The 1,087,457-nt window shown below is 41.1% G+C and overlaps 4 protein-coding genes across 15 annotated transcripts; 3 read left to right on the plus strand and 1 right to left on the minus strand.

Annotated features, from left to right (window-relative positions):
• The first annotated feature begins 49,348 nt into the window (after window positions 1-49,348).
• Window positions 49,349-139,570, plus strand: IL15 (interleukin 15). Its single transcript, XM_073341211.1, has 7 exons — window positions 49,349-49,435; window positions 87,307-87,436; window positions 130,511-130,620; window positions 133,103-133,196; window positions 133,795-133,836; window positions 134,966-135,130; window positions 135,695-139,570. Exons 2-7 carry the CDS (start codon window positions 87,374-87,376, stop codon window positions 135,818-135,820), a joined length of 600 nt encoding a protein of 199 aa, XP_073197312.1. The 5' UTR covers window positions 49,349-49,435; window positions 87,307-87,373; the 3' UTR covers window positions 135,821-139,570.
• A 73,627-nt stretch (window positions 139,571-213,197) lies between these two features.
• Window positions 213,198-699,402, minus strand: INPP4B (inositol polyphosphate-4-phosphatase type II B). 4 transcript variants are annotated; one of them, XM_073341213.1, is made up of 33 exons: window positions 699,071-699,402; window positions 634,462-634,526; window positions 632,356-632,449; window positions 582,546-582,889; window positions 580,880-580,947; window positions 562,917-562,968; window positions 515,522-515,603; window positions 514,749-514,827; window positions 507,974-508,077; window positions 500,541-500,765; window positions 499,383-499,427; window positions 471,346-471,464; window positions 469,128-469,244; window positions 409,093-409,143; window positions 402,820-402,899; window positions 386,091-386,202; window positions 383,710-383,782; window positions 375,832-375,979; window positions 359,663-359,793; window positions 351,222-351,326; window positions 342,219-342,327; window positions 328,904-329,081; window positions 314,138-314,350; window positions 306,847-306,994; window positions 289,132-289,304; window positions 288,408-288,531; window positions 285,305-285,422; window positions 279,974-280,114; window positions 269,234-269,331; window positions 261,557-261,669; window positions 252,418-252,572; window positions 218,313-218,454; window positions 213,198-213,709 (listed from the first exon to the last, which is right to left on the minus strand). In XM_073341213.1, exons 10-32 carry the CDS (start codon window positions 500,629-500,631, stop codon window positions 218,322-218,324), a joined length of 2,775 nt encoding a protein of 924 aa, XP_073197314.1. In that variant the 5' UTR covers window positions 500,632-500,765; window positions 507,974-508,077; window positions 514,749-514,827; window positions 515,522-515,603; window positions 562,917-562,968; window positions 580,880-580,947; window positions 582,546-582,889; window positions 632,356-632,449; window positions 634,462-634,526; window positions 699,071-699,402; the 3' UTR covers window positions 213,198-213,709; window positions 218,313-218,321. The 4 variants fall into 4 exon arrangements, with proteins under 4 accessions (XP_073197314.1, XP_073197313.1, XP_073197316.1 ...); XM_073341212.1 differs by lacking the exon at window positions 213,198-213,709 and having other exon boundaries at window positions 218,180-218,454; XM_073341215.1 differs by lacking the exons at window positions 213,198-213,709; window positions 218,313-218,454; window positions 499,383-499,427; ... (7 more) ...; window positions 634,462-634,526; window positions 699,071-699,402 and adding an exon at window positions 219,265-219,895 and having other exon boundaries at window positions 515,522-515,562.
• A 108,498-nt stretch (window positions 699,403-807,900) lies between these two features.
• On the plus strand, window positions 807,901-836,033 carry USP38 (ubiquitin specific peptidase 38). Of its 3 annotated transcripts, XM_073341217.1 has the most exons (11): window positions 807,901-808,758; window positions 810,483-810,618; window positions 818,235-818,364; window positions 818,626-818,727; window positions 819,615-819,773; window positions 822,207-822,400; window positions 823,162-823,255; window positions 826,809-826,915; window positions 828,451-829,813; window positions 833,931-833,989; window positions 835,653-835,735. In XM_073341217.1, the coding sequence occupies exons 1-10, from the start codon at window positions 808,074-808,076 to the stop codon at window positions 833,976-833,978; spliced, it is 3,018 nt and encodes a 1,005-aa protein (XP_073197318.1). In that variant the 5' UTR covers window positions 807,901-808,073; the 3' UTR covers window positions 833,979-833,989; window positions 835,653-835,735. The 3 variants fall into 3 exon arrangements, with proteins under 3 accessions (XP_073197318.1, XP_073197319.1, XP_073197317.1); XM_073341216.1 differs by lacking the exon at window positions 833,931-833,989 and having other exon boundaries at window positions 807,903-808,758; window positions 835,653-836,033; XM_073341218.1 differs by lacking the exons at window positions 822,207-822,400; window positions 823,162-823,255; window positions 833,931-833,989 and having other exon boundaries at window positions 807,902-808,758; window positions 835,653-836,033.
• An 88,112-nt stretch (window positions 836,034-924,145) lies between these two features.
• On the plus strand, window positions 924,146-1,072,242 carry GAB1 (GRB2 associated binding protein 1). Of its 7 annotated transcripts, none has more exons than XM_073341224.1 (12): window positions 924,146-924,532; window positions 1,018,927-1,019,221; window positions 1,029,432-1,029,645; window positions 1,033,465-1,033,545; window positions 1,037,995-1,038,584; window positions 1,043,322-1,043,395; window positions 1,043,580-1,043,883; window positions 1,062,703-1,062,792; window positions 1,065,864-1,065,957; window positions 1,066,344-1,066,467; window positions 1,069,211-1,069,333; window positions 1,070,339-1,072,242. In XM_073341224.1, exons 1-12 carry the CDS (start codon window positions 924,461-924,463, stop codon window positions 1,070,495-1,070,497), a joined length of 2,220 nt encoding a protein of 739 aa, XP_073197325.1. In that variant the 5' UTR covers window positions 924,146-924,460; the 3' UTR covers window positions 1,070,498-1,072,242. The 7 variants fall into 7 exon arrangements, with proteins under 7 accessions (XP_073197325.1, XP_073197327.1, XP_073197321.1 ...); XM_073341220.1 differs by lacking the exon at window positions 1,066,344-1,066,467 and adding an exon at window positions 1,068,514-1,068,589 and having other exon boundaries at window positions 924,366-924,532; XM_073341223.1 differs by lacking the exon at window positions 1,070,339-1,072,242 and adding an exon at window positions 1,068,514-1,068,589 and having other exon boundaries at window positions 924,366-924,532; window positions 1,069,211-1,069,324.
• Window positions 1,072,243-1,087,457: the final 15,215 nt, after the last annotated feature.

Raw genomic sequence — 1,087,457 nt, forward strand, 5'->3', positions numbered from 1 at the left:
AGGACAAGAAAAGAGCCCTGAGGGAATCCCACAGAGAGGGGGGAAAGGGAAGAGGAGGAACTATTAAAGGAGATCAGTGAGGAGAAGAGAAAATCAAGAGAGGGCAGGGCCATGAAAGCCAGCTGAGAAGAGAACTTTAAAAAGGAGGGAGTGCAGCCTCAATGCTATCAAAGTCTGGAGAAAGAACAAGGAGAATATGCACGGACCAGAGGCTGAGACTTGACCAAGGCAAGGTAGATGAAAACCTTAAGAGCAGTTTCAGCTCAGTGGAAGAGGGAGAAACCAGATTGGAGGGGATCAGGACCGAGGAGTGAGAGGACAGGAAATCTGTTCAGGGAGCTTAGAGGCAAAAGGGAAGGCAACTGGAGAGACAGGTAAAAAGGAGAGATTTTAGGAGGTGCGGGGGGGAACATAGAACATGATTATCTATTGAGGTTTCTAGTCTATGTTATCTGTTTTCTTTTAATCCCAAAATACATTATATTACCCTTGCACTGTTGTTAGCCCAGCTCCTTCTCCTCCCCACCACCTTGCTTTGTTGACTTTAGCAGATGATGGGCGTCTGCAGCATTTACATCACTAATGCCTGAAGATATGTATCTTTCATGTAACATCTTTGTCATAAAAAGAAAAGGAGGACTTGTGGCACCTTAGAGACTAACAAATTTAATAGAGCATAAGCTTTCGTGAGCTACAGCTCATTTCATCAGATGCGTTCAGTGGAAAATACAGTGGGGAGATTTTATATACAGAGAACATGAAACAATGGGTGTTACCATACACACTGTAACGAGAGTGATCAGGTAAGGTGAGCTATTACCAGCAGAATAGAAAAAAACCCTTCTGTAGTGATAATCAAGGTGAGCCATTTGACAAGAACATGTGAGGAAGAGCGTGTGTGTGGGGGGAAAAACAAACATGGGGAAATAGTTTTACTTTGTATAATGACACATCCACTCCCAGTCTTTATTCAAGCCTAATTTAATGGTGTCCAGTTTGCAAATTAATTCCAATTCAGCAGTCCCTTGGAGTCTGTTTTTGAAGGTTTTTGGTGAAGAATTGCCACTTTGGTCACTTGATTATAGACCTCAGAGATTGAAGTGTTCTCCGACTGGTTTTTGAATGTTATAATTCTTGACATCTGATTTGTGTCCATTTATTCTTTTACGTAGAGACCGTCCGGTTTGGCCAATGTACATGGCAGAGGGGCATTGCTGGCACATATCACATTGTTAGATGTGCAGGTGAACGAGTCTCTGACAGTGTGGCTGATGTGATTAGGCCCTATGATGGTGTCCTCTGAATAGATATGTGGACACAGTTGGCAACGGGCTTTGTTGCAAGGATAGGTTCCTGGGTTAGTGGTTCCATTGTGTGGTTGCTTGTGAGTATTTGCTTCAGGCTGGGGGGCTGTCTGTAAGCAAGGACTGGCCTGTCTCCCAAGATCTGTGAGAGTGGTGGGTCATCCTTCAGGATAGGTTGTAGATGCTTGATGATGCGTTGGAGAGGTTTTAGTTGGGGGCTGAAGCGAGTGGCGTTCTGTTATTTTCTTTGTTGGGCCTGTCGTGTAGTAGGTAACTTCTGGGTACTCTTCTGGCTCTGTCAATCTGTTTCTTCACTTCAGCAGGTGGGTATTGTAGTTGTAAGAATGCTTGAGAGAGATCTTGTAGGTGTTTGTCTCTGTCTGAGGGGTTGGAGCAAATGCGGTTGTATCCTAGAGCTTGACTGTAGACAATGGATCATGTGGTATGGTCTGGATGAAAGCTGGAGGCATGTAGGTAAGTATAGCGGTCAGTAGGTTACTGGTATAGGGTGGTGTTTATGTGACCGTCGCTTATTAGCACTGTAGTGTCCAGGAAGTGGATCTCTTGTGTGGACTGGACCAGGCTGAGGTTGATGGTGGGATGGAAATTGTTGAAATCATGGTGGAATTCCTCAAGGGCTTCTTTTCCATGGGTCCAGATGATGAAGATGTCATCAATATAGCGCAAGTACAGTAGGGGCGTTAGGGGACGAGAGCTGAAGAAGCGTTCTAAGTCAGCCATAAAAATGTTGGCATACTGTGGGGCCATGCGGGTACCCATAGCAGTGCTGCTGATTTGAAGGTATACATTGTCCCCAAATGTGAAATAGTTATGGGTGAGGACAAAGTCACAAAGTTCAGCCACCAGGTTTGCCATGACATTAATCGGGGATAGTGTTCCTGACTGCTTGTAGTCCATCTTTGTGTGGAATGTTGGTATAGAGGGCTTCTACATCCATAGTGGCTAGGATGGTGTTTTCAGGAAGATCACCGATGGATTGTAGTCAGTGGTGTCTCAAAGATAGCTGGAAGTGCTGGTAGCGTAGGGCCTGAGGAGGGAGTCTACATACTAATACTGATACTAAACTGGGAGGAGTGGTAGATACGCTGGAGGGCAGGGATAGGATACAGAGGGACCTAGACAAATTGGAGGATTGGGCCAAAAGAAATCTGATGAGGTTCAATAAGGATAAGTGCAGGGTCCTGCACTTAGGACGGAAGAACCCAATGCACCGCTACAGACTAGGGACCGAATGGCTAGGCAGCAGTTCTGCGGAAAAGGACCTAGGGGTGACAGTGGACGAGAAGCTGGATATGAGTCAGCAGTGTGCCCTTGTTGCCAAGAAGGCCAATGGCATTTTGGGATGTATAAGTAGGGGCATAGCGAGCAGGTCGAGGGACGTGATCGTCCCCCTCTATTCGACATTGGTGAGGCCTCATCTGGAGTACTGTGTCCAGTTTTGGGCCCCACACTACAAGAAGGATGTCGATAAATTGGAAAGAGTCCAGCGAAGGGCAACAGAAATGATTAGGGGTCTGGAACACATGACTTATGAGGAGAGGCTGAGGGAACTGGGATTGTTTAGTCTGCAGAAGAGAAGAATGAGGGGGGGATTTGATAGCTGCTTTCAACTACCTGAGAGGTGGTTCCAGAGAGGATGGTTCTAGACTATTTTCAGTGGTAGAAGAGGACAGGACAAGGAGTAATGGTCTCAAGTTGCAGTGGGGGAGGTTTAGGTTGGATATTAAGAAAAACTTTTTCACTAAGAGGGTGGTGAAACACTGGAATGTGTTACCTAGGGAGGTGGTAGAATCTCCTTCCTTAGAAGTTTTTAAGGTCAGGCTTGACAAAGTCCTGGCTGGGATGATTTAATTGGTGATTGGTCCTGCTTTGAGCAGGGGGTTGGACTAGATGACCTCCTGAGGTCCCTTCCAACCCTGATATTCTATGATTCTATGATACTTAGCCAGACAATCCTGCTGTCAGGGTGCCAATGCCTGAGATGATGGGGTGTCCAGGATTTCCAGGTTTATGGATCTTGGGTAGCAGATAGACTGGGAGTAGATGTGTCATTATACAAAGTAGAACTATTTCCCCATGTTTACCCCCCCAAACTGTTCCTCACACATTCTTGTCAACTGCTGGAAATGGCCCACCTTGATTATCACTACAGAAGGGTTTTTTTCTCTCCTGCTGGTAATAGCTCACCTTACCTGATCACTCTCGTTACAGTGTGTATGGTAACACCCATTGTTTCACGTTCTCTGTATATATAAAATCTCCCAACTGTATTTTCCACTGCATGCATCCGATGAAGTGAACTGTAGCTCACGAAAGCTTATGCTCAAATAAATTTGTTAGTCTCTAAAGTGCCACAAGTACTCCTTTTCTTTTTATCAGTAAGATAATTCAAGAACTTTTCACAGAGCTAGAGCCTTTCATATAGCCAGGCTCCTCCCCTATTGGCAGCACAGATATTACAGTAGAACCTCAGAGTTACGAACTGACCAATCAACCACACACCTCATTTGCAAAAAGAAAAGGAGGACTTGTGGCACCTTAGAGACTAACCAATTTATTAGAGCATAAGCTTTATGCTAATAAATTGGTTAGTCTCTAAGGTGCCACAAGTCCTCCTTTTCTTTTTGCGAATACAGACTAACACGGCTGTTACTCTAACACCTCATTTGGAATCAGAAGTACACGATCAGGCAGCAGCAGCGACAAAAAACAAAAACAAAATAAATACAGTACAGTACTGTGTTGAACAAACTACTAAACCAAAAAGGAAAGCAGCATTTTCTTTTGCATAGTAAAGTTTCAAAGCTATATTAAGTCAATGTTCAGCTGTAAATTTTTGAAAGAACAACCATAACGTTTTGTTCAGAGTTACAAACAACCTCCATTCCCGAGATATTTGTAACTCTAAAGTTCTACTCCAATAGAATTTTGCCTGTACTGTTTTAAAGGAACTTGTGAAGACTCAGATGTGGTCTGGTCTCAGAGACCAGATATGTTTATCAATTGTTAATCTAAAAAATTGGACAGGTGTGTTGGTCACACAAAAGGAAATGAAGAATTAATCTCTCATCTGCTAGTAGCTGCTTGGTTATTGGCAGCCTCTCATTGAAAAAAGAAAAATAGCCCTGCCGTTGAAGGAATGATTCAAAAATATGAGAGGTTGTGGTTATGGAAAAATTAACACTCCAATTACATACCCAGCAAAATAGACAGAGGGCTGATGGATACTTAGATATTTGGTTACAATTTTATTCCATACCCAAAGTACATTTACCTGCAAGAAAACCATTTCCCCTAGGAAGATTAGCAGGGGCTCATTTGGTAATCAGTATCCCACAATTTGTGATATTTGGTTTTGGATTGCATCCCAATACTCTCTAATGACTGGACATGTCCACAAAATCTCCTTTTTTACCATAATTTCTTCAACATTTATCTCCATTCAGTCTATTTTTTTTTTAAGATGACTGATGCGAGGTATCATTGAAACAGAATCTTCAAGAAATTTTCTTTTATTGTGCTACAGACTGAGCTTGCTGGTCCTCTTTTCCAGATCAAACCCCCTTCTGCTGGGATAATAGATTTCTCCATATCCTTTTCCCAACATGCCATATATGGACACATTTTTGTTAGGAAAGCTGTCCGGAAAGATTTCTATAAATTAATTATGTTTTTTTTTAAACCAGTGCCATTGCTTCTATTAAAGTTAGCTTTGTGAATAAAAAACAGGTTTTCTAGAAAGTTGAGAAACAGTGCCTGATTTGAAAGTACTGGTACCAGGAGAGAGTGGGCCAGTTAAAGTTAGTTTTAATCTCTAAGTAAGAGAAAAATTTCTTTACTGAATATCGGGTCATCTGTGTGTATTCCATGGGTCTCCAAATCTTTGAAGCTCTCTGATTTGCAATTTGAGTTAAGATCTGGATTATTTGCAATGGGTGTCATTGGTGAGAGAAAAGACCTGAACTTATTTCTAGTTCTGTCCCAAACTCATAGAGTAGCCTTTGCTAAAGGATGTGTGTACATTTCTGGTAGGCATGATTTTTTTATTAATCCATGGTAGCCTAGTCATGTTTACCCTGCTGCAATTTTCTTGTTTAATAAAGACCCAGTGTTTGGCTGTGTTAGAGCGATCCCAATCCATTACTGCTTTAACATGGCTGGCTTGATAGCATTTTTGCATATTTGGAACAGCTAGTCCACCCTATTTAATGGGTCTGTACAAAGTATCCGCTCTCACTCTTAGTCTATTCTTTTTCCTTATAAATTTCAACAATATCCTCTGTATTCCTGCTAGGGTTTTTATCTGGGGGGGGGGGGGGGAAGGGGAGGGAACCAGAGAAAGATTTTGAAATAAGAAATATCTCCTTGGCAAACGATTCATTTTGACTGTGGCTATTCTTCCCAACCAAGAAATTGCATACTTCCCCCAGCACTCCATGTCCTTTTTTCATTTTGTTACTGGATTTATAGGACTACCTTGTGCTTTGATAATATTACACAGCTATGGGAGGAAAGATGGGTTTGCGGTTAAACTACAGGATTGGGAGTCAGGAGATCTAGGATTTATTCCTACTTTGTCAGTGCTTCTTGTGTGACTTTGAGTAAGTCAACTTCTCTGCACCTCAACTTTTTTTGTACATAAAAGGAGTAGTAATACTTACTCACGTAACAGAAGTGTTGCGTGGTGTAGCAACCTGCATGGACCTTGGAGGGAGGAGCACAGGTTGCAGGAGAGAAGCGTTTGTAGGAGGCACCTGGGAGCCAGTCTGAGTGCACATGGTTTGAACGCTACTGCAGTTCCAGCATGTCTGTAAATAATTCTCTTGGTAAAGAGCTACTTCAGTTTTAGAAACATGGGGCCCTCTTATGTTACTACCCAGCACATGGTACATGAAACATGTGGCATAATTCAAGTAACATTTGTAAAGCATTCTGAAATCCTCCAATGAAAAAGCTCAAGAGACGTGCAAAATATTCTTATATTCTCTTTGTTTTATCTTTTGTTACATTTATCTTAGAGCCACAGAGTTTAAGGCTAGAAGGGACTACCAGATCTAGTCTGACCTCTATATCCAGACCACCAAGAGTACCCAGCACCTGCATTAAACCCAACAATTGAAATGAGACCAAAGTATTATAGCCCATTGGAGACTGGACTATTATGTGCCTAGGACAGAGTCTAGGAGGGGACCAAGGTGCATCAGTGCCTGAGGCTTCCCCCTCACCCCACAATGGCAGGAAAATTATTAAGTGAGATATACCCAAATAATCTTGGCAAGTGACCCACACTACACTACACCCACATGTTGCAGAGAAAGGTAAAAACCCCACAAGGTCACTGCTTCCTTCCTGACTCCACATATGGTGGTCAGTTAGACCATGAGCAGGAGAGCCAAAATAAGCCAGCCTAGTACCGGAGACAGAAGATGCTTAGTGCCACCTCAGAACCCTGGCTCACCCCACCCAATGTCCTGTCTTCAGCCATGACTTTTGTTACTAGCTATATAGGTCTATTTATTGAAGCCCCCCTTTTTTCTCCTTTTAATGACATATGGAAATCCAAAGCAGCCTAAACTGACTAACTTGAGTCATCTGAACTGAAATTGGTTAATCTTAAATTAGAGACAGAATGAAGCAGTTGTGTGTGAGAGCATCTGGAAGTATTGGCAGAGGGCTGATACTGAATTTAGTGCAAATGGGTGTGGAACATTCATTTCCTTGTTGGTTAAGGGCATGTGAGCTAGGCATGAGCCAGATTGCTGCTGGATTTTTTTTTTTTTTTTAAAGAAATCAGCTGTTAGTTGTATGAAAATGATTCATTTTGAAAGAAGCTTGCAGGGAAGTGTTTTGACCTTCATTAGAGGAGCAAACCGTATATGAAAAAACATGTGTTTTATTATAGGTGCAACCAATAGAACATGCAATGACATGCATTGGACACAAACTCATGTTAGGCTCACAAAATTGCTTTGATTTAAAATCAACCCACCTGCAAGCACTGTAGGCACTTCAAAAGCTAGGCCTGTACAGGGGTTAGCACTGGTGGGTCCCAATAACCACACAGACACTTGGCCAAAGTAAATGGTATTTTAATAGGGCTGGCAAAAGGATAGGTTGCAAATACCATAGGTACAGTGTCTTAAACAGTTATAGTTCAAAGTGAGCAATAGTAGTTCTTGTTTGGTACCCTGGGGGCACTCCAAGCAAGAGAGAAATTCCTTTAGGCCTAGTGCTGTGGGTGCCTTCTCCAGTCCAGTCTCTATTCAAGCAAACAGGATCGTGCAGGTTTTTAGACTAGGCTCACTTAGTGGTGCTTCTCTGCACCAGCTTCCAGTCCAGCCTGTTGTTCCCCATGAGTTCCACCTAGACCGGGTCCTGGCTGCATGTCCTATATCATAGGTGAGAGGTTTTTCGCAAGAGTGGGTGAGATTCTGTGGCCTGTGTTGTGCAGGAGGTCAGACTAGATGATCATAATGGTCCCTTCTGACTTTAGTATCTATGAATCACACCCCACAGATTGCTCAACAAAATCTGCTGCCCTAGGCAACACTTCAGTGTGCCGCTCCCCACCCCTCAAATGTGGCTCAGCTGCCCCCCTCTCATAACAGAGGGGAAGTTGGGCCAAATCTGAGCATGTGACATTGAGACCTGGCACATGGGGTCACATAGGTTTGGCTTGGCTGTCCCTCTGTCATGGAGAGGTGGCCAGGCCAAATCTGCTGCCTTAGGCAGCTGCCTAACTTGCCTATTTCACCCTGCTCCACAGCAGTTCCCAAATTCTTACTCTCTGTGCAGTTCCCTCTGCATTTCCTCTCTGCAGTTTCTGGCTAATCATGCTGCTATGGCTTCCCCAAAAGTGCCTGATCATTACTGAGTTCACAGACTTTTCATGGAGTTTTTGCCCCATTCTGCCTGGGGTGACCATAAGGAAGGGAACATGCAGTGGGGAGGTGGCTGATAGGAACTGTTGTCTCCTGCTTAGCGGGTCCACCACGCAACTTCCTTTTTTACCCTTTTATGGGTAGTGTTAGCTTGAAGGTTCCCTTAAAAATGGAGGCTGGGGGAGGGTAGGGTGACCAGACAGTAAGTATGAAAAACCATGACAAGGGGTGGGGGGGGATAATTGGCACCTATATAACACAGAGCCCCAAATATCGGGACTGTTGCTATAAAATCAGGACCTCTGGTCACCCTAGGGGAGTGGGAGAACATTCAAATGCCCAAGAGCTTTCACTAATTGCATGTACGTGCATGATGGGATCCTGTTAAAAGACAAGCATCACTTGGTCGGACTCAGTGTTTTGTTGAAGAGTCCAGTTCAGGAAACACTGGCACATGTGTGTACCATTTTCACTTAAGACCATGCTTAAACGTAAATATATCCATCCAAATGCAATCCTGAATTAAGATGCTTTTCTGAATCGGGATTTCAAAGTCCAGGATACTTTTATTTTGGGTGCTTACCCTGCAAAGCGGAGGTTAGTAAGAATGAATTTTGAGAGTGCCCAACAGATCATTTTGACCCAAGCAACAGAATTCATGGTTTAATTGTGTTAATTTTTTTCTTGTTTGGTGATTATTTTTATTTTGTAAACTACCTGCTAATAGTCCGAGCACTCTCTCAAATGTGATGTGCAAGTGTTTTTTCCTACCCCTAACTTTACACCCAAAGCATCTTATAACAAAGACAGATGAAATATAGTAACACTCTTTATCTATGCATTACACTACAATGTGCAGTACAGATATTTACTTCTGTGCACTACTTTTCCTGATTCAGCAGAACAGGATCAGTAGCTCATCTATAAAATGTCAGATTATAAGGACAACGATGTGCTCTAATTAAACTCCATTCCCCATCAAGTGTATCAAGCGACACTACTCATAGGCAATAAACTAGGTTTGCCACACTAGAGAGAGCTGTAGAATTTGGCAAAGAAATAAATAAAAATGCATTATTCTTAGTGACTATGAAAGATTTTGCTAGATGGGGAAATAGGGAAGATATCCCAGTCAGATAACTCCAGCAGTTCCAGTTCCATGTTGCATTAATGGCTGGAACCAGTCTATCAGCCTTTGTGAAATGTCAGAAAATCATTACAACTTTTCTTAGCAGTAGTTGCTTATCATTTGCACTGAGCTTCAAAAGGATTACGTTCTGACTGTTTATTTTTGTAAACCTCATTGAAAAACAATGAAGGATTTTTTTATGCTTGGCAGCATCGGTTTTGTGAGAATCAAAGAAGCTTCCTCGGGTATGTTTTGCTTGGGCCTGTGGCTATGAGCTATTAAATGCTTTATTTTCCTGAACATCATGGGGGGAAATTGCTAATGGTAACAGTTAAGACATTTTGGAGCACAGTCTTTGGAGACATTTCAAACTAGACAGAGCAAAGCAATAGGAAATCTACCGTAGGGGACAATCCTGCTAAGTCAGGGGAAGACTCAGTAGGTGTTTTTCATCTCTTGCTTGTTTGATGCGAGGATCAGTGGAAGAAGATATGAACTGTCTAAAATACACAGAGACAGTTAAAAATACAAAACCTTATTTTTTTGCTTTTTAAAGGTTTCATGCCATCCACTTCTATGAAGGGTGGCTTCCAACAGAGAGGCTCACTTGATGCATGATTAAAACAAATCTATTTTGGGGCAGCACAATCTTTTGAGAAACGTGTCAGACTGCCTCATGTTGACGATGTATTACTTTAATCTATCATCAGATAGCTGTCACAATGTACAGCGTTATACATTCTTAGAGTGTGGCAGGCACACAGATGATATACACTCTTAGTGAAAAGATTTTGATGTTCAACAGAAGATTTCTAGAAGCAAATTCAGTGCAGTGAATAACGAAGGGCAGAGATAGACAGCTTTGTGTCACCCGAAAGGGAAGCTGGTGCTATGTGTATTTCTCTGATGCTATTTCTAGGGTCAGAATTCCAAATGCATGACCCTAGTAACATGTTGACTCCCGTAGCTTTTTCTGATAATGCTTTTGGATCAGGGCTTTATTATATGCATGGATTTTTACTAACAAACATCTCATTCCTTATTTAAGACTGAAGCCATGTTTTACGATATCATGCTAATTATTATGATAATTAAGCTGAAAGTGTTATTATTCAGTTTTGCATGTACCATATAAAATACACATCCCAAAATGATTTGTCATGCTTTGGCACCAATTACACAATGAAAAGGAAGAATAGTTACTAGTCAATTAAACAAACAAGCACAGCATGTGGTTTTTATGGTACCCTTTTCTAACTGACTGATTAGAAAATTACAGTGTAGCCCAGCACTGATCTCATCAGACTTTCTGAGTAAGATCAAAGCAGCATTGCAGCTGGCCCTATATCTTGAGTTTAAATCTTCTTTAAGAGATTGGTAGGCCAACATATATGCTTTTTAGTAGTACACTGCAAAAATCGTTCACAAACTGGATAAACTAAAATATTCATCTTATATCCAAGATTACTGTTATCACTAAAGGTGGAAATACAGGACAAAGATGATCAGGTCAGCAAACATTCCCTGTAAAGTAGCAAAGGTTAGGAATAGTGTAACACCGATAGACCCCGGTTGCTGGTGGGCGGGACTGAATCTGGGACCTCTGGAGCTTAGTGCATGAGCCTCTACCGCTTGAGCTAAAAAGCCAACTGGCTGTAGAGCAGACTCATTTAACTCTCTCTAAGTGGTCTCGGTGCCACTAGATGGGACACAACGCCACACCCAGAAGAGTGTGTGGGTTACAACAGCATTCTGGGATATCATTTAAATCTGGGATTAGCACCCCTCTATTTATCAATACACCACATAGCATACAGGATAAGTCAGGATGCAAAATATGTAGAAACTAGACAGGAAAGAAATCTTTCTCTGGATTAATTAAGGACTGCGGCTAGCCATTTAAAAAACAGAATTTAATAATGAAGTTGCATGTGCTTGTCACAAAACAGATTTTTTTTTTTTAGGGAAGACTATCCAGATGGACTGCTGGGTATTGAGTCATCCCCTTAGCCATAAACTTCAGTACCCTATTCCAGTGCTTTGTTAAAAAAAAAAAAAAAGCTATCAAGGTCTATATGCATAGTTTCTCTCTATTATGGTGATGGGTACAGTATATAGACTTTTATAGATAAATAAAAGAGATCAAGGGTTGTATTAATTGATCACAAATGGGATTTTCTAAATCATCATGGGAAAGGAGGACTGATTAATTTGGGCAAATTAGACTTTTACATGGCTGCTATGTGGCCTCTATCCAGAGACAGAGTAAAGAGAAAGTGAGACTGAGGTTCTGAATTTATAACTTCAGCGTTTGAGATAATACAACCTTGCCTGGTATGTATGGAAGTGACAGCGTTAGGCTCCAATAACTACCTTAAGCAGTAAATAAGCAATTCAGATAATTTTCTCATCTTGCTAAAAAACCCTGGGGGGAGAGGGGGGTAAACCCTGCTCACCCAAACAAATTTAACTTTTCTCCTGTATAATCTGCTTCAGTCATTTTTGCTAGGGCTCATTGTAAGTCATAATTTAGGGCTGGGGACCCACTATGCTAGCTCCAGGTTCCTAACAAAAACCTCTAACTCTGATTTGTTCCTACTATGCTTTCTTGTGAGCCAACAACAACAACAAAACACCACAGTCTGCTGCACAGATTTGCTTTTAGAGCCTCCCTTACAGTAGTCCTAGATAGGAATCAATAAACCCTTAGTTACAAGAGAGAAAAAAACATAAGCTTTGACAAAGGCCAGGCATTCCTCATCCTGTAGTAAAGTCAATTTACTTTCTACTGAGAGGGAGCCTGCTGAGAAGCTATGCACTGAAAACCAATCAAAATTGCTGCACAATCAGATATTGCAATATTCCTCAAGGATACAGCAATGGAAGGTTGCATTAAGGATGGAGTAATAGTCTGCTACCATGAATGTTGTGAGCTACAGTTCCATGAGGGAGGGAGTGTGGTGACTGGTACTGTTTACAAGAAATCAGAAGGCTCCACTATTTATATTCCACCCAGTGTATTGTGGTCTCATCCTCATAAAGTGAGCTGTCTTTTCTTTCTTTTCAGTGATTTCTAATTATTTATGGAGGTTGATTAAAAAGGTTTCTAATATACTTATAAAGGCTTTCGCCTAAAAGAGAATATTAATGTCTATTCTTTCTTAAAAGAGTACTAAATATTATTTAACTAATTGGCTGAGCATGCAAAGGGCTTACATACACTCAACTTGATGCCATTTGTGTGTGTGTCAGTGTACGTAACAAGAATTTTTGAACTAACTGTGGGGAGCCCCAGACCTCAGGGCAGGTGGAGGGTCTGGGGCTCCCCAGGCTGTTCTTACCATTGCCTGACTCTGGCTTCCACCCTGGCCAGGGGGAAAAGGAGGAGCAGGGGGTGATGCTCCTGCATGTGTCCTGTTTTTGCATTTTGAAAAGGTGATCACCCTCATCTATACCTACAGCAGGTTCCCATTTGTGGATCACTAGACAGAGGGCAGGGCTTAGTGCACTTCTCCCCTCACTTAGGCTAGCATGCTGGCTTTTGTGGATCCCATTTTTAGGCACCTCTCTCTCACCATTCATTGTTTAGAGTCTAAATGCTTAACTAGGCTTTGTGGATTGCAGTGTTGTTGTTGTGATTTTTTAGGGACTCATGGGCAGTGGGTATCATAAGCCGGGGGAGGCTGTGCCTCCCCGAACAATGTGGCATGGCCCTGCCCACACTCCATCCCCAGCTTCCCCTCCTGCCTACTTCCAGTTCCCTTTCCACTCCCACCCAGTCAGAGGCTGGGCCAGGTAAGCTGGGGCTAGTGTTCACAAGGCCCGGGGCTGGGGGTGCTCCAGGGCTTGGGGGGGGGGGTGAAGGGGGCAGAAGAGGAGGGGCGGGGCCTCAGGCAGAGGCGAGAGGCCAGGAGCTTGCCTCCCCCAATGGCTTGTTCACCTGCCGCCCAGAGACCTAAAAAGTTAGGCACAGTGATGCTCAGCATTACAACACCTAAGTCCCTTCATGGATCACACCCTACGTTCTCAACAGAAAGGATGAGGCAGCTACTGCAGCCAGTTTTGGAAAGGAGGATTGTGGTGTTTCACCTTATCTGGAAATAAATGAGGGTTCTGCCCTGGAGTTAATAAGAGACTAGCAAGTAGTACCAATAAAAATAAATAAAAAAATAAACCCCCACACACCACACTTGTTTAATTCACTAGAATACTCACAGAAAACAACCATTAAATGGTGTGGACCCATTTAAAAATTAATTTACTGGCATGAATGTTGATGGAAATAGTGAATCTTAGGCAGTGGAGAGAACAGGAACGGATGTAAAGCCCATTGGAAAGACTTCCCTTATAGGCATTATATCCAGTCCTAGGCATAGAAAGTGAATACTGAAATAGTATTGAAAAATTACTTTAGCTTTCTGATTCAATCATGAGATCTAAAGTGTGATTTAATCAATACTTTATTTTAAAAAGATATCTTGTTTTGAAAAAAATCTTATGCAACTTTTTGAACGAGCAAAGATTTATGTTCTTAAATCTTTTTAGTCAGCTGGCTGCGAATTACCCAAAGTTGTCTTTGAAGGTCTTATTGCTCTCGTACAATAGCATATGGCTTGCTTAGCTCTGAAATTGCTTTTCAGTATTTCTAAAAGATAACAGAGGTACATGTTCTCTAGACAATATCAGGTAATAAAAACTGGAAGCAAAAGTTAATTAGAAAACTATGTGGACTTAGGAGAATTTTAAACAGCAGTATTGGGGGGGGGGGAACAACTTAAATGCTACAATTTTTTTTTTTTTAAAATGACATACTATTGTTTTTGCCTGAAAAGTCTAAGTGGGTCAATATGAGCTTTCAGCAGATGGCTTCATGATCAAAGCCAATGCAGAAGACAGAGGCTATAGAACGGAGGTGGGCAAACTACGGCCCGCGGGCCACATGACCCTCCTGCCCAGCCAGCTAGTCCCCAGCCTATCCCGTGTTGTCCCCCCTCCTCTGCAGCCTCAGCACGCCGTGCTGCCGGTGCAATGCTCTGGGCGGCTGGGCAGCACAGTTGCAGAGTCATGGCCTGACCCAGTGCTCTGGGCAGCATGGTAAGGGAGCAGGAGGGGTTGGATAGAGGGCAGGGAAGTTGGGGATGGGGGTGTGGATAGGGGTCAGAGGGTGGGAAACCAGGGGGTGGTGTGGTTGGATAGGGCCAGGGTCCTGGGGGGCAAGTCAGGAATGAGAGGGGGGGTTGTATGGGGCAGTGGGGGACAGGGGGTGGTGGATGGGGTAGGAGTCCCGGGGGAGCTGTCAGGGGGAAAGAAGCAGGCGGGGTTGGATAGACGACAGAGGCTGGGCCATGCCTGGCTGTTTGGGGAGACACAGCCTCCCCTAACTGGCCCTCCATACAATTTTGGAAACCTGAATGTGGCCCTCAGGCCAAAAAGTTTGCCCTCCCCTGCTATAGAACAAGGAAAAATTATTTAAAAAAAAAAGAAAAGAAAAAAGAGAAAGACACAGTGGCGGGGGGGAGGAATCAGAGCAAACAACCTGTCAAATACAGATAAGCAATTTTCATTATCCATAATTTTTCTACATCTTGTTACCTCAAAGAGAAAAAGCATAACTAATGCTTACAGATAAAGACTGCATCCTCCTACTTTCTGTGCTCACTTCTGGTGTAGAAGACTTTGAAACATGTGTTGAGGACTCAAACCCCAGACGGCATGGTTCATTGTCTGACCGGAGAGAGACAGGCAACACCATCAAGGTCCGAACACAAAGCTCTTTATTGAAGAGTGCACACAACAATAGAGAGCAGCCTGTCTCCAAAGAGAACCAGCAGCCCCTAAGTAAAACTAATAGGTTTTTATAGACCGTTCCGTTGAGTCACAGATTTATTCATAAAGCAGCCCATGCCCCCCCATGTTAGTTAAAATCCTCTCTCTCTATTATGCATGCACTTCTACCCCCTTATTGTAGATAACTTTTAGCAAATCGTAATGCTTCACTAACTTTATCGGTATGGGTGTCAACCAGGAGACGAGGAGTTAAAAAACAGACATAACACAAGAACAGGGAGTGGAAAACAGTGCCTCCTATCTCAACAAACTGTTCCCAGAACACTTGGTACAAAAATGGAGGTTTCCCCTTTTTTCTTACTCCCTGCAACTTAAACAAGTATTCTTTCATTCTACTTATCTCGTTCAGGGACTTTCCCAGCAACCTTTATTGGCTTGACTTTGGTTCGGTTGGCATAACTGCTTCATATTTAATTTTTCTCACCTAACACATGGAACTCCTGGATTTACCCTCTGATTTGGGTGCCACAAGTACTCCTTTCCTCTGATTTGGGTAAAGGAACTAGTCCTGCTTCTCCTGTGTTCCCCAGCAAAATTCCCATTAACTCCAATGAGAGAAGGATCAGACCTCTGGAAAAGCCTGTGATTCACAGCAAGTACCTAGGTATCTTTACTGCGCTGCTGCAGCCCTTGGTCTCTACATTGTATCTTTTAACTCCAACTAGCCTAGTGAACTCAGGCTTTTTACTGACACATGCAAAACTGTTCTCAACTCACCTATTCATTTTTCCTCCTTGCTGCTATTGTATTCCTACGGTCTCTTCTTACAATTTAGCTGGTTTGACAGGATATGCAAATAGATTTTGACACCTACTATAAGAGGAAACCATGACCCTGGAGCACCCTACTATAGTTTCATTGCTATGAGAAAGCCCTGCTGAACCAACCTAAGGTCTGAAGCTTTGGGTATTAATTCTCAGTCAGGATTCTGAGACAGATTTGGGTGGCATTATTAAGTGGCAGTAATGAAGTGCAGCTGAGCCTTTTTCAACTCAGAGGGGAGAAAGGGAAGGTGATTGTGTTGATTAGGGCATTGAATTCTGAGAAACCATGAAAGCCACTTTTTTCTCATTTGTACTTTTCTGGGCTGGAATTTGGTTTTTTGTTCACGGCTTGTAAAACTGCATGGAAGGAATGTAGCTGGAGGCTCTTGATAAATTGATTTCAATTTAGATTTTTCTAACCACTATGATAAAAAGCTATACAGTGAGGGGGATTTTAGATTCAAAGCTTCAGGTGAACTGTTCTCTCTTATTCTGTCCCTGTGATAGTTGGGATGTGTAACTTGCCATCTCTGTGTGCTATGCAAGTTTTCCATAAGGCAGGATTCAGTGGTCATTTTACACCTAGCTTTTCCTGATTAGATTGTACGCATTGGCTCTTTCTAGTGGTATCGAGTTTCATTTTTGTTAACACAGGCACAGAATTGGAAATAGATTTTGAATCATTTCACAGGCATTACATTTTTCTTAGCATCAATCATAAGCAATTCTGTTTTGAGATTTGGATTTATTTCTATGTGGACTTGCTCTAGACTTAAAAGGTAAAAAGAGTGAAGAGCGTTTTCATTAAGTGCCTGTATAATTAGGACATGGAGCAATGGAAAGTTGGCAAATATAGTTCCAGTCTGACTTTAAAAAAATGATACAGTGCAAAGGTTTCCAAAGTCCAGAACCAGTATAGCTAGAAATTAACCTCAAGGTTGAATTGCTTATGACAGTTGCTAACTGAAGTGGAATATGGGAGAGAACTCTGTTCTCTCCTAGACTTAATGTCATATTTAAAATAACAATGGTTCTCAAATTCCATTTTATAGACACACAAGTTTTTAAAATTTGCAGCCACCCCACAAGAAGGCATTTGTGCCCAAGTATTATATATAAATGAATGTCACAAGAAGTTTCTCTCATGTACATGCAGATGAGACAGAGCTGAACACACTTGTTTACACATTTTAAAGAAAGCAGAACTGATCAGTGGAAAGATAAGTAGTGTTAGATAAGATGTCAGGGTCATTGCTCACAATGCCAAGAATACAAGCTACTAAAGACTCATGCCTATGAAAACTGCATCAGAGCCAAGACATCAACTTATCCATGTGCTCCACAATATAAGAAACCATTTCGAAGAAACTCCTCATTAATCTGTACTTAGCTGGTTGCTTTTCCATGCACAATTTCCTAATTAATTGCCTTTGCAAACCGAAACATGTATGAGTCATTCACAATTTAGAAAGACCTTCCACTCTCTAGTAATATAGTAACCTCATCATCCCTGGAAGTAAAATATTGAGAACAGGGCTTCTCCTGTTTATATCTGCCTCTTTTGTCTGTCTAAGATTTTCTGCTATTGCTAGTACTGGTACAGTTCCAGAGAGCTGTAGTGTAGGTAATGTGCTGGTGGCTACCAGCATTTAGGGGCGGATTAGGGTTTTGTGAGGCCCCTGGGCCAAAGAAAATGGGGGCCCTTACCACCCTTCCACCTGCAGTCCCCCCCACCCAGCTCTGCCCACCGGGAACTCCAGCTGGGGCATGGGATGCCCATTTTTTCCACCCCCACCTCTTGGCCATGGCCTCTTTGCATAGGCCCATTGGCTAATCCCTCACTGCCAGCATTTCAACCCATGTCATCTAATGGCTCAGGGCAGGTCTAGATGATACAGGCATCTTGTCCAAGCTATTTTCATCACACACAAAAGTTACCACCAGTGGTATCAGTAATGAAAACTCTAGTGTAGACCAGGCCCTTGGCAGTCAACATGTTAAACAATCTCTGGTTTCAAGTGTCTGTCATTTTCATCCCTGATCTGACATAGCACTCAGACTTTTCAAGCTCTTTTATGAGTAGTGTGAGTTATAACAAGCACCTCAAATAGTGTTCCTCTTAGGGTCTGAATCTGCTTCCATACAATTCAATGGCAAAGCTCCCAAAACTCAAAGGTGCAGGATTGAGTCCTAGATCAGGATATCAAGCTCTGATTTTCCTCAGTCATTCACTAATGTAATTAGTGTACTGGGTAAATGTTACAGTTCTATTCTTCTGCTCACCTTTCCTAATTAAAAAATCTTCCTTAGAAGGTGGATCCACACAACAGTAGTGACTGTCCACCTTCTCATATTTTCCAAATAAGCACCTTCCACTCCAAGGGCTACCTACCCTTTGTTCTAGCCTAATTTCCATGGTTTCCATGTTATTTATCCTGTCTGGAGGAGTGTAAAGAAGTGGTCACCTGCTCTGGGCCTGAAAGGGTTACAGCCAGCCCTGGGAGAGGGCTGGGGTGGTGAGCCAAAGGCTAGGTTGATGGGGAAGGCAGCCTCAGCTGGGGCCACACCCCAATCAGGCCACAGCTGGCCCTATAAAAGGCTGTGAGCCAGGTGCTCAGGCAGTCTCTCTCTAGCTGTAGAGAGAAGTGAGCCTGGCTGCTTGGGAGCTGAATAAGCTACCTAGAGTGGAGCAGGGCTGGGGGAGCTCTAGCCTGGAAACTCCCCAGGCTACAGGTCTTGTTAAAGGCCAGGAAGGGTACTAGGGTTGCAGAGGGGTAGGCAAAGGCAGCAGGTCCAACCCCCCCTTTGCCAATGATGAATGGCTTGTACGCTGCAGTCTGCCCCAGTGAGCTGGGGCTAGATGGTGACTGGTAGTAGCCATAGACTGAGGTGAGGTGGGGATAGAGTGTTGGGGGTTCCCCTGGGTGGGGAAACCTAGAGAGAGGGTGTACTGCCAAGGGACAGCACCCAAGATAGAGAGGTATGGGGGGCCTGAGGCAAGTGGGACTGCAGAGGGTGCTCTGGAGGCTGGAAAGCTAATTCCCAGGATGACTAGCAGGAGGCTCCACACCGGTGAGTCCCGCCTTGCTACAAGGAGTTATCCTGAACCCAACTCACTGCTGGCCTTGCATCTGCATTTAAAAAGCCAGGGTTCATGATTCTTATACTTCTCTCACCAATAAATTCCACTCTCCTATGAATTCACAGATTAATGCTGATATGTGACATAAGAGTTTTCATATCAGAGCTTATTAAAATGATTGGCTTATGGGCACTCCAAGATATTTGATCTTTATTTAGTTTTTAAACAATGCTTAAAAGTGGAAACAGGTATAAGCTCATATTATACATTAAGAAGAGTTTCCAAATTCAAGTATAATTCTGCAAGAAGGTGAATGCCCTCAATTTGTATCAGCTGGGGCTCAAGATTCTGAGTACCCTAGCGGATCAAGTACCTATCCTCCACCATGTCTGTACCCATAAGGAGTACATCTGAGACAGAAATCTAATCCATGCAATTTCTTAATTGCACTCTAAATATCCTGTTAAGGAACTTTCCCTTCTAGGAAGAATTCACATCAAAGAAAAGACAGGGAAGAAGACTGTAAAATAATTTAAAGCTGTACAGTCATGGAAAGGAAATATTTACAATCAGTGTCCTTTATCTACTTTGGCTCTTTCTAGAGATGATGTAGTTCTCTGTATTAGTGTTCTTGGGATTAGAGTTTGACTGCAGCAATTCTACCTGCTATTTTGTGTACTCTAGTATGTGAATTTAGATGGGCATTTCCAACTTCTTTAACCCAGTTTCAGGTCAAGCTATGTTTCGTGCACAAGTTTATCTGAACCATATTTCAAAGCTGAGTATGAAATGCCAGCATCTGACAAGAGTTCTGAGCAGAAGGGGGAACCAAAAACTGAACCCCACACACAAGGTGTCATGCTGTGTGGAGTGGCTTACAACCATGAGTGCTAACCTCATGGCAGACTGTCAAGAAGCAGGACAGAGACTCCAAACTGGCTGTATATTCTATAATTAGAAGTTACCACCCCAGGAAAAAATAGGAACTCCTAAAGCACTAGAACAGCCTTACCCAAGGTGGCAGTCTCTGACTCCATGATATCCTAATCTATCTTGCCACCCAGATAAGTTGCACTGTGTGGTAAATGGTTGCTATACACCAAAGATCACAACATATTCAGGTGGCTCCCAGTCTCAAGTGACTAGTCACTTACCTCAGGTCAATTTGTACTTGTAGCCAATCCTAGAGTAAACTAAGAAAAGAAATGAGTTATTACAAGGTTACAGCAGGAAAGTACACACACGAGTTCTAGTCTATTATTTTAAGGAGGTGACAGATGACTACAACTGTCAGCTCTGAATGTCTGGGGTTTCAAATAAGTAGTTTCTAGATATGATTTAATTTTTCATACCTGGCACAAGCTTCTTACAGCATTGTTGCTCTGTGTCTCCTCTCATGCATCTGATGAAGTGAGCTGTAGCTCACGAAAGCTTATGCTCAGATAAATTTGTTAGTCTCTAAAAGGTGCCACAAGTACTCCTTTTCTTTTTGCAAATACAGGCTAACACGGTTGGTACTCTGAAACAGACAGTTTCTCCCCCTTACCCCCGCTTTTAAAAAGTTCTAGCCCTCCTATTGGCTATTTTGGTCAGGTGCCCACTCCCTTCCTTTTACCTATGGGCTTTTTTAACCCTTTACAGGTAAAGCAAGTGGAGAATTACTACTAACAGGGATTTTGTAGCTAGCTGGCTGTCCGTAAAAGGGAGCTTCCCCCACTTCATTTATCACAAACAACTTTAGACCTAAGCTATTATGTGGTCACAAAGGGACACTGCTGACAAATAGGTGATCATGATAGATAGATAGTTTCCATTAATGTAACAATTAATAGGACTAGCCTAATGGATGCTTTCCCTGTTCAGACTCTCTTCCTTTGCCCTGTGTGAGAGATTCAATTGTGGTGCTGCAGTGTCTCAAGGCAAAGTATTAGAGAACTTTTCCTACAACTCCCCATTCGCTTTTATGGGATGCTGCTTTGTAATCATCCTGGTTACTTAACTATAATATTGCATAGTATGTGTTCACATAGTTTTAAATGTGTATTTACTATTTCTTAATTTGTGTGTGGCTGTGCCCAAAGGCCCCAGTCAGGATTGGGCCCTTATTGTGCTAGGTACTGTACAAATACAAAGGAAGACCTAGTCCTTGTTCCAAAAAGTTTATAATCCAATAATGAGATTGATTAGCATACACTGGTATTGCACTAAGGGTCTGCTGCTGCTCCCATTGACTTCAGTGGCATGGGATCAAGCCCTCAGAGCATGGGATGTAAAGTTTAGCTTCTAAATAGAAAGCCTTGCTATCTGAAGCCAACCTTTTAACTTAGGCAGATATGACCAAGAGTGTCAAGCCTTCAAGAGAATGCAGGCCAGACCTATACTAGGAAAACTTGCTGGTATAGCTATATTGTTTCCTGTGGGGTAGGAAGGGTGAGAACTATAAACAATTATACTGGTATATTTGTGTCTACATGAGCACTTTTGCCAGTGTTAATTAAAAAAACCACAGGGGGTGGGGGGAGAGGAAAAGAATCAACCACTAACTGATAGTTATACCATCAAAAGTTTAGTGCAGACCTAGCCATAAGATCAAAGAGAAAGGTGAAAAGTAATTTTAAATTCTTAAAAGGATTTCAGGTGGACCACTCAGATCCAGAAGACTAGATGGTGGCTTGGTTACCTGGGTGGCCCAGTTCACAGAACTACCAACTCTTCTTCAAGAGCAGGGAGCTAGGTGACCAGTACTAGAACAACTCGAGAGCTGGTGTACATACTGTTGTCAATCCTATGCCCACCACATACACATTACCCACTTTACAGATAGCGCAGGTAGTTATCAGCATTCAAAGCAAATAAAGAGAGTTAGTGAACTACTCATCTAAAACAGCTTGAAAACAAAACAAAAAATTGAATCCAACTTCAGAATGTAGAGGGTTTTGAAAGTTTTAAAAGAACAAAAATTAGAGAAAGTGATGTTTACCAAGAAAACTGGGAAGTTTATTACAAAATTTAAGAAGTGGTGCACAAATTAACACTGATAAATTCCCGGGAAACTTTAAACAAAATAAAAATGGAAAGTGAAGGGCCCAACTCATGTTTTATTTCCTAAAACGGCTAGATGTGCAAATGGAACAGAAGTGTTACAATATCCTCTAGGATGATGCAACATGCTCTCTCTGTGTGTGTGTCTAGTCAATTCTGCTCAGCTGTCTTGTGGGAGGATACCATGGTCTCTACTCCTCCCCACAAAGTTTGGGTGACCTGTGCCCTCATTGACACTAGAAAGGAACATTTCAGGAACTGCAGTTTGCACTTGGTTGGCTACAGTGCTGTGAGTGAGAAAGCCAAATCCCATGCCCCATCCACAAAGCATCTGGTTCTAAACACTACTATTTCGTTTGAGATAGTAAAGAGAAATCCTTTTAGATTTTTATGGAAAGTAAAAAATATGTTTCACAACTAGCCCCCTACGGTGGGGGGCAGGGCACCCTGGGACCCTCCCCCCAAACCTACTGTCCATTGTTTATCTTCAGTTCCTCCTGTTGGCAGCACATGAGGGAGCTCTTAGAGGCAACCTCTCACAGGCAGTGGGTCAGCTCCTCTTTTTCTCTTCCACTTGCAAGGGAGGAGTATCTGCCTGGAAAGAGGACAAGTCTCTCAGACAGCCCCAGAATATTCAGTTCTAAGGGCTCAGTTTCCCAGAATCTATTACCCCTTCAGAGGATTTACCTTCTACTTCTCTTCCTGGCATATAGTTTCTCCATAGCAGTCAGGACAGCCTCAGGAACAGTACAGCTTGCAACTGTCACTACCTCTGTTACTAGCAGCTTCTGGAGGGAGGAGCCTTCTTCCTGTGGTAAATTCACTCTGTAAGCTCCTCCTCCTGAACAAGCCTTGCAGGTGCATCTCATTAGTGTGGAATAGGCCCAGAAGAGCTTATTAGCCTCCTCCACACCAGTCTGAGGGTGTCTCTCTTCCCACCCCTATTTACATAGGAAGTAAATGTGAATATATAGGGAAAAAATAAAATATTAGAACCATAGGCAAAATTCTCCTTTCAGAGCCACACAGTGGAAATTTTGGTTTTATTAGGTTCCTCCTAATATCAATGAGAATTCTATCCACAGGTGAAATAGACTATTGGAATCTAATTCCACTATGCAGATATAAGGGGAGAATTTCCTCAGTGATCTTTTGATCACTTGATGCTATGAAACTTTCTGACAGACTTTCTGTTTAGATTATAGCAATATTCATTGCTCATCCACTTTGTATTACAAGATGTTTAAAGACAGATTTACAAAAGATGTCTGGATGTATAAATATTAGGCTGGGGAACAGGAAATCCTAAATTCTAACTCCCTGATTTTTAGGAAAGTAGTTTTAATGTACTCTAGATGTCTTTTGTCCCTGCTTTTATCCCCACCATGGACTAAAACTTAGTCCAGTTTTTTCAAACCTGGATGCCTCAAATTAAGCACCTAATTATGGATTTAACTTCAGGCACCCAAGTTTGAAAATGTTGGCTTTAATGTCTCTGCCTTAGATTCTCTATCTACAAAGTGAAGACAATAATGCAGAAGTTGGTCCAATACAAGCAATTATCTCATCCACCTTGTCTCTGCCATAACACTGTTATTCTGAAAGATGCTAATGGCTGCCACCAGGTGAGTCTTTACTTCAAAAACAATCATGGAACATCAATGGAAGTGCCAAACACTCTTTCTTACTCAATGGAAGGAGCAACTAAACTCCTTTATATATTAGACACAGCTACAAATAACAGGGATTACCCAAGGTACATAACAGGTTAAAACTAAATTATGCAGGCTGAGGGGTTTCCCTGATTGCAAACACAGGGGCTAGGATACTGGTTTTGCAGCCGGTTTGTGTTAGATACAAAAAATCTGGAGAAGAGTTGTGAACGTGACCCTGGGAAGAAGCAGAGAGACAGGGCTTCTTGAGCACAGAGCTTGCTGGAGTAACAGACTTGGGGATTTCTGAGCAAGGAAACTATCTGCTGTTTGTGTCTACTGTGCTTAGAGAAACAAGACTGTGTACTTTTTTGATTAATAAACAAGATTACAATAAAGGAATACCTGATTCCTATTACCAATTTCTCCTCCTAATGGAAACAACCCTGTGAGGCCCTGAATATTGACTGACCATTCAGGTCAAAGGGGCAACAATACTTACTTTCTGCACTGGGCCTCGGAGGTTTTATTAACTAATCTTTGAGAAAGACTACAGTATATAATTGTAACCCTTCTGCCCGTCAGAGTTGGCAGCAACAAGGGCCGGGTTCAATATCTAGGGGTTCCATTCCAATAACACAATGCAAACCGGCTCGAGCCCCCACGCAGTGACCTGGGACAAATATATACCACCCCCGCTGGGCGCCTCCAAGAGGCAATACTTCCCCTCTCGCAAGCACATAGTCTGAGTGTAGCAAAAGTCTTTTAATAACAGAGAGAAACAATGTGGCATTATGTTGGGGAAACACCACCAACCGGATTCATAACACAACCCATGAGCAAAAACAACCCCACCCCAGGCAAATTGGGGCATGCCCTTTTCCCTTTGGTTCTTGAGTCCAGCAACCCCAAAAGTCCAATGCCCCAAAAGTCTCTGTCCCTGGTCAGGGCAGCCCCAGAGTTCGAAAGCTTATCGGCGGAGCTTTACCTCCCAACCTGGGTGGAAATGGGACGGGGGTAAGAGGCACCTTACGTGATCTGAAGCTGACCGCCCCATAGCTCCATAGCGGCGCTCCGCTCCGCTCCGCCAGCCGCCCCACAAAACTCCTTCGCGCAGCTGCACTCCGCTCCGCCAGCCACCCCACGAACTCCTTCGCTCAGCTGTCCTCCGCTCCGCCAGCCGCCCCACGAACTCCTTTGCTCAGCTGTCCTCCGCTCCGCCAGCCGCCCCACGAACTCCTTCGCTCAGCTGCGCTCCGCTCCGCCAGCCGCCCCACGAACTCCTTCACTCAGCTCCACGGCCCACAAGCAGCTCCTGCCATCCACACACTGCTCCGCGTCGAACTGCTTCACCAGCCGTCCCGCAAACTGCTCCACAATATATCTTCAGGCTCCCCCACTACTTAACACAACACTCAGTGATTTCAGCTCTTAGGTGAATTCAGCTTGTAGTAGGGGAGCCCCAGTGCTGGTACACTGTCAGCCCAAAGTGAGCTCAGCAGCCTATAACTAGACTTCTAATGAAATCAAAATTAGCTCTGATATTCCACAGTGGAGAGAGGAGGAAGTGCAATCAGCATGTAAGGCCCTCACCAAGGGGCCCATGCCACCAAGTATTAATACTTGTCCCCAGCCTCTCTCCATTCACACAGTTTTGGAACCCATGACCCTTGCCTAGCGAGTGCTACTTAGATGATGGTGAATCCCTCCATCATAACAAAAGGCCACGTACAGTTCCAAGCACAGTTCCCATAATCAGGGTAATAACAATTTATTCTTCCTGCCCCAATAACAGAGACACTGGGGATCCCACAGCAGCCAAAGTGACCATTTGGGCAGCTATGGTCTCATTCTAGGCGTGGTGGGTGTGCCTATGCAAATGAGATCGGCCCCTGAAGTTCTTTTCCACAACTTGCCACACCTCACCACCAGATGTCAGGGTGGAGCTCATCCTGACACTGCTTACATAATTATGCTTTATTTATTTATTGTGGCACCCAGGGCACATTGTGGTAGGCACTACACAAACATATAACTAAAAGATTGCCCATGTCCTGAAAAGCTTACAATTTAATATGGACCTATAAGGGCTAAATACACTAACTTCTCAATTAACGTTGTAGTTATGTTCCTGAAAAATGCAACTTTATGCGAAACAATGTTAAGCAAATCCAATTTCCCCGTAAGAACTAATGTAAATGGGGAGATTAGAGAAATTTTTTTCACCAGACAAAAGACATTATATACATATTCAGTATAAGTTTTAAACAATTTTAAACAAACAGTTTAATATTGTACACAGCAATGAATGATTGTGAAGCTTGGTTGAGGTGGTGGAGTCAGAGGGTGGGATATTTCCCAGGGAATTCCTTGCTGCTAAATGATGAACTAGCACTCTGAGCCCTCAAGGGTTAATACGGTGCTGTTATTGTAGCCTCACACTCAACAAGGCAGCATGGACTGAGGCAGGAGGGAGGAAACACAATAGATGCAGGGCACTAGCTGCAAACACTTCCCTGCAAAAACTGAACATGATGATGAGCCCACGCTATCCAGCTGGAGCGCACCACTCCCTCTTCCTGACAGCACATGCATGGCTGCACAGTTGCTGACTTTGTAAAGTGCTGGGGGGTGCATGCATGAGCGTGAGAGAGAGATATGCATTGCTCTTTAAGTACGCTGACGCCACTTCAAGTACATTGCCCTTTTAAGAACATCAACGCATTCAGACAGGAGGCAACAACTTCCAGCAAGCCCCCTCTTTTATGTCCCCAAGCCCTGTCGCCTCCTCCGCTTTGCAAGCAGCAAGCGCAGCAAGCAGGAAGCTCCTGGGAGCAGCTCCAAGGCAGAGGGCAGGGCAGAAGCAGCACGGCAGTGGTGGGAGGGACAGCTGAACTGCTGCTGGGTAGCTGCTGAGCCACATCCCTTACAGGAAGTTTAGGGGAGCTGATGTGGGGGTGGGCTGCTGCCCCCTGGTTCTAATCTCCACAAGGAAGGGCTGCTCTTCCAGAGAATCCTGCAAGCAGTAGACAAAGCAGGCAGCTGCCAAACAACGTTGTAAGGGAGCATTGTGCAACTTTAAACGAGCATGTTAGAATCACAGAATATCAGGGTTGGAAGGGACCTCAGGAGGTCATCTAGTCCAACCCCCTGCTCAAAGCAGGACCAATCCCCAACTAAATCAGCCCAGCCAGGGCTTTGTCAAGCCTGACCTTTAAAACCTCAAAGGAAGGAGATTCCACCACCTCCCTAGGTAATGCATTCCAGTGCTTCACCACCCTCCTAGTGAAAAAGTTTTTCCTAATATCCAACCTAAACCTCCCCCACTGCAACTTGAGACCATTACTCCTCGTTCTGTCATCTCCTAACACTGAGAACAGTCTTGATCCATCCTCTTTGGAACCCCATTTCAGGTAGTTGAAAGCAGCTATCAAATCCCCCCCTCATTCTTCTCTTCAGCAGACTAAACAATCCCAGTTCCCTCAGCCTCTCCTCATAAATCATGTGTTCCAGTCCCCGAATAATTTTTGTTGCTCTCCACTGGACGCTTTCCAATTTTTCCACATCCTTCTTGTAGTGTGGGGCCCAAAACTGGACACAGTACTCCAGATGAGACCTCACCAATGTTGAATAGCGGGGAATGATCACGTCCCTCGATCTGCTGGCAATACCCCTACTTATACAGCCCAAAATGCCGTTCGCCTTCTTGGCAACAAGGGCACACTGTTGGCTCATGTCCAGCTTCTCGTCCACTGTAACCCATAGGGTCCTTTTCTGCAGAACGGCTGCCTAGCCATTCGGTCCCTAGTCTGTAGCGGTCCATGGGATTCTTCAGTCCTAAATGCAGGATTCTGCACTTGTCCTTGTTGAACCTCATCAGATTTCTTTTGGCCCAATCCTCTAATTTGTCTAGGGCCCTCTGTATCCTATCCCTACCCTGCAGCGTATCTACCACTCCTCCCAGTTGAGTGTCATCTACAAACTTGCTGAGGGTGCAGTCCATGCCATCCTCCAGATCATTAATGAAGATATTGAACAAAGGACCAACCCTTGGGGCACTCCACTTGATACCAGGTGCCAACTAGACATGGAGCCATTGATCACTACCCGTTGAGCCCGACGATCTAGCCAGCTTTCTATCCACCTTACAGTCCATTCATCCAGCCTACACTTCTTTAACTTGCTGGCAAGAATACTGTGGGAGACCGTATCAAAAGCTTTGCTAAAGTCAAGGAATAACACGTCCACTGCTTTCCCCTCATCCACAGAGCCAGTTATCTCATCATAGAAGGCAATTAGATTAGTCAGGCATGACTTGCCCTCGGTGAATCCATGCTGACTGTTCCTGATCCCTTTCCTCTCCTCTAAGTGCTTCCGAATTGATTCCTTGAGGACCTGCTCCATGATTTTTCCAGGGACTGAGGTGAGGCTGACTGGCCTGTAGTTCCCCGGATCCTCCTCCTTCCCTTTTTTAAAGATGGGCACTACATTAGCCTTTTTCCAGTTGACTGGGACTTCCCCCAATTGCCATGAGTTTTCAAAGATAATGACCAATGGCTCTGCAATCACATCCGCCAACTCCTTTAGCACTCTCGGATGCAGTGCATCCGGCCCCATGGACTTGTGCTCGTCCAGCTTTTCTAAATAGTCCTGAACCATTTCTTTCTCCACAGAGGGCTGGTCACCTCCTCCCCATGCTGTGCTGCCCCGTGCAGCAGTCTGGGAGCTGACCTTGTTCGTGAAGACAGAGGCAAAAAATGCATTGAGTACATTAGCTTTTTCCACATTCTCTGTGACTAGGTTGCCTCTCTCATTCAGTAAGGGGCCCACACTTTCCTTGACTTTCTTCTTGTTCCTAACATACCTGAAGAAACCCTTCTTGTTACTCTTAACATCTCTTGCTAGCTACAACTCCAAGTGTGATTTGGCCTTCCTGATTTCACTCCTGCATGCCCAAGCAATATTTTTATACTTCTCCTTGGTCATTTGTCCAATCTTCTACTTCTTGTAAGCTTCTTTTTTGTGTTTAAGATCAGCAAGGATTTCACTGTTAAGCTAAGCTGGTCGCCTGCCATATTTATTATTCTTTCTGTACATCAGGATGGTTTGTTCCTGTAACCTCAAGGATTCTTTAAAATACAGCCAGCTTTCCTGGACTCCTTTCCCCCTCATGTTGTTCTCCCAGGGGATCCTGCCCATCAGTTCCCTGAGGGAGTCAAGGTCTGCTTTTCTGAAGTCCAGGGTCTGTATTCTGCGGCTCTCCTTTCTTCCTTGTGTCAGGATCCTGAACTCGACCGTCTCATGGTCACTGCCTTCCAGGTTCCCATCCACTTTTGCTTCCCCTAATAATTCTTCTCGGCTTGTGAGCAGCAGGTCAAGAAGAGTTCTGCCTCAGTTGGTTCCTCCAGCACTTGCACCAGGAAATTGTCCCCTACACTTTCCAAAAACTTCCTGGATTGTCTGTGCACCACTGTATTGCTCTCCCAGCAGATATCAGGGTGATTGAAGTCTCCCATGAGAACCAGGGCCTGTGATCTAGTAACTTCCGTTAGTTTCCAGAAGAAAGCCTCGTCCACCTCACCCCCCTGGCCCGGTGGTCTATAGCAGACTCCCATCACTACATCACCCTTGTTGCTCACACTTCTAAACTTAATCCAGAGACACTCAGGATTTTCTGCAGTTTCATACCAGAGGTCTGAGCAGTCATACTGCTCTCTTACATACAATGCAACTCCCCCACCTTTTCTGCTCTGCCTGTCCTTCCTGAACAGTTTATATCCATTCATGACAGTACTCCAGTCATGTGAGTTATCCTACCAAGTCTCTGTTATTCCAATCACATCATAATTCTTTGACTGTGCCAGGACTTCCAATTCTCCCTGTTGTTTCCCAGGCTTCTTGCATTTGTGTATAGGCACTTAAACACACTGATCATCCTGCTTTCTTAGTATGTGGCAGGAGCCCTCCCCTCTTGCGCTCTCCTGCTCGTGCTTCCTCCTGGTATCCCACGTCCCCACTTACCTCAGGTCTTTGATCTCCTTCCCACAGTGAACCTAGTTTAAAGCCCTCCTCACTAGGTTAGCCAGCCTGCTTGCAAAGATGCTCTTCCCTCTCTTTGTTAGGTGGAGCCCGTCTCTGCCTAGCACTCCTCCTTCTTGGAACACCATCCCATGGTCAAAGAATCCAAAGCTTTCTCTCCGACACCACCTGTGTAGCCATTCGTTGACTTCCACGATTCGACCATCTCTACCCAGGCCTTTTCCTTCCACAGGGAGGATGGACGAGAACACCACTTGCGCCTCAAACTCCTTTATCCTTCTTCCCAGAGCCACACAGTCTGCAGTTATCTGCTCAAGGTCCTTCTTGGCAGTATCATTGGTGCCCACATGGAGAAGCAGGAACGGATAGTGATCCGAGGGCTTGATGAGTCTCAGCAGTCTCTCCTTCGCATCGTGAATCCTAGCTCCTGGCAAGCAGTAGACTTCTCTGTTTTCCCGGTCAGGGGCGGCAGATAGATGACTCAGTCCCCGTGAGGAGGGAGTCCCTGACCACCACACCCGCCTCCTTCTGTTGGGAGCGGTCGTCGTGGAATCCCCATCCGTAGGACAGTGCATCTCATGCCTTCCAATCGGCGGAGTCTCCTTCTGCTCCCTTCCCTCAGATGTATCATCTAGTCCACTCTCCGCATTAGTACCTGTGGAAAGAACATGAAAACGACTGCTTACTTGTATCTGCATTGCTGGTACATGGACGCACACCTTTCTTCTTCTGGAGGTCACATGCTGCCAAATTTCTTCACCATCCTTCTGTCCCCGCTGCGCAGCCTGCTCTGAATCTTCAGAATGTTGTGTCCGTAGAAGCATATCCTGACGTCTGTCCAGGAAATCTTCAGTTTCTCTTATGCAACGCAGGGTCGATACTTGTTTCTCCAGACCTTGAACCTTCTCTTCCAATATGGAGACCAGCTTGCACTTTGTACAGACAAAGTCGCTTCTGTCCTGTGGAAGAAAGACAAACATGGCACATCCTGTGCAGGTAACAACAGCTGAATGCTTACCATCCATATTACCTTCCTTCTAAGAGCTTCCTCAGGTGCTGTAGTAACTACTCAGAGAAGCCTGCAAGATGAAAGCCTCAGTGGGCTCTCCCCAGTGAACTTCCCTAATTGATCAGTGACGTAACAACAAAACAGTGTTAACCGGGACGACTTTAAGTGAGGAGTTACTGTACGTAGTATTCCAATACTCTGTTTCTCCCCCTCTCTGTGTTACCTTTGGGAATGAGGAAGCAGAGGTGGAGATAACTTAGGACCTGATTGGATCCGATTGCTCGGTGGAAGCCGAAACAGGGATATAGAAGAGCACAAAGTGTTTTCTCTCTACACTTGTCCTTGTGCCCCTGCACAGTAGCTGGGACATATTGCAGACTTTATGCTCCTTGGGAAGTCCTGCCCCCAGCACACGCACTGGCAAGCAAAGCTGGCCAGGTTCACAGAGTGAAACTATACTAAACCCATTTAAGGGGTGTAGAACTAGGCATGCTCCCCTTGTATGCTGGGAGTGCCTAAAACAAAAACCATCTCAGAGATCCAGAGCCAAATTAAGACAATCCAGGGCCTAGACACAACCCATAAGATCCCCATTGAACACATCCCAGGCCACCCCTCTTTGCCATGGCAATGGGTCTCAATTAAGATGAATGGGGCAATATATATTGTGACGCTGGCAGACCAGGTACCAGCTCATGCCAAGGCCACTGGGCCTCATTGAACAATGCATAGCTGGAAACCAGTCTGGCTCGCCTGAGTGCTGGTATTGTTAAAATAGGTATATTAGAGTTATAAGGATGTGTTTAATGTTTAGATTTTATGAAGTGCTTGTAGGATGCTGCATATGTTAATCTTACTTATAATGTCTGTATCCCATGTTATAAGGCAATATTTAAGTGTTTGCGCTGTAACTATAAGAAAAGGAGTACTTGTGGCACCTTAGAGACTAACCAATTTATTTGAGCATGAGCTTTCGTGAGCTACAGCTCACTTCATCAGATGCATACTGTGGAAACTGCAGAAGACATTATATACACACAGAGACCATGAAACAATACCTCCTCCCACCCCACTGTCCTGCTGGTAATAGTTTATCTAACGTGATCATCAAGGTGGGCCATTTCCAGCACAAATCCAGGTTTTCTCACCCTCCGCCCCACCCCACACAAACTCACTCTCCTGCTGGTAATAGCTCATTCAAACTGACCACTCTCCTTACAATGTGCATGATAATCAAGGTGGGCCACTTCCAGCATAAATCCAAGTTTAACCAGAACATCGGTGGGGGGGTGTAGAAAAAAGCAAGGGGAAATAGGCTACCTTGCATAATGACTTAGCCACTCCCAGTCTCTATTTAAGCCTAAATTAATAGTATCCAATTTGCAAATGAATTCCAATTCAGCAGTTTCTCGCTGGAGTCTGGATTTGAAGTTTTTTTGTTGTAAGATAGCGACCTTCATGTCTGTGATTGCGTGACCAGAGAGATTGCAGTGTTCTCCGACTGGTTTATGAATGTTATAATTCTTGACATCTGATTTGTGTCCATTTATTCTTTTACGTAGAGATTGTCCAGTTTGACCAATGTACATGGCAAAGGGGCATTGCTGGCACATGATGGCATATATCACATTGGTAGATCTGCAGGTGAACGATCCTCTGATAGTGTGGCTGATCTTATTAGGCCCTTTGATGGTGCCCCCTGAGTAGATATGTGGGCACAGTTGGCAACGGGCTTTGTTGCAAGGATAAGTTCCTGGGTTAGTGGTTCTGTTGTGTGGTATGTGGTTGTTGGTGAGTATTTGCTTCAGGTTGCGGGGCTGTCTGTAGGCAAGGACTGGCCTGTCTCCCAAGATTTGTGAGAGTGTTGGGTCATCCTTTAGGATAGGTTGTAGATCCTTAATGCATTGGAGGGGTTTTAGTTGGGGGCTGAAGGTGACGGCTAGTGGAGTTCTGTTATTTTCTTTGTTAGGCCTGTCCTGTAGAAGGTGACTTCTGGGAACTCTTCTGGCTCTATCAATCTGTTTCTTCACTTCCGCAGGTGGGTATTGTAGTTGTAAGAATGCTTGATAGAGATCTTGTAGGTGTTTGTCTCTGTCTGAGGGGTTGGAGCAAATGCGGTTGTATCGCAGAGCTTGGCTGTAGACGATGGATCGTGTGGTGTGGTCAGGGTGAAAGCTGGAGGCATGTAGGTAGGAATAGCGGTCAGTAGGTTTCCGGTATAGGGTGGTGTTTATGTGACCATTGTTTATTAGCACGGTAGTGTCCAGGAAGTGGATCTCTTGTGTGGACTGGACCAGGCTGAGGTTGATGGTGGGATGGAAATTGTTGAAATAAAGGTGGAATTCCTCAAGGGCTTCTTTTCCATGGGTCCAGATGATGAAGATGTCATCAATATAGCGCAAATAGAGGAGGGGCATTAGGGGACGAGAGCTGAGGAAGCGTTGTTCTAAGTCAGCCATAAAAATGTTGGCATACTGTGGGGCCATGCGGGTACCCATAGCAGTGCTGCTGATCTGAAGGTATAGATTGTCCCCAAATGTAAAATAGTTATGGTTAAGGATAAAGTCACAAAGTTCAGCCACCAGGTTAGCCGTGACATTATCGGGGATAGTGTTCTTGACGGCTTGTAGTCCATCTTTGTGTGGAATGTTGGTGTAGAGGGCTTCTACATCCATAGTGGCCAAGATGGTGTTATCAGGAAGATCACCGATGGACTGTAGTTTCCTCAGGAAGTCAGTGGTGTCTCGAAGGTAGCTGGGAGCGCTGGTAGCGTAGGGCCTGAGGAGGGAGTCTACATAGCCAGACAATCCTGCTGTCAGGGTGCCAATGCCTGAGATGATGGGGCGCCCAGGATTTCCAGGTTTATGGATCTTGGGTAGTAGATAGAATATCCCAGGTCGGGGTTCCAGGGGTGTGTCTGTGCGGATTTGATCTTGTGCTTTTTCAGGAAGTTTCTTGAGCAAATGCTGTAGTTGCTTTTGGTAACTCTCAGTGGGATCATAGGGTAATGGCTTGTAGAAATTGGTGTTGGAGAGCTGCCAAGCAGCCTCTTCTTGTTCATATTCCGACCTATTCATGATGACAACAGCACCTCCTTTGTCAGCCTTTTTGATTATGATGTCAGAGTTGTTTCTGAGGCTGTGGATGGCATTGTGTTCTGCACGGCTGAGGTTATGGGGCAAGTGATGCTGCTTTTCCACAATTTCAGCCCCTGCACGTCGGCGGAAGCAATCTATGTAGGAGAGTGGGGTGGGAGGAGGTATTGTTTCATGGTCTCTGTGTATATATAATGTCTTCTGCAGTTTCCATAGTATGCATCAGATGAAGTAAGCTGTAGCTCACGAAAGCTCATGCTCAAATAAATTGGTTAGTCTCTAAGGTGCCACAAGTACTCCTTTTCTTTTTACGAATACAGACTAACACGGCTGTTACTCTGAAAGCTGTAACTATAAACATGCTAAGACTGTAACCCCCCCCCCAGTCAGGGGAGAAGCATGACCAGATGTGAAATACTAGTTTACCACAAGATGTGTTATGTCCTCCCCAACAAAAAAAGGCCTATAAACACCAGACAGGCCACTGTGGAACATCAGTGGACAAAAGACTTAGTTGATTGCTTCCCCTAACACCCCCAAAGAGGATACCTGCAAAAGCCCTTGTCCCATCACAGCTTGAACACTGGGGGGAAAAGGAATAATAATCCCTGGTAAGGAGAAATTGTTATCCCTATGCTGCTTGAACCTGGAGCGGTGAAGATTTCTAAGCTTAAGCAAGGGATCCCCAGCTGTTTAGCTCAGCTTAGCCTTAAAGGACATATAAAGCTTGCATATTGTAGCAGCTACTATCATCTTTTGAAACCTCATTTGTGTGTGTATGTTTACCTGCTTTAACCTCAGAAATAACTCTTATTTATTTTTCTTAGTTAATACTTCTTTCGTTAGCATTATAGGATTGGCTACAAGGTTTGTCCTTGGTGAGAGATCTACGGTGTACTTGACCTGGGGTGAGTGATTGGTCCTTTGGGACTAGGAGTAACCTGAGTACTGATGTGATTTTTGGTGTAACTGACCATCTATCACACAGGCAAGCTTGCTTGCAGAGTGCCCGATCTTTGACTCCATGTCAAATCTGTTATGACACTTGTTACTTGATTGGTGAATGTTGGGTTGGTGCCAAATTGGTGTGGCCATACTGAATGGGGTGAGCATAAATTGACATCACTTAAACATGGCTGAATGGCTGCAGAGGATTCTGGGAGCAGGTTCCCTTTAAGCAGAAGCAAATTTGATAAAAGTCTGGCAAAGTCTGCATGTACGATCAATATTGAACCTATTGGTCGGCAAATATGGGCCCATGCAAAAGTAAATATCACATGTATAACGTTCCAGCATGGAGCACAGGTCAACCTGATTGTAGTACCTTACAGCAAGGATGCCATGCAGAGAGCCAGAGTGAACGATTGATGAGTGAGTAAACGTGGGATGATGTTAGTTCGGTATCACCACCCCCAGTCCCTTCTAAAACACTAATTAGGTAAAAATTAGTAACTACATGCCTACTGGGCATGCTTTTAAGACATGTGACTCCTTTGTGGAAAAAGAATATAAGAATCCTTAATTATGCTCGAAGAAGCAATGCTGCTCGACAGAGTAGCCAAAGCTCTACTCGGTTGCCTTGAGACCTACTCAAGCCCACAAAGGTCTTGCCTCGAGGGAATCCGAGTCAGACCAGAGGGCTGAGAAGAACAGAGCAGGAGGAAAGAAGCTGTCTATAAAATTGGTAACCATCTTCTCTGTTTGCCAAGCAGGAACTGCGTGAGGCTAGCGCAGGGCCTGTTTGTGTATGTTTGTGAAAGAAAGACTCGTTAAGAGGAATGTATAGGTCTTAATGTTTAACATAGGAGTTATGTGCTTAATATAACCTTTTACTACTTGTGTAATTCCTTCTTAATAAACTGCTGTGTATTGCAGATAATTACTGTGGACCAGTGGTGGACAACATGTGGCCCGTCAAGGCAAGCTGCTGGCAGGCCACCAGACCATTTGTTTACATTTGCATGGCAGCCCCGCAGCTCCCAGTGGCTGTGGTTCACTAAGTAATTTTCATAAAGTAGTTTTCCCTCCATTGATACACCTTCTTGTCAACTGTTGAGAATGGGCCACATCCACCCTGATTGAATTGGCCTCGTTAGCACTGACCCCTCCACTTGGTTAGGCAACTCCCATCTTTTCAAGTGCTGTATATTTATACCAGCCTACTGTATTTTTCACGCCATGAATCTGATGAAGTGGGTTATAGTCCACGAAAGCTAATGCCAAAATAAATGTGTAAGTCTCTAAGGTGCCACAAGGACTCCTCGTTGTTTCAACTAGTTTGGGGTTTGTGCCCTGCTTCTTGACAGTCTGCCCTGAGGTTGGCACCCACGTTCATGAGCCACTCTAGACAACCTGACACATATCTCTTGGAGTTATTGTTTCAAGTTGTTTACAGAGTCAGACAGCATCTGTTACACTCAGGTCCAAGCTTTTCTTTGCATCCTGAGGGCTAAAAAGTAAATTTTTTAACGAGAGCTGACATTTTAGTCTCATTAGGTGACGTAAGGAGCAAGGGCCCTAAACATAGGCACTATATGTTCAGATTTATAATGGCATTTAAGCATTGCTCTGCTCGGTGTTGCAAGGCCGAAGTGACTTTGCAGTCTAATTCTCATTTTCAAAAGTGGCATTTGCACTTTGGCCCAGATCCTCACAAATATTTAGGTGTCTAACTCATTCTGATTTCAAACACTGAAACACTCAGTGGAGCAGTGCCAAAATACACTGTCGTTCCTATGTATTATTCAAGCCTCCTGATACTCTCTCAGGCAAGAAAGTTCCGAACAGCCCCATACCAGAGGCTCTGCCTAAAGGTATGGTTGAGCCCTTAATGACACTAACTAATTTTCTTTCTTTCTCTCTGATCACCTGATATTTAATAAAAGAATGACGGATTCTTTATTATCAGATTTATCGGATTCTTTCCATATTGCTGATTTTTTCCTATCTCTGCAGCATGTTTAGAAAATTTACATTTCTACATACTTGCCCAGATAATATAGTTTGACCTTTCACAGGGGTTTTGCCTTTGTTAAAATCATGTGAATTAAATGAAATCTGCTACCTTTCAAGGTAATTGGATTAATCTGAACATTTTCAGTGCCTGCTTCAAGCGGGTATAAATGGTATGACATCAAATGGGGTTAAAAAGTCCCCTATAAACCACCACTGCTGTTATTAAATTTAATTAAGATAGAACAGCAGGCAATTTAAATAGGAAAGTGTTGTGTAAAAATGGCAGCACAGACAAATGACTCTGATGTTGTCATTAGAGCTAATTGGAAGCAGGGGTTTCTAAAGGAAGATGTAATTAACAGGCTAATGAATACCATATTAGGGTTGTTATTAACAATGACATTTACAAACATACATGAAAAACCAGTTGCAGATACAATATTATTAGAGCTATTACAACGTAAATCTCTTCAAACAAATTATATAGCAGTTTATCAGTTAATATAGTGCCCTAACAGAACAGCAGTAATAAAGCCTTCTTCCCTTTCACCTTCCACTTCCACAAATTAAGTACTAATTACCACATAGTAGCTGTAATGTATATGTTTTCAGTAAATTGGCCATTCTAATGCTTCTATACAAGTTTAACCAAAGAAATATTTTTGAAAGGTAACTGTCAGCATTTAAAGGAAATCACATAAATACTCCATCATGTTACTATGATGCATGGAACACATGTAGCTAAGTTAATCATTCTGTAGAAAGTAGCCCCGACTGGCGTTCATCACTAAAAATATGTTCCATATAGTTGAACAAAAAGCTTCTGCAAAATTAAACTGATTTAAGCTAATTTATGCATACAAGATTTTGAGCTAATTTATGCATACAAGAAATTTTTTTTATCTGAAAAGGATGATATGCTCAGCCTGTAGTAGGAGGTATCGGACAGGCTACTTTTCTAAAGACTCCTGCTAGGTGACAGAGAGCAGAGCTAATTCAGATCTTAAAGGGGATTAACCTCTGCATTGCAATCTGTATAGTTTTAGTGCCTGAAAAGGAGAAATGGAGCTTTTAAGGGTGGGAAAAGCAGGCTAAGAGTTCTGAGTGGGAGTGAAACAAGGAAAAGTGGCAGCTACACACAAGTAAAAAAGAAATCGATGTAACTATTAGTTTAAAATTAGGTACTTTTGAGCACAGCTCTGGTTTGGTAGTTCAGACCATTTCGTCTGAAAATCAGGCAGGATACCTAGTAAGACTGAATGCAGCCGATGAAGTGAGCTGTAGCTCACGAAAGCTTATGCTCTAATAAATTTGTGAGTCTCTAAGGTGCCACAAGTCCTCCTTTTCTTTTTGCGGATAGAGACTAACACGGCTGCTACTCTGAAACTTGTTAGTAAGACAAGTGTTATGTATGAGCTTTCCAATATTTCCTGGTTTTAGGTGAGTTGGAAATAGCTCAAGAATATAGTCCGAGGATAAAAATTTCAAAAGTACATAGGGTGACCAGATAGCAAATGTGAAAAATTGGGACAGATGGGGCTAGCATATCCAGCTCATGTAATATCTTCCTCCTGCAGACTGGAAATTCCAAAATTTGTTATTCCAAAAAGGACTACAAAGTACTCCATGCAACCATAGACAAGTTAGGGACAAAATATTTTAAAATTACGGGATTTAATGAGAGACGGTCTAGAAAAATATAACTTGATTGAAGGCGCAGAGGCTGGAATTTAGGAGAAATTTTACTGAACTAACAGCTGGGAGCAAAGAGAGATGACAAAACATTACGCAAAGATTGGGAGAGACTGTAGGGAGGAAAGAAGGAAAAATTCACATTTTTCTGCAGTTGTACTGGATGGATAGCAGTATCTTGCTCTAGGGAGCGTACAAGTATTGAATACCCCAGGAGAATACCAGACTTTAACAATATTTGTTATTATGAAGAAAAGTTAATAAGATTAAACTTATTCTTACTAGGGGGAAAAAAAGAGTTCAGTGGCCACTGACTGAAATCCTTTAACAAGAAAAAAAAATACATTGTGGTTGAAACCTGGCCTCTCTGAGTTTGATGGGAGTTTTGCCATTGACTTCAACAGGACCAGGATTTCACCCAATATATTTCTCTCTTATGGGCATGATGGAGCTAGGAAAATATCCATGAAAACGGATCAATCTTAATTCCTACACGAGGTTGCTAATTATTACTTTTTATAATGAGAGACAAGGTGCGTGAGGTAATATCTTTTATTGGACCAATGTCTGTTTGGAGACATTGCTTTCAAGCTTTCAAGAGACAAGCTTTCAAGCTACACGGAGCTCTTCCTTAGGTCTGGGAAAGGTACTCAGAGTGTCACAGCTAAACACAAGGTCGAATAGATAGTTTAGCATAAGTTGGTAGCACATATTCCAAGGGACCATTCAAGGTGAAGTGGTTTATTAACACCTTTGTGGTCAAAGGACAAAAAGTGGGGTTAATAGGTTTCAAATTGCTGTAATAAGCCATAAATCCAATGTATTTATTAAGACCATGATTTTTAGTGTCTAGCAAAGTTATGAATTTAAGCTCCCATACTCATCTTTTGAAAGTGTTGAGCAGGTTTCCTTTGAGGATGAGGACAGATAGTGCAGATATAGAGTGATCGCTTTGGGAAAAGTGTTCACCCAAAGGTGATAGGGTGTTTTTGTCTTTTGTAATTTTCTTGTGTGAGTTCATTCGGGAGCATAATGATTGTCTGGTTTCACCCATATAGTTGTTATTGAGGCATTTAATGCAGTGGATGAGGCACACCGCATGTTGGGACAGGCATGTGCAGCGCTCATGGATCCTGAAAGGGGGGTGTTGATCATTGTACCAGTGGAAATGTGTCTGCAGATTTTGCATCTCTTGTTCTGGCAGAGTCTGATTCCTGCCCAGAGCACAGTCCATCCTGTGCATTGAGCTTGTGCGAACTGAGATTTTTCAAAGGCTTATAACACAACGATATTTTGGCAGTTTTTAAACAGGAACAGCAAAAGGTGCACCCCAACGTGAAAGCAGCCCCCTGCCACATTTCAGGCACTATCACTTCTCAGCAAAATCTGAGATTTACTGTTATAAAAGCAGAGCAACATATTTCCACTGATCTCGTTGTTGGAAATAGCTGAACCAAGTTTGCTGGAACTTTCCAGAATTATCTAGCCTGAGGAAGATGATGCCCAGCATGAAAAATTTCAGCCCAAACTGTTGAGGTCTGACTAAGTTATAAGTAGGTCTGTAAGTTTGTCATGATGCAGAAAACGTCATGGATACCGTGATTTCTCAGTTTGTATGTGACTTCTCTGTCTGTCTGTGACTGCCTGCAGGAAGGCTCTAGGTGAGTAGGTCACTGGGCAGGTGTGGAGGGGAGGCCCTGGGATTGGGGTCAAAACACTGCTCAAGTGTGGCCTGACTGCCCCTCTCTTGGTTCTGCAACCCCATGTGCAAGGTCATAATGCTTGGAGTGGGGAGCTGGGCCCACCCCTGGGGACACAGGAGCTGCCACTTCTGGGTGAAGTGTGGGATGGGCTCCCTCGCCATTCCCAGGCCCAGCAGTTTTGGCTCCCAAACTCCCCTGCCTTGCCCCTGCACCCTCCATGCTGACCTGCTGCCATGCATCCCTGCCCCCCACCACATGAGCCTGGCACCAGGGAGAGAGATCATGGCCAGTTCTGGTCTCTCTGGTGGAAAGGGAGGGGGGAGAGGTCTCAGCCAAGGAAGGAAATACTGGGACGTGCCAAGCCCAGGCCCCTGGTGCCAGGGCGGGGCACAGCCAAGAAAGCACAAGGGAGATACTGTACAGCCCTATGGACCCCTTACATCCCTACTCCTCATGGAAAGCCATGGCCTCTGGGCTGCAGCCCCCTTTCCCACTCCTTTCCTGCCTGGGCAAGAGGCTTGGGGAAGTGCTGGAGCCTCTCCTCCAAGCCTGCAGCACTGGGACTCACACAGGGGCTCCACTGTTGTGTGGGGATGTAGGCACCTCAGCCCATTACCTCCTGTGCAAGGGGCAGGTCCCTATCCACAGGGCCACTGACACTTCTGACTTTGGCCTGGCCATGAGGAAAGGAGTGGCAGCTGCTGGGCTCTGCTCAGAGCTGGCCAAGGTGGGGCAGTCCTGGGATTCTTGGCTCTCTCCTCTTTGTTGCACTCCTAGAGACAAGGAGGAGGAGGAGTCAGAGAAGAAGGGTGCTGGCCTTTGAGACGTGGTTGAATTTCATTTATCATGGCATTTTTTATAAAAAATTAGGGAGCAGTCATGGAAAATTTAGTAACCTGTGACTTTTACTAAATTTACCATGATTCTCCCTTGATTTTTTATACAAAATACTGTGACAAACCTGCAGCCCTAGTTATAAGAAACTAAAAATATGGTTTCAGAGTAACAGCCATGTTAGTCTGTATTCGCAAAAAGAAAAGGAGTACTAGTGGCACCTTAGAGACTAACCAATTTATTTGAGCATAAGCTTTCGTGAGCTACAGCTCACTTCATCGGATGCAAATAATAATAAATAAATGCTCAAATAAATTGGTTAGTCTCTAAGGTGCCACTAGTACTCCTTTTCTTTTTAAAAATATGGTCTTATAAGAGCAAGAGTTACCCAACCTTAACTATAGCCAGTGTTATCCGCTTTGCCTATAATATTTGTGACACATGGCCAATGCTATACCAATAAAATAAAAACCAGCAGGATCTTATTAAAGGGAAAAAAGCAAAATACCACATTTATTGTGAATACAGAAAGAATCATGGTAAGCAGTTAGTTATAGTTATAACATTCCACTCAATTTCATATTTATTCACACATTCATTCATACAAACACACACATGCAAGGTTGTTATTATAGTTACCAGCCTTGGAGTTGCTCATGCCAAGCCACTGGCCAGGTGGCCTGGACATGAGGAGGGAGCAGGGCCTTATCAAATGCTCATCTGATGCTCCTGGAAGTTGCTTTTCAGAATCAGACCCCAAAGTTCTCACTTTCGAGAGTCCATTTTTATAGGAGTTTCTTCTTATGCCAGTCTATGGGAATTGCTTCATTTCTTCAGCTGATGGGCACTGCATTCTTAGGCTGGCACCTCCCTGATCATTCAGTTATTATCCATACCAAGCATCCATCCACATACATCCTCTACCTCTATTTTAATCACAATTGTTAATACAACAAAAGGGCGGGGAGTCTCTGGGTGCTGTTTCTGTTGTTACAGAGTATTGCTTTGAGTCTCTCTCTGTGTGAATTGCTTTGAGAACAGACTCTGTCTTAGAATGTACTAACACAATTAGCAGCTTGCAAGTTTCACACAGAGAGGGAGAGAAACAGCACCAAAAACCAAGAGACCTCTTAATTAGTAATACCCTGGAATTTAAACTATGGGGAATCAAATTCATTTGTGATTTTAATAGAGAACTTCTTTAATATGATCCAACACCAGAACGAGTTAAACATCCTGCAAAATAAATGACTCAAATTCAACCCTTAAAGACATGTGGGAATATAATGTTTGTGTTTTTGTGTATTTACATATGTATTGGTAGTGGCCAACAATGTAATCAACAATGCTGTATTCTGATAATTCATTTATTTGAACGTAAGCTTATGTGAGCTACAGCTCACTTCATCGAATACATTCAGTGGAAATTTGTTAGTCTCTAAATAAATTTAAATAATCTAAATAAATAAATTTGTTAGTCTCTAAGGTGCCACAAGTACTCCTTTTCTTTTTGCGGATAAGGACTAACACAGCTGCTACTCTGAAATCTGATAATTCAAAGATCAAAAAAAAATCCTAGTATTTAAATGAAGTGTAAACATGGCATATCTCTGTAGTCATCTCTCTCTGAAATGTATAGCAAATTGTCGGTGAATGGTGGAGGAACAGGTGATTGTCTTATGTTAAATACCAGTGATAAACTTCCTTATGTTAATCTGTGTGAATAATTAACTATGCTGCTTAGGAAATAAGGGTCTGTTGTTCCCTGAGGGACTCCAACTTGTCAAAGACTAACTGTAATTTATATAAAGGATCCTTGGGTCCTGACCCTTTTTATCTCAGATTAGTTTAAGCTTCATCAGGGGATACAGTATTATGGTACTTACTATATTTCACAAACTTAAAAACATTCCTATTTTCTTGTGTATATTGCTATTTACCTTAGAAATGATCCAGTAATCTCCCTCCAGTAATCTCCCTCCACATTACCATGACTTTACCAATTTATCAATTGTATGTCTTCAGCCTGTGACAATGGATGACTTTCATTTGTTAAAACAATCTAGCTCAAGTAAAGCTTGCTCATGTTTAATGGTAATGTTAGATAAATTGCAATATGCCAGGACTACCATGCATACTTCAGAAAGGCAGAATATTAATGTCCTACCCATGTGTCTAGACAATTAAATAGCATTTTTAAGATGCCAAAAGTTTTTAATAACCAATCTGAAGAGTCTGTAATGTAAGATTCATTATAGTTTAATTCTGAGAGGCGATGAGTCTATGAAATTCTATATAGATCATAAAGTGGGAGTTAGCCAGTTTTCTCATAGGGCAAACATTCACATCTAAAAATATATTTGCAATAAATGTAAATCCTTCCATTTAAATGTATTGCAAGTTATAATATAAATCCAGATCTGCCCTACAGTCTTTCAATGTTTATAGATTGTTTTTTGTACTATGATATAACTGACCCTGGGCAATTACCAAATGCCATTGTTTATATGATATTTTGAATACTATAACTTGCACAGCAAGTCAGGTAAAGGCTAGACTTAGTTTACTGTCAGCCCATAGTAAGGGATACTGCATCTGCACTATCCAAGAGCAGATGAGTGAAGGAACTGTGACTTAATAACAATTTCCTCCTTGACTCCCCCTTATTTCTGGGGGAAAGCAATCTGCTACTGGCTGTAATGAGTACCACCAAGGTTCTCAACTGTTTACACACTAGTATTCCCTTCCTACTTTGCCAAAATACATCTTCCTCCCTCTCCATTTAAGATGGGAAAGGCTCAGCTCCACTGACTGCTGCATTGGGGAGAAGCCAAAAATTACAACCATTTGTCATTCCTGTCTAGGCACTCCCATCCCCGAGCTATTAGGGAAGGAGAACAGCCAGTTCTTCAGAGTCCACTCTTTCCTCCACATTCCTAGAGTCTAGCTCACCATATCATCAGACAAGTAGTTCACTCCTGCAGAAGTATTTTGGGATGCAGGGGTAGGGCTTTGGTTAAAAATTCTCAGGAAGCAATTCCCTCCCAAACTCCTATGTTTGCTTGTGCCATTGGCACTCAGATGACTTCTACATCTCTACCTTTCCACAAATCATGATGAAACCCTGGAATTTCACTCAAAAAAGTGTCGTAATCAGTAACACTCTAATTTTTAGAGAGGCTAGCTGCTTGAGGGTGTGTAAGGAGAGAAGGCCTCAGTTTCGGTCTGGCTGAAAAAGAACTAATGTGAGCAAATGAGGGACCATGTTCATCTTTAATCATGTAGGAGTTTATAGAAGCAGCACGGGCCTATGCAGAACTGGTTGGGGACATACCTGAGGTGAAATCTTCCCTTTCAAGCTCATGGACTCTTGCTTTTATGCAAGGGTGGAATGTTCAACATCAGCTGACTTTCTTTTATGTTCATGTGTGACCCTAAGAACACCTTAATGCCAACTGGCAAGGGGTATACAAGAATATCATACCAGAATCAGAACATGGAGGAAAGAGTGGACTCTAAAGAACTGGCTGTTCTCCTTCCCTAATAGGTAGGGGATGGGAGTTCACCGAAGAATGTCACGTCAGGTATCAAAGAAAAGCTGGTGTCACACTGGTTATGACTATCATCATAAAATTTATGTGCTGCCATTATCTCAGGTGTTACCTTATAGTTTGTATCAAGGTGTTAATCCCCAGAAAAGGTGAAACACTGATTTTCTGCCAGACCAGAGATGTTTATCCATCTACCTATTGAAATATAAACTCAGTATTGTCTCATTCGGAATCAGCAGTCTGAGTTAAGTGAGTGTGAATGCTTGTGAAATTTTACAGGAAGAGAAGAACAGCAATGGGAAAAGAGCCTTATCGGGGGGGCGCACTTCAAAGGTTTACGGGACTATAACTGGATGACAAGGAAAGCACCATGTTATCCTGCACCTAAGAAGTAAACAAACAGTATGTTTACATTTATGAAAATGGGATCACAACCAGCCTTGGTTGGAAATGCTGCAGAAGGCTTTTGGTGGAATAAGGCTGTTCAAGACAGGTAATGCACCTATTAAGTTTAGTCTGTAGAAAGTGTGTATTGATTTTGCTTTATATGTAACCCTTCTGTTTCCTTTATCCTTACTCACTAGCTCTTAAATCTTGATCTATGATAAGAAATGTATGATAGTTTTCACTATAAATATATCTGCGTGCTTTGGTATTACATAAGGAGCTGTTCATAAGTTGAATCAAGTGTGTTAGTGTTCCCTTGGGGACAGCAAACCTTGTATTACTGTGAGTTTTCAGTGGATAAGGGCCTGGACACTACAGGGGAAATGCTTCAAAGGAGCTTGGGGACTGAGGTGTACCTACTGTTAACCTGCAAGGCAACATAATGGCTGGCGTAGACCAGACTGGGTGAATGTCTGGGTGATTAACAGGCTGGTGGTGTCGGGGAGCTGACATCCATTTAAGCATATGCAAGTCTCTTTTTCACTGGAGGTGGGATGGGGGGAACAAAGTGACTCCCAACCCTGAGCACCCTGAGAACGGTCATATCTTGTTGGTTATTTATTATTTGTATTGTATAGGAACCCCAGTCATGCACCATTGTATTAAGTGTTGTATATGGAGCCTTGTAAACACCGCACAGTATTCCTATTCTCCCTGCTGTCCCACATGAGTTTATGGTTCTTATATACAAAACATTTCTATTATAGATGCTGATAGTACTCTTTTTTTTCTCTCTATAAGCAATGCTTTAGGGCCAAATCCTGCACCCATTGTTCCGTGACAAAACTGATCTTGACTTCATTGGAACTGAAGTGCAAATAAAAACTGATTTCTTCTTGTGGAGCCACAATTGCAGGAAAGGTGATGGTTTTTAAATTGGGGTGCTCAATATTATTATATGTCAGTAATCACATTTTTATTTTAAAATTACATTCATACTTATACTTTCAGTTTAATATACACACATTCTAAATTATTCACTTTCTTTGTCACTGCACTTAAATTACTAAATTGTCATTTAGTTGCTCATTAGTGAGAGTAATTGTCAATATCTTGCCAAATAGCCTGTGTCCACTAGAAATAAGACTTGCATAAATTTAAAAGGGATATTTTGCTGGTAGTCAACGTACCACAATAATTTATGCTATAAATAATCACCATGCTATGGCTAGTAGTGTTTAGGCAGCTGTAAAATGCCTTTTGTGTAACTAGGAAGCACATTTTTATATAATTAAGAAAATTGATGAGATTTAAATGTTGAGGGAATGCAGGTGGTATATTGTCTGAAACCTGCATAATTTTTACATGCTACTAATGTACTTTTAACTTTAGGTATGGTTTTATCATGAAACTGGTGACTATATTTTAACCTGTTAAATGCTAGAGAAATATACTTCTCAAAAGCAACCAGAGGAAGCTTATTAGAGCTGATCAAAAAATGGGAGGAAAAAAAAAATCTCACACACACACAAATAAAAATTTTAAAGTGTTTCCATTTTGCAGGGTTTGAAATGGATTTTTCTTCACTTTTTTTTGGAAAAACAAACAAATGTTTGTGTATGCCTCCTTCCTTCCCCCTCTTTGCCACTGAGTGCAATAAAATTCATGATGCCCACTATTGGCTTTTTAAAATCTGTAACTTTCCCATAGTTAAGGAAGTTTTGAAAAGTTACAGTCTACAGAGTGGCAAAAGGGAAAATGGGAGATAAAGAAAAATGAAAAAGTGAAAAAACTCTCTCTCTCTCAATAGCATTCACTCTACTGCCTTCAGTGACAAAAAGGAAAAAGAGGAAGGCATCTATATTTCAAATATCAAAATATTCAGGCTTGGGAAAAAAAACCCCAAAGAATATATTGAAACCCAAAAAGATTTCTATGAAACCTGTTGATTTAGGGGGAAGAGCCATTTCTTTGATCAGAAGAAGGTTTTTGAATTTTTTTTTTTATCAGCTCAGACTTGTGCTTAGGCAGGTGTTTGTTTCAGACACACAGGAAAAAAAAATAAATAGTGGAAATATTGCTGGTGACTCCTGCCTGGGGAGTCTCCTTTTCACTTGTACTTTCACACCAGCAGCTGGAATTCCTGCAGCAGTCACCTACCCTAGAGTTCCTGCTCTCAGCTTTTCTTTGCTCACTGCTTTCCAGTCAGAGGGGGCAGTAGGTCCCAGGTCTACACTGATTTTGTGGAGGGAAGACTGGTGCTTAACATCAACCAGTTCCTCGTCACAGATCCTACTGCTTGTCCACCTGGCTTCAATCTGCCACATTGTCAGTGGGCCCTTCTTAACTGACTCCGGACTGTGCAGCCAATCAGCACTGTCGAGGTCTTCGAGACCATCCAAGCTGTAGTGCAGATCAAGCAATGATATGCACTGTCGAGGAGTGCCCACTAACCAAATTCAGCGGTGGGCTTCGAGAGCTCCATTTGGCCACTACGAACACTATTACTTGGCTTGGCGAGTACGCAAACGCTAAATAAATACTACTCTTTCAAAGTGACGTTTGAGCCTCTTAACTGAAAGAGACCCGAGCAGGAACCCATACAGATTTCCTTCTGGAAAAACCAAGATCCAGCTTATACAGTCTGCACAGCCGAGCATGAGTTTCCAGGGTAGGATAAGATTTGAGTTCTGATCTTAGGTTTTTCTACTAACTGGTAATAATATTTTTGTGTAGTTCAGAACCATTACTAATGACCAAGATCTTATATTGGTGTGCTAGGAAACAGAAAACTATCATTTCCTAAATTTTATAAATGGAGTACCTGAAAAAGTGCCCAAGGTCATTCCAGGCAGAGGAAGGAGAAGAAACTGGGTTGCTAATGTGACAGAGCCACATCCGCTGTATCACACTGCCTTTTAAAATAATGCCAGGTTTCAGAGTAACAGCCGTGTTAGTCTGTATTCGCAAAAAGAAAAGGAGGACTTGGGGCACTGTAGAGACTAACTAATTTAATTGAGCATGAGCTTTTGGGAGCTACAGCTCAGATAAATTGGTTAGTCTCTAAGGTGCCACAAGTACTCCTTTTCTTTTTGCCTTTTAAAATGAATGTGCCAAATCTATAAGCTGAAACCCATTGCTGTCACCACTAGACACCAATCTGCTGCTCCCTGAGCTAAGAATAAGAACCCAGGTGTCCAGATAGTGAACATCCCATAACTGCCAAAGTTTGTGTTCCATTCTAATGATTCTTCCTCCACACAGAGGACCACTGCCTACTTCTACTAGTTACTCCTTGAGCTTAAGTGAAAGAGGTGAAGCGAAGGTCCTTGGTACAAACCCATGCAGGGAAAATGGTAACAACGACAGTTCTAGTGCATATACACAAATTGACAGAATTAAGATTCTACAGACAGGACACACCATAATTATATTTAACTTCCCAGTGTTTGACTTTGCAACGTTTTTAGTGTAGATTTAGTAAATAAATAAAACAAGCCAGCCTCCTCCCCCTCCCTTAAAACGGCACGTATTGCGTGATTCCTGCAAGACTCGGAGCAGCTAATGAATTACAGAGCCTTTCCTCCAGAGGTCTCCAATTGAAAGCTCAGTAGGGATTAACTGCTACCCTGGAGATAAACAGAGGATTTCCCGCACTGGAGCTGTGAAGGCTCATGCCCTTTCTCTAGCACTCCTTTTAAAGCTGAAATGCATGGTTACACCCCCCTTGTTTGCAAATGAGTTTATTAAATGTGCATAGGTCAAATCGCTGCACAAAACTCGCCACCTGTGCCCTGTCTGCCCTGGCACCGCCTCTCTGCCCCCCTCTGACTTCTCAAGGGGTTGTTCCCTCTTTGCTCCGCCACCCCTTTTTTCCCTAAGGGCCAACTCTTGCCTCAACTGCGGGCTGCTCTGGCGGAAAGCCGCCTGGTTGGGGCGCAGGGCCGGGGAGGAGGCCGAAGCAGCCCGTCCTGGTGAGGCATGCCCGGGAGCCCCGTCTGCAGCGCTCCAACCGGGAAGGGGACACCATTGGGCTGTGCAGGGGGGAGGGGACTCTGTACAGACGGGTTGCCCCTTTTCCTTCCCCTTTAGGGACTGATAAACAGCTGGCTGTACAGCAGTGACAGCCCAGGACGCCGAAGGGCTTGTTAACCTCCCAGCCTTCAGGTCCCCGGCTGCCGCCGCCGCAGTTTTCTTTTCTTTGCCAACCGAGCAGCCTGACAGGGCGCAGAAGGAAGAATTCCCCGCTGCCGTTCCTGGATTAGCCCCAGTCTCCGTCAGTCACAGCTCGAGCGACTGAGTCGCGCTGAGGCTCCACTCGCCTCCCTCCCTTTCGTAACAACCGAAAGTAAAAGAGGCCGGGGCGGGCTGCGGGGGGAACGTGATTTGCTGTCATTGGTCGCAGCTCTCTCCACCGGTGCTGTCTCTGCGGCCACGCTCCCAGGCTTGTGAGTACTTTACAAACGTCAGCAACATTGTCTTTCTTTGCTTTCAGATCATTGTATCTTTGTTGTCGAAAGAAGGACTGCGGTCTGCTTCACTTTTCGGGGCGATCTAATCAGTAGTTTCCAGTCCTGCATTTGCCTCTGATTGCCCCACCGGTTCTTTATAATTGTGCAGTCACCTTGCTGCTGTGGGAAAGACTTACGCAAACAAGGAAAATCAACTGTAGTCAGTGAATGTAACTATGCAGAAAATAGTGCAAAATACACAAAGTAAACGTTGTGAGCGGACGATAAGGAAGTTCCAGTAGTCTTGGGAGCTACTTCTAGCAATGATGGGTTAAATAGAGACAGAAGTGCAGGGTTTTTTTAATTGACGGCATCTCTTTAAATCAGGGTCTTGAAATAGCTTAATGACAAGGTGTAATTAAACATCAAGATGTATTACCATAGGACCCTACAACCTAGCTGAAGTCCCATTGAAGTAAAGGGTGCTGGGGCATGCTAGCTCTTTCCAGTGTTAGGACTGTGCTCTTAACGGACCACTATGCTAGATGGGGCAAATGCATTAGTAGTTTTGCTCTTTAAAAAAATGCCTGTTGTATTTTCCATATAAAGATAGTCAAATGGCATGGGTCGCCTTGTTTATGCCTGCAAAATTACTTGGATAAAATCCCCAAAAGCAAGAAAATTCACCATATTGTGCCCAGGAAGTGTCTTTGAGGGGATCTCTTCCTCTGTCTCTAGCCTGCATACCTATGCCTGGTTCTTTTAAGATATATTTTAATATGGATTACAATGTCAAATACAGTGGAACATGCTGGTAGTTCTTTGTTATAATAATCAGCTTGTGTTATGTGAATACCTGTCAAATGATCAGCAACGTGGCAGCCCCTTTGGCCATTATTTACATTTCCCTGTATTTACATGTGTCCATTTATTTGCCTCATGCAGGACAGGTGAAATAAATACAAAAGTGATCCCTTTTCATTTTGCCCTAAAATAAGGAGACACTCAATATTATAGTGCAATTAGAATTTAATATAAGGAAATATTCTTTACACAGCAGTAACGTTGACCCATGGAATACACTCCCTTGAGAGGTTGTTGACACAAATGTTTTGGCTCAATTTTAAAATAGTTGGGAATAATTTAATTTATAATAAATAATAATTTATAGGACTATTAATGACATTTTAACCATGCAAACTAAAAGAACAGATGGAAGCAACTCTCATGCTTTGAGGTATAAACTGATAGCGTGTTGGGATTCAGATGGGATTTCCTATGATCTACACTGTGCATTCTGAAGTTCACTAGCATTGCTCTGAAGTATTGGACATAAAATGGTCAGACTTTGGTGTAGCAGTGTACTATAAATAACTTAGACTCTGAGATGTCTCCTCCCTCTTCATTTGGCAGTCAGCTGGCTTTGTGAGAAGATATGCAAACAAATCTTGAAGCTGTTCAGCAATTAATTTTATGCCAAACTTTAGAACCCTGCCACTTCAACATCCAAAACACTTATAAGTCTTCAGTTTGTTCTGTGTTGACTGCTCCCCTCTACTACATGGTATGGAGAATGAAAACATGGAAAAGGAAGTAGGAGCTGTGCTGAACAGAAGCCTGGCTATGCTGCAGCATTTTCTTTTTCTCAATTTCATCTATCTCTAGTACTTCTATGTTTATAATTATGGAACTCAGCTTCATGGAGCCTGGGTATTGTGGCAGGGGAGAAGAGGAGCCAAGGAAAAGCTGCCCCCTGCCCCCAACATGGCATATTGTCCTGTTGAATTTAGGGTTGCCTACTGTCTAATCACACAAACCCAAACACCCTTGCCTCGCCCCTTCTGAGGTCCCACCCTGCTCACTCCATCCCCCGCTCAATCGCTTGCTTTCCCCCATCCTCCCTCACTTTCACTGGGCTGGGGCAGGGGGGTGGGGTGCGGGAGGGAGTGTGGGCTCTGGGCTGGGAGGTGGGGCTGAGGGGTTTGGAGTGTGGGAAGGGGCTCCGGGCTGAGCCTGGGTCAAGGGTTTGGGGTGCAGGAAGGGGTGCGGGGTGCAAGCTCTGGTAGGGAGTTTGGGTGCTGAAGGGGACTCAGGGCTGGGATTGGGGGGCGGGTGAGGGCTTTGGGAGGGAGTTTGGGTGCGGGAGGGGATGAGGGCTCTGGATGCAGGAGAGAGCTCCAATCTGGGGTTGGGGTGCAGGAGAGGTGCGGGGTGCAGGCTGCAGCTGGGAGGTGCTTATCTTGGGTGGCTCCTGGTCGGTGGCACAGCAGGGCTTAGGCAGACTCCCTGCATGCCATGGCCTCACGCTGCTCCCAGAAGTGGCTGGCACATCCCTGCGGCCCCAGGGAACTCCATGCACTGCCCACGTTCACATGCACCGCCTCCGCAGCTCCCATTGGCTGCAGTTCCCGGCCAATGGGAGCCAGGGAGTTGGCACTGCGGGGGAGGCAGAGTGCGGAGCCCCCTGCTTTCAGGAGTGGCATGAGGGCAGGGTAGGCAGGGAACCTGCCTTAGCCCCGCTGCGTTGCCGGAGTGTCAGTGTGTAAAATCTCCCGGTTTGGCTTTAGTAGCCTCCGGGAGATAGGGTGAGAAATCGGGAGGGTTGGCAATGCTAGTTGAACTTGTGTTGCAAAATGCATCTAAATTAGTGCTTCTCGGAGACACTGTGTAGGGAATATGGGTGTTTAGATTTCAGGGGATGTCAGGGTTTCCTCCCTCTGAACTCTGGGGTACAGATGTGGGGACCCGCATGAAAGACCCCATAAACTTATTTCTACCAGCTTAGGTTAAAACTTCCCCAAGGCACAAATCTTTCCTTGTCCTTGGATAAGTACTGCTGCCACCACCAAGCAAGTTAGACAAAGATTCAGGAAAAGGACCACTTGGAGTTCCTGTTTCCCCAAAATATCCCCCCAAGCCCATTCACCCCCTTTCCTGGGGAGGCTTGAGAATAATCTACCAACCAGATAGGTAAACAAGGTGAGCACAGACCAGACCCTTTGGTTTTTAGGACACTAAAAACCAATCAAATTCTTAAAAAACCAGACTTTATTGTAAAGAAAAAAAAAGAGTAAAAGAAGCACCTCTGTAAAATCAGGATGGAAGGTAACTTTACAGGGTGATAAGATTCCAAACACAGAGGATTCCCCTCTAGGCAAAACTTTAAAGTTACAAAAAAACAGGGATAACTCTCCCTCTAAGCATAGGGAAAATTCACAAGCTAAACCAAAAGATAAACTAACGCATTCTCTTGCTATACTTACAGTTTGTAAACTTAGAAGCTTATTCCAGGTATAGTTTTAGGAGAGGTGTTTTTTTTTCTTTCTGCCTGGTCCCTCTCTTTGTCCCGAGAGAACGCAAAGAAAAGCCTTCCCCCACAGATTTGAAAGTATCTTCTTCCCTTATTGGTCCTTTTGGTCAGGTGCCAACCAGGTTATCTGAGCTTCTTAACCCTTTACAGGTAAAGGAGGGATTTTATGCTACCCTTAGCTGTATGTTTATGACGGGGGGGGGGGGGGGGGATATCTGGCAAGGCAGAACCAGGGCTGCCAGCTCTTGTGATTTTGGCTGGCGCCAGAGCCAATCTAGTAGTGATGTGAGAAGCTCCAGCCATCCCATGAATTTCAACTCTGTCTTGGGGAAACCCCCCCTCTGATGGGCTGCTTTCCCCACTGCCCTGTCTCAGGGGGAAAGTGGCTCTGCAGGCATGTTGCAGGAAGCAAGCAGGACTGTCCCCCTCACCACCATTTTCACAGAAGGGGAGGGGAGAAAAAAAGGGAGCATAAAAAGCCCAACAGCTCAGAATGGCACTGCTCCTGCCGCCCCATGTTCTTTTGTGAACGGTGGGGCAGTTCCTCTGCTTCTCAACTCTCCCTCCCTTGCTACACCAGACATAGGAAGGAACAGAAGGGGGAGAAGAGGGACCCCACTGCAGCTCGCCCCAGGCCTGGGAGAGTAGGAAGAAGCTTCCTAGGAGCTGTAGGAGGGGCAGGGATGAGGCAGCAAGGCAGAAGTGGGGGTGAGAACTCCTGCAGCAGGGACCAAATGCTGAATACCTTTGGGAGCACTAGCAATGCTAATTGTCAATACACACAATGGGGATGGGCAGGAAGAGGTCAAAAATCAAGACAGACCAAAACACATTAAAATAATCTCATTTGGGTGAGTAGGTGGGGTCTTGCTCATGATTGTTTAACACTTGAGACTGGCAATACTTGGATTGTGCCTGTTCATTTACTCTGTAAAATAATGAACATATTATTTGTTTATTTAAAAAAAAGATTCTGCTCTTGTGAATTTCAGCAGATTGCATGCTCACAAAAATAGACCAGACCTGCAAGAGCTGAGGGCAAAAGAGGCTTAATTTAACAACAAATAAAATTCTGACGCACAGTGTCTACAGAGACCAAGTATAATGTCATTGCAAATTAAAATAATACAAAACAAGGAAAATAATGTTACACTAACAAGGATATTTTAGTGTACAGAGCAATGTATATATATTTATATATGGTTGGGCAGTTCTGCTTCTTGTTTTTCTATCCAGTCGTATATTTGGTTAGTCTATTATCTGAGCCATGGATTCTCTACTTGGTATGTTTCAGAGTAGCAGCCGTGTTAGTCTGTATTCGCAAAAAGAAAAGGAGTACTTGTGGCACCTTACAGTTAGTCTCTAAGGTGCCACAAGGACTCCTTTTCTTTCTACTTGGTATGATGACTTCGTCTATAAGAATCACCACTATTCCTGCCAGGCATAATGAGTCTTATTTAAAACTCATCAAAGTTGGACCCAGACCCTGTAGCTGCCTTCCTAATTTTTCGCACAAGCCAGCTGACTTTAGGAGATTTCAGAGAATGGAAGCATATGCTCCGCCATAACAAATGAAACCACCATCACTGATGTCAAAAACTGAGGCAGTAAGCCTTAGCTAGAATTAATAAGAATACTGAAATGATTATTTCAAAAATTTTAGCAGCAGATATGAGAATTACTGATTTGAAAAATACAATTGAGAAATATTAATGTGTTATAATGAATGGTTTATATAACTAATAACATCTCTTAGGCCAATATCCTCCACATTGTGTTTACAAACAAGCAGAAAGCCCCTCTTGTTAAGACCTCTAACTCCAGGGCCATTGCTTCACTCCTGTTTCAGCCCTGCTCGTAGCAGAATAGTAAAAATAAACAATAAAGCCATGAGTTCTTGTGGCTTAAAGAGCCAGAAGAAACAGGGGTCTTGACCTGTACGCGCACTCCTTCAGGTTTCTCCATATCCTTGAGGGCTCAACAACAACAACCCAAGTTCAACAAATGCTACAAGGACTATTCATATGCAAGTGAAAAAATAATTATATACTACAAGGAAAGCACGCCTTTGGACAGCATGGAGGACAAGGTTGTAGGGTTGAAAAAAATTAGTGTGAGATGAAAGACATTTCTACCAAAAATTTAAGGCATGTCTTATCTGTAGTAGTCCCTGATCCTGCAGACACTTAAGCATGTATACCACTGTAAACATCTGACTAGTCCATAAAGTCAGTGGGACTACTCACATGGTTAAAGTTACACATGTGTTTTTAGGACCAGCACTTTTTAATTTGGTGCCCCAGATGAATTGGCTGCTCCTTTCTTTCCTGCTTGGGGCTGGGCTCCCGTGCTGGACCTGCAGTTCATTTCTCTCCCTTTCTGCCTCCTAGGCTCTCTGGACTGGAATGACTGCTATTTCTGTTCTCTGCGCAACACATGGATTTCCTAGATGGATGGCTGCACCAATAGAGAGGTGGTCATCAGAAATAGAGCACTCACTTGCTACATTACAAAATGTGGAAATTAAAAGGTCAGCATATTTTCAGCAGCATTAAGGAAGGAATGGATGCTCAAATTAGGTGCAAAACTGATTACTGAATGAAAATTATCTAAGCTATTATATGACATACAGTTCTAAAAGGTCAGCCAGATGTGGCCTTAAATAAAAGGGGCTATTTTATCACATTTTACTCCAGCTAAGTCACTGGTTGACATTAAGCATAGACCCAGACTTCTGGAAAATATTAGTTATTTGGCTGCCAAACAGTTGTAACTCGGCACTGGAGAGTTCAAAAATCTAGGAAATTTTATGGAATATAATTTTTATATATTTATATATTTCAGTATACTGACATTTTACAAGAATAGATGGTTACATGTGAGGGAAAGTTACTCACATGTGAGCCTTTCACTACAGAGAAAATGTGCACTAACTTATTGTAGAGTCTCAAACAATGCATTTTATCAATAAAATTAGCTATGCAGTCTCCTTTGTAGTAACAGCATTCCATCGGGTCTCTTAGAACAGATTTTACTTAGAATAGAATAAGGTTGATCAAATTTTGCACCTACTAACCTTGATTAGATTAATGTTCCACTAGCATAAATAATGCTATTTGTAAAGTGACATATTTGGACTTTGACTAAGTTGTCCAACAGTTGACTAATGCAAAGGCAAGAGACCTATCTCAATTAGTGATGCGGGTGAAAACACTGGCTGTCAAGAACAGGAAAAATTGATTTGTTTGAAAGAAAAGCATGTGCTGTGCAGCTTGGTTACTAATATAAACTTGCAAATTCTAGCAAACTCAAGTTTTTCCTTGTGACTTCTGTCATCAAAATCTGTTTGTCTGAAAGATCCACAACTTCTGATTCTGGACTCTTCAGTAAACTGAAGATTTGTCCAAATTGAAATAGGCTTCTCGACTTTTTCACATTAGCCTTGATTGTGTGTGTATATTTCCATACGTTGACCTGTTTCTTTCACATGCTGTAGAAGATGGAAGAAGCTAAAGTAAATGGGTAGCAACAGGAATCCGAGATTGTTTGTACAAAGGCCTTGCCATCATGTTGTAGGAGTAATATGCTTGGCAGATTCCCAGATTGTACTCCTGGACCAAATACCTGAAGAGGTTCTGCAACATTTGAAAAGTACTTTTCCAACATCTGGTCTAAGTGTGTTGCTTGTTTTTAGAATACAGTCAAATGCTGTAACAATGCTATCATCACTAACATTGCTACTTTTGATCCAAGGAGTTTGCAGCAGCATATATTGGTTTGTAAATAAATTCCTCCCGTCTGCGAAATAAAATCCTTCACTTTTACTTCTTTGTGACATGTGAGTGGAGATGCACTTATTCTCAAAAACAGTAAACTTTATCTTTGCCATAAATTGAGGAATGTCTGACAAAATTACTTTGTCTGATTCAGATACAGTGATTGCAGAAGCAGTTGGATGTAGAATCTTCAGAGAGTTCTGCAGGTGAACACAGATGATATGACAGTGTGTCATACCCTTTTAAATACTTTAAGATTTTCAGTTATCACTGTTTCTTGAAAAGATTCTTTGTTTTTAATAAACTGTCAAATGACATCACATTTCCCTATTTTGTTTTGCTGGAAAGTTTCAGTGTTACCATTTTTATCCTTATCATGGTTTTCATCCTACTACTTCTTAAAGACAGCAGCTACAATATGAGTAGTTTAAATTTATTTTATAACTTCTTTTGCTCTTGTAAACATGTTTTCCAATATGCCAACCTTCATAAAGTCATTAAGAAGCAGGTTTAGGCCACAGGAAGCACAGCCTCTTGCAGTAGTATGTGGATAAATTTGTCCATTATAATATCCCTTGCTGCTTTCATATTAGTGGCATTATCAGTCATCAGAACAAATACTTTCCCACTTCCAATCTTCTTTAGTACTTCACATATTTCACTAATATACTCTGTAGTTTGTCGGTTCTCAGTAGTATATACCTCAAATAGTATTCATCACCATGTATTTTTTGAAAGCTTTCCCCGCCCTATTTTGGGCTTATGTCCTGCCCTCCATTCCCGTGTCTGTTGGTGTTGAGGTTTGGCACCACCGCCATTTTGAACTTTTTAAAGAAAAATTATTTTTATGTTTGAATAGGGGGAATGTTGCGTGCTTGTGCTTTGATATGTTTGGTTGATTGTTTAGAGAAAAAGTTTGAAAGAATAGAAAGAGGGGCCTTAAAGATTAAAAAAAAAGATTTGGTTAGGTTTAGAGGACAAAAAGAAAGAAAGGTTATTAAACAAAAGAAAGAGTGTTTGGTTAGGTTTAGTAAGGTCAGATGATTTTAAAGGACTAGTCTGGCATGTTATTAAAGAATCAAAATTTTTTGAAATAAATTTAACATATTTATTAAATATAAAGTTAGGTTAAAAAAGAACACAGAGCAGAAAAAAGTGAATTTTATAAAGCAGAAACTGTTTAGTAAGCACATGGTAAAAATTATAAAGGCAGGTTAATAAAGAAACATTTTAAAACTTGAAAATATTAAATATAAAGGTAGGTTAAGAAAAGAGAATTTTAAAATATTAAATAGGTTAAAAGAGCACTTGGCAGTAAAAAGGGAATTTTATAAAGCAGAGACTGTTTAGTAAGCATATGGTAAAAATATAAAGGTCGGTTAACAGGAAAGCATTTAAAATTTGAAATATAAGGATAGGTTAAGAAAAGAGGTTTTAAAAATATTAAATAAAAGAAACATTTTAAGATGGCAGAAAAGAAAGCCCCTTTGCAAAGGGCAAAGATAGGTAGCACGTGGTTGAGTCAGAGAGAAATCTTACCCTTGTGACTGTTCCTGTGGAAAGAGAGAGATGCCAAGGCTTAAAACCACTCAGGTTAGTTATCTCCGCCTTTGGGTCGGACCAATCAGATGCTGTTCTACAGCTGTGTCATAGAATACATTTTCCTGAACCAATCCTATAGTCCCAAGATTTTTAAACAAGAACCATCTTCCTCTCCTCCCCTCACTACTTCCCCTTTAACTGCCTTCTGTTAGATGTCCAGAACGTAGAGATAAGAAGTTTTGTTCCTTTTCAAATTTTTGAACAAAAGCAAGTAAAAGTTATATTAAGTTTTGTAAAGAAATAAAGCTTTATTTTATAATCATTTAAAAAGACAAGCCTATTTGAAGAAACAGCCCTTTATTTATAGGTGTTTTAATAAAAAAATGAGCATGCAGAAATACCCCAGGGTTAAACTACAGACCACCAGTTTATCAAAGTAATTTATAGTAATAAAAAAATTTCCCCTATGCTTTTGCTAGCATTGGTTATTTTTTAGTGAGGACAGTTTGAAGCAGCCTTTCGAAGTTAGTGGATTAGAAAAGAAGACCGCTTTGCAAGACAAGCCTATCTGAAGAAATATCCCTCCATTTAACACTTTTACAGGTGTGTTCCAATAAAAAATGAGCATGCAGAAGCATCCCAGGGTTAAATCCACAAACCCTTACTAACAAATAGGGTTTAAAAGCTTTTCCCTATGCTTTTAATGAGGACAATTTGAAGCTGCAGCAAAAACAGCATCTTTGAGTCAGTGGATCAGAGATAAGAAGATTGCTTCTTTCCCTACTTTTTAACCAATAGAGGTGAAAGTTATCTTAACCTTTGTAAAGGAATAAACACTTTAAAAGACAAGCCAATTTGAAGTAACAACCCTCCATTTCGCACTTTTACATATGCATTTCAATAATAAGTTAGTATGCAGAAACCATCCCGGTGTAAAACCACGGACAAACTGTTTATAAAAGTAATTTATAGTGATATTGTTTTCCCCCTGTGTTTTAGACTAACTTCATTTTTTAGTGAGGACAGTTTGAAGCAGCATGCTTTTGCAGGAAAGCCACTTTAGCAAAAACAGCATCTGTGAGGCAGTGGATCAGAGATAAGAAGGCAGCTTCTTCCCCCACTTTTTAACAAATACAAGTGAAAGTTATATTAAGTTTTGTAAAGGAATAAACACTCTAAAAGGAAAGCCTATATGAAGATACAGCCCTTTTTTAAACATTTTTACAGGTGTGTTTCAATAAAAAAAAGGAGCATGCAGAAACACCCCAGAATTAAAACCACAGAACCTTAGTAACTGTTAGTTTATATTCCCCATATTCTGTAATCCACTGGACCAGAGAGAAGTTTATTTTCCTCCCCACTTTTTAACAAATCCATGTGAAAGTTATATTAAGCTTTCATTTTCTTAGGACTTCTAGATTTAAGTATGAATTTTTCTGTTGTATTATCAGAATGTCTTTGTTTTTAAATGTTTGCATCCCATGTGCTGAGACACAGGTACAATCTCCTGTGTTTGTTTTGGGTCCATAGGTGTTATTAAAATAATACATCACAGGCTGGAGCTGTGGTTTTCTCTGCATTTTACAAACCGATAAGACTAATTAGGCTAGCCAGTGATCCATGCACCATAGTCTGCCTTAGCAATGCTCTAGGGCAGGGGTTCTCAAACTGGGGGTCGGGACCCCTGAGGGGGTCACGAGGTTATTACATGGGGGAGTCGCGAGCTGTCAGCCTCCACCCCAAGCCCCACTTTGCCTCCAGCATTTATAATGGTTTTAAATATATTTAAAAAATGTTTTTTAATTTATAAGGGCAGTTGCACTCAGACGCTTGCTATGTGAAAGGGATCACCAGTACAAAAGTTTGAGAACCACTGCTCAAGGGGGTCAACCCTTCCCTTTGCTTGTTGTTTTACACAGACTTCTTTCCTAACTTTTTAAACACTGGCTTCAGAGTAGCAGCCGTGTTAGTCTGTATTCGCAAAAAGAAAAGGAGTACTTGTGGCACCTTAGAGACTAACCAATTTATTTGAGCATAAGCTTTCGTAAACTACAGCTCACTTCATTGGATGCATTCAGTGGAAAATACTGTCGGGAGATTTGTATACACAGAGAACATGGAACAATGGGTGTTATCATACACACTGTAAGGAGAGTGATCCCTTAAGATGAGCTAATACCAGCAGGAGAGCGGGGGGACGGGGAGGGAGGAAGGGGAAGAAAACCTTTTTAGTAGTGATAATCAAGGTTGGCCATTTCCAGTAGTTGACAAGAACGTCTGAGGAACAGTGTGTGTGTGTGTGTGGGGGGGAATAAACGTGGGGAAATAGTTTTACTTTGTGTAATGACCCATCCACTCCCAGTCTCTATTCAAGCCTAAGTTAATTGTATCCAGTTTGCAAATTAATTCCAATTCAGCAGTCGTTCGTTGGAGTCTGTTTTTGAAGTCTTTTTGTTACAATATTGCGCGTTTTAGGTCTGTAATTGAGTGACCAGAGTGATTGAAGTGTTCTCCGACTGGTTTATGATTGTTATAATTCTTGACATCTGATTTGTGTCCATTTATTCTTTTGCATAGAGATTGTCCAGTTTGACCAATGTACATGGCAGAGGAGCATTGCTGGCACATGATAGCATATATCACATTGGTAGATGTGAGGTGAACGAGCCTCTGATAGTGTGGCTGATGTGATTAGGCCGTATGATGGTGTCCCCTGAATAGGTATGTGGACACAGTTGGCAACGGGCTTTGTTGCAAGGATAGGTTCCTGGGTTAGTGGTTCTGTTGTGTGGTTGCTGGTGAGTATTTGCTTCAGGTTGGGGGGCTGTCTGTAAGCAAGGACTGGCCTGTCTCCCAAGATCTGTGAGAGCGATGGGTCATCCCATCAGGATAGGTTGTAGATCCTTGATGATGCGCTGGAGAGGTTTTAGTTGGGGGCTGAAGGTGATGGCTAGTGGCGTTCTGTTATTTTCTTTGTTGGGCCTGTCCTATAGTAGGTGACTTCTGGGTACTCTTCTGGCTCTGTCAATCTGTTTCTTCACTTCAGCAGGTGGGTATTGTAGTTGTAAGAATGCTTGAGAGAGATCATGTAGGTGTTTGTCTCTGTCTGAGGGGTTGGAGCAAATGCGGTTGTATCCTAGAGCTTGGCTGTAGACAATGGATCGTATGGTGTGATCTGGGTGAAAGCTGGAAGTATGTAGGTAGGAATAGTGGTCAGTAGGTTTCCGGTATAGGGTGGTGTTTATGTGACCATTGCTTATTAGTACCGTAGTGTCCAGGAAATGGATCTCTTGTGTGGACTGGTCTAAGCTGAGGTTGATGGTGGGATGGAAATTGTTGAAATCATGGTGGAATTCCTCAAGGGCTTCTTTTCCATGGGTCCAGATGATGAAGATGTCATTAATATAGCGCAAGTAGAGTAGGGGAGGGATACAATTAACCTAGGCTTGAATAGAGACTGGGAGTGGATGGGTCATTACAGAAAGTAAATCAATATCCCCATGTTTATCTCCCCCCCCCCCGTGTTCCTCAGACGTTCTTGTCAACTACTGGAAATGGGCCACCGTGATTATCACTACAAAAGGTTTTCTTCCCCTTCGTCCCTCCCACCCCCGTTCTCCTGCTGGTATTAGCTGATCTTAAGTGATCACTCTCCTTACAGTGTGTATGATAACACCCATTGTTTCATGTTCTCTGTGTATATAAATCTCCCCACTGTATTTTCCACTGAATGCATCCGATGAAGTGAGCTGTAGCTCATGAAAGCTTATGCTCAAATAAATTTGTTAGTCTCTAAGGTGCCACAAGTACTCCTTTTTTAAACACTGTTCAAATTTTAACAAATGGTGAGATTACATTGAAAGACACTTTGTGAAAGTTTTCAAAAGTATTTTATTTCATTTACTGATTGTGAAAGACAAAACCATCGGTTTGTGACTGCATGAAACTCCGATATAGCCTATCTGAAGAACACCCCCCTCTCTACTTTCCCCCCCATACTTTTAACACTTGCTAAACATGCAGTGTTTCATTATATTAAATAAAGGTTTTTTTAACATTTAACATGAGAATACAGCATTGACTGAGATGCAACATAACATGACCTTTTTAAAGGATATTCCGTATGCAGTGAGGCCTATTTGAAGCATTTTGGTTTTGTTGGTTTTGTTTGTTTTAAAGTTTAACGTGAAAAAACAGTATTGACTGAGCTGCAACAAAACAAGGCCACTCTTAGGGATATTTTGTAGAAGTTTTGTGAACTAAAAATGTTTAAGATACTAGCCCATTCTTTTAAAAAACAGTATTTTTAAAGTACCAAAACGGCAACTGGCTAAGAATATGAAAACTAGCAATTGAGGGGAGTTTACATGTGTGTGTTAATAAAAAAAAAAGTTTTTTAAAGTTTGGATTTATACAAAATACACAAGAAATAATTAGCTTATGTAAAAAAGTTAGTTCTCCCCCCGCCCCCAGAGATAAGGAGTCAGCCCCCTCACTGATCCACTTTCTTCTTTTCTAATGTTTTTTTAAAATATAAACCGAGGACAAACAATTTTTTTTAAAAAGCCACAGTGATCAGGCTATGGGGTAAGAAATCTGTTCTGAGTTTTAGGGGGAATGTTGATCACTCTTTTAGTGAAAGTTTGTAGGCAGCCATTCTGTGTTAGTTGTTATGCTTTAGCACGGGCAAGCGCTTGTCATTTGGAAATACTTTCCCACTTTATGAGGTATTATCTCCCCCATTCTATGGCCTATCAGAAATATTAACAAAAACAAACTTAAAGATATGTTGTAGCAGTGCCTGCAAAGCAACAATTTCACTGGCTTACAAAAGCTGTTTTTGCTAACCGTGGTTTTGCTGCAAAAGCATGCTACTTCAGATTGTCCTTACTACAAAATAACCAATGCTAGTCTAAAACGTAGGGGGAAACTTTTTTATCACTATAAATTACTTCTATAAACAGGTTCTGTGTTTTTAACCCTGGGATGTTTATGCATGCTAATTTATTACTGAAACACACCTATGTAACGATGCTACCTCTGGTGGGACACTGCTGAGAGGATCAATACAGGACAAATTGCTTAGAGCAGGGCAGTTACAGCCCAAAGCTGGGGTTTTTCCACTTATAAGGCACACCAAATCAGTCAGACAGAGTGGACTTTGGTTTTACCCCACTGGCTAACCATAAGTCATACAATCAATTCCCTTAGACACTCCAGTTTCTCAGTATCACCACTAGTGCCACTCGTTATGGGGATGAATGGTTATGAAAACCAATACCCCAGTAAAAGAAAAAAGGTTCTCTCGATCCCAAAGGACCACGCCTCAGACCCAGGTCAATATACCAGTCAGATCTGACCCACAAATCACACTGTTGCCAATCCTTTAGAATCTAAAATCTAAAGGTTTATTCATAAAAAGAAAGAAATATAGATGAGAGCTAGAATTGGTTAAATGGAATCAATTACATGCAGTAATGGCAAAGTTCTTGGTTCAGACTTGTAGCGGTCATGGGATAAACTGCAGGCTCAAATCAAGTCTCTGGAGTACATCCATAGCTGGGATGGATCATTCAGTCCTTTGTTCAGAGCTTCAGTTTGTAGCAAGGTTCCTCCAGAGATCAGAAACAGGATTGAAGACAAGATGGAGGAGATGGCAGCAGCCTTTTATAGTCTCTTGCCATGTGGCCTCTGCTTTCTTTGTTTCAAAGACAAGCTATGCAGCACAAAGCACAAAAAACCCTTAGGTTTCAGAGTAGCAGCCGTGTTAGTCTGTATTCGCAAAAAGAAAAGGAGTATTTGTGGCACCTTAGAGACTAACCAGTTTATTTGCGTATAAGCTTTCGTGAGCTACAGCTCACTTCATTGGATGCAACATTATGCTCAAATAAATTGGTTAGTCTCTAAGGTGCCACAAGTACTCCTTTTCTTTTTTTTTAAAAAAAACCTTAGAGTTCTGTCCCTGCATGCCTTGCTGAATCACAAGGTGTATCTGCCTTCTCTTAATGGGTTGATTGTATAGCTGATGGTCCTTAATGGGCCATCAAGCAGGCTAGGTAGTGCTGACACCAAATTGTCTGTCTGGGGTGTCACCCAGAAGCATAGCACAAATACAGACAGTATAGAGCCAATACTTATAACTTGAAATACAAAAATGATACATGCGTACAGATAGCATAATCATAACCAGCAAACCATAACCTTGTCCTAGACACCTTATTTGACTCTCGTTAAACAAGATTTGGTGCCACTACAGGACCTTGGTTGCAACAGTGATCTATAAGGTCCCAGTTCATGTTAATAACATCACACCCCCGACACAAAATTGATGCAGGAAGGGGTGAGACAAACACCACTGACTGCATCCCAAGAACTCCCTATCCTTGGTTCTGTCTTACTACAGCTAGTATTGGTATATAACAGAAATGGGTTATCAAAGTCATGTTCAATAACATGATTGAATTTCTTTACAAACTCAAGGTAAAACTTGGTTAGAACAATAGTGGTTTGGATCTGCTCTTGCAGCATGGTTCCTGTATGTCTTATGTGATCTTGCCAAGAGCTAAAGAACATAGCTACTTTAACCATACAACCTCTAGCAAATCTTTGGAACCCAATTAATATCAAGACAATGTAAATATTAAAAATCTTGGCATTTAGCTGTGAAAGCAATACGGTAGTGTGCCTCAGTTTCCCTTTTCATACAGCACATCAGGTCTGGAATGTCTTTTCTCCTATGAAAATTTCTAAGACTGTTTACAGCCATTAACGGTGAAACATCACTATAACAAGGCCTTTTAACATAAAGCGTGTTCTTATGTATTCCTTTTAACATGTTCAAGGGTTTTTTCAAAAGATTAGGCACATTGTACGTTTTTACAGTTCTTAGTAATAGCAACACATTAGTTACAAAAATCACCATTAGCAATAACAACAAATCCATTGCAGGTCTCCATTTACAATCATTTTTATTATGCTACACCTTTGGCTCAATACCATTGGGGTTTGGGCCTTTTAGGGTTACCCTGTGGCTTCCCTTGGCAAAATTAAGTTCTCTTTTTTCCTCCTTGTTCTGTAGGATCAAACCCTGATTTCTTTTGCTTAACAGAATCCACTGGCTGATTGGGTGTGATCTCTTTGCTAACCGCTATTAGAGAGACCGCTTCTCTCTGTCAGCCAAGTAAGTTGCACCAACACAGACAGGAGCTTGTCCACCAGTTTTTAGATCCTTAACTGCTATCCATTCCAAGGCTGCACTCTGTCTTAAAGAGATACCATCCATTTTCACTAGCAAGTTAGACTCCTCAAGGTTCTGTGGTCCTTCCATTACCAACCTCTGCTTCCACATGAAATCAGATGTTAAGTCCACTGAGGGTATGTCTACACTACAGAATAAGGTCGAATTTATAGAAGTCGTTTTTTTAGAAATCGGTTTTATATATTCGAGTGTGTGTGTCCTAAGTGCATTAAGTGCATTAACTCAGCGGAGTGCTTCCACAGTACCGAGGCTAGAGTCGACTTCCGGAGCGTTGCACTGTGGGTAACTATCCCACAGTTCCCGCAGTCTCTGCTGCCCATTGGAATTCTGGGTTGAGATCCCAATGCCTGATGGGGCTAAAACATTGTCGCGGGTGGTTCTGGGTACATATCGTCAGGCCCCCCTTCCCTCCCTCCCTCCATGAAAGCAAGGGCAGACAATCGTTTCGCGCCTTTTTTCCTGAGTTACCTGTGCAGACGTCATACCACGGCAAGCATGTAGCCCGCTCAGGTAACCGTCACCGTATGTCTCCTGGGTGCTGGCAGACACGGTACGGCATTGCTACACAGTAGCAGCAACCCATTGCCTTCTGGCAGCAGACGGTGCAATACGACTGGTAGCCGTCATCGTCGTGTCTGAGGTGCTCCTGACCACGTCGGCTGGGAGCGCCTGGGCAGACATGGGCGCAGGGACTAAATTTGGAGTGACTTGACCAGGTCATTCTCTTTAGTCCTGCATTCAGTCCTATTGAACCGTCTTATGGTGAGCAGGCAGGCGAAATGGATTGCTAGCAGTTGTACTGTACCATCTTCTGCCGGGCAGGCAAGAGATGAGGATGACTAGCAGTCGTACTGTACCATCTTCTGCCGAGCAGCCATGAGATGTGGATGGCATGCAGTCCTTCTGCACCATCTGCTGCCAGCCAAAGATGTAAAAGATAGATGGAGTGGATCAAAACAAGAAATAGACCAGATTTGTTTTGTACTCATTTGCTTCCCCCCCTCCCCTGTCTAGGGGACTCATTCCTCTAGGTCACACTGTAGTCACTCACAGAGAAGGTGCAGCGAGGTAAATCTAGCCATGTATCAATCAGAGGCCAGACTAACCTCCTTGTTCCAATAAGAACAATTACTTAGGTGCACCATTTCTTATTGGAACCCTCCGTGAAGTCCTGCCTGAAATACTCCTTGATGTAAAGCCACCCACTTTGTTGATTTTAGCTCACTGAAGCCAACCCTGTAAGCCGTGTCGCCAGTCGCCCCTCCCTCCGTTGGAGCAACGGCAGACAATCGTTCCACGCCTTTTTTCTGTGCAGACACCATACCAAGGCAAGCATGGAGGCCACTCAGCTCACTTTGGCAATTAGGAGCACATTAAACACCACACGCATTATCCAGCAGTATATGCAGCACCAGAACCTGGCAAAGTGATACCGGGCGGGGAGGTGACGTCAGCGCGGTCACATGAGTGATCAGGACATGGACACAGATTTATCTGAAAGCATGGGCCCTGCCAATGCATGCATCATGGTGCAAATGGGGCAGGTTCATGCTGTGGAACGCCGATTCTGGGCTCGGGAAACAAGCACAGACTGGTGGGACCCCACAGTGTTGCAGGTCTGGGACGATTCCCAGTGGCTGCGAAACTTTTGCATGCGTAAGGGCACTTTCATGGAACTTTGTGACTTGCTTTCCCCTGACCTGAAGCACATGAATACCAAGATGAGAGCAGCCCTCACAGTTGAGAAGAGAGTGGCGATAGCCCTGTGGAAGCTTGCAACGCCAGACAGCTATCGGTCAGTTGGGAATCAATTTGGAGTGGGCAAATCTACTGTGGGGGCTGCTGTGATGCAAGTAGCCCACACAATCAAAGATCTGCTGATATCAAGGGTAGTGACCCTGGGAAATGTGCAGGTCATAGTGGATGGCTTTGCTGCAATGGGATTCCCTAACTGTGGTGGAGCCATAGACGGAACCCATATCCCTATCTTGGCACCGGAGCACCAAGCCGCCGAGTACATAAACCACAAGGGGTACTTTTCAATAGTGCTGCAAGCTCTGGTGGATCACAAGGGACGTTTCACCAACATCAACGTGGGATGGCCGGGAAAGGTACATGACGCTCGCATCTTCAGGAACTCTGGTCTGTTTCAAAAGCTGCAGGAAGGGACTTTATTCCCAGACCAGAAAATAACTGTTGGGGATGTTGAAATGCCTATAGTTATCCTTTGGGACCCAGCCTACCCCTTAACGCCATGGCTCATGAAGCCATACACAGGCAGCCTGGACAGTAGTCAGGAGCTGTTCAACTACAGGCTGAGCAAGTGCAGAATGGTGGTAGAATGGTGCATTTGGACGTTTAAAGGCGCGCTGGCGCAGTTTACTGACTCACTTAGACCTCAGCGAAAGCAATATTCCCACTGTTATTATTGCTTGCTGTGTGCTCCACAATAACTGTGAGAGTAAGCGGGAGACGTTTATGGCGAGGTGGGAGGTTGAGGCAAATCGCCTGGCTGCTAGTTACGCTCAGCCAGACACCAGGGTGGTTAGAAGAGCACAGGAGGGCGCGGTACGCATCAGAGAAGCTTTGAAAACCAGTTCCATGACTGGCCAGGCTACGGTGTGAAAGTTCTCTTTGTTTCTCCTTGATGAAACCCTCCCGCCCCTTAGTTCACTCTACTTCCCTGTAAGCTAACCACCCTCCCCTCCTCCCTTCGATCACTGCTTGCAGAGGCAATAAAGTCATTGTTGCTTCACATTCATGCATTCTTTATTCATTCATCACACATATAGGGAAATGACTACCAAGGTAGCCCAGGAGGGGTGGTGGAGGAGGGAAGGAAAATGCCACACAGCACTTTAAAAGTTTACAACTTTAAAATTTATTGAATGCCAGCCTTCTTTTTTTGGGGCAATCCTCTGTGGCGGAGTGGCTGGTTGGCCGGTGGCCCCCCCACCGCGTTCTTGGGCGTCTGGATGTGGAGGCTATGGAACTTGGGGAGGAGGGCGGTTGGTTACACAGGGGCTGTAGTGGCAGTCTGTGCTCCAGCTGCCTTTGCTGCAGCTCAACCATACACTGGAGCATACTGGTTTGATCCTCCAGCAGCCTCAGCATTGAATCCTGCCTCCTCTCATCATTCTGCCGCCACATTTGAGCTTCAGCCCGTCACTTACTCTCTTCAGCCTGCCACCTCTCCTCCCGGTCATTTTGTGCTTTCCTGCACTCTGACATTATTTGCCTCCACACATTCGTCTGTGCTCTGTCAGTGTGGGAGGACAGCATGAGCTCGGAGAACATTTCATCTCGAGTGCATTTTTTTTTCTTTCTAATCTTCACTAGCCTCTGGGAAGGAGAAGATCCTGTGATCATTGAAACACATGCAGCTGGTGGAGAAAAAAAAAGGGACAGCGGTATTTAAAAAGACACATTTTATAAAACAGTGGCTACACTCTTTCAGGGTAAACCTTGCTGTTAACATTACATACATAGCACATGTGCTTTCGTTACAAGGTTGCATTTTGCCTCCCCCCACCGCGTGGCTACCCCCTCAACCCTCCCCCCTCCCCGTGGCTAACAGCAGGGAACATTTCTGTTTAGCCACAGGCAAACAGCCCAGTAGGAACGGGCTCCTCTGAGTGTCCCCTGAAGAAAAGCACTCTATTTCAACCAGGTGACCATGAATGATATCTCACTCTCCTGAGGATAACACAGAGAGATAAAGAACGGATGTTGTTTGAACGCCAGCAAACATACACTGCAATACTTTGTTGTACAATGATTCCTGAGTACGTGTTACTGGCCTGGAGTGGTAAGTGTCCTACCATGAAGGACGCAATAAGGCTGCCCTCCCCAGAAACCTTTTGCAAAGGCTTTGGGAGTACATCCAGGAGAGCCGCGAATGCCAGGGCAAAGTAATCCTTTCACATGCTTGCTTTTAAACCATGTATAGTATTTTAAAAGGTACACTCACCGGAGGTCCCTTCTCCACCTGCCGGGTCCAGGAGGCAGCCTTGGGTGGGTTCAGGGGGTACTGGCTCCGGGTCCAGGGTGAGAAACAGTTCCTGGCTGTCGGGAAAACCGGTTTCTCTGCTTGCTTTCTGTGAGCTATCTACAACCTCATCTTCTTCTTCTTTCTTTTCTTCCCCAAAACCTGCTTCCGTGTTGCCTCCATCTCCATTGAAGGAGTCAAACAACACGGCCGGGGAGTGGTGGCTGAACCCCCTAAAATGGCATGCAGCTCATCATAGAAGCGGCATGTTTGGGGCTCTGACCCGGAGCGGCCGTTCGCCTCTCTGGTTTTCTGGTAGGCTTGCCTCAGCTCCTTAAGTTTCATGCGGCACTGCTTCGGGTCCCTGTTATGGCCTCTGTCCTTCATGCCCTGGGAGATTTTGACAAAGGCTTTGGCATTTCGAAAACTGGAACGGAGTTCTGATAGCACGGATTCCTCTCCCCATACAGCGATCAGATCCCGTACCTCCCATTCGGTCCATGCTGGAGCTCTTTTGCGATGCTGGGACTCCATCATGGTCACCTGTGCTGATGAGCTCTGCATGGTCACCTGCAGCTTGCCACGCTGACAAAACAGGAAATGAGATTCAAAAGTTCGCGGTTCTTTTCCTGTCTACCTGGCCAGTGCATCTGAGTTGAGAGCGCTGTCCAGAGCGGTCACAATGGAACACTCTGGGATAGCTCCCGGAGGCCAATACCGTCGAATTGTGTCTACAGTACCCCAATTCGAGCCGGCAAGGCTGATTTAAGCGCTAATCCACTTGTCAGGGGTGGAGTAAGGAAATCGATTTTAAGAGCCCTTTAAGTCGAAATAAAGGGCTTCATTGTGTGGACGGGTGCAGGTTTACATCGATTTAACGCTGCTAAATTCGACCTAAAGTCCTAGTGTAGACCAGGGCTGAGAGACTACAAGTCATATCCAAAGTGTCTAGAGCTGAGAGTATACCTGCCATCCCCTGCATTCCTCAAGAGATTAACTGCACAGCTGTTCTGCTCTGCAGACTCAGCTACCCAGTCTTCCCTCTGAACCTGAGACACAGACTGTTCACTTAAAGAATTATCATAGAGACATTCCTCTCTTAACAATGTTGTCTTCCTAACAAACTGGTCAAACACAGCCTCTTTTTTATAGGGCTGTTCAACTTTCTTGACAGCTTTTACTCCATCCAAGACCTTCTTAAAGCTATCCACACTGGGTCTTTCAAAAGGAAAGTCAGTGGATCCATTCACAACAGAAAATTTCTGGCTGTTAGGAACTGAAACTTCCTTGATTAATGACAGGTTTCAGAGTAGCAGCCGTGTTAGTCTGTATTCGCAAAAAGAAAAGGAGGACTGGTGGCACCTTAGAGACTAACAAATTTATTTGAGCATCAGCTTTCGTGAGCTACAGCAACTCCCTGAAAAAGCACAAGAACAAATCTGCACAGACACACCCCTGGAACCCCGACCTGGGGTATTCTGTCTGCTACTCAAGATCCATAAACGGGGAAATCCTGGACGCCCTATCATCTCAGGCATTGGTACCCTGAAAGCAGGATTGTCTGGCTATGTAGACTCCCTCCTCAGGCCCTACGCTGCCAGCACTCCCAGCTATCTTCAAGACACCACTGACATCCTGAGGAAACTACAGTCCATGGGTGATCTTCCTGAAAACACCATCCTGGCCACTATGGATGTTGAAGCCCTCTACACCAACATTCCACACAAAGATGGACTACAAGCCGTCAAGAACAGTATCCCCGATAATGTCACAGCAAACCTGGTGGCTGAACTTTGTGACTTTGTCCTCACCCATAACTATTTCACATTTGGGGACAATGTATACCTTCAAATCAGCAGCACTACTATGGGTACCCGCATGGCCCCACAGTATGCCAACCTTTTTATGGCTGACTTAGAACAATGCTTCCTCAACTCTCGTCCCCTAATGCCCCTACTCTACTTGCACTATATTGATGACATCTTCATCATCTGGACCCATGGAAAAGAAGCCCTTGAGGAATTCCACCATGATTTCAACAATTTCCATCCCACCATCAACCTCAGCCTGGACCAGTCCACACAAGAGATCCACTTCCTGGACACTATGGTGCTAATAAGCGATGGTCACATAAACACCCCCCTACTGACCGCTATTCCTACCTACATGCCTCTAGCTTTCATCCAGACCACACCACACAATCCATTGTCTACAGCCAAGCTCTATGATACAACCACATTTGCTCCAACCCCTCAGACAGAGACAAACACCTACAAGATCTCTCTCAAGCATTCTTACAACTACAATACCCACCTGCGGAAGTGAAGAAACAGATTGACAGAGCCAGAAGAGTACCCAGAAGTCACCTACTACCGGACAGGCCCAGCAAAGAAAAAGGAATGCTTCCGATTAAGTGAGCTGAAGCTCACGAAAGCTTATGCTCAAATAAATTTGTTAATCTCTAAGGTGCCACAAGTCCTCCTTTTCTTTTCTTGATTATATCACTTCCACAGCCTTCTGCAACAGCAAACTGCTTCCATGGATTACCATGAGGATTTCTTTCCCTAGGAGCTTCTCTAAGTAACAATTCACCCCTCACAGAAATTCTTCCCTTACCCTCTTCACCTAGGTCTTGCTCTAAAGGAACACTTTCCTGAGCAACAACAGATTCTTTCTGGGGTTTATTTACACCCAGGATTACCTTTGGCCCATCAGGTGGACTCCTACACCATCCCCTTTAAGGCAAATTTATAGACTCACTAGATAAAAGGTTAGAAGCATTCTCCTTCCCTTTGCCACACACAAGTTCAGGAATCTTTTCCTTCTTGCTAGAGGTTTCCAAACTGTCAGTAGGTAACACAATTAAATCACCTTTATGCTTTTCTTGTGCCCTGACTAGGATATCACCCTGATCAGACAGAATTAAGAATTTTATTCAGATGATGTTAAAAAGAAAAAAGAAAATGGTACAGAGTTTAAGTATAGAAGTTTCTGGTTATCCGGGAATAACATACAGATTATCAAGGGATGCCAAGTTCGGTTTAGTGCTACACTCTTTCCCAGCCACACATTAGCAACAGGCAAAATACAAGCACAAGAATTGTCTGGTGTCTGGGATTTTGCTAGGACACTACCTGGATGCAACCTAGTTACAGTGCCATTCTCCCAAGCAGACACAAATTCAGGACCATTCCCTTCCTGGGCTTTAGTTGAATCCAGAACCAACTCTGAGACAACTGTACTATTCTCAACCATCACAGCCTGAAAGCACCTTCTGTCTGCTCCACAGACAAAGAAGAGCTGGAGAAACTTCCCCTTTAACAGACACACAGTTTGGGATTTCCTTTCCCTTGTCCCAGCACACAGGGCTGTTCACAGACAACTGCTTGGAGGCTGGGGTAGCTCCCTCCTTAGGCAAGTCATTACCCCAACAGACACAGGCATATTTTCTTCACTGTCACAATTCTCCACACAGGTAACAGGTAAGGTATAGGGACACTCCTCTTCCACTATCCTTGCCTTCCCAAACTGCTGACTAGATAAAGCTCTCAGGTCACAAGGCTGCCTAGGCTTATCCAAACTTTCCTTACCAGGCACATTGCCACTCCCAACAGATAAACTTCTGCTCTTCTCACTACACTTAGGGCATGGCTACACTTGCAGATGTAGAGTGCTGTGAGTTAAATCCTCCTTCGTAGAGCGCAGTAGGGAAAGCGCTGCAGTCTGTCCATAGTGCCAGTTGCAAGCGCACTGACGTGGCCACATTTGCGGCACTTGCAGCGGCATTGGGAGCGGTGCATTGTGGGCAGCTATCCCACAGAACACCTCTTCCCATTCTGGCGCTGTGGCTTGTGGGAAGGGGGCGGTGGGTGTGGGGCATTCTGGGTCCTGTCCCAATGCCCCGTGATGCATTGGTTCGCATCCCAGCATTCCCTTTGCTTCCGTCCACATTTGGTGCCATCTTTCAACGTTTTTTGCACTGCGCGCTCTGTGTTCCCTTTTGGTTTGCGGGAATGGAGCCCGAATTGCTGAGGAATATGCTGACTAGTGTCGCCAGCGCATCACGTTTGGCAGTTGAGTTATTCCTTAAGATTCAAAGCAACAGTGAGGACTCTGACGATGCTATCGACTGGAGTAACGCAAACGACATGAGTTTGCTTGTTTGCATTCATGGATGTGCTCACCACCATGGAATGCCACTTTGGGGCTTGGGAAACAAGCACTGAGTGGTGGGATCACATCATCATGCAAGTCTGGGATGACGAGCAGTGGCTGCAGAACTTTCGGATGAGAAAAGCCACTTTCATGGGACTGTGTGAGGAGCTCGCCCCCACCCTGCGGCTCAAGGACACGAGATTGAGAGCTTCCCTGATGGTGGAGAAGCGGGTGGCTATTGCAATCTGGAAGCTGGCAACTCCAGACAGCTACTGATGGGTTGCTAACCAGTTTGGAGTGGGAAAGTCAACTGTTGGAATCGTGTTGATGCGAGTTTGCAGGGCCATTAATCGCATCCTGCTCAGAAGAACCGTGACTCCGGGTAACGTGCATGACATTGTGGCTGGCTTTGTACAAATGGGTTTCCCTAACTGTGGAGTGGTGATAGATGGGACGCATATTCCAATTCTGGCACCAGCCCACCTAGCCTCCGAGTACGTTAATCGGAAGGGGTATTTCTCTATGGTTCTCCAGGTGCTTGTGGATCACTGTGGGCGTTTCGTTGACATTAGTGCAGGCTGGCCCAGAAAGGTGCATGACGCACGCATCTTTTTGTAACACTGGCCTGTTGAGGAATCTGCAAGCCAGAACGTTTTTTTCCCAGACCAGAAGATCACCATAGGGGAAGTCAAAATGCCCATTGTGATCCTTTGAGACCCTGCTTACTCTTTGATGCCGTGGCTCATGAAACCCTACACAGGGAGCCTTGACAGCAGCAAGGAGCAGTTCAACAACAGGCTCAGTCGGTGCAGAATGACTGTGGATTGTGCTTTTGGCCATTTAAAGGATCGCTGGCGCTCTCTGTATGGGAAGCTGGACCTGGCCGATAACAGCATCCCTGCGGTTATATCCGTGTGCTGTACCCTCCATAACATTTGTGAAGGGAAGGGTGAAAGATTCACTCAGACATGGAACTTGGAGGTTCAACACTTGGAGGCTGAATTTGAACAGCCAGGGCTATTAGAGGGGTCCAACGTGGGGCTGCAAGGATTAGGAATGCCTTGAGGGAGCAATTTGAGGCTGAAAGCCAACAGTAATTTCTGGTGTGCTGCCCTGCACGGGAGTGAAGTGTGGTAGGAATCTGTGTTTGCTACATATAATACACTGACTTGTGGTGCCTGTTGATTTCCTGGGCTAAGGTTTCTTTTACGTTGTGCAATAATAAAGAATGTTTCCAAAGCCAAAAAAAAAAACCCATTTATTGAAAAGAAACACAACACAACTGCTTGGGAAACACAAAGGGCAATGATGTGGGTTGGGGAATGGTAAATCACAGATTTGCGAATGCCCTGTCTGGAGTGCTGTGCAATGCATGCTGCACTTCAGGATGGCTATACTGCATGGTGATGGGGGTTGAGTGCAGTGGGTAAGGGTCGTAGTTTTCAGGGCTGGGTGGTGAAGCTACAGGTGTTGGAGGCAGCGGGTGGCGGTAAGAACCCGGATGTTGGGGAAAGTCGTTTGGAGGTGACATGGTAGCACAAGGGAAAGAGTTTTGGGACAAGGGCTGCAGGGGGCAGTAGTGTTCCACCTGCATGGCTACGAGTGCCTGGATCGAGTCTGCTTGGCGCTCCATTATACTTATCAGCCGCTCTGTGCTTTGGTGCTAGGGGACCCTCCTTTCACTCTCCTGCCACTCCTGCACTTTTTTATTTTCATTAGTTGAATGCTGCATGACTTCATGCAGCATGTCCTTTTTGCTCCTACATGGCCTCTTCCTGATTCTTTGCAGCCTCTCTGCCATCGATAACACAGATGATTGAGATCTCAGGGTTGCATCTGTAAAGACAAAATGCCACACTTAACAGAGGCAGCATTGTTCACACCAGACAGAGGAATGATTCCCCTGTACTCAAGGGCAAGCACAGTCTACAGTAAGCCTAACCACATTTTTTTTTAATCTTTAAGGCCTCTCTTTCTGTTCTTTCAACCTTTTTCTCTAAACAGTCAACCAAACGTATCAAAGCACAAGCATGCAATATTCCCCCTATTCAAACATAAAAATTTTTAAAAAATAATTTCAAAATGGCCAAACCTCGACACCAATGGAAACGGGAATGGAGGACGGGACATAAGCCCAAAATGGGGTGTGAAAACCTGTCAAAAAATAAATGGTGATGAATACTATCAAGGTATATGTGACGTGCCCCTGGTGTTATCTGGACCGGTGATCTGCTAGGTCACTCCAATCCTTGACTCTGGGAGCCAGCCGTACCCTACTCTGCTGTGAGAACCCCCACTCCTGGGCTGTTCACGCACAGCCTCTAGCATGTAAACTGCTCCCAGCTATGTAATTGAGCGTTTTTGGCCAGCTGCTGCTTGGATTGTGCAACCGAATGACACTAGCCAATATCTCCGGTACCAGACACAACCCAAGGAACCTCTGTCTTGCATTGTCCTGTTATGCCCACTGGACACTGCAAGTTTATGAGTTCGTCAATTTAACGAAGAAATTGATATGTACCAGGCTTGTTATCCCAAGGGGAGTCTCTGACATGATCCAAGCCAAACACACTGCTTCAGGTAGAATAAACAAATTTATTAACTACAAAAGATAGATTTTTAAGTCAAAGCACAAGTCAGATTTGGTCAAATGAGAAAAGCAAAACTCATTCTAAGCTGATCTTAACACTTTCAGTGCCCTTACAAACTTAGATGCTTCTCATCACAGGCTGGCTGGTTGCCCTTCAGCCAGGCTCTCCCCTTTGATCAGCGCTTCAGTCACTTGGTGTGGTGTCTGTAGATGGAGGTGGAAGAGAGAGAACATGGCAAATGTCTCTCCCTTTTATCATGTTCTTTCTTCTCTCTTGGCTTCTCCCCCCACCCCCGCCGCCCCTTCAGAGTCAGGTGAGCATTACCTCATTGTAGTCCCAAACTGACCACCGGAAGAGGGGTGACTCATTCCAGAGTCCAACAGATCCTCTGTTGCTGCCTAGGCCAGTGTCCTTTGTTCCTGTGAGGCTGGGCTGGGTTTGTCCCATACATGCCCTGATGAGGTATGAACTGCCCCTCTGCTCCTGGAGAGTTTTTCCTGGGTTTGTTTTAAACCCCGAGGACACATTTTCAGCCTCATAACTATGTACACGAAATTACAACCTATAACATTACTATAACAACAATGCTCAGTGCACCGCGAGCCTTCCAAAGACACTGGACATGACAAACTTTGCATTGGATACCACACAATCATAAGGATAAACATGGGGGTGCAGGGTGTTCCCCCGAGGTACAGAGTGTTACAGTATATACTACTGTTCACTCCTGTTTCAATGCTCTTGTAAAAAACTGGTTGAGGTGTTATCACAAAGGTTATAATTCCTCCCTCCCAGACATTTGTGCACCCATTTGTAAGTACTGTTAGACAAAGAACTCCATTAATTTTTTCTGGCACAGTTTGTATTACACGTTCAGATTATGACTGTAGAAAAGGCTTGCTCAAAGACTGTCTAATGGGTAATTGGTCTTAATGGTTTAAATGCTGCCTGCCAATAATTGTTTTCAGTGACTGATAATGGAGTACCAGAAGCCAATATTGCTCTTGTGAGAACTTGGTCAATTTTTTGTTGATATTCAGATGTCATCTGTCTATAAATGAAGTCATTTTGGGGAGTTTTTTGGATATGACTGGTTAAAATGCCTATTGTTTTGTTTGAACTTGAGTGAACAATACTTCCAGATGATGATGTCACAGAAGCAGGATCACAAACATTTGTTGCAAGTGCAACTACTCTCAGTGTCATCTACTTTATGCTTTTCTTCTTTGACCTTCATTTCCACTCATGAAAGATAGTTTAATGTCTGTAGGATGTTTCAGACATTCAAAAATGTGTTTGGTCATCCTGGTAGCATTTGGAAATGCATATTTCATTTGGCAGTATTTGCAAAATACAAGTCCTTTTTTGTCTGAATGACTTTCAGTGTGGAAATACTTCCATATGTTAGAAGATGTCACACCATCTTTTCTGAAGAAGACAAACCAAAAACTAAAAAACCAAGAGCTCCTCCTTGCCAGGGCAGTTGATTCCTCCTGTGGACCTCTGGGTCAGGATTCAGAGCAGGATTCATTCCAGCCCCTCAAGTTTCTCCCTGACTCTTTTTTATCTGCCCCAGTGGCTCTGCGCAAGCAAGCAGGCAGAAAATGGTTCCCCTGCCAGGCTGAGGGTGTCAACCTGCCAGGCCACTGCAGAGAGAAGGTCGGTTGGATGAATGGGCTGCTCCCCAGGGCTAGTCAAGAGGATAGCAGTTTCAGGGTAGCAGCTGCTTGTCCCAATCTTCTCACATTGTCTCCACACCAAACACCACTTCCAGGACAGAAATCAAGGGAGGCAGACAGGTGGCAAGCCACAAGGAAGGGCCCCTGAACTCAGTCCTGTTCTCTAGTTAAAATGGCATTTCTCTCTACTGACTGAGGGTTACATAGATATATATGGTATATAGGCCTACTAGTATATAGGAATTACAATTGCCTAATAATGTAAGTTTTGAAATAAACTTCATTTGAAATATTAGTTATTAAAAACATTTTGAAGGACTCAAGTGTAGCAGTAACAATATCATTTTAAACATTACTCTAAAATTCTGTCACTGGTCATTCTGAGAGGAAATATAAGAACAGCCATACGAGGTCAGACCAAAGGTCCATCTAGCTCAGTATCCTGTCCTCCGACAGTGGCCAATGCCAGGTGCTTCAGAGGGAAGGAACAGAACAGGTAATCATCAAGTGATCCATCCCCTGTCACCCATTCCCAGCTTCTGGCAAACAGAATATTTCACAAGTTTTTTTCAATTTCTCCTCAATTTTTCCACACCAAGCCTCTGGAAGAAATGGGGAAAAAAGCCCAGTTTTGTTCTGAAAGTTTCCAGGTTATTTCCAGAACCTCATGTATCTAGCTGTGTTGCCTGTTGTCCATCCCCATGATCACTTGTGCTGGTCAGGGCTGCAGTGACTGGGCCATTCTCCTAGCCTGCTTCCGAAGCCGATCCTCTAACCCTAGATTCAGGCTGTATTTAGGTCTCCTAGAAGCAGCAGCAACAGCATGTGCTTCCACCTAAGCTCTCTTCACCCCCATCCCTGTGCCAGCCCATTGGCCCAGAGCCACCAAGGTGGCCTCTCCCCACTTGGGGAGGGCAGAGCTCCCTCTATGCTATGGCATTACTGACTTCCCCAGTGAGAGGTAGTCTAGCAACAGGAAGTCAAAGGTGGGATTTCCTCCCCATCCTCTAATCAACCAGGGCTCTGGGGCCATCTTTTCTGGCCATCTTTTCTGTCTGGCCACCAATCAGTCAAGGATTGTAGGGGTAGGCTTGGCCCTTTCACACTGTAGACATGTGCATCTAGACAGTGAGGGCTCCACAAATGTTTCTGCTATAACCCTTCTGCCAGGCGGTGGTGGCAGCAAAAAGGGTCGAGTTCAATACCTAGGGGTTCAGAACCATCTAGAACCAGCTTGAGACCCCACCCTGAAATCTGGGAAAGCTAGCCACCAGCCCAGGTGCCTCTAAGAGGCAATACTTCCCCACTCACAAGTACTAAATCTATGTACCACAAAAGTAAACTTATTAAAAGGTGAGGGTGCCGTGCGTTAACTTGGGAAAACACCAGCATGGCAATTCATAAGGAAGCAAACAATAAGGAAACACCAACCCCACGGTATCTTGGGCAGTCATCCTTTGCCTCAGTTTCTGCCCTTGCTAAGTGAAAGTCTGATGGATGAAAGTCCCTTTAGCATCCCGCTCCTCTATTTCCCCTGCACTGCAACTCACTTACGGTTGGTTGCCCGAGGTCAGCGAAGGCCCAGAATGCCTGTACCACTGCCGCTGCTTGCTGCTGTTGCCTCTGCTGCTCTTGCTGCCCCCCTGGCATCACTGGCCCCTCTGCCACTGCCTGCTCATGATGCTGCCACTTCTGTTGCTGCTACTGCCTCTACCACCGTTGCTGCCCGCTGGTCTTGCTGCTGTCTTCGCTTGCTGTTGCCTGTAGCTGCGGTGCCGTGAGCTGAAGCTCCACCGCTTAGCCCCATTCTTAGTGATTTGCCTGCTAGTGGGGAACCTCAGTGTTTCTTCCTCCGCATTGCTTTTCATCCGGACACCATCCCCAAACCAGCCTCCGAGGCTAGCTCATCAGTGATTTCAGTTTTAGTGGTCACTGAGAAGAAATAAGGCCTCTCAGTTGAGTCAGATCAGCTCTGTCTTTAAACACTGGAAGAGGAGAATCAAATAGCATCTAGAACTCCTTTAGCAGAGTCTACAGCACCAGGTAGGAACACCTATCCCCACTCGTTCCTTTCACTGGGATTTGGCATCACTTCCACCCCTGCCCCCAATCACTTGGTGAGTGAGGTTAACATTAGATGGACCCCTCCCCATTAGGGCTTATTAAATTCAGTTCAGCTGCCCTTTAGTCATACAGTAAGGATAACATTTTATTATCCCTTCATCCAACACTAAGGTGAATTTTAACCCCAAACCCGCCAAAGTTGATCACTTCCGCAAAGTAGGACTGCCTGCTGATCATCTAGGCAAAGAAGGTGTGTCTGTGCAAATATGGTCTGGTCTAGAGGTCTTTTCCCCGAGTTCATCAATAGATGGCAGAGCCCATTCAGACTGTAGCTTATACTACATTTAAACCATGTGCTGAAGTCTCAGTCTTCCGGTCATTAAGTAAAGTGCCAGTGTAAAATCAGGGGGATGAGAGGATAAAGCTTAAGTATTTTTTTTTCATTAAGAAGTTGGTGAAAAGCAGCAATAATATTTGGAAGTCAGTCATTTGGCAGCAGGAGAGGTACTGTATAATTAAACTGTCACCCTGTCTGATAGGTTATTACCAGCAGGTGGTAATAAGATATGTGCGTCATTTGCGAATCATTATATGGTATGTCATGCTACAACAGATGAGGTATGATTTCAATGGCAGCACAGGGTGATCACTTAGAGATTGTTATCGTTATGGGCCTTATAAATCACAATCAACAGTGTAATAGTTTAACAGCTATCTGTACTGGCAATGCTGGAAAATTGTTTAGCAATGAATGGCTGATTTTTTCCAATGAAGAATGATTTAAAAAGACTGCATTGTAAAAATACCTGTAAATGACAAAAGTTGGCTTATACATTTAACAATTTTATTTTTTTATTTTCTACAGAAAGATGCTTAAATAAAAAAAACCTTGGATTGGTATTTACCATTTAAAATAATTTTCTAGAATCATTTCTAGGCATTATAATATATTTGAAGTGAGTTTGGTGGTTGCCATCCATTTTTGAGCATCATAAACAACAACAAATGGCACTAACTTCCCCCTTGCTGCAGTCTCAGCAGAGAGGCCAAGAACTGAGTAAGCATGGTAATGTTCTCCCATATGGGTTTTGTTTGCGCTAGAGTTGAGGCACATTCGTGGGGGCAGTGTGGGGAAGATTGTATAGCTGCTGCCCATTCTCTGACTGCTAGAGAAAGAACTTCAGTCTGTGGTGTTGTTAAGCCAATGTTTTCAACAAACTATACATTTGCAAAATATGATGATATAGGTGAAGAGTTTGTGGGTGTTTCTGAAAGCAACACACCCGTGGAAGAGTAGTTTTGAGTGAGGGAATAATGACAGTGTCTCTGGCCCTTTCTTTTGTTTTGTACATCTGTTTGTACGTCTGTTTTGTATCTCAAATAATGTCATACTAATTAGCCTATTCTTTATTTAACATGATGAGAAATTGAGCACGAGCTCAGTGAGCTGGTAACTTCTTCAAGCTGCAGAGCTGGTTTTATAGCCTTGGCCAGTGCACCAGTGTTGGCTGCATGTCTCTCCCTTAGAAGCCACAATAATTATTAATTCCTTCCTGGAAGGAGCAATAGGAGTTAAGGATCTTCTCTTCCCCTCCCACAGCTCAGAAAGAGGTTGCAAGAGCTGGGAATTCTTGTTCCCTACGAATCTGAAGGCTGCACCTGATTGTTGCCATCCACCAGACCTCAGCCTGCTTGGATGGGTGTTTTAAAAAAGAAATAAATGAAAGTTAAAGAATCTGTTGAGAAGAAAAAGGTAACCATTAAAATTGCAGTCCAGTAGTTTCAGCAGTGATAAGATGGCATCCATGGAAGCAAAAAAGGAGGCCAAAAGAAGTGCTGCTAAGCTAAAAATTTGGCATGTGATGAGCTATATAACTGACTGGGAGGGAGAAAAGACCAGCTACAAACTTGCTAAGGCAAGAGCAAAAACGATGCAGGGTGTAAATGAGTTTTCTCATATTAGAAATGAACATAGACTATTGCGAATGAATGGTGACTCAGCCAAGTCTGGAGTGATCATTTGAATGAGTGAGGAGAATCCAAAGGAGGAATTAAGAATATGTAAAATGAACTGGGCCAGGATAGATTGCATACAGGAAGAAGAGGCTGTAGAAAGACTGAGGAAAATGGAAAAGGAGAAAGCACTTGGGCGTGATGAAGTACCAATGGGTTTGTTGAAGTCATTGGGAAAGGAAGGTGTCAAGTATTTTACAAGTCTCTTCAGTGACATTCTTAAGAAAGAAAACGCCAGATGAATGGCATAAAAGCTTTGTGGTGACTATTTTTAAACACAAAGAAGATATTACACTGTGTGCTAATTATCACGCAATTAAGCTGACATCCAACACGGTAAAAGCATAGGAGAAGATTATTGAAAAGCGTCTGCATGGAACAATTGAAATTTGGAAGGGTCTGTATGGATTTAGGCTGGGAAGGAGTACATTTGATGCCATATTTGGTCTATGAATCCTCATGGAGAAGCTCAGAGGAAAGAGGCAGCAATGGAGTATGGTCTTGTGGGCTTGGAGAAGGTGTACCATCACACACCAAGAGAAGTCATTTGGTGGAGTTTTGTGACAGAGAGGTGTGCCAGAAGCCTCTGTCCATTTTGTCCAGGACATGTGTGATGGAGTGGCTACCGTTGGCAAACCTGAATGGAGCTACAGCCTTGTTTGTTTGTGGTGGTTATGGATGTAACGAATGAGATTATCCTGAGAGAGCCGCCTTGGAATATGCTGCTCACTGGTGATTGAGTGATATGTGTGTAAAATTGTGAGACCCTGCAAACGAAATTTGAATGGTGGCAATGCAGTTTTGAGCAGGTGGGACTTAGAGTGAATGTTGATAGGACTGAGGCTTTCATAACTGAGGGAGCAGACCCACAATAAAGGATATTACAGGCAGAGAACTTAGAAGAGTGAAAGAATTTAAATACCTAGGATCAATGGTTGCTGACAATAGTGCCTTACTGAGTGATGCCCGGCATCATACCAAAGCTGCTTGGTGCAAATGGCAGGAGTTGACCCCCAGTTGTCTGTGATTAAAAAGATGCCAGTAAAGTTAAATATAGAATATTGTGCGAGTGCCCGCGAGGGCCGGGGCCAGGGTGGGGAGATACCAGCGAAAGGAGGACACTCTGGCCTAAGAATAGTAAACTGCTTTATTGAAGGAAGGAAGGAAGAACTTACGCTCCAATCTGTGCGGGGAGCCCTTAGGACCGCGGAGGGGCTGCAGGGGACTCTGGCCATTCGGGACAGCTGACCAGGCAGGACTCCACCGGGGGGAGTCCTCTGCGGCGCTATATTCTCCGTGTTTATCTCGCGGTTACATGGGGTCAACAGCTGGTTACATTCTTATATGTATGATTTATGCTTATTACATAAACTAACTTATTTACAGGCAAAAATATGCTGAGCTATACTACAATATCTTTTTGGCAGGGTCTGTCGGAATCTGTTGAGAAAGTTAATTGAAGTTAATTGAAACTGCCTGCATCCTCCGCTTACATCCAGTCACATACTCAGTCCACCACTTAGCTCCTTGCCAATCTTCCACAGCCTTGCCCCTATAAGTATAATACTGTATTTCAATCCATCCTGATATGTGGAACAGAGACTTGGCCAGCCACAAGAAAAGATACGTGTACTGGATATCAGCGGACCATAGAGAGACCAATTTTCATGATAGCTATGTGTACAGTCATGAGTTTTGGAGAGTTTTATAGCCTTTTCCCAACCCTGAATAGGGAAACTGCAGGAAAGGAGAAGTGCTCTTGTGGTTATAAACTCTTCTGTTTCTGTCCCACAAAGCCCGATCTCCCCTTCTCTTCCTATCCCATCCATCCTGCCGCTGTTCCCAGCCCTCCTCCCCCTGCCAGTTCCTGCCTCATTCTCCCTCCCCATCCCAAATTCCTGTCTCAGTCTCCTGCCCAGTTCCTACATTCATCTCTCAATATTCAGGTCCTTCTCCTCCATGCTGGTTGTGTGCCAGCAAGGGGTTCAGCGAGAGCACAGGAGAGACAATCTCCTTTCTCTGAGTTCCCGTGCCTGTCACCACAGCACCCCTAACTTCCAGAAGAAACAATTGCAGGGAAAGCCTCACTCTGCCTTGGAACTCTGGGTGGAATCTTTGGAGAATTTAGGTAGCAAGCTCTAACAAACCTCTACTGAGCATATGCAAATTAAGATTTTTAAAGGCTTACAACTTTGCCAAATTTTCCATGCAGTCAAATTTCAAATCCTTGCTCAGAAACATGGGCTTCTACAGCTTTTCAGTGAAATCACTGTAAGAATTTAAAATTAGCCAAACTATGCATTTTCCCCTAATTTTGTTCTTGGAAATGCTTGAACCATTTTTGATGGAACTTAAAAAAATCAGTCAGCCTGAGTCAGTCACTCAGCATGGAAATTTTCAGTCCAAATGGTTAAAGTTTGGCCAAGTTATAAGCAAAGGACAACAGGATCTTACAATAGAAAGGGGTAGGCAACTTTAACTCTAAGCATCACTTTCTTTGGGCCTGCTCCCATTGAATTCAATGGCAAAAGCCCCATTGGGGACACAATCATATTCCCATTCTAACCAAACAGTAGCATTGGTGTGACATTATTGACTTAAACTGTGACCCTATAGATCATTGTTATATATTTGCAGCAAATATTGTACAAAGGTTGTCATGTAAGGTGTCTATGGAAAGGTTCTGATTTGCTGGTTCTGATTATGCTATCTGTATATGTGTATCATTTTTGTAGTTGAAGTTATGAATATTGGCTATGGACTTGTATCTCTATGTGTTTTGATTCTAAGTAGGCTCAGTGACGTATTTGGTCAGCTTAGTGAGAAAGGACTATTCTCAGTAAGTGCCCAATCAAGAAACACTTAACTGACAATGAACTTTGGGACACGCCAATCCACATCTGAGCTTTCCTGGGAACATTCAAACTAACATGAAAACAATGGTGTCGGCCTGCAAACTGAATCATGTGTGGACGTGTGATTTGCCCATTTGACTTCAGACTCCATCTTGCTGCTGTGATTTTCCACAGTAAGAACAAGGGATGTCCTTCCACAGGCAGAGAATATAAAAGGCCATGAAAACCCGCCCATCCTGTCTTCAGTCCTGCTTCTAACGTTGGGAGGAACCTTGCTACAAACTGAAGCTCTGAACAAAGGACTGAATGTTCCATCCCAGCTGTGGATGTACTCCAGAGCCTTGCTACAAGTCTGAACCAAGAACTTTGCCATTACTGCATGTAATTGATTCCAGTTAGCCAATTTTAACTCTCATCTATATTTCTTTCTTTTTATGAATAAACCTTTAGATTTTAGACTCTGAAGGATTGACAACAGCGTGATTTGTGGGTCAGATCTGACTGGTATATTGACCTGGGTCTGGGGCGTGGTCTTTTGTGATCGGGAGAACCTTTTTTTTCTTTTAGTGGGGTATTGGTTTTCATAACCATTCGTCCCCATAACGAGTGGCACTGGTGGTGATACTGGGAAACTGGAGTGTCTAAGGGAATTTTTTGTGTAACTTATGGTTAGCCAGTGGGGTAAAACCAAAGTCCTCTCTGTCCGTCTGGTTTGGTGTGTCTCAGTGGAGAACCCCCACTAGGTGATACCTAGCTTTGGGTTGTGACTGCCCTGCTCTAAGCAATTTATCCTGAATTGATACTCTCAGAAGTGTCCCAAAGACAGCATTGTTACAACTGGTAAAGTGTTTTAATCAGTATTTCGGTGTGTGATGTAATGGTATTATATAGTAATTTGTTTGCTAGATTTGTTGTAGGTATTAATATTGAAAATAAAATACAAGTATTAATTATATAAATATTTATTTTACAGAAAGCTTTAGGTCTCAGAATATTGGGTACTTTGTTTTCATAAATATTATGGTTAAGAAAGATTTATTAAGACATTGGATTGTTATTTGCTTTTGGTTGTAACACATCCAGCCAACAGAAAAAGTTCTTCTCAAAAAGTACATGGGAAAACTATGCTATCTGGGCCTCAGGCCATAGAAAGAAAGTGGTGAATTACTGGACTGGGTTGTTCTGCCCCTTGTGGTAGATTGGGCAAACTTCACCTACTCCTCTTTGGCCAGTTTCAATTTATTAAGCTCCCCTTCTCCAGGTGCAGCATGCTCTGCAGGTGTGCCTAATTGACACTGCCTCAGTGCAGGGATGCTTGTTAGGCTGGGTGTCAGTGGGATGGGGGCCTTTCCCATCACACCCTGTTCGCAACAGTTTTGACTTTATGATTAAGCCTACCCGTAAAAAACAGCTGGTACAAGTTAAAGGGACTCTCTCAGGCAGAGCTGTAACTAAGCATTTTAGCACTGGGGCAAGCAAGCCTATTTGTGTCCCCTGCCAGTTTTTTCATAATTTTTGTGCCCCATTCGGAGATGACACATAACTATTAATAGTAGGGTATGGGGGAAATGTGACCGCCCCATAGAGGTTTTCAAACTGTTTGGCATGCTCCCTTAGGGGGCGAGTGGCCCTGCGTGGTGGGACTTTGGGAGGGAGCGCCACTTCCATCCCCTGACTCACCTCAGTCCATGTGCCCCCTTCTGCCCCCCCCCCATCGCCTCTGGCCCTGTTTTTCCACCCCTGTGGCTTTGCGCACTGGGTGGCTGCCTTGCTTGCCCCACCATGGTTACAGTTCTGGTCTCAGGTGAAATGTTTTCCATATTTTCCTTTTTGTAAAATGGGTTTTTACAGAATTTAAGACCAATAGAAATATTCCATAAATGTTGTTTAAATTAAAATGGCAACAGATTTTTTTTAAACAAATAAACATTCTCCCAAACACTTGTGTAAGTGCACCAGAACCCAAGAGTGCAAAAAACAAAAGCTGACTCTAAAACAGAAACAAAATTTACTAGTTTACTTTCATTGTTTTAGCTGAGACAAATATAATATAAAAGGGAATGGGCTGTTAACAGGATAGTAGGAGATACTGGCTGGGCAGCTGTCGTGTTGCCCCCACTACAGAAGCACTGCTTAAATAAAGCTGGTGGAAAAAACAATGGGTAGCTTCTTAAGAACTGGCCTACCTGACATGTTATGATAATTACTTAATTTCAGTATTGTTATTACTTAGTTTCAGTATTGTTAGGGCAACCCTTCTGCCATTGCATCAAGCATGGAACTGTATTGACATTAATGGTACTAGTACTGCTCCTTTTCTAACTTAGGTTCAGTCTCTCTTGTGACTTGTCATTATCAATCACAAAAAGTGATTCTGCCAAAACACCCCTTTCCAAAATAACCCCAAAACATACTTCAGCATTCAAAGATGACAGAAGCAAGATGGGTCTCCGGCATTGAACAGATAAATGCAATCTTTTAAAAGTCCATGTCTTGTTTTTCTAACATTTAGAAGATTTAAAGATGACTTGCAAAGATAAATTACAAAATTTCAGCAACTGAATGCCCCCAATAGTTGTAATGTTCTGAATGCCTTTCAGCCCAGCATTAAACCTACTGGGTTTTTTTCACCTCTAGGTCCTCAAAAGAACTTTTCTGATGTAGCTAATCTGCTTCTGATTTGAGTGATGTCCCAGTAGGCACCATGCTGGTGATGGCATGGCCACCATGGAACTCTGTTGGAGCATGGCACTGGCTAGGGACTCAGGTAAGTCACATTTGTTACCAAGGTTTAAGAATATTTTATATTCCAAAGGGTGTAAAATAATTCAACAATTCCAACCCTATACTTTTATGATGCTCAAAACTGTTATGATATTTAAAACTTTAAATTAACCCTAATTTTTTAGATGACAGAATTGGTTCTCTTGTGTTTTTTCACTCCCTATTACCCATTCTTACTAGAATGATTCAAAGAATGCTGAAGGTTCGTAGTTTATTAAATTGTTATTAATGTTCTTTATTTAGCAACGTCTTTATTTAGCAACGTCTAGTATCAGTTTTATTTCTTTCTCATTTGCTGGTTTGTTATTTAATAAACCTCAAGATAGTTACATCTAGGCCAAAGGGATTTGATGGAGGGAAAACAGCAGCTGAAGTTACTGCTGCCATTTTGCTTGTGTCCTGTATGGACATTATAGTGCTGTATAGTTATTTCAGAACGACGCAGTATGAGTTTGAACTTTCAGAAGTGACACAATTTCTATTGTGCATGTGCAAAAGTGGTGATTTTACATGGTTTATAACTTGGTAAAATCTGGATGGATTTTCATGGGGACAGTGAATGGCTGACCTCAGAACTATTCCTTTCTCAAACTTCAAGTTCCTATTTCAAACCACTGAGATGCTAGAGCTGTTCAAAAGATGGTGGGAATTTTATTTTTTAATGTAGCCAAAACTTTCTATTTTTCATTTACCTCTTTCTTGAAAATGGCTACACTGTTTTTGATTAATCCTCCCTCTTCTCCCCAAAAAAATCAACTTGAGGCAGTCTGCAACCATGGAAGACTTCATCCCGAAAGATTAACATTTGTCAAAGTTATAAACAATTGAAAACAGGGGGATCATGGAAATGGTTAGGCTACCTTAATAACAGACATCATGATTACTTTGTGTGCAAAATCTCTCAGCAATGGTCTGAAGCCATACAGTTCCATACAGTTTCCATTCTTAAAATGATGTAAGAGAGAGAGAATTAATTATAGGAAAGTTCCTTGTTTCAAACAGTTCATTTAAAAAGTGAATTGCAGCATTGGATTTGCAGAAATCTTGTAACAATGAGGACATGTTAATCCTTTATATAATTCTGTTCTGTGTGCCATTTGAGCAATCTATTATTCTTCTACTATTTACATAGAATACACTTAATCACTTGCTAGAAATTATTGATTATTCACAAAATATATACCCACCTTTGCTGCAGCCTGGAATTTGTTTAAATGAAATGATATCTTGTGCCCTTTAGAGATTTGCACCCGTCTGAGAAATCTGGACATACAATTTTGCACACATTCATTCTATAATTGCATATCCCCACAGTGGTTCTCACTATTTCAGATGTTTTCCCTCTGTGTGCTTGTTTGGTGTGGTTTCTTTAAACAGTCTGGACCCTCTCACTGCTTAGAAGGTGCTTATCTATGTAATTAAGAACATAGTTGCTACGTATTAGACCTAGCATTAAATGGAGAATGAGATAAAGGGCTGTGTCAGGCTGCTGACAAATAATCAGCCTGTCTGGTTGTGGGTTATTGATTCTCTTTTCTTTCTTATTAAAAATGTTAAGTCCATTTAAAAATAGATATACAGTTCTAACATAGCTGCTATTGGCATTAATCCCTAGCTAATCCCACAAATCAGACAAAAATTTTTGAAGTAAATTGTCCCTTTTATGATGAAGGATGGAATTTTCAAAAGCAATTAAGTGACTTAGGAGTGCAAGTCCCATTAAAATCACCCAAAACCTTTAAAAACAGGCTAACAAATAATACTGTCATATTCTACATTAGTCTTATATTATTTGTAGTGTGATAGGGTTTATGTGCTGCAGAGATGAGGATTCAGTTTTACTAACACACAACAGAAACACGCTCCCTGCCCCCCGAAACTTACTTATTACTTATTACTTATTACTTTCACATTTTAATTCCACTCTCAGAATATAATTTATAAATTTATAATTTATCAACTTTTTTTTAAACAATGTTTTGAAAATATGCTACATTTAATTATGGCGGCCCTGGTTGTGACACTACACTTCAGGCTGAGTTCCATTTCACACTTAAAGTTGCGATTCACATCTTTGTTACATATGGAAAATATTCTGTAACCTCTCCAAACTTCTCCAACCTCTCCAAACTTACAGTACTTTCTCTTTGAGCTAAAGAATGAATGAATTTTCAAGATTTTATAAGTAAATAAGGTGAAAGCCCATGCTGTTGTACAGGTGTACTTCATACAGTGTAAAAAAAAAAAATGTCTGACTACTTAAAAATTGGACAGTAGCAGACCGCAAATCTTGGTGATAAATAAACATGGTGATATTTTAAATAAAAATAGCTCTGAACATGCTTGTAGCTGTTTCCATTGCTTCACCCTGACTCAACAGAGTGACATACGGAGTGACAATTCTGGAATGTTGTTATATAAATCTGATAGTTAGTTAGAGTTAAACTTAATTAAACACTGGGTTCTTAAAGAAATTTATCATCTGCATCAGGGTTTTCAAATGGCCCACCTTGATTATCACACACATTGTGAAGAGAGTGGTCACTTTGGATGGGGTATTACCAGCAGGAGAGTGAGTTTGTGTGTGGGGGGGCGGAGGGTGAGAAAACCTGGATTTGTGCTGGAAATGGCCCAACTTGATGATCACTTTAGATAAGCTATTACCAGCAGGACAGTGGGGTGGGAGGAGGTATTGTTTCATGGTCTCTGTGTGTATATAATGTCTTCTGCAGTTTCCACGGTATGCATCCGATGAAGTGAGCTGTAGCTCACGAAAGCTCATGCTCAAATAAATTGGTTAGTCTCTAAGGTGCCACAAGTACTCCTTTTCTTTTTAAAAGTCAGTTCAACCTAATCTGGGACCCCAGACACAAAATGCCGCAATCATAATCATATGGCTATTGCACGGTATCAATATAGGGCAGAGTTAAATTGTGTATCTCTTGGTTTTAGGTTAACTGCAATCTCTCTAATGTTTTTACTCTTAAATTACTAATACATACTCTGAGTCTTAATTCTATTTTAATGTAGTTTTTTTTTTGTATAGGACTAAATTACTCTCACCAGGGATGCAATCTGAGTAAGGCTATCCAACCATTCCACCTTATTTAGAGAACACTTCTCTTCCAGTATTAGGTTATAATTTTTGTCACCATAAATCATATATACATCCAGGTTACATTCTAAAAGCCTCAGTTTAGAATTCAAAATTATCTTGACAAACTGGAGAAATGGGATGAAATTCACTGAGGACAAATGTGAGTCCTACACTGAGGAAGGAATAATCAATTGCACACATACAATACAGACTTTGGATGTTGGGAGCAGATCCTGGCCTGAGAATTTGGTCAGCAATGTTTCTGGGAACATATGGTAAGGGACTTCAAATTGAAGCAAGTCTAGTTTAAGTTTTAATACTAAGATGTATTTTATCTTTATTTCTCCTGTAACCATTTCTGACTTTAATGCCTTATACTTGTACTCCCTTAAAACCTATCTCCTTGTAGTTAAATAAACTTGTTTTATTATTTAATCAAAACTAATCCCCTGTTGTGAACTGTGTGGGTAACTCCATGTAGGGTGACAAACTGTTGTATATTGATCCCTCTACAGGGGCAACAGACCTAATATATCTGGACTGTCTAGGAGAGGACTGGACAGTGCAGAGCACACATTTTGGGAAAAAAACCAGGACTGGGAGTGTGTTGGGGTCATCCTGCAAGTGGAAACCAAGGCCGGTGGAAGCCAGAGAGTGACTGATGTATGGCTGACAGGCTACAGCTATACACAAACACTCAAGGCAGTAACAGCATGCTGTTTGTGAGGGACCCACATGGGAGTTACAGCAGCAGAACATTGTGAGGCACCCAAATGTGCAGGGCAGGGGTGACACAGCCCCTCACTGGTCTGGGTTGTACCCCATAATGTCATAGGTATCTAGGCCCTGTAACAAAGATTTGTACAAGAAAAATAGTTTACCGGAGGGATAGTATAGCAATACAGCTCTTATTCACTTTTCACAGGCTTATACAGAAAAAGACTGGGAGCAGTTAAAGCTTAACAGTTAAAGCAGTTAAAGCTTCAGTTAAAGCTTCAGATTTGGTGCAGAACCAAATTGATTTTTCTCAGCACATCTGCAGGGGAGATAAAGCAGAATCTCAGAGTGAGAAATTGCTTAGGGTCCAGACATTCTGTAGTATAGCTGCTCGGTCACCACCCCCAACACAGCTCACAATTCCCTTTCGATTCTTCAGCACTTCTGGTGGCACCATCCTGGTCAGTAACTTCATAGCATACCTCACTGCCCTTTGCCTTTTTGAGAAAAGCCATTCTCTGCCACCTGGTCATGTGCCTTAACATCCTGGAGAGTCAGGGCAGTCTAAAGGGAATGGATAGAGGTTTAGTATCCAGCTTGCCCGCAGAGACCTCCCACCCCATGCTAAGGTCTCCAGCACAGCCTAAACTGAAAATCCAAGCTGGGAACATAATTCCCAATCCTCCACTGCCTCCAAAACACAACTAAACAGTATACACTGCACGCCCCAAAATCCCAGTCTAGACTAGGGTTGCCAACTTTGGTTAGATGAATTCCTGGAGATTTCATCACATGATGATTAATCTTTAATTTCTGGAGACTCCAGAACAATCCTGGAGGGTTGGCAGTCCTAATCTAGACCTCCACATGCACACATAATTTACCATCTCTGAGGTCTCCCCCAAGACTGGGAAGAATCTCAGGGAGGGGAAATCAGAAATACATGTTAAAAATGCTATCAGAGCCTCTTTGGAATAGAAGCAATAACTGCTTGGTTTTTTCCCCTACTCCTCCAGTCATGGCACCTGTAGTGGCCAGACAGTCAAGGACAGAGCCTTTGTCAAACAGCTGTGTGGTGGACTAATTTGAGGGGGGAAGAAATAGAGAACTCAGGATGAAATGTTCTCAGACCTCATTGCAGACTCCTCAGAAACAATGGAAAACTACAGAGAGCTGGAGGTTGTTTTTGAAGTTGGAGATGAAAAAAGACAGGATGCTACCCAGAGAAAACATTGAATTGGCCAGAGACAGCATTGCCTGGCAAAAGACACTAGAGAAAGACAGGGAGATGATGCAGAGGCCACTCCTGGAGGCAGTACAGAATCAGAATGCTCTGCTGAAGCACATATTTGTGGGCACACTGACAATCTAGTGCTCTCAACCAGGACCTAGCCATGTTTTGCAGCTCCTGGACAATACAGGTTACTGGGAACACCAGTATATGTTTCCCACTGTGCTCCCACAGCCATGCTCCCAGAGGCCAAGGCCCCGCTCAGGGCAACAAGAATAATTGCATTTGGGAGCCCGGCTCTTTTGAGTCATCTAATGCCCCTGATAATTTTGAGCCCTGACACTCAACACCAAAAGACAGATGAGCAAGAAGAGACAGATGGCAAGATGTATAATCACCTGTGACTTGGAGCCCCCCTTTGTTGTGTGCTGCCCTCCACTGCACTGTTTCACTTTAAAGCTGTGTTTCATTTTTGTTTTTATTAAAGGTTTATTACTAGCTGTTATATAAGAAATTGTTGCTTAATAATAACCATTACAATTAATTCATAAAAAAATCTGCAATGTGTGGTACACAGAAAACCTGTGAACTTTACATGTCACAGGTTTTTGCAAAGAGACTGCAGTGCTCACAACCTATCCCCCACCTCCACCACCCGGGATAGCAGCTGGATGTTCTGCTTTGCATTTTCAGGCCTCAGACTCAAAATAAGAGCAACAGGCATTCCTGACAGTATTGGCCTGGCTGGTTCCATTTTCTAGTAGACACCTTGCTGACTGCTCAAACTGAGCAAGTCTATGCATCTCAGCCTCCCACACTTCATTAAAGCTTTCTCTGTGACTCTCACAAATGTTGTGCAACATAGAACATACAGCTATAATCCTAGGTGAGCTCTTCTTCCAACCTCATCCATAAACAGCCCTACCTGCCTTTCAGGTGACCAAATGCACATTTCACTGCCATTGTGCAACTACTCAGTCGATCTTTAAACTGTTCCTTCCCTCTGTCCAAATGCCCTGTGAACAGCTTCATTAATCAGGGAAGCAGAGGATAAACTGGGTCTCGTAGGATCACTGGCACAATCTCCACACCATTAATGTCCATAGTGGTCCTGGGGACAAAGTCTCCTTTATTAATTAAGGTAAATACATATGAGTTCAGAAAGATCCTAGCATTGTGGACTTCCCTGAATTTGTTTGTGAACCTGCCATGGTGGCCAACCAGGCCTTGGAGCACCAGGGAGGAATACCCCTTCTTGTTTATAAGCTCCAAGCCCTAGTGTGGGGGCAAACAATAGGCACCTGGATCTCATTAATTGCTCCAATACAGTTTGGGAACCCCATGAACACAAAGCCACCAATAACCTCCTGAGCATTACCCAGCTTTACAACCCAGTGCAACATACATGCAAGACAATGGCCCCAAATGTCAGTCTCTCTATGCCCGATTGGCTACAGCCTAGTAATATTCGGGGTTGGCCAGCGTCCAGAGGGCAATGGTGACCTGCTTCTCAATGGGTACAGGCCACTGTCTGTTGGTACTTTGTCACTGCAACTCTGAGGCTTGCACAGCACAGATCTCAAAAAAGATTGCCTTCGCCATCGTGAAATTTGGTCATCCCAGGTCTGCAGGGTGATTCTTTCCCACCAGTTGATCCTGAGCGGCTCACGACAGGGGGCCTGAGGGGATATGCCCTGATTTCACCCCCTTCCCCAAGGTCCCCGGAGCAGAGAGCGCGCTGTGGCTCCGATTTTACCTCTCCCCAGCTTTTACCTCTCCCTCTCTGTAGCAAGAGCCATCAGCTGATCGGCCCCAGGGAGGGAGAGAAGGAGGGACAGGAACCCAGCACTCTGGGGGAAGAGGCCGGGGGAGGGGGAAGCTTGCCTGCCTTGCAAAGAGAGAGAAGTGGGCCGGGAGTGGAAAAGAGCAGGCCGGGCCGGGCGGGATTTTTAGTGGCATGCTGCTGGGTCCGGCAGACAGCAGCGTGCCATTAAAAATTGGCTTGCGTGCCATGTTTGGCATGCGTGCAATAGGTTGCCAACCCCTGGATTAGATGATCACAGTGGTCCCTTCCAGCCTTGGAATCTATGAATCCTATAGGTACAAGGTCCACCAGTGAAATTTCAGGCCTCATTTACCTCTGAGATCTGGCTGTTTTGTCTTTTATCTGCACTGGACATCAGCCACAAGTTAAAACAAGCTGAACGGTCTTACCTTTTCTTATATTAAACTTGCCTGCCCTGCAAGGAGAGAGTGGTGGTGGGGGGTGGAAAAGAGTGGGCTGGGCAGGATTTTTAGTGGCACACTGCTGTCTGCCCAGGTCCGGCAGATAGCAGCGTGCCATTAAAAATTGGCTCGCGTGCTGTGTTTGGCACACGTGCCATAGGTTGCCGACCCCTGACTTAGAACATACTTTTTGAAAATATCTGGTTATCTGTATAGATTCCGGAGACCTAGGGTAGGGTTTTATTTAAGATGAATTAAACAGACGCATTAAACTATTGTACTTTGTTTTATGATTGCTTTTCCTGCCTCAGTGTCCACTGAACCATGTGGTTAATTTGTTTTCGTGTACTGGGTTGTCTTAATTTTATTCTCCTAGTTCTAAAAATATCGCTGTGAATATTATTTGCAATATAGAGGAAGTAGACTGTTAAAAACACATGCATTTATGACTATTTAATGGGAGATAAATAGCAAAACAGAGAATAAAGAAAACAGGTTCTAAATAGAAAAGGAGTACTTGTGGCACCTTAGAGACTAACCAATTTATTTGAGCATAAGCTTTTGTGCGCTACAGCTCACTTCATCGGATGCATACTGTGGAAAGTACAGAAGATCTTTTTATACACACAAACCATGAAAAAATGGGTGTTTACCACTACAAAAGGTTTTCTCTCAACATTTTTATGGCTGACTTAGAACAACGCTTCCTCAGCTCTCGTCCCCTAACGCCCCTACTCTACTTGCGCTATATTGATGACATCTTCATCATCTGGACCCATGGAAAAGAAGCCCTTGAGGAATTCCACCATGATTTCAACAATTTCCATCCCACCATCAACCTCAGCCTGGTCCAGTCCACACAAGAGATCCACTTCCTGGACACTACAGTGCTAATAAACGATGGTCAGATAACCACCACCCTATACCGGAAACCTACTGACAGCCATTCCTACCTACATGCCTCCAGCTTTCACCCTGACCACACCACATGATCCATTGTCTACAGCCAAGCTCTGCGATACAACTACATTGTCTCTGTCTGAGGGGTTGGAGCAAAACACCTACAAGATCTCTATCAAGCATTCTTACAACTACAATACCCACCTGCGGAAGTGAAGAAACAGATTGATAGAGCCAGAAGAGTTCCCAGAAGTCACCTACTACAGGACAGGCCTAACAAAGAAAATAACAGAACGCCACTAGCCGTCACCTTCAGCCCCCAACTAAAATCCCTCCAACGCATTATTAAGGATCTACAACCTATCCTGAAAGATGACCCAACACTCTCACAAATCTTGGGAGACAGGCCAGTCCTTGCCTACAGACAGCCCCCCAACCTGAAGCAAATACTCACCAGCAACCACATACCACACAACAGAACCACTAACCCAGGAACCTGTCCTTGCAACAAAGCCCGTTGCCAACTGTGCCCACATATCTATTCAGGGGACACCATCACAGGGCCTAATAACATCAGCCACACTATCAGAGGCTCGTTCACCTGCACATCCACCAATGTGATATATGCCATCATGTGCCAGCAATGCCCCTCTGCCATGTACATTGGTCAAACTGGACAGTCTCTACATAAAAGAATAAATGGACACAAATCAGATGTCAAGAATTATAACATTCATAAACCAGTCGGAGAACACTTCAATCTCTCTGGTCACGCGATTACAGACATGAAAGTTGCAATATTACAACAGAAAAACTTCAAAACCAGACTCCAGCGAGAGACTGTTGAGTTGGAATTCATTTGCAAATTGGATACAATTAACTTAGGCTTGAATAGAGACTGGGAGTGGCTAAGTCATTATGCAAGGTAACCTATTTCCCCTTGTTCCCCCCCCCCCCCAGACATTCTTGTTAAACCCTGGATTTGTGCTGGAAATGGCCCACCTTGATTATCATACACATTGTAAGGAGAGTGATCACTTTAGATAAGGTATTACTAGCAGGAGTGTGGGGTGGGGGGAGAGAAAACCTTTTGTAGTGGTAAACACCCATTTTTTCATGGATTGTGTGTATAAAAAGATCTTCTGTACTTTCCACAGTAGGCATCCGATGAAGTGAGCTGTAGCTCACGAAAGCTCATGCTCAAATAAATTGGTTAGTCTCTAAGGTGCCACAAGTACTCCTTTTCTTTTTGCGAATACAGACTAACACGGCTGTTACTCTGAAAAAGGTTCTAAATAATAGATTTTAGTTTGTCAGTTAATTTCTGTAACCTGTATTCATTCTCTGCAGAAGGTAACATATTGAAACATAGAAGCATGTAAAAAAGTAGAAACCTTGTTAGAGCTTTTTCGAACAGAACCTGTCAAGTGCATTGAATGTTATCAAACTTAGCCCAGTTTAGAACTACCCTTTCCCTGTCTAGTTTACCATAGCCGTCCTCGATCCTGCAACAGGCTCTGGAATATTGCCGTTTAAGGTATTTCAGGCCATGCAAGATAAGCAGTCGTTATAGCAAGACCCAATGGAGTCTTTTGGATCCCCGTGCTGCTGAATGACAGTGTGGACAGGCAGCCGAGTCTCTTAAAAATCTTTGATTGTGTGTAGAGAGAGTTACTTTTCTGGCCACAGTCACTCTCCCAAGCATAGGGGAGTGGGCTAGGTTGCTGCTGAAGAGAGCAGAGAGGGCCACAAGCCATTGCTCCCCAAAGATAGAAAAGTAAGAGGGTATTTTGGAGTTATTTGTGGGATAAGAATCCTTGGGAAAGGGAGGGGTTTATGGTTTTGAGTAGAAACTATGCACAATTTGATGAGTCTGTGTGATTTTGACTCTAAACTAGGTGAAACTTGACATTTGTGTGTACTCTGTACAGGTTATTATTCTATAATTCCATATTCCATACTTGTCCAATACATATAGCTTTGGACTGAGCGAATACTTTCAGAGGTTTCATTTGGTGTAATGACTTTAGCACAGGTCAGGAAATCTTTTTAAAGAACAGGAGGAGCTGAAAATTGACTAAACCCTTGTACTCCCAATTCCAATAGATTTGTGAAAGTGTATTAGGTAATGTACAGTGTCTCTCATGTGGCTCAGAGGAGGCATACCTGACTAGTATAAAACATGTAGCACCCATAATATGAAACAGGGGAACACCTCTGCCGGCATTTTTACTCTGATTTTATAAATGAATATGGGCTGGTACCTTCATTTCTTCTGATACAATAAAAGCAGAGGTCCATCAGTATTATTTAAATAAGTCTCTATCCTTCATTATTTATCAATTGGCGATAAGAAGCTGGAAAAGAGTCAGGGAGAAGACTCAGTGAAATCTCAGACTGTAAAGCTTTACATTTCTTATGAACATGAAACCAGTTTTAAACTCTTGTTCTATGAGCTTGCTGTTACAAATTGCACTCTTGTTTAGGTTTGATCTTTGACTGATCATAGCATGAACTGTAAGTGGTAAGTGATTATCAATTCTATGGTAAGCTTTGAGAAAGATGACTTGATCTTTTGTGGTAAGCTATCTTGTGGATGTATACTCTGGGCAGTTTCACTAACTTTTCCCTTCCATCCATTTTACTATCGTGTGCAAGACTTTGCTGATTGACTTATCATAAATAGTGACACTTAACCTGTGTACTTGTCTTATAAAAATAATACTTTTACTATTTGTTAGCAATTAGGGTGTTATGTAATTGTACCTGAATGGAACATGGATTTATGTTTATACAATGACAGGTTTCAGAGCTGTAGCTCATGAAAGCTTATGCTCAAATAAATTGGTTAGTCTCTAAGGCGCCACAAGTCCTCCTTTTCTTTTTGTTTATACAATGGGATGACTGGAGTATACTCAGTGTGTAAGCTGTAGCTGCATATCTTCCTTTATCAAATTTGTGTGCTTGTTGCAGAACTCTTTTGCTGGCTGGAGCATCCCTCCTAACACAGGTGGATTTGACAGGGGTTGATTGTGTCCCTTTATGCCACAGGTATGATGTAAAAGGTAAAGCTGGTCAGGAACTTTCTGACTTTATTTATTTCCCCCACCCCCGATTTGTCTAACCTGAAATGTTTTGTGGAAATGTTTTGTTTTCAACAAACCTTTGCCAAAACAGAGGCAGGATTGTGACAAACCTGCCTTGTTTCCTGCCAGCTCACTTGGTGGCCTGCTGGGGACTCCAGGGTTTCCAGGATCCATGGCTCAGGAGCAGCCCCTCCATGCACTCGCCGCCAGAGCTGGCAATTGGAAGCCCTGGGAACCCCAGCTCAGGCAAGGGCTCTCAGAACTTCTGGGTTCCTTGCTCGGGCCCAGAGGATTCCAATAATTCCCAGGGACCACCTGGGCTGCCCCCCGTGAGTCTCCAGGAATCAGAGCAGCCAGCTGCTGCATTTCATAAAGAAAGGAAATTGAACTGATATAGTTTGATTTTTCCTAAATGATAAATTGTTGATCTGCAGGATCTGCAGGAAAAAAATTATTCCAAATCAGAACAAGGACTTCTTTGAAATTTCCTGCTAAATGGAAATTCTGATTTTTGATTAGCTGTTTGAGAGGCCACACCAGAAAACAGACTCAGGGCCACTGATTTCAACTAAGACTTGCCAGGCTGCACAGTGGTAACCTGCTCAGCTCCCAGGCAAAGAGTAATGAGGCCAGTTTAAGAAGCCTGAAAGTTGCAATGCAGAGCATTCAATGGGAAAGGCAAAGAGATACTAGCTTTCAGTGCAGACGACTTTTCTGTATGAGACAACTGACAATATTAAGTCTGGTACAAAGAACTTCCAAGAAAGACTTTCTGTGATAGAACTCTGGATGGAAAGCATTGAGGATAGGGTAGTGACACCTTGTTCTTAAAACTGGAAAAATCAAACAGGATTTATAAAGATCCAGGAAAATTTTGAATACAGAACAAGAAGAATGGCTGAGACTGGTATGTCTTCCTAGAGCAGAAGGAGGAGATATGCTGTTATCTATAAATAGCTTCCTTAAGGAAATTTTTGCAATAGGAGGATACTGGCTCTGTATTTGTATTATAATCCATGGTGTAGCACTTTACCAACCATTCCAAAAGCAGTGCTAATAAAATTTTTAATATTCAACATTTACCAGTGAAGAGTACTTTGTACCTCTTAAGGTAAAAATAACATTTGTATCTGATGTCTAGAATAGTGGAAGCTGTAGTGCAAACGGGTGCGTATGTTTATAACATTGTGTTGTCTAACCTTACTGTTCATCTTTTCCTGGAACTGCACTGGTGCTGGACTAGTGGTAGGAAAAGTGACTAATTCTTAGAATAGACATGCACTCAGAAGAAAGATGCAATTTATTCCAGTAAAATGACTAGGACAAAAGATTGTGCTTCACTCTATGGCAGTGGTTCCCAAACTTGTTCTGCCGCTTGTTCAGGGAAAGCCCCTGGCGGGCCGGGCCAGTTTGTTTACCTGCCGTGTCCGCAGGTTCGGCCAATCGCGGCTCCCACTGGCCGCGGTTCGCTGCTCCAGGCCAATGGGAGCTGTTGGAAGCGGCGGCCAGTACGTCCCTCGGCCCGCGCCACTTTCAGCAGCTTCCATTGGCCTGGAGCAGCGAACCGCGGCCACTGGGAGCGATCGGCCGAACCTGCGGACGCGGCTGGTAAACAAACCGGCCCGGCCTGCCAGGGGCTTTCCCTGCACAAGCGGCGGAACAAGTTTGGGAACCACTGGTCTATGGTATCTGGCAAGCCTCAGAATTATTTATGGAAATCAAGTTAAATTTTTCTGCACCCCCAAACAATTTATAGCTTACCTGTATCTTCTGGCAATCAATATGGATCTCCGTAATTCACTTGTGAGGGCAGCAAACCACCATGTACTGAGCCTAGCAGAGAGGAGCAGAGCTGAATTTGAAAAGATTGCTCATGTTTCTAACATTTTAGATCAAATTAAAGATAGTTTACAAAGAAAATATATCAATGTTTTAGAAAGACTGTTGTAAGAGAATGCGTTTCTAGTTAATAATTGTGATTTTAAAAAATGTAAGGATATGGCTACAAACTCAGGCCCCAGTTCTGTTAATACTTATGCTCATGCTTAACTTTACATACATGAGTAGTCCTACTGAAGTCATGGAACCACTCGTGTGTAAAGTTAAGTGCTTAAGTGTTTGCAGGATCTGGAAGTTAACAGCCTACACTGGCTCACTAACTCAAATGTTGATATTGGGAGGAATATTTGAGGTCCGTCCCAGCTTATTGTTGGAATATTTCTGAGTGGATGGCACCAGCTAATTGACAGGCTACCAAAAAAAAAAGTTTTCTTGTTTAAGTATGTGTTTGGAGGGTTTTAAATTGTATTTTTATTAGTTTTAAACATGCTTCATGAAAACATACTTCCTTTTCTCTTTCTTTTTGTCCATACACAAACATTTGTTTAGATAAAGGCACTGTTTCTGGTTACTTGGCCAGCCATTCAGTAGTAAAAAGTATAAATTAAACTTGAGTGTTAGAATGGATCACTGTTTATACTTTTAAATAATGCAGACCCATAGGATTTATCAGATAATTCCCTGGAATGTTAATGGTTTTAATATCCTAATTAAGAAAGAGAAGGTGCATAAGCATTTTAGAAAATGACATCATGATGTCATAAGTGCACAAGAAGATGATCTTGCATGAAATGGATCAAGCAAATGAAGAAAAGGTTGAACTAAAGAGGTATTTTCAGCACCTGTAAAAGGAAAAACAAAGAGGGGTCACTCTTAATTAGAAAAACTTTCTATTTTACAAATGGGCTAGAAAATAACTTTGTAAATTTCTGTTACCCTAGAGGAGTAAAAGAACCCCCATGTATTCATAGTATGCTTTTAGCTCTAGCGCAACACGTTACTGGGAAGGTTACATACATAGCCCATAAAAGCATATATACGGGGGTCAGGGGAGGTATTGTTGTAGAGGTTCTATAGTGGCTTTATACCAGCCAGGGATTTCCTTGACACCAGAAGATTCCCCAGTGAACTGGAACTGCTGGATTTCTTATTTGTGACTGGGAATTTCAACTGGGTGCAAGACTCTAGACAGAAAGTTTGACAAACCATACCATTTGAGGAAAGAGGGAAAACTTGCTAATCAATATCCCCAAACAATGTCTGAAATGCAATGAGCCGATATATGGGAAGAATTACTATCTGGAGAAAGCACGACACTTTATATTGAATGTGTGTAGAATAGAACATGCATATTACAGAATAGATATTGGGTCAAATCCTCGGCCCTGTTCATGCCGCTTCATGGTGTTCCAGCAACTCAAAGCAACCAGAAGTCCAGCAGTTCCAGTTCCCTGGGGAATCTTCTGGTGTCAAGGAAATCCCTGGCTGGTTTAAAGCCACTGTAGAACCTCTATAACAATACCTCCCCTGACCCCGTAGATGTGCTTTTATAGGCTATGTATGTAACCCTTCTGCCAGATGAAGTCAGCAGCAACACGAGCAGGGTTCAATATCTAGGGGTTCCTCTTAATGCTACAGAACAGAACTGGCCCTAGCCCCCCATCCAGTAATCTGGAAAAATTTACTACCACCCTTGAGTACCTCTAGGTGGCAAGATTTCCCCACTTGCAAGCACTGAGTCAGTGTATAACAAACGAGAACTTTTATTAAAAGGGAAAGAGAACCCAGCATTAGTTTGGGAAAACACTACGACCATATTTGAAAACATGATTATCAGCCAACCCTACCCCACAATGCGTTCAGCAGTGTCCTTTGCCTCAGTTTCCCACCTTTTGGTGTGAAAGTCCAAACAAATAAATGTCCCTTTAGCACAACGCTCCCTTTTCCCTCCACTGCACCCCACTCATTGTTGGCTGTCCTGGGTTGGCAAAGACCCAGCGTTCAGGGGTGCATTCATGTGGGTTCACTTCCTACCCCTGGAGGGAGGGGAAGCATTGACCCATGCCTGAGCTGCTGCTGACATTTCTGCAACTGAGGCACAGTTGCCATTATTCACTCTGCCCTTGCTGCCTGCTGCTGCCACCTGCAACCGCCATTCACTCTGGCACTGCTGGCTGCTGCTGCCACTCTCTACAATGCCACATTCTGAGGTTCCACCACTTAACCTAGCTCTCAGTGGTTTCAGTTCTCTGTAATTTCAGTCGGTAGTGGGATGGGAAACATCACTGTTAGTGCAGACTGGGCAGCCTCTTTCACTGCAACACTGTCTCACAACAGGCCTGACGCTCGGCAGCTCGACCTGGTTATCAATAATTTCTGTTCGAATGAGCACTGAACAAAACGATTACTGACAATTGAGACTAATCAGCTCTGTCTTTAAATAGCTGAGAGGGGGAAGGTCAAGTGGTGTCTAGGACCCTGAGACAAAGCCCACACCATCAGGTAGGAACACCGTCTCCTCTCCCTGAGAAACCTGACATTTTCTTTAGCAACTCTGCATCTGAGACAGGGGATGGTGGGGACTGGCTTCCTGAGCCTACCAGCTTCCACATGCTGCCTGCCATTGCTTCCTAATAAAAAGGATACCTGAGGCATTTGGTGAGGGCTCAGTTAAATCCACTTTACGGGCAGGCAGAGAATGCCTGGGCAAGTGCAGAATGCGTGGGCATATTTTTCTGAGGGATGATGGTACCTTTCTACCACTCTGTGAGCAGCCAGTGGCAGTGGAATCCCTACAAGTTCCAAGTCAGATAGAAGTCTCACTTCTTAGAGGTGCCCGGCGTGATGTTACATTTCCCCCGATTAGTGGATGGGGGCCTGAGCCAGTTCTGTCTTGTATTGTTAAGAGGCCCTAGATATTCAACCCGGCCCTTGTTGCTGGCGACGTCACCTGGCAGAAGTGTCACATCCCAAGCACATCTTGAGTAAACCATTAATTTGGGAAAACAATTTTGTTATATTTTCAGGAATCACAATTTGAATAATGACTCTAGACATGTTAGCTGTACAAACTATAAAGGAAAAACACAATGAAAATTATTGGAGATTAAATGATACCCTAGTGCAGAACAACGAAGGTTGAGCTGCAAATTTTAAAAAAAGATTCTGGAATATGTAAAATTGAACTTTATGGGATATACTTGTAATGCTACTGTATCAATTCCAAGATAAGTTATTGGAAATGGTGAGCAATTTAAAAGCAATACTGTTGGAAAGAATTGCTTCCCTTGAAAGGGAAACTAAAAGACTGGAAGATTGCCAGAATTGCAGAAAAACAAAAGCAATATAGAATGCTAATACATGTAAGGGAAGAACTCAGTACATTGCTGTTTGAAAGCTGAGTGGCAAATAAAAGCTACTCAAAAGAGCTATATTTGAAAAGGGCAATAAAGCTGACAAGATTTTGGCTTATCTGCTTAAAGGAGAGCTCATAAGAAAGATATTTGTCAAATTTAAACTAAAGAGGGTATGAAGCAAAATCTAAGAATTATTAAATGAGCTTTTCAGGATTTCTAGGCTAATTTACATACCTCACAATATGTAAATATCTTAGAACAGATACAACATTATTTAGAAAAAACAAAACTACCTCTCTTGTCATCAGAAGCAGTGGCGAGCTGGAGCCAGTTCGCACCGGCTCGCACAAACCGGTTGTAAAATTTTGAAGCCGTTTTAGAACCGGTTGTTAACCCGCTTCCCTGCAGGGGGCGCTGAGGCTTTGATGGGCTCTGGCTGGGAAGTGATGTAATTCCTCCTCTGGCCGCCGGGGGCGCTGCGCTGCGGGAGCCATGTGGGCTGCTGCCTGGCTCTGGGCACGAGCCCTGTTGCTGCTGCTGCTCCCCTGGCCCTGGGTCTCCCGATGCTGCCTGGTGGGTCCCCGGCTGCTCTGTTGGGCCTGGGCTGCATCCTGCTGCTCTCCCCATGAGTACCTGCCTCCAGCCACCCCCGCACCCCTTGCCTGCAGCCAGCCCCCGCCTCCAGCCACCCCCTGCCCTGCCTCCAGCCACCCCCTGCACCCCCTGCCTGCAGCCAGCCCCCTCCTCCAGCCACCCCCTGCCCTGCCTGCAGCCAACCCCCACCTCCAGCCACCCCCTGCCCTGCCTCCAGCCACCCCCGCAACCCCTGCCCGCAGCCAGCCCCTGCCGCACCCCCTGCCCTGCCCGCAGCCAGCCCGTCTCCAGCCACCCCCTGCCCTGCCTGCAGCCAGCCCCTGTCTCCAGCCACTCCCTGCCCTGCCCACAGCCAACCCCTGTCTCCAGCCACCCTTTCACCCTCTGCCTGCAGCCAGCCCCTGTCTCCAGCCACCCCCTGCCCTGCCTGCAGCCAGCCCCTGCCGCACCTCCGGCACCCCCTGCCCACACCAGCCCGTCTCCAGCCACCCCTACACCCCCTGCCCAGAGCCAGCCCCTACCTCCAGTCAGCCCCTGCCCTGGCTCCAGCCAGCCCCACACCCCCGTGCCTCCAGCCAACCCCGCACCCTTCTGTCTCCAGCCAGCTCCACACCCCCTGCCCTGCCCGCAGCCAGCCCTGCACCCCCTGCCTCCAGTTAGCCCTGCCCCACGCCCCTGTCTGTAGCTGGCCCCATGTCCACTAGTGCCCTGCTGTTCCCAGGGCAGTAACCCTGCACACTTGCTTCAATTAGGGGGGCAGGGAGCAGCTGGGACCCACACATGTGCACACCCTAGGGTGACCAGATAGCAAGTGTGAAAAATCAGGACAGGGGGTGGGGAGTAATAGGAGCCTATATAAGAAAAAGACCCCAAAACCGGGACTGTCCCTATAAAATTGGGACATCTGGTCACCCTAGTACACCCCCAGGGCACGGCGGGGACCCACACATGTGAAACTGAGCTCATTTCTAGTTCAGGCCCATCTTTTTAAAAAAGAACTTTAGGCAGGGTTAACATACATCCGTATTTTCCCGGACAGGTCAGGCTTTTTGGTTCTTAAATCGCCGTCCGGGAGGAATTTTTAAAATTTATAAATTCCTCCCCGGAAAATACGGACGTATGGTAACCCTGTTGGTACAAAAAATACATATTAGGGCACATCCCATAAATCAGAACTTTTTATAGGGAACTGGTTGTTAAGATTTTGGCAGCTCATCACTGATCAGAAGTTACAATTCAGTAAAGGGAATGGATATCCTGAGCTAAAACTGAGATTGAAAGTGTTGTAAACAGCTTAACTCTAGAAAAAGTCTGGGGACCAGATGGCTATATTGCTACTTTTTAAAAAACTTTCCAGCTGTGAAAGCCCCTTTATTGAGTAAGAGCTATTGAAAACTACATGAGAAAGGGGAGTTTCCCAGGCCTCATGCATCGTGCTACCACTACACATATACGAGAAAACACATAGTTGGGTATGAACCCCTCTTTTGATCAATTGCCCTTTTAAATACAGACATTGACATTTATGCCAAAATACTAGCAACAAAATTAGAGACTGAAATTGTCATTGATACATAAAGTCCAAACAGATTTTATTTATGGAAAGCAGTCTTCAGACAATTTGTGACATCTATTCAGCCCTGTCAAAGAGAAAGGAACCTGCCTTATTACCTCATGATTTAGATAAAGTATTTAACTAGATCAAGTGATCTTTCCCAATAGACTGTCTTGAGCAAAATAGATTTAGTTCCAAATTTAGGAAACAGATACCTTATATTTAACCTCAAGAGCTATTTTATTGAATTGCTCCCTTCCTAAAGAAATATTCCTGAAAGAGGGAACAGGATAAGGACAACTTCTGACCACTTCTGTTTGCACTAGTAATAGAAGTGCTTGACAAAAAGTTGGAGCTAATGGGTGTATTACTTGGCCAATAATTTAGACCACAGAACATAAAACACAATCCCTTTTTCAGAGGCTCTATTTAATTGTTTACACAATCCTTTATCTTCAACAGCTGCAGTTTTACAGGAATTAGTTTTAGCCAGATACCAGTCTACAGAATGAATATTCAAAAGACAGAATTACAAACTATATTGATGAGCAGAAGAAGCTAGAGAACCTTATGTCAGGCTTTTTTAAGTATCTAAAAAACGAAAATCTTTAAGTGTACATGTAATTGATTCAGTAGACTTGCTCTGTAAGACTTTTCTTCCCATCGTACAAAAACTTCAGGAGGAATTTAGAAAGAAAAAAGTATGAAAGTTTGATAGCTACAGGAACAATGTAATGAGATCATATTCTAGAATCCTGTTATTTGATGAGAACTCAGCCTTAACTTGTAGAAGGATTCTATAGACTCATGAGACATGCTGGAGAAACTGCAATACAGAAGGGAATTTACAACACATTGTTTGGTTGTAGACCAAAATATAGACATAGTGACAAAAACAGTAACTGATAGTGAAAGTGGTGTTGAAAACAAAAATATTGAGTTCTTCCCCTAGAAATATTATTGGGCATAGATAATACAGAAATACTAAATGCTCAATCAAGAAAGCACTTTAAAATGCTTTTCCTGGCAGGGAAACCTATTGTAGTGAAGACATGGAAGTCACTGAGCCAGATCCCTGGTTATGATAGCTCAGGAGGTGGTGCAAATAGGTCATAAAGCCCTCCTTTATACTCTCCTGATCATAGCTTGGCTGTGTGACATGCTAGCCCTTTAAGTGTTAGTTAGAACAGGATCTGCTGGCTTCAGGGGAACCCCCGTTGCCTCCCAATGCACCATCTGTGGCCTCCGATGGAGCAGCATGGAGACAGTGATGTAGGAGCCACTATGTTGACTCTACACCATCAGAGGCTCCCCTATGTTTAGGTGATCTTGCAGTAGGTGATATGCTGACTTTGGGCCACTCTGCACTTGCAGTGTGGCAGAAGAATCTACAGTGCAGAATTTGGGCCAGTGAGCCTGCCTTGCTATAGTGATGAATAGAATGTTGCATGACATGCAATAGAAATGGACAACTAGGTTTATTTCAAAAGAAAAAAATATGAAAGCTGTGTAGTCACCTTTCAAAAATTACACAGTAGCCTTCGAGCTTGCAGGAGCGCTAGAGAAAAACTGACAATTTGAGCTGAAACTGGCCTCAGTTTAACAAGCAGTGGTAGAGTCTTTGTGTGTTAGTAGAGAAAGGTGTAATTCTTTTGTATGCTCAAATTGCCCCTATATTTTGTGCTGCACAGAGCTTCTGGTTGGACAGCTAAGGTGGGGGAGCTTTAGGGAGCCTGTTATGGCTCCCTGATCCTCCGTGCCAGTCTGTGCCAATATCAGCCCAGTTTAGGTTAGGGAATTGCGGGGGCTGCTGTAACCCAGGCCAACTGGCAACAGTACCCAGGGACCACACATCGGCATGGGATAGTCTGAACACAGCAACTCCCACCATGCCCCTCCTGTTGCAGCCAACTGGGGAGCAGGGTATAGCACCTGGGCACACCAGCTGAAAGTTTCAAAATGCCAGGAGAATTTTTAGCTGGACAGATCTGGCTGCTTTTAGGCCCCTTTGAGCTGCCACAGTCGCACAAATGGGCTGGGATGCAACCAGGATTTATTAGTAGTATGTTTCTGATATGATACATTGATATGCATTCAGTAAAAAGCCCCGCAAATATTTGCATAAGGAAATCCATCTACGGCTGAGAAAGATTGGGTACCCTGAACAGGATGTTGTCCCTATCTGTGCTGGTTTTTCCATTGAATCTTCACCACTGTTTTCATTTTAGCTACATTCAGACAAGTGTCTTCAAGTCTTATACGCATCCTATTGGACTGGGCTTTAGAGCTGAAGGTGCCTGGCTGCATGCGGTTAAGCTGAGTACAGCAAAGCTCTTTGGGGAAAATAATCAAGCAATAATGGCCTTATGACCTCCTAAATGGGATACCACCCACGTGTATTATCCATGATAGACATGAATTTGAGAAATTTCCACCAAAACCAAATTTGGTAAATTATATCGTAACAGCAGCAAAGCGGATCTGCTTTCAACATAATATGTCCATCTGGGACCAGTGAGGGCTTTATTTGACCTTGATTGGTTTGTAGAGTACAAGGAAATAACATAGGGCCAGATTCTCTTGCTGGTGTAAATGGGCAAAACTCCACTTATGTCAATGGAGTTGTACCGATTTACACCAGTCAAGAATACTATCCATGGACAGTGTAACCAGACTTGGTCTGAGGCCACTGGTACTGCATTTAGAGACTCAGTTCACTTTCAGAGTGATGTGTTAGACTAATAGACTTGATTGAGTTACTCTTGTGCTTACACTGGCCATAAAATAACACAACTGTGGTTTTAGATTACTTTCTCCCATATTCTGATCTGAATGTATACTCTGTATGTGTGTGAATATCTTTACATATATTTTATTTCTCTTCTGACACTTCTTCCTGTTACCAATCTGACAGGCTCATATCTGTGGGGAGTTTACAGGTTTGCTGGACAAAATTGCTGCTGGAGCCACACCAAGTCTTACTTATTTGCTGTGGGAGGGAGAGGAGCAACATCTTCTCGCGGCTGTGGTGGTGAAAATGAATTGCTGAAAGGGCCAAGTGAAGAGCAGGATCCAAAGCATGGCATGAGACTATCAGGCCAAACATATCATCCCATTATCTCTTTTATTAAAGATTCCACTTTTTCAACAGAAGCAAACATTGTCCCCCCTCAAGAGCATATCACCTCTTCAGATGGGATGAGAGAGAGAGAGAGAAAAAAACACTCCTTTCCAGGTTGACCAACTGGCCCAGGGAACAAAAGAATGATCTGATCCTGCTGGTCATGAGACCAGCTGTTGAATGAGATGGAAGAATAATAGACATACGTTTATGTATTTATAACCACGTTATAGTAATACCCTGTAAAAACTGCAATTAGCATCATTATTACTTATTTGTATTATGGTAGTGCCTAGAGGCCAGGGTTCCATCATGCTAGATACAGTACAAACATATTTCAAATAGCCCGTTCTTGCCCCCAAGGAGGGTATAATCTATGCAATTTTGTTCACTACACTTGTATTCTGTCAACTAATCCATCTGCATCATGACTACCTCTCACATTCCAATCCTCTAAGTAGCTTCAAATCCCCACCATTTTTTAAAACAATCTGAGAAAGGAACTTTTACTTGTTCCTTCCCCATGTATAATCCCAATCACCAACATGCAGATGCAAAATTACATTGGTATGGGAGTAGGATGGGCACTATTCAGTCCTGTATGTGTATAGATGTGAATGCATAAAGTGATTTGATGGCATCAGAACTAGAAATGGGGGCTTTACACCAATGGAAGAGGAAGAGTCCCTTCTAACCCTGTAAGGTTCTGAGATAATAGCATCAAGGACTTAGAATTCAGTATCTCTAAGTAGAGGTTTCTGTCTATTTAGAAATGTTCAAAATTCATGGGTCAGACTATTCCTGTCATTTCAAGCCCCTTGTAATTGGCAATAACAACAACTAAGGCCCTGATCCAGCGTAGAACTTAAGTACATGTTCAACTTTAGCACTACACACCTGCTTCAAGTTAACATGTGCTTAAGTGCTTCATGGCCTGGGGTTCAGGCAGCCTTGCTTCACAGGCAGACAGGTATGAAAATTACTAATTTAAAAAAAAAGTCTAAGACTTTTCTTAAAAATATGGAGAGACATACGGTGGTACATACGATGTAGTAAAAATATTTTGTCAGCCCTCCTTTGGGATAACATTTATAACTCACTCAGTTTTGCTACTAATCAGTAATAGGAAAATAAAATATTTGAAATAAGATACTTCTGAAATCTTATTTTGGATTTCTTTTGACTGGCAAGTAGTAATCATACACCATCTTTCCATTCAATACTACAAAACTTATTTAACCTCTTTCATTCCTTCTTTGTCATCTCTTTATTACTCTTTTATTTAGTTCATTTATTGCATTCCTTCTTTCTAAAGTACCAGTTTCTTGCATGCTCATCACTTTGTTCCACTTCCTTCCTTTTCTTTATTCTTTGGTGAGCCCAGTCATTGTGCTGGGTATGGAACAATACATACTGTAGAAGAAGACATGTCCTATGACTTCAGGAGCCTTCACTCTATTTCGACAGACAATACAGTTCAGACACATGATTCACAAGATAATCAGAGAGTGGAAAGTTCAGTCTCAAAGCAGTTTGAGGCTCATGAATTTTAAAATTATCTTTGGAGGGCTATCATTACATGGTTTCACAGAAGAAGTATAAATCCCTCGAGCAGGGATTTGAACAAAGAGAGACATGACTTGGTGCACCAGGAGGGAGTCAATTCCAATTGAAGAAGGTGGAGTGGAAGACGGCATAAAGGTGCTAGTTGTGGAGAGAGGGGGAGGGAATGGTGCAGAGGAGGCTTGGGCTAAGCAGAAGAAATAAGCATCTAATTAGGGATTCATAGGCTGGAAGGGGCCATTGTGATCATGTAGTCTGACCTCCTGTACATCATAGGCCATAGAACTTCCCCAAAATAATTCCTAGAGCATATCTTTTAGGAAAACATCCAATCTTGATCTTAAAATGGTCAGTGGTGGAGAATCCACCATGACTCATGGTAAATTGTTCCAATCATTAATTACTCTCACTGTTAAAAATGTATGCCTTATTACCAGTCTAAATTTGTCTAGCTTACAGCCATTAGTTCATGTTATACCTTTATTTGCTAGATTGAAGAGAATATTATTAAATAATTGTTCCCCCAGGATCTTCTGGGATTCTTCCCAGTATTTCCCTTTTAAACTTCCCAGACCCAACAAGGGCCATGCATGATGGCAATATTCCCTCTGTCTGAGGAGTGCTGGATGTGGGTCCCTCCGAGCCCTTTGATTTTGCTCCTTCAGTCACCCTAAGGTTATTAGAGCACTGTAAAGCAGTTCACTTACTTTGGGACTGAGTACTTTGAAGTATTTCCAGCCATAGTTAAAACAGATACAACACGGCTTTTGAAATATACTGCATGCTACCATTACGTGACTGGGCTAGTCTCCTCTTGTACATTTAACATATTTATTTATTTAGTAGAACTGGCGGGAGAAATTTGTACAGAACCATATTACATTTAAAAACGTGCCTCCATCAGGATCAAAATGCTGCATGAAATCAGTTTCACCAGAATTTTGTTTCAGAAGAAAACTGGAACAAAATTCTGACAATGTCTAAACATCCCGTTTTAACATTTTCAGAACAAGATGATTTTCATTTTGAACCAACTTTTTACTTTGATTTTGTACGATATTATATACTATACTATAAATATGTACGATATTATATACCATAATGCAAAATAAAAAAGTCAAATGTGAAATGAAACATTTTGATCGATCTGAAACAAAAAAAAATTCTGAATTTTCCTTACATAGAATTTCTGATTTTTCATTTTTCTTTTGATTCAGAGCAAAGACAAATTTCCCAATCTTAAAATCATTTGTGAAACTGAACTTCCACTCTCTGTAAAATTCTATTATTTAAACGTACAGTATCCAGTTGTGGAATGAATTGGAGTGTAGCACCTATCTGCATCTTTGGGCACCTAAATACCTTTGAAAATCTGGTTCTAAGTGCCTAAGGACGTGTCTATATAACCACTTAGTAGGCAGCAAACTGGGGTGTAATCTGCTACACACTTACCGTGGACCCTGCTGCTGTGCACTAAAAGCTCCCTAGTGCTCTTTAAGCTACTCCCACTTCAAAGCAGGGTACATCAAAGTGCACAAGAGAATTTTTAGTGCATGGCAGCAAGGGCCACACAGACACTTAATGCATGGCAGGCTAGTGTGGGATGGATTTATGCCCCAAGACAAGTCATAAGTCCCTTTTATGACTGGGACATAGGCTCTTAAGTCACTTAGATGCTTTTGAAAATGTCATCCTGCATCTCTGTCTGCATGTTTACAACCTAGCATTGACTCATCGTGTAATCTTTTTTAACTCAGAAGTAGCATTAACAACATAAGTTCCTAAATCCCTGACCTGATAGCCAAACATGCTGAGCACCCAAATAGTTGCCATTCATTTCAAGGGGAGGTGCTGAGTGGTTAGCATTTTTGAAAATGAGGTTACTGATGTTCAATTATTGTCTGTTTAAACGTGTGGTGTTTCCAATTGGTAAAGAGTGTTCATTTTTATTACAGAACACATCAGCTCCTAGAATGCTTGGGTTTTTTAGCAATGGTTATCATTATTTAAAACAAAACAAAACAGCACAACATAATTGACTGACCTTTGGCAATAAATAGCAATATCTGAGATATAAACTCACCATGGTTATTTCAGTTTCAGGCACCAGCATATCTCAAGTGCTGTGTGATGCACAACTAAAGATTCATAGATTCCAAGGCCAGAAGGGACAATTGTGATAATCTAGTCTGATTTTCTGTGTAACACAGGCCATAGAACACCTCAAAATAGTTCTTAGAGCATAAAGATATTTGCTACCAGTTATTTTCTGTGCACGCTGTGACAGGTTCCCGGGGGGGGGCAGGGCAGGGGTGCAACCTGGAACGGGCATATCACTGAGCTGTCTTACCAACCTGGGCTCCATCTCACACCATGATAATGTGACAAGCTGCAAACCTCTCAAGATCCTGCACTCTCACACATATTCACAGGCAGGGACACACCCAGCTGCATTACAGGAAGGCTTTTGCCAGCTACTCATGAACCAACAATAGGGAGGCTCTAGTCAATTCCTCTAGCCCCCCAGCCTAGAGCTATACCATCTTGCCCTGGTCAGAAGCCTGACTAGTGTACATTTATTACCCAATCTGCCCTTTCCTCAGTGTGGAAAGGCTATGCACGAGCCTTTTGTTATCTGAGCTAAGATTTCCAATGCACTGCACTCAAAACATACCGTTTTAGATAAAATATAAAACAGATTTATTCACTACAAAAAGATAGATTGTAAGTGATGATAAGTAATAGCATACAAATCAAAGTTGGTTACCTAAGAAATAAAACAAATTCGCAATCTGAGTTCTATAAACTAGACAGGATTTGAATCAAGCAGTGTCTCACCCTGATAGATGGTATATAGTTCCTTAATACACAGGTTAGAACTCCTTTCCAGCCTGGGACCACTTCCCCAGTTGAGTCTTCTTCTCCAGACGTGTTTCCAGGTGTTGAGTTGTGGTGCAGTGAGGCCAAATAATAATGTCACTTCCCCCTTTTATAGCTTCTTCCAGGTTGCTGGAAAGATCCTTCGCTGTGACATAAGTCAAACAGCCTCCATGTATATGTGCTATCTCTGAGCGGTTTCCGTTGTATAATTCCTGGGGTAATTCTTGTGAGTGTGTGTATTCCCCTTAATGGGCCATCAACACTGTCTGGCTTCTTCCTTGTTGTACCTGAAGGCTACTTGTGGATGTTCCAACCTTACAACATATTTCAATAACACATACATAACAAAACTTCATAACTTCACATACAATGATAGCACATACAACTTAACAGGATATTAATGTTCAGCAGATTAAGACTAGAGGTATACAATTAACACATTAATTTTGTTTTCAATTAATCGCAAGTGTTAACTGTGATTAAGTGACAGCCCTACTTATTTTCTGTCAAGTTATTGTTCTGCACAGGTGTGTAACAGAAAAATATCGAGAGGATTACTTGTGTTTTTTTAGAATTAATCATCCTTTTATTCTATACCTCTTTCAACATTTGTGAACTTATTTTCTCAGTCTTTTATAAATGAAATTGTCTCAATGAAAATATTGGCCACAGGACTCATCATACTGTGGCTTAAAGAAAAGCTGTGAGCATTGTGCCATAACCTGTATAAAAATGTAAGTGACAGTATTCCTGACAGAGCTCCAAAGCTACCATTCAGCTTAATATACTTGTGTATTGTTTGGTCCTGCTTAATTTGCAGACAGAAAGCTTTTTTATTACTTTATGTATTCTTGGCTTCCCAGCCAAGTAATAAACCATAACCGTCATCTGTAAGAGTTAAAGAAACCAACCCTAATCATAATAATTTCTGTGTTGCTTCTAGCATTGTAAACTTGTGTGTCAGAGAGAAGAGCTCTTCACATGGACATTTCATCTTTTGCTGCATTCTACACCAATTATTTGAAATCTTGGGCGTTTATCTGCATAGGGCAGGGAATTCTTTGCAGCTTCTGTTTTCTGAGATGAGTAACTAAGGATGATTCTTCTGCTTATTGCTGAGTTCTGTGATAGATGTGAGTGGGGAGCTAACCAAGATTGGAAATTTTTTCCTTCCCACAGGCTGCTTGCCTTTCTGTTGGGGAAATGCCAAAGAAATGAAAAAGGGCCACTAGGTTCTTTGGTTTGTAGTTTGCAATGCATTTTAACACACTCAATGCTTCATTTTTCATTTGCTCCCTCGGTAGATTGTTCCCAGAGCGTCAGTGGGTGTAAGTTGGCATAGCTCCACTGGAGTCTCTGCTTCCATTCTGAACCGTACCGCTTACATACCTGACTTTAGAGTCTTGGTTTAATATGATTACATTTTCACAGGCATTGTTTGCAGTGCATCCTAACCTCAATGAGTCATCTTGCCCTATCTTTCCTTGATACAATGTGACCACACTGCAGAACAGCAGTCAAATTTCACATGCCTGCTGTCATATCTTGCATCCACAGTAGTGCTGTATCCAGTCATGAGAAATATAGAGGTTTCTCGGTACATATCCCGTGGTTCATAGCCAGAGGTGCAACCAGTATTTTGCTACCGAAAGGGCCCAGATCAAGTGGTATACAGGCTGGCGGGTGCCACGGCAGCTACTCCATGCCCTCTGGTACCGCTTGTTTCCACCCCCCATGCATACACACAGTTTACAGGGAACACCACACAGGGGCAGAAACACAGATTGGCCATCTACAGTATTTTCATTGTGGAGCATTAGCCCCCGCCACTCCCACCCTGGTTCCACTGCCTCTTGGGGTGTCCATCTGAGCTCGGCATAGCTATGGAAGCAGGCCCAGCCTCCAAGCCCAGCTGTAGCCCACCCCAGGGCCGCCAGCTTCAGGAGTCATGACTCAGAAGTTCTCAGGCCACATGCGGTGGGGGTGTCCCCCTGACCACCTCTCACGATCCTGCAGAGGAGGGGAAGCCCTGGGTCCATGATTCCTGGACCTGGGTGGTTCAGACCCTGGCTGCTCGGGCAGATTAGGGCTGGCAGGCCCGGAAGTGGGGGCTGGCAGGCCTGGGGCCCCTGGGGGAGGCCGCCAGGGGCCTCAGTGGCCAGGCCCACTCCTTGGTAGCCACTCCCTCATGCTCAGACGTGCCAAGGGGCTGCTGCTTCCAATTGTTGCCTCTGCCATCTAGAGCCTGGGCCCTGTGTTCCACTCTTTGTGCATCCCTATTCATAGCACCACAACTCAGTGCATCATTCTGTGCTTGCTTTCTCAGGGCATTGTGGGACAACGCGTCTGTCCCACAGTGCCTTGCAAAAGCAAGAATAGACTGTCCCTTCTGGGAGTTGTGAGCAGAAAATGTTGAAGACCCAGGAAATTCATTTCCTGGCAGGACTCAAGCTGGTGTGCAGTTACTTGCTTGTCCTCTAAATGATGGGTCCAGCTTGTCCAGCTGAGACCAACAGCTGCTGGTTGTATGGAGGTAATGTATCTTTGACATGCCTTTGCAGAAGCTGCTGCTAAAAGACAGCAGAGGGCATTTAAAGGGACAGCTTTTTGCCCTGTAACAGACCGCAATGGCAGGTTGCTGGGACAAGCAGATGGAGACAAGGTCAGTACCATGTGGACGTGGAGGCAATGACTCAGCTGATGCTATCTTATGCTAGAGGCTGAGTGAAACCTCACTGAAGTTGGTGGGAGTAACAGCCTCCCTTCATTCAGGATAAATGCACAAAGTAATTGAGCTCTTTTTTATGGAATAGACAGCTGGAACAATAGGAGCCACCACCCAAAACACAAGTTGCATGTACAGTTGGAGTAGGGGTGCTACCAGGTGATCCGAGGGATTTCCATGGGAACTGGATGCAAATGCAAAACACTGTTTGCTGGAGCTGTGTTAGTGCATGTGTGAGTGAGACGCAGCAAAAACAGCACAAAAGCATACAGAGAAGGCAGCAAGAAAGCTTGACAGCCAGCCATAGAAGCACTTTCAGCTTTTTCTCAGGGTCATGCTACGAGAAAGAGCTTTCAGGTAAAATGCTGGCTGGAAAGAGACTTAGAACTGTGAGCAAAGAAACTGTCTCTGGCTGTTTGTTTCCCACCATGTTCAGGGAAATAGGACATTCTTTATAAACAAACAGGATTCCATCGAAAAAAATACCACACCGCAACATCATTTTCTCCCCAAAAGGAAACAATTCACAAGGCCCTGAATATTGGCTAACTGCTCGGGTCAAAACAGTTTCCTACACAGACTGCCACTTCTGGACCGGAACCACACACAGAATGTTGGGACTACCTTGTGATGGAAATGTGGGATGACCAGCAATGGACCCAGAACTTTCATGTAGGGAAAGCAACATCCCTAGAGCGTGTGAGCAGCTCATGCTGGCACTTGAGCACCAAGGCACTCAAATGAGAGAGACGTAGGTCCAGATGGTCCAGAAGCGTGTTGCTATCACCCTGTGGACGCTGACTAGAGATCTGTGGTAATCTGGGGTTGGCACAGTAGTTGTGGAGGTTTGCAAGGCAATTATCACTCTACTGCAACCCTGCCTCCCTGTAATATTACGGGTTTTTAACAGATGGGATTCCTGGATTGTGCAGGTCCTATTGATGGCACACATACACCCATTTTATGCCTTCCACTTGGAGCAAGTAAGTACATTAACAGAAAAGGATACTACTCTGTCATTATGCAGGCCTCTGTGGACCGCCATTACAGATTCATGGACACCTACATGAAGCTGGTAGACCAGGTGCCAGCTCTTGCCAAGTCTGTAGGCCTCAGCTGAGCACTGACAAATTCATAGCTGGAAACTAGATCAGCTCACCTGTATGTTAGTAATGTTCAAGGTAGGTGTTAGACTTGTATGGATGTTTTGAGACTCTAAAAAAGTCTTGAATGCATTGATCTTACTTGTAATGTCTGTATATCATGTCATAATATCATATATAATGTCTGTATATCATGCTATAAGGTCATATTAAAGTTTTGCTTTATAATGGGAAAAGTGCCTGCTCTGACCTTGTGAACTCAGATATGAGGAATGATTCCCCTGGACCACCAAAACTAAGGCTACCGGCATTGTCTTTGGTGTGAGATACAAATTGATCTGGAAGAAGTGACTGGGCTCTTGAGACTGGGAGCAAGCTGACTCTAGTGATTTTTGGTGTAAGTGACCATTTATCACTAAGTCCAGCTTGTCTGGGTGGCAAGAGAGACTGGAATGCCCAAGGGGACTGTCTGTGACTCCATGATAAAACTGTTACAATGATCCAGGAGTTCACATTTTTTACTGGGTTGGTGAAATCTAATAATAGAACATACCACCAGTTTGGGGTGTCTGCCCTGCTTTTTGACAGTTTGTCCTGAGGTTGGCACTCACGGTTGTGAGCCTCTCCAGACAGCTTGACAACCTACATTGGATACACTTTTGGGGCAGCACCAGATTTGGAATTTCTTTCCTTAGCCCTGCTGTAGCTCACCCTGAGCACCTTTATATTTTCCCCAACAGTGCAGGGAAAATATGGTTGATCCCGTGACTGGCCAGCAATTTCTAAAGCTATATTTTGTACTTTTGGGCATTCCTCTCTGGGTCCCAAAGTCCCACGGGTTTTGCTTCCTTTGACCCAAAGGTTGGCCAAGAGTTTGGTATTGGCTACTAGCCGAGTGGCTGCATCCTGACACATCGTCTTCTTTCTGGGCAGTCTTCTCACTGGTGTATTGGACACCAAACATGACCGAAGCTGAAGGTATTGCAATGTGTGGCCAAGGACACCGAGTAGAACTATATGAAGGTCAGTAACTTGTAGTCAGGAGACAGAGCACAGGTTGACTGCAAGTTAGGACACGGGATTGGATGCTCTGGGGACTTGTGAGACGAGACTGGTTGGCCATCATCTGTAAATTGTTATGACTGATTGCATCTGCTCCTTTCACTGCAGACATCTTGCATAACCAAAAAACAAGACAAGCTAACTTGTAGTTTGCCGTATACTTCAGGGTGTCATGGCTGCCCGATGCTGTGGCATCACTATGGAGTGTTGGTGTCTGTATTAACAAGAACATTTATGATTATGATTCACAATGAGTTATTTCTAGTGAAGACAAAGCCATATATGATGGAACTGGGTTTTTAAAAGTTTAGATTTATAATTCGGAGAAGGTGTTATTGTGCCATGTTCTGTAACTTCCTCACCCATGATTGATTCCATACAGGGTCAGGTCCTTAAGTCTCAGGTTTCAAATTACAGGACCTGATTAAGACAGGAGGGAACAAAAGTAGTTTAGAGCCACCTTATGCTCCTTCATTCTGGAGGCCAATTAGTCCAAAAATAAGGTAAACTACTCTCAGACCAGTAACATCACCGCAGTGAGGTTGGAGGTCACAGATTATGTGACTTGTTCTTTTTAAAGCTCATAAACTGCTGCCTCACTCCACAACTTTGGGAAATGTAACTGTAGCCCTCTCTCCCTTTATTCAAATTATCCATGGGACCCTCTAATCAGCATGTGACTTCATTACAAATCACTGGGCTGAATGTTCTGTCAAGGCTGAGGCATTTTGGCTGGGCAAGGTGTAGAAGATTGCTCTGCTGCTGCCCATATTATACCTGTTCTGTGGATTGATGATTTCTAACCTCCATGCTGTCAATATGACGTCTTTTACAAGCAGGAAAGTCAGTGTTTAAAGGTTCCTGTGCTCAAATCTCTCTAGGTGTTTGACATCCTACTTTTCAAGATGCTGTAAGCTTTAAACTTCATTTCTGGTTGATTATAGCTTGGTTTCCTGTTGGAAATCCTATTGAGTATTGGTTACCAGGATATCAAAATATCAAACAACAAAATAGTCAATACTTGACCTGCTAGTGTGAGTGATTGCAGGATGGTAGAAGTGTATATATGACAGGTAATTAAGGCAACATAATTACTAGGTCAGATCATGCTAGTTATTTTTGTATTTAGCCCTTAACATACCAGTTTGCTACATGATTTTGCAATACATCTGTATTCCCATTAGGTCTGACTATAAATATTGCTTCCCTGGGTCTTTCAAAGGATTAAAAAATAAAATCTAGTAGTGGATGAAAGCACAAGCTTTCTCTGAGGCCTTCAGCTAAGTATAAGGGTATATCTAGACTACGAAATTAGGTCAATCTTATAGAAGTCGATTGCGTATGTCCACACTAAGCGCATTAAGTCGGCGGCGTGCGTCCTCATTACAGTGGCTAGCGTCGACTTTCAGAGCATTGCACTGTGGGTAGCTATCCCACAGTTCCCACAGTCTCCACTGCCATTGGAATTCTGGGTTGAGCTCCCAATGCCTGATGGGGCAAAAACATTGTCGTGGGTGGTTTGGGGTACATATCGCCCCTCCCTCCATGAAAGCAACGGCAGACGATCGTTTCGTGCCTTTTTTCCATGCAGATGCCATACTGCTATCAGCAGACGGTGCAGTAGGACTGCTAACTTTCATCGTCATCCACCGCTTCTGCTGCAACTCTGCTCTCCTGGTGCCATGAATCTACCTCGCAGGTCCTCTCGTTGTTCTGTATTAATATCTATTCTCGTGGGATCCGTCGTCATCCACCTCTTCCACTGCAACTCTGTTGTCCTGCAGACGCCATACCACGGCAAGCATGGAGCCCGCTCAGCTCACCGCTGCTGTTGTGAGCATTGCAAACACCTCTTGCATTATCCTGCAGTATGTGCCGAACCTGCAAAAGCAGGCGAGGGGATGATGACAGCGCGATCACGATAGTGATGAGGACATGGACATGGACTTCTCTCAAAGGACGGGCCCTGGCAATTTGGACATCATGGTGGTAATGGGGCAGGTTCATGTTGTGGAATGCCAATTCTGGGCCCGAGAAACAAGCACAGACTGGTGGGACCACATAGTGTTGCAGGTCTGGGATGATTCCCAGTAGCTGCGAAACTTTCGCATGCGTAAGGGCACTTTCATTGTGACTTGCTTTCCCCTGCCCTGAAGCGCAAGAATACCAAGATGAGAACAGCCCTCACAGTTGAGAAGCAAGTGGCGATAGCCCTCTGGATGCTTGCAATGCCAGACAGCTACCGGTCAGTCGGGAATCAATTTGGAGTGGGAAAATCTACTGTTGGGGCTGCTGTGATGCAAGTAGCCCAGGCAATCAAAGATCTGCTGATATCAAGGGTAGTGACCCTGGGAAATGTGCAGGTCATAGTGGATGGCTTTGCTGCAATGGGATTCCCTAACTGTGGTGGAGCCATAGACGGAACCCATATCCCTATCTTGGCACCGGAGCACCAAGCCGCCGAGTACATAAACCACAAGGGGTACTTTTCAATAGTGCTGCAAGCACTGGTGGATCACAAGGGATGTTTCACCGACATCAACATGGGATGGCCGGGAAAGGTGCATGATGCTCGCATCTTCAGGAACTCTGGTCTGTTTGAACAGCTGCAGGAAGGAACTTACTTTCCAGACTAGAAAATTACTGTTGGGGATGTTGAAATGCCAATAGTTATCCTTGGTGACCCAGCCTGCCCCTTAATGCCATAGCTCATGAAGCCGTACACAGGCATCCTGGACAGTAGTAAGGAGCAGTTCAACTATAGGCTGAGCAAGTGCAGAATGGTGGTAGAATGTGCATTTGGATGTTTTAAAGCTCGCTGGTGCAGTTTACTGACTCGGTTAGACCTCAGCGAAACCAATATTCCCATTGTTATTGCTGCTTGCTGTGTGCTCCACAATATCTGTGAGAGTAAGGGGGAGACGTTTATGGCAGGGTGGGAGGTTGAGGCAAATCGGCTGATTACGCGCAGCCAGGCCACCAGGACGATTAGAAGAGCACAACTGGGTGCCCTGTGCATCAGAGAAGCTTTGAAAACCAGTTTCATGACTGGCCAGACTATGGTGTGACAGTTCTGTTTGCTTCTCCTTGATGAAAACCTGCCCTCTTGATTGACTCTACTTCCCTGTAAGCCAACTGACCCCCCCTTCAATCACCGCTTTCAGAGGCAATAAAGTCATTATTGTTTCAAAATCAGGCATTCTTTATTAATTCATCTTACAAAGAGGGAGAAAACTTGCAAGGTAGCCTGGGAGGGGTGGGTGAGGAGGGAAGCACCGGGTGGGGTGGTGGATGAGGGAAGGCGGGAAGGACAAGGCCATACTACAGTTCAAAACTTATTGAATGCCAGCCTTCTGTTGCTTGGGCAATCCTCTGGGGTGGAGTGGCTGGGTGCTCGTACCCTTCTCTTCCCCCCCCCCACGTTCTTGGGCATCTGGGTGAGGAGGATATGGAACTTGGGGAGGAGGGCAGGCGGTTATACAGGCGCTGCAGCAGCGGTCTGTGCTCCTGCTGCCTTTCCTGCAGCTCCACCAGACGCCTGAGCATGTCAGTTTGCTTCCCCATTAGTCTCAGCATTGCATCCTGCCTCCTTTCATCGCGCTCCTGCCTCCTCTCATTGCGCTCTTCCCTCCTCTCATCGTGTTCATTGAATGCTTTCCTGGACTCCGCCATTGTTTTCCTCCACGCATTCTGTTGAGCTCTTTCAGTGCGGGAGGACTGCATGAGCTCTGAGAATATTTCATCGCGAGTGTGTTTTTTTCACCTTCTAATCATAGAATCATAGAATATTAGGGTTGGAAGGGACCTCAGGAGGTCATCTAGTCCAGCCCCCTGCTCAAAGCGGGACCAGTCCCCAATTTTTGCCCCAGATCCCTAAATGGCCCCTTCAAGGATTGAACTCACAACCCTGGGGTTAGCAGGCCAATGCTCAAACCCCTGAGCTATCCCTACCCCTATCTGCGCTAGCCTCTGGGATGGAGATAATAGGGGGAGCGTAGAAACATTTTCAGCTGTGGGAGGAAAAAAGGGAGAGTAGTATTTAAAAAGATACATTTTAGAGAACAAAGGAAAGACTATTTCACACTGAATCAAGCGATTCACATTACATAGCACATGTGCTTTTGCTACAAGGTCGCATTTTGCCTCTTATATTGAGTGTCTGCCGGTTTGGCGTGAGACATCACACACGCTCGGCTGGGCAACAGAATTCAGTTTTCAGGCAGCCATGGTAAGGCACAGGGTTTCGGCTTCTTCAGCCTTCATAACATGTGGGAATGGTTTCAAACAGCAGCACCCTCCTTTCCCATACCAAGCAAAGCCCACTGAGTTGGCCATTTAAAAGGAAGGGCTGTGGTTTTAGGGTGAATGTGCAGCACAACACAACACAACCACCCCCCCCAATTCTCTGGGATGATCGCTTCACTCCCCCCCTCCACCACCACCACCACCACGTGGCTAGTATCAGGGAAGATCCCTGTCAGCCAAACGCAAACAGCTCAGCATGAACGGGCCTCCCCCCCATCACGTGGCTAACAGTGGGGATGATTTCTTTTCAGCCAAAGGCAAACAGCCCAGCAGGAACGGGCGCCTCTGAATGTCCCCTTAAACAAATTTCCCGTATTTCAAACAGGTCACCATGAATGATATCACTCTCCTGAGGCTAACACAGAGAGTACCTCCAGGAGAGCTTCATGGAGATGTTCCTAGAGGATTTCCGCTCTATCCCTAGACACGTTAACAGACTTTTCCAGTAGCTATACTGGCCGCAAATGCATCCCAAGTCTTCAGGACAAATTAACCATTAAACACGCTTGCTTTTGTATTATATTTACAAAGGTACACTCACCAGAGGTGCCTTCTCTGGCTTCATGGTCCAGGAGCCCGCTTTGGGAGGGTTGGGAGGGTATTGGCTCCAGGGTGATGAACAGTTCCTGGCTGCCGGGGAGAAGGTATTCTCCGCTTGCCTGCTGTGCGCTATACTCAACCTCCTCATCTTCCTCATCCACAAAATCCTCATCCCTGTTGTGAGAGACTCCCCCCTTGCAGGTGTCCACAGATAATGGTGGGGAAGTGGTAGGGGCGCCTCCTAGAATTGCATGCAGCTCATCATAGAAGCAGCATGTATGGGGCTCTGACCTAGAGCGACCATTTGCATCCTTTGTTTTTTGGTAGGCTTGCCTCAGCTCCTCAACTTTCATGCAGCACTGCTGTGTGTCCCTGTAGCCTCTGTCCATCATGCCCTTGGAGATTTTGGCAAATATATTGGCATTTCGTCTTTTGGAATGGAGTTCTGCCTGCACGGATTCTTCTCCCCATACAGCAATCAGATCCAGTACCTCCCATTCGGTCCATGCTGGAGCTCTTTTGCGATTCTGGGACTCCATGGTCACCTGTGCTGATGAGCTCTGTATGGTCACCTGTGCTGATCAGCTCGCCATGCTGGCCAAACAGGAAATGAAATTCAAAAGTTCCCAGAGCTTTTCCTGTCTACCTGGCCACTGCATCGGAGTTGAGAGTGCTGTCCAGAGCGGTCACAATGGAGCACTCTGGGATAGCTCCTGGAGGCCAATACCATTGAATTGAGTCCACACTTCCCCAAATTCAACCCAGCAAGGTTGATTTTAGTGCTACTCTGCTCGCCGGGGAGGAGTACAGAAATCGATTTTAAGAGCCCTTTAAGTCAACAAAACAGGCTTGGTCATGTGGACGGGTGCAGGATTAAATTGTCCTAACAGCTAAATTTGACCTAAACTCATAGTGTAGACCAGGGCTAAGAGAGGACAGAAAAAAATGGTGGCACAAACCCCATGACTATTTTGTGAAAAAATGTCAAGGGAAATATTAAACTTTACATTGCAAATTCTCATGTTTAGTTACTTGGTATGATCCAGTTGCCTTCAGTAACCTTTTGGGCAAAATTTTCAAATAGGCTTCAAAAATTGCAGCTGCATACTTTTGTGGACAAATGTCATTTTGCAAGAGCAAATTAGTTTGGGAAATGCTGACAATTCAATTGCTGAATAGCTACCAAAAAACAACCACCCCACAACAACTGGCTGGACTATAAATCTCAAAAGGAGATTTGCTACACCAATTACTGGAATTACTTCACTCTCTTTTAGAGGTCAACCTGTATTCATTACTCACAAACAAGCAGGATAAACTAGATGGAATTTACAGTTTTCCACAGGAGATTCTGCTGGTGTACAACAAAAATATAGACAACCAATATGCTTTTTGTTTGAAAGCAGTCATCATAGTAAGCCTTTAGCAATAACTGCTATGTAGCATGCTTGAGAAAGCATATGACTTGGTTCTGTGGGAGCTGGTGTTTGGAGTATTGTGATGATGGAGATGATAGAAGAGCTCTATCGAGGCTCAAGAGCTAAGGTGACAACAGTACATAGAATTTCAGGGAGTTTTGAGGTGATGGTAGGATTGAGACAAAGCAGTGTGCTGAGGCCTCTTCATTTTATCCTAGTTATGGGCTTAACTAGCAGGAAACCAAGCCTGTGGAGACAGAGAAAACTAATGTATGCTGCTGTCAGCCAAAAGAGCCAAATGATCAAAGAGGAATTGGTATCAAAGTGGGCATCTGTGTTTGAAGACCATGATTTGGAATTAAACACAAAGAAAACTGAAGTTATGCAAGTAGGGAAGGTGGAAGAAGAGCTGTTAATTGAAGTTGCAGGAGAGACGCTGAATCAGAAGACAATTTGTGTACTTCAGAAGTACAATTACTGCCATTGTTCAGAGATCTGAAGAATTGAAGAGAAGAACCCAATGTACATGGGTGGCAGTGAAAGAGGTAGCAGGAGTACCACGGGACCAGCAATTAACTAACAAACTGATAGGGATAGTGGATGGTGCGTGTGTGTGTACCCTCCTGCCTGCTCTATCATTTGGAAATAGTGGGTCTTACAAAAATGGAAGAAAAGATGCAGGTAGTAGAAAATACTATGAGGTGAATGGCAGGCAAGCAGAGGGTAAACAGAGCATTCATGGTAGAAATGAGGGGGAAAATGAACTTGGGACTCTCAGTAATGGATGGGCTGGGCAAGAACAGAAGAAAAACAATCAGCAAAGAAAGCATGGGTGAAAGAGGACAGCAAGAAATGATATGAAAGACTGAGGATAGAATGGAAAGACTCTGTCAAGAGACATTTGAAGAGGAAAGGGCTGACACAGGAAGACCTCCAAACCTGTGCCATGGACCAGAAGGAGTGGCAAAGAATCACGGGCACCTCTGATTCCATGCAAGTGAGAAAAAGGAGTCAAAAAAGTCTGTGGACTGGCACACCAGAAACCCTAACCTCCTTGTCCCAAGCAGTGACAGGCATAGTGGTCTGTAAATAGAGGCTAGTGCCCAGTGTCTACTTACCCATCCACAGACCACATCTATTGTAGGTGATGACCAGTAGCCTAGATAACAGGGTTCAGCAACCTGGAATTTGGCATCATGCTCATCAATGAAAGACAGGTCAGCCAGATCATCCAGCTAGATCATCCACAAACTGATTTTAGATGAGGTGCTTTTCCTTGCTCCTAGCTAGGCACTGGAATAGCAGTACATGAAAATGCTTTTTTCTATCTTCAGCATTTCTTTTGGTAATGGCCTAGCCACACATTCATCACCTCCAGGGTTCCCTGAAATGGTTTCATTCAACACAGAGAGGCTTGCCTTGTGGGTAAGAGAGAAAGACAACATATCACATGACTGCTTCATATGCTACAGTCCATCTCTAGTTCCAGTAGCTTTTCAAGGTCTTACTCTTTCCAGCATTCTTTAGGCAAGGGTCTACCTATCTCAGAAACCATTTCACTCTTCAGGCCATGATAACACTGCCATCAGTGGGGATGTTTCCACTTGACACAGTCCACATTGAAACTTGGGAACCCAGAATTTACTCAGTGGAAGGCTGTCTGCTACAGGAGACAAGGATGAACCTAATCTTGCTACTTTTAGACAAAATGTAAGATTTCTCACCTTCTTGTAGACCTTCCCTCAATAAGAGTTATCACAGGGTAGTATCGTGAAATCTCTCTTGGATATAAACAGTAGCATATGGGTATAAAAAATGCCATTGACTGTCCATGGGATCTTTGATCCTAAATCCATTTAGAAAATAAGATTTAGGCTCCTACATCAGTTATCTATCATTGATCACCACAGTGCCTAAATACCTTTAAAAATTTGGGCCACAGCATCTTAGAAATGCATAGAGAGATTTGTGAGTAAATCTCAATGAAGTAGTTTGAATATATGGTTTGATCGACACAAAATTGTAACATTAGGTTTCAGTAGCTTCCCCGTAGTGTAAAACATAAATAATGTATGTAGCTATAATCTTTCTTGTGTCTAACTTTACTTCAAGGCTTTATGACAACAAAGTTAGCAAAATTAAGCCTTGCAGCATTAAAGTCAAGGGGAATTTTGTCATTGACTTACTTATATGGGATTATGATCAGGTCCCCAGTGAAGAAAGGCTACTACTGTGGCTCAGATTTTACTCTGGTAGTAATTTTAAGTGTTTCATTTTAACTTCATTATTAGAAAGCAGTTTAATAAGGACATTTTTCAAATGAATAGTTTGTGTCATATTTAGAAGTATTTTTGGCAGCAGGGGATGGTTTGATGGGATCTTTGACTATTAGCGGTAAATATGCCCAATGGCCTGTGATGGGACACTAGATAGGGTGGGATCTGAGTTACTACAGAGAGTTCGTTCCTGGGTGTCTGGCTGGTGAGTCTTGCCCACATGCTCAGGGTTTAGCTGATCACCATATTTGGGGTCGAGAAGGAATTATCCTTCAGGGCAGATTGGCAGAGGCCCTGGGGGGTTTTCGCCTTCCTCTGCAGCGTGGGGCACAGGTCACTTGCTGGAGGATTCTCTATACCTTGAAGTCTTTAAACCACACGTTGAGGACTTCAGTAGCTCAGATATAGGTCAGGGTTTGTTACAGGAGTGGGTGGGTGAGATTCTGTGGTCTGCGTTGTGCAGGAAGTCAGACTATAAGATCATAATGGTCCCTTCGGACCTTAAAGTCTATGAGTCTATGAGCACCCACCTATATTTACTATAGAGTTCATTTTGTTTTAAACGTTTTGACAATGCCATTATATGTGGTTACCAGTAAGTGCAGCATAGTGAAAAAGAAAATATTTAAATATCATTTATTCCTTCACTTTTACTTGTAGAGTCCCAAGTTCAGGGATTCCTATTTTTATTTCACCCAAAAATAAGACAAATGTAGTAGAAAGATAATAATATAGGGCAAGAGAGTGATGAATTGGCTACTGATTTAGGAGAACCAGAAGTGAAAACCTGAAAGTGGCAAAGGGAAAATTTTTAATTGCAATGGTGAGTTCAAGCCAAAGGAATATGTTATCAAAGTCTGTAGTTGAGCTACCATTACTAATGTTGCTCAAGAAGAGTTAAGATAAAATATTTAATAAATTGGTATACAAAATGATCCTGCATTGGACTAGATGATTTAGGAGGCTCTTTCTAACTGGATACTCTGTAAATTTCTGAAAACTTGATGAGACCACAAAACACCTGTGAAAGTATGCATGGAGCTTCTGTCCTGTGCCCCTCTCCCCCCATTTTTAGAGGCATTCGAAAATCACTACCTATTCAAAACCCAAATTCTTTATTTAAAAAATCAGTTAAGGTTGTTAAGTGACAATAATGTAGTTACCTACTATATTTACAAAACCCAGCACTTGAAAACAAGAAATGAATTAGTCCAGATATGATGACCACATAATGAGCAACCACATTCGTATCGAATATAAAGAAAGGGCTTTTTGATGTGGAATGCAGGCGAAAGAGTAATTTTACCACATTCTGGAATTTTCTTTTGAAAAGTAGTCCTGGATGGGTGAGAAGTCAACAATAAAAATATTCTCCATCTCTATGGGTGGTTTTCCCACTCTGGCAGTTTCCGAAGGTTGTTTTTTTAAAAAAAATTCTGGACCTTTAATAATACTACCTCTTGTACCAGCCAATATCAAAACCTACCACTGCTTAAAATTGTGAAATAGTGTGATTTTGTTGGAAAGAGCAAAGGACACAAGGAAACATTGGACACTTTGCAAACAAAATAAAACAAACTCTGTTGTCAATGAAACTTTAAATCATATCCTAAATTTGAAAGCATGGGGATTTTAAGTTTTCTTCATTTTGGGGTATGTTGCTTTTTTTTTTTAAATTATATGGGAGATTAAAATCAGCCTTATTATGGGATTATGACTGCAACTTTTACTAGCTATCACCAGTAAAAGAACAAACACTATCAGAGCTGCAGGCTTCTAGAATTTGGCTTAAGGAAGATCTCTTACTTACTTCTTATAATGCCCAATACTGCACCCACTAAAATCAATATAAAAAACTCCCATTGCCATTGCCATCAGTGAGTGCAGGATTGAGCCCCAAACTGTCCACAAGAAACAGTAAAATTTTTTGTTTAATGATACCTTCTTGTTTTCAGTTATACTGAACATATTGGTTTTTAACTTTTTTATAGATAGTTTGAAGGAGGAGTATCAGGCCATTTTTGAGATAGAAATTGACAGAAACTTTAATCTAAAATTAAAGTTTTTAAATGGCTAATATTTTTATGACCTGTAAATGAAAACTAGTTTGAAGAATTTTCTCCAAATCTGTACAGAAATGTTTTCCTTTGCCTTAAGAGTAAATGTGACCACAGTCAGGTCAAATTGATTTTCCAAGCCAAAATTATAGCAGAAAGTGATTGCAACCTTAACAACAGAGAGGCTGCTGCATCTCCATAATACTTAGCACCTGGACTTAAGTTGATGTGACCACAATAGGTCTGTCCTGGTTGAAAGAACCATAAGCTTGTCTCTCTCTCTCTCATTATAGGCTTACAAGTGTGGTGGACAGATAATTTGTTACTTAATGTTTTCGCATACAGCCTTCATTGGAGGCTTACAAACTATTATATACTCAGATTTTTCAGATTTCCATTCACTGGTTAAGCTCTTTTTTTAAGATGAGTTGAGTCACTACTGTGAGTGATTTTCCATACTGAACCAGTTAAGAAAATAAAAATATGTACAAGTATTATTTGTCATGTTCTTATTTTAGTACAAATTATTTATTTGTGGTTTGTTATGGATATTTTACATAACTAGCTTCCAGATACCTGGAACTGTCTTCCACTAAAAACATGTAAGGTTATGTGGTCAACAGACTGCCACATTATTTAAACTAAGCCTTTGGAACTTGGAAACAATAAATACTACTTACTAATTCTTATATAACATTGTTGTGTGTTTAAAGAATTTTACAAATATCAGTAATCCTCACAATAACCCTGTGAAATAAATGACTATTATTAGCAATAAAACATAGGGCCCAATCCCCAACAGGTGTATCTCCATAATTAAACTGTGCCAGTCTACATAAGAGGGGTTTTGGCTCAGTCTAGAATGAAAGTTTCCAAATTCTGAATTATGGAACACTTGCTGGTGATCCATGGAGAGCTGCCCCCCGCCCCCCTTCGTATTTCCAACTGCTAAATTGCATTAAAAGAAGGTGCAACATTTTTAAAAAACCCTTTGCCAATATTACTTTTTCCCATGTTTAATTGCTGTAGATGCTACAGAGATATTATGGAATGCAAAGGGGTGGGCAAGAGGTGGTCTTCAAAATTAAGAGTGGGAAAGCATATGGTCTAATACAATACCTGTATTAAAATGTGATCTGTACTATTAGGAACCCATGATCCAGAACACATTCCCGTTTCTTGTGCTGTGCCCCTGGCATCTGCTTTTCTACCAGCATTTTACTACCTATTCCTAAAAAGCTACAGAGTGGTTTGGTCTTTACAAAATATCCACTGTGTGCAATATTGTCTTTACTAGATGACTTACCTAATGGATTAATTAAATCTGTACTAAAATATCCTATGAAGTCAAATTGTGCCATACAACTCATTTAGGTAACTCATAATTCCCTGATCTTATCTTTCAGAAAACACACCTGAGAAGTATTTGTCTCTACTGCCAGCAGTATCTTATTCTGAAGAGACATTTTCTCAGCTTTTTAAATAATGCAACTGGAATAACCATCTTCATTCTTTGGTAATTATAATTTTAAAAAACAAAACTAGTAAATAAATAATTATTTGTAATTGCACAGTATCTTTCTCCCAATGATCTCCAGTCACTTTACAAAGCTGGATTCCCCAGGGGTCCGTTCCCCAATCTCCGCCCCCTGCTGCCCCAGTGCTTTGTGCTTCACATCCCTTCTGCCCATTGCCCCACTATGTGCCCTGCATGCTCACTCCCCACCCCCTTTTTGGGTCAAGTCTCCCTAATAGGGGCTGTCTTGTCCCTTCCCAACAGTACCTTCCTCCATCTCATTGGGAAGAGGGCTGGTGAGTGTCCTCTGTCCTCTCATTGCTCCAGGTTCGTTGGGAGGGAATTCTTCCTCTCCTTTCCTGTAAGTGTAGACAACAGGAAGGAAGCTGGATTCTTTCCTCTGGATCCACCTGCTGTTTGAATTGGGTGCCACCTCTGCCTTTCAGTTTGTTAGCCCCTAAGGAGGGTGAGAGAAGAACGCTAAATCTGCCACTGCTGCACACAAAATCAGCAGAAGGGCTGGAACTGGCCTGCCCTTACCTCCCCTGTGCCACAGGCTCAAAGACATTATTGCTCCCTCCTGCTTGGGAGTTTGAGGGAAACGTCCCACTCTTTTCCCCCAAAAGAATCCTCCAGTGGTTGCATCTATGATTGAGGCCTTCATTTTCAAAAACGTCTACCAAGTTTGGGGTGCCAAACTTGAGACTCTAGATCCACAGAAGGAACTAAGGGTTTGTCTACATGGCAAGTTAGCAAGGCAGCAAGAATCTATAGTGCACCTATTTGCCACACAGTCATGTCCAGGGCAGTGAAAGTGTTGGAGTGCAGCTTAATGTATTAGACTTTCAAGTAGTAGTAAACCAAGTGCACTCTGGGACTTTCACTGTGCTGTAAGTTACCACATGGGATGTTACTGCACGGCAAGCTGGTGCACTGTAGATTCACAACGTGGCTTGTTGCACAGTAAATTGCTATGTAGACAAGCCCTTAGATTCAGCATTGGAGTGCTTAACATTTAGGAACCCTGTCACATAGCAGCAGCCACAGCTCCAATTAGGCGTCCAGACTCTCTGCACAATGCATGAAGCGAGTTAGGTGCCTAAGAATAGGATTCACAGAAGCCGGCAGCAGGTGAAGATGGTGGTGCTGCTGTCAGCCCCCTTGTATCTTATAGCCCCACTGTGTAGAGCAGTCATCTAGGATGAGGGAGACTTGGGGTCTCCTCCTCAGACCAGTGAAAGTGTGTGTGGATGGTGTACGTGCACTCATCCGAAACACTTCTGTGAAGGGTCTTTTTTAAAAAAAAAAAATCTATCAGCTGTTTGACCTATTGGACATTTGGAATATTAGTTGTCGTTCTGGTGGAATCTAGGTGAGACAATCAAAGGTGCGCGACAAAGGCAAACTATCATACAGCTTTGCAGTCACTCACAATATTATCACCAAAACGTGTTTATGTGTATGACTGGGAACCATGTGATAAATTAGAGGGCTATAAGATAATCTACACACGAAGGTAAAATTGAACAAGCAGGTTATATATATGTACTTATCACATGCCTGTGACTACATTACCTGCCCACTGATCAATCTCTGTGATTATATTTGACTATTTCAAACCATTGAGTGGCTTAAAACAACTGCCATTTATTTTAAAATCAACCAGCCAAATAAATATTTCCTCCTTCTCTCCCAATATTACCTGTATTGCTGTAATACCTACAGGCCGCCAATTAAAGAATAAGAGTGAGGCACACACTGTTCCTAAGTTCTTACAATCTAATGTGGAAGGAATTCTTCCCTGCGGTTCAAGATGGGCAAGATTCAGTCCTGAGCCAGTGACAGCTTTTTATACATCAAGAGTTACAGTTTAAAAATCCAGTAGCCCACACCTTCACAGGGCTAAAAACAGGCACTGTACTATTTGGAAGAAGAAATTCCTTCCTCAGTGGGACTCGGAGCTTGAATCTAGCCTTGTACGAAGCTGAGCTGTAAGACTTCAAATTTGTGACATTTTTATATCTAGGAAGAACAATTTTAGGTATTTTACTTTAAATAGTTTTAACCTCTCACTCTGGGCCCTGTGGAGCTGGACCCTCTTTAAAGTTGGTAACATTAATTTTTCACTAATATATATGGGCATATGCAAGATGATGTGGGATAAACATTTTATCACCAGGAGATAAAATGATGTTTAGTATAATTTACTTGTGGCTTTCCACTTCTGAGTAAGGGAATCATCCCAGACTCCTGCTGATTAAAACCCACATACCAGTACGTACCATCAGTATTCCCTATATATTTCATGGTTCCACACTTTATCAGAGGGCTTCACAGTCCGTCACATACACCTGCATATGTGGCGTATCTGTAATATGATACTGCTTTTCTGCCAACCACTCTTCGTTATATTATTATCTTCAGAAAAGATGTGTGTATGTTACTAAATATTCTAATTGTTTTTGTTGTTGTTTTGTTTTAGCTGCATCAGTGCATATCTACCAAGAATAGAAGCTGAAAGAAGAAGGTGGGAGGCGGTTATAGAAGATTTGCATATGATTAAAGGCATAACTGATGTAAGTTCACAAAGCATTAATGTTTCATATAATCATTTGGGTAGGAAGAGACCTGGAGTTGATTGTCTAGCCGAGTGCTTAAATAATAAGTAAGTGGGGGGAGAAGGGAGGGGAAGAAGAGAACTCATGTAATGTTGTAGCACAGGAATAAGCAGGGGAGTAGATAACAATATGTGACACTTAGAGTGGACTCTGCATTACAGCCCCTTAAATTAAGCATTTTCGTCTTCAATTTTTATTTCTTTCAGTGCTCTATTTTAATCTCTGCAGTATTTGTTCTTAGTCAGATAAAACAAGAAAAGAAAGAGAAGAATTGGGAGTAGGCTTCTTCTGAGAAAGTACTGCTAGAACTCAGTTCCAGAAATGTGCTTCTTACTTTGAGCCTCATGCTGTGAGGTGCTGGGGAATCTCATGCTTACAAGGGCCTCATGCTGTGAGGTGCTGGGGAATATCAATGTCCACTGACTTCAGTGATCTCCAGCATCTTGCAGGATTGACCCTTTGAGCACTGAGCTAGGCCATTCCCCTGGTAGGATTGACTTTATTATCCCTAAACTCAAGAATTATTGTTTATATATCCAAATCTGTTTTCTTTTAGACCATTGATGCCTGTTTATACACTGCATATATAGACAAGCCAGTAAGTACATTTTGTAAATTTGACCTAGACTGGTCTGAGGGTGATATCCTTATTTCTTCTGAAGTAACCAGCTAAAGGCAATTGATGTTTAATTTGATCAAAGCTTCTGAAACCAAATCATTTGCATTAAAAATAAGTTCCCATTCTTTATGTGTATTAATCGGGATGACTATAAGCAGATATGGTTACTGAATCATTGGCTATAGAAGTTTGTCAATTAAAAAGGCTATAGAAGTTTGTCAATTGACAAAATGATTTTTATCAAAAGGAAGAACTTTCCTTTTTGTCAAAAGAAAACATGATTCTCCAACATTGTGCACTTTGCTAGAGCATTCTAAAATAGTGTTAAGATCTAAACTGCATAGGCATTCACCTTCAGATAGTTTCTAATTGGAAGAATGGCAAAGCTACGGATAACTACCTTATACAGTTATTTCAGTTTAGGGGATATAATTTATATCACAATCATCAGAGAGGTCATGTAGCCAATCTAATTTTAAAATGATCTCCTCAATGCAGCTTCTACACTCTCCTAGGAAGACTGTTCCACAGCCTAATATATGTTACTGTCAGGAAGGTTTTCTTGGTAGCTAAAACTTTTAGTTTTTTTAAGAGAGAGGCAATATAGTCCCATGGACAAGGCATGGCTTTGGGAATCAGAACACCTGGGTTCTGTTCCTGGCTCTATCACTGACCTGCTGTGGTACCTGAGGCAAAATCAATCCATCTCTGTTTCTCCATCTGTAAAATAGGGATAGCGATACTCCCTTTTAAAAAAAATTGTTTGAGAGTTATGGATGGGAATTGCTATCAGAGCTAAGTATTATTAATAATAACTTGATCTTATTATTCTTAATTATACCCCAAAGTATATCCTAATTAATTCCCATCCTATCTTGGTATTTACATTTTTCACCAAGCTTGTTATGTCCTGACCCACCTTTAAATGTAATTTAACCAAGCTACACATTAATTCTCATGATCAGTGTAGATATTTACAAACATTTGCATGGCAAAACAAGTACACAGTAGATCAAAATCAGCTGTTGGTTTGCAAAATTTTATGCCACATGTGGACCTATTTCTTTAATCTTTTTATTGTAAAGCCAGTGACATTTTTCATTTTTAGGATGAGTGTGAAGTACAAGTGATGGAATGCTTTTTGTTAGAGTTGAAAGTGATTTCCCAGGAATGTGAAATCAGAAAAGGATGTAAAATCAAACAGTACATACGCAACGTGCTGGCAAATGTAAAAGCAAATTTACCAAAGAACACAAGTTTACCAAACAGTCCGGTAAGTGCCATCTACAGTCAATGGAAAGAGAACAATCCAAAAAAAGCTCCTTTAATGGCTTGAGATAAATTTTGCTGTGAGATACGCATAACGGGGGTGTGAGTGGCAGTCACCCACTCACACACTGATTTACACAGACAGAATTTAGCTCTTCTCAGAATAAAGTTTTCTAGAATGTTAGCAAAACAAGTACCTCAGAGGGTGCATCTAGTGTGTGTGCAGGTGTAAACTGGTATCCCATGGCCAACATTTTCAAACTGAAGTTCATAGAGTGGACCATATTTAGACACCTAAAGACATATCCCCTGGTTTTCAAAGGGCCTGAACACCTGCATCTCCCACTGAAGTCACTGGCAGCTCTGCAAGCTCATGTTTAAAAATCAGGCCACTTACATTTCAGTACTTAGGTTCCTTGGCAGCCTCCAGCAGGGCTCCTGTGGCAAGATTTGGCTCTCTATCAAAACCAATTCAACTATCCCCAGTTTTAATATCAAACCAATTTTTATTCAAAGAATTGTCATTTTTCTATTCTTTTGTTTCCTTTTTTATTTATTTATTTTGCAGAACAGGAATAAAATAACATGCAAACAATGTGAAGAGTACGAAGAAGGGAATTTTACCTACTTTATAGAGACTTTTGAAGAGTTTGCAAAACACAAGCTGAAATTTTTACTGCACGTTTCTAAATAGGCTTCCTTTTTGAAAGTGCTTTAGGGAAACTCCATAAACTTTTCTGGCACTTCAAGCAATATAATCACTGGATGGACGGACAGACAGACTGGTTGGCTAGAACTTTGTAAGACAGAAAGGCAGAAAAAACCAAACACAGCCAAGAATAATCTGAACTATGAACTGTGCCACAGACTATTTTATCTTTTTATTTTTAATTTACTACTTCCTCTGGGAAGCTATTAAAATGTAAACTTATGTGTATTTTATAAACATTTTAGATAAATATTTGCTCTTTGCATGACTCAGTAATTGACTACTACTTAGAAAACATAGTAACTTGTACTGCAAATATTTTATTTTCCAGGAAAGCTAAACTGGTGTAACTGAGAATATATAAAGAAAAGGAGTACTTGTGGCTACAGCTCACGAAAGCTCATGCTCAAATAAATTGGTTAGTCTCTAAGGTGCCACAAGTACTCCTTTTCTTTTTGCGAATACAGACTAACACGGCTGTTACTCTGAAACCTGAGAATATATATATTCTCATTTTATATATATAAAAATCACTAACCAGTATGTGTTTGGAGTCCTCCTCTGTGCCCAATCCCCACAGGATCAGAGTCTGTCACAGTCCCCAACTACAGAACCTGGCTTTTTAGCTCAGGCTGTACAGTCTCATGCTTTAATCTCTGGAGAGCCCTATTTCAGTTCCCTGCTGAGACCCAGATAGCAATCACCACATGTGTAAAGTCATGGGAAACAGTGGCGCACATAGCTCTGACCGTCATAAACAGGGTTCTGATCCTGCAAGTTGCCCCCTGTGGACAGACCCCTGTGGCCAAGTAATACCCCACTGATTTCAGTGGGGCTCTACACAGTTGCAGCACTCTGCTTTCATAGGACAGCTCACAAAATCAGGGCCTACCTGTGTGGAAACCAGAGTCTGGATTATCAGAAAAATGCTGGACTGAAAGAGGCAGTTGTAAATTGAAACTGTCTGAATCTGTCTGCTTTTTATAACTTTCACTGATGGAGTGAATAAAATGGATTCTCACGATGATGCAGTACAGTGAAAATGCAGTGATGGTAAAACATCTGAGTAATTGTTCTAACAGGAAACAGTCATCCCCATCAAGGAATAGAATGAAAAGATGAAGGGGATTGAAGTTACCAAAAGCTGATACTTAATATCACAAGCATCTACCCGAGTCAAATTTTAAGGCACTAGTAAGAGACTGGCAATAGACTGCCAAGCTAGTTGTGATTTCCTGCTCTCTCTTTTCTGGCTTTATTGAGTTTGAAGTGCAATGACATTCTGGACCAAATTCTGTTTGCCTTACCCAACTAATCCCATTGATTTAAATGAGATGAATGTGTGAGTAAAGCCAGCAGGATTCAGGTCTATATGTGCGCAGGCCAAAAAGTAAATTTTTTCCATTGTGCTATTTATATGTAGTGTGGGAAAATGTAACTAGAAATTAACTGTATAGCTCAAGAAATTAGTCGTGGCATATAGAGTTTTCCACCTGTAGGAGCCTGATTCTCTTTTGCATGCCCACCAAAAATTCCAATTCATCAGTCCCTGGTTAGCAATTAGAATCTGGCCAGGAGGTTGGAAATATGTGAAAGCTATTACCATCTGATGACTGTGCAGTGGTCTATATGAAATGAATTGGTGATTTTTCTCAGTCTAGTTCCTACTGAACAGATGTCTATCATAAAAATCCCTATAAAAATTGGCACTGTTTTGTCAGTCTTAACAGAAGGATTGATCACAGAATCTGTGCATTTCTAACAGGAGGGATGGCTACAGCAGGTTAGGAAGCCATTCTGGAAGTTACCTCATGGGAGTGGAAAGCCTGAGTAGTAGCAGAAAGGACATAGGCATGGCTCACTATTTGTCAAATTCGAAGATACTGCCAATTCTCTAAGAAACCCATCCAATTTCTGATGCAGCCAGTGCAAGTCTCCCCATTGATTTTAATAGGAGTTTGATCAGGCCCTTAGAGTTTAAAAATCAGCTAGACAAATTCAGACTAGAAATAATTTCAAGATTTCTACTCACGGAGACGCCGTCACAACCTTTGGGAAGTTGTTCAATGGTTAACTACCCTCACTGTTAAAAAGTCACATCTTAAGATATGCTCTAGTTCAAGCACAGCTTGAATTCATGGTTATCCTAAGGCTTGTGCTCGTCAGGAGGTCAGACTACATGATCACAATGGTCTCTTCTGGCCTTAAAGCATAAGAAAGTCACATGAGAAATGGATTATATGTGAGTCAAATATATTTTAGTGTAATATTGTTAATTCACCAAGTCCTGTTTCCCTGAACAAGAAACAAACTACAGCAAGCAGTTTCTTTACTCAAGTCTGCCACTCCAGTGAGCTCAATACCCAAGAAGCCCTGTCTCTAGCCTCTGTGTTTCCTCTGGGGGTCACGCTGACCACACCTTCTCCAGGCTCCCTCTCCCGCCGAAGACACAGGCTACAACTGAATCTCCACCCTCTGCATTTGCAACCAGGGAAACCCCCCAGTCCACATGGCTTAGCTCTGACCTACCACATGGTCTAGTTCCTTTGGCAGTAGCACCCCCAGCTCCCGCAGCTGTTTTTATTACATAAAGAGACTTAACTGTGCCTTCCCTTGAGCTTGAAAAAGAATACTTGGCACAGCCATTGGCTTAACAAGGTTTGTGATTGGCTTTGGATCCAAGACCATCCTCTACTCCCAATGGCAGCCATTAACATCTTTCAGCAGAACCAGAGATTAGGTGGCTCTGAGTTTCCACTTTATGCCAGGTCGATACAAACGTTACTATGTTTGTTTAAAACTGGTGAGACTGAATGGAGAATTAAGCCCACTATTTTCTCCAGTGCCAACATTTAGATGCTATATTATTCTGTATGGGATTGTGAATCTTCTGTCAAATAAACATATACATAATGTTTGGGGTGGAAATTATTTGTTGTGCAATAGATCAGCCTACAGCACAAATGTATTTTTATTTCATAATATGCTTGTTCTATTTTCACAGAAGTGTATGCTATTGTTTTGTTTGCTTTGCCCAGATGGCAAATGTGCCATTAAGTTTATCTGGCCTAAATTCATTCTATTTTTATAGTAACAAAAATCCTCTTTTGACAAGGAAGATGTACACCATATTTATGAATAAATATAGACAGCCTTTATAGACAATGGATATATTAACATTACACTGTGTGAACAACTCACGTGGGAGAAAATGAAATGTTTTCAATCTAATATGTGGTCTCCATGTCCCAGGATTTATTAAATGGTGATAACCATAGTCATGGTAGGAAAAATTAGATTAAAACAGGGAAAGAAATCAATGTACATCTTTTAGCATGGAAGCTAATACAATCAAATTTTTCCCATGGTCCTGGAAAATGCATAATATGTTGCTAAAGAAAAATGGAATTTACCATAATTGATACTCCTGGATTCTTGTGCAGTATTTATAAATTAAGATAACTAATTCCAGTCATGAAGCAAATACTTAATGTCTTTTTCTATAGATTATACAGTGCACAATCCATGCTGGCACATACTTTGTGTGAACAGTATTCCTGAGTAAAATCCAAATGTTATCATCTTGTCAGCGCAAGCAGTGTCATAAGTTTCCATTTTCTACTGGTGCTATGGGGACACTTTAATTTACATCAGCATTTATAAACCATTTGTTGTAGCAAAAAACATCAGCCACTGTGTTAGAGACCATGGACTGATTGCTATGTATCCAGCTCACGAGAAATAAAAGGTTTTGTTTGATTTACAAAGTGTTGTGTATTATTTGTTCTGAATAATACACCTGAACAGGGACTTAAGTGAACAAGTGGTGAAGGAAAAAAAGACTATGGGATCTGGTGCCAAAACATTTTACATACACATCTTGGGTCTTCTTACTATCACATATGGGGGAAGGGGGGAACGAGAGAGAGAGAGAAGCTTGAAAATGGCCTGGAAAATGTCCAGGAATCACCCAAATAAGCAATTTTAACTTATTCTCTAAAGGCATGTTTTCACTTGAAACATGGTGTGGGTTTGCTGTATCCATGTTATGTGAACTGCAACAAGTGGTGTGCAAACAGTATGTACACACCACATTGTTATCCCACAGTTAAGGTAGTTTTGCCTCAAATCATTGCTGCCATACAGCACAGTGCTGTTGAGAGAAGTTTCAGACATCCCATGGTGCATTGCTCCACTGTTGTGCTGTATTTGGGGATTTTTCATGCTATGCATTGTGGACCTCCTGGTCAGCAATGAAGTTCTGGAACTTGAGGTCAAACTAAATAATTCTCTGATTCCTCTCATTTTATCCCATCATCCATCTGGCTCCTTGCAATCCAGTGCCATTTTCAAAGTGCTGTCAGGCTGCATGGAGGAAGCATCGGTGAGCAATGCAATTCTCATGGTAGTGAATGTCAATAAGTTGCTGCAAGCATATCTAAATTAATCCAGCACAAGAGCGCTAATGACCCCTGAGGAGGAGGAGACACTTCTCCTTGAACTGTTCCTGAAATGCTCCTTTGGGTTTACCCCATTAGCACTGACGGGTGGGACAGAATAGTGCTGTAGACCTGGGATGACCAACGGTGGTGGCAGAACTTCAGGATGTCACAAACGCCTTTTCCAAGAAATCTGTGCAGAGTTCACACTGCAGCTTCAGTGGTGGAACCTATGTGAGAGCTGCCCTCCATATGGGTGGCCAGTGCCATCTGGAAGCTCACCTCCTCCATTTGCTATTGTAACTAACCAGTTTGGTGGCTGTAGATCAACTCTTGGGGAAATTGTGATGGAGGTGTGTGCTGCTATTAAGAAAGTGCTTTTCTCCAGGGTCATAAGGCTGGGCAACTCACAGGAGGTTATTAATGGGTTTGCAAACACTTGGTTCCCAAACTGTATTGGGGTCGCTGGCGGGACCCATGTGCCTATCTGTAAGTATTTTAAAGAATCTAAGCAATACTTGACTAATCTTTGTTTTGAAAGATTTCATGCTGCTTTTTCTGAGCCTATGATCTTAGACAGGCCATTGTTACTCATCACCTTTCCATCTTTTTTTAATTTTCCCACCTATTGCTCTAGATTTAACAGAACTCTTAGATTCATGGCACCAAAAAAAAAATAAGAGTGATGGGGGAAAAATATTTCCCCCTGTCTTGTATGCAAGTCTGTCAGTAGAGTTCTACAGTACCAAATAGAGATGTTTTTACCTTGTATGCTCCCCGGTCTGCTTGTTGTATTCACCTTCTGATATACTTAGATTGTAAGCTGTTCAGGGCAGGGACACTATTTTTGTTATGTTATGTTACATATATATTATGTTATATATATGTTACACTATTTTTGTTTGTTATGTTACATATATGCCATGCCGTGCCTCCCCTCCAGGGCCGGCTCTAGGTTTTTTGCCGCCCCAAGCTCCGAGAGCGCAACTGCCCAAGCAAGAAAAGAAAAAGAAAAAAAAGGATGGCCGGAAGAACGCCGCCCCTGGAATTGTGCCGTCCCAAGTATGTGCTTGCTTTGCTGGTGCCTAGAGCCGGCCCTGCTCCCCTCCCCTCCCTAGACCCCAAGCTGCCCGGGAAAAGCTGCAGCATGACAGAGTCTCTTCCCGAAGAAGAACCTGAGCTTTTGATATGCCCCATGCAGGGTCCAGGGCGGCTGAGGCAGCGGAGTCTGCTGCTCAGCTTCCTGGGTTCATCAATAATCTCTGGAGTCCAGGGAGATTACTGATGAACCCAGGATGCTGAATAGCACAGACCGCCTCCTCAGCCACCCCAGAACCTGCATGGGGCATAATAAAGCAAAAACTTCCCTGCCACACCCGCAACCGGGTGTCCAGTGACAGTGGCAGCGCCCAGGGAGGCAGAGCCTCCTCTTACCTATTATACCGGCCACCCACGCGTCTGTGGCTCAGAGCCCGGATACCAGCAGCATGCTCACAATGGCTTCACCCTGGCTTCCAGCAGCCTGTTTACTCCTTGCATAGTGACATCAACACCCTTCCAGTCCCGAGTTCTCCCCAAAAGTCTCCCTCTGCAGTGGTCAGCCCCTCTGACTATAGCACCCACAAAACCTTATAAAGTTTGCTGCTCCCTTAAAGAGACAGTACACAGCATCAGCCTCTTAGTTTGGCTGAGGATTTTACTCTTCAGTTTGAAACATTGCACAGAGATGGTTGTGTTATAAAGCAAGATTAAGGTTATTAACAGTGAACAGATATTTAAGTGGTGTCAAGCAGAAATCATTTGGATAGAAATGGTTACAAACAAAACAAAAAAATAAAAATACATTTTAATACTAATGTCTAACTTGAACTCTAGTTTAAGTTAGACATTAGTATTAAAATGTATTTTTATAGTCTTTTATAGTCTTAAAGTAAGTTTCTCACCTATATTCAATTTTCCAAAGTTCAAATTTCCTGGAGCTACCAGGAGTGGTAAGTGGCCATCCATCCCCAGTCTCATTTGCCTGAAGGTTTTGTCTACTTTGCACAGAAATGTAATCTCATTGTCTCTCCTTGCTCTACTTACACTGGAGACACATTCAAACAGGCAGAACCATATTCCTTTGTCTAAGACGGGATGACTTAAGCCCTGGCTGCCAAAGAGCTTTTAAGAACCTATTTCCAGCACATATTTATAAGTCTTATAATACCATACACGCAGCACACAGTAAAACTGATGACCAGCACATTACCAGTTCACCTGATACCTTACATTGACACCTTCTCACAACAGTGAATTGAGGTACACCAAGCTGATCAGGCCAGCTAAGATTCACTGCTAGATACCACAGAGTGCCCTCTGGCCTTGGAGTGTTCTTAGGGTCACAGTGTTACTGCAACAAAAAAGAATTTATAAAAAAACTTCCACAATTGTTTCTAATCAACTCTCTTGCTGGTGGTATATGAAGAAACCAAAGAGTGAATGAGTGATGGAACCTAAATAACCGTTCCACCTATAGAGTTGGTCCTGCCAGGACCCACTAGATGTGTAGGCTTAAGGAGGAAGTTTCTACCTAATATGATGTAAATATGATTATGGTGTAACAAGGTTCACTCACTACTATGGTGCCGTCCTGTGGCTGGGTCTGGGGATTAGCGCTTGCCCAATTTGGCATCCCCTTCTCTCAGTCACTCCATCACAGTGGTCGTCTCTCCTCCCATACTTCACAGCACCCCCCTCTTCATGACTCAGCCCTCTGGCTAGGTCACTATGTAGTCTTCCCCTCCTGGGGTATCAAAAGAGTATCCCCTCTGGAGCAACTGTCTATACACCATCCCAGGCAGCCCTCTGTGCCAATTTCCAGTCTGTGCCACTTCCCAATGTCTGGTAGGGGAACCCAGGCCCACCTGCCACTCCAGGGTCCAGACCAGGGACTCTATCATCAGCAGCTAAGGGCTACACAGTCTAAACCCTGGCTGCTCTTGCCCTGGGTTTTTTCCTACTCTGCTTTCCACAAGCTTTCTTCCTCACAACTCTCTGGGTAAACCCCTTCTGTCAGGTATAGGATCCCAGGATTTTTGCTCCACAATGGGTTTCCTCCTACCCACCTCTCTGTGCCCAAAGAGCAAATGTAGACTCTTTCACTGTAGCCCCATTTCTGGTGAAAACTTCCTGGCTTTATACTACTTCTCCCCCCAGCTAGGCTTCATCAGCAATTAACCTTTATCAGGTCCTGGCTGTCCCCCAGGAACTGCCTATAAGGTGATCTGACCGTTTTTGAGTCACCTTAACCCCTTCAGGGCTGATGTTGGATGAACACCCCATCACATACGGTAACACCACTGTATTATAATATCTCAAAGGATTTTAGACAGTAGAAAAGCTAACTCTTCCATTATTACCAAGCCACTTTTGTGTCCTGGACCATTTTAAAGAAAGTCTCTCTTCAAATAATTGGGACCCAGGGACATATTTTGTATACCTAGCCACAATGAATAACACATCTGCAAGGAAAATGTCTGACGTCGCTTCAAACATATGTTCTGTCAACACTGTTACTGTGAAACCAGCATACTCTAGGAGATACTGGAGACATAAACTTGCAATTTATTATACTTTAAGAGGTGCAAAAATCTATTTAGGAAAAATATTTGTGCTTCTTATTTTCTTTCTGCAATGTTCTTGATTTAATGTAGTTTGCAGAGTTTCAGGTCAAGTTATTTACTCTTGAAACCCAAGTTTATAATGGAAATACTTGAGATACCTTTAAGTGTAATTCTACAAATAATGATTTTTTTTAACCTTGCAACAATTATGTAGTTATTGATTTCCCCTTCCAAAGGGAACAGCTATTGAAGAAAACATGAAGAGACTTTGCACTGAAATAGTTTGTGTCTTTCCTATGCTTTAGGATGAGAGCAATTGTGGGTACTGTGCAGACATCATTGTAAATTCAGTTTAATCACTAAGGATATGAGTATTTGATCTATACCCCCCAAAATATTTATCTATTTTGTCCTGCTTCCCAAAAAGAATAATTGGAATCTTCCACTTTTATGGTCTAAAAAAGAATCAGGATAAAACCAATTTGAAATGCCACACTGGTAATTAGCTGAAGAAAGTTGTGTCTACATTAGGTACATCCAAAAAGAGCAAGCACTTTGCTTAAAAATATTCATTATAAACTAGAAAAACCATAAAGAATGTTTAATATAACCCACCATTCCTGAACTGGGTTTCAAGAATTGTTCAGACAATATCTGGTATGTGCTTCTGGCAATATTTATCCATACAGTTATGCAAGCTAGTTCATGTCTTAGAAAAAACAGTGCTGAAATAGGATTTTAAAGAGGTTTATAATCTTAGTTTAAAGATATTTATGATGGAAAAAAGCTTTTCTTTATTTGAGTTACCTTATATTTTTATTCAAATGAGGTGAAAATAGAAAAGTTGATGGTTTCTCTTATTTAAAACTGGTATGTTTTCCAAATTATTCCTAATGACTCAAGAATCCAGCTTCCTTTGTTACTAGTGTTGTCTAACACTAGTTGGAACTTTCTTAGATAATACTCTTTGCTGGTGTCAACTACAGAAAAAATTTATACTGAAGTGTTTTTTGCTTTATTCTCTTTCCTTCCTACCCATTAGCCCTTTATTAGCAACCCCTCTACCACCAAAAACAACTGAACATCCTAGGAAAAGCCCCAAAACCCTAGCACGAGATTCATGTTAAAAAAACAATGAGAAAAAACTATCTATTCTGTCAAGTTTCAGAGTGGTAGCCATGTTAGTTTGTATCAGCAAAAAAAAACCGAAGAGTACTTGTGGCACCTTAGAGACTAACAAATTTATTTGGGCATAAGCTTTCGTGGGCTAAAACCCACTTCATCAGATGCATGCAGTGGAAAATACAGTAGGAAGATATATATACACAGAGAACATGAAAAAATGGGTGTTGCCATACCAACTGTAAAGAGACCAATTAATTAAGGTGGGCTATTATCAGCAGGAGAAAAAAAACCTTTTGTAGTGATAATCAGGATGGCCCATTACAAACAGTTGACAAGAAGGTGTGAGTAACAGTACGGGGAAAAAATTAGCATGGGGAAATAGTTTTACTTTGTGTAATGACCCATCAACTCCCAGTCTTTATTCAAGCCTAATTTAATGGTGTCCAGTTTGCAAATTAATTCCAATTCTGTAGTTTCTCGTTGGAGTCTGTGATTCACAGTATATTAATCACACTTCCTTCATGCACCCAATGTGGATCAGATGGCTATAATTTAATCTTATATCATGACACCCTTGCATTCTTGATATCACTTTTAATCCCCATCCCTTATAATATTCTTTCTTTCGGCATTTTCTATAATTCTTTCTATCATTCCAGTTTTTAAGCCTTTAAAGAGCTGTTTCCATACTAAAATGATTCTGTAAAGTTACATGGTGAGGGCTAGTTTGACAGAATTATATTTTAGTTTACATAGCAGAGGAGATACAGACCAATGATGTGACAATTGTTCTGGGTTGAAAAGCAGAACTTACAGAACTCTGCAGTTCTCTGTTTTTTGCACTGATCACCCAACTGCACCTGGGGGGTACAGCAGAAATTAGGGCAGCATTTGGCAGACTTGATGTGCTGCTTTTCTTTCTATGTAGATACTTATTGAGCTTTATGAAAGCAAAAGAATACAAATAATTGTTTATTGAAGCTACAAGAAGCACTGATAAACACTGCTGTGCAGAGAGTTATATCTCAGTGCAAGACAGACCACCAGGATGTTCCCAGTCTAGGAACCCATAGAGCAGAGGTGGAATCTTCCCATGCCAAGTTCTCTGAAGGCAGGTGGTGGGGAGAGAGCAGCAAGGACTGCAAAGGGACCAAAGAGGCCTTAGATCTTTTCAGTAACAGAGGCACCCTCTGACTGGCTATTTTTTCCCATCTAGCTGTAGTCTGTCCATCCCTTCTCCGCCACCACACACACCCTGTCTATTTTTGTGGAGTTGGCAAACATCATCTGATTGTCTAATTCTTTTCTTCCTCTCCTGTTCCTCTCTCCATTACTGCTTCCCTCCACCACACACACTGACCCTGTTTCAGTTTCAGTGAAGTAGGTAGGGCGAAGAAAGGCAGGTATGGTCAATAACGGTGTAACATACTGGCTTAAGCACCTAGACAGAGTGATAGGGTAAGCAGGAAGTATAGTGGGGGAACGTACCTTTGACATTTGCTTATATACTGTCTTCTCTTTTCTATTTAGATTGTAATGTCTGATTCAGATTGCCTGAGTTCTAACAGAGTGGGGAACCAGTGTTGGCGGGCCCATGCTGAGGCTATTAATAAAATCCAGGCATGGTCTCGCTTGATCTTTAATAGCCCTCTGTGTAGGAGTGGGATTGGGGGAAAAGCATATTAAAGTTGTCCCATCCAGGGTAGCAGGAAAGTGTCTGTGATAGGACCCGGACTGCAGCTTTGAAGGGAGCAGAATTGGCGACACTTTCTGTTGTACTTGTTCAGACAGGTCTATTTGGAGAATCCCCCAATGTTGGAAAATGCCTCTGGCTACAGCCAGGTGAATAAACCACTCATGGTGACTTGGAAAAGACCTGCTCAGGTGATCTGCCAACTCATTCTGTGCTCTCGGAAGGTAAGAGGCCCCAAGGTTGATTGAATGGGCTATACAAAATTCCCATAGGTGAATTGCTTCCTGACAAAGGAGGGAAGAGAGAGCTCCTCCTTGCCTATTCAGATAAAACATGGCTACCGTGTTGTCTGTAAGAACAAAAACTTCTGTCCCCAATATGAAGCAGCAATGTCTGGCAGGCAAGATGAACCACTCTGAGTTCTCTGACATTGATATGATGAGAGAGCCCCGCCCGAGACCAAAGGCCCTTAATTCTGACGGGCCCCAGGGTGAGTTCCCCAGCCTAGAACTGACATGTCTGAGACCAGAGTCACTGATGGTGGAAGACAGATGAAGGGAATTCCCACACAAATGTTGAGAGGATCCAATCACCAATACAGAGAGATAAAAACCTCTGAAGCTACCATGAGTACAGTGTGCAGATGGAGACGGCCTGATGAGTACACTGAGGCCAGCCACGTCTGGAGGGGTCTGAGCTGTAGTCCAGTGTGTTGTTCCAAATAAGCCCATGAGGACAGGTTTCGGGCTCTTGTGATTGGATGACCCTTGAGGGAATGTATTGAGAGGAATTGTAATTCTGTGAATTGCAATGCCCTGGCCTGGGTAGAGTCCAACACTGCTCTGATAAACTCTATCCTTTGTACTAGACAAAGGGCAAACTTGTCTGCATTTATTAGAAGGCCTAGGCCCTTGAACATCAACTGGATGAGCCAAACACTGGACACCACCTGAACCCTGGACCATCCCTCGACTAGCCAGTAGTTCAGATAAGGGTAGAACTGTACCCCTATTCTCCTCAGGAATGCTGCCACATTTTGTGAACACCTGAAGAGTTGCAGACAGGCTGAACAGGAGCACCGTGAACTGGTAGTGTGAATGGTTCACTACGAACATGAGGGACCTTCTGTGCCATCGTTATATTAATGCATAGAAATAGGTGTCTCTTAAAGAGATGATGGTGTATCAATCTCCAGGATCGAGAGAGGGAATAATGGATGCCAGGTGACCATGCAGAACTTTATTTTTTTGAGATATTTGTTGAGTTGGCACAGGTGTAAAATAGCCTTAAACCTCCCTTCGCCTTTCGAATTAGGAAATAACAGGAGTAGAAACCCTTCCTCCTTAACTTCTGCAGTACCTCTTCTATGGCTCTCACCTGAAGGAGGGATTGAACAGGTGCAGAAGTTTTTCATGAGAGGAGTCCCTGAAGAGGGATGGGGAGGGAGGGTGGAACGGAGGGGTAGAAATAAGCTGAGGATGTATCCCACTTCTGCAGCACTCAATATTCAACAGTCCCTCATGATATGGGACCAATCCCTGAGGAATTGGGAAAGGTGGTTTGCAACTAAAGGAAAAATGGGGTCTGGCATCATGGAGACTGGTACGGCGTCCTCAAGCATTCCATCAAAATGCCTGTTTAGAAACCGCTGGAGGTCTGGGTGGGGCAGGCATTAATGCAGAGGTAAAAGGCAGAGTATCTACACCTATCACCCTCATTTCTTTTTCCCAGCAGGTCCTGATGGGTAGCTGGGGCAGAGTACCGGATGGGTTGTTGAGGCCTGTAGTGATTCCTGGAAAGGACAGTGGTGTTCAACCCAAGGGACTTTAGTGTTGCCCTTGAGTCCTTTAGCCCATGAAGTTCACATCCGTCTCCTCTGAAAAGAACAAGGATCCCTCAAAGGACAGATCCTGAATAATCTGTTGGACTTCCTGAGGGAGCCCAGAGGACTGTAACCAGGAATTCCTATGCCTGTCACTGCAAAAGCCATGGACCTGGCAGCTGAATCAGCCGCATCCAGAGCAGCCTGTAAAGAGGCCCTCACCACTGATTTTGCCCTTGTGCAGTAGCGAGAAGAACTCCTGCCTAGCCTCTTGTGGCAGCAAGTCTTTGAATTTTTGCATGGAGTCCCGCAAATTGAAATCATACTTTCCCAGTAGTGCCTGCTGGTTTGCAATCCTGAGTTGTAACCCCCCAGAAGAGTAAACTTCCAATGAAACTGGTCTAGGTTTTTTTTTTTTTTTTGAGTCCTTTGGTTTCAGAGCTGAGCCCTCTTGTCCCTGCCTTTCTCTCTCATTGGCAGCAGACACTATAAGGCACCCTGGGTGGGATGGGTGTACAGGAACTAATAACCTTGGGTGGGTACGTAGTATTTTCATTCAGCCCTTTTTGAAGTGGGGTGAAGGGATACAGCGGTCTTCCACAGACTTAACTGGGTCCATACTGACGAGGCCATTATGGACCTGCAGTAGCTAGAATATCTACCAGGCTGCGGGAGGATTCTTTTGCTACCTCCATCTGAATGCCCAGATTTAAGGCTACCCCCTTTAACAACTCTTGATGAGCCTTATAGTCATCTGCGGGAGGCGACATGCACCCTCCTGATACTGCCTTGTACAGGGAAGAGGAAGATGATGTCACTACTGGTTGTGGGTGCTCTTCTTCCCATTCTTAATCTGCAGGATCCTGTTGAGCTGGCTGTTGGGGCCCAGTACTGGGTTTGGTACCAGAGTGCACAATGGGTACTGCGTAGTGAGAAGGTGCCACACGCCTTTCTGAGGCCACCAAATAGAAGCACCTAGAATATGTCCTGGAAACTAGGGGAAATCCCCATGGATTCCAAAAGGGCCACTGTACCCACACAGGTCCCCAGTTACCTCCTGGCCAACCACTCAATGGTACTCCTGTGACCGGATCCATGGAAGAGTGAAAATGTCTGGAGGAGTAGCAAGAGCGGCTCCGAGGGTAGAAAGAATAGGACCCAACCTCCGACTTGCAAGAGGACAAGTTTTCTTCTGCTGACCACAGGGGTGCCATTCCTGACAGTGCCAGCAATCAATGCCAAGGTGGCAAGGCAAGCATCACAAGTTTTCCCTTTGACAGTGCCAAAGGATGAACCGTCCTGGGTATGTGAGGCTGGCATGGTAACAAGCATTATAACAATCCAGCCAGTTCCTCCATACCTGCTGGCACCGATAATGGTGACTCTTGTGGTGCTGGTGATACTGGTACCCGACAATGAGAGGAGATCCCTGACAGCCGCAAATGCCTCTGGTGTAGTTAAGATTGTATAAGTATGGTGCAGTGCCACCAATGTGGAAGCCTCTTCTGGCTCCAGACTCGTCAGTACCTACATAGGTGCCAGAGTAAATGGTGCCGGTTTCTGTGGTACCGAGGCAGAGGACTGCCTGGATTTAGATTGCACTCTACTCTGATCCCCATGCCTGGCAGATTTTGGTTGCCGGGAATCATCCCCTTTCAACAGCCTGTTTCTTATGCTTTTTTCTAGGCACTGGGCATGGTGATCAGGCTGGGACTCTAATACGATAGGAGGAGCATTCCTTACCGACACCATTGCACTTGGAGCCGTCTCTGACTGGCCTGGCCCAGGTGGAGGTCTCAGTGCCTCTTCCATGAGCAGAAATTTTAGCCTGGCCTCTCGATCTGTCTTCATGCAAGATTTAAAGTCCTTGCAGAAGCCCCCAAATGAGCTTCCCCAGACACTTCAAGCAACTTGAGTGTGGGTCACTCAGGGGCATAGTAGGAGATGTAGGGCTTGAAGCCTGGTGACCGAGGCATCCCTTGGCACTGGAGATCAGATGAAAAACTGATAAATACCAAAAACTAACTACTTAACTAATAACTACACTAAAACTAAATATCTACGCTATATAGAGAAAAGTGCACAGAGAACTTGGGAATGCAAGAAAAGCAGCTCCAGTGACTATCATGGGCAGTAAGAAGGGACTGAGGGGGCACAGGGTGAGCTGGGCACCACTTTATCCTGGTGCTAGCAGAGCATGGCAGTAGAGGGAGCTTGAGCCATCCCAATGGGTAGCACTGAGGGAAAAATTTCTGGCAACTGTGTGCGGGGAGCACACACACCAAGAGAGGAATGCACATGTGCAATCACTCAAAGAAGAACCTTTATACCACATCTCATGTGTTCTCTATAGCTCACTTATATTACAGAAAAACTATTTTGTGAATGTTTTAGAGAATTTTTTCACATTTTTATTGAGACACTAGGCCAGTTTTACAGGGCTCAGAGGGAGAGAAAAAAATTAATTAAAAACCCTTCACGACTGATCTCAACTATCTTTTCTATATGGAAAAATGTCATAGGTTTCTGACATCCGCATGAATGCTAGATCCTCTGCAGCTGCCTTGAGGTCTGTGTGGCTGCCCTCTGGATCTTGGAATACCTGTGTGTTAGAAGAGTCATGTTCACCACTTACCCTACCCAATGGCAAATGCTGCAATTCTTCCCCAAAGTGTTGGTTTGCAGGAAAGTCTGCACACTGAATCCCAGACCTTTTGCAGGGAGGCGTTCTGATACCATTGTGATAAGCATGGCATACATAATTCGACACAGATTTGCCAGGGGAGAGCACAATTTGGCCACTATTGTAAGCTGTACATATAGAATCGTTAGCAGCACACATCTGAACTCAAAAGCATGCTGGCTGCAGAGATCCCTGATCATATTTCATGGCACATAAATGACCTTTTTATTCATTATCCCAGCCCCAACATGCACTACTCAATATACTCTGTACACTAAATACATTTAGGAGTTGCTCAGGATTAAAAATTGGCTGAGACAAAACTAAACTTTTCAAATTAAGTAACCAAGACGAAAATACCAATTAAGCAACATCCCCATTCCATCAAAGACATAAATATTCACATAAATAGCAACTTTGAAAAAATATTTGAACTAAATTAAGATACAGTTTTTTACAAAAATGGTTTACAATAATACAACCAGATCATTGGACAAAGCTACTTTATCCTTAATAAGCAATGTTTTAATACTTTATCCTCTGAAAATGACACTGTTCCTGAAATCCACTACCTATTTACAAATATTGTTGGATCATATTAAAGAAGTTCTGTATTAAAATCACAAATGAATTTGATTCCCCATAGTTTAAATTCCAGGGTATTACTAATGAAAAGGTCTCTTGGTTTTTGGTACTGTTTCTCTCCCTCTATGTGTGAAACTTGCAAGCTGTTAATTGTGTTAGTACATTCTAAGACAGAGTCTGTTCTCAAAGCAATTCACACAGAGAGAGACTCAAACCAATACTCTGTAACAACAGAAACAGCACCCAGAGACTCCCCGCCCTTTTGTTGTATTAACAATTGTGATTAAAATAGAGGTAGAGGATGTATGTGGATGGATGCTTGGTGTGGATAATAACTGAATGATCAGGGAGGTGCCAGCCTAAGAATGCAGTGTCCATCGGCTGAAGAAGGCGTTAAGTGGCAATAACTAGAGGACCCCCGGAGGGCAGACTGGAATCCACCCAACAGCCTCAAGAATGGGAGAACCAAAGAACAAGATAACATCTAGCAGCACGGAGCCGTCAAAGGAATGTACCATCTGCTGATTGATTCAGCAACAGCATGATGAAGCAATTCCCATAGACTGGCATAGGAAGAAATTCCTATAAAAATGGACTCTAGAAAGTGAGAACTTTGGGGTCTGATTCTGCAAACCAACTTCCAGGAGCATATCGATGAGCATCTGACAAGGCCCTGCCCCCTCCTCATGTCCAGGCCACCTGGCCAGTGTCTTGGCATGAGCAATTCCAAGGCTGATAACTATGATAACAACCTTGCAGAACCTGTGTGTGTGTGTTTGTATGAATGAATGTGTGAATAAATATGAGATTGAATGGAATGTTATAGCTATAACTAACTGCTTACTATGATTCTTTCTGTATTCACAATAAATGTGGTATTTTGCCTTTTGCCCTTTTAATAAGATCCTGCTGGTTTTTATTTTATTGGTATAACAATATATCTCAGATGACCCTCTTTAAGATGCTAGACTCAGTGATATCCCCATTCATCTGAATCAAATTACACTGCCAGAATTAATTTGTAGACACTACAACTTGTCTAGCAAACAGAGCCGTTGCCCTTCTGGGTCTCAAGTGCCTAGGATTATGCAGCCCAGTGAAGTTTATGTTAATATAGCTAGAGAATAGAACTTTCACCCCTGTGCTAATGAACAAACATGTGCAGACGATTCTGACTGAGAAAGCCATTATATAATGGAGAAAGGAGGCAACTAGACTATGCCCCTGAGTATCCCATGTGAAGACCAATGGACTGAATTTATTTAATACTACAGATGGCCAGAAGTGGCGGTATTCAGAGCTAGAACCAGGTTCGATTTAGGCCAGGGTTTCCTTAATATCTAATGCTAGAATTCTGCTTCAAGTTTTGAAGCCAAATCTAGTTTGAGGTTTTGGTTCAGATTCAACAATAGTTAATGGAAAATGGTAAGAATCATACAAGGTCAGCTGTCTTTTTTGAGATTTCTGCCACCCTAGGCAAGATTTTGGCACTTTCAAACTAGATCTGGATAGAAGATTTCTTCCAGATTTGGGTTTGAGTTTTTGCCCATATCTATTTAATATTTTATGACAAAAGAAAACTTCCTGGTCACCAGTCTGGGTGCAGCCAGCAGCTCAAATAGTAATCCAGTGTAATAGTAAAAAAAAAAAAAAAAAAAAGAAAGAAAGAAAGAAAGAAAGAAAGAAAGAAAGAAAGAAAGAAAGTCATCATTGTTAAAACATTTGTTGGAAGACAATGTTCCAGATCATAATCCTGTATACACTGCAAAAATTCCAGGGAAACTTCAGTTAAGTCAATGGAGATAAGCCAGTTAGAATAATATAAATCAGATCAAAGTCTAGCCCAGTGAACTGAGATTATCTCCTATTGTAAGTGTACTATCAAGTGAATTCAAGTTTACTGACAAAAACTTCTTCCAATATATGTTGTGTTTGAAACAGAAATGGAATTACTTTTTTCCACAGTGCTTTTATTATCAAATATTCATTGACCAGTAAGATTTTGTAAAAAGCGTTGAAGATAAAAAGTGCTATACAAACTGCTCAAGAGAAAATACTAGGGAGAAGAAGATACATACATTGAGTGTAATGTTGAAGGAACACTTCACTGGAACCTAATAAACTACAGAAAGGACTAAAGAAGAGTTCATTCGTTTGAAAATATGCTAATGCCAGCAATTGATTAAGTTATCAGACAAAGTATTGATTGTTAGGTAGTTACATAACCTGTGGTAGATTTCTGAGGAGTCAGATATGTTAAGGATTAATTTTGAGTCCCACCTCAAATGTTATGGGGTTTGGTTTTGATGTAACACTAACTATTCTCTTTATAGTATCCAGGTTTGATTAATTGCCCATGTTGGTAGCTAAATACTAATGAGAAACCACTCAACATTCAAGAAGGCTTTTGATTGCATCTGAGAATAATCTAGTATGCTATTAAGTAGAGAATTTCTCACTTATTCTTACATTTAAAATGTTATATTTTATCAAAATATTAATCCAGGTGTGATTATTAAAATATAAAACTCTTCATATCAGGTATTAGTGACCATCAAACAGATGTCCTGGTTGCTTAGAATGCACAGGAGACAATATAATATCCATTAGAGTCCTTTAAAATCATTCCTTGAGATTGATAGCATATAATCTTAGCATAATGCTTTAATCAGGCTGAATGCCAAGAACAAATGAGATAGAGTTCTGCTTCCTGGGTATTCTAGAAATAGATGTAGACTTTACAGAAAAGCCGTAGCTAACTCAGCAATTTCCTGTCTTGCTCCTAGAGAGTTGTTCCTTCAACTTAATCCCTACAGAAGCAAACTATGGCGCCATCCACTGTCAGCTTCCAATGTTGCAAAGCAACAATTAAATGAAACAGTTGTTTATGCTACCACTATTACCTGCTTTTAAATGAAGAGGAGTGATATTAAGTTGCTATGTTTAGTTATAAGAAAAAACCCTTCTAATTAATGCACATGCTGAGGAAAACAAGGTTCTTGATAACAGAGCACAGGGTTAAATGCTGTAAGATCTCTTTGCTGCAGTAATACAGATCAGTGGCTGTGTATGAAGATAGATTCACCCTACAGTTTAATAATAAAAATATTTTTTCATTTCTGAAGACGGCATGAGATGTGCATGTTCTTACATCTTAAGGCCCGATCCTGCAAAGATTTATGTGTACGCTTAAATTTGAGCACACAGATAGTCCCAACGACTTCAGAGGGATTGCTCACATGTTTAAAGGGAAGAACATTTTACAGGGTCTGGGTCTAACTTCATGAGCTTTATAGCTGACAGTGACACTAACATTGTATACACAGCTGGAGAGCCATTAAAATGAATATACGGCTGTTATCACTGTGACAATTACCAGTGATGAAAAGATCTGTTTCCAGGAGGTGAATAGTTGCAGATTAGTTACTTTATCAAGGCCATATACACTCCCAATTACATGACTCATACAACAGTAAATTACTGGAGTTGAATTACAGGATGCAATTCCAATGACAGTGATTGGCTGTTTGTTATTAAGAGGTCATCTGCTTGTATGATGAATGCAGGTGGTAAAACCTGAGCCTGATGACAACTGGCAAATACAAGTACAAACTATCTGAAATGAAAAAAGACTTTCAAACTTTGCATACACTGAATGTGGATTTCATTAAGATTCTATAATACTTTCCATTTGTATAGCACCTTTCATTTTGGGGGATTTCAAAGCATTCTATGAAAGTTGGCATTACGGAGGGAAAATAAGGGAGAGAGAAACTCATGCAAGGTCACAAATCAAGTACATGGCAGAAACAGAACTCCTTTTTCCCTGTCTTGTGAGCTAACCAATCAAAATTTTTCTTCCCTTATATGTTAGTATTAAGGAAAATGAATATGAATTGTAATAGCATGGCTGGAGAAGTGCCCCCCCCCTTGGTGGATCTTCCAGGCACCCTGACATGATCACAGATCTCTCTGGGGGTGGGGTGGGGTGTGGAAGAAGTCTCTGTCTCCAGTGTCTCTTCAGGTCTTATCTCCTATGGGGAAATGGGGGGAGAGTTAGAGGTCATAGTCCCAAAATCTTTTAAAACAAAAAGCAAACTCAATATTGGATCATCCATCAGTCTTCCCATGAGGAGTAACTGCCCTTTCTTTCAGACTTGGCTTCCAAACCATCTATTACTTTTGTGTCACCCACTCCTTGGGGATCTAACTGCTCCTAACCACTGGCTGCTCTTCCCAACTCTGCAGGCCAAGCTCCCTTCAGGCAGAGAAGCAGAGCTGCACCCTCCTTCCTGGCCAGTCAGTCCTGAACTGAGATAGGCTCTATTCTTTTGTTCCCCTTCCAGGCTTTGCATTAGCTGTAGGTATAGTGGGGATGGGGCTATCTGGGCCCATGAGCTCTCCTTAGTCCCTTCTCTGCTGGTGTTGAACCTCTCTGCCCTATCAATCATATATAACATAAATAATAAACATTATTATGTGAGGAGATTGACAGTAAGGAAATACACAAAATCGCTCCTCGGGGACATCTAATACTATAAAGAGTTTGCTAATCTGGAGATTTTACTGAAATGGAATTCAGAAAAAAGAAAATGACATAGTGCTTGAAAGTTAATAGATATATGCTTTACCCCACTTTTCAAGCTGTTTATTCACACTCAAAGCTTTGCAATTCAAGTCTCATGATCCCTGATTCCTCCCCATTGCTTTTTTTATTAGGTAAAGGAGATTTCCATATGTTTTCCTATGAAGGAAAAAAAAAACAGGGTCAAGTCCCCTCTTATCCATTGAATAGTAGACTAGCTACATCTTTTAGAGGTTTTCTTTATGTTGTTAAAGGATTACAACAACTAAACTATCAAGTTACATTTTTATGGAGCTTACTTTACAAGAAAATTATGTATTATTAATGTCCCACTCTGAAAATGTGTAAATATAAATATATGGATTCAGATATCCAAAATGAACATTCAGAATTGTGATTCTCTTGAGCCGTCCAATTCAATAATGACATCTCTTAGATGCACTTTCCTTACTAAATCCAGTTCTGTCTATTCCAGTGAGAATCAATCAATTGTCTCAAAGTACCTACAATTTACACTGAAAATAGAATGATTGCCTGTGGCCAATCCATGACACTTTGCAAGACACTTTGCATGACGCAGCATTAGTTGGGTCACAAGGCTTACCTAAAATCATGAACAAATAGGTGTGAACACAGAAATTACCTATTTGAATGCCTCATTGAACTCGCAAATATCAGGGTGATGAGATGAGGCTCCTCAGGAATTTAACAACCCTCTGATTCAGAGACAAGACCGAGCCATTGTCATAAATCAAAGGAATGACTGCTGAATGCTAGGAGACAGATTCTGGCTCTTGCTGCCGCTTGAAGAAACCCCCCCCCCCCGTTAATCTTTGAGGGATACTATAGATGTTTTGGGGATCACTCCTGCGAAAGTATAGGTTAGATCATTGCTGTTTTGCTCTGAAAAGGTTCAGATTGTCTCTTCATTTGTAAACTGATGGGGTTATTGTAGTATGCTTATAAAATGTGGTTTTAAATCTGTACAGCTCATATGCCAAATTCACCTCTGAGGTTGATGGAGATCCACCAGAGATTAATTTGGTTCAGTGTGTTGTAATGAGGTTTCACTTTTGTTTGTAAGGAATCGCTTGAGAAACACACAAATCAAACCACACTCCATACATCTCCAGCATTCTGAATTCAAGCTCTGCTGTGAAAATGCATTCTGTTTAAGATACTTGCATTGTCTAAGTGCCTCACACTCATAGGCTGCTCTGTAACTGTTGAAATGAGTCTGTGACTGAACCCAACAAAGATGGTAACAATCGGTTCTGTATTTCTTAAACAGCAGATATGGAAAGAAGCCACAGGTCTAGAATCAAGAGTCACTGAAGCTTGATAAGAACAGAAGACTAGGTAGAGAATTGAAAAGAGAACAGAAAATGACTGTTCATTTGCATTTTAAATACATTCTTGAAAACAAAGATGTATCAGTGGCTCTGGAAATGGCTGAGCACAGTGACTGGTACATGAATTATGGATTCTTCAGCATACATGTTGAGATGATAAATAGGAAAGAAGAAGCAAAGAAAATTCTATATATTTCTGGCAAAACCATATCATTATTGCAGCTAAAGTATGATATTGCCATTACAAAACTATTTAATATTCAGTTGCTTCCTCAAAGAAAGGGAGAGAGAGAAAAATCAAAGTATCCTCTCCACATTACCCAAAACATTCCAGCTAAAATACTTTGATAATCTCCTTCTCTTGACATTGTCGTCATGCCCCACCCCCACCCACACCCCTGGAGTCTCCTCACTTATTTCCAATCTCTTTGTGTTGGACTCATAATGGAATGCTAGCATTATATTTATGAGTGCTCTGTCCCTTTAAGGCCATGCCATGTATTTTTAAGGATCTCGTGCTCTGCTGAAGAGGTTAAAGGGGAAGCAAGGTGTGGTCCCAGGGGAGTTTGGTGTGTGTGCACTGGTGAGACTGAGCAGGGGTGGGGCTTGTTCTGCTCCGATTTCATCCTTCACCCTGTCCAGCTCCTTTGCAATCCTCTTCATCATCTTGGAGGATAGGTCCATCAAAGGCTGTTAGCCAGGATAGGCAGCGAATGGTTGACGGGAGATGGATCACTTCATGATTACCTGTTTTGTTCATTCCCTCTGAAGTACCTGTCATTGACCACTATTGGAAGACAGGATGCTGGGCTAGGTTGGACCATTGGTATGGCTATTTTTATCTTCCTAAATTGGAGAATTGGAGGGGGATCTTGGGGACTCTGGGGAATACTTAAAGAGAATTTAAGCCCTGTGTGCTCGTATTAATTCTGGGCAAGTAGTGTGTTGGACTGTAATTTCTCCATGAGCCGCATTTTAACTGTAAAATCACAAGCTGTGGTTTGGCCAGACCTGAAACAGGCAGAAAGAAACCTAGCTGCAGCAAGCCACTGGAGATCCCCTGTAATATGGATTTTTCTGTGTGCTATTTCTACTTCTTCTGATACTTTTATGGAGCACAATATAGGAGGAACCTCAAAAGTTTAAAAAGACCCACCATTCTCTATGTGACTTTACTGTATTTATTGATGGATTTGGCTTAATTCTCATTGCTTTCCTCAGACTGCTCTTTGATTTGAGTCCTACTCCATTTCCTCAATAGCTGCCCATTGAAATCTCTAGTCTCTGAGTACTCTTTGAAATACCTTTTGAAATGTTCATTACTTCAAATTTAGTCCAGTTTATTTTATTATTTGAGCTCTTACTGAATTTTCCTATTAATTGTAATATTTCAGGGATTATATCATACTTTGTGACAATACAAATTGAACTACACCATCATCATATAGCATTTTCTTATATTCTTTATCTAATTGTCATTCTTTTGACATTGCAATATTCCCCCTCCCCTGCCACCATGGTACCGGTACAGACCATATTGCCGAGTTAAGTAATATGAGACATAACAGACAGACTTTGATGAGTCCTTTTATTTACCGAGAATGCTTGTGATGGAAAGTCATTAGTAAACACCAAAACACATACAATATTTTAGAAAAAACTAATCTAACCACGTGGAGCCTTAACCAAAACAGAATTCACCTAAACATAAAATTCTGTATCACCAAAATTCCTTTTCTGTATCAAAAGGGTAATGTTAACACTTGGCTTTGCTTTTGGTGATTGGTATTGATAGTGGTTAAACATTCTTATCTGTTACTAAAATATCTGTTTGGAAGGGATTAGCAGAGGGAGAATATATTCTTTGTGAATAGTTATTAAAAGCTATAAGATGATAATGAATGCAACTTTCAGTAACTCTCTCTTCTCAGCTACAGTATATCTGAAATCAAACATTTCTTTGTAACTTTACATTCATGTATAATGTTTGGTTAGCATATTATTCTTCAAGGTGTTATACTGAATTAACAAGTCACTGGGTCAAAGTCTATTCCTATTTATATTGGTATAAATCCAAACTCTGGTGCAACAGAACGAAATGTGGCCTCTTTGTTCGAGAGTGAAAGAATAAAACAGCTCTGTGTCTGAAGAGTTCCTGTTCCATTTTACAGCATTCCAGGTAAGTCTGTCAATGTTTTCAGAGTGGATGAGGCAGCTGTTGTTGTCTGGCTGAGATTGCCACGCTTATATATAGGATTCCTTATGAGTTCCAATTCTGCAAGAGTGTCTTCAGATCTAGAAGATAATTTTTCAAGGACTGTAATTGGGTTTTATGATCCCTAGACATTTATTGTTAAAGTGCTTCAGGCTCTCAGCATACGGAGATTCTTTGCTTTGCTGTTAGTATTGCCAGCTTGCAGAAATCTGTCTTAATAACAATCTAGTGTGACATATTCCCTAATACGTAGGCAGGATATTTTGGGGCATGGAGTAATTATTATTTAAATTATTTCAGAAATGTTTTAAAATTTGTCCTAGACACTGTTGGTTTGAGGGCACTCCTGGAAAACATGCATCTGTGTTCCCATGTGCATTTTACGCTTTGACAGTGGTGGGATGTGATTTGTATATGCAGCTAGTTTTCAGGAGATACATTCGTCGAACCAGATCCCCTGAAGCTGAAATGGGGAGGTTTACATTAATTCTCCCTGTGCCAGTGAGGCCCTGGCATGCTAAGGTAGATTCACAATGAAGGAGGTCAGGCGGCGGCATGATTTCCAAGGGGGAGGACATCTCTAAATCCCATTGGTAGAGATTACCAAGGGGATAAGACGAGTCAGCACTTTCTTTTCTGTCATAGTCTTGGCTGCTTCCTCACCGGTGCCACCCTTTTTCTGAACAGCCCTTGTCTCCTAAGGGCTCTCTCTGACGTCCAGGCTGAAGGAAGTTTGTGGTAGCTTTCCATTGACGCAGACTTTCTAACACCAGAGTCTTGGACCAGAGTTTACACTGTAATACAAATCTAGCCAACTACAGATAGCACATTTTAAAGAATGAGGAGTATTACAGAGCATCTGTCTCCTGTCAGTGCAGGATTGTTCCCCAGAGAATATTCTCCAGTGCTTGTCCATTACTGTTTTTATATCACCACAGACGCTGACTTTTATTTTTCCCAGTGGGTACTCCACCCCAAGGTCCTGCCCCCACTCCGCACCTTCCCCCGAGGCCCTGTCTTTGCTCCACTCTCTCCCCTGAGGCCCTGCCCTCATTCCACCTCTTCCCGCATCTACTCCACCCCTCCCCTAAGTTCCCTTGCCCTCCCGCTGCTTGCTGCTCTCCACCCTCCCCAAGTGCCTCCTGCCAGCTGCCAAACATAAGTACTGCAACTATTAGAGCCATGTGGGTATTTAACAAACCCTCAGAGTTCACCTAAGAATGACACTCATAGATTTCATAAAATATAAAGGAACTTTATTCATGCTTGGGCAGAAATAAGTTGAAAACCGCCTGTATGTTAGAGTGTGAGGGAGGTTCAATTATCATCACACCAAACAGTATTAAACATCAGAAAGACAGATAAGTATAATAGTCCAAGAATAAAAGTGTATATAATCCTTGGGTGCCATGGTCATCTGATTAGCCACCATAACTCCCACATCTTTTTCAGTTTTCTAAGTTTTGCAGAATAAAATGATGGTCACAAACATACCCAGCTTACAGAGTTGTTGGGGTTTTGTTAACAGCATTGAAACTTGTCCTCGAAATCAGTCTACAGTAGTACAGTGTGGAAAGATTCCAGTGCAGTATCCATTAAATTCTAGCTATCTTTAGATCTTGCTGCTTTTCAGATTTGATTCCTCATTGTCACTGTGCCATGCATTACAAGCATAGTCCTGGGGTCTGGAAATGTAACACCTTTTCTGTAGGGCATTCTTACCACAGTTAAATTGTATAAACTCTTCAGGGGTAAGAATCTCTGTAAAGCAAGCTGAAAAATAAGTTTCTATTTTCTTTGGTTTCTACTTGCTCATGAGCTAAAATAATTCATACATTTTGTATTTTGGTTTTGTATTTTGCAGTGATTCCACACTGTTCAGCAGAGCTTGATTTTGCTTCCAAATTTCATCAGAAATGACACTGTACCCCCAAACTGAACCTTTTAAATATCCCCTTCAAAATGCTCTTTGCCATGTCAAACCTCTTATTGAATGCATCTAGCTCCTTGTTCCCACTGTTTAAAAAATTGTCTGAGTAGCTGCTGAAGCAACCGCTCAGCTATTGCGACTGTCACTAAGGAATGAGAGTGACTTGTCACCTTCCTATCTCCTTATGTCCAGAGGAACATACCTCAAAATATTTCCTTTGCTAGTTTTGCCAGTTCATTTGCTGGGTAAGTCCATTAACAGAGAAGCTCCTCTTATGAGGGGGTTAATTCAGGAGACTTTGCCATTTTGATACTTAAGTTTCCCAAAAGACCTTCTGTCCTCCTGATTCATGCATGAGCGCCCCCCCTCCCCCCCCACACACACCTTCCTACCTTTGCAAACACTTTGGGCATGAAATCACAAAGTAATGGTCTCTACTCTGACCAAATAGGTGGTTTTGGAAAGGAGAAAATGTTGTTTTGATAAAGAAGGCTCTTAACATATGAAAATCATGAGTTAAATAGGACTCTAGTTGGGAGGCCAAGCAAATTCTTGATATCCAGCACTGAATACAGCATGTCACTATAGGGGAAAAAGACCGATACCATTCTTTTTTGTCAGAATGAAAACATAATTAACAGTAATGCACTTTGAATATCTACAATGATGTGTGCTATGGATTTATAAGGTTAACTGCGAAAAACTATGATATGCGTAGTGTTACAGCACTATGGTTCATGGTCAGATAATGAACCGGGGTGTCATGACAGCCCGAATACTAATCCCAGTTTTTCTACTAATGACTGGGTGTCCTGGTCAATTTACTTCGTTTTTATCTCAGCTTCTCATTGTATAATCTAGGTATAAGAAGTATTTAGCTGCCTCACAGGTATATGAAGAAGACTAATTAAACACAGGAGTGTTTTAAAGGTCATAATAATTTATAATGGCATTCTAATTTATTATTTTTGACCTTTGGTTTTGCTTCACAATTATTCAGTTATTAATCTTACTTCAAATGTTTCTGCCTCCAGTCTTCTGTAATTACTTACCAATCTTTAGTAGTAATAGTGTTACTGGGTTGGCACCTGATCCTTAACACACATAGGAGTAATTTTACTTACCTAGGTAGGTCCATTGTTAAACCATTACTTTCCTCTATTTTTAATTTTCTGTAGAACAGTACTAAAATGTTACCCTGCCATATTGTATATCAATACTTTAGACTTCCCAGAGGTCTGAAATTTGACTTTTATCTGTGGACCTACTTAGCACAAGAAAGGAGAGGGCTTCCAGTAGTTGCTGTTCCCTGGTTTAGATTTTGGCTGGGCCACTGATAGTTATAAAGTTTAGTTTCTGATATTGTGAACCATGGTAAAACTGATTATAAGAAGGAAATATGTTGGAATCATAATCAAAGTGTTATGTATGTCCCATGTTATTTATTATTTGTATTATGGTAGTGCCTAGGAGTAAATTAAAAATAGGAATCCATTGTGCTAGGTAGGGTCAGAGTCATCCCTTGGGTATGGCGAATCGGGGCGACCGCTCCGGGCCCCACACTTCAGTGTGCGTCTGTCGTGCAGGGCCAGGCGTCGACTTTTCAAACTGCCGGGAGATGCTTGACCCCCAGCTCTGTCCCAGGCCCTCCCCCAACTCCACCCCTTCCCCCAAGGCCCCACCCTGCCCCACCTCTTCCTGCCCCTGCTCCACCCATGCCCCGCCAAGGTCCACCCCCTCCCACGAGCATGCGGTGTCCCTGCTCCTCCCTGCTCCCTCCCAGACTCCCTGAATGCTGTGAAACAGCTGTTCATGGTGGGTGGGAGGTACGGGGAGGGAGAGAGGGGAAGGTGCTGATCCGCAGGGCCACTGACGGTCAGGAAGCGCCGGGGGGGGCTGGGGGGGAGCTGATGGGGGGGCTGCTGGTAAGTGCTCAGCACCCACCATTTTTTCTCCATAGGTGCTCCAGCAGTGGCCCATACAGGCTGATTTGTCCTGGGCCCCGCACCCTCCTAGGGATGGCCCTGGGTAATGTACACTCAGAGTAGCAGACAGTCTCTGTCCCACAGAACTCACAACCTAAACAATTAATGATAAGTCATGAGTAATTAGTATGGAGTAATGTATTAATATAGGACAGCTGTATTCATCACATTTTAATTGGTGAACAAATATTTTAGAAAGACCGTATGAAAGAAGGGACATTTGGTAACCCAACAAAGAATAATTACCAAGTTTCAGTCTGCACAAGAAATTCTGTTCTCCTCACAGAACAATTACTGTACCTTTCAGTTTCCACTCAGTGGTAAATACCTGGAAGCTGTGCTTAAAGTGACTTGTCTACCACCCATCATTTACATTTCATGTTTTCCATGTTCACTAGACTAGAAGAGACCCATTATGCACAAATTCACTAGCTCATTTTACACTTCCCTGTCCAAAAAGAGACAGAATCAGGCCAGATAAATATATTGCTGGGCCCATCAACCGATTTATGTTTGTAGAAAGACATTATTTTCAATCACTCCGGCTTTTTGGGAACGGCAAAGGCAACACTTTACCTCCACGGGCATTAGCACCAGAAAAAACATTTGTTCTTTGAAGTGTATAATGTGAAAAGGTAAGGTATTCCCTACCAGGCGAATGTAGTCCATGTCAGATAGGGGAAGTGAACTGACACTGAAACTGTCCCTCACACCGATTCTCTCTAATTAGGTTGTGTTTGAGGACCACAACTAACAATGATTTATCTGTTTGTTTTAATTTGTGAGAAAAACAGTCCTCATGAAAGTGAGGAACTAAAAGCGCGTATGTGAGTCAGTCACAAGGCCTGATCACATGCCACTGAGATCAGTTGGAGCCTGTGTCTTCAGTGAGTACAGCAGGATTATGACCAATGTGTACATGGTTCTGCCAGTGCCCCTCCTTTCTGACCTTTGAATAATTCAGCCCAGACCTGTCCTGAGTCAGAGATTCAAATACTATGAGATGGCTAAACTAGAATACAGTATATAGGATATTTTTCAGGTTTTATGATACCATCTGCTACTCTCTAATTTAAAAGAATTAATTATATTTCAGTGCACAGGAGTATTCCTGGAAAGTTTCACAATGGGGAACTCTGAGCAGTATGTGACTCCACATGTGGTGAAAATAGAGCCTTTTAAACTCAGGTAAACGATACCCCAGGGTTTCTTGTGCATGAATGCTTGTGTGTGTGTGTGTGTGTGTGTGTGTGTGTGTGTGTGTGTGTGTGTGTGTGTGTGTGTGTGTGAATTATATAAACTCTTTGTCAACGCACAGCTTCACTTGTATTCACTTGAGCCAGAACTGATTATACTAGCACTTAGTGGTATAAGTCTCAGAAATGTTGAATGAGACATTTACTTTAGTAATACAGCAATCACATGGACTGTACTGGGACTATGTTTAGTGATAAATGATGCAAACAGCAAAATATCCCTATGTTCTAATGAAAACAATTTCTGATGGGTTTTTTTTAAGTTTACAAAATAGGGGCAAATACTCAGTGTGCAATGTATGATGGTTAATTTCTCTATTTCCCTTAGTGTTAATCAGCCATGTGGCCTGTGACAGATATCTCCAATAGCTGGTGATGGGACACTAGATGGGAAGGACTGTAAGTTACTACAGAGGGGCTTGTCCACATGCGCACTGTCTAACTGATCACCATATTTGGGGTCAGGAAGGAATTTCCCCCCAGGGAAAACTGGCAGAGAGCCTGGGGCATTTTCACCTTTTTCTGCAGCATGGGGCACGGGTCACTTGCAGGTTATACCACTGTAAATGGTGGATTCTCTGTAATGAGAAGTCTTTAAATCATGATTTGAGGACTTTAGTAACTCAGCCAGGGATTAGGGGTCTCTTACAGGAGCGGGTAGGTGAGGTTAATGTGCAGGAAGTCAAAGTAGAAGATCATGATGGTCCCTTCTGACCTTAAAGTCTATGACTCTATGAGATATTTCAACCACATGCAGTATCTTTGGGACCCTCTGGTATTAAGTGTATAGATGGTTTAAATATTACAGCAGGCAGGATTGTTTGTAGCTCTGGGGGAGAGGGGGTTGCCACAGCTCTGACAGAAACTAAAAACATTAGATGAATCACTTTAGGTTGTAAACACCTCCAGAGGTACCATCCCCTGGGGACACATACAGATATTGGTTCAAACTAGATTTTCCAGAGACCAACAAATAACTTTTTATGTGAAAAAGCCGAGTTTAAACAGACTCAGTGCCATCTTTCTGATCCAGAAAATGGATGAGACCTTCTGTTCGAAGTCCCCAACCCTTGTGGAAGGGTTGGAAAGATGTTGGCCTACAAGGACCCCAAAAACCAACGGGTGGCTTCTGGTAGGCTTTTAGCATGTGCATAGGAACTTTTATTGTTGTTATATGTTTTCTCTGTAATGCTTTTACCTTAAGAAAAAAATGTGCTGGCTTAGAAAGAACTATATGATAAAGGGTAACTGCTGGCAATCCATAGCCCGCAGAGAGAAAGCAAAGCACAAGCTTGCTGGGGATAACAGGGTAGTGCAGAGGGACTGCAAGCCTAAGCCCCCGGTCTGAAGGGAGTGAGAGAGGAGAATCTCCATCCCAAGAAAAGTGACGTCTGGAAAGCCTAAAACCTTAAGTGGGTTCACTCAAGAGACCATGGAAGAGGATCAAAGGTGCGGTTAACCTTGGCCTATACATGGCCTATGTATCAACACCGAAACAGAATAATGCTAATTTCCAATGACAGTAAGATCTTTTACTGAAAAAAGATTTCAGATGGACAAAGAGTGAAATCCTGGCCCCATTGAAACCAACAGAAGTTTTGCCTTTGACTTCAATGGGGCCAGGATTTCACCCTGACTCTTTAAATATATTATTCAGTCTTCAACCTAAAATACTGAATCCCCCTCTCCTGCCCCCTCCACCACATCCTCTCATGCAGCCCACAATTACTTCATTTCAATCTTATCCTTTAAAGAATTTTCTCTGGGTGGTGATACCCTTGCCCCATTTCTATTATTCTTCCTCATACTTCCTCTTATGGTAGATTTCCTTAGAATTGAATTGGGTTTGAACCAATTGAAAATTTACTTTAAACACCTAATTTAACAGAAGGTGATATTCTTTGGATAGACTTTAAATAGAAATCTATGGCAGGGATACAATTCTCTGTTAAATTTCTTTGTCAGCTGGTCTAAACCAAAGACTGGTCCTGAGTCTTCCCCTAACCTTTCATCCCCCTGACCTTCCCTCACAAGATTTTCTTCTACACACATCTGTGCCTGTGGTCCTCTTCCTCTGGCTGGGCATGTAAATGTCTTACCTTACTTCTCTTGAGCAGTACTTAAAGAGGTAGAGATGGGCAGAGCCATCAAGGAGGGTAGGAAGGCACAGAATGATGAGTGACTTCAGATTGGATGGACCTGAGAATGGAGAAAAGAAAAATGATTTTGGGGGTGGATGAGCATTTTTCTTAGTGAAAAAGAGCAAGTTCCCTGGGAGTTTTAGTGAGGTGGGAAATTAGTGAGGCCAAGAATGAATGTGTGTGTGTTTGTATAAAATTAATTTTTCTGATGTGCAAAGTGTTCTCATTTAAAACCCCTGTCAGAGATTTAGTACACTCATTTTGCACCTTACTTACCCTTTTCTCTTTGTCTTTCACATTTTTTCCTATAGTTAATTTTCTTTCCTCCAGCTCTAACCTCCTTTGATTAAACCAAATCCAACTTTGAGTCAAACAAATTATGTTTTGCCCCCAGTCCAGCAACCTGATCTACCCACGCAGAGTCCCTCTGAAGTCACGGGTGTTCTGCAAGAGTGCAGGGGCCTGCTTGCAAGGATTAAATTGCAGGATCTGGACCTCAGACCATAAAGTTTGAATACTTGCTAGAATTAAACTTTGGAAATGATCCCTACTTCAGTTCAGTTATGTCTCATAAGCAGTAATGGCTAGTGGAGATGTTTTGGGGGAGGGGAGAAAACAATAGACAAACAAACAACCCTGCTTCTCATATCACTAAGACCCACAGTGAGATCAGCTGATACAAATTTTGCTAGAAGTCCACCTTCCTTGTTTTTCTGCTTTCTTTTAGGACAAGGAGAATGAGGAAGGCTGCTTAAAATCACAAATTAGAGGCTAAAATGTAAATGATTTAAAGAAGAAAACAATACTTTGAGTAGTACAGGAAAACTCTACGGGGAACTGTGCTGGAAATTCCACCCTTTAATATAAACAAGGAAAAATTATGATGAATATAAATGATTGCTTTACCATCAGGATAAACAGCTGCAAGAACAGATCAAATAACTTGCAAATTTTCAAAGGATAAAACCTAGAAAAAAATTCCAGCTGCAGCAGGCAGGCACACTCTTGAAGAATGGGCTTGTACTTCAACTCCCTGTGCTTTAGTCACTGTCTGAGAGGGCTAGGGAGAGGCAGCTTCAGTTCCAGCAGCAGCTGCTGCTCTCTACTTTAGTTAATTCTAGAAATGTGACTCATGATGCAAACTATTGCAATTATTTACGTTAGACACATTTCATGTGTCATGTGCATCTCTCTCAGTTATGCTTTTTAAAAATCATAGAATCATAGAAGATTAGGGTTAGAAGAGACCTCAGGAGCTCATCTAGTCCAATCCCCTGCTCAAAGCAGGACCAACACCAATTAAATCATCTCAACCAGGGCTTTGTCAAGCCTGGGGACCTTAAAAACCTCCAGAGATGGAGATTTTACCACCTCCATAGATAACCCATTCCAGTGCTTCACCACCCTCCTAGTGAAATAGTTTTTCCTAATATCCAACGTAGACCTCCCACACTGCAACTTGAGACCATTGCTCCTTGTTCTATCTGCCACCACTGAGAACAGCCTAGCTCCATCCTCTTTGGAGCCCCCCTTCAGGTAGTTGAAGGCTGCTATCAAATCCCGACCCCCCACACACGCTCTTCTCTTCTGCAAACTAAATAAGCCCAGTTCCCTCAGCCTCACCTCATAAGTCATGTGCCCTAGACCCCTAATCATTTTCATTGCCCTCCACTGAACTCTCTACAATTTGTCCACATCCTTTCTGTAGTGGGGGGCCCAAAACTGGACACAATACTCCAGATGTGGCCTCACCAGTGCCGAATAGAGGGGAATAATCACTTCCCTCGATCTGCTGGCAACACTCCTACTAATGCAGCCCAATATGCTGTTACATTGGCATTTATTATCAAAATGTCTTTCCTTTATCATGTGTGGTTTTGGAAATTAATTATTACAAGGATGAGTTTTAAAAATAAAATCACATAAATAAGCTTCCCCCCAAATTCTTTTTTTTTTTTTCAAAATTCTTATTTTGAAAATGAAAAACAAACAATTTTGACTAAAATATTTCACAGAAAGAATTGTGAAAAAAATCATAAAATGAAATAAGACTGCCACAGGGTCCACTCGCTGCTAGGATTGTAAATCCAAGCTGAAACTAAAGCTCACTCAGTATTTGCTCTTCATTTTATTGAAATGAAATCAAAAGTAAGTAGAGATCCTCTATGCTGAATGGGAAAGGGAGCATTCTGTACCAACTGATAGTTTTGGTATTATGATCTCTTTTCAAATCTACAAATTGGTATTGTTGCATGTTTGAATTCGATCACACTTTGAGATTGTCAAATAACAGGATCAAATGGAATTATTTAATCAAAGATTAGCAATCAGAGATTAGTACAGCACTATACAGAAAAAAACAGATATGATACCTTTGGTGTGAAGTAAATCACTGGCCTCTGTGCTCTTCTTTGCAACTGGTGGGATGCTAGCAGTGCGCAGTCCCCACCTGCTTTCCAAAACCTCTGTCCTTTTATGGGGTATGAGACAAAGAACCCACTTTTTGGAAGGAAAAAATACTTTTCCGTGATTAATTTCACCTTGAGTTATGTTTTAACATTTTTGTATTACCTCATTACTTATGGAATTTCCTTTATCACATCTTTCGGTTACATGACTCATAAGTCAGAGGGAATTCTAATCTGGTCATTATTACTGATAGCCGGGACAACCGGCAGTTCCCACTGAGTTAAAAACATCATTTAATGGATTTCCCATTTTATCATTTCAGAAAACATCTGCAATATCAATTATTCATCAATCACCCACTCCTGCTTATATTTCTGTAGTTTGGGGAGGTCTCTTTCATGGACATCTGTTTTCCCACAATCATGGAAGTGCCAGCCATAATGAAATACAGTCCCGTTCTCACCCTATGAAATTCCTAAATATAGGTCACTCACAGGTTATAAACCAAGAGTCTAGCCCTACTATTCAAACATGCTCTTTGCTAATGTCATAAAGATTTTGGGAGAATTGTTAATATTGAATGAATTTAATATACAAAGAGGAAAAGAGAATTAAAAGGGTTAATATTTACTACAATGTATTTGGACCATTTCTAGGACTCATCTATTAGGTATGCGGCACTTCTTTGCCAGCCATCCTTAGAAACATAGTGGATATCAGCCCTCTGTAGGCTCAAAGGACCATGATGCCCTGGTAAACACAGACTGGTGTAAAATGGTACTTACTACTTTTTAGTCCCACTGGCCGCAACTGTATTCTTTTAACTATCTTTTCTAGTATTAATTTTTGCTCATAAACATATTGTAAGAGAGACTCACAATGAGACATTCAGTCAAATTTTGGGCTCAGATTAATGGTTTAAATGGGGATGGTCTTAATTTTTGAACCATTCAAACTCCAGTTTATTTATCTTATAAAATAACTCAAACATATACAGCCAGATCTTAGCTGTGGCTATGCTAGTCTACACTTTCTCTTGTGTAGGGAGAATGGTGGGGGTTCTTCTGGAAGTAGGAGGGTAGTGCATTCTGATTACTGGCTTGTATAAGTGTCCCCAGAGAAGCCAGAATAAATGACCAGACTTGAGGTTGCTCTAAATTATGCCAAGGCAGCCATGGAAATGAAGATAGAACAAACAAGCCTTACAGACAACTTCCCTCCCTTCCTAACCTGCTTTCTTGCCTGCTCTGAGCAGACCTCTTGTGGCACTGATTATCTGGTACATAATCTCTGTTAGTAGGCTTTTTAAACTATGGGCCAGATCTCATAGAGAAGTCAATAGAGCCACACTGATTTTCACCAGCTGAGAATCAGTCCCAATATCTTGTAAAACAAATTCTGCCCATCCTTTCCAATTACAAATAAGTAGAGTGACCATATTTCCCATTGCTGAATACGGGACACCTGGTAAAATTATTCGTATTCAAGCGAGTTCAATGGCAATCAATCAGAACTATGCAGTACAAACGTTCAAATTAACACTAAGTTTATTGAGCCCCTGTTAAAAAGAAATACTGCATAGTTGGATTCTTGTTATTTACCTTCTTATTTTTAAGGCTTTAGGGTTCACATGGGAAGAGGTGATACACGCACTCCCATATACCGCTCTCACATGGGGGCCGGGGGTGATTGACCAACCCAACCCTCCTTGCCCAGCCCTCTCTGCCCTCCATTCCTGGCTGGGCCCCCAAGATGGACCAGCCTCTCCTGGTAACTGGCGCCACACCTTCCCAAGGCAATACGTGGGGGTGCACACAAGGTCACATCCCCCCCGCCCCTCCAGAGTTAGGCCAGGGTTCACACCAGAATGTGGCCAGCAGCAGCCATTGGCACTGTGCAGGGGGGAAGGGACAGGAGCTGCTTCCAGATGCAGGGGAGGGAAGGGGGCGGATGGGGACAGGACAAGGGATGAACTGGCCCGTATCTTTGCAGAGCTCAGCTCTCCCCGCCACCCACCTCCTCTGTGGTTGGAAGCAGCTTGTCCCTTCCTGCCTGCACAATGTCGAAAGGTAGCTAACACCTCCAGGCTGCAGCTGGCCACTGACATAAACCAGCCACCTCCTGTCCTCTGGCTACAGCATGGGCAGGAATGGGTTAAACCGTAAGGATGCATTGTGCATCAGGGCCCAGGGAACCTGACTGCAGGGGCTTCAGCAAACTGGGCCAGAGAGGTGGCTCAGCAGGGCAGGGTGCCTAGGGGACGGAGCAGCCCCACGCTCCCTGGGGACAGGACCCAGGATGGGGGATGGGTGGGTGAAGAGGATGCTAATCCCCTGCCTGGGGGGCTGCTGTGGAGCCTGAAGGGTTGGGGCACGAACAGGCTGGAAATCACTCTCCCCTCTCGAGCTTAGCTGAGGGGCAAAGAAGCTTCCCCATGTCAGCGCTGTGCAGGGCTTTGGTATGTGCAGGACTCGACTCCTCCTGGCCAGCGCCCCGGGCTGGAGGGTCTTGGGCTTTGCCAGGGTGCCAGCCCAGCCAGAGACAGTGGGGGAAGGAAGGAGCCTGCCGGCCAGACTGTTGGTGAGCTGAGCACTCTGACCAAGGGCTGGTTTTCCACACAGCACTGGGAGCAGGACGTGCTCCGCCGGGGAGGGCGGCGGGAGGTGGAGGAGCAGTGGAGCTGGGTAGGAGGGCAAAGGGGCAAAGCAGGGAGAGGACAGCGAGAGAGGGAGCATATAAAGAGCTGATGGGTGGGCAGCAGAGGCGACACGTAACTGGCTGCTGCCTGGCACTTGTTCGCATTCACCAGCCACTGCAGCTCGCAGCCAATCCTGGCCGAAAATGGGATGGGGAGTGGGTCCCTGCTGGCCAAGAGCCGGCATGCAGCGGTGGCTGTGCTGGTGGACCAGCAGGGGGAACGGCTGGCCCCGCATGCTAGAGCTTTGCCCTGCCACCAGTTTGCACACTCACCCCCACTGTCAGCCACTGGACCTCCCCACTCACTGCTGGTGAGCAGATGGCTGGAGACAGGGATCCAGCCAGCAGCAGGACCCACCAGTACTGATGTTGGGGGAGGGGGGGAGTGGGTGGAGGAGGAGGGACAGAAAATATGGGACAATTTGCCAGTTTTTAAGAAAAATTCAGGACACATGCAGGAGAGCTTAAATATGGGACTGTCCCTTTAAAAACGGGATGTCTGGTCACTGTACAATAAGTTATTTGTCAACTCAAATTAGTTATACCTCTCTCAGTGTTATTTGTTGGTATTAGATATTTCCATAGTAACTGATACATGTTTGTTGAGGGTTTTTGCTTCTTGTTTAACAGAATCCTTCCGAATAGAAAAACAGCTATTCCCTCAAAGGAGATCAGAAAGTTTAGAAAGCATTAGATATGAGAGTCAGAAGTTCATGAGTAAGTGCATTGATTTTATTTTTAAGAGAACACTTCTACTGTCTTTTAGAAAATTAATGTATTAGGAGGGAAAAATAAACATTTAAATAACAAATACTTTTTCTTTGCTGATTCACACAAAAGCTGATTCACTCAAAACCAGAAGTTAAGTTCGTTATGTCGTCTACTGTACATGACAGTTATCTACTACGATTTGTACTTCTACAGTATGTTATGATGAAGACTGTTTAATCACAGCAGTTTTTTGGGTTGTCATGGTGAAAAGGGGTAATAGCAATGACAATATGGAGTTGTAGTGTTTGGTTTTTTTTTAAAGTCCAATGTTTCAGGGATTGTATATCCCAAATAATCTTCACATACCAACTCAGTGCAAATAGTGTAACTTAAATATTGCAAGAAGTAACCTTTACCTCCAAAAATCTACCAAACTTTTTCTTCGTATGGGTTCCCAGGGCATCTCATCTTCCTTGTGTCTTTCTTCTAATTGTAAAGTCTTACAGAAATGTGTGCCTTCCAAATAGCAAATTGTATTTTCAGAGCTTAATAATAATAAAATTGTGATAACAAGTGAATAGATCTGAACATGGTAGATGTGGCCTTGGTAAACCTGATTTAACTCTTTCTAAAGGACTTTATTTCTTTAACTTTTAGAGCAGGGTGAACCTTAATACCCCTAGAGGAATTACAGTTTTCACGGGGGCTCACTGTTCTGGTCCCCTAATGGTGTGCCTCAGCAATCGCTTCAAATTACCCTCTCACGTAGACTTGGGTCTGATTGAACAGCTGAAGAGAAACTGGTTCTTTAACCACACACATGCATTCAAAAATCTTTCAAAACTGAGAAAAAGATACATTTTAAAAATAAAATGTGAAAATCTCAGAAGCCATGACACTTGTGAAAGCTGCAACAAAAAAAGACTGTTTTGATTATATTTGTTTCAAGTATGTGACTGTTGGTTCAGAAAGTTCTATTAACTCACTGGAGGGAGCAGCTGCTTAACCTATTAGCAAGGATCTCATTAAACATTTAAAAAAAGAACCACTATAATAAGTGTAACACTGGATTCATCTGTCTTGCCAGCAGTTGCTGTTCTGGCCAGGAAACAATGAGAGACTAGAAATTAATACTGTTTTTCCCTTGTCCTGCTTAGCTGCTGGAAGCTATGTCTGAGTATTGCGACTGACATAGACAGCTGACATTAGCTACCATAGATCTGAGACGCTCATCTGACAATGATAATAAACAGGAAAAGTACTTCAAGATTGCTTACCCCCCTGCCGGTTTCATTTTTCTTGCTCAGGATTACTTTCATGCTTTTCCATCTGTTCCCCAACCTGTTCTGTCTTGCACAAAAATAGTAGTCAAGGGCCTAAAACAAAACAAATGAAATCCTGCCCCTGTTAAACACCACTGCAATTCAAGACACATTGCCTTCCTGTTATCAGTGCCCATTTCAGCTAACTGAGCCCCTCAGTTTTGCAACAGAGACTCCATAGTTAAGCTTGCACTGAAATTTGCACATAAAAAAGCAGGGGTTATATATATCTGTTGCATATGAATCATATTTGTGTCCTCCCCAAATTTGCAGAACATACTTTGAGTACAGAATGAATTTTCTGAAAAACTTCAACTGAATCTGGAGTACCCATTTTGAAATAACCCCAAACATGTTTGGTTTAGTTTTTGATGATGCTATCCATACTTCAGATTCCCTTGGAAAATAGCTTCCTGATTTTTGAGATCTGAAAATGCTACTTTTTCAGGTATTATTTAATTTGCCCTTGTAGTGATGAATGTTTCTATCCACATCATGATCAAAAACATTTAAACAATTGATATGTCTAATCAAATAGATTTTAGAGCATCCCAGCTTTCACTTACACAGAAAAATAATTTATAGCCCTCATGGTGGTAAAAACTACCTTGATCTGAGTATGAACTAATGCAGTGTTGTTTTCCTACATGTGAAAATAACCTGAGATATAGAATCATAGAACTGGAAGGGACCTTGAGAGGTCATCTAGTCCAGTCCCCACCTGCATTTATGGCAGGACTAAGTATTATCTAGACCATTCCTGACAAGTGTTTGTCTGACCTGCTCTCAAAAATCTCCAATGATGGAGATTCCACAGCCTTCCTAGGCAATTTATTCCAGTGCTTAACCATCCTGACATACCCCATTCGTCTGAATTTTTACTGATTATGTATTTTTAAACAGAAATCTAAACACCATGGATGAAATCCTGACTCCAACAAAATCAATGCCCAAACTCTCATTGCTTTTAATTAGGCTAGGATTTCCCCCCAAACTCCTATTTCATTCTTTCTCTTGGGTTAAATTAAATTTCCTCTGGATGTTAATATTGTGTTTAGGTGAAATGGACTATGTCAAACTGAATACGATACCCCAGATATATCTGAAAATTAACAATCTGGAGAGAGACATTGCAACAAGTGAAGAATATTGTGAAACTGGCAGGAAAGACTGATCCCCAAAGGAATGCGGAAATACACATTCAATACTATGATTAGCTAAAAAACAAGGAAACAACCTAGTGAGGTAACCACTCAAACATTTTGCAAGAGGGTTATTAATGACAATTCAAACATGAACGTGCTCAGTCATTTCAACAATTTCCTTCTTATCAGTTCCCAAAGATTCGTCAAACTTAACTTTAGCCATGTTACTTTTGCCTTCTGTTAAAAATGCCATCCCTGTGCCCCAGCATACACTTCTGGATCCCTCACTGAGAATAAAAATGTATTAAAAACCATTGGACAAGGTAATAATAGTTTCAATAGATATCAATGGCCTTGCCACCAGCCTCAATTTTGTGAAAAGATTATTGGCACCATGACACTGATTAGAAAAATCTCAGTAGGAATTACGTGCAAATAAATTGGTGTTAGAGTTGGCACTGATAATGTTCAGGAAAACAAAGTGGTTTATTTTTTATTTTTCAGTCCTTTTATTTACAAATACAAGGATGAAGTAATTGAGTGTACTCATAAATATGACACCATAAGCCCCATTATTCAAATTTCATCGATCAATCCTCAGAAAGAGTTAATACACAATAGGTGAATGTAAATCTATTGTCAGGTTTTGTTATATGTGAAATTCTCTTCTTTTTGGATGGATTCAGCTCCTGATTTAATCTGTCAAACAATTTTCAATTTAAAATTCCAACTGGAATAGCCACATACACATTTCTGGCATGTAGCGATCAATGTAGCTAATAGAGCGTTACTTGATGATCTATAAGGAAAGCCGATATAGTCCTACACTCACTACTGCATGCTTTGCGTTGCCAGTGTCAGCTCCTATAAAGGAATCTTACTATTAGACACTTCACATGGAGTTAGCATTTTGTAGAGACCAGGATATAGACTCATGAACAACCTCCAGTCAGGGGGGCTGGAAGAATTTGTATAGTGGGGATGCTAAGAGCCATCGAACCAAACTGTAAATCCTGTATGCGATGGAAATCACTTCAAGCCAGCACCTCCAACACCTATGCCTCCACAATGATTTTTTATGCACCGTTGTCAGTTACTGCTAGAATCCCTTGCTTACTGCATAGCCACCAACAGAGAAAAACAACACAGGGTGGGACCTAATCTCTTTTGAGATTCAGAGATGCTTAAAATCATAAGGGAACAGCAAAGCACCCATGACAGTAACACAAAATGAAAATAAATCTTCAGTGAACCTTCTCTTTTCACTTTTGACAGGGACACGACTTGAAGGGAATGCTAGTGTAGGCTATTCTCTTCCAGAGAAATTATTTGTGTGACATTCCTTTTCCAGTTGTCAGCTTCCCGTGTGTGAGCCGTAGTACTGCGCATAGCGCTGTAGCACAGAGAAAACACAGGCTGTACATTGTTACTTGTGATAGGGAAAGCCTTGCTAACTTTAATGTCCCTTTTAAAGAGCCTTCACCAAACCTGGTGAAAATTTCTAAACCATTTAGCAGTCCCCTTGACAAGGTGTTCATGTTAAAACATGCCCTTTTGTATGTATCCGCTGAACTCCCAACTTCTTACAGGGAAAAAAATTATTTAAAGAAAAAAAACCTGAACATTTTAAGCTGGACACTTATTTCCTTTCCTTTTATTGAATCTAAGTAGGACCCATTTTTGTTATAGCCTAGATATTATTCCTGATTCTGTGAGGCTGCATATCAGTGCTTGTGACATCACTAATGAAACTGTGCAAGGAAAAGAGGCTGGTTATTAAATGGGAATATTTTATTCACAAACCAAAGTCCCAGTCTTGCAATCTGATTTATGCAGGTAGACCTTAACACCAACATGGAATCCATTTAACATCAATGGGACTTCATACAGATGCAAGGGCTTGTTCATGTAGATTTGATAGCAGAAGGGATTCCCTGTGATAGAATGAAAAAAAACAACCCAAACAACTTATTCCTGGGATTAAAACGCTACTTGGTTTGCATCTTTGAATGAAAAAAATCTGGAAAATATTGTATTTAACCCTAATGAATAATAAAAGTTGAAATGAACTATTATTTATATTAGTAGAAATAGGATTCTATCTTTTGAATTGTTTTTTTTCTTTTAAATTAAGAGCTAAACCTTTTTTAAAATGAAAAATCCATGGATTTAACTGAATTCTTCTTTAGACTATACACTGTAGTTTGGTATGACTATTTCACTGAACTGAGGGTGAAAATAATGTTATTAAATTAGCGATAATCTATTTTGTCTGGGAAACACAGGACACCATAGTCCAGAAATGAAAGCAACTGGTACATGCTAGAGATAATTGCAATAGACTGTTCCAGTTTTCTTTATGCAATTAGTCATTTTGGAGCCTACATCAACATTTGAGTAGTATACACACACACTACATCTTCAGTAATATATTTAGTTTTCATTGTAATTAGAAAAAAATAGCCCAGCCCACATAAACTTTAGAAGATTGGACCCTGGATATGATCAAATGTCTGAAGCACAAGTTAAAAGATCCTTCTGCCACTCTATCCCATTCCCAGGAGAACAGATTAGGAAGCAGAAGTTGAACACTTGTACACTAAATATGAAATGAAATAACATTGATATAGCTTGAAAACTGTCCTCATTGGTTTTTGAAACCCTGCATGGATTTGATTCAGGCTACCTTCCGAATTTTGTTCCTTTCAACTCTGCTTCCCATTCCTTCTGTTGGATACCACTGGCTGCTCCTGTTTCACTTACTACAATTTTACACAGTTGAAACAAGAACCTTCCCCTCTGCAGCTTCTGCCATCTGAACGGCCTTCCTAGATCAGTTCAGCTCAGTGGCCATTTTTTGTATCTCTGAAAACATATTTCTTTCATTTCCCACACCTTAATTTCCTTTTGTCTGTCATTATTCATGAGTATAGTAGAACCACAGAGTTATGAACACCAGAGTTACGAACTAACCAGTCAGCCACCTCATTTGGAACTGGAAGTACACAATCAGGCAGCAGCAGAGACCAAAAAAAAAGCAAATACAGTTCACTACTGTGTTAAATGTAACCTACATAAATAGGGAAAATAAAGGGAAAACAGCATTTTTCTTCTGCATAGTAAAGTTTGCAAGCTGTATTAAGTAAATGTTCAGTCGTAAACTTTTGAAAGAACAACCGTAACATTTTGTTCAGAGTTACGAACAACCTCTAGTCCCAAGGCATTCGTAACTCGGAGGCTCTACTATAATTAATTCCACGGGGTGAAATCCCAGCCTCACTGAAGTCAACAGGAGTTTTCCCATTGACTTCAGTGGAGTCAAGATTTCACCCTGTAATACTTATATAACAGTGTGTATTATTTTTGTATAGGTTTCAGAGTAGCAGCCGTGTTAGTCTGTATTCACAAAAGAAAAGGAGTACTTGTGGCAGCATAAATTTGTTAGTCTCTAAGGTGCCACAAGTACTCCTTTTATTTTTGTATATTGCATGAGACACTTCCATGTTTTGGAGAGGAGAATAAAGCAAAGAGTCTTTGATATCTACTTACCAAATATTAGCCCTAATTGTGATTAAATGTTTCCTAATAAGTCACCGAGGGAGAAAAAGGTGAAAAAATTATTAATCTGACTGGAATTCTGTGAAGCATCTGAGAAGCTGAAATCCAGGGTCAGGCAGCTCTCTTCTAGAACAGGTTGGCTGATATTCTGTCACCCACATTACTAGACATCTCTATTGCACAAGTGTAATTTGTCAAGTCATGTGTGAAAAGCCAAAGAAGTCTGAGCACTTAAAAATTGGTCAGTAACAGACAGCAAATCCCAGCGATGATTGAACCTGGTGATATTCTAAACAAAAAGGGCTCTCAGCTGTGCTTGTAGCTGTTTCCATCACTTCACACAGACACTGTAGGCTTCAGAGCAACGTTGAGTTATTGTGTATGCTGGTTGAGTTTTTGTGAGGATGGTTGTGTTGATTTGTGTGTAGGATGTGTCACGCTGTCTCGAGCGGCTCACAACTGTGAGTGCCAATCTCAGGTCAGACTGTCAGAAAACAGGGCAGAGACCCCAAACAGGGGGTGTACTCTATAGTTAGATTTCACCAAGTCAGTAATAAATGTTCACTCCTGGATCACTATACCGGTCTTACCATGGAGTCACAGACAGTCCCCTTGGGCACTCCAGCCTATCTTGCCACCCAGACAAGATGAATTTAGTGATAATGGTCACATAAACCAAAAATCACATCAAATCAGGTTACTCCTAATCCCAAAGGTTCAGTCACTTACCCAAATCAATTGGTATTCAGGATCTCACATCAAAGACAATACTGGCAGACAGTTCTCTAGTAAACTAACTAAAGATTTATTAGCTAAGAAACAGAAATGAGAGTTATTGAGGGGTTAAAGGAGGTAAAATACATTAGCAGGTGAGTCAAAAGCTGGTAAATCCAAAATAATAGCAGAGATGTAGTAATCTGCCAGTTTCCCAAAAGTCTTTTCAGGGCTACCTAGCATAACTCTGGGGATCTCTGGGGATAACTGTCTGTGTCCAATGTCACTTCTCAGCACAACCCTTGCTGCTGGGTTACTGGGATGGCTTTTGGAGTCCCTCTCTTCTACTGAGGAATCTCTCCCCACCAAAGCCCACCAAGTCTCCCTCTGTGGTGAGCTGCTGGGGGTTGGGATACCAAGCTGAGCTCCCTTCAGACTCTTCTGGTTCCCTCCTCAGAGCTCTCCTAACCCTTGTTCAGTTAGCCCTGCTCTCCAGGCCAGTCCAGCCAGGCCTTCCGTCTGACGCCCTATGATGGCCCCGCCCCATGCCCAGATCTCCCTTTCTTGAGATCCATTCTCCAACTGTCAGTTGGATCATCCCTAGAGGCTCCACCCCCTCTGGTGATGTCACTGCTAGTGACATCACCAGCCTCAGCAGTTCCTTCACAGTGGTGACTGTGGGTATTTGGGTTAAGTATATGCTGGTTGGGTTGTTGTGTAGGTGGTAACTGGGGCGGTTGGGCCAAGTAATCAATTTCATTGATCTGCTCAATCTCACTCATACACCCGATAAAACTGTTGCATACAAATTAGTTGCAGAGGAAGGGTGGTGATTGGTTGGAGTTCTCACAGTGGTGTAGGACTCTTGGCATGGCATAGATATATGTTGTGCTCTTGCATGGGTGTAATTCATAAAATGAAAAGAGCTAAGAACTTAAAAATTGAATAGTAACAGACCTTGTGTCCCAGTGATGATTGAACCTGGTGATATTCTAAACGAAAGAACTCTCAACCATGCTTGTAGCTGTTTCCATCACTTCCCACTGGCTCAGACATTCTAGGTTTCAGACTGACCCAGACACAGTGACAATCCTGGAAGCTTATTATAGAGGTATAGCACATTTACATCTTTAGCTCACAGAACCACAGTTTCCCTTCTCTTCCAAACAACAAAGACTGGAGGTTTTGTCTCTCTCTCAGCTCAACATATTGTGAACACAGACTTCTTAAAAACCTTAGTGAAAATAGGTGCTAAGAGATTTGAAAAGTAATCAGTCTATTAATCCATTATAACCAAACTGGATTAATCTCTTCCAAGACGATACATGATAACATTCTCAGAGCAATTAATAAAATTGATTTTTGAAATCAATCAGATAATCCCAATGTCCATCACAGAGCTTGCTATAGGAAAAGAAGAATGGATAAAATTCATACGTGTGGTTTTACTTAAAATGAGCCTGGGGAGTGAATTTGTAAACTGGATTGAAACAATGTTGAAATGCTCATAATCAATGAATAGGAGAAAGGGATTTTATCAAAATCTTTCTCCTTTTCATTTGCTTCAACCCCTAAGGCTGTTGCTACTCAAACGCTTAATTTTTACGTTGTGATCAAAAGCAGTGCCTTGTAGGCCCACCACAGTATTCTGCACCTCTTGCTTCCAGATGTGTTGTTATACAGCAGGGATATTAACTGATACCTGCTTTTGTTAGCTATTGTTAATGGCTTTGGATTTAATCATAAAAAGAAGCAGCTTTGTTTCTCTAGCACATAGCAGTGTGTCAGTGTTTAAAATCTCTTTCCCCTTATTTATTAATCTTCTTGAATGATTTGTGGTAGAACCAAACCTGAAGTAGCATTGCTACCTTGGAAACATCTCACAGACATTTCTGCCCTAAAAGGCTGTGTCCCAGTGGTTCCAGGCCTCTGTTTCCACCATGGCTAATAGTGAGATTTTTAAAAGCTATTCTTTCTCCAGAATTGCAAGATATAATTTTACTTTTGTGTACACCAATTTATATTTAAATATTCACACACAAGACTTTGCTAACTTTCCTCTGTCCTGTACCTCAGCTTACCTCTCTGCTGGGGTACAGACCAAAGTTTAGCCTTTCCCGGATATACACATACACACAGATATTTACATTACACAGAGTGAACTCTCAGAGAACAAAAGCGACACCAAACCTCTAAAGAAAAATATTTACTAAATCTCTCTCTCTAACTGCGTAACAGTTTACTTATAACCCATGAAACAATGGTGAATATTGTCAACAACGACTTTTTAAAGATAACCCTTGGCGGTTTTCCCGCAAGTTACTACCATGAGTTCAAATGCAAATACAATTATCCACATACACATGCATATACTTCCCTAGGCCTTTTCTCTGGGATGATTTACCCTTCTCGTGAGGGCACGGCTACACTAGAGTTTCCAGCAGCTCAGCTGCACTGATGCATCAGCACCACTGTAAGCTCTCTGACGTAGCCACTCTAAGCCAAGAGGAGAGAGCTCTCCCATCAGCTTAACTATTCCAGTCCCCACAAGCGGCAGTAGCTATGTGGGCGGGAGAAGCTCTCTCACCCACAAAGCGCTGTCCACACCAGTGCTTATGTCCATGTAACTTGTGTCACACAGGGAGGTGTTTTATTCACACCCCTGAGAGGCATTAGTTATGCCGATATAAGCTGTAATGTGGATATAGCCTCAATCTCTGTGGAATGGTTTCCAAACCCTCTGTAGGGCAAGCCAGCCCCTTAAAGTTGGGAAACAAATGTTAGTTCCACAGTCCCATTCAAACTCCCCTGGAGTCTTTGCAGCATCAGTTTGCAGCAAATTTTAGTGCACCCCTCCTTCTCTAGTGGGACAAGGCAACCTGCAGTCTGTTCCACTGCTGAGTTCTTCAGTCTGGCTCCCACTCCTTTTATTTATATACTCCTCCCTATCCCCCTGAATTCCCATTGATTTTTCTCTGAGACAGTGGCTCGGGTGTTTCCTGACTGGCTGCTTGCCCACAATGGAAATTACCTAAGTAGTTTCAAACAGCTAATGAGCATGTCTAGTACCGACCATCCCAATTACTGGAGGATTCTGGCCCATTTAGCAGAGTCATCACCCTGGTTCCAGGAAGTCTGCAGGCACACAAAGTACTCCAAAATGAAACAAATAAAATGATTGATCTTCACTGGTTTCTTCACTTATTTACCTTACTAAATACACACTACAAGCATGTGGCTTATACTTACACTTTACAAATAGAAAACAGGCTGGAATCTATCTACCGTAAGTACTTACAAGACCGCCATCACCGTAACATCTGTGCATTGATGGATTTATATTCACAACACACCTGTGAGGTAGGGAAGTATTATCATCATTCCCATTTTACAGATGGGAACTCAGGCACAGAGAAGCTAAATGATTTGCACAGGGTCACACAAGTTCATGGCAGAGGAGGGAATTGAACCTGGGTCTCCCAAGTCCTAGGCTAACAGCCTAACCACTGGAAAAAGCAATGGCGTGGTGGTGGAAGGGGGCAACAGCAATGGAAGCACTGGTTAATTGGACAATAGACAGTTAAGTGATTCCCAAGTTCAGCAAGAACTATGACCTGAGAAGGTATGTTAATGAGTGAAGGTTCTCCTCTGCAGACTGCAGGAAGCCTTTCTAAGGTAGGAGACAAGCTGTGGGAGCAGGTGTTTCCTAATAGCTCAGCTAGTGCAGCACTAAATCACTTACCTGAGTGAACTGTGAAACAGTCCTTTTGTCAAAAGAATGCTTTCTCCATCAGATTGCCATAGGTGACTATTCTGCAAAAATACGTTGTAGAACCCATATTTGATGCCAAATCAATTTTAAGCCAAGATATTTGTGGTAAAAAGACATTGTGACAAATCAACTTGACAAAGTATTATTAAATGATAAACATTGTAGTGTAAATAGATGTGGTTGTGACTAACAGTGTTCACACTACAACAGACATAAAAAGGTTTTTCCACCTTCCTCCTGGCCAATGAGGTGTCTGCCAAGGCAATGCCCGGAGTAGCTGCCCTGATTTTCAACCCAGGATCAGATCAACAGATTCTGGTCCACAGGATTATGCAGCAAAGTAATGCAGCTGTCACTGTCCCTCCTGAAGTGGTTGTACTTCACATTTTTATAACACTTTATATATTGAAAGCAATATAAAGGAAATAACTAGTTAATCTTCAAAACACGCCTCTAAGTATTATCTTCCTTTTAGAGAGGGGGAAACTGACACAGAAAGATGTAGTGATTTGCACAGAGGCAGAGCCAGGATTAGAATTGGAGATCACCTGACTGCCTGTGCTTGTTCCTACAAACCACACTTTCATAGTTACACTGAACTTCCCTAGGGAGACAGGGTGGTTTTGTAAAATTGGGTCTATCTGCATAGCTGAATCAGCCCAGGGTCAAATTCTGTCAACGGTTTAATCTTCCAGTACAACACTCCCTATCAGCTCCAGTTCACATATGAGCTGTTTCTTAGGAGGGAGATACAGATAGTCGCAGCAGCATGGAATCTGTTAAATAAATAGAAAAAAATAAAATTCAGGCCATTTTGAATGGCTCAGTTCCCCAAACAAGAAGAAATTGTAAAAAAAAATAAAATAAAATAATCATCCAAATTAGAGATTAAAAGGGAGGAGTGTTTATAAAGTGATTGTGAACCTCAGTTTTGCAGAGGTAAACTGAACAGGCTGTTGTCACTGCAATCAGTTATGTTTTAAAGTACAGGATACACATTATATTGTATCTTTTAATTCCATTTCACAGCCAAATCTTAGTTTCTCAGTGAAACTTAGTATTAATCAGTCTACTTATTTTTTTCAATCAAATTTTAGACAACCTTTATTGCCTCCCTCCTCCCTTCAAACTTTGAAACAGCTTCCTACCCTCGGAAAAATTGCATAGGCTTTGTAGTAATCAGCCTGAAGTTTCCAAAGTCCCTAGAACTAATTCTCTTCTGACTTACACCTATTTTACACCAGTGCAACTCTATTCACAACAGGTCTTGTGGGTTCATCTGATTTTAAACTTTCATTGTTGTTAATATTCATAGCTGAGAATTTTAAAACTAGTGTTTCTTCAAATGTGACCTTTTAAAAAATAGATCTTACAGAGACTTAAAATTCAAGCCGAAGCATGAAGACTCTCTTGATTTCATATGTGGGCCACGTGTAATATATGCTATTTATTTGTCAGATAATCTATCAGATGTCCACATTGTAGGTCATGTATATAATTGACAGAGTTAAGGTTCAACTTTTAAGTCTGCATTTCCTAACTGTTGTGTGTTTTGAGCTCTAAACCTCAGTATTGCAGTAATATTATTATTTTACACGTTTTTGAATTTGGTGCTATTTTTACTTTTCCATTATTTTCTGTTATGGCTGTGGTTTGTATTCAACTCCTTATAATGAAAATTGACTATGCTACACTACTGTACAGTGTACAGAGATTCTTTTCTGGTGAATTCCTGGTTGCCGTGAAACAATTCAGAGGGGGATCATTTCCTGTGTCAGCAAAAGAAAACTTTTCCCCTGGCTTGGGTGTGAAACATTAGAAACCCATAACAGATGCGACACTGCAGTGACTAAGCTCATACACACGCATTTTTATCATGTCTTTTGTTTTTATGATGCAAGTATGAATTTTTTTCTGGATTTGCAATTGGAGGATGAAACAGATGTTGAAGGTTTAATTTAGAGTGATGTGTGCATTATAATGTGCAGTATTGCCTGGTGATATTTGACTAGCTCTAATAGGTTGTGAAGGGCATTTGCCCCACTGGCATGCCATGAAAGAATTGTACTTTGCTAAGTGATTTCTGTATTGGGGCAGACCTTATAACAGGTTTTCAATATGCTTTTGGACTCTCTGAACACAGAGCATACACTCTTGAAGGCTGTTCATTAGTCTGAAATCTGTGGATTCTAATGTGCAAGGTACAAGCTACAATCCTCTAAGAACCAAAGAAAACACTCTTCTATTTTGAGTGGACTGACCGTAGAGAAACGCTCTTGGGTACATATGAATTCTCAGCACTAAAAGTCATAACTAGTATTGCCAATGCCAAGTCGGAAAAAATCATGAGTTAGGCCTCCAAAATCATGAGATTGGCTTGAAGATCATGTGATTTTAAAATTACTACTTCTGGGGTTCTTTTTAATACGCCTTCTGTTTATGGACTTTTAAGGTACATGTTTCAAGCTCTTCTTTGCGGCTAGAAACTTACTGTTCTCAATGAAAGCAGAGTGTCTTGTAATCACATGACTCTAGGAACTGGGGCTTGAAGAAAACAGCAATTATCACAAGACTCGTGATGAAAATGTGAGAAGTTGCAACACTGCAGAAACCACTGGAAAGAGATGGAGCGGGGGCCAAACTCATGCTCTTCATGGAAACAAAGAGTCTTAAGTAGAGCAGAAACTGAAGCAGTGACACCACTGCGGTGCTCTCTGACTCCTGTGTATGAAGGGGCCTGAAGTCTCACGCTCCTTACCCCTTGGTCTGGGTACCTGTTCCCTGTTTTAGATCATGTTAAGGCTGGATTTAAAGTAGTTGGCCTGTAATTCTTGGCCTTTTCTTGCTTTTTCTTAAACTTCAAAAGAAAACCAAAGTAGCATAGTTCCAAGCTGTTGTTCAGTTTACAAAAGTTTCAGTCTCTTCCATGCCAATTTCCTGCTGAACCATGACTGAGTTGTAGAGCTGACAGCAGCCTCCCCAAAAGATTGAACTGTTGAAACTCCACCAGCAGCAATATGTCGGCCTTGGACAGTCTTGTGCGTTGTTTTTGGTACATTGGGGACAACCTTTCCCCTCTCCCAGTGGCAGCTTCAACTTGAGGGCATTAAAAAAAATATTGGCACTTACTTCAGCTCCATGGCAGTGGAGCTCTTCACTTCAGCATTTCTCTCTTCACATGGCTTCTAGGTTTGTGCCTAGTCTGGAAGAAGAATCCTAGAATCTTTATTTGACTATTTCTCTTTAGACCCACTGGCTTTAAGTGTTGTTACACCTAGTCAGTCTCCAGGAGTGTAAACCTATGCTGTCAATAATTAAAAGGGGGGGGGGAGGATACTTAAGGTACCATATAGAATAACAGATTCTTGAAAAAGAGCTGTGTATAAGCTCAAAAGCTCATCTCTCCCACCAACAGAAGTTGCTCCAACCAAAGATATTACCTCATCCACCTTCTCTCTCTAGTATAGAAGATTAGGGTTGGAAGAGACCTCAGGAGCTCATCTAGTCCAATCCCCTGCTCAAAGCAGGACCAACCCCAACTAAATCATTCCAGCCAGGGCTTTGTCAAGCCGGGCCTTAAAAACCTCTATGGATGGAGATTCCACCACCTCCCTAGGTAACCCATTCCAGTGCTTCACCACCCTCCTAGTGAAATAGTTTTTCCTAATATCCAATCTAGACCTCCCCCACTGAAACTTGAGACCATTGCTCCTTGTTCTGTCATCTGCCACCAGTAAGAACAGCCTAGCTCCCTCCTCTTTGGAACCCCTCTTCAGGTAGTTGAAGGCTGCTATCAAATCTCCTCTCACTCTTCTCTTCTGCAGACTAAATAAGCCCAGTTCCCTCAGCCTCTGGTCATAAGTCATGTGCCCAAGCCCCCTAATAATTTTTGTTGCCCTCCACTGGGCTCTCTCCAATTTGTCCACATCCTTTCTGTAGAGGGGGCCCAAAACTGGACACAATACTCCAGATATGACCTCAGTAGTGCCCAATAGAGGGGAATAATAACTTCCCTTTATCTGCTGCCAATGCTCCTGCTAATACAGCCCGATATGCCATTGGGGCAACAAGGGCACACTGCTGACTAATATATAGCTTCTCATCCACCGTAATCCTCAGGTCCTTTTTTGAAGAACTGCCACTTAGCCAGTCAGTCCCCAGCCTGTAGCGGTGCATGGGATTCTTCCCTCCTAAGTGCAGGACTCTGCACTTGTCCTTGTTGAACCTCATCACCTTTCTTTTGGCCCAATCCTCCAATTTGTTTTGATCACTTTGGACCTATTCCTGCCCTCCAGTGTATCTACCTCTCCCCCCAGCTTAGTGACATCCTTGAACTTGGTGCAATCCATCCCCTCATCCAGATCATTAATGAAGATGTTGAACAAAACCGGCCCCAGGACCAATCCCTGGGGCACTCTGCTTGATACCTGCTTTCACCTAGACATTGAGCCATAGATTCCTGTCAACTGTCCCCATCCTTTGGAGATTTTGACTTGGTTTCCAAGTAAATGGAAAGAAACTAGGCTGAGGTCAGGGCCAAAACTCTCTATATAAACTTTAGAAACTAAATGTTTGGTTAAGATGCACAACAGCTTTCCACAGGGCTCCAGCTTTCAGAGCCAAGAGAGTATATGTTTCTCAGAATGTGTATTGTGTTCTCAATCTACCTGAAGAATCACAATTGACTGTACTTTCAAAACTTGTCAATTCAGTTCCACATTTTCTTCTTCTGTGGTTAAACACCAAGGTATAAGCCAGTGTCTCTCAACCTTTCCAGACTACTATATCCCTTTCAGGAGTCTGATTTGTCTTGCATACCCCCAAGTTTCACCTCACTTAAAAATACTTGCTTACAAAATCAGAGATAAAAATACAAAAGTGTCTCAGTACGCTATTACTGAAAAATTGCTTACTTTCTCATTTTACCATATAATTATGAAATAAATCACTTGGAATGTAAATATTGTACTTACATTTCAGTGTATAGCATATAGAGCACTATAACCAAATTACTGTCTGTATTAAATGTTAGTTTGTACTCACTTTGCTAGTGATTTTTATGTAGCCTGTTATCAAACTAGGCAAATATCTAGATGAGTTGATGTGCTGCTGGTTGAGAACACTGGTATAGGTAGTAGAAAGAAAAGTCACTCCCAGTTTTGGATGTTCTTGACTTATGGGAGGGCAGGGATCTACTTAGAGCCTGATCTTGTAACTCACGTTGCTCATATATAGTGAATTGTACAATCAGGATCTTAGTTTCTTTGGGGCAGGAACTCCTTCTTCAATATGCATCTTTTAAAGTGCCAAGTACCATGGGGCTCGCAGTGCTTGATTGGGGTCTCTAGATGCTACTGCAATAAAAATAAACAACCACCACCCACAAATAGAAGTGATATTTGCCCTTTGGGTTCACACGGTGCTTTTATCATGTTTATATACTGGTGTTTAAGAGTAAAGGGTGAGCACAACACCCAGAGCAAAACATTCAGCACATGACTCATCTTGTAGTTGTCATAGGCAAAGATTCCAGTTTACCCTTCATCAACTTCTTCTTTTAAAATTACTCACTTTGGAGCCAGTAACTGCTTTGGCATGGTTACAAAATAGAAATGGTGGTTTTTAAAGTCATTTTATAATACTTTTTTTGTGGTCATTTTCGAGCATACTGTGCTTATCTGGATCCAACAGATATTTAGATCAGTAGCTGACTGTTATGTAGTCAGAATGACATTCATACTGCTCTAGGGGTTTCATAAGGCTAGAGCATTATGCATTTTCAAAGCCTCTAGGTCCAGCTCTGGGAATTTTGGTTTGACTTTATATATAATGAAACAGCAAATTATATACTTGAAATGAAAATTAAGCACTACAAATAAGAATAGAGTAATGGAAAAATCCTACCCTAAAGCAAAACAGTAGCTGATACAGACTACTTGGGAAGCAGGGAAACAAAGTGGAATAAAAGGACCCAGAGATAACATTGACAGTACAAAACATCAAACCTCAGCAGCTTCGCTGCCTAAAGACAGCAGTTGATAAAGTGAATAACTGTCGCTTTTGTCGGGTGACTTCCCAAAGAACACATTAGCATCTCAGAATACCAGCTCTGACTTCCAGTCTCCTTCCTTTTCTTGTCTTCTTTGCCACCCCTCCCCCCCATTCTAGCTAGGGAATTATTACACAGCTCAATCATCAGCCAGGGTGGGGAGGTTGGAAAAAAAACTAGACAGCTCAAGAGTATACCAGGAAGCATCCCTCAGAGCTCTCAACTTTTTCTTTGTTCTTGGAGAAATTTTTTATATTTAAAATTAATTATATGTTGGGAGGGAAGTTTGCCTTTCGTTTGAAGGTAATGAATGCACAGCAGTAAAAGTACACAGTGGCTCTCCCTCTATCAACACAGAACAGTGACTTCTCATTGGAAGGTTCTGTCTGCTTAGAATTCTTCACCTACTTTTTCCTGTCTCCACCTGCTCTCATGTTGAACATAAAAAATCTTTGGTTGCCCAGGACAGCCACATAGAGCACCATCAAGTACTCATCCGGTTCAGCACCTGAATTGTGCCAGAATGTTCTGGAACACAGTTCTGGCACTTTTGGGGGGAGCTGGAACAGCATCTTGTGGTACTTCTCGTACTTGCATTTTTTCACTTCTCAAGTGCTGCACTCATCCCCTGGTGTGGTTACTCAGTGAAAATCAGTATTTAATGACTTACACATTATTTCTTCTGGGTCAAATCCTGAAGTCCTTACTCAGTTTTTACTTGGCCCTTACACAAAGGACCTGTCCTCACACAAATTGGCACTGTTAAATTTGTAAAGTTAAATGAGGGCAAATCCTTGCATGGAAACTCTTATTTAGACTGACAATGCAATTTAGCTTAAACCTGTTCTTTATCAACTTAAGCTAACCTGAAATAAGCCTGGTTTAAAGTGAAATGAGTGTTCCCACAGGTTTTTGTGGTTTAAAATCACACCTTTCGTTAAACAAGGCAAACCTGCATTTAGACAAGCCCTAACACTCACTGACTTCAATCAAAGTTTGGCTAAGTATCAGCTGAGTAAAATCTGAGTCAGACTTCAAGATGTTCAGGATTTTTACAATTTGAGAGTGAATTTAGCACTTGGTGAACTGAAGGACTAACAGTGTTACTCGAGGGTGGATTAAAACTAACTGGGCCCAGGTCCATCAACATCTTAACCCTTTTCTGCTTCTCCAAATGGGGGCTCCTTCAGTCCGTCTCCTGCTCAGAAATCTTACTTTTCCTACAGTTTATTCTGGTCCTCAGTTAGTCAAGTGGTCTGTGTCAACCTAGCAGGTTGGCACATGAGCCCATACCACTGGCTTTCTGCACCAAAATGTGGAGCACGCTGAATGGAAGACAGGCTGCTGGCCACCTGCTGCCTGAAATGGGTTGTCTGACACTTGTATATGCCAGTATCAAACAGTGAGTAGGGATATATATTGAGGAACATGAATAATTTACTTTCTAACCACACATAGAGCTGGTCAAATAGTGCAAATAAATCTTTTAATATTATTTATTGCTGAAAAACTGACAGGGGAAACTCATGGATTATTTTGTTAATGAACATTGATCAACCAGTTCTAGTTCGCAGGGAGTATAAAGACAGTTAATACTGTCACGAGCAGCAATAGCCTACATGGTATCTTTTTTTTGGGGGGGGGGGGGGAATCATTTATTCCACATTTTGAAGGAAACATGGAGCATAGAGTATACGTTGCCAGACTCTGCCCCCACCCAAAAAAACACACATCTTGTTCAGCACAGAACCTCCCTTCTGCATACTTTGTGCACTGGACACAGCGGCGGCTGAGGGGCAGCCCAGAATATAACCACGTTGTTGTATTTCTTCTCCAAATAGCATTCCAGGTCATTTCTCACTATTAGGGGAGTGAGTGACTATGCCAGGAGTGCTCCTTAACAGAGAGAAACATATAGGCCTTACTGATTGAAGTATCACATATTGTTCCCTCAGAGTGAGAACCTGTTTTATTTTACTCAGGAAATTCACATGCTAGTTATGAACAATTAAAATCAGCCCCAGCTGCAAAATTCAGATCCAGCTCTTACATTTTGAAATCCACCCTCTCCCCAGAGTTTGGTTTGATTCAGGTCCAGGGATTTGGATCAGGTCCATCCCTAAGAAAATTAAACTGCACTGAAATATGAAGCCCAATAGATAGGAAATACAGTTTTCAGTGGCTTAAGATAGAAATGATGAATGAACTGTGCTAATTAAGCCCTAACTTACAAGTGCAAATCAGGTTAATTAAAAAGAAACTTAGACACATCCCATTTTCTAATTCAAATATAAATGAATGGAGATGACAAATTTGATCTCTGTCTATTCACTGGGTTAATTAAAAGTCAGGCATTCAGTGCATTACTAACAAGAAACTTTTGATTCCTACAAAGGTTGTTGGGCATACGGAATTTTAACAAAAAAGACAACACTGTAAACTGAAAGAGAATGGCTGAACTCTATTAAGTTCAAAGGTTCTATTGATCGGGAATTTAAAAACCCAATGTGCATTAACATTTATGTGAAACAAGCTCATACTCTTTGCCTAAGGAACTTTGGCCAAACAATCAAGTTTTTTAATAGAAAGTACAGAATATTTCTACCAGTCTTTCTTCTGGGACTTTTCAGATTGACTTTGATGCTGGGCTAATGCAAAATTGCCGGCCTTTTCTCCTACCACTACACAGCGGCCTTTGCTGGAATGACGCCAGCCTTGCATCTGTCTGTTGTCAGTCTCTAGTCTAAGAAGTCATCAGTATTGGATGCAAAAGGGCCAATCAGATTTGCGTCCAATTATCAAGTTAATCATGTTGGCATGATTTAAATACATTATCTCATTATGTCTTATCTTCCTAGCAATCCATTTTTTAACGACAAACTGACACATCCCTTAATGTGGTACGTGATCTCTTACTAACGGGTCTGTATGTCAGCAAAAATGTCAGGCAGACATCTTATGTTTGGAAGCTCATACAGCTCTCTGTTCAGCAAAAATTCAGATATAACTATTTCTTAGTCTGCTTTACAGAGACAGTTCAGTACACACTGACCCAACAGAAACAGAGATTTTACTAGAATACCTCTGCTGCCCTACTTCTTGCTCTCGCCTTCTCCTCCTACCTGCATGAAATAATAATCCAGATCCCCTGGACATGGAAACTCAATTTACGCAGCCAGGTTTTTTGCACCAACCTTTCCTCTATTAACAGCCATAACCACTGTCGACACTTAACCAGTGCCAAAGCAGTGTACCTGAACAGTGTGGAAAAAGAAAGCAGATTTTGAAGTTGAAAGACAGATAAACTGTGCTATTGCATGAATGTCCTGGGAAATTATTAATTGCATCAAAAAAATACTGCCCAATGTATCAGATAAATGGGCCAAAATACATTTCCAGTACTACTCCACATACTTGATATATCACTAGGGTGTCAACATTCCAGGGGACAAATGCAGCAATGAAGAAATGAAGAAGACACACAGAAAGTGGAAACGTATATATGTTATGTTCACAAGCTCTCAATGTGAGGGGAAAAAATGGCACCTGTGAACTTAAAATTTCATCAAATGAGCTACTCTACCAGACTGTGAACAATAGTGGAGGATGATAGAAAGCTCTGTTCTGGAAATTGTACAAAATGTGTGTTGTTTTATTCACAAAGTTGAGCTTATTAAGCAATAATTCCTTTTATATTTCAGTCACTGCTTTGCTTGTCATTTTGGTTGTAATTTAAAACATTCTATAGTTCAGAATAGAGTTGCTCCTTTGAAGCCATATCCCGTCATTTAAAGGAAGGTTATTGTGTACTATAAAACTTGTTTTAATTCCTACCACTAAGTACAAAAGAAGAATAAATACAACTTAGTTAAATGTTGTAAATATGATAAAGAGTAATTAACAACCCACTGTCATGATGGCAGCTTCTGAAACTTAAGATGCTACGTAGTGGTTGAGAGAATTAGAGTCTGTTTGACTGCCTAGGAAAAAGGGGATTTTCAACAAAATTGTAAATTCAAAGTCATCCTGCAAAATGTGCAAACTACACAGAAACATGAAGCTTATCTGACACCAAGTAATTTTTAAAAAGCATTTAAAATTAATTATAAATGTAATCATTGTAAGGTTGTGTTTTCTGTTCTTTTTTTTTTTTTTTAGTTACTCTCTCTTACAACTGCTTTTTGAAGGTAGACAAAGTGCTTGGATCTGAGCTTTCTCAAAGCTGGGGGAAAGAATTGGATTTAGGTTTCATGTTCAGCTCCCATCTATGGCGGAAAGTCCTGACTTTCCTAGTCAAATGGGTCCTGCATTCTCTCAGCTCTACTTCATATCATCAGACTGCAGGAATACAGTGCTACATCACTACTACGGCAAAAGCCATTCAATATTGCTCCTATAGAGAATACAACAGGATAACAGGGATAGTGCTTTCTAAAAACTGTTCTGAAATTCATTTTCAATACATTTTAGGGTTTGTAGCAGTGACAACTGCTGTTAACAATGAGTTCTCGTTTCCATTTTTACTCCTCTTCTGGACTTGGGTGCATGTGTACCCCCCCTGGAATATAGATAGGGATCATACACCTCCAAGAACCTCCTGTTACAATAAGTAACCTCCATTTTTAAAATGAAGATTGGATGTCTTTGTCAAAGATATTCTCTAGGAATTATGTTGGGGAATTTCTATGGCCTGGGTTATTCAGGAGGGCAGGCTTAATGATCACAATGGTCCCTTCTGGCCTTGGAATCTATATATCTATGAAATCTATACTTAGGACATAGAAAAGAATCAACTACATACATAGTTAAGTATCCGCAGCTTTCCTTTGAAAGAAGTATGTCTTATTAGCCTTGTTTTAGTTCACATTGTTTGCATTTGTCATGTTGTTTTTCTGCTTTGCCTGACTGTCCCACTCTTGTGAGAAGGAAGCGAAGACTTGCGAATTTCAGTACCCCATCTGCCTATGCCTGCAAAGAGGTGTGAGAGTGCAATGTAGAAAGTGTTGTGATCTCTCCATGAGCTAGATAATTTATAGCCCTCAGTACTTGAAGGAATGAGATATTATGACGAGAGGCTGTCAAGCGATTAAAAATTTAATGGTGATTAATCGTGCAATTAATTGCGCTGTTAAACAATAGAATACAATTTATTTTAAATATTTTTGGATGTTTACTACATTTTCAAATATATTAATTTCAATTACAACACAGATTACAAAGTGTACAGTGTTCACTTTATATTTATTTTTATTACAAATATTTGCACTGTAAAAAACAAAAAAATTGTATTTTTCATTCACCTCATACAAGTACTGTAGTGCAATCTCTTTATCATGAAAGTTGAACTTACAACTGTAGAATTATGTACAAAAAATGCATTCAAAAATAAAACAATATAAAACTTTAGAGCCTACAAGTCCACGCAGTACTACTTCTTGGTCAGCCAATCACTCAGACAAACAAGATTGGTTACAATTTGCAGGAGATAATGCTGCCCGCTTCTTGTTTACAATGTCACCTAAAAGTGAGAACAGGCATTAGCATGGCACTGTTGTAGCTGGCTTTGCAAGATATTTACATGCCAAATGCACTAAAGATTCACATGTCCCTTGATGCTTCAACCACCATTACAGAGGACATGCTTCCATGCTGATGATGGGTTCTGCTTGATAATGATCCAAAGCAGTGCGGACTGATGCATGCTCATTTTCATCATCTCAGTCAGATGCCACCAGCAGAAGGTTCATTTTCTTTTTTGGTGGTTTGGATTATGTAGTTTCCGCATCAGAGTGTTGCTCTTTTAAGACTTTTAAAAGCATGCTCCACAACTCGTCCCTCTCAGATTTTGGACAGCATTCAGATTCTTAAACCTTGGGTTGAGTGCTGTTGCTATTTTTAGAAATCTCACATCAGTAGCTTCTTTGAGTTTTGTCAAATCTGCTGTGAAAGTGTTCTTAAAACAAGCATGTGCTGGGTCATCATCCGAGACTGCTATAACATGAAATATATGCAGAATGTGGGTAAATCAGAGCAGGAGACATACAATTCTCCCCGCAAGGAGTACAGTCACAAATTTAATTGACACATTATTTTTTTAACGAGCATCATCAACAAGGAAGCATGTCCTCTCGAATGGTGGCTGAAGCATGGAAGGGGCATACAAATGTTTAGCATATCTGGTATGTAAATACCTTGCTATGCTGGCTACAAAAGTGCCATGAGAACATCTCACTTTCAGGTGACATTATAAATAAGAATCAGGAAGCAGTATCTCCTGTCAATGTAAACAAAACTTGTTTGTCTTAGCGATTGGCAGAATAAGAAGTAGGACTGAGTGGACTTGTAGGCTCTAAAGTTTTACATCGTTTTGTTTTTGAGTGCAGTTATGTAACCAAAAAAATTCTGCATTTGTAAGTTACACTTTCACGATAAAGAGATTGCACTACAATACTAGTATGAGGTGAATTGAAAAATACTATTTCTTTTGTTATTTTTGCAGTGCAAATATTTGTAATGAAAAATAATAATATAAAGTGAGCACTGTGCACTTTGTATTCTGTGTTGTAACTGAAATCAATATTGAAAATGTAGAAAAACATCCACAAATATTGAATACATTTCAATTGGTATTCTATTGTTAGAAGTGCGATTACTTGTGATCAAAAAATTAATTACGATTAATTTTTTTTAGTTAATTGTGAGTTAACTGTGATTGACAGCCCTAATTATGACTTATGCTCTTCACTACAGACTTTACTTCAAGCAGGCAGTTGGGAACACCTCAGAGCAGAAGAACTTGGAACTGGAAGTTGGAACCACTTGGATCAATTTTGGGTCACCAGAATAGCGAAGTGCACACTATGAGTAAGGGAGGCAAAAATGAGATGGAAAAGTGCTCTCAATGCCTGCCCTTACAAGCCTTAGCACACAGTTTAACCCTTAGTTAAATTAAAATTTACACTATTTTTACTATCGTACACTTGTGTGCAGTCATGGGTTTCTTTGTAGGCGAGCTGCTCAGCAGAGACACACCTCGCCCAGACCTGTAGGATTATGGAGTCAGTCTCTACTGACCCAAGGGGACCATATAAAGAACTGGGGTAAAATCCTGACTCCACTGAAGTAAATGGCAAAACTCCCATTCAGTGCAGCCCAGGTTTTTAAAATATAGGGATGTGCTTTTGGGGGTGGGGAGACTGGATGGAAGTGTGCAAAGAGGACAAAAATATCTGGAAAAAAATTACAAACCTTTCTAATACTCTTTAAAAAAATCAGCTGAGAGGGAGGGGCCACAGGTGAATACTACTATACTGATCTGTCGGTTATAATTATGCCCACTCCTGCTTTGACACAGGATAAACATGAAGAAAAGCACTGTCAGCCAGTCCCTCTATGTTCTGAAATATCAGTATTAACTTTCATGAGGCTGGATAGCTTGGACAGTTTTAAAAATACACCAGGCAAGTTTTTCACATCTCTAATGAGGACTTCAGATAGAGCTACGCGGTCTTTATGAAGGCTTGAAGTAGAGGAGAATGCCAGGAGAGGCAAAGTAATTAGGTCCTTGGTGTGAAATTAGCTGCTAGACTATAGGCATGGAAGAAAATGAAAATGCAAGTTCTAGAGAAAATTAATTGCCTCTCATAAGCCACTGATCTGGGCATAAACTATATGTCATTAGGTGATAGGAAAGCTATAGTTAGTGGGAGCAAAACATATAATGCTGATAAGCACTAATAACAGGTCATCTATTATATATGAAACTTAAAACAGGACAATCACTACCAAAAATATAACCACGATAATAATGCACTGTAGGGAAGTATAAAATCTCCTATCACTATCAACCGCCTTTATGTGCCAATTTTGTGCTTGAGGCTCCTGTGTATATATATTTTAAGAATATCAACAAGCTTTTGGCCAGATGTTTGCTTTGACAAACCAGGCTCTCTATGCTCGCTACAGGATTTTCTATTTTTCTGCACCACCGCACATGTTGAACCATGATGGAGTTCGATAAGTGACCGTCTTGACAGTCTTTTGATTTCTAAGAGCTGTGAGCAAAGAAATGTGGGAGGGAGCCCCTTTGGACACAAAAGAGCTCAACTACTGTGCTATTTGGGAATTGCCCTACACAGCAGGGGAAGACAGGATGTTCTAACAGGACTCGTGCACCTCCATTTGTATGACCTTGAGTATCCAGTATAACAGTTATTCTGTGCGCAGCCTGTTGAGCTCAGAGAACAGAAAAATGTTGATTATCATGTTTGCTATGCTAAGCGTATAGTATAATAAAAAAAGACAGGCAAAGCCTATTAGGTCATCCAGTGCACCTATGTCTATGATAAGGATATCAGACTCTGGGCCAGATCTTGGCATTACAGGTCCTTTGTACAGTTTGGCAGCACAAAGGGGCCTTAATGTTAATTTAGTCAGCCAACTGAGGATTCTCTTGGCGTGGGGAATCCCAGGATTGCACTAAAGGCCACACTACTGGGACGTGTTGGGTGAGGCTGGAGTGTTGCTACATTCTGTGTGATCCTTGGTTGGCATACAGGGGCCACTGCTGCCAGCACAATTTCATGTAGTCTCAGAACTGCACTAAGTTTGCCCGGGGTCAATTAGACCCCAGCTGGCTACCACAAAGGTGGTTGAGAGGTGGTTACTCCTCTCCTCATAAATTCCTCAGCCACGGTCTTCTATCTGCTTGTAGCCTAAATTAAGACAAGACTTCTCTACTCAGGCAGAATCAGCCAAAGATTTACAGCCATCTCAAGAAAGAAAGAAAATACGTAGAGCTATTTCTGGGAAACATTCCAGGGATCAAAAGGTGAAAGAAGTTCCAGAAGATCCAAGCACTTAGGGATTGCTGAAAGGGTTTAAATCTAGACTGTCATGTTGTCATTCTCTCCTCAAACCAGGGGCTACCTTTTTAGCAGGTCTCACAGTCTAGGACTCGGAAATCTTAACTCCACAAGGAGGCCCAAGGCTCTGATGGCAACTGCTGCCTAACCTCAGTGAAGTATTCACTTCTGCATGGTGATGACTTACCTCCTCTAAATATCAAAAATCAATAGTTACAACAGTGAATTGAAACTCACTTGTGCTATGTACTGTAATCCAAAACTCGATCCCAAGCTCTGGTAAAACTTCAGTTAATTGCATTGGAACGAGAATTTGGTTCTGTGCACTAGTCTCACAGTATATGTCATACTGGTAGAGCTGTGTCATATATTGATTTAATATACTGCATAGGTGAGAGAAAAGGCACTGCTACATAGAGTTAAGCATTTTTTTAATATTGATGCCTGAATAAGCATTTTATGTAGGTTTTACATTTGATTTGTCAGCTATGTATTCCCCTGAGGCATAGATCAAGCAAAAGTGAAGGAATATGCGTAATGGTGTTCAAAATCCAAATTCCCTGTCAGGCATTGTTAACTCTGTAGCCTAGCTTACAGAGAGTTGAGATCTGAGGACCACTGGTGCTATGAGAGCGAGAGGTAGCTGGTTTAATTAATGGAATAGAATAAAGAGCATTTTGATTTTGTTGGAGGGGTTATATGAAAGGTTAGCAATAAAATAATATTTTAACCTACTGTGTTTGCTGAAAAATGATGCTACCTTTCTGAAGTCTAGATCAAAATTGAAACAGTCAGTAGCAGAAGAAACTACCCAACAGTCTGAGCCAGAAATCTTTGTGTAACCCCAAACTCCCTGGCAGTATCGGTTAGCAAGGAATGCAGGATCACAAACTCAGTTCTATTACAACCTGGTTTATCCAATTACCACTTGTAATATGAACACGGTTGTGAGTATCCATCTGGCTTTAGGGAACTCCATAAAATGGAACCTAGTGAAGAAATAGACAAATAAATGTATATATTTTAAACACCAGTTAATGTTTAAAAATGGCTTCTTCTTCCAGTTTCCAAATATAGTGCTGTAGGTCTTGCATTCCCAGTATAATTATATTGGTTATAACTGTAGGAACTCTAGGTAAGATAGAAATATTTTCCATTTTTACTCTGATTCAGCAAGAAAATCCATTGGGTCTGGAACAATGAGCTGACAAGCCCTGCTGCTAAAGCCAGCAAAACTTGTTAGCTGCATGGGCTGAATTTTTAAAGTTCATTGAACTTACATATTGTGCTGCTGAAATCTGTAGAGCTTCTAAGCCGTACTGGCTAAATAGTTTGCAATTTTTTTTTTTAGTCCATAAAAGGATGGAAAAAAGAGAAATTAAAAGGCACAAATTTAGCTTTAATCTATTGCCGAGGTTCCAAAATCAAGGATGAAAAGTCAGAAAATTCCTAAAGTTAAGATTTTTCCTGCAATGCAAACTTGACCACATTGCACATACCAGGCTGGGGAAGATTAATCTCGGATGGTGCAGAGAGGTAGTCCCTGCTTGCCGAACTGGCATGTCCTCTGCCAGCAGGTCCTTCTGGATAGCACTGGCCCCTTGCAGTTGACTTCAGTGCAAAATAAGAGGCCTGGTTACAGCCCCTTTTAACAGTTTGGCCCTAAAAGGAAGCTGCTGTGCGGTCTTGTTTGTTGTATGTTATTAATACATCTCCCAACACATATAGGCTGTGCAATGAGGCAATGTTAATGCTATGAGACTGCCTCGCCTGTGGGGTTTTTCTGACTACTGAGTGTTTGAGTTTGCAGCCTTAATGTTGTGTTAGTGTAATAGATGATGAGTTCAGTGCTCATGCTGGTGATGCCTGGAGCTGAAGTTCTCTGTGGGATGGCAGTGCTGAGAGTATCCCCTATGGCTGAGCGTACTGTGTGCTTTGCCCTACTAGTTCATGTTCCCCTCTGGCCAATGCATAAAAGTAGTATTGATGAGCCTACTGAAAAGGAGACATGCATTGTTGTCTTCACTTGAGGGAAGGTTACCACAATGTGGAGCAGGGAAAGGGTGAGAAAGAGACTAATGAAGTAAAAGGAGAATCCTGGAAGACAATACAAACTCACCACTAATATATACAGCGTACCTTCCTGGAAGCGGATTCAGCAGAGTGCTTATTCAATGGGACTCAAACACTTAGTGGGTGATGGCCTTTCAGAGGAAGACTGTGATCTAGACACCAATAAGACAATCAGAACATTTTATTTTCCTTTCTGGGTATTTGATTAACTGTCTGAGTTAAGCACTAATTTGACTATCTGGAATATGCTAGTACTTTAAGTGTGAATAAAGTTACTCCTTGCCTGGATATGCTTTTGATGTTGGAACTTTTCATGAGACACTGACCTGATTGGCAATTAAAATACTTCTGGAACAGTGATTTTCCTTTACTTTGCAGCTCAGCAGGCATTGCATCCAATGAGCTCTGCTCTGCTTAGCATTTGTAAAGATTGAACTCAGGGCTGCCTTTATTAGTGACTAAAGTTGAAATGTAATCTGGAAGGGCACTGGAAACAAATAATTTTTAATCCTGAGATGCTTAACATTCCTTCAAGAGCATCAGTTTTGTTTTGTCTGGTTGTTAAAACGTACATTTAAAGAACTTGTTTGGTTTTAAGAGGTCAAATTACGGTGTGTGTGTGTGTGTGTGTTCATTAAGGGCTAGGTTTTCAGAAATACTGAGGGCTGGGATTTCAGAAATGCTGAGCACCCCCAATTCTAACTGAAATCAGAGGGAACTGCAAGAGCTCAACCATTCCAAAAAATCAGATCCCAAGTATTTTTCCTCTTCCAAACCAAATGGAAGCCATTTTGAAAGCTGATGGAAGAATCCAGGTATGTAGGACACTCTAGGCAGCCAAGCTGTATTAAGACATTCAGAGTCCATCATTTTTTCCTTCATTTGGAATTCAGACAAATAGTTGCGGTTGGTGTCAAGATGAATCCTTTTGCCAACACTCATATATTCCATCATTTCAGTGATTCCAATACTCTATGATTCTAGACAGCTTCCTCAAAGCTGTAGAAGCATGACCCAGAGGTTGGAGGTGAGAAATTAAGTTTCTGGTATTCAAGCCTCTCTTCATTGGGCCCTAATCTCAAACTCTGGATGTTTATTTTTGTGTGACTGCTCATTTTCTCTCTTCAAGTGATGGCCTTGCATACTCTGTCACTGTCTTACTGAATCATAATGCTTCTACATGTTTGACTGGCCACCATACATACTGTGCTGTTCACAGAACTTAAAAAAAATGCTTTTTAGCCTTCAGCATGCATTACAACTTGGCCTATGCTCCGATACTGGTCTAACATACTGTGCAACAAGTGGCCCCTGTGAGAATACAGATCTGATATAGAACTGAAAGTCTTATATTTTAAATGAATTTTCTCTTGAGAGACTTTAAAGTAATTTCCTTCTATCATGGTGAAAAAATTCAGGAAGACAAGCTGTTTAACCTACAGCCCAGTTTCAATATTACTGTAAATTGTCATTTGCAAGAGAAGTGAGGGCATCACATTTATTTGTATTACATTTATTTTGTTGCTGGATGAACGATTGGATGAGTGACTGGTTTTGTTGCTAGGGTTATTTAATTTAATTTATTTATTTATTCCTGATCAATTATTTGTACAGGATTTTTGGTATTGAACTTTCTGTAACCTGGTGACATAATGTCTGGATGAAAGGTCTTATGATGACGAGACTATGCCTGCTTTCTTAAAAATGGTTTTATGTCTGGATTTTTGACTATTTTTTTTTGGTGGGGGGAAGTGGACTTTCAGTCTGCTGTATGTAAAGCCCCTAATACTTTTTAATTTCCTGGTTTAAATGAGACTTTTATAGAACTGACGGTAGCTAAGGTTGACCTAATTCAAACCTGATTGGACCAAGTTGCATGGATTCAAGGTAGGCCTTGCATCTGATTCGTCCAAAAATCTCAGAGGGAGGTGCTGCAAGGATGAATAAGTTTGCAATCAGGAGAAAGGCTGAGAAGCTTTACCTTTTGGGTCAACAAGCCATCTGAGGGAAGACTGAGGTTTATACCCAATGGACAGCCACCTTCTTAGAATCCTCTTTAGAATTTATAAGGACTAACTGTGTAACTAATTTGATGCTTTAACTCGCTTTATGATTTAAACTCCAATCCAGTGTTGGTTAATTTGGTTCTGATTTGATAGTTCTACAGCTTTATTTTTAGTTTAATATTAGTAATAATAGGTTAGCTTTGGTAATATGTTTTCTTGATTGTATTTTTGTTTACGAGTTTTAATACAATTTGTAAGATGACACTGAGTCACCTTTATTTCAACAGGAAACAGGAGTCCAGAACCTTTGAAGACCTGGGTAGATATCAGCAAATCAACTTAAAACCTAAGCAGCACATTTTCATCCCTGGCAATACACACAGTTAATCATTGGTCCTCACAATATCCAGCTTTAAAACCAGACATGTAACTGCAGAAGATGAGGCATTACCTCTTCCAGGGTATGGACACAGTGTGAGTCACAAAACATCAAGCGTAATTTTTTCTTATGAGTCACTGGATACATGTTCAATATTAAGAAATTTGTCACACGTGCTCATATCTGTAATAATATTAATTGGCGGAACCAGAGCAAACTCACTAATTTTTCCCCCTTCCATTATTTGAAACTCCCATTTGCAATCTTCATCATTGCTGTGGTAATTTTATTATAATCAGAAATCTGAACATCTTTGTAAAACGGCAAAATGGATGAGCAAGCTGTGAACTGTCTTCAAATGAAACAATGAGATACAGAACCAGAGGGAAAAAAATAATTAATTTTACAGAAATTGTCCAATGGAATCCAAAAATGACTGTTCGACTTAGATAGCAATCTCAGGGATATAGTGAGAATGGATTTGATTTGATATCATTTACCATATCTCCTTGCAATAAGCGCCTTGGAAGATGGTGTTATTTCTGTTGTTGTAGACTGCATCTTGGCCTCAAGAATATGACATCAGTATTCTGGTATCTTGCTGTGGCACTAGTAGAGGTAGTGGTAGGGATAGAGGTGTGAATGTGTATTCTCACAAGCACTCACTGTACACACCCAGATATGTATAATAATTATATATTACTATACAATATTTTGATTGAGTGGTTCTTCTACTCTTTTGCTTTGTATCTTCTCTAGTCTGGAAGATGAACATTGTAAGCCAATAAAAAATGCAGCATATTAAGCAAAGCAAAAGAACACCAACATACAATCTAGACTTCTCAGGCTCCTTTCTTGTGATAGGGATTACAATAAGAAAACAGAGTTGCACAAATATGACTCCCTAGTTGCCAAATAGGAAAATGCAACAAACATAACAGACTTTGTCGATCTCAATACTTGTCCACCTTGCGTGCTGAACTAGCAGTTGTACTTCATTGCTATTGGTCTTCATTTTGGCTTTCAGTAATATATTACATGAGTAGAAGATATGATGACACATTTTCTTGTCATACAAAGTCCTGAACTGAGTTGAGCACCATGGTAAAAAATGATTGAGCAGATTGCTGAAGTGGAAAAAAGGCTGCATCTGTTTGCAGGAAGGCTGAGGCTGCTATTACTTAACTATGTTGCCTCTACTAGTTTTTAAGACCCGAGTATATTAATCCAAGTGCCAACACTCAGAATACTTAAATGATTTCCTGTTAATTTTCTTAACTGTTCTTTTTTCCCTAATTGCTTTGAAATGAAATCAGAAGAAATCGGGCTTCACCCAAACAAGAGACTTGCTGTGGAATGCATTGACCTGTGACCCTTTTACATAAATGAAAATAATAATGTTTCCATAAAAAGACCATCCACAATGAAAAATTCATCTGGAGAGAAGAGAGGAGTGATCTTCACTGTGCTAATAATTAATCATTACTTGATAAAAACTTCACTGTGTTTAGATTGTGCCTGACCACTGTATGAGTGAACAGTGTGTGTGTACATCCATGTGTTTGTCATTGCTTGGGTGTGTAAGGCATGTGTTGGTGTTTTGAAGTTTACTCCCCTTGTGCAGGCTCTGAGTCCTTCAAGATGTGTCTCCCTGAGGGTGCTCCAGTAGGTGCACATGTTCCCCTGCATCTTCAATCAGAGATTTTTGTTAACCGTGCCTGTTCTGCCCATGCACACTCGCTACACATCCTTGTGCCCTTTACCGAGGCTTATATAGAGGCTGCATGGATGAACTGCTCTCAGTTCCTTCACTACTGCCCACAGAGGCAACTCTGAAGCAGAGGGGAGAAGACCAGGAAGTGGTATACCCACAGGGACAAGCCTCTTGAAAAACTCCAAGTTACTGCACAAGGTAAGTAACCTCTGCATCTTCTTTGGGTAGTGTCCCTGTGGGTGTGCCATTTTAAGTGACTCCCAGCAACAATCCTTTAAGGAGGTGGGAGTTTTGGAACAAAGCCCATCACTGAAGAAAGAACTGCATTGTCTACTGCCACAGCTGATCTTGCAGTGTGAATTAGGGCATAGTGGTCACAAAATGTGTGCATCAAGGACTGAATATCTTTGAGTAGAGCTAGATCATAGACTGTAGTAGTGTGTGCAGTCCCTCTTGGGGAGGTGTAACCTCAACAAAACCATAACAGGCAATATTACATCCAGAGATCCACTTAGCAAATCTCTGAGTGCCGATGGACACTCCTTTATTTAAATCTGAAATAGGAACAAAGAGTCTAGAAGTTTTCATGAAAAGTCTAGTCCTGTCCAAGTAAAAGGCTTACACTCTCCTAATATCTAGTGCATGAAAAGCAGACTCTTGTGCAGATTGATGTGGCTTAGGGAAAAAAAGAAAGGCCAATAGTTTGGTTGATGTGAAATTCAGAGGATACCTTTGGTAAGAACTTTGGATGACGTGGTAAAGATACCTTCTCCTTGGAGGACCAAGTAAAGGGAGGGTCTGCCATCTCTCCAATCTTTTGAGCAGAAGTGACGGCTGTCAAAAAGAGTGTCTTCCGAGACAGATGTAGCAGTGAACAATGTAGCTAATGGCTCACAAGTTGCTTCATGAGTTGGTTAAGAACCAGATTAAGATCACCAAGTGGTGTAGGGGCTCTCATCTGCAGAAAAATATTGATAAGCCTTTTTAGGAATGTCGCTGTGAGAAACTTCCTACTGGCACAGGAAAACTGTTATTGAGGCTAAATGAACCTTGATGGAACTCATAGGCCTAAATTTTTCAATTCTAACAGGCAATCCAAGTTAGAGAGAAGAGATGCCTGGACAGGAGAAAGATGACATTGGTTACACCAAAGGTTATATCTTCTCCATTTCTGAAGGTAAGTACATCTAGTAGATTCCTTTCTGCTATTTAACAGTATTTTTCTACTTCCAATGAGCATGTGGTCTCTAGTCCTGAGAACATTGAGGAACCAACCTTGTAGCCTCAGGAAGTTCAGACTGGGGTGCAGTGTCTGACTCACCTCCTGAGAAAACAGTTGAAGTTTGATTGGGAGCTGCCATGGAGGGCGAGAGGTGAGTTTGATGAGATAAGGAAACCAAACTTGTCTTGGCCAAGTAGGGAAAATCAAAATGACTTTGGTTTGGTCCTCACTGCTCTTGAAAAGGACCTTTAAGAGCAAGGAGTTGGAGAATAGGCATAGAAAAGACCCTTTCCCTATGTTATGAGGAAAATATCTCCTAGAGATTGGGGATTGAATTCCACTCTGAAACAGAATTTCCTGCACTTTGTGTTTGCTGCTGTGGCAAAAAGGTCGATCTCTGGAAATACCCAAGCTAGGAATATTTTTTTGCGGACTCAAGAGTCCAACTCTCATTAGTAATTTAGGTAGAAGTGTCTGCTCAGGTCATCTGCAAAGGTGTTTTATATACCCAGGAGATAAGAAGCCAAGACAACTATCCAATTGGCTATGCACCAGTTCCAAAGCTTTATCACTTCAGTGCAGTGAGGAGAAATGTGTTCTACCCTGACGATTGTAACAATACATGAACCTATATTGTCTGTCATGATCTTGATGGACTTGTGTTTGAATAAGGGAAGAAAGAACAAGTAAGCATTTCTGACCACCATTAATTCCAACAGACTGATGTGCAAGTTCTGTTCCTGTTGTCACAATTTGCCTTGGACTGTGTGAGGACCCAAATATGCGCCCCATCCCAAGAAGGAAGTATCCAATGTTAATATCATATAGGGGGATTCAGGCTGCATGGGATTCCTGCATAAACTTTGGATGGCTTCATCTACCAAGTGAGTGACTGTAGGATCTGACTGGGTACAGACATCTACTTGTTGAGACTATTTGTTGGGTACATAAACAGTCCTGAGCCATCCATGAAGACACCGAAGATGCAACATGGCCTTCTGTGTCACAAAAACACAAGCTGCCATGTGCCACAGCAATTGCAGATACGTCCTTGCTGGAACTTGAGGGTGTGGCTGCACTCTTTGTATAAGGTTCTTTAGAGCAAGGAACCTGTGGTGACTGAAACAAGTTCTACCTGTTACTGAATCCAGAAGAGCTCCTATAAAGAGAATACATGGTGTAGAGGTCAAGGTCGATTTCCCAAGATTTATTGGCAAGTCTGGACTTCAGAATAGTGAAATAGTTGTTTGAACTGTCAACCATACCTCCTTATATGACCAGTGCTTGAGGAGCCAGTTGCTGAAGTAGGGAAAGATAGTTATTCCTACATGACGGAGGGAGGCAGTTATGACCAGCATGATTTTTGAGAACAACCTTGGGGTGGATGACAGGCCAAAGGGTAGGAGCTGGTACTGGCAACGATTGTGATTGAACGTGAAACACAGAAATCCTTTGTGAGAAGGATGAATCGCTATGTGGAAGTAAAAAGAAAAGGAGTACTTGTGGCACCTTAGAGACTAACCCATTTATTTGAGCATAAGCTTTCGTGAGCTACAGCTCACTTCATCAGATGCATTCACATCTTTCAAGTTGAGGATTGCAAACCAGTCCCCTAATTCCATGGAGGGAATGGTAGCTGCTAAGGACACCATCCTGAATTTCCATGGTTTCAGTGGTTTGAGGGCTTTATGCTTCCCTTTTGTCCCTTTTCACACCTTAATGTACCTTAAGTGCTGACTTGAAAACCCAAATGTAGAACTGGGTTCTGCAAATGGGGCACACACATGGGAAAATTGCTTTCTTCATACGGCAACCTCTCAATGTAGTATCAAAAACGGTGTTTTTTTCAATTTAAAAATCCACTCAGAAATGTATATTGCTACATGATCAGTCATGGAAAGGTTTATCTAGCTTATAAACACTATTCCCAGAAATGTACAGCATTTGTACACTACATACTTAGGACAGTAACTGAACAAAGAATCCATAATCAGGGAAGTACTACCTTCAGGGCACTAATCATACTAATGGGCAAACAATAAGCATTTGTGTCACTGTAATTATAAGAAAAAATAAGTTGACTCAGTGAACAGTACTTCTTCCCCTATCAAAATCTGTCACTTCATAAGATGCTGTTTCTCCAGCCCCCTAATGGTCATGACAGTTTAGAGATACACTTTTGAGTGTGGAAATTAGTGGGAGCTTTTTGCAATGCTGGTTTTGAGAAAGTCAGTATCAAATGTGTGGTTTTCTTTGTATTTCCCTCTTAACAGCACAGGTCAGAGTTTTGTTAGCTCTGAAACTTTCTTTTGCTTATTTGTTTTTGAAGTTAAATAAACAGACAGGCAAGTCAGTGCCTTATTACTGCTAGAAGTTGTAATATTTTCTTTTCAGTGATGTCCAAACAAATTAACTGTTAAAAATTAACTGCAGGGTAGCACAGTAGGAAGTGGAATTTAGCAAGCTGAAGATCAAAAGGAAGTAAGTGCCAGAGCTCTGGCCTAGATGCCAGTAAAAACTGATTGGACTTAGTAAGTTTAATGAAAAAGGGAGTTGTACTGTGTGTGAGATGCACCCCCGTTGATTTTTTAAAAAATATGGGAGCACATAGTTCCTGCTGATGTCCATTCACTATGCCCATGAATACATAAATATAAATTGAGTGTTTCACTTTTCTTTTTTAAACCAACACTTATCTGCAATTTATAGTCAAGCATGCTAGCTGGAGTTACACACACAAAAATTGCTAGCAACTGCTATTTTTCACTCACCTGAAATGTTCACTCTTACCTTTTTTTCTCCACCGAGAAGAAAAAATGCCTTGAAAATTTTGTTGCAATAACTTCCAGGCTCAACAAAGTTTGGAAGCGGCTTTTAGGAACCCAATAACTCACCCCATATCTCTGTATATTTGTCAGATCTTTCTCCTATATGCTTTCTCCTACATACTTTTTTGAAAAATCCCAGCTGTTAAATGCATTGGTGAATTGTTAGTTACTGGTATTTCGTCAGGTGACTCTTGACTCTTCCCAAGGTATTGACAGTTACCTTCCATTTTATCAAAAGTTCCCAAGAGGTGGTATAATACATTTATCTAAATATACAGAACAGCTTTTCTCTGTGCTACAGCTTTCAGACAAGCTGTTCCTTAGTTGGTCTTCTTTAAATGTTACACTGATTTGTTCTTTGGATTCCAAATACATCAAGGAGCAGTGTGTGCAATATTTTTTCTTATGGTGTCTAATAACTTGACCTGTACTATTTCCTATCCTTTTAATTGTTATACAAGTCCCTTCCCTTTCTGTCAGATATCAATTTAAAGAGATGGTGCTGACCATCCTTCTGTAAAATCACTCGTTCTCTGTGTGTTTGTATATGTAGCTGCTAGAGTGTTTCACGGTGATTAATGCAATCCAAAGTTTACGGTGTCAATGCAGCTCAGGTAAAGGCAACCTCTTGCTGTCTCTGTCCCAGATCACTCAGATATCTCTTCACTCTCAGAGCCTATTTTATGATTATATCATTAGTATATCTGTTCAGCTGCCTCAATGCTGCATTGTAATCTGTGTTTTATATCTCCCTGTCACTCCCCAAAAGACTGAAGTGTCATACATGTGATTGGTCAATAAAATAGGCTGAGATTTTCAAGGGAACCTAAGGGAATTAGGTACTTAACTGCCATTATAGAATGTTATGAGAGTTTGGCACTTTAGCTCCCTTTGGAAGTCCCAGCATAAACAAGTGTAAGCACACCTTTTGGGATTCTTGAGCCTTGCTTGATAGATATAATACAGGAACATTAAAACAGTCCAGAGCAGTCACTAGAATCCAGCTGGGTGGTCTCTTGCCAGATACACGTTATACATCAGTGTAAATCAGGCCTCTGTCACAAGACACAGATTAGTTTGATACAGTTCAATCTTCGGAATAGAGCCCATGTCAGGTTACCTGTCATGTTAGCATCCTTTTGACAGACATCATCACTTATCAACATCGCCTAAAGTTATGGTCTTGTTCTGGAAAATGTTAAGAGCCTTATTATAGTAATCTGTTGAACTTGGACCTCTCTGACCTCTCCCTTAACTCCGAACATCAGAACAGTATTAAACAGAGTGAACTCGCATCCAAATTGAAAATTAGGAAAATTTAAGATTACATGACTCATCTAGTCCAGGTGATGAACCTGTAAAGCAGGGGCTTCCGTGACAGGTAGCTGCTGAGGGCCACATTGTATCCTTACACCATAATGGCTTCAATAGTACAACTGATGGCAGAATTCGGCCCTTAGTTGATACTGGTAAAAATTTCAAAGGTGCCTAAGTCCCACTGAAAGTCAATGGCTCCTAAGTAATTTTAGGTGCTTTTGAAAATTTTACTCTACACCTTCCTTTTAAAGTTACAACTCATGACAAAAGTCACTCATTCAAGGCAAATATTTTCTTGTGTGTGCAAATTCATTGTACATTAAAGTACATTATAATCCATTTATTATTATTTGTATTGCAGTAGTGCCTAGGGAACCCAATCATGGATCAGGGCTCCATTAAACAAAAACAGAACAAAAAGATGTTTGATTTCACATTTTCGAAGCAAAGTCAGATAATGTGGATACTTTCTGACTCCTCTATAAAAGCCTGATCCTGCTGTTAAGGGTCACATTAAATTATCAGTCTCCTGTAATGACATCAGGATCAGCCCTTAAACTTTTTTTCCCATTTTGAAACATTTTAAGCCTTTGATTGAACAAAAATCTCTAATGTGCAATACAATTTCAAGGGCAAATTCTTCTCTGCCAGTCAGGGCATATGTGTGAAATTTGTTTTAATTTTTATCCAGGTCAGCTATGTAAATTGCATTACCATGCAAATTACAATGACCACAAATTAGTCAGACAGGAAGAAAGTGCAAGTAGAAATCCCCAAGGACTATGTTGAGAGAAAGCATTGGCAGGATGGATCACTAATGAAGGGGAAGGATATAACTGAAAATACTCACGTGAAGACAAAATACTCCTACACGTTCTTACACAAGCATTGACCATCCAAAATCAACAGTATAAAACGGATGTCAAACAAGTTTCATTATTCACGTTATATTTCAATCCTTAATTTTTGTAGCTAGCCTTGCCCCATCAATCCCCCTGTCCCCATATGGTAGCTTTAACACTGCCAAGAGATAACAATTCTATGAAATATATAACTGCACTATCTTGGCTAGCCCTTAAACACCATTTCTTATCCTGATTTCCTTAGGGACAAGTTTTGTGTGCAAGGGCCAAAGGGACCTCTTGTAGCAGAATCTGTGTGCAAGGGGTTGGGCAGGGTTTGGAGAGCCCACACAGAAATCAATGGGTCTGCACACTTGTGTAATGTAAGCAGAATGTGGTGATTTAGCAAGGATATTGTGCACCAACAGATACAACCTGTTCTCCTTACTCATGTTAATAGTCTCACTGAAGTCAATGGAACTACTTGCACGAGTAGGACTACTCATGTGAGCAATCTGAGCAGGACAGAGCCACAGATAAGGCTCAATAAGTTTCCTATTGAAAAGAGTGGCAAAACTCCCATTGACTTTACTGGGAGCAGGCCCATATTGTCTTCAGTTAATGCATAACATTCCCAACAATATCAATGGGGATGCCACTACAGACTGGGTGCAGCTTTTGGTTCAAACAACTCAAATCACTTGTACTTTTACTTATATGCATCCAAAAAGAATTTACAAAAGAGAAGTGGCAAGAACAAACACACTTTAATTTTGTACTATCTTATTACAGCCTTTTAGAAAGATGAATTGTGCTCCCTTTTCTATATTTGTTACATTCTTTGTCATGAGAAACAACACATAATCTCAGTGGATGATAAAGTCTGTGCTGTGGCAAAGTAACATGAAAAATAAAGATACTCATATTTATTAGTACTGCACAGAATTCCTAGACTTAACAGCTGTTTTATAACGTATTACCCTAACAACCACTATAAGTTTCTGACACTTTCAAAAGGCAGCTAAGAAACTTGCAGATAATTAATGTCTCACTGGATTTTCCAGTGTATAGAAACTAAAAGCATTGCTAGCACAATGTATAAAGAAAATGGTTTTACTGTGAAACTAATCCTACTATTTAGGAATGTGGAAGGCAATTTTTGTTAGCAGATAAAGCAACCACTTAATATCCTGTAATCAAACAGGATAAAACAAGATTTCCTATTACCTTTTAGCCAGCTAGGAAGGATTTACCTTTCACTGTGAAAACAAACCACATAGCTTCAGTAATGGAGGAAGCAAATTAAGTATTAACTAAAGCAAACTTTATTTATTTCCTTGGATCTAGAGTCCAACAGGAGGCACTGAACCGATGGAGCTAAAATACCAATCACAGCACAGGTACTCAGTTGCTTGAATTTTTGGGGGTCCTTATTGTGAAAGGAAGTTTGTTGCATGTCTATCTCATAGAATAATTCCCCCACAGGTCAGCAGTGATATAGATCTTTTTATTAATTATTATTAGCAGATACAAAATCTACCTTATTCTTGAGTGAAAACTGTGGTAAAACTGGGGATAGGTAAGAAATATTAATCCATCATCATTGGTGTTATTACTACTATATCCTGGACATCCTTGGATGCTACATGCTCTCTCGGAGCCTGATCTTGGAAAGTACTCAACACTCTCAGCCCCCATTGACACATATGGGAGCTAAAACCCTCTCAGGAGGCATTCAGCGCCTTACAGGATCTGTTACATTCATGAAAATGAAAAATGAAAATCAAACACAAAAAAGTCAAACATAAAAAATAAAAGTCACATTTATTTAAATAAAAATATACACACAGTGTACAATGGATATGGCTTACATACAGCAACCAAACAAAAATGGTAGTTCCTGAAGTACAAAGATAGAAGGAGCTGGGGCAGCCTACCTGTGCTTCAGTTTCTCTGAATAAATACACATTGTGGGCTAAAGCCTGTTAGTCTTGCTCGTACAAGTAGTCACACTGACTAAAGAGAGCAGGATTTGGCCATTACACTTACACAGGAATAGCTACACAAAAGGAAAACAAGTACCACAGTAACCCTATGATTGTACAATTAACTTTCACAAAAATTTGAACGTCAGGCTCCTCTTCATCTAATTTTAAAGCACACAAGGTAAAACTATATGCATGCAAATTGGGAAAAGTACAAACACCACCACCCGGATGCTAATTCTCTCTCATGCTAAGGGAAGGCAATCTGAGCTGCACTGTCGCCCCCCACCCCACCCCCCACTGCATTACCTTGCCCCTGTCCCCATTCTTCACTCCCTGCCCTCACACACTTCTGGTGTTTTGTGTGTGTGCTCTTTGGAATTTGGGTATGTGATTTCACAAACAGGGGTTTTTTAAGGTCCTAATTCTCAAGCTTGTGTGGGTGAATGCAATTTTTCAGTCTTGGATTTTTGGTAATATACTATAGCTTCCTTTTAATTTGCTACATTACTTATTCAGAAGATTGTGTTTGGCGAAAGGGAAAAATAAAGGAAGGTATTTTAGAATTTATGACCGTTTTAGAGCATATGCTGCATTGTCTAGGAACACACAAAGCAAATAACAGTTGATGCATTAATCAGTGGTTCTCAAACGTTTGCATTAGTGACCTCTTTCACACAGAAAGCCTCTGAATGTGTCCTCCCTTCTGAATTAAAAACACTTCTTTATATTTAATGCTATTATAAATGCTGGACGTGAAGCAGGTTTGGGGGTGGAGGCTGACAGCTCATGGCCCCCATGTAATAACTTCGTGACCTCCTGAGTGGTCACAACTCCCTGTTTGAGAATCTCTGTTATATGATTAAAGAAAAACAGAATACTAATCAATACTCTAGGCTACTGAAAAAACATTTCTCTTATATATGAGGAAGCAATTTTGCGATGATTTTTAAAATATTTGCTCTTCCAGATCCATTTGATTTTTCCCTTTTAAACAATAATAAATTATTTAAAGCTTCTTTTTTCTGCAATTGGAAACACCTGCTTGAACACACAGCTCTTTTTAAAAACCACAAAGTAACAAAAGGCAAGATGCAATACATATCTTATGGCAATGCCAATACAACATGCTCTCTCTTTATGGCAAAAAAGCATAAATATAGAAACTAATGGGTTTAAGTTCACAGCAGAGTCACCTGATGGGAAATAATTCTAAAATTGCCTCAACCAAGTAACTTTTTTACATTGAATTTTTTCAGTGTAATCTTTAACAATTACACCGTATGATGTTAAATACGTTTACCACTTTGAAAGAACTGATCTCAGAATTTCTCAAACCATCTCTTACAACTGAAAATAAAAATCAACTTATTTCCTGAAGTATAATAAGAGTCATACTATATGCCGACAAATGTAAACACATGATGTTCTGCTCTTCTTCGCAGCCAGGCACCTAAAACATCAGTGGTGATTTAGAATATTGCCAGCCAGGCTTTAATTTGCTTAAAATAACAATTTTGGTTTGGATTGATTTGTATGGATTTAAAGAGGGCCCTATATATATATATATATAATTGTTTCCTGCTTACAATTGAAGCCAAAAATCTGGACATTAAAATTCATAGTGCAAAGAACTTTTACTGATGCTCCTTTTGTTGGCTTCAGCCTGCTCTTTAGACTGCTGGTTCATTACAGTACATGTATTGGTAATGTTTCATCAACATACACAGCATCATATAGACATAATGAGATAATGGAATTAGAAATGTTCTCTACGTTCTAATCATTTCATAAAAGCTAAACTATAAACAATAAATATTAAAAGTATGTTCTTACCAAACTCCCTGAAAGAAGATCGCAGAAGAAAAAAACCTGCCTGAATGACAATACGTCAGTCCTATGCATATATTGAAGAATAGAAGTTTTACGGATATCACTGAGAAAATATTATATTAAGGTTGCATTTAGCTTTTCCCTTTTCTTACAATTTAAACTGGTTTGCTACTTCCATGCTAACCTATGGTACAAAAATTACATAAGTAAATAACAGTGCGCTATGCAAACATTCAACGTGGGTGGCACTTTTGCTCAAGTTTCACTGAGTCAAATCCTGTTGATCTTATTCAAGCAAGGACTGTAGTACCAGTGACTTCAGCGGGACTATTCACATGAGTAAGGCAAGCAGAATTTGGCCTTAAATGCCAGCTACACATTAAACATGGCTGTTTTCTATCCCTTGAAAGACTGGCTCTCAAAATAGAAGCTTTCATTCCTTACAAAAGTTTTTACAGTGCAAAGTCTGAACATTGTAGTGACTCTGCCATTAAGATAAGTCAGTTCTCTTCAATAACACATTAGCAAATGGTACAGTTTGCTCATGAAAATCAATTTGCTCAGAATTACTCCTCCAATATGCATTCGGAGCCCTCTGTTAACCCTTCAAGTGGTGTGCAGGGCTTTGGAAAGGCCCTCCGTTCTGGGTTGGTATGTTATAGTTGGTAACAGCAGCAAAGGATTATTTGCATTCATAAAAATCCAGGTTGAAGAATATTTAGTTTTGCATCCATGATTAGCTGACAACTCAGTTTTGGAGACAAATCCTCAGGTTTTGTAAATTGTCATAGGTCCATTGCACTCAATGAGCCTGTAACAATTCACACCAGGTCAGGATCTACCCTGTGGAATCTAAATCAGAGGAAATATTTCAACAGAAAAGGGGTTTTCAGCACTGAAGTAGCAATGTGTATGCTGATATACTTGAAGTTGTGCCAGCATGTTTTCTGTGGGTCTTTGAATCTGTAAATATTTGTTCCAATCAAAAACTTGTCATCCAAAGCTTCTGCTTTGCCTAAAAAAACCAACATTTTTTAAAGACCTAAACACCACTGTGCCCAGTTCTGTTTCACTGTGGACTACTGCGTGGTTTTTAAAAAAATATTTGGGGAAGCAAACTGGTAACAATTTAAAAACAACAATTGTGGGTGATTTTCAAGGTTAAAAAGTATGTAAAAATGGTGTTTATTACAGCAATTTAAGCCCTTGTTTGCACATGACTCATATAGCTTCACTGTTTAAAATGACATAATTAAACACAATATGATCATGGTGCCGTAGTAATTCAGAGCCCAAATGTTTTTAAAAGGTCACAACATTATGATTTAAAATCTAGAGACAAAGATCTTGAAACATTCCTTTCCCTTTCTATCGAATTTATTATGGATTAAAGTCAGTGGGGTTTTACGTAAATTACTCTAAAACCTATAGAATTTAACAGAGAATGATACCCCTGCCATAGAAATTTGCAGATTGGTTTAAAAATACTATAAAAAGTTTATATTTTCTCGGAAGTTCTATAGGATTATTTTACAGGGAAATGCAGGCTCAAGCCCCTAATGTATATATTCAGTAACTTTTTTTTTAAACTGTAAACATGACCAAAAGAATGTTGAGATCACAGCAAATGTGGCAGCTAGACTGACAGGATAGATTGTAACATTCCTAGGAAAACTTTGGTTCAATAAATATGAATTAAGACTTTCTATGAGTCCGTTCTATAATGGTTAAAAATCCATATACAAATACAGATTTATAAATTAGAATGCAATGGCTAACTCCATTAGTAAATTATATAGTATGGAAAGGAATGCAAGATCTTCAGTTCACATCTGTCTGATTTTATCTCCGTAGTGTATTTATGGAAGATGCTGTGACAACTGCAAAAGGCTCGTTGTGGTCTATTGGGTATTTAATATATAATAAAAGAAAAATCTAAATACATATCCAATGATCAAACAAGACAGTGCCAAAGAAGTCATATGTATGAGTAAATCATAAAAGTACCAAAATATTATTTAAATGTCAGTGTTACCTGCTTTGAACAAGCTGTTCTAAATTCATCAAGTACATTTATGTCATGGATGAAATCCTGGCTGCACTGAAGTCAATGGGAGTTGGGGCCAGGATTTCACCCCATATGTTTAATAATTATTCAAAGACCCCATCTTTCAAACATTTAGGAACACGTGTAAATTTTACAAACATGGCTGCTCATTTTCTTCATTACACGTGCATGTGTGCAGGATTACAGTCTTAAATATATATTTTATTAGTACAAATACAGATTTCCACAACAGATCCCAATGGATTGAAAGGAGTATTTTACTGTTCATTATGCCCCAGTACTTCTGTGACTCCTATAATACAGGGGCGGCAGATGTTAATCTCTCCATCTTGGCCAAATTCTGAATTTGGTAATTACACTTTGCCTACGGTATCTTAAATTTCCTATGTCATTTTACTTGGATAAAATTCTAATCTTCCTGCCCTAAATATTTTATCTCCAAAGTGAAGGTGCTATACAAATGTCAGTCATCACTGAGTGATTTTTGTTTTGTTTTGTTTTTGGTTGGGGGGGAATGTAATTAACTGATGTGATTAAAAACCCTGTGATGTCTAGAAGATAAATTTGGGAGTGACAAAAGCTGGCAACGGCACTAAAATTCAGTTAGGGCTGAAGAGTAGCCTTTGCCTACATATTGCATTATACATGTGATAGAAAATCAGCTAACTAGCCACAGTGTAGCAGATTAAGGAGTATTTACCCTCATTGTTATGCTTGTGTTGGGCTTTGTGCTGTATAAAAATTAACAAAACTGTACATGTAAGTAATTCCATCCTAAAGAGCTACGTTGCCTCTGATACATAGGAATCACATCACCCAGCACTAAAATGAAGCACAGGAACGCCCAGTAAAGTCTAAGGGGCAAATGTGGGTCACTTTACTCACCTCAGTAACCCCTCTGACTCCACTGAGATTAACACATACATAAAATGAGTAGGATTTGACTCTAGCACAGAATGCCAAGAATAATACATCCAACCGGAACTGCAGAGAGGCAGAATGCAATTACCAAATTACAAGCTGCAATTACCAAACTTCTATAGAGAAGCAGAATGTAATTACCAAATTTAAATATGGCCAACAGACCGAGATTAACACGCCTTGGAAAGAATGCCATGGGGGTCTTTGACAACAAGGGACCGGGATCTCTGTTTTATGCCTGATGCAGAAGACATCACTTCCAGCAGGATGGTGCCACTTCATACAGTACTCAGGAATAGCACCAGTATAGACTCAGAGTGCCCCCTATGAAATCACTAACATCAATTCTGCATTTTCCTTTTTGGTCTTCCATGAAGCTACTTGAGACGCCCAATTCTTTACAGCCTAGCATTGAGGTCTGTATATACTTGGTTTTGAGAACACTCAAGCATTAATCAGACAATAATTGAGGTTTTGTTTCATAGTAACGGACTACAGTTATTTTAATTTAAAATAGATCCACTGATAGCTGACCAAGATAACTCCTGGTTTTGTTACACACTCCCAATTCATGACACACAAACAGCAATTTTTATATTATCTAATTAGGATAGATGTGTGTTTCTTATTACATTATAAACTTAGGTATCAGCTTTTCCATATGTCCCCTCTGGTGGTCTGTAGTACTTTGGGAAAGCCATCAGCTGTATCATGTTGAATGCATACTTTCTGCATTTGATATTCTTCAGTACATTCTCTATGCGGCATCCTTCTCTGGTGAAAGGGGAAAAAGTACAACTTCATGAAACACGGAATAAATAAATATGTTTTATTTCTTCATTGCAGAGTTTCAGCAACAGTTGAAGTAAAAATAACAAAAGATTCAACTCTACATTTTTGTTTTTCCACAAGTGATGATACATCTTACAAAATTAAATCCAAGGCCAGCCCCAATACAGTTATTGCCCTCAGAAATAGATGATGAGAATTTTATATTTGCCCTTAAGGTTTAATCAATGTTTAGTAAAAATTTTTAAATAATTTATTTAATGATACAGTTCCATGCTAACTTTAGAAATATATCTGCCTTTTAAATCCTTTCACAATATTCCTTCATACTCTTTACTGTACATGTTAAAGTCCACATATAGCCCTAAATACGAAGCTTCTAGGAGTAAGGCATTTTATTAAGTCTGGCCCTATAGATTTGTAAAGGAAATTTTCATATCTAGTTTATTTCAATATGTTTAGCTTTGCAATGAAAAAAAAAGAGAAAATGGCTTTCCAAACAGTCTAACCCAACTCTCTTCTTAACAAAGGAAGGATGCTTGTTCACATACAGTACAAAAGTCACAAGTGCCAAAGTGGGGCATCAAGACACAAACAAGACTTTGTTAAAAAGAATATAAAAGTGTCTTGAAAGCAAAAGCAACCAAAGCAACAGTTACAAACAGGTTAATTTAATTACAAAACATAACTCATTCTACCTCCATATAGTTACTTGACAGAAAAGGGTTAGTTGAAGCAATGTAGTAACATAACCTATTTGTTAAACAAAACAGAAGATTTCATCAGCGAATAAACAACAATGAAAGCAGCACAATGAAAATTAATCTGACAAACCGCCCCATCCATTATTCTTGGCTCAGGGTTAGTTTGTATTATGCAAAATCACTTTTGACCTTTTTAACTGATAGACTGAATAGGAGTTTGGAAACGGGGGGTGGGGTTCAAGCTTTCAGGATCCTGTAATTTGTCTGATATAGAGACACTAATATATATACATATATATGATCTTTCTTTGAGCTAGTTAAAGAGGGAAAACTTTACCATGAACAAAAAGAGGAAATTAACTCACTTAATGCATAGTATACTTCTTAGATATCAGAAAAAATAAATGAAAACACTATACAGTTTAGACACTTGTATCCTATAGACAAATCCTGTGGGTCTGAAAATGTAGAAATATTACAGCATAATTATTTTATTTTTAAGTTAGTTTGTTGCTGTTTGTAGAAAAGAAAGGAACACAAGTGAAGTTTATTGATATTTGGCTAATAGTAAAGCAAGACTTAAGATAAGCCACACAACCAGCAAGTGTGAGCTGACAAGCAGCAAGGCGACAGGATAGAAGTGACGAGAAGTTGGCTTGTTATCAGTTAGACAGCCTGTCTCAGGATCATCCGACTCATTCAGTGCTCCCTGGGTTTGTCTGCTGTTAAACAGGGGAAGTTAGGAACAAATAGAATAGCATTTAAATAGCAAAGAAAGCCAATATTTAGGTATTCTGACAACAAAGAGACACTAAACATGTCCAGTTGATGTAGCAGATTTATGCTAAATAATTCCAAACATTTTACTCTGTTCTGCACTCAAATGGGAAGCACAGTGAACTAGCTAACTAGCTGTCTATTATTTTTTTAAAAGCTTTATAAGTGTGTTTAAGTGGCATTCACAGGTTAGAGGCTCTTAATAACAAAAATGAAATGAGCTGGACTGTGACTACGACAAACACATGAATTGATATGTAGTGAAATAAATGAATAAATGCATGGCTTAGGAAAGGAAAACAAGAACACTGTGGTGTCTCTGTGGTGCTTACATTTTTTTAGTCCACTCCAGCTTCACTATCTGCTTCTTGTACATGGGATCTTTTTGAAACAATTCCATTTTTTTTGGTGTGTTTTTGGCTCTTTAAAAAATAATTGGAACAAATTTAACCTTTTTTTGAACAAACTCAGCAGCACTGTTAACTCAACCTTATAAGCTAAATAAATGTTTCATTCAAAGGTCAAGGGCATTGTACCTTGTTCAATCAAATCAACTGTGGGTTAATCTGTACTACAGTGAGGTTCTTCTGAGTCTTTAAAAGTTGTGTTGTCTCTGTATTAGAGCAGTAAGGATACCGTCAAATGACTTTTAAACTTTTCAGTTGTAAACTTGGTAGCTATTCCAGATATCATCTAGGTAAGTGGAATATGCAATATGGACACTTTAGCTAAACCCTTCAACCCCATTAAAGTGATATTTGCATGTGCTCAGGACTCCTGGTAAGGGCTTTCCCTTGGGCAAGGATAACTGGTACAGTTAAAAATGAAATTAGCTCTTTCGCTATCACCAGAGAGTACAATTATTCTACCGCAGTTTCAAGGGAACTGAACGGATGGTCAAGAAAAGCCAGATGTGTCAGATTGCACTGGAGCATTTTTCTGACACACCTACCACTAGTATGTCGTTTATCATGAAAGAAGATACTGAAAAGAAAATACAGGACCATTATGGCACTACCCTGAGTGGGGTGAAAAGACTGCAGCTGTTGTAGTACCCCTTAGAAAAGTACAGCATGCACTGCCTTTTGCAGTTGGCTTGTGCAGAAGGATAGCAGAACCAAGTCCCTGTTTCCTTATTGCCTTATTAGACAGAGACAAGGTGGGTCAGGTAATATCTTAGCTGGTCCAATACAAGATATTACTTCACCCACCTTGTCCCTCTGATACCCTGGGACAACACAGCTACAACTATAATGCATCAAACAATTATTAGCGAGACTAATACTCACAAAGGTGTTAGGCCCAGCACTAAAGGGAGGCAAAGATTGAAATTATGGCTGGGTACCACAAAGGGGCTAGCCAAAATTTGTCACAAAATAATTATGCTTGAAAAATCCAAAGAAATAATTAAATGCTCCATTTCCCCTTCTCTTTCAACTCTTTCCTTTACAGCAATGGGTAAAAAGGATTCCCAAAACTATTCTAAACAGCAAAAGGTAAAGGCCCGAACTCCCAATGACTTTAATGAGAGCAGGACAGGGCCCTTAATGCTATTAATCATTTCAGTATGAAATGCCCTAAATTATCTTCTTCCCTTGGTCTCGTGCTTTCAAGTGCCTATGAGTCTAAATTTATACAGAAACTATTAAGAAATTAAGCCGACACAGTAAATTATGCTGATTTAGGCTGTGCTGTGACTTAGATTTATTAGAGAATTCTACATCTGTCTAACCTGATGTCAATCTCTTTGTTTTCAGGATGGTAATTTCAATATCTCTCTATTGTGCAGGTCACAATGCATTTTGCTTTGCTTTAACATACTCAACATTCTTTTGGAGCGTGCTGCCTTTCAATTTCTCTTCCCTTCGCATAATCTCCATGGGAACACCACAAATCTTCCTTGGCTCCCTCCTATCTCTGGGTGACTTCATCTGCTGGTGACCTGATGGTTTCAATTACCATCTTCATGCCAGTGAATCACAGACCTACATTCTTACTTCTCACCAATGTCTCTCCATCCAAAAAGAAAAGGAGTACTTGTGGCACCTTAGGGACTAACCAATTTATTTGAGCATAAGTTTTCGTGAGCTACAGATGAAGTGAGCTGAAGCTCACGAAAGCTTATGCTCAAATAAATTGGTTAGTCTCTAAGGTGCCACAAGTACTCCTTTTCTTTTTGCGAATACAGACTAACACGGCTGCTACTCTGAAACGTCTCCATCCAAACTTACATCTCAGCCAGTCTCCTGGATAACTCACCACCATCTTCATAACTGGCTCTACTTTTCAATCTCAGCAGAAAGGCTAAAGACAGAGACTAGATGATGTTTCCCTTGGAAATGGTCCAACCGGAACAGAGCTGAAATACACTGGTGGGTCAGTTTGCACTGCCTGCACTTTAGTTGTTCTATAGTAGAAGAACTTCATTCTCAAGGGCAGCCAAACACCTCCTGCAGTAAAATTACCACATTATTGTAATTTATTTTAAGTGGGTGTGGGTGAAGTGATTTGCATGTTTTAATTCCAGAAATGTGACTCCTTTATTTATTTAGTATATTCTGCTCTGTTTTTTGCTCTGTGCCTCAGTGGTTGTGTTCTGTTCTTTCATCGAGGTCTGTATAGCTCCCATTAGCACGAATAGGATTTATGTGTGTGCATCAACAGGAATATATATAAAAGCCATTTGTTCTGTTGCTTAAAAGATATAATGTCCCCCTGTACATTTGTTCTTTGATATATTGAAAAGCACGATCAGTGGTTAATCTCTTCATATCAGGAGTCACTTCACGCCCCAGTATCCACTATGAACTGCTGATGCTCTGGAACTTCTACTCCAAGAATTAGCGGTATCTCATAAATCTGCTCATCAGAAGATACATTTTCAAAGCTGAGGGCAGGAGGATAGTGCCCAAATACAGTATCAGATAAGTTGGCACCATAATATGATAAGAGTATCAAAACACACCTTTAACTTAAAAAAATTTATCACAGGCAGCTATTTTCTCAGACAGATGCTATGGAGGCGATGTCAAGACTACAGCTTATGTTGGCATAACTTACGTTGCTCAGGGCTGTAAATAAACCACCTCCCCATGGGACATAAGCGCTAGTGTGGACAGTGCTCTGTCGGTGGGAGAGCTTCTCCCGCCAACCTAGATATTGCTTCTCGCAGGGGCTGGAGTAGTTAAGCTGATGGGAGAACTCTCTCCTGTTGGCTTAGAGCAGCTACATAGAGAGCTTACAGCAGTGTGCTCCCACTGTAAGCTCTCTAGGCCATGTCTATATGTACAGCGCTGCAGCTGTACCGCTGCAGTGTGTCTGGTGAAGGTGCTCTATGCCAGCAGGAGAGAGGTCTCCTGTCACCGTAAAAGACAAGAACTTTTGTGAATGGCAGAAGCTATGTCAGCGGGAAAAGCTCCCCTGCCAGCATAGCGCTGTGCACATGCGCACTTATGCAAATGCAGTTTATGTCGCGCGGGGAGCAGTGGGATATTCACACTCCTGAGCAACGTAAGTTTTGTGGACATAGACTGTAGTGTAGACATAGCCCTACTGGAGCTGTGTCCTAAGGCTGTTTTAATGAAGTTGCCAGAAGAGATTGTCATTATATGGGAAGAATTCTCTAATGTAAATATCTGAGTTGCTTTAATTTCATAGCAGAAAGTAACTGGGCAGACTGGAGAATCCAGCTCTAGATAATTAAAGATTCAATTTTAAACACTTAGTTTGTAGTTACCAATCTGCTATTGCATCACCAACTCCCAAGGAGAAGAGTATTACTCTCTACAATTGTCTTTCACAAACACACTGAAACCTAGAAAAGTTCCTCTGAGATGGAGTTGTGAACTTCAACGTACACTGACTGAAACACAATTCTTGACCGTATCTCTTGAATTTCACTGCCAGAAATGGAAATGATCAAATGGTCCCATTTTGGCCCTAGCTTACAGGAGGGAATTGTTTTGAGGTTTCAAATCTAAAATTTCCCCCTAACCCTTGATTCTCAGTATGTCATCAGCACAACCACCCATGCTGTCTCAGAGCACTTCTGAGAACATGCCAAAGAGCAGAGCAGAGGGTTTTCAAAAGCACAAATAAGATTTATTTCATAGCTGAGTCGAGATGCAATGTTATTTTTTAAGATGAAGAAGATGATGCTCATTAATCAAAGACACCTGGGGCTGTGAATACCTCTTCAACCCTATAATTCTCTTTTATATGATTTTATTTCAGGTTGTTTTACTTGAGACTTACCACACTGAGGAGCCATCAAGCCATCCAATGGAGTTCTAAGTCTAAAATCTATGCCTTATTCCCAATCGGAATTTCCAGCTTCATCTTCCAGCCATTGAATCACCTTTCTTGGCTTGCCTGAAGAGCCCATTATTTAATATTTGTTCCCAAGGTAAGTACTTACAGACAGTAATCAAGTCACCCTTAATCCTCTCTTTGTTAAGATAAATGGATTGAACTCCTTGAATTAATCACTATTAGGCATGCTTTCTAATCCTTTAATCATTCTTGTGGCTCTTCTCTGAACCCTCTCCAATTTATCATCTTTCCTGAAGTGTGTACGCTAGAACTGGACACAGTATTCCTGCAGTGGGTCACATCAGTGACAAATACAAAGGTAAAATAACCTTTCTACTCCTACTTGAGATTCCCTTGGCAATAATCAGGATCGAGACACCCCAAGGGGAGAACAGGGGATTGAACCCCAAAGCATAAACAATCAACTGTATACAACGTTACTGTGCTATACAATACATTGAGTAAGGTCTATTGTGAAAGACTGTAGTGTTCTAAACTTGATAATCATTATGAGCTATGTATGCAGGCTATGGTTATGTATTTGTGAACTGGGCTCAGAAACTTTGTCTCCATGCACATCAGGACAGGGAGCAATCAGACAGGGAGGAGCACCTCCCAAGCCAAGTGTTTATATGCAACCATCTCCAAGTAATGACCCATTGTCCAGCCAGGAAAAGACCAGGATGGGCCATTAGAGTTAAAGGAAAGACATGGAGACATTCCAAATGTGGAATCAAGAAGGAGTTCCACACACTGAATAAACCTGAGTTTCCATGTACAGGGGTGTGGGGGAGGAGAAAAAAGCCTTTTAAAAGCAGGATTTTGATTGAAGTTTTACATCCAGAAATTTAGAGGCAGCCTCTAGGCAGGAAGCAGTCAGTGAAATGATGGTTCCCCACTATAATTAGGGAAGAAACTGTTCAAAAGCAATAGTTATCTTGTATTAGAAAAGGGATTTTATCCAATATGGAAATGTAAAGCCTGAAGTTGCATCTTTATGTTTATTTGCTGTGTAACTTGTATATGTTTGCTCTCCCTTAATCTGTGTTTTTTCTGTTAAATAAACCCAAACAGATCGCTATTGTGCAAACTGTGTGGAGCGTGGGGGCCAAAGTAAGCTGGTATCTGGGGGACTGGTTTCACATTTTTGGGGGTGATGAACCAGAAGGGAAAAGTCCAAGTGTCTGACAGTTAAGAACTCAGGGAGGATGGATTTGTGGAGACTCGGGACAGGAAGGGCTGTTGGTGTCACCTTGCAAGGGGTAACTAGGCTGGTGGAAGCCAGGGTGCTTGTGGGCAGGCTCCTGAGCAGCACAGCATTAAGGCGCCCCGAGCTTATGGTGCACATGCTCCTTATTGGTCTGGGTGATCCTCAAAATGTCACACCCCTGCTTATGCATCCACGGATCACATTAGTCCTTTTGGCCATAGTGCACACTAGGAACTCATGTTCAGCTGATTATCCACCATGACCCCCAAGTCTTTTTAAGAGTCACTGCTTTCCAGGATAGAGCCCCACATCATGGAAGTATGGCTTATACTGGGGGTGGGCAGTAATTTTCGCAGGTGGGCCACTCCACGAATTTTGATAAGTTGTCATGGGGCCACACATTTCTACTATATTAATGGAAGGGGTGTGGAATCTGGGAGGGAGTTTGGGTGCAGGAGGTTGCGGTGTGAGGGGCAGGCTCTGGCCGGGAGGTGCTTACCACAGGTGGCTCCCAGCCAGCGGTGCAGCAGGGCTCAGGCAGGCTGCCTGCCTGCCTGCATGCCGTGGCCCAACGCCACTCCCAGAAGTGGCTGCGGCCAGCTGCTGCTGGCACATCTCTGCGTGCCCCTTGCGGGGAGGTGGGCAGCAGGTTTCTGTGCACTGCCCTCACTTGCAAGCACTGCCCCTGCAGTTCCCGGTTTCCATCCAATGGGAGCTGTGAGGATGGTGCTGGGGGTGGGGGCAGTGCACGGAGCCACCTTCCCCCTGCCAGGGGCGCACAGAGACATACTAGCAGCAGCCAGACACTTCTGGGAGCGGTGTGGGACCACGGCAGGCAGGCAGCCTGCCTGAGTGCTCCGCGGGACTTCTAGCGGCCCAGACGCGGTGATCGCAAAGGGGCATAGGAGACCCGACAGAAATGTTAGACAGTATTGAAATGTTAGACCTGTGGGCCGTATGTTGCCTGATCTAGACCCAAGCATTGAACATTTGGTGGGGCTGGAATGGAGAACCTTTTAAGGGGTTAGTGAGTTTAATCAGTGATTCGGAGACAGTTTCCATTCCACAGATTGCCAGTGTACAGTCTAATCCATGTATCAGAGTGCAGCACCAGACACTCTTTCCTGCTCTCTCTCCTGCCTTATCTACCCTCCTGTTTTTCCTGTTCTTTTCTGTCCTCCAGCCTCCTCTGTTTCCCATCTCCCTTCTTGTTTTCTCCTCTTTATTCTTCTCTTTTTCTGTCATAAACCTATCTTATTTTTAACTGATACTGCCTACTGCTCTCCACCCCCCTTTCCCGCTTCCTTTTCCAGGTTAAGTGCTGCTTGTCCACTCAGCTGACTGAACTGAAATTTCAAGATGTGGTGCTCATAGCAAGATATTCAAATCTTGGAAATTTCAGAAAAGGCCTGATCAGACAACATTCGTGCACTGTAAATGCCCATCAGTGCAATGAGGGTTTGGAATGTGGGATCAGGCACAAAGAAGACACCCCTGTTTTTGAAGTGCTGTTTGATCACAGTGAAAGAGTGGCAGTTCTGTTGAAGTGGCAGGGCTGCAGACTTAAAATGCATTTAAATATGAACAAACCCTAACCTTCAGGCTGTCATTAAAACACAGTACTGCTGTTGTGATGGGATAGGCCAAGAATGGGAACATTGATAGATGAAGCACACCATTCTGGCAGTATTTAATAACTGGAGAGGGACAACTGAAATGAGTTCCATTTACACAATCAGATAAAGCAAAACCATATTGTTTTCTGTGATTACACTGATAAGCTTAGGCTCCTTGGAAAGAATGCCACTGTCTAACAAAATGCAATTTACTGCGATGGTTTATGTATAGCTCTCTGAAATGACATAAATGTTTTACATAAAGAACAATGGCGCTGACTGCAGCAGTCCAGCTTTCCCACCAAGATTTGTCAACACTCCTTGGCTGGGAATTTCAAAGGAGACTAAAGGAATTAGGTATCCAGCTTCCACTGGCAGTCAGTGAAACTGGATGCCTAACTCCCATTTATGCCTTTGAAAATCTCCTCCTGCAATCCTTTTCTTCAACACCTGCTATTCTCACCTTGCCAGTCTCCTACATCATGCACTATGACTGCCAATAGTGTCTGTATTCTGTGGTTTTTTTCAGATCCCCACTGGGGATTAGGAGAAAACCTATAAACTCATTCCTGCTTGAAACCTGGGGAAAATTTGCACCCAAATATTCAAAAACTAAGGTGACCTATGCTGTTTATATATTTGCTACTGTGTGATGACTAGAGCTTGGTGGGAAGTTATTTTCCCACTCAACAAATATTTTCACTATTTCAAAAATGCTCCATTCTGCATTGGGATGAGCCTGAAACCTTTTGAAAAAAGCAGAGACCCATGCCAGAATAGGTGGGGCACTGACCTGGGATGTAGGAAACCCAGGTTTAAAGTCCATGCTTTGGCTGATTCAAACCACCCCAGGTGAGTGCTTTGACCACTAGGCTATTCTGGAAGGGTCTCCTCTCACCAGAAACTTAATCAAGAAATCTTTCTTAATTTAATTTTCCTTGAAACTGACACGTTCCCACAAAAAGTTTGACAAATTGGCATTTTCTGATGAAAAAATTGCCTTACCAACTCTAGTGAAGAAATAGCACCAAACCACTATTTATTCTCCCTACCTAATAGTTGAAACAATTTAAATTATAGCTTGGTAAAGACAAAAATAAAAAAATACTAAGAGATCCTTAGCTCAGGAATAATTTAACAAAATAAGAAATTCTAATATACACTGAACTACTGTAAGAGCAGCTAGAAGAGCAACTTAAATACTTACATGGAAGACATGCACAGTACAGATCTAGAAAATTACCAAAACAAAACTTCATGGGTGAAATCCCATCCCTGCTGAAGTCAGTGTGAGTTTTCTCATTGACTTCAACAGCTTGTGCATTTCATTCCCGGTGTCTGAAGCAGAACATCTGCTAGATTTTTAACAACATATACTAATTATAAATATTAAATAATCCAAGGAAAATGGCAACTCTAAGATTTACTCTTTGCTACTTCCTTGGCCCCACAGAAGTCAACAAGAGCTTTGCCACTGACTTCAACAGAGTCAGGATTTCACCCTAGCTCCTCTGTAATAGCACTGTGGAAAGGCTTTAACCACGACCATTACACCAGCGGCTGGACTTTGTGGAGCCACGTATTCTATCTGAACGCTGTAGCTATAGCAACAGTATAAGACCTGTTCCAAAACCATAAAGCTAATTTATATTTCCTATGGTATTATACAGCCTACAGTGCTGTTCCAAGAGCAGATGACTGTCCATTTTATAATCTCCTTGTTTCTATCTCTGTACTAGAATCAATACCAAGACCAGTGAATCCTTTTCTATACATTGTGTTTTGTGTGTGTGTATCCCATGGACAATTTGGTTGTAGGGGCATCATTTTCATATTTCATTTCACTGGGCAGTTTTATCCCAGTGGCACGTCTCCTTTCTGGGACTCCTAAAATATTTTAGCAATATATATAAGTCATACTCGACTGTGATTTGCTATTATTTACCAATGTGGTTGTTTACATTTAAAAATATCAATCTGAAAATGCTGTATAGGCAGGGAGGTAGCATGACCCTGTAGCTAAAGCCATGGAGCTAGGAAATGGGGGTTCTAATCCTAGTTTTGCAAATGTGGGCAAATCACCTAATTCCTCAGTTTTCCCATCTGTAGAATGGGGATAACTATTATCATTCCTTGCCAGTCTCCTTGTTTTCACTGAAAAAATTACTCTGGCAGGGGTATGAAGATTCTCATGGAGAGTTAGGATTTCAGCTGTGCCTGGTTTGAGGTTTTATTACAAAATCTGAAATTCAGCTCAGCCTGTGGCCAATTTGGAAGCAAACTTGTTCTGATTTATGCTTTTGGCTGGAAGCTATGAAAATTTCTGGTTTCCCAGTGACCCCAAATCAGGTTGAATTCTTGGATATGCTCCCAAAATGAGAAAAGAACCTACAAAATTGGGATAATATTTTCCTTTCTTAATCGGATGAGAATTAGTTAGCTGGTTGGCCAAATTCACACCTCATGCAATTCCTGTCACTGCAATGAAGTTTTTGCAGGGATGTATTTGGCCCACTGTTTGTACAATGCATTGAAAATCCATAAAGCCATATGTAAATGCTAAATACGTATTATTATTGTTACACTCTTTTTAATGCATTTGTAATGAGGTCTCACAGGCTTTGTGCTGATCATGAAAATTCTTTAAAAATAATTCCAGCCTCAAAGGTGTTTTTTAAGAGGGGCTTGTTGTTGTTTAGGAGGGTTAAGAAATGTGGAACATCATGCATTTTATAGTATCAGGCAGTCCCTGTCAACATTTTATTAAAAAACCGGGAACAAACCTCATAAAAATTAAGACAGAGAAATAAAATAAGGCAAAGTGTCATTTAAGAAGGGGGAAAGACTCCTGAACAATTAAATGGCTGTGAATTGTGCTTCAAAACTGCTATTATTTTCTGAATCTTTAAATCTCAGACCTAACTGAAGGATGACACACAATCAAGGACAGAGAGAACTTCTGATGCAAAAACTTGGCTTCTTGAGCAGTGAATCCACAGTACATTTGTAATTCAGCTCCTTTTAAATTAAACTGCTTAATGGTTTTTCATGGTTTTTAATAGAATATTGAGGCATACACAAGCAGAGAATTATAAACTGATATTCTCTTGTCTCCTAAAAAACTTCAGTATAGATAGTTGACCATCAGCTCTTGTTTTGGTTGAAGCAAATGCAGGGATTAAGTATTAACTCTTCAGCTGCCAAAGCACAATAATATACTCAGTCTTAATAATGCCTTTCAGATACTTTTGAATTCAGGGATCCTGGTATCCAGGTGTTAGAAAGCTATCAGAAATCTGAAAATTGTAATTTAGGTTTCTTAAGTCTGAATCTGCAATTCAAGGTATACAAAACCAGGTACGTGACACTTAATGACATTGTTTTATATAAACAGTTTACAGGGCTGATAAAACATTTTTGAAGAGTGAGTCATGAAGGCAGAAACCATCCCATAAAGTTACCAACTATTTCAGTCTCAGAATGTAAATAATGCTCAAGTTATTTTTGACCAGCACATTGACATTACTTTCTTTTTAAATGTTATAAACTTCAGTATTTTGAGCGTTGAGAACTGATCTTATATCGTAGCAGTCTTCCTGTCAGCCTTAGCACCAAAGTTAGTGCACAAGTATGTTTATATAAGTGGAATAAACGAACACACACTTACTTGATAACAGAACCAAACCTCTAAGCACTTCTGCACTATCTTCCTTCCTACCTACCCCGCTCAAAGGCAACTGATAGGGTTGACTTGTTAGGGATCGAGATTCTCATAAGCTAAAAGTGTTTTTATTTGTCCTATCCTCTGTTAATATTCAGATAATGATTTTAAGGAACAGCATGTTTTATGGGAAATGAGAAGAATTGGTGTGCCTGTCTCCTTCTACTTATCTGTTACTAAGGAGGACAGTTGCCTGTACAAACATTGGGAGCTGATGCCGGTGTTCAGAAGGAAGAAAGTGTTTCTCCAAATAGCAACCAGAGTGTTTAAAAAGCTTCTGAACTTTTTATCAAGGTGTTTGCATGACTATCTCATTTTTCCTGTCTATGGTCACCATCGTCCTTGCTCACATTTGTGGTCCCTTTGCCAGCTCTCAGGATGGTACACAGAATTTCAATAGGATTCCACTGAGCAGGTTTCAAAAGAGGTTCCTTTCCCTCCCTCCACCTTCCTACTTCTCTACACTACAAAGTTAAGATTAGCTTAGTCAAAAGCATACAGTCCATCACTTCATGAGCTCAAATAATGTGTGCTAACAGAAAAAAAGGTGGAACGCTATACTTTTGTTCTTCTGCAGCTCTCACAAGATTATAAAGGAACAGCTGTAGCAACTGCAGATTTAACACCCAGTGGCCAGCATCTTTTCTACATTCTTGTGTTTGCCAAAGACTTTGGAAACATTTGGAGTAAAGAAAGAAGCACAATATAACATTAAATTATCAAGTACTATATCCCACATTCACCTTATTGTGGATGATATTGCACTTTCGGGCTCTGCAAGATATGTCAGAATTCAGAACCCTCTCTGTTACCTGCTGCTGGTCAATAAGCTATGAAAACGTATATCCATCTGTTCTAGTCTGAGCGGATCACTTTTTCTTGTCTCCTTGTTTAATGCTCAATTTTTGTGGGTATCATGGCACTAAAGCCTTCTCTTGGTATCAATACACATTATGCACAGTTGGGCTTTTGCACTGTTTATGTATTATTAGATTAATTGTGTCCTTTTAACTCCCCCACAACATGGGCGAAGCAAATGCCTAAATTAGACTAATACAATATTCTTGGCACAAATACATGGGTAAAGTGACTGTGCTAATTAAAACAAAGTTGGTGGCGTATGTTTGTAGTCCAACTATTCTGCTTGCCAGATAGCTACCTAAATTAATGTAGAAGGGACTTTTTTTGTGCTTGAAATGAAAAAATGACACTTTCCCAGGTATGTTACATTAATGAAGTCTGCAATATACAATTAAAAAAACCCTAAAATAACGGCTAGGATAGACAGATGCTCAGCTGGTGTTAATTAGGGTAGCTCCATTGACTTCAATGGAACTACGCTCACTTGTACCAGCTGAGAATCTGGCTCCCTGTTTTTGAATTTAATAAAACAGAAGTATTAACTATGAAATAGGAAGCTACCAACTTGGAAGTAAGATAACAATTACCTACCACAAACTGTTTTCCTAAATAATAAAATTTATTTTCATTCATATGATTGGCTGTACTTTCTGTCTCCACTGTGAGACTGGATTTCCTACTAGGAAATATCAGGAAAATTGCATCTCTTATTAAGCGACCATTGTGTCTTTCACTTACAGAAATACAAAAAGAACGAGAAGTCTTCTTAAGAACTGAAAAGGGGGACTGAAAACTCTATATATACACATGTAATAATGCCTTCTGTATCCAGTGGATAATGCCTTGAGTATCTAAAAGACTTTAACTCAGAATTTTCAGCATTCAAGGTATCGCCTATAATACATTAAAGTTATATAAAAATTTTAGTATTGCAAATACTGAAGTAGCATGTGTTTATCTCAGGAAAGGCTGTCAAAGTTTTAAAATGACCCATTCTATAAATATACACATATACAGAGAATGTATAATTTGCAATAGCTATCTGAACAAGGGGGCCTTTTAAGTATGCATACTTATACTGTGGTAACCATTAAATGTGACCTTTACCCCTATGTAGCACACTGTGGTCTAGGTATTTTTCCACAGAAAGAAGAGGAAGCAACTGGAGCACCGTTTTTGTTGACAAGGGAATAAATAAGTTTCTGTGATCTTAAGTTTACCAAAATATTGTGAGATTTCAGCAAGGGGCTCTCATCAAAATAAATGTTCATACAAGATTTTGAAGAAATAAACAGAGTGAACTCTAAATAAGGAAAATAAGTTGGCTTTTTTATTATATGCTTCAATTAAGGCAATCTAATATCTGCCCCTTTACAATAGCGGGTAAGTGGGAGGTAATGTGTACACCACTAATTTCATCATTAAGATATTAGAGGCAGTAAAGACCTATTAGATCATCCTCTTACCAATGCAAAATATAATTCCCAGATAGCAAAAATCAACTTAGCAGATACTACATGAGCTTGCCAAAAGGCTGAGAAATCTCCTTTTGGATTGCACATGACAAAGAGCCAAAGCTCCTGGACCGTACTTATTAGTGGTTTATGCTAGCATAAATTCAGCCAGAGGTCCCCAGCGGCACGACAGCTGCAGGGGAGCAGTTTGCAGCAATATGAAGTGTCACAGTCAGGCAGAGGGCCAGAACAGGCCAGCTCATTGGACAAAAAGGAGACAGACAGAATCCCCATCTACTCTGGACAGGAGGGTCTCTCCTCCCAGGCACCACTGTTCTTCACAAGATGGGCTTTCCTTTAAGGAGCACAGCATTGCTGGCACAGGGCAGCATAATTTACAAGCTCTTGTCTACAGAATGTGCATTTGATTATTTGTGTGTGTCTATTATTCAAATCATACATTTCTGCCAATTACTGGAGCACATGTTTCATCTTACCTTCTTGATCTGTTATTACCTCATCAGAATTAAGCTGCAGTACTCTACTTGCCCCAGCCAAGCAAGCATTAAAAATCCTTTCTAGCACAATAAATATTGTAAAACAGACTAGGTAACAGCACAGCCTTCCAAGCTTGCTTAACTAATGAATCACCAGCATATATTTTAAAAGAGCTAATTTGATCCCTCTCTGCAATAAAAACTGAAGGGGAAAAGAAGAATTATGGAGCAAGCAATAGTCAGTTAAACCTGTGATTTGGACTGCTTTAATACAGTACAGTACATTAAACCTTGCAACAAGACTCAATGCCTTTCTACTTCTCTTTTGGCATTCCATGCCCAGCAAAGTGTATAGCAAGCTTAAAGTTTTTATTTTTGCCATAAATGATCGTTTGACTCTGCTTCTCCACCATAGTATGCATTTCATTTAATAAACTTTATAATAAAAAACTACGAAAAACATTTCTCCATTCAAGGATTACAATACAGAGGAGCTTAATTTAGTTCCATTAGTTTTAGCATCTGTGTTTTAAGCAGTAGACAGCTTCAAAAGTAGGTACTGAGGTGACAATGAGCTTCAGTCATGTATTAATGTAGAAAATAAATTGGACACTTAATACATTTTATACTACAACAATAACAGGCTGGCAGTGGCTGCATACAACACTCCACCATGTTAGATGGTGTTCAACCTGCATGGAAAAGGTCAACTGAGTTCTGATGACTAGACATAAGTGAGGTAGCAGTGGTTATCTGATGAGAGGACCAAGGGTGTGAGCTTGACTCGTGAGCAGTCCTTAGGGAAGAATCCTAGGAGGAGCCAAGCTTGGGAAGAAGGTTTGATTTGATTTTTTAAGCTCATTGGTTAATAATGCCAAACCAAAAGAAAGGCAATTAGTTTTAATTAAACAAATTATATGGACTGTGTTTGTAAAGCAGGTTGGGACAGACTTGGTTCAGTTGGCCGGTTGGCCCAGGTTCCAGCGTGAGTTAGAGCATTACATGCTCGTGTATTCCTGTTCCAGTGACCTCCCTAATTTGAAATAATCCTTTGTCACACTAAAGCATGTAACAAGAGGCCAAATTTTCAAACAATGGTACCTAAACTGACCAACAAAATCTGCATGTTCAAACAGGTAATTTCACCTGTGGACTGGTAAAGCTACTAGCAGCAAGAGAGAGTGGTGACTCCTCTTTTAGTGAGATCTTAAATCTCTCCAAGACAGACATGTAAAACAAGTAGCTATCACAGTTGTAGGTGCTTAATAAATGTTGTAATAATAAAGATACACCATCATGTTGGCATCCTTGTACAAGCTGCATATTCAATTTTACTCCTGGGGGAATTCTGCACCACTGTGTGTGTACAGAATTCATGCCCCCCACCCCCAATTTCTTTGCTTCCCCGCAGAAAAATGACTTTCTGACAGGGAAGCAAAGGGAAGCTGCAAGAGTGGCCATGCACCCCTCTCTAGCTGTGCAGGTACATTGTTTCAGGAACCTGGAGCAGTTGGCAGAGAGGTAAATCACTTCAGGGCTGGTGACACCCCAGCCGGTGGCTCCTATCCTGCACGGAGATCAGCTGCTAGTCCTGGCTGAGCTGGAGGTGGGAGAGGATGGGGCTTCCTCTTCCCCAGCAAGGAGCAGATGGGGCTGGGTCAGACCCACCCCCAGAAACCTCCCACCGGGTGCAGGAAGCTCAGCATCCTCCCCTGCTTCCTGCCCCTATCGCTCCTCAGCCATGGGGGGGAGGGGTCACTGTACAAGGAGCTGCTCCTCCATCTGCCCAACCCCCGTGCATCTGGACCTCCCATACATGGACCCCTCCGCCCCCCCCGCTAAACCTCACCCTGTATACCCAGACACACACACCCAGCCCTCCATACCTGAACCCCACCCCACTGAACCTCAACTCCTGCATCTGGTACCTCCCTGCCTCCAGACCACCACCTCTGCGCTCAAACCCCCACCATGATGAGCCCTATCCCCCTGCACCACCCTAAGGCCCCTCATCCAGACCCTCACCCCACTGACCCCCAACTAGCTGCACCCAGATGCCTACCCACCAAAACCCACTCCCACAGCACCAAGACCCCCCTGCTGAGACCCCCCACTCCCAAACCCCCCTGCTGAGCCCCAACCACCTTCACCTGGAAGCCCCTGTAGAGTCCCATTGCCCCTGCACCTAGAAACCCCGCAACGAGTCTCTGTGCATCCAAATCCCCCCACATCTAGATCCCGCACTGAGCTCCCTGCACCCATATTGTTCCACACAGAACCCGCTCACCCCACACCCGGATTCCCCCCATACTGAGCCCCTTCACATTTGGATCCTGCCTGGTTGAGCCTGCTTGCCCCACGCCTGGCGCAGAGGAGCAGGGCCTCAGGGTATTTCTGGGGCAGGCCCAGCCCTTGTGCTGTGTCATGGTCAGGTGCAGCCTCACCACTGAGTCCATGTCCCGGGGGCGTGAGGGCTGCAGGGTGACCTCCCACCTTCATGAAGTCAGTGGCCTGTGCTCCCACCACCATGCTGGAGCCCCTGCATTTATTTATTGACAAATAAAACTTGCAGAATTTTAAAATATTGTGCGCAGAATTTTTAATATTTTTAATGCAGACATTTAATTTTTTGGTGCAGAACTCCCTCAGGAGTAATATTCAAATACATGTTCTTTACATACTACTGCTTGTATGTGCAAATGTACACATTTTATGGGTTAAAACTTAGCCAGCTATTTTTGAAAGTTCAGTCCATAATATCATATAATAAAACAGGGAAACCAATAAATTAATTTATCTTTTTTAGTAGCTGAAATGAAGACATTTTCTTTGGATTAGATATTTATTTCTATGTGGATCTGTGACTATACTGCAGGAACCAAAATATTTAGGAGATTGAACCTTCACGTACACCCACCTTGCCTCATGCATATGCCACCATAACTGTGATTCATTTCTGATGCAACCTGAAAAATCCCTTTGGTAATTTTTTAATCTAATATGGCTGCAAATACAGCTACCAAGAAACAATAGTACTCTTGCTTAGCGCAGTATCCTCTCTGCCATAGTACTGTACTGCCGTGTCAACATCAGGTCATATTCTAGTGAAGGACTTGATGAAGCAATATAATTTTCACTCTGAGACAAGAATAATACCAACCAAGCTGCAATGACAATGCAAAGAATTTCTCACAGAGTGCAGCAACAGAGGGAAGTAGGACAAAAGCTAATTCACTGAATGTACAAAGTTAAGATAAATGCCCCCCCACTAGTAAGAGACCTCAGGCAGCAGCTCCAAGGGCCATTAATAATTGCTCTGGTCAGTGGATAGTTGCTATGAATTGATAACATTTTTTGTGGGGAAAATAAGCTATTTTAAAAATAAATAGTGGAGTCTCACACATACTAACTGATTTTTCAAGATGTCATGATATAACTTCTGCCTTGTGTTAATCTGTAAAACAGACGTGTCATTTTATATTTGAAAAAATTCTTACAAATTTGCTGAGTCATTCTAAGAGCAAATTCCTACAGAGAAAGAAAGTACAGTGAGTCCCTTCCTCCCCAGGGCAGCAACAAGGCAGGATTCCAAACTAGCACCCTAGATAGCATTACATTGAAGGACTGGCTAACCATCCTCGCCAGTCTACCATACTCCACCATCTATTCAATGCACAGGAGGTAAGAGGGCTTAAACTGTGCAGCCATCATCCGATGATTCCAAATAGTATAATCAAAGGATTATGTGTACGTAAAATACTGCAGGTCAGTAAGAAGCTGGGCCTTTCCAAGGCATCTGTTGAGCATTCAAGGACAGCAGCAATCCCTTCCCTCCCTCTGGAGATAGAGCAGATAGGAAGGACGGTCATATAATTAAGGCATAGAACTTTGATTCAGGAGATCTAGATTCAGTTCCTGGCTCAGCCACAGACTTTCTATGTGATTATGAGTAAATCACACACTCTCAGTTCTCCACTTTTTGTCTTGTCTATTTCTATCATAAGCTCTGGAGATAAGGAATGTTCTTACTGTGTGTTTTATAGTGTTTACCAGAATGGTGCCCAAATCCTGGCTGACGCCTCCTAGTGCTACACTAAAATAAATAATAATGAATTGAAAGACACTTAGCATATCTCCCTGGCTAAGGGAAGTATAAGACATTGCAATTGCTAGGTGGATGGGAAGCTGGAGAATAAAGTGCAAAATATTGAAGATGAAAGATTAGGAAACCTCCAGGCTCCTCCAGAATGGACACCATGGTAGGAAAAATGTGCACAGCGGGTTACAGATTTTAGACTATAAGAGCTTCAATCCAGTTATGATGCCTTATTTTTATGTTCAAAAAGCATCTAGCACCCTGTGGGTGGTACCAGAAAGAAACATCAAATTTCTTCAAAGGTACAAAGGGTAATTACAAGCCCAATTCCCACAGAAAGTCTCCACTGATGCTTTCTGAAAATCTCCCCCAACAACAACATATCACAATATAAAGGAATGCAATGAGCACATAATGCAGTATTATAATTATAAAGTATTTTAATTTTTTTTAAATGATCATTAAAATAACCATGTTCTATAAACCAAAATGTATCTAATCAGCCTGTTCTAATATTCTAGAATGATTAACAATCAATTCATACATTATTTAGACAGAGATGAAATTATCTCTGTTAATTGCTTGCCGTTTTCAACTCATTGTGGCACTATGTTGGTTATTACAAAAACAACCAACAATATTATTTATGCTTTTGATAAGCAACAAGAAGTTCAGTCATTATTATTGATTTTTCCAAAGCACTCAATGTGATGGGCCATTTTATTAAATGGACTTGAAAAAAATAACGTTAGCTCTGACTCTTTGGGTGGGTACCAGAGCTGAAATAAACAGTGATAAACAGGGTGATTTTTATTTGTCAGATAAAGTCTATTACTAAAGGAGTCCCACAAGAGTCTATTTTAGGTTCCCTCATTCTCTTAACAGCAACAATATAGTACAGGCAGCTGCAAGCTCCTCAGTTCATCTTTCTATTGATGATACTATTTTGTATTCTGTAGGTAGGCCATTATCGGCAGTTCTGAATGAGCTACCAGAGGATTTTAATACAATTCAGTCAACATTTTTGGATCGTTGCAAATGTGATTTTTGAAAAAATCAATAAATAATAATAAAAGATCAGAATCTGGCCTAATTGTACTTCATTGGGATAGCTCACATGAGTACTTGTCTACACTTACAGTGGTGCAGTAGTGCAGCTAAATCAGTGCAGCTGTAACACTTACGCCAACGGGAGAGTTTCTCCTGTCACCATAGGTACTCCACTTCCCGAGAGGTGGTAGCTATACTGATGGGAGAAGCCCTCCTGTTAACATAGCACTGTTTACACTGGGGGGTTAGATTGGTCTAACTACGTTGCTCAAGGGTCTGGATTTTCCACACCCTTGAGTGACACAGTTATACCGACATAAGTTTGTAGTTTAGTCCAGGGCTCGGTAAGGCAAGCCTGGCTTGCTGTTCCTGCATTATATCCAAGTTACTGATCTCTGTAATACTTAAGGAGGGGACGAAGATGCCTTTTATAGAGGAAAAAAGAGGAAAACTGCAGATTAGGATGGTTTTAATAACCACTGATCATACAGTAAGTACTGGACAAGAAGAAACCATTTAAATTGATACACTGAAAGATTTAGCCAAATGATTTGGCAATCAATTTTTGGAGGATTTCAAACTTCTCACTGTAATTTCCTTATCACCTCATACTTCCTGGGGTACAGGATATAATATAAAATTTACATTATTAAAAGGATAGGCTCCCAAACTTATTTCCTGAGCCCTTCCAGGTGGTTCAGAAAGCTGGGCAGCAGTGTATTGCTGTTGGCTCTGCTTCCTTGTATGCAGCCACAGCCAAGATGTCTGCAAGCAGGATGGCTACCATGAGTGGATACTGCAGCCTAACAGGCATTGCGTCTGCCATCCAAGTGCCATGAGCAGCAAGAGACTGCTACCACAGGGAGCAATCAGGAACCACTGAGGAACCCACTGCTTCTGATGGGAGGCAAGAGCTGCTGTCAGAGCCACCACTGCCACTCTGGTGGGAGTGCACTCAGGAGACACTAGCCAGGGACCCACAGCTTCTGGAGCTGCCAGAAAGGGAGCTGTTGCTGCTGAAGGAATCACCAAGAGTCATAACAGAAAATCATGATCAAGCCATTGAATGAGATAGCGGTGAGTAACCCAGCAAAGGAGGTATTTCAGGGGAGGAAGGGGTGGGAGAAGTCAGAATTGGGACACTGCATGGAGGGATTGGAGTGGAAGCCAGGGAGCCAGAATGGGGAAGGCTGGAGTAAGGACCCTGCATGGGGAAGGAGGCTGGAGCAGGAAGGTCCTAGACAGGTAGAGCAAGAAGATTGTTTGACTGGACACCCTGCATGGACAAGAAGAGGCTAGAGCAGGGACACTGGATGGACAATAAATTGAGTTAGCAAAATAGGGCAAGATTAAGGAAGCATGAAATGAAAGGAAAAAAGAAAGCTTACAAAGTTTTCCCAAGCTCTAGGCTGCCCACATGCAGCCAAAGAGTGTTCATAGAACCATAGAAGATTAGAATAGAATCATAGAATCATAGAATATCAGGGTTGGAAGGGACCTCAGGAGGTCATCTAGTCCAACCCCCTGCTCAAAGCAGGACCAATCCCCAATTAAATCATCCCAGCCAGGACTCTGTCAAGCCTGACCTTAAAAACTTCTAAGGAAGGAGATTCTACCACCTCCCTAGGTAACGCATTCCAGTGTTTCACCACCCTCCTAGTGAAAAAGTTTTTCCTAATATCCAACCTAAACCTCCCCCACTGCAACTTGAGACCATTACTCCTTGTCCTGTCCTCTTCTACCACTGAGAATAGTCTAGAACCATCCTCTCTGGAACCACCTCTCAGGTAGTTGAAAGCAGCTATCAAATCCCCCCTCATTCTTCTCTTCTGCAGACTAAACAATCCCAGTTCCCTCAGCCTCTCCTCATAAGTCATGTGTTCCAGACCCCTAATCATTTTTGTTGCCCTTCGCTGGACTCTCTCCAATTTATCCACATCCTTCTTGTAGTGTGGGGCACAAAACTGGACACAGTACTCCAGATGAGGCCTCACCAATGTCGAATAGAGGGGGACGATCACGTCCCTCGATCTGCTCGCTATGCCCCTACTTATACATCCCAAAATGCCATTGGCCTTCTTGGCAACAAGGGCACACTGCTGACTCACATCCAGCTTCTCGTCCACTGTCACCCCTAGGTCCTTTTCCACAGAACTGCTGCCTAGCCATTCGGTCCCTAGTCTGTAGCTGTGCATTGGGTTCTTCCATCCTAAGTGCAGGACCCTGCACTTATCCTTATTGAATCTCATCAGATTTCTTTTGGCCCAATCCTCCAATTTGTCTAGGTCCCTCTGTATCCTATCTCTGCCCTCCAGCGTATCTACCACTCCTCCCAGTTTAGTATCATCCACAAATTTGCTGAGAGTGCAAACCACACCATCCTCAAGATCATTTATGAAGATATTGAACAAAACCGGCCCCAGGACCGACCCCTGGGGCACTCCACTTGATACCGGCTGCCAACTAGACATGGAGCCATTGATCACTACCTGTTGAGCCTGACAATCTAGCCAACTTTCTACCCACCTTATAGTGCATTCATCCAGCCCGTACTTCTTTAACTTGCTGACAAGAATACTGTGGGAGACCGTGTCAAAAGCTTTGCTAAAGTCAAGAAACAATACATCCACTGCTTTCCCTTCATCCACAGAACCAGTAATCTCATCATAGAAGGCGATTAGATTAGTTAGGCATGACCTTCCCTTGGTGAATCCATGCTGACTGTTCCTGATCACTTTCCTCTCATGTAAGTGCTTCAGGATTGATTCTTTGAGGACCTGCTACATGATTTTTCCAGGGACTGAGGTGAGGCTGACTGGCCTGTAGTTCCCAGGATCCTCCTTCTTCCCTTTTTTAAAGATGGGCACTACATTAGCTTTTTTCCAGTCATCCGGGACCTCCCCCATTCACCACGAGTTTTCAAAGATAATGGCCAATGGCTCTGCAATCACAGCCGCCAATTCCTTTAGCACTCTCGGATGCAACTTGTCCGCGCCCATGGACTTGTGCACGTCCAGCTTTTCTAAATAGTCCCTAATCACCTCTTTCTCCACAGAGGGCTGGCCATCTATTCCCCAGGTTGTGATGCCCAGCGCAGCAGTCTGGGAGCTGACCTTGTTCGTGAAGACAGAGGCAAAAAAAGCATTGAGTACATTAGCTTTTTCCATATCCTCTGTCTCTAGGTTGCCTCCCTCATTCATTAAGGGGCCCACACTTTCCTTGGCTTTCTTCTTGTTGCCAACATACCTGAAGAAACCCTTCTTGTTACTCTTGACATCTCTGGCTAGCTGCAGCTCCAGGTGTGATTTGGCCCTCCTGATTTCATTCCTACATGCCCGAGCAATATTTTTATACTCTTTCTTGGTCATATGTCCAACCTTCCACTTCTTGTAAACTTCTTTTTTATGTTTAAGATCCGCTAGGATTTCACCGTTAAGCCAAGCTGGTCGCCTGCCATATTTACTATTCTTTCGACACATCGGGATGGTTTGTCCCTGTAACCTCAACAGGGATTCCTTGAAATACAGCCAGCTCTCCTGGACTCCTTTCCCCTTCATGTTAGTCCCCCAGGGGATCCTACCCATCCGTTCCCTGAGGGAGTCGAAGTCTGCTTTCCTGAAGTCCAGGGTTGGAAGACACCTCAAAAGGTCATCTAGGTCACCCCTGCCCAAAAAGGTCACCCCTGCCCAAAGCAAGAGCAACCCCAACTTCCACATCATGGAAGTTGGGGTTCCATCAAGGAAGTTACATCATGACATTGCATCACCACACAGTAAACATTCCACCCTGATGGAGACTCAGACTTCGAGATCAGAAGGGACCATCATGATTACCTAGTCTGACGTTCTGCACATTGCAGGATACAGAACCTTGCCCATCTACTCCTGTAATAGACTCATAACTCTGGCTGAGTTACTGAAGTCCTCATAGTTTAAAGACTTCTAATTACAGAGAATCCACCATTTACACTAGTTTAAATCTGTAAGTGAGCCATTCCCCTGCTGCAGAAGAATGCAAAAAACCCTCAGGGTCTCTGCCAATCTCACCCAGGGAAAAATTCCTTCTCAACCTCAAATAAAAGAACATTACAATGGCTATACTGGGTCAGACCAATGGCCATGGCAAACAGAGGTTAGGAACACCCAAAGCATGGAGTTGCATTCCTGACTATCCTAGCTAATAGCCATTGATGGGCCTATTTGCAGGTGTCCAGAACTACAGGAAGAAATTTACTAGGCACTCCTGCCCATGCAAAAATAATATAGTTGAAAATAACATAGTATTTGAAGGTAGATAATTTCATTCAGAGAATGAAATCATGATATTTTAAACTGGGCAATCGCTACTACTACTGTTTCCAGTAACAGTAAATCTGCACCTGCAGATTCCAGCCTTGTTTTGTCTCTTGCTTTCTATCTGAATTTCCTGATGGACAGTGCTGCTGCTGCTAAGAATGTTAGTTTGCTTTGCCTCAGACTATATACATTTAGCTTTAGATCAAGGCCTTATCCTATAGAATAAACATGCCGTGCAGTGCACCTCAGAAACAGTACCTCACAGTGCTTAATAACAGTAAACACAAAATGAAGAAAAAAACGATGCTACTGTACACTTAAGAGTAAGATATACCACTTCCTAATTTTGAGCGAGAGTACTTTACCAAAGAAATGCTGAATAAATGATGGAACTAGAATCCGCTCCTTTCTAATGATTCTAAGGAGCTTAGCTACAATATATGAATGAGGCAGTGGATGAAGTGTTGCAGTGGTGATGAACAGGATCTTAAAGTCGGCACTACTGGAAGTTAAGTGAAGATTGTAGGAGAGGGGTAATATGCTGATGAACTCTGAAGTGATTACTGCCTATAGTTTATGTACAACTAAGTGTGATAAAGGACATTTATATTAGAAGGGCTTTTAAAAAGTGCAAATACAGTAAGCACTTTCCAACACCTCTCCAATTAATCAGTATTCTGCATTTAAATGAACTGTACCATAAGTGATGAATCTTTTCAGATCCTGAACTCATACACAGTACGGCATGAGAAGGCAAATTCATTTGGCAGGCATCCACACTGGAAACTGAATGATCACAGTGTTCACCTTGCAAGCAATTAATTATGTACCTTACCCATAGTATGCACTGAGTATTTTAGAAATTCACTGAGAGGGAAACTGTAGTTCAATTCCCTGTTCTCTCATTTGGATCAAAATATAGCAACACTGATATCTCCCAGCAAGTTGCTGGATATTAATGTGCTAGATGAAACATCATTTATCATGTCAGTACCTCTGCGGGAGAGTAAAAAATCACAGCAGACAAAAATTACACGTCAGTGGAACTTTGACTGGCAACAGCATGGCTCTTCTTTAGGGTAGCATATCATATAACCTGACTAGTCAAGCGGCAAGAATCCCCTTTAGCTAGATGGCCAGAGGAAACCTAAGTCTTTTCTTGTAGCCACATGGCTAAGAATGCAGATGTCAGTGGCCAAGTAGAATTTTGTAGTGGAGTGTGATGGGGTGTGTACCCCACACAGGACCTTATTGTGTTAATGTGGGCCTGAGGGTAAGAATAAATTATCAGTTTTCAAAGTAGAGAGAGGTAAATAGCAGGGTGCCCACACGATCTGTACTGAGACTGTTCAACATAATCATAAATGATGTGGAAAAAGGAGTAAAGAATGAGGTGGCAAAGCTTGCAGATGACTCAAAATTATTCAAGATAGTTAAGTCCAAAGGTGACTGTGAAGAGTTACACAGGGACCTTACTAAATTGGGTGAATGGGAACAAAACGGCAGAAGAAATTAAGTGCTGATAAATGTAAAGTACTGCACACTGGAAACACAATCCCAATTATACGCACAAAATAATGGGGGGTTTAAAATAGCTGTTACCACTCAGGAAAGAGATCTTGCAGTCACTGTGACTAGTTCTCTGAAAACATGTGGAGCAGTAATCAAAAAAAGCGATCAGAATGTAAGGAACCACTAGGAAAGTGATAGAAAATATGACAGAAAATATCTTAATGGCACTAAGGAACGCCCACCCCTTGAATACTGCACGCAATTCTGGTCGTCCCATCTCAAAAAAGATATAGTAGAATTGCGAAAAGTACAGAGAAGGGGATGGAACAGCTTCCATATGAGGAGAGATTAAAAAGACTGGGACTGTTCAGCTTAGTAAAGAGACGACTGAGGGGGGATACGATCAAGGTCTATAAAATCAGGACTGGTGTGGAAACAGTGAATAAGGGAAGTGTTATTTACCTCTTCACATAACACAACAACCAGGAGTCACCCAAAGGAATTAAGAGGCAGCAAATTTAAAACAAAGATAAGGAAGTACGACTTCACACAACTCACAATCAGCCTGTAGAACTCATTGCCAAAGGACGTTGTGAAGGTCAAAAGTATAACTGGATTAAAACAAATAATTTGATAAGTTAATGGAGGATATGTCCATCAATGGCTATTAGCCAGGTGGTCAAGGATTCAACTCTATGCTCTGGGTGTCCCTAAACCTCTGACTGCCAGAAGCTGGGCCTGGATGACAGGGGATGGATCACTTAATAACTGCCCTGTTCTGTTCATTGTCTCTAAAGCATCTGGCACCAGTCACTGCTGGAAGACAAGATACTGGGCTAGGTGGACCATTGGTCTGACCCAGTATGGCCATTCTTATGTTCTTATGATATGGTCTTTAATTATACCATCACATACTATTTGTTCCACATTTTTCCCCTGACTTCTTTTTTCCCCCTCATGTGGGAGAAAACAGATTTTTGCCCCAGATCTAGATTTAAAAGATCACTTTTGTCCTTCACATCTTCTAGCACACTATTGCCTGTGCTGGAAACTCCCATCCTGAACTGGTTCACTACATCTCAACCATTTACTTATTTAAACCATTCCTTTAGATGAACTCTTTCCAACAGATCTATAAAATCCTCCTCCTCCATACTGAGTATAAACAAAGATATTTAAAAAATCCAAATAAAAGTAATGAAAGCTAACAAGATGTACGCTACACGGGTCAATCACACAGCTCTTCATTACATCCCATTCCCCTGTCTCATAGGCTTTCCTCTTGTCTGAAAGGCACCATGCACATAGCTGCTGCTACAGAAATAATAACTTCTTGTTTAAAAATAAAGTAGATGTCTATCACAATTAATACACAAAAATGGTCATTGCTGTTGCTAAATATTGAGGTCCCTTTCAGCACACGAATGGGACTAATGTTCACTTCTCTCTCCTCCTAACATTCCCCCTCTCAGATGACAAAAACGTTATGATTCTGGAGAATACCCATGGCCTGTCCAGATTACAGGCTCTTCCAGTAGGTTTAGTATACATTTGTAAGCCTTGAACTCTTAATAGACTCTTAAGGACTCTTAATAGAAGTGAGTGGGAGGTTTCACTGGTCTGCGCAGAGAGAGGAATACCAGAGTACAACTGCTTCCTCTTTGTGCAGTCAGCCATCAATTGCACAGTGCAACGGTTGCCAACAAGCTGAGAACAGGCAGGTCCAGAATTGTGAGATGGTGGTAGGGCCAAAAAGTAGCTGCACAGTTCCAGTCCTAGGTGACAAATTCCAAGCCCAGAGGGGGCCATTGTGACCTTCTAGCTGGCCTTCCTGACAAAACAGCCCATAGAGCTTCGCCAAAAAAATACCTAGAACATATCTGACAAATACATTGCAAGACTTATCAGTTAGACAGCTTTTAATCCATTTAATGCACGCAAGGTTAATTTATATCCTTTTCATTTTTTAATCAAAATGTTGTGTTATATGAAATCAAATATCTTACAGAAGTTTAAGTGTATGCCATCAACATTATTACCTTTAACAACCAAACTACTAATCTCATCAAAACTAGATATCAAGTTAGTTTGACAGGATCTATTTTTCATACATCCATGTTGATTGGCATTAATTATATTACCCTCATTCAATTCTTTATTAATAAAGTTCCATATCAGCTGCTCCATTATCTTCCCTGGGATTGATGTCAGACTGACAGGCCTATAATTATCAAGGTCACCCTGTTTACCCTTTCTATATATTCATACAATATTAGCTTTCTTCCAGTCTCCTGGAACTTCCCCAGTGTTCCAAGACTTATAGGAAATCAACAGTAATGGTCCAGCAAGCTCTTTAGCCAACTCTTTTAAAACTTGGGTGCAAAAAATATGGACTTACTGACTAAAAATGTGTAACTTTATTAGCTCCTATTTAACTTCCATCTGATGTACTAGTGAAATGGAAAATATGACCTTCATCATATATGACTACATCTGTTCTCCCCCGCCCATTCAGAACAGAAATATGTATTGAATACTTTTGCTTCTTCTTACTTATTATTGATAATTTTACCATTCATCTAGTGATGGACTAATATCAACGTTAAGATTCTTTTTCTTCCTAACATACCTAAACTCCTTATTAGCTCTGCTGGCCATAGATTTCTCTGTGTGTCTCTGTGCTTTCTTTAACAATTTTCTACATTTCCTAACTTCTGATTTTTTAAATGTTATATATAGAACAGAAGAAATAGAAAGCTGATAGTAAAGGAAAGTAACGGGATGAAAAAGGGAAATATGTATAATTTTATAGCTGCCTTTACTTCCCCTCTAAACCAGGTCAGTTTTCTAACCAATACAGCCTTCTTCCACAATTGTGGGACTGTGACTTTTTGGAAATTGAATACAGTTTTGCTAAACAATTCCCAATGATCTTTCATGCTTTTCTATTAAATTCTTCCTCCCAGTTCTTCTGGCTCAATTGTTTTCTGCTTTGTGAAACGGGCTCTTTTAAAGCACCAAGTATATATATATATATATACACACACCTACCTACCTATATATATATATATATATATATATATACACACACACACACACATATAAAACTGATCTGGACTTAATTTGTTTTCACATTACAGATGTGATCAAGTCATAATCACTTGTATGTAAGCTACCACTGATTTTTAGTTCTGTGATCAGTACCTCTTTCCTGTCAATATTTGCTTCTGCTTCTGAGTCTACATGGCAATCACAATGCTGTCCGGTCATGGGCTACCTTTGTAGGTCCAGGGTCCCCCTCAGTCTGGACCTATGGATCCTGCTTTAACCCATCACTGTATTGAGGTTATAGGAAAGAGATATTGCAACTGTCTTTTCCTCTACAAAACATAAGGAGTCTTATCCCAGAACTCAAACATTTTTAATGAATTTATTTTGCCAGTGATCTCTGCGCAATGATGCTCTTCAAGAGCTCTCTGAAAAGGGCCATTTGCTTCACAACTGGGCCATAAAACACCCATACCTTGCTACTCAGACCATTCACTGTGTGTTTCAATCAGCTTTTTGAAGATAGACAATTTATCTGAAATATCCTCAGTTGGTGTGTCAAGTGAAAACAAGTCCTTCATTGAATCAAATGTGTTCACTGGTTCAAACATCTGACAGGTACTGCTGCCTGTTAAGAATGATGATGGGGTTGACAGCCCCAAGGCTTTACTGAAGTGAGTGGATTTATCATATTTATATTTTATTTCTAAGCTTTACTGAAGACATTCTGAAAGTAAAGGATTCTCTGGTTATTTACTATTCAAGACTTTCAAAATGTATATGGACCAACTCACTGAAAAGCAACTTTTAATAGGCCAGAAAGAAAATGCAGTTCTAAAAAACTGCTTCCAACATCTGCTGCTTTCCAGGGTCCAGCTCCATCCAAGGAAAATGAACAGAATCATATGAGAGGTACCTGCAATTAATTATGTTACATCTGTTTGTCCCTTTAAGTCTATACCACAAAGAGAGAATTCAAGATGGCAGGAGACCTCCATCCACTGGAGAATGGGAAATAAGAAAACCAGATCACATCATTTGAAAAAAGGTAATTGAGAAGTCAGAAGTGTGATTTCAGTAATATGTGAAATCAGACCACTCGATGCACAGGGAATAATATACTAGTTGTATTTGCCCCACCGTATGTACACACCTTTCACTAAGATCAATAGGAATCACATGCACAAATCAAGGGTAGAATATCACATATACTATAGTATTTATTAAACACACAGACACTCCTATTTGTATTTTCATTTCAATGGCAACAATTTAATGGCTTGAGATACACCAAGACAACAAAACGCTGCATTGGGTATTCATAGTGCAAAAGTCTGAATTCCTGTAGTCAATCTTTCATAAATTAAAAGGACAGTCAGTAAACCAATCTTTAAAGCACTACGTTTTACAAGTGATAAATATCTGGTGTATCAGTTCAAGTCTCTTATTTTTCTTACTAATCCATAGTATAAAAACTATTTGCAGAATAACGTCTCACAGCGTAAACAAAAAACTAAACTATAATTTAAATGTGAGAAGTAGCCCTTGATGGATGCTAGATTGTGCTTAGCCCTGCAGGAGATGGAGTGGGCACAAGCATTAATGGAGTCTAGTATTACCATAAAACTTTCCAAAGGAGCAAAGCAAGGATGGGGCCATGGACATGTCCCTCCTCTCTATAATAGCAATCGCAGCCATGCCAGTCTAGGCATGTGAGAAGGTAGCATTAAAGCCACCAAATTTTCTTGTGATTTTAGTACCTCTAAATCAGAGTTTCTGATAAAGGCTGTTCCCAAATCTCAATTTACTTTTACAAATCAAATGCTTTCACCCCATTATTTATCTCCTACTGTTAACTCTTAAAAGTAGCCTTTTCAAAGTTCAATCCAGCCTGTTAGTGTTTTTATGTCAAGATCTGTTTTTTCTTGTCTACTGTTTCTTTTCAAAGACTTTACAAGTGTCTCATGGCAATCATCGCAAAAAAAGCCAGACTGACATGGAGCTTAACAAAGTGATCTACTGAGGATTCATCAGAGTAAAATTGCCCAAACTGTATAAATTAAGAAATGCACTGACGACGTGCCTCTCTCTCCCCATAAAACAAAACGTTATCTTCAGATGCAGAAACCATTTTGAAAGCTTCTGCATCTAGAGAATAAAGCATTCAGAAATGCACAGCATAACCTTTTACAACAACATCTTACAGTACTAATCACATAGAAAGGATAAATACATTCGTGTCACACTACTGTCAAGCCCATTAACCTTATTTAGCCAAACCTCAAAAGCATAGCTGCCAAGTCCCCTCAAATGAATAAGTGAGCTTTTGTTAGAAGGCCATTAGATTCCTCCATGGGGAAAATTGTGGGTTTGCTCTCCTTTCTATATTTACATCATTATAAATGAAAGCAAAATTCCCCTCAGCATTTCAAAATGAGGTTCTATTAATAATGGGACATATTCAATTCTCATTTACACAAATGTAAACCCAATAAAACTCAGTTGGTTCCGCTGAATGGAGAGGGAGTATTGGCTCTTGGTTTTACATGCAAATCTTTTATATACCAGTGTGCAATGGTATTTGCCTTTTTATTATATTTCAAACTGAAAATTAATATTTAATGTTGCAAGAAACTATGGTGGATGCATGACACCACGATCATCTGAGATGATCAAAGCTAGAACATTCAGCACTAGATGCACAAAGATGCAACTGCACAACCTATCACCTGAGCTAAAGGAATAACTCCATTAGCTAACAATAAGCAGTAGGCTGTTATAGTCCCCGGTTCCAGTCACTAAAGGGACACATGATCACACACACTAAGTCAATGCATTACACAATCATTCTAAATAGTCTTCTGCATTGATGTGCCATTTGTTCAACATGCTTCCATTTTTTATTATTGTTTAGTAGTGTTCTTCCCTAATGTCCAGATCAATGGAAGCACTTAAGAAAATGAACTTTAAGCATGCATTTGAAGTTCAGCAGGTATTTAAGTGCCCTTCCTGAATAGGGATGCTTTCCTGAATTGGGGCCTACACTTTAACTGTGCCTCTTACTATATTAATATTATATTTTTATTAATTGCCCAGTACTCTCCATGTTCTCCAGGTCTATTTGAATTTTCTGCTATTATCTAACTCCAATTTTAGTACCATCTGCACATTTTATTGATGCATTACTCATTTAATTTTCCAGCTCAATTATAATGACATTAGACACTACTAGTTAATATAAGGAGAGTTTAGTTTGCAGAAACCTACAGTACTTCTGTACTAACAAGTTAGTTTGTACAATATACAAGGTCCTATTTAGAAAGTTTCTAATTGCTGAATTTTTCCATTCCCTGTTTGAGTCTTAATCTTCATAAGAATTTATTTTATATAGTTGAGATCCTTATGTCCAGCCATTTATAGTAGCTTTCAAACACTCACATTTATTGATAGCTTACAAAAGAAAAACAGGACAGTTGAAATGCCAAAAGAAAGAGTGTTTAATGTAAAAAACTCAGGAATTGCTCGTTAGTGGTAAAACATGACAGTATGAAAGATAGTGCATGCAAGTGTCACCCACCAGCTGAAACACTACAATGGTCAACGGATTTAGGAAAGCTAATGATATATATGAAATGGTACTTTAGTACACCATCACAGTAAATGAGCAACTTGTAAGTGGGCTATACTTCTGAATCCTCACAATGCTCTGCTGAATCATCCTTTCTAGCAATTAACTTGTTTCTTTTTAAATAACAGGTGTTCCTATTAAGGATATATTGATTAATAAGTTTAGATTTAACTACTTCTGAAATTAATCCATAAACACAATTTCTAGCATCAGGATATGAAATATATCTGTTTGGATCATTACTCTACTAAACTAAAACTTCAAAAAAACATTTAACTTAGGTATAAGTTGTATAAACCCAATTTAAACAAATTAGGAAAGAAATTCTAATCATATGTTGCACTGGAGTTGAGGACATACAATTTATTACCTCCTAGGAGGCTGCCCTGAAATTTATGGTCTTGCAGGGATTTTTGTTAAATATTCTTTAAACAGCTTAGATGCAAAATGTTAGTATTTACAAATCCTTTGCACACTATTCAGTATTCAGAAAAAATAATTAACTATGAAATATTAGTTCTTCTCGGACTAATAGATAACACAATGCAGGGGCCAGATTCATTTTATGATCTAAACTTATTTACTTGAAATTCTTTCCTGTGACTAACATGCATATATTCAAAACCCTATCACATCTCCTAATTACCCATTCTTAATTACTTCTGTCTTAATGGTTGCATAGCTATACTTAACAATGCAATGTAAAGTTTTTTTTTTAAAAAAAGATGATTTAATTAAATATAACCATCAGTCCAAACTTCCTTGGTCATTCTTTTTATCTTGGATAACATGAGCTAATGAGAACTACCAACTATAAGAAATGTTTAATTCTGATTTAGTAATATTTTTCCAGCTCCATTTTATTTAAATGTTTTAATAAGAATTTAACAGCTTGGAAGTTTTTAAGAGAGTAAATAAATTTTTCTTTTTTATAGGTACAGGCATATTGCTAAAATTGTGTGTCTTATGAAAGCCTATGAAAAAGTATTAAAAATGAACTGCTAATTAACTAGATCCAAATCCTGCAGTCCTTATTCCTCAATAAGGCAAGTTTTGGCCTGTAACACATTCACCACTGGCTAGTACTAAGGCGATATAGTACATGCGTGTGTTTGAAACACAAGAAGCAGAAAAATAAACAAACCAAAAACTAAAACCAGATATATACCTTCTCATACAATCCAGTGCCCGGATAAAGAAGTCCTTGTGCAGTTGATGTTCATCTCTCAAGATTGAGCACTGTTCTAGTGTCACTGACATGGATGTCCTGTCTTTGGCACTTTTGCAACAGGTGAAACGGATTCCATTTAGCTTGCGGCAAATCTATAAAACAGACAAATCAAATTATTACTGTTGTGCATCCTATCCACTGTAAAGGATAGCATAAAATGAACTCATATTTTACAGTTATAGAGAATTTACATCGAGGCTTAACTTTCTTTTTTTTTTTTTTTGGTTAAAACTAACCCAACTCAAATGGAATTCAATCATTATGCTTCTGCCATGTGATCCTAAGTAGTTTAGTCAATGATCATCAGACAAACTGGAAAAGGAGCCAATAAAGAAAACTATTTTTTCTTTTAATGTCACATGTACTACTGTAATTAATGTTCACCTACATTGCCAAATACCAAATTACCATTAGAAGTATTTCAGGTAAGCTTAATTTCTAAGAATGAAATTCACTGTGGCCTGGAGGACACACGCAAGGTCCTCTGCACCATTTAACCTCCAGGGTAGGGTTGCACTGAGGAGGCTGTTAGAATTGACCCACAGGCCATGTCCAGAAAGATATATCATGTTAGAAAATGTATTAACAAACATGTTTTAACTAACATGATGTTAAATATGATTTTTTCTTTGTGTAGGCAGGGACAAGTCATGTTTAAAAATGTGTTAGCTGGTAACGATTAATCCTCGGGTCCTTCCTAAGGTTAACCATGACTCACTAACTTGCTTTTATAAACATGACTGTTGCTGTCTACACTAAGAAGAAAATCATGTTTAATATGATAGTTAAAACTTGTTAATGAACACAATGTCTAAAGGTGTATTTTCCCAATGCAGACAAGGCCACAGAGGATTTTTTACACCCAGTGTATGTTGTGGAAGGTGCTCGTGCCAGACCTTCACAGGCTGGTACAGATATTGACAATGAGGCCCTGAGGAGGGACCATGGAATCCATGTTTATTAGACATGTCTGTGTAAACTGTACAGGAAAGGTTGCAGCCTCTATTTTAGCCAATTTCATCCAAATTACATATCTTAAAAATGAAATCTTAAAGCCCTTCATTAGTACAGCAGGTCTATAAATATCTGCCATCTTGGGAAAAATGAGGCAGCTACCTAATAGATTTTAGCAGGGCAAGGTGTGCTCTCAGGCACTGTGCTGGAAAGTGATTGCAGCTGGTGAGTGTTTGAGATCACTGAGCATTTTTGAAATATTCAAGGCTACAATAATAAGTACATAACTCCAGCACATTTGATGCAACAATCCTCTGGCTTTGTGCCTTCAGCCATTTGAAGTGTGTATTAATAGCCTCAGAAAACACAATTTGGAGTGTCTTATGATTCCTTTTTTATTGTATATTTCATTTTTAAGTCTTGTTTTCCATTTGATTGCTATTAACTGTAATGTATATAGTACCATTAGTTTTGCGCCACGTTTTACAACTGGTTATGTATCAGACAAGGGAAAGAATCCCTGTGCAGAGTGGCTAAATACAGGTGAAAGACCCGAGAGGATACAATTAGAATACAAATATATTTTGCGAAGGGCAGCACAGACTGACTTGGAGGTCACAGAAGCACCATTTAATACTCTCAGGTTTATTTTTTGAAGTAAAATTAGAAATTAAATGTGGCCTAACAATCAGGGGTGCTGCTACTAAAAGTGACACTGACCAGGCTGCACTGTGTATTCCTGACCCTTCTGTTATCAATTACTTGCATCGGTGCCCTGGGCTCTCTCAGTTTTTGTTTAAAAAATTTCTGTAGGATTATTAAGGAGATCCTGATTAAGCTTTTTAAATTAAAATATGAAACTGAAAAGAGGCCATGATTTGACAGAACAGATGTCGAAGGGTGAGAGATTTGAAATAGAACAGGGATAGGGAAAGGGTTAAGGAATATTCAATAGTTAAAAAACCACCATGCCCTACAAAATGTATATTGTCCTTACTCTTAAGTATGAATAATAGTAGTCATTTAAATGACTATAATTACGAATTACCAACCTGTGGAATCTGAGACACTATAGTATTTCTTTATATTCAGAAGAGGAAGTGATTGTAGTGAAATGGATTTCCATTATTGGTAAAAGTTAAAAGGAAAAAAGGCTTTTACTGTCTTTCCCCACTCTCTGTGATGTCCACCTATTTCATTTATAGTTCAGGTGTATGAATGCTTAATATTTTAATGAAGTGATATGGTGAGGAGATACCTGATACCTAGGATTTTGATCCTGCAAATGCTTAGAGTAAGGCAGCTTTTACTCATGAGTAATGGTTTTCAGGATTCTGACCCTGTATTGAAACCATACTTACATAGTTTTCATAGTTTTCAACCTTCAAACTGTCTAAGGTGTACACAATGAAAATATGTGAAAAAGACTGAAATATGGTACATGTTTCTTGTCATGACAAAAAATTATCCTGGTTTCTAATTCTAACACCTGTTTAAGGATGATTTCTCCCTTTGTGAATTAAGAAAATCAATTTTTAAAAACAGAAAACCAGGGGGAAAATTCTATCATGTGAAAATCATAGAATATCAGGGTTGGAAAGGACCTCAGGAGGTCACCTAGTTCAACCGCCTGCTCAAAGCAGGACCAATCCCCAACTAAATCATCCCAGCCAGGGCTTTGTCAAGCCTGACTTTAAAAACCTCTAAGGAAGGAGATTCCACCACCTCCCTAGGTAACGCATTCCAGTGCTTCACCACCCTCCTAGTGAAAAAGTTTTTCCTCATATCCAACCTAAACCTCCCCCACTGCAACTTGAGATCATTACTCCTTATTCTGTCATCTGCTACCACTGAGAACAGTCTAGATCAGTGTTTCCCAAACTTGGGATGCCGCTTGTTCAGGGAAAGCCCTTGGCGGGCCGGGCCTGTTTGTTTGCCTGCCGTGTCTGCAGGTTCGGCCAATCGCAGCTCCCACTGGCTGCGGTTCGCCGCTCCAGGCCAATGGGGGCTGCGGGAAGTGGCGGCCGGTACGTCCCTCGGCCCGTGCCACTTCCCGCAGCCCCATTGGCCTGGAGCGGCGAACTGCAGCCAGTGGGAGCCGCGATCGGCTGAAACTGTGGATGCGGAAGGTAAACAAACCAGCCTGGCCCACCAGGGGCTTTCCCTGAACAAGCAGAGTCTCTTTGGTAGTTGAAAGCAGCTATCAAATCCCCCCCCTTATTCTTCTGCAGACTAAATAATTCCAGTTCCTTCAGCCTCCCTTCATAAGTCATGTGCTCCAGCCCCCTAATCATTTTTGTTGCCCTCTGCTGGACTTTTTCCAATTTTTCCACATCCTTCTTGTAGCGTGGGGCCCAAAACCGGACACAGTACTCCAGATGAAGCCTCACCAATGCCGAATAGAGGGGAATGATCACGTCCCTCGATCTGCTAGCAATGCTCCTACCTATACAGCCCAAAATGCTGGTCTCCCAACATTATCAGTACCAAAGGATCATCAGTAGAATTTGAACCTTTGACCTTCAAATACAGAGCTCTACCACCTGAACTAAGTGAGCAACTCTTAACCGCTAAGTGGACCAGCCACTATGAGAGGATATGATCCATACACTCTGGGTAACACAACTATTTACTACTAGACAGCAGTTGAAGGAGAATCTATCTTACTGTAGTGTTTTATATTGTCACCCATTACTGTAGTATCTGAGCATGTTCCACCTAAAATCAATAGTGAAGTCCATAATGGCTTTCTGGATTTCTTCCCTTTTGGGGTTAAAACCTCTGCTTTTTGCAGGAGGGTGGGTCAGGTTGTATGATTTATTTTTATTAGGCTGTCAAGTGATTACAAAAATTAATCTCAATTAATCGTGCTGTTAAACAATAAAAAATACCATTTATTTAAATATTTTGGATGATTTTCTACATTTTCAAATTATATTGATTTCAATTACAACACAGAATACAAAGTGCACAGCTCTCACTTTATATTTATTTTTATTACAAATACTAAAGAAATAGTATTTTTCAATTCACCTAATACAAGTACTGTAGTGAAATCTCTTTATCATGAAAGTTGAACTTACAACTGTAGAATTATGTACAAAAAAACCTGCATTCAAAAATAAAACAGTGACATAAGATATCACTGAATCCAAGATCTTAACAGGATACTAAAAGGGATTAGACATTTCTATGTATAATGAGAATATCCAAGGTTATATTAGGATAAGAGCTAAAATCTCTCACGCTTCAGGGCCTACACCAATTGCTAAATGGAGTTAGGAAGAAAATTCCACTATAAGCAGGTTATTTCATAATTGTGCATTATGGGGGTTCTTGCACTTTCCTCTGAAGCATCTGGATTTAGCCAATGTTGGAAAAAGGATACTGCAGTAGACGGACCTCTAGTCTTATCCATTGTAATTATTTCTATGTTCACAGAGCATAGAGCATAGTCTGGCTTCATGGGAGACACAACATCTGCCAACATTTGCCACGCAATGGTATCAGAGATAACCAGTTTCTCTCTGCCCCCAATATTTAAAATAAGAAATGTCTGTGGTAACAGCTGGCAAATGTGGACTTTAAATGTACATTAAATGTAGTCCCATTATAATGAGCAATAATATATTTATTGCAATAATCTAATAAATCCTTTACAGCAAGAAATTGTGACTTCCCAATACAAAGATGCTAACATACTATGGTATCAACATCAAGAGCTCCAGACTTGTCAATTCCAGGGGGATAATTTGAAATAGGGTAGTATAAGGGCTATACATTTGAGTGAAGGGCAAACTTTTAAATGGTTGTAAAGCAGCAAAGCACTTTTTTCCTCCATGAAAATATTTTAAAGATTCCCTGAATGGATGACAAAAGAAACCTCTGGAGACATGAAGTGAAAATAAATCCTGTCCTGCTCTTGGTAGATTATTTTAGAGTCCCATGCTGATTTATCTTTTACTTCTTCTGAGAGTCATGTTGTATAATTGCAGAATTCCTATTGGAAAAGGGCTTACCTTTTTACACACAGTGGATTTACGTTGTAATACATGTTGTTACATTTAGTACCTTACTACAAAATAGCATTAGCAATATATAAAACGGCAACAACTTCATTACTAAAAAGAGTCTTTGTGTGTCATTGGAATCTTGTTCCCACTGTTAATGAAAGATAAAATGGCTTTGCCCTGTATAGTTTGTGTATTTGAAAATGTACAGAAAGGGCTTGCGTTTAGACTACTGTGTGTGCTAAAGGCCAGATTTTCTCCTGGTGTAAACTTCCATAGCTCCATTGAAATCCATGACACTGTGCCTGTTTACACAGGCAGAGAATTTGGTTCAAACCTTTAGATTGCCAAGTTATAAATTACACCCCTTTGGATACCAATACTAAGCACCTCTGATTTCAAAAATCTACACAGTGTGAGGTCAAATCCTGACTTGTGTTTTGCAGCCTGCAAGAGGACCCTCTTGACAGCAACCTTGGAGATATACTCCATGGCCACCCAACCATGCACTCTCCCTCAGAGATGTGTTATGTATCAGGAAATTATGTTGGCGGTAGGGCTGTTTTTCTCCTTGACAGTCATACATGGTGGTCTCTCCCTAAATGAGAGAGAGTTGGAGAGGTAGAAGGGGGATTGAGCAACCCTCAACCTACATAGCTGGCTATAAAAGTGAGCTATCATTTGGGAAAGAGGGGGCCTTTTAAAACCTTCCACCCTCTCCCCAACAGGCAATTGAAGGTAGAGAGAACACTGTGGACTTTTAGTCCCTTAGGCCTGTTTTTTCAAGGAGGATCTTTCTGAGATCCCTGCTTTATGAGGCCCCTCTCTCTTGTATACAGATTGCTATTCAGGAATTTACTATGTAGAAGCCCTTCAGTCCAGGCACAGGAGAGATGGAGCAGAATCTCTTCCCTCTGCAGGCTCTACTGATAGCAACGTAAGAGACCTGACACCAATAACAGCTAGAATAGAGAGGAAATAGTTTGGACCATTGGGTATTAAACAGAGGGGAGCAGCAATAAGAAGGTATCTTTAGAGTAAGCAAAGGCTTCTCCCTGATTTAATTCCCCAAACACTGGGCAAAGTTTGGCGGGGATATCACCTGGAAGGAAGAAAATTGGAGACATCACACCAGTATTTGGTTATTTCAGCATGAGGCAGGGAGTATATTCAGTACCGAGGAAGTCTGAGGAGGCTCAGCAAGGTTGAGGAGCAGGCTCAGTGCAGACAGAATGTTTGCTTTTTTTTTTTAAAGCACCAAGCCTGTATCAAACCCTATGGAGCATAACGCGGACTGCAAATAGTGATTTCAGATAGCTTGTAACTCTTTGAAATCTGAACAGATTTTCAGTAGCAAAGGACTCCAGGACCCAGTCTGACCTCAGGACAATCTCCCTTCCAAATTTCATGTCCTTGCTGCAAGAGCTCTTCAAAAAATATGGGTGTTTTATTTATTTATGAATTTTTTTTAATCATTAGAGGGTTTTGTTTTGTTTGAATTACTTTTATGCTTTGTATTTCCTTAGTTTGTATTTCTTCAAATACCATATCTAGTTGTTTCATGTTCTACCACTGTTTCATGTTCTCTGTGTATATAAAATATCCCCACTGTATTTTCCACTGTGTGCATCCGATGAAGTGAGCTGTAGCTCACGAAAGCTTATGCTCAAATAAATTTGTTAGTCTCTAAGGTGCCACAAGTCCTCCTTTTCTTTTCGCGGATACAGACTAACACGGCTGCTACTCTGAAACATATCTAGTTGATTGGTGTTTTAATCACTGCAGTTGGAATGCCCAACTGCCATGGTGACAGAAGCTACGGGAATGACGTATGTGTAATTTACGTAAAGGTGATTTGTAGAGTGCCTATAGCAGTAGCAGCTAGATATTCATTTACAAATTAAAGTACCTTCATTATATAAAACTATGAACAATAGAGTTTGTGTACAGAAATATCCAACTAGAGCTAAACCAAGTAATTATGTTTTGCAACAGGCCCCGAGGCTTGTTAGACTAAAGAATAAAAGTAAGATACCTATGAATAATTGCAGTTTGGTATGCGACAATAATAGATTCATTTTAAATTTAGAAAAAAGATTCACTGTAAAAACAGTAACTGGATACTGAAGGGAATATTTTACATGATTTAACATTCCTACGGGCACGTATTAGTAGCCAGGGCCCTGATACTGTAATAAATAGCACATGGACGGGCCCCTGTGTTTACGTGCTTTACTGATTTCAACAGGGCTCTGCACAGGTTCAGTAATCTGCTCAGGCAGAGCCAAGTGTAGGATTGGTGCCCACAAGTACATAACCTATGGTGTCTTATTAAGTCCCATGAACTGTTCTTTGTAAGTTTCACCAGAAGTAGCTGTCTCAGATGTATACTACTTCTACATGGAAAGCTGCAGGGAACTCTGATAGCTCTCTTGCAGTGCGGGAGGTTGAACTTAGACCACTTTTTTTTTGAACCATGACCTGTGGAGGAGCCCTTACTAATGATGATACAATCATAATAATGTAGAGCTGGAAGGGACCTCGAAAGATCATCAAGTCCAGGACCCTGTGCTGAGATAGGTCCAAGTAAACCTACACCATTCCTGACAGGTGTTCGTCCAATCTGTTCTTAAAAACCTCCAATAATGGGGATTCTACAACTTCCATTAGAAGCTTACTCCAGAATTTAACCACACTTATAGTTCAAAAATTTTTCCTACTATCTAACCTAAATATCCCTTGCTGCAGATTAAGCCCATTACTTCTTGTCCTACCTTCAGTGAACATGGAGAAAAATTGATCACCTTCCTCTTTATAACAGCCCTTAATATATCTGAAGACTTATCAGGTCCCCCCTCCATCTTCTTTTCTCAAGACTAAACAAATCCAGCTTTTTTAACCTTTCCTCAAAGGTGAGGTTTTCTAAACATTTTATCATGTTTTATTCTCCCAGTAGTCAATCTGAGTCCACATCACTGCTGAGGAGAGCATGACAATTGCCTCCCATGTTTTACCTATGACACTCCTGTTAATACACCCCAGAAAGATAAGCCTTTTTCATCATATTGTTGACTCATATTGAATTTGTGATTCACTATAACCCCAGATCCTTTTCTGAAGGACTACCACCTAGCCAGTTACTTTGTAATTGTTCATTTGAACTCGTCTTTATTGAATTTCATCTTGTTGATTTCAGACCAATTCTCTAATTTGTCAAGGTCATTTTGAATTCTAATCCTGTTCTCCAAAGTGCTTGCAACCCCTCCCAGCGTGGTGTCATCTGCAAATTTTATAAGCATACTCTCCATTATTCAAGTCATTAATGAAAATATTGAATAGTAGTGGACGCACAACAGATCCTTGTGCGACCCCACTGGATATGTCCTGCCAGTTTGATAACGAACCTTTGATAACTACTTTTTGAGTAAGTTTTGCGCCCACCTTATAATAATTTTATCTAGACCACATTTTCCTAGTTTGCTTATGAGAATGCCATGTGAGACTGTCAAACATCTTGCTAAAATCAAGATATATGAAGTCTACTGCTTCCCTTCTATCCACTAGACCAGTAATCCCTGTCAAACAAGGAAATTAGATTTCGCATGGTTTGTTTTTGACAAATACATGCTGGCTATTCCTTATAACCCTATTATCCTGCAGGGACTTACAAACTGATTATTTAATAATTTGTTCCAGTATCTTTCCAGGTATCTATAATTCCCTGGGTCCAATTTGTTCCCCTTTTTAAAGATAGGTACTATGATTGTCCTCCTCCAGTCCTCTGGAACTTCACCCTTCCTCCATGAGTTCTCTGTGCCATGAATCTGTGATGATCTAGATGATCTACAGCATGAAAAGTGTTAAGAATCAAGAAGCAGAGGATTCAGGTATTAGGAGGGGAGATGGATCCATGAGAGGGTCACTTTTTTACAATAGCTCAGCAGATGAAAATGATAGAAAACCACTGGTCTAGAAATATGTAGGTACTTCTATGACCCAAATCACTGTATTTTCTGAGTGCATCCTTAAAAATTCCTTTGCAGCCCTCATATCAGCAAGTAATGGAAAATTAGTACACCATATATGAAAGTAATTGGAACAAAGCAGCTTACCGTTGCAGCCACCCACATGATTTCTACATTCTTTCTTTTTTTGGCCTGGATATTTTGATGGAGATTTTCTAGTAATCCCTTTAGGTCATTCTGTTCTTGAAAATGTGGTAGCCCTGAAAAGAAATAAACAGTCAGTGACAACGGTTATGCTGACTTAAAGATTTCCTCACTAAAGAAAAGCTCCAACATTTAGAGTCTCATTTTGGATTCATGAGGATTTTGATAGAAAGTAGCAACTAACTATTTAATGAATAAGAAAAAAATATTTTCCCTGTAAACAGAGGGCTTTACTTTATATAGGTCATATTTTGAGAGCTGCTGAAAGTCCTCAACTTCCATCTTATCAACAACTCAGCACCTTGCAGGATTTGGCCTAGTTCCAGATTCTAGTTGTCAGTTTAAAATAGAACACAGAAAGGCTCTGGAAGTGAATGGAGAACTGTCTGAGAGGGTCTGGTTGTGTATTCCTTGCGCCTTCAGATTTCCCACTGAAGACAAGTCAATGGGAAATATAAGTCACTAAGCAATCCAGGACTTGGCACTTTAATTTATTCTAGGGCTTCAAGGGCACAGACATAGCACATTACTTTTTTGATGTTACCTCTTTCCAAATTAGTACTGAAAATTATTAGACACAAGTTCTGTCAGTTTTTCTGGATTACTTCCTCTTACAGATGTGAACTAAAAGTGATTTATCAACTGTTAACATTTAAAAAAAACATAACAATATCTTAGACCCATAGGAAGTGGTATGAAAACAATTCTATCTGGGTGCCGTTCTTTCCTTCAAGTTGACAAACTGAGTAATTTTGCCTCAGTAAAACCAGGCAGGGGGATCCTCCCACTACTAAAACCAAATCCTTCTGAAATAGAGAGATCCAAGATTTATTTCCAAATCAGTCAAAACTAAAAAGAATATTACAATGCAGATCAGATAGCCATTCCCCTAACCTGATCACAGGCAGAATGACAACTGTTTGATTTACAAACTTTTATTTTCTATCTCGAATGAAGGTGATAGTTTCTCTCACTCATGATATGTAGTTGAGAAGTAATTTTAAAAATACACAAAAAGAATATGTTAAAAAGCTCTCTGAATTGCCTGACCCACATGCAATATTGCCCTGCAAAAAGAACACAGAAGAAATAATACAGAACACTTTAAAAACAGGCTTTTGTAATTGTGTTATTGAAGATTTTCTTACCTGCCAATATAAATATATATTATCTTATCTGCACATTGTGTCTACTTTTTAAAAAACACACAGCATACATACAGTGAATATGCAGAAAGGAGTTTCTAGATATTTTGAAGCTTTATCATACTATCATTAAGAAAATATATAAGTGCATCATAATATGGTCTTTCCCCAATACATCCTAGCAAATCCTTAATGTGGGGCAGACACGCATTTTACCATGGGTAAATATTCTTTTAAAGAACTGTATTGCTAAAATAACTCATGCCTTGGCTGGATGTGAAAGACTGTTCAAATCCTTCAATCATATAACAGTATTAAACTGTCAAATTATTTTTGTGGATTATAAAGAAATATGTCCTACAATTACTGTATCCTATCAAAGGGGTTGTACTTTGGAGAATGCATGCTCTGCAGATGTGATATGGCACCAAAGCAGAGGTTCTTGATTTTCATGTGGTTCCAGAGTGCTTTGTATGCAGCTCTCTTCTCAGGCTGGAGAAGATCATCCCCAGCTTCCTGACATGGATGTGGCTGTTGCCCAAATATCAAAATGGCAATTTAAAACAACAGAGGCATGGATTAATCTACATTTATGCTAGTAGCCTCTTAGGGTGAGTCCTAAACTATCATTCTTACCATATATTGTTACCTTTGTGTATGTTTTATTAAATTTACTTTTCAATAAGCATGCTACATTTTCATATCCTTCATACGTTCAGCTCTTCTGGGATACTGTAAAAGTGGTACTGTATTTTGGATGAATCAGGAGGATTATATAGAACTTTATTTGTATGCATTTTCAGTAGGAAATTATCCCAAAACACTTCACTATTATGTATGGTTTAATAGGAGCAGAGAGTCAAAGGGAATGAGAAATGAAGATGAATGGGCAAGTGAAAACTGTTTTCATCTGTGGTTTGAAAGAAGATGGAAAGTCAATGAAGCAAAGAGGTACAGAATGGCGGCACCAGATGGCAAAAACTACGGAGGAATAAGTTTGCTAACCAAAGGTGGTGAGAAAGTAGAGAGGCACACACAGGAGGCCAGATGAGCAGAGAGAGTGGGGACAAGAGAGAGACTAATAATGTGTGCTACAGTAGCTGCATAGAAAAGAAGTTTTAAAAAGAAGTTTGAAAGGAACCCAGAAATGAAAGGGCCGTCAGCTTGGTAAAAATGTCTATCTCCAGTTACAAATTCCATTTGGTTTTAAGAATGTTGCAACTGTCATTGTAAATTAGACTATCCACTTTGTAGCAGGGACTTGGCACACAGGAAGAAAACTCAGCCTGGAAAGGTCTGACAAATCAAGGGATAATCAGTACAGAATGGATCTCACCTGCTTGAACAATAGGTTCCTGCCAGCAGGGACTCTGCCTTTGAATGGGCTCTCTTTTCACAGAAATCTGGGAAAAGACCCTGGAGAGTGCGCCTGAGTGACCCAGTGGTAGGAACAGTGATCAGTCACAACTCAGCCCCATGATGATTAGCAGCAGGTGGGATTCAGCGCTCAGATCCTCTCACAGCAGAGTGCTATCTCTTCAGAGAGCAGGACTGGGCCAGGCTGTGACCGTGTAATGTGGACCTTTGTACAACATGTTTAAAATGGTGGAATCTGAAGAGCTGGGATTTGGAGAGGCCACCGGGAAATCCAATAGTGAAGACAAGAGGAGAATTAGTAGTATAACAGACTGGGACTCAAATCAATGGCATACCTGGGCAATTTTGCAGAGGTGGAGATGGGCAGATCTACACATGAATGATGTGTAGAAGAATAGATAATGGTCAATGGTAAGCTCCACTAAGTCAAGAGCGGGATGTCTGTCTGTAAAACATTTAACTGAAGGCAGTTGAAATGAAGCTGAAAATTTACTTTGGGCTTATCTTCATGGTGAATTGCATCACAGCAAGCCAGGATGTGAATCTACAGTGCACCAGCTTGCGATGCAGTAACTCACCATGTGAACACTGCTACAGTACAGCAAAATCCCTGGAGTGCAGCTGAGCACTTACCCCTTAAAGCGTACTAAGCTAAAGCTCACAAAGCGTGCAGTAAAAGTGCTCATACAGGGAGTAACTGCAGTGTAACTAGTGCGCTGTAAATTCAGACCTTATCTTGCTGAGCACTAACTTCCCTGTATAGACAAGCCTCAAGTCAAGAGAGCAGAGAGGGTGAATGGAGATGAACTATTAAAGATGTTGAATGATATATATACAGTTGAATAACAGCATTATGGTAAACATAGTTAAAAGGTGGAGAGAAAATAACAAAGGGAAGAAGGTAAATAAAAGAGACCAGAAGAACAAGAACAAGAACAAAACACTTTGAATCTCCATAGAACAAGGGCTCTTGGCTCGCCAGAAACGGAGAAACTGCAATAAGACAAGTACAAGTACATCAGCAGAAATGTGCAGTGAGGCTAGATAAGCATAGTTCTTGAAGGGAACCAGAGATGCCTGCATAGATTTGGAGGTAGTCCAGGAAGATGGAGTGGCACAGTGTGAATGACTACAATAAGATCAAGGAGACTGAAAAGACAGCAGCAACAGTAAAAATGAGATGAAAGGAGGAAGACATATGGGAGAACAGTTACAAATTATTACCAGAATGAATCCCAGAATGAAACAGATCACAGTAGCATTTTATAAAAAAAACAGATGCAGTAGAAGTAGATTTGGGGGGATTGTTGACATGGGTAAAGGAGGAAAAAGTTGTTGACGGTGATAGAATATGTATGGAAGATAGGAATCAGGGGAGTAATAGTTGGTGTGAGATAACCAGTGGTGAGCTGGAGTCGGTTTGCACCGGTTAGCTGGAACCGGTTGTTAAATTTAGAAGCCCTTTTAGAACCGGTTGTCCTGAGAGGGCTTCTAAACATAACAACCGGCCAAAAGTGATGCCATAGGCGTCAACTCCATGGGTGCTCTGGGGCTGGAGTACCCACGGGGAAAATTTGGTGGGTGGAGAGCACCCACCGGCAACTCCCCGCCTGGCCCCAGCTCATCTCACATCTGTTCCACCTCCTCCCCTGAACACACCACCCGGCTCTGCTTCTCTGCCACCCCCACCCCTGTTTCCCACGTTTCAGCTGTTCGCGCGGGAAGCCTGGGAGGGCTGAGAAGCAGGTGGTGGCTTCGCACTCAGGCCCAGGGAGACGAAGTGGAGGTGATCTGGGGCAGGGGGACGCGAGGAGGGCCGCCCGCACTGCAGCAGGTAACCCGGGGGGTGCACAGGGGAACCGCTCCCCGCCCCAGCTCACCTCCACCTCCCTGGGCCTGAACGCCAAGCCGCCGCCTGCTTCTCAGCCCTCCCAGGCTTCCCGCATGAATAACTGATTTGCAGGAAGCCGGGGTGTGGGGGGGGGCGGAGAAGCAGAGCGGGGCAGCGCATTCAGGGGAGGAGGCGGAGGCAGAGCAGAGGTGAGCTGGGGCCGGGCACAGGGCGGGGCAGGGAGCTGCTGGTGGGTGCTCTCCACCAAATTTTCCCCATGAGTGCTCCAGCCCCGGAGCACCCACAGAGTCGGTGCCTAAGGCACCACTTTTGATGTGATCAGCTAGGGGAGCGGCTGCTCCCCCTGCTCCCCACCTAGTTATGCTACCCCACCCCAGGAGCCAGAGGGACCTGTCAGATGCTTCCTGGGAGCTGCCCCAAGTAAGCACCGCCGGGACTCCCCATCTCGCTCCCTGGCAGGTCCCTCTGGCTCTTAGGGGCGGGGCAGGCCCACGAGACCCTCCTGCCTGGTTCTGGGGGCAGTCAGGGGACAGGGGAGGGAGGTGGATGGGGCAGAGGTCCGGGGAGGGGTTCAAACAACGCGGGGGGTTGGATGGGGCAGGAGTCCCGGAGGGCGGGGGCAGAGTCATCACTGGACATAACCACTGCACATTATGCACATCACAGGGTACCCCAGAATAATACTTCAAGAGCTCCAATCTTTAATAAGTAATGTAAGATGAAATATATATATATATATTTTTTAAACAAATTCTGGAAGGAAAAACTTTCCAGAACATAACTCTCTGTTGTGGAGATTAATAAGTGTATGACCAGAAAACAAAGAAAAAGAATGAAGATTTTCCATCCCTTTTAAATTACTAACATGGCGTATAAATAACCACTTCAGGGTCAGCCTCAAAGGTGGGTACCCAGGTGATGAAAACTAGGGGTTGCCAGTTGCATGAAAAAAATTTTTTTGTTAGTTAGGTCCAAGGGAGGTAGTAGGTGATCTGTTTTAGCAATGTGCGTGTGTTTTTTCAGAAAAAAAGATGTTTTCGAAGAGAGAGAGTTGTAAAAACATGGTTTTGGTACCATTTACTATATCCTTTCATGGAAAGGCAGAACATTTTAGTACTGACAACTAACTGTACAGGCTTAGAGAGGAAAACAACAAAAAATAACTATTTATATTATAAGCTTCTTGGAGACTGACTCTTATGATTACCTATTTACCACATTGGTCTGCAATTTATCACATAGATATCACCACCACATGTGTGGTATAAATATACATATTCACAATCATATTATATATATATATATATATATATATATATATATATATATATATATATATACACACACACACACACACACACACAGAAGCTGCTTTTGTTCAGTGGTAATCAAATGAAATAGAAGTATTCTACATTATGTCATACATTCAGTGCGCGGACAAATATTATAAAGCAACAATATGAATTAATTCTGTGTCCAGAAAGCATAATAAACTCTTAAAATCCCACCATCTTTCCTACAGAGCTGACACCTACCATCATCTCACCCCGATACTCACCCTGCCCCCTAGAAAAAAGCCAGAGAACACTTCAGCCTTGTAGATTGACTTGAAGGTCAACAGAATAAAATTGACTAACCAAGGCAGAAAGCAAATTCCACTATTCGATGACTCTTCATTGAAATCCCCTTGCCTTCAGCCCATGGCAGTGAAACCAACTGCCTCTGACAATCCCAAATGCAGTAATAGGCAATTTTGGAGGTAACTGGGACCCAACTCATTTTATGCCCTATATGTTAAAAATAACACCTTAAATAACTCCGGGACACAAAATAGAAGCACCTTAGAGACTAACCAATTTATTTGAGCATGAGCTTTCGTGAGCTACAGCTCACTTCATCGGATGCATTTGGTTAGTCTCTAAGGTGCCACAAGTACTCCTTTTCTTTTTGCGAATACAGACTAACACGGCTGTTACTCTGAAACCTGTCAAAATAGAAGCAGATTACAGAATAAAGGTGTTATATGCTTCCTGCAAGAAATATTTATTAGCCCAGAGGCTGCCGTAGTCTGCAGCAGAAATTTATAAGAAATAGACACATGATAACAATAATACACACTTATACTTTTCATCTATAGATCTCAAAGCCCTTTACAAAAGGTGCATAAACATGGCCACCCACATTTTACAGATGGAAAAAGTGAGACACAGAGATGGTAAGTGACCTGACCAACCTCGAGATGACAAAAAGTACAGATTATCATGATAAGGTCTGCATCACAAAGAAAAAGCCAGACATAAATGACAGATCCTAAACCAAGCCCTGATCCTTGTAACTCAGATCACACTAGATGAGTCAGATGAAATAGAAACATATTTTAGGATTATACATACACAAGAAAGAAGAGAGACAAATTATTGAGGATGGTGCAAGTGTGTGAAAGTAATGTTTTGAAATTGAGCAAAGAAAAATGTAGGGTGAATATCACTAAAAAACCCACCAAACTCCTAATGGTGAGATCTTTAGATTGTGGAATAATTTCCCAAAGATGTGGTGGAAGTCCCATAGTTATTCAAAAATAGATACATTAGACAAAGCACTTGAGAACATAACCCTGCCTTGGCAGGACTAGATGACCTAATGGGTCTTTTCAGTGTTTTGAGTTCAGCAATTAAAGTAATAAAACAGTATTCCATCTACATATAGGGGCTAATCCAATATCCACTGAAGTCCATGAAAATCTTTCCATTGACTTAATTGGACATTGCAATGGGACCCATTGATAGCTCTATATCTGCAATTCACTCCTTAGTTTTGTACATCTTGTTATGTATTCAGAAATGAATAAAAAGTTGAGTGAATGACTGGAGCTAATTGACTCAAACTTCTGAGAGGTATTTGAGCATGAATACCATAGGTGTCTAGTTACCTCTACTTATGTTACTATAAACGTTATGTTAATAAATATGCAAAACATAATTTACCCCATTGTTACTGTTTCACCTTTCTACTACGGCCTGGATCTGGCAACTTGTGCCATGCAGATGGACCCCTCTTGACTTCAGTGGTGCCGTATGTAGTCACAGGGGTCCACCTACTTGGAATAAATTGCAGGATTGAGGTCTAAACATAAAGAAGCTGCATATTAACACTTTTAAAGTTTCAGCATTACAAGCTGCCGTGGTCTATCACCTGTAACTCTTGTTAAAATCAGTTTGAATGCTACATTATTAATTTTATACTTACAATCAGGAGGCATTTTTTCAGTAAACAACTTGTAATATTCTTTAAGAAGTTCAAAATTTTCCTGGTTAACACTTTCTTGCAAAGTGGTATCTCCAAACCTAAAACAGCAAAGGACAATGCTGGAAATAAAAATAAAACAAATTCTATAAACAACACCCCTCCCCCCCTGCACTCTACCCCCTTCTCTAAAACCAAGAAACAAAACACATACCTAACTCAGCCGCAGCTATGGCTTCCTTATGTAAATAGAGAACTGTTTTTTCCCCTATTTGTTTTAATAGATTTATACAACAGAAAATAACTAACCTCAAATACACATTATACCATTAACAAATACTAGTTCAAACCACCCCTGAACACAAGCTAACAGCCAAAAACACAAGCTAACAGACAAAAATCCCTGCTTTCATCTCATGACTATTCATTAAGTCCCAAATCCTGCTTCCCTGTAGACAGCCAGAGTCAATGCGCTTTGTGCCAGGATTTGCTGTGGAAGACTGAATGCCAGCCTGCCTTTCTACAGACACCACCAACTTTTGCATCTCATTCACTTTTCATGCTAATAATGCCTTTGCTTCAGCTGAAATTGATCTCAGGCAAGACAGAGGTGATGTCAGCAGGAAAACATTTTGAACTCCTAGTCACCACCACAGCAGCACCCTGTACTGAGATCGTCTGCTGTAAATAATCAAGGTTCATATCCTTGGGTCCTTCTGGACTCCTCTCCTTGCTCGTGAACAGTCAGACTCAGCTTTCAGGGATTCCTTCTTGCATCAGCAACTAGCCAGTAAGCTATGTCCTTTGCAGTTAGATAGTGGCCTAACCACTGTGACCCACACCTTTGTGACCTCTAGGCCGGATTACTGCAACTACGTTTAGGTGAAGCTGAAGTGCACACACTTTAAAACGGCTTCAGTTGTTCTACTATGCTGCAGCTCATTTTTTCAGCAACAGAGGTTGATGGGAATGTATCACCCAAATGCTCACTAGTCTGACTCCTCACAGGACACTCAGTCAAATTCAGGATGTCTGTTCTCCTCTCTAAGGCTCTCCATGGCATTGGTGCAAGCTCCCTAAGAGAATTCTCTCTAAGACTATGATTTTCCATGACAATTAGATTTCACAGAAGATACTGTCCACACCTTTAGAGTGAAATGCTGAGAATGAAGAGTGTTCTCGGCAGCAGGCTCAAAACTATGGAACACTCTTTTGGAGAGCTGAGACTAGCTCCAGAGGTCACTGCCTCCAGAGTGACATGTAACTTTACTTCTTCAAGTCCAGCTTTCCCATAAACACCAAAGCAAAAAGGAAAAGACAACAGAAGAACAAAGGGACGGGCAATGAGAGCAGGAATGACATGGAGAGGGGAGAGAGAGAGGGAGATGAAAAAGTGGAAGAAAAGGAAGAAAAAATTCTAGTGATCCACCAGGAAGAAGAGAGGAAATCAGAAGGTCTTTACTGTGTTGTGATAGTCTGCAGAAGGTGTTCATGTATTATGGTGATAAGTGTGATACAAAGATCCTGTTACGAGAGACCTGGACTTGACATAACCCACAGCTATCCTGTGCTTAGCCACCATAAGCTGGAAGTGAGGACACCATGTAGTGAGAAAGAATTTGGCCTTGCTTAGGCAGACAAAAACATCTGCACAGCCGCAGTGTTACTAACAAGGATAGCTGATCTTAGTCTGGGTGCCTGTGTCTGTATGTTTCTTGCTAGAGTTGCTTTACTGATAAGTAGAAATTATGAGTTCATTGCTGTTGCTAGGGAAACAGTCAGCCAATTATAATTTATTTGGAGATATGCTTTTGTCATTAATATAAAGCGAAGGGTAATCACCTTTAAAATCCCTCCTGGCCAGAGGAAAAATCCTTTCACCTGTAAAGGGTTAAGAAGCTAAAGGTAACCTCGCTGGCACCTGACCAAAATGACCAATGAGGAGACAAGATACTTTCAAAAGCTGGGAGGAGGAAGAAAAACAAAGGGTCTGTGTCTGTCTGTGTGATGCTTTTGCCGGGGACAGAACAGGAATGGAGTCTTAGAATTTAGTAAGTAATCTAGCTAGATATGTGTTAGATTATGATTTCTTTACATGGCTGAGAAAATAGCTGTGCTGAATAGAATGAATATTCCTGTCTGTGTGTCTTTTTTGTAACTTAAGGTTTTGTCTATAGGGCTTCTCTATGTTTTGAATCTAATTACCCTGTAAGGTATTTACCATCCTGGTTTTACAGAAGTGATTCTTTTTTACTGTTTCTTCCATTAAAGTGTTTCTTTTCAAGAACTGAATGCTTTTTTCATTGTTCTAAGATCCAAGGGTTTAGGTCTGTGGTCACCTATGCAAATTGGTGGGATTTTTACCAAACCTTCCCCAGAAAGTGGGGTACAAGAGTTGGGAGGATTTTGGGGGGAAAGATTTTCCAAACGATGCTTTCCTAATAAAAATAAACCCAGATAAATGTTTGGTGATGGCAGTGGAAGTCCAAGGGCAAAGGGTAAAATAGTTTGTACCTTGGGGAAGTTTTAACCTAAGCTGGTAAAAGTAAGCTTAGGAGGTTTTCATGCAGGTCCCCACATCTGTAACCTAGAGTTCAGAGTGGGGAAGGAACCCTGACAGCTTTGTTTTTAATTACTTATAAAAAAGATTAGTTAGAAAGTGTACTTTGGAGAAGTGTGGATTTTCTATGATCAAGAAGACACTGACAAGCTCCACAGCAGCTAGGAGGAAGGCTGGCCACTGGAAACCTGCTGCTGTCACTTGACTCCACCTCAGATTTCGGGTAACTATATTTTGGGTAACTAGATTATTGCTAATTTTGAAGTGTTCTTTGTATTCAATAAAAACATGGATTATTGGGTGAAAGCACTCTTGTGTAAAACAATAATTTCTCAGATGGAGGTGCTGTGTCCCCCCACTAATTTATCTCCTGACACTGCCTGGAAAATAGAGACTAGTTACCATCGCTTTGGGTTCAGATAACCCCAGGTAACCATCCAGATAAGTATGCATCCGATGAAGTGAGCTGTAGCTCACGAAAGCCTATGCTCAAATAAATTGGTTAGTCTCTAAGGTGCCACAAGTACTCCTTTTCTTTTTGCGAATACAGACTAACACGGCTATTACTCTGAAACCTGTAAAGAACATAGTTGTTCTACAGCCACTATTTCATCCACTGGCTGCAGTACCTTCAGCCACTACTGTACTCTATATAATCTATTTATCATATAAATATTGCTGAAGTGTCCATCACCACAATATCTAGGTGCTGTGAAAGAGTGGGGCGTAATTTTACATGGGCAGTTTGGCTAGCTTAGCAACATTGTCATGGATAAATTACCATGCCATCACCCTTTCTCTGCACCTTTGCACTGTCCACATCTGTCCCAGTTGAACTGTACTATGGAAGGTGCGTGTGTGTGCACGCACATGCAGAATTTGGGGCTCAATTCTTTAGCTGTTGTGTGATACAGAGTGGGCAAAAGATGATCTATGTACATAACTCCTAAATGTAATGCTGTATTTTAACACACTGTCATGATTTCTGTATGTTATATGCATAATTTCTTATAATGCAAGCAAAGTAGATATTAACTATATCTGCTCTTCTGTTGAAGATGGCCTATCATTTCCCCAGTGTTTCAGTGTTACTCTTAAACCAAATATATTCCCAGCTATGGCTCACTGAAACTGGAGATGTTCAGTTCTATTGAAATAACATAACATTAATCATCAAAAGATTATTTCTATTGTTATTAATGTTTCCTGGTATGATGATTATTTCTCACTCCCCAAAATACTTATAGATAACCTTTTATTGAAAAACACATTCAGTGTTTCCATTCTTAATTTCATCTCTCTAGTACAAACGTGAATCTCTAAAATTCAAGGGAGTCCAGTGAAGTCAGATAATATTGTAACTCAAAGTTTTATGTTTATACCTGAAATGGCAGAATAGTTATTTCTCCATAGATTAATCCAATTTGATTTGCTTGACAGACATGTTTTCTTAATTTTTCATTTTTATGGTATGATTTTCTTTTGTATGTGTGTACAGAAAAGAGCAGTATATTGATCACTGTGGAGAACAGCACCATCCTCCATGTCACTCAGGCCCATAATCTGGGCATCATCTTCAACTCAGCCCTCTCTCTAAATCCTCACATCCAGGCTATATCTAAATCTTGCTGATTCTTTCTAACATCTCTAAAATCCGGCCTTTCATATCCATCCACATAGCTAAAACTCTCTTCCACGCTCTCATCTCACATCTCAATTACTGCAATACCCTTGTCTCTGGCCTTGTCAAATACAATCTTGCCCTGCTCATATCCATTCTGAATGGTGGTGCAAACATAATTTTCTGAGCCTGTCACTTTGACCATGTCACCTCTTTCTTTGCCTCCCTTCACTGGCTTCCCTTTCTCTACTGCATCAAACATAAGCTACTTGTCTTCACTTTTAAGGCTATTCTCAGCCTATTCCCACCCTACGTATCATCTCTCACTCACTACTGAGATGTCGACTTCTGCCTCTGATTGGCCCATGCCAGCCTCCATCCCCAACTGGTTAAACTTCTCAAACAAGTCCCTTCATGCCTTCTCCCATGTTGCCCCTCACATTTGGGAGGCTGCTCCCCATAAACATCTACAATACTACCTCATTATTCTCCTTCTAATCCTTAAAACTCTCCTTTGCCTTGATGCCTACACAAAACTTGACAAAGATTAGGCCACTGGTATCTCATTGCTTCCTTATACTCCCCATCTATTCACCCATCTGTTGTCTTTTGTCTTATACAGTAACTCCTCATTGAAAGTCGTCCCGGTTAACATTGTTTTGTTGTTATGTTGCTGATCTATTAGGGAACAAGCTCATTTAAAGTTCATAGAATCACAGACTTTAAGGTCAGAAAGGACTATCATGATAGTCTAGTCTGACCTCCTGCACAACACAGGCCACGGAATCTCACCCACCAACTCCTGTAATAAACCCCTAACTTATGTCTGAGCTACTGAAGTCCTCAAATCATTGTTTATAGACTTCAAGGTACAGAGAATCCTCCAGCAAGTGACCCATGCCCCACGCTGCAGAGGTAGGCGAAAAACCCCCAGGCCCTCTGCCGATCTGCCCTGGGGGAAAATTCCTTCCAGACTCCAAATATGGTGATCAGCTAAACCCTGAGCATGTGGGCAAGACTCACCAGCCAGACACCCAGGAAAGAATTCTCTGGAGTAACTCAGATCCCACGCCATCTAACATCCCATCACAGGCCATTGGGCATATCTACCGCTAATAATCAAAGATCAATTAATTGCCAAAATTAGGCTATCCCATCATATCATCCCTTCCATAAACTTATCAAGATTACTCTTGAAGCCAGATACGTCTTTTGCCCCCACTGCTTCCCTTGGAAGACTGTTCCAGAACTTCACTCCTCTGATGGTTAGAAACCTTTGTCTAATTTCGAGCCTAAACTTGTTGATGGCCAGTTTATATCCATTTGTTCTTGTGTCCACATTGGTACTGAGCTTAAATAATTCTTCTCCCTCCATGGTATTTATCCCTCTGATATATTTATAGAGAGCAATCATATCTCCTCTCAGCCTTTTTTTAGTTAGGCTAAATAAGCCAAGCTCATTGAGTCTCCTTTCATAAGACAGGTTTTCCATTCCTCGGATCATCCTAGTAGCCCTTCTTTGTACCTGTTCCAGTTTGAATTCATCCTTCTTAAACATGGGAGACCAGAAGTACACACAATATTCCAGATGAGGTCTCACCAGTGCCTTGTATAGCGGTACTAACACCTCCTTATCTCTACTGGAAATACCTCACCTGATGCATCCCAAGACCACATTAGCTTTTTTCACGGCCATATCACATTAGCGGCTCATAGTCATCCTGTGACCAACCAATACTCTGAGGTCCTTCTCCTCTTCTGTTACTTCCAAGTAGTGCGCCCCCAGTTTATAACAAAAATTCTTGTTATTAATCCCTAAATGCATGACCTTGCACTTTTCACTATTAAATTTCATTCTATTACTATTACTCCAGTTTACAAGGTCATCCAGATCTTCCTGTATGATATCCCGGTCCTTCTCTGTATTGGCAATTCCTCCCAGCTTTGTGTCAGCCGCAATCTTTATTAGCACATTCCCGCTTTTTGTGCCAAGGTCAGTAATAAAAAGATTAAATAAGATTGGTCCCAAAACTGATCCCTGAGGAACTCCACTGGTAACCTCCCTCCAGTCTGACAGTTCACCTTTCAGTGTGACCCACTGTAGTCTCCCCTTTAACCAGTTCCTTATTCACCTTTCAATTTTTATATTGACCCCCATGTTTTCCAATTTAGCTAACAATTCTCCATGTGGAACCGTATCAAATGCCTTACTGAAATTGAGGTAAATTAGATCCACTGCGTTCCCTTTGTCTAAAAAATCTGTTACCTTCCCAAAGAAGGAGATCAGGTTGATTTGACATGATCTACCTTTTGTAAAGCCATGTTGTATTTTGCCCCAATTACCTTGCATTACTACAGATGTCAAACTAACAGGCCTGTAGTTACCTGGATCGCTTTTTTTTACCCTTCTTAAAAATAGGAACTATGTTAGCAATTCTCCAGTCATACGGTACAACCCGAGTTTACAGATTCATTAAAAATTCTTGCTAATGGGCTTGCAATTTCATGTGCCAGTTCCTTTAATATTCTTGGATGAAGATTATCCAGGCCCCCTGATTTAGTCCCATTAAACTGTTTGAGTCTGGCTTCTACCTCGGATGTGGAAATATCTACCTCCATATCCTCATTCCCATTTGTTGTCCTACCATTATCCCTAAGCTCCTCATTAGCCTCATTAAAGACTGAGGCAAAGTATTTGCTTAGACATTGGGCCATGTCTAGATTATCCTTAACCTCCACTCCATCCTCAGTGTTTAGTGGTCCCACTTCTTTCTTTGTTTTCTTCTTATTTAGATGGCTATAGAACCTTTTACTATTGCTTTTAATTCCCTTTGCAAGGTCCAACTCTACTTGGCTTTTGGCCTTTCTCACTTTATCCCTACATGTTCTGACCTCAGTAAGGTAGCTTTGCTTGCTAATCCCTCCCATCTTCCACTCCTTGTAGGCTTTCTGCTTTTTCTTAATCACCTCTCTGAGATGCTTGCTCATCCAGCTTGGTCTACTACTCCTGCCTATGAATTTTTTCCCCTTTCTTGAGATGCAGGCTTCTGATAGTTTCTGCAACTTTGACTTGAAGTAATTCCAGGACTCGTCCGCCTTTAGATCCACAAGTTTTTCAGTCCAATCCACTTCCCTAACTATTGCCTTAATTTTTTAAAGTTAGCCTTTTTGAAATCAAAAACCCTAGTCACAGATCTATTTTTGTTTATCCTTCCATTTAGTTTGAACTGAATTAGCTCATGATCACTCGAACCAAGGTTGTCCCCTACAATCATTTGTTCTATGAGGTCCTCACTGCTCACCAAAACCAAATCTAAAATGGCATCCTCTCTTGTCGGTTCAGCAACTACTTGGTGAAGGAATCCGTCAGCTATCGTATCCAGGAAAATCCGAGCCCTATTATTATTACAAGCACTTGTCCTCCAGTCTATATCTGGGAAGTTAAAGTCTCCCGTGATCACACAATTCCCATTAGTATTTACTTCTTTAAAAACATGAAAGAGGTCTCTATCCATATCCAGATCGGATCCTGGCGGTCTATAGCACACCCCAACCACTATCCCAAGGGAGGCTCTAGTACTTTCTTCCCCAATGTGATTTTTGCCCAGACAGACTCTGTCTTATCCATTCCATCACTTCTTATTTCTTTACAGTCTACCTCATCATTGATATACAATGCTACTCCACCACCTTTGCCTTTATTTCTGTCTTTCCTAAACAGCACATCCCCTTCAATACCCATACTCCAGTCATGACGACTATTCCACCATGTTTCTGTATCCCTAGAATATCTGGTTTCACTTCCTGCACCAGTAGCTCTAGTTCCTCCATTTTGTTACCTTGGCTCCTCGCGTTGGTGTACAAACATCTTAATTTTTGCCATTTGGCTTCGCTCACATTCTTTACCTGATTGGGCACAGACATTCTACCACCAATGTTACCTATTAGATTGGTATGTACACTGCCCTTCCGCCTTATATCAATTCTCCTACCCACGGCTGTATCCTTTCTTACTTCGTTTTCTTCCCTCTCAAAGAGAACAACTGGCGTGGAGATTACCTGGACATCTCCCAACCATCTCCCCAGAATTCCTAGTTTAAAGCTCTCTTGATCTGTTGTGCCATCCTCTATCCTAGAAGTCTATTTCCTTCCTTACTCAAGTGAAGTCCATCCTGAGAGAACAGTCCTCTGTCCATGAATGCTTCCCAGTGGCCATACATCCCAAAGCCCTCCTTATAGCACCACTGCCTGAGCAATGCTCCCTTATAACGTCCTCGTTTGGCAGCTGTCTGCTTTGTTCACAGCTTGCAGGATTCTCTGGAAGAGCAGCCCCTTCTTGTGGGGATTAGAACCGGGGGGGGGGGGGGGAGGAGCAGGCAGCAGCCCACCCCTGCATCAGCTCCCCTAAATTCCCTCTAAGGGATCAGATTTCAGAGGAACAGCCGTGTTAGTCTGTATTCGCAAAAAGAAAAGGAGTACTTGTGGCACCTTAGAGACTAACCAATTTATTTGAGCATGAGCTTTCGTGAGCTACAGCTCACTTCATCAGATGTTTACCGTGGAAACTGCAGCAGACTTTATATACACACAGAAAGCAGCTGCCCAGCAGCAGTTCAGCTGTCTCTCCCCCCACTGCTGTGCTGCTCCTGCCCTGCCCTCTGCCTTGGAGCTGCTCCTGGGAGCTTCCTGCTTGCTGGGGCGGGGTAGAGAGGTGCTACAAAGCGGAGGAGGGGGACAGGGCTCAGGTTCAGAAAGAAGGGAGCTTGCTGGAAGCTGTTGCTTCCTGTCTGAACGGGCTGATCTGCTTAAAAGGGTAACGTACCTGAAGTAGGGTCAGCGTACTTAAAGGGGCAATGCATGTCTCTCTCTTTCACTAATGCACGCACCCCCCAGCACTTTGGAAAGTCAGCACCTGTGCAGCCGTGCATGTGCTGTTAGGAGGAGGGAGTGGTGCGCTCCAGCTGGATAGCATGGGCTCATCATCATGTTCAGTTTTTGCAGGGAAGTGTTTGCAGCTACTGCCCTGCATCTATTATGTTTCCTCCCTCCTGCCTCAGTCCATGCTGCCTTGTAGAGCGTGGGGCTACATTAACAACAGCGTATTAACCCTTCAGGGCTCAGCGGAGTTCTAGTTCATCATTTAGCAGCAAGACATTCCCTGGGAAATATTCCACCACCTCACTCTTCCACCTCAACCAAGCACCTCAACAATCATTCATTGCTGTGTGAAATATTAAACTGTTTAAAATTGTTTAAAACTTATACTGTATATGTATATAATGTCTTTTGTCTGGCGAAAAAAATTTCTCTGGAACCTAACCCCTGCCCCCATCTACATTAAATCTTATGGGGAAATTGAATTCGCTTAACATTGTTTCACATAAAGTCGCATTTTTCAGGAACATAACTACAATGTTAAGTAAGGAGTTACTGTACTTAAAGTATGTCTTCACATAGAGCTGGGGTTTAAATTCCAGCTTGAATAGAGACTGCCATCTCGGCTGAGCATGGACTCGGGGCAGCTAGCCCCTCCTGCTGCTGAGGTTACACTTTATTTTTAGCATGCCAGCTCAATCAAAGCTAGCGCAGGTATGTCTCCTTGAGCTGGAAAATAGACGTCCAGCTCCAAGTGCAGACATAACCTTAGATTGTGAACTCTTTGGGGCAAGGCCCATCTTTTGTTTTGTGTTTGTACAGCACATTGGAGTCCTGGTCCATGACATACAATAATACAAATAATAAATACAAATAATATGTTTTGTCTAATTGTACAGTGCACCTAGTAATACTAGCAGTGTGTAACTCTGGAGGTTCTTCCTTGTAGTCACGTATGTTATTTAACATTACCCAGAGCTGTCCTTCACCTAGGAAGCAGGTGAATAGTTTGGTGAATCTTTGACAGGAACTGTACAATAGGATGACTAGCTTGATATATAGAATTGTCTTGAGGCTATAGCTAGGCATTCTGGGTGTGCAGGCACATTTATACATTAAAAGTTTAAGAAAATATAACCCCATCATTCCTGCCATTATAAGGCTATTAATAATATAACCCATTATTACTTTATTATCTATTACCTCTACTCATGAGCCCCATACTATCAATTTTAAAAATGTGAGGAAAGTATGCATCTCCCAGTGCCTATTACCTGCCCAACATTTCAGCTTCACATGCTATGATAACAAATTAAGTAGTTTTAGGATTTTCCAAGAGATGTTTAAAAGGGCCAAAATCTGTTCTTTGAGAACACAGTGCTTCTGTCAGTGTGAACTACAGCTAAGTGTGTATTAAAGAACAAATCAGGCTTTAACTGTAGGAAATAGATTAATATACTTATTACATATCTTTTCCTGACTTTTTGCACTGTTTGTTTTAGTTCATACCATCTGATTATCTCCCTAATGTGATTTATGTTTTTAATATGTACCAAAACAATCTGAGTTGGCCCAAGGGCAAGTAATAAGCAAGATTCCTATGTAATCCTGTGAGAGACCATCTGGACTAGCACAACATCCAGAAGCAGAAACTGAAACATGTATCTTTCTAAAGGTGCTGCCTTACCTCTCTGCAAGTGTTTGCTGTTCATTGATTCCAACATTAAAGAGGACTGGGTACACATGCAGCTGCTTTCCTTCTTTGATCTCTTGTGGCAGCAATTCAAACATCTTTGCTGGAAGCTTGACCTCTATTACATAATGTTCACTAGGAAAATAAAAGGAAGTATAAGAGATGAGAATATCTAGCTGTTCAGTCTAAACTATCACCCTCCTAGGTCCCACAGCAAAGGATGTTTACACTTAGAAATCAATGTTTTTCCCTCCTGTTAATTGTGTCCAACCTTCACTTAAAGTCTTTTTTATTTATTTTTGTTTTGAAACCAAAGCAAATCTATATGGAAATAGGATCAGTAATATAATTATAAACTAGGTCTAGATAATGACTTCTTCACTGAAGTGGAAAAAAAGGATTAAAAAGTGAGGACAGTAGAAAAATTAAGGAAGAGCCTTTTGTCTCATTATCACTTGCTATAGAAATATTAATGAAGGCACTTCAAATATTAAAATGCCATATGCTGAGCTACACCACCATTTCCGTTTGGTCTGCACAAGAATTGACCTGAAGTACCCTGTAATACAAGTGCATAATTTCTTGTACCCAGTGAAAACCCTGGGTGAAATCCTGGCCCCACTGCAGTCAATGGTAAAATTTGCATTGAGTTCAGTGGGCCAGGACTTCACTCCTTGGATAGAAAGCATCCTCTGAAGCAGAAGTGGCACTATGAAAATACAGTTTAAAAGTACAGGATGGCTCATTACACAAATATGAATTCTGGTGTTTTAGAAGTGATATGATGTGACAGTTTGTGTGTTATATCTCTGTCCCCCGTCTGATTTTGTGAAAACCATGTTTCAGCCTCTATTTTTAATATAACCTTGATTGTGTCTTTCCTTGTACACTGTATCCATCATGTTGGATTGCATCATCTTCTTGTTGAAGTGGGGCTTGTGTCTAGGTCTTTCTAACCCTGAATGACAATGATAACAAATGTGCCTCTCCCCACCAAGAACAATGGGTTCGATAAACAGGGGGACTAAGCTAAAGGAAGCTGGTTCTCCCAGTTTCTCTCCAGAGGGCTGGGACTTTAATTACCCAATGAAGGCTGTCAAGCCAGCCAGAGAGGACTGAAACCAAACATTGACAGGAAGCAGAGGGGGTGTCAAGAGGAAGAAGGCAAGGAGGGATTTACCCACCTTACACAGGGACAGGACCTAAGGACTCACAGAAGGGGTTAGTATAGACTCAGCGGGGAGAGCATAAACGGTTTTTGCATAGGTCTTATATCCTTGTACTGTTTAAGAGTAATGTGTGGGTCGTGTTTAAGAAGTTCTTTTGTAAAAATCTCTGTGTTCCTTACGTGTCATGTGGTCCCAGAAGAGTTAAACTATAATCTGGCATGCCCACATGGGTGGAGCTCTGGCGAGAGTGTGCATAAGCTATGGGGGAAACTTGGAAGGGGTCTTGGAAGTCTGGGCAGCTGGACCATGGTGCCCCACCATCCAATGGGCTGTCAGTTAGGGAATCTGCAACCTGGGCGTGTGTCTGAGAGGCCAGAGCTAGAGACACTGCCCAGACCTGGTGTGCTTGGAAGCATGCAGGATCCGAAGATTGGGTCCAATAAAGCAGATTGGTGACTACGCACAGGCAAGGACTCAGCCAGGGGTTTGACACATGCTCTGGCTCAGTTAGCACTAGTGCAAATCTGGTATTGTTAAGCAGCAAATGCTCTATAAAGTAGGAACTCTCATGAGCAGTATCATTAGTTACTAACTGAGTTACTACAGAGAATTCTTTCCTGGATATCTGGCTGGTGAATCTTGCCCATATGCTCAGGGTTCAGCTGATCGCCATATTTGGGGTCAGGAAGGAATTTTCCTCCAGGGCAGATTGGAAGAGGCCCTGGAGGTTTTTCACCTTTCTCTGTAGCATGGGGCACGGGTCACTTGCTGGAGGATTCTCTGATCCTTGAAGTCTTTAAATCATGATCTGAGGACTTCAGTAGCTCAGACATAGGTGAGAGGTTTATCGCAGGAGCGGGTGGGTGAGATTCTGTGGCCTGCGTTGTGCAGGAGGTCAGAATAGATGATCATAATGGTCCCTTCTGACCTTAACATCTATGAATCTATTAGCTGTGTGCTAGTTATGCGAGTCTCAAAGCAAAAAAGTATCTATGCCCCAGATAAGACTAATTTATGTTTTCTGTATTTAATTCCCAAGTTTAAAGCAGTACAGAGTTTATGAAGTTTCTGCTTGCACAGAAAACTCTTTTCAGGTGACCTCTGCATAATGCCACTCATTCCAGGCCTGTGGGTTGGAATTCCTAATTGATGAATCTTGACTGTCAAATGCTATTGTACTACTAATATGGTATGCTTGCATGAGATTGAAAAGAAATGTTGATTTGGTCTAATTTTAAAAATATGTTCTGCTAAACATCAAGTCCAGAGGACCATCATAATCACTGCATTTCACATCCAAGAATCACTATGTCTTTTGGCTATAAAAAAATCATTGTAAGATGTCGCCTTTGGATATGACAAACTGAAACAGTGGTGTTTACATGTGGTGTTTTTTGGTTTTATTTTTTGTATGCTTGGGACAGTGTATGCTCCACAGTGGTACCATCTTGTGTGACTTTTTCAATTTCCATTAAATTGCACAATGACAAACGCTGCCTTTCAAATTATTTTGAGAAATACTACTGAGCTGGGATAATAGGATATCTTCACGGCCCAAGAGCAACACTGAAGTCAGGCAAGAAGACAACAATCATTGTAATCCAAAGCACTCATTTGAGACTAATTTACTATTGCTTTACCGGTTTGGTTTAAATAAGGTATAGTAATAAAACAAAATCTTTCTTTGCTATGTAATTTACTTTTTCCTTTATGGCTGGATTCAATGTAGACAGGCTTAGTGGATTTGATTTGGGTTATACAACTACATTTCCCAGTGAGTGGAAGGCTTAGCATAAAAATTAAAGGACAATTTTGGCAAGAGAACAAGTGTGTATAAACTGGCCATGAATAAATTTAGCTTTGAAATTAGGTTTCTAACCATCAGAGGAATGAGGTTCTGGAACAGCCTTCCAGAGGTTGTTTGCCCCTACTATTCCTAACTAGTTTAAAGATAGAGCTCCATAAACTAATGTACGGCATTATGTGCGGGGTTGCCTGTGATAGCAGGGGACTAGATTTAATGATCCAGGAGGTCACTTCCAGTCCTGTGTTCCTAAAAATCATTACAAAATTTTAGCATTTAATACAGTCTCTTGCAACAAAAAAACTAGGTTGTTCAAGAGAACAACAATAAATCACAACAGCACATTTAGGTATTAATGATTTAAATTTGGGGATTATCTATTTAACTTTACTAGTCTTGCACCTTAACCATGCAGCGATGATAAAAAACACTAGTTGAAAGTTTTTATAATAAACTACCCTCTCATGCCTCAAATTTCATGTATATAACAAAAAAAATTACCAAGGAATTTTTAAAAATACCACTTTTTTAACTACTTTTGCTTATAACAACCCTTTAAGCATGTGAAACTGAACACTGTTTCCTGAAAGATGTTTTGGGGCTGCAGCACACATTAGAGCTGTGATGTTTGGATTGACTTGTTTTCACACATAAAACTGAGTACCTAAGCATTTCCCTGCAAAGCAAATTACCAGATAATACTCTGACTTTGCAAGCTTTATAACAAAAAGAGGTAAATGAATTTTCTGTCTAGCAGCTCTGCATTGTCCCTGTAAGTTTCATTTTAGAGACCTCTATTATATAAGACTAACCTAAAAAAGGATAAAAGTTAGTCAGAAAATATTTTTTTTACAGTGATTAGAAAATTGTTAGATTTTGACCCTACTTTTGCTCTTTACATTTAACCTCCTATGCCCCTGATCAATACTGTGTCATCACATCTCTAACAGGAATGGGGCTCAGCAGAGGTAAAGCTTCCTTTTAATAAACTGATACCACCCATGTCATTCAGTGATTCACTCACCAGTAAGTGTAGTATAGTAATGATAGCCAGTAAGTCCTCTTCCTGACAGCTGTCTCTTCTATCAATCCATAATGCCACAGGCATCTTAAAGCCCATGTCTATTTCAAAACCTGGACCTCCTAGCATGACAGTTCAATCAGCAGCAGTAATGGTACCAAGCCAGTAACAGTGGCTGTTGGATTTTTCAAGACTTTTGATGGGAACGTTTACAAAGGACATATTTCTTCTGTTCAGGGTCTACTTTATATACCATAATTTTTCTTAATTATTCCTGATGTTTTCCCATCATGCTCTGACCTTCCTGGCTATTTATTTCAATTCCTTCTCAGAAAGTGCACAGTATGAGAATGAATTGTCAGGAATAATAAAGAAAAATAGCGGTGAATGTCCACTCCTTCCCCCAACCGCGGCAATGCATCTTTTCTAAAAAGTTGCTGCTTTTAGCTGAATTTAATTTACTGTCATCTTAAGAATTATAGCACTCTTAAGGAAATCATTCCTGCACAAGTAACAACATTTGAAGTTTTAGACTAGGCTAACAACAAAGAAAAAAAGTTCATCACAGGCAAACTATCCTTTTCAATCCCCGTATGTCACAGACACTATTTCTGTATTTAATTTATGTACTAAATTTAAGTACTACTTCTTTGAGAAGCAAAGTGCAGTAGTATTTAAAGCACAGGTAGGGATTAAAAATATCTGTTTTTACAACCAGCTCTGCCCCAAATGTCCTGTATGATCTTAGGCAAATCATGTAGGTTCAATTTTTCAGAATTTTGGGTCATCTTAATTTTGGGTTCCCAGTTGAGAGACGCTTCAGGTCAGATCTTCAGAGATGCAACGCCACATCTCCACACAAGTGAATGGAAATGGAGTGCTCAGCTCCCCTGAAGACAAGGCCTCCAGTGTTTCAAGCTGGGCCCCTACGTTGAGGCAACCAAACTTAGATGCCACTTTTGAAAATTTTGGCCCTGACCTCTCTGTGCTTCAATTTCCCTGTATATAAAAATGGATAACACCAGGTACACAACTCACAGGGACACTGTGAGAATTAATATGTATTAACATTTGTAACTTTGAGATCCTCAGCTGAAAATACAAAGAAATTACACTAGAAAGTACAAAGCATTATTACCTTTACAGGCTCGTTAGGACATTACTACCTTTACAGGCCCTCTATTCACTCTTCAGACAAGTTACATTTATAGCATTTCCCACATAAGGGAACACAGCAAAAAGAAAAACATTGAGTTTCCACTTGATGTTACTGGCACAAGTGAAAGCTACATGTCTCTGGGCTTGTGCTTCAAGAAATGGACAACACTTACCGCCTTCCAGTTATTACAGGCAAGAAGTCATTGGATTTGGCTTCAATTATTTTAAACATTACTTTCCGTAAATCTGAAATGCCCACAGCCATATCTTCTAGCATCCCAATTTCCTCACCTGTATAGAAAAATTACAAAAGATGTTAACAGATGCAGACATGACTGGCTAGCTAGTGTCTATTCCTGAAAAGTATGCTAGTATGATAATAAGAGTAATACATTTCAAACCAGAGTGACTAAAGTTACTCTACTAAATTCACATTTAAGGCATCTAAATAAAAATAGTAGAGAACTTTCTGCCCCTCTGACCTTACTAGTACTTGTGGGTGTTGGGTACTTTTGAAAATCAGGTCATTACATTCAAGGGACACAACTTTACGGCAGACAGGTTTCAAAATTTTGCCCATATTGACAAGCCCTTTAAAGACTCTTCTGCTCTTGGAGGGCAAAGATTTTGAGTATTATAATGGGTGCACCTCTGACAAACTTGACCCAGAGAGCCCCTTGTACTGAGGTAGTTTTGTAGTGCAGGACACAGTAAAACTTGATTTTGGGAATGGCAAAGGGCTGCATTGATACCAACTGTCCCTACTTAAGTGGGATAGTTGCTATTTTCAGAAAAAACAACTCGGCCTGACTGAAAAAAATCCATCCTCTTCAGTGCATTTCAAAGTGTGTTGCAATTTTTCTCTCCATATGTCCCACTTAATAGCTATCAGTGTTGGCATCTGTGACTCAGAAACCTCTTGGTGCCAAATGGCAGAGGGCCCGGGGTATGTAGGGTTATAGGGTTCACCAAAAGGGGTCATGTAAGGTCTTTACTGAAAAGTCACCCTGGTCATCATAATCATTACGAAATGTATATGCAGATAATATATAAAAAGACGTGTGTGTGTGTGTGTGTGTGTGTGTGTGTGTGTGTGTATAAATATGGGAAATTATGTTCTTAAGACCTTGTAGTTAAAGGGAAGTCACTCAAAGGTAGAATGCCTGGAGAAAAACTTCTCCATACAGGAGATGGGAGACACTCATCTCCCTAGCTAACTATTGTGTATTGAGTGTCTTGTGGTAAGGTCTTGCTAATGAAGAGCTTGCAAGGACTTCAAAAGAAAATCATCAGGAAGAGGTAAACAGTGGGGTATGGGGGGGAAGGGATTATCCTATTTTCAGTTGAAAATCAAAGGTATGGTCTGGTTATCTAGTGGTGAAAAAAGATGCTCTGGCATCCTTCACCAAAGAAATAAACTGACAGTGGGTTTGTTTCATGAAAAAGGGATCTCAGTCAGGCTTGGCTGAAATCACCGGGAAGAACTTTGGGTGAAATAAACTTCTTTATACAGGAGAACAACTTATTAGTAAGTTTAGGCCATAGAAAGCACATTACGATTTTGTTTCATATGTAATCCTTTGTTTCTAACATTTCTGTTTGCTATCAAATGAATCTGCTATCCTTTGTCAAATAAACCTGTACTTGCTTTCTCTATAAACAAATCTAAGTACTGTGTGTTAAGCAAAGCTGTGTTCTAAGGTGAACTAGTAAGCTGTGGTGTACTCTGTCACAGCATCTATGAAGCCGTTGGGAATTTAAATAGTTTAGCGCTATCTTCACATCACAAAGACTGACATGTAATTTCCAGAAATACTGACTGGCAGTAGATTATAGATTTAGTAGGTACACCTCTACCCCGATATAACGTGACCCGATATAACACGAATTTGGATATAATGTGGTAAAGCAATGCTCCGGGGGGGGGGGGCTGTGCGCTCCGGTGGATCAAAGCAAGTTCGATATAACGCAGTTTCACCTATAACACGGTAAGATTTTTTGGCTGCCGAGGACAGCGTTATATTGGGTGTATTTAAATTGGGTAGCTGACTTATTTGTATAAACCAATTATTTGGGTCTGGCTAAACACTTGTACTACTATAGTTTACAAGTACTAGTATAGTTTACAGATTTGTGTCCATTTATTCTTTTACGTAGAGACTGTCTGGTTTGGCCAACGTACATGGCAGAGGGGCATTGCTGGCACATGATGGCATATATAACATTGGTAGATGTGCAGGTGAACGAGCCCCTGATGGTATGGCTAATGTGATTAGGTCCTATGATGGTGTCACTTGAATAAATATGTAGACAGAGTTGGCATCAGGCTTTGTTGCAAGGACAGGTTCCTGGGTTAGTGTTTTTGTTGTGTGGTTGCTGGAGAGTATTTGCTTCAGGTTGGGGGGCTGTCTGTAAGGGAGGACTGGTCTGTCTCCCACGATCTGTGAGAGTGAGGGATCATTTTTCAGAATAGGTTGTAGATCTCTGATGAACAAATGGACACAAATCTGACATCAGGAATCATAACATTCAAAAACCAGTAGAAGAACACTTCAACCTCTCTGGCCACTCAGTAAAAGATTTAAGGGTGGCAATTCTGCAACAGAAAAGCTTCAAAAACAGACTCCAATGAGAAACTGCTGAGCTTGAATTAATATGCAAACTAGATACCATTAACTTGGGTTTGAATAGAGACTGGGAGAGGCTGGGTCATTACATATATTGAATCTATTTCCACATGTTAAGTATCCTCACACCTCCTTGTCAACTGCCTAAATGAGCCATCTTGATTATCACTACAAAAGTTTTTTTCTCCTGCTGATAATAGCTTATTTTAATTAATTAGCCTCTTACAGTTTGTATGGCAAATTCCACCTTCTCTGTATGTATATATACATCTTCTTACTATATGTTCCATTCAGTGCATCTGATGAAGTGGCCTGTAGCCCACGAAAGCTTATGCCCAAATAAATTTGTTAGTCTCTAAGGTGCCACAAGTACTCCTGGGTTTTTTTTTGTGGATACAGACTAACACGGCTGCTACTCTGAAACCTGAAAAAAATAGATTACTATAATTTATTATGCTGAATTGACATACAGTACTATATCAATGGCTTTAACTGTGCTATTGTATGGAAGCCTGCTATTTTGTATTAGGGTAATATTTGTTGATTCAATAAGCCAAATTACTGAATGAAAGTTAAAATAAGAACCTACTGGATGAACTTCTTGGTTTGTAAAAAATACTAAGCAATGTTGTTGCAGGGCAATACTTACTATAAGTGCTGAGAAGTCCTTCATATTGAACAATTAACCCAACAATATGAAGCTGCTGTAGGAAGCCTTGATCATGTAAACTTGTGTGCAGTTTGATTATAAACCCACAGACCAATCCAGCAAGCTAAAAAACCAACAACAACAAAAACAGATTAATTAGTGTAATCTAAGAGTTTTATAACTATGTTTGCTGTTTTTCTACAGGATACAGGTTGTACTTTGGTGACTGAGGAACAAGATGGAAATACCTGTTTGGTGAATATTTATCATCTCAATTGTATATTATGGTATTTTGTAGGGTAACATATACATAAAATGTATGGATCTCATTCTGACCTTAAATTGGTTTTACACCCATGAAACTTCATTGACTTCAAGTTGGGTTACTTCTGATTTACACTGCTGTAACTGAGATCAGAAAGATGCCCCTAAGTTTATTAATATTTAAGGCTGAGGTTTTCAAAGGAGCCTAGGTAATTAGGCACCCAACTCCTATTTAAATTCAATGACATTTATTCATTTAAGTCCTTTGAAAACCCAACCTAAATCAATTAATTGTTTATCATAGTATAGAACATTAAAGTGAATGAATTAACACAAATGAAGAAGTTGTGTTCCGTTAAAAGAAATGGCGAATAGCTGCATGTATGCCATGATTAATTACAATCATGTAAATAACAAACAGTAATCACAACAGAAAAACAGTGACTCAAGAAGCACCTACTGCTTGACTAAAGACGATGTCTCTTCTTAGGGTCAGCATCAAATGCTGTGGCAAGCCACATGCAAGTTCCTGAAGTAGAACAAAAGTCATTGATTGCTTTGCCCTTGTCACCACCTCTCCCATGCAGTCCTTGAGTGTAATTATGAGGGGATAAAGCTGCTCATACCAGTCACCTGGAACAATAAGAACATGAAGACTAGTTATACTGTAGAAAAATCTATAGACAAAAGCTTCTTCTCAGGGGACAGAGAAGTTGGCAGTGGCTGTGTAGATCCTCCAGTCCTTCCAACCCCATTTTAACCATTATGTTAGAGCAGGCTCCATGGAATGGTTATATTGGGGAAAAGATTAATCTCTCTTCCTTCCCCTTGTATATCTCCCCTGTGTCTAACCTACATACTCAGAGTGGGAGCTGGGACTAGATTTGACCCAAAGCAAATACTCCTGTATAAATCTAACTGCCATATTTACTTGTGTTCTTATTTCCATAGTACTATAGTTATTTATAGCTCTGTACAAAACATGTGGGAAGGCATGGGGCCAGATGTGTAAATTGTTATAACTCACTTTAAGTTCATGGAACTATGACTGAAAAAGCTTAAATATAGCACCAATCTATAAAAAGGGATATAAAGACAATCTGGAGAATTACAGACCAGTCAGCTTAACTTCAGTACCTGGAAAGATAATGGAGCAAATAATTAAGCAATCAATTTTCAAACACCTAGTAGATAATAAAGTGATAAGTAACAGTCAGCATGGATTTGTCAATAACAAATCATGTCAAACCAACCTAATAGCTTTCTTTGACAGGGTAACACGCCTTGTGGATAGAGGGGAAGAGGTAGATGCGGTATATCTTGACTTGAGAAAGGCTTTTGATACTGTCTCAGATGACCTTCTCATAAACAAACTAGGGAAATACAACCTATGTGGAGATACTATAAAGTGGGTGCATAACTGGTTGGAAAACTGTTCCCAAAGAGTAGTTATCAATGATTCACAGTCGAGCTGGAAGGGTATATGGAAAGGGGACGCGCAGGAACCAGTTCTGGGTCTGGTTCTGTTCAATATCTTCATCAATAATTTAGATAAGGGCACAGAGAGTACACTTATAAAGTTTGCAGACAGTACTAAGCTGGGAGGGATTGCAAGTGCATTGGAGGATAGGATTAAAATTCAAAATGATCTGGACAAACTGTGGAAATGGTCTGAAGTAAATAGGATGAAATTCAGTAAGGACAAATGCAAAGTACTCAGTTTAGGAAGAAACGATCAGTAGCACTCATACAAAATGGGAAATGACTGCCCTCAAAGGAATACTGTGGAAAAGGATCTGGGGGTCATAGCAAATCACAAGCTAAATATGAATCAACAATGTAACACTGTTGCAAAAAAAAGTGAATATCATCCTGGGATGTATTAGCAGGAGTGTTGTAAGAAAGACATGGGAAGTCATTCTTCTGCTTTACTCCACACTGATTAGGCCTAATCTGGAGTATTATGTCCAGTTCTGGGTGCCACATTTCAGGAAAGATGTGGACAAATTGGAGCAAGTCCAGAGAAGAGCGACAAAAATTATTAAAGGTCTAGGAAACATGACCTATGAGGGAAGATTGAAAAAATTAGGTTTGTTTAGTCTGGAGAAGAGAAAACATGATAACAGTTTTCAAAAACATAAAAGGCTGTTACAAGGAGGAGGGAGAAAAATTGTTCTCCCTTAACCTCTGAGGAAAGGACAAGAAGCAATTGGCATAAATTGCAGCAAGGAAGGTTTAGGTCGGACATTAAGAAAAAAATCTTAACGGTCAGGGTGGTTAATCACTGGAATAAATTGTCCAGGGCGGTTGTAGAATCTCCATCATTGGAGATTTTTAAGAGTAGGTTAGACAAACACCTGTCAGGGATGGTTTAGATAACACTTAGTCCTGCCATGAGTGCCATGAACTAGATGACCTCTTAAGGTCCCTTCCAGTCCTACGATTCTAGGATTCCTAACGATTCCTGAGCTGCTCATTCGTACCCTTAGGGAACTCTCCAGGTGGTCCAATAAACACTGGGATTGTCTTTTGACAATTCACACCAGCTGAGAATGTGCTCCTCATTCCTGCACTGAAGAGTTTATAATCCAAGTTATACAGAGCTGAACAAATACAGTTTAGTTGTGAGAGTGGAAGCTGCCCACATCTGACAGGAGATCAGCCTTGGAAGGCAAGGAAAAGAAGCAGCTGGGTGCAGTATTTGCATTAGTCATTCTTCTCTATCTTTTTTGAACTTCTCTCTATTTCTTTGTTTTGGATATTTAAGGATAATAAAATGACTTTTGGAATTATCTGAAGGACAGATGTTGGTGATGAAAATAACTATGTATCACAAATATTCTGAAATATATTATGATGTGTTATTAAAATGCATATTGAAAATAAATGATTTTCAAATAATGAAATACTTTTAAAAACGGAATGCTTGAGTGAAATAAAAAGGAATACAATGAACATATCTAGTGATGGATGAAAACTGGAATCATTTATCCAAACTGGCCCCATCACTACTCCACATTTGGACTTTGCAGGTTTTAATAAAATTTGATCTGCATCCAAACCACCCAGGGTTTGCCTAATCTCTAATATATCACACCAAGATTCACCCTCGTCAGGAATCTGTCCCATTTTCACCACCTTACCTTAAGAATTCAGATGTGTAGAAAACACCAAGATTATACAGCGTGTGACAGATTGAATAATGTACAGCAAGCCACCATATTTGCTGTGGATTGGTGTTATTAAGGATCACAGACTTAATGAAAATATGTTCCATTTAAATATTTAAATTAAGTTGGAGATAATGGCAAATTGTTTCAAGTAACATTCCAAGCCAGACCAGTGAAGGACTAATTAACACTGGAAAGGTACTTCAGGCAAGGGAAGACAGAGTTGTCCTGTGGGGAAGTTAATTTAGACTTTGATTTGAAAAGATATACACAGGAACTAAATTCTGACCAAAGTGTATGTTACGAGTAGGGAACTCTGAAGGATAAAATAACCTTTTGAAATGCTAGGTTGCAGGAGGTAGGAAATAATTATGAGGCCAAGGCAGTCATCTAGTGATCTGGATTTCTTGATAAACTGAGCTCATTCAAACAAAATGTGTTTTAATAAAACCAAATGAAAAGTTATACATCTGAGAAAAAGGAATGCAGGTGATACCTATTGAGCTTGTGACTGTATCCTGGAAAGCAGTGACTCTGAAAAGGATTTAAGGGTCACAGTGGACTAGGAACTGAACATGAGCACCCAGGGCAGTGCTGTGGCAAAAAGTCCAGTGTGATCGTTGGAGATATATACAGAGTATAGTAGGAGTAGGGAGGTGATTATATCTCTGTATATGACATTGGTGAGATGGAGACTGAAATGCTGTGTACAGTTCTGATGTCCACATTTTTACAAGGATGTTGAGAAATTGGAGAGGGTGCAGAGAAGACCCACAAAAATGATTGAAGGTCTAGAGAAAATGCCTTACAGTGAGAGATTTAAAGAGCATAATCTGTTTAGCTCATCAAAAAGATTGAAAAGTGACTTGATTAGTGTGTAAGTACCTTCACAGGGAGAAAATACCAAGTGCTAACAAACTCAGCAATCCAATGGAGAAGGTCATAAGAACTGACAGATAGATACTGAAGCCAGACGAATTCAGATTAGAAATTAAACGTAGATTTCAACTGTGATGGTAATTAACTATTGGAACAAACTACTAAGGTAAGTAGTGATGGATTCCCCATCTCCAGATGTCTTCAAATCAAGCCTGGATGCCTTTCTAGTTCAAACAGGAATAACTTAGGGGAAAGCTCTATGGTCTGTTTTATGCAGGAGGTCAGACTAGATTATCACAGTTGTCCCTTCTGGCCTTACAATCTATAACTCTATGAAGATATGATTTAGCCAAACACTATATAAGTTATTGGGCTCAATACAGGGGTAACTTAAAGAAATGTAAAGACAAACAGTAAGTCATACTAGATGATCCGGTCTCTTCTGGCCTTAAACTCTATGAATCTATGAAATAAATCTCAGAGTGGTAGCTGTGTTAGTCTATATCAGCAAAAAGGAGGAGGAGAACTTGTGGCACCTTGGAGACTAAAATTTATTTGGGCATAAGCTTTTGTGGGCTACAGCTCACTTCATTAGCCCACGAAAGCTTCTGCCCAAATAAATTTGTTAGTCTCTAAGGTGCCACAAGTACTCCTCATTCTTTTTGCTGAAATAAAACTGTTTGCCCAGGAAAGCAAACACAATAATGAATGAGACTGGAACACACAGCATATACATTCTGTATGTGATAAGAGCAGAGTTTATTGTCATAGTATTAATATGAAGGATGCTTGAATGCCTGATATGATAATAAGCAAGGTCACACCTCGCCAGATTAAAGCAGCCTCAAAAGTATAATTGACATTCATCCTATTTCAAGAGATAAAAGATTGGCAATGTCTACACTGCAGCTGGGAGTGAGCCTGTGGACTTGGGCAGACAGACTCGCTCTAGTGGGCCTTGAGCTAGCACACTAAAAATAGCAGCGTGGGCATTCTGGCTTGGGCTGGAGCTCAGGCTCTGAAGCCTAGAGGGTTCGGTGGGCTTGAGAGCCTGAGCCGGGACATCCACATTGTTATTTTTAGTACTCTAGTTCAGTTCTGTCCATCTCCACTGGGAGACTCACTTTCAGCTGTAGTGTAGACATACCCCAAGACAGTGGTTTTAAAATGTTTTTTCTGGGGACCCAGCGGAAGAAAATTGTTCATGCCCGTGACCCAACGGAGCTGGGGATGAGGGGTTTGGGGTGCAGGAGGGGGCTCCGGGTTTGGGGGAGCTCAGGCCTGGGGCAGGCGACTGGGGCTCGGGCAGTTCCTGGTCAGCGATGCAGTGGGGTGCTAAAGCAGGCTTCCTGCCTGTCCTGGCACTGCGGACAGCGCTGTGCCCCAGAAGCAACCAGCAGCAGGTCTGGCTCCTAGGCAGAGGCCGCAAGCGGCTCTGCGCAGCTCTCGCCTGCAGGCACCACCCCCCACAGCTCCCATTGGCCGGTTCCCAGCCAATGGGAGTGTGGAGCCAGTGCTTGGGGCAGTGGTAGCTCGTGGATCCCCATGGCCCCCCCGCCTAGGAGCTGGACCTGCTGCTGGCTGCTTTCTGGGTCAAGCACGGTCTCAGAACAGGTAGGAACTAGCCTACCTTAGCTGGGATGTAGCTAAGGACAATAGGCCTCTATCATCTGTGTTCAATGTACAGTAAGTAAAGAAAGGATACTACTTAATAGCATACTTTTCATCTCTTTACTTAATGAAAGGTCCCAAATACACTCTGCAAATACATACACATAGAAGAACCCTAATTTTATGAATACTCCCAATACCTTCAGAAGTGTGAGTTTATATAATCAGATTTGCCCTGATTATAGCATAGAGCTGGCTCAGCAGAAAAGGAGAGGAGGGGCGAAGTCTTCCAGGGAGCTTCAGTCTTGCAAAACTCATAAATGCTGCAGGACTGACACTTGGCTCCTAGGGAGCTCACAAGCATCACACAACTGTATCTCCCACAAGCCTTAGGGACGTCACAAGAGTGGATCTTAACTCAGTGCAGCCCTATGGAAAATAACTACACTCCAGTCAACACAGACTTTTCAGTTGAAGAGACTTCAGACATGCACACAACATTTAACTTACCACCAAAACAAAGTCACTTCTGAGATTGACAGCAACAGTTGTTCAAGAGTACACAGCAACCTATACCCAACTGAAATTTCATTGTGAATAGACAGAATTCTAATTATTCAAACTGAAATTTATGCTGGACAACAGAATAAAAATCCTTACTCTTGTTAGTGTTGGGGGTACTTTACGTTAATACCTACATCACTATACTAATTAATAAAGTACTTTTTAAGATCTAAAAGCATGGAAGTACTAAACATTATTCTCCTCAAGTATCAGAAGTGCTTAAACCTTGGTTTTATATCTCACACAAAAGGTGGCACCACACTCATGAATGTCATGATAATCATTGGAGATTCAGCAATTGGAACCTCTCTTTAGATCTAGTAATGAACCAAAACCACTTCCTGCAGCACGCACCTGGGCAGTCTCTGGACATCTCCCTACAGCTGTGTTTGTCATGTCATCTCCCACACAGTGATGAAAACAGGACATGCCTGATTAATTAACTTGATCTCTGAGAGTTGACCTTGTATATTGAATAAACAAGGGATTCATAAGGATCATTTTATTTTTTTTAAATCAAAAATTCTCATACTGAATATCTAAAAATGTCTCAATTCCTGTTGAATTTTTAAGTTTCACAAACACTATGAAATGCCAGCAAAATTACCCATCAAAATATTTATATCACTTACAATATACATCTGTTTAGTTATTTTTTAAAAAGCAGTTTTCCAAAATCTCTAGGCTCACTACATTTAGCCTGATGATCTAGGAGGAACACATTCAGTTTTGGACAATACTAGAATGTTATTCTAGAATATAAACAGAATTGCTTTTTTCCTGCAAGGTACAAGATAAAATTATTCAAACTGAACTAAATTACTTGTGCCAATCATCTGATTGATTGTTTACACTGAACTTTTGTTCATTCACTCAACACAGAATATGTTTAATCTCCAGTAGGTGGAGCTAGAAAATAAGTCTGAAACAGGATTGCATTATCACTTATCATTCCCCATTATAAAATTAGAATAGCCCTTTACGTTTAGAAACTAGAGAATTTACCCACTGAAGAATAAAGTCTCATATTTATTTTTAGTTTTTTTAAAAACAAAGATTCATTCTTGAATAAGTACCAGACTGCCTGGCCTGGAGACACCAAAGGCAACAGCAGTACAAGCATCCTCTTTGTGCCCTGTTAATATGCCTCTAAGGGCAGTCTCCATGATCATTCAGCCCTTGGCATCTCTTAGAAACACCAAAAAGGATGCCAGTTATGATGGTGGATTTTCAAGTGCAGACACTTTTCCACTAGAAACTGAACTGAGATCACCAGCTAATTCCACATAGATCTCTGAACAGCCATCAGAAACAATTTTGGTAGCCACTGCATTGGGCCTGATTTGAATCAAGAAGTGAAAAACTCCGTATCCTATTACCAGTCTCAGGAGCCTTCCAGTCCCACGTACAACCGTATTTTAGTAGGATTTATATACACAGTTCATATCAATTTTAGCACAAGTTGTGCTTGTCAATACCCAGTGGACGAAGCTGTGTCACACACACACACCTCTGAGTGTAAACTGTACGTGACCACAAGATACTAATCTCATTTATATTCTCAATTTTCAACCCAAACACACACACAAGGGCTAAAAGTGAAAGGTGAATTCAGCTTTTTAGCTCTAAATAGTACGTTAAGCCCATTCACTCAGGAACAACGAGATATTTTTATTTTCAATGTTTGTGTGCACTGGTAATGGCAGTACCTGGTAATGGCAGTTGCAGTCAGTTTCTGTTGCTCCTTCAACCTCTGCTTTCACTTCATACTTTTTACGCTACTTAAAAAGCGTTATTTTGGTTAGCTAACTGCTTAACAAGCTGAGGAAGTTGAGGGTAACTTGCCAGAAATTTAACCATTTTAAAAACTGACAAAGCTATGCTCAAATAATATTTTAATAAATTCATCTATGAATTTTGTGCTTTTGCACAATGAGCTCTTTACTGCTATTAGGCTGCCTTTGGGAACCAAGGTCTATATGATTTATATGAACACCCGTCCCGCCTCCACACTATACTTCGGAGTTTATTACAGAGTTCAGCGCACTTGGCTAGAGTATAACTCATATCTGAGAGTATGTCTACGCTGCAATAAAACACATATGGCTGGGCTGTGTCAACTGGCTTGGGCTTCTGGGGGCTCAGACTGTGGGGCTATGACATTGCAGTGTAGATGTTCGGACTCCCTCAGCGCTCTCATGGGGCCCCAGAGTCCAGGCTGACTCTGAGCATCTACACTTCAATTTTATAGCCCAGTGAGCCCGAGTCAGCGGACACAGGCCAGCAGCAGGTTTTTTTATTGCAGGGTACACACACCCTGAGGGGCTTTACAGGAGTACTTTATGAAGAGAAAACACTTTTGTTTGAGAGCATGAGCCAGATTCAGTCTTAGGTTCTGATGTCTTATGTAGTCATAAGTTAGGGTATTGGGAGAAGCCGTGAGAAGAATGCAGTGGTGGAAGGTCCCCAAAGCTTCCCCTCTGTCACAGAGGCTGCAGTCAGACAGTACATTTTCAAACTGCATGCTGCTGTCCTGGAGGGGGCATGGCCTGGAAAGCCAGAAGGCAGTCTTGACTGAGAACACCTCAGACTTAGTCTGCAGCAGAGCAGTGTGGCTACTGTGGAATCCTGATTACAACTTAAAGCTGCACTTTCCTAGTGGAATTCCTAAGGGAAAGAAGTGGTGGAAACTACCGCTTCCCAGACCAGTTGTGCGTACTAAGCACAAATACTGACCCTTCAGACTAATACAAGGAAAATATTCACAGCAAAAGTAAAGGCTTGATAGAAGTCAGGCACCTAGGGCCATGTAAAAAAAACAAAAACATGTCCACGATTGCAGGTCAAATTTGTCTGTGCAATTACCATGACTGTATGTGCAAATGGTCTGTCTGGCATTCAGCTGGGAATTTCTGCATCCCAATACCCAAGTTGCACGTGCACAGTGGTAATTGCTCATAGAAATTAGGCACACTACATTTGGATATATACTTTTGGGTATGGTCATAGATTCGTGACCTTTTCAAAATCAGGCCCGCTGTGTGCACAGACTAACTGAGCCCTTTAATAAGAACTGAAATATACTAGCAGTGAGCTAGCAAAACCCCATGTTTCTCTCTTACTTTTCCCAGCAACATACTTAGTGGATTCAGATGCGGCTAATGCTATCTTTGCTGTCAAAGACCATATACTCCTTCCTGTAAAGGGAGTGAAAATGCTACAGACTTCTGTGGCTTTCAACTGCCCTCAAAATTAAAATGGTACGAAATTAAAAACCAGGAGAGTTGAATGACAACAGAAAGCAGAAGGAAGTGGGAGCTATGATAAAGAAAAGGTAACTGGGCTGTACACTATGAGTAATTTCACTATATGCTCTATCTAATCTCTTTCACTTATTTACATGAACTATGTAAATAAACATCTCGGAGACAGGATATGAAATAGGTCAAAGGACATAATGAAGGAACAAAAAGTGCTCTCTTAATATCCAAAATTAAACAGGTTAGATATCATCCAATGTCTCAAGGGAAGAAGCAGAAAAAAATGCTTCACATGCTACCAAATAATGAACCCTCTTAGACCAAAGTTTATTATGAACATGATAGAAATAACTATTCTCAGGTAAACTTCTTAAAAAGAGAGTTCAGAAATCTTATTTATCATGGTTCAAATATTTTACATATTAGTACTATAAAATTACAGTTAATTTCTTCCTCTTTCCAATGAGGACTTTGAGCTAGGTTTAACTCAAAGACAGTACCTAAGCCCTTTGGAAAGGGGCCATGTCTTATCACATATTTGTGCAGCATTTAGCACAATGGGACCGAAATCCTGAGAAAGCCTCTGTGTATTACTGCAGTAAATATAATAAAATAATAACAGCTTCACCTCTTTGCTGTATGGAAAGCAGAAACTGCTGTAATGTTTATTTTAACTGCACAACTTTGATGCTGAAGTGGAACAATTTACAGTTTATGGAGATTGCTATTTTACTGCCAAAAACCTAAAATTTCCCATATAATCACAGTGATTAACAATGGATGCTGAAACCATCTGACAAAACACAAATATGAGTGTGCCCTCAGAAATCAGAAGCCATACAGAAAATAAATGAAGAAGGCTGATAACCAGAGACAGGAGGCGAGTCAAATCTAAAACACACAATAGAAACAGGGGGGTGCGGGGGGTGAAGGAACGAGAAAGACTAAAATAATGGATATCAGAGAGGAGTATATAAGGGCTGTGGAAATAGAAGAATAAAGAGGTTGCACAGGAAGACTACAGAAAAGGAGAGACAGGGAAGAGAAGATACACAGAAAAAGGAGAAACACAAGAGAAAAGTTTATGGAAATTTCCAAGCTCCTGCTCCTGAAAGTAGATGGTATCTGATGCTTGCAGAAAATACATTTTCACTGGGGAACTTTTATGCAGAAAACTATTTCCTTCAGGAAGAAAACTAAAAAGGGAACATGGCATGGTTTCAAATCCCCACCAGTTACTCTGTCACAGAGAAAGACACTGGTGCAGGTGCAGAAGCACCTGGTTCCCTAGAGCACATAATTACAAAAGTGCTCCAATCTAGAGCTGTGGGATCCCTCTCAATTTCAGTGATCTATCCTATCAGTCTGTCCACCTACAAATACTAAGATCTACATTAGGATGAATGTAGAATCCTGTGCTTGCATGAGAGCAAGCTACTGCATGGTACAGACTGGTAACACTGAAATCCTTAAAAAAGGACTTTCACAGTTTGAGTACTATGAAATAAATGGGAAAATAAGAATTTAGCGTTAGCAAGTAATTTCCCCTAGCAAAACACTGAAGCTTAAGAAACAATATTCTCCCTTAAAATCCATCTTCTCTTTCTGCTTTATCCTGCAGTGAAATTATAATCCTGTGCTGATGACACCATAGTCTGTTACCTTGGAAACTGATATCTCAAATTCAGCCTTAAGAATATACTCAACAGTCAGACTGTAAGAAAAGATAGATTAAGGAGGGCATAAATCCTTGTTTGAAGGTAAGTATCTATGAGAGGGAAAAAAACCGAAAGGCAAATGTATTCACATTTTAAAATTTAGGAAATTTCATACAATGGATATGTTATGCACCCTAAAATCCAGGAAATATATACTCAGAGGGTGCAAAGAAAGTGAAACCCTACCTTTTCACCCTTTGGGTATGTATTATGATGCAGTCCTTAATTACTGGAACACATCCTATTGCTCAGATAATCCAGTATATTATCATAACATTTTCTACAACCTTAGATACACAGGTGTAGAAGCCTGTAAGATTTTTTCCATTTTTAATACTTACACTAATTTTATGTCATAATAATCAAATATATCTTTATTGACAGTCCTCTTATATGATCAGTTCTCTTCTCTATAAAGTACATATTTTAATAATCTGGTTATCACTTCACTTGGTATATAAATTTTCCTTTCCAGCGACAGCACAGCTTTTCTTATAGGGTCAATTTCGGGACTGAGCTAGTCAACTAGGAAGCTAACTGAGTTAACTGGGGACCTATGAATGCTGGTATTTTTACATTATTACTCAGTTTTGTTATGCTTAAGTTGTGGTACAACATGTAAGTAACATTCATTGAGAAATGTTCATATAAATGACTTTCATGGACTTTGTCTTGCATACACAAAATATACAGCACTCCAAGATATAAATGTGTATTTATGGCTGTAAAATATCATGGTATTATGCTGGATTTCTTGAGAAATAGTATGACATCATGTAATGTAACCAAAGACTACACATACCCTAGGGAGCAGAATTAAAATTCAGTTTATCACCTTGACTGTGGCATTTCCTGACTTCTGCGTACATAACTATACATCTTTAATCTTCCACCTCACACTCAAAACAGAGAGAGAGAAAAAAATCAGCTTTAGGCAGAGATCAGGCATGGAAAATTTTGGCCTCAAAAGGCAAAAGTTTCAGAACATTATCAGGTACTGAAAACAGGAAGGTATACTGGAGTCTATTACGCAACCTGAACTACACCAAGTCCTATTGTTCTCCAATATCTGAAAGCTTTCCACACTGTGGAGATAACTTTTTAAAGTAAGTTCTACAATAGGAAGCAACTTTCAAAACATTTCAGTTTCTAGGTCTACCCTTCCCAGCTCCACTTTAAGCCATCAAAATTTACTGTAGAAATGAAGCCACGCCTCCTGAAAAATAAAATATAACAAAATAAAGAACCTACAGTTTACAACAAAACAGATGTTGAAGAAATCAAAAAAAGGTCTTTAAAAGGCCACAATTCTGTTCTCACTGAAGTCAATTCATATGAACTTCACTGGGAGCATGGTCAGACCCTTAGTAAACATCTGAGAAGAAATAAGGGCAGAATTTAAAAAAAAAAAGAAGAAGAATTTGCTTCATGGTCATAATTACTACAAGGTTTGTTTATTCGTGGCCTGTTTTTCAATTCTGGAAGAGATTTTATGAGCAGAACAAATTATGTCTCCTGTAATTTCCTCAGATTTAAAAAAAGTACTGTTGCTTAGCGTAGGGCAATATCTTCATTTTGCTTGGGGAACATTTATCACATTTCTTAAATTCCTTTCAAGTTAAACATTTTTGGGGGAAGGTAATTCAAAGTAGTTTTGAATTTGAGAGATAAAGACTCTGATCAACTTTTCACATGTCTTTGTAAATTACGAGCCTGAATGTAAGCAAAGAGCACCTTTTGTCCCTTTGTTATAGCTAAAGGTACAATATCATAGAAGAGACTAGTCAAATGTCTTTCAATCAGAGAGCACCACAGGGAAAATGTTCATGAGGCTTGAAAGAGCAAGGGAAAAATGGACTTTTAAAACTTATACTTCTCTAATTTCTTATTTTTGTGGACAGAGGACTTCCAAAACACATACACAAAGTTCTAAGTTTCTTTCAGTTAAGGTAAACAAAATTAAAGTAATGTAAAGTCTTGCTCTACAGCCAAAATGATCCATGCCATCTGGAAAACAGATAGAGAACTGTACATATGTAACACATAGGTAGCGTAACAGAGGCCTCATTTGCAAAACCAATCCAATATTCATTATTAAGAAATCTACTATTACTTCATGATGTTGAAGAAAACTAGTAAGAGTTAATTATCATCACGGGAGAGACAGAGGAACAGTTTGCTACAAGAACATCTAAGATTCAGTTTTGCTGTCTTTCTCAGACCCAGGACTGTTGAGTTTCCCCTCCTGAAGACAGTTTCAAACTGAAGACTATTTCTAGCTGATCTATGAGATTTTGTACCTCACTCCAACGTACAAGGAACATTGTTCTGAATCCACACACTGTGCCCACACCCTACTCCCATAAATTATTACTGGAGAATAGACCAAAAAAGAATAGACCAAAGACTAAAGAATAGATCAAAAAATTGCCACCCATTCTCCTGACCTTGCAGCTGAGGTAGATTCTCACCTGCTATAGAGAGAAACTCACAGAAGCAAATGTAACAGGTAAGAAAATTTCCATCTCTTTACTGTAAAAAGTTATATATTTGAGAGTGACACATTTGATGCAGAAACTATGGATTCCAGTCTTGGCACAAATCTCTGGTATTGGTAAATAAGTTGGCCTTCCAGCAGAGCCGGCCCACAACATTTTGGCACCTGAGGCGGGGAGCTCAAATGACACCCCCCATGCCCCCTCGCTTGGGCGAAAACTTTGAAAGGTCTCAATTCTGCCTTCTTCCTGTTCTACTCCTCTCATGGTACTGCTCTGCTACCTATCCCAATAAAGGAGAACTAACAACTTAAAATGCCTTGTTCAAAAATTTTAAGTAACACTTAACTTTCAAACACCTGAACAGCAAATGTAACTTTTCTTGTCTGCATAGTAAACACTGACATTTTTATCTGTTTGAATAATAAAAGTGGTGCTTTCTGTGCTTTCTTGGTTGCAAAAATTCGAACTGCTTCCTGCTGAAGGTACACAGTCTGGGTCAGCTCATGCTTTATTGAGATGGTTTCAAGGCCCATCAGCCTCTCCTGTGTCATTGTGGAGCGCAGATGTGTTTTTATTAATTTCAGCTTGGAGAAGCTGCGTTCTCCACTGGCAACTGTTACAGGAAGTGTTGGAAGTATGCACAGAGCAACAAAAGCATTTGGAAATATTCCAGAACAGCCTTTGGAGTTGATCCTGCTGAAATGCATCTTGAAAGGGCTTTCAGTTCATCACCTAAATCACTCCCATCAATATGGCGCATGTCAACACTGTCTCTAGTGCCCTGCATTGCTGTGTAGGTCTTCTTCAGGTATAGTGAGGAGTTTTGGAATATCATACAACTTCCCAAATATACTGCGGTGTTCCTTGAGCTGCATGAAATGTTCTTCAGCTGACAGTATTGCACAATCTAGCACCTGGTTAAAGAATTCAACTTTGAATTGTTGTTTGGGGTCTCTTATGGGATTATCCCGTGCCTCGTAATAAAAATGTCTTCTTCAGTGACTCTTGTATTCTTGAATGGGTGGGAAAATAGGTTTAGTGTGAAGTTCTTCTGCCAACTTCTGTGCACTCTTCAGAACGCTTTGAAATCCCTTAGCTGACCAGTAAGACAGTAGGCATGACTTTGCTTTGTCCAGTTGTTCCATTGCTCCAGATATATCAAGGTCAACACCTTGGAGTCTCTTGCTTACAACATTTATTTCAAACAGTATGTCATGCCACAACATTAAGTCACACAGAAATTTGAAGTTATGTATGTTTGTGGTGATTCCATTTCCCTCTGCCACTGTTCTCCCATGAACAGTTCCTGTCATAGCATTATCCTCCATAATGGCAACTATGGCATCATCTATCTTCCCAATTTGGTGTTTGATAGGCTTTATCGCCTCCACTCGACTTTCCCATCGTGTGGCACTCAGTAGTTTCAGTGTCAGAGAGGATGTTCCCAGATGTTGCTTCAAAATCTGCCATCGATGAGTTGATGCAGAGAAAAATACATAGATGCTTTGAATTACATTAAAAAATTCAGCAGCCTCACTAGAAGCTGATGCTGCATCACTGACCGCCAAGTTCAATGAATGAGACAAAAAAAGCTCTAGGGTTTAACTCTTGGATACGTGTCTGCACTCCTCTGTTCTTTCCTCTCATGTTGGCACCATTATCGTAGTCCTAACCTCTCATGTCAGCTATTGCAATTCCCATATCTTCCAGCTTCTTAAGAAGCACATTTGTCATACCAGCTCCTGTAGTATCATCAATGTCAATAAATTCTAGAAAATGGTCTCTGACAGTCACCATTGCAGGGACATTTTCACTAGGTTCTGTTGTTGTTACAAAATGCACCATTAAAGCCATTTGTTCCGTATGGCTGATATCAGGTGTGCAGTCCAGAATAACAGACTTCAGTTCTTGCTGACTTCAGATCTGCCACAATCTTCCATTCGACTTTAGTTGCCAGTAACTGTATGATCTCGTTTTGAATTGTTTTTCCAAGGTAGTGGCATGTGTACATTTCTTGGGTGGTGACTCTTCTTAGATGCTCCTGGAGTACAGCATCAAACCCAGCCATCAGCTCCACAATTTTAAGAAAGTTTCCATTGTTTGGCACATACAGCTGATCTGAAGTGCCACACAGTGCTAGGTTTTGGGTAGTAAGCATTCTCACAATGGCCTTTTCAGAACATTTTGCCAGTGAAGAGACTCAGATGCAATCTTCTCTTGATGCTGATCATCTATGGTGGCCTTTAACCTTAGTCTCATCTCAAGCTCTTTCCACCTATGGAATGGTCTCTGGTGATTTGCTGCCTTCTCATGGCATGCCAGATTTCTAGCCAGATTTTTCCAGTCCTTTGTTCCTGTAGAACCCAATGTGGGTGGAACATTAGACTGGAAGAGTTTGCAACAAAAACGGTATGCAGCATTCTGGGGTTTTTGAGTACATAAGCCATGGCCTCTGCACTTTGTCACCATTGGGGATTTCACGCCAGTAATGTGTTGGATAGAAACTTCTATTTTCATTGCCTTTGGGGAACATGAAGTTTTTCACTTGCTGTGGCCCATGCAGTACAAGGAAGTCCCTCAGGCTACTGCTCAAGTAGGTCCACAATCCTGGATCATCTAGACTTAAGGAACTAAACTCAGCAGCAGCAGTTTCTTGCGCCTCGACCACACTCTTCTCTGATCTACACTTTTCTTCAGGAATGTGCATGGTTACATCCATTTGAGATCGAGATATGGATGCTGCAGTAGCTGCCAGGTCACCTGCACTCTAACTGGGAAGATCAGGCATCTTCTCACCACTCACATCCTCACTGGGGCTGGAAGGCTCACCATGAACATTTGTATCTATGTATCTCAGGAGAGCTCCTTCCTGCTTAGATAGAAAAGCTTCCTTTGCTTTCTTTCTTTTTCTGAATGCTGCCCCAGAGGGGTGTTTTCTTCTTTCACTCATGACAGCTGTTCTGTGCCAGCTATACTTCTGTTGAGAGTATAGTTGGCTCTCAACACTCAGTTGAAGGGGACAAATAAGCAGGCTGGTAGTAGAGCCTGAGTGAGGGAAGATATCAGTGTCTTACGGGCCTAACTGGCTCCTACTACTTCAGTTGACTGCCTGTTCTCCTCAAGTGGGTTCAGGGAAGCAGCAGGAAACAGGAAGCTCCCTGAGAAGTTGGTGTTAATCAGTTAATCAGGCTCCTGGGGGTGCTAGAGAGGTACAAAGAGGCTCCTCCTCCTCTTTCTCCCTGCAGCTCCTGCTGCTTTCTGTTATTCCCTCTCACCTTTTCTCCTGCCTGCCTGTTCTCTCTTGTGCCCTCCTTCCTCCAGCACAGCACTCCACCATCTCTGTGCATCTAGAGCAGAGAGAATACATGTGCACCAGCAGCAGACACAATTTTCTACACTCTGGGTCCTAGTGGCACCCCCTCAGAGTCTGGCACCTGAGCCGGCCGCCTCAGTTCGCCTCATGGTAAGGCCAGCCCTTCCTTCCAGCTGCATTAAAATTAGGGCTACAGCTAAAATCCTGGCATCAATACACAAATGGAATAATAGTTTTAACTAATTAAATGACCAAATCTTATAAAATTTCTTATAATTTAAATATCGTTGATCTAAAACCAAGTCATGAAAATGTGGGAAACACACAAAGAAGTAATTACAGGATAAAATAAAACACGGAGCCCAAATCATGCACTCTCCCACTAAATAAAAGGAAGAGTAGATTTTCTAGCAGCTTGCAGCACAGAATTTGGTTCTGCTTCCAAGACCCTTTCCTTCAGTCTTGGAATACCATACACCTTCAAAGAGGCACTTTTACGTTCATTGCACATACACAACACAAGATTCTCATCTCGGATTTATACAGCAGATCTTGACTTTAATATTTCACTCTCTCTGCAAATGAAAACAATTAGAAATCCAGGCATGTAGGAAGAGCAGAATAATGGAGCCAAGAATCACCATGTGGATCTGAGAGAATTTTCTCCACAGCATTTTGTTAAATCGTCCTCTACCTAATATCTAGCTCTGCAGAAACTGCTGCATTCACAAAAGAGAAGCAACTTTATCTTTAAAAAAAGATTTGATTTTGGAACCAGCAAAGGATTTATGAGCAAAAGACATTTTGAAAGTGTGCGTTAAAATTTCCTTAAGGGTTAATGTATGCTCTTGAGTCTTTCTCTGAATGGTATTTTCAAGAAAAACTGAAAATAGATTAAATTATGTCAGAGACTTCAAAAGAAAACACTGTTCTTTCAAGGAGGCTTTTATGTAGCACAAAAACTTGAACAGTGCAAGCAGTTCTTGAGTGCACAACTGAGATGCAATTTGATAAACAGCTTTCTGTCATTCAAGGCCAGGAATGTGCAAAACCATACTATCAACACTTTCATCAAAAACATTATTCACTCTTTCTATCTCATTTTTATTGTGACTTTTTCATTTTATTTACCCAGTCAATCATAAAAAAATAGGTTTCTTACCACTTGTATGAGATACCATGCAAGCTGCAGATGAAGGGTCATTTTCACTTTTCTTAATGCCACTGCTGCTGTCTTCTTTTTCAAGCAGTCTGTCCACCATTGCAATAATGCAGTTTAAACTCTTCCCCACGTTGGTCCACACCCTATCCTGAAAAGAGCATCAGTATCACTACACATTATTGAAAGAAGCATAGCGAGAGATGTATTAGTAGACCACTGGCTTCTTAATACTGTCTACAGTAGAATTACTGAAGTGTAAAGTCAGATTAAGTGTCTACCAATTATGTAACTTAACATCTTTACACAGCATATCATCATTTCAAGAAAATTTTTTCCACTGTCCGTGTTTCTTTGGTGTAAATAATTGAATTGGGAACTGATTTTTTTAAGGCACTGAAAACAGTACATTTGTCATTCACTTCACACTGTCCAAAACCAAGGTCTAAAATCTCCTAAATATGCCCACATTGCACGTGCAGTTGCACGCAAAGTTGTCCACTATAGGTTCAATCCTGTGAGGTTCTGAGCATCCTCGCATCCGATTAACTGACTGCAATGGGAGGTGAGGGTGTTCATTATCTTGCAGGATCGGCTCTTTGTTTGCAACACCATGGTTTGCATGTGCGGCTTTTTACTGCCCATTTACTGAACCCTCCATTTGCTAAAATGAGTCCCATGCTGAATAAGCAAACACAAAAATGAGAGATGGTACACCAATATTAGCAGCCTGTCTATATGCCACATTCAGCATCTAATGCAATTTCATTTTGTACATCATCTTCCATACAAACAGCAACCCATGACACTTTACAGAGTTAACCAGACATAACAAAAACTGCAGAAATAATAGAGGGGGAGTGAAATCAAGAGGTATAAGCACAGATGGAAAAGATAAGGTCAAGTCATTTGGAATGAGACAGACTAGAATCACTGTGCTGGAGAGCTACAGGAAGGCTCCTGCAGGTGTCAGGAGCTGCAGAAGAGAAGGCTCTTAGATCCACACTAGTGGGATTGTGTGGAAGGACAGAAAAGAGGCCAGAGCCAGATAAGGAGACAGAAATTGTGAGACAAGTTTAGTGATAGAGCTTGGAATGACTCCATTCACACTTTAAAATTAAAATGAGTCATTTGAACTGAAATAAATGGACAGCTAATGGAATTGTTTGAGGAGAAAGAGGGTGAGTGATGCGATCATTCTTCTATATATGTGTGATGTGGTGCCCAGAAGTGTACTACGTGTTTCTGTGGTGGGAGGCACGAGAAGGGAGTTTTACAAGACAAAGTGAAAGAAGAGGGTAAGCAGGAGGACTTAAGCAGAGACAATGAAAGCAACATCACATATGGCCAATGCTGTGGAGGTGCAGGACGGGAAGATTTAGACATGTGATGTGTGGGAGAAGGAGAATTTAGACTCAAAAACAATACTATGGTTACAGACAAATGTAAACAAATGGAAGATGGATGGAGCTAGAAGAGGCTGGATTTGTGCCAGAACTTCTACTGAGGCAAACGTCTTATTAATCTAATAACAATTCTGCATTGTGTATCACCATACTTTACAGCATATAATTTTGCTGTAGAATGTATCGCACTTTCAGAAGTTGCTACAGTATTTCAGTACTTATGTGTATAGTTCCTAATGGTTGGCAATTCCCTGGTTTTCCAGGGTCTTTTAATGAGACACTTACTATATAACAAAGAATTTGCTAGCCACTTCCAATCTGAACCCACGTTTGCCCTTTTTGCCAAGAAGGCTAAAGGCATTTTGGGCAGTATAAGTAGGAGTATTGCCAGCAGATTGAGGGACATGATCAATCCCCTCTATTCGACATTGGTGAGGCCTCATCTGGAGTACTTGGGCCCCACACTACAAGAAGGATGTGGAAAAATTGGAAAGAGTCCAGCGAAAGGCAACAAAAATAATTAGGGGGTTGGAACACATGACTTATGAGGAGAGGCTGAGGGAACTGGGATTATGAGGTCTGCAGAAGAGAAGAATGAGGGGGGATTTGATAGCTGCTTTCAATTACCAGAAAGGGGGTTCCAAAGAGGATGGATCTAGACTGTTCTCAGTGGTAGAAGATGACAGAACGAAGAGTAATGGTCTCAAGTTCCAGTGGGGGAGGTTTAGGTTGGATATTAGGAAAACTTTTCACTAGGAGCGTGGTAAAGCACTGGAATGAGTTACCTACGGAGGTGGTGGAATCTCCTTCCTTTGAGGTTTTTAAAGTCAGGCTTGACAAAGCCTTGGCTGGGATGATTTAGTTGGGGATTGTTCCTGCTTTGAGCAGGGGGTTGGACTAGATGACCTCCCAAGGTCCCTTCCAACCCTGATAACCTATGATTCTATGAAATCTTAAACGATGTCCAATTAATCATAGATTGTATAACACATAGTAGGAAAGTTTACCTAATACTGTAAAATAATCCTGATTTATGTATAAGATTCTAAATTTCGAGATATGCAGAACATGAAGTAGATTTGTGATAAGTGAAGTATAGTACATGTGTTTAGTACTAGTACTGCATGTATTATATAGCATCCATTACATGTACATGAAAGTGGGGGCAGCTAAAAAGGAACACAAACGCTTCACTGAGAGATATGATTTCAAAGAGAAACCAATGACACATTTGAATATGAGTTACATATAGGTTAAGCAGTCAGTATAATCAGCTGTTAGTGCTTGTAACATAAAATCTGTTAATGTGATAAATCTGTTGTCATTATGATATAATGAGGTTTTATATTAATCATGAAAATGTGCATGTGTATATATTTATATTGTTTTTTTACAAAACACACACCTACACTTTATTATTATAATAGCCCAGAGCCATAGAATCATAGAATCATAGAATATCAGGGTTGGAAGGGACCCCAGAAGGTCATCTAGTCCAACCCCCTGCTCAAAGCAGGACCAATTCCCAGTTAAATCATCCCAGCCAGGGCTTTGTCAAGCCTGACCTTAAAAACCTCTAAGGAAGGAGATTCTACCACCTCCCTAGGTAACGCATTCCAGTGTTTCACCACCCTCTTAGTGAAAAAGTTTTTCCTAATATCCAATCTAAACCTCCCCCACTGCAACTTGAGACCATTACTCCTCGTTCTGTCATCTGCTACCATTGAGAACAGTCTAGAGCCATCCTCTTTGGAACCCCCTTTCAGGTAGTTGAAAGCAGCTATCAAATCCCCCCATATTCTTCTCTTCTGCAGGCTAAACAATCCCAGCTCCCTCAGCCTCTCCTCATAACTCATGTGTTCCAGTCCCCTAATCATTTTTGTTGCCCTTCGCTGGACTCTCTCCAATTTATCCACATCCTTCTTGAAGTGTGGGGCCCAAAACTGGACACAATACTCCAGATGAGGCCTCACCAATGTCGAATAGAGGGGAACGATCATGTCCCTCGATCTGCTCGCTATGCCCCTACTTATACATCCCAAAATGCCATTGGCCTTCTTGGCAACAAGGGCACACTGCTGACTCATATCCAGCTTCTCGTCCACTGTCACCCCTAGGTCCTTTTCCGCAGAACTGCTGCCTAGCCATTCGGTCCCTAGTCTGTAGCTGTGCATTGGGTTCTTCCGTCCTAAGTGCAGGACCCTGCACTTATCCTTATTGAACCTCATCAGATTCCTTTTGGCCCAATCTTCCAATTGGTCTAGGTCCTTCTGTATCCTATCCCTCCCCTCCAGCGTATCTACCACTCCTCCCAGTTTAGTATCATCCGCAAATTTGCTGAGAGTGCAATCCACACCATCCTCCAGATCATTTATGAAGATATTGAATAAAACCGGCCCCAGGACCGACCCTTGGGGCACTCCACTTGATACCGGCTGCCAACTAGACATGGAGCCATTGATCACTACCCGTTGAGCCCGACAATCTAGCCAGCTTTCTACCCACCTTATAGTGCATTCATCCAGCCCATACTTCCTTAACTTGCTGACAAGAATACTATGGGAGACCGTGTCAAAAGCTTTGCTAAAGTCAAGAAACAATACATCCACTGCTTTCCCTTCACCCTGCTTTCCCATCACCCTGTACCTCCTCCTGAACACCCAACACTGCCCCAGCCTGGAGCCCCCTCCTGCACCCAAACTCCCTCCCAGAGCTTGCACCCTTCGCCCCCTCCTACACCCCAACCCCCTACCCCAGGCTCAGCCCAGAGCTCCCTTCCACACTCCAAACCCCTCAGCCCCATCCCAGAGCCTGCACCCCCTCCCGAACCGCAACCTCCTGCCCCAGCCCGGTGAAAGTGAGTGAGGGTGAAAGACAGCCAGCGACAGAGAAAGGGGGGGATGAAGTGAGCGGGGGGGGGGGACAGGACTTCGGGGAAGGGGTGGGGTAGATCCTGGGTTGCACTTAAATTCAAAAAGTGATCTTGTGTATAAAAAGGTTGGAGACCACTGGGAAATAGGCTATTGAGGGTGGGAGAATATTTCACACAGGAATTACAGTACATTCAAATATTGCACAGCAGTATTAGCATACTGGTTAAAATACTATCTAAAATAAAGTGATTATATACAAAATACTGATTACTTTCCACTGTCAACAGTCAATTGCATAATTTTTGGTATACTAATTTCTTTTATAAATATTTTGATATGTAATCTTCTAGAACTGTCGTTTTAACTGGGAAAAAAGTCAGCTTGTTCTAGCCATTGTATTTTTTTATTATTACTATAGAAATAGCATTGTAACACCAACCATGTTAACTAGTCAGTCAGAAATGTAGAGCAGAAACACTTCCAAGTGGCAGTCTGCCCACCCACTCTTGCATTATGCATGACGTGACATTTTTTTCCCCTCCCTGGAGGGAGGTTCTGGGATAGCAGAAGCAGCTGGCAAACAGAGAAGGAAGTAACTATCCAGAGGCAATCTGTTAACTATCAGGTTAAATATTTTTCCTTAAGCAGTAATGCTTTGGTACTACCTAAGCATAGTGCTCATAATTACACCAGTACAAATAGCTCAATCAATACTGCTCTCAACCGTCTGGCATTAATGTTTGTATTTGACATCCAAACAGAAAGGTGTATTATAGCACTGCTGCTCAGGGCCCTGATCCTGCAACAGGATCAGCATAGCAAGATCCCTGCTTCACTACAGAACCCCAGTGGATCCACCAATTTGGATCCAGTTGCAGAAATAGAACCTGCATTAAGTTGATTAGAAATGTATACTCAAAAAGGCAAAGAAAAACCTCTTACCAGATATAAATAATCAACAAAGAACAGAAATACAAAAAGCTATTTTTCAAAGGGGTTTAGTTTGTACATTAACTTTTAGCCTAATGGCGTATGCGTCTCAAGGAATATAGGCAGTTTCATAAGTTACTAGAAATCTGCATTTGCATTCTTTTTAAATATAATTTTTTGTACAACACACAGATTAGTTAAGAGTAAGAATAATTCAGTTTCTCAGATATCCTTGCCCACTTAATGTGAAGAACAGAATATCAAAATAGAAAGTTGGAAACTACTCCTTATAAAGAAATTTTTTTTTGCCTTTTTTAAAAGTTGGGCCTAGATTCCAGATGCTCGTAAAAATAAATCATCAGTATTGTAAAAAAAATTTAAAAATTAATCCGTTATTTAAAGTAGCAAGACCTGGGTCAATTTAAGAATTTTGTAGGACATTATTATTTTAGATTTCAGACAAACTAAACTTAGAATCCCAGCTGCAAGAAGCTTCTGGTTGCTTTGATATAGTGAAAGAAAAGCAGTATGTATCTTCACCAACACAAAGCTGAAGAATACTGCACATGGCAGAGAAAGTCACAGAAAGCACAATATTCCTTTGAGGTTTAATTGTTTTCTAATTTCCAAACAAATATTCAAAGAAATGTTATTGCATAACTAAATTGCAGATTAGACTAAGCATTTTTTTTTACACTTTCCAAGCACTTGCTCAGAGGTTTCTATTTCCACCATGTTGACAAGAGTTCAGTAATTAAAACTAAGATAATATATGCCATCAGCTTTCCATTAAAACAGAGAATGGAAAGCTAATGAGAGGATAATTTAGGCCCTGATCTCACAAAATACTTAAGTACGTGCTTAACTTTAAGAATGCAAGAAATCCTGTTTACTTTAATGGGAATACTTACATATTTCAAATTTAGCATGTGCTTCAGTGCTTCACTGGGCTGGGGATTTAGACAACTGTTAGGACACTAACTCATGTTATAAAGAAATAAAATAAAGCTTCAACAAGCAAATAAAACCAAGGTAGCATCTATGTAACTTCCAATGAATTAAAATAAACGAAGATTCAACTTGTACAAAATTATTAATCTTTTCAATGTCGTCAACATTCATGATTTTATCGCAAGTCTTGCAATATTATTTGTTCTCCTTAAAGCTCCAGCTCCCAGAGTCGTTATTACATGAAAATTTCAGCTTTCATTTAAAATAAAAAGCACATTTTTTGTCTTTTCTTTATCTGAAAAATATTCTTCTTTCCATATTCATGGTATAAGCAGACGTTAGTTCAGGTGTGAAGATACTGTAGCTCACACAAGCAAAGATTAATTATTAATTATTGAAAGCAAAGATTAATATGTTGGAGTACTTGCATCCATGATACCACAGCGATGAATCGAAGAAACTGATGGGAAATAGAATGGAGGATGTGGGAGGAATGTGTTGAGGGAGAAGATCAATCATAAAAGCATCCACTGAAATAATGGATTCACAAAATCTCAGCTGTATAAATTGTACAAATCGTTGAAAGATCTGCCAAGAATGGTGATGTTTAAAAACCATGTTTGAGTCTTTTATGGCATTTCATATATCCTCTAAGAACAGACTCGGAGAAAACAGTTCCCCTTCACTGATCATTAGTTTATGCATTTTTAAACTGTTTATGTTCACTCTTGGCAAAAATTGCACTTTGATTTCATACTCCTTTTTTGTCCCCTTTATATCTACTTAAATGACAAAAAGGATTGAGGTAAACAAACAGCATGGCTTTTTCCCATCTGGTCATGAAGATGTTCGCGTCCAACATTGCTATATGCACAAACTAAGCAGTCACACACAAGCAAATTATTCATCAGAAAATTCTTTCAAGTTACTTTTGACTTCATTAGAAAAGTATTCTTGGCATTCAAATGAATCAAAAAAATTGAATCTATGCATCTGTAAAATACAGTTGTATTTAAAGTTTTTAAATTCTCTTTTTCTAACAAGAGGAGACATGGAGATTAAGACTTGTGTTTGTCTACACTTAGCTGTGGATTTTTTGACAGAGTTTCAAGTAAGAACTTTGTGGCTACTTACCCACTCTTCTTCATCATATTCTGAATGGTGAGGTATAGAGTTCTGCCGTTTGATCTGAGATGGATGGTTCTGACCCTGTGGATCACCACATTCTTCCATACTGGTTCTGGGCACAGTTGGCTTCTTGAGGACACAACCTGGACGGGCTGTGTATAGCGCTAAAAGGGCACTTCTGACCAGCTGATCCTTGAAGGCATGCACAAATAACTCTGTCTAGAAAGAAATTAATGAGTGGTTAGACCTAAGTGTATAATGGTATAATGTATATGTAATTATTAAAATACATATTTTTGTTTAGGTAGAGTGAAAATTAATTGCTAAACAGTCCAAGACACAGAAAGGAACTTATGCCAAACATTGGGGAACAATGTCAAGTTCTGGAACATTGCCAGTCTCTGAAATTCCACTCTTCTAAAAGTTAATGCAAAAGTACAGTATCTGTTATAAAGACCATCTGTCTATACAGTCCTGTTTTATTGTAGTTCCAAATCCTCTCTGTAGAGATAGGTTTCTATGGAGATAACTGTTTGAACAGTATCAATCTGCTGCTCGTTTTAAGTATGACCCAACAAATGTCAAAAGAAAATATGATTAATTTCAGAATTTTCTTTCCAAAAAAGAAAAATAAATAAATAAATACAAGTAGAGTATAGCACAAGGAAGGCAATGCTTACAAGTGGGATTGAAGTATATGCACAAAGCATGAGCTTAGATAAGTGCTGGAATAAGTCATAGGCACTATAGGCTCAAGCCTAGGGACCCAGCTTTTGGAGTTAGTTGTGCGATGGTGTCAGAATCTCAGCTTTCTTAAAAAAAAAAAAAAGTCTATCCCTTATTGTTGCAGAGACAAGTTTGAAAATGTGACTCAAGCATAAACAATGACGTGACATCTGCAGAGAAACCAGAACAATAGCTTTAGAATTACATAACATCCATTCACCTAAGTGGGGTGTTAACTCAAATCCACAGCTCTGGAAGTCTTTCCCAATACTATCCCACCAGAAGACTCTGAGATGCAGGAGGATATGAGAGCAACAGGCCTGGCCTACTCACCCAAGCAGATATACTCCAGTTGCTGGCAGTACTGAGAGGCCTGCTGCCTGCCTTTTTGGGGAGAAGAGGGACCTTGACGCTCCTGAGGAAAAAGAGCCCTGGATGCCATTCCTAGAGTGATAACGTGACTCAGAGGCCCATTTGTTGTTGACTACTCTGTGACAGAGGCTCGTCAGGCCTGACATACTCCCTACATCCAACACACTGTCGACATAATCTGTATCTAAAAGGTGCCATGTAAAATATCATTGGAAAATTAACAACTCACTGGTTATTATTATTCTTGTATGATGTAGGTAGAGGGTGTGTACAAAGTGTTACAGATATGTGCTAGAATTATGTTCTTAAAATGTGTTTGGCAAGCAGTGTAAAAGTCCATTCTGCCCTAAACAAAGGAATGCTCATTTGCTTGTCTGGCAGAGACAATGAAGGTCTGTTTACATATAAGATAAACAAATTGGTGGTGGTGGTGGTGGTGGTTGGGGGGAGACAGTATGGTGTCTATACCCCAACAACAGAGAGAAACCATTTGGCTTATAAAGTGCGGGGTCTGAACCTCAATTGATAACTAACTGAATCAACTGATTGTACACAATATTATTGTATAGCAAATGTGTATTGAGTAAGGTCCTTTCTGTAAGCTAATGACCCACTGATGATTAATATCATTGTAAAATCTATGTATTAACACTATATGAGGAAATATGGATAGTGCATGATATTATGCTTTAAAGTCTGTGACAAACACAGGGAGAAACAGGTTTTCCTCAGACAGAAGGGAAGGGACCTATCAACCTGTCTCCAATGAAATTAAACAAGGTGTGATCAAAAGCAATGGAAGCCCCATTTACATATGAATCAGTGGGGGGATAGGAAGTCCACAAGAAGAGAAGAACAGCATGAGATCATCCTGAGTCTGAGGACAAAACAGTGAATTTGGGAAGCTAATATAAGGAGAGAAAAGAAGCCATTTTGGCATCCATCACTGGACAGACAGAAGAGGTCAGAGCTCTTGCAAGCTGAGAAGGATGGGTCTGTCATCTCAGTGGGTTGAAGTCTCTGGGAACAAAAGATTGGTGAGAAATTTTTTAAGTCTTAGCCATTACAAAGCATATTTTTACTTTTGTTTGGAACCCTTTCTAACTTCATTTCTTTTACTTGGTATCACTTAATCTATGTACTTTTGTTAATAAGCTTGTTTTACTTTTACAATAAACCAACTTAGTGCTGCGCTTGAAGGGAAGGGTGTGTTTACCCCAGTTAAGTTAATAAGCTGTAAAGGAGCAAACAAACCTTATTATTTCTCTGAAATGTTCCAGAAGAGGGCTGGACACTTGAGGGCAGATGGATTTCGGGAAATTCAGGACTGGGAGGTGTTGGAGTCACCCCTGCATACACTAACCGTTGATAGTGAATAGAGGGGGGCTGTTCTTTTGTAGGCAGACTGCTGGGTCTAAGCAGAGCGCTGAACCAGGGCTGCACAGCACACAGTCACTCAGGATACTTCATGCTTGCCTGCTGGCTGTTGGTATCCAGGCTGTGAGCCATAGCAGCAGAGCAGTTAAAACACCCAGGGTTACAGGGCAGGTGGTGACACAACCCCTTACTTGTTCTGGATCGCATCCCAGAACATGACAGTAACATTGCCCCATCCTGCTGCCACTGAATATGGGACGTGCGTAAGCCTTCTCCCCACCACCATGTCAAGGGGGTGGGGGGGTGGATGAAGCTACAGTGAGGAAGCAGGGCCCAAGGAGTGGAGCTATGGGGTGCCTTATGTTATGGTACTGCTTTGCCTTAAATCTAGCCCTGAAATATATTATCCTGTTAAGCTTTCTGTTAGGAATATCATGGAAGGCCATAATTTTCTACAAACTATGCCAATATGTAGAATGAAATACATCTCTGACTTGCACAATTTATACAGAACCATCCAGTTTCTGTTCAATTCTTGCTCAGCTAAAGCTCCAATTGTCTTAGGTTGGGGTAATGTCAAACAAGGTCTGAATCAGAAATGAACAACAGAAATAATGAATTAATAATGACTTCAGTATTTGGCCCAAAGCTTCTATAGCCACTGCATGGAATTTCATGGTGCAAATATGGGGGGTAGATCTTCTATTTCCCCGCTCCATGCATGGAGGAGTTTTCTGCACATGGGCCTCTTCCCTTTCATGCAGAGGAGTGACTCAGCTATTTTTCAGCACTGTCTTCCCAACACCTGAACATACTGGAACATTCTCTGCATGGTTCATGAGCTATGCTGGGAGAAGGGTGGAGATAGAGCAGACCAGAGGTAGTAAAACAACTCTTTTCCTCTCTGGTACCCCAGCCTTTAGTAGAAAAGATGATACATCTAACACAGGGGTGGGCAAACTTCTTGACCTGAAGGCCGCATCTGGGTATGGAAATTGTATGGTGGGCTATGAATACCCAGTGGGGGAGGGGGATTCTATGGGGTGTAGCATGTGGGGGGCTCTACAGGGGCAGTACCAGGGACTCCTAGGAGCCCTGCTGGCAGTGACACCTAGGTGGCCATATCAGGCACTGCCACGGGCGAAGGCACCCTATCTGGGACAGGTTCAGCCCCTGGGCGGTTTCAAGGCTTTTGAGGGTGGGGCGATAGAACACTGGGAGGGGATTGAGCGTACTGCCATGGGGGTGGGCGGGGGGGGGGGGTGGCTGCCACGTAGGGGCAGGGTTCTGATCCCGGAAACAGCACGGTGAAGTCATGCCTGTGCAGCGTGGCTCTGCATGCCGGAAGATGGTGCTCATCAAGGGAATTGTGAGTCAGGGGCTGGTGAGCGCCAGGCGGACGGAGCAGATCAAGCTCCCGACCCTGCTCACTGTGGGAGCTCGAGGACCGGATAAAAATGTCCAATGGGCTGGAAGTGGCCCACGGGGTGTAGTTTGCCCACTCCTGATCTAATACCTTTTCCATATAGGAGCCTATATCATCTTTTTCCTTGGAATATCAAGATCTACTAGGGCCAGAGCCAGTGCAGTGGCACAAAGCCTTTTCACACAGAGGGGCTTGGCCTTCTGTGGATCCTGAGAGATCGGCTAATTTGAGGGAGGGCCCTCCGTACTTTTCTATGAGAAGCAGAGTCATGCAGGGAAAAGCATCCCTGTCCAAAAGCCACCTCATGATTTATAACACCCAAGGTGTTGATCTGGCTACTGCAAAATACTCTGTAAATAATGTTAACAAGAAATTTCTTGTTTTACCATTGTTTCCTAGTAAGATAGTCAATAACGTTCCCACTAAAAACAGTGGTGTATGCTGCAGGTTACGTTATCCATGGTAAAGTTCCTCCTTAATACATATGGCCTTTTCTGTCTGATTGGAATGCTGTAAACTGTCACTTTCAAAGTCATCCTCAGGTCACAACCAGGTAGCTGGCCCTGATGATTAAAGGTTTGTTAGCTATGAGAACTGTACATATAGCATGGAGGAGGGTAATTAAATGGTCCATTCCTTTCTCTTTCATTGCTATGGGAGATCATGACTATATAAAAGCAACATGACTATTAATCTCCGGAATGGTGTTTTTTCTCAAGTGTGATATGTACATCTCACAAGGAGATGGGCTCCAAGGAAGCTAATATAAAATAGCATTGGACCTGCTCTACTGTACTTTTAAGAAGCAGCTGTGACCCTCATATTCAAAAACCATTAAAATACAGACATACAGAGGGGAGCTTACCCCAAGTTCCCCTTGTGACAGTGTGCAGAGATCCCATGGAGCTAGGCTTTGCTGAAAGGAGGACGTGAAACCCCCATACATCTCAATTCCTAACCCATCCTCAGTGTAACCAAAATACAACACATTCTTGTGCCTGGGACCCACAGGATTTGCTCCTTATCATTGCTCCTTGTCTCATCCTAGGTTTGTCTCACCACGTTCTAGAACATTGCAGTAACTCCAATAGCCTCCAGCAACTCTCTCTTCCCTCCAGAAACGTATGTTCCATACCAGTGAAGTCCATTCCAAGTCTCCATATTCAAGTGTGAAATAAATATGTTAATTTAGAACAATGTCAGGCCTCTTAAAAATACAATACAACATAATTCAGCTAATTGGCTGACCACAGCATATAAAAAGGTTTACGTAATAGGAGCTACATGGGCACATTATATTTAAGGTAGAAGAGAAGGTTATCTGATTCACTGACATATGTCCAGTAAAATCTGACTTATGGGATTCTCAAACTTTTCAATGGATATATGGATTTTTTGTTATAAAAGGCTGAAGAATCCTCAACTATGTTGCCCATAATATGAAACTTTTTTTATCTGAATGAGTTGAGTAAAAGTAATTTCAGTAATTCAAGGCTTCGAATAAGCAGGATATTTTTCAATGCAACTGACACGTCACGTGGATCAGGACCTCAATTACTAGATGTTTTGTTTTTGGATAATCTAAGTTTGGAAAAATGAAGATTGATTAAACTTCATATATATAGATAAACCCCAAGACCTGTTTCCCAGATACAATGCAGATGGTTTAAATGCACGATCACTGCTAATTGCCAAATTTCTCTGGTGTTGTAGGCTGTTCCTGTGTTCTTACTTATGCCCTGATTGAAAGCACACTGAAGTCATTGGAAAGACTCCTACTGGACACGTCTACATCACAAACTTTGGTCGACGCAAGTTACATTGGCAAAAAGCTGTTGCAATTAGTATATCACTCGTGAACGTTCATGCTTGGCTCCATTTGTAAGCATTGCTCGTACTCCCCAGGAGCATTTGTATTGATGCACAGTGCAGTATACCATGGATAGGTAACCCAGTGTGCAACCAGCTACAGTCCAGAACACTGTCTTTTGAGATGTTTTGGCAATGCATGATGGGGTCGAAATGAGTCATGCAGGGGTGACTGGAAGCAAGGGGTCAACTTTTCAGTGTACAGCTGTCTCCATCCTATAATGTCATCTATATCCCATAATTATCACACCTTTTTCAAAATCCCACAAACCTGCACGGCCCTCCTCACTGTTTGCCATCTCTGGCAGAAGCTTGGAGCCTGCACAGCTCTCCACTACTGCCATAAGCATTGCAAACACAGGATGCACGATCCTCTGGTATTTGCAGATCTGCAAGAACTGAATCAGTGGGGAACATGACGATTTTTTGGAGGACAGATTGCTGCGGGTCATAGTGAGAACCAGTTGAAGGTTGCTGGTGTGTTCGTGGAGCTGGAGCATGTGAAGTGCCACTTCTGGGCCAGAGAAACAAGTACCGACTAGTAGGATCACATCGTAATGCAGGCTTAGGATGATGAGCAGAACTTTCAGATGTACAAGGCCCCATTCTGTGTGCTGAGCTTGCCCCAGCCCTCCAGCACAGAGATACCAAAATGAGAGCTGTACTGACAGTGAAGAAGCAATTGTCGATTGCACCACGGAAACTTGCAACGCCAGATTGCTTCCCATCAGTGGGAAATCACTTTAGAGTTGGAAAATGCACCGTGGGGACTGGTGTCATGCAAGTGTGCAGGACCATTAATCACCTCCTGTTAGGCAGGATTGTAACTCTTGGCAGTGTGCAGAACATAATGGATGGATTTGCAGCAATGAGATTCCTGAACTGCAGTGGAGCAATAGGCGGCACACATATCCCTATTTTGCCACCAGATCACCTTGCCCCAGAGTACCTCAACTGAAAGGCTACTTTTCTATCATTATGCAAGCATTGGTGGATCACCGGGAATGTTTCACTGACATCAAAGTGGGCTGGTCCCGCAAGGCGCATGACACTCACATCTTAAGAATGCAGGACTTTTCAGAAAACTGCAATCAGGGACTTTCTTTCCTGCCTAGCAGATTACCATTGGGAATGTTGAAATGCCAATAGTGATCCTGGGAGACTCAGTCTATCCCTTGCTCATGAAACCATACACTGGCCACCTTGATAGCACCATGCAGATTCAGCTACCGGCTCAGCAGATGAATGTGGTTTTGGTAGATTGAAGGGACACTGGTGGTGTTTACTCACAAGATTGGATCTCAGTGAGAAAAATATCCCAATGATTATAGCTGCCTGCTGTGTCCTGCATAATATCTCTGACATATGTCCAGATGCATCTCCCTCTCCTTTTCCTGATGGGACTTTCTCCTCTTCACTCTTTCCTTCTCCAGGCTGTCTGCAATGATCACCCTCCAGGCCCTGTTCTCACAGTCTGATGCAGCACTGACTTGCAGGGTCTAATTGAAAATGTCATCCTGAGTCCTCTTCCTTATCTGGCTCAGGCGTTCCACAGGTCTGGAGGGGGAATCCTTCAGGGCTGCCATAGCAGCAGCTGCAAATAAAACACACAGAGATGTCATAGTCAGGACAGTCACAATGGAAAGTGAAACTTAAGATTCAGAACTCCCCACCCTTGCTCCCCTAAAGTTTTAAACAACACCAGCTCATTGGCACTTCTGCTTGGAAGTGCCTGTGCATGGTGCCACTCACAGCACCAGCCATGGTGAGTATGGCCCACCAAGGTGAGGGAAATGAGTAAGGAATTGCTCATTTGCATGTAACTATGAGTATATGGCAATGGCACTGGATACCGGCATCATTTTCCACAGGTGGTGGTGATTTTAGCTGATACATCACTCCTGAGGGTAACAAATGCACAAAGAGCACAGCTGCTGCTGGTGTCCTGAAGCCGCCCGGACCCCTATGCTCCTAGCCTGCGTACTGCAATGGTGGTGCCTGCCAAAGTTGTTGCTAACTAGTGTGGGAAAGTGCCCTACCGCCATCCCTAGAAACCTCCAGGAGAGGATTGCAGAGTACCTCCACGGAAGTTTCATCGATATCTCTCAGAAGGATTCAAGGGACATCCCTGTGTACACAAACTAAGTGCTCTGCATGCCCTCCCATCCCACTGCCTTACTCTCCAGTGGAATAAAAAGTAGATAAGTCTACCTCTCATTGTTATACTACCTCTTCTAGTTCCAGTAAATTAATGAAAAGGCAATCACTGTGTCCTGCTAAGTTGGGGGACCCACCACTCTAATAGGAAATACATTTACACACTTACCCAATGATCCGTCCAAGCATCAGGCTTGTCGGTGTTCGACTGCCAGGACTGACTGGACTGTGGTGGTCTCACACAGGTCCTGGCCCATGCCATAGCTGAAATCCACCAGTCGCATGTCCCCCATCCTTCTTGTCCTTGGTATTTATGACAGGGGCCTGTGGTTTGGACTTCTTGCTGATATTGACAGTGGTCTGCAGGGTGGTGGTGGGGTCTCTGCCAAGTATGGCATGCAGCTCTTTGTAAAAGTGGCAGGTCTGCAGCTTGGCAGTGGATTGACTGTTGATTTCTCTGGTCTTCTGGTATGTTTGCTGCAGTTACTTTGCTTTCACACGGCAGTGCTGCCTCTCCCTATCATACCCCTTCTTCTGTATCCACTGTGCACTCTGCTTGTAGATGTCTGTATTGCTGTGGCTGGTCCATAGCTGTGCTTGCATAGCCTCTCTTCCCACAGGCCCAAGAGAGCCAATATCTCCTTTCCACTTCAAGTTGGAGCGCATCTGGAGTGTGTAGCTGGCATGGCCAGCTGGGCAGTTGCACACAACAATAGAGAGCTGCCAGGTGTACTTTCCAATCAGGAAAAGGGTTTTACAGCTATTTGCTGACAGCAGAGGACTGTAAAGATTCAGGACTCCTGGGTTCAATTCCAGGTTCTGGAGGGGAGTGTGCTCTACTCTCACGATTTTATCATAAAACTTGAAATATTTGGCGTTTTTCTTAAAGCCCCTGCTGCTGGCATTAGGAACTTTTGAACCCTCATGGTTACAGAGAAACAGCTTGAAAACATAAAGCAAATGCACCCTAAAAGCTCAGAAACCAGAAGATAAATAAAGAGAACCCCAAATCTATTGTTAATGATTAATTATTATTATTTTAAAAAAACTCAAGATTTTTATGCCAATCATGATTTTTCAGGTGTAACTCATGGTTGTGAGATTTTTTGTTTTTGTTTGCTTAGTTGGTTTTTTTTAACCTTTGGGATTGGCAATGCTGCTTCTGGCATTTGAGTCAGGCCTATTCCTCCTTCTCTTCCTTGCTGCCTGGACTCAAGCAGTGGGAGGGCATTGACAACACAGGAGAGAGAAATTGTCCCTGTTCTCAGTGACTGCATCTGGTACAAGTGCAGAGAAAGTCCCACTCAGCCCCTGCAGCCACGGTATGGAGCGTGTTCAGTCCAGAGAGAATCTTTGGAAAATATTGTTGCCAAAGTCTAACAAAGTTTTACTGAGCATGCGTAAACTGAGATTATTCAGAGCTTCTAACCTGGGAAAATTTGGGCAGCATTTGACAGGGATGATGAATGGTACATCCCTGACACCAGGGCAACCCATCCCACGCCAAATTTAAGGACCCTGCCTGTAGCAGTGAGGTTCTAGAACTTCTCTACTAAACTGCTGTAATAATTTTTAACACAGTCACAACAATGTATTTTTCCCAAATCTTCATCTCTGAATGGCTGAATCATTTTCGCTAAGGCTTTCTAAAAAAATTCAGCCTGAGGCAGACCCCTGGCATGGAAAATTTCAGCCCAGTTAAAACTTGGGAAAGTTATGAGTAATTGAAAAACAGGGTCTTGTAATGGAAAGTTTTGAACAACCTTAATTATAGGCAGCACTCTGCCTATAATATACATTTGGCTACCTATCCAGAAATCTGTAGTCCAGCAGACAGAGCACTGGATTAGCACTTCCCCTGGCCTGCTGGGTGACCTTGTGCAAGTCACTTTACCTCTCTGTGCCTCATTTTTCCAGTTGGGAAAATTATATCTCCTTTGTATAGTGCTTTGAGGTCTACTGCTGAAAAGTACTACATAGGATCTAGGCATTATTATTAAATAGTTTAATTAAGGTGTAAATGTTTTTACAAAAAATAAACTAAGAAACAAACTGGCATGGAAATGAGATGAGAGGTTCCATTTTTCCTCATAGAGACTCAAAACTGCTTCTGTAATTAAACTTTGTTCAAGGGTTCCATTGGATTAACTACAGCAATGGTCCACTCAGAACATTTTCTTATGTGCAGCTAAATTCACACAACATCACTGTTTATAAATTTGTGCTAATCCCTGCAAGACCAGTATGCACAAAGAAATGCAAACTTTGCAAATGCTTTTAGATACCACACTAATGAATAATTTTGAGGCACAAAGAGAAAGAAAAATAGGCATAGCTGGAAAATACATTCAGCAAGCTCCAAGCAAGCTGCAAATGCTGATATATTTGTGGACAGACAAGGGTTTCTTTAATTAACACAAATGTTAATGAATGAATGCAAATAAAAAAAATATCAAAGAATCACTGCAGCAAATTGTGAATGATGTATGAATGGTAAAACCCTTCCCAATGCACAGAGAGAAAAAACAAACAGCACTCTGCAATCACTGCTGTGATGGGCTTTTTGCTGTAATTTTTGCCCGAGATGCACCCAATAAAGCTCTCTATGCCTAAAACAAAACCCAAATAAAAAGATTTACTTGCATTTATTGCAATATTTTCCCTATATTATTTTCCTTTTTCTCTGTCTCAGATACACTTATTTCTAGCTTTCTGCTAGCTAACATCTTTTAAAACAGCATTTCTATATACACAGACTCACCCCAAGGTTTAAAGTGGACAGGGTCCTGCAGGGTTGTAATCCCAGCCCATCCAGAATGACCTCTGAGGTGGGCTGACTGGTGGTAAAAGGGGTTATGACAGAACTGAGTCTGAAGCAGAGCTCTCTGACTGCTAAAAAGGGAGCACAGTGTCAACCTTCCTCATCCCAGGCTATTTTTACATTTTATGCTCTTTTCGAGACACGATGCTAATAGAAAGAATGTCATATATGGGATGTATGGAGGTACATGCACCGGGAATGGGTTTCAGGTTAGAAATAAGTTATATGGATTTCTTTTGGTTTGTCTTCCAATTTTAACTTTTAGGCATAGTAATACCACTATTTGCACTCGAGGATCAGCACCACACCACTCCTAACGCCACGTCTATCTCCAGCTAGCTTTTAAGCAGGCTGATTAAGTTGTTAAATTAGACAATATCAGTCTGGATATCCACTCTGCTTCTGCTGCCTAGTATTAAAACGAGTTTTTCTGCCACCCTCAAATGAAGCACTAATATTACATATTTTAATTAATGGCTCAAGCAGTGAACTTTTGTTACAAAATAAAGCAATCCCATTATTGGGCAGATCCCTGAACTCGGACCTATTCAAAAGAATTTCAAATTAGAAATAATTTAAATAATTTATGTAAAAGTGTATTAAAATATGCATTTGGTACACATGAAATTAAGGGACTAGTAGCATTTGCTAGAATAAAGAAAAGTACAGATTCATTATAAATGTTTCACCATGAAACTCTGTCAATGCACCTCAAACATGACAAGAAACATTCTCTTAGTTCTTGGTCGCAGTGCTGCCAACTGTATGGAAAGTTGCTAGGATGCTATAGTGACACTTGGGTTAGAGTATTAGCTTTTCAGTTCTGGGAACCTGAGTTCATATGCTAACTAGTGGTTTAATCCTAGTCCTTAAAGTCCATACACACAACTAAACCACCACCTAATCTATCTTTTATGAAGTTTCTAAAATATCTTTGGTGTGACCCAAGAATCCCATAGTGCCAACAGGAATGGAGGTCAAGCAATATCTTGATTGTGGTACGTACATTGTGGTTCATCAAAGAATGTCATATGAAGTCTTAATGGAAAACCAGGGGTAACAATGGTCATCAATATCTTTGTGAAAGGTATGTATAGGTATTATGTAAGCAGTCATGTATATATACTGACATTATTTTTTTAAAGTCTGTATCAAGATATTAGTCACTAGCAGAGGTGAGGAACGGGTTTTCTTCCAGACAGGAGATAAGAAATGTACAGCTCTCTGCTGGAATGTAAATTAAGCATTGTATGCACAGTGGATGCCAATTTACATATGAAGTCAGATGTTAAAGATGTGACATCAACAAGAAAGCAATACACAAAAACAAAAAAAACAAGCCACAGGTGGTTATCCTGTCCCTGAGGACAGACCGTGAACTTTGGAGATATATGTAGGCAGGGAAACAGACACCTCTTCATCCTGCACCTACAAAATAAATGGATAGCCCGCTTACATTCATCAGAAGGGGATCTCAGCCAACCTTGGCTGAAAATGCTCTAAAAGACTTTGGGTGAGATAAAGCTTCTTTAGACAGGAGGTTAACCTGTTAGCTAAATTTAGTCTCTAGAAAGTGTGTTATAATTTTGTTTCATATGTAACCATTTGTTTCTAATATCCTTACTCATGATTGCTTGAATCTTTGATAATAACTTACTGTTTTCATTATAAACATACCTCAGTGTTGTGATATTAAACCAAAGTGCTGATCCTGAACTGAATCTCACAAGCTGGTGTGTTTTGTTCCTTTCAGAACAGCAGGCCTACTAGTTCTATGAGGAGCCAGTGTCAGTGGCTGAATAACCAAGAGAAATGCTTCAAAGTGACTGAGGGACTGGGGTGCACCTACTGTTAAACTGCAAAGCAAAGTATGTGCTGGCACACCCCAGAGCAAAGGGCTTGAGTGACTGACAGGCTGGTGGTATTCAGGAGCTGCCACCCAGCCAAACACAATCAAGATTCCCTCATACTAGAGGTTGCGGTTACAAAGGTGACTCTCAGTCCTGGATACCCAGAGAACCATCACACTGGGTTGTCTTTTCTGAAGGGATTTTCTTCCCAGCTCCTAAAATAGGGTGCCCTCCCAGTGCAACATTATTTATACAACTGTCCTCGGCTTCATTTCCCAGGGCTTCTACTTCCTCCCCACTCAATAAGGCAAAGAATTACAGGAGGTAGGAGAAAGAAGAGAGAACCTGGTTAGGACTGAAACTGTAGTTCCTAAGTAGTAAGGTGCTGAAATCTGCATCACAAAGTTCTTTTTATATTTTATCCCAGTATAACTTTCCTCCCCCTTCTTTGAATACTCCCATATCACAGCAGCTCTGCTCTTGCCAGGGGATCTTGACATGGCTCCCTCCAAAGTCCCATCAATATTATTGCTGAATAGTCATCAGTAATTGCTACTGAGCAAAATGAGGTTCCTCCCTTTTTTCAGGCCAAATTCTGTTTTCAGTTACATCACTCAAATCCACCAGAACTGTATTGTTCTCAGTGGAGTTACTGTGGATTTGCACAACTGTAACGGAGAGCAACATTTGACTTCCCTTCTTCACTGAATGTGTACTTCCTATGCACTGCGTCCTTGTTGACTTCGCATCTCTTTGTTAACATCTGACTTCACAGGTAAATGGGCATGCATTGTGCTTACAATGCCTTCTTCACAGAATGAGACTGAGATCAATATTCAAATTTGAATCTCCCACATTGAAAGATGTATTGTTAGTGTATTCCTGCTCAACAGATCATAATGTTGCTCCAATAGTTGGAGACAACATGAAATGATTACTGGTAGTGCCGTAAAGTCAGAGAGAGATCACATTACAGAGGGTATAGTCTACAAGGCAGTGGTCACAGTAATAATACTGGCAGAGGGCAGAGCTTCTCCCCAGCTTCTAAAGACTTGCCACCATGCCCAGTCTCCTTTAAGAAGGTTTATTCTCTTAAAACAGGCAACTGAAAATACAGAAAAACAGTCTTTGACCTCACTCCTTTTCTCTCAGGCTTCAGGGCCACCCCACCCAGGATCCTGTGCAGTTTCCTTGCTCTAGCCAACTCTGTGCCCTTCTTGGAGCAGTAGCACCAGGACTGCATTCCTCAACACCTGGCCTCTTGCTCCAGGGACCCACCAAAGGAGTTAGCGCCACTCCTCCATGACTTCCCTTCCCCAGGCACAGCCTGTCCCAATACTCCTTTCCACCTCCCATTTCCTGTCCACTGCACGCCCAGGTGTAGCACCGCCCTCTTTAATTGGCTGGGTTTAGCTGACCTACTTTGACATAGAGGAGCTAGGCCTACTTCTACGCACAGGGACCAGTCACCCTGTGACAAATACTTAGTATTTGCATAGCATGTTATATTTTCAAAGTACTCTACAGACATGAATTAACTAACCCTACAATGACCCCATGCAGTTGCTGAGTAACTATTATCCCTATTTTTGAGTTAGGGAAACTAAGGCAGGAAAGTGAAGTGACATGCTCAAAGCCACGAAGTTAGTCAGTGTAAAAGCAGGATTAGACTCTAAGATCTCTTGACTTCCATTCCTGTTCTCATTCCTCCAGACCGCACTGCCTTCCATGGTCATCGTCATGCTATTGGTCCAGAACTGACTCACAAGAATGGCCTCCACTATAAGTGGTAGGTTCAGTAAGTAGTCAGAAGTTTCATGGAATGGGAACAAATAATAGCTTATCATCCCTCAAAATTCAAGACACTTTATCCCAGTGTATGGCCACTAGAGGAAAGTAAAGACGTGAAATAAAAATTATACTTTCAAATAAAACCAACTCTTGCTCTATAAACTGCATTATTTCCAACATGGAAAGCCTAAAGAAATGCTCAATAATAATGCAAATGGAAATATGACTAGTGTATTCTTTTCCTATGGCAACATTTTGAAGCTGATTTTTACACAGCATATTTTACATTTCCTGATGCTCTGAAAGTCAATTTATGCAGAAAAAGACAGCAGCTAGGCATTTGCTTATTCCATTTTCCATTGCAGTAAAGATTTGTATCTTACTTTTTCTGAAAGCATCTTTAAAGAATTCTTCAAGCTGTCTGGAGAATGCTGGCTTGCAGAATTAAGCAGCAGGTCTGCATGGCTTGATACGAGGGGCTGTAGATGATTGATGTTGCTGAGAACTTCTTTTGCCTTGGCTGTGTTTTCAGGTGAATAGTAAATACACTGGTATCCAGTACTGTAATAACAAATGTGGAGACAGTTATAGAATGTCATAAATCGTTTCCACTGTAAATAGCCAGACGGTTAACTGTGCACAAGATACAAGTTCTCTCTATTTCTATCACAAGAATGGTAGGTATTTTAAGCTTTACTATACACCTTTATTGACACTATTTAAATCTGTCTTCCTGATAGGCTAAAAAGCAGTCCCTGCTGGAACAAGGACAGGAGACTATTCATCGATGAACCTCCAGATAGTGTTATTTAAACTAACTATTCCCATGGTGCTCTGAAGGATGATTATGCCAAGCGAGGGGTGGGGGAAAAGAAAATCCTGGAATTTTTATTTTTTAATTGTGGAAAAAAAAGGTTTATGTTACCATTAATGGCATGTTCAGAGATCCACACTGGTTGGGTAATAAGAACAAGCATTAGGCTCCCTAGATTTTCATCTTAACTCCTCTAGTAGGTTATTACCTATCTGGTGAAGTTCTCCAAAATGTGTCATTAACGCTTAATTGATCAAGGGCTCATAATAGGTTTTGAGCAGCAGCAGAGATCTGCCCACAAAATGATAAGGACAGGAGTTCTTTCCAATGAAAAGGGTCACATGTCTAATTTCACTAGACAAGTGAAGGCATAGAACCAGGGGAGAAAAGACTAAGGAAAAGGGAGGAAATTAATTGTTGCTAAAACACTCAAATGCCCCACCACAAACTCACTGATTTCCTTTTTCATTGTTTACAGACTAGGTGTATTGATGCCTTGAGTCTCCTGCTGAAATTGTATTCCGTTTCCTTTCCTAACCAAGCACCATCCTCTTTCATTTCTTTATTGCCTCTTTCAATCCTTCCAGATTTTCATGTCTTTATCATTTTAGCAATGTACATGTCTATTAGTTCTCTCCCCTACTTCTCCTTTGGTCTGTTGCCTCTTTCCCCTCACCCTCTTGTACAAGATCCTTCCTTTGCCACTCAGAATTGTGCTTGAAAGTAAAGCTACCCAAAATCTTTGGTAAGTTTCACACTGCAGCCCTAACTTAACAAAAAGGGACAGAATGCAGCATCTGGGTTCTCTACACTCTGCTCTGCTCCTTTGGGCTCTGTAGCAGAGTTCATTTCACTTTGCTATCCACTCAGCAGAGAGCACACTAGACAGGTGTGGCAAGAGCTAGAGAATTTCAGGATGACAAGGACAGGGGAAAGCTTTGATGCAGGGTGGTTCTAGTAGACTGTAGCTGAACTGTACAGCAAGGTGAGAACTGTAAATATTTGAATAATTATCCACAAACAGATGATATTTGAATTCACACAATATTTAACCCTCCTTCATGTAACTGGAACTACCAGTTTCCCAAGTGTGCAGGCTCCTGGTATGTTACTGATAACAAAACAGTGTGTACTCTATCTCCCTGGCTGCCACTGTTCATCCTTCTTCTGTATCTCTCTCTCTCTCTCTATGTAGCCTTTATTTCTTCCTTCATTTCACTGAACAGGATTTGAACCGTGATTCTCCTGTTTGTTTTTCTGACTCTTATTGCTTTCTCTCATTTCAATTTTCTCTCAGTCCTCTCTTTTTATTACTTTCCCTGTTAGTGCATCTTCCACTGCCTCTATTTCTTGCTGGTTTTCTCTCACTGTAGCCCTGATACAGCAAAGCACTTAAGCACATGTTTATGTCCCATTTAAATCATCCAGATTTAAGTATGCGTAAGTACTTTGCTGAATTGCAACTTGAAATACTGCTGTAATCTGTTCTTCATTTTCTATCTTCCACTGCTGCTTCCCCTCTCAGGCTGTCTTCAGTGCAGAGTTAGCCAGGATGATTAGCACTTGGGTTAGCCTAGCCCAACCGTGAACAGCCACTCCATTGAGCCATACCCAAATTACTGTGTCCTTACCGGTGTTGCACTCAACCATGTGTGTGACTCACTAGGACTTTTGGAGGCAAATCCCATGATTCTTTGTGCTGCAGTAGGCTGAGCTATTCTATGATTCTCTCTTACTTAATTGTGGGAAAACTGGTCTGTCCTTCTGGGCAAACAGAGGGAATTTTGGGAAGGCACTGGAGGTCGATCAGCTCTTATGTGGTTTGATTTGCCATACTTTGAAAGACACCAAACAGCCAAAAATCTTTAGGCTTTCAGAATTTTAAGGTTAACTTTCAGTGACCATAAGAAGCTTTTGGTAAAATTTCAAAGAAATTCAGCAGTTAGTTTTCAGATTCAAAACAATTAAAATTACTCCTTTTGGAGATTTTTGAAGTTTCTAATTTTGTCTCCATATCTGATGAAAAGTCTTCTGAACTTCAAGATTCACCAGAGAAGTCATTTCCATAATTACCTTGTGCCCAGGATATTTTTCAGAATTCAGTTTTCATATACAAATTTCACAAATAGTATTACAGAAAAACTATGCATGAGGCCCTGTCAATAAAGCTGCAGAAGAAACTTTTAAATGACAGGCACTTCAGTACAAAAGCTGAATGCAGGATGTTACAACTGAGACTAAACTTGTGCACTGGGGAAAGGAAATGTTGTGCATGTGAAATCAGATGCAATGTAAAAATATACCCTTGACATGTAAAGTATATAATTAGTGATGTATATGTTGAAAGGGAGTATAATTATGTCTTCTGGGTTAGAGTAAATCTGTTTATTGGAATGTATACAATAACTTTCACATAATAGTATTGCTGATAATCAATTATATGCAGATTACCTTACGTGAACATTTCAATTTTTAGATTTTTTTTTAATCGCCATGCAGTTGTGGCACAATTTGAATAAAGGTTATATTAATTATTTCAGCACTCTTAACTCTAAGTTAACACAGTTTGGCAAGAAGTACTGCAATATGGTAAATGTCTAGTTCTTAATGGCACTCCACGTAACTCCAACTCTACTCCTGCTGTTAACTGACTAATTTTTGTAATTGAGTTAAATTGCCATCATCTGCAAGGGGGTTAAAATCTTTTAATAATGAACATTTGACCCAGTGTTTCCCACAGTAATAATTGCTGATGTTAAAATGCAGAATTGATAAGGTGTATATTGCATGAAAAACATCCCTCACAAAATAAATGTGATCAAATACATATATGCATATATCACTCTGCCTACCTAGCCAGTGGATTATTGTTTAAACATCACTTATAGTTTCATGGATACAATTTCTAAAATGAAAAGTTATGAGGAAAATTAAATTGATAAAAGTATGGCAAACTTATTGCATCTAGGAAATAAATCTGAATCCTCAAAATCATTCATGGAGGATAGGTCCCTCAATGGCTATTAGCCAGGAGGGGGCAAGGAGAGTGTCCCTAGCCTATGTTTGCCAGAGGCTGGGAATGAGTGACAGGGAATGGACCACTTGATGATTACCTGTTCATTCCCACTGGGGCACCTGGCATTGGCCACTGTCAGACTACAGGATACTGGGTTAGATGGTCAGACCCAGTATGGTCATTCTTATGTTCTTAATCCACTCACCTGGGATTTTCAATCAGATTTTTGGGAGTTGTGTACCCAGCTTCCCCACTGAATTTCACAGGGAGCTGTGCAACTAAGTTCCTTAAGCCATTTTTAAAAACCCCAGTCCAGAATACTAAATCAAACTGAAGAAGAGCTCTCTGTAATCTTAAAAGCTTGTCTCTCTCACCAACCGAAGTTGGTCCAACAAAAGATACTACCTCCCTCACCTTCTCTCTCTAATATCCTGGGACCAACACAGCTATACCACTTCATAAATTAAAAAAAGGAAAATTCTATGTCATAGCTAATCTATCTGTATTTATGAAGTCATCACCATAGGCCATGATCCTCAGATACAGCCAAGGCCAGATTTTGTGGCTTGGAGACGGTAGGGTGCATAGCTTGCCTTTGTGTACCCTTCCATCCCAGTCCCTATCATCACTCAGGCCAGCTTGCTGGCTGTTCTAAGTGTCCTCAGCTGTCAATGGGCCTAAGATGCTTGTTACAGCCAATCATCAGCTAAGTGTAGGACCATTCTGGGTATACTCCCTTTCCCCAGCCCTATGCAGCCTCAGTTGGGCTGCAGGGATAGTGGCACAGGAACTGCTTTGGTGGCTCTACATGACCATAGTTCTGCCTGTTGGGGAGATCCTCTCTCATCCAGGTAATTCCACTTTAGGATTGCTCTGTGTTGGCTGAGTGGTGCAAAATGCCCTAACACAGCGGAGAATCCGGTCCATAGTAACTAAGCACAGTTCTCAGGAGAAAAATATTGTGCTTCTATCTCAACCCAAAGCAGAGAGCTAAAGTGTGCCATTTTGGTAAAGTCCTTTATTGGAAAAGTGTGGAACTCCAAACTTTTAGGGGAAGCGTGCATGCTACACCTATGTTTATAATGAATCAGTGTTCTCTCCTCTCCCTGCCCACTCTTTGTGCTGGCGCAGAAGAGAGGAAAGAGCCATAGCTTCACCTCCTCCATGCCACTCTCCTATCCCTGTGAGGGAATATGAACCGATAGGTCTGCCAAAGGCAGCAGTCTCTGTGCTCTCCCAAGCATAGAGGCTTTAACCATTCGTGGACCTTGGGAGTGTTATCCCTTCTTTGACACACACACCTGTAGAAGTGCCTGTGACAATCTGGCCCATAGAATCTAGTAAACATAAAAATATTTTGATAAGATTTTTACATACCAAATTAATGATTTGGCAAGCTGCTGAGGTTTTCTGGTAAAATTTCCAGTGAATCTGATGCACTAATTTTATAGTCACTGCAAAAATGTTCATCTCTCTGACTCAAGCACATAAACAAAGAGAGGGAAAGTGAACAAAGAGTAATGTCTCCCTGAAAAGTGCTATGTGTGACAGGTTGTGATTTCCCTTTGAAAATAAAGGCTACAATTAGATCAAACACAAGTCATTATTATTTCAACATGACTGGGGGTTTCTGTGAAACATTACCATTTCAGACTCCTTAGAGAGTGGAAATGGGTTGAAGGTTATGAGACACAGGTAATAGGAACCCTGAAGATTTTTGTTTTAATTACCCTGGTAATGAGTACATTATTGAAGAAACTCACCTCGATCAAAGATATGGACCCTGTTTAATAAAAAAGGGTCTGTTTAGATAATTTAAACCCATATCAAATAATTATAGCTCTTTTAAAAATCAGTTCAATGCTTTTTCAGCTTCAAGTTTATTTTAGTGAAGACTAGAAATATTTCAAGGCCCTTCTTAAAAGCTGTCAGAAAAAAAACCCTCCAAACAAATCAGAGAACCTAATGTAGCTTCTGGGGCACCTCCGTTTTCCTTGATGGTTAGTAGTGGAGCATTAAAGGTCTTATAATTACAAGCCTATGTGTTTTGGCTGAAGCACACAGCACCAAATTAGCTCTTAAAGAAGAAGAAAAAAAGTCCTTGGTGTATCTTGAAAATGATTTATGAACATTTAAAGCACTGAAGCATTACATCAGTATAATGTATAGCACAGCTAACTTCATGTTCCTGAACAATTTGATTCTAAAAATAATAGTTTACTCTGCCACCTAGCTTGGTGGAAAGACAGGTCTTTCCATTTACTGGAAGAGGAAGCAGCATGTATTAGCAGAACAACAGAAGACTGAGCCGAACAATTGATTTTCTTTCTCCTTCTGCTAGATACTACAGTTGCTTAAAAAAAAACAAACGCTGCACATAAAACATTGAAAATAAATAAATATACTATCTAGAGATTATTAATACAGCATGGCTGCCCACCCTATAGAAAGTAAAGAGATCCCTCCCCGAGTCAAGAACCATATGAAACTTCTTACTTATGTCTTACTTTTTAAGGTCTTGGAGACATCACAGCAAAACACTTCTATCATTAATACAGTAGATTTTGGAGTCAGTGCTTATTTGTCCATCTAGATTAAAAATTACTTCATAACAATTTTTCTAACTGGTGCTGAGATATTTACCATCTGTGCTGATCAGAGGTCATTCGGTTATAAGGGTTCGAGTAGATGTAAATCATATGTCTGATGTTTCTAGTGATAGGAGCTTTTTAAATGCCACTCAGTTTCAGGTAAAGGGATTTATAGATTGTTGAAATGCCAGCTTGAGCCAGTTAGAAGCTGACTAACTTGTCTTGGCATCAAATACCCACAAAAATCTTGCTTTCTCCTTACAAGATGAATTTTTGTTTTTTATTGTGTAAGTTCTTTATTTAGAAAATTCATTGTTTTAAGTATCTGGATGTACTGATCATTTGGTTATAATGATCACATAAGAGCTACAAAAATATTGTTCTTTATAACAGGACTCCACAGTACCTCTGATTCCCTCCTCATGGTGAAAATGAATTCCATGTGTTTCCAAGTTCCGTTAACCAGTCTTCCAAATGATATAGAACTATATATTTTTTTGACCTGATAAACTGTCTTGCAATGAATTTTATATTCCATTTGATTTGACAATTAAAAATGCAATTATGCCTCACAGACTGTAGTAGATGGAGCATAATCTTGATATCAGTTAACTCTACCTCTTGCCATTTCTACTGCAGGGGTGGATTTGAATCAAAGTCAAGACACGCAGTCGAAGTTTTGCATAATTGTTAGTACGCTGATATTGTTGGATATTTCAGGACACTGTATTAATAATCAAATAGGGGTCAAAAACAAACTAGGCACTCGTGTTGTATGCAGTGACAGTGTTGCCTAGAAGGCGACAGGGACCCTTCCCAGGGTGGCTTGGGAGATAATATTTTCCACGCCCCTTTCAGTCTTCAGCACAGTTAGCCTAGAGGAAACAGTTGCTATATCTGCATTTTTATCTGTTCACTTTCCATTCTGCCTGATATCGCCAGGTGTCACTTTTTCCCTCAACCAAGGCTTCAAAAAGGTGCTCCCTTTGTAAAACAGAAAATTTTAAGCTGCCTGTGGAAATGCTAAGTGTCATCACAGCATCTTCATGCAATAAATAAACATGCAGACAAAATAAAGTCGTCTTTGCGACAGTAAAAGAATTTTATTCCTAGTAAGAATCAAAGGTTCTTTTAAATGTTTCCCTTTGCTTTCAAATGTTGCCTATCTAAAGTGTTTTTTTGCCTTGAATATTAAGATATGGGAGATTATTTTAGGACCATTTCATCGCTTCCCAGGGAAAAACCTGCAGGGGACCAAAGAAGGAGAAGGACAAAAATCAGTGAATTTCCCCTAGCAGAGTTTTCCCTGTACTATTTCCTCAAGTAGGTGCAGCTGGGGACCTGCGGATTTTGGAGGCTTTGCCCCTTCCCAGTCGGGGACCCTCTTTCATGTGGGGGAAGGAATTGTCCTTTCAGGGTTGGCTGCTGGTTCATTGCACCTTCATCCCATCTAGCACCTGGGATCTACCGGAAGCCATACTGACAGTCTCTGCTACCTTGCAGCAGCCCACTAGCAAAAGGCAGTCAAAGCTCAAACCTGTATTACCTCACAGAGATATCTTTGCACATATCAAGGAACTGGCGCCACGGAGAGCAGCACATTCCCTGCTCCATCCTCTAAAGTCTACAGAAGCCCTGAGCCTACAGAGAGAACTGTGGGATCTGGCCCTTTGCAGTAAGAGAGGATAAAAGTAAAAGGTGGCTGCCAGTCCTCTTGCCGTTCTCAGTCTTTTGATACACACCTTACTATCAATTTCCAACTCCAGATACAAGCATGGAAGTTGCAGGAGGAGGCTCTCTTGAAAGGGCCAGGCACAGTTACAGTCCTTGTGCTCTCTTGAGTACAGGGACTGCTTCCTCCCATCACCCAACCCAGGGGCACAAGACATCCCACAGAGGGTCTAGAGAGTGAAGAATGTGGGTCCATGGCTCCACTGACTCCTACTTCCCTACTACACCAGCCAAGCATGGAGTGGGAAGCACAGTGCCCCTTTCTAAGGGATGGTGCTGTATGTACACACACTCTGGGAGCTCCAAGAGGGATCATGCGTCTTCTTTACAGGACACTTTTCCCTGAATCCTGAATAAACAGGATGTAAACCCTAGGTGCTAACCACTATGGTCACTGATGATGTTATAGGGTTTTGCCACAAAAATGAGGCTGTTAGCCCCGCTAACCCACCCACTTCCTATTTGAGTAATTACTTTCTGCCTCCCTAAATTCACTCCACAATTTCAGGTGGATATATTGTTAATTTCCTGTCCTATATATTTGTGCAGTGCTATTGTGCATTGTTTAAAAGCTGCCGCATTCCCCCACAACACTGGATAGAGTGCATCGAATTGATGGGTGATGAGGATCTTATAATTTGTATGCTCAGCCAACTTTTTTGAAGGGTTTTAGGATCCATTTGGATGAAGGGTGTCATATTAATGTACATAGGAGTTATGGGGAAAGAAAAATAAATGAGAAAAACCCATTTCTGGGCTTCATCAATTCCATCCCAGACGGACTGAGGAGAAAATACAAAATATTTTCCCTGTGATTTTGCCCTTCAGCCACTTTGATCCGCTGAGAATAACTACTTCATGTCACCCTGCTCAGTATTGCATAGTAGGGTGCCAGTGAAGGGAAGGAGCAGGAGTGTTGCTGACCAGGGCCCTAGAGAGAGAAGATGAATCACTGCTGCAGCTCCCTTCCCTCAGGCCTGCAAGGGGAAAAAACAGACTTTCCTGCCTAAGATCCCCACAGGCAATTATTTTTGGAGCTTGTACTAGGGTAAAGGCACAATGAAAGAGGGGACAGAGTGGGGGAAATGAAAAGTGTTTGTGAGGCTTAATAGGTGTTTGGAAAGAACAGATAGAAAAAGGAGAAGAAAGCATGGGAGTAGAGAAGAGAGACCAAAAAGGGGAACTGCTTTGAGATGCTTCTCAATGAAAGGTTTCAGAGTAGCAGCTGTGTAAGCCATCAGGAACAGTATCTCCGATAATTTCACGGCAAACCTGGTGGCTGACCTTTGTGACTTTGTCCTCACCCACAACTATTTCACATTTGGGGACATACCTTCAAATCAGCAGCACTGCTATGGGTACCTGCATGGCCCCACAGTATGCCAACATTTTTATGGCTGACTTAGAACAACGCTTCCTAAGCTCTCGTCCCCTAACATCCCTACTCTATTTGCGCTACATTGATGCCATCTTCATCATCTGGACGCATGGAAAAGAAGCCCTTGAGAAATTCCACCATGATTTCAACAATTTCCATCCCACCATCAACCTCAGCCTAGACCAATCCACACAAGTGGTCCATTTCCTGGACACTACTGTGCTAATAAGTGATGGTCACATAACCACCACCCTATACCGGAAACCTACTGACTGCTATACTTACCTACATGCCTCCAGCTTCCATCCAGGACACACCATACGATCCATTGTCTACAGCCAAGCTCTAAGATACAACCGCATTTGCTCCAATCCCTCAGACAGAGACAAACACCTACAAGATCTCTATCAAGCACTGTTAAAATGACAATACCCACCTGCTGAAGTGAAAAAACAGATTGACAGAGCCAGAAGAGTACTCAGAAGTCACCTACTACAGGACAGGCCCAACAAAGAAAATAACAGAACGCCACTAGCTGTCATCTTCAGCCCCCAACTAAAACTTCTCCAGCGCATCATCAAAGGTCTACAATCTATCCTGAAAAATGATCCCTCACTCTCACAGATCTTGGGAGACAGCTCAGTCCTCACTTACAGACAGCCCCCCCTAACTGAAGCAAATACTCTCCAGCAACCACAAACCACATAACAAAAATACTAACCCAGGAACCTATCCTTGCAACAAAGCCCGATGCCAACTCTGTCCACATATTTATTCAAGTGACACCCTCATAGGACCTAATCACATTAGCCACACCATCAGGAGCTCATTCACCTGCACATCTACCAATGTGATATATGCCATCATGTGCCAGCGATGTCCCTCTGCCATGTACTTTGGCCAAACCGGACTCTACACAAAAGAATAAATGGACGCAAATCTGACATCAGGAATCATAACATTCAAAAACCAGTAGGAGAAAACTTCAACCTCTCTGGCCACTCAGTAACAGACTTAAAGATGGCAATTTTGCAACAGAAAAGCTTCAAAAACAGACTCCAAAGAGAAACTGCTGAGCTTGAATTAATATGCAAACTAGATACCATTAACTTGGGTTTGAATAGAGACTGGGAGTGGCTGGGTCATTACACATATTGAATCTCTCTCTCCATGTTAAGTATCCTCACACCTTCTTGTCAACTGATTACCATCTTGATTATCACTACAAAAGTTTTTTTCTCTTGCTGATAATAGCTCATCTTAATTAATTAGCCTCTTACTCCACTTTTCATGTTCTCTGTATGTGTGTGTGTGTATATATCTTCTTACTATATGTTCCATTCTATGCATCCAATGAAGTGAGCTGTAGCCCACGAAAGCTTATGCTCAAATAAATGTGTTAGTCTCTAAGGTGTCACAAGTACTCTTGTTCTTTACTCAATGAAAGTATCAATACAAATGCAAATCATTCTAATGGGAAGTAATTTGAATAATTAAACTCAATTTATGAAATACACTAGCAAATGCAACGTACATACATTTTAAAATATTGTTCAATCATTTACATATGTAAAAAAATTCAGTGTACTTGTTAAATAAATCAGACACAGAGAGTACTAAACATAACAGTCAATATCTGTCCCCACTCTTATGGGACCCTGAAACTACTCTGAAGGCGAGCTAGCAAACTACTCCTGAAGCAAAGAGCGTCGTGTAATGGAAACTTCAATGTTGGAATAGTTTCTCGTATATTTCAACTAGCTTCAAGAAGCTATATTTCAACGAGGTCAAGCATGTGTAAAATAAATGTTAAAATTTAAACTCTTTGTAAGATGTGATTCTGATAGCTAAGGGCATACTGTGCATCTCAGGAACCTCCCACCATCCTCCTTAGCTTTGAAATCAGATGCAGGTGCAACACATGCACTGGGAAAAATAGGAGGGGGCGGTAAGAGGGAGAGTATGGCAGCCCAGAGCAAATGTACTGGGCAAAGTCACATTCCTGTCAAACCAGCCATGATTCGGAAGGCAGAATCCTACTTGGGGAGGAGATATCTTCTTTAACAATGGCCAGAAAGAAAAACATCACTTATACTTCACTGTCTTTTGCCTTCACTGCCACAAGGAAAAGCTTTCCCCGAAACATATTTATGTTAAAGGCCAAATTTTCAAAAGTGGACTTTAAAAATAGCATGCACTTTCATCTGTACATGTAATATCCACATTTGCACACTGGCATGTGAATGCACATAAGGGAAAGCAAAGGATTTGGATGGTCAAGAACTGGGCACTATTCCTGAATTTGACACACACTTTTGGTAAGACTTTGGTTAAAATTTTCAAACATGGGGGACTAAGTTAGGCAGCTAAATAACTGGCTGGTTATCAAAGGTGCTCAGCACTAACCGTTCTTACTGAAATTAACATACGTAGGTAACTGTCTCTTTAGGTAACTTTAGGCTTCCAAGTTTGAAAACACTGGCCTTAATGTCTCTATGCTTTAGTTTTTCTACCCATAAAACATGGATGAAAATACAAACAGATGTTGAAAGGGTTAATGCATTAATCTGTGTAAAGTCCTTTGAGACCCTCTGATAGAAGGCAGTATAATAGTGCAAAGTATTGTTTGCACACACAAGTTTTCACACAAAGACAGGTTTTGCACACTTTTGCTAGTGTGCAAAAGGCACAAATTTTGGAGGCCTTTTTTGAAGAATTGCCTTATAAAATGTCATTATATGATTATTTGTTTTGTATTTGTGAATGCAAATCTCATTTGCCTCCCAACTCTTGGGAGAGAAGGGGGTCAGCCTTCTGTATGTATAGCCATTCACCGGCAACAGAACATGAAATTACTCTCAGCACCAAGTCCACTTCATGAAAATCTCTAAAACTGAATTATATTTACATTGCACTTTCAAGCTTTCTTGTCTGTAAACAGTCCAGGGAAATTTTATCCTTAAAATTTTTATATCTATGCAACTTAAAATAGTAAAGAAATAATAGTTTTTGAAGTGTCAGATATGTGTGAGCTAGCCATTTTCTAGCACTACCCCTTGGTGCTGCTTTAGAACATTACGAACTAGCAGCTCCGTCATTCACTTGCCTTCAAAGCTAAATATATTGCATTTCATTTTGCTCCCTTGGCATCAGAGAGGTAGGTGTGGAGTTCCTGCTGACAGCTTAAAATGCATTCTGTATTGATGGACGACTAGAGAAAATACAAGCTGTGTGCATTGAGGGGTTAATGCAAAACCTTTTCTAAGTGACACTGAAATAAATAGTTTATCTGTATCATCTCCTGTTTTATTCTTTGTGATACTGTTAATAATAATAAACTTTGCTGAGCATTGGATTGAAGAGGTAGTTTCTCTTCTATGGAGAATCATGGGGATCTAGAGTAATGAGCTTGCCAGTGGGAGTCAGTACCTTGAGTTCTAATCAAAGTGCCACTTATTGACTGTATAGGCTTGACCTAGTCATTGGAGGCCTGAATTTCAAAAGCACAGAGAACTAACAACTAAAGTTGAATTCAGGGGGAGTTGCAATTGCTCAGAACTTCAGAAGGACCCCAATTCCACACAGCACATGCTTAGTCAACAAAATATTTAAGTGTAATGTTGAATGCGCATAAGTGCTTTTGCAGAACTGGGGCTATAATAAGGCTTTTTTTCCCTCCCTCTGAATCTGCTTCCCATTTTGCAGAATGGGAATAATAATATTTTCTTACCTACTTCACAGGGGACTTGTGAAGATTATTTAACATTTCGATAGTGCTCTGAAAAATGGAAAGTGCTATCTATAGACATGATACATGTAACTATTAAAAGAAACTACATTGAAATGTAGCTACAATTACTCTCTACTTAGCACAAAGCACTTTCTTAGCAACATGTTTCCAATCTTAAATATTCCTTAGGCTCCCTGGAATAGAGAAAGAAAACATTATAAGATCTTTAATGTTGAGTCCAGAGTTAAAAAATAAATCTTGCCCTAAATAAAATATCCCAAACAAATTTAAAGAAATCTATTGGAGAGAGGAAGATTAATGAACTGTTTCATGAAAGATGCCTTAACTAGTCCAAACAGACTATCTGTTATGCATTTAATAAATAAGACTGTTTTATTATTTGATTAGCAGATCATCATTATTTATAGAAGTACTTACTTTCGCCTTTCTGCCTCAAATTTACTCAACAGTTTCCGAAGACCACCATTCTTAAATCCCTGAAAGTGTGCTGCAGGGGCTCCCACTGTGATGACATCATACAGAGCATCTGGAACAGGAATAGACAAGTACTGAGATTTGCACACGCATACACATGCTGCACTGCTGAATCCACTCTATAGGAGATGGAGGGACTGATTCTGAAAGGCAAAGAGAGCTAATCAATCTTTCCACAAAGTCACGTGCACACCTAACCAGCTTAGAATTTTACCTGATTTATTGCTACCTTAATGATATGCCACAGTGTAGAACAATATGTCCTAGCTCTGTAGTTTACTAAGGTACAATTCAAATTGGCCTTTTGTGTATTTCTCTTTATAGTGTCTTAGGTCACTTAATTTGCAGTCAAGTTGAAATCATTATAGTTGAAAGTTATAGATATTATAGCCAGAAGGATCATTATAATCAACTAGTTTGACTTCTCTCAGAAGACAGGGCACAGAATTTCACCCAGTGATTCCTGCATCAAGCCCATGACTTCTAGCTGAGCTAAAGTATATCCTTTAGAAAGACATCTAATCTTGATTTAAGGACTTCAAGTGACAGAGAATCCATCACATTCCTAGGTAAATTGCTCCAATGGCTAATCACCCTCACCATTTAAAATCTGCACTTTATTTCTAATTTGAATTTATTTAGCTTCAGCTTCCAGTCATTGGACTTTGGTAGGGGTATACCTTCTGCTTGCTAGATTAGAGAGCCTTCTCCTATCAAAAAATCTTCTCATACAGGTACGTACAGACTGTAAGCATGTCATTCACTGCCATTTAATATTTTAAAATGAAAAGTTCTATGTATTTGATTTCTTTTAAACTCTTGTGGAGTCCACAGGGATTTCTTCTCTGTCTTATGGGAAAAGGTGAAAACTTTTAAAACAGCCCCTTTCCTTGCGTACCAGCAGTGAACTGCAGGCACAATTATCTGCTGGCACAAATTGTAACAGACAGAAATCTGATTTCACCTTCATGTGAGAAATCTAACTGCTGTTGTTTACATATGCATTTAATAATGGCTGTACTTTTGTGCCCCCAGTTGACTATAGGTGTGAAAACTGAGGCCTTTTGAGCCTTTTAAAAAATCTGTCCCAAAGGAATCATAAGAGGATCTTTCTCCAGCTAAGACTAGTTGTATCCATTGATGGAGCCTGACATTTAAATTGAAATGCAATCCTCTCAGTCTCGAAAGCTATCTGTTTTTAAATATATTCAGTTTTTGGCTCCAAAGCATGTCTTTTTTTTTTTTTTTTGCATTCTGATGACAAATGTCCCTATAAGCAAGAACACTGCATAAATGGACTGTATTTTATTTGTGAAGCTGAATTTCAAAGAAGATGCATTCAAACTGATTTTATACTGATGCATGCTTGCTCTTCAGAACTCATTTAAAGCAGAAGTGAAATAATTTCATTAGCCTCCGGTGAGCTCCAGGATTTCTAAGTAGTCCATTCATTGCAAGCCCACCATAGTTTTATCTGTAATATATAATCTTGGGTTATTAGAGTTCTACTACTACACATGACAGTAAAATCCAGATCCTCAAAGGTCTCTAGGTGCATAACTCCCACTGATTTCTACGGGACTTAGTCACCTATATCTCTTTGAGGACCTGGAGCCAAGTTCTTATATTTCTTAGAACAATGGTGACTCAAACAGAATAGGATGAAACTATGAGGTTAACTAGATAATGGCATCTAAATTTTTTTATAGATAACTCATGAAGTATGTAAAAGGGAAGCATTCAAAAGTCAAACCCCAGTGGTTTTGCATTATTTTATATTGAAATCAAGTCAACACCCATGGTGGTCACTAATGAGAGCGCATAACACTTGTTTTACCATAAACCGTTTTGTAAATTCTCACCACAGTTATTTCAGAGTAAGTTGTGATAAAGGGTGGTAAGTCATCAAATAGTCTCTCGTGTATACCCCAAAACTGGTGAAGCATGGGGATATTTGAAAATACATCTTAAAATTATTATTTCTGAATGTGAGGGAAGGGAATGCAAAGGAGTAGGAAATAAAGAATGTTTTATTTAAATCCCATTACTTTCATAAAGCTATTTACACTTACAAAATATCCATCCCAAGCCTCTGAAAACTTATAACATGAAAACACTAACACCAAGTACAAATTAAGACCTTAATATCATCAAAAGAAAACTCCTCCTCAAGCAGAAATACAAAATGTTACACTCAATCACTTACTGTCAAGCCCAAACTTGGAATAAAAAGATGTTTTACAATCCGCTCGAAAGGTCAGCAAACAAGCTTTATAAGATCAGTTCCAGAGCTCAGGGCCTCCTCTCCCAAATCTAGTCCAACTACAGCAACTGCATCAGCAGTTCTCAACTGTTAGGATAATATGTAAATTCACGTATTGCTTCACAGAGTACAGTCAATACTTCATATTACAATCAGAAGCAAACTGGAAGCCTATTTTGAATATACTTGCAATCTCAGCTGGTTGAAATTTAAAAATAAAGTTAATGAAAAAAATTGAAACTTCCAAGTTGTTTTCATTTTTCAAGGTTACAAATAGACCCACATAGTTTATTTTTTAATGAACATTATTGAAAACATTGACAGTTTTTGTTTCCCCCAAACAGATGTTGGTAAACAATGCTGATAATATCTTCCATACAAATTTCAATTAAAATATAACAAATTTTGCATAACAAAAAAAATTAGAAAAGACAACTGTTTACAAACTTTTTCAATTCCAGGGGCCATTTTTCTACAAATCAATTAAGTGAGCAACTGCTTTTTGAAATACTGGAAACTTTCAGCTGGTTTTCTTGTAACGCTTACTGCAGTAGTGCAGCCTAGAGATCACAAAAAACATCAGTGTCTACAACATCTGTTCCACATCCAAAAAGAAAGGTCCCAGTCTCATTGCCAAACTTAGAAAAAAAACACCCCTGACCATTACTGCTACCAGAACATCGCTTAGGGTTGGGGGAGACAATAAAGCAGCTAGTTACTAGAATCTGTGAATGTATACAAAGACACTATAAAGAAAATGCACAGCAATTCATTAGTGCAAGCCTTGATTCTCAGGAATGTGCATATTCCTGAACTGGGTTAAAGGCTAACATCTTCCTCTTCATCTCTTTCAAAGGGAAAATCTATTAAAATGTGGTGGCTCTATTTCATATGATTGATTTCCTGTGAATGCATGATTCAGGTATTGGTGCCCTTTGGTGTATCCTATTTTCCATTTCTGTGTTCCCAATGCTGTTGCTGGGTTACAGCACTGATAGGAAAGTAAATAAAAGCTGTGGCAACAGATGGTCAGAACTCCTGCAGGATCATAATAAGAAAAAAAATATAGTGTTTACAAATAAATAAAGTTGACAAAGAATGAAATATTTTCTGGCTTCAGTGTTTGTTTGTTAAATTGGAAATTTTAACATATATGTATAGTATATTAAATGGGAGTATTCATTAAAGGTCTAAACCAAAGTCCAGTGAAATCCAGCCCTAAATCATAATAAACGAGCACACACGCACACACACGTCACATGGAAAGCTACATTTTCAGACATGAGTGATTAAATTACATCTGTAATAATTGTGTATAAATAGGCATTTGGGGTGAAATTCGCCCCATAGAGGTAATCAGAACAAGGCCTATGCAGCACTAAAATCCCACAAGCACTATTTTGAGTGTTTAAGTGTGACTTTAGTAATGCACAAGTTCTCTGCAAAAGAGTGAGTTTTCACCTTTTGTTGCATGAAGATTAGATAATTATGCAAATAAGCCACTCAAATGCCCAATAAACATATGCAAACGTGGAGTATTTTAGTCACCCATATTTGAAAATGTGGCTCTAAGAGTTTGCAAGGAGAGCTCATTTGTTATGTTGATATATAAAATTTGAAAGTATGGTATAAAGTCACCAATTTTGCACAAATTTGCATTTGTAAGTGCCGTCAAACATTCCTCCCACATAATCTCCAACCTCTCAAGAACTGACTTCGGGCATCTTAGAATGAAATACTAATAGATGGAATTAAAACCCGCCTTGTATCACAATATTAAAGAAGTCTGACAGTTTCAGGGTTAATGACAGCTTTATGACTCATCAACTTGTTTAATCACTATCTCTATTAATGTTTACATGCTAATTTTTTTCTGCAAACCTCTTAAGAACATCCTGGATGCCCTCTGAAACATGATAAGTGAAGCATAAGATGAGGAAAGATATACTGGAAGTCAAAGTGCAATTTAGCACAAAAAGATTAGCAGGTACTACATATTGCTCAGAGCATATATTTGACGCAAGCCATAAGTCTTTAGTGTTTGTCAAATAAAACCTGTTTCAATAAACATCATGCACTTTGACAGCTGAATATGATATATGTTCAGGAGGTATTATGCTTTTGCTAATCATTGTCCTGGACCTGGCTGGGTACTTTGGAAAGTGCATGGTTCTGATAGTCCTGACATTTTATTGACTGCTTGGTAAATGTTTTATTTGCCCTCAAAGTCTTTTTTTTTAAATCGGTAAGTAAAATAAATCCTGAGCTGCAATGTAACTCCATTGTGTCACTTTGGCACAGGAAAAAAGTGAGAAAGCACATAGATCTTCCTAGCTGGGTATTCCCTTATTGTCATTTATAAGGCTCCTTTACGTCACTCTGGCAGTGTAGGGGCCTTAAAATTTTCACAGGTTTTATGCTCCTGGGTGAATTGACTGAGAATGGGAACAGTTAACTAACAATAGGAACATTAACAATGTTACTACTAGGCAGGCTGCTACATTTGTATCTCAGACAATGAGATCAGGCAGGCGGCTACATTTCTGCCTCTAGCCTGCCATGTGCATAATAAAAAGCCTTACCCTTCCATGCCAGCAAGCTGCAGTAGCAAGCAAGAGGGACAGAGTCATTCTTTCTCTCTCTCTCTCTCTCTCTCTCTCTCTCTCTCTCGTAGGCACGTATGTACGCCCAGCCCCCCCCCCCCCCCCCAAGGTGATCAACCACATAGGTATGCATACCAAGCCCACCTCCCCCCGTCTCTGAGGCTGCCCCAGGCACGCTGGAACAGACCTGCTGCCTGGGCTGCCGGGGAAGAGGTGCATATCCCCTGGTAGATTTTTTTTTTGCATTTTTCTGTGTGTGGGGGGCACAGAAAAATGCTGGCCATATGAATTCTGCCCCATCTCCGCAGTCAGCAGTGACTCTCAGCCAGTGAGCTAAAACACAAGGGGTTATTAATCGTTGGGAACACAGTGTAGAACAGATCTTGTTAGCAGAGAAATTAGGAATATTCATCAAAGTCCATCTTGGGGGGATCCAGAACGCAGGGCTCCCCTCCCACCCCCAAGTCTCAACCAGGAGACTGACCAGCTTCCAGCAGTCCAGCCTCAGTCACGCCTAGCTGCCCTCCTCCTTCCTGTGTCTCTTTCCCAGGCAAACAGGTCACCTGGCCTCCACCTCTGACTTGGTCCTCGAACACCTCCGGCTGATTCTTGCAGATGATGGGCCCCGGCCATCAGTTGCCAGGATACAGAGTTGGCCATTGTCAGTGCCCAGGCAGCCATATGGCAGTCACATCTGCCCTCTAGGGGCCTCTGCAAGTATCACACACCTTTGTCCCACTGCCTAGATACTTGAGTAACACACAGGGGAAACTGAGGCACACACATATTCAGAGAAAACATTAACAACATTCCCACTTCGTCACACACTGTCAATGAAGCTAGAGTAATGAGACACAGCCTAAAAAGAGGCAAGGGAAAGAAAAGAGCCCAGAGAACATCTCACGTCACTTTGGAAATGAACACAAATGATCATAATCAGAGAAACCAGCTCTTATTTAAAATCCCATCATCTCAGCCCTATATCCTGACTCTACCAAGCATCAATCTTTAACAAATCCCTTCATAACGTACTGTCTCAGCAAATCACTTCCCAATGCAAAACTGATCGCACACATTTTCTGTAAAATAAGCCCCACAACTAGTTCAATAATTAGTGTGGAAACCCCATATAATACCAAACAACTCATTGGTAGTTCAAGGAAAACTCACAACAAAAATAAAAGTCCTACATCTGAAATCCTTGTTCACCGTAATTCTATAAACACTATCAAAGATTCCATTGTTTGGGAAGCTGGTCCCTTTAACTCAAATCTACCCTGCAGGACCTGATTTTTAGAGGGGCTGAGCATCCGCAACTCCCATTGACTTCAACTGTGGCTATGGGTATTCAGCATTTCTAAAAATAAGACCCCGACTATCACTAATTATTAATCTCAAAAACAGACCCTTAATAAAACAGAATCCTTCCGCTTTCTCTAAAGGAACTTAGTAGCAACTGCTTAATTTCTCAAAGCCTGTATTCAATGCCAGAAACTCCCAGCTTCACCATAGGTCACACTAAGTCTATAGCTGGCACTTAGTAAAGCCTTAAGACATTTCAGTGGAATTAGTTCTACATCCTTCATAAAGTTTTAACATTGGGCCAAATTCTGACATCTACTCAGGCAAAATACTTATTAACTTCAATGGGCATTTTGTCTGAGTATGGCCTTCAGGATTTGGCAGATAATTTTGATGGAGAATAAAAGAAAAAATTGGCTGGCCACCTAGCTTCTTTTATTGTAATAACTTTCTCAGTTACTCAGCATACAAAAGATACTCTACAGAGGGTAAACAGTGCTCGTTCTCTCCACAAACATCTCGTACAAGGATCACTACTGCTTAAATATCATTCTGCAAGCTTAAAAGAATGGACTCTAACCCCAAGGGCCCACAAACACTAGAGCAAAATGGAAAGTGAAACCGTTACTGCCTCTGGAGCAGCAGGTATTTTTTCAGACTGAACTTTGAAGCTTCATTTTGGTTTTATAACAACAGTTGATCATGTGATAAGCCTTCTGGATGAAACCATTCCCTGCAAATCCTATTGCGTGCAAACTCAAGAGGAACACATAGGACTTCACAAAACTCATTGGTCTTGTTTAGAATTTTGCTTTTTCCATATTGTTGCCTGATCTTTTGATTGTTCATTGATTAGGTTATTGGCTTAGTTTGCCCAGTTAGGACTCTGAAATTTGGTAGGTTCTTGTCTCAAGATCAGGCCCACTATTTTCAGAATTATTCAAGGAGCCCTATGGGGCACAGCCATGACAGCAACACTCACACTCAGGGAAGACCTTGTGTAACTGTAAAAGTGTTATGATTACAATGATTAGTCCAATAAATAAAACAATGCAAACAAGTAAAGCGATTTAATATAAAACTGTCAGAGCAACCGGCACCATTACCAGGTATATTCTCACTCACTCTATCACTCTATCCTTGGGGAGAGCTCTAAAGGTTGAGGCAGATCCTTGTCTAACTCTGGCATGCAGATGACAAACTTCAACAGCTGTACCTGAGCTGAGACCAGATGTTTTATAGGCCTTGATAGTCTTCCTCATGCATATATATGCATAGCTCTTCCCTCCTTTAACATATCTTAACTTCCTCACCCTCATAAGATTGGGGTGCCCTTATCCTATAGGTTAGTATATTAATTAAGCAAAACGTATTAACATATACATCAGTTGGATTACTATGGTAATATTACTTAGCTAATATTCCCCTCCAAAAATACTCAGATAGATAACTGCGAGAAGGCAGTTTGTACCAATCAGCAGTTTGTAACACTTGTGATTATGACAAAACAATGAATAAAGTCTTGTGACTTATCGTTACTATTAGTTTACTTAAATATGCTAACTCTTTGAGCAATTACTCCTACCCAGGCTATAAGGCCTTACACTTATGCTAACTGCTTAAGCTATTCTTAGCTAGGCCTATAGGTCTCTTGCATTCTATCAATTCCACTCCTTTATCTTATAATTACTGCTATAATTATTACATGGCTACAATACTGGGTTCTAACAAACCACAACCATAAACCAAAATTCAAAGGGTACATACATTACATACACTGAGACAGTTGCAAAAGTTAATTTAAACTAGACCTGAACACCACACAATTTATTAAGCGAATTCGATCCTTTTTCTTGTTCATTAACGCAACAACATACCCGTATTTGTTAGAAATTTGTACACTGTCTGAAATTGTTTATTGAATATATTATGCAAACAAATTACAGCCTGTGGATTACTTGTTAATAGTTTGCTGCAAGTATTCCTTTGAATATTCAATATCCATAGCTGAATGCTTGAACTGTGTGACTGGTTACCCCAGGTACATGGTATGGTTTCTGTTCCCTGATCAGCTGACCTAATCTTCATAAACTATTTCTGCTTATGTTTTATGATTATATAAATCTCAGCTAAGGTTTAAGAATTCACTTTCCACAAACATTTTAACAAACAAATCTTTCCTTGGATGAATGTTGATCAAAAGCAAACAAAACTATTGCAAACAGAGCTTAAGCAAAATTCTCTTTGGAAGTCACTATAATTTTTGTGAATAATTTTTCTCTCTAATCTCCCAGCCCTAAAATCAATGTGAACTCATGCCAGCCAGTTGCACACAAATCTACTGAAAAGCCTACTGTAATGAAAAGGAGTTAATGAAAAGGAAACTGAGCCATTTAACTACTTCCCTATCATACCACTTCATGGACCATGTTGACCAAGTTTAAACAGCATGTGCCAAATCTTGGTTCCACTGAAGTCAAAGCAAAAATCTCCCAATTACCTCAAAGTGACCAAGATTTGGCATTATATGAAAAAAGTGTTTTAGTACTATTGAAAATATAGTGCCTAACCTGAAGAGACACCTGTCTAAGCACCATTCTTCTTTGTCAAGTTACAATGGTTTACTATCGAAGAAATTGGAGATTTTTGAACAGCACCACTATTAGTTAAAATGCATGGAGTTTATAAAGGGTTAAAAAGGAATACAAACTTTCTGATTATATGTAAACCACACTGTAGTGTGACACAACTAGAACATTTCTCTGGAATATACTTTACCTTTCAACCGAGGACTGTGCACATGCATTCTTTGCAGATGGAGATTTACTGGAACAAATTCTAGTGTCTTTTCTCCTTTACTACAACTTGATTTGAAAGAAGATCCTAGAAAACAAAAGTTTAAAGCATCATTATCTCAAGCACCCAGCAGATGTTTTGTCTTTTTTTTTAAATGTTAGGACAATACTTGTACATTAGTGGCATTCTTTAATTTACTTTCAATGTGTAATCGTGTATTAAGAAAAGAATGGTTTGCTAACTGCGTCTCAGCATGCATCCATATTCCAGTCAACAAAACAGCTTTTAATTCACAGAACAATCTAATTTGCTGAGAGACATTTTTCCTGCTTCCTAGAATTAGTCCACAGCATGCTGGAAATGATGCCACAGTTAACATATATTGAGTTTATATTGTGCTAAAAATACAGGGGCATAGAGATATGACACTACATATTTCCACTAGCAAGTGAGAACTTTCGATTTTTTTTAAAAGCAAAACAAATGTACTGACTAGAATATTATTTCCTGAAAGTGCAAACAAAAAACTTTGAATTGTTCACATTTCAGTAGAAGTCATTATAAATACACCCTCTTTCTAAAATGACAACGTGATAATAAACTACCCACAATGTGCTGAAAAGATTTGACTATACACTTTATAATCATCACATCTAAAATATGAGATTATGAGTAACTAAGTAAAGTTATTTTGAATGTTTAAAGGAACACTGTCAATACTGGTAGGCCAAAAAGCTAATTTACCAGCTGATTTTTGATGGTATATATACATGATGTAGTAGCTTGTAATTTGCCCTTTCTATGCCTGTCTGTTCTTATGATTAAGCACTGTATTGAAAATTATCATTATCTGTAGTGCTTGCAGAGAAATGCTACTCTGGCTTTGTTTTTCTAAGACCACACAGGAGTGTGGGCATTTTCCATTTGCATTCAAAGTCATTTTGGGGGAAAAGAGATTCAGGAATTGTAGCAAAATTACATTTGTAATTTTAAAGGTACCATAAGTAATATTTTGGGTTTGACAATCTTGAAAGTGTTCCTTTAATCCTACATTTTCCTCTAAACAATGAAAATGAAGTAATGAATAAACCAGATTTGTATATATAGGACCACAGAGACTTCTGACCCTTATTTTTTTACATGTTAATATCAAGCACCACACTCCTTTTCTTGTTTCCCCCTCCCCCTCCTCCAATAAAGAAGAAAACCCAGGACAGGTTAAAATATGCATTTAATTTTATTCTGCATTATCATCTTATTTTACTGAAAAAGTCTAGGGACACATTTCTGAAAACAGCATGTGGAAAGATTAATCCCTTTGTGGGAGAGAAGAGTGCAATGTCGTCTATAGGGAAAAAGCTGAGAAAGAAAAAATTGTGATAAAAACAAATTAAAACAAATAATGGGTGGTGAGATTGTATACAGGAACCAATAAATACTTTGTTCTACAGAAACATATTAATATGTGACAAGAAAACATGAGAACTTAATTGACAATTTGTAAAATGAAAGGAGGAAAGCTTATTATAAAACCAACACTCGGTTTACAGTGAAGGAAATGCCTGTACCGATTTGATTGTCAAGGGGATTGGGACACACACTAATGTTGTCAGTGGAAGACAGGGAAACAACATGACTGACAATGTAGCTATAAATCAGCAGCACAGGCAGAAAGGTTTCCTCCTGATTCTGAGATGTCAAATATTTGGTATTTTCACACTTTATCAATGAAAAACAGTTGGTGGTAATGCCGGCATACTGTACATGTCTAGCAATTATCATGGAAGAAATACCAAGAACTTTACAGGTTTCAGTTTTCAGACAAGGCTGTAAATACTCAATTTGACAGCAATCAATGTCTCAAAGGAGGTGCTTAGCACCTCACAGTATCTGGCTGTAAGATATCAAAGAGTACTTTTGCATAAATAATTGATATGATGTAGAATGAAATGGAATTTTTTGAGGGGAGTGTGAAACAGAATGAAACATTCTGTTTGTGTGAAGATATATGTTAAAAAGAGATAAGGAGATAGTCAGTAAATCCAGAGGAAGGGTTACTCACAGAGCAGAATGTTAAGTGTGTGTATAAGTCTCTGAAGGATTGGGACCCAACTACACAGCAGAGAATAGTGAAAGTATATTGTTATATAGGACACCTAACTTCACAGATAAATTAGATAAATCTTATCACCTGAGTTATTACATTACACATAATGACATCTGTGATTTGGGTCAAAAGAAACTGTTTAGTATGTAAGTGCTGAGAAAACTTGCAACGTTTCTTGAAGAGATTTAAAAAACCTCTATCAATTAAGATGTACCTTTATGATAATGAAATTACAGTTCCAAAGACTAAAAAGTATATCTCAGGATGCATACAAGTGGTATGATACTGTGTTGTATTACTGAAGAAACAGTATGTGATGATAAGGAGGACTTGTGGCACCTTAGAGACTAACAAAAATTTATTTGAGCATAAGCTTTCATGAGCTACCGCTCACTTCATCAGATGCATTCAGTGGAAAATACAGTGGGGAGATTTATATACACAGAGACAATGAAACAATGGGTGTTACCATACACACTGTAAGGAAAGTGATCAGGTAAGGTGAGCTATTACCAGCAGGAGAGCAGGGGGAAAAAACCTTTTGTAGTGATAATCAAGGTGGGCCATTTCCAGCAGTTGACAAGAACGTCTGAGGAACAGCGGAGGGGGAGAAGGGGATACAAACATGGGGAAATAGTTTTACTTTGTGTAATGACCCATCCACTCCTAGTCTTTATTCAAGCCTAAGTTAATTGTATCCAGTTTGCAAATTAATTCCAATTCAGCGGTCTCTCGTTGGAGTCTGTTTTTGAAGTTTTTTTTGTTGAAGAATTGCCACTTTTAGGTCTATAATCGAGTGACCAAAGAGATTGAAGTGATCTCCGACTCGTTTTTGAATGTTATAATTCTTGATATCTGATTTCTGTCCATTTATTCTTTTACATAGAGACTGTCTGGTTTGGCCAAGGTACATGGCAGAGGGGCATTGCTGGCACATGATGGCATATATCACACTGGTAGATGTGCAGGTGAATGAGCCTCTGATAGTGTGGCTGATGTGATTAGGCCCTATGATGGTGTCCCCTGAATAGATATGTGGACACAGTCGGCAACGGGCTTTGTTGCGAGGATAGGTTCCTGGGTTAGTGGTTCTGTTGTGTGGTGTGTGGTTGCTGTTGAGTATTTGCTTCAGGTTGGGGGGCTGTCTGTAAGCAGGGACTGGCCTGTCTCCCAAGATCTGTGAGAGTGATGGGTCGTCCTTAAGGATAGGTTGTAGATCCTTGACGTGTTGGAGAGGTTTTAGTTGGGGGCTGAAGGTGATGGCTAGTGGCGTTCTGTTATTTTCTTCGTTGGGCCTGTCCTGGAGTAGGTAACTTCTGGGTACTCTTCTGGATCTGTCAATCTGTTTCTTCACTTCAGCAGGTGGGTATTGTAGTTGTAAGAATGCTTGAGAGAGATCTTGTAGGTGTTTGTCTGAGGGGTTGGAGCAAATGCGGTTGTATTGTAGAGCTTGGCTGTAGACAATGGATCATGTGATGTGGTCTGGATGAAAGCTGGAGGCATGTAGGTAGGCATAGCGGTCGGTAGGTTTCCCGTGTAGGGTGGTGTTTATGTGACCATCGCTTATTAGCACCGTAGTGTCCAGGAAGTGGATCTCTTGTGTGGACTGGTCCAGGCTGAGGTTGATGGTGGGATGGAAATTGTTGAAATCATGGTGGAATTCCTCAAGGGCTTCTTTTCCATAGGTCCAGATGATGAAGATGTCATCAATGTAGCGCAAGCAGAGTAGGGGAATTAGGGGACGCGAGCTGAGGAAGCGTTGTTCTAAGTTAGCCATAAAAATGTTGCATACTGCGGGGCCATGGCAGTGCCCATGATTTGAAGGTATACATTGTCCCCAAATGTGAAATAGTTATGGGTGAGGACAAAGTCACAAAGTTCAGCCACCAGGTTAGCCGTGACATTATCGGGGATACTGTTCCCGACGGCTTGTAGTCCATCTTTGTGTGGAATGTTGGTGTAGAGGGCTTCTACACCCACAGTGGCCAGGATGTAATTAAAGGCTGCATCATATACTCAAGGGGTCAATGTCAAGGGGTGAGTTCCTCACCCTCATTCTAGCCACTTTACACCATATAACAGGGCTGGAGAATAATGAACGGGACCTAAAAGCTCTGTATCTGGGCAGAGGAGGATTCCCTTGGGATAGGAACTAGAGTCAGCTGCCTCTTCAGGGGCACCTTGCAAGCACTGGCACACAGGTGTGCCTGTAGATTCCAGGCAGGCCTGCAGCCCAGGAAACTGTCATAACTCAGACAGCCCTGGGGGCCTAAGTTACACCAGGGGCCTCTCTAGTCCCTGGACAAGCCCAGGATCAGATAGGCACAAAGGTGGCTTAAAGCCACCTTAGCACTCCCCGACCCCCAGGCTGAAGTTTTGTTCTATGCCTCTAAAAGGTATGTCTTGACTGCAGAATTTATTTGGACAGTGCCCCTAAGCCCCCTCCTCTTCACATACCCAAGGCACTTAAGTTAAGTGGTACTTCCAAATGGGGCTAGCTAACATGGCTAAATATCTGGGTTAAAGCCCTGGTTCCTCTTTCACACAGATTGGTAATCCAACCACTTTGCAGTGAGGATGCACGCTAAATCACTTGAATGCATGATAGTCCTCTATTGTAGCCTTCCCACCACAGTTCCCCATGTGGGCCAGACAAGTTCCTTTAAAATTCCCTGGGACAGAAACATAGAGCGGTTCACCTTACTGCAGCACATATGAACCATGGGAGATGCCCCCAGAAGTCTCAGTGACACACGCTGGGGAGTGCAGCACGAGTGAGGACACAGTAACTAGGGTACGGCTCTGCAGTATGGCTACTCAAACTCAAGCTAGGCTAACCTGCAAATCACCCAGGCTAACTCCGAAGTGGAGACATACCCTTAGAGGCACAATACTGAATCTCAGCGAAGGCTTCATGGGCAAGCATTCCCTGACTTTTGGAGCCGTAAGTGGGCAACACATACATCTAAACATACATTTTTGGAGCTTGATCTTGCACTGCTCTCAGAGAGTAGAATGCAGGTGTGGGGTCTCGGTATGGAATATTAAATATTTATGACTTATGCAGTGCGCAAAAGTGTGCAAGGACTTTCAGAGCAAATACACAGGTATGATCCCTAACCTGACAAGTTTATAATATAATTTTACTGTAACTCAATAAGTGAAAATAAAAAAATAACAAGGAAGATGAAGTGAAGAAATGCAATGGTCACAGCAAAACATTATACAGTTACTTGACTATGTAAGTGCACACATCTCAATGGTTCCACTAAAGTCAGTTTTTTAAAATAGCAAATTATGCCACTTTGGAAGGCAACGTTAAAGCAGCACATTTTTATGCATCTCAATCAAATATCTTTCAGTGGTAGATTAGCACTAAAAGATCTTGAGGAAGTAGTAAGTTTTAAGGAGGGATTTGAGTGTTAGCCTTCTACTTATTATCTGTTCATATTTTATTTACCATCTTCATATTATTAGTTTTCTTTTGGTATCTTTGTTGCATATGCTTCTTTTGTTCTCATAAATAACCTTAGACTCTATGATCTGTTTCTGTAATCTCAGAACACAGTTAAAACAGATTAATAAGCTTTATCAACGTGCTCAAAGAAAGTTGGCGTATTACCAGTTTTTCAAGATTTATGTTTAATATACTATATTGTCTTTTTTTATCTTGAAAGGTTATTCGAATGTTTTCTTAGAAGTGCTGGGTTTTTTTTATTGACTTCATAAAAATTCTGTGTTTGTTGCTTTGTGTATGATGATATATGGGACACCTTCAAAATATAATACATTAACAAAATATTTCAAAAACTCTGTCTCGGTTCAAAGAAAGGAACATAGGAATTGCCATAATGGATCAGACCAGTGGTTCATCTATTGCAGTATCCTGCCTACAGTAATGGCCAGTACAAAATACTTCAGAGCATGGCAGATGAACCCTTTGACTAATGCAACCTCTTAACCATATACTTGCAGACAAGTGACTCTCTGATGTTTATATAGCATCTAGTCCAATGGAAAGCTATTCTGAACAGATCTTCTTTGGGGGTGGGGGTGTAAGAGTGAGTGTGTGAGAGAGAGAGTGTAAAAAGAAAAGGAGTACTTGTGGCACCTTAGAGACTAACAAATTTATTTGAGCAAAAGTTTCGTGTGTGTGTGTGTGTGTGTGTGAGGGCCGTCCCTACCCATACACAAACTATGCAGCTGCATAGGGCACCAGGAAATTTGGGGCACCAAACGGCACCAAATTTCCTGGTGTCCCACGCAGCTGCATGCTGCTTTAGCGGCCAGCCCAATCCCCCAGACAGCTGAGCTGGCCGCTCGTGGGCTGTGCACAGCAGGGCCCAGGAAAGCTGTCCCCGCCCCTGCCCCACCCCGTCCCCTCAGCCCCATCCCTGCTCTGCCTCCACCCTGCCTCTTCCCACCTCTGCTCTGCCCCCGCCCTGCCCCCACTTCCCCCCTTCCCCCCAAACCCTGTCCCCTGAGCTATGCATCCCAGGGGACTGCAGCAGGGGCCGGGGTCGGGCCCGCCCTGCACTCACTGGGCGGCTGGAAGTAGAGTGATCCAGCCCCAGCCCGTTCCACTCCGCCGACTCCCAGACGTGCCACTGGTGAGCCCTTCCCACCTTCCCCCAAGCCTGGGAGCCGGGGGAGCAGAGCAGAGCAGGCTGGGGCCGGGTCGTTCCACTTCCCACCTACCCATGAGTGCGGGGGCAGGCCCGACCCCTGCTGCCTTCCTGCATTGGCTGCTCCTGCCTCCCAAAGCCCTTGGGCGCAGCCCCCCACCCTGTGGAAGCCTGGGACGCCCACTCCCACCCCGGAAGCCTGGGCCCGCACCCCCTCCCCCCGCAGGGGGGCTGCATAGCGCACCACAAACTCTAGGGACGGCCCTGGTGTGTGTGTGTAGGTAAATGAAATCCACCCTCAGGTGTTATAGTATGCTCAGTATTGAACGGGAAGAAGGAAGAATGATAAAAGTGAATTTTTCAACCATTAACATTTTGGAGAAGAAAGACTTGTCTCTGAAATATTTTACACAAGGTGGCAATTATGGCATAATTACTTGTGTCCAGTTCAGCATACAGATGGAGATTACTCTGCTGTGCATTGTTTGAGGTAAACATTCACTTTAAAACTGTGGTTACTCCATTTTTCTCAGGTTTCAGAGTAACAGCCGTGTTAGTCTGTATTCGCAAAAAGAAAAGGAGTACTTGTGGCATCTTAGAGACTAACCAATTTATTTGAGCATGAGCTTTCGTGAGCTACAGCTTATGCTCAAATAAATTGGTTAGTCTCTAAGGTGCCACTGAAGGAGTTAATTATTATGCATTAATTGCTCAGCTCTTGTTTGGTGTGTGTCTTGCTGGTGGAAAAACTAGCCAATTTCCCATACATATAGTGCACAGTAAATTTGTCACAGATGTTGTACTGAGTTTGCAGGCACATGGACAGACTCCCCTCTTTATGCATTGCAGTCTATAGGCAGAGTGGTGCATAGTATATTTACAGAGCCAGCACCAAGGCAATTATCGTTTGCACTTCGCACCAGCACATAATACCTCCTGTATGGCAAAAGTAGAGTTGCAAATAGCTGCACTTTTGGACCCCGGTGGTAATTCACAGCAACTGTCTGATGATAGGTTGCCAGTCCTAAGAGTTCAATGCTTTCCTGGCTGTGGGCAATGCCTCTAACACATCAGGGAGGGGAAATATGGGATCTGATGCTGGCTGAAAGACCTTTAAATGCAACTCCATCAACAGATGTTCTTGAAAATGTGGCTGCATTTCGTTGTTACTCTTTAATATCTTTAGTGACTGGTTGGCTCAGTGAACAAGCTGTGTGGACTACTTGTAGGATACTGTATGTGGAGTAATGATCTGGACGTCAGACAAACCTACTGTCCAATGTGGTTTTCTCACTGGTATGATTATGAACTGTGCAAATCCTGAAAATGAACTGAGGTGCACGAAAGGTAGTGCAGACTTCACTTTTTGACAGGAAATGTGCCCAGAAGTAGGGTGCTTATTAGTACCTCAGAAATGTTGGAAGAACAAGCTACTACATTTTTTCAAAGTTGTTTGTGTGGGAATTGTATGTACACATTTTAGTAACATATGACAGGATGTGGGCATGTAACTCCAAACTGACCCCCTTTGCAATATACAACTTGTACACACAATATACAATCTCTCCTCTTTCCCCACCAACTACTCCCATTGTGAATTGTGTTTAATTCTCTTTTAATACACTCGAGTGAAATGTCCATTTTACAAGATACTCATTACCTTTGATGGAGGATAGAAACTATTTCCATACCTGTATGTTTCTCGAGATCTGCAAGAGTGTCCTGGTACATGTTGAGCATCTGTTCACAGTGTGCAATAACATTTTTACGCATATTGTCCCAATGTGGAGCAAGGTCCCCAAGCTCTTTTAGGTCCTGATTCCTGCATCAAAAGGAAAAAAAGATGGCATGAGCCCAAATACAGTATGTTAAGTAGGGCTGTGAAATGATTTAAAAAAAATAATCCCGATTAATCGCACTGTTAATAATATAATCCCATTTATTTAAATATTTTTGAATGTTTTCTACATTTTCAAATATTTTGATTTCAATTACAACACAGAATACAAAGTGTACAGTGCTCACTTTATATTTATTTTTATTACAAGTATTTGCACTGTAAAAAAACAAACAAAATAGTATTTTTAAGTCACCTAATATAAGTACTGTAGTGCAATCTCTTTATCATGAATGTTCAACTTACAAATGTAGAATTATGTACAAAAAAACCTGCATTCAAAAATAAAACAGTGTAAAATTTTAGAGCCCTCAAGTCCACTCAGTCCTACTTCTTGTTCAGCCAATCACTCAGACAAACAACTTTGTTTACATTTGCAGGAGATAATGCTGCCCGCTTCTTTCTTACAGTGTCACCTGAAAGTGAGAACAGGCACTCGCATGGAACTGTTGTAGCGGCTTTGCAAGATATTTATGTGTCAGAAGCGCTAAAGATTCATATGTCCCTTCATGGTTCAACCACCATTCCAAGGGACATGCTTCCATTCTCCGACAATGACCAATATCAGCTGCTTCAGGAAGAAGCCCTGCAGTAGGCTGTTAGGAGGACACTTTGAGGTGTCCTCTTAACCCTCAGTAATGAGAGATTGGCTCATGCCCTGAAGCTGAAGGGTTTATATCACTTCCAAAGTGCTTGGCTTTTGGTACTGATTATTATTTATGTAAATATACTCCCCGTAAATGTCAATTTTTTTTTTGCATTCTGGTAAACACTTGGCCTCTGATATGTTGTGACAATGGGTTCCATAGGCTAATTATTTTTGTATGAAAGAGTATTTCCTTTTACCGGGTTTGGATTTACCACCTTTCAGTTGCATAGGATGTCCCCTTGTTCTTGGATTATCATTGTCCCATTCATTATTCTGTGTACTTTTTATCATATCTCCTCTATAATCCCAATCTTTTCAAGTTCTCTTCATATGAGAGTCTTTCCTTGCCCCTAATCCTTCTCATCTCCAGTCTTTGTCTCTATTTCTACTATAATCTCTTTTAAGATGGAGTGACCAAACCAGAGCACAGAATTCCAGATGAGGGTGCGCCACTGACTTCTAAAAGAGCATAATATTTTCCATTTTATTGTTATGCATCCTAATATTCGGTTTGGTGTTTTTAACCATCACTGAGCATCGTATGGAGGTCTTCACTGAGCTCCCCACAATGATAGCCGAGGTGAAAGTCTGTCCTGACTGAAGTCAGGGTTATGTTTGACGTTGACTTTATTGAGGTTAAAATTTCATCCTAGGCTTTTTCATGACTTGATCCAGTTAATTGTAATGTGTATGAATAGTTCAAAATATTCCCTTCAGATGTCATTATTTTGTATGGTCAGTACTGAATATGTTTCCTCTAGAGAACTTTAGGCTTCTAAGCAATTCTCCCATTGTCATAACCATGGGAATAAGAAAATGACTTTTGCTATTATTATGGTCATTACAATGGTAGCACACTCTCAACACTATACAAATAGCAAATACATTCATAATAAAGGATATTCTCCATAACTATTTCAGCTACCTTTACTGGTCCCCTAAAACCCTGCATCCACACTAGTAATCATGCATGCATATTTGAAAGTTAAAATTCAGAGTATTAGTCTGGACATGACTTTTGAGCCATGTGGAACAGGGATGCTCAGAGTTTACCTAACCAAGAGCCAGATTGGAAACTTGTCACAAGAGCAAGGACTACATACTGTTTTACACTGTGGATCAGATTGCAGTCACTCTAAAGTAGTCATATTCATGGATTGCACTGTTAAAATGAGCATAGCCATGTGATTCTTATAAAACTCTGAAAAGTACACTTTAGCCACCTTTGGTGCAGGAGTTCAGAAGGAGAAATGGAAATGTTTGTATGTAGGTACAAAGACGACAGTTCCAAACTAATTTGCATGTAAAGGTGAGGGGCCACTTGAAAAGTCTGCACCTTCTGTCAGGGTGGAAAGGTAGGAAAACCTTCAGTTGAGTTGGAGTCTTGTACACCAGTAACTCTCCCAGGCAATGGTGTCAGCACACCAGTGGCCTAGCCTTTGTTCGGTTTTTTTTTTTTTTTTTTTTTTAAGGCATCACAGTGAGGGAGAATTTTGAAGGAAGATTCTGAGGTAGCTTTGTGGATGTTTACAAGGAGCTCCTCCAAGAGTAAGGGACAGTATGGGAGAAAGCACAAAAGTGGTGGTTTTGAAAATGTAACAAGTGGGCAATGGAAACTGGCATCATGGGCCTATCAGAGGCAGGAGTTTTCATCTTGGCAGTGAATGGGAGATGATAGGGTGCAGCTAGGCAGTGAAGGGCCTTGAAAGTGAAGACAAGTATTTTATATTTGCTGTGATTAAGAAGGGGGAGCCAGAAGAGGGATGTGAACAAAGGGGTAACAGTCAAAGAAATGGACTAGAAGAATAATCTTTGCAGCAGCATTCTGCATGGATGTGAGCAGGGCAAGACTGCATTTGTCAGAACTAGAGAGAAGGATGTTGCTGTAACTGAGACATGATGATCAGAGCCTCGATGGGAATTTTAGCTGTGTGGATAGATATGAAAGGTCTTATCTTAGACCTGGTCTACACTACCCCTGCTGGTTGACCTGAGCTATGCAATTTGAGTTACATTAGTAGCATAACTCAAGTCGACATAGCTTAGATCTACTTACCGTGGGATCCACACTACGCTGTGTCGACGGGAGATGCTCTCCTGCCGATATTGCTTCTGCCTCTCATTGAGATGGAGTACAGAAATCAATGAAAGAGCACTCTCCCATCGATTAAGCATGTCTTCACTAGACCCGCTAAATTGATGCCGCTGCATCGATTGCAGCAGTGTCAATTTAGCTCCGTGGTGAAGATAAGCCCTTAGAGATGTTATCCAGAAAGGATCATAGAATCATAGAATCATAGAATATCAGGGTTGGAAGGGACCCCAGAAGGTCATCTAGTCCAACCCCCTGCTTGAAGCAGGACCAATTCCCAGTTAAATCATCCCAGCCAGGGCTTTGTCAAGCCTGACCTTAAAAACCTCTAAGGAAGGAGATTCTACCACCTCCCTAGGTAACGCATTCCAGTGTTTCACCACCCTCTTAGTGAAAAAGTTTTTCCTAATATCCAATCTAAACCTCCCCCACTGCAACTTGAGACCATTACTCCTCGTTCTGTCATCTGCTACCATTGAGAACAGTCTAAAGCCATCCTCTTTGGAACCTCCTTTCAGGTAGTTGAAAGCAGCTATCAAATCCCCCCTCATTCTTCTCTTCTGCAGACTAAACAATCCCAGTTCCCTCAGCCTCTCCTCATAAGTCATGTGTTCCAGACCCCTAATCATTTTTGTTGCCCTTCGCTGGACTCTCTCCAATTTATCCACATCCTTCTTGAAGTGTGGGGCCCAAAACTGGACACAGTACTCCAGATGATCGTTCCCCTCTATTCGACATTGGTGAGGCCTCATGTCCCTCGATCTGCTCGCTATGCCCCTACTTATACATCCCAAAATGCCATTGGCCTTCTTGGCAACAAGGGCACACTGCTGACTCATATCCAGCTTCTCGTCCACTGTCACCCCTAGGTCCTTTTCCGCAGAACTGCTGCCTAGCCATTCGGTCCCTAGTCTGTAGCGGTGCATTGGATTCTTCCGTCCTAAGTGCAGGACCCTGCACTTATCCTTATTGAACCTCATCAGATTTCTTTTGGCCCAATCCTCCAATTTGTCTAGGTCCTTCTGTATCCTATCCCTCCCCTCCAGCGTATCTACCACTCCTCCCAGTTTAGTATCATCCGCAAATTTGCTGAGAGTGCAATCCACACCATCCTCCAGATCATTTATGAAGATATTGAACAAAACCGGCCCCAGGACCGACCCTTGGGGCACTCCACTTGATACCGGCTGCCAACTAGACATGGAGCCATTGATCACTACCCGTTGAGCCCGACAATCTAGCCAGCTTTCTACCCACCTTATAGTGCATTCATCCAGCCCATACTTCCTTAATTTGCTGACAAGAATACTGTGGGAGAATATGTCAAAAGCTTTGCTAAAGTCAAGAAACAATACATCCACTGCTTTCCCTTCATCCACAGAACCAGTAATCTCATAAGAGAGCTTTGGATGTAGCCTGGATGTGAGGACCTAGAGAGAGCTCAAAGTCAAAGATGATGCCCAACTTATGGGCCTGAGTGTCAGAAGGATGGTGGTGATGCCCACAGTGATTGAGAAAGGATACGAGGACGATGACTTGGGTGGAGGGGAAGAGTAAGAGCTCTGTTTTAGCCGTGCAGAGCTTGAGTTGATCCAACTACTCTGTAGAGCAGATTCTCAGCTGTTGTAAATAGCTCTATTGACTTTATTGGAGCTACAGCAGTTTACACCACTTGAGAATCTGAACTAATAACTCCACTAGTCATTCTATAAAAAAGGTTTACTGATGCTGTTTGCCTCTCTCTCATAGTGTTATTTGGCTTAACTAATATGTGTAACATGATTTGGGATCTTCAGATAAAATATGCTATGGAAGGGTAAAGTTCTATTATTAAAGGAATAGAAAGACATTTTTGAAGATCGAATGCTACAAATCTTAGCTTATTCTTCTTTGGTTATAAACCATAGTACTTACAGTCAGTGTCTCTCTCATGCTCTCTCTTTTGTTACTTGAGTCTATTGTCTTGCACCCTTATATGTATTTCTCAGCTAATAACGATAAAGGTGATATTTACAGGTATTTTACCTTCATGAACTATTAGTGATGAGGTTTACAATCCAAATAGACTAGATATAACAGACATCATAACAAAGTATTTTCAACCATAACTCAAAAAGAGAATTGTAATGACTTACCGTCATTGAGATAGATAGTAGGAGTACAGATGAGAAAAGTTGTAATAAAATCTTAACATCCAAATACTACTTACTTTATTTTGTGGGGGTTTTTTATTGCTTTCGTTTATGATTAAGGGAAGGAATACTGGCAAAAGCCACTAATATTTAACACTTCCATGCTAAACTCTAGATGTGCATCATGCTTCAGATTTAATTTGATAAGATATCATGAGTCCTGTAGGCCCTAACTATTAGGGGACTTTTTTGCGTTGTACTTATATTCCCCAAAGTTCATTGTCTATACTTAGACACAGTATAACCATCCATGACTTGTTTTTCCTATGTGCTGCTTCCCTGCTGACTTCACATCTCACCAATAATTCCGTATACAAATACTCATCCTTTGTATTAGCTTACAACCGTAATTTACATCTGAGAGAGAGAGGAGAATAAACATATCTTGTCTGACAGAAAATGTTTTTTTTATTTCTGTTGGTGACTCATACCTTGATACAGAATGTATTTTTAGTATATATACTTAACTCTTTACACAGTCCCTCTACATACATTTCACAATGATATTACTAACCAGCATGACTCTGGTTTTCATTTAAGACCTCGCATGACATTCTTTGGTGAACTAGAATGTACAGACCAGAATCAGGAGATTCCTGTAACCAGCCACCTTCCAGCTAGCATTAAGAGGCTCTCAGATCATGTTCAGCTATCCACTCATCACAGTCATTTTAGGGTCCCTGCAGTCAGACATGAGTTACAGCAGTTTTGAAACAGATCATACTTGCAATAGCAACTGAATAAACCTTCAGGCAACTCTAGCATTGGGGAAGGGGTATGAGAGGAGAAAAGAAAGGTGGTGGAGCTGAGTCAGACACAAGGATTGGACCCATAACCTTTAACAAAATGTAGGTTTTGTAAAATAAAGAAGTTCTTCATAACTTCTTAAGCTAAATCCTATAGCCCTTATTTAGAAAACAAGTTAAAAAAAACAAAACAAGCATTTGGCCCAACATTAATAGACATGTTTATTTTAAGTGCAGTTGAAAACAGCTTTTTTTTTTAATTTTTATTTTTTTAAATGCTGACAACCAAAGCACTGCAGTGTTCTGTCAATATATGTGACCCAGAAAGTGAAACTGGCTAGAATCTGACCAGTGTAGTTTCACCATTCAGGCTGAGTAAAAAAGTAAATAGTATAATTAGATAAATGTAAATGAGATAATTTATCTTCATTTTCAAGATCTAAGATGTGATAGGTAACACTGGTAATGAAATTATTTTTTAAAAAAGAACCCAATCCTACTTCCACTGACATCAATGTGAGTTTTGCTGTTGACTTCAGATTTATACCTGTTGAGCAGTGTCCCCAAAAGTAAAACATTAATGATAACTGTGGGATAAACTCAAGTGGCAGGTGGGGAAAAACTACCAAAAGCTATGCTTGTTTGTGTAGGATTGTAAAATGATCTCAATTTCATTAAAGTCAGCCCTCAAAAGAACATACAGGAAAACAGATAATTTGCCAAAGGATTTCCTTTTGGATTTTTAGTGACATGTATGGTTTCCGCAAAACTGCTGTTTTGACCTAGTGAATGTAGCTGCAAGGCTGAAGATTAAGTAGTAGAGGAATGCATCCTGATTCAACAGTTGATATCTCTGGGGGAAAAGGGGAAGGATGGTTGTCAGTTAAGCTGTTTGGTTTTTGAACATATATTATGTGTGTATGAATACATATATATTTTTTTCAGAATGTAGTTATGACAATAGTTGGGCTGACACCACTGGAAACTAAAGTACTTGCTATTTCCTGATCTTTGTCCATTACTTTGGCAGTTAACATATTTTCACAAAGTACTGCTAACTGCCAGTGAGCTCCTCCTCACCTGTATTAAGGGAGAGAGAATAGCTCAGTTCTCATGTTGATGTATTTATGCCAGATGAACACTTAACAAAAACACCAAAGTAAGCAGCGCCCTTATTTACACAGCTGGTTTTAGTGTTCTTTATTAAGCATCCATTAGCAACTGGACTGAAACCAGCTCATTTCACATAGACTATGAAATGGTAATGACTTTTGTTATCTAGTAATCATTAAATACCTATTTGAAATATTATATAAAGAATAGATTAGTAGTTTATAAACATTAAATATTAAAAATTTCTAAATTAGGCCTTTTTCTTAAAATTAGGGCAGTCGATTAATCGCGATTAACTCAAAAAAATTAATCGGGATTAATTGCACTGTTAAACAATAGAATACAGATTGAAATGTACAGTATTAAATTTTTGGAATGTTTTTCTATATTTTCAAATATATTGATTTCTGTAAAAACACAGACTACAAAGTGTACAGTGCTCACTTTATAGTATTATTTTTATTCCAAATGATAATCAAAACAAATAGTATTTTTAATACACCTCATACAAGTACTATAGTGCAATCTCTTTATTGTAAAAGTGTAACTTACAAATGTAGATTTTTTTTGTTACATAACTGCACTCAAAACAAAACAATGTAAAACTTTAGAGCCTACAAGTCCACTCAGTCCTACTTCTTGTTCAGCCAATCGCTAAGACAAATAAGTTTGTTTACATTTACTGGCAATAATGCTGTCGTCTTCTTATTTGCAATGTCACCAGAAAGTGAGAACAGGCATTTGCATGGCACTTTTGCAAGGTATTTACATGCCAGATATGCTAAATATTCGTATGCCCCTTCATGCTTTGGCCACCATTCCAGAGGACATGCTTCTATGCTGATGATACTCGTTAAAAAAATAATGCATTAAATAAAGTTGTGACTGAACTCCTTGGGGGAGAATTGAAGGTCTCCTGTTCTGTTTTACCCACATTTTGCCATATAGTTCATGTTATAGCAGTCTCGAATGATGACCCAGCACATGTTGTTCATTTTAAGAACACTTTCACTGCAGATTTGACAAAATGCAAAGAAGGTACCAATGTGAGATGTCTAAAGATAGCTACCGCACTCGACCCAAGGTTTAAGAATCTGAAGTGCCTTCCAAAATCTGAGAAGGATGAGGTGTGGAGCATGCTTTCAGAAGTCTTAAAAGAGCAGCACTCCAATGCAGAAACTACAGAACCCGAACCACCAAAAAAGAAAATCAACCTTTTGCTGGTGGCATCTGACTCATGATGATGAAAATGAACATGCGTTGGTCCGCACTGCTTTGGATTGTTATCGAGCAGAATACATCAACAAGTGTTGCAGTGACACCTCTGATTGCAGTGTAGACATACCTCTGTTACAAGTAGTGTTGGAAGGATTAGATTTTTTGTCAGTAAATATTGGTAATATCAATTTCACTATACTCAAATCAATAATAATCAAAATTTACAGACAGGCAAAGTAAGGAATATGCTGTTTGAGAACCTATTACAGTTTGACCTAAGGAATTTACTTTGTACCTTTTGACATGTGATGCTGATAATTTGTGCTTTAAAGGTTATAAAGCTTTAACTTTTTTAATCTTAATGCTTAGTATCATTACATAATTATTGTCTGCCTCTGCAGAATTTTCTGCAACTGTGAACATTTAAATCAATAAAAAGATTAAAAAAAATGTTTAAACAAACATCACTATCCATCAAAATTATAAAATATAAAAATTCAATTCCACCAAGCTTAATTAAATGAAAAAATCAGAGTTCCCCTACCACATTGTTTCTAGATCACATATATCATCTTTTATGGATAGGTGCATATACCTTTTTCTTTTAGTGTTAGAAAACGTGTAACATTCTATAATTGGATAGTAGATGTCAGTGGGAACTGGATGTATATATCCAAGGATAGAATTTGACCCTTATTTTCTTTACATTAATAGCTGCAAAAAGTGCACATAGAGAGGAACATATGCCCCTCCTTGTGTAAAGTTCTGTGTATTAAAGTGAAATACATCACTGTATCTTGCATTTAAAAAGTGTTCTATTAGAGATCTTTGAATTCCCCCAGTTTTCAGAGTTCTCCAATGGTGACTCGCATTCAATCTCTGCTACTTCAACAATTAAAACAGGGAACTCTGCTTCTCTATCCTCTTCTCAGAAATCCTCCACGAATCAACATGCTTTGAAGGGAAACTACGTATTTCTTTCACCCACCCTATTTTCTCTCTCTAGATTGGCAGCAAAGAATGTGTTTAGCATTTCATGCCCTCCTGTATTGCTGTATAGTAAAAGTAAGCTTATCTGTAGATAACATTATCACACAACAAACCACAGCATTAGAGACCATTTTAATGCACTGTAACTTTTTTTTGCAGCAAATATGTGCTGCTTTCTGGTGTGATTTTTTTTAAGGCAGCTCTGAAAATTCCTCCTTGCTTTTTTACAGCATTAACCTTTGCTCCAAAGCTAATTATGAGCAAGAGGACAAAGAGCTACATAATTGTGGTAAATTAGTATCTTGTGTCCTTTATACTCTAGTAAAAGGGGTTGTCTAAAGACCAGAGGTGCTATTCATTGAAAGCAATCAGTTTAATTTACACAGGACTATTTTTATTCAGTTCTGCCATTTCTCAATAGATAGGTAGAAGACAGGGTTTTCTCCAACCCACTGCTTATCAGAAAAGACATGCATATACATATGCACTAACATCTTTTCAATGACTGCACATTTTGATGCTTTAAAAAATGGACAGAGAAAGTCATTGTCATTATGTTATAGAATTACCTAGAATAAGGTTTTTAAAAGTCCTTAAGTGGGCACACACAGAAATCATGCACAGTACTAAAAAATCATGAAAAATGTCCTCAATGCAGCCTTTTCATTCTACGCCTTCCACTGTGGCTTCAATCTCTTCTGTTCTCAGTGCAATGGCTCAAGTCCCACAGTCTAAATCATCACATGCCAAATTCAAGAACATTAATACCAATTCCCAAAAGATTGAAGAGATGCTTAGGATCTCCAAAGAACAAAAACAAAAAAGAAGAAAAAAAAGACAAATTATCAGTTTCTCTATCACACTTGAATATTAAAAAGAGAACATAGAAAAACACATGGTTTCAGAACAGGGTCTGAACTTCACCAGTATTCTGTGACATTCGAAGAAAGAATTAAGATAACAGACAAATGGATTATGAAATATTTATTTTATTGGCTACTATATACATTTGTACAAGAAAAGTGTACTGAAGATAGAAGAGAACAGATGTGCCTAATGCAGAAGGACAGCCTGATTGTGCTATCTTCGTACACTGGAAAGAGGGCTCAAGAAAAGTTCAGCACTTCATTATTGTAATTTGCTTATGGACTGTGACCATAAACACTAAGGGCTAAATTTATCCTTGGCATAAGTGGGTGCAACTCCCTTTTAGTCAAGGTTAAATTTGGTTCCCAGGGATTAACAGATCCTAGTGGTAAACTTGTGAAACATATGCCGAAAAAAGCTTCTATTGTAGTATCCTCATTCTCTCACCATTTTGATTTACTATCAGCACAAGCTATGTTTCACTTTTGCAGAATTGTACCGTGTAGCTGCTGACATTTTTTGAAGAATTTACCATACTTAACTGAACTTATCTGCAATCAAGTTTGAAAAAACTTATTTGCTTTTTTTACAAGAAAGATGGACATAAGCAGAAACAAACATCAATTTCCTTCATACCCTAGCCAAAATCTGCCAAAAAACACCACCACAAAGCAGAACAAACACACACCACAAACTGGAAACCCACCATAAAACCATACAAAAAATATGAAACTGAAGTCATTTCCTGGTGTACAACACAGAAACACATTCTTAATAATCATCACCACAGAGCTTCAAACAGGAAAGCAGATGGTCAGGGATGAATCCCCTAAAGTTATTAAAAAAAAAAAAAAAAAAGGTCTCTGTTGGCAGGGCCTGTTGAACCCTCCTTGCTGAGTGACTTGAGTAGAATCATCCTCCAACCTCAGAACCGGACTGGACTTCAGAGCGATAGCAAAGATCTGACCTTAAGCCCATGAGAGCAACTCCCTTCCCCTCCAGATTTAAGGTACCTGAAGCCCCATAAAGGGATTAACACTTGAGGGAGGGGAGGATAAGTTAAGTGAAAGGTTAGGTTGAAGTGGGAAGATCTAGGTTAAGAGATAACAGTTAAAGTGAAGCCAGTTTTGAAGAAAATATTATTTAAAATTTTCAGAAGACCCCACATTTTTTGACTGGTTCGATGTGAGCAGCAATGACAGCAAAACATTCTACCAATGATTTTGCCACCAGTGCTTTTGATGTCAATATCAATCTAAAGTTTTCATTTTTTTTAAAGTAATTTTCTAGGCTCTTTCCTTTTAGAGAAATCCTTCAAAACATAAACCACTGTTATGGCTGAAAGTTTGTCCGGGTGATTTACCCTAGAAATCAGTTATTCATCCATTTACAGTGTGGCCACGCCCCCCAGCTGCTATCCCACCAGCATCATAGATAGGGCCTTACCAAATTCAGGACCCTACCAAATTCAGGGCCCATTTTGGTCAATTTCACTGTCATAGGATTTTAAAAATAGTAAATTTCATGGTTTCAGATATTTAAATCTGAAATTTCACAGTATTGTTAACCGTAGGGTTCCCAACCAAAATGGGGTAGTGGGGGTTCACTATTGTATGGGGCTCTCAGTATGGCCACCCTTACTTCTGTGCTGCTGCCTTCAGAGCTGAGCAGCCAGAGGGCAGCTGCTGGCCAGGCACCCAGCTCCGAAGGTAGCACCACCGCCAGCAGCAGCGCAGAAGGAAGGATGCAATACCACACCATGCCCTGCCACACTCACTTCTGCGCCGTTGCTGGCAACAGTGCCGACTTCAGAGCTGGACTCCCAGCCAGCAGCTGCAGAGCTTCCTGCAGTCAGGGGAGAGTCCTGCAGATGGTGGATGTGACCAGGCCTTGGGAGTGGCCCATGCAGAGGAAGGGGAAGTCTTGTCCCTCCCCAGCCTGTCCAGGACTAACAGCTGGAGCCTGGTGCTTGGGAGCCAAAGGGGCCTTGTACAGGCTGTGTGTGTGTGGAGGGGAGTGGTGGCCAGGGCACCCCACTGACCACAGGGCCCCGGGCAGTCGCTCACTCGCCCACCTGTAAGGCCAGCCCGAAAGGGACACCCCCTCCCATACCATGCCATCTCACTTCTGCGCTACTGTTGGCAGTGTCACTCCTTTCAAAGCTGGGCTCCTGGCCAGCAGCTGCCACTCTCTGGCCACTCAACTCTGTGAAATCGGGTTTCCCCTTCAACAGCCAGATTTCACAGGGGAGATTAGATTTCATGGTCTGTGATGCATTTTTCACAGTCATGAATTTGGTAGGGCCCTAATCATGGAAGCCACTGGCTGCCAGTATTCCTACCCCAGGTTGCCGCTCTTTTTGCCCCCCATTCTGCCAAAGTATAGTGAATTTTACACACACACACACACACACACACACACACACACACACACACACTTTCTATTAAGTTTCAACAGCTACCCTAGTAGCAACATTGAAACTGTCAGTACCTGCCCCAGCCCCGGAGCAACTGCAACTTCTGTAAATTTGTCACTGGGAAGATGATGAACAGGAGAGGGAAGCAGAGGCATGGATATCTCCTGTATGTGCTTCTGGGGAGATGTGCCACTCAGAGAGAAGACTGGGGCAGCAGATTTTTTCTACCTTCTACCTCCTGTGACCAGCAGGTGTGGACTAGAATTCTTCTTCTTCCGAGGAAGGTTGATGAAATTTATTTGTTCAGCTTTGGCAGGCATGCAGATGCCATGCTGATGGGCGCCAGATAAGACAGACATACTTCTATTATTTACTCTTCCAATGTCACTTTCTTATTTTAATAAGAGTACTAAATTATAGTTAAAATGTAAACACCTGTTATTTTATGTTGTTATAGCCTCACCCAAGAAGCTCATTATTACAATACAATACTTCCTACTTCTGTAATGGTTTGGTAATGTTAATGCACAAGAAACAATATAGGTGAAATAATCCCTTACTATTTTGACCAATGAAAATTAGGAAAGCAATTGAACTGTGCAGCCAGAGTAACTTGATTTCAACACTTTATGTAAAAAACAAAAAACCAAACCAAACCCAGAACACTTGTATTCCCAAACAGGGACAGGCTATCCATTTTATAAATGCATAAACAATATTAAAGAGTAGAATCAAATACTATAATAATTCATCTAAGCTTTATATCACACCCTCATCATTGTATCTGAAGAAAATCATAGAAATGTTGGACTGGAAGGGATATCTAGTTCAATTCTCTGCCTAGATATTGTCTAGACCATTCCTGACAGGTATTTGTCTAACCTCTTCTTAAAAACCTCCAATGATAAGATTCCACAACCTCCCTTGGTAACTTGTTCCAGTGCTTAACTACCCTTACAGTAAGGAAGTTTGTTCTCATGTATAACCTAAATCACCCTTGCTGCATTTTAAGCCCTTTACTTCTTGTCCTATTCTCAGTGGCTAGGGAGAACAATGTTTTACCCTCCTCTTTATAACAACCTTTTACCAACTTGAAAACTTATGTCCCCCTTAAGTTTTCTCTTTGCCAAACTAAACAAACAATTTTTTCAATCTTTCCTCATGCGTCATGTTTTCCAGACCTTTTATTATTTTTGTTTCTCTCCCTCTGGACTTTCCCCAATTTGTCCTCATCTTTCCTGAAGTGTGGTGCCCAGAATTGGACACAGTACACCAGCTGAGGCCTTATGACTGCTGAGTAGACTGCTCCTAATACACACCAGAATGATGTTTGCTTTTTTTGCAACGGTGTTACATTGTTGACTCACATTTAGTTTGTGATCCACTATAACCCCCAGATCCTCTTCTGGGGTATCCATCCTAGGCAATCATTTACCATTTTGTATGTGTGCCACTGATTATTCCTTCCAAAGTGTAGTACGTTGCATTTGTCCTTATTGAATTTCATCCTGTTTATTTGAGACCATTTCTCCAGTTTGTCAAGATCGGTTTGACTTCTAGGACAGGAATGCTGTCCTCCAAAATGTTTGCAACCCCTCCTAGCTTGGTATTGTCCAAAAACTTTATAAATGTATACACTAAGTCATTATCCAAAGTATTTATGAAGATATTGAATAGAACTGGACCAAGGACAGATCCCTGCAGGACCCCACTCTATATCCTCTTCCAGCTTGACTGAACTATTGATAACCACTGTCTGAGTTGGCTTTTCCAGCCAGTTGTGCATCCACCTTATAGTAGGTTCATCTAGGCTATATTTCTCTAGTTTGTTTATGAGATGATCATGTGAGATAATATCAAAAGCTTTACTAAAGTCTAGATATATCACATCTATTGCTTCCCCTCCTATTTACAAGACTTGTTACCACATCAAAGGAGGATACTAGGCTGGTCTGACACGATTTGTTCTTGACAAATCCACCGTATCACTTAATTTTCTTCTACGTACTGATTATTTGTTCCACTGTTTTTCTGGGTATCAAAGTTAAGATGACTTGCCTATAATTCCCTGGTTGTCCTCATTCCTCTTTTTTATAGATGGGTACTATATTTGACCTTTTCCAGTCCTCTGGGATCTCTCCTGTCTTCCCCAAGTTCTCAACAATAATTGCTAAAGGCTCAGAGATCTCTTCAGCCAGTTCCTTAAGTGTTCTATGGTCCTATCCACTTGAAAACCTGTCTAAGTAATGCTTGTTCTTTTCCCCTTTTTAGTCTCAGATCCTATCCCAGTTACACTCATGTTTCACTATATTAGTCATCCAATCACTACTAACCTTTCTGGTGAAAACTGAAACAAAAAAGACATTTAACACTTTGTTCATTGCTGTATTTTCCATTATTGTCTTTGCCACCTTATTGTGTAATGGGTTGATCCTGTCCTTGGTCTTCCTCTTGCTTCTCTTGTATTTATAAAATGTTCTTCATGTCCTTAGGTAGTCTAATCTAATTTTTTGCCTTGACCTTTCTCATTTGTCCATACAAGCTTGTGTTGTTTTATTTATGTTCATAATTTGACCTAGTTTCCACTTTTTCTAGGACTCTTTTTTTGAGTTTCAGGTTTGTTGAAGATCTCCTGATTAAGCCAGGGTGAATACCTTCAGTATGACTAAGGGCTGGATCCACCACTGCTGACAACAAGAGGAGTTTTGCCATTGACTTCAGGAGGTACTGTAGGATGATTCTGGCCCTCACATGCTGCTCCAGTAGCATATAGGGGGTGCAGTGGAGTTCCAAAAGACCATGGTGAAAATTCTTCCACTGCAGGAGCTGCATAGAACCTATGTATGTAGCCCGAGATCCCCCCACCTTGCAAGCCCCACTGAAGTCATGCTAGGGAGCAAAGAGGATGGATTGTGGCTATGGTGTTGTTACTTAGCATCTATGGAAATTCTGTGCAGCAGTGCAGCCCATGGGCATCCACGGACAGGCAGCTGTCTCAGCCCTGACAGCAGCCAAGAATCTGGGTGCCACAAAAGTGGATTAATGCCACCTTTGGCTCCTGCCCACCTTTCCCTGCACTGTGTTTTCTGTTATGCTCCTGGGAGGTCCTTTTCGATTAGATAGGTACATTAATATAAGAAGATTGTACAAAGCACAACATTTGAAACCTGGCACACTTTTAACTAACAAATATAAATTAATTATAGGAAAGTGATGTATATATTCGCTACTCCTACACTTAATTCCAACTGCGTTGCATCTTATTGCTTGTGTTGTAGTAATCTGCACCACTGATGCTGCTAGGCATAAAGCCAAGCTCTCTAAAGAACAGTTCACACCATGTCATGTGTTATTGTGATTATAAAATGTTAATTATTCAAAATATTTGTATTATTAATCAAACGTTGATTCTCAGAAGATCAGAGCCATGACTGTATTTGGCACAACTCACTGCTCAGAAATTTATAGTCACTAGCCTCTTAGAATTTCTGAGAAACGAATTGTGTTGATTACTGTCATAGCTATGAATTATCAGCCAATGAGATCATCATATTTCCTTACTCATTTCATAAAATATTTTAGTTTACCTTCACCAACAATCATGTATATTACCTCAACTAAAAAATAATGCCTAAGAAAAGATATTAACAGTCTTTATTTTGTAATTTTGTTACCCTTACCTTCTCATATCCTCCTTTATGTGCAGATTGATCAATTCCTTGGGAACATGGAAAGAAAGAGTGCTCTCAGACATCTGTTCTCGGATATGCAGCCACTTGTTGTCAGAAGTGGGAAATCTATATAACTTACAGATTGGGTTTTTTAACACTGTAGAAAAGAAGAAATGATGGCACTGCTTAATTGTGGCTATATGTTTCTTTCAGAAGCGACTACAATGGTTTAGTCCACAAAGGTAACGTTATTTCTCTGTCCTCCTGTATTTCCAAACTTAAGTCCAAAGATAAATGTATTATTCATTAAAAGCATAGCACTGAAGGCTGCACTACCCAGTGCAGTAGATAATTAAATTCTACCTAGTACAGTAGGTATCTGGTACATTTATCATTACCGCTGCAGTAAGAATGCAAGCTCAAGCTCTCTAGCACATATTCATGGGACAAAAGTAAAAAAGCAACTTAACTGATGTGTAATCTCATGCTAAGAGCTGGTAACATTATCTGTAACCATCTGCAAGGTGTGTTATTGAACTCTCAGGCTTCCATACAGTTGAAACCATATAGGGCAGATGCAGCATATCCCAAAACGATTTAGATATTATGGTATATCCTTCCCTAGATACACATACACAAAGGTCATTAACACAAACAGGTGTTGCATATGCATTTTAAGAGGAAAATATGCCTCCCTGATATGTCACTGCAATCTAGCACCCTGCAGAACTGTATGTAACAATCTGGGCTCAATCCTGCAAGGCGCTGAGCACTCTGTCCCTAATCCAGAAAAGGTATTACTCTTCTGCTTAAATTCTTTGTCATGGAGTGCCAAGGTCTCAGCACCTTGCACTTTTAAGCCTAAGAACAGCATGTTTTTTTCTCTCAGATCTGCTGCACAGTCATATTTTCATCAAAATTGCACAATGATGCTCTATAATGAGCCTGTGCAATTCCTGTGCTCTCCTTATCTCTGCCCTTGAGCCCTTTTCCTGTGCTCTACCGATTCTCCAGAAGAAGTACACAGGGGAAACCTAGAAAAGATACCTTTTCTTTTACTTCCTAGATAAGCTTACTGGGAGATAAATGTTTGTCATTAAAACACACACTCACACACACATCAGCTGCTTTTTAATTCAGAATGACTTTAGACTGCAATCTGAACCCTCCAACAATATCTCTCCATCAAGTTACTAATCTTTTCACATTACTGGTAAAAGCTGCGTTGGATCAGCCTCTCATCGATCCTGACACTCACTATTGTATAGTTCAAAGAAATGCATTACGTGTAATCACTTTGAAGAAACTGTTGCTCTTAAAAGCACATCAACAAGTGGAACTTGCAACCTACATTACAACTCACTACTGTGAGAAGTGCTCTCTCCCATTATTGCCTATGTACACTGATTCATGCAACATGAATAACACAGCTATAATGAACAAAGGCCAAACCATCAATGATTCACAAATGCACTTTTAAAAAAATCAGACTTGTTATGAAAATTAAAAAAAATAACACTCCAGAAAAGGACTGAGATAAAAACAATAAAACTAGAGGATTTACATAAACGAGATGATTACTGGTAGGCAAAGTTACAACTCACTTCATAAAGAACCAATATTGCTCATGCTCATTTTTAAACAGCTCTTGTTTATTTCCAGGAACTGCCCTTTTTCTCTGGTTTTGAAGAAATTTCATGAAACTACTCTTCTTCCATGTAAAACTTAAGACCTCCAAGGTATCAACCTCTTTTTTATTAATAAGAAATTTACTTCTAAACTAAATTATTTAATATTAACAAAGAATATTTTTTAAAAGCAAACATAATAATTCTTAATGATGTTTAGCACAGATGAACAGCAGCATTTTTTGTCTACAGATCTCAAAGTACCTATACAAAAGTGATCAGGCATTATTGTTTTCATTTTACAGGTGAAGGAAACTGAGACATGGAGGTTAAATGACCTGTCCAAGGTCACAAAGTATTTCTTTTCTAGTGCCTTATCCACTGTGATAGACGTCTGGGATTCAGAAGGATATATTCAAAATATCACTTGGTTCAAACACAATGAAACATTTCCTATTTTTTCTCTTTTGTTGTGACTTTAAGTTCATGAAAGATGTTTTATTGACAGCACTGAAGTCCTGTCTTAATCCATAGAACTGGCACTACACAGCAGTGTAAGATATCCCAATGTTCCTTAACCAAGACATGGAGTGACAAGCTTCAGACTTGAAAGGATAGTTCATATGTGTGGCTGATTCTGTTTTTTGCCAATGAGCAGAAAGCTGCCAACATGTGTGTCAACTCTAGTGCTTACTGTAATGTAGGAATCTGTTCACTATGAGTACATTTCAGATGCTAAACTAGACATGAAAAGCTCTATACCATATTTAGCTTTATGGGGCATCCCATCCCTGTGTAACTTTTTGAATATTTGAAACATTTTCAAGAAAGAACCTGTAAATTTGCACTCACAACATGTAATAACTCACATTTGCCTGTGCAAACACAATGCACACTTAACTGCTATATCTGTGCATACAAATACTGTTTGTGTTTGCAAACACAGGAATCTGTATGTGCAATAATGCCAAAAAACTTTATAAAAGGGCCACCTTGAAAATTTGGCTCTAGAGTTTTTCTTTTTGCATTTAACCAGAGTATAGGCAACTGTCAAGGTTCCTCCCCCACTCTGAACTCTAGGGTACAGATGTGGGGACCTGCATGAAAAACCTCCTAAGCTTATCTTTACCAGCTTAGGTCAAAACTTCCCCAAGGTACAAAATATTACACCCGTTATCCTTGGACTGGCCGCTACCACCACCAAACTAATACTGGTTACTGGGGAAGAGCTGTTTGGACGCGTCCTTCCCCCCAAAATACTTCCCAAAACCTTGCACCCCACTTCCTGGACAAGGTTTGGTAAAAAGCCTCACCAATTTGCATAGGTGACCACAGACCCAAACACTTGGATCTGAGAACAATGAAAAAGCATTCAGTGTTTTACAAGAAGACTTTTAATAAAAAATAGAAGTAAATAGAAATAAAGAAATCCCCCCTGTAAAATCAGGATGGTAGATATCTTACAGGGTAATTAGATTCAAAAACATAGAGAACCCCTCTAGGCAAAACCTTAAGTTACAAAAAAGATACACAGACAGAAATAGTTATTCTATTCAGCACAATTCTTTTCTCAGCCATTTAAAGAAATCATAATCTAACACATACCTAGCTAGATTACTTACTAAAAGTTCTAAGGCTCCATTCCTGGTCTATCCCTGGCAGAAACCAGCATACAGACAGACCCAGACCCTTTGTTTCTCTCCCTCCTCCCAGCTTTTGAAAGTATCTTGTCTCCTCATTGGTCATTTTGGTCAGATGCCAGCGAGGTTACCTTTAGCTTCTTAACCCTTTACAGGTGAGAGGAGCTTTCCCCTGGCCAGGAGGGATTTCAAAGGGGTTTACCCTTCCCTTTATATTTATGACAGCAACACAAAAACTAGTGAACAATTGTTGCTGTTGTATTGTCATCCTAGAAGTGTCTCCAGTGCTGACAAATGGCCAAAACTGCTATCCGCAAGCAGGGCCATCCTTCCCTATATGCAAAGCACGCAGCTGCGTAGGGCACCAGGAAATTTGGGTCACCTGTTGCTCCAACCCCTGGTCTGGCTCTTCCCCAGGCCCACACCCCTGCTCTGCCCCAGCCCCGTCCCTTCCCCGCCCCCACTCCCCTGAAGATTGCAGCCAGGCCCGACCCTGCACTCACCACATGGTAAGTGGAGCGACCTGGCCCCAGCCTGCTTCGCTCCCCTGGCTCCCAGCTGCGCCGCCGGCGAGTGCTGGGGGGCGGTTACCCCTCTCCCCAAGCCTGGGAGCCAGGGAAGCAGAGCAGGCTGGTGTCAGGTCACTCCACTTCCCACAGGAAGTGGCCAGCCCCCGTCCCTCATGGAGGCCTGGGGCCAGCCCCTGCCACTCCTCCCCATGGAGGCCTGGGGCCCCATACCCCCTCCACCCCGTGGGGGGGGGCTGCATAGGGCACCAAAAACAGGGACGGCCCTGTCCGCAAGCTCAAGAGAAGCATTTCAATTGAAAACTCTGGATCATATCTTGCAAACCTTTGCTCAATACAGGAGTCAAGTAGTCTTATTTGCAGCTTTGTCAACTCTTGTGATTTCTTTGAGAATTTTCAGATATTTGGAATTTTTCTTAAAGCCCCAGCTCTTGGAGTTAGGTGATTATGTAACAATCTTGCTTTTTTTTTTTTTTTTTGGTTGCTTTGTTTTTTTAAGTTTCTAGACCTCATGGTTAGGGAGAAAAGCTTAGAAATCTTCAAAGGCTGAAAGCCAGAAGACAAATTAAAAAGCACCCCAAATTTATTATTGTTTAAATCTCATTATTTTTAAGACAGTCTCATGATTTTGAGGGGGTGTGCCTCATGACTTTTGAACGTTTGGCCTTGACAGCAATGCATTTAGCTTTTCTAACATATGGAGTAAAGGCTTGCCCAATCCAAAACTCCCTACATTTATAAAACTGTTAAATTTATGTAAAGAGAGACTTGCTTATGTACGAACTTTCAAAACATTTCACTGAGCAAAATGGAAAAAGTTCTCTTTTAAAAGTGCATCTACATGTGGAAGCCAGGAAATCACTGCTATTTATTTAACAACCTGCATTTTCTGACATTCTCACTGTAAATGTAAAGACCTCAGTATTTTCTGTTCCTTGGAAATCATTTACTTCTCCACATGCTATTCTTCACCCCCCACTTCAAATAAAACTTAAAAAACAAAAAGTGAACATTATTTCTTGTTTGAACTTCTGTTCACTGTCTAATGAAGATCAAAGCAAACTACCTCATGTTGTAAATTCTCATACTGTTGCTATTTATGGATTTTTCCCTCTAGAATAAAAGCAAGTATACATATTATTTCAGAAAAAAAAACTTCAGTTTTGTTCATTTTTATTAGATTTCAGTTACTTTTCTCCTCTTTCACACCTTTACTTGAAAAACATGGGAGAAAATTATTTTAATTTCCAGTATTATAAATGGATAAGTGAATTTCTAATAGTATAAATGAAGTCTTGAGATAAAAATGGAATAATGATGAGGCTCTATGAGATATGACATTCATTCACATCACTCAAGAAGTGCTTCACAACTCACTTGAGGTCTGTGAGTTTCATGTATTAAGATCCAGTCTTGAGATGAATGCCAATGTCCTACTATGCCTACTACCACTACTTTTTTTTTTTTTAAAGTTTCATAGTTTCCCTGTCATGATAAACAACTCAAGACAGAGTCTCAAAAATTGATACTGTATTACATATATAGGTACACACACAGTATATTACTCCTGGGGGAATTTCGTGCCACTGTGCAATGCAGAATTTGCGCAGAATTAATGTTCTGCACAGAATTTCATATTTTTCCCCGCAGAATTGGGGCTGCAGAGCTGCTGGTGTCCAGTAGGGGCCACTAGACTCTGCAGAGCCCAGCTCTCCAGCTCAAAGTGAGCAGAGCACCCAGCCCAGTAGGGATGGAGGCTCTGCAGCTCTGGCTGCCTGACTTGATCCTCATGAGCCCAGGGACAGGACAGGGCCTGGGAGACCCAGCTCTGGCAAAGGGTGAGGAAGGGCAGGGCCACACCACTTCCCCTGGTGGGACAGTAAAGAAGCTGACTGGAGGGAGGCTGCAGGTGTCTGGGATGGGGGGGGGAGGTTCCCCACAGCTGGGCTCTGAGGGGAGAGGAGTGAGGGTGTCTGGGCTTTGGGAGTGGGAAGAGAGGGGGTGAGTGTCTGGGTTCTGGGGGGCCACACATAGCCCCCTCCAGCACCTTCCAGCTGAAACTGGATCGTCGTAGGGGTTTCTTTAACTCTGTACTCCTGGGGGAATCTTTTTTGTTGTTGTCTGTATTGTTGACATACATTTTGAAATAAATTACCAAAGTAACTGAAACTGGAGTGTTATTTTGACAAATAAAATATGCGGAATTTAAAAATATTGTGCACAGAATTTTTAATTTTTTTGGTGCAGAATTCCCCAAGGAGTAAGTATATACAGTGTAGTATACATACACCAGAAAGAGAGACACTGTTATACACATTTACACATACAGAAAGAGAGAGAAAGCGTGAGGTATATAGAGAACATACATATGGGGAGAGAGACAGAGAGAGATTCGTATAAACCCAGATTTGTCGAGGTGATATCTATGTAATAAATTATAGAGCCATGTGATAAACTAATTTATCATGCATCTCTGATTCATAGGTAAAGTTCAGGTCACGTTACGAATCTCTCCCAGCCCCTAATCTCCCCCAAGTAGCTTCAATTAAAAAAAAAATCAAGCAACCAGAAAAATATTTTCCATTCTCCCCCAATATGTGGGTTTCTCCCCCTCAAAACAAAACAAAACAAAAAAAACCACCAGAGGCCCAGGATGGGCAAGACTCCTTACTGGATCTGTAACAGGTTTTTTATACATAAAAATGTCAGTTTTAAAATCCTGTATCTCAGAGTCATGCAGAACTAAAAATAGCAGCTTTACACGGTTACAGAGAGGCTTCCCATAATGGTTTCAAAGTTCACAAGAAGTATATTGTGATATTTTAAATATAAGGAAAAAAGTTATTTCAAGTCATTTTTAGAGGTTTCTATGATGCCCTGTGAGACCTGAGCACTTGGACTCATGGTAAATAAGGCTTTACAGGTTTTTAAAAAACGTATTTCTATCTGTAATGTATGTGGTGCAAAAAGAATACATGCTGGTGTGGTGTGTTTAGGGTGACCTGCATAGCTTTTTTTGTAGCTTTGTTACTGCTGAGGGATGTAAACTCCTACATTCAGGCTGATAACACTTTTAGAGCACTCCACTGCATCATGTAATCTCTCTTGGTATAATGAGAAAGAGAGCGAAATGGGCTGAGCATATAGACACTTCAAACCAAAGTCTGAAGTGAGCTCCGGAGCAGTTTCTGAACTCAGAATGCCCTGCCAGCAGCCCCTTCCTTTTAAAATCACAGAACTTTCAAGACAATCTCAGATAACATTGTATAAACAGTTGGAGAGGTGTACTCAGGAGTCAAATAATGTGTGTGCAATTATAACTACTTTATAGTCATTAACACAACACCATACGTTGCAAAAAATGGTGGGCCTCATCCAGTGCTCGCTGAAGTCAGTTGATGAAGTGAGCTGAAACTCACGAAAGCTTATGCACAAATAAATTTGTTAGTCTCTAAGGTGCCACAAGTCCTCCTTTTCTTTTTGCGGATACAGACTAACACGGCTGATACTCTGAAACCTGAAGTCAACTGGAGTCTTTCCACTGACTTCAATAGGCATTGGATTGGGCTCCAAATGTGAGAGTAATTCAGCAGAGAACCACTAAGTCTTACTTTTCAGGGCCAGTTTCTGCAAATCCTTCCTCACACAAGTAGTCAACTGGACGCTACTCCAGCGAGTGAAGAAAGCTTCCAGGAGCAGGGGTTTCAGGAAAACACTTTAAATCTCTAGTAGTTCTGAAACTCTTCAAAACTGGTATTGTTGTATAGCAGCACTTTGTCTTGGAATCAAATAGAAATCTACTCAAAATGCATTACAATATATACATAAAAGAATTAAAAACATCTTGTTGTTTGAACTGCTAAAATGCCCTTTGAACATCTTTTGTAGTTTGCTTTTATTAAACATTCATTGGCTGGTGCTTATATAGATGCAAATGTTAAACTTCAAATGAACATTAAATGGGGCACAACATTTTAAAAGTGCTCTGTTCAAAATCCTTGTATGCATGAGATTTCAGTGGTTTACCCTAAGTTCTCGCACTAAAGAAGATAACCTAATTATTTAAAGAATTGTTGATGTTATAACACATACCTGCATTTAATAGAGGTACGCTGTCTTTACCACTTATGCCTTCAGATGCTGTACATTCACACACCAATGCACACTACAAAAGAAAAGATGTAACACTTTGAAAGGAAACATAACCACAAATGGAATTTTTCAGAAGTTGTTGCAAAGAAACAGCTAAAACAGCTAAATATGAATGGCTTTGGGCAAAATATTTGTGATAAGCTATATTTCCAACCCTACCTGTTTTGTACAACAATTTTATTTTTAATTACTAATTTTCTTTTTCCCTGTACAACTCAGTTGTAATATTTAATAATAGGTCGTAACACTGGAGTCTCTGTACAGAAGACAGCAAAACACGAAGGATTGTCCCAAAATGCTGTAGACAGAACTTTCCAACAAGACAATAGCAGAGTATAAAACAATTTTTGACAAGTTATATAATTTCAAAGGAATTTCTTTCAAGAGTTGCTCTCAAAATCACAGCAGACAGGCAGTATTATTTAGTACAAAAGCTATTTTAAATGAGGGTTGGGCGGAAAGGGCGGGAATTTTTTTTTTTTTTTTTACTGTCCTCTTTCCTCACTTGATGATTTCATCTCTTAGCACTACTTACTTTTACATAATCTTCTAAACCATTTTTAATGGTTCCTCTTCTGGCTTCACACTCATGTATAATTCTGAGCGCTAATGTTTTAAGAAAGCTGTATTTTTAAATATTGTCAGCTGTTTTTTTTTTCCTTTCAAAGGCAGCACATCAACTTCTGTTGTGTTCTTGTATTTCTTTTAGGTCTAAATCCTAAACAACATACAGACAGACAAAGCATATAGCTATGCTTTGCATCATTCTGTTTAGTGCAGAATAAGATAGAAGGAATCTTTCCTTCATGTTTTGGAAAGGCTGACAAAGTACTTTTTAGCTTCTACTGCAACAGTAAGGCAGCCACAGCCTCTGGTGGCTGCTGCCATGCCCCCTTTCCACAGGGAGATGTGAGAGAGGGAAAACAGATTTATATAGCAGCAGATATTCTGCTCTCATCTGTGCCTCTTCCATAGCCTTCCCAGCCTTGGCCCTATCTGCCCCCCATGCTCTCTAGTGCAAGGGGAACCCCTGTGAATCAAAGCTCTGTACCATGCAAGGAATTCTGTCCTTCTGCACAGCAGAACCACATGGGTTACACTGGCAGGAGACGGACTGCAGCCAAGGAATCAGTGATTAGTATAATAAATTCTTGTTCAAGGTGACTTTTAGTATTTCCCCCCTCTATTTTGGGCTGACCTTGCACTTAGTAAAATGTTCAGGGCTTACTAGCATCAGGACAGAAATCTCTACTAATACTAGTAATTCTTCACCCTACTCTGAATTCTGAATGGTATTAACAGCCAGATCCTCGAGTAAACATCTGGTCATAGGAGGGTTGTGAGTGTACTGTAAAAGGGTTTGTAAGCAAGGGGGAGACGTTGCCCTTTGGAGGTGGTCTGTTTTGTACCAATCAACATCCCAGATCTGGGGTTGGCTACCAGTTTCCTTCTGCCTGAATGTGCAGACTTTCAGCATACTGAATAGTATACCCAGTTCAAAACTAATTGGTTGGGGGTATTTCAATATACTGATGAGGAAGTAGTGTGACTTCCTCAAAAGTTGTCTCTGGAATTGAACTCTCACCTGTTTGCGCACACAAACACGAAATTGGGTAACTGTGTCTCACTTAATTTACACATGAAAATACCCATTTACACACATTAACAAATGCATTCAAAGACCACTGAAACTATGGCTGTAACAAGTTTGCTGTGTTCTTCTCTCAACCCACCCCATCAACAAGTATTGGAACACAGCAAGGAGATTTAATTAATTAATTCCTGCAGACTCACTATGGTAGCTATAGCTCATTAACTGCCTCTGCTAAATAACAGGGCTTGGGGACGAGGGGAGTGGTCCTCTCACAGGAGAGGAATCTAGATTGGAGGGCTGAGCTGCATCAAGAGAGGAATAGCCTGGGAAGGCAGCTTGGCATAATTCATCTTATGTATTTTGTGCTTATTAATAAAGCCAAACCCAAAGTTCTGACCTTTCACAACATTAGTGCCTCATACTACATTCTAACAGCTCTCAAGTAGTGGTTAATTATGGTTGATTGAGGCTTAAATGAATGCCTTTGTTCTAACAAAACAGAGGGGGAAAGTTTGAGAATAGAGTATCATTTGGCACAGCTCTATGCCAATGTATTTTGAATACAGAGAGCTGAGCAAACATATTGTACTTCATTCCAGCGCTGATTTCTCATTTAGCTTTTTTGAATAATGAGAACTTAAACCCCAGTGTGGTATTAGTAATATAGGCATCTGGCACCACTGATCATTCTAATTTAATTTGTTCAATGAGCTGACTGATTTCATACCTTTTGTCCCTGCACATCTGTTATGATGTGGTCTACTTCCCCCTCCTCTATCTCTCCCATCTTCACAAGGCTGACGTCTATGGTACCAACTGTCTTTCCACCATCAGGAGTCCTGAAACCAAAAATAATTAAAATTAAAAAGTTTATTCTTCAGCAGCCTCTCGTCACTTCAATACAAATATTTATGTCAGTACACATTTGCTCTTCCATTCATTTTGTAGCCGCTTTCATTTGTATTAAACTCATTTTCTACTACCATAAAGTAAATGGTAACAATAGGACAGGAATATATTTGTCCAACACTGCTTATAACAAGGAGAACTTTGAATATATTAGTTAAAACTCTAGATGGGCAAGTGCTCCCTAAAAGAAGATGGAACTCTTCCACAAATACTATGAATGTTCTAAATATTCTTCTGACTACACTTAAAAAGCTACAGCAGTTCTGCACGCCACCATAACACTTTAGTAGCTTTAAAGATGCTACTTTCTTATGACTAGTGTAATTAATCCACCTCCACAAGAAGCAGTAGCTATGTCAATGGGAGAAGATCTCCCGTTGACATAACGCTGTCTACACCAGGGATTAGGTCAGTATAACTACATTGCTCGGGGGCATGGATTTTTCTGCAGTTATGCCAATGTGAGTTTGTAATGCAGACCTGGCCTAGGGTACTACTAAGAAAACTCCATTACACACTGTGCCAATGCCCCATTTTATAATCTGCCAATTTACTGCACACATCAATTACTTTGGTTTATAACACTATCTGTCAGGAAAGGATATACAATGTGTATCACTAAACCTGCTGCTAAACCAAAATAGTGAAGCAAGTTTGAACACTTTTTGGCACTCCTCTCTATAGCTAACTAAGGACCAATACCATTCCTCAGCTACTGGGAAGATATTTCTAATCTACCACACAAATAAGCAGGGAAGAAACATTCCTGTATTCCTGAGTTTGTTGCCAATGAGTCAAAGATATAAAGTTCAAATTTGGATCTCTACATTTATGGTGGGATAAACGTCATCTGTAGCATGTAAGGTGCAGGGTGTCTCTTCAACTCCCACTGACTGCAAAACAGGACTAGGAGAGGGAAGTTTGGGGAATTATGAATGGTGAGAAGAACAGAGGACGGAGCTGGGTTTTAAGGAGAGGAAAGGAACTTGGAGGATGAAAAGTGGAAGACTATTCCAGGTGTAGGAGGCAGCATGATAAGAGGCATAAAATTGCAAGCAGTTAAAAGAGAGACTGGGAGTTCCATAGTCAGATGAGCAGATTGGGAAGAGTAGAGGGAATGAGGGACGGAAACGACTGCAAAGATGTATTTGAAGGCAATATGAAGGCTACGATTTAGTCAGGGGTATTTTTAGTAAAAGTCATGGACAGATCATGGACAATAAACAAAATTCATGACCCATGACCTGTCCATGACTTTTACTAGAAATACCCCTGACTAAATCTTGGGGCAGTTGCTGCTGCTCTGGTGGTGGTGTGGAGGTGGGAGAGGGGCCCCAGGGAGCTGCTGCAGGGAGTGGGGGTGGTGTGCTAGTGGCACCAGCTGCCAAAAGCCACCAGACCAGCAGCTGTTCTGGCCAACCCGGGGACTGCTGCCCGTGCAGTCCCCAGGGCCGGCTGCCTGGGAACCACTCGAGCAGCAGCCAGTGTGGCTGGCCCCAAGCCGCTCCAGCAGCGGCCAGGGGGTCACCTGAGCAGCTTCCCCCCTGAGCCAGCTGCTTGGGAAGCCCTGGGGTCAGCCAAACTGGCCGCTGCAGAAGTCTCAAAAAGTCACGGAATCCGTGACTTCCGCAACCTCCATGACAGACATGGAGCTCTATGACCATACAGATGAAAATGAGGAGCTTGAATCCGTTATGGTATGATAAGAAACAGGAAGGCACTGGAGAAAGGGCTATATGGTTGGCATGTTAGGAGCGAATAACTTTCAGAAGCTGAGTAACGTTAGGAAACATAGTTCCACTTTTTTATTTAATTTATTTATTTATAAGCTATACCATATTCTTGGGAGAATACTCAGAGAAAACACTATGCCTCCTCCTCATCAACATCAACCTTTTTATGGTTCCTTACAAAAACTAATTAATCAGTCCTCACATAGGAAGTAGGAAATAAGTATTATTTTTGACATTTTACTGGGGAAACGGACAGGGAGATTAAGTGACTTCCCCAAGGTAATATGGGCCCTGATCCTGCAATGAGAACCCTATGAGCTTTTCCTTAAACCTGTGCAGAGCCTCACTGACTTCAGTGGGACTTCGTGCTGTTCTCACATGTGTTCTTAATTTTACACACTATGAAGAGTCACAAAATAAGTCAATGGGCCTACTCAGAGTGTGGAAAGTTAAGCACACGTGTAGGTCTTTGCATGATCATGGCCGTGTTCACCATAGTTATTTGGGATATTTTCCTGTTCCAACAATACATTCTTAAAATGTAGTGACCTCTGTGGTTTAAGATAAATGTTTACTTAGTGGTACTAGCCACTGTTCTCTAAAATTGAAGACATTTAAATGTATATACTCTGACAATACAGAAATACAATTTTTTCTTACATAAGCTTTGTAAAATTTTATATAAAGCTTTTGTGTGTTATGTATGTGGGGTTTTGTTTGCTACAAACCAAGTGCACCAAACAATAATAAAAAACAACACACAAACAACCCTACATTAACTGACCAATAAGCATGCAACGGGGTGGAAATTAGTAGTAAAGAATCAGGATTTCAGGTTGCCATGGGTATTTATCAACAATACGTAAACAATTTTAAAATTTATGAAAAATAATTTGCTAGTGTCCTTTTAAAAAACAAAAGGTGACGCTAGTTTAATGGATTCATGGCAGTTCACTCTGTCCTTTGAATGACTACAGACTACAGCTTTGACCTAATTTTTCATCTCTTTTCTCTTTCTTGTGTCACAATTGGCACAGGTAGACCAAGCTCCAGTACTGAATAGATAAATCAATCTATGAGGAGAAAGAGAGTATGCAATACAAACTGCTGTAGCCAGGTCAAATATACCCTTTAAAACTTCTGTATCATGTCAGATGCAACTGGTAAAAGACTATAAAGAATGAGGAGTACTTGTGGCACCTCAGAGACTAACACATTTATTTGAGCATAAGCTTTTATGGGTTAAAACCCACTTCATCAGATGCATGCAGTTGAAAATATAGTAGGAAGATATATATATACACAGAGAACATGAAAAAATGGGTGTTGCCATACAGACTATAATGAAAGTGATCAATTAAGGTGAGCTATTATCAGCTGGAGAAAAAAACCTTCTGTCGTGATAATTAGGATGGCCCATTTCCAACAGTTGACAAGAAGGTCTGAATAACAGTGGAGGGGGGGGGATAAACATGGGGAAATAGTTTTACTTTGTGTAATGACCCATCCACTCCCAATCTTTATTCAAGCCTAATCACCCGTTTTTTCATGTTGTCTCTGTGTGTGTATATATATCTTCCTACTGTATTTTCCACTGCATGCATCCGATGAAGTGGGTTTTAGCCCATGAAAGCTTATGCTCAAATAAATTTGTTAGTCTATAAGGTGCCACAAGTACTCCTGCCATAAACCGCTTACAATCCAAATGACAAAAACATAGAAGATGAGATGCACCAGAAACCTACAGGAATAATCTGAGTTTCATGCATGCACACACACATGCAAACACTTCTCTAAAGAGAGTGAAGGTCTAGCAAACCAGAATGGGGAATGCATTCCATGCTTATGGGAAAAAGGCACAGAAACGGGAATGGAAGAAGGAGATGAACAAGATTTAGAGACTGACAATCCTGGCTAAGTGGAGGGGACATAGAGGCAAGTTGTATGAGATGAGATCAGAGATGGACACTTGCCTTGAACATAGGTAACAAGAAGTTTAAAATCCATGTTGGGGAGCATGGGATGTGAGTGGAGGCAGAGGACAAAGTGGTCTGATCAAAGGGCAAAAAAGATAAGTTTAGTGTCTGCCTTTGGATGGACAAGTGAAATGATAGATGTGTCAGGGACTCCAGAGATGAGGGGGGAAAAAGGGGGGGCGGCAAATCAAGATGGGAAATAATCAGCGCATGGATGAGTGTTTTCACTTTGGGGGCAGAAAGGAAAGGTTTGGATATGTCTTTAATGTTTCCTGTTTGGTGACATAACTCAAGAAGAGTTATTCTTATGGGCCTGGTTAGACTAGGATTTAAAGACATGATGTCAGCATGTGCTAACTAACACTTGTAAAAGTCTAGTGGAGACAAGGAGAAAGAAACCAGCTCAGAATGTGCTAAAGGTCTTGTCTACATCAGACTCTTACCATGTAACACATGCTACATCAGACTCTTACCATGTAACATCACACTATTAAATTCTGGTCTTGACAAAATCTTGGTATTGTGGCCTAGCTAAAACCAGGATGTAATGTAGATCTCACAAGAAATGCTGGACATCTGAGAGATATTTGGAAGTTGGGCTATGTAAGAAACAAGGGTATATATTGATAAGCATCTGCACTTCTGTATACTTATTCAAATTGAAACACAGAACTTACATGTAATCTCTGTAACCCCCTTGTAGCGGGGTGGTTACCCCACTCCGGCCCTGAATTGCTTAAAACAGCCCTGGGAAAGAGCTGTGGCAGGGAAAAAGCTGGGCTGATTGGGAAAGGAGCCACAGCTATATCCAGTGCAATCAGGGCCCAGCTGGCCCTTATAAAAGGGCAGTGGGCCAGAAGCAGAGACACACTCTCTCTGCCTTTAGAGGGAGAAGGGCCTGGCTGCTGGGTAGCGTACCTGGGTACCTAGGGCAGGGCAGGGCGAGGCGAGGCGAGGCGAAGGTCAGAGGAGCTGGGGAGCTCCAGCCTGGAAACCCCCCAGGCTGCAGGCCTAGTGTAAGGCCAAAAAGGGTACTGAGGTTGCAGGGGGCAGCCCACGGGTAGGCAGAGGCAGCAGGTCCAAACCCCCCTTGCCGGTGATGAGTGGCACTTACATTGAAGTCTGCCCCAGGGAATGGGGGCTAGTTGATGACGGGCAGTGGCCAAAGACTGAGGCGAGGTGGGGACAGAGGGTGGGGGGGTCCCCCAGGGAAGGGAGACCCAGATCTGTGGGGGTACAGCAGGTGGCAGCACCCCGGCGTGAAAGGGGACACCAGGGGTCCAGGAGGGACTTGGCCCAGTAGCAAGTGGGACACCAGCCTACAGAGGGCGCTCCGGAAGCTGGAAGAACTAATTCCCTGGATGACCAGCAGGAGGCGCTGCATCAGTGAGTTGTCGCCTGGTTACATCCCTGGTAAAAAAAGTTATAATTTTACAGACAACCACCATAACAGAGAATGATAAATAACCAAGGATTTTCAGAAATGACTAGTGATTTGGGTTGCCTCAGTTTTAGGGTGTCCAGATTGAGACACCTTAAGGGGGCCTTAAAGTGCTGAGTATCCATCCTCTGATATTCAGGCCCTTTTAGGCTGTGTTATATCGAGCACCCAAGGTATGCAAAATCCATGGTCATCTTTCAAAATCGTGAGCAACTAAATAACTTGCATGTGTACTGTGCCTGTCATGTTGTAGAATGAAACTTTACAAAATGAGGGTCCAAAAAAGAATAGACATAAAGAATCCCTTCACGTCTAGCTCCCTCTGGGATGAAAAATGTTAACTATATAACAGCACACAGCAGTCCTAAACAAGGAGACAGAAACAGAAGTAAAAAAAAGGTGCATCCAAGTGTGTGTGTGTGTGTGTGTGTGTGTGTGTATATATATATATAGATAGATTTAAAAAAAAAAGAAAAAGCAGCAATTTTAATAGACTATATGTGATTACTTGACTTTAAATTTTGCAAAGACCGCATTAACACCCCAATTCTTGTGTAAGTTATGGTGAGATCTTTGTCTCTTTTAACAGGTAATGCCTAACAGTGTTCCTTACCACAAGGCTGGGGCTTGTCTTCAACCGCTCATTCACAAAGAAGTGTCACTTTGGACTTGTCTAAGAGAGGTTGCTGTTTTAATGATACCAGTATGGTTAAGCAGCAAAACCAGTTTGGGAAGCCAAATAAGATTTAAAAAAAAATAACCCACATCCCAAACCAATATAGCTATACTGGTATAATTTTTCTCGTGCAGACCAGACCTTAATGAGAACCAGCACCACTTCCCTCTGAGTGGTGCCAGAGGCCTTTAGCTATAGAAATATTCACAAAAAAAATGTGAAAATATCAGAATGCGTGCTCTTTCTATTTTGTGATATTGTCAGACTTTTCACTCAAATATTCTGGAGCAAAGCATTCTGAAAGCTTCAACATTCACTTAGGATGAAGGTCACTGAACTTGTGAATTCTGTGATTCATCAGCTGCAGATATCCAGATAGACCCAGTGCTGGGCTACACTACGAAGTCAGGTCAGCTTAACTACATTGCTCAGGGCTGCAAAAAATTTCAACCCCCGGTGCATCGATCGGCCCAGCATTGATCCCCGGTACATGTCGACATACCCTAATTCTCTGCTCATGCCACCCTTGGCTCGACAGTAGGTCAGAGTGCCAGCTAGTAATAACCAGAACGCAGTGTGCTATTGCGGCAGGATGGGGCAGCAGGGGAACCAGCTATGCTGACAGTACACCTGCTAGGGAGTTTCTCCTCATTTGTGCTGTCAGGGCAGTGAATTTGTTCCCATAACTTTTGGAGTTGGATTTTAAATTACATTTTGGTCCCGAAAACTATATCTCAGCTAGGGCACTACAGAGTGCTAGACAGGCCAAAAAAATGTAGCAAGACTTTTGAAATTACATCAGCATATAACCACAGCAGAATAGAGAAAATGAGGCCCCCAATGCAATGAATATGTTCAGATTCCTTGAATAACGTGTATTTCCCATACATACTGCTTTCATTCGTACTCTTCATAAAGTACTATAAACCTGCGTTAACCACAGTGTCCCTTTTTAATCTGAAGGAATACATCTATCATTGCTAGCAGACATGGTGTTGCCTATTTAACTATTGGGTGCTCTCCAAGAGATCTTTGAGGATTATTTGAAAACAAGTCAAATAAGGTTTTAAAACAATTGCTCTTCTGTGCTTTTAATGTAACACAGTATGATGGTGTTATATACATAGGAGATGCCAACCAAGAAAAGTATATTAAGATTTTACTATCTCTTGAAGGATTGAAAACTTCAATCCATTTTGCTCCTCTTCAGCTTTATTGATTAATAAATATTTTGAATATGAAAACTCAGAACTGATGATTGGTTCCCATGGCCGTAACTTCACTAATAAAAATGGCTTATGAACACAAAGCAAAAGAGAAGCAGACTGTGTATTTGCATAGCCTTGTAAATGAGAAATGAGCAATTGCCTGAAAAGGAAAATGTCTGACTTTCAGTTGTTCCAATCTCAAGGCAAGTAGTGCAGGCTAATACTTAGTTTAACACAAATTCTTTTCCCACCAAAGTAATGCATTTTGAAAGACAGGAGCTCATTTTCGTATGACAAATGTATTAATTATTGTCATTATGAACATTGTCGTCTTTGTTTGACATGGGCTTTGTGCTTCACATGACAATCAGCTTTCTGTTTTCAAACTGTTTCACTGATAAATAAGATGTTAAAATAGAGGATAAACGAATGACACTTTTTAGAGTTAAATGTATTCACTCCTGTCACTGCTTCACTATAAGGTTACGTTGTTTTTTTTTATCAAAACAAGTTATTCTTAGCTCTTCTGGAGTCCTGCCTAGTGTTTAAAGCCAAGCTGCTGTCCATCTGCCTCCTGTGGCCGATCATGACAAGAAGCAGCCAGGAAATAATTTCAGAACACAGACTAAGTAAAACTTAGCTAGTTGAGCACAGACTCAAATTGCTCATGAAAGGGCAACAATAGTTCAAATACATTGCTTTCTGTACTAATTACTAGTTCCAGAAGTTACACACACAAATTCCTTTTCTTTCATTAAATATGTTAAATGTTGCTCAGATTCAATGTTTTTTTCATCCTTGAGCACCCTGAACCCCAGCCTTTCAATTTCACTTCATATGTCAGAAAATAGCTGTTTTTTATCTCCTCTTTGGGAAAATTTTTTTTTTGCCTTTGGTTTTTTTTTGCCTTCCTGGTTGAATGTCAAGGGAAAAAATATAACCCAGAAGGACAAAGCAACATTGAAATCCAAGAACATCAATAAACGAATTAACATTTAACTACACCGTAAACCCAATTGCTACCATACAACCATCAGCAGAGCTTCCTGGGGAGCATGACAAGGTATCAATACTATGACTAGACTATCATGGAAAATTTGAAGTCTGGGTACTGTTCACACTAGTAGAGGAGAAGGCAACATTATGGTTACATCTACACTACAGTTGGGATCGAAGCTCTAAAGACTGATTTACCGGTGGTCGATTTAGTGGGTCTAGTGAAGACCCACCAAATCGACAGCAGATCGCTCTCCAGTCGACACCTACTCTACCCCCGAGGAGAAGAGTAAGGTAAGTCGATGAGAGAGTTTCTCCCGTCAACCCCCTGCAGCGTAGACCTCGTGGTAACTGGACCTAAGGTATGTCGACTCCAGCTACGTTATTGATGTTGCCGGAGTTGCACAGCGTAGGTCGACTTACATTTAAATAGGGAATAGCAGAACACTCAGACACCTTCTGGTTAGAAATCAGGTTGAACATCCAATCCAACAAAGATATAGGTTGTGCTGCACTGGTCCATCAAAAGATTGATACTGGGGTAAACTAACCCCTTAAACAGGCACAAAGGTAAGCAGCACTATAAGCCATTGCAGACATGGTTCAGAAAGGCATAACGTACCCTTCCATCAGCCCTTGGACCTCATCCAAACTTCAGGTTAAGACAAAGGAAGGCCATACCAGATTCTGTGTGGACTATCGAAAATTAAATGAAGTCACTTTAAAGGATTCTTATCGATTAATATGAATAGATGATACTCTGAACTCTGTAACTAGCTCAGTCTGGCTTTCCAGATTAAAAGCGAATATCAGCAAGTAGAAGTATGTCCAAAAGACGAGAAAAAAAACTGCTTTCACAGCAGGACAAGGTTTGTGGGAATTTAAAGTGATAGATTTTTGGCTTGTGCAATGCACCAGCCGTATGTGAAAGGCTAATGGAGACATGGCATACCACCTTCATCTTATCCGTTATAGCTAGATGATATCTTGGTGCATGCTAAAACATTTGAGCAAGAACTAAAACATTTATATAAATAGTCTGTGACAAACTGAAGGGGGTCAATTTGCAACAGAACCCAAAGAAATGTGAGTTGTTCCAAAATGTAGTAGTCTGCCTTGGGCACACAATAAGTGAGGAAGAAATTTCCACTACCAAAAAGAAAATTGAGGGTGTACTAAGCTGGCCAACTCCCCTGACATTTATAGGCTGGCCATATATCCAGTTCTAAACTGGACAGTCCTGCTTTTCGAATGTTTGTTCCCCAACTCATACTGAGACAAAATCGGAAGTGGGGCAGTGTGCTCTTCAAAATGGCACCCCCTCATGACAGTGCATATAAGGCCACACCCAGGGGCCTTGGATCACGCCAGCAGGAACAGGCCCACACTCTTCCTGGAAGTACCAGAATATCTGGTACTCTGGGAATGTGAGAGTGGCCTACTTACTGATTTGCAGAATTTTACAGGACTCTGCTCCTATTATAGAGGTTCATTTGTGGATTTATCTATATTGAAAAATCACTGCAAGTTGGGTGAGAAGGCAAAACCATTTCAGTGGTCAGCAGAAAGTAATGTAGCATTTTCAGAGTTAAAAATGCTCTGCTAACTGCTCTTGTATTGTCCTATCCATGTTTCAAAACTCCATTCATATTGGACACAGATGCTAGTGCTTGGGGACAGTATTAACACATGAACACAAAGAACTTGAGAGGGTGGTAGCTTATTAAACTTCTACTGTAAGTTCTCCCAAGAGAAATGATTGCACCATCTGAAAAGAACTCCTAGCAGTGGTTAAATCTATAGAACAGTTTCATCACTATTTGTATGTGGGGGAAGATTACGATCAGGACAGACCATGCTTTCCCACAATGGTTCTTCAGATTCAGAAATCCAGAGGGCCAGCTTGCCAGGTGGATGGAGAAGTGGCAGTACTATGATTTCCCAGTCACAGATAGGTCTGGCCATAAGTGTGGTAATGCTTTTCCAGACGGTCTTGTTGGGAAGCTATTTGCAAACAATGCCCCAAGCAGGAGAGCAAGGAATTCGTTACTAAAAGGGATGGGTGTGTCTCTCTCTTCCTCTAATTTACAGAGGTGCCCATGTTCATGGTTCATCCATTGGAAGAATGGGAATGGGGACGAGGCCTGGACCTCAGAGCAACTAAAAACTTCACAATGATCTTGATATCAGGATAGTGTATGACTATCTAGACTCTGTAGAAATCTTACAATACAAAATTGAAAGAGTTTACATCCTTGCAAGGGAAAATCTGAGGACGCTCTCTGACAAAATGAAAAGGCTATATGATGTAAGGTCATATGGGGAAACTTTTAAAATAGGGGACCCGGTCTGGATCCACAATTCTAGAAGGAAGAAGGGAGGAACTCTCAACTAGATAAACCTTGGGAGGGACCCTATAGAGCAGGGGTGGCCAATCTGTGGCTCCAGAGCCACATGCGGCTCTTCAGAAGTTAATATGCAGCTCCTTGTATCGGCACCGACTCCGGGGCAGGAGCTACAGGCAGCAACTTTCCAATGTGCCGGGGGGTGGGGGTGGGGCTCCCTGCTCAACCCCTGGCTCTGCCCCAGGCTCTGCCCCCACTCCACCCCTTCCTGCCCCCTCCCCCGAGCCTGCCGTGCCCTCATTTCTTCCCCTCCCCCCAAGCCTCCTGCATGCCACGAAACAGCTGATCGGGACGTGCAGGGAGGGAGGGAAGGGGAGCTGCTGATTGGCAGAGCTGCTGGTGGGCAGGAGGTGCTGGGAGCTGGGGTGGGTGGGGGGGAGCTGATGGGGGGCTGCTGACGTATCACTGCGGCTCTTTGGCAATGTACATTGGTAAGTTCTTGTTCCTTCTCAGGCTCAGGTTGGCCACCCTGGCTATAGAGTACTGACCCAAATAAATGAAGTTGTGTACAGGGTTTAGCTGGGTCCCAGGACTAAACCCAAAGTTATCCATAAGAATCGTCTGAAAGGATATCAGGGGGACAGAATTTTAGCTTGGCTGCACCCTGAATCTGAGAATGTGGAAGTCGAGGATGGAAAAGTTGTTACAGAAGTTAATTCCCAATTAGGAAAGAATGGTCAGGATGTACCTCGGCCAACAAATTCCACAGAAACAACAGGCATTCTTTGCGGGGCTGATTGTAAGAAAATCCAGGTCGAAAAAAAGACACAGATTTAGGTAGGAATAAAATTCTTGTGAGTTGGTGATATGAAAACAGGAAGACACTGTACAAATGTAAATAGTTAACCTTGTATCATTTTAAATTTCTTTTTGTTTGGGATGGATTGTTGGGTGTCACTGTTTTGGGCTTCACTGGGATGATGGGTAAAGCTGAGATGGTGGCTGGTGTTATAAATTGGATGAAACCTTGTTGTGGGATTGAGGTTGATAGGTGGAAACTCACCTTTCGATTAACACAACTGTAAGCATAAACTCTACCCCTGACAAAAGTAGTGTGTGAAGCTGCCCTGGAGCTTCGCTGAGTGTTGTTTTGGGTGCTACAGGCGTGGGGGAAGGCAGAACACAGACAGTGAAGGTATGTCTACGCTACAAATGCTACAGCAGCACAGCTATGGCACTGCACCTGTGCCACTATAGCACCGTAGTATAGATGCTTCCTGCATTGACAGAAGGGTTTTTCCCATCAACGTTGTTAATCCGCTTCTCTGAGAGACAGTAGGTAGGTCTACAGAAGAATTCTTCCTCAACATACACAAGTCTGCACTGGGGGTTAGTTTGACCTCACTATGGTGCTCAGGGCATTAAATTTTTTGCAGCTCCAAAAGATGGAGCTAGGTCAATCTAATTTTTAAACACGGACACGAGAGAGAGAGAGAGAGAGACTGCACATGAGCACGTGCAAGAAAGAGCAGCTGAAAGCATGTCTGACCTTGGCAGAAACCTGTGGAGAGGTTTCTGAGTCGGGGTGCAGGCTGCCAAGAGTGCTCTGGTGCTGTTTCTTGCTATTTGATTCTTTTTACATTCAGAGACACAGGACTGAATGTACATTCGTTGTAAATAAACAAATCTGCAGAAAAATACATGACTACCACCAATTTTTACTCCCTACTGAACAGCCACAGGGCCCCAAACTTTGACTATCCACTTGGGTCAAAAGGGGCAACATAGTAAAGAGGTAAGATCACTGTATTATTAAAAATCTACATGACAAATATACCTACCCTCTATCCTTGAATAGAAGTTCAGATGATATTGAAATGCTTAGAACATTGAGAAACAAGTACAGGACAAAATGAATTGTTGAAATTTAAGTACAACCTTATGTTCATAAAGTAGTATAGTACAGTATAGACCACAGGGAGACACTTTCACATATATTTTCTTCAGGAAAAGGTAAATCTATAGACTGGTATGTCTATCCTGAATCTTTGTGAATTCCCTTGTTTTTGTAAGGTTAGTTCCACTTGTCATAGAGTTCTGATGTGGGAGTGGTCTTCAGAGGTACCTTCAGGACTCAAATTAGAGCAGTATATACCAGCACCTCTCCCGGACTGCCTTCTTGTTTTCTAGAATCTCAAATGTTGTTTTTTTTGTTTTTTTTTTAAAGTACGTTTCTAGCTGTTACATTTGCACAGAAACACTCACTTCTGGTTTTGAAGGTTAACTGATGCAGTGATGTCTGCCTGAATTTCCAGACCGCCTGAAATGATAGCTCTGGGAGGCATGAACTGCCCCATGTGTCACTATGGGACACTAACTCAGATGCTACTGTAAGTGTGAAACTTCTGCCCATGTCAGAAAGGAGGGGAAGGATCACACTATGAAATTCTGCACAATCTACTCTGATTGACATCGTGTTTTGTCACCACAATTAACTAGGCCTGGAAGAGTATCACCTCTTATTCTCTTCTCCAGTGAAGAAGAAACCAAGCTCAAGGGTGCCACCCATGCCCCACACAGGGGAAGCCAAACCTGAGGAGTTCAGTGGAGCTCAGACAGCATGTACGATCCTGTGTGGAATATCCATACAATCTACAGAGAGCAGCATCACAGATGGATAGAGCTTAATTTTGTGGGGAGAGATTAGAAGAGCACCATTATTTTTTGTCCTCTTTTACCCCCGTGTAGCTCAGTGGAAATCACACCACAATAACCAAGTACAGATGTGACAAAGGATGGCACATCTTCCTATCTCACCTAGTGACATCACATACACATTGAACAGGAGGGGTAACAGAGCACAAGCCTGTGGCAATATTCATAATGAGAGTAATACACTTGAAATGAAAGGATCTTCCAGAGAATGGGGAATGCCATCATCATTGCAGACTGGCTGATGAAGGGATTTATTTTTCGGGTTAGAATTACCATAAAGCCTAAAGGCCCCAACCTTATTGTGCATGTGCATGGTACGTGCAGCACAAACACATACTAGGAAAGCGTCCCTGTCTTGAAGCGCTTACAATCTAAAACTAATGAACTAAACCAGTCTAAATTACTTGAAGCAGCCATCAGTGCTCCTAACTCAGGTTTGCTGACAACAGCACAGGAGTGGGTGAATCTGCATCTCCAGTGAACATATATTGCCAAATTGATATTCAGAAATATCTAGCCTGCTGAAGATGACTTTTTCTTTTATATTTGGCAAATTTACTATTTTTTTCATCAAACCTTGTTATTTGGCACATCACCACCACCCACTGACAAGTTTTTAGATGAGCCATAATTTAGCCCTTTGGAATTTTCAGAATGGAAACTGTACTTCAAAATCTCTAAAAGGTTAAATTCCTTCAGAAGAGACAGGTTTTGCACCTTGCCAAAACCAAAGCAATACCTCAAATTGACCTGTTCAGGCAGGTTTTGATAATTATATATAGACACACACATTCCCCTAAAACACTCATTTGGTGGACAGTCTAGAAAATATCAGTCTTTAAACATTAAGGGCTGTAACAAAGAAAACAAAAATGAAAACCCAAAATGAAAGGACAGATTAAAAACCCTACTGGTGTCTCAAAAGGAAGTTCCTTGGCTTGTATCCTTAGTCACTGCCGAGAAGAAAGGAGGGGAGAGGGCAGAGAAAGAGTACACCTTTGGTGAAGAATTGAATGTTATCAGAAACCAAAGCCACCGAGGGTATGTCAATGCTGCAATAAAAGACATGCACCATCAAGTATCAGGGCCTGGGTCAACTGACTTGGGCTCACGGGACTCAAGCTGCGGGGCTAAAAATAGCAGCGTAGAGGTTTGGGCTTGGGCTGGTGCCTGGGATCTGAAACTCCGAGGAGGGGGAAGGTCTTAGAAAAGCCCTGAGACCCTCCCCATTCGCAGGGTTTCAAAACCCAGGCTCCAGCCCAAGCTCAGACGTCTACACTGTTAGCATCAGCCGCACAACCTGACCTACTCGCAAACCCAAGTCAATTGACCTGTGCTCAGACTCAGCATCACAGATTTTTTTTTGCAGCAGAGACATATCCTGACCCTCCCTCAACCTAAACACTACTGTCCTTTACCACGACCACCCCCACAAAAAAACCTCCCACCTGTAGAACTACAGAGGAACAAGGCAACTCTTTCAAAATCCATCGTTACATGGTTTAGTTTGTGTTTTTCCTGAGCAAGAAAATGCTAAAATGTCAGTAAAAAGAAAGTATGGGCCAGATTATATGATGAGAGCAATATCTACCTGGTATTACAGAGAGCTAGTTTCAGCTCCCTCAGTCTCCGCTTTGCTTTGTCCCAGACCTAGCATGGGTTACAGCAGCCCTGGGCTACTCTAACTTACACCAGCTTGCAAAGCTCCTCCCAAGCAACTGTACATCAGCTAGGAATAGATGGAGCACAGTTTGCCTGGCAATGCCCTCAACAGGCCTGTCCCTCATCCCTGACACTTCCCCAGCAACAGGGATGCTGCAGGAAGGGGATTACCAAGAAGCCAGATTTTACTGCCACTGAGGAGGAATGGGCAGTATTGTCTCCTTCTGCACTGCCTGGTGACATAATGAGAGAAGAGTAATTCTGTGACTCTGGCCCACAGCCATACTCAAGAAACAATTCAACATTCATAAGTTTTTTTTAAAATGTCTTTTAAATTTCAACCCACTAACAATTTAGTGTTCTGGAGTTCAACTGGAATGGTTTCAAACAGCTGTCTTTTACTATTAGATGTACAAAAAATGTATGAGACAAAAACAAAACTTGACAAAAAGCAAACCTACAAAGGTCCAATTCAGACCCAGTACCCTCTGGGAACCCAGTAAGGCTAATGCTGTAAACTAATATTTTGTTATATTGTGATTTTATGCAATATGAGAATGAAAATCAATACACTCTGTCAATACATCATGGTCTCTAAATCAAATAGTATATACCTCCCCATCTGCCCCCATGTCTACATGCAACTCCCATTACTTTTAATAGGGAGTTGCATGTACATAAAAGTTGAATGTACATAACAGGGAGTGCAGGTACATAAAAACCAGATTTATGCCCTCTCCAAAAAGGGTGTTGAAGGCCCTTGGCACAATGAAACCACTGCTGTTCTGATGAACGCATTTGAGTTTGGGCTATCTGCACCAAGACAGGGTGTGCAGCTCATGTGCCACCAAATCTAGTTCTATGTGGACTTCTGGTGCATCTATACGCAGCATCTTCAAGGAGAACAGGAAGAGGAGGAAGGGATATATAATATAACAAGAGCCTAATATGTACAAATGTTGAGCATCTTAAATTCCAGATGAAGTCAATAGTAGCTGTGGGTGTTCAACATCTCTGAAAACCAAGTCCTAAGGGCCTGATCCAAAGCCTTTAAAGTAAATAGGAGTTTTTCTATTGGCTTCAAACCGATATAGATTATGCCCTGAATAATTTGCCTAAGGTCATAAACATAAGTCTGTGTCAGAGCGGAAATTGAACTCTCCTGATTCCCAGCCCATTGTATTAAACACAAACCCATCCATTCCATCCTTTCTTCCTGTTAACACAGGGCCACATCTAAAACACTGGGCCTCATTCTCCACAGCCTTGTACCTTGTATAGTCATATACATTTGTGCAGAGTTCTGCATTGCAATTCTGATTTGGTAGCGTTTCATACCTACTTTACACAGATGTAAGTGATTACAGAAGGTGCAAGGCAGTGGTGAATCAGGCCCAGTGTACTTAAACATGCCAAATATTCAAATCCTGGTCACTTCATGATAGTAACATTTAGATTCTACAAAAATATAATCTACTAATTAAGTGAGAATAAGATTTATATTCCCTGTTGTAGCAATCTTTGAAAGGACTTTTCCAAATATAACTGCTCTGCAATTTTTCTGTAGGGGATCATATCAAAGAGCGAGTAACCTTTTCTAACCTGACACATGGGAAGCTCTGACTTAAATAATTGGTATTTCTCTTTAGCTTTGTGCATAGTAGAAACAGAGGCACTTGAGGTTAACATCTAATATACCTGAAGTAATTCTGAGTTTCAAACACAGCCAAGCCACAATCATTAAATGTCACGGGTTATTAGTCTGAAATGGTTTACAACAGACAAAAAGACCTACCTCAGGGTAAGGGTCAACTGTTGTTCCTTTGACTTCACCAAGTCTCCTACTTTAAAAGTAGTCAAGCCCAGAAAGTTTCGCTACAAAACACAGGGGAAAAGAGAGAGAAAGGAAGACATCATCATCAATTTCTGAAGTTTTAATCATTTCATTTTCAGCCCAATGCCTGCAAATCTGTCTTTTGTAGCAAGAGAAATTTTAAATTGGAACCCACTAGCTTGATGTATTATCCCGTAGAATACTTTCATACATCAGTGACACCATTATCAATAATTTGTAAAGCTCAGATTTTACAGACAGGAATCCATCTTTTTCATTAAAAACAATCAGTCTGACAATCTGACAAATAGCGGGCTGTAAAATGTACACTCGCAAGAAAAAGTTTCATTTAGTTTGAAGGGTTTTTTTTCCTATTCAAGTGATTTCTGTATCACAGCAAATGTTAAATCTTCAGTGTTTTACCAATGTTGTTCTTGCTACAGTAATTCCTCAAACCCTTAGGCATTATCTTCTTTGAACTCGAGATATTAATGTATTTGCTTGCTCGAGTTATTTTTATGTTGGGCTCAATACAAGTTATTAATAGAAATGCTGTATTTTCTGAGTATATAGCAATGTTTGTAAGCATGTTTCCTTGGGTATTTCCAACCAAGGGTGGACCAATTTTATTCCAGTACAAATAAAGAGAAATATACTCATCCAGCTACATTTTCTAAATTTCTGTTGACCTACTATGCTATATGTTGTCTTTCTACCAATGTCAGCCTTTTGCATCCTCAAGGAAATTATGCAAACATTTTTTGTTTTTCTCAAGAGAACTTTTTACCCTCTCTCAATATCTCTGCTGCTCAGAACTAAAACTTCACTTTACCAGTTGTACAAGAGTTCTTCTTACTCTAGGGACAATGAGCATGGAAAGAAAATAACCTAAAACTTTCTTCTATGAAGATTTTTTTTGAAAAATATACAGCAACTCACTGGAAGTTGATGTGAAGAAATTACAGATATTTTCATTAAGTCACATCAAGTATGCAAACATCATCAACAAATAAGCAGGGTTTTTTGCATAATAATTTTATTCTTTATTCCTTTTGTAAGGCTAACAAAAATGAAAGGTCTAACAGCAAATGCAATGTGCTTGCAGATGACAAAATCCAGGTATAGGTCTCGAGCACACTCACATGCTCTCAGGGTCAGCCCGGACCATATGGAGGTAGCACATTCAATCCTTGGAAAATGGAGACCAACATGTGTTTCAGCTGAGCTGCTCAGCAGCAGTATGACACCATCTGACAAGCGTTGTACCCTGCCTTCCTTTGGTAAGGCCAGTCTGAATCAGGGCCTTGGAATTTTCGAATGTGGGCTCCAAAGTTTAGTACTCAGACAGGCTTTTAGGCACATAAAATGCATAGCTGGGAACCTAAGTGCCAATTTAAATGCCCAGATGTAGAGCCCTACAATTGGCTTCCGAGTTTAAAAGCTGGGTCTTCAGCATGGCCAAGCTGAAAGCCTCCTCAGGCTTATGTTGATGTCCATGTAATGATTCAGTTTCCATCCCTGGCTGCACAGTTAGGCAGGAAGGGAATGAAGATGGTATAAAACATACAAGCCGAGAGAAAGAGAAAAGGTGCCAAAGAGGCAAGCTGTGGGGAGGGGTGGATCAAAAGGAGGAAGTAAGGAAGAGGAAGACTGGAGACATGAGACAGAAACAGAGTGGGTAAAATAGTATGATTATGTAATTAAAGACTGTGCTGTGTCTTCACTGCCAAAAAGGTGCGTTTTTAAGTGAGATAGCTAACTCGACCCACCTATCTCACTATACCTCCCACAATGCCTTGTTTCTGCTAAGATTTTACAGCAAGACAGCAAACATATTCGCTATCTCACTGTAAAAACACAGAAGACACAGCCTGTATCATAATGTGTACACATAAGGGAGAACAATTAAGGTTGCTCATACAACCTTAATTCTGGCATTTCCTAACTTTTGAGTCCTTGACTTTGCAATCTTAACATTCCTTTGCATTTTTAATATGCAATTTGGATGGTAAACTTTGTGTTCTTGTAGAGTGCCAATTACTACAGGGCTTTGATCTCAGTTGGGGCCTCTAGGTGCTACTGCAATACAAATTAATAGTAGCAATTCCTTATATGAACGGAATGGGGGAGAAACAAACATCTTGCCCATTTGTGGTGGCCCTCACAAGCCAAGGCCCTACAGCGCGGCAAGGTCTCATAGCCTCTGCAATTAGCCTTGTGTTATCAGATGTTTGGCTGTGTGTGTGTGTTTTTTGTGTGCTGTCCCAGCTCTGTGCAGATAGTTGGCACAGCAGACCTCAATTAAACTGCCCAATGACCACAAGATCTGTTAAGGTACAAAGGCGCCTGGCCAGGTTTGTCGTTGAAGAAGCATGGTAATAGCACCTGCCAGACTCTACGAGGATACTAAGACATGAATGCCCATGACAATGGATGCAGCTCAGTGAATGGCGGGATTTTCCATTCCTCCCTAGGTTGGCCAAAGGGTTAAAGCAAGGTATCCCAACATTTATAGACTGAGACAAAATCTGGGATAAACAACTTGTGTATCACCTTACATGTTTCATGATGTTTGTTACCTCCCCTTGTACTTTCCTTCTGATGTTTCAGACAAAACATTCCTATTCACCATCTGTCTTTGTACTTTTACTTCTGATGTTTCAGACAAAATATCACTATTCATCATTTTTGTCAAACCGTTTTATTGTATGGTAGGATCGGGTGTTCTTGTGCTGGCCAGCTGGAAAGTGTTTACATATTCAGTGTGTTGCAACAATGCTAGCAATAGTTCATGTACCAGTCACTGACTTGCAGGCAATCAGCTGCTTTTGTCAGGACCTGACTGTTGCTCATAGCATAACTCACAGACTTTTGTTCAGGCCTTAGGGTTTGAACCAGGCCCATGCTTCAGGCTCTCCCTTTCTACTACACCTGGGTTCTCAGATCTCATAGGACACTGCTTAATACAATATAATTGTCCAGATGCCAAAACATTTTTTTCTGTTTCATCTTCTTAAATTCATATAAAAATACCTTCAAAATAATAATAAAAAAATGTTGTATGGCCCAGTGATCCGATGGAAATGGGTTACCTGGCCTTGCAATGGGCCTAGAATCTGAAAGGGTGCCTTGTGGCTAGCTATGGCACCAACTGGTGGTTAGGTCAGCATACCTACGTCACTCAGAAATCTGGATTTTTCACACCCATGACCAATGTAGCTATGTTGACCAGGCCTTGGACTCCTTTTTTTTGTGCTTTACCCTGGGCCCTGAATTGCCATGGCAATTTACAAACCAATCCAACTTTGTGTGTGTGGTTTAGAGAGGTTTGAAAATTGAGCTTTAAACAACCTTAATTATAGAATAGCTAGGGCTCCTTCATAATTTTGCTAGTGCTGGTGAGACATTTGTGATAATAAATTATAAGAGACTTGTGTTGAATTGTTTGATTAATAAACTTAATCCACTTACCTAGCCAAAGAAAAAAGGAAGAAAGAAAAACATGTCTGCAATGGCCCCATGAAAGGCTGAAATACAGTTTGCTCACTGAGATTTAACTCTGCTGCCATACTGTACATTTTTCAAATGCATCCTGTTGGAACTATGCCAGGAATGATCCCTGGCAGTTCAAGGAGGAGAATTAGCACCTCAGAATAAAAATCAACTTAAAATCTTTCCCATCCATAGTTTGCTGTCTGCCCCAGCTCTTGTTTTGCCATCAGTCAGAAACGGGCATGTTTTATACATGTTTTGACTCCAGGCAGTAAGAGCAGAAAGCAGCCAAATCAGGCACTACTGCACTTGGGGGAAGGGGGTAAAATGGTGTTCAGCCAGAGCTACCCCTCCCTCCAGCATGCCACTGGACCCAGAATTGTGCAGAGAAGACAGCTGCCACTATGGGATCACTGGGACTCAAGCATTGACTCTCTTCCCCCCAGCTAGTGGCCTTGGGCGCAGAGAGGAGCCAGACAGAGACTCCAGCAGGAGGGAGCAGAAGCTGCCAAAGCTGAGTTCTTTGGAGAATGTTCAGCAGTTTTGACTAGAGATTCTCTGTCTTGCGCTGATTGGCTGTTTGCTCCAACCCCCTCCCTCCCTCACAGTCTCTTCATCTCAGCTTCACTCACACTGGCCACTCTTACTCTCCTTTCCACTGCCTTGTCCTCCCCACTCCACTCTTACTCTCCTTTCCGCTGCCTTGTCCTCCTCACTCCCTTTCCCTTAACTTTTCTTTCTATTTAGCTTATCCACACGCTAAGTAAACTCACCCCTCAAACGTATCATGCAACTAAAATGACATTTGGTGCTATCACATTGTTCACTCTGCTTGTGCGTTATACCTATCCTCTCTCCCTACTGTGTCTGTCTTGTCTAATTATATTGTAAGCTCTTAGGGGCAGGAACCATCTACTACTCTGGGTTTGTACAGAGCCTAGCACAACGGGGCCCCATTTTTGGTTGCCTATTAGACACTACTGTAATAAACATGATTAATTTGTACTAGAAGTGGGTATGGTCACATGATGGAAGATCAGACAAAAAGAAAAGGGGAGCCACTCCCCCCCACCAACTTCTGAATTCCAGTGCTGGATAGAGCAGGAAACAAACCAGAACCAACATAATTTGCTACCATGGATTTATTATTATTTATACACATCACCATCACAGATGAATTTGGTACTGTACATGTCCCAATCTAAATTGTTTGCAAGGTTTTTTGATTTAAGGATTTTGATTTAGTGCCAATTCCCCACTCCTAATTCTATATTTCTTCTCTGTGGCTGGGAAAAGGGAGTGTCTATGTGCCTGTGCATGCTGCCAAAATGCAAGAGTGATTCTGGATACTTTAGAATGCAATCTGAGAAATCACTGGGTTATTATTAAACCTTAACAGAGATGTGTGGCAGGGTGGACTAGGTCCGGAAGCCCCCTGTGGGAGGCCTCATGGTCCTGCATCACCCTGCCCCAGAATAGATCAGAGAGAAATCCAACAGACAGCCTAGAGTGGCTGCAGAGGAGCAGCCAATCCGGGGCCAGAAGAGCCCTATATAAGACAAGCAGCAGAGCAAAGAAGTTCAGTTTCTGTGTGGAGCTTGATGAGGGAGGACTGAGGGCCTAGCTGGCTGGTTGAACAGCAGGACTGCAGATAGCTCAGTGCAGAGAGCTCACCAGGTAGAACTGAGCCCAGCGGATGCTGCCAAAGACCAGGTGCCTGGCTGGACAGAATAGTAACAGAGCTGTCGAAAGGTCAGTGTGGGCAGGCTGAGCCTGGGGGACTGAGCATAAAACCTGGCCAGACCAGATGAGAGTACCGAGATGGGCCCTGCTGGTCTGGTACCAGACTGAGCCCAGGGAGGGCTGCTGAAAAGGACCCCCGTTGAGGGTACCAAGATGGGCTCCAGCTAGGTGTCTGAAAAAGGCAGCGCCTCTGGGAAGAAGTCTAAGAACTACAGCCCCATACCAGGGCAGTGATAAGAACTCAGGACTTTATACCAGAAGGGGGGGGACAGCATGTGTGGCTTGGCCAGAGGGCTGAGCTGCCAAAGACCAGCCAAGAGAACCAGTAGCTGTGGGGTGCTCAGATGAAGCAGGTGCCTCCCTGATGTAAGACCAAAAAAGAAAAAGCAGGCTCACACCTGAGAGAAAGGAGGCCATCCATGAGAGGGGGGTACTGCCTCTCCCTCCCATGAAAAGACTGTTTGCAGGCACTATTGGACAGAGAAAAGGGGGCACGCTTGAGAGGTGGGTGCTGACGCCGTTACAGGATGCCATTTCTCCTCAAGCCTGTGGAATTTCAATTTTATCGGATATACACATTGCTAGCCCTCACCCAGGAGGAACACTCTCTTCCTCCCACAAAATTAGGTCAGTACCACAATGGGCTCTTTAAATATTATGTCACTTCTTATTCAGACACCAAATACAGCTGCTATGGCAGTGCTGATTGACCTTATTCCTGAAACCCAAAGACCAGGCTGGTCAAGGGAGTGTGAGCACAAGCTCTGTATCTGACCCAGACTGCTTGCAAGGCACTAGCAGAAACTCTAGAAAACTGGACTGGCCTCCGGATAAAAATCCTCCTTGAGGAAAAAGCCTGAAGTTTAGTGTCAAGAAGTAAATGCACTAGAATCCATCAATCTCTGAGTGTATTACTCCTGTCATGATCCTCTATTAATTTAATCCAACTTCTAATGCAAAGTAAGTTTATAAGCTGCCTAGCTAACAGAAATCACTTACCCCAACATCTGTTCTTGACTCCTTGTGTTCAGACAGGACACGGATGCGGACCTGGGAAAAACAAATCAGTTGTGGGTTTGGTATTTCTTGAAAGGGAAATCAGAGAGAGACTTGCTTATGGATTTATTTCCATAGCTTTCTACCTTTTTTTGCAGAGGGGGGTGAGGGAGGGGGAGGGTACTGGGGGACTGGTGCCAATCCAGTCAGTTTCTAAACACTAATTTTCTTTTAATAATTTACCACTTCAATTTTTTTGGCATCCTGCTAAAGTCCTATTTCTGAGAAACTCATTTATCATTCGGAAACTTCCTGATTCTCCGCAGCAGAGAGGACTATACTCAACTGCTCCTTTCATAACTTCAGACCTTTACCAAAATGACTGTTAGGTTATAAAATACCTCACAGCCTCTTTACCTAGAGTCATTCTCAGGAACCAACATTCTTCAAACAGTAGAACGACTTATGAATATAACAGGGTGGATTATATTGCAGTTTCTCCTACAAAAGTCCACGATTTCATGCATACACACTTATAAACACTTCACCCACGTATGTATGTATCTTGGGAGTTTTCTACACCCTAACTTGGACTGGTTTAACTAAGGGTATTTTTAAACCAGTTTAGTTAAACCAGTACAAGTCTGTGTGTAGATACTCTTACTTCAGTTTAAAAGTAGCTTATTTGATTGTTCCAAAGTGGGTAAACACTTGAATAGACATTGGGCCTGAGAGAGAATGAGAGAGAAAATGACTTTGTAGTCCAGTGTTTAAGGCACCCAGGCAGAAGGTGGGAGACCCAGGGTCCAGTTCCCTCCTCTAATCATTATTTCATTGTTCACAATTGAACAACTTTAACAGGAGAGACTGAGGGAGTCTCACATCAGAATATCCCATAGTTCAATGGTTAGAGCACTTTCCTGAGAAGTGGGAGATCACTGTTCAAATCTCTTTCTCCCCTCTCTCCCGGTACCGAGGAGGGAATGGAACCTGGTGAGTGCTCTAACCATTGGGCTCAGAGTTACTGCGTAATGTGGGCACCAGCAACACTACCTCCTCCTGCTGCGAGATTCTGAATCAGACATGATCTGGTAGGTGGCCTCTGAGCATACCTACTGGATCAGGCAACTCAGGCAGACAAATATCTATCTTCCCCCTCAGGCAGACGAATATCTATCTATCTTTCATGAATTGCTCTGGGGCTTAGTCAAGAGGTAGGCATTCAGATGCCTAGAGGAAGGCAACAGAGCACAGATGCAGAAACGTAGGCACGGAGAAAATTTGGACCATGAAAAATTAGGCATTAAGTGAGTTTAAGTGCCTACGGAGTTCACAGTGGAGCCAAAACTGGGACTTAGGTGCCTAACTCTGGGGTTTAGATGCCTTAGTACTTTTGTGATACCCTGTACCTGTCTCCTTTCCACAAGCCCTTCAAGGTCATCTGTGTACCTAGGCATTCATGGAAGGCACAGTCCCTGCACTCCTTCTAAGAGTAGGGCCTCAAGTTGTCCCTGGCCTTTTACAGGATGCAGCTTCCTTGTATGCATGACTACTCTTCATTTCGCCAACAAAGAACAAGGAAAATCTGGCCTAATATTCATTTTAATAATCTGTTTTCCAAACACTGATAATTGTAGGTATTTTTAGTATGTATATAATTTTCTTATGTGGAACCTTAGAATGAAGTTGAAACTCAGTACAGTCTTTCTAAACATTTCTTATGTTGGCATTTGTCATAAAACAGAACCCACTCATCCTTTAACACCCCCCCACACACACCTGTTAGTTTAAATATGAGATGAGAGTTAAGGAGCTCTTTCATAGAATCATAGAATATCAGGGTTGGAAGGGACCTCAGGAGGTCATCTAGTCCAACCCCCTGCTCAAAGCAGGGCCAATCCCCAATTAAATCATCCCAGCCAGGGCTTTGTCAAGCCTGACCTTAAAAACTTCTATGGAAGGAGATTTTACTACCTCCCTAGGTAACGCATTCCAGTGTTTCACCACCCTCCAAGTGAAAAAGTTTTTCCTAATATCCAACCTAAACCTCCCCCACTGCAACTTGAGACCATTACTCCTTGTCCTGTCATCTTCTACCATTGAGAATAGTCTAGAACCATCCTCTTTGGAACCACCTCTCAGGTAGTTGAAAGCAGCTATCAAATCCCCTCTCATTCTTCTCTTCTGCAGACTAAACAATCCCAGTTCCCTCAGCCTCTCCTCATAAGTCATGTGTTCCAGACCCCTAATCATTTTTGTTGCCCTTCGCTGGACTCTCTCCAATTTATCCACATCCTTCTTGTAGTGTGGGGCCCAAAACTGGACACAGTACTCCAGATAAGGCCTCACCAATGTCGAATAGAGGGAAACGATCACGTCCCTCGATCTGCTGGCTATGCCCCTACGTATACATCCCAAAATGCCACTGGCCTTCTTGGCAACAAGGGCACACTGCTGACTCATATCCAGCTTCTCGTCCACTGTCACCCCTAGGTCCCTTTCTGCAGAACTGCTGCGAAAGAACCTTTCCTTAAAGGTACCCAGAGTTTGGAGTGAGGAAACATTTCTCTTCTCAGGCAGTTGCTGTGCTATGATTTTCACAGTAAGAAGAATATTTCTTTCACAAAAGCCTGGAGACAGCAAGGAAATGTTACATTTCACCCACTGAAGGACCAATCATCTGGTCCACATTAAAAATGTATGGGAATCCTCATTTGGCTATTATTAGATATTCCTGTGTATTCCTCCAGTTAAACTGGCAGGTCAGAGGAATATTGCTTTTATGCAGACCACTTATTTCTACTTTTCACATAAAGTTAATATTTAAAATTTAGAGTAGTTATAAACATGTTTTACAAGTGAAAATAGGCAATGGAGTGGCTACAGTTAGTATGCATTTTTAACAAAATAAATCTGTGAAAGCTGATAACTAAAAAGTAACATCTGGCCCAGAGTTGCAGTGATGTAATTCCCTTTTCTTATTAAAATGATTATAAACTATTTTTATATAGTATGAGCAAACAATTTGTTTAAGAACTACTGTACAAACTATCTGTACTTCAGTGATTTCTATGGAGCTGTTTGCATCCAGACTCCTATTCAGCAAAACTTTCAAGTCATGTTTAATTTTAAGCATATGCGTGAGTCCTGTTAAAACTGAAGTCCAACTGATTTGTTGAACTGAAGTCCTTGGGCACCGATGAAAAAACTAACTAGATGGTAAATTCTACAGAATACTGAGTGTCCTCTACTCTCACAGAAGTCAATACAAATGGAGAGGTCTCACACCTCACAGGAGGTACTCAGAACCTTGCAAGACTGGTCCCGTACTCTATTGTATATTGCCCCAATTTTGGAGAGCAAGCATTCTTCTGCATAGAGAATCTTTCTTGAATCAGGACCTATATGAGGCAGGGATGGAGGAAATGTATAAAACAGCAAACCTAGAGTGCAGATTTCTGTGTGGTAAAAATATCCACTTTAATATACAGTGAATTAATCAAATGAGGGAAACAATGTCTGTTAAGATGAAGAATTGCAAAAGAACAACTTTAATTTAAATAAACACTGAGGGATTAGTTAGAAAAATTATTTACAAACGTTGTCACTTTGAGTTGCTTTCTGATTCAGCCATATTCACACACCTTTTTCTGACCACTTTAGAGTCAATTTTTATGCAAACAAATTTTTGCTAGGACTAATGCCAGAGAACAGCTGCCTTTTGTGTAAGTGGCTGTAGTAATAAGATTACATGTGAAAACAGGTATTTATAAGGGCTGCTCAAAAAAATTTTTAAACTGTTCTTCAATGAAAAACAGTTTCAGCTGAATGAATTTTACTGTGAAAATTTTGTGTGTGGAAATTTTCAGTTTTTTGTCAAACTGGACACCCAAAAACTGAAATATTTTGATTCAGATATTCCACAATGCCACACGGGACTCATAGTTGGGTTGCCTAGCGTACCAATGCCCCTGTCTGGGCTGTGCTCCCCACCTAGATATCATCTCCCATGAGACTCCCATGATGCACTGCCTCCCCTTGCGAAGAGGGCAGACCAGGACGCCTCAGAGATGTAGTCCAACCAGGGAGGCCAGACTACTGAGAAAAATGGGAGTATGAGGCATCTTAATTACAGCTTCGATGAGACACCGTAAAGGCATTTTTCAGTTCAACTATTCTGGGTTTTGGTCGAAGTATTGTTTGATTTGTTTGTTTTTTTCTTCATCAAAAAGTCAAAATGTTCCACCAAAAACAGGACCTATTTTCCAACCTGCTCTTTTATTTATGGCTTGTGCTGGAATGGCTCAAACTCTTTTTTTTTCCTTTTTTTTTAAATGAAGTTTTGGACAACAAGAAATAGAAATAACAACATGTGACCTATTAAACTTCACAAACAACAACAGTAAATAGGCAAAGAAACAGTCAAAACAAAATGGTGATTTTCAAAGAACTCACAGGCTGAAATATATTTACATAAAGTGTTCAGAAAATAATTATAAATAACTAACACATTCATCAAAGTCTCTGGATAATATACAAAAGGAAGAAAAGGTAATAGTTCACCCAGCTCTAGACCGAAGTCATGATGAAAAATGAAACACAGAATTAAAAAGAATTTTGAAAAGCAAATAATCTCTCAGTACATTTTGTAACTAAACAAACTACTGCTACTTTTTGGCATCTCGTTATAAATAGGAAACCCTCAGCTTCACAAGGGGATAATTAGGGCAATTCTAATCCATTTTCCACAACTAAAGATAAACTTGAATCTCAGACACACAATACGCTATCAGAGGGTGTTTTCTTTCCCCTAATTTGCTCTGTGCTTCTGAGAGTAAAATCTGACCCATCAAGGAGTTTGTTTGCTCTGGTCTGGAACAAGATGAAGCAAACCTTAACAAATTACTTTCTTACACTCAGAGACCATATGTTTTTTCAAGACAGTAGAAAAGATAAACATGCAGCGCAGTTCTCTGACTTGTATTTGCCCTGTAGACGAACAGAAGGCATTGCAACTATCACTATTACAAATTAGAAAAACCAGGTGGGTGAGGTAATACCTTTTATTAGACAAGGCTCATCCTGGGACCAACATGGCTACAACAACACTGCAAACTAGTAAAAATATTCATTAGAAATTTTAATCTCTTTACCACACATTCACAGCACAAAGAATCATTATTAACATTAGAACACAATCCATTTTTAGTGCACGTACCACCGAATTATCTAAGTGCCAAATTTCTCCATGCATAAAAAGTTACATTGAGTTTCAACTATCCTTCTTGTAGTCCTTTACCAAAATGTAAAAGACAGTATTGTATTATTAAACAGGGCATCTATTTTGGTCATTCATGGCAGACTACTTCACATCTACACTATGTTGGAGATCAGTTGACTGAGCCATTATCATTACCAACACCTCCTCAGTGCTATAAAAGAATTAGCATAATTAAAAACGAAGACACTTTTTAGTCTTACACCTTTTAACATGTCATAGGCAATTAATTCAAAGTGGAAGTGAAAGAGCATTTCTTTTCTTTTTTGAATATTTCATGCCTGACCTAAGTTCAAGCCTCTCTTCATGTCAGTTTATAACTGAAGGCTTGGTTTGTATATAGTATATTTCTCTCTTATTATGATGATTTAAAGTTATATTAACAGGCTAGATTCAGCTCTGTTACATCAGTGTAAATCTTGAGTAACTCCACTGGCTTCTGAAGTGGCTCATAGTACTTATTACTCTGAATTGCACATGTATTATACAGTTCATACCTTCTATTAAGTGCTCCAGCCGTCTCATAGTAAGCAGATTTTTGCCACATGTAGTTATTATGAGAATACATCACGAGGTGAGACAAAGTAAGATTGACCACTGTAGTATTCCTTGGTAAGGTGATCTACGGTCCTGGCTATGCTAGCCTTTTCCGGCAAGTATTCCACTGATGGTAGCAATGGTCAAAGTCCTATTGCAGATAAGGCAGTCATGTTCATTGACAGTTCTACTCCCATTTTATCTGGACCTGCTCTGAGAAAGCACCTTTTCTGTGCAGGCACCCTTTCTGCACAAGTAATTGCCTCTACTGACATTTTGTCTGGAGAGCGCAGGCACTGAACACAGAGCCAGCAGCACTAGCCTCTACAGAAGGTGCAGGTGGGGGTACAACCATAATCACGCCACCCTAACCACTGCAGAACTTGCCAGTGATGGAGGGGAGTGCAAGCTGCACTCTTCTTAGGGTGTCAGAGCTGATGCTTCAGCAGAGTCAACCAGAATCCCACTTCAAGTTCTTGCTGCAGTGCAGGAACTCTACATACCCCTTTCCTCAGTCTAGCTACATCTCTAAAACGCCATGCAAGCCAATTGTGGCATATAAATAAGTAATACTACTGCTGTCATGAATACAACAAAATGTAATTACCATAATAAATGGGGTAGAAAGAATAAGATTGCTGGAGGGTGTAGAGTTGGCTCAGGTATCAAACGCCAAGAAATCTTCACTTGTACATGGAAGGGGTCTGGCATTAATAAAGGTGAATGGTCAAGTGCCATAAACATCAGTATTAGAGATGTTAGCTCTTATGACCAGGAAGAGATGCAACATGGTGGAGAAGTTTGGTGACAACACAAAAATGGAAGAGGTAGCAGAACTCAGCAACACTATGTTTCGTGTTGGTCAGTTTTGTAAGATTTTAGTATTCCTGGTTCAAGGTTGCTAACTGAAATCCAAGTCTTGAAACTATAGATAATGATATCACACTTTGTTAGAAAAACAAAAAAGGACTATTCTGGAGATACTGGTTTTCCCGAAAATTATGGTAAGATTTTGGAGGTTGTAACTTACTGCATGACTGCTGGCAGTGCCTGGCACAACTGAAATTTTTCAGATTTTTACATTAATTATGCAGCATTCGCCAGCTCCTTAACTTTTACAGAATAGGCCTCCTTCTCCTATGTTTTGCAGATTTATTTTTAAAAGAAGGTATTTATGAAACAACGAACAACTACAAATCCAAAGGTATTTCCTCTTTAGTTAGAAGATTAACCCTTTACTGGACAGTTTAAATGACATAACTTCAGGCAGCAAAGACATACATTGTATTTAAACAGTCTTTGTCACACAATTGTTTATAGAACAGGAGACATGGTTCTAATATAAAATTTAATACCGGACAAATGGGAAACAAGAAAACAGAATTTAAAGGATTTTCACCCTACCACAGTGCCCTGGCACAAGGTGGAATATGTGCCCGCTCTTGTTTGGATTGCGTTACATCAAGGGCTACAATTACAAAAAAAATAAATTTATGTACCTGAAGTGCCCAAATGAAAGGACAAGCATACCTGCATACAGCTGAACACTTTTACTAGGTGGTGTTTAAAGCTCAGGTTGTAGCTCCCCTTATGGAGTAGGGGTAGTATAAGCATCTTTCCTCCCTACTTGTGCCCACCATCCCCATCCACTGCATTAGCCTGCTAAATCATAGACAGAATTGCTCCTCCCCTAAGGAGCAATTTCCAAGAGAGGATGGGGTGAGCAAAGAGGACAGGGAATTTAAAGAGGTGTCACAGAGTGCTCTTCTCCCCCGCTCTCATGCAACTGGAGAGTCACTGGAGACATTCCACTTCTCCGAGGCAGAACGCCTCCCAATGTTCCCCCAAGGACAGTGTGTGTCTGCACCACTCCCAGATCCAGGGCAGTGGCTAAAGAGTGCAAAGACTATGAAAAACACTGGGAGATTTCCTTGAGTGAGGACTGAGGTCAGCAGGATTTGGACCAATAGTATGTGGAACTTGATGTATAAATAAAGGAGAGGACAAAAGTAAATTGGCAGTCATGGATAAAGGGTCTTCTGTATGGTCAGACAAATACATTTTCAACAGTTAGGGTGGCAAACTGCACTCCAATGCTTACAAAACTAATTCCATGCTTCCTCAATTATAAAGCAACATCCTTTCTGTAATGATTTGCTTATCTTTTCCCATAAATAAAAAAATGATAGATTTGAGTGTAAACATATTTAGAAAATTGTTTCCCCCCATTTTGTTTTTATTAGTCTTACATTAAGAAGTCAGCCATAACACCTCCCCCAAATCCATACAACAATATAAAATAACAAATGAAGAGACCAAAAATAAAATTTCAGGGACTATGAAAATCATACCTTTTACACAGTTATAACACCACCACTATCTATGTCTGATTCTCTGTCACACAGCTATTCATATGACAGATGACTTACTCTTGAAGACAGAGCCCAAGTTCAATCTATATCTCACAGTCAAAGTAAATATGAAAAGGCTGCCAAATCTGTCTGTGTAAATTCAAATAATTTAATGTGTGTTCAGTATACGTAATGAAAAAAATGAAAGAAGGGGAAAGGCCTATTTATTTAACTTGCTAATAAGGTACACAGTATGAGCAATATGTTCATTTTTTAACTATTTGAAAGAACAATTTTTCCAGCGATAAAGATCTGACAAACTATAATTAATATATGGGAGGGAATAAAAGTAATTTGAAGAAAAATGGTCTTTATAAATTAAAGATAATTAACAATTGAGCCTCAGCATCATTAAAAATAGATGTTCACCGACTGCCATTCATTAATTTCTTCTTTACAGAGACTCAGAGTACAGATCGTCTGTGGGTGTAAATGGCTGTCACTTTGTTAACTTCAGTGGAGGTGGAAAGGTCACACATTGTTGGCCCTAGCAAAACTACAACAAAATACAGGTCCACACTGTAATAGCTTCCCCACAACTTCCTCTGCACAGTGGAAACACCTTTATTGGGTTCTGGGAGCAGGTGCAGGCAAAGGAAGACCTTGCCATGTGACTTCAATGCACGTATCAGACACCCATAAAAGAAAACAGCTACCAGATGTAGATCAATCACTGGGGGCCTGAGACACTGGCCTACTCAGAAAAATGAAAAGTGAAAGTAAAGTAAAGGCACCATTCACCGCTGTTAATTTAACTGCATGGTAGTAAAGGCACCATTCACCGCTGTTAACTGCATGGTAGTATTTCCATCTCTTGGAAAAAGAATCGAAAAGGAGACAGATGCTCAAATGCCCCACAAACTGCTTAGTGCATTTTATAATGAAGGGCTCTGTGGTGCTCAATGATCGCATAGTGCTTAATGTGCTTACAAGAGCTATGCTGTATTCTGAGTCCGGTTCCATTTGGCTGCACATAACAAGAGTTTCACAGCATCCTGCCCAGACTCTGTCTGGGAAGATCAGCCCCTAAAGGCATCGCTACGAATACCACAAGCTCCAAGGCAGCAGCAGCATCATAACTTCATGGAAGGTGCCCACAGTTCAGTGAACAGCCTGGCTTGATGTACTCTTTTGAGGGTCTTTAATTACTAAGCACAGAAGACCTTAAAGCAAGTGACTGTGACCCAACTAAAATTTTGACCTGCTGCAGCCACTGGCAATCACACAAGGACTCTCAGACCACACATTTATATCCCCACAAAAATAAAGTGACCTTGAACACAGTGAATCATCCAGAGTTCATCACAGTGGTAAGCAACAATTGATACGGTCAACACTGATCTTAGGTAGCTACATCATTAACTGAAATGTACATGCTTCTGTTTCACTTAGCTGTTGGTTGCCAGTCAGTTTTTATGGCTCAGGAAAGCACCCTAACTTCAATTTTTTTTGTCATTATATTGCCTGATTTTCTAAGAGTAGCAAAATATGTGAATGGTTTTCCACCTGTCTCCAGTTACTGTTGAACAAAATGCAGGCAGGTTAAAATACTGCACAATTAGATATTCTACACACCACCTCAGTTTCTAAATTTTACATAGTATAGCACCATGCCTGGTAGGTTTTGTATTCATGAGAAAGTAGTATTTTGTCTTATGTTGCTAATTTTCTTCACACAAATGTATGACCCATAATGCAAATTAGAATAAGGGATAAGTAAGAGGATGCTGTAAGACAAAATTCTGAGTACAAAAACTTCTTCCTGAATTGTTTAAAATTTGATGAATGGTGCACTATTACTCAGGGCATCTCACAAGATGCTGAAATGAGTTAGCTCAAGTTTCTTATTCCTAAATATAATAAGCATTTCAACGGCACTTTTGAAAAAATAAAATCCGTTTTTCTGTGTGTGTTCCATTTTGCATGTCAAAGCCCATAGCTATTTGTTTAAAATACATTCAAATTTTAGCCTCAGAAATCTTACTACAAATCAAAGCATCCTAACACCCGAAATGAAATGCAAGCTACAAGCAAGATAGGCACTTTATACCTGTGTTAACTGTATGTATTCCCAACATTCCTAGTGCTTGAAAGCATACACCAACATTCAATTAAACAATTCAAATAAATTATACAAATACAATTCAAACATTAAACACAAAAACATTCTTCCTTCCCTAAGCAACCGAAGACCTTTCAATATTTTATATATGGTTTTCATAGGCTTTCAGGCTTGGGGGAGCACTTGAAAGCTAGAATCTTAAAATTCTAAATTCTTTGCATCTGGAACAGTCCTATTCCTGCTATACACATTCTATCTAATCTTCCTTTAAAAGTTGGTATTCTTGCTTTGTGGGTGCCTAGAGAGTCAGACTATAGAAGGTCTCCTAACTTCAGAAGCACAGTGAGCTAGCTTAATTACATAATAAAGCAACGGGGCTGTCCATTTCTCACTCCCTGTGATGGAAGAAGCAAAGAGAACTGCCAATACAATTTCCCAGTCAAAAAGCTAAATGTTTTTGGATTTCCTTTATTTAAAGTGAATTGCACTGCAAGCTTTTTACAGTAATTCTGTGCCAAAATACCTGAACTCTGCTATGGATGAGCCACCTGTAGAGTTGTGTCTACACTAAGGAATTTCAGCAAGAGAATTCCACCAGTTAGTACCTGTTCAGCTGTACCACTGAGAGCCCTTGCATAAAAGGGACTCCGGCTGCTTAAAATGGCTCTACCATCACATCAGTTAATCTGATCAGCGTTTGTAGGCAGTGTCCAACACAAAGGTTAATGTGTTTCCAATGGAAAGCATGTTCTAAAGATAAGAGACATGCTGTATCTTTGCTTCATCTTAGAATATAAAGTACAGTATATGAACATTTTCTATCAAATGACCCCAAGCAAAAAAAAAAAAAAAACAGAACAAGTTTGCTGGTCAGAAAACAAGAAAAGTAATAACCAAAAAATGCCACTTATACTGTACATCTCCTTGTGTTTGGGAGCCCAAATTAGAATCAGAAAAAAAATTATTTGGGGATTTTATTCACCTATACAAGTCAGAATGCTCTGCAAGATCAAGACACGAGTTCAGTCTAATTGGAAAGAAACTCCATGCTACGTGTACACATATGCACATATTTTACTTCTATGTCTAAATCTAGTAGCACAGTCTCAAATATGTGAGTTGCCAGATTATGATAGTTTTTGTTCTGTTTTAAAACATAGATAAGCTTATAAAAGTTACCCTTTTACATTTGCTTTTTAAAGCAGAAGCTCAGCAGTCATCAGATGCAAAGGAGCTCAGACAGGTGGGAAAGGAGAAAATGTGTTCCTTTTACTGCACAAGGGTAATCATCTGGAATGTCCTTAATTTCTTTACATTTAAGATGATGTTGGGGACAGGGAAAGCATCTGAAAACCTAATAAAAGTGGTTTATTACTTTTATCTTAAATACTGCTGATAGAGGGCTAATTTCTGACTGCCCCCTCCTCAGGAAAAACTTAGATTGACTTCCTGGGACTTAAACTGATAGAATGTTAGCTACTGTATAGCATTGCTAGGCAGTTATCCTAAAATTAATATAATAATAAACCTAAGAGCTTGATCCCACAAAAAGACCTGCAAGCCAGGAAAGGTCACAGGTCTCAGCACTGCAGGAGGTCTTAAGCTATTCAACACAAATTGAAGCCTGCGCAAGGAACTCCTCCTCCCCAAAATAACAGCTCCTCATCTGCAAGTAGCAGAGCTTCCTAGGAGGCAGAAAACATACATATCAGATCTCCAACACCCACAGTCCTTACTCCCATCAAAATCCCAGGCACCCCCACACAAACACCAGTTTGGTAAGGGGAAGTTAATGGACAACTCTAATTGGCAAAAACTTTTGTATAGGTTCACGGATAGGAGGCAGTAGCAGTGCTAGAGGCATAGTCGCAGAAAGTCACAGGAAGATTTTTTTTGTTTGTTTTATTTATTTTTTAAAGAAAACCCTTTCATTTTGGGAAGGGATTCTGATTGTTGGTGGGCTGTGTTGTTTAAAGGGGACCAATTCTCCTCCAGTTAGAACTCAGAGAAAACAATTCCCTCTGGATTATCATGGTGATGACGGAGATATAAGGTTAGACATACAGACAGATGTGGGAGTACATTTTAAAGTTTCTCATGATTTCTTGCTTTCTTTTCCTTAATATACATGTTCATTTCTGTCAGAGAGCCCACTTAGGCCAAGCCCACAGTCATACCTCCTCAGATAATGGTCCTTCCAATATGACAGAAATAGAGCTTCCAGGTAACCCAGCACTGCTTAGGATCATGGTCCCTTTCGCCTTCTTTTGCAATTCACTGATATTCAGCCATTTCACATGCTGTTCAGGATAGCGGGGAATTTTCTCCCTGGAGTTCCTGCATCCTGTATCTAGGAGTTCGAAGTATATAGAAATCTCGTTGGGCCAGAGACACACAGTTTTGTGGAAGGAAGTATTACTTGACCATAGGAAGGGGGCAAGTTCCTTATCAGAATGAGGATTAATCTTCCTGAACATGCAGGCTGGGATGCTTCCAGAGCTTCGGTGTGCCAGCATCTGAGGAAGGGAAGGCATTTCTGTTGATGTAGACCCTATCAGTATAATGTAAAATAAAACCACATCCAATGTTTAATAAAGTGGTTTCAAAGTCAATGCTGGTCAAAGGCTCCCTTAGGCGTTGTGTAGGACTCTTATATTGCTAGGGGCATGTAACAGAATAAAAACAGACAGGTGCTCAGCTGTTATTTGTAGTTCACAAAAACAAGAGGGATTCACTGAGCAAAAAGAGGAAAGAAATTACATTTACCAGCAAATTGCTAAATTACTAACAAAAACGGTCTCTGTGCACATCACGAAAAGTCAGACTTTACTCACTTTAAGCACCACCACTGAAATCCATAGAACTATATGCTAGGGTAAAGGCTGCAGCATCAGACCCAAACACCACAAAGCTCACCAGCATACTATAGATCCCGGTCACAAGATGATGTGGCAAGACCAAAGTGATCACCATAATATTACCAATAGCTTTTTACAAACTTGAACATTTCTGAAGGAGAAAGTGTTTTGGAGCAATAAAGATTTGGACAAACCCCAAACAAGGCAGCTTTTGTTCATGCTGCATCCTAAAAGTTTAAAATATATATGTGTGCGTGTGTGTATATATACACACACCACCAAGAAATGTGCACTACAGTCACACTATGAAGAGTTTTGTGTTAATATGTAAAAACTAACCACTGGTAACATGAATCTATTCTCTCCTTTGAGAATCTATTTTATGTCCTTAGGTTAACAAACAAACAAATAAAACAACCAACCTTAAAACCTTCATACTTGAAATTAGGCACCTAAATGTATACATACAGGTACCCAAATAACAGGCCTGATTTTCAGAAGTACTGAACACCACAAGCTTCCATGGAGTGCAACCCTCCTTCTGTACAAGTTGCCATTCTGTAGTGAGATAAGAAACTGAAAAAAAAAAAGTCACAGCTGACATCAAAAGGGGTTCTGGAGTAATGGAGGCTCCCTGGTAACTCAGATAGAAGGCCAGAGTCTGAACCTGGAGCTAACAGCTGATCCCCCTCCATGTGTTACTGGCACATAGTGTACCTCACTATGTTTAATCCCTGTTTGTTACCTATCCCTCTACTTAGTTACCTGAATTTTCCTCTCCTAATAGCAATCTCTCAACACCACATAGGTTACAAAATTCCATCCAGGGTCTAAGGCAGAACTATACGTCTGTACATGGGCAGCCGCTATTATGTGGACTCACATTATTGGTACAGCAAGCTGTGAACTGCTGTATGTGGGAATTCTAAAAAAAACCTGATGTGTCTCTCTTTTCCCCACTGCTCATTATAAAGTAATAACAAGGAACCCAACACATGGTACCACTGTTTTTTGTTTTTTTAGTATCGGAGAAGTTGTTATTCGTGAACATTTGCATACTGAGTATTAATTATCTCGATCTCAAAAACATTTAATAGAATAATGGGATTTCCTTATTTGAGAGTTTGAGTCACTGTAGCATATATTTTCATAGTGAAGTGAAGCTCTTTTCTATATTGTCAACTTTCTTTTTAAGCTTAGCTGTGTTATGCAACATGAAAGTGCTTTTACATATGCAATATTAAGTTCTTGCAGAGCCCCTGGTTAAAAATGAATAAATTATGAGCATTCTACATTGAGGCTGACAAGTAGGATCAGGAGGGGGATAGTCATGGCTGACAGTAGTAAGCAATTACTTTATATTCTCATTCTCATCGTTCACAAAATCTGAATATAGTATTATGTTAACGTTTTGTTTCAGAATCCACATTTTTCTCATGCAAATGTTTGAGACTCAGATTAAGTGTCAAATACTTAAAAATATTTAACTGTGCTTTTTCTAATTTCACAATTGTATTCATTAATTTAATTCCTATACCCTTCAGCAGCAATTTTTGGTTTGGCTCTGTCATAAATATAAAGGGAAGGGTAAACCCCTTTGAAATCCCTCCTGGCCAAGGGAAAGCTCCTCTCACCTGTAAAGGGTTAAGAAGCTAAAGGTAACCTCGCTGGCACCTGACCAAAATGACCAATGAGGAGACAAGATACTTTCAAAAGCTGGGAGGAGGGAGAGAAACAAAGGGTCTGTGTGTCTGTCTATATGCTGGTTTCTGCCGGGGATAGACCAGGAATGGAGTCTTAGAACTTTTAGTAAGTAATCTAGCTAGGTATGTGTTAGATTATGATTTCTTTAAATGGCTGAGAAAAGAATTGTGCTGAATAGAATAACTATTTCTGTCTGTGTATCTTTTTTGTAACTTAAGGTTTTGCCTAGAGGGGTTCTCTATGTTTTTGAATCTAATTACTCTGTAAGATATCTACCATCCTGATTTTACAGGGGGGATTTCTTTATTTCTATTTACTTCTATTTTTATTAAAAGTCTTCTTGTAAGAAAACTGAACGCTTTTTCATTGTTCTCAGATCCAAGGGTTTGGGTCTGTGGTCACCTATGCAAATTGGTGAGGCTTTTTATCCAACATTTCCCAGGAAAGGGGGGGTGCAAGTGTTGGGAGGATTGTTCATTGTTCTGAAGATCCAAGGGTCTGGGTCTGTAGTCACCTCGGCAAATTGGTGAGGCTTTTTATCAAACCTTGTCCAGGAAGTGGGGTGCAAGGTTTTGGGAAGTATTTTGGGGGGAAGGATGCGTCCAAACAGCTCTTCCCCAGTAACCAGTATTAGTTTGGTGGTGGTAGCGGCCAATCCAAGGACGACGGGTGGAATATTTTGTACCTTGGGGAAGTTTTGACCTAAGCTGGTAAAGATAAGCTTAGGAGGTTTTTCATGCAGGTCTCCACATCTGTACCCTAGAGTTCAGAGTGGGGGAGGAACCTTGACAGGCTCAAGACACGTCAGGTCCAGATTTGGGTGAAATACATTGTAATTGAATTCCCCAAATAATTAAGAAGCATCTCTTGGCAAGTAGTTTAGGTTTTAAATTTGACTGAGCTTACATTTGTTGGAATTGAAAGGTAGACATCTCCTTGCTTCTACCTTGTGAAATGAGACTTAGAAATGCAGTCACTGAGAAATTAAGGAAAAAATAAACCCTGTTTATGCATGACCCTGAAATATTATACTTGTTCAGCTACTCCACCTAGCCATATACATGATGAGGTGTCTGAAGGAGTGTCATTATGGGTACTGCAATTTATTAACAACAATAATTATGAGATTGAGAAAGTACAATGTGAAACCCTGATGCTGCTTTTCCTCTCCTATCTCTCCTTCCCCTTCAAATTCTGCTCTCCCTCTCTGCTGACTAATAGAAATTTTTACTAACACATCCTTCATTCCCTCCAGCAGCGCTTTGCTACTTGCACTAAGAAGAGAATGCTCTCTCACTCACTCAGTGTTTCCTCCACCACAGACAGGAAGTGCTGAGTGATAGAGATTTCATTCAGCTTCACACATACAAACTGACCCCAGGGATGGGAACCAAGAACTTCAGCACCCACCCACCCCCGACCTCCCCCTCTCCACTTTTTCAATACCATTGAACAAAAAGTGAGATTCTGAGTAGGAAATACTGCTCATACGTATTCTTAGCTGGCTTTATTCTAACAACACTGGTCATGCTGTTTAAAAGCTGCTAAATAGCAATTCTGTAGGGGAGAGTATACCTGTGAAGCCCATATTTTATTTAGGACCTGGACTAGTCCTCATGTAGATCTTTGCTCAAGCTGCGTTGCGGACTGCGTTTCCATCTGGATCTCACATTATTTTCAGCCACATGGAAAGGCACATGAAAAACTTGCATTTCAGGTTCACCAGAAGTTCACCATAAAGTGTTGATTCATTAATGGCAAAAATAGCAAAAAAGTGCATTTGAACTATATTCCATTTGGTATTATAGCTTTGAGGATAAAGGCTTAGTTTTGGCTTGGAGTCTAATTCAAGGAGAGTGAAAAGTGTGGGATGAAAAGGCAAATCAAAGGAACAGATTCATTTCATTTTCATGCCACAGGAAATACTGGATTTGAGGTATTTATTATGGCAATGTCAAGACATAGCAACATTCTGGGAGGGAGTTTTGCCTGGAAATTTGTGAGATGCTATTTATTAAATAGTTTGAATGAAAATTAATCGCTAGCAGTTGCGGAGCGGATATCATGTACTACACTAGATTGTATGTGATCACTGTTTGCGGACAATGTTGCTGGCAATTCTTCTCAGAAATTCATTTTTTTTTTTAATTTCCACAACTTGATCATCAGCCTATATGTAGAGGAGAATACATCAGAAACAGTGGGAGCAACTGGTGTATTCCTATTTAATGGAAAATAATTATAATGAATTACATTTAAACAACATCTTCCAACTCACTCAACAAACGTTACAAAATGATTATAAACTCTGTGGGCACAGTAGTCATTAAATCTGTTGCTGAAAAGCCACCATCTTACAGGTGAAAGGTGGTGGCTTTTTAATACCTCACTGCACCAATGCACAACCTTTTTGAACAAAGTGAATATCCTTTATCTAGTTGAAATCATGGGTGAACTTCAGGAGAGACTAATTACTCCACTCAATTTATCAAGAATATCAGGGCTAACACTTCTACTTTTCTAATAAATGCCATGTGATCTGCAATGCCAACATGAAAAACAGTCTCTCTCACAGCACAGTGGTTCCACAACCTAACTCAGGCACATCAGTACAGAACTGGTGCAGAGGAAGCGTTACCAACTCCTGGATTAACAACATTGCTTCTGATAACACACAAAATTTTATTGGAGGTCTCACATCCAAAAAATAGGGACACAACTGAAAAACCTTGTATGACCTCTCTTTCTCATGGTGAAGCGAACCTGAGACAAGACATTTGTTTAGACCAACACCAACAGAATTAATCATATAAGTACTATCGGAGTCCCAAAAGAAATAAACTACTTTCTGTCAGCATCTGAAGATTTGGAAGGTGACCACCAGACATCCTTCACAAGTCGTATGTACATCAAAGATAACATAACAATGTAACTAGAGCTGTCAATATCAGAGAGATTTGGATCAGCTCTCCATAATATTGATACTTTTCTCATCTAAAGTGAGAATGGGAAAAATTAGACAAAGGAAGTTGACAATGCAAAAGAAAGAACAAGTTCCATGTAAGATTGAAGGAAGTGGGAAATATGGAAAGCCAATAACCGGTTTCAAATCCAAATTTGATTAAAAAACAATAGTTATTTCTAAATATAAAGTTATATGTATTAAAAAATCCTAAAAAAGTGTTTTCACTCTGGCAGGTTGGGTCACAGAGACTCCCTTGGGACTGCCATCTGATGTGCTGAGACTACTTCTGAGCCCATTTTCCCTGGCAACTTGGGACTTCAGTACCCTGCCTTGTTGAGGCAGACACACTAGCCTGCTGCAAACACAGACCCAGGTCTGAACCATGTCCCCCAAAAGCTGCAGACTTAACAGAAAATGGCTTTGAAAGTGCTCCTGTCTCTAGCACCCAGACACCCAGTTCCCAATGGGGTCCCAACCCCAAATAAATCTGTTTTACTCTGTATAAAGCTTATACAGAGTAAACTCATAAATTGTTCACCCTCTATAATAGTGATGGAGAGATATGCACAGCTGTTTGCTCCCCCAGGTATTAATTACTTGCTCTGGGTTAATTAATAAGTAAAAAGTGATTTTATTAAGCATAAAAAGTAGGATGTAAGTGGTTCCAAGTAATAACAGACAGAACGAAGTAAACTACCAAGCAAGATAAAACAAAAACACGCAAGACTAAGCCTAATACAGTAGGAAACTAAATGTACGTAAATCTCATGCTCAGAGATGTTCCAATAAGCTTCTTTCACAGACTAGACTGCTTTCTAGTCTGGGCCCAATCCCTTCCCCTGGTACAGTCCTTGTTACAACTCCGGTGGTAACTAGGATATTTCTCATGACTGCTGCCCCTCTGTTCTGTTCCACCCCTTATATAGCTTTGGCACAAGGCGGGAATCTCAGAGCCACCTACGGTCAATTGTCCTGGTTAATGGGAGCCATCAAGATTCCAAACCACCATTAATGGCCCACACTTTGCATAATTACAATAGGACCTCAGAGTTTCATATTTCTAGTTTTGGATACAAGAATGATACATACATACAAATAGGATGACCACACTCAGTAGATTATAAGCTTTGTAGTGATACCTTACAAGAGACCTTTTTCATGAAGCATATTCCAGTTACATTATATTCACACTCATTAGCATATTTTCATAAAATCATATGGAGTGCAACGTCACACACTCCCTTTTATGATTCTTATAGTTCAAAAACATATTTTGTAAATGTTAGATCAAACAGGCAATTAATCCAATATGTAAGCTTATTCTAAAACAAGGTACTAAGTTATTAATTATCGTGCATCGTTTATTTAAAATAAAATGCTTTACAATAATTAAAGAATTTTAAAGTGTCACATAGCAAAATAAAAGATTGAAATATTTAGTGCATTTGCCATAATAATACCAACTGTATGTACAATCAATCATGCAGACGTAATTCAAACTTTACAAGAATTATGATTACTAATATAAATATACCACTGAATGATGTATTTTGTGCTGAACTAATACCATTTATAATGCTATAAATGGAATTCCACAACCAAAGCTATTAACCAAACAGAAATATTTAAAATTAATATTAAAGTTGGAGTTTCATACCAGGACAAACTTCCAAAAAACATCCAGACTTAAATATAAATTTCACATTTTCTCTAAGCTGTCTTATACTGTTTTCCAGTTCCAAAGCTAATTAAGTTTAAAAAAGGGGCTGTTCGCTCATAGACCCATCTGGCAAGTAAAGTCGCAGGGCAAGATTCACCCTTGTGTTTCATATTTTACAATCTTTTTTATATTCGCGATGCTGGCAGACCAGGTGCCAGCGCATGCCAAGGGCCAGGACCACACTGAACACTGACAAACGCATAGTTGGAAACCAGTCTGGTTTCCCTGCGGGCTAGTATATCAGTAATATTTATATTAACTATAAGAATGTCTTTCGTGTTTAGACTTTATGGAATGCTTGCAGGATGTTGTGTGTATTAATCCTACTTATAATATCTGTATCCCACCATATAAAGTCAGATTGAGTGTTTGCATTGCAAACCTCTGTAATTCTGTAACTCACCAAACAGGAAAAGCAGCATTACTTAAGGTTAAGTGCTTGTCCTGAACAAAAGACTGCTCACTGAAAGCAAATAAGGCATCACGGAGCGCCAAAGGACAGAGACCTTGTTGACTGCATTCCTAACTCCCTCCAGAATGGGAAACCTGCCCATGAACTCATCCCATCATCTTGGAATCTGGGGTGAGGGAATAAAAAAAATCCTTGATAAGGAGAAACTTGGATTCTTAAATACAAGCAAGAGATCCCCATGCTGCTTGGCATGGGTCAGCTCTAAAAAACATACAGAGCTGCTTATTATAGAAGCTTATATTGCCTTTTTAAATTTAAGACTAACTCGTGTGTGTGTGTCTGTTTGCTGTTTTAATCTTGAAAACATTTACTCTTGTAAACATTTTTTCTAAAATCTAATTTCTTTCCTTAGTTAATAAATCTTTAGTTAGTTTAGGACAGGATTGCTACAGGCGTTGTCTTTGGTTTGAGATCTGAGTACAATTGACCTGGGGTAGATGACTGGTCCTTTGGGACCAAAGGTGATGGAACTAGGGTTGCTGCAGGTGCTGTCACAGCCCCTGGCTTGATGGTTTCCATTATTATCCAGGGTTTACAGTTTGGTTCAATGTCTCTCAGCACCCCCACTATACAAATTATTCCTGCACCTCTGTTTGGGCCTGGGAGTAACCTGAATCTTTTGTGATTTCTGGTGAAAAGTGACCACCTGTCAAATGTCCCTCTTGCCTGGGTGGCAAGACCGACTGGAATGCTCAAAGGGGACTGTCTATGACTTCATGGTAAGACTGTTATAGTGCTTTAGGAGTTCACACTTATCAATTGGGTTGGTGAAATCTAATTATAGAACATACAGCCAGTGTGGGGCTTTTCCCTGCTTTTTGACAATCTGCCCTGAGGCTGGCACACATGGTCGTGATCCACTCCAGACAGTGTGACAATACTCTTAGCCAAATCCTGAAGGCCTTGGTCAATCATGACTTAAGCAAAACTCTTATTAGAGAAAAGCTTGATTTTGATCCTTCAGTGCTACCAGCTCACAGCCCAGCTGAAGTACTGCAGCTCAGAATAGCTCTAACCCAAGGGCACATTAACCAAGTCCTGACAGACTAATGCGTCCCTCCGAAGTGACTGCAGAGATGATTCAGGGCCCACCCAACCTAGAGCTTGAAGATAGAATTTGTGAGGTGGATCCTTAGCTGGTGTAAATTGCCATGGCTTTACTGAAGTCAAGAGAGCTATGATAATTTACATGAGCCGAGAAGCTCCCTCAGAGACTCTGCTCCCTAATGCCCAAAATGGCAACAAGTTGATGCACAGATGTCAGAAGAAGTACAACCTCCACCCCCTTGACATCTTGGAGGAAGGGCTGGGTTTTCCCAATGAATGGCAGCTGTGGGGACTCTGAGGTGGCCAAGTGGACTCTAGCTTAACAGAACTGAGAGCTCCAAAATGGAATTACCCACCAGAGAGGATAGAGCCACTTGGGTAGAATGAATGAATGATAAAAGTGTGTGCGTGGAAAGCCAGGAGGGCGGTTGGGGTGTGTTAAAAAAAGCAGGTCAGTACAGTCCCCTGCAAATGCCCATCCCTACTAACACACAGTAGGCTAATTGGCTTGGGCCCTTCACCCCCCCCAACTCTTTTGGTAGCTTCTTGGTCCCAGCCACAGAGAAGCTGAGGAGCATCTTCATCACTTCTTCTACACTAGCCTGACCATCCTCAGAATTGATCAGGATAGTGCAAGTTCCCCTACACATGGGCAAGGGACCTTAATGCCCTTTACATACAAGAGGATGAGGATTTGGTTCAATGGCTTCAACGTGTGCGTTTGTATAAAAATACACATGTGAATATAATTAAACACATATATAATTAAACACAGAATTATTCACATTTACAGGATAAGCAAGCTTAAATCACAGTCGGTATGTGTGATTAGTTTAGTATTACCAATCAACATAGTTTGAAATACTACTCTAATATTGTTGGAAATTAGTCTAATATTGTTTGGAATATTTATATCTGAGCTTTATTTATTATTCTCAGTCTGATTTCAGATCACTTTAATTACCAATAAAAAACAAGTACCAACAGCAAATAGGTTACTACCTTGTATGGATTGCTTTAAAAACTGTGATAGTGGCTTCATTCCAACAGTTCTATAAACTATTTTTATAACTGAATGCTACATTAAAAGATCTGGATAAAATATGTTATTACTGTGGAACAGCACTGCAAAAAGCTATTCACCCTGTAAAAGTTTCAGACCAATATTGACTTAATTACCTTTTTTAAAAAAGGTAAGATTTCATTTGCATTTGTATGGCCAAAGTATAGTTAATTCCTTGAATATATATGTGAGGGACTCCCAAACATACTTAAAGTAAAATAATGCTACAGATTAAATAAAATATTAAACTAGTCCAACATCTTATTCAGCAATTTTTGGATAACTAATGTACAGCCTTCCCCCATTTTAACTGAACTTTACTGTCAAAATGTATTAGTAATCTGACAGTATAAGAGTTAACATAGCTAAAACAACCCGTTTGCTATTATCACTCCAGGTTTTTATTCACATCATACTGTTTGGTTTGCCTTTTTCAAAAACCATCAATAGAAATGTTGAAGCTCATTATTTCAGTTGCTGTGACAGGTATAAAAATTTAGGAGAAGAAGAAAACACCATTTTCTTTACTTTATAAGAAGCTACAGTAGTTGTCTCCAGGGACTGCTATAACTTCAATTGTAAACGGAGTTTAACATCCTGAAGGTTGCATAGATTTGTGTTCAAGAATTCTTCAGCCATATCATTACTTTCCAGTGAATTTTGTGTTCACAACAGATTCCAGACTAACATCCTTGTAGACTGAAGTCCTTGATCCATAGAACAGGTACAGTAGAACAAATGGCAGTGAAAGCAACTTGCAGTGCCCCCCTCCATTGTTCCTTAACCCTCATATGGATGGGCTACATCTTAGGTGAGAGGGTTGTTCACTTTCTTTGACATTCAGTACCTGAGCTTTCCAGTCAAGCTGGTAATTAGTGTTAATTGCAGTGTTGGGAGAAGGACACCTGTGCTTTAGGAACTGGACCAATACCAACAACCCTTCTCACATAGGCCACTAAACAACCAATTGACTGAAACAACTTTTGGTCAGTATCGACATGGGCTAGGCTCAACTACTGGACTCTGCAAAGTTTAGGAGGCCTTGCCGTCAGGGAACAGGGAATAAATTGGATGATGGTAATGGGGAACTCACAGGAGGTTCCAGGAGTACATGGAGGAGCTTGGCAAAGAGAGAGGTGAAGTGAGCTGTGAGTCTTTCTAAGGTGACTGTAGGAAATTAAATACTTTTCCTTAGTGACCTTCTAACACAAGCCTAAGGGCAAACACACGATATTTTTTTAAAAGTCAAATGGCCACAGTCTATATTTTTGGACAGATTCTCTGTTTTGTTCAGCTCAGGCAGTGCAAAGAGTAGAAACCAACCACAAGTCCTCTGCTGGCAATATCCCCAACATGGGGGAAACTCCAGCAGGCACAAGCTGGCAAAAAGAGAGCTCCTACACTACTTCACAACAACCCCTGGTGCCGGGTGCACATCTGGGGAAAGGAGGGAGGGAGGGAGACTGGTTAGAGCATTGTCCTCCAGCTATCTCTAATTGGTATATGGTCTTTTTGGAAAACTTCTCTGCCACGCTTTGCCTTGGGTGGGTCTGGGATGGACAATCGGAGAATTTCTCTTAATTTTCCCCAGGGTGACTGTGTGCAGGAGAGGAGTCATCCTTTGCGATGCACTCCTCTAGGCTCAGGCACAGCTATTCAAGCTCCTATCTTGCTCTCCCTGCCTGTTCCACAGCTTGGCAGGAGAAGCTGGCAATGGAGCAGCCATAGTTACGCTATTCTCCCTTCCTTGTTATGGTATAAACAAGATCTGAATGAGGTCTCCCCTGACAGCTAATGATGAGCGGGGGGAGAAAAGGCTTCAGGATCACACTGTATTTACACGAACACACCTACTCTGTCTAGGTATCCAGCAGACAGAACTGTGTTGCCAAAGTGATCAATTTTGGTTGGTGTTGGGTTACAAATCACATTAGCATTGAATGCAGGGGTAATAAAATGTTGTTACCTTTATTGTACAATAAAGGGCAGCAGAACTGTGCTTAGCCTGTCCTGATTGAGGAGTACACCCTCAACTGAACTTGCTAAGCAGGGGGTTCAGATGCCAGAGCCCAGTGGACAGGAGAGAGGCTGGGGACAGGTGTTCCTGCCTGGTTGTGTGTGGGCTCTGCCTAAGAGTCATGGGCACCATTTGACCTGCCCCTCTCCACTGTTTAAAGACAGAGCTGATTAGGCTCAATTGAAAGTCTTTTGTTTCGTTAACTGACCACTAGAGCTGAAATCACTAATATTCAGGTCTAAGTGCTAAGCCTTGGTGCTGCAGACAGTGCTTCTGCAGAAGAGACTGCCCAGCTTGCATTTGCAGTGAAGTTCCCCTACTGAGAGCTGAAATCACTGAGAGCTGGCTGGAACCTCAAGAGACTGACTCGCAGTCCACTGCCTCATCATCCCACCCCCAGTCTAATGGTGTCAAGGTTCCTCCCCCACTCTGAACTCTAGGGTACAGATGTGGGGACCTGCATGAAAAACCTCCTAAGCTTATCTTTACTAGCTTAGGTCAAAACTTCCCCAAGGTACAAAATATTCCACCCGTTGTCCTTGGACTGGCCGCTACCACCACCAAACTAATACTGGTTACTGGGGAAGAGCTGTTTGGACGCGTCCTTCCCCCCAAAATACTTCCCAAAACCTTGCACCCCACTTCCTGGACAAGGTTTGGTAAAAAGCCTCACCAATTTGCCGAGGTGACTACAGACCCAGACCCTTGGATCTTCAGAACAATGAACAATCCTCCCAACACTTGCACCCCCCCTTTCCTGGGAAATGTTGGATAAAAAGCCTCACCAATTTGCATAGGTGACCACAGACCCAAACCCTTGGATCTGAGAACAATGAAAAAGCATTCAGTGTTTTACAAGAAGACTTTTAATAAAAAATAGAAGTAAATAGAAATAAAGAAATCCCCCCTGTAAAATCAGGATGGTAGATATCTTACAGGGTAATTAGATTCAAAAACATAGAGAACCCCTCTAGGCAAAACCTTAAGTTACAAAAAGGATACACAGACAGAAATAGTTATTCTATTCAGCACAATTCTTTTCTCAGCCATGTAAAGAAATCATAATCTAACACATACCTCGCTAGATTACTTACTAAAAGTTCTAAGACTCCATTCCTGGTCTATCCCCGACAAAGACCAGCATATAGACAGACCCAGACCCTTTGTTTCTCTCCCTCCTCCCAGCTTTTGAAAGTATCTTGTCTTCTCATTGGTCATTTTGGTCAGGTGCCAGCGAGGTTACCTTTAGCTTCTTAACGCTTTACAGGTGAGAGGAGCTTTCCCCTGGCCAGGAGGGATTTCAAAGGGGTTTACCCTTCCCTTTATATTTATGACAAATGGGTAAATTCATAATGACCCACATTTTTCTGTGGGAGAACACTGAGGGAAGCAGCATTGAGGGAGCCACTGGCACCTTAGAGACTAACACATTTAAGGTGCCACAAGCACTCCTCACTCTTTTTGCTGATACCACGGCTACCTCTCTGAAACTGGCAAAACAGTGGCCCAGGACAGTCTGGGAACTCATGTGGAGGCACAAGGTCTCCTCACTGACAGCCCTGTGCTTCTACAGACCTGCTTCCCTCCCGCCCACTGCCCCCCCCGCACAGATCTCAGGGGTTCCACCATTCGTTTTTATTGGCAAGCTCCCTGCTACATCCATAGGACAGACAGAGCTCCCTTGACTAAAGCCAGTATTTCAGAAGAATAAGAAGGTAGCTACACAAGCACAAATTTGATAAACTTTCTGCCTATTTATGGGAGTGACCCACTCATAGGATGAAGTGACAAATACTTTAAATCTAATGGTCTTTTACATATTAATACATCAAAGTCTTCTCTATTCCACCTTCTTTTGGGTCAGGTCAGTCACATCTCTGATTGAGCTTTGACAATCCGTGCATTTCTCCCTATAACCAATTTTAATCCCAAGAGAGAGACCCTCATGGCTCTGCATCACTGTCACTATTTTTTTTTAACCTTTCAGGAACTAAATACCTATGCCACTGGTTCTAGGATTTTCTTTGCCATTGCCTTGAGAATTCTTGGGTATTGGCAGAGTGGTCTCAATATTCTTTCATTTTTGTCACTATCATGTGACTGTAGCGGGGCGGGTCACCCCGCTCCGGCTCAGAAGGGGTTAAAAGCAAGCCCTTGGAGAGGGCTGAGGCTGAGAGACAAGGCTAGGCTGATTGGGGAAGCAGCCACAGCTGGGGTCACGCCCCAATCAGGCCACAGCTAGCCCTATAAAAGGTCTGTGAGCCAGGAGCTGAGTCACTCTCTCTCTAGCTCTTGAGAGAGAAGGACTGGCTGCCTGGGAGAAAAGGGTACCTGGAGTGGAGCAGGGCTGGGGGAAGGCCAGAGGAGCTGGAAAATCCCCAGGCTGCAGGCCTTGCTAAAGGCCAGGAAAGGTACTGGGGCTACAGAGATGTAGCCTGGGAATAGGCAGAGGCAGGTGGTCCAACCCCCCTTGCCGATGATGAGTGGTTTACAGACTGAAGTCTGCCCCAGTGAGCGGGGGCTAGATGGTGACCTGCAGTAGCCACTGAGGCAAGGAGGGGATAGAGGGTTGGGGATTCCCCTGGGAGGGGAGCCCCAGAGTGTGGGGGCACTTCCAGGGGGCAGCACCCCAAGGTAAAGGGGCACCAGGGTCTGGGAGGGACATGGGGGGCCAGCGGCAGGCAAGACATTGGCCTGCAGAGGGCGCTCTAGGCTGGAAGAGCTAATTCCCAAGACTTCCAGCAGGAGGTGCCGCACCAATGAATTGTCGCTTTGCTACAGTGACCCTTCCATCTCTTATTTCAGTAGTCAGTCATGCTTTCTCATATAAGTTCAGGAATTGCCAGTCTCCATCATTTGCCTGCCCTAACATCTTTCTCTCACTAAATCATACCCACACACACACAGAGATAATAACATTAGTCTTCTTCTTAAGAGAATCAATGCAACTTTAGACAGTATCCAAAACCAGGCCCTGTTTTTATTCAGAATTCAAAAATGTCAACCACAAATGAACCAACTCCACAGAGTTTCTTCTGCTAGTGGAGAGAATGATTTTGCTCTTCTCAATTGCCAGACCAACGTACAGAATGGCAAGACTCTGCAGAGAGAAGCTGATATTTACATCTCAGCCTTGCTAGTACCAATGAGACTCACAAACAGATGTTATTTTTTCAGTGTTTATACACTCCTGTGAACAGAGAGCTTTCCTGGCTGGTCTGCCAAATTTCTACCACACTAGACTGTTTGCTAGTTAGTTTAAAACTGCATCCTGTAGGAAAGTTACTTCTTTCACATCTCCTAATATATGCAATATGATTTGAACCTCAGTTCATAGGATACTAGATAAACAGCCAATGACAGAGGTTTTAGACAACCTTACTAGACCGTTTGATTTGATAGAATGTTAGCGTGTATAGGAGACATTTATTGCAGAAGTTGGAGAAAGCAACTAAGAGAGGTTGTTCTAGATTTGGTTCTGGCAAATAGGTAGGAACGGGTTGAGAATCTGAAGGCAGCTTAGGTGAAAGGGATTATGAAATGATAGAGTTCATGATTCTTAGAAATGGTAAGAAGGAAAACAGCAGATGTACAGCTCTAGTGTAGACTTGTCCTTAAAGAGTAGTTATCAATAGTTCACAGTCAAACTGGAAGGGCGTATTGAGCATGGTCCTGCAAGGAACTGTCCTGGGTCTGGTTATATTCAATATATTCATAAATTAGTTGGATAATGGCTTAGAGAGCTAAGCCATGGCTAAGATCCAAATGATCTTAAAGCAGAGAAATAGTCTGAAATAAATAGAATGAAATTCAATAAGGACAAATGCAAAGTACTACACTTTGGAAGGAATAATCAATTGCAGAAATACAAAATGGGAAATGACTGCCCAGGAAGGACTACTGCAGAAAAGAATGGGGGGAGGGGGCAATAGCAGATCACAAATTAAATATAGGTTAATGCTGTCCCCAAAAATGTGAAGATTATTCTCAGATGCATCATCAGGAGTGTTGTAAGCAAGCCACAAGAAGTAATTCTTCCACCCTACTCAGCAGTGATAAGGCCTTAATTGGAGTACCATGTCCAGTTCTGGGCACTGCACTTTGAGAAAGATGTGGACAAATTGGAGAAAGTCCAGAGAAGAGCGACAAAAATGATTAAAGGTCAAGAAAACAGGACCTACAGGGGCAGTTTGAAAAAAACTGGGTTTGTTCAGTCTGGAGAGGGGGGCAAACTAGTCTGCACAAGTAAAAGCTTGTTATAAAAAGGAGAGTGATAAATTGTTCTCCTTAACCATGGAGGATAGGACAAAAAGTAATGGGCTTAAATTGTGGCAAGAGAGATTTAGGTTAGACATTAGGAAAAACTTCTTCACTGTAAGGTAGTTAAGCACTGGAACAAGTTATCTACAGAGATTGTGGAATCTCCATCATTGGAGGATTTTAAGAACAGATAGACAAACATCTCACGAGGATTGTCTAGATAATACTTATTTCTGTCTCAGTGCAAGGGACTGGACTAGATGACCTAGCGAGGTTCCTTCCAGTCCTATATTTCTATGATTTCATCCCTGACATTTTGGTATAAGTGGTTGCATAATTTCCTAGAGAACTATTATAACTAATATGGAGGATATAAAATGCATTAATTCCTTTTACATTATAACTAAAGATTATATATACACACACATACATATATACACACACCCACAGACACATATCGCCCCCTACCTATTAATAACTAATAGATTTTAAAAAAAGATTTTAGCCATTCACCTTTGAGGCTGATAAAATTTAGCCGTTCTATTTGTGAATGTGGCAGGTGCTACAGTTAAAAAAAGGAAGAAATATTAAGCAAGCACATCTGAATGTAACGTATAATGGCAATTTTTTGGTTTTTGTTGCATTGCTTCTTCGCTTTCACAGACTATCCCAGTGACCTTTAGCCACAGACTGTCAAGTTACCTTTTACTTCAGCTTTAATTAAATATAAGAACTAATAAGTTTATATTTTATTAAGTCCAGGTCTTCCTGCTGTAGAGTAGTTATCTGAAGCACATCGACACCACTAACATGACCACAGGTCACCTTTTAAACCCCTCGAATTTTTGGCTAGATTTCAGGTCTTTTTATAGTCATGCATTTCAGTTTACAAGTGCCCAGATGCAAGAGACTGACTGCCAGTACTATTACTACTGACACTACCAGATAAAGTAAGTTTCTGAGGGAAATGGTTCTGAAGTCATAAGCCTGGCAGATTCTTTTCCCCCTGTTAAGAACTGCTCTTTAAAAATTACACTGAATTATTCATGCTTTTAACCTTTCTGCAATCTGCAGTGTTACAGATGCTAAGATATCTCAAGAGCATAGCTATTGTTCTTGTTTTATTTAATGAAAGTAATAAAGACAGTGTCATCTCAGTAATCTCTTCTTTCCAAGAATTACAGTCCACAGCCTGACAATCATTTCACCTTCAAAACCTATGACTTTAAAGATAAGCAACTGTACATAATGCATGCCATCTAGCATCCCATTCTCATTGATCTTTGTTTAGTGTGTTTCCAACAGTTGCCTGTGTATAAAATACCAAAACCTGCTTCTAACTACACAGCATAAATCCCCCCAGGAAATAAAACTTTCTTTTGCTTCTTTCTGTCTTACTTTCCTGCATCCTCCCTTGATAATGAAAGGCACCAGCACATTCTTTACTAGCCCTGTGTCTTTGGTAACCTATGAATCATCCAGCAAAGTAAGTAATTCCTCTCATGTGCACAAAATAGGTAAAGGCAGTCCAGTAGCACACAGCCAATAAGAAAGGGTCTAAACCAGACACACAAAGGCTAAGCTCTGTTACACTTGTAGTAAATTCTCAGAGAACAGACCCAGCTCTCCATGTATTATTTTTCTAGGTAAAAGTAGAAACTAAATTAGCCAATATATGGTAATCTATTTCTTATCATGTTTGATATCCAGCATCTATATACCGTGTTCACTCCATAAACGAACATATGTTTTCCACTCATACAGAATGACATTTTCCATTTTTAACTAAAAGTTTTGTGTACTGTATGTGTACAATGTAAAAGTTGAAACTGATAAAAGTTTGCAGAACAGGCCTTTTATATCACACAATCTCTCTTAATATTAGCTACAGCATATGATGAAACACATACAGAATATAAGCAATATTAAATTGATGACCAAATGACAATGTACACTTAAACTGCTTGTTATGCACACATAAATGCTATAATATTCTGAATGCTATAGAGAAAAAAATCTATATTCTTGGAACCCTATGCACCAATATCTGATTACTAATTGTTCTATAAGCCAACACTGACTTCCCTGCTTTTCTAATTACAAGGAATGTGTTCTATTCTCCTGCGTGTATAGAAAACATTTTCTCACAGATTGCTTTGTGCTCTGGTAAATTACAGGAATTCCTGAACTATACATCTGGAGGTCCTGACAGCCATGCCTAGTGACTGCAAGATTTAAAATTTTTTTCCCTAGATGTTTGTGTATTAAAGAGAGCCATAATAATGTAAAAAGAAAGTGAAAACAGAGACTGCAGCAAATATTGGGGAAAAAGTAAAAATACTACAGAAATGGTTGCATATAGTATAGACAGTATGCAACAGTGACATTCAAATTAATCACCACTATTGCATAACCCAAGGACAGCTCAAGTCTTGTTTCTCCTCTCTGCATCAAGAGCGATTACTAGTACAGATTCCCAGCACTAATATATCTAACTTCCCTGGAATGAAGGGTTAAAAAAATCCAGTAGTTACACCAGTTACTCTCTTGGTAAAGATTTTAGTTCTCTGCCAATAGAGGATGAACTCTGATGATAATAATAAAATAAATAATAGTAATTAATAATAATAAAATCTTACCTCTGCTATTCTTATTACTATGTGCTATTGTACTGGAATACCCGGGAATGAGACAGACACTTTAGGACTCAAGTTATTTGGATTAACTGGTGAGAAACTTTTTTTAAATTATAGCACTCTTGGTTCCCTCTGGTCATTGGGGTGGGCAGAGACAAGAGTCCCCAGTACTGTAGGGGTTGGGTGCTTTGCTAGAGAAATTAAAATAGCCATTACAGCACTTTCATAGGTCACTGTGGCCTGGCAGTCTCCCTCTGGCAGTGGCATATACCTGATGCTTCACAGAGAAGTGAAAAAAACGTCGAGACAACTACAAAAAGTTATATCTTCAGCAAAGTAATTCAGTTCCAATCCTCACAATCAACATATGTCTTAAAGTAGGAAGACAGACACACCTTGTAACTTTTTCATCTAATTAGTGCACTTTAACTTAAAAGTTAGTTTTGGACTAGTTATCATATACCAAAAGAAAAGCATGTAAAATTAATCTAGCAAACAATAGTAAGGCTATGCTTGTTCCATCAACCTGCAAAATGCACAACTAGAGCTGCACAAATAATTCATTTTTCAGTTTACTGGCAGTTTTGAAAAATTAGGGGGAAAAAATCAGTTCAGGTTTAACTGAACCCTAATTTTTCTTTTAATATTAAGCAAATCAAAAAAGTCAGAAAAAATGGTTTCAGATCAAACAAAATGTTTCACTGAAGTGGGCGACTACCCTAACCTGACGAGGCTGTAAGGTCATTCTCATTCTCTCTGATGAACAGTTTCAATAGGATGGATTGGGAGAGACCTGCCCCAGAATAACCTATTGCTTGGTGATTAGGACCACTCATCTGCAAGAGGGGAGACCTGGGCTCAAGTACCTGCGGGGCTGCCGCCATCACCTCTCCGTCCGTGACTAGTGCCTACATCCCCTTGTAAATCCAGCCAAAAAATCTAAACGTTTCATTTTGATAATATCAGTGCTGATGATGTCTGAAATGTTTTCTTTTTCCGAAGCCAAACCAATTAACCAAAATGTAACAAATTCAAAAATAACGAGGAGTCCTTGTGGCACTTTAGAAACTAACAAATTTATTTGGGCATAAGCTTTCATGAGCTAAAACCCATTTCATCAGATGCATGGAGTGGAACATACAGTAGGGAGGTATAAATACACAGCATATGAAAAGATAGGAGTTGCCTTAACAAGTGGGGGGTCAGTGCTAATGAGACAATTCAATTTAAGTTGGAAGTAGGAAATTCTCAACAGTTGGCAAGAAGGAGTGGAAATCACTTTTGTAGTGTTAACGAGGCCAGTGTAAACAAGGTGTCCCATTTGAAACAGTTGACAAGAAGGTGTGAGTATTTAGTAAGGGGAAATTAGTTTTTGTAAAAACAACTAGGAGTACTTGTGGCACCTTAGAGACTAACAAATTGATTTAGTTTCTGTAGTGACCCATCCACTCCTAGAAGTAGAAGTCACCTAGTACAAGACAGGCCCAACAAAGAAAGTACAGAACGCCACTAGCCGTCACCTACAGCCCCCAACTAAAACCTCTCCAGTGCATCATCAAGGATCTACAACCTATCCTGAAGGAGGATCCCTTGGTCTCACAGACCTTGGGAAACAGGCCAGCCCTCGCTTACAGACAGCCCCGCAACCTGAAGCAAATACTCACCAGCAACTACACACCACACAACACAAACACTAACCCAGGAACCAAACCCTGCAACAAATCCTGGTGCCAACTATGTCCGCATATCTATTCAAGGGACACCATCATAGGACCTAACCACATCAGCCACACCATCAGGGGCTCATTCACCTGCACATCTACCAACATGATATATGCCATCTTGTGCCAGCAATGCCCCTCTGTCATGTATATTGGCCAAACCGGACAGTCTCTACGCAAAAGAATAAATGGACACAAATCTGACATCAGGAATTGTAAGTCTCTAAAGTGCCACAAGGACTCCTTGTAGTTTTTGCTGATACAGACTAACATGGCTACCACTCTGAAATTCAAAAATGTTTCAGTCAATTCAAATCTACATTTTTCTGGTGGTGGGGATGGGGAATTTCAGCTTAAAATATTCAAGCAGCTATATGCACAACTAACAAGCCACAAACAGGTGTAGCACATGATGCGTCAACATCACGTTGAAAGGTTTACTGTTGAAATAAATGGCTCTAAATTTTTGTTTTAAAACTGCTACTGACATTTAATAAAAATGCCAATTTTATATTAAACTACCTCAATTTTCTTGTAATAGGTATTTTTTTGGAAGAGAGAAGGGATGTGTTCCATTAGCGGATTTCAAAGGGCTTTGAAAAAGGATGCAAATAATAAATTTGTGAAATAACTAAGTATTTTTATTCTCATTTTATGTGTAGCTCAGTGGCAACAGGGGGTGTTCAGGATCTCTGAAAATTAGGCTTTGGGGTCTAAGGCCCTGATCTTGTGAAGATTCATGCAAATACTTCATTTTATGCACTGCAAGTAGTCAGACTGAGGTTAAAGTAGCAGCTTCTGAAAATTTTGTACTAAATGCTTATGATAACACAAGAAGCCTGTAGCTGAATCATGAATAGAGACCCAGATCTCCTGGTTCCTAGTCTCATGGTCTTAATCACAAGACCATCCTTTCTTCCAACACACACTATTTTTTTGTATTCCTAACCATTGTTTTAATAAAATGTCTGCAGAGTCCAACACCTAATCAAAGCTGTCCAAAGAGAAAGTCTTAGAGCCATAACTAAATAAAGTCATAGAGCTGGGCAAAGATGCAGAGAATTCTTAAATATAACTTCCCCACTGTCTCAAATCCAACATACTGTATTTGTGCAATTAGCTTCCTGAGTGAATTAAGATAATATGGTCATTAAAAGAAGTCTGACTTGCACAGACCTATGGACATACACTTGTTATAAAATAAGAACCTGGATTTTCAAATAAGCTTAATTTAAGACAGGTTAATTATTTTTGTTACTCTGATAGTTATATTTGATTAATCACATTTTTTTTCCAGCAATCTCAGATGACACTAGTCTACTAAAAATAATTTGGTGATTCAGCTTTTTTTTTTTTTTTTTTTTTAAAGAAGCCAGTATTTTTAGCTACTTTGAAGAATTGTTATCATGAGATCTCTGCAAAAGTAATTATTACAATTTACAGAGTATCTTTACAAAAGTTTTTGCTTAACCAGGCTTTGGAGCAATAATTGTTTTTTGGCAGGGGGTCAGGTGTGTGTGTGGAGAGGTGATTCTGTTGTTATTTTCCACTTGTAATCCAAAACCTGTGGAATCTTGATGCCTAGCGTTGCCAACCCTCCAGGATTGTCCTGGAGTCTCCAGGAATTACGGATTAATCTTTAATTAAAATTTATGTCGTGTGATGAAACCTCCAGGAATACATCCAACCAAAACTGGCAACCCTATTGAGGCCTGTTCCAACACCAATTAAGTCAATGGGACTCTTTCTAATTACTTCAGTAAATGCTGGATCAAAGCCATGGTGCTCAGGTAAAGAAAATACAAAACTATTGGTCTAAAAAATAAAGAAATGCTTTACATTTCATTGACTGCAATGCATTCCAAACCTACATATATTTCACACATTTGTGGAGCTCCTCTACAGTAGATTAATAGTAAAATGCCATCTCAATTGACACAAAATTAATATCAAGGACCATTGGCCTGTATTTTCACCCTTAACTTTGAACTATGTAGTTTTGTAAGCTCAGCTTATAACACTGTTACCAACATTACGTGAGAGGGCAGGTTCCTTTGTTTTAATAAATATTGGAGGAGAGAGGGAATGATCCACTTTGTGTACCCAGAGTGGGAAGAGAATGTAAGAGTCCATTATTTTGTATTTACAAAGAGCTTTCTTCATCTTTAAATGTAACTGACCCTTTACTTCCTTTAAATTAATTCAAAAATACAAAAAAATTAAAGATCAAGTTGAAGAGTCACCTGTCCTACAGTGCTCAAAATGCATGGAGGAAAAGATCATCATAACAGGAATCCAAGAGGAAGATAACTATGCTTGCAAGGCACACACACTTGTGCTCTTTGTAAAAAAATAAGGTTATTTAGTGGGTAGAGGGAGGAATGGGCATATAGCTGGTTAGATCCCTGGTGGCATGTGCACATTTCTATAGAAATTGAGGAAGTTCTAAAGTTATGAGAGAGAATATCCACAGCCTGCTATCATCATCACTATTGGCCAAGAACTAGCTGTCAAGCATTAACCTCTTCATGTGCAAAAAGCATGATACGTCTTGAAATCACCTGGAAAACTGTGGCCACTACAACCAGTAAACTGACAGAGTGGGGGGGCATGGATCCAGGTTCACATTGCACTCCGCATCGGAACCAAGCCCAGGCTGGGGAAGCGAACCATCAGAGGAGTGAAGTTCTGGAACAGCCTTCCAAGGGAAGCAGTGGGGGCAAAAGACATATCTGGCTTCAAGACAAAGTTTGATCAGTTTATGGAGGAGATATGATGGGTTAGCCTAATTTTGGCAATTAATTGATCTTTGACTACTAGTGGTAGATATGCCCAATGGCCTGTGATGGGATGTTAGATGGGGTGGTATCTGAGTTACTACAGAGAATTCTTTCCTGGGTGTCTGGCTGGTGAGTCTTGCCCACATGCTCAGGGTTTAGCTGATCACCATATTTGGAGTCGGGAAGGAATTTTCCCTCAGGGCAGATTGGCAGAGGCCCTGGGAGTTTTTCGCCTTCCTCTGCAGCGTGGGGCATGGGTCACTTGCTGAAAGATTCTCTGAACCTTGAAGTCTTTAAACCACGATTTGCAGACTTCAATAGCTCAGACATAAGTTAGGGGTTTATTACAGGAGTTGGTGGGTCAGATTCCATGGCCTGCATTGTGCAGGAGGTCAGACTAGACGATCATAATGGTACCTTCTGACCTTAAAGTCTATGATTCTAATGATCCAACCAGTAGACCAAATTCAGTGATGAATACTGGTCATGTGCCACGTTAAGCATACGCTAAGAAGAAGAACTGACAGGGTAAAGACCTGGACCCACTGAAGTCAATGGGAGTTTTGTAAATGACTTCAATGCAGCCAGAATTTCACCCACAACGTTGCATAGGTTTAACTAAAATCAGTTTAAAAATATAGCTGGTAGGGAATTTTTTGATAAAAATTTTTTTCATTGAAAAATACCGATTTGTCCGAACTGAAATGGTGCACAAAACAGATTCAGATTCAGTTGATCTCCTGACTTGAACCAACATTGAAAAAGAATTCAAAATCGTCAGAACATTTCAACATTTTTCAATGAAAATTCTTGTTTTCCAATTTAAAACAACTTTTTTTCATAAATTTAAGCTAAGTAGTTGAAAAGGGTAAAAAAAAAGGTTTAAATCAAAATGAAATGATTCAAAATTATGGAGAAACAGTCAAGTACATGAAAGGCTGGAGGGAGAAAAAGTGTTGTTCTTCGCCTCTGAGGATAGGACAAGAAGCAATGGGCTTAAATTGCAGCAAAGGAGGTTTAGGTTGGACATTAGGAAAAAGTTCCTAACTGTCAGGGTGGTTAATCACTGGAATAAATTGCCTGGAGAGGTTGTGGAATCTCCATCACTGGAGATTTTTAAGAGAAGGTTGGACAAACACCTGTCAGGGATGGTCTAGATAATACTTAGTCCTGCCTTGAGTGCAAGGGACTGGACTAGATGACCTCTCGAGGTCCCTTCCAGTCCTATGATTCAACTGACTCCAACTGATTTTTTTTCTCCAGTGTTTGATTCAATAATATTTTCAAGATTTCAACTTTTTATCCCAATTCCAGACAGGAATTTTTTTTTTTTAACTCTCGACAGTATTTGAGGGATGACTGTTTCCTGCCCAGCTCTGTTTGAAACTCCTGTGTGCCCAAAACCCATAAATCAATGTATACTTGATTTATATTGATTTATCTTAAGTCAATTCCTTAACCAGTTAAGCAAAATTGATATAAAACAAGTTTAAATAAAATTAAGAGGGTCACTATAGGGGTTTGCAGTGGTTTAAAAAAATCATTTTTCAAACACAAATTTTAAATTGGTATAATTGTGTGTTTAGACAAGGCAAATGTTATTTTCTCACAAGCCCAGCTCCAATTCAATTTTGCTAACGACATGCAAAAGTGTGTAAAACTTAAAATAAAAAATAAAGCTTGAAAGACAGAGACATGAAGAGGTGCTAAATGTCATTGATTAGCTGCCCGCCACCTAAGCCATCTGCTGCTATTTGGTACATGCAGAGATGTTGACAGCCAAGCTATTATAAAGTTACAGCAGAAACCATTCTGTAAATAAGTGTGATATACAGGAGAGAGAAACATAGGCTATGCTGCACATTTCAAAAACTTCTGAATAATGTATTTACCTTGAAAAAAGCTGTCACTTGAGAAGTTAGGGCACAGCTAAATTAAACAAACAAGCCAAACCTTCATGTCAGGCTTCTGGGCTAAGAAAGCCCATCCCTGACTACAAAAGTGCCTAAAAGCTGATCTTTAAAGCTTCTAAAACATTCAGTGGCACAAAATCTGTATTCGGGCATGCCCATGCCCTTAATCAACAAATCATTTGGACTGAATTTCAAGATTCCCATTTTATCGGTCCCTTGTCTAGACCTCTATACCAAAATGCTCCCAGTAGCTACACTGCTCATGGGGTACTCAGAGGTCAGCAGTTAGCAAGAAGAAACTTGCAGTGGTCAGTCTAGTGAGCACCTTATTGACACAAATTAGTCTGGGGTCTTCCTAAAACATGAATGATCTGTGGTTATGTATCTCCCAGACTCCAAAGACCCAGTTCTGGGCAGCTACAGCAATACTACCAATCTATTGAGAGTCAAGCCCCCAAAATCATGAGATATTTTTAAAAATTGCATGATTTTATAAACAAATAAATTACAGCTTCTTTCAATTTGATTTCTGGTTGATTTTCAAATTTTTCTTCACAATCATGAGGGCTAGCAACTTTTCATAAACAAATTAAAGCCAAGGGTTTTAAGGAAAAATATCAAATACTGCAAGACTAATAATAATAATATCATGACAGCTGGCAAAACCTAGAATGGACCTTGAATAATATCTTCAAGAATGATCTTGATTGTTCATAAAAAACTTTCATCCCTAATGATTATTTTACATTTTCAAGGAAAAGAATTATCAATTTACCACTTGGTTCTCCTCTCATATAATTGTAAATTGGGCATAAATCCTTTGATTTGAGTGGAATTACTCCCAATTTACTTAAGAGAGTTAGGAGTAGAATCAGGCCCAAAGTTTCTTTACAGAGCTGCTGAAAAATACCTGAAGCGCCAGAATGGAACGAGTAAGAGGTCGATGCTAATTGTTGTAGAAAGTAGTTGGGTTTGCATGGGGTAAAACAAGCCACCTTGCGAATTCTGTAGCACTGTAAATAGCACTATTTCTGAAGAAAACAAGTCACCTAGACTGGTCTCTGTTTTTCCTTTGCCCACTGACTTACCTGAATCCACAACTTATGGTTTCCATGCTACACTATATTTATGTGATAGTCACTATTAAGTACTTCAGCCTTCTTCTTGTCATCTATTATTTGTTCCCCTTCCATGTTAAGTCACACTTTTCTTTGCCACAGTCTCACTTTTTATGTACTTTTCTTGTTCTTTTCTACACCCTTTGCCTATAGCACCTCATTTAGTGCTTTTACCTGTCTAACATTTCCTTCCTTGTCATTACTAGCCCTCTATATTCACCTTCTTCACCTCTCTTAGAGCCTGAGTTAAGGGTGACAACACATACTTTAGGCAAACACACGCTATGCTTTAATCAAAAGAAGTTATTGGGCTCTATATGGGAGGTAAATGGATGAATTTCATGGCCTCTGATGTGCAGAAGGTCAGACTAGATGACCTAATGGTGCCTTCCAGTCTTAGACTCTCTGAACCTCAGAATAGTAGACCTCAGTATTTCTATACAGAGCCTTCGAACCTATCAACTTCGATCTTCAACACTTGAGGTAACTAAACATTTATTTTTCTTAACAGTGAATTGTTAGCAGTGGTGTCCTGTCCAACTCAGGTAATTATATTCCACCTTGCAATGGGGGCCCTCACCTCTTGAGCACCTCCAAGTTCCTAGGTGTCATACCACAGTGTTCCCTGCTGACTGCTGGCTGACCTTGATGGGTCTTCAGTGGCTTGGGCCTCTGGCCAAGTCACTAACTCCAAATGAATCCCTTCTGAGGTAATAAAGAGTCCAATAAATCTTCAGCCCTGGTTCTGGGCCCTTTAAATTCAGTCCTTTGTTCAGGGTCTCATATAAGCCCTGTCCTCATCTTGGGGCTTATGCCACTGCAGCCAATGGAGGAACCCAAGCCTGCTCACTATTCCAGGTTCCAAGCCAGGGACTCTATAAAACAGCAGCCATGCCCTGCTCGAATTCAGTTTGTTGCTGCTTCTTCCCTTGGCCTCTTCCTACCTGGCCTCCTTTTTGCTTCATCTTAGCTCAGGGCTAAGGTTTGTAAGTCCTCTCTCTCCCTGCAAACCCAGATTAATCAAATGCAGCCAGAAACAAACTCTGGCTATCCCTCGAGCTCCTTTGGCTAGAGCAGAGCACCCTTCCTTGCCCCTCAGGTCCCAGCCAGGAACTGACCTGCTAAGGCCCTGCAACTTCTTTTATCTGAGCCTGCTGGGCTCTGATTGGCTGCTTCCATGAGGCCTCTTTAGGCAGGCTTTGATGTCCCACCTTTGCTGCTCCTTTCCTGCACTTTGTTGTTCCTGGGGCAGGATGTAGTAGGACCACAGAGCTTTCTGGAGCTGCAAAGGTCAGGTACACTCCATTGCACACTTACTTAAATTCTTCTTGCAGTTTCAACTGGATATGATTTTCTTCTTTATTTCATGCCTAAACTGTTGTGCAATGTTGCCATATGCTCTTAAAATGCATTTCACCCTAGCAGTAGTGGATCATATTTATCCTTCCCTCACTAACTGTCAGTCTATTCATCACTCTGCATCACAGCAGGTGGGAGAAAATGTCTAATGCATTGGAGGAAGCCAGGAGGAGATCACAGCAGCTGCTGACATTCTTTATTTGCAACTCTGCTCATAGCTCCCGTACTGCCCAAGCCTAAGTCAGATCCAATAGTAAGGGACCAAATTAGAGACAATAGGTCAAATTTTATTCTAGCATGACTCTATTGCCAATGATTGAGTATACTGTGGACATAAATGCAATATGGAGTGAAATCCTGCAAGACATCAACTGTGTGGTTAATAAGGAATAATTAATACTCTGTTTTCTCTATGGGCTGCATTTTTTCTGTTCTTTCTGGCACTAGGCCTGCTTCCAGAGGTAATGTTCTGACTAGCTAATTAATTGTTTTCCTCTCTAAAGACAGACTTGTTGATTAGCTAATTGAACCTTGGGTAAGGATCCTTCCTCTTTTTCAGATCTTTGATTTTTAAAATAATCTCCAATATTTTTTTAAGCAAAGTAGCAAAGTTAATTTCACATATCTCAAGAAACTAATTGTGCGCACTTCCCGGGCTACAACAAAAGCCCAATGAAGTATGGTTTCCCCTGAAACTTCCTCTCTGCAGGGAATTGAAGACCACAAAGTGAAGGCATCTTTCTCACAAAGCTAGCTGCATAAACTACTGTAGTATATTTGATTGAGGAAGCTCTAGAACAGTGCTTCTCAAGCTATCTGATGTGGGGGACTGGAAATTTTTTTTTCCAATGTGCGCGCAGACCGGCAGCTGATGGCTCGCGGACTGGCACTGGTGCACGGACCACCACTTTGAGTAGCAGTGCTCTAGATGACTAGTAACTAACTTGCAGTTTCTCTTTTACAGCAGTATTATTATTGTAAGGAGTGCATACCTCAACCCTGTATTTTGTTGATTTACCAACAAATGTTGAAACATTAACTAAATATTTGGGAGTAATTGCTAATTCTTTATGAAGGTTTCTCTAGAAGTTATTCTCAAACTCTGCATTCCAAAGTTGTAGGGTTTTGTACCAATAATGCTTGCCCTGTTCAGCTTAGTTCCAGAATTTTAGCCTAATTATGAACACCCTTCCAAGAGGAGAAAGCTTTATATACCTATATAGCCTATCAATATCAACAGACTTTTACACCAAAAGACTGGCACAAACCAATTTATATTCTGTAGAAAAGAAATTCTTGGCATACTCAGATAAAAATGCGTAAAAATCAATATCTAGATATTACAGGATGATAAATTCATTGAAAGAGAGGTAGTTTTTGGACTGAATTTATCTTCCATGGAAATTAATCCAACAGATTTCAGAAAGAAAGAAGTTGGTCCAATAAAAGATATTACCTCATCTACCTTGTCTCTCTAATATCCTGGGACTGACACGACTAAAACTACACAACATACAAGTTCACATAATGACACAGATCACCTGCAAGATTTTGTCTTAAAACACATACACCACACATGTTCAGCCATTCCAGGTCAAATTGTGCCCAACCTTGTGCAGGGAAGAAGGGAAGCGTACAAGGACCTATCCTCCACACTTATGTGGACCGCAGTAACAACTGTATTCTTTTCACTCTAGGGAATTTCAGGACCACACTTTGCCAGTGGGCTGCTGAAGGAAGGTTGATAGACAGTGGCAGGGCCATGACCCTGTTCCATCCTCACTGGACCATGGAACGGGCTGTCTGAACCACAGTGAGCAGATAGCACCAATCTTTAGGATGGTGCAGTCCATGCAGACTCAATGTGCAATGAGATGCTTGGTGACATGCCATGCTACCTTCTGCTCAAGCGACTTCCAAATACCACAGTTTGGCCCTATGATCTAAGAACATGTATGAACTATGCTTTCATGCTTGTAAATATGTAATGAGCACTACTACATACCATATTACTATCATGATAAAGGAGGGATGAGTCAGAGGTCAATATTATCTTCCCTACACTGTATTCTTCATTTTCTTTTTACAATTTTTTCTCCCTACCAAAATTATTTAAATGGAAAGGTAAAAGAATAAAAGGAAGTAACTAAAAATGACTGGATATTTATTTTTCAAATTTTAAAAAATATCTAACATTACTCCAAAAGAGAGAGAGAGATTGTCATCTCCACAATCAGATATTTATCCATCAAAATCCCTGTGCACTGGTAAAAAAAATTTAGCTTTAATTCTCCAACATTCATCCTGGAGCCAGTTTTTATGCCCAAGTTATAAAATCCTGGGAATGGGAGTGTATCAAGGAAATGTTGACAGAAGCTTAACTTTAGAAAGTCTGCTCTCATTGCTTTAACAAACACTTCATTAATTTTTAATTTCCTTTATCCAGTGCTCCTATACAACAAAAATTTAGGAGCAAAAGATTACATAATTTACAAAGAGACTGTCACTTGGATTCAGCAATGGACATAAATGAAAACATATTTCATACATCATTTAAAAACATTTTAACATTAATAAAAAGTTTGTCAATAAGTAAAAATTAGAGTGCTGATATGAGCCAACAGACCTGCGTTGATCTTTGCCTTAATCCTTTTATTTATTAAAAATCTCTGGATATAAATACACTTCCTTTGCTAAATATTTATTATTGCTTCACCTGTCTCAAAATGAGAATGGCTAGTATGTTGAAAAGTGCATTGAGAGGTTGTCCAGATTCACTGAACCTCCTATCAGTGGCCCTGTATGCTCTGTTGAGTTTAATTTAAACACCAATAAACAAATAAATATAAATATCCAGCACAAAAATTATATCAATAGTATGAAGGGGTAATTGGGTATATAGTTCTACAGCATATAACAACAATGGAACCTTACCATTCTTGTACTGAATTGTTAATTACACTACAACTTAGTAATACAATTGCCAAGTTGGACCAGAAGAATTCCATACTGAACTTCTCTACCACTGAGAAGACATGACAGTGAGTTACAATATACATGAAGAACACAGAAATGTGAATATAATCTCAAAAGGATAGAGTACAAACACAGACACCCATCAATAAATACCATTTTATCACACTCAGATATATATTACAGACAATAGCAATGTGAGGGAAACTCCATACTTACATTAGTGACCTTCTGGAACATAGGAATGGTCTAGTGTCAGTTGAAATATTATCATGACACACTTATGGCAACACTATTGACAACAAGAAAAGGAGTACTTGTGGCACCTTAGAGACTAACCAATTTATTTGAGCATAAGCTTTTGTGAGCTACAGCTCACTTCACCGGATGCATACTGTGGAAAGTGTAGAAGATCTTTTTATACACACACAGCATGAAAAAATACCTCCCCCCACCCCACTCTCCCACTGGCAATAGCCCATCTAAAGTGATCACTCTCCTTACAATGTGTATGATAATCAAGTTGGGCCATTTCCAGCACAAATCCAGGTTTTCTCACACCCCCCCCCGCCCACAAACCCACTCTCCTGTTGGTAATAGCTTATCTAAAGTGACCACTCTCCTTACAATGTGTATGAATACACATTGTAAGGAGAGTGATCACTTTAGATGGGCTATTGCCAGCAGGAGAGTGGGGTGGGGGGAGGTATTTTTTCATGCTTTGTGTGTATAAAAAGATCTTCTACACTTTCCACAGTATGCATCCGATGAAGTGAGCTGTAGCTCACGAAAGCTTATGCTCAAATAAATTGGTTAGTCTCTAAGGTGCCACAAGTACTCCTTTTCTTTTTGCGAATACAGACTAACACGGCTGTTACTCTGAAACTATTGACAACAGTAGCTCTCCCTATGTGATTGGACTAACTATAAACCCAAGAGATCCAAACTTCAATCCCCATCCAAAGGTTTTCCTGGCTGACCAATGAATCTTCTAATTTTGCATGGTTGTTGAGCCCAATTATATTAAAAACAGGTTTTTGTCCTGGTTTCAAAAGCCATCAGCCAGGTGGCTGAACTCTCTCAGCAAAAACGCCTCCATACAGTATCTTAAAAGACCTTGAGACTTGCTGCCTCTGTGCTGGGACCAGCATCTAGACATTCTGTACCCCACAAGAGCAGTCACACTGGGAGCCCAGCACACAGGCACTTAAGCCCAGATTCTTGAAGGTATTAGAGTGCTGGTGATATTGACATCTACAATGATCAATAGCTGCTGTTATGGTAAATCCAATCTGATTCAATATTTTAATGATTTTCTAATGTTTCCTGAATTGTGGATACAGCAGCTCTAGGGAGCCAAAAAGAAATACAAAAATATGTACCTATTTTTGCCTTTACTTGAGTATTCAGCAGTTTCCATGAAGTTGGTCCTCTCTTTTTTAAAAGCAAATTTCTATTCACTTTCAATTAAGGATAAATTGCTGACTCATTGTCCAGCTACTTTTCTAAATACTAGATACAAATTATACTTTTTAAATTGACATTCTCTTAATGCTCTTATATTCACCATACACAGCCTTTCACTTAAATAGGGTAACCACATGTCCCATTTTGGCTGGTACAGTCCCTTTTTTTAAGCCCTATCCTGGTTGTCCCGACTTTTTTGGCAAAAGTGGGCATTTGTCCCATTTGCTCTTGCCGACTTGATCTGTTGACAACAGCATCCGGGACAAATGCCAACTTTTGTCAAAAAAAGTGGGGTGCGGTGTGGAGGAATGTGCAGTGGGGTGAATGGTGATGCCAGCCCCTTGCAGGGGGGGGCAGGGTTCCAGAGATTCCAGCCTAGCAAGGGGGGCAGGGTTCCAGCAACCCTAGCCATAGGTGGGGGGAGGGCTCAGGAGGGCTCAGACCAGCCCCGGGCTATGTCCCATTTTCTCTTTGGGAAACCTACACATAAAGAACTTTTCAGAGTTAAGCTATACATAGATTCACAATTCTTCCCTTGTAGAAATGCCACCAACTCTTGGAGAAAATACAGCTACTGCTAGAGTACAGGAAACTTATCACTTTCTGTTGTAAATGCCATTTTGAAGAATGCTAAATATATTTATAACTGCCAGAAGCATTGCATTCAGCAGAATGTAATTGCTCAGTTTAGAATTTGGTCACACCTTCAAAGCGATCAGGACCTCAGCTTTACATTTTACCTGGAACATAAATAACTCATAGAATTTATTTGGCATTTGAATTAGACATAAAAACATTCTCCTCAGCGCTTACTCTCATGTAAAGTGCCAGTAGATCCAAGAGACAGATCCTCAGCTAGTAGATCAGGATAGCACCACTGAAGCCAAGACATAAACCAAAGGAGAAAGTCAACAGAGCTACGCCAATTTACATAGGCTAAGGATTTGCCCATCAGGCCCCATAGCATTTTACTTAAGAATAAAAGCGTTAGTCCCAATGTTTTAGCCAAATTCTTAACTGACTACCTATATTCTGTCAGACAAAAATTCCCCGTCTCTTCAACAAGGTATTTCTTCAGTTCGTACCTTACGCCGCTGTGCATTTTTGCTGTGTGTCCATCAAACAATTGCTGCACTTACCGCCAGGAGTGGCAGCATTTTAGTGCCAACTGAGCAATTCCTATATACAATATATAGGACCAAGTGCGATGTCAATGTAAACCGGTGCACCTGCATTGCCTTCAAGGGAGTTGTGCCAATTTACACCAACAGGGGATTGTCTCAGAGTTTGCAAAGTGCTTTGGCATATATGTTGATAATAGCACTGTACACAGGTGTAATGTACTGAGGACGATACAGGCATGCAAACAGGCTATTTCCCATAGAGCACCTGCACACTGATTTAGTAGTCAAACTTACCATCCTCCTGAGGTCTGCTTTGTTGTTAACTTATATAAAAATAATACATCAAATTTCATCTCAATTTTCTTCTGAGTTTAGCTTGTTCCTAGGGTTTCTACTTCTACTTTAAGGCCCCTCTAGTCCTACCCTCAGAAAGGCATTCTGGGCCTGATTCTTTATTGCCTTACCCTTTGTGTCGTCATTTGTGCAAAAGCTTGTGAAAAATGGGTACAAAGAACTTACCACTGATGTGAGTGAGTGGAGATTCCTGATTTGTGGAACTTTACATCTACTTTGCACAGTGTAAATAACAACACAAGGTGCAAGGCAGTAGAGAATAATAGCCATAATTCAACTGGCCTTCAGATCACAAAAACTTAATTATGTCCTCCAGCCTCAGTAAGAACTATGCACTGCTCCCATGCTTATATTAAATTTCTAAAGACTTTTTATGACTCATTAACCCTTCAGACATACAGGACAGTAGTGTATTGTGTGCCTCAGTTTGTCCCTCAATAAAATAGGAAAAAAATATGAGGATTATTTTATTAATACATACTGATAAAGCCTTTCAAGATCCTCAGATGAAAAGGCATTACAGAAATCCAAAATATTAACATTACTGCTCTGAGGCAGCTGCGGCAGAGGAGCTCCTAATGTAGCTTTACCCACTAAAAGGGACTCCACGACTGGCCACACATGCTACATGTGCAAACATGCTTATGGCGTATTTCCAGGAGTTCAGTGACATTCCATCCATTGTATCTGTTATCAAAGCTCCAGGGATGTTTTATTTCTTAAATTTTAAAGGAGATTTTGTTTTCCAAACATTTTATAGAAGGCATGCAAAGGGCCTAAGTAAATATAATAAGCACCAAATGTTGCTCTTCCACTCAAGCAACTAGTCCCAATGAATTTAATAGTATTTGCTTAAGCAGAGTGAATAAGATTTGCCTTTCAACTTTAACACAGGCTAATCTGAGGGAACTATCAACCTCAAAATCCATTTAAAAATAATACGGAAAGCGACTAAACCAGACTATTCCTTGTGCAATTAAATGGGGGCATTAGAGCAACAATGTTCCACTGTTAATATCTCAGATAACTGTCAGAAAACTTAGGGCATTTCTATTAGGACCTAGCAATAGAACTGGAATCTTGCTGCTACTAGAGAGTATCAAGGCATCTGTCAATATTATAGTACAGACTGAAATCAACTGAGAGTCTAAATGAAGACAGGGAGAAATTATACACAAAAATATAGTTGTGTTTATGTATGTCTGGGGAGATGATTAATGATAATAAAATGTCTATATATACCTAATGACCTGAGAAAATTCAGCAAAATAAAAACAATGGCAGTCTTAGCTTTTAGAAAACCCAGCAAGTTTTAGATTACAATCTTTACACCAAGAGTTAAAAGTATGAACCTTCACACAATTTGTACAGGATTACACTTGAAACTACATGGAACATTTATTTCAGATGTGGGGATTCACCAATTAAATGTAATATGCATTCACTATTTTAATCGTTTCCTACAGCAACTCAGTACAATGCATGTGCACAGCAAATGCAGCAAGGTTCACTGATACATAGTACCACACACTTAACTGTATATCATACCTTTATTTACTGAATATTTTTTTATTTTAAAAGTTATCCTTAAAACATTTGATAATGGATGTCTTCTCCATATTAATGTTAACAAAAGCAATCCATTTTTTCCAGTTACTCAGTGTGATTTCTCTGACCTTGCTTCCTGATTATACAAATTATACAATATTATTACATTACATTCAACAGTAATAAAAAATGTCATCCCTCTCCTCCCTCCCCCAAATGAGAGATAACTTTACATTTTTTGGTGAAATATTAAAGGCTAAATGGCTCTAATAAAATGTTATAGGCAGCCTTTCATAGTTCCTCGGACTCATTAATTAGGAATGTGCACCAGCCAAGATATAAATCACATGAATGAGCTACCACAAATAAAGTGCAGTACAATTACCTGAAATTACTACACTGGTGTTAGGTGGGCAAAATGTAATTCCCCATTGTATGGATAGCTAAGTATTATTTGTTTAGAGTGTCACAGGCAAGAAAAGAAATGATTTGCACAATTCAGCACATTGTGCATATCAATAATATTGGTATATCCCTGTCTGCTTTCTGCAAGGAAAAGAGAAACACACGGCAAATTGTGCAGAACATTAGCAATCACCATAATAATCCCAGGTTCAGTGTTTTGTATAGAATGATATTGAATTTGTTTTTTTCTGGCACCTTCACACTTAAAGTATCCCACAAGGCTTTATACAAAGTATTGAATTCAACATTGGTAGTGCAATAACTATGGGAGCAAATGGAGTTCCACAGCACCTAACACAGCCTCGGGCAGTGGGTGGGTCTACAGAAGGGTATAATCATTAATCCACTCTGGATTAATACAGAAATTTAAGAGAAAAGACCTGTCTTGTTCATTTTATCTGAGCTGTATCACTCCAGTTCTTGATGCTTCTCTTTGTACCTCTCCTTCTGCACTCAAGCTAGAATTGCCTGTTTTACTGTAAATTCAAGGCAAAATATCTGATCTGATAAGACTCGTGGGTTCTAATCCCTGTTCTGACAATGACTTCTTCAGTTGCCTTAGATAAGTCATTTATTTTGTCTGCCATCTATTCATAGAGGTGTTGGGATTTATAACACACACTGAAGATATAAGGGCCTATACAAGTGCTAAGTATACTGTTATTCTCACTACCATTAACTGGAGAGGCAGTAGAGGATTGCAGAACCGGGAAGTAGGAGACCTGGGTCCTATTTCCAACAGCCTTGCTACATGACCTGGGCAAGTGAGTTAGGACCTGATTTTCAAAGCAGACCTCAATTTTTGTATGCTCATATTTCTGTACACTATGAATTGTTAGCAGAAAGCATCAATATATTGTTAATTTATGGAATAATGCATTGTAGATGAAAAGCTGCTTTCAAAAATGTATTTATTTTGCTTTATAAAAGGCATTCAATCTATCCTCTGTGCATTAGTACAGTTTTAGTTAAGAAAGCACATACAAAGCATACAGATTGAACTGAAATTGATAATTAAATCCTCCATCTTTCCAACGCATCTCTAAACATCTCATTAATTCACTCCCTTTGCTAACACCTGAAATATAATTAAATGTTACAACATTGTCTGAATGTCAACAATCTCTGTATCTGTGTGAGCGATCAGAGAAGCTAGTTCCAAACTAAGGACTCATTCCAGAAAATACAATGCCACCAGCACCTTCCTATTTGAGCAATGAAAGCTGTTAGCTCAAGCTAGTTCATCATTTAGCAGTAAGACATTCCTTGGGAAATATCCCACCTTCTTCCACCCTCTGACTTCACCACCTCAACCAAGCTTCACAATCATCATTGCTGTATACAGTATTAAATTGTTTGTTTAAAACTTATAGAGAGAGAGAGAGTGTGTGTGTGTGTATATAAAAGACTATTATATTTTATATAAAATATAATATAGTCTTTTGTCTAGTGAAAAAAATTTCCCTAGAACCTAACCCCCCCATTTACATTAATTCCCATTTACATTAATTACATTAATTAATCCACTTACTGGACATTAATTCTTATGGGGAAATTGGATTCGCTTAACATCATTTAGCTTAAAGTCCCATTTTTCAGGAACATAACCACAACATTTAGCGAGGAGTTATTGTATAGCCAAAACACAGAGCAATGTAGGCAGCTGCACGTAACTGGATCCCATGAGGTGCATGAAATACAAGAGAAATCCAGCCCTAACAGGATATAATGCCACAGGTCAAACCAACTCAATATGCTACAGGTTCCTTTTTTTTTTTTTTTAAACCTCCTTTCTGCAGAAGGCACTTGCTCACTAGAACTGCCAGTTTCCCCTTGCTTGCTAGATTTTGGGCTAACTATACCTCTGCGGTCATGCTGCATGGTCTTGCTCCATTGAGGTCAATAGAAGTTTTGCCTTTCAACAGGAACAGTCTCAAATACATGTTTTATGGTCAAACAGTCTTCTACAATAAAAAAAATGTCTGTAACTCTCCAAAAGCACAGCTAAAATGTTTTGCCTCATGTTTTTGCACTAATGCAGTTTATTGAATTTATTGAACCCCAACAGGGATATTACAATAAACACTACAGTAGAACTTTGATTTTACAAACACCAATCTTTTGAATGACCAGTTATTCAAACCATTTTTCCTGGTGGTGGGGACGGAGGGGGGCATACAAGTGAGTCTGCAGATCGGACCCCAAAATTTAAATGTAATTCAGTACATTACAGAAATACATATCAACAGATAAGTAGCATCATAAAAATCCTTGTATATGCCTACTATGAGATCCCTATGGAAAACTAGGAGTGTGATGAACCAAAGTCAGTAGAAAAAGCACAAGTCCCAAGGCACAATAAAACAAATGCCAAAAAAGACTAAAAATAAACACACTTATGCAATGCATAATGAACTAGTATAATTTAATTCTATTTGGAGGATTCCTTCAAACTCAGAAGGGATGAAATGTTGATGTTTTGTTTTGTTTCCTCTGTTCAAACAGAATAAAATATGGCTAATACCTGAGTAAAGTAAATTTTATTTAGCATTTAAAGTTTCATGTGGCCCGGGAGATTGCTGGGGGTTGAGGAATTCCTCTCTAAATCAGACATTTATTCATGACAACTTTCCTCTAGTAACTTTAATATTTAACCACCTTTCGTGTATTTTGGACTCCTTATATCACCTGAAATGAATTCAGCACAAGCATCTGGTTGTACCAATGGTTATCTGAATAAAAAAATCCACTGTAGGGAAATATTTGTCCCCCTTAGATCAACTGTACGCTTCTGCACTTTGGAGTTAGGGATTGCTTTAATAAATATGTCATCTTTCTCTAACCAGGTTCATAAAGGGTATAATTAAATACAGTTTAATAGGGATTCTCATGGACCAGGAAAGACAAGGATATCAGCAACATTTAGCCTATTCCCAGCAAAAAAAAAACTTCCTCAAGATAGAAGTGTGATTATAAATACATATTTGTCATTTGAGAATGTTAATAGATATTTAAATATTGACTTTTCACTGTGTATCCCCTATACAGATAAAGATACACATGCCACCTCTTCTATATTTAAATTATAAGCCATTTGATCCCAACTGTCCCACATTTTATTCACTGAACTATGTATCACTTCTTAGTCACTGTGCATGTGCCACCTGAAAATGGAGCCTACTCCAGTACATGAAATATATGTACAGCTAACATTACATACATCTCACCCGCAATTTTCCTATGTATTTGGGGGATATAATGCGGAAATTGGTAGACACAGTTGGGTTGGACTGAGAGCTACTCTTATTATCAACATTGAGCTGTTAATAGCTAGGGTTAATAGCTAGCTTTACATATTTTAACTTAAAATATTGTTTTGATCATTCTAATGTTGTAAAATCACCAAAGGTAAATTATCCAGAGCACCTGATTAACTTAGGAGCCCTAAGTCCCACTGATTTTCAGTCAGGCTTAGACTCCTAAGCACTTATCTACATGGGGGAAAAAAACATGGAATAACTAGTGCGAAATAGGTAGTGCCGATTAGTTATTCTGCATTAGATCCCCAAGTGGATACTCTTACTCTGCACTAAGAGTGCGACTTTGGAAGTGGATTAATCTAAACCGCACAAAGGCACTCTCAGGGCTTGTCTAGGTGAATACTTAGTGCACAGCAAGCTGCAGTGTAAATCTACAGCATTCCAGCATGCCGCACACTAAATGTCCAAGTGGAACCTGCTGTTATGCACTAAATGTTCCCTTGCGTTCTTTAATTTGCTCCACTTTGAAACAGGAGTAAGTCAGTATGCACTAGGGAACATTTAGCGTGCACCATCAGGGTCCACATGGACACTAAGTGCACTGTAGATTTACACCCCACCTTGCCACACACTAACAGTTTGTCTAGACAAGCCCTTAATAAGAGTGTCCGCATGGGAAATTGATGTTGAATAGTTACTGAACTTTAAATTCTGACCCCTACGTATTTTACACTAACTTCCTCGGGACTTACATATAGACAAGTCCTCAGACACTTTTGAAAGTGAGAGTTAGGTTCCTAAGTCACTTAAGATAATATTTTCAAAATTACCTAAGTATTTACATCAGATAGATGCTATAAAAACTGAAATAAATGCATATATATTAGACTGTGCATACAGGCCATAGGCATGTTCTTCTTTGCACCTACCACTGCTTTATGGTCATCACCACAGCGTGCTTGTGTCTTACCCTCCACAAACAGTTCATAAAACATCACATTAAAAAGTGAAAAGAAAAGGAGTACTTGTGGCACCTTAGAGACTAACCAATTTATTTGAGCATGAGCTTTCGTGAGCTACAGCTCACTTCATCGGATGCATGCCGTGGAAACTGCAGCAGACTTTATTTATACACAGAGAATATGAAAAAATACCTCCTCCCACCCCACTGTCCTGCTGGTAATAGCTTATCTAAAGTGATCATCAGGTGGGCCATTTCCAGCACAAATCCAGGTTTTCTCACCCTCCACCCCCCCACACAAATTCACTCTCCTGCTGGTGATAGCCCATCCAAAGTGACAACTCTTTACACAATGTGCATGATAATCAAGTTGGGCCATTTCCTGCACAAATCCAGGTTCTCTCACCCCCCCACCCCCCTCCCAAAAACCACACACACAAACTCACTATCCTGCTGGTAATAGCTCATCCAAAGTGACCATTCTCCCTACAATGTGCATAATTAAGGTGGGCCATTTCCAGAGTTGTCACTTTGGATGGGCTATCACCAGCAGGAGAGTGAATTTGTGTGGGGGGGTGGAGGGTGAGAAAACCTGGATTTGTGCTGGAAATGGCCCACCTGATGATCACTTTAGATAAGCTATTACCAGCAGGACAGTGGGGTGGGAGGAGGTATTTTTTCATATTCTCTGTGTATAAATAAAGTCTGCTGCAGTTTCCACGGTATGCATCTGATGAAGTGAGCTGTAGCTCACGAAAGCTCATGCTCAAATAAATTGGTTAGTCTCTAAGGTGCCACAAGTACTCCTTTTCTTTTTGTGAATACAGACTAACACGGCTGTTACTCTGAAACCTGTCATTAAAAAGTGAAAGTTTTTTTCACTTCTGGCTTCCAGGATCCATTCTATTCATAGTCAGAAAACAAAACAAACAGATCAGCTCCATAATCAGAGCAAGCTTAGACGATTTCAGCCAAGAGCGGTTTACTGGATGCTTCTTCTCAGGAAGAGAAAACCCTATATTATACCACAATTATCATTTGCTGGCTTGAATTTTTAACAACTCTTCACCCAGCTTTACAGTACTGGTATACAATTTCAGATGCAAATGTATCTGTGGTTATAAAAAATGTAATTATTTCTGAGAGACACATAGTGGGGGAAAGAACTGCATACTAGTTTGTTTTAATTTATCCTGTTTTCTACCTTAAGAAATTTATAATCCAATACTTTAGAAGACAACTAGCCTACATGTTCAAAATGGTCCCAGCTTCTTACTTTTATAAGAAAAAAGCAATAGCTGAATTCCAGACTGTTCCCAGCCATTCAAAATATGATTGTCTTTATCCTTTCAAAATTTGTGTCTAAAAATAATTTATATTAGATTGTAAATTTTTGGCTGTTCTAACTGAAGAGCTGAGTTCTGAACATACAAATTCTATTTTTGCCTCTATATTTTGTGGATTGATGCCCTTTTGTAAAAGCAGGAGATGTTTGAGAAGATAAATACAACAACATTTGACCTTTCATGGTGCTAAAGAATTCAGATCATAAATCTCAAAGTAATGGAACAAATTATTTAGTAGGAAAATTGTTAAAATTATTTCCTTTAGTCTAGAATTGGTTTTTTGGGGGAAAATGAAAATACACTTTTGAAGAATAAAAGATAACACATGATGCTAGAACAAAAAGTAGCATTTAACTGGATACCTGCCATTGCTTCTTTCTGGTTTCACACACATGCTTTGGCTGTGAATACAGAAGGTACTAGCAACACATTTTCTCTGTAAACGAGAGGCCATTTTTGAAATAGAAGTGGTATGTCTTAACTCCTCAGGGACCTGTTGCGATTTGACAAATATACAAAATATCAAGAATGAACTGGATGCAATCCAAGGCCTTGATCCTTCAAAGGAGCTGAGGGCCACAATGATCACTGGGAATTTGAAGCATTCAGCATATCAACAAGGGAGCTCAGCAACTTGAAGGACTGAACTCCAGATAATTACACTCCCATCAAAAGAGTTCAAAAGACAAAAATAGAATTTTCTTTAGGAAAAACCATTTCTTTAACCCTTTTCTCCTTTCACCAATGGATGTTGTCCCTCATTATCACTGCCCGTGGCCTGGGCCCATTTGGGGCCTGATCCAAAGTTCACTGAAGTCAATAGAAATACTCTGATCCAAACCCATTGACATCAGGTCATTGGCCAACATGTAAATACGGTTCTGATTTTAGCTATAATCACTACAGATTGAAAAACTTAATTATGAAGACATCAATAATGATTTTCTCACGTGTCAGCTCCTTCTGGTTACCTTTTACATTTCTAGCCAATTTCTATAAGACTTTCCTATAATTTACTCAGGAATAAGTGTAAGGTATCAGCAATTCATGATGCCGTTTTTAATTAGTACGCATATCAATCTCCCAAATGTCTGCAATGTCTAGACCTGTTTGAACAGAGCTGCGTAGAACTGGGTCAAATCCAAACAAGATCCAGGAGAGAGTGTTACACTCTTTTGGGAGCCTCAGCGTGAGATTTATCTGCCTTAGTCTTTTACAGATAATTAAAATGAAGCTGTTTAAAAAAACTAATATTCTTCTTTAAAAGAACACAAACTTTTGTGCCCATCAGCTTCAATACTTCTTGCAGTTTAAAAAAAAACTTTTCTGTGAATGTGATGTTCACAAAAATGAGGAACTAACAGGAATTGCTAGAGGCAAGCATAGTTCAGGCAGGTGATGTGCAAGCTTTCACGTACATCTCTGCTAATGCATTTCAAATCCTGATCTGCAGCATCTCTGGTATTCCAGCCTTGGGCCTCTTTAGCAGAGATAGCAAATTGTGCCCAAGTGTGTGGTGGTTTTGTGATATAGATCAAAGCCCACTAGGGAACATGGAACACTATCAGTTTGGATTTGGCTCCAAAACTGACTTATCTTAAAATGCCTCTTATACCATAGAAGTTCTTCATTTCCAATTACCCCAATGCCATTCATTATTAAAAGGGATATTTGCAATGGCAAGAAAATAAAAAAGCTGATACTGCCCTTTTAAAACATGCATTACAATCAGAAACATATTTTTCCCAGTTTCCATTTAAGTTGTTTAACAATTTGATTTATTTTTATTTGTTGCTGTTAATAATAAATAGAGATGTTGAGATAAAAGAAATGAGAAACCAAAGGCAGGTGGAATGTGCTATGTCCTATTTGCCTTGTATGCCTCCTGTTTCTTATTGCTCTAGGAATGCAACCTTAGGATGGCTGTTCGTATTTTACAAGCCCCTCATTAATTCCAGTTGTTGAGTCTATCCAAAAAGGGTTATTTCAGCATGCCAGCATTTAATTTCTGCACAAAAATCATAGGTTCATTTAGATTTAATCCCAGAATACATAAAGTTCCTCCTTTTAAGTTTTACATCGATTTTATACTTCCAAATGTTTTTTTAAAAATGAGAAGAGTGTGACCTCACCACATATACATTTTATAAATAAATGTATATGGGACTTGGAAACAAGGCTACATAAATATTGACAACTGTGGGCTAGAATATTCTGTTCCTCCCGTTCTCTGGGCCTGGAACTCTCCACAAAAATTCCTTGCAGAGATTCCCAGAGCATCCTGTTGAATGATCAGAGTAAACACCATTGGATCTCCTCCATTGCGGGTAGATCCTTTGGATCCCGAGAAGGCCAAGCCTAGTATACATGTGTACACTGGCTTCCAATGAGCCCCCAGAAGTATGGCTCCAGTTCAGACATGCTGTCAGGGTCTACCTGTTGAATTGCAGTCCCCAAGTTCCTTGACTTTGTATTACTTTTTCCAGGTAACTTCTGCAGTACCAGAGGTGGGATGAGAGGCATCCCTTCCGGCCTCAGACCTCCTTCTCTCTATCTCCTCCTGCACACAGACCTCTGCAGAGGCTGGAGACTGGAGCACCATGCTGAAGAAGCTCCTTAGCCTCCCATTCATGGGGAGAAGTTCAGATCCATGTGTTGAAGGTCCCTCCCCATGCAGGTCAGGAGGATATCGCCTGGCCCCATAACATGTCATACTTATTCTCCATAACACTTTCCTTCCAAATCTCTTGTAGCATTTTAAAAACAAGGTAAGTAGATGTGATTTTACCCATTGCACAGATGGGAAGTTTGAGGAAATGAAATCACACCAGTGAAGCAAGCCAGCAGCAGAGCTAGGAACAGAAGAACCCCCTTATAAAAACTATATACAGTATTTTACAATAATTGCCTAAAACAGTGCACTCACACTGTAGTAAGCTGTAGTGTTTGGGACAGTAACTACAGAATCAATACAGTATTTTTAATTTTGATACGAGTAGGAGTCCTGACTCTTAGTCTAATAACTAAACATGCTCTCTTCCCAGCTGTAATTTACATTAATCTGTTTCACACCTTCTATTTTCTGCAGCTCTGCTGTGCATATGATAGTATTATCTGACTAGCGCTATATAGTATTTCTGAAAAGAATGAATCCCTTTCAGCATTAAAATTTGCTGGACCAACTTGTGCAAACATGGGCATGCTATCCTGAAATCCATTTAAAAACCTTTGCTGAAGTTAAGAATTGTGTACCTATATTAAAAGGGAAATCCCAGTATTTAACACGCTGCATATTATGCCTTTCTAGTACTATGATCTATAGAACAGCTGGAACCCAAACATTAAGACAAAACTCAACGATCGAATCTTAAAGGCAGTCTGACTTAAGTCAGTGAAACATAAATAAACTGGCTTATGGCAATATGGAAAGAAAATCTTTGTGATGTGGAAACATATGTCACTGTACATTTTTCAGAATGTGGCAGCAGCCAGTGCCTTGTATGCATGGCTTCACTTGTTAAATTTAAAATTACAGCTTTTGAATTTCAGAGTTAACCTGAACTCATTGAATTAACTTCTTTATTCCAGCTACATCTTCAAAGTAAAGTAGAAATAGCCTTATTTTTATTGAGATTTCCATTTGTATGAAAACCTTCATTAACAAAACATTCTTCCTAACCTACACCTTTTAAATAATAAATGTTCTGTTTCATTATATTAAAAAGTTATGATTATAGAAAATGTCACACAGCCAAGATGCAATTGTGGCCAACGTAATAGACAGATGCACAAAAAAAAATGTGAAAAAGTGTGGCTAGAACACCCAGCGCGTCAAGTACAATAAATGTGGTACCAGCTGCACAGTACTTAAATATAATTAAATTGCACTTGTTATATATATGCAAGTTAAATGGCAGGCCAGAGAGAAGTTAACTGTCTGCTTTCTGATTCAGGAATACAGACTTTGCAGGGATAATCTCAGATCTTTTTGAGTCAACTGTTCAAAAAGGGCAACTATAACAGCACACTCCTAGGGCCAAAACATTCTGATATTCTCACTATGGGTGTACCCTCTGTCTTCAGCGTGACTACTTATGTGAACAAAATTTGACCAACAGTTTTTGAATTATGCTAGGAACCCAGTAGGTTTGAAAATGAGAGCCAACATCCATTGATAGAATGGGGGGTTGGGCAAAATAAATGAAAATTCTTCCATACATTTAGCTCTGACAGTTAAATTCCAACACTCAACAAACTTTAATACATGCCAAATTTATCTTATTTTAACTATTTCAGCCCCAACTGAAGTAAAGGAGAAACAATAAAAAAAATAACTAAGATGGTGGAGGATAGCAGCTTTGGTTTTTGTTCTTCCAAATCAACTTTGTTCATTGATGGATGCAAACATGATCACCTCTGCTTTGTGCCAGTACAGACAAATCACTAATTTTTTTTCTAGCTTATTTACCAGCATGTATGTATGTTTCCAGTCATTCTGGGACCTTCAGATACATTGTGGGTGGTCCACATGTGAGGATTCAGATATGATACATCTCACAACTTACTTAATTTTTGTAATGTTGAACCCCAGTTGTAATAATGTACATTACAACTGCTACAAATATTCGTAACATATAAAGTTTTTAAAATAGCAATTTAGTAGGAATGAAATGTGGTTCTACAGGAATGCCATACGGTCTATGGAATTTAAGAAAGAGAAAGAATTTCTCTGAACTATCCTGCAGAATTCCACAGCACAGAGAAGTACTGAATTCTATGGCCTCATTTTAAAAAATATGGACAAGTTATCAAGTGATGTTAATTATACGGGCTAGATTGTGCACTCTGCCCTGCATAAGGGGTAGCATATAGGTGAGTCACTCAAGGAGCAGTGCAGGGAAAGCACCGTGCCTTAGGGCTATCCCCTTGCTCATATCATACTGCCCATACCAGCAGCAGATTACTACTACCCACCATATTGACTCAGCCGCTCTGTCTAGTGCGCTGATGATGAGGAGGCATAGTCAAGGCTTTACCACCCAATCCGCATCCCTCCCTGTCCACTTCTCACCCACGTCTTCAGAGAGGATGATTGGGAAAGAGCAGGAACACCATTTATTCCCCTTTATGCAGTGCTTAATCTGCAATGAAAGAGGAGCCGGAACTCAAGCTATTTTTTTTAACATAACTTGTATCGCAAGCCCAGATTTCTGTGCCCAATCTGTAAAAAAAACCCTGTAACTGTTTTTATGTTAAATTAATACTTCAATTTTATCAATCATTATATTAGTTGAATATCTTTAATATATTAGAAATAACTTTAGAACACAAGAACGGCCACATTGGGACAGACCAAAGGTCCATATAGCCCAGTATCCTGTCTTCCAACAGGGGCCAACGCCAGGTGCTTCAGAGGGAGTGAATAGAACAGGTAATAAACAAGTGATCCATCCCCTGTTGTCCATTCCAAGCTTCTGGCAAACAGAGGCTAGGGACACCATCCCTGCCCATCCTGGCTAATAGCCATTGATGGACCTATGCTTCATACACTTATCTAGTTCTTTTTTGAACCCTGTTATCCCTGAACCTTGATCCAGGAAATCTATACAGACACAAAAAATTCCAAACACCATTCTTAAAATACATCCCACATTCAAAAGAAAACAGATCTCTAGGGGCCAAAACTCTTCCCAGATATACTGTTGGCTCTCCACTGGCCTAACTTAATTTACATATATACAAACAACAAACATCACTCCCTTTCTTTTTAAGGAAACACCTATGCAAATGAGTACTTCATTCATGTGAGTAACTCCTGTGGCACCATCAGGATATAGTTAAGTTGTATTTTTATTTTCTATCTGAAGACTCTAGATAATGAGCTTGGGTACTGTTGTTACTATACATCAGCTTGTACAACCCTTACTCATATTAGTGATTAATTACTCACATAAGAAGTTCCACTGATTTCAATAGTCTATTCCTGCAAGTAACTACTCACTGCATTAGAGCTTCTCAATCTGGTCCTATAGGGTTTAAATTTAGATTTTCCTGTGACATATAGTATGTCTTGTACCCTTCACTATTGATCACAACGGTGTGCTGAGGGAGATACAGATATCAATATGCAAAACATTTAATCAAAATGCAATTAACCATTACCTTTCTTAAATCTCAAATAACAGGCTTTAATATTGTTTTACATGACTCGTATTACATGATCAGTAACATATTTCCGGAAAGATTATTTACAGTCTTATCTCAACCTATTCCATATGTTCTCTGCCAGCAATAAAAAAGGCACATAATAGTAACCTTTTCTTCCCCAGAAATACCTACACAATTTTATAGAACAAGTTAAATAACAGTACATGGTCCATCTGAAGGGGGGGGAGAGGAACATTCCTGTCAATAATTTCTCTCCACTTTTCTAACCATCATGAAAAATATTTAAATATATTTTTAGAAATAAAGCAAAAGCAACTCTGAGTAATCACTATATATAGTCTTCAGTTTCCAAAGTTACTAAAAGGGGGGGGGGGGGAGAGAGAGAGGAAGCAAACATTATGAGGAAAAAGTCTGAATAATATTTATGAAAGAAAAGGAGCTAGATACTTACCGTGTCCTGAGATTTATCTTTGACATCATAGACTGTTAGTTTTATTTTAGTCTCCTCATAGATAGGATATTCCGGTGGGAATGCCACACCAGTCAAAAACAGTGGGTCTCTTGTTCCCTGTATTACACAAGTAAACAGCTCAGATTCAGTAAGGTAGCAGCTGTGTACTGTGAAGTATGTAATTATAGACGAGTGTGCAGAAACTATGGAGTTCTAAAGAAATATATCTGCTACAGTAAAGAGAAACCTGAACTGCCAAATGCTACCAAAGTCAGCAACATAAAACTTAATGGCATAAAAACTTAATCATACTGAAAAGAGGTTCTTTTGAGATATGCAAAAGTCTAGCAAATGATGACAAATGCCCTCAAGTGGCCCTGTCACCATACATCAGTACTCTTATTAATGTTCAGTGATAAACAATTCATTTTTAAAGTAAGACGTTTTATAAAAGCGTTTCCTGGAGGCTAACAGTTACTACTGTGGACATAGACATAATTTGTGCAAACAACTGAAGATGTTGGTTGATTAAATCACCCAAAAGAAAGGTCTCACAATAATATCATCACAATTTTTTAAAAATTGATCAGCTTAAGCATCATGCTGACAATTAACTCAATTTCTTAACCAATGATTACCTTCTAATGTTAAAAATGTAAGCATTGATTTTTGCACGCTCAACTCCACACTTACCTCAGACTCACTTATAAAATAACTCTATACCTATATAAGTAGACCTTCTGTTGCTAAATATCTAGTTCAAAATATCTAGTACAAAATATGCAATCCCCTAAACATTATTTTTAGGCTACAGACTTTGGATATTACATTATCTTCTTTTAAAAAATAATACAACAGTGGTGTGTGATGGAATCCATAAAACTGGTAGTTTTCTGATTAGCTCTAACAATTTCAATAGCGCTACACTGGCAATTATAGTAAGTTCTAAGATATGAAAACTTTGAAACATACCATATGAAGCCCTTGTTGTCATTTCTTTGGCATAAACATATATAGAAAGTTTTTTATTAAAACAAACTTTAAATGTATTTTAAAAATTATTGTAAAGATATCTTTAAATTTCCTAATAATTGAGAGGAAGTTTTTAGCATAACTCACATAACGTTTGTCTGGTGTACCTTCCATTTTTAACGAAATCCACCAACTACTAAAAAGGAAGTGTCCTAACCACAGACACCCAGAGCGTGAACATGACAAATTCAGAGCTCTGTTCAGAATCTGGGTCATACTCATAACAGAAAATGAGTCTACTTCTGTCTGAATCATTTATTCCACCTACAACAGTACATCAAGCTAGACAGTCTGCACTGAACCATTCTAATCTGTTGCAGGCTATTTGAGTGATGCAGTTTCAGGATGGCTGACGGTTCAAATCATGACAACTGAATTAGCAGTCAGCTGGAATCAGAAGATCACACAAAGTGCTTATGAAACGTTCCTATGGCTTAGATTTATCAAACAGCTCACTTTATCTGTTAAAGTAATTTTGAATTTGTATTTGGGGGAACACTTTCCTGCTTTTAATAACCTTCTCCAATATTTTGTACATGAAAAGTTAAGTTTATGCTACATAGTTTCACTTATGTAATTATCATAGTAAATAAAAACTTTACTGTTTATGAAAATGAAATTTCAGGGGGAAAATACAAGGGCTAGCAAAGCAACCATGCAACTTTTGCTACAAAACGTAAATTAAATTAAATTATTAAATCTATACATCTCCTTTTCCGATCAAAAAACAAATACACACTTTTAAAACCTGCAAAAATGTCAAGTTTCCAATTGAGGGGAGAATAAAACAAAAATGAAAAGATAACACATTACATAATGTGTAGTACTTTCTTCTGTGATTAAAATGTTTGCACTCATATTTTAGCTTATTTTTACATACCTTTGTTTCTTAATGAGAGTAAATATTCTCTAGCTCATTCTAAAGCTATGTCTGAAGAGCCAGACTATTCTTTATGTCTCCTGTTAGAAAAATAGACCTTTCATGAACAGGCAAGTTCATTTCCGACTGTTTATCCTGGTTACATGCCAAGAACTGCAGAACATTCTCAGGTATGCTTTGCTAATAGCTACAGCATAGCTTGCCTACTAAAGACCATGCACTAACTTGTTTCAGCTGTTCATTTACTTTCTAAGGAAATAATATGAAATTTAGTAATGAATGGTAATGTAATAAAAGGAAGCTCACCTCCACAATTTCAGTGCTTGAATATCTTGTCAAAGTCTGTTCTGCTGGATGTACTACTGAGATCTGTACAAATGTATTCAGCTTCCGATCACGGGCAGTAGCCACTAGATCCTTGCAGGCTGGAAATGGCACAAGAGAAAAAAAAAATCTCTAAAAACAAATCAGAGAAAACTCTGACATGGGACAAAGCAGACTAAACTACAGCTCTGGATTAAATCTCTGAAAGACTTGAGCTGATTTAGCAGAGGAAGTCCCTTGGAAATAGTTTACAGAAATAGGAAGTCACATGCTGCAGAGCTGAACTGAGATTTCATTTCTACTAAGCACATCTGCAGCTCCTGCAGGACTTCCCTGCCAGAGGCTCATCAGCTCTTTTATACGAACACATGCACACGCACAGGCAAACTCTGTGACACTGGATAACTTCAAAGTTAAAAAATCAGCTTATTTGCCATGAAATCTCTCTCAGGCAGCCTTACTTGGTCATCTTTTGTCTGACAAACTTTATGGTATTTCACGGTTTCTGGAAAATTCTAAACCAATTAAAATTTGTCACTGATTACACTGGTTTAGATGTTCTAACATCACATTATCAGTTTCTTGATTAGTATTAATCACAGGGCAAAAATCTACATTTTTAAAAGCAACAACAAAAATCAACTGTTCTGTCAGTGACTGACAGATATAAATGGGAAGACTAATTGCACTCTGGCTATAACACATCATTATTAAAACTCATTTTACTGGATAAATATGGAGGAATTCAGTTTTTAATTAATAATGAGCTTTCAGTCTGGGCTGAAAAATACGCAGTTAGTGCTTCACATAGCCATGCAAGTGAGTGAGTTTACTTTCCAGACTCAGTCTCTCATGTCTTCTAATAGAAAGAGCAGAAAGGGCTGCAAAAGCAGTGCCTCTCACTTCCTTCAGTGGTGAGGAGCAGGAGCACAGCTGAGCTGCTCTGCAGCAACCACCATTGCCATTGGGGACATGAATTGGCTCCAGAGCTGAATGGAGCCCATCCAGCTCTCTTCAGTTACAAAAAGTTCCTACAATGTGGGGTGTAATGGGATTTATAGATTTTTCAGTCCCCACAGCGGTACCCTAGAAACCCTGCCAAGCCAGGCAGAAGTTAATTCCAACCAAAGGTTCGGGCTGATCTCAGGGAGTTACTGCCAGCTCGGAACTTATTTAAATGCCTCTGACCTTCAGGCTCAGCACCTTAAAGATGAGCTGGGTTACTCAAAGAGCAGGCAAACAAGCTAGCTACCTGGCTTTGATAAGGAGGCAAGATGGGGAGTTCTGAAGAAACAAACACATACCTAATTTGGTTTGTATTTTTCTGCTGTGTGTTTGGAGTTTATTGTGTTTGGAATGCCTTATAGACAACATAAAAGGAAAGCAGCCAGAAACTTTCATCATTTTCGTATTATGGTTAAATCAGAACCTGGAAATAATAAAACGTAAGCCCCAGACAGTATATTGAGGTTTCTTTTTAAATCTGGATTGCCAGTGAAATCTATTGCTAGACACTCTAACACTGGTCCTACCACATCTTAGTACTGAAAGTAAGAATATGGACAACCTCTCTACATGAAGACCACCTCATGAAATGGATGATGTAATGGCAACAGAGCCAAAGAGCTACTCAGCAGCAATTTCTGGAGCCACTGCTTTAAAAGATCCCCAACTCACTGACATGTCTATAACTACCAGCACCACCCTATCTGATTTGGAGGCCTACTTTATTATGTTTGAAAGAGTGATTATCGCATCCCAGTGGGCCAGATAGACACAGCCTACCTGAATTGCACCCTTCTTGAAGGATGACGTAAAGCAGTTTACAAGGCCCTGAACAACAAATCTGCCCAGGAGTATGAAGTAGCTGAAGTTGGCAATGCAAATTCCAGTCACAATTATTCCTCGCAAGGTCCTGATCTCAAGCCATCACCCAACCCCTAAAGGGCAAGTCTATCCTGTGACACCGGACTGTGAATAGCTCAGGGAGTCTACTGTTCTAGGAAAATACCTGTACATCCTTCCAGGGAATGTGCAAGACTGGGTCATCAGCATAAGCTGGCACTGTGTCAGAAGCATTCCAGGCAATGAACAACATGCTTTGACTTGAACTTACAAGTCACTTCAACCCAGATACCAATCCTGAAAGGAGGGTCCAGTCTTCTGGAAATATGATGAGCCATCAGAAATGATGGGGGAAAAAACCATTAGGCTATCAGAGGAGACAGGTGAAAACAGACAGATACTCAGAGCGATTTCAGAGTCCTACTAGGGAACCTTCCACTGGCCAATTACAAAAGTAACTGTCAGATTACAGAGACCAAAGAGATCCATTTGACTAACTGTTTTAGTTGTGGGATTGTATGGAATAGTGGACAGAGGCTTTTGTGAGCTGACCAGTTGGGCAGGGGGAAAAAAAAAGGATAACATCAAGTCTATGTAGACCCAGTGAAGATTTGGTAGTCTCAGAAGTAACTCATGTCTGAGTTAGACTCTGGCTGTGCCCAAAACACCAACCTGGTATAGATCCTGTGCAGATCACTTGTGTCCATGTAGTCTTATCTCTACGAGCATCCTGATCAAAGCAGTGAAGGTTGGGATTGAGATTGCTAGCAAGGTACCTTGGATCATCGTTAGGATGGTTTCAAACACTGATGGGGCTGAACCAGATGATAGCAAGGCTGGGAAATAGTGATTGAAGATTTGAGGTAACATTTTCAAAAGTGCCTAAGTCTCATTGTAAGTTAGTGGATTTGGGGCTCTTAAGTACCTAAGTCACTTAGGCACGGTTGAAAATTTTACCCTTGACAAGTCTCCCTCAAAATTTACGACACCCATTCTTGATCCCAGAAAAGTCAGAGAGGAAAGTACGCAGTTTTATTTTCAGGTCAGTTTGTGAAATCCCCCAAGAATGCTGAAACTAGCCATGGTGTTACATCTTTACCAAACCTCACCTCAGAACTCGTCAGGATCTTATGATCTGATGTAGTAACAACATGAAAACGAGGTCTATCCACAGCTAACTATAATGGGTCCATCACCTGGAAGTCCCAAATTTTGCAATTTCCCCACTTTGAAACAAAGGCATTTGCTCTGTTAGGTAGAGTCAGACTGCAGACAAGCTAGTATACCACCAGCTCTCAGCACCAACAGATATCCAACCAGAGATCCTGCCATAGCTCATGCTCTGTCTTGTTCAGACTACCTAGAAAGAGACAACACGTAGTAACATGCACAAGCCAAATCTTATTGTCTTGGGGTTCACAAGACAATCAGTTTCTGCGCCTCCTGATCAGAATGCCAACATGTGGCAGCAAAAGGAAATTTCGGGATTCCCCTAGTGCCCTTTGAGCACATAGAGATAAACATTATTGGACTCTTAGGGGACACCAATTCACCCCAGTGGTGGTCAGTTACACCATTCGCTATCCTAAGGCCATACCACTGAGGTGAGCGCCTGTCCAGATCATTGCCAAAGAACTCTATAGAGGACTTCTCTTGAGATCTGCTATCCCATGAAGATCTCACTGATGGCACTAACCTATGCCTTGTCTAATACTAGAAGCTTGGGATCTCATTCAAATGTATCACTTTGAACCTTAGCATATCACCCAATCACCCACACAAATGGTCTGGTTAAAAGGTTTAAAAAAACAAACAAACAAACAAAAAACACCTCTCAGAAGGCATGTTGTGAAACTTTGTGGAGTCAAAACAAGAGACTGGGAAAAGCTCACTTCATCCTGTTTACAATATGGAAAATTCCACAGATGTCCACTGCTTTCTTGCCCTTAAAATTGTTGTATTGGCTCTATCCCTGGGAAATCCAATATCTTGTGGCTGCTTTCTCCAAGATTCTTTAACATTCTTTTGATATACAAAAATACAGTATGGTTCAGGAAACTAACATTCTACTGCATAGAATGCAAATGTATGCATAAATGCAGCCATTTAATAGAACTGAAATATTCTATAGAAAATAGTTTGTATAAAACAACCCTGACATGTCCTGTAGGAGTGTATTCTTAACCAGATGTGTAACATACAACGTGGGAGGGGACATACAACATAGTTCCCCCTTATCCTTGATGCCCAAGGCCAGCCACACATGCACAAACACAGGCAGAGGTTTAGATTACTTTTCAACACTACCCTATACTTAATTCTGGAAATGACGGAAAACTTAGTGAACTGAGAAGCAGCAGCCTGGAATTGCATGCCAAAAGTATATGAATCTATTCATGTGACCATTGACTCATCGTTCAAAAGCCTGAGTCATTCATCCCCACAATGGCCCCATTTCTGCTAAGTCCACCCATGCACAATGATAGCTTAATGAAGAAGGTTGATTAGGAATTAAAAAAAAAAACACCTAAGACATATACAGAGAAAATGGTCTGATACATATTAAGCCAAGAAAAAATGCATGTACGCTATGTGTAAAAGATACCCAGGGATGTTCAAAGTGACTGATGTGAAGGGGGCAGGGGGGTGATGAATGGCTGAAAATGTCTATACATTTTACAAAATATTGTGGTCCATATATGAAACTGGTTTACAGTACAAACTGCCATCAAACACACATTTCACTGATTTTATTCTTCAACATTTAAACTTCATTTTCAAAGAAACAAAAATACAGAGGGAGTACATAAAATGTTGTTTTGTTTCCATGACTAACAATTTCTATTCCACTAACACTGTAAATTATCCTTCCACAATATGCAGTATAAACTAAATAAACAAAAGAAATGCTTTTCTTTGTCAATCAATTCTCTGGTATTCTGCTGGCGTGCTCCAAGCAGTAGCACTATTCCGCATTGTCTCTTTCAAGATGCATGTATACTTCTAGATTACCATGCGTTAGACTCTTGAGCTCTGTCATCACTCAATATTATACTGTTCACTATACTGCACTAACATATTGTTCTGCGTGTGAGTGCTTAGAAAACAAAGAGGCAGGATATTTAAACCAAAGCTGTTAATAAAGTCTCATCATAACAATAGATAAACGGATAAACCCTCACTTTCCCTTTCATTTCCCCCATACAACGCAAGGTTGTGGGCACACAAGGCATTCCTTACTTCTCTTGCTGTCCTGGCCCCAGTGATCAGAGGGGCATTTTTGGGCTGCCTGTACCAGGCCTGTAAAACCAACATTTTCTTCAACCCGCTCCTAGTGAAAGATCTCCCCTTTTTCCTCCCACATGTTGTGCAATGCATAGCCTACCCACACTGGCATCCAAATGGGCTGCTATACAACACAATCGTGCCTTCAGTTGGCCAAACGTACACTCCTCCATCATCCGGCAACTGCTCAGCAGGCTAAATGCTCTCACACCAGAGGAGGGCTTTCTGAGTCAGGACAGCAGAAGATAGGCTGGGTCTCCTAAAATATCAGCGGGTACAGATACCTCATTGATATCTGTGTTGTCTGGAGGAAATAAATTCTCTTTTGTCCAAACAGATAAATGCCAAGCCTTCTGAGCACCTGGCATCATGCAATTGCTAGTGCGTCCCATGTTGGTGTTCGTGAACCTCCTGCCACAGCTGGGACAAAGGCTTGAATAATGAGCAAGTAGTACCCTTCTGGTATCTCCCTGGGGGAGGAGCAGACACGTCTACCACCTGTGGGTAAACCACAGCAATAATTGCCTCACAAGCCTCTATCACCACAGCACCAAGTGTTTGCTTGCCAATACCAAACTGGTTAGCCAAGATCCGGTAGCAGTCTGGGGTAGCCAGCTTCCAGATGGTAATAGCAACCAGTTTCTGGATTTGTATATCCTCCCACATCTGCATGTCCTCGTACTGAAGGGTCAGGGAAAGCTCCTCATACCACTTCATGAAGGTGGCCTTCCTCATGAGGCAGTTCTGGAGCTATTGCTGGTCATCTCAGTTCTGCATGATGATGTAGTCCCACTACTCTTCACTTGGCCTTATTCCAGATCTACTAGTCAGCTGTCTCCACTCTGCCATGTCTGCATGTGGCTGGTATGATCTCCTCACCAAGGAGGATGACAAACGACTGCCAAAATGCCTTATACCGTGTCTCATGCCCTCTCTCTGCTGCCAATTGTGGAAACAGGCATTGCACTAACAGTGCTAACAGCTGGAACAGGTCACTTTCCTGAGCTGGATCAATGCCTTGATACCAGCTGAAATTGAGGACATGGACAGAAGTGCGGAATCGGAAGAACCAGAAGTGCTTTACTTATGGTGTTGGTGGGCTAAGTACCCCTCTGCACAGGGCCTGGGAAGGACAGACATGTTTCACAGTGTTTTCTGGGAGAACAATTCACAGAACAACGCAGCTTAGTGCAGCACTAAGAACCCTGGGATACGCCACCGGGACTCCTAGCCTGGGTTAATCCAGTGCCAGTGTGGACGCAGCTAAATGAGTATGACTTGACAGTGTAGATGTTCACAGCTGCGCTTCGCTTGACCTGGGTAAACTCTACAGTGAAGACATACCCTGTGCAGCTGGACCATCCACCCAATCAGATACACTTTTTTCTCTTTGAGTAACAGGCACCATACAGCTGCCCCTATCCCTCTGGGAGGAAGTAAGTGTGTGAGAGTGCGCACGCACACGTGTGTGTGTGTGTGTGTGTGTGTGTGTGTGAGAGAGAGAGAATACAGACATACATGGCTTCTTCCTGCCAGTCACAACTGGATACTACAGTAACCTAGTTCAGCAGAAATGCATAGTATATAAAACAGCTACCATTTTAAAGGGTGATGCCTGTAGTTAGCAGTGGGAGCACGGCCCCCATCTATAGTTCATGTAAAAAAGTAGCAGAAAGTGGGGTTGTATCAGTTTGGCTTGGGGACATTAAGAGCAATCCTTGTGATGTGTGCAGTGGAGAAACAATGTTTTAAACTATGATCACCTTAAGTAGTAAGCTGGTATGTTAATCAGAAAGTCACCATCATTCATAGAACTTTGGAACTAATATAAACCTTACAATCTTAAGAAACAGTTAAGTATCACTGTAGAGTCTAACATTAAAGCCAGGCAAGCATATGCCAGAAAACAAAGGCTGCTTTGGAGAAATGCTATAAATTTGTGGTGAAGGGAAGGGGGGAATGAGCGTGAGAGAGATGTGATGCCTGCTGTTCCATACACTTTTACATGGGAAAAGAACAAAGTCAGTTCAAATTACCATTCTCAATACCACAAAATTTTTATCCCAGAACACTCACTGCTCACTTTGGTTGGCATTTGCAATACTTCAGAAAATTATATTTTGTAACGTCTTTTCATCTGTTATGGGCAATAGTGGGTGCCTAAAACTTGATCAGATCACAAACTATTCCATTTCCAAATGCTAGATTTCTGCTATCTGAAAAAATACCATGAATAAAAGGGCAAGACCATAATCTAACATTGCAGCTGTCACCAACAGCCATGGAGGCCCCTGCCTACATTGTAGCTCAGCAGTATGCACCACATGTGTAAGGAGGAGGAGGCAGGTCTTCCCTAGCTCAGAGGAATTAACACAGACATATTTAGTATTGTGACTTGCCAAGTGCTACACTACTTCTTACTGTTGCCTGATACTGCTGCTACATTGGAATCTTGGGTTGAGCAGTGTGCCACACAGTTCAATCTTGGAAGCCATGCTTATTTATGGTGCTAAGCTGTGTTAGTAGCAAGGGAATATCTGGGGTCCAGTGACTGAGGCACCCCTCTCTGGCCATTGTGTTCCAGCTGCAATGCTGCATGCACTGTGACTTGCTCCAGCTGTTCAGCCAGTGCAGTTTACAACTGGGGTGCTGCACCATCTAGTACATGCTGATGCTGCATGTTCTGCTGCTTTTTGTTTTGTTTTTTGGGAGAGGAGATGTCATTTATATGACCAGACCCTTCTGGCATGGATCTCTGCCTCTATTTGCATATTGCATCTGGCTCTGTCATTGGCCTGCTGTTCAGCCTCTGCAGTACTGAGCACAATGCGCAATTCCTTCTGTGCACAGTGTGTACACAAGTCTACTTCCTACCTGCAGGTGTGCCGCTTATCCTCTTATGCTCTCTAACATGCTGATGTAAGTTAGGCCATAATTTTGCTCAAAACAAGGCTGTCACTTCAAACTGTAAAACACAGAATATGGCGCACTAGATAAATGCTCTAAATTCAGTCCACTTAGAAAACTACTGGTGTGTGTTTATGCTAATCGCTTTAGTAGAGCCATATGTTCTGTATACAAAATAAAATAAACAAAACAATAATTTCATTCTTATAAAGAAAATACCTCCACACTCCTGTTGGGCACCTGAAGAGAACGTGTGTATCAGCATGAGGAAATCTATAAAGGGCTAGATCATGACTTAAATAGTGATAGTAAAGCAGAACTTAAGTGGTAGGTTTAGATTTTTTTAATTATCTTCACTTCCTGTCCCTACACTGTAAAGTGGCTGGCATCACTGATAATGACACTCCTGTTCTGCCCTGGAGGGGATTCATTTCACTGGGAAGAACAACTGGGAGAGGAGAAAGATTATGTAAAGTGATTACAGGCTTATGAAATCACTGTATACATTAACTTAAAAATGGATTTACACACAGATATTCCAAAGTTGTAATTGATTTGGCACATGTTGATACTTTAGTGCAGAAGTAATTTTTTTTTCCCTCAGGGGCCAAATTTCTTGGTTAAGGTACACCCAAGGTCCAGATTTCAGAGAAAATAATTTTAAAAAATAGCAATAATGATAATAAGTTAAAAAAAGATTTCAAGATCCATTCAAAAGCATCTGGCAGTCTGGATTTGGCCTGCAGTCCACCTATTGACTGCCCCAGCTTTAGTGATCTCATAATATAGCAGTTGTTTTCAACATGCCGTCTGCAGATCCCTAGGGGTCCACAAACTATGTCTAAGATTTCCAAAGGAGTCCACATCCCTCATTTGAAATTTTTTAGGGGTCCACAAATGAAAAAATGTTGAAAACCACTCTACTAGAGTAAGAGAAAGCAGAAGTTAAGGTATCATTGCCCCTTCACTTTTTTTTTTAATATATCTCCAGCAATCATCACAGGATTACTGTAATGAAGGCCCAATCTCACAAGAATGCTGTTCACAGATTTGCCATTACATTTAAAACAGAGTGATTGCAGGATCTAGTGTTAAATGAAAAGGAGAGAAAAAGCAGATAGTCACTCACAGTAAACTTTCACCTTTTACTTCATTGCTTTTTATACCACAGGCTTCTGTGGTCATTTATTTTAGGTTCTCCAAATATAAAGTATTCTACTGGTTCTTAAAGGCACAATCATTTAGTCTGAAAGCAAGAAATGAAAGGAGGTTGACCACCACTGCCAAAAGAGGAAATAAACTGTATATTAAAATAAGAGCTCCAACTGATTTCCAGGCTGGAAACTTTTAAGCTGGGTGCACTGTCCACAATATCCAACTTTGGAACAATAGCATCATTCTTCTGCATAAACACTTATATTCTGGTAGCAATCAACTAAGGAGGTGGTATTTCACTTCACTATGAATGCACAATAAATTATAACAAGATAAGCACTGTTGAAAGAAGTTCTGAGGAAGCCACTAGTCTGAATTTCTTGGATGGAAAGAAAATTATTTCTTGAGAGCAATTCTCTAATAAGGAAAGAAATAGTTTATACGAAGTTCTTCTCTTCCCTCGTCCCCATGTCTGTGTCATCACACACTCACACCATCATCATATATTTTAGGTTTGCCAAAGAAAGTAAATTCTTTCCCAAAATAAAGCAACCAGAAATAAACAATACATAACCTAAGTAGTATATTAAATTATTTTCCTTTGGAAGGCACAGGCACCTTTCTTCAGGAAGATGAGATGTTCTATTTGATATCTTTTAGATTGTGAGCTCTTCAGCATAGGGACTGTATGTTTGTACAGCACCTCACACAGTGGGCTCAGACCTGGTTGGCCTAAAGGTGCTACTACAATATAGATGTTGTTAAAAATTACAACAATAGTATTACAAAGGTGACTACAATGAGGAAGTCATGCACCTAAGAGCTAATCACAATTAAGATTGCTCTTTAGCAGCTTCCTAATAAATATTTTGGCAATGACGTTGCAGATTGCTGTACACTCTTACAGACCTCTGTGTACCCTGTATGTAGCAACTGTAGCAAGTGTCAGAGAGGCGACAAAGACGTGATGATTCATAGATATTAAGATCAGAAGGGACCATTATGATCATCTAGTCTGACCTCCTGCACAACGCAGGCCACAGAATCTCACCCACCCACTCCTGAGAAAAACCTCTCACCTATGTGGGCAACAAAAATGATTAGGGGACTGGAACACATGAGTTATGAGGAGAGGCTGAGGGAGCTGGGATTGTTTAGCCTGCAGAAGAGAAGAATGAGGGGGGATTTGATAGCTGCTTTCAACTACCTGAAAGGGGGTTCCAAAGAGGATGGCTCTAGACTGTTCTCAATGGTAGCAGATGACAGAACGAGGAGTAATGGTCTCAAGTTGCAGTGGGGGAGGTTTAGATTGGATATTAGGAAAAACTTTTTCACTAAGAGGGTGGTGAAACACTGGAATGCGTTACCTAGGGAGGTGGTAGAATCTCCTTCCTTAGAGGTTTTTAAGGTCAGGCTTGACAAAGCCCTGGCTGGGATGATTTAACTGGGAATTGGTCCTGCTTCAAGCAGGGGGTTGGACTAGATGACCTTCTGGGGTTCCTTCCAACCCTGATATTCTATGATTCTATGTCTGAGCTATTGAAGTCCTCAAATCGTGGTTTAAAGACTTCAAGGAGCAGAGAATCCTCCAGCAAGTGACCCATGCCCTATGCTACAGATGAAGGCAAAAAATCTCCAGGGCCTCTTCCAATCTGCCCTGAAGGAAAATTCCTTCCTGACCCCAGATATGGCAATCAGCTAAACCCTGATGAGATGCTGGTAATATATTAAAATAGCATCTAAAAATGAAAAGGCAGACCAACACTGGACCAACTAAATTATTATAACAAATGCTGACATTCGAGCATATACCCAAAAACCCTTTAAGATCAATCTGACTGAAGAGATTCATGTTTCTTTTCTTATAAGCTTTAATTTACACGAATCAGAGCTTGACAAAGGGTAAACCAACTGACTCAGTTTTGATCAGTTCCACAAACAATACTTGAAAGATTTTCCAAGATAAATTAATGGGGGAAAACTTTAACATTACAGTTAGCCTCCTCTCCACTCCTCTCCTTTGTGTGTGAAGTAATCAGAAAAGGTCAGATTACTTTCAAAGAGGGTATTATTATTTATTTATTTAATATCTATTTATTATTTGTACTGAAGTGACACCCACAGGCCCCCAATCAGGATTAGGGACCAGCTGTGTTAGGAGCCATGAAAACATCAAAGATAAATGAGTTGTAGATCTAAAAACAGGACCAAGTGTAGATGCCGAAACCAAGGTCTGAGGAAAGTAAAATATCAGTGCTGCCACTGTGTCAGAGCTCACTCCTTTGCTAAAAGAGCTCTTTGACATGCCTAAAGCAGGGTAGAATGGAGAACACCTCCAGGTCAGAGAAAATTAGAGAAAGATATACTTTTAATCAAGAGAGAAAATGGAATTCTGCAATCCAGGTCAATCACTTTTAGCCATTTGATAATTACATTTCCTAACCAGCACACACTTGATAGGAAACTGCTGAGTAATCTGCATGTAGATGATGGTTAAAGGAGAAGAGAGCCCACCTGGAACACTTATCAGAGAGACGGGTGTTCTGGATCAACAGCTAAATGAGCGATTGAAGTAAGAGCTGCCGTTAGAGATTAAGCCATTTTGGATATTAAAAAAAATAGAAATGTAATAGCACAGGAGCTGCAAGAGGTAACAAAGTTTAATCTCTTCATTAGGAGAAAGAGGGGATCAGACTATGAGAGGGAATGGAAAGACTATGCGTCATTAACACCAACTACAGAGATCCCAGAAAGGTAAAATAAAGAGTTTTAGGAAAGGTGCAATCAAAGAGTGGTGGGGTAAGAGCTCTAGCGGATCCACTCACTTTACTGGAACAGTTTTTGTGCAACACCAGTAATTCACTCTGCAGGACCCATATTCCAAACATCCTTAAGAAATGAGCTATATCCCCTATCCTCTTTAACTGAGGGAGTACCTCTCAAATGGCAGAACTCTCTGGCTACAAAGACCAGCCAGAGGATTAAGCAAGAACCAACACTTATTGCATGACAAATGGCATACTGGTGGTGCCCTGCTGATAGCTCTAGCAAAACTGTGTAAAGGTAATTTTGAAATAACCCTGTTTAAAATAGTTTATATTCTTGAACTTTCAGGACCTTCTAGGTCAACAATCTGTTCATCTCCTCAAAACTAATGAAGCTGTCAGAAAGGGTATTGTTCTAAATTGTCATCTCATGTATTGTTGTAGCTGACATTTTAAAACTGATCAAAAAGAGAGAGACACTAATCACCTTTCACAGACCAAAAGACACTGAGCTTTAATGTGACACATAAACAACATAGTTTGATGCTGGTAACCTTCGTGGAATGTCATTTCCAGCTGAAGTCCCTTAAAAGGTCAAAGAAAACGCTGTTCATGCTGGAATACTGACCATGCTTAAAATTGCTTCATTACTATAGTGTTTGTTATCATATGTAACTAAACAATGGCCCTTTTTCTTTTCAAAAGAATCACTGAAATAATATTTAATTGACCTGAACTCACTAGAACAATTAAATTAATTAGCTAAGGATAAAAAAAGTCTTTCATTTATTTCCTTGTACAGGGATTTACTTCCAGGTTTTGAGACAGTTTACCTAGGATGCATCTCCTCCTAATGAAGTTAATAGCAAAGGATGTATTGATCTGAATGGGTGTGAATTCAGACCTCCACGTAGCCAACATTGCTAATATGTTACTGTAGAGATCTCATATTCTAGTGCTTGAAGGCTTTGAAAACAATTCTGCTGCAACCTCTGACAACTAAAATAGTTACATGTATGTGAAGCTCCAAGACCCACCATTATACTAAAAATTTCAAAATAGTGCCTTCTGATAATGCCAAGCGAGTTTACTTTTTAAAGCAAGCTCTGTCTAAGCATCTCAGATGAGACCATTGCATATTTCCCCCTAACCATTAGGTCACACTTAGAGCAATCAGGAAGAGCAAATGATTTCTAACCAGCTGACAGATAAGCCTGACTACAAAAGCATAGCCTGCCGTCTTAGAAACAATGTTAGCTGGGATTTTGTAGTCATCTGAAAATTCCAAATCTTCCAGGCCCTGAAGGGGAACCTCACTTTTCAGATCAGAGCTCACAATGCAGGACTCACATTTCAAATCTAACATAAGTACATATTTAACCAAAGTGGTGAAAAGAAAAACATCTAAATAATGGAAGGCTAAAGTCATCTTCCCCCTTTTGATTTGACTTTTATGCCCATATACAAAGATTTCAAGTCAGTCTTTTGAGAAGTATCTTAATGCACTATTGCAATCCGTTCAGTAGGCATATTTAGAGATGTATTTTAACAGTTACATTTGACAGGAAAATCTTCAGTTAACAAGGTACACTACTGTTAACTCCAAATAAATAATCACAATCTATCATGCCACAGCTTACTTTAAAATCGTTTCATTAATATATTACTGACTCATCAAAACCTAATGATTCCGTGGGTCAATACCATACTGTGCACTCACTGCAAGAACCATGACCAAAAATATTACTATGATCTGAAAATAACTCAGTTACTTTAAAATTTTCTCCCCAAACAAGCTGCAACCACTTAAGTTGAAGCTAATGGCAGTTACCATGTTAACTGAAATTTCATGTGTCTATTTATCTGGGAGTGTGAAAGTGGCAATTTGAATTTCATACTGTTGAGTAGTTATGCAGTTTGAAATCTGCTTCCTGTAAATGTTGAAATTAAAATTCTTTTTGTAAGGATTCACAATAATAAATCTTATTTGCTAGAATATATGTAGAAAATAAATACAAAAAAGGAACAGGTTTCATCTGTTGAAACCACACACACTGGTTTTAGACCAAACAAAACAAGTTTATTACTACAAAAGAGAGAGTGTAAGTGATAGCAAACAGATCAAAGCAGATTACCTTTGTAAATAACAAAACCACAAACTGAGTTTAACACTCTAGATAAGTAAGATACGAATTAGCAAATTCCCACCCTGAGTGATAAACAGGCTGCCAGATTCTTAAGGCACAAGCTATCTTGACTTTCCAAGGTTTTCATACACAGGCTAAAAATCCCTCTCGCCTGGGACCATCACTTCCCACAGTTCAGTTCTTCGTTCCTCAGGTATTTCCAGGTGTCTTCTTGTTGGGAGAGTGAGGTCCCCTCATGATGAAACATCTGATGAAGTGAGCTGTAGCTCACGAAAGCTCATGCTCAAATAAACTGGTTAGTCTCTAAGGTGCCACAAGTACTCCTTTTCTTTTTTTAAAAAAGGAACAAGCACATGTGGCTCCATGGCAATCCAATATTCACCATTGTCATGTAATTAGGATATGTTTTGTACAAAGTATGCCTTGTGAGGTATCATTCTAAAAGTCTTGATCTGCTAGGCAGTAATATCTCGTTGAATTGTACATACTATCGTCATATGTGAAGTTATGATGTTTGGCTATGTGTGTGTTACTGAAACATGTGAGGTTGAAAACACTCACAAGCAGCCTTTCAGGTACAACAGTAAAAAGGCCAAACAATGTTAATGGCTTACTGAGGAAATGCACACAAGCACAAGGATTACCATAGGAACTGTGTACAACAGAAACCTCTCTGAGATAGCACAACACAATGGGAACTGTTTAACCCAGGTCACAGAAAAGAGCTTTCCAGCAAGTGGGAACATGATATAAAAAGGGGACAATGACATCATGAGGGGACCTCACTCTCCCAACAAGAAGACACCTGGAAATACCTGAGGAACGAAGAACTGAACTGTGGGAAGTGATGGTCCCAGGCAAGAGGGATTTTTAGCCTGTGTATGAAAACCTTGGAAAGTCAAGATAGCTTGTGCCTTAAGAATCTGGCAGCCTGTTTATCACTCAGGGTGGGAATTTGCTAATTCGTATCTTACTTATCTAGAGTGTTAAACTCAGTTTGTGGTTTTGTTATTTACAAAGGTAATCTGCTTTGATCTGTTTGCTATCACTTACACTCTCTCTTTTGTAGTAATAAACTTGTTTTGTTTGGTCTAAAACCAGTGTGTGTGGAAATAACAACTTGGGGCAGAAGGCTGTTGCATATCTCTCTCTCCACATTGAGGGAGGGGGGAAATTTTAATGGGCTTACACTGTACACTTCTCTAGGCAGTGCAACACGGTATAATTTTGGGTTTACACTATAAAGGGTGGTGTGCAGTTGAGTACTGGGCAGTCCCTTAGCTGAGTCTTCCCATGCAGAGCTGATCTCAGCATCTGTGTGTATAGCTGCAAGTGGGCGTGTCCCTTCCTGTGCTGGTTAAGTGCAGTCTGAAGCCTGAGGGAGGGCTTGGCTGGCTTGCTTTATCAATACAGTGTAAAGGGAGCCCAGGTTGGTGGGTCAGACAGGCTCAGTGGTACCTGGTACACCAGTTCCAAGTCGCACCCTGGTGGAACCCCATCACAGCACACACAAAACTATGTCAGTCAGAAATTCTCAAAAGGAATTCTCAGAATTTATTTCCTATTTATTTTCCTATTCAGCTCTACTCTAGCCTACAGAAGCCTAACTTGTTCATACTACTTCAACTGGCAAATTAAATCAACACATTCTGACATCCTTTAGAGAGACACACTAAAAATATCTGAATGCATTCACTCAGAGTGAGAATGGAATTCCATAATACTCCTACACTCATAGATGTCTTAGTCTCAGAAAGCTGTGAAAACTATTGCTTTCAGACCCTCTGATTTCTCAAAGCACTTTAAAAACTGTAATAGCTTAGTAGTACTGAATCCCCTGTCCAGCCAGCCATCTCCTGTCCATTCCAGCCAATTGAACCACCATTTTAACGTTGCATTCAGCTATATGGTAACACATTTTTAAAATAGTTACATTTGTAACAATTATGAGGCTTGAGAGACCCCAGAATTACTGGAACATGGCAGCAGCTGCCCTATTAATAATGACAGGTTTCAGAGTAACAGCCGTGTTAGTCTGTATTCGCAAAAAGAAAAGGAGGACTTGTGGCACCTTAGAGACTAACCAATTTATTAGAGCATAAGCTTTCGTGAGCTACAGCTCACTTCTTCAGATGCATATCGTGGAAACTGCAGCAGGCTTTATATATACACAGAGAATATGAAACAATACCTATTCCCACCCCACTGTCCTGCTGGTAATACCAGCTGGTAATACCTGCTGGTAATACCAGCAGGACAGTGGGGTGGGAATAGGTATTGTTTCATATTCTCTGTGTATATATAAAGCCTGCTGCAGTTTCCACGATATGCATCTGAAGAAGTGAGCTGTAGCTCACGAAAGCTTATGCTCTAATAAATTGGTTAGTCTCTAAGGTGCCACAAGTCCTCCTTTTCTTTTTCCTATTAATAATGTATGAGACAAAGCATCTGAAAGCATATTAGGTAACACATCCTGCAAATAGCAGAGTCCAGGAGATTCTGAGATGCCAAATAGCACATTGTGATGAGAGGCCCTCACTGGCCTGAAAGACCATCATTAACTAATGAGGGGAAAGATGTAACAGGGATAGGCTGCTGGAAAGAGTAGAAAGTCAAAGGCAGCAGGAACTGAGGGAAGTGCTGAAAGAAGTTTGAACATCTTCATCTACCCGTTTCCCTCAACTGCCCACCTGAAGAGGAGGCATTGTAAATATCCCTGTGACAGGGAGAGAAAGATCTTCTTTTGGCTTCCTGCATGGCTTACGCCCGGCTGCTCTGCAGCTTCAAAATACTATACATTTCTTCTGTCTAGTGAGAACAGCCAGGACTGCAGGGGCATGAGCCAGCAGCAAAGGAGAAAACTGTAAGAGATTTCAGTCAACTGTGCCACAGAAACCAGAATCCTTCAACTCTAAAGCAGTCTTAGTGTAACTATAACTGCTTTTTAAATATTCAGACAAAACCAGCTTGATATTGTACTACTAACTCTAGTGTATTGTGATTCAGAAAGTGGAGCTTTCAGGGTTTTAAAGGCCAGCAGCAGTGGGACTTAGCAATGGGTTTCCAGTTCTTATAGCTGTAGGATGAGAGTAGGCAGAAAAACTGCTCCCCCTGCAGATATTTATCAGGAGAATGATGAAGGTGGGAGTAGGCTTGCCTTGCCCCTGATTCCGAAAAGGTGGGCCAACCAGTCACTTCCTGAAGTGTCTGGGTGGTAGCCAAAAAGAATATCGGGGGAAAGGGAAGGTAAAGAAGTGCCAGCCCTCCCATCCAAAAGATTGTTGAAGGCTAGGAGATTTTGAAGCTTCCTGTGAATAGTGTGGGAGTAGCTCATGCCGGTTTGGCCGGTTTCTACTTCTTTCACATGTATGAGGGGGTCAGGAGTACTGATAAGGATCTTTATATTCTTCTAATGGAGAAGAACCCCGGGGCCATCTTAAGAGAGCATGCTTAAAACTGCTTACAGGAGTGTGTGTGTAAGATAAAAGTTGGAAGAGTACAGAGTTAGGAAATGGGGAACACAAGAGAGGGAGGGGGGAGGAGGATTCAAAATTTAGGGTAGGTAGGAAAAGAAAGAGGAAAGGAAAAAAAGCAGGGTGAAGTGGAAGAGGAATACAACAAACGTAAGAGGAACTGAGTAAATATATAAAAAATGTTAATTAACAGAAAGGGTACATGCAAAATAATTTAATGAATAACCAAATTTTAAAAGATTATTTTGAAAATGTGCTTTGGGGACAGAAATCTGCATAGATCTAGCTCTGTGTTTCTGTCATGTCCCTCACCTAACTGTTTTTTGTTTGATTAAGCTGAACAAAATTATCCACCCTGGTTCTTTCCAGTTATTTTTCTGAGGTTGCACCTACGGCAGGGTGTCTGGAGTTACTTCTGATTTATATTCATGGACGTGTGATCAGAATTATCAGAATGGTTATCATTTTCACAACTTAAAGTGGCTGTTTCATACCTGAACTGAGCCCACTGGCTGTGTTCTTATATATTATTTTTTATACCAAGCATTAACTTTGAATTTTTATATTTAGCTGAAACAATCATCTTAAACCTACACATATTCATACTGTAGAATCACAAAAATTTTACCCTAAGTGACTTAAGAGCCTAAGCCTCATTTTCAAAAGTATCTTAGGCACTTAAGAGATTACGGGTAAAATTTTCAAAACTGCCGTACACAGCAAGCAGAAACCCATGGCAGCAAGTCTCAGAGCTTGGGTTTACAGACCTGGGCTCACACCTCAGCACTAAAGCTACGTAGACATTGTGGCACAGGCTGGAGCTTGGGCTCAGAAGCCAGGGGACGGAGGTGGCCTGAGCCACAATATCTTCACAGCTATTTTTATCGCTGTAGCACCAGCTCAAGTCTGTAGATCCAGACTCAGACTCAAAGCTGCGGGTTTCTGTTTACGGTATAGATGTACCCTAAGGATCGGATTTATACAGGTATTTAGGCACCGATGGATGCAGATAGGCAACTAGCGGAATTTTAAAAATATGCATCTAAGCATGAAATCAGTAGGAGTTAGGCACCTAACCTGCTATTAGGCACTTTTGAAAATTCCACTAGACACCTATCTGCATCTCTAGGCACCTAAATATGTTTGTAAAGCTATCCCTAAGTAACTTAGGTGATTAAATCCCATTGACTTTTAAAAATATTTAGGCTCCTGAGTGCCTAAACCATTTTTGAAAATGGGACTTGAGTGCTTCTGAAAATTTTACTTAACATTTATATTTAAGGATTATGGGGAACATGTAAAGCAGCAAAAAAAATACATAAAAGAGAGAGAAGCTGGTTTTACTGGAAAAGTGTAACAATTCTTTTTTGTACAAGACAAAAAAAAAAAGCTCTTTCCCACCCTCCTCCACACTTTTCCCTTTACTTGAAGTGGAAGCAATCCATCATCTGCAACCAGAAATCCAACATTTGCACAGTTCTGTCAGCATTTATTTCTATTATCTGCTGCATCACTCCAGAACAATGGTGATAAACCCCCATCTCTTAAAATGGTTAAATCCCAGCAGAGCCCTTGCAACTGTTACAGTTTTTCAAGTTCGGATGTCCACAAACTTGTCTCTGAACAGATTATCTTTAGCTATTCAAAATTTATCTTTATGTATGAATTTATTCCAAAATATGTAAGCAAATCCATGTAGTAAAAACTTTATGCTACTGGGTTTAGGATAAAAGTTTTCCTCATTCACAGCTCTGTTTTATACACATTTGTATTTACAAAGCTGTCACACATACTGTATGCCTGGACTGCACAAGTTAGTTCAGGGGGAAATTATTCATAGAAGAAGCAACAGCTTTTGGCAAACCAGTGGAAAACAGGTTGAGTTTATAGCACAAATGGAAGATAAGTGCTTCAAAACAGTCTGCTCTTGCTTCTGCTACTGCTGGTGCCCAAAAAGGCAGCTGCCCTCTCAGATCCTCTGCTGTTGGTACCAGTCTATCTGTCACTTCTCTCTTTCCCGCACACAGGTTCACCACACGCTATGACCCCCTGCAGAGCACATGAGCATTCTTGTGCTCAATAAGAAGCCTGTGTTGACAAACACCAATTACACAGAAAGGTGCGGTGTGGGATTTTTGTCCCTATAACCTACATGGAATTTGAGTTTACACAAATTATAACAATGCAATAAACAGAGCACCAAGGTAGTTCCCATTTTCCAAATATCTTTAAGTAATAACAGACACCATACAAGGTGAAGACATTTTCTGTGAGCAGCTCTATCAACAATTAGACATGCTTACTGAGGTGAAAGCTAATTAGCTAAAAAGGAACAAGCAGGAGTAGTGCTACACTGGATAGAAGATGGGATATCGACAAAGGTACAATTCTTTCTTACTTACATTTCAAATCTGTTCCTGGAGGTGATGTTTCAGCACCTCCAGTACTCCAGACTACGACTCTTGGGTCAGTTTTTCTTACCACAAGTGACAGGCAGAAGCCTTAATTAGACAGAATGAAAAAGAACAAACAGGGCATCTAGGCTGATGTCGTTAAGAGAGTGGAGGAGACACACGAGATGTGGGGTGGGGCAATTTGTAAAGAAGTGAGATGTGTAGGCTAGAGAAGTGTTATGCAGAGCCTTAAAGATGAAAGCAAAATATGTAAAAACCAATTCATTGATACAACTCCAACTGCTCACACAACTCCAGTGATGGATGATGACTAATTTGTAGCATTGGAGTGGTGCAAAGCAGGCAAAATATCTGGTGTGGTCCAGCTGATTTTAACCATGCCATAGATGGAGAGCAAGCATAATAATCCTCTATTCTGGGACTGTATGCGGCATATGAAATTCAGGAAGACTGGTTTCCTTTTGCAGAAATTTGGAAGGAAGGAGGTGTAGAGCTTAACTGTGTTTATAATGGGAAACAAGCTTTAACCTTAGCTATGGAGAGGCTAACATTACTCAAGAAAAAAATCTCTTTTATACACCCACCCCATATGCCTCAACTCATTCTATTACAAAAAAAAAAGGCTGCTGGAGAAGAGAGAATGCCCTGAAGGTCAGCGAGAGTGGGGTATGCTCCTAAGCTAATGACCTTTTTATTTGTTTTAATAGAAAATGTCCTATCATTAGTCTCTTACTTTTAATCCAGGGGGGTGTTAGCTCAGGCACCTCTGCTCATCACAAATGTAACAACACATGGGGGGGAGAGGTGATTTCCCAAGTAGCTACAGCTAAAAACATTTAGGACTTTTTAAATCAAAATCAACCTCTTTACAAAAGATATAGGTTGGGTTTAGGGTTTCCTACACATTCAGGAGGCTTCTCTGTTCTCAGACAGGTTTACCAGAGCAGTTGGCTACTAAGTGTTTCAAAAGAACATGTAGTTCCAAGATCTCCCACTCTAAGGTTCAGAGAAGGGTGGCCAGCCTTCTAATTGCTGGTAACCAGACAACCAAGGCCTTGCCTCCTCCCTGTCTCTTCTCCCAAGGCCTCCCCGTGCCCCTCCCCGCCCGCCCCCACTTGCCACCTCTTCCTCCAAGGCCCTGCCCCTATTGCTCACTCCCCTCCCCCTGTCGCTCGCTGGATTGTCTCAAGGTGCTTGCCTGTAGGTAGGAGACAGCCCCAGCTGAGCAGAGGCTGGCATGGGTTAATGACTCAGCATCTCCCCCAACCGCCTGGTAACAGGACTTTTGGTTCAGGTGCCATTTAGGATTGCCAGGTCCCTTTTTCGACCAGACTGTCCAGTCAAAAACCAGGCACCCGGCAACCCTAAATGGCACCCAGACACAGAAGCCAAAACCCAGACAGGAAACAACTCTAGTTCATAGTCCTGAGACCAATAGAGCCAAATGCATTCAGCAGTAGTGAGTTAGCATAGCTCTCTGATAAATAAATGTTTTTTGCCAGGGCCCACTTCACCTTTTGTTTTCATTGATCTGCTTTGGACTAATTAACACTTATGTGACTAGAGCTGCTGCCTAAAGAACTACAGATGGTGCACTGGAGTTAAAGAAAACACTTAATCAGACTACTTGAGCAGTGTAACATTTGGGTTTGGAATGCAGAGTTAAAATCAGCTTCATGACCTTCTACAATTAAGCACTATCACAATATTATTCAGGGAGAAATGTTATGACAGAAAGAACGAAACCTTTTACTTGTACAGGCAGACAGCTCTACTTACAAACCCCTCTGGGGGAAAAAAATACAAGTGCCCTATAGATTTCAATTTCATCTTTAACCCACTGAGTACCACACTCCCTCTGAATCCTGTGAAAGATTCTATTCAATTAGATTTTTACATCAGGGACTACACCTATACCATTATTATTATGCTGGAAATAAGCTAAAGCTACACAAGAAACAAATATTAAACAGTCCTTCAAAACTCACTCCTCAGAAACATTTCGGGACATACTGCAAAATTTCAGGGCATTTAAATTGAATACTGCCCCAAAGTTATTCTCTGATGTGACAGCATAAAGACTATACAAAGCTGACGCAATCCTTACCAACTATCTATCTGGATTCTTATACCACATCAGTCATTGTGATATCTGAGCACCATCACCATGGTACCTAATGGTCTGCTATGGCAGGAACATATAAAATGCATTTCCACTGGCCATTGCAGGGTGGATAAATAGTATGTCCTAATTAGAGTTTGTTAATTCCTTCTAAGTTTTTATACCATGCTTATTGCAGTAGCATTTGAGCACTTTATTAACTAACTGTCTTGTCTGCTTTTTTTTATCCACTTCCTCCTCTGCTTTGTTCCTTCCTTCCTTGTTGTGTTTTCTCTTTTGCTCTAAAAGTAAATGCCAACAGCACTAGATAGTCAAACTTCTAAAGACTGCAGTGGGGATCCCCAAAATCACCAATTCCTTCGATCACATATCTTAGTAATTCAATGAAATTTTAACACTGGAAAGAATTAGTAAGAGCCCACATTTTAAAAAAAGCAATTGAAAAGTAAACTCTAGAAGAGGCCTGTCATAAATATAAAGGGAAGGGTAAACCCCTTTGAAATCCCTCCTGGCCAGGGGAAAGCTCCTCTCACCTGTAAAGGGTTAAGAAGCTAAAGGTAACCTCGCTGGCACCTGACCAAAATGACCAATGAGGAGACAAGATACTTTCAAAAGCTGGGAGGAGGGAGAGAAACAAAGGGTCTGTGTCTGTCTATATGCTAGTTTTCTGCCGGGGACAGACCAGGAATGGAGTCTTAGAACTTTTAGTAAGTAATCTAGCTAGGTATGTGTTAGATTATGATTTCTTTAAATGGCTGAGAAAAGAATTGTGCTGAATAGAATAACTATTTCTGTCGGTGTATCTTTTTTGTAACTTAAGGTTTTGCCTAGAGGGGTTCTCTATGTTTTTGAATCTAATTACCCTGTAAGATATCTACCATCCTGATTTTACAGGGGGGATTTCTTTATTTCTATTTACTTCTATTTTTATTAAAAGTCTTCTTGTAAGAAACTGAATGCTTTTTCCTTGTTCTCAGATCCAAGGGTTTGGGTCTGTGGTCACCTTTGCAAATTGGTGAGGCTTTTTATCCAACATTTCCCAGGAAAGGGGGGGTGCAAGTGTTGGGAGGATTGTTCATTGTTCTTAAGATCCAAGGGTCTGGGTCTGTAGTCACCTAGGCAAATTGGTGAGGCTTTTTACCAAACCTTGTCCAGGAAGTGGGGTGCAAGGTTTTGGGAAGTATTTTGGGGGGAAAGACGCGTCCAAACAGCTCTTCCCCAGTAACCAGTATTAGTTTGGTGGTGGTAGCGGCCAGTCCAAGGACAACGGGTGGAATACTTTGTACCTTGGGGAAGTTTTGACCTAAGCTGGTAAAGATAAGCTTAGGAGGTTTTTCATGCAGGTCCCCACATCTGTACCCTAGAGTTCAGAGTGGGGGAGGAACCTTGACAAGGCCAATCCCTATTAGGCCTGATCCAGTGTTTATTGATGTCCATGGAAAGATTCTCACTGAATTCAAGGGGTATTGGATCAGTCACATACATATTTCCTCCCTTCCTGCTCTTCCTTTGCTCTGTCCTTGTCCTCCCCTCTCTACTCAGTTCTCTGCACTGAATTTCACGTGCTTCTTCCTGCATTGCTTATAGGACTTCAGAAAACAGGATTTTAATACATTTCATTCCAATGCCAGCAAATAGAACAGAGCAGCATAACTAGGAAAGCCAAACCACAAAGTGAGTTTAAAAAGTAAAGACTCAAGAGACCTACACTTCAAAAAAATGGACATATCTGAAACGGTGTTCAAGAACCTAAAGACCAGAGACACTTGTTTAATGGAAGCTCTGATAAACTGCAGATCCCAAAATAATGAACATGAGAGAATCATGCAATCTTAATGCAATATTCGATTTATTTGTGTTAGGCTATTATAAATCACAGTCAAAGTCAATCACTCCCAAATGTTCTGAATTGTGAAGGGTTTTAGCCTCACGACTCCAATTAATAACAGTTTTAGCAGGGCTAAGACACTTAGTGGAAATCTTTGAAAATTTACAAGTCATTGTTTAACCCTGATCAATATAACTATGTTTATATTATGTTTAATTTACAGTCTGCAACCCTTTGCTGCTGGACAGGAGTGCAATGCCTGTGCAGTAGTGACGTTCAGTGTCACTATTTTAAAGGGCAGTGAGCCACTGGAACTCCTAAGGGCACAAGCCAAGTACCTGGAAAAGCCCTGGATGTGTATTAGGCAATACTCAAATAGCATAAAACAGATATTTTATATTTTTATATTTTAATTGCAAGTGACAATCATTTGTGAAAGTTATTTACTGTACAACTCACCACTACTGACAGAAGACCTGCAAAGTTGCCCCTAAATGATAGTAACAATATCATTTATTTACATTTGCCCCTAAATGATAGTAACAATATCATTTATTTACATTTTAGAATTTTAAGTGTATTTATTAACAAATATAAACTAACCTACTCATACACAATCTATAATACTTATATATTTTCTTTAGAGTTTAGATCCTAGGTGACTGATATCTTACATATAAAATATATTAGATTAGTTTCGGCCCAAACTAACAAATTTTACAGTTATGATCTGTTGCAGTTTCTCTTCTAGATTCAAGTGCCAAATTCAGAGACAAGTCTAAGCAAGTCTATGAAAGTTTACAGGGACTTAAGTGGATATAACATAATTTCTTCCAGTTTCCTCATTATGTTGATTACATCAACTTACGCTCCCTTAGAGTTAATGAGTTACACTTCTTTAGAGTCACAGGGCTAAACTGCGAAGTAATGTACACATTAGACCTCTTATACTAATAGACTCATTACACTAACTTAGACTTCCTTAGACATTGATAGTGGGTGTAAGTAGCTCAAAGAGAGTCAGTCTAACTGAGCATGAGGGAATGTAATTTGGAGTGTGTGTGTGTGGGGGGGGGGGTTAACTTAAATAACTAAAACAAAAAAATCAGTTGTCAACAAAAACCCAATCCTGAAAGAGTCTTTGTGTTGTCAACTATCATTGGCTAGGTAAGATCATCCTAAACAACACAGGGCTTTGCACTTTTGTGTGCCATTGTTGGTTGAGCAGCAGCAGTTAACTAATAAAATTTATTCCTAGAGCTGCAGTGATATAATTCATAATGCTGCTGAATGAACCAGGAAATCTCAGTCACCATTAGAAACCACATAGCGGAGCTCTGCTCAACGTGAAACCCAAAGGAGGGGTGTCAGAGACGATGGGTCTTAAACGCTGGTTCCCAGGGCTCTTTAGAGGCCAGCATGTTCCAACCTGTCACCCAGGGACCTGCTAACTGTTGTCAGAAGGAGCTGAACTGAGACAGAGGACCCCAGTCCCGAGAGCTGACTGGCAAAACACTGGGGGTCCTGATTGGTCCACAGCTCTTATTTAAATCCAGCACAGGAACAGGAAGCTGTCCATGCAATGGGATCCAGCTTGCTCTGGACTGTGTGCATTGTGCTTCCTGCTTCCACTCCCCTGGCTTGACTTCCTGGTATCCCAACCAGGCCTGAGTCAGGTTCCTGACCTGTGGTTCTGCTCTCAAGTTGTCTCCTGCTTCTGATCTCCTCGTAACCTGACCCAGCCTGCCTCCTCACACTTGACTCTCAGTTTGCCCTCTTGCCAGTCTCTGATTCTGACCTCTTGGTATCTGACACAGCCTGACTTGCAACTCCTGCTTTGACCACTAGGTCAGATCACCCACGTCCTGGTGGTGACAAGAGACAGAAAAAATAGGTTTTACACTACTTTTATACCTCCACCTACTGATCCTCAAGCCAGATGGGGGACAATTCACCTTCCGTAGCAATGCCTGCTCTAATCTGCCCCCACCTCCAATAGCTACCCCAAGAGTTGTTCTGGGGACGTGGGTATCACTGGAGCACAGCAATACTCTGGCCATGCCTCATTTTCCATTGTCATGTCCCCTATAATATCAGCTGCGAGGCTGAATAGCACAGGGAAATCTCCAACCGTTCTTTATTATCATCATAATCATGTTATCAGTTATGGTTGCGCCAAAGGGCCAAACAAGAAAAGAGTTTCATTTTGCTAGGCACTGTATAAACATCAAGAAAAAAACAGTCCCTGCACTCAAGAGGTTAAAATCTAAATAGGCATAATTGGCCAAGGACTGGTCTACTTACAGTTTTTGTTCCACTTCAGCTATAACAGTTTAGAAACCAGAGTACTTGAAGCAATGCAATCCACCAGCATAACTGCATCCACACTAGGGAATCCTATCACTTTAACTGTAGGAGTTTCAAAATTGCTATGGGTATAGCACTACAAAAACTATATGTAAACAAGCCCAAAGGGTAGGGCAAAGGGACATCATGTACAAGCAGAGTGAGCAGAACAATGGTCAAGTACGCATCACGGCAGCACCACAATTTTCTCATTGTTGTTTTTTGTTATTTAAACCCTTTGGGTGGGGTTTACCAAGGAAGTGATGAACTCAACACAAAGACAAAGGCAGAGATCCGGGCAAGAGGGATAGGGCAGTGGAGAAGAGCGGGAGGGAAGGAAGGTGATGATCGTGGAGGACAGGTGGAGTGAGGATCTATGGCACCAGAGGGTTTTTTTATGCAAGGGGAAATTATTAGTCATCTAAAGTGGGACAAGATAGATTTAGCAGAATTGAGGATCTGGCAGTAGAAAAAATTGGTTTCCATTTTCTGCATAGGGTACTATATATACCAGAAAGGAAAATGTATAATTAAAATACATGATAATATTATTTTATACATGTATATTTACTGTGATGGATCACATTGACTAGTATTTATCACTATTCAGGTTTCCTCACTATATATCTACACTATGTCAAATGCATTTTGTCTGATTATATCAATAAAAAACTACAACAATAAGGTAGTTGATTAGTTTTAATTATTTCAGAAAATACTATGTATTGTCTTTGGATTGCACAATTTCAAAGTTTTATTGTTATATCCATGTGTCTTTCCTGTACACATCAGTATGGAGAAAAATGAAGGCCTAAAATTAGGAATTATTTAGATTCCAGAGATGTCGTATGCTCCAGTTATACTCAGTACACTGCATAAATTTATTTCTCTTAATCTTTTGAAAAACAACAATAAAAAGTGTCTTGCACAGATATAAAAGTGTCTTCCACTTTCTAAATGACATTTTTGTTAATGCTACAAATATTGTGCAATTTTATGAAACCATGAGAAGACAGTTTTTTCAGTTTGTAATGATCTTCTATATGGGAAAATTGAGAAAGATAACGAAAAATATGAAAAAAAAGAGAGAAACTGAAGAGATTGAAAAATCTATCAGACTTCATAGTGGGAAATAATCTATTTTAAATGCTTTCTGCTAACAAACATCAAGTTAACAATGAGGAGACATGTTCAGCCAATTAGTCTGCTTGACCGACTGAACTCTCCTAACCATATTATATATATCTGAATAGAGTGGGTGGTGTGTACTAACAGAACACCTTCTGAAACAGACTGCTCCCCTGTAAATCACTAGAGTAAAGAGAAATACAGTAAAAAGACAGACTGATATTAACCTTTCCCCACAAAAGAATAGTTGTGCTTTTAGATAAATGTATGCATTATTCAAAGGTACGGTATTATAGCCACATAAAATATAGAGCTGCCCATAGTTTAAACATAGGGATTTTCAATTCCTTAGCCCAGAATATGTAATGTTTTATAAAACATTATGGGCCAGATCATACAGCTGATATAAAATAAGTAGGTCTACTTAAGTCAATGGCACTACAGCAATTTACACCAGCTGAGAATCTAGCCCCAAATTTTCCAATATAGACACACAATATCTACTAAACAAGGGTGTCAATTTTTTAAAACTAGTATGTAATATTATAGACACAGAATATGTCCATACAGACCATTCCGTACAGAAATCAAAACTATGTCTTACCAAGGACAAACTCCAGCTTTGACTCATTCGCAATCCTCTGGATACCTTTTAATATTAAAAAAAACAAGTTAGAAAATATGTAAATTCTAGTTTCATATACTGTAATCTTAACTTGCTTTACTTGTAGATCAATATCTTCTTACCATTGTTGGAGGCATCTACCATTTTTTTATGTTTTTAAAGGAAATTATATTGTAGGAGAGACCTTTTCACAAAGTGCCAATATAGAAACAAAAACCCATACTTTGTCTTATTTACAAATGCAAATGTAAATGTAAGTTTGCAAATACAACACAGCCCAGTTGCCTAAATATCTCTAAAAAATATGGTATGTAATTGTTCATTTTAAATGCATAAGCCACAACACTCTAAACTGCAACAAAAATATCCACATTTCCTCAAAGCATATAAATCAGGTTAATAAAAGTAGAACACTTTACCATATATTATTTTATCAAGAAACTACAGTACAGCAAAAATGCCCGTAAGTTTATATATAAAAGAAGGGAAATTAATTCCCTCTCTCTTATACGGAGTATGAGTATACTATAATCCCTTGTATTTTAGAAGTGTGCTTTAATATTGCACGTCATTTATTTGAAATGGCAACATGTTCCTAATTCATCAGGGTGTGAGAGGGACCATTAAGTTGCAAAGCTGACCAATGGGGATAATGAGGGAAACAGCTAAAGTAACCGTGCGTTGCTTAACCTCCACAGAAGGTAACTGGAAAATGGCTGCAATATTGATGCCTTCTGTTGCCACTTAGCATTACTAAAGAAAGGCTCAAACAGAAGGGGCTATGATCACATAAAGAGGAACTTACATGGAAGTCAACAGAGAAGGAGTTTTTGGCTATGAAATGAAAAAGGGTATATAAAAGAATAAAAATCTTATAAAAAAATAAATAAAAATCGGAGTGTAGTTATCACACCCTTTGTTCCCCCCAGGAGGGTTATTTGCATAAATCTAAAACAGTAATAATGTTTAAATAAAATATTCATCAGTTTATTTCCTCTGGTACAGCCAACTGTTAGTCAACAATTTAAATTGTACTATAATACCAACATGTCCATTGATTTGTGCAATTACAGAATTTGGGGCATTTTTAAAATAGTATTTACTGCGTAACATGAAATAAAGAGTATACACGCTAACTTGTAAACTGAGGCTCCCTAAGGTTGTCTGCCTGTGTTGCAGGAAGAAAGTGCTGTGCTTCATCTGATGTTCTCTCCTCTTTGATTTCCATGATCAACCTCCGGAGCTTCTGAATTTTATTCTGCAAACTTTCTGAATTTGCTTCTCCAAGTGCCACAGGCCACGATTCACAATCTGGTTTAGATGTAGCTTCACAGTAAAGATCTGGTTCTCTGCTCTGAAACTCTGCATTCAGAAAATATTAAGATAATTTTTAGGAATGCAGATATTAAGGGATGGGTTGGAGATCATGGCAGGATTGATACTATGTAGAATACACTCTATTATACATTATTATTTCTGTCACAGAACCTCATACACCTCTTGAATCAAACCCCTGTTGCTTCCCATTCAGTGAACCACTAAGTCCATGCTACACAGCAGTTCCCAAAGCAGTTAATGTACTGGAAAACTAGGTGACAGAATCATCAAATTGAAATGGGAAATCCTTTTTCAGTGTGGATTCTACTGCTCAGCAGGTAGCTTTCAGGGCAGCCAACTTAAACAAGAATTCCATTTAGCCGAGGAAGCAAACAGCTTTCTGACAAAGGGACTGGTGGGATTCACTAGGGTGAATGACAGGTTTCAGAGTAGCAGCCGTGTTAGTCTGTATCCGCAAAAATAAAAGGAGGACTTGTGGCACCTCAGAGACTAACAAAATAAATTTGTTAGTCTCTAAGGTGCCACAAGTCCTCCTTTTCTTTTTACTAGGGTGAATGTGTCCATTTCTTCTATTAGAACTGTACTTTACACTCAGCCTCTCACCCATTCTTGCCAGAATATGTGGAGATAATTTAGGATGACACAACTCCTCCATGAGGAGACAACAGGTTGTATGTGGGAACTTCCAACCTCATGACTATGCACAAGTCTGTTGCTGTCCTGCCTGAAAAAACTGTAAATTATTTAATGATCACACTTTAAGAAGAGCGAAGAAAAACTATTTAGGCTCCCAAGGAAATACAGGTAATAGCACGTGCCACTCATTTAATTAGAATTAGCAAAGAACAGAGGAGGCGGATGGTGGTGGTCGGGGACTCCCTCCTCAGGGGGACTGAGTTATCTATCTGCCACCCTGATCAGGAAAACCGAAAAGTCTCCTGCTTGCCAGGAGCTACGATTCACAATGTGACAGAGAGACTGCCGAGACTCAACAAGCTATCGGATTGCTACCCCTTCCTACTTCTCCACTTGGGCACCAATGATACTGCCAAGAATTACCTTGATCACTGCAGACTACGTGGCTCTAGGAAGAAGGATAAAGGAGTTTGAGGCGCAAGTGGTGTTCTCGTCCATCCTCCCTGTGGAAGGAAAAGGCCTGGGTAGAGACCGTCGAATCATGGAAGTCAACGAATGGCTACGCAGGTGGTGTCTGAGAGAAGGTTTTGGATTCTTTGACCATGGGATGGTGTTCCAAGAAGAACAATTGCTATGCAGAGACGGGCTCCACCTAACAAAGAGAGGGAAGAGCATCTTCGCAAGCAGGCTGGCTAACTTAGTGAGGAGGGCTTTAAACTAGGTTTACCAGGGGAAGAAGACCAAAGCTCTGAGGTAAGTGGGGAAGTGGGATACCAGGAGGAAGCACGAGTAGGAGAGTACAAGAGGGGAGGGCTCCTGCCTCATACTGAGAAAGCGGGATGATCAGCAAGTTATCTTAAGTGCCTGTACACAAATGCAAGAAGCCTGGGAAACAACAGGGAGAACTGGAAGTCCTGGCACAGTCAAGGAATTATGATGTGATTGGAATAAAAGAGACTTGGTGGGATAACTCACATGACTGGAGTACTGTCATGGATGGGTATAAACTGTTCAAGAAGAACAGACAGGACAGAAAAGGTGAGTGAGTTGCACTTTATGTAAGAGAGCAGTATGACTGCTCAGAGTTCCGTATGAAACTGCAGAAAAACCTGAGAGTCTCTGGATTAAGTTTAGAAGTGTGAGCAACAAGGGTGATGTAGTGATGGGAGTCTGCTATAGACCACCAGACCAGGGGGATGAGGTGGACAAGGCTTTCTTCCGGCAACTAACAGATCGCAGGCCCTGGTTCTCATGGGAGACTTCAATCACCCTGATATCTGCTGGGAGAGCAATACAGCAGTGCACAGACAATCCAGGAAGTTTTTGGAAAGTGTAGGGGAAAAATTCCTGGTGCAAGTGCTGGAGGAACCAACTGCGCAGAACTCTTCTTGACTTGCTGCTCACAAACCAGGAAGAATTAGTAGGGGAAGCAAAAGTGGATGGGAACCTGGGAGGCAGTGACCATGAGATGGTCAAGTTCAGGATTCTGACACAAGGAAGAAAGGAGAGTAGCAGAATACGGACCCTGGACTTCAGAAAAGCAGACTGACTCCCTCAGCGAACTGATGGGCAGGATCCCTTGGGAGAACAACATGAGGGGGAAAGGAGTCCAGGAGAGCTGGCTGTATTTTGAAGAATCCTTATTGAGGTTACAGGAACAAACCATCCCAATGTGTAGAAAGAATAGTAAATATGGCAGGCGACCAGCTTGGCTTAACAGTGAAATCCTTGCTGATCTTAAACACAAAAAAGCAGCTTACAAGAAGTGGAAGATTGGACAAATGACCAGTGAGGACTATAAAAATATTGCTCAGGCATGCAGGAGTGAAATCAGGAAGGCCAAATCACACTTGGAGTTGCAGGTAGCAAGAGATGTTAAGAGTAACAAGAAGGGTTTCTTCGGGTATGTTAGCAACAAGAAGAAAGTCAAGGAAAGTGCGGTCTTCTTACTGAATGAGGGAGGCAACCTAGTGACAGAGGTTGTGGAAAAAGCTAATGTACTCAATGCTTTTTTTGCCTCTGTCTTCACGAACAAGGTCAGCTCCCAGACTACTACACTGGGCAGCACAGCATGGGGAGGAGGTGACCAGCCCTCTGTGGAGAAAGAAGTGATTCGGGACTATTTAGAAAAGCTGGACGAGCACAAATCCATGGGGCTGGATGCGCTGCATCCGAGAGTGCTCAAGGAGTTGGCGGATGTGATCGCAGAGCCATTGGCTATTATCTTTGAAAACTCATGGCGATGGGGGAGGTCCCAGATGACTGGAAAAAAGCTAATGTAGTGCCCATCTTTAAAAAAAGGGAAGGAGGAGGATCCTGGGAACTACAGGCCAGTCAACCTCACCTCAGTCCCTGGAAAAATCATGGAGCAGGTCCTCAAGGAATCAATTCTGAAGCACAGAGGAGAGGAAAGTGATCAGGAACAGTCAGCATGGATTCACCAAGGGCAAGTCATGCCTGACCACGCTGATTCCCTTCTATGATGAGATAACTGACTCTGTGGATGAGGAGAAAGCAGTGGACGTGTTGTTCCTTGACTTTAGTAAAGCTTTTGATATGGTCTCCCACAGTATTCTTGCCAGCAAGTTAAAGAAGTATGGGCTGGATGAATGGACTATAAGGTAGATAGAAAGCTGGCGAGATCGTCGCGCTCAACAGGTAGTGATCAATGGCTCCATGTCTAGTTGGCAGCCGGTATTAAGTGGAGTGCCCCAAGGATCCTGGGGCCGGTTTTGTTCAATATCTGCATTAATGATCTGGAGGATGGTGTGGACTGTACCCTCAGCAAGTTTGCAGATGACACTAAACTGGGAGGAGTGGTAGATACGCTGCAGGGTAGGGATAAGATACAGAGGGTCCTAGGCAAATTAGAGGATTGGGCCAAAAGAAATCTGATGAGGTTCAACAAGGACAAGTGCAGAGTCCTGCACTTAGGACAGAAGAATCCCATGCACCACTACAGACTAGGGACCGAATGGCTCGGCAGCAGTTACAGTGGACGAGAAGCTGGATATGAGTCAACAGTGTGCCCTTGTTGCCAAGAAGGCTAATGGCATTTTGGACTGCATAAGTAGAAGCATTGCCAGCAGATAGAGGGATGTGATCGTTCCCCTCTATTCGACGTTGGTGAGGCCACATCTGGAGTACTGTGTCCAGTTTTGGGCCCCACATTACAAGAAGGATGTGGAAAAATTGGAAAGCGTCCAGTGGAGGGCAACAAAAATGATTAGAGGACTGGAATGCATGACTTCTGAGGAGAGGCTGAGGGAACTGGGATTGTTTAGTCTGCAGAAGAGAAGAATGAGGGGGGATTTGATAGCTGCTTTCAACTACCTGAAAGGGGGTTCCAAAGAGGGTGGATCTAGACTGTTCTCAGTGGTAGCAGATGACAGAACAAGGAGTAATGGTCTCAAGTTGCAGTGGGGGAGGTTTAGATTGAATATTAGGAAAAACTTTTTCACGAGGAGGGTGGTGAAGCACTGGAATGAGTTTCCTAGGAAGGTGGTGGAATCTCCTTCCTTTGAGGATTTTAAGGTCAGGCTTGAGAAAGCCCTGGCTGGGAGGATTTAGTTGGGGATTGGTCCTGCTTTGAACAGGGGGTTGGACTAGATGAACTTCTGAGGTCCCTTCCAACCCCGATATTCTATGATTCTATGATCTAGGTGTTTAAAAAACTGACTATTTTAGAGTCACATGTAGAAAAGAGATGAAAGGGGTTAAGTCATTTAATTTAGGCAAATATTGGTAACGCTGGTATAACAATGGACAAATTGTTACAAGTGGACAATACAGTTAGGGAAAAAACAATTGATGTTCTAACAACAGGTCTATAGAGGTACTGAAATGATCATTAAGGCAGGTTGGATAGCCGAGCTAGCCTTCTTGAGAAAAGGTTGCCAAAAAAACAAATACAACAAGTTTTATAACTAAAATGCAAACCTATTAAAATATACTTATTTTGAACATAAACAGGAACAGTGATTTTAGCATACAAGCGTTCTGCCACCAGCCAGAAAGAAAACATCTGCTTTCAGAGGAAATGCATCTTTTGGGATTGGAACCACCCTACTTATATTTACCCCTTAACTCTGGCAGTCAGAATTGCTGTATGCTAATCACTTAAGGCATACTGTATCATTGAATACACACAAACCTAATATGGACACCATGAAATGGATGCATGTGTTTGAAGGATGGGGAAGGAGGATGTTATTCAATGTAGTCTGGCCAGATATGAAGCAATTTTGAGGCCTCGAACTTCATTCCAAACTACATTTCAGAAAGATTACGATTAACTTGTACCAAGGATTTTGCAATTCTAAAATCATTGACCATAACAACTGCATCGGTCAGATAAGCCTGGGTGCAATTATCAATTGTCATGACAGCCTACAAAGGTTGCATGTCAATGCAAATATGAAGACATTTTAGTTTGCAGATCAAACACTTGATAGACTATGTATTCTGTCAACTGTGTCAACGTATACAATGTATAGATGCAAAAAATTCATATACAAAAAAACCCTAATTATACATATACTGAAAACTATTTTCAAAAGAGAAAAAGTCATGGGGTCTCTTTTTCAATACCAAAAACTGAATAATTCACACTAGAGGCAAAAAAATAATTGAGTAGAATTGTATTAATATAATAATCATTTCTAGTTTTTCTTTGCTCTTGTATCTCAAATTGCCAAGCAATTTTTCCCCCCAAATGTAAGTAGTAAAATACGTCTCAGCCTTATATCTTTAATGCCAAGTTTCAGTCCAGAGATCATATTTAGTTGAATTGAAACCTCCTGAAAATAAGGATTTATTGTGGAAAACAGTCAAATTTCGTTAAATCCATAGCGTGGTGCAAGTGGCAGGGTTATTATATTCACAATGAAATATATTCCACACAGAAAGTATTCCATGTGTGGACAACAAAATACTTTATATTCTTCAACTAAAGAATAACTGTAGAAAACAGAAGTGGCAAAGCCACGCTATATTAGGTACAATGCTGTTTACCCTAGCATCTTACAATAAGGCACACACTTTGGATGAACTCCTGGACTCTACTGAAGTCAATGAAACTTTTGCCATTGATTTCAATGGAGCCAGGACTCACCCTTTGTGTGTTGTAACTGTTTTAAAGTCATGCCATTATTTTCTTATCAGGGTCTATATACAAATATAAAGGGTTATGGTCCCTTCGGACTCCTGTAATTCAAACGAAGAATTCAAACAACCTGACAACAGAACTGCAGTCAAATAAAGGAGTGCCACAGAGAAAAGTGAAGATACCCCCATAGGCACAGGGACAGCCTTCCTGCATCCCCTCTGTCTACAATATACCGGACTCTTTTGGTGCTGGCTATGTCCCCCTTCAAGTAAAAACAAGTTTATTGAAAAATCATTAGCCCCATCTCCTCAACCCCTGTTTAACAAAAGGAGCTAGCACTTTCTTCTTGGTTCCTAAAGATTAAAAAGTGATATTGCAAAGTAGTTTAAAGCCCAGAATTGCATTTTCATTTTTAATATATGTATCTGAGATTAATCTTGACAATGTCCCTTTAGGTAGATATTTCTGCAAATTCCTACGTTGTGTGTGTTATCTGGATGATGTTTCACTTTATCAGTAAATTATATTCATGACGTGAAATACGTAATCAGAATAAAGCATTGAAAGCTCCAGGATGTCCCTGGAATAGATACTGCCATTGAAAAGGCTGAAGTTCAACAATGCAAATTTTAAGCTTCCAAGAAAAGTTGCTGTTTTTTTTTTAAATTCTTCACTTCATATTAATTGTCAATCCAATTTTTAAACAAAGCTTTATTACGCTAAGCATACAGAAGTGACAGGAAGAATGGCAAACTGTGCCAAGCATTAGCCTGCTTTATTTCCATTAATGAGAGTTATGAATATAAATCCTTGTGCATCAATATAAAAAATTCCTTGGAGTATTTATTGGACAGCTATGTACAGAACACGTGCTCAGTGTCTATACTGCCAAGTGGCAGCTACTCTTTTCTAGAGCATATTTTAAAACAATTTTTTTAAAGTATTTGGCATAAAAAACATGAGTTCAAAACGTGTAAAGGTTTTTCTCTCTTTTCACACTTACTGGCGAAGAGTAATTCTGAATTTCTACCTCAGCAGTGGAAAATGGTTGGGAATATCAATGAGCCACTGTCACTCTAAAATATAAAGCACCATCACAGCTAACCACCATATGCTGTAACAAAAGTAGAATAGAAGCTTTGATACATAAATTATATCTGCAGGATATTTCTAATACAGACATCAGAGGCTCTTAATTCACAAAGCTGACTGAATTCTATATGCTGATGCATTTCAGGTTCAAATTAGCAGTGATGAAATCATCCCATGGTTACTGATGATGCTGTGTTAATCTTCCTTTGAAAGTTAAATTTTCAATCAAAGATAAAGAATTTAATTAAATATTTTATCTTCTTTTTTTGGCAGGGAAGGCAATGCTGAGAATAAACATATATAAATTGTCATTATAATCTCCATTTAGATCCCTCATGAAGAGCGCCCGAAGATATTTGAAATGAATGTAACACAGTACATAACTTAGTTTTCTCACATTGCTGAAGCATAACAATTTTCTTCTTTTAACACCAGCAGGTTCTCTCTCACACCGCACCATATCCTTTTCACACACATCATTAAATCAATACCACACCTATTCTGGAAACAAGGGAGACCAGAGAATTATTTATACAACACCGTGAATACCAATAATCAAAATACTGAACATAAATATTGCAAGATTCACAGAACGTACTAAATATAGCCTTTTTACAAGAGTAGACTGCTCTTCTAGCTGGGAATAATACCCACTCCCATCAGAAACATCAGCCTACTCAGGAGGCAGTGTGGTTTAGAGAACAGAGACTAGAGTGTGACATCAGGAGATCTAGGTTCAATTCCCAGCTCTACCTTTGGTCTGCTCGATGACTTTGAGCAGTCACTTCACTGCTTTGGGCCTCAGTTTCCCTTTCTGTAAAATGGGGTTAATGATACTGGCCTTCCTTGTAAAGCACTTTGAAGTCTATTGACTGAAAAGTGCTACATAAGTGCTAGGTGATATTATTACTCTAAAATGACAGGAACAAATACAAATGTATGTGATAGAAGAGCTGACACTCCCCAAAGCACCTTCCTTTTCTGACACATTCTGGCAGTCACCGGTATACCTAAACCGATTCCCACCTCTCCCAAATTTATCATGCGACTTGAGACTACTGATAGTTCTAGGCACTCAACAAAAGTCAAAAGGCAACTGCCAGTGTTCAACACCTCAGGATTATGCCCACACTTGTCAGTACTATCGAGAATCATCATTATTTTTGTCCTTGGTGAATTCCGAACTATGATAGGTAAGGCCAGCAAACATTAGTAGGTCTTGTTCCCCACACTTGCATTACTCCAACCAAACTATGACAGTCAAGTGAGTTTGTGTGTGTGGTTTTTGGAAAGGGGGGGGGGTGAGAAAACCTGGATTTGTGCTGGAAATGGCCCACCTTGATTATCGTACACATTGTAAAGAGAGTGGTCACTTTGGATGGGCTATTACCAGCAGGAGAGTGAGTTTGTGTGGGGGGCGGGGCGGAGGGTGAGAAAACCTGGATTTGTGCTGGAAATGGCCCAACTTGATTATCATACACATTGTAAGGAGAGTGATCACTTTAGATAAGCTATTACCAGCAGGAGAGTGGGGTGGGAGGAGGTATTGTTTCATGGTCTCCGTGTATATAATGTCTTCTGCAGTTTCCACAGTATGCATCCGATGAAGTGAGCTGTAGCTCACGAAAGCTTATGCTCAAATAAATTGGTTAGTCTCTAAGGTGCCACAAGTACTCCTTTTCTTTTTGCGAATACAGACTAACACGGCTGTTACCCTGTAACATAAACATAACAACTATTGTCTCTTTCACTTTCAGCTCTAGAGCACTGAAAGTTTGCACTAATACTCAAACATTTTCTCACAAATTCCTGCTACTCTTGAATTAATACCACCTGCTGGTGGTAATCTTAATGGATATCATGCATGATGAAATCCTGACCCTACTGAAGTCTATGGGCAGGGATATCAGCCACAATGTTTAATAGTAAGTGTGACATATATTACATTTCCCACTGTATATGGCCTTATTAGAATTTGCATGTGACGGTAGTTTGCAGAGTGTCCCCTCTTCAGCGTGTAGTCATCTTGTCCCAATGTTTTACTGGATACCTAGCCAAATGTCAGATGAATTGCTTATCATTGTTGAACTCTGAATTATACCTACAAGAAATACTACTTATTTATAATAATTTATTTGTAACACAAGAAATACACTTTTTCATATCCAAGCATGCTTCAGGATATTTCAAGGTATCTTCTACCTCTAATCACATTTGTTTGTATGTATACTCCTTTCAGATGAGCATGCAAATATGTCCAGTTGGAAATTATTCTTGATAATTGTGCCTAGCAGAGCTATTTTTGCTGCATGTGTACCAGCAAAACTTCCGTTCTTATTTCCTTCTTCCCCTTGAAAAAAACAGGAAAACATTTAGTATTCCTTTGCTAAATTTTATTCTGTACTTCAAAAGGGATGTTGAAAAATTGGGAAGAATTTGCTATAGCTACAAGCAAGACTCAAAGTCTGGAAAACATGCCCCATAGTGTGAAACTTCACAAACTCAATCTGTTTAGTTTATCGAAGGTGGTCACAGGCTACAAGTATCGACTTGGGAAACAGTTCCCTGATGGAAGATAGTATTAACCTAGCAGAAAAAGAATGAATTCTTCAATCTCATTGGCAGCTGAAGCTAGATAAATTGAGATCACAGATATGGTGCAAATGTTTAACAGAGTGTAATTAACCACTGGAACAACTTACCTAGGGATGTAGGGCAATCTCCATCAGTTGAAGTCTCTAAATCAAGGCTGTCTCTCTCTCTAAAAAGCTCTGGTTTAACTAGAAGCAAAGGAACTAATGCAGAGCTTACTGGGGGAGAAGTTTTGCCCTATGTTAAATAGGAGGCTAGACTAAATGATTATAATGGTATCTTCTGGCCTTAAAATCTATCAATCTATGGAAATTTTCCTTCAGGGAGTGGAGAGCAGGTACTATCTAACAAGCAGATGCAACCTATTCCTAGCAGATTGCCCTTACAAGTAGTAAATATTGTCACCAAGTACCTTTCTTGTAAGCATTCATGCATTTGTTATGGCCAGTGGTAATCAACATTTTCACAGGGAGAGTGGAGCACTCAGAATCATAGAAGATTAGGGTTAGAAGAGACCTCAGGAGGTCATCTAGTCCAACCCCCTGCTCAAAGCAGGACCAACACCAACTAAATCACCCCAGCCAGGGCTTTGTCAAGCCAGGACTTAAAAACTTCTAAGGATGGAGATTCCACCACCTCCCTAGGGAACCCATTCCAGTGCTTCCACACCCTCCTAGTGAAATAGTGTTTCCTAATATCCAACCTAGACCTCCCGCACTGCAACTTGAGACCATTGCTCCTTGTTCTGTCATCCGCCACCACTGAGAACAGCTGAGCTCCATCCTCTTTGGAATCCCTCTTCAGGTAGTTGAAGGCTTCTATCATATCCCCCCTCACTCTTCTCTTCTGCAGACTAAACAAGCCCAGTTCCCTGAGCCTCTCCGTTTAAGTCATGTGCACCAGGCCCCTGATCATTTCCACTACCCGTCGCTGGAGTCTTTCCAATTTGTTCACATCCTTTCTGTAGTGGGGGGCCCAAAACTGGACACAATACTCCAGATGTGGCCTCACCATTGCCGAATAGAGGGGAATAATCACTTCCCTCGATCTACTGGCAGTGCTCCTACTAATGCAGCCCAATATTCTGTTAGCCTTTTTGGCAACAAGGGCACACTGCTGACTCATATTCAACTTCTCATCCACTGTAATCCCCAGGTCCTTTTCTGCAGAACTGCTGCTTAGCCAGTCAGTCCCCAGCCTGGAGCGGTGCATGGGATTCTTCCGTCCTACGTGCACTTGTCTTTGTTGAACCTCATCAGATTTCTTTTGGCCCAATCCTCCAATTTGTCTAGGTCCCTCTGAACCCCATCCCTACCCTCCAGCATATCTACCTCTCCCCCCCAGCTTAGTGTCATCTGAAAACTTGCTGAGGGTGCAATCCATCCCATCATCTAGATCATTAATAAAGATGTTGAACAAAACAAGCCCCAGGACCGACCCCTGGGGTATTCCACTTCATACCAGCTGCCAACTAGACATGGAGCCAATGATCACTACCCACTGAGCCTGACAATCTAGCCAGCTTTCTATCCACCTTATAGTCCATTCATCCAATCCATACTTTTTCAACTTGCTGGCAAGAATACTGTGGGAGACCATATCAAAAACTTTGCTCAAGTCAAGGTATATCATGTCCACTGCTTTCCCCATATCGACAGAGCCAGTTATCTCATCACAGAAGGCAATCAGTTTGGTCAGGCATGACTTGCCCTTGCTGAATCCATGCTGACTGTTCCTGAACACCTTCCTCTCCTCCAAGTATTTCAAAATGGTTTCCTTGAGGACCTGCTCCATGATTTTTCCAGGGACTGAGGTGAGACTGACTGGTCTGTAGTTCCCTGGGTTCTCCTTCTTCCCTTTTTTAAAGTTGAGCACTATATTGAATCATGTCTCTTGAATCATGTCTCTTTATCTGGGTCTGCCATAATAGGCCAGGCCATAAAATGTGCCACAAAAAGCAGACAAAGAAAAAACAAGAAAAATGTTTTTAAAATATGTATCCTTGTACTATCCTACTATTATAAATGGCTTTTGGCAGCTACTTGCAGAAAAGACCAAACTATTCCATGCAAAAGGAATAAGGCTGGCAGACAGGGAGGAACCCTGGGTAAGTTAGCAGCAAGATGTCACAATCTGGTCCAGTCACCACTTTGTAGATGGACAGCAGTCGATTGCGGTTAGATCTAACTGCTGATTCCCAAATGCTTCTAAGCCTGTAGGTTGGGAAAGTGACTAGTTACTCTCTGGGTCCCTCAAATGAACTTCTATGTGCAGATCCCAGGCCAGACACCCTCCTCAGGCAATGTGACCTTGCAGTCCAGCCACTTAGATCCTGGAACCAATGACTCAGCCCTCCTAAGTCCTCAGTTGCTTTGACACGCTCGCCACACAAGAGTCCACCTAGCTATGGGAGCACTCATTTTCCCAGTTACACCATGCAAGGACCACTGGCAGAAAAGCAAGGGCACAGATGCTTAACAAAGGAATTTCTTAGCTGCAAACACTTTACTTTTAAAACAAAACAAAACAAAAAAGAGAGAGTTACCGGTCTATGGACAGCAACAAACTCCTGAACACAAGCCCTCCTGTTGAGTATTATCATTATTCCTAAGAGTTCTGAGCTTGCTCCTAGTTCTTTGACTCATAAGCTAATCCTGACTGCTTGGCTGATCTTCTTGCTTCTGGTATTGGTTAGCCTCCAATTGCTTAGTGAACCACTCCTTTTAAAATGGACTCCCTGTACCCTTTCCCCCCATATGCTGCAAGCTGGGGGTAAGGACTTAGCTCCAGCCCCCAAGGCAGTTTCTGCGTAGAGTGTCTTTTAATGGCCCTTTGTTTCAGTAACAAAGAGACATTCCTAGATTGCCCTAGATTCCTAGATTGTTCTGACAGCTTCTTAGACATAGTCTGTCCACTAGGTGTCAAGTCTTCAATACAAAATGGATGCTTTACTCTACAACATAGGTTACAATCACAAATGGGGTTCACAAAATGAAATGTGATTCGCATTTTGATGGGCGCATCCCCAAACTGTCACACGAGGGACGAATACCCTCGCTAGATAGAAGGGTTGGACTCATGTCACCTGGCAGTACAGTTCAAAGAAGGTTTTGTGGCCACAAGGGCAGGCTAGCAGCTTGCACAGAGCAACTCTGTGAAGGCAACAGCCTGAAGAGGACAATTCCCTTCTCATCACGAGGTAGGTGTGTCTCAGGTGAATGCAGTCCCTGTAGCGGTGTGTGAATAGGGCTCCTTGCTGCTAGGGGGGAACTGCTAGGACAAGATTATTCGCAGTCCCTAGGGAGATAGAGGCTAGAGTGCAAGGGGAGGGATGAGCATACACAGAGCACTGTGTTGGCAGGTTCAATTCCCATGTAAACTAGCGTTCTTAACTTTTTTTTTGTTTTTAAGTAATTATTCAGGGCCAGAGGAGGTTTCTTTCTCTTTTCCGCAAAGATACAGGAGTAGGCAGGAGCTGGACGCACCCAATGCCAATGCATGGGGAAGGACTGGGCACACCTCCATGATGCAGGACATAAGGAGATGGGGAAAAATCAAGTTTCTCTGATGAGGGGAATAGGAAATTATGACCAGGAGAGAAGGGGGCCCAGCATCATTATCAAAGTCCTGGCATCAAAGGAGTTTTGTGCTAGAAGTATGAGGAGCTACTAACACAGAACTAGCTATAGTTATAGCCAATAAATATACAATTGGAAAAGTCAAATAATTCAGAGAGTTACATTAATCCTCTAGCTCCTACTGTTAAAATAAGTGAAAATAAGTAGCCTAAGAGTTCTTTTTGACTGATTCCTTCACACATGGTGCATGATACACAGTTTAATTCCAATCTTGAAGAGCCAGAATTAAACAGAGCTTCAGAAAAATAACCATGAAAGGACAGAAACCTTAATGAATCAGTTTTAAATTATTGACTTCTCAACTGCAACTGAACATTGAGAGTCATCTGAGAGAGCTATAGCAAAAAATAATCTGTTAATGTTTTTCTTGGAGTGGGTGGAAGGGAATTTGGTGCTTGTAAAAACCAGGGAACAATAGTAACAAGACTGCTAATATTAAATCGTAGATAGTGCCAGGAACTGAGCAGTCAAATGCTATTCAAGTTTCCTCCCATAGATTTGCTAATATACCACCATCCCAACTTTCTACACTCCTGCCAAACCAGTTCTGTGCTTTTCCTGAGAAGTGACTATCACTCATGCCCAATTGTGCCAGATGCTTTGTGGGATGCATGTTATAGACAGGTTTCAGAGTAGCAGCTGTGTTAGTCTGTATCTGCAAAAAGAAAAGGAAGCCTTGTGGCACCTTAGAGACGAACACATTTATTTGAGCATAAGCTTTCGTGAGCAGCTCACTTCATCGGATGCATTCAGTGGAAAATACAGACAGACGTCCACCAAAGATCACAATACTCATTACACTTGTGACACAAGATAGATTTAAAATTTTGAGCCGATACACCCCCAGATAAAAGGTTTGTGAACGAATTCCATTCCATCACCTGAGTTTCAGTACCCACCTTAAAATGGTTAGCGCTGTGGAAAAAATTGTTTGGTACTCACAAAAAATAAGAAATAATCCTAATGCATCGATCCAGTTAGGTACAGTCAACTTTCTTGCAGAACTCAGGGTCCATTAGAGCTAAATTAACACAGCAAATTGATATAAGGGGCTTTGAAACTTGGTTGTGATATCAGGCAAACTCCAAAACAAATAATTTCAAACACAATCATAGCTGATTGACAGCAATCTTGTAAGCCATTTCTACAGAACGAAGGTTTACATTTTAGCATTTACAATAAAAAATGCTGTCCGTATCAGATCCAAATGAAAAATCTTTACATTCAAATTCTTATTCAGATTTGCATGAAATAACTCATGTATATTTAGTTATTGTCCTTAACATCGATTCACTAAATAAATTAGCAGTACAGGGCAGAAGGCAAAAGTGTAAAGGAAAAAACATACTACATGAAAAATGGTCGTGATTAAGCACAGATGATGGGGGAGGGGGAAAATTGGAATGGCCGTGCACCAACTCTAGACCCATACTGTACATTATATTTAATGAACCAAAACATCAAACCCATATTTACTGTCAGAGGAGCTATAGTACATATGACTTTTCATCTAATTTTAGAAAAAGCAACTGCAGCCTTTTGAGATACTCTTTTCAGTCAACAGAATAAAGGCAGGGGCGGTTTAGCTGTATGTTTCTTTATCAGACAACAGGATACATTCAGTCTAAATGTTTAGCAATGTTTCAAGGATTTTTTAAATATTGATATAGTCACACAAAATGAATGTTAAATACGTTGTGTTGTGTTTTACTTACTGAGAACTACTGAAACATCCGTTTTATTTCTGAATTCCACAACACAGACTCACTCCAGAATAACGTCACAGACTTCAGAACTCTGTAAGGGACAAAGATGACAAAATGTTAGGATTTGCAACATTTGGGAAGTCCTTCTGTTAATATCTTCACAGCCAACATATCTGGCACATTGATGCAGCCTACAGCTACAAAAGAAACAAAGCCTAACAGTCTCTAGGCAAATGTATATGGCCATCCTTTAGTTACTGTTCTTAGTCATTCTGCTTCAGTTCAATGAACTAGAATGGGCAAAAATCACTAAAAAAGATCATACTAGAAAAAAAAGAAAAGAAAATGGAGTAGTCAGATTTCTCTTCTATGTGAATATAGCCAATATTTATGTGCAAACTAATTTGTAAACTGTCAGTTGATCCGTTTCCTTCCAACTTCTACCCCTAACTAATGCTATTTAATCACAACTTGTTAATCAGCTGAATAGATTGAAACTTACAATTCTATTAAAATCAGTAAACTGTTCAAGTGAGCAGAATTTAGCAGCAACACAATACATGATCTTGCAATAGAAATCTCCATTTAACCTCCTTTTGTAAAGGATTTCTTTGAGATCACTTGAAACCTTAGATTCTAACACTATATTCCATAACATATAACTCATGTAATAGTAAGTGATTTAGACCATTGTAGGGCACAAAACTGAAGTTACTGGGGTCATGTTCTTTTTTACCAGCTGCCTCCTTGTAAGGATACAGACATCCTCTTTCAGCTTAATAACGAGATTCATATTCAGAAAAGTACGGCTATTATCTCCCTCACATTTTATCTCCTCTTTTCTTGAAGTTCTTATCATCCATTCTTTATCCTCAACATCTGATAATATATAATCATTAGCGTACTGCTCTCTTATACATTTCCTTGTTACTATGATCCTGGTGTTTCACAGAGCCACTCCTCTCTTTCACTGAGCTTCAGAAGTGCATAAGTTAAATTTTCCATATATTCCAGTTACTTCTTTATCCAAGGAGATCCCAAGGACTGGAACATGCCTCATTTTCTACTAGTTTTCCCCAAAACGACAACTTTTAATTCCACATATTCACTATTTTACGAGATAACCTTGTACAATGCTTTTATATCTGTAACAGCTGATTCAAAACACAGGAGCTCTCTTTGCTGCTTCATTTTCTGGATTTATATTATGAGATTTGGCCAGTCAGGCTGATACTCAAACTGTCACTTCTTTTGCAGACAGATTCATATTTATCCTTAAACGTTTGGCCTGGTCCTGCATTCCTACACAAGATGAGCCTTTTTCCACATAACAGTGCCACTGACTTGCATGGAACTACATGCCTGAGTGAGGATTCTTTGTGGGAGAAAAGTTAGTAGAGTAAGGCCGAGTCTATACAATCTGCTTTTGAATGTAAGGCTTTAAACAACTCTTGCCAAAGTCCAGTAAATTCTTAATCGGAAGAGGAACAAGATAGAAACTTTCATTAAGTCTTAAGAGGTACTTTTAGTGGAAGACAACTATTTTGACATCTTGGACTTTTTTTTTTTTTTAAATATAGCAAATGTGGTAGTCAGTTTGACACCTTTTATGACAACACTAGAAAAAAATGAAACCCACTAGATTTACTGTAGGTGATAGAACATTAGAATAAAGTGAACTTGATACAGATCTTTATTAAAAAATGTGACAGATAAATTAGATCTCTCTGTTTTGGGTCAAAATTCAAAATTAATGGATCAAGAGAATGCAGTTGGTGTGATATACTATATACAGAAAGCATTCAGTATAGTGTATTGTTTGGAAAATTATTCCATTTGGCCTAGACAGGAGCACTGTCACTTGGATTGAAAACCAGCTAATGGACTGTAAAAAATAAGATTAATAGCAATATATTGAGTGAGGGGAGTGCTACAGAAGGTGCTTCAGAAATTGTGTTAGGCATGTTTTATTTAACTTTTTTTTTTAATTAATGAGGTGGAAGCCAGGGATAAACCAAATATTAATCAAATTCAGAGTTCTTGGAAGCCTCCTGTAAATCAAAGAAAAATGTAAAAGGATCTATGACTCAATCCAACTCTCACTGAAAGCAATGGGAAACTATGAGAGCCAGCCTGGAAAACTGCACACTTACACATTTTTGAGGAAAGCAATAGAATAAACAAAAAGAAAAGGAGTACTTGTGGCACCTTAGAGACTAACCAATTTATTTGAGCATAAGCTTTCGTGAGCTACAGCTCATATGCATCTGATGAAGTGAGCTGTAGCTCACGAAAGCTTATGCTCAAATAAATTGGTTAGTCTCTAAGGTGCCACAAGTACTCCTTTTCTTTTTGCGAATACAGACTAACACGGCTGTTACTCTGAAACCTGTTAGAATAAACAAAGAGATTTAATTAAAGAAACTAAGGGTATGGCTACACTGCAGCAAAAAAACAAAACAAAACACCACACCACAAAACACACCACACAGTGACAGCAAGTCTCAGAGCCCAGGTCAGCTGACTCTGGCTCCCATTCTGGTGCTAAAAATACCAACAGACATTCCTTCATGGGCTGGAGTCTGGGCTTTGAGCTCCACTCCTTTTGCTAAGTTTTAGAGCCTGAGCAGAACATCTCTACTGCTGTTTTAAGTCCCGTGGCGTGAGCCCAGCAAGCCTGAGTTGGTGGATCCCTGTTCTAAGACTCTGCCATGAGTTTGTTTAGGGTTTTTTGTTTCTGTTTTTTTTTTTTTTTGAAGTGTAGATATATCATTAGAGCTGTAATATTGATGTCTGATCCAACTATTTGGATTCTGATGTGGGCTGTGGACAATAGTCAACTTTTCCAGGCAATGCTCATTCCAGGAATGTGGAGGCAGATGCATTCTCAAGAGATGCTATCATTTGGGAAGACACAAAACTGCAAGAGTTTTGTTTCACAAAATAGTGGAAGCATGAGACAATTTAGAGGAAACGTATCTGTGAATAAGGGAAATCACTAGCTGTCAAAAATTGTGACCAGATTTCTGTGTCAAGAAGCATATAATTTGGCCTTTGAAGATTTGTATACACACTGCAAAATGCTCTGAGACGCTATTCATTCTTGAAATATGAAGAGACAAGTTTAGCATTTTGCAGCTCTAACCTATGGTATGAGCAAATGCTAGAGAGAAAGAAAAATTCAATTCAACCCAAAGACATATATACACATTTCCACAGGACTACTGCATGGAAAAGTAAACATTCTCAGAAACTAGAGAAACTCTTGAAAAAGTAAAACTGTACAAGTTCAAATTTTTAAAGTAAAAAAAATACAAAAATATATAACATAGTAATAAGTCTCTGGACAGAAAGTGAAAGGAAAACTAAATAAGAAAAAAGAAATCAAAAATAAGAGGCAGCACTTGGTGGTGGCGGTGGTGCAGGGAGATGCCCTTGAGGCATTTCATACCCATCAGTAGTCGCGACCAAAACTATAAAGGATGAGGACCTAAAACCTCGGCTTTGGGTCTCAACTACGTTGCACCTTGTGCAAACATTTACACTTGTGCAAAGTGGGTGTAAAATGCTATCACTTGTGTGAATAGATGAAGAATTCTGATTTGGTTGCTTTATACCCACAGAATACACGTGTAAATGACTGCACAAATTGTAAGTTACTGGAAAAAACAGGAACTTTGTTTACAGGCTGTACTAATCCTTTTAGCACTAATGATTTGATTAGTGGTGAAGCTAGACAGGCAGCTTGAGGTGAGATTTAAGCACAGGATTGCAACTGAAACCAACACTAATGTTAAAGGGAGAAAGGGCTTTCTGTCTACTGAAAAAGATTTTGCAGCAGATAAGAAAAAACAGTTCTACAACACAAAGTTTCGAGTTTATAAATCACATAAAACAAGCAGCTTTGGTTATGCTTTCTGCTTTCTGAAGTGTAATTGAACACTGAAATCTTTGTTTCAATTCCATTTCTAAAGCAGTTATTATTACTGAACATTTCTATTGTAGTACAACTTCTAGGCCTCAATCACACTGGGTCACCACTGTGCGGAGCACTGTAAACATTTACAGTAAATAAATAACAGTCCCCGAAAAGCTTTAGATTCATAGATTTTTAAGGCCAGTAGGGATCATCATGACCTCCTGCACATTGCAGGTCAAAGAACTTCATCCACCCACTCTTATAATAGACACATAATCTTTGGCTGACTTACCTAAGCCCTCAAATCGTGATTTAAAGACTTCAAGTTACAGAGAATCCACCGTTTACACTTGTTTACTGCTATGGTGATGACATATGATTAAACAATGGAGAAAAAACAATGAATCAGGACTCGTATTTGTGAGAAACATAACTAACTTTCATAAATACCATAGTAATTTGTTGATACTGCCCATTTTTTGTGACGGTTTTGCAGAGGTTTCTTTCTCCTCACTTACGTGTTAGGCTCTACAAGCTTAACATGGTTACTACTTAACCCATGAACTGCCCACGTAGGTGCCTGATTAATACAGAATTAAGGCAGTGAGGAATCAGTCCCATATGTGCTTAGTGTCCCCCACATTATGGGTCTCTAATCCAAAATGGGCTTTTCAGTCTGTTATTAACAGACATTATATAATAGTAACCATGATTAGACTAAGTAAGGAACACCTTTCTGACCCATTGTTCTTAATTGTGACTTTACAAATACAAAATAAACATAACTCAACATTGCAATATACCTGAACATAACAAAATTCTGTAGAAGCAATTTCCGTTCTAACATGTTCTCTCAACAAATATGTTCTTTAAAAATTACATCAGATGAATAATATAGGCTCCAGATTACATCTGTCACTGATGATAATGTAAGATTTATGCATCCTTAATCTATTTATATGGTAGGCTTATAAGCCCCAATTCCTCCAGGTACTTAAAAAAAATACATATGATGCCTCTGAGTGTTCAGTTTTACATTTCAACAGGACTAAGCTCAAATGCATTTAAACACACACATTGCCCAACAACATCCTACCAGCTGAAAAATCTGTGGAGGTTCAAGCATGTAAGCTAAGACTGGTTGCATTTTATCCAACTTGGGTCCAGAAACGTTTGGCTAGCATTCAGTTAACTGTGATCATTTTTTGCTTATCTTCCCCCCTATAAAATACCAATGGGAAACATGGAAAACTTGTAGATCTGACAATTCACTAGACTTGAGCCTACTCCCCGAACCCTAGATCTGCACAAAGTGGGACCCCTCCATATGGAAGCAGGGAACAGAAGTATCTCGTGTCGCTTACCTTCTGGGGATCCATGAATTTGGAAGATCCCGGACTGAGGAATGGTGCACTATGCACATCTTCCTCCTTCCCCAACATCTCCCAGAGAATCCAATGAAAAGGTAATACAGCGGCTGGAGGCTGTATAATTTCCAGAGCAACTCTGTGCTGTGGAAACATCAAGCTGTATACCTTTTCAGTATCAGCTTATGGGGATGATTGGGGATAGATAACCCATCTTTGGAGGCAGCAGCCAGTGGGAGATGCCATATACTCATGCCCCCTCAGAGATAAGTCAGGTCAGAACCACAGAACCCTAGCTTCCAGTGGATCTGGGATGATCACATACTATGGGGGGAAAAAAACACTGATTGTTCCCATATTATGGAGGACAAATATTCCTCCTCTCCTCCCATTGCCATATCATTCACTTTGGGGAAATCCTACCCCCACAAGGCTCCATGTATCGTCTTCCTGCCCTGGGTGTCCACATATATGGACCAACAACAATCTAGCCCTTATTAAAACACATACACTGACCAAATTCTCTTCTTTGCTGTTGTCCATTTGTGCTGCTCTAGAAGCAATAAAGGGTCTAGAAAGTCAGCAGATCTCCCCAGCTGAGAATTCCCTTGGAAGAGTGTAAAAATGGTGGAAGATCACCAAGAATCAGGCCTATTATATAGAAAAGGTATAATTTATTAGCCTAACTGGCAATCAGAAATAGTTCGTACCAGTATAATCAATATGAGCAACTTACCTTTTTTTGTTTCTAACTCAACTTTATGTATTTAAAAATGTCAATTGTACTGCTGGGCCCTATTTACTAAGATTCATGGCCTTGATATTTGGATTTTTATAGGAAAAGAAGTATACATCAATCAGTACTGAAGAGGTATCAAATAATTATACAACAAAAACTTCCCATCAGTGAGGTTTGTTTTAAAAAGAAGCACAGGCTGACAGTTCAGTTGGTGTATGGGATGAACTATAAACCCAGGAAACCGAGGTTCAGGATAATTCAAGCATTTTTTAGGAAAGTGAGGGCTGTAGCATTGTAAAAGTTCTATTCTCAGTCTCCTTTGAGATATTAATGCAATTTGCTGCACTCTAACACCCTAGAAGCCAGCATGAAACAACATTGCCACCGTAAAGGAGTATGCTTGGCCTTCAAAGCTTCAAGATTAAGCATGGTGGATGATCCGAGAATACGCAGTTACTGTTTGTATACAAGTATATGGAGAGGAGGAGGAGGAGAAAGGGAGGCAGGAAAAGAGTCTAGAGAGAAGGGAAGGCTGTATGGGTAGACACATACTTTTTGTGGCATTACCCTATGCCATCTTAGTTACCATAATAATAAGATGACTTATGCCCGGCCCTCACATGCCCTGTTGGAAAACTGAAGGCAAAGACAGAGCTTCAGGACCACCATTACTGCATGACTTTTGTAATTCAGATGATATTCTCTATCTGGTACATAAAAAGAATGATCAATTTATTTACAAATGACAAAAATTGTAATTAAGAGACACATTATGCATGTCTGATAGAGACCAAGTTCCTTTATGAGTGTTGGAAGGGGCCCACAAGTATTATCTTGGTTTAATTACATAACCAGCTTGTTTGATGAGAGTTCTTTTATTTATTTTTTTATTTCTTTGTGCTTGATTGTGATTTCACACCAGGGTAACTCCATAGACTTCACTAGAGTTGCATATGATTTATGCCAGTTTAAATAAGATCAGAATCAGGCTTACAGAAGGTGTTGGCATCCAAAGTGATACTATTTGTACCCTAATGTAACTACTATGGAAACTAATCAGTGGTTCATTGTATCAACACAGATCCCATACAACCGGTTGGTCTTGTTCTACTTTATCATGTAGGAAGGAAGCAATCCTTTCTAAGAAGGGTAAATCCTGATGGTAGCTGAAAAGTCAGGCTTGCAGAGTCAGGAAATTTTTTTAAAATGCTGTTTTGGAGACTGAATTAAATGATTTGTATGTCTGAATTATGATACTATTCTGGCACCTGATGGGATTAACAAAATTGCGTATGCAGGTTAGGTGCCTAACTACCATGAAAGTCAATTAAAAGTAGGCATCTAAATCACTTAGCTGCTCCTGAAAATCCTAACAGGTGTCTATCTGCATCTTTAGGCACCTTTGCAAATCTGACACAGAGATCACAATCCGTTCCAAACCATTCCCCCAGAAGTGAACTTCCAAAAAGAGGGATAGGACACCTTGTAGTGATGAAATTGCTGCTGCTCATCATACTGTGTCTATAAATAGAAAAGTTCAGTCTACGGCGTTGTCAGGCTGGCACCTTTCACAAGCACAAAATTTGCTTTAAAAATATCCTGTAAAAACTGGACTGAATCCATCCATTCAAAAATGAATATGCCTAAATGTTGTATCAACCAGGCAAGGTTCTAACAAGCTTCAACAGGACTTTATTTTCAAAGTGGAAACCTCTTTACCAAGCTGCTGCTGCACCCTCTGTAGCTTTCTCCCAGCCTCTCAACTCCTCACCCCTCCTTCCTGTTTCCTGTCCTTTCAGACTCCCAACAGCCAGTGCTCCCAATTCTAATAATTACGAGCAACATCTAAACACCACACTAAAATAATAAAGAGCAAAACAGATTGTTCTGCTTTTTAAAATGTCATGCAATAATTTGTTTGTACTATAAGAAAGCATGTAAATTGTTTCAGAATAGCAGCCGTGTTAGTCTATATCCGCAAAAAGAACAGGAGTACTTGTGGTACCTTAGAGACTAACAAATTTATTAGAGCATAAGCTTTCATGAGCTACAGCCCACTTCATTGGATGCATAGAATGGAACATATAGTAAGAAGATTATACACACACATATAGAGAAGGTGGAAGTTGCCATACAAACTGTAAAAATCTCTACCTAATCTTCTGTGAACAGCATTCAATGTATCAAAGACACATTTCACTCTTTAACAAACTGGTGGTCTTTAGTACCTTATATCCTTGTGTTAACCTATCCACACTTTGAGTTGGTATCCTGAGTACTTTACACCTTTTTGACCCAAACTATATGGCAAGGGAGAGTATCCTATCAGAGGATCTGATGAAGTGGTTTAATTAATCTAGAGGGGGAGTGAACTGCTAGTTTGCTACAATCTCCTTTACAGACTGTCAGCTCACTGAAGGATACTCAGTCATTTTATTCAGACAATGCCCTAACCACTATGATTAATCCATCACACAATGCCACCAGATACCAATATCATGCTGACAACATAATATCGGTCATCTACATCCATTTTAGAAGACATTGTTGAATTGCAATGTCACTGAAGAAATCTTGCAAAACGGACAAGTACCCTTTTATAGACTATTACCTTTAACAAATGTGAATATTTTGCATTAGTAATTCTCTTTTCATTTACAAAAAGCAGTAGTAATAAAAAATAATCTACAAACATCAAGTCTGTTAATTCATACCTCATATTTTCTCATTTTATTATACATAAGCATAATTAAAGGGAAAACTAAACTCGTTCTATATTTTACACGTAGTTTGAAAAGCCATCTCAAATTACAATACCTACCTACAGATACTTATATACAGTTCAAATGCAAATTAGTTCACTTTTAATTAGTTCTATTTTGGTGCGAGTCTCTAGTATCCTATCATAAAATATACCTTGAATAACATACTATTAAAACCATGGCTTATCTTAAGTCTCTTCCTCCACTTCTTGGATGTCATTTTAAAAAAAAAAATGGTCTTATTTATTCCTGGCACAGTGCCTGACATATCACAGTTTCCTTCAGAGACTGATTTAAAAACCAAGAATTAAATATTAAAGTTATATTTTAAATAAAGTGTTAAGACCTTAATTACAGCTATTATGAGATTAAGCCATACTAGATAAGCGTAGGACGTTCATTACCTGAAAAATGTTGCTATGAGGCATTGTGCCTTTTGAATAGGACTGTCAAGCGATTAAAAATTAATTGCGATTAATCGCACTGCTAAAGAATAATAGAATACCATTTATTTAAATATTTTTGGATGTTTTCTACACTTTCAAATATATTGATTTCAATTACAACACAGAATACAAAGTATACATGGCTCACTTTATATTATTTTTATTACAAATATTTGCAAAGTAAAAAACAAAAGAAATAGTATTTTTCAATTCACCTAATGCAAATAATGTAGTGCAATCTTTTTATCATGAAAGTTGAACTTACAAATGTAGAATTATGTACAAAAACTAACTGCACTCAAAAATAAAACAATGTAAAACTTTAGAGCCTACAGGTTCACTCAGCCCTACTTCTTGTTCAGCCAATCGCTCAAACAAGTTTATTTATATTTGCAGGCGATAATGCTGCCCACTTCTTGTTTACAATGTCACTTGAGAGTGAGAATTGGCGTTTTCATGGCACCGTTGTAGTAGCTGATGTCACAAGATATTTATGTGCCAGATGCACTAAAGATTCATATGTCTCTTTATGCTTCAACCCGCATTTCAGAGGACATGCATCCATGCTGATGATGGGTTCTGCTCAATAATGATCCAAAGCAGTGTGGACCCGACGCAGGTTCGTTTTCATCGTCTGAGTCAGATGCCACCAGCAGAAGGTTGATTTTCGTTTTTGGTGGTTTGGTTCTGTAGTTTCCACATCACAGTATTGCTCTTTTAAGACTTCTGAAAGCATGCGCCACACCTCGTCCCTCTCAGATTTTGGAAGGCAATTCAGGTTCTTAAACCTTGGGTCGAGTGCTGTGGCTATCTATAAATCTCACATTGGTACCTTCTTAACATTTGTAAAATCTGCAGTGAAAGTGTTCTTAAAATGGACACGTCTTGGTTCGTCATCCGAGATTGCTATAACATGAAATATGTGGCAGAACGTGGGTACAACAGAACAGGAGGCATACAATTCTCCCCCAAGGAGTTCAGTCACAAATTTAATTAACACTTTTTTTGTTCTTTACATGTCGTCAGCATGGAAGCATGTCCTCTGGAATGATGGGTGAAGCATGAAGGGGCATACGGATGTTTAGCATATTTAGCACGTAAATACTTTGCAATGCTGGCTACAAAAGTGCCATGAAAATACCTGTTCTCACTTTCAGTTGACATTGTAAATAAGAAGTGGGCATTATGTCCCATAAATGTAAACAAACTTGTTTGTCTTAGCAATTGGCTGAACAAGAAGTAAGACTGAGTGGACTTTTAAGCTCTAAAGTTTTACATTGTTTTGTTTTTTGAGTGCAGTTATGTAACAAAAAAACCTACATTTGTAAGTTGCACTTTCACGATGAAGAGATTGCACTACAGTACTCATATGAGGTGAATTCTAAAATACTATTTCTTTTGTTTATCATTTTTACAGTGCAAATATTTGTAATAAAAATAATATAAAGTGAGTACTGTACTTTGTATTCTGTAACTGAAATCAACATATCTGAAAATGTAGAAAAACATCCAGAAATATTTAATACATTTCATTTGGTATTTTATTGTTTAACAGTGCAACTCCAGATGCTGGAGTCACATTATTTCATGAGACTCTCAGCTTTTCTTTTTTTTTTTTCCCCCTTTTTCTTTTTACCCATGTTTCCAGCTTTCCTGGGTGCAGAGAAAAGACTCAGAATCGTAAAAGCCCCACAAATATTGTGTTTTTTTTAAACCTCCTGGTTTTAAGCCACTCTCTTTATTTGGGCGGGGATGGAAGGGACACAGGACTTTTGAATGCTTGAGGTTTTCATAACGGCATCTGTTTAACAGATGATGATATAGCCATGTTGGTCCCAGAAGAGACAAGGTGGGTGAGGTAAAGTCTTCTATTGGACCAATTTCTGTGGGTGAGAGGGACAAGCTTTTGAGCTCCGTGTAAGCCTACAGAAGTTGGATCCAATAAACACATCCACCTTGTCTTTTTGTTTAAGAGATGCAGCCAAAACTCTCACAGCACAACTAATCCAACACAGCCTGAATTTCCAGTGATGACTAAACCTACCCATTTTTGAGGGGGAAAACCCCAAGGACAAAAGTGGTAGAAACACCACTGGCCAATCCCTGGGGACAAACTCTCCCCAGAGTGCAGTATGCCTCACTGATGCAGGAAGGTGCATGTTTTTCAACAGGGTTTAATCTAGATTATCATGGGGTGGGGAGAGGGGTGTTTTATTTTCCTTTAGGAAAACATATTATGGTTTTAACAAGACATTTGGAACAGATTAAGGTTTAACTGTTTCATTGGTACAATTGTCTGCAGCAGAACATGGTGGTGTGTTTTCACAGGCCTACATTCAATTGCACACTATGAACACTAATGGGACACTATCTTGACATTTTACACGTCTAGAAGGTAACATTTACTACCAGCACATGTTCCTTTAAATATTATTCACTTCAGCTTCGAATAAACAAAACATGAAGCATTTATTGTGATTCCCCCAACTAAACTAAGCCCGACACTACATAGCTCACACTCTGACCACTGGTGAATGGCTAAATATCAACTATAGCAAGTCTCAGAGTAGCAGCCGTGTTAGGATTTGCCCCACCTGGGTGGAGTACGGGAACGGCCCCATCTCTGGGGGCTCCGGGACTTGCCTCTCCACGGGGGCTCCAGGTTCGGGACCGGCGGCAGGAACGGCCCCCCCGGCGGGGCGGGGTGCGGGAACGCCCCCTGCGGGAAGGCGGCATCCGCGAGCGTGACTTGGCGTCTCTCTTTGAGAGGGAGCGGGGTTTGGCGCTCTTCGCTGGAGTGCCAGATCGCTCACGCTGGGACGAGGGAGCAAGTCTGTAAACTGAATATTTAGCAATAGGAGTTTAATTGGGCCTGGATGGCTGAACAAAGTGGGATCTATCATTCAGCTCCCTGGAATTTCCCTAATGTGATAATGTTTGAACCCCACATCCAACCAATCACAACATTTAAGGAAATGTTTTAGGCATTAGCGGCCAGAACCATATTGATTTTGGCAAAATTCAGACAAAAATGAAAGGGGGAGACCGGAGGGAGAGGGACAGAGCCCCTGGCATGAGTTAGGGAGTGAGGGGATTGCAGGGAGTCCCTGGAATAGAGGAGGATGGGAGGGTGGCATACAAGAAGCTTGTAGGGGGAATGGAGAATGCTGGGAGCCCCTAATATGTGCCAGGCACTCGGGCTCTAGAAGGAACAAAATGTATGATTCTCTAGTAGGCACAGCCTGAGTTAGCGTAGTACTGAGTCATTGCTTCCAGAACAGCTTGGTGCACAAGGGAAGGGTACCTGCCACTACACTCCTTAAGGGTGCAAAATGCACACTCCTCCACAGCTGGCTATTGCTGCATGGTGTGGAGGGGAGAAGGGCCAGAGCCTTGATTATGACACTGACTCACTCCTTTCGGGGTGGGAACCCCATGCCATTTGTGGCCATTTTCCACACTGGGGAGCAAGGAGATTCTACCTCTTCTCTTCCCACTTTAGGCTTGAAAACCTGTGATTAATTTCCCCAAGATTTTTAATTCCACCACAAGTTACTTTTAGGCAGGAAAGTGGTTCCATAGAAAAAATAAGTGATCTTTCAAGTAGACAGCAAAACAAAGAACAACGCTCTGGACAGAGAGAGCAAGGGAGTGGAGGTAAAGTAAAAGTCCAATGGCTGCATGATGAATTTTTTCAGGTAAATATTCTTCAGTGCAAAGCACTGTGATTTAACTAAAGATTAACCTATTCATCTCATCCACTCCCACTCATTCAGCAAAGTTGTCTCTTATTGCTTCATTACATATTCAACATTTTGAATGGTAATCACATAGAGGGATTACATGTAACGAGCTTTTTTTAAAAATCATCACCACTTCTTTATGTTCAAGTGCATCCAAAATGTAGAACTTCAATGTCCCCAGAAATGCATCCTTTTATGAGAAATACACGTTATAGAAGTCAGAGTTTTGGACTAAGTAAGGCTTCAGGATTTGATCCAAGATTCTTCTCTTTCTGCCAGCCATTGACAGCAATCTAATACAACAAACCAAAAATAAACCATCTAGAATTTTATGAGGATATAACATCATAAGAGGCTCCAGCTGTCAATAGTTTTTCAGATGAGTGACTTAGTGATTCCATGTGTGTCACCAATGCACAATAAACATAAATCTTCTTTTTGAATAAACCAGGTGGTACCACCTTTATTTCTTTATATTAACAGACAGATGCCAAAAAAGTCTCCGAGCTACATATTTATTATAACTTTTTTAAAGTCAGTTATTTTCCTTACAATGCTTCTTGGTCACATACTTATCCCAATCACAAGACTGAATTATAATACTCAAACTGACCGTATCCTAAATGTAGACAGATATAAGGCATTACTGCAGGCTCTATGTTATTAAAATCTTGTAATATAATCTGGTGGGTTAGATGACGTTATAACCTGCATGAGTATTACGATCTCATACACCCACCAGTAACTGACTATTGTAAGCAACACAGAGCTAGCAGCTGCTCTGTATGTATACAGAATTTTTATTTTTTACTACAGCACTTTGTAGCGTTTATAATATTTTTTCAAAAAACTATTATAGGTAATATCATGAGATCATTTTATTAGCTAAGTAGTCATTAATAGTGAGTTAATATCCCAACTGTATCATATTACAACAGCTGGCTACTGAATTTAAGTTAACTAGCTGTCAAACTCCCCCAGCCTCTGCTTGCTACAATGCTACGGTAGTACTGTCTATTTCTTGAATATTATATTGAGTTTCCTCAAAATGGATCATAACAACATTATACATTCCTGTGTTTGAGACTCTAATTAACAGTACAAACAACAACATGCAAGATTTCTTTCTTTAAAGATCATGATCCTTACCAAAGCTCTAGTTTACATAAAAGATACACCAATAAAGAACTGTGGAAGGATAAAATACCACATTTTACATAACGAAACAGAGCAGAAGATACAGCTATATAAATTAACTACAGTGTCAAAGATTTGCTTTGTAAACTGTTTTAAGGTGCCTTAAAAGGGACACCATCAGCTTGAAATCAGACAATTTTTAAAAATGAGTTAAAAGGAGCTTAAGATACTACACATGCTTCTGACAATATCTGTGTTTTTATAATCACATTTTCCTATTCTTTATTTTTCTCCTATACTGCTATGTAAAATCCACAGAAACAGGGGAAACTGATTACACAGGGGAAACAATGAAATAACTGTGCATGAAGTGCTGTCACATGCTCACAGTAAACAAATTGAAAAATACATAAAAGTATTGTTTTGCCACTCACCTCTTTCAGTTGTAAAAAAATTCATGTAAAAAAATCTATGTAAAAAATTCAAATTGACAGTGTCCCTTTAAGTATGAAAGGCTCTAAGGTATATACAGTAAACAGAATCAGTTACATAATCATCTACAATGTAGGCTTGAAACTGAAAGAATTCTATTTTCAGGGATGATGTGGATTATTCATTTGCTTAAATGGTGTACATAGCCACTACTGACGAAGTACAAATTGTCATTCAAGTGCATTTTGAATATGAACATTTTGATTGTCCAAACACCACCAATGCAGCAAAAACAAAATATTAAAAATAAAATATATTAAAGTATTAAAAATGGAATATTTCAAGTAAAGGACAGAACCAAATGAATTCCTCTTATTGTTCACACAAGTAGTGGGAAGATGCACAAAGTACCTTCATGGAAGTATGGCCTCTATTCTAATTATAAGGAGTACTTGTGGCACCTTAGAGACTAACCAATTTATCTGAGCATAAGCTTTCGTGAACTACAGCTCACAAAAGTGAGCTGTAGTTCACGAAAGCTTATGCTCAGATAAATTGGTTAGTCTCTAAGGTGCCACAAGTACTCCTTTTCTTTTTTGCGAATACAGACTAACACGGCTGCTACTCTGAAACCTATTCTAATTATGATTTTATGGACCATACATCCTTTTGTGCAACACACTGCGAAGATCAGCAGGAGCCTTTGCCCTCTTAATACTGTAACACTACTGTGTTTACATAACTATAGCCAAAGATATGTCAGTTTCAATGCTACACCTGTTTTTTCAGAGGTTTATAAAATCAATCATAAAAATTCACTGAAGACAGAAACAGAAAGCCTCAGACAAGAAGCAATTTAAACAAAAACAAGTGCAAAAAGAAAATGATTTGGCCATTTTAAATTAGAAACTAAAACAGAATACATATGCAATATAAATGTAAATGGAGCCAATCCCGGTCACTACAGTCATGGGAGTGGCCCTGTAAACTTCAGCTGGGTTACCACCGTGATGCTGGCAGACCACGTCATGCTATAGCAGGGGCGGACAACCTGCCCGCTTCTTGCCCCCAGATGGCCCCCCCGGGACTCCTGCCCCATCCAACCACCCCTGTTCCCTGTCCCCTGATGGCCCCCCGGGACCCCAGCCCCATCCATCCCTCCCTGACTGACCCCCATCCAACCCCTCCTCTCATTCCTGATTGCCTCCCCAGAACCCCTGTCCCATCCAACCCCCCCTCTCCTTCCTGACTGCCCCCCACGGGACCTCTGCCCCATTCAACCCCTCTGTTCCCCGCCCTCTAACTGCCCCGGCCCCTATCCACACCCTTGCCCCCTGACCATCACCCCAAACTCCCCTGCCCTCTATCCAACCCACCCTGCTCCCTGCCCCCTTACTAGGACAGGCAGCCACACTGCCCGGCTGGAGCCAGCCACGCCCCCATGCAGCACAGAGCATCGGGTCAGGCTGCGGCTGTACAGCTGCACTGCCTGGCAAGAGCTCACAGCCTGGCCGCCCAGAGCATTGCGCCAGCCGCGCAGTGAGCTGAGGCTGTGGGGGAGGGGGAACAGCAGGGGACGGGCCAGGGGCGAGCCTCCCGGGCCAGGAACTCAGGGGCCAGACAGGAGGGTCCTGTGGGCCGCATGTGGCCCACAGGCCATAGTTTGCCCACCTCTGTGCTAGAGTGTATTCAGATCAATTCACTTGTGTATTAGTATAGATCAAAATGAGTGTAAATGTGAAAGTGTATTCAGGTGTGTCAACTTCATGGAAACTAGTGGAATGTTCCTGGAATTGTTTTAACTTATCTGTTCCTGTTATAACGTAATAACAAACATTTATGTTGTGTATACCCCTATAACAAATAACTCATCAAAGAAATCTTTTGAAGTGCCATTGAAGGACTTTAACAGAAAATGCTAATTTCAAAGCAAGTGGTGATTGTGTGTGATGATGGAGGACAAAGATTCTAAGTGCATTTCTCACTCACTGTCCTCAAAGAAAAAAACACATGGGTAGAGACAATGTCAGCTTGATTCTGTCAGAAGATGATATAAGAACGGATTAAAAGAAAGATCCTTCATCTCTGAACTGTTTGGACTCTTAGAGGGCAGTGTACCAGATGCAAAGCAGAGATCCCTGAAGAGACAATCTGCATACCCTGAAAGACTTTTGGGAAACTGGCAGTCTATAGCATCATTGCCACCATTTGGAGTTACAAACTGCGATTCACCTGTACATATATTTTACTTGCTTTAGCCTCTCAATAACTCTCATTTCCTTTTCTTAGCTAATAAACCTTTAGTTAGTTTACTATAGAATTGGCAGCCAGTTTTGTCTTTGGTGTAAGATCTGGAGTATCAGCTGATCTGGGGTAAGTGACTGGTCTCTTGGGACTGGGAGAAACCTGATGTGGAGTGATTTTTTATTTAACTGACCTTTTATCACAAAGTTCAATTTACCTGGGTGGCAAGATAGACTGGAGTGTCTAAGGGGACTGTCTGTGACTCCATGGTAAGACTGGTACAGTGATCAATGAGTTCACATTTGTTAACTGGCTTGGTGAAATTAATAATAGAACATACCACCAGTTTGGAGTTTCTGCCCTTCTTTTCTGATATTCTGCCCTGAGGTATGTACTCACAGTAGTGAGACACACCAGACAGTACAACAATTACCAGGATTTTTCCCTTGCAATAAAAATCAGTGGGCAATTCATACATGAATATCATTGAATCCGTTTGGGTAATATTTTGGGAGGAAATGGGGGAATCATTTAAAATTTTCCAGATGCACATCTTTAAAAAGACAGCTACTAATCATATGCAGTAGCTTTTTTTCCCCTTGAGAGTTGTGAAGGTTTTACTTTACTTATCAATACATTTCAAATATTGCCTCTAATTAGCCCAATAAACTCCAACAACTTTTCATTAGGAGGCAAAATGAGACAAGTTATGGTAAGAGGATCTTCAACTTAAAACCTTCCTTTTTTATTTCCTTACTTGTCTCCCAACCTAAATCAAGGTTTCCCAACCTGGCAAACAAGGAACACAATGGGGACCACCACAGCCAGAACCAGGGGGCTCAGGGCCCATGGCTGGCCCACTTTTTAACAAAAGAAACATAAGCGCAGAATTCATGTTCCCCGCAGAAAAATAGGTTCTGCTGGGGAGGCACTGCAATTATACCATTCGCCCACCAGGGGCTGCTGTGGCTTGACTCATCACTGGAGCAGCCAGCCACAGAAAGGGCGGGGGCACTTTGGCTTTGCTCCCCCGTCCCAAAAGGTTCCAGTGCCTTGGTGTGGACACACCAATGCAGGCTGGGAGTACTTGCCAGTCACCTGCATTGCCACCCTTGCCTGCCTGTAATGGGGAGTGCGTACTGCACCTTTTGAAAGGAGATATAATGAACATTGTATATTGCACCCCAATGTTGCCAGATAGCAAACAGTGCAATATTTAACATTTTCTTAAAGCCCCATCTCTTGAAGTCAAGCAGTTATGAGAGACTCTCAGTTTTCATTTTTAAAATATCCTATGTTTCTAAGTTTCATGGTTGTTGAGAGAAGCTTGAAAACATAACCCAAATTACCTATAAAGGCTCAAAAACCAGAAGGCAAAGAAAGAGTAATATTTATTATTTTTAAAATGTATAATTTTAAGCAGATCCCTGGATTTTTGGGGGCCTGATGCATGATTTTTCTAAACTTGGGATTGGTAATATTCAATCCCTAACTCCTCCCCTCACTGCTCCCTCCCTGTGCAAGTAGAATACCTAAGTTTCACTATTTCGTTTACTTACTTTCCCTTATCACCAATATGGTTATTGTGCTTCAAGACACAAAATTAGCAATGCACACACACAAACACCCTCCACCACAGAAGAGATGTTTTGACCACCAACATAACGCATTCAACTATAGAATGGAATGCAGGAACTGTTTACCAATGCACAGCAACTATTAAAAAAAAAAGAGCTCTAGACAGAAGTCTAATTAAACTAGAGAGCAGGATTTAGTCCCATATAAATTCTTATTCATTAATAAAGCATTTATAGTATCATAGAAATCTAGAGCTGGAAGGGACATTGGGAAGTCATCTAGTCCAGCCCCCCCATGCTGAGGCGGGACCAGGTAAATCTAGACCATCCCTGACATTTGTTTGTCTAAGCTGTTCTTAAAAACCTCCTATGGCACAGATTCTACAACCTCCCTTAACTCTCCTTAGAGTTAGAAAGACCTTCCTAATATCGAACCTAAAACTTCCTTGCTGCAGATTAACTGTTACTTCTTGTCCTACCTTCGGTGGACATGGAGAACAAATGATCACCATCTTCCTTATAATAGCCTTTAACATACTCGAAGACTTATCAGGTCTCCCCTCAGTCTTCTTTTCCTAAAGTTACACATACCCAGGGTGTTTTTGTTTTGTTTTGTTTTTTAAAACACCTTTCCTCACTGATCAGGTTTTTTAAATCTTTTATCATTTTTGTTGCTCTCCTTTGAACTCTCCAATTTGTTCACATCTTTCCTAATGTGTAGCACCAAGAACTGGACACAATATTCTAGCTGAGGCCTCAGCAGTGCCAAGTACAGCAGAACAATTACCTCCAGTATCTTACATATCAGAAACCTGTTAATATACTGCAGAATGATATTAGTGTTTTTTGTAACTGCATCACATTGTTGCATCAATTTGTGATCCATTAGAATCCCCAGATCTTTTTTAGCAGTACTACTGCCTAGCCAATTATTCTGCATGTTGTAGTCATGCATTTGATTTTTCCTTTTTAAGTGTAGCACTTTGCATTTTTCTTCAGTGTATTTCATCTTCTTGATTTTAGACCAATTGTCCAATTTATCAAGGTCATTTTGAATTCTAATCCTATCCTTCACAGTGCTTGCAACCCCTCTAACCTTGCTGTTACCTCTAAATTTTATAAGCATATTCTCCACTCCATTATCCAAGTCATTACTGAGAATATTGAATAGTACCAGACCCAGAACTGAGCCAAGGCCCCCAACTACATACATCTTCTCAGTTTGACAGCAATCCACTGGTAATTACTCTTTGAGCACCGTTTTTCAACTAGTTGTACACCCATCTAACAGTAATTTGATCTAGACCACATTTTCCTCATTTGCTTATGAGACTATGTCAAAAGCCTTACTAAATTCAAGATATATCACATCTACTGCTTCCCCCATCATCCACTAGGCCAATAACCCTGTCACAGAAAGAAATTAGGTTGGTTTGGCATGATTTGTTCTTGACAAATCCATGTTGGCTATTACTTATCATCCTATTACTCTCAAGGGGCTTACAACTGGTGATTTGATAATTTGTTCTGGTATTTTCCAGGTAACAAAGTTAGGCTGACTGGCCAATAATTCACCAGGGTCCTCTGTTTCCTTTTTTAAAGAAAGGTACTATTTTGGAATGAAGTACTGAAATGCAATTAGAAACTAAACCAGAATACATATACAATAAATCTGTAAATGTTTTCAAGCCACACTTTTGAGGGCAGATCCTCTGAAATCCTCCAGGTTCCCTTTATTAAATGCTCCTTGTTACAGTAACCCTTTCTCTGTCTGAGGAGGGCTGGATATGACTCTAAGCCACAGGTCATTCCCTAATGTGCTCCAGGGACCATGCTGCTGCCTCTTACTATGGGTTATCACTTTAACAAATTATTAGCAATTTTTTAACTTGCTACATCCCTCCATAACTAAAGCTGCTGGAGAAGATAAAAAGCAGGCAGAGAGAGAATATATTCTCTGTTGATCTTGTCATGGAAGTTTTTTTTTTAACAACCAAAGCACAGATATTGGAGTGATGTATTATTGTTACACAGTGCATTCTTACCAACAAGTGCTTTCCTTGATCATTACAAGCTCATTGAAATGAAGCATAGCACATAGAAAGTGTATTTACTCTGACAGATTCTTTCCACAACAGTTTAAAAGCTATTAAGTAATATGGATGTTAGTTTTCAGCTATTATTAGACCAGCTACCTCCGCTCATTTATTTAATAATTTAGTGACCCAATATTTCATTTATTTAACCTTTTAAAATGTATCTCTCTATTTACTTGCATAAAATAAAAACTGAAAAACATTAAAAATCCTGAGAAATTTTTTAAAAGATATGGCAGCCCAGATTCTCTGCTGAGCTGAATTTCCACCTAGCGCATCACAGACAGGGGGCCCTCAGAGACTTGGTTGCAGTGCCTTGATTCTCTGGCCAATATTAGTACCTGCTATGGTCCCAGTGGAGTTCACAACAGCCAGGGGAAGGGGGGTTGTGGTAAACTGGTGGTAGTCTCCAAAACACAAGCCTTTAACGGGAGACTGTTGGAGTGCAAAATGCTCCAGCCAGGCCTACTCTTCACCCTTCCCATGCCCCCTATATCTAGAGTTATGGGGAGGTAGCATAGAAATTGGCTAAATTGGCTCTATACCTGCTGGGATTTAACCTTCAACAGCTAGAAAGTTGTGGTCAGTTTCCATTCCTGTTGTACCTTTCAGAAAGAGTAAAACAAGTACAGTCGGTCAGAAAATCTAGCCCCTTTATTTTTTTTAAAAAAGGTAAGGTTGCTGTCTGCAACAAAGTACTTACCCAATTTTCAAAACTCAAGAACTAAGAAGGAAATGCATAGTAATGACATATCAAATCTTATCTTGTGAATGTTACCTTTTTGTAAAGAGGTATATCCAGGCAGGTTGGAATAGTGATCATAGCCCTGCATTCCCATCTTTGCTTACATGAAAAGGGTCGCGTATATGTCACCTATTAAAAGGAGATATATAGACACTGGATATTGCACACTTAGTGTTGCCAGTTCTCGTGATTTAATATTTTAATATCAAACAAAGCATTTACAAACTAAGCTTTTCGTTTTTGGAATCAAATTATGATCAATACTTGCTGGCTGGAAAAAAAGTCTACTGACAAAGAATTAAGATGGATATATTATATTTAAGGTCTGATTTTAATTTAAAATGTACAATCAAATCAAGTCCAGTTAATAACAGAGTTTTTATTATTGTGACATAATTTTTCAGTTTTCTGTTTAGCAAAATAATTGTAATATGGTGCTTTCAACTAATCACTGAACAAGTGTGTTCATGATTCTCCCAACCCCTTTTCATTACACTTTTGTATTGCCTTTCCTAAACTACATGCTCTGCCAACAGAGGCATGTAACTTCATATTATATTGCACAAAATTGTTTGCAAGAGAAAGTACATTCATTCATTTTGCATACTGTGCTTGTATGTAAAAAGCCACAAAAAGGCCACACTGAACAGACAGCTAGATGATTAGTACATTTATTTCCAACAGACGTACTTATAGTTTGTGGTGTCACAAATGACTATTTCCAAGGAGTAAAACAGTTCCTATGGAAGGTTACCAAGCAGTACTTTTTATATGCCATAGACAAAATTAAGTGTCAGATTGCACAGTATGTGCTACCACATACTTTCTAAACTAAAACTGAGATACTGTATAAAGTATTATTGAGAAAATAAATTAGTACTCCCATAAAACTAAAATCCTAGATTTCAGGATGTGTTTCTTAATCAAAAATAAAATATTGAAGGGAGGGATCTTCTAAAAAATTCATTAGAACAACCATTTCTACAACTCAGAGTTGTCCTTGGTCTTCAGCCAGAATAATTAATCTTATTTGCAGTCTGGTTTTCTGAAGTAAAAACTTCAAAAGGTTTTGGACAGGTTCCCAAAGGATTATATATTAAAACAAAATCACACACACACAGAAAACCCCAAACCATGTCACACGTTGCTGCCTGCACATTTGTGAAGCTCCGGCTGGATAATTTCTCTTTTATAACTGCTAAGTTGATGGTTTTACTCTGAAAATTACTACAACATGATTTAGAGTAGTCTATTCGGCTCTTGAGTAAAAAAAGTACTTTTTTTTTAATGAGAATTTTTCTTTTTAGGATTCAGTCCTGTATGAAAGTAAGTTTTTGTAGGGATTCTTAAACAACAACAGGGAGGAAAATAAGAAAAAAAATCGGAAACAGATAGAGTCAGGGAGATTAAGGCTAAAAACACACACAAAAATCAAGATACATATGCTTTGACTGAAAGAGGTGCTGGTCTTTAAATGTAAATTTGTCTTTTAAAGACAATTAGGTGTAACATTTATTGTATTTGATCATCATTTATTTGGAACAGAGAAAAGTCAGGATTTCCCAATGTATTAACATATTTTGCATTACCGCCTTATAGAAAGAATTGCAGATTCCACGTGCTCAAGAAAGAAGATTATGGTAATTTGTTTCTTTCTTTAATTTTTTTATATGTGGCAAAATGTTTTACCACTAAAAATAACAGGCAAAGGTTAAAATATCTATCAATCTGAATTGTCTTCAGGCAACACAATATATTACTCATATCACCAAAACTTGCTAACTAATCACAAAAGTTCAAATTGTAATTTTCTATCTGGATTACTGTAATAGAAAAGAAATAACATAGCATGGGAATTAGAAAATTATACAGATAAAATAAACTTCTGTTTTAAAAAAGACCTGACACAAGCCCATCCCTGCCCTCAAGGAAACAGAAGCAACACACTAAGAAATCTGTAAAGCACAGAAGTGGAGAGTAGGAAATATACCAGATGACAAAAGAAGTTTGCTGACCTTACTGACTGACTAAAGTGTGACCTCAATGGAGCTAAATAGATTGGATGTTCATGTTTACGTTCCAAAGTTAGATATATTTTGTGTACTAACCAGAAAGCTGACTAGTAAAATAATCTTAACATAATTTATAGTGAATGCTTAAACATATGACAAACACACCAAATGATCTGACACATATCTCACTCTCAGTAGAAAGCCTAGTTCTGACACAAAACTGGAATGCTTAGGCCCCAAGCCTGAAAAGGATTACTTGCTTAACTTTGTAGACGACAAGTAGACCCGACAAAGCACACAAGTTGTCCTACGGATTTTTGCAGGTTTAGGAGCCAGTTTGCTAAGAAGATTGTATAATGGGTATTTGCTTCCACCTAATTCTAAAGAGTAGGACTGATCATTCAATTTGGTTAAAAAATTAGCTCCCCCCCCCTTTGCGTCATTTTCTGGAATAGTCAAGCATCATATCTGCTTCCTAATATGAATAAAACAAGTAGTAGCCAAATAGAAGTCAGCAGACAACTCCTGCAGTGTTTCCAGAACTGCATGGTTTCCAAGAATATGACTTTGAAATTAGGACCAATGTTTGTTTGGTCATTCCTATCAACCTCTGATAGCAACCAAACACACAGTGAAAAGGAAACCAAGTGACTTCAAGGGGCTTCCAGATACACAGTAGGATCTACAAACAACAAAAACACCTTCCCTGCTTGGTTCAATGTTTTCTTATTTTGGAAAGTTTAAATCTGCCAGTCATAAGGCTGTTTGGTTGGTTGTTTTTTATTGGACAGAGTTAGTGGACCCATATTTATATATTTCTCTACCTCTGAATGCTAAAGATGGTCGCCAGAACCAGATAATGTAAATAAAACATTCCTTGAGCATGAAGCAGATGAAGAAGGCTAACACAAAGTGCAGCCTGTTAGAATACCAAAAGGATTTTGAGCACCTACCAATTTTGTGACCCAACAGAATGTCTTTTCTTGATAACATAACTAAAAGGTGAGCAACAGTGCAGTCATGATTGGATATTCTGGTCCCAAGCCAGAATATTTACTAGTTCGTCTTTCTTTGCCACTCAAACAGAATCAGTCAAAGATTGTCTAAAAAGAACCTATCAATACACTCATCTAAAATACTGAGAATGATGGCTCCACCCTTGAATGTAACTGTTTCTCAAATACTTCGTTTTACACTTAGAACTGGACAAAATTTTCAGAAGCGACCATTGTTCTTATGAGCCTCTGGTTTTGGGTCAGCTTGAGACACCCAAGTAAGATTAAGCAAGTCCAATAAACAATCATCCTTGATTAGTACCATACTAGCTGAGGAGGGCTTGGTATTTGGATCTACAATACTGAGATTTTTCTAGAGACAGTAAATTCAGCTTCTATGTAAAAAAGGACATGTCTCAATGCCTTATTCTGCACTACAATGCAAGTAATCTTTCTTCATAGGTTTGGCTTGAGAGAGAAGAATGTTAAAGGAAATGGTGTATCCAAGCAAGAAGAAAGCACCTCAGAATACAGACAGTCTTCTCCTATTGGTGCATCTCTGTCAAACTACTGGCTACCAAGTCATGTTTTCCCATCATTCTACATGTTTTCCAGTATGGGTTTGCTAAGACTAGGCTGTCTCTCAGTTTCCTGACCATTCAAGTTTCAGTTCTTTTTCAGGCATATTTGGGGACAATATATATCTTCAAGTCAGCGGCACTGCTATGGGTACCCGCATGGCCCCACAGTATGCCAACATTTTTATGGTGGACTTAGAACAACGCTTCCTTAGCTCTCATCCCCTAATGCCCCAACCCTACTTGCGCTACACTGATGACATCTTCATCATCTGGACCCATGGAAAAGAAGCCCTTGAGGAATTCCACCATGATTTCATCAATTTCCATCCCACCATCAACCTCAGCCTAGACCAAATCCACACAAGCGGTCCATTTCCTGGACACTACTGTGCTAATAAGCGATGGTCACATAAATACCACCCTATACCAGAAACCTACAGACTGTTGTACTTACCTACATGCCTCCAGCTTCCATCCAGGATACACCACAGATCCATTGTCTACAGCCAAGCTCTACGATACAACAGCATTTGCTCCAATCCCTCAGACAGAGACAAGCACCTACAAGATCTCTATCAAGCATTCTTAAAACTACAATACCCACCTGCTGAAGTGAAGAAACAGATTGACAGAGCCAGAAGAGTACTCAGAAGTCACCTACTACCGGACAGGCCCAACAAAGAAAATAACAGAACACTACTAGTTGTCACCCTCAGCCCCAACTAAAACCTCTCCAGTGCATCATCAAAGATCAACAACCTATACTGAAAAATGATCCCTCACTCTCACAGATCTTGGGAGACAGACCAGTCCTCGCTTACAGACAGGCCCCCAACCCGGGGCAAATACTCTCCAGCAACCATAGACTATGTAACAGAAACCCTAACCCAGGAACCTATCCTTGCAACAAAGCCAACTCTGTCCACATATTTATTCAAATGACAACCTCATAGGACCTAATCACATTGGCCACTACATCAGGGGCTCGTTCACCTGCACATCTACCAATGTAATATATGCCATCATATGCCAGCAATGCCCCTCTGCCATGTACATTGGCCAAACCAGACAATCTCTACACAAAAGAATAGACATCAGGAATCATAACATTCAAAAACCAGTAGGAGAACACTTCAACTTCTCTGGTCACTCAGTAACAGACTTAAAGGTGGCAATTTTGCAACAGAAAAGCTTCAAAAACAGACTCCAGCGAGAAACTGCTGAGCTTGAATTAATATGCAAACTAGATACCATTAACTTGGGTTTGAATAGAGACTGGGAGCGGTTGGGTCATTATACATATTGAATCTATTTCCACATGTTAAGTATCCTCACACCTTCTTGTCAACTGTCTAAATGGGCCATCTTGATTATCACTACAAAAGTTTTTTTCTCCTGCTGATAATAGCTCATCTTAATTAATTAGCCTCTTACAGTTGGTATGGCTACTTCCACCTTTTCAAGTTCTCATATCTTCTCACTGTATGTTCCATTCTATGCATCTGATGAAGTGGGCTGTAGGCCACGAAAGCTTATGCTCAAGTAAATTTGTTAGTCTCTAAGGTGCCACAAGTACTCCTGTTCTTTTTTGCAGATACAGACTAACCTGGCTGCTACTCTGAAACCAATTTTTCAGGCAAAGTATCCTTTTAGTGTCCTATCTTTGCTTCCCTTGAAAATTTCTTCTCCATGGAGATGTAAGCCCGCAATCAAATTTCTCAGCCATTCTCCCACAGACATATAAAGCAGCCTTCGTGTATTGAAGAATCAGGCCTAAAATCTAAAACTTGCTGAGACAAAGATTGAGCTAACAAATATATATGCCAGAGAACAAATTATACTAGCTGGCTAAAGTTTCCTCCACATAGCAAGCCAAAGGGAAGAAGATTGAAGTGGAATGGAGAAAAATGGGTGCAGTCACAGTCCAAAGCTAAACTTCCTGATGACTGTCTTCCTGTCTGAATTACATATAGGAAGAGATATCCATTAGTCCACCCAGTGGAGTCAGAACCCAGAATTAAAAAAAAATCTCAAAAAATAAACTGCTTTGATGTGACTGTTTTAATTTTGATTCTCTCTAATAAAACATACACTAGCAAACTCATTCCATCTGAAATTAAATATAGTCGTTTCCATTGTGGTAGACTTAGGAAGGACAGGAAGTTCAGCTTTTTATATTGTACTTTCATGTGTTTATTTGAAGTATTTTAAGAGTTCACTGGCATCCCACAATGACTTTACTTCATGCTCATTGAGCAGATATATGCTACTATAACCTTTATCTTGCCCTTTTGCATTTCATTTTTCTTTAGTTACAGAAACTCAAAACTCTCTTTTTGTGGACACTTGATTATTTCAAACATTTGATCACAGATAATAGTAATTAACTTTCACAAAATTATTTCCAGAATAAAATTATAATATATCCTGTGGCTGTTATTAAAAGGAAGGACTATCATAAAATATTGGCTGAAATGTGATAAAAGTTTACGATCTTCTGGAAATGTCAATGCTTATTTTGTCACAACAGCCAGGAAACATTATTCAGAACTAAGTTCAGGCTTAATCTCATCTTTACTGTCTAGCAATTACATGTCTAAGTGTCAAAAATGTGAAAATATTCCTCAAATGTCTTATACTTTTAACATTAAAAAGTTAAAAGTCCTGATACAGACTTCAATCAGTAATTCAATACATTTAAGCATACCTTATACATCAAAAAGAGAATTTCAGCCAGTCACAGCCCTGAAAAATCTAATATTTTCTCAGAAATGACAATTAAATTATTAGTAATCCTCTGGGCAATATTTTCAGAAATAGGTGAAGGTATCCATGCAATAAATATGGAGCTGCACATGCAATTACTTGGTTGCAAACGGGCGTGTGTGCAACATTAGAACCTAATGTTACACATTTGACCTTTGTTTATTAAATCACATCACATTTTTTTTTTTAACACATTGGCAAATCCTTCTGTAGCGGGCTGGCTACCCCGCTCCGAAAACAGAAGGGGTTAAAAGTGGCCCTGGAGAGGGCTGTGGCTGGCTGATTGGGGAAGCAGCCGCAGCTGGGCCATGCCCCAGTCCAGGCCCCCATCTGGCCTGTATAAAAAGGCTGTGAGCAAGAGGCCCAAGGAGTCTCTCTCCAGATTGGGAGAGAGCAGGGCCTGGCTGCCTGCCTGATAGAGTACTGAGGGCTGTGCAGTGCTGGGGAAAGAGAAAGCTGAGCGGGGGCGCTCCAGGTTGGCAACTCCCCAGGCTGTAGGGCCTGTTCCAAGGCCCATAGAGATACTGGGAGGCAGAGGAGGGCAACAGGTCCGAACCCCCTTGCCTATGATGAGTGGCCTTTACACTGCAGTCTGCCCCAGTGAGCTGGGGCTTGGTGATGACTGGCAGTAGCCCAGACTGAGGCAAGGTAGGGATAGTGGGTTGGGGGTTCCCCAGGAAGGGGAGACCCAGCGGCAGAGTGTGGGGGTACTGCCAGGGGGCAGAACCCCAGAGAAAGGGGCATCGGGGTCTGTGAGGGACATGGGGGCCAGAGCTGTGCAGATCACCGGCGTGCAGAGGGCGCTCCAGGCTGGAAAAGAGCTAGTTCCCAATGACCAGCAGGAGGCACCACAGGGATGAGTCCTCTCCTTTACACCTTCAAACAGATTTTGATCAACAGTCCACCTGCAAATTGGAAAGACAGGGAGCAGAAACAGCAAACCCTGAAAACCTTTTTTAAAAGACTGAGACTTGTTGAATCTCCTTTTGTTTTGTCTGCTAGTAAGAAAAGTGTTGAAATATTCTCTCTCTCTCCCAGAAAAAAAGCCTTTTCAGCTATCAAACACCTCACCTTCTCTTTGACATTTAATCACCTGCAAAAGCCATTTACTGCCTCGCAAACTATTCCGCTATGAATATCATCCCTTAAACTTTTAACATATTATTAGACACTCAGCACAGAATTGATCAAAACTCCATGACATAAAGGGCACCCAACAATCTAGATTGTAATAAAAATGGTAGCACATTAAAGAAATAGTACATGGTTTATCCTCAGTTACAATGGAAACCCTGTAAAAGTACTTATGACATTCAATTTAGTACCTAATGAGCTTTATCATGATTAATATTATTACAATAAATATCAAATGAATAAATTGTGACTGGACCAACCTTCTGAAGCGTTATAGTAGAGAAGTGCTGCTGAATGAAAATACTGAACGCTCTGCCTCCAACTGTGCATGTGTATGTATGCAATCTTTACGTTTATTCCTATGTAATGAACAACAGTAATGACACACACCGAAGCGTGGGGGGCAGGGAATTGAGAGTATACAGTGGAGTCTCAGCTGCCGCACTACATAAATAAAGCTGTGCTGAAGGATGTACCAGTTCCGCATTTGCTCCTCACAAAAGAGAACACAAGTAACTAATATAACTGGTTGCAACGTACTAGCCTAAATAACTCTGGGACACTACTCAACTAGTATACTTGAAAGAACCTGGTAAAACAAGCTGGGATCTAGGGCAACATTCCTATGTGAGCATTTTTTCTTCTTTTGGCAGAGTAAGGCTGTTTCCTGTATCCATGGCCAGTTCGGACAATGCCGTCCAGCCTGCAACCACAGTGGATTCTTGCTTACAGGGGTCCCACTGATGCTAGCTCATCCTCCACTAGCTCCACATGTTGATTACTAGGTACCTCATGCTGGTTGAGAACTCTGCGGGGAAAACAACAGAAACACACTGGGAAATCAGGGCATCTCCCCCTTTATGAGAGGTTCTCCCATACTCCTATTTATGAGAAAACCTCCATCTATCAGCTCCCTAACTCTCCACAAACATGGCAGTTCTGGACACATTCTTTCCCATCTTCGGGGCCTGTGGGACTCAGTCACCTGTAGTCTCCATGACACCATAGTTCAGGGGAAAAGAAAGGTGAAAGTCACACTCAATTTTGGGTCTTTCCAACGCGGCCCCCAATCCAATGATTTGACAGGGAGCACCAGATTTGTTTAAACCCTTACTTAACCCAAACAAATATTTTATTCTTTAGTTCATCAAAACATTAACCAATAAGCACAGAGTTTGCACTGTTGGGACAACTTTTGGAAGAAATTGAGATAATTTATGCACACAGTTACAATTATCTATTTCTAAGAGCTCTTAGGCCTAGTTCTTGTTTCTATCATATATCAATTCATCTTGTAATAGACAAGAGGGCCCAAATCCTGAGGGGCACAGGAGTCCCTTGTATTAGTACAGAGGGAGTTTAGCACCAGATTGATCAAAGCTGAGGAGAGTCTAGTCAACACAGTGAGAAGTGGCTGCTCAGCTGATCTGCTTCCAGAGAGGTAAGCAGGTCATGCAAATGAGCTCTTGAGTCCTGCCCTGTGGACTGGTCTTCCATGGATTCTCACTCTCCTCACCCCAACAGGGGCTGGCTGCAGATGACACCATAGTCCTGGAGCTGCAGTCACCTTCATGCCGTGACCTACATCAGGGGAAGGAATAGAGGAGAAAGTGGGGGGAAAGGAGGCGCAATCAGAAGACTCCAAAGCGAAGAACTTTTAGCATTCCAGGACCTTGGAGAAAGAGAGAAGGACGTTTTGCTCAATATTAACTAATTTATACCATTTACATAGTTTAAATAGAAATGAAAAAGAACATCAAGCATGAGCATGTGAAGCAACAGGTGAACAGAGATTATCAAAGAATGTGTAGAACAGAAGAGAGAAAATGAAATAATTTTAAATGAATATTTAAATCTTAATATATTAATAAAGGAATCCTTTGTACAATAGTTAATTATACAGAGCAAAAACAAATGATGAAAAGTTCTGTTTTAACCTGTCATTACCTAAATTGGTACGGCTAAGTATTCCCTAGTCTACAATCTCTCCAGTATTACTGAGACTATATTTAAGGTCAACAAACTCAAGAAGGAAACCTAAATTTAGAATTTTAAGTATCTTTTTTGAAGTTTGTAGCTATAATCAATCTAGTCTAAGAATTCCACTTGCTTGTCTTTTCTAAGAGAAAGAAAGTTCAACTGGACTAATTTCACCTATTACCTCTCACAACCACGGTCATTGATTCATATGATCACTCTTAGTTCACTCTTCTTCAGAGAACAACTATTGAGAGAATTGTCATGATCAGACCCAATGTAATATTACAGAGAGGTGCAGCTAATCTTCAAATAATCTCTTGTACCAGTTTTAAATGACCTTCAGTGAGCAATTTCTTAAGACAAATCTGAAGTCTAACCCAAGTGAATGGTATGGAATATTAAACAGCAATATTATAATAAGCAATTTTTACCTTCTGTATGAAAAATTATTTTGATTTTCATGGCTATAAGCTCTTGTCCACTGTCTTTAATGAGTGTGGAGCTAATTTCCCTGTGAAACAATTAAAGAATAGGGGAAAAAACCACTCAATTCTCTTGCAGAGCATCAATAAAACTAGAATTTTCCCCAGACTTCTAAAAGCAGAGAAGTTACTTTCAGATAAAATAAAATGTGTGCTCATAAAAAGCTCAGTTTTTTTAAATTATTCTGTACAGTGTAAATTCCCCTAGTACAAAATGAGCAACACTGATTTCAAAATGCAGAAGTGGCACTTTTATCTGTGGGAAATAAAATTTACAAATAAATTATTTTTCTACTAAGATATTTCACAAGCACCTCAAATGAAAATGAATGCTTATACAACAATTGCAAAGTATACCTTGAGTTATAAAAGACTCGGTCCCTATTACATTGTCCCTATTACACTGTAAACAAACTAAGTTAAACTTTGTATTAAGTTTGTGTTACTGAAAACAAGAACAAAAAGGAAAAAAAAACAAACAAAAAACTGATCGCCATATTGGGGTTGGGAAGGAATTTTCCGCCAGGGCAGATTGGAAGAGGCCCTGGAGGTTTTTCACCTTCCTCTGTAGCATGGGGCACGGGTCACTTGCTGGAGGATTCTCTGCTCCTTGAAGTCTTTAAACCACAATTTGAGGACTTCAATAGCTCAGACATAGGTGAGAGGTTTTTCACAGGTGTGGGTGGGTGAGATTCTGGGGCCTGCGTTGTGCAGGAGGTCAGACTAGATGATCATAATGGTCCCTTCTGACCTTAGTATCTATGAATCTATAAAACAGAAGTTGTTTAAGTTGCATCCCACAGACCGAAGACACCAGAAAATATCAGTAAGCATCAAGAAAAGAAAAATATGATGGATAGAATTGTTTTGTTCGAACCAACATGTACAAGGTGAGAGGCGGACCTCGCTACGTAAAGCAGTTGCACCTCAATACGTCAGGAGTGAAGTGTAACATGTTTGTACCTGTGTATAAGAATACATCCCTGGAGCAGTGGAGTGTCCCGCCACTGACTGAGCAGTGTCCATCGTCAGGGAGCACATATGTACTAGCAGAACTGTAGACATCTGATCTGGGGAGCTAAAGACTGTGTTTCATTTGACAATAAACCTGGCCGGGTGCCTTCATACCTTATTGGAGTCTGTGGTCATTGGGGGTTCCCTCGGGGTCTGCTGTGTCAGCTATCTGTGCAGAGCCAGGGCAGCACACAGAGGGAACACACACACACAGACAACTGTTATCAACATTGGATAGAGCAGAGCACCACACCGGTGGCGTCTGACAACAGTTTTAATGTAATGAAGTTATATAAAACACCAAAATATTGTCACATAGTTATTCCTTTCAGGCATTACAATCTATTAAATGTTCAGGCAGATCTGATTCTCCAAGTTCTCTCTGCCCCAGAGTCCAATGAGCACACCTGGTGCATAGATGGTGTTAATAGATGGCTTGCAGGACTGGATCCTCAGGTCATAGGCTGAAAATACAAACCTACGCTTACACCTTTGATATTTCTTATGCCATTTTACTTAATTATTCAGAAATTTAAAATATATATTTTTAAACTATTTCTAATAATGTCAAGCATCAATATCTTAAGCAAACCTAATGTGTCTATTAGTCTTTATGCAGCTCTTTGACCATGTACACAACAAATTAAGTATTTTTATTGTATTCAGCTAATGCACACATCTCATTTTCCTATCCTCTTCTGTTTCCTTCCTGTTTATAACCTGCAGAACACAGAGACTACCTCCCATAGGAATACAAGCTCCATGTATTCCAACACTACTGTATTCTAATGAACATCTAAGCCTTCAAGACTAAAGTGACTGGAGATGTGTGAAGACATACAACAACTAATCACTGCACCTTCAGTACACATAATGCAATTTGAATATTTATTCTTTTCTATATAGAAAACATACATATGTTCAGGGTGGATAAAAATCAATAAAAAAAATTTAAAAAATCTGATTTTTTTATTTAAATCAGATTTTTTTGATAAAATCCTAGCCAAAGATCATTTTAATTATGACACATTACAGCTCAAAGATATCTCATCATGGAATAGAGATTATAAATTCTAATTCTATAGTATGAGACAATATATTCATGTAATGTGTAAGAATAAAGTTTTGTAAATGAGTTCCAATAGTTCATGGATTAGAAACCAAATCTTATGGGGTTCCAGGGGCTTCTGTATAGATTATTTAGGTTAATCTTTCAATCAACCCAATAGGACTCAGTGCTCAGTCTAGATGATACCATCAGAGATGCTTAGTTTTGCAGTTCTCAAACTGTGGATTTGTCTCTCCAGAGATAACATGCTTGTTAACAGCAAAAATGTTTTTAAATAAATATAGAGAGGTGAGAAATAACAGATCTCAACCCTATTGCCCTCTGCAAATTTGTGTACACAGAGTCAATCCCTTACCTCTCTCTAAAAGTGTAAAGTTTCAAAAAGTTCAGTGACTAGAAATAAATGTTAGAAGGGAGGGACAGGCAGTAGAAACAAAAGTGAAACTGTTTGAGCCGCATATTCCAGAAGTCTTGAGGTCTTTCTGAGTGTAGCCTTCATTGATTTGAGATGGACCATACCATACCATTTTCTCACTAGAAGGGAAAACCTATAATGGCTGCAGACTGTAAAAGAGATCCAGTTTGGGAATATTTTAATGAAGTTCCTCTACCTGTGGGTAAGACAGGCATGCGTGAAAAATGCAAACAGTGCAACGAAGAAATGCAAGGCCTGGTTTCCCAAATGAAACAACATCATGAGAAGTAATAAGAAAAGGAGTTCTTGTGGCACCTTAGAGACTAACCAATTTATTTGAGCATAAGCTTTCGTGAGCTACAGCTCACTTCATCGGATGCATTCAGTGGACAGTACAGTGGGGAGATTTATATATACACAGAGAACATGGAACAGTGGGTGTTACCATACACACTGTAAGGAGAGTGATCACTTAAGATGAGCTAACACCAGCAGGAGAGCGGGGGATGGGGGGGAAGAAAACCTTTTGTAGTGGTAATCAAGGTGGGCCATTTCCAGCAGTTGACAAGAACGTCTGAGGAACAGTGGGGCGGGGGGAGGGGAAATAAACATGGGGAAATAGTTTTACTTTGTGTAATGACCCATCCACTCCCAGTCTCTATTCAAGCCTAAGTTAATTGTATCCAGTTTGCAAATTAATTCCAATTCAGCAGTCTCTCGCTGGAGTCTGTGTTTGAAGTTTTTTTGTTGAAGAATTGCCACTTTTAGGTCTGTAATCGAGTGACCAGAGAGATTGAAGTGTTCTCCGACTGGTTTTTGAATGTTATAATTCTTGATGTCTGATTTGTGTCCATTTATTCTTTTATGTAGAGACTGTCCAGTTTGACCAATGTACATGGCAGAGGGGCATTGCTGGCACATGATGGCATACATCACATTGGTAGATGTGCAGGTGAACGAGCCTCTGATAGTGTGGCTGATGTGATTAGGCCCTATGATGGTGTCCCTTGAATAGATATGTGGACACAGTTGGCAACGGGCTTTGTTGCAAGGATAGGTTCCTGGGTTAGTGGTTCTGTTGTGTAGTACGTGGTTGCTGGTGAGTAACAAAGAAAATAACAGAACGCCACTAGCTGCCACCTTCAGCCCCTAACTAAAACCTCTCCAACGCAACATCAAGGATCTACAACCTATCCTGAAGGACGACCCGTCACTCTCACAGATCTTGGGAGACAGGCCAGTCCTTGCTTGCAGACAGCCCCCCAACCTGAGGCAAATACTCAACTATTTCCCCATGTTTATTTCCCCCCGCCCCACTGTTCCTCAGACGTTCTTGTCAACTGCTAGAAATGGCCCACCTTGATTACCACTACAAAAGGTTTTCTTCCCCCCCCATCCCCCGCTCTCCTGTTGGTAATAGCTCATCTTAAGTGATCACTCTCCTTACAGTGTGTATGGTAACACCCATTATTTCATGTTCTCTGTGTATATAAATCTCCCCACTGTATTTTCCACTGAATGCATCCGATGAAGTGAGCTGTAGCTCATGGAAGCTTATGCTCAAATAAATTGGTTAGTCTCTAAGATGCCACAACTACTCCTTTTCTTTATTTCATACTTCTTTCTTAAGGGCTGCCTGTCTTCCTTCTGGGCTATTCTTGAATTCTCATGTTTGAGCAAAAAATAGAGTTGTTACTATGGTACTATCATTTTAGATGCAGTTGTGATAAAAAAAAATAAATAGCTGAAATAGGCAGATCTTCCTTTTACAATTTCACCTTTAAAGTAGTACTGAGTGCCAGTGAATGCAATGAGTAATACTAAATGAGCAATACGGTAGTAATAATTAAATAACTGCATTGACTTATTTTGTTTAGGAGAATCCATCCTCAACATACAGGATTCTGAAGACTATCCATCTTCAAGATCACCATCATTTTCTCTAGTTTCACAGTTATCTGCTAATGATAGTGTTTCAGTCAAACCTCCTGGAGCTGTCCCTGGACAGAAGCAGCTCAACACTGCCCTCACTTAAGCCTGAGCCTTAATGACACAATCTGCTCCATAGTCTTTATGTACATTTCAAAGCATCAAATTAACAAAAATTACTTATTCACACAAGATAATTAGTTCATTGTTTCCTTTATTAGCTAGTATTCATTAACTATTCCAATCATACGGGATAGTTATAATAAATGTTTAAAGCAAGTTGTAAATCTTCTTACCTTGCCCTTTCTGAAGGTAAGAAAAAGTTACTAGAAAAATTAGCTCACTAAAATAATACACAGTAGATTTTATAAAATGCCAGTTCCACAAAGTTAATCAAGATAACACACACTCAACATGCAAGATTAAGTCATCAGTTTAAAAATATGACAGCTGGAAGCTAGTGTTTTACATCCAAACTGTTTTAGGAGACCTTCTTATCATTGCTGACTAATTCTGATAACACATAGTTTGGACGTATGCTGACAGATTTTGTGACAGGACGCATTACTTCATGACACTGTTTGCAATGACACAACTGTAACAGCAATGTACAACACTATAACATTACTACCAGACAATAGTGCCACTCTAAGGACTTGATTCACAATGGGGATGTAGGTGCCTAACTGCCTTTTCAGGAGGCAAAGTCCAACATTTAAGTAGCACTGGCATTCAGAAACCCCCCACTCAGCCGCTGTCTAACCCTGTAGGCTCCTAAGTTTCAACCAATGAAGTTCCCAAGGCACCAAAATTTCAGTGGCTGGGCATGCACAAAGCCACGTAATTCCTGACTCCACCAAGCTGTTTGGTACCTAACTCATGCCTAAACCTTTAACTAGGCACTCCCCCGCTATCTCACCTGCAGACCCCAATCCAAGAGACATGCTCTGAGTATGCCTAACCTGCACAAAAGATGGTAATAGTGGTGCCCAATTCCAGGTCTCTTACCTCCCAGGTGAGTGCCCTAATCACAAGACTATTGCATATTCTGGATCAAGTCTCTCTCTAGCTCTCACATTGAAACTGTTGCACTTTACATTAAATACTTAAATATTCCTTGGGCCAGACAGAGAGTGATAATAACTCTATAGCATAATGGTTAGGGCACTCACCTACATGTACAAACTTAAGCCAAAATTCAGGAAAGCACTTAAGCACTGTGCCTTCTAGCTGTATTTCTTCTCACTAAGAGTCTATTCTATTTACCGTTTACCACTATTTGGTGCTAGTACTTTGCTGCATTATGAATCAGGGAGTGTGTGACCCTCAATGCCAACTGCAGGGGAGTTACAAGAATATCCTGATCCTTCTATGTACGTGCCAGTTCACCAAATATCATGTGAGGGCTTAAATGAAATCTAAAGTCACACTGGTTATTAATATAGTTGTGACATGTATGTACAGATACTATGTAAGGAGTTACATATGTATATTGATTGAAAATGTATTCCTAAAGTTTGTATCAAGGCAGAGTTGACAAACAGGTGTTCTGCCAGACAAAAGATGTTTAATTCACCTGTCTCTCCATCAGCCGGCAAATTAGGTATTGTAGGCCAACACAAAGGAAGACTTATTTACATATCAGGTCAATGGAGGAGGGGGACGTGGTGTGAAGTCAATAGGGAGGCAGCACACCAGAGAATATGGTACGGAAAATTATCCTGACTCTGGTTACAAACAATGAACTTTGGGGGATATAACGAACAGGAAAGAAAGATGCCCCATTACTCTGCACCTAGGAAGTAATCGGACAATGCGATGACATTCATGAAAACTGGATCTCAACCAGGTTTGGTTGAAATGCTGCAAAGGACATTTGGGGTGAGATAAATATCTTTAAGCAGAAGGTTAACCTGTTAAGTTTAGTCTCTAGAAATCATGTTATGATTTTATTTTCTCAGTAACACTTTTGTTCCCATTGCCTCCTCTCATTATCTCTTGAATCTTTGATAATAAACTTATTGTTTTTTACTCTAAATATATCTTGGTGCTGTGGTATTATACAAAGAGCTGATCCTGAGTTGAAACAAACATTGTGTGTTAGTTATATTTGTTAGTCTCTAAGGTGCCCCAAGTCCTCCTTTTCTTTTTGCAGATACAGACTAACATGGCGGCTACTCTGAAACCTGTGTGAACTCTGTTCCCTTGGGGACAGCAGACCTGGTATTTCTGTGAGTGTTCAGTAGATAAGGAGCTGGGCACTACAGGGGAACACTTCAAGGGGGCTCAGGGACCAGGGTCCACTTATTGTTAACCAGCAAGGGAAAGTATGGGCTGACATAGCCCAGAGGAGAGTGGTTAGGAGGCTACCAGGCTGGTGATGTCAGGAAGGTAACCCACAGTTAAGCACAAGCAAGTCTCCTTCTTGCTAGAGGCAGGGAGATAACAAGGTGACTCCCAATCCTGGGTAACCCAAGAACTTATGGCTTAAGTAATTTTTTGTATTTTTAACCATTTTGAAAATGTATAAATAAAATTAAGAAAATACACATTGACTTATGATTTTTAGTTACATAGATGACATGCCTGTGGCACTTAAATACTGCATATATGAACCTCACACAATTAAGTTATTTTGATCTGTTAAGCCATGATGTTGCTGTGAGGCTATAAAGTATATTTGTTTTCTCTTTCTGTATCTCTTTCAAGCCCACACTTGAAACAAATCATGTAGCGGTCATTGAAAAAGCCCAAAATTCAGGTGATCTATTACTATGTTCCAAATGAGCACAGATCAGCAATTGGTGCTCCACTGAAGAGCAGTTACATGGTGACACTCATTAAGGACTAAATACATCACCTCCAGTGTCCTGTGAGAGCTGATGGGCTAATCATTGGGAAATATCTGGGGTCAGGGCAAGGTCAAAGAAAACCCCTTCCTACCAGGGCAGGGTGAGACTATAGAGCTACCCCACGGACACTACTTTAGCCTAAAGTCTGGAGTAGGCTTATGTGGTCCTTAGTGCATTTTTCCTCTGAAGGAGGATTCACACCTCTCCCTTGCCCCATCCAAGCCCTGCTTCCACTCATCCCCTTGTGGCCACTTGGAACCACTGCCAGTTGGGGATAAATTCACAAGGGGGACTTAGGTGTAGCCAAACTTTTAGGTGCCCAGCTGTCTAGTGGAATTCACAACCACGAGTTAGGTGCCTGTTCAAGTTACCAGATGCAGAACATAAGACTTTACCCCACACACACGCAATGTACACAGAAATTATACTTCAGATCATAATTGGTCTCAAAAAGTTATATTGCGGGGTTTTTTCAGTTTTTCTAAATACATCACCTCCAGTGTCCTGTGAGAGCTGATGGGCTAATCATTGGGAAATATCTGGGGTCAGGGCAAGGTCAAAGAAAACCCCTTCCTACCAGGGCAGGGTGAGACTATAGAGCTACCCCACGGACACTACTTTAGCCTAAAGTCTGGAGTAGGCTTATGTGGTCCTTAGTGCATTTTTCCTCTGAAGGAGGATTCACACCTCTCCCTTGCCCCATCCAAGCCCTGCTTCCACTCATCCCCTTGTGGCCACTTGGAACCACTGCCAGTTGGGGATAAATTCACAAGGGGGACTTAGGTGTAGCCAAACTTTTAGGTGCCCAGCTGTCTAGTGGAATTCACAACCACGAGTTAGGTGCCTGTTCAAGTTACCAGATGCAGAACATAAGACTTTACCCCACACACACGCAATGTACACAGAAATTATACTTCAGATCATAATTGGTCTCAAAAAGTTATATTGCGGGGTTTTTTCAGTTTTTCTCTTTTTCTGTGCTTGTGTAGTGGTATTGATAAAGTCTCTCATAAGTGGTGCTGAACTATATTTAAACCTTAGAGATGACTAATAATTAAAATGGTCAATGAAGGGAAAAGGTATATGTTCCAAGAAGATGGATAAAGTTCTGATAAACCTTCATCAGTCAACCTCTTTTATGTAGGTCCAGGAACCCACTGGTTTGGAAGAGAGAATTTAGTTTGTGAAGTCTTCAGGGAATGGACCATGTTTTCTTGTGAATTTGTAAAGTACCCAGCATAAAGGAATCCCAATCCTAACAAGAGGCTCTTTTCCAAATACAGAACACCTTACCTCAGTCCACTACAATCTCTGTAGGATATTGCAGTCTAACATCCTGTGTGGTTTGAGACATCTGCATTAGTCACCAATGCACAGCAAAACAGTGAGCAATGCCAACTTCAATAACAAGCTAAATTTTATTAATCTTTCAATAAGCACTGGTTCTCACTGAGAACTAAATGCATTAGAAGTAGAAAATCAAGGGTAAGATTATCTTTAAGGCACAGCACAGAACTTGCAGCTCATGGGGCAGGAGGTGATTTTATGCCTCCTGAGGTGGGGCTCCTCTGGAGGCTGGAGAGGTACACAGTGTACTTTAGGGAGCCCTCGGGGCCTGCCTAAAATTATGGCAGCCTTCCTAGGGCTGCCCTATGGGCCACAGCACTGCCCACAGTCTCCTCAGTATTGTGATGCTGCCCTCAACACAATCTCAACACACTGTGATGCTGCCCTATCCCAGACACAGCCCTGACTCAGCACGCACCCAACCTCAGCACTTAGTGTGGGAGTTGGGGAGAGAGGAAGGTCCTCAGAAAGCACCCTGATGGGGTGTCTCACTTCCTGCACTGGGGATACCCTCCCGCACCTGGATACAGGGATTTTAGGGCCCCACTAAGCTGCTCCAGCCCTTTTACTGGGCATAATGGGATCATAGTGAAGATGAGGCTATCACCCCAGAAACATGTAAAATTTTCACTACGTTAATATTCAAAAACAGCACAGCTGATCTGCTACAAATTTGAAAGGCAAAATTAGATTCTTTCCTGACATTTATACATAAGCACAGAAAGGACACTGGAGGGGAGGTATGTTTGAGGGAGGCAGAAGTGGGTCACAATTAACATTCAAAATGGAAGAGTCTTGCAACCTTAATTATGTAATCACTACCCAGTGACTCCAAAATAGAGTGATGTTAATATGACAGCAGGTTTTGCTATGCTTGCCAAGTCACATCAGAGTGCATAACAATTGCTACATATATAAAATCCAGTCTTTCACACACACAAAATCCTTCCAAACGTTTTGCATAACTAATCTGTGATCGCTATTTAAAAAGAAAAATCTTTCTTCCACCACACGTCACTCTTATCCTTTGTAATTTTTTCTTTTTGTATGTAAAACTTCAATAAAGAAAGAATCCCAAAAAAATTAAATTTCAGAGTCTGTAACTTTTCTGTTGTTTAATAACAGAGTACTGCCTAAAATAAAAAGACATTTTAATCATTTTTCAGGGTTACTCTATCTTGTTGTAGCCCTTAAAAATGATAAAGTTCACAATAAAAAAGTTTCAAAATTGCAGCTATGACTGTGATAGAGATTGAGTATGATATATTAAATGTCTGCTTCAGGCAACAATTATATACAAAGCAAAAAATATTTTCACAATCCTGTTACACTATAAAACTTGTCAAAGTTTATTTGCATAAGAAAACATTTTAATATATTTACATCTACTGGGTGTTTTTGGCACCCATCACCATAGTATCTGAGCAGAACAACAATATATATGCGGTGTGCACATCACCAGCTGGTGTAAATCAATACATCTCCATTTAAACCTAAGAATCTGGCACACAGAATTTACATGAAGTTAAAACTCTTGTACATTTCTTGAACTTTTAAAGTTACAACAAGCCTCCTTACCGCCAATATAAAAGCAGAACGCCTGTCCTAATTGACCATAGTGAAGATGCCTCAAGAAAGGTGCATTATTCACTATTCTTAGGTACATCTTCTCAGCAGAATAGGTTAAATTCTCATTGTTCAAAATACCAGGAAAGGTAGAGATGGATTTCAATCCTCCGCATTTCTTCTAAACCACTGTTTTCTTCCCAATGGATATACTATGTTTCAACTACAATTTCATGCATACTGTTATCAACAGAATAATTTATTTTAAGTAACTGGCACACCCACTCATTTCCCTTCAGCAACTATGGAGAAATAATTCCATATAAAAATGTTATTCTTGCTTTCTATTGTTTACATTACTGTAACATCCCAAGTGATTATTTCCTTAGCAGATGCATCCAGTTAATGTGCTTCTTGCATAGCCACAAACATCACATCCCTCTTCAAGTGCCAAAAGCCCTCTCTTTCCTTTACCCACTGCCAAAACTCCAACTTCCCCTGACATCTATGATGCAGTTATACGTCATTCGTACAAAGAAAATGCAGCATACTGAAAAAGTAGCTAAATTGTATTTAACAACAAGATAAATAAAATGGGCTGCTCTACTGACTGTATTATCCATTTCATATTTAAATATTTTAAAAACCTTCAATATTAAAGCGTAAAGCCATGGCACAACTCCCAGTCTGTTGCATTACAGTGCCATAAATCAAGAGACCCAACTGCAGAATTTAGGTCCAGGTTGCCACAGAGCGCTAGGGCATTTAGGATACAGGGTTAACTTACTGAGATGACTGGGCCAGACGATCCCTCAGAGCTATAGTTTCAAGCTGTCTGTGGGCTCAGAAAGACAACACACTGATTTACATTCAGCTCACATTTTCATCATTCTCTGTCATCCAACTGGAGCTAGAAATATATTTTTCTACAAATTAAAGCTTAGATTCAGGAACTGAATTTTGCAGCCAGTGATGAGTGAAGGGTACATTCCTTAAATTGCACAGCCACAGAGCATATAGAGCCCTGAAGGTAAGGCAGACACAAAGCTGAAGTGAGAACCTTAATTCTCAATTTCCTTACTTTCTTGCTATTATAATTTCAATTTATCATTGTAAGAGTATAGGTTTTTTAAATTTAGATATTATAGGGTTTTAACGATTTACATTTTAAATACTATAATTATTAAGAATATTAATAAAGTATCCTATTAAAACAGGACCTCAATCAAGTCTCTGCCACTCTGTCAGCAGTTTTATCAAACTCTTGAGGGCTAGTAGAGTTTAAAAAAATAAAGCTGTACACTCGCAACAAATGTCTTGTTGTGCACATGACTGGAATAGCGACAACCTCGGTGTTCCATCACAGCTGCCAGCAGTTACTAAAGTCCTATACATGCAATGCAGTCAGCGGCTTCCGTGGCATTTGAGGCTCTGCAAAAACATTCTTAATCCTGATTGCTGTGAGATGTCATTGTATATCCAAAAAACATCTGCCTCACAGCTACTTGATCAGATATAAGCTTTCATTTTGGTGTAAAATGATGTGAGCTTGCAATCTGCTTTCAACTTCACCTGTTTTTCTTCAGGAAATAATTATGGAATTAGCATTATAAATTGCAAAAACATTTGCATAAAACAACAATTAACTTTAACAGTAATTCTGTGGATTCACTATGTTGCAGTGGATAAGTCTAATCAAAATGTCCAAAAAATTCAGACACATAACACGATTAAAGATATAGGTTGCAGAGTTCCCCTCAGTTCTATGACTCTTCTAAACCAAATATACTGGATTAAACTATTAAATCATAGATGGCAAAGCAATATAACGTTGCTTTTGAGAATTATAGACTTGAATCAGTAGACATATCTATGGTTTTCAATTGAAGCCCCAGAATATCAGAGATCCTGGATCCACAGTTCATTCTTAAAATTTCTTTGTCCAGATGAAATCTTATATAAAAAGCTCCCCTACAAGATATAGCCTGCAATTACTTGATCATTCTGGGCAAAAAGATTGCCCCTAGGAATAAAAATCTTTAAAATTATTATAAAAGTCAGGATCCATATTGAAAACTTTTATAAGGGGTTTTGAATGATGGAAGAGCATTCAAATGCAGATTCAGAAACGAGGGATGAATTAGTAACCTGACCACCGGTTTCAATTTGATGACTGCCATCAGAAAATGTACCACCATATCCAGATGATGTCTTAAAAGAAAATGACAGACTGTACCTAACTGTAACAAACCTGGTTACAGTATTACGCTTCAGTGAGTGGGCACTCAAACCTTAACCAAAATGGCTTGGCGAGAATTCAGGATGTCTTTGCTCCCTATAAGGACTCGTCAGGTTGTAAAGCTGGGTTCCCAGATTCTAAATGAGACAAGTAGATGCCTTCTCTGAGCATGGAACTCCAGTCTCTACCTCACCAGACTAATTAACTGACTAGAGGTACTCATTAGTTGCCATGTTTCCTTGCTTACCCATGAGGCAGACCTAGAGTGCTTAAAGGTCCTTCACAGTAGGTCTTATCGCACCGGAGTGGAAGCTCACAGGCTGCTGGTATCTTCTACTGCAGGTGTAGCTGTGGAAGCAGCTGCACCAAAGATGCTTTACCTTTGCCAACTAAGCGGTGATTGTGTAGAGGAAGTCTTCATTTACTGACCCTACTGTATATTGTCTTAGTAGCCATGCCTCAGCATCCTAACCAGCCAACGTGCAATAAGATAGGGACAAAACATCCAGAATGAGTAATATTACATCAGCCTGCCAGATTTCATGGCCAAGTAAGTACCTCTAGGAAGTCAGAGATGCCCCTGCCTAACAGGGTTCAACACAGACACACAGGTTTCACCCAGGCCGTCATGCCTCATCTCCTACCTTTTTCCCAGCCAACCATGCCCCTCAAGGCATTCCCCAAATAGACAGGCTCCTTTAGACTTCTTAAGGCCTCCTTACTTCTTCCAGCCAGACTCACATCTCAGCCTTGAAGGAACTCTGTGCAAGGCTTTCTGTTTCCACTGTTGCTGGGTGCAAGGATCCTTGGGACTAGAACCCGGCACAGCTGACGTTCCCACGTTGCCACCAGGAGGCCGTCCAGTGCCACATCGATGGAGCACTGTGGAGATTAGGCACCACAAGAAGTACAGCCCAAAAGGGCCAGAGCGATAGTATCTTGCAGCCCCCTGATTGGCCCAGGGTTACTATTTAACCTCGGAGGGTGCCCGGGAAGTTGTTCAACTACCTGAAAGGGGGTTCCAAAGAGGATGGATCTAGACTGTTCTCAGTGGTAGCTGATGACAGAACAAGGAGTAATGGTCTCAAGTTGCAGTGCGGGAGGTCTAGGTTGGATATTAGGAAACACTATTTCACTAGGAGGGTGGTGAAACACTGAAATGCATTACCTAGGGAATCTCCTTCCTTAGATATTTTTAAGGTCAGGCTTGACAAAGCCCTGGCTGGGATGATTTAGTTGGGGATTGGTCCTGCTCTGAGCAGGGGGTTGGACTAGATGACCTCCTGAGGTCCCTTCCAACCCTGATATTCTACGATTTTAACCACGCAGACTTCCGTTTTGCTATGGGTCCAGACCTGGTCTTGCTTTCTGATCTTCAATCTCCAAGCTCGGCCTGACTCTGACCCTGACTCTTGCCCATAGATGTCAGCTCTCACACCTCCTCTGAACCCTGCTCATCGACCACCACCTCGTGGCCCTTGACTCCCTGGTACCAGCCCAGCAGTAACCACTAGGCCTGATTGCTTATGCTCCACTCCCTTATATTGAGCTCTTCTCCTCCCTCTGCATTTCTCCCTGCTCTGTAACTTTCAACAATGCTGCTGCTGCTGCCTAGAAGAAGTGCCTGCAGCACTACTTCGGGGGAAAGGGAATGGGAGCAACACTGGTCAGTGACTTTGGCCAATCTGAGGAGCTGAATACTAAGTGATAGATCTTTCAACAGGCTGGATATAGACACTGCAGAAAAACCATTAAATACAGAATCTATGCAGAAATTTGGAAGCTGCCTTTAAAAACAGCCAAAAACCCAAGGCACCGGGAAAATCTGGAATTTGAGAAGCACGTTGGTAAGTGTCCCACCTGCTGGAGTCAGAATGAACTGAGGACTCAGGGCCCACTCCAGCTCCCACTGAAGTCAACAGAAAGATTTCCACTGGGCCTTCACAGAGCAATACCCTTAGACAGTTAGGAATCATCTTACCTACTTCGGGCTCCCTGCAAGGGATGACGTGAGTAATACAAGGGCTGGGCATTCTACACTGGCTCTATCTCCTCTGCTATATTACAATGTTTGTTGTTTTGCTAATAAAAGGTATAACCTTACTAGTCAGAGAACACACAGACTGTCTTATGTGCCCCTCAGGGTCCTCAGTCTAGTGACAACTTCACTACTGTAGCTGAGCTGGAGGCAGAACCCTAACATGGTAGATAGACTCAAAATCCTACTGGCAGATTAGACTACATCTCTCTCTACCATCTCTGGCAGAAAGGGACTATACCAGAAAATTTGAATGGGTAAAGGAGAACAACAAAATAAATACAGTATCTTCAAGTTACTGCACACTGCAATGATTCTAATCTATCAATTCACTATAGTTTCTTAACATGTCTACTCAACTGCCTGATATTACTCAATATATTTGAAATGGGTGATGGCGTTGTGTGGTATAGAGATAGTCTGTGTAGTGCGTTACAGAAAAATACTGAACACTGGTTTAGGATGGTTTAAAGGAAATTTTTTTTCGTGTATTGGACTAATTTTTTTAACCCTCCGCTTGTAAACTACCGTGAATCCAATGGTACAAAGGGCTTAAGCTCAGGCCTTATGGTGCCTTTTGGACCAGAAGAGCAGTGTAAATGGGCCATCAGGCAATGCACATTTGAGCCTTATTATTATTAGGACAGATTCACAAAAAGTGACACTTTTCATGTACAACTCTAGTAAGTTTATTAGTTGAGAGCAGTAATTTGAGAAACAATGTCTCCTGTTAAACATATCTTAAGGCTTAATAAGATTAAGCTTTTATTCAGTTTCCAGCCACATCAAATCTTCTTTACAAAACAACTAAATCCACTCTCTCCATAAACTGGAATGCATTTCCAGAACCTGTGAATGCTTCTTCTCCATGAGGGTACAGAAGGCTATGGTTGCAGCATAACCACACTATGTCACTGCACAGGTTTGGGGAGTATAATCTCAGGAATTTAGGCAAAGAATGCAAACTCCTCAAATGCCAATCCAGCAAAGAGAAGGAGTAAGGCCACTAAGTGAATCTACTGGATAGTCCCCTGACTCCGAATTCAGATGAAGCCTATGGAAAATGCAAGAGCTACCACAGTCCTCAGGCAAGATCTGTGGCCAGAGAGTGCTGAGGAGAAGACATCTTCCACCTAGCTCTGTGGGTCTCTCCAGGGCACAAGATTAGCCCCTAAAATTCAAAGTGTACAAACATGTATTCAATAGTACAAGTTCCATGAGACAAACTAAAACACTGCTTTTCTCTCTGAATGTAGGTAGCTTAGGTTTATAAATTGGACTTTACGAACTATATTCATAACAGCCTATGGAGCCAATAAACATTTCCCTGTTTCTACATGACCTCAGCCAATATTAAGCATATCTTGTCTGTCAACTTTTTTTTCAGTCAGAGGAAGTGAGACAAGTGAAGGAGGCGGAGCAATAGGAAAACATAACACATTTATAAAAAGAGATCAATATTCTGCTTAACTACTCAGAAAGACTTTTTATCTGGTATAAATCCAGAGGCTTCTCAAAAATATTTCCTATATTCCTTTGCAAAAAATATGGAGTCAACTAATCTGATTTCTGTCCCTCAGGCAGCTGAACGTTTCTGAATTGGTCATGGAAATTAGGTAAAGGACATTATTGTCAAATGCTGTAATTCAAAGTTTCACAATTTAATCATGGAACCAAATCAGCTGCCAAAACACACCTTCCAGACAGACATGCAATAATAGGTCATGCTCCACTTAACAAATTCAGTCTTTCATGGAAGTTTAGCCAGTTCCACTTACTGTATTAATTTAAGAACTCCCTCCTTGAGACAAAAAGATGTAATCTGGTTTCCTGTGTAAAGAGACATAACTGGTTAAAATGATCAAGAGATATATAATTAACTAACAAAATAAGAAAAAGAAACATAATAAAAATTAGTAAGAAATCAACAGGCCAACCAAATTGTTCATTAGCCAACAATACAATTTTCCATGCCATCAAATGCAGTTCTGAACCTAGCTCTTCTGTCGTTTGTGTAGCAGCCTGGTACAGTAGACAGAACCCAGTACTAGAAATAAGATTCTATACTCAGCTCTGTGACTGATGTCATGTATAACCCCTGAGCAAGTCACAACCTCAATAAACTCCATCTGTAAAAATTGGGATAAGGATACTTATCCATCTTTGTAAACCACTTTCAAATGAAAAAGTGCAATGTAAGAGCTACATATTATTGTTATTATGGGTGCTGGGGAAGATTCCGGAAGCTGTTTACACTCAGGATCAACAAATGAATTGATTCACAGAGTGACACAGTATCTATCCTCATCTTGGAGAAGTGGTAAGGCAAACAACATTCTGGGAGTTAAAATAGTAGTATCTAGTCCCATAATGGATAGTATCTAGACAGACTTTTCAGTCTGGGCCAGCTGCTCTGATGAAAGGCTAAATCCAACAATATAATTACAGATTGTATAGTAACACTTACCTTTTACCCAACCACTAACTTAGAAAATCCATTCTAAGTCATATTCTAAGGATACATCATCTTATACAAGTGACAATACATATGCTGTACCTTTTTCTCCATCTTGACTTGGACAGAAAAAACATACTCCAGATACATAACTTCTGTGTTTATAAAATAAGCTTAATTATTTAAGCCACTTAGCTACACATACACAGTAGGTGAATTGAATAACCAACCATTTTACTGATCAGTGTGAAATATCTCAGACTTTTTACTCTAAAAAACGGCCAATCTTATAAATGCCAACCTAATCAGCGTTTAGGAGAACAAGTGTAAGGCTGACATCGCCAAAGAATAGGACACAGGAGACCTGAGCTCTACTCCCGGCTCTGCCACTTGCCTGCTGTGACACCTTTGCATGTCACTTCACCTACCTGTGCCTCTATTACCCCAACTGTAAATATGGATAATATACTTACCTCCTTGGTAAAAGGCTTTGAGATCTACAGATGAATGGTGTTATAGAAGAAGTAGGTTAGACTTAAAATATATGCAAACCAATGTATTTCCTCAATCAGAGTTTTGTAATTTATTTCTCCTGCCCTTGCATATTTTTATATGGGCTATAATAAATTATAGACTCAGACCTTAAAATCAGAAAAGACCATCATGATCATCTTGTCTCATCTCCTGCACATCACAGGCCACAGAACTTACCCACAGACTCCTGTAATAGACCCCAGCCTCTGGCTGAGTTACTGAAGTCCTCAAATCTTGATGTAAAGACTTTCAGTTACAGAGAATCCACCAGGTACTACTCCTGAGGGCATTCTGCCCCAAAAAATAAATAAATTCTGCGCACAATATTTTAAAATTCTGCAAATTTTATTTGTCAAATAAATGTGGAGGTTCCAGCATAGTATTGAGGAGCACAGGCCACTGGCTGCACAGAGGTGGGAGATCACTGTGCAGCTCCCCACCCCAGGACACGGACTCAGCGGTGAGGCTGCACCCAACCCTGACACAGTGCAAGGACCCAGCCTGCCCCAGAAACATCCCAGGGCCCTGCCCCTCTGTGTGGGCAGGCAGGCTCAGCAAGGCAGGATCCAAGTGTGGAGAGGCTTAATGTGGGCGATCCAGGTGTGGGTTGAGAGGGTTCTGTGTGGGGCAATACAGGTGCAGGGGGGATCTGGATGCACAGTGGCTTGTTAGGGGTTCTGGGTGAAACAATAACGGGACTCTGCAGGGGGGTGAAGGTGGTTGGGCCTCCGTGTGTGGAGGTCTGGGTGTGCAGAGGACAGAGCTCAATGGGGGGGGGGGGTCTGGGTGTGGAGGCCTCAGTGTGAGGGTCCAGATGTTATGGGAGTGGGGCTCAGGGATGTGGAGATCCAGGTGCAACTGGTTGGGACTTGGCGGGGTGGGAATCTGGGTGGCTTATCGGGGTGGTTCAGGTGCAAGGGGAGTGGGGCTCATCACGGGGGTCTGAGTGCAGTGGGTGAGGCTCAGTGGGAGGGTCTGGGTTTGAGAGGGTCTGGATCGACGGGGGTTGGGCAGATGGGGGAGCAGTTCTCTGTACAAGGATCCCTCCCCCTGAAGCTGAGGAACAATGGGTGCAGGAAGTGGGGTGGTGGGGCGGAGTTTGAAGAGCTTCCTGCAGCTGGAGGAGAAATCTGGAGGGTGAGACTGACCTGGCCCCAGATGCCATGCAGGGGAAAAGGAAGTCCTGTCCTCCCTAGCCCAATTGTGTCTAGCAGCTGAGCCCGGCACAGGGTAGGAGCCACCAGCTGGGTCTTCCCCAGTCCTGCCTCCTGCCCCACAGTGATTCACCTCTCTGCTGGCTGCCCTCGGAAGCCGAAACGTAGTGCTGGGGAGGGTCACATGACCACTCTTTTGGCTTCCCTGTCAGAAAGTCATTTTTCTGTGGGGAAACAAAGAAATCTGCAGGGGGACATAAATTCTGCACATGCACAGTGGTACAGAATTCCCCCAGGAGTAAAAATTTACTCTAGTTCAAACCAGCAAGTGACCTATGCCCCACACTGTAGAGGAAGGTGAAAAAAACCCAAGTTCATATTGAACGTGAAAAACCTAGATGCAGACATAGAGGTATGATTTAAACTTTATTATTCTTCCAGGGAGTAACATCTCTCTCATTTTAAACAAAAAAATGTGCGCACACACACACACAGGGGTCAGAATCTCATCTTGGATTCTTCTCTCAATTGCATCTGTGCAAATCCATTGTAAGCATTAAGCACTATTCAGTGACATGACCACAGTGCAAGTAAATTATCATTCTCTGGGACAGCAAGACCCTCTGCATCCAAGAGGATTTTAAGTACAAGGGACTACAGACAGTGTTACTACCACCACCATATTTTCTTTACCAGTGAGTTCATGCTACTGAGGAAGTGTGGCTTTAAGCTGAAGCTTCAAGTTATAGCTGCGGTTCCACAGGAAAACATACCAGCAGAGCCTGAGTAGACGTAACTGAACTAGTTCAGCCACGAGGCCACACCCCCTGAGCAAGTCCTGCTCATTTTAATTTTGTTTACTCCAATGGCTTCCCCACAGCCTTCTCCTTTCCTGACCCCCATACCCTTTACTGTAGAGGGGAGATTAAAGCAGCTGTGCACCCTACCCTTTCATATACATTTTCTGCCTGAGGGGCCCTGGGTTAGGGTTTGCTGCCAGGAAAAAACAACAATACACCAAGAAATAGATCTGGCCCACTGGAACCAAAATTTTGCCCTTGTGCTTTAAAGGCAAGTTTTATATTAAAAAAAAAAGGGTTTATTATTGACGATCACATTGTGACTACCTCTTGAGATGGGGAACCTTATGCAGGAGCCAGACACGGTTGGATACCCCTGTCTCCTGAGCAGTATAACACCTCTTTCCACCAAGAAAGTGATAGGTATGTGACCAGCAGTGTATTAATGTTACTGTTTCAATGCTGTGTGTGTAGTTGACAATAGCATTTCTGTTTATTATGAATAATGCCTCTCCAGACTTCACCTTGAGAATCAACACTCCAACAGCAGCTGAGCATCTGCGCAAGGTAAGAAAACGGCCGAGATGAACCAAGGAAGATATGTTCTATGTGGTGCTGCAGCAGTCAGAGGTAGAAAACTCTGAACGCAAGAAGTGGAGGGAAAGAGAAAAGCAGGAAAGATAAGAGAAGGATTCTTACAACAGGGATGCCACAGAGAGGATGATTAAAGTTCTGAAGCTTCAAACCAACATGGTCCAGGACTCTCATGTATCAGGGGGTATCCGTATTAGTCTGTATCCACAAAAACAACCAGGAGTCCGGTGGCGCCTTAAAGACTAACAGATTTATTTCAGCATAAGTTTTCATGGGTAAAAACCCCACTTCTTCAGATGCTCCAGACTCTCGTAACACTCCAGACTGAGTAGATGCGTGCCCGCCCTCCTCTTCACAGCATTGTGAACTCTTTCCCATGCACTCGCCAAACTCCCCCTGTGCATTCCTTTCTGCCTTCTGGCACTTCACACTTTCCTCTACACTCCAATCCCGCAGACAGCTTTTCAAATGAAAGCAGGGCCTATACTCAGCTATGAAAAACAGCCCCTCATATCTTCCCCCCCACCAATAGTGTTGGTCTGTCTGTCTCTGTGTGGTGTTGTGGTTTATTTGTTAATAAAAGCAATCTTTTTTTAATTATAAGCACTCTATTTGTTTACATGCAAGGTCTGATGCCTCATGGCACCTGCAAATCAACAGGCACTGTAATTAGTGCCTTATATTGAATCCTAGGACTTAACAATCACAACTGCTTCCTAGCCTACCAAATGTAATTAACCATAGCAGTCCCAATCATAGCAACAAACATTACCGGTTTTCATCTTCGAAGTGTTGCCTCAAGGCATCCCTGATTCTTATTGTCCCAGGTTGCACCCCTCTAATAGCCCTGCTATCTGGCTGCTCAAAATCAGCAGTCAGGCATTATGCCTCAGCAGTCCACCCCTAAGTAAACCATTTGCCCTTCCCTTCACAAATATTATACAGCATACAACACGCGGCTATAACCATGGGTATATTTTCCTCATTCGGGTCAAATCTGCCATATAGGCACCCCCAGCACGCCTTTAATCGGCCAAACGCACATTCTGCACCTACTCAACATGTTGTTGAACCGCTCCTTACGGCTATCTAGGTTTCCTGTGTACGGCTTCATGAGCCATGGCATTAAGGAGTACACTGGGTCTCCCAGGATCACTCTGGGCATTTCGACTCCCCCTGTCGCAATCTTCTGGTCTGGAAAGAAAGTTCCTGCTTGCAGCTTTCTGTACAGGCCAGTGTTCCTAAAGATGTGTGTCTCATGCACTTTTTCAGGCCACCCCATGTAAATGTCAGTGAAATGCCCCCGTGATCCAAAAGCACCTGCAAAACCACAGAGAAGTACTCCTTCCGATTGATGTACTTGGTTGCAAGGTTGGATATTGGAATTGTCATAAATATAAAGGGAAGGGTAAACCCCTTTGAAATCCCTCCTGGCCAGGGGAAAGCTCCTCTCACCTGTAAAGGGTTAAGAAGCTAAAGGTAACCTCGCTGGCACCTGACCAAAATGACCAATGAGGAGACAAGATACTTTCAAAAGCTGGGAGGAGGGAGAGAAACAAAGGGTATGTGTGTCTGTCTGTAGTCTGTCTTTGTCGGGGATAGACCAGGAATGGAGTCTTAGAACATTTAGTAAGTAATCTAGCTAGGTATGTGTTAGATTATGATTTCTTTAAATGGCTGAGAAAAGAATTGTGCTGAATAGAATAACTATTTCTGTCTGTGTATCTTTTTTGTAACTTAAGGTTTTGCCTAGAGGGGTTCTCTATGTTTTTGAATCTAATTACCCTGTAAGATATCTACCATCCTGATTTTACAGGGGGGATTTCTTTATTTCTATTTACTTCTATTTTTATTAAAAGTCTTCTTGTAAGAAACTGAATGCTTTTTCCTTGTTCTCAGATCCAAGGGTTTGGGTCTGTGGTCACCTATGCAAATTGGTGAGGCTTTTTATCCAACATTTCCCAGGAAAGGGGGGGTGCAAGTGTTGGGAGGATTGTTCATTGTTCTGAAGATCCAAGGGTCTGGGTCTGTAGTCACCTAGGCAAATTGGTGAGGCTTTTTACCAAACCTTGTCCAGGAAGTGGGGTGCAAGGTTTTGAGAAGTATTTTGGGGGGAAGACACGTCCAAACAGCTCTTCCCCAGTAACCAGTATTATTTTGGTGGTGGTAGCGGCCAGTCCAAGGACAATGGGTGGAATATTTTGTACCTTGGGGAAGTTTTGACCTAAGCTGGTAAAGATAAGCTTAGGAGGTTTTTCATGCAGGTCCCCACATCTGTACCCTAGAGTTCAGAGTGGGGGAGGAACCTTGACAGGAATATATAAGAATTGGAATATGCATGCCATCTATTGCCCCTCCACAGTTTGGGAAACCCATTTCTGCAAAGCCATCCACAACATCATGCACGTTGCCAAGAGTCACAGTCTTTTCAGCAGGATATGATTAATGGCCTTGCACACTTGCATTAATGCAGACCCAACGGTCTACTTCCCCACTCCAAACTTGATTGTGACTGACGGGTACCAATCTGGAGTCATCAGTTTCCACACTGCAACTGTCACACACTTCTCCACCAAGAAAGTAGCTCTCATTCAGGTGTCCTGCACCGCAGGGCTGGGGCAAGCTCAGCACACAGTTCCAAGAAGGTGGCTTTCCGCATCTGAAAGTTCTGCAGCTACTGCTCAACATCTCAGACTTGCATAACAATGTGATCCCAAACTCTATGCTAGTTTCCCAAGCCCAAAAGTGACATTCCACTGTGTTCAGCTCCTCCATGAATGCCAAAAGCAATCTAATGTTACTGCTTTCCATGTCGGACACCACGTCAGGCAACTGTGACTGCCGTTGCCTTTGTAACTTCAAGAATAACTCCACTGCAACTCGCTATGTGCTACTGAGAGCAAGCAGAGCAGTGGAGAGCAGTGCAGGATCCATTCCTGCAGATAGATATGGCAGGGAAAGCAGAAAAGAAGGAAAGCTGAAAAATGCCGCAAACTGAAGACGGAAGCACATGGAATGCTGGGACCGAAAGCAGTGCATCACAGGGCATTGAGCCCAGACCCATGATGCGCCATGATCCCAGGCCCTTCCCACAAGACCTAGCGGCAGAAGGGTGAGAGCTGCACTGTGTGATAGGTACCCACAGTGTACTGCTCTCATTGGCAATGAGAGTGCCACAAGTGTGAACACACTATGCCGCCAATGAAAGATAATGTGAACACACAACAGCGGTTTTCTTTAAGCGCTTTTTTTTTTTATCAGCAACGAAGCTCTCGATGAAAAAACTCTGCTAGTGTAGACATACCCTTAAGTAAGCTTATTTATCCTGCCCTTCAATTGCTGGGGATAGAGTACATGCATCTCATCACAGGCAGAAAGAGGGCCAAGTAATTTTTGGACAGTATATATTGTATTTTTCTCTCTCTCCAAATAGAGTAATCAATCAAGAGAATATGGAATATTAGACATTTGCTGTAATGTCAAAATCACAGAAGTACAGACGTAGAGTGATGCTATTGTTACAAAATATTAAAATGGGTAGGAGAAAATAAAGACACTGCTTAGATACTTCAGATTATATTTATAAACTGCTGAAGGTGCTATTATTTGATTGCAATTATTTCAAAACACAAATTTTGTACTGCTTGGGAATCAAACAGGATTGAAATGAATAGGAAATCCATTAACTAAATTGTAGATGATAATCCATTGAATGACATGAACACATTTAATGGACAGAAGGCACAAATTAGTATGATAATTATACAATTATTCAAACTTGGAAATCAGAAGAAATCCTAACCTTTCTCAAACCTTTAATATGTTAAATTATTAGATCTTCATTTTTGAAATACCAGATGAAATGGGCCATATGACATATGCAATATTTTATCTATCTGCAGAATCTGGGTCGCAGTGATATGTGAAAAATACAGATTATGCTCTATTGTATATTTGAGGCATTTGCTTTGGCTAATGTATCAGAGGATGCCTAAACTTCATACAAAAAAGAGAAGAAATTAGCTACTGAATGTGCTGATTTAAAAAAAAGAAATCACTTAAGTCATGTTACAAAAATTACACACTTTATCTGGGTGAATTCCAGATGGGGGTTGGGGGAACCCACAGTGTTCTTTAATTTATTTCAATTTGACCTAACATAACTATCTGTCTAGAGGTAAAAGGTAACTCAGTTTACTATTTGCTCAATCCTAGCCCTTTAAAGAAAAAACAAACAGTCTTCCAATTTAATCACAGGTTTCAGAGTAGCAGCCGTGTTAGTCTGTATTCGCAAAAAGAAAAGGCGTACTTGTGGCACCTTAGAGACTAACAAATTTAATCACAGTATCATTTAATATTTATTTCTGTGTCTGCAGATCTGTTTTTTCCAGTGAAATCATAATTGGAAAAATACAGACCATTAAGATGAAAGCTTTTTTTTCCTATACTGCAAACTATCAGACATTCAGATTTACCACTTAGCATTTATAATCAAATACAGAATAAAATATTTGTTCTGAAGCATTCATGACACACAACACATAGACACAGAAGAAAAAGACAGACAGAAGCACCCAGACACTACGAGGAACTAATAACTGGAAAATAAAAAGATAAAAGATTCAAGATCTGGATTATTATCTCTTGTTGCAGAGAATTTATGCAAGAATATTACCATTAGTACTACTAGAAATAGAGGATTATTCCAGTCAGTATGTCTTTATTATTATTTGTATATCCAATCTTAGAATTTCTGACATCTCAGCACCCCTTCCACATATTAGCACTTCCGCAGAGCCAGCATTATACTAACTGTACATTTTAAAAAGTCACTTATAAGAGCAGAAAACTATAAATACATACAGTGTATACATAGATTGCTGCCACCAACTAGGGCCCTTCCACATTTTTCTTAAAATTAAGAACTTTTTCCTAGATTCAAACAACTCGGTTAAGTATTTAAAAGCTGATAGAGAGAAACAAGCCTAAAATGCGTGAGTCCAAAATGGCTGCCTTGAGTACTCCCAGACACTCAAGAAACTTTCAAAGCTTTGGGCCTGATTCTCCATTCCATGAGTTGGACTATAGCATGACTCCACTGAGCTGAACAGAATAGATAATCTGCCCCTTTGTTTGTTTCAAAAAGTGTCTGAACTCAAACAGGCACTCAAGGAACAAAGCTTTGAACGTTTCCAAAGCTGCTGCAAGGATTTACTCTAAATCCTCAGTTTAGACTAATTCCTCTTGAGAATGGAATACACATCTTATTTGAGGCTTTATATTTTATGCCTATGGAAATACTGGCAATAGACATTGCCTATTGGATCTATTTTTCAAATAAAATAAATCTTTTAGAGCTTAAAAAAAGTTACCATGTGGATTTATGCTTCAGAAAGGGGAATATAAAATCAATGCCTGCAATAAAGTGGTCCTTGTAAAATCCTGCAAAATACTACAGCATGTTCCAGAAGTCTACCACACTTTCTAAGTGATGGACTGGACCCACCAACACAGACTATTAGCCCCTAAATATATATTTATAGAACAGAATTATGGACCAAATTCATCTCTTGTGTAACTCCACTGAAACTATGCCAAGAATGAATTTGACACAATAGACTAAATTCTGCAATAACTTAAACTCTTTGAAGTCTTATCAGACTGATGGTACTGCATGGGGAGCCAGTCAGCACCTACTTGAACCATGTATTAGAGGGACAAGGAAAGAAAGAAAATTACAAAGCTGTTAGGGTCTTCTAGACTTGTGGATGTTAAAAAGATTATTTTAAAATTACCCATTCCTTATAAACTGCCCCACTCTACATAATGGCTACTTTGCACCTAGGATAAATTAGAAAAACCTGCTGGAATAAGCTACTCTAAGCCTCTAAATAGGACTTAAGTGGTACATAGGCCTAGAGTTGGACTCCACAGGGTGAACTTCACTCAAGCAAGAGATAAGAGAAGCATTGTGGGGGAAAAACAAACAAACAAAACTCTGAGGAAGACACTATAGCCCGCAGGAGGAATTAAATGGAATCTATGCGGTAGCTTTACATTTCCCCACACACAATCTGGTTTCTCTCTGACCACAATGACGACCAGACCTTGCAAAATATGCATAAATACTATCTGATAGAGCCTTCCTTTCCTTCTCATAAGTCACCCTAATGTCTAATTTTACCCACTTGGAAATAATGAACATCAATGCCTAATTATGCCGGTTCACCTGAGCTGCTGAAATCTAACTCTGTTCTAACACCAAAATAAAACATTAATTTCCTTCAGGTGTCATAGATTGAGGCAAAAAGAGGGAATTACAATAAAGTGGTGCCAATGAAAAATCAAATTAATCTTTTCCGTAATATCTTTGCCTGTAGCCTGTATATATGATCAGATTGTCAGGGGAAAACTACAATATCAGTTCTTAAGCTAACAGACCTCTTGATTCTTCATGTCAATGCTGCTGCATTTTAAATACTACTTTAATGGATGAGAACTAAGTGATACCTCCTCCAGAAGTTCAAAGAGCGGTTCTGATAAGACTTACATAATTCAGATTCCCTTTGGCTACTTGCTTCAGTTTTAAGTAGAAAACTTCATTAAGAAATCTGGCAATACCTTTCCAACCAATGTAAATTATCTAATGCAGCCATCAAACTCAAAATTTTTGCAATAAAGTTTTAAGAATATTGAAACCAATCACTGTCTTAAGGTTCTAAGGGCTGATTTGCCTGTGCTTTGCCAGTGTAAATGGGCCTTAAGTGGGAATAATTTAATGTACAGGGCCTTAGTGTAAATGAAAATCATGCCCTATGTGTATAGCCAAAATAAAAAAGGCTGCCTGAATTGATATGCTTTAGAAATAGATTATTTTCAATTTAAGCTGAGCATCAATACAAAATTCTGAGCAGCCATAAATTAGCCTCCAGCTTTCCATCTCCAAGGTTAGTATGACCACTTGCATAAGGTGGTCTACTGCAAGAGGTTTTTCTTAAAAATTAACAAAGAACTGGCTGATATTTCCAACAGATAAGATAGTTCTGGCCAACAAGCTCGCACTAGTTCTAAAATCACCAGGGCGTATATCCTTGTGAATTTTTTTGTGCCACTCAGGCAAATAGCAGTAATGAAAGGAAGGCATATACTTCTAGGCCTAGATGAGTGAAAACATCTCTTATCAGGGAATATAGTTGCCAAAGTCTGAAGAAAAATGTTAGGACCTTTTGACCTTGGTTGTGCTGCAGACAAAAAAATATCCAGTCCTGATACATTCAATTTCAGAATTAAAAGGTCAGGATGCTCCAATGTTAGCTCCCACTCTCTCAATGCCAACTGCTGCCTACTGAGACAATGAAATCTGAGGTTCGGTTTCCATTGATATAAGTGCCAGGGCCAGATTTAGGGGCAGGCGACCCAGGTGACCGCCTGAGGGGATGGGCTTGGGATGGGCGCTGGGCTTGGGGTGCTGTTTTTGTTGTTAGCAACAAAAGGGAAAATAGAATGTTTGAAGTATTCTATATGTGGATTCATTTTTCACTAACCTCCTAGAATGTTCTGCTTCTTTTTTAGAATCTCATGGACTTTGAGAACTACATTTTTCTTGAACCTCCTAGAATGTTGTCAGCCATGCCCTCATGGGTATATAATGGGAGGGCATCACTAGCGAGTCAGTGAGATATAAGTATGAAATGAAGTGGGAGCCCATCTTCAATATTGTGAAGAACCTTGTTTTATTGTGCAATTGTGAAAATGTACTTGTGTTTTAAGACTTGAAGAGTGTAAGCAGTGACTACTAAAGGACATATTTAATGAGATACCAGAGATATCTATTGAATCCCATCTATGCAACAATATAAAAGAAATACTTTTACTACTTTTGCAATGCTTAACTCGTAATGTTCGATTACTTTCTAAGACTGCTGAACATAGACTTTTGCTCTCACTAATACTGGCCAGTCTTTGGATCTACCTAACACCGTGCATGAGGGCAAAGGCGAGAAAAGTGATCTTTTGAACTAAGGACTGGGGTTAACATTCTAAGGCTGTCACCTACTGTAACACTATTTAATACTGGTCCATCCAATGCTGGTGCACAGTTGAATTTCTTAATGTTAGTCCATTTGAGTTATTCTCAAAATTAAAAAGTTATTGTAAGTTTTGAGGAAAATTTTTTTTTATGTATGGCATGAATAAATAAAGATTTACAGATGCTAGTGTGCAAATTGTATCTTCTTATATGACAGGGATAAATCATGCATGCAAATCATGCATCAAAGTCATGAAATGGGCTACAAATGCAATAAAAAATCAGGTCTGAGAGAAACCAGATTGTGTGTGGGGAAAAATTTAACAAATGGACGGTGGGGAGCACCAAAGACGCTCCTCGCCTGTGGTGCCATTTGGTCTAGAGCCGGCCCTGTAAGTTGCCTACACCATAATTACCATCTGTGCTGTCCAAAATCTGTCAACAAATTTCTCTTTGGGCTGCACCATTTCCATAATCAATTAGGAATGCTATGACCTGATTCATTGGTACAAATTGTTATAGTTTTGTATATCAGCTAGAGTTTTAAGAAAGAACAGTAATTTACCAGTAATTGTGATTCTTTTATCAGTTCAGCTCTGGGATGTATCTGCCTGCAGAGTAGCTTGGTTTGAACCTTCCAGAAAGCCTTATGAATAGTGCGACTTCGTGCACCCCCATATTTCCACTCAAGCAATACAGCACAAGTCAGCAGTATGTGCAAAGGTTAAACATCATCAGCACAAAATATCCTGTTTTGGCATATAAAGGATTAAGACAATTTAAAGAATAGAGACAATATCTTATACTGTAACTTTGGACATATTCACCTACCATCTCTTAGTTCGCAAGTTAAAATGCAGAGATAGCAAGAGCTGAACCAGAATCAGGTTTACCCAGGCTGCTGGGTGGGCTAGTGTGTGCCAGCAGGAGTTGCATTCCTGTCCCTACAGGGGATGGAGCACAGATCCCCTCTTCATCTCTCCATTCCCCCCTGCCCCAACATTCTCTAATGTGCTGTGTTTTGTCCACAAACCTTGTACATACTTTTTAGCACTGGTGACAAATAGAACACATCTTTCTGAAAGTGACCTGCCGGATGATTTTCAAGGATTGGTGAACAGTAAATTATACATTGGTATCAAAATGTTTATACTCTCATTGACTATGTGGTCACTTAAAGACATGGACACTTCAGATATACATAATTGTACCACAGCCTCACCACTTATGATGCTCAATGCCAATCCAAGCCTATCTTATGGATTGCAAATCCCACTAAACCATATGGTTTCAATCTGTTCCAAAAGACTCAATTATAAAAAGGTATTTTTAAGAGTACTGGTTGCATTGAGTGTGAGCTTTCCATTTCATCAACGGACCACAAGACAAGCAGTTAATCAGTGGTGCTTCATCAGGGCTGTATGCACATTGGACTTTGACAAATTTGCCATCATAACACAGTAGGGAAGAATCTGGGCAATCAATCCAAGTTATAACCATTTTGATATATATAAAATTGTGAGATCATACAATACCTTTTCCACACGAGTGAACTCCTTCACAGCATCAATCCTCCTGTCTTTTAAAACAGTGCACCAAAGCATTAATTTTTAATATGTTCTATTTTTATTTTGAAGCCATTAAGGATCCATCCCCGATGTATTTGTATAAGAATATGCCATGCAGCCCATTATAAAAAAAACAAACAAACAAACAATTGAACCAATACACTTACTATAGTTCCCCTTCATAATTTGCTTTTCGAGAAAAATTACCTTTTATTCCAGAGGAACACTTCCATGCATACATGAAAAAATTATATAATTATGTCTGGCAAGTAAACACAATATAATATGTTTAGGACCTTTCATTAATGATGGTTTAAATTAGCTACCAACCAGCTGGCCTATCCCATCACATTTAACCAACAAATAATTAAATTACCTCATTATAGAAATGCTTAATTCACATAACTCATTCCCTGGTCATTTGATTTTAATCATCCATGTAATGGTCAAGAGTATCCAACATAAAGCCTCAATAAATGGCTGTAAGAAATATTGAAAAATTTGCAGTGTCACAAGCATTTCAATTTTAAAACCTAAATAAACATAATTGAAACAATACTGACTTTTTCTTCATTTAAAGATTAAAATGGTACAGTTAAAGGGAATAAAATATATTTTTGAATATCTGTGGATAGTATATTACATGCTGAAAAAGAATTTGAAATACAACAGGAATATTTTAAAAAAGTTTCAGAAATACTTATCACTACAGTATATATTGTTTTTCAAAGGGCATTCAGGTATTCATTCATACTCAACAATAGCACTTAAGTCTACATCGGATGCATGCATCCGATGAAGTGAGCTGTAGCCCACGAAAGCTTATGCTCAAATAAATTTGTTAGTCTCTAAGGTGCCGCAAGTACTCCTTTTCTTTTTGCGGATACAGTCTAACACGGCTGCTACTCTGAAACTTAAGTCTTATTTCTCTTTAGGCCTGATGGAAATTGGGGACAGGCAAGCAGACTTCCAGAGTTACTGTCAAATTAATAGGTTATTGACTGATGGTGTTTTTTGAATCAACAAGGTTGCCATATAACATTTCACTGTGAACTAGAGGTTACAGAGAAATAGGAGAGAGAGTAATCCCTTTTGTAACTCTTCCATTGTTTCTAATGATTTAATCTTGTACTTAATTACCTGATGAGAAATCCGACCCTAACAGCTGTCTTAGAACAGAAAATCGTGAAAACAGGTACAATTTGAGACAATTGTCCTGGAATTTTCCAACACCCCTGTTGGTTATTACAAGTGGAATCCAATCACACCACTCAATCACATGCTTCAGGTAATCATGAATTCTGATAGAGCTGGCTGTGTGCAGCACATGCTTCTTTAGAGATCGAAACAACAGTTAGCATTTAACATGGGAAAAAGTCATTGTTTTACAATTGTGCATAATTTAGAAATTGTAAAATCCTTTACAAATGAAGTCATGTTTATTTAAAACCTGCAGTTTCACAGTTGCTTTTAGAACTTTTCCCCTCATTCGAATTGTTTTTATTCGTATAGGAGATACCAAAAAAATAAAGCAAATCACGATTTTTTGGATAAATCACTTGCATAGTGAGGCCAAGTGGCCTCCCTCCAACTGGGAGAGCGAGGGACCATTACACTCCTCTTGGAGGGCGGAGCCTAGATCGCTCCACCTCCCTCACTGGAAGTACCGAGGCATGGCCAGAAGTATAAAAGGCAGTCCCTGCAGCAGAGCCAGGAGAGAGCCTGAGGAGAAGAAGGACGCTCTGCTGGTTCTGCCACATCCCAGAGGGGAACCTACGCCTGGCTGTTCCCGATCCCCAGACGCCAACAAGGACTGGCCCAGAGTGCCTGCCACCATGTACCCCAAGGAACCGGAAGAGGCCTGGAGGCCACAGGTACCGAACCCCGGAGAGGCAGGAAGTGACCCGGGGCAGCCAGCTGCAGAGCCAGGTGTGGCTCAGTCGGCGTGTTGCAGCTGGATCCCCACTAACGCAGGAGCAGCCAATCCTGCCCCTGCCAGGGCCCTGGGCTGGGACACAGTGGAGTAGGGTTGATCCGCATCCCCCTGCCACCCCACCCCGGGGTGGCTGACTCCCAATCCTGCACAGGGAAGCTCTAGTCCTGAAGGAGCCGCCTCCCTTACCAGTTCCCTTATAGACTGTGTGTTTGCTGGCTGCCTGAGCCTCCTCAAGCCCAGGCCCCCAACTCCGTTATAGACTCTGTTTAAGGGTTGGCAGCTTGAGCCACCCAAACCCAGGCTAAAGCCCGATGGTGACTATTGGTCATCCAGCCCTATTATGGGTTCCTGAGGGTCCTGCATACTCTGGTCCCAGCCAGACAGGACCGGACTGAGCGGCCTCCCTCCCCACAGGAGAGCGAGGGACCATTACTACTTGTTATATGAAAACTAAACTGGTACTCACTTTCCCCATCATTTATCACAGACAGGATTACAGTGAAATGTTTTATTCTAATAAATTTAAAGATTAATAAAAATTATAACTTAATAAGTAAATGTAATGGAACTAGATCATTAGAACAACAGAATGAAGCACAGGGTGCCCACCTACATATAAACCACACACTCACTCTATTTTCAGTGTGTGTTGTCTTGGTTAGTCCTGACTCTCTCTCACTACATCATTTCGTTTTAATTTCCCGTTACAGTAAATGTCCCAACAACCATAAATACTTCCACTAATCTAGGACTATGCTGGGCCGTCATCGGCCCAATGAAATAGGCAGTGCATTGTTGTGCTGCCTATGAAGCACCTTGGGATGAGAAATTGTGAGTGAACGAGTCAGTCTCCCTCATGGTTTCCTCCCTTCTTTGAGGGGGCATAAACTGCACCAATTATAATGCAGTGCAGCGTATGTTCCCTGAAAAAGGAAATGCGGCTCTGCTTCTGGGCACATTGAGGGGCTGAGCTATGGCTATCTATATTCCATATCCCCTCCCAGCCACCTGTTAGGTGGCAGTTCTATGAAGCCTGCTTCTCTTTCTGCACTGCTACCCAGGAGGAGCCACCATGGCAGCTGGGCCACAATCTACTCCCTATTGAACATACTGTTACACGGCAAATTCTAAAACATGGATTTCTAGAAAATAACTGTCCCAAATATACACTTATACTTCAGGTACATGGAGTCTAAACAGTGTGCTAGATTTAAAAAACCAACACTTTCTCGCTGGTTACAGAAGTAAGACATTAATAATATGAGCTACAGCAGCAAGATAGCACTATCAGCAAAATGTCCCATACATAAGAAGCCCATGCTCAGGGATTCAAACTAGTTTTGTAGCTCTCCCAAAATGGAACAGGAAATGTATTTAACCAAGGTTGTCCTAACAACCATCCTACATACAACAAACCCTGTCATCAAGTTGGTATTATCCCATGGTTATCTAGGGTAAATCTGGTATCTTGTTTAGAACAGTCTAAACTTGGGTTTGGATGGTGTTTAATGATTGAAAGGTCTCCAAACCAATGACTAGCTATCAGTCTGTATTTGAGATCTCTTGTATAGCAAATGAAATGGTTTACCAAACTGCAATTCTCTGCTTTAGATGTTGGGAGTAATATGTTGCACCCTGTAATATACAGATTATTATGAAGTGCTGTGGTTAACTTTTTGGCTCAAGTTTTTGAAGAAAGATTCTTTGTAAAAAAAAAATTAAGTGTCTTGCTATTCCATTTATTTTGATTTATAGCATTCATCACAATTTTATGTGTTGCAGAAAACCACATTATAAAATACAGACAATTTCAAAGGAGGGTGCCTACAGTTCAGTGCCTAAATCTGAGTTTAGGACCTTAGGAGCTGATTTAGCCACAAGCAGGCCTAATTCAGCACTTGTGTACCTATCATCAGGCAGCTGAATATGTATTTAGTCACCTAAGTTTGAAAATTGAGACCACAATTATCAATAAAAACCTAACACAAAAAAATTAAGCATTAAGGAAACTCTCCTCCCAAGTAACATCATATTTAGGCTACACTGACCTCTCATTACTGCTTCAGAAGAACAAGCACTATGTCGGGGGGGGGGGGGGCAGTCTACATCTAGCTCTCACAAATCTGTAAAAACCTGACTATGTTTACCTGGACACAGCCCATCCTAATAGCAGATATGGATCCTGATGGAAAAGAATTAAGTAAGACTACCAACTCTCAAAGGCAAGTAACTTGTTATTCCACACAACTAGGGAAGGAAATAGAGTGGAGGCTGAGTAATCCTGAGGTATGAACCATAGGAGAAGCCAAGACTCGGGAGAAGATTTGAGAGGAACTTTATCATCTTATTATTTCCTTGCTAATAAAGCCAAACACCAGGAAGGAGTAACTTTGGATTCTCTACAGTGTGTAGATTTTCTTTTAGAAAGGCATCTCCACATGCTACTTTGTAATTTTAAAGCTGTTGTATGTTATGAGAGGCTTGAAAAATTTAATCCTAAACTCAAGGCCCAGTAGACAGGATTCAGAACAAGTATTAAAACCCCATTTAGGTATAGTTATTTAATTCCCCTAAACTCCTATATCAAACTGCCCCACCACCATTTCTTGGGATGCCACCAGAGACTGGTTTAAAAACCCTTTTGGCCTGATCCTGGAGCTTTGCCAATTACCTCAACAAGAGCAGGACTGGATCCCTTCTCACCTCAAGGCCATCAGATATTTAGGGAAATGATACAACCTATGACCAAAAGACAAGGATACGTTACCAGTCAGAATAGTTTCACCACTTACAGCTACAATAAATACAGCAAAATCTCAAAGGCAAAAAACAGAGTGATCAAAACTCCTTTTTTTCTGGGCTTGTTCTTTTAAACCTCCAGATAAAAGGGAGAGGGAAAAACAAAGCATTGTGTACAAAAGGGTACTTTTCTTTCAAATTGAAATATCCATGCAGACTCTCTGCAAGGAATTGATTACTTCTGGAACAAAACCTGTGCAATTCACAATTCTCTATTGTAATAAAGCAGTCTAGAGGAAAAACAGCTCTTTTTCCCAGGTTGGGAACAATTACTTGGAACAAGGATTGTTGTGATTTTCCCCATCCAGGAACCCTCCTCCCCCCGTTTTTTGCTGATTAAAAAACAGTGACAAAACGTGAACACACAGACACAAAAGTTATATTAAATGAACCACAAACATTTATTTGGCCCAGAATCTCAGCCATGCTTGGCTCTGCAGGGCACGAGGGTACTGCTTGCCAGTTCTAAATCGCCCCCTGCCCCTTCACAGATCAGCTATTTCTCCATCTAGTGGATGGACTCTTCTCTAAAGCATAGCATGGACTCTTTAAAGTTCTAGCCATGCTCCCTCTCCATTCTTAATACACTGTCTATTCTAGGAAGAAGCAGGGCAGGGAATTCACTGAGGACCCTCCTTTTCAAATATATGTTCTGTTCATGCAAATACTTGAGTGATAATTTCAGAGAATGAAGAAAAAAAATCCACGAACAAAAAACGCACAACCACAAAATAAAATAATGGACTGAACTCAATTGGGTTGAGTGTCTCTCCACACTCCCCAGGGGAAAAAAATCCAAGTTTTTCACAAACTTGCTTGAGACATCCCCAAATCGTTTTCATGAACGCTGACACAGGTATTGTGTGCTGTAAACTCTCTTAGAATTCAAAGATCTATCAGGATACTTCTGATGTATTTACCTCTACCTATCCAAGTTACTTATATGGCCCCATCACTGTAGAATCTGAGTGCCTCACAATCTTCAATGTAAAAAGAACAGGAGTACTTGTGGCACCTTAGGGACTAACAAATTTATTAGAGCATAAGCTTTCGTGGGCTACAGCCCACTTCATCGGATGCATAGAATGGAACATATGAAGTGGGCTGCTATTCACAATTCTCTATTGTAATAAAGCAGTCTAGAGGAAAAACAGCTCTTTTCCCCAGGTCGGGAACAATTATTTGGAACAAGGATTGTTGTGATTTTCCCAGACTAACACGACTGCTACTCTGAAATCTTCAATGTAGTTATCCTCACAACACCGCTGACTGGTAGGGTGTGCTATTATCCGCAGATTACAGATGGGAACTGAAGCACAGAAATGTCAAGTGACTTGCTAAAGATCACACAAGTCTGTGGCAAAGCAAGGAATTGAATCAACATCTTTCAAGGCATAGGCTAGTGCCCCAACCAACTGAACCATCCTTCCTGGCTTCTTACCAGGTCAGCATAAATTTAACTCATCCAGATCAAGGTGCTTAAGATTATGATACTTGTATTTAATAGTCTTGTATGCAAATCTGACCAGCTGTCTTACCTCAAGGTGAAAATGGAAAGAAGACTGCCTTCCAGACTCAGCTTCCTTATCACTATTCCTGAAAGTCAGGAAAAAATAAGTGATCTTCACACTGGTTTGGCATGAGGTTGAATTCCAGCTCTGGATCTGCTCAGCCAGTTGCACTTAAGTTGCAAAAAATGCACGGGAGTAAATTTGTAAGTGTCCTCTCCGAAGCCTTTACTGGGAAATATGCTGTTTGGAAATGTTTATCAGCAAACTGAGGCAGAAGGCCATTTTTCATTTACAGCCTCTGGTCTGATGCAATGGTCAATCAGTGCACCTTAGATTGTTTAGTGCAAGTCAGATCAGGTCAACAGTTTGTCCTTGAAAGTAAGATATACAACACAAATTAAAACAATAACTCACTTTGTCTCAAAAAAATCAGGATAACTATATATTCTAATCAGATAACCAAATATGAGATCCAGGTTATTCTTGAAAGTTGTTCATTCAAGTAGTGCACTCTAGTTAATTTATTTTTTCTTTCATACCTTGAGAATAGGAAAAACATATATAATACATATACAAAGTAGAAAATATTAATAGATTACTGCATATATCAGTCACTTCGCTGGAGCTTATCACAGAATGTAAGGCTACTGTGTGATTTGATTACATATGGAATTATTAATCATACACATCCACAAAATGAACATAATGGTCAGAGATGAGCCTTGTTGTACAATTCAACTGTCTTCAGAGGTGGGAGATGGGGAAAGGAATATTAACATAACCAAGGGCTTAGCTCACTGTAGAAGTTCTTCCATTGTACCAAATTCTAGCTTATTAAATAGAAAGGAACCGACCCTGGGATAACCAATTCATTCATTGGTAGTACAATCTATTATTTGATTACTATAAAGACATTTTCAGTTTTTTGGGATTTGACAGTGGTTCCCTAGCTACCAGGAAAGCCATCAGAAGCTGTCTAAATTTCTTCACTATAGCCCAGGTCCTTTATAGCATGGAAATGCTCCTGAATGAATGAATGCTCATGAATGAAGAGAGCCAAATCATGTGGAAAGTTAATTCCTAGTACTGGATGTATTGCTTAAAACATTTTTTCTTTAAGAAGCAATAATATTTTATTGCATCCCCAGTTAATCTGTAATTGCAAGTGCTGGCTTCTTTTTATGGATACATTCATTTTGTACTTGAAAACCCCACATCTGCACACATAATTATCCAACATGTTCAGAAGCATATAAGGAGCCCTGCTGAAAATTTGACCCATGGTGGGTTAAGGTTGACATAGGTTAATTTCAGCCTCCTGTTGGATATTTTGGAGGATGCTGATATTTTGAAGGTTGGAGAAAAACCATCGGAGAGAGGATAATGAAACACCTGATGACTGTTTTGGCAATTTTTCCTTTCTAGCACCACCTGGTAGCTCTTAGAACTTCCCTTTATCCTAAAACAGACAATCCCCTGTGACATCAGATAAATCTTGGAAGGTGAAATTTAGCAGGTTTCAAAACAATATAGTTGTAAGTCCTTTTAGCTGTGGCATTTTTCCATTTTAACAGCCCGCTGAATGTTATGGAAAGTGTCTCTATACACAGTAATTTCAGAATCCTTAAAAAAAATAAACTGATGAAAGCATATATATGATTTACCCTGTAAGCTTCTCTGCATTCTCCTGATAAACCATAGAAGACATTAGACATCAACTGCAATGCATCTGAAGCTGGTAACTATTATGATTTCCACAGGACAGTCCTATTCTGGAAAATAAACAGCCATATTCTATTCCACCCAGTGTAATTCCAAAGTAAAAATCCAATAGCTTCAAAAGAAGTTACAGGAGTTATTCTGGATTCACACCAGTAAGATAGCTGAATTTGACATAAAGGCACCAATTGGTGGGGGGGTGCAACCTCACTTTCAGGGCTCAGTTCTTCACCGCAGCTGAGGGGTCACTGCAGGGAGATGGTAGTGACCCCCTGATCCTGTGCTGCCCAGCTCCGGAGGAAGTTAGAGGAGCTTAGTCCCTAAGGGACCTTATGCCAATGGCAGATAGAGCAGAGCTCTGCTATGCCTGTCTCATTTTCTTCCCTTTTCCCCTCCCAGAACATTACCTCCCTTGCCCTATGCTGGAAGTATGGGAAAAGGTGGGGGGCAGGCTGGTGCAGGAACAAGCTCTATACACCAGAAGAGAGTTAGTCTTTGCAAGGCACATTCTCTGCTGTACACACAACCAGCATCTGTCCACTTTTGTCCCAAATAGATGGAGCAGACCAAAGAATCTGTCACAGTACTCCAATAAGTGATTTAAAATTGGACCAAATTCTGCGCTAATTTACAACTGTATTATCCAAACTGTCCCAAAAGCTTTAAATAATTTGTAAATTATTTATCTAAACTAGATGTTCAAAAGATCCACTTGAAGAATTCCTATTAAAACGCACACACCCAATATTCTGAAGCACAAAGTAGTTAGCCTTGGAGGCTTCAACTTTCAATTGACCACATTATTTTGGAGTTTCAGACGGTTTGAAGTACCGAGAAGAAGAAACAGGCACGATGAGTGCCAGGGCTAAAGCAATTAATTTTGCAGTATATTGTGATGGAAAACTGAGAAATGTTAAAAATCACAACTTCTGACCTCAATGGATTATAAATAATAGATAAAAGTGTCTCCAAGAAGCCCATAGCATCCTCTAGAGTACCCCCAGTACGACAGATTCCCATATTTTAAAAAGCCTTTAAAAAAATTCAACTACATACTACACTGTACAGAATATGTAAGAAATGTGTAAAGAAAATAAACTCTAAAATATTCATACTGAAATGCCAATAGGCTTAAACCATTTATAAATTGGCTCCTCTTTTTCTTTGCTCCAAATTTCAACAGTTTAGGCTTTAAAATAAAATGCTAAAATATTAGCTAGCATAGGACATAATTCCTGCTGGGCTAGTATGCATTTGACTTTCCCCAGGAGATTACATGCCGGATCCCAGTTCTGTCATTCAGGTTTGAAACAATAACTCAGGAAGTTATCTGCAATTTTTCACATCAGTATACACAAAGAAAACTAAAAACAATGTCATGCTTCTGCATTGTATATACAATGTGATTATTTTAACAGGAGGATGACTGTAAACAAATAATACATCATAAAATAATTCTGGAAATGTTGACACTTATTATGGGCATGTTTATATCACCTTCTCAGATGTCCCTCAACGCTTCCACAACAGGGTGCAGCAGATTTATTGCTTAATTTATTGTTCCTCTCAAACTCGCCATCCCACCACACACCCCAATTAAACAACCAATTTCCACTTAAAAATGCAACATTCTGAAATGTCATTTATTTTCTCAGACCAACTATTTATCACTTAAAATAAAACAATTTGTTGCTGAGTGCTTACAGAGCTCCGTGGACTGGCTGATACATGGAAAATAATTTTAAATCACTTACAAGCAAAGAAAAGGATACTGTCTCTAATGTAATCAGCATCCTTCTTAGAGCATAAATTTACATGACAAACTTGCTATAAAGGAACATGTATTCAAATAATCTCTTCAATGTAATTTAAAAATTAAAAGACTTGGGATCAAGTAAAGAAGTTGATTAAATTGAAACTAAAACTTCTAAATGGTTACCAAGGTTGCTCAGATACTTGGGACAAGTAATGCTAACTTTTCAATTTACATAATCCTGTCACCACAGTATACCTACAGTAATCTGAACTATACTAAAACAAAAAGATGACACATAGGGCCAGATCCTCAGCTCTGCTGTGTGTCTATACCATTCTGACAGTACAAAGGTGCCACAACGTTGGCTTAACTAGCTAACTGGAGATTTCCCACCGCAGACCATTGTTTCTTTAAGATTCCTGGCACTGTAAGGAACAAAAGGCATGGCTGGAGTGCTTCTGCAGTCCAAAAGGCACAAATAACTGGTACAATCCCTTGGGCCTGTGAGCAGCTAGACACAACTTAGAGCAGCACTAAACTGAGCTAGGGGCTTGACTAACTCTGAATCAGGAAACCACAATGATGGCATAAGGTCATTTTTGCCTTTACTCCATCGGTCCTCTGCCAAATGCAGCTCACTCAGCCTGGAGAATCTAGCCCACTAATCAAAAAGTTCAATTCCACTTTTTCTGTTCTCTGGTACAAATTTCCATAGCAGAGATATAGACAAATGACAGGTTTTAGACAAATGATCGAAATAAAATTGGGTTATACTACCAACAGAATTAGAATGAAAAAGGACAAAACATACAGCGCACTGTATATTCTCCTAAATCCACGAGAATTTTATTCACTGCAGTTACGGCAGCAGTGAATTTGGCCAATTATGTCAGATCTTCAGCTAGTGTAAACTGATGTAGCTCCACTAAACTGAGAATACAGGATGAGTCAAATTGATCTAGTTTGTCTCTACTGACTGCAATAGATACTCCTAAGGGAATTCTGTGCCACTGTGTGCACACAGAATTCATGTCCCCTACAGATTTCTTTGTTTCCTTGCAGAAAATTATGAGTAAACAAAGAGAAGCCACAAGAGCGGTCCTGCGCCCCTCCCCAACAGTGCAGGTGCCTCGTTTCCGGCACCCGGAGCAGACGATGGAGAGGTAAATCACCTTGCGCGGGTGGGGCTAGGGACGCCCATGGACGTAGTTTGAGAAAGAGAAGGAGACAGGAATGCAGGAGCCCCATTAAGCAGGCCCACCAAACCCCCACCTCAACAAGCCCCCCTCCCTGCACCTGGAACCGCACCCCACTGAGCCCCAACCAGCTTCACATGGACCCCTACCCTACCAAGCCCCACTCCCCCAGCACCCAGACCCCCCACACACAGAGCCTCCCCCACATCCATACCCACTCCCCACCAAGCCCCAACCACCTTCCCCTGGACTCCCCTGCAGAGTCCCAATTGCCCCTGCACCCAGAACACCTCAACAAGCCCCTGTGCATCCAAATCCCACACTGAGCTGCCATGCCCCATCCCGCCTCTTCCCCCCAAGGCCATGCCCCTGCTCCACCTCTTCCCCCAATGCCCTGCCCGCTTCCCTCAAGGCCCCACCGCTTTCTCCAGCTCTTTACCCAAGGCCCCTTCCCCATCACTCACTGGATCATCTCCACCTCCTTCCCCCTCTGACCCAGCTGGGCTCCCTGATAGGAGCTGCTGCAGCCTGACAAGGAGCCTGTCTGCAGTTAGGAGGCAGCCTGAGCTAAGCAAGGCCTGCTGCCGGTTAATGACCTGCTGCCAGGTAACTGGACTTTTGGGGGCCGGCCAGTACATCTAACTGGACACTGCCAGGTCCCCTAGGCGTTCCAGTAGAAAACCGGGCATCTGTCAACTCTAAATGGCATCTGGACACAGAAGCTAAAAACTGGACAGGTGGCAATACTACCCTTGCACTGTGTCAAAGTCAGGTGCAGCCTCATCACAGAGTCCCTGTCCTGGGAAGGGTGGGAGCAGCAGCTGATCTCCATGCAGCCAGTGGCCTCTGCTTCCCACTGCTTTGCTGGACCCTCCACAATTATTCATTGACAAATAAAATTTGCAGAATTTTAAAATACTGTGTGCAGAATTTTTATTCTTTTGGTGCAGAACTTTTAATATTTTGGCACCCTCAGGAGTAAACAGAGGTACATCAAGGCTTATTTGCCCTGGTGAAACTTTTGCACTGTTGAGCTGGAGATTCTGATCCGAGGTCAGACACTGTTTGGTAGATCCTGGATTATATTATTATTGGTAATACCAAAACACAAGACAAGACAATAATATTAAAAATCAAAGTATCAAATGCTAGAAATATTTGCATTCAGGTAGCAGTTCAAATAAAAACTAAAAGTGCATTTTAGTAAAAAAATATATTAATTCTTAAGTAATCACCATCTGACACAGCATCTGAAATTGAGGGGGGGTGCGGGAAATTCCATCTGCCATATGACATGTATATTTATCTATTTGCTTACATTGTAGTTTGATGTACAATCACTGACACAGCATCTTCACACCAGGACAGTCAACAATCATAGAATCATAGAATATCAGGGTTGGAAGGGACCCCAGAAGGTCATCTAGTCCAACCCCCTGCTCAAAGCAGGACCAATTCCCAGTTAAATCATCCCAGCCAGGGCTTTGTCAAGCCTGACCTTAAAAACCTCTAAGGAAGGAGATTCTACCACCTCCCTAGGTAACTCATTCCAGTGTTTCACCACCCTCTTAGTGAAAAAGTTTTTCCTAATATCCAATCTAAACCTCCCCCACTGCAACTTGAGACCATTACTCCTCGTTCTGTCATCTGCTACCATTGAGAACAGTCTAGAGCCATCCTCTTTGGAACCCCCTTTCAGGTAGTTGAAAGCAGCTATCAAATCCCCCCTCATTCTTCTCTTCTGCAGGCTAAACAATCCCAGCTCCCTCAGCCTCTCCTCATAACTCATGTGTTCCAGTCCCCTAATCATTTTTGTTGCCCTTCGCTGGACTCCCTCCAATTTATCCACATCCTTCTTGAACTGTGGGGCCCAAAACTGGACACAGTACTCCAGATGAGGCCTCACCAATGTCGAATAGAGGGGAACGATCACGTCCCTCGATCTGCTCGCTATGCCCCTACTTATACATCCCAAAATGCCATTGGCCTTCTTGGCAACAAGGGCACACTGCTGACTCATATCCAGCTTCTCGTCCACTGTCACCCCTAGGTCCTTTTCCGCAGAACTGCTGCCTAGCCATTCGGTCCCTAGTCTGTAGCTGTGCATTGGGTTCTTCCATCCTACGTGCAGGACCCTGCACTTATCCTTATTGAACCTCATCAGATTCCTTTTGGCCCAATCTTCCAATTGGTCTAGGTCCTTCTGTATCCTATCCCTCCCCTCCAGCGTATCTACCACTCCTCCCAGTTTAGTATCATCCGCAAATTTGCTGAGAGTGCAATCCACACCATCCTCCAGATCATTTATGAAGATATTGAATAAACCCGGCCCCAGGACCGACCCTTGGGGCACTCCACTTGATACCAGCTGCCAACTAGACATGGAGCCATTGATCACTACCCGTTGAGCCCGACAATCTAGCCAGCTTTCTACCCACCTTATAATAATTACAATAATTTTCTGCTATTTGTTTCCCTCCACTGTTTCCACCGTCTTATAGAAAAATGAAACAAAATGTAAGAAGTAGTTTGTATAAATTAAATAAACTTCAGTAACAGCTGTTATTTCTTACTTCTTCCCTCCCTCCATTCTTCCTCTAAGCACTTTATTTAATTGAAATGCAACTTTTTTCCTTCTTTCACAGACCAGAGCATATCCTTCGTGTGTGTGTGTGCACGCGCGTGTGCATGTTCTCTCTCCATTTTATATATCATTTGCTTCCCTATAACACAACCTGTTCTATTTTCTCACCACCACCACCCTTCCGTTCTTGGTGTACAAAGATGGATGGATAGATCGATACCTATTATCATTCATAAGCTACACACTAAAGAGGCCGGTTCATTTTGCTTTGCTTTCAATACCAAGCATATATTTCCATACCTTTCTAATAGTGTCAATTTTAAGGCAGCATAAGCACCTTCCACCCATGGCAAGCCTTTCTGCCTCACCTCCTGCCATTTTTATCACGTAATACTGTTTGCACTTTAAATCAATCAATGGCCTTAAAGCAGCATAAGCAGTTTAAGCAGGCCTAAAACTACCAAACCATCTTTTTAATTGTGTAAGACATTCTTCAAGGCAGAGTCTCTCAAATTTCTCCATTCTGTGGGCAACCTCTCCTCTCACTCACAATCATGTAACACACTTTACTGATGCAACTGTGTGGGAATTGCTCATGTGGAAAATTAATCTCAGGAATTTATTTAAAGATGTTTAGCTATAGTATAAACACAATTTCATCAATAAAAACAAGGAGTAGTTAGAACCACTGCCCAAGAATCACCAGCAAGTTCTCTGCACACTGTGATTTCATAACCACTCTACCAAGGCAACTGGGAATTTTCTGAGGGTAAAGTTAAACTACAAGATTCTTATTTACCATAGGTCTTTGTATTTTTCCTTGCATTCGGGATTTTCCTAATATAGGACCTCCCCTAGTTCACTGTGTTCTTTGCGTCAACTTAGGAATATTATTAACTATTATTATTTATGTATTTGCCTTGCAGAAGCCTGTTAAGGCCTCAAGGAGGTAAGGGCCCCACTGTGATTGGTACTGTTTAGACGTATAGTAAAAGACCAAAAAAGCTTACAATCTTAGTTTAAGACAACAGGTAGCAGGTGTCTGAAGTAAACAAACAGGGGCAAGGAAAAGGCAAGTTGGGTAACGGAAGTAGGAGCATATTTTCTCATACACACTTTTTGCATAATTTTTAGGTATTGATGTTTGTTTATTTTTGTTAATGGAGACAAATAAGCAGCTCAGTGGCAGCAGTTTCAGATCGCTACCTGCTGAGCCATCCACGGTGACATTCTGCAGTGCTGGAGCCCCACAGGTTCTCTCTCTGAATTTCAACTGATTTTCTATTTAAGCTGATGTTCGCTGCACTAAGGAGCATTCTTTGAATATGTCAATTCCTATAACAGATCATTCTACTACCATGATTCATCTTGGTGCATAGGTTGTTTATATTTTTAACTGATTTATTCTTGTGACAGGTATTTTTATGTGATAGGACTCCACTGTAACATGGCATGTCTAATGTTTTGTTCTGCTGCAAAGAAAATGTATTTACTCTGTGTGACAGGTTTATTTGTTTTAAAAGTGCTCAAATAGAAACAGCAAAAGCAAATGAACTTGTATGCTGTATCACACATATGGGCTGTGACGAGGAGCACAAAACAGTGTGAGCACTGAAAAACAGGGCTAAGTGGATGTTTTAAATAAGTAGACACTATACTACAATATACTCTATACCGGGGTGGGCAAACTTTTTGGCCCGAGGGCCACATCTGGGTATGGAAATTGTATGGCAGGCCATGAATGCTCATGAAATTGGGGGTTGGGGTGCGGGAGGCAGTGAGGGCTCCGGCTGGGGTGCAAGTTTGTTGGGGGGGGAGAAGAAATGAGGAGTTCAGGGTGCAGAAGGGGGCTCCAGTCTGGGGCAAGGGCTTGAGGTGCAGGTGGAAGGGTGAGGGCTCCGGCTGGGGATATGGACTTTGGGGTGCAGGAGGGTGGGACCGAGGGGTTCAGAGCATGGGAGGGGTTTGGAGGGCAGCCAATCGGAGCTGCAGGGATGGCACTTGGGGCAGGGGCAGTGTGCGGATCCCCCTGTCTGTCCCTACGCGTAGAAGCCAGAGGGGCAACATGCTACTGCTTCCAGGAGCCACAGCACAGATGGAGCAGGGCAAGCCCCAGACCCCACTCCCCAGCTGGAGCTTGAGGGTCAGATTAAAACATCTGAAGGACCGTAGTTTGCCCACCCCTGCTCTACACTATAAGATTTCAACTTCATGAACCAACTGCCGTCTCAAGATTGAAAACCAGTATAATATACACATAGTATATTGCCACATGAAATCCAGGACTACCAGAGATGCCTAAGCCAATCCTTAGGGCTACACCATTATGTAGGCATTTTGTCTCTGCGCCGATGCTCAACCCTTCCCAACCTCAGAATACCCCAAACACTCAAATGTAATATATGGGAGTTGGAGAAATGAGGGATGACCTCAAGGGAAACAAGTCCTTTTCTCCCACACATCAAAAAGCAGAATATGGAGAGCAATTTCCTCCTGAACTGAATAGCAAGTGAAGGGGCAGACTGGCCCAGTGTGAGCTGAAGAGAGCTCTCAGCTGACAGCTCCAAAACTGAGTAAACTTATAATTATAGGGCAAGGAAGAGTCTGCCCAGGCGGATAGACGTAAAATTAGATGCACCATTTAATGTTCATTTTGTGGGTGTTTGGGTGAACATTTTCCTTATGATCTCTCTACCTCTTCTGTTCTTTTGAGCACACACAGTTCTGAAACATAACCATACAAACGTACAAACATATCGTAGACCTTTCAGTATTCTAACTGCTCACAGAAGCCAGGCAGGCAGATAGAATGAAGAGGCAGCACAATGTGCTTGATTGTGCCTACAACTGCAAAAACCATAGCATCTTGAGTTAGTGGTTGGTGGGTGTCATAAATATAAAGGGAAGGGTAACCACCTTTCTGTATACAGTGCTATAAAATCCCTCTTGGCCAGAGGCAAAGTCCTTTTACCTGTAAAGGGTTAAGAAGCTAAGTTAACCTTGCTGGCACCTGACCCAAAATGACCAATGAGGGGACAAGATACTTTCAAATCTGGAGTGGGGGGGAACAAAGGGTTTGTCTGTGTGTGTGAGATGCTTTTGCTGGGAACAGATCAGGAATGCAGCCTTACGAGTTCTGTTAAGTTAGTAAGTAATCTAGCTAGAAATGCGTTAGATTTCCTTTTGTTTAATGGCTGGTAAAATAAGCTGTGCTGGATGGAACGTTTATTCCTGTTCTTGTGTCTTTTTGTAACTTAAGGTTTTACCTAGAGGGATTCTCTTTGTTTTGAAGCTGATTACCCTGTAAGGTATTTACCATCCTGATTTTACAGAGGTGATTCGCTTACCTTTTCTTTAATTAAAATTCTTCTTTTAAGAACCTGATTGATTTTTCATTATTCTTAAGATCCAAGGGTTTCGGTCGGTGTTCACCTGTACAAATTGGTGAGGATTCTTATCAAGCCTTCCCCAGGAAAGGGAGTGTAGGGCTTGTGGGGGATATTTTGGGGGAAGATGTCTCCAAGTGGACTCTTTCCCTATTCTTTGTTTAAAACGCTTGGTGGTGGCAGCATAGGGTTCAAGGACAAGGCAAAGTTTGTACCTTGGGGACGTTTTTAACCCAAGCTGGTAAGAATAAGCTTAGGAGGTCTTTCATGCAGGTCCCCACATCAGTACCCTAGAGTTCAGAATGGGGAAGGAATCATGACAGTGGGATAAGCCAATGGAGTACTTGGCATTTTAACAATGCTGTGACCATCTTTTTGAAAGAGCAGATAGCCTTCCTGATGGGAAAAAAACCTATTTTAAAATTATTTTAGAGCAGGATAATTTGAAACCTCTCAACTTTGCCAGTGTATCTTTAGAAAGAATAACTAATAATTTAAATCCATAGCTTGTGCATTGTATTTATTTAAATTAAAGGCTTTGATGTACAAGGAAGCTCGCTATGAAATCACATTAATGCATTCACTGCATATGCCCTCAAAATTATTTGCTGAAAGCTACATTCTATATAGGTAGGAAGAAACTCTGCTGTACTCTCAGTTGAAAGGTATTTCTTTAGCTCTGGATATCAATTAAACCAAGCTTTCTAAAATATTGTTTCTAAACTTAAAATCTGAAGATGATCAGAGATGGTAAGGCAAGAGATGTGGTTGCTTGATTTACTGGAAAAATAATAATTTGGCTAATCACAGAATGTTTGGGTTAAAGACATGATGACACCTTAGTTGCAGGTGATTAAAACTGAGTCCTATGATGCCCAGAGTATTTCCTGTGAAGTGCTGATTGGTCAGTGGGTGTTGAAGCAACTTGAATGTTCAGGCATTGTGGTATATTAATGGTAGTTTGTAAACAGACCCTAATGCAGCAGACTAAAGGAAAGCAGCTAGACTTTTAATATATTCAGCCTCTTATTCAAATATTGTAACTTTCATTTTGTATAGTAAATAATAACTACCCAGTGACAATGATTAATTTATCATTTTAGTTTCACATCTGGCTGTTTTGATTAATAACTAGTAATTATTATTATAATATATAGATGTAAAAGTCCATCAAGTTTAATAATTTTTAATGCAACACAGGACATCGAACAGAGACATGCTAGAGATTATTTACAAACCTACCCACCCATGATCCACCCACACAGCGTGGATCACTTTGAAAGGGACAGAAAAGAGACATCACCAGGAGAAGACAAAAAGGCAAAACCAAAACCAGAGAAGGAAATTGGAGGGGTTGGAAGGGAGAGAGATCAAGGAACTGGAAAAGAGACGGAGAAGTGAAGTTTGAGAGAGAGAGGCAGAGAACTTGGAACTTGACACAGAAGGTCAGAAAGGAGAAGAAAGGGATCAGAAACAGGGAAGAGAGAGCAGGGGAAAAGGTAGGGAAGAGAAAAAATGAGGACAAACAGAAAGCAAAATAAAAGAGAATAGATCTTGAAAAAGTAAGGCAAGTGAAAGAGAAAAAAAATGGATAAATCATAGATGAGATACCATAACAATGGTGGAACGTGGATTGGTATCCAGGGAAACTGAGGATCAGCCAGAAAGTCCAACAACTGGGGCATGATGACTAAACTACCCTGTGTACCCTAGAGGCAGTCCCTCTGTGCCTTGGTTGAGGTCTATCAGCAGGGCAGTGTGGGGAAGCCTGCCTTGTACATGTGCTGTAGGTAGAGATGTCAGTCTCTAGAGTGATTCTATATAGCACCTGTCACTACTAGATTCACATGAAGACAGTTGAAGTAGAATGTAATAAAGTTATATAATAAGTAACTTCTACTACTATTATTAAAGCTCCTCCTCCCTGACATATTACTGAGCATCTCAGGCAGCTTCAGAATTTGCTCAATGTTCCATCCTTAAAATCAGGAAAAAATGTTATAACAAATGCTAGAAAATGTAAGATGTTCAAAGTGGGAGAACAGGAAGTAGAATAAATGAGAGATGTAGAATAAATGAGAGAGAAACTGACCTTGCTCCATTGCCTGGGTTTCAAATAGCTTCCTACCAAAACATGAAAAGCTGGACAATTTGGTTCTCTCTAAAATTGGGGATAAAGTCTCCTATTTTTATAACACACACAGGGATTATATAGCCTAAAAACAATCACCTATGTGAGATAAGTAATATAATTACTTGTTAAACTTTGTAACAGAAATAGTCTTCTGTAAGTTAATAATTAAGCATTCTGAGGGCCAAATCTGGCACTCTTTATTCGGGTAAAATAAGTAACTCTCAGAGGCAATGGGAGTTCAGGGAGAAATGAAAGAGGGCTTAAAGAACTGACCGTAAGGTGAGTATAGTTTGTTCTGATCAGTATTTAGTATATTTTAAAAAATTTAAAGCAAGGTTAATTAGTGAAGCTTCAAAGCTGATAGCAAAGGAGATAACCGGACTTCTTTAAAAAAAAATTAAAAATGTTTGTCTTCTACTTCCAATCGAATAATAAAAAGGAGCCACAGCAGAGTTGTATTTCAGATGATGATTAAAAAGAATAAAAAAGGCATATGCATGCACTTGTATCTAGACATTAAGAAACTATAAGAAATAAGCAAATGTGAGTTAACAATGATAACCAAATTATGGAGAGTACATCAAATGAGCAAAATTGAAACATAATGAGGTAATTGTCACAAGATTATTATCACTAATGAGTAAAAGCTGAAGACAAACAGAAAAAAGCAGGTGCAAATGTTTTTACAGAAGAGAAGATACAATTCAAAAGTAAAGGAAATCATAAAATTCATAATATTTAGCAAATATGCAGCACTAAACAACTTCAAAGCCCTGTACAATATAATACTGGAAAAATAATATCATTTTCAAATAGATCAAGAAAGAAAGAAGTGGAGAGAAAGTATGCTCAGCAATAAAACATGGTGGGAGAGTAAATCAATAATTCTAAAATGGCTAAATTCTTGGATTGATTTTAAAATCAATCTATAGCAAGAAAAATAAAGGTAATACGAATGGAGAATAGTACTAATGAAGATTTCTATTGAGAAAAGCAGGTAAGGGACTATCCGATAAATCAAATGTCCAAAAAACAGCAGCCAATCCAAATGATATGCATCTTAGAGTCTTACGGGTTTTACTTAGTGAACTTGTTGAACCACAAGCAATTATTTCTGAATACCCAAGTGTACACAGAGAAATAACAAAGAGATTAGAAATATGGGAAGATAAGTTTCACCATTAAAAAATACAAGCTAATATATTTGGGGATAAATAAGGAGAAACGGATTTCATGGCACAGAGATACTCGAAAGCAGTAATGTGAAAAGAGATCAAATGGTGACACTACACAGCAAATTAGAAATGCATTTGCAATATGATATGTATGCTAAAATACTAATGCAATTTTGGGCTGCATATGCTGAGGTTGATTACAGTGATAGATTACATACTACAGTTAGTAGCTCTCCAATTTCATATCTGAATAGCATTTGGCCCTGGTTACTTATTACTGTTTAGTTTATCAATTTCTTCTAAAACCTCTTCTATTGACACATCAATTTGGGACAGTACTTCAGATTTATTACCCACATAAGCGCTGTACTTTTGGGGCATCTCCCGCATATTCTCTGCAGTGAAGACTGATGCAAAGAATTCATTTATCTTCTCTGCAATGGCCATGGCTTCCTTGATTGCTCCTTTAACACCTGGGTCATCTGGTGGCTGCATTTCCTCTTGGGTAGGCTTCCTGCTTCTGATGCATTTAAAAAATTACATAAGCTTTTGCATTTTTAGCAAGTTGCTTCTCAAATTTTTCTTGGCCTGTCTTTTAATACCTTTACATTTAACCTGCCACAGTTTGTCTGTGTGCTTCAGTTCCCCAACTGTAAAATGCCTCACAAGGGTGCTGTAAGGATAAACACCTAAAAGACTGTGATGTGCTCAGATACTATGATAATGGAGGCCACAAGTACCTTTGATAGATATGATTAGCGTACTGACCGACAGAAATAATAATCATATCACTGATCAAGGGGAAACCCTCTCTGTATGCATTATATTAAACTAAAGCCAGTCCTAGGGAGATACACACCGTCCAAAATGAAGAAGCTTGGGTATAGCATTACTAAAGGGTTTTCTTCCCTTTCTAAAAATTCTGTATGAAGACAGCAGTAGTGAGTACAACAGGAGCCTGTAAATTTGTAGAAGGGAAGAAGGGGGAGGATTACTGAAATTGACACCATCTAAGCAATTCTCAGATTTCCTCTGAAAATAAGCAAAACCAGCAGTGGATAAGACGGAATACTGTGCTCAGTCCTGGGCACCTCTGTACTAGAAAACTATTGATAAACTAAAGGGAACTCGAAAAAGCAGAATTCACTAGCTGTAGAAACTAATTTATGATGGAAGACTAAAACTACTAAACACAATACCTTTAGAAGATTTATTTGTGGTGGAGAAATATGTTAACCATCTACCTGTAAGTGCTGGAAGAGTATAAATACCAAGGCAGGAACAGTTAAATTGATCCAAAGAATAAGAAAATCTAACCGAGCAAAACAAAATTTAGCATGAGTAGCAAGGAGGCAAAATCCCTAACATTGGAAGCAGTTTGACTGTAGAATGGTTCCTGAGGGAAGAAGTGGAACCCTACCACTTCCAAGAGCAATGGAGAGCATACTTTAGAAAAGTGGCCTTATCCTGGGGCTAGTTAAACTTAATAGAGCTGTTGCACCCTTTGCCCAAGCAGTTAGCCAAAACTCAGTCTTGCAGACTGTTTCTGTTAGGAGACAGTGATGATGAAGTGACGTATTTCTTTGATGCAGTCCTATTAGTTTACAAAAAAACGTACAGAGACCTGTTTCCTTGAACTCCATGGGAATCAAACATCAGGCAATTGTTTCTTTGCTCAAAGTTCCAAGCCTTTTTCCAGCCAGCTTTTAACCAAAAGCGCCCTGTCAACTTTTCTCAGGCTACGGAGACCATAGCAGCATAGCTATGTTGGTGTAGCTATGCTGACATAGTGTAGACAGTGTATGCCAACAGAGGGGTTTTTTCTGTTGGTGTAGGAACACCACTACCTGAATAGCATATTTAAAATAATTTAACAAAAGTTAGCTACATCCATGGAAGCACTCTTCTGTCGACACAGCCACATTTACACTGGGGGTTAGGTCTGCATTGCTATATCAGCTGATCTAACTTAAGGTCATGCCTTCATGGCTGCCTCGGAGGCTTCCTTGCGGTCTTTTCTGGTTGCTTCTGTGGGGTTTATCTTCTGTCTGTCTTTCATTCATGTTCGCATACATACATCACACACAAACTACTGAATTCAAGTAAGCTCTTTTTCTCTTTCCCCCTCCCCTGAAAAAATCCTCAAAATTATCCTCTTTAAAGGGAGAGTTCAGAAAAGGTTCTTGGGACTGCATACTGCAACCTGCTTGGCTGCATGGTTCTAGCCCAATTAGCCACTTGTTCTGCTCATTGCCTGTTTCCTTGGTCTTTCAGATGTGTAAGTTTTAGCTTTGTTTTAGTTTTATAGAGCTAAATAACCATTCTGCTGAATGCACAGATACTGTAACCTAATCCAGAGAACAAGTCCCCCCTTCTCCTTGTGTGCCCCTCACACTGCAGGCAAAGAGGTTGTCATAAATATAAAGGGAAGGGTAACAACCTTTATGTATGCCATAAAATAAAATCCCTCTTGGCCAGAGGTACAGAATCCCCTTACCTGTAAGGGGTTAATCAGTTCGATTAACCTAGTTGGCACCTGACCAGAAGGACCAATGGGGAAAGAAGATACTTTCAAATCTGGGGTGGGTGGGGGGGAAGGCTTCGTTTTGGACTGTGTGTGTGTTCTCTCGGAGACAAAGAAAGAGACCAAGCAAGTAATCCAGCTCCTACTGAAATGGTACATCTAATATTACAGAAATAGTAAGTAATAGCAAGGAATGTGTTAGATTATCGTTTGTTTTAGCTTGTGAATTTTCCCTGTGCTAAGAGGGAGGTTTATCCATGTTTTTTGTAACTTTGAAGTTTTGAGTAGGGGGGAATCCTCTGTGTTTTAAGTCTTATTACCCTGTAAAATTACCTTCCATCCTGATTTTACAGAGGTGCTTCTTTTACCTTTTTTTCTTTATAATAAAGTTCTGTTTTTTAAGAATCTGATTGGTTTTTGGTGTCCTAAAAACCCAAGGGTATGGTCTGTGCTCACCTTGTTTACTACCTGGTTGGTAGATTATTCTCAAGCCTCCCCAGGAAAGGGGGTGAAGGGGCTTGGAGGAATATTTTGGGGAAACAGGAACTCCAAGTGGCCCTTTTCCTGAATCTTTGTCTAACTCACTTGGTGGTGGCAGCAGTACTCATTCAAGGACAAGGAAGGATTTGTGCCTTGGGGAAGCTTTTCACATAAGCTGGTAGAAATAAGTTTAGGGGGTCTTTCATGCAGGTCTCCACATCTGTACCCTAGAGTTCAGAGTGGGGAGGGAACCCTGACAGAGGCTGACCCAAACTAGCAACCACAAAGGCAGAAAATAACATGGATATGGCCCTTCACACAGTATTTACATCAGGCAGTGCTTGCCAGTGGGAAGAATAAAAATGCACAGTTTTTTTTAATTTTAGACCTTGTCTGCAAAGGGCCGCAGCTATGTGCTGATTGGGCTGCAAGCAGTCTGCAGGCCACAGGTTAAGAGTCACTGCAACCACAAACCTTCCTGGGTTATTCTTCTTGACTAAACTGAAGAATCCAATATTCATAGATTCATAGTCTTTATGGCCAAAATGGACCCTTGGAGCCGGAGTGGGAGCCGTGATCGGCCAAACCTGCGGATGCGGCAGGTAAACAAACCAGTCCAGCCCGCCGGGGCTTTCCCTGAACAAGCGGAGGACTGGCTTTGAGAACCACTGATCTAGTCTGACCTCCTATATATCACAGGCTATATAATTTCACTCAGTTACCCCTGTATTGAGCCCAATAACTGTGTTTGACTGAACATGTGTCTTCCAGTAAGACATCAAGTCTTGACTTGAAGAATTCAAGAAATGGAGAATCCAGCACCTCTCTTGCTAGTTCATTCCAATAGTTAATCATCCTGATGGTTAAAAATGCATGCCTTATTTCTAGTCTGAATTTGTCTTGCATTAGCTTCCAGCCAATTGGTTCTTGATATGCCTTTTTCTGCTAGATTAAAGAGCCCTTTAGCACCTGGTATCTTCTGTCCATGAAGGTACTTACACACTAATCAAGTTACCACTCAAACTTCTTTTTGATAAACTAAACCGACTGATCTCTTAGTCTCTCATTGCAGCATTTTCTTCCGCCCTTGATATGCCAAATAGAGTTTTGCCTGTTTGTTTATATAGCACATATAACCTTGGTGCCATACAACACTATTATACATAAACATCAAAATTATCAATCATTAAAACTCACTTGGATGCTTGCCGCCCCTCACAGAAAATTTGCCTACTCAAAAAGCACTGAAAAATGACATTCAGACAAAAGCCTAGATGAATGGAGAAACCTCACATTATGATCAGAAATGTGTGAAATTCAAGTTTTGACACACTGTAGAAGGGAGCAAGTTCCAAAATGCAGGAGCCTTCAACTGACCATGTTCTGCTGCAAATCGTTGGAAGCCAAATTCCAGGCACTATAATACCAGAGAGTCTTCAATTTTCCAGGCAAAAAACATAATAAAACATAGTGGAAAGATTTCAAAACCAAAGATGTTCAGTCAAGTTTGTACTTTTTGAGGTTCACCCACCACAAACCAGAAGTATATAACCACACAGAATGACCGTTAGGCTTCCTTTTGTGGTATTGTAGCCATAATCTTACAGGTCTGTTCAGCATCCAATTCAGAATAACATCAGCACCAGAAATTCCAGGTTTCAAAATATGCATTTTGTGGATGGCTGCTTTCTCTTTTCATACTGTGCCCCCACCACCACCACCACTCCAACAGTGACTAGTTCTGCCTGACACGATACCTTACTGATCCTCCAATGGCAGAATCTATACAAGATCTTTCCCATCAGCAGGCCATGGAAATACAGCAGAGCTTCACAGTCTAGTCCAGAGAATACAGCTGAAATTGTCAATGCTCCCTAAGTGATTTGGATGCCCCATTAAAATTAATGAGCAGTGGGTTTTCAAATCTCAGAGTGGGATTTTCCAAGCTGCCTAATTTGAATGCCTCCCTCCAACAAAATACATTGTCCACAAGGGATGCATTCACACTGCCTAAACACCCTCCCACTGGAGTTGTAAATATTCCTCAGATGTTTCCAAATTATCCCAGACAAGGGAGTCACATGCCTAACTCTAAATACAAAATGTGTCTTTTTAAGTTATCGGTATTCATGTTAATTGAGTTTATTTTGATTAGCACTCTCTCTCTCATTTACCCTTGACGTAACTTCTAAATTCAGGGTATTAAAGTACATTGCATTTTATCTTCCTGTTCAATGTGTAATTCAGTCTTAATAAATATACTTGGCACATATTGTATTCTTGATTTTCTACTGCTCTATAATTTAGTTTTATCCTTGAAACAATAATCCCATTTACTTTATTTCATCTGCTTTGTGACATTTGAAAACAAATGTTTTAATGATGTGGAAAACTGTCCTTCACCCTCCTATCAATTTTGTACTCTTCAGACATTTTTCCACAAGAGATTTAATGCAATTACTGTAGTTGGAGTATAGTATAAGCACATTTCATCCATTTTGGGGCACAAACATAACATGTATGCTACTGACCCTTGAACTTAAGGAAGAATTGCCCTGTCTCAAACAATTCCCACATTAAGTGTACAACCCTGAATGCCCTAAGCACCGAAGACTTGCAAATTTCAACTGGAGACTAGGGCCTAACCTGCATCTTCATCATAGTTATTGTGACCTGCACTACTGAACAACAAATGAAAAATTATACAGGTACCAACACTAGAAATGCTGTTAATAACTATTTACAGTATTTGTTTCTAAGTGCAGCCAATGAATTTTCATTTATACAACACTTATAAACTTAAATAAAACTAATACATCCGATGAAGTGAACTGTAGCTCACGAAAACTTATGCTCAAATAAATTTGTTAGTCTCTAAGGTGCCACAAGTACTCTTTTTCTTTTTACAATAAAATAGGATATAATAAACTGTTTAATACCTACTCTTAAAATTAGAGGCAACCATACACATTGTGTATAAGCAAGACACGAGAGAGGACTATCCACATCTGAACCAACAGGTCTCCTTTCTTCTGATTTAAGCACAGATGGACAATGACATCACAAGCTTTTGTCTGTTTATTTGAGCATAAGCTTTTGTGAGCTGTAGCTCACGAAAGCTTATGCTCAAATAAATTGGTTAATCTCTAAGGTGCCACAAGTCCTCCTTTTCTTTTTGCGAATACAGACTAACACGGCTGTTACTCTGAAGCTTTTGTCTGTTACACATCCTGGGAACGCAACATTCAGCATCAGGTGCCATAGCAGATAAAACTCAAGAGCTGTATTTACTGAACTTGCTCCTCATTCAGAGCACTACATTTTGGTAAAATATTAGCAACACACGTTTTACCAATTTTTAAAAATTCAAAGAATGAAAATATTTTAACACTGACTGCTGGATAGAGAAGCCTAACGTATGTCCTTACAGAGCTCTGCTTTAATTTTCACTAAGCAAATACTTAACACAACCACATTTTGAAAATGCAAAATTTGTTTAAAACAGAGGTTTTCAAACTGTGGTCTGTGAACCACCAGTGGTCCGTGAGCTCCATTCAGGTAGTCCATGTATAGTTCCCTCTAAGGTGCGCATCTGGGCGGCCGCACACGAAAAATGAAGGGCTACCCACCTAATTAGTGGTGCCATGTAGGCGTGGCTCCACTAATTAGGTGCCTTGACCCTGGAGATGATGCACATGTAAGGTGAGGTGGTGGCCTTGAGGGGAATTGGGGTAGGTGGGCAGTGGGGTGAGAAGAGAGGGTAGGGGGAATTTGGGACGTGCAGGGCCGCAACGGCCAGAGAAAGAGAGACAGCCCTCCTTCCCAGCCCCAGCTTGAGAGTTGCGACAGTGGGAGAGAGAGGGCACATCCATAGCATTAGAAAGGTAAGACTGCTGATATTAAAATATGAGTTGTGTGCTTTTATTTGTAGAACAAAAAAGTTTAATTATTATTAAGGTTTTTTTATATCGCGCTTTTATCCAAAGCGCTTTACAATAATTAGCTAACAGTACAAACAACATTTGGAAAGATCATTAAGTGGTCCTCCGAGACCCTCAGCAATTTTCAAGTGGTCCCCAGAAAAAAAGCTTGAGAACCACCGGCTTAAACCACGTTAACTTTTAATTAGGGCATAAGACATGAGTTTGCATAATATAGCCTAAGGAAATCATGGGTATTTTGGAAATCTAAAAGAAAAATTTCATTTTTTCTTACATTGCTTATTTAAATTGTGAATGGTTTTTTCTTAAAAATCAGCCTTTGGTACAGAATCTCTTGTGACCTTGGTTGAAAGAATATTCAGTCACAATAGCATTTTTGTTCCCGCTCTCTCATCTTTAAACCCAAAGCCTTTCCAGTCTCTCCTTAGCCATTCTCAACCCTTTAATCAGGTTTTGGGAGAATCCCAATGCTGGTCCCAAAAAAGCTTTAGCAGCCACCAGCATCAACGTTATTGTGTCTCATGCTCAGAACTTGATGGATTTTATAAAGATTTATTGGGTTTTTTGCTTGTTAATTTTTGGAACATGTATTGGGGTAGATACAAATTGTCCTCTGCCTGGAGTACTCAAGTTTAATTGAGTTTTGAATCTGGAAATGTAAAATATCCATTTTAAGGAACCAGATTACACCACATCAGCAATACTCTTTTTGGGGCTCTTACGGAATTTTCAGAAGGCTCTAATGTAATATGTAGATTCAGACAGGGCTATTACCATATGTCTACACTAGGAAAATGTGTTAGAAAACATTAACTAAAATGATGGTAGACACAACTTAACCCTTAGTGTGAACAAGAATAGTCATGACACAAAACATATTCGCTGGTTATGGTGGGGGGTCAGGACTCCAGGATCAATCACCATCAGCTAAAATTTTTAAAAATCACTATCCTTGTCAATACTAATGGCTAAGTCATGTTTAATGCTCTGTTGGTTAACATGTTTTCTAATACAATGCATTTTCCCCAGTATAAGCATGCCCTCACTCTACATGGTTTCAGGCACAGTGAATACAGAGTTGAGGCAACATGCAGAGACTGAACAAACAGAATGGTAAAACCAGGATCACTTTCCATCCTGCGAAACAGTCGGCAGTAGGAGTGGCTGGTAGAGGAGTATGAAGAAAAACAGAGAAGTGAGGTAAAAACCACCATTCACTCCGAACAACCTGTAGGGAGAAGGAAGGAGAGAGAGCTGGCAGGATGCTGAATGTAGTGACAAAGAATAACCAAAATCACCATAGGGAGATGTTCTGACAGCATACCACAGTAGACGTAGGATTTTATATTTGTATTAGAGGTTACAATAATTGACAGTTACAATAATGTAGTATGTATTAAATGTATTAATGTATGATATAAGTTATAATGTTTACTATGGGGTCTTGTTTCCTATATGCATTACAAATTAGACCCTTTAGTTAAATGTACATTTCTTTGTTTTAAGGTTTAGTAAGTAAGAGACAGGATTTTGTATTGTGTCTATGTTAATGAGATAGGAGGCATGTGGAAGGCCCAGGCCCCAGTGTGGACTGTTTTGGTCACAAGATTTAGTAAGGTTTAATTTACAATGTCTTTTGTTCAACATAAAACAATGCTGTTTGTATATCTTTGAAAGCCTCTGTAAAAGGCTGTTTGAGTAAATGAGGAATGTATGCATCAGGAAAAGTTAAGGTGTGAAGGCCATTGTTATAGCCAGATGGTCAAGGAAGGAGGACTGAAGAGACTTAACAAAGCCAGAGAACCATCAGTGTGCATCCAGGATTCAGGGAAGGCAGCTTGACGATCCTGAGGTGGAAGCTGGCAACCCTAAAGACAAGACAATTGATTAAATCAATCCAGGACAGAATGACCCACTCAGAGGTTTTCTGGAATGTTAACATCAAAAGAGAACACCAATTAAGGAGTAACCAGTCAAAAACTGACACAGCAAAATCCACAGACTTCAACGGAGAAAAAGGACTATAAGAACAGAGTGCTTTGCCATGGGACTTTGGGTTTGTCTTGCCACCAACTCCAGAAGCATCGGAACATGATTGACAAAGCCCAGCTCCAGCGGTGAAAGTAAGTTGAGTGACTTACTGGTATGCTGGGGCCAGCTCTGGCCCCCAGAAGGGGCAGGGCTGAGGGGGTCAGAGCCAGCCCCAGCCCACCCTGTAAGGTAAGTGCCCCTCCTCCTCCTCCTTCTCCCCTCCTCCCCCACCGGGGTAGCAGCAGCAGCCCGAGGCTCTGGCGGCTATTTAAAGGCCCCGGGGCTCCTCTGCTTCTACTGCCCTAGTCCTTTAATTAACCGCCGGAGCCCTGGGGAAGCAGCGGGGCTCCAGTGGCTATTTAAAGGACCGGGGTGGTAGAAGCAGAGGAGCCACAGGCCCTTTAAATAGCCTCCAGAGCCCTGGAGTAGCAGGGGATCCAGGAGCTATTTAAAGGGCCGGGGCGGTAGAAGCAGGGGAAACCTGGGCCCTTTAAATAGCCTCCGGAGCCCCGCCACCACTACCCCAGGGCTCCAGCAGTGGGGCTCTGGAGGCAATTTAAAGGGCCTGGCGCTCCAGCCACTGCTGGGAGCCCCAGGCCCTTTAAATTGCCCCCTGGGGAAGCCAGGCTGTCCCAGTACGGTGCACCAGCTCTTGCCGGTACGCCGTACCGGGGAGTACCGGCTTACTTTCACCTCTGCCCGGCTCCCCTCTGCAATCAATCTGGCTGGCCACTAGATTAAACCAGACTCTGGACTAGTAACTAACATCGACTGGCAGGACTGTGTACAGGGTGTGTGGGGGGGTGGGGGAGGGGTGGGTGTGTGACTGAAAAGCATATGCTAACTGCTGTATTCTCAATAAATGCAGCATGTTGCCTTCTCCCCTATAAAAAGATCTCATGTGCTTTGTATGGGCATAATACCGCAATTTTTATGTGTGGCAGAAGAGCACTGCATTGCCAGGGCATCACTGCAATTATTTTTTGTCTATCTGTGACATTATTCAATGACACTGGCTCTTCAGCTCATCTACACTGAGTAGCATCACACTAAATAAAATATCCGTGAACACTGTCACAGTGAGCGCTATTAATCCAGCCATGGTCATGACTAGAAAGTTAATGGATTTTACCTCTACAAAAAACTATTTTATTTGATTACAGATACATGTGTCTAATCCCACTTTGAGTTTTTCTTCTAAATTTCCAATTGTAAATCTTTTCTGAGGTGTTACATCTGACAAGAATGCAAATCAATCACACTCCAATATTACTGCACTGAAATAAGTTTGATAGACATATCAAACTTTCTTACTTAGTTGTAATGGATTATCATGATCTTAGTCTTAAACATCTCTGTGTACCATATATTCTTTTATTTAAAGAAGAGAACCCTGCCTCATAATTGGCTGAAAACACTCATACACATCAAGAAATAGCTACTATTTACCTCTTCAGTAGCCTGGAACAACATTAAGACTCATAACATATGCAAATTTCTGCTTCATAACTGGCTCTTCAGGAGTGGAATTAATGTGTTTATCCCTTTATCATCTCCCATTAAGAGTTAAACATAAGAGAAAAAAAATCTGTTACACTTAAAAAGTGAATAGCCATAATTAAAATATCAGTAGATATGTCTGATAAACACAAAATGTTCATGATAATACACGTTCCAGTACACCATAAAGTTTATTGTCCCTTGGAGAAGAAAGTCAACATTTACCTCTTAGGTTAATATACTTGATCTTCACTTCAATTAAAGTCAGTATCTGCTTTCTCTTTATTCTATTGTTTTTTTTTTTATTATGGATGCACACACACGGTTGATTAACTTGCAGTATCAATTTTGATAAGAAACACCATCCCTTACACATCATACCTGCGCAGCTGGCCTCTCTGACTATGACTGTGAGCTCATTCAAACTCATATCCAATGCCAATACTGAATTTCAGTTCTAAAAGGACGGTGCACTCTTAGAGGTGCTCCCCTTCAGATGCGATGATAAACTTTTTTTCTGCTCATTTCTGGTTGTAGCTCAAGGGATTATATTGCATATTGCAAAATTAACAAAGAATAAATAATACTCTGTGCTTCTATTAGAGATGTGCCAAAAGTGGAGCCATTTATCTGGAGCACACATCCCTCCACAAAATTCAAGTGTTCACATAAAAATAAGATCTGGATCTGAAACACCTCTGATGTAGCTCATCTCTAATTTGGATGGCATCTTTCACCAGAGAATCCAGATGCAGAGGTGATTAGATACCACTATGATGTGTGTGCTGTAAGAATTTAAATATAACATTAAGCTGCTGGTGATACAACATGCCTACAACTTGGAAGGAGAAGGCAGTTCCATGATTCTCCCCACCCTCCATAGTAGCCTATGGAGACAGAAGTTTCTTGAGACAATCTCCCCGAAAATTCCTCTTGGAGGAAAGCAGCTCCAGCCTCTTGGAAGAATGCAGCTCATTAACGAAGCTCCAGCCTCCACTTCATTCACACACATGACTATGGCTAAATGCCACCCCATAGCCTTGTGAATGTATTACACTGGTATTTTGGAAGGCTGGCATATAGTTAGAAAGCAGTTTGTTTTAATCTTATTCGGGGGGGGAGGCATTAGTAATTCCCTAATAGAGACAGCTGGAAAAATTCAGATGCAACATTGTTTCATCAGAATTTCCCAGTTTGGTAAAATGTGAACATTTCATGGAGACAAATTTTGACACGTTCCGATGAAACTCAAGGAAGGTTCCATTGGAAACTTGTCCATTTCCTGCCAGCTCCCCCATCTGGCCCCTTGACAGGCCTGGCAGCCAGGGCTCCAACTCCTTTTGAAATTTTTGCTTTTCATTGCCAATCAAAACAAAACCAAATTTCAAAATATCAAAATCCCCCACAGACTGGAATTACCTTTCTCTACACAACTTTATTCTATGGTCCCTTTTTAGTCTGAAGTGTTCATATATCTATTGGACTAGAAATTATTCCTGCTGGTGTGAGAACAGGATGCTTGCTTGTATTACTAATTATTTCATAAAAGTGTACTAAATGGGAGTAAACCTACCAAAAATTAACCACTTTAGGAATCTCAAAAAAAGTAGTCATAACACTGAAAGCTGGGCATAAATTAACATAAGGGAATAAATCTAAAAGGGAACATTTGTGGAGTTTAATATATTTTAAACTGCTGCCAAAATGTGGGCATTTTTTCCACTGACATTATTCCCTGATACACACTTAAGTATGTCTTTTATAATTCTGAAAGGTGTAAAAGTCAGTGATATATCAAAATTAATGCTCCAGCTTCAGATATTCAATTTCCCTATTTTACAAGCCATAGCAATATTATTTAATAAGCAAGAGCAGGCTTCTGCCAACACTGTCTCCTACTTGCATTAGAGAGGAAAATATATATTACTTTACAAGTAGAACATTCGAATATTTAAAATTTTAGAGCTCCTGTATGACTGCAGAGAAGGGGGGAAGCCCAGCCATGTTTTAAAACAATCCTTCACCGGGGAGACATTTTTAGTGTATAATATTTCACTGACTATTCTAGGGTAGAAAAACATTTTTTAAACAATAAATATTTGGTGACTCACAATCCAACCCATGCACTGCCACCCACATCTAAAAGATTTGTTGGTTTGTGTTTTTAAAATTTTATGCTTCTGAACCACTCCAAATTTTACCAGAAAGCTATATTTCTAACAGTTATAAAAGTTTTAATATGCTTTAAAGTGGCAAGAAAGAGTTTACGTTTCCCACAGGTATGAGGAAGATATGGGAAAATAGAGTTAAAGAACTGAAGTTGTATACAACAACAGCTCCTATTCTATAAGAATGGTATTTTGATGCTTTGGAATTAATTCCAAGGCCAGTTTAGATTGTTCGCTCTTTGGGATAGGGACAATCATGTACATACAGTGCCTGCATGTGTGTATGTGTATGAACGTACATATGTACATACACATACATACAGTGCCTACCACCATCGTGCCCCCATATGTAACTGAGGCCTCTAGGAACTGCCAAAATATAAATGAATAGTAATGGCTGACAAGAAGTGAGGCAAAGCGAGGTAACAGCCACTCTACACAACACACATGTCTTTGAAACATGGTATTTCTGGTGTAAAATGTCTTTCTAAAGCCGATACTACTGCTGACCATACTGACTTTCAGTTTGCCACTAGCTCTCCCATTCCATCCCATGCTATTCCCCTCAAAATAGGGGAACCACAAAGCTCTGAACCAGGGATCAGTTATAGTTGATACCTCACCAAGTCAGCTTGGAACTGGCTAAGGAGAGACCAGGAGAGCAGATGTCCTGACTTCTCAGGGATTGCTGACCACACCACCGAAGAAGACTCTGATCCCCACTGGCACCAGTTCTTCCCACACAGGGGCTATACTGGTTTATTCACAAGTGGCACCACACCGTTTTAGGATTAAATTTTTTCCTTCTGTACAGAAGAGAATATTTGGCCTCATTGTCGTTCAAACAAATTAAAAGACATTTTAACAGAGAAAAATATCTTATCTCTACACCTTTTGCTCAAAATAAACTTCTACTAAAAGATTTGGGGGAGGGAGGGCAGGAGGTTGAATATAAACCAAAATATAAACATAAACAAACAAACAAACAACCGTAGTCCTGTCCCATCTCTGCTACTAGCTCTGGCTTCATCTCCCATTCAATTTTCCTGTCTTGTACAAAAGATTTAATCTTTTGAGGGCTTTTAGAAGTGTAAGAATTACTTCCCAATTCCACAAAAAGCCTTGCTGGATATATTGCAGGGCAATATTGCAGGGCAAGCACCGAAAACTTTCCATTCAGCTTTCACCGTTACAACTTTTTCCCCCCTTCCGTTTAATAACTTTGTGCTAAAATAAGGGTAGATATTTAGGAGTTTGCTCATACTCCATAATGTCATCCAACCTAAGGATCACATTTCCCTACTACAAACATTCACAGACTGCCAGGAGAGCGCATGATACTACAAGGTGGAAGCGCTTTTCTTAAAAAAGTAAAAACTTGAAGGAATCCAGGAATATTGAAGAAAAGAAGAGAAAATGTCAAGGAAGTGATGGTGGTGAAATACAGACTCTTCAGTGTCAAGCAGTGAGGAACTATAAACAAGTCTCTCCAAACTGTAGTCTGAACTCCTAATGGTTTTCAAATGTACTTATAGTGATGAGCAGAGATGAGCTAAAAAGAAAGCCACTGACCTCAGCACCACCCATAGAACATGAAGGTTCAGATAAATGGGACCTGGATCCAAACGATCCCTGGTTGTGGGTTTACAAAAACAAGAGATCTGAAATCCGCAGGCTGATATAACTGGACAAGGGCCTCTTTCCGGCTCCTACACACTTTCTTGTCAGTTTTCAGAATCCAGAGGAAATAGTGCTGATTATTGTCCACAGTGCTCCTGACCTTACCCTCATGTACACTGCATGAAGAGCCACTGACCTTTATTATCATGTAAATTGTTTGAAACTGGAAATAAATTATCCTGCTCTAAGGGAAAGTAGCAACAGCAAAGGGATGAATAAGGCATGAAAATTCACCAGGCCTGCTCCTGTGCTATCATTTTGTCAGGCAAAAATAATTTAACAAGCTATGGAAGGGCTATATTTCAACAGAAATTTGGAAGATTTAAGTTTGGTTGAGAGATAAGCATTCAATCTCCCCATTCCATGGGAAACTATCAAGGTAAACCCTATAAATAAAGAAACCCTGAGACACTACTAGCCAGGGTAACAGAAAAATCAAAATTTTGTTAACTGAAGTACATCTATGCAATATTAATATAGATCTAGGTACTTTTCACCACATGCTTTGAGAAAGCATTACTAAACTGCATGGGCCAAATTCAACAGTATTGCATAGAATTGAGTATTGAATACAGCTTCCTGTTGAAATCTTATAATTATTCTGTACAACACTTTCAAAGGCATAATATTATATCCATCTACATCAACAATCAGTTGGCTTCTCAGTTTGGCAGCCATTGCCATATTCAGGCTAAAACCTAAAACAAAATTTGTGTGTTAAATCTTGGGGAGCTGTGTATTTTAAATTTTCATTTCATCTGAGGATTTTATTTCCTTGACTGCTACATTTAATTCCTCTTTATTATGAGGATTTGAATATTTCCCTTTTTTTGTCAGCTCTGTTACTTCCACATCATATGATCATATCTATAGGGTTTTTAAATTATTATAGTTACTGGGTTACTTTGATATTACTTCAGCTTTTTTTTTTTCCCCTGAGGATTGAGCGAAGCCATTAACTGAGCTGCAGAACAAATAGGTTTTCTTTCTGGAACTGCTTGATCTGCTGTTTGTGGCTTTAAAAATTTGTGTGACGGATTTTGTTGCTTTGTTTAAAAGATTAGTTCAAAGGAGAGGACAGCCTGAAACATCTCTTTCTACGTTTAAAATTGGTTAGATGTGATTTACTATAGTTATTTGTGTTGCATTTTTTCAGAATAATCCTTTTAACCTTTTGGATGCTTCTCTGCAGGGTTAGGGTTTAACCAAAATCCTGTTTATTTAAGAAACAGAAGTAACACTATGATGGGGTTTACAGATCCCAGTGACTAAGAGAGTGAAGGAGCAGTACATTTAAGAATGAGAGGCCCACAGAAGATGGTAACTCAGGAGACTTGGGGATGGCAAGCTCTCAGACCTTGGAGGAGTAGACAAGGATGAGGACCCAGGGGAAGGAACATCAGCCTCCGCAGCAGCACCCCCAACGCAGCTAGCCAAACTTTCCATAGGAAGGTTAAATGTCAGGAAGGACTAAGCAAGCCAGTGGAGTTGGACCTATTTTCTGACAGAGTTGACTCTGTGGAGATGTGATCCGATTTTAAGCCAAGCCTATGAACAGCTCACCTGGGTTAATGAGGAGGTGGTGGAACTGCAGTTCCAGAAGCAGCAGCCACATTTTGAACTAGAAAGGGATAAAGTGTATAAGGAGGAGAAAGACCATTGAACCGGAGAAGTTAAGATGCAACTTCTTGTTGCGAAGAAATATCAGAAGCAAATATTACAGTTGGTATACGCAATACCCTGTCACCTTGGTCAAGAGGAAATGCTCAAAAGGCTGATACCCTGATTTGACTGGTGAAGTGTCCACAAGGAAGTGCAGGAGTAGTGCACCTCGTGCCCAGAATGCCAGTGTATGAGTCAAAAGAAGGTTCCTCCGTTGATACCCCTAGCCACAGCAGGGAGCCTGTTTGAAAGGACTGGCATGGACCTGATGAGCCCCTTATAAAAGAGCATGGCAGATTTCTAGCACATATTAGTTACACTGGACTATGTCACATGGTACCCTGAGGAGATCCATTGCATACCACAAACCTGACAGCCCTTGCCCTGGACTTCAAAGTGTTCGCCTGGGTGGCGATCACTCAAGAAATAATTAATGATCAAGATACTAATTTTATGTCTCTGCTTATGAAAGTCCTGTTAAAAATAAAGACCTTAAGAATACTGCTGCACCATCCCCTATCCAAAGGATTGGTGAAAAAATTTAACAAAACTCTGGAAGTTTGCAGCCCTGGAACCTTGCAACTGATCAGTTGCTCCCGCCCCTCCTTTTTGTAGTCTACAAGGTCCCAAAGACATGGACAAGGCTCCCCTGATTTTAGTTACTGTACAAGAGACTGCCAAGGGGAATACTAAACCTCCTTCAAGAAACATAGGAGGAGTGAATTTTCATTGCAACTAACATGATATAGTACATGCTAAAACTGAAAGAGAAATTAAAGAACTTGGATTAGTTTTCAAGGGAGAACCTAGTGAAGGAGCAGCAGAGGCAAGCACAAGCCTACAACAACAAGGGAGCCCACGTCCAAGAGCTCCAACCAGGGGACCGGGTATTACTTCTATGATCTGCTTCAGAATCCAAGCTGTTTGCCAGATGGCAAGGCCTCTTTGAAGTAATCAGACAGATCAGTGCAGTAAATTGTGAGATTCTTCAGCCTGGCAAGAGAAAGGACACTAAAGTGTTTCATGTGAAATTGCTAAAGGCATTGGAGGATCAGGAAGGGCTCCCGGTAACACTGTTTCTCCCCAGAACCAGAACTTGGGCCACATGCCCCCATATTTCCCAGCTTTGATCAAGTGCCATTGTGGGAGGGCCTACGGACAGAACAAGAATGACAGATCCTAAAGCCTGCCCAGTCCTTCTCTAATGTAGTGCCAGGTCAGACTCACCTGGTGTTTCACCACACAGAGGTGAGTCGGGGGAAAAAGATGTGAGAATTTTTGACTATTGCTGAAATACATGTGGAAAACAGTGCACAGCAGGCCACTATGGACCTCAGGGTAGCTGAGATGTTGCACAGAGAATGGTGGAGCCCCATCATGCTTGTGCCTAAGCAGGATAGGTCAACCAGATTTTTGCCACCTTTCAGAGGCTCATGGATAAAGTGCTACGACCTCATGATCAATATGGAACCGCACACATGGATGATACTGTTATCTGCAGAATACAATTTGGATTAATCACCTAAAACACGTCACTGTGGTTCTTCAGGCTCTCAAAAAGAGTGAGACTTACAGCCAACATGTTCAAGAGCTGCCTAGCAAACCAAGGAGGTGACATACCTGGTGTACACAGTGGGGAGAAGGTGCCTATGTCGATTGGTGGGAAAGGTGCAAGACTCGGCAGAATGCCCCCAAGTCAACAGAAAGTCAATTTTTACGGTTTGCAGAGCATTATATGTGGTTCATCCTGAACTTCATCATAATTGCTGCCCTGCTGGCAGACCTGTTGAAGGATGCAGCCCCCTAACCAGGTCTGGTGGTCTCAAGCTTGCACTAAGGTTTTCAGTATGTTAAAAGATCAACCGGCTCGAGAGCCAGTCTTGTTCTGCCCTGACTTTTCAAAGCCTTTTGCCTTGCAGACTGACACCTTTGACATCAGAATGGGAGCAGTATTATCACAGGAGATGGAAGGAAAGGAATGCTTAATCCTTTACCTCAGCCAAAAATAGTTCCCTCGAGACGTTTCGTACTCAGTAATTGAGAAGGCGACCCTGGCATTGAAGTGGGCTACTAAGGTCCTCTGATTTTATTTTATGGGGCCAGTCATTCCATCTGGTTACAGACCATGCATCCCTCCAGTGGCTACATGCCAGGAAAGACCACAGCGCCTAAACTGTGCAATCAGACCTCTCACTGCAGCCGTATTGGTTCGAGGAGGTGCACAGAGCAAGAGAAGATCATAAGAATGCAGGCTTGTTCTCATGGAAAAGAGAAGACTTCTCAGCATAGACCGACCCATGACACCAGGCTTGAAGGGGAGGGTATGGTGAGGGGTTTCCAGACCCCACACAGACACTTAGAATGTGACGGAGCAACACTGAGCCAATAAGGCCCCGCCTCTCAACAGCTGCAGAGCATGCTCCAGATATTCCACAGGGCAGCTCAAAAGAGGACTCTGACAGTCAAATGGGAGACAGAATGTGAACAAGAGGCTGTCTGAAGGAAGAAAGTCAGTTTGCAGCCTCTGGGGACAGTGCAATCCATGGTAGAAGGGTATATAGACTGTGGGCAGGATGGATAAAAATAAATGATTTTTAAAAAGAATCAAAAAAATCTTATTCAAAACAAGATTTTTTTGATAAAATGCTTTTTGAGGAAAAAACCTAGCTAAAGATAGTTTTAATTAAGTATATTATAGCTCAAAGATTCTCATCATGGAATAGGGATTATAAATTCTAATTCTACAGTAAGTTTAAGAAGAATTTTGTAAATGAGTTCCAATAGTTCATGGATTAGGGACCAATTCTTAGAGGGTTCCAGGGGCTTCTGTACAGATTATTTAAATTAATCTTTCTATCTACCCAATGGGACTCAGTGCTCAGTCTAGAAGATACCATCAGAGATGCTCAGTTTTGCAGTTCTCAAACTGTGAATTTGTGTCTCCAGAGATAACATGCTTGTTAACAGCAAAAATATTTTAAGACAGACAGACAGACCTCAACCCTACTGTCCCTCTGCAAATTTGTATACACAGGGTCAATCCCTTACCTCGCTCTAAAAGTGCAAAGTTTCAAAAAGTTCAATGAATAGACTTAGAAGATTGTTGGTGGCGAATAAGATCTGGACAAGGAGAAGAAATCTGGAGATAAGTGTGAGAAGGGAGGGACAGGCAATAGAAACAAAAGTGAAACTGTTTGAGCAGCATATTCCAGAAGTCTTGAGGTCTTTCCGAGTGTAGCCTTCATTGATTTGAGATCGACCATATCATTCTCTCACTAGAAGGGAAAAATAATAAATATAATCTCACTATAATTTCAGCAGGCCATAAGAGAGACCCAGTTTGGGAATATTTTAATAAAGTTCCTCTACTTGTAGGTAAGACAGACATGCATGCAAAATGCAAACAGTGCAACAAAGAAATGCAAGGCCTGGTTTCCTGAATGAAACAACATCATGAGAAGTGTTCCTTCTCAGGAGGAAGCTGCACTGAAGATGATGAAAGGAACATGTCTGAACATGCAGGATCTTCAGGTTGGTAAACGTCTTTATTTCATAATTCTTTCTTAAGGACTGCCTGTCTTCCTTCTGGATTATACTGGATTTCTCATATTTGAGCAAAAATACAGCTGTAACTCTATGGTACTATCATTTTAGATGCAGTTGTGATCAAAAGTAAATAGCTGAAATAGGCAGATCTTCCTTTTACAATTTCACCTTTAAAGTAGTACTGAGTGTCAATGAATGCAATGAGCAATACTAAATGAGCAGTATGGTAAGAATAATTAAATAACTGCACTGATTTATTTTGTTTAGGAGAATCCATCCTCAACATACAGGATTCTGAAGACGATCCACCTTCAAGATCACCATCATTTTCTATCATTTCAGAGTTATCTGCCAACGACAGTGTTTCAGTCACATAGCCACAGCATATCATCTGTAGCAAAAAAAAAAAAAAACAATCTCCATCATCCAGAAACAACCATAGATACGTTTGTGATAAGAACCAGCAGATTACAAAAAGACGTAATTGATGAAAAAATTGCACGGTTTGTTTATGCAACAAAAACTCTCCTTTCTGTATGATTGAGGACCCACACTTCATTAACATGGCTCAGTCATTAAGACCAGGATAGAGTCCACACAACAAAGCAGATCTCACAGGCAAACTGCTGGATAAAGTGTATGAAAGAGAAACTGAGCAGTGTGCAGAAAGGTCTAGAGGGTAAAATTGTTAACCTGAGTCTTGATGGGTGGAGCAATGTCCACAATGATCCTGTTGTATGTGCTTGTGTGAAAACAGAAGAAGGGAATGTCTTCCTTACAGTAACAATTGATACACCAGAAAATGCACACACAGCAGAGCACTTACAAAAAGTAGCAGTAAAAGCTATAAAAAAAACTGTGGAAAAAAATTCAAATGTCTAGTACGCAGCTTGGTCACGGACAATGCTGCAAATGTATCCAAGATGAGAAGAAATTATTTAGAAGAGTCCCAAGCTAACAACATACGGTTACTGTGCTCATTTGATGCATCTCCTAACCAAAGACTTCCATGTTCCAGAAATAAAGGCTAACGTTGAAATTGCAAAATACTTCCATAACCACCACTTTGCAGCAGTAGCTCTGCAAAAAGTGGGAGGAACCAAGCTAACTCTCCCACAAGATGAGCGATGGAACTCAGCAGTGGACTGTTTCGAGCACTAGATCAAGAACTGCCTATTCTGATGACAGTTTGTGAACAAAATCGTGAAAAAGTAGATGGCACTGTCACAGCCAAAGTTCTCAACATTGGGCTTAAGAGACATGTTGAACACATGCTGAGTAACCTGAAGCCTATTTCTGTAGCCTTGAACAAAATGCAGGGAAATAGCGGTTTTATTGCTGACACTGTTGAAATTTGGAAGGAACTGAGTGAGATCTTAAAGGAGAAATATGCAATGACAGAGTTAAATTACAAGCATTAAAAAAAAAACAAATGGGACAAGCACTATCTCCAGGTCATTTTCTTGCAAATATTCTCAATACTTGGTACCAGGCTCAAACCTTAACTGCTGAAGAAGAGGAGTTGGCTATGACATGGACATCCAGCAACCATCCCTCCATAATGCCAACTATAATAAACTTCAGAGCTAAGGTTGAACCATTCAAGAAATATACGTTTGCTGATGATGTTTTAAAGGAAGTTTTTAATGCTTGTAATTTAACTCTGTCATTGCATATAGAGTTAGCTTGGTTCCTCCCACTTTTTTCAGAGCTACTGCTACAAAGTGGTGGTTATGGAAGTATTTTGCAATTTCAACAACGTTAGCCTTATTTCTGGAACACGGAAGTCTTTGGCTAGGAGATGCATCAAATGAGCACTGCATGTTGTTAGCTTGGGACTCTCTTCTAAATAATTTCTTCTCATCTTGGATACATTTGCAGCATTGTCCGTGACCAAGCTGCGTACTAGACATTTGAATTTTTTTCCACAGTTTTTTTTATAGCTGTTACTGCTACTTCTTGTAAGTGCTCTGCTGTGTGTGCATTTTCTGGTGTATCAATTGTTACTGTAAGGAAGACATTCCCTTCTTCTGTTTTCACACAAGCACATACAACAGGATCATTGTGGACATTGCTCCACCCATCAAGACTCAGGTTAACAATTTTACCCTCTAGATCTTTTTGCACACTGCTCAGTTTGTTTAGTATTAGCAAATTTATCATTCCAAAATGTATTCTCTTCCCCCTCAACACAAACCATCCAGGATGGTTTGGGCAATAATCTTTGGTCTTATGTCTTTTAATGTTTTCATTATTTCAGAATCAAAAGGCCAGAAAGGATCATTGTGATAATCTAGTCTGAACTCTGCACATTGCAGGCCAAAGAATCCTGCCCACCCACTCCTGTAATAGACCCACAAACTCTGGCTGAGTTACTAAAGTCCTCAAATCGTGATTTGAGACTTCAAGCTACAGAAAATCCACCATTTATACTAGTTTAAACCCTCAAGTGACCCTTGCCCCATGCTGCAGAGGAAGGCAAAACACCGCCAAGATCTCTGCCAATCTGACCTGGGAGAAAATTACTTCATGACCCCAAATATGGTAATTAGTCAGACCATGTGCATGTCAGCAAGATCCACCAGCCAGAACACTGGGAAAGAATTCTCTGTAGTAATTAAGAGCCCCTACCCATCTAGTGCCATCTCTGGCCATTGGGGATATTTGATACTACCAGTCGCAGATGGGCCACATGCCATTGTAGGCAATCTCATCATACCATCCCCTTCATAAACTTATCAAGCTCAGTCTTGAAGCCAGTTAGCGTTATTGCCCCCACTGGTCCCTTAGAAGGCTGTTCCAGAACTTCACTCTGAAACCATCTAATTTCGAGCCTAAACTTGTTGATGACCAGTTTATAGCCATTTGTTCTTGTGTCCACACTGGCACTTAATGTATGTAACTCCTCTGCCTCCCTGGTATTTATCCCTCTGATGTATTTATAGAGAGCAATCATACCTCCCCTCAGCCTTCTTTTGGTTAGGCTAAACAAGTCAAGCTCCTTGCGTCTTCTCTCATAAGGTAGGGTTTTGATTCCTTTGATCAGCCTAATAGCCCTTCTCTGCACCTGTTCCAGTCTGAAGTTATCTTTCTTAAACATGGGAGACCAGAACTGCACACAGTATTCCAGAGCAGGTCTCACCAGTGCTTTGTATGATGGTACTAACACTTCCCTGTCTCTACTGGAAATACCTAACCTGATGCATCCTTGGATTACATTAGCCTTTTTCACAGCTGCATCACACTGGTGGTTCACAATCATCCTGTAATGAAACAAAAGTCCCAGGTCTTTCTCCTCCTCCATCACTCCTAACTGATACATCCCCAGCTTATAGCAAAAATTCTTCTTGTGAGTCCCTACATGCATGACCTTGCACTTAGCACTATTAAATTTCATCCCATTTCTATTACGCCAGTTTTCAAGGTCACCCAGATCTTCTTGTATGATATTCTGGTCCTCCTCTTTATTGACAATACCTCCCAACTGTGTGTCACCCACAAATTTTATTAGCACACTCCTACTTTTTGTGCTAAGGTCCTGAATGAAAATTTTAAATAAGATTAGTCCCAAGACCGATTCCTGAAGAACTCTATTAGAAACTTCCCTCCAGCCTGATAGTTCACTTTTCAGCATGATCCGTTATATTCTCCCCTTTAACCTATTACTTATCCACCTTTCAATTCTCATACTAATCTCCATCATCTCTAATTTTACTAATAATTTCCCAATGTGGACCTGTATCAAACGCCTTACTGAAATCCAGGTAGATTAGACCTACTGCATTTCTTTTGTCTAGAAAAATCAGTTATCTTCTCAAAGAAGGAGATCAGGTTAGTCTGGCATGAGCTACCTTTTGTAAAACCACATTGTATTTTATTCCAATTACCATTTACCTCTATGTCCTTAAGTAAATGTCTTTCAAAATTTGCTCTCACCATCGGTGGTTTTTGTGTGTCCAGATAAATATGAATTCCTATAACAATTATAATTTACAGAATATGGACAATTATTTTTCATATGCAGCATAACTGTTGGAAATGAGAAATGAGTGGGGTTTCAACTCCTTTCAATTAAGATGTTCACACCACAAAAGCCAGAACCTGTCTCTCTCTTGGAGCATCCTATTTGCTCGCAGCTTCTGATATACAAGTAGGCAATGCATTAGGTTGTCCTCATGATGCACTGTGTTACAGAGGGTCTGTGAAACCTCTCTTCTACATACCTGTTCTTTACCTCCTATAGAATAATAAAAGTTGATGTGTTGGAATTGGGAAGGTGGGTGCATCAAACCAGAGATAGTGGAGTCAGCATGTAAGGCCAGTAGGGACCATTAGACCATCTAGTCTGACCTTTATATCACAGATGACCAACATCACCCAGCACCCGCACAGTAAACCCAACAACTGAAATTAGACCAAAGTAAATGAGTCCCACAAGAGGCTAGACTTATGTGCCACAGGCAGAGAATAGGAGGAACCGAAGCGTACCAGTGCCTGAGGCTTCCCATTAAATAAGATATACACAGGTAACACTGGCAAGTGGCCTGCACCCACACACTTCAGAGGAAGGTTTAAAAAACCTTAAGGTCACTGCCAATCTGACCTGGGAGAAAATTCCTTCCCGACCCCACATATGGTGATCATGAGCATGTGACCAAGAACCAGCCAACCAACCACCTAACAGAGAGAATGCTCAGTGCCATCTCAAAGCCTCAGCCCACCTTGCCAAGTGTTCCATCTCCAGCCATGGCCCTCGCTGATGCTGCAGAAGAAGGATATTAAAAGAACCTCCCAGAATACATTGGGGGAGAAATCCTTGCCTGACCCCTGCCAGTGACCGGCTGAAACCCTGAAGCATGAGCTTTAGGAACATAAGACATAAACTGAACTGAGCCTCAAAGCTGTCGAGCCCTACCCCCAACCATCACAAGCAACCCCATCATAGCACTGCACTCTAAATTTGTCCAGCTGTCTCTTAAAACTAATTAAGTTGTTTGCTCCCATAACTCCTATTGGGAGGCTGTTCCAGAACCTCATTCTTCTGATGGTTAGAAACCCTCTTCTAATTTCCAGCCTGAATTTGTTCATGGCCAGTTTATATCCATTTGTTCTTGTGTCAACACTGGCCTTTAGCTTAAATAGCTCTTTCACCGTCCCCAGTATTTATCCCCCTAATGTATTTTTAGAGAGCAATCATTCCTCTCTCAGCCATCTTTTTGAGACACTAAACAAGACAAGTTCTTTCAGTCTCCTCTCATAAGAGAGACTCTCCTTCCCCTAATCATCCTTCAAAAATCAGCCTGTATTATTGAATTTCATCCCATTTCTGTCACTTCAGTCTACAAGGACATCCAGATCTTCCTGTATAATACTACAGTCCTTCTCTGTATTGACAACTGACAACTTTGTATAATCAGCACATTTCATTAGCACACTCCTACTTTTAATGCCAAGGTGATTAATTAAAATATTGTGTAAGACTGGTCACAAGACCAATCCTTGAGGAATTCCACTAGTAACCTCTCTCCAGTCTAAAAATTCATCTTTCAGCAGAACTTGTTGTCTTCTCCTCTTTAGCCAAATCCTTATCCACCTTATAGTGGCCTCTATACTGATCTCTATCCTAGATGCCTAGCAGAGCGACAGTGAAACTAAGCCCCTGTACTAATCTTTTGTACAAAATATGCCTTGTGAGGTATCATTTGAAAATAACCCACTGATCATTAATATTCTTGTGTGATGTACGTATGTATGTATGTGATGTGTGTTAAGAGTTATGAATATAAGCTGGAATCATGACTGAAGTGTATGTAAACCAGGTTTTGTCTGGGGAGTTGATAAACAGGACTATCCTAAACAGAGGAATGTGTGTTTATTTCAATTTACATATAAGCAGTAAAAAGGGGCCATCAAGACAGCAGGGGAGATGATGGCAGGAAACAGAACAATTTGCATTTCAGCAAACTCAAGTGGGGGAAGAAAGAATATGAAGCTTCCTTCACCACCAGACTCCAGGTTACCTCTCTCACACTTGAATAACTGAGACGTAATCCATTTCAAAGATTTACTGGTCTGTAAAGACAAGGGGCTGAACCTCAAGTGATAAGCAAATGAATCAACTGATTGTATACAATATCTATGTATTATAAAAGTGTATACAGTGAGGTCTTTTTCTGAAAGCTAATGATAACACTGGTAGTTAATATCATTGTGAAATGTTCTATTTATCCCCCTAAACTATATGTACACTTTATGAGGAAATATGGATACTTAATGATACTAAGTTTTAAAGTCTGTGGCCAAATAGGTTCCCTCCCTCCCATACAGGAAAGACAGCAGCTATTTACCCGTCTCCTATGTAAATTAAGTAAGGTGTTATAGGGGCAAGGCTGCGGAAGATTGGCAAGGAGCTAAGTGGTAGACTGAGTATGTGACTGGATGTAAGCGGAGGATGCAGGCAGTTTCAATGAACTTTGTCCGACAGACCCTGCCAAAAGATATTGTAGTATAGCTCAGCATATTTTTGCCTGTAAATAAGTTAGTTTATGTAATAAGCATAAATCATACATATAAGAATGTAACCAGCTGTTGACCCCATGTAACCCCGAGATAAGTGCGGAGAATATAGCACCACAGAGGACTCCTCCCCGGCGGAGTCCTGCCTGGTCAGCTGTCCCGAACGGCCAGAGTCCCCTGCAGCCCCTCCGCGCGTCCTAGGGGCTCCCCACGCAGATTGGAGCGTAAATTCTTCTTTCCTTCCTTCAATAAAGCATAGTTTACTATTCTTAGGCCAGAGTGTCCTCCTTTCGCTGGTATCTCCCCCCTGCCCTTGCAGGAACAGGTGTGAACAGGAACAATGGAAGCCCTATTTACATGAAAATCAACAGGGAGATGGGAAGCTCATTGGAGTGTAAAAGCATCATGAGATCATCCTGCGTCTTGAGACAAAGTCATGGAACTTTGGAAGATGTAAACAAAGGCAAAAGCCGTCGATTACTAGACAGATACAAGAGAACAAAACTCTTGTAAGCGGAGAAAGATGGGTCCTTCAACCAAGAGGCAGGATGGGTTGAAGTATCTGGAAAGTGAATATAGGTGAGAAAACATCATTTTGCTAGATTAAGTTTTAGACTTAAAAGGTTCATGTTTCATTTTTATTTGCTTGTAAACCTTTCTAACTTTATTCCTTTTACTTGTCATCATTTACATTATGTCCTATTGTTAATAAATTTGTTTTATTTTACTGTAAGCCAGTTCAGGGCTGTGTTTAAGTGGAAGGGTGTATTTACTACAGTTAAGTTAATAAGATGTGATATACTTTTGTGTCTTTAGAGAAACAAAGAAACTGTATTTCTCTGAACAGTCCAGAAGAGGGTTGGACTGCCTGGACATTACAGAACATACAATTTGGGGAAAACTCAGACTGAATGTTTTGGGCCACTTTGCTAGTTGTACTCAAAGCTGGTGGAAACCAGAGCAGGGCTGTAGATAGGCTACTGATGTCAGAGCTGCTGAACCAGGGCTATCTAGGACACAGACACTCAGAGTGCAGCCTGCAGGTTGTGAACATCCCACGTTGACAGCTCAGCACCAAAACATTGTGAGCCACTCAGGGTAGCAGGGCAAGTGGTGACAGCCCCTCACTGGTGTAATTGCACTCCAGAACACCACAGTGTTACCCCAACATTTTGGAGTCTAACAGTTATTTCTCCTCCAGACAAGCAGCCATTCCTCAGTTACCTTTCCCAGGGGTCAGCACTTAGGAGAATGTAATGTATTTGTACAGGTATACACTGTATAACCAGATACATAACATTTCACAATACACATCCAAAGGGTGTACCCTCTGGCCACATGAAAAATGTTGCTATACTTGTATCCACTGGGGTCCACAGGGAGGCATCTCCACCCAGACCAGTGGATCTAATTATCCAAGCAGCTATAAGGAGTCTCAATCTCAAGACTACAGGGGTTTCCTGCTCAGCTTGCGAAGGCCAGGGGAACACTTTAGCTTTAAAAATCAATAAATCCCATTGCTAGTGGGAAACATTCTTGCCAATTTCCATGTTAGGTTCTTGTTTCATCCAACCCTACAGCTCAGGGTTTTTTCATATTTTACTTCTGAGGTGCGGTTCTCTTGTGTACGTAAACACACACACAAAACTGAAAATTAAACCTTCCAAAGTTAAAAGCAACAGTGCAAAAATGCTTTAAGGAAGAAAAAACACTTTTGTGCATATCCAAACACTTACTGTCAGCTCCAAATTTGGAGAGGATGACTGGGGTAAAAAAGTAGGAGAGGGTACAACTTCCTGTGCCTGACAAACTTTACCACAGAGTATCAGGCTTTTTCCTTCTTCATCTTCTAGCTGCAGGAGTAGGATTCCCCAGTACAAAGCAGTAAACCCAAGGTGGTTGCTTTTGTTTTAAATGGACAGGATTCCCATTAGACTCCAAACAGCTCAGCATAAATTTCTCAGATCATCCTTTTTTGCATTTCCTCCCACAATACCTATGGGTAACGATTAAGATGAAAAAACCACAACAAACCACAGGGTCTTAACTGTGATGAGGAAGGACTCATTCAGATTTCTCCCCCCAAACTAAATCATTTTTTCTTTGAAGAACACTTTGCCTTTGCTTGTTTACGGGAGAAAGATCACAAAACTTTCTAGTGTCTTCCTGTGCAGCAGCCGCAGGATGCTATACAGGAATAGAAAGTTAAACATACCAAGATAGATTTTAAGAATGAGTTTGGGCAATCAGGGTGAAATTCACCCCTGTGCAAATGGCCAACATAAAACCACAATATATGGTGTAAGAGAACCAACATGGTGCATAGGCCTCACCTTGCCCCCGCCCCCCCCCCCGTATGGGTGAATACCACCCTTCAAGGGGACATAAGCCTTCAGGAAAAAGAAAACAATAGCCAAGGGAACTGAGTGGGGCAAAAGCTGTTATATAATACTACACAAAGCATAAAACTATTCTTCACTAGTCAACACATTTGAAGTGCATTTTATTTCCACCACCACCACCCCCAGCTAAAAAACAAGCTATTTACTCATCACAAGGGAAAAAATCATTGTGAATATGAATTATGAAAAAACAAACCTTGGCCACAGAGATCAAATGTTTTCTCTGAGCACAGCAAAACCAGATGTTCTAACATGCATGTCTCATAATTGATATTATTTTGTTCATTTATAATCTACCAGTATCCAGCAAACTTCAAATTAGAGTCCAATTCTTGTCTCATAAAGAACACATTCAAATTGTTAATATATGGTGAGCACGATGAAAATACTGAGACACCCCTCCCCTGGACAAACACAGCTGAATCTATCATAAGGTTGACATGACAAAAGTTTCTTAATCTCTGGAAAGCTGAATTTTTATAAAAAGAAGGAAGTCCTGTTTCTTATATATGGAAATCTTTCTGTAGCCAACTGATCACATTAAGTTTTAACCCTGAAAAGCCCTGCAAGATGAGGCGGCCATCAGACTCTCACAAGGTCAGGTCCTAAGATAGAACTTAAATAGAAGTCTATTTTTCATTCTCCTGCATATCTGGAGGATAGCCATAAAATCAAAGATTATGTTGGCAGAAAGGTTCTCTCTGCTAATTTGTAAATGGTATTGTGTTCCCTGCTTCTTTGGGGGTGGTGGGAAGTTTTTGTAAACAAGTTGTTTGGTTTCTCTTCCCCTACCTTTATGATGACACCAACATGAATCTCTTATTAAAGCAACCCCTGCTAAAGAAGATAAAGAATGGAACAGCTGCAGACTCTTCATAATTATGCGTAAATCTGCTTGACGAAAAGTACTGCTGCATCCCATAATCCCAGCACCAATGAAATCAAATTATCTGATGATGCTATGACAGGAGGACTCTTCGCTCAGGTGCTGTGCTGCAGTGATACCCACAACACACTTAGCGGAACTAGAATTAAATTCCATCTATTCTCTATAGAGTTGATACATTAACAGCAGCGAATTAAACCACAGCACTGCTAACTACAATTATTTTTTATTGTATCTTATGCTGTCTCACAGGAATAACTTCTGAACTGTTCTTATACTGGCAGGGCTCTTTTTAAAAAAAAAAAGAGCAATACACAGCTATCAGTGTCTGGTTCACTCTCCTTTGTGTTTCTTATCTAGTCCATTCCTCATAAGCATTTCTCTTCACAAAATATAGAGTGGTCAATGACAACAGTTGCAGACATATTTAGGTTAATAGAGAGTAAACTTTCAAACAGTAAAGACCAAACCAAGAAAACCATAGGAAACAGAATAAACAGAGACCAGATGTGCATGATAAAAAAATTATTCTGGATGGAAGTCTTATAATGGGTTGAAGCCCAAAAACTAGGAAGTGTACCATACATCTGACATTAAGTTTCATTTCTTTTAAAAAAGAAATATGGCATATGTTGTCTCAACTGAAGATATGTTTTCACCCACTCTCTTATGCCTCTACTAGGTAGGGGAAGGTAACTCTGATAGAAACTCAGCGCACTATGAATTGCTAATTATTGGAATTGTTCTGGATGATGGTTTAGTTTTTAAATAAATGTGTATTACCACCTAAATATAGTTAGGGCAAAATCCTGGCCTGTTCTGCACAGGGAGAAGAGAGAAGGTTTAAACGTGCTCTCTCAAACCGTGCATCCAAGTAGCAGGACAAAATTTCTCCCTAGAGATAGAGAGAGACAACTAGAAAAGAGAAGCAGCTACCGAAGCAGGTAGGATATGACTCAGAGGGAAACAGGATGGCCAGCTGGTGGATGTCCAGCCCCCTTAGCTAGCTACTGAAAATAGTGGGGGAGGAGGGGAATAAGAGAGCTAGTGCATACTAACCAAGAGAGCACAGGAATGAAGTCCCTGATAGCAAGTTACCTAATACTAGTCCAGCTCTGCAACTGCAGAATTGCCATAGCACCAGAAGAACAGCCTACTACTCTCTTGCTTCCCCTTTCCACATCATCCTGCTCACTAAAGGCCTGATCCAAAGCTAACTGTAGTCAACATGTGTCTTTGACTTCAATGAACTCTGGATCAGGCCTAATATAAAAGCAGAATTCATCCTTAGTGACTTAATTTCTAATAAAATCTCGTACTAGTTTAATTTTAGTTTACATCAGTATAACGTGTCTTAATATTTTTCCTGTAATCTGTAATGAACTACAAGCTCTCAACTGAGGAGATTACCGCTGCCATCTAGTGGCAACCTCCATTATAAACCGGTTATTAAAGCCAAATAACCATACAGCAATGAACAGAGCTCACATATTCTAAAATGAGGCAGACACCCCAGTGAAAAAATGGAGCACTGTCCACCTGAAAGCTGGATCGAAGAGGGTCTAGAATGGAACTGGAAAAGAGGAACTCCAGACAATGGCCGTTGACAGTGCATTCAATGAGATAAAAGGGAAAGGGTGATGGGGCAGTAGTGGGAGAGACAAAGGGGTGGAGACCCAAGCATGAATTTTAAGATGGGAGAGATTAAGTATGTTTGTACTCTGAGAGAAAGAGCCAGATGATAACTGGGAGGGGATGACAGTGGGTCCAAGGAAGATAGGATGGGACAGAACATAGAGTCATTGAAGCAAGTGGAGGAATTAAAGGAGAAGAGCAGCCAAGAAACTTCTGCACCCATGACAGGGGAAATGGAGGAGAGTGTTTCAGGAAGGGAAGGAGAGCCAAAGGGAGAGGGAAGGTCATGTCATATTTAGTCAATTTTCTCTTGGAAGAAACCAAGTAAGATCCTGTACAGAGAAAGAAGTGGAGGAAAAGGAGAGGCAGGAGTCACGGATGGCAAAACACAGCTGGGATTGAGAGCACGGGATTCAATTAAGTTGGAGAGGCAGAGTTGAAACCTTTCACTCTGCAGCAAATATAGGCACAAATTATTCTCAAAACTTTATTGGTTATAAAAAATTACAAGGGAGTCTGCAATAACAATCAGCAAAGACACTTTAGCAATGCTGCACCGCTTCTCAGAAGTGAACGTTTGGAGTGGCCTCGCCATACCAGCACGATTTAGAATCCTGATAGCACTGAACAGGCAACGTTCTGCAGGGCTACAGAAGTATACAGTTCTGACTGAATGCCAGCTCGTTTTCAACACTGAGGAAACTGAGGACTGCAATTTTTTCACGTCGTGTCCCAGCAGCTAAAAAGTATTTCATGCTTCCCGCATTATTTCTTGGTGGGCAGTTTGACAGCTTATTCTTTATTTTCTGTTTTTATTTTGTTCTGTAGACACTGTATGGGTTTTATTTAGGAATTGTTCGGTAGTGCTTTGAGTGGCAACTTTGGCGTCACAACAACTAGCATATGAGCTAAAAAGGACAGAGCATTTAGCATGAGACCATCGTACAAGCATTTGCCTAATCTTCATCTGACTGAGTATCACCAAGAACCAAGAGGAGTTTAGTGTTGTGGTTCTCATCCATATAGCTGATAGAGCAACGGAGAAACAGGCTTGGTATGCATCAATTTCTCTTAATTCTTCAAATAGCTTTAGCAGAACAGTTACAGTCTCAATATTCTATTGGAAAAAGTCAGTGATGTGACAGTACATTTCCTGGCACATGTATACACTCACCTGCTATAGTCAATTAGATATTTCAACACATAAAAACCTTAGCTACAACATCTTATATATTAACTGGCGACTGAGCAGGCTACCTACATGCTAGCTAGTAGCAATAATGTTTAATGCCAAAAGCTAGCTAAATAAAGCATGGTAATCATGAATGCAAAGTTACAAGAAGTGGACAAAACAACTGAAGCTATAAACATTGGTGGGATCAGAGATTTTTTTTATAATGGTGCAACAGTATTGCCACTCTCCCTTTTATTCTAGCTTCTACTTTCCCAGAACTTTCTGAAAAGCTTTACCAACTGCTGTATCTGTCTCTCTTCTGTGGACAACCTCACAGTGCAGGACTACGGAATTTGTATTAACACTCTTTCACTGATGACAAGAATAACTGTTGATATGAAAAACTTTTGTAATGAATTTCTCCAATTTGATTCAAGTACACATGGCAGCCTAACAAACCTTGTAAATGTTGTATATCCAGTGCAGGCTCCTCTGTGCAAGAGCATTTTGTATTGTGGAATGCCCACTCCTGTGCTTCTGAAGTTTATAGCATAATTTTTCAAATTTCCTAGAATAATGAAGATTTCTGTGGTTGTATTTCAAATCAAATATGACTGGGTTTTTTTTTTACTGACTTCTTATTTTATCTCTCATATTTCATTTGTCACACATGTTAATATTTTATTAATAATATGTAATGTTTTAAGACTACAAGTATTTCCCAAAAATCACTTTTTCATTTTCAAGATTTCAAGTTATTTCAAATTGTGTTTTCCCCTGAAGAAAACCATTAAAATTACAGAAATAACTGTTGGAAACATACATATATAACAGTCAGAGGAAGGGTTTTTGTTGTTGTTGTGTTGTTTTGTTGTTGTTGTTGTTTTAAATAAACCAAACAACTATCTGAGAGAAGATATACAAAAGGAGTAGAGAAACATTCGGGAGCTGATTGAGGAACAATATAACACACAATACCTGGTTTAAAAATGGAGGCCCGATTCGGTAAAGTACTTAAGCACATGCTTAATTTTAAAATATGCAAGTAGTCTCATTGTGCTGAATGGGACAACTCACATGCTTAAAGTTAGGCATGTGCTTAAATACCTTGATAAACCAGGGCCAGAAAGCCTCGGTAGGCATTAACATCCCTTCTTTTAGCAGAAATTATTTGTTCTTATATTTTATGCCAATGCATAACCAATTCTTTACTAGACATTGTCTGACACATGCCATCATTTTATCCTGAAAGTTCTTATCTATGTGCTTAACTTTATGCATGTTACTAATTCCAACTTAAAAGGGGCAACTCAAATGTGTAAAGTTAAGTATTTGCATAAGTGATGGCCAGATTGGGGCCTTAGTGTGGTCAGAACTGCTCAGGCCCAAACACTTAGGCAGACACTGAGCATGCTCCTGGAGACTGAAATCACGGCTGAAAAATAATTTACAAAAACTATATCCTTAGCCAAAAGAGAGGCTTTTACTTCTAAGTGATCCCCAATGGAGTTCATTGGCTTACAATACAAAGACCTTTCACAATTCAGAAAAGAAAAGCTTCATCACCTTAATATGAATAATAAAATGTCACTAAATAACCATATTAAAAATACTGAAACTAAATAATAAATTGCATATGAAAATAAAATATGTTGAAATGCTGAAAGGCATGTTTATTTTTGGCTTGAATGCATACAGGATTCATTGACAGTCTCCCATTTCAGACCATGCACCCACCATGCCATGAAACCTACATAACATTTTCACAGTTGCATCAGATATGCAAGTCACATCAGAACCATAAGAAATATGTCATTATTCTATTATTTCAACCTTGCACAAGGCTGTGGTCATTGATTTATGAGTCAATCTGCAATTTTACTTTGATGCTTTTCTGTCAACTGTCAGTAACACATTAGACTTGTGATAAATACTATAACAATGTAATTTATGTTAAGCTTTTACAAAGATTGCAAGAAGTCTTGGGATTATTGACAGCATGAGCATTTAGACTTGCTCATTTATCCTGTCTACAAACCCTCCTAGACTCAGCTATGCATTCAGTTTAAGGAAGATAATTCATCACAGACCCAGTTTCAAAACAATACTTTCACCCCTTTTACTTAACACTCCCAGGCAATCGGTGCATCATAGCATTCTCATTAACCCTAGTACAGCTTAGTCTGTCATTGTTTCAGTATAAATCCCTTGTTTTCAGAGTGTTAGGAAACTACCACATAAATTCACTGCAGCCTGAACTTGTCAATACTTTTAGCACTGAAAATAGCTTGGATTTAAAAACTGAGAACAGCAGTCCATGTAACTTAATTTCTTTTGGCATACTGTAACTTTTTAAAACATAAGAATATAATGTAAGAAGATGTAAACATTGGCTAACTCTGCTCCTAAGAGCATGCACATGCGTGTGCACATGCACACACCTGAAACACCTAAGCAACATAAATTTAGTGTGCATGAACGTGGACAAATTTACCTAATATACCGTAATGGTTCTTTCTGTTGGATCGTTAAATTCCAAACTAAGAAGGATTTACACAATAGACACTAATGACTTCTAAAAAGTCATTACAGACTATCAATCACAAATCCACTTTTAAATAAATGCCTGAACACACATTTTAAAATAAACATGCATGTCAAAATACACATTTACTCAGTACAGCACAATGGGGTCCTTGGAACCATACTGTACAGCAAAAACGTAATTGTACTTAGAATTTATAGTCTTTCATCAAAGGATTGCTTAGAAATTTACAAATCTGGCCAAGTATTGGTATTACCATTTCAAATATGAAGAAACATGCGGCATAGGCTTAGGTGACTTTATTTAAATGGAATTATTCCAGAGTCATACATGGATAACCGACAGCAGTTTTTGGATGCAGGTGTGAGAAAGAAAGTGAAGAAAAATCAGTAGGGTGTGACAAAAATGACTTGGAGAAAAAGACGAGAGAGGTTTTAAAGTAGAGAAATCAGTTTAAATGAGGAAATGGTGCACTATGATTTCTGGAAGAAAAGAAATGGAATGATTAAGGAAAAGAAAGGATAACAAAAAACAAGGGAGACTGGCCCCATTAAGGTCTGTGATCAGACATAAAAAAGACAATGCTATGTTCCTAAATGGACTGCAAGCTATAACTCAAAGCTCTATTCTTACATCAATAAAAAGGATACTTTACTTATTTATTCCTAGTGGCATTAAAGGATATTACCCAGTGGTAAATGTTTCCCTGGCTCACACCAGAATTATGAAGACAGAATTTCCAAGGGTGTAAAAGATTCACATTAATCTGTGGGATTTTCAAAAATGCCTATGAGAATTAGGAGCACATGTGCCATTGACTTTCAACAGCATTTGTGCTTCTAACTCATCTAGGCACTATTGAAAATCCCATCTGTTTTCTCCTCCCCAGAAAGACAACTGGCAGTGATAGGTTCACCAACAGGAGGCTCATGCTGACAAACCTCCTGAGACTCATTGGAGCTACTCCCCTGCATGGTGAGCCATAGAAGGTAAGTCAGATCAAGAGACATCAAAGAAGTGGAATGTGGGTTCATCAGCACAGATGAGGTACAACTCTCTCACACACTCCATACTAATTTTTTTTTAAAAGATAGGAATTAGAGAGGAAACTGACAGCAATGCCCATAGTTAAACTTGCTTAACACCTACCATTAGAAGACCCAGTTTTCAGTTGCTCATAACATTCCCCATATTTACCATTCATGCTAGAACCTTCCATGTCAAGTATCTGCCTCAAGTTGATGATTTTTTTTTCCCCTCACATTTAAGAAGAAAAAAAGTTCCGCCTTTTCTAAAAACAAAGTTAGGGAAAAACACATTGTAAGAATCTTTTTAATGTTGGCAACAATCATTTCACTAAGAAGCTCTAGCAACACAGGGCATTCAATTTTACCCAGTTGCCCCTGTATTGAGCCCAATAATTCTGTTTGGTTAAAAGCATATCTTCCACACAGGCATCCTGTCTTGATTTGAAGAAATTGAGGAGATGAAGAATCCACCACTTCCCTTGCTAGTTTGCTTCAACAGTTAATCACAGTCACCGTTAAAAATGTGCACTATATTTCAAATTTGAATTTGTCTGGCATCAGCTTCCAACCATTGGTTCTTGCTCTGCCTTTAGCTGCTAGATTAAAGAGCCCTGTAAGTACCTTGGTATTTTCTCCCCTTTAAGGTACTTATACAATGTAATCAAGTCACCTCGTTCAGTATTCTTTCCAGAATACAGTCCCCATTCTGTAGGGCCTGCATTCCCGGATGTAGGACTTTGCATTTGGCTGTATTAAATGCATTTTGTTTGAACGGGCCCCATCATCATTCTTTGCTATTCTTCCAATCTTTGAGTCATCCACAAATAGCTAATTTTAATCACCAATGATTTTATATTTACTTCCAGATCACTGGTGAAAAAGGGTTGAATGTCAGGCCTAGCACTGATCCCTGCCCAGGGAGGAGCCATTCAGCAGCAAGGTGGCTTCCGTCCTCCTTCTTGCAGTCCTGGCTGAGCATCTCTGCTCTGCCCCACCAGGACCATAGACTTCTCTTTCACCTGCAGGGGTTAGGTGTAGGGAGCCCTCTGCAGCCCAGCTGTCACAGGAGTGAGCCCATGATAGCAGGGCTGCAGAGGGTTCACTGACCTACAGCAGGGCCAGTGACACCTGATTCCTGCAGATGCAAAGGGAAGAGGCTGCACTCCTGCCCACGGTTACCAATCAGTATTCCCACGCCCCACACTCCAGTTTCAGTGTGTCAGCTGCAATTGACATCTATCCATTAAATTCAAATCCTGCCACGCGAGGCAAAATCTATGCTGATTTCACTGATCAGGAGTAGCGCAGTCACACAAAAAACTCACACCAATAAAACCTTTATGCCATGCTACATCACCTTGTCTGTATGCACAAACACACAAATCTATCATATTCATGCTCTTGTGTAGTGCTTCACAAGTATACTATATTGGCACATTACTATACTAACGTAAGCTGCTACATCATGTTGAAAATCTTTCAAACAGAATACACAATCTATCAAACATCACTATCATTTCTATGCAGGCAGTGGCCCATACAGTACCAAGATATTCCAGGAACAGAATATAAAATACCTATAATTAATGACAGGTGATGTCAAGTTTCATTTTCATTGCCTCAACTCTTTAGCATTGCATGAAAGTTTTCAGCCAGCTACAAAACCATGTATATAATAGGCTAGGAAAGGAGCCACTCCACACTTATTGCCTGGTCATTCCAGATACTAAGCACTCTCAACTCCCATTAAAGTCATTCAGAAGTGAGGGCATTCAGTGCTTATTACCTGGCAGGGGTAATTTAGGGAGTCCTTCATTCTGGGAACATAACTATTCTTTACATTAAAAGCAACTGTTTGTGCACACAGAAGGGAGAAAGTAACCCCTAACTTCATAGCAAGTTCAGCTACAAACAAGCACTAATGATTGTTATAAGGGGCTGAAATCTTGTGCATTACCTGTGTATTGCATTTAAGGGTGAAATTCTAATTCCATTTACACCAATGAAGTCAATGGAGTTACTCTGGATTTATACCACTATACAGTGAATGCAGAATCAGGCCTTAAATCATATGTAATGCAACTAAAATACTGTTGATGTCACTGGGGAATACCTTACGTTGTCACTGAGTTGTTGTTTTTAAAATTGCTCTAATAATAGTCAAATCTTCCTATCCCTAAAAACACAATGCCAATAACTATCATGTAAAAAGGATTAGTCAAGTTCAGGAAGATTAGAACAAAATGTGAGGAAAATCAGTAAGAAAATGAATTACCTTGGTCTTATTTTTCATTAGAAATAGCAGATTTCCTTTCAGCCGACACCATCTCTCTCTTGGTTCTATATGCAAAGAAGTAAGAGATTAATCAAAACAACCTTTTGTCTCCACACATTAAATGCTTCTTAAAGAATATGCATTAATAATAAAGGTCAGAAGAAAATCATTAACAAACAAAAAAAAATCAGCTTTACTCAGCAGCTCCTATGTACAACATGCTGTTAAATGCCAGATAACTTCCCAGAAGGTTTCTTCTAACCTGCTGCTGAGTGAATTGGTGACTGCGGCATATATTCAACTGTGTTTTCTTTGCTTCTCTCCCTTTTCTCACTCAAGAGCAGAGACTGAGACTTTAGCATTGAACAGCTTGCTACTAAACTGCTCAGAAGCTAAAATGACAGGTGATATTAGATACTGATATATTAGATCACCTTCCTTCAATGGAATAATGATTATAAAATAGAAAAGTAGGCTATTTAGATCAACTGCATCCACATTTATATGAGAAATGAGAATATCCACAGCAACACTACAGAAGATTTTTAAAAAAAAGTTTGGAAGGGCATAAGCCATGCTCTAATTGCTGCACAGTATGAAGAAACATTTCCTATGGGCAGATTCTTCCCTAGCTGCCCACGATGGAATTCTTCCACCTTTCCTGAAGCATCTGGTACTGACCACTGTTAGAGACAGGATATTGACAAGACAGATCACTCATCCACTCTAATATGTCCATTTCTTTGCTCTTGGTGTTAACATCATTGATGTCAATGAAGCTACATAGGCAAGTCTTGAAAAATCCACTTGGTAATGCACCACTAGAAAACGGGAAGCTTGCCCTTGCAAGCAATGGGACCGAGAGGATCAATTTCAGCACACCGTTTTCCCTTAAAGACATTAAATTTCTAGTATGTATGGATGTGAGGATATTCTACCGAAGTATAAGAACCTATACAGAAAAGAATGTGACCCAATCGCAGTGGTTCCAGTATCCTCAGATACTCACAGCTTTCGAGAGAGACAAACAAGATTTCTGGTCAGTTTAAGTACAACTCTTCAGAACCCAGTGGACAGCAGTGAAGCAGACAAGAACCGTACCCATTTTTATTGCTTCTGCTGCTAGGGAAAAGTTTTCAGCAGCAACAGAGAAGTCACTGGAGTTATTCATGGGGAGATAGAACCTTAAAAAAAACAAAAAAACAAAAAAACACTTCAGGATAGGGGATGGGTAGAAAAATGTTAGACACCTTTCTCCAACTTGCAGCAGAAGGTTCTGGAACTGAGGGCAAAAGAGAAGAGGAGAGCATCTTTTTCCTACCAGTAGCCAGTATGGGATGGAATAGGGTTCCTGCAAATGTATCAAGTATCCACTAGCCAGGGTCTGATACAACAGATAATACCTATGAGCAGAATTCAGGGACAGCACTCTGGTAAAAATCCTAGCACCCTCCAAGAGCTGGGGATAGATGCTGTATTATTTCTCACCAGCAACAATCTAATTGCCATGGTTTGAGGAATGGAGCTCTGCAACAAGCTTTCTGGAAAGCTTGTTGGGGAGCCCCATTCCTCAAACCATGGCAATTAGATTCAGCTCCCTGGCTAGTAAGTATCTGGAACACTTTTAAAGATTAAAGATTAATTTGACCCAATGAGCTTACCCAACTATTCAGGGAGCAAGACCAGACAATCAAAGATGGGGATTAGTATGAGAATTGAAAGGTGCATGAGAACTGGTTAAAGGGGAGACTACAACGGGTTACACTGAAAGGTGAACTGTCAGGCTGGAGGGAAGTTACTAATATTGTTCCTCAGGGATCAGTCTTGGGACCAATCAATTAAGATTTTTATTCAGGACCTTGGCACAAAAAGTAGGTGTGCGCTAATAAAATCTGTGGGTGACACAAAGTTGGGACGTATTGCCAATACGGAAGAGGACCAGAATATCATACAAGATCTGGATGACCTTGTAAATTGGAGTAATAGAAATGGGATGAAATTTAATAGTGCTAAGTGCAGGTCATTCACTTAGGTACTCACAAAAAGAATTTTTCCTATAAGATGGGGACATATCAGTTGGAAACAACAAAGGAGTAGAAAGACCTGGGGAGTACTGTTTCATCACAGGATGACTGCGAACCGCCAGTGTGATGCAGCTGTGAAAAAGGCTAATGCAATCCTAACATGCATCAGGCTAGCTATTTCCAGTACAGATAGGGAAGTGTTAGTACTGTTGGGTCACAGAGACCCCCTTGGGACTGTCACCGGATGTGCTGAGACTAGTTCTGAGCCCGTTTTCCTAGGCAGTTTGGGACTTCAGAACCCCGCCTTGTTGAGCCAGACATGCCAGTCTGCTCCCATACAGACCCAGGCTCTGAACCATATCCCCCACAAACTGCAGACTTAACGGAAAACGGCTTAGAAAGTGCTCCTGTCTCCAGCACCCAGACACCCAGTTCCCAAGGGGTCCAAACCCCAAATAAATCCATTTTACTCTGTATAAAGCTTATACAGGGTAAACTCATAAATTGTCCACCCTCTAGAACACTGACAGAGAGACATGCACATCTGTTTTCTCCCCCAGGAATTACTTACTTACTCTGGATTCAATAATAAGCAAAAAGTGATTTTATTAAATATAAAAAGTAGGATTTAAGTGGTTCCGAGTAATAACAGACAGAACAAAATAAATTACGAAGCAAAATGAAACAAAAACACGCAAGTCTAATCCTAATACAGTGGGAAACTAAATGCAAGTAAATCTCACCCTCAAAGATGTTCCAATAAGCTTCTTTCACAGACTAGACTCCTTTCTAGTCCGGGCCCAATCCTTACCCCAGTACAGTTCTTGTTTCAGCTCAGGTGATAGCTAGGAGATTTCTCATGACTGCAGCCTCCTTTGTTCTGTTCCACCCCTTTATATAGTTTTGGTACATGGCGGGAATCTTTTGTCTCTCTGGGTCCCAACCCCTCCTTCTAAATGGAAAAGCACCAGGTTTAAGATGGATTCCAGTCCCAGGTGACATGGTCACATGTCCTGTGAGACCCCAAGCCTTCATTCTTCCGGGCCTGACTCACAGGAAGGCTTGCAAGTAAACAGAGCCATCTACAGTCAATTGTCCTGGTTAATGGGAGCCATCAAGATTCCAAACCACCATAAATGGCCCACACTTTGCATAATTACAATAGGACCTCAGAGTTATATTTCATATTTCTAGTTTCAGATGCAAGAAAGATACATTTATATAAACTGGATGACCATCCTCAGTAGATATTAAGCATTGCAATGATATTTTACAAGAGACCTTTTTCATGAAGCATATTCCAGTTACGCTAATGAGTGTGAATATAATGTATTTTCATAAAAGCATATGGAGTACAACATCACAAGTACCATCATACAAGGCACTAGTGAGACCGCCTCTGGAATACTGCGTGCAATTCTGGTCCCCCCACATTTAAGAAAGTTATCTTTAGTCTGGAACAGGTGCAGAGTAGGGCTATTAGGCTGATCAAAGGAATCGAAATCCATCTTATGAGAGGAGACTCAAGGAGCTTGGCTTGTTTAGCCTAACCAAAAAAAGTCTGAGGGGAGATATGATTGCTCTCTATAAATACATCAGAAGTATAAATACCAGGGAGGGAGAGGAGTTACATACATTAAGTGCCAATGTGGACACAAGAACAAATGGCTATAAACTGGCCATCAACAAGTTTAGGCTTGAAATTTAGATGGTTTCTAACCATCAGAGGAGTAAAGTTCTGGAATAGCCTTCCAAGGGAGCAGTAAGGGCAAAAAACCTAACTGGCTTAAGGGCTGAGCCTGATACATTTATGGAGGGGATGGTATGATGAGATTGCCTGCAATCTGCGATTGCTAGCAGCAAATATCCCCAATGGCTGGTGATGGGATACTAGATGGGGAGAGCTCTAGTTCAGAGGTGTGCAAACTATGGCCCGCGGGCCACAGCTGGCCTGTGGGACCCTCCTGCCTGGCCCCTGAGCTCCTGGCCTGGGAGGCTTGCCCCTGGCCCCTCCCCTGCTGTTCCCCCTCCCCCACAGCCTCAGCTCACTGCGCTGCTGGTGCAATGGTCCGGGTGGCAGGGCAGCGAGCTCCTGCCGGGCAGCGCAGCTGCAGAACCATGGCCTGACCCGGTGCTCTGTGCCGCACAGTGGCATAGGTGGCTCCAGCTAGGTGGCATGGCTGCCTGTCCTGGCGCTCTAGGCAGCGTGGCTGTAGTGCTGCCAGGCAGCACGGTGAGGGGGTAGGGAGCGGGGGGAGGTTGGATAGAGGGCAGGGGAGTTTGACGTGGTGGTAAGGGGTTGGGGCGTGGATAGCGGTTGGGGCAGTTAGAGGGCAGTTGAATGGAAGCAGGGGTTCCGCGGGAGCAGTCAGGAAAGAGAGGGGGAGTTGGATGGAGTGGTGGGAGGGGGTCAGGGAGGAGGGGTGGCTGGATGCGCAGGGGTCTGGTGGGGCAGTCAGAAATGAGAGGAGGGGTTGGATGGGGCAGCGGGGGCGGTTGGATGGGACAGGAGTCCCGGGGAGGCCGTCAGGGGGCAAGAATCAGGGGGGATCAGATAGGGGGCAGGGGCTGGGCCACGCCTGGCTGTTTGGGGAGGCACAGCCTCCCCTAACCAGCCCTCCATACAATTTCGGAAACCCGATATGGCCCTCATGCCAAAAAAGTTTGCCCGCCCCTGCTCTAGTTACTACAGAGAATTCTTTCCCACATGTATGGCTGGTGGGTCTTGCCCCACATGCTCAGGGTACAACCAATCACCATATTTGGGATTGGGGAGGAATTTTGCCCCAGGTCAGATTGGCAGAGACCCTGAGTGTTTTTTGCCTTCCTTTGCAGCATGGGGCATGGGTAATTTGAAGGTTTAAAGTAATGCAAACGGCAGATTCTTTGTAACTTGAAGTCTTTAAATCATGATTAGCGGACTTCAGTAACTCACCAGAAGCTATGGGTCCATTACAGGAGCAGTGGGTGAGGTATTTGTGGCCTGCAACATGCAGGAGGTTGGACTAGATGACAGTGATGTTCCCTTCTGGCCTTAAAATCGATAACCTGACCCATAGGCTCTCTCAAACAATCACAAGTTGAGATCCTATAGGCCAAATAAAAATAAAGCCTATTCTCTGTTGCTGAAATTATTATATTAGGGATGATTTTACAGCTAACCAGGAGTGATTTCCTAACACAGTCCACGGAACAAATATTTATTCAAGCTCACTGGAAATTGAACGACTTATTAAGTATATTACCATAAAAGCCAGGAGAAACCTGTGCAGGAGGTGGGAACCAAGCTATGAAAGTTGGATAAAGCAGGAAATGATTGGGTTTTTTTGTGAGAAACTAGAAATCGAAAAGTTACGGCTACTACTGACTGATGACTAGCAGTCAGTACAATGCAAATCAACATGTTGCACAGATCATTGCAATCCTAAATTCCATTTCTTGGAATAGTACAGAATGGAGGCCACATATACAGTAATGCTGGATTTTATAGGAATGACTACACTGTTCACAAAAAGAAAAGGAATACTTGTGGCACCTCAGAGACTAACAAATTTATTTGAGCATAAGGTCAACATAGCCACAACAATTTTAGGTGAAAGAAGGCATGTATTTTTATTTATAGCATCAGTGTGCATGTACCTCAGTACATACCCCCTAAATCTGAATAAATCTAACAGCTTGCTTTATTTTTTCTCAGCACCATTTTACAGACATCTTGAAATACAAGCACATCATGAGTAACATCCACTTGACAACAAGTCAGATTATTTTTAAAGGTCCCCAACAGTTATTTCAGGTTGTTGTTTTTTTATTTTCCTGTTCTGGACAGTTGGAAAGGAAGGGTTGCATAATACCTTCTACTGTGTTCCATGTAAAATATATATTGAGGACACCTCGCTATCCAACCTATTTAAAAAACCATAAAACGAGGATAATAAACTACTCTTTCCCGAATGTACATTAATCTAGTTAGCAGCCAGAGGACTATTAATTTCATCTCTGTTTGCATATGCCAGTGAGATCCTAATCCACAGCTAAAGCATAAAAGCAATTATTTAGAAAAGAGTTTAGCATCACTCAAGCATCAACAATGAAAAAAACAGAAAACACTAACAAATATGTAATTACTGACACAGTAAGCGGACAGTGCAGCAAAACGTGCCTCAGCAACAAATAATTTTCACTACAAATTGATACCTATTCATTTTCCATCCTTGACCACTCTGCAGATCTTCAGTTTTTCTTCCTTGTCAAAACAAGCTGATGGCCTTTTGGCCAGTGAAGCCAGATCTTTGGTATTGAACCTCATTAGATAGTCAGTGAAGAGGAGAAGGAAGAGTAAGATATGGAGGAGGAGGATAATGATGCTACTGAGTTTTTTGAAGGTAAGTAAGATCTAAATAGCAGACAAGGTCAACTGAAATATTAAAAAAAGATGCTGCAATGTATCGTGATTTCATACAGGATTTCTTGTGCATTCCACGCATTGTACAGTCATTCAAAATATGAAAGATATGATTGATGGACAAACCAAGGTTAAAATAGGTACCACTGTCAAATCTGATTAAAAGAAAAAAAGCATTTTAGCTTTTCTCTGTTTTTACTAGTTAATGCAGGATCAAGTAAAATGTATTTTAAACAGTACTTTCTGCACACACAGTTTTAACAACGTAACTAGTAACATGCATATGCCATGCTCACCTGTAGAATGAAGGCAACAAAAGAGCTAGAGTACACAAGTACACATTCATGTAGAAAAAATACACAATCTTTTCATCTCTCAAATTGGAATTATAACTCAACAAAATATACCAAGTGTGACAGGGAGTCCACCCACTTAAGCATAATGGTGCCTAGTGGTCATTCCACCCCATCAAATAAGCGGCCCTTTAAGATTTTGAAAGGTCCAATCTACATACACAATGACCTAGGAGGTAATGAGAAAGAGGAAGTGGTCCCAGGACTAGGTGGTGCTTGGGAGGAAATCCTGTCACTTTGTCTTGTAAGGGACAGGAGCCTTGCAGAGTGGGCAGGGAAAGGCTCCCCTCTTAACCAACCAAATGGTGATAAGCTGGGAGAAGGCGATCAGCATAAATGCTGCCGCCCACAGAGCAGGGCAGACACCAGCAGAAAGCGGCTGCCTGCTGGATCCTCTGAGCCTGAAGATTAACTGGGGGGAAAGGACCAGCTGAGGGAGAAGCCTGGCAAAGGTCCTACAGTGGCTAACTTACAACCCAGCTCCAAGAAGAAGAGCTTGGGATTCCTGCTTTGAGGAAGTGACCATTAAACATAAGTCCAGCTCCAGGAAAGGAGCCGTGGGGGGTGGGGCGTTTCCTGAACCAGGACTCAAAAGCTGTATCTACACAGCACACCACTTGTGTCACTGTGTAGGGGTCCGCATAGCTACACACTGCAGTGAAATGCAGGCTGCCTCCACACTACACTGTGTGGCTACACATGTCAGTGGAAGGCTCTGGCAGAGGGGAGGCAGTGGGGAAAGTCAAAGCACTGAGGAGCTGCCAAGTCGTTCCCCGCTGTTTCCCCACTGCCAGAGCTTTTCCCCACTGTTAGGCTCTGGCAGCTCAAAGACTCCTTCTCCAGCACAAAGAAAGATGCCAGCAGCAGGGAAAGGTGATGGCAAGGAAAGGCTCTAGCAGCAGGGAGAGAGCTGTGAAACATCACACTGCAAAAAATACTAGTGTAGACAGAGAGGCACAGCTTGAGTGAGTAGAGAACCCTGTAGGGTACACAGCCACAGCATTCAGGCATGTCTTTAATCTATTCACCTAAGCAGTACATCACCATCTATGCTGCTATTTACAGCCATGCTATAGGGGCATGCAGTGTACATACTCTACACCTCCTGAAAGAAGTGTCCAGTGTAGACTTACTTTTATATCGCCCCAGAGCGGGCTGACCTGTGGCAAGTAAAAAAAAGAGTTATAATTTGTAGAAAGTCTTAATCAGATCCCATGAAGGGGGTGCATGTTTTGAACCAACCTAACTGGATAATTGACTGATAGACCAGTCAGGGGTACTGGGTGCAATGCAGCATACAAGGGTGAGTGTTGGAGGGAGGCACCCCATGACACTAAGTATCAGTAGGCTTGGAAGGATTCAGTTTTTATTTGTAAATATTGGTAAAAGCAGATTTAACCAAATACACACAAACTGATGAACAAATATTTTTCATTATTAATAACTGAAATGTACAGATAGGCAAAGTAAGAAAAATGCTGCTTGAGAATTAATTTGCTTGATTTAAGGATATTTGCTTTGATATTTTGACACGTAACGTTGACAATTTGTATTTTAACCGTTAGAGTCATAGAGTTAAATGCCAGAAGGAACCAGATCATCTAGTCTGATTGCCTGTATATATCAGCCCATCAACCCCACACAGCATCCATATACTAAACCCAACAACATTTATAAAGCTTTAACTTTTTGAATCTCAACATGTACCGTTGTTAATTGTCTGACTCGCATAACTTCCTGCAAATGTGAAAATCAAAAAAAAAAAAATCAAACATTGTTAAAATTCATTCAAACCCAGTCTTCTGCAAGTGAAAATTTAAATCAATAAAAATCAAAAATTCTTAATAACAACAAATTATGTTTTAAAAAAATCAAATTCTGCAAAGCCTAAGGGTAAGCAATTTAAATAATTTTTAAATGCGCAAAAGTGTCTCTTTGAAACTCCCTTTGAAAAATGTCAAAGTTTCTGAGCTATTGTTCTTGAGCACTTCTTGCAGTGTTTTCAGAAAAATATTAAGTCCTAATTAGGGCTATCAGGTGATTAAAAAATTAATCGCGATTAATCGCACTGTTAAACAGTAATAGAATACCATTTATTTAACTATTTTTGGATGTTTTCTACATTTTCAAATATACTATTTCAATTACAACACAGAATACAAAGCATACTGTGCTCACTTTATATTTATTTTGATTACAAATATTTGTGCTGTAAAACAAAACAAACAGTATTATTCAATTCACCTCATAGAAGTGCTGTAGTGCAATCTCTATCATGAAAGTTGAACTTACACATGTAGAATTACGTACAAAAAACAGCATTCAAAAAATAAAATAATGTAAAACGTTAGGCCCTACTTCTTGTTCAGCCAGTTGCTCAGACAAACAAGTTTGTTTACATTTGCAGGAGATAATGCCGCCTGCTTCTTGCTTACAATGTCACCTAAAAGTGAGAACAGGCATTCGTTCGCATGGCACTGTAGTAGCCAGCATCGCAAGACATTTGTGTGTCAGATGCACTAAAAATTCACATGTCCCTTCATGCTTCAACCACCATTCCAGAGGACATGCATCCATGCTGACGACAGGTTCTGCTAGCTAGATAATAATCCAAAGCAGTGCAGACCAAAATATGATCACTTTCATCATCTGAGTCAGATGCCACCAGCAGAAGGTTGATTTTTTTTTTTTTTGGTGGTTCGAGGTCTGTAGTTTCTGCATCAGAGTGCTGCTCTTTTAAAAGACTTCTGAAAGCATGTTCCACACCTCATCCATCTCAGACTTTAGAAGGCACTTCAGATTCTTAAACCTTAGGTTGAGTGCTGTAGCTATCTTTAGAAATCTCACACTGGTACCTTCTTTGCATTTTGTCAAATCTGCAGTGAAAGTATTTTTAAAATGAACAACGTGCTGGGTCATCATCCGAGACTGCTATAACATGAAATACGTGGCAGAATGCAGGTAAAACAGAGCAGTAGACATACTATTCTGCCCCAAGAAGTTCAGTCAAAATTTAATTAATGCGTTGTTGTTTTTTTAAACAAGTGTCATCAGCATGGAAGCATGTCTTTTGGAATAGTGGCCGAAGCATAAAGGGGCATATGGATGTTTAGCATATCTGGCATGTAAATACCTTGTTATGCCAGCTACAAAAGTGCCGCACGAACGCCTATTCTCAATTTCAGGTGACATTGTAAATAAGAAGCCAGCAGCATTATCTCCTGTAAATGAAAACAAACTTTTTTGTCTTAGCGATTAGCTGAATAAGAAGTAGGACTGAGTGGACTTGTAGGCTCTAAGTATTACATTGTTTCGTTTTTGAGTGCAGTCATGTAACCCAAAAAAAAAAATCTACATTTGTAAATTGCACTTTCACAATAAAGAGATTGCACTACAGTGCTTGTATGAGGTGAATTGAAAAATACTATTTATCATTTTTACAGTGCAAATATTTGTAATCAAAAATAATATGTGAGCACTATACACTTTGTATTCTGTGTTGTAATAGAAATCAATATATTTGAAAATGTAGAAAAGCATCCAAAAATATTTAATAAATTTAAATTGGTATTCCACTGTTTAACAGTGCGATTAATCGTGATTAATTTTTTTTAATCGCAATTAATTTTTTTGAGTTAATCACGCGTTAACTGCGATTAATCGACAGCCCTAGTCCTAATAAATGGAAACAAATTTTTAGTCTGAATTATATATTTTGAACTACTTTAATTCCATATCTTTTTTTAAAAACTAGTGGGAGAGGGTGCTATGATGGAGGCTACACATGCCATTCATGCTGGGTATAATCTGCATAAGATGTAACTTTAATTGTAATTGTTATGAGACTGAGTCACAACAGAAAGAGGGGTGGGAAAAGTCACAGAAATAAAGTTTTCAACATTTCAATCCTCAAAACAACTTCCCACCCCCCGAATTCAAGCAATAAAAACATACAACAGCTAAAATCTTACCATTCAACAAAGAAAGATTTTTCCTTGTAACAGATCTTGATATTGCCCATATACATCCAGGGAAGTTAATCTCAGATGGGTTTTAGTGCTTCTATCTGTTCAAAAGGCCATATGGTGACTTCTCTGCACAGTTCTGCCACTAATCACAAGCCTCCACAATCTGCTCTTTTCTTCAACAAAAGAGCAATGGCATCTTTTTCTACAGAAAAGCTACTACTACCAACAACTCCAGATCAAGATCCACTCAAGCTGTTGTGCCCAAGGACAAGAAATATTCTATTTTGTACCTTCCTCCGTTCCTTTTATTCCCAATTTCTCCTGTTTGTACCAACTCTTTTTATCATCAGATTTCTTCAGTCCATGCTTTTTGCATTTTTTCTGTTCTCCTACTTCCCAAACCACAACCTACTCCCATTGGACCATGAGTGGGATGCAGACTCTGTACAGGAGTAGTACTTTGTGTACTTTGAAATGTGTACCAGTCACGAACCTGGTATTCAAAATAAGAATCAATTAAATATTTTATTTTTCCCAGTAATGTTCTACATTTTCATTGATTATTGTAAAATTGCAGAAATGTTAGTTTGTCTTCTGCTATACAAGTTCCTAACTCTGCAAACACACATTTGAGAAACTTTACATAAGTAATCCCCTAGATATACCTAAGTGTTTGCAGGATTAAATGTTTTTCATACAGTCGTGCCATTTCTTTTTCTGCATTTCAAAAGCAATATTCCTTTTATCCTTATCACAGCAGCACTCCTTATCCATTCCTATCCTTTCAATCTAATCCATTTCCCCAGTCCTTATCTCATCTCATAATTTTGTTAATCATCATACATTCCTCATATAGGCCCTGATCTTGCACTTTACAACAAACAACTGTGCCCACATGGAACTCCACTGACTTCAACGTGCAAGTGCAGCAGTTTGTCCACATGTTGTACATTGAAGGACTGGTATTGCAGAGAGATCTGTGCGGTGGCGTCTGTCACACAGCATAGACAGGAGGCGGCATTAACCCCTAAAATAGTCCAATAGTAGAGAGTTAAGTGCTGAAGAAATCTATAGACCCAATCCGGAAGAAAATATTCAGATACTTTCTGGGCTGCACAACTTACTTGGCCCATAGCATATGCCTACAAGGGGAGTTTTGGTATGCTAAGATGTTTTCCAAGTGGTTTAGTATGCTAAGCAGGATTTTCTGCTGGTTTTGTTTTATCGTTACGGACTGTATTTTGGGGGCAGACTTTTTTTTTTTTTTTTTTTTTTTTTTAAGACATGGCCAGATGTCTTTCACTGTATATTGTCACTTGAGATTGCATCATCCCTTTCTTTTACCACAAGAAGTGTCTGGCACCTGGGTGTCTGCCCCAAACAGGAGAGTCATTATAGACCATCAACAGTTGAATAACTTTCCCCTAGTAGGACAATGGGCACTAGCAGCCAAAGACTATTGACTTGTTAATAACTCTTATCCATTGTAAGGAACACATAGAATATTGTTGGCCCCAACATATAGAGGACTGGAGAACGGAAAAACCCCAGAGGAAGGCCAGGAAGAGACAAGGTGTTCGAAACTGTTGCTAACAAGAGGCTCTTCGGCAAGAGAAGACTGAGCAGAAGGAGAAGGGGCACAGAAGGATCTTGGACCTTTAAACAGGCACTGACTGGGATCCAAAGTGCTCTTAGGAGTGGTGACAAAAACACAGTGATGTTGCCTGCAGGTATTTGTTAGTTTTCCATACATCTGTGCATCTCTTGTGCTTATTCTATCAGTAAAGTGGGACTGCTTGAGAAGTGCCTTTGCAAAGTCTGTACATCCCTTGTTTCAATGGTCACAAGGCCCATGAAGATTTAAAGAGTAAACTGGAGTGCCCATTCAGGTGGAGATCTAGAGAGCAAGTGTGCTTAAGCTATGGATGAGACATGCGGGAAAAGGAAGATGTTACTTAAGTTAAGCGCCAATGTGGACACAAGAACAATGGCCATCAACAAGTTTAGGCTCAAAATTAGGCAAAGGTTTCTAACCATTCGAGAAGTGAAGTTCTGGAACAGCCTTCCAAGGGCAGCAGTGGGGGAAAAAAACTAAATGACTTCAAGACTGAGCTTGATAAGTTTATGGAGGGGCTGGTATGATGAGATTGCCTAAAATTGCACGTGGCCCATTGGCAACCGCCAGCAGCAAAAATCCCCAACTGCTGGTCATAGGACACTAGATGGGGAGGAGCCTGAGTTACTACAGACAATCTCTCTCAGGTATCTGCCCAGCAGGTCTTGCCCAAATGCTCAGGGTCAAACTGATCATGATATTTGGTATCAGGAAGGAATTTTCCCTCAGGTCAGACTGACAGAGACCCTGGGGTTTTTCGCCTTCCTCTGCAGCAAATGTAAGTGGTAAATTCTCTGTAACTTAAAATCTTTAAATCATGATCTGAGGACTTCAGTACCTCAGCCAGAGGTTACGGGTCTATTACAGGAGTGGGTGGTTGAGGTTCTGTCGCCTGCAATGTGCAGGAGGTCAAATTAGATTATCACAATGGCCCCTTCTGACCTTAAAGTATACAAGTCAGCAGTGGTCTGGGGCAGCTGGCCTGGAGGGTCCCACATCCCAAAACAGGAGTACTAGACAGAGGGTCTGTTCCCCAGGAGTATTCCAGAGAGGCCAGACTAAGACACTGTCTGGAAGCATTTCAGACCCAGTAGGATTAAAAGCACATGAGATCCAATGTTTGGGTATAATATAGAAGCTTGGTGACAGTCCATGGGGGGAGCTCAGACAGGGCTGTAACACTAAAAAAAATAAAAATTTAAAAAAAAATCCCTATAGAAGATTACATTTCCTATTGCTGTATTGTTTCTTCTACTGGGACAGGCAGGGAGAATTTTTGGCTTCATGATTTCCCCTCTCCTCTTCTCCACACTTCAGAATGGACACACCAATCGGGGGACTGCTTATCGCCCAGTAACTCCTTAAAAATTCTGCCCTGGTTGACTAAAATTAAGGCAGCTCAGGAAGAACACATCTTCCATAGTACAGGGTCAGTGGTGAGGGGAGACAGCAGGGACAATAAAAATGATTTTTTTTTAAATCTGATTTTTTTGATAAAATGCTTTTTGAGGAAAAAACCTATCTAAAGATAGTTTTAATGAACATACATTATAGCTCAATGATATCTCATCATGGAATAGGGATTATAAATTCTAATTCTATAGTATGAGACAATATATTCATGTAATGTTTAAGAAAAGTTTTAAATGAGTTCCATTAGTTCATGGATTAGGGACCCAATCTTATGGAGTTCCAGGGGCTTCTGTATAGATTATTTAGGTTAATCTTTCTATCTACCCAAATGAGTCTTCCTGACTAGTGATTTAAATCAAATCCACCCTGGGAGACAGACACTATGGGTACCCCCATGGCCCCACAGTATGCCAACATTTTTATGGCTGACCTAAAACAATGCTTCCTCAACTCTCGTCCCCTAACGCCCCTACTCTACTTATGCTACATTGATGACATCATCATCTGGACCCATGGAAAAAAGCCCTTGAGGAATTCCACCATGATTTCAACAATTTCCAACCCACCATCAACCTCTGCCTTGACCAGTCCACACAAGAGATCCACTTCCTGGATGCTACAGTGCTAATAAGCGATAGCCACATAAACACCACCCTATACGGGAAACCTACTGACCTCTATACTTACCTACATGCCTCCAGCTTTCATCCAGACCACATCACACAATCCATTGTCTACAGCCAAACTCTAAGATACAACTGCATTTGTGCCAATCCCTCAGACAGAGACAAACACCTACAAAATCTCTATCAAGCATTCTTAAAACTACAATACCTACCTGCTGAAGTGAAGAAACAGATTGACAGAGCCAGAAGAATACCCAGAAGTCACCTACTCCAAGACAGGCCCAACAAAGAAAGTAACAGAATGCCACTAGCCATGACCTTCAGCCCTCAACTAAAACCTCTCCAGTGCATCATCAAGGATCTACAACCAGTCCTGAAGGACAACCCCTCACTCTCACAGATCTGGAGACAGGCCAGTCCTCGCTTACAGACAGCCCCCGCAACCTGAAGTAAATACTCACCAGCAACCACACACCAAAAACACTAACCCGGGAATCTATCCTTGCAACAAAGCCCGTTGCCAACTCTGTCCACATATCTATTCAAGGGATACCATCATAGGACCTAATCACATCAGCCACACCATAAGAGGCTTATTCACCTGCACCTCTACCAATGTGATATATGCCATCATGTGCCAACAATGCCCCTCTGCCATGTACATTGGCCAAACCGGACAATCTCTGCACAAAAGAATAAATGGACACAAATCAGACATCAAGAATTGTAACATTCAAAAACCAGTCGGAGAACTTCAACCTCCCTAGTCACTCAATTTCAGACTTCAAAGTCACAATTCTCCAACAACAAAAAAACTTCAAAAACAGACTCCAACGAGAAACTGTAGAACTGGAATTAATCTGCAAACTGCATATTAAATTAGGCTTGAATAGAGACTGGGAGTGGATGGGTCATTACACAAAGTAAAAACTATTTCCCCATGCTAATTTTTTCCCATACTGTTACTCACACCTTCTCGTCAACGGTTTGAAATGAGCCATCCTGATTATCACTACAAATGTTTTTTTTTCTCTCCTGCTGATAATAGCCCACCTTAATTGACTGGTCTCGTTACAGTTGGTATGGCAACACCCATTTTTTCATGTTCTCTGTGTATATATATCTTCCTGCTGTATTTTCCACTGCATGCATCCGATCAAGTGGGTTTTAGCCCACGAAAGCTTATGCCCAGATAAATTTGTTAGTTTCTAAGGTGCCACAAGTTCTCCTCATTTTTTTTCAATTAATCCCTTAACATTTTTCACCATCACTGCAATTATCATGGATATGGAAACCAGATTGGTCAGTTACTCCATAAGCGGGCAGAAAAAAGGTGAGCTGTCTTTCAGTACTGGATGCCAAATACGTCCACCAGAGAAGTAATTCCTTCAAAAAGGGAACAGTGTCCTCAGCTGCTAGCCCTTGGAAGCTTGTAGAAGTTTTCCTTTCCAGTTCATTCACTGTTTTATGTCTTACAATTGTTTTCTGTGGACATGCAATTGTTTAAATACATACACTGATTCAAATACAGTTGAATAAGAACTGTAAACTATCAAAACTTAACTGCTAACAATGTAGATGCATGCACCACAATGTTAAATAGAACTGAAAGGGGACAGAGAAACAGGCATTTTTAGCAGCTAATAAGATATGAATGTAACTACTAAACCAAAAAATGTCTTGGATTAACCGAATTCAAAGGATCAGAAACCATGCCTTGATCCTGTTCATAAATTTACAATCAGCAATCAAAACTCACAGTAAAGGGAACCAATTTTAACTTACCAAAATAGTTTTAGGTCATCACCATTTAGCCCTATCCAAACAGGACTCTACATGACTCCCACATAAACTAACTACCCATCAAAATAATTTGCATCTGATCAGTGATTTATACTGCCATAAAAGAATCAGAATAACTAATGAACAAGTATTTTGTTAGATTAGGATGATTGCCAAGCAGTAATAGTTTAAAAGCAAGCATTCAAAGCAGTGGCTGCAGAGAGGTCAAGCAGTGCCACTATCAAACACTGCTACTGCCTTCATGGCGATTTGCATAGCTATATGCATAGCATTAAAGTAACACTTTGAACATTTCTCAAAGTTGAATTTTTAAACACTACTGACTATTGAGGAAATTAGATCTTAATATCTTGCAGCTTCTACCTGTATTGCATTTAATTCCAAATATTTAGATAATATCCACATCACTGCAAATCTGTTTTGAGAATTTAAGTCTCCTAAACTATGCAGACTCCTAAGCCTCTAACAAGATAATAAAATTCATTGTTGTCATCCTAATTCACACTACTGTTCTGGTAAAAATATTAGCTTTTTCATGAAACCCTTGGAGACCTTATCAAAATATAGTTGTACTTTCATTTACCTTCATTTCTTTTCCTCTGCTTTGAAAGGGTACAATACTTTCAGTTCACTTCATGCAGTATTTAAGAAGTTCTAAAAACGTAAGTCTTTTGGGCACATAGAGGAGGAAAATATCCTTCAAAAGGAAGAAAAGCCTCAGGTATTTCAAAATTGTATTTTCAAGAACTGTTCTATTAAAGCAAATATTGGTTTTATTGAAATGTGTTTCTCAAAAAAAAAATATAGGACGTACCTTTTTCCTAAATGAATTCAGCTCTGTAGTCAAAATATAGGAAATGGATAGTGAGGGCCTTATGACACTGATTACAAACCTGAATTCTATAAATAAAAGGGTCATATCTGATCTCCATCACACGGGTGTAAATCAGAAGTATTTCCATGAAGTAACTTCCAATTTACACTAGTGTAAGTAAGATCAGAATATGGCTCAAAATCAGGTAGATAATTAAAACTGCTTCTCTTTCCTCCATGGGATGCTGCAGAATTGAATTTTACATTTCTGATTCTTTATTAAACTGTAAAAACAATTAAAACTTATTCCTTTAGCAAGAAGCTTATTTGGAAGCCTCCATTACTCCTACAAGTCCAAATCATGAGAGATGGGCAATAACTAACAAACAGTCTGGGGGAAATGGCCCTATGTTTTGCATAGGTCCCCAAAAGTGAAAAAAATTCCATGCTGTAAGTGGTCTCTCTCCCTTCTTGCCCTGAAGATGGAGTGACTAGCATGGAGAAAAATAATCATGCCCTACATATGTGAGGATACTGCAGGGGCCCCCCCAAACACTCATGTGTTTATTCTTGTTCTCAATTAAAACAGGCCTCGACAGTCAGAAAACTGTTTGCACTCAGGATTTCCAACCAGTTACTTTACTAAATAAGAAAGATAAACAATTAAAATATCACTTTTTTCTGTGGAACAAAATTTCTCTTTACAATGCATAGTGCATACATAGTAGTAATAATAATAGGTAGCTCAAATGGTAATATATGTGGGAGGGAAGTGATTTTGTTTATTTAAGGAGAGCTCTTGCTGCTTCCAGGTAGTTCCCCTTTATTTTTTCCCCTTCTACAAAAAGGGATGATACATACTGTTTACCAGCTATACCAAAAGAAGGTCAGGAGACATTTATAGACTCAAAGACTAAGGTCAGAAAGGACCATTGCTTAACTTAAACAACATCCTCCCCCCATTCCACTCCTTTAACAAACACCACCTCCATCCTTTATCAAGCCATATATCTGGTCACTGTATCCTTTCCTGATGGAGTACCTGCCTTGAACATCCACCCCACACGTACACAAGGAGTTGCAACATCATAGCCTAAGTCCCTTTCCTACTCACCATAACAAAGCCCTCCCTGAACCCGCTGTGGGGAAGGAAAAAAAACCCCACTCCACCTAGGCCAATCTGGTGAAAAGGGAAAAATTCCTTCCCAGCCCTGCTACAAAGGCGAGCCTAGCGCCATGCCCACAGCAAGTCCTGCCCAAACCTGGCATTTTGCCACCTCCAAGTGGCGAGTTGGAGCTCCTGCTCCATCTGTTCTGGGGGAAATAGGCTTCTCCAGCTGGGCTTACACCTTTTCAACTGACCAGCCCTTCCACTTCCTGAGGATGAACTGGCATCACCATGGTGACCCACTCCCCCTTTTGCAGCAGCCTCTGAGCCTCTTTCTTCCTCCGCTGTCAAGTTCTATTTCCTCTCCCCCCAGCAAGCCAGACAACATCCCCTCTTCCCCCCACTTTAAAGATGCAGTGAGGCCATTAGGGTAGCATATACTTTGTTTTAAATCTTTCCCCCTTTTATTGGATCAGTAAATACATCATGCTGTTCTCTCGGTAGGATGTCTTTTACTAAAGAGCTCCTGTTTGGGATGAAGCAACAGTGACCTGGACCTTTTGAAAAGAAGTCAAAGCAAACTCTAGGGCAATGTTGCCAACTCTCATGAATTTGTCATCAGTCTTATGATAATTGTTGTTTTCCTTAAAGCTCCAGCTCCTGGAGTCAAGTGGATGTGTGATGATTTCAGCCTTCATTCTTAAAAAAATGTAAGTTTCTAGCCTTCACGGCTGTGAATAAAAGTTCAAAATGTGACACAGACACACCCCAGTGCACCCTAAAGGCTCAAAAGAGCAGAAGGCAAATAAACACCAAATCCATTATTTTTACATTGGCTTTAAAATTATGAGACTCTCTCATGATTTTTGAACATTTGGGGTTGACAACACTGCAACAGCTCTGAAGGAAAAATTGTGTGTGTGGAAAAAGTAATAGCAGAACAGAATATATTTTTGTGGTGATCAATTCCCCCATCCCTTAAATGTCATCCATAGTGCTCACCCACCAACAATATTGCTTTTCACAGCCAGGCTGTACCAAATCCAAGAAGTTACTGTAATACTACTAAAAATTGAGTTTTATTCCACTCAGCAAGATACATTCTTTTTTCCACAAAATATATTCTGGCGCTACCGTTTGACCGCACTCCTGTCCCTATTGTTCATTAGTTGTCCCCCGTAATTAATTGGTTTCCCAGGTGCTGTGGACCCCCACTCCTTAGGCTGGGGGGGATCCTTTAGCAGTGGGCGGGCTTCGCGTGGATCCCAATAAGGCTACCGTATTTACGTCTATATTTAGGTCACTACCGCCTGTCTCCTCCAATACTTATCTAAACACAAACAGGTACACTTAACATTCAAAATCACTGGCAACACTAATTTCACTGGCCATTTTTACTTTACACAACACATCATTGTGTTTAGGGACTGCAGCATATACTTCACAACATGCGAGATTTTTCATTATCTGAAGATGCCTGTATTCCCTGAACAAATTTTGAATTATTTAGCTTTTGATGGTTTGTTTCACTACCTTACAAGTACAGAGAGACTACTATCCCCTCTCAAAAGGGCCTACAAGCATAACAGAGGGGTATGTATTTTACACATACACACACCTTTTGCATTACCCTAAAGGTCACCATATGGATATGTGAGTTGCTCTACCCCTATTATTCCTGAGTTTGTCGCACATATTATAGCCCCTACTACCCTGGGTTTGAAGAATTGGGTATTAGTCCCAAACTCAGGTCTCTCCCAATGGTAGTGTGTTGCATAAATTGTTAGTTCCATCACAAAGTCTTGGGTACAGGGGGAAGGTATCTGATTTCAAATAGAAACTAAGCAAAATTTGGCAGTTTTATTGGAGTATTGAGCTGAGATTTTGGATTTACTCAAACCCATACTCAAAGGTTTAAACTCTGGATGGGGTAACTCTCAGAACTGCAACAAAAAAAAAAAGGCACAAAATCTCTACAACTTGAAACAGTAGCGTTTCACACAGCTCTAAGCTCAGCTGCTGTGTTTGCACTGGGATTGATGGGAAGCCTCACAATATTGTTTGTGCAAACTTCAGTTAAATCTGGGAAGAGGTTCCCCCCAAAAGGCACCCAAACTATTGCTGAAAGTATTCCTTCCAGGTGTCCTCTCCGACCTGGATAAGCCTAATGGGGATCCCAAACATGATCCTCCACTTTAAAACCCTATCCTTAGGTGACCATCCTTGTAATGTAAGAGGACAGGACTGGCCTTCATTCACAGCATCTCCATGCTGCTCCATAAACACATAAGAGTCACTAATGAGCAATAAGAGGCACTCACAAGTGAGCAAACTAGTAACATTCCAAGGCTCCACAATCCACTGAGCTCAAGGAACAAGGACTAGGAATCCAACGTGATTCCCTCACTGAGCACTACAAATAGGTTACTAAACTTTCCTCAACAGCTTCTGATTTCAGAAGAAGGAAAAAAGAATAATCTTTACATCAGATTCCTGGATGATATTTTACTTGGATAATTAAAACTCAGCCAAAGTACGTGAAAAAAAGATCCTTAGTCAGTACACTTATTAAATATACAACTGTTGAAAGTTCACAAATATCTGGATACCTACATTTCTAATTAAAAAGATAATATCACAGTTGAGAACACAACTGTTGAACCAATAAATCTGAAAATGGTGTTTCAATGCCATTATATTAAGGAAGAGTAATAAATTATTCTAACTGTACCTTGCAATAATGATACAATGTTAACAAGCAATGAAAGTCTCATTTCAAAAATGAAGTTATGCCATCTTTGGGAGGGACCTACTTGGGGAAAAGGTGAACCAGAGCAAGCTGATATTAAAAATACAACAAAAAGCAAGCATAAAGAAATATAGAATCACCTCAAAAAAGTTATTTTATATTTTAAACCAGCAGTTACTGCAATAGCCAACCCTATATTTCCATTTTACTTCAAGACCACTAAAACATTACCTGGCACTATAGAGCAAAGCATGAGATATAATCAAGGCGCTTTTTAAAAAGAAATTAATTGTTTTAAAAATATACAGCCTATATATTTTACTTCAAAAATAAGAAAAGGGCTAGCAGATCTTATCCTGATTCTTAGACTGTCAAGCACATACAGAGTGACAGGGGCAGGATTTAAGGAAGTATGAAAGGTGAGATCTCAACATTTACCCAGGCCAGGACATGAGGCTGTTACTCCAGACAACATTAGGGAATAAAGACCAGCATCTCTCCCTCCTCATGTGCCACTTGCCAAATGTGTTAGGTCTACTGGGTCAGCATTTTTGGCCTACCCAGCACCGCCCTGTGTACCAGGCTATTTGAACCTGCATGGAACCCTCTACTGTGGTGTGCAGGGAGTACTGAGAGCTTCCCTGTGTGGCTGCTCCATACTGCCACTTTGCCATACACAGGGGACATACAAGGATTGGAGTACAATGGCAAACTTACTTTACCTGTACAGTGAACTCAAGCTTGCGCTCTTGAACGATTACTCATCACAGACATTAATCTATACCGTATAAACTTTCATTAACTGCAAATAATGGAGAAATACCGGAAATGCTGGGAAATCCATTACAATAACTACGTTGGTAATAAATATGGAACGTAAATGCTAGCTAGATTTCTGCTTACAATACTTCAGTTTGTAATGGATGGGTTCCTGTTCTGCTTAGTCACTATAATAAGCAGGAGCCAATTATTTTGCAGGCTTTTTGTGCTTTTTACTGGTCCCTCCTATGAACTACTGCTAGATGAGCTCAATAAAACACACACAAACATATTAATTATTCCCAAACAAAAGGTAGATTCAGATGGAGTCTAGTCTGAGAATACGTATCAGTAAGGCTAAGATTTTGTCATGATTATTTTTAGTAAAAGTCACAGAAACATCACAAGCAATAAACAAAAATTCACGGAATCCGTGACCCGTCTTTGACTTTTGCTGCTGCGGCTCCATGGTTTCTCGTGCCACCGTGGTGACTGGGAGCTGTGAGGTCCCCCTCTGCCTGTGGCAGCTAGAAGCTGCGGAGGGGGGTGGGGGTCATCCACCCACAGCCGCTGGGAGCTGCAGGATCACCAGATTTCCCAAAGAGAAAAATAGGACACCCCCAGCCACGCACCCAAGGCATCCTCCTTCCCCCCCCCACTCCCCTCCACACGAGGCTGTCACTTATCTCTGAAACCCTGTCACTTGTGTCACCTGTTGCTGGAACCCTGCCAAGGCCCCGCTGGCTGCCAGCTCCAGAGTCCCGCAGCCTCTGAGGCTGAAGCAAAGAATGTCACAGAGGTCTCTGGAAGTCACGGATTCCGTGACTTCCATGACCTTGTGACATAAACATAGCCTTACATATCAGCAAATTTGGGCAAAACACATTACAGGGACATTGTAAGTATCTCCAAACTAAGTATTATTAACCCAGAAAATTCAAAGATAAAAGTTAAACCGAAAAGAAATCCAAACATGTTGAAATATGGAAACGCACAGTTAGGGAACCCACAAATCTTTAACGCTCCCTTGTAGTTAACGTCATGTGGGACATGTCTATCAAATTATTACTATTTTGGCGTAGTGTTGAAGAGGAGTCTGATCTTGCTTAGGGACAACCTGTTATGGTACATTTCACACAGCTGAAAGAGATGTTTGACATCTCATTGAAGGACTATCACTGAGCTCTATCTGGGGCTATTAACTTTGGAGGATTCCTAACTACTGGCCCATTCTCAAGGAAAAACTGACCTTTTATTCAGGGGCCCAAATGGGGGCAGCACAAGCCTCACTGTGGAGACTGGAACTTCCCAAGTGGCACAGCAACAAAAGTCTACTTAAGCGCAGCATCCTACTCTGTGTAGGAAAGTGGGTTGACCTTGCCAAGAAAGGCAAGAGGGCAGGAGGAACTGCACCTAGCTTGGGACGCTAACAAACCTTGGACATACAGCAGGGGTGAGATCAGACCAGGGGACAGTGCATCTCAGGACTTTTGTTGATTTCGAATCCTTATAACTCTTGAGTGTTTTAAGAGTAAAGTTTCTGTGGTTCAAAAATTCTTCTGCCAGGCCTGTGTTCCTTGCTTTCCTGTCACATTGTCCCTGAAGAGGTTAAAACTAGAAGCCTAGTGAGCCCACCAACTAGGTAGAGATTTAGGGGAGTATGTTTAAGGTTGCTATGGCACTTGCTGAGTAAAAGTAGTATTTAAAAAACATGACTTTCCTTTGCTACTAGCAAAACTGAAAGATTTTTTCAATTACTTTTTATCATTTACTGTTTATTTGCTTTTTTGCACTTCACCAGTGTCCACAGACTAATAATTTTCTAGTTCTCGTGCACTAGCAAAATACAGACAAGTTGAGAAGATTTAAATCCAAACAAAAGGTTCCCATTTGTCTTAATTTAATAAAAATATTTCCATTAAATTTTGTAAATAAACAAACACACAGGTTAGGACTAGATTACCTCAAGATATATCAGCTACTCTTGTCTCTCTCTGTACGGTTTCGTGCTAGCTCAGTAGGAGAACTTTGTTCTTGCTTTGCCATTTGAAATGCCTTTTGTCACTGAACATCCCATGTGTCCAGGCATCTTTGATTTCCAAGAAATTTTGTACCATCAGCAAAATTGGGGAGAAGTTTCCTACATAGTACACCATTCCCATGAGCCTACAAGCTTCAGCACCTCCAACAGGCTTTATTTTACCTGGATCAGCTTCTGTTCCTGGAAACTAATGTCAAAATCTGACTTGTTACACTACAAACTGTTAATTGTCAGTACCAACCCTGATTCCTGAAATCCCTTCACCACAGCATGTAACTTAATACCTAGCTCTTTGCTACTGGATTCATACTCTAGATTATCAGCATGACAAATGGTGCCTTCCAATCCAGTAACCAGTTGGGAAATTCTCTTTTGGAACTGGTCAGATGCTGACAGTCTGCCAAAAAGACAACTGATGGTAACAATATCTGCCAAAACATGCAATGAAGGTAGCAAGACATACCTACTGTGTGTGTCCAGGTAACTTGGCCAGCTTCAGAACACGATGTAATAAAAAAATACTTGATCTGGGCTTTGTAAAAGATCTTTGTTAACAAGAAGCAACATTCTGTTGTCTCTGATCTGTAATAGATTTTTTTTAAATTGACATAAGGCATTCCAGTACCTCTCTGATAGGCATCAATATATATTTCTGAACAATTAAGTAATGCAGTCTGCTACCTGGCTTATATGCTCCAGCAGGGAGATGGTGCAGAATGCAGTGCATGAGCACAATGCTATGAGCTCTCTTCTTGCCTCCTTCTCTCCTCCCCCACAACTCCCAAGCACTGCATCTCTGGGCCAATCCTTCTTCTGAGTCTCTAAGATTGCAAATCCAGCTCCCAACATCAATACTTCACCAAACCTCCAAGCACTAGCGCTCTGTCAAAAATATTCTCACTTGATTTCAACAACAGTCCAAATGAGTCCTTTATGCACACAGAACCACACAATTTCAAATGGCACACTCAGTGATACACGTCTTTCCTCTCATATGAGTTAAATCCCTTTAAGCAAACAGGGTTTCATTGGTCTAAAATGGGTGTAACTGAGAGGAAAATCAGTGCCCTGATTTGCTCATCACCTTTGGCAGGCATGACTGTATGAATAAAAACTCGCACACTCTGGGTGCAATAGTCAGGTGGCCTGCTCACATTAGGTCTCTATTGTTCGCAGTGAACACTTTGTGGGGGGTTTTTTGTTTTGTTTTTTTTAACGAAATGATAATCTTTTAGAGAGGGGAAAACATCAGGGAAGGGATTAGAAGGACTCAATTAAACCTTCGATGGTTTTAAAAGTATGTTAATTTTTGAGCCTGTCAATTTTGACAGAGCCCATTTTAAAGGCTCTAAATCCTATAAAACATTTTTCTCTTGAAATGAAATGACAAGTTTAAAGCAATTCTTCTAAGTAGTATTTTTAATGGTATTTCAATTTAATTGGATTTAAACTTCAATGGAAAGCCACAGATCTTAAACAAGTTGTTGCTTATAAAGCACACAAAAACAATACAAAGGTCAGACTAACTCCAAGAGTTGCACTAGACAGATAGCAACAATGGACTGAACTGATGAGTAAACATTGAAAAACACAAGGTAATTAACTCAAATGTACAAGCTTAACTCAAACCACATTAATTTGACACTCTTTACAGATGTGTGCACACTGGAGAGGTCTTCTATACAGCGTTATTTGCACGTGATAGTAGCATTGAGGTTGTATATATGAGTGTGGTGTTGAAGAATTTGGTGTGCGCTTTGTGATTGGCTTTATAGGTACATTTGTGTATCAACTTTAAAAACTGAATGTGGTAGAGGAGTAGGGGGCATCTCCATTTCTCCCCTATATTCTTCCTAGTAGAACCCACACTTCCCCCTAAAGCCTCACTTCATCCATCAAGGCATCCCAGAGCCTCATTCAACACCCTCACACCTCTGCTCACCCCGCTTGTGCCCTGCTATTGCTCCTCACCTCCATTTGGCTCCCCACAATGCTGCTGCTTGGCAAAGTGGTGAACAGAAGGAGCAGCACCAAGCCCCACTTCAACCAGTTCTCCCCTGCACTCACTGTTTTTCTTCTGCCTCCTCACATCACCCCCTTCCTCCTGTTCCCTCCCAATACCCCTTCCTATATCATCTCAGAGCCCCATCGGTCCCATAGCCTTGCCTTCCAGGGTGTCTCTCTCTCTCTCTCTGTCTGCAGAACAAAGCTGAGGACTCAACAAAGCAGGCTAGCAGCTTTGGAAAACAGAAGTAGCTGGCAGAACTTGACAGTTCTGTCAGCTTTTCCTTACAGAGATAAAATATGTTAGCACAAGTAAGGAAAATAATTTCTTTTTATATTTAAAGATAAAGAATTGCCTTTGTCTGTTATGGGAGGAGTATCTTTGTGCGAAGTTTGGAGATTCTAGTGACTGATTATTTAACCACTGGTGCATGGAAAAAACTATAATCTCTGGGGGGGGCCGTTCTCTTCTAAAATTAGAAAATATTCAAACCATAAGTATAGTAAATTCAACTGACCTATTAAAAGTTAGTGTGTTCAGTTGAGACCCCTTTCTACCATTAAAGAATAAGAGAAATTTTAGTCCTGTCTTGTGACAGGGTGCTGGGCTGGAACTCCTGAGCCAGCCCTCTATCATGCCAGCTCCAATTAAGGGAGATAAATTGGAGCTGGCTAGAGAAACCTGTGCCTGATTGGTGAAGGAGAAACAGCTGCCAGCCTAATTAGTGTGGGGCTGCATAAAAGCCTCAGAGGAAGGAAGCCAAGGGGGCAGACAGAATGGGGGAAGCCAGAGAGTGGAAGGAGAGGGGTAGCTCATCTGTCATAGAATATCAGGGTTGGAAGGGACCCCAGAAGGTCATCTAGTCCAACCCTCTGCTCGAAGCAGGACCAATTCCCAGTTAAATCATCCCAGCCAGGACTTTGTCAAGCCTGACCTTAAAAACCTCTAAGGAAGGAGATTCTACCACCTCCCTAGGTAACGCATTCCAGTGTTTCACCACCCTCTTAGTGAAAAAGTTTTTCCTAATATCCAATCTAAACCTCCCCCACTGCAACTTGAGACCATTACTCCTCGTTCTGTCATCTGCTACCATTGACAACAGTCTAGAGCCATCCTCTTTGGAACCCCCTTTCAGGTAGTTGAAAGCAGCTATCAAATCCCCCCTCATTCTTCTCTTCTGCAGGCTAAACAATCCCAGCTCCCTCAGCCTCTCCTCATAAGTCATGTGTTCCAGACCCCTAATCATTTTTGTTGCCCTTCGCTGGACTCTCTCCAATTTATCCACATCCTTCTTGTAGTGTGGGGCACAAAACTGGACACAGTACTCCAGATGAGGCCTCACCAATGTCGAATAGAGGGGAACGATCACGTCCCTCGATCTGCTCGCTATGCCCCTACTTATACATCCCAAAATGCCATTGGCCTTCTTGGCAACAAGGGCACACTGCTGACTCATATCCAGCTTCTCGTCCACTGTCACCCCTAGGTCCTTTTCCGCAGAACTGCTGCCTAGCCATTCGGTCCCTAGTCTGTAGCTGTGCATTGGATTCTTCCGTTCTAAGTGCAGGACCCTGCACTTATCCTTATTGAACCTCATCAGATTTCTTTTGGCCCAATCCTCCAATTTGTCTAGGTCCTTCTGTATCCTATCCCTCCCCTCCAGTGTATCTACCACTCCTCCCAGTTTAGTATCATCCGCAAATTTGCTGAGAGTGCAATCCACACCATCCTCCAGATCATTTATGAAGATATTGAACAAATATTCAGATAAACAGATATTGTCCTGGTTGCAGAGACTGAGAAGCCCTTAAGGCTGAAAACCATGAACTGTAGATAGTGAGAAGGTGGTGGGATTGCACACTGTAAATAAACTGCACTGGTGACTGCTGAGCCAGAAGGTCTCTGAGTGGGTTTTGGAACGGAGCAGAGCAGAGGAAGGAGCAAAAGGGGCCCTGCTATGCCCTGTTACACTTGTGCAAAACACAAACTTACTTAAGGAACCACAAGAGCACTTCCATAATGTAAGCCTGGCTTGACAAGAGTAATTAAACATGTGGGAGGCCACATTTTTTGGAAGACAAGATTAGGGAGGTAAATAGATCAGCAAGCTGAAAACAGAACATTTTTGCTAAAATGGGTAAATTGGTCAGTGAGCTAAAGACAGAATGTCTAAACTACCTAAGATGAGAGGAGGGAACACCCACAAAGAACAAGACAACAATGGATAGGTCAGGAATGTAAAGACGAAAGAAAGAGTAGGTCGAACATGGACAGTGCGTGGATGGAGCATGCTGTACAGGGACTGGTTGCTACAAAGTAACCAAGCCAATCCCAAAATGTGCAATGCAATGTATAATAAAATGTTAGCATACACAAAGGGAAGAAGGTTTCTGTGTAACTTTGGACATGTGATGAATTCTGCATCCACCCCCTACATTTTAGTCTGATCAACTCAGAACAGCGTTGCCAGATGCCAAATAAAGATACTTTAGCAACAAAGTCTGAGGTCAAACTGAGTTCTTGGGAAGCCAAGTGGAAAGAGATCTCAGAGGGAATCCCAACATGTAGTAACAAAGTTCTGAATTATTAAAATGTGGCTTGTCACTTTTCTTAAGTAATGATAAAGAAAATCATGACAAAGGGTGAAACCAGCAACCACGAATCAATGCGTCAGCAATTCCCCACATACAAAGTGAAGTCAAAACAATTTACGATAGGAGACAATAGCTACGGCTGGCTCTCTCTGTTTACTAAAAGGGAATATGAAATGAGCACTCTCACAGAGAAGCAATGTGGGTACCAAAAAGGCAGAAATAAATACATTTCAGTTTCTTATAGCACAGGGGGAGGAAGGAACAAGCAAGCAAAAACTGCATACTTAAAGATACATCTGACAGCTTTCTAACAGACCTTTGTGCCATTTTAAATTATCTGAGATCATCCTGTTTTCCATAGGTTTTGCTTCAGTTTCATAAAGTTACAACAAAATGCTAATTTTATTACTATAATTTATGAGATCATAAAATTGTATTCTATAAAAAGGAACAGCAAATCTTATTAGCATGTATTTTCTAAATATATTTGCTATTCATGTTTTATATGAGAAAGAACAAATGTTACTCACACATACTCAACAAGTAAATATGCATATTTTGTCCCCATTTTAAATGAACTTCCCATAATCTCAATTTAGTGTAAAATCCTGTGCTGTTAAAAGAAGAAATAAAATCACTCCTTGGAATTTTCTTCTTACACTATTTATTGAGATATTACCACAGATAAAACAGACAAATACAGCAGTCTGCAGAGTATAATTGCTGATAGTATACCATTATGAGAAACATGAAAGAAAAAATGAAGGCAGAAATTTTCACAGCACAGATTTGGCTTCAGTAACAACTCGCCTAATTCTGAGAGGTGCTGAGGTCCACTACCATTGAATTCAATGCGAGTTCTCAGCATCTCTCAGGATCAATCCCCATATTCCTGAAGGAAAGCAAAGCAATGGATGGGAAAGGCACATATCTTTATAATCAATAAATCCAAAACTATACTACTAGAGGTCTGATCTACTCCTTCAGTTGGGTTCCAATTATACCAAGACTCCCAAATGGGGGTAGCCCCAAGCCTGCAACACCTCAGTCATTTTTCCACTGTAGTGTTATAATGGCTTATACCGTTTCAGAGGATATCAGCATCTATAACAGCTTAAACTGCAGCTATAAGTCACAGCCCTCAGAAGTTAGCAATGAGGAGCTGCACCATGCCAGCAGGTGCTCCTGAAGGCATAAGAGGGAACTCAGCTCCATGATACATCTTTTGAAAAGAGCATAACATGAACTCTCTACTGGAGGGGAGCACGACCATGGCCTTACCTCCATTAAGGACACTGGTGATATTGTAGGCACTAGCCTAACCCAGTTCTTGTGCTCCTAAGCAAGAACACAAGGGGAGAAAAGGAAGGAAAGTTTATTGCACCCTCAACCCTTCCCCCCTTCTTCCTTACACAACTATGAAAGTTTAGGCACAGTATATCCTACAGGGTTCATTTTGGATTTTGATACAAAAACATGCATCACTTGTGTGTAGTGTAAAAATCAGATACATGTCCAGAAAAAGCAAAATGTAGTTTAACCCTTACTAAAATGAAGTGGTTAATGAAGCAAGAATTATACTACATTACATCTCAGTTTCAATAATTAGAATTTTATTTAATAATTACTTGCCAACAAATGATGTACAGCACCCAATTTGTCCCCTGGTTTATGAATTATATGCTCAAATGCACCATTGCTCTTATTCCCAACTTCTCTCTTGATGGCATCCTTTATTTAAATACACTTGGCCATCTCACGCATTAGTTATATTTCTGTTATGAGAAGAAGTGAAATACCATGCATACACAATTTTAATTGACTTGACTTTTTCAGTTTTCAGTTTCATTTTACTAGTCCCCAGTGGATTTTTGTTTTGTTTAGAACTCTGTGTTTGCTACATCAGGATTCTGATTAAGAGAAATTTAAAATCCTGCATATATTCAGCAAAATATTAAAATGACAAAATATACATTAAAAAAGTTGTGCAGTAATGTTCCATCCTGCACATTATACTAAGTCAACCCCTGCCATCACAAAAGTTTTAAAAGCAGACAGACATTGCATCTTAATGTACTCAGATATGGGTGGCACTTTTGACTGCCATATACCTACATCAATGTAAAATATATATGAATGGAATGACAGCCAAGTTAAGGATGAACTCTAAAATACATACAGGATTGTATAAGTTTAGAAGGATATCTAAAATACGTGATCAAGTGGTTGACGCAGCAGACCAGCAGCAAGGATTTCTGTGTACTACTCTCAGAATCCCATTCCTCAACTGGATTTCTGCATGATACTGTGTGATGTAATAACAGATCCTGCCTGGAACTGGGCAGGTATCTCTCATGATAAGAAAGATTCCAGTGGGGGCATGGTTCCTCATCAAAAAAATCTGCAGAAACCTAGGATCTCTCAGTGAAGAAGATTAAATTAGAGAGTATGTACTGAAATCTTTGAGAGCAGAACAAAAACCCAAGCCTTGATTCAAAGTTTCCCAGAGCAAAAGGCCCATACAGCTCCCTGGGAATTCCCAGACACCAAAAGTGGCAAATGGCTAACACACCAGCCCATGCACCATATCCCCTGGATGTAGTCTGCTAGTTAGTGAGCATGTCTAGCCAAGCTAGCCAACACAGACTATATTGAATAGGAAGGGCTAGATATCAGCAGGTAGGAGTACACCATATTCCTTCTCAGAGATGCTCAGGAATGTGTCCTTATCTCTGGTCGGAATAGCAGAAGATACATAGGATACTGTGCTGCTTCTTGCCATTGACCAAAGCAGGATTTGGCGTTTAATATGGCCTGAAACTTTCATTAACAAAGTTGCGCATCATAATTTTAGGTTCTTAATGAAAATGTTAACTAAAATCAGATCTACCATAGGATAGGATCCTTGCAGCACCCTATCAGACATTTGCCCCTCCTCACCCTCAGCTCAACACATTGTAATTTAGCATTACTTCTGGTGGGTGGGTGGGAGGTTTAAACCAGTTTTCAGTCTAGATGTAAATGTTTAGTGGCAGTTTTGTGAATTTATTAATTCATTTGATTTTATGGACTCTGTATGCTTATCCCCTTACGGATGTCTTTCACTATAGACTGTCAGGTTAAATTGCATAATCTGTCTCGTGTTAAACTGAGGCAGTCCAGTGCCCAGGTGTCTGTCCCTGAATGGAAGAATCATTAAGCATTGCAGACTACAGACCAAAGACTACTGCTTTGCTAATGACTTTTAGCTGCTGTTAGAAACAGAGTATATTGGCAACCACAGAAGACTGGAAAAGCCCACAGAAGACTGGAGCCAAGCCAATTAATTTCTTGTATAAGATTTTGTAGGACTTGTATTATCTTGATTTCAGTAAAACATCTACCACATTCAGTTTCCTTCACCTTTATAATTCTGACCAAAAAAGCAAATCAAGTTTATCTGGCATAGTTTATTTTAAAATTCTACTTATTACTCATTTTGTCATGCCCTAGATGTTAACCGATTTCTCTTAACATTTGTTCCATTATTATATGCAAAATGGAAGTTACTTATTAACTATTATTATAAATCATGTATCATTTGCAATACCTTAAGTAACCATCAGACAGCATTCTTCATGGCTGCAGAGAGACATGGGTTGGCAGGCTGTGGCCATCAGAGAGAAGAAGACCAGGAGGTATTCCACACAGCTAACATTTTCCAATCAATCCCAGGTCCTCAATATGGGAGCTGTGGATGGCCTCTCTCAAGAACCAGCTGGTCTATGCTGGAATTCCCTCCAAGACCTCTTTCCACTCAGCCATTCATGTCAAGGCAGGCCTCAACTACATCCACACCTGTGGATGGCAGCTTGGCCCAACATATAAAAATCAAGCTTGCCCACAAAGAATTCTTCAACCATCCAAGGAAGATAGACTAATGTTGTTGGGGATTCAATACTCAGAAGAATCGAAAGAAGAATCTGCAAGGGATAGGAGGGCAACACAACCGTCTGCTGCCTTCCTAAAACAAAGACACAAGACAAAGCATCGCTATAAGATTGTATAGGCTTTTGAATTCAACAGGAAAGGATCCATTGGCCATGGTTCATATTGGTATGAACAACACTGCATTGAGGGATATCTCTCAGATAGCAGATGACTTCAGGGATACCGGAAGCTTGCTGAAGAAGAACATCCAACTAATCTTCTCCAAGATTCTTCCTGTTCCAGAAGCAAATGAAGACAGAAGACTCTGGAAGTGAACCACTGGCTATGTGTTGGAGGTGTTTTAGAAAAACATTGGTCCACCATCTATGGGGACAGGAGGCTGTGTAGTTTGGATGTCCTCCACCTCAGTAGAAGGGGAACCATCTTTCTCGGAGAGAGGCTGGCTACAGTAGTCAGGAGGATCTTAAAGTAACTACAAAAGGGGAGAGTAAAAAGAGGAAAGATATGAGCACTCGGCACAAAATTGAGATGTTGAGAACAAAATTAATCAAGGAACAGAAGCTCACAAGAGAAGAAATTCTTTAATTTCCTATATGCCAATGCTAAGAGCCTGTGTAACAAACAATATGAATTGGAATTGCTCATTTATGAGCATAAATTTGATCTTGTTGTTATTACTGAAACCCCTGGTGATATGATTACCATGAAGGGAATGTTAAAAATCAATGGTTATAACCTATTTAGGAAGAACTGAGTGGGCAAAAGAGGGGGAAGGTGGAACTCTGCCAAAATGGCATTACCTGTTTCCGAGTCACTGATAACTCAAAAAAAAATTATGAGTAATGCTTATGGATCAATATCTAACAGAAAGCACAAGATAGGGTATAAGATGGTGTCTACTACAGGCCACCAAATCACACTAGGGACCAGAGTGACCCACTCCTTACATACAAATCTATAATGCCTGGGCGGGTGGGCGGGGAGGAAGCTGCATGGTTGTGGGGGACTTAAATTTGAATGACATATACTGGAGGTCTTATGCTGCCAGTACTAGGACATCCTTGGAATGTCTAAATATTATAGATGACAATTTCCTAACTCAAAAAGCATTGCCTAAAACATGGGGTAATTCTATATTAGACCTCATCTTGACAGATAAAGAGGAACTGATCACAGAACTAAAAATTAATGGTATCTTAGGTACAAGTGATCATGACTTGTTCAATTTTGTAACCTGCAAACAGAATAAAGTCCAGACCAGTCATATAGTCTCTGCTTTCAAAGAGCCAATTTCACAAAGCTGAAAACAATTACAAATCATATCAGCTGGGAGGAAGAGTTTAATCAGAAAAATGTGAATGATACTTGGGAATCTTTCAACATCTTTCTACTAGATGCAGAAAAAGTCACAATACCATGACTGAGGAAGGTGGCCATACTGGGTAAAAACATTGATCTGGTTCAGATGGGAACTGAAGGCAACTAAAAAAATAGTTTTAATATATTTTTATTTTGATAGATAGATAAGAAAGGGGAAGGTGACAGTAATTAATATAAATCAAAGGCTAGAAAATTCTAGAAAATTTATCAGGGAAGCTGTCATAAAAATAAAGGGAAGGGTAACTACCTTTCTGTATACAGTGCTATAAAATCCCTCCTGGCCAAATGCAAAACCCTTTCACCTGTAAAGGGTTAAGAAGCTAAGATAACCTCTTAGACCAAAATGACTAATGAGGAGACAAGATCCTTTCAGCTTGGAAAGTGGGGGGAAACAAAGGGTCTGTGTCTGTGTGATGCTTTTGCTGGGAACAGATCAGGAATGCAGTCTCAGAAACTGTATTAAGTTAGCATGTAATCTAGCTAGAAATGCATTAGATTTCCTTTTGTTAAATAGCTGGTAAAATAAGCTGAGCTGAATGGAATGTATATTCCTGTGTCAAGGTTCCTCCCCCACTCTGAACTCTAGGGTACAGATGTGGGGACCTGCATGAAAAACCTCCTAAGCTTATCTTTACCACCTTAGGCCAAAACTTCCCCAAGGTACAAAATATTCCACCCGTCGTCCTTGGATTGGCCGCTACCACCACCAAACTAATACTGGTTACTGGGGAAGAGCTGTTTGGACGCGTCTTTCCCCCCAAAATACTTCCCAAAACCTTGCACCCCACTTCCTGGACAAGGTTTGGTAAAAAGCCTCACCAATTTGCCTAGGTGACTACAGACCCAGACCCTTGGATCTTAAGAACAATGAACAATCCTCCCAACACTTGCACCCCCCCTTTCCTGGGAAATATTGGATAAAAAGCCTCACCAACTTGCATAGGTGACCACAGACCCAAACCCTTGGATCTGAGAACAATGAAAAAGCATTCAGTTTTCTTACAAGACGACTTTTAATAAAAATAGAAGTAAATAGAAATAAAGAAATCCCCCCTGTAAAATCAGGATGGTAGATATCTTACAGGGTAATTAGATTCAAAAACATAGAGAACCCCTCTAGGCAAAAACCTTAAGTTACAAAAAAGATACACAGACAGAAATAGTTATTCTATTCAGCACAATTCTTTTCTCAGCCATTTAAAGAAATCATAATCTAACACAAACCTAGCTAGATTACTTACTAAAAGTTCTAAGACTCCATTCCTGGTCTATCCCCGGCCAAGACAGAATATAGACAGACACACAGACCCTTTGTTCCTCTCCCTCCTCCCAGCTTTTGAAAGTATCTTGTCTCCTCATTGGTCATTTTGGTCAGGTGCCAGCGAGGTTACCTTTAGCTTCTTAACCCTTTACAGGTGAGAGGAGCTTTCCCCTGGCCAGGAGGGATTTCAAAGGGGTTTACCCTTCCCTTTATATTTATGACATCCTGTTTTTGTGTCTTTTTGTAACTTAAGGTTTTGCCTAGAGGGATTCTCTATGTTTTGAATCTGATTACCCTGTAAGGTATTTACCATCCTGATTTTACTGAGGTGATTCTCTTACCTTTTCTTTAATTAAAATTCTTCTTTTAAGAACCTGATTGATTTTTCATTGTTCTTAAGATCCAAGGATTTGGGTCTGTGTTCACCTGTACAAATTGGTGAGGATTTTTATCAAGCCTTCTCCAGGAAAGGGGGTGTAGGGCTTGGGGGGATATTTTGAGGAAAGATGTCTCCAAGTGGACTCTTTCGCTGTTGTCTGTTTAACACGCTTGATGGTGGCAGCATAGGGTTCAAGGACAAGGCAAAGTTTGTACCTTGGGGAAGTTTTTAACCTAAGCTGGTAAGAAAAAGCTTAGGGGGGGTCTTTCATGCAGGTCCCCACATCTGTACCCTAGAGTTCAGAGTGGAGAAGGAACCTTGAGAGAAGCAAAGGAACACAAGGAGAAATGTACAGCTGCAGAGATAAGGAAAATAAGGAGTTTAAGTATATTATAAACAAAAAGAATACTAAAAATAGTGTTGCTCCTTTCCTAGACTGAAATGATAGAATTAATAATGATGCAAAAAAGGCAGAAGTGATCGATAAATATTTCTGCTCTTTATTTGGGAAGAAACAGATGATGTAGTCATATCATACAATAATACTCTTTCTAGTTCACTAGTCTCTCAGCAGGATGTTCAACAGCAGCTACTAAAGTTAGACATTTTTAAATCAGAAGCTCTGAATAACTTACACCAAGAGTTTTAAAAGAGATGGCTAAGGAGCTCCATGGATGATTAACATTGATTTTTCAATAAGGAATATGGAAGTTCCAGAAGACTGGAAGAAAGCTAATATTTTGCCAATATTTGAAAAAGGTAAATGGGATGACCCAGGTAATTATAGGCTTGTCAGTCTGACATTAATCCCAGGCAAGATAATGGAGCAGCTGATCTGGGACTCAACAATGAAGAATGAAAAGAGGGTAATACAATTCAACATGGGTTTATGAAAACAGAGCCTTCAAACTAACTTGATTTTTCTTTTGATGATATTACAAGTTGTTGTTAAAGATAATAGTGCTGATGTAATATACTTCTGCAAGGCATTTCACATGGTACTGCATGACATTTTGATTAAAAACTAGAAAGATACACAATTCACATGCAGACATTCAATGCTTTAAAAACTAGCTAACTGAAAGGTCTTAAAGTACCATGGTAAATAGGAATAATCATCAAATGGATGTGTTTCTAGTGGGACCTGCAGGGATAGTTCTTGGCCCTAAGTTATTTAACATTTTTTATTAGTGACGCAGAAGAAAACAAAATAACCACTGATAAAGATTGCAGATGACACAAAAACTGGGTGAATGGTAAATAATGAAGAAGACTGACATAGAGCAATCTGGATCGTTTGGTAAACTGGCCACAAGCAAACAATGTGTGTTTAGATATGGCTAAAGGTAAACATATATACCTAGGAACTGAGAACACAGGCCATACATACAGGATGTGGGACTCTATCCTGGGAAGCAGTGACTGAGAATGATGTGGAGGTCCTGGTGGATAGTCAGCTCAACAAAAACTGTGACACAGTGGCTAAAAGCGCTAATGCTATCCTTGGAGGCATAAACAGGGAGATCTCTAGCAGGAGTAGAGAAATTACTTCACCTCTGTATTTGACACTGGTACAACCATTTGCTGAAATATTGTGTCCAGTCCTGGCATTCACAACACAAGAAGGATGTTGATAAACCAGAGAGGGTTCAGAGAAAAGCCACAAGAATAAATGAAGGATTAGAAAATGCCTTCTGGTGATAGATTGAGCTCCTGTAGTAGTCTATTTAGCTTACCAAAGAGGACATTAAGGGGTGACTTAACTACAGTCTATATAAATACCTACATGCAGTGTTTCCTCTAATTTTTCCCACCCATGTGCGGAATGAATTTTGTTATGTGCACCAACGTGGAGGTGGTGTGTGACACATCTTCATATTGGTGCTCATAACAAAATTGATGTGGTGGGGGTGGAGCCTGAGGAATTCTTGTGGAAGGGGGCTCAGGGCTGGTGTGTGAGGGCTCTGGCTGGCGATGCAGGCTCTGGGGTGGGGCCAGAGATGAGGTGCTCAAAGCTAGGACAGAGGGTTGGGGTGCAGGGGTTTGAACACTCCAGCTGGGGGTACAGGCCTTAGGGTGGGACCAGGAATGAGGGGCTCAGGGCTGGGGCAGAGGGTTGGGTGCAGGCTCTTGGGTGGGGCCAGCGATGAGGGCTTTGGGGTGCAGGAGGGTGCTCTGGGACTATAGCGGGGAGAGAGGACTCCCCTCAGTGCTCTCTCCCCTCAGCAGCACCCAGGCTGTGGGGGAGAGGTGCCTGTCCCAGCCACGGGTGCTCTGGGACTGGGGCTGCAGGATAGGCACCCCTTCCCCAGCCACTCAGGCCAGGGGAGGGCCGCCCAGGCCGTACCTGGGTCCGGGCCACTCTGTGCCACCTCGGCCACGCCTGGGCCCAATCCGGCTGTGGCTGGGTCCAGGCCGCTCCAGGACACAGGGTGAGTTGGGGATGGGGGAGGGGAGCCCCTCCCACAGCAGGTTGGGGCCAGGCACCCCTCCCCCAGCTGTGTCAGGTCCCCAGGCAGGTTCCCTAAGCCCCTGCACAGGACTAAATAGGCTGCTGTGTGGCCACGCAGCTTACAGGGAACTTAGCCTACATGGGCAAAAAATATTTAATAATATGCTTTTCAGTCAAGCAAGGAAGGTATAACACAATTCAATGGCTAGAAGCTGAAGCTAGAAAAATTCAGACTGAAAATAAGATGTAACTTTTTTAACAGTTAGCAATGAACCATCAGAATAACGTATCAAAGGCTGTGGTAGATTCTCCATCACTGACAAATTTTAAATCAAGATTTAGGGTGACCAGATGTCCCAATTTTATAGGGACAGTCCCAATTTTGGGGTCTTTTTCTTATATACGCTCCTATTCCCCACCCCATCCCGATTTTTCACACTTGCAGTCTGGTCACCCTATCAAGATTGGTTGTTTTTTTTCTAAAAGGTATGTTCTAGGAATTATATTGGCAAAGCTCTATGGCCTGTGTTGCACAAGAGGTCAGACTAGATGATCACAATGGTTCCTGCTGACCTTGGAATCTATTAAAAGTTCTCTTAAAGTTACTGCTTTTATTATTTACTTCTAATATATAAATTATAAAACCATATCAAACGGGAAGATCTGCTGTGAAATAACCAAACTGATAGGGAATTAGTGAGCTTCTAAAGTCAGAGACAGTTTTATTGGTTCCTCCTTAAAAATATACCAACACATTATTAGGGGAAACACAATTATTACTGTTTCTAACAAAACAGAGAAAAATACCAGGTCTATGACAAGAAATTTCTCTAATGTGCGTCAGATCACGCAATGAGTATGGTATCACAACTGCACCAAAACTAACATATGATGCTATTTTAGAAGTCTGACAAGAAAAAGTATTCATGTTTTCACTAGCAATACAGAAATAAAATTTGTTACATATTTTATGTATATGGAAGAAAGTATAAACAATTCAGACAGACTGAAAGAAACAAAAAAGAGAAAAACTGAAACCTGAAGAATTAGATGATAGGGAGCAGAACTAAAAGTCAAGTAATTTATCTCAAAATAATTATCTGGTGGAGAACTTCCTTTGGATTCTTAAATCTAGTTTTTTAACTCAAATCTACAGTTTGGTCAGGCAGAACTTACACATAAAAGGCCATTGTTTAATGAGACCTAAATAAAAACAAGCTATTGTGTTTCCTCCACTGCTGCAATTAAGAAACTATTTTCAGAGTGTACTCATCTCTTCAATGACGAGTGTGCACAAACATACATACATAACTTGTTAATTACAAGATCTGAGAGATTCTCTGAGGGGAAATAATGGTTAACAAATGGGAAAGATTGTATCATCATGCTTTTGTATATGGAGATATAAAAAAATTAAATCATACCTTTGATGTACTTGATAGTACTTTTTCATATCCTGGAGAAGAATGTGTCATGGGCCATTTACAATACTAAATCTTAGATGGCAGGACAATAATCTGCTCATAAAAGTGCTAGAGATCTAAAAGTAGTGACCCTTTGACATTCGGAAACAAACGTTTTCTCTTCAGCTCCTGAGCCTGAAAATAATTAATGGGGGCTTCAAAATTGACACTACACCCACATCATTTTATTGTAAGTGGAAGGAATTTCACTGCTTTCAACCTTCTTTACTGGTCCTAGCAGCAGCGAAAAAAGGCAGCAAACAGTGCAGGAAACCATCAGTTGCTATAGTAAACAAAGTAGCAATAACAACTCTGCAAACATGACTCCCTCAGCTGGCTACAACACAAAAGTTAAGTAAATAAATGAGAGTCCAAGATATATTTATTTTTCTTTGTTACCATGGATTACCAAATAGCACATAGCAAAAAAAATTGATTTCCTGCTACAATGTCAGAATCCTTAACTGTAGTGGCTGGGCTCCACCATAAATATCAATCACTCCCAGACTTCTGATTGAGCTGTAGTCCTTTCTGCTGCAGATATGTATGGAACTCCACCTCCACAAGCGACTGCAGCTAGGTCAAGAGTAGCATTCTTCCATGAACCTAGCTGCATCTACACTGCATAAACTACAATGCTCGGGGTGTGAATTTTTCACACCCCTGAGAGCCATAGCTTGTTAGCCTAACTTCTACATATCGTCCAGGCCTCGGTCGGTCATCTGGATTTCCCCTCCTCTGTACCCAACCCATGGTGTTTAACTCAGCATTGCCTGAGGAAAACCTCAAAAGGGATCAATACCTGTTTTGTCCTTTTAAGTACTGGGGAATGCTACTATCTGAAGTATATAGCCTCCTTTCCTATGTACATGCAAGGCAGCTCTTGATTAAATTAACGCTTGATAATCACATAAACACCACAATAATGGTCAAACAGAATCACGTAACATTTCATAAAATAATCCAGGCATCTTCCATGTCCTTCATAGAGGACATGGGCAAGACAGTTCTATACTCCAGTAATCCTTGGCTGACAAAACAACCACTTGGGGCCTTAGGCAGCTGGGTATGAAGTACAGCAGTCCTGCAGATGATGTTCTTTACACCAGATACAGTTCTGTGGCCTTAAAGCAACCTCACCCCTGGTCCTGCACTCACCATATTTTGGGTAAATCAGACAATCTAGCCCGCCCATAGCCTTCAATTTAGCCATTCAGTGCACAGTAAATTTGTGAAGCAAACACCTATAATACATTATGAACACCTATGTGATGCCTTACAAATGTGAATTGGTCACATCTGCTTACTCCCACATCTTCCGTTTTAAGGGTCTGAGTTTAGACTGCACAGTTTGGGGCTTTAAAGACTCAGAGCTTTTGGACAAAAAAAATACTGGCTGAACTGACAGCTTCATTTTATTTATTTTCTTGAAAGAGTTGTAGAAGCATCGGATGTTTCCAAATGTTACTTCCTTCCAGATAGTGCCATTTTCATCCTTCAGGAAATGGAAAATTACTTAATCAGTGATATTTTCTCTCCTGTTGATGAAGAACCATGTCTTCATGCAGTACTGTGTGTGAAAGTATATAAGAAAGGAATGGCTAACCACAAGTCTTGGTAAGAGAAAAAAAGTGCCCCAATTATTTATTTTGCTCATCCTCACATTCCATTACTATTACCCACTCAGTCAAGCTGTGTTGAATGGATAATGGAACTCCCAAGAGTAACGTATGAACCTACTCGAGTTTACACTTCAAAGAAGCTGCTGCAACTATGGAGCTAGTGGTAACAAGGAACACAAGGACAATGGAGGACTGGTCAAAAGGATGGGTTTTTAAAGAGATTCTAATCAAAGCAAAGATTATCAGAAAATTTCTCCTAATAATGAAATTCATATACTCAACTCTTGCTGAAATGAGGTGCCAGGGAAAGATGCAATCTCATTTATTTTTCAAAAAGTATTTTACTTCAGAACCTGGGAGTTCAATAATCTTTTGCGTCAGCAGCAAAATTTTGGGAGCATATAAAAAAATCAATTTTTTGTGTGTTAACAGCAAAGACATCCAAACGGCTCTCCCTGACACAATGAGGACAGCCAAAAAGCCTCAATTAGATCATGCATTATGCCAAGATGGACAGGGTTTTTTGTGACCATCTAAAAGTAGAAAATAGAATGTTTGGTGATTCAGTAAGTGGCATGATGCCCTCTGAACAAATACACCAGAACTGTTAAGAGACAGTGTTTGATTATTAAAGATTGCTTGGCATTCTTCAACAGAATAAGGCATTAATTCTAGTGTCCTGGTCAAAATCCAATCTGGCTAATTACAGGATGCCTGCCTAAAGTTTCCCATGCAGTTTCAGATGGATATGTTATTCTTCACTTCCTGTCCTATGATACGTTCGCCTTCCTGTGTTCTGTGAAAAGGGCGGAAAAAAAATCAATGAGAGATGAATTTATGCCTATGTATATAGTTTTAATATCAATTTGTACAGTGCTTGGAGGCACTGAGTTGAAAGGTTCAAAACTGATTAGCGGTATTGGTCCTTAATCAAAGTTCTGCCACAGCCCCTCAAAAGGAAGCTCGTATACCAGTAAGGGGCTGTAAAGATGACAGCCCCTGGGCAATGCACCCAGTAGCATAATGGCCCTTTGTCATCCCTGCCTCACAAGGATATGGCTGGGATCTGGTTTGAGGATAAGAAAGGATATATGGCCAGATCTCATTACACTCTGGACATTCTGGGCACCTCTAGGCACCTTGTCAAACCTAACGTAAATTATAGCAACACCAGCCATGCCCAGAAAGAGACACTTTTGCCTCCTTCTCTCCTCAATTTCAGAACTGTGGTTCAGAACTGCAACCCAAGATTGGGACAATTATTTAGTTAACAGAAAAAGAGCCTTAACAAGACCATACACATCACGACTCTGTATAATCTTGCTGTCTACAGCAGCACTGAACCACCTTTTCACAAATAGCTTGTCATCAGCCTCCATAGATCAAACAAAGATGGAAAAAAGTAATTCTAGGACACTTCATTCTGTTAATTGGGGGTAAACAGAATTATTGGTGTTTATCCACTGTAAAACAAATCATTATTAGCACAAAATAAGACAACTGCTTTGGGCTTCATTCAGGAAGAATGTATTAACTGCTTTCTTTATAAGTTTATTCTGTATGACAACAGGCTAAATGAAAGACTAAACATAGATTTAAGCAAATAGTCCACACACATTTAAATGTATGTCATAATACTGAAATGTTACCACACCAAAATGCCTGTCACCATGTGTCTTACGCATATAAAAAAATTAAAGGAATGCTTGCTTCGGGCCACATTCTGCAGCCCTTAATTGAGCAAAGCTCCCACAGACAGCTGCATTCTCTCCCATTTAATTTCATTTCCATGGATGATGGAGTGATTACTAGTTTTGACTGGTAGTTCTGCACACTGATTTTAAAAAAAAAGATAAACCATCGATCTGGGAACAAGCTTCTTAAATGAGATTGAATTACTACTGCCCCAAAATCCATAGGCTAGCATAGTCACAGATGGCAGGCCAAATCCTCTGCTGGTGTAAGTTTGGGTGCTCCATTGAAGTCAATAATTGATGTGCACTTCCTAAGGGTCTGGCCCAATACCCATAAAGGAGGGGTTTCCTCTATGTTGTTTTAGGTATCACAATAAAACACACAGTAGTTAGAAGACATTTTTTAAAAGTGGTACACTAGCATTCTTAAGTGAAACACATAGATTAACATTCAGCTATTACAACTTCTGAAAAAAAATCACAACACAAAGAGGTTGGCAAATACAGCACTAAGTCTTGGTTCGGTACCACTGGCCTGGTGAGGTACAATTTACACTTTCCTGAGCCAGCTTCAGAATTCATTTCCATGGTACTAGTTCCACTGCCATCCCTTGATAGTTCTTCTAAGTTACGATTACAGGTGGCAAATAATCAGAGCCCCACCAGCAGCTGCCTGGCACATGCACATGAGTTCCAGCTCAGCACTGTACTTAAGCAGAAGCTTAATGTGAATAGTCCCACGGAAGTCAAATTAAATACATGCTTAATAAGTACTTTGCTGGATCTGGGCCATAGGACTGAGCCCCGACTCAAAATATCCACCAACCACCACAACTATATTCCCTCCCTCATTATCGCTCCAAACTGAGGAGTGGGCTGGCTCACTGCAAGGCCCCAGGTGAAGCAAGCACTGCATTTCTGCAACAACCCTCTTGACAGACGCAGTCCTGAATTATGCTTCTAAAAGGTGGAGTAATTACGGGCTGAATCTAGTCCCGCATAATAAACTGGATATTAAAAGTAATGCAAAATTAAATACTTAGTTAATAAAAAAAATAGCATTTATTTAGTGTGTGTATATATATATATATATATATATATATACATACACACACACACACACACACTAAATATATATAAATATATATAACACTTCTCTTCCAAAGTTCTCAAAGCAGTTTTTAGACAATAATTAAACCTCACAACACCCTCATGAGGTAGGTAACAAACACAAATTTAAATTCAAATTCAAATTATTTGAAGCTGAGTAAGGTTTTGAATTCTTTTCACAGACTCTCCCAGTTGTTCTCCCTTTTAGGGGTGCTTGCCCTGATATTAATTGTACAATTTAACCCCATTCTGACTTTATTCTTTCTTGAGTCTCAATGAATCTTCAAATGGTTGGATAGTCATAGCTCCTTGGGAAGACAAAATAAGATACCATACTTCAAATGTACTGGTGATGCTAAGTAGGTAAAAAAAAGTACCGATAATAGTATGTCATTCACAATTTAACTATTCAACAGATGCTTGAATTTACACAACATTTCTATTTTGCAGTGCTCTGGTTGACAATGTTTTTGCTTGATATGTTTGTCTGATTTTTTTTTTTTGTTCCAGACTGTGATTCCCCCCAAACCCCACCACCCACCATTCAACATAAGGATGTGGATCCATTTGACAACATTGGTTAATGGTGCACTTTTCTGGCTCAGGAAACTGCACAGTTGCAGTTTTCAGAGAACAAGTTATTTTCTTCTTAAACAATGAACACAAAAATGTAATTCACAAAATCTCCAGTCACTGACTTTTTGTACAGACGACAGCTTGGATCCAGATTAACAGACGTCTCGATACCAATGAAATGTTACACTAACCTGGGTTTTCAATATCTATAAAATATTTTCATCCATCTTTATCTATGTTTATCTGATAGATTTTAGATGTAGAAAGGTAGCAATCTGATCATTAAAAACATCCTGCAGCTGCTATAAACAATTCACTCATGGGGAATTTTCACCGGTGCCTTCTGTTATCCAACAAATGCATTCTTAACACTAAAGCTGGTTGGGAAACTTCGAGAAAATTTTTATTTTTGGAGGTGAGGGTGTATGGTTGGGGGGAGCAGGAGACCATGCCAATTCATCAAAACCAAAACATTTTGTGGGAACATACCAGTTTCAAAGAAACTTTCATCAGGAAAGGTTTCTCAGGTTCACGATGGAGAAACTAATCCACACCAGAATAGCAAATAGCCTGGTAGTCATCTGGGATGTTGGGAGACCCAACTTCCAGGCCCTAGTCTGACTCTGGAAGAGCAATGACTAGAGCAGATTGGAGAAAGGTGGTCAGGTCCTGCCCCTGAGGTGGGTCAGAAGGCCCCGGAAGGGGAAGGACGCCCTGCAGGTGGTGAGGGAGGAGATCAGGTCATGGCCCTTCAGGTTGGCAGGGTTGTAGAGTGAGCCTGCTCTGCACTCATCCTACAGCGGCAGTTCCTGTCCTGTGGGGCTGGGTCCAGCTCCCAGCATTGCAACCTGACGCTGCAACCCCATGCTCCACTCAGGTTTAGCCCAGCTTTTCCCTCCACCACAGGGGTGGCCAGGCTAAATCTTAGGGGTGCTACAACCCAGTGCACAAGATTGCAACACCCAGAATGGGGAGCTGGGCCCAGCAACAGAGGACAGGAGCCACCACAGCAAGGTGAGGTTTTATTGTTTTGTTACATGCTATTTTGAATTTTCAAAAAACATGGGGCTCTAGCTATAGTCAGCTAGTCTCTCTCACTGGCCCAATGAATATTTAATTATTTATACTTATTAGAACAAATTCCACAGGAGACTCTATAGCCCAGTACTCAAAGCGCTCACATACGAGGTAAGAGACACAGGTTCAAGTCCCTGATCCAACTCAGGCAGTGCTCTAACCACTAGGCCACTGGCTATTCTGGGGTGGTTGGTGCTGAATTGGAAAATTTTCATGGGACAGGAAAACCATTTCCTGCCCGACCCTATTAAACACACACCAAAAAGCAACAACAACACAGTCATCTTAACTTGTGCCCTAATTGTAAAGCAAACATTCATACGTTCTAGGCTACTTTCTGTTCTTAAGTTTTAGGAGGTGTTAAACACACTTAAAATAGTGCTCCACATTTATAAAATTTTCCTCGACTTATTAGAAAGTAATCAAAAATCTAGTATTGGATCATTATGCAAAAGCATCAGAGTAAGTTTCTATTCCAGCTAAAAAGGTTTGTTTGTTTGTTTGTTTTCGTAGCTTACAGATTTTGTTTAAGGCACGTGGGACAGATTTTTGGGCAGAAACCCAGTGCCATAATTAGGCATTTTAGCACCCAGGGCGAGAAAGCATATTTGCGCCCCCTACCATTTTTTCCTCATCCCATTCTTCCGCCACTGCAGCTTTGCATCCTGGGCAGCTACCCTGCTCATCCTGCCTTGGTTACAGCCCTGCAGAAAAGCATTTCAGCACAGTAAAAGTAAGGAACACTCAGCTCCACCTCTTATCTCAGCTGATTTAGATAACCAAAAATACAGGCGAGGTTGTTATGACATAATGGAGCTTGGAACTATCTGGACGAGCTGTGTGCTGTACTTTTGCTCTTCTCCTTGACACTGGTAATAAAAAATAAAAAAATAAAATAATCATAAATAAAGACTCTTGGTATGGCTTTCTCCTGACACCGAATTACCAAATCCAGACTAGCAACAAGCTTGGTCAAGGAAAACCATAGTAAAAGAAATGAGTGCTGAGTCTGAGATTTGTATTATATTGGTTGTTTTGTAACACTACATAGCAATAAAGAAACTGAAGCATTCCACTGCTTATTATCTGTCGTCTTGTTTCTTCTTTTTATTATTTCATGAGTAGCAGCTTCATATATTGTATATATCCTAATTTAAGTTTTCTGATATCCTACAGAATTGGTAAATATTAAAGATGATAATTACTGGAAAAGCAGCCTGCCTGATCCAGAGACTAATGTCATAAATGTGTTGTGCTGATCTTCATCTGTCTAGATACTTACTCAGCCTTCATCATTGTTGTATCTGAGTACCTTGCAATCATTAATTGATTTTAACCTCCTGACCTCACAGAGGTTTTATGAAGCACTACCCTCATTTTACAGATGGGTAACTGAGGCACAGAGTAGATTAAGTGACCTGCAGAATAAGGCTGTAGCACAACAGAGACTCAATCCTACCATCCATCCAGTCTCCTCAGGGGAAAAAGTGTCATTAGATAAAAAAATCTGGCAGCATGCTCAAATCATGATTTGTAGGAGGTTTTGTTTAATCACCAAGAATTAGTTTGGGGTATATACAGATAAATTAGATTTGGTAGTATCAGTACTTTAAACTGGATTTATCTAAATGTCTTACATTTCTGTACTTGTATGTAAATTAGGTATTTCAAAAAATAATTAATACTTTTTAAATGTACTTAAAATACTACTTTTAGGGAGACTTTGGGATTGGAGAAGAGATTTTAAATATCTCATACTTAGAAAAGCTTTTGCTTTCAAAGGCTCTTCATAGTTGTCTTTGCAAATACTCTTTAATTAGTTTGGTGCAATGCTCTTTGCTGATAGTATTCTGGTTCCATATTATCCTGCATAGCACATCTTGTCCACCGGGTGTATTCTGCAGTGAAGTCATAGTCCTAATGCTGATTTAGGACTATCAATTCCACATGGCAACAGACTCAGGTCATATACAGGATCCGGCAGCGAATTCTTAATCAAGCAAAAGGAAACTAGGCAAGGGGTAGAAACTCTCATTTGAAAACATTCCTATTTCTTTTGCAAATGTACTTTTTCCTTGTTTAGATCTCTCTCTTTGGAGAGCTGCTTTGATTTTTTTTTTAATTTTTTTTTAAATTAAACTAATAAGTAAGAAGTTCAGTAGAACTTTATACAATGCCAAATTCTGCCCTCAGTACACCCAACTTACATTTAAATCAATACAAACTGTTCATGAGTGTGTCTGAGGCCCAGACTTTGCTGGCAGCAGATGTCTGACAATTTTTATTTTCCAGGAAGGTAAAATGATGATAATTTTAAATATTTAGTCATTATTTCGTGAAAATTCTCTCCCTTGCTTTTACTGTCCTATGTCCAGTCTTCTCTTTCCTGAAGAACATTTTGGAAAACGTTCTCCTCTCTCATTGTCTAAACAATCTCACTGGTCATTTCAAGCTTATTAGCTACTTTCCTGGTACTAGAACATTTGGTCAATGATCTTCCCATCTGTCCTGCTCTCCTCATCCTGCTGCTTCATATCACTATATTTGACACTATCAACCCTACCATGCTTTTAGATCATCTGGGCTCTCTGGCATCTCATCTAACCACTACAGTTTTGTAATGAACAACAATCACTTCTGTGTCACGAGATCCTCTTCTGTTATATTACTCCCTAAAAGCTTTTCCCTTCTCCTCCTTTTCTACAGTTCTTTTCCACCATTCTTTCCCTTGGCTGTGTATTTTCAGAAGTCAATCTTGGGAATTATTTCTATGCCACAGATGTCAAAAGATATAATCCCTGCCTCATTTCAACTCATTTTCCTCCTCTTCAGTTCCTGACTCTAGTTTTTTCCTGTGTATTTACAGGAAATTGTGGCAATTTCCTACTACAGGTGGTCCCCAGTATACATCTCCCCCTTATATGTTGGTTTACGTACCTGTCACTCATCAACAGGGGAATGTGTTCTGATTCATGCCAGTCCCGATCTGCCTATCTGTTGTCATCAGCCAGCACCCTCCCTCCCCAGTTCCTCCTGCCTGCCAAAATCAGCTGTTCTGAGGCATGCAGGAGGCTGGGGGGAAGGGGAGGAGTAGAGGACAGGGAGCACACGGAGGACGGGGCAGAACTTGGCAGGAAGAGGTGGGGCAGGGGTGGAGGGGGAGTGGGAAGAGGCAGGGTAGGGGTGGGCATTTCGTTATCCATCGCCCTTTTCAAATACGCAACCCCGACGTATTCTAGGGACCCACTATACTAATTGGTGAGCACCTTCATCTCTCTCCCCCATCCACTCCAATCATTCCCGTCATGATTGTTTATTCAACGTGGCTGCTATCTTTTTTTCCTTCTGTATATTTCACCAATGTCTGCCAGCAGTGAGGTCTGAAACAGTGCTCTCGTCAGCCACTTTTTCAACCAATCCTTTGACATTCATGCTTTTGGGTTCTCTCAACTATTTTAATACCATTTTATAATCTCCCTAAATCCCAACTTTAATAATTTTGTTATGTCCAAAATAAAATGGTTCATCTCTTCAGTTGGGAGAAACAGATATTCACAATCCTCAGAAATCTTCATTAGCTTCCTGACCACTTCAGAATCCAGTTCAAAATCCCCCATCTTCTTCTTCAAGATCCTACATGGAATTTCCTCCATGAGCTCTGACCTTATTTTTCCCTATTTTCTAGCCTCATAATGGTTGGGAGACTGTTTTAAGATGATGGCACAAGAACAACAGACTTCCTGCACTGAATAAGATTATTGTCAGCCCCCGAACTCAAAACCTATCCATTCATCATCATAGCTTCCACTATCTGAACCTCCCACTTTTCCGGTGTTCCACAATTCCTTCAGGAACTTGGCATATATGCACTCTTTTTCATCTCTGTCCCACTACACATATAGCTGCAATCTACAGCAAGTATTGTAACCTATGTAAGTTTACTTGTATATGCTTTTACAGACTTTAAAAGTAAGTATTCTATACAATATAGACTAAGCCTAATCCTGCATGCCTCCCTGCTCCATCTGGCCATTTTTCCTGACTAATTCAATCTCATTGGACTTAAATGAACAGCAGATGCCCTCAGCACCTTATCGGGCCAGGGCAGGGTACAGCTGTCTAGGCTCTCAAAGTATCTCCTTCCCATTCTCACTAAGGCCACCTCACCTTAAGATTCACCAATCCTTCTTCAAATCACTCCTTACCCTCCATTCAATTATCCACTCCCATGCTCCCATACAAAACTCTCCAATATTTCTTCACTCCCACGGAGGATGCTCTTTCTCCAAGATGAACCTACTGGGGTAAAGTCACCCAACCCTTTAGAGCAGCTCCTAAGTTTTGTCTTTCCCCCACCCAACTATCAATGAGGTTATACTATTTACATAAAGCCACCAGAATTTCTCCCAAATTCTGTATCTAAATATTCCTGGACCAGCTTTCAATTACTCCACTTCAAAGAACAGAACATTTTTCCCCTGGAAACCTTATTTTTAACTGAACTAATTAAACTCAAATGTATTGTATTTAGCATGAAATATAAATTCTATTTCTGAATAAAAGACTTAAAAAGTACTCTTTTCTCTACTTTATTTAGTGTCTTTAAAAAAATAAAGACTGGAAGAGCAGAATTCAAAGCAATCCTTGATTTGGGGATATGTCAGTTTATAGCTCTCCACAGAGCATAAAAAGCAGTCTCCATCATGCTATTGCACAGCCAAGCCAACTAACAGCAAGGGGTGGTAACAAACAGCTGAAAGTCTGCAACCAAGGAAGCAAGAGACACCAGCAAATTTGATATTTATGTCTTAAGCCAACCAGAAGAAAATAGACAAAGGTAGGGTAGGGTTGCCAACCCTCCCAGGTTGGCTGGGAGTCTACCAGAATCGGCATCGATCTTCAGGTGACTACTGAAAGCAATCCGGAAGATTTTAATAGGTACAGCACAATTAACGACATTACATCATGTTGGGGGGAAAATATCTCCCAGAATAGATTCAGTCAGAGTTGGCAACCCTAGACAAAGGGAATCCACTTGGGGAAGAAATCTTTATAAATTTCTTTAAACAATGATTTAGAAGTAGGGCTTGGTTTGTTTATGAAACAGAAAACAGGATATTAACAAGAACACATATTTAAGTGTGACGAAATCCAAATCCTTTCCAGTACAGGCTCTTGGGGCCCAGTTCACAGGTGCAATCTGGTCCCTTTATACTATTACTTAGACCATGCAATGCAGCTGGGTGCTGGCCACTGATAGCCAGCAAAGAATCCCCCTTGCAGAGGGGAACCCACAGTGACAAATCTAGGAGAGACAGGTCACACACCAGGGATCCCACGTGCCCCTACGTTAGCATATGGATATGCAAGGGACAGGATGGAGGCAGTGCTCTACTACATTAATCTTCTGCTGGTGCCAGGGACAGACTGGCACAGAATTAGGCAACTATAATCCGCTCCCTGATGCCTCTCACCATGTGCTCAGTAGAGCTCACACAGAGGAAAACTGAGCCCTTGTACTTTAGGGAATCCTAATAAATAAATCCTCTGAAGCAGAATGATACAATAGCATAAGTGATGGGACCACCTATAAAGTTTAGATGTGGATCCAAACATTTCCAAACTTTGGGAGTGTTTGGATACAGAGTTTCAGCGTGCACTCATCTCTGGCAGACACAATACAGAGGACTGGAGAACCCCATCCCCTCTGAGAACCCCTCAGAGAGTGAGGCCCAAATCCTCAGATGTATTTAGGTGCCTAAATACCTTTGAGGAGCTGAGACTGAGTGCTCACTGATCTCTGAAATCCTGAATGGCTCCTGATAATTAGAGGCCATACACATAGCCTGCAGAAGTTACTACAAATGGCAGAGTATATTTGCTTACGTCAATGAATTACTGTACATAGTGCTGTTTCTAAAGGTTAATCAAACAAAAAACCTGTTAAGTATTACATATATCCAATTCTCAGTAGAGTTGGAGAATGTTAAATGACTACTACAGTGATGGCAGATTATTTATATGGCAGTTTGCCTGTGTGCTTCAGAGATCAAAGCCCCACTGGGCTGGCACTATACACTGTGCCCCACCCCAGCCCCCCAAAATAAAAGACAGTCCTGCCCCCGAAAAGCTTACAATCTAAGTATATGACCATAGACGATGGCTGGATGCATCAAACCAGATTTAAAAAGCAAAAAGGAACAATGAAACAACTATGCACTAACACAAAAAGCAGGGGTCACAGCAGGCCAGTTGTCTAATTATTGTCAGGTTTGGGGTTTTTTAGGCATAATGGCAGAGGAGTTGTAGGAGGAAAATAAGGTGGCTTTAAAGATATCTAAAAGGAACTCATTCAATGAATAGGGGACAGCATGGGAAAAGTATAAAGGTGCTTCAATGTTTAATGTTTACCAGTTAACCCCTTAAATTTATGTTTCAATGTTTCAAACTTTTACATTTTAATGTAGCTTGTGAAGAGCTATAAGTGTCTAATGGATTTACATCCTTTGAATTACTGTTAATTTATAAAAGTGATATTAATATTTGAAAATGTTATCCCATGTTATATTAAAACAGAATTTTTATTTACTAGTGATATTAGGAAAGCAAGTACACGCAAGAATGTTTCAAGGAGGTCTGTTGTGGAAAACAAGTCACACCATCTGTTTGGTTCAAACTGTCTGAGACCTTTTATTGAATACAAGCATGCAGGGAGAGGGAGACAGAGATGGTCACACGCAGGTGCCACCCTGGTCTCCAGTCTTATATAGGTCCAAATCCAAGCCACATGATGCATTTCCTTATTAGCTGTTTTTTCTCCACTGCTCAAGCATTATGAATAAAGCCTTATAAGGAATAATGGAGAGACAGTTTCATAATTAGCACAGTGCTGACACACCTTGTTATTATCAAGATCTCCAGTTTGCTATGGCAGCATTTTGACTCAGGACTTTTGCAGGGTGGAGGGTGCATATAATGGACAGCTAGGGACTTTTCCGGAGGCCCTTTGGTTCTTTTCTAGTTAGAGATTGGCCTAGTCCATTATTTGGGTCAAGTGCCACAGCCTAGCTTAAGCCTGGCAAATGCTTTTAGCTTAAGCCAAGTCTTACAGTATACAGGCCTGTAGGCCTCTTGTGTTACAGCTCTTGCATATGTTGCATTTAGTGCATAGATTGTGCCGCAGAATGGGAAGGAATCAGCAATTTCCCCCAAAGGTCTTTAAAGTAAAATGTGGAGCGTTTTTTAATTTAGGTCATAGTAATAAGATAAAATAGGTTTTAAAGTTTTAAGGTTCAGCATCTTTAGACAGACACCAGTACGTGAGTGAGCAGTCAGATTGACTGGCCTGCGGAAGCACTCATTCTGGCTGTGCTCTTTGGCCGGTGCCAAACACAGTTGAGGTTGCATCAGTTGGGCAAGTGGGAGATGTGTGTGTGTGTCTGTCTTGCTCTTGTCACAGGTGTCTGGGTAGACTTTCTGCAGAATGGGCTGCTATGCCCTGATCTATGCCACTAGAAAGTGGCACAGCCTGGACCGAACCAAACCTGCTCTCTACTACTTTTTGCTTGAACGCAGATGAAGATGACGTAGCAGCAGCTCCAAAAGACAGGGATTTTAAAAGATTTTTGTTTGAATTTCTTCGGTTATGCTGAAAATTGCAGGATTCCAGGTTTAGGACTCATCCGCTGAAGCTATATTTAAAACGTGCTTTGGAATTCTAGGTGCTTTTCCTTCCCCATCCCTTCCATTCAGCTGAATAAGAGGTAGAGCTAAATTTCCTAATTAATTCTCTCCCCCCACCCCATCCCTTTTATCCTGTAATAACTGCCTTAATCTCTTTTACTTATTCCGAATGTTAGGAGCACAGATGGTTCTGCAGCATTACCCCACCCAACACCAACGGAAGTCTCTCTCTCTGAGCTCTATAGTGATCAGGATACTCAAGTGGGTACAGGTGGAGCCGGGAGAATGATCACTGAGTGATCCTGATTCTGGGCTGACACTGAACTCACTGATGCTTAGGAAGGGAGGGCCGTCCCTAGCTATTCTGGGGCCCTACTCAGCTCCCCCACAGGGGGAAGGGGGGCGCCAGGCCTTCATGGGGGAGAGGAGGCTGACCCCTGGCCTCTGCGAGGGGGCTGGGGGAACCACCCCCCAGCACTCACCGGCAGTGCGGCTGGGGCCAGACTCCTGCACTTCCCGCTGCCAGTGAGCACTGGCCTGGCCCTGCCGGAGTCCTCAGGGGACTGGGGGTGGGATGCAGCAGGGGCAGGAAGAGGCAGGGCTAGGGTGGAGCAAGTGCGGGGGCTTTGGGGAAGGGGTGGAGCTAGGGTGACCAGATGTCCCAATTTTATAGGGACATCCTCGATATTTGGGGCTGTGTCTTATATAGGTGCCTATTACCCCCCACCCCCTGTCCCGATTTTTCACACTTGCTGTCTGGTCATCCTAGGCGGAGCTGGGGCAGAGCAGGGGTGGGAAGAGGCGGGGCTGGAGCAGCATGCAGCTGCGCAGGGCACCAGGAAACATGGTGCCCCAAATTTCCTAGTGCCCTAGGCAGCTGCATATTTTGCGTATGGGTAAGGACGGCCCTGGCCAGGCCAAACCCCAGTGTAAGCTAGAGTACCCCTTAAGACACTCTAACTTATGCTCAGTTGCCTATGATCCCAAGGCCTGTTCAGACAGCCAAGACTAACCTAGGCATAGGACACTCCTGCCATGACCTCTTCCCCTAGATATGCATTCCTACATTGAGATAACTTCCAAGTAGACAGTAAAGATAGCGTTTGTCCTGCTTTTGTACTGCCAGATCACCGTACAACAGTAAAAAGCGGGGGCCAGCATCAAGGCCAGTACGTACAGTGCATCAAGCTTTGAAAAATTTACCAGACTCCTACTAGTCCAGATGAAAGATACCTGTGACACCACATTTGTCCCCTGACTCAGAGCCATGCTGTAACAAGCTAGCAGCATTTGCCTTACATGCCCCCATCTTGATAATGGGGGTTGTCCCACATTAGTGGGATCTGCTAACTCAATAAGGCAACCAGCTCATTATCCTTCCCAAATACAAGAGATGGGAGTTTCTGTCGGGATCAAGCGGATATAGGAAGCGTAGGCAGAATAGTATTGAGCTAAGACCAGTAGAAGCAGCCAAGCATGAGAAGATTTGAGCTCAGCTTATGCAATCTTGTCAATTTCTGCACTATTACAAATCAAAACCTGTGAAAGGTGCAAATTTAAGTTCTAAATAGGGTTTGAGCTACTTCTAAGAGCAGAAAACTGCACCTGTGTGTGCACATGCTTGCTCTCTCGTTCACTCTTTTAATTTACATTGGCATGTATTGACATTGGCACCTTCTCTCAGCTCAATTCTAGGCGAACAGGAGGCTCTCTGCTTCCCAGCCCCTCCTCCACAGCTAGGCCTAGTGTTCCCTGCTTCCCATTCCTGTCTAGTGAAGAAGCAGTGGCTCCAGGTTCTCTGCCATTTGGGTCCTCTCTTACGTACCATTAAAACAGTAGCTTTCATTGAGATCTGAATCTGGCCCATAGACTTCAAAGATGGCTAAGTATCATTATCTCCTCTCCCTTTTACAGATGGGGAAACGTAGACAGAGAAGTTGAGTGATGCACTCAGGGTCTTGCAATGAGCCAGCAACAGCACTGAGAACAGAACCCACCTCTAAGTGCTATCCTATCTATTCACTGGACCATGCTGCCTCCTCTATGCACTTTTTAGAAGCGACAGAATACGACCTCTGTTTAATTAAAATAGTTTAAATAAAAATTAAGTTATTTTTAGCAATAGATAAATGACCAGATTCGGACCTTAATTTAAACCAGTGTAAATCCAGAGTGTCTCCACTGGTTTCAACAAACTTACTCCACTATAAACAGGGTCAGAAACTGGGCCCAGGCATATTAGGAGAGGAGATATATAAGCAGCATTGCTGATGGCACAACAAAGGCTCTGTTGAATTATTTAGTATAACAGAACTGGCAATTCATCTGGATTAAAAAGTGTTCTAAAAATGTAAATTGGAAACTAGGGTCATGACTACTAGTGTTGTCCCTTGTTGTTGCCTTTAACCATAGCAGATAATGCATTTGTTTTAAATCAGTTTAAATTCCACATTAGAAAAACACTTCTGCTTTGAACAATAGTGGGAGATACTGCTCTTTTAGATCACAGAAATAGAATCCTGAAGCCTATCAACTGATCTTATGGAACCAAAACAGCTTCTGACAAAAAGAGTAAAGGATTTCCCCCAGGCCTGTGCTGGATGTTCATTATTATTTCGAACAGTCAAAAAAAGCCTACACATACATGAATTAGAGTAGTTCAGGAGCAGCAAGTTATTAACTGTCTATACATTTATAAAAAAGGTGAACCACAAACCTGTGGTGAATTTCCATTTTATTTTTACCTGCACTATCTTGTTTGGATTAACTGAATGAGACAGAGGAGAACAAAATAGATCGTAGCTTCAGGCGAGATGCCCAACTCTGTCAATCTATTATAATGTGTCAAAACTGATTAAGTTGGAGGTAATTTAATCAAGTTTAAAATGAGTAAGCATAATTTTGCTGTTTTCAAAATAGGCCAGTTCTGTATTCTTTTGTTTATATAAAACTTAATAAATATTCACGGATAGCTCTGACACACCTTATTCATTAGTGAGTCGTTCAGTAAACTGAACCAGTGCTGGTTTAGGTATTTTAAATATTTATAATGAATGTATCTTCCTAGGCTAGTATAGAAACAATTTTTTTTTTTTTGTAAATACAAAAAAAAATTAGCATTTTGGTCGCAAGGGGCCATTCCTCCCTTAGCGCCAAATTCCCTTTAGGCATGATCCTCTTCTCATTCAAGCCATTGGCAATCTCCCATTAACTTCAATAAGAGTAGAAATAGACCCAATGCGTGCTGCAAAGATCAGTATACAGTTGTGCCAGTTCTTTTGCCCAAGAAAACCAAAGGCTGCCACTCAAGCAAGAGTACTGAAAGAAGCTGCACACGCTACATAAATGGTGCAGAATGGTGATTTGTTAGCTCTATTTAAAGTTTAAATCCAAACAACAACCAAGCAGCATCTAGTCTCCTATGTTGGCATGGAGAATTAACAAAGATTTATTTGCTGAAGATAATAGATTATAAACATTAAGGCTGAATTTTCAAAAGACTGCATCAATGGTTCACCTGCAAGAGTGTCTACTCACCTCTTGTGCCTTCAAAAAACCATTACATATGCACAAGTATTTATTTGCAAGAGAAATATTTGTCCCTATAAAAATTTATTTTCTGCAAATGCATCCTTTGCATCATCTTGAGAATCTGGATATAAAAGTTATCAAGGATTACCAAAGTTTGAAGCTGTAAAATGTATTAGAGTACTAGCAGTAAAGTCAGGGAACCATGGCATTTTGATCACTAAACATTTCTACATGTATCTGTTTTCTTCCGATGGTGGTGCATTTTTTTTTTTAATACTGTGGTTGAAAAAATCCAGTTGCTTTCTATTTTAAAGAGAATTTTTTCAGTTAACAGATTTAGCATTTCATGTGCTCCGAAACATGTCCATTTCCCGTCCCCCCCTGCCCAATTGTCCAATGTTAAGTGAAAAGCACCACATATGTATATATTTGGACAGACAGTGAAGACTTAATCCCAACGTGTGAACAGTTTTGCTTCTTATAGATTCTAAAAGAAAATCTAAGTCAGAGAACTAAAATCCACAGAACCACAGGGTTCGATCAAGCTGCTATTACATACAAGTTTACTTGCAAATATACATAATATAATGCTGCTCAGAGATTGTGCATAGAACTCCTACAGTTAAGATCATCTACTCAGTCTTCCTTGCTTTTATGTTGTTAGACAGGACTAAGATTTCTAGGCCATTGCCCACTTGACACACACATTGACTTGTGGATTTCTAGTCAATTTGATTCCCTCACGTTCTGTAGTTATCTTGCTACTTATTTGTTTTTTAAATGGTTGTTTAAATTTAAATCCAGATATATTACTAATGAAAAAAAATTATCACCTTCATAGCACCCATTTGTGTGCTTCTAAAGTACATAATCGTACCCCCCTCCCTCCAGTAGCCTCAGTCTTCAAGGCTGTACATACAGAATTCGCCCAAATATTTCTCATGCACAATTCTCTCCAAACATTTCTTCACCCTAGTTGACCTTCTCTTCCCTACCTATGGTGTCCAAACCTGTACACAGCATTGTGCTTATTTCATCTTCCTTTCAGATTATCCATCTAATCAGACATTGCAAGCACTTCAAGCCATATTAATAAGAATGTATTACCATCTCACAAACAATGAGCTTGATTTTCATTTACACTAAGCCCCCTTTATACCCACTTTAAAACTCTTTACACTTCCAGATCAGTGTGAAGGGGGCTTGTCAACAAACAAAAGTTATACCACGTTAAGTATAAGAACGGCCATACTGGGTCAGACCAAAGGTCCATCCAGCCCAGTATCCTGTCTGCCAACAGTGGCCAATGCCAGGTGCCCCAGAGGGAGTGAACCTAACAGGTAATGATCAAGTGATCTCTCTCCTGCCATCCATCTCCACCCTCTGACAAATAGAGGCTAGGAGCCATTCCTTACCCATCCTGGCTAACAGCCATTAATGCACTTAACCTCCATGAATTTATCTAGTTCTCTTTTAAACCCTGTTATAGTCCTAGCCTTCACAACCTCCTCAGGCAAGGAGTTCCACAGTGCACTGTGCACTGTGTGAAGAACGTTCTTTTATTTGTTTTAAACCTGCTGTCCATTAATTTCATTTGGTGGCCCCTAGTTCTTATATTATGAGAACAAGTAAATAACTTTTCCTTATTCACTTTCTCCACACCACTCAAGATTTTATATACCTCTATCATATCCCCCCTTAGTCTCCTCTTTTCCAAGCTGAAAAGTCCTCGCCTCTTTAATCTCTCCTCATATGGGACCCATTCCAAACCCCTAATTATTTTATTTGTCCTTCTCTGAACCTTTTCTAATGCCAGTATCTCTTTTTTGAGATGAGGAGACCACATCTGTACGCAGTATTCAAGATGTGGGCGTACCATGGATTTATACAAGAGTAATAAGATATTCTCCATCTTAGTCTCTCTCCCTTTTTTAATGATTCCTGACATCCTGTTCACTTTTTTGACTGCCGCTGCACGCTGCGTGGATGTCTTCAGAGAACTATCCACAATGACTCTAAGATCTCTTTCCTGATTTGTTGTAGCTAAACTAGCCCCCACTATATACTATATTGTATGTATAGTTGGGGTTATATTTTCCAGTGTGCATTACTTTACATTTATCCACATTAAATTTCATTTGCCATTTTGCTGCCCAATCTCTTAGTTTTGTGAGATCTTTTTGAAGTTCTTCACAGTCTCCTTTGGTCTTAACTATCTTGAGCAGTTTAGTATTGTCTGCAAACTTGGCCACCGCACTGTTTACCCCTTTCTCCAGATCATTTATGAACAAGTTGAATAGGATTGATCCTAGGACTGACCCTTGGGGACCACCACTAGTTACCCTCTCCATTCTGAAAATGTATCATTTATTCCTACCCTTTGTTCCCTGTCTTTTAACCAGTTATCAATCCATGAAAGGATCTTCCCTCTTATCCCATGACAACTTAATTTACATATGAGCCTTTGGTGAAGGACCTTGTCAAAGGCTTTCTGGAAATCTAAATACACTGTGTCCACTGGCTCCCCCTAGTCTACATGTTTGTTGACCCCTTCAAAGAACTCTAATAGATTAGTAAGACATGATTTCCCTTTACAGAAACCATATGGACTGTTGCACAAGAATTTATGTTCTTTTATGTGTCTGACAATTTTATTCTTTACTATTGTTTCAACTAATTTGCCCGGTACTGACGTTAGAAGTACATGTACAAAGGTGCCTTAGCAGTACAGCTTATTTTCCTTCCATTATGGGTATAAACTACACTGGTATCTGCCACCTTTCTACCAGTATAACTGCATTACCAACACTTCAGTAGAACAATCACAACCCTAATAGAAATAGTTAAATCAGTACAAAAAGAGTTTGTGTATAAACCAGGCCTTCCAGTATAAATTAGAATCCGGCCCAATACATCTACTAAACATATTAGTCAGGTCTCATCTGATTATTGGTTTTAATTTTATTGACTGATAAAAATTCAAGTCTACAGTTTTAAAACAAACAAACATAATTACATTTTCAAAAGCACCTAAGTGACTTAGACACCTAAGAGATAAGGTGGGTTGGCAAAATCTTTTATTTGACCAACTTGTTGAAAGAGACGTGCTTTTGAGCTTACCCAGAGTTTTTCTTCTTGTTTCTCTAATATCCAGGCACCAAAACAGCTACAACTACACTGCGAACAATCAGAAATCTAAGAGACTTTCAGACTTTTGAGCCTCATTTTCAGTGAGACTTTCACCTCATTTTCAGTGAACAGGATTTAGGCACTTAGACTAAGTCACTTCTGAAAATCTTAGGCTCCTAGGTCAGTTAGTTGCTTTCGAAAATGTTACCTATAGTTTCTAATGGATTTGTTACAGTTAAAATGACCTACGGCTTCTTAGTGTTGTATACTGCCATCTAGTGTAGAATGTATTTATGTTCCAAGTATCTGACAGATTTAGAACATGAAAATTCTATCTTTTTTAAAGCAAAATGTTTTCATACAAATAGCAGTCAGCATGTTTCTATATTGTTTGAAAAAGAGGGGAAAACAAGACTATATTCACCTGAACAAAATCATTCCAGTCTCAGAAATTTAAGACCAGAGGGCACTTCTGCAACTTTCATGTTTGTAAGACCTGAATTGCATGTGCACAAGTAAAAATCCAACCTGGATTTTTTTATTCTATTTATTAAATATTCAGTACACATTATTTATTATGAAGATTTTAATAGATATACCAATTGGAACGTTACAAGTTTAGCAGCTCTCCATGTTAAAACGCTATAAAATAACCACCAAAAGCTATTATTAGTGATTAAGAAGCATAGCTTTGATCTTCCTAATTTCTCTTTTTAGAGCTTATTTCAAATTTAAAGATTTCATTGTTTTATCCCAATTTGCTACCTCTACATTTGTACCATATTCCTTTGTTTTAGTGTTCAATCACTGGAGCCTATCATCTTTGAATGATAACCCCTAACCCCTCTGAAGCTGAAATACAAGCTGTTGTACACGTCTTAAAGAAAGCTTGCTCAATGATCAGTGTGAATGACAACTTTTCCCACACAGGGAATGTTCTTATCATTATCGCTGCCAATTTGCACAACTAGGCTGTGTCATGTGACAATCCTACAGCAGCCTCACTAGTTGTCTGTCATGACAGTTCGTGACAAAGAAGTTCCATAAATAGTATATCTGAAATAATAATAATAATAAAATCAGTTTATCTTTACAAGGCAATCAAGTTACTTGGATTATAGACAAAAAGGTATTCTTTCCACACAATCCCCACTGTTTATAATTTCTATTTGACAATCTAAGACGTTCCCTTGAACTGATACCTAAAAAGGATCACTAACTGTATTGGATTGCAATTATCATAAACATCAAGTGTCACAGTTCAATTTTTGAGGCCAGATGCTGTTCCCTTTTCCAATAGTGTATACTGGTCTGACTCCATTAAAATTAGTGGAGAATTACTCCATATTTACACCATTATAGTGGTGAAAATTTCACTCTGGGCCTGATTCCCCAATTCGAGATACTTTGGGTAGCCATTTACACATGTCCTAAGTGAGAATAAAAACACTACCAAACCAGAGTGAAAGTGCCTTTATGTCCACATTGCACAACACTAAAATTCTGATTTGTTAGTGTTTTACTTCTGTGCAAACTGAGTGTAAATAACTATACATGGTGCAAGCCAAAAATTAGGCCCTACATATTTATCCTCCTCCCCTGACTTAATGTGAATTGAGCTTTTCAAAGACATTTTTATAAAGAAAACACACACCTTACCTATAAGCTTAGAACATGCTTTAGGTACCACTATACAGCTAGAACTGCTGTTTATAACCACAGAAAAGTTACATGAAACCCTAGCATAAGCTGTATACAGTGAAAGCTTATTTATATGTAACATAATCGGTATACAGTAAAATCTCATTTCCTACAAGAGTTTCTCCCTATTAATCATACTGTATCATATGACCAACTCTTACCATGACCAGAAAAACTGAAGTTAAGCAACTGTTATTAACAAATTCCACTATCCTTGTCAAATTAGCATCTTCACTGTAAGTGACAGATTTACTGCAATGGCAGATACACACAGGAGCAATGGGATAAGAAGACTGGTGAAATTATGACAGTACGTACAAACATATAGGAACACTTTCTTTTTCAAGAGAAAAACCTGTTAAATTAGTTCTGCTCCCCATTCAGACAAGACATGAGATCATTTTACTATTTTGATTTCTTCACCTTTAAATATCTGCAGGATGCTTTCTAGATTCTATAGGATTCTCAGTGAGCACATCCACCTCTGTGCATGCATTATATAGGTCTAATAATATGGGAAATGCCTTAAAAGTATGATGTTTAAAGGGTAAAAATTATCCACCAAGGATACAAAATGATGTTTTTTAAGAAGTGTTACTGCACAACAGCATATGATCATGCAATACTGATTCAGCCAGTCACAGAAATGAACCTCAAATTATATCATGCATTTAATATTATAACATGCCAGTTACACAGCTATAGTTAATGCTGTCTGTGAGTTCTCATTAAAAAAATCCTTTCCAGTGGTAAAAATATGTGAAACTTAGAAACGTCTATGGGCAATAGTCACTAGAGGGTAAGGGGGAAAAGGTTTAGTACTGCAGACTGATTCATGAGGCCTATTTAAAATTTTAGGCTTGACTGTCTTTTCACTTTCACCTGTGTAAATCAGGATTAACTCAATTTAACAATGGAGTTACACCAGCGTAAGTGAGAGGACCTTCTGGACTCTTCTCTTTACATATAAAGGCATATGTCTAACTAAATTTGGCTTATAAAGCAATTTTTGTACAAACAGTTTTTATGAAAACTAAGACAAATAGAAGTAATTCTACTTTTAAAAAGAAAATCTGTGCAACTAGTTGCATTGTATATGGGTATTTAACTTCTTGTTTGTGAATTCATACAATTTCTAGCTACCGTAGTTATAAAAATTCAAGTGAAGTAACGGAACCCCCCCATCACTGGAATAATTTAAAACTGGACTGGGCAAACCATTTGAGAATATACTAGCAGGAGAGGGACAAGAGAAGACTTATACAAGTTGTTCATCTCTAATTTATATGACAAAATAGTTTCTCATAACCTCTGCTCAACAGTCAGCTGAGAAATGAAGTTCCCAAGTGCACTGAGTGGAGTTCACAGTTCTTTGCTCTCTCAATATTGCCATCTTGGATTTTGTGTCAGAACAAAATAAATTAAAATCTCTTATCAATGTGAAGATATTTCTGAGCTAAATTCTGACCAGACTTAAACACTGTACAACCTCCTCTAACACTGATAGGACTGCCTGGCTGACCAGGGCCAATTCCTGCTCACCTTACTCTCAGGACTAGTTCCTTAATTTCAGTGGGACTGTTTGTGTGAATAAGGCAAGCAGGATTTGGTCCTGCATAGGTAACTCCAAACAATACTATAAGGAATTGTGTGCATAAAATCCCATACAATTTCCTGAATTAGAGGATAGAATGCAAAGTCTCAAGTAGAACCTGTCAGATTTAAGACAAATCAGTAGGAGACATGAACTGCCCTTCCAAACAAACACTAACAACAATTTAAGATTTTTTTATGCTTCTGTATTTCAGCCAACACTTCATTTTAAAAAAAAATTGGCTAGTAATTAATCGATAAAATGGATTAGTGTTTTGATATTAAAGTGATATTGCCAATATTTGTCATTTAGACTTAAGTACGTATCACATCAATTTTTGAAACAAAGACCTCTGAAACACAGATGTGGTGTGCACTATAAATATTAGCCTAGATTTTAATATGGTTTGTACCAACCTGATTTGCCAGCATAAATATTTTCCAGACAAGAAAGATGGAAGGATAAATACATGTTAGATGAAAACATGATTTAATAAACTTTCATGAAAATGTTTTCAATTTCTTTAACTTTAAAGTCACTATACTTAAATTAATATTTAATATAAATCAGTAAGCTGAGAAGTTCATACATAACAAAGGTATCTTACATTCACATTATTTTATAATTTGTGCCTCAGTTTGTGGGAGGAGAAGCGGTATAAGGACTAAGTCTCACTATTATAGGTCACAGCTGTCTTTAACTTATTTATATATAGTGTTTCAGCTTTTGATGTCTACTGCACCCGAACATATGCTGATTAACACCTAACTGTTTGTAACATGGAGATGGGATCCTCTGTTACCCGTCTAAAAAAAATCAAACCACTAGGAGGAGGACTCTATTCCCAACATAACCAGTTAGGTATCAGACTTTCAAATGTCAGGAACAAAATATTTTAAATCACTCATTTAAATCCACTAATCATGGCATTTTTTTAATAACTGCCACAATTTAAAGGAGCACGTTTTGCAACTGCTGAAGAGATGGTAAGAAAAATGTGTAACCTGAAATTAGCTGATGAAATGCATCCGGTACCACAACAGAGATTAGAACGTTCAAACCCCGCATTAAAAGTGAGAGGAACCCCCAGCGGCTTTTGCTAATAAGTTATACGTAGCAGCAGCATCCTGCAAACTAGGCTCATCCTCAGCACTAAATCGGTCTCCCTTTCCCCGGCAACCGCCTTGTTTGGTACCCAGCCGCAAGTCTCCTCAGCAGCCGGGGGCAGAAAGGAGAAGCACCCACCTATCGCCACCCATCCACCCCCTGGCTCTAGCCCCAACGGGGAGAGAAAGAAAGGGTGACAATAAAGAAGAGGGGGGCAGATCCCCCAGCATTAACCGCACCTCGTGAGTGGGCAAGAGCAGGCACGAGTGGGCAGAAGGGAGCAGCAACCTCCACCTACGCGGGGGGAAAGGGGAGCGCAGCAGCTGCCCAGAGCCCCGTGCTTGCTCTCTCTGACCCAAGCAGTTGCAAGCCCCTAACTAAGAAACTCCCCAGAGCCGAGCCAGCGGCGGCTCTGGGGCTTTGGTGGGCGGGGGAAGGTGAGATGCCCAGCCCGGAAGGAAGGCTTTGCAAAGCTCCTGGCTGGGGCACCTTCCAGGCTCTGCTTTTCGGTTAGGACCGGAACATTGAGAAACTTGATTGGGGCAGGAGACGGAGGCTTCACCTGAAGTGCCCCCCTACAGCCCCTGCTTCCCTCCCTACGCAGCCAGAGACCCCGAGCCCCGGCCAGTCTGCGCGGTCATTACCTGGCTCGGAGCAGGGAGCCGGCCGCGCAGAGAGACTCGAGCCGCCTGTCACTCAGCAGCTGGGTAACCTGCTATTTATAGTCCGGAGCCTCCGGCCCAGACCGCGAGAGGAAGCCAGGAGCTGTGGCGCTGCTGGGCAGCGAGACCCGGCCACCCTTTGCCCGCAGCCGCGGCGAGAAGTTGCAGCGCCCGCCTTCCTCCGGGCGCGTCTGCTCCCAATGTCCGCGCAGCCCGTCGGCAGCGGCCCCGGAGTTCGCGCCCCTGGAGGAGCCGCGAGCTGCTGCTGCCGCCGCCGCCCCTGCCTGTCACTGCGCAAAGCAGCCCCGGCAAGCCGCGCTCACAGCGAGGTGACCTGCCGCGGCTGGAGGAGGAGAGAGCGAGCCGGGCGTGTGGGAGGGAGAAGCTGTCGCTTGCCACTCCCCTCCTGGCGTCCAGAGGAGCCGGGCGTCCGCTGCAGCCTCCCCTGGGGCCACAGCCAGGCAGCTCGGGCAGAGCTCCCCGAGCCCGCCCAGCCCAGCAGCCCCCGGGGCACTCCGCCGAGGGGCTGGACGCCAGGGCTCCTCCCTCCACACCTCTAGGAAAGGGTCAAGCCCTGACCTAGCCCCCAGCTCCCCCTCCTGGGGAGAGGCCGGGGCACAGCCAACCAAGTAGATGCACCCTCCTGGCCCAGGGGGGAAGTATTAGTCACACCTCCCCAGAGGTAAAAATGGGGCATTTTAGGAAAAACAACTCCATTAACTACACTGGACTAGAAAAGTATTTGGGGAGGGGATAGGGGTGTCAACACCTTGCTAATGGAGAAGGGATTTTACAAAGAAAACAGGCCTGCTGACATACCTGCTGCCCCACATCTCGCATGAATACTTTGCCCCTCAGCATCTCGCAGGCCTGTCATAACATTATCCAATGCTCAGCAAAGATTAATATGCTATTATGCTGGAAAGTGATAATGGCTGTCATCATGTACACCATCACCATGTGTGTTAGGCTAAATGGAAAGACTAATTCAATGCCATTCATGTGCTGGTAGCTGATGGCAAGAGGAAGCCACCCCCCAAGTCAATGGGTTGCATGGCAAGGCCAATGAGAAGCTAGTTGCAAATACTGGGGTGAGGGGATTGCAAATACTGGGGTGAGGGGATTGATTGGTTGCACAGGAGTGTGAGAGAGAGCCCTCAGTCAGACAAAGAAGCAGTCGAGCACATGGCCATGAGAGGGAGATACAGATGCTGGTGGCACAGAACCCTCTGGAAAGGCAGGCTTGGAATTTGTGAGTAAGGAAACTGCCTCCTGTTTGTTTCTACTGTGTTTGGGGAAACAGGACCTTATGTGTATTCTTGGTAAACAAACACTATTACACCAAAGAAAGACAATACCTGATTTGTAGGCTGCTGGTGTGCCGAGAACACCGTTTGCCATGCAGAGCAGTATTGTCTCCTTGTACTTTTCCACTGAAGTGTCAATATCCATTGTCTGATCTTATACTCATGGGTGGGAAGGGAAGAGAAGAGAGACAGGGATCATCTTTTCTGTTTGTACAGGTCCTAGTCCACGGCTAGGTCTTCTGAGCACTACAATAATACAAATAATTAATTTCTCCTGCCAGAAATAACCTTGCAAGACCCCAAATATTGGCTAGCCATTTAGGCCAAAGAGGGCAACAATGTTCAGTCCATTTTAACTATATAATTGTCTCTTACTGTAACAGACAAGACAACTGAAAGAAGCTAGGGGAAGGAGGCTAATCTGTTTAAAATTCTTTTTACACATTTGACAGCAATTTGTCTATACTATATTTTCACATTAGTAGGACCCAGATGTTTCCAAGTGTTATTGGGATAATGGAACTACAGGTGCATAAATCACTGCAGGATTGGGGCCTCACTTAGGTGTGTATAATCAGATGTGCACAGGCAGACTCCTGCGCCATCACAAAGTCCCACGGGAGATAGAGCTTTGCTGGATGTTTAGGGTCCACTCAAGCAGAGCTGATTGCAGGATCAGGCCTTATTTTTCAGCATAGCAAAACCTACCTTTATAGCCATCCATTGGAGAGCAGAAAAACCTGGTGTATTTTTTAAAATGAATGGTTTTGAAAAAGTACATACTATTTAAAGAGTGTTTTGTCAAGAAGTAAGGCACCAGGAGGGGAGTCTGCTTTTTTAGACTCCGGTATGTTGATGATCTATCATTTTACAGATAATGATGATCAGATCAGAAGTCCCCAAAGTGTGGGGCATACCTCCCTAGGGGGGCACAGCAGGTCTAGGTCAGTCCCTCTCCCCCGGCCACACCCCAGCCACAGCTCCCGCCCTCGCACCTAGCCCCATCCCCAGCATGGCTCAGCACCCAGCTGGAGGCCCTGCTGCAGCTCTGCTACCACCCAGGGCTGAAACTGGGGGAGGAGCTGAGCCACAGCTGGCTGCCAGCCCCCACACTGCATCCCAGTTGCAATTTCACTCCTGCCCCCAGCCACAACCTCAGCCCCTTTACCCCATCTGCCTCCCCCAAGCCATGCCCCATTCTGGAGGAGGGGTGCGGGGGGGGACAGGACAGCTGTGCTAGAAGAACATACACCCACTATAAATATTAGTACATAGATTTTTAAGTCCAGAAGGAACCATTGTGATCTAGTATGACCTCCTGCATACCACAGGACTTCCTTCTATTAATTCTTGTTTCAAGTTCAACAGCACCCCATTCATAATTTCCTAGAATTCATGTCAACATGGAAACAAAACAAAGCAAAAATACATTTCAGAAAAATCCCAAACCAACCAAAATAAACTTTATTATTATTATGCAGACAACACAAAGACTTATAGCACCAAAACTTTCAGAGTTGGGAACCATATTTAGGCATCAAAATAAATGGCCTGATTTTCAGGGGTGTGGCATTCACATTGAGTTCAATTGGAGGGGGGTGGAATGCTGAGCACCATCGAAAATAAGGCTATTTATTTAAGTGCCTTAATATGGATTTAGGTGGCTGGACCACACTCACCACAAGTGATGCCTCCTCCTGGCCACTCTGGGGGATTAGCTGTTTCCAAGTCTGAGGCCCTTTTCAACTGCTTGCTACACACACAGTTGCCACTGTCTCACTCTTTATGAATCAGCATGCTCCCTCTTCCTGAGCTTGTCCTCCAGCCAGGTCATAGGGCATATTTCCCCCTTCAAGTGTTACTAAAGTATTTCCTTAGCCCCAGCTTTCCCATTCACTGCTCCTATGGTGCCAATTCCCTAGTAACTGGTAGGGGAGCCCATGCCCATCCTCTACTTGGGGGTTTAGCTCAGGAATCCTCTCATCAGCAGCTACCATCTGTTCCATTGTGAACCTTACTGTCTTTTCCCTGAGGCTTTCCAAACCTTCTAGCTTCTCTCTTTCTCTAGGTTTGGGAGCTACAGCACTCCCTCCTCTCAGAAAGGAGCTGTAGGCTACTTGTCTCTCTAGCCCCCCCCCCCAATACCACCCTTCTCCCAGAAAGGGATTTCTGTCTCCTTCCCCTTAGCCTTTATCAGCTCTCTAGCTTTATAGAAGCCCTGCCTGTTCCTACACAGGTGAGCTTCCCTTAATTAGGGCTTTCCTAACAGCCTTAATTCTCCCAGGTTGCAGCTTAATAAGTTAATTGCCCCCCTTAGCCTACATTAACCTTTTCAGGGCGAGTATGGGGAAACACACCCTATCACATAGCAAAACAAATCTCTGGGGAAGAATAAATGTTAAACAACAATAAGCTAGACTGGTACTGCTCTCTGCACAGAACTGTCACTGCAGAACAGCTCACTAAAGGGAAATCTGCTAAGATAAGACAGATTCTTACCAAACACAAAAAGAGTGACCAGGAAATCCACATGATATTGCACCTTATGTTGTCATTTACACCTGTGCAAAATTGGTATAAAATGCTACCATTCTGATTTGATTGCATCTTATGCTCACTCTGTATGAAGGTAAATAACAGCATAAGGTGATAGAGAATGAGGGACTGTGGGTAGAAACTGAAAAAAACATAAAGCACTGTGCAAAGCAAGGTTCTGGTCCTGTGAGCTGTTTATATGGGCAGCACTGTGTACCCACTGATTTCAGTGAGGATCTGGGCAGAAGTCTGCCCACACAGAACTTGCAGGAGCAATACTCAAGAGAGGAACAATTGTATAACAAATATGACATAGGTGAAACTGCAGCTGAGACACTTTTCCTACTACAGTGTATAAAATACAACAGATGATGGGCGGGAAACATTTCCTCAGGTTATCAGAAATGATCAATGACTTTCCATCATAAGACAATGAGGACAAACAATGTGTGAACCCTGGAGAAAGGAAAGAAACAGCAGAGATAGTATCACACTGTAGCAATCTGCTACCAAATCAGAAATGGGCAAACACAACATGAAGCCCTATCTTGGGTAAATTGTTCCTATTGCTGTCAGATAACTAGTTGAAGATTCTGTTTCCTTCACATTTTGGTAACATTTATATAACTTGTCATGCCAATAAGGTATTATCAAAGTGAAGTGGACTGAACTGACTGTCTTCCTACTAGTTGGAGACATGAAACATGTATAAACCCACTCATCCAGAAAATGCAAGGTCTATCTCCAGAGTAGTTTCACATCTTGACTCTCCATGAGAAAAGAAGTCAGTGCTTAAAAAATCCCACAAAGTAACTAGAACTCCACTATGGTCTCTCTTCCAATAACAGTTACCCCAGTGTTATTATTTATACCTATACAAAATGGATGTAGAACCAAATATGAAAGGTGGAGTTTTACCCCCACTTTACGCTCACTTTGCATAGGTGAAAATGACTCCACAGAGTGTAGCTACTGGAGAATTTGGTCCAGTGGATAAAATTATTTTCTCAATGACATTAGTGCATACACTATTGAATTCAAGAGGAGAAGGTGCAAAGGCCATTCTTTTTATTAGGTCAATACATACATTAGAAATACACAAGCTTTCTGGCCAAAATCTCAACTAACAGGCCTTAAATGTTTAGTTTCAGCCAAAAAAAAAAGTCACACAACTCTGTTTTATCACAAAAGGCAAAGTATTTCTAATATCTTTCAGTAACACTTTCATGGGGCACAGGGTGAATGGCCAGGCCAACAGTTAGCATACTGTCTAAAACAATAGCGTCATCAGAAAAGCTGCAATGCAAACTGTACATGGTTCCCTACTTACTAATAAGAATTTGCTATTCCTTTTTTCATTCACAAGTATGATTTTCATGCAAGGTTTGTGTGATGCCAGAATAGATTATTTCAATGCGATGATCTGAGGCCCACTAGAAATACCAAAATATTAGGAACAAATAGACTTCACCATCAGCAGTCTCTAGTCTATCTTTCTCGACTCCAAAAGAAAATTCATTTTAAAAATTCAGATTGTCTGAGATGCAATCTGAGTAACATTTTGGCACTTTTCACTTTGTTCTATGTTTTGGGCCCCTGGTTTTGCATTCAAATCTCAATCCAATCATCCATTAGCACTCTAAGTTAGGACTCTAACATTACCTCAGTTCTGGGAAGAGAATTAATAATTTCTTTTCAGACTCTTGGCCTTTAAAGGGTTCAGGAGAATCTAGAAGTTATCTTAAATGTAATTGTTCCTTGTGAAAAGCTCCATATTCCCCTCTGGTTTAGTCCATGGAGAGGAATCTGCACTTGTTTCCAGGTAGGAGTGCAAAGTCCAGGAGTCTCCCTGCAGATGCTATTTGCCTTAAGTAGACTCCCTAAGAACCACATATCTCGGGGATCTGAGCTGGCAGGGTTGGTATGGTTGGTTTTGTTTTGTTTTTTTGTGTAGTCCCCCTTCTTCTCGCTTATTCTCTTAATAGAAAAATTGCCAGGACACTTGTGGACTGAGGTTACCAACTCTGACTGAAGCTATTCTGGGAGATTTTTTCCCCCCCAACATGATGTAATGTCTTTAATTGTAGTGTACCTATTATAATCTCCTGGATTGCTTTCAGTAGCCACCGGGAGATCGATGCCGATTCCAGTAGACTCCCGGCCAATCTGGGAGGGTTGGCAACCTTATTGTGGACCCATTTTTACATCTCCTGTGCTTTAATTATTTACATCACTGTAAACTTAATGCAAAATGCTCCCAAATCATAATGGTAGCATTTGACACTCATATTGAACTGATGTAAATTACTACACAAGGTGCAGTGCACTGGAGACTCCATGGCTGTGAGTTTTCCACTCCCCTATATGGGAATGGTTCACACAGGGGAGAATTTGGTTCTCAGTTTCAAACAGTCTTTTGCTCTATTTTGTGGCAGTGGGTTTAAGAAATAAAAAACACACATGTTTGACAGATTGTAGTTGCAAGATTATAGGACTCCATTTCACTGGTAGTTGGTGATATAGTGAAATAAAGCAATTTTCACCCAAAACAGATATAGAAGACAACATACTAACACTTGCCATATACAACCATGCTTGCTAAACACACAAAGAAGCAACCCAAAAGATACCCGCACCTTGCTGTTCCAAGAAAACAAAAAAGACTTCCAAAAAAATTTTATAATATATTTTCCTCCCACATGATATTAAAAAAATTGGGATTTGAAAATAATTCTCTTACTAATAAAAATACCGGAACACTTTTAAAGCATGACTTACTGTATAAAAAATTTACATGTTCTTTGATCTGTTTGCTATTTCCCCCTGCAATGCTATGATAAAACAAATAGATCTGGTAGAGAACGGAATGGCTTAAAGTTCCATTATTGTAGAAAGTTCAGGATCACTCAAAATATTCTGAACCAATTCTTATTTAGCCTCAAAGGTACCAAGTTCATACTTTTTCCGTGGAATATTTTATACAAAGCAAGGCCCACACTGGCAAATTCAGCAGGTGCTTGGTCAGTGTGGATTTATGACATCAATGTTAATTTGAAATGACTGATGCAAATTCTATAATTAAAATTATATCATAATAAAATTGGCAAGCTTTTTGCATCAAGAGACACAGGAATAGGTTAGTATTATCCACAAGATATGCTTTCAAACGCTAAAGACTATATTTTGCCATCTTTATTCACATTGGGTGAAATTCACCCTGCACAGCAAGGCCTGTAAAAAGCATATGTACCCCTTGAGTCCTCATAATAGGTCTTAATTAGGATTTAAGCAGGATGGATGCCTTGTCCTGGCACTCTTTGTAGGGGTGAATTTCACAGTAGTACTTTATTTCAAAAGCTGTCCTTTTAAAAGCAATGGAACTATTCATGCATAAATAAAGGGGGCAGAATCAGGCTGTTAATAAAACTGTAGATGAACAGGACCCTTGTGCATCAAGGGACCATCTTAACATGATTCATTCAATGCAAGTGTAACCCACACACTTCCTGGGTGTGGTGTTCTGTCCCATCTACTGGCCCCAAGACCACTTAGAGAGAGAGAGAGAAAATAAGTCTGCTCTAAAGCCTTAGCTAAGAGCCAGTTGGCTTTTAGCTCATGCGGTAGAGGCTCATGCACTAAGCTCCAGATGTCCCCAGTTTGAGCGGGGTCTGTCAGCCTTACACGAGGGTCTTGGATCAGTTGGTGATTACACACTACTCTTTATTATTGCACTCCAGTCCTTGTTGAGCCTCTCCATGGCGACCAAGCTGCAAACAGTAGGGAACTGACTACACCAACACAAGGGGTCCAGTACACTATTTTCATTCACCACCTTTCACCAGGAGCACATTCTTACCCACAACAATACTTGATTAGCAATGCTAAACAGTCCCTCCAGAGTTGACAAAATTTGCCCTAACTGCCCTAAAAGCTGATGCTTTTGCTCAAACCCTCGGATTCTACAGAGGCTTTACCCTTTGACAAACTTTCCATCATAGTTTAGTGCAGGTTAATTCATGTAGGCACCAAATACACATTACTGGGTTATAAAAAGATTTTCCCTTTATCTCCTGCCTATCATGCAGATCACATCCATACTCCCACTCCCTGACCTTTTTATACTGGTCACAGCAGGACTTTAAAAAAGAACCTGCTTTACTACACAGATGTGCAATCATTTTTGAAATCCATATGGAATGTTCTCACCCTGTGTGTTTCATTTCACAATCTGATGCCATTCAAAAATAGCAGTCTTCCTGCATCATGCTGCACTGATGTCTTAAGGTAAATGCGTAATCTAAAATCATCCATTCCCCATGTAGCTCTTACAAGGGGGGGAAGGTGCTTTGCCAAGCTCTGATACGTAACAGTTCCCTTTGCAAGGGACAGAGACAATAGCAGGCCCTGCACTCAGGGGAGCATGGGAGTGAGCTGCTTCCTTCATGTGCACCAGGGATATGCATTGTCCCAAGGGGGTTGGGAGGAGGTGGGACCCCGGGAGCAGGCTGAATAATCCTAAAAGATGTTGAAGAGCTCAGGAAGGGATTGCACTTCCCCTGGGGCACACACCCTATTCAGATATGTGCCTTTCTGCGACAATCTAGCCCTTAATTAATGCTCTTAATGCAATTTGAAATCCCAGTTGAAAGGCTTTGTATCAGAGCAAAGTATTATTCATTATTATTGTTGTTACGGTATATTTTACAAATAATTTCAAATATACTTCTCAGATTAGATGCCTGAAATCACACTCAATTTTATCAGTGATGACCATCTCTCAGCTTCTCTCCTCTAGGACAAGATGGGCCCATTTCCCCCTCCGTCTGGCTGGGTTCTCTCCTTCCCTTTTTTTATTCTTGGGATCAGCAGGAGCCCAAGATTTGATCCTGAAACCTTCACTCTGCAATGAGTCCTTACTCATACATTTAATCCCATTGAACACATGAAGGTTGCAGGATCCTAGCTCCTGCTATAGCTCAGCAGTTTAGAGTTTTGGAGCAGCACTATATTTGTGTTGATTTGTCTGCAAACTTTTTTATGTTTTACTGCTGTCATGACAAATAAAGGGCAATTCTATGTTCTACCATATAGTCTTTGACAGGTTTCAGAGTAAGAGCCGTGTTAGTCTGTATTCGCAAAAAGAAAAGGAGTACTTGTGGCACCTTAGAGACTAACCAATTTATTTGAGCATAAGCTTTTGTGAGCTACAGCTCACTTCATTGGATGCATACTGTGGAAAGTGTAGAAGATCTTTTTATACACACAAAGCATGAAAAAATACCTCCCCTCACCCCATTCTCCTGCTGGTAATAGCTTATCTAAAGTGATCACTCTCCTGATTATCATACACATTGTAAGGAGAGTGATCACTTTAGATAAGCACTTGAATCAACTGCTGCAATACTGAATAGCCTAATCAAATTATTATTTTTGTAAAGACTGTTTAATAGCAGACAATGTATGTCCAAGTCCAAAATTTATACCTCTTATGCCATGGTTTTTGCGCTTGTTATATATTTTTATAATTGCTTTTTTATTTTTAGCTAACATAGAAGTTGCTAAGTAGTTGGTAAGTTATACAATTATAAACTAAGTTGCTAAGTTATACCAATATAAAAATATGGGTTCTTGGAAAACTATTTTAGTAAGTGTCTACAATTAGTGCTGAGCAGCTTTTGTAACCACTTCCTCTCCCCCTGATAGTTCGTTACAGATAAGGACAAAGTGATGCCAACCACTTATAACATGTAAACCTTTCCATTGCTACAGTATTAAAGTTCTGAATTCAAACAAGAAAAAAAATCAGCCTATATAAAATGCAAGTTGCTCATAGGAATGTTAACCAACCCACAGTGTGCAAATAGGGACAGATTCTGTTTCCCTTTATATTGGGATAAATTCAGAGGAATCCCACTGACTTCAGTTGAATTATTCTGAACTAACCGTGGGTCTAACTGAGAACAGACTTGCACCAACTGTTATCAAGAGGTGTATTTAACAACCTACCAAATAATCACAGAGGAACAACCCTTGCACAGATCTCCTCCCTCTGAGCAGAAGTGGACACGCAGCCTCCCATATGCTACTGATCCCCATTTCTAGACTCTGCAGTAAGCTCTTGGATCCAGGGTCTGTTTTGTGGGAGGAGTTGGAGATAGGGTATGAGAGGGAGAGGCTACGGCTAAGGGCAGGGGGTGGCACATTATTGCCCTTCCATCCCCATGAATCGTAGGCAGCGCTCCCTCCCAGGGCTCCTATTGGCAGTGACAATCAGGAGGTATATTGTCAGGAAGCTGTAGGATGTGAAAGGGAGTTGGGAACCTGAGCTGGTACAAAGGCACAAGAGCCTCTTGTGGACACACCTGGCTGCACAGATCCCTGGAACTCTTCCATGATTGTAGGCCAGTCTAATGGCATATTATGTAGATCAGTGGTTCTCAACCAGGGGTATGCGTACCCCTGGGGGTACGCAAAGGTCTTCCAGACGGTACATCAACTCATCTAGATATTTGCCCAGTTTTACAACAGGTTACATAAGAAGCATTAGCGAAGTCAGTACAAACTAAAATTTCATACAGATAATGACTTGGTTATACCGCTCTATATACTGTACACTGAAATGTAAGTACAATATTTATATTTCAATCTATTTATTTTATATTATATGGTAAACAGGAGAAAGTAAGAAATTTTTCAGTAATAGTGTGCTGTGACACTTTTGTATTTTTATGTCTGATTTTGTACGCAAAAAAAAAGTTTCAGTAAGGTGAAACTTGGGGTATGCAAGACAAATCAGACTCCTGAAAGGGGTACAGTGGTCTGGAAAGGTTGAGAGTCACCGACGTAGAGAGTACAGAGCGGGCAACCACTGTCTCCCAAGTGGGACAAGATTGAGGAATTGTTGCAAAGAGGCCCGTGGAACATAGTCTTCCCTTATAGTTGAGAATGATCTTGCCCAAAAATTAGGTACTGAGTTTGCATTTCCTGCCTTTTGTGTTTAAATATTTAGCCCTTGTAGGCCTATCATAGGAGGTTGCATTTAATTTATTTTAAAGAAAAATGGAACAAAAAACACACAAAAGGGAGAGAAAACTCAAAATGTGGATCTACAGAGTTGGGCATTCGTGTGTGAAAATTATGGTGGCTCCTTCTCCCTTGTGTGGGAATAACTTCTGTAGAGGTTGCCTTCAGATTCTTCTGGCTCACAACAATCCCATCACTTAAATTGTGGATCCTCTGTAAGGACCTGCACATGTTTGTCCTTTGCTGCCTACCCAGAGTTGCATCTCCTCTTGCCCGCCCAATATTTTCAGGAGCTCCCTCTACCACAGCTGCCCCAAGATCCTTCTGAAGATTCCACAGCATGAAGGGGAAACAGCAGAAGTTAATACAGCTTTGGTCTGTGTTCCCATTCAAATTAAGGGGCTGAAGTACCAGGTGGAACTCAGCCAGCTTCCCTCTCCCAAGTCCTCTAACCCTCCAGAGTCAATATCTGCAGAGTCCACATGGAGGGGCCTCCGGGGGTTGGGGGGAAAGCATATATAAAGGAAAAAGTTCCCCTTTCAAAGACACAGGCTCCCCTCTGCAAGACCTACCCGTGAAGTTGCACTGAAATGGGCAGGCCAGGCTAAAGCAAGGGACAAGGCACTAAGATTGGAATCATTAAGAGTGTCACAAGCTTAAGGAGAAAAAATGAATCTGGATGGGGAACTGGATGGGCCAGTGGATGGCTCTATCTGTTCTTTCCAAATCTGACTCAAGCTGGCAGTAACAGAAAGTTTCTACATTATTGGGACATGTTTGTGAAATGGGCTGGTGGTGTTCATCTAGTTCCTATTGGATAAATGTATGCACCACAAAACTGATACTAATTGGAACCCTTTATTTCAGACTCAGTAGAAAGGCCAAGCGTTGGCATATACTAGAGGTGGGCCTTTGAGAACAGGATTATGGTATGTAGGGAGAGAAAGCTTGCATGGCCCCTGTCTGCAAACAGAAGACTTGAATCTTCATGGCTGTCAATCCAGCACTTTTCATGAGTACTTTAATTTTTAAGAAAACCTCTTATTTCTATCCTTGTGGAGTGAATACACAGTAGTGTACTTAGTTATTCTTGTGTTAGTCTTGGAATGCAACATGTGTGAAGGGATCTGAAATGAGAGATACAGTACATAGTAACGACTTAGGAGAGCTAAGGGCAGATTTAATGAACTGAAGATCAAAATTGTTAATGCTTTCGTGTCAGTTATCACTCAGCTGCACTCTCTCGTTGTACACTGAAACTTTCTTAATGTAGCTGGCACTATTAAAATTAAAATGACTAAATTCAGCATTTGTGAGACGGATGTGGTAACAGAGATGATCAAACCAAACTCTGAATAAGTACCGAGAAGCCCAATAAGATCAGCTGATCTTTGAACTGTTGCAGTCCTTCACTTATCATTGACATTTATTACCTCAATAGCCACTGGCAATAGTAGCTTCACGTTCTTGCCAGATACTTTAACCCACAATGGTCTGTTATCATTCCTCATGAAAAATAACCTAACAGCAGAAATGCACACAAAAGAGATGTCAGATCACACTAATGAACAAAATGCAGTGAAGAAATTTCCCATCTTATTGTGAACTAATAGCTTCCGTTACATCATACTGTGTAATGTGTGTATGTGATTTTTTTTAAATAATTGATTGTGTACAATTTATGTAAAGATGTGAGGGAAAACAGGACAAAAAATGCCTGAATTTGGGAATTTCATAATACACATATCATAAGGCATTGGTTTTGGCATGATTATCATTAACTCCTCTCAGCACAGATGCATCTGTTACCCTAAAAAAAAAGTGTTTCTGGAGTAGTTGCTCCACATCACAATAGTAAACAAGTCTGCCAGCCAGGAATGTTTCTCAGATAAAGCAAAATGCCAATATATTATACTTCAAAGTGGTAACATATAGTATAAAGGATAAAATGTCAGGGAGCATTTCCAAAGAAAATGTTTCTCTAAAACTGGATCTTTATGTGAAGTATAGATGCTGACCAGACAGGGAGAATCCAGTATGTTTTAATCTAAAGCACATGCAATTTCTAGGACTTAAGATCAAATAGTAACAGTATGAAAAGGATTTATTGCCTTACATAGTATCAAACATACAATCGAATGTTTCAGAATAAAATAAGGAAGTGTCTTTATTTGCTGATAGCACCCTCCCAACCCCCCACAAATCCAAAACCCAGCTAGAGTAGCAGTTTGAGGTCTCCACTCTGCAGGCTAGGATAAAGCCAGCTTGTTAAAATAGAGACAAAGAGGATAGAAAGAACTGAGACCTTCTGAATCTGTGACATACAAGCTTCTGCAGCTAATCTTTTCACCAGACTTTGAAAGTAGGTTTGTACAGGGAACAAGTAAAATTGTCCTACTCCTTCTGTCCCTTACCATCCAACTACTTTCTATAGATACTAAAAAAAACCTTTTTGATACTTTCATTTATGTGAGCATATACACCCCGTTCCTCCCCTCCACGTTTTTCCTTTCCTTTCATTTACATGGCTTGAGTGAAATATACAGATTTTTGGAAATATGCAGGTATGTAAAGACATATGAGTAAGTATTTTAAGCACTCATAACTGATCAGAAATATTAACTTTGATCATGGGGAAATACTCATTTTCATGGCCATATTAGGTGGGAGCATAAAGTCTGAAGGCACTATTTACACTTTGTTTTGCAGACCCCGAAACCACAAAAATCTTGCCCTGGCTCCATGTTTCATTATTTCCATAACTCAGATCAAGTTTGTCAAAAGGTTCACTGTCATTCTTTAATCTTTGACATAAACGTGGGCCTGTTTGTGGCCTTGCATCAAAATCACACAGACCTGGTAGTTGGAATGTGAAATGAGATTATTATGTATGTCAGTTTCCACTGAATTTCAGTTTGTGCTTTTGAGTTTTGCAAACATGAAATTCAGAGACGCTCAGGAGGGGATGCAAACCCAAACAGACAGCAACTGAGAGAAGGTGAACTTGGCCTTCTACATTTAGTAGAGCTCTACCGAGAGGTGCATTTAGAATGCCCTTTCCATTTTGTTTTCACTATATTCTTTCCGTTCCAGAAGTTGCACAGAAGAACATTTTAATTATATTCAGTTGTAACCAAGCTACTCATAATGTCACATGTTTGGATTAGAACCTAAGCAATCTCCAAGGAGGGATAACTACAGTTTCAGTTCAAGAACAGAGAGGGAGTAAGAATAGAGACTGAAGAAAATAAGGGCCTGATGCAATGGGAGCCTTTTACAGACTTCAATGGGCTTTTTCAGTCAACACCTATGAAGCTATTCTTCTCATTGCAACAAATCTTTCCCACCCTCATCACCTTCCCACATCAGATATCTCCCTAGGGTGACCATATTTCCCAAAGAGAAAATGGGACACCACATGGGGCTGGCCTGAGCCCTCCCATCCCCTGCTGAGAGGCTGGGGTCGCTGGAACTCTGCCTCTCCCCCACTCCCACAAGTCTGGGGTCACTTGTCAGTGGAAACCTACTTCTCTCCCTCTCCCCCAACCCCCCACAAGAGGCTGTTGACACTGGAACCCTGTTGTCACTGCCTGCCCCCTCCCCTGCCCCCACCCACAAGCCCTGCCTCCCTTGAGTATGGGGTGGTATGTTGATGCATTGCCATGGGAGGAGCCTAGGAAGGAATTGTGTCTCTGAGAGTAACACATTCTTTCCTATTTCCCCCTTGCTTTAGGGTGCAGTTTATTTCCCACTCCCCTTTGTTCCAGCTTAGTTCTGCTGAGTGGAATGTTGCATACTTGTACATTTCAGGGACACAGTCTCCCCACCCAACATGTTTGCGAGGTAGTAGTGCCCCGCAGAACCTGTTCTCCCCTCTTGTCCTCACCCAAGCCCAAACTCCTGATCCATGTAAGCCTTGTGGGGCCTTATACCTCTTACTGCTCTGCAAGGCTCAGTAGGAACTACATTATAATCCAGTCCTGAATTGGCAGGTGCAGTTGGAGAAATCTAGTTAAGTGTTAATAAAAAGCCTGATTAAGACCAACAAACCTGCCAGAACTTCATAAGAAATGGTGCCTTCAGTCAAATCATGCCATGGTATAAGTAGCAAATGCCTGCTTACACGCATAAATGGGAATTTAATGTGTAATCTGTCATGCATAATAATGAAATTTTTACTCCAATGTTTTATGTATTAGAATAATTTTCTGATTAGGCTCTGCAGAACAAAAGCATTGCACGTTATTACACGCCATACTATGACAAAGATATTGACATAAGATCTCCATTTTTATGTTGCTAGGCTATTGCAGTTAAAGGTAAATTCTTGTTCTTCTTTTACAAAGATAAAAAATAAAACAAAACAAACCAATAAAGCAGTACTGCATTCATTGGAGAACTATGCAGCAATCAAACAGAGCTCATATTTTTCAGGTAACAGACATCTTTTAAAGACATGCAGCAGAAAGTTGCTAAAAACCACAAAGGGATACAGCTTTTATGGTAGATACAAATCTACCTATTATCTCTATGATGGTGGTGTGACATATATATATGTTGTGACAAAGTTCCTCCTCTACCTTGGTGGGTCTTGCACTTATTGGCGGATTTGCTCACCTTGGAGCTTCACAGCATCCCTCAGTTTGGCCGTTTTTGTGAACCCACAGTCCAGGTCAACTCCTCTTGTGTCTGACCAGGAGTTGGGAGGTTTGGGGGGAACCCGGGCCCGCCCTCTACTCCGGGTTCCAGCCCAGGGCCCTGGGGAATGCAGCTGTCTAGAGTTCCTCCTGGAACAGCTGTGCGACAGCTACAACTCCCTGGGCTACTTCCCCATGGACTCCTCCCAACATCTTCTTTATCCTCCCCATAGGACCTTCCTCCTGGTGTCTGATAATGCTTGTACTCTTCAGTCCACATTCTCACTCTCAGCTCCTAGTGCCTCTTGCTCCCAGCTCCTCACATGCACACCACAAACTGAAGTGAGCTCCTTTTTAAACCCAGGTGCCCCAATTAGCCTGCCTTAATTGATTCTAACAGCTTCTTGATTGGCTGCAGGTGTTCTAATCAGCCTGTCTGTCTTAATTGTCTCCAGAAGGTTCCTGATTGTTCTAAAACTTTCCCTGTTACCTTGTTCAGGGAAAAGGGACCTACTTAGCTTGCTCTCCTACTGCTACCCTCTGGCCTGGGCTTTTCTTGCTTTTTGCCCCTGATTTTGGCTTACCCTACCTGACTGGGCCAGACGCTCTCCCCCTTTCTTTTCTTTTGGTTGTTTTGTTTTCTTTCTCTGCTGTTGCTAGAGTGCTGGCCGACTGCCGGCCGGCTGTTAGGCCCCCCCTGCCCGGCCTTGGATGCTGCTGCCACTCCAGCTGAAACACCTCCCCTGAGAGAGGGGGGGCCTGCTAACCTGCTCCCTGGAGGGGGGGGGGAGTGGAAGGACCCAGCCCCCAGACCCAGCCGCTTGCTGTTTATCTGTGGACTTGTCTCTGGCTGAGAGAATTTCTTATCATCTGCTCCAGCGTCCGTGGAATGTTTGCAGCTGCGACCCGGAACAGACGGAGAAAAAGCCGTCTACCAGAGGAACACCGCCCGGGGAATCTACAAATCACCGTGGAGGGGGCCTAAGACTGAGTAACTTTCGAACTGTGCTCTCGTGTGGGGGGAGGCCTTGACTGGGTCTTAACTGTGTTTGTAGGGACACAGGGGGTGTGACACAGAGCTGCCCCCCCCCAATCCACTTGTGTCTTCCCAACCCCCACACTACCATCTTCACAACTACCTCCTCCACCATCTTTGCTGGCTGTCTAACATCTGCCTCTGGACTTAGCTGCTCGCCCTGATTCCACCGCGTGGGCCAGAAGCACCAGCCAACCAAACAGGACTCTCTGGACAGGCGTATGGTGGTTCATGTGCCCCCCCCGAATTGTCCACCCCACAGCTTGTCCCTTTCTACCTAACCCCAACTCCTGTAAATCACCTGCCACTGCCCCCGCTGGGGCATCGGGGTGACCTCCACTGCCGCCATGCCCATCGCCTCCCCAGACTCTAGGGAAGTCCCCCCAGCCAGTGGGAAAGGCCAGGGCAAGAAGAAGGGGAAGGGCCCCGCTAAAACCACCAGGCCCTCCATGGCAGGGGCCACCCCCACTGCTACAGCCCCGCCACCGACCACGGCATCCTCCCCCGCTGCCCCATCCACCAGCTCTGCGGATGTCCCTCCCTCAGCCCCCAGGACATATGCCCGGGCGGTGGCAGCTCTCCCCCGCCCGCCACCTCGTCATCTCTCCCGCCCACCGCCTTCGCCTCCATCAATAGCGGCCGGGGCCCCTTTCCCACCATGACAAGGAAGCATGGAGTCCGATGCCTTCTGGTGCCAGCCTCGCCCCACGTGGAGACCTACGTGCGGGCGTTGGCGAGGGTGGTAGGGCCCTTGGCCATTGTGGCGGCCTCCAAAATGTACGGGAAGGTCGTCTTCTTAGCATCAGAGGCTGCCACCCAGGAAGCGGTGGAGAGGGGCCTGGGGGGTGTGTTTGTCCCCCTAGAGCCGCTAGAGGACCTGGGCGTCCACCTGGTCCTGACCTCTGTCCCTCCTTTTCTCCCCAATGCTGCCCTGTTACCCGCCCTTTCTACCCTGGGGAAACCTGTTTCTGTCATCAGCCCTCTCCCATTGGGCTGCAAGGACCCCAACCTCCGTCACATCTTTTCCTTCCGCCGGCAAGTGCAGCTTCTACTGCTGTCAGCAGCGCGTGACGGAGAGGCGCTCGAGGGGTCCTTCCTAGTCCCCCACCAGGGGGCCCATTACCAGGTATATTTCTCCACGGGGGAAGCCCAATGCTACCCCTGCTGGGCATCAGGGCATGTCCGGAGGGATTGCACTTTAGCCCAGCAAGGAGGGGCACCTGGGATCCCCGAGACCCGGCAGGACATCGGCCCTGTCATTGCCGACGCCCCTGGCCACCCGATACCCGAACCCGTCCCCCCTCCTATTCGGACCACCACTTCTCCCACTCAGGCCCAAGGGGCACCTCCCCTACAACGCCCAGACAAGCGGGAAAGCCCCGCCCTCAATGCTGACAATCTGGGGGGCCTATGGAGGAGGGTGTGGCAGAGATACCACCAGGCATGGGAGAGAGCCTGCCCCAAGGAGAATCCTCCCTCCCTTATGCCGCCCCACCATCCCCCCTCCCAAGCCTGTGAGCCATCGGCTTTACCCCCTGATACAACCCTTGCTAACCAGCCCCCAGATGATGCCATGGAGGGCTGGGCCCTACTCCAGGGGAAGCGAGGCAAGCGGAACGCTCAAGCTCCACCTCATCTACCCGAGGCGGAGGCCCCCAGGAAGGGGGGCACCGATGCCAAACCTTCCGCTTTACCCACAAGTGCGTCCCATCCATCGGTGTCAGCCGGAAAAGATGTGGTAGCACCGGAAGGTAGTGTCTCCCCTCCATGGGAGACCCTCGAGGAAGCCCTTTCTATCCTGACACTGCCCGAAGCCCCCGTGAACCCCGAGGCAACCGTCGTGGTGGGTGCCAGCAGGGAGAACCCCGGGGCGACGGAAAGTGTCCTCTCCTCCATGTTCGAGGAAATCAAGGCCCTAGATCTGACCCCGGTCGCCCAGGGGGAGGACGACCTTTTCCCAGCAAACTTTGATTTGGGCAACCTCACTCCACCCCTCTTTTCCCCATGCTCCTTCCCCCTAACTGCTGCTTCTACTCCCACCTCCGAGGAGCCCCTGGACTCCTCCATCGACCCGGCCACTGATGGCACCCCGCTGACGACCACCGAGCCTGCTCAGGTGACAGCCGGCGCCACGCAACCGGGACACGAGCCGCCAGGGGCACCCCCTGTTGGTGTGGAGCAATTGATTTCCTTCCCGGGCGGGGGCCCAACAGAAGATAATCCACCTCCTGATGCTGTAGCCACTAAATCCACCATGGAGCCCGCGCCCGGTATCACAGAGAGCTCCTTCCCCACCCTCTTAACCCTCGAGCCTGATCGGAAGGTGCCACCATCCAGCTGCTCGCCTCCCGAAACCCAGAACCTCGCCTCTGCCCCTGCCCCTACCCCTATCCAGTCTACCTCCTACGATGTTATCACCGCCCCCGGGATGTCTCCTTCCCTCTTCCAATCGATGACCCCCAGGGAGCGGCCTTTGCATTCATAGAATCATAGAATATTAGGGTTGGAAGGGACCCCAGAAGGTCATCTAGTCCAACCCCCTGCTCAAAGCAGGACCAATTCCCAGTTAAATCATCCCAGCCAGGGCTTTGTCAAGCCTGACCTTAAAAACCTCTAAGGAAGGAGATTCTACCACCTCCCTAGGTAACGCATTCCAGTGTTTCACCACCCTCTTAGTGAAAAAGTTTTTCCTAATATCCAATCTAAACCTCCCCCACTGCAACTTGAGACCATTACTCCTCGTTCTGTCATCTGCTACCACTGAGAACAGTCTAGAGCCATCCTCTTTGGAATCCCCTTTCAGGTAGTTGAAAGCAGCTATCAAATCCCCCCTCATTCTTCTCTTCTGCAGGCTAAACAATCCCAGCTCCCTCAGCCTCTCCTCATAACTCATGTGTTCCAGTCCCCTAATAATTTTTGTTGCCCTTCGCTGGACTCTCTCCAATTTATCCACATCCTTCTTGAAGTGTGGGGCCCAAAACTGGACACAGTACTCCAGATGAGGCCTCACCAATGTCGAATAGAGGGGAACGATCACGTCCCTCGATCTGCTCGCTATGCCCCTACTTATACATCCCAAAATGCCATTGGCCTTCTTGGCAACAAGGGCACACTGCTGACTCATATCCAGCTTCTCGTCCACTGTCACCCCTAGGTCCTTTTCTGCAGAACTGCTGCCTAGCCATTCGGTCCCTAGTCTGTAGCTGTGCATTGGGTTCTTCCGTCCTAAGTGCAGGACCCTGCACTTATCCTTATTGAACCTCATCAGATTCCTTTTGGCCCAATCTTCCAATTGGTCTAGGTCCTTCTGTATCCTATCCCTCCCCTCCAGCGTATCTACCACTCCTCCCAGTTTAGTATCATCCGCAAATTTGCTGAGAGTGCAATCCACACCATCCTCCAGATCATTTATGAAGATATTGAATAAAACCGGCCCCAGGACCGACCCTTGGGGCACTCCACTTGATACCGGCTGCCAACTAGACATGGAGCCATTGATCACTACCCGTTGAGCCCGACAATTTAGCCAGCTTTCTACCCACCTTATAGTGCATTCATCCAGCCCATACTTCCTTAACTTGCTGACAAGAATACTATGGGAGACCGTGTCAAAAGCTTTGCTAAAGTCAAGAAACAATATATCCACTGCCTTCCCTTCATCCACAGAACCAGTAATCTCATCATAAAAGGCGATTAGATTAGTCAGGCATGACCTTCCCTTGGTGAATCCATGCTGGCTGTTCCTGATCACTTTCCTCTCATGCAAGTGCTTCAGGATTGATTCTTTGAGGACCTGCTCCATGATTTTTCCAGGGACTGAGGTGAGGCTGACTGGCCTGTAGTTCCCAGGATCTTCCTTCTTCCCTTTTTTAAAGATTGGCACTACATTAGCCTTTTTCCAGTCATCCGGGACTTCCCCGGTTCGCCACGAGTTTTCAAAGATAATGGCCAGTGGCTCTGCAATCACAGCCGCCAATTCCTTCAGCACTCTCGGATGCAACTCGTCCGGCCCCATGGACTTGTGCACGTCCAGCTTTTCTAAATAGTCCCTAACCGCCTCTATCTCCACAGAGGGCTGGCCATCTCTTCCGCATTTTGTGATGCCCAGCGCAGCAGTCTGGGAGCTGACCTTGTTAGTGAAAACAGAGGCAAAAAAAGCATTGAGTACATTAGCTTTTTCCACATCCTCTGTCACTAGGTTGCCTCCCTCATTCAGTAAGGGGCCCACACATTCCTTGGCTGGCTTCTTGTTGCCAACATACCTGAAGAAACCCTTCTTGTTACTCTTGACATCTCTGGCTAGCTGCAGCTCCAGGTGCGATTTGGCCCTCCTGATAACATTCCTACATGCCCGAGCAATATTTTTATACTCTTCCCTGGTCATATGTCCAACCTTCCACTTCTTGTAAGCTTCTTTTTTATGTTTAAGATCTGCTAGGATTTCACCATTAAGCCAAGCTGGTTGCCTGCCATATTTACTATTCTTTCGACTCATCGGGATGGTTTGTCCCTCTCCTGCCCCGACCCATTAGGGGCTGCTATTTTCCCTCCACCGCCCCCTATCGCCCCAGGACTTGAGGCGGGCCTAGAAGCTCCAGCCCATCAGGCACCCCGTCGGGGGTCCACACCCTGCTTGCCCGTTTTAGAGGGCCAGGGGGCTGCACCAAGGGCCCCGCCATGGAACAACCGGGAAACCGTAACCCCCCCCCCCCCCATGAGCTGCGGAAGTTTTTAGAGGATGTCCATGGCTCCCGCAACAAGGTACAGCTTGCTCTCCAGCGATGGGGGGATTTTTTTCAAATCCTCCGGGCCACAGGGGCCCTCATGGGGGAAGGTAAAGGAACGGGGAAGCAGGGTGGCCTACTGGCCGCCTACTGGCGGGTCTGCATCTTCTGTAACCAATTACTCACCTACGGGATGGGTCAAGGACTGTTGCGCGGCCCGCTGGGGGATGCGAGCATCCCTGCCAGTGAGGATCCCCCCCGGCCCTCCCCATGACACCTCTCACCATCGCAACATTGAACACTCGCGGTTGTAGGATGGCTCTCCACCGGTCCCAGGTGCTCTCCTTTCTTCAGGAGGGAGGGTACTCTGTGATTTTCCTGCAGGAGACCCATACGGATCCGACCTCCGAAGATGGTTGGCAGCTAGAGTGGGGGAACAGGGTCTACTTTAGCCATTCCACGATTCGGCAGGCTGGAGTGGCGACCCTGTTCTCCCCTGACCTACGGCCTGAGGTGCTAGGTGTTGCCAAGGCCATGCAGGGTCACCTGCTGCATCTCTGGGTCTGTATAGAGGGGCTCAAGGTTAATCTTGTTAACGTCTATGCCCCGACATCGGGCCCGGAGCGGCTGCAATTCTATCAGCAGGCGTCCACCTTCCTCGGCACCTTAGATTCTCACGAGTGCCTGGTCCTGGGAGGGGATTTTAATACCACCCTCAAGGAGCGAGACTGCTCCCGGCCGCCGCGGACACCCTCCGGGAGATAGTTGAACATCACTCCCTAGTGGACATCTGGCATGACCACCACCTGGATGACACTTCCATTGGTCGAGCCATTCCCGGTTGGACTGCATTTATCTATCACGCTTCCATCTCTCACGAGCCCACTCCTCCAGCATTCGGCTGGCCCCATTTTCTGACCATCACCTAGCCACCGTGACGGTCTCCCTCTGTGCGGAGAGGCCGGGGCCGGCCTATTGGCATTTTAACAACAGCCTGTTGGAGGATGAGGGCTTCAAGACGTCCTTCCGGGAATTCTGGCTGGCCTGGTGAGGGCAGCGGTGTGCTTTTCCCTCGGCGCGGCAATAGTGGGATCTGGGGAAGGTGCGCGCGCCCAGCTTTTCTGCCGCAACTACACCGGGAGCACCAGCCGACGGAGAAATGCGGCGATAGAGCAGTTGGAACGGGAGGTCTTAGAGCTGGAGAGGTGTCTGGCCACCAGCCCCGAAGACCTGCTCCTCTGCAGAGCATGCCAGGAGAAGCGGGAGGAGCTCCGGACCCTCGAGGACCATCTGGCCCGGGGCGCCTTTGTTCGATCCCGCATCCGCCTCCTTCGGGAGATGGATCGTGGCTCCCGCTTCTTCTATGCCCTGGAGAAAATGAGGGGGGCCAAGAAACACGTCACCTGCCTCCTGGCAGAAGACGGCACCCCCCCCTCACGGAACCAGCGGAGATGTACGGGAGGGCCCGAGCCTTCTACGCAAGTCTTTTCTCCCTGGATCCGACCGACCCTAGCACTTGCAGAGTGCTTTGGGAGGAGCTCCCTACGGTCAGCGCAAGCGACCGAGACCAGCTAGAGTTGCCTCTCACTCTGGCCAAGTTCTCGGAAGCCCTCCGTCATATGCCCACCAATAAGTCTCCAGGCATGGACGGGCTGACCATGGAGTTCTACCGCATGTTTTGGGATGTCCTCGGCCTAGACCTAGTCACCGTCTGGGCCGAGTCTCTGCAGAGCGGGGTCCTCCCTCTCTCGTGCAGGCGAGCTGTGCTCGCCTTATTGCCGAAGAAGGGGGACCTCCGTGATTTACAAAATTGGCATCCCGTCTCGCTCCTCAGCACAGACTACAAAATCGTAGCGAAAGCAATCTCGCTGCGGCTAGGGTCTGTGCTGACGGATGTGATCCACCCAGACCAGACCTACACCGTCCTGGACCGCAGTACCTTTGATAACCTATTTATGGTTTGGGACCTTTTGGAACTCGGGCAGAGATATGGTCTGTCGTTTGCCCTCCTGTCCCTAGATCAGGAGAAGGCGTTCGATAGGGTGGACCACAGGTACCTTCTGAGCACTCTGCAGGCGTTTGGCTTAGGACCCCAGTTTGTGGGTTTTCTCCGGGTGCTGTACGCTTCCACAGAGTGTCTGGTTAAGCTCAACTGGACCCTGAGCGAACCGGTCAGCTTCAGGTGAGGAGTACGGCAGGGGTGCCCCCTCTCGGGCCAGCTGTACACTCTGGTGATCGAGCCCTTCCTCTGTCTCCTCCGCAGGAGGTTGACGGGGTTGGCGCTACGGGAGCCGGAGCTGTGGCTGGTCCTGTCGGCATACGCTAATGATGTGCTCCTCGTGATCCAGGACCCCAGCGACTTGGCGCGGGTGGAGGCTTGCCAGGCCATCTATTCGGCAGCCTCCTCCGCCTGGGTCAACTGGGTCAAGAGCTCTGGCTTGGCGGTAGGAGACTGGCGGCAGGCGAGCTCCCTCCCACCCGCGTTTCAGACCATCCGGTGGAGCGCGGGTTCGCTGCTCTACCTCAGCGTTTACCTTTCTGCCACACATGCCTCTCCGCCGGAGAACTGGGAAAATTTAGAGGGCGGGGTGATAGAGCGGCTCCAGAAATGGACGGGACTACTCGGATGTCTCTTCTTCCGAGGGAGAGTGCTGGTGCTTAATCAACTAGTCCTGTCCACGCTCTGGTACCGGCTCAACACCCTGGTCCTGGCCCTGGGTTTCCTGATGAACCTCCAGACATCGATTCTGGGGTTCTTTTGGTCAGGAACACACTGGGCCCCTGTAGGGGTTCTTCATCTACCCGTGAAGGAAGGAGGACAGGGCCTGAAGTGTCTACACACTCAGGTCCATGTCTTCCGCCTCCAGGCCCTACAGGGTTCCTCTATGGTGCAGGCAGTTCGGCGTGGAGCACACTGGCGCATGCCATCCTGTGCCGCATCTGGGGGCTCAGATATGACCGGCAGCTCTTTTATCTCTGTCCGGGAGGTCTTCCATGAGACCTCTTGGGGCTGCCGGTCTTCTACCAGGACCTCCTCCGGACTTGGAAACTGTTTTTAATGACCAGGTCCGTGGCGGCCACCGAGGGGGTAGATCTCCTCGCGGAGCCCCTGCTACACAACCCCCAGCTCTGTGCGCAGGTGGCGGAGTCCCGCTCGGTGCGCCAGAGGTTGGTCCTGGTGGAAGTCACGAGGGTCGGAGACCTCCTGGACTACGACCGGAGAGACTGGCTGGATCCCCATGCTCGCTCGGCGCATGGGGCTCTCCAGCCCCCGTACCCCCCGGCGCGTGCTTCAGGAGGTGAAGGCCGCCTTGAGCCCCGCTGCTCGGGCTTATGTTAGCCGAGCCTTGTGCGAGGGCACACCCCGCCCATCCTTTACCCCAGGCCCGCCGGACCTTTCCATCGGGCCCCTACCCCATAGATCCCAACAAACCCCTCACCCTTTCACTGCAAGCCGGCTGCACGAACTGCAGCCGGTTAGTTTTCAAATTGCACCACGGAAATATTTATATACACTTACGCTTCACACCCTTCCTGCCCACACCCTGGTGCCCCGCCCCAATACAAAGTGGCGGGACCTCCTGCCACCTTTGGAGGGTGAGCAACCTCGGTGGGCCAGCCTGTATTCCACCTTGGTCCCGAGTCCCGTCGGGGACATCAGTTGGCGGCTCCTTCACGGAGCTGTGAGCACGGGTGTGTTTCTGACATGGTTTACCCCCATCCCGGACATCTGTAATGTGAGGGAAACCCTGGCGCACGTATATTTAGAGTGTACCAGATTGCAGCCCCTTTTCCAGCTCCTCACAAATATTCTATTACGCTTCTGGCTTCATTTCTCCCCTCACCTTTTTATCTATACACTTCCCATCCGTGGCCCCACAAAGCCGTGGGATCTTCTGGTCAACCTCCTCCTGGCCCTGGCTAAAATGGCCATCTATAAAACCAGAGAGAGGAGGTTGGCTGATGGAGTTTCCTGTGACTGTGGGGCCGTTTTCCGATCCTCCGTCCATTCACATATCTGGGCGGCGTCCACCGACTCCCTTGATGCTTTTGAGGAGCGGTGGGTGCTGTCCAAGGTTCTCTGCTCGCTGTCCCCATCCGGGTCCCTTTGTCTGACCCTTTGATTGCGGGAGAGAGTAAGGGACCCCAGCCATTGCTGCTGCGGACACCACCACCTTAGAGGGGTCCTTTCAGACCTAGGTGCACAGGCCGCCCCCCCCCGGATTGTCCATCTCACAGCCTGCCCCTCTTGTTGGGTGTTTTCAGAGGAGGGAATTGTTGGTGACACTCAGGCATGGCGCCAGGTAACTCAAGAGGGTGGAAGACCACGAGAGTCGATGCAGCCCCCTTGCTCTGGGCCCAGGCAAGCTTGAACACTTCCCTTCCCTGAAGCTAATGAGAAAACAATTGTGATTGGTTGCTGTGTTACACATTGCATATGCTGCTGTTTTTACTTTGTAAGTGTGTTATGCAAATAAAAACATCTTTTGCTTCAAAAAAAAAATTACTCTCCTGTAGCCCACCCACTTCCCGGATACCAATAGGATTACTCTCCTGTAGCCATCCGGCCTGACCCGGTCACTATATATATATATATATATATATATATATATATATATATATATATATATATATATATATATATTAATGATATGGTACAGCAGAGGGATCAGCATTGTCCAGTCTGCCATTAAATTCAAAATCCATGATGATTCTTGCAGTACTGCCTTCCTTTTTCTATATACATTTAGAAGGGCAAGGTGAGAAATAAAGGTACTGAGCAATAGTCAGCTCTCCCTATTAAAAAAAACAATACTGACAGGAATAACCTCTTGAATTATGAAAGTCATCACTGCATAGCTCTGGAGAAGGGATTACTAGTGAGTCAGTTTATTAGGGCTTCCAGAGTTTGTAACTTACTCCAGAGACATTTTAGTTACAGGCTAATTAACTGGAAAAGATATTTGAAGGAAAAGGATATCCTCGTTGATATAGTTCACGAAGCATTAGCTAAGCCTCAGGAGTCTGATGGACAATAAATTACTGTTGAAACAGCTCAAATCCAGAAAACATTTTTCTGTGTCATTTGTTCTTCATTTGTCACCTAATATAGTTCTGCAGCATGCATTTATAGTCTATATTTATAAAGGACAAACTTATTCTCCCACCATTTTGCTTTATGTATTTTTATTTTTTGCTTGCTTTTTTTTTTCTGAGATGAGAGACAGGAACCTGCAATCTCTCTGACAACAGCCATATTTAAAACTGTAATAGCCTGATTCTCATTTTCTCTAAGGCTGCTTTACATCACTCTGGCAGAACAAAGGGATTTAAGTGAATGTAAAAGTGTAATTTACATCTCCTTTAAGACCCCGTTATCCAGTCGGGATGGTGGAACCAGCATTGGAGTACACGAGGATCTAGCCCTAAGCGTTTACTGTTAATATTGTACTAAATGTGCCACTTTGCTACAAACTTATAGCTTGAGACATTCAACCTTGTGACCAAACAATAAAAGAAGGGCTAGGAAAGGATATTTTGCAGATAAGAGGGTGGATTATACAGTACCATATATATGGGCAATGTGGGTTTAGAGTATATGTATAACAGTGGTATCTGGCAAGTAGCTAAGCATTTTTATTCAGTACCATCCCTCAGGGTACTGGTTAAAATATCATGTGTTTATTTTGTTTGTTAGAATAAGATTTCTGTGTGAACTGTTTGGATACACAATTTGGCCAGGGGATCTTCGCAAGGATTCAGAACCTGAACTTGCTTTGTTGAATACAAGGACCTTGCTTTGACTTCAATTACACGACATTGGGGACTTACATTAGAACTGGGTGCTTCTGCCTATATGAAGGTGAAATGTTATTGTCGGTGGTTTGGGTGATTGTTTTATCACAATGGTCTATATTTATAATTAACTTTTTATTCCTATTATGAGTACGAGGGAACAAATATATTAGAAATTTATTTGTATTTTAATATATTTTTCTCCTGGTGAGTCTATTTTCACCCTAAAGGAGAGGATTTTCAAGGCTGCCTAGGGGATTTGGATCCTTTGAAAATGCCACCCTAAGAATTCTCATTGGTCCTGATCCTGCACCATTGAAGTTAATGTCTTGAGTGGGAGCAAGACCAAGCCCATTTTTGCACTGCTTTATCACCAGGGTTGAATGCTATTTACTACCATATTTCTCAGGAAAATTTTTTTACAGATGATTTGTATAGCTTCTGTGTTACTGCTAGTGGAGTCACTGTATTTGAGATTTAAAATAATTAAATCTTGTGATCTGACACTCGCCTCCTTCTTATATTACCAGTTTGCATGATATTTATCTAGAATGGAGCCATCCTGCAAGTGAGTGTAATCTTATTGTTTTCTCCATTAGCCTTGCTCACTTGAAGCCAGATGCTGCCACCGCCCTTACTTACATCAGCCCATTTACTTCAGCTGCACTACTCAAATTCGTAAGTGCTGCAGGTTCAGGCTGTATGTCTTGTAAGTCTCTGGAGACTTCTGAAATTCCTCTCGTTCAGGAGTTTAAATATATTGGCCATAGAAAAACAAAGCAAGTGTTTCATGGGCTAGCTTTGATATCAACAGAAACCACTGGGGATGCAGCCTATGACTCAACCCCCTGACCCAGTTTAGAATCCCCTTTGTTGCCTGAATCTCATCACTGCCATGGATAACCTAGGTTTTAAGAGATTTGCATGAACACTCCACCGCCTCCTTCTGGTGGGCTAGGGAGCTTGTAGATGTGGAAGTGTTTGTTGATGTGTTGTCATAGGAATATTTTCCAATTAGGTAAGTTGCCTGCCGAGCCAGGATTTGTGAATTTCAGGGGCATGTAGAACCTAATATGGACAGAGCCTAATGATGCTATTTCTCTCATTTTTAATGTGTACCTTTCTTTCTTTTATTTTCTTAAAGTGATATGTACCCACTTCAGCAAATTGATATTCCTTCAGAAAGATAGTTGAGTACAGATGCATTTTAATTAACAGGTAAGGAAATATAGGTATTTATATAGGATCTGATTGTGTCCCTCAGCTGAATATGAAGAACACTCTTCATGCAGAGATTGCACAGTGTGGAAGCCAGGGTAAGCTACCTATGCAGCAATGTTGTTCCCTCCTTGTGAGCTCTACAATGGGGTCTCTCAAAGCAGTGGCACCAATTCAGATATGTCGTGGAAGGGGCAAATTCTGGACCCCATCCTCCCCTCAGCTGGGACCCTGTTCAGGGTCCCATTTGTAGCCCCACTCTGTCCACAGGGATCCTGGATCTCCTTCAGCCAGGAAGTCTCCCATGTCTCTTACCCACACAGTACATGAGCTGGAGTCACCAGCAGTTGAGTTCTCAGCAGACTCCCCTGTGCTGTGCCATACAGGAACAGACTCCCCTGGTGTGAGGTTGCAACACCATCTGGCCCAGCTGCTTCTCCTTCTTGCATAGAGGGGCGGCTGGGTCAAAATTCAGTTGTGTTGCAACCATGCAACGAGCAATATTCTGGACTGCTCCAGCAGCAGCTGTATGGATTCAGTACAGGGCCACTGCTTAAAAAAGGTCAGGCCATGGCCCCACCAGCTCTCTGGCCTATTGAACTTTGAGCAAGTGAAAAAACCTTGCAGGGAGATTGTTCCCCACCCCCCAAGCACCACTGTCTAAAAGTCAAGGAATCTACGTGCAAAGGAGTGGACCAGAGCAGAAATGCCATAATATAGTTAGAACAGTCTAATCCTGTTCACCTATTCCCTGGGGCCCCTTCCAAGGTGCAGAACTTCCTTTAAGGAGGGTCCTAAGGTCAGCTGTGCTTCCAGGAATTGGCATCCCTGGAGCCTGAGCTGGTGCAGGGGCACAGGGCCCATCTGACAATGGTTTTGGTCTTCTGTGTATCTGTAGGATTTGTGGGCGAGGCATAGAGACTTAAGCTAGGATTTTCAAAAACATGCACCATTGGCCTACCTCTGCTCCTACTGAAGTCAATGGGAGCAGAGTTAGGCTACTGATGAGTACCCTAAATGGTTTGCCCAGCGCCACACAGTGAGTCGATAGCCGAGTTGAGAATAGAACTCCCATCCCCATGTTGAATACAGTACACCACAGAGGGTCTTAATATATCCTGATGGACAGCTCACTTGCCTTTATCTAATTATCATACCCTGATTAGAATTCAGAGTAAAGCTTGGCTGGTAATAGAACTAGTTCTGGTTGGACTTTTTCAAGGCACTAATATACTGTTATGTAATCAGCTGATTTAATCTTTTCCTAAAGATGCATTTCTTTATTGTAAATAGATACAGAAGTTTGCTACCAGAGGTAATTGTTATTCTTTAATAATAGAAACCTGGGCTGTTTATTCAGAGCCAAGATTTTTATGACTACTGAGCCAGCACTGCCCAGTAATTAGATCTGAAGCTCATGGCTCAGTACTGCTTTATTAGAAGGATTTCATATATGTCTATCTATATTGGTAAGCCCAAGAAGATTTTCCTCTTTTTAATATTGAACTTCTGAGAGGATTTTAAATTAATAACAGCGCAATTGGTGTTTGTAGGATGCTTTTAGTGAAAGTGATATACAGTAGACACTATACAGTGTAGCTGGTCAAAAAATGGAATTTCTGTCCCATGCGAAATTCCAAGATTTCAGAAGTTGGTTTAATTTTGAATTAGAACAAAAAGTTAAAATCTTAACTTTTTTCATGAAACAAAATATTTCACTTTGATAAGATTGAAACATTTTGTTTCAGCTTTATCAGTTACACTTTTTAGTATGTATGTCACAAAACAGTCAAAATGACAAAATGTTTCAAACTCCTTGAAATGTTTCATTTCAATAATTTTTCATTGCAAATGATGAAATTTGGTATGTTTCTATTTCTTTGAATCAGCATTTTCTGATGGAGATCTGTTCCACTGGAAAATTTTCAACCGGCTCTAGTATACAGTGATATTAGGAAGGAGCTATGACTTTATCTTCATACTAAAAGCATGTTAAATTCAGTGCTTTCCCTAGAAAGGTTTTGTACTCAGCTATTAATTATTATGACAATGTCTAGATTTGCCCAGTCAGGGACGGAGCCCTCCTGATGCTAAACACTGTACACACACACAACAAAAAAGACAGGTCCTCCCCAAAGGGGTTTACAGTCTGATTATTCTCAGTCCATTGTATAAATGAGGAACGTAGTCACAGATATCAGATCTCTTGTCCAAGGTCACACAGGAAGTGTGTTGTTGAGCAAGAATTTAACCCAGATGTCCTTGGTCTTAGTTATGTACCTAAACCAGAAGACCATCCTGCCTCCTATTTGTTTTCAAACCCTGTGGGTTCACACCTTCAAGTGTCTGAGTTTCAAGTTTGAACAAAAATCCCAAAATTTCTAAATGAAACTCGATCAAAGCTACTGAGTTTTTCTGGGGTTCCTTAATATCCAGACCATGAGAAACTGCCTCATACTTGTGAGTTCAATGAAGAACCATAAATAAGTCCAGATTCACTTGAAACCAGATCCAGGTTCACTAGAAAGGTTTCTGAATCTTTCTACAAATCTGAGCTGGGTCTTCAGTTTGTATTGAAGCACCAAACCAGGGGTGGTTAATGTGTTTAATACAGGATTGAAATACTGGACTTTGTCTTTATAATGAATCCACACTTCTTTGAAAGTTTTTAGCTATTTTATGCAGCAACAAAGGTTTCATCATCTGACTGGACAATGTGGGAAGGTGGCCCTTTGGGTCAGCATTTTTAATGGTGACTTTACAAATATTTCTTTGTTTCATAAATGTTGCCATGGTTCTTTCATTTTGGAGGTGATTTTATGATCCTGTTTGTTGCAGGGAATGTGCATTCTTGGGCGAGAGAGATTTCCCCAGAAGCAGCGTAACAAATTGGAATTAAAATGCAAGGGTTGCATTAAGATACATACAAGACTATAAATATTTTGTTTAAATGACACAAAATTCTACAGGATGAAGTATGTAATGGCAGAGTAGGTCCCTATCCTGTGGTGGTTCCCTCAGACCTTAATCACAGGCCAGGCTATTTCAGGTCTCCTACACTACATTTTTTTGCCCTGTTCAAGCAGGCCACCACCTATAATGCTATTTACATATATTTTCAGTCCCTCAGCCAGCTAGGATGACCAGGTGTCCAGTTTTTGGCCAGAACACCAGGTAATAAAGGGATCCTGGTGGTTCCAGTCGGCACTGCTGACTGGGCTGTTGACTGTCTAGCTTGCAGTGCCGCACAGCGGGGCTGGCAGGCTCCTTGCTGGCCTCTATGCCACTCAGCTCCGAGGAAGCAGCCGGCATGTCCCCGCTCTGGCTCCTACATGTAGGGGCAGCCAGAGGACTCCACACACTGCTCCCACCTCAAGTGCTGGCCAACGCGAGCTGCGGGGTGGCACCTGTGGATGGGGCAGTGCCCAGAGCCATCTGGCTGTACCTCTGCATAGAAGCCAGAGCGGGGACATGCTGCTGCTTCCAGGAGCTGCTTGAGGTAAGCGCCACCTGGATCCTGCACCCTTGTCTCGCCCAGGCCCCAACTCCTTGCCCCAGCCCTGATCCCCCTCCGGCCCAGCTCAAAACACCGTCCTGTACCCCTCATTCCCAGCCTAGAGCCCACACCCCCTCTTACATACCCACCCACTACCTCAGTTTGGAGCCCCCTCACAAATTCTGAGCTTCTCATTTCTGGCACCACCCCAGAGCCTGACCCCCGCCCAGCCAGAGCTCTCACCTCCTTCTGCACCCTAGCCCCCCGAGCCAGCCTGGTGAAAATGAGCAAGTGTGGGGAGAGCAAGCAATCGAGGGAGAGCAATGGAGTGAGTGGAGGGTAGGGCCTCAGAGAAGGGGAGGGGGAACGGGAGAGGCAGGGCAAGAAAGTTGGCAACCCTACAGCCAGCTCACCCCTTGCTTCTGGGGAAGGTGGCAGACACTACCATTACCATTCCTGCTTATCTTTGCCTTCCTGCAGGTTCTCAGCTCTGAGTCCCCATACTACTACTTTCCTCTCAATTTATATGCTCCCAGCTGCTGGGCTTGCTTTCCCCTCAGCTGTAGCTCCACTCAATTATTGATCTTCCAGTTAGGTCCCAATTAATCTTATTGGTGGGACTTTGAATGACAGGTTGCTGAATTAGCTCCTGACTCAGAACACCCTGTTACAGCTCCAGATTTACACTAACTTCTATTCCAAAATCATGCAATTTCTGCAGCTAATCAGCATCCATTTCTAATGAGTGCTCATTTATGTTTGAAGGATTGGTAATGTGTATATGACAAGATCCCTGGGGTGCAACCTGGGACTGCTGTGCCCCTTTTACTCACTATTCTGGGTTGTCTCTCAGAATGTCTTACTGATGAAAAGCAGCAAACCCCTCCAGGTGCTGTTACCACTTAGTTCAACTGCATGTGGAGCCCCACACCCTGCTAGATTGCATGAGTGCGCCCAGATCTACTCATGAGTCACACAGAGAAAGGCACCAGCCAGCTCCCCCTAGCTTTCTACTTTAGAAATACACCATCTCACACTGCTGAAGTCCCTTTCTTGGGCAATGCAAGTTTATTAATTGGTTCACCTGAGCAAATTTACCAAACACTTCAGACAAACTTGCTGGTAAAGATAAACAGTAAAACAAGTTTATTGATTATAAAAGATAGGCAAAAAGTCAGAGTAGTTACCAAAAGAAAATAAAAGATAAGCAGGTTTCAGAGTAACAGCCGTGTTAGTCTGTATTCGCAAAAAGAAAAGGAGTACTTGTGGCACCTTAGCGACTAACCAATTTATTTGAGCATGAGCTTTCGTGAGCTACAGCTCACTTCATCGGATGCATACCGTGGAAACTGCAGCAGACTTTATTTATACACAGAGAATATGAAACAATACCTCCTCCCACCCCACTGTCCTGCTGGTAATAGCTTATCTAAAGTGATCATCAGGTGGGCCATTTCCAGCACAAATCCAGGTTTTCTCACCCTCCACCCCCCCACACAAAGTCACTCTCCTGCTGGTGATAGCCCATCCAAAGTGACAACTCTTTACACAATGTGCATGATAATAAAGTTGGGCCATTTCCTGCACAAATCCAGGTTCTCTCACCCCCCTCCCAAAAACCACACACACAAACTCTCTATCCTGCTGGTAATAGCTCATCCAAAGTGACCATTCTCCCTACAATGTGCATAATTAAGGTGGGCCATTTCCAGCACAAATCCAGGTTTTCTCACATCCCCCCCACCCCCATACACACACAAACTCACTCTCCTGCTGGTAATAGCTCATCCAAACTGACCACTCTCCAAGTTTAAATCCAAGTTAAACCAGAACATCTGGGGGAGGGGGGGTAGGAAAAAACAAGAGGAAATAGGCTACCTTGCATAATGACTTAGCCACTCCCAGTCTCTATTTAAGCCTAAATTAATAGTATCCAATTTGCAAATGAATTCCAATTCAGCAGTTTCTCGCTGGAGTCTGGATTTGAAGTTTTTTTGTTTTAAGATAGCGACCTTCATGTCTGTGATTGCGTGACCAGAGAGATTGAAGTGTTCTCCGACTGGTTTATGAATGTTATAATTCTTGACATCTGATTTGTGTCCATTTATTCTTTTACGTAGAGACTGTCCAGTTTGACCAATGTACATGGCAGAGGGGCATTGCTGGCACATGATGGCATATATCACATTGGTGGATGTGCAGGTATACGAGCCTCTGATAGTGTGGCTGATGTTATTAGGCCCTGTGATGGTGTCCCCTGAATAGATATGTGGGCACAATTGGCAACGGGCTTTGTTGCAAGGATAAGTTCCTGGGTTAGTGGTTCTGTTGTGTGGTATGTGGTTGTTGGTGAGTATTTGCTTCAGGTTGCGGGGCTGTCTGTAGGCAAGGACTGGCCTGTCTCCCAAGATTTGTGAGAGTGTTGGGTCATCCTTTAGGATAGGTTGTAGATCCTTAATAATGCGTTGGAGGGGTTTTAGTTGGGGGCTTCTAAATTCTCAGTCTTATTAGACTAGGCAATATCTAGACTGAGCAGTTTTTCTCACTCCAGTGGATACTAGAGGTTGGATACAGTCTTTCATATGCAGGCTCTCCCTGTTACTCTGGGGACCTATCTCCTCAACTCAAGCATTCTTGTTCCCTTCAGGGTAGGTGGGGGAAGAGACAGGACCATGCATGTGGCCACTGTCTTGTATTTTATATCCTCATTCCATGTGCTTGGAGAACACAAATCCAGGCATGTCTGGATGACATTGCTGAGTCACCAGGCAAGGTTGAGCAATTCCCCTGATGTGGCCATGTGCAAGTAAGTCATTGAATTGTAACTCCCTTGCTGGACAATGGCTGCTGATGGGTGTTTGACACCCACCCAGACGTTGGTTAGTTCCCTCTGTTGGGCAATTTTTCAACTCACAGCACATTTTAGTGACAACCATATAATAATTTCATATGCACTAATGATATACATAGTTAGATAGAACAATGGCTTTCAGCAGATCATAACCTTTCCCATGAAACCTTACATGGTATGCTTTACATGAAATATCACAAGTATATATAAATGATGAATATGGGGGTTATAAAGTGTCACAAGGTACATCACAACAGTTGATATAGTCCTTTAACAACTACCATTCCACTTCAGTGCACATACACACTGAAAACTGTAATGTTAATAAAACTTCAATAACATGGCAAATTCAGAACTTTCTTCATAATGTTCTAAATGCAGCAGTAAACAAGCTCTGTTACCTCCTAATAATTAGTCTTGACATCCAATACAGACCCTCTATTTCAGTGTAGGACATACAGTTCATAATTCTTATCTCAGCCTAACAAGAACCTTCAATTGAAAAGACTGGAAAGGGAGCCTAGGTTCTGAGTAGTCAGTACGCTGTGGAGTGTCACTGATCACTGGTTCTGGTATGAAAAGCAGAGTCAGATGCATGTATTCAGTAAGTCTGAGTTCACTCCGGTGGAAGTGGTTAAGAGTCTGATTTTTTCAGAGGTGTTTAGCACATTCACTTCACCTGGAGTTATGTGTTCTCAGTACTGATGACAATGATTTGACTATGAGAGGGAGGTAGCGTTTTCTAATTTAGAGGGCTAATCAAGAAAAAGCATGAGGTAACAATGAAGCTACTGTAGATCTGTTGTTTTTCTTTCAGATCCATTATTTTTTATGGTTAATGTGGTATAATCATGAGATCCCTATCACCTCATCACACACACAAACATCTGTTTGTGTGCATTCCTGCCAACACAATGCTGTGCGCCTGCATTCTGTCTAGGGCAAATCCTGTGGTCCTGTCTCAGATAAAATTCCCACTGACTTCAATAAGAGCTTTTCTTAAGTCGGCACTCTAGAATTCAGTCCTTTCTGTGCAGCCCCACTTACAGCGCCTTAAAATGTACTGTGACCAAGCATGAGGATACTTTGTAAGAAAAGTGTACCTAGAAGACTGTCCCTGGTCAAGGAGCTTATATATTTATGCAGGCCATGCCCCTGAACCCATTGGCCATGCAACGTGTGTTTTTCCTTAGCTCCTGTTGAGGGAGACTTGCCTTTCTACAATGATTTGATAGAATAGGGACTGCTAACTTCCGCTCCCTTGCTTTCTTCTGACCTCTGGTTTTCTGGCCTACTGACTTTGTAAGAATATGTTCCTGTATATCCATTAATGTGCTCCAGACTGATATTCCAATGTCCCACAGCAGACCCCTGCATTTCTTTAGCTTTCCTCCCTGTGTAAATTTTCATCCTTAAAATGCTGATTTTATTCTGCTGGCTTTTCATGTATTTCCAAAACCTGATTTTTTTTTTTTAAAAAAAAGAGCCATAGATAGAAGTTCTTTTTTAATCCAGTAGCACAAATAATCCAGAACAGCCCAGTTTGTCATGATTTCCAGGGTTAAAGGCTTCTTTTTATAACTGCTTAAGCTCTGCTTCTGATTTACGTAAGAGACTTATACATTGGCAGCTAATTCCACTGAAATTTATTTTCCTTCTCCCTAGGAGTAAAGTAGCAGTTTATATATAAAATATTGTAAAATGAAACTAAAGGAGCTCTAGTTCTCTAGAAGAATCTGGCTGGTGAAAGGAGGATTAAACTGATTAGTTATTCTGTATCCTTATAAAAAACAACGCTATGCCTTGGTCCAAAGAACGTCAGGTCACAGTGCTGATACTGCAGTGTTTGGGGACATTGCCTACAATAGGATAGTATATTGTTTCTGAGAGGTAGTTCTGTAGGGCAATACTCAGAACTTTTTTGTTTTTTATAAAAGCAATAATACCCTTCAGGAAGAGTAGTGATATGAGAGAGCTCCAATTCCTGAGGGGTTGAAGGCATAGGGTCACTTTGACCTTGTACCTTAAAGCACATTAAGTAAAATTCACTTTATCCACTGTAAGCCTGAATAGGTGGGCTCTGTGCAGACAGAGTACAAGAAGTACTGGGGAGATGAAATCCAACACAGCATCTGCCTGCACCCCATCCAACCCCTTCCAACACAGCCCTCCCTTTCCCCTGTGGCTGCTACAGTCTATGGGCTGAAATAGCAACTGCAACCCCCTCCATGGTTAATGCATGGAGGCCCTATCGCAACTCTCTCCTCCTATTCACAGAGTCCTATCTCCATGGACCAACCAGGGAAGAGGTGCTGAAGGGACAGAGGGAAGGAGAAAGCATACTGCAGAGTCGGCATTCCCTTCCCTTGCCCATCTCTGCCTAGATCCACCACCTTGCACTCCCCTTTGCTCGTGGCAACAAAGAACAACCTCTTGTTCTATGATTTTAGGGTTCTTCAGTTTCCTCACCATATTAAATGGAAATGAATTACTACAGATGGGACTTTGAATGGAAAATATGCATTTTTCAATATCTGACAAAGGAAAAGGAAAGGGAGGAGCCCTTGAGCTCTTGTATTGTAGCATGTATTTCTGTTCTAAAAGCTTGGAAATTGTATTTAGGGAGAGCACAGCACCACACCCTTGTCCAGCAGCAATACCCCTCCTTAACTTTATGTCTTCAGATTTCTTCCCTCTGTGCTGCTGTTTATAGTAAAACAAACCAAAATAAATAATGGATGGTCTGGGGATGAATAAATTATGGAAGTCACTCTGACTTTCAAGAGTAAGAGATGTTACAGTTTATGCTTGACAGATGCTGGAATAGGTTCTCTTCATTGGAACCTCTGGTGCTTTAGAGAACATCACTGTGTTGTATGCACCATTGCAGCAGTGGCCTGTGATAAAGGAGCTAACTAGAACACAGCTGCTTATTTCACGACTAATAGCGTCACCATATAGGGCTATATCTTTATGGTACTGATATGACCCAATCATCACTGGACCCCTCACAGTCTTTAATGTATTTATCCTCACAACACCAATCCGAGAAATGGAAGTATTGTCTCTATTGTACAGATGGGAAACTGAGGCCCAAGCATGTACGCACTTAAATACCTTGAGTTGAATAGAAGTTAAGCAGCTAAATACCTTTGCAGATCTCAATCTAAGTGACTTGCCCAAGGTCACACAGATATATGGTAGAGCAAAGAATTTAACTCAGTTCTTTCATGTCCTAGATTAGTGCCCTAACCAAGACCAGCCTGCCTCTCTTTTAGAGCGAACTTCTGCTCTCACTTACACCACTATAAGTCCAGAGTAACTCCATTGATTTCAACAGAGTTATTCTGGATGAAGTGCTGATCCTACAGACCCTTACTGGGGTAGAGAAGACTTTATTCCTGTAGGTAGTCCTCCTGACTTCATTGGGATGATGTGTGTAAGAGCAATCCCTTACCTTTGTATAACTGAGCACACACTTTTGCCCTTTTCTCTTTGTAGCTAAAGGAAAAAGACAATTGCCAAGCTTCTCAGCTGAGGACCTGGCCTTTAATATTCATCAAATGTTGATAAAGAGACAACAGACAAACTGGAACAGATTCATCCCAGCATCTGGGCTGATAGGAGCTGGCATAGACTCTGACACAAGGCGACTGGAGTAGAAAGTCCAGTGAGGAGGTTTGTGTCAGGCAGGGATCCGCAGCCAGTCAGCACATCCCTGGTGCAGCCTTCATCAGCAGGACTCCTGTGGAGCCTCTGGCAAAATAAAAAGCTGCTGCCCTAAATAGAACCCTTGCGGGAGTGTGGCAGTGACTTGACCTCCCTATACCAGCAGGAGGTGAGTCTGGCTCATTGTCTAATTAAGATGAAAGACATGACCTCGTCCATGTGAACTTTGCATCTGAAAAATAGAGACAATTAATCCAGTAGCCAGGATTTTCCAACAAGGAAGACTGAATTCATGGATGGGCTTCTCAGCTGTCACTGAACCCCTGTTTAACTCAGTTAATGACGTTTTTGAAGGTGCAAGGAATGCAGGATTGGGTCCCACATGTGCCCCCCCCCCAATACCCCTTTTGACAATCCTTTTATCACCGCCCATAAGTCAGAAGAGTGTCTGTAAATCCTTATTTGGAGCTTTGAAGCACATACCAGATAAACATTCCCATTTTACAGTTCCTTTGGTGCTCAGCTGTTAGCTGAAGTCCACCTTAAGAATCTGAGAGGAGATCTTAGCTCTAACTATCCAGAATATTTTACATTATTTTTATTTTTCATTAATTGTTTATTGAGAACTTAAATAACAGCCTAGATCAAATTTTTCCATATATCCGTACTTGATAGGAAGAATACCACTCCACTTCCATCAGAAATGGCAGTAATGTGCGTATCACATCAATGCAGATGTCCTATCTTGAAAAAAAATTGCACATTTTCCAGTCTGTTTGATTTGTAGTTAACAGATTGCTTTTTTTAAATACATTTAAAAATTTTTATGCAATTTGTATATAAAGTTCCATACCAAGATGATTCACCATCTTAATCAACATTTTCATCATTTGGCAATAGATAAATGTAAGTCTTTTGTGTTTTCCTAAAAATAATAAAACAATTATTGATCTTTCAGGGAAAACATAGCCTAAATGTTCATAGAAATCTCTCAAAAGGGTGAGATGCAAAATGAAATAAACTAAACTAATCTCTCAAAAGGGTGAGATGCAAAATGAAATAAACTAAACTGAACCTGTGAAGTTGAAACACTAAATAAATACACAATTTTATTTATAAATACACAAAGAACCGGTCCTGCAAAATAGTGAGAGCCTTGCTATCTTGAAAGAGATCATCAATCACAGTCAAATAATAATTAAGACAATAATGCACAGCGTATCAACTCTGTGAGCAAATGTTTTTTCCCTTTAATTTGGGTCTTTCTTTTGTAGTGGATTTCAACATCAGTTGTCCATAAGAGCTAGATGTTACTTTGTCTTATTACTGCTTTATTACAAACATTGCATTTTCCTTTATATGGTAGAGCTGGTAACAATCTCAGTACTACCTGCTCCAGATATGCAAATTGAATTAATCTTCCTAAACTCAGACAGCAAAGCAACTAGCTTTTTTAAATTGTAAAAAAATTTAAATTTTAATTTTAATTGTAAAGCAGTTAAAAAATATTAAAGAGAAAATGTTAATTTAGAGAAATTATTTTTTGCAAAGTTAGAGTAAACAGAATTCTCAAGTAGCCAACAAGTGTTACAGTTCAATGTGAAATTGATCCAGTTTGTAGGCAAGCAACGTTCACTGTACCTTAGACACAGTTGCAATAAGTTTCACATCCATGGTTGCATGTTGTATTTCCCTGTGTATGTTCCATCACTAAGGGCCATATGTCAAAGGTGTATCAATAGAGTCAGCAATTTGTGCATCAATTACAATTTGTGCCAGGATTTCATCTGTCTCCTGTTCAACTACACAATTGTGGAGGGATTGCTCCTTGTGTCTTCTCATACCTTTGCGTGCCCATTTATGAGGAGCCAAAATCTGCCCTATCTATTGTAGCTCATCACACATCACTGGTATGTTTATTGTGAGACTCTCAAGAAGTTGAACCTGAGCTTTTATTTATGTTTTTGAGTAGAGTATCACCATGGATACACTTCTTCCTTCTTCTCCCCCTAACACTCCCTCTAATAAAATTACAGGAAGATAAGAATTCCAGATAGGAACAGTTGTTCAGGTAGATTAGGTGTACCAGCCAGTGCCTTACAATCCTGAATAGTAATAGGATGCTTTACTGGAGTAATACAGTGATATTATACTTTACAAGGTAATTAGGCATTTACTAAATAGTTACATTTGTTATTCCATAAAGATTCCTTCTGTTATGTTTTCTGTACATGAAGAGCAAAACTGATCGTTTCAGTCTGGATAATTTTTTTTTCAGATTAAGAAAAAAACAAAGAAAGAACAATATAAGCATTCATGAGAGAGAGAGGAGAATTTGTTGGATTAACTCAGAGCACTGGCCCCTAGCAGACACACAGAGTGATGATGCAGTACACAGAAAATAGAATCATAACATTTCCCCTATATATAAGACAACATATTACTTTTTCAAGGAAGTTTTCTCCAATCATTCATTCCATCACGCACACTTTCATAGATATTTAAGGCTAGATTGTGATTTGGACTATATATTTATGCAAGTGAGTGAGACCCCTATGGGAGCAAGTTGCACCTTCAGTATGGTGCACAGGAGTAAATAAACTACATGCCCACTTACTATTCCCCAGAGAAGGGTGGGAAGGAGGTTGAATGGATGGAGACTTGGCTCCACCTCCTTTTACTCACTGGCCAGAGCAGTTGAGGCAGTGTGGGAAGGAGTGTGGTAGTAATTTCCTGCTGGTATTGAGTAGCAGTAACTTACTACCAACCTGGAGCAAGGAAGAAGCAGGTCTACTCCTGAGATGTGGCAGTTTATGTAATTACTTAATGATCACAAAACTCCAGCTAATTCTTCCTCTCTTTCCCCATTTGGAAAACTTTCTAACTGCACCCCAGCCCCAAACCTCTCTGGTCTCTTCCTCCTTTTAGCAGATGAAACTTCCTTCTCCAAATCTCACTCAGAATCCTTTTTGGGTGAAAGCAGTATGCACATGCAAGACAAGACTTAAAGAGCAGAACAGAATGTATAAAATGAGCAGTAAGACCACAAACAAAACCTCAACACTAAAATCATCTAATGTATTTATAAACATTTCCTTATATGTTAGATGTAGGCTTTTAGCCAGAATATCTATTGCTTTAAAAATAAAGAAAACCAATTAAAGCAGCCTGATTATCCTACAGTGAATATAATAGATATGGGTCTGAACCAGAACCATTGGTCTGACTGCCCATAACCATTGCGAAGTTAATGTCTGGATCCTGTTCCAAACTTTGCAGTTTGTACCCATCACTAGAATATAGATATATACAGAACAGTAGTAGCAAACTATTTCTTCTACTATGTAGCAGAAGTCTCCAGATTCTTGCTAGTCACTAAGCTTAAATTCATGAGCTTTGACATTTGTCTGATGATAGTTTACCTCTTAGCTGCTTGTAACCTCCTGGCTGAAGCATGGAAATAGCTTTGTCTTAAGAAAAACCGAAAGGATTTTATTCTAATCAATTTATTCCGAGCAGCTTGCTCAGTTTGCCCTAGGAGTTGCTTTGACAACAAGACAGTGAATTTCAAAAAGGCAAAGCATCATAAAACCTCTGGTCTTTCTGGCCAGAGCTGAGACTGCACGATCATGAGGTTATGTTCAGTCTTATCTCTTCAAAGGCCATGTCCTTAGTTTCACAGAAGTCCCTCAACCAAATTACTGTAAGATTTTCCGAGGCTCCATTTTTATAGTCCAGCCAAGACAGATTTACCCTTAATATAGCTTTTCTGCATTTCACGCACTCAACATATTTATTTTCAAATCAAATGTGGCTTCTCTCAATCTGGGTGAGTCTGGTTAGAAATATATTATTAAAATGAAATAATAATGATTAATTATACATCAAATTCTATTTAACAGATGTTCTTTAATTACCTGAATAATTTTCAAACATCCCAGTAGGAGGCCTTAGCACTCACAAATAATTTATATCAGATTTGGGCCAAATTCATCTCTCATCTAATCTGATGGCTTCAGTAGGATTACACCAGGGAAGAAAAGGCTCATTGTATCTTACAACTTCTAACACATTAAATCTGAAAAAAATTGGAAAGAATTATAAATAAATTATGTGCCTGGTACTTCCGCAACGCGGAAGTTAGGTTTTTTAAAAAAGAACAATGTACAGATTATTTATAAATGTTATTCAGTAATATACAACTCAGGTCTCAGGATATGTACCTTTCATTATACTCTTTAGAAATGTTCATGGATGTCTGGCAGAGGCCAGTAGCTTTAAAAAATTTTTTTTAAAAAAACACATAAAAAGGTGGCTCCTAAGTAGGAGGTATGCTGACTTCATAACCTGATACCTTTGCAGCATTAGATTTTAAATAGTAAAAGAATTCTCTTACAGGGGATTGGATGGTTCAGGCATTGTTAATGAAATACTGTGGAGAGACAGCTGGTTATAACAAGGTTAAGGCTTATTTTATCTGCTTCCCTTCAAAAAAAATCTTCAAAGCTTATCCTGTGCATTTCAAATTTTATTTGATTTTAGCTGCATGGTTTGGCCCGAAGAGAAGTTTTAGACAAAATTTGAGGTGAATTGAACAGGCCATTTCTGTGATACCGGCATGGGTCTTAGGGAGGAAAAAAGTGTAATTCACTTTTTGGAAAGTGTTCTAAAAGCCTTATGTCACACCACTTCTCAAAGTCAATTTGACCTAGAAATTTCTCATTTGTTTCATTCAATAGCATTCAGTGAAATCTAGGGCAAAGGGCTATATTTTGTTTAATTTTGAATGCATTTTTATGTCATAGATTCATAGAATCCAGTGCCAGAAGGGACCATTGTGATAATCTAATCTGACCGCCTTTGGGTCAGAGAACTTCCCCAAAATAATTCCTAGAGCAGATCTTTTAGAAAAAAATCCAGTCTTGATTTTAAAACTGTCAGTATGGAGAAGCCAGCACAATCCTTTGCAACTTATTTCAATGATTTTTTACTCTCACTGTTAAAAACTTACTCCTTATTTCCAATCTGAATTTGTCTAGCTTCAACTTCCAGCCATTGGATTATGTTATACCTCTCTCTGCTGGAGAAATGTTTGTTCCCTATGTCGATGCTAACAGACTGTAATCAAAGCACCCATTAATCTTCTCTTTGTTAAACTAAACAAATTGACTACTTGATTCTATCACTATAAAGCACACTTTCTAATCCTAATTATGATTCTCGTGGCTCTTCTCTGAACCCCCTCCAATTAATCAACATTCTTCTTAAATTGTGGGCACCAGAAATGGACATGGTATTCCAGCAGTGATCACACCAGTGCCAAAATGGAGAAGTCAAATAACCTCTCTACTCCTACTTGAGTGTCCCCTGTTTATGTGAGCCCATCCTGGCCCATACCCCAGAAGACAGATAGGAGCCAACTGGTGATTGGAGAGGGCAGTATTCAACAGCAGTGTGCTTCACTGATCTCTAACTGATGGAATGGTCCAGGAGGGGCTGTTTTAACCAGTGCTATGGTTGCTCTAACTTCCTATAGGCACCAATCCAGGTTTTACGCAGCTAAGGATCAGGGAAGGCATTCTGGTTGTAGGGTGACCAGACAGCAAGTGTGAAAAATTGGGACGGGGTCGGGGGTAATAGGAGCCTATATAAGAAAAAGACTCCAAAATCAGTATTCTATATTCTATATCTTATAGAATATCTTCTATAAAAAGACTCTATAAAATCGGAACATCTGGTCACCCTAACTGGTTGCTTAGAGCCACCTTTGCCTCCTCTCTCCCACATCCTATTTCTAGAAGGGCAGAGTACCCTTTTCATTTAAACTACATGACAGAAATGTATTATGTATCTCATAAGTGAATGATAGTAAATCCTGTGATATGAGGCACAAATAATGGTTGTTTATCCATACCTGCCATTTTTGGGTTCTTTGCAATTTCCAAAGTATAGAAAGGCAAGAGATTGGCTACATGAAGACCTGCACCCCATATTCCTTCCACTGAATACTGACATAAATTCATAGAATATCAGGGTTGGAAGGGACCCCTGAAGGTCATCTAGTCCAACCCCCTGCTTGAAGCAGGACCAATTCCCAGTTAAATCATCCCAGCCAGGGCTTTGTCAAGCCTGACCTTAAAAACCTCTAAGGAAGGAGATTCTACCACCTCCCTAGGTAACGCATTCCAGTGTTTCACCACCCTCTTAGTGAAAAAGTTTTTCCTAATATCCAATCTAAACCTCCCCCACTGCAACTTGAGACCATTACTCCTCGTTCTGTCATCTGCTATCATTGAGAACAGTCTAGAGCCATCCTCTTTGGAACCCCCTTTCAGGTAGTTGAAAGCAGCTATCAAATCCCCCCTCATTCTTCTCTTCTGCAGGCTAAACAATCCCAGCTCCCTCAGCCTCTCCTCATAAGTCATATGTTCCAGACCCCTAATCATTTTTGTTGCCCTTCGCTGGACTCTCTCCAATTTATCCACATCCTTCTTGTAGTGTGGGGCCCAAAACTGGACACAGTACTCCAGATAGCTCACATGTGAGAGGTGCTAAATGATGAATCAAGGGTTTTTAAAAACAGGTGCAAGATTGGCAGTGAAGTGCACTGTTGATTCTGAGTTGAGGTGCATACAGAATCTAACAAGTTCATTTATCTTGTATGGCACCAGTCTTCTTCTTCAGGCATATACGAATTTCTGCTTGGCATGGCTTTGAGCTAAAACATCTCTAATGTGTCCATTTGCATCCTACATCATAGTGGTTGTTATCTTCACCTGCCATCACATTTTCTGGAATCCACTTAGACTGAGGACATGTTTTAGCTAAAACAGCCATTACTGCACATGGAGAAGAACTTCAGCAATATCTAGTATGTTGGAAAGTGCACTCTGTGATAATGCATCTCACAATTTAGATTCCTCTGGGAGAACTGTAAAATCTTTGAGTGATCATAGCATCATCAAGTTGCAGATCATAGGTTAATTGGAAAATTTGCTAATGTGATCATCCTATTGGGAATATGAAGAATAACGTTGACTCTTTGCACTAAACCTTATTTTAGACTCAATGACCCCTATTTCCACAGAAACAAGGTTTGAAAGTTGACTAGTAGCCAGCAGCTAAAATAAAAACTCTTACTTTTTATTTTCATCTGCTGAGATCGGCAAGTATTGGTTTCCCAAACAAGCTACAGATTTTAGGAATCTTTGGTTCCTAAAGTCAGTGGCCCAAAGCCTGCAATGTTTACTGAAATTCTTTACTTAGGCAAAACCCCCATTAATCTCAGCGGGGAACACAAGATTGTTCTGTGTAAAGAATGAACAGGACCACAAGATTTAGCTCAATGGTATTTCAAATAAAAAGGGAAAAACTAAGATATTGCCCTTTCTTGTTTGGAGGGCAAATTGTCTAACAAGTCTTGACATGTATGTTTGTGCCAGATACCTGCACAACTGGATCACTTACCAAACAATCAAATGCCTTCCTTTCACAGTGCTCATTTTATAAAAATGATATGATGGGGTCTTCTTCTTGGAGGTGCTAAGGGTCCTCAGCTTCTAATGGTAAGTTCCCAGGAGGTGTTCAGCACCTTGCAGGTGGGTATGCCACCTGCACTCTCAGGGTTCAATTACAGGGTGCTACAGTCGCACCACCCAGCTGGAGCCAGCCACACCACCGCGCAGCACAGAGCACAGGGTCAGGCTGGGCTTTGCAGCTGCGCTGCCCCAGAAGCTCGCAGCCCCGCTGCCCAGAGCATTGCGCTGGCGACAAAGGGAGCTGAGGCTGCGGGGAGGGGCCGGAGGTGAGCCTCCCAGGCCAGGAGCTCAGGGGCCGGGCAGGAGGGTCCCGTGGGCCGGATGTGGCCCTCGGGCTGTAGTTTACCCACATCTGCAGTAGAGGCTCATGCACTAAGCTCCGGAGGTCCCAGGTTCAATCCTGACGACCAGGGTCTGTCAGTGTTACACTATCAGTACATGGCTGGTAAGATGGCCTCTTGGGTCCATAGCCTGCTGTCATATATTAATACTACCTGGGTTTGCTGTATTCTGGAGGTGATGCAGGCGCTAGTGTAAACCTAATCTCAGGATCTGGAGCTCCTATGGAAAGCAGAGAATTAGGGTCAGAGATAAAGTTACTATAGGATGTTTAAAGTGAATTTTCTCATGTCATTGTTGTTGTTAACTGAAGATATTTGATCTGTAAGTGTAACAGAATACTAACTGGTAATTTCCAGTCTTCTTAATACTTAAAGGGTTTTTTAATGGTAATTACGAAGTCATGTTGTTTGAGTATGGGTTATATTAATTACTTCTGCAACCTTCACTCTAAGTTAATAAGTTAGTGAAGGTTTTGGATGGGAAAAATTGTATATTATCCACACATATGCAAACAGATTATTTCATCAGCCATATAACTATATTATCACTTATTTTCTGTTCTGCTTGTAAAAATCATGCTGAAAATTTATTACAAGAATCCGTACGAAAGCAATAAAATAAAGGAAAATGATCATAAAGCTAATCACATAGTTTATAGAAAACAGGAGTATAAAATCACTTTGTGCAAGGTTTCTCTGCTGCAAAGCTATTTATCATTTAAGAAAAGACAACTTTCTGCTGTGTTTAAGCAGCTAATCTGTTCAACTTCTTGTGACCCATGCAGGAATGGGAATAGGTTTTATTATTTTCAATTTCAAAAAGCTTTACTCATCACTGGTCATGCTAACACAATCCTTCAGTGCCGAAGGAAGAGCAATTTGCCAATTCAGATAACTCTGCAAAAGTTTTTTTTCCCCATTCTTAAGAGTGGGACATTTTCCATACACACTTAGCTTAGCTATACAATATCTCAATTTCCTAGTATTCTAGGCCTACTTGCTTGGCTAAACCTTTCAGATCTGTTCATATTCAGTATACACAATCTAGAATTTAGAAAAGTAACAAAACCCAAAAATGAATGCTAAACTTGCTTTAAAGACACTTTGGGTTAATTAAATTGAGGTAAAATTTTAAATATCTTTTAAAACTCAATTTTGAAGTGACATACTCTGTACAAAACACTAAAATGTGGTTGGTGGATGTTAATCACATTGCATACTGTAATATCATGTACCTACATGGGTGTGACAGAGGGCAAAATTTGGTTCCCACATACAGCTAAAATTCTCTTGCCTCATTCCCCCACAAACATCTCCAAGCATTTTCTTCATGTTGTTCTTTATGAATGGAACTCCATCCCTGAACTAATCTTTAAAGTTACTACTCTGTCCTCTTTCAAAAACCTCAAGATCCACTTCTGCTCTGATGCCTATCAGAGCTGTAACTAGGCATTTTGGCACCCAGAGCGAGCAAGCATATTTGCACCCCCAACCAGAGGCGATGCATGGAGGGGAGCATGTGGGGTCGCGTGGCCCCCTAGATTTTTTGGTTGCATCACCCTCAAGCCAGACAGGTTGGGTGGCCCGCTGAGGTGAGATCAGAGGGTGGAGGTGATGCTCCCTCCCCGAGCCCCGACGCATGGGGCTGGCCCCATAGGTGGAGTTTGACTTCTGTATTTGAGGGGCATAGAGCTTAATAAAAATGTTTGTGGATAGAGAATACGGAAGTTTGTGGGTAGAAGTGTGTGTATGTGAAGAGGTTGCATGTTCACCCAATCACAGAACAGAGATAATGTGGTGTGATTTATCTGACCATTCATTATTAAATAACACATCTTGAGTTTTGAATTTTGGGCAATCCAGGATGTAAACATTATGATAAGGGACCTGTTGAATGAATTTGAGGAAATTATGATCTGCCTGTCTATATCCCACAAACAGAAAAATGTGGCTCTGCTTGCTGAATGATTTATTCACGCAACTCTATTTAAAATCAGAAGTAGAAGTGGAGTAGACATATCGAGTTATTGTGTTTATCTCCTACAAATCCAGGAACACAACCTTGTGTACTTTATCTAGTCCAATTTCATGAGGGATGGGGGATGCGCAGCAGCTGAGTCCTTTCAATGCTCAGCAGGAGGAGAAGGCATCTGGGTCTCCAAGTGCTCCCTCCTGCTCCTCTGCATCCCCAAGCACCGCTTAGATTGTAGCTGGGCAAACTCCTAGAGGGCCAGGGCGCAGCGGGGAAAGGAGGTATCCAAAGATGGATGAAACTTCCTCACAAGAGCCAGGCATCCAGAGCCTCCCTGGGAACTCCAGGCAGGACCCCAGGGGTTCACAGGGAGCAGCTGCTGCAGCCCAGGGCCAGGCACGAGGGGAAAGCTCGGCTGCAGGCTGAGGTGGGCAGATCCCGAGCACATCACTGCCGAGGGGAAGTGACTCTGGCAAGCTCTGGAGAGCCAGGACTGGCATACAGTTTGTGGGGACAATGCCCCTGCATGCCCCCCCAATCTCCACCTGAGCCTGGCCCCACTGACCTCTGCTGTGCTCCATTTTTCCGCCCCTGCAGTGTTGTGCCCTGGGCAACTGCCCTGCTTGCCCCATCTTGGTTACTGCCCTGGTGCCTATAAGAAATCAGCCAACCAATTAGAGTTACACTTGAAGAAAAGGAGTACTTCCGCAGGAAGAAACAGATTGATAGAGCCAGAAGAGTTCCCAGAAGTCACCTACTACAGAACAGGCCTAACAAAGAAAATAACAGAATGCCACTAGTCGTCACCTTCAGCCCCCAACTAAAACCCCTCCAACGCATTATTAAGGATCTACAACCTATCCTGAAGGATGACCCAACACTCTCACAAATCCTGGGAGACAGGCCAGTCCCTTGCCTACAGACAGCCCCCCAACCTGAAGCAAATACTCACCAGCAACCACATACCACACAGCAGAACCACTAACCCAGGAACCTATCCTTGCAACAAAGCCCGTTGCCAACTGTGCCCACATATCTATTCAGGGGACACCATCACAGGGCCTAATAACATCAGCCACACTATCAGAGGCTCGTTCACCTGCACATCCACCAATGTGATATATGCCGTCATGTGCCAGCAATGCCCCTCTGCCATGTACATTGGTCAAACTGGACAGTCTCTATGTAAAAGAATAAATGGACACAAATCAGATGTCAAGAATTATAACATTCATAAACCAGTCGGAGAACACTTCAATCTCTCTGGTCATGTGATTACAGACATGAAAGTTGTGATATTACAACAAAAAAATTTCAAATCCAGACTCCAGCGAGAAACTGTTGAATTGGAATTCATTTGCAAATTTGATACAATTAACTTAGGCTTGAATAGAGACTGGGAGTGGCTAAGTCATTATGCAAGGTAACCCTATTTCCCCTTGTTTTTTCCTACCCCCCATCCCCCGCTCCTCAGACGTTCTTGTTAAACCCTGGATTTGTGCTGGAAATGGCCCACCTTGATTATCATACACATTGTAAGGAGAGTGGTCACTTTAGATAAGCTATTACCAGCAGGAGAGTGGGTTTGTGTGTGTGTGGGGGGTGAGAAAACCTGGATTTGTGCTGGAAATGGACCACCTTGATTATCATACACATTGTAAGGAGAGTGGTCACTTTAGATAAGCTGTTACCAGCAGGAGAGTGGGGTGGGAGGAGGTATTTTTTCATGCTTTGTGTGTATATAAAAAGATCTTCTACACTTTCCACAGTATGCATCCGATGAAGTGAGCTGTAGCTCACAAAAGCTTATGCTCAAATAAATTGGTTAGTCTCTAAGGTGCCACAAGTCCTCCTTTTCTTTTTGCGAATACAGACTAACACGGCTGTTACTCTGAAAAGTTACACTTGAGTGGCAGCTGGGGCTAGCTGATTTTGGATATAAATACTAAAAGTTTAATAACTGTAATTATTTACAAAAGAAGACAACAACATCTTTCAAATGATTTGAAACCATCAAGCTGTGCCATAGCTAACCTGTGTAACCATGTGCTCTTACTACTATTGTACCAGTCCTCCCCCCTTTTCTTATATTTCTTAGTTACACTCAATTTTTGTGTCTTGTTTCAGATTGGGAGCTCCTTGGGTCATACGTATTTGTAGAACACCTAGGGCAAAAGGGCTCTGAGCCTGATTAGGGCTTTGGGCACAACCACAATACACATAATAAATAAATAATAATATAGAAACTCGTATTCTTGCCTCCTTTACCTACTGCTTACAGTCCCGTTATTTATAGTATTTTTTGATTTACATTAGTTGCTGACACACCAGAGAAATGGCCTTTGTCTGTGCAATAAAATTCAAAGTAGATATTTTATAAGCTTTTATAACATATATTTTATCAGCAAAGACATTATTCCCTGTGTATTTTCTGTATTTTATTGTAAAAAACTGAACAATGCAAGCATTATATTTTAGCAATGTTACACTTTGTTCAACAGTTCTGTTCCTCAGAACACATTTATTTTCTGAGGTGGAATTTTCCTATGACCACCAGTATCAGATCCTTGAAATATGAAGTTCCTTGTTGTGAGGCCGCTATACCCTTCTGACTCATTTTTATCCAGTATAGTCTAGCTTATTTCCTTAATATGTTTCCAACCAAGTTTTATACTTTGTAATTACATGCGTTGTTATATCAAAAGTTTACATAATATGCATTTTGACAGGCTAATGAGATGTGGACTACAAACTCTAGAAATTTAGAATTTTATATAACACTTTGCAACTAGGTTAATAATAAACAGAATTGTGGGCTCCTATGTACCATATCTTTGTAAAATTGCTCCCAGTGACAAAATAGAAGAAACATTGCAACTTTTAATAGTAATTCGGTGATCCTAACTTCTGCTGTAAAACAATTGCTGTAAAGATCCAGGGGAGAGACAGGAACTGCAAAATCTTTCACTTAAAGCAACAATTACTCACACAGAAGAACAGTGCTTTAAGGATATGAATATTAATCTCAAGGAAGTTGTAAAAAGTCAGTTTAAAGCTCAACATCTACAGTACATATTTTCTCCCTTCACTAATTTTCTTGGATTTTGGCTCTTTTCCTAGCCAGTAGTTTCTCTGGCTATCATGTTCTGAGCAAGCACTGGGCTGTACTTAGATGTTAAGTTAAAAAAATAAAACCTTAAGGTCAGACACTTCCTTGGTATTTTTTGCCCTAATCTATATAGGTTTATATGTATCCTAATTCCCTGTAAAAGTATTCCCTTCATGTCCTGAAGAAGGACAGCTGGGGTTGTGAGCTCTGGGGTGGGGCTGAGGATGAGAGTTTTGGGGTGCAGGAGAGGGCTCAAGGATGGGAGTTTGGGTGCAGGAGGGGGTGCGGATATCAGGAGGCAATTTGGGTGTGGGAGGGGGCTCAGGGCTGGGGCAGGGGGTTGGGCTGCAGGAGGGTGGGTAGGGTATGGGCTCCAGGCAGCGCTTACTTCAAGCAGCTCCCAGGAAGGCCAACACATCCCTCTGTTTCTGCATGCTGCCCCACCCACAGGCAGCTCCCGTTGGCCACAGGTCCCAGCCAATCGGACCTGCAGAGCCAGTGTTCGGGGTAGGGGCAGCGTGCAGAGCTCCCATGGCCGCCCCTACGCCTAGGAGTCGGAGGGACATGTCACTGCTTCCGGCAGCTGTGCGGAGCCTGCCAGCACCGCCAACCAGACTTCTAAAGGCCCGGTCAGTGATGCTGACCAGAGCTGCTCGGGTCCCTTTTAGACTGGGTGTTCTGGTCAAAAACCAGACATCTGGCAACCCTACCATCCTGGGGTGGCCCAATCTAAATGGGAGGACATGTGACCTCCCCAAGTGTCTCCTTCCCCACCCTGGCCCCAGCCCAGGTCTACGGCACACTCCCCACCTCCTTCCTGCCCCATGTTACCTGGAGGGGGAGAAGCTCTTCCTTCTCCTGCTGTGCTGGCTCCCCACCAGCACATTCGGTCACTCTCCCTCCCAGCCAGGCCCGGGCGGGAAGCAGGACAGAGCTGCTCCCGGTCACTGCTCTGTGCAGTGTAGTAGCTGCCTCAGAGAGAGCCTGGCTGGGGAGAGCCTGCTCCCTGCCTGGGCTCAGCTTCCAGGGATGGGGCTGAACATGCCAAGGGGAAGGGGGGCTCTGGCTCATTTGGCCCCTGTTCCTGGAAGCAAAGCCTGAGTTGGCGCAGCCTGATACAGCCAGGCTCTCTAGCAGGCGGCTGCAGCAGCTCCACAGAGCAGCATCCCAGCGGCCCCATGTGAGAAGAGGCTCTGGTCCTGTTCCTTCCGCTCCCCTCCTGGGCCGGCTGCTGGGGGTGGGGGACTTGACCCCACATGAACCCCCATACGTGTCGCCTCTGGTCTCCTTTTTTATGAAACCCACCTGTTACATAATGTATTTCAGTTAAAATTACCCCTTGCCATTCCATTTTTGAATTGTACTTTTCTGTATTGTCCTACATCCTAAGTTCTTCCCTTTGGGAGAGGGAACCTATTACTTGCTTGGCACATCTCTCTCCAACTGTATAATGCTATGTGTACAGCTACAGGGCTATATCAATCATTAATACAAATCATGTAAGAAAAGAAATATTTTGCTCTATGGCTGCCTACCACCAAAGTCTCTGACTCTGTGAGCCAGATGTTTAACCCTATCACAGGGGGCCATCCACTGAAAGTTAAGTTTGGTCAGTTAAGATGTTCCAGTGGATAAATTAGTCTGCAGTGCTGAACAGTTTTTCTGTACAATCTCTTTCTCAGTAAGAATAATCATTGTTCAGATACAGATCTTATTTAGTGGGAGTTAAAAAAGAAAAGAAAAGAGAGCACTTGGCTGCTGCTCCCAAATAGTGATGCATACTGGAGAGCCAAATGGAAATAAATTGACATGTTAAATATACAGATAATTTTGACAGCTTCATATTTATTTTCCTTCTGAGTATGAATTGCTAAGGGTTAGAATTAGTCAAAAGGACATAGTCCATTTTAAGGGGTGACATGTTGCTGTGCCACCTCAGGAGCAGCAAAGGGAAGAAACTGTGGCTCAGGGAAGCTCATACAACCCACCCTATAGGCTGGCTGAGCTGTATGGGCTGGCATGTTGTAGGGTGGAGCTTGGGGTGGTAAACAAGTAGAAGCACAGCATCCTTTCTCCCTGTGCAAGGAGTACTGGTCCCAAGGTCAGCTCAGAATCTAGCCTTAAAGAAACAAACTAGGTATGTTAGTGAAGATAATTTGGTCATGCTAGCCTACTACAGTGTTTTTGTGTAATAGAGCAATTAAAATAACTATTAACAATTAACAATTTTATTTTTAAAATGAGAATATTTGGCCTTTCCCAGACCTGAAGAGCTCTGTGTAAGCTCAGAGCTTCACTCTTTTACTAATAGAAGTTGGTCCAGTAAAAGATACAATCTCTCCCACTTTATAGTCTTAATTAGGTTTTTCAGCCCATATTTTCATTTTGTTTCTTCCTTGTCAGCAATGTTGCAAAGTGATACATTTGTTACATAATATATTTATGTACCATGATCCAGGTCCTCAGAATGTGTATGCAAAAGTAGCTTTAACCACATTTCTTCTCCTTTATTCTTGGGCCAGCTATGCACTATTCTGTTACCCAAGCATAACTTAGAGCAGCCTTCAGGAACCTTTAATTTGCACTTGCTGCCAACAACTCCAGGGGAAGCAAGGAATCAGTGGAGAGTAAGGATGCTCTGGCCATGCTCCCTCTTGCTCCCCAGCCATAACCTTACCTTAGCCCCAGAGAGAGGGGTGTCATTGGAGCCACTGAACTAGCACAAAACCACTAGAGGATCCCCCAATATATGGGTGACCCTTCTGTGACCAGTTGCACTGATGATGTGGCACATATAAGCAGTAGCACAGCCCAGATCCCGGGCAAATATATCTAATGTTGACTATTGATTTAATTTCAATAACGTGAACTATTGCTGTGCAGGTTTGCTTTTCACTTTGCCCAGCTCTCCCCACATGTTAATTTAAGGTAAAAGAACCCAACATGTCAACACCCACAAGTTTACCCATATTCAGCAGACAAAAGGCATAAAAATCACAGGACTGGAGAGCAAAAAAAACTGGCAATATTTATTTGGAAGTACCCTGCAATCTCATGTCCCATTCCTTAAAAAATAGTAAAAGCAACATGGTTGGTTTCTTCACATAAAGACTGCAACTGTATATTCATAGAGCACACTCTGCTGGTTGATTGACAGAACTGTATTGTGTGCTTCAGAGGAGGCAACTGATGTGCATTCCTGATTCATACAAAGAGAAGGGTAAGCAGATGTGGTAATGAAAGAAAGAAGATCCACAATGCACGGGCAGGTAGAAACCTGTGAAGTTTAGCTCCTTCAGCCTTGACTAGTAATAATGACTCACTTCCATAAGAAACTACTAATGTAAGGAATATTTTAACTTCTTGTTCAAACAAAGAGATATGGTTCAAGGATTAGCTGGGGGAATGAGAAGAGGAAGACAGTGCAGAAGTTGTGTGGGCCATTGACTGGGTTTCTGTTACAATTCATAGGTTTTCCAAACAAGTCCTGTAATGACAAAAAGTTTGATTTTATGAGTCAAACTCATCCCAGATGTAACTCCATCGCAATCAGTGGGGTTGTACTAGGGATGAATTTGACTTTAAATGTCTATTCAGATACCACTGCAATCCAGTTCTTTCCTGTTTAGAGATGTCAGGCTATAAATGAGTATGCCAGTACAACGTGGGTAAAGCAAGCTTGACCTATGCTGTTATGAATAAGATACAAGATAATCACCCATTAAGCACACTTTCAAAAGCATACTACCCATTTTCAAATGTTGTAGGCTTCCACTGGGAAATGCCAATATAACCTTGGTTTTGCTGCTTCTTTTTTATCTTTTTCATTCACAAAAAGTATTTATGGTCCGTGGAAATAGTTTGTATTTTCTTCTATTTTTTTAAAAGTAAAAGACAGTTGCAATGCAAAATTCCCTCCCCCCAACTGTCTTGCCAATGTCTCTTTTCTCTAGGGGAATGGGAATACTTTAGTTTTGATGCCCATTCAATCCTAGGCCTTATTGAGATTACCAGGAAGGTTAGCAACTATTTCCAAATATGTTGGTGATTTTTATGATGTGACTGACTGTCTGTTAACAACTGGATTGAGCCCACCAACTCATTTAATTTAGGCCAGTTGTCAGCTGCCAGATATTGATCTTTTGCCAGACTCCAGTGACTTAGTCAGATTGAAATGGCTTTGTAGCTCAAATCCTAAGCCAACCAGTCCTCCAAACCCAGAGAGGATTTTGAATCCGATATATGTTATCCAGCTACTAGTTATCTGGTTATCCAGCTACTGGTGCAGCTTCAATTAGCCTGCCTCATACTCTATCCAGTTGTGTAAGAGCTCCAAAACTTTGACTATAGCAGGTGGAGAAAATTGTTAGTCTCTTCCTGAGTCAGGTTAGTTTCCAGTGTTAAAGCAGTTGAAAAGTACAATACTAAGGGTGCCTAAAAATTTTTCAAAGTTTTTTTTTAGTTTGCACTAAATAACTACAGTGCCCATAGTACTATTACCTTGTGTTCTGATTCTATCTGATTTCACAAGCAAGAACTGGAGGGGAAATCTTGAAGTAATATGTAGGTGCTGCAGGAAGTGGAACTTGTATCTGTTATGACTTATTTCTTTTTATAAGAAATCTATAACTTTCAGCTATAACGTGGGGGGTTTTTTGGTACATAAAGTATAAGTACCTCTGTTAAGTACCATGATATTTTGCCCCCAGTTCTGGTGGAAAACATACATTTTTATAAGCACTGCAAATGTCACATTCCCTACCAACTGCAGAAAAACTGGTTAGAAAGAATTTTAAAATGGAAAAATGGCTTGTTATAGAAATGTGGAAGGTTTCTTGGTTAATGAAAGATGAACTATTTACACCATATCTTCAGAGAACTGGGCTATGTTTTCTTTAGGTATGCATAAGAACATTGCCCAGTTCTCTGAAGATATAAGTGTTTCCTCTTTCATTAAACTAGAAATCTTTTATATTTCTATAACTAACCATTTTTCCAAATGGGGCAAAAACATTGTCACAGATGGTTTTGAGTACGTATCGTCAGTCGCCCCTCCCTCAGTGAAAGCAACGGCAGACAATCGTTTTGCGCCTTTTTTCCGTGCAGACGCCATACCACGGCAAGCATGCAGCCCGCTCAGCTCAGCTCACCGACACTGCCGCTGTTGTGTCCTGGGTGCTGCTGGCAGCAGATGGTGCAGTAGGACTGCTAACCATCATCATACACCGCTTCCACTGCAACTCTGCTCTGCTGCTATTGTCTCAATAGCGAATTTCTCCATGTTGTCTGTCATGGGCTCCCGGGTATGTGTGTTCTTTCTCAGGAAATGTGCGCAGTGCTAACCATTGTCCTCCACTGCTTCCACTGCAACTCTGCTCTCCTGCTCTCCTGCCCTCATGAATCCACCTCACAGGTCCTCTTGTTGATCTCTATAAATATCTATTCTCGTGGCATCCGTCGTCAGCCACTGCTTCCGCTGCAACTCTGTTCTCCTGCAGACACCATACCATGGCAAGCATGGAGCCCGCTCAGATCACCGCAGCAGTTATGAGAATTGTAAACACCTCACGCATTATCCTGCAGTATCTGCAGAACCAGAACCTGCAAAAGCAGGCAAGGCGACGATGACAGCACAGTGACGAGCGTGATGAGGACATGGACACAGACTTCTCTCAAAGCACGGGCCCCGGTAATTTAGACATCCTGGTGGCAATGAGACAGGCTCATGCCATGGAACGCCACTTCTGGGCCTGGGAAACAAGCACAGACTGGTGGGACCTCATAGTGTTGCAGGTCTGGGACGATTCCCAGTGGCTGCGAAACTTTCACATGCGTAAGGGCACTTTCATGGAACTTTGTGACTTGCTTTCCCCTGCCCTGAAGCGCAAGAATACCAAGATGAGAGCAGCCCTCACAGTTGAGAAGCGAGTGGTGATAGCCCTGTGGAAGTTTGCAACACCAGACAGCTACCAGTCAGTCAGGAATCAGTTTGGAGTGGGCAAATCTACTGTGGGGGCTGCTGTGATCCAAGTAGCCAACACAATCACTGAGCTGCTGCTATCAAGGGTAGTGACTCTGGGAAATGTGCAGGTCATAGTGGATGGCTTTGCTGCAGTGGGATTCCCTAACTGTGGTGGGGCGATAGAAGGAACACGTATCCCTATCTTGGGACCGGACCACCTTGGCAGCCAGTACGTAAACCACAAGGGGCACTTTTCAATGGTGCTGCAAGAACTGGTGGATCACAAGGGACGTTTCACCGACATCTACGTGGGATGACCGGAAAAGGTACATGACGCTCGCATCTTGAGAAACTCTGGTCTGTTTCAAAAGCTGCAGGAAGGGACTTTCTTCCCAGACCAGAAAATAACTGTTGGGGATGTTGAAATGCCAATAGTTATCCTTGGGGACCCAGCCTACCCCTTAATGCCATGGCTCATGAAGCCATACACAGGCACCCTGGACAGTAGTCAGGAGCTGTTCAACTATAGGCTGAGCAAGTGAAGAATGGTGGTAGAATATGCATTTGGACGTTTAAAAGTGCGCTGGTGCACTTTACTGACTCGGTTAGACCTCAGCGAAACCAGTATTCCCATTGTTATTGCTGCTTGCTGTTTGCTCCACAATGTCTGTGAGAGTAAGGGGGAGACGTTTATGGTGGGGTGGGAGGTTGAGGCAAATCATCTGGCCACTGATTACTTGCAGCCAGACACCAGGGCAGTTAAAAGAGCACAGGCGGGTGCGCTGCATATCAGAGAAGCTTTGAAAACCAGTTTCATAACTGGCCAGGCTACGGTGTGACAGTTCTGTTTGTTTCTCCTTGATAAAAACCTGCCCCCCTTGGTTCACTCTACTTCCCTGTAAACCAACCGACCTCCCCCCTTCGATCACCACTTGCAGAGGCAATAAAGTCCTTGTTGTTTCAAAATCATGCATTCTTTATTAATTCATCACACAAATAGGGGGATAACTGCCAAGGTAGCCCGGGACGGGTGTGGGAGGAGGGAAGCACCAGGTGGTGTGGTGGATGAGGGGAGGAGGAAAGGACAAGGCCACACTGTACTTCAAAACTTATTGAATGCCAGCCTTCTGTTGCTTGGGCAGTCCTCTGGGGTGGAGTAGTTGGGTGCCCCCAGGCCCCCACCCCCTGTGTTCTTGGGTGTCTGGGTGAGGAGGCTATGGAACTTGGGGAGGAGGACGGGCGGTTACACAGTGGCTGCAGCGACGGTCTGTGCTCCTGCTGCCTTTCCTGCAGCTCCACCAGATGCCAGAGCATATCAGTTTGATCCCCAGTAGCCTCAGCATTGCATTCTGCCTCCTCTCATTGTGCTGCCGCCACCTCTCATCTTGCTCCCGCCACCTCTCATCTTGCTCATCCCTCCTGTCCTCGCATTCATTTTCTGCTTTCCTGGACTCTGACATTGTTTGCCTCCAAGCATTCTGCTGAGCTGTTTCAGTGCAGGAGGACTGCATGAGCTCAGAGAACATTTCATTGCAAGTGTGTTTTTTTCACTTTTTTATCTGCACTAGCCTCTGGGATGGAGATGATAGGGGGAGCGATGAAACATTTGCAGCTGCGGGAGGAAAAAAAGGGAGAGTAGTATTTAAAAAGACACAATGGGTAGACTCTTTCACAGTGAACCAAGCTATTAACGTTACATAGCACATGTGCTTTCGGTACAAGGTTGCATTTTGCCTCTTATATTGAGGGCCTGCCAGTTTGGTGTGAGAGATCACACACGCAGGGCCGGGCAACAGAATTCGGATTGCAAGCAGCCATGGTAAGCCACAGTCTTTCGGCTTCTTCAACCTTCATAACATGTGGGAATGGTTTCAAACAGCAGTGCCCTCCTTTCCCATACCAAGAACCCGTTGGGTTGGCCATTTAAAAGGAGGGGCTGCGGTTTTTGGGTTAATGTGTAGCACAAACCCAACCAAACCACCCCCCACCCAATTTTCTGGGTTGATCGCTCTCTTGAAGATAACACAGAGAGATAAAGAACAGATGTTGCTTGAAATGCCAGCAAACACTGGGACCATACGCTGCCATGCTTTGTTATGCAATGATTCCAGAGTACGTGCTACTGGCCTGGTGTGGTAAAGTGTCCTACCATGGAGGATGGAATAAGGCTGCACTCCCCAGAAATCTTTTGCAAAGGCTTTGGGAGTACCTCCAGGAGAGCTTCATGGAGATGTCCCTGGAGGATTTCCGCTCCATCCCCAGACACATTAACAGGCTTTTCCAGTAGCTGTACTGGCAGCGAATGCATCCCAAGTCTTCAGGGCAAATTAATCATTAAGCACGCTTGCTTTTAAACCCTGTATTATATTTACAAAGGTACACTCACCAGAGGTGCCTTCTCTGGCTTCATGGTCCAGGAGCCCACCTTGGGAGGGTATTGTCTCCAGGGTGATAATCAGTTCCTGGTTATTGGGGAGAACAGTTTCTCTGCTTTCCTGCTGTGTGCTATCCTCCTCCTCCTTCTCCTCCTCCTCTTTCTCGTCCCCAAAATCCTCATCCCTGTTGCATGATACTCCCCCCTTGCAGGTGTCCACGGACAGGGGTGGGGTAGTGGTAGGGGCCCCCCCTAGAATTGCATGCAGCTCGTGATAGAAGCGGCGTGTCTGGGGCTCTGACCCGGAGCAGCCGTTTGCCTCTTTGGTTTTGGGTAAGCTTGCCTGAGCTCCTTAAGTTTCATGCAGCACTGCTGCATGTCCCTGTTATAACCTCTGTCCATCATGCCCTTGGAGATTTTTGCAAATATTTTGGCATTTCCTCTTTTGGAACAGAGTTGTGATACATACAGCGATCAGATCCAGTACCTCCCGTTCGGTCCATGCTGGAGCTCTTTTGCAATTCTGGGACTGCGTGGTCACCTGTGCTGATGAGCTCGGCACGCTGGCCAAACAGGAAATGAAATTCAAAAGTTCCCGGGGCTTTTCCTGTGTACCTGGCTAGTACATCTGAGTTGAAAGTGCTGTCCAGAGCGGTCACAATGGCGCACTCTGGGATAGCTCCCGGAGGCCAATACCGTTGAATTGCGTCCACACTACCCCAAATTTGACCCAGCGATGTTGATTTCAGTACTAATCCCCTCGTTGGGGAGGAGCACAGAAATCAATCTGAAGAGCCCTTTAAGTTGACAAAAATGGCTTCGTTGTGTGGATGGCTGCAGGGTTAGATCGATCTAACGCTGCTAAATTCGACCTAAACTCATAGTGTAGACCAGGGCTTATTGTTTTCGATTCCATTGTCACCAGAATTCTTGTCATGTTTTTCCAGAATGATCTTTATGTTATATTATAAGCAAATGAGAACAAGAGAGAAAATAATTTAAGGCCTCCTGTAAAGAGCCCAGAGTTTGCATGTCTCTTCTGTAGCAGGCTGCATCTGAACACAAAATGGACATTGCCTCTGTTAGAAGGAAGGGAAATTTCTCTTTATTTGAAAGAACAGCACATAGAAATCAAGTCATAACCAATACCAGTTACTCACACTCCTCCTTCTTTCAGTCAGTAATGAATCACTTTCCCTGCATAGAGAAACATGGGGTCACTGGAAGCTCCTTCTTTGAAATGATGCCTAGAGGAGGTCTGATTCTGTGTTGTGCTTCCAGGAAATACAGCCCAGTGGGATGGGGGCATAGGGATTTCTATGGCTTTATGCAACCTTTGTGCTCTCCAGAGTCTGGGCTGCTTTGGGGGGCCAAAACCACCCAGGGCATAAGTTAGAGTGAACCCCCAACAACTCCAGTTTACAGCAGGCCATCCTGGGCTGCCCATGGACTGTACTGCAGTTCACAATCCCTCTAGTGCTACTCACAAGGGAACTATTGCTTCTGCCCCAATCCACCCCCTTCTGGCCCCAGCTCTATCCTGGGGACAATATCTATCCCAAGGTCTTGACCAACAGTGACCATTAACAATTCTATGTCAATTTTCACAAGTATAAGTATAACTCTAATATGCTGGCAAAAGTATGTTCTGTCTGGGTAAACTTCCTCAGCAGCTTTAATTGGTTGAAGTATTCCTTGCCTCTGTCCTTAAACACTGCTGCCATGCACTATTAAGTTTTACCATGTTTCAGACAGGTGGAGGCTGCATTTCAGTGGAAGATTAACTGAGCCCTGTGTATGGTTTATATATTGGTTTTGTAAGGGGCCTGATCCTCTTTCAGCTGAAGTGATTTCAATGAGAGCTGGATCAGGCCCTACATTGACAAAGTGTCTTAGATCCTGCAGGGTGAAAGAAGCAATATGAAGGCAGTGTTGTCAGCTCTCAATGTATTGGAAGGAATGCAATTTTGGCCCCTGCTATAGGCTATATCACAATGATATGGAAAGCTGCAGCGTCCACACAATTTTGGGGAAGGAAAATGAGACTGAGCAGCTGACCCCCCCTACATAATGCCCTGTAGCTTAGTGGCAAGGGACTAAACTGCAGGCCTAGAGGTTAGGTACTCAAATCCCATGCTCACTAACTACTGTTAATACTTCTGGGCCCTTCACAACCCAAAAAGTTTCTTATGTTGGGTGATTGCCAATTTTATAGCTAGAGTAACTGGGCACTTGCATAAGGCCACTGCAGCCAAAGCTGAATACTACTCAGTTCTCGAATAGCACAGAGTCAAGTCTCTTGTACTTGGCCCCAGCCCGACAGAAGGAATGTGTCTAATGAGGTGCTTGTGGAACCTTCACTAAGGCTGTGGCTCTGTATCACTTTCTGCCAGCTACCTCACCTATACAGGTTTATGACTCTGCTACTGTTTGCATGCATACTATGGATCTGAAGATTGTTCAAACCCTGCTGATGACCCACATAAGCTAAAGAAATATATACCCATGTGTATAAAAGTTAGTGGAAGGACCCTGCATTCATTGTTGGAATTATTTTATGTGGCAAAACTTACATTTACCAATGAATTTGGAAGTTGTGCTAATATTTGTTTTATTGTTGCATTTTTATTGTTTGTTACTTTGATTGACAGCTGTCCCTTTGAGCATAGGATGTGACAGTATGTGTTTGGGATTGAGAAAAATGTGTGGAAGAATTTATCTGTGGGTCCAGAAAGGGGAAGACCCTCTCTATGTAAGCTCAGAAAAGTTAGTACTTGATTTAATACACTTATTTTCCCAGAATGCATACCTCATTCTCAAAGGTGAAACATTAGGACTTATGGAGGACTGGATATCTCAGGGCATTGCTAATGAGCTATAAAGCCTTTTAACTGTAGCTAACCAATTTAAATCCTGCCTGACTCAGCAGGGATTAAAAAATGTTCCCATCTAATTGATGTCTGGTAGTTCCTATATGAGATTAGTTTGGTCAGTCACAATTCCAGCTCGTACTTCACACACTCACCACTATGCTTTGCACTAGATTGTAAACCCATCAGGGCAGGCTCTCTCTCTCACTAAGGCCAGGTCTACACTAACACTTATATAGGCAAAATTTATGTCACTCACGGATATGAAAAAACACACCCCTGAGTGACATAAGTTTTCCCAGCATAAGCGGTAATGTACACAGCGCTATGTTGGCAGGAGAGCTTCTCCCACCAACATAGCTACCGCCGCTCAATGGAAGTGGGTTTATTATGTCTACGGGAGAGCTCTCTCTCCTGTCAGGACCGAGCAGCTACACGAGCGATCTTACAACGGTGCAGCTGCAGTGGTATAGCTATGCTGCTGTAAACTCACTAGTGTAGACATAGCCTCAGTGTTTGTACTGTGCCTAGCACAATGGGGCCCTGATTTTGGTAGGGTCCTCTAGGGAGAGATTCTGTTAGAGGGGCCAAAACCACCTTCGCCCCTATAAATTTGTGAAGAGTGGGAGTTCACAGACCAGTAGACAGATGAAAGAACGTGGTTTAATTTAGAGAAAATCCCATTAGATTTTTTATCTAATGATTTTTTAAATGATCTCATGATTTTTGCCCCAGTCTCACAATATTTGAAATTTTGGGGCCTTCAATACCGTAAAAGTAAAACACGAAGCTAGTGTTATTATTAGGTATGCCCTTCTGCCCCAAATTGTGAACCAAACTAAAAATGATCAGCATTGACTTGTGCAGAATTAACAAAATAAAATGAAATAAAATGGTGCCTGAGTCAGGATTTCACTAAGTGTCATGTGGGCCCACACTGTCTTCCAGTGACGTTTCCTGAATAGAATGAGACATTATGTGCTTCTTGAAGGTTCAGTGGGAAGAAAGCTGGAAGGAGGGAAGACTGGGGTTTTTTATTCTAATGTTATTGCTCAGTTAAAGCAGGACAACTAGCAACTCTTTCTGATTGAGGACTATGGTCTGCTAGTAGCATTTCTTCCCTTTGGAGATTGTTTGCCCTCCACTACTATAACACTGTCCTGGTTTATGAGAAATTCAGTGTGAGCTACTGTAATGAACTGCCAACGGCAATACAGCTGGGATTTTATCCTGCCTCTAAAAACAGCCCTCATAAAACTTTTACACTAGAAAATACATCCACAGTTACTGTACTTTGGAATTTTATATTTCAGCTATTTCTCTGGTTACCAATCCTCAGCCCACTGGTTACAGCTTGAGCAGCCTATAAACAACAAAGCATGTCTCTACAGAGCATCTTTGGAAGACACAACAAGTGCTTTCAGTGCTGAATTAAGGGATACTGGGCCCTATGCACAATCCACATGGTGTTCTTCCCAGCACACACACCCCTTATGCCAGGGCCCCATCCCAACATCATGGCCTGTCCTCCCTGGTGTGGCAGGATTCAGTTAAGATGAATGGAGCAGTTCATACCTTGTAGAGCTATCATTACAGCTTGCCAGCAGAAAGACATATATCAGTTGCATTTGGGTCATGTTTTCAAGCTTTTCTTTGTATCCATGAGAGGGCTATAAATGTTTGGTTTTTTTTAAATGAAAGCTGAAAGTCTGATCTCATTGTGTGATTCCAGAAGATGAGGCCCAAGGCACAGGCCTGTAGTGCTTGTGCCTTGGTCTAGCCCTGAATCCTTTTGTTGACGAATACAAACAAAGTGACACCTGCTCTTTAAAGCAGCTTTCAGTATATTGGGGCAGATCCACTCCACTGGTGTACAAAGATGTAAATTGCATCTTCTTATCCCAGCCAGACCTGCTGCACCCCAATGCGGATTTATCCCTTGAAAAGGCAGGCAGTATTTCTGACACCACAATCCTTTGGAAGTTCTACTGATGGAAGAGAGCTTTAAAATCCATCCGGAATTCTGTAGGAGTCACGCTGGTGGAGTCTGTGCAGATGTGCAGAATCAGCTTCTTCCCCGCAGCCCTAACTATGCACATTCCCAGACAGTTCTGCCCATTTGATAGAACTGTGTTGGCTATCTGCCTCGGTAAGGGGGATTTGGCAGCTACTGTCTGCCTTTGCAGACTCTGCCACCAGTGGACTTTCTGCTCTCTGGGCAAGTGGACGCTGACACAAACCCTGAGTGAATATAGCCCTTTCTCTTTATCATTGTGTTAGGTAAATCACATGCATTTGCCGTGTTATACCCAGAATAGCCTTTACATGATCTACTGGCAAACTCTGCAGAGGTACTCAAACTGTTTTCATAGTGTGGCCCACACCTTAATAGAGTGTCTGATTCTCATTCATAATCACATAGACCCCCCTCTCCTCCCATTCATGCACTTTGTGGCAGCAACCGCAATTGCCTATGTGGAATATAATATTAGGAAAACATTTAATATATTTTAGCTGTCTTTAATACAATGTAGAAGCTGGAAACAAGGAGTAGGATATGACCAGCGAGCCGTGTTCTTTGGGCCACCAGTGGTCCTTGGTTTGAGAACCACTGATACAATCTAAAAATAACAGACTAGATCCAATAATATTCAGAGCTGTGCCAGCTGTCTTGAAAATCAAGACACACTTTGATTTCCTAAACTGGTTACCTTCACTACCATAACTATAATGAGATGCCCAGCATGCATGTTCTCTGCATGAGAGTGTTTACATGTTTCTGCATTGGCTCATACAAGGGAAGGCTATTATTTCTTTCCATGATGGTGCTATACAGTTATTCCAAGCTCTATTGTCATAATACTTTTAATGTATAATACAAATGATATCCTGACATGATGTTTGAATATTTTCTACCCACTGGTTAGGAAAACATGTCAATTTTTCAGGCTCTCTGAAAGCAGGAGCTACTGTGATTAAAGTTGCATCCTTGATGCTTTTGCGGTGTATACTAGAGCTAATTCTCTACAGCCAGTAGCTCTTGCAATGGGCATTTCCTTTGGAGTACTTTTAAACAAACACTACTTTAAATAGACAAGGATTACAGAGATTTGGGAAAGGAGAAATAAAATGAAGTTTAAAAAAGAAAAAGAGAGAGAGAAGCAATTTCTTATGTATGTATTTTCCTGCTGGGGTTTTCACTTCTGGTTAGCAGAAACATACATGGAAATATGGGGAACATGTGCTTTTTTGATTAATTGACTTGTGCCTGCAGGCTGGTAAACTAAGCTTATTTTCTCCATCTACTGGACTATTATTATTATTGCAGCTACTTTCAATGTGATTTAAAGAGGCTCTGAAGTATATTTACTTAATTATGAACTATATCTTTCTCTTTTACATCTTACCAATAAAATAGCTTTGTGGGAAAGTACTTAATTAATAAACGATGTATAGTCCGCATATAGTCAAAATCACTTTCTTAGTGTTGGCTTTTAGAGGACTAATATATGGGGGAGACAAGGAAAAATACATATTCAGCTTTATAACAAAAGAATCCAAATTGAGCATACAATTTTAAAAAGGGTTCTTTTAGTCCTAATACAATACACAGTGCTCATATGTTAAGAAAAATGAAATTAGTACCATTTGAAGTTCAAAATCCAAGAGTCCTTTCAGCAAATATCTACATGCATATACCAAGAGTTAACTATATCCCATGATTCAAAAGTAAAGAGGTGAATCTATGTTAAAGTAATATAAGAATGCATACTGGAAGATTCATTCAGTTTGCCACATGGTCTCTGTTGCTACTAAGGTTATTTATTTCTTATTATTGCAATATTGCTGAAGACCCCCTATCATGGACCAGGACCCCCATTGTGCTAAGTGCTGTACAAACACAGAACAAAAAGATGCTCCCTGCCTGAAGAACTTACCATTTTGTCCTTTGGCTAAGCAGTAGCCGGTTTGAGGTCTTCAGTGTGGGTCAGTTTCTCATTGGAAAAGAAATTAGTGAGACAAAGATTTGGAATATTTTCTAGTCTTATTTGTTTATTATATGCAAACTTGTTTACCTTCAACAGAGATGGTAAGCACAACAGAAGGGCTTAACAAAAATCCACTTGCAGAAACCCTAGCCGAGCTACTGCTGCTTCAAGCTCTGCAGTCAGAAATGCAACTCCCTTTCTGATACATTGTCTTTCTGTCTTGCTCTGCACTCTCATTGGGAAACCCCTTAGCTCAAAGTCATGCCACCAACCTCATAGGCCCACTGTTTTTGATACCAAACATAGGTTAGTTTGGATGAGTCTTGGGCATTAACTCCTTGTTTGTCCAGTTTGTCCACAAAGGACCCCTCAGACAGGTTCAACCAACCTGATACAGAGAGTGTCGAGCAACTTCAACTTCTGTCTTCAGTGTTCAGTGAGGTTTCATGTTTGTTGTCTCTCAGTTATTTCATATCAAATATGCTAGTTTACAAGTAAAAAGATATTTTTTTCTAACTAGCAGCCCTTCAGACTCAAACTGGGTTCTGAGAGTCAAGCTGGCTTATTTCCTTCTTATGCACCATCACTGGCAATAATAAATGTCCTGCAGGCCTAATTCCTTCATTGGAAATTGACTTCACTGTGAGTTGCAGGTGCATAGTACATCTCAGATGGTACATCTACACTTGGAGTTGGGGGTATGAGTCTCAGCTCAAGGAAACATTTTTGCACTAGCTCTGATTAAATGAGCGTGCTAAATTGAGAATGTAGCCACTGCAGCACAAGCGGCAGGCAGGGCTAACCACCCAAGTATGTACCTATCATCTCTGAGAGGCTTGCACTCAGGGCAACTAGCCCCTCCACTGCTTGTGTTGCCATGCCTCCATTCTACTTTTAGCACACTAGTTCCAACAGAGCTAGCCTGAGTATATCTTCTCTAGCTGGGAATCATATCCCCAGCTTGAAGTGTAGACATAGCCAGTCAGAAATAGTCTCCAAATTGGCTAGCTATTCTAATGGACACAGATGAAGCCATGAGCTGCACCTGATTTATTTCCTTCTAATAAAATACCAGTACCAGCTGACCCATATATCAAAATATATGCATTCTCTTGTGACTATATTCTGCACTTACTTGCAGGGATATAATAAAGGGACTTCAACTTTAATATCAAATACTTATGCAACAAGAAACATCCTTGGGCTTGTTTGGGCCTAGAGACATAGGACCAGCAGTAGTTTTCCACTATAGAAATACACTATATTTTGACAATGATAAGTAATGTCAAGAATGGACCTTCTCTTGAAAAATAACTATATAAGAATCTTAATCAACAGATCTATTCCCTAGGTGTAACCAGAGCCATATATGCTGAATTTAGTGACAAAAATAAGTTTTACTCCTGTTAACCTGTAGAGCCATCCCAGCCTTGAGAGAGTGAGCTGGAGTCTAACAGAAGGAATATAATTTCTTTTTCTTTGAGGTCATTGAAGAAATGTTTATGAAAAGCCTGATCCTGCACGATGCTGTATGTTCTGAACTGCCATTTAAATCAATGGAAGCTGAGGATGCTCTGTAGCTCACAAGAGTTGCTCAGCACCTTGTAAACTCAGGCCCTGAACTCCAATCATTACCATAGTGTCAAGCTGATCTGCATGCAGTGGAGGTTTTGCAATGAGGTGTATGGACTACTGCTCCACATAGGAAAATGAATAAGTGAAATCACAGTTAAATAAAATTGTTTTCATCCCAGTTCTATGTGACAGTCAGAGCTGTTAATTTAACAGAGCAACTTTGGCAATGTGCTGAAATGGAGTTAGTGCCCCAGAGTGTACAGAGCATATGTGCAGATGTTAGTAGTGGTCTCTGAAAAAGCTGCATCACCACTTCAGTGAACAAGCCAACAAAATGAGAGCACTGAACTGAAGGGCCCTTTTAAAAATGACCTTAAGCACCGAGCATATGTGCAGATTCCAGTAGGGGGCTCCAAAGTAGCAGCAGCCACCACAGCTCTACTCATTTAACAGCCTAAGAAACGCAAGATGGTGTTTTATTAAATGCCACTTATTAATGAGCTCATGAAACACTAAGGCAAGTTACAGTGCCCCACCTCATATTTTGACTTGGCACTATCACTGGTTACTCAGATGGGGCACTGGGAAAAAGATTTGCAAGTATGAGCGAAAGCTTAGCTGCCCCTCTCCACACTCCAAAAAACCCAAAAAAGCAAAACACACACCTCACATACCATATTATTTGCATGATCAAAAGCTGATCTAATAAAAATATTATTTTTATTATTTTATATCACATAAATAACTATTTGCTTATTCACAATGGGCCAGATTCTGATTACCTTTACTCCCACTGGAGTAGTACGTAGCCCCTTGAGCTGACCTTCTGAAATCAGTAGGAGTGCTTGAGGAGTAAGGTACTAATCCTGAGTGAGTGAAGGTAATCAGAATCTGGCCCAAAGAAAGGACAAGATGTGAAACCTACAGGAAGAATCATTTAGATGTTGAAGGAAAATACTTTGATCACTGACATAGTGATATTATCAGTGATACAATCATATAGTGATATCTGATAATATCAATCTGCATATTAGCAAACAGTTCTTTTGACAATTTAAATGACAAACACCCTCCGCTTCCACTGATCTCAGCAAGAGACAAGGGCACTCAGCACCTTGCAGGATCAGTCCCATAAACATTTGCTAAAGAAATTACATTGGAATTTGTTTTTTGTAATCACTGTTTGGTGTTATTATTCAACTAAGTAGATAAAAATTACTTTCCAGGTGTCATTTCTCTGTTGCTATGATCAGAGTGCACTTGGTTACAAGGATCAAATAAGAAGTAATGTATCTGAATTTGTTGGTGGTGGTAGTTTTGATGGTATTTCAAAGCTAGTAAAATTGGGAGCATTTACACGAAGGAAAAAGAGGAATTACACCTGAATGAAGATAAGAGCATAAAAAAATGAAAAGGGGAAAAAAGCATTTGGCAGAACACTTCAAATATACTCAGATAAATCATACATTTACACTGAAATGTCATCAGAATGCATTCACTTTGCCCTGCCAGCCAAATGCCAATCTAATCTTTGTGTTTGTATATGTCGAGGGCTCTGTGGTGCTGCTAGGCTTGCCCAGAGTTTCTGAAAAATGTTGACTGCAGTGAAAACAATTTTTAGTTTTATTGTTAATTGAAAGGCTTCTTAACTTGTGCACTCCTGGCTACCCTTTTCGTTTAGCACAACAGTATTTCAGAGAGGAAAACACTATTTTGTAAAGGTACAATGTAAAATGGGGAAATAGTTCACTGGCTATCCAAAAACATCAGCACATAATCCAGAAAAAACTCTCATTCCTATAGCGTCTAAAATGGAAACATCTTTATGCTCTACTGATTTCTTTAATGCAGCAGCTCCTGGAGAACAGATCTATCAAGACATCCCACAGAGAGTGAGATGGAGAGAAATGCTTTCTGAGTGGGAGAACCAGACAATTGATATATTACCAATGTCAGTCTTCAAGCTGTGTTTGCATGTTGTCATTTGTATTTCTTGGTTACTAGCAGTGTAATGCCAGGGTAGCCCAAGGACTCTGCATGCTGCTGTTCTCAGAATCTGATACACTGTAGCAATCAGGACAAAGTGGAGCCACCATCAACATAATATTTGTTGGTCTTCTGTTCTGCTTGACTTCTGCTTTAATTTGTGTCAGAACTGCACCTTTCCAATTTCTCCTACTTTATTATCTCATCCCAGAAGCTGTAGGGATTGTTGTGGAGTATTAAGTGAAAAACAATTGTCAGTCACTGTTCCAAGAATAGAGATCAATAAATGAATGAATGCAAGATATAGTTGTACTGAATAAAGAGGCTAACTCTGACACTGGAAGCCCAGGCTACTTGTTACTCTGTAAAGATGTAGTAGATTCTGCAATAGGCAGACATTGGGCATTTCAATATGTCTGATTAATTTCTCCTCTCTTTGAATGATTAATATAGTTTCAAAAACGGAGCCTTCGCATGCACCTATAGAACTTGAATATACCCTTGTTACAGCACTGGTTTTTGGTTACCCTGGGATACTAAACTCAGCAAGATTCAGGAAAGACCTATCTATTAGAAAACAGCAAAAACTAAACATTCTTGCTTTGTCATATATTCCCCCAGTGCTAACAAAAGCATGCAGTGGAGTAAACCAGCATGACTCTGAGCATAGCACCTTTGCAGCACCTGCTTAAACTCCTATAGATGCCCGAAGAATGAATTCTAAATGAAAAAAGTGCCCACAGTAGAAAGAACAAACAGTCCCCTCCTGTTACCAACCCAATTCATCATAAAGATAAACCTGCCTAGTAATGACCAAGAATCAAACCAATGACTCTCCTAAAGCCCTAACTAAATCTATCTCACCACATCCCCTCCTGGACATTTTCCTTCCAGTCTCCTACTCCTCAATCCATGCCATCCTTGTCTTCTGATTCAGCCTTGCAGCTGCTGCAGCAAAGCCTGATGTCAGCACAAGATCAGTCTATGGTTAAAAAAAAAAGAAAGTTATAAAAGGTTGCTTCACCCAAATGCCATAAATTGCCAAAGCATCAGCTACTGTTGCACCTTAAGTGATCACTCTGGTTACAGTGGGTATGGTAACACCCATTGTTTCTTGTTCTCTAGGTATATAAATCTCCCCACTGTATTTTCCACTGCATGTGTCGGATGAAGTGAGCTGTAGCTCACGAAAGCTTATGCTCAAATAAATTTGTTAGTCTCTAAGGTGCCACAAGTACTCCTTTTCTTTTTGCCCTGCAGTGTCTCATGCATGTTCTTTGTCCAAAATATTTTCAATAAAGTAGATGTGCTAAGGGCTTAATTCACTTGAGACTCTCTTAACATACAAATTTCATGATTGTGTATCCATCTCCTTTCACATTCTACCACTGGTTACATATCTGATCATGGGGAAAACAACTACTTTTCACCTTTTAAGGTCACTACATAAATCCACATGCTTAAACCTTTTTTATTCACTTGGTAAACTGTTGTGGAGAGGAGATTCAATGAGACATTTTTATCTGTTGGAAGTCCTCCTAAAAGAGACTTGTGAAATAAGAGAGGCTACTGCCAGTGTCCAAAATTAGAGGGGGCAGGAGGGAAGCTACTGGTTGAGAGGATATTTTAAATTTGTTTCCTTGGTTCTGAGCCTTATAATCTAGGGTAAAGGAAGGGAATTGATGATAGCAACAGACTTGTTCCTTAAGGGGAATGTGACTGAAATGGAATTTTATATAACTCAGTTTACAGCAGAGACTAAAGAACTATAGATCTTCTGGAATGTAACTGTGGCAAAGAAGCACCTAAATAATGTGAAGGAAAAAGAGGGCAGAGAAGCTCATGGCGTGGAGGTGTGAGACACTGACTATGGCACTTCATTAATCTTTGTTTTTTGTTACCTGATTTAATATGGCTTGTGCTCCAGGTTAACTCTATGTTAACATTCTTTATTCTTATTGAATGTTTGGTTTGCTGTCTCTGTAGAGGAAAAACAGGCTATGAATAGTGATAATGGGATATAACAGTTTATATTTGCCAATGCACTTTGTAAAATAATTAGTCTGAAAGCAAAGAATCAAGCTAGACAATATGTGCTAAGTAGAAAAATCATCCAGCACAGTGAACAGGAAAAAGTTTTGGCAGTTATTGTGGAAAAAATCATTCAAACCGCCTGTCTAGTGCCCAGCAGCAGTAAGGGGGGGGAGGCAAATGAGATACTATATTTCTATGTACTAGGCCGTACAAAACAAGAAAGGTAATATGATTTACTGCATAAGCAATAGGCCCTATTCCGTGCAGTACTAGTCACCATATCACATGAAGGGTGTTAAAGCAACAAAGATACCAGGTCTCAACCGTGTAAATTATGAGGCAATTTTATCAGAGCTGGGAATATACTTGTAGGACAAGAAAAGACTTCACTATGACCTAATAGAAACTGAAAATTGTAAAAGGGATTGACAAAGCTGATAGAGGTTAACACTGGCAAGGCATTTATAAACTAGTGGTTGTGTTACAAGTAAGTTAGCAGCAACTAAGGCTGGTCTACACTACCGCGATAAGTCGGCCTAAGTAACGCTACTTCAGCTATGTGAATAACGTAACTGAAGTTGACGTAGCTTAGGTCAAGTTACCCTGGTGTCTACACTGCGCTGGGTCGACGGGAGATGCTCTTCCGCTGACTTACCGTACATTTCTCATGGAGCTGGAGTACTGGAGAGCACTCTGCCATCAACTTAGCAGGACTTCACCAGACCCACTAAATCAACACCGCTGCATCAATTGCAGCAGTGCCGATCTACCGGTAAGTGTAGACATTGCCTGAATTCCTTAATTAGGCTGAGCTATTCCATTCAAATACTAATACATTAGATCTATTTCTGGGGAGATGGGGAACTAAAAAGTTTGGTGAAAATGCATACAGGTAAGAAAAGATATTGGGGTAAGAATGGGGGGTGGGGAGGTTTCGGTTCCTGACATTTCTTATGTTCACCCATTTTCAATGGGTACAGGCTGCTGTTTTGTTTTCCTTTTGTCTACGATACTGACATGAACAGCCATAACTAACGGACCAGTTTTGCATTCTGAGTATAAGCATAACTCTTGAGTTCAGTGGAAGTTTTGGTAGCATAAGAAATATAGGTTCAGGACCATAGGGTCTTACTAAATTATGGCCTGATTTTCAGAAGTGCTAAGCATCTATAGCTCAGACTTACATGAACAGCCAATGTGGGTGCTCTGCACCTCTGACAATTATGCCCTTGATTTCTGAACTTCCCAATCATAGTACCAAATTCATTCATTATATTTCCACTGAAGTCATATGAGGGATGAATTTCGGAAGGGACCATGATCATCTAGCCCAACCTCCTGTATGACACAAGGCCATGGAACTTCCCCAAAATAATTCCTAGAGTACATTTACAAGAAAAACATCAAATCTTGATTTAAAAATTGACAGTGGTGGAGACTCCACTACGACCCTTGGTAAATTGTTCCAATGGTTAATTAGTGTCATCGTTAAAAATGTACATCTTATTTCCAGTCTGAAGTTGTCTAGCTTCCATTGGACTATATTGTACCTTTCTCTGCTAGATTGAGGATCCCATTATTAAATATTTGTTCCCCATGTAGGTACTTATAGGCTATTATCAAGTCATCCCTTAACCTTCTCTTTGTTAAACTAAATAGATTGAGCACTTTGAATCTATCACTATAAGGTTTTCTAATCCTTTAATCATTCTTGTGGCTCTCCTCTGAACCCTCTCCGGTTGATCAACATCCTTCTTGAATTGTGGACACAAGAACTGGACACAGTATTCCAGAAGCGGTTATACCAAATACAGAGGTGAAATAACCTCTCTACTACTACTTGACTTTCCCCTGTTTATGCCTCACAGGTTCACATTAGCTCTTTTGGCCATAGCATTGCATTGGAAGTTCAAGTTCAGCTGATTATCCACCACAACCCCCAAACCTTTTTTAGAATCACTGCTTCCCAGGATAGAGTCCCCCATCCCATAAGTAAGGCCTATATTCTTTGTTCCTAGATGTATACATTTACATTTAGCCATATTAAAATGCATATTGTTTGCTTGTGCCCCATTTACCAAGTGATCCAGATCACTCTCTATCAGTGACCTGTCCTCTTCATTGTTTACCTCTCCTCCAACTTTTGTGTCATCTGCAAACTTTATCAGGTGATTTTGTTTTCTTCCAAGTCATTGATAAAAATGTAAAATAGCATAGGGCTAAGAACTGATCCCTGTGGGACCCCACTGGAAACACACCCACTTGATGATGATTTCCCATTTACAATTACATTCTGAGACCTATCAGTGAGCCAGTTTTTAATTTATATAATATGTTCCATGTTAATTATATATAACATAAGGACAACCTCCTGGGAAAGGAAGTTGAGAGATCCCACATTAAAGAAGGTTCCTCTGAAGTGGTCTGGTGTTGGTTTCTATTACTCTGCTATTATACAGTCAAACTGACAGACATTGGGTGAGCAGTGAAAATAGTATCACCACACTGAGCTGGACAGGGCCTTAGACTCTGCTGCTGCTGCAGTTACCACATTTGGAAGGACTTCTACATGACACCAATCTGTTAGGTGCTAGTTGAAGAAAGTAATCTATAGCTGGTGGGAAATTTTCTTATTAGGGAGAAGTGAATTCAAACTTTTCTTCAAGGTATCTTTTGACTCTCACCTGATGGCTCTTAAATATACAGATGAAAAAAGAAATATCTGTTCTTTAAATGAAAGGTGATCTGCTTGTAGAGGCATATTTTGACTGTAAAGGGTGTGGCACTTGGGAGGGTTACATTTTCCAAGAACCACACAACAATCAAAATGCTCAAAGCAGAGACAAATACAAATTAAGGGTGGAGTCATGGATCTGATCTGTGAGTCCAGCCCCGCGGGTGAATCGGGGGTCATGGACTCATATAATTGGCATCCATGGAGGGGTCTGACCATGAAGGAAATGTGAGGCCAGGAAAGTAGAAGAATGAAGACAGGATGAGGCAAAGTCATATAGTACACCTGATTGTTGGCCCTGCCTGCCTCTTCTGTCTTCTCTTGTTCTAACTGAGTGCACTACCATGCTATGCATTATGAAGTGAGACTGGAGAAGCCCCAGTTCTAACAAGGGGAGACTGCAAAGACAAACATGAGATGTGTACAGCTGGCCAAACACAAAGGCAGCTGGGCCCACTGTATTCATATGCACCAGTGTTCATCTCTCCCACCCACCTACCCCATATCCTCCAGCAGAGAAGATTGTAATTATGTGGGAGAAGATAGCTTCACAGTGTGTACATGTACTATGGGAGAAGAGGTATCCTCTATGTGTGCATATATATCTAATGTGTGTGGGCACTCTCTGTATGACAACATGGGGGGAGCACCATGTATTACTGGAATGGAGAGTGACTAGCAAAGGGGGTAGGGGATGGCAGGGGAATGAAGAGATGAGGTTAGGAGCACAAACAGGTATATGGCAAAAAAGAATATGTGAGTAGAATCATAGACTCGTAGGACTGGAAGGGACCTCAAGAGCTCACCTAGTCCAGTCCTCTGCACTCATGGCAGAACTAAGTGTTATCTAGACTACCCCTCGCAGGTGTTTGTCTAACCTGCTCTTAAAAATCTCCAGTGATGGAGATTCCACAACCTCCCTAGGCAATTTATTCCAGTGCTTAACAACCTCGACACTTAGGAATTTTTTCCTGATGACCAACCTAAACCGCCCTTGCTGCAATTTAAACCCATTGCTTCTTGTCCTATTCTCAGAGGTTAACAAGAACAATTTTTCTCCCTTCTCCTTGTGACAACCTTATGTACCTGAAAACTGTTTATCATGTCCCTTCTCAGTCTTCTCTTCTCCAGACTAAACAAACCCAATTTTTTCAATCTTCCCTCATAGGTCATGTTTTCTAGATCATTAATCATTTTTGTTACTCTTCTCTGGACTTTCTCCAATTCGTCCACATCATTCCTGAAATGTGGTGCCCAGAACAGGACACAATATCTTAGTTGAAGCCTAATCAGTGTGGAGTAGAGCAGAAGAATAACTTCTCCTGTCTTGTTTACACACACCTGCTAATTCATCCCAGAATGATGTTTGGTTTTTTTGCAACAGTGTTACACTGTTGACTCATATTTAGCTTGTGATCCACTATGACCCTAGATCCCTTTCTGCAGTACTCTTTCCTAGGCAGTCATTTCCCATTTTATATGTGTGCAACTGATTTGTTCCTTCTTAAGTGGAGTACTTTGCATTTGTCCTTATTGAATTTCATCCTGTTTACTTCATACCATTTCTCCAGTTTGTCCAGATCATTTGAATGTTAATCCTATCCTCCAAAGCACTTGCAACCCCTCCCAGCTTGGTATTGTCCGTAAACGTCATACGTGTACTCTCTATGCCATTATCTAAATCATTGATGAATATATCAAACAGAACTGGACCCAGAACTGATCCCTGCAAGACCCCACTTCATATGCCCTTCCAGCTTGGCTGTGAACCACTGATAACTATTCTCTGGGACTGGTTTTCCAACCAGTTATGCAGCCACCTTATAGTAGCTCCTTCTAGTTTGTATTTCCCTACTTTGTTTATGAGACGGTCATGCGAGACAGTATCAAAAGCTTCACTAAAGTCAAGATATATCACATCTACTGCTTCCCCCAATCCACAAGGTTTGTTACCCTGTCAAAGAAAGCTATCAGGTTGGTTTGACATGATTTGTTCTTGACAAATCCATGCTGACGGTTACTTATCACCTTATTATCTTCTAGATGTTTGCAAATTGATTGCTTAATCTTTTTGCTCCATTATCTTTCCCGGTACTGGAGTTAAGATTACAGGTCTGTAATTCCCCAGGTTGTCCTTATATCCCTTTTTCTAGTTTGACACTACATTTGCCCATTTTCCAGTATAAGCAAGTGAGAAATAGGGAACTACTAGGGGTAATAGGGGAAAGGAGAGAGAAAAGAGCCAGAGGAAGTGAGAAAAGGGTGAGGGATAAGGGGACAGGGAAGGAAGAAAGGGATAAGACTAGGGATAAAAAAAAATAAAGAAGTCAGCCAGGAAGAACCCCTAAAACTTTCTCAGGCAGGCTCCCACTCACCGGTCTGCAGCCTAGGAGGAAGCCATGCTGAAAAGAGTAGAGATGTTTTGTTTTGTTTTTTGTTTTTTAAATGGCTCTATTATCCAGGTTCTGGAGAGTTGGAGGGATGCACTTGCCAGGTAAGAATGAAGACTGCGTGGTGTGTGGGGTCAGCTGGCTGAAGGCAGATTTGTTTTTGGTTTGTTTGTTGCGGTAATGGTAGAAGTGGGAGGGAGCAAAATGTCAAGGAATCCTGACCTTGGGTAGCTTTCATCCTCCCCTGGTTCCAAGCTGCCACATGCAGAATGCCTTTCATAGATTCATATATTATAAGGCCAGAAAGGACGACTGTGGGCATGTAGTCAGATCTCCTGTGTAACACAGGCCATAGGACTTCCCTGAATTATTTCCTATTTGAACTAGAGCACACCTTTTAAAAAAAACACCCAACCATGATTTTAAAATGGCCACTGATCGAGAATCTATCTTAAACTATTGAAGGGTGAAATGTTCTAAATAGACTCAATAAAATTGTCTATGACCTAAATGAATTGCCAAGTAATGCGAATCAACAAGTCTAGCAACAGAACATACATGGTTAAGCAAAAAAAATAGGATTCCTAGGACAGTTGTCATCTTTTGCCTAAAGTAAAGTTCTTGCTGTCATTTAAAAATAGGAAAACTAATTGACTGCTATCCACAGCTAGTCCTAAAGAAACATGTGTCTTTAGATCAAATCCCCTGGTAATGAATTGCTGCAACTGTCAGTTCAGATGTGAAATGAACTGATCCATGCCCAGTGAACCAGACAATTTTTTTAACTTTCAGAAGTGCACTCCTTAGTAGATATTATCTTGAAGGAGAAATGAGGAGTCATTGTGTATGGTTTGTACTGCAGTAGTTCTTAGAGGCCCCACGAAGCGAACAGACTCCCGTTGTGCTAGGCACTGTACATAATATAACAGAAAGCTGGTCCCTGCCCCAAAGAACTTACAGTTGAGATATATGACAAGAGGTAGATACAACAAATAGAGGGAGGGAGCACAAGGCCACAGTGCAACAAGTTACAATTAGCGTAAATGCAACAGTCATAGTACACCAGGTGCCTAGCCTTTGTTCTGTAGGCATTATAACATAGGTGCATTTTAAGAAGGGATCTGAAGGAGGATAATGTAGTGGCTGTGTTGATTCTTATGAGGAATTCCCCCTATGAACAAGAGGTTGCATAGGAGAAAACATGACAGTGTTTAAGAGAATATTGAACTGCAGGATGATGAAAGATGACATTCTTGGCAGAGCGAAAGCAGGGTTTGATGGTTTGATACCATATGAAAATTATAGGTAGGGTAGGGATAAGCTTTGAAGGGGCATAAAAGTGAAGACAAGTAGTTTTTGAAAGAAAGGGGAACAAGTGGAGGGATGCAAAGAGGATGGTGATGTGGTCAGAGTGGTGACACTTGATGGTGACCTTTGCAGCAGCATGTTGACTGGACTTAAGTGGGGGGCACAACAGCATTTGCCAAGGCCAGAATGGAGTTTGCAATGGACAAGCTATGAGAAGATGAGAGTTTTAACTTTGTGGGAAGAGAGGAAAGGCTGGATCTTTGAAATGTTGTGTAGGAAGAAGTGGTAAAATTTAGACATGGTTTGGATGTGCGGGTCTAGAGATAGATCTGAGTCAAAGATGACACCCAGATTATGTGCCTGATTGACAGAGGATGGTGGTGGTATCAGTTGTGATTGAGAAGAGGAAGGGAGCGGCTTGGAAGGGAAAGATTACAATCTCAGTTTGGGCTATGTTGGGCTTAATTGATGACAGGATATCCATGAGGGGATATTAGAGAGACAGACCAAGATTTTGGTTTGGATGGAAGAACATGAGCCTGGAGTGAAGAGGAAGATTTGTAAACAGTCAGCATAAAGATGAATAATGGGATGAAATTACAAAAAGGAAAATTTAGGCTGAAGATCAGGAAATACATTTTTTTTCCTCACAGGTGAGATCTATTAGATTGTAGAGCAGTCTTCCAAGGTAAGCAGTGGAAGCCTTGTCTGGAACAGCATTCCTCAAACTTGTGGGTTTTGAGAACTTGCTAGTGATTTATGGACAGCTGGCAAATCACATGGTGCTGGATCCCTCTCTTTGTTTTCAGCTGCTAAACTACATTAAAAGACGCTAAAATAGATGAACTTCTTTCCTAATGTTATTTTCATCCTCAGCCATATCACTGAAAAGGTTAAAAGCTATGTTCCTTGAGGAAGGCACTGTTTCCGCTTTGGTCTCTGCTTCAGACCCCATAACTTTTCAAATCATGTCTATTATACAGGGAAGACTATGATTTTCTGCATTAATATGTACCTTGCAATTGTTGTGTGATTAGTAGATATACCAAGTCAGTTCCCTGAAGGACATTCATGTTGATGCTCCCAGTTTGAGCAATCAAGTAGTTGATTTTTCAAGGCTCCAAGTTTTCTCTGGAAAAAAAAATCTTTAGGTTCATCTTTCAGTGATGGATATTTGATTTCTAAATGTCACAGCAATTACGAAGGCTTCATACTCTTCGCATTTTTGAACGTGTTACACATTGTGGTTTGAAATCAATCAATGCAAAGCCATCCATCATATATTTGCCATTATATTTCCACTTTTTATTTTTCCTTTCTTAGTCATCATTGGAATAACCTGCCACTGTCTTTTTCATGAAACAATCCATCTTTCTGAATCATCCCTCAGCTAGAACTATGCTCCAACAAAGATGGAATGACATATGCAATGTGAATGAGTGAATTTCAGCAATGCCCTCAGATCCTAGTCATTACAGCCAATACGTCCCATCTTTCAGTTCAGTGACATATTTTGTGATGGTCTATGTGCAGGGGGTCTCAATCCCTTCTCTCCACGAAGGTCCCGGGTGGTGAAAAGCGTGCCAAGAATGACCCCCCTTTCTACATAGTGGAAAACAAAGTATGGCATGTTCTCTCAGCATGCAGAATAGGGATGGGGGAATGGTCCTACCAAATAGATGTAGAGTCATCAGTATTCCAAGTGAGCACATATATTAATCAATAAAGGCATGGGTTTGACACCTACCAGTATGATAGAACTCTGGGAAATTGAAATGGGAACTGAAGAGCCATACTTGAAGAAGTAACGTTCTTCCTACAGTCTGGAAGTATCAGCATGAAGACTTTTGGCCACAGGACCCATTCAGATTACAAATGGTCACACCACAGGTACTTGTCAGTTAGCAATTTCGAAATGCATAGATCAGCTTACTGTTGGTATTCTGGCCTATATATTACTTTTCCTACTAAAGCACAGCAGCAGTAGAAAATCATGAAAGAGTTTCATGACCTGACTCACTTTCCATCTGTCCTGAGTGCAATCAATTACACCTGGGTTCCACATCAGAATGAAAGAAGACTTAGAAATAGAAAAAGTTTTCAGCTCCATTAATATGCAGGCGGTGTGTGATGGCCAATATATTATTGATGGATTGACAAAAAATATTGGTGTGATGGGGTGTATACACCCCTTGCTGATGAGGAAGGCACCAAAGAGATTCTGTGTATGGGGGTAGCCCTTCCACTCCAGCCCTGTATAATATGGAGGAGGCTTTTGAAAAGGAGGAATCTGCAGTCAGCTGAGGGAAGAGATCTCACATTATGAACAGGGAAAATATCAGAAAAAATAAAAATCATCATGTCAAGGGCAGCAGAAAAGTACTTGTATGTTAGTAATCTGCCAATGGACAATATTCATGCAATTTTGAATGAGGTTAATAATGGTGAAATATGATTAGTGTGGGGAATCACAATTTTTTGTTGTAATGTCCACAGTTTGATAATACATGGTCAAGAACAAAATGATAATATCCTGGAAATTAAAACAAAATTGGATGGCATACGTATCCAGCACCGATGTTGGTTAAAAAGCTTTCTTTTAAAATTCCAGGGCACATTGGCTTTAGGCAAGACAGAAAACTAGGAAGAGGAGGAGGCATTTGTACTTTCATAAGGCGAAAGATTAAACTACAAAGCTACAGAGAACAAAGAAGGAGGTGTGGGATACAACCTGTTGAGATCCCAATACAAAAGAGAAATGTTTCTTTAAGGATTTACAATATCTATAGCAAATTTGAATGCTCAGAGTTACAAGATATAGTGAAGAATACTAAAAGACCATATATTATATGCAGTGACCTAACCAGTCATAAAAAATTGTGGGGGCAATAAGACAGATAACAATGGTGCATGCTTAGAAAAGTTCATTGATGAAAACAATTTAGTGGCTTTAAATGAGGGGACCCCAACTAGATTTAATGCAGCAGCTGATAGTTTTTCTTGCTTAGACCAGGGAATTATAACAGCAGATATTGCAAGTATATGCAACTGGGAAATATGTGTAAGCAGAGTCGGGATGAACTCTACTCTGACATCTGGTGGCAAGTTGTGGTGGGTTGTGGAAAAGAACTTCAGAGGCTGATCTCATTTGCATAGGCACACCCACCCCGCCTAGATGGTCACTTCGGCTGCTGTAGGAGCCCCAATTTCTCTGTTATTGGGGCAGGAAGAATAAACTGTTGTTATCCTGATTATCTGAATCAAGGACAGTGGAACTGTACTTGGCCTTTTGTTATGATGGAGGGACTTGCCATCAACTAAGCAGCACACACTAGGCAAGGGTCATGGGTTCCAAAACCCAGTGAACTGAGAGAGGCTAGGGATAGGTATTAATGCCTGGTGGCATTGGCCCTACATGCTAATTGCAGCTTCTCCTCTCTCCACTGTGGAATATCAGAGCTAGTTTTGAGTCTATTAGGAGTCTAGTTACAAGCTGCTGAGCTGAGTTCACTTTGGGCCAATGGTGCACCAGCACTGAGGCTCCCCTACTACAAGCTGAAATCACTGAGTGCTGTGTTAAGTAGTGGGGGGGCGGGGCCTGAAGATATATTGAGGAGCAGTTTGTGGGATGGCTGGGGCTGCTCACAAGACAGCTGGCAGAGCAGTTTGCAGGATGGCTGGTGGAGCAGAGCCCCATGGAGAGGAGGGGCAGTCAGCTTTGGACCAAGTAAGGTGCCCCTTAACCCTCCTCCCCCCCCCCTGATTTCCACCCAGGCTGGGAGGTAAAACTCTGCAGATAAACTTTTGAACTCTGGGGCTGCACTGACCAGGGACAGAGACTTCTGGGTTGTTGGACTTTTGGGACTTTGTGTAACTTTTGGGTTGCTTGACTCAAGAACCAAAGGGAAAGGACATGGCCCAGTTTGCTTGGGGTGGGTTTTTGCTCATGGGTTGTGTCAAGGTTCCTTCCCCACTCTGAACTCTAGGGTACAGATATGGGGATCTGCATGAAAACCGCCTAAGCTTATTTTTACCAGCATAGGTTAAAACTTCCCCAAGGTACAAACGATTTTCCTTTTTCCCTTGGACTTTATTGCTGCCACCACCAAACGTCTAACAGATATATAACAGGGAAAGAGCCCGCTTGGAAATGTCTTCCCCCCAAAAATCCTCCCCAAACCCTTCACCCCCTTTCCTGGGGCAGGCTTAATAAAAATCCTCACCAATTTGCATAGGTGAACACAGACCCAAACCCTTGGATTTTAAGAACAATGAAAAAGCAATCAGCTTCTTAAAAGAAGAATTTTAATAGAAGAAAAAGTAAAAGAATCACCTCTGTAAAATCAGGATGGTAAATACCTTACAGGGTAATTAGATTCAAAACATAGAGAATCCCTCTAGGCAAAACCTTAAGTTTCAAAAAGGCACAAAAACAGGACTATCCATTCCATTCAGCACAGCTTATTTTCTCAGCCATTTAAACAAACAGAATCTACCGCATATCTAGCTAGATTACGTACTAAGTTCTAAGACTCCATTCCTTTCTGTTCCCAGCAAAAGCATCACATGGATACAGAGAGCCTTTGTTTCTCCCCCCCTCCAGCTTTGAAAGTATCTTGTCTCCTCATTGGTCATTTTGGTCAGGTGCCAGCAAGGTTATCCTAGCTTCTTAACCTTTTACAGGTGAAAGGGTTTTTCATCTGGCCAGGAGGGATTTTAAAGGTGTTTACCCTTCCCTTTATATTTATGACAGATTGTGTTATGAATCCTATTGGTGGAGTTTCCCCAACATAATGCCACACTATTTCTCTCTGTTATTAAAAGGCTTTTGCTACACTCAGACTCTGTGCTTGCGAAGGGGTAAGTATTGCCTCTTAGAGGTGCCCGGACCGGAGAGGGGGGGTGGTAGATATTTGTCCCAGGTCACTGGATGGGGGCTCAAGCTGGTTTTGCATTATGTTATTGGAATGGAACCCCTAGATACTGAACCCGGCCCTTGTTGCTGCCAATTCTGATGGGCAGAAGGGTTACATATATAAGGAAAAAGGAACGGGGAGTGATCATTTCCCTTTAACTATTACTTTTTCAAGAGCAAGGTAAGGATGAAGGTAATGGAAAATTACCCCCCTAGAATTTTTAAGGAAGTTAACTGGAGTTCTTTATAAGTAAGTGTACTGAATTTGTGAATGCTTATTGCATGAGTAATGACAGAGAATTTCAATGACAATGCAATAAAGGGATTAGTAACAGCAGCTACAGTAGCCATACCTAAGATATTAAAGTATCCCAAAACTTAAAACTCACTTCCATGTTGGAATGAATGCAAAAGGGCAATTAAAGAAGGGAGCAAAGCCTATAAAAAGCAAAAAATACAATGAGTAATACAATTCTAATGAAATATAAAAGTAGTAATGCAGTAGCACAAAGAATTATTAAAAAATCCAAGGTTTCAGAGTAACAGTCGTGTTAGTCTGTATTCGCAAAAAGAAAAGGAGTACTTGTGGCACCTTAGAGACTAACCAATTTATTTGAGCATGAGCTTTCGTGAGCTACAGCTCTCTTCATACTTCACTTCTTCACTTCACAGCTTCACTTCACTTCACACGCTCTCAAAGAAACTGCGGAATCACCTGATTTGATGAAGTGAGCTGTAGCTCACGAAAGCTCATGCTCAAATAAATTGGTTAGTCTCTAAGGTGCCACAAGTACTCCTTTTCTTTTTAAAAAATCCAAGAAAGAGTTGGAGGATGTACTACAGATAAAGATACGAAGACATCAGAAATATACAGGCAAATTAGAAGAATGAATGGAATTCAGACTGAGTAGTCAAATCCCAGGTCTTATTGGGACTGACAAAATAGTAGAACTTTCTGAGGGGTGAGTAATGATAAAATCAAAGTGCAATTTTCTGCCAGATGAAAAGACAGTTCTTTGAAGAGAATCAAGAACTTTTATGTAGGTGGAGTAAACAAGAAAATATTATACTGAATGAGTAGTTTTGTATGCGAGAACATGAGAAAGCTATTCGTATCAGCAAGAATATGTCCTCAGGTAAAGATAAGATATGCAACATAATATTTAAATATTTCTCTGAAACAGTTTGAGGGCTCTCTTGGAATTATACATTATATGGGAAAAAACAATGATAACAGTAGGGTGGAAACATGCAGTAGTAATACCAACACCAAAACCACGCAAACGATCCACACAGGAGGATGCTTAGGGACTTATTGTCCTTACGTCCTGTCTGGGTAAAATTGCAGAGAATGGTGAATGAAAGATGCCTTGCCTGTTTGGAAAACGGTTGACATTACAGATAAGGTGTAGAGTGGTTTTAGGAGAAGAAGATGCCCCATTGATCACATTGTTAAATGAGAAACTGAAATACCAAAAAGTATGAGGATTAAAAGTTTCATGATAGCAGTCTGTCTAGATATTGAAAAGGCATATGGCATGCTGTGAAGGGAAGGCTTGTTGTACAAAGTCATTGTAGTAGGGATTGTTTCCCTAAATTGGGCAAGCTAGTAAGCTTAGGGAGGACTAATGACCCACCAGAGTTTGGCAGAAAGCAGCACATTTATTATACTGATAGCTAAGCTCAAAAGAAGTGTGTGTGTGCGGGGTGTCACACTCCCAGGTCAGGCACAGCACTGGCCATGTCAGGATCCTTCAAGGTAAGTGTTCCACAGCACAGCAATGGATGGTGTGATGAAGGTAAGTCTTCCCAAGGCACAATGGAATGCAACATGACAAACCACTGGCCAGGCAGTCCGGGTGAAGGGCCTTCACAGGAGGTACAAGCTTGTGAGTGCACTCCTGAGCACATGGCCCCTTCCCCTTTTAAGGATCTGCTCCTCATGGCCTGCGACTAGAGATGACTTGGCTGCCTCTGGTTGGTCACACTCTGCCTCATGCAGTGTCCATGCATTGGGTGTGTGATTGCTGCCTAATTAGAGTCCCAGATACCTTGTCTACCTTGGAGCTCTTCTGATCTTCCATTCATCCCACAAGCATTCCAGGAGGGAGGGGGAGAGGGAAGCCACTTCACAGGTATTCAAAGAGGGAGAGAAAACAAAACAGGGTGGGGGAAGGTGAAACAGACCTTTTGAATATACAGGTTGTATGGAGCATCCCTGCTCCTACAACAGGGATAAGGGGAAGAAGCTATGGGGTTCAATATAGACTTTTTGAGTAACAATGAAGGTCAGAGTTGGGAAAGTTATGTCAACTATATATGTTAAAAATGATAACCCACAGGGAAGTGTTAACAGCCTGATCTTACTTAATATTATGATAAATGAGCTCACAAAATTAATAAGTATCAGGGCAGGTGTCACTCTGTTCACAGATGACTGTGTTCTGTGGGTTAGCAGCAGAAATACTGAGGTGGCAGAAAAGAGAATTAATAAAGCATTACAAGAGACCTCTAATTGGAGAAATGTATGGGGTTTCAAGTTTTCCATTGCCAGAACCAAAGGACTAATCTTTACACAAAGGAAAGTTACAAAGGAATGTAAACAGTATCTGTAGGGAGAACAAATGTATAATAGTTAAAAGGTTTAAATTCCAAGGGGTAATATTTGATAGCAAATTACTTCGGAGAGCTCATATACACTATGAATTATGTGTGGTGCATTTATTACACCACCTACATGCGCATTACAGATAGCCTCTAGTGAAATGCCAGTTATACTATAACAAAACTACGGAGCTAACTCTCTGAGCCAAAGTTAATGGGAGCTGTAATGATGAAAATCACATGTCCAAACATGGATTTAGATTTATTTTATAAACTACACAGACACTGTCACCCTAACTACACTGACATAAGCCCCACACCTCTCATGGAGGTGGAGTCATTATGTTAGTGTAGTAGGGCACTTACATTGGCAGGACAAGGCTGTGGTGTTACACTGACTTAATTAGGTTGAGATAACCTGTCTTACATCAACCTAACTGTGTAGTGTAGACCAGGCTTAATATTTCCCCATTTCCCCAATAGTTTTACTAATTAAAATTGTGTAACTTTTGTTACAGTAAGACATTTGAATATGTCACATAAGTCTGTAGTGTAGACATACCCTTAGAACAGGGGTGAAAATGTTGGTGATTTTATATAATAAGTGATTTTAAATGTTTAGAATAAGGTTTTTATATGGTTTCCCCCCTCATCAATATAGACTTTGGTACTTTTCAAAATGGAAAATTTTCAAATCTCCATTTTGTCCCCAGAGGTGGGAAAATTAAGGTGCCAAAGCAGTGGCGCGAACAGCTGGTTCAAAACAGCAGGAACTGGCTTGTAACTACCATCCTCTCAAAACTTTCTCACCACTCACTCTTTATAAGGAACTGTGCCACGTCATCACAGCACTGTCCGTTCAGGAGGCAGCCGTGCGTGGTTGGGGCTTTGCGCAGGTCTCCAGATCAAGAGCTGTGAAGGATCCTGTGACACCAACAACTTACCTGCCATCCAGGATCCTTTGGTCCATCAGCAGCTTCAGTCAAGCAGCTTGTCACCATCCAGCAGCCTAGATCCAGCATTCCACCCCAAAGGCCAGCATTTGGCCCAAGGGTAGAAGGTCTTGGACCCACCACTCACTACCATCTGACCTGTCCATAGATGACATCAGATTAGCAGTAGGCTATACAGGGGGTTTGATTTGCTTTGTTCTTATTGCCAAGGGAGGGTATATTGGGCCTGAGCTTCAAGCTCCTTTGTTGCAGTCCGCTGTTTGTTGAGTGTTTATGTGTTTGCTTATGGTTTTCCCCTTGCCCCCTTTTATGTAACCAATCCTTAATACAATACTTACCTGTTTCAAACATAACCTTTGTCTCTCCTCCTCTTTTTTACACCACACTTGTGAGGGAGGGTGGGACACAGGATCTGCTTCCTCGGGTGATAGACCCTGATAGCAAGTCCAAGAACCTGTACCTGTAAAAGGGAAACAGAGAGGCACATTGGGGTTTATTTAGATTTGATTTTTCCCTGGTTACAAAAGTCAGGCGGTACGGGCCAGTATGGCGTACTGGTAAAAAGTGGCTGCCGGTACCAGCCTGTACAGCTGACTTTAAAGTGCTGCTGGGGCATCGCTTTTATGTCACTGCCCCTCTTGCACCCCCGTTGGTGCCCCTGCTGGGTCCCTACTGGCAGGACTGCTGATGGGGGCGGAGGGCGCAAAAGGGGCAGCGACATTAAAGCACTGCCCCAGCAGCACTTTAAGCAGGGCCCTTAAAGTGCTGCCATGGCAAAGGACCCTGCTTAAAGCGCTGACATGGCTTTAACTTTTTTGCCCCCCCCCAGGCTGCCGACGCGGGGGGCAAAAGGAACAGCTGCCCGGGGGCTGACCATTTAAAAGGGCCTGGGACTCCGGCTGCTGCTACCGTTGCAGAGGCTGGAGCCCCAGGCCCTTTAAATCGCTGCTGGAGCCCCGAGCAGCGCAGGCCAGGCAGCGCGGATGGGCTGGCCGGAGGACGCTGACCCCAGCCCTGCCTCTTCCACCCAAGGCCCCCCGCCCCTTCCGGGGATGAGGAGCCGGAGTTGGCCCCCGTACTGGTAAGAACTCAATTTTACTTTTACCCCTACCTTAGGAAGGCATTGTTACATTACCTGAAGTACACGGGGCAGAGTGAGAGAATATAAGCTATTGAGTATTTAGGAATTGGTCGTGGCTGCTCAAAGTATTTACCTACAGCTGCAATAACATCTGCTTGTTCCTAGCCCTCTTCCAGCCTTGATCCTGCTTTGGACCCAGTCTTACCCTTGTCTTGCTTCACTCCAGGTAACCCAATCCTTATCCTTGGCTCTGATTTCTGACTTTGGCTCTGCCATCTGGCCTCTGACTCCAACTCTGACCCCTGGCTCCAGCTCCTGACTACCAACTCCTGCTCCAACCAGGAGAGAGGATCGCTCACATCCTGATCACTGAATTATTACAGAAATGCCTAGGGAATCCTAATGAGATCAAGACCCATTGTGATAATCACTGTAAACTCTTGGGACAAGGACTATCTCTTTCTACTTAGATAAACACGACACACAAAGCAGAGAGAAAAAAGAAGAATTATCCCTATTTTAGTGATGAGGAACTGAGCCACAGATAGATTAAGTAATTTGCTGAAGGTCACAGAAGAAATCTGGGCAGAACCAAAAAAACCAGAACTCAGATCTACTGAATCCCAGCCCGGTGCCTTGCCCACAAAACCTTTCTTTCTTCCTGAGAGGATGATATCAAATCCACAATTAGCTATGAGCATTTTGTATATGCAGTCCTCTATTTACAACAAAAAGGACTTTGCAATTTAAAAAAACCCTCTCCGGATAGGTTCCACTATAGGGTCCATCACCACAGCTCACATATATGTTGGTGAAGAGCATACAGGGGATGTTTTGTATGCTGGATGAGAGTGGGGGTAGGTAGTGTGCTGATATACTGTATGTCCTAAATTTTGTCTTATCTCAGTTTTGATTAATTCCACTCACAGGTGCTGCACCTCGAAAGTAGTATCTTCTCTTTCTTTGAATCATTGCTTGCTCTTTTGAATCAGCTAAACTCATCAATATTCCTGCATTGCTTTCATCATTTCTTAAACCTGTATCAATCTTGTCAATTACCTTTTTTTTTTTTTTTTTTTTACATCTGGTAACACTTCTCTCTTTCACCAATGGGAGTGGAAACTAATCTCATTTTCTGTAAAATCTCATTAAATATTAATTCTGATTCATTTTCATTGTGGCAACAGCTGTGTCATTGGCATTATAATTGTTAACTGCCTCCTGGTTTACCTGTTCACATTCAAGAAAAACCAGTTCTGTTTCAGCCTTTGCAGATGAATCCCAAGTGTCCTGACTGCATTTGCAGAGAGTTAAGCTGGAGCCCTTGTAGGAGTTCAGGAAGTGTGTATGAGTCATTTTGCCATGTTGCAGTGCTGAGTAAAAAATTATTTGTTGTTTAAGCTCTTATATTCATGCTTATTTCCAATGTTTAGTTTGGTAGAATCATGTTTTGATTCATTTGCCTCTGCACTGTCATCATAAGTACCCAATCCTGTTTTGCGAACTCAGTCAAAACTCCTACTTGAGATGCAATGGGAGTCTTGTTTAAGTACTGCTGCTGATTTGCAACCAACTTTCCTGAAGTGCTCTCAGTGTATTGCATGGAAAACAATGCCATATTCACATGGGTTTCCTTACTGACATGTTGATCCAAACACACATGTGCATGGAATATTACTTACCCTTTGCCTGCTGCAGAATGTTTCAGGAAAGTCAATGCAACTTTCTGTTTGCTTGTTATTTGTAATGTGGTTGTACCAAGGGACCTCAGTCATGGGTTAGGTACCCTGGTACTAGGGTACTGTATAAACACATAATCAAAGAGATGACAACTTAAATATAAGACAAGAGACAACGACTGAGGCTGGCATCACTGACAGTGTGGAGGCAGGAGCTGATGTCTCAGTAACATATACGAGCATACTAGAAGGGTGGGCAAGGATAGGCCTTGAGGGTTTTAGAAGTGAAGACAAGTAGTTTGTGTTTGCTGTGTTGAAGAAAGGGGAATCGGTGGAGAGAGGGAAAAAGAGGGGTGACATGGCTGAAGAGATGAGCTGGGAAAATGATCAATTTGGGCCATGCTGAACTTAAACTGACAGCTGGATATCCATGAGGAGATGTCAGAGAGACAGGCCTGGATTTTAGTTTGGTCAGAAAAAAACAGGTCAGGAATGGGGACATAGGTCTGTGGGTCATCAGCATAATTGAAGCTGTACGTGAATGAGACTGCCCAGACACAGGATGTAGAGATAGAAGAGGAGAGGTATATCAATTGTCTAACTTGTTGAAAACTATGGTTATCAATGGTTAGGTAAGTTTATCCAAGATCTGCTCCTCGGCTCACAAGCATATATTTGGTTTTATTATCACTGATTGTAAATCTTTTTCTTGCTTCTTCCTTCAAGACTTCAGTCAACCTTTGTACCATGTTTTCTGTCTCTCCTACAATAGTCAGATCATCAGCATACCCAAAAAGTCAGTGTGGGCTATTCCAGAGGCAGCAGAAACAAACTGTGAAGGGGGATGTGTGGAAGTCCCTTCACCAGATGCAGTTCCAGAACAGATGGATAAGAGGCAGCACCTGGCTATGTCCTGACACCATCCAGCTGACCTACATGATGACTCATGCCACAGACATTGGGAGCCTGCCCTACCCCTTCCACTCACATATGCTTCTGCACTACTATCCACATGAAAGCATACTGGGGATAATGCATCTCCCACTGAAGGGGACACTATAATCTGCCCCTAAGTGCAAAGGTGAATAGAAGTGTGGGAATTAATGGATTAAATTATTTAAAATATCATCAAGGAATTCAGAGTCCCAGCTGGGAATGACTCCTTTCCTGCAATGATGCATTCAGATGCAGCTAAATCTATTTGGATTCAGACTCTTAAAAATGGGTCAGCTACTCTTACAATAGCAATGAAGATGAGAGGAAGAAATGGAGATTTGCTATCAAGAAGACAAGATAAGGAGCCCTAAAGACATCAGATCTTCCCTGTTTGTTGTCTGAAGTTCAGACAGGTAAACTGTATGAACGGAATATGGCCAGAGATTTTGCTGGCTTGTGTTCTGAGTTGTACAAGATCCTTAGACATTTGCTGAAGAACCCAACCCAAAGAAATGAACCAGGAGGGATATCAGCCAAATGTTAGTTGAAAGTCTGAGGATTTGAATTTTTAACAGAGGCTTTTCTCTCAACTGTTTTTTAAATGTCTGAGTTAGATAGGGGTAAACAAAAATAATTTGCAAACATTCTGAGTAAAAATAACTTTTCATTGAATTGGGTTTTGATTCTTTGGTAACTGTGACATTATAAACAGTGCTTGAGTCCTTAAAGTGCCAGAACACATGTATTTGCAGTACTATCACTAATGTATTTTCTTTTTAAAAAAAAACTTCCTTTCATGGGCACCGATTCCCTGAGTGCTCTGGGGCTGGAGTACCCACGGGGAAAAAAAATAGTGGGTGCTCAGCTCCCACCAGTCACAGCTGTTTGGGGACACAGCCAAATAGCTGATACACAGCACCACGAAGCAGCTGTTTGGCAGCTCAGAATGGGGCTTGCAAGAAGGCAGCCAGCAGCAGGCAGGTGGGGCCTTGGTGAGAGGGTAGAGAGTGGGCAGGAAGAGGCGGAGCGAGGCTGGAGCCTGGGGGAAGGAGGTGGAGTGAGGGTGGGATCTCGGGGAAGGAGGTGGAGCGGGGGTAGGAAGAGGCAGAGTGAAGGTGGAGTCTTGGAGGAAGGGGCGGACTGAGAGCGGGGCTTTCGGGCAGAGTGGGGGTGGGCACCCCCAGGGAAAAGTAAAAGTCAGCACCAATGTGTTCTTTTATGCCTTCTTAAATTATAGAGAAGCAAAAAATGGAAAAATCTGTATAAATATTTTTAACATATTTTGTGGATTACCTGAACAGTTTCAGTCTTCTCAAAACTGGATACATATTGCAATGAAATAAGTCATTACTTGTTTGCTGTGAATCTATGCTATGCTGATTTACTCTAAATAGGTCCTTTCCCTGAAATATGCAGTCATCAAAATAAGGGCATAAAAGTGCATAGTTCATCTTGACACACAATTCAGCTCTAATAAGCTCTATCTTTGTCTGATCACAAGTTATTTACAATGCTGAGCATTTGTTTCCATGGAATCATTGAACTGATTACAGTACAGAAATTACAGTACGTATGGAGCATACAAAAAGAAAAAGCAAGAAAAGGAAAAGATTGTACTCATCTCTGATTAAGAGAAATCTGATATTGAAGCTGAAACTGCTTGAGAGTGTGCCCAACTGGTTCAAAGAACCAGTTATCATCCACATTAACCTAAGCTTCTCCTAGAAGCAGCTGTAAGTGCAGAATATGGTTTAAGATGAAGACAAAATTTTCTCTCTCCTGAATTATCACAGTTTCCATCTGTGCTGAGATTTGAAATGACATTCAAATAAAAAAGGTGCTAACACAGCTTCAGATTTCAACATGGACAGAGCTATAACTGCAGCACCTTTCTGTACGCACCGTACATGTCAACGGCAGACATTCAATGAACTCTTTTCAAATGTTGTCTTCAAGGATATATTAAGCAACTTTGAGTTACAGAAAAGTTTCTTAATGAGTCAGATTTTCAGTACAGAATTCAGCTATGCCATCACACCACAAAATGATTATAGCTCTTTGAGTTATCAGCTTTTCACTTTAACAAGTGCATACAATTCTGCCCAAACGGTTAAATTAAAAGTAGGCTGGCGTACTTTTGGAATTCCCAGATTCCAGGTCAAAAAACCTGAGATGGGTGAACTATTTTGTTGATAAAAACTTTGTATAATTCTAAAATTCGAGCAGACTTCAAAAGGCAGAAAAGAGAGCTCTAATAAGAAAATGCAACAGAGCTGCGAACTCTCCACAATATCATTAAAAGGCATGGACGTTCCTGGCAGAAAAAGAAACTAATTATGTACTCTGATTATCAGGGTGACTACAGTGTGTCTTAGGGCCAAATTCCACCCTTTTTGTGATCTATGCACTTAAGTGTGAAAATCTTTGAGGATGTCTGCACAGTACAAGGGCAGTATAATGCACTTGGTGTGCTGTCCTTGCTTTTTGGAAGATTTATGCTGGTGGATCTGGCTCTGACTTCTATTTCCATAAAGTACTCCTTTCTTCTTGTCCTACACTATTGCACGGGGCTGTCATCCTTCATCTCATAGTATTTTGTTGTTGGGGAAAATGATTCCTTTATACACGATGCATAGTTTGTAAAGTGTTGTAGATCTCTTGAGCTGAAAGGTATAAATATATATGAAAGACTTTTTATTAGTTGTCCACAACAGGCTTTTTAGTCCCTTCCCTGCCTGTACCAACAATTATTTGGATTTTCTTATTCTCAATAATATTCTTATGAGGTGACGTTCACCTGCACAAACTCTGATAAAAGGGTTTTGTGCAGGTAAAGGGAGTTGGGGGACTAGCATTTATCCTCATCATGGGGGCAGGACAGGGCTGCTGTGTCATTCCCCACTTGGATCTGCAGAAGTGTGGGTTCAGTGGCCTCTCCTTTAGCTTGGCCTCTCTCTGCCATTCTGTTCAAATCCAGTGCAGAGATCTTCTATGCAGCATGAAAAAGAGTGCAGAAGCCATCTTGACCATGCTGCCTTATCCCACTCCCAGCCTTACTATGGGACATAAGTGACGCATAGGTTTTCTATGGACCCTCTGCTCTTGGGTGAATTTCACCCACTGTGAATTGAGTATCATTTGACAGTATTTAACAATTGTCTGAAACATCAAGCTAACCCTTTAGTTTACATAATGCAAAAGACTGGAAAATAGTTAAAGGTACAGAATTGTAACTTGGATAAATATCTTGCAAATCCTGGATTTTCGGCCAAACATTGATATTTTTAGTAGATTGTGATTCAAGGTGCACATAAATATCTGTCTGCTCTGAAAATATATCCGCTCTGAAAAAAGTATCTGAAAATACTGGATTGGCAACACATACATGTTTTGTAGACAGACAAATTACACAATTTAATCTTTGGCAAGCAACAAGGAAACATAAAGATTAATAGGATTGACATTGTCTCAACAACAAAATACAATGCAGCTGTACTTTAGACAGTCTGTAACACATATTGCAATCCCATGAATTATCTTTGGGCTCATTATATTAAATTTATGAATGGCTTATGCAGTGATGCTGGAACAATTTGTATAGTGGGGAAACTGAGAGCCATTGAATCAAACTGTAAACCCAATATTTGAGGGAAACCAGTTCAAGCCAGGAGGCGCTGCTGCATGCCCAGCATCCCTAGTTCCAGTACCTATGGATTTATATATGACTGTGTTCTACTCCATGGGGGAGGTTATCACGGCTCCTATAGGAGCTAAAACAATAGGGGTGATTACCCCTGAGATTGTAAACAACTCCAGGGAAGACCGGGTTTGCATGTACTGGTTCAGGCTCAGATTTCCAGAGACTAGAAAAGAGAGAAAGAGCTTTGGTGTAAAAGGATGAGCTTGAACTGACTCCTGGCCTTCATTTTGCTTCAGCAGACAAACATGATTTTGTTCAAGGGGACACCCCGACCCTTGCTGAAGGGTTGGAACGGATGTTGGTCTACCAGATGCCCCATGTGGAAGCTGGGTGATTTCTGGTATGTTTAGTGTGGGTTTAAATCTGTTTATTTTTATATGTTCTCTCTGTAATGGTTCTGCCATAGGAATAAATGTGCTTGCTTGGAAGAGCTGTGTGGTCACTGGTAAAAACACTGTCTTTGTCTTCTGAGAGAAAGCAATGCACAGGGGCATTTCATTAAAGTCTGTTCCAGAGAATAGTTTTCAGAAAATAGTTACAGGATTTAATTCACACCGGACACAGTCTAAGTGGTGCGGTCAGTTGGCTCCCCAACTGCACCAGCAAAGACACTGGTGCCCTGTCAGGCGAAGGCAACTTTGGAGAGTTGTGGAGGCTTCGTCAGCTGGTGAAGACTGCCTGGGAGATGTGCTGAATCAGCAAGTACCGCGTCTGTCGCGGCCATTTACCTCTGTGGATAATGTCTCTGGGTGTATGTTGACCAGCTGTCCTCCTCTCGGGAGAGCAGGGGTCAAAAGTGTCTTTTACTGCTGTAATCCCCTCCTGGGCATTCTTTTCTATCATGGAGGTCCTTGTGCCCTAGTCTATGTCAGTGGAATTGAACCCTCAGATTCTGACAGAGGGAGAGAGTGATAAACAAGGGAGAAGAGATTATATGAAAAGAGTTGGAGGAAATGCAAAATACAGAATGTGTCCTGATTTCTCATATCCTATTCAGCTCTGCTTGGAAGGTAAATGGAAAATGCTCCAACCATGCCAGGAACCTGATATACTGTACTTTCATAGCTGCATTCTCTAGAAGTAATTTCCACTGAGATGTGATTCCTTCATGGATTGGGTTGTGAAAAGTTATGGAAAATGGAGACTAGAGAGCTGAGATCAGATCTTTCACAGATGAAACTACGAAATTAATGAAGCAGTGTAATCCATTTAGAGATGTAAGTTAATATTCCACAAGCTGTACACCTATTATTCAGAGATGTATCAATAGACATTGACAAATTTCCATACCGTTACACAATGAAAATCCATCTGTGCTCCATAGAGATTGGGCTACATCAAAACTAGTGAGAATAGGACTGTAGGGAGGAGCTGCTTTCCATGCCATTCTCCCCACCCCTGCCTTACTCTAAGGAAGCAGGCTGATCTGTAAGCAGATATCCACCTAAGTTAATGCTGCTTGAACCAGCATTAACATTGGCTTTGTACCTGCACCTCCTTAAGGCCCTCATTCAGGAAGGTACTTATAGCATATGGTTAACGTTAAGCAGGAGACTAATCCCACTGAAGTCACTAGGACTACTCGTGCTAAATACATAAAGTAATTTGCTGAGTTGAGACCTCTAAGAGGTGGATTTTGTGCAGGCATGGAGTGCTTGGCTAATGGAAGCAGAGCTTCTACAAGAAGACATGCTATAATTGGGAGAGGGTGACCAGAGAAGGTACACAGAGGTGCTGATTCCCCAGAGGACTTGGTTCCTTTCTTATTTGCAAATCCTCAGGATCCATGGACTTAAGGCATTAGCCTTCCCCCTTGCCCCCAACTCTTCCATGGCATACTCTCTCACAGGGAAGATTTGATCCCTGGGAGGCCAGGGGCCCCTAAAATCTCCTTTTCAGCAAGAGGGTGCATTTGACCCTTGTTTATTATGTCAAAAGTCAGCAGTAACATGTCCACAACTCTGCTTGTGAGACATGATAACACAAAGACCTTTGGCATTTTGCTAACTCTGCCTATTCTTGGTCCAAAGACATGCCTTTGTGGATATCAGTTACCAGAAACATGTACAGTGTATGGAGCTGGAGATGACAGAGTTAGAGAAGATTGGAAAATAGACAAGGAAAGTGATTTCTACTCCTTATGTGGGGTAATTACACTAAGAACTGGAAGATAGGTAGTGCAGGTCCAAGATACTATTTACTCCTTAGTTAAATAGCCTGACACTATATGTTTCAGTAACTGTCAGACACACTTTCAATATCAAATCTGTCTGGTGTCTCATTAGAAACTGATAAAGGGAAGAGTGCTCTTCTACTTAACTAAACCTAGTTAATGCAGTATGCTCTGTCATATTTGCATGATCTCACATGTATATAATCCATCCATCCATCCATGGTCAGCACAAATTTCAACCAAACTTTTATAAAGATATCTAATAATAATCAACCTTTTAAGTCCATTGTGCATAAAACTCAGCAATAGACAAGCTTCATCTTTTCTTCATTTGATGAATTATTTCCTTTAGAGATAGGTGGGACACCTGACCCATCTTTCAGTACAAATTCAATGGAACATGCAAATAATGTATTCTCAGCAATGGCCTCTCAGCCGGCTCTTCCACAGTCTGCATTCTGTTTAATTTCTGAGTCACAGATGACTTTGCAGCCAATCTATTTTTACTATTTTCTGACAGATAGCTGTGCTGAGGTATAACTCCATTTATATAAAGAGGCTATTTCCACAGCCGGTACCTGAGCTCAGTCAAATGTATCATTCATCAAGAGAAGTACTTCATATAAGTATTGCTTTTCTTTGCATTTAAAGCAATGTGCTCTTGAAAGAGTTTGTATCAGCATTACAATTTTTTCTGGAAAAGTATATATGTACCACTGAATATAAGATCCGATATAAGCCACATTTTTACATGCCGGCACTGAAATTGTGCATAAATAGCAAACGTGTGCAAAACAGACATTTGCATGTGCAAAGTGTGTAATTGAGCGCCCAAATGCAAGTTTTTTGGCATAACTTACTTTGGTTCTCTATATTTAAACATCTGGCCCCACATATCCTGAATATAATACAATTTATGCTCACTTTCCAAACAGATATTTAAAATACGGCATTTGTCCAAAAGACATTTGGATTGAAACTTCCGAGTGGTGTGGGACAAGAAAGAGACATGGTGCCACAAGTTCAATTGTGTTTGCCAGATTGACATGTCAGGGCTTTTTAAACATTTTCTAGAATAGTATGAATTTGTTGTAAATGTACATGACCATGTAAATGACTCCCGGTGGTGTTGCTGTGAGTCTCTTGGTACACCAAAACCAAGTGCTGTCCTGAATCTGACATGCTGCTATAGTAGTATAGTATGCTCCCACTTGTCCAATTCCACCTGCCTCTTCTGTTTCTGCATAGAAGACATAATATATGCAGAAATGTTAAAATAGCAGTATCTCATCTGGATTTTGTTAAAGTAATGTGGTAATAGAAAAAGATGCTTTTTCCCAATGGGATGGTGTACTGTACGTCAGCTACAAATGTATTGTATATGCTGCCACGAAATCACAAGAAAAATCAGATTCATTAATACTTTATTTTTTAAAAAAACTTACAGCCAAGTTTGTTTACTCAGGTAACAATTTTGAAAACATATGCGGAAGAAACACAACTCCTGATATTATGCCAGCCATACAGCTTTTATCAATACTGATTAGGGCCTGATACTCTTCTCACACCAGTTTTACACCAGAGTAACTCCAGTGATTTTCTGGAGTAACTATGAATTTCAGGTGGTGTAAATGAGAGGAGAATGCAGTCCATAACGTTCACTGAGGAGTAGGTAATCTTTGCAGATAATCCAGTAGACCAAATACAAATTTAACATTTGCCACTATTGTCTAGCTATAGCTGGCGTATTAATCTTCTTTACAGTGTGTGATGAGGCAAATATCCATGTGACATATGTTAACAGGCAATTTTACTCACTCATATATTCCACACTCTACAGAAATAAATTATAACATAGTTTTATTAGTCAATTTTCACAGAGAGGTAAAAACTCACTACTTTAGTCTGGTGCTACACCTCTTAGGCAAAACACACATTAAAGTCAAGTTTTGGCTAGGTAAGCAGTGTCAGATCAGAACATGGTATTTGTTCCATTTTGAATCAACATACTGTGGAGATGTCTTTTACTATTTGGACCACTTTCATTTCTTGCTATTATGACAGAAGGAAATTAATACAGAAGCTATGGCATGTTCTATGATGTTGGTGCCTGACTCAATGGACATTTTTCCCCAGGTATATGCAAGTCTTAAAGAGCCATACCACTAGTAAATAACTGAATCATGATGCATCACACCCACACAAGGGAAAAATAGTTTTCACGGTGGAATAAAACTCCCCTCTTCAAAAATCAGTATGTACATTGTGATGACAGGTTTCATCACTATAGGAAGAGGTGGGGCAATGTGTTTTGGGTGATTAAGCTTGAGGGACACGTGATAACATGCTGTAAATGCCAAAACATGATGACTCAATGTTTAAGCATATTTGATCACTTATGAAGTTAATAATTATGTGCTACACTTTGCAAGCATTAATTATTCTTCTCAATGTTCTTGTGAAGTAACTAAGTATTATTATCTTCATTTTACAGATGGAGATATTTTTAACTCAAGATTGGATATTTTTCTAAAAGATAGGCTCTAGGAATTATTTTGGGGAAGTTCTATGGCCTGTAATACAGCAGGTCAGCCTAGATTAGGGGTGGCCAGCCTGAGAAGGAGCCAGAATTTACCAATGTACATTGCCAAAGAGCCACAGTAATACATCAGCAGCGCCCCATCAGTTTCCCCCCCCCAGCGCCTCCCACACACCGGCAGCCCCACTGATCAGTGCCTCTGTTGGGGACACTGGGGTATGGCCACCAGGTAACTCGAGGGGTTGGAAGACCACAAGTGTCGATGAAGCCCCCTCGCACTAGGCCCAAGTGTCCTTGGCCCCCCACCCTCCCGCCTGGAGGCACTCGCAGCAGCTCTGCGTAATAGGCCCAAGTGTCTTTGGCCCCCCCCTCCCGCCTGGAGGCACACACAGCAGTTATGCTGAGGGTCTGCAACAATATGTTGCAGAGTCAGACTGCCTGAAACTAAACAAGGCCAAACAGGGCAGATATGGAAGAAAAATGCTGAATAAAGCAGCTTTATGTATACTTTAACAAATGATACAAAAACAAGGGAACTAGCTGGTAACTGGTTTGGCTGGCTATATGGATACTTACGGCAGCTTGCTATTGGATAAGTATGCTGAAGAAAGGATGTATAAAATCCTGTCTAACTTCCTGCTCTGTGTACAGGATTTGAGATTCTATTCTCCCTGTACCTTTTTGAAGCTTCAAATAAACTTTTCTGCTTCTCCACCCTGTTGTGATTATTGGGTGAAGCATACTGGTAGCGAACCAACCCCTGCTGTTGTTATGCCTCTCGGCACTGGGTGTCGGCAACACCTCCCTCTCCTTCCCCCACCTCCCAGTCAGCTGTTTCATGGCATGCAGGAGGCTCTGGTGGGGGTGAGGAGTGAGGGCATGGCAAACTCAGGGGAGGGGATGGGAAGAGGTGGAGTCGGGGCAGGGCCTGTGGCAGAGCCAGGGGTTGAGCAGTGAATGCCCCCCGGACATTGGAAAGTTGGCGCCTGTAGGTCCAGCCCCGGAGTCGGTGCCTATACAAGGAGCCGCATATTAACTTCTGAAGAGCCGCATGTGGCTCCGGAGCCTCAGGTTGGCCACCCCTGGACTAGATGATCACAATGGTCCCTTCTGGCCTCTCAACCATTAAGAATTTATGCCTTATTTCCAGACTGAAGTTGTCTAGCTTCAACTTCCAGCCATTGGATCATGTTATACCATTCTCTGCTAGTTTGAAGCGCCCATTATCAAATATTTATTCCCCATTCAGGTACTTAGTCACTATAATCACCCTTATCGTTCCTTTGTTAAGCTAAATAGAACGAGCTCTTTGAGTCTATCACTATAAGGCATGTTTTCTAATTCTTTAATCATTCTCATGGCTCTTCTCTGAACCGTCTTCAATTTATCAACATCCTTCTTGAATTGTGGACACCAGAACTAGACACAGCATCCCAGCAGCAGTTGCACCAGTGCCAAATACAGAGGCAAGATAACTTCTCTGTTTCCACTTGTGAATCCCCTGTTTATGCATCCCAGGATCGCATTACATCTTTTAGCCAGAGTGTCACACTGGGACAAGGCTATCCTTACCCATATGCAAAGTACGCAGCTGTGTAGGGCACCAGGAAATTTGGTGCCCCAAATTTCCTGGTACCCTACGCAGAAGCGTACTGCTCCAGCCTCTGCTTCGCTTCTTCCCCATGGCCCCCGCCCCTGCTCCGCCTCAGCTCCGCCTCTTCCCACCCCTCCTCTGCCCCAGCCCCACCCCCACTCCACCCCTTCGCCTGAGCTAGGCCTCTGAGAACTGCAGCAGGGATCGGGCCTGCCCTGCACTCACCAGGCGGTGGGAAGTGGAGTGACCCGGCCCTAGCCCACTCCACTCCGCTGGCTCCCAGCTGTGCCGCCGGTGAGTGTTGGGGGGTGGTTTCCCCCTGCCCCCCAAGGCTGGGAGCCAGGGGAGCAGAGCAGGCTGGGGCCAGGTCACTCCACTTCCTGCTGCCCCATGAGTGCGGGGTCGGGCCTGCCCTGCACTCACCGGGCGGCAGGAAGTGGAGCAACCTGCCCCAATCTGCTGTGCTCCACTGGCTCGTGCTGGGGGGCGATTTCCCCCCTGCCCCCCAAGACTGCTCCTGCCCCCCCACTGAGACCTAGGGTCAGCCCCCCTGTGGTGGCCTGGCACCACCACCTCCCCCCACCCCTGTGGGGGGGGGGCTGCGTTGGGCACCAAAATAGCTAGGGATGGCCCTGCACTGGGAGGTCATGTTCAGCTGATTATCCACCATGACCTAATGTCTAATTGTATGTGTATAATCAGGCCCATCCCAAAAGCTTAGGTGATTCTTACATCTGATGTCATAATGACACTAATTGACTCAACCAATCATCACCCTTCCTTTCCAGTTTATTTGAATGCTTCAGTTCTATTGGATGAAATGAGTCAAAGGAATAAAGAGTAGGTTCCCTTGGATACAAACAGAAAAACATTCTCTCCATGTTCCTATGACTGAGCCACCAGGTGTCACTCTCCTACAGATTTGCCAACTCCATGGGTTTCCGGAAGATTACATGTTTCCACATACATCTACGGCTCTGTGGAGAAAACCCCTTATCCACAGGGAAATCAATGTGACTGGCTGGCTGCCCTTTCCCCAATTCTTCACCTCCTGGGGAAGAGAAACCAGGCAGAGCTCCTATATAGGCTGGTGAACAGTCTGGTTCCTCAGCCTATTTTGCAGGAAGAGCTCTGCATCTCCTCCCATGCCCACATATGTAAATAGAGGGCTGAGTGCTAATTAATTGCTCAGCCCCTTGATCTCAGTGCCCACTAGGAAGCAGATGTCCCCTGCCTCCCACTAACCCACTAATACCCCCCAACCCCCAGCTGCTTCCCCCTCTCTTCCTTTCTTCCCTGTGATTGGAGAGGTGTTAATGGGCCACTTCACCTTCAATGGTCCCTTGAAATATGTGTTAACTACTTATAGGAAACAATCTGTTCTATCTTGTTTTTTGCTGTGACACAATTTCCCAGACCTGAAGAAGAGCGCTGTAACCTTGAACGTTTGTCTCTCTCACCAACAGAAGTTGTTCCAATAGAAGATATTATCTTACCCGCACTGGGAGCAGTGACATGCACCTGTAATCCCAGCTACTTGGGAGTCTGAGACTGGTGGATTGCTCAGGGGTTCTGTACTGCGGTGCACTATGCCAATCAGGTGTCTGATGCCACTGACAGCCTGACCAGAGGGTGGCTGAAGGACTGCCCAGAACAACACAAGTGATGGGTTGTGATCGGCACACTCTCTGTGAGGACTGATCATAGAATATCAGGGTTGGAAGGGACCTCAGGAGGTCATCTAGTCCAACCTGCTGCTCAAAGCAGGACCAATCCCCAATTTTTGCCTGAGATCCCTAAATGGCTCCCTCAAGGATTGAGCTCACAGCCCTGGGTTTAGCAGGCCAATACTCAAACCACTGAGCTATCGATCAAGGTGATCTTACACAACTTGTTGCTTTGCAGCTGCTTATGCCCACCTATGTTTTTCCTGTGCCCTTGACCTGTACCTCATCCTCCCATGTGCTTATAACCCCCCATTTGCCTCTGACGTCCCCTGCAGTGTCCTCATGGGTCTATAAACCACATTTTCCTCCATGACCCCCATTCTCTTATGTGCCTCTGACCTCTCCCATCCCTCATGTTCCTCTCCCCTTAACTCCATGTACCTCTGACTCCCCCGTCATCACATGCCTCTTCCCCCATGTGCCTCTGCCCCCAATATGTCTTTGACACCCTGATTCCTTGACACCAAAACCCGGACCCTGGCTCCCCCTCTTACTGTAGGCCCTGATGTCTCCATCTCCTCCTAGTGTGCCATGAATAGTTCTAAATGTAAATACAAAACAAGTGTATTATAGAATACAAAATTCCTAGTTCCACATCATGAAATTATGGCACTTACATAAGCAGCTTTAGCATAGAGCCAAAGTATCACACTTGCAACTGTCATGGTTTATACTTTCTATATAGATGTACAATACAGTATCTTCTTCAAATTTAAGATTTCTACAGGCATAGACTACAAACTTCTCAATGTCCCTTTGAAAAGAGGATGACAAAGGGATAGCAGTGGGTGGTATGGTCACTGTTCCAGTACAGTGTATTTTACAAATGTAAGATATTTTAGGTATTCACTGCCATCGTCTGTGAACTTCATAAAGTCCTCCAGAAAAAGGCCTTGATCTAAAACCCATACATATTGTAATGGAATGGAATGATGCTGCAAACTCTCATTTGTGTGTAGAATGGTTTATAGAATTTGGCTCCAGGTATGAAAGGAACCAAAAAGGGAAGTTTGGAGGCTGGAAGGGCAGAGTTTAGGTTGTTTCAGCTTCTTACCTGTGCATATCCATATTTCTATAAATGTTAGACCTCCTTTAAAGGTTAACCTTAACTCTGAATTTCATGGGTCCATAATGCTTGTTTTTTGATAGCTACAGCATTATTGTAAGTTTCCTTTACCCTTAAGTTACTGATATCTACTCTCAGACTTAACTCCAGTTTACATTCTGCACCGGTTGCACTGCAGATATTGCCAAGAGATTGATTAGATAAATGTAGGCATGATTCAGCTACACTGTGGAATGTATCTGTTCATACTGAATAGTACACAGCCAAATAGAAGTCCTCCTGCTGGTGTATGCAGACCGAGTGACTAATAAGTCAGCCTGAGTTAGTTTCTTCTAATTAGGAGGTGGGGTATAATTTTTAGGATGTTTAACACTGGAGATATCTTTAATCAGTGGGTTTATGAACTTCGTTAAGTGGTTCTCTGGAGATGACATTCTCAGTACTTTCAGGCTGTACAGCCTTTTCTTTTCCACTGCTGCCATATATTCTGGTTTGAAAATACAAGCCGTCTAAACAAAAAGTTGAAGCTGAAAATTTGATATAAGCCAGACGAGAGAGTGAAGAATTGGCTGCAATGGGAATTGGAATACTTTCACGGTAGGTTCAGGTATCATTTCCACATATATCGTAAGCTGTGAATGAAGGAAAGAGTTGGCCAGGGAAGAGGCGAAAACAATAGGAGGAGATTGTATGCTTAATGAAAAGAACTAGTGATAAAAGGTATAAATTACCCATCATGAAAGAAGTGACAGGACAGGATGAAGAAGCAAAACTGGAGGGGAGGGGGGGAATGCCTGAGACCCAGGAGACAGCTGCTAGGCAAACAACACGGATGTCATAGTCAATGGTCTTAAATGCAGTGTGAGGTCAAGACGGACATGTAGAGATTACGAGCAAGATTCAGATGAAAGAAGGTTATTCAGAGAACAGTTTCAGATCTAAGATGACTAGATTGTTTTGGAAGAGTAGGTTTTGAAGATATTAAGGTGGTCACTATACTATCATGGTGATGGTCTTTTAAAAGGACAGTGATATTCTTTTAAGAAGCAAAGTTTTCAAGAGCAGATGAGATAAAAGACCAATGAGAGAAAAATACTAGTGAAGGAAACCTTGACTGAGAATGTTTTTCTAATAATTGGACGAGGTTCTTGTGTTTGAAGGTTTAGTGGATGGACATCCTACATCTGGAGACTGACGATATAACATTGACTAGGAAGGGTGTCACAGGTGATGGAAAGTTGATAAACTTAGTATAGGCAGAGTGGCTAGTGCACCTCATGGTTGCCTAACACTTGTCATTATAAGACTCTTTTTTCAGTTTATAACTTTAGCAAATTTTAGCTGTTTGGGCTGAAATTTTCCATGCTGGGTGTCTGCCTCAGGCTAAATTTTATTGGGAAGTTTCAGATAAAATAGTCCAACTGTTTCTAAGAACAAGTTTAGGGAGAAATATGTTGTTTTATCAATTTAAAATATTCTTTCAACTGTTTCATTGAGAAGTTCTTGTGCTACTTGCTTTGGAGCAAGGTCTTGAAATAAAACATAGAAGTCGCTTCAGTGTCAGGGTTGTGCCTTTTGCTGTCCTCATGAACAATTCACTCCCATTTGGCCACATTATAGGCCTCTGGAAAAAAAATCTCAGTTCACACATGCTCAGTAGAGACTTGCTATAGTTTTGCAACTAAATTCTCTGCAGATTTTGTCTGCACTGATCATGCCTCATTTTGGGGGTGGGCAGGACTTTCTCTGCAATTACTCCTCGCAGCTGCTGTAGTGCCAGACACAGGAACTGAGATCAGGAAACCCATTTCTCCTGTACTCTCAATATTTCTCCCCTGTTGGTACTTAGGCACACTGGAGGAGGAGAAAGCAGCCACATTGGAATGCAGAGGAGGAAGTGGGGATTGCAGGAGCCAGGGAGTGTGGGGAAAAAGAGGAATAAGAGAGGGACAGGAGCCAGACAGAAGAGGGGAGCCTCAAGAGTGGGAAAGTAGAAGCGGAGGGTGGGAAAGAGCAGAGATGAGAGGGTTTTGATAGGAACACAATAGGAGGTGGGGCTGAAGCCAAGGTGAGTTAGGTTGGATAGGAGAAGGAGAAGGGATGTGGGAACCAGGATGGCGTTGTTTTGATAGGAGCTGAGCTGTGATGGATAGGTGCATACAAGTACAGAGACAGGGTAGGGGCATGAAATGAGAAAGAGCTATAACCACTATGGTGTCAAGTATCAGGGGCTAGCTGTGTTAGTCTGTATCCACAAAAACAACAAGGAGTTTGGTGGCACCTTAAAGACTAACAGATTTATTTGGGCATAAGCTTTCCTGGGTAAAAAACCACTTCTTCAGACTTAATCTCCATGAATTTATCTAGTTCTCTTTTAAACCCTGTTGGTCCTAGCCTTCACAACCTCCTCAGGCAAGGAGTTCCACAGGTTGACTGTGTGCTGTGTGAAGAAGAACTTCCTTTTGTTTGTTTTAAACCTGCTGCCCATTAATTTCATTTGGTGGCCCCTAGTTCTTATATTATGGGAACAAGTACATAAGTTTACTTATTCACTTTCTCCACACCACTCATGATTTTATATACTTCTATCATATCCCCCCTTAGTCTCCTCTTTTCCAAGCTGAAAAGTCCTCGCCTCTTTAATGTCTCCTCATATGGGACCCATTCCAAACCCCTAATTATTTTATTTGTCCTTCTATGAACCTTTTCTAATGCCAATATCTCTTTTTTGAGATGAGGAGACCATGGATTTATATAAAGGCAATAAGATATCTCTGTCTTATTCTCTGTCCCTTTTTAAATGATTCCTAACATCCTGTTTGATTTTTTGACTGCCGCTGCGCACTGCGTGGACATCTTCAGAGAACTATCCACGATGACTCCAACATCTCTTTCCTGATTAGTTGTAGCTAAACTAGCCCCCATCATATTGTATGTATAGTTGGGGTTATTTTTTCCAATGTGCATTACTTTACATTTATCCACTTTAAATTTCATTTGCCATTTTGTTGCCCAATCACTTAGTTTTGTGAGATCTTTTTGAAGTTCTTCACAGTCTGCTTTGGTCTTAACTATCTTGAGCAGTTTAGTATCATCTGCAAACTTTGCCACCTCACTGTTTACCCCTTTCTCTAGATCATTTATGAATAAATTGAATAGGATTGGTCCTAGGACTGACCCTTGAGGAACACCACTAGTCACCCCTCTCCATTCTGAAAATTTACCATTTATTCCTACCCTTTGTTCCCTGTCTTTTAACCAGTTCTCAATCCACAAAAGGATCTTTCTTCTTATCCCATGACAGTGTAAATGGGTAAATTTAAATCGCATTTCCTAATTTGTGAGTGCTTGACTTTGCAACTGTTATGTTCTTTTAACACATATATATATATACACACACACACTACATATTGATATACAGCACTTCACCCACATCACAGGTTTCTGAAGACACTACAATACTCAATGAATGAAACTGAAAAGGTTAGTAACATCATTGAAACTTGGAGTCATGTAGAACATTAGTCACATTGGTTTCCTGTACTATATTACTAATAACATATATGTTCAAAGTGCTCTGCAGTCAGTTAATTAATCCTCATATTTCCCTATTATTACCATTCTACAGACCAGGAAAAACAGACACTGAGACATTTTGTGAGTTGCTGGAAGCCACAGAGTTTTAGTGGATGAGACAGGATTAAAAAATGCTGCTATTTGTGGCTCCATCCTGTGCTCTAACAAACCAGATCTCAGTGCTACGCATTGTTGAAAAATATCAAGATTTTAACAAGAAAAATAGTTTATTTACATTCAATTCACATAAAAAATAATCTGTCCTCCTTGTTTGTTTTTGGGGGTAAGAATGGCGTTTAATGGAATTTTGTGCTTTCTAGAGTAACACTGCCACAAGTATTCCTTTTCTTTTTGCAAATACAGACTAACATGGCTGTTACTCTGAAAACTGTTTAGATTGTTTTAACACTTGGCAGCTTGAATTAAGCAGTTATGGAACAGCTTATCATTTAGTGGTGGGCTTAGCATAAATGGTGATTCAGCCAACTGGCATAAAATATTGGTTTAAACATTGTAAAAAATCATTTGTGTTTTTTTATGCTTATTGGGCCCATAAATTCTACACTACTTTGTGCGGAGTTCTTGTAGGATCAAATTCTCGCTATCTCATTTAGGAGGTGGGTTGGTGCTCTAAAATAATAGTAATGGGCCATCTTGATTATAACTACAAAAGTTTTTTTTCTCCTGCTGATAATAGCTCATCTTAATTAATTAGCCTCTTACCATTGGTATGGCTATTTCCACCTTTTCATGTTCTCTGTATGTATATATATATATGTCTTCTTACTATATGTTCCATTCTATGCATCCAATGAAGTGAGCTGTAGCCCACGAAAGCTTATGCTCAGATAAATTTGTTAGTCTCTAAGCTGCCACAAATACTCCTGTTCTTTTTGCGGATACAGACTAACAAGGCTGCTACTCTGAAACAAGTAATGTCACTGTCACCATCATTTATTTTTACATTCCTATTGATGTTATGGGCTTAATGCTTTACAGACCAAAAACAACAACAATTAAATCAGATAGTCCTTAAAAATTCAAGTATCAGAGGGTAGCTGTGTTAGTCTGGATCTGTAAAAGCAGCAAAGAATCCTGTGGCACCTTATAGACTCACAGATGTTATTGGAGCATAAGCTTTCGTGGGTGAATCCGACGAAGTGGGTATTCACCCATGAAAGTTTATGCTCCAATACGTCTGTTAGTCTATAAGGTGCCACAGGATTCTTTGCCTCCTTAAAAATTGTAAGTTCTTTTAGTGATGTAGCACCCAGAGTTGTGCAACAGTTGGCAGGATTAGTTCCCACTGTTGAACAAACATTTTCTTAGATTTTGTTCTGCCTGGGTTCACTCCTGGCTGCGTTTGACAGTGGAGCTTCGTCCACACCAATGCGTTTCACCACTTTTTGCTGGAAAATTAAAGGGAGGCGTAAACGTTGCCGTTTTACAAAATAAGACATTGGCCCCAGTTGGCTCGAGCGATTTGTGAACCCGGGCAGAGAGCCCAGGCTGGGTGCGGCTTGGCACCTTTGCTTGACTTCATTGCACAACTGCTCCAGCAGCACCTGAGTGCTGGCTCCGCCCCAAGCAATGGACGAGGGCACGTGCGACTTCCCCCAACAGCCCCAGCCCCGCCTACACGCTCTTCCCACCTCCCCACCCTCGCTTCTACCCCGCCCAACCTCTGTCCCCTGTGATTGGGCAGCGCAGCGGCAATGACGCCGCACGCATAGGCAAGCTGGCGCGTGCGCGTTGCTAGGCCCCTGTGGCCTTTTCACTCTTACTTCCTGCCTGCGCCGCTCTGCTTCCGGGTCAGGGCCTCCGAGCCGGGGAGCCCGATGCCGCGCAGCCGCCGGGCGCGGGGGGCAGGAGGGAGCGGCTGCCCCGGGGCTTAGGGAGGGATCCGGGGGGCGGGCGGCCGGCCCCGGGTGCGGTCTGGGCCCGGTCGATGCGGCCCCGGCGCCCGTCATGGACAAGATCCTGGAGGGGCTGGTGAGCTCGTCGCACCCGCTGCCGGTGAAGCGGGTGATCGTGCGGCGGGTGGTAGAGTCGGCGGAGACGCCGTTGAGCCAGGCCCAGTGCCGGGCCATGTTCGCGCTCAGCACCCGGCTCATCCTGCAGGGGCCCGACCCCTTCCAGCGGCAGGTGGGGCGGCAGGTGCTGGAGGCCTACGCCCGCTTCCACCGGGACGAGTTCGAGGCCTTCTTCAACCGCGGCCTGGTGCTGGGGCTGCTTCAGCGCGGCTACGGGGGGCTGGGTAGCCGCGACCCCGCCATCCTGGACTACGTCCAGGCCGGGCTGCGCCTCATCATCAGCTGCCCCTCGGTGCTGGAGCTCTTCGCGTTGCTGCAGGTAGAGGCGCTGCGGATGGTGTGTGAGCGGCCTGCGCCCCCGCTCTGCGCCCGCCTGTGCCAGCTGCTGGGCGACTTCCCGCAGTGCCTGCCCCGCGGCAGGAAGCTCTCGCTCGCCTTTTGCCAGCAGCTGGTGCGCAGCATGGCCCACTTCCAGAGCCAGGGCAGCCTGGAGCCCGAGCTGCGCCTCTACGTTTCCCAAGTCACCCAGGTCAGCAGCCTCCTGCGCAGTATCTGGAAGGCCGAGCCCGACACCCTGTTGTCTTCCCTGCAGGAGCTCTTTGCTGTCATCTCCTCCACAGGTGAGAGCTGAGCTGTGGAAGAGGATTGGAGCACGGGCACATTACGAAACTGGAATGGTTATTGCAAGTCCTCACACACAATCTGTTTGCTCAGCGCTGGGCACCACAGGGAGGCTGGCTTTTCCCTGGTGCTGCCATGGCAGTCCTCAGATACCTGGTATTGCCAGCCCTAAATGTTCAGAAATCATGAGTCAGGCTCACCAAAATCATGAGTGGCTTTAAAATCATAAGACTATGTAAAAATAATAGATTTGGTGTTTTTTATTTGCCTTCTGCTTTTTGAGTCTTTAGGGTGTACTGGGGTCACATTTTTAAGCTTTCTCCAGAGCAATGAGAACTAGAAGCTTACTTTTCCTTTAAGAACAAAGGAAGAAGTCCTCACACATTCCTTTGACTCCAGGAGTGGGGACTTTAAAGAAAATAGTAGTTATCATGATTCATAACAATCATGCATTGCCAGCTTTGGGTACCACAGTAATGGACCCACTTATCAAAATGAAGAGATTGCCTATGGAAAGGGGCCTGCCTTAGAATAATGGAGTCTGCGGGGTGGGTGGTCATAGCGGAGGTGGGGGAGAAATAAGAGGATCTCTTATGAAGTGACCAGCAGAATTAATGTGGAGAAACAATCATGTGCCTGGGATTTGGTCACTTACTGACACTGAGCTTACGCTTACCCTCTTGTGTCCAAGTGACAACCTCTAATGTAAAAAGCTTGTGCTCATCCTCTGCCCAAAAATTTAAAAGGAAACTCCTTTTCCCTAGCACACATACACCCTCTTAGAAATGTAACATTACTATGGTCAATATGGCTTGGTACATTGTGGTGTCTTTTTTTAAATACTATGGGTAATTGCTGAAAAACAGTTTACAAACCACAACTAAGTGGCTTAACTTTTAACAATTTGTTACCTCTCACAGGTCAGGTTAGGATTTGTTACCTCTCACAGGTTAGGATGAAAAGTGTTAATACTCATCTCAAGATATGTCTTCAATCCTAGTTTATCTGAAGCTTTCTGTTAGCTAAGGTCATAAAGCTGTTCAAAGCATTTTGCGAATGCTCATCAAAGAAAGCTTGACATACACAAAGTATTATACATACACAGAGCCATATATTAGTGGGTGAAGTTCAATGACTTGTATTATGCAGGAGATCAGACTAGATGATCATAATGGTCTCCTCTGGCCTTAAAATCTATAAACTTAATGCAGTACTTTTTTAATGAGCCTGCGTATTGGCTCACATGCAGAAGTTGTGTTTGCAATTTAAAGTTCTAGAACATTGCAAAAACCAGACTCTTAAAATATCAGAAACTGGTGTGGCCACCAGAGAAGTGCTGATGCAACATATTGCAGAGTACCTGCTTAACGTGACTCTTAACTATTAACACCTGGTGCAACAAATCCTCATTTAAACTAGTTCTGTGGCTTATTCTTGGACTGAAGAGCATGATTCAATTGTCTTAGCCTGTCAAAATATAGTAGGCCTGTAGTGATGTATTGAGCAACATGTCAATTTTCTGCACATATCTATCAGGTAAATAAATATTCTCACAGGGTCAGTGTTTCCTCCACTCAAACATTAGTTTCAATTTGATTTTTATCTTGTGCAGGGCATGGCAGCAATTTTAACAGTTTACAGAAACACTTACCTAGGATAAGAGTAAAATATAGCTGTGTTCATGTTTTTGTTTCTTACAAGATGTCATGTTCAACTATTATAGATACTTCATTTGAGCCTTCTGTTGCACTGGCAAGCCTTGTGCAGCATATCCCATTACAGATGATTACAGTACTCATCAGGAGCCTTACCACAGATCCAAATGTAAAAGATGCAAGTATGACTCAAGCTCTTTGCAGGTACTGTTTCTCATTGAAAAGGGGGATACCCTTTTTTCTATTTCATGCCTTTTGTAAAGTTATTTGCCACTTAAATTCCATAAAAATCTAAACTGAGAATCTATGAATCCTATGTTGCACTACCTGGAACTTTAAATGAATTTGTATTTCTAATGCCACAGATATGTCACTATCAAATTTTCAGTGAAATGTTGTTGCCTTATTCACTAATGTGGCCTGATCATACTTCGCCATGGCAAAATCAAGAGGAGGGTGAAATCTCAGCTGGAAATTATGAGAGGAAGCTTGCTGCGTTCCTTTTAGATTTGGGGGCAAGAAGCTAAACCTGGAAACCTCACAGGGCATAGGCTTCATTTTCTTGGATTCAGTCTCTTGTGTAGTAGCAGATTGGCTCTTTTAGATGCATTGCTGCTTTCTCTTTCCCATTCCCATCTGTGGCCTGTCCCCTTTTGAGAAGGACAGACAGTTTGGAGGATGAGTTAATTGACTTCCACTGTGATATCCTGTTTGAAAATTCTTGAAGATTTAAAGTGGGCTGCTCCTGGCCTCCTCCTCTTAAAGTCTCCAAATACTGTGCAGCTGGGGTTAACTGGGTATTGTAGCAATGGAGGGAGGAAGGAAGGATGTCATGAATCATTTGCCCACCAGGTTTCTTGTCACCAGTTTAAGCAGTGGGGATCCTCAGGACTATAATTGTCAACCTGCCATGTTACTGAATTGCAGACTTGGTTAGTAGTTACAGAAATGTAAATTGTGATCTTGATAACTGCCAGAACTATAGAAGGGCTTCTTCAGCTCTTGTAAGAAAATAGTCCTCTGAATGTGTTCTTTCACAAGGTCTAACCTGGCAGCTCTTGTTATGGAGAGTGAATAGAATAGAAAGACACTGAATTATGGGCATGTCTAAAATCCTTCTTATTTTAGCTGAGAGAGTTAATGTGAAGGGCTGTATTTCTGAAAACACTTGAATTTGATACTTATCTTCATTTTAATTATTTTCAGTCCTTCTGGTTTCTTTGGCTATATCTTTAATCATAAATTTAATTGGGTGCTATTTGGAGGTATCAGATTAATATTGGCTTAATTGGCTTCATTATGAGGAAATTAGGTTTCAGGGATTGATTTACTTTTGTTTGGGAACTTAGATTTCATGTGATATATATTGTATATACTTGATCATAAGCTGATTCATTTATAAGCCAACCCCCACCCCTCAAGATGGTAAGTAAAAATGGAAAATTTTTATGACCAATTCATAAGCCAACCCATAATTCAGGGGTCAGTGAACTTTGGCTCCTGGACCATCATGATAAGCTGCTGGTGGGCCGAGATTGTTTGTTTACCTCAAGTGTCCGCAGGCATGGAGATAAACCTAAGTAAACAAAGTGTCCTGGTGCACCACCTGTTTACCCTGATGGGCGGGGACAGCAACTGGTGGGGAATTATTTTTGGGGGGGTGGGGCGGGGGAGAAGCTGGGGGTCAGGGGAATAACCCCTGTGACCCACCCCCCACATGACCCCACCTTAGCTGGGGAGGGCCAGGGGAGGATGTCTCTGGTCTGGCCGCAGCCTGCTGGGGTGGGGTGGCCAGAAGAGGAGAGACTCTGGCCCTGCCTCTTCTCTTCTGGCTGTGCTGCCTCTCCTTGCTCCCTCTGTTTTTAACTAAAAAAATTCTGCTTATGAACGAGTATATACAGTATATTAAACTTTTACTCCTTGGGAGCTGGTGTGCTGATTTCAAGTTTTTAAAAGAACCTGGCTGCACTTCTGCTGTGCTTGTAAACAGCAAGTAACTTTCAAATAAAAAGAATGTGTCCAGTCGAAAACTGAAAGCTAGGAAATAAGTTAAAATAAGAAGCTTCTTTAGGAGCACTAATAGTTTTCCAACAATGTGCTAGGTGATTATAACTTGCATATTATGCCTAGGTATTACATCTGTTAGGGTCACCTGTTTCAGCGATGCTTGCAATGTTTGAACACAATGTGATGGTGTAGTAATACCTTGAGAATTGTCTTTGTATATTCTGACTTGTGGAATAGGCACTACTGAGCTCTGGTAAGCTAAGAAGCAGTACCTTTCAGGGTTGCACAGCACACTCATAACGTACCAAATGTTCATGCTGCTAAAAGGCTGTCTCAGTTCATTCCTTTAGGTGATTAGCTGTGTATCTAGACACTTTTTCAAGAGAACTCCTAACCCTGCTGCTCTTCCCCCTTCTGCCTCTTCTTTTTCTATAGTCTCCTTTCTGTTCCTCTCCCTTGTTACCCCCAACCAGCACTGGCTTCTCTTCCTTTTCCACACCTTTAGCCAGCATTTAATATCTTCTCTGACTTTAAAGGGGGAAGAGATGTAGTGACTGATCTAGAGAAATCTTCTTCTGAATATCAAAACGCTATTGAAAAGTACTCCGTGTCTAAGGACAGTATTGCTGCCTCATTTTTATCACCACCAGATAATGCAGAGTTCTGAGAACGTTTGGGACACATGGCAGAATCTTTGGAGCTGGAGATTAGCAATGTAGGAGAAGTCTCGTTACTTCTTTGACACCATAGAAATCAATAATAAAGGGGAAATTACTCTCCTGTTGAGGATTACTAGACCTATCCCAGGACATGTAGCTGTTCCCAGCATCAGCTCCAGTGTGCTCAAAGAAGGCTGGGTGCCCGTATCAGCAAGGCGTACGTACCTCAGCAAGGGGTCTAGCATTGTTTTGACCTCCCTACCTGTGGATCCTTGGCTAGAGAGAAGGTCAAGGGCTGTAAACGTGACAGTAGCTTCCCTGTAGGAAAGGATGTGGAAAAAGTTGAATTTTGCGGAATTCTGCTACTATGGGGACTTGTCACCAACTTCTAAGCCTTGATGGTTTGGTATCAGTTTGGGGGCTGAATGTCTCCCATTTTTATGCTGTCATCCTTGTGTGATTAAAAAAAATTGGTGTCCAAATCTGCTTTCTGTGCATGCTATGATACTTATGACACCCCTGCTTGGGCAGTGTTGTTCTTGGCTGAAGCCTTCTGGCTTCACAGTTGAGGCCATAGAGCTGGATTGAAGGATTTCTCCTCTGAAGCAGGGTGTATATGTGTGGGGAGATTTTTTCATCTTAAAAACAAGACAAGATCCTTAGGGTCTCGAAAATGAGACACCAGATGCACTGAGGAGCTGCTGAGGCTCACTTATCTTGGTCATAGGAAGAGTAACATTACATCATCCTTGTTTCTGATACCAGACATACCTATCATCTCCCAGCTTCTACTTCTTTAGGTGGGTACGGGTGTGAACCTTAACAACAGAACAGGTTCAATAGCTTAAAATTGGTCCTAACATCTGTCTTTGTCTACCAGGCCTCAGCTTTGACGTTTGCCTGGGAGCCTATTAGGGCAAGTCTGAAATGCCTACTTTCAAGCAGGCTTTTTTATTTAAGTAGCATAGAGGAAGCCTGTCACAAAAAATGTGACTGTACAGAGATGTCTCTGAACTATATTTACTGATGAGCAATATCGTTAATGTGGTAATGCTGATGGAGTTCTTTATTTTAAAGGAAACTTAAGTCTGGTCTACACTAGAAAATTAGGTCAGTTTAACTACATCACTCAGGGTTGTTAAAAATTCATCCCAAGTGATGCAGTTAATTCAACCTAACCCCTAACATAGATCACACTAGGTCAATGGAAGAGTTCTTCGCTGCTGTAGCATTTCTAGCATAGAGAAGCTCTTAGAGTGCTGTAGAGTAGGGTGTGTAGGTAGGAAGTTGGACCCCATACAAATACATAGCCTCAATATTGTCTTTGTCCTCAACTGCAGGCTGGGAGACCTGAAGCTCAGGTTTCAGGCTCTGTCATTTCTGTTCCCCACAGATAGCAAGCCCTCCAGGAAAGAGGGAAGTAAAAGAGCTGGGCGATATATTCTTAAATCATCCTTTTTATCTGTAGTGCCTAAGAGCATACACTTTGCCCTTTCAGTGCATGTTTATAAACTTTATGAACAGCATACTGTGTGTACTGCAGCCAGTTTTCAGGTGTTAAGGTATCTGAACTAACTGCTGATGCCTTGGACACTAAACTTAGCCAGATGTGACTCTTTATAATTACTGTGTAAACCTTTGGAAATGGCTTACAAATTAAATGGTAGGTGTTGTTAGTTAAGGTCTGTTATAATTTGTATAATATAATTGTATAATTTCATTTTTCTTTCTACAATTATAGTGCAGGATCTAGTTTTAGTTTATTATAGCTGATCTAATATAGAGTCATAGAATAGTAGGACTGGAAGGGACATCAAGGGGTCATCTAGTTCAGTCCCCTGCATGCATGGCAGGACTAAATATTGGCTAGACCAGGGGTCTCAAACACGCATCCGGCCCGCGGGGTTATTTTCTGCAGCCTGCCAAGCTCCCCTCACCACCCCCCTTGCCCCTCCCCGGAGTTATTTTCTGCAGGCCGCCAAAGCTCCTCTCCCCTCCCCCTCTCCCCAGTGCGCTGCATCCCTGCTCCTCTGCCTACCTCCAGGCTGTTTGGCAGCATTTAGCACTTTCCAGTGGGGAGGAGTGGGGAGCCATGTGCTCGGGGGAGGATGCAGGGCAGGGGCAGGGATTTGGGGAAGGGGTTGGAATAGGGGCAGGGAGGGGGTGGAGTTGGAATGGGGACTTTGGGGAAGAGGTTGGATTGGGGGCGGGGAGGGGGTGGAAAGGGCGGGGCCTCATGGAAGGGGTGGAGTGTGGGCGGGTGTCAGTGATGCGGCCCTCTGGCCAAGTATTAGTCCTCATGCCCTCATGGTGATTCGAGTTTGAGATCCCTGGGCTATACCGTTCTCGACAGGCGTGTGTTTGGTCCTCTGTTGTAAAAAGTACTACGTCACTGGCTATGCTATTTTTGAAAGTATGGATACCTATTCTAAAATTATTGCTTTACTTGTTCTTGTGCACTAACAACTCTGCAGTGTTTGGTTGGCAAACTGGGAGAATATCTGTAAATATTAAAATTACATTTTGAACCATACTTGATTTGTTTCTTAGTATTTGAAAGCTCATAGTATCTAGAGCAGGGCTAGCGTAAAGCCTTAACCACTGTACAGCACCCTATGTAAAATACGTTCTGACTGGTTTGGAATATGTTGTCAAATGTAGATCTAATACAGAGGAAGCCTATGAAGAGAACCTGCTTGTTGACAATGAATGATTGCAACAGCAAAATTGCTTTTCATTAGGGGGCCAAATCCATATTACAGGGAGCCATTTAAGAAAAAAAATTAGAGAAATGAGGAAGTGTGCCTTTAACATTCTCCTCTGCTGTTCCCACCACAAAAACTACCCCCATGTTGCAGCAATCTTCCATCTGGCCAAAGGGAGGGGTGCTTAAGAGCAGTAGAAAAATCTATTTTCCTTCTAGTGACCATAGAGTAAGGTTCCTCAGAGTGTAAGATTTGAATTTTAATCTTTCAGAAGGCAGTGCATTGTAATGAACCTAGACCATAGTTATTTTAATCAGTGTAGCTGTCCTCACCATGTTTTGTATCCTTAATTTCCAGTGAAAATAACCTAATTCACAATTCCTTTATAGAAAAGACCTTGATTTAGAAAAACATATGTTACTTACATACTTTTTCATTACTCCATTAATCTTTATCACACTACCTAGATGCTGCAAAACTCCTTTGCATGTCTTCTCTCAGTTTTGTTCAATATCTTCATTAATGATCTGGAGGATGGTGTGGATTGCCCCCTCAGCAAGTTTGCAGATGACACTAAACTGGGAGGAGAGGTAGATCCGCTGGAGGGTAGGGATAGGATACAGAGGGACCTAGACAAATTAGAGGATTGGGCCAAAAGAAATCTGATGAGGTTCAACAAGGACAAGTGCAGAGTCCTGCACTTAGGACGGAAGAATCAGATGCACCGCTACAGACTAGGGACCGAATGGCTAGGCAGCAGTTCTGCAGAAAAGGACCTAGGGGTTACAGTGGACGAGAAGCTGAATATGAGTCAACGATGTGCCCTTGTTGCCAAGAAGGCCAAAGGCATTTTGGGATGTATAAGTAGGGGTATTGCCAGCAGATCGAGGGACATGATCGTTCCCCTCTATTTGACATTGGTGAGGCCTCATCTGGAGTATTGTGTCCAGTTTTGGGCCCCACACTACAAGAAGGATGTGGGAAAATTGGAAAACGTCCAGTGGAGGGCAACAAAAATGATGAGGGGACTGAAACATATGACTTATGAGGAGAGGCTAAGGGAACTGGGCTTGTTTAGCTTACGGAAGAGAAGAATGAGGGGGAATTTGATAGCTGCGTTCAACAACCTGAAAGGGGGTTTCGAAGAGGATGGATCTAGACTGTTCTTGGTGGTAGCAGATGACAGAATGAGGAGTAATGGTCTTAAGTTGCAGTTGGGGAGGTTTAGGTTGGATATTAGGAAAAACTTCTTCGCTAGGAGAGTGGTGAAACACTGGAGTGCGTTACATAGGGAGATGATGGAATCTCCTTCCTTAGAAGTTTTTAAGATCAGGCTTGAGAAAGCCCTGGCTGGGATGATTTAGTTGGGGATTGGCCCTGCTTTGAGCAGGGGGTTGGACTAGACCTCCTGAGGTCCCTTCCAACCCTGATATTCTATGATTCTCCACCATTTATGTGACTGAACCTGGTAAGACATATTAGCACACAGGCAGCATATAGCTGATGTAAGGCTTCAAAGAACACTGTTTTTGACATTTATTTTACTTTGTTGTAGGAGTGTGCGGCCATCCTCAGTTTTCCCATTCTTTCGCTACTTAGAGGGAGTCTGGTTTCCTGTAATTCAGAAGCACATGAGATCGCAAGGGCTACCTATTAATTTAGAAACTTACTTCAACATGGGTGCAATTCTGGTGTGGTTTTAGGGTACATCTACACTCGTGGCAGTGTGTAGAGTACAGATGCCGCACGCTCAGCTTGCGTGGGTATAAATAACAGTGTAGACAGTGAGCTTTGGCAAGTGGAGTGTCCCACACACCTAAATCCCCAGAGTATATACTCGGGCTCTCTGTGTGCCCAAGCTGTGCCTCCCATGTCTACACTGCCATTTTTAGCAGTGTAATATCCTGCTGCCCCCCTGCCTCCCCCACCAGAGTCTTTCCCTGCAGTATGTAGCTACCCAGTACAGTGGCAAGTATGGCACAGCCTTTTTTCCATTGAACCATGTAGCTATGGGTATAGTGCCTGAACTCTTTGTGCCACCATAAGTGTAGACATAGCCTCAGTAATAAGTTGGAAGAGAATGGTTTCCCCCCGTATAATCAGTTTGCTTTCTTTTAGCTCTTAAAGTGAACTTCAGCCACAAACTGACTGAGATCATTATGCTAACAGTTTTTTTGCAAAAGCTATATTCATAATTAGATGTCAAATTACAATTTAATGTGCCTATTTTAACAATGCACAGTTCCTTATGTAGCTAAATAGGGAGTTCTGTTTCAATTGATCTGGGTTTTTTATTAACCCCCAACCCCTGCCCCAGCTTGCTTCATTTAGACCCCTGTGTAACTGGTGTGATTAAATAAGTAATATAAATGTATGTAGAATACCTGAGATCAGAAAAACAGTTGAAATATCCTTTAATGTGTGTTTGTCCTTTTGCTTCACCCTTCAGAATGATAGACTGGCTGTCCTGGCCCCTGGCTCAGCATGTGGAGACATGGGTGATTGCATTGCTGAAAGGACTAGCTGCAGTCCAGAAATTCACTATTCTCATCGATGTTACTCTACTTAAGATAGAACTGGTATGTGGGATGATAATGTTGTGATGGGGATTTGTTTAAATTTCTGTGCAGCTGCAGAGCATTCTTTGTGCCACAATATATTATGTCTTTATACCCAGTGTAGTAGAGTATAAATGTCTCTTGTAGACATTGGCTGTAGCATAGCAAACCTGTTTTATTCAAAATATTCTTTGTAAATCCTGGAAGTTTTCTGCTTATTTTAAGAGTCGTCTTTTTTTTTTTAGACTTGCTCAACTAAATGTCTGACTTGTTTTATTTAAGGTTTTTAATCGACTTTGGTTTCCTCTTGTGAGGCCTGGTGCTCTGGCTGTCCTTTCTCACATGTTGCTTAGTTTTCAGCATTCTCCAGAGGCTTTTCACGTGGTAAGTTTATTAAATTGTGTAAGTCTTTTGTTAAAGTGGGCCACCTGTAATATTTATGGTGTGGTTCTATGTGGAAATGACTGTAAAATTCATGATTAGGGTTTCATGTTTATTTCAGTGCTTCTGGACTAAATTTATTCTGTTCACAAGTAAACAGGTTTTATAACTTCTGGCCCTGAAAACTCGATCTGTGATTCATGTAAGGTTTTTACTGACATGCATAAAGAATCTGCAGGCCAAACTCTGTTTTTAGCTACTCCTTTGTCACCTTTTTTTTTTTTTTTTTAAGTAGTATGACCGATTAAACTTGGGGCAGAATTTGGACTCAAGTGGCAAACAGTGATGTTGAAGGAAGAAGGGGAGCGGGGGGTGGAGTCCAGACTTTACTTCCAGTTGTATCATCCTTGACTGACCATGGATAGCAGCACCAGACTAAAAAAGTAGTAAAAACTCCCATTACTAAAATGATTGAGATGTAGGATACATATAGGTGGAAAACCTGAATAAGAATGACCATGTAAAAAAATAATACCCTTAAGTAATAATACCCTTAATAAAGTATTCATCATTCAAGAAATAACATTTTAAAATATAGCCTAAAGATGTATCTTTTTTTATTGCTAAAATGATTACCTACAATGTGGAGATGCTCCAGAACGCCTGTTTTTAAAGCTTCAAAACTTGAACCAAATGTGCTTAAGAGGAGACTGAAGAATAAACAATATTGTTTTAAAATGTTGGGTGGGCTGGGATAGAATACTTTATATTTTTTCTGGTCAATATTTTCCAGCTGTCTAATGCATTAAATAGTAAAAGTTCTTTTCTTGAAGATCCAAAATAGGAGCTGCAATTGTTGTAACTCATTTTCTTTTCTTTTGTGTATGTAGCTTGTTCCACATGTGGTCAACTTGGTTCACTCCTTTAAAAGCAATGGCTTGCCTTCCAGTACAACTTTCTTAGTGCAGCTGACTGAGTTGATACACTGTATGATGTATCATTATTCGGGATTTCCAGAACTCTATGAACCTATTCTGGAAGCTGTTAAGGTATCGTAATGGGAATGCTTTCTCTGAGATATGAAACCTTTTGATCTAATAGAGTTAAGTATTGATTGTAGACCACTAGTAAATATGAAAGTAATTAATCATTAGTATATGACCTGCAGATGTGCTTGTACGAGAAAAATTCTATCTTGAGCATTGTGTGATGATAATTTTTAAAATAAAAATGGCCGCAGTGGTTAGTAAGATGTGAAGTAATTAAGACAAAGGTCTTAAATTTAAGATTATTTTTTAACTCCAATTTTTGAAAATCTTTATCTGCTTATTTAATTCCTTCTGTTTCACTTAACCACCTCTATACACTCTTGTTCCAATGTCAGTGTTGAGCATCTCATTGCAAGCTCATATGGAAGAGCCCCAAAACTGGGAGTCTTAAGTCTACAGTGCTGCTCTTTATCACACCGCTCTAGTACAACCCCATCTCCAGCACACACAGACAGTTGCCCTTCAAAACAGAATGGATAGGGGTTTTGGTGGTTATTGGGTTTTTTTGTTTTTTTAAATCAGGTATCTGATATGTTGTCTCTTATGGGGACTGCATCCTGCACTCGTAGGGGATAGGAAATGCCAATTAGAGATGCCTATTTCTAATTTATTTTATTAGAAGGAAATCTAGGTTGAGCCTATGATTCCATTGAATTCTTTCTCTTTCGTAGTTCAAACACTTTTCCCATGGTGTTGATGCTGCATGTTTAAATGGATTATCCTGCAGGTGGGAGAGAGGAACTGCTCTGCCTCCAGAGCTCACTTAGCACCATTCACAGTTACCATTAAAGTGTTTAAGTTCAGCAACACTGCTCAAAGAGCTGTGTGTGCCATCTCCATGCCATTCTCAAATTTTTCTTTACAGAAACAGTGACTTTAAATTTAAACAAAAGTAAGCAAGCTGGTTCTAAATCAACAGATTGCCCAACTTTAAATTATCAGATGGAATCTCCAGTGTCTAATTTGAGCAATTTTTGCTATTAAGATTGGCTGAAAGTACTTAGTGGGATGAGGTGTTGGGGGAGAGTGAAGCCTGTTCATCTGGAGGCTGAAGAGACTAGAGTAACTAAAATATGCAAGAAATGATAACTTTTTAAATTCTCATTTTTATTGCCCAATCTCTGGACATGGGAGTTAGCTTCCCTTTTGACTATAATTCATTTATTTTCTTTTATATGCATTGTGTGCTATTTTACTTTAGACTTCACTCTTTCATAGTCATGCCTCAGTTTGTATTCACTTATGTTAGATGGTGAAACATACTGCTGGCTGATTATTTTTTCCCTGAGGGACAGACATGCCCAAGTAAGGTTTTTTGTGTTGCCCAACCAGATGAAATGCCATTGTTGCGATCCAGTTTAACCCAGTTACTCAACTTGGATTGCTCATGGTACTGAAAAGAAGCATTGCAATCTGCTAGTGTCCTCAGGAAGATACAGAATGCGATTAAACAGGGCATTCTCTTGAACATGGGGAATTGAGCTGAAATACTAAGTAGGCCCTAAAGAGATCAGGAAAGCAGTGACTGTTGGTGGAAGAAAAAGGGAACTACTTAATATGGAGGAAGAATGAGTGTGAAAGGAGAGGAAGTTCCTCACTAGCATGTGGGTTTCTTTGCTGATCTGAGGGAAGTGTCTGTCTCAGCTTTGAGGTTAATTGTAGGACAAAGGAGGAATATATGCTAACTAATCTCTGGCTAGCAAAAAAAAAGGGAGGGGGGGAATACAGTGGACGTTTGTCTAAGACACTTCAATTTGGATGCTTCTGTGCCTAGATTGTTGTGTTACGCAGTCTTTACTTAAAATACATAATTTATATTATACACTTTACATCAAAAACATGAAAGCATACAGAATTTTAAGTAAGTTGGTAGAAACCACTTTCAGATATAATTTGTATTGACAGCTCTGCAATTAATAAATAAGTATGTATGGACGTATTCCTTCCTGTTTTGAGATAAACATTGAAGTGTAAGACTGCTGTTTTGTTTTGTTGTTTTTTGTTTTTAAGTTTCATTCATTTGAGTCTGGGATTCTAACTTAACAGAACAGAGGATGTTCTCTTATGCTATTAACATGACACTTAAGAGGCAGTCTTTGGTGGCAAAGAGAGCAGGAACATACAGATCAAAGGTGACCTCCAAAGCTATGGGTCTGCAATGTCATTAGAGTTGACAGAATGCTCCTTCAGGAAGAGTTTATGTTGGCCATGCCACTCAGTATGAGCCTTTGACTGGCCAAACAATTGTATTGTCAGTAGTTTCAAAGGAAACTGCATGACATGTTCTAGGCTACCAGGGGACCAGAGCCAGAGGGGGAAATGCAGAATGGCAGGTAATGGGAATATATAGAAGACTGTTGCTGGATGAAGTATGTGTTGTGAAAACAAATAAACATACTGCCAATGGTGTTTAAATATGTTTCTCCCTTGTAGGAATTGCCCAAACCCAGTGAAGAGAAGATTAAGTTGATTCTCAATCAGAGTGCTTGGACTTCTCAATCCAGTTCGTTGCCATCTTGTTTGTCTAGACTTTCTGGAAAATCTGAAACTGGGAAAACGGGTCTAGTTAACCTAGGAAATACATGTTATATGAACAGTGTTATTCAGGCACTTTTTATGGCCACAGAGTAAGTGTAAAACCTTTTAATCCTTGATATTCCATCGGCCTTTTAAAAACCTGTATCTATTACAAATTAATCCACATTACACTTTGTGAAAGGCAAAATGCAAACTTTGTGAAAGGCAAACTGTCCTGTGCTACATGTTTCCTAATAAAGCCTTATAGGAGTTCCCTGCATTTAAATGCTAATAGTGTACTGAGTGAGAACATCTAGGAAAGAGTGTTAAAATACAGTTCTGCCAGTCTAAAATTTTGGTGGTCGTAAAAGTAAGTTACATAGTTTATGTTCCTTTGAGAGAAGTGTTAGTATCAAATTGTAGTGACGTAGCAGTTTAGTTGGTACTTGTCAGTTTCCTCAGTATCTAAAATTGGGTTAGGGCTGCAATATTGCTTTCAAGCTCCAGGCCCAAGAGAAGTCTTTTTTTTTTTTTTCACATGCAGGGTTGAAGTTAATTGTGGTACTCTATTAAATGTTGAGACTAACTATAATACTTTAAAGCAGACAATGTTTTTGGTGTGCTCCTCCGTTCTTAAACTTTTTTTATTTAAAGAGTTTTGCAAGAGGTCAGCTCTTGTTCTAGAGTTGTCTTTTTTTCTGTTTATAAAACAAAATTCTTAGAGAAACAACCACTGAGCATTTAACAAGATGGTATACATTTTGCCCTTTTTTGTCAAATTAACTCCATCCTCCTTGCATGAATGGGACTTTGTTGCTGTCATTTTTAAAAAGTCTAATATGGAAACCAATTCTTGTCTTTGTCCGTGCAGTTTCAGGAGACATGTATTATCTTTGAATCTAAATGGGTGCAATTCACTAATGAGAAAATTACAGCATCTCTTTGCATTTTTGGCTCATACTCAGGTATGTGTTGGTCAACTTCATCTGCTTTTTTAAGACTAGCTGTAATACTCAACGAGGCTTGATGGTGCAGAGGTGGTAATTGGATTGGGAGAGATCAGGGTTGTCTTGAAATATAGATGTGATGCTGAGACCTGGGAGGAGAATGAGTGTAAATTACCTCGATCTCTTAGTACCCAGTGCCACCAAATGAACAAATATTATTGATATGCTCAAAGAAGCCCATATGTTCTTTTCCTCAGTCAGGGAAATTTCATTGTGGCAATCTTTTTTGAGGTGAGATGAGGCTTAAGGAGATATATCTTAAGAAACTGTAACCTTAAAAATAGACCCTAAATAATGTTAAACATTCAAACTGGATAATGTAGCTTGCATAGGTAAAATTTGGTGCAATGCAAATTTGTGATTATCTTTAAATCCTCTTGCAGGTGAATTTTTAAATTTTTTATTTTTATTTTTTTTCAGGAAATGACTTTTCTAATAGAGTAACGACATATGAGAAAAGAAAATAGCTATTTTCTTTCTGCCACTTATATAGTTAAACTTAATTTAAAAAGCGCATTACTTTAAGCAATATTAAGATAAATAGCAAAAGAAAGAAGGAACATGTCTTTTTCATCCTGAAGCATGGATGAAATGTACTGCAAACTTATTAATGGGGAAAAGCTTAAAATATAGGGCTCATAGGTATAATCTCTTTGGTCTTATTCAATAGTTTTTTCACGAAAAGTGCAAACAGTAGAACATTAAATAAGTAGTTGTAACTTTTTTGGACCTATAAAGAGCCTATTGAACTTCGATTTTTGTACTAAAGGCAGTTCTTCAGTATTCATGAACTATTTGCCTCTTTCCCTACTATACAAAATTAGTTCTTTTTAGGGTTGTCGATTAATCGCAGTTAACTCACAATTATCTTTTAAAAAAAATTAAAAATAATCATGATAAAAAAATAATTGCAATTAATTGCAGTTTGATTCGCACTGTTAAACAGTAGAATACCAATTGAAACTTATTAAATATTTTGGATGTTTTCTACATTTTCAAATGTATTGATTTCAATTACAACAGCATACAAAGTTGACAGTGCTCATTTTATATTTTTTTATTGCAAATATTTGCACTGTAAAAATGGCAAACAAAAGAAATAGTATTTTTCAGTTCACCTCATAAAGGTACTATAGTGCAGTGGTTTTCAAAACTTTTTTCTGGGGACCCAATTGAAGATAATTGTTGATGCCGGTGACCCTATCGAGCAGGGGATGAGGGGTTTGGGGTATGGGAGGGGTCAGGGCTGGGGTGTGGGGCAAGGGGGCAGGAATGAGGGATTCAGAGTGTGAGAGGGGGCTCTGGTCTGTGGGAAGGGGTCAGGGCAGGGGGTGCGGGCCCTGGGTGGAGCCGGGGATGAGGGGGTTGGGTTGCAGGAGGGGCTCTGGGTTTGGAGGGGGCTCAGGGCTTGGGCAGGGGGTTGGGGTGCGGCAGGGCATCATGGCTCTAGGGTGGGGCTTGAGATGAGATGTTTGAGGTGCAGGAAGAGGTTCTGGGTTGCGGGGGCTCAGGGCAGGGGATTGGGGCGCAGACTTACCGTCGGTGGCTCCTAGGCAGTGGCGCAGTCAGGCTGCAGAGGCAGGCTTCCTGCCTGTCCTGGCACCGCAGACCATGCTGCACCCCAGAAGCGGCCAGCAGCAAGTCTGGTTCCTAGGCTGAGGTACGCAAGTGGCTCTGCGTGGCTCTCGCCCGCAGGCACCCCCGTTACCCCTCCCACAGCTCCCATTGTCCTGGGATCCAGCCAATGGGCGTGTGGAGCCAGTGTTCATGGCGGGGGCAGCACGTGGAGCCCCGTGGGCCCCCTGCCTAGAAGTTGGACCCGCTTCTGGCCGCTTCCGGGGTGCAGCGCAATGTTGGAGCAGGTAGACACTAGCCTGCCTTAGCTGGACAGCATCGCCAATGGGACTTTTAACGTCCCAGTTGGCAGTGCTGACCAGAGCCACTGGGTCACTGAGCAAGGCAACCCAGTGTCTTACATGCTGCGACCCAACACTAGGTCGCAACCCAAACTTTGAAAAACACTGCTGTAGTGCAACTACATTATCATGTAACCTCCTTTATCTTTATCGTGTAAGTGCAACTTACAAATGTTTTCCATAACTGCACTCAAACAAAACAATGTAAAACTTTAGAGCCTACAAGTCCACTCAGTCCTACCTATTGTTCAGCCAATTGCTAAGACAAACAAGCTTGTTTACATTTACAGAGCTGCCTGCTTCTTATTTACAATGTCACCTGAAAGTGAGAAGAGGCGATCGCATAGCACTTTTTGTAGCCAGCATTGCAAGGTATTTACATGCCAGTTATGCTAAACTTTCATATGCCCATTTATGCTTTCGCCACGATTCCAGAGAACACGCTTCCATGCTGATGACGCTCGTTAAAAAAATGATGCGTTCATTACATTTGTGATTGAACTTGTTGGGGGAGAATTATGTCTCCTACTCTGTTTTACCCTCATTCTGCCATATATTTCATGTTATAGCTGTCTCTGATGATGACCCAGCACATGTTCGTTTTAAGAACACTTTCACTGCAGATTTCACTAAACGCAAAGAAGGTACCAATGTGAGATTTCTAAAGATAGCTACAGCACTCGACCCAAGATTTAAGAATCTAAAGTGTAGAGCATGTTTTCAGAAGTCTTAAAAGAGAACATTGATGTGAAAACTACAGAACCCGAATCACCACAAGAAAATCAACCTTCTACTAGTGGCATCTGACTTAGGTGATGAAAATGAACATGCAGCAGCTTGCATTGCTTTGGATGGTTATTGAGCAGAACCCATTATCAGCATGGATGCATGCCCTTGGGAATGGTGGTTAAAGCATGAAGGAATATATGCATCTTTAGTGCATTTCGCACATAAATATCTTGTGAAGCCGGCTACAACAGTACCATGTGAACGCTTGTTCTCACATTCAACTGATACTGTAAACAAGAAGTGGGCGACGTTATCTCCTGCACATGTAAACAAACTTGGTTATCTTAGCAACTGGCTGAACAAAAAGTAGGACTGAATGGACTTGTAGGCTCTGAAGTTTTACATTGTTTTATTTTTGAATGCAGTTTTTGTACATAATTCTACATTTGTAAGTTCAACTTTCATGATAAAGAGATTGCAGTACAGTCCTTGTATGAAGTGAATTGAAGAAAAAAATTTTTACAGTGCAAATATTTGCAATCAGTAATATAAAATGAGCGCTGTACACTCTGTATTCTGTGTTGCAATTGAAATAAATAGATTTGAAAATGTAGAAAATATCCCAAACTGTTTTAAATAAATGGCATTCTATTATTGACCGTGTGATTAATCGTGCAATTAATTTTTTTAGTCACTTGACAGTTCTAGTTCTTTTTCAAAGAAATGTGTTCCATATGTTAAATATTCTTCAATTCCTTTAAAATGAGTCAAAGTTCAGATGTCAAAAAGGTGATGAGACAATTTCGCCAAGTTATTTAGTAAGACTTATATATATTGGTTTATTGTTTTATTATTACTGCCAACAGAGGGAGGCATATGCGCCTCGGATTTTCTTTGAGGCTTCCAGGCCACCATGGTTTACTCCTAGATCCCAGCAAGACTGCTCAGAATATCTCAGGTTTCTGCTAGACAGGTACAGTAATGATTAAGTTAATGATAATCTTTAGGCTTGTAGAATGCTTAATTTTAATTGAGTGGTCATCTGATTGTTACAGTGCAAGATTGGGAGTCAAGATTTCTGGGTCCTATTCCTGACTCCGCTACTTAAGTGATGCATGATGTGTGTACCGCTTAACTTTTATGCCTCAGTGTATCCACTGTAAATCTGGATACCTACCTACCTCATAGATGTTGTGACTAGAGGTGGGTGAAATTTTTCAGACAGATTTCTCCCCCTCTCCCCCAATACAGTTATGGTTGACTCACAACTATTTGTGAATTTGGCCTAATAGTTTTGGCCCAGGGAAAGTTTTTCAGGGCCAGCAAACGTGTACGTTTCCATCCATTCCCTCTTTTAGACCAGTAGTTGGGACACTCATTTGGTATGTGGGAGATCCAGGTTTGAGTCCCCACTCTGGAAAAGAGATTTGAACTCTGATCTCACTGCCAGGTGAGCACCCTGACCTCAAGGATAAGACTATTCTTGGATGGGCCTCTGTTTCCCTGTGGAAGCTTACACTTTATATAAACACTTGAATGCTCATTGGGCCAAAAAGAGAGAGAGAACAGATCTATGCACTGGTGATTAAGTACTCACCTGAGAGGTAGGTGTTGTGGATTCAGATCTCTCCTCTGAATCAAGCAGAGATACTTAAGCTATGATGAAACCAGCTCTTGCCTCTCACTTTGTGGAAAACTGTTCCAGATGTGCAGTAGTGTCCCCAAAGGACCACCTGTGCTCTCTTCTTCTTTTTTTGTTTTTTCATATTTGCATTTTCATTCTAACTTTAAGTTCCTTGGGAATGGGATAAATTTTATAGCCATGAAAATACTATGCATGCCATATGGCACCATAAATAATACCTTTTTTTAGCTTTCTTACTGAATCAGAAGTCATTCAATCAGAAATGCTATTGGTTATTTATTTTAATATATATCAAAGAATGGCCCTACTGGGTCAGACCAGTATCCTGTCTTCCAACGGTGGCCAGTGCCAGGTGCCCCAGAACAGGTTATCATCAAGTGATCCATCCCCTGTCGCTCATTCCCAGCTTCTGGCAAACAGTGGCTAGGGACACCATTCCTGCCCATCCTGGCTAATAGCCATTGATGGACCTATCCTTCATGAATTTATCTAGTTCTTTTTTGAACCATGTTATGGACTTGGCCTTCATAACATCCCATGTCTTTTGATTAGCATGTCTCTTGATTAGTATTTGGTGACATGAGTACATTCTTTAATATTCTAATTCTCATCCAAAACTGTCTGCGTACAGAGTTGTGCTGTAATAATCATAATCTGTTTGCTTTTCTGGTGGCATTGACATTTGAGTTTTAAGTTAATATGTAAAATATTGACCCAAATGTTCATAATTTAAGCAACATCTAGCCAAGCTTTTTATTCTACTGTACATTTAGTATAGATGGAAAAAAAACCTTAAGAGCTGTATAAAATGACGTTCAGAAATATATTTGGAAACAATGCATCTGTTGGATTTTTTTTTCCAGACTGCATGAAGAAGAGAGAACCTTGAAAGCTTTGTCTTCAGCAAAGCCATCTGAGACTATGATGAGTGACGAGTCCTTGGCACAGGAAACTGCCAACAAGGCACAAGTGTTTACTGAGGCACCTTGCACAGGAGGTGAAGAAAGAACATTGATAGAGAGAATGTTTGGAGGGAAACTACAGACCAGTATATGCTGTTTGAACTGCAAAAGTACTTCTCAAAAAGAAGAACCCTTCACGGATCTATCGCTGGCATTTTGTCCTCCCACTTCGTTGGAAAATGTTGACATGCAAAGCATAACACATTCTTCTGAAGTGAAAGATGACTGCATGGTGCAAACTAGTATTGTAGCATCCAGTCCTGTTGAAGAATCAGCACTTGATACATCTCTGGCAGTAAGTGATGGCTGTCAAACAGTTATGAATGAGGGAATTCTGAAAGACCTTCTTCCTGCTGAGCTGAGCTCTGAGAATGTTACAGATTCTGATCTGTACAAAGTTCAGGACAGTAAGAATGTGTCTCAGAAGCCAGTAAGTGAAAATACTCCCTCAGTTACTGACTTACTGAATTATTTTCTGGCACCTGAGATTCTAAATGGAGACAACAAGTATTATTGTGAAAAATGTGCCTCTCTACAGAACGCAGAAAAAATTATGCAAATCATGGAGGAACCTGAATACCTCATTCTCACTCTCCTCAGATTTTCATATGATCCAAAGTGTCATATAAGGCGCAAAATCCTGGACAATGTGTCTCTACCACTTATTTTGGAACTACCGGTCAAAAGAACTGCATCCTCTTTAGGTGTAGTATCAAGGGGCTGGTCTGTGGATGTTGAATTCTCTGACACTGGAGAAAATCTTGCTAAAAAACTGAAGCCTTCGGGTGCTGAAGAAGTGTGCTGCCCAGAATTGGTACCCTATGTATTAAGTTCTGTTGTGGTGCACTCTGGTATATCCTCTGAAAGTGGGCATTATTATTCTTATGCCAGAAATATCACTGGTTCAGGGCCTTCCTTAGGGCTGTGCCATCAATCAAAAACTATGGCTTTAGCTTCCCACAGCAGCTTGTTGGCAGGGGAGATTTCCCATGCAGTTATAGAAAATGACCTGGACGCTAATGAGATGTCAAAAGAGTGGTTTCTATTTAATGACAGCAGAGTGACGTTTACCTCATTTCAGTCTGTCCAGAAAATTACTAGTAGGTTTCCAAAGGACACTGCTTATGTGCTGTTGTACAAAAAACAGAATTGTAGTAGTGGTTTCAATGCCAATTCAGCAAATGGACTCTGGGTGAACGGAGACCCTCCTCTGCAGAAAGAGCTTATGGATGCTATTACAAAAGATAATAAACTGTATTTACAGGTAAGATGAAAACATAACTAATGTGAAGAGTGACAGTCCCCTGAGGACTGGAAAATGTGGATCAACTTGCTTGCGGTTTCTAAAATGGTTACTTCTAAACATTCTGGGGATTAATCTCAAAATCTTGTAGCTCATAAATCCTGCTGCCCTTACGCTAGTAACTGTTGGATTACATAGTAAAATTTTAATCAAATTTACCAGTACACAGTATTATGTGAAATATGTTTATAGGAAGAACTCTCATGTTTTAACCTCCTTCTGTATTTCTAGGGCAGAGATTCTCAAACTGTCCTTTGACCACTAGTAATCAATCCAGGATTGGATGATCAAACAGTACTGGGTTTTTTATTGCTACCTGCTAAATTGCATTAAAAGAAGCTAAAAATATATTATGTAGGAAAGTTAGAGAAATATTTGTGATACCATAAATATGGTCCATGCTATGAGCATTTCAGAACCCCTGCGTTTTGGGGTTCACTGATTATTTGTATAGTACAATAAGGTTTTATTATTTATACCCTTTTTACAGTGGGTTAAATTATTTTAGTATAATCCTGTTTACTAAACCTAAATTGAAATTAGAAAAGTCCCACTAGCCCTCACTGTGAAGAACTATTATGGTACCTCCAGGTGCTGAAGAGAATTGTGGGCTTATGTTGTAATCTATTCTTGGCTCGCTATTTTTAAAACTTTGTGTGGTAAAGCATTACCGCAAATTGACAGTCTGTGTTTACATGCTGATTGCTGTCTGCTCAGTAAGCACAGAGGAGTAGAATATAGCTTCTAAATGTCTTACAGCTGCCTGAGATATAGTTGGTGACACTTTTGAATCGGATTGTCCTGTCTTCCATCAATCTGTTTACCTTTCTCTCTCCTTTTAATTTGTTTCACAGCAGTGAGGAAAAAATAAAATCTCACTAACTGTAAATCTATAATGGGCACTTATTGAATATTAAGTTAATCTGCATAGTAACAATATGTAGGTAAAATGGAAATCTTGATATTTTCTTGTATGACTTGCATAGACATATTTTAAAAGCTTCTGGCAATACAGGCCCACTGTTCTAGTCTGGGTTCCTAGCTGTACCAGACAAACAATTACATTTGGAAGAAAGCCTCCTACTAATTTTCTAACGGCAAGGATTTATCCTTTTTGAATTATAATTCCATGTCCTTCTCTAGCCCGACAGAAAAAAGGGAAAAAAGCCCTTAAGTATAGCAGGTTACGAATAGAGCTTCATAAAATAATGGGAGCAAAGGTGGGTTCCAAAACTAAATACTAGCCACAGTAGATGGACAAGGCCTTTGCCCACTCCCGTTCATGTGTTTTTCGTATTAGGTTCAGTTCAACTGCCAGCCCCAGAAGCAGGATGACAAAATTAAACAGTTTGCTTTCTTAATGTTTATAACATTAAGGATAGGCAATAGTTTTAACTCCGACAAAACAGACCAACCATGTGGGTATAGTCTACCTTAGCACATTTTGTTCCAAGATTTTTTTATTGACATGTAACTATGAATCTTACCATTTTTAGTACAGATATAGTTTGATAACAAATATTGTTTGTTTTGAGTGTGCAGAAGTGTGCTAGTTCCTTCAGAGACCCAAATCTGTCCTTGCTCTGTAGAGTTGACAATATAAAGTAAAATATTTTACAAGATCGATCATAATTAGGCAACCTCTACAAGGTTATTTATAGATGTTGACATAAAATTCCTGGACAAACTGCAACTGAATTAAGTCCCAGGTCTCCAGACTTCTCCTTTATTGGAGCAAAGCAGTGCTGCAGCAATAAGTGCAAGGATGTAATATAGTAAAACTCAGGCCTTAGCACTTGCAAATTCCAGACTTTTAAGATACTGTAGCCATAACATTTTTACGTAACTGGATATTTCCATGTGAAAGTAAAACTGCTCATGGTGGAGTCAGACTGCTATGGCAATCTTAGCTGGAAGCTTTCTTGCAGTCTCAAGCAACTGAATCTTGCATTAAACAAGTCTGAAAGTATTCTGTCACTGAGATGGAAGCTATCTAATCTGTGTCCTGTGTATTCTGTGGCACAGTGGTCCCAAACTCTGGCATTCCAATGAGACATACTGGAAACTCTGTTGTAGCTTCTTTAGAGAATCTTTTAATTATGAAAATGAATACATTGAGTACTGTAGCCTGCTGTTCATTTGGTATTAAATTCATGGGTTTTTGACATTGTCCACACTTTCATTTTTGCTATGTCGTAGATTTTTTGTTTTTGTTTTTTGTATTATCTACACAACTGCATCATAAAATTTTGGGGGAGGGGGAAGCAGGTGATTTTGGGTAGCTGGATGAGGGCAGTTTTTCTTACCTGCATAGGTCTGAGAGGCAGTATAGGATTGTGGGATAAACCCAATAGCTGGATGTTCTTGCTAAAATGATCAGCAGTTGAATAATCTCATTACATTTACACTTATTTTTGTTTCAGAATTAACATGAGATCCTCGCTATTAAATTCTGTAGAATTTAATAGGGTTGAAATGTTATAGAACCCTACAGGTTACTCTAAAAATGAATAGAATTTAATACAGTGTTATCTTTTCTGTGGGGATTTTGAACCATTCTACAGAATTTCAGGCACTGAAAGCTCTTTGTAAACCTACTGCTATAAACTGATGGCTAGATTGTCAAAATAGGATTTCCATATACATTCACAATCACCCAAATGATGACTTTGAGCAGTGTTTGTGTGCAAATGGAGTTTGGTGCATGTAAACTATCAGTTTTGCACATAGTTGGTAGTGTACAGATGGAAGCCATGTTAATGGTTCTTTTGAAAACTTACCCTTTGGAATAAAAAGAGCAAATTATTCTTTTCATATCTTTACCATTTTTAGAGGTTATTTTACTCTCTTATATCCTTCCCTCAAACTCCAACCTCTCAATATTCAGTTGTGCTTTTTCATAAAGTTGTATCCTGTTAAGGCCAAGATCATGTCCTTTCCTTGACAAAAACACATGTTCTTCAATGTTGAGTTTCCATCCATCTCAAACTAATGCCTAGGCTTCTAAATTCAATGTAAGAGGACGGTGTACAGAAGGATTGAAGGATAACCTTTTGCTATCCTCTAAACTGTGAATGTTCAAACTTGTCCATTTAAATCCAGTTCATGTTTTGAGTATATGTTAGCAAGAGAGGTCTTACTTCAAAATTAAAAAGTTTGCTTAGGAATTTAGCTTCTGATTATCTGAAAGAGGAATGAAAGCAGTTATTTGTACTTAACATATTAACATCCTATATAGAGTTACTTGGTTTCCTATTTAAAATTAAGTTGAGTATGTTTCACTAAAATCTGATGGATTATTAAAATCTGGGAACAACTGCATTAATGAGACTTGTTTCTCTGTATTGTCTATCTCATATTGGAAGCAGGAGGAATATGTATTGATGACTTGCTCAACATAGAGCTCTATTCTCAAGTTGTAACATTGTTACATTTAGGATTTTGTGCCAATAGATTTTCTTCTTTCAGGTAAACACTTAAAATTGCCAAGACATAGTGAAGTGTTTTGTTGGAACATAAACCATACAGTTCTTTTGGGGGTATTTTTTAGCATTGGAGACACTAGAAAGGATTTATTTTTTTAAATAGATGTACTCTATCTAGAAGTGTTCAAATACTTTTGTGCCTCTATAGAAGGGTAATTTTATAGTATGTACATATAACTTACATATATTGTACCAAAGGTTTTTTAGCACATGCTGTAGTAACTAAGCTATGATCATGAATGGAACTAGGTTGCCCTGTTGCTGCTAAACAATATCTCCCAAGATCACTGATGGGAGTCTTTCTTTTAACTCTTCTATACTCTTTATTGCAAATCGGTGCACTGTTCTGGGGTTCCAGTTTAGTATGAGAGTCCCCTATACACAATTCACTTCATGGTCCTGAAGGAGATCACTGTACCTCTGCTGCTGCCAGTAGTGTTTCCCAAGAAACACCACAGTTAAAAAAAAAAACCAAAAAACACTTTGTTGATGATACGGAGCATTAGTGGTAAAGGCACAATCTTACTGTTACTGATGGCATAGGAATGGCAAACCGCTAATTTCTCTTCTTTTTATCCCCTCTCCCTCCACAGCCACAGAGGGAAGGGAGCAAAATACCAGCAATACAGTGTTATGGATGAGATTTTTAAAAGTCAGTCATTTATGGTTCTCATGACTGTAACTTACTTTGTACATGTACTAAGGCTTTAAAGTAATGCGACGCTTGGCATAGTGTTAACCTGCTTGCGCAAGCAGTTTAAATTAAGCAGATGTTTTGGGGCTTTTTGTGGGAGGGGGAAAAAATTTGTCCCATCTGGACCAGTTTAACTACTAGCTATATTATATACATGTCAAACTCAAATTCTATAGGAACTTCTGCAGTAGGACAACTTAACATATATTCATGCTTCTAGTTGACTGCCATAATGCTGTAATAAAAATCCTTAGTTCTAAATCTATATAATGAACTTTCTAGTTTAAAGCTTTAAAACACAATAAATTTATTCAATTCAGAGTACATGACTAGCCTAGAAGTTTTGCAATCTAAATTAGAGTTTCACATTTACTTTTGAATGTTTGGATAGCTAATCTATAGTAAATTTACAGCTCATAATGAGAAACTCCAATTACATTTGAATTGTATTAAAACAAAGGCTCTAGCAACAGCATATTGGAACCATTCCTTTAGTATCTCTCAGTAACACTTGAGCTAGAAGTTATGTGGAATTTAATATTTCCTATGAACTTTGGATTGCATTCTTGTCCTTCTGTGACTGGAGACAGTTTACTGTTGTCACTCAGACATAGCCAGCATAAGCTCTGCCTATTCATATTAAGTGTCTGCCTTCAAATTCCAAAAGCAAAGTAAATCTGAATTAAGTAGGCCATTCTGTCCATGTTTAATGATGAGGGAGTGAGTTAAATAGCTTCAAATTTAAGGCTGCATTTTTTGGCCGTATGAGTAACTTAAATATGCACAAGCTATTTTTAGCATCACAGAAATTACACATACACTATCATATGAATGTTAGACAGGTGCTGTAACACAAGGGTTTTTTTAATCATTGGCTCTGTCCCATGCTCTTGCATTATAAGGGTCTAGGTGATGCGCAAAAGAAATTGTCTGAATTCCCTCAGCTTTAGCAAGATATGCTTAGTGGTCCCAGTAGCTGGGTAGAAGGAAGTTCCCTGGAACCTTTTTCTTTTTAGCAATGTCCATCCTTACTCTGATCCAGTATCTCAGCCTGCATGAGACTTGTAATATCCTATAACTGACAGAGCTACCACACAACAGCTCTTTAAGAAAAAGTTGGATAAACCATATTGAATGAATAGGCACTAATACATCATCCATGTTTTTTGCCTTTTGTGCCAGTGCAATTCCAATATCCTGCAACAGTTTAATGTCAGAGGTGTCAGTTGCAGCTTAAAAAAAAGGGGGTTTCATTCATCTTTTGAACATGAGAGGTTCTGTGACAAGATAGGCTCTGTACCGTACTTCTAAACTCAAATCCTGGTGAGACTGTCTCTGTCTTCAGTCATGTTTGTTAGTTAGGGCCAGATTCTGATATCCTTGCTCATCTTCAGTAATGGTTCGCTTTCTGAAATAGACCCTGGATACTGTCCCACTGCAAGTTGAAAACAAAAAAGTAAAACAATTTAATAGAGAATCAATTGTATGGTTTGTAGTTTTCTTATTTTTCCTAGTTTGTGATGTACCTAGTTCTTACTGAAGTAGCGCTTAAAACAAGTTTAGATAAATGAAATAAGTTTCAATTTTGGAGTTTTTAACTGCCTGTATTCTTTAATTTCAGGAGCAAGAACTTAGTGCTCGAACACAAGCATTACAAGCAGCCTCAGCCTCATGCTCTTTTCGACCCAATGGATTTGATGACAATGATCCCCCAGGAAGCTGTGGACCCACAGGTGGCGGGGGTGGAGGAGGATTCAGTACTATTGGTAGACTAGTGTTTTGAGGAAGACCTAGAATACATTGGTTCCAAAACAGTTCCCCCGGCTGTTTAAGACTGTTAAACCACTGAACTGCTTCAAATATCATACCAAGCTTTTGTTTTGAGACCTAATCCTTGTTCAGAAAACAAATGTTAATTTTGTTTGTTTTGGTTTTATTTGAAATAAATAAGTACATCATGGAGAAAACTACCTCTTAAATCCTATTGTTTTAATAGCAAGATGTGCTTGGCTAAAAAAGAGAAGAGTGGGGAAGAAAAGATTTGTATGTAATCCCTAATGATGCTGCATAACATTTAATAAATGCAATTAAATCAGTTTGTACCATCTCAATCCACTGAATAAAGGAAGAGGAGAGAGTTCATTCATATTCTTCTAAAAGAGAGATGGTTATTCAATAGTGGAATGCTTTCAGGTGGGCATAATTGCATACACATTTTTTTCCTTCATAAGTCTGGAAATCTTAATGGTGGCAGAGAGGATGCACCTTTATAATGAAGGCAATAACTTAAATTTTAAAACATGACCTGCTACAGTACTTTCCAGGGTGGGAGTTATTCAGATTCATTATATTTGCATTTTGAGTACAAATGTAAAGAGTCATTTATACACGTTTGCTAAATCATTTTCAAGAAATGTGTATGGTCTCGTAGGAACAAAGTTTTTAACTGAACTAAATTTGTAGTATTTCTAATTGTTTTGGGGATTTCTAAATTATTTCAGGAAGTATATCTGCTCTGTATTTGAAAGGAGGAGGTTCTGTATGTGCCTTGCAGTACTGTAACTTAAATACAAAACTTTGAGGCTCTGGAAGAGTTAAAGAACAATGTTAGAAATTGTTTTGTGTTAATATTAGAAATTAATACATTTTTGGAAAGTTATTAGATTTTCCAGAAGTAAAATCTGATGGTTCTAAAACTCTCATGTTGTCCATTATTTACAGTTCAGTAGGGGCGGTTTTTGAATTGCAACTTCTCTGGCCTACATTATTAAGAAGTTGATCATAAACACTGATTCGTAGTTGTAAATGGTTTTGTCCAAAAAGCTGCTGAGTTGATTCTTACCAAGTGGGTTAAGGTGTCTCAGACTGCCTTGACTTCCCAGTATCCAGATCCTTTTCTTTTGTGATTGTCTAACAATAGGAACTTTATACCTTGGAAGAGAATCACTAATAATGTTACTTATGGTTTGTCCCTCTTCGGCACTTCCAGCCTCTCCGAGGAACATCTGTAGACTTTCTTTATCCCAGTGACATACTGACTGCTTGGCTGTGCTGATCTGTGTGGTAATCCGTTTTACGGGCCATCTTCCAGAAGGTACCATTGTGATTATCTAGTCTGACCTTTTGGAGATTCTCTGTATTAAGTCTCCTAGCTCTCTGATAAAACGGATGCAGATTAAGATGTTTGAGAGAGACCAGCACCAACATTCTATTGACAATCCGAGGCATCTTGTCCTGAACCTGGGGACCTAAAATGTTCTTGGAAACTTCTTGAAGGTTTCTGCCCCATTGTCTCACACCAATAAAAAAGTACCCTTTTTATTCCCCCTTCCGTTGTGTTGGTATCCAAAGGAAGATTTGGCTCAGGGGAAGTACCTCAATCTGTGCCTTGAGACAATGGGGCAGAATGATCAGTCCTCTTGTGGGTCATGCTAGCAATGTGCCTCTGGTTTTACTGCTCTGTTTAAAGAGAACTTGATAGGAGGGTTTTAGTTTTAATACTGAAATCTGTTGCAGTTCAGGAATCTTTTTTTAAATGAAGACCGCTCTGTCTTGGTGTCTTAGGCCCAGATCCTAAAAGTGTTTAGTCTCCCATTTTGCATTGAACTCAGTGGAAGTTAGGAGCCTAAAATACCTTTGTGGATCTGGGCCTTAATCTCTACCCCTGGTTATACTTATACGTGACATCCTTTAAAATTATGCATAGATTAGTGGCGCACATACTTCTAAGATTGCTAGAGAGCATACACAGAATAATCCAAATTCAGGTGCACAGTGTAGAAAGTGCTGCAGGATCAATTTAAGTAATATCTGCATAATTAATTAGTTTGATATTAATAACAAATAAGTTGATATAATGTGAGAATATAAACAAGTACCAAACTTCTGCCAGAGAAATATAAATTTGAGTGTACAGTGAAGAGGAGCATAATGGTAAAGCAGTTGCACAATTGAATCAAGGGTCCGTTTGTCTTTTAAAATATACACTTTACCTAGAAGTGTAAGTTCCAGTTTATTTACACCATCTGTAAAATGAGGATAGTCATACTAACCTTTGTAAAGTGCTTGGACAGCTCCTGCTACAAAGCACTATGTAAGAACTAGGGTATTTATTATTTATTTATTTTGTTGTTTAGTTAACGTTTCTTTATATTTTGCTTGGTTTTAACAAAATGCTCCTTTGAAAGCGCCAGGTCCTTGAAATGTGCACCTTTCAGGTGTTTATGTGAACAACAGCAAAGACTTGAAATAAATACTAAAAGCAGCAAATGTGGATCAGGAAAACTTCTTTGCTAATTTTTTTTTTTAAATGACTAGTGCTCATGAAAGTCAGACCAACCTATCTTGATCCTTGAAAAGTGGAAGTAGATGCCATTCAAGCTTCCTAACAATTTTTTGACAACTTATAATATCTTGGCTTGTTTGCAGTACCTCTGCTATTTCCATCCTAGGCCTCTGCATCAGGTTCTCAGTCATGGAGACTTGAGATGCTTCATGGAGCACAGAGCATGTGATGCCTTCTGCAGTCTCAAGAATGCACCTTATTAGTGATAGGCCCTGGACGTCTATGTGGCACAAGGAGTCCTCCTATCACTCGTAGGCTGCGTCCCTAGGCTTCAACACCTCTGTTTTCTCACTATAGCTTATTTAGCAGGGCTAGTTTGGTTTGGCTCCCTTGCAAGAACCTTCTCTTTTGGGGGATTTCTCTTTTGGAGCCAGGTCTTTCCCATTCAAAATCTCTGTAGTTCTGTTGAGGATCCTTGGTATTCTCTCTGGAGGTGTCTTACATCTGTCAGTGTTTAGTGTCCTTTTTGTAAACCCGTAAACTCCTTTCACTTAACTCCATGCAGTTATACAGAATAATATCAAGCAGGTAAACAGAGATAATATTAATAGAAATACAGAAAAAGTCCACACTCTCCAAAGGATGTGAACAAATTAGAATGATCAAACAAAATAATTTCACTTGTGATCTGGTTGAGGTTTGGCAATAGGTTTTCTAAAGATTAAATGACTAGTTCACTTTGCCACTGACATCTCTCAAAAACTTAATCTAGTTACCTTCAGAAAATGGGTTAAAAGAAACTACACCCACCTTTAGGTCTCCTTGGCAATTTTTCTTTGTTTTACGGTTGCATTCATCTGGTGAATATTTTTAGATGGCTTTTCTCTCTCCCATTGGTGTGTGGAAAAACCTACACAAACAGGAAATTGACTGCCTGCCTGTGGGATTGGCTGATTACATGTAATGCGGTCTAATGCACAAAGTAAACAAAAAGAGCAATGTTTTGTTTCTCTGGATGAGTTTATAGTGATCTTGGATAAAGTGTTTTGAGTTAGGTAGGAAAAAAAAACTGAAGATGTTATTTTTAAAGTGGGTGTTTAAAAATATTTTTGGAAGGGTCAGTTGTGTTCTTCTGTTCTGTAAAAATATAAATCTTGACTTTCTAAAAATTTGTGATGTCTGTATATGGCTGCTCTACAATATCTGTTTTGTCTGTTTTTGAAAGGCTTACACAGTAATTAAAAACACTCTGAATTGGATGCCGACACCTTGGAGTTTTAAACAATGTAACAGAAATGGGAATGGATCTGGTTAAGTATAAAATGAAGTTACGCCTCATGTCAAATAAGACTCAGTTACTTATCCCCGATTACCTTTTGTTAACCCAGGTGGAGATTCATTTTTAAAAAACTACTTAAGACCAACATTTCAAGTTAACATCTAAGTACGTGGGCCTAAAACGCCTTATCTTTAAAACTAAAGACTACAGAGTAGAACTGCCTTTTAAGAGCAAAGTATCTAACTTTGTCAAAATGAGTGAAATGATGGTAATATTACTGTCTGCTACACTATTCTAGACCTGCCGTGTGGAGCAGTATACATATAGTACTTCGACTTCTTCCTTCCATGAATAAACATTCAGAAGTCTGCACAGCTCTGTTCCTGTGCTTTTTTTCCATGTTTATTAAAGTCAACCTTATCGAAAAGATACAAAACTTTGGACATTTCTCCTGAAGCCTGCAACCTATTTGATTCAGTGCAGTATGCACAGTTGTACTAAGTCTTCAAGATTATCCTTCCCATTTAAAAAAAAAAAAAATCCATTTTTTAATGCAGAAAGCAGTTAGTCTTTGTTAATGGATTGTGTCGCTATCACCTTGACTTATTTTTTCTATGCATCTAATCCTGTGTATTTCTCACCAAGGGAGTATAATACTGGACTGTTACGTATATCACCTGACTAATAAATAGTGGCACTGGATACTGAGTTGATTCTTACTATAAGATGAGGGAGTGGGTGCTTGGAATAGGTAACTGAAGAAAGCCAAGTCACTTATCTCTTCTGGCTTGCTCTTCTTTCCCCCTCTCTTTCCCTGTCCTCTTGCACAGGCTACTCCATAAAATTAAACAGGAATCTCATTTGAACAGTTACTTCTGTTTCAGTTCCAGGGATGAGCCATTTTATTCTGTCTGCACCCATTAAACAACTCCTTTACATTGGCAGAATCCCGTTTTCTGCAGTAATAAGGCCTCATTTAGCATTCTTTGCTACTCTCCCCCTTTGGCACAGGAGTCTCTTGTTTTAAAGGTTCATTATGATTTGGATTCTCCTCATGTCTCCTTGCTTCCCCAGAGCAGAGCATACTAAATATATAGATTTAAGAGCATACAATGATGATACACTGAAAATAGTAGGTACTAAAGAGCTCTTTAGTGGAGCAGGGTGAAGCAAAAATCAATGGCTGGAAGCAGAAGGTAAACAAGTTCAAATGAGGCACACATTTTTAAGCATGAGGGTGATAAACTAAGGGTAGCAGTGTATTCTCCATCTCTTGACATCTTCAAACCAAGAGTGGTTACCTTTCAGGAAGATAAACCTTAACGAAACAAGTTATTGGGCTCAGTACATTTAATGATCTGTGATATATAGGAGATCAGATTAGATGACCTAATGAACCAATGAGATGCTTCTGATCCTATTTGTAAGGAAACCTTGAGAGCTACAAAGTACACAAACCAGAGCATGTAAGGAGTATGTACACAAACTTGAAACAGTCCTGCTCCAGCAAAATTGTTATAGTAATGTCAGTTTGACTTGGCCCTTGAGCACATGCACAGGCTCAGACTGTGGTCTCCTGCGTGCCATCTGGAATCTGTGCAGCATAGTGTCAGCTTGTGTGGTTTAAATATTTTTCAACAGCAGTTTCCTTGGGGCTTGAGTGGAAGATGTGGTGGTCTGTGGGGCAACAAGAAATGAAAAATGAAGAACAGCAGGAAGGAAGGAAGGGGAAAGTGAAGGAGATGATAAAGGAAACCTACAGCTGGGAGCAAGGAAAAATTTTTGAGAGAGAAAATACCAGCTTCTCTCCTAACTAAAGCAGGTTACGCTGGGGTTTCTAGACAAACTTAGGCTACGTCTACACTGTGAACTAAGGGATATGATTCCCAGCTCACATAGACCTACTTGGTCTAGCTGTCATTGTAGTAGGATAGCCATGGTAGCATGGCTGAGGCAAGTGGTAGTGTGGGCTAGCTGCCCTCAGTACAAAATCCACCTGAAATCAAGGGGTATGAATTTAGCACAGCTAGTCTGTACTGCTGCTTGCCACTGTCTACGAAAGATGGGCATTGCTCCCCCATCTTAGAGCCTGTGGGAACAGAACATCACAATTTCCTATTTACGTCCCAGTCCTGAACAAAAGTAATGTGATCTAGTCCATTCTTAAGAACTAGCTGGAAAAGCACTGAAGTAGGCATGTCCAAAGTACAACCTGCAGCTGCCTCTTGAGCCCTGCTGCAGCTCATGAAGAGGATATGTCCTGACCTGCATGTCTCCATCTTGATCAGAGCAAGCTTTCTTAGTGGCAAGAGCATGCACTAGCCTGCCCATAGGCAAAACCGCTCTGCCCAAGGAGTAGTGCATGTTGAGGCACCGTGCTGCTTGCGCACCACTGCACTGTACGAAAGATTATCCTGTTGGGCAGTGTCACTTCGATTAGACCTCTTGGTGATAGCACTATTCACTTTTTTACAGCTCGTTTTCCCCAAATGCATTGTATATTAGCTGGTTTGATAATGTCAAGAAAAATGTAAGTCTGATTTGTATTATGGCAAATTGCACCACCCTACTGTTCTGTGGCAAGAGCTGATTTAATATCCCACTTCTTTAAAAGCCCCACTGTGCGTCCTCATTTCACTGATTCCCTGCACACACAAAAAACCCAACTGTTCTTGCTCAAGAAACCAGTATGGTGGCTAGAAATTAATATTCAAGGTTGGATTTTCCAAAAGAATGATACATTCTTTTCAATTTTTTATTAATAGCTTCTATTTGGTACAGTGGCTTAGACGAGATTCTTGTAAGTCCTGTTTTATAATGTACTGATGTATTCAATGTGCATTCTTATAAGTAAGCACTAAGCATTACATACACAAAATACTTTTATCCTATTCCTGATAGAAAAATAAAGAAGAGTGCACGAAGCAGTCAATTAATGAATTACAGAAATGTTGAAAGGCACAAGTAGGTAGAGGTCAGAATTTTTCCTTTGTTCCTGGTTCAATAGTTACTTCCAAGACTATTTTTAAAGGAATGTTATGTTAAATAATTTGAGCTGTGAACAAGTTATTCTAGAAAAGCAAGAGGGAACTGGGAGTGGTGTATTCGGTGCCATGTTCAAGGCATTCAGCCATTCAGATAAAGGAGTTCAAGGATAGATGTTCAGATAGAGGAAAGTACTGACAGTTTTTCCTCAGCTGTTTTTTTCATCCAGTTTTAAAAGTATATATGTGGTGATGTTCTCAAAGCTCTCGTTGTGCATTAGCACATCTAAATTTACAGAAAATAAATAGCAGCTTCAAACGAAATAACCTACAGGTCTATTGAATCAAAATGGTGTTGCATTAGCTGTATTATCTTGCTGCATCTTACCTATGGCACAGTGAATAATAGAATAACTGTATTTAAAAGCAGTTTTGGTGTTTCTTAATTTAAATGCTTTCCCTGTTTATGTTGGCAACTTTACTGTACATTTCTTTTCATGGGGGGGAAAAAACCCATATAAATCTTAAAACTATATTCTGTGAAAATATAAATAACATCCTTGGTGTGAGAAACAATTCCTTGCATCTACAGCTGTATGCACAAAAAATAATGTTCTCTTAAGAGATTTCATGAAATTGCTACAGAAAAAAATTATCACCAGTGAAAATGCAGCAGTCCAAATGAAAATGGAACTAAACCAGTGTAAATATTATGCACAGGAACATTCTGGCCTCCTATAAATAATGAGGTTCTCAAAGTCTCCAGCTTCCTTTTTACAGACCAATCTGGATTGTTCAGTAAACTGGCCGCAAGCAAACAAATATGCATTTAATATGGCTAAATGTAAATGTATAGTTGCAGGATGGGGGAATACTATCCTAGGAAGCAGTGACTCTGAAAAAGATTTGGGGGTGACAGTGGATAATCAGATGAATGTGGGCTCCCAGTGCAATGCTGCTGCCAAAATGGCTAATGCAATCCTTGGATGCATACACGGGAATCTCAAGTAGGAGTAGAGAGGATATTTTACATCTGCATTTGGCACTGGCTGAAATACTGTGTCCAGTTCGGGTGTCTTGTTCATTCAAGTGGGTTGTTGATAAACTGGAGAGGGTTCAAAGAGCCACGAGATAGTTAAAGGATTAGAAAACATGCCTTAGGATATGTCTTCACTAGCAATGTTAAAGCGCTGTCACTCAATGTTAAAGCGCTCTCTCCCAGTGCTATAAAAACCGCACCTCCACAAGGGGAATAGCTACCAGCGCTGGGAGTGCGGCTACACTGGCGCTTTTCAGCGCTGCAACTTGCGGTGCTCAGGGGTGTTTTTTTCACACCCCTGAGCAAGAAAGTTGAAGTGCTGTAAAGTGCCAGTGTAGACAAGGCCTTAGTGATAGACTCAAGGAGCTCGATCTGTTTAGCTTAACAAAGAGAAGGTTAAGTGGTGACTTGATTACAGTCTATAAAAACCTACCTGGGGAAAAAATGGGCTCTTCAGTCTAGCAGACAAAGGCATAATATGATCCAATGGCTGGAAGCTGAAGCTAGACAAATTCAGACTGAAAATAAGGCATACTTTTTTAACAATGCAAATAATTAACCATTGGAGCAACTTACCAAGAGTTACGGTGAATTCTTCATCACCGACAACTTTTTAACTCAAGATTGGATGTTTTTATTTCTGTCCAAGTCGCCTTTAATTTCAAGTTGACTGCAGGAAACCTATTAGAGAAACAAGCATGTAGGAAATTCAAACAATTAACAGATCTTGAACTGTCAACCGTTAATATGTTATAAATTGCTTTTGAGTGAAGGAGTACATGATAGAAAAAGGAAGTGGCGAACCTCCAATTACAAATAGGGATTATGAAGCGTAACCTCCTACTGCAGTCTACTAATGTCTCCTTCTGGCATTGGTAACAATCATTGGAACAATTTACCAAGGGTTATGGTGGATTCTTCATCACTAACAATTTTTAAATCAAGACTGGATGCTCTAGGAGTTATTTTGGGGAGGTTCGATGGTATGTGGTATATAGGAGGTCACACTAGATTATCACAATGGACCTTTCTGGCCTTTGAATCTCTGAACAGATAGCTGCCTTTAGGTGGCCCTGCATTAACAGTTTGGTACTGTGTATTTGAATAATCTATGGAGGCTCGACAGCCCCGATCCAAAATCCAGTCACATAAATGGAAAGACTCATGTTGATATGAATGGGAGTTGGAGGAGCCACTTTCTATATACTCCAGTCTACAACTAGCTGTGTCTCCATCTGTGTACCACAGTATCAGCCCCCCTGGAGAAGAGGGTGGGGGACTGGGAGTTCTGCTCCTTTCCCCGCTGGGAGAGGCAGCAGCCGGGAAAGGAGCAGAACGCCAGCAGCTCCTCTGGTGGCTGTACCTACCGCCCGCCCCCGCCTCACCCCCTCCGAGCCCTGTCTCCAGCCCAGCAGCAGCAGGACAGAGCCCCCGCCCTCCTCCTCAGGTAACATGGGATGGATGTGGGGATGGGATGGGATGGGGAGAGCGTGGGGGCCCCAGGCTGGGGCGGTGAGGAGTCACATGGAGGGTCACATGGGAAGTTCACATGCCCCCCTTAGCTGGTGCTCCCCCTCCACTGGTAAGACATGGATTTTACTTGCACCACTGACTGTATAATATATCTTGAGACCTCCACCTCACGCTAAGTGTCGACAAGCCAGCAGCTCCCATTGGCTTCCGTAGAAGCTGCTGGATAGTCATCTCATTGCACAATCTCAAAGCTGACAGAGTTGTTGTATCAGTGGGATCATGAGCAGAGCAGCCACACAAAATTCAGCAGGGAAAAGGGCTCTGCAGTAGTCAAGAATGAAAACCATCTGAATGGCTTCACCAGGCACAGTTGGGTGCCTCTACCATAGTTGCAGCTGGGACTGCGGAGGAGAACAGAAAGATCTGCTGGGAAAGTCGTCAGGGTGGATCTGGGGAATTGGAGCTGGATGCACAGGAAAGTTGCAGCAGGTGCAGCTGTAAACAGAATGGTGAGCAGGAGACCTGCCAGGGAAATGAGAGCCGTGCTTTGGAGTGAGGGGCTACAAGAACCCTCAAGGTAACCTTGTGTGAGCACTTCAACTTGAGCGTATGAAAGTCTGGGAAGAGCAGGCAGCGCATTAGAGGCAGCATGCAACGAGGTAGTCTGGCTCTTTTAGGAAGGAAGGGAGGTTGGGGCCAGCCCACCCTGTTTCATGATTTGGCTTCTTAAAGAAACAGATGTTTAAGGGAGCACCAGACAAGCTGGTGAATGGTAATCAGGGAGCTCCCTTCTGAGCAGGGTAAAAACCCAGCTGTGAGATGAGTCTGGGGAGAGAGGGTAGCTAGCTTGGAAAGGAGAATGTTTGTTTGTGTGAGAAGGAGGCTGGGGGGGGGCGCCCTGAATCAAAGGGCAGGTGAGAAGAGAGGCTATGTGAAGCAGGCCTGGAACCTGGCGACTTGTAGGCTGTGGAAGCTGGCCTTAACCACTGCATGGCCTCAGAAGGGAGGAATGTGGAGTTTCTTAACCTGCTCAAAGGATTTGGGGCTGAGGGAATCAAGGGAAGCTGTGTATTTATCAATACTTAGTAAATTGGCCCCCAGTAAGAAGGAATGTTATGTTAAATTATTTGGGCTGTGAACAAGTTATTCTGGAAAAGCAAGAGGGAACTGGGAGTGGTGCATTAAGTACCATGTTGTGCCATGAGGGGGCGTGATCCAGAGACAACACACTGTCCACAGTGTCAATGTAAAATGAAGATGGAAAGTCTGCAACAGCAACGGCTGGATGGGTTGGTAGGTTACAACTGAAATGCCTTCTCTACTAGTGCTCCATAAACATAGATGCAGTGTAAGGGGACTGTTGTCCCCTTACCCAAACTCAGTGGAGGTGTTTTGGTTGGCTAGCTCCCTATACCAAAAGAAAGGGGAAGAGTTGATGGGAAATCAGGACCCTGAGACTGACAGCCCCCGGGAACAATGGAGAGAGTCCAATGTTCCAAGTCAGCCTGATTGATGGGGGGCAGGCTAATTAGAGAGTCAGGAGGCCGGGGGGGCGCTGTCCTCCCTGTGAGCTGGAATTGCTTAGGTCGGACAGAGTGGGGCCGAGCTAAGGAGAGAGCAGGGTCCCAAGCTGAGCTGGGGAGCAGAGGTGTACCAGATCCAGAGGGGCCAGAAAAGCAGTCCTGGGAGCAGAGTCACAGAAGCAGCCCACAGGAATCCTGGGTCCAATCTTGTCGGGGTTACGAGCACTCTGCCACACAGAAGAGTAGAAGGGGAGCCCTTGGGGTCAGGGAGGCCTCTGGGTAAAGGAAATGGGAGCGAGGACTCAGATCCTTTTGCTAGCCCACTTCACCAGGGTAGTGTATAAGACAGGAAAGTTCCCCACGATAGCAGGACCATTTCCCTCCTTACACAGTTAGTGGCAAGACAGAGAATGTCTTCCCCCAGCCAACTTTCAACCTGGGGGTGCTGTTTCCTCCCCCAGCTTGGAAGGGAGGCAGACAATAGTGTTGAGAAGAGAGCCTGGGTTTTCTTGGAGCTGAACTGATCAGCACATGCTTTCTCTTCCTGCCCCTGATGAACTGTTTAGATAATAAACTTGAAGTGCAGGAGTCAGAGACTAATGTAGTCTCCTGTCAGCAGGGGTATCTGTGACTTTCTGGTGGGGAGGCAGGAGATCTGTGGGGTTAGCTCACATTCACCTTGCATAGTTCCTCCCACCCCAGCTTTAAGGGTTTGCTGAGCTGGAAGGACTTGGGTGGGACATGAGGAAACAATAGTGGCTGAGGCAGCGGCATCTTTTCCTCCCTCCCCCTCCTTCACACACTTAGGGATCAGCAATGCGGGAGGAGGGTATGAGGTCAGTATGAAGGGGAATTGGGGAAGGGGAAGAGAAACTGGCAGGACTTCACAGAGAAGGAAGCAAGACTGGGAGCTCGGACTGAGAGGAAATGGGGTTGGAGAGAGTGTGTGTAGGAGACAGTACTGCAAGAGTTTGGGGGGGGGGGGAAAGTGAGTCTGGTAAGACTTTCATGTGGAGAGAAGCCTGAAGGGCAAAGAGGAAAGATGTGGGGGTTAACAGCAAGGGGAGGGCTGCTGCAGCGCAGGAAGAGAGCTCCTTGGACTGTAGCATAGGGAGAAAGGCAGGAGACGATCTGAGTGAGTGAGTGCTGGTGATCTTGGTATTTTTAAAACATTTTTGTGGTTGCAATGGAATATCTCTGGCCTTCCCAGAATGACTCCACAGATTTATGGAGTGGGACACTTTGACTCTGGGGGTGTCTGCTATGCTCTTCTTAAGTATGTGTGTGGTGGGGTTTGCAAAGCTTAACTTTTTTGACTAAAGAATAGGATATTTAAATTGAAGTATCACCAAACTAAAAGGTTTTGTATGCTTAAAAACCCCCTCAATAATTGGTCAAGCTAAACGAGGCACAACCTGTTTGTGGTCCTATTATCGTTGGGGCTAACCTAACTCCTTCCCTCCCTAAATTTCATAAACCTGTGTGTGGGAGCACTGAATTTAGGCAAGTGTGTGTGGACCAAAGTAAACCTTAGCTCTGATTAGTATAACTTGCTTAAGCAGCTAGCTAACTTCTAATGAGGTTCACTTCTCTTTTGTGTGTATGTGTGGCTTTCCTTTTTTCAGATGGTGAAATGTCTTTGGGGGAAAACACTGTATTCACAATCAAAGCAATTAAAGGCTAATAGACATTTTAATTAAAAAAACAAATCATGACAGGATTTCAACTTTGAATTATAAAGCAGCACACACTTGATGCAGGTAGTCATTGGCTAGCATCATTAGGTATTTTACAGGAGGACTCCTATGGTTTCTAACAGAAATATATTGAAAATTACAATTAAGACACATTAAAAGAGGTGTAAACTTTATACAGTTCAAATATGGCCTGCTCTTAAATCAGACTGTAATTGACGAGTATGTAACATTTTAGGCAAATCATTCTTGGTGTAATCTACTATGCTTTGTTTCCACCACAACCTCAGATCCTGCTGTTAGATGTAGATGTATATAGATGTAGCTGTATGTGGGGTCAGAAGGAAGTGGAGCAGTGACAGTTGTGTAATTCTGCTGGTGCAGGGTTGGATGGTTCAAAGTTGGCTGGAGTGAAATGTTTTAATGGGTTCAATTTACTGTTCCTTTTTAAAAAGGAACCATGGGCTCTGGTAATAAGAATTTGGGAACTACAACAGGAGTGCTGGCTAGCTGGAGGGCAAGTCCACATCTTCTCACCATGTGAGGCAGGGGCTGGCCATTTGCATGGTGAGCTGAATGCCAAGTAGAAATCTTGCTCTGCTGCTGCCTGAAGGAAATGGGGGTGGAGAGAAGTAAAAGAATTCTTATGCCCTCTAATCTAGGTGGCACACTAGCATATTTCAGGGCAGCATTTGGCCCAAATAGAGAGGGAAAAACTGAATGAGAGATTTCTTACATCTTAGCTGTAAATATGCAGAGGCGGCATAACAGCAAGGAGTGTGGAGAAGGGAATGCATCAGATTAAAATCTCAGTCAATTAAATGGTTGTCTTGTGCAGCTTTCTAATTATTTTCCATGTCTTGATTGACTTACTAAGCTTCCCAATTTGTAGATCTCAAAGTTGCTGTGTTAAGTGGGTTCTGTTTTCAAACATGTGAATCTACCCTGTGTTTTTTTTTTACTTCAGCCACTCACTCCACATCCAGTTGCATGAGCTTTAAATCTAGGCTCAGTCCCCAGCGAGATATCTTTACTAATTTAGATTTTTTTATTTCTTTATTTTTTATTATTGATTGAGGCCCCTCTAAAACTTTTGAAAGTAAATATTGATTCTGTAGTAATAACATGTGTCTCCAGTAGAGAGCACTACTGGCATTGCCTTATCTTAAAGCTTACCTATTTAATTAACATGGAAAGCCACATTCCTTAACTATTTTGTGTTGCCTTTCTGACAGCTTGTATTTCTAAAGTTTATAATACTAGGATGTGGAACACTGGGCTGGGTCTTGGATTGAAGTTGTCTAGCCTGTCCAAATCAATGCATTTCTGAGACTTTATTAAGTAGATTTTGAAACAAAAATAATTGAACACAAAACAGCAGGATTAATTCTTATATTAATATTTGCGTGCAATATGGGGCAGCAGCAGGAGATCAAGTGGCTTATCTGTGATGGATACTCAATGGTCAGTTGAAGGTCTTTTATTTAGAAGCTGACTGACAGCCTGCAGTCTGAATGGTTAGATACTTACCTACATGCCTCCAGCTTTTCATCCAGACCACACCACACGATCCATTGTCTACAGCCAAGCTCTACAATACAACCGCATTTGCTCCAACCCCTCAGACAGAGACAAACACCTACAAGATCTCTATCAAGCATTCTTACAACTACAATACCCACCTGCTGAAGACTGACAGAGCCAGAAGAGTACCCAGAAGTCACCTACTCCAGGACAGGCCCAACAAAGAAAATAACAGAACGCCACTCGCTGTCACCTTCAGCCCCCAACTAAAACCTCTCCAACACATCATCAAGGATCTACATCCTATCCTGAAGGACGACCCATCACTCTCACAGATCTTGGGAGACAGGCCAGTCCTTGCTTACAGACAACCCCCCAACCTGAAGCAAATACTCACCAGCAACCACACAACAAAAACACTAACCCAGGAACCTATCCTTGCAACAAAGCCCATTGCCAACTCTGTCCACATATCTATTCAGGGGACATCATCATAGGGCCTAATCACATCAGCCACACTGTCAGAGGCTCATTCACCTGCACATCTACCAATGTGATATATGACATCATGTGCCAGCAATGCCCCTCTGCCATGTACATTGGCCAAACCGGACAGTCTCTACGTAACAGAATAAATGGACACAAATCAGACGTCAAGAATTATAACATTCAAAAACCAGTCGGAGAACACTTCAATCTCTCTGGTCACTCGATTACAGACTAAAAGTGGCAATTCTTCAACCAAAAAAACAGACTTCAACTAGAGACTGCTGAATTGGAATTAATTTGGAAACTGGACACCATTAATTTAGGCTTGAATAAAGACTGGGAGTAGATGTGGCATTACACAAAGTAAAATTATTTCCCCATGTTTATTCCTCCTCCCCCCTGCCCCTCCACTGTTCCTCACACGTTCTTGTCAACTGCTGGAAATGGCCCACCTTGATTATCACTACAAAAGGTTTTTTTTCTCTTCTGCTGGTAATAGCTCACCATACCTGATCACTCTCATTACAGTGTGTATGGTAACACCCATTGTTTCATGTTCTCTGTGTATATAAAATCTCCCCACTGTATTTTCCACTGCATGTGTCAGATGAAGTGAGCTGTAGCTCACGAAAGCTTATGCTCAAATAAATTTGTTAGTCTCTAAGGTGCCACAAGTACTCCTTTTCTTTTTTGCGAATACAGACTAACACGGCTGCTACTCTGAATCCTATTATGAAGATCTGCACAATGTATTGCGAGTGGCATTTTGTTTTGAGGTGAAATCCTGGCCCTGATGAAGTCAGTGGGAGTCTTGCTATTAACTTCTGTGGAGGCAGTATTTCACCCCCGGGTTGCTTCTCATAGGGAAGACCATTGTTATTCAGGGTGTGGCAAAGAGATAGTGTGTTTGTATAAACTTATGTACTGAATATGAATGAATATTAGCATGTATTCATGTTAAGAAAAAAAAATGGGGCCAAATAAATCCCAGGTGTAACTCCACTGACATCAGTGGCATTGCTCCAGGGATGTGTTTGACCAGTTACGTTTCTGAGGAGTCAGTCCATTAAAAAATTAGTAACATACAGCTCTAAACTAGAGTTTATTGTTCTCACTTCTAGTCGATAGCTGAGAAAGCCGGTATTATAGCTATGTAAACGTCTAGAAAGAACGTGGGGCAGCTCTTCTGACAGACCGATGTATGAATTAGAGCAAAGGGCTAGAGCCAGCATTGCAGTGTTCTGTTTCCTGCTCTGATGCTGACTTGCTAGGTGGCCTTGGGCAAGTCATTTTACTTCTCTGTGCCTCTTCTTCCCCATCTGTGAAATGACGGTGTTAGTTGTAAAGCATTTGAGCTCCCTGGGTAAAGCATACTCTAGAAGGACAAAATATTAATTCTTTGTTATTAAAAAATCTCTACTCCTTCACCAGTGCCACATTCAAAAAAAATGTAGTTAACAAATATCTTCTAAATGTCTTCAATTCAATAACCTCTTACGGGGAGAAACAAAGGAGAATCCCAATTTTCAGTAAAGGTAAGATGAGAACACAAACTGATATATCCCAAATAGAACCCATGGTGGAAGATAATTCCTATAGTTATCGCTGGTGCTAGTCAGCTTCTACTAAGTCTGGTATTTTCCCACTGCACGACTTTCAGTGATAACTGGCATTATCTTGGCAATAGCAAAAGAGATTCACATTAGCACTGTTTTTGTAATGGATTGAAGAGGCAATAGATAATTTTCACAGCTGGCAAAGAACCTGTGCAGTGTGATATAGGAACCTTTGTGGATATCTGCCAAAGGTAAAATTACCAATCTTCTAATCATATTTTTAACTGGTAGCTGGTGATCAGGCATATGACTTCTGATCCTGGGATAGCAAGACAGAATAAAATCTTATTTTTAAAACAATTGTTTGAATTTGCACTGTGTAAGTGTGAAGGATTGATTGAAACAACTGTAAAGGTGGACACTTTACCCTATATCTGTAATCAAGTTTTAACACACACATTGTTTCCTGGTTACATTGGAATGTATGGAACTTAGTGACGTGCAAAAGGGCTGATACAATTCTGTGGGCTGCAGTTCACTTCATGCTTTGTAAAATAAAGCAAAGTTTTCTTAATAGGTTTTTATGGGCTTATTCTCTCCTAACAAAGCATGGTGTGTTTAAAATATTAGTGATTCTTATTTGAGAACATCTAAATTAAGAGCAGCTGGCAAAAGTTGAACACAGATGAGACTGAGGTGATACTAGTAAGAAGAGGGGAGGAAATGTGTCTTGTGTAACATTCCCCACTCTCCAGGGTGTATGCCTTCGGATTAAGTCAGTCTGCAGCACTGAAGTCCTTTTGGATTTCTCAGTGCTATGGATGCCAAATAGCCAGGCAGCAGGAAGACTGAATCTCATCCTATCCCAGACTGATCTGGTCACAGATCCATGCACTTGGGACTCCAGTCTTGAGTATTTAAATTAATCAGAATGAAGGAACACATCCTTAAAAAGCTCCAACTGCTATAAAAATCCCATAACCAGTCTGCTTAGCAATACCGGTCACTGTGAGCACATCACCCTGATGCTCCATCCTCTGCACTGGCTCCTGATATTCAAAGCCCCCTCCAGGATTAGCCCGAACTACCTACGGGATTGCCTCTACTCTCATAGCAGCTGTGTTCCACTGCAACTATCAAACTCCCAATTAATAGAAGTCTAGTGAGTATAGGAGACAGAATTTTTGTGGGAGCTGGACCTAGACTATGGAACTCACTATCAAAAGAGGAGATGACCACAGGGCTCACAGCATTCAGAACTAAACGCAAAACTCATTTCTTCTACCTGGTTTTTCTCCAGTAAATTCCTCAGTCCCTCTACTTCTCTCCCTGCCTTCCCCCAATTATCTAACCAAAGTAACTTACTCCTACCTGCTAGAAAGGAGAGGGGGAGAGAGATCATTATTGTTTTTTTTGTTTAAACTCTTGCCAGGCATTCAGATGCTGTGATGATGGGTGCCAGACAAGAGCCTAACTAGATAAACCACCTGCAGAGCTTACTCATGTCTCAACCACCCCTGAGTACTCCAGTAACACTAAAAATGTGTGAATGAAACTTTATACTGCATCACATTTTATATGCATTTTTAATTCATTCAGTGTTTGTAGCATGATTAACACAGAGATTGGAAGTTTGTGCATGTTATGTTTGACTAATGTGTGGCTTAAATGATTTCATATGAATATTATAATCTTGGTTCTTTCTTCCTTTAGTTTGTAAATTCCATGGGTCAGGGACCAAGTCCTACTTCATGTACAATGGTGATCATCGTATAATAGTTTTTAGTAGACTTCCATTCTCAGTGCATAGAATCTGTTGTGCTGGCAAAACAATCACAAATTCAGTATTTTAGCTATAAAAGAATAATTTGTAACCCAGCAGCAGACATTGAAGCCTTAACAGGCTACTACTTTTTAAGTCAAAATCATGGTTTAGTTTCTATAAGAACATTTTTAGGAACAGACGAAAGCTACTCCCCATACTATGCAGTCCTTATTATTACCCTAAGGCCCATCATGCATCATTCACCGCAGTACTCTGTCTCCTCCATTTTCCAAATTAGCCTTAGGAGTCTGTTGGATTCATTTAGTTCAGTCATTCTTTCCCAATAACTTTTGGACAAATTTATGAGGTGAAGTCAATGGGAGCTGCTTATGGTCCAGCAACACCCTAAGGTTCCTACCCTAAAATGAGGTAGGAAGCCTAATACATCAAGAAAAATACTTACTTCTTAATTGTCATCTTAACAAAGTTGCTAGGATATTTTAGTATTTTGATGTTTTGAAATTTCTATACATTGTTTATTGGTATCAAAATTGATAGAAAGTTGGGTCATTTTTCTAGTTAAGTGTTGTACAGGACAGTGAAAGCATCTTGGAAATAAGTGACTTGTGGGATCTGTTCTTACTGACTAAAAATTAGATGGGTGCTGTAAATAATCTTTGTGAACTAAAGAACAATTAGCTCTAAAGTCTTATTCATAGGAAACTATTAATCTTCTTGGATCAGAGTAGTGTTGTCTGAGAGGGTAAAATTACACACCCATAAAAGAGGGGTGCAAAATCCTACTACATAGTGAGTGGCAGACATGCCAAACCTGCAGGGAAAAAGCAGAAATTAGGCTTGTTTTTGGCTTGTGAGTTACTTGATGGCTAGTTTTTTGGCTTGTCCTTGCTGCTGTTGCTGTTTTTCTTTTTCTTTTTTTTTTTTTTTTAAATTGCTTCTGGCAATCAGGGGCAAGGGGGAGAGAGTTAGGGTTGCACAGTGGGCCTACCACAGTCCCAGACTGCATGCCAGGGATGCGGGGGGATCTAATCACATAGAGTGTTGGGGTTCTTAGGGATTGGCTGGTTTTGGCCTTGTTTTGAAATAGGATTAGCTTGATTTTGGCATATTGTGAAAGTTGGGGTGCTTATTTACTGCGTGAAAGTTGGCAACTGTGCTAAGGAGGTGGACATATCCCTGTCACATAGTGAAGTGATGAGGGGGCAACAAGATGCATTAGTTGATAAGGCACCATAATAAAAAATCTTTAATAACAAAATGGGTCTCCTCTCACTCCAGCTGATGTCAATAATAAAACTCTCAGTGATTTATCAAGATAAGATGATGCATGGTGCTGATACACAAAAATCCCATAAATCCATTCATCAGTTATATATTGAAGGTCATGAACGTACGTTTGTTTTTTCTCTGAGCTGCAGTATGGGAGATGAAAATTGCTTTGCTTGGTGTTTCTTATGCAATAAAACTGGTTTCTTTTCTCGTGCTGTATTTTTGTAGAATTGTTCCTTTTTAAAAGGTGTTGGATTTACCAGAACTGTAGGTTTGATGGGGTTTGTTAGAACTGGGCTAGCACTGGTCATATCACAATTAAGAGACTGAACTTGAATCGCTTTAGGAAAGTTGGCAGCGCCAATCACTTGATTGCAAGCATTTTTAAGTTACCTGATGATAGTGAGGTTGGGCTTCAGGCTTCAGGTATAGAGCACTAGGGCTTAATAGATGAGATGGGGTTGTTCTGGGTGTACTGATTTCCTTCTTCTGTTTCATATGCTTTGACTGCCTTCCTTATTGCAGCCTACCAATTGTCAATGCTCACCTCATTTTAATAGTAGGCTATAACACACTCTTGCTATGGGAGCAGCCACAGCAGAAGGTCTCTTTAGTGCATCTACCCACAGGCCTTGATTAATGCAGCTACTTCCTCCTAATATCTATATAAATAATTTAGTCTGCAGAAAGCAGGGTGAGCAGATAGCAAGTGTGAAAAATTGGGACACTTTTTTTTTTTTTTTTTTTTTAGGGAGGAGGTGGGGGAGATACACTTGCATATATAAGACAAAGCCCCTAATATCAGGATATTTGGTCACCTTAGCAGAAAGCTACAACTCTGATTGACTCTGACTCAAAGGATATGAATTCCAGCAGCACAGTCACCTCTTCACTTAGCAGCTGTCCTCATTTATCAGGACCTGCTCTACTGGAAGGGGGTGTTGGAGAGGTCAATGGGTTTATTCCTTCCTCTTTTCAAAAGGGACCACAGCATCATCAATGTCTTTTTGGCCAGTTACCAGAGACCAGCAGAGGGGACCTCAATGTAATGTTTCATTCAAGCGGTCAGTCATTCTAGCTCTCCTGCAGTATTGTGGGACGGTGTCAATTAAGAAACCCAGGCCTTATAGGGCATTTGACAGAGGCAGTGACAGTTTATCCTAGAGGCCAAGAGTGCTCCCTTTACCAAATGACCTATACCCTAGAAGAAGTGGACGGTAGTGTTAGAACAGGGAGTAAAAATAGATCTAGCTAATGGAACACATCAAGACAATGAAGACAATGTTTTTCTGAATATAGGAAGAATTTTGTCTTCACTTGATGGTACTATATAGAAATGGTGAAAACAAAAGGAAACTCCATATCAGGAATGACTGACACATGGGGAAGGGAAGAGAATGGAAAGAATATGCAAAACATTTTGATGGAGTTAAAACAAGCAAAAAAAAGTTGACAGCAACAGTAAAAAGCAGAATAACCTTTTCCTAAAGAGCGGTGGGAGGAATATGAATATTTACAGCCCAGCAACAACATGCGTAAATACTCTAATCAAAGCAAAGCTCGGCAACAGCCTGGCAAATAGCAGAGGACATCACATCAGACTAAAATGAACTATGAAAAATACAAGCAGGCAGCACCAGGACACAAAGACTGCCCAGAGCCGTTTGGTGTTGTAACTTCTTCCACATGAGAGTAGTGGATTGGCAGCACTTGCTCTCAAATATTATTTTTGGGCTGCTCACCTCCAGTTGCTGGTGACGTGGCTTCAGGGAAGAAGTCTCTGCATTTTTAATATGCCATGTAAATTGCACAACCCATATGAGCCCAAGAGGATTCTTTCTGTGATAACTAGAAATGAGCTAATGCTGCTGACAAAGGACAGTGCTCACTGTGCAGCGTTTACTTGGCAAAAAAAATCCTTAAACCTTGGCAGTCTGCTCTAAGGTGTTTCCATTCTTTAGACTTTAGCATTAGGAACTTTGGGTGCTGGGGGTGTGTGCTACAGCACACCCCACCCCCCCTCGGCTTGAAGTCGTTTCCATTATATCCAGGGTTTACAGTTTGGTTCAATGGCTCTCAGCACCCCCACTATACAAATTGTTCCAGCACCCCTGGACTCTAGTTTGTCTGTCAGCCTATCTAGATATGTATAGGATGCTTGGCATCGTAGTATCGATGTGTCTTACAACATTTGAATCAAGACAAATTGGTAGATTTTGCTGGCTTATGTTCTTATCCTCTTATTCCAGAGATTCTTCAGCATTATCTACTGGTGTAGGATTTTATTTCCCCCTCTTCCACAGGCCACATATTCTGTCACTTTTTAGAAACAAACTGAACAAGGTGAGTGTGTCTTTCCAGGATCATGTTTTCCATTCCTACTTTTAGCACTCTGTGGGTACAGAGAATAAATAACATCAATATTGTTGTTAGAAAAATTACATACTAATTCTTTAATAGAATCGGAGTTTAATCTGTTTGAGTATCAAATTAATACAGAGCATCTGAAAAAGAAGATCTCTTATTTATACCACCTTCTTATATTGGACAAATATACTGGTCTGGAGGGGGGCGTGAAAGTCAAGTTAGGGAAAGAGCTAATTCTGAGTACCCAGAAGATAAATGAAGGGATATTTGCAAGCAAACAAAGAGCAAACTCCTGAGGTCCTTACTACGGGCATGATCACCTGCTTCTGTGGGAAAGCTTACAAGAGGTGCTAGAGGGGAGGAAATCTCCACAAGATTTCTTCATGGAGGTTTTTTTTTTTCCTCCCCCCAGTTGTTCCACTGAGGCAGGTGGTGTGTGTGTTCATTCCCGCAGTGGAACAGGACATGAGATTTACTGCAACCCCCAGAAAGCCTCTGGGATCCATAAGATATTGGTAGGTGGCCATGGTCACCTGCACTGAGCAATATACCAAAGGAGCTACGTTGCCATGTTATTTCTGCAGCTCAGGCTCAGCTACAGCCTCAGGCTGTTACATTTCTTCTATGAGCTCCTTTGCGTAGGGAGGGAGCAAAGGCATGTTGCACGCTTATGAGGCTGTTCATACCTCTGTCTTCCTTCTGGTATCTTTGAGGGCATCCTTTCATGTTAGGCCGCGTCCTCTCACCTGTCTCAAGTTGGAATTTTGTACTTCCTACCACTCTTCCACTGGGACCTGGGAACAGCGCCCCATTTGTGCCAGTCACTTTACTCTAAAAAGAAAAGGAGTACTTGTGGCACCTTAGAGACTAACCAATTTATTTGAGCATGAGCTTTCATGAGCTACAGCTCACTTCATCGGATGCATACTGTGGAAAGTGTAGAAGATCTTTTTATATACACACAAAGCATGAAAAAATACCTCCCCTCACCCCACTCTCCTGCTGGTAACAGCTTATCTAAAGTGATCACTCTCCTTACAATGTGTATGATAATCAAGTTGGGCCATTTTCAGCACAAATCCAGGTTTTCTCACCCCCACCACCACCACCACCACCACACACACAAACCCACTCTCCTGCTGGTAATAGCTTATTTAAAGTGACCACTATCCTTACAATGTGTATCATCTCAGGCATTGGAACCCTGACAGCAGGATTGTCCGGCTATGTAGACTCCCTCCTCAGGCCCTACGCTACCAGCACTCCCAGCTACCTTCGAGACACCACTGACTTCCTGAGGAAACTACAATCCATCGGTGATCTTCCTGATAACACCATCCTGGCCACTATGGATGTAGAAGCCCTCTACACCAACATTCCACACAAAGATGGACTACAAGCCGTCAAGAACACTATCCCCGATATTGTCACGGCTAACCTGGTGGCTGAACTTTGTGACTTTGTCCTTACCCATAACTATTTCACATTTGGGGACAATGTATACCTTCAGATCAGCGGCACTGCTATGGGTACCCGCATGGCCCCACAGTATGCCAACATTTTTATGGCTGACTTAGAACAACGCTTCCTCAGCTCTCGTCCCCTAACGCCCCTACTCTACTTGCGCTATATTGATGACATCTTCATCATCTGGACCCATGGAAAAGAAGCCCTTGAGGAATTCCACCATGATTTCAACAATTTCCATCCCACCATCAACCTCAGCCTGGTCCAGTCCACACAAGAGATCCACTTCCTGGACACTACAGTGCTAATAAACAATGATCACATAAACACCACCCTATACCGGAAACCTACTGATCGCTATTCCTACTACATGCCTCCAGCTTTCACCCTGACCACACCACACGATCCATCGTCTATAGCCAAGCTCTGCGATACAACCACATTTGCTCCAACCCCTCAGACAGAGACAAACACCTACAAGATCTCTATCAAGCATTCTTACAACTACAATACCCACCTGCGGAAGTGAAGAAACGGATTGATTAATGCTTCCTGGGAAGGATATGAAGGGGTGGAGGAGTTGGTGTGGGGAGAGGGGTTTGGGGCTGCAGCATTTGGGGGGGGATAGGGGAAGGATGAAAGGTTGGGGGCTCAGTGAGGGAGAGTTAGGGGGTGTGGAGAGATGGGACAGTGGGAAGGAGGATGGGGGATGAGTGGCAGGGGGACTGGGAGGAGATAGGAGCAGGGACATATTAAGGCATTTATCTAAGAAAATAGAGGTAAAGTGGCATAGGCCACTATTTCCCCCTCCCCCCCCATTTTTGTCCTTTGGTAGTGTTAGAAGGAATCCTGTGGGTGAGAATGAGTGGGTTGTAAAAGGAGGTGAAGAGCTTGTACGTTTCAGAAAATATGGGGTTGGCGGAGTAAAGGTATGTGTGTTAATAGGGCATGTTGGGGCATTGCTGAAAGAGGACAGAGTTAAGGTTGCATGGGCAACCTTAGCTGTGCTTTTCCTGGTTTTTAGAAACTTGAGTTTTGCTCAACTCAGCATTCTGCATGGGATGACATACCACCAAGCAACCTTACCTCTGTGTTAATGTGGTTTTTGCTGTCGAATAGTCATACAGTATACACAACCCTGCTAACCAGTCACCAAAGTTTCTATAAATTATCACAGGGCAGCTCCATTTCTGTCACAGCATGTCAGCTTAGCCCCTCCCCCCATGTAGATCCCAACCCTATACTAGGCTGCCACAAAGGTAGCTAAGCCCCTTTCTGACAGGAAGGAGAGATCTGCGTATGAAGGGCCTCTGAATAGACCCTTAATTTTCACTCATTCACTCATCCAAAAATTCCATTGAATTCAATGGGAGTTTACCTAAGCAATTACAGTATTGGGTGACATGTGAAGAAATGGCTAGTTTGGCCAGGGCTGGAGCCAGTGTAGCAATGATGTGAGAAGCTCCAGTCCTTTTGGGAATTTTAGCTCTGCCTAGGAGAAAACCTCTCAGGTTGGCTAACTTCTCTACTACCCCAAAGAGGAAGAGCTGCCACCGGGTGTACAAACCCCATGCTGTCTTAGCTGTGAAATGGTTAATATGGAAACCAACTGCCTTCTCAGCTGGAGCTGATTGTGGGCTCACAACAGCTTGGAGAGACAAAAGGCTGCAGGGCAAAAGAGTGAGGTGACTGCCAGAGAGGCTGAGAGCAGGACTCTTTAGTTGCACATTGAGAAGAAGTCAGACTGCCACTAAGAGAGGACCACAGGGTGTGACTCTGAGGGAAAACCTCCAGAAGGCACAGTAGGAAGCAGGCTATGGAAACAGTAATCGGTTGGGAAAAACTGGTGCTAACTGCTTCATACAGGGTCCCTGGCCTGGAGCCTGGCGGGGCTAGATTCCCATACCCAGCAAAGCGGGTTTATGGAGCCTTGAACAAGCGAGCTAAACTTGAAGAGGCCAGAGACTGTATGTCCTTCACCTAGAGCCATTAACCTCCTGATACACTGGACTCTATACCACCTTGAGATGGGGAACGACTATCGGCGACTCAGCCAGAGGGCTGAGGTCATGATAAAAAATCAACAAGCAATCGAGATAGTGATTGGCCCATTGAAGGAGGGGAAACTGAGGCAAACTTGCATATCACCTGGTTTCGCCACAAGATGATGCTGAAGATTGAAAGTGACCCCAATGGGGCTGCTGTAGGAAGCAGGCAGAGCTGTCTCCCTGTCCTTTCAGGAGCTAACCCCATCCCCACAGAAGGCGAAGAGGGCAGATGGAGCAGAAAGAGCCCAGTAATTTAGGACTTAGCCAGTGAAGAGTGGGACTACTCGATTACAGACCTAAAAGTGGCAATTCTTCAACAAAAAAAACTTCAAAAACAGACTCCAACCAGAGACTGCTGAATTGGAATTAATTTGCAAACTGGATACAATTAACTTAGGCTTGAATAAAGACTGGGAGTAGATGTGTCATTACACAAAGTAAAACTATTTCCCCCTCTATTGTTCTTGCCAACTGCTGGAAATGGCCCACCTTGATTCACTACAAAAGGTTGTCTGTTTTTTTTCTCCTGCTGGTAATAGCTCACCTTACCTGATCGCTCTTGTTACAGTCTGTATGGTAACACCCATCGTTTCATGTTCTCTGTGTATATAAATCTCCCCACGGTATGCATCCGATGAAGTGAGCTGTAGCTCACGAAAGCTTATGCTCAAATAAATTGGTTAGTCTCTAAGGTGCCACAAGTACTCCTTTTCTTTTTGTGAACACTCTCTCTCTCTCCCTCCAGTAACAAAAGGCAACACCAGAAAGTTTGAAGAGTGTAGTGCTGCCTGAGGCTTAAATCTTGGTATAGTTAATAGTGCCTCATGAAGCTGCCTTGTTACCATAGCAATTTATCATACCCAGGAGTCACTTCATAGGGGTGTTGCTGCAGGAATTATGGCTTGGTGAGGTCACAGCAGGATTGTAGCAATTAAGCCTGGGCTGCAGAGGACTTGCAGGGGCTGGGGCTGTTGTGTGATGGGCCCTGTGTGTGAGGAGCCAATGGTGGCGGCTTGAGCTCAAGCTCCAGCTGCTTCACTATAAACTAAGGTAAGCTTTTAATAGTTATTAAATTATACATTGGCTGGGGGTGGAAATAACTATTCTGTGATTTGTGCCTCAGCTGTCAAAAAAGTCACCTGCCGCCCCCGGACAGAGGTGAGGCTCAGTCAAGGGGAAGATGTGGGTTCTGAGGAACAGGCAGAAATAATGTGGCAAGCAGATTTTAGAGGCAGAACTGATGTGGGAAATGGGGGGATAGCATTGATGGGGGTGCAAAATTAATTGCTGGAGAGGGGGATGGGCAGACAGGGCAAGCCCTACACCAAATGGCACCACTTGTGAGGAGTGTCGTCAGAGCCCCCCCTCCATTTATTAAACTTGTGAATACCTTATTTTTTATTGCATTTGTAGCCCATTTCACAACTTTGCATGATTTGCATGCATGATTTATCCCTGTCCTATAAGATGATAAATTTGCATGCTAGTGACAAAAAGGGAAAAGAGAATCCTAACAACAAAAATAGCACCCTGAGCCCAGGGGTGCCCTCCAAGCCTGGGTTGCCTGCCCCTAAGTCCACCCCTGCGGACAGATGTGGGACTGAGCATTCTTGCTAAAATCACCATACTCAACTTTGTGAGAGTGAGCAGCACCAAAAGTCACATAAACACAGGAATGGGTGGGGCCAGTTCAAAGATCAGAAGGCAGAAAAATATATATATTTTAAAATCTCATGATTTTGGCAGGGTACTGTCTCAAGATTTTTGAACCTTTTGGGGTTGGTGATGCTAAGAAAAGAACCTTCAATTAATAAAAGACACTGATTTGTTCTATTTAATTTTATTCAGTTTCTATAGCAACAGTTAGCTATGTTAAAGGAATGTTAATTATGATATATAGTAAGACAGAAATTGGGAACTGTTTTTCTGAGAGAAAGTTTCAAGGTTCTTGGAAGATTTACTGGAAGTACAGAGTCAGAGGCGGATTACCACCACCCCCAGTGCTCCTGACAGGGAAATGGGGTCAGGGTGTGGGATTTGCCCTCCCCCTCCACCCCCCACCTGGGACTCTTGCTAGGGAGTGGGGTTGGGTGTGGAGGCTTTCACAGCTCCCCAGCAGGAGTGCCAGGTGGACGGAGCAGGTCAGGGTGTGGTGGTGCCCATGTTTCCAGGGCCTCCCCAATTTGCAGGGGCCCCTGGGTGCGGGTCCTGTTGGCCCAGTGGCTAATCCGCCACTGTACAGAGTATGTTACATCTGCAGCTTTGTTTCTAAGCAGCCTGTTTTCACATGACCTGAGTAAATGTTCTTCACCATTGTTCTCGCAGTAGCTAGAATTTTCATCATGTACTACTGGGGCAAAGGTTTCAGTGGTAGCCGTGTTAGTCTGTATCAGCAAAAAAAAAACGAGGAGTCTTTGTGGCACCTTGGAGACTAACAAATTTTAGCAAAGATTTCTTCCATAGGGCTAATGGAATCAACACTTGTCTGACTCTAGAAAAGATCATTAATAACATTAGAGATTGTCCCTCGCCTTTTGAGAAGAATCTGAAGCTCACCAAACTGAAATGGTTAAGATGAACTTCTAGGCTTGGCCTGAAAAAGGAAACTAGTAGAATTATTTTTTTAGATCCCATGTTGTATGCCACTGAGTAAAATGTTGACTGTCATCTGTTGTTAATAAAGCATAAGCCCTGATTTAAATACTTAACTTTGACTCTTAATTGTCTGTGTGTGTGGCCTTTGGCTCTGTTGTTACTGTTAGGGTGGATTGTAAAGTGCTGAATAAAAATAGTTTACAAATCAAAACCCATCAATAAATGAATAGTTGGACAATGTAACCCTCTGACTCTGCCACAGTGGGCTCCTGAGAGACTTGTAATTGATCACTTACTACTCAGTACTAGAGGAAATTGTCTCAGCTGCCCTGCCCATCACAAGTGGATACTGAGTGAACAGTAGAACTACTCATTTTTTGGTAAGGATAATGATAATATGGTTATCTTCTCATAGTATTTGTCTTTTGTATGAATAACTTCATTGTAAGTGGCCTCTCTAAATTTTGCTTAATCTTTGTAATAGTTTTGTTTAAAATGAGAATTAGAATAAAAACAAAAAACAAAAATACCCACCCGAAAAACCAGAAATACCTCAAACAGCACTATCTGACAAATCTGTTGTCTGACTGGAGCAATGCATACCCTAAAGTACAGCACCAGAAAAGTCTAATTTAAAACCAATTTACAGTGAAATGAAAAACAGATCAAGTGAAGGTTAGAAACCTGAGGAATCCTAGGCTGGCAGCTGCACTAGAACTAGCCCTGCTGCTAAAAACAAGAAGAAAGGAGACTCCAGCAGAGTACTAATAAAACAACAAAGAGCAGACTTTCAGTCTAAGGTACATGTACAAATATAAATGCACTTGCATCCAGAGTCCTTAGTGGGGATAAGTAGTGACTCAAAACCATTAAACTAGGTTAGAGTTAGTATTATTTCACTAGTGATGATACAGATTCTATACAAAATTCCTGTTTTCAAGCTGTTATTGCTTTAGTAAAAATAATAATTTCAGACTAACACTTTCCATGCTTGGTCTGAGTATGAAAACCGTTTACTTGGCAGAGTTGCTCAATTAATAATACTAAGCACTTACATTGTTTCATCTTTGAAGTATTATATGAACATTACAAGTGAGTGTAGGGGACTGGACTAGATGACCTCTGGAGGTCCCTTCCAGTCCTATGATTGATTTGATTTTAATCTTCAAAACACCCTGAAGCAGGAGAGAGGTAAATATTTAGCTGTCTTCTGATTGGGGAAAACGGAGATGCAGTGATTTGACCAAAGCCACATAGCGGGTCAGTGACAAAGTTAGGTTTTGAGCCCAGGAGTTCCTGGCTCCCAGTCCTATGCTTATATCATAGCTTCTCTTAGAAATGATAGGGGAAGGTATTTAGTAATTGCTCCTCAACTAAAACCTGATTAGGCAGTTTGGACATAGAAAACAGCTGCAACATATGCAAAGTGTGAATGATACGTCTTTGAAGTCTGACTCCGTTTGCAAGTATATCTTTAAAGGTGTTAGGCACATTTTGTGATCTATAGAATCTTTCTATGTAAAACATTCCAAGAATTCCATTCTCAGCAGGACATATTCCATAATAAAAGGCTTTTTAAAAGGCAACTTTTTCTGACTGCCTAAGGAAATGTGTCACTACTGTAACTGAATACTGGATATTAAAGTAAGATTCAATGGAGGAGTCAGGTTGGACTGTTATTTTCCAGATGAGCCTATGGACATTCAAAACAAGTGATCACAAGGGCAACCATGCTAGAACAGGCTGGGGCACTTATGTTCTGAGTTTGGGTTTCTGGGTTAGTCAGTTGCCCATAAAAAATTTGCTACTTACTTTCCTCATCTTAAATCCAGAAGAGCTATTTTAAGCTGGTTCACATGTACGTTTTTAAATAGCATATAGGTAGAGCTCTCTGACTTGCTCTATGCATATCATTGATATTATTATCATCTTTGCCTCCAGTTGGGACATAAAGAAAGTGCACTGGGCCTCTTTTCTTTGTACTGTTGTGAAATCTCTAAAGCTCCTATTTAAGTAGTGCACACCCCTCCTAAAAACCTCAACCTCTGTCACTGTATATGGGGGCCCTTCTAACCCAGTTTCAGGTAGGGCAGCAGAAACTCAGGGCTGCTTCTGTCCAATTTGGAGCATGGCTGCTAAGTGCATCAGGACTCCTTTCCTTCTCCAGGCTCTCTGTAATGTTTACCTTTCAGGCCATGTGCTCACAGTCTGATAAAGCACTGACTTGCTGGATTTCATTGAACATATCATCCCAAGTCCTTGTCTTTCTCCTCCTTAGCTGGTTCAGGCATTTCATGGGGTTAGAGGGGGAGGCCATAAAAAGCAGCCGCAGCAGATAAAACACACAGAGGTGTACCACTGTCCGTATAGTCATAATGGAAAGCGAATTTAGATTCCGAACTCCCCTTGCTTGCTGTCCTAAAATTTTAAACAAGACCTGTTCATTGACACTTCTGCTTGGGAGTGCCTGTAAACGGCACCATGCACTGCACCAGCCATGATGAGCATGGCCTACCAGAGGTGAGGGAAATGCAGAGGGAATTGCTCAGTCGCATGAACTATGAATAGAGGGCAGTGGCACTGGATACTGACACTTTTCCACAGGTCCTGGTGGTTTTAGCTGATCTCACTCCTGAAAGTAACAAAGGCAGAGAGATCACAGCAGCTGCTGGCGTCCCGAAGCCACCTGGGCCCATATGCTACTAGCCTATGTCTATTACAATGGTGCCTGCCAAAGTGATCACTGACTGGTGGGGGAAAGTGTCCTATCCTCAAGAAATAAATAAGGCTGCCATCCCTAGAAACCTCTGGGACAAGATTGCAGAGTACCTCCATGAAAGTAGCGTGGAGATTGCTCAGGAGGATTCAAGGGACATCCCTGTGGACATAAACTAACTGCTCTGCCTGGTCTCCCTTGCCTAACTCTGCAGGGCAATGAAAAGCAGATAAGGCTACCTCTATTGGTTGTACTGCTACTTCTGCTAGTACAAGTAAATTAATGAAAAGTTGATTGCTGTGAACTGTTTTGCTGGGGATGCCATCAATATAATGGACAATAAATTTTCACGCTTACACACAAATACTTCCCCGACATCAAGCTCATCAGTACTCAACTGCCAGGACTGAATGGACTGCAGTCAAGTCTGAAACAGGTCCTGGTTTCTTGAACAACTGGACCACTCCATCGCCTGTACATCTTCTTCCTCTCATTGTTCGCACCAGGGGCCTTTGGCTTAGGCGCCTCAGAGGCATTGACAGTGGTCTGGAGGGTGGTGGGGTCTCCACCAAGTATCGCATGCAGCTGATTGTAAAAGCACAGGTCTGCGGCTCAGCACTGGATCGACTGTTGGCCTTCCTGGCCTTCTGGTACGCCTAGCTGCAGTTCCTTGACTTTCACGAGGCATTGCTGCTGGTCCGTATCACACCCCTTCTGCATCCCACGTGCAATCTCTTTGTAGATGTCAACATCTCTTCAGATGGTCCGTAGCTGTGTTTGCACACCCTCTTCTCCCCACAGGCCCAGGAGATCCAATATCTCCTGTCTACTTCAAGCTGGAGCATCTTTGGAGCATGTGGCCAGTATGGTTAGCTAGGCAGTTATACACAACAATGAAGAGCTGCTAGGTGTGCTCACGCTACTTGTCAATCAGGAAAAAGCATTTCAAAAATTCAAGGGTCTTTAAGGGGGACCAGGGGGGACCTTCTGGACTACAGGACCCCTGGAAAGTGGCGTTCACAATTGCAAGCAGAGCAGTCAGTGTTAGGCAGCTGTGGAGGACTGTTAGAGTCGAGATAGGTCATGCAGTGTCTACAGTTGCTCTGCCACAACCTCAGTACATTGACCATGGCTCCATACCACTTGGGGAGGTGGTGTTACTATGTTAGTGTAATGGGGTATTTACACAGGTGGGAGACAGATTTTAGTGTAGACACATGCACAACTAGATCGACACAAGGTGGCTTACGTCAACCTAACTTTGTAATGTGGGCCAGGCCTCAGTCTGCTAGGCTTTCAAACTAAGCCATAAAATGTCGCAATTCTTAGTTTGGGGAAGTAGGAATTAAAGGCCTGAGCATAGGTGCTGACTTTGTTGGGTGCTCCGGGGCTGGAGCACCCACGGGAAAAATTTAGTGGGTGCTCTGCACCCACCAGCAGCCAAGCTCCCCTCACCCCCCGCCCCACCTCCCCGGAGCACGCCGTGTCCCCGCTCCTCCACCTACCTCCCAGCGCTTCCCACCCGGCCGCCGCCAAACAGCTGTTTGGCAGTTAACACACTCTGGGAGGGAGGGGGAAGAGCGGGAATGTGGCGCGCTCGGGGGAGGAGTCAGGGCTGGGGCAGAGATTTGGGGAAGGAGTTGGGACGGGGACTTTGGGGAAGGGGTTGGAATGGGGGCAGGGCAGGGTAAGGGCCTCATGGAAGAGATGGAGTGGGGGCAGGGCTGGGGGGAAGATGGGGGTTGAGCACCCATAGGAAAGAGGGGAAGTCAGTGCCTATGGGCCTGAGTAAAGGTGGCAGGATTAGGCCCTATATAAGTGGGCCTAAGAGAGAATGAAAGAAGAAAGGAACACTGAATTGAGTCATGAGGCTGCGGTAATGGCCAGAAACGGTAAGGTTTTCCTGCTGTGAGGCAGGCTGGAGCAATGCTGGCATATGCTGTTATGAATTATCAGCACTATACACTGGGAGTGAAAACTAGAACAACCATGAGAATAGTTACAAAAGTGAGCTTATTTGTGGTAGAACAGAAATGATAGGCATTAATATAACTTAGGTGGACATGTGCTTGCTTAGTGCTTGGGAATGGTGCAGCAGCCTCAAAGTGCTCACTCTGTTAAGAAGAGACATTGGATAGAGTGGCTTTTCCATGACAGGAGAGTGTTGAGTTAGATGCAGTCACTAATGAGATCTGTGCTGGAAGGTAAAGGTGTGTCTGCACTGACAAAATAGATATTTCTTTCCCAGGTGTTAGCTCACACAAGGTAGAATCCTAGTATGGCTAAAACAGATTGTTGTTTTCACACATTAGCAGGTTGTGGTGGACCCTAGGCTCTCCTCACATATTTTCCTAGTGAGGATGCATGTAACGTGCACCTCGAAGGAAGAAAGCTGTTAAGGCCTTTGATGATGGGAATAGGGGGCTAAAATTTGGTTCATGTGAGAGGATTAGGGAAACATGCACGCAACAATTGAGTAATGTAAGCAACAGGTCAGAACTATAGCACCTACACTGCATAAGTGAAACAAAAGAGGAAGGTTGATCTTGTGGGTTTTATATCACTGGATAGGGACTCACTTAGGTGATTAGAATTCAGTTCCTAGCTCTGCTGGACTCCCTGTGTGATCTTGGAGAGTTACTTTATCTCTCTCTACCTCAGTTTCTCCATTTGTAAAATGGGGATAATACTTCCCTATATCAGAGGGTTGTGTAAGGATAAATTCATTAATGTCAGAGGCGCTCTGATACTATGGCAGTAGAGACCATATAAATATATAGAAAACACAAAGAGCTACCTTACTGCAAAGCATTATTATTTACCTATTTATTTTTATGATAAAAAATATGTTTGGAAATCTCTAAGTTATAATTCTTCTTGTTGCCAAACTAGGATCTTTTAGTTTATAGAAGGTAGGCCAGGGTAACTGGTTAGTTCAACATGTCCTCTGTACAGAAGAAGAAAATGTTTTAAAACATCATATTACATTGGCTTATAATACTTTGTATCTCACAATACAGAGTAAAGCAATACAAAGAGTTGGCTGAGAGGTAAAAAAGATTCCTCTCGTTGAGGGTAAAATGAGGTCACAGTGCTATCAACTAAAACATCTTGGATCCCCATAGTGTGGTTTGCAGAGCTCGTGATGTGAGTTTACTTTAGAAGCTTCTAAAGCAGCTGTTGCAGAACCTACCTGGGGATAATTCCAGAGATGAGAAATCAGAATAGTTTTGCACTAATTCCTGTCCTGACTAGAGGTCCAATCCTGCAAAGTACTCGGTGCCCTTTATTCTCTTTTAGTGAGTGTAATTGATTATTTAGTAAATTTTTGATTCGGTGGTAATAGAAGGTGTCAAGTGTAAAACTATTGAATCTTATTTTCTTTTCTCTGTAGAATCCGTAAAGCCAAAGAAAACACAAAAAAAATGAGTATTTCTTGCAAGCACAGAATTTAAGGACGGTCTGTTCCTATAAGTAAGCAACATGTTTTCATTTAAACATTTCAAGCTGTACAAATGTGCTTGCTGGTCCTTATAGCACTAATTTTCAGCTAGTTTTTTGGATAATAATAAGATTAATGATAAAATAACATTAAAAAGAACATTAGAGGGTTAACATAAATCCACAAAAGCAAGGAAATTCTGAGTTAAGGCAGCCAGAGTATATTTAACTTAGTCTTGTTGTGCTTACCAACTGCAGCCCATATGATCTTTTATTAGGGAGTATAAAAACAGTCAGTTACAGTACAAAGTATAGGAGTACTTGTTGCACCTTAGAGACTAACCAATTTATTTGAGCATGAGCTTTCGTGAGCTACAGCTCACTTCATCGGATGCATACGTGGAAACTGCAGCAGACTTTATATACACACAGAGAATATGAAACAATACCTCCTCCCACCCCACTGTCCTGCTGGTAATAGCTTATCTAAAGTGATCATCAAGTTGGGCCATTTCCAGCACAATTCCAGGTTTTCTCACCCTCCACTCCCCCACACAAATTCACTCTCCTGCTGGTGATAGCCCATCCAAAGTGATAACTCTCTACACAATCAAGTTGGGCCATTTCCTGCACAAATCCAGGTTCTCTCACCCCCCTCCCAAAAACCACACACACAAACTCACTATCCTGCTGGTAATAGCTCATCCAAAGTGACCACTCTCCCTACAATGTGCATGATAATCAAGGTGGGCCATTTCCAGCACAAATCCAGGTTTTCTCACCCCCCCCCACCCCCATACACACACAAACTCACTCTCCTGCTGGTAATAGCTCATCCAAACTGACCACTCTCCAAGTTTAAATCCAAGTTAAACCAGAACATCTGGGGGGGGGGGGTAGGAAAAAACAAGGGGAAATAGGCTACCTTGCATAATGACTTAGCCACTCCCAGTCTCTATTTAAGCCTAAATAATAGTATCCAATTTGCAAATGAATTCCAATTCAGCAGTTTCTCGCTGGAGTCTGGATTTGAAGTTCTTTTGTTTTAAGATAGCGACCTTCATGTCTGTGATTGCATGACCAGAGAGACTGAAGTGTTCTCCGACTGGTTTATGAATGTTATAATTCTTGACATCTGATTTGTGTCCATTTATTCTTTTACGTAGAGACTGTCCAGTTTGACCAATGTAAATGGCAGAGGGGCATTGCTGGCACATGATGGCATATATCACATTGGTGGATGTGCAGGTGAACGAGCCTCTGATAGTGTGGCTGATGTTATTAGGCCCTGTGATGGTGTCCCCTGAATAGATATGTGGGCACAGTTGGCAATGGGCTTTGTTGCAAGGATAAGTTCCTGGGTTAGTGGTTCTGTTGTGTGGTATGTGGTTGTTGGTGAGTATTTGCTTCAGATTGCGGGGCTGTCTGTAGGCAAGGACTGGCCTAGCAGTACTCTGTTACAGACCGTATGTCTACCTTAATTATAATTTGCTTTGTAAGTTTAGAACAGCAAAAGTTTTAAAAAAAATGTTTTGTATTTTGTTTTATCTTTTTGTTAACTTGCATTAATACTGTCCCATTTAGTTTGTCATCAGCATTTTTCGTTGTTCCAATTCAGAGTTTAATAGGTTTGTAAATAACTGGCTGTAATCTCACGCCAAATAGTAACAGGCGACTACTGCATAATGCTTCACAATGGAATGTTTCTTCACATCTTCAAAACATCAGTATCTTCACAGCTCTATCACGTCTTTGTTTAAAAAAAGATATAAAGTTACTAGTGTGCAATCAGTGATTATTTTTCAAACTTAAATATACCAGTCCCTTTTTCACTTTTTTTGTTCATTAAAATATCAGAAAGACCATAGAAAAGATTATATTGCTAGCCAAACTATTTTACTACAAAATGTTTACCTATACTGCCCAAATACTTGTTTAAAACCCTGAAAAAAGTTAATTTACACCATATAAAATTATCTCTAGGCTGACAATTCTATATGAATATTACACAGAAAAAAAAACTATGTTTCAGAGAAAACTACTAACACTGCAAAGGGAAGCACTCAAAACTTCAAAGATGCCAAAATTAAGTTTATCCGTGTCACGAAACTCTGTTCAGGTTTGGCTGAGATTTAAACTTTTTAAAATCATCACTTCCCTTCTGCTGCTTGCATTGTGAACAAAATTTTGGCAGCATCTAAGGCCAGGCCCCAGCAGCAGCATACACAGCATTAGGAACTCCAGAAACAAGTAGCCTCTCCAGTGTGAGGGAGGGAGAAAGCCAGGCGGGGCTCTTCCTGACACTCTCCTACCCTTCCAGACCCCACATATGTCTCCAGTGACCTTTTTTCCCATGAGATAAGTCTTATCCTGTGCTAAACTAATTTAGTTTGGTAGTTCAAGGTATGTTGCAGTGCTGAAAAATCAGGGTTCGTGTGATGGGGTTGGAGGCAGCTGTGATGGGAATTTGGTTTTACATTTTTTTAATAACAAGACTGTAGGAAAAGCAGCATTTTTAAAAAAAACTACTTTGAAAGAATGTTTTGCAAAGTCAAGCACTGGGACGTTAGGAAATAATAGAATCCATGTTGCACAGTGCACCCTTAATTTGGTCCCCTTATGTGAATTCATTATGGTACAGTCTTCAGTTACATGATCGCATACTAGTCTATTTTTTCCACAGGCCCTCTGCTTCATTCAGTGCAGATGATTGACGGTGCTCAGGGAATGCTTTAAGATTTCCTAAATAGTGAGGCTGTTTGTACTATCCCTGCTACGTTTGCTCTAGAAATTGGAAAGCGTATGGAGAATAAGTAGGGAACTGAGGAAGAATTAGAGGATGGGGATGGTCTTGTAATAAATGCAAGTAAACGCCACCTAGGAGAACTCAGTTCTATAACTGCCTCAACAATAGTCTTCCTGTATGATGCTCAGTGAATCATTTAAGCTAAACTTCTCACATGTTCCTGTATATGTTCCTCATTTTCTGGGTGCCTACCTTGAAACTCTCTGGTTTGATTTGCACTTACAGCTGCAAATGATGCCAATGAGAGCTGTTGATGCTTATGTCACAGTTCAGTGCAATTGCACCTACATTCCCTTCCTCGTGATCCACAAGGGTACTGACCTAGGCTCCTGCCACCTCCTCTGTCAGCTCTTATGCAGGAAGACCCAAAACTCTCTCCCTCCTGACTGGAGTTTTTGCAGGCTGCACAGTTCCCTGCCTACACTGAATTTCCCCAATAAGTGACTGCTTAAGCAGGCTTGCTTTGCTTTCTCCTCAGAGGCTAGAAACAACATAATTTACCACATAGCTCTTTCTAAGCAACCACATTTATTCTTAAAATGAAAGCATTACAGAGAAAACATATTAAAATAATAAAAGAAGCTACACACACACTAGTAAGCTTAACAGAAATCACTCCACCACCACCCCCTCAAGCAAGGGCTGCGGAAGCAGTCAGTCCTTCAAACCCCAGGAAGGTTTTTTTCTGGGGTCACAGGTTCACAACAGCTTCAGCTCCGAATAAGAACACCAATGAATCTGTGAGTCACTCCTTTATGCAGTTTGGGCCTTTGATCTTGGGACCTTGGGAATGGGTAATCAGCAGACCATCACCCTCTCCTCAGGGCATAATTTCAAAAGCCTGAGTTTTTGCATAATCAGAGGCTGGGGATGGGGATGGGAATTTGTATTCACTTCCCCCTGGATTTTTCTCAGGAAATCTACTTCGCACACACAGTCCCAAAAATTCATTTTTGTATGCCACATTGTTCACTACAGTCCTTTGATCATCCACAATAATACTTAAGCTTTGCATTTAATACAATGGACTCCAAAGCTATTTAAACTTAATTCAATAATATTTGCCAAAGATATTCGAGGAAACTGCCATATCTGTCACAGCTCAGTACTTAAGGCAGTATCGTCTGGGGCATAAATACAGAGTTGGGAGTTAAGCGGTCCTGAGTTCAAATTCTGATTCTGTGTGGCCTCAGAGAAGTCTCTTTATCTAAGGCCAAGTCTACACTACCCGCCGGATCAGCGGGTAGTGATCAGTCTATTGGGGATCGATTTATTGCATCTAGTGTAGACGTGATAAATCGATCCCCAATCGCTCTGCTGTCGACTCCGGAACTCCACCAGGGCGAGAGGCGGAAGCGGAGTCGACGGGGGAGCGGCGGCCATCGATCCCGTGCCGCGAGGATGCGAAATAAGTGATTCTAAGTCCATCTAAGATACGTCAACTTCAGCTATGCTATTCTTGTAGCTGAAGTTGCGTATCTTAGATCAATCCCCCCACCTAGTGTAGACCAGGCCTCAGTCTCCTCATCTGTAAAGTGGGAACAGTGCTCTCATGCTTCAGTGGAGATAACTTTTTAAAATTTTTGGGATGCACTCAGATACTGCAATGATGAGCACCCTAGAAAAGACTGCCAGGAAATTAATATTTGTTTTATTCACTGCAGGCTTTGGATAGTGTGCAGTAAATAATGGAAGGGGCCCTCATTGAATGCTGAAAATAAAAAATATATCTCGTTCCCTGAGCACAATCTATCCTGTGGGTAGAGGTAGAGGTTCTGTAGAAAAAATAACATGGGATCATGCAATTAAAATTGTATATGCATAACACACAAGGAGGCAGAATTAAGGTTCTGCAGGTAACCTTTATGTAGTGATAAATTCTCACCAGTGCACCTCTGGGAGTTGTGGTCTGCTTGACATTAAAAAGATGCAGTCACCAAATCTGATCATGGCTTTGGGCAATTAATGTCCCCAGCCTGGCTCTAATACAGTGTATTATAGTATTGCACAGTAAGAATACCTTGAGTCAATTTCTGTATTCTTGTGTGTGTACCCTTGTGAATCCAAAGTAACTACTCCTGATTTAGAGGGATGTAAATGAGATCAGAAATTGGCCCATTGTACGTAACCACTTAATGGAGCTGTGATGCTTCTTGAGTCACCTTGTTGCCACTTGCCTCCAGCACTAGGGAGGCTTGCCTATGCCAGCTGGTTGTTAGCTCCCTGGCACAACCAGCCCATCAGCCACCCAAGCACTCTCCTCTGGGCTATACCAGACCTGCCTTTGCCCTATAGTTTGACAATAGTTACACCCCAGCCCACAAGTCCCTTCAGAGTATTCCCCGTGGTATCCAGCCCCTGATCATTGGATACTCACAGAAAGCCCAGATCTTCCATTCCCAAAGGAGCAGTCTACCCCAGTTTACCAGTCTGACCTTAGCCCACTGCTGTATCACACAGACTCTCTGTCAACTGGTCCATTGTATATAATCGCTTAATGGAGTTATTAAGATGTGTAATGCCAGTGAGCTACAGCTTTTATTGGCAATGCATAATACCACTACAGAGTTACTAAAGAGATCTGATGCATTAGAAAAATGTAATGAAAAAGTTACTGAACAATATGGTGGGCATTGCTGTTTTGAAGAAAATTGGAAAAAAATGCAGTGAGTGCAGAGAATCCATGTGAGTTGGCCCAAGCAAATAAATCATAATAAAGTGAAAACTAAAGTAATAAGGAATGAAACTCTTGAATGGTGCAATCATAAGACACTCCAGAGTCCTTGAAATTGGTACTCTCCAGATAATGTTTAAAGCATGGAGGAAGGAAGTCTCCTTGCTCACAATAATCACTCAGAATAACTCACTCACATCATCTAAAGAAAATAGGAAACAGCTGAGGATGTTTTGCCAAGAATTTCATGAAAGGCCCACATATTTTTCTTAACAAAATCCTCACCTTAAATTTGTCCCAAGTAGGGTAAGTCTTGGGGCCAAATTATGCCTGGCCCTGCATGAGTATATTAGATGGAGAAAGTATAGAAGGATCTCTTTCTTCTCTAGTACGCCCAACCAAAGCGCAGCAATCCTTTGGCTGCAGAGTGAGGGAATGCAGGAAAAGATGTCATCCAGCACAGACAGGCCCAAAGGGACTGAGTTAAGGGACTGAGTTTAGGGCCATGGCTCTGACTTCTCTGCTTCAACAGAGCTGCCCTAGAAGGGATGCTGGAGGTACTGTCTCAAGAGTGTAGCAAGAGCAGATTCCCAATCTGTTTTCTCCAATGACCCTGGAGGAGTTACACCATTCACAGGCATAATGAGCCAAACTATTTGCTGGTGTAAATAGGCATAGTTTTGTTGATGTTAATGGCGCTTTATCCATTTACACATAGAGTTTGGCCCAAAGTCCTTAGACACAGCTGCTCAGGCAGTGCACCTGACCCTATCTGTGGTGCATCAATAACTCAGGCATAATTTTGTTCATGGAGTGCAGAAATGTAATTTTTTGGGAAGGGAAATATCTTCTCTCTGACAAAGAAACAGCAAGCCTGACTACAAGAGTGGCTGAAAATCTTTTGTTCAGAAGACAGGAACAGGATGTGGAGCCTTTCAAATCTATTACTCAAAGGTGAATTTTAACTTGTGGCCAAAAGTTTGCACTGTGGTAATGACTGAAAACCCCAACCAGGATTGGGGGAGCCATTGTGCTCAGCTTTGTACATATACAAAGGAAGACAAAATCTCTGTCCCAAAAAAGTTTACAGTCTATGGAAAAAGAGGCTTATGGTGGGAGAAGGGGATATAAACTAAAAACAAATTGTCAGGATAATAATAGCCTCATATTTTTGAAATTGAGTTGGGCCAGCATGCACCACAAAGTTCAGTTCCAGATCTGATATTTCCTGAATTCAGGGCTGTTTTGCAGCTGGGGTTTTGGTTCAGGGCCACTTTGAATATGGAAATTAATTTAATTTTGCTTCAATTTATTGTCAAGTATCTTACTTTATTAAACTAAAATGAAGCTCTCTAGCTCTCCCAACACTCTATCACCACTGGTATTTCCATGAACAATTTCTAACCTACACAAAGTAAAATATAATAAATTCACCCTTTCTTTCTCCCATTGTGCAGTCCACGCCCTTACACTGAGTTCAGCTTTCAGCTTCACCACAGAGCAGCCCAGACCACCCACATTATTAGTGAGTACTCTGATCTTGAACTCCATCCACCAGAGAATTGGATAATTAGCTTTTAAAAGAGAGTACTCCTCCTAGTATTTGCCCCCCACCCCCCATGCTCCATGTATCAGGTATATTATACAGCACTCAAATAGTTTTCAAATAGGAATAAGAGCAGGTCTGCTGCTGCCATTATAGCTAAAAAATCTAACAGGTAAGAGCAATATATATATATATATATATATATATATATATATATAATATTTTTTTTTTGGAGGGCCTTTCCTAAGTCTAAATAGGAATATATCTAAAATTTTGGTGCTACCACCCAACAAATAAACAAATATCAGGCCTGAATTCCAATTTGAATCCAATTAGAAATCAAATATGAATATGGAACCTGGAAAACCCATGGGTGAGCCAGGGCCTATTGGGTTCTCAAGACTTCACAACCTCTGGCCCAAAAGACGGTATGTGGAGCTTACCTTTTTAGTGCAACGTAGCAAGCAGGAGCTCTCTAGAATCTGTACAGTTCCCTGGTGATTTGGGCCTCCCAAACCTAGCCCCAAATTTTAACAGAAATATTCTGGGGTATCTGCATTTCTTTGGGTGACCTCTTCACTCTCCTCACCACTAGGCAGTCAAAGTGGAGCTTAATGATGAGGGGAGCTCCTCTGACTAGGACCCCCAGTCTTAGGTCAGCACCAAAGGAAAGAATAGTGAGGAACCCCAGGCTTGAAGGCCTAGTCATAGGGAAGGGAATAGAGAAGAAACTCTGCATTGGGCATTCTGAGTCATACAAGGTCATGCTGCATGTGGTCCTCTATCCCTAGGCTGGTAGAGGAAGAGACATCTCTTTACAGCATGACACTTGCTTATGTATCAGTCAGGGATTATTATGTTTGTTTGTATTCCCCACTGCCTAGAAGCCCTAGGGTATATCTATACTACAGCTGCTACAAGCGGCATAGTACTACAGCTGTGCTATTGTAATGTAGACACTTCCTGCATAGATGGAACGGCTTTTTCCATTGATACAGGTTATCCATCTCCCTAAGAGGGGGTAGCTAGTTTGACACTTTTTGCAGCCCTGAACAACATAACAAGGTCAACCTACTGGTAAATCTTATGTGTAGACCAGGCCCTAGTCATAGACCAGGACCCCATGGTGGTAGGTGCTGTACAAATACAGAACAAAGGCAGTCTCTGCCCCGAAAAGCTTACAGTCAAGTATAAGACAAGAGACAACAGACTGATACAGATGGGGAAATACAAGGAAACAGTGAAACAATGCTGATTAGCATGATAGGCAGTGGTCTCAGCACATCAGAAGCCTAATTGTTGTCAAGAGATGAGTTTGCCAATTTAGTAATGATACACAATTTTCTGTCCTAATAGCTAGGAACTGATTAGCTAGGCCAGTCCCTCATATTCACAACCAGATATGCTATTTTTAAGTTGGTTGTATTATTTCTGTATTACTCAAACCATCTTTAAGTATCCTTGTTCCACACATTGTGTGATCTCCACACATACAAAGTGTTACCAGCTTAAACTTCATGCATAAAAGTTGTTGTTATGTTTTAATTGTTGCTGTCCCCAAGCACAAGTTAACACAATCATACGTTTGTAGGTTATCATGGAAAAGGAGACAGTGAAAATCCTGAACTCTGTAAACCAAATGACAGACAAGTTGAACTTTACTTTTCTATGCTGCACCAAAGGAAACTATTAAAATACTCTAAGAAGAAAAGAGAGAAAATGTGAAGCTGCAGTCCCAATTGTCCTGTGAAATGCATAAAAAAGTCAATGAGCAGGAGAGGGAAAGTGATATTTTTTTCTCCATGGGAAATGGGATTCTCTAATGTAGCTCCAGCTATACAGACTTATGGCTTTTCCTGTCCTTGGGAGTATTGGATTGATCAAAATGTAGGAATTTTTCTGTCTTTGGAGGCACCATTCTTGGCACTAATCTGCTTATGTAAGTAGCATTCAGAGAATATTTTCAAGTCTGATTACAGGTCTGTGATGTGACCAGATGCCTGAAATTTAGGAGCATGAAGATAACTGGGAGGGGAAAAAAATCAAGTAAGTGCCTCCATTCACATGCATGCTCAATAACAGAACCTGTCAGCAGGCCTGTGAACCCTAGAACCCAGGAACAGGAAAGTGGCATCAATGTAAGAATGAACAATATTAAGAGCCAATGGTATTTTTGCCAAGGAGATGCTCGTAGGCTCAGGTTTGCTTTGTACTTCCCAGGTTGTGATTTCAGGGAAAGGAGAATATATCCAGTATTTCTGCATCTTTTTCTTTAAACCTGTTAGATTTTTCTGATATGACTGTACTTTTTGACAACCAGATGTAGGGACTGAATCCCATTTGATGGCAGTTCTGAAAGAAGAGCAATGTTCTCCACTTATGAAAAGTCATATAGCTTCCTGTAAAACACAAACTCACCTGTAAAGAATTAATTTCTGATATAAAATTCTATTAAATGCCACAGGTTTATAGAGTAATTTCTATAGAACACAATTGACTTCCTTCCTATTAAACTCTATGTGACTTTACTACAGGAGGTAACAAGTCTTATTTTCAATGTTATACTCAAGCTTTTGTGACCTTTGAATAGTTTTCAGTTAATCACTGTTGTTTTAAAATCTCTGATGGAGCTAGTCTATTTCTGACCATACAAGCTTGAGTCAAATTGGATAATTGAGTCTTAGAAGAGAGAGAATAATTGAGATGAAAATTTTAATATTATTATGACCCAATTTGGATCTTCTAGTGATTAGTCAAATCCGTGAAAGGGCGTGTATGTCCATTAGCAAGGAGAACTTACAGAGATGAAGCCTGATTTCTAACCATTAATGCTGATCCTTCTACAGTAATAGGCAGAGGAAGATGGCTTTGAAGCTGAGCCTATAGAAGAAGCTTTGAAGCACAACATAATTAACCATAATAAGTAATGAAGCCAATTGGGTGTGGGATTCTTTAGTAGCCCAGTGCTTCTAACTGAATTTTGTTTGCTGGTTATCCTTTCTTGGGACGAAGCCATACTTCTTGATGATATATACAGTGAGAAATATGAAGATATCTTTTTTTTGCAGATTATCAATCCTAGATGGTGGAGAATAAAAAAATGATTCCTGTATCACTGAATGAGTCTGTGGGGGAAGAATTTGACTTTCACTATCCAGTCATCCAAGTAAGAAACTACCTAGATCTTGTCTTATCTTAGGGCTTCTATGATGTATTAGTACTTCTGAGCAAAGTTACTGTGAATGGGGAAAGATAAAGACAGCCCATGTGCTTCATAAAGGGAGCCTACCAGCCTTGAACAGGATGCTCTCCCCAGCTGCTACAGTGCTTGTGAAATATTTGTTCTAATCAGTTCTGGGCAGAGGAGGGATCAGAGCACTGATTAGAACAAGGCCATTAATTCTGCTCCCAATATTACAAGTGGAAGAGCTCCCAAAACCTGGGTTCCTTGCTACTAGCTTGAGGTGCCAGTTCAATGTTCTTAATTGTGGTGAGAGGGCAAAGGCCAGGAATGTCAGGGTGAGGAGACACACATGGCAGAATGGGAGGCACACAGCTGGTGGAGAGAATAAGGGGGAGGAGATATAAGAACATATAAAAGGAGGAAAGGGGGAGGAGATATAAGAACATAAGAATGGCCCTACTGGGTCAGACCAAAGGTCCATCTAGCCCAGAAATCTGTCTTCTGACAGTGGCAAGTGCCATGTGCCCCAGAGGGAAAGAACAGAACAGGTAATCATCAAGTGATCCATCCCCTGTCGCTCATTCCCAGCTTCTGGCAAACAGAGGCTAGGGACACCATTCCTGCCCATCCTAGCTAATAGCCACTGATGGACCTATCCTCCATGAATTTATCTAGTTCTTTTTTGAACACTGTTATAGTCTTGGCCTTCACAACATCCTCTGGCAAGGAGTTCCACAGGTTGACCGTGCACTGTGTGAAGAAGAACTTCCTTTTATTTGTTTTAAACCTCCTGCCTATTAATTTCATTGAGTGATCCCTAGTTCTTGTGTTAAGAGAAGTAGTAAACAACACTTCCTTATCTACTTTCTCTACACCAGACATGATTTTATAGACCTCATCATATCTCCCCTTAGCCAACTCCTTTCCAAGCTGAAAAGTCCCAGTCTTATTAATCTCTCCTCATACAGAAGCCATTCCATACACTTAATCATTTTTGTTGCCCTTTCTGAACCTTTTCCAGTTCCAAAATATCTTTTTTGAGATGGGGCGACCACATCTGCACACAGTATTCAAGATGTGGGCATACCATGGATTTATATAGAGGCAACATGATATTTTCTTTCCTCTTATCTGTCCCTTTCTTAATTATTCCCAACATTCTGTTTGCTCTTTTGACTGCTGTTGTACATCAAGTGGATGTTTTCAGAGAAGACATATAGAAGAGGATGAGCTACAAAAGAGTATTAGGGAATGTGAATGAGGGACAGAATGGAGGGAGGAAGACTGTGCTGGACAGAGAGAACAGGAAAGACAGAGAAAGGACTAAGAAAGACTTCACTAGGAGGAAAGGTAGCACACAGAGTGTAAAAGAGAGATGTATCCCCTGGCTCAGAAATCTCTTCATAGCTCTGCCTATAAAAAAGCTAGATGAAGCAATGTAATGTGAGAGCAGTGAGTTGAAACTGACCATCATAAGTAAATGTAAAGTAAAAGTAAATAATGATGATCTGTTAGATAGTTGAGAGTATCTTTTATACCTGGATGTATTTGAAATGGCTTGAATGCATGTTGATAATGCTGTGATGACAAAGGGCGTGTTAAATGCGAGCCATTCTGAGCACATGGGCAGAAGTTCAATTTTTTTCCCTCTGGGACTGCTGCATTTTAGGAAATAAGCCCCAAATGGCTGCTTATCCTTTGAAGAATGTGTATGATTTATTGTGGTGGGAAGATTTTATTATCAACATTGTCCCATGTCACAGAGACACATTTTGGATTAAGGAGAACTTCATGTTTTATAGAAGGACATGTAATGGGTTGAGTCACAGAAACCCTCTTGGGACTGCCACCTGATGTGCTGAGACTACCCGTTTTCCCTGGCAGCTTGGGACTTCAGTACCCTGTCTTGTTGAGCCAGACACGCGAGCCTGCTACAAACACAGGCCCAGGTCTGAACCACATCCCCCAAAAGCTGCAGGCTGAACTGAAAACGGCTTGAGAAGTGCTCCTGTCTCCAGCACCCAGATACCCAGTTCCCAATGGGGTCCAAACCCCAAATAAATCCATTTTAGTCTGTATAAAGCTTATACAGGGTAAACTCATAAATTGTTCGCCCTCTATAACACTGATAGAGAGATATACACAGCTGTTTGCTCCCCCAGGAATTAATTACTTGCTCTGGATTGATTAATAAGTAAAAAGTGATTTTATTAAATATAAAAAGTAGGATTTAAGTGGTTCCAAGTAATAACAGACAGAACAAAATAAATTACCAAGCAAAATAAAACAAAAACATGCAAGGCTATGCCTAATACAGTAGGAAACTAAATGGAGGTAAATCTCACCCTCAGAGATGTTCCAATAAGCTTCTTTCACAGACTAGACTCCTTCCTAGTCTGAGTCCAGCAATCACTCACACCCCAGTAGTTACTGTCCTTTGTTCCAGTTTCTTTCAGGCGTCTCTTTGGGGTGGAGAGGCCATCTCCTGAGCCAACTGAAGACAACGTGGAGGGGTTTCCAGGGCCTTATATAGTCTTTCTCTTGTGGATGGAAACCCCTTTGTTCTTCTGTGTAAAATCCCCTCAACAAGATGGAGTTTGCAGTCACCTGGGCAAATCACATGTCTATGAATGATTCAGCTTTTTGCAGGCCGACGCCATTGTTTACATGTTAATTTGAATGTTCCCAGGAAAGCTCAGATGTGGATAGGCATCTCCCAAAGTCCATTGTCAGTTAAGTGTTTCTTGATTGGGCACTTACTGAGAATAATTCTTTCTCAAGAAGCTGACCAAATGCTTCACTGAGGCTACTTAGAATTAAACAAATACATAGCCAATATTCATAACTTCAAGAACAAAAATGATACACACATACAGACAGCATAATCATAACCAGCAAACTACAACCTTCAAATAGACACGCCACTTGGCCTCCTCTGTATAAGAACTGGTGCCACCATCGGACCCTGGTTGCAACAGTGATCTATAGGGTCACAGTTTATGTCAGTAACATCACAGGACAAATCTTAATTTTAAGTTGAGGTATATTTGGAAGAATCTGATGCCCCTGAGACAAGCCGAAAGAATTAATGTAATCAGAGTTGAAGCTCCTAAATGGACTCACACACTTCCTCTTCAAACACAAAATGAAAGAAGGAAAGAGAAACATGTTTACTTCTTTTGGGTTTTTTTTGCCTTTTGTGTAACTGGGACAGAGAAGATGGGAACTGTCTGCAACTTCCCTGGTGCAATGCTGACTCTGCAATTTTACCAAGGAGATAGCACAATGCTGACCTTTTCCCTCTAAGGAAAGAGTTTGTACTAAGGCTGAGGGAGACACAGCTACTGAAAAAAAATCTTATTTAATAAAGAAATAAGCAGTGGGTTTGGCACTGCAGACCAGGAAAGGCCTGACACAGGAGCAGTAATAATGTTAACCTCGGGCTCTGTGTGTGGTCCACAGCAGTTGTGTTTTGAAAAGCATGGTTTGCCTGCCTTGTTTGACTCAAGAGGGAGAGAGAGAGAGAGAGAGAAAGAGAACTGATTCCATTGCTGACTGTAAAGTAGCAGTCTGTTCTTTTTTGTTACAGGAAAAGCAAAGGAAACCAGAACAACAACTACTCCTCTGTTTGTGACAGATTCACCTATTTTGTAGGCATGGGAGACTTTAGAGTTGGCTTGGGCTTTACAACACCCCTTTCCCCCAAAATTTTAGGTTTCATAAAACCTCTTTGAATTTAGCAAACCACTTTATGCCTTTAAACACTGGGTTTTTTAAAGGGAAATTTAATTTAAAAGATTTATGTATAACTAAGTGGAAGACTATGCTGTGCAAACAAAAGAGATTATTGTTTGAAAATAATTCTAGCCCTGTTGGGACCATGTCCAGAACTCATATTTTGTCAGAGCCAAATGGAAATTGAACCTCAGAAGTTTCCAGTTCTGTTACAAATCTACAATCCATATCTGTAGTAGAGGGTGTTCACAGGCCAAATCCTACTGTCAGCTCTGCCAGTGTAAACCCAAAGAGACTTCTCTGACTTCACATCTGGGCCTACATTTGGAAAACAATTTCACATCTCTCTATTTTTTTGCTCACTTTCTTCTTGGGTTTTTGTTCATTTCTCTGTCATTGTTTTTAAAAATTCCAACTGAGCCGTTAGAATAACTCATAGTACAGTAAGAAAACGAGGCGTACTTGTGGCACCTTAGGCCTAGTCTACACTACAAGTTTAGGTCGAATTTAACAGCGTTATCTCGATTTAACCCTGCACCCGTCCACACAACGAAGCCCTTTTTTTCAACTTAAAGGGCTCTTAAAATCGATTTCTTTACTCCACCCACAACAAGGGGATTAGCGCTGAAATCAGCCTTGCCGGGTCGAATTTGGGGTACTGTCGACACAATTCGATGGTATTGGCCTCCAGGAGCTATCCCAGAGTGCTCCATTGTGACCGCTCAGGACAGCGCTCTCAACTCAGATGCACTGGCCAGCTATACAGGAAAAGGCCCGCAAACTTTTGAATCTCATTTCCTGTTTGGCCAGCGTGGTGAGCTCATCTGCACAGGTCACCATGCAGAGCTAATCATCACAGGAGACCATGCAGTCCCAGAATCACCGAAGAGCTCCAGCATAGACTGAACAGGAGGTAAAGGATCTGATCGCTGTATGGGGAGACGAATCCGTGCTGGCAGAACTCGGTTCGAAAAGACGAAGTGCCAAAATATTTGAAAAAATCTCCAATGGCATGAAGGACAGAGGCTATAATAGGGACACGCAGCAGTGCCATGTGAAAATTAAGGAGCTCAGGCAAGCCTACCAAAAAACCAGAGAGGCAAACGGCCACTCCAGTTCAGAGTCCCAGACATGCCACTTCTATGATGAGCTGCATGCCATTTTAGGGGGTGCAGCCACCTCTACCCCAACCCTATGCTTTGACTCCATCCAAGGAGTGGGAGGCAACACGGAAGTGGGTTTTGGGGGCGAGGATGATGATGATGATGATGATGAGGAAGTTGTAGATAGCTCACAGCAAGGAAGCGGAGAAACCGGTTTCCTCAACAGCCAGGATCTGTTTATCACCCTGGACCTGGAGCCAGTACCCCCCGAACCCACCGAAGGCGGGCTCCCGGACCCTGAAGGCAGAGAAGGGACCTCTGGTGAGTGTACTTTTGTAAATATTATACATGGTTTAAAAGCAAGCGTGTTTAATGATTAATTTGCCCTGGCATTCGCGGCCAGTACAGCTACTGGAAAAGTCTGTTAATGTGTCTGAGGATGGAGTGGAAATCCTCCAGGGACATCTCCATAAAGCTCTCCTGGATGCACTCCCAAAGCCTTTGCAAAAGGTTTCTGGGAAGGGCAGCCTTATTTCGTCCTCCATGGTAGGACACTTTACCATGCCAGGCCAGTAGCACATAGTCGGGAATCATTGCAGATCAAAGCATTGCAGCATATGGTCCCGGTGTTTGCTGGCATTCAAACAACATCCGTTCTTTATCTCTCTGTGTTACCCTCAGGAGAGTTATATCATTCATGGTCACCGGGTTGAAATGGGGTGGTTTCAGTAAGCGGACATTCAGAGGTGCCCGATCCTGCTGGGCTGTTTGCCTTTGGCTGAACAGAAATCTTCCTCGCTGTTAGCCACGCAGTGGGGGGAGGGGTGAAGCCATCATCCCAGAGAATTGGGGGAGGGGGGACCGGCGGGGGTTAGTTGGGTTTCTGCTGCACGTGAACCCGGAAACCGCAGCTCCTCCTTTTAAATTGCCAACCCATTTTTAATGGCCAACCCAACAGCTACTTCGTATGGGAAATGAGGTCGCTGCTGTTTGAAACCATTCCCACATGTTATGAGGGTTAAAGAAGCCAAAAGACTGTGGCTGACCATGGCTGCCTGCAAGCCGAATTCTGCTGCCCGGCCCTGCGTGAATGATCTCTCACACCAAACCGGCATACCCTCAACAAGAGGCAAAACGCGACCTTGTAATGAAAGCACATGTGCTTTGTAATGTTAACAGCAAGGTTTACCATGAAAGAGTGTACCCATTGTTCTATAAAATATGTCTTTTTAACTACCACTCTCCCTTTTTTCCCTTCCACCAGCTGCATATGTTTCTCCTTCCCAGAGGCTAGCAAAGATTAGAAGGCGAAAAAAACGCACTTGTGATGAAGTGTTCTCTGACCTCATGCTGTCCTCCCACACTGACAGAGCACAGCAAAATACGTGGAGGCAGACAATCTCAGAGTGCAGGAAAACACAATATGACCGCGAGGAGAGGTGGCGGGCTGAAGATGGTAGGTGGCGTCAGCTTGCTGAAAGAAGGCAGGAGTCAATGCTCAGGCTGCTGGAGGATCAAACTCATATGCTCCAGAATATGGTTGAGCTGCAGGAAAGGAAGCAGGAGCACAGACTGCTGCTATAGCCCCTGTGTAACCAACCACCCTCCTCCCCAAGTGCCATAGTCTCCTCACCCAGACGCCCAAGAATTCGGTGGGGGAGCCTCCAGCCACCCAGCCACTCCACCCCAGAGGATTGCCCAAGCAATAGAAAGCTGGCATTCAATAAGTTTTAAAGTTTTAAAGTGCTGTGTAGCCTTGTTTTTCCCTCCTCCACCACCCCTCCTGGGTTACCTTGGCAGTTATCCCCCTATTTGTGTGATGAATAAATAAAGAATATGAAGCAACAATAACTTTATTGCCTCTGGAAGCGGTGATCGAAGGGGGGAGGGGAGGGTGCTTAGCTTACAGGAAAGTAGAGTGAAACCAGAGGTGGAGGGAGGTTCCATCAAGGAGAAACAAACAGAACTTTCACACCATAGCCTGGCCATTCCTGAAACTGGGTTTCCAAGCTTCTCTCAAGCACACTGTGCCCTCCTGTACTCTTCTAACCACTCTGGCTAACTGGTGTCTGGCTGCGCGTAATCAGCTGCCAGGCGATTTCCCTCAACCTCTCACCCTGCCATAAACGGCTCCCCCTTACTCTCACAGATATTGTGGAGCGCACAGCAAGCCGTAATAACAATGGGAATATTGGTTTCACTGAGGTCTAACCAAGTCAGTAAACTGCGCCAGCACACTTTTAAACACCCAAATGCACATTCTACCACCATTCTGCACTTGCTCAGCCTATAGTTGAACAGCTCCTGACTACTGTCCAGGGTGCCTGTGTATGGCTTCATGAGCCATGGCATTAAGGGGTAGGCTGGGTCCCCAAGGATAACTATGGGCATTTCAACATCCCCAACGGTTATTTTCTGGTCTGGTAAGTAAGTCCCTTGCTGCAGCTGTTGAAACAGACCAGAGTTTCTGAAGATGCGAGCGTCATGTACCTTTCCCAGCCATCCCACTTTGATGTTGGTGAAACGTCCCTTGTGATCCACCAGTGCTTGCAGCACCATTGAAAAGTACCCCTTTCGGTTTATGTACTTGCTGCCTTGGTTCTCCAGTGCCAAGATAGGGATATGTGTTCCGTCTATCGCCCCACCACAGTTAGGGAATCCCATTGCAGCAAAGCCATCCACTATGACCTGCACATTTCCCAGACTCACTATCCTTGATATCAGCAGCTCAGTGATAGCATTGGCTACTTGCATCACAGCAGCCCCCACAGTAGATTTGCCCACTCCAAATTGATTCCTGACCTACCGGTAGCTGTCTGGCATTGCAAGCTATCACCACTCGCTTCTCAACTGTGAGGGCTGCTCTAATCTTGGTATTCTTGCACTTCAGGGCAGGGGAAAGCAAGTCACAAAGTTCCATGAAAGTGCCCTTATGCGTGCGAAAGTTTCACAGCCACTGGGAATCGTCCTAGACCTGCAACGCTATGTGGTCCCACCACTCTGTGCTTGTTTCCTGGGCCCAGAATTGGCGTTCCACACCATGAACCTGCCCAATTGACACCATGATGTGCACATTGCAGGGGCCCGTACTTTGTGAGAAGTCTATGTCCATGTCCTCATCGCTCTCGTCACCACACTGCAATCACCTCCTCCTCGCCTGGTTTTGCTTTTCTTCCAGGTTATGGTTCTGCATATCCTGCTGGATAACGCGCACAGTGTTTATAGTGCTCATAATTGCTGCGGAGATCTGAGCTAGCTCCATGTTCCCAGTGCTATGGCATCTGCACTGAAAAAAGGCGCGAAACGATTGTCTGCTGTTGCTCTGATGGAGGGAGGGGCGATTGACAACATGGCTTACAGGGTTGGCTTACAGGGAATTAAAATCAAAAGGGGTGGCTTTGCATCAAGGAGAAACAGAATGGCCCCCTCAAGGATAGAACTCAAAACCCTGGGTTTAGCAGGCCGTTGATTTCATGAAGGGAGGAGGAAATGAATACAAAACAAATCTGGTCTATTTCTTGTTTTGATCCACTTCATCTATCTCTATACATCTTGCTGGCAGCAGACGGTGCAGTACGACTGCTGGCCATTGTCATCTCCTGGGTGCTTGGCAGAAGACGGTGAAGTAGGACTGCTGGCAGGACTGAATCTCCATGAGATGAAACTTAAAAGGGAAATGACCTGGCTGAGTCACTCCCATGTTTGCCCAGGCGCCCCTAACCGACCTCACTGAGGTCGGCTAAAAGAGCACCCTGGAGTACGGTGACGATGGCTACCAGTCATACTGCCCTGTCTGCTGCCAAAAGACAATGAGCTGCTGCTGTGTAGCAATGCAGTACCGCGCCTGCCAGCACCCAGGAGATATACAGTGATGGGGGTAACCCAGGAAAAAAGGCACAAAATGATTGTCTGCTGTTGCTTTCATGGAGGGAGGGTGCCTGACGATATGTACCCAGAACCACCTGCGACAATGTTTTTGCCCCACCAGGCATTGGGATTTCTACCCAGAATTCAAATGGGTGGCGGAGACTGCGGGAACCGTGGAATAGCGACCCACAGTGCAACGGTCCGGAAGTCGACGGTTGCCTCGGTACTGTGGATGCACTCCGCTGACTAAATGCACTAAGAACATTTGTGTGGGGACACACACAATCGACTGTATAAAAATGCTTTCTACAAAACCGACTTCTATTAATTTGACCTAATTTCATAGTGTAGACATAGCCTTAGAGACTAACAAATTTATTTGGGCACAAGCTTTTGTGGTCTAAAACCCACTTCATCGGATGCATGCAGTGAAAAATACGGTAGGAAGATATATATACACAGAGAACATGAAAAAATGGGTGTTGCCATACCAACTGTAACGAGACCAATCGATTAAGGTGGGCTATTTTCAGCAGGAGAAAAAAAAAACAGATTTGTAGTGGTAATCAGGATGGCCCATTTCAAACAGTTGACAAGAAGTTGTGAGTAACAGTAGGGGAAAAATTAGCATGGGGAAATAGTTTTTACTTTGTGTAATGACCCATCCACTTCCAGTCTTTAATCAAGCCTAATTTAATGGTGTGCAGTTTGCAAATTAATTCCAATTCTGCAGTGTCTCATTGGAGTCCGTTTTTGAAGTTTTTTTGTTGAAGAATTGCCACTTTTAGGTCTGAAATTGAGTGACCAGGGAGGTTGAAGTGTTCTCTGACTGGTTTTTGAATGTTATAATTCTTGATGTCTGATTTGTGTCCATTTATTCTTTTGTGCAGAGATTGTCCGGTTTGGCCAATGTACATGGCAGAGGGGCATTGTTGGCACATGATGGCATATATCATATTGGTAGATGTGCAGTTGAACGAGCCTCTTATGATGTGGCTGATGTGATTAGGTCCTATGATGGTGTCCCTTGAATAGATATGTGGACAGAGTTGGCAACGGGCTTTGTTGTAAGGATAGGTTCCTGGGTTAGTGTTTTTGTTGTGTGGTTGCTGGTGAGTATTTGCTTCAGGTCGGGGGGCTGTCTGTAGGCAAAGACTGGCCTGTCTCCCAAGATCTGTGAGAGTGAGGGACCATCCTTCGGGATAGGTTGTAGATCCTTGATGGTGTGCTGGAGAGGTTTTAGTTGGGGGCTGAAGGTGACGGCTAGTGGCGTTCTGTTACTTTCTTTGTTGGGCCTGTCCTGTAGTAGGTAACTTCTGGGTATTCTTCTGGCTCTGTCAGTCTGTTTCTTCACTTCAGCAGGTGGGTATTGTAGTTTTATGAATGCTTGATAGAGATCCTGTAGGTGTTTGTCTCTGTCGGAGGGATTGGAGCAAATGCGGTTGTATCTTAGAGCTTGGTTGTAGACAATGGATCATGTGATGTGGTCTGGATGAAAGCTGGAGACATGTAGGTAAGTATAGCGGTCAGTGGGTTTCCGGTATAGGGTGGTGTTTATGTGACCATTGCTTATTAGCACTGTAGTGTCCAGGAAGTGGATCTCTTATGTGGACTGGTCCAAGCTGAGGTTAATGGTGGGATAGAAATTGTTGAAATCATGGTGGAATTCCTCAAGGGCTTCTTTTCCATGGGTCAAGATGATGAAGATGTCATCAATGTAGAGTAAGTAGAGTAGGGGCGTTAGGGGACGAGAGCTGAGGAAGCGTTGTTCTAAGTCAGCCATAAAAATCATAGCATCATAGAATATCAGGGTTGGAAGGGACCTCAGGAGGTCATCTAGTCCAACCCCCTGCTCAAAGCAGGACCAATCCCCAATTAAATCATCCCAGCCAGGGCTTTGTCAAGCCTGACCTTAAAAACTTCTAAGGAAGGAGATTCTACCACCTCCCTAGGTAATGCATTCCAGTGTTTCACTACCCTCCTAGTGAAGAAGTTTTTCCTAATATCCAACCTAAACCTCCTCCACTGCAACTTGAGACCATTACTCCTTGTCCTGTCCTCTTCTACCACTGAGAATAGACTAGAACCATCCTCTCTGGAACCACCTCTCAGGTAGTTGAAAGCAGCTATCAAATCCTCTCTCATTCTTCTCTTCTGCAGACTAAACAATCCCAGTTCCCTCAGCCTCTCCTCATAAGTCATGTGTTCCAGACCCCTAATCATTTTTGTTGCCCTTCGCTGGACTCTCTCCAATTTATCCACATCCTTCTTGTAGTGCGGGGCCCAAAACTGGACACAGTACTCCAGATGAGGCCTCACCAATGTCGAATAGCATATGTTGGCATACTGTGGGGCCATGCGGGTACCCATAGCAGTGCTGCTGATTTGAAGGTATACATTGTCCCCAAACGTGAAATAGTTGTGGGTGAGGACACAGTTACAAAGTTCAGACACTAGGTTTGCCATGACATTATCGGGGATACTGTTCCTGACGGCTTGTAGTACATCTTTGTGTGGAATGTTGGTGTAGAGGGCTTCTACATCCATAGTGGTCACAATGGTATTTTCTGGAAGATCACCAATGGATTGTAGTTTCCCCAGGAAGTCACTGGTGTCTCGAAGATAGCTAGGAGTCATGGTAGCGTAGGGCCTGAGGAGAGAGTCTACATAGCCAGACAATCCTGCTATCAGGGTGCCAATGATTGAGATGATGGGGCACCCAGGATTTCCAGGTTTAGGATCTTGTGTAGCAGATAGAATACCCCTGGTTGTGGCTCTAGGGGTGTGTCTGTACAGATTTGTTCCTGTGCTTTTTCAGGGAGTTTCTTGAGCAAATGGTGTAGTTTCTTTTGGTAAGCCTCAGTGGGATCAGAGGATAATGGGCTGTAGAATGTGGTGTTAGAGAGCTGCCTAGCAGCCTCTCTTTCATATTCCGACCTATTCATGATGACGACAGCACCTCCTTTGTCAGCCTTTTTGATTATGATGTCAGAGTTGTTCCTGTACTACTGTGCTACTGTGATTGGTACAGTGTCTCTGAGGAAGGGAAACCCCATGAGTTCATATTGCTGGAGCTGCCTGCGTTAAAATATAGTGGTGAGCAGGGCCCTACCAAAATCACGACCATGAAAAACATGTCACATACTATGAAATGTGATCTCCCCCATGAAATCTGGTGTCACCCATGACATCTGGCTAGGGTAGGGGAGGAGCAGGGCTGGAAGCTCTTACTGTGCACCAGTCTCCAGATGCTAGTCCCAGACAGGCTAGGGAAGGACAGAACTTCCTCTTTCCCTGCAGAGGCCACTTCCGAGGCCAGGTCAGATCCATTTCCAGGAAAGTCCCCTGGGCACAGGTAGCTCCATGGCTGCTGGCTGGAAGCCCCACTCTGAAGGCAGCGCCACCACCAGCAGCAGCACAGACGTAAGGGTGGCAATACCACAACCAACCTACAATAATCTTATGATCCCTCTTACAGCCCCCTTTTGGGTCAGGAGTCGGTACTCCCACGGTTACAACACTGTGAAATTTCACATGTAAATATCTGGAATTATAAAAATTTTTATTTTAAAAATCCTGTGACTAGGGCCCTACCAAATTCATGGTCCATTTTGGTGAATTTCAGTCATAGGATTTTAAACATAATAAATTTCATGATTTCACTATTTAAATCTGCATTTGCATGGTGTTGTAATGGTAGGGGTCCTGACAGAAAAAGGAGTTGTGGGGGATCACAAGGTTATTGTAGTGGGGGCTTGCAGTATTGCTACCTTTACTTCTTCACTGCTACAGGAGGTGGACTGCCTTCAGAGCTGGGCGGCTGGAGAGCGGCGGCTGCTGGTCAGGAGCCCAGCTCTGAAGGCAGAGCCGCCGCCAGCAGCAGCACAGAAGTAAGGAGGGCACGGTATGGTATTGCCACCCTTACTTTTGAACTGCTGCCTGCAGAGCTGGGCCCTGAGTCAGCAGCCGCCACTCTCCAGCCACCCAGCTCTGAAGGCAGCAGCGCAGAAGTAAGGAGGGCGTGGTATGGTACTGCCACCCTTATTTCTGTGCTGCTGCTGAGGGAGCACTGCCTTCAGAGCTGGGTGCTCAGCCAACAGTTGCTGCTCTCCAGTTGCCCAGCTCTCCAGTTGCCAGAAGTAAGGGTGGCAATACTACGAGTCCCCTAAAGTAACCTTATGACTCCCCTGCAACTCCCTTTTGGGTCAGGACTCACGATTTGAGAAACTCTGGTCTCCCCCCATGAAATCTGTATAGTATAGGGTAAAAGCACCAGATTTCATGGGGATAAACCAGATTTCATGGTCCGTGACGTGTTTTTCATGGCTGTGAATTTGGTAGGGTCCTACCTATGACTATGAAATTGACCAAAATGGACCATGAATTTGGTAGGGTCCTAGTGATGAGTTCTGGGACTCAAGAGGCTGTTTACTGTAAAGATTTTTATTTCAGAACCTCTCTTAAAAACTTATAAATAAATACTACTGTGTTTGGTTCCTCCTTATGGGTCAGATTATACTTGACCCCTATACTGGTGAGTGCAGTAAGCTGAGAGATGGCATAAGCAGCAATCCCTACCCCTTGCACAGTGCATATAAGGGCTAGACAAAGTTGCAGCCTGTCATAGGTTGTACCTCTATGGCACCCCGGTGGGGTGAGGGTGGGCACCTCTCTCATCACAGGTGTACTTTGTTAGCTGTAGGTGTTGTATAAAGCCACTTCAGAGTGTGGTCCTACATCTCTTAGTCTTGGGGAGGTGGCAAAACCCCTTCTAGGTGTAAAGCAGTCAAAAAATGGAAAGTGCAAACGAAATAACTCTGCAGCCCACAAAACAGCCCTGGTTCACCCAGCAGTTCCCTGCAAGTTCAGAGATGAATATTTTCTGTGAAGGGGATTTGGCCCTCTAACACCCTTGTGTCCAAATGACCCTGCTGAGCAACCAGGGTTCTAAAACAAAGGGAAAACAAAGTAAAGAAGGTTCCCCCTACTTCTTCACAGGATCCAGGCCACAGGCTGCTCAGCCATTCTTCTGGTATGCAGCTGCTGCTCTGTGCTGATTAAAATTATCAAGTAATTCATCACTTAAAACTCTTGCAGAAAACAAGAGTATGGAATTGTGAAGGATTTTAGCAGTCCCTGTATTTGGCTTTTGAGAAACACCCAGGCAAAATGTATTTTGGTATAAAAGTGTTGCCTTACGGTTGGAACTGTAACTTTCATTTGTGCATGAAAATGATTTTAATGTCAGAAATGAAGATATATTCTAGATAGATTTTATCAAGGCTGCCTTCCCATATTCTAACTCCATGATTTTAGTACATGACATAGCTTCCCCTCTGCATTTTATTATGTTGCTGATCAAATTATTTTTGACTTGCTTCATTTTGCTTGGTTGATACAATTTTGCTCCTCTAGTTCTACCTGAGAGAGAGAGAGGGATAGAGAGATTGTGTGTGTGAGAATGAGTGTGAGAGAGTTTGTTTTAAGATATCTGACTACATTGTGCCACTTATAAGGAAGCTACTGAACATGACCAAATGTCTTTTAAATCTATAGTTCATCCAGAGATCTAACTAGAAAAATGCCTATATTTTCTTCAATTCAACACTCACGTTTCGTTCCTATTCTGTTATATTCCATATCTAGCTCTTCTCACAAGAAAACCAAACAGTGAAAGAGGGGAAGCACAGGACAATATATTTTCTCTTTGCAACTATTTCTAGAGCAGAATCTGTACTGTCTCTTCCCAATTCTTGTCAAGAAGTGTATGATTCAGAAAGTTTATGATACCCCGAGGAGTTGTCACATGTTACACATTGATGCAAACTACTGATCTAGGTTTTGTCTACCACACAATTCACTGAATAGTACTATTTTCCCTCTGTGACTTCCTATGCAAAGCATTATTTATATAAATTGCTGACTAAGCCAGTGGGAAAACTTGGGGGCAAAAAAATTGCAGATGCCACAGTTTTATGATCTTTCTACAGTGTCTGACACTTCAGAATGTAAAACATTTTTTTAAGCGTTTGCACTGAGGAGATATTCTTTGCAGTGTAAGTGATTGCATCTATTATCTCAAGCTCTGGCACACAAAAGAGCCTGGGTGCAACAAATTCTATTCTCATGTGATTTCCCTAAAAATCTATTGTCCACTCGAACATGCAACAGTCTAGTGGAGAGGGAGGACATTTTGGACCTAGCACAAATGCAAGTTGGCACGTCAACCTTTTCATGTGTGTGTGGGGAATGCAGCCACCTAAATACTACATTGATGGTGCCTTCTATGTACATATGTCATTTGTCCTTTAAGTCATTTCATTTGCAAAGCCCAGAAACACCACAGGACAAACAAACTTTGTCTCTGTGCATCAGTTTCCCCACTTGTAAAATGAGGGTATTAATACTTACCCACTTTTGTGAAGTGTTTTGAGATCTATGAATGAAAAGTGTTTTATATAAGAGTTACGTATTTATGTAGTGTAGCCCAGATGACGAGGGCAGCATTCATGCTGGGGGAATCAGCGGTACCACACACTGTAGTCTAGTATTGTGCACTTTTGGGAATGGGTGGGGAGAGCAAAGAAAAACGTAGTCAGAGAGACTTAGGGCTAGATCCACAAAAAGACTTGGGCACCTAACTGCCACTTCAGTTCCCTAAGTCCAACATTCAGGTGCCAGTGAGAGGCTCAAAACTCCTGCTCAGCTGCTGTCTCACCCTAGAGAAACTTAAGTTTCTCCTGATGAGCATGCACATAGCTGCCTTAGTCTAAGTGCTTGGTTGCCTGTCTCATGCCTAAGCCCCAGTGGGATCCTCATACTAGGTATTCCCTTGCCTAGCTTGCCTGTGGTGCCCAATCCAATGGGTGTGCTCAGAGCTCACCTCACTTGGCACAAAACAGCTGTGGGAGGAAGGCGGGGAAGAAAGGAGGTGGCAGCAGCAGCCCGCATTATAATCTTTAGCCCAGTGGTTACAGCACTCAGTCATCCATGGAGTGGAACATGCTCATTCAGTTTTCCCCCTTTGCCTAACGTGGAGAGGTGATCTGAACTTGGGTCTCCCATCTCTCAGATGAGTGCCCTAACCACTAGTTATCAGGGGCATTCTGAAGGGGGTCTCTCTCAATCTTTCCTGCTGAAAATGTTCCACTGTATAAAAATAATTTACTGTATTTTGGGCCAGAGAGAGACTTTTTAAAAACACTTTTAATCAAATCAGTACAGAAACACAGTTAAAAACAAGGAATTACAAATTCAAAACTAATTGCCTGTCCCAAACAGTACAAAGTACCTTTTCAATAGCACACTGCTGAATAAATTGATCCAAATTGCTTATGAGTATATCTACACAAAAGAAGGCATAAAACCACTAAAAATCTAAAAAACCCAAAGAATATCGGCAACCGCTATACCAAATAATTTACATCGTCTACTTTTTAAAATAGCCCGCTTTGCTTGACCCAAAATAAAGTTTGCAAGGCATACCACAGGTCTATTTGTGAACCTATACTTAGTAGTAAAAATAAATACAGTAGGAGAAAAATCAAGGGGCAGTAACCAAAAAATACCCTGAAATAAAACAAATAATGACTTTAACCTGGAACAAGTAAGAAACATATGAAACACAGTCTCCTCTGTGTCACAAAAAGGACATGACACAGACACCTCTGGAGTCAAATGATGCACAAACACACTCATGGCAATAGCCCCGTGAAGAATTCTCTATTGGAGATCACTCATCCCCTTTGTAATTAGAAGCTTGCATACAGTTCACCAGGCTGGCTGGCTGGAGTCCATCACCATCTTCTTCGTATGGTATCGGGATAATCAACAAGTCTTTGAAAATGACAAATTTTTACCACAAGCATATACAATGACTTATGGCTTAAGCTATTAAAAGAAAATTCAGAAGGCCCACTGAAGGCAAGCAAGCTGCCAGGCTTGTTAACATTCCACTCGATAGCAGGAAAAACAGGCAAGAAAATAGAAACATGGGTGTAATCAGGAATGACTCACTCAAGGAGGCAACTGTCTATCCTGGCAAGGGCTGATACTGCCCCTAGGAAGGGCTGAGTCAATCTCTGATAAAAACTGAGAAACCCAGTGAATAGCATGAAAACCAAGCTTGACAGCCTAGATACCTAGGGAAAATTAGTAAAATCAATGAACCAGTTTTGCTACACCTGCTGCAGTAAGGGAAGAGAGAAGACACCTAGAAACAAGATTAGGAACCCTTACAGCAGGGTTATAAACAAAGGGTTCAGCACGCAGCCCTGGGAACTCCAGCCACCCTTCCTGTGACCTCAGGTTAAAAAGTCTTCAAGTGTTAAAAAGGCTTTGATAAAAACAGGGTAACACCTCAAAACTGAGTCACCCAGGATCCAACAAAAAAAGGTTCCTAATTAAAACCCAAACCCCTTACCAGCTGTAAAAAAACCAAAGGCGAGTTGATTCCAAGCAAAGGGAGCTGGAACAATTTGTATAGTGGGGGAGCTGAGACCCACTGAACCAAACTGTAAACCCTGGATATGATAGAAACCACTTCAAGCCAGGGGGTGCAAGCAGCACCCCCAGCACCTCTAGTTCCAGCAACAGTGCTTCCAAGGAACAGGCTCATTCACAAATAGCTGCTGCAGAGACTATAACTGAAAAGTAGTTACTGTGCTCAAAAGGTCACTGAGACCTTGACCACCTTCCACATGGGCAAATACAAAATACTCTGCCTTAGCCCATGATGGCTAGCCCAGAAAAAGTCCAAAATAAACTTCTGAACCTTTTCAAAAAAGAGTGTAGGAGAATCCAACACAATACACTTTTATGCCACAACATAGAGGCTATTAAATCATTAATGACTCACACCTGTCCTTGGAAGGAGAGTCGAGGCAAAGACCACTTCCACCTTTGCAACATCCCCATCATGACTCCCTCTCAATTCCATCCCAAAATATCATCCAATCCCAGAATAATTCCCAGTGCCTTAAAGCAAGTTTCACTCCACAATAGCCCCACCACCCCCAGCAAAGTCAGGGGGTGGGAGATCATTCAAGCCCCCAGCAGGACTCTTCCCACAATTTATGTAATTTGAGGAAGCCTGCTCAAAAGAGTGCTGACATTCAGTCAAAACCTGGACATCACAGTCATGAATAATAAACACAGTCATATAGTCAGCATATGTGGAGTACAACTGGAACAGGAAGCGAAAGGTCAGAAAGGCACTTTCGCAACATGCACAATAGTAGCTAGATAGAAAGAGCATCAATAACCCAGACAGGGAACAACCCTATCTGATTCACGGAAAACTGGAAAGGGGGCGCTGAAAACAACATTCACCTTAAGTAAACTACTGTATATATATAATTATACAGTAACTGAATTTAGGAGATAAACCTGGGCCCATAATCAAAAAAGGGTGCAAAACAAATATCCATGATCCACATGTTCAGAAGCCTTCTCTTGATCCAGGGAAATCAACCCAGCATGCAAATCAAACATTTTCAAGGCGGAAATTACATCCCACAATAGGGAAAGGTTATCAAAAATGAACCTATTGGGGATGCAATAGGTCTGATCAGGGTGCATGACCCAACCCATCACAGTTTTCAGTTTATTTGCCAAGACCTTTGAAAAAAGTTTATAGTCGGAGCAAAGCAGGGACACAGGTCTCCAATTCTTCACCACTCCAAGGTCCCCCTTCTTAGGCAACAGGTAAGAACCACTTGATGACAACTGAGTGGCAATATCATCTCTCCTGAAAAACCTGGAGCAAGTCAGGCCAAAGGAGGATCCAAAAGGCCTTATAAAACTCAACAGTCAAACCATCAATACCAGGTGCCTTCCCTGGAGCAACACCATTTAGAGCAGTAGTCAATTCTGAGTGTCAGGTCCCGTTCAAGTCTGTCCACATCCAACATTGAGTTCCTAGGAAGATCCTCCAGGAGAACCGGGTCTCAGATGGACACACAGACTTGTGGCATACAGGTCTAAGAAAAAATGCACAGAAAAGTTCCTTATCCCCCCAGGATGTGAAAGCACTTGGCCCTACAATGTCTTGAAATGGCCAATCACCTTTTGCTTTGCATGTTTCTTTTCCAGGCTGAAGAAAACTGAGTAGGCACATGGCCATGGGTTAAACCCTCAGAATCAACAACAAACTGAGGTCCCTGTCCTCTGGGCTGGCCATGAGGGCAGACAGAAGCCTGCTCAAACAAAAGAAATCTGGAAATTAAACCCACAACAACCACAAAACTAAACAAACACACAAAAAAACCCTTGTTTCCCCAAGAGAAAGAAACAAAGAAAACAGCAAGGCACACCCACTTTCCGCCTCACTCCCAAACACTCCCACAAGCCTCAAAGAGAGAGAGACAGAGTCTGTAGTCCAGTAGTTTAGGGGTGCTTACCTGAGAAAGAGGAGACCCAAGTTCAAATCCTTTTTCCAGAGGGTGGAACCTGAGGCTCCCATATTCTACATTGATGCCCTAACCATTGGGCTAAAGGATATGAAGACAGCAACAGCTCAGGTGCCTAACTCTAAGAGAGGATTCATGTCTGTGAATCCCAAGTGGAATAAGGCACCCTCCTCCAGGCCAAAGCTAGGCTCCTGTGTCCCTTTGAGGGGTAGAGCTTAGGACCCACCTATCTCCCATTGGCTAGCTCACTGCTCAGCATGCTGTCTTTTGTGGATTTCATTCTTGGGTGCCTCTCTCTCCCCATTCATTGTAGGCGTCTAACTCAGAGCTGTGGATTCCACTGGGTGGCATGGCACGGCACCTAAAAGTTGGGTGTTGCAACATTGAGTGGTACAATGCCTAAGCCTTTGTGCATCTAGCCTCTACCTTTCTAAAATGGTAGAAGTGGTACAAATCCACGGGGCATGTTTAAGGCTAGGAGGCAGATTTTGTACTGGAACAGGAAATAGGAAGACAATGAAAGTGCTTGAAGATGAGGCTGATATGTTCCTATTTCTAGGGATGGATGAAGAGATGAGCCACGGCATTTTGAGCAAATTAACATATGGAGAATTAGGGGTTAGGAAGCCCATACAGGAAGGAATTACTCTGCAACAGGTAAAACAAGAGGAGAGAAGAGCATGAATAAGAGCTTCAGTAGGGAAGTGTTGGATGCGGGTGAGGTCCTGGAGGGGATGCATATCCATTCACCACTTTGCTTATTCTGTGTTTTTGGCATATCTAATTAATTGAATTCCTTCATTTACTGTTATGGGTAAGGTCCCATTAAAAGAGAAGAATGGGTTATTCCGTCAAGCTCTTCCTGCAGGGATATCCACTGGTAAAGCTGCATTATAACATTCCGCAGCAGGTTTCTTATTGGAGGTGCTTAGGATCCCTTCCCCCTCGCCCTTGTTGACAAGAAACATAGCTATTACAATGTATTGACTACTAGTTGCAATAGAAAAAACAAACAAACAAAACCAAAAAATCCCAAAGGGACAGAAAGGCATCAGTGTTGTCATTCTACCCATCAGAATTGATAGATTAGCTCACCAGAGTTAGCATGCAAAAGTAAGAGACACAAGAGTCATAAGCTTATTTTTCTATTGAGCAACAATGGAGACACATTCTGCAATAGCTGCTTCTTTGTCCATCTCCATCTGCTAGGCATCGCAGGCCAGATTTTCAAATGCAGCCTTTTTAATTGCAGTGCTCCTACTGCATGGGCAGATGGTCTTACTTGATTTGTGCACATAAATGCAAACTTAATTTTGCACCTGTAATGGCTGCATATGCACTTTTTGCAATAACAAGTTAGGTATCCACATTTGAACTCGATTGAACTTCAAGACAGAATGATACTCAAACGTACGGCAACTTCTTTGTAAAATGTAAGATATTTCCACCTTCCACAACAAACAGTTTAGAAAGAGTTCAGAAATGAGCTACATGAATGATCTGAGGTCTGGAAAACATGCCATATAGTGAGAGACTACAGAAATTTAATCTGTTTAGTTTAACCAAGAGAAGTTCAAAAGGTGATTTGATCACAGTCTACAAGTACCTACATGGGGAAAAGACTTTAAACTAACAGAAGAAAGCATAATGAGATTGGAAGCTGAATCTATACAAATTCATACTAGAAGTAAGGTGCAAAATTGGAACAGTGAGGGTAATTCACCACTGGAACAAATTTAGCTAGACATATGATGAATTTTCTATCACTTGCTGTCTCTAAGTCAAGACTGGATATCTTCCTAGAAGATATGCTATAGCTCAAACCCAAGATATGGGTTTGATGCAGAAATGATTGGGCAAAGTTCTTTGGCCAGTGTGATACAGGGCAAACTAAGTGATCATAATGGCCCCTTCTGGCCTTAAAATCTATGACTCAGTGAATATATAATGTTGCATGATAAATAAAATACTGTATATTATTTATTAATAAAATATATACCTCCTCAGAAAAAATAGAAAATGTGTGTTCTGAGATAAGTATTAATAATTATTATCATTTATTATCTTTACCACTATTTTGACAGCTAGAAAACGAAATACACCATCTCTTTCAAATGTAAGGCTATGAAAACACTTTGACTTTTGTGAAACTAAATATAAGTGAATTCTGCAGGACCAGATATTGCTTAGCATATTTCAAAAGCAAGCAAGACCATTAATTCCTCATTGAAAGTACAGAATTTATGCTCTAAAATAAAAACGTACAGTTGAAATGTACACTAAATAGACTACTCAAGTTAGGTTTTCATTCAGTTAGAGGACCCAGCCCAGAAATTGTTATGCTCCTTCTGAAAAGAAATAATCATGATGGTGTAGACAAAATAATTGCCTCTGACCTTTCCTTTCCTTATAGCACACTATTTCTTCTCCTGAAAAATATCTGACTTCCTACTTGTGGCAGCTCTCCAAACTGGGGTAGCTGTATTCATTCATTAGAAGACCCGATGTCAGAAACTTTGGAAGATTCACATTGGGTTGGACATTTACCATTTAAAGTAAAATACAAAGAGCCAGATTCTGCCCTGTTTCACTTCAAAGGGAGTTACGTCACTGACTTTAATGAGAAAAGAATCAGGCTGAAACTAGATCCATCATAGAGGAATGATTGTTGGAAATGTAATAATTTCATAACCACTGCAATCTGTGCATGCATTAGCAAACTGAATATGATAGATATAAAAGCCAGCACTTAACAACACTGTACTAACCATTATTGCTGGGTTGTTGTTTTATGTTCGTTTGTTTTTTGTTCTTTCCTAGCTGGGATATAAATGTTTTATGTTCAATAAAATTTATTTTAAGAAACTGTCATGCTTTTTCAGCCGTTAGGTGAACTTTGCATTGTATGAGAAGTGTTCGTTCAGCAAAATTTAAGAGCTACAGAAAACTAACAGAGAAGAATAAGGGTACATAAAACCATAACAGTTGCTCTGAATTGGACCGATGGTATGGCTTATGTTCTAGTCTGTGATAGGGCTTATGTACCCTTTACCTAGCTGGAGAGTAAAGGTGTTAAGAGCCAGATCCTCAAAGGTATTTCACTCGGGTGAAAGACGAAATCCTTCCATGGCCGTTAAGACTGCATTAGCTGTCAGGCTTGGAAGGAAGGGGCTTCAGCTGTGGCTTATTAAGAGGTAGCTATAAAGAGGGTGGAGATTTGTTAGATGGCCACTTTCAGAAGAAGGAGCTGAGTTTTTCTCCACACCAAGAAAAGAGATCTGTGCTAAAGGGCCTGATTAATCCCTCTTTCAGGGCTCAGCTGCCAGGCCACAGAAGTGGGTTTGCAGTTCTCTTTTTATGGAAGTTGTGATGCCTTGATTGCAGTTGTGGATCATAGTCTCTGTGTACAACAGCATGACCAAAGAGGTGTTGCAAACCCATAGTAATTTTTTGAATGTATAAGAAAAGTATTCAATAAACCGTACTGTAAATTCCAGTCCTCTAAACTCCTTATGCCTATGGCTGCTGAAAATGCTTTTAAGCATATAAAATTATATAGGATGGAGTTATTTCTGTAATGCGTTAGATTACAGGAATCCATTATTGATTTCCCCATGCATACCCCCAAATGGTGTTCACTACAGTTTTGATGGCTTACAAATCAAAACTGCCTTCATCTAAAATGGTCATTTAAAAAGTTACTGACATTATGGTGTTTTGCCATTTCCCATTACATATGGATATTTTCAGTCTGGAAGTTGTGCTGTGGGTCATGGCGATGTATGGAAATAACTATATATATATAAATATGTATGGTATATAAGATGGTGTATTCTCACATCAATATGTGCCCATAACCCATCAAAATTAGTGGGAGTTACACTGTAATATATTTATAGTGTTCACGTGTACTCCTGCACTCTGTTAAATGGAATGTCAAAACTACTCAAGTGTTGATCAGTTCCCAATCTACAGAGCTGCTTTTTTTTTTAATCTTACTGGGTCCATGTTTCTGGAGATGAAGGTCACAAGTTCCATGCAGTTAGAGTACAACTTGGTGTGGATATACTTATGTGTTTGTGGGTTCTTACAGGTTGGCATCCTTATGTTTGCACTGAATTCTTGTCAATCCTAGATATTCTGCCTTATGCTCGGTGGCAATTTTCCTCCTACTTATGGAAAGTATGTGGCTGTTTGCTGCTCACTGGTTGTTACTTTACCTACTATCCATTACATTAACAGTGCACTGAATGAGAAAGGACTGTTTATCATTTGCCACACTGGAAATCTGTTGCTCTTGACAGTTATTCAAAAGGGGTGAAATTCAGAGTGCTAGTACAAATCCTGTGCAAAAATTGTAGAAATAGGTTGCACCTAAACCCTCAAAATAGGGCTGCAGGTGACTAAGCTGTACGCAGGCATCTAACTGGTGTCTGCACATGAGTGAGTTATGCGTATGTTTATATAACATTTTTGCCATGTAAACTAGGTTCCCCTTCTGGAAGCTGTCTAGACAAATTGACTAGGAAGTAGCAAAGGTAGGGTGGGGTTTTTTGTTTGTTTGTTTTCCTCAAAGAACCTTGGGAAATTACATTATGAAAAAGCTGTGTTACAAGTGAAGCACACAAACACTAACTCTGCCCCTCTGCATTATGATTTGGTCTTTTATTTAAACCGGCACTTCTATTTTTTTTTAAGTTGCTTAAAAAAATGTTGCACACCTTCCTCATTCAGCGCTCAAGCCTGGTTGGTGCTAAGTGACCTCAATGCCCACTGATTCTAGCAATTTGTAGGATCAAGCACTCACTAGCTACTGCCCATCCTGTACACTGAATGAGGCAAAGGTCCTGTGGAAATATTCATGTATGGTCATATCATACGATTGTATCATAATGCATACACTCAGAGGTTGCACATGCATTTCCTAAATTTTTAGTGCTTTTAACTATGCAACCTTAATATTATCTTAATGTGTTTTTCATGGTGGGTGTGTAATACATACATACATGCGTGTAAAATGTGTGCTCCCTTGTGTGTGTGATCAAACATCTGTGTCCACTGGTGTTAGCATCGATTAGTTGCACCCCCAGTTATTATACACAGTATTGTGTATGCTTTGTTTGTTATACACATATTCATGGACCCAATCCTGCAAGTTTCTCATTGCAGGTCATTGCTGTTTGTTGTGCCCCCAGAGAACACCTTAGAATCTAATGGGGCTCCATGTGGAAACAGGTGATCTGCCTGTGCAGAAAAGCTTGCAGGATGAGATGTGTGTGTGTGTGTGTATATATATATTGTTACTTTAACTTTTAAATAGTATTTGAAAGGCTCTATAACATTTCTTCAACTATTATTATTAAAAACCAACAAAGTCCATCTGATAACACCAGTTATTACTTGTACAGTATGCTTGTAACACTTTGAGCATGATGCATGCAAAAATACTAAAAATATATGTGGGTACAATATATCTCAAGAACAAACAGGGTACAGTATATATATTTTAAATGAATCAATTGCATTGGAACTTTTATTACTGTATCCATAGAAAATTGACCAATTTAAGAAATATTAATATGATTTTTTCCTGTTATTGATATAGTGATAGAAAACATAGATTTCATTCACATTTATTTGGATAAATTGAAAGATGTTGGTGGAGGGGGTTATTTGGCATAATAAATAAAGCTCTTAACTCCTCCCAGAAGGTGTGATTTGCCCCATCTACGTCGCCTTTGTTTTTTGTGTGTAGGGTTGTTGTTGTTTGTTTGGTAGTCATTCTCTTGCTAATAATGACAGGGTACATCTTCCCAGAATGTGCAGACAGATCTTCCTCATTTGAAAACAATACTGCTTTCAATTAACTTGTCTGTCTAGAGTGCTGGACAATCAAGTTGTAAGCAGACGAGATAATCTCCATTATTAAGACAGACCATTATACTTTCTCAGGTTGACTTCTTTCATGTTTTGAGAGTGGCTGTTGTTTTTAATAGATATTCTAACCACTTATGATCTCATCAGAACTTTCCAGATAGGATAGAAGGCATGGTATTAGCTTCTAGGAGCTCAGTCTTACAAACAAGTGGCTGTGCAAGGGAATGAAAGGAGCAGAAAATAGACTCACCTCTCCGCTCTCAGGTAGATGTTTAGGCTTTTGAGTGTATGTCACATCATGCCTATTGACCCCTTCCTCTCCGTGGTCCTAACTATGCCAGTAGATGCAGTGGTGTGGAGCTTTATACCTGCAAGGAATCCCACTGATTCAACAGTATCCACACCAATGTAAAAGTTTGCACAAGTACATATATTTGCAGCACTGAGGTCAGACTTTATGCAATTAGGGCTCTACAGATTTTATGGGGACATGGATGAGCAGCCAGGCAAGCCTGTAGGCAAAGACCTGTAGGGAATCAATGATGACTTCAGTGGGCTCTTGCCCATTGGCCAATGGGCCACTATGCACGTCCTCAGAGAAGGGATTTTGAGCAAGGCATGACCAGGGATACAAAGACAGCATGACTCCATGAACTGTCCCACAGTAATTAGTGCAATCTAAATTCTGTTAATTGTGTTGAATTTCACTGTGATCTCACAGTGTTTACTGTTCTCTGCTCATTTGTGTATGAAGAACTGTGGTGTCTACGAGAGAGATAATCACATTCAATGAAATATGAGTGGCAAACAACAACTTTAAAAGATTCACATTTGAAAATTAATGGTACAAATCTTTAGGAACAACAAATAAAATAGTAAATTTTGTTATCCACAATGCACCCTCTGAAAGTAAATTGTATAAATAGGGATATTTCTCATTGATTTCAGTGGGAGGATTGCCTCCATGTAGACTGCGGTACCTGATCTTAAGTTCATGGGAAGTTTTCAGGGTTCCTAACTGGAAGCAGGATCAAGTGCTACATTTCACATACAACATTGTACTTGAACCAGTCTCCTTTAATACTAAAGATAAGAAGTTTGAAGAACAAAGGGGTCAGTAAGAATTCACCTTGCCCTACGAGGACATGTTCATAAACTGTTTGGTAGCAGAGAGAGCTGGAAGGAAATGTTTTGTGTTCAAACCAAAAGTATGTTTCAGTAATTCTGTTAACATTATTTGCTGTTATTTGCTGATCACACATAACAGTTGTGTTAAGAGTTGGCACTGGAAGTGTTCTGCTTGCTGTTAGAGTCTGGCTGAAAACAGAGTCCAAAGCAGAGGTGGGCAAACTACGGCCCATGGGCCACATCCAGCCTGAGGGACCCTCTTGCCCTGCCCCTGAACTCCTGGCCTGGGATGCTCGCCCCCGGCCCCTCTCCGCAGCCTCAGCTCACTGCACCGCTGGTGCAACGCTCTGGGCAGTGGGGCTGCGAGCTCCTGGGGCAGCGCAGCTGCAGAGCCATGGCCTGACCTGGTGCTCTGTGCTGCGTGGTGGTGGCTGGCTCTAGCCGGGTGGTGGGGCTGTAGCACCACCAGCCACCATGCTCCAGGCAACGCGGTAAGGGGACAGGGAGCAGCTTGAGTTGGATAGAGGGAAGGGGAGTTCAGGGGATAGTCAGGGGCCGGGGGTGTGGATAGGGGTTGGGGCGGTCAGAGGGTGGGGAACGGGGGGGTTGAATGGGGGCAGGGATCCCAGGGGAGCAGTCAGGAATGAGAGGAGGGGTTGGATGGGGCGGCAGAGGGCAGTCAGGGGTGGGAGTCCAGGGGCGGTCTGGGAGAAGGGGTGGTTGGATGGGGCAGGGTTCCCAGGGGGGCAGTCAGGAAGCAGAGGGGAGTTTGGAAGGGGCAGTGGGGGCAGTTAGGGGCGGGGAGTCCGGGGGCGATCAAGGGTCAGAGAGTGGGGGGAGTGGATGGGGAGAGGTCCCGGGGGGCCATCAGGGAACAGGTGGGGTTGGATGGGGCAGGAGTCCTGGAGGGGCCGTCAGGGGGTAAGAAGGGGGGTGGGGGCCTTGCCATACCTGGATGTTTGGGGAGGCACAGCCTCCCCTAACTGGCTCTCCATACAATTTTGGAAACCTGATGCGTCCCTCAGGCCAAAAAGTTTGCCCACCCCTGGTCCAAAGGCACATTCTAAGTAGATGGTTTGTGCCTTTTTGATGGTATCACAGCCGTTCACCATCTCCCAACATTGTGTAGTTGGGACCTCATCACTGAAATGCACTCAGAATTCCTGCATAGGTGGAGGGGAAACTTTACTAGGGGAACAATGACGATAATAAGAAACACTATGTCTATGAGGTTAAGAATGGCAAGTGAGGTGGTCAAAATCAGGAGCTGGGGGAAAAGTGTGCGGGGAGATTTTTCAAAAGCACCCGTTGGCTTTCAGTTGGACTTGTGCCCCTAAATCTTTTAGGTGCTTTAAAAACTTTCTCCAGATATTTTTAAATGGCCCTTTTCCCTTCCACCACTCCAAATGCCACTTAAGCAGCAGTTTATGACTCTTTTAGCCACTCTTAACTCACGTTCTAGTGCAGAATCTAAACTGGGAGCTATTCAATATTTCAAATTTAATTTCTATAAAAGCAAATAAGTTAAATTGGCCATTAGGCCACCATCTGTTGCTAACAAGACATCCATTCTTCTAGGGACATGGGAGTGTGTGGGGGAGAAGGGGTCCAAATAGTCCAGAGAACACTGTGGTGAGGAGGAGTTAGAGAAAAAAAAGGAACAAACAAATATATTCAAAACAGTAGAAAAAAGTTATTGATGTTTTTCCTAGTATTTTCTCTTAACCTTTTACTAGGAACTGTCTTTCAGAGTGGAAGGATCATTGCATAAATCCTCACAAAACTATGTTTTTAGATTCATTTTTTTTTAAGGATTCAGAGAAGTAGGTTTCTCCAGGGTATAATGTATTAGAGCACTTTGTGAGAGGTTGAAAGCATGAGGCAAAAGGCCTTGTGCCTTGCAACACATCCAGGCATACACCAATAGCCTACTATGCGCTTCCTAGCCTGGCTTGTTGCTATAAAAGGTGTATAACAGATACGATTGGCATGAGACAACTGCCTGTTGTATTGTCTGAAAGAAATTTCAGCACTGTCATAGTTAACAAAGCAATCATTTTCAGTTCAAAATTATGTTGTGATAATTATAGTAAACCTGTAGAAACAAAAAATAAAATGGCTAAAATGGGAAAGCCCAGATCTTCAAAGGTCCATTGAGCAGTTCCCCCTGCCTTTTTTGTCACCTCACTAATTAGAGCATCACTCCCAGAAACTGTCTTTACTCACCATGTGATATATATATATATATATATATATATATATTTCAGTAGGAGTTAAGGGCACTCAACAAATCACAGGATTAGCTTTTACACACAAAGTATTGGACCGTTTGGCATCCGTGTACATCCAGGTCTGAGCTCTGCAAGGTAGTGAGTCCTCTGCACACAAGAAGTTTGTAATCATAGACCTGTTGTGTCTGGTCCAAAGCTTTCTCTGTATCCATGGAGAAAACTGACATAGGGCTATAGATGATTTTGCTTTTTGAATTGTTTAGACTTTTTTTTTTCTATTTTTAGGCAGCAGACAATCCACTCAATGACACCTCCTTGCACTGGATTTCCTAGCTTTTTTGGATTGTGACAGTTAAAATGTTGGCTAATAATTGGCAGTCAGGGTTAATAAGTGACACTTGCCTATAGCGCCTATGGATGTAGCCCCCTTTCTCCTCCATCATCCTGCCTTTCCTAAAGAAAATTGCCTTTGCATTATGTACAGTCTCAGGCAGGCTGCTATGGATAGTTAAAATGTTTCTGTAAAATATAAGAAAAGTATGTTCTAAACTGAAAGTAGAACTCATAAGGAAATCCATCTTACTCTGGGGATTTCTCTTTTTACCCCCTTCTTTGACTACTTCCCCAATACCTTCCCTGGTGTTTTGGGTGGGTTACATTTAATTTGCTCTCAGCTTTCAGCTTCAGCATTATAATCAATAGTAGAAATATTCTCATTCTGCCAATGCCCCCATCAGAGGGTGACTGCCTTCCAAGCACCCCCGGCCTCAATTTCCCTGTTCTGAACACGAACAGTTACCATCTTCTCAGGAGCTGATCACCTGCCTGCATTCTCCACCATATGTTAGAAGATGGTCCCTTCCTGGGGTGCCTCCTGAAACTCTGCAACATGCCCACCTCAGTTTCCCCTTCAACGGTTCCCAGTAACTCCAATACAGAATATAAATAGTCCTTGATGAGGTTAATGTATTAAAAAAATTCCACAATCTGGAATTTCCCAGCACAATTCAAAGCATACATTCCATCTATCAAGTCCCAACAGTCCATCAACATGGCAGCTCCAGCTCCAGCACCTCTCACCGCACTCCAGCTTTCTGGTATTTCTCTGCCTCTCACCACGCTCCAGCTCTCCCACACCTCACCCCTGCCCACCTCCATATGGGGTGCTTCTCTGCCCTGCTGTTTCCTTTCCAGATATCATTCCAGCTCTTGCCCAGAGACATCAGCAGACTCATTTCTTCATCATTCCCCAGCCTTCAGCCCTCTCCAACACTTCCTGGCCTGGGAAAGATTACAAGTGACCCCCTTTCTTCCCACCACCTGCCGTTCTGCCTTTCGTTTTCACGAGCCTGGTCTGACTCCGCTGCTTGACCAGGGAACTCTCACTGCTCTTCTTCAGGGGCATCCCTTCCCTGAACCTCTCAACCCAGCTGTGCTCGTCTTCTGAGCTGTCCCTCCGGATTCCACGCTAAATGTGTGTTGGCAACCACTGTATACTACACTGAACGCACATTACCAGCTCCACACAGCCATCTGTGGCTACAATACATACTGGATGCAATTTTCTGCTCAATTATGGATTTCATATTGATCCCCAATACTAACTCTCTTTTTTCCCTTTTATATAGTAATTATTCTGCATCTAATACCATAAGGAGAATTAAATATAAATAATGTGTCATTTACATATTCAAGACACATGTAAGAACATGCCCTACCAATAATCCAGCCTTACTAGTTTGTGTAAAAGTACACAGTAAGTCAGTCTCAACAGAGCAAAACTACAAATAAATCTAATAATGGCTCAACTTAGTTCATTTTTGATAAATATAGTCAAAGGTTAGAATTTTTATACTAACCGATATGAAGTACCCTGTGATTCCACCTTGAAAGATGAAATTCACAATGTGTTGTAAAAAGATGCCTCCAATATTTTGTAGACATCTAGAGAGTGCAGAAAATGCCATGCCCTAATTTGTGCTGTTGTGGAAAATTATCTATCAATCACTTTGTGGAAGCTCTGCAAACTCAAAAATAAGCAAGTTTTGAGTGTCTTTTCATTTTGCATAGAATATTTTGCAAAGCTCTAGAAAATTCTTTTGAGGGAGTTTGTTTTTGAAATCTAAGTTCAGCCTAAAAATACTTTCAGTATGAAGGCACAAGCCACCTCTGTATTTTTTTTTTAAATAAAAGCATTGTTGCCTGGATGTTGAATAATAGCAAATTTTGGAGCCTGACAGCAGAACAGTTTCTCCTCAGAACAGAAATTGGTGGTGCAGACTCAGGATATTTTCTAGGGTAGCCTGTTTATTTACAGTGGACACAAGTCCTGGTTCTTTGAACAGAGGTAGTAACAAACCACACACTGTCAATTTCCCCTTACAGAAACTTCAGCTAACACTCTACAGTACTGTCCTTTCATCAAGAAGCTGTTTTCTTAGGCCTCTGACTCCCTTAGACTCTCATTCTGCTTAAACAGACTGTTCCTTACCCCTACCTTAGTCCCTGGCCTTTCTACCTGGGTAACCCAAGCTATTCACCTAGGACTACATACACTGGAGAGATGGTCTGGCCATTATCCCTCTTTTTGTGCAGCTGCTTCGCAGCAGGAAGAAACCCAAGAAAAAGTTTCACTGCCTAACCAAAGGTTGCCTATCCTACACAATCCCCATAACAGTTTGTTTGGGTGCAATGTGAGTTTCATCCTGGGTTCTTATACAGGAACTCCTCACTTAAAGTCGTCCTGCTTAACGTTGTTTTGTTGCTGATCAATTAGGGAACATGCTCATTTAAAGTTGTGCAATGCTCCCTTAGAATGTTGTTTGGCAGCCGCCTGCTTTGTCCACTGCTTACAGGAAGAGCAGCCCATTGGAGCTAGCTGGTGGCGGCTTGAAGCCAGGGTGGACTGACAGCCCCCCTATCAGCTCCCCGCTCCCTTAAATTCCCTGTGCAGCTGCTCAGCAGGCTATCACTTGCCGGCAGTTCAGCTGTCCCTCCCCCCACTACCATGTGCTGCTCCTCTGCCTTGGAGCTGCTCCCCGAGACTCCTGCTTGCTGTGTGGGGGGGAGGGGAAGAAGAGGGGGGCTAATGTCCTCCTTCCCCCTGCTCCTGCACCCTGCTTACCCCATCTTCCATAGAGCAGGGGGGACACACAGACGGAGGAAGCTGCTGCCTTAAGCAGCAGCTGCCATCCTGTCTCAGCTTGCTGATCTAATTAACAAGGCAGTGTACTTCTGACCCCACTCTTCATACTTAAAGGGGAAATGTGCATCTCTGTCTCTCAAACACACACAGGGTGTGTGTCTCTGTCTGCCCTCCCTCCTTTCCTGCTGCCTTGTAGAGTGTGAGAGTTAACCCTTGAGGGCACAGCCAATTGCTAGTTCATCATTTAGCAGTAAGGCATTCCCTCGGAAATATCCCACCCTCTCACTTCTCCACCTCAACCAAGCTTCACAATCATCATCACTGTGTACCATTATTAAATTGTTTGTTTAAAACTTATACGAAGTGGGTATTCATCCACGAATACATCTGTTAGTTCATAAGGTGGCACAGGACTCTTTGCCCCATATATATATATATATATATATATATATATATATATATATTTATAGTATTTTGTCTGGTGAAAAAAATTTCCCTGGAACCTAACCCCCTCATTTACATTAAGTCTTATGGGGAAATTGGATTCGCTTAACATGGTTTCGCTTAAAGTCGCAGTTTTCAGGAACATAACTACAACATTAAGTGAGGAGTTCCTGTATCTCAATGTGTAGAACATTAGCATCTGTTGCCACAAGACTATATTGTAATATTCACCCTTTTAAAGCATCTTGACCTCTATTAAGACTATTGGAATGGCAATTCATGTTCTCCTGTAAATTCCACAAACATATTATCTTTAACAAAGCTGACTGAAGTTTCCATCACTTTAAAGTATTTGCACAGTTTGATCCAAGAAGAAAACCAAAAGACTGTCGCAATTTATTGCACAAATGATTGGAACTTATTTATGAGGCAAAAGATTAGGAAATCAGAATAAAATTCAAATGAGCACATAATTTTGTATTACAGAACACATGGTGAAATGAAATCCCTCATGGTGGAGTGTAAGGGTCTCCAGTGGAGGCCGGTGAATCAAATTGCAGAAACCATTTATTTGCCAGATTTCGCCCTCATGTCCTATCACAAATTGTCCATGGGCAGATTGAGACTTTTACTGATTTGTTCGCTATTTGCAACAGTTTGATAAATGTTTTGTGCAAACAAATGTCAATCTATGGATTGCTAGTAAACTGTTCACTGTGAGTATTCATTCACATTGTCAATATTCAGTATCTGAGCTGTGTGACGGACCAGCATAATGCCTTTTATCTGATTGGCTGACCTAAACTTTATGAACAAATGTATTAGATTTTCATCCATGGTGTGGGATAGGGACAAGAGTTTTGACTGCACAAGCACACTGAAGAAATCTTTCTTTAATTAAATAAAGTTTTTGCCTGAAATACCCCAGCCTGTTAGCAGGTGTTAACCCTTTCATAACAGAATCAAGTAGTTCATTGTACCACCTAGATATGAGGGAAGTGAGTGTGGCTCTCTGTAGAAAAACTGTGTGGGATATCTAGTTCTGAGGGAAGGACCATTGAGCATCCAAGCATGGAGAGACACTTTAAACTGCACTTCATGTTGTAGTAATGTTAATTTCTATGTTAACAAAGCCAAGCTCCACGAATTGCTGAGCGTGGATTCTAGTGTGTGAAGTTTTAGTTTAAGACCATGTTGGAAAGGGCATTTGCTCACATGTTCTCACTGTCTCTTGCTGGTAGAATCTCTGATGAATTTTCAGTCCTGTTTGGGGTCATTAGATAGATATTTGCCAACCAACATCTTTCTACTGGTTTCTTTCTTTGTGGAGTTTGACTGCTGATTCGTATTGCATTGTCAATAAGTCATTGCAGATTTTTTGAACAAATTCGTTTAATTCGTCGTTGTTCCCTATTTACATGATTTTATGTGAGTTGCATAGCTTTTGTAGCTTAGTTTTTTGGGTTAATCTGTTAGTGAGACCTTCAGATAAATGACCTTCAGATAAATGCATCTTATCCCATCCTGGCATTCTAACACCACCTCCCCTTCCTTCAAACATTTTAAGTTAATTTTTCAATTCCTCATTTTATTTTCAAAATATCAGTTACACAGAGCATTGCTTAAGCATGGAGGTGTAGAAGGTAGGGGGGAAAATAGCAACAAAAATTCTAGTTGGCAAAGGACATGAGTATAATTACATTATAAACTCAATTATCCAAATTCCTCTATTATATGAAAAGGTTCTGTGACCAACCTTCTCTGACACGCACACGATTTTCATACTGAAATAGAAAAACCTCAAGCTGTTTGTTTTCATATTGCTAACTCTTGGCCTTTTTACTTCTCACCCAGTGCCCCATGTTGCAGTAACCTTCTGTTTGGTGAAGGAGAGCTGGACATGGCTTTTTCTGGAGCATTGTTTACCTGCCAGCTGGTGTCTCTAGGGAGCAGTGCATCCTTGCACCACACAAAATGGCTGAGGGTGGAGTGGGAGAAAGATTCCCTTACAGCTTTTATGCCACTAGTTAGGGCCCTCATCTGGAATGTGGGAGATCCTGATTCAATTTACCCCCTCCCCTTGGTTGATCAGAAGAAAGGATTTGAACAGGGGTTCTCAAGCTCTCAGGTGAGAGCCCTAACTGTTGGACTATAGAATGATTCTCATTCTTTCTCTGGCCCAATTAATACTGAATGATTTAATGAAAGTGGAGCGACTTCAAGCCATGGAGAAAGCCCCACATCAGAATGTCCCATAGCCCAGTGGTTAGGACACTCCCTTGAGCAGCGAGGAACCCTTGTTCAAACGCCTTCTTATAAGGCAGAGGAGGAAACTCAACCAGGGTCTCCCACCTCCTGAGTGAATACCTTAAACGGTGGGCTAAAGGGAGGACTCCTCTCTCCTGGCCATTTTGTGAGGAGTGAGACACGCTCAGAGCACACCTGGCAGAGGAATGCCTATCTTCTCCTGCACTGGATTGCATTGGATTGCACTGGAGCTTCAGTGAGAGACAGGCATATGGATGCCTAGAGAAAGGCAGCATTGTGCATGTTCAGTAGCGGAAACTTAGATACCTAGGGAACTTTTACAGCAAAAACGTAGGCACCACGTGAATTTAGGCACCTACAGGGTTAGGCAGCAGCTGAGCAGGGGTTTTGTGGATCACAGTGATGATCTTAGGTGATGATCTGAGCTGTAGGCACCTAATCCTTTTGAGGATCTGGCCCTAAATACTGATCTCTTACATGACTGTGCATTGCACTGCCACTAGAACATAAGGTTATCCCTAGAATACTTTTAATTTCAATCAGTTACATGACCAAGTCAAGCAATACAACACGCATTTCAGTTTGGTTTGGATCATTGATTTTCCACTGTGCCTGACTTATAAAATGCTTACAGTGCGAGAAAAAGAAAAATCTGCCCAATTTCATTTGTCTTCAACAGGTGCAAAGCTATTGTCTTTGGAGAGGGTGGGGGGACATCCTGCTGATTTATTTCTGCATATGTTAATGACTGTAGAACATTACATGGGAGTTTCTACAAGACTGGCTAGGAAACTTGCTGCTTCTTCTTCTTCATTGCTTTATCTGGAAGAGAAGGGGAATTTCCTTGCATGAAATCAGGGTGTAAACCAAATCCTGCTGGCATAAATCAGAGGGCTGAGCAAGTATTTACCTGTAAATTTCAGCTTCATACCTGAGGAGAGCCTCCTACAAAAATCACAAAACAATGTATTAAACATTTCACCAATACTGGAATGAAAATTGTGCCTGTTTATATAAGTGCTACATTATACCCTTCTCTTTATTTGCCCATAACACCAACACAAAATAAAAAGAATGATATAAAAGGACAGAATTTAAATGAACAACCAGTAAACAATTCTGAAGTCCATGAACATGAAGTCATGTCTCATTTAAATGTCTGTTTTGTATTACTTCTTACTCAATCTTTTTGTCAGACAATCTAAATTATTTGGAATCTGAAAAACACTGGGTTGTTTAAGTCACCAAAAGTAACCAAGGAACTTTTTCAATTGTACATGAAATTTACCTGGGAAGATTTCTGAACTTAGATGAAAAATATCTAAGGTGAGAACATACCTACCTGTAGCATTTTTTTCATGTCTAAAATAATCTGGTTTTTTGCACTGTTTCATTGGAGAAATATAAATACCTATACATGGGGTTTGGTGTATAATCTGACACAATGTATCTGACTTTCATTAATTTTGCAAGCCTCTTTCTTCATATTTATGTACAAGTTATTTTCTAAAATATAATGTAAGACATACAAATGTTCTAAAGATTCGCATCAAGAATTTCAGCAACATTACAGCTCGCAATGTGAAACTGTAAAGATACAGTCAAGCTTTTCACGTGATAAGGGATACAACGATGACCTCAAGGTCTGTGGTAAGGTTATGCAACAGGAGAATTGCTAAACCATTTGAATGGAAAATTAATGGAGAAAAATAAAAAAATCAAACCGATCTTGAACTCATGGGCAGTGGGTGAACTGGCCATTGGGGGAGGCTAGCTCCTGGCCCCTTCCCTTCTCCCCTCCCCCAGGCCCTTCCCCTGCCGGAGCCCAGAGCACAGTCACCACAGCTGCTGGCCCTGCCCCCCCTCCAGCCCTGGGCTGCCCCAGCGCCCCCAACCCAGCTCCAGAACGCGGGGCGGACACCAGCCAGCCCCAGCCTCCCTGAGTCCCAGGCGGCAGGCTGTCCAGCCCTAGCACCAGCCCCAGCCTAGACCACAAAGAGCAGGAACTCAGGCACTTCCGGGGGTGGAGTGTGGATGGGGCCACACAAGGCTGTTTGGGGAGGCTCAGCCTCCCCCGGCCTATGATGCCTGCCACCCATGCTTGAACTTAATCTCCTCTTCTGCCCAATAGTTCCCACTTGGAAAACTAAATTAGCTATAGTTGGATTTTGGCTTTATATACTTCATATGGCGACACCTGCAAGTATTCTGTCCCAAATTTTGGAAAACATTTCTAACACAACTTAGATTGCACCCACAAATGAACAGAAAAGTCAGTGAAGAGATCGGCGCATCATGTTATGTGCTCATAGTAGCCTGCTCCATTCAAGAGGAGAGCAAATGCACTCTGCACCAACTGGGGGTCTAGGAAGTGATCATCAGGGTAGCCCTAGGTTTGAGCACAATACAGTCAACTAGCTGGAAGGTGACAAAAGCACTATGTCCATATGGTCATCACATCTACAGCAGAGAGTAGTGCTGGCTGGTCAGTCACAGATGTTAAATTCTATTCATGTTTCTATACTGCATCCATCTCCATGATATCTGAGTGCCAAATAAAAAATACTGTGGGCCACCACAGCTAGCTGAGAATCTTGAAGCAGTGATGGATGCAGCTGAGAGCCAACATTATAAATCATTTTAGCAACATCTTCAGTTAGTGGAGATTCCATCTTAATTGCTTCATTATCCACATCTCTATATCAGCTAGACATAGGTCGAGAATCTCTCCATTAGCATTAACCTTCCATGAAACAAATAGTTATATAAGAACATAAGAACCGCCATACTGGCTCAGACCCTGGTCCATCCTGCTCAGTATCCTGTCTCTGACAGTGGCCCATATCAGAGCTTCAGGGGGACTGTACAGAACAGGCCATTTATGGAGTGGTCCACCCCTGTCTTCCACTCCTGGCTTCTGGTACTCAGATGTTTCGGGTTGCCGCGAGCATGGGGTTGCATCCGTGGCCATCTTGGCTAATAGCCGTTGATGAACCTATCCTCTGTGAACTTATCCAGTTCTATTTTGAACCTAGTTATACTTTTGGATATCACAACATCCCAATGCACTGAGTTCCACAGGTTAGTTGTGCAAAGTGAAGAAAAGTACTTCCTCTTGTTTTTATGAGACCTGTTGCATATTAATTTCATCAGGTGACCCTTAGGTTTTGTATTGTGTGAAAGGGTAAATAACACTTCACTTTTTTCATGCCATTCATGATTTTATAGGCATCTCTGATATCCCCCCTTAAGTCATCTCTTTTCTAAGCTGAACAGCCCTAACCTTTTTTGCCTCTCCTTACATGGAAGTCTTTCCATAACCTTGATCATTTTTGTTGCTCTTCTCTGAATCTTTTCCAGTTTCACTATATCCTTTTTGTAATGGGGCAACCAGAACTAGACAGAATATTCAAGGTGTGAGTGCACTATAGATTAAATAGTGGCATTATGGTATTTTCTCTCTCTTTCCTAATAACATGTTGTTAGCCTTTTTGACTGCTGTACCGCATTGAGTGGAAGTTTTCAGAGAACTATCCATGGTGTCTTCAAGATCTCTTTTTTGGATAGTAAGACCTCATTTAGAACCCATCATTGTATATGTACAGTTGAGATTATTTTTTTCCATTTTGCATTACTTTGCCATTATCAACACTGAATTTCATCTGCCCTTTGTTGCCCAGTCACCCAATTTTGTGAGATCCCTCTGTAACTCCTCACCGTCTGCTTTGGACTTAACTATCTTGAGTAATTTTGTATTGCCTACGAACTTTGCCACTTCACTGTTCACCCCCTTTGCAGATCATTAAGTAATATGTTGAACAGCACAGGTCCCAGTACAGAACCTTGGGGGACATTGCTGTTCACCCCTTTCCATTGTCAAAACTGACCATTTATTTCTTCCCTTTTCCCTTGTCTTTCAGTTAGTTATTGATCCATGAGAGGACCTTCCCTCTTATCCTATGGCTTCTTAGTTTCCTGAAGAGCTTTTGGTGAAGGACTTCAGAATTCTTGGATAAATACCATCTGGTTCTGGTGACTTATTTCTGTTTAGTTTATCAATTTGTTCTAAAAGCTCTCCTATGGACACATCAAGTTGGGGCAATACTTTAGATTTGTCACCCAAAAAGAAAAGCTCTGATGTGGGTTTCTCCCCCACATCCTGTGCAATGAAGACTGACCCAAGAATTAATTTAGTTTCTCTGCAATGGCCTTGTCTACCTTGAGTGCTCCTTTAACATGTTTGTCATCTAGTACCCCAATTTCCTGCTTCTGATGTACTTTAAAAAATTCTTACTGTTAGTTTTTGAGTCTTTAGCAAGTTGCTTCTCAACTTCTCTCTTGGCCTGCCTAATTATACTTTTACATTTTACTGGCCCAAGTTTCTCCACCTATTCGCCTCATTAAGATTTGACTTCCAAATTTTAAAGGATGCTGTTTTGCCTCTAATGACATCCATTATTCCATATCCGTTCTCCATATAGCTAACAGGTGGTTCATCACAGCCATCTAAACACATTCAAAACTTCAGGAAATGAAAACCAACCGAAGACAATGAGTTGTTCTCATACTATTACCAGAGAAGTAGTCAGGTCAGTCCAGAACTCAGTAATTTTACATGCTAAATAAGTCAACAAATCATCATAGTGAGAACTATTGACTATCGGTGAGTTGATAGGTTAATTAAATTGACCACTATGCAGACTGTTCATCTTTTTTGGGATATCACAGATGCAGGGGTCAAAAGAGAGAAAAACTCTCTTTGCCTTAACCACTGACCTAGCATAGGAACACAAATCCTCCATGGTGCACATCAATCAAATTCAAAGCAGGCCTTTTTCCCCTAAGCAGCATCTGTCACAGCACATTTGTTTAGTAATGATCTGCAAGGAGAAAGTTGGTGAAGAAGGTGTCCAAGTGCCACTGCTCACATACATATGTTAATGGTTCTACAAGTCCATCAGATCAATGACAGCGTGGCCCAATGGCTGAGTAGCAACCTTGCCAGAATATTCTGTATCCTCACTGGTCCTGTATCTTCATGGGCAGGCCATATTTTAAGGACACTTCAGAAAAGACAGAATTTAAATTACCTAGAATTTTCAAAGCACAACTTAGTGTAATATGAAAAACTAGCTAAAAAACTAAAATTTTCTACCTTTCTTTAAATGAGACAGCTTTGGTCAAGACCTTTGTGTTGTTTAATGATAATTTAAGGAAATTAAACCCTACTTTATTTAAGTTTGAGGGCATATCTACTTGGAGAAACTGAGTAGCATAGCTGTAGTGGAATATTATTTCACTATAGGTATGCTGGTATAACTTCTCCAAGTGGATTCTATTTTTATTATTATAATATATAAATAATAATAATATAGTGAAATAATATTAAATAATTATTCCCCTACCCTCATGTGGACATTATAGTGAAATAATGTCCACATGAGGGTAGGGGAATAATTATTCCACTGTAACTATGCTTATCAATTTCCCCATGTGGACAAATCCTAAAACTAAATCTTAACTATGGAGCTGCTAATGCACCTCATCAATGCTCTTAAAATCTTTGGTTTGCCCTCATACAGAGGTTCCCAAAGTGACTCAGCTGTTTACATGGTATTGGCTCTAGTTGTTTCCAGCTGCTAAATTGTATTAAAAGATTATATTGCATGTATTTGTATCTATTTTAAGATTACTGTAGATGATTGATGTACTTGCCCCAAGAAATTTCACATAATTATACGTGGGTGATCCATGAGAGTGGGAAGAGAGGTGGGCCATATGATCATAAACAGAAAGGGAGATAAGACAGTATCTCTAATAAGATATGGTCTACCCAATGGAAAACATTTGAAAATCCCTGCCATAGTATTTTACATTTTCTTAAATACAACAATCCAGCAAGCCATTGTTGTGTCCAGTTTTTATGTCTCTTCTGTACACTGGTAAGATATAAGAATAATTTGTGCAATACGTTTTATTATATTCTCATTATTTTCTTGCCATGTGCCATCCCCAGTATTAACTTTTAATTTATTTTCCCAGATCTCTCTACTGCTATGTTTGATCACTATATGAACAAAAAGTACTTCTCTGGATTGTGGTTCCTTTTAAGAAAATGTATTGTTTCTGAAGTGTTAGAGCAAACCAGTGCAGGACCCTGCATGTTTCTAATGCAAATGTTACATTTATAGGATCAGTTGCAATTTGAAACCATGGCCACTTTTGCTCCTTTGGGGCAGATAACTTGCTTAGTTGTATCATCCACCGACCGTTTGACCCAACTGGATTTTGGAGTTCTTCAAAATGTTAGGACCCCAAATAGGCGTTAAGTGGGACTTAAATGATACATAGGTAGGGCCCTACCAAATTCAGGGTCCATTTTGGTCAGTTTTGTGGTCATAGGATTTTTAAAATTGTAAATTTCACGATTTCAGCTATTTAAATCTGAAATTTCATTGTGTTGTAATTGTAGGGGTCCTGGCCCAACAGGGAGTTGTGGGGGGATCGCAAAGGTTATCGTGGGGGGGGGGGGTTTACAGTATTACAACCTTTATTTCTGTGCTGCTGGTGGCGGTGCTCCCTTCAGAGCTGGGCAGCTGGAGAGCGGCGGCGAAGCCCAGCCCTGAAGGCAGAGTTGCTGCCAGCAGCAGTTGTTTATCACAACAAATATCACAATTGCTTTCTATAGCAATGGCACACTAGGGGGACTATTTCTCTGTTGTGGAAGCACACTAATGTTAAAAAATAGCAACACATTGTACTGACCCTTTCCTACACTGCAACTAAATTGGTCCTACAAACAGATTTAAGCAAGCCATCTAAAATGCAGTAAATATTTTTTTGTGTGCACAAACCTTAGTACTACCAACAGAGATGACCAAGTATACCTGTTTATTCACTTATTTAAAAAACTTATTTAGAGTTGCCCATAAAATACAATTATGGGATATTTCAATTTTTAAAAAAACAAATAGCTGGTATGCTATTGCCACCCTTACTTCTGCGCTGCTGCCAGCAGAGCTGGACTCTCAGTCAGCAACTGCCACTCTCTGGCCGCCCAGCTCTGAAGACAGCAGTGCAGAAGTAAGGGTGGCAGGATGTGGTATTGCCAACCTTATTTCTGTGCTGCTTCTAGTGGGGTGCTGCCTTCAGAGCTCGGCACCTGGCCACCAGCCACTGCTCTCCTGCCATCCAGCTCTGAAGGCAGCGCAGAAGTAAGAGTGACCATATTGCAGCCCCTCTAAAATAACCCTGCAACCCCCCTGGAACTCAATTTTGGGTCAGAACCCCCAATTTGAGAAACGCTGGTCTCCCCCATGAAATCTGTATAGTATAGGGTACAAGCAGACAAAAGACCAGATTTCGTGGTCTATTACGCATTTTTCATGACTGTGAATTTGGTAGTGCCCTATACAAAGGTGTTGGTCTAATCCTCTGTACAGAGGTGAATAAATTTCACCCTTAGAGAGTATATACTGTTATACCTAAGGGTATTTTTTGATTAACTCAGTTAAACACATCTGGTCTTTACACACTGGCTATCACAATACCAGGTTCACTTTCAAGATATTTAAAGAAGCGTAAATATCTTATGATCTTTTCAATTTTCACTAGGAAATTATTTTAGAATTTTGGGATTCTTGGACAACACCTTTATAATGGGTTGAACCAAAACAGCAATCTTAAACCCAATCCCAATATTAGGATTTGAGATAATCTCTATAAATGATACATAAAAAGCTACTTGCTCACTTTATTCTCTCATGTAGTCCCACTGAGGTGGATGAAAGAGCTATTTGTGCATACCAGGTGAGGAGGATTTGCGCTCTACAGGAGATTGGTAAAAACAAGTATTCACTGATTTTCTTTTTAAAAATTATGTTGAAATCCTCTGGATCTTGATGATTTTTCATTGCATAATATTTGTTAATGTTTCACCTATCTTAAAAGCAAAACTGCAAACATTTTAGAAAAGGGCTAGATGTAAAAATTTAGGGTGAAATCCTGGCCCTATTGAGGTCAAAGATAAAACTCCCATTGACTTAAATGAGGAAAGAATTTCACCCTTCCTCTTTCTGCTACTTCTGTAAGCAGCTCTGTGGAAATCCTTCATATGCTTTTTTGTAACTTAAATATAATATGCCTCAGTGAATCACAACAAATATCACAATTGCTTTCTATAGCAATGGCACACTAGGGGGACTATTTCTCTGTTGTGGAAGCACACTAATGTTAAAAAATAGCAACACATTGTACTGACCCTTTCCTACACTGCAACTAAATTGGTCCTACAAACAGATTTAAGCAAGCCATCTAAAATGCAGTAAATATTTTTTTGTGTGCACAAACCTTAGTACTACCAACAGAGATGACCAAGTATACCTGTTTATTCACTTATTTAAAAAACTTATTTAGAGTTGCCCATAAAATACAATTATGGGATATTTCAATTTTTAAAAAAACAAATTTAAAATCATCATGAGAAATATTATGCATAAGTAAAACAGCAAATCTTGAAAACTTACTCTTTTGGAGAATACTTTCTCATGTAGAAGGTGTTTTGTTTTTAGAAAGTCTCTCTCCCTCTTGGGATGAAGGAGTTTGTTTGTTTGTATATATTTCTCTCAGAGTTTGTAGATATTTATCACATTTAAAATCCTTCTGATACTCTTCCACCTAATTTTAATTCATACCACTGTCACATGCTAACTCATATTTACGTCTTTCTCAACCCAAAGATACATCACTCCTCATCCACAAAGGGAAAAGGAGTGGCACCTTAGAGACTAACAAATTTATTTAAGCATAAACTTAGCTACAGCTCACTGCTTACTCTTGAAAGAGGTGAACTTTATCTTTAACTTTTCCAAGCTAGTCACTAAAACTTTTAATTATTTTTTATTTATTTTGTCAGGACAGTTTCAGACTTGCAAGGAGAATCCTCCCATTGGGTTAAATTCAATGCAGTTTTTATAATTTCTTGTTATAGCAGTGAAGGATTTTTCTGAAGGTTTAAAAGAGACAGGCAAAATTTCATTTTTTATAGCTTTTATTCAAATAGCCATAACTTGACAAGCCTGCACATAGTATTGAAAGGAAAGCTGTCCCCTCCAAACCAACAGAGACAACTCTATTTCCTTCAACTTCCAGCTGCTGTTCTGCGCCTGCAAAATCAAACTTCTAAAATCCATATTTGCAAAAAAATAACCAACCGACCAGAAACCCCCACAAGAACACACACTTTCCACAAAACTTCTTGTTGGGTTTTGCTTTAAATGGACAGTGTTCACGCAGAAGACTTTTCCAAGAAGAAAGTTTCTTACCCTCTCTGGTTTCTCTCTCGGGCCTCCTCCAACTTCACCTCCTTTGGCAGCTATGCATCCACCCCCGTAGTTCCCCTTAGCCAGGCTGCCTGTAAAGCAGACATAGGCTGTACCATCCTCCGAACTACAGATCCCAGGATCCCTCTCCAAAGCCCAACAACCTTCCTCCCCCCTCCCTGCCCTTGTTGGAGGAAAAGGCTCTGGCTGAGTTTCAGAGAAAGTCTCAGCTCCTCCACTGTGGACGGGGAGGGCGAGGCGGGCCGCAGAGGCCACCGGTGGGGAGGCAGGGAAAAGGGTAGGGGGTGGGGACACTGTGCTCAACTGACAGCAGCAAAGGCCGACGGTGAGGGTAGAAGAGGCAGGACACTTGAATACCAGGGCAGATCCCTCCCACCCGGGCTAAGAGGGAGGGACCCCTCCTCCCACCCGTGCCCAGCAGTCGCCGAGGCCGGGGTTCCCCCTCCCTTCCAAGTCTCTGCCTTCGCTCGGTGGAACTCTGCTGGGAGCAAGATTCCAACCCTCCCGCCCCTCTCAAGTCCCAGCGCTGCCGGGGTGGAACTTTGCCGGGCTCCACGTTCCAGCCCAGCCGGGAGGGGGAAGCAAGGGACACAAGCGCTGCCCGGCCGATTCCCGCCCCCCTCCCAGCGCAGCAGCGGAGGAGGAGGAAGGAGGCGCGCTAGGCAGCGGCGCTGAGATTTGCCAGGCAGGCAGCGGAGGAAGAGCAGCAAGGGAAGCCCCCGTGGTCCGTCCTCGCGAGCCGGCTCTTGCGGCAGCCCGCAGGAGCGAGCCTGGCAGCGCTGCGGCGGGGTTGTTCCCCGGGACGCGGGCGTTGAAGTTGCGGTGGCCCAGGCGGGGCGGCGGCCGCTGCTGCTCCTCTGCCTGCTGTTTGTGTGCCTCGGTGGCCGGAGAGGGAGAGCCGCCCACCTCCGTCCAGCTTCCCACTCCGCTCCCCCGGCTCGGGCTGTTTGTGTGGGAGACACCCACTCCTCCTTCGCTCCCTCCCCCCGGCCGCCTCCTCCCCTTTCCCCAGAGCCGGAGGAGGCCGGAGCGGGCGAGGTGCGGTTGCTGCTGTGGCTCTGGGGCTCTCTCGGCCCGGCACGGCCGCGCCGCTGCTACGGACAGAGGAATCCCCCCAGCGGGAAGGCGGCGCAGCCATGAGCGGCGGGGAGGTGGTTTGCTCGGGCTGGCTCCGAAAGTCCCCGCCGGAGAAGAAGTTGAAGCGATACGTGAGTGCATTCACCGTACGGCTTATCCCCTGGCGGGCGGGCGGGCGGGCTGGCGTCCCTCCCCCTCCTCGCCCTGCCTCGCTCTCCTACGCCCCGCGCCTCTCTCCAGTCCCGGCTGCCTTCGCCCCTCTCTGCCCGGTTCTCCTTCCTCCCCGCCCGGCACCTCTCCTCGCTGCCCTCCTCCCTCTGCCCTTGCTCTCTCCCGAGCTGTAGCATGGTGGAGTTGCTGTGTTGACAACAGAGACTTTCTGTCGACTGGCACCGCACAGCCTCTTTGGCTTTCACACCACATTTTTTTTTTAACTGCCAAGTACGCAGTTCAGTTTGCTGTCAGTTAAAAAAGGACCCTGAGCGGCCAGATCTTTTATCTTGATTTTATTGCCTTGCTAAGGGAGCGTGGGGCGGAGTTGTTCCCTTTAGATCCTCTAACTTACGTCTTTTAAATGTAAACACTGGCCAGCCTTTTCCAAGAGCCGCTGTACAGCTCACTCAGTGGGGCTGGAGGAAGATAAAACCCTAGTTCATCGGTTGATATTACAAATAGAAAGTTGTTCCTTGCAGGGCAATTGCCCCAGTTTGTGCAACTGTGATCTTTCCTACGGGTATCTGAGAAACACTTTTCCTCTCCTCCCGAGTACAGCTCACATGAGGGAACCTTTCCCCTTCAGAAACCCCTGGCTTACAAATTGAAAAGAAAAACAGTGTTTCTTTTTTATAGAATTCTGCCATTGCTCATAAGTAAATATTCTAACAGACTATAGCAGAGATGACATTTAAGTTGCATGAAAATGGTGCTTGTTTGCTGAGAGGGTGAAGTTCTTGACACAGGAACAGCAATGCTGTCCCAGCTCCATAGGCTTTCGGAGACGCTGTCAAGTCACGTAGGAGGGATGGATGGTGCCAGAAGTGATCTTTCTTGAAGTCCTTACCATGGCACCAAAGTGGCTTGCATGGTATCTGCATAATTGGTACAAGACGCTATTTCTTCACTTAGCCATTTTTAGGTTTCATTTAAATAGAAAATGGACTTTGAACGTGCCACTTCTATGGAAGCAGACAAACTACTTGAGAATCAGCAAACACAGGTTGTCATGTCAGAATATTTATTTTATTTATTGATGTCTTCATGACCACTTTCCAAAGAGGAAAGAGAGAAGCGAAGTTTAGTTGCTGTCATTGAGTTTTTAAATGACAATGTGTTTTAAAATATAAGCTATTTCAGGCCCCAGTCCTGTCCTACTGGAGTGAATGGCAAAAACCCCTTTGACTATAGTATTGCAGGACCAGATTTTCAATGAGAATATTGTTGTGATGTATAAAACCTGTATCTCTTTCCTACAGAATTGGGCACTGGGTCTATACAGGTATTCATTTTTTTGAATGTGTGCATATTTGTAAGTACTGTTAGGGCACTGGTAAAAGTATAGTATCATAATTATTTCAGTGGCAGTGATTGAGGCATCAAGTGATCTAATAAATCTTTTAAGTTTGACTAGTTTTCTGCAGGAACAGTAAAATCGCACACACACACTGTCTCCTGATGGAAGAAGTTATTAACAGTTAAGAGCTTGATAAAATAAATCATAGTTAATCCTACTCAAGTGGTTGTACTTTTCCATATTATTGAGGTTTTTTTGAATGCACTAGTGGCTGCACTGCTAAATTAAAATAATGCACATTGCATTAGAAGAAAACTCCAGTGAATAATAAATACTTAGCTGTCTAACGTATTATAACTGAATATACATACGTGTCAGACTCTCCAGTCAGTGGGACTGTTGTCCTTCTCGGGGATCTGCCATCTTAATCCTACTGTCCAACAGAAACTCTGTTTAATCTAAAGTAGGCTTGAAACAGTTTCCATTGGCATTAAAAAAAAACGTAAATCTCACTTTAAGACTTGATGTAAGTTCCATATTGTTGTAAAAAATGCTGGTTAATTTAACTATTTAGAAAATTAAGTTAATGAAAAGATCACTCAAGATATTTGTGATTATACTCTTCTTTTTAATTAAATATAGCAATAGGATATGTTCCTGAAAAGTAGTCATCCCTGTGTTTTCAGTTAATATCACTTAGAAATTTAAGATCAGCTTTTTGAGGCTATACAGAGTGAAGATGGAATGTAGGGGGTAAAGGCAAGCTTCCAGTAACTTTACTGTAGCTCAGTTGGTACCACTCTTGCCTGGACTGTAGGACAGAAAGCCATAAGTTTAGATCCTACAACCATATTCACTGACATGACAGCAACAGAAGGGGAGGTACTGTCTAGGGGATAGGTTAAAATAAGTTTCCTTCTGCTTGTCTCTGGTGCCTGGTGAATTGTAGATTAAAGATTCTCAAGTCCATGTTTGTAACCTTGATATCATGATCAAGGTTCTTTGCCCAAATAAAAAGGCTGTTAGTAGAAATTCACAGAGTTGGACCTAAGTGCTCTGTGACTGACGCAGATTTGTCTATCCTCACTATAACTAAATCTTTGTGAAGCAGTATGAAAAAAAGTTATATAAAGCTGCGTTTTGTATTGGTGACACTTCAGAAGGCTCCCTCAGAAGGAAGAGAAAGGAATACATTTTCACTGGAAAAGTATGTTTTTGCAACACATACTTTTCACATATCTATGGAACACTGTAACTTCATGCCTTGTTAGTTAATACACACAAGTCTTGGGGCAAATCCAAGAGTCCATCTGGGAAGGGAGATAGGAAGTCTGAAATTGCAGATGTTAAATCTGGTTTTAGTGCTAAGCTTTAGGGAGAGTGAGAAAAAACACTTTGAAGCTAGTGTACAGACATATGGTCCATGGGGGTTTTTGTCTTTTTAAAAAAAATTGAGTCTGACATAGTACTAAAGTCAGTTTCCAAGCATTTGAAGTCCTAACAAGAAGTAACTGTTTTAGGAATGGAAAATCAGCTTCTTGGATGCAGGTGTCTTTCCCCATAAAAAAGCAGAAATGTTTTTATTGTTAGTTCAGGTCTTTGCTGGGAAACTAAACTCCTTACTTATAGCTATTGTCATTAGCAGTGGATTCACTTGAACTGGCATTGGAAATAGTCTAGTTGCTCGCGTAGATGAGATAATCATTTTCAGCAGTATTGCAAAGAGCGTAATTGCTCATTCAGGCAGACCCACTGCTGACCGCAGTTGTCAACAGTGGGCCACCTACCTGATGTAGATACGGCTTTAGAGGGATGCATTTCTTACCCCTTCTGTTTACTTCTTTAACATGCATTAAGTCATCTGCTTAAGTTCTGCAAAATGGGGAGAGGGGCTAAACATATAGGAGGAAGCGAGAATCAGAGAGAATGGGTCTAAATCCTGTTCAATTTATGATAGTTGCTACTTGTATGAATAAGATAAAGTAGGATTTGGTTCCTGATTGGGATGGAGGAAGGCTGAGCTCTGTTCCTTTTGTTCTCCTTTGTGCTGCTTTCTGTCCACTCTTGACTTACCTTTCTCATTTTATAAAAGTTTTTTGAAACTACTTTTGTTCACTTCATTTTTATCTTTCCCATTTCTTCAATTTTAAAAGCACACAAAGAACATTTTCCTCAGCTCCATTTTTTTTTAAAGATTAAAAAAATCAGCGTTCATCATTTTACTGCTGTACTGCAGTTTCGCTGTGGATTCTCTGTTCGTGTGCCAGTTCACACATCAGGTGAGCCTGTGTAGTGGTAGAAGTATAGAGGATTTTAAATATCCATATGTTGACAAGTCAGCCGAGTTAGATGTAGGGGAGGAGAACTGTCAGTTTGCAGGGTGGAGTGGCGTGAGGGGAGGATCTTTTATGAGTATTGTGCAAGGGTTACTAAATTTTTCATTAGTTTAATGGCTACAAGGACAGTTTCACTTCTCTCCATTGCTCCTAAATTTAGGGTTCAGTGTGGCAACTCCTTAATTAAATCTGCTGAAAATCAGAAATCTTTGTGTTGCATTTCCTGATACTTCCTTTTACATACAGGTGTAAATTACCGTGTTTGGTGTTTTCAATTATTTAAAATCCAGTGTGGAGTTGTTAGCGTAGATTTTCTGTTGTGAGTTATTCTACATTTTGTATAAAAGTGACTGCTGTTTTAAAGTGAGAATTAAATAGTAGTTCAGTTTTCCCTTTTTTTAATGCATCCCAGTTTGCGTAAAATGCTTGCTGTTCTGTAGTAGTTAAAATTTTGCCGATAAAACAAATAACTGAGGAAGTTTTGATCCAGACCAAATTTTGTATCTCGGATCCATTTCTGATTTTAACGTCTTGTATTTTAGGCAGCTTGGATGGATGATTAAGAATTACCTTATATTCATGAATTATTTACTCCTGGGGGATTCTGTGCCAAAAAATTCTGCGCCAAAATTTAAAAATTTTGCACACAATATTTATAATTCTGCTTATTTTATTTGTCAACATAACAAAATGTAATCACACCAGTTTCAATTATTTTTGTAATTTATTTCAAAATACCTGTCAGCAAGTATGTTTGTAACAATACAAACAACAAAAATATTCAGGTAATTTTTTTTTTTTTTGGACAGATTCCTTACTAGGCATATTAATGGAGCAGAGGGAGAGGGAAGGAGCCTGGCAGAAAACGTGGAGGGTTGTTGGTGTGGGTGGAAGAAGTATGGAACAGGTTTTTGGCGGGGGAGAGGGAAGGGATTGTTAGGGAGTTGGAGAGCCTGACCCTGGCTGACCCCGAGCCTTTCCCATTCAGTCAGGCACATCTTCCCCTGTCCCCATGTGGCCATGCAGCACCCCTTCCATTCAGCCCCGGCTCAATGCTGTCACCCCATTAGCTCCCGAACCAGCACCCCAGCGTGTCATCCCCCCACTAGCCCTTCTGAACCACAGTCTGTGACCCCCCAGCAGCCCTGTGTGCCCCATTCTGTCTGTCCTAACCTGGCTCCGCAGGCAGGACACTGTGATAAATGCAGTCTGCCTCTGGCTGTTCTGGTGCCACAGCAGCCTCTGGTGGGTGAAAGGCAGAACTGCATCATTTCTCAGGCAGGATGTATTTTCTGCAGCGAAAAAATTCTGTGCCGGACATTAATTCTGCACATGCGCAGTGGTGCAGAATTCCCCCAAGAGTAATTAGTAATGCCACTCGAAGATAGTGTAAGTACTGATGGCAGTAGAAATGGAATATCTTATTATTGGCTTATTCTCTAGGTATATGTGTGATCAATGCTAGTCTTCCATCTTAAGTAGTACTTTGATGGCCAAAGATTTGAGAGTTAAGGAACACTTCTTCATCAGAAAAAAAGTTTTGGAAATACATATAACAGTTGTGATAAGATATAAACCAAAGCAGCTGAAGAACTTTTTATTTTTGGAATACATCTTTAAAACCTATTCTGATGATTGCTGCAGTGTAATTTGAGAGCAAATCCACTGAAGTCAGTGGAGTTAAACCAGTGTAGAACTAGAGTAAGTGAGATCAGATAAGTTTGCAGCCCTTCATTTGCAAGTGATGTCAGAAATCAGTGTTCACATTATATTTATTAATCTTGAGGTAATCTAGTAACTCTTTGAGATGTTTTGATACTTTGGGTTTGATCCTGCCAGTCTTCCTCTAGGAGCTGCTGAACACCTTGCAGGATTGAGCCCCAGGATTGCAGTGTGTAGTGTTTTATAATATAAGGCAGGTAGTACAGCCTCATAATAAGCACGTCCAATATAAGCTTTTGTCTACAAAGTGTATGTCTGTTCTGCTATAAAATACAGTTCCAGGCTGAAGTCAGTCCAGAATCTGTATCCACTCTAAAAAGAAATATTTGGTTATTTGAATATATATGCATAATATACAGACATTAATATACATCGGTCTAGACGATAACTGGCTCAGAAGGTTTATGCTTTTGTATTTTGTTTGCTGTTTATGCTTGTATAATTTTGAAATTTTCTTTGGCAGTCCACTGGTACATTATCTCTTTGTGTATATTTGTTCTGTGCACGCTTATACCAACATATGCTTTGGGAAGTGGTTGCTATACAGTCTCTTCAAATGAACCTCCATTTGCATGTTTGGTACATCTTATATGTTTAACGCTTGTAGATAGCAAAGCTTCTTTAAGATTCTAGAAAACTGTATACGAGAACAGAGAAAAGATAATAAATGAGACAAGCCCTTCCCAGTACCTTAAGTTGTTAACCTCTGCCATATTCAGGCGCAACTTGGTGAGTTAAGCTAACAGTCAGTCCTAATTTGGAAAGTCTTATTTTACAATCCCATGTCAACCTTTTCTCAGTTGCCATTTGTGATTTAATACAGGTCATGCATTGTTTTGTCTTCAAATTCTTGTCTTTTTTCAGTGAATGTCACACACATTGTTCTTTTTGTATATTGTTTAGCAAATAATCTCATTTCCACATTCCAGCTATAGTCAAATACTTTCTATGTTAAAAACTCCTATTCCAGCTCCAAGGCCTGTTCCTCCTCCTTCCCCTTATCATATGCTCTGTAGAAAAGTCAGTGTGTTGCATTTTGATGTCTGTAAAAGAAAATACTAACTAGCTGAGTCCCCAACTATGCAATCGAAAGCAAACTAAATGTAACAATTTCAAATATTTCCTTTGGGGATAAAACAGAATTGTATTGTTTTGTGCACAAAATAAAGATACAGTGCTGTGTACTGTGGATATGTCAAGTGTCTTCCTGAGTCAGAAGAGTGGGATTGATGTCCAAAGCAAGCTAAAGAAGCCCAACAAGCACATACTGAGATAGAAAAGCACTTACTATCAATTTTTCTCTATTGAAAAGTCTTTCAGTTTTTATGTAATATAATACACTGACATATACCATTAGTCTTCATGTTTTATACCTTACTAGTATAAGGACAAGTTAGACAAAGATCTAATCAACTACTAACGTGACTGACAAACTAAATTAATTCAAGCCAAGTTTAAACAGATTTTAGTTTCTACTTTAGAGGCTTGCACTGGTCAAATTAAATTGCCGTTTTAAAGATTTGATTAAATTGCTGCAACTTCATGGTGAAATTCTGCTGCAGTCAAATCAATGGGAAGTTTACCATTGACTTCAGTGGACCTAGGACTTCACCCCAGTGTGTAGGTAAGGCTTTACCTTACTTAATGAATAAATCGCCTAAATCTAAGAAACTCTCTGGATCCCAGGACTTGAAGGCTGCCAAACAACACCTGCATCTCCATGCACAGATTTCAGCTTATTCACACAAACAGAAGTCCTTGAACACTGAAGGAAACTTGAGTCACCCTGTGTGGCTCTAACCACTATGTATCTAAGGTACTTATATAGTCTCAGTTACCATGGTATCTGAGCACCTTGCATTCATTAATGTGTTTATCTTCACATCATCCCTGTGAGGTAGGAAAGTATAATTGCCATTTTACAGAAAGACAACTGAGGCACAGAGAGACTAACTGACTTGCCCAAGTTCAAGTAGAAAATCTGTGAAAGCAGAAATTTTAACCTGGCTCTCCAGAGTTCTAGGCTAGCATTCAAGCCACTGTACTGTCTTTCCATTTTGCCTCCTGCTCCTAGTGACTGATGAAAACTAGCGACCTTTGCTTACCAATATGGTCATTGCCTCTTTCAGTGAGAACAATCATCTAGGCACCAGGAAGCAAGCAGCGTCAAGATGATGGATGATAATTCACATCAAGGAACAGTTTTATCTTGGCAATTGCTGTTGTGTATAATTTACCTATTTTAGCAAGGTTTCTGAGGAGATGAAGAGACAGACATCTCTGACTTCTTTCAGTGTCCTAGACCACTCACAATTGGGTTTTAAACAGGATATGGCACTAATTGGCCTGGTGGATTATCGCCTTTTAGTGGAGAATATTGATCCTCTTACTGCCAGGTCTGTTAACAAGGTATGACACACTTGGACCACATGAGGTTACTGAGTCACCTAAGAATTAGCAGCGGTGGATGGAATAGCATAGTACTGGTACCAGTCTTTCTTCTGAGATGCTGAACAGCAGTTGCTCCTACACCTTGAATGTTCACTTACAAAGGTCTTTCTATGTTACAAATGCTTTTCTGGGATAGTTAAAGCAGCAGAACCCTTTGGTATAGACACAGCATATTCTGACAGAAAGAGGTTTTTGGTCAGCATAGTAACATTACTTCCCCTAACAACTTTAGTTTTGCTGACAGAAGCGCTCTTCTGTTGGCATAGCTGCATCTACGGGGGGTGGAGTGTGTGTGTGGGGGGAGGGGGGCGGTTTGCTGGCAAAGTTGTGTCCAGTAGGGGGTGAGGTTTTTTCATTCTCTTGACTGACATAGCTATGCCAGCATAATTTAGACCTGGCCCTGGTCTCACAAGGCACAATCTTATCACCCATCCTAGTTAACATGTATGTTATACCATTAGAGAAGATCACAAAATGTAATAGATTTAAATTCCAGTTGTATGCCTATGATGTCTAGTTCTGCATCCCCTTCATGTCAGAAAGATAGAAAAAAGAACCCTATCACCTGTATTTTCCAGGACAGGAGTGAGGGAAGCAGCTGGATGAAATTAAATGTAAGTAAGATGGAAGTGATGTTGGTGGGAAGAGGAACGTGACTTGGAAAACCATAACACTTCCCTGTATTATGTAGTCCTTGATTGTCAGTGAGCTGCAATCTTGCGTCCCTTTGAAATGACACCCAGATAGCATAAACAGCCAGTAATGCCATTTCCCATCTTTAGTTGACAAGGAGTTTTTCAGGGAATGCATCTGATGAAGTGAGCTGTAGCTCACGAAAGCTTATGCTCAAATAAATTTGTTAGTCTCTAAGGTGCCACACGTACTCCTGTTCTTTTTGCGAATACAGACTAACACGGCTGCTACTCTGAAACCTTTCAGGGAAGGAAATTCCTAGGGGTATGATCTACCCCTTTTTGGCTTTCTTCTTTTGCATTCATCAGCCTACTGCTTATAAAAAGGCCAGTAACTTGTTTACAATGCACTTTTAACAATTAAAAATTTATATCTTGAAGTGATTGCTGGATCGCTTTCTGCTTTTTAGTTTTCTAGCTTCACTATTGAATTTTAAAGTGTGTCTTTGTAATGACTATTGGGTCAGATGATCAGAGTCAAATGTGGTCTATTTCTTAGCATAGACCCATAACACCTCTCTCTCATTGTTTTTGCTTTGAAAAAAAGCCTGTGGTAGAGATTAAAGGGACACTGTCAACTTGAAATCTAGTCATTAAAAAAAAAAAGTCAAGTAATTTCAGTACGAAAGCTGTCCATGAGTGTCTCTTGAGAGCATATTTTCAGAGTAGCAGCCGTGTTAGTCTGTATGCGCAAAAAGAAAAGGAGGACTTGTGGCACTTCAGAGACTAACAAATTTATTTGAGCATAAGCTTTCGTGAGCTACAGCTCACTTCCACTTAGTGCATCCGATGAAGTGAGCTGTAGCTCACAAAAGCTTATGCTCAAATAAATTTTTTAGTCTCTAAGGTGCCACAAATCCTCCTTTTTCTTTTTTCTTGAAAGCATGTTTTTGTTTTAGAAGTCAGACATTTAGCAGGGGAAACAGTGAAACAGCAGACACAAAGTGTGGAAAATGTAGAGAGCAAACAAACTAAAAAACAGGAAAATGTTTTTCTTTACTCGTTTGTTCATAGTAATATTGCATGTTTTGACAACGGTAGGTATAAAAATAGTCACCTGATTTTCTTATTTTAAACTAACAGTGTCCCTGTAAAGTCAATCTGCTGTCATGAATAGTCATCCCTCATTATCAAGAGATGCACTTTAACCTGTACCAATCTGCAGCAAGGCATTTCTTCAAAATGCGCCTTTCATTGCTCTGAATTCCAGCTGTGTGTGCAATGCTTTGTGAAGAGCGAATTTGTGTGTGTGTGTGTAGTTGAATTTGCTAGTTTGATTGTGACCTTACAAAGGGAATCCAGCTCCTAAAGCTTATAAACTAGTGTGTTTAAACCAGCATACTCTTTTGATTACCATGTTACTTTAGAAAAAAATCATAATCTTGGAATCCAGCAAGAGTACAAACAGTGTTGTCTCAGGAGGATGCTGATTCATCCTTAATTGCTAAACCTGATACTTCCTTAATTCTTTTTTTATTGATTCTTGGCTGGATTATTGCAATTCATTTTCCCCCAAATTCTCTGGATTATTTACTTCTTAATACAAGCTCTGCAGTTAATTCATGGTCAGTGTTTCTCAGCATGCTATACCAGTGTTACAATCTTTTGTACTAGCTTTCAGTGAAACAGCAGATTAATTTTGAATATGCTCTGATATTAACACCTATTTTTGCCCTCACATCTCGCTGATGACTGTAGTTCTGTGCTCTTTTTGGTTAGCTTTGGAGGGTTTTTGGAGCACCCCTGAATACTTTCAGTTTTAGCATAATCTCACTTTATGTACCATGACTAAAAACATTTTCTCAACATGATCCAGCAGTGAGACATGAATGGGTACATTTTCAACAGAATCCATGGGATTGAATTAACGGTTAAATCCTCTAATTCCCCGGTTTTGAAAACCTATTAAGTGAGTTCTTTTAAATTATTGTGGATGTTAGTATGCAAAGGGATAGATCCAATTGCATCTTTATACCTTAGCTACAGTTACTAAACCAACAACTCAACAGTTGTCAGATTTTTCTTTCATTTTACCATCTCAGATTTTGCCAGGGTAAAATTGGAGCAATTAAAACCTGGTGGTCAGTACACATGAACTAATGGAATAATCGTATGCACTTCTAAAATCTACCACTTATGGCCAGTGTGACTTGTGCTTTTAAAAAAATGCTTATACATCATAACGTGGCTATATAAAAGGCAGTAGAAGAATGGTTGACAAAATAAGGAGAGTGGTGGTGGTCCTGGTAAATGGCGTGATGTGATACCGTACTGTTCTTCCGCTTCTGGAAATCTGGGTTCAGTGCCCATCTTTGGTCATAAGTGAAAATGGTTTTGGAAGTCTTATCCTGAAAAGACTGGCTTGTTGACAGAATGTGCAGAGAGAGTGTTAATTGCCCATATCTGCTCTGCACTCTCCTCTGATAGCCCTTTTGTGGAGCCTATGGGTGTGTCGTGACTGTCCCGAGCCAGCTGCCTCAGGGTCATGGGGCTCGGGCTAGTGGGCTGTTGAATTGCGCTGTAGATGCTCAGGCTGGAGCCCAAGCTCTGGGACCCTGCCACCTCAGAGGTTCTAGAGCCCACGCTGCAGCCTAAGCCCGAACATCTACACTGCAATTAAACAGCCCCTTAACCTGAGTCCGTGTCAGCTGGCACAGGCCAGCCGCAGACTTTTAATTGCAGTGTAGACTTAACCTAAAGCTTAGTCTTCTCTGCTTTAAAAAGAAAGATGGTGGTGGTTTGTTTTTGTTCTTTATTTTTAAACTGTGAGTTAATTAACACATTGGATATCGTGCTGCAAAAACATAACAGAGATAAGGCACTGTAGTCCTACTGTGAGATCGGCTCTGCGAAGGTATAGTTCTGACCTTGCCTAGCTACCTCATGGTAAAAGCTGCAGGTGCCTTCTCTTCACTAGGATTTTATAGTGTGATAAGAATCATGTGTTGTTTATCTTGATGTAAAATACCCCCCAAACAAACAAGCAACCCAACTTTACAGTAGTGAAGACTGTCACAAACTAAAGCTGGTTTCCCGTGCACCTCCAGACATAACTCTTGGGGCAGGATGCTGGTGGAATTGTCTCCTCATCAATGCAGTGAATCTCAGTGATGTAAGAAAGTGTGTTCTGCACCAGTAGAAAGACTTGGTGCTACCGGGGGGAGGTGACATTCCCCCCAACGATCTTCAAGGTGCCCCAAATTATTGTCAGGCCAAAATATGTACAAAGTTATCCAGTGTTCTACACTTATGAGCCTACTTGACTTTACTGCCATGGGTGGGCCCACTGATTTCAGAGAGTACTCATGGTAATAAAGTTAAGCGCACAGGTAAGTGTTTGCAGGACCAGGTTATGTGCTGGTAGAAGATTTCTAAGCCATGGCAAGAGCAGACTAATGGAACAACAGCAGATTGGAGAGTTTTATCTTTTATATAGATTATAAATAGCAGGAAAATACTGACATTGTAGCCAAAATTTACCTTTTTTACTCTTAAAATCTTTGATTTTCGAGACTTCTAAATAGCTCCTGGAAGTTTGTTTATTTTTAAATAGCGACATTCAGAGGTTCCAAAATACTAACTTACCCCCAAATAGTGGGACCCTAAAACTGGCCTGGCCAGCTGAGGTAGAACTAACTCCACAAATTTGAATTTTTTTCTATAGCAAAACAATGTTAAGTTTTCCATTGTTCTAAAGGTCTGACATCTGTACTTGTGTAGTGTCTAAAAGATTTTTGTTTAAAAATTAGTCTCATGTAGCTGTCAGTAGGTTCTTATTGCTGAATATAAGAATTGATGTGTATGGTTTTGGGGAATGAGATAAGAATGCAGGAAGTTATTCAAATACAATAGCCAACTTCCATCCACAAAGAAACTTTTTGTAGCTTGTGACTCTGTGTTGATATTGTATTTGGGTTAGTTATTAAATGAGCAATGAGCAGATACACTTTAATGTAGATTTTTATCTTTCAGATTTGTAATGTGTGCTTTAAGTATAAAAAGTGTTAAATTGAAAACAGTAAGCTTCATATTACCATTTGCCCTTTATGTATCTGCTGAAAGAATTCACTGAGCCACTAACTGCACAGGACAAAAGTTGCCATTAAAATTTAATGTATAATTCTTTTATGGTTTTACAACATTTGTGTCTTCACATAGATTTTTCTTAAGTAGGACAGCAGCATTTTCTAAATAGCTTAAATGATCTTGAAACAGCTAGTTCTAGAGCATACAAGAGAAGACTATTCTGAGCTTAGTCCTAAGTAGCATTCAGGAGGTGATTTACAGCTGTGGTCAAAAAAGCAAACAAACTGCCAGGAGGCATAAGGAATGGGATTGAGAATAATATGGAAAATATTGTACACACAGAGACCAGTAGTTCGCCTTCCTCCAAAATACTGTGTTCAGTTCTGTCCACCCCATCTCAAAAAGGATATTGTAGAATTAGAGGGGATACAGAGAAGAATGTTGATAATGATCAAGGTAATGGAAAAACGCTCATAGTAAGAGTGATTGAAAAGATTGGGATTGTTTACTTTAGAAAGGAGACAAATAAGAGGAGACGTGATAAAAATATGTAAAATAATTAATGGTAATGAGAAGGTGGATTGGGAACTTCTATTCTCCCTGTCTTATAGTAAAAGAAAAGGGGACAGTCAGTGAAATTGAAAACTGATAAAATAATTGCCTTTTCAGACGCCACATAATTAATTAGATTGTGGAACTCATTCCCACAAGATGTCATTACAATAATAATCTAGCAGGATTTAAAGAGAGGGTTCACATATGTAGATAAAAAAAATCCAGAGATATAATAAATACTTAGAAATATTAGGGATTTAAAATCTCATGCTTAAGCCATTCTCTTTTAGGATTCACTTGGGATGCGGATTGTCCCACATCTGCCTATCCCATTTCTTCTGAAGCAGCTAGTGCTGGCTGCTGCTAGAGTCAGGATATTGGACTAGGTAGACTATGGGTCTGATCCAGTGATGTTTGTGTGAGCCTGACTTTAAACTCCAAACAGCTACATGGTAACAGTCTATATTGTCAGATGTGTACTAGATGTCAGATGTGTACTAGATGAAATGTATATGTTGGTTATTTCTGAGTATATTAGTTGTGTAATTCCATTAATTTGTGTTTTCTGCTGAAGGAATACTTTCTGCTTTTAGTTGTGCACTGTATTTAGGTGAAGTTCCACACTTTAGCATTAAGACAAACTGGAAATTTAAAGATACCTCTTAATGTCGCGCGTGTGTGTGTGTCTATATGATGTGTGCATCTCTCTCCACAAAAAAACAATCCATTCCTAAAATGCGAATTAACATTTTAAGCTGAGAAATGTTCCTAGGTTTCAAAGTTAAGTGGAGCACTTGGAAAATGTACCATGAAGCTATTAATTTGAAAAACAATTTTTTTTAAAGCAATAAACTCATTTATTTGTGTCTAAGGACTCCTACATACACTAACAAATTGTTGTAGACTGTTTCTGAACAATTATTTCTAGTTCAGATTGTTTTCACCATACTATGATAAATTTGGCAAAGTGAAATAATGTCCTTAAAGTACAAAGTCATGGTAATGTCATGTTCTTAGTTATGATACAGTGAATATGCATTTCTCTTTAGACAGAAATGAAACTAAATAGCAAACTTGGCAGTGCTAGGAAAAATAATTTTGGCAGTTCTTCGTTATCAGATGACTATCAGCAGTCACTAATGGCTGATCTGTGATGCCTAAGGGCAGATTTAGAGCACTTTGAGTTAAACCAGCCTTCATAGAGCGCAGTAGGGAAAGTGCTGCAGTCTGTCCACACTGGCAGCTGCAAGAGCACTAGCATGGCCACATTTGCGGCACTTGCAGGGCATTGCGAGCGGTGAATTTGGGGCAGCTATCCCACAGAGCACCTCTTCCCATTCTGGCACTGTGGCTTGTGGGAAAAGGGCAGGGGGTGCGGGGCATTCTGGGTCCTGTCCCAACGCCCCGTGATGCATCTGTTTGCATCTCAGCAATCCCTGTGCTTCCGTCCACATTTGGCACCATCTTTCAACGTTTTTTGTACTGCATGCTCTGTCTTCCCTTTCCCTTTCGGTCTGCGGGAATGGAGCCCGAACTGCTGAGGAGTATGCTGATGAGTCTCACCAGCACGTCATGTTTTACAGTCAAGTTATTCCTTATGATCCAAAGTGACAGTGAGGAGTCCGACGATGATATCGACTCGAGTAACACATATGACATGAGTTTGTTTGTGGCATTCATGGACATGCTCACCACCTTAGAACACCGCTTTGGGGCTTGGGAAACAAGCACTGAGTGGTGGGATCACATTGTCATGCAAGTCCGGGATGACGAGCAGTGGCTGCAGAACTTTCGGATGAGAGAGTCCCATGAAAGTGGCTATGTGAGGAGCTCGCCCCCACCCTGCAGCTCAAGGACACAAGATTGAGAGCTGCCCTGACGGTGGAGAAGCAGGTGGCTATTGCAATCTGGAAGCTAGCAACTCCAGACAGCTACCAATCGGTCACTAACCAGTTTGGAGTTGGAAAGTTGACTGCTGGAATCGTGTTGATGCAAGTTTGCAGGGCCATTAATCATATCCTGCTCTGAAGAACCGGGACTCTGGGTAACGTGCATGACATTGTGAATAGCTTTACACAAATGGGTTTCCCTAACTGCAGAGGGGTGATAGATGGGACGCATATTCCAATTCTGGCACCAGCCCACCTAGCCTCCGAGTATGTTAATCGGAAGGGGTATTTCTCTATGGTTCTCCCGACGCTTGTGGATCACCATGGGTGTTTCGTTGACATTAATGCAGGCTGGACCAGAATTGTGCATGGTGCATGCATCTTTCGGAACACTGGTCTGTTCAGGAAGCTGCAAGCCAGGACTCTTTTTCCAGACCAGAAGATCGCTGTAGGGAAAGTCAAAATGCCCATTGTGATCCTTGGGGACCCCACTTACCTTTTAATGCTGTGGCTCATGAAACCCTACAAAGGGAGCCTTGACAACAGAAGGAAGCGGTTCAACAACAGGCTGAGTCGGTGCAGAATGACTGTGGTATGTGCTTTTGGCCATTTAAAGGGCCGCTGGCGCTCTCTGTATGGGAAGCTGGACCTGGCCAATAACCGCATCCTGGCGGTTATATCCGCGTGCTATACTCTCCATAACATTTGTGAAGGGAAGGGTGAAAGATTCACTCAGGCATGGAACTTGGTGGTTCAACACCTGGAGGCTGAATTTGAACAGCCAGAGAGCAGGGCGATTAGAGGGGCCCAGCTTGGGGCTGCAAGGATTAGGGATGCCTTGAGGGAGCAATTTGAGGCTGAAAGCCACCAGTAATGTCTGGTGCTCTGCACGGGAGTGAAGTGCAGTGGTTCCAATGTTAGTAGGAATCTTTGTTTGCTATGCTGACTTGCAGTGCCTGTTTCTTTCCTGGACGAAGGTATCTTTTACTTTATGCAATAATAAAGAATGTTTTCAAAGCCAAAAAATCCATTTATTGAAAAGAAACACAACCTCTTGGGAAAGGGAAAGGGCAAGGGGGTGAGATGGGGAATGGTACAATCACAGATTTGCATATGTCCTGTTCTCATACTCAGCCTTCCTGTCTGGAGTGCAGTGCAATGAGTGCTGCACTTCAGGATGGCTATACTGCATGGTGATGGGGGTGAGTGCAGTGGGTAAGGGTCGTAGTTTTCAGGGCTGGGTGGTGAAGCTGCGGGTGGCGGTAAGAACCCAGATGTTGGGGAAAGTGGGTTGGAGGTGACATGGGGGCATAAGGGAAAGAGTTTTGGGACAAGAGCTGTGGGGGGAGGGGGGGGGGGGAGAGGTGGGCACGGTAGTGATCTGCCTGCATGGCTACAAGCGCCTGGATAGAGTCTGCTTGGCGCTCCATTATGCTTATCAGCCGATCTGTGCTTTGCTGCCGGAGCACCACGCTTTTGTGTCGGCGCTCCTTATCCTGTGGCAGATCCTCCTTTTACTGTCCCGCCACTCCTGTACTTTTTGATTTTCATTACTTGAATGCTGCATTACTTCATGCAACATGTCTTCCTTGCTTCTACGTGGCCTCTTTCTGATTCTTTGGAGTCTTTCGGCCTGTGATAACATGGACGGTTGAGATCTCAAAGTTGCAGCTGTAAAAGCAAAATACAACACTTAACAGAGGCAGCATTGTTCACACCAGACAGAGCAATGATTCCCCCGTACTTAAGGGCGAGCACAGTCTACACAATAGCATAATTTGCCCGTCCCAAAGCGCACATAACCCACGGGAGCACCAAAATGGTGAGTAAGCACAGGGTCAAGCGTGATTGATGGTTTCATGGCTGTACTGTCCTCTGGGTTTCTGTGCCTTGGGGAGAGCTAACAGGTGCAGCGGGCCCCTATACTGAACACTGTCCCTACATTTTCCACAGGAGTTCATCCTGGAAGATATCTGGCTGCTGAGGGTGACCTGGGAAGCAAGGGAGGGTCTTCTACTACAGTGCGGCTTCCGCCCTGGCCCATATGCAGCTTGCCTGTGTGCAGCAATAGTCCCCTCATGGCACAGTGGCATGGACAAGTTAACCTTGATGGGACAAGGACCACAGTGGCTCTCCCGAGAAACCTGCGCAAGCGCATTGCCCAAGTTCTGGATGAGACCTTTGAAGAGATCACTGAGGCCGATTACCACGATGTGAGAGACCACATCAACGCCCTATTCTGCATCTAGGCATGCATGCAGCCCTAACCCTCCTAGCCTCAAGAGCCCGCGCCGAATAACTTCCTTCCCAAAATAAAAGCCACTTACCAGGAAGCTCCTCTGGTGTTTGTCCTTCCCCAAGAACCGACCGCCGCGACTGGCTACCTTCCTCCTGGCTTGAGAACAGCTCCTGGCTGCATGCATCTACGGATGCCGGGATGTCTTCCTCCACCTCAGCACCCTCACTCCCACTTTACTGTTGCTGCTCCTCCTCCTGCCTTGTTGAACGGGGCTCTGAAGGGTCCATGGTGGTCCTCGGAGTGGAGGTGGGGTCGCCCCCAAGTATCGTGTCCCACTCTTTGTAGAAACGGCTGGTTGCAGGGACAGCACCGGAGCGGCTGTTTGCCTCGCGGGCTTTGTGGTAGGCATTCCGCAGCTCCTTCACTTTAACCCTGCACTGCCGTGCGTCCCGGTCCTGGCCCCTTTCCATCATGTCCCTTGATATCTGCCCGAAGGTATCGTAATTCCTATGGGTGGAGCGCAGCTGGGACTGGACAGCTTCCTCCCCCCAAACACTGATGAGGTCCAGCACCTCGCCATTGCTCTGGGGATCGTCTGATGCGTGGAGGCATGGTCACCTGGAAAGATTTGCTGAGAGCACTCCACGCCTGGCTGAGCAAACAGGAAGGGGATTTTCAAAATTCCCAGAGAATTTAAAGGGCGGGTCTGATGGTTGGTCACCTAAGGGCAGGGCAGTAGAGTTCAAAGGGATGACCAGACTGGCTAGAACAGGCATTGTGGGACACTTCTGGAGGCCAGTCAGAGTGCACTAACACACTGGTGCCCCGGCGCTCCAGCGGGGGCGCACAAAACGTTATTCCACTCGCCGAGGTGGAGTACCAGGGAGCACTCTAGCCATCGAGTCAGAGCGCGCTATGTGTCTTGCCAGTGTGGACGGGTAGTGAGCTAGTGTGCCCGGGGCTCCTTTAATGTGCTCTAACTCGCAAGTGTAGCCAAGCCCTAAGAGTTACAAGAATTGTGCTTGAATCAGCAAATGCCTCTCTGTAACAGTTGTGTGTAGTGTTGTTGTAGCCATGTTGGACCCATGAATTTAGAGAGACAAGGTGGGTGAGGTAATATCTTTTATTGGACCAACTTTTGTTGATGAGACAAGTTTTCGAGTTTACACGGAGCTCTACTTCAGGTCACTTGAAGAGCACTCTTTTGTGTAAGTGTCTCTCTCACCAACAGAAGTTGGTCTAGTAAAAGATATTACCTCACTTGCCTTGTCTCTCTCTTTCCTACAAGTGAGGTGAGCCTCTCATTAATGTTTGTGTAAATAAGAGATTATATAATGTTGAATAGTCTTATGTGCTAATAATAATGTTAAAGTACAGTCATATCTGGCCTTGACACACAAGGCCTCTGTTTTGCCTGTTGTTGAATTTCAGAATTTTACATTCTTGCATTTTCCTAAAATAATAACAATAGAAAAAAATCAGTAATACTGTGTTTAACCAGGCCTTGAAAAATTTACCAGATGCCTGCTGGACAGAGACAGAGAAAAGACTTTGTGGTGGGGGAAGGGGGAAGGCTTTCAGCATCTGCTTGGAAGATGGATGGTGATGTGATTCCTACTACAATGCTGTTCCTGGACTGTGCTCATGGGCTGTATCTTTTGTATCCATCTCTATCTAGCAGGTGTCTCACAAAGTTGAAGCATATTCCAGCAGCTAGGGGAGAGGGGTGGAAAGGAAGATAAACTTTCTCTTTCCATCCAACCATTTTCCATTCCAGAGCTTCCTAACTCTTGAGCAGATTAGTCTGTTACATTACACATGGGGTGTGTGAGAGTCTCTGTTATACTTCTCAACTAGCCTTTTTGTGTGTGTGTGTGGGGGGGGAGGTTGCTGGGGGGCATACCTGTGAATCTCTCTTAAGTTTGCTTCAGTGACTGCTGCTGAACTTTCAGAAAGACCAGCACTGTGAAATTGACAAGATTTTTGTCCATTTCATTACTGAGTTAAAGCTGTGAACCTCTGTATTTGGCACTGGTGTGACTGCTGCTGGAATCCTGCATCCAGTTCTGGTGCCCACAATTAAAGAAGGATGTTGTTAAATTGGAGTGGGTCAGAGAACAGCCAAATACTGCCTTGGGGAACAAATATTTGATAATAGGTTCTTCAATCTAGCAGAGAAAGGCATAACATGATCCACTGGCTAGAAGTTGAAGCTGTACATTTGTAATGGTACATTTTTAATGGTAAGAGTAAATAACCATTAGAAAAATTTACCAATATTGAAGTGTATTTTTTCATTTTAAATTCAATTCAAATTTTTAGATTTGATTTTTAAATCAAGACTTTGGTTTTTTTTCTAACAGATCTGTTCTAGGAGTTATTTTGGGGAAGTTCTATGGCCTATGTTATACAGGAGGTCAGATTAGATCAGGGGTTGGCAACCTTTTAGAAGTGGTGTGCTGAGTCTTCATTTATTCACTTTAATTTAAGGTTTCGCGTGCCAATAATACATTGTAATGTTTTTTAGAAGGCCTCTTTCTATAAGTCTATACATTATATGACTAAACTATTGTCGTGTGTAAACAAGGTTTTCAAAATGTTTAAGAAGCTTCATTTAAAATTAAATTAAAATGCTGATCTTACACCGCCAGCCCGCTCAGCCCGTTGCTGGCCTGGGGTTCGGTTCACCTAGGCCAGCAGCGCGCTGAGCGGGCCCTGCGGCCGGGACCCTGGCTGGCAAGGGGCAGGCAGCCAGAACTGCAGACCGGCAGTGGGCTGAGCGGGGCCGGTGGCTGGGACCCCGGACTGGCAGTGGGCTGAGCGGCTGGGGTTCCGTCGGTCTGGGGTTCCGTCTGCCAGCTCCTGCCAGCCAGGGTCCCAGTTGTCGGCCTCATTCAGCCCGCTGCCGGTCTGGAGTCCCGGCCCTGTTCACATAGAGTAGGTACCTACCTTCTCCCTGGTTCTAGCCATTCTCTTCCTCTCTCTGCACTGAGATAAGGGTGGGAGTGTGCTAAGAACAGGGCTGGGGGTGAAGGAGCAGGTTGGGAGATGGGGTGCAGGGTCTGGCCAGGAGCTAGAATGAGGGAGGGGGCTAGAGGTTTGGGTGTGGAGTGCTTACCTGGGCAGCTCCCATTTGGTGTAAGGGGTGCAGGTGGGAATGGGTGTGTGTGTGTACGCAGGAGCTCCCGTTTGGTGCTCAGGGTGGGGGTGGGGATTTGGGGGGTGCAAGAGTCAGGGCATGAGGTGTGGGGGGGCTGGGTATGTGTGGGGGGTGCAGGAGTCGGCAGGGGGCTGGGGGTGTGTGAGTAGGGTGCAGGAGTCAGGGCACGGGTCTGGGGGGGCTGGGTATGTGTGGGGGGTGCCAGAATCAGGGCTGGGGTTGTGTGGGGGGTGCCGGGGTCAGGGCACGGGGCTGGGGTGTGTGTGAGGAGGGATCAGGGGTTAGGGCAGAGGGCTGGGGGTATTTGAGGGGGGTGCAGGGGTCAGGGCAGATGGCTGGGAGTGTGGGCTGGGTCGTGGGGGTGCTCCCAGGCCCCTGCCCTGAGCAGCTCACTGCAAGGGGCTGGAGGGGATATGCCCCCTGATTCCACCCCCTTCCCCAAGGTCCCCGGAGCAGAGAGCGTGCTGCGGCTCTGCTTTTACCTCTCCCCGCTTTTACCTCTCCTCCTCCATACCAAGGGCCGTCAGCTGATCGGCCCCAGGGAGGGAGAGAAGGAGGGGCAGGGGGACGAGGCAGGGAGAGCGAGAAGCTTGCCTGCCTTGCAAAGAGAGAGCAGTGAGCTGGGGGTGGAAAAGAGCGGGCCGGGCTGGCAGACAGCAGCGTGCCATTAAAAATTGGCTCGCGTGCCCTATTTGGCACGCATGCAGTAGGTTGCCAACCCCTAGATTAGATGATCACAGTGCTCCCTTCCAGCCTTGGAATCTATGAATCCTATAGGTACAAGGTCCACCAGTGAAATCTTAGGGCTCATTTACCTCTGAGAGCTGGCTGTTTTGTCTGTTATCTGCACTGGACATCAGCCACAAGTTAAAACAAGCTGAACAGTCTTACCTTTTCTTATATTAAACTTTCAAGTGATCATTTTCAACCTACCTGGGCCTCTGTTAAACACTGAAGAAGGCAAGAAAGCCTTAGCCAATTTGGCCCAATGGGGAAAATTCCTTCCTGATCCCAAAACAGACCATCAATCAGACTTGCAGCATTCTGAAAAATACAGCTCCTACACTACAGCTAAGTGGAGATAGGATGTGGCAGCTAAAGGAGCAAGAGCAGTGCTTAATTTGTAATGAAAGAGGTGCTGGGGCTCAGGCAATTATTTTACATTCATAACTGATGTAGCAAGCCCAGTAGTGCTGGGCCTATGAACTGGCAAGCCCTGCCACAAATTAAGCCCTGGGCAAGAGACCCTTGAAAAACCTGAGCAGGGCTGAACTAGAATGGGGGAGGGCATGAGAGCCAGTCAGCCTGGCCTGTTCTTCCAGCTCAACAAATGGGAGGTGTAGGACCTCAGGAGAAGGAGAGTCTGGCTTCTATCTGTCAAGCATGTGTTCTCACCTCCTGCTTTTCTTCCGGGCATTGTGTGTCTATCCCTGTCTGTTTGATCAACAGCCCCCCTCACCCATTGAGATGAAGTTGGGGGAGGGGGGAGCATTGCAGATGCATTCAGGACCCATCAGAGAGTGTCAGATGAGGGGGGTGGGAGAGAACCTAATACTAAGCTCTCATGCAGTTGGTTGCTATTAAAGAGAATGATCTCTGTTCTGAACTTCTCAAAAGTTAGTGTCTCTTGATGCATTGTTTGCTCTCACATTCATCACTTGGGAAAGCTGTTTAGTTTAGACCTTGAGGGGAGATTTTAGCTCCTTTATGGCTGTGCCACTCAAACTGAAACATTAGAATGGAATTCCTGTATATCATTGGCTTAAAATCAGTTGTGGGAAGAATGGAGGAAGAGGCAGAGAAAAGGCTTATGCTAGGTTTGACAATTGGGTAACCAGCCAAGAAATGAACACATCTCCCATGCTGATTTCCTCATTAATGAATATGCTTCCACAGGTGTAAAAAAGCTTTTGCTACGTCCTTCTTTTCCATCTGATAAATGTCATGAGATATTGAGGGAGATCCTCAGAAGAGGGAAGTCTGGCAGAAGATTTGAGCCCACTTAACCTTTTTGGAAATTTCACATTAAGTGGCCAGAGCTCCTTTTCTTCCTTTTCTGTCTCTTGTTCCCTCTCTTGTGTCTAAGCACTCCACTCCCTTTCTGGAAGAGAGGGTCCTACTTTATATGCTTGGGAGGACCAGGATTTCTTGTTTTCACAAGGAGAATGTAACATTCACTCGGGTTACCCAGTTGGATAATGAACAACATCGGGAGGTTTCAGAGTAGCAGTCGTGTTAGTCTGTATTCGCAAAAAGAAAAGGAGTACTTGTGGCATCTTAGAGACTAACAAATTTATTTGAGCATAAGCTTTCGTGAGCTACAGCATCCGATGAAGTGAGCTGTAGCTCACGAAAACTTATGCTCAAATAAATTTGTTAGTCTCTAAGGTGTAACATTGGGAGAATGCTCAAAAATCTAAACCCACAACATGGTTAACCATGGTGAGGTGCGACACAAGGCATTGCTGTCTGCGAATATTAACTAATTTTAAATTATAGTGATTTGGTTTTTGAGAACAGAACAATAAGTGGGAACTAAGTCCTGAAGTAAACTATGTGAAAATGGCTTTACCCATACAGATTTTATCCTTTTAGTTATGATATAAAGGGAGTGTAGATTAAGATAGGTACCCACTTAAAGAATCTATACGTTTCTTAATTGTCTTTTTAAAATTGCATGTTGAGATTTTTCCTGAATCTCAAGCAAAAATGTGTACGTTGAGTCCTGTAATTATTATAGTATTATCATATTATTATTATTACTATTATTATTATTACCATAATGTGCCTTTTAGGGCTCTTTCAAGTTCAGTTTCTAGTACTGAGGCCTCCTAACTACAATAAAGATAGCATTGGAAGTCCGATTTCATTAGGTTTTGTTTAGTCAATTTTTTTTCATGCTATCTTAAGATAATGCCATAGTGTTTCATGGTAATAGTTAATTAGTTCTAGTCAATCAATATCACATTAGCATGTAAACTTAATTTTCCATTTTAAATTGAAGTTATTAAATTATAGCAAACTTGCATTGAATTTCAGTAATTACATCATATGTGATCTATTAAGAATGAATGACAGTCTTGTCCTTTTGGAAGGGTTGGTTTTTAAAGTATAAACGGTATTAAAGTGGAGGGTCTATGATATAGCACTTCAGCTAAACAGTGTCTCCGTGAGCTCCCTAGCACTTCCTTTTAAGACTCCTGTTTCATGCACTAAATTTTGGCTTCCTGGCCAATAAAACCACAGGCGTGGCTTTATAAATCTGTTGTAAATGCTTTGAGCATTAAGAAAAACAGTCTTGCTAAACTTTATACAAAACTTGTAGCAAGTGGGTACAGCTCAGGAAGACTGTCGACGGTAGAGTCATGTAGTGTGCAAAATACAAGATCCAGCAACCATAATTTTGCAATATATTACATTATTTAATGCAGTATATTATATTAAATGTGACTGCAGTGTCTTTGCAACTAACTGAGAAGGAAGCAGATTTCAGAATAAACCAGTGCTGTGGGAAGGAAGAACGGTATCAGCCTCTGAATTTGCTCAAACAATAAAAGGCACCCGTTCACATCTTTTGGGGGAAGCAGTCAACTAATTAGAGAATAAAGCTATTTAAAATAGAAGTTTCTGACTTAGTATGTGACTCCTGGATATCCTTGAAAAAATGAAACCCCCTGCACTGATTAATTTATTTTCTAAATGGATCTTAAAACTACTGGATGTAGAGGTAAAAGATAGTAAGTTGAACATAGAGATAGAGGCAGGAATCAGTAGAAGACATGTCCTTCACCTCTAATTCTCCATCTATAAAACTTTAAAGATAAACAGTGTGCTTTACAGGCTGTCATTTAAAATAGAACAGGCTAGGAAATGGAAATCCCACCCCCCACTACCCCGCACGTAGGAAGGGATTTAAATAAGAACTCCATTTTAGGAGAACCAAAATAGAATTTGTTTGGCTTCCTGACTGTCCTCCTGAAAGGCTCTTGTCAATTTCACTAGCAGAAAGTGAAGTTGAGAAACATTTCCTGGAGCACTGCTGAGGCAGAGTATTATGGCTTTATGTCTCTCTGACCTTGGAGCTGGCCAGGAGGCTGAGAGGCAGGGCACCCAGCAGCCCCCTGGGAAAGCTTTTGTCAGTTTCACTGGCAGAAAGTGAAATTGACAGGAGCCTTCTGTGCACCAGCCAGAGAGCCATCATTTTGATTTGTCCCATGGAAAGTTTGGCTTTTGTGGAAAAGGCATTTTTTATTGGAGGATCACTGACAATATTTTATGGACCAGCTCTGCAGAAAAAGGAGGGTCTGCCTTACCAAAACAAGGAGAAAATAATCTAACTTTTCCAGAATTTTTTCTCCCATTTTACAAAGCAGAGAACCGTATTCAGTCTACCAAAACCCCCCAACCTATTTTGAGATCATACTATTAGAGACCTCTATCTTGTATCCAGCAGCACCAAAGTTCTGTAAAGAAATGCAAGACTCTTGGTGTTAAAATAATCCTGTAATGTAAATAAAAATAGTTAATAAAATAAAACAGAATTATTTATATAGGGTATATGTGTGTTTAGCTTCAACTGTGTTAATAGGGAACATCTATAATTCTGTGACAACTGAGATTAGTTTTTGCTTTGCTTATAGTTTGTGGACTGCATACTTTATTAAGAAGGCCTACACAGTGTACCACTTATAATTTTTACCTACAGATAGTCACCTCTCCTGGGACACTTAATATTGTGAGGCTCAGTAACTGATGACTACAGTCTGACTGAGGCTCTAATCCTGCAGTTGTGTCCAGATAAAGGGGGGTACATACAGATCTGATTGCAGGATTATGGCCTATGAGTGCTCAAGAAGGGTAAATTGCAGTTCCTAGTCTTGCTCAGGGACACATTTTACTGATTATGGACTAATCAACCAATTTTTAACATTTATATGGCATACTTCAGGTTTTCATCATGGGTTATTTTATTTAATAGTAAACACAATAAGCAAATTTTGTAGAAATTAAAAAACGTGCTCTCCTACAACTGTAATAATCGTATAAAAAGAAAGGCAAGTGAGGTCTTTGAGCTAGCTACATCTGTTATATCATTGTCAGTCAGCTGGGAGCCATTGCCTATGACATTGTAATTGATAAAATTGGTTCTGTGACAACTTTAAGGATTGGATGTTTGTTTATCTTTTTGACTATTAAATAACCAATTTGCTTTCAGTCGGGCATTTTATCTAGTTTCTCTGTGTTAAAACCACAGATTTTCAAAGGCACAAATGGCAGCTAGACACTGAACTTCCTACACCCATTTTACAAATAACACCTTTAATGCTTTGTTAAAACTCAAATTAGATAAAACTCCCTCAGATTCCAAATATGTAAGCATTCTAAAACCTTCCGTTCTAAAATGGAAAAGGGGCAGCATGTATATTTTACAACTTGTGCTCACCAAAATAATCTCTTGGCATGTGTGTACAATAATTAAAACAATTAGACAACAATTTAGACATTAGTAGCATGCCAACAAAAGAATCTGGCTCTGCCCTCCTTCAAAGAAAAACCTCAAACCTCTCCCCATATCCTTCAGGTGAAACTGAGTAAATAAATAGACATTGCTGTGTGCCCAAAAAGTCAACAAATGTGTGAGTTGCTCAGAACAAGAGGGATGAGAGAATGGGGGTTCCAGTGTTGAGAGTTCTTTCCTAAAAGCTCCCTTCCACTAGCCACCCCTTTATTTACATTTCATGGCTCTTAGATTCAGTATCTCAGCTTTCTGCTGTCTTTTCTTTATTGTAATTGCTCTCACCAAGGTCTTCAGTGACCTCTTCCTGGCCAAATCTCTGGGTCAGTACTTCATCTTTTCTTTCCTTGACATACTTGCTTCTTTGGAATTGGTTTATCACATTTCTTCGTTCCATTTTGTCTTCCGTAGGCAACTGTGGCATCTGTCCTCTCCCCCTACTTCTCTGGTCCCTCCTTTAGTGTCTGTTCCAGTGGATTAACTTCCTCCTCCTCCTCTCACTGTCCATGGGTGGGGAGGGGGAGAATCTCTCTCGTCTGTCCCTCCCCACCCCCTTCCATGTCTGGGTTATTTTAGCTGCTCACATGGTTTCAGATACAATCTCTGTTCTGGTGGCCCACACATCTACCTCACCACTCCTGACCTGCCATCTAATCCCAAATCTGAGCTGACCTCTGATGTGTCCTTGTGAATGTTTTACCATCAAATTAAATTTATCTTGGTCTTTCCTCTGTTGTCCCAATTCTCTGTCTTTTGAATATCCCACTATCTTCCATGTCACGAGGCCCATGAACCCAGGGTCATAGAATCATAGAATATCAGGGTTGGAAGGGACCTCAGGAGGTCATCTAGTCCAACCTCCTGCTCAAAGCAGGACCAATCCCCAGCTAAATCATCCCAGCCAGGGCTTTGTCAAGCCTGATCTTAAAAACCTCTGAGGAAGGAGATTCCACCACCTCCCTAGGTAACCCATTCCAGTGCTTCACCACCCTCCTAGTGAAAAAGTTTTTCCTAATATCCAACCTAAACGTCCCCCACTGCAACTTGAGACCATTACTAGATGGTCCATTACTAGAACTAGATGATAAGGTCATCATCTAGTTCGCCCTTGTCAAGGCAGATCTAACTTTTGTCAATTGATCATTCACAGTTTTTCCTAAGACCTAAACTTTTCCTATGTCCATGCTGCGAAATTTTTCATTTTGGCCCTCCTCTCTCTCCTTCATTTCTGTAACCTCCTTGATGGCCTTCCTGTCACCCACATTGCCCCTTTAGTCCACACAAAACACAGCTCCTCTTTCTTACCAATCTTGCTATCCATGTCATAAGTCTCCACCCTAAGTCCCACCACTGGCAGCAGGGTGGTTTAATTTAAAATCACTGCTTTTAATCATAATTTAAATCAACAAGAAGGAAACCTTGATTTAAATTATCAATGTAATATGTTTTGCATTTGTGCTTTTAAGTTATTTTCCTAAAGAAAGATTACCTTTGGTTGGTAATCTTTAAAACATGCAAAAAGAAAAGGAGTACTTGTGGCACCTTAGAGACTAGCCAATTTATTTGAGCATAAGCTTTCGTGAGCTACAGCTCACTTCATCGGATGCATAAAGTGGAAAATACAGTGAGGAGATTTATATACATACAGACCATGAAAAAATGGGTGTTTAACATACACGTTGGTTAGTCTCTAAGGTGCCACAAGTACTCCTTTTCTTTTTGCGAGTACAGACTAACAGGGCTGCTACTCTGAAACCTGTCATTAAAACATGTTGATTTGCAACTCAGTATAGCAATTACACTAAATTTGGTGCTTTTGCTCACCAGGAGGATACACTGTATCTATACACATTTAAGCATTGTATAACTTAAATTTCTTAATATTTATATTTTATTATGTTTAGAAAATGGTGAATGATTTTTATTTCCTAGATTAATTTTTTATTTGTGATTTGTGTCGAGCTATCTTTGGATGGAAATTAGAATTCAATTAAAAATGCACAAAATTGTATTCTAAAATTGTTTCATTATTTAACTAACTAATTTAAATGTGCAGGATACATAAGAAATTTATCAGAACATGTTATGCATTTACAAGTAACTGATTTATTAATCAAAGGAAATATTATCGGTACTTGGTGAATTGAATTGCTTGTTTCTAGTTACCGTGTCCTTCAAGGTTTTAGAACTGGTAGGTCTCATCCTCTCATACTTGAATTTTATTCATAGATTGGAAGAGGAAAGCAAGGTTTCCTGTTTTGTTTGTTTAGACTCAAACTTTAAGGTCAGAAGGGATCATTATTTGATCATCTAATGTGACCCCCTGCACATTGCCAGCCACAGGATCTTGACCACCTACTCCTGTAATAGACCCAGAACCTCTTGCTAAGTTACTGAAGTCCTCAAATCATGATTTAAAGACTTCAAGTTACAGAGAATCCACCATTAACACTAGTTTAAGCCTGCAAGTGACCCAGGCCGCAGAGGAAGGTGAAACCCCCCCCAGGGTCACTACCAATCTGACCCAGGGGAAAATTCCTTCCCAACCCCCAGAATGGTATCAGTTGGACCCTAAGCATGTGGGCAAGACCCACCAGCCAGACACCTGAGAAAGAATACTCTGCAATAACTCAGAGCCCTGCCCATCTAGCGTCCCATCACTGGCTGTTGGAGATGGATGGATGTTTGTTTGTTCGTTCCTGGTTGGTTTCTCAACTGAGTGAGCTAGTTATATAAATTGAAATGAAGAAAATATTCTCTGCACCTGCAGAAGAGACAAGTGCAATCAAAAGCTGATTTTGCTCTTCAACAAACTCTGGTTCCAGGTGCTTAGCCAGTGACTACCACCTTTACAGCGGTTTGACTTTCTTTAAACCTTTGGCAGCAAAGAGACTATTGTAATATTTTTTATTTAATTTAAATTATTTTAATAGGTCTTAACATAGGTTGTCATAACTTTAAAAATAAAATCTGATTTTAAATAAAATATTTAATTAAAAAATAAATATTTATCTACCCTGACTGGGGCTCCTTCTACACAGTATTGAATTCAAGCTTCTTGCAATCATGTTCAAGTCCTTTCATAACTCTGCTCTCATTGTTTACTCAGCTTTGTAACTTATCGCTCTGCCTCCCATCTTCTCGGCTCCAGAAGATTTGTCTGTTTCTTGCTTCTTCTCTGCTCCCTCCTGAGTATGGAGTGACCTTCCTGAGTTTGTTGCAAAGCTCCTACTGTCTGATTTAAATCTTTCCTCAAGACTCCTTTCTTCTGTGGCGTTAGCAAGAAGCTTGCTTGGTCTTATCGATTTAATACATTTATTGTGAGAGTGAACTGCTCATACATGTGAAGGGACAAGAGGGATGCTAGGGCAGTGGTATTGAAGGTGTCAGAGTAACAGCCGTGTTAGTCTGTATTCGCAAAAAGAAAAGGAGTACTTGTGGCACCTTAGAGACTAACCAATTTATTTGAGCATGAGCTTTCATGAGCTACAGCTCACTTCATCGGATGCATGCCATGGAAACTGCAGCAGACTTTATTTATACACAGAGAATATGAAAAAATACCTCCTCCCACCCCACTGTCCTGCTGGTAATAGCTTATCTAAAGTGATCATCAGGTGGGCCATTTCCAGCACAAATCCAGGTTTTCTCACCCTCCAGCCCCCCACACAAATTCACTCTCCTGCTGGTGATAGCCCATCCAAAGTGACAACTCTTTACACAATGTGCATGATAATCAAGGTGGGCCATTTCCTGCACAAATCCAGGTTCTTTCACCCCCCTCCCAAAAACCACACACACAAACTCACTATCCTGCTGGTAATAGCTCATCCAAAGTGACCATTCTCCCTACAATGTGCATAATTAAGGTGGGCCATTTCCAGCACAAATCCAGGTTTTCTCACATCCCCCCACCCCCATACACACACAAACTCACTCTCCTGCTGGTAATAGCTCATCCAAACTGACCACTCTCCAAGTGGAAAATAAGTGGAAAATAACAGAACGCCAAGTGGAAAATAACAGAACGCCACTAGCCGTCACCTTCAGCCCCCAACTAAAACCCCTCCAACGCATTATTAAGGATCTACAACCTATCCTAAAGGATGACCCAGCACTCTCACAAATCTTGGGAGACAGGCCAGTCCTTGCCTACAGACAGCCCCGCAACCTGAAGCAAATACTCACCAACAACCACATACCACACAACAGAACCACTAACCCAGGAACTTATCCTTGCAACAAAGCCCGTTGCCAATTGTGCCCACATATCTATTCAGGGGACACCATCACAGGGCCTAATAACATCAGCCACACTATCAGAGGCTCATATACCTGCACATCCACCAATGTGATATATGCCATCATGTGCCAGCAATGCCCCTCTGCCATGTACATTGGTCAAACTGGACAGTCTCTACGTAAAAGAATAAATGGACACAAATCAGATGTCAAGAATTATAACATTCATAAACCAGTCGGAGAACACTTCAATCTCTCTGGTCACGCAATCACAGACATGAAGGTCGCTATCTTAAAACAAAAAAACTTAAAATCCAGACTCCAGCGAGAAACTGCTGAATTGGAATTCATTTGCAAATTGGATACTATTAATTTAGGCTTAAATAGAGACTGGGAGTGGCTAAGTCATTATGCAAGGTAGCCTATTTCCTCTTGTTTTTTCCTACCCCCCCCACCCCCCGATGTTCTGGTTTAACTTGGATTTAAACTTGGAGAGTGGTCAGTTTGGATGAGCTATTACCAGCAGGAGAGTGAGTTTGTGTGTGTATGGGGGTGGGGGGGATGTGAGAAAACCTGGATTTGTGCTGGAAATGGCCCACCTTAATTATGCACATTGTAGGGAGAATGGTCACTTTGGATGAGCTATTACCAGCAGGAGAGTGAGTTTGTGTGTGTGGTTTTTGGGAGGGGGGTGAGGGGGTGAGAGAACCTGGATTTGTGCAGGAAATGGCCCACCTTGATTATCATGCACATTGTGTAAAGAGTTGTCACTTTGGATGCGCTATCACCAGCAGGAGAGTGAATTTGTGTGGGGGGCTGGAGGGTGAGAAAACCTGGATTTGTGCTGGAAATGGCCCACCTGATGATCACTTTAGATAAGCTATTACCAGCAGGACAGTGGGGTGGGAGGAGGTATTTTTTCATATTCTCTGTGTATAAATAAAGTCTGCTGCAGTTTCCACGGCATGCATCCGATGAAGTGAGCTGTAGCTCACGAAAGCTCATGCTCAAATAAATTGGTTAGTCTCTAAGGTGCCACAAGTACTCCTTTTCTTTTTGGTATTGAAGGTGGTTATTTCTGTGGTAGGGACCTTAGTACATTTAACATTATTTAGGAAAAAATCCACAAGCAAACTTGTAAAGAGTAAGATGCATGCCTGTCATTGCTCTCATTACACTGCTTGTGTGTTTAATGCCTTTCCCTACCTTGCTTCTGTACTTGTCTTTCTAGATTTTTGAAAATCTGGCCCACAGTCCCTGCCCTGAAGTGTGTACAAAGGAATTGAGGCTCCTAAGATGCAGATAGGTTCCTAGTGGGATTTTCATTATTGCTTAAGCAGGGAGTTAGGTGCCTAAGTTCTGGATCCAGGAAGATCTCCTGATTACACATTTTGAAAACAAAAAGAGCAAACCACGTGTGACCCTTCTTAGGGCATCCATGGCTGAGAGTTAGCTTGTTCCCCTCTGCCTCCAGTGTGAAGAGAGTCTTGTGTGTACTAGCTGCGTCTTCGCTCCCTAACATAACCAGCCTGTCAGCCATTCAAGAATCCTCTTCTAGGCTACACCAGTCTTCCCATTGTCTTGTAGGTTAACAACAGATGCACCCCTGTCCCTGAGTTCCTTCAAATTGTCCCCCTCTGGTATCCAGCCCCTGATCACCAATACGCAAAGGTGTCCCAGTTTACCAGTTTTAACTTAAATGTGGAATACAGTGTTTTACCAAAATGTTGTACCAATAAAATAAAAACCAGCAGGATCTTATTAGAGGGGAACGGCAAAATGCCACATTTATTGTAAATATAATAAAGAAATATAAAACTCACACTGTCCTATCGTTACTTATTCCTTGCTTAACTATATATATATATATATATATATTCATTCATTCATTCATTCATTCATTCATACCAGTTCTGCATAGGGGTTTATAGTTACCAGCCTAGAGGTTGCTCGTGACAGGCTACTGGCCAGGTAACCTGTACACGAGAGTGGAGCCGAGTCCGTGTCAGATGCGCATCCGATGCTCCTGAAGGGTAGTGGCAGAACTGGAGACTCAAAGTTCTCAGTCCTTAGTATCCATTTTTATAGGAGTTTCTTCCTATGCCAGTCCATGGAATTTGCTTTGTCATATTGTTAGTCATGACTGCTCCAGGACGGCTGTCAGGTGCTCATCAGCTTTTCTTCATCCTTTGAATTGGTCGGGTGGATCCCAGTCTGCCCTCCGGTGGGGTTCTCTGGTTGTCTCCACCTGGCGTCTTCTTCGGCCAATCGATGTTAAATTCCTAGGCTGGCACTTCCCTGATTATTCAAAACCCACCATTCATTCACATACATTCCTTACTTTAATAAAAAACGTATTTCTCATTTCACCGAGTATTGTTATTTTATTTGAGACTCCCTGTCTTTTAACATTCCTTCGGTATTGCCTTTCTTCTATTATACAAAGGTGTTATTTATTTGAGACTCCCAGTTTTTTTTTTTTTTTAACATTCCTGATCCAAACTATAGAGGGTGGGGGTCTCTATGTGACATTTCTATGAGTGCCGCTCCAATTCGCGGTTCTTCATGGGTGTTACAAACAAGCATGTCAATCTCCATCACAAAGTATCCCTTTGCAAAGTAGAGCCAATTGAACATAAAGTGAAGTTAGTTAACAAGCATGTCAATCTCCATCACAAAGTATCCCTTTGCAAAGTAGAGCCAATTGAACATAAAGTGAAGTTAGTTAACAAGCATGTCAATCTCCATCACAAAGTATCTGTTTGCAAGGTAGAGCCAATTGAACCTAACCATTTGAGAAAGTAACGTTAATTGATTGGTTTACATTTATAAGCGTCAATCCTCATAACAAGTGAGAGAAAGTATCAATTTAGAGTCAATATGAGCGGTTTGGTGTTACAAGCGTCCATCTTAATAACAAGTGAGAAAGTATCAATTTAGAGAAAGCAAAGCCAATTGAGCGGTTTGCAAGGTACGGTTTGCAAGCTTTAATACAGAATTGTAAATCAATATTGCAGATTTACAATTATGTCAAATAGAAGAATTATAAATGCAGATTTAATTGCAGATTTACAATTATGTCAAATAGAAGAATTATAAATGCAGATTTAATAAATATTATGAATCAATATTGCAGGTTTACAATTTCTTATGAACAGAATCACAAATATTGGAATATGCCTACAACAGGAATTCAACTATAGTAAAACAAAAGGAAATTTAAGAATGAATAGAGATTTAAATAAAAATCAGTGCAAGAGATGGGTTACATATAAAACATCATAACATACATTCTAAATCCTAAACTGAACTGACAGGTTAAACTTCTTCAGACAGGGGGATCTCACCCACAGTTTTCTCCAGCATTTTCAGTCAAGTCTGGTTGAGATCCCTTTTTCATGAAGCAAACTTGCTGTCAGTTTACTACTTAGGTGAAGAGTGTCAGAGTGTCTTTGCATCCCTAAATATACCAGAACTGACCTTTTATGTTCTTCTCAAGATAGGGTTTCCTCCCCCACTGTTTACCTCTTCCTTCTGAAGTCTCTATCACCTCCTTCATTAGCATTTGACTTAGAATGCTAATAGACTTCCATTGTATGACTTACAGTACACAATGGTCCACTCTGGAGGTAAGTGTCTCCCACACCCTGTCTGGAGGAGTTTGTCTCAAGACATGGGATTTTTGAGTGACCTGCTTTAACTATAGACCTAGAGAACATAATTTCTATAGGTAAGGCAACTCGCATCTTTTCATGTATTTATACCTGCTCCTGTATTTTCCATTCCATGCGTCTGATGAAGTGAACGGAATGGAAAATACAGGAGCAGGTATAAACGGATGGGTAGGATCCCCTGGGGGACTAAAATGAAGGGGAAAGGAGTCCAGGAGAGCTGGCTGTATTTCAAGGAATCCCTGTTGAGGTTACAGGAACAAACCATCCCGATGTGTCGAAAGAATAGTAAATATGGCAGGCGACCAGGTTGGCTTAACGGTGAAATCCTAGCGGATCTTAAACATAAAAAAGAAGCTACAAGAAGTGGAAGGTTGGACATATGACCAGGGAAGAGTATAAAAATATTGCTCGGGCATGTAGGAATGAAATCAGGAGGGCCAAATGGCACCTGGAGCTGCAGCTAGCGAGAGATGTTAAGAGTAACAAGAGAGGTTTCTTCAGGTATGTTGGCAACAAGAAGAAAGCCAAGGAAAGTGTGGGCCTCTTAATGAATGAGGGAGGCAACCTAGTGACGGAGGATGTGGAAAAAGCTAATGTGCTCAATGCTTTTTTTTGCCTCTGTCTTCACTAACAAGGTCAGTTCCCAGACTGCTGCGCTGGGCATCACAACATGGGGAATAGATGGCCAGCCCTCTGGAGAAAGAGGTGGTTCGGGACTATTTAGAAAAGCTGAACGTGCACAAGTCCATGGGGCCGGACGAGTTGCATCCGAGAGTGCTAAAGGAACTGGCGGCTGTGATTGCAGAGCCATTGGCCATTATCTTTGAAAACTCGTGGCGAACGGGGGAAGTCCCGGATGACTGGAAAAAGGCTAATGTAGTGCCAATTTTTAAAAGAGGGAAGAAGGAGGATCCTGGGAACTACAGGCCAGTCAGCCTCACTTCAGTCCCCGGAAAAATCATGGAGCAGGTCCTCAAAGAATCAATCCTGAAGCACTTAGAGGAGAGGAAAGTGATCAGGAACAGTCAGCATGGATTCACCAAGGGAAGGTCATGCCTGACTAATCTAATCGCTTTCTATGATGAGATTACTGGTTCTGTGGATGAAGGGAAAGCAGTGGATGTATTGTTTCTTGACTTTAGCAAAGCTTTTGACACGGTCTCCCACAGTATTCTTGTCAGCAAGTTAAAGAAGTATGGGCTGGATGAATGCACTATAAGGTGGGTAGAAAGTTGGCTAGATTGTCTGGCTCAACGGGTAGTGATCAATGGCTCCATGTCTAGTTGGCAGCCGGTATCAAGTGGAGTACCCCAAGGGTCGGTCCTGGGGCCGGTTTTGTTCAATATCTTCATAAATGATCTGGAGGATGGTGTGGATTGCACTCTCAGCAAATTTGCGGATGATACTAAACTGGGAGGAGTGGTAGATACGCTGGAGGGGAGGGATAGGATACAGAAAGACCTAGACAAATTGGAGGATTGGGCCAAAAGAAATCTGATGAGGTTCAATAAGGATAAATGCAGGGTCCTGCACTTAGGACGGAAGAATCCAATGCACAGCTACAGACTAGGGACCGAATGGCTAGGCAGCAGTTCTGCAGAAAAGGACCTAGGGGTGACAGTGGACGAGAAGCTGGATATGAGTCAGCAGTGTGCCCTTGTTGCCAAGAAGGCCAATGGCATTTTGGGATGTATAAGTAGGGGCATAGCGAGCAGATCAAGGGACGTGATCGTTCCCCTCTATTCGACATTGGTGAGGCCTCATCTGGAGTACTGTGTCCAGTTTTGGGCCCCACACCACAAGAAGGATGTGGATAAATTGGAGAGAGTCCAGCGAAGGGCAACAAAAATGATTAGGGGACTGGAACACATGAGTTATGAGGAGAGGCTGAGGGAGCTGGGATTGTTTAGCCTGCAGAAGAGAAGAATGAGGGGGGATTTGATAGCTACTTTCAACTACCTGAGAGGTGGTTCCAGAGAGGATGGTTCTTGACTGTTCTCAGTGGTAGAAGAGGACAGGACAAGGAGTAATGGTCTCAAGTTGCAGTGGGGGAGGTTTAGGTTGGATATTAGGAAAAACTTTTTCACTAGGAGGGTGGTGAAACACTGGAATGCGTTGCCTAGGGAGGTGGTAGAATCTCCTTCCTTAGAAGTTTTTAAGGTCAGGCTTGACAAAGCCCTGGCTGGGATGATTTAATTGGGGATTGGTCCTGCTTTTGAGCAGGGGGTTGGACTAGATGACCTCCTGAGGTCCCTTCCAACCCTGATATTCTATGATTCTATGATAAGTGGGTTCTAGCCCACAAAAGCTTATGCCCAAACAAATGTGTTAGTCTCTAAGGTGCCACAAGGACTCCTCATTGTTTTTGCTGATACAGACTAACACGGCTACCACTCTGAAATAATTTCGTGAGATAAACCCCCCCCCATCTCCCATATTTACCATTCATACATCTTTGCAATGATTGATGATCAACGTGACAAGCTTTCATTTGAGGCCTTATGTAACATTCTTTTGGGGAACTCAGGGAACTCCTGTACCCATAAATACCCTACTGCCCTCTGCCAGTTGACATCCAGAGGCTCTTGGGTCAGAGCCCCCTACAGTTAGTGGATATATGTTAACTCTGCTGTCTCCTCTGAATGCTTCTCTTAGCATCACCTCCATCTTCTCTAGACTGAGCCTCTGTCACCAACCCTCCCTCCAGCCTCTGTCTCAGCTGGATACTTGGAGAGGTGACAGACTGCATCAGCCAGGTCTGATGGAAAGATGAACATAGAGCTTAGTGTTGCCTCAGAATAGTGGTGGTACAGCCCATACTGCCTCTGTCTCCCCCAACGGTTTTAAATATATATTGAAGAGGAGGAATGGCAGAACAGAATTTATGGTGAGAAGAGAAGAGAGCCGTGGGAGCCCAACCGAAGTCACCCACACAACCCTGCGGATTCATGAGAGAAAGGAATGTATCTATTTGAGCATCTCAGCTGTACCTGCCAGGGTTTACATATGTATTGTAGCCTGATGATAGGGCTAAAATATTCAGCATGGACACTTGATTTCTGCCAGGACCGGCAATAGATCTTAGCCCACAAAAGTTCTGTTTGCATATCATAACTGGGCCTAAAGCCCAGCTGAAAGGGATCCAGAAAATCTGCAGATGCTGTATAGTGCCACAGCTATTCTGTGGCTACCCTTTCAGCAGCATACCCAGAAAAGAGCTAGAGATGGGATAACTGGTTAGTTCTTCCTGGGAATAAATGAAAATGAAGAGGCTACCTTCAGATGTAGTGAGATTTAACTAATTTGACCAATGTTTTAACTTGTCCTACTACATTTGATTTAAGGCTTGTTTACGTATTGTATAATCCAAACTTGCCTGTCTTGTTAGGTGACTGCAAAAGCTAAGTAAGTGTACTATAATATATTAAATGGTAAGAACCTATTTTACTAATGACAGGTTTCAGAGTAACAGCCGTGTTAGTCTGTATTCGCAAAAAGAAAAGGAGTACTTGTGGCACCTTAGAGACTAACCAATTTATTTGAGCATAAGCTTTCGTGAGCTACAGCTCACTTCATCGGATGCATTCCAATGCATCCGATGAAGTGAGCTGTAGCTCACGAAAGCTTATGCTCAAATAAATTGGTTAGTCTCTAAGGTGCCACAAGTACTTCTTTTTATTTTGCTAATGTTATGTGCCAGTAATGTGTCATCATGCTGTATCTGTGTCTTCCTGAGACATCTCATAATGGTGATTTCATTATTTTCTCTTTGTGGCAGGAAAACAGTATAGTCTTAGTATGCTATGAACACCACTTCCTGTTCCACAAAAATTGGTGCTTCTAAGCAAAGTAAATGGATGTTACTGAATCCCTATTATTGCATTGTTTAAAATAATTTGAAAATGCCAGTGGTTCTTGAAAATTCATTTCAAGTAAATTCTTTAAAATCTACTGCTCCTCTCCTCCCCCACTTCAGCTGATTTTCCAAGTTCATTTCTTCCTACTCAGACATATAAATAAGATAACACTTCTTGGAGTCCACCATTGGGATGCTTCTTGTATTTCATTTGTAGCGACTTCCTGTAGTTCATATGTATTTTACTGGAAGACCTCTTTAAGAGAAATCTAATAGTCACTCAGCATAAAATTTTCATTGGTAGGGTAAATTGTCACCTTCATTTATATTCTTGGCTAGGATAAGCTGAATGAAGAGGAATTTAGGTGACACTTTTCCCTAAACTGGTAACTCAAAACTACCAAAAAATGGCAGACATTGCTGAACTCAATAAGTTTACTCTGTACAGTAAGAAGACTAGAACTGCTGCTGAACCAAATCCTGCTGTCCTTTCTTGGGGAAGATTTCCAAAAGCTAATGGCAATTTTGCTTGAGGTAGGATTGCAGGATTTGGCTATATTGTGAATAGAATGTCTGTTTTATGCTTAAATGTTCTTGCCCTGGTGCCTTGTCTCTCTAGACTATAGGCGCACACATGCACTGCTTTAATAAGCTAGAACTGGTCAAAAATTTCCAGACAGAAGTTTCACATCAGAAAATACTGACTTGACAAAGTCAAAACATTTAATTGGAATGTATCAATTTCATTGAAATGCTTATGGGAACATTTTGATAATGTTGAAATGTTTTGGTTCAACTTATGTTAAATTATAATAGGATAGTTGAAATATTTTGATTTTTGTATAATAGTTAAAACCATACTTAATGCAATCTTTTAACCTTATCAGAAGAAATTTTTTTTGGAATTTTACATTTCATAACACACACCTCTCTCCCCCCCCCCCCCCTCCGGGCGAGATTTTGACTTTTTGTCCTGATTTGGAACAAAACTAAATTTCAGAATCTCAGTTTCTTGAAAGATGAATTCCATTTTTGACCAGCTTTACATTACACAACACTTCATAAATTGTCTAGATTTTAATATGCCTAAAATATTATAGGGCAACTGTAACAGGGTTGGCACCCACCTCTGACAAGCACCCTCTTTGGTTGGGTGTGTCTGCATTCTTTCAGTAAGTAGTCCCAGCCCTGGTATGGGGCCGTATCCCCAGGGCTCAGTCCCCACATTTGAGTGTCATCAGTGAAGAGACAGTCTTTGATATAGACTGACTTCACCCCTTTGAGTGCCTTAAAGATCAGGACAAGGGCCTTAACTGAATCTGGAAGTGAATATGAAGTTTTAATGCTCTCTCGTGCAATGAATGGGGAAGAAACTTTGAACTACCACAGAGGAAGGACAAGGACAGTATCAGGTGCCAGGGGGCCATCACTATTTAAAAAATGGAAAGAAGGGGAAATTGATGTTAATTTTCTACAATTCCTAGATTCTGATTTATATTCATTACTAAGAGAAGCAAAGGAACACAAGGAGAAATCTATGGCCAGCAGACTTAAGAACAATAAGAAGGAGATTTTTAAACATATTAGAAACAAAAAGAATCCTATCACTGGTATTAGTTCATTCCTAGATGGAAATGGTAGAATTATCAATAATAATGCAGAAAAGAGAGAAGTATTCAATACAGTATCTGTTCTATATTTGGGAAAGCAGATGATGTTAGTCATATTGTATGATAATGCTCTTTCCATTCCAGTAGTGTCTCAGAAGTTTGTTAAACAGCAGCTATTAAGTTTAGACATTTTTAAACCAACGGGTCCAGATAACTTGCATCCAAGAGTTTTAAAAGTGCTGGCTTAGGAGCTCTGTCTATCATTAATGTGATTTCCAATAAGTCATAGAACACCAGGGAAGTTCCAGAAGACTGAAAGAAGGCTAATGTTGTGCCAATATTTTAAAAGGGTAATCAAGGTGACCCCAGGTAAGTATAGGCCTGTCAGCCCAACGTCCCAGGCTAGATAGTAGAGCGGCTGATATGGGACTTGATTAATAAAGAAGATATTATAATTAATGCTAATCAACATGGATTTATGGAAAACAGATCCTGTCAAACTAACTTTGAGGATTTTTTTTTTTTTTTAAAATGAGGTAACAAGTTTGGTTGATAAAGGTAATAGTGTTGATGTAATAGACTTCTGTAAGGCATTTGACTTAGTGCTGCATAACATTTTAATGAAAAAACTAGAAAGATAAAATTAACATGGCACACAAATGGATTAAAAGCTGGCTAACTGACAGATCACACGATGTAACTGTAAATGGAGAATTACTGAACGTGTGTCTTTTCTAATGGGGTCCCACTTGGGTCAGTCATTAGCCCTATGCTATTTAACACCTTTATTAATGATCTGGAAGAAAACATAAAATCATCACTGATAAAGTTTGCAGTTAACACACAAATTTGGGGAAGTAGTAAATAATGAAGAAGATACGACACTGATATAGAGCAATCTGGATCACTTGATAAACTGGGCACAAGCAAAGAGTATGCATTTTAATATGGCTAAATGTAAATGTGTACATCTAGGAACAAAGAATGTAGACCAGTATTGGAGACTCTATCCTGGGGAGCAGTGACTCTGAAAAAGATTTGGGGATCGTGGTGGATGATCAGCTGAACATGAACTCCCTTGTGACACTGGGCAAAAGGGCTAATCTGATCTTTGGATGCATAAACATGGGATTCTTGAGTAGGAGCAGATAGGTTATTTTACCTCTGTATTTTTTTACTGGTGCAACCACTACTGGAATTCTGTGCCCAGTTTTGGTGCCTACAGTTCAAGAAGGATGTTGATAATTTGAAGGGGGTTCAGAGAAGAGTCACGGGAATGATTAAAGCATTAAAAAATTTGCCTTCTAATGATAGACTCAAGGAGGTCAATCTATTTACCTTAACAAAGAAAAGGTTAGTGGACGAGTTGATTAGTCAATATAAATACCTATATGGGGAACACATATTTGTTAATGGGCTCTTCTGTTTAGCATAGAAAGGCATAACATGATTCAGTGTCTGGAAGCTGAAACTAGACAAATTCAGACTGGAAATAAGACATAAATTTTTAACACTGAAAGTAATTAACCTTTGGAACAATTTATCAAGGGATGTGATGAATTCTCCATCATTCTAAGTTCCTTTTAAGCTGTACAGGTGGGGAGAGGGGCCCTTCCCCTAGCCCGGCCCAGCCCAGACGCACCAGAGCTGCCGTGGCCATGGAGAAGCACCCCTCCCGCAGCCTGGCCCAGCCCAGACCCACCAGAACTGCCACGGCCCCAGAGAGGAGCCTTTTCCCCCAGCCCCAAGCTGAGAGAGCGTTTACCTTCTCCAAGGGCAAAGACTTTGTGCATTGGGGAAGTTTTAATCTAAACTGGTAAAAATAAGCTTAGGGGGTCTTTCACGCGGGTCCCCACATCTGTACCCTAGAGTTCAGAGTGGGGAAGGAACCCTGATATGGTGGCAGAGGTGGGATTATTTTGAACTAGAGATCATTTTGAACCAAAAGCACAGACCTGAAGAGGGTTCCCCCCTCCCTTGAAAGCAGCTACAGCTTTCTCTGTCTCTTTGTCTGGAGGCAGAGATGTTAGTTTTTTTTTAACAAAAAGATTTTTCTGTAGGCTGGGAACAGCTATCAGAGGCAAAGGTATCAGGTTACAGCACAGTGAATTGGAAATTCACAAGTTTTGTTTTTTTTCCCCCCTAACTCTTGGGTATAGCTAGAGTTAAGCACAAGAAAGCAGGAATATGAGTACCAGTGAAACAGCTACTAAACTAGAGCTGGCCAAACTGGAAGCTGAAGAGAGACAAAAAGAACATGATAGACAGATGGCCTTAAGGCGCTTGGAGATGGAGGCAGAAAAAGCCAGGGTGGAGGCAGAAGAAGCTGCCCACAAGAGACCTATGGAGGCAAAAGAAAAAGAAGTGGAGGAGAGGGAAAAAGAGAGGAAGCATGCACTAGAGATAGAGAAGGCAAGGGCTCAGCAGAATATACTGAATAACCTTAACAATCCTTCCCCAACAATCCACAAATGGGAGCGACTGTGTCCACAGTATGATGAATGCAGTGGTATTGCTGAATATTTTCTCACCTTTGAGAGTCTGTGCACACTCCATAAAATTCCTGATGCTCACAAGATGACCACATTGGTCACAAAATTGACTGGAAGAGCTCTGAACATATTCAACAAGATGCCTATTGATGAGGCTTCTGACTAAGATAAATTCAAGGATTTGGTTTTAAAACAATTTCAAGTTACACTTGAAACTTACAGAGTAAAATTTCAAACCCTTAAGAGAGGGCCTGGACTAAGTAATGTGGCTTATGTAAACCAGATAAAGGATCTGTTAGCTAAATGGGTCAAAGGAAGGGGTGTCACTGGCTTTAAAGAAGTGTGTGATTTGATGGCTCAAGAACAATTCCTGAATATGTTCGATGATCATATAAAAGAGTGTTTCTGGGATAAGAAAATGGACTCAGCAGAAAATCTTTCTGCTTATGCTAATCAATACGAGCAGTCCCACACCGCCAAAGAGGCTCAGCAAACTGGAACAAAACGGGTGGAGGGAGGAGAGAGGAACAACCCTGGTTGCAGTTGGAGTGGATACCAGAAGGGACACTCTCAGATCACACCTTACTACCGGGGGCAGCCCAGGGCCCCAACTACACCCCAAGGAAAACCTCAGACACCTTATCGTCCCACCACACCGTTCTCCAGCAACCCACCTCGCTCCAGTGACCAGTCAGCTGGGCAGTGTTTTAAATGTAATGAGCCGGGGCATGTAAAGGCCAACTGCCCCAAGAACCCCAACAGATTACAGTTCATTGCACTGGGGTCACTCTAAAGGTCCTCAGGCCCAGATGCCTCCCAGATACCGTCAGAGCGAAGGGAAACTGAGTGTGGGTGGGAAGAAGGTTACAGCGTAGAGGGACACTGGAGCGCAGGTGTCAGCTATCCACCAATCCTTAGTGGACCCCAGCTTAATCAACCCAGAGGCCCAAGTGATGATTCAACCCTTCAACACCAACTCTTTCAATTTGCCTACAGCCAAGTTGCCTGTCCAGTACAAGGGTTGGTCAGGAATGTGGACTTTTGGAGTCTATGATGATTATTCCATTCCCATGCTGCTGGGGGAAGACTTGGCCAACCATGTAAAGCTGGCCAAGAGGGTGGGAATGGTCACCCGCAGCCAGACTAAGCGAGCTTCCACACGTATCCCTGTTTCTGAGCTTTCCACCAGAGGCCCGTCTGTATTATCAAAGGCCCAAATGGAGGTGGTGGAACTGGATCCCTGCCAACGACTGCAACAGCCGTAGTGGATCCAGTCCCAGAACCGGAACTGGTGAGGCAAGCAGCACCAAAATCATTGCCAGCACTGAGTCCAGCGCCCGACTACAGCTCCAACACCAGAGGACACCACCAAGCCGGCACTGGCAGCAGCAACAGATAACCCTACAGAAGAAGTTCAGCCAGAGCCTGAAATACCCTATAGTGCACCAGTGAAGAGCAGTTCACCATCAGCGGAAACAGCCCTGATCACCTGCATCGCTTTCAGACGGACAAAGCTCAGGTCCACAATCCAGTAAGGAACTGATATCTCCAGCATCAAGGAAACAGTTCCAGACCAAACAGAAAGCACATAAAAGCCTCCAGAGAGCTTGGACGGCAGCATGGAGCAACCCACCGCCTCTCAGCTCTTCTAATCGATCCAGATTTGTTGTAAAAAAAGGACTTTTATACAAGGAAACTCTTTCTGGTGGACACCAGAAAGACTGGAATCATAGAATCATAGAATCATAGAATATCAGGGTTGGAAGGGACCCCAGAAGGTCATCTAGTCCAACCCCCTGCTCGAAGCAGGACCAATTCCCAGTTAAATCATCCCAGCCAGGGCTTTGTCAAGCCTGACCTTAAAAACCTCTAAGGAAGGAGATTCTACCACCTCCCTAGGTAACGCATTGTGTTGTGCACAGTGTTTCACCACCCTCCTAGTGAAAAAGTTTTTCCTAATATCCAATCTAAACCTCCCCCACTGCAACTTGAGACCATTACTCCTCGTTCTGTCATCTGCTACCATTGAGAACAGTCTAGAGCCATCCTCTTTGGAACCCCCTTTCAGGTAGTTGAAAGCAGCTATCAAATCCCCCCTCATTCTTCTCTTCTGCAGGCTAAACAATCCCAGCTCCCTCAGCCTCTCCTCATAACTCATGTGTTCCAGACCCCTAATCATTTTTGTTGCCCTTCGCTGGACTCTCTCCAATTTATCCACATCCTTCTTGAAGTGTGGGGCCCAAAACTGCACACAGTACTCCAGATGAGGCCTCACCAATGTCGAATAGAGGGGAACGATCACGTCCCTCGATCTGCTCGCTATGCCCCTACTTATACATCCCAAAATGCCATTGGCCTTCTTGGCAACAAGGGCACACTGCTGTCTCATATCCAGCTTCTCGTCCACTGTCACCCCTAGGTCCTTTTCTGCAGAACTGCTGCCTAGCCATTCGGTCCCTAGTCTGTAGCTGTGCATTGGGTTCTTCCGTCCTAAGTGCAGGACCCTGCACTTATCCTTATTGAACCTCATCAGATTCCTTTTGGCCCAATCTTCCAATTGGTCTAGGTCCTTCTGTATCCTATCCCTCCCCTATCCTCAGAGACAGTTGGTAGTTCCAACTAAGTACTGGATAAAGCTCTTAATCTTAGCCCACGATCATCCTAGTGGCCATGCTGGGCTGAACAGAACCAAAGACCATTTGGAAAAGTCGTTCCACTGGGAGGGAATGGGCAAGGATGTTTTTGTCTATGTCCAGTCTTGTGAGGTGTGCCAAAGAGTGGGAAAACCCCAAGACCAGGTCAGAGCCCCTCTCCAGCCACTCCCCATCATTGAGGTTCCATTTCAGCGAGTAGCTGTGGATATTCTGGGTCCTTTTCCAAAAAAGACACCCAGAGGAAAGCAGTCCATACTGACGTTCATGGATTTTGCCACCCGATGGCCAGAAGCAGTAGCTCTAAGCAACACCAGGGCTAAAAGTGTGTGCCAGGCACTAACAAACATTTTTGCCAGGGTAGGTTGGCTCTCCGACATCCTTACAGATGCAGGAACTAATTTCCTGGCAGGAACCATGAAAAGCCTTTGGGAAGCTCATGGGGTGACTCACTTGGTTGCCACCCCTTACCACCATCAAACAAATGGCCTGGTGGAAAAGTTTAATGAAACTTTGGGGGCCATGATGCGTAAATTCGTAAATGAGCACTCCAATGATTGGGACCTAGTGTTGCAGAAGTTGCTCTTTGCCTACAAAGCTGTACCACGTCCCAGTTTAGGGTTTTCACCATTTAAACTTGTATATGGCCGCAAGGTTAAGGGGCCATTACAGTTGGTGAAGCAGCAATTGGAGGGGTTTACACCTTCTCCAGGAACTAACATTCTGGACTTTGTAACCAACCTACAAAACACCTTCCGAACCTCTTTAGCCCTTGCTAAAGAAAACCTTCAAGATGTTCAAAAAGAACAAGAAGCCTGGTATAATAAACATGCCAAAGAGCGTTCCTTCCAAGTAGGAGACCAGGTCATGGTCTTGAAGGCGCTCCAGGCTCATAAAATGGAAGCGTCGTGGGAAGGGCCATTCACGGTCCAAGAGTGCCTGGGAGCTGTTAATTGTCTCATAGCATTCCCCACCTGAAACCAAAAGCCTAAGGCGTACCATATTAATTCTCATATAAATTTTGGGTCTTAAAAATCCAAGGCTGGTTTGTGCTCATCTTGTTTATTCTCAAGCCTCCCCAGGAAAGGGGGTATAAGGGCTTGGGGGGATATTTTGGGGAAATAGGAACTCCAAGTGGTCCTTTCCCTAATTGTTTGTTAAATTACTTGGTGGTGGCAGTGTTTACCTAATCCAAGGGCAAAGACTTTGTGCCTTGGGGAAGTTTTAACCTAAGCTGCTAAAAATAAGCTTAGGGGGTTTCAAGAGGGTCCCCACATCTGTACCCTAGAGTTCAGAGTGGGGAAGGAACCCTAACACCAACCCTGTGCCCCAGCCCTGACCCCGTCCCGCACCCCGAACCTAGCATCCTCAGCCCCACCCCAGAGGCCGCACCCCCAGCCAGAGCCCTCATCCCCCCATGCGCCAACCCTGCCCTAGACCTGAGCCCCCACCCCCACCCCTAACCCCTCATCCCTGGCACCACCCCAGAAGCTGTACCCCCAGCCAGAGCCCTCAACCCCCACACTCCCCCAACCCCACCCTACCCCTGAACCCCCTCCTACACTCCAATCGCCTCATCCCCGGCCCCACCCCAGAGCCTGCGGCCCCACCCCAGAGCCTGCAGCCCCACCAGAGCCTTTACCCCTCGCACCCCAACCCTCCATCCCAGCCCTGAGCCCCCCTCCCACACTCCAAACCCCTTGGCCCCGCCACACATCACATCACCTCCATATTGGTGCACATAACAAAATTCATTCCCCACATAGACGTAAAAAATTAGAGGGAACACTGCTGTTATTGACCATTTTTAAAATCAAGATTGGATGTTTTTTTAAAAGATCTGCTCTCGGAATTATTTTGGGGAAGCACTATGACCTGTGTTATACAGGAGGTCACACTAGATGGTCACAGTGGTCCCTTCTGACCGTGGGATTTATAAATCTGTGAAACGTGACCAAGACAGCATGCCTAATTGTGACAAGTCCCCTGCTTGGGTTCACTACCTTTCAGATTAGTCCTTTTGCCCAGTGTTGCATGGGGAGTTAACGTTCAGCTGATCATCCACCATGACCCCCAAATCTTTGTGGCTGGAGGTAACTGATTTGCTCCTGTCCCTCAGTTATTTAAGTTTGCCTGGTTTTTTAAAAAGCCTCTTGTTCAGGTCAGTCTTTTATTTAGGTTGACCTCATCCCACTGATTGCCTTGAAGATCAGGACCAGTTCCTTTAGTTGGATCTGTCAGTGATGGAGGACAAGAAGCAACCATGAAGACTCCTACTAACATTTGTTGCACTTGCACCATGTGAAATTTCTGTAAGGCCTTGTTTGTCCATCCTAGATAAAGAAAGTTTCAGTATCCTCCTCCTGAGGGGGTGAATGTGTGAATCATGGTTTGTAAGGCTTCATCTGAGCAGAATGGGTGCAGACAAGTGGCAAACTGGATGTGGTAGGAGGCTTTTCTTGCTGCTCTCATTGCCTGAATTTCAAAGAGCAGAGATGGATCTGATTGTGTGAGGTTATGAGTGCTTTTTTGGTAGTTGGAGATAATGGAACATGATCTAATATGTAGCTTTTTGTGTGTGTATGTGTGTATTGTGTTCGAGTAGTATGATCATTCTTCCTCCCTTCGTAAAGGCTACAATTAGTACAGCCCAACATAATAATAATATTTTTACCTTTATGCTTCAGGATAAACTTTTTATTTCATTAGTTCAGTAGGTCTTATTTACACAACATCAGTTCAGGAAGCAAAATGTTCAACTGGAATAACTGGTTTGAAAGTTCAGGTCAGGTGTGTTCCTTTTTTTTGTTTTGTTTTTCCAATTTTAAATCTTTCTAGCCCGTCCCTTAATTTGAACTTTTATATAGCCATTTCTAGCAGTAAATTGCAACCTTAACTAAATGACTTTAAAGCTGTTCCACGGCTATCTTGTAGCAAATTATGTATTTTATTAAAAACTCATGCTTGACTGCCCTTTCTTATTGAAACCTTTTTAGAAAGCCATTTTTCTGAAAAGAATATTTACTAATAAAATGTAGCAAAACTTTTAATTTAAAAATTTACTATACAAGAATGTGGGTGTGTAGCCTTTTCTCATTCGGTCATGCCTTTCATTTTAGGCTTTTTTTTTTATCCATGAGACATGACATTTTTGTCATTGTAACTGTTGTCAGTGCAGTGATAACATGATGTGTCTGTGAATAAGTTGCTGATGGCATGTTGCTGTAGCTGGTAGTACAGCACGCTATGTTGGACAGAAGATCTATAAATACATGTCTTTCCCATACTAAGTCATTGCTTTTTGGTAGGGTCATGTGGAGGACATCCATTTACCTGTGGGAGGGTGAAAATTATGGCCTGCATCTCTTAAAAGGTGACTGAGCGTATAGTCTTTAATGGAGTCTCTGTCTGCTGTTTCTTGTATGGGTACTTGAGAAGGTGAGGAGGTGTTGGCCCAGTTTAGGAGGTGGATAAAAACCAAGTGACCCTCATACCCACCTGTCTAACTTTCTCTGAATCATTGTCTCATGAAGGTGTATTACAACACTACACCAAAATGATGAGTGAGAAAGAAGCCATACTTGTGGTCCTTTATACTGCTTGCTACAAAGGTAGGGGGCAAATCAGGATTCTTACACTTCAGAAAACGTTCAAATATAGAGAATTCTACTTTTTACTAACAGTGTCTCTACAATGTACATTAACATAATTAACCTGTTTTTAGCCAGAGTTTCTTTTCTCTCTCATTCTATCTTTTATGTGACCTTGCAGTGATGGAGTAAAAGCTTGAATCTTTGCTATCTCAATCCTCTCCGTAGCAACATATGTTATAGTCATATAATTATTTATTTAATGGGTTTAATTATGAAAACTGGCAAAGGCATCTTATGAAAACTGGATAAGGCAAAAAGAGAAGCTAGCATTAAAGTAGAAAATACTTTTTCAGTAATATCAGAAAGCAAAAATATTTTCCTCACATTTGGTCTACTGTGTAAGGTTTTTTCCTTTTCTTTTTAGGTTGTTTTTGTTTCCTACATAAGAATCATGCAGCTGTTACTACTGATTTCACCGCCAAACCACCCCCCCCCCCTTTGCTGACCTATAAATATACTTCCTTTGTCATGTTGTTTCATAAGAGCTTTGCTTCCTGTAACTATCTAAAGCTTTTCATCTTGGAAGTTCATATTTTTACCTCTTCAAACCAAAAAAGTAATTAGGAATCCTGTAAAAATTAATGTTCTAAAATGAAGTCTTTTGAGTACGTGGACTGTCCAACACTTTTTCACTTTTTATGTAAGAAAATAACTTGTATTGCCAATATTTTTCTTTCTTAAAAACAAAAACAAACAAAAAAGACCCTAACATACAAGACCAAAAGGTGAATGAAATTGCATTATCTGTGCGAACAAAATCTGACGCAAAACGTTTTGGAAATGCATATTGCATACAAGTTAGCAAGACTGTGCAGCAGATAGAGCACTCTTGTTGTTTTATTTATTTGTATTCCTGTAGCACCTAGGAATCCTAGTCATGGACAAACACAGGACAAAGAGAGTCCCTGCGCCAAAGAACTTGCATTCTTGCACTAATCCAGAGTACTGTTTTGAAGTTTGTTTCTTACCATAAATCCCTTATCACTGCAGTCATATTAGCCTTAAGGTTTTGCAAAAGCCACATTATAGTCTATCCTCTGGTGTAAGTTGCAGGTAACTCTTCCTTATTTGGTCTTCATTGAATTGTGGGGAAAGGATGAGGAAATTAGACAAATATTTTACTAATTCAAAACCCTTGTAAACCATCCATTGGCTCCATTCCTGTTTTGCTGAGATGACTATATTAGAGGCAGCTCTTTTTCAGACTGACTGACATGGCATGATGTCAGTAGTGCCAAATTCAGCATGGTAGAAATAGGTAATTCAGTAACAAGGGAGAGAAGGAAAATCCAGCTTCTTGGTACGTATATGACTGAGTTACACTTTCCTGTATCTGTGCCTTCAGGCTGCCTTGGAGTCTTGAATTACAGTGTTATGCGAATGTAGCTGTAGCATCAGAACAGGTCCTGGCACCGTAGGCTTTTATAGGCATTCTTGCTGTAGCTGCATTCAAGTCAACTGCAAAATATAACGCGGTGATGGAGTAGTGAATAGTTAATCCAAGATGGCTAGAGCTGCAGATTTATGAACTTTTGGAAGGGAGGGAGGGATGGAGCCTTTGAAGGAATTTCTTTAATGTGGTTTAGGTGTAAAGAGCAAACACTTTCTGAGGAAAAACTCAAAAGCTAAATTGGGAAAGCTTCTCTTCTCTTCTGTTAGCGCTACTGCTTGGGACAGAATATTCCTTCTCTGTCCAGCTGAATGGAGGCAGGGTTCTTTTTTTTTCTTTCTTATATTTATGTTAAAATATGAAGCCTTTCCTGTTGCTGTGCTTGCTGAACTAGTCATTCCTTTCCCAGTCTCTCTCCTATGTGGTGAAGAGCAGATGCCTGCATCCTCTTTGTCTCTCTGCAGTAGAGGCTTTTGCAACAGAATCTTCTCCCCTAGGGAAATTGTTTGTTTGTTTGGTTATTCCATAGATCTGGCTGGCGACTGATCTCAGATTGACACTGCAGGTTTACCCCCAGTGTTACAGGGAGGAGACTATAATTATTGTTCCCTTCTTTACTCTTCCTCTACTGGACTGCCGAAGGAATTTTGCATTTTGATATAGATTGCACTACTTTGGAGAGATTTGCGTAGTGGTGGAGGTTCCCTCCATTGTTTACTGCCCACTAGAGCCCTGTGGGATCCCAATACAGAGGTTGCAGCTTGGACGTAAGTGATGCCTAATCTAGTGTTTGACAGGAGCAGGAAAGTCTGATGTATCTAATAAAACCAACAAAAACAGTCCTTTCTTATCCATTGGAGTTAATCATTGTCCTGCACTGATTCCAGACATAAATTTATCTTGTACAAGCTTTACTGTCAACTTTCTTTAGGACCTTGGCAAAAAAGGAGCATTAGATACTGACCCCTCATTACCAAACTCAAGTGTGAGTCAGACTTTTATCAAAAGAAGCTTGTACAGGGGGCTTTCTTTAAAACTATGGCAACATATCCCTCTCACAGCTATTTCGCTCTGTAAAATAATACAAACTCATTGGGGCATGGATCCAAAATAAAGTTGAATTGGAGAAATCCCAGTTAACAAAGCAGAGAATAATCATTTTGAGATGGGTCTGAAAACACCCAGAAAGTGACTATTTGAGAATGAAGATTTATAATCTTCTATACTGTGTGGTGGAGTGAGTCACCCTATGTGCTGAAGGACATCTAAGAAAATTAGAAATATTCATTACATCTTGGTCAATGTCATCTTCAGCGGCAGCTGTTTCTTTGTAGGGTTTGGTCTATCAAATAATAAAACAATAGTTTGGGATTGGAAAAAGAGACTAAACTGCTAAAGCTGCTCACCTCAAGTCCTTCGACGCACTTCTAGATTCTAGTCCGTGGTCCCCCTAAAATCTCTCCTCACAGCTGGTTGTGGCTTATGGTTTTGATGTTACTTTTTTCCCTACTGCAGGAACACAGCCCACTCCTACTTGTAGCTCTTTGCCACTTATGTAGAGTGTCACTTTAAAAATCTTTTTGTACAGCAACAACTGTCTCGTCTTGACTGTTTTACCTCTACAAATTGTCACTTTTGGCTGGTTCCTCCTAGCTTGATGGATGTGACTCAGATTCTATCACAGAAGTTTGTTTTCTCTACTTCTTTGTAGGGCAAAATTGCCATAACTTAGAGGTGGTAAAAAATGTTTGGCTTGTGACAGTAAGGTGACCATGCCTGAGGACAGAGATGTTTGTACAAGGGCTTCAGAAATGAACCTGCACCTATTGGAGAGGGGGCGATGGGATCAGTTAAACTTGAGGAGGGGGAAAAAAAACTATGTGACAATTGTATAGCCTCATCCTTCTGCCAAAGGGAAAGGTGCCCCCTGACCCCCATTTCCTGTCCCATCGCACCTTTTCCCTTCCCTCCACAGTGTTCTGGACTAGTATGGGAATGTCATAGAATCTTGAAACTACCAGAAGAGAGAAATGTATTTCTTAAGTGTGTATTTGTATTTATTACTCACAACTTAACTACTTTAATATTACTTGATCTTTTAAGAAAGTATTTGATCTTAAAAAGCTGTACAGGAATTTGTTGATTAAGATATTTTTTTCAATATTCCAGTGTAATTTATTCAATTTGACCCTCCTTAAAGATATAGCTCAAACTGTTACAATTTTGTTAGCTATTCTCGATTTGTTCCTCACAGGAATTTCAGAGACAGTCTTTGGTGCAGACAAGTACTTAATATTAGTATTCTTTCGGGGCCAAATTTGAGGTCCAGCTAGTAAGGCACCCCCTGCACCAGCAACCAGCATCATGGTAGCAGTGTGGAAAGGAAAGCAGATTCCACTGAGCTAAGATGTCCTGGCCCCACCAACTGCCTTTGCCCAGATGGGTGAGAAGACCGAATCAAGGCTCCTCCCCGCCCCCCCCCCCACTCCATGTGACAGGCAGCTAGCTGTGCTGGTGTGTTGGCAAATGTAAGATCCGCTCCATGTGGACCAGGGCTAGCCTTACCATGAGGCGAACTGTAGGACCCAGAGTGTAGAAAACTGTGTCTGCTGCTAGTGCACATGTATTCTCTCTGCTCTAGATGCACAGAGATAGTGGAGTGCTGTGCCGGAGAAAGGAGGGCACAAGAGGCAACAGGAAGGCAGGAGAAAAGGTGAGAGGGAATAAAACAGAAAGCTGCAGGGGGAGAGAGGAGGAGGAGCCTCTTGTGTACCTTTCTGGCACCCCCAAGAGCCTGGACTGATTAACATCAGCTTCGCAGGGAGCTTCCTGTTTCCTGCTGCTTCCCTGAACCCACTTGAGGAGAACGGGCAGTCAACTGAAGACGTAGGAGCCAGTTAGGCCCTTAAAAAGAAAAGGAGTACTTGTGGCACCTTAGAGACTAACCAATTTATTTGAGCATGAGCTTTCGTGAGCTACAGCTCACTTCATCAGATGTTTACCGTGGAAACTGCAGCAGACTTTATATACACACAGAAATCATGAAACAATACCTCCTCCCACCCCACTGTCCTGCTGGTAATAGCTTATCTAAAGTGATCAACACTTTAGATAAGCTATTACCAGCAGGACAGTGGGGTGGGAGGAGGTATTGTTTCATGATTTCTGTGTGTATATAAAGTCTGCTGCAGTTTCCACGGTAAACATCTGATGAAGTGAGCTGTAGCTCACGAAAGCTCATGCTCAAATAAATTGGTTAGTCTCTAAGGTGCCACAAGTACTCCTTTTCTTTTTGCGAATACAGACTAACACGGCTGTTCCTCTGAAACCTGTCATTAGGCCCTTAAGACGCTGATCTCTTCCTTCACTCAGGCCCTGCTACCAGCCTGCTTATTTGTCCCCTTCAATTGAGTGTTGAGAGCCACTCTAGCTGGCCCAGAACAGCCGTCATGAGTGAAAGAAGAAAACGCCCCTCTGGGGTGGCATTCAGAAAAAGGAAGAAAGCAAAGGAAGCTTTTCTATCTAAGCAGGAAGGAGCTTTCCTCAGATACATCGACACAAATGTTCACGGTGAGCCTTCAAAGTTTTGAAGAGAGCCTTTCAAAGTTTTGGCCCAAGCGAGTGGGCATGGGGGCGTCATTTGAGCTCCCCGCCTCAGGTGCCAAAATGTTGCGGGCCGGCCCTGGTGTGGACCCAACGTAGTTTACTTCTTACCAGAGAAATGGGAGAACCAGAATGTAGGTCATGACTCTGAGCCACAATCTCCCTCCCGTGTATTGCACTCATATGCAGCCCCTTATTCTGAGCTTGTGACAAAACCAGAACTGAACCTTTCGCAGGTTTAATGGCTATTATTACCACTTAGTATATTGCAATCCCAGCCTTTATTTTCAAACAGATCTCCTCTTTATCAAGGGCATTGGTTTTAAAATACTTTAGTGACCCTGCAGAATCTGACAGTAAACTTGTTCTTTTCACTGCAGAGTTGCCTGTAGAGTAGCAAGTTTGGTTCAAACATAGTTGCACTCAAATACCAATCAACTGAAGGAGAGACCTTTTTTATGTAATGCCATGTTGATTAGTTGCAAAGTATAAAGTCTAGTACTTAAGCTTTTCAGTTATCCTTTTGACACGTACCAATCCCAACAGGTGGGAATGCTTCCTCCTGCTGGAAAAGAGGAAGAATAACGAATCCATATGAACTTGTTAGAACTCTTGAGAAGCAGCTCAGTGGATGAGAAATTATATTTGGTGTTTTCATTCGTCAAATGGTTTAGCATAACATTGTAGCTCAGTTGTCACTCTTCTGACAGCAGCATTGCCAGACTTCAGTATGTGTCGGATGTCTTGACACAACTTGAATTTGTTAAACAGTGGAATTTACCCCCTACTTTATATAGGCAGCAGTACATGTGCATTGTTCTATATCACTTTTATTCAGAAGAAATGAGTGTGTGTGTATGGTCTTATGAAAAAAAATTCTTTGTCTTTGAATCTGATGAGGGATTAAAGCTTGGAAAACTTGTTTTGAATAACTATATTGACTTTCTGAATAAAATAACATTTACCAAACTACACTTGAAAGAGAAAATATTTTTTACTCTCTTGATCATATATTGAAAATTACTTGCAAAAATGTGTATTGTTTTGTATATAAAAGTTTTATGCTGTGTCTGCATTGCATATTGCTTTTAACTTTTATTTAACTGTAGATGTTGGTTTACTGGTTTCTTGGTCTCATGAGTGCTTCTCTTTCCCTTCTCCCCCCCTTATTTCTTTTTTTAAGAAGTTCTTGGCCAGTCCATCAATGCAAATTTGACCTTTTCTTAATTTCTTGCCTGAATAGCTCGTGTATCACAAAATAGTTCAGAATATGCAAGATAATTTCTTGCAGGAATTTTACACATTTTATCAGTTGCAGAAACTTTTCAAATAGGTTTTTCATTCAGTTTTTTCTTTAATTATCCCTTTATTTTTCTTAATTATAATGTTTAAATCAACTGTATTATTGGCAAAGTGTTGATGAAATCTGTTCAATACAATTTGAAATATTTGTTGTGACTGGGTTGGGTCGTTTGGAGCCATTCTGTTTGAGATATGATAAAATCCTGCGGTGTACTTGTCAGTGTTTATAACTGAAAGAGAATGCAATCTTTTCCTTAATAGAGCACAAACCAATGTTAAAGACACAGTATGAGATAACAGTGCAAGTGCTCTGCATGTAATTTCTTGGGTTCCTGTGAAGTATCTTCACTATCTGTTAGCAGTGGGAGGATTGACCAACTATCTAATCCACTCCATTTTCTATCTCTGTCCCCTGTGTATTGCTTCTGTTACTTTTATTAATATGGAGCAGTTGAAGTCACTAACTTGGACATAGGCCAGTTTATGCTGTGTGTGTAGCTTCTGTGAAGACCACTCTAATGAACAGTGTGATGATGTGATTCAGAGATATGGAGAGAGCCAGCTTGCTTGAAAGGTGAGTTTTCTGCTTTTGTCTTACTTTCTTCAGCATGTCAGATCCCTGGTTAGGTACTTGATGTTTCCTCTCTTCTTTCCCCAGCTAGCTTCCCTTTTATCCCACTGGGATAATTTTGCTTTCTTTCTGGTTAGACAGACCGACGCTATTTTGTAAGTTAATGGTCTGTTTCCATTAAGTCATTAAGTAACACCATTTCATTGATGAAAGTCTTGTTCAACAGACTTGGCATTTAAGGTCAGTAGAATATCTCTGTATAATACAAAGGCTAACGTGTTGTTCTGAGCATATTTTGTACATTTTGTATGCCAAGATTTTTAGTCATAGTAAAGTAGCTATTTGCATATACTAATTACTGGTGTAATATAGAAACATGCTAAATTTTATTAGCTTTGTGATTTTGTGTATGTTTTCTTTTGAACTTCACCCACCAAACTTTTTGCTTACATAATGTTTTACTTAAATGTTATGTCTAAATCCATTATAATTTAATTTTACAAACCTAGAATAGTGTTTCTCCTTTGGCTTTTATCATCAGCAGATTTGCACTCCTCAGTTCATGAGACCTGCAATGTGTGGCAAGAAAGAAACAATTCACTAGATTATTTAAGATCTCCTATTTTTTTCCCTATTTTATATTTTTTCTATAATATTTAGTTTGTTGTCTTTCGCAGAAAAATATCACATATGCTCATGCATCCTAAGGAAGAACAAGAAATAATAAAAACAGGCCAAGCATATTGTTTTGAAACATAGTTCAGATAGTTTGCTAAGAAGTTTTTATGGTAAAAGTATTAGAGGCATTATCTGTCTAACCCAAAAAGTATTTTTCTTTTTCTTGACTGTTTTTAGTATTTGATTTCTTGTTAGTCAGTTTTTCATAGTTTTGTGGCCTTTTCCAGTTAATTAAGAGCAAAGACTGTTTTACTTCACTTAGGTCCATTGGTTTTGGTTTCTTGGTGTCTCGGTTAGTGTAGTGATTTATGTGTAGCTTTCATCTTGGTTTTTCTTTACTTGGATAGGTACAGGTTTAGTAAAGCTGTTACAGAAGAGTCTTCACATTATTAGAGGTGTACCTAAGACACGAGACAAGGTCTTTGAAATCTTTGCAAGTAAGATGTGTCCTAATTTAAGGCGCTGGAGTAGGTAACTTGAAAAAAATTTTTTTGCATATATCTGTACAGTTTGAACTGTAAGTTGCCTTTTCCCCTGCCTGTTCACCTCTGTTGCAGAAGTAGTATGACACAATAGTTAGCATGTATTCTCCAAAAAATATTCAATTTTTAGGTAACTCTTCAAATAATTAATATTAAGACCTAAACATTGTATACTAGGGAAGGTATGGCAAGTTGAATTCTCTTGACACCACCAGACACACAGAAAATTTGACAAAACTGTAAAATATACTAAACTAGTAAACCAAGAATGGGCCTTAGTCTGAACCCTAACTTTCACAAAGGGAGTGCCTTACTTCTCAGAATAGACCAATTGAAATTCATTGAACTAATTGAATTATAGTAAGAACAAACCTGCAGGCAGTTATGTGCATTCTTAAGTACTGTACTAGTAAAGTTAAGCATGCACTGAAGTGTTTGCAGGATCAGTATCCGTTATTAATCAACATGTGTAAGGATAATATAATTGGCTGGGGGGGACCTATATGAACCTATGTCAAGTTTTAGATTTACTCACTTTCCTGGACTTGTGTGTGCATATGAATGTTATCCCACACTGTGTTCTTAAAAGCTTTTTTGAAACTCTCTAGAAAAACTTTAATTTAAGTAAACATAACAATCCATCAGAAGCTGTGAAATCATAGCTTTTGGCTAATCTAAACAGTATGTTTTTAACAGTAAATAATGTTTCTTTATAAAGATACATATGTAATGCATATCAAATATAATTCATTCTTACACAGCTGGACACAAAATGTCTAATTTAAAATGAAAACTGCAGTGAAATAAAAAAAAAGTTTCTAGTCGCTTGTTCCAATGTAGTACATGGCTAAACCAATAATAATTTTTTATTTAAAATGCTCCAAATGCTTAAAAATATAAATGAAATATGAAACAATGAAGCATCTAGAACTCAGGGAATGGCAGGAGATTTCCACAGCTCATTCTAACTGTCTACATAAGTAGCCCCCATAGCGATAGTGTGAGTGCCCGAACTTTCTTTAGAGAGGTTTAAATTTCTCTTGGGGGTAGCATATGTGTCTATATATTTATTTTTATTGGAGCCATAGCTTCAAGGGCATCAGAATTATTCTGTGTCCTTCTGGTTTCAGCACTGGCCATCTTATGTGTTTGTCTTTCTGTTAGGCTTAGGGATTACTAGTAGTTGCCCAATTTATATTAAGAGATTGTGAAAAATATTTTGCTTTATAATTTTGTTTCTATTTTGCGTATTCTGATTAAGTAATTCTCTCCCTCCCCCTGTCATCTAAAGCAGAAATAAAAATAATTTGTGGCTGGAGTTGGCATCTTCTTACTCTCCGTATTGGCTGCCTTGAATCGTACTTGTTTGGATGACAAAAAATGGTTTTTATTGCTGTTAATTCTGCAGCATCAATATGATCATGGAAGAGCAAGCTGGAATTAATTAGTTCTATTTTTATTATTTTTTAGCAGTCTAGAAATTAGTAATGGAATTATGGTTGGTTGGTACATTAGAGTATTAAGCTTTCATTTTAAAATATAGAAGCTTCTCAAGTACTTCTAGGGCTTTAGAAATTCTGTGTGTCTGAAATATGTCTCTCATAGATCAACCTCAGCTTCCTATTGTTTCTACAGGACCACCATTGAAGGGATGTAGTCTTTGTTTGCCCTCACCCCTGAGTCCATTCAGACAGAAAGAGGACCTGCAGTGTGGGTGTGTTACCTTCTCTGGTGCTCACCGTCTCTGTGCTGTCCGCATGACTCAGGCTGCCAAGCAAAACTCCTTTGTACCATCCAACTCAGGGTTTTCAGCCTTGAGCATAATCTCCTCAGCATCTCAAGAAGAGAAAAGGAGTATATGGGGAATGAGCTAATGGAGGAGCAGCTAAAGGCATTTGCACCATTTCGTACTACTTCAAGGAGGCCTCAGTGGTGTTGGATCAGCCAGTTTTAACACGCCTGAGACTCTGTCTCCTCTATCTCGTTACTTTGGTGTTTACACCACCTCTTCTGCTGAGGGAGACCATTGCTCTTATTATTGGTAACTTTTAAACTGAGGAGACTTCTGTCCCATTCTTCACAAGGAAGAGAGAGTCCATACTCTCTCTCACAGAGCAGGCTCTGCTGTGAGTACCTTAAATACTTCCTCTTGCACTGAAATCCCAGTTGAAACTTGATTTAAAGCTCATTGAAGTCAGTGGAAAGAGTCACATAGACGTCAATGGACTTTGGATCAGATTCTTGGTGGCCATGACAACTTGCCCCTCCTTGTATTTCTGTGTGCTTGGTACAGTCAGTCATCTGTGGCTGATGAATCCTATTAAGATTGGGTTAGTGAGGGGATCATGAGTAGAAGCAGACCTAGAAACAGCAATCACAATTTTCTGTGGCTGCAGGGGCACAGTAGCAAAATGGATTGATAGTGTTTAGAAACTAAAGCAATAAAATATATTGATAACCATTAAAAAAATAAAGCCATCCCATATTGAGGCCCTCTTGTCTGATGAATGAAGCTAGTCCAGTCCCAGAACCTGACAAGAGACTTTCAGTAGTCTTCCTTCAATTGGTAAATTTTACTTTAGGTGTTCTAAAAGCCCCAGCAATGAAAATTAAAGAACAATTAGGAAATTACAGCAAAGCTGACTGATTTGGACAGTTGTGGGTCATATTGAGCAATATAGGAAGGACAGTTGATTGCAGGAAGTCTAAAAATACTTTGTAGAAGTGTATCACCTCACAGAGAGTATCTGGAGTGCCTGGGAAATCAATAAATGCTTGTGATGTCCAAGTACTAGGACTTCCATTTGCCAGAAAGGACTCTGCTCTCAGAACCTATATAGAAAAATTACTGAAGCTTTGGTTTAAGATGTTTTGGAATAATTTATATTGAAAATGATCCTTACCTCCTGTGATCTTTTAGGCTAGCCAATATCTAGGATTCTGGTATAATTCTGAAGACCACAGGGGGAAAAAAGCCAGTTGTTGTTGTTCTCCCTCCCCCTTTGTTGCTGGAGGGAAAGCGCGTGCACACACTTCCATCCCTGATTACTTAGAGGATGAGCAAAGATTCATTTCCTTTCTCAAACCTGATCTGATAAAAGTGTTTGTGATATAAGATAACTGAGACCACACCAAAAAGAAGTTGGAAAATTTGTTTTGTTTTTGACTGAAAAATGCTTTTGTGTCACAAACCTCTACATCATGTGAGCAGCTGGATGTATGCCAGAAATGCTCAGTCTTTTATAGTTCAGATCTCAAAATAGAGGCACAAATTGATCATAAAACTGCTTAAACAGCTGGAAACTCCCTGAACCGCAGAACTGTCAGCTGACAAAGGCAGGCCTATGATAGCCCCTCATGGTGCCATACAATCTTCCTGCTCTCCTTCCTCCGCCCCACTCCCTGCCCCAGTATAGGAGGTGGGGGCGGAGGAAGGGGATTCCAGGACAGCCTTTGTGCTCTGGTGCTGGTGGCTGGCAGAGTGTAGCAGGTGTATTGAGTGCTGCTGTGACACACCTGGAGGTCTAGCCCCATAACTCTACAGGGCAGTCATCATTCATCCCTACTTGAGTTTCATATACATTCTACTTGATAATACAATGTCCTCATAAAGCTTCTCTCCGGGCCTTTTAGTGTGTCTCCTTTGCCAACCTCCTACTGTTCCTTCTTCCATGCTGCCTTCTCTGCCTGGAATAGCAAGTTCCTTTCCTCTGTTTCTTCAAGCTCTTCTAAAACTGCATCTGTTCTGTGTTCAGTTATCTCATTCTAATCTCACTGTGTGTCCTGTATTGAATCATACTGTGTTGTGCTGTCTTGTGTTATTTGTACTGTGAAAGATTTTTAGGGCAAGAATGTATGTGGAATAGACTCTCTATATTACATTAGCAGGTGTGCACATGCAGAGGCTCTCATGCCACCACACATGTAATATAAATGTGGGGGAGTGGGGGAGCCCAAAGGGGGTATTATCCTTTGTTTTGTCATCTGAGTGCATAGCACAGTGCTTTGAAATGTACGACAGAAAGGCCAGTAGCCCAGCTGTAAGGTTCATTTTGTGGGAGGGATGGTAGCTTTGAAGGCTTGTCTTGGCCATTATTTGTAAGGCAACACTTTGGACCTCATAGAAGTCTTTACTTGGTCCTCCACCTGGTAATGATTGTTCACTGCGCAGCAGTCTGAAAGAATGGGAGTCTGTGGAGGTAATTTTAGTTAGAGATCTGGGTTCCTTGCACTGACTGTTGTTCCTAGAATATACTGCTGCTATTGACCCATACCTGTGCTTTGTCCGTTGCTTTTTGTATAGACCCTTTTATATTCTGGACCTGAGTTGCAGGGGCAGGCTGTTTGAGCCTTCATGTAGACATGGTCTTGGTGGTGCTCTGTGACATATGTTGAGGTTTGTTGTTTTGACCTACATTAATTGTAAATCACATAAATGAAATCTGACAATATGTTGGTCTGAGGAGCACGTGTATTTTCTGAAAACAGACTCTCAAATATGTGAAGCTACCAAAATAAGTATGAACAAACAAAATGCCACTTGCAACATGTGATTAGTTAAAAGAAAAGGAGTACTTGTGGCACCTTAGAGACTAACCAATTTATTTGAGCATGAGCTTTCGTGAGCTACAGCTCACTTCATCGGATGCATACCGTGGAAACTGCAGCAGACTTTATATACACACAGAGACCATGAAACAATACCTCCTCCCACCCCACTGTCCTGCTGGTAATAGCTTATCTAAAGTGATCATCAGGTTGGGCCATTTCCAGCACAAATCCAGGTTTTCTCACCCTCCACCCCCCCACACACAAACTCACTCTCCTGCTGGTAATAGCCCATCCAAAGTGACAACTCTCTACACAATGTGCATGATAATCAAGGTGGGCCATTTCTTGCACAAATCCAGGTTCTCTCACCCCCCTCCAAAAACCACACACACAAACTCACTCTCCTGCCGGTAATAGCCCGAGTTTGTGTGTGTGTGTGTGGGGTGGGGGTGGAGGCTGAGAGAACCTGGATTTGTGCTGGAAATGGCCCAACTTGATGATCACTTTAGATAAGCTATTACCAGCAGGACAGTGGGGTGGGAGGAGGTATTGTTTCATGGTCTCTGTGTGTATATAAAGTCTGCTGCAGTTTCCACGGTATGCATGCGATGAAGTGAGCTGTAGCTCACGAAAGCTCATGCTTAAATAAATTGGTTAGTCTCTAAGGTGCCACAAGTACTCCTTTTCTTTTTGCGAATACAGACTAACACGGCTGTTACTCTGAAACATGTGATTAGTTGTAGAGCAAGTTCCCATCTCCAAAAGATTTCTCCCTGTTCTGAAATGGTTAATGGGGGTGCAGATGCCACCGGTGTCTTGCCTTATCTTCCTTATTGTGATGAAGTCAGAAGTAAATTACTGTCCCTTGGAAATAGGGTGGCTTAAAGGGACAGTCCTGTATTTAAGCCCTCCTGCAGATGTCCTGATTTTTCTTAAAAATAGGCAAATTGTCCCATATTTTCTGTCTTCCTTGCATCAGTACTGGTAGGTGGTGCTGCTGGCTGGATCCCTGCTTGCTAGCCACCCACTCTCCAGTGATGAGTGGGGGGGTCCAGTGGCCAACAGTGGGGGTGGGTGTGCAAGGCTGGTGGCAGGGCGAAGATGCAGTGTGCGGGCCAGCCGCTCCTCCTGCTGATCCGTCAGCATGCCCGCCCCCGCTGCATGCCGGCTGTCGGCCAGCAGGGCCCCGCCCCCGTCCCGTTTCTGGCTGCAGTGGCTGGTGAGTGTGGGCAGGTGCCAGGCGGCAGCCAGTTACGTCACCTCTGCTGTCCACCCATCGGTCCTTTACGTGTTCTCCTCTCGCTGTTCTCTCTCTGCTTTGCCCCTTCACCACACCAGCCCCACTGCTTCTCCATATCGCTCCCAGCAGGGTGCATCCCGCTCTCAGTGCTGTGCGGAGAACCAGCCCCTGGTCAGAGCGCTCAGCTCACCAACAGCCTGGCTGGCAGGCTCCTTCCTTCCCCCACTGCCTCTGGCTGGGCCCGAGCGCCGGGAAAGCCCAAGACCCTCCGGCCTGGGGTGCTGGCCAGGAGGAGCCGAGCCCTGCATGTGCCAAAGCCCTGCACAGTGCTGGCATGGGGAAGCCTCTCTGCCCCTCAGCTAAGCTTAGGGGCGGGGGTGGGAAACGATTTCCAGCCTGTTCACACCCTGAACCTGCAGGTTCCACAGCAGCCCCCAGGGTGAGGTCTTAGCACCCTCTTCGCCTGCCCCCTTCCTCCAGGTCCTGCCCTCAGGGAGCAGGGGGCTGCTCCGTCTCCTAAGCACCCTCCTCTGAAGCAGCTTCCATCCCTTCCCTCCCACCCAATACCGAAAGACTGCTGCTGGCCACATTCATGAACCCTGGCAGAAATCTGGAGAGGGGGGCATAGAATATCAGGGTTGGAAGGGACCTCAGGAGGTCATCTAGTCCAATCTCCTGCTCAAAGAAGGACCTAGTCCCCAACTAAATCATCCCAACCAGGGCTTTGTCAAGCCTGACCTTAAAAATCTCTAAGGAAGGAGGCATGTAACCCTGCGTTCCCCCTATAATCAATGGAAAATATTAAATTCTTTGTAACAGATATTAAAAGGTACAGCTTAAATTTCCATGCTTAAAAATACGGTGTTTTCAAAAATAAAAAAAGAATGTTTCAGAAATTATTAGCTATAAAGAACTCTTAACTTAATAATTCAATAATCTGCTTTTTAAAATTCAGAACATTTTCTGCTCCAGTTCTTAATGTTGTTTAACCATGAAGCAGCCTTAATTGTTTTAATGGAAATCTGCTGGTTAGTACAAATACTGTGTGTTGCAAGTCAGTATGATGTTGCTGACAGAATGTGGTTTGAACGTAATGAAATTAACATTCTGAAAGCTTTTGCTTGTAACACACATAAATAACAAAAAATGTGCTTTAGGGAAGCAGTTGGTAGTGTAGGCATCTTGCACAGAAGCTAACTACAAGTTTGCACTCTATTTACAGTTAGAAATGAAGTCTAGAGCCATAATACAGCCACACAAGACTTCTGTGACTGCTGCATAGGCTTAAGATTTCTGTAACCAAATGAAAAATTTCAAGCATTCAAAACATGCACAGAGAGGACCCCATAATGTATTACATTTAATTCCAGTGCCTGGTCTGCCACAAACTTAACAGGGTCAGCAGACAAAACACACAATCAAAGCAACTTTAAATAAAAAAATCTGATTTTTTTAAAAACAATTTAATACTAATGAAGGCTAATTATGCAAAAGTTGGTATGTACAGTAAAACCAAATGACTTATTAGAAAGTAGAAATTTTTTTATTATACTCTCTTTAGAGAGGCTACTAAAAGGGAATAATCTACTTTTTATTGCCAGTATATTTTAGTTATTTTAATATCTTCATGAAGGCAGTGGGCCTAGTTGTGTGAGTGAAGGTTGCAGGATTAGTCCCTTTGAATGACTCTAGCAAATAGCTTTGTTCCCTTCATTTGTACAAAAAATAAGGGGGAGGGAAATACTTCACTTGAAGCATTTTGTTTTACTGCCTGCTATATTGCTATCACTGGAACTATGCCTGGGGTGGTTAGGGTGGTGGGGTTGGGCCTGTTATGTGGGATGGCATTTTCTAGACTTCTCCTTACAGTTCTGCCAATGCACTTTCATCCTGACTTGCAGCAAACCTACTGTTAGACTTTTCCTTACAAGAACCATAGACTATTTGAACAAGAAATGTACTTGTTGGTTCTGCTTTACTTTCTGAAATGAACTGATAGCAAGCAAGACTGAGAGGGACATATGAATGCTTGAAACCCATCTCCTTCTGCCCAATGTTTCCTCCTCTGTGCAAACTGGAAGTTGTCTTCGTCCTGTAAAGATATAACTGATGGTTAATATGGCTAAATATAAACTAACCACAAGAAAATTTGTAGTTAAAGTTCTTGCCTAATTTTTGTTTTATCAAAGCTGATAACTGACAGTAAAAGTCCATCGGGTCTTGAAGTTCTTCTCAAATGTTAATGAATTAAGCCTTGCCACGTCCCTGTGCTGTGTGTAAGCAGCATTATCCCATTTTGGATTTTCCTGCTAGCTCTGACACTGATCTGCTGCATGGAAGTGATACTCCCTAGTGGTACCCAGGGTTGTGAGGCACCTCATCTTCACCTAGTCTTGTCTGTGTATGCTGTGGATCAGCTTCTCCGGCAACAAAAGCTCTGTCTTCCCAGGCCTCCACAGGCTTTGCCTCCTCTGTGAAAGGTAGTGAATGGAACACAACCATCCCTGAATCTTCAGAGCATTACCTGTAGTATACAGCCCCTTGTCCACTGAACGCTGTACAGTTACCAGGCCTGCTGTTCCCAAAGGAACAGTATACACCAGGTGGTAAGATTCAGCTCAGGATCACCACTTTGCTTAACACTCCAGCACAGAGATATATTTATAGTAAAAAGAAGAAGTGTGAAAGTACAGAGATTCAATTGAGAGTGAGTAAGAATATTGGACACAAACAGTTACGTACAGAACAAAATCATAGCACGCTTTCCAGCTTTCCAAATTAGCTAACAAGTTAACCTCCTGTCTAAAGAAGATTGTCTCATTCAAAGTTCTCTCCAGCGTTTTCAACCAAGCCTGGTTGAGACATTCATGAAGCAAATTCTCTGTATGTGTACTTCCTAGGTGAAGGATGACAGGGTATCTCCTTTGTCCTCCAGACTACTAGAGCAAACCTTTGATATGCACCTCCAGATAGGCTCATCCCTATCCCCTTGTTACCCTCCATCCCCACCGCTGTTTGCTTCTTCCTCTTACTTTTCTCTCTCTCTGAAGTTTCCACAATTCCTCATTAGCATTTGGCTCAGACTGTGAGAGAAGCCCCATTGTGAACCATACAATACTTAATTTACAAGTAAACAACTAGATAGATAAACAGTTTAGAAAATCTCTTTCACCTTTGCTCGTGTGACCAGTCCTTAGACATAGACCTTAAGAACATAATTTTCAGTTTAGATGCATAACTCCTTACACAACATCTATACATGCTGGCCAGTGTGGCTTTTAGTTGAGACCTCACGTGGCACTCTTTGGTGAGCTAAAATGTGCATAGTGGAACTAGGAGATCCCTGTAACCCCTCTGCACCTGTTTGCCAGTTGGCATTAAGAAGTTTTAGAGTCACAGTGGGTAAGTCGTCTTTCTGTGCCTGAGTTTTTCCCTCTGAAAATGGAGATAGTTATGCTTGGCTGTCTTTCGTAAAGTAAATTGAGAGCTATGGATGAAAAGTGCTATGAAAGATCCAAATCAGTGTTTGCCCACTACTTTAGTTGTATTGAATTCTATAAATTCACTGGCTTAAAAGTGGAGTGGTGAATCAGGCCAATAAGTTCTCTTAATTTATTTTAAGGACCAACAGGCCAACTTCATATCAAGTCAAAAGTACTCTTGTAAGTACTTTAAGATGATGTAATTTATCTGGAATGTCAAATGTCACAAAATTACCTTTTGGTCAGTGTGTGTCCTCTAAGGAGAGGATTGCTGAGCAAGGAAAGAGTCCAGAGTCACAATCTTGGCTTCCATTGTGCCCACTGAGGTAGTGGTCTTCACTAGCCATCACCTTCAGCCCCCAACTAAAACCTCTCCAATGCATCATTAAGGATCTACAACCTATCCTGAAGGACGACCCATCACTCTCACAAATCTTGGGAGACAGGCCAGTCCTTGCCTACAGACAGCCCCCCAACCTGAAGCAAATACTCAACAGCAACCACACAACAAAAGCACTAACCTAGGAACCTATCCTTGCAACAAAGCCCGTTGCCAGCTATGTCCACATATCTATTCAGGGGACACCATCATAGGGCCTAATCACATCAGCCACACTATCAGAGGCTCATTCACCTGCACATCTACCAATGTGATATATGCCATCATGTGACAGCAATGCCCCTCTGCCATGTACATTGGCCAAACTGGACAGTCTCTACGTAAAAGAATAAATGGACACAAATCAGATGTCAAGAATTATAACATTCATAAACCAGTCGGAGAACACTTCAATCTCTCTGGTCACTCGATTACAGACCTAAAGGTCGCAATTTTACAACAAAAGGACTTCAAAAACAGACTCCAACGAGAGACTGCTGAATTGGAATTAATTTGCAAACTGGATACAGTTAACTTAGGCTTGAATAGAGACTGGGAGTGGATGGGTCATTACACAAAGTAAAACTATTTCCCCATGTTTATATCCCCCTCTCCCCCTCCGCTGTTCCTCAGACGTTCTTGTCAACTGCTGGAAATGGCCCACCTTGATTATCACTAAAAAAGGTGTCCCCCCTCCGGCTCTCCTGCTGGTAATAGCTTATCTTAAGTGATCACTCTCCTTACAGTGTGTATGATAACACCCATTTTTTCATGTTCTGTGTGTATATAAATCTCCAAACTGTATTTTCTACTGAATGCATCCGATGAAGTGAGCTGTAGCTCACGAAAGCTTATGCTCAAATAAATTGGTTAGTCTCTAAGGTGCCACTAGTACTCCTTTTCTTTTTGCGAATACAGACTAACACGGCTGCTGCTCTGAAACCTGTCTTCAAAGCAGTTAGCTGAGGGAAAAAAAATCTTTGGATCTTGTCATCATGAGGTTAACATGCTATTTTCCCCCTTTATCCATTCACTTTTTGAATTAACTTTTTGGCAACAGATTGAGATTCTTTCAGGAGAAATTTGGCTGATATTGAGCAGCAGGGTCATGAGGCCTAAGTCTGTTTAGTTTGTTTTTATTTTTACTTTTCACCATATTTGGGCTTCCAAATTTTAGATAAAATGACCTATTTTGGTCTCAAGTACTCTGTAAAAGTTACAGACTTTAGCTGTACCACCCCATCCCTCTCCACCTCATCCTCTGTGCCTCTTGAAAACTCAATTAGTTCAAACACTACACGGAAAAGCAGCTTAAAACTCTGAGACAAAGGTGCATTGAAAAGCTTTGTAAAAAAAGCCAAATCAAATAAACCATTCACAGACCCAAATCAGGAATAGCTTGTATGTACAGTAAGAAAAGGTGAATACATTTTAAAAAATTACTTCAACACCTGAATTCAGACTTCTGTTTTTTTCTTGAAGCAGTTGAGAAGACTGTGAATCACTAAGTAATGTAGTGAATAAAACATCCAAAATTTCTGGTTGTTTGTGATATTTTCAAGTGCTTCAGGAGAAGATAGCAGGTTGATATTGCAGCTAAGGCAATAGAATGGGATACAGGAGACCTGATTTAGATTCCTTGGCTGCAGACTTCCAGTTAACTTGGGCAAGTCACATAATCTCTCTCTCCATCAATTCATCACCTGTAAAATGATGATAGTACTTCCCTACCTTTATAAGAGTGTTGTGTCTTTAAATACAGTCACATACTGTGGTGATAAGTACCTGAAAAGATACACAACAGAACTGTGGACTTGATTTTGCTTGCCATCTTAATACTGTTTTACTAACGTATTTTATATTTGATGTGTAAATGAGGTAAATGGAGATTTTAAAACTGTTTAATAACTTTTAAGTCTGATAATTATAAACTGTGAATGTTAATTGAAATTTATGAATGTAATATTCTATGCTAATTAGCAAATTACACTGATAAAGTACCAGGTATCATAATGAATTCCATACATGTTGGTGGCATGACTTCATTAGAAATTGTACTTGTGCTAGTTGTAAGAATCTTGGGGTTCATTTAAATAACAAACCCGTGAATGAGAAAGAAATACAACCTTCATAAAACAAACTGGAGAGCTTCTATAGTGAGCTGCTGCACACAGCCATGTGGTGTTCCCAAACCCTGCCTCTAGGGCACACCTCCAAATTCCCATACTCACAACACTGCCCCTGTGAGAGAGCGTTTCCACAGTCTTTCATAAACATATCTCTACACTAGTGTGGCTGAATTTATAACTTTATGAGCTACCTTGGGAGCTTATTTTAGATAAGATGATATCTTCACCTGCTTTGGTTCTCTGTTTTGCAGTAGTTTCGTTCTGTGATGGATAGTAGAGAAAACTGATTAGTGCTGTGATTGATACTTCAGCATGTCGGGGGACTGGTATAATGGGCTGCCATTGAGACTGCACTGTGAAACCACACACAGATTACCTCATCTCATTAGATGATTGAAACCTTCATTGAGTCTACAAGATTGCACAGCTTTCAGATGTACTGCAGTTGGGAATTGGTGCTAAGAATGCTTTCATTTTCCTTGGGATGACACTGAAATGGTGATGTTTTGTTTTGTTTTGGATAAAAGTCACAGCTGCTGGATGCCAATACAGAATGTTCCATTTCATCTTCTTTTAAAGTAAGGTTCTGAATTATGGAATGAATTTAGCTTTGAAGTCGATGTCTGAGTTGTTTGTGTTAAATCTATTTACCATGCTTAGCCACTGCCATTTCATGACTCTGTAGTAAGAGTGCCATAAAGAGCACATTCTTGTTTTGCGTATTCTGTGTTCCTGAAGCAAGGGGTGAAGCAACAGGTGTATCATCACTGGCAGCAGTAGCCTTGGTCTAAGATATAATTGATCCTCTGATGCCCTGTTTTGTGTTGACTAAGGGACATAGCTCATAATAGACAGCACTCTGCAATACACAGCTGTCTTGTTTTGGGATAGTGCAGCTGGCTGCACATGCAGATGTGCCTAGAAAAGATGGCTTACAGAGAGCCCATTTAACCCATTGTTTACTGTTGCTAAAGGGAGCTCATTAAAATGCAGGGTTTAAATAAAAATAAATATGGCTGCTACATTGTTACTTGGAATATTTGAGCCCTGCTAGGGCAATAAGCCAAACTGAAGAATTTGTTGTAGAGCAAGAACTTGCATGCTACAACACTGGTATTGTACACCTTATCAAAAGGTGTTCAGCAAGCTGGCCTTCCTCTGCTTAAGCTGTCAACAATTATCCTTTTGTTCAGAGAAGACATGTGGCGAAAGAGATGTGAGGTAAGTGGTGGTTTTGCTATTCAAAATTCAATAGAGATAATATTTGGAATATGTCCTGCATGTTTTGAGCAGCTGGTTGATATCTGTTAAGATGCTGCTTAACAATAAGTGCTATGCAACGTTAGTAAGCACATATGCACTTGTAATGAATAACGGCAGTGAGACTACAGAACAGATTTCCTATTAGTCTGGCAATGAAATCTCTGAGATTGACATACTGTCTAAGGTATTTCTAAGGCGTCTATCAGTTTCTGTGTAAGTGATGATCACATAAGCAGTGTGTGTTTGTATAAAAAGAAAAGGAGTACTTGTGGCACCTTAGAGACTAACCAATCTATTTGAGCATGAGCTTTCGTGAGCTACAGCTCACTTAGAATCATAGAATCATAGAATATCAGGATTGGAAGGGACCTCAGGAGGTCATCTAGTCCAACCCCCTGCTCAAAGCAGGACCAATCCCCAATTTTTGCCCCAAATCCCTAAATGGCCTCCTCAAGGATTGAACTCACAACCCTGGGCTTAGCAGGCCAATGCTCAAACCACTGAGCTATCCACAGATTTCATCGCATGCATACAGTGGAAACTGCAGCAGACATTACATACACACAGAGATCATGAAACAATACCTCCTCCCACCCCACTGTCCTGCTGGTAATAGCTTATCTAAAGTGATCATCAAGTTGGGCCATTTCCAGCACAAATCCAGGTTTTCTCACCCTCCACCCCCCACACACAAACTCACTCTCCTGCTGGTAATAGCCCATCCAAAGTGACAACTCTCTTCACAATGTGCATGATAATCAAGGTGGGCCATTTCCTGCACAAATCCAGGTTCTCTCACCCCCTCACCCCCCTCCAAAAACCACGCACACAAACTCACTATCCTGCTGGTAATAGCTCATCCAAAGTGACCACTCTCCCTACAATGTGCATGATAATCAAGGTGGGCCATTTCCAGCACAAATCCAGGTTTTCTCACCCCCCCACCCCCATACACACACAAACTCACTCTCCTGCTGGTAATAGCTCATCCAACGTGACCACTCTCCCTACAATGTGCATGGTAATCAAGGTGGGCCATGTCCAGCACAAATCCAGGCTTTCTCACCCCCCCCCCCCCCTTTTTTCCCGGGGACACACACACACACACACAAACTCACTCTCCTGCTGGCAATAGCCCATCCAAACTGACCACTCTCCAAGTTTAAATCCAAGTTTAACCAGAACGTCTGGGGGGGGGGATAGGAAAAAACAAGGGGAAATAGGCTGCCTTGCATAATGACTTAGCCACTCCCAGTCTCTATTTAAGCCTAAATTAATAGTATCCAATTTGCAAATGAATTCCAATTCAGCAGTTTCTTGCTGGAGTCTGGATTTGAAGTTCTTTTGTTTTAAGATAGCGACCTTCATGTCTGTGATTGCGTGACCAGAGAGATTGAAGTGTTCTCCGACTGGTTTATGAATGTTATAATTCTTGACATCTGATTTGTGTCCATTTATTCTTTTACGTAGAGACTGTCCAGTTTGACCAATGTAAATGGCAGAGGGGCATTGCTGGCACATGATGGCATATATCACATTGGTGGATGTGCAGGTGAACGAGCCTCTGATAGTGTGGCTGATGTTATTAGGCCCTGTGATGGTGTCCCCTGAATAGATATGTGGGCACAGTTGGCAACGGGCTTTGTTGCAGGGATAAGTTCCTGGGTTAGTGGTTCTGTTGTGTGGTATGTGGTTGTTGGTGAGTATTTGCTTCAGGTTGCGGGGCTGTCTGTAGGCAAGGACTGGCCTGTCTCCCAAGATTTGTGAGAGTGTTGCATCCGATGAAGTGAGCTGTAGCTCACGAAAGCTCATGCTCAAATAAATTGGTTAGTCTCTAAGGTGCCACAAGTACTCCTTTTCTTTTTGAGAGTGTTGGGTCATCCTTTAGGATAGGTTGTAGATCCTTAATAATGCGTTGGAGGGGTTTTAGTTGGGGGCGTCATCTTCAGTCACTTTGGATGAGCTATTACCAGCAGGATAGTGAGTTTGTGTGTGTGGTTTTTGGAGGGGGGTGAGGGGGTGAGAGAACCTGGATTTGTGCAGGAAATGGCCCACCTTGATTATCATGCACATTGTGAAGAGAGTTGTCACTTTGGATGGGCTATTACCAGCAGGAGAGTGAGTTTGTGTGTGGGGGGGTGTAGGGTGAGAAAACCTGGATTTGTGCTGGAAATAGCCCAACTTGATGATCACTTTAGATAAGCTATTATCAGCAGGACAGTGGGGTGGGAGGAGGTATTGTTTCATGATCTCTGTGTGTATGTAATGTCTGCTGCAGTTTCCACGGTATGCATGCGATGAAGTGAGCTGTAGCTCACGAAAGCTCATGCTCAAATAAATTGGTTAGTCGCTAAGGTGCCACAAGTACTCCTTTTCTTTTTGCGAATACAGACTAACACGGCTGTTACTCTGAAACCTGTTTGTATAAAGATAATTTAGAACAAAGTCAAACATTAAAAAAGAATCATTGAGCCAATTTGTCAAGATGATAAAAGAACAGAGACCCTAACGTGAATATTTTTTATTATTCTTACATGTATTCTACCAAAAATCCAAATAATCAATCATATGCAAGTGGATGTTAAGGACATATAGACTACATTTCATATATGAGTATAATCAGGAGCACTTGCCTTCAAGAAACATCAAAACAAGAGTGGGCAAATCGGGGGTCAGCAACCTTTGGCACGCAGCCCATCAGGGTAATCCACTGGCGGGCCGCAAGACATTTTGTTTATGTTGACCATCCGCAGGCACGGCCCCCGCAGCTCCCAGAGTTCTACAGAATTCTATACATAAACAAATTACACAAATCGTATAAAACTCTAAATACTGTCCTTTTGGTCAATCAGTGTTTAACTGCATAGTTGCATACAGTGGACAGAAATTAATTACTTCCCAGTAAAGTATCCATTATGTGTAGGTATGTGAACATTTTGCTGGTCATCTTAAACGTTCAATCTACCATTCTAGTTGTTGAGCATGTGAAATAGCTGACGCAGAGTACCTATCTCGAGATACTTTTGACTCACAAGGAAGTTTGCTATGTCATGACATTGCTGAAAATCATGAGGCTCCCAAGCCAGATGGAATATCTGTTGCAATGTAGAGAATGCAGTTCCTTGAGTGACCATCTTAATTTCCCTGCTATGGATCCATTGGTCTAGGCTGAAGTCATAACTCATGGGTATTTCTATCCAATCCATTGGGACAGAGCCAGTTTTTTAAAATCTGTTTATTGACACAGGAAGCTCACTTTGAGGGTGTGTTTGCTGACCCAACATTCCTATTCCCAGTGTGTCTGCCTTCACAAAGCAGAGCAGATATATTCTTTTCTGCTGTCTGTGGGAGAGCTTCTTGCAAGAGATTCCTTTTCATTGGAAATGAGTTTCTCTTTACTTTTGTCTGTGACAGGGTATTCTGTCCCTGAAGGGCAGTACTTCCTACTGGTCATTCCTCCCCATCACATATCATGGCCCTTCAAGAGTTTAGGGTGGTCTGATACACAAAGCCTGAGGATATATGGGGAGAGAGAAAGAGGGTCCTCATGAAGAAGTAGCATTTAGAGTGAATCCTGGTACTACAGTATCTTTAAGGGCCTGGGACCTGGAGCTGTGCAGATAGGGTGGGACCTATCCAATAAGGAAAAAGCTTGGAGAAAGGGCCAGCATAACTGCTGCTTCCTGCTTCATAGCAGGGCAGATGCCTACAAACATGGAAAAGAGTAAGAAGGCTCCTGCAGGGTCCTGAGTTAGCAAGGAGCAGACACCAGCAGGAGAAAGCTGCTCTCCAGGAGGAGGGCTTGGGGATAATAATTGTGTGAATTACCCATCTCCAGGAGAAGGTCTGGGGCTCCTGACATGAGGAGAAACGTAAGACTGAGAGAGAACTTTCAGGGGACTGGGAACAGATCTTAAAGGGCAGGCATCAGAGGAACCCTGAAAGCTAGAAGTACCTTTTTGTTTGTTTGAGATTTTTTGTTCTGGTCTTTTTTTGTAAGAGGTTTTGTAATAAAGAAGCCCTAAGAATGGTATTCTTGAATCAAATGTCAAGAGTGCCTGAAGTGGCATTTAATGTCTTCCTGAGAAGTGAAACTGAGGTAGGGAGTACAGGGAGCTCCATACTAATTCAGCAGAGGGCACTACAGGTGAGGCATGCTTTATGGTGATCCCTTCCCCCCTCTTTCCCCTCCCCCCCCGCCCCACTGGTTTGTCCTTCCTCCTTGTTGGCCTCTGTCAGTAACTCTTATTGACAGTTACAGTGGTTGAGTGGTTCTTCTTTCATCATCCAAGGATGCCTGCTGCTGCACTCAGAAGAGGAATTTTGCATTTGGGAGGGAGTGCAAAACTTGGGACAGGTGTCTTTAAGTTTGTACATTTTTCCCATTCGCCCACAGGAACGTGCCAGAACATCCAAACTTTTGTCGCACAAATGGAACGGGGGCATAAGGTGGTTATATAGCACTTTGTACTGATCTGCTTCCCTCATCAGAATTACCATCATTGCTCTTTTGTGAGCCAGGACTTCCCTTTTCTGGCAAGAAATTTGGGAACAGCAGCAGAATTGTTTTTTAACCACAATTTCCAGTCTTCTCCGTAGGAGAAGTTGTATCTAATGATAAAGCTTGCAAGGAAGTTCAGGTGAGGGGAGGAACTTCAACTTTAGTATGGGTCCCATCAGCCTGCTGACTAGTAGAAAATACCATGCACCCAGAGTCAGCGTAGTTTTCTGACACAACAGAGCAGTGTTGTTATGATCTTAGTTGATTGCAATATCAGGAAAAGTACTGGAACAAAATAGAGATCTTCTGTCATCTTGATTTGCTTATTAAGCCATTGAGACCATTGTCCATGCTAGCAGCTGGGAGCTTTTGAGAAAAAATGTGGATGTCTAGGTAAGATGGCTAAGAAAGCATTAGGAGGATACAATATTGTACACACAATAGTTAGGCAAATGTAATTAGCCACTGTCCCATACCATGTTTCTGACAAATATATTGTATTTTTGTTTGCTTAAGCTAAGGTACAGACTTGGGAATTCTTAGACATATAAGTTTTATTAATCAAAATACAATTTAAAATTATATAAGAAATTACAGAAAATAAAAAAGATTGCTATTTTAGTGTTTACAGTGTCCAACTAATCAAATTAAAGAAACTGTAACATCCTACATTAATCAAGTAATTCGTTTATTGTAATTCAATCTAAATATATTACAAAGTCGTAAACATAATTCTGTACTATTCTGTAGAAGTGATTTTGATACCAATATGAAATTATGGATTTGTAACACAGGTTCCCATTAATATTTCAATCAAGTTTTTATTTTTCAAATTGAAAGTCACGAGACTGTCAATCATAGTTCAAAATCAGAAATGTAAACTATTACTTGACTATTTAGATTTGACTTCTATTAAAAATTACCTTTCCATTTCTCTTTAAACTCAGTAGTTTAAACCACACATAATCCATAACCCTAATTTTAGTTTACTGTAAACTCTGATTTATTGGAGACAAACCTACAGATACTTTTATAAAATTGAAGAAATAAAAATATTGAGAGTAAACTCTCTCTAGGTTTAGTCCTTTTGGTATGATGTCCATCTGTTCGCATTTGGAAAGGAGGAAGATGTCTGTCTTTATCTGTAAGAGTTTTTTCATGAAGTTGATGGATTTCCATTCCATACGGCTAAATTGCACAATGACAGGTTTCAGAGTAGCAGCCATGTTAGATTGTATCCACAAAAACAGTATTAACACGGCTGCTACTCTGAAACCCGTCATTGTGCAAGGCAGTGAATTTAGCCGTATGGAATGGAAATCCATCAACTTCATGAAAAAACTCGTACAGATACAGACAGACATCATCTTCCTTTCCAAATGCAAACAGATGGACATCATACCAAATGGACTAAAGAGTACTCCTGTTCTTTTTGTGGATACAGACTAACACGGCTGCTACTCTGAAATCTCTCTAGGTTACAACTCATTAATTCATTAAAGATTTTGTCTTTTGTCTGAGGAACAGACTTTTTTTTGTGACATCACACATCATATGCTGTCTGAAAAATCTCTAGTCTGTAATTGCTATAGGCACAAATGTTTTTTTTATCCCTTTTCCAGGGCATGTAAACTCCGGTTCCTGGTGCTGTGCTAAACTAGTACAATTAACTGGCCAAACTCTGAACTCTTAACCTCTTGTTGCCTAAAGTGAGAGAGAAGGTTTTGTAAATTGCATCATCTTTGGTGTATAGAGAAATATTTGGGTGGAGTGGAGAGCTCTTAACATTATGAGCACCTAGAGAGTGAAGTAAGAGAATGGTAGAAGTGGGTGAACTGTCACCACCACTGGAGAAGGCCAAATTGGATATGAGATATTAATAGGACAGAAAAAATAGGTCATTTTGGATGATTGATGTAACTTTCGGTCTCTACTCTTAAATCTATGAAGATGAAAGATAATTCCATATATAAAGATATGTCTTGCTGAAAGGTTGTTTGTACTTTGAACACAGATTTTGTTTGCATTTAAAGAAAAGGTAATCCTGCACTTTTTGGTTTTCTCTTTGCAATAATTTAAAAATGCATTAATTACATTATTTTGCTTATCTACCTTTAATTTGTGAAGTGTTGAGAATTTACTTTGCTATATATGAGTGAAGTATTTGATTTTTTGAAACTTTGCAAACTGCATTTTTGTGATACAACTAAGAAGCGAATTTACTTACTTTTAATGTTCATAAAATGCTTTTACTGGATAATTGTTTTTCTGCAAGAATATTTTTCTTGCAACTACTTTGTGTTCAAATAGGAGAGAAAAAACCTAAATGTTTGTCTTTAACTGTTTGTTTTTCTTTTTTTAATTTTGTTTGTAATATGTTTATTGAACTCTCTGGACTGGTTCCAAAAATGTTAGGTTAGATGTATAAACATGTTCTAACAATGGTATCATAACACCAGTGTGTTTTTGTTTGGGTTGGAAATTGCAATATAAATATTCTGAGTTAAAGAAAAAGCAGCCATTTGTGTCTCCTTATCCCTTTTGCCAGTTCATTAGAATGTATTTGATTAAATAGTGGAAATGACTTTGCAATTCAGGGGACTTGGATTAATTTAGAAATATCATATGATGTGACACATACCAGCTTTTAAAATATTTTTCAGCTATTGCATCCCTTACATGCAGTGTCACAGACTATCATCAGATTGATGTTGCAGAAAGTGCTTAACTATGATTTTTGTAGTATATGAAGTATAGTCACGTTATTGCCTTTAGTTCCTGCACTAGAACAAATGTATAATATAGTAAACTATTACACTGCGTGTTATGGTAGCATTTGATCACAGTAAAAAGAAAAGGAGTACTTGTGGCACCTTAGAGACTAACCAATTTATTTGAGCATGAGCTTTCGTGAGCTACAGCTCACTTCATCGGATGCATACCGTGGAAACTGCAGCAGACTTTATATATACACAGAGAATATGAAACAATACCTCCTCCCACCCCACTGTCCTGCTGATAATAGCTTATCTAAAGTGATCATCAGGTTGGGCCATTTCCAGCACAAATCCAGGTTTTCTCACCCCCTCACCCCCCTCCCAAAAACCACACACACAAACGCACTATCCTGCTGGTAATAGCTCATCCAAAGTGACCATTCTCCCTTGAGGAATTCCACCATGATTTCAACAATTTCCATCCCACCACCAACCTCAGCCTGGTCCAGTCCACACAAGAGATCCACTTCCTGGACACTACAGTGCTAATAAACAATGGTCACATAAACACCACCCTATACCGGAAACCTACTGACCGCTATTCCTACCTGCATGCCTCCAGCTTTCACCCTGACCACACCACACGATCCATCGTCTACAGCCAAGCTCTGCGATACAACCGCATTTGCTCCAACCCCTCAGACAGAGACAAACACCTACAAGATCTCTGTCAAGCTTTCTTACAACTACAATACCCACCTGCAGAAGTAAAGAAACAGATTGATAGAGCCAGAAGAGTTCCCAGAAGTTACCTACTACAGGACAGGCCTAACAAAGAAAATAACAGAACGCCACTAGCCATCACCTTCAGCCCCCAACTAAAACCCCTCCAACGCATTATTAAGGATCTACAACCTATCCTAAAGGATGACCCAACACTCTCACAAATCTTGGGAGACAGGCCAATCCTTGCCTACAGACAGCCCCCCAACCTGAAGCAAATACTCACCAACAACCACATACCACACAACAGAACCACTAACCCAGGAACTTATCCTTGCAACAAAGCCCGTTGCCAACTGTGCCCACATATCTATTCAGGGGACACCATCACAGGGCCTAATAACATCAGCCACACTATCAGAGGCTCGTTCACCTGCACATCCACCAATGTGATATATGCCATCATGTGCCAGCAATGCCCCTCTGCCATTTACATTGGTCAAACTGGACAGTCTCTACGTAAAAGAATAAATGGACACAAATCAGATGTCAAGAATTACAACATTCGTAAACCAGTCGGAGAACACTTCAATCTCTCTGGTCACGCAATCACAGACATGAAGGTCGCTATCTTAAAACAAAAAAACTTCAAATCCAGACTCCAGCGAGAAACTGCTGAATTGGAATTCATTTGCAAATTGGATACTATTAATTTAGGCTTAAATAGAGACTGGGAGTGGCTAAGTCATTATGCAAGGTAGCCTATTTCCTCTTGTTTTTTCCTACCCCCCCCCCCGATGTTCTGGTTTAACTTGGATTTAAACTTGGAGAGTGGTCAGTTTGGATGAGCTATTACCAGCAGGAGAGTGAGTTTGTGTGTGTATGGGGGTGGAGGGGATGTGAGAGAACCTGGATTTGTGCTGGAAATGGCCCACCTTGATTATCATGCACATTGTGTAGAGAGTTGTCACTTTGGATGGGCTATCACCAGCAGGAGAGTGAATTTGTGTGGGGGGGGTGGAGGGTGAGAAAACCTGGATTTGTGCTGGAAATGGCCCAACCTGATGATCACTTTAGATAAGCTATTACCAGCAGGACAGTGGGGTGGGAAGAGGTATTGTTTCATATTCTCTGTGTATATATAAAGTCTGCTGCAGTTTCCACGGTATGCATCCGATGAAGTGAGCTGTAGCTCACGAAAGCTCATGCTCAAATAAATTGGTTAGTCTCTAAGGTGCCACAAGTACTCCTTTTCTTTTTGCGAATACAGACTAACACGGCTGTTACTCTGAAACCTTTGATCACAGTGTAGGCTGTTGATTTATGATGTATTGTCTCTTCTGCTTGATACGTTTTGTAAATGTGCTAAGAGCTGGGAGTGAGCACTTTTTGCTATTACTATTGTACTTATTTTAATTTTTTAAATGACCCAAACAAACAGAGCTGTGAGGGTTGTAAGACATTTTATTTGGTCTGTCTGAAATCACCAACACCATTTTCCTTCAAGATGACCTGTTTTAGACTTCATCTGAAACGAGGGTGAGTAGTCCCACTGTCTTCAATGCTTACAGGATCAAGGTATTAATGTTTTGTTAATATGCTATGGGTTTTTGTATTTAATTTTTATAACTTAGGAAAAATATTGGTAACTTATGCACTTTTTGCAACTAGATGAGGTGATGATAAATGTTGGTTTTCTTGAATTGACTTTTACTTTTATTCTTCAAAACCTTTTTGGCTTAAATCTTTGCTACTTTGGTCTAGTTTTATGCTGGTAGAATTCCATTTTAGTCAAATTGGAATTTTAAGGCTCAAGTCCTCTAATACTGCCCAGCAGAGGTGTCTGACCAGGCAGTAACAGTGAGTTTTCCCCACACTTTCATGCTGATATACCTCTAGGAGCGAGAGGTTCTTTGGGCTGCTCTTCCCTACTGGGGAGATCCACACTGCTGCAATTGATGCAGCAGGTGTCAATTTAGCAGGTCTAGTGAAGGCCTGCTAAATCGACGGCCGAACGCTCTCCAGTTGACTCCGGTACTCCACTCTCCGAGAAGAGTAAGGGAAATTGACCGGAGAGTGCCTCTTGTCGGTACCTTACTGTCTTCACTGCCCTGCAAGTCGACCTAAGCTACATAGCTAGAGTAGCGTAACTTAGGTGGACTTACCCCGGTAGTGAAGACAAGCCCTTTGTCTCTGTGCCCATTCAGTCCTTTGCTTCCCTGCCAAGACTATCAAGAAGAGCAAAGATTAGACTGCAACCACACAACAATGCAACATTGGGTCTTTTTTATTATTGTTGTTCTATGTTTGCTATGTTGGCGATGGCAGAGATGCTACCTTTTACACAACAGTGATTTCTAGTGTTAGGGAGGGTGACAGGATTGTTTTCTGTCTTACCATTCCTTCAGTAATGATCCTCGTAATGAGTAAACTGCTCAGTCTCTGCAGTGTTCCTAAAGCAGCAGTGGTTGGTAACATTGTCAAAATTGGAATGTGTTAGGTTGTGTGGGACAAAATGTAAATAGTTTTTTCTCGAGACCAATGTATTTAAAATTCTTCTCAGTTTGTGCACCAGTGCTGATGTGTACACAGCAGTGAAATGAGGACCGATACATACATGGATTTGAAAGTGGCAGGCCTCAAATTTTATTAAACTTTCCCATCCATGACCCACATTCTCCTGTGCTAGGCATTTAATTGATTCCAGTGCAGAGTTTATAGGGCTCCTACCGTATAATCCGTAATTTGGGGTAGGCTCTCCTCAGCCTATCCCCAGGATTCAGGTCAATACTTTGCCTAAGACTCTAGGCATTTCTTGTGGTACAGTGATAGGTTGGAAGGGCATTTACCTGAACCAGTCATTTATCTAGAAGAAATGTCTGGCACTGAAAGTGATGTTTCTGTTATGAATTTAATATTGAAATAATCTATAATAATTTAAATTACTAGTTTTGTTTGCCATAATCCATGATATCCCAGATGTTGGCGTTAGTGAAGTATCAAGATGCATAAAGTATTCCTCTGGTGGTGTCAAAGGAAATCTTGGCAAAGTGCTAGGGTCGGAGGGGCGGGGGCAGGATACTTTTAACTAATAGGACCCTCTGAAGAGTGATTTTGTTAAGAATTTTAGTGATGTAAATGACATGGTACTCCAATAACATGGTTAGTATCCTTCAACAAGGAAGGGCTAAAAAAGCAAACTCCTATTTTGTGACGTACATGTGTGAAGATATGCACCTCATTTTGTGTTACTTGGCGCACACAATAAAGCCATTATATTTGTTAATAAAACAGTTTTAAAGTAAGTTTTAGTTTTTCTGGGGAAGTAATTTACTGTAGAGAATATGACATGAAACATGACTTTTGTTTGTTTGGGTTATGTATGCAAGGCAAGAGCATCGTCTGTTCTGGATCTCTTTTAAAACATACAGGTTTCAGAGTAGCAGCCATGTTAGTCTGTATTCGCAAAAAGAAAAGGAGGACTTTTGGCACCTTAGAGACTAACAAATTTATTTGAGCATAAGCTTTCGTGAGCTACAGCTCACTTCATCGGATGCATTCATTGGAAGTGAGCTGTAGCTTACGAAAGCTTATGCTCAAATAAATTTGTTAGTCTCTAAGGTGCCACAAGTCCTCCTTTTCTTTTTAAAACATACAGGTCAGGTAAAGTGGTTCTGGGAAGATACACATTTACTTTTTGCCTTCTCATTTTTCAGAGTTCTTGAAAAAACTCTGACTTTCATTATTTCAGCATAATGACTTTGCAGACCCAGTAAATTGGCCGTTAATATTGGACTATTGTGTGAGTGCTAACTACTTAAAAATAGTTGTGGAGCCAACCTTGTTTCCTTTTCAGGGTTTATCAGTTGGAAGCATCTTCTTATATCCCATGTGTAAGCAAAGAACCCTCTGGATTGATGATTTGATCTGTATAATGGAATATCTAGGCAGGATATCCTTTTTCTGTTATTCCTTGGTGTTATGGCATCAGGTTCTGTTTCAAAGTGGGGCCAGGGGAAGGGAGATTGAAAGTAGCAGACAGTGTGGTTTTAGGTTATGCGGTTGAAGAAGATCTCAAAATCATTCTCCTACTCCATGATCAATTAATAATTATACTTCAAAAGACAGCTAAAATTTGACATAAAAAGGCACGTTAGTGGTAGACGAAGGACCAGTGGTTTCTACTGGTGTTCCCAGGCACAACGGAAGAGTTTTCTCTATTTAAAAGTTACTATAGATTCTGTATTGAAGTAAATCATGTTAGTATCTTGTTTGTGCAGTTATTTTTAGCATTTGCAGACTTTCCTGAACTACTATGTTAGCAAGTTAGATCCAGTCTCAGCTTGTAAAACCTGATGCCAAAGCTTTTTTGAATTTTCTGATTCTGGTGTGGTTAAGTATTTAATAAAGTACTACTAAAAACATGGGAAGTCTAATGTAAATAATATGGGTGTCGTTATATACGATAAAATGTGTGTGTGTTTATATAGTAGTTAACACTTCAAAAGTTATGTATGAGTATTACTTTGTTTTGACATGCTTATAACCTTCTCAAATTCACATTTTGGGCTGAGATTTCTGCTTGTTCTCATCCCCAAAGTGACTTGTTTTTAAGAAGGAGCACGGTTAAATAAAAATTACGGGCAGAATCCTTTGGTCTGGCCAAGTTATGCTAAGTGCAGGACAAGGGTGTTGGGGATTTGAATATGGTTTTTTCCCCTTCTTTCTGTTCCTCTGATTCTGAAATTATTACAAGCTATTATATGATATAAATTGTTATGCCCTCACCTGGGATATCATGTTCTGCTGTGTTCACCCTATCTTTATGCCTCAGGGTTTAAGCCAATCTCTAACTTCAAGAAATTAGGAAGAGACCTAATTGGGGAAGGGGAGAGTACCATACATCAGTCCATACATCTTCCTCTGAATCATCAGGGGCTGGATATTGTGCAAGACAGGGTACTGAACTAGATGGACCTCCAGCCTGATCCATTATGGCAGTTCGTATGGGTGATGAAGACAATTATATAGGTTTGGAAAGGCTTTAAGAGAGATTGTGAAAAGATCAGGATTGTTTATTTTACAGAGGAGATGACTAAGAGAGGACTTAATAAAGGTGCACGAAATAATGATTGGTATAGAAAAGGTAAACTGGGTGTTCAAACGTACCCTGTCTCACAAGGAAAGAGCTTGAATGGCTGGAACTTGAAGCTAGGCAAATTTTTTTTTTTAACAGCGAGCATAATTACCCATTGGAACAGCTTACCAAGGCTCATGATACCAAGGGTCATGGTCCCACAGTATTCTTGTCAGCAAGTTAAGGAAGTATGGGCTGGATGAATGCACTACAAGGTGGGTAGAAAGCTGGCTAGATTGTCGGGCTCAACGGGTAGTGATCAATGGCTCCATATCTAGTTGGCAGCCGGTATCAAGTGGAGTACCCCAAGGGTCGGTCCTGGGGCCGGTTTTGTTCAATATCTTCATAAATGATCTGGAGGATGGTGTGGATTGCACTCTCAGCAAATTTGCGGATGATACTAAACTGGGAGGAGTGGTAGATACGCTGGAGGGGAGGGATAGGATACAGAAAGACCTAGACAAATTGGAGGATTGGGCCAAAAGAAATCTGATGAGGTTCAATAAGGATAAGTGCAGGGTCCTGCACTTAGGACGGAAGAACCCAATGCACAGCTACAGACTAGGGACCGAATGGCTAGGCAGCAGTTCTGCGGAAAAGGACCTAGGGGTGACAGTGGACGAGAAGCTGGATATGAGTCAGCCGTGTGCCCTTGTTGCCAAGAAGGCCAATGGCATTTTGGGATGGATAAGTAGGGGCATAGCGAGCAGATCGAGGGACGTGATCATTCCCCTCTATTCGACATTGGTGAGGCCTCATCTGGAGTACTGTGTCCAGTTTTGGGCCCCACACTTCAAGAAGGATGTGGATAAATTGGAGAGAGTCCAGCGAAGGGCAACAAAAATGATTAGGGGACTGGAACACATGAGTTATGAGGAGAGGCTGAGGGAGCTGGGATTGTTTAGCCTGCAGAAGAGAAGAATGAGGGGGAATTTGATAGCTGCTTTCAACTACCTGAAAGGGGGTTCCAAAGAGGATGGCTCTAGACTGTTCTCAATGGTAGCAGATGACAGAACGAGGAGTAATGGTCTCAAGTTGCAGTGAGGGAGGTTTAGATTGGATATTAGGAAAAACTTTTTCACTAGGAGGGTGGTGAAACACTGGAATGCGTTACCTAGGGAGGTGGTAGAATCTCCTTCCTTAGAGGTTTTTAAGGTCAGGCTTGACAAAGCCCTGGCTGGGATGATTTAACTGGGAATTGGTCCTGCTTTGAACAGGGGGTTGGACTAGATGACCTTCTGGGGTCCCTTCCAACCCTGATATTCTATGATTCTATGATTCTATGGTGGATTCTCCATCACTGACAAGTTTTAAATCAAAGTTGGATGCTTTTCTACAAGATATGCTTTAGGAATTATTTTGGCGAAATTCAATGGCCTCTGTTATGCAGGAGGTCAGACTACATGATCACAACCATTCCTTTCTGGCCTTGAAATCAATGAACCTAAAAAGGGAAACATTCAGTGAAAATGAAAGGCCACAAATTTCAATCTAATCAAAGGGAATACTTTTCGAAAACTTAGTTGATCTTTTGAACTCATAGCCGCTAAATACTGAGGTCAAGAATTTAGTATACTAAAAAAAAAACCCGAGCAGGATTAGACATTTCTGTGGCTAATGAGGATATTTACAGATAAATTAAATAGATTTTGAAATGTATAAGGGGATACAGACCCTCAGGCATCAGGGCACAAGGCAATCCCTAACTTCCTGGGATTAGGAAGAAACCTCTCCTATGGGCAGATTGTTCCATAATTGTCCACTACAAGGTTTCGTATACCTTTCTCTGAAGCATCTTGCATGGGTCACGATCAGATACAGCATATCAAACAGGGTGGATCACTGATCTGATCTGGCATGATCATATGTTCCATATACCTAACTCACAAATGAGTGGATTTTCCTGGTTTCTAGCTTCCATAGAATACTAGTCTTCAGGTTAATTTGGAAAGACAGAGAAATTACCCTATTATCAGCAATGATACAAATTGAAAAGTAACTTTGCACATGTGTAGTAGGAAACTTCCACTCCCTTTACTGTTAGACTAGCTCCAGATCTGTGGAGTTAGAGATGATATACCCAAATTATTCCTGTGCAGAAATCCCTATCCGCAGAAGAGCTGTGGCATCAAGACTCCTATGAAAAAATATGTACTCTATAGTTAGCATGTGTTACGGGATTCAGAATAGCCTGGAGTTAAGAATCTTACATAGATCTCATGCTTTTTTGCAAATTGTTTAGAAACCAAGCGAGACCAAGTGAGGTTTTTTTAAATATTTTAAACCCACCCCTTATATATTAAATCATTCTAAATCTTACAATTGCTGTTATTTTCAGTCCATTGTGTCTACTTCCTGTTGGTCAAAGGTTATTAGGATAGGGTGGTGTATGTATAGTGAGATGGAAAGCTGACAGCAAAAAGAAAGCTCTGCTTATTTTGGGGTAGACACAACTACAGAAATGGCTAGGACATTGCTTGGATTTACTGAAAACACAAAGAGGTAAACTGCTCCCAAAACTGACATAAGATGTGCTTTTATTTATTCATATGGAAAATTAATGAGGTTTTAAAAATACATTCTCCAAGGAAAGATTTATATTTTTCTTAGGTTAATTTTTCTTGTCTAGAAAGGATGTCATTTTTGTTTGGTATACAAGTTAAAGATTTTTGTAAGAGCTATTTCTTAGACATGAAAGTAAATATTCAGCACATTTGGTAATTTTATACTATAAGATGGTTTAGAACACCGTTTATACTTTTCTAAGAGTTAATCCCGCAAACGGCAAATACAGTCTTGTTCTGATATGTTAAGTCAAAAGAATGTATATTTTAGTATAGTGCTGTTCTAAAATGCATTATTTGTCTTGATATGGCTGGTCATTGTCTGAGAAACTTATCTATGTTGCTGTTTCAGACAATAGTATGGCACTTGCATTATCCTTATAGTAAAAATAAAGTTGTACTGAATAATCCGAAACAAACATTTTATACTTGAGGGATTGAGTTGTCTGCTCTCAAGATCTTCAGTGATATGATCATGAGCTCCTATATAGGTTACTGTTACAACGGTTTTGCTTTTAGACTAAATATCAGTTACTAGAGTGGTTGCTGGGTGAAGGGAAGAAAAGGGTAACAATAAAATGGTCCTATGTAGTTATTTGATTCTGCAAAACACTTGATCCTGGTGGCTTGTTTGACTATTCTTAGAGAGTCTAGTTGACCACAGAAATGTTTTGTTGGTTGAATTGATAAGTTAGTATGGGTACTGTTTTATCAACCAACTATTGTCAAATAAGCTGCGATTACATGGAAGCTTTTTAAAAAAATTTAAAGTATACCAATGTATACATTAATTATTAAATATTGGGTACTCTTGATTCTCTAAACTGCTCTCATTCATTTTGTAGCTTTTGTTTCAGTAGGTGTTCTAATCTAAAAGAAATAGTCTGTTATGCCTTGGAAAAGGACTTTTTTAAAGGCACCATCAAGTTGATATTAAGCAGTTTCAAAAACATTTGTAAAAACCGTTTTAGGGACTGAAGTCCCTCTACTGATGTTTTTGGTCTTACAAGCACATTTTTATATAATTTTAAAGATCTTGCTTCTCGTTGTTGTTGTGTGAAAGCCTCATACAGACAGGGGAAATTGATGAACTATCCAGGCCAGTAGCGAAACTGAACATACACAAGATGCTGTAAATGTACAAGTAAATGAACTGGAAACATAGCAAGATTTTTCCCTCAAATCTTCCAGTTACAAACCATGCCTAAGATTACTGTAATGCTAGTAAGTAAAAAGTAAGATGTGTGATGAAATCTGTGGCAAAACTTAAATGGGGCCAGGATTTCCTCCATGAGTTTTACGTTAACTGTGCATTGAAGTGAGTTGTAGCTCACGAAAGCTTATGCTCAAATAAATTGGTTAGTCTCTAAGGTGCCACAAATACTCCTTTTCTGTTTGCGAATACAGACTAACACAGCTGCTACTCTGACACTTGTGCCCCTATAACACCCAAACTTTGAATTCTTTTAATTAAACCATTTTTATGTGATCAGGCATTGTTCTCTCCCCCAATCGTTGCATGTTCAAGAATTTGATCTTGGTATTCTTAGTAAGTCATGATGTTGCTGGTTCTTTGTGCCGCAGTAGTGCTTAAAGGTCACAATCAGCATCAAAACACCCCTGTCCTATGCAGAGTACAGTCACATACCAATGGACAAGTCTTAGCCACAACAACTTCCTGTGTTAATTTGGGGCCCAGCACAACGAGTATATTAAAAGGAGGAAATAGAAGGATGAATGTAACTAAAATAAGATGACACAGTTAGGCAGCTCTTCCACAACTGCAGGATTTATGAAGGTATGAAATATTTATTTAAATAAATCAGCCATTTCCAGTTTTTGCACAACCAGACTGTAATTGGTTGACTGATTGCATAGAGGCATTACAGCAGAGTTGGATCTCAAAGAGGAATTGGAAGGAAGGAAATTTCATAGCATTAAATGTTGATTCAAGGTGGACTTTCCAAGCATAGAAGTAAATGCAGAGCCAGTTGTGGGAGAAGATGGCAAATGGGCAGACAAAGCTGGCATCACTGGTGGAGTAATAGTTATAGGAGGTGGCATAAGAGACAAGAGAGTCAAGTAAATTAGTTGGGAGGGCAGAGATGAGAAGGCCCTAAAATTAGTGACAAGAAACTTAAACTTGTGTTGAAAAGGGAAGTCAGTTGAGGAATTCAAGGAGGGGAGTGATGTGGTCAGAGTGGTGGTAAGGACAAGACTGTATTAGCAACTGCATTTTTAATAGGTGTGATAGGAAGTGTGTGTGGGGGGGAGACAAGACAGGAGGAGATGAGCACTTGGAACTAGTGTGGTGTGGTGTGGTGTGGAGCGACTGTATTTTGAAAACGTTGTGGAGGAAGGAGCAGCAAAATTTGAAAACCACCTGGATGGGCAGGGCAAGGAAAAGGCACCCATCCCCCGGATTATGAACATGAGTGATAGGGACAATGGTGCTGTCTTCAGCAATAATGGAGAGGTCAAGGGAGGGCAGACCAAAAGCTCATTTATGACCACATTACATTTCTTACTGACAAGACCTCCAGGAAGAGATAATGTTGGATAGGCAGGTCAAGATGTGGAATTGAAACAGATGGAGACAAGTCAGGAGTGGTAAGGTAAACTTGCTAGTGATTAGCAAAATCATGGTAGTTTGAAGGTTGTAAGTGGACAAGAATGCCCAGAAATATTATATAGACCAAGAAGAGAAAGGGTGGCCTTGTGGTTAGAGCATTGGCCTGGGATTCAGGAGATTTGGGTTAGATGCCTTGTTCTGCTACAAGCTTTTGGCATGACTTTGGATAAATCTTTTAGTCTCTCCGAGTCAATGCTCTATTTGTATGAGGATGATAATATTTCCCTATCACACAGGAGTGTGTGAGGAGAAATGCATTAGTGTTTAGGAGGTGCTGAGATTCGGGGTCTGGGTATACAGGTAAGTACATAGTTAGAGGAGGGCCAGAGTCCTCTGCAACCCCACGATTTTTGAGAAGGAGAGTGTGACTGATGGTGTAATGTGGATCAGATGACCCAGTTATAGACCTGTTTGCTAGAGTTGGTTGGGTCTGGGGATGCCTGCTGTGGATCCAGCAGCCTGGAAGCACAGGGTCTTCTCAGGGCTTTCGGGCTTCCAGCCTTGGAAACCAACTGGCCTGAGAGTCTGGAAGCCCTGGGGTACCAGGCCAGTTGCCTAGAGCCACAGATGTTAGGAATCCTGGAAGCTCTTGAGTGAAATTGACATGATTCTTCTTAGTTTCAGTCAGCAGCTGTGGAATTCTGAGGATCATATTTTGTTTCAGAAACACTATATGCCAGTGTTTCCAAAATGATTTTTTGTGTGTGTGTGAAATTTCTGGTTTGTGGGAAAAATTTGGTTTCTTTCCAAATCAGAACTAAACTAAACTTCAAAATATCAGAATTGCCCAGGAACTGGAAATCTTGAGTTTTGGCCAGCTTGCCTATTAGCACAGTTAGACTCCTAACATAGATGGGACTTAAGGAATGCAGTGCAAAATTAAAGTGAATGTAAAAATGATAAACTTGTAATTTTAGACTTGTTAAAAGGAGAGAGATCCTTACATAGTGATAAGTTTCTTTTAATTTTTGTCTTTTTTTTTGATGTTTTAATGAATTGTTCAGTATTGATTGATTTATTTTAGTTCAAATGATTAAATATACATTCTGACATTTTGCTTGCAGTAAATATGCATGGAAGTATTGTTCTGCTTTATTGTCAGTGTTTTCTTTTGTTTATTTAACAAAGCTAAAATTAGAACTAGCAGCACAAGACTAGAAAATGGTGACAATAGTTTGAAAACAGGAAATTTAGCCTTGTGTGTATTCGGAACAGATGATCAGGATGATAGCCAGTAGAGTGGAAACTTCCACTGAGACTGTTTTTTCCTTATTTTGCTCAGTTAGAAAAGATGGTGCTTCCTGGAAAACAAGTCTTAAGTACTTTAAAGAAAGTAGTAATGCATCCAATATTTTCCTCACTTCACATTTATTTTACTTGTTTTTCATAAATTTGTTTACTCTCTCTCAGCAGTATTACTAAAAATTACAATTTTGAGATAATTTAAGGTCTTGACACTCCACCTTTCACAATTACTGTTAAGGTGTTTATACCTGGATAGTTGTGGAGGTTTTATCCTCTGTTGCCATGGTTTATTTAAAAATTACATTTAAAAAAAATAGGGACCGTGGAGATGCATCAGGAAAATGAAGCTGCATGTCCAAACTTCGAACTTGTGTTGCATCGCTTGGGGTGTGGAAAATCACCCCCCCCAACCCCCCCCAGGAAACAGTTATACTGACCTAACTACTGGTGTAGAGAGCGCTGTGTTGATTGTTGATGGGAGAAGCCCTCCTGTCAACCTAGCTATTGCCCCTCGGGGAAGTGTAGTACCTACTTCAATGGAAGAAGCCCACCCATCAGCGTAGGCAGTGTCTTCACTGAAGCGCTACAGCAGGGCAGCTGTGCCACTACAGCCTCGTACGTGTAGACAAGACCGAAGTGATGCGTTCTTCCACTTTTCCTGATGCTGTGGCCTGGCTGAATTGTTTGCTTTTAAACCGGCAGTACTCAGTTTACATAAAATGTGCAACAGATAAAATAAAAATAGTGCTTTCTTCTCTTCCTCCATTGGGTTAAAAACAAAACTCAGCTTCAGTATTTTTTGGTTACAACTCTTTGTGTGTGCCCAGGTCTTTAGCAGCTACATGGCAACATGTCACATCTTAGACTCCTTTTAAAAACCTACTTTATCTCCATAATTTTGTTTTGTAATAACTATATTTAAAAGTTTAGAAAGACAGCTGAATTACATCACCCTGTTATTTGAGGTACTTCCTATGATTTTAATACATTTTAAAAAAATCTATACTTGATAGATACTTAATCTGCAGGCAGTGTGTTGGAACCAGACATGCAATGTAAATAAACATATTTTGCATTAAAAATAAATTAGATAATCCTAGGGAAGGAATATTCATCCCCCCCCCCAAAATATCGAACATCTGTCTCATACCAGTATTGGTTAGGATTTGGGAAAGTGAGTTTTAAAACAAATCACACTGTAGAGTTGCTTATTTTTCTCATCTGTTTTCCAATAGAAGTTCAGCTGCATCTGAATCACCTTTATCAATGCAAGCAAAGTCACATTGTTTAGAACGTGTTGTTGATTAAATAATTGAAGAGACAAAGCTTGTTTCTTTCTGTAACATCATTGTGGCATAACCCAATTTTATGTTTGTAGTGGTTTTGTAGGATACAATGCATGTTACAGATTGTACAGCTGTAAAATACCATAAACATTCCTCCAACAAAAATACCCAAAGGGAAAAAAATAATAAAGAAGGATACATTTACGTAAATAGTTATTTTCTCTCTCACCTCCCCACAGCCCCTTTCAGAGACTTAGTTTGGGAAAGCAGTTATTGAAGAAGCTCTCCTCATTAGTTATAGTCAGTATTCTTGTTGGCTCAGTGAGGCAGTATACAGCTTTCACTAGGGCGACAAAGACTGAAACGTTAAAAATAGAACAAGCTTTAAGAATCCTAGATATTTTCAGATAACAAAGAGTGATTTATGTGGGCTCATTCTGCACTTTGACAAAACATAGAGACGCTTCTGTACTATGATTAGCAAGGGTTCTGATGTCAGTTCTCTTGTCCAGCTTCAGGCTTTATTCTACTGCTAAATTGTGCTTTGTACTGTAACCCAGAGAACCTTTGTATCTGCCTTATTAATGTGTAGTTTATGGAATTGCTTTTGTTTTTGAGTTTAATCTGTGCCAGTTTCAGTGAGTGACTCATTATGTGACTGAAATAAACATTCACATATTCACTATGCAAAAATTCATCAAAAAATAGTAGCAGGTGGTAGGCTAAACTCAGTGTTTTAAGTACTTAATAGTTGGTATTTTGTAGCATTAAGAGCTGAAAACAAGTTCTTTTTAGATGATTAATTTATGAAATTGGAGTAAAAGTCATATTTAACTCTTTAATGTTGAATAGGGCTTTTATTAGTGATAATATGAACAAGTTTCACCCCTTAACACAGAATTAGACAGAAACTCCCAAACTAGGCAAAGTTCATTTGTACCAAGCTAATTTGTGTTGCATAAATCTGTAGGCAAGTATGTTGGGGTTTTTAGAGATTGCTTTTTAAAAACCTTATCTGAAGAAATGAAGACATAGTGGATAATTCCAGTTTCTGAAATAGCTGCAGTTTGCAGTATGTTTTTCAGAACTAATTCTCAATTAATTATCAACCTGGGGGGCTTTCTGTGTGGCAAATATCTAAGGCTCCTGCTACGCTAGTATCTAAGCTGTTGGTTTTTTTGGCTTGATAGAGATGCAGAAAACAGCACAAAATTTGTCAGATTTTCAGAACAGTATAGCACAATGCAGATCAATTCTGGAATTTTAGACATTTTAATATGTGGCCTCTGCTTAAGGTGTTTCATTTGTTTTTTTCTGTCAGTTTTAATTCTTGTATTTTGTTTATCCCACACACCAGCTAACATAGTGAGAAACTATGTTTCTAACGTAGTGAGAAAGGTGACTTGAGAACTGACTTGAATTGTATAATTCTGCATTTTAAGGCTGAATATGTATATATGATAATGAACACAAAAGGTATGATTATTTGTATAGAATAGCAAGCATAAAAGTCTTTTTTTCAAACTCAGATGATTTTTAGTACATGGTGGCTACTGAATATGCCACAAGTTCCAGTTTAAATGTCTGGCATTTTTCCCCTCCCCTATTTTCTGTATTATCTTTCCATAGTAGCTTCAGCTTGATACCAAAAAAGGGCATCCACACTTGACAATGAGCTGTTTGTGAGCACCCACTGAAAAGCTGACTATGCTAAAAGCCAGAGCCGGTTAAGATGGTAACACAGTTTTGATTCCCAGACCCCAGTATGTTTCCCCTCCACTTTGTCTGAGGTAATAAGCTACATTTACACTTCTCAGAACCCAGCGTGAGTTGTTTTCTGCTCCACAGCTGGTTCCTTAAGTCCAGTCTGAGAAAGTTTTGATCCCAGAGGTTGACAGATGCATGTGGATATGTAAAGGACACTACAAGTCTCAACGCTTCCATTCGACCTCTTGTTTGTATGGTAGTCTGTCTTCCTGTCACTGTGTACTCTGTAGAAAATATTAATGGATTTTTTTATGTGATGGATTTATATACTTGTTAAAACAACCTAAATACAAACTTTAAAACAAATCATTTTGGCAAGGGGTAAGAGAGTTTTCGGTATGGAGGAGAGTTTGCTAGAGCCATCCCATTCACTTTCTTTGAGCTCACACTTTGACTAGTAAGTAGGAAAAACAGTGGTGGAGATAAAGAGTTTATTCCTTTCTTGGCTGTGGGCCTGTTCCTGCAACCTTAACTCAGTGTAAAGGCAATGGGTCTTCTTTTGGGAGTAAGAACTATCTGTTTAGGTTCTTATGCCATGTCTGTTGAACCTTAAGTAAAGCAGGACTAGATCACATTTGTGGCGACTTCCTCTTCCTTAGATATAGTGACCCAAATCCCTAGTTACAGCTAAGGAGCTGAATGGGGGTTAGGAGGAGAGTGCAAAGGTAACTTAGGCATTCTGCAATCCTGAACCAACTGTGTGCAAAGTGTGGTTCCTGGGCATGAATTAGCATGTTCTGAGGGTTGCTCTAAATCTGTGGTTCCCAGACTTTTTACTAAGGTGACCCACCAACTGCCTTTTGTCTTTTTGGGGAGACTCCATTGCATAATAATAATTTTGTGTGTGTAAAATATAAACTACTGTTCACTATTCTTTAACTTTTTAAAAATTCAAACACGAAAGAAAAAAGAAAAACATAAACTTGCATGCTTTTTGCACTGCTAACACCTCTCCTCTCCCAGTCCTGTCCCCTCTTGTGGATAGAGAGCTCTGACAGGGCTTCTGCTAACCCCCTGTAATTTGAGGAGGTCTCTGCTTTAAGTGGGAGTGGAAGACAGGCTACAGCAAAGGAAAACACAAAACAGCCCTCCAGTGACCAGTCTCTGTCCTGTGAGAGAACTGGCCTCTCAAAAATCCTTATGTCTGGGGAGCCTAATTGAAACAGACACCAAACAGTACAGATCCCCCTCCCAGCAAGGGGGCCTCACAGTCCGATTCTTCACCTGCATCAAGATGAGGAGAGCATCCCTGGCCCAGCTCCCAAACCTGTTGCTCAACTCCGCCTAGTCCTTATGCTCTCACTCTCCCAGTCCTGCTCACTTCTGCAGCCCGAGCTGGCTGGGGAGACCTCAGTGGTGGGGGTGTTCAAGATTGGGTCTGCCCTGCACTGACCGTGCTGCGGCAGCTTCTGTCCTGCAAGGCTGGGCCTGGCTCCCTGCTCTGGGCATTGTGACCTGGTGGATGGGGTTGCAGGACTACTTAAGTTTGGCCCAGCCTACTCCCTATCATGATGGAGGAGTGGCCAGGCAAACCTGGGCAGTGCTGTGACCCCATGTGCAAGGTTGCAATGTCACTTGGTTGGCTGCACTCTCAAATGGGTGGCCTGGGGCAAACAACCCCTTTCCCCCACTCCCCCTGTGGCCCTGATAGGAGGAGTGCTTCTGGGGCTCGTGGAGAGTGACATGGGGGATAATCAACCCACCTAGACTCTTCCTGCAACCCACTGGTGGATCAGGACCCACCATTTGGGAAACACTGTTCTAAAGTACGCTGGATGTCAGTGGCCCCAAGGCACTGATAAAGTAGTTAAGGATCAGTGGGGCATAGAGTATCTAGGCCATGCCCCCTTCCCTGGGCACGTCTCCTAAGTTTGCAGCAGTGGGGTTGGTGTAGGAGTCGCAATGCCTGGACTCAGAAAATACATATATTCATGAACATAATTAAATGGTTTTTTTTTAAGTTTAAAGGAGAAAACCAGTAACTTACAGTGCTGCCTTATAGTTTTGTAACTAAGTGAAACTATTTCATGTAAAGCGTTGCCAGCTAATAAAGTAGCTCTCTTTCTACAAGAGTAGCTGTCTTAAAATACTACCACTTGATTAACCTACTTTATTAAGAAGAGTCAGAGAAACATGCATGTATAAATGAGTATTATATGTGCTATGAAAACAAGTGACTATGGATGATAAAACAGCATGAAATGAAGAGGACACTTTTAAGTACCTATAAATATGTGTTGTTTCTTTTCCTTCCTGTGGCTGTATTCACTTTCTTTGGAAGTTTTTTTTTCTTTTCCTTAATTGGATTCATCCTTTCCCATTTGGCAAGTATCATCTTACTTTTGAAACTTATTCTCTTGAGCAAAATCTTAAATATAAAAGGAAATCCCTTTTTAAAAAGTTCACTGCCACCAGTTTGTAACCTGATTCTCCTCCGTTTAGTTTTTTTGTATGCAATCTTTTGGAAACAATTTGAAATATTTATTGCATTGTACTCAACCTTTTTTTACAATGCAGTTCCAGTAGTGGAAGTCACTGATAAATAGGCATAATTGTCTTTAAAATAATATCACTCATATTAACGTTTCCCTTTTCCCCCCTGCTTCTTAGGCATGGAAGAGGAGGTGGTTTGTGCTTCGCAGTGGCCGTCTAACAGGAGATCCGGATGTATTGGAGTACTACAAAAATGACCATGCCAAAAAACCTATTCGTATTATTGACTTAAACTTGTGTCAACAAGTGGATGCCGGATTGACATTTAACAAAAAAGAGTTCGAAAATAGTTATATTTTTGATATCAACACTATCGACAGAGTTTTCTACTTGGTGGCAGATAGCGAGGAGGAGATGAATAAGTGGGTTCGCTGTATTTGCGACATCTGTGGGTTCAACCCTACAGAAGAAGGTACATTTAGCATTTTTTTTCTTTTTCCTGAGAAACACTGTTATGTCACCTTACAAAGGAGTATTTAAAGATCAATGGCTATCTTTATAGCAAAAAGAGAAAATGCATTATATGCAGATATATGCCTCAGATATGTAGCTCTTTTACTATTTAAATGAAATAAATGGGACAATGAGATCTGTAGGGTTTGTTTGTTTATTTTTAATACCTAGTGCAGTGGTCCCCAGGGGGCATGGAGGAACGTTCTAGGGGGCATGCGGCGGGGCCCGGGCCAGCCCCCAGGGGAGGCAGGGAGGGAGCACCTGCCCAGCCCCACTCTGACCACAGCTCTGCTCCGCCTGCAGCCCAGCTCTGCCCTTGTTGCCTCTAGAAAAACTGAAAACACTTCATTTTGAGTTTGAGGGGTTTTTTTCAGTGGTTTAAAAAATAACATGTTTCAGAAATGCTTAAATGGACTGCTCCAACATTTCCCTTTTTTTTTTCTTTATACCAAAACAATTAGCCGAAATCCACCCATATTGTTTCAGTTGAGCCAAATAAGCATTTTTCAGAAAAAAAAAAAAAAAGAAAGAAAAGAAAGAAATTTCTCCCAGCTCTGCATGTGCTAGCCTATGTGGATGTGTATATAGAGAGGTTTATGGGAACTATATGGAATCATTTATTCCAGACACTAATATGGAATTAGGTAGAGCACTACATCTTCAGCTTTTTGGTAGGAGGGTTTTTTGTGTGTGTGCATGTTATGTGTTTGCTGGGGAAGGGAGAAGTAGACTAGATCCTCATTTGGATTCTAAGGCTTGATAGTCCTGGATCAGTTTTCTACAAACATAAGTCCTTCAAATTTCATACCATGGCTTTTCTAGTTGGGAATAAGGTACTGTTGCATGTTTTATGGATGTAACCTTGGCCTGCATTGCCAAAATTTAAATAGCTTGGAAAATCAGGAACTGTGTATCTGCATGAATTTTCAGCATCTGATTTTTACAAGATATGTGTCTCTGCACCCACATGTTAAAGAGTAGCTTCAAATCATATGCACTAGTTACATTTTTATCCCAGCTAATGTATAGATTATTTAGGGATGTTAAATAGAGGATAAATCACATCTATGTACTGGCAAACCTTCCTCTTCCTTCAGAAAATAAAAAGTATACCAATTTTATTACTTCCTTATAGGAACAGATATAAGTATGATTTATATCCTTCCCCAGAGGGACAGTGGCAACCTTCCCTCTGGCCTAAGGAAAACTGAAGACAGTTGCCTTCAGAGTCTGACAGTGCCACTCTTCAGATTGGCTGGAGGACTTGAAACTATGGGATTTGCTCCATTACCAGCCCTTGCTAGATTAAGGATTGAGTGAAAGCTTTGCTTTTGTCTGCTCCTCTTCAAATCAACTCCCTTGACATGAAGGGGAGCTGGGTCAGGCCAGTGGTATGTTGTGCTGCTAATAGGCTGCTTCATCATGAGAATGTGATTGTTGTTTTGTTTTGTGTATTTTGAAGATTAATTTGGGGGTGGGGGAAATACTGCTCTGGTGGTGGGAGGGGAAGGATTATCCCAGTGGATCACTATGTTGCTCCTTCTATGCTATCTGGTAGCTTTACTGGAATATCTGTGGTGCTGGCAGGCTGTTATTTTCTTTCTTTTTTTCCCTTTGACTTGCACAGGAGTGTTGCTATGTGGTGTTCCAGCGTAGGCCTTCCAAGCAGAAATGATTTATGCACGTCGTCACCGTTCATTTTGGAAAATTACAATAACTTCATTTTGTTGTTTGGACAATGAGCAGATTGATTCATGTTCCTGAATCATCAGTGTCACAAGCTGTTGAATCTGTGCAGATTTCTGAGACCAGAGTTAAGGAAGCAGTACACTACAGCACTGTATATTGTAGGACAGTTTCTTTTACAGGGATTTAGTTTTCAAGACAGAGTTTACATATACTTTCAGTTAGAAGATCTTAAATTATTTTGGATTCCTGGTGAGTCCGGAGTTACCAAAAATAGATATTCAAATTACCTAACAACCTTAAGTTATTATTCTTTGTAATTAACAGAAACAAATTGGTGGGTGTTTAACGTTAATTTCTACCCCATCTTCAGATGAAAGCAATAAAGTGCTAATTTCCAGGATCTTTATGTAATATCTATCTAAAATGAAAATGGGGAGTGGTAATGCGTAAGGGTTTATTTTAGTTACTTTTCTATAAAACTTCATACTATATCTCTCAACACACACGTATGTGTTCAGCAGAAAACTACAGTACTACATGTATTTTAACTATTTTGAAGTAAAAAAATAATAAAAATGAAAATGCAGATTGCCTTTATAGTCATTAAAGTTAAACTTGTATATGAATCAGAGCTTTAGAGAAAAAGAGTTGTCATACTACATACAAACAGTATGTTCATCAGCCTATTCAAATAAATAAATGTAGCAAGAATAAAGGAAAAGAAGTGGAAGAGAAAGAAAACAGGAGAAAAAGAACAGAAGAAGGGTATAGTGTATATCCTCCCCTCACCTGCCCTCCCATAGATCTTGGTTATTTTCTTCATAGCATTTCAATTATATTTTCCAGAAATGCTGATCATGTTTCTTCAAAGGAATCAAAGTTCTACTTCACACAAAAAAGGAACTTTTTTCAAGATTCACTAAATCATTCTGTACGAAATAACAATTTTACTTTCTTCTGTTGCCTTTCAGTTTTGTACAATTTGTTTTTGATTTAAATTTTCTGCAAGTTATAGGATTTACTTCATCATGTTAAGGTTCACAGATGTATTATGATTAGGTACTTCAGGTTGCTTGAAGCTAGGTGGATATAATCAGTCACCAGCCACAAGAGAATGCCCTGAATTTCCTTCCAGTTGTATCTACTTCCACAGTGGCAGGCAGCCTCAGATGATGATGTTGTTGTTGTTGTTGTTATCATCTATTTTTGTAGTTGGGTAATACCTAAGAGTCCCAGTCATGGATCAGAACCCCATTCTGCTAGGTTCTATACAAACAGAGTAAAACCAGTCCCTTTCTCACAGAGCTTACAATAAGAGAAAATACAACAAGGAAACAGTGAGATAGTACTAGTCAGCATGGTGGGCATGGTCTCGGCACTCCTGCAGCCTAACTGTTACCAAGATTTTTGTAGGCATCACAGCAAAGGGAAGGATCTGAAGAGGAGAATGAGGTAGCTTTGCAGATGTTTATGGGGAGTTCCTCCCACACAAGGGGTAGCTTGGGTGAAACAACAAAAGTGTTTGTTTGAAAATTTAACCACTGGAGGCTGGCATCTTTGGCTGATCAGAGGCAGGAGTCGACATCTTAATAGCATATGAACAATGATAGGTGAGGATAGGCCATGAAGGACCTTGAAAGTGAAGACAAGCAGTTTATATTTGATGCATTAGAGAATGGGGGAGCCAGTGGAGGGAAGTAAAGAGAGGAATATCATGGTAAAAGTGATAAGCTAGGAGAATAATCTTGGCAAAGAATGGATGTGAGCGGGACAAGATGGGATATCTCAAGGCCAGAGAGGAGCATGTAGCAGTAATTGAGATGTGAAATATTGTGAGCAAGGAGGAGAGTTTTGGCTGCATGGATGGAAAAGAATGGCCATGTCTTAGTGATGTTATGCAGAAAGAATTGGCAAGATTTAAACATAGCCTTGATGTGAGGATCTAGAAAGAAGGCAGAGTTGATGATGACACCCAGGTTATAGATGTGTGACCAAAACAATGCTGGTGTTGTCCAGTGATAGAGAAAGGAGGGAGGACTTGGAGGGAAAGGAGTAAGAGCTCTGTTTTATCCATCTTGATTGTAAGCTGATTGCTGGATGTCCACAAGGAGATGTTAGAGAAACCAGCTGTGATTATAATTTGAACAGAAGAACACAGGTCTGTAGTAGAGAGGTAAATCTGTGAGTCATCAGCATAGAGATGGCAGTAGAATTTGTGTTGGCAGACAAGATTACCCGGAGACAAGGTGTAGAGGGAGAAAAGAAAGAGACTGTGTGATGGAGTTCGGTGGAACCCCACCCCCACAAAAAGCTGGGGGGGGTGGATAAGGAGGATCCTCTGACACACTGAAGGAGTAATTAGAGAGGTAGAAGGAGAACCAGGAGAGGACAGAGTCATGGAGATCATGGGGGAGGTCAAAATATCAAGAAGAACATGGTTGATGGTTATGAAGGCAACTGACAGATCAAAGAGGATGAGGATAGTTCTGAACTTTGGCTAAGAATAGACTGTTACAGACTTTTTGGTGAAAGCATCTCCAATGGAGTGCAAGCGGCAGAAGCCAGGTTGGAGAGGATCTAAGGTAGAACTGGAGGAGAGGAACTCCAGACAATGACTGTGGACAGTGTTTAATGAATTTAGAGATGAAGGGTGTAGGGCGATAGGATAGTATTTAGAGAGACATGTTGGGTGGGGAGGAGGGGTTGTTAAAATGAGAAACTAAAGCATGTTTGTATTGTGAAGGGAAATAACTGGAGGAGAGTGAGAGTTGAGGAGAAAGATAAGTGAGTGGGAAAGGGTTTGAGGAGGCAGTCAAAGATAGTAAAAGAAGATGGCTAGGATTGCAGACATGGGATTCAATTAAAGTGGAAAAGTAAAGTTGCTTAGTTAGGAACATGGCAGAATTTAAGGAGGAGAGAACAAATTTGTAGTGGGGGAAGTCAGCTTGGTCACAGCCGTTCTGTCAGAGATATTCAGCAGCAAAGGAGCAGGAACAGAGGAAGTAGATATTAGGCTGATCCAGGGCTGGCAAGGCAGACCTGGCAATAGCAGAGAGAGGGGCTAAGGAGTCCAGGATAGATGAAAGTGAAGCATGGAGACAATTGACAACCATATCATGGAAGAGAGGAGAGAGTTGAGAGCAAATGAGAAGTCATTGACATTGATGGAGTGGGAATCTCAGAAAGGCTAGGTATAGGGCAAGAGGAAGAGAGCAGATGAGTGATGCTGAAAGAGACAAGGCGATGGCCAGATGGAGAGATTGGAGAGAGGAGAGTGCAACGTTTCTCATAACCTAATTACAGGTATTTTGGAGGAGGCTGCAGTGGCTAAAAATGGGTCCCTGAAAAGCACGACTTAAAACTTTTCAGACTAGATTCTATCATAGAACCACAGGATTAGAAGGGACCTCAAGGGTCATCTCGTCTAACCTCCTGCCAAGATGCAGTATATCGTTGACTGGCTAACCTTTATTGCCAGATACCCATCCTAGTGAGCAAATATAAATTTGACATATGGAAGAATGTCTATAACTTAGCTGATTTCTTTTCCTCAGGAGAAATTATTTAACATCTTTACTGATTGACTTCATTTTCCAATGTTCTCCATTAGATTTCTTTTCATGTGGACTAAACTCACCTTAAATAAAAGGACTTTTTTAAATGGGAGAAAAGTTGATCTAGAAACTGTTGGGCATGAAGTCATGGGATCCTTTGAGACATTAGACACAGCAGTAAGAGTGTCTGTCTCAGATACCCGAAACACAGTTAATATCTGGATTCCAGTGGGAGATGCAGCAGTACATAAAATAGACAGTTGTTAAATTCTTTTGAAAAAGAGGACTAAATGTAACTTGAGACTGAAAAAACAAAATAAGCTTTTGAAATATTCAGTTGCTCAAAGTTAGTCATTAAAAAGTCAAGAATGTAAAGATTGGATTTTCTTTCATGATCCTACACTAGAGCTGGTTGAAAGGCAGAGTTTCTACTATGTGGGAAATTGTGAAAAGCTGAAAAATGTTGTTCTGTTTCAGAACCAAGTATAAATTTAGCAATTTCCCATAGTGGGAAAAACTGGAAAAATATTGTTTGCAAATAATCCAAATGTTTCATTTCAAATATTTCTAAACAGAATTGACCCAAACTCTACAACTCCCAGCTCAGCTGTGGCTCCCAAGTTTTCTAGGCTGCCTGTTCCACAGCAAGGAGCCTAGAAGCCCTGGCAGCTCCAGCTTGAACCTGGTTCTTCAAGTTTTCAAGCTCCCAGCTCCATGGCAGGGAGCCTGGAAGTCTGGGAAAGTGCACATGGTGAGACTGACCTAGAGGTGTGGCCCCTGGAAGTGCAGGCTCCTGAGTAGCCTGCCAGGGGAGCTGGCAAGAAAGCAGGTAGGTTTCTCGTGGAACCCTGCTTGTATTTTGTTGGAAGTTCGTTGAAACTGCTTCATTGGAAAATTTCTGACCAACTCTATATTACGCTCTTTACAGAAGAGTGCGTAAATGTAGGCTGTATTTCATGGGTGCTATATTTACTGTCTTGACTCATATATTGATAGTTTATGTAAGGGAGCTGAAAACCTCCAAGGGTGAGTGGGTGACTCAGTTTATATTTATAAGGTTTTTTGATTGAGACATTTATTAAAGATGATGTCCTTGATTTCAAAACAGACTGAAAACTAATGCAAGAGGAGAGGGAGAAATTGGTGTTGGGGCTGGATAGAGGAGTTAAAGCATCCTGTGTGTCATGATGTGATTTATATTATATTAAAATAATACTGCAGAAATGATGTCCCTTATTATAAAATATTAGTTGGTTGAAAGATAAGTGATTTAGTGACATGTCTGTGCACTTTGAGATTATTCGACATACATTTTCCCTGTTGCATACCACATTCTAGGGTGGGTGGAGAGGGGTGTGTGTGTGCATATACATGTAGGTACACCACCACAAATTCTTGAGTTTTCTGTAGAAGTGTGTACTCTATCTACGTAGGCTCTCAAATGGCTCCATCTCCATAGTATATGTAGGATTTGTTCAAGGTTATTACTTTAATAGATAAATTGTCTTTAAATCATTTTAATTAAAACATTTACATAGTAGTAACTGGATTGAATGACTCATCTCTAAGAATTTTAGAGCCAGGCAATGGCTTATCTGTTGCTGATTCATGCTTATAATGGGAAAATCCCATTTTTACTTTCCAGTACTTCTACCTACATCCTATGAAGAATGCTTTCTCATACTCTAAATCAGCACGATTGACATTTTATTAAATCAATATTTTTATAAAGGCTCCCATAACCTTTTATATTCTGCTCACATTATGCAAACACTTTACGTAAGTATTACATACTTTAAAAAGTGGTGGAAAGTTCTACTGTACTCATTTGCAAAGTACACTATAACAAATAATTTAGTTCATATGTAAAAAAGGCATTCAAACCTTCTAGATTATTCTTAGCGTGCACACATCAGCAACATTATAAATAACCTAAAGGGTGAGGGAAAGCCTTTCATTATTCTTGGTTGCAAAATGTCCTTTTAACCATTGTTTAATTTTCATAACTATTTTGTGTGTAACTTTGCTCTTATACCAGCTTTATATTGACCAGACTGACAAACACTCAACTGGGTGACACATCTGTCCACTGTTACCAACCAGCGAAAAAATAAAAATAATCTCCCCACTTGTCCAGTTTAAAAAGCTGCTTGTTCCAGCTCTACTGAATACAGGAATTCAAAGTGAAATGGGATGCTTGTTGTGCTCATGTGTATGATAAATACACTGAATGCTTTTCCAGTTCAGTTATTTCCAAGCAGCCCTGGTGTCTGAGCTTTGGGAACAAACCAAAAGATTTTAAATGCTTTTTTTACTAGTAATAATGAACCAAGATCATTATTAAAGCTCATTAAAATCATAGTAAGCTGCTAGGCTAAACCTTCAACATCACATCAGGTTCCAACGTATATTAAATGGCTAAAGAGAGTTTTGAGTGTTTAAAAACACTAAATTAAAACATTAATGTTTACTTTATCAGTACTGAAAACAATTATTAACAATACTAGACTCATGCAAGGCAAATTAGAAGCACCCTTAAGGTGAAGAAAAAATAATTTTCAGCTGAACTAAGACTTTTGTTTCAGAGTAACTCAATCACTGTTCAAATCATACATTGGTTTAAAATAACGATTGGGGACTCACTAGAGCATGCCATGCATCCACATCAGGATAGATTTCACAGTATAGGTTCATAAGTTGGATGATATTCATGGTTTAGCACTCCACCCACCCCAAATACCAAGCATATATTTGGGTCCAGTGTGGTGTTTAAATGGCCAAATAACCATTTATGGTTGGCCCCTTTCATCCTAATCCCTAGGATTCAGCCCATTTCTGAATTCTCTTGCCCTTCCTCTGGAAGGGGGAATGAAAGTACATGTGAAGGGTCCCTCAGTTCACAAAGACTTACAGACTCCTCTTCTTCCTCCAGTCAAATAGGGTCTACCAGTCATCTCCCACACTTCTTACTCATGTTTACTTCTTGGAGCTGGTCACTTTGAGCCTATTATCTGCACTGGCATTGAGAGTGCCACTGAGAATAGCTTGGCTACACCCACACACACGCTGCTGGTATCTGCCTTCTGTCAATCCACTAGGTTCTGCTGATCACACATCTGTCCCTGTGTCTACTAGACATGTCCATCTTTCCTGTAAAGTTCAGGGACATCATACTGGATTTTGTCGTGTGTGATTAGTGCACTACCTGTGTACAAAAAGATCCTAGCTCATGTCTATGAGGGTTTTATATACAGCAAGGGTAAAAAGGGGGGCCACAGAGCCCATTGCCTCTCTTCTCAGCCACCACCGCACAAGCCTGGCTAATGAAGGAGCAACCTCTCCTCCTCCTTCTCTGCACTCTGCCCAGGCATGACGTCTGCGTGCATTCTGAGCTGTCGTGAAGGAAGGAGAAGGGAAGGCTCTGAAGCAGCTGAGCCTGTACCTTACCTTCCCCTCAATCCTTCTCTTGTCAGGACCCCAGAGATTGTCTAGCCCCAGCTGTTCCACTTCTGTATGGGAATGAAGAGAATTTTGCAGTTGTCATTTTAATACAGACATCAGGGAATTAAGTTGTTCGTTGCATTGTGAAATGTGGAAAACTAAAATCTGTTCATATAAAGTCTTTGCAGTTCCTAAACAGGAAATGATCATGTCATAGTCACTTTTTTTTTTTAAATGCCTTAAAAGTTGAACCCTATTCAGAATTATCATTGAACACATCATCATCATTCTGGGAACATCCCTTTATTAAGCTGCTTAGTTATGTGGGTTACCCTTGTAGGTAGTTGCAAGGTTAATGGATCAGTTGCATTGTAGGGTAGTGAATTAATTAGAACAATGCTAATATTCAGATATCGTTAGCAAGATTTGCAAATTGCACACGCAGAGTCTTGACGTTTAACAATACATAAATTAAGGATGGTCCAATAATTTAAGGAAATGAAACAGGTTAATTTAAAAACAGACTAAAAGGGTTGAAGGTTTATTGCTAACTGATGCTGCTAGCATTTTCCAGAATACCAGACAAAATGATGTTTGTGTGTGTGTGTTTCTGGAGAAACCAAAGAATTAAATTTGGCAAGGAAAGACCATTCACAAATGGAAGGTGGAAAAGAATTATAAAGAGGAGAGGTGGGACAACAAAAGACCCACCTGGATCTAACGTTGCAGCACAATAATAAGAGGTGTAGCAGGTCAGGATTGGGTAGCAATAGAAAGACTTCTTTGGGAATTTAGCACATCTCACAAGTTCTTGTAGGCAACAGTGAATGTTCCATATGAGCAAAGCCTTTTTGTTTGTTTTTTGTGCATTTTTTCCTGTTTCTTAATTCCATTTTGCCTAGTTTTCTAGTATCAAATACCAAAGTGACTGGAATCAAGGAAAAATACATTGAACACAGTATAAAATGTGGAATCATGCAACCATAACATAATTTTAACCTATGAGTGCTTGTCTGTTGTTTTAAAACAACAGATTTGTCTGCTTAATTGTTGCATTGTACCAGTCAGCATCTTTATTTTGCTTGTGACCAGAAAAGTGGGTGAAAAATCATGTTAACAAGACAAAACCTCTAGTTTTGAAGGGACAGTCAGGCAACTGATGACATCTGGAAAAATCTGAAGAACAACAGGGTCTCAGGGCATTTTTGAATGGCCTAGAATGAAGGAGGTCCTCTTCCATCCTCTTTGTACATCAAATCAGACAAAATGATCTTCCATATACAGTTTTGTTTAGAAATATTTTTCTAATATCCTACAGACCTGTTTTTGAGTGAGTCAGAAATTATTGTTATGCTGAAATTGGCTTAATCTGCATGCTATAATCTTAATATTAATGTTGTTTACCTTCCAATTACATCATATAGTTTAAAGAAGACAATAAACTATGAAAAGAATGATTAACATCTCTGTACTTTTATGTCATAGATGCTGTGAAGCCACTTGGCAGTTCTTTACAAGCATCTGCTGAATTACCATTAGCAGTCAATACTTCACCACCATCTGTACAAGCAGAATCATCCCTACCTCCTCCATATCAACTAATTAACATCCCACCTCTGGAGTCCTCATCTAGCCAAGAAGATCCTCAGGATTACCTATTGCTAATAAATTGTCAAAGTAAGAAGCCTGAACCTACGAGGTAAATGGGTGTTTTCATTTTTTTGCAGTAGTCGTTTCATTTGTATAGACCAAAGATGGTTACTCCTGCAAAGCATTTCTGTATATTACATGATTTCTTTTTGTTGAAGTTATTCAGCAGTCAAATGCACAAGTCTTGATTCTTTACCCGATCACTTTTGCTCTTCTCCCTATGTTCTGGGCTCGAATTTCTTGTTTTAATAATATGAAATGGTAGCATCAGAGCTAGCATCTTTGTTTTTTTGTTGTTTTTCTAAATTTTTTAAATTATTTGCTGATAAAATGTACCAGACTAATAGTCCCGGAGACCAAATATTTCTGTATATCTCTGGAATTAGGTGCAACTTGGATAGCAAAGATGGATCTTTCTTCTCACCACTCTCCATTGTGCCTCAAACCAGCTCTAGGATGGAGAGGTGGCCGTTTAGTACCTTGTACTTCTACCATGACTACTATCAGGGAAGCCAAATTACCACCAGTTAAAGTGGTGGCTCGGTGATAGGGATGAAAATCAACCAAACCTGTACTGAGATCACCAACTCATTTAACACAGGCTGCGAAGCAACCCTCAAATGATCAGTTTTTGGTTATTACTGACCTGTATCAAATTCAAACAGGAGATCTTGTGATGAGACACAATTTATCTTGAACCATCCAGTCTCTGCATCCTGAATTTTGTGAGCTGTTAGTGTGTTTTGAATAATATAGAAAAATTAGTATGATCTAATTATGTCCAATTTAATATTAAATAGATTTACCCACTCTGTTATCTCTCCTAAAGAGTAGGAAAACTGGCTAGTATTTTATAATATATTTTTTAAATATATATAATTATATATTATATATATTATATATTCTATTATATTTTTTAATATATATAAAAAATCTGACCAGCTCTGGTAACTGATGTACCCAAGTAACTGCTGCTTCTCATTTTAAATGGAAATGTAATGCCGCCTGAATAGGAGGATGTAATATGTAGTGGTAAATATCCAGGAATTATTGCTTTGTTTCTCAGAATGGTCCTTGGAAAACATTAGAAACCCTCTCAAGCAGAGATGCTTTGCTGTAACCATTTAAAATAATGGTCCCTTGTGTATTTCTAGAGAAGCTTGCTCATTATTCTCTTGATTGCAAAGGGGCACATTTAAAGGCTAAGCAGAGGTCTGTGAAAGTGTTTTTCCTGAGACTTCCACACATTCACTTAGAGCAATACCTTGTCAATGGTGTGACTCTCTGCCAGGTTTCAGTGTTACTGTGCCATGCATTCTGGAGCACCACAGAGTAAGGTACAATGGTCCTAGGACAAGAGGAGTATTTCTTAGTCTTTTTGTTGCTGACTGCAACCAACTCCCAAAATACCTCATTTAGGGCAGGCAAATAAGCCTGCTCTTGTCCAGTCCATGGAAGATGAAGATGGTGGGCAGCCCTCCCACACTCAAAACAGTGCTTGGAGTGGAGCGTGCCCACTGGCTAACTCATAAAATATTAAAGGGCAGAATGTCCACCTGTGTCTTGCAACCTGATGGGAAGGAATCTGTGTAATATGAAGCAGTAGTAGTAACTCTATATTGAAGGTTCAAGCTACTAGTTTTAGACATTCCACTACTAACTTCCTCCTCCCCCCCAAAAACCCCAATCTTTCTGAAATATATCACATCTCTTCTGAGGATAAAGATTTTCTGAACAGTTTGATTTTAAAAAAAGAGTTTTAAAGGTAGTGTTTTGAATATTTAGCTGTAGTTTACTTTCTAAATACGATTCTAATTCCTTTTTGGCTCATTGTATCACCAGAACGGCTTGGCTTAGAAACTCCAGATTGTTTTTTTTAATTGGCTCTGGTGACAAGAAGTCTTCCTCAGCATTTCAAGGGGCCTAGTTGTGGTAGGGGCAGGTAAAGAGTTGTGTAAGTGCTATGAAGAACACTTTTTAGAAATATAAGTTGAGCATCTTCTGACACCAGCTGCTGAACGGAGTCAGAATTGAGAGTATGGGTTGAGATGGGAGACTAGGAAGAAATGTGGAGGAATAGGAGTCTGGGAGGGACCGTGGAGAATGGGAGGGGATTGAGGGAGGAAGCCAATGAATTTAGTTTATTCGTTTATTGTGTGATGTTATGTCATATATAATCATTGTATGCTAAATAGAGTTGAGTGGTAGGATTATAGAAGTATAAGATTGATCAGTAGTTAGAAAGGATAATTATGTTGGAATGTGAGGGTGGAGAGTGTATGAATGGACTGCATGTCACCATGATTCCCTGAAGGTCTGGATGAGACAGGAGGGGGGAGGGAGAGAGAGAGAGAGAGAGAGAGAGAGAGAGAGATGGGGGGCAGGATGCGAGTTGGACTTGGAGATGGGAAGATGAAAGAAAAAGGTGCTCAGGGAGCTGTGGTTCATTATTTTGCGGGTTGTGGAACGTGTTGAATATATGGTGTTACGAGTATTGGAAGACCTTGTTGTTTGGTATGTTATAGTGAGGCAGTAGCACCACTAATAGTGTGGGTTGAGGTGAGCTTGCTGTTTAACATCTAACTGTTTGTCCTTGTTTTAATAAAATATGTAACTGTTACTGCAAAATAATGTTATATGGTAGTTTTAGCCCCAACTCAGCAAGTGAAGCACTTGCCTAACGTTGGGCATATATATTTTGCTGAAATGGGGCCATAGCAAATTGGAAATAGACCCCTTGATAAGGAACTAGAACAGTGGGCTGCAGGTTGCCCACCACTGAACTAGAATTTCACAATATCTTTGCAATTTATGTTATGTATTTATGCAGATTATAAGGGGTCATATTTACGATTGGGTGGGGAGGGGAAACTTGTATGAGCGCACAGGAGCAGTGGTGAGTGAAGAAGGAATACATGGCATGACTGAAGTGGCTACTTTCCTTTACTGTTAGTTTCTAGACTTTCATACTTTTTGCAGTTTTTTTAAGAAGTAGAATAATTAATCTCTGGATTTTATAATACAGGTTCTAGGTGTTGGTGGACTCCATTGATGCATCCTTTTGGCCTTCAGTATTTCTTAGCAAAGTTTTTTAACCATAGTTTTTAAAAATAAAACATAATAATAGTTATAATACAGTAGGCAGATGTTATAACATTAGAAAAAAATTACAAATTAAAGTAATTTTCATAATTGTTTAGTTTGGGAGTTGGTTTACCTTTTAGTTCATCCTTCAACAGTGGCCAGTGTTCATGGAAAAATGAGGAGAAAATATCTTTCTTTAACATACTGCTTTTTAGAGCATCTAGGAATCAGTGCATCCCGGTACATTTCGGGGAGGGGGACTAAAGGCAAATAGTTTCTAGGTTATTTCTTTTTATTTATTATTTCTGGTGGTTTTTTTTCTATTTTTTTATTATTTTCTATCTTTTTATTAATTATTTCTATTTCTAGGTTATTTCTTTTTTTGGATTTTCAAGATTCTTGGCATTTGCATCTTCAGTGCCACCATACGTATATTTTATTTATAGATACTTTAAAAATGTTGTACAATTACTGGAATTGGGGGTATGTTAGAAATGATAGTAGTTGTATTAATAATCATCATCATTTATTTTACAGTACAGTTTTATGTCTTGATCACTTTGGACCATCCTTAAAGTTCTAATAGTTAAATAGTAAAAAATGTCATTACATTTCACTGCAGTGTTAAATAAGATTGAGAGTTCATCTTTGATCTTACAAGAAAAATTGCATCCATAGTGTCTGTTTGAAATCTTTAAATTTTTGGCTGGTTGGCAGAGGTACATACAAAATAACAGCTGTTATCTTGCTGATCTTACTCCATTTTTTCCTGTTTATAAACCAGCCCAGGGTCATCCTTTATCTCTGAAGAAGGGAAAGAATATCTACTACTGGAGGATTTTGAAAGTAAAAAGATTCCACTGCAGTGAGTGTATAATTGTTGTTTTTTAGTCTGTGTGAGAAATCAAGCACAGAGCCATAACCTGCTTGAAAATTTCATATTTGAAACATGTCCTGCATGGTCTGCTGTGAGTTTTAATAAAAGAAACAATATAACCCAACTTCAGTTAATCAAGATAGGGCTATGACAGCACCTATCAAGGCTGAACTCACATTTCTACCATGCATGCTTCTCACACTGCTCTTTTACCATTCCTGAGTGCTGATACACAATAGCTGCTTTGCTCTTATACCTTGTCTGGAGTAGTCTCTTGGCCCGGTTGTATTGATTCTCACGGAGGGAAAGCTATTGGTGCAGGATAAGTGACCAAACTACTTACAGTGTATTAGAAAGTGGGGAGTTCAATCCTCAGTCTGCTTCAAAACTGAATATTTTTGTAAAATTATTTGTGTTCCCAATCCTCTTGTCAGCAGCTAGTTTTGGGAAGAGGAACCAAGAGCTAGTTAAAGGGACAAAAATGTGCCTTTACCTACAGTAGCTCCTCACTTAACGTTGTAGTTATGTTCCTGAAAAATGCGACTTTAAGCGAAACCATGTTAAGCGAATCCAGTTTCCCCATAAGAATTAATGTAAATAGGGGGGTTAGGTTCCAGGGAAATTTTTTTTTTGCCAGACAAAAGACATACACACACACAATAAGTTTTAAACAAACAATTTTAATACTGTATACAGCAATGATGATTGTGAAGCTGGTTGATGTGGTGAAGTCAGAGGGTGGGATATTTCCCAGGGAATGCCTTACTGCTAAATGATGAACTAGCAATTGGGTGAGCCCTCAAGGGTTAACTCGTTATTAATGTAGCCTCACACTCTATAAGGCAGCACGAATGGAGGGAGGGGAGACAGCATGGCAGACAGGCACACAAACCGTGTGTGAGAGAGAGATGAGCATTTCCCCTTTAAGTACACTGTCCCCACTCTTAAGTACACTGCCTTGTTAAGTTAATCAGCAAGCTGAGACCACAGCTGTTGCCAGAATCTCCATCTGTCCTGAGCCCTGTCGTTTGTCCCTCCTGCTTTATGGAAGATGGGGTAAGCGGGGTGCAGGAGCAGGGGGGAGGGGGACACCCTGACATTAGCCCCCATCTGGCCCCTGCACAGCAAGCAGGAGGCTCGGGGAGCAGCTTCCAGGCAGAGGGCAGGAGCAGCACATGGCAGTGGGGGAAGGGACAGCTGAACTGCCCGCAATTGATAGCCTGCTGGGCGGCTGCCACACAGAGAACTTAGGGGCGCTGCTGGTCCACCCTTGTTCCAAGCCCCCACCAGCTAGCTGCAACGGGCTGCTCTTCCTGCAAGCAGGGAACAAAGCAGGTGGCTGCCAAACGATGTTATAAGGGAGCATTGCACAACTTTAAATGAGCATGTTCTCTAATTGATCAGCAACGTAACATCGTTAACCGGGATGACTTTAAGTGAAGAGCTACTGTAGTTCAAAGCCTTGTCAGGGGCATGCATACTCCCACAACTACACAGCTACATGGAGAGTGGAAGCCAGTTTGAGTATGGTCCTATATCCCATCACCACCTCTGTGGAGCCAGGTCAGGACTTGAAGGATGTACAGGACTCTCTTCATGGTACCATGGAAAGAGAGGCAGTCTTAGTGTGGGAAAAGGAATGGGGTTGACACTATGTTGCCAGTGCTTGGGACTGGTAATGCACCCGTGTAAGGACAATGTGTAGTACAACCATGATGCTAGGAGTTGGTGTGTCAGTCCTACTTTGGTAGCAGATGTGGCTAATTTTTTTCCTCTTGCTAAGTCAGTCTTTTTTTTAAACAAATAGGAGTGCAGTGATGCAGTGCAGTGATAGTAATCCGTACTGTCTGCTGATGCACTATCAGAGCCAGAAAAGTTATTCTTGACCTGCTATGAAAGTGTATGGAAAAGTTATAAAATTTTGCTGTTCTGCTTGAATTGAAGAAATGCACCCTTCACTAAACATCCTGCTTCTAGTGTCAGTTTGGGAAAATAATAGTGTTAATTCTGTTCACAAGCTCTGCTCACAACCCTGGCGCTCACAACCCTGGCTGTCCCAGTCTGAGATGCCATTCGCAGTACATTGTGCAGATTTTCATAATTATACCAGTTTTTCCATGCCTGTTTTGATCAGCAGTGAAAGTTGTTATTGACATTTTAATGATCATTTATGCTTCAGAGATTGTCACACTAAAATGAAAAGGGGCAATTTACTCCTGTTTTGGCACTGTTGTTGCAGCATGTCTTCAAACTTAGACACACACAGATCAGTTACGCCAGTTCACATTTTGAAGGTTATATACACATCCATAAGGACTAGAGACTCAGTTTGAAAAGGATAGTTTTTGAAAATGCTTAGATTCCAAAGCACAAGTTGCAGCCACTAGGGAAAAGGGAAAGACGGCTAGGCTGCCTCAAGTAGTCCAAAGCTGATCCCTCTCCCTGTTTCCTTCTGTTCAGTTTTCATGAATGTGCAGGGACAAGAAACAGTGAGGAAAAGCATTTTTACATTTAGAAGTAATTAAAGTTTAATATGGTAGCATTACTAGTTAGCATATTAAGAGGTATCTAGGTTAGCAGGATCTGTACTCTACTAGAGTGGCATCCATGCACTGTTATTGCACTACTAATTTTCAATGATGGTTTTAGCTGACTGTTTCCTGCATGTTATGCATTTATAGAATTACATAAAATGCAACACAGCCTCATTAGGCGGTCTCTCAAAGGTCCGTGTTAAAGGCTCCTTAGTGCTCAGAATTGGTAAGTAAGATTTTAAAGATATTTGTAATACTTTTTGTGCACAATATTTTAAAGCCCACTTGGGTTTGGGAGCATAGGTAAACAGAGAATATGTAATGGACAACAATGATTGTAATAACTGCATAATCCATGAATGGAAGAGTGAAAATTAAAGTGTGCTGTATTGCTTGCTACATGAATTTCTATTCTATGGTCATATCATGCTATGCTGTGTGTTTCTTGCTTTAATTTGTATTTTATTTTTGTAGCTTTTTTTAATTACTTGAAGTTTTTGAAGGTGTGTGCGTGTGCGCACTGAGACTAATAATCTTTGATACTATAGTTTGACTACTGTTTCTACAGGATGGAAAAATATGACTTTGAGACCTTTTGTTTGTCCCTGTTATGGTATATAAAATTATGGGGCAGATCCCTGTCATCTTTATTCAGGCAAAACTCGCAGTGCTTTTGCTGGGAGTTCTGTTTGAATACGCACTAGAGAATCAGGTTGTATATTTGTAAGTGTGTAACTTTTTTGTTTTCACAGCTCGTAGTATCCAAGATGTTAGATGTTGTTGTTTTATCTTTAGTCAAATATTTACTCCAATAATTTTCTAAACTGCCGTGTAATCAGTTACGTGACTGGAGTAGTAGGGGTAAAAGCTGTACTTATTACAGTGACATGCTCAAATTGTGCCACACAGGCAACAGTGGATTCCAGTGATACTTAAATTAGAAAAGAATGTGGTGTATTCTATACCAATATGTAGGCATTGTGGGTAAATGCTAAGTTTAAGGGTCTGTTTACCTATTAGTGTTTTCGTTTATTTTGACTTTTGTGTTAAACTAACTGTCAGGCTTATCAACTGAATTTTTGTGCCACAAACAATGTGACGATGGAATTCTACACAAAAGGGGAGAGAGAGAGTGAGTGCAGCCACTGCTTTTTTTGGCATTGTAGGTAACAGTTCATTGATAGGCGTGGTCTTCGTCAGAGACGTAATTTCCAAAGAAGCCCCATAAAACCCACTGTTAGAGTTTAAAAAAAATAAATAAAAAAAAGTCAAACAATGCTGTCTTGACCCTGGTCAAGACCAGAATACAGGCTTGTTCTCCTTGTCCTGTAATTTTTTTCTTCAGACTAACTGCTTCAGCTTTTCTGCCTCCATTTCCTGTTTTACTCTATACATTGTCTTATGTATGCTTAAAAAAAAAGTGTATGGTCTTTAGGTATCAACTTAAAGCTGTCGCAAGTTACAAGGCTTTTTTTTTTTTAAATTGTATTTCCTTCATATTTATTAGAGGAAGCAAGTTACCATAAGCCCAGAATTTTTGTACTGTGTCTGGACAGTTAACATTGCCATTAGTGCGCTCTTCATATAGTATGCAACATGTTTTCTTAAAAAAAAACCCAGCCAAACAAGAAGCCCTCCAAACCAGTCTGAGACTTTATTCAAAGTCATGTACTTGTGAAAACCCCAGCTGCCTAGCTGTTATGATGAATATATACACACACGTGTGTGTGCATGTGTACATGTATAATTACTTTAGATCTTTGTTCTAAATATTTTTGTTTAATTTTTTTTAGAATTAAGAAATTTAATGACTTTTAGTTGCTTACATTTTAAATGTTCTGTTGTTCTTTACAGTTGAAATGTGTTTCTTTATACATCAAAATTTCAATCTTGTTTTGTTTAGATTGCATGCTGACTCAGCAAAGTCCATCTGTTCTGAAACTGACTGCAATGATAATGTATCCTCCCATAAAAATTCTGCTCCATCATTAAGCAAGCATGCAGTGAACGGCTTTTTTCAGCAGCAAAGTGCCTATGACTCTCCGCCACCTCGAGCGGCATCAGTGTCCGTAGACTGCAGTCTTTATAACCTGCCTAGAAGTTATTCACAGGATGTTTTACCAAAGGCAACATCTCCATCTGGGACTGATGCAGAAGGAGAGCAGCATGTTTTCAGTACCCCTTCTGCTACATCATTAGATACACAAATGAGGCATTTCTCCATTAGTTATGACATTCCCCCAACACCTGGAGGTACTTATCAGATTCCACGAACTTTTCCAGAAGGAACTTCAAAGCTAGAGACTATTCCAGATATTCCTCCACCTCGGCCACCAAAACCACATCACACTTCGGATCGATCTCCCGTGGAAACTTGTAGCATTACTCGTACTGCCTCAGACACTGATAGTAGTTATTGCATCCCTACAGCAGGATTGCCACCATCACGCAGTAATACCATTTCCACTGTAGATTTGAATATATTTCGTAAAGGTCAGTAGTTGGTGTCTCGACCTTGCTTTTTCATGATTCTTTTGTTTCAATCATTTTGTGCAATAGGCTGAGCTCTTTAAAGGAACGGACCTAAGGGAATTATACACTCAATTTCTCTTGAAAATAGGGTGCTTAAGTCTCTTGGAATGCTTTGAAAATCTCGGCCAAAATGCAGACCATAAAAAGGCTTTATCAAGCTTTTTAAACATCAGTAATTTTAAATTAATTTTTAAGTCTTCTTTAAATATGTTGCATAGAAACTTACTTCTAGTGACCTCATCCAAAATATAGGCATTTTATTAAATTTTGATGGTCCAAGTCTCAAGAATTTATTAAGATTGTCTAGCGCAGCCTTCAAATATAATATTGACCAAATTATTTGCAGACAACATACTTCATATTTCTGTATATTTTATATTGTAATCCTATGTGGTAGTGGTAGCCCTGTGATAAATGGTATTTATCACGGACCTTCGCTGCTTCACCTGCCTGGTGCACTCTAACAATGTGCCCTCAAATTTTTTACATCCATGTGCAGAATGAATTTTGTTAAGTGCACCAATATGGAGGTGATGTGTGGCGGGGGTGGGACCAAGGGGTTCGGACTGTGGGAGGGGGCTCAGGGCTGAGGCAGAGGTGTGTGGGGGGTGAGGGTTCTGGGGTGGGGTCGGGGATGAGGGGGTTGAGGAGCAGGAGGGGGCTCAGGGCTGGGGCAGAGGGTTGGGATGCAGAGGATGAGGGCTCCGGCTAGGGATGGGGGCTCTGGGGTGGGGCTGGGGATGAGGGGTCCAGGGTGTGGGAGGGAGATCAGGGTTGTGGCAGAGGGTTGGGGTGCACGGGGTGAGGGCTCTGTCTGGGGGTGCAGGCTCTGGGTGGGGCTGGGGATGAGGGGTTTGGGGTGCAGGCTGCCCCGGGGCTGCAGTGGGAAGAGAGAACTCCGAGGATGGGGCCAGGGGAGAGGTGCCTCTCCCCACCTGCACAGAACTTGATAGCCTGCTGCGTGGCCGTGCAGTTTAGAGGGAAGTTAGCACTCTAAACCATTTTTGCCAGCGCAGTGGCTCATGTTCCAGACCTACGAGTAGCTTCTAAACCAAACTGCTTCTTTCCTTCACATGTGGAGTTCCCTCTTCCTGTTCAAAGGTGCAGTGGCTCAAGGCCCAGCAGTGGTAATCCTCATGAGTAACAGCTGTAAAGTCAATGGCTGTTCTAAAATTGTTCTGGAAAAATGACTTGCTTGAGTTCCATGTTTCTTGAGTGTCAGTGATCCGATAAAATATTTACTTAATTTACATATATCTTTTCTATTTGTCAAACTCACTTTGGTTTGCAGAAGTCAAGCGATCTTATTTTCTTTTTCTCACTAGTAATAAAGATCCTGTAGGCAAGTTATAACTGGAGTTGTATAGATGTAACTCAGGGCAGAATTTGGATACTGTGTGTTTGCAAAAATATAATGTGCTGCAGGGTCTTTCTCTGGTGGTGATACCAGAGAAGTATACCAGAGAAGGCAAAAGGGGGGAAAAACCCCAAACCCTCAGCTTGAGCTAGAGTCAATATTCAGTTTGTATGGCTGATAGGTAGAAAAAAAATCTCATCATCTCCTCTTTCTATCAGAGCATTATAGACTCTTAGATGAGTGGATAACACGTCTCTGGCTTTGTAGATCCAAACCAGCCATGGATTCAGCCTAGAAAGCTGTCAAAAAGGGGCAGTTGAGGATTTCTCCTCACACCGGGGAATCAATGGATGTCACAAAACTGGCATAGTCAACACTGTGCTGCCCCTCCACCCCACACAACCACCGCTCTGCAAATGGGGTGCCTTGGGAGTGGGGTGGAGCACATGAAATCCAGCTGGCTGCTACTGGAAAAACAGAGCAACTCAGAAGCTGTTCTAAGTTACACCGGGGCTGATCTGGTTTTAGCCATCCCAGATTGGGGGATCAGAAAAGTGGTTTAGAGCCACTCTTCCACCTCCCTCCTCAACTGGTGCTGAGTTTATACTTGACATGGCTGACACCTGAGCGCTGTATATATGTTTCTTCTTTAGACCAGTACTTCTTGCTCTTCAAGATTGTGACAGGGCACTCTATTCGCTGTAGGATAGCTCCTCCTCCTGGCTGTTCTGGGGATTAGTTCTGCGAGGCAGACTCCCCTTCTGCCAGCTGCACTCTGTCTCTCTGTCTGCAGCCCCTGTCGCTCCAGGAGTTACTGCAGCCTCAGCCCTCCAGCCAAATCACAACGGTTTCCCCTTCCTGGGTGATTTTTCAAAGTCTCTTGCCACAAAAGCGCATGAGGCAATCCTCACGTCCGCTGCCCTGGCAATGTGACTCCAGTAATGTCTCAGACAGTCTTCCTGTTCACTGCCCCATGGTGCCGCTCCCTGAGTGGCTGGTAGGGGAACCTGGGCCCACCATGTACTATGGATTCCAGCCCAGGGACCCTACAACACACAGCCAAGGTCTGTTCAGTCCCCAACCTTGCAGCTTGCTCCGTGGGCTGCTTCCTACCCTGCGTCCCACAGGCTCTCTTGTCCACTTCAGTGTAGACCCTTCTCTGAGGGCCAGACCTCCCCAGGGTTGTACTCTTTCCTTGGGTTCCTTCCTTCCCTTCCTACTAAAGAGGAGGTCACTGCAAACTTCCTCCCGGAAGCTTTTTCTGATGCCAACTTCCTATGTTTATGCTAGCTCAGCCCACCTTTGCTCAGGTGAGCTTCTCTATAATCAGGGCTTTCCACTCAGCCTATATCTCCCTCTTTTGCTGCTTAATTGGCTGCTTGGGCTCACCTGGTCTAATTCATTCCTCTCAGAACCAAAGCGGGGAGTACACCCCATCACAAAGGTATTGAAGGGTGGTCTTCAGACACCAAGCTTGTTACTACTAATATTTTTCCAATTAAAGATAGTCTTCAAAAGGAAAAAGCGTGTAGCTGTGGAAATAAAAGAACTTAAACTCTGGAAACAAAGTAGCAAAGCATAGGGGGTCTTCATTAAGGATATCTCTATTACAAAGTATCATTAAAATCCTAGAAATCTTTTAAAAAAGAGGGTCAAATAGTGGAGAATTAATTCTGTTCGTTATTATCAAGTTCATTAAAGGAGTTTAACACTTGACTTTTTTTATATCAATCATTCAGTATAAGGTTAGTTTCTAATGGCCCCATCTCGCTCCTATTGAGGTAATTAGAAAGAGTCCCATTGACTTCTGTGGGGACTGTTGTAGGCCCTATGAGTCTAGATAAACCCATACCTTTATTTCTGCTGGTATAAAAAATATTTTTACCTCCATATGATTAAATATATGTAATGCAGTTTGTCTAGAAAAAAATGGAAATATAATAATTAAAACATGTTTGTATTTCTGGACTTTAAAGTATACTTATTATTTTTCATATGAGATTTAACACATTTTTGGATATTTCTTAACATCCATCTGCTTCTGCCTAAGGAAAAACTTGCTACTTACAGTTTTTCTGTCTTTTTTCTATTTCAAGCTAAGATTAATTAAATATCAAAAGCAATATACATTTCTGTTTTTAATAACAATGGAAAGGCTGGGAGATGGAGGTGTTACATCTCCAGTCAAATATAGAGAAATCCATTCCATTAATCTTGTAAATGTCTCTGATGTTGCTCTAATGGATGTCTTAGCTTTCTGAGACAACTGAGCATAACAATGTAATGTTAATATAAATTATTAAACCAATTAGTGTAATATTAATTATATGTGAGGGATCTTAAAAGAGAAGTCCTTTGGGGAAAGGAATTGGGTAGGGGAGGGAACATTTTAAGGCAAAATACAAAAAAGGAATTGATGATATAGTTATACGGATATAATTTTAATGTTTTGTTTGATGGAAAGAATTAATTAGTATTTCAAAATTACAACATTTAAAAACAGACCTTGGCTGTGTGTTGTAGGGTCCCTGGGCTGGAACCCGTAGTAGAGGCAAGAACTAGAATTTCTGCCTCATTGGAAATATGTTTCATTCTGGTTGGAAATGTGGAATTTCACATGAAATGGAAATTTTCAAAAAATTCCATTTTGGAAAAACCAAAATGGATATTTTTGAAAATTTCCAGATTAGCTGGTCGACTGGTTTGCCAGTGCACCAGCGAGCCAGTTGGAGCTGGCCTGCCAAGTTGCTGGAGGCCCTGGAAGGCTGGGCTGGCAAGGAGATAGGCAGGTGAGCTGGCAGGAAATCAGGTAAGTTTCCTTTGAAAGTTTTGATGGACTTTACCTGTTTCCATGGAATGTTTTAACTCTGTTGAATCAGCAATTTCCAATAGAAAAGCATTCTGTCGAAAAACCTCTGACCCACAATTCTATTTTTAAAGTCACTTTTCCAAGTAGAACTGCATGTGAAACACTGAGATCTCAAAATCTGTTGTGATAGATATAGATCAAATATAAATATAGATCAAACAAAATATAGATATTTTGTACCATTTAGAATGGGACCTCCCAGCTTTTCAATAGGATGCATCAGTTGTTTCTGGCCCTGGAAAATGTCAGTATCAGATCTTTAAAGTGTGACTTATACAGTAGATAGAAGCTTTGCTGATAAGTAGTGCAGGCATCCCAAACTTAGGTTGGCAAAACCTTTATACCACGCTGCACCATCATATAGCAGATAGTAAACAACTACAGAAACTGTGGAAAACTGGTCTAATGTACGTACATGACAGGTACTGAGATGAGAAAATAAATACCTACTTTTACCCCTTTCATTCTCTAGATATTAGTTCTCAAGACTGCTATGATATTCCACGATCATTTCCAAATGACAGAGCTAGCTCACTGGAAGGCTTTGTAAGTATGATTTGATCTGACTTGAGACTATACTGACAAAACATTTGCATGTTCTGAGTTCTGTAGTACAAAACCAGGGTGTACACAGTATTTTTAGTAGATGAGATTAAAACATGAATCTGATTTCACAGCTGCTAGCATAACTGATTATTTTGTTGTTAAAGGAAATGTATGTTAATTCTAGAAAAACAGAAGCACGTTCACAGTGGGAAGTGTTTCAAGTGAAGAACTGGATGAAAACTATGTCCCAATGAATCCTAACTCTCCACCACGGCAGCATTCCAGCAGCTTTACTGAACCCATCCAAGACACAAACTATGTACCTATGACACCAGGCACATTTGATTTTTCATTATTTGGAATGCAAGTCCCTCCACCCGCTCACATGGGTTTCAGGTCCAGTCCAAAGACCCCTCCCAGAAGGCCAGTACCTGTTGCAGAATGTGAACCACCACCAGTGGATCGGAACCTCAAACCTGACCGAAAAGGTGAGAAAAACATGCTGTGGAAGTTGCTTTTACTCTATAATATAATGATTTAGTGGTTCAAATTTTCATACCAAAATCAAGATAGTATGAAATTATTGTTTTCCAAGAATTCAGACAAAAAAAAGCAGAACTAAGAATCTTAAGAAAGCATTGGTCATTTAAAATTACCTGAGTAATAAAACTGAATATTTCTGTAGGTTTAAAGATAATAGTTGTACATGTTTTTATTAATCAAGAGGTGGCACACCATTTCCTGTTATAAACTACAAAGTACCTGTAAACAGACTAAGAGCTGTGAGTTAGTTCTTATACATAATAGGATATAGATGGCCTGCTCGTTATGAAGGGAGACCACATTAACATTTTGATGAAATATATCTCCATAAGCATAGTAACATGTTACTAGGTAAAAGGGCAATAAATCATTGCATGATTTAATGATAAAATGGTTCTTACATTTCTCTTTTAGTGTTGTTTTAGGCATATGCTGTTGCTGAAAATATTATTGTTACAGTGTCTCAATAATTAATTGTACCATGGGAGAATGAATTGCATGTTTGTGTCCTGCTGCTTCTAACAAATCCTATTAAAAGTACCCAGTGGTTATAGAACATTTCTTATTTAAATTTTCTTTTAACTAATGAAAAACATGAATATCTACATTAAATGTAGAAATGTTAAATAATAAATAACGTTAGGCCTTACTGCACTCAGTAAAAGCAAGGAAATTAGACCCTCCCTGCTCATTCTCAGTTCACAGTTGGGACTGCCCATCATCTTGACTTCAGTGCTTGCGTAGTACAGAATCACATAGGAAGCAGATTAGGTTGTTGGCCAGGAAGTTGCAATACAACCCTTGGGATCCAAATAGAGCTCAGAGGCTACTAAATCACACCAGTGCAGGGCTCTCAAGCTGCATTTGCCTCACACTAAGAGCTGGATGCCAAGATGTGGCCCTAAATGTCAAGTAATGCCTGTGAAGTGCACTGAGTTAGGATTGATTCTGAATTTCCCTGCTTTTATGGAGATTGCTAGATCTTAAATATCTTAACATTTAAAAACATTTCCGTTTTGGTTTTAAGAGCTACTTAATGTGTGGGAGACACTGTAGTGTGTTTGAGGAAGGTACAGCAACTTCAGTGACAAAAGTGCATGAGCAAAAACAACTAATCAACCAATAAACCAAAAAACAGAATTTAAGAGAAGTCTGAGAAATGGGCCCAAACGCTTACCTTACTTAAAGGTTAATCCCCTGTAGCATTCCTATAAGATGTTAATTTCCATGCAGCATTATGGTGCACTGGATTTACTTTCCTTTAAAGGAAGTTATACTCTTGGGACTAAAATAGTCCCTCTTCAAAAACAAATAAAAAGTCTTTCTCTTGTAGTGTGTAGATGTGAGACATTTGCATAGAGAGATCAAAGCAGCTTATGATTTTCAATCTCACTGTAATGTTTCATCAATATATGGGCCTTGTAGATAAATGGTTATGTCATTTTTTGCATGCTGAATAGTTTTTTTCAGACTTTGAAATTTGTAATTTTCTTTTCTTTGCAAGAAAATACAAAAAGACATTAGCTCATAAGATCAAATATCAGCAAGGTTGGTTTCTAAATATATATAATTTGAAAATGAGTTTCTTAAATATCTGAAACCAATAATATTTACCAGCTTGAAAAATGGCTGAACTGATGTACATGTATTACTTTAGGGAAGAAATGTAATCTGTGCTTAAAAACTCACATGCCCCCAAAATTTTAGTAATTTAAATTTTCAACTGGTATATTTTGTGGAAGCAGCCAGTGATCTGACTAACACTGATGCTGTCAGGATGATGAAGTAGAAGATCTCTGCATAAAATGGGAAGTGCCAAGTCCTGTAGCTGACTAGCAGTGTTCAGAATACAAAACATAGCCTTCCTCAGAATCTTGACTTCCTGCTCACATCTAACTGTTTTCATGTTGCCCGACAATAGTTACCTTTAACTGTTAAGAAATATTTGACAGTAACACACTGAAAAAAATTGATATTGGAAAATATTTTTTAAATAAATACAATTGATATTGGAAAATATTTTTCCAATTTTAATTAAATAAATTAAAAACATTTTTCCTTGACTTGTTAGTTTGCCTACTTTTACCAACATAGCTTGTATTGACCTTCACAAAAGGTCAATCTCTATACTAAAAAGTTTGCCACTTTATTGTTGGCAATACAGTGCAACCACATAGATCTCTGATAAAGAGATGTTGCTTTTTTGTATCTCTTCTTGAAATGACAGCATTCTAAAAAATGATATCATCAGCCGAATCTGGGAAAGCACTTAAACATGTTAAGAATCTGAGAAGTCCTGTTAACTTCAATGAATGGAGAAAGGAGATCATCAGGTTTACTGATATACTAATAAGTGTACTGTTCTACAACACAGCTCATGTTGATTGGCTCTGCCCATTTTCTCCTGGCAAGGATGGCCTTTATAAAACAGCTTGAAAACAAATTAGTTTTATTTTTTTAAAGAACTTGAGTTTTCATTTAAAAATTATATAATAGTCAAATACTGCCAACTATTTGTAAAGTAAAACTATATCCATCAGAAGAGTAAAATTTACAACAGTAAATTTTTAGGAGATGAGGGAAATGGGAGAAAAGGGGAATATGCTTTAAAAACAAACAAACAAAAACCCTGATTTTGTTAACCAAGGATAATAATATGTCTGATTTTATCACTGTGAAATTTTACCTTATTTACTAACCCATAAAATAAATTCAGTCTTATAAACTAGTTCTCTCCCTTCTTGAATATGAACTTATTTAAACATTCCTGTTAGGACAAAAAGTCCATGTTCTAAGTCGTCATATCCTTTTATTGTGAATGGTTATAACAAATAGTGATAACTGGGGTATTTATTTTGTCATATTTAAATGTCAACAGATGAAATTCCCACCCTATAGAATATTTTTGAGTCATTTCAAGTGCCATTAACATAGCACAAAACTACTATAAATTTCCGTGGTCCTTCGTATAACTGAAACGAGCATACTTTACAAAGATTTGCCATGCAGCTTTTTCAACCTTCAAGTTATTGTAGTAACTTCTCCTAGCACACTGTTTCTACACTTGTAGTTTAAAAGTATTTTGACAGAATTCCATTTTGAGTTACTCCAAGTACCTAGAGGTTAATGGACAGGCCAGGCATTTCAAGAAAGCCCAGCCAGAATTAGGAAAAAGAAAAAAAAATGTGAGGAATGTGGTACATAAAATGTTTGTTGAGTTTTCATTTTAAGTATGGAGGAATTTCAGTGTGTAACCTGTGCTTGTTTAAAGAATTTCTGTTGGAATGTACTACTATTTCTCTAAAAGAATGTATCACTGCAGAGATCCACAGTGTTGGGTTATAAGGCCTCCAGAAATTTCAGGACACCTTCTCCTATCTAAGGAAGCAGCTGTGAGCCGTAACTGTGTATGGATAGCTACAATTATTTCTATAGGGAGAAACTTTCATAGCATCCGATCATCAACTCCTTTTTCTCTGGTACTGATGGTAAAGTTTCTTATTTAATGAGAAACATTGGTGCCTTATGTAACTTTTACAATAATATATGTAATCTTGTTCCTTTAGTGATATATTTAGCATGGAGCTCTACATCCATGTAGAGTCAATTGACTTTAGCAGGACCCCCACATGAGCACAGGGAACCACGCTAGTAGATACCATTGCAGGATCAGGCCTAAGGTTGTTTCATCTTTCCATTTTAAACCCCTGTTCCTAATGGGTTTTTAATAACTGTTAAGAATGTACTCTGCTGAGACTTGACATACCTGGTTCTGGCCCAGAATTGTGGTGCTGGATCAGGAGTGTTAAATTTGGGGAAGATTAATTTTTTAAAGGCATTTCCTATTTTCAACTGTACATTCCGATTGCTTGGTTTTGGGAGGGGTAAGTAGAGCTTGAGTCTCAGTTCATATGCACCCCTCCTGTTCTTTGGTCCACATGGCAATTATTTTAGTTTGACCCAAATTTTTACATAGATGTGCAGATGAAACAACAATATTTTAAACGGCAACTAGTGTTTACTCCACTCAGTGAATTTTTACAATGCTAAAAATAATCTGTGGGTAGTTCAGAAACATTTTCCCTCACATTCTGTGTTTAAAATAACATTAAGGTCATGACCCACACTAATAAGGTAATGGAAATTCACAGATAACAAAATGCCACATGCTTTTTAGTGTTGTTGAGTTCCTCTGTCTACAGATTCCTTTGACTTTTTTTTGAGAACCAGAAGGTTTTACAGGATAGTAATGGGCTAAATCCTGGACTCACTGGAGTCAGAGTTCTGCCATAGAATTCAATGAGACCAAAGTTTGGGGCAGTAATTGGAGATATTTACCCCTGTTCCCTGCCCCTTCCTCCCCACCCCCCAATCTATTTTGTGGAAATTAGGTTTGCAATGTTATATTGCTTCCTCTGGTTCCACCATCTCTGTGGACCTACACGTTAACCAACAGAGACCTGGCCCTGTTAGTGGCTAAAAGAGAGTGGGCCTCTCAGGCATAAACATCGGAACATTTAGACACCTTTTAGACATTTTCTCAATGCTAGTTCTTAGGAAATAGTACAATGTTGTAAAAGAGGGTTTAATAGGATGAAGAAGGGGTGTGTTGTGGGTGGTGTTATCCATTTTGAATCCTTGATAATTAATTCATATTAAATTAATAACCTAAAATTCGCCAGCATATATGCATACTAATATACACATGAACACCCATCCACCCCTTCAGATAGCCGGGGACCTAGCAGTCTGCAGACTTCTTATTTGCAGAAGTGTCCCTGAGGCAAGAAGAAGAAGCTGTGAACTGAGTTAGGCTATGCCTGTCATACTGTTTCCTAGGTTAAATTTATTTGGTCAAAAAGGATTAAATAGTTTGGGGTTATAGTGCATCGTATATAACACCACTCCCTCTCCTGGCTCAAAGCTGCTCTCACAAACGGGGGAGCTTTCAATAAATTCTGGAACCTTCGAAAGCCCTTTTGAAGCATGACTGGAGGTCTCATGACCCAACAGCCTGGATCAGTTCAAGATACAGCCTTCAGAGAAGTGTAACAACAGGTAAGTGATATACTCTTCGGGACAAAATCCAGAGTATTTAGCCACCTGTGTGTTTTCTGTACTTATCTGAACTGAATTTGAAAAGTATGTTTTTAAATGTTACTTTAAAAGACCAGTCTTTCGCATTGTATTTCTTTTGTAGTCATTGTGCTTTTTGCTGCTCTAGTCTGCTATAGTTGCATGTAGTGGTGATGCTAAATTGGAAGCAATATTGCTAGCAAAATGGGATTTGCCTTTAAGGAATCTTGTTTCCATTAGCACAACTGGGTGGTTTTCCTCTGAATTTAAAGGTATTTGACTAGCTTGGCCTCAAGCTGTACTATGACATCTTAATTCTTTGAGACTAGCAAGCACTCCTTCCTTGAAGTATGATTTATTAAAACAAAGGAAAAGCAGAAGGAAATGTACCCAAATGTAAGAGAGAGTGAAGAAAGAAGTTTAGGAATAGAAACAGGAATGACTCCTTGTTGACAACTCTACTTTGTTTTCTCTTGTCCTCTTCAGTGCAGTTGAATAGACCAAAAAGCATTGTGACAGTGTACTAGAGTTTTAAGTAATATAGTCCACAAAATAGAGAAGATTAATTGATGGTTTAAAAAAAAACCAACTATTTACATAGTGCCATAAAGGTACATGGCTTTTTAAGCCAATTAGAAGACCGGGGTGGAAACCTGGCATAGCTCCCATTGACTGAATGATGCCAGGATTTCACCCCAGGTCCAGTATCAGGAGGAGCTTACAGTCATGATAACGAAAACAGTCATCTAAGTGATCTGTAAAAACCTGACATGATTTTACAACATGATTAACAAACAAAAAAAGGGTGTATGTTTAAGAAATCTCAAGACTGACTCAGTTACAGAGCTGTATACCTAGCTCTCTCTCCATCAGCAGACTTCAAAGCGCTTGACAAAGGGGTATGCACTCCTTTTATTCCTATTTTCCAGATGGGTAAAATCAGGCATGGAAATACTAAAGACTTTTTCAAAGTCATACACGTGAAGCAGTAGGAGAACCACACATAGAATCCAGGTCTCCTGACTCCTAGCTTGACGTGTCCTGTTCTCTGGAACTTGTTGCTTCCCAGGAGAATTCAGTAGTTAACTATTCCTTGACTTCCTTTTCTGAGAAGTGAATGCCTCTGTATCAGGGAAAGAACGCCTGAGAGGAGAAATCATGTTCTTTCCTCTAACAAGGCTTGACGAGAACCTAAAGTTACAAGACCAAAACTAGATGCCAAAGTAGAGTAATTTAATGTCTTCTCTTTATTTTATTACACTTGAGGAAAGTGTGAAAGATAATTTACCTCTTTCAATTTCATGTGACAAGTAGAAATTGGTGAAAAAACATTAAATAAAGGCTAGCACAAATGTATCCTATATTATTATTATTTTTTTTTAAGATGCTAAAAAATTATATTGAGATTGGCATCTAAATCTGGATTTTACTGAATCAGAAAATATGTGGGCTACTATGTAGTTTTTCTGAGTATATTTGAAAGGCAAAGTATATCTCTGACACTGAAATTAAGCATTAAACTGCACTGTACAGTAACTTGAAGTAGGATCCTACTTAAAAGCAATATAACTTCTTTTTTTCTTTTTTTTTTTTTGAGTGGGGATGTCTGCTTATTGACATCTCTTCACTGAACATTTACTCTATAGAAGCTTCCAGTATTTTTTTTTGAATGTGGTTTTAGGTGTATGGTCATCCTTTGAAGAAGGGAATTTTATATGAAACCTCTCTCATAGATGATAGTTGTAAGTACTGCAATTGATTCTGACCTTGCCAGTCTTCCTCACCCATGGTTGTGTGTTGCTTTGTACAGTACATATGTTTTTTAAAACACAAACACTCCCTATTCTGTTAGGAAATTCTGGAACCCTGATTAATTATGAAACTTTGTTACAAATGTCCCAGTGTACAATTTCCTTGTGACATATTTGTATGCAGTTTGAACAATATGTACGTTTTGATATAGCAGGAGCAGCATCATAAAATAAAATGTAAAGTGGCCATGTGGCATTTATGTCTTTCACCATCTGAGCCATTGTATTATTGAACCACTAAAATATAATGTGGAATATCCTTGAAGTGTGGTTTTAGTCTGAAAATGACTTTGTTCAAATACCATTTAAGATCAGATCTCCTCACTTTACATATAAAAAAATGATTTTTTGTTTGTTTTTTTACTTCCTACTTGCAAACTCAATCTGAAAGTCAAGCCTAAATTCTTTGTTACCTATACATCACAAATTCAAAATCCATGCATTCAAAATTCACAAGAACTTAAAAAATAATTAATGTAGGGCTCTGTTTGACTTCTGGGTTTTTTGCCTTTCACACTGTCAAGCTTTTTTGAAACCATGATATCTAGAAATGTACTTACTTTTGAAAATGAAAGCTCACATAACATGACATCAGAGGTTGCAGCTTTAAGAAAATGACAAATATCACAAGACTTCTAGTAAAATCACCAGAGTGGCAGCACTGCAACAGTGAGAATTCCTCATTCAGAACTAACAATTTTGATTATGGTGCATGAGCTAGAGTAGAATCCAGCTCGCTCTCCAAGAGTTTCATTGGCACTGTAGCATTAAAAAGTTGTAAAAATTATTGTTAGTCAGCTTTGATTTAGTTCTAGATTCACACAGAGAGCAGATAAGCTGAGTAAGAATCTGCCAATTCTTATAGTTTATATAGATTATATAATTTTTATAACTGTTGTAGTCATTTTTCAGAGTAGGAATACAGTTTTAAGGATACATTCATTTAACTTTTTGATTATTTTGTAGAGAAAAGTATTTAATCCTTCTAATTGTTTCTGTCAGTTCTACTTGTTCAGTCAAGGTGGGGATTGTTTTTGTTAGAGATATAAAAAAATACTCTCTTTTTTTTATTTATTTATTGCCTTCTCCCTGATACCTTTCACTAGCATCTGTTGGCCCCAAAAGCAAGCACTTAGAATTGAACCCAGGTTTCCCCTATGGCGGTGCAAAGTCACTACTGTAATACTAGGTTAGCTTCTAAAGAGTAGTTTTAAATGTAATTTATTTGCTGTTTACCTAGCTCATTGCCAAGATCCAGCAATTCTTAATTTTCAGCTTGGTGGTATCAGCTTTTAATTTCTGTTACAAAAAGCTGAAGGTGGAAGATTAAACAGTTCCAAGTTAAGTGATTTTTTTTTTTTAAAATTCCAGCTAAATGTAGTCCAGCGGTGAGTGAAGTTCTGCTAAGTGTTAGATGGATGGAGAAGAAAAAAGCATCAAATAAAGAAGGCCTAGTTTTAAAAAAATTTAAAAACAACATAACTTTTCAGGCTGTATTTTACTAAATGTTGTTAAAAACTATAGTGTGTACCTGAAAAGTCTTGACACTGACAGGAGGAGGAATGAAGGAATGTTGGTAGCATTTTCCCCCCTTGGTATTGTTTCTCTCTCCTCCCAATGTATTTATATAAATAGGTATTTTGATGTCTGTGGTTTTTAAATAAAATGAAGCAGGTTAGCCCTTTCCACATCCCCATTGGAATGTTCTTCCTTATGTAGCCTTAATATGATGCTTGATTTCTCAGGAAAAAGTTCTCTTTTCAAGAAGGTTTGCCATCTCACACATTGATATAAAACCCAAAGAGCTACCTTAAGTTGACATCCCACATGCTTTATTCTCAGTGAAACTCCAGAATCATTGACCAATCACCCCCTTGAAGCACTGTGTACTTGGGACAATATAAAATAATTGTTGTGTGATTGAATGCTTTCAGTTCATCACATTTTTAGGCTTAATTAAATATGGACATATGTAGTGTGAGTAGCAGAGTAGAGCTGTTCGAATAGTGTTTGAAATACTATTCTTTGATTAATTTCATTGGTATTCACTGAATAGTTGTTGTGGTATTTGGCAAATATTTTATGGATCGGTGAACCCTAGATCAGAGTTACAGTTAAAAGACTAGTTTGGATTCAGATTTTTCCCTTTCTGACTCATTCTTCATTTCTGGAGTATCTAAAAGTATCTTTGATGCTGTCAGAAATTTTATTTGGAGAAAGTAAAGACAGTTAAAAGAACTGGAGAGTCTGGAAGTGACTCTATCTCAAAAAGAACTATTTTATTCAGAATGATACAAGCATACATAACTAACTGATCTCTAGCATTGTTGGATGCCCTCAGGACAAAGGGTCAGTACAATCCATCTCATACCACTCACCAGACTTGAGAAACTAATTATTCTATTTCCAGGGTTGGCCCTAGACCAAATGGCATCCCAGGCCAGGAGCATCTTCAGCATCCCCTTCCTGCCACTTGTTAAACTTTCCTGAATGCCATTTTTAAAATTGCATTTATTACCCATTTCACAACTTTGATGCACGATTTGCATGCATGATTTATCCCTGACATATACGACAATAAATTTGCACACTAGGATCTGTAAATCTGTATTTATTCATGTCATATATAGGAAATAATTTCTTTTTCCTCTAAGCTTACAGAAACTTTATAATTTTAAGAATAACTGAAATGTACTACATCAAGAAATTGAACTGTGCACCAGCATTGGGTGGGCCATTGTTAACTTGTGTTACGGTAGGTGACAGCCTCAGAATGTTAACCCTAGTCTGTTAGTTCAAAAGGTTGCTTTTCTCCCCTTTGCCCTCGCAAACTGAAGCACAGCATCAGAGAAATCCAAAGACTGGCCAATGGCATTTTCAAGTGATAAAATAGCAAATGATATCAGTCTCTCATTGGCCATCAATCCATTGAAGATACGTTTTAATGAGCTTGAGCTTTGAAAAACTGCGCTCATCACTTGCAACTGTGACCAGCAGCATGAGCAGAATACACAAAGCTATCCACACATTACGAAAAGTGTCCTTCAGCTCTGCATCATGAATGAATTGAAGAACTTGGAGTGGAGAGTGCTTCCCATGTGGCAAAATGTGATGGATGTTGTCCAATTTGGCATAGAGGTCTTTATCATTGATGTCAGAACATTCCCCATGTGTCAGCATCTGGTGAAGGTCTGTACAATTGTTCGAGTGTTTTCCTGTCCACTGGTAGCTTCCTAAGGTCATATTAAAAAAAAAAACAGGTCTTTTCATGGTGCTTCATTTATCCAAACCTTTCTTCAGTGGACAGTTGAGCAGTGTCAACAAGCGAGCAAAAAAACTCCCTCTTGAATTTTTCTTCTGAGCTTCCCATCATCTCATCTCTGCCCTCATAACCAAACTCTCTACTTCCGAAGAATGCAAGTTTCCTTTGAGACAGGCTCAATTCCTACGTTTTCCGCCATTTCTTTGGCAACAGTGATGCCATCTTCGAATCCGTTGTCTCTGTAGGCCACAATGAAATCAAAGCAGCTTCTCATCAAAGTAGTAGCGGTTGCGATGTCCATCAACTAAATCTGTAGTGCCTTGTTGACAACGTTTACTTGGAACAGGATATTGTGCCAAACCACAACTGAGATCAGAAATTTGAAGTCAATGATCTGGTTTGCCAGGCTTTGCTCCTTGTTGGATTCCAGCGTCGGCTTTATTCAACTGCGCCAGTTCCATCAGGGCGTTGTCAACCTCAATTACTTGCTACCTCAGTTGCCTTATGCTGTCAGTGAGGCTCTCCCAGCAAGTGTCACTTAGTGACTTCATGGTCATATTTGTAATGTCTGTGAGGATCTTACACCTGATAGTTGATGCTGAAAACAGGATGTATATCCTTTGCAGTACTCTGAAGAGAGATACTGGATCTAAAGAAAATGACGCTGCATCTGACACAACCAGGTTGAGGGGATGGCAGCCACAAGGCATGAAGAAAGCTCTTGATTGAAAGCAAGGATCTTTGCCTGGACACCACCGTTTCTTCCCGTCACATTCATGCTGTTGTCGTAGCCTTGGCTGTGGCAATCCTGAACTTTTATTTTATTCTCATTCAAAATGTTCATAAACAGTTCTGTTAGGCCTTTTCTAGTAGAGTCATCCACAGACTAGAAACAGATGAAGTGTTCCTTTACTTGGATACAGCCATCCTCGTCGTCAACAAATCGTACCGTAAATGACATCTTTTCACTATAACTAATGTTATAGTGCAGTCCATTGTTACGGGTAGCATTTCGCTTTGCCAAGCTTTGTTATCAAGCACTTTCACTGCCATAAGGTCAGTCCATTCATTTTGTTTTGCGGCAGTAATAGTTCATAGCTTCTTTACGATCTAATCAGTGTACGTGCTCACGCATGACATTGTCGTATTTCCCAAGGAGCTCTACCAAACCAAGTAAATTACCATTTTGTTCAGTGAACAGCTTATCTGACAAGCCCCGGAAAGCCAAATTATTCTTTACAAGGAAGAGGGTAATTGAGATCAGACACTTCAGCACATTCTTCCAAAGCTGGGTTTCTACATTAATAATACGCAGTTTTCTGCATCCATGCATTTTTCAGCTTGAGCCTGGATTTGACCTCCATCCATTTGGAGTAGGCTGTAAAATGGCCAGGTGACTTTTCATGTTGCTTCAGAGCATCGGCTAAGTTATGCCAGTAATTGTACGTGGAAAGTGCATTCATGTCAAATATTTTGCAATAAAAACAGAACCCTTCGTCAGTCGATTTTGAGTAAACTAGCCAATGCCAATTCAGTTGCTCACCATTTTTGAGTACTCTTTCGCAATGTGACTTTGAGAAGTGTTGTTTCTGCTCATTTACTGGAAACATCATATCCTGGATTTTTCCCGGCCCATTCAAAGCTGTATGATCAATATCAGTAGAGTTTAGGAGTGCTAGTCATAAAGCAGGATCTGATGTATCGATTTGTGGTGTGCAGTCTTTCTCCTTGCTGTTTCTGTCATCATGCAAAGCTGATTTTTCTTTATCATTTCACTCCTTTTCATGTGAGCCACATTCTTGTTTATCATCACTCTCCTTTACGCCGCCAGGAAAACTGAACAATTCTCCATCAGTTTCCTCACATTTCCATTCTTTATCTTCAGGTAAATCTGCTAATTCCTTAGTAATAGGGCTTCCATCATTTATGCTTCACTTCTCAATTTCTTCTGCACTGAGATCATCGCTACTGTCTATGTTATTCTGTTTCAGCTATTTTCCCATCAAATTTGCCCCTTGCTGCAAACTAGATTGCAGTTGAGCTTTTTGCTTCCTGTACTCTTGAAGTCTTTTTTGGGAGCATCTTTTATTTTCTAGGGGGGAAAACAGACAATAGTAGGGAGAGCAAAAGTCGATGTTTCACAGTCTTAAAAAGTCATCAAACATTACGTTTTAAGCATGGCAAAAGAAGGGATAGTATTTCTTTTATATTGTTGTGTAGATGGGGTTCAATAGATGTCAGAGATATCTCATTAAATATGTCCTTTATTAGCGGCTACTTACATTCTTCGAGTCTTAAAACACAATATCGCACCTGGGCTCTCACTTCACTTCACGTCGATCTTATATCTCACTGACTGACAGATGATGCCTCACCCCCTATATACCCGCAAGGGCATGTCAGACAACATTCTAGGAGGTTCAACGAAAATGTAGTTCTCAGAAAGTCTGGCATGTTCCACAAGATTCTACAGAGGTCCAGAACATTCTAGGAGGTTAGTGAAAAATGAATCCATGTACAGAATACCTGAAACATTTTACTTCAAACATTCTATTTCCCCTTTTGTCCCTAATAACAAAAAAAACACTCCAAGCCTGTTGGCCCCCAAGTCCAACACCCCAGGCGGTCACCTGGGTTGCTTGCCCCTAAATCTGTCCCTGTCTATCTCCATTCTGTCTCCGATGCTATTAGAAAAATGAATACGAATTCTGTGGAACAAAGGGCCAGCACCTTTTACTAATCACATCCACCCTTGGCAGTAGATTGTTGTCGAGGAAACCATGATGCAAAAACAGATCTAGAAGTTGTCAGAGTTCTGTGTATTTAGAACCACGTGCCTAGGATCTGACACTCCTTAGGAAAAAGTGTTTAACTAACCTCAGTTTTACACATCACGAGATGCCAAACCATGAAGTTTATAAAATAAGACTGAGCTGTGTGTTTCAGGACAAAGGAGTAGAAATTCCAGAATATTGTCCTGAATGCCAGAAGACAGCTGGCCCAAAGTAAATACAAATGTAAATTTCCGTTTCCTTTAATTAGGTTTTTGAAAATAGAGACCCAGAATTCCTGTTCCTTTTAACCCCCCTGGTCAGTACTTTTTGATAAGGGCAAAGCAACTGCCATTTGGGACACCTAATTTGCTGAATACTGGCTTTCTCCCCTCCATCTCCCACTCCAAATGAGGCAGTGGCCTAGAATTCCTATTTCTGATCTCTCTGTCTGGTTGTGAGGATTAGAGTCCTGTTGGTCGTGGCCAGGAAACTGCATTAACAGGGCATGTATTTCTATCATGTTGGTAGATTTACCTTTTTAATTTTAAGCCCTGAATTACTATGATATAAATGGCACTGGCATTTAAATGGAGTTTTTCTGATGCAACAAACCAAGCAGCCAACACTAAGTGGTCCAAAAATATCAGTCTTTAACAAAAATCTTAGATTTACTCTGTATTTGTTTTTCAGTGACAGTGTGCTGAGCTATACACAAAACTAATGACATTCCCTGCCCTGAAGAGCTTAAGTGTCATAAAAACCAAAAATGTTAGGTCGTTGCTGTTGTAATGAAAGATTGTGCCACTGTCTGAACGGTTGTACTTTTTGATGCTAGCTTTCTCTTCATGCTTACTACACAAGACTAAAAAAGAGAAATGTCATTAATGCTTCTACAAAAACAATGAGGAGTCTGGTGGCACCTTGAAGACTAACAGATTTATTTGGGCATAAGCTTTTGTGGGTAAAAACCCCACTTCTTTAGATACATCATCTTCTTGCATCTGAAGAAGTGGGGTTTTTACCCACAAAAGCTTATGCCCAAATAAATCTGTTAGTCTTCAAGGTGCCACCAGACTCCTCATTGTTTTTGTAGAAGCATTAATGACATTTCTCTTTTTTAGTCTTGTGTAGTAAGCATGAAGAGAAAGCTAGCATCAAAAAGTACAACCGTTCAGACAGTGGCACTTTAAGGTGCCACCGGACTCCTAGTTGTTTTTGTGGTTACAGACTAACATGGCTACCCCTCTGATATTAAGACTTCTGTTTTCAGTTTAAACCTTTGTTGGATACAAAAATAGTATGTGCCAGATGGGCTACTCCTGACAATTTCTCAGACAAAAGGAGCATTGGTCTGAAATTCTTGGAGGAGAAATCATGTGCGATGGGGTACACTCTGACAATAGATCCATAAGTGCTCTTTCTGTTTGACAGTTTTATTTACCACAGTTTTTCAGAAATCTACACTTTATTAGTTACCCTTCAGCCTGAAGTCCCATTGCACAATATTTGTATCCCAAAATAATTTATGTATGGATGAAGGGGAATCTGTATAGAGCATTACATTACCAACTTAAATTGCATTTTATTAAACAAATCTATTTAACAGTTACAAATATCATTGCTTATTAAAAACAAAAACTGTGTTCTCCATTTTTTTTCTTTTGTACTCCACTAGTCTCACTTCTGTTTTATAATCCATTTCATTTATAGTCTTTTTAATTTTTGTTTCTTGCATATTAGTACAACATTGTAGTATCTAGTTGCAAATGCTCTAACATAATGTTTTAAATGTAAACAAAATTGTTTTAATTTTTTTTATTATTTTCATGAAAAATTTATATTAAGTTTTTGTTTAAAAATAATTTATAAAACTTAAATTTTGGACTTAAATTACCAGACAAATGCCCCTTAGACAATATGTCGGATCCTTTCCTTTGTTCTTAGTACCAGAGATTAAATGAGCCTAAATCTAGGCAATTTTGGAGCACAATGCAAACCACATTTCGTTACTCTCCCACCCACAATAAATAAAGCTGAAGGACAGTCCCTCATCTCTTAGAAGACAGTCACCAAGTCTCACTCTGCTCGGAAAGTAATCTACTGGAGTATGAGGTAATTGCTTTTTAAAAGCATCTTTTTTCTTAAAAGCAGCTTCTTAAAAGCAGCTTCCTGCAACTTGGAAGAAGCAAAGAGCTGACCCCACTATGGAATCCACTTTTCATCGACACTTAATGAAATCTAATTACAGTACTAAGATGCATCAGTCAGAAGCATGATAGAAAAATCTGAGATAGTGATAGAACTGATGTTTTCTGGGTAATTAATAGGAAGCCTTGAGACTAATGATGATAGGTGCATAGAAATATATATTTAGAGAGAGACAGAGAGGAATAATATAGAGGACTTTTAATGACAGAGCAGAGATCGTCTTTGTTTTTAATTTGTACAAAAATGTCTCCTACAAAAGCTTTAAATCTGACATATTGAAATAGTGGGACTGGGTCATCCTGGCAGTTTGGTAGCAGAACAATATGTTGCCATCAAGTCATTGTTTTGGCCCCAATCTCCTTTGATGGCAGGAGTTGAAAGTACTATGGATTCAGTATGTTCAGCTCTTGAGACATGGGAAAGCTCTTTGTGTTGCTCTTCCTGCTGCTGCATAGAGAATTTCAAAGCCCTTTGCAAACAATAAATTAAGATTGACGTAGGTAAGTGTATATACCCCATATTACATAAACTGCAACATAAAAAGGTTGAGTAAGTTGCTCAAGACCACATAGAACATTAACAGAGCTCGAATTACAAGTCATGGTAGTGGGCTGGACACCTACCAGCCACATTAAAGATAGTTTATACAATATACATTGGTTAAATAATTTAATGAATCACTTACCTCTGCTAGGTTTCTCAGTGTTCTTTGGATCTGTGCTCCTTAGCATATGTACAGAGTGAAGAATTATTATAAATTGATGCATTTTATTAGCCAAAATAGCTTTTAAAGTAGATTAAAAAAATTACAAAAAGCAAAATAAAGATGGTTAGATTCTAGTGTTCAAAGACAGAAAAATTGACCACAACGTGGAATGTTAGTTTTCAAGAGATAATAAATCAGTTAAATTAATTCACAGTTTTATCAAAATCTTCTTATAAAGGCAAACTTTTATCCTAGTTCTTTACTAGTAATGAGTGGGTGGGTGATTTGGCTATCAATGTGACTAGGTATACTTATTTATTTCCAATCAAGCTTATATGCCAATGGAATTATGGGACTGCTCACGTGAGTTCAACCAAGCAATTCTATGGTAGGATTTAGAAGTTTTGACAAGTTATTTAATTATCAAAGAGTGTAAATTCAGTTCTGAATTACCTTGTCCAGATGATACTCATAGCCAAATTTTGCCACTGATACATGCACAAGACTGTCACACAGGAAACCCAGAACGTAACATGCAGGTAATAATTCTGAAGCTATTCTAACTCTTTTGGAATTTCATCAGTACCACCAGGTCTTACGCCACTTGAACCAAAGTTTCAAATAGTGGTTAAAATCTTTAGCTTACAAGACAATTCAAAACTCTTTTCTTCTTTGTCTAAGAAGTTGTCAGTTCTCTTGACTGCAAAATCTGTGATATGTAGGCTGAATGTTTTGAAACACTTAGCACATCTCACAGCTAACTTCCCAGGATATCATCCCCCATCCTTGAAGTATGGCCTACATTCTTTGATCCTAGATGTGTACATTTACATTTGGCCATATTAAAATGCAAATTGATTGCTTGCAGCCAGTTTACCAAGTGATCCCTATCGCTCTGCATCAGTGACCTGTCCTCTTCATTATTTACCTCTCCCCCAATTTTTGTATCATCTGCAAACTTAATTAGTAGTGATTATATATTTTCTTTCAGGTCATTGATTTAAAATGTTAAATAGTATAGGGCTAAGAACAGATACTGGCAAGCCCCCACTAGAAACAGACCTGCTCTATGATGATTCACTCTTTACAATTACATTGACCACATATGTATTTAAAATGGACAACCTGGTATTAACTATATGGAGTATTTTGTGGTCAGGTTGCTTAAGCAATTAAACTTTCTTGAAGGGGTCTATTACAGAATGCATTTAGATAGCTGTAATTTTCTAATATAGTTTCTTACATCTCAAACGTGTCAATTAAGATTTGTGTAATCTAGTAATAACATTATACTGTGCTGTATCAGATATTATAGCTTGAGCTCCTGTATCTCTATTTCAGATTTATAGATCTGAAGTATATACAATAGAAGAAAAAAGTAAAAGAGAAATTTACTTCACAACTTAGCAAGAGTTTGTAGTTAAGCCTATCTAGTTAGCTGTTGTAGTTACTCAAATCTGTGTGAAACATACTGAAACAGTATCTGCTGTTTGACCTGTTTGAAAGGATTAGACCTAAAGTATGTCAATATTCTGACCTATGTTTGGATGTTTTTCTTACTAATAATTTTAAATGTTAAGCAGTTATAAACCGATATAGTGCTGTCTTTTTGAGTCTGCAGCTAGCCTGAAACAAAAGCTGTGAACTCCCCGCTTTCCAGTCACTGCCCTCCACCAATCTCATTCCCTTTTAATTTGATGGTGACACTTTACAGCTTAACATTAACTATTTCATTGCTGATCATTTAAGCTGCTAGGACAGTGAAGGGAATGGTAATGAAGCCTATGGAGAGAGGGGGGAGATTTGGGATTTACTCCAGGGAGAACAATGCAGAGGGACAAAAGAAGGAGAGAGATAAAGACTAGGCTGGGAGAGGAGAAATAGGGAAAGGAAGATGGGTCAGAAAGAGAAATAAAGGTAAAAAATACAGTGGTCATAAAAGGTAGCATATCGTCCGAATATAACAATATCTATGAATACAACAGTAAGACGCTGAATAATAAATAGCTATAGGAAAAATTTGTGCCAAATTGTTCAAACCTGGGTGCCTAAAGTGAGGTTTGTAAATAAGTGGGAGTAGCAGGTAGTAAGCACTTCTGAAAATTAGGACACTTCTTTATTTGCGTTCCTAAATATGGATTCAGGAGCCTGTCTTTCGGAACTCAGATCTGAAACGTTTGCCGTTATTTATAACATTAAGGCCACAGTCTATCTACTCTAGCTCTTTATGCAGACCTCCTGTTAACATCAATGGGAGTTCTTCTGGATCAGACGTATGCAGATTTAAGTTTATACCACAACCCATGGCCCATAATTAAACCTGGAATTAGACCTCTATAGAATGACTTTGACACCAAGAGAGAGTCATGTCTGCTTCCTCAGGGTCAGAAAGAAGCTTGATACAGGCCTTTGGGAGACAGGTCAGCAAATATAGTATGAAAAACACTGCCAAAAGACTTAGATGGAAGAAAAATAAAGGGACTTTGTGGGTTTTTAAGGATTAATGTAGTGGAAATTAATTTAAACTATCGTTTACCATTTCATTTTAACCTACATTTTAAAGGATAACCATTTTCCATATCTTGTTAAATGTTCCTCTAACATGGCAACTTTTTATACAAAACTACTTTTAAAAATTGTAATTCAACAGAAATGTCTTTTTTTTTTTTTTAAATAGCTTTCTACCTTTTAGATACATCTTACTTGCTTCAGACAAGCTTCTTGCATGCAGTGTTTTGTTCCTTTAAAGCGTGGTGCTTAAGCCCTGGCATGAGACCTAGATGGGCTGTAAAACTTTCCCTCAGCAGCTTGCTTATGCTTATGCAGTTAACCTTTCTGCAAGGGGTTCTGCTGCTTATTTATAGAGTTCCATTTTTCCAATCATAAAATGAACATTATATTAAGAGAGTCTTCTTTTTACCAATTAGGTCAAAGTCCTAAAATTTTAAGACCTAAACCACATGGTTTAGAGCGAACTGATTCACAAACCATAGGTGACTTTGCTACAAGAAGAAAGGGTATGTACTATAGCACTGCATGTTGTATGGGACTTTGTTTTTTAAAAAAAAGTATGTTTCTTTTAAAGGTTAAACTCTAATAAAGCACTGTCATTGCTAATGTTGTAATCTAAGATATTGGACACATTTTACTTACTAATCAAAAGTGTTTCCCATGCAGGGGAAAACATTCTTACATCCTGAATAGTATACGTAAAGATTTACCAGAAATTAACACTTACACATACAAGTTTTGCTCTGTTCAGTTTATAGCTGCTCATATTTCAGATTTAATTTTGTATCTGTTTATTTAGAAACAAGGGTATGTGATCTACCAGCATGTTGTTTGAAATAACTTCTAATTAAGAGATAATATAAATGTCACAAGTTAATAATCTGCTGTTAGCTAAATGTCAAGGTGCAGTCAAAGAGATTGATCCTGTGACTTTCTATTAGTACAGTGATTTCATTTATATTTTTAAAATGAGCATTATGAAGGTGGAGTTGGACTGGTTTATTGTAGGCACTAACTGTGTCGGTATCCAGTGCATTCACATGGGCTAGGACAAATCACAAATGTCAAACTTTTTTTTTTCTTTTTTAAAAATCGTGCTTCATCGGGTGCATTTAAGGCCTGATTAAAAGTCCATTTAAATTGATAGACTGACTCTTGCTGATTTCATTGGGCTTTGGATCAAGACTTTACCACATTTCTAACGATACAGTAGTTGTACTTGGGCTGTTGAGTGCAGCTTCCATTCAGCCTCATGCCTTATAAAGCACTTGATCTGTGTTGATATCCATCATAGCCACTCATCCTGTTGTGTGCTTGTTGCTTAGGTAAGGTTCAGTTCTGCCACCCTAACTCACGTTGAGTAGTACCTTATTCCTTAAATAGTTCACAGAAATAAATTATTGGGATTTTTTTAAATCAGTGGGACTACCAGATAAATAAGCTGCTGCTAAGCATGAATTAAGGTGGCAGAACCTTGTTTATCATAAGTTATTGATGTATGCTGATACCTCTTGAGCTACTACATTTTAACTGCAGTAGAGAACAGTCTGGTGCGATTAAATCCAATAATTACTTATCTGTAACATTTCAATTTAAAAAAAAACATTTACATAGAAATCTGTACCAAGGGCTTACCTTCTTAGATAAAGTTCTATCCTAATAGTGCCTCAAAATAGTCCCCCTAGCTGTAATGAGTACAGTTCTGCTCCCCCTTATAAGACCACCTCTGTTAAGCAATTGATTTTTGTCAGTCCCACAAGTGGTCACTTTGACAGGTTTCACTGTGTATGAACTAGTTTTAAACTGGCTGATGTTTGATATTGGTAAGTAGGTTGGTCTTGGAGCAGTCAGATGGGCTGTCAACAATCCTGTGTAGCTGATATATAATTTTGTTTGTTTTGTAAAAAAAACCTCTAATAGCGTTCATAATAATTTCATAACTACCTTCTCAAAATAATATTTGTATTTTTAAATGGCAAGTATGAGAGAAATTAAGATTGATGATAAATAGACTTCCCTATAAGTCTTGCAGTACAGAAATCCATTGTTTTTTTAGGGCTCAAAATCACTTATATTTAATTTCAGTTTTAGTTTAAGGTGTGGTTCTACTCTGAAAATTATGTAAAAATGGCACCTTACTCAGAATCCTATTATCTGATTAATGGTGCTGGTATGTTTTTCTTCTGCTTTTCTCTCAAGTTAAGCAGTACAGAGAACTAAATCACCCATGGAAGAATGAGCTGGATTCTATTCTGACTCATGCCTCATCAATTTTGTTAACTAAATTCCAGTTAAAGCGGGTTGGGCGAACTACGGTCTGGGGGGCCACATCTGGCCCTTCAGACATTTTAATCCAGCCCTTGAGCTCCAGCTGGGGAGCAGAATCCAGGGCTTGCCCTGCTCATCACATGACGTGACTCTGCGGAGCTCCCGGAAGCAGCAGCATGCCCCCCCTCTGGCTGCTACAGGTAGAGGCAGCAAGGAGGCTTCGCACGCTGCCCCCGCCCCAAGCGCTGCCCCCGCAGCTCCCATTGGCCAGGAACCATGGCCAATGGGAGCTTCAGGGACGGTGCCTGCGGATGGGTCAGCGCACAGAGCCGTCTGGCCTTGCCTCTGCATAGGAGTCAGAGGGGGGACATGCCGCTGCTTCCAGGATCTGCTTGAGGTAAGTGCCGCCCAGAACCTGCACCCCTGATCCCCCTCCCATGCTCCAACCCCCTGCTCCAGCCCTGATCCCTTCCCACCCTCTGAAACTCTCGGTCCCAGCCCAGAGCACCCTCCTGCACCCCCAACACCTCATCCCCAGCCACACACCCCCACACACACCTCAATTCCCTGCCAGAGTCCCCTCCTGCACCCTGAACTCCTCATTTCTGGCCGCACCCCAGAGCCTGCACCCCCTCCCACACCCCAACCCCCAATTTCATGAGCATTCATCGCCTGCCACACTATTTCCATACCCGGATGTGGCCCTCGGGCCAAAAAGTTTCTCCACCCCGGAGTTAAAGGGCCCTCACTTTCACCTCTGCAGGCTTAACAATGGGATTGCAAATGTGTAAGTGAATGCAGAATTGGGTCTGCAGAGTCTTTATTATTGACAAAGGTCTATGATCCAAGAAAATATTTCAGATCTAGAGTTTGCAGGACTGGCAATTTTTAAATAAAAGGCTAGCAACCAATCAACCCTACCTTTTACTTGTGAACTGAGCCAATTTGATAAGTCATTGTGGCACAATAAACATAGAACCCTAGAGTGCCATTTTCAGATTCCCTTTTCAGAATAGAATCACATGTTAATATTCAGATTTCAAAATTCTCTAATAGTGGTCGCACTCATTGCTAGCAACATCATAATTATTTTGGAATGTTTATAATACAGACAGTGGTTCAGAAACCTCTTTCAGAAGTGAACATTTCCTGATAAGTGTATTTTGGGGTTTATATGGAAATCTTTTACTCAGTGGCAACTTAAAATAAACGTAATTATATTGATTTCTGTGCATTGTTAGTAGCTGCTGAATTTGGATTTGTTTTCAAATGTTCTGTGCTTTAAGATTGTTGTTTGTTTTTTATATAGCAAAACCAGCTCCACTAGAAATAAAACCCCTGCCAGAATGGGAAGAATTGCAAGCCCCAGTTAGATCTCCTATCACCCGAAGTTTTGCACGAGAGTAAGTCTCTTAGCTTTTCTTACTTTAGAGGATTTATTTTCTTTTTACTGGAGCATTAATGAATATATCTCCGATCTTTCCTTTTTCAGCCTCTCCAGCAGAGACTGAGATTTCCTTTTAGAGAGAGAGAGAGAGAGAGAGAGAGAGAGAGTGTGTGTGTGTGTGTACGCACGCATGAGCAGCCATGTGTGCAAGCATGTGTCAGATGTATATATGTGTGTTGTGCAGTATCATTTGTTAAATAAAAAAGAAAATGTATAACCAGAAAACTCAACCCTGGTAAAGCTGACAGATAAGAGTTTAAGCTCTAATATACTTTTTTTTGTTTACCAGGAGTTTTAAAATATTCTAGTTTGATTGTTTGTAAAATAATTCCTGGTAATTAGCTCCTCCAGGTTTCCTATGTCTCCCAGACCGGATTCAGTGCATAGCACAACTTCCAGCAGTGACTCGCATGACAGTGAAGAGAATTATGTACCCATGAATCCAAATCAGTCCACTGAAGACCCAGTATGTAAAATCTACATCTTAACTACTCTCTTCCTGTGCAGTCCTTATTTTTAAATTATGCAAACACAAATCCTTCTTCCAGTCAACAAACCTTTCTTTACATTTTCTGCATCAAAACCAAAAACCATTTATCTCTGTAGAATTTTAGCTTTGTTTTAACACTGTGGCAGTGAGAAAGTTAAGAGTAGAGTTGTTCAATAAAGAGGAAGGTTAGTATGTCTACAATATAGGTTGAAAGTAAGACACCTTTTGAACAAAGTGTTTTAAAATATGTTCTTTCCCAAGGTCTCTGTCTCTTCCTTTCTGTAATCTTTGTTCCTGGGGCTACGTGTCAGTAAGTAATCAGTTTCAGTGGAAATAAATAATGCTAGTATTCTCAAGCCAATCCAGAGGCCTTTTGGAAAAAAAATGTTGCAAGTAAACATTGCAAGAAACACGGAAAGAACAAAAAAGTCATAAGAAATCTCCATTGATACTTCTTTTTCAAGTTTTTCTAAAAATATGTTTTTGTTTATTATACTTCTTTTTAAAAAAAATAGGAGACATTTTATATACAAGATAAAATGTTAATTATATTGTCTACTTTTTTTTCCAGATAGCGTTTTGCTTTCAGTATAGTCATCCAAGAAACTGTTAGCAAAAGTGAATTAAATTTCATTTCACTTGCTCACATCAGATACAGTGTAGAAGTTATTAGTTGTGTGTACATTTCATTTAGGTGTTCACTGAAATGTATCATGAGTGATACATGTTTTACCCAAATAGAAGCAAGAATTTGCAGTAGCATTTTAAAATAAAAGGTTAGTACATTCCTAAACCAAAATATAGTTCAGAGCACCCTTGAATTTTGGGAAAGTTCATAATATCTGTAGCCAAACTTTTCAACTCAGGCCCATCTTAGCTATTTTAAGTTTTTACATAGTGTTCATCACTTAGTATCTAAGTGTTGCTTAGATTCTTATTTAGTAGGAATTAAAATACAAATAGTAATACTTCAAAGCACTGTACAGGCATTAACTGATCCTCACAACAGCCTTGTGAAGGAGTTACTGGTAAGTAAGCAGTGGAATATCCCATTTGACAGATGGAGAAATTGAGACACAGTGGTTGTGAATTACCTTCAGCCATGCAGCAAATCAGTAGCAGAATCAGAATTAGAAATCAGGCATTTCTGTTTCCTGATTCTGTGTTCAATACACTAGACCAAGATGCCACTTAAGAAATTCAATTTTAAAACTTAATATGTTTAATTTCATATCTAGAGGACTGGCCCATTGCTTAGAAAATTTTCTACCGTCTTACATCTCTCATTCTTCTAGATTATGGTACCAAATCCCTTTTATTTTCTTTTAATTATATTTTAAGACGTTGTTTTTTGTTTTTAATGGACACATCCTGCTTGTGTAATTGTGTGAAATATAGACCCTTTTCTACATAAAGAGTAATATGCTTTTACACATGCCAGAAACAATGATACAGACAATGAAACTTGTATTTTATAAATGAAATACAGTATATATTTACAGTAAACCCTTTCAAAGAAGTTCCTAACAAACAACTCAGATGCTTAATTGACTCAGCTTTTTAAATCCTAGCCATTTTTGCTTGTCCATGTTACCTCCTACTGTTAAAGACATTGGTAATAGTGGAATAAATTGTGTAATGGAATTAAAAAAAACAAAACAGAACAACCCCCACTAAATTAACTCTTTAAGCACTGGGGAGGGGGCGTTTGCCAGTGATCTTGAGATGGCTACAAAGCTTTAGGTTTATAAAATGCACTGATTATATAAAGTTTTTGGAAACTTTACATTGTTTTAACTACAATTTAAAAAAGGGTCCATAATTTTCTCATCCTTTCCTGTCATTGACTTTAATGTATCTTGTTCCTACATGTCATACTTCTGTTTAATTTAGTTAAATGAGCAATATTCAGCATTTTCTTTCAAGTTGCTGTCAGCCTTACCCTGTCTTTTCTTCTGCCTTGCTCTTCATTTTTTGCTGACTGCTGCCCTCTGTCTTCCTTTTTTTTTCTTTATCTTTTAGAGAAGAGTCCTTCTATTGTACTGTTCCTATAACACCTGTTAAGAGGGAGGGATCAGGCTGGGAGAGGACAGAGGAGGTGAGGTGGTAAAAATCTGGGCTAATTGAAAACTAGGTTCATGCAATACAATTTAGTTTATTTTAGGCAGCCCTGTCCAAATTTTCTAGTTAGATTAATCCTGCAGTTTTATCAACTGAATAATTCTTTTGGATTTTCAGATTAGTTGTTACGAAAGTTTTTGAATTAAATGCAAAAGGTTTTTTTCAAAACTTTACTGGTATTGTAAGGCTTAGTTTTTATCAAATGACTATTAATAGCAATACAGTGAAATACAAAATTCTTTACTTAAGTAATGTTAAACTCGAGACACAGAGTGCCAATCAGAAAATCCATAGATTGTCCTTAGCTCACTCGTATGTAGAAATTAGACACAATCTTTTTGGAGTGTCTACCTGAAACTTGATTTTTTTCCCTCTCTTTTGACTCTGTGTCCCAAGATCAACATTAGTTAAACTTAATTTTTTTTAGAATATTGTTAGTTCATTAACAGTAGGCTATAAAATATGAATTATTTATCAGACCAGGAGATCTCTTTGATGAGTTCCCAAATCTTGACTCTGTAGATAGTGTTTAATAGATTGAGCAAAATGTTCGAATGTTCATTGTTGTTGACTTGATTATTTTTCATTATAATTTCAGATTTTGTTCGGCAGCAACAGTCTTGATGGCGGAAGTAGCCCTATGGTAAAACCCAAAGGAGATAAACAAGTAGAATACTTAGATCTGGATCTAGATTCTGGGAAATCTACTCCACCTCGTAAGGTAAACAAAATGACTGTTTTAAAAAAAGGTTGATCTGATGTACAAACCTGAGCTGCGTGAAGAATGTGTGAGGTGTTGAAAATTTAGATTGGATTCTCTGACTCAATGAAAAAGAAAAGCAGCTCAGCAGCTTCGCCCTGATTAGCTAGCAGGTATCTATTGTGGCCAGTCATGGAAGCCATATTGCACCCCTCTGGGAAAGTTATAATATATCCTAATGACAGATTTGCATGGGGCTTTTACCTTGGTCTGTCAAGACATGATAAGAGAAGTCAAATCCTTGATCAACTTTACTCACCACCTCTTTCTGAGAGTTACACAGGTCTCGCGTCACTTAACTGTCATGTAGTTTATCAGTATGGGAAGTGCCTGTGTCTACAACTTGAGTACACATAGCAACGTTTCGGTGAACTTTCACTGATTGCACAGTAGATCAAGTATTTTCCTCTTGGGATTTCTTCCCTGGAATCCCGAATCTTAGTATTTTATACAAGCCTTATCTTGTGTAACTGGGAGCTATTAAAATAAAATCTTAAGCAGGCTGTGTTTGTATCAATGGCCTGGATAATACTTAGTCCCGCCATGAGTGCAGGGAACTGGACTAGATGACCTCTTGAGTTCCCTTCCAATCCTACTATTCTATGATTATACCTTCCCCAGTCCTTCCCCCTCAGATTCCCCGACCGCTCTCAACCCTCATTTGTATTTTTTCAAATATCAGCAAAATTGCGAGCTATTATACGTGATCATCAGTGTTGCCTGCTGTCTTGTTACAAAGTGCAAGTTTTTATCAGAGATGTCTTTCAGAGTTTTAATGTCCTCTAGCTTAAGATTATGTTCAACAAAAACATGTGCAATATGTTGACTAGAGTAGGTAGTACTCTGTGTATGTAGTATTATTTTTAAAAAAATACTTATTACACTCATAGCTCTATTGCAAATGAACCTGGCTTCATTTTATTGTAAATATAGGTTAATGCCTTTTTCTCACTCTCCCCTTTCCAGAAAAAAAGCAGTGGTTCAGGGAGCAGTGTGGCAGATGAACGAGTGGATTATGTTGTGGTCGACCAACAGAAAACACTAGCACTGAAGAGCACGCGAGAAGCATGGACTGATGGGAGGCAGTCTACAGAATCTGAAACCCCAACTAAAAGTGTAAAATGAAAATTCTACTATTCCTCAAAGAACAAAAGAACTATCATTTATCACAATGAATTCTGATGAAATACAGAATCATAACTGCCATGTTGCTTGACTGAACAGTACTTGGCAATTCTCTGGTGTGTAGCTTCCTGAATGAATAGATGGAAGTCAAAGAACGCTTAAAATATATCAAAGAACTCAAAGTCAGAGGACGTTTTAAATACATCAAAGAAATCTTAAAACCTTAAATTGTGCCCCCTGTCTCTGGATAATTCATCAAATGTAAATAATGTGTAAAAATACTATTGCTTGGCTCCCAGAAAACCTTTTGTTCTTCATTTAACACATTTGTAGTATTACTATGTTTATGCACTTTTTCAGTTAAAATGTTGGTTCAGGTATTCCCAGTCAATGAATTTTAATGACGAATTCATTTTGAGAATTTTTTCTTACACTACTATACATTACAATTCTAGGTTAATTAAGCTATTTGTAGATATGGAAATTAATGTTTGAACTTCATTTTAACAACTTAGAAATGATTTAGCAGTAGTGTCACAATTTAATAATCTACTTGAAATGTCAAGAAATAAACGTTAGTTACATACTGTTTTTATATTTAATACATGCAAAGAATATTTGGAAGTCTACAGGTTACCTTCCTAACAAAAATTGCTGTGAGTTAATAATAATGAACTATATTGGTTTTAGGATCTAGCAACATGGCTTAAACATTAGTTATTAGTGGTGGAATGTTTATTGTATTTTATTAATGACAGTGTTCTGTGTTCATTGGGTGAAGATTCTGCAGGGTGGGATCTTACACTTTTAAGACTGAATAATTAATTGTCAAGTAAACCTGCAAACCACTGATGGCATGCAGTAATGTTGTGATCTCACACTTATTAACAAGTAGTAACCTTGATATTATTTACAGAAGGTAGAATTTATAAATAATCAGGTACGTACCAAGCACTGTTGTGCTAATACACTGATCAGGTTTAGACAATGAACTTAGTTTTATATTTCTTAGAAGTCCTAATGTTGGTTTTCAATTTGAAATTAATGGGACAGTTTGACATTCTCTGTTTGTAGTACTAGCACCATACTGTGATTTTGAATTAGATAGTAATTCAAATGGAAATACTATGTTTTGACACTATAGTGCCCTTTCTACAATCTTTATTTTACTTAATCTCCTGCTTTGCCTTATATTTAGATCCCTATGCAACTGATATTTTATATCTATTTTTTATAAAATAGATACTATACCTAACTGATCCCCTTGTTGCTTTTTCCTGGTACTGGATTTAAAGCTTTGTGTACTGTGATCCTTTTTGTTCACTATCCCAGTTCCAAATAATACTCTGCCCTGGTTTAGAACCATAATTTAGCTGTCAGGAAGAAAATAGATTTTCTTCAAGTACATAAATGACTTAAATTTATTAATTATATCTGGATTGAAAATTTACTAACACTTTTTTTTACACAGATACCTTTAAATAAACTATCTCTTTTTGTCCAGACCTTTTAAGTGTTGAATGAGTGTATACGTGTGTTAGTCTTGTTTTCTGTCATGCTGGCCTTAGTACTTTGCCTAATCTACCATAGGTTTTTTTCCAATTTACAGTATGTAAACTGTTTTATTCTTAACAAGGGTTCTTTTTAAATTAGTAATATTTTGATGCTTTGAATGTTCCTTTTTTAACAAAAAAACTAAATACAATGCATTTTGAGGTGAATTTTAAATAAATCAGATTGTTCAATTTTGATGTGTAAACTCTGTCCAATGGAACCACAAAACAATACAAATTAAGATATATGGGAAAAGTGCCTAATTACCAAACACAGTTTTTTCTGTGAAGTTGCTAGATTGTAGATACAATAAACAGTACTTCTAAAAAACTAAACCTAAAAATATTTTCAAAAGCAAGTTGCTGAGAAAAAACCCCAAACTGCAAAATTGGACCAAATTCCTGTCCCGTTGAAGCCAATGGAATTATTGCCATGGTCTTGAGAGAAACTAAGTATGAGCTAATTATAACTAGACTGTCTTTAAAAAAAAAAAAAGAAAAGAAAAAGGAGCAACTGTATCAGGTTTCCACTCATGCACATCACTTTCAAGGACTGAAATGTTACTGTGCATAATTATTCTTGCTGGTGAGCAAACTTTCCTTATTCACCAGTACTGCAATTGAAGTATCTATAAGCAAAGCATGTGTTTGGTACTCCACGTAATATGGGGTAGTCTTATTTGGGATACTAATGTCTAATTTTTTTTTGTACTATTAAAGCAGAAATGGTGGGGTCTGATTTACCTCTCGCACCAATCCTTCACAAGTATACCGGACTTTAGAGGAGTTACTCCCGTTTTAAACTGATCTTAGTGGAGAATCAGACCTTTCATTTATTCTGAACAATAAATATGGTACTTATCAAAGGGCTACCATAAGGGGGCTCGAGGCCAAAATTGTACCCTTATATGGAAATACACATTGAGGAGGCCTCAAAACACGGGGTTGAAATTGAGTTTTCTTTTAATTCTCTTCAGATGGGAAAGTTTGGGGGTGGTGAGAGGGGTCACAGAGGTGTTTGTGAAAGAGACTCTCTCAGTCCCCTGGAAGGGGATGCTGCTCTGTCCCTCCTTCACTCCATGACAGTGCGGCTCCATCAGGATTGTGCACTATCAGTTTTTCAGTATTACATTTTTATCTCCAGTACTCTGCTGCTTAGTAAACAAGTAGCAATCTGAAGCTTTCCTTGACTCTTTCAACCATTTAAGTGCTTCAGGGCTGGGTTTCCTGAAGTTGTGCACCAATAGCAATATATAGGTGTCTAAAATGAATGGTTTTTCAGAGGTTCTGAGCACTTGTGACTCCTTTTGATCTCAGTGCTTAACTTTAGGTACCCAAGTTTGAAAACTTTAGCCCTCTTTGACTAGACTTCAGGCATAGTTTGCGGTGAATGATGTATCTGGTATGCACTTATGTCCTCACTTGAGTTATAGCTTCCATTTTATTAGACTTTTTAATTTAATAACATCCATAATGTTAGTTTCAATGAGCAAAAATTGAGTATTTTTTTGTTTTTTGTTTTGTTTTCCTAAAAGAAAATCACCAGTTTCCAGACGCTACAGATAGTGTGGACATAATGCTTTAAAAAATAATATTGGAGTGGTTTTCTTGACTGTGTTGGATTTTAATGTATTTTTCATATTCATTTTTGGCATTACATTATTGTCAGCCTGTATTGCCACAAGGACATTCAAAGAGAGGGTGGTATTAATACAGTATAGTGTCCCTCATTTCTAATAACATAGCTAAAGTAGAACTGTATGCTGCCTATTTGTTATCATGCTCCTCTGTTCTGTTACTATGATTCTGACATTTTAAAATGTGCTGAATTCTAAATTTGGAGGAAGCAGAAGTAAAGCTAGACCACTGGCCTATTGTGATTTTCAGTTACTAACTTTATGGAGGCACTCAGGTACAACAGTAATGGGTGCTATTATAAGGACCTCAATAGATGTGACTGCAAAGGGAGTTTGTCTTGGCGATGTGTTATGTTCTTTTCAAGGACCAGGTAAGCTATAGATTGCTTTGTTGATATAGTATATTGTGAATTACTGAATGGATGCATCATTTATCATATTATTTACAATGAACAATGGTAATTTAAGGCATAAGGCAAAATCTATAAAATAAAGTAAATGCCACTTGAATCTAATCTGAGCAACTCAAAACTGTTTTTCAGTTTCAAGGTAAGAGTTGATTTCTTCTTAGCCATTGAAATTTGTCTCTAGCAAATCTTCTCACAATTTTCCCCTTCCTTGAGATGCGTTAGACACCTAACAGAACTCTGCCTTATTTCGTAAGTTTTAAAAAAAGTATATATTGGTCTATTACAGAATAGAAAAAGAGAGACAAATCAAAAAGAAATTCATGCAAACTAAAAACTCTGGAGTGCCTAGAGTATTAAGAAACTGACTTCAAAAATTCCTGTATTTCAGTGTCACTGAATGTCGAAAAGTCAACAGTTTCTTTTCTGTTAAGTACTAATGGCCATACTTTCACAAGCTATTGCTTATTAAGAGCGTGACCTCACAAGCTGTTGAAATGTGCAAACCACAAAATCTGTGTGAAAAGCCTATAAGGGGACACTGATGGAAAAGGGTGGAGTGTGTTCATTATATTCTAACTCACTTCAGAAATGTACTTTGCACAAATACTTTAAATTTAGCTTTTTTAAATATTCTGTCCACTTATGGCAATTTTGACACTGCCACACACATGGCTTATGAGACAAATCATAGTCTTTCCATTTTAATCATGTCATTTAGATTTCATTGCTCCATTACCTAAAATGGGCCACAGGCAAGTCTGAAGACTTCTCACTGCATTCTGAGCTAAGTGAGATTTTTATTACGAATTTAAGGTTCGCTATTGCTGATTGCATCAGTCAATTGTGTTCAAAGTATTTCTGGCTCTAAGTAGAGCCCAACACTTGTTAGTGTTACATTGCAATCTTACAAAATTGTCCTGAAAACTTACCAGCCCAGGGACAAGTCTTCTGTCCCCTTTTTTATTATTAAATTTTGTTTATGAAAAACGGAATGATATTTACTTGCCCATTCCAAAAGAAAAAAGAAAAAAATTATCATGCGTGTTCGAGCGAATACAGTTTTGCAAGGCTGTTGTATTCTAACTGAATTTGTTTGGATTTTTCCCTTTAAAATCAGAGTAACTGATTAATATCCAAAGGCAAAGTGAGCTTTGGAAGTGTACCCTCAGTGCTTTCCTCATTTGCTCAATGGTCCAGGTTGTGGCACTGAACACTTTTAGAAGGGTTTCTTTCTTGCCTGTCTTCATTATTGTGTGAAAATATTAACCAGATAGCGAGTTCTGAAAAGTGCGTACTTTTTGCCTATCGAACAGTTACACCCTTGGCAGAAAATCATTTTAATTGGTGCAGATGAAATATAGAGCCAAGCTGTTTTTTAAAACTGAATAAGCAGCTAGGTATCTCAAGGTATAGGTCTCAACCTGTCAAGGGCCAAAGGGGGGAGACAATAAAAATAAAGGAAGAAAGGTTGAGATGTGTTGATTAATTTCTTTTACATGACTAGTTTCCCACAATCTGTTTTTGTGATTCAGCATTTCTGATGATGATTTACAATACCAGAAGTGGGATGACAGCAGAGGGTGGGACATGGGACTAGCGGAGAGGTGTGCCATCAGATGAATGGATAACCTACTTCTGTTAGCACTGGATTTTACTTTTAGTTTCTCCTTTAAAGAAAATCTCTGTGAACATAACTGTCAAGATTTCATTTGGGAATTTGCTCACAGAAGTAGCAGATTTATTAAAAAATTATTTAAAATTTAAATTACCTTGAAAGAGTTTATTGCCTATCCTTTTTCAGATTAAATGCATTTGGTTGACTTTGTTCTCTAGCTATTTAAAATGAATTTTGCAATGTAATGTGTACACCCAAGAGATAATAAACTAAAAGCACTTTGGTAAATTCAAATTAAGCTAGTGTTTCTTATGCAATATTTGACAGCCAAGAGAATTATTTTCCTGTTTCTAAACCATAGAGCATTAACCAGTGCCTTCCCTCTCTATTAAAAACCAAGAAGAAAATCTTACAAAAACAGAATTAATAAAAAGGTAATTGATTTTAGCCTAATAAGAAAAATTTCTCCTAAAGAGTATAAAATATGGGCATCAAAGGTGCTAGAATGAAGACTGTCGCATCTAATTTTCTAGCCACCTTTCAAGTATAAAATTATTACCCACAACAAAATCAGCACATTTTCTGTATATTTTAGGGTATTTAATAATACCCATCAGTGTGTTTAAGCCATTCCCATGTAAATTATGTCTGCAAAAAAATAAAATGAGAACTCCCCATATGGTATATCCAACTTGAAAAGGGCCCATGAAAATTTGAACATTGTTATATAAAAGGTTTTAAAATATGCTGTTTGAGGCTCTTTTCCAACTGCCCTTGAGTGGTGTATGTGGGAGGAGCGGAGAGGGAAAGGGCAGTGTTATACCACATACCCAGATGCCTTGATTGCCCTTTGAGATATGCTGAAAGCCGGACTCCTTCAGCCACATAAGTGTAATATGAAATAGAATCATACTTCTCAAAGTGTAACTACTGCTTTTACAAATGATCTTACATTATAAAATAAGAGAAATATAGATAGTTTTGATTTTGGAACAAGAGGCCTGTATAGACTTAATATTTTATCTAAAATAGTTTACTAAAAAGCATGTTTTAATGTTCAACCATCTATTTTAGAAGCTTATCTACAGACAAGGGGTGCTGATGTTTAAAATTCTGAGCATTGCTACTGAAAATTAGAATTTTAATTAATGTGGCTAAAAGTTGTTTTGCTTCCACTTCTACTTAAATTGGCAAAATGTGGGGAGGACATTAATATAAATAATGTCCTGGTTTTGCTGATTTGGTACCAAATTTCCAGCACTAACAGACTTTGAAAATCAATAGGTTCCTAAATGATGTATTCTTTACTTTTTAAATACTTTCATGGGTGGTATTCAGAGAGAAAATTGGCTCTTTGTTCCCTAACCCGGTGGTTTTCAAACTGCGGGTTGTGACCCAGTGCTGGGTCATGGAATGTAAGGCACTGGGTCGCGGCGGCTCTGATCTGCACTGCCGACTGGGCCATTCAAATCTCGTCAGCGGTGCTGCCCAACTAAGGCAGGCTAGTTCCTACCAGTTCTGACACCATGCTGCGCCCTGGAAGTGGCCAGCAGCAGGTCCAGCTCCTAGGTGGGGGGCGGCCACGGGATTCTGTGCATTGCCCCCGCCCCAATCATTGGGGCTCTGCACTCCCATTGGCCAATTCTCAGCCAATGGGAGCTGGGGGGGCAGGGTGGTATCTGTGGGCGAGAGCAGCACGGAGCTGCTTGTGTACCTCCACCTTGGAGCTGGACCTGCTGCTGGCTGCTTCTGGGGCGGAGCACGGTCCGTGGTGCCAGGAGAGGCAGGAAGCCTACCTTAGCACCGCCGCTGACTGGGAACAGCCCGAGGTAAGCGTGTACCCCAGCCCTGAGCCTCCCCCCCCCCCTTACCCCAACCCCTCATCCTCAGCTCTGTTGGGTCGCGGGCATCAACTGTTTTTTTTAACTGGGTCATCAGAAAAAAAGTTTGAAAACCACTGCCCTAACCCGTAGTTATGTTGGATAGCCACACGACTGGAAACTTTTTCAGCCAATCAAATGCTTCTTTTAGGACTTTTTCTCTCCTCGTGCTAATGAAAGGTGCTGAACTGACAGCCTTGAGAAGGACATCTTCTGTTAACAAAACAATATAAGTCCAGGAACTGCAAGCTTCTCCATGCTGTCCTGCTCAAGTGCCTCAACCCTGATCTGGACCTGGTGAGATAGTTGTTCAATCGTGGTCTTTCACTGAGGCTTCCCACAAGGTTGCATGTTATAGCCAAAATGGCCCGTTTTCAAAAATACAAGTATGATATAATACACACAAGGCTATGGTATATATTCAAAGTCAGTTTTAAACTTAGTGATCAGTAATTAATATATTGAGGGCAAAAAGTTCAAACATTGGTACTTACAGTTAGGTTCTAAAATTATATTTAGCCTTTTGGATGCACTGGGTTCACATTTTGAAGCTTTCTCGACAGCCATGGGGGCTAAAAACTTACCTTTTTTTAAAAAGAATGAAGGCTGAAATAATCGCATATCCCCTTGACTCCAGGAGCTGGGACTTTAAGGAAAGCAATAATTATGAGACTTATGACAAAATCATGAGTTGGCAACACTGCAAGAGCAGCACAAGATAAGACTAGGGTCTTTTGGTTGGTGATGAGCTCCCCCTTGTGTATGTGGAAGGCAGCCACTCTGAGAAATTCCAGTAATCAAGCTCATCCCACAGCAGTCTGAAGGCAGCAGGCTCAGCCCACCAAACAGAAAGAACTGCTTGAGAGAAACCCTGTGACCAATGCCAGAAGGGGCAGTGATGAGCTCTTTCGAGAGCTGTGTCTAGCCGAACAAGGGAAACACAGTAAAGTTTAAAAAAGTTTTTACCTTAATAGTAAAGGTAGAAGCAAAATTATACAGCACTCATTCTTTTAAACAAGGATGGGATAAAATGTGCTTTGGGGGTAAGGACCTATTCATCTATTATTATTTGGATTATACAGTGTAGGAGTCTCAACCAGGGACCAGGATCCCATGATACTAGGCCCTGTACATACACATAACAAAAAGACACTCCCTGCCCCCAAAAGCTTACAGTCTAAGTAGGGCTAGACCGTGCTGGCTATACTGCCTCTCACCATGCATTAAATTCTTTTGCTTAGTCTTTCCTAGTTCTTTTTCCTGTGATTTCACTAATGGACTATATACTGTATAATATAAAAGAGCCCTAAATTTTATTGTATCAGAGAGAGGGATTTTTTTTTTCTTTTCCATTAAGGCACAGGCCTGAGATTCAGGAAACCTGGCATCCAACCCTCCAACTCTTACTCAAGCAAGTTATCCTTACTTGAATGGGGAAACTCTTTGTGATGAATATTTTTAATGGATGAGTGGGCTCTGATTTTTATTAATGTGTTCACTGTAGGAAAATATTGAAAGATTTTATGCAAACATTTCAGCTAAGGGTTGGTGAACTCACTTCAACTCTTTGTGATGTGTCAATGGTTGCTCAAAATTGGAATTCTTTGAGCTATATTCACCCAGCTCTACTTGAAGGAGTATGTATTGTAGAATTGCATTCCTGGTCTATATCTCCAGGGATCTCTTCTGGCTCCTCAAAATAGGCAATGTGTAGAGACTTTGCAATCTTCAAAAAAAGTGCTGTTCATAGAATCATAGAATATCAGGGTTGGAAGGGACCCCAGAAGGTCATCTAGTCCAACCCCCTGCTCAAAGCAGGACCAATTCCCAGTTAAATCATCCCAGCCAGGGCTTTGTCAAGCCTGACCTTAAAAACCTCTAAGGAAGGAGATTCTACCACCTCCCTAGGTAACGCATTCCAGTGTTTCACCACCCTCTTAGTGAAAAAGTTTTTCCTAATATCCAACCTAAACCTCCCCCACTGCAACTTGAGACCATTACTCCTCGTTCTGTCATCTGCTACCATTGAGAACAGTCTAGAGCCATCCTCTTTGGAACCCCCTTTCAGGTAGTTGAAAGCAGCTATCAAATCCCCCCTCATTCTTCTCTTCTGCAGGCTAAACAATCCCAGCTCCCTCAGCCTCTCCTCATAACTCATGTGTTCCAGTCCCCTAATCATTTTTGTTGCCCTTCGCTGGACTCTCTCCAATTTATCCACATCCTTCTTGAAGTGTGGGGCCCAAAACTGGACACAGTACTCCAGATGAGGCCTCACCAATGTCGAATAGAGGGGAACGATCACGTCCCTTGATCTGCTCGCTATGCCCCTACTTATACAGTAGGGGCATTATGTTCATTATGTAAAGTGAAATTCACCCCTATGTAGAGGACCCACACAAGGTCTATGCCTCATTTAAGTTCTCTAGTGTGAGTTTCACCTATGCTGCATATCCTCATTAGCATCTCCACTTCTCACACTTGGGATCAATTTTCCCCCGTTTAATTTAAAGGGAACAGAAGTGGGGCCTTTTTAAAAAATCTTTCAGAACCCTTAGCTGACTACCATCTGTTCTTCTGGCAGTGCAGTCTCCTCAGTGCAGGTGCCTGCCTACTTTTTGTGTCAGATACTGTGATCTTTCTCTGAAACTGTATATGAGTGCTGACCCATCTTTACCTGTCAGCTTTGTCTACTCACTTTCAACTGTTTTCACATACTAATGATTTTAGAACATCAGGTTGCTTATTACATTTTTCCCTAGACATGGCATTCTCTGTTAAGGACACACTTTTATTTCCCATGAGTTTTTGGACTTAATTAAAAATTATTAATTATATTTGAAAATTAAAATCTATCATGTTTGAAAAGCAATTACTTTGAAAACAGGTACTTTGCCACTTCATTTTCCTGAAGAGAGAGCAAAACTCTTATGAACATGTTAAAAAAATCCCCAAAGCTCTATTACATTATTATTCAAAACAATCGCTAATGCAAAAAAGGAGTTAGGACTTTGCACATGAACCAATAACTTGCATTTTTACGGAAACGAATTACTGTATTATGCATGAATATACAGCACCTATGGAAAATGCATAGGTAACCCAAACATAATCTACACATAATTAGATAACTCTCGTAATCAATGGAAATTAGGTGCCTTTGCAATTTGAAAATCCTACTAGGCATCTATCTCTTTTGACACCTAAATAACTTTAAAAATCTGGCCCAAGGTCATGATCCAAAAGGAAACTGTTGAGCTTGGTGAAAGGATGAAAACTAAGGAATCTAGACGAAAATGCTATGGTGTAGGTCTTGATCCTCTGAGTTCATAGGCACAGACAGATCCCCGTATCCATGTGGAGCTCCATTGACGTCATTGAGGCGCTGCATTGATGCAGCATATATGAGCATGCAGGAGCAGGGTCGTAGCAGTTCTTTACAGATGCAACACCTGCTTTTAGTAAAGTCCAATTTATTAACAAAATTTTATTAACAAAATTTTTCAACCCATAATTGACTAAATCATGACGCGGTCAAGTGACTTGCCCAATGTCGCATAGTTAACAAATGACTCCTTTGAGTGAGCCTGTTGGCTTCCAGTCCTTTGCCAGGAAGCAATATCTCTCAAGATCTGATCACAGAGAGAGAGGAGCAGGCTTCTTTCTACAATTGGGACTTTGAGGAGAAGGTATGTATGTGCAATGAAACAGTGTAAACATGCATGTATATGAGGCCTTTCAGTCACAGAAGTTTGGTAAATAAAAACAAAAGAAGCATACTCTTTATTCTGATTTTTGTTCAGCCAGAGAGAGAATCAGTTACAGAAACTCATCCTCCAAGGAACTCTGTAAGAAATATAAGCAATTGATGTCCAGATTCTGTTTTTAGATAGGCATATGTGGTTCTCTCTTACTTAAGTGGGAGTCACACAGAAGCAAAGTTTGACACAGATATATTATCAGATTTTATATGGCTTATTTTTAGTTTCAAGACTACTAAGTTGGAATTTTCCTACATGTGGCAGTGTTTTTACAGTCTGCATTGCAAACACAGCCCTAAAATATGGTAGGCTTATAGTTCATGACATTTAATGTGAGCACTATAAACATATAGTTCATTTTGTATGAAACATTAATTTTCCTAGCAGCATTATACCATAACTTGAATAAATCCAAAGTAGTGCCTACTGTACTTAAATTTAACAGCACCTAAGATGTGAAGTTAATTATATATAGTACATTATTTGTGAACATTATATTTCCACTGAATTGCTGAAATGGACATACAAAAGCTGGGTTTTTTTTGTTGGAGGGTTCCACAGCTTGGAGTTCATATAGTGTTGGTATTGTAAGACTGCATCTCAGCTGACTGGGTCAAATTGAGACACAGTAATACTTATGAATAAATATATGTGACTTATCACCACTGTGATCTGCAGAATTCCTGATCTCCTGAGGATGAAATAAGTATTGTTGGATCATGGAGATAGTGATTTGTATCATTAAAACAGGCCCACTCATGCACTCAATTTCCAGTGTGATTCTATGCTCAGTGCATCCACTTGGTTGATCACTGGGACCAGTGACTACTTCAGTGGGTCCAGGATTCCACCCAAGAACAGAAAAGAAGGGCTCCTACCAACCCTATGAAGAAAGCAGGGCCAGTGTGGCAGCTTCCCTACTAAAGCATGCTAAAGTAGAACTGGGAAAGGGACTTAAGGCAATTTAAATATTCTCAGGATGGGAGGCTGACACTGACAGGTGAAGCGCCTGTTTTTTTTCACGAGTGTAGCATTTTCCCCCATTATTGACAGTCTATTATACATACCATTTCAATTTTTCCTCCCAAGAAGTGGATATAAAAAGCTGTTAAAGGAAAAAGGATGAATGGAACTCTCTTACTGACCAGATGTAGAAAAACAATATTTCAGTATTTGTGATTTATATTATTTGGAAACAAGGAGAAAACAAAGCACTAAGAAAGCAACTGTGACCCCTTCTGAAAAAAACTAGAGCTCTTGTAAACATCCTTTGCTAGCTTTTCCTATATTCCTTTCATGTGAATTTAAAAAATGAGGATAATTTGAAAGTCCCTACCTTCTCCTTTGCCTTGCCACTTACTTGTTAGTTTAAAAGGAGTTGGACGAGACTGGAGAAAATACTTCAAGAGCACTACCGGCTCGTGTGAAAGAAAACCTATGCAGGCAGTCTCTGACCCAAATAACTACCAGCCTCGCCCTTGCTTAACTTCTTGAAATCAGATAGGATCAGGCATATTCAGAGTGATATGGCCATCAACAGTTATGCTTTCACTGTTGTTCCTTTTATTTTCATAGCTTCTAAAAAGATTTACAGACACTGAAAACTGCACAGCAGTGCACATTAACACCATTCATAGAATCACAGAATATTCGGGTTGGAAGAGCCCTCAGCAGGTCATCTAGTCCAACCCCCTGCTCAAAGCAGGACCAACACCAACTAAATCATCCCAGCCAGGGCTTTGTCAAGACGGGCCTTAAAAATCTTTAAGGATGGAGATTCCACCACCTCCCTAGGTAACTCATTCCAGTGCTTCACCACCCTCCTAGTGAAATAGTGTTTCCTAATATGCAACCTAGACCTCCCCCACTGCAATTTGAGAACATTGCTTCTTGTTCTGTTATTTGCCACCACTGAGAACAGCCGAGCTCCATCCTTTTTGGAACTCACTTCAGGTAGTTGAAGGCTGCTATCAAATCCCCCCTCACTCTTCTCTTCTGCAGACTAAATAAGCCCAGTTCCCTCAGCCTCTCCTCATAAGTCATGTGCCCCAACCCCCTAATAATTTTCATTGTCATCCACCGGACTCTCTCCAGTTTGTCCACATCCCTTCTGTAGTGGGAGGACCAAAACTGGACGCAATACTCCAGGTGTGGCCTCACCAGTGCCCAATAGAGGGGCATAATCACTTCCCTCGATCTGCTGGCAATACTACTACTATTACAGCTCAATATGCCATTGGCCTTCTTGGCAACAAGGGCACACTGCTGACTCATATCCAACTTCTCATCCACCGTAATCCCCAGGTCCTTTTCTGCAGAACTGCCGCTTAACCAGTCGGTCCCCAGCCTGTAGTGGTGCATGAGATTCTTCCTTCCTAAGATTCTTCCTTATAAATGAAACCTCTGCACTTGTCCTTGTTGAACCTCATCAGATTTCTTTTGGCCCAATCCTCCAATTTGTCTAGGTCACTCTGGACCCTATCCCTACCCTCCAGCGTATCTACCTCTCCCCCCAGCTTAGTGTCATCTGCAAACTTGCTGAGGGTGCAATCCACACCATCCTCCAGATCATTAATAAAGATGCTGAACAAAACCAGCCCCAGGACTGACCCTTGGGGCACTCCGCTTGATCCCGGCGGCCAACTAGACATCGAGCTGTTGATCACTACCCATTGAGCCCAACAATCTAGCCAGCTTTCTATCCACCTTATGGTCAATTCATCCAATCCATACGTCTCTAACTTGCTGGCAAAAATATTGTGGGAGACTATATCAAAAGCTTTGCTAAAGTCAAGATATATCACATCCACCACTTTCCCATATCCACAGAACCAGTTATCTCATCATAGAAGGCAATCAGGTTGGTCAGGCATGACTTGCCCTTGGTGAATCCACGTTGACTGTTCCTGATCACCTTCCTCTTCTCCAAGTGCTTCAAAATGGATTTCTTGAGGATCTGCTCCATGATTTTGCCGGGGACTGAAGTGAGGCTGACCAGCCTGTAGTTCCCCGGGTTCTCTGTTCATATTGTCTTATGATCTAACAATGCTACTTTTTTGTATTGAATTTTAAGTCTTTCATACGTTTCCTTGTCATGGAGATTTTTGTCTTCTTTTCCACTTTGTTAATGTTTTCTCTTCCCGCTTTCTTTCCCTGCTTTATTTTCTGATCTGCATATCTATTTCAGTTTTTAAAAAATGATTTGTGTTCTCCATGCTGCTCCCAGACCTAATAGTTCATTTTCTCCTCTAGTTGAAATTCTCTTTCCCTTTTCTTTTTAACTGTGTTTCTGATGTATCTGTTTCTAGTGTCAGCATCTCCCTGCTCACCTGGCTGCTTAGGTACATATGAAAGAAAACAGTAGTGTCCAGTCCAAGGTCCTGATCCTGCATGTGGCTGGACCTCTGTGCCCATGCGCAGTCCTAATGGCTTCAAGTGAGTAATCAATGTTTGATAACTAATTATATAGCCGGACTGTGTAGAGACAACTATAGTTATGGTTCCGTTTCCATTCTACATTGATGTTTTCAGTTGCTAATCATTTTTGTCAAACGTTCACCAAGTTTTGATCTCTACCTAAGTGAACTTTTTTTTATTTCTTTAAAGTTTTGAACAAAAATGGGTCTGCCTTTTCAAGGTCAAAGACAGAGAAAAAAGGGAGAGAGAAAATGCTACTCAATAAGGGAGGAAAGAAACATTGGAGACAGTTAATGGTTGCCATCTTCAAATGCCCCTGCTGTGGGATAAAATTGCACCTCACAACATCATTCAGTGCCATGTAATAACATTACATTCTTGGCCCAAAGAGTTTAAAATCTAGGGTCCTGCTACTACTCCAAACTACTCCACAGGAGCACAGAAGTATGAATGTATACAACTTATTACCGGAGAAGGGCCTAGATAGTGATACATGCAGATGAACTGCACTTAGATATTTTGTCTCCTATATTTTTCAACCCTCAAAATTATGGACATTTTAAAATAATTCTCTACAACGTGATGAACATATACAAATGGGGTAGGTCCTGTGAAAATAAAAAAGACTGTCACCCTTATCTTTACAGGAAAGCACTGAGATTCAAGGGTTTAGGACACTGAGACCATGTCTATACTAGCACTTATATTGGCAAAACTTTTGTCGCTTAAGGGTGTGAAAAAACCATTCCCTGAGCGACATAAATTTTTCTGGCATATGAGCTGGTTTTATTATGTCGACAGGAGAGCTCTCTCCCGTTGGCATAACACAGCTACACAAGTGCTCTTACAAGTTCTGTAAGCTTGTAAGTGTAGAGATGGCCTATGTCTCAAAACTTCTACTGGTAAGACAAAATATTATGTTGTGATATAAAAATGTGATGCTATGGCATAGCACAGAAGATGCTAGCCATCATAAATGACAAATATTACTGAATGCAATAACCACTGCCTTCCAGCTCTTGCTACCTGCCTAATGCTTTAATGAAAATTACAATACCCTGGTTGTTACTTTCAATTTTATTTACTCAGTCTTAATTTTAAAATTTTTTAAACAAACACAAAAACTTCTTTGTTTTTTTTCAAAATGACACTTCCCCCATCTGTTCCACTGAAAACTACCAATCCTGTTAACTGTAGGTGCGAAAAAGATAAAAGAATCATGTCTAAAAGGAATAACTATCTGTGACTATATGACCCAGAAAATACCTGATCTTGGAAGCTAAGTGGATTTTGGCCGTTAGTACTTGGATAGAAGACTGTTTTAATATGTTGGGTGCTAGAGGCTTTCTTTCCCTTTTTTAGCACAAGTTGTGGTAGTCTCCTCACTGTGTGTGTTTGCCATCCGTTTTTGATCCTATTGGCAGAAGCAGGAAGCGGAATGAGCAAGGATTTTCAAATCATCTCATTTTAAAAAATTCACAAAAGAAAAAAAGAAGGAAAAACAAATAGCTGAATGATGTCATTTTCCAATATTTATTTTACTTTTTATTTACAGGGTGAACAATTACATTCTTGACATTTATTTTTTGTATAACTTACCTGGTTATGCAAGGCACTTAGTGCACAAGTCTAAGCCTAGATATTTTTAACTGCTTTGCCGCTGGTATTCTGCTGCTTCACTGCATCTTCACCTAGGTTTTATTTTTTTAGTATGTTCTATCAGTGCAGAGATATCAAAATGGAACATCTTCAAAGGATTCAGCAGCATCAGTGGTACATTTTAGGTAAGAGCAACATATTAAAAGTCCTAATAGCTGGACATCTTTCTTTGTGTGTCCACATAATCATACTGGCATAGAATCTTCATTTTTTTTCAAAAAACTGTCTGTTAATAACATAAGCTGACTCTTTTCTCTTGTAACAAATACAGTTCTTATTACAGCTTGAGTTCCCGATACCATGGTAATCAGCATAGTATTAAAACCTCAATAGATTAAACCCCACAATACCATTCTGGGGTAGGGAAAAAAGGAATAGTAAGCTATCAAGCAGCTCTGCAGGAGAACTGAGGGTAAGATTTTAAAAAGTATTTAGGTGTCTAAAGATGCAGATAGATACACAGTGACATTTTCAAAAGTGCATAGGTGCTTTTAAAGATGGCACTTACATATGTTTAAAAATCTGGTCTTCAGTTCCTTGCACCTCTCATTTTTCCAAGGAGTAGGGGCTATGGGCATTAGCTCTCTAACCACTGTACAGCCACCGGCTAAAATATCTGCCTCGGGCCACTGTAGCCATGTATGAGTGGTCCTTAGGTGGTTGCACAGTTGTTCCAGAAGTTGGTGGAGGGTGTCTAGGAAACTACATGGCTCAGGCTCTGTCTACGCAGGCACTTTTGTTGCTCAACAGTGTGAAAAAACACCCCCTGAACTAGACAGCACTTCATAAGCAGGAACCATGCTCCTGTTGACGAAGCTAGCACCCCTCGCTGGGAGTGGTTTTATTTTGTGGCTGGGAGAGCTCTCTCCCGCGATAAGGAGCAACCAGTCCCTTATACAAAAACCAGCTGTAGTCAGCAAGCAACAGGGCTGGCCAGGGCAAGGGGGAGAATGCACAAGGGGCAGTTTGGCCCAGGCCCCGTGTTTGAAAGGGGGGGGTCCCCCAATCTGTGGAACAACATCAGGCAGGGT

Source organism: Lepidochelys kempii, chromosome 4 (genome assembly GCF_965140265.1).
Source record: "Lepidochelys kempii isolate rLepKem1 chromosome 4, rLepKem1.hap2, whole genome shotgun sequence".
Lineage (NCBI taxonomy): Eukaryota > Metazoa > Chordata > Testudines > Cheloniidae > Lepidochelys > Lepidochelys kempii.

Coding starts and splice junctions, on each gene's coding strand:
- IL15 (XM_073341211.1), top strand. CDS start 87,374: ATGCTGGTGATGGCATGGCCACCATGGAACTCTGTTGGAGCATGGCAC. Junction 130,621..133,102: donor ATAACCATCTTCATTCTTTG/GTAATTATAATT, acceptor GTTTTGTTTTAG/CTGCATCAGTGCATATCTAC. Junction 135,131..135,694: donor CAAGTTTACCAAACAGTCCG/GTAAGTGCCATC, acceptor TTTATTTTGCAG/AACAGGAATAAAATAACATG.
- INPP4B (XM_073341213.1), bottom strand. CDS start 500,631: ATGGAAATCAAAGAGGAGAGAACATCAGATGAAGCACAGCACTTTCTT. Junction 375,980..383,709: donor CGTACCTCTATTAAATGCAG/GTATGTGTTATA, acceptor TCTTTTCTACAG/TGTTAAAAAACCCAATCTGT. Junction 218,455..252,417: donor GCACTGGATTGTATGAGAAG/GTATATATCTGG, acceptor CCCTTTCACCAG/AGAAGGATGCCGCATAGAGA.
- USP38 (XM_073341216.1), top strand. CDS start 808,074: ATGGACAAGATCCTGGAGGGGCTGGTGAGCTCGTCGCACCCGCTGCCG. Junction 818,365..818,625: donor CTCTACTTAAGATAGAACTG/GTATGTGGGATG, acceptor GTTTTATTTAAG/GTTTTTAATCGACTTTGGTT. Junction 829,814..835,652: donor ATAATAAACTGTATTTACAG/GTAAGATGAAAA, acceptor CTTTAATTTCAG/GAGCAAGAACTTAGTGCTCG.
- GAB1 (XM_073341224.1), top strand. CDS start 924,461: ATGAGCGGCGGGGAGGTGGTTTGCTCGGGCTGGCTCCGAAAGTCCCCG. Junction 1,019,222..1,029,431: donor GTTCAACCCTACAGAAGAAG/GTACATTTAGCA, acceptor TTTATGTCATAG/ATGCTGTGAAGCCACTTGGC. Junction 1,066,468..1,069,210: donor ATCAGTCCACTGAAGACCCA/GTATGTAAAATC, acceptor TTATAATTTCAG/ATTTTGTTCGGCAGCAACAG.